A 1,113,270-nucleotide genomic window follows, 5' to 3' on the forward strand; every position below is an offset into this window, starting at 1 on the left:
TTATTTTAAAATTAAAGCTAAATGCAGCAAGTATGATTCTCACCATGCTTCCACCTGTATAAATCCACTGAGCTTGACAGAGTAAGTAAGTGAAAGCAGAATTGGGCCCAATGTGTTTAGAGATGGGGGTCTGCTGTGTGAGAAAAAAGCACGCTAATTACATGAATCCTAATTTTCAAGGTAAATCACTTGTTATAGATGCCCTGAGATCCTGCTTTTTTATATTCAAGGGATGGTTATTATTTCAGCTGGGTGCCTACTGAGGTCCATTAGCTTTTACACACCAGTTAAGGTTGTCAATTGCTGGGATTGAAAATACATAAAGAAATACTTAGGATTATTTAAAAGTACTGTGCTTCCCTAAGGTTACCAGCTTTCAAAACTCAAGCAGCCTTTTTCAAATGAATTTGCTTGTTGACAAGGCTGAAGACGGGAGTTCTTATCCCAGAAGAGAGGAAGGGGATAGTTCCTTTCAAAGTCAGGTGTTGGTGGGTTTCCTGGTCTGTTTGTCGGCCATTAACAATTTTTAGGGCCTGTGCCTTGTCTGGTCTAAGTCTTTCCAGAGTTTGGGCTCTTTTGTGTGGTCAGTTGTCGTTTACAAGTATTGTTTAACAATCCTTAAAATGGCATTTGGTTAAATTCTCAGAAATTGGGAAAGGGGAAGAAATTATATAGGACAGCTACTATGGAAGTCACCTTTAAAGTCTTACAAAAATATATTAAAAGCAAAAGCTATTTTCAACATGCACCAAGGAAAAACGTATATTAAGATGTATCTGTTTTAACTTTAACATTTCTGGTGTAAAATCGTAGCTTTTTAAAGGTTTCATTTTTTATACAAGAAACTTCTATGTGTCTGTTCAGTCCTACTGAAATTACAAATCTGTTCGTTAAATGACCATGTTTGTTAAATAACCATAAACTAGTTACACTAACTTTCACCCTTAAGGCAGATGGCTTGAAAGCAATCAGATGGTGTCTGTTACCCTTTTCCAAGGTGCTAGTGGTCTCTTACATGTCAAATGAGCTCAGTGGCTTTAATCCCTGTCCCAGATGTCCACAGCACAAAGAGCAGGATCTCAAGCAATAATCTTTATGTCAGTCTCAACAGACAGAGACAGAACTACATTCACCCAGGGGAGCAAGAGGCTTTCTTGTCAGCAAAGATTTTTCCTCCAGCAGAAAAGAAGGAAAATTTACATTCATGCTTACAGTGCTTGGTCCTTTCTCCAGTGCTATTTCCGAAAATTACTTTCATTTGTAGATGAGAGACTGGATGAAGTAGAAGCTGCAACAAAGAAATGTCTAAAACCACCTTTTTCTTTCAATTTCAGATCCTATGCAGCGTGCTGGTAGTAGGACAATATTATTGTTTTATAGGAGGAGACTGGATTACAAAAGTGGAATTCATCCCACTGATTTTAAACATCTAGAAGTTAGCTGTACGTACCCTTTATAGTTAATGAGAAAAAAATCATTTGTCCAGAGAGTGAATCAGTGGCAGATGAATTTTCTTTCAGAGCCTGTGGCAACTAACTTTTAGACACCTAGAGTTAGGCCATGTGAATGCCACCCTGCCTGATAGAAATCTTTATCGGGGGAAGAATCAGGAACTGAAGAATCCCAAGTCCACAGCTTGATTGCTGGACTGTCTTCCCTTATTTGTTTCCTGATCTATTAATGAAACAAAGATGTGCAAATAGCTTCATGCACATTATTAGTCTGGGGAGCCTGGGAATGCAGATGGTGTTAGAATGTGTAACCCATGGTGGCTTTAGCTGTTACATTCAGAAAAGCCACCAGGGCAGTGCTCAGCACCCTGTGTATGTTCTGCAAACTGAAAGAAGCCCAAAGCAGCAGAAACTTGCACCCTGCCAGTTCTTCTGTGCTGTAGGGATCAGGGACTGTTTTTCTTTACATGAGCTTGTGCTGGAGATGAGCCTAAGCTCATCATTCTGAAGGTGGAGGTCTTTTGAAAATTCAGATCTGTTCTGATCTTGTAATCTGAACTCAGTAGTTATGAAACTCAGGGCCAGAAATGACTGCTTCAAATACATATTGAAAGTGCTGTTAAATGGTGGTTGAATCAAACACAAACATTTGCTACTGAACCAAAATCAGGCAAGGTTTATATTAGGGACATAGAAATTTTCCTTTTCCCTTTAAATATTTTGAATTATTTCTATCAGCAAAAAGATTAAATTGGACAACATTGCAACAAAGTGTTTATTAATCTCATGCAAAGACATGGATTTTACATCACCTGTGTATATATGTATTTATAATCTCGTTAGAACTGATCAAAGTGAGTTTTGTTTAGCTTGGTAAGTGCCAAGATGTAGGAGGCCTGAATGATGGTAAAATTATATCATCACTTTAACATCAGTGAGCAGGGGTTGTTAAAATGGTCATTTCTTTTCAGTGCTTCACCCATGAGTTGAGAAATCCAATCTTATCCTTGTAGTAACCAGTATTAACACAGGGGAATAGAAAGGAACATCTGGAGGCAGAAAATCCATGGCATTGACCTGGGGAGGTCGAACTGTGATACTGGTCAGGATCGGGGGAGAGGGGGTGAGCAAGGTTAAAGGCCAGATTTGAATCCTGATAGATTAAATGAAGCTCAGAGAGGGACTCGGGGAGTAATAAGAGATTCCTAACCTTGCCAGCAAAGGGTTTCTGTAAGCCTGCAGCTTGATCATTCTTCTGGGCTGGGAGATGAAGACTTTGCTGATTAGCATGCAAATACAACAGCACTGTAAAAAGTTCCAGGTGATTTTATGACTAAGCCTTGCTGCAGGGAAAAACATGTTTGACAATATGCATTAGAAAAGGAGAGGCGAATGAAATTAGGTGTCAGTCTACAATCAGCGTGGTTGGGAAGGTGCATAGCAAGAGGTGCAGGTACATGGGACGTGAGAAAGAGAATCCTGGAAATAGAAGGACAGATTGAAAAGGGGAAGCCCCTGCTGTTTTTAAAAAAGAATACTAGTCAAATAAATGCAACTTTCTGCTTGGCACTAATGAAGCAGATTAATAAGGCTATTGGAGCCCATATGGCCACAGAGATTTCCTTAGACTAAACATTGCTAATTAATGTTTTCAGAAAGTACTGTTTACACTCAGACATATTTCACCCTTGGAGTGGCCTCATACGTGAGGTAACTGCAGTGTTTATCTTCATGCATTGGATGCATCATCTCTCTGAAATAACTGTTATTCCCATTTCACAGATAGGAAAAGTGAACCAGAAGAGCAAAGACCAACATTTGCAAAAGCCACCTCTTACATTAGGCCTTGATTTTTAATAATCTCGGAGATTCTTAAAAAACCCAGAATTTAAACTAGAAGAATGAGGCCATGAAGAGGGTCAACAGTAGAGCAAGGGTTATGAGTGCAAGCGTGTCCTGGTGTCGGTTCTGTGTGTGACCGTGGGTGTTGTAGAAGAGGTTATTTTGGCTACTGTTTATTAGAGCCAGCTCTGCTGCAGGCATCTGACTGCCCCAAAACTGGTGGCAGTCCCCATAGTGGGAGAAGCCTTCCCCATAAACACATATGCCAGTAAAAATAAATAACTCATAACCTTACCAAAAATGGGTCAGTGAAAAGACTCCCATACAGGTCGTCTAAGTTGCATATCTGTTTAACTCTATGAGCTTTATGGGTTTGGCCTCTCGACACACTGGCTATTTTTCTTGCTTAGTGCTTCTGGTGTCTTAAAGGGTGGCCAGTCATATTTAAGTTCAAAATTATGGCCTGGCTGCTTGGGTTCAGGCAGTCAGATGTGAAAACTTACTGATTTCACTCTTAAATGGAAGTTCAGTTGGCTGCTTGTCTGCTGAACAAACATACCTGCAAAGGTAACAGGAATACCAGCTGCAGGCAGCACGCAGAGCCCCTGTTCCACTGTCTCCTCTCACAGGTTTCTCAGCTTTCTATCTCCACAAGCTTCCCTGTCATTTTGATCTCTGCGTCCCTATGTACTCCTGACCAGTCAAGATAAATGGTTTTTCTTTTGCTGTCTCTAGAAACAGGGAACTGTAAGCCCTAAATCTCCCTGAAAATAACTCTTTTTGTAATCTTTTCTTAAAGATTTCTGAAAGTCCTTGTCCCTGGCTATGCAGTTTAGATTAAGTGTGTGATGCATATCCAGACTCTATTTTCTTTTAGCTGACTTCACCTGTAATGCTGCTTTGTTGGATTTTCCATATAGTGAACTATTGACTGAACCCAATTCCCTGCTACAGCGCTAGTGTCTAAGTCTGGTAAAGTGGCTATAAACATGAACACTATTATGTTGTGTTTAACTGTTTGTGAGCGCAAATATGTGTTTAAAGACAAGTTACCATTGAAAATCAGACTCAAAGTACACATTTATCCTGAAAAGTTGAGGAGAATTCAGCTCAAAAATATGTGTGTTAATACATGTATGCGCATGTGCGCACATGTGTGCGCCCTGTCCAGAGATAACTCAGAAATACACCTAAAATACACCATCGATGTGAAGGGCAAGGTAAGAGCAAAAACAGATGCATCAGCTGTCTCCAAGGCAGTTACCCTGTGGAAGGAGGCAGACCAGCACAGCAGGTAGCAAATGTCTTTTTCCAGAGCATGGAAGTGACTGGTGTGTAGGCAGGCATGAAGGAAAAACCCTGCATTACTTTTATTGTCAGTCTGCCTGTCAAACTACCTTGTTAGGCAGGGTCAGTAGGACAGAAAGTAGACCAATATTTAGCTGCTTTTTGCGTATATGCGTGAAGGTAACAATTCTTAGAAGAGGCTTATTACAAAAATATACATGGCAGTGTCGGAAATTAAATGTACAGGGTTAAGATAGAGAACCATATGTATGGCAATACAAAGAGGAAAAAGATAGTTAAGACCTCCTTCTTAACCCAGAGCTGCTAGTCCCAAGAGATTTGTTCTTTCCATTCTCAACTGTGCTTGAGCCCTTCCATGTGAGTGCCTTATTTATTCATGGAGGTGAATGTCCTCCGTGCTTGATTCCGTGCTGCACTCTGTGCTTTTGGTGCAGGACAGCTGAAAGTAAAAGAAAGATAAAGTAACAGGCAAGGGAGAAGAGAACTAGAGCAGGATGCTGTGTTATGTATTTTCCTTCTACTCTCACATTGCTAAAGGACAAGAGAGGGATAGGAAAGGGGAATCCTCCAACTGTACCAGCTTTTGGGCAGAGACCACTTGCTTTTCCCTGATGCTTGTGAATGCCACTTCTCTTTTGTGTCAAACTAATATTCCCCTTGAGCAGGGTGACAAGGACAACAGCACCCAAATCATTGTCCAATAAGCACAAGCTCTTGGACAGGAAACGATGCTGTGGTGGCATTACTGATGTGTGTGTGTGGCCCCTCAGCTGATTTAGGATTGTCAGAGTCTCACTGTGCCCTATGGACAGGGTGAGAAATAAAACATTTTATCATTAAATTACATATGACTGAGATTGGCTGAATTAACATATCCCAGTGCATGACAGCTGTATGATAGGAATGAAGATCACTCATCAGCTGTTTGTTATTGCAAAGGTTCCTTCCAGTGTCTCTTACACAACTGAGGTTGGACACTAGTAGTTCCAGTTGCTAGCAGTGTTTGCACAGCAGCCTTAATTCTTCCAATATTTCACAATTATGGCAGTTGTTGCACCTTTTGTGCTTTTGGTTTCATATGGTGAATTCATCGTTTTAAGGAGCTTTTCTTTTAAAGATGAACAGTAAAGCAAAAAAGCCTTTTAAATCACTTATACACAGTGGATAATTTCTGAAAATTTTGAAAAAGGTTTATATTTTCCACTTTTTGACATTTGAGAAGTAAGTCTTGATTTTGCTTTCTTGCTAAGTAAGTGGCTGAGGCCATCACTGTATGGCAGCACTTTGCAATGAAAGAAGAGAAAAGTTTAAAAAAGGTCATGTTTAGTGAGATGGCTCTGAATTCTGTTAGTATATAATATCCACTTGCCTACCTAAGCATTTCAATACTGTTTATCACCACGGCACCTGAGTGCTTCTCAGAGATTGATAAGTGCATCCTTGTCTATTATTCTGAGATAGTGTATAGCTGTTCTGTTAGGGTGAGGTTTTCATCACAGACAGATCAAAGAGCAGATTCTTCAAGAGTGTTGAGGTGGGAAAACTGATTATTTAAGACTTGTGAAGGAAAGTCCAAAGTTGTACATCCAGAGCTACATGAGATTGTCATGTCTCTCTGTATCCTGCAAGTACTCTTCAGGTCACAAACCATGTGGTCAACTTCTTTTCTTCTTGCTGAAGCTTTAGGGGAGTGCATTCTCTTTGGGAAACATTCAGCATCCTTTTCCCTGATATCAGTCTGGCAGAGTTTCTATTCTAGTTCTGCCAGTGAGCGGTCAGTAAATATGTGATTGAAGTGAAAATATGACTGGGGTAAACAGAAGAGATCTCTTTTATCAATTTCCCCTGTATCTCAGAAAAAAATAATATCGATCTGTCTCTTTCAGGCAGGATTGCATGAACAGGAGTTTTATTTGCATTTAGCATTTCACCGTTGGCAAGAAATGTTTTTGCATTAAGTGTTTGACCATTTGACCAGCAGATTTTGCTGCCACCATTTAAAAAGAGGTGAACATCATTAAAAAACCCTCCCAGGTTGAAATGGACAATAAATATAGGTAAGAGTTTGCACAGAAGAAACAGGCTGCCCAGTGCACATGTACTCAGCTGGTTGCCCTTGTCACAGGTACTAGTTTTGTATCTGGTTCCCTAGCGTGCTGTGGAATTTGAATTCTTCCCTTCACACAGCATGGACAAGCTCTCACACTCATTTTACTTCAGGCTCTTTTGCAAAGGCAAATGGCACTGCTGGAAACTAATCAACGTAATTTTTTACTCTTCACAGAGGTCTATTAGCAATCATTGCTGCAATCTTGGGCTGTAAATGGGGACAAGTGTATTCCTAAATTCAAACCTAGAAATGTTTTGTATTTTCTATAAAATATTGTTGCCTTGGCTTGTCTCTGGCCAGCCTCTTTTGGAGCTTTTTGTGTTTTCTCTTTTTCCCTAGATGCTGTAGCTGGCTGTCAGACAAGGAGATGCTGCTGACGATATTCAAAAAGCTCAAATGATAATGAATAGGGAAAAGCTAACTCTAATGTCACTGCTATTGTAGAAGCTTTGCACAACATCTTCCTATATATGTGTACAGGAACAGAGTACAAATATTAGTTTTATTAAATGAGACACAGACACTTAGTTTTTATGCTGCTTGCCAATGGAGAAGACAATAATCGTTTTCACCATACAAAGACAGACACAGTTTTATGGTGTAAAATCCCAACAGAGACAAAGTGCTGCAGATTTATCATGGCTAAGCTAAGCAAAGCTGTCCTTAGGGCAGACTTTATCTAGTTCTATTTCTATAGAAATTTTGTTGGCCCAGAGTTTACAGCCAAAGAACTAGTTTGTGTTAAAGACAAACAAGTAACCTGTTTATAGTGTAAGAATGCAACCTAAGTGATTTGCCAAATCCCATGAAGGAGTTCGGTGGAATAAGGATGCATAGTGTAAGAGTCCCAAGTGACTGCAGGAACCACTGATCAAATTTCCTTTTCCTGTTGAGTATTTATATTGAGAGCAGTTAACTTAATTGATAAACACAGGTTTGGCAAAAAGTTTCTTTGGGTTTCAAAGGGAAGCCATTTGATTTCCATCCCTTGCCCTGGCTTCTCTGAGAGCCTGGGGACGAAGGCTATGGTTTCTTTTACGCATGCAGCCAAACTGCTTCACTGTGCCCATCTGGGTAGGATTTAAGCCTAAAATGAGTGTGAAAATTTTAATTCTCATGTATTACAAGAGCTTGCCCATTTATCGGAATAAAAATTATAAGGATCATTAATTTGTGCATATGTAAATTAGGAACTGGAGAGGGTTTCCTGATAACCAGTGGTAGCATGTGATATACTCCATCACAGTCATGCCAAGGATGAAATGTGTTGATTGCCTCCAGGGTTAACCCTGCAGCTTTCATGCAGCGCAAAAGCAGCTTGTTCTGCTCACCATGTGGCACTGGAGCACAGGCAGGAAAGGTCACACGAGCAATCAAGATCAGCATATCCCTACTCAGGTAGGGACCCCCTGTGGCTGTAGGATTAGCTGCAGAGCCTGAGCTGACTGTGAATACATATTTACTTCTAAATGTCCTGACTCTGTTACAGATATTTTTTGATTCATTAATCTGTGTCCATATTTGCCATGAACTTGGACAATGCTTGCTGTTTCTTGCTGTTTGTCTGGTTTCTGTCCTTGCTGGCTTTTTGAAAAATGAAAACAGGAGGAATTAAAAGGTTAGATTATTTTGATAACGTGTCTCCCTGCAGGAGTGAGGCATAATCTGACAGGCTGCTTTGAGAGCTTTGCTGATGGTATGACTTTAAGAAGGATTCTACAAGAAAACTAATAGTAAGCATCTGCAATTATCAGATAATATTTTTTTAAAATATGACTGAAATTTTCTAAAATATTTGGGGGTTTAGAGGCATGAATTTGGTTGGGGTTAAGAGAAAATGTACATCTGACCCCCTCGCATCATATCTAGAATTTCGGTACACGAATTTCAAGTTGAGACTTTAACGCCAGACAAAATTTACTCTCCCCTTTTCTCTTTACCATTCCCACTACATTTGGGCTAGCAGTAAAAGCACATTTGCTTCAGGAGCCCCCTCATCCTCTCAGCACCTGCCCTGCCCAGCACTGGAACAAGGGGCAGCAGTGCATACATGTAGTGCTGTCTCCAAGGCAGGTATTTGTCAGGGAGAAGTCACTGACCTCCTTGTTTCCTTAGCCCTGGAGATCCTTGCACTTCCATTGCTGAGTCTCCCCAGGGAGGTGGGGGTGCTGATTCCTACCCTGGGAGGAGGATAGCATTTAATCTTATCATCTGGCTCAGCTGACATCCCTGCTGATGCTGGAGAGGAGCTCTGGGGGGCAACCCCCAGAGAGCAGTGCAAGAGATGTCCATTCCAGAGGATCCCCTAAATGAATTGTCAACATTTTCATTAAAAAGAGACGCTCCTGCTGGACAATTATGGATTGTGACTCTCCCATTTTTTCCACAGGCAGAGAGCCTGTGTAAAAACTGACTGACATTTAAAAATGCCAGCAATCTTATTAATTCTTCAGTTCAAGAAGTGTTTCTTGGGGCTTTGTATGTGGAATACCAGTTGGAGGACAGAAGGTGATACAGGCACACTGTCAGAACCAAGCTCTTTACACATATACTGGACTCCTTTAAGTCTTACTTCTTCAAAATTGTGTTTACCCTGTAACTTTTGACTAACTGGGAAATGCACCTGTGAAGGTTAAGGCACCTAGTGCCCCTGAGAGTTACAGCTGTGTGAATACAAGCTCTTTTGTGCTCTTTCCCATGATTGACCTCTTTCTGCCTTGAGAAAAGCCCCTTCTGCAGGAATTAAAGGCTGTTCTGTCTTCCTGCTAGCACAGAGATGTGCTGCTGCTCTTCCTCATAAGCAGAGTGCACTAATGCAGATTACTGTCCACCAGTAATTCAACCGGCATTGCTAATGTATTGCCCTTATTGCAGGATCACAAGTTAAATTCAAACCAGGGGATGGGGCTTTTCTCTACTGGAGGATTGAAAGGCCCAGCACATTAAAATGTCCGTTTCCTCTTCTCGCTTCCCAGTTTGTGGTAACTGGCACTCCAGAAAAGCTGTAGCGCTTGTCTGAGGAGATCTGGGTTCAGTTAAGCATCTGCCAGAAAAAAAATGCAACCTTTCCCCCACCCCACCTTTATCTTTAGCTGTGTGCTTAGTTGCAGTTATTTTCTCTGCAGTAGAATCAAAGGGATGTAGTTTCAGGTGGATGAACTATTCTGTGAGCTGCCTTTGTACATCTCCCACTGCCTCTACTGAGAGCTGCTGAGCAGAATTTGGTCCTAGGCTGCACTGACAATGCAGTTCAGAGAATACAGCGCATTCCCCTTCTAATGGCTGCTTGGATAGATAACTGGCACATGCTGCTGCCAGCTTATTGTTACTCCTTTATCTCGAGGAGGAGAGCTTGGTGCTGGGGTGGTGATTCAAAGACTGCTGTTTTTCCATGCCAGTTAAAGTGACTGGGATCGTGGATGTTTGCTCTGTGCCAGATGTATGTATATTTTGATGTCCAATTTGTTATTCTGTATTGAAAGTCATTCTCAGTGGCTGGTAAGTATATTGTTTTGTTGGATGTAAATCTAGCCATGTGCTGCAGATATAGAATCAGAGCCAAGGTTACTTCACTTCTAAATCTCCAGTGACCATCCAGTAAATAACAGCTCTTGAAGTCTTGAGTCTATTGGCAGAAAATACAACTGTAGATCACTCTTAAAGGAATGACTCATTGCAGTAAGGTTAGGAGAGAAGAGAGTGAAGAGGTTTCTCTAGTTGGTTGATTGGGTTTATTAATGCAACAGCTACTACTGCATTAGCAATTATATTTAGTGTGTAGCGAATGAAAAAATCAGATGCTTTCCAGTTCCTGCCATTGATATGAAGCTGCTATTTGTTGAAAATGGGAGGGATATATGAAATTATCTCAGGGTAAGAGGTTATGCGTGCATTAAGATGGCAGCCAGCCTCATACAGGCTGAGCCACCTGTAACCCATGGTTGCTGGCCACAAATTGTGAAGACACTGTCTGTGGGTTAGCGCAAGGTCTTAAATCCTGCTTTTGAGAGCTTTTATTCTTTGACCTGATTCACTGCCAGGGAATGAGTTTCAATTTGGAATAAATTTTGACCCAAATAATTGAAAGTTAATCTCACTTTATTTTACATAATACTTCATGATAATGCAATTGTAACATGTTCAGTGTGGGGCATAGAGGGCAACACTCTACAGAAGCTGACATTTTGCATAAAAGAAACAAAAAGAGGTCCTGAGTTTATCCATTCAAACTGATAGCAGCAGTTGAGAAGATTAACCTTTTCAATAATGACTTCCCCTCTTTTATGTATTTTTGGGGGTGGTCTCTTGTAAGTATTCATTTGTGACACTCAACAATTACAGTATGTGTAGTATGGTATATGTGAACTGAATAGTTTACTAGGTCAAGCAAATGCAGAAGAGTTGGAACCAAACAGGGTGAAAAAAACGAACTATAACAGAATAAGGGTATTGCAGGTCAAGTGCTGCTTGAATGAGGTAATGTATTGGTGTAAGTTGCTAGATACAAAATACATCCCTTTTTGGGGAGTTATCAGAAAATATGCACTCAGTGAACCAGAAAACTGCGAAATTATTTAATAAAATTAATCCTCGGCTGTGAATAGCAAAAATGTCAGACTTATTTTGCATCTAGATTTTCATCCCAGCAAATATAAATTTATCCCTGGATTCTTTTGTCCTGATTTTAACATTTGTTCTGTTGTACTGAATATAGTTTATACCAAGCCCATTTTTTCTTAATAAGTGTCAAGTTAGCATAAAGAAATAGGGAAACACGTTTTCAAGTAGGATTTAAAACCACAATATTTGTGTCTAGATATATATTCGTTACATATCCTTATAAATCTGATATTTGCTTTCTTTTACTTGTCGGCACAATCTTGTGTTTTCCACTGCGCTACTTGTGTTGTGTAGGGAGCGCCTACGTGGATAAGAAATAGAAGGAGGAATGCAGCTTGCTGGTCAGTGGGTGATACTTGTCCTCTGGGCCCAGGCTACACAATGTATGGGTCTTCTCAAGCCACGCAGACTAAAACCTTTCAGTCTTTCAGGAGAGCAGGGTCCCTAAGGCTTGGGTGAAGACAACAGTTATTAGAAAGCTTGCTACTGATCCTCTGGGATCTGTGGGTGTTGGTAGTGCTGAGAAGGGAAAGCAGTGTCCCTTCTCTGCGATGGGCTTAGTGTATTGCTTACCTTGTTATTATACACGCTTACCTGAATTATCGCTCATTCCTCTGGGACACGGACCTGTTCTAGCTCCCCATTCCCTGGTGCTTGTCAAAACTTCTGTCTGCAGGCTGTTTTGGTTGCTGTTGTGGCTTTGGAAATGGACCTGAATGTTATGAGATAGGCTTATAGGTGTTCACGGTTATAAGCTGTACTAAAGAAGGTAATGCAGATACCAACACAAGCCTGCAGAGAAAAAGATAAGGAGCTCTTGGAATCTTAGAAACTGATCATTCGAGTTATATTCATTTGCTCCTCCTTAGCCCATTCCTTGATCTAGAAGATCAAGATTAGTTTCTCAATCCCCTACCAAGGTATCCTAAAGGAGTATTTTCTCTAACTCCAGCCATATTGGAAGTTGGAACTTTTCAAACAAGTTGATGCCGCTTTGCCCAGCTATATTAGTCAGTCTCCATCTCCTGCTTCCTCTTCAGCCATGGCATCTTTTACTCCTGCCACACCCTTCACCAGAATGAACAATTCAATTCACTGGTCTGTTTTTGCTCTTATCTCCACATCCCAGTTGTCTTGGCCTCCCCAGGCCACCACCTTTAAGAAAGCAGCTTCTTGCTCCCTTTGGCAGCATAAGTATGTCCAAAGTATGAGGGAGTTTCTCCTTAACTGCAGCTTGTTCTTCTGCAGTATTTTCCTTGTAAGTAGCCAGAGCAATTGCAGTAACTAGCACACGGAGGGACCTTGCTTCCCCACTGATGGAAAGTGGCACTTCAGATGTCTTGCCCCTTCCTGGATCAGAGGGTGTTCTTCTTGTTAAACAGTGGTCACCCACTTAATGAACTGCGCACAACCTGCTTGACTTCTCTTTCAGTGTTTGTGTGCACTGGATCCAAAGGGGCACTCTTGCATTTGGTACTAGCAGGACTGAAGGACTGGCAGCTGCCAGCCCCATTAACTCCTCTCACAGCCCCATTCTGAATTGAGGTGACCTGTGTGCATGGCTGGATTCAGAACTCCAGCAGCAGGAGCTGAAATCATCAGCATTGCCTCTGCTCAGATGCTGGAGCAGTCAGTATTAATGTTCATATTCTCTGTCCCAGCTCGAACAACTCCCTTTAAAAATTCTCCTTTGAACTCCCCTCTGCTTCATTTTCCCTGGGTGAAACCATCACTGTGTTTCAGTCAATGTCAAAACACCCCTTGAATGAACAGAATTAGGACAGAATGGGGAGGGCATTATTTCCCTGCCTACATGGGAGTGATTTGGGACTGAAATCATCGGTGCTCTTTGAAAGCTGAGTTATTTCCATGAAGGTGCCTTAGGAGTGCAAAATGTTATTAGAATATGCATTATTATTTTGATTTTCACCTGTCAGTACTGACATCAGTGACAGGAAAGGGCACTATACTGGAAATATGATCTGCTCACTTTTCCCCAACATGATGCAGCACAAAGACAGGTGATTGTTACGCTCTGCTTTTACTTGGTAGCTCAGTCCCAAAGGGTATTGTATTGCTGAATGACATTGTGCTGGAGTCTCTGTGCTTAATTTTATTTTGAGTAAGTCATACCTCTTTATACATAGATAATGAACCCACTGTGCACCTGGTACAGGCTGCACAGTATTATTTAAAACATGAGTGTCTGAGCATGCCTGAAAGTGAAGTTCTCTCATAAGTATAAGCTGCAAACCCTTATTCAACATTAAATCAAATCAATGTTAATTTGTGAACTAATTAGCATTTCAGGCTTTTTTTTTTTTTTCAGCAGTGTGGTGATTTTGTATATAATGCTATGTGATTGTACCGAAGTACATAATTATGGAGCTGAATACATTGTCTCCTGCTGACATGTTGCAAAAGGAGTTTCTTTCAGCAAACGATGCTCGCTACATCTGAATTAAAATAAAGATACGCATCTCAGTCCCATGCATCTGACCCACAGCTGAATTAAATTGATGTAATGTCAGAATCTAGGGGCCTTGTTGAGCAAATGGCCTGAATGTATGTATATTAACTGAATTTACTCATTCACATTTCTACTTTATTTTAATGAGGAAATGGCAGAATATCCTCTGGTGTGAGACAGCTGATAAGACAGGTATTTTGAGTGGGCAATATGCATCAAAGAAACCAAGTGGTTTAAGGACAATTGTTTTTTTAAACTCTGAAGTCTGAGTGCTAGTGTACAGGAACTGTCAGTACTTGCTCAGCTCAGTGTTCATTTTCGCTCAGAATCCTCTACCTGGCAGCAGCCAACACCAGGCAGCTGGAGATAATGTAAGAAATTCCCTCGGTTCTGTTATAGCTGTCTCTCTTACGGCAAAAGTGATAGAAGTCTCCTTTATGTTTACCTGTATTTACCTAGCAACAAGCATTTTAATTTAGATACCACTACCCACACTCCAGTTTTCTTTAAAAAATAGTTCTAATAATATTTATGTCCTTTGTGATCTATACGTTGTCTTTGACGACACTGATTCTTTATAAGTAACGTGGTTAAGATAAAAGCCTCTTTCTTACCATAATGCAGAATGCACAATCTGCACCAACAAGGCTGAACATTGCACCTATCTAATATAAACATATGAGATAGTAATCCAGCCTCACTTATGTGTACAGTCAGTAACCTTGTTTGAAAAAAACAATGTATAAATCATAAAAGGTTTCTGCAAAATTGAAGGTGAGCATGTGCATATAGTTCCCTATAAGGTCCCTGAGTCAATCAGCAAAATTTCATGTCCCCAGATAACCTTTGCCCAGGTGCTTTACTGCTCAGCTGCTCACAGGAGACAAAATATGGTTAATTGTTGTGCTGGGGACTCACTGGTCTCCTGCTGATTTTGCCTTGATGGATCTGGGACTGTCAGAAACTGTTTTGGGTGTTTGTCCTTTTGGACCGACAAGCTATTCTTGCACCAGACTGACTCAGACTGAATTGCACAGAACCATGATTCACACCCTTCTTCTTTACTTGAAAAATTAAACACTCAAAAGTGTTGGAATTTAAATGATTAGCTCTGGCTGTCTTGGTTAAACTCTGAATGAGTTGACTGTGACAAGTCATACTCCCGAGATGGTGTTTTGGCTCTTTTTGTAGACTATTTTTCTGCGTTCTACTTCTTTCCTAGATCTGGGGCTGATTGCAATCAGAAAGGCTAGAGACTTTAATTTTCAGTCTAGTGTTCTAGGAAGATGAGGCATGTTGGATCTATCTGTATGCATTATCTATTTGGCTTTCTATGAAAACTTTTGAAGGCCTCAACTAATTTCAGCCAAGTCTGACAGGCCATTAAGTTCTCTCAGAGCTCATACAAGCAGACTGCTTCTGAGGAAAACAGAGCAGTATGGGCTCGTTGCTTTGGTAGATGATTGGCTACATTGATTCTCCAGCTCTGAGAAATGCAGTTGTAGACTGAGGTTTCAAAGGTCCCGGCTGACTCATCTGAGAGGTGCTGGAAGTCTTATGGGTGGGTATTAGCTTTCTCCAAGTCTTGCCTGTGAAATTCAGTTTGCTACAGAATCAAACAAAGTAGTCATGACAGTACAGCCACCTTGTTCTCTTTTGTTCTTCAGTCCAGCAAGTCATGTAACTTCACATGATTCAGCTGTACTCATCAAATCTAGTAACATTGGCCTTATAGTAGGATAAACACCAAAACATATTTATTTATTAAACCTGCCCTTCCCCTAAGTCAATGAATGATCTTTATTAAAATTTAATGAAATTAAATTGTTGATTTTTACTTTAAAAGTCCAGGATATCTAACAAAGGGCTAAAAATACAAGCTTAGGTTTAATGTGCATTGTGCCCTTTGTGAATCTCAGCCCACCTATCACCGAACTCTCATGCTAGTTCTGGACATCTGCATTATTGGATGCAAACTGGATGAGAGAATTGGCCTTGATTTTCAGTTTTTACCATAAATTTCTTACATTTAAACATTTTACATGTTCAAGGTATTTAAAAGGTTTAACATTTCTCCCAGTTACATTTTATGGTTGATTGTACACAGTGCTACCTTTGTGCAAATACCCCAAATATGCCGATATTTTCAATGCAAACAGTAGAAAGTTGAACTATTAAGAAAAATACAATTGAGCCCAAGAACCATGCTAATTATATCCTTAGTTATTTTCACACAGAGAAATATTTCAGTCTACACTCTGTGTTTATATGCTAAAGATGTTTCTTCTTGTCCAAACTAGCAAATATACCTCAGGGAGCTTTATTTTTGGTTACGCATTTAATGCAGAACATTATTTGCATCACAGAAAGATCACATCTTCCCCTTGCCTATTTCAGCTTTTCCATACCAAACCTCAGGCTTTCCTATTATTTGTAAAATTGCTTTTGTTTCCAGTTGGGATCAGATTTAGAAATGGAAAGATCAGGGCATATTAGAATTTGTAGCTAGGGGAGAATTCTGCTCCAAGTGCAGAATGCTAAACCATGGGGGGAGGAGGGGATGCACAAGACAAAGGAAAGGGTTTAGAACAGTTTTCTTGGATATCTGATTGCTATTACCCTCAAAAGAGCAAGAAATGAGGAAAGGAGGAGTAAGGTGTAAAAGCAGGGAAAGAGAAGGTATTCTTAAATTGTGTAGATAATGATTTTATACTTCCTAAATTTTGAGGTAAGTGATCTTGCCTATTTGGGAGGAAAGCTGGCACTGGCTTATCAATCAATTAGCAACCCTTAGGACACATTTCAGGGAGAAGGTGCAGAGAAAATGTTCATTTTTAGATATTCATGGAGAAATTGTAAGAATGTTCCAGTTTGTGCGGCCAACACTGATCTGCTTAACCATTTCCCTGTCATCTTCCTGTTTGCAATGAATTTATAAATGGATTTTTAATTGGATTCTACTGTTATTAGCAGTCTTTTTTTTTTTTTAATTCTAGGCAAATATCACAAAATGACTGGCAACTCTAGAGATAAGGTCTGCTCTACTTTCCAGCAGCAGCTGCAATATCAAAGGGGTTAATTTAGACCATCAAGGTTTCATCTTCTTGCCCTCTAAGGTCTGATTCATAAAGCTGAAGAGATGAATTCAGAAATTTCCAGAGACAAATGGGGGAGAAAATCAAGATATATGAAAAAGGAGGGTGGAAAATTAAGTTTTGTCTCAGTGTATGTGGTTACCAAGCAGGGCTTGAAATTCACTTATGTTCTTGTGCAGATAAGGTGTTGAGATGTTTCCCTCATATCCTGGGCCAATTTTCAATATTGAAACAGATCAATGATCCAGTTAGTCTCCATCAATGGCTAATGCTGGAGAGAAAGGCAGAAATCCTTGAAGATGCATTTAACAGTTTAAAACTACAGAGATGAGATTGCTTCCAGCTAGTGTTTGTCTTCTGCCCCTAAAATATAAATACTAATCAGTCACTATTGTAATGCTGTTCTAGCTCGTGTATTTGTACATGAAGTTGATACTAAACATCTCACTGAGCTTTTCTAAGTACCACGCTCTGCTCTCAACATCTCACGGTTTCCAATTCAGCAGGTTAATTAAACACTGTTTAACTACCACTGTCTTTAACTAAACACTATCTTTCTATTAACTTTAATTTAGTTTTGCTCTAAATAAGCATTGAATCTTTGTGGAAAAAAGAAACAAAAAAACCCAACCCAAAAAACCCAGCCAAAAATTGGTATAGTTCTAAACCATCCAGCTCAGAGTACAAGATGTAATGGACAGTTATGCTTGAATCTTCTTCTTAACTGAAAGGAAATAGAGGTAACCTTCTTAATGTCTCCACTGGGACAATTATGTTGGCAGCATCTGACTTGGATTCGATCAGGTTTTGCTTTCAAAATTCTGAACAGAAGAATTCTGAAATTTGCTAATCATCTTGCTAAAGCCTGAGATGTTAGAGATAGTCTCAAAAGCTTCAGAGGTAACACTGGTGCTTCCTAAAACTGTGCACATGTGCCCTGTTGTGGAGACCACTGGATATAACCATGCAACCTAAAGCTGTGAAGACCCAAGGAGCCTATGATGCTATTTTCAAAAAAGTAGTTTTAAAGAGGGCCATGATAAGTCACTCTTGCAGAGAGAAAGCAAATCATCTGTTCTCCATGTCTCTGGTGGAAATGATGTGGTGAATGGTGCTGGGCTTAAATATCCATTGTGTGGATATAAATTCAAAGAGAAGGTCAATAGAAACGGAGGGAGGTAACAGAAAAGTGCTGGGTTATTATTCCAACCAAATCAAGACAAATCTAGGGCAGTTCCACTGATTTTTTTTCTAAACCTAAGATAAAAATTCAATCCTAACAGAGCTGAGCTACTGGCAAGCCCAGAGGGGTGGATGTTGTGTGCTGGTTGATTCTGGCTGTGGTAGTTTATGCTTCGCTCGCTCAGCCTCCTACCCTTGTGAAACAGCAAAGGTAGCACCAGGACTGTATGAGTGAGAGAAGGGGAAGAATTCTGGCTTAGAGAGGCACTGAAAGGCACAGAAACACTGGAGAGAAACACAAATCTGGGTCTTGGTTATTTCTACCACAAATATTTTCTGCTATTCATTGTCCACTTGGTTATTTAGATTATAGTCAAAACTCATGCTTGTTCATTGCAAGCACGGTGGAGCTTTGATATTGACTGAAGCTGCACCTGTTACTCTACTACATCATGATGGTCATAAATGACAAACATGAAACCAAGAAGATAATCAAGAAACCAAGATTTAGCAGGGACTTCTGGACCTTGTATTTAGGGGCAGAAGAAGATGTGATCAGAGAAGGAGAGGGCTTGGAGTGCCATTCTTTGATGTGTTTTCACTTGAAACGTGAAGGTGGGAGGAGAAAAAGAAGATGGTTTTGTTCATTTGAATCAGTTATGGGAAAAGACCAAACCTTTGCATACCATCCTCATGTACTCTCTTTCATGCCTTAAAAATGTTACATGCTCTGAGAGGACAAATTTGTAAAGCAAACACTAAGTATTCTTTAAATGCAAAATAGGCTCTTAATTGAACAACCGAAGCCTGACTAAATTACATCTGGATTAATTTTACAGTGGTACAAGCAGTCAGATAACCCTCTCTCCTTCACAAACAGCAGAGAACTAGTAATCCAGTGACAGCCCTACATTTAACCTTTCTAATTTACTTTTTTAAATGGTGATTTCAGTCCTATCTGGTATATAGAGCAGTTGCAAGTTTAGACACAAAACCAGAAAATGCCAGTACTCTTGATTATGCACAGAAAAAGTCCAGGCTGTTTCTTCCTCCTTGCTTTTTCCAACACAAAGGACAGAAACAAGCTCAATTCCTGTCTAGAGATTTCTCAGCACAGGTGTGCAGGCTGAGGATAAATTCCCTGAGCAGTGGAGAGGGGAGCAGTTGTTAGCCAGTTTGAAATTTTGGGGTTTGTTAATTCCTACATTACTTACATGCCTTAAGTCGTCAGATCACTTTGGTTTATTAGCAGAAAGGAATTATCTCTGGTATTCTGCTCTTTAAACTATACATTCCAGCAAATTATAAGCATAACTTAAGAGATGGCTGGATCTCTCCCTAAAGAGTTGATGAATGGGAATAATAAACTGCAGCAATGTGTGAGGAAAGCCTCTTCACTTCAACTCTACCCTGACAACTACCTTCAACAGTTAGGGGTGTCTGGTCTGCTGTGGTAGCTGTTTCTGTATGATGGCACAATTGAGTTACAGATGGTAGTATGGACTCGAGTTGTTGCTTATGAAAATGATGTTCTATAATTATGTTACTTCTCCAGCTAACAAATAACTTTTTAGCGTAGAGATGCTCCTTATTCTATGAGACACCTCTGCAGGAACCTCCAAGTGCAGGGATCTAAATGACCTTCTTCCCATTCCATTGCTTAGGTCTAGAAGAAATAAAATCATAACAGTGGTCTGTAATGTATTGAGAGATGAATGCAGACACATAGAAACCAGGATTAAGTTCTGATAGCATCTAAGTCTGTTATCTTTTTGCATTTGCTTTTTATTGTGTGTCTGTGAATCCGCATGGTTTTGTAAATTTTCCATTCCTGATGCATATCTCTTTGTTCTTTGAGAAAAAAACAGCTGAGAATGTATGTAGTGTTGAACTGACCTCATCAAATTCAGTCCACAGCCCTTAGGAAGTTAAAACAGAAAGTTGTGGAGCACCTGCACAGATTCTTGTTTACTTCAGAAAATCTTAAAGATTTAATAACAAATGTTTTCCTGGCTTATTTCTGAGCTTTCTGAAACCATCCTTGCAGAGAGAAGACCGTTCGATGTGCTACATTTTGAATTAACAAGTTAATCTATAGCTTCTTGCTGAAAGTGAGGGGAAGCAATTACTGGTATGCATTAGATCACTTTAATTTCAGGTATACGTTCAGATGTATCTTCCATGGCCTAAAGAAGGACTGGGATTTGGACAGAGAGAGTGAACAGTGATTAGCCAAAGCAGCCCATGTTCCTTTTCATCATGAAGTTTAATCAGTTACTCGCTTACATGACATTTTTCAAAAGCTATTCATTACTCTTAAAAGATGCTTGATTCTGTGACAGTGCTGACTGTGTTGTCTATTGTTGCTGCTTTTGCAGACAGGACGGTACTCATTTATGTGTCATATCCAAGAAGATGCCATTAACAGAAGACCCAGATTCAGTACTTCGATGCCAATATGAAAATGACTGATGTTGACCTACCTAAATGATACAAATCAATTAACAGGAGTTTTCCAATTATTCTATAGCATGGGTCACCTGCCATGAACAACCACAATGCCCTTTATACAGAGCAGCATTTCTGTTCGCTTTTTTTTTTTTTTCTAATTTCTTCCTGGCACAAATGTTTCTTGCCCAGAATTGTTATAAATCAGGTATTCTCGATTGCTGGGATTTGCCTCACTTCTGGGACGAGGGTTTGTCAAGGTAGGGCATAGGCTCCCTCCTACCCCTGGAAAAGAACCAGAGCATACTTCTATAGCTGCGTATCCCTCCTGCCTTTTCTCCATAGTGTCTGCAGAATTTCTCAGTGCTGCAGGGCATTTTCAGCTCCATGTCTGAGTGCTGCTGGAGTTGCCACCTCATTTGCCAGGCTGGTGACCAGATCTGCATCCCATTATCCTTCCTGGTCCCTTCACTCACAGCATTCTCAGAGCTCTGCAGTTTCTAATGATCTTGTACTTCTATCCTCCTCTTGGGTCCCAGGGCAAGTGAGGACAAAGAGAAATTAATGGAGATGAAGCTCATTTTAAAAGAATTAGAAACTGCTAATATATGTGGTGGAATAGTGCAGTGTAAATTTCTAGGCATTACAAATGGGGAGGGCAATTTGTTTTATCGTGTTCTACTCTTTTTGCACAGCCATGGGCTACTTTGAGTGCAGGGTGTTTCCTGTGGTTACCTAGTGCTCTATTAGCACATGTCCCACTCCTTGGACCTCATCATCAGATGTAATTTATCTCACCGTGCCACGCCATTACTGAAACCCACTTACTTGGGGCTGAATTTAACCATTAGTCTATAAATTTCTGGGTTTTCTGGCTGGGTGACGAGTCTGTCATAAAAAATATGAATTATTTAGAAGTAGAATTTTGAAAGGGAGCAGGTAGAAAGCACCTGTGACTGGGAGAAAACAGCAGTCTTCTTCAGCTGCAGTGTTTCAATTAGCGTTTTATATTTCTCCAGCACATGTGAATTATTTGGTTGCACTTACAGCGCAAAGTAATTTTGAGGTAAGCACCAGAACAGAGGTGTTGTGTGGTGCCTGGGGAGGTGCCTTACGAGGGGAAGCAGGAGTGTTGCATGTTATGGTTATGGCATGCCTATCTGGAGTGAACCTTAGTGGGTTTCTTAAACATGGAGCCTCCTTTTTCCTCCACACCCAGTACTTACGAATGCAGTTGACTTGCAGAAATGAAGCTAAGGCCATGAATCTGGGTAACAGAGGAGCTGCTTGAGAGGCAGTCAGTGGAAATTCCTGGAGGAAACTAAAGCAGGTATAGAAGCAATAAGCTAATGGGAAACACTATGCCTGCTAATGAAAGGGAAAATAGTGATGAGGGAGTGTGAAGGGGGATTATTACTGAAGCATTCACACTTCTTTGCAGAGCTCCTGCTTTTATATTCAGATTACTTGATGATACGCTGACTCATGGAGTTTGCAGAGTTACTCTTTTCCATGGTATGAAACTAGCAAGTGATTTTTTTCTTTCTTTCTTTTTTTTTTTTTTAACCGTTTCCAAAGGTTGGCTTTTTTTGCTTATAGTAAATGTCCTAGTTTTAAATTCAGTAGTGTAAGGCATCTGTCTCCGTCTTTTAGCCCTGCACTGAACTGTGTGCTTTTTGATGTTGAAAAAGATATCTCACACAGATTGCAGCTCCCAGTTGGTAATGAGGAGGAGTTATCGTCACCGTGCTATTCTAACGTCTCAGTATGCTTTCTGTAATGTGAGAGGATTATTACTGATGCTCTACTGGCTCTATTCATTGTTGTGAATGAATTATGCTTTTAAGCTGGGCATTAGCCTAAAAATACCTCCAGTAACTTAAGCGGGGATTATTATTACTGATCGTGTTTATGGTTGTTCTTAAGAGCCCACCAAGAATGGAGCCCCGTTGTGCCAAGCACTGTATGCGAGATGCTCTCGGCCCCAGTGAGTGTCTGTCTAAAAAGATATATTTAGGGTGGGGCCACGGATAAAGCATACAAACGGTGATTTCACACAGCAGATACTTTTCTGCCAAAGAATATAAGTAAGACTGAGACCTTTTTCCACCTGATACTCTGGTTTGTCTGAGGAAAGGACAACACCTCTCCCCTGTACTGTTCTGGGTTTGGGTGGTATGGGGTAGGGTCCTCCCACCAGGTATCTTAATGCTTGCCTTTCTCTGCTCCTGCTGGCTGCAGTTTTGTTTGCTCTCTGTGGACTTCCCTGCGCTGTCACAGGATTGTGGGGTGAGGGATAGTGGGGAAGCAAAGGCGGTGAATGCTACCATGCAAGTCCAGCTCTGTGTTTTTCTCTTCAAGTTTGCCTCTGTCTTTTAATGCTGAATTATTGAGCATTTGAATGTGGGCATGCATTTCACCATAAACAGAGCATTTTGGAGAAGAAAGTGAGGAGTTAGGTTACTCAAGGCATTGCCGTTGGATGGCTTATGGGGAAAACTGTTGGGAGGAAACAACACAGACTAGTCCATGTGCTTTCTCATTTGCAAAGATTCAGTTGCTGTCTTACTTCTCCTATCATAAAATTGTCTCTCTGAGTTTTCCAGGTGGATGCATCACAGGGGCTGGAATGTAGCCTGACAGGTAGAAATCAAAAGCAGCATGTTTTAGTGATGCTTTGTCAGCTGTGAATAACAAGAAACGTTTGGGGGTTTGTTCTGAAAATCCAGATGCCATCCATTGTCAGCCCTCAGCTTCTGCTGCCCTGGGCAAACCTCATCATATGTCACAGGCAGAATGTTTGCTGTGCCATGTATTTGCTCCCACAGACATTTGCCTAATCTGTCTGTATGGCAACTCTAAATTGGGTGTCAGCTTCTTTCTGGAATGAATCTCTATTGCCCTTGTAACCTGAAATTCAGAGGACAATATTGAACATGTTCTGTGGCTACCGGGCTGATTTGTGCTTAATTCTTAACAATTTAGGTGACTAATTGCATGAAGTTAAAAAGCAAACACAAACTCAAAAAGCAAAACGTGAACTCTCTAGAGCATTATGTTTTTGCATAGTGATGCTGATAAATACACTGACAGTGGAGAGGAGGAGACCTGCAGCAGTTAGTCAGAGCTTGATAGTGACCTCCCCACCCCCAATGACTGTGAAGTCTTGGTGCGTATAATGGATAACTTGTCCCTTTTCCAGTCAAGCATCATTTCCAGTCTGTGAGCAATGGCCTAAATGTATGTTACTCTGGTGTGTGTGTGTTTGTGTATGTATATGTAAGTTTATATATGATCTGGAATTACTCAGCCTGAATATTTTAAGGTGTTTTTTGATGTATGTGACAATATATAGATCTATTAATTGGAATAACAATACTTAGAGGTTTATGTAAATGTGTTGCATGCTGGAATACACTTATGCTTGAATCACTGGATATTAAAAAGTATACCATGTTTTTGCTTGACAGTGCACTTCATAATATATTATAGGAATAATATTTGACTGACCAAATACTCTATGATACTAATATCTTCTGCTTCTATTCCTCTTTCTTTTAAACCTCTCAACTCAAATACCGGAAGGGGCAGATTCACCACAGGACTGTCTTCTCTTACTGTGCTTAAGATAGGTAGTATTCAATATTCAGTAAGTTCCTTGTATTTTAAATCCAAAAGATACCTCTTTAGAGATGTAACAAAACAAAAGTTTTGATCTTCATAAATTATGTATCAATGAGCTAGTGGTAAGATGTTAATTAGAGTACCCTTTCAAACTCCAATCTTCAGCTGGTAAGAATGGGGGAAAAAACAATGAAATGCAGGATAGCACCATGCAATTTCACCAAATAAAGATCATTAAAGTTTCTGACAAGGCTTTGATGCTGAAACACTGCCTCACTTGTAGTAAACACCCAAGTGAAGCAAATACTCGACCTATCTGACAGGCCATGAATGCTTCCATTAGCATGGCATAATTCTAATGCATTTAGCATGTATGTTTAATGCTAAATGCATTAGCACTTAATGTCAGGAGCTCCAGACCTGCTAGAGTCAAGGGGTTAACACAAATTAAGAATTGCAAGAGAGATTTGTCACTCTTTATAGCTTTGTGTTATTAGTCCTATTTTCATTACTCTGTAAGGAAAGAGTATTATTTTTGTGTTAGGCTCTTTTTCTTTCTTTTGAAAGTGAAGACTGATTAACCTGCTAGCATTTGCTATACAGTAACGCCTCCTGAAAAGCCCCACTCTAACATGTATATGTAAATATATAGTAAAACCTGCAGAATACATTAGCTAAGAAAATTTAGCTACCCAGTTTAATTAACAGATTAACATTACAAAATCAAGTCTGTAATGGACGCCTATGGTTAAAGGTGGGCTTCTGTTTTGTTTCATTTATCCTCTCTCAAACCAGAATATTTTGGACTTCAGTTGCATGAGAGAGTGAGACCAACATGTAAAATACAGCAACCCAGGCCACAGCTACAGGGAGCTTTCTCTCAGCATCCCATGAGGGTTAAGCAGCCCTTAACCTTTCTACTTGACCTTGCCCCTCGGTATTTCAGCACAGACAGTGGCACAGCTGTGCAGTGATCCTCAGTGGGGATCAGCCCAGGTGAAAAATAACATGGGAGGGAAAACTGGTACAACAGCGGAGTTGACTTAGAGGCTGGAATGAGCACAGAGGGATGGGCATCAGTTTTGCCATATTGCTGATGATTGCTTAACTGCACAGAGCTTACTTTATTATTCAGTGTGCAGTGAGGAAGATGCACCTGATCTCTTTTACAGCACTGCAAAGTGACAGTGCTTCATTGCCTTAATAGTAATTTCTTCTAGCGGTAGTGGTGTTAAAGTCAATGGGACTGCAAACAGAGCATACAGAATATGCCAGTATCGGTAGGGTCAGGATGAAGAGCTGTTATGCTGATTGACCTCAGGAAAAAATTATTTTGAAGGGTTTTTAAAATTATTTTAATTAAAACATGTATTTAGATGAGTGGGATTTATGCTAATTGGCACTTGTACATCACCCTCATTCTTTAAAAAGTTTTAGACCTCTTAAAAACTTTAGCTTCTCACAGTGCTTCAGCGGGATGATGATTAATTCTTCCTTGCAGGAAGGCAATTAAGGGAAATGTTTGCTCACCCATCACCAGTGTGTCAGGGCCCAAGTGCACCAGCAGGTCTTACTTGCCCTGACTGGGGCCTCCCTGCAGGCACCTGCTGCCCAGGGCTCCATTTCAGCTCTTCCCCGGTCCTTGCTGAGCTGTGCCAGAGGTGGGTCCGGCGGGGGAAGCTGAAGTACAGAGGTAACATGGCAGGAAAGAAGACTTCGTCTGTCACTTTGTTCCTGTTCAGAGACCTTTTGCTCTGTTTTCATAAGGGTAAGTTCTTCTGCTTGATACTTTGCCACACTTAGAATGTTTTGCTACTGATAGCAGCTAGATGTGCAGGTATACTTTACACGGCATATATTGACTCATAGCTTGTGGGCCAGGTCTAGCCTGAGGAATATTTCTATGTGATTTGCTACCTTTTCCCCAAAGGAGTACTTCTGCTATTCTAAGACTGCTAGAAGAGCAGACATCTCTTGCACCCTCCATCTGCCTTAAACATCTCCTGCTGAGATCCGGACGTAGATCTGAGAGGGTCTGATCCTACTCTTGTCACTCGGTGAAGTATTGCCTCAAGATCCCAATGATTTGTTTCCTTCTGTCACTACATCACTTCCCTGCCCCAGTGTCTCCCAGCTGCAGTCCTGGTTCTCCAGCACACGTGCACCAGTACGAGGCTGGAGGTGCGACTGTGGCTTCAGAGAGAACCAAGCATTCATCTTGCTATCTAAAGGAGAAACAGTGTTATTTCCTTTCCCTTTTTAGGCATGCTGGGATTCTTAACCTTTCAAAGTATTCTTAACATCTGCTCCTTTCAATAAGCATGCATTCTTGCTAACGTGCCAGCATATTCCTAGGGTTATGGCTACAAGAACAAGTTACTACAGGGAAAGATGGAGAAGAGTTATACCACAAGGTAAGAGCCAGCTGTGGAGCAGCTAATGCGCTGTAGAGCTGCACTCCTTTACCCTGCAGCAGTTTGTTCATGTAGCCGTACCCTAGCACTAGCCTCATTAACCCTGCCATGTCCTCAGAGTACATTGCTATCAAATGAGACAGTCCAACATTTTCTCTGTGTGGAAGAGCTTAAAGTGGTTTTTCCTATAGCTAGTCTGAAAACCAGGCATCTGATGAGTTATAAGCTACATGCTGGACAACACGGTGTTAAAATGCCTATAACGTAAGACGTATCAATACTAGAGCCTAAACTGACTATAGGCAATATGTGAGCATTGAGCATTCCTCTGCTTATCTTAAATTGATTGCAAGGTATGATTTTAAATTAAGGGGAAAATCCAGTTTAAAATGTATTCATGGGAGGAAATCAGCACAAAGTGTCTACTGTTAAAGTGTGCCTTGATTTTAATTTTTTTGGCTTTCATTTCATGAAGCGTTAGATAAGTGGATAAGCAACAGAAATTATATGATAAAGTTGTCTGTGTTCTGCATTTACATTTGGGTGGTAATTCCAGATGAGAAAGAGAGCCCTGTGATTTGACATGCACCTTGTGCTGACTATCATGGCGTATTCTGAGAGTCTGATTTAGTTGATTTTGGATGAGGTAGAAATTAATTAACAGACACCAACATGCATGCCTTCCCCATGAAAATCTGAGTGGTGAAGTAGGATGGATCTCTGGCCCTGCCACCAAAAAGATCGATGTTATGAATAGGAAACAAGGGTAACTGCTGATTGGAGACAGAAAGCAAGAGTTTTATCCTCCTTCTCTAATAGGCCCTGTGGTATCTGGCATCAGTAAGACATCTTATTATTGTGTTGCAGCAGGATGGAGGTGAATGTCTGGGATATACAGGTGTGGGCAGGAGCTATTTCCTAGCTGTGGCTCCTTAACAACCTCTGGAAACATAAAGGGTTTCATCAGGCCCGAGGCTTCCCACTGCACCTGGCCTTTGGGAAGTGTTATAACTACTCCTCAGCTGGCCAGTCACTGAGGTCACTGCTTTCACTCTCAGGTTCTTCTTGGACCTTGGGTTTTATTTTGGTCTAACCTTGGTTCTCTCTCCATTCCCCTGGTATCTAGCTTTGGCCGTTAGGCTGCCCTGCAAATGCCTTGACTGCAATGATCCCTAGCCTAGCTGTCTGTGCTCTATAAAATGAGACCTTTTCTTCCTCGTACATCCCTGTTTTAGCACACCTTGAAACTGAAGAGAGTGATAAATTGAGCTCAGGCTGTTCCTTGGGAAGAATTACAGCTGTCTGAATAACCATGCATGCAGGCGAGTATTTTCCTCTGTACTTTGCCATTTTAAAGTGACATTTCCTTGATCTAACCACTTCTATTAAAATCATGCATCTCAGTAACGCTTGTTTATTAGTCTATAGCGTACTTGCAAGCTCCAACTGTAATACACTTTATTGTGGTTTTGGTGGAGTATTCCTTGTATTTGTTGAAATAGTTGAACACAAGCTTGGGGGAAAAAAAAAAAAAGAAAAAAAAGCAACCCACCAAAACCTGGTAAAATTCCTGATTTCTTAGATGCTGTGCCAACTATATAAATAGTCCTCTGCATCTCAGGGTTTTCTCATGTGTCACCTCCCCAGTATAAATTTCAACAGGCAAATTTAGATCTCAAAAACAAATTGCTTGCTGTTTATAAAATGCATATATTTGTGTTGTAAATGAGCGTGATGGATGTAATCCAATAACACTACTATTGTCAGGATCGCTTTCTTTTTGCTTATTAAAATTACATATACATTTAAAGTAGATTTATAACTGCCTATTTCTATAGCTGAGCAAAATCTGACATTTCACTAGTTGTGCCTTTGATAGTTAAGACTTCTGTAGATGTTTTCATGCTTTTGTTGTGGTTAGTGGAAACAAGAACTGTTTATTTTGAAGGTTCTTATATTTAGCATCTGCAGCTAAAAATGTGCCTACTCGGTTATGTCAGTGCCGCAGTTGTCATTTATTAAAAATACGTATAGATTGAATGGAAACTTATACATACAGATTAATGGAAACTTCCATTTTTTTTTTGTACTTACAGCAAATATTCTAACTCCAGGTTGAATTTTGCTTCTAAAACTTGAGTTTATTGGATGGCCAAGAAAAGACTAAGTTATCTGTGACTTTACTGACATTTGCTTGTACTGTCACACCTATCAGTGATGCATGTGCTTGGCATCGCCAGCTCCTCCAAGGGTGCCTCCCCCATGGGCTGCTTGGTCCTGTTGGTGCTCTTGGGTGCTGCTGTTTGTCCAAGGACTAATAGTGGGGAGCAGGCTTGCTTAGACTTGTCCAGACACTCAGGTCAGCTTGAAACTGGCTTAACAAACTTTTATTAAAGTCCATGTGGTAGAGAGCAAACATAACCGTAGGGACTTGGGATCAAGCAGATGGGAAGGAGTTTAACCCCAAACAGTTCCAGCTAGAGTTCCTCTTTATACAGCATAATCCTCTTATGCATCCACCTATTTCTTATCTCACAAAGTGGTTGCATATTTTCTTTATTTGCAAAGTGTACATGCAGGCTTCATTTATATTGCATGCACTGTGTGTTCGAGCATTCACTGCATGCTATAGGTCTTTATATGCTGCGGTTGTACACTTCCCAGTCCGTACCTCTTTGTCCACATGACATCACGGTGTCTTTTACAGACCCTTGTTAGTCCTCGAACAGCTGATGTTCACCTTGTTAGCCTCTCCTGCAACTGTTGATCAGTCACTCTCAAGCCCCCTTTTTTTCCAGCTGCACAGCTACCATGATTAGACTGCATATTCTTAAGACTTCATAGAATTGTTCTAACCAGGAATGACCCAAAGAAATGGTTGGGACTGTTTTCTTCCCTGTTTTCAATAATCTGTTTGCAGCATGTGCATCTTTGTATGCACAAGTCTTTTTGGGGTCAAGGCCTTGCTGGTGTCTTCCAGGTTCATCTAGCATCAGCTTGAATGAATTACTGCTTTGTGCAATCACTAAACAGTGAAGGTAGTATGTTCTGGCAGAGCAGAACCTCATGGGCAGTAATTAGACTTAGCATCTGTAAATTACTTTGCAAACCACGTCTGAAAGGTGCTAAAGAAGCACCTCTACAGGGATTGTTAGTGCATACAAATAAAATGAAATTTTGAATGCTAAATAACTAAACAAAACCCAAAGACAGATATTAAAGTATTCTAGAAGGGCTATAAATCAGTTGCAGCCAATAGGTTGGAATAGAGTGTGGAAGTGCTAGAGACACATCTGTCATCAGTGTAGCTGTAGCAACCTTATTTCCTGACTGCAGAAAGAGAAGCTTTGATCATAGCTGTCACTGAAGCATTAATTTCTTAAAAAATGAGTTAAAAACCAGTATAAAGTTTAAAAAAGAATGGAGGTTTATGACTTTGAAAACTTGTTTCAAATGCTGATTTTCTTTCTTTCTTAGTAAAATGTATTTTCATGACAGTAACTTAAGGCCCCTAAGATTTTGAATTTGTAAGTTGATTTCATCCTTTTCTTCTTGCTTACCTGTCGACCTCATTTCATCAGCTACCTAAATGTAATATTTCTTTAATTAGTGAATAGTGACTAACATCGGGGAACTGGAACTGCTCGGGTTGTGTGACATAGTGCTGTAAATCAGGTCAAACCAGTACTTGGATACAGAAAAGAAATTCTGCTTGTCAGGTGGGTATTTACCCTGATGTTTTAATTCAGGTCAGTGGTAAGCTTTTAAGGTAATCTCTCATTCACTGAACTGTGGTTCTTGGAGTGCACAAAGTGGATTTCTTTAGTATGAAACTAAGTCGGAAGAGATGCTCCAGGAGTGCACCTAATCTTTCTGCTAATGGACACTTAGCCCGCTTAAATCAAGCTCAGACTAGTCAGAAATAACTCCCCCAAAATGCAGGGCCCTCAGCACAGCTGCTATGATCTGCAGATCTGCTCCTGTCACACTCGGGTAGCCTTGATTCCTGTGTTGCATGCTCTGCCTTTACTCTTCACCTGGTAAAGGAGATGTTAAGATTGTGGGATATTTTTCTTATTGAGGACATGCTCTGAACCTGTGAGGGTTTTATGGCATTTCAGCCCCATGTGAAAAGCGAGCATGAAGGCTTGTGGTCAGAGAAGAGGGAGACGAGTAGGCCTGTGTTTATTCCTCACCCCCTTGGCCCTAGAGAAGTCCAAAGCATCATGACTAGAGTCAGAAAAGTCCCACTGTGAGGAACATATGACTGTACTTATTTCTTTCCTTTGAAGTAGAGAGAAATGATTTAAGAGCTGGCTGTGAAAGTAGACATGGACATAAAAAAATCATTCTGACACCGCTGCTTCCTAAAGAGAACTGGGAGCTGGGAGTGAGTACTTTAAGGGATCCTATAAAGTGATGTTTGGTTTTGAAGCTGTCATTCAAACTCTGCATTTTTGCCAAGGCCCTGCATCCATAATAAATGATATCTTGGTGGAATATTAACAAATTGAGTGATCAGCTGTGGTTTTAACTGCTTCTTCTAGATACAAGCCACCTACAGCTGTACTTGGAATTGTAGCCATTGTTTGTGTGAAGTTTGTGCGGGAACATTGATCAACTAGAAGATGAACGTTATTCTTGCTGCATCTATTAGCTCATGTTACTCCAGTAAAGCATCTTGAGAGAAAGGGAGAATTCAGCTATGGGAAAGAACTTGGTTAGAAGCACGGAGAAATTGGACTGACTTCTGATCTGACTTGATACAACTATGCAGCCTCACTTCTTGTGAAGCTGCAGCTGTTATGTCTGTACGGGCAGGTGTCTGCTATCTGTGCTAATTCCATGAGCTAGGTGGCCATGAATCAGCTCTGTTTGTTCAGACACATGAGGCCACAAACAACCCGTACACCAGTAAGTCCTGTCTCTCCTCTGCAGGCTTGTCCCAACATGGATATGCATCTCTGGGGCTTGTCTGCCCCTCCGGGCTTGGAGTGCAGGAAACACTGTCCACACCTGAGAGTGTGCACATGTAGGAGCTGAACTGGAACCCCAACTTGAGATAGAGCTTAACTGATCTTGCATTAGTTTGATATGTTAACATGAAAAAATGTGAGAGACCAACATATTCCTCTTTTATGGTCTTCTTCTATTTTGTTCTGTGTTTTAGCAAAAGTGTCTTGGTCTTGAACCAGCTGGCCTCCCACACAAATCTGGGGCAGACAAGAGGGAGCTGAGCTTTATGATGGGAGGTAAATAGAAGAGGAGGGACCATGAATTTATATTAAAAAAACAAACAAACAAAATGAAACAACAAAAAAAAGGTGCTTACATTATCTGTCTATCCTCATCTCTGAAAGAAACATCAATTTTTAAGACTGCATGTCAGTATGTCAATTTCAAATTTTCTAAAAACATAATTCACTGCTGTGGTTATTCAGAGATTACAGCTACCTCACATAGATGCAGGCAGTGTGAACAAATTGCTATGTCATATCTTTGGTAACAATTTGGTACTGGATGAGAGAAATTACCTCCTTCAAGGTTTGGTTTATTTTGATACTTTGCTTATTCCTGTAGACTTGCAGGTTATCACCTTGCAGGTGATCATCTGGCAGGCTGAGAAAGAGTTAACTGTGTTTGTTAACTGAGCTAGAAATACATGAAAAAAAAAAATAGAAAATCACTTGCATTTATAAATGTTGGATTCACCCACATTTTGAATGTTGATTGGCTCTTGATAGTATGTTAGAATAAGGAAATGAATGTTTGGAAATAGTGAAATCATTATCAACAGAATGAATGGTATAAACCAAGATACTACATGGGAGAAGGGCAGAAATATATGATGGTGGTTAAACAAAGTTGTTTGCATTTGTACTTGAAGGTAACAAACTGTTCAATGGAAAGAAGACCTATATGGGTTGGGTTTGTATCCAGTACTTCAGATTTGGCTGTGGTTTTGTTTTGTTTTGTTTTACTGTTCTCAAATGATAATATTAAGAGGTATTAGGATATGTTGTTTTGAATGGAGATTTAAAAATCTGCAGAAGGAATTTTCTCCTGTATTGTCTTGAACTCAGGACAGTATGACATTCTGGCTAATGCGTTGAGTGTTAACATCTCTTATCAGGATGTCAGACCTACTAAAGCAAGCACATATTTTCTGGATTTGAATATGTGTGAATCCTAGATATGCTACAAGTGAATAAGTGTAGGAGAATCCATCTTAAGTGACATCTAATTTCTGCCTTTCATTTAGTTAAAGCCAATAATAGGCTGAATAAGGAGCAGATGTAAGCTCAGATATGCTGTGTTAGTACTTCTAGTGCTTATTCAGTGGTACCAGTTGCGTGAATATGTGAAAGCTCTGAAAGATATTCTGAATAATACCCATGCAGGTTAGCTGCTATCATATCTTCAGAACGGGACTGGGAGCAGAACAGCTTTTCTATCCTTGAAGATTTCAGAATTTCAGACTTTCGGTGCTGCACCATTGGTGCTGAAGGGCTTAGAATTTCTTTGGTGTGTGCGGGAAATAGAAAAAAACTCAACCAAATTCCCAGAGACTTGGAACCTCCTCCCATTCCTGCCCCAGAACAGGTAATAGCCTGACTGACTGTTGGGATAACAGAATTTCTTTTGGCTATTTAGATTTAATTTTTTCTGTTGCCAGGGGTGGGCTGGGATGGGGGAGAATTACTAATTTCAAAAGATTATAAAGCTTCTAGCTTCACAAGGATCTGCTATTGTATGAACCACTCTGGTGGTTGATTTGCAAAGGGTAAAAGCACTGATCTGGGGAATCTAGTAGCAGAGATGTGCAACGTTAATCTCATGTCTTCTCCAGTGTATCATTATTGCAACAGTCACTGTATGCAGTGTGGCTAATGCTTTGAACTATCTAGGCAATCATGTATTACACTGCCACAACCACAACTCAAAATACAGATCCATGCCTAGTAACAGTAACTACTTTCAATATCTTGCATGATATGTTTCTGTGCTGTAAATACAGGCTGGAAGATACAGGTTGCGGGGAGAAGGGAGTGAAATTTTCTTTGAGAAGTCTGGTTTTTATGTTTGCGTGAACAAAGGGGTTTAGCAAACACTGAGAAAGGGAAATTGCCTTTCCTCTGAAGATTAGAGAAGTCAGCATTTGTTTAAGCAATCTATCGTGCTATGCTGTAAAACCCCTGCGCCTTTCAGTCGAAAGGAACGGGAAATGAAAGGTTTGCATTCTAGGATGTGCTATTCCTGTGTCTACCTGCTGTTACAGAAGTACAGGCATGACTATATCTCCAGTGGTGAATCCTGCCCTTCTTTTTAAAAGACAATTAAGGACTGAATTTTCTGGGGCATATCTGGAGTATCTAAAATATTGAAACTGTTACCATACTGCCCTCTAAAACACCAACTGCTTATGGTCAGTGCTTGGTCCTTGATCCAGAGGTTACCGTGTAGGAGCAGGTGAATGACCTCTATCACAGGGGCATGTGTGGTGATCTCGAAGCCAGGTAGCTCCTTTGTCTCTGTTCAGAGGTGCCAGTGACTGCAAGCTTGACTGGAACTGTTGCAGCTGGGAAAAGGGATTTTCCTGAGGTGCCAGAACAGGGAGGAGACACTCCCTGGCTGACAGCAAAGCACCCTGATTAGAGGGTACCTCAGCAGTCTCTCTCCCTGCTGCGGGCTGGGAAAGGGGCTTCTGTCTGATGGATTTTTTTCTGTCTAGGAGAAGGAATAGGAGCTGGAAGAGCAGTATACATAACTTTCGTAACTGACCCTGCTTTGAGTGGGTTGCTGGACTACATGACCTTCTAAGGTCCCTTCCAACATGAACTACCCTATATCCCCATTAAAAAAAAAAAAAAAAAAATCACTTGGTGACCCTGCCTTGGGAGCCTCTTCCCTCCCCCTGACATTTTTCCTTCTGCAGGTGTGGACATTAGAAGCTACTGGATCTATAGGAGAGAAGTTTCTGTGTTGAGTTATCTTGCTTGAGATATTCAGCATTTCTTTATTTATCATTATTCTACATGAGATGTAGAGCACATCTGAACCTCTAGTCTGTCTTAACAGATCTCTTGGATTTCTGAAAAGATCCTGAAATTCAGAAAATGCTGAGTTCATGTTGCCCTGCTCCCCCTGTGAATATACATTAAGACTGTATTGTATGTGAAGAAGGACCTTGCTCAGAGCTTGTCTTTAGGGTTTTCATTTCAGTTGGCTTGCTGCTGAATAGTTCTTCCTTTTTTTTGGTTCAAGCCTGGGAGGGAGGGTTATCTGGTAAGTTTAGCAATAGCTGTGTAAGCTTTATTTTTACTTAGCTGTGTTATTTCTTTCTTATGACTGTTGCAATCGCCTGCCATCTGGGGGCTTCTGGACCTGCTTCAATAAATCGTATTCTCTTTTCCTGTTGCTCTGAGGATTTGCAAAAGGAGGGGAAACTGGATGGGTTATCTAGTGGGCTGCAAGCTGTGGAAGGAGCTTATTTTACTTGTTTGTGCTTATGCAAAATTGTTCTGGTAAGTCACCACGAATGACAGTCAAGGAAGAAATCGGTGGCTAAGAAGTTTTCATTTGACAAGTTGATGCAATATGAACATGGAGCTGCTAACACCCTTTCTGCTCTGCCTATAGCAGAGCATTGTTGCTGACCTTTACGAATGTGTGTGTGGTTCCCGAACGTTGTCAGGAACCGTTCCTGAAAGTACTGAAGTAGTGCCTAACAAAAATGCCACTTTCTGGAGGTGTAGTCATCAGAAGATGCACTGTAGAGAAGTTTCTGGGAGACCCACTTGTACGCTATAGTCATATGCTTTTGGAAAATTCTTGCATCGGAGCTCTTGTAAAAATCACCTCTTTCCACTTACACATTGCATCTGTGTTTTTTGTAAAGTCTTTATACCTTTCTTAGAAGTCCTTATTTATAAGTTTCTGCATGAAGCCTCAATGTTTTATACATCAATTTTCTTTCCCAAGAGACTGTGAAATGACTCAGACCAGCAGCCTTCTGTGATTCCAGCATCTGTATTTATGAGCTAGAGGATGTGTGTGATGCAACATTTCATTTTACTTTGCTTTTTGGTTTATATACTTATTTTCACTCAGTATATTACTCCTTCCTCCCTTTCTGTAAATATACCATTGGTGTAGATTGCCTCAGACCAATTTTTACTTTCTTTGCTCTTTTGCCCCACCTGATGGTCTTGCTCAAGTAGTTTGTTGGCCTTACGGTCACCTTTGGTCTAACTGGCACGTCGTCGTTCTATCAGCAGTTCGCAGTTTCCGAATTGCCGTGTTTAATAATAGTAGTTTTGAGATTCAGTGTTGTCAACTTTGACTGTTCCCTTGACCTCCTCATTTTCCCGGGAGGTTATGGGGATAGCTATATAATGGGAGAATATGTTAAAAGAAATGCAGTGGCATTCATTACTCTTCCTATGAACCTTCATTTGTAAATGCTGGTTAATGGTAATGTAGCTGCTGTCCAATGTGCACTCAGTTAGCATGTCATGCATGCAAAATAGATATGCTTTTCTTGCTTCACTGCAAAATAACTTGCCATTTGCTATCTACTAGCACAGTAGTGAGAAACAAGCTGTCCTGTCCTCCTTTAAAGTAATAATCCATTTAATATGCAGGTGGATTAGTTCAAGTGGTTGGGTTAAAGAAATCTTTTTGTAAGAAGAAATAACCATACTCTGTACATATTTAGCTTTTGCTTTTGTTTTTAATTATTTTAATTCCAGGGTTTAGTCTTTTGGGCCTTTTTTTTTTAAGAAATGTAGGTATTCCAGGCATTCTCTTAGTGCTCATACAACCTCCTGACTTGGTGCCCTTGCCTTCTTAGAGAGCTAGAATTAACATGGTTTCAGCTTTGGTAGGTCCACAAAACTGATAAACACTAGAGTCAGGTCACCTCAGGTGTACTTATTCCTAATGGGAAATACTATCTGGATGGTAGTGAGTGTTTTACATATGATGATCAGATCCCAGGTGTGAGAGTTTTCTGGTAGGCTTCATGCTTCTCTTTGGAGCAATTAGTCATCTAATCGAAGTCTTGTTTTTTATTTGGAAAAAGCTACACATTACATAATAACTCTAAGAAACTTTCAGAAATCTTATTAGGAGCATCAGAATTGTGTGACCTTACATTTGGACCTCTAATATTACTTGAACATGTCTTCTTTTGTTCAGTGACAGGGAAGTAAATGATGTGCAGTATTGAGCCCCTAGTGAAAAATTGTCTTACATCAGTCTGTTCAACTTTTTAGGTAGCATTCTCTCTTGCCTACCTAACACTTGCACATTACAAGCAATGGGACCCTAATGCTTTTGCCCTTTGTGTGTTCACAATTATACTGAGATCATCTACAAGCAGGTTCCACCGTACATGTAGGGCCAGACTATCAGCGATTGATCACAACTCCAAAGACACCTGCTGGTAGTCTATTTATAAATCCAGTCCATATTGAGTGAGGTCCTTGGGGATAAAAGAGCTTTATATATGCAAAATATTAGTTTTTCTTCTAAGTGGGGTAAAGCTGTTTCCATCTGAAGGGATGAAAAACCTGGGAGTGTTCATGGAATTAAGCCCATCTTTTAATGATCGTATCAGCAGAGTTGCCAGCCTGACATTTGATTATCTCCGAACAGTGTAGTGCTGCATTACCACCTCTCCCAAATGGATTGCTTATCCGTGCCTTTTGCAACACCCTGGCTGAATTAATTCAACTATCCCTGGAGTGCTTCCAACAGAGACAATTCACTGGTAACAACTGATCTAAAAGTTTCCCTGCCAGGATTTTAACTCAGTCTTTGCATATTTTGCTCATCCTGGGGTATGTCGTGCTTACAGGTGCAGGATAACAGAAAGCTCTGTCTTACTTTGCAGTGTGTGGCTTAATGCAGTCATTTTTCATCTCTAAAAACAAAGGTCTCAACGGTCATGAGTAAAGTGAGTTTGGTGGCCCTGACCTCATCTCTAGTGGACGTTTATTTGCAATATAAACCAACCACATGAATTGGCATGGTTCATGGTGATTGGCAGTTCTCTCTTATATGAGATCCAGGGAAGGGCTACCTGAGGGTGCTAAAGGCCACAGCTGAGGGGAATTAGAAGAGTTATGTCAAAAGCTTGATTCCAGGGCGCACCTTGTTTAGTTCCACTCAGACTTGTAGCGATCCATTATTATGAATGTTAAGTGGTTACCAGTCTATTAAAGGGAGCTGAAACAAGAGAAATGCTATTGGTGTATGTTGCTGAAGATTTGGGGGTTTAGTGCACCTATAGTACTGTGCACACCACAGTTGCTGTGCTGATTTTTATAAAGGTACAGCAGTACTTCTGCCTTCAAACTGTTCATATTATCCTCTCTGTAGCTTTGCAGGTCAGTGCTGGCTGTTTACTGATGTTGCAGAAAGACTTAATATGGCTGTGGCTAGGTTAAACTCTTGCCTGCATTCAGGTAACATATACAATCTCTCTGTTATTACTATTCTAAACTGTGTGGCTCTGCTTATAACTAATGACCTGAAGGCAGTGCACCTGTTGGGAAAACCTTCATTGCTTTCAGAAGGAGCAAGCCTGAAAACCAGATTTTCATCAGAACACATCTTACTTCAAGAGGGCTGGGATTAGATCCAGTTTCAAACTTTATGGATAATGCTCCTGTCTGATTTCTCATTTGTATCTCTGCCATTTCTATTGGCAGAGCATCAGATCTGAAAGAGCCTCTGACCCAATAAATGCATGAATTATTTAAGATGTGAGTTAATTTGTTTGGGGCATTGTAACAGATTTAAACATGATACCAGCAATGAGGACTGTTTTCTGGAATTCCTTTCAAGTATATTTTCAACATTTTTAACATATTTGCATTATGGTCAATTAAAAGGAGCTGAAACAATGCTAATAGTGGATTTCTTATACTAATGCTTTTAAAATTCCTAGATTTGTGCTTCATGCTTGAGGGTATAACCCCACCTCTAACTAATGAGAGCTAAGAATAAGCTTCCCTATGGGCAGATTATTCCGTAACTGCTGTATGGCTGCTGGCTTGTCTCCCCAACTAAGGAAGGGCTAACATCTTGCCAAAGTCTTTTCCAACCTCTTCCCTCAGGGCATTGTTTATTAATTCAGACAAAAACCTCTGAGTAATGCAAAACAAAGCTGTTCCTTGAACACTACAGCCTTTGTTCCATGCCCTCTTCTTTATCTCTCTTCTACGAGGCTAGTTGTAGAGGAAAGCTCCTTAGTGCATGTTCATCTCACTTTCTCTAGGTCTTATTTGAGTGTCAACAATTCCCTTTCCATCTGGATCTCAAAACTGCATGTGTTGGTCTTGGCTAAAGTGGGTAGGATCCTGGATAGACAGCCCCTCCGTCTGGGCCAGTACACCAATTTTAATGTTTCCTTTTTATCTGTCAGTTATAATAATGAAATTAATACCATAATGAGGGCACAAAAATGCTTCAGAGATGCTTCAGCAAACCCAGGGAGATGTGGCTGCCTATCCAAAGCCTCATTCAGACCCATTGTCACCCTTGGCTGTGATAACTGTACTTGTGTGGGCCAACATACTGTCTCATGAGAGTAGCGTGACTATGGAGGCTGTCTCTGAAAACGCAATTAGATGACTCTGAAACAGGGAACAGAGATGGCATGGGAAAGTCTCTGCTTATGTTGGATGGCAAGATCAGGATGAGCAAGCGGCAGATCTGGAGCCTCACTGCAACGTCCGGGTCCGGCAACCAGTATGCAACGTGCGCAGTGAGGCAAGCTGGGAAAAGTACCTCTTCAAACCCAGAAATACACATAATGCCTAGAAATCTATTTTCATACCGATTTTTTTTTTTTTTTTTTTTTTTTGCAAATGTTGTTTGCTATGCAGCTTGCCTCCAACTAGGGTTCACATTTATAGCAGGCACTCATGTCTGAAATTATTAAGAAAAAGAAGTATAGTGCATTCTAATTTAATTATATAAATTATTTAAATTATTTATAAGGGCTGCTTCAAATCTCTGTTCTGAAAAATCTTTACAGACTGCATGTGATTCGGTATTAACACAACTGAGATGCAGAGGGGACATTAAGTGCTGCTTCTTTTTTTTTTTTTTATTTTGGAAAACATAAAGAAGTCAGTAATTGGCGCTCTAATAGTGCTGCAACTGTTGATTTTTAACCTTATTTCAAAGCATGTTTGAATACAGAGAGCAATTCAAAAATTCTTGTGAGCAGCAGTTTTAGTAGCTACCATAGCAACAAGTATAGTATCCAAGCCCTTTCTCCCCACTGGGGGCTAGAAAACCCCTGAAAGGACACTATCTATAGACATTTAGATACAGTTTTGCTAACACCACTTACATTAGGACAAGTCTCTAGGAGACCACTCTATTTTAAAGCAACACATTTTTACTTGGAAAACAGCGAGGCATTATTCATCAAGTGATGGCGGTTCTAACTGAGAATAAGGGGAAAACTTTGAAAAATAAAAGTGTTATACACATTTTAATACAATTCATGTAGTTCATGAAATGTTCCGCATACGTTCTGACATCTTCTAGTTTAGTTTTAGTCTCTTATATCTGTACATTTTCCTGTTGTTTGGAAACCTTAATCTCTATTATATTACCTGTGCCAAGAAATAAGGAGTCTTATCTTATTAATGCTGTCACTGCTTGTCACTTTGTCCTTATGATAATGCAAGGGAAGACTGAGGGCAGAGGTCTGAACAAGCTGCATGTATTTTGGAAAGAGGAGAGTTTGGGATGGCCTTCTGCTTCTGGGACCCCTGAACTTCTTCGAGGTTTTGGAAGCCAAGCAGAAGTGAATTTCAGAGCTGTCCTTATCTTAACAATAAACCAGATCAGAACCCTAGATCTTAATTCACATTCCTGCATTTAGAATTACTTTTGTGAACACAATAGAGCTGATTATTACTTCCCCTGGTGAGGGGCAGAAGCGAATACTGGATTATTACTGAAAGACTCTTCAAAGAAGTTAAATTAATATGATAAATCAATATGGCCAATGCAGATAAGTCTTGTGGAGCATTTTCAAGCTGTACCAGGATCTGTCAAAAAGAGTAATGAATACCAAATTTCCCAATGTACACATTTTCGGGAGCGGGGAGGAGTAAGATAAATGACACACATAAACTTCACTAACTTGCATGCCGGGCAGCATGGGGATGCAAACATGAAATTGAACTGGGTCAGCAGAGGCAAACTGGAAGACAGTAATGGAGAATGCTGAAACTGTTGTGACTGACGACTCTAGGAGCAGATGGCAAAGAAGGGGAGTGATGTATGGGAGCAATGGTATGACATTTGTGCTCCTTCAGATGTATCCAGCTCAATAATAATAATAATAATCCTGCTGTGAATGATAATTTCATTCCCTGTCACATCCAAGTGAGGAGCAGCACACTGAAGATAGCTTGGTGGTAAACTCATCATAAAACTGAAGAAATGGGAAGGCCTCAGACTGTGGCTACCACAGAAGATTACAAAGCGAGCAACGGGCCAGCTCTGTGCAGCAAACAAGGAGGTTTCCAGGGAAGGTTCTTACCACTCTAGGGGAAAATTTTGCATCTTATTCTTGTGTAATATCATCTTTTCACAGTGCCAAGGCTCATATGATAGGTGTTTTTGGATGCCAGTGTTACATGAGTGGAAATATAAGATAGTCAGAGTAGCTGTTTTTATCAAAAAGTGCAAGTGATGAATTCCCATTGATAAAAAAGGCATTATTTCTCCTTCTTTCATATGAAGTCAGAGAAGCAAACAGAACAGGGTTACGTACAGAGAAGTGTAAAAGGAGAAAAAGCCTAGCCTGAAATCAAGAGGAAGAAGGAGGATATCCCTAGAGTCAAAGAGAAAAGGAAATTGCAAAGTGTTAGAGGAAAGTTAGTGTTACCCTCCAAACAGGCTCGGACTTGGAGGTTGTGTCCCTGACCTCCGCTGGTGTCAAATGTCAGGCCTGCCAGGCCTTTTTAATATTCTAATATGCCTTTCTGACATTAAAGGATGGGAAATAGGCTGGAAAGCACTTAACAAATTAATACAGGAGGTGTTGTATGCGCACATACAGTGCTAGCCCTTTGGATCACTTCTGGGTTACTATTATAGCAGTTACTTCTGTTGTGCCATGTCTTTCTTCTTCTGCCCACAACTGACTCATGATGTTCAGTAGGAGTGGTTATGTGATTTATGTTAGATGGGTATATGTATTTAGATTTAAAGGTTTGTTTAATTTTTATTCTTTTGTAAATATCATGACCCCCTAGACTTTCAGATTCTAGCTGAACTTTGAGCAGGGAGTATTAGAAATCTCACAGGAGTTTTTAGTCTCAAGACTTCTAGTCTAAAGCATTTGCGCATGCACAAGATTAACATCCAAAGTAAACCTTCGGTAGGTCAGCCCTCACTGTTCCCTAATGATGAAACCAGCTACGCCTGCTAGCTTTTTGAGAATGGCTATGCTCTTTTTTAACATTTCTGTGATCTAGGATGATCTTTATAGAGATAAAGAATCACAGGGGAGCTTCCGTAAGTTTCATGGAGCAATTCTCAGACTTGGGAGCTGGAGGAGAAGAAACTGCATCCTCTGGAAGATGTGCTGCTGTTTCTGTCTTCGGAATTAGGGGACAGGGTATGAGAATAGGTAACTTGTTTACAAGTTTTTCTTCTCTTTCAACTCTCTGAGCAATTTATGTCACCTTTTTTCATAGGCGATGCTGAGACAGACTTGCCAGCTTGAGTTGAAAGATAAAATAAAACAGGTGAAGGGAGTGGAGCGGGGAAAGCATTCCCTTTTTTTTCAGTTCTGTACGATGATAAAAAAAGTGGGTTACAAACTAAAACACTGAATCACAGTTCTTCAGGCAGTTTTATACTTGAATCATAGTCTTGTCAAGTCTGTGGTTGATATGGTTTAATTAATGCTTCCCTTACTTTGTGTTTGATTTTGATGTGTACATGATAGATTCATACAACCTCAAGTGATCAAAAAGAGGCATTTGTCAGTGTCAGAGTCTGTGTTAAGGTCTCAGTTGGCTTCGTGTACACCCTAGATGAGGAAGGTGGGGATGGGTTATTAGAGGAATGTGAATCAGCTATTAAGAAATCACTTAGAGTAAATGAAGCCAATACTGTTTTCATTAGGCTGCGTGCAGTACCAGGATCAAATGAATTTGGAAAGTTAAGTCAAACTGAGTATGACATTCCCTGTAATGCGACAGGGTGTTCACAGCCTGTAGGGTTGCATTTGTTAGTAAGGTTTTATTCTTCCAGTGCAAAATTCTCATTTTCAACAAACACCATCTGAAGGTCCTAGCAATTTGTGAGACAATATTTGCAAACACTTTTATTATTTGAGACAATCCAGTAGGAAAGAAAGGAGACGGAGCATGTAATTGTTCTCATAGGGACTGGTGGTGGGATCATGCTAACAGCAGAAGTAGTGAGAAAGGAAGCTCAGAAGTCTTGTAGTTGGGATTTGCTCGCAGATGGAAGTGGCGGTGACAGCAGACCCTGGATCAGCTTCAGCCAGCGATGACTCTTTCTCTCCTGTTTCCCTGGGTAACCTCCTTAATCAGTTAGGATGTACAGTGGTATGTCACCTTCCGTTCCTGGCTCACTCCGAGTGCCTTGTGATGTTTCAAGCATCCTCATTGCTCTTCATTTCCTTAAGTGTTAATAAAAGCATACCTGGTATCTGTAAGGTAGTGCTTGATGGGATAAAGTGCTTTGATAAGCTCTTAATTATATGGTTTCTTATAATTTGTTGACTTCTCTTCACAGCAATAGTGGGATGCTTCTAACGCAAGACGTCATTCTCAGTGGTGTCATTTGACATAATTCTGCTGATTTCATTAATTTACACTGATTTGCACCCCATTTTTTTGCAGGCTGATCACAATGATTGATTGACTAGGAAAATAGGTTTTATCATCCTTAGTCTCCAAATTGAATACTTGTAGCAGTTGGATTATGTTAATCCTGGCGGTATCCTCCTTTGGCTGATTTGCATTGCTGAACAGAACCGCCCCGTCTTGTCCCCCCTCTGCCGCCCCTGCAAATTAGGGGATTAAGCAAAGAGGTGCTTAAGCTTAGCACTCGACTGATACACATGGTTATGCAAATTGTGAAGGAAATAATGAAATTCTTGAAACTTAGCTTGAATATTGGACATCTTCAACGTGAGAGCATACGGAAAATAGCAATAGACAGTGAAACTAAGGCCCAGTTATAGCAAAAAATCGTGATCTTGAGTCTATTTTGCTTAACTCTGCGCTGGGACAAAAAGCTGACCCTTTCTAGGCTGTTGTGCAAGACACTCTTGAAACGCAAAACCTCATTTTCCTTCTCAACTTGCCAATAAGAAAATTCTGCACCAACCGAAACGAATGGCAAGTGGTGATAAGCAGGCTGATTTTTTTTCTTGCACTGAATTCTATAGTACTGCTGCTGCTGTTTGTGTTAATATCTCTTTCAATAAAAACGTCTGTCTGGTTTCCTGCACTCGCCGCGCTGTTGTGAACGGTTCAGTTTGCCATGGAAGGTGACATGTAGCAATTAACCGACTCTCAGTCCAACGTGCCACCGAGCACACTGGCTCTTGACGTGAATTTCTTTTGAGGGTTTTTTCCTGCTCCATAAGAGGAAGAGTTCTGGAGGGAGATAAGCCAGCCTGCTATCCAGGGATCAAAGAGACAAGGAGTCATCTGTCCTCGGTCATTTCATCTACCGATACCTTGCAACCTTGAGAGCTCTGTACCCCATATGAGCAGATGGAGGGAGAGGAGTATGTTTTAAACATAAATATATGCAGTAGCTTGCCTGTTGTATACAAATGTTAAATAAACTGTATCTTTTACATACATACACGGCAGGTGAAAGATGGAACAAAATGGCTATGTCGTCTACCACAGGCTACAAGGGAGACTCAGTGTGTGATTAAATAATGAATAAAATATCATTGCAAATGATAATGTTATATTGTAAATAATTCCATTTGTTTACCCTACTCTGGCATTGAAGTTCGTCTCCCTTGGAGACTTCTTTGACTTTTGATGCTGTTTTGCTTTGCATATGCTTGGGTTTTATTTTTTTTCCCTGCTTTCCACAAAACCTTTATAAAGGTTCAGGAACCGACAGAACTAAGTGAATAAATCACAGCAAATAATTTCTTGGCTGAATTTAGCATCTTTATTTCTGTAAAAGAGCCCTACATATGTTATGTATGTTTTGCGCTAATTTATTGTTAAATTATTTTTAAGTATGAATTCCCCTCAAGCCACCATCCTTTTATTTTTATGAATAGAATATAAACTCTAGTCTGGAAATAGTTGATTTTTAAAATTAGTTTACTTGTGACTGGAGAAATACGTATTGTTTTTGTTTCCTGCTTGGATGACTACAGTATTGCTACTGGTATAAATATGTCCAAACATAATATTAGGCGATGTGAATCTCAATTTTTAAGTTTATTTTTCTTAATTCATATTTAAGCTATTAAAGTTTGATCTCTCAAATGCTTTAGAAAGGGAACATGAGGCAGTCGAAAGAGATCTGTGTTTTCCTCTAGAGAAATCATATGGAGGAATACATTTTAAGGAAGAAATAGCTCAATTACTATTAATGTTTTTTACTTGACTTTTACTTTAGAAAGTAGGTTTTTGTGGAGGTGACTACTGCATAAAAATACTAAATTATTCTTTCGGTGGATGAAGGGGGTGGGCGTGTATATTGTGGATGTAAATCCAGACTAATGTTTACATCTGAATATTATTCTAAAGATTGGAGTTTAGTGTAAGAGTATGTGGTGGCTGCTACAGTAATGCAATGCATTCTATTGGGAAGTATCTCAGAAATCCCTTTTAGCTTACTGTATTTGGCTGGAAATCGTAAAGGAAGCATTGATCATTTGTCTCTGACAGAAGTGGAAGCTATGTTGTACCCGTAATCCCAGAACGTGCCACCCAACCCCTTCTTTCACCCCAGGAGTAAAGGAGAAATACCTAGAAAGGAGCTGCTTGGGGTGGAGGGAACCTGGGCATTGGGAACAGCAGGGATGTGAGGCACTACGATCTACTTAGCACCACTTCTGATGAAAGAGTCTCCTCCTTTTGAATGTTGGATACAGGGTATTTTTTATAACAGAGGTCAAAAGGAAACCTCCAGACAGAAGGACCTTCTTTGTAGTCCACCTAAGGATCCACATCATTCTGTGTGTACTTGAAAGATGTAAAGTCTAATTGTGCTACCTGATCTACTTCCAGACCGTGCCACTAGTCAAACAGCAGCTACCTCACTTCAATTGCCTGGTAAAATGGGGGTAATGACACCTGTATTAAGCTCCACAAGGTTCATGGATGGGACATGCTAAAGTGAAAGCATTGCAGCATAAAATTCAGAACATTTATTTGTGCATGTGAGAGTTGTGGTATTCCTGGGCATGTGTTTGATTAAGTACCTCTTCTGACTAAAACAGAGATTTGAGTTTTCTTTCTCTCTCTCTCTTTTTTTTTTTTTTTTTTTTAGGTGCCATCAGAAGATGCATGTCCTACCTGAGAAAGCCAGGAGTTTCCTGAAGTCATAAAAAAGAAGGAAAAAATTCCCAAGTTGTGCTGAAGGATGATGACAAGGCAAGTAAAATTTCTCTTTTTGGCAGAGGCAAAAGTTTGCTAGATGTTTGCACTGATCCTCGCCTGGAAGTTATGTATCTGGAAGTTTTGAAGGTGCAGTGAGAACTGAAGTACATCAGTGAAGGTGCATTTGGTTTCCTTACAGGAATTTTGGGTTGAATAGGCAGTATAACCTGAGGCATTCTCAGACATGCCTGACTGCAAAAGGAAGCAGTGTACTTACTTACTTTGCAGCTCAGACGTGAGGCCTTTTGAATTCCCGGCTCTGGAGGCCTTTGCATTGCATCGCAGGCGATATTTTGTTTCCAAGCCTGTAAGGATGGGACTTGTATAAAGAACTGATAATTTGCTCTGCTTTGAATACACAAGCCGAAGTCTCTGCATGCAGGGAGACCTCAATATCAATGCCAAGATGTGAAGGTAGAAGTAGTTTTTTTCTTAATGTTTCATTACCATATGGAACTTTTTGAGTAACAATTAAATGAACCTCTGAGATGAGCTGAGTAACGGTGAAACAAAACAAAGTCCACGCTGCGTGCTGCCTGCTTCCCTGTTGTCTTAGAGCAACGTTCATTGTAGCTGCTGGGTAGTGTGGCAGGGAAATCTTCTCCTCATTTCCATTTCAAACTCTGCCTGTTCTGAGATGAGTATAATCAGTCCCTCACTGCAGTTGTGCACTGCAGCATCTTTGCTCCTGCTCCCTCTCTCGGGGCTTGCTCCTTTGCTTGCCCAGCTGTTTGTGGCACTCTGCTTCCCAGCTGACTCAGAGGCACTGGAGCTCAGACAGCTCTGTGTGAGCACTCCAGCGCTCTCTTATTTAGAGGCACTTATGTGGCTTTTTTGCTCAGACATCTGCGTTTACGGAATGGAAATTAATGTCACTTGCATATAGATCTCTTTCAGTGATCTTTTGCAAGCATTTCCCGATTCTGTATCTCTTTGTTCGGATGAGATAAGCATTTGTACATTCAATGTTCTTGGTACAGGCATGCATCATTATGCTTTTTCTATGCGAGTTGAGAGCCTTCCCAAAGCTCAGAGAGTTAATCATACCAAGAGCAAGCTTTTGAACCCAACCAATCATCCTGTCTATCTTTGGCAAGTATTTTTGCTAAAAGCAGGGAGGAATCTGTACTGGACTTGGAAGCTAAATCCCGATCTCTCAGATCCCACTTTGTACCTGAATCACAAGCCCACAACTGTGGCTTAATCCAATCGCTATGTGAACCCGATTGATAGATTTTCTACCGAACTTCTTCCTCCAAAACAAGGCTAGAAGAGAACAGGAAGAAAACTGTTGGGGCCTCGAAGTCAGAGACACCATAATTTAACGCTAGAAAGATGCAGGGCTTGAGATTTGACAAATATTTTTGAGAGTTGTATTCTTGACAAATATTTTTGAGAGTTCTATTCCTCACACAGATGTAGTGGGGTTGGAGGGGATTGGGCCCACAGACTGCAAGTACAGTGCTGTTTTGTAGGTATGGTTCCTCTTTCCATCCTCACCCAGACCCCACAAAAGAAATAGAATGGAAGAAACTCAACCTAAGAAGGGCAATCAGGGTACCTCTCAATCACATAATCAATAGGATATTTGACAGCTTTATTCATCTTTTATCACCCACGAGTTAAGGATAACAAAATGTCTGAGGCAGCCATTGTCAAATGGCTCAAGGTTTGCGTCAAAGAAGCCTATTAAGCATGAAGAGCTATTACTCTTGTAATAAATATGTGGCTCGGGAGAGCTGGTAAGAGATTGGGGCCAGGAAAAATGGTTTAGTCAAATGCATTGGGTCACGCTGACAAAAGGTTAACACCCTGTCACATGGCACATGTCAGTAGCCATCGAATTCAGCAACTATTAACACCTCCAGCAAGGATCCCTCTCCTATGAGGTGTAGTAACTGCAGATGCTTTAATGATTTTACATAGGAAGGAATATGTAAAGCAGCTTAAGTCTCATTCTCTAGCTTTTACAACCTTGATCTCCTAGAATTAGACAAAAACTTTAATGGCTGTCTCACTGCTGTGGTTTGCAAGCTCACACATGAATTTCTTCCTCTCCAGGGGTTAATTTTGCTGTTTGGTGACATCCCATTGAAAGAGTGGATGAGAAGAGCAGGAGAGATATCTGTACCCAGGTGGTAATTCTCCTTCCTGAACACTGCCCAGCAGGCCAGTCACCTATTGACAGAGCTGGGTTAGGTCAGAGCTTCCAAGAGAAATACTTAACATCAAACTGTGAGCAAAAAGGGAAGTTTGATCTACCGTGGCTAGAAGCTGTCACTCAAAAGTATTTCTGCCTTCAAAGTCCGTTTTCAAGCGGCAAGAGCAGATACCTACTCTTCCTCCCTGCACAGGGGAGACAGCAGTGAAGAAGGAAACCTCCTGTGGGAGAGGCGGGCAGAACTGGCCAAGGAGAAGCAGCCAGCATGGGAAGGAAGCGCAGTGCCACATCCCGCGGGGCCCAGAACGCCTCTCGGGATCCACACTTGATCTGAGAGACACACTCTGCCGGCCAAAGGCACGTAAATCGTCACAGTCGTTGCCTGTTGTCTGGCCGCCGCTGGGGAGGGACGATGCTGCCCCGTCTGGGCGACGGTCCGAGCGTCCCGTTCCCCAAAGTCAGCCTTTGGCTGCAGCCCCCCCTGCCACGAAGCCGGGAGTGATGACTAGCCCGGCCCCTCTACCACCACCTGTGCGCTGGAATGACTTTCTTCACCTTTCCCTCCAATTACCTACCGGCCCTGGGGGCAGATGGAAGAGCCGGCAGACCTGCGGAGCGGAGGGACGGTGAGAGGAGGCAGAAGAAAAGTGGTGTCGGGGGGGCTAAGGGGGGTGCGGGCGGGCAGCGAGTCGGAAGCCTCGGCCCCGCGACTCGCCTTCCCCGGGCACCCAAAAGGAAGGCCGGGGCAAGCTGGCCCAGCGGCGACTGCTGCTGCTGCCGCCGCCCCGGGGGGGACCGAGGGGGGGGGCCGCCGCCGCCGCCCCACCGGGCGCCGCCTCCTGCCCCCGGGCGGGGCGGGGGGCTCCCAGGCGCGGGTGCGGCGCGCCCCGCTATTAGGGGGAATGCGGTAGCGCGGTGGCTGCAGGGGACCGGCGCTGCCGCCGCCGCCGCCGAGGGGCTGCCGCTGCGCGGAGAGCGCCGCGGATCTGCTCGCCGGGGAGCCGCGTCCGCCGGCGCAGGCTCCGCGTCCAGCAGCGGGAGCGAAGGGAAGGGAAAGGAAGGGAAGGGAAGGAAAGGGGCGCGCACCCCTCCGCCGCCGGAGGAGGAGGAGGAGGAGGATGAGCGGGGCGCTGCGGGGAGCGGCGCCGGCTGCAGGTAGGAAGAGGAGGAGGAGCAGGCGGCGGGGAGCCGCGGAGCCAGCGGCTGGGGGAGTCGCCCGTGGCCTCTTCCCCCTCACATACACGCACCTCCCCGCCTTGCGCAGGTCGCGGTGGTGGTGGGGTGTCCCGGCTCTCCGCGGGAGCGGGTGCCGCTGCCGCGCCCGCGTAAGTCGGTGCGGAGGGAAAGGCGCGTAGCGGCGGCGGCGGACTTGAGCGCAAAGTTTGGTCTGCCGGGAGGGAGGCGCCGGCGCGGCGGGCGGCGGCGGCGGAGGAGCCGCCGAGTGAGGCGGGGAGGGGATGCCCGGCCAGCCCGGTGCCTCCTCGTCTGCCAGCCGGGGCGAAGTCGGCGAGAACTGCGCGGCTGGGACGTGCGAGAGGGGAGATGCGAACCGCGGCTCTGCCCGGAGAACCCGCTGTTTCGGTGGCGGGTGGAATAATTTAACACTTCCAGAGCCGGGCAAAGGCAACTTAGAGCTGTAGCGAGCTGCTTCGCGGCCCTAGTGGGAACGAACGTGAGACACCGGTTTCTTTCGTATTTGTGTGTGCGTGTGACTCTTGAGCAGGGTTTTCTCGCTTTCCACCTCTGCGTGCGCAGCCGGGAAGGAGCAACTTGAACCGGCTGTCCCCTGATGGTTTAATATTTGCAACCCGAATAAATATTTTGTTGCCCTTCAGCCTTTTTCTCAACGTCTTCTTATAATGTAGGTGATTAATCAGTTAGGTTAGTGGCCAGTTAGGCATAACCTTGTAGGAAAACAATTCTGCGAGGATACGTGGGGTTTGACTAGTGATGTGATACAGTATACACCCCGATTTTAGTAGCTGTTTCCCAATGTGTGCAAATTGAGCGCGTTCTTGATTTCGAATGAAAATCCAAGTGTAAGGACAAATATGCTGTTACTTCCCGTGGAAGAATGTAATTTTCTTTGCCAGTGAAATGTATGGCAGCTTTAAAGTAAAATGGGGAGGGGGTGGAGGATGGGGTAGAGAGGGGCTGTTTTTTCTGGTCAGGCACAAAATGTTTTTCTCCCTTTTAAATATGGTCTTTCTAGTGCTGCTGGTTGCTTTGAACGTTTGGTTTGCAGAAATGAATTTCATTTCAGTGCCCTAGGAGTCTCAAGAGAAGAGGTGCACTCCTATGTCTTTTGAGGATAGTCATTTTAACTGATCTTGTTAAATAATGCTATTATTAAATGAGTGCAAATTGAAGCAAATGTATTTTTCATTGCCCACAAGTTGTGTTTCTGAGCTAAATTTCTTTTTATGACTAGAGAGGCTTTTGCACTGCAGTGTTACAATACAGCCATATTAAAAAGGTCCTTGGAGCAAATAACCCTCTAATGCTGCAGCTATGTTTTCAGTAGACTTCAGTAGTTCTATGGGAAATAATTATGTTGGATTTAAGGAATCTGGGCTGAATTGACTGTGCTTTTTTAATTGTGGTGTTAAACTGCTTGTAGGTATTCATGTGAGTGGTACCTCTAAACCCAAAACCTAAAAAAGGAAAAGCCCTAAACCCAAAGCTTTAATTTGAATTAAATCATTTTTCTCTCTTTTTTGCAACAGGTTCTTCTGGTCTTTTTTTTTTTTTTGTCTTTTTTTTTTTTTTTTTCCCCTTTCCTTTTTCCCCTTCCTTCTTCCTTTAATTGACAGTGAGGTCTCCTGCTTGAATATGTTTCCTTAACCAAGTAGAGTGCAGTGGTACATGATACCATCATTCTTTTCTGTGTATGGTTTATCTGTGATGCTGCAAGGAATGAAGGCAAGGGAAACTAGAGATAAAAGGGAAAAAGATTCCTGAGGTTGATGGTGTTGGCAAATTAAGTGATGAAGGTTTATTCTGAGGAACCCCAACATGTTTTAGATGGTGGTTTCTGTGGGACGTAATGCTGAAATCACAGCGTAGGTCAGCATGTATCCTTCAGTGATCTCGCACCAAATTATCTGGTGTGTACTTGGAAGGTGTGAAAAGCAGACATGGAACTAAGCTGCTTACCTTCTAATGTCAATATTTGGTGCTAAAAATTTAATTTTGAGTGGAAGATGAGCAGGTTGGTTATTTCTCTCTAACTGCAGCTCTTCATTACTGTTTTTTGTTTGCTCAAGTAAACAAACACGTATCTCTTAAAATTGAATTAAATGTATAAACTGCTTGAACCAGAGAGGAGGAGAGAGAATGACTCTGTTTGTTTTAAGTAATAAATAATAAATTAAAATATCATGCCACTGACTAGCTGAAGTAAAGCTTTGGCCTGATCACTCAAGCTGTGCTCCAAGCAAACCCTCTGCGTCCAGCACCCTTCTCCTGGATTGGAGAATGGAAGTGCTTGGGGTGACTCGTGGGGTGATGCCTGCTTGACTGACAGATGCTTATTGCAGAGCGGCACCCGGTGCTCTCTAATTTTGCCTCTGTAATGATTTCCTCCAGCAAGATGACAGAGAATTAAAATGTTTACAGTCAGGTTTTGGAAGGGTTCATCAGGATGCAGAGGGGAGGGGAGGGAAATCCTTCCATTTTTAGATCTCTCTAATCCCAAGCTTCTGTTCTTGTAGTCATGCTATTTTTTTATCAGTTGTTGTGCCAGTGACTACTGTATTTCACAGCACAGTAATGCTAGTGTTTCTACTCCAGATAGAGCAGTCTTAAAGAAAAAAAAAGAAAGTGGGAAGGAAGGAGTGGCTGAAGGAGACCTCTTACTCCAGTCTTTTTTTCAGATTGCTCATGAAACAGGCTACTGATGAACAGTTGTACACTTTTGTAATAAAATTTCAGTGAAAGGTTTGATCTTTCAATCCTGTGTTTGCTGTAGAAACACCAGGTAATCTTGAGTACATCTTACCATAGAGGTGCAAACTTCAGTGTTCTCCAGCTCAAGCCCGTTTCTCCACTGGAGCGAAACTATAGGAACAGACGAGTATGTGGTTGAGGATGGGTATTGTTTCCCATGTTGATGTCAACTCTTGTGTGCAAAAGGAGCTGAGCTGGAGTCAGGACTGGTACCCCGAATAGCAGTACATGAGCAGCAGAAAATTTGAGTCAGTCACTTCTGATGATCAGCTTTGTCCTTAGCAATTTCGTATGTGTGCTGCAGATCAGGAACATAGTCGTGTTTCTTTAACCATCTGATTCTGACATAAAATTCCTTTGCAGATCCATCTGTGCTCTTCAGATGAGCCTAAGTCATGCCTGTGCCTGATATTCGCCCTCTAGTGCCAATTTCACCACTCAATTCCATACCTTAGTACTGGGAGTGTTTGCCATGGAAGTAGGATACTATTGGAGGTCCTACATCACCCTCTTCCACGCTCTGTGTAGGGAAGTAAGCATGATGTTGCAGCTAACCCAGCCTGGAGATGGCAAATATGGATGCTTTCACAGTCGCACCTATTAAGTGAATTCACTGTCTACAAGAGGGAAAGGAGGAGGGTTATGATACTCATGAGGAAATACCAAAATGAGTATATTCTCTGCGTTCCCCATTCATCTGACTGCAGGCTGCCTACAATTGCGCTCTCGGATTTTTCATAGGATGATAGAATGATTTGGGTTGGAAGGGGCCTTAGACATCATCTAGTTCCAACCCCCCCCGCCATGGGCAGGGACACCTTCCACTAGACCAGGTTGCTCAAAGCCCCATCCAGCCTGGCCTTGAACACTGCCAGGGATGGGGCAGCCACAACCTCTCTGGGCAACCTGTTCCAGTGCCTCACCACCCTCACAGTGAAGAACTTTTTCCTTACATCTGATCTAAATCTACCCTCTTTCAGTTTAAAACTGTTACCCCTCGTCCTATTGCTGCATTCCATGATAAAGAGTCCCTCTCCATCTTTCCTGTAGGCCCCCTTTAAGTACTGGAAGGCTGCTATAAGGTCTCCCCAGAACCTTCTCTTCTCCAGGCTGAACAACCCCAACTCTCTCAGCCTGTCCTCACAGGGGAGGTGCTCCAGCCCCCTGATCATCTTTGTAGCCCAAAGGATGTCCTTCTGCTATCAGAGCTCTCAAGAACGAAGTGGGTGGCATGTTTGTGGTTTTATGCTTTACCAGGGATGCAGACGCAGGCTGGAAATGAAAACAAGCCATTGTCAACTGTTGCTAAGAGTTCTTGGAAGAGAGAATGACAAGTATTCTTTCAAGTAACCTGGATAGCAGATGGAAATGACTCTTTACACAGTGTCTATAAAACAGCATGCTGGATAAAATGGTCCTGTTACAGGAAGTGCAGAGGGCAAAAAACCTAAGCAGTCTTAACAACCGTTTTGGGATTGTTCTACAAGAAAATCAAAGGGTTGTCAGTTTTTGCTTTTATGCACATAAATCACCTTTGCTCCTCCTGTTCCGTAAAATGCACTGGGTCAGGACTTTTCAGTTTGCCTCCATAGTATTGTGAGTACTTACAATAGAGTACACATAACAAACAACAGGAGATTCATATTTCACAGCACTTTCATTTTTCATTGGTATGCCAGTTAAAGAACCTCCAACTTTCCTTTAAAATAGCATGAAGATTGTGCAAGCCAGTTAAAAGCGAGGAGAATACGTTCCAATACTCCTCTTTCATATCCACAGATTGATGCATTCAACAGCCAACTTCTTTGATTCTTGCAACATTTAAACATGAGTGACTTAATGGAAAAATACTGTATGAATATTTACTCCTGTTTTAATGTAGCAGAGTTCTATTGAAGTCAAAGCAACTGCATCTTCTTCCTTAAGCTGAGGATATGGCCCTAATTGGCAGGAGGATGGGTTTGGTATACTTACCCTTCCTTGCAGAGCAGTATTTTAGGGGGGGAAAAAAAATAAATCTTACTAACATCAGTGGGATTTCTCATTTGAAAAGTTAAATGTTCCTCAGTGAGAGGTGAGGGTATTACTCCAGCTCACAGAGCATTTTCTCTGACTAATGTATACAAAATGTATGCTGGGATTGCCCAACACTGATAATTCACGCACCTCTGGAGTGGAATACAGCAGCCATTCTGGGCTAGAAACATTATGCAGGAGGGGTTTAGGGAAGAGAAATGAAGAAAAACTAATCCAATTGAAACTGCAAGGGGAATTTAGGAAGCAGAATGCAATTATCCGAGTTGGATATTGGCCAGGACATGTTAGTTAACATTTTTACTCTTGCAAGAATTGTCATGGGATCTTTAATGACGATGAATGGTCAGGGCTCTATTTTACATCTCATTTGAAAGCCTGAGCTTTCATTTTGTCATGAGGATGAAGCGCATGCTTTGCCTTCTTTCAGGAAATGTTGCTTTGGTCAATATGCTTTCCTCCCCACAGGCTCAAGGCTCTCTGGGCACACCTGCCTTGCAACTCCACATGTCCAGGCGTTTTCTTCACCTTGAGCTGCTAAGCCAAAAGGAAATCCAGACACTCGGCATTACTTGATACTTCCTTTCTACTTAACTTCCTTTTTGTGGAGTGGTAGGTAAAGGTGCTCTTACGCCATCGCTCCTCCCGTCCCTGGAAGTTTGTTGTGTTAGCAGTAATGTCTTTGCATGCTTATTATTAGTTGCAGGTTCTTCTAAACGCTATCAACCCTAGTTATCATGGCTGGGTGTTACATGACGTGGTGCACCTTGGTAACTCCAGGTGGTCTTTATAGCAGATTGTGTCAATGAATAGACTAATAAGGCTTTTTTTTTTTTTTTTTTTTTTCCAAGAGCACATGTCAAAACGCAGTTTCAATTTGGATAACTATGGTCTTCATATGGAGAAGTCCCTCTACAGTTCGAGTTGGCCATAGCATATTTCCCTCTCCTTCCTGAAGCTCTAGTGTGCTGGTTCTCTCCCCTGTTTTCTGAGGACTAGTGGATGGAAGAATTACCTGTCAATAGTAAACAGATGATAAATCTTACTGAAACTGGTGTTTCAGGAGAAAGGAGTTGATGTGTAAAATATTTTCTTCTCTATAATCACAATTTTCCTTTTAGCTATCTGAACTTGAACTACCCCACCCCCCCCCCCCAAAAAAAAAAAAAAAAAGAAAAAAAAAAAGCCCTCTCCTCCGTAAAAAGTCATTGTCCGGTTATGAATGTTTTTTAATATCAGTGCTTTTTGGTATTCAGACTGGAAGAAGCAGTAGGATGGCAGTATGCTTCTCAGGGGGAGAAGAGGCTTCATGTTATTTTGGAGGTTTAGGGATGGTGCGTCTGTTGTGATTCAGTCAAAATACGGTTCTGGGAACTTGGAGGATTGCTCTCTATCTACTGAGCTACCTTTTAGTCTGTTTATCAAAGTGCTTGCAGTCTATGGTAGAAGTCATGAAGCAGTGGCAGATGCTGAGAGATAAAATTAGATATGTATCCAGACTTTAATATATAATTTTATTAACAAAATATAAGAGGAATGTAATATTAGATACTTTGTTTTCTATTCGAACACCTGTCCTGAGATTTTGTTCTCCTGCAAGCTGAAACATAAGGAGGCTGTGCTTCTAAGCTACCTATGTCACTAATACTCGTATTCAACACAGATAATTAAAAGATGACAGCGTTAATACTCTCCTTATAGCAAAGATTTTTGCTATTTATATAGACATTTCCCCCAAAACTCTCATGATAACATCAATGTCAATAATTTAAAATGCTGTTTCAAAATCACTCAAAATATACATAATGTATAAAGTGATACATTTTGCATCCAAGGATTTCCGTTCTACATTTTCATATATTTGTGGACAGTTTAGATTGTTTTGTAGGCTATGGAACACTGGGTAAAGGCAGTATCTTCATCCACGTGTCTTGAATTTCTGGTTAAAAGTAAAGAGCTGACCACTCCAACCTTTGTTATGCAGGCTTATGGTGCAGTTTCTACAGAATTCTGGGGGTTTCAGAGGGGCAGTTGTGAGTGCTGGGGAGAGTCTCACCGTTCTGTTACTGTCTGTCAGAGCTGCCTTAACGTACAGGTGGGTCTTAATTATGATGAGCTCCTCTTAGGATGTGAATTAAAATCCCAACTCTGAGGTTTTTAAGATGTTCAGAGTATGTGGAATGTAATGTTAAGGAACAAAATGAATCTTCATTGTCATCCAGAAGCCTCAGAGGAAACCACTCTTCCTTATCTTTGTAAAATAACAATGTCTTTGGTCCAAGGCTTCCTAGATGACTAAAGCCAGATTTTGTCCGTCATAAATAAAGTGAATGGGCTTAGGGACTTCACATGTAAATAAAGTGCCCATTCCATCTGCCTCTGTGTGGCTTGACCCACAAAATAACAACAAACGCTTCTACTGCTTGAAAGAATTTGATGAATATATTATGTTGGCCAGGTGTAAAGCTGTGATCTGTGACATTTCATGCCTCATGTGGGCATTATGCTGTCATGCGGCACAGTGGTCTGCATTAATAGAGTCTTTGGGGATAAAGAGAGAGAGAATATGGACAGAAGCTGTTGTTAGGCAAAATAAATTATAGAGTAGCTCATCCAGTGTGAAAAGGGTTGTGAGTGATGTAGTTTCAAACATCATTTTTTCAGTAATTGTGCTGTTTGAATTGTGACCTACTTTAATAACATTCTATCATTTTTAATATTTCTTTATTCATTACATTTTATACACACTCAGGTGGTTTACTGCAAGCTGTGTGGAAATTACAATGAAGGTCAAGTGCTCTTTGTGAAGATAACTTATTACTGAAAATATTAACTTGTTGTCATTATTGTTTTCCAACGTGAAATTTTATTTGTCTGGTGAATGAAGAGATGATGTCGGGCTTGTGTTGAAGTGTGTGATTACTGTCAATAGACCAAAGTCCCTCCAGTCATAGGTCTGAGATGTACATGATCGCTGAACAAGTCTCACTTTAAATTGATTTATTTTTCCCTACACTGTTAAGCTGGTACAGGCCGTTATCGGAAACATCTTTCAGATTAGGACTGGCTTACATAGATTTAATGTTTAAATGCCTTCAGTCAGCTAAAGCTAAACTGAAAATTGCAACTTTACTATTGAAATAACCATGCCTCCACATGGTTTTGCAGCCTTTCAAATGAGCTTAAATTCATGCTTTAAATTATATTAGTTCAGTATTTTTCATGTGGAACAGGCTTTGTGGCTTGGTCCACAGGAGGACTGTGTAGAGTTGGAGTCAAGCCTGGGTTAGGGTTGAGAGTATGCTCTTTATTGCTAATGCCGGTGTCACTTCAGTTAAATCACAAGTTCTCTATAGCAGTTATCAATACAAATGACCTTCCAACAGTTGCCCTGTGGTTAGTGGACATGTAATTGTAAATTGTATGCGAGAGTTTGGAAAAATTTGTCCTGGGATCAGGACATTAGGACATTCTCAAATCGTAATTCCACTCTGGTGCAGCATAGAGTTTGGAAAAATTTGTCCTGGGATCAGGACATTAGGACATTCTCAAATCATAATTCCACTCTGGTGCGGCATATGTATTACTTGGCTTAGAGCTATGAAAAGATATACCACTGGAAAAAAAGAAAGCTTTTCAGCATCCCCACTATCTCTACAAAGCGTAACAGACATGTTGGATACTAACGCATTATTTCTTACACATTATTGAAATAGAATAGTTTTATGTAAAGGTCAGCTGTGCTTAGTGTCTAAAATGTTCCTGTTTTTTATTATGCATATTTGAGGTTCCCCTTAGGAATCGAGTATAGAAAGTGTAGAAAGAAAGCAGAAGGGTTGCAGTGAATATTCACCTTTTTGGCTGTTGCAGCAGGTCAGGGGTTGTGGTGTTACTGTCTTTCTTGTTGCATGACCAAAATTCTAGCCTGCTGGTTTGATGTGGTGGACCTAAAGGTTTCCCTGATCCAAAGCCAGAGAGATCTCAATTTAGAAGTCATCAGTGTCTAACTTTCCTTCTGAGCTATGTAATTTGAATTCTGTATAGTCAAGTCTTCTAAGTATAATATGGAAGAAAAACTGAAGTAATTAGCTAAGTATCCTGCTCTTAAAGGTTCTGGACTGCGATGCTAGGTTTGGGTTGGATAACTTAAGTTAGGAAGACAAGAACTGTTTTACAGAAACAAAAGTGAGAGATTTTTAGCTGAATGTCTATTTTCTGAGTGTGATTGAGCTACCCTAGCCAAAGCTTTCATGTCCCCCCAGCATAAAAGAGAGGTAGTGGAGCAGGAGAAGGTTAGCCCAGACAACAGAGCACTTATGATAGAGACCTCTTAAAACCGTATGGAGAACTGAATAAGGAATTGTCTTTTCCAGTAAATTAAGTGAAAGGTGTCATATGAAACAAGCAAGCAACAGACACAGAACGAGTAAGGTGCTTCACACAAGGTGGTGTTAATGCAGGAAAGGTCACTGCCTTGGGATGTTGTGGGCGCTCCAAGCTTACGCAGACCAAGCAATCTTCTGGAAAAGTTTGTGGTAGAACTGAGGACTAGTGCATGGGGTGATACTGCTTCTGATGTAGAAATGCCAGGTTCACAAATGTCTGGAGGCTGGAAATGTGTTCTGGTGAATTATCGCAATATGTGTCTGCTCTTGGTGACTGCCAAAGAGTCAAGGTTACTGCATACAGGGCCAGCTGGCCCACTGCTCTGAGCCAGAAGGGCTTTCTTGCGCGTAGGTGAAGAACTTAGCCAAAAGCCAGTGTAGGATAGTACACCATCTCCTCTCCCCTGCTGTCATCTGGGTTTCTCTTGAGTTAAAGGTGTTTGAGCTGGACTAGAGTATGGGAGATGGTAGAAGTTGTTTCTAAGAGACAGGCATCAGCATTGGAGGAAAGATATTAAGTTCTAGCAAGGCACTCAGTGTTGCAAAGGTGTAGAAAACTGAAGTAATTACTTGTGCAGGTGATTTATTTTGCTGTAGTTTTAACCAGTGACTTTGGTTTAAGCCTGTTAATTTCACTTTTTTGGTGATACGTGCTCTACCCTTGCTGTTTGACAGTGTAATGATCTGTTGGAGTTGCTTGTTCTTAGCTTGTTCTTGTTTTATGTATATCTGTATCCATCTGTATCTGGCTGTACAGCTGTAAGAAGCTTGTAAAGTGACCTAACAGAATGTATATATTAAAAAAAAAAATAGTGTCCTCGTATAAAGTGTTGAAATGAGAACTTGGAAAGTGAGTGTGCTCCCTGAAAGGAGAGAAAGGACAGATAAGGCTTGCAGAGGGAGGCATGCTGTGTATCAGCATGAGGGCCAAGTGAATTGCCTCAAAGACAGGTCAGTCCTACTCTCCCAACCTGTTTTTCCACAGGCCATGAAGGTTCTGGTTGTGACACTGGATGCTGGTCTATCCTGAGCACCAGAAGTTGAAGTAAGATGATCCATGTGCAGCTTTGTCAAACAACCATTCCAGCTCCTGACTTAGTCTTCAAAACAAAACCTTTTCAGTTTAAAAATCTTGCAAATTTAAACAATCTGTTCTTTTTTTGAGTTTAGAAACCATTATATTGCATTTAGGTCATGTTTAAAGCTTTGTTCCAAGCTCATGGGATGGAAACTCCATTTTTATTGCAAGTGGAGAAGCTTGGGTAATTGCTTGACTTCAGGAATTAGGGCTTAAGAAGAATGCTAAATATCATGAGACTTGTGATAAAATCTTAAGAGTGGGCAACACTGTATAAGCCACTGAGCAGCTGTCAGATTGTAATTAGGTTTGATCATTATCAGCTTGAGCCAGATTTGCACGGGTTACCTAGACATGAAAAGGCACATGTACCATTACCAATTCCTTGAGCAACTCGGTCCTCTGATGGAACAGTTCCTTGATGGTGGTGATAGGGAGTGATCAGACATTTTTTCTTTCCTTTGCATTTTTTCTCTTTCCTTTACAGTTTACTTTGCACAAGCTCAGATTATCTAGTGCCTAGTCACAGGAGACCAGACATTCTTTTCATGTGGAGGAATGATGTAGGTTGAATATCACTGTAGGTCCTAGAGGTTGTGGTTTGCCCAGTTCATTCTGATTCTGGAGACCAAGGAAGTACTTTTAATTCTAAATGGCTGTCTTTGAAATAGGTTGTTTTTCTGTGGAAATGCTTGTCTGTTCCTCTAACTTTCTGTATACAAATTTTGAAGAAATAAAATATTAATCTGGTAGCAAGATTGTCACCTTGTGCAGGGTTCTAGGGTACAATGACATTTGTTAGTTACAGTGACATTTGTTAGCAGGAGGACCCGGGGTAGAGTTTATTAATAATTTCACTTGTTACAGACTCTGTTGCCTTCAGATTATCACTTCAAGTGCAAATACACGGTGGAGTTTACACCATTTAAAAAGCAAAGTTCAGATACTGTAATTGTGCAATGGAGTCGCTTGGAATTATTTACTAAAAAAAGCCATACAAAAACATTCCTCTTACTCTAATTTCATTAATAGCGTACTTTGCAATTGGCTGGAGATGTTTGGCTGGCAACTTTTCTTTCAGTATATTGTGGAAAAAAATCAGTAACCGACTAAGATTTCATCATTGGAATTATGCTGTACATTTCACAGTGACAAGGAGATCATATAACCCTTATTTCAAAAGTACAAATTAGGGAATGGAATAGCGTTTTTCACCTGTCAGTAGGTGTCAACAGATAGGAACAAAGATTGGAGCAACTGTGCTTTTTGAAGGAGAGTGATGTGTCCATCAAAGCTAGTTAATTCATTCTTTTGGTATGTATCCTGGTTTATTTTTCCCCCTTTATTGAAGAAGCAGTATGAACACATGCTCACTGATGTGCACTTCAGCCTTCAAAGAATTTCACAAGAGCAGTTGATGGAACAGCCAGCCTTTTTTGCCAGTGAGATTTCTTTTCCTATTTCTACATATTAGTTGCAAACATCATATTTTACTTTGCAAATGTCAGATGCTGGCTCTCTAGTTCTGTTCACCTTTGCTTCCCCTGCAGCTCCCACATCTGATTGGGCTCTCATCTCCGCAGTTGCCTGGCTAACTTGCTTTCTGCCTCATTTACTCCCCAATGACCGCTGAACGACGTTCCCTGAATTCAGGACCAGCTCAACTTTGTGACTGGCTGCTCGGGACGCTGCAGCAGCAGTGTGTTTAGTGACTTCTCTTTAAAGATGTATAGCCATATGTCTTTTGAATTGCAGAGCTAAATTTCATTAGCTTCACCGGAAGGAGGGAATGAACACTGGGGAAAAAATATACCACTGAGGCTACTGTAAGAAATTCTAGCTAAATGCTTCAGCATAGTGGAGCTAGTGCCAAGTATGGGTAAGTATTGGTACACCCACTGTGTGCTTTACTGAAGCTAAAGCAGAAGTTCACGGTTACCTGATACATGCTGAACACTTGTTACAAATACCAAACCAAGCCACACGTTGAGTCACTTGTGTTGGTTGGTACTTTGCACTTGAAGAAGTATATGCCAAAGTGTTGGAGAGGTTTAAATTTTTTTTTTTCACTGAGTTTGAGACCTTCTTTAGAGTAAACCTAAGGCAACTTGAGACCACAGTTGTCTTAGAGTTTTGAGTTTTCAGCATGATGCTCGCGATGACACTGAACACAAGTTAGGGGTGCGAACTGTGAATGCTGTTCCTCATCAGTTGTTTTTCTCTGTGCAATATTGTGTATCCAGTCCTTCGTGGCTCAGAATTGAGAGCCTTGGACTGATTCCCTTCTCCCTGGTACACCCGCATCTTTGTGGGCCCTCATTAATCTGGTGATCCCTGACTTTAAACCTGCAGGATGATGAACAAGTGTGTGAGTGTGGCGTTTTCCAGTTTCTTTTGTTAAGGTTCTGCTCGGTCAGAGTTGAGTCTTTTTCAGTGGAGACTTGAATGGGTAGATTGTTTTTTTTTGTTGTTTTGTTCTTTGTGTGCTTATTTGTAACATCTTTCTTCCATCGTATTTAAGGCCCTTTTTAAAACCCTGGATGGGCATATCCTGGCTCTCTTGAAGTTCAGGGAGAGCACTGTGATTGCCTACCTTGTGTACTGTGTTAACAAAAGAACCCCTTTCATGTGTATATCTCACCTATTGGTTTTTATAAATTTTCCCACCTAACTAAAAGTTCTGTGTCTGGTTTCAGAATCCCAGTTTCTTAAATGTTGGAAAGCAGCTGGTATTTTTGCCTTAGAGGTCCTATAAATACCATGCTAACAGCAAAGAAACAAAATGCTACATAAACTCAAGTAATTTTGACTTGGGTAATTGGACCAACAAATAAAGTAAAATTGGGGCTGAGATACAGCATTCATGTGCATGTTTTCTGTGGACATCTGATTTGTAATTCTAATGTTGGTTATCTTATAGGTGGCATATTATTTGAGAGCTCAGCATTGAAGCCAGATAGCTGCTTGTGCATATTTTGGAGGAAGGGAGAGACAACAGAACTGGACAGTGATCTTGGTGTTTTGGTGTTTTTCTTTTGGAGGAGGCTAAATTGGAGACTAACTTGGCACTGCTCCGTAGCAGAGGATCTTGCAGTGATGCTGCAGTTTTGTTGGTACCACTGCAGACACAAAGGCTAAAACAAATCAAAACGAACTGAGAGGAGCAGATGGGGCAAGTGAGAAGTTGGGAAATCATTCAAAGTGTTAGACACCGAACGATTTCAATTTTCCTGAGACAAGCGGGTGCTGTGGCACAACATGGCTCTTTTTGACACTCAACACACGGGAGGCAATTTTGGAATAAAAGCTGCATCAGGTGTTCTGTTTCCAAATTTTCCTGCCTGAGGGAGAGTGTTTGCATTTGGCAAGGATATCTGTAAGGGGGATGGGGTGGTGAAAACAAGCTTATCATAAATCCTTTCAGGTGTTTTGTTGACCACTCAGAGCATAGTGTGTCTGTACAAGACATGGGTGAAGTTCCTCCTTCTGAGGCAAAAATGGAATTTTTAGGGATGTCACAAGGCACTGAGAGTCAAAGAAGTCTTCTAAAAATGTTGTCTTGATTTTAATGTCCTTCTTAAAGGGTACAATTTTCTTGTAGAGTGGGAGTACCCAAAAGAGAAATGCCTCACTTTGATAAATATGTATGTTGGAAATTTGGGCGTCTTCATGTGTGCAAAACCCAAGCAGCGACCTTTGGAGATGAAATATATTTGCTCTGTCTCCCAGTCTTTTCAGTCCTTAGTGATGGTTTTGCCTTGTGCTAGCAGTGGATTTTTTTGGGTGCCACCTTACTAGAAGCTCGGGTAAGCCTGTCACTGTGGCCTAAGCGTAGTGTTTCCCTGGCTTACGCTGTTTAAAAAAGCTGCAGTACTGAAAGGTATGCACAGTGGGGGAACTTGTAATTTTGACGATGGGAATGCTAAGGTTGGAACTTCCATGCTCTGACAGTATCAGCTAAGCTATACTGCATCAGTAATGAATCCACAGAAATTCCTCAGAATGACCTCTATTCCTCTGTAACATTGTTCTTCTGTTTAAGGTTCTCCTTTAAGGGATTTGGCTTCTTTTAAAAGTGGGGAAATGAGATATAAAGAATTCTGTTCCCATCCGGTAAGTGCAGCCTAAACACGATTTTGCAGTATTTATTGTTTACAACTGCATAAATAGACTGTAGATAATTCATGCTTTAAATGCTGTGGGCCACAGAAAAGTTGGGTGTAAGAAAAATGTGTATGATAAGGCATAGTTCCAGCGGAAAGAAAAGGAACTTAAAATGCAGTTGGATTCTTTCCATCCACCCTACAAAGAAGAAAATTGGTTTGCCGGAAATATAGGTCATGGCACTGTTTTGGCATCTTGATGTTACTGTTTTGTGAGTACAGTATATCGCTAGCAGCACAATTTGGGACTCCCATTAGAGCTGTTCTTTGCTGTCAGACTTAAAGGCCATTTAATATCCCTTATCTGATCTAATGCACCACTCCTCACACAGACAAAGTTTAGAAGGTGGTGTGAGTTTAGTGGGGGTTTTTTGTTTTTTAAATTAAGTTATTGAAAGCCACTTTGGAGACTCTTCCTGCTGTTGTATCTGAAAGTCGGTTACTTCAGTAAGGACCCAAGGATCAGGGATGCACCATGAATGGGGCAGTAAAACCAAATTCTTCTCCCCTCTCCATGGTAAAACACAGAAGAAAATGAAACCTTGTGTTGCTGTGCCGCAGGGTTTTACAGATACAAGCTTATTATTGGAGAAAAGTCTTGACTTTTTGAACATGACATTCGCATTTGATATGAGATTAATCTAATTTCTTTGTGTTAGAAAAGATATTAAAGGCAGCTGTGAGTCAGGTCATCTGTATTCTCCTCTGTGTCCAGCACCGGGACAGGGTCAATGGTTATTTGCAGGAACAGGAGAGTAAGGCTGACAATATCTCTGTGGGGAAGGGAAGCAGCACTGCTCTCATCTTGGAAATTATGGCACTGAAATGCTGGGAAAGTAAATGATTTTCCTGTGTAGTTCTATAGAGCTGGCTACCGTGAACAGTATGGTGGCCAAGATGGAAACAGAAGGGTGAATAGGGAATCTGGGTGAGGAACTGTAGCTACACTGTGGTTTTGCTTGTTTGCTTTTGAGGTGCGATGCAGTGGCATAAGCACAATGATGTGATTCATCTCCTCAGCCCGCTGTGATGGTGCTCACTCTCTTCTGCTCTTTACCTGTCTTCTGGTGAAACAGAAATAATAATGTTTAGCTTTCTGGTACAACATGATGTGGTGCAGCTTTGGAGAAGGAGGGGGGGGACGGGACAGGGAGAGAGAGAGAGATTTCAAGTTGGTTTGGGTTGTTCTTTGTACTCTCCAGCTTTCATAGCCTTGGGTTTGCCTTACAGTGGTAGGGATGCAGGCAGCCTTCTCCTATCCATCCCACAGTACTTCTGTAGTTTTAGCAATTATGTGCTGTGTATAAATATACCTGACTTGCGAAAACTGCTTCATATTCACATGTTTTCTTTTTCAATGTTTTCTCTTAAACGAGACTGGATGTTAACATATCCATGAAATCAGATGAAATCAAGGACAATCTTGCCTCTCCCATCATCCCCTGTGGCTCACGGAGTTTGCTGCAGGTACAGAACTCTCTCAAGCTCTTTGTACCAAGTAGGGCTGCAGTGAATTGAAACCCTTTTGTTTCAGTTGAAGTTCTAGCAAGTTATTGCTGCTCAATCTGGATATTTTCAGGCGTGACAAAGATATAAGAATGCAACTACAGATTTTTATTGCTGCCCCAATGTATTTCCAGTGTGGTGTTATTACTTCAGAGTTCATTAGGAACAAACAAAACCAGCAGAAAGCATACTGCTTGTAATGCAATGCTGCACAGCACGGCTCACTCTCTGCTGGCTGATGAAATGGCTGAGCTTTGGAATAAGCAGGATCCCAACAGTTTCCTCTGCAGCTTGCCTGAAGATTTCCCAAACTCGTAACCACTTTCATTCATTATCTGCTGGTACAGTTGGATAAGAAACAGGCTTCTTTTTGAACAGGCAATGAGGAAAATTTCCTGTTGTGACAAGTAGGTTTTTGTTTTGGGTTGATCTAAGTATCAAACCAGTCTTATTATATCTTAGTTTCTTGGTTTCTTAGTTTCTTCTTGTTATTTAAAGCAAGATTTGGAGGACCGATTCTTTGCAACCTAAACAAGGTGGTTGTGTGTGTGTGTGTGTTTTGTTTTTGTTTTTTTTAAATAAAAAAAAAAACAAAACGCTTTGTGGATTACTCTAGACTATTTCCTGCTTTAGTGGGAATGTGGGATACATTGAAGCACTTTAACATGTCACTGGGAGACTCACACTTTTGACCAGTTGCTGTTTGAGTCCTCTGGCTTGGATAATATCCAGAAGACCAGGGTTAGAAGCCTGAATTCCTGAGAATCATAGGTGGGGAATAAAGAAAATAGAGTTCAGTGGGAAAGGCACTGCATAGGATGCATAATGAAGATGTGTTGAAGGCATGTCTCAGTGATTGCTTTCAAGCAACTATCATTAAAATTCCATGTTCTGGTAGATATCTCTTCTTTAAAGGTGTTTCAGCATTATGAGGATTGTAAACGTATTCTTCAGATTTTTAAAAAACCCAAATGCAATACCTTTAAAGAGGTGTTTGTTTTTATTATTTTCATATAAACATGCAAAAATGAGCAAACAGAAAGCCCTAGCAATTGTGTGTATATGATTGAAATGCATAGATTCTTATACATAAATTATTATTGCATGCAGTTGTACAAACAAATGGAAAAGCTGAGTTTAGGATCCCTTGAAAATAATCTATTTCTGTTAGACATGCATATCATTTAGATATATGCTTGTCTACGCAGTGTATAATTTCTCACTGGCTCTTTCAGAGGTAATTTTGGAAGGCGAAATGTGCCGTGTGAATATGGTACTTAAAATTGTAGAATGCTTCCATGAGAAAATATAGGATTAGTCTGCAAATAATCTCTTCAAAGGCCCTATTACAATTCTGAACTCTCAGATGGCTTGGCTAGTCTTTGCTATTGCTTTAGAGGGACAGAGAATGTTAAGACCATTTACATGTATTGTCACAAAATAATTTTATGTGGTTGATCCCGCCTGACATGATGCTTCACAACATGATGGAAAATTCATAAATGTTTTCTTCAATTTGATGCTCGAGAAGCACTTAAAAGCGCTCATTTCTTTAAGAATTATTTTCTCTCTATATATCCAATTCGTAGATTATGGTCAAGTGTTCATTTTTATGGTATTTACAAGAAATCAGTTGCGCCAGCTTGCTCATAACACCCCTCCCTTTCCCTCCACCCCCTGCCCAGATGCATCCTTGCAGCATCAGGGAACAAAGAGAGTTGAGATTCTGAGCCATGCTCAGATTTGATTTAATAGTACATTTTCCTGTAGTAAATTTTCGAGAGGCTGGATTGTTTGTGGTCAAAGATTCTAAGGTTATGGCCATTATATTAAAGACAAGACTGGTGGTTACTAAGTTTTTCAGCTGTCTAATGTTTTAATTGGGGTTGAAGTTCCTGGTCTTGTATTTGTAAGCTGTGTGTGTGTCCCTCCCCGCCCCTCTGCTCAACCCACAGACACCTAGTGATAGTCTTCACTCTTAACTTCTCATTCCCTTAGTGGTAAACCATCCCACCTTCCTCTTTGCCAGGACTGGGAGTTTGTCAAAGATAGTTTGCTCTGGGCATTGAACTCTTGGAAGAAGCTCAGATTAGTGGGGAAATCTCTCTAACCAATTCATCCAACGGTATTGTCTGTTGGGGCTAAATCACAGAAGATTGAGTTGTCCCTTACCGCATTAGCTACAAGAATCTTTAGTGTGCTTGTGGAAAAGTGTGCTGTTGGACCCTGAGGCTTTAGATTTAACTGCAGGCGTACTGGGTGGAATGAAGCCTGTTCAGGGGTTGTACTGAAATCTGACAGCTGCTGTTGGAGCAGTTGTGGTGTGGTAAATTTGTGCTCCATCTATTCACTCGAGATGGAGCACAGAGTGACAGTGTGCTGGTATGTGTACGGTGTCAAAACTGAAATGTGATCTCATGTTTCCAGACAGGAGATCGCTGCTAAATATCTCATGGTACTAGTGATGCTTCAGGATTCGTGTGGAATTGCTGGAATTGGATCAAGAGTTTACTGCAGTGAGTGGCTTGGCTTTCAATATTGTCCAAGTATGATTATTCTGGATAACAGTATTTAAGGTTGGACTGGTGGATAAGTATTTGGAAAATGGATCACTGTCTGAGACTGGCCATAACTCCCAATATGTGAGGTCAACCTTGCTTTTCCTGTTAGAGCATTCCTCTGCGGCTGTCTCGCTTCCCTCCAAAATGGAATTGGGGTTTTGCTGTTAGCCTTTGGGAAAGATATTCTCTGCTAGACTCTTCTATGCTTTGGTTGGTTTTATGGCTTGATCTACCATCACTAGCAAGGCTTTTTAGAGTTCTGCAGATCATTTTGGATTACATGACACATTAAGTGAGAATGAGAACATGTGGGGTGTGTTGGTGGCATAATCCTGAATCCAAGCCTGACAAATGAGGTGTTCTAAATTGAGCTAACCAGGAACACAAAGCATCTGCTTGTCCACTTGCAATTAGAAGAAATCATCCTTGTTTTGTTCCTAGTTTTGTTGCCTTGGTTAAGGTGACTTGCTCTCATGTGGTGTGTTCTCCTTTATAAGGGCTCTTTTAGTGACTTTGGAGGTGGGGAGGAAGCCAGCTGGCTATAAAAGAGGTGTGTAGAATTCAGACTTTTCCTACAGTTGCTTTAGCTAGTAGTTTTACTTGCTCAGGTAACACATTTGTTTTAGTCTGTCGTTTTGTGGCTTGGCCTTTGTGTTCTCCATAAACAAAGTGTGCAGCTTGGGAAGCACTGGGTACGCACCAATGCCGTTTATATAGCTAATGCTTCTTTTTGGGGGAGGTTGTAGAAAAGGTTGTGGTGAGAGAGCTCTGAGGAGCAAAGCATGTCACACATCATCAGACTGTAGAAGTGTGGAGATGGCACCTTGATACTGTTACATAGTTCCCACTGGGGGGCCTGTGACCAGGTGATGAGACAGATTTTTCACAGAACTTTGGTTGTCTCTCACAAGTTGACGATAATTTATCAGCCTATGCACCTAGAGCGAGCGGTTCTTTTTGAACCTCAGTTTGTGTTAAGTAGAATAGTTTACAAGGTGTCTCCACAATACATTAGATAGCTAAACTGGTTCAGGAATTCAAAGGCATCAAACCATTTGGTTACCGTAGCAAGCATAGCAGGAAATTTTTGCTAAATATTGGGATTGTTTTTGTTGAGATGCACCAGAAAAGGAGTTCATAATCTGGGTTATTCTGCAATAGAAAAAATGTAGCTAGCGGAACAACCTTAACGAAAACTTACCAGTGTCCCCTGTTTTGGGGTATTGGTCAGACGTGTCTTATTCTGTCAGATAATGAGGCTGCTTAGTTCTGTTTAGAGCAATAGATAATGTCTTTGGACAAACCCAATGGAAGCAAACAATGTGTTTGAGGGCGAGACAGGTGATGCAGTGAGAGTGAGTGATCTCAGCCAACGAGCCTGTTCAGTTCCTGACACAGCTTTCAGCTAGTGCATTGGCTACAGCAACCATTTTCTGGATCTTGTCCTGTTTTTTTGGTGGGAATCTGTATGTTGGATTAAAAACCTGGTAGGAAGTGGAAAAAGAGTAAATAGACAAGAAGTGGGAAGAATCCCATATGAAGTGGAAAAAAGTTCCATTTCTGTGCTGGGAGTCTGACTGTGGTAGCAGTGCTGTGACAAACTGATGCAGGGATCCTCGAGGTAAATAAAACCTCTGGACAAAGTCTGGCCAGTGACATCAAACCCTGGGTAGATGGTATCTATGAAACCTTCTTCTGTTTGTTTTCCTGTGATGTTTCTTCAGCCTTTTGCAGCCACCAATTTTCACTCACCATATTCACAGAAACCAGTTTTGGTCAACAGACCCGTCTTTACTCTTCCCTATTCACTAGATATAACCTCAATTCAATCTTTAGACTGTAAGATCAGGCATTTTAATCTGATCTTTTGTTTCTTTCTCTTTTCCATCTTTGCTAATGACACTTGCTGAGGCTGGTGGGAACATTTTGTAAACCTTTGTTAACTCTCCTTGCAGCTGAGGCCAACATGGCTGCAGCTTGTTCAGCTTGGGCTGCGTCACCTTCTTCCAGCAGTCCTCGCGCTGCTGTCATGGGGAGTTTGTCGTCAGGGATTTGCCACCTGGGGATGATGCTGGAATGCTGCGCTGCTGGCTACGCAGCGAGCAGCTCTTGTAAGGAAAGGCTTCTTTTGGCCAGGGTTTGTGACCCCACTTTTTTTGGCTACTGAGACTCCTGACTTGTGTTTTCTGTGCTTCAAGCTCAGTTTACTGCTATAAACACGCACCGAGCTACACACGGCATATCGGTCCCCACGCTGAGGCTGGTGCGGGATGTGGTGACCTTTTCAGGAAGCCCTGGTCTCCCTTGGAGATGCCTCCCTGCCACCAAAGATCAGCTGCTGATCAGCTGTAGATAATTCATGGCCAGTATTTTTGGCAAGGTTGTATTTTCTTACTTTTCAAATTTACCTCTGATCGGACTTTCTTTTCTGAGATGAGGAATAGCTGCTGTGGCTGCGTTGATTGTTGGTTTTGGTGTATTTCTAACAGAAAGATGCCTGCAGCTCAGGGTAGGCATACTTTAAAATGTGTATTTATGAATTTAAAATTACAAACACTTTTTTGTTTGGGTGTGTTTGGTTTTTTGGGGGTGTTTCTCTTTTCTTTTTCTTTTTTTTTTTTTTTTTCCCCCAAATAAGCCCTGTAAAGAGCTCATCCTCTGACTCACCCAGAAATAAGAGAGTTCCAGTGAGAGAGGCTGTTTTATGGGATTCATTTTGGAAGCTATTCAGGGAAATTACTGTAGGCTTTTTGAGCAAATTAGTGAGAGCGTGGAAGGACCACAAAAAGGCTTTTTCCCTTAAGATTTGTAGGATCTTATGAAGGGAAGAAAAAACCCAACCCCTGGTAATTAAAGAATTTTTTTTATAATGAAATAAAATTATGCCAGCTCTGGTTTTGAACTTGGGTAAGTTCTTAGCTGTTTCTGCTAGTGAAAGTTTTATTTTAAATCGGGGCTTTTAGAAAGCAAAGGAAGTTACTTAATCACTGCTTCAAATGTATTTGTATATATGGGGGCGTGTGTGCATCCCCTTTGCAAGATGTTAAAGAGTTTGGATTTAGGATGTTGTTAAAAAAAATAAATGTATAACTTGAAAGTGTGAAATGATCAAGGCAACTGATCTGTTGGGTTGTGGTAACCTCAGGAGCTCAGCTCGTGATGTATATAATTAGCTGAGTTCACCTGAAGTGTTTATCCTGGGGAAAAAACAGTGAATGAAATCGCTGGGTCTTTCACAGAGACTTTTCAAGTATTTGACTGGAGAAGGGCATTTCTTGTTGCTTGAATTAGGTTAATATTTTGTGGGTATACTGCTGAGACAGCTGTGATTCAGAGCGTGAGGAACTGGGGAAACTATTCATGGACCTCTTCTGTTAAACAAAATTATGTCTTCGACTCTCTTAATAACATAGGTTATGAAGGGAAAAAGTCAGATTGTTGGAATAACTTCGTCTGATTCTTGTAAATGTATGACACACGTGGACAGTGTGATGTTGAAATGCAGCGAGGGGAGTAGGAGAAGAGCAGGTGCAGCTGTGGAGGATCCCAGCAGTATCCTGTGAAACTTTACACTAAATGGCAAATAACTTGGAAATGTTCCTCAGCTATGAATGGGGCTAATTGATTAATATGCCACTTGGTCTGTATGCTTGTTTGTATTTAAGGTACTCTTTGGCTTCCCTCTATCTCTTGACTAATTCCAAACGTCCAGAGCAGGTGAGTCTTCAAAACGGAAAGAGATGGATGTGGTAGTTTGCTAGTGACGGGGACCATGTTTCCCTAGCAACAGTATCCCCAAGGAAGCTTGCAGAAAAGCTTTGACCCTCAGTCCTGTTTCTGAGTTCAGAAAGTCTTGGGTTCGGTTGCGCTATTTGTCTGTTTTGGTCTTAAAGGCAAGATGCTGAAATGCGAAAGCAACAATTTCATTTACACATGGTGGAAATCACAGCTGGCTAAAGCTGCTGCCCAAGTATTCCTTTGAGCGTACCAGACATCATGGACCTTGAGATCAGACAACAGTCACGCTGAAGCTATTCAAGTAATTTTTTGAGGCTTTGGCATGCTTTCACATCAAAAGACAGATACTGTGCATGTGTATCTTGCATAATCTGGGACATAATGAACCTGAGATGATCTTATTGTAAATACTTTTGAAATATCTAATTGCTGATTAACTTCATCAACCTGCATTGACAACTCAGCTGAGATAATGTGGGGAGGAAAAAAAGCATGTGTGAGTGCTGGGAACTGCCGGGGCTGAGAAACCTTTTCTGTTTCCAGTGACATTTTCAAAATTGTGTTTGCAGATGCTGGTCTATCTGCCTGGCGGCGCTCAGTAAATCCCGTGCAGCCTGCCACACGGGAAGCCAAACCCTTGTGCAGGGAGGGCAGCAGCCCCACTGTGTCTTTTATCCTGACATCTAAGATCTCTTCAGCCATTCCGGTGCATTGGGATGCAACAGTGTGCATCAGAAGGAGGAAATGAGATTCAACAAAGCTTTTCTATAATGTCTGCATTGGGTGTAAGCTGGTTCTCGGGTGGTCTGGACAGGCACTGTCTGGCTTCAAGATCTTCATCAGTGTAGGTGTATTGTACATGGTTTTAGTGCTGGTATTGCTTCAGTAGATGCTCAGGTTGGATAGTAAGGGAAGCCAAGGGAGTTGTGTGAGAAACTCTCTGCTACTTCGTGCATCCTTCTCCTTTAGCGTGCCAAGACCTGTGTTGTCTTAAGTTTCACAAACTCAGTGCTTGAACTCCTTCCCGTTTCTGGGTGATACAAACATCTGCATGTGAGTATGTGGTTTCTCCTCTTCTCTTGTCTCTGATCCCCAATGTTACTTTTTCTGGGTGGGGATAGCTCATTAGCCTATTTAAAAATAACCAAAAAACCCCAAACAAAAAAACCTCCCAGCTTGAATCACTGAATTTGTCACAATAATTAAGTATGGTAGCTACTGGTTTGGATTCATTTCACCTGCTAAGAGATACTGCAGTCAGCACCATATGGTAGCCTTTTTTTTCCTTTTTAACAGACTTACAGCAGCAATTTGTTTCACCCGTGAGCCAGCACCACAGCATGCATTGCTTAACAGAAACAACGTAAGACTGGCGAGCTTTTCATTTTAAGTTTTCAAGGAGCATTTAGCTGAGCTTCAGAGCCTGGTTTCTGGCATTGCCGTATTTGCGTTGTAACTCTTCGATGTATAAGAGTGAGGGGCTGAAGGACAGAAGGGTTTGATTCTTTTTCTGACCAGAGACTCCTCAGTACTTCAGTTAACGTTTGCAAATAATGTGCTAATATTTACCTGTCTTTTAGATTTATCGCCAAACTCTCTTCAATGTCCCTATGCTACCCTGAGATTGTGAAAAGAAAATGGTTGCAGATATGGAAAACATTTGATTTGATGGGTGGACTGAAACTGCATGTTGAGTTATGGATATGTCTGTGCTGTAAAACAGGGCCCAGTGCAGGATCTCTGATCTCCTTCTGAAACACAGAACAGTGTTACAGCACCATGCTGCTGTCCCCGAGGGCTTTATCCCTAACAGTACCGGGATGATGTGTCAGTACTACTTTGAACTAGCATCTTTGATGTGGGTGGGTGTTTGTTTGTTTGTTTGTTTTGTTTTTTTAAATTGCCAGGAGTACTCAGATTTTGTATAGCTTGCTGCACTGTGCCCCGTAAGCTCATATATTTAATGCAAAACCATGGTTAGTTCAGGATCCCCTTGTCTTAAAGCTTTTTTTTTGGGTGACTACCAGACTGACTATGATTTTTTGTGTATTCTTAGGCTTCCTTAAAATTTGGGCAAGTCTGCAACGGTCGTGCAGTACCTTAATAGCCTGGAAGGACATCTCCAGTGTGGAACGATGACCTAGTAGCATAGCCAGTTAAACTGCAGTGCACAAGACTCATGTTTAATTCCCTGTCCATTATTGACTCTATGTAACTCCAGGTAAATTGTTTAGGTTAGGGAGGCAGTAGGATTGCCTACCTCGAAGGGCTATAAGAATACACATGCACACCACAGTGGGTCTCAGATATTGTGCTACTGGGGGATGTACGAGAGAGACCATTTCAGACCCCGTCACCTCCCCAGGCAAAAGTCGATTAGGGTCACGCTGAGTCCTCATTCAGATGCAAGAGCTGTGGTCCTGGTGTCTTGCATCCTTCCTCCCTGTCGCCTAATTGGTCCTGGGATCTTGCAATTTGCGATGGCCATCTAATTCTGGATCAATATCTCGGGTGACTTTTGTTATATCAGATAGTGTTGATAAACCCATTCTGCCAGTCGCTCACTTGGCGATAACCACTTCCTCTGCTTAATTGGGAATATCTGCTTAAAAATAAGATATGTATCTGGGTGAAATTCAGGTTACAAATGGTTGCAATTAAACCTCCTGTAGTAGGTTACCTACATCTTGTCCTATTGTGTTTCTTTTTGCTTTCTTTAAAGGATAAGAACGCAACATTTCTGGAGGGTACAGGTGTTCTGTACAGAGCTCAGAATCATCTAAAATGAAAGAAGTTTGAACTGTCACACATCCAGCCTTGCTCCTGTCTTGCATCTTTGTGTTCTTTAACTGGTATAAAATGTACTTTTAATTTCACAAAGCTTTAGAAACAATGGGGAGCTCTGAGTGTTTTTTCTTTTTAATTAACCAACTTACTTAGAAATAAGATGTGACTTTTTGTGTGGGTGATTAAGAGGTTATTAAAGCAGTACCCAGTGGTGCTACAGCTAATGCTCTGTCAGTGTTTCCTATAGACTTGGTTTAGACAAGGCTGGACTCGAGACTGGAATACAAATTGTCAGCTTCGCAGCTAATCAAATTTTCTTGGAAAAAGTGAACTACTTGACTGGGACAAGGGACACGATTTGCCATTGTGCTGTGATTTTTCTCTACTTTGGAAGCAAAGAAATGCAACAATTGCTTTAATTTTTCCTTGCTTCTTGCGTTACATGCATGTTGGTGGCCTGAGAGAAAGCAACGCCCCGCCGCGTCCCTGCAGGCAGACCAGGCAGCAGCAGGAGGGAGCATCCTCCACAACATGGGACTTTCCAATCCCAAATGCAAACTTCTCTTTCGCTATGCACCAAGAGTACGTGCTCTGCACAAGAGAGAGTTTAAACTGACTTTTAATAGTAGTGGGATAGAAAGAAATACGCCTTTGTGTTCTCTAACATGATGTGGAGAAAGGTGAGCGTAGGGAAGGTAGTGCAGTGCCCAAGAGCTTTTTGTTCTTCACAATCTTTTCACTTCATGCATCCTTGCCACTTGCTAGTGCTCAAGCACTGTTCAAATTGGTTTACCTTGCAAATGTAAATGAACTTGTGAATGTTTGCATTTTAGCAATGCCCTATAGATACTCCTTAAAAATGTCACCTGGTGATTTTAATCTGTGTGGAATAAGCAGTTCTAGAAAAAGTAGATATACTTCTTTCTCAGCAGAAATGGTCCTGGTAATGTTCCTTGCCCGAAAGGTGTGTGTTTAGCTGGTTTTGGAAACAAATGGGAATTTGCATTCCTTTTCTGAAGCACCAATAAACTCCAATCTTTTCAACCAGCACCTGGTTTGAAGTTGAAATTTCTGGTTTGAGGGGAATCTGGAGAGGTGGCTCTGCACCTACGTGGGAGTAAATGCAAGTAAAATATTTGCTTTTTAAAATTACAGTTTGCAGTTCTATATTCTACCCTACTGGAAAACAGGGATCCTAAATTTGTTGCTGTGGGCCTAATGAGCTGCAAGGGTGGAAGCTGGGCCACCTCGCAGTTACTGGATGATTGCCTTGTGCCAACCTGCATTGCGGAGCTTCCCCAGGGGCCCAGCACCTGGAAGCCTTGGCTCCCTGTGAAGTGTTGTAGGCTCACCAAACTGGTGTTTGTCCAAAACCTCTTTTTATCAGAAATTTTCTGCTCAGCTGTTTTTACAGCTAAGATCTGCTGATATTTGCAACAGAAAGGATGTCATGTGTTTCTTCTGCTTGCAGGTCCCGAAGTCAATATTTTTTTAGCAAATGCTGATATTCTAATTTGTTTTGCAATGCAGAATCCTTCAGTAATCCAAAAATTGCTCCCCAGACTACAAGTAAAGGACACGATTTTATCTTGTGGGAGAACAATATTGTCAAGTGTCCCTTTTTTTTGTAGTAATTATAGTAGTAGGGAGGATATGTTTCCTGCAGTAGGAGATACTTCAGAAAGCAGTTGTGTGGTTGGGGACTGCCTTACTGGATTGATTTCCGAAAGTCGGAGATGCCAGTGACTAAACAGAACAAGGGACTTGCAGTGCAAGTGGATACTGTTCTGCTCACTGGAGCAAGCCGATGCACAGTATCAATTAGTATATACCTTAGGGCACCTTATGAACTTAAATAAAGGAGGGACAAGATCAAAACATCACCTTATGATTAACAAGAGAGATGAGTTGTGTAGTGACCTTAGAACAGAATCATAAAATATTTTGTTATTCCTGAAATTCTTTGAGGAAGAATAAACTGAAGGATAGAAACACCCAGAACATTGAGCTCTTAGGCAAGAAAGCAAAACAAAGCAAAAGGGGGGGGAGGGGGGGGAGAATAACAAACACTTCATTTCTCACTGAATTTAGTGTCTTCCGTTTTTAAAAAAGATGGGGAAGGGAGAATTGGTTAACATATGCCAACACTAATATCAGATATGTTCTTTCATATATGAAATTATCCCATAATTGAGACAAATTACTTGAAGCATTAAAAAAATCCCAGAAATGCTGATGTGGAAAAGACCTTGAGAGGTAACTTAGTATGTTGCCAGGTTCTTAGGCAAGATCAAGTATACCTGTCTCGCCTCCAGAAGCTGACAGTCTGTCTAACCTCTTTTTAAACCTTGCGATATTGATTTCTCATCTTCCTTAGACAGCCTGTTCAGGGTCTTCACCACTCTTACAGTTAACAAGACTTTCATTTTTCTAATACCTAATTCTTTCTACCGCTTGTCCTCCTGTCAGTTGTATGGTGAAGAACTGATGAATGTCCTCTTCTGTTACAGCCTTGTTGGACGTTTTTGGATGATGCTTAGCACCTCCTTAACTTAATCGCAGCTTGGCTTTGATTTGCAGGAAAAGAAGAGGAAGAAAAAATGAAATCTTGGTTCTTTTCTTGTTGACCGTGGTTCTGAAATCACTTAGTTGTTTATGGGTTTGGTTTTTTTGTTTGTTTGTTATTTTTTTCCCCCTCCCTATTGACTCTTCCCTATATTTTAAGGAGTGGCACTCAAAATGGGATATCTATTGAGATAGCCAATGTCTTTCTAGTGCAATAAGAAAAGAAGGATAAGCTCCTTGGTCTTAGCAGCTCATGCTTCTGTCATACTTCTCTGATATTTCTGGGTTTCCAGTAATACTGTATTTTTTACTTGTATTCATTGTAACTTGCTGAAGTACAGATACTTGGCTTTTTATCACCTCACACTTTCACCACATGCATTTTAGAAGGAGGAGTAAAATCAGTAAGTAGAAAGTGTGCACTGTATCAAGTTTCAGCTTTTGGATATTGTATCTTAGTGTCCAACTTGTTGATTATATATTCTTTCTCTGCTGATTCTGCTCACATTTCTTAGCTCGGTGTCACCTAAAGTTGTTCAAATGTATTTGTTGTTTAGTCCTGTAAGAACAATGGCGTCTCTGGTATTACTGCTGATAGTGGCTCTTTCAGAGATAATTTATCAGAAGAGAGCTGGTGACTTAAGGCCTTGAGCCGCTTTCTTAGCAGAGCTTTACGTAAGCCTCTGTGAATGTCCAACCCTCATGTACTAAAGATAAACGACTTCTAGGTTTAGGGCTAGTCATCATTACTTTTGCAAAATTTGTTGATGTAAATAAATTTTAGAATTATTTAGAGCTGATCTCCTGAATGCTGTTAGTGATTTAGGTTTTTAGAACCCTTTGAAATGAAAAAAGATTTTACAATATTATTTTTATAATATTCTATTAGAACTATATCTTCTTGTCTGTGTATTGATGCTAGCATCATATAGTAATTCTTTGGCACTAGTAATACTCCATAATCCTCCAGTGAAGAGGAACAAGCCCAATTGTTAAAAGGTCCATTCGTCCTCCTTGAAAAAAGCTACCAGTGTTGTCAGGTAGCTCAGGTGGTTTTCAGAAAGAACTTATTAGAACATATCAATTCACATAAAGATGAATATATTTGCAATATGTAGTTATAGTGTAGTTATAAAGCACTGTGAGATTCTTGAGTCTTATAGTAGTATTGTTCCTAAATGCTTTCAAACACAAAGTGACACTAATGCATTTCATTTAAGCTATTATTATTTCAGAGTTAATTTTACACCCAAACTGAAATAAGGAAAGCACTTTAAGAAATATTTGGAGGTGTTGCTATGTTATTTAAAATTACTTGGAGAAACAAACAAAAGCCCTCCCACGTTCTGAAACATGAGTATCTAAAAGGCCTCATTTTATTTGAGAGAAAACTGGTGAGGGAAAAAAATTTAAAGCATTTTTACAGGAAATGCATTTATCCCTTTTCATGAGTGATTACTCATGATGTTTTCCTTGATGCACTCTGTGATAATTATTCACATACCACTTTGAAAATATGTAGTGGGTACCATATAATGCATATTGCTCTTGGTTACCACTATATTTGAAAGAATTAAGGTTCTCTGGCATTTTATAGTTCTCCTCTGGGTTGCTCCTCTGTAAGTTGGGTCCCTGGGAACCCCCCCCCAATCTTTTTTAGGGCCTGTTCTCTCTGGTACCCACCCCACCCCCTGCTGTCCCCCTCCCCCCCCTTTTTTTCCCCCTCTTGCTTCTTTTGGATGCTGTTTGAAAATCCTGAACCCTTTTTGCTCTTTCTTTTCTGTGATGCTTCCAGTGATGCTTCCAGCGTTCCCGTTCTGCTTCTTGCTTTCCCTTTGTTCTGCTCACACACAGCAATGTTTCCTACCCCGAGAAGCAAAATTTCTTTCCTTTTGTGCTTCAGTTTTCTTCTTCTCCTTGTGCTGACCTGTGCTCCGACTATACCCCTTCATTGCTCGCTCCCTTACTATCTCCCTCCTCTGCACATCACTGTTGTCCCTGAGCCTCCCTCCATCCCGTGTCAGCCCCTTTCCACCTGGGTTTCCAGCTGCAGCACTTCCAGTTGATATTTTTCTTCCCCCCCCCTTCCCCCATGTTTTTCCTAATACTGCTCTGCTCGCCTGCTATGTCTGATTAGCTGGCTCCAGGGTGTGAGTTAAATGTCAGTATAATTTTTTCTTTCTTCCAATCTTAAAGGAGTGCCATGAAATGGAATTTGAACACCAAAAAATTCACTTTTGCTGGGAAAGGTTTAACCTGCGGTGTCCAAGTAGGCACTAAATCCCCACAGGGTTTGCTTCTGTTCCTAATGGCAATCGTTCTCTTGTTAGAATCCATTCTGATCAACAGTTGCCCAGTCTAAAAGACTGGAAGTAAAAATGGTTGCCATAGGTGAACTAGTGCCAATAAGTGTAGCCTCTTTTGTTCTTGCATCTTGAGTCTATTTGCTGCTTATAGTGTGCTAAGACACTTGCTTAGTGGTTGCACTTTCTCTCCTCTCACGGTATGACACTGGTCTCGATAACAACGATAATGAAGTAATAGTTGTGGGTGCACGTCACATCTTCCCTGTGCACATACTGCTTAATTTTTATTTATTTAATTTTAATACAGTGTTTTTCAGTAAGGAGACAACAGATCATAATCAGTTTTTTCCGAGAGCTTATGGAGGTTATTAAAAAAAATAAAATAAATTATGGCAGTGCACAACAGCCAGTAGGTGTGTCTGACCAACTGTGACCAAGAAAATAGGACGAGCGAGACGGTGAAACGGGCTCTGTACTACAAATCAATCCAGCGATGACAGGCAGGACCAGCCTTGCAGGGGGTCAGCGTGCAGTGGTTTTGTTCTGGACGCTGGGGAAAAGATTAGGAAAGATGAACAACTCGGCAGCAAGAGGCATCCTGGTTCTTGTTTGCCTCTAGCTGAACTCTTTGCGGTTAAAAGGTGGAGGCAGAGGCAGGGATGGTCTGGTTAAACGGCTGCCTTCTGGCCAGGGGATGTGTTGGACGTGGCTTGCGGAAGAGCCCCTCTGCCTCACTGCTAGGCCTCTTCTGAACAAGGGCTGGTATTTATGACCTGCTGTGCCAAATGGGGTGGTAGGGATGTGACAGATGAGTGTCAGGCACGGAGGGCTTGACCCTTGACTTGTGCTTTTGGCAGCCCCATTGCGCCCGGGAGTCGTGGGTGAAGAGCTAATTGTGCACTTAAGGGCTTTGTTGGGTGGGGGCCCGGAGAGCCTTCCATGGCCAGGCACAAATAGCTTGTGCTTTTGATCAAAACTGAATTTTGAGCTGCTTTATATTTAGAGACAAAGTGCTCTTATTGCATCATTGACCCCTCTCTCTCAATTTAAAGCTCTTTTGTATTGTTCTCAACCGTTCACAGATACTTTATATTAAGATAAGGATCACTGTTTGTTTTTTAGAGAGATTTCAAGTAGCCTAAGGGAAAGCAGTGCACTTGGCAAGGGCAGTTACTTGTACAATGAAAAAGACATTGCTACAATAAATACAGCAAACAAACCCAGTTCAGAAGGAAAGAGATGACATTTGGGAATTAAGTCCTGCCTTACCATGCTGTCGTTCAGGTTAGTGTTTTCTGTCAAGTGACATCCAAGAGCCACAGTCTGTGCAGTCCCATTCCCCTGAAGGGGAACGCTGTGTCCGAGATGCAAGTGGACCTCCAGCGACCACGGATAACCATCCTGTAAGGATTGGCTTTTTATGTACTTGACATGCAGTAGCAGATGAAAATGAAGTTGGCTGTTGATAAATAGATACATGATTATAACTGGTATTGGGCTGTGCAGGGTGTTCTTCCCTGTGGATTGTGCTAATAATATGATGGAGGGAAAGGCAGAGAATTTTGATAATTAATCTGTGTTTGATTCCCAAAGATTAAAAAATTGAATAAGTTAATATTTTACAACCAGCTCCTTTTGCTTTCTTCATCAGTTGAATAGGGAGTCTCTCAGAACTGCTAACCTTTGATGAGTGGCAGGATCAGGAGGAAAACTGTTTTTAAGAAGGAATGAGAGAATTTATTTTTCCATTGCACATTTTGCTTGCTTTTTGCCCCATGCTCATGGGAACACTTTCATGAAAATCTAATAAAAAATAAATTAGAAATTGATATAAAAAAGAAAATTCAGCTACTTCTTACTTGAAAAGTAAACATTACTTGTAAGCCAAAATGCATCTTTTAAAAAAATGAAAATTAAATTGGAGTGAAATTGTGTGAAAGGTTTAGCTACATCTGTTAATGGCTTTTTTACGCTGGTGCATTTGGTGAAGGTCTTCAGAAATCTCACTTCTAAACACTCTGCATGTTTCTTCACAGGGTGCTTCCTGTTATGTCATGTTCTTGGCTGGTGTCAAGACCTAAACACGCTTAGGAGACACTGAATTGGGATCTCAAGATTTGTTTACATATGAGACCTTGAGAAAGACACTTGAGCATAGGTTTCATGTGTTGACATTTTAATCCTATCGTATCTGAAGCTCCGTGGGGAAATAATTTAAAAAGGCAAATATGTTTATATCAGGCCAATTTTCATTTCCCCCCCTTTTCACAAAAACTCACCCTCCCTAAGATTTGTGATTATCCAACCTCAGCTTGATAATCCTCTCTCCTTCCTTTCCTCCAAACAAAGAGACTTGAATGGTTGGCAGAAAACAAGCACATTTGCCTTCAGTAAGCAGCTTACTCCTAACAACAAAAGAGAACTTTTGCTTGTTTTTAAATGTCAGTGGGCAAAGGAACCGCCCTGGAGGAAAACATGCTTTTTTTGTGTTTTCTTTATCAACTGAACACCTCTTGGATGAACTGTCTGGTTTTGTGGGACTTGGTGTCTAACCAGTCAGAAAGTAGCACTAAATGGTGTTAGGACTGGCGACAATAATGATCTGTTAATATTAAGACATTACAGGCATTAACAGCTTTTAAAAACATTATTGCATTAAGGCAGGCTTTTCAGTCAGACTGTTGAGATAAACGGAGAAGTTGATGGTGGAGAGAAACAGGTTGGTGCTTGGACAGGCAGAAGAGAACTGTGAGGATACGGCAATGCAGGAGATGAGATATACTCCTGTTTTTGTTAATGTTAGATGATAACCTTGACTTGTGAGTCCTGCCCTCCCCCTTTTTCTTCATTAAGCATTTTACAGCTGGACTATGCCTCTTGACTTCTGATTTTTCACAGCTACCGCCGCTGATCATGATGTGCAGGAAACACGCTTTCGTGCTGAGTAGCTCAATTTTGGCATCTTGCCATTTTAGGCTTTCTGCTAAGCTCCCTGCGTGAGTAAAGCGAGTCACTGTCAAATTGGAGTACTTGTTGGCACACTGGTTTTTTCTACCCTTAAATCCTATAGTTTATTATTTGTCTTGCTATCGTGCATAGGGACCTTCACTGGAACAGGACTTTGTTGTACTTGCATATAAATGTTGAAAGAAAAGAAAGTCCCCCCACTGAGAGTCTAGGAACATGAGAGATGTTTTATGCACTTGTATGGACGCATGTAAACAAACAGTCAAAATGAATCACTCTGAGAACGGCTAATCTCAGCATGCCCACCGTTCCTGCATGCCCCTTGTACAAAGTCTTTTGTAAGGCATTGCAGTGAAAGACTTAAAGATGAAGAGGTAATTTTGTAGAAGTTTGTGGAAACTCCTGCTAAGAGCCCAGATCGGGTGTGGATAAAATCTGAAGGTTGTAACATGTAAGGAGTATTTATTGACCAAAGATAGGATCAGTTCTCAGTGTAATGATTGAGAAATGAGAGGTAAGGTGGAAGAAAGATCTCGCGAAAGGTTTTTGCTTGAAGATATGTCACATTGACAAGTCGGAGACTGAGGACTCTTGTGGGGTTTTGGGGGTCCCTCTGTTTACCACTTACCAATATGCAATGCAATTTGCAGTACTAACATTTCTTTCATTTAGACTCGTCGTTTGTCTGTTCCTTTACCTTGGGCTTTATGGATTAGCATGCAAACCATAGCATATACGGGTATTTATCTTTCTGCTGTGTGTTTGCCTCATCTATGTATTTTCCAGAACACTTCTTTCTGTGTTGTTAAGGTCAGTGGTTCTTAGTTGCATCTATCCATCTCATCGTAACTCTGGGCAGGCCGACACGAAGCTATTTGTTTAACCATTTCAGTATCTCTGTCACCCTCTTGCTGTTGATTGAGTCTGCTGAAGAGACACACATCTATACAGCCACACTTGATTTGTTACAGGTCATTTTTCCCCCTCCCGCATTCAATTCTCTGTTGTCATCAGTCAACTGCTTCATCTTAGCACCGCTCGCTTCCTTCAGCTTGTGTGTTGACCTCCACCGTTGCCAGCCACACCAGATGGAAGCAAAGTTGTGTGCCCATTGTGCCACTGATCACATCCAGGCCCAGGATGGCGTGTGCCAGCTGGCTTCGACGGTATCATTTCGTGTGTCCTCCAGTTGCCATTGGTTTGGAGGATAATTTGGCATGTTGATTTTGGTCAGAAAAAATTATCTGTGCATCTGTGGCAAGCCATCTGCTTTGTGCACAGTCAATGGCATGGGGAGTGGAATGGTTGCACCTGACCCTCTTCCACCGTATCACAGTTGATGACTTCTGTCTGCTTTATGTTTACATTCACGTATCTGGCTGGCTGCGGGTGTCAGTAAAACGCTCTGTCCTAGTGTGCGTTCCAGGGAGAGCATCCCTTTTCAATTACACTTACTCGCCTTTGTTTTTCCTGTATCTTTTGAGATAATGGCTAGGAGCTTTGCCTTGCTCTCTCCTGGCTTCACAGCACTGTGCTGCTGTAGTAACTTGCAGTTTGGCATGGGTTTTTCTGCTACGGTTTACTATAACGTACAGTCAGTAGATGTGAATTTCATTAGGGTGTTCTGCATGTATGCAGCCGTGGATCCTGTGTGTACATTCTTGTACACCTAGTAAAAAGCGCTGGTAGTGGAACATGCTGTTATTGGTGCCTTTCCTATGTATGTTATCGGTAGTGGGTGAAGACAGACTGATGCTGTGTTTGAAAATACATTCCTACACATATCTCTCTTGCTTCTTGGCTCAGGCTGTGCTACTTCACTGGGAACAAAGCGAGAATGTAGCCCTAATTTTGCAATATGCAACCACCAGCTTGAAAATGCTAAAGCAATTAAATGTGGCCTCACCCAAAATGCTGGTAGTGTCCAGTCTGTGCAGGTGTTCGTGTATGCTGAGTGGGAGCCTGGAAAACATCGATGCGATAGGTTACTGCACTTTTTCGTCTCGGGAGCAAGAGGGTATCATTATGAGTGACTGGATTTCTAGTCATGATGTTTGCAACAGTATTTGCTGACACATGGTAAATGCTGATTTTAGTTTCTCCTTACCTCGTTTCACAAAATGGAGCTGGAAATAATTCAGTACTTTGTATTTGCTGCTGCACAGAAATGTGCTGGTACTTTCGAATGGGAGGTTCGGACTTCTCAAACGTGAAATTTGGTGCTTCTGTCTCAGCAATTTCTTGCTCATCAACATGTTTAAGTCATTCTGCATTTGAATGGGTGACGTAAGGTATAATTCATGTTAGTATTGTTTCCAGTTGTTAGGAAAAGCAGGCTGAGCCAAAATCACCTGACTCTATTCTTGAACAACAGGAGTTAGATGAAATATATTCCTAAACAATCAGACTAAATTACATGTGTACTTTGGCAGACTTCAAATGAATGACATTGATGAATCCTTAAAACTGTGACCATTAAGTCAAGCACAGGCTTTGATACCATTAATGAGGAAATAATGTTTTGACATTCATATCTTCATAAATTCTGACACTTGCAATTGTCCTCAAGTAACAAAACAGCGTTGTCATCTGCAGTAATGTGCTCTTTAAAAATTTTGCCTGAGCTACTTAAAAGCTGGGCACTTTATGTTAGGAACGGACAAGCGTTTCTTGTTTGTGCTTTTATTTCCCTTTCTCTGGTGGTCACGGGTCCTGCTGCTTAAGCCCTCAGCTGTGCTTCAAGGTCTTGTGCAGTGACTGTCGTGTGGGTCAATAAGGCTTGAGCTGAGCCTCCAGACCTAAGTGATGTGTTGTACACTGACTTAGCATATTGATGTATGACTACTTCCTTTTCTGTCCTCAAAAAGGGCTTTAATGCTGCTTTTTCTTTTGTTGGTATTGCCTTTTGTTCCCATTACACGGAGGACAATCCAGTCTGAGAAAGATAAATTTCACAATTTGTCTTGTCAAACTCTGAGATGGAGTTTTCCGTTATGCTGGCCGGGCAGAGGAGCAGTAGTGCGCTTTCCAAGTGCGCGTGGGTGGCTGTGCGCAGAGACCCCTCGCTTTCTTAATGGGATCTGTGGACTTACCTCCCACACGTCAACCTGCAAATGTACCGCAGAAGCTCGCGCCTCCTTGGCTTGCTCTCTTCCTACTTACCGATGGGGCTTAACAGTGCTGACTTTGGATGTAAAACCACTCAGTAACCCTTCTTGGTAAGTCATCAATTACTAATGTGAAATACCCAGTCTGTGCACTTGCGGTGCTTAAGGATTCATTATGTTGCCTTTTGGTTGACCTGACAGAGCTGTTCAGCGCCTCTCCTTCCAGTGCAAAGTCCTAGATTCAGCTTTGCTCCTGGGACCACATACTCCAGCACTGGCCGACTTTTCATAGGAAGGAGAGAACAGAACACAGCTGAGAAATTAATTTCTGGAGAGAGTTAGAAAAAGGTATATAAAAATATTTCACTTACTGAGAAGGGAAAAATAGCAGTGATCACGCTAAAGGTAATAGGAATCTGGTTCGTGTTCCTCGCTGCCCTTTACTGCAGCATTTAAATGTGTGGTGGAGAAATCCGCTAGCTATACAGCTATGTTATTGTTGACCCATTTTACCAACAGCTAATGGCTAAGACTGAATACATATTACTCCCACTGTAATTGTTAAATTTTGCCTCGCTGCATCGGGAATTCTGTGAATATTGTGAGTCTGGCCCAGAGCACTTTGCTAATCAAACACAAATTAAAACTAACCCAACTGACTGCTGTAAAAATATTGGTACGCTTTCCTAGTAGATTTACAGTCTCATGTACTAAGAGAGCTTCGTGACCCTCTCTTAAACTACGTGGCCGTATCTCCGTTTTACAGAGGATGAAAATGAGATGCAGTAAGGCCTTTAACTTGCCACCACACAGCAAATGAAAATTGGCTTCTCCTAGTTTGAGACTGGGAGCTCTACCTTTGGTAGAGAGGTAGGCGTTACCTAGATTTACTTCCAGTTTTCTGTGTGTAAGAAGTGATTTGTAGTCTTGGTATTGCATTTCCTGCTTCAATAAATAGCTGCTTTCTGAATGCTGTATATTTTAGGTTTGGTGCCGAAAAAGGCCATTAGAAGTTTTACTGTGATACGTTCCAGTGAAGAAATACATTAAGCCCATTTTTTTTTCTTTACCTTTAAGAACATCAGCCAAAATCATGCAGTTCTGAGGAAGGAATAAAGGAAAATACCCCGCATTTTACTGAAAATGCACATTACATGCTGTCGATTGCCATTTTCCTTGCGCTGTACTCAGCGTGGCATCCTATAGCACAATGTAAACAAAATTATAATCTTATCAAGCAGGCTGCTCCTACAGTGATGACAGCTACTTAGATTGCCAGAAGCAGGGCCAGAAAAACAGAGACTATTTTAAAGCAGCTGACAAATTTTTTTTAGCAGCGTGGGTTGAAAGAAAATTATAATAAAGATTTCATTACATGCTATTCAGAAGGGTCAATGCAGTAAGTTTCCAGCAGACCTCAAGGCCTGCGACTCGGATGGGGTCAGTGTCCTGAACACAGCAATACCTTGTGTGTTAAGATGCGGTTGGGAAGACTGGATGAGAGCACTGTGGGTCTAATTCTTGGGTGTTAAATGCGTTGGGGTTATCGCACCATCCAGTTGATGGGATGGAGTCACTCTCTGCTTGTTCCAAAGCCGACTAGACTGCTTTGGGCTGACTAAAGACTGAAGAAGAATGTACTTGACTGTTTTGCTAAGTAAGGTATGTCCTTAACTCACCTACATATTGAACTGGTTCTCAAAATATTGCTTTAGTATGCATTTGTAGCATTATGATTAGGGCTTCTGGTTTTGCTCACTGCAAAAACACTTGCCTTACCAGGTCCCTGCACAGTGTGTATTTAAAATTTTGCTTATTTTAGAGGTGTTTTTGGAATATTGAGCTATTGTCCTAGGACCTGAGATCTTGAGCATATCACAAAACTTATAATGTCCCCAAAAATCTTGCTGCCCCTTTCCATATTCATTCTGTTTTCGGTTGACTGGTACATCTTAAAAAAAAAAACACCAACAAACAACCTGGAGAAGTGGAGTGAAACACTGCTCTACAGGTGGCAACATCAGTTTTAGCATGAGCTCAGGAGAACTACTCTGTCACATACTCGCTTTTAAATATATTACATAAAAGGTCATGGTGCCAGTGCATTTTGTTTCCTTAACAGAAAGGAAGTGTATTTGAAGTTGGCTATATAACTGTCTCTCTAGCTTGTAAAATGTTGTAGCTCCTATATATTTTCAGTTAGTCATGAAGTGTATTGCATATATAATTAAAACATTAATAAAAATAACAGCAGGAAGAGTTCATCAGCAATTCAAATACAAATATTTGTGAAAATCTGTCTTCTCCAACATGTTCCTTTCCCCTCTGTTTGTTTTTTTTTTTGGGGGGGGGGGGGGGGGGGGGGGAGGAAGTAAAAATATCATAAGCAACATTGCTTATCCATTTTCACCACTCCAATATCTCTGTAGGATAGTAAATTCATTTAGCTGTTGAATTAATTTAGCATAGATTGTGCAAGCTCGTTATTGTCATGCTCTTTAGGAGACATCACATGCATATTCAGCACAGTAAAGGTTCCTCTCTGGTTTTGTATGTCCATTCACGCTTTAGCGTAGGGAGTTTACCCAGAGATTTGGAGGCAAACCTGACCCTCCCCACTGCAGCTTGGCACTCAACAAAGAGCTCGGGGCATCTTTGTGATGTTAATATCCTGCAAGCAAAGGAGTAGGGCTTGAAGTGCCTATTTTGTTTCCAGTTTTTTCTTTCTGAAAGGTGCCTTTGACTGCTCTTTGAAGTATGAAACTGAACCACAGCTGCCAGAATTAGGCAGTGCAGGAGAGTTGGACTGGGCTTGGGAAGGTAGCCAGGAGATCCCGCCTGCCATTTGCCATGATTTTGGTGGGACTTGGGTACTTGCCTTTCACAGTCAACTTCAAAATTCTCAGGACGTGGATTTGTCTTTATAAGAGCTTTAAAAACCTTGCAGCACGTGTCTACCTTCTGAGCTCATAATGTATCTTTCTTAAGAAGTACTGTCAAATTAGTTAGACTTTTCTAATTCTGGGTTACTAAATTTCCTCAGGATGGAATCTAAATTGTACTTTGCCTCTTAGTACCATTGTAGGTCTGTAGCACATGCTATATTCCTAAGCGAAACAGTCAGACAGTGTGTGGCATTGGTTTGTTGTTTTGAATAAGGATCATAGGATCCAGCCAACAAATATGTCCGATGTATTGGTTGGAAATAGGTTCCATTTCCAACAGATGGATTAAAAAAGAAGAAGAAAAAAAAAAAAAAGAAAAAGAGAAAAATGGCTGGTATGGGGAGCACTGTTCACTTCCTTAATTAAAAGGTCCCCTTTATTTGAGGGTTTTTTTTTCAGCTTTCTAGTTCACTTTTCAGTTTTCTGTCAGTGGGTGAGTCCATGGCCCTAGAGAGAAAGGAATCACTTTCTAGAGAGGGTTTCTCCCTGGCTTTACTGCAGTTTCTCTGCATTTCTTAACTGATTTAGCATTTCACTAAGTCGTATCTTTGGAATACTCAGCTGTGAGGAGGATCTTTGTTTTAAGAATAAAAAGAGAGGATTTAAAAAACCTGGCTCCTGCAGGATGTTGAGCTCTAGTGCTGGCAATCCCTCTTTTGGGTTATTTCTTCTCATGTTTGTCTTTTTGAAGGAGCACTGGATCTGGATGGACTCTCACCCACTTGCATTTCACTCCCAAACCACCCAGGTCCTATTAAAAGACTTTGCAATGAATCCCATGCTTTTATTGTTTAACAAGCCACTATTTACTTCCAGCACAGGAAGCTGAGCATCTCCTTGCAGGGTTGCCAGCCTGCCTGTGTGGAACCAGCAATGAAATGCTGATTTAGTACCTCCGTAAGGAAAGCAGTTCTACTTTCTGTTATTCTGTATGTCGATTGACGTTAATCCCATAATTGAAGCATCCAGTTTTAGGATTAAGCTGATATTTATCAGCAAAAGCCTGCTAAAAAAAGCACAGATTTGTGGTAAATAGTGATTTAGACCAACCCTGCCTGCTCCTCCAACATAATCAAACTTTTCCATATTCCTTCACATCTCTGTCAACTCACCAAACTAGGCTGCTTCGCGTGTTGGTTGAAAGCTGCTCCAGACAGCTCTGTGGCATGGAAATGTATTAGGCTGAGCAGGCATAGACTCAAAGCGTGAAACAAAATAGCCTCTGAAATTTATAATCAAATAAATGCCACCAACCAGAAACTCAATTTGTAATAGCAACAAAATCCATTTTGGGAACAGAAATGACAGAAGCTTTTATTATCAGAAAATGTGACTATTGTATAAAGCCGAAATCCCCTAAGCAGTAGCTTGGTCTGAAGATGATGATGGTCTGAGCACCAGAAGAGCAGTGCCTTTACTGTTGGGTTCATATGTGAATTCAATTTGTTAATAAGACCAACTGGCACCAGAAATTTCACAGGTGCAGGCAGTCCAATGTGGAGGCAGCCACTTCTCTTAATTGCAGCAAAAGAAAAATAAGCTTGACATCATTTTATCAGAAGCTACCTGGATTTATATCCTGGAGCTCTGTTTCATGTGGTGACAGGGAATGTCAAACTGCTTATCTCTGACAGAGCATCTTCTTCCATTCCTTACAAATATCTTTAATTTGGTATGTCATGCTTCAGTACTTTTCAAATGTGTTGTTCTTATATTTTCATATAAGTGATTTTTTGCCTTTGTTTTCATTTCATTTTCATTGTTTTCTGATTCTTCACAGTATTTCCTTTCTGGTTGCAAAAGGGAGCTAACTAGGTACAGTGAATTATATCACGAAATGGAAAAGAAATGTTAGCTGAGTGATGTATTACTTTTTTTTTTTTTTTTCCTTCTGGATATAGGCCATTATCTTGTAGTACTACAAGAATTTGAATGCTTCAAAAACATATTAAGTGAATGAAGCTATATAAAATGCCTTTTAAAAAAAATTACAAACATGCTTTGCATAAGAGTTTAATATTTTTATGTTTCTATTAGGGAAGGCTAATGTCTTCTGGAGATTTGTTGCTGTAACAAACAGCAGGATTTGTGCTGTGAAAGGAGTGCCATCCATTAAAAACTGCCTCAAGTTTTTTGGGGGGTTTGTTGGGATTTTTTTGTGTGTGTGGTTGGTTTTTTTGTTGTTGTTGTTGTCTGTATTGTTTTATCTACTTTTTGCAGGCAAGGTCTAGGACTGCTGTAGGTTAAAGAACTGGAAAAGAAGAGAAAGTAAATAAACCTTTTCTTTTTTATTTATGATGTTCATTTCACAGCTGTTTCAGTACAATCCGTTTTGCTGTTTCTTAGGTAGTCAGTTGGAAAAACAAATTTGGAAATTAGGCAAATATGATTATAAAATGACACACAACTGAGAAACCTAAAGTCAGAGAAGCAGGTGAACTGCCTGAAACGACTTACTCTGTGCTATTTTTGGCTAATTGCTTAGTCTGAGTCACTAAGAAAATGTAGTGTCCTGTAATTGAGTTTTAACTGAGGATGTCTGTCTGTTTTGTTTTTTGGTTTTGTGTTTTTTTTTTTTTTTTTTTTTTTTTTTTTTTAAATTTTTACAGTGTTTTTGATGTTTCTGTTCATGTATATGGTTTCATGATTTGCTCTGAACAGCATGGCTAGTTCTTCCTGATGATTTCCATGTTGTTTGAACTGCCTTGTTTGAGGCCCGTTGTGTAAGTACCCGAGGTCAGGTTACACGTGTGCTTTCTTGGCGTTATCTGCATGGTAAGAGTGGCTGATAATGAACTGCTGACACTAAGCTCTTGTTTGGGGTAGAGCGTGGTCATGTCACGCTCCTGATACCTTATTACATTGGGAAGTAGCTTCACTCTGAGTATGTTTCTGGAGCTGTTTGAATATTTACTGTTAATCAGAAAAAAATGGGAACAAAGACTTGTAAACATAGTAAGAAGTTTTGCAAAAGGTCCTTGAAATGATCTGTAATTGAGTGCAATAGGAATGTGTGTCAGAAGAAAGTAATGGGAGGGAAATGCTATCAGAGATACTATCTATCTTACCTATCAGAAATGGCTGTGTTTGCCAGGCTGTTGGGCATTAGCTTAGGGAAGCAGATGCTGTTAAAAAAGCTTCATTTCCCCTGTACTCTGCTCACCTCTTCTAAACGTGCTTCATGGCTTCCAAAACCTGAGCAAGGTGGAGTCTTGACCTCAGAGACAACTTTGTGGAGATAAAGGTTGTGTTAAAAGTCTCAATATGAAGCAAATACTGACTGATTTACAAGGGATCCTTACTTCTCTGAATCATCTCTTCAAAACATTTTATGTCAGCATGAGATTCCATGGTAGGAATAGTGAGTTTTAACCCCTTTTAGCTTTTCAAAACTCCAATAAATCACTTTTGAATTCTGTGTGTCTACTGAACTGCAAGTGTCAGGCAAGTTAGACTCAAATACTGCTAATGTTACGGGTTGTGGTGATTCTCATTGCTCATGCCCTGAAACAAGAAATGAATAAATGAAAGATAACAGCCCCCAGTTAAACCAGAGATCATCAACAGGTGAGGAACAGGTGACTCAAGTAATTCCCATCGTGGATTTCTGTTTTTAAATGAACAATATTTCATGGGCTTTTGTGAGGGGGGTGAGGAGAAAGAGAGGTGAAGTTGAAGAATCCTGATAGATGCTTCTACTCCCAGCACTGAATAAGAAAGAAAATATGAAAAGTGAAGTAAAATATCCATGTTCTCCTAGACAAAAACTTTTCTTGGAAGAAAACCAAAAAAATTTAGTCTGTTCTTGTTTATGTCATTGTCTCACCTTTTCTTCCATGTCAGAAACAAACACGGCTTAGAGGTGCAGCAGTATGCAGTTTCAAGGCGTTTGGGGATGAATAAAGGTTATGCAGGTGTGGGGCAAACGCAGGCTGATGGGAGATGGGTCGCTAAAAGGGGCGTGCGTTAGCTCAGCTATCCTTGGAGTGCACAGTCTGCTGTTTTTGTGCAAAAGCTCTCCCAGCCCTGACCCTGTCGTTAAGAAGGATGTTTCCTGTTGTATTGGAGTATTTTGAAGATGACCGTGCTCCATGTCCCAGCAGTGTGTGTCTGTAGTCCCTGTGTAGACAGCACAAAGTTTCACAGACTCCTTTTGCCTGTTACTTTGGAGCAGCATTATAGGTCTTAAGTCTCAAATTCCTTGGTAGGGACCACAGAAAGCATCAATGCCTGCGTCCTGCCCTGTGTGATATACCTCCTTTTGCATAGTTTTGGTGATAGCTGTGTCCGTAGCTATCCATTGAATACAGACGACCTGTAGAGATAGGCGTTATTAATTGGGCAGAGGATTGTTGACCTGAAGCTAGAACCCCGATTTAAATGGATCAGATACACACAGAGTCTGTTGTTTCTGCATAGAGGGATGTGGCACTACTAAGCAGGTATGAAGATGCTGTGAAAAACGTGGACCAAAGGCCGTGGTAGGAGCCTAAGGAACAGCAATGCTGCCAGAGCAGTGAAATCCCAGGTAACATTGTGATTAGGGAATTAGCAAAGCTGGGACAGCTTCAGTGGGCTATGGCCAGAAGAGCTTCCTTTCTGAGACGGGAGCTGACTAGAGATCAGCATGTCACGTTATGAAGCTCTATTTTTTTTCTTTTGCAATAGTTATTATATCACAGCCAGTATTGTATTTCATTAAGACTTGCTGTGTAATAAAATTCTTGAGAAGCTGTGAAATTTAAGTCACCTAGTCCTTCCGATACGTAAGTGATAGACTTACCATTTGGGATATGTTTCATACTTGAGAAATGAAATGCCAGTGTTTCAAAAGGCTAAATAAAAGCATAACAAAATGTATTCAATTCCAATATATAATTTTTTTAATTAATGGTGTGGGGTTTTGTTTTTTTTTAAGTTAGCTGTCCTCAAAACAGGAATGTGCATAAAGAGGTATTGCGTGTTTCTGAGTCTGAAAGATGATTCCCTGCTACCAACCTGTTGTCTCTGCACTGGGATACTGGATGTCCGAGGGGATGTGGAGTACAAGCTGCTTATTCTGTTTCACGGCATCTCTCAAAGATACAAAACCTGGTTTCATTCCAGAATTCAATAAAAACGAAATCATTTTAGCTAAAATTGAATTGTTACCACGTCCGTTGCTGAATCATGTGAAATGGGTGCGACTGGCGGAGACACTGCCGGATTTCCAGTGGAATTCTTCATCCCGCATCATGTTGACTGAATGCTCAGCCATCTCCCAGACCTAAGCCCTAGCCACCAGCCTACAGTTTGTGATAGAAAACATCTGCTTCATTCTCTTGCACAGAAACACGTCTACAAAAATGTTAAAACATTTTGGCTGTCATGCAACAGGAACTTGGACAGAAATCCATTTAATCAAACATACTCTCATCAGCTGCCATCGGCGATTTATAGGGTTCTGTGTGATCAGCTGTTGCCAGAGTCATTGGGGATCATCTAATGCAGGATGCAGACACCCAGCCCGGCTGCACGGAGAATAAGCCCAGATTTGGGATGACGCTTCTGTCCAAAGTGAATATGTTCCACCTCATCCCCTTTACCAAAATCGCTATCATCCAGTGAAAATGAAACTTTTCTGAAAAAACCACAAATGTTGATGGGAACCATTTTCATTCTAAAAATCTAGCGCTTGTAACTGCTTTCCAAACAAGTTTGGTTTTGTTGTTGTGGGTTGGTTGTTGGTTTTTGTTTGTTTTTTTTTTTTAATATTTTTTTCCTTTTTTCTTCATTCTGCCTATTTTCTCTATTTTTTCATTTCTTTATATTTTTCAATTCCTGCCTCTGAAAGCCTGGTATGAAAAGGAGAGATGGTAGAGACACTGTAGGAAAATAGCTCAGTAAAAATTGAAAGGGAGGAAAAAACGTAATAAGCTGATTGTTTTTTCCAATTTGCTTGGAAAAGTATAGAAGGAAAAAATCCGTGAACTTTTCCAAATTAAGAAAGCATCATATTTTGTCGAAAGTATTTTCATTTAAACAATTTTACTTGCTTTACTGTTGTGCATTACTGTGGCTCAGCATTGGTAAATATTACCTGATCAGTCCCTAAGGGACCAAGGACTGTTGAATTGAGCCTGAATTTGTTTCATGGGGGAGCAGAGCTTGAGAGTTAAGTCTCTGGGCCAGTCCTACATTTCTGTTCTTGCAGATTTCAGGAGTATGCTAATAGGATTAGGTACTACAAAGCTGTCTTGCATTCAAAATTAATATCAGAGGGGAGTGTATTGTGGAACAGAATTTCTTGCAAAGAGCGCTGATAGCAGAAGCACAAACTCACAGATTCAGCTATCATGTTACCACTTGCTGCTGTGGCTTCCTCTTCCATCGCTTTGGATTACTGCTGTTCCAAAACCTCCTCCTGTTCACACAGCTCCTTGGCTTCATCCAGAAGATCCCCTTGAGATGGACACTCTTGACCACACACAGATACCCTTACGTCAGGGTGTTTTTACCTGTGGCTGTGTCATGGGTTATAATGACTAGGGGAGGAAGAACTGGAGTGGTTGCATAAAGAGCATATGCTTAGTTTCTGAAAATAGCCTTACTGACATTTTTGCAAAAGTTGAGTAAGTAAGTAGCCAAAGTCTTGGTAAGCTTTGTCTCTTGAGTGGTGGGAAGTCAGGCCAGAACGTTTCTTAAAATGACCAGTGTTTTTACTCTGCTGCTGTCCCCCTCCCATTCTTTCTTTTTATTAATTTTGCAAAAGTCTATAGCACTGGAACCAGAAATGTAGAATTACCCATTCAACATGTGTTGGGTTAAAAATAGAACAAAAATCAAATTCCTGCTAACGGATACAAAGCTGAACTTCAGATAATTCTGTTACTTCCCATTTACAGGGTCCAGCCCAGCATCCCATCTCCAGCAGTGGCCATAGGCCAGGGGAGTATGAAGAGGGCAGGCCCATGTGATGCTTCTCCTCTAACACTTCCCAGGCTCCAGCTGTTTTCAGCTCAGGGACTTTGCGCTAGGAGTGATTTCTGTGTAGATAGTAAGCATGAATAGAGTTTTCTTCTGTGAACTTAATCTTCTCTACCCTTAAGCCAGTGTAGGTTTGTGACATCCACAGCCTCTCGTTAGGTAAAAAAAATCACTTTTGTTTGCTTGTCTTGGACATGGTTCAAGTTTGGTTTAAGGGGTCTTTGTGTCAGAATTGGACAAGTCCATGAACAAGCAATCCCCATCCATGCTGTCCATTCTAGATGTGTCCTTTTCCCCTAACGATTTTTAACATTTCATGTGCTGTCTTTTTTCCTTTGACTGTTGGTAGCGCTGGGCTGATACTTCCATGGGGCTGTCCATTGTAAATCCAGGATTTCACTCCTGTGTGGTCACAGTTGGCTCAGAGTCCATCATTTCATATGTGAAGTTAGGATTGGTTTTCCCACATGCATATTTGACATTTATCTCTATGGAATTTCCTCTGCCATCTCATATGTCATATCATTTCAGTTCCTCGCAGTCAGCCTTTGTCCTCATTACCCTGATATCAGCAAACTTCCTCCCCCTGCTTTCCAAGACTATGCTGGAGACTGTAGATCCCTAAATTGGTCAGTACAGGTGACAGGCTTTCAGTCCCACAGTTCTGTGCATCTCCCTTGGTTAATTGGTACTCAGTATTATGTTGATAAATTCAGTATGCTGTGAAATGAATATGTATGTGTCCTGTTTGCTCCAGTGTTCTTCTTTACAAGTGTCCTGGTTTGGGCTGGGATAGAGTTAATTTTCTTTCTAGCAGCTGGTAGAGTGTTGTGTTTTGGGTTCAGTATGAGAAGAATGTTGGTAACACACTGATGTTTTCAGTTGTTGCTAAGTCGTGTTCATAGTGAGTCAAGGATTTTTCAGCTTCTCATGCCCAGCCAGCAAGAAGGCTGGAGGGGCACAATAAGTTGGGAGGGGGCACAGCCAGAGCTATTCCATACCATGGGACGTCATGCCCAGTATATAAACTGGAGGGAAGGCTGGCTGGGGCTGCTGCTCAGGGACTGACTGGGCATCGGTCAGCGAGTGGTGAGCAATTACATTGTGCCTCACTTGTTTTGTATTTTCCAATCCTTTTATTATTATTGTTGTCATTTTATTAGTGTTATTATCATTATTATTTTCTTCCTTTCTATTCTGGTAAACTGTTCTTATCTCAACCCGGGAGTTTTACCTTTTTTTTCCCCAACTCTCTCCCCCATCCCACTGGGTGGGGGGAAATGAGCAAGCGGCTGCGTGGTGCTTAGTTGCTGGCTGGGGTTAGGCCACAACAATAAGAAACCAGAACAAACTATGGGAAAATGACTGCTAACAGTTTTCAGTTCACAGGGTGTTTGTGAGTATTCTATTTGCAAGTGTCAGATGTTGCAGAAATCCAGGCTAATCAGGACAGTTGTATTACTCTTCTTTCTCTTGAAAAGGAAGCTGGTAGCTGATGAGAATCCTCTGAAGTACAAAATCTCTTCTTGCAAGTGCTTTTGACAGCTTGCTCTAATGAGCTTGAATATTTTTGTTGATAGAGTAGCACATGTGAGAACAGAGGGAACAGGCTGTGAGGGTGTGTTTAGAAGTAGTAAAGTAACTTGACTGAGTTGAAGGAACCTCCTTGAGAAGCTTGCTGGTAAATAGGCAACTGGTGATGAAGGATGTGCAGCTGCCATTCACATCAGGTCAGTCCTCCATCACAGGGGTACTTGATGCAGGAATGAGGGGTGGCCTCTCCTCTCCATCCATTCAGGGACTTGCAGTCTTTCTCCAGGTAGCATCGTACCGTGGCAATCATAACCGTCACTTCTCTGAGCTGATCGGCAGCATCCCTGCGCTGTGCAGGGGCGCGTGGGCACAACCAGCGTGAGCGTTGCACGTGATCTGCTCTCCGCAACGAAGAGCAGAGATCTGACTTTGGAAATCTGTGGTATTTGGGACTTTTCTAGCTTAGAGATCTCTTCCCTGCCCCAATCCCACACCTGTTCCACTAGAGACAGAAAATTCCCTGTGACAGATTCCTGGTTTAGGCCAAACCTGAAATTGTTTATGTTGATGTTTGTCTTGTGTGTGTGCAAATGCGAGTCCCTGAGATGATGAGTAGGAGAGAAAAGCGAGAGAAGGGGCTGAGGACAGGGATCACTTAAGAATTTTCCTGAACCGTTCACAATTTGATTTCTCTGGGTAACAAGAAAGGTACCAAAAAAACCTAGAAAGGAAATGGAAGATTCAGAGGTACCTCCTCTGATGATTACGATGTAGATAACTTGGAAGAAATTTGCCACTGGTGTACTGTGCTGCTTTTCAAAATGGGCACAGTTGAACTTGTAGCAGAAAGGCAAAGACCGAGGAGGATTTGATCATGTACATGAATATACAGACAGGAGTGGGAACATGGTCCTGTGAAGCTCCTTTGCATTTCTCTCTTCTGCAGCAGTAGCTTTTATTTCGGCTAACATGAAGTGTTAGCGGTTTTTGGCAGTATTTCAGGCAAATCTTCAGATAGGGATGAACTGTTCTTGAACCAAATCTCCAAAGGATTTGGCACAAGTGTGCTTTCCCACAATATGAAATACAGATTTTTGTTCAGTATTTATATTTGAATAGACGTTAATGAATGCCTGAAGAAAATCACGACCTCTACTTTTTCTCTTGTTATTTGATTTCCTTTTGTCTGCTTAACGCTTATGCAGATTGTACATACTGTACTGGAAAATCTTACCTGGTGTCTGTCTCTGTTGGGGTTGGGGGGTGGTGAGGGGGAAGACTTGACTCTGATGTAACTGTGACAAAACGTTAACTGATCAAGTGTAGCAGTTTCAGTATGTAATGTCAGATGAGGATGCCAAACTGGAGGAAAGTCCATCTCTTTTTTAAAATTTTTACTCATAACCTTTTTTGTGAGTCTGCTACCAATACCAGAATGTGTGAAGCTGCTCTCTATAGGGATCATTAAGAGGAGACAGGTATCATTAAATAGTTACTCTATTTGGTGTTGGCTTTCCCACTTAATGTAAGAGACTGACCAGTTCCTGTGTGTGCTCATCAGGAACTGATCACGATTGCTTATAGGCAGGTTTCAAGTGCATGGCTAGCTAAGGCTTCTGAATGTTGATGTGTCATACTCTTGCTTGATAAAATGAAGCAAGAAAGAGACTAACTGTCATAGTTTGTGGGCTAAATCCAGTGTCCTGTGTAAACAGATCCAGTGCTTGACTGGAGATCAATGTGAAATTTAACCTGAAATCTCGAATCATATCAGCGAAGTAGCTGATATCACAGGAGAGCTAAATCCTTGTGACCTTTTTCAGCTTTGCTGAGTTAGTAGCTCTATTGCTCTAGTATATGCTTTAAGGGTGGTTTTTATACACCACTTGTCAAATTGTAAGTCCTTATAACAGATTAGCCCTTCAGGAGGTATGCCCCAAGTTTCCTCTAGACTTCCCACATCACACTGAGTAATGATTCTCTATTAATGAAAAACTGAGTTTGTTTCATTTGCTGTCATGTTTGAAGCACAGGTATATTTTTTCTTCCCTAGGACTGGTTACATTTTAATGCATATATTCAAAATTCAAGTCCAGTCTGAAATGACCTGTATCAGCTATGATATAGTCAGGGGAAAGCATCAAAACATGATGCATTGAACATATTTTACGGTCCTAGGATAACAGCATCCTCGAGCTGTTTTTATGCAATACACATATACAATGTTTGATTTTGGTCAGAGAGTCTGTAGATGCAGATGTACTTCTCTCTGAATATATTTTGGCAGTGGTAACATATACATTGCTTTAATTTTGGATACAGAAATCACGTTGATGTTTTTTTAAGCTGTGATTAGGAAAACACAGCTGAAAGGATCAGGGTAACTGTCAATAATCACTTTTTAGAGTTTAATGGAGAAGAAAAAATACATTATTATAAACCAGGGGTGGCATGGTAAGTTTCAAGGCATTTCACTAAGTGTAGCAAATGTCCAGGTTCTCAAGTTGTTTATCAATGGGCAAGTAAATCTTTTATTAATCTCTTTATGCAGTTAGAGTAGACTGTCAGATATGTGAAGATATTTCTTTTGCAATTAACTATATCTGAATGATGTCTCTCAGAAGGTGATGCAAGTATCGTCATAGGCTGGTATTTAGGCCTGAAGTGAGAAACAGAATAGCATGCAAAAAGCGGGTAATTAGAAGCTGTCTATTTGCTTCCAAATTCCTAATCAGATTCATAACTCCTGCTTCAAATGGATGGAAATGCTATTTTTGTGCAAAAGTGAAAAATAAATATTTATCATATCAAAGCCATTCCAATATTTCCCTGAGCACATCAGGATTAGAAGAGAGAGCTTTGTAGCTAAAATGAGTCCCTCAATGGCTTCCTGAACAGAAAGGAGATATGAAATGATCACAAAGTAAATGTTATAAAGAGAATTTCATACGTCACACCTTAACATGCAGACTTTGAAAGTGATGTTTGAGGATAACTTAAGACATCTGTAAACCGTAAGGCACATTGTGAACCCCTGGAAACCTTGGAACAAGATTATTTTACAGCAAACCTCGTTTTGTGGCACTAACAGACTTGATGGAGAATTTTAAAACTTTCCAAACCCAAGAAAAATGTCAGCTAGAGAATAATTCAGTTTGTTAATCTCTGAAGACAAGTTCTCAACAGATATCGGTCCTCTGACCCATTCACAAGAAATCGACTGCCCAGTAAACAGCAATTGACATGGGACTTTCTCCCCCATGTCCCCGGCTCATCCTTTATCTGGCTTCTGAACGGCAGAACCTCTTGCCATTGGAAATCCAATTACAGTTAAACAAAGATTCACCTCAGTGCCTCATGGAAAGCTTTGAAAAATGTTTTGCTTAAAGACAGTTCTGCCCACATCTGTCTAGATAGAGCACCAAGATTTTCTGAAGGTTTTAATGCTGTGTTGCACTCTGTTCTGAAACAGGATATTAGCTAATCTTGACATTAGTGTTAATCTAGACCAGTCCCCTTTATAGCTACAGAGGCCGTGTAGGTCACATTCTTGCTGCCTGTTTCCTCATGAGATTGGCTTAGAAAGTTGACTTCATTAAAATGAAATGGCTTTCCCACCCCCCACCCCTTTAGTTTTTTGGTCTAGCTTTCTCATTGTGTCATTTGAGCCCCTGAGAATTTATGTATTCAGGATTTTCTCTTCCTTCTGTGCACCCCTCTTTCAAAACCCAGCAGGTAGAAAATCACTTTGACTAAAGCTGAGATTCTCACATTAAAAGCTGAGATTCTCCAGCTTTTCAAAGTATGTGATTATATAAAGTATCAAATAATGTGAGAATTGGATTAAAAAACCACGAGGGCTGATACGGAGACAAATGATAATGAGCGGTGGGAGAAGACAGTGCGTACAAATACAGTAATGGATAGAAAATGTCAAGAGTTCAACATTCAATTTTATTTCTCTGTTTTTATGAGCTGAGTTTTTATTATATATGTCATGGGGAGTGTGTGTGCGTGGTTAAGGGAACAGCTGAAAAGGTGTATAGAGGAAAGAGATTAAGGGTCATGATAGTCAGAGAAATTTGGGATGAAGAGGACTGGGATGAAGCCAGGGGAGTGAGCACCAATAAAACATAGGGGAGCAGATTGTCAGGTTCCTTGGGGCGCTGCTGCATTTCCCCAAATTCATGTTTGCTATCTCCCTTGTTAATTACAGAAAGTTACGAGAGTCGCTTCAGCACCAGGAATGTTGTTTCAGCATATGACAGAAATGGATCCAAAACTATCTTCCTTGCATGGAGGTGGTTTCTCAGCACATTCCCTCAAAACCAGAAGGAAACGTAGCTTTCTACGCAGCTCCTCCTTCCCTCCTTGGGGAGCTGGCTGTGAATTTTAGGGGTGAGATCTGATTGTGAAGACTGGGGCTCAAGCACAGTAAAGATTTTCAGCATATTGCAGCAAAGATAAATGTTTTTCCAGTGAGAAGAGTGTCAGAAAAGCAAAGATGTTTCCCAGCATCCCTCTAAGCTGTAGACTCCACCAGTGAAATAAGTGATGTTTATTCCAAAATTTCAAGTGGGCCGTTTTCTAACGTTGGGCTCAGCTGTTGCCTTTGCAGCTTGGGCGTTTCAGGAGCGTAGGAACTGTTTCCAGCTGGATATGGAGACTGTTAAGCGCTTCAGTCATTGTCCTGGTTTCGGCTGGGATAGAGTTAATTTTCTTTCTAGCAGCTGGTATAGCGGTGTGTTTTGGGCTCAGTATGAGAAGAATGTTGATAACACACTGATGTTTTCAGTTGTTGCTAAGTAGTGTTTAGACTAAGTCAAGGATTTTTCAGCTTCTCATGCCCAGCCAGCAAGAAGGCTGGAGGAGCACAAGAAGTTGGGAGGGGGACACAGCCAGGGCAGCTGACCCAAACTGGCCAAAGGAGTATTCCATACCACGTGACGTCATGCCCAGTATATAAACTGGGGGGAATTGCCGTTCAGGAACTAACTGGGCATTGGTCGGTGAGTGGTGAGCAATTGCATTGTGCATCACTTGTGTATTCCAATCCTTTTATTATTATTGTTGTCATTTTACTAGTGTTGTTATTATTATCATTATTATTTTCTTCCTTTCTGTTCTGTTAAACTGTTCTTATCTCAACCCAGGAGTTTTACCTTTTTTTCCCCGATTCTCTCCCCCATCCCACTGGGTGGGGGGGAAGTGAGTGAGCAGCTGCGTGGTGCTTAGTTGCTGGCTGGGGTTAAATCATGACAGTAGTACTGTGGGTAACTGCGTTCAGGTATACCGTTTTCTCTGCTGACTTTGTGATTCAGTTTTGCCCTTTTTGTGTCGTTGAAGTCCATTCTGCCGTTTTTTTTTTCTTTCTCATCTTTGTTTTCGTTAATGACTGCCAACATGCCCATGTACTGCTGTAAAGCGTATCCTTTATCGCCTTGCCTGAAGAGGATGGAGCCGTTGCTACACAAATTGACCTGTAAACCCTGGGCTGGTGTTTAGGATTAAAACCAACTTCTGACAAGATTGAGCTTCTGCAGCTCCTCTTGGCCACCTCTCCTCAGACACCTGCCCTCTCTTTGGCTACTTCTGAAGTGCTGCTGCCTTGTGCTAGATTTAGGATTAAAAATGAGTCATTTCTGGCCTTCCCTTATCCTCTGTCCTGACTTACATGGAATGGAAGTGACCTGCGGCTTGTTTGAAAGTAGGCTTTAAGGAGGAGGATGGAAGTGATATGCCCTGCCAAAGTGAGTACATGAATTTAGCAGAGTATTTAGTCTGGCGTTTGTACACAGAGAGCCAAAGGAGGAGATTTCCTTCTTCAGGTTTGAGACTGGACTGGTTATGCATCGTGGATTCACCGACTGGCAGAGAGGCAGCTTCCTCGCGTTAATACCCCTGCACAACTGCGCAATTGCTTTGAGAGTATTCCCAAGCACATCTGTAACGGGGCTCTTTAAAGAGCAGTTATGCTATGAAATGCGAGACTCTTCAATATTACATCTTGGTGCCTCACGTTTATTCTTGCTCCCTCAATGATTTCCTCATCAAATGCGGTCCATTTAAAGATTCAGAATGAGATTTTTCTTAACTGCCAGCTTTGCAACAGCAACCTGCTATCCAAGAAATCAAGCTGTGTGCTGTCTGCTTCATCAATCATTACCAGCCAGCACCGACAGGGAGGATTCAGGATGGAAATTTAGCTGGCAATTAGGCAGCTAACACATAGGAGCGAGTGGAGTGTTATCTTGTGCTGGCAGCGGCCTCTGTGGTGCAAATGGCAGGGGAAGGAAGTTTTGCCTGTTTCTTCAGAAGGTCAACCTGTGGCTTTGTACAGGGATTAATATTCCCCATTTTGGGGCTTTACTCTCCTGAAAATTGGCTGTATCTCTCTGCATTTGATAACAGCAGCAACATTTGGTTGCTTTTTTTTATTTTGGGAGGGCAACATTTTGGAATTGACAGCTTTGGCATCCCTTCCCAGCCCTACTGTTGGGGCAGCATTGCATCTTCCTTTCACCAACAGCCTCATGGACAACTTAAACAGTGCGGCATGTGTCATCGTGTCTGCTTTCCTCTCTGCTGTAGTCATAATTGTAGATAGTCTCCAATTACCACATGCATTCCTAGTATATGTTGCAGTATCACACAGCAGTTATGAGACTTTCAAAAATTTGGAGCTGTCCTATATTGGCCAGCAGCTCAGTGAATTAAAGGCTTTTCCAAACAAACAGTGGTTGTTTTGAGAAGTCAGAGTGTGACATGGGGATACACTTTCTCACTGCTGAGACACGCCGTGTATGTCTCACACACAACATATACGTGACTTGCTGAAAGAGGAAAAGGTGAAAAATGCATCATCGTGATCTGATCTTTGTAGCTGGGTGAGAAACATTTCTTCACTCACAGGTTTTACAGACTTCATGAAAGTTCCCGATTTTGGAATCGGGATTGACTACAGCCTCTGAGAGTGGAGAAGTCAGAGCAGCCTTTCAGGGTGGAGAACAGGAACCATCACCCAGAATCAGTAGTTGATGCATTAGTATCTGTTATGGGGAAGCAGGGCTTGAGTCAGGTAGACCTGAGACTTGGACCTTTGCTTTGTAAATCCCAAGTGAGAACCCTAACCACGGGGAAGCTCCTGTCCCCTTGCCTGAGAAGATGTCTTCAATTAACTTAAAACTAAATGGCCTTTCCAGCAGCCTTCACTCTGTTTCTCACCAGCTGATAGACTGTGTCCCTAGCCCAGAGACACGATGAAACTCTTGGGGGATAACTGGAGGCAGAGAGGCCATTCCCACATTTGCCGGGAGACTTGATACTGCAAACCCTCAGCAGCAAGGCCTCTTGCAGTCTGTGCTGACCACAAACCCTTGGGCAAGTACTACATGTGCAGACTGAAGATGAAGAGGAGGGTGTGTGGAATGATGGCTTACAGCAGTTATAGATATACCAAAGCTTTGAGGGAAACCCCCCAAAATCATTGCAGGGAAAAGCCATCAAAGCAGACAGTTATTCCCATTTTTGCAGGCCCGTGTACAAAAGCAGAACCTGCGGTATTAAGATCTGCAGTAATTTTGCAAAATTGTTTCCTCTTCTTAAGTGGAAATGAATTAAATCATACTGTGAGCGGTATCGTGGTCAGTGCATCATAATGGAAAAGCAGCAAATAAAAATTACTCCTCCAGCAATATTGTGTTAATGTCTTTTTAGCACCAAATCAATTTTTGATAGTTATCACTGATGTATTTTTTTAATAATTGACTGGGATGCTTAATAATGCTATGTATAATTTAGGAGTCCAATTTATTGACAAAACCAGAAAGAAACCACCATATTAAATAGATGCAAAAATAAGTTTAATACAATTCGTGGGAAGGAGTTGTAACTTCACAGCAGGCAAAATACAATAAGCACTAATGTAACCTTTTACAATAAGGATTAAGCACAAAACCTCCCAGCCTGTCCAGAGTGGAGCATGAGATGGTGTAGAGGCTTTGATGCCTTGGTTCATAGCCTGTAATCTGTCTGTCCACCCAGAAAAGTTCTGTTTTGTTGAGCACTTTTTCACTCTTCATCTTTTACTCTAGCTGCCCTCATTTTCCTTTTTCAGATGTCTTTCCTTCTGTGTACTCTTCACAGGATTTTTGAAAACCCTTCTATCGTGGCAGGGTTTCCTTCTATTCTGTTCATCTTTTCTGAAGCAGCCAAGTCTGTTTAGTGACTTTATTAATTACCATGTTAGGTTCATTGAAGTGGGCACCTCATTTGGAGAAACCTCCTGGGGACTCCGGCAAATACATGCATACTCATTAGACAGAATGTTTTCCACTTGTATATCAGCGTTTTGATAAAAAGCACTTTATAATGTTAAGGAAAATGGTGCAAGTTAAAAGTTAGAATTTAGTTGAGGCTAGGTTTTTTGGTTGTGTTGTTGGTTTGGGTTTTTTCCCATGGGCATCAATATGGTTATTAGCTATAGAGCTATGGGTCATCAAACAACCAGGAAAATAATTTCTCACATGATTTCTGCACTGTGCTGACAGAAATCCACCTCTCCTGTCTTGCTGGTTCATGCTGCTCATTATATGACACTTGGCTGTTGACAAGTCAAAATATGAAGGGCCATGCAATTAAATATAGTTCTATATTTCCTCGCTTTACGGTAAGGGCACGATAATAGTGTCTGACTTGGTTTAGCACTGGTAGCTGTGCAGTTTAACACGACATATGCAGAAGATTCAAAAGTAAAATAAAACTATGAACTGGGTAGCCTATAGCTGGCTTTAAAGTTCAAATTAACTAGGTGATGATAATGTATGGTGTTGTGTTGGCCGTGGTGTATTCGAGGGGGGCTGAATGCAAGGTAGAAAGATTTTGCAAATCCTTCTGATGCAATGACGGGTCAGATAAAAACCTGGAAGCATTTTAACTTGGTCTGTTAAAATGCCTCTGACGTGTCTAGGGCTGTGCCCATTTTATAGACTGTAAAAGACACAGGCAGGTTAGCTCGTTTGGCAGCAAGTCTGCAGCTGAGCTGAGGCTGCAAGATCCAGCTTCCCTCCTGCCTCTGGATGAGCAGTCTGTCATAATCCTCGACTGTTGAAATGCTTATCCCTTGCAGGGGGATCTGTTGCAACCGTCTTGCTTACCGCCAGAGAAAACAGTGCCAGATGTTTTTGTCCGAGATGAGGATGTTTGGTCGGACCGTCGGAGCCATAATTTCTCTCCCCAAGGATGGGCAGAGCTATAGAACTGAACACTGGGTCACACCGCAAATCAGCCTCCAGCCACCCACTCTACATTTTAACAGACAGCTTAAAAACCAGCTGGGTAACTGGAGGCTGCTGGTACCCTCCTCTCCTCCTGTAAGAGGAGACCTGACACCTATATTGAGTTTCTCTGGGGGCACTTAAGGCTGGGTTTATTTACTGTGTAACATGGTAGTTTAGTCTGATTCCTGCTTGCTGCCTAATTAGTTCCACTAATTTATTTGGAACAAAACTTCCTGCCTTTCTGTTGAAAACTGGAGTGTGGTTTCTGTGAGCACCTCTAATCCCTCATTGAGCCGCTGCAAGGCTTGCTGGACGCTGTGCGCTCTTTCTCTTTCTAGGGCCTATGTTTTGTTTAACTATTAGCTTTATAAGCACTTTACCTTAGCGATGCCCCAAGGCCCTTTTGGAACAATTGCAATAGACTTTGTGTAGGCAGAAGATGTTACCCTGATCCTTTTAAAAGCTGCGTACTCCTAAGGAGGTCTGTGGTTGTGAGTAGTCACTGGAGCACAGGGGTTCCTGAGAGCCTGACCTTCAGGGAGAGGACAGGAGATGGTGGTGGTGGTGGGGATGACACGGACACAAAGGGGTAAAGTGAACAGCCTGACCCTTGGCTGGTTGACAGCGGAGTGGTGGAAATGCCCAACTTCTGGCAGGCTCTGTGACAAGATGATGCCTTGAACTCATCATATTCTTCTATGCTGTTAATGGCTGCCTCAACCACTGAGAATGGTATGGTTTAGCCGCTGTTTATCTGCTGTTTTTCTTTTGGCAGTGTGACCACTAACTATGCTTGACAAACATATACATCTGTGCTTCACTGTATACATGTACCCCAGCTGGCTCTAAATTTCTGCTGGGAGCCTTGCCCGGAGCATCCCGGGGTTCAGGCAGACCAATTCTCTTTGCGTCTGTGCCTTCAGCTAGCTTCAGTGTCTTTACCTGCACTGTATTAAGCAGTGTAGATGGGTCTGTAGATACTTCCGACAATTTTATTCATTCACTTTATTTTATTTCTCATACTTTGCTAATTAACTTGTGCCTGATATAATTTAATTTATTTATTGGCCTAATTCAATAAGACTATTCAGTAAGATAAATCAGAGAATTTTTGTATACTTTAACTTCCTTCTGCTTCATATCCTGCTGCCTGCTGACCTGTTCTCTCTTCCCTTCCCCTTTCCAACCTTGCTTACTGTCTGCTTATTTATTACCTTTAAAAATGATGTCATTATTTCTGTAATGTATGCACACTTGTAAGTAAAACTCTTTGGCTTGAGAGCAATTTGTACAGAAGTAGGCTTGGTACTGAATCTTCCTGTGCAAGTGCTGCTTCTCTGTTCTTTTCGTGGCTGGCTGGCTGTAACCTTTGGGATTTTGGTAAGTAGAGCAGAGCGCAAAGAGAGGAGTGTGCAGGTACAGGCATTTGCTGCACAGCGTGTGCACCAGCACCCCTGCCTCCTAGCAACATGCATACGTGCTCGTGCTTGAAGTCAGGACTCGGCACCAACAGGTCAGAAAGCGAAAGTGCCAGCCTTAACCATATATACAGTGTAGACTTAAACTTTGTCAAGTATTTCCTTTGTTAGAATTGCTTCCTTCATTTTGCCATCATCGTGGGTATGGCTCAGAGCAAAGAGAGGCCACGGACGCTTTAACAGCTTGCACTTTTACCATTCCATGTGAGCATTCAACACCAGCAGCCACCTGTACTTCACCCCCACGGAAGTATTTGGCTCAGCCAGCCACATGGGTGCTATTTCATCTGTTGCAACTGCTCCTCCTTGAAAGTTTCGCACCAGGGTATGGTACATTTTGAAACTGTTTTCTAGTGAAGACGGTCTTTTTGTTTGGTCTTTTTCCTTTTGGCAAAGGAGACTTTTCCCGCTTCCCTTGGCTGGAGGGAACTGCAGGCTGCTCTGCAGAAGCTTGATCCCTGTATGAAAACAGACGTGAGGTAATCAGACTGGCACAATAATGTGCCATTATTTATGAAGCCAGGCCTTTTCTAACTTTTCCTTTGTTTATGCAGTGTAATTTCAATGTCATAAATACTAAAAGGTTTACTGCTGAGAGATGAGAACTTCCCTCATTCATCTCTGCAATTAAACTTCTTGTGCCCACAGTGGCTTTTCCTTTTAACTGCCTTTTAGGATGGAGTCCAGGATTTTAAGAGTTTTCACTGCCTGATTTTTTTTTTAATGAAGTCAAAGAGTTTTTGAGGGAATTTTGAATACTATTTAATTTTCTGTTTTCTTTGCAGGTTTAGGCTTTATTTTTCAGCACAGTCCTTGAGTTCCTGAGTGACTTCAAACAAATCCTTTTTCCTTTTCTGTGTCTTACTTTCACCATATCTGTAACAGGATAAGCCTGGTTACTGTCTTTAAAGTGTCCAGTGCTATACGTGAGCCACCCTAGAGCTAGGTATTCTCACTGTAACAGCTCATCTGCTCCCTTTCTTTCTGGCACAATCTCTGCAGCCTCTGGGCTTGTCCTGGAAATGTGTCACACAATGACAAGTATTTTAAGGAAAGGAATCCCAACTGAGTTTTTCTGCAAAGAGTGGGGAAAGTTACTGCATGATAATCCTGAGGAGTACCGTGTGATACTTGTACCAGCTGCAGGACAGGTGGTGCCTTCGTTCCATTGATAGAGCTCTATATTGATAGTTGCTTCAAATCTGAACCAGTGTATGCTGGGGAGAAGCATATATACTGATGAATTTTAAACTTTCCTAGAAGAAGCAGGGTTTCCTACTGAAGTGCTGACACTTATATTCCTTCATACCTCCACAGACTTTGGTATTCTCTGTGTTTCACTAGAGCAGACGTGATGTTACATGACTAACAAGCTGTCAGAGCAAGCCACGCTGCCCTAAATAAGACTTGCGCATAGGACAATCCCTGGATGCTCCTGGCCGTAGAGCCCTGCAAGCTTCTGCTTCTCTTTTTTTTCTAGTTACAAGGGAGGGCACGGTGCAGCCTTGCCCCCAGTCACTAATGGCTGTTGCTGTGGGCAGCTCCTAGGTAGGGACCAGCTAACAGAAAATGAGAAAAGATGGGGTAGTCAGGTGACACTTCCAGAGGTCTCTCCAAACCTGGCTTCTTGGTTCGTTATCTACAGACCCCACAGACTTTAAGATTTGGGATGGGAAAAAGAAAAAAAAAAAAAGTGAGCTGTCTTTGGACCCTTAAGTTAACTGAATTGTTTCTTTCAGTACCAGTCACAGATTTTGTAGGTAAATTTTATCATGAAGAGGAATATAAAGAAATTCCATGGTCACTGTAGAGCTTTAATAGTTTTAAGCTGTAAGTATGATGTTGCAATAGTGGGAGTAGCTGGCATGCATCAACCTACTTTCATTTCAAACAGCTGTTTAATGAGAGCTTCTTGTAAGATCCCCTGTTAAGAATAGGCCATAATGAGTATGATGAAACCACCTCATCCTTGAAAACAAATTCCCTTTCACGGCTTAATTAAAAGTGCTCCTAATACTTCTGTGAGCATACATGATAACTTAGGAAAGCCTCTGTTTTAATTTATATAAAGCAGTTGCAATTAAGAAGCAAAACAGATAATATGTTTCGTTAATATTATGTAGTAAAAACTGTTCTTATTTCTGAACTACTGTTATCTTCCAGTCAAATACAATGTGTGTCTTAACAGTTTAACAGCTTTCCCCAAGAGACTAGCATGACAGCCACTTTCTTGTATGCTTTTAGTTGTGTCTTATTGTGATGGAAAAAATAGTTGAGACTGCAGCAACTGACTTGGGCATGATTTGTTGCTGAAATTTTGGGGGGAGAAATTTACAGATGACTCAGCCTTCTGAACTATTTAAGCCCAAATTTCCTGGGAATGGAGAAAGCTGACTGTGCAATGAGCAACAGTGCAATTTGCCCAAAATACACCACCAGTGAAATGTGCTGCAGGATGGGTTTGTGTTAGTGAACCTCAGCGAGAACAAGAAGCCACATTACCAGCAGCTGGTATGGACAGAGCAGGCATCTCGGACCTGTGGCCAGGTTGCTTCGGTGAGCCATCCCTGCTGCCCCAGTGCAAATAAAATCCAGGTATAGGAGAACGACATCACCTGCTACTCTAAACCACTGGCAATTCCTGCGCCTTTTCTTCCTTCTTCTTCTCATTTGCCCCAGTGAAATGTCACCTTCTGTTGGTAGCTTCTATGAAAGATGCTAGGAAAGGTGGTAATTAAAAAAAGAAATGTTGATTTGAGAGAAAATTGCCAAAATGAGCTTTGTAAAAGAACAACTGTTTCCTTATGGTTGTCTGAAATTGCTCTCCCCTTGGGAGAAGCAGAAAGCTATGAGTCCCTCTTGCAGGGACTTCCCAGCCTGTTACATGAGGAGGAGGGTACTGAAAAGCAGATTGTTTCCATGCCGTATCTTTTGTGATATCTCATGACATACTGAAAAATCAGTGAATAAATGGTACTGAAATGCATTAGAACCACCTTAAAAAGGGGTCTTTTTAAAAAAGAAGAGTGAAGTCTTGAGGGAGGGTTGCTATCTTGGGTGAAAAAGTTTATTGCTCTTTGGGAAATGCCCCGTGTCTCTGGCCTGGTGTTGGGCTTTGACCATTTTTGGAGGGTCACAGGCTGTGATGAGCAGCCAGCTGGGGAAGAATCAGGGGGATGTCACGCTCTCTCCAAGTAGCCAGCAGTGTTACGGAGCAAACAAATGAGGAAGAACCTGTAACTTCCTATGCAGATGTAGTCCTGCAACAAAGGTATTATCCTTGTCCTCTTTCCCTTTTATCTCTTCTAGGTGCAGCATTTTGATTTCCCAACAGAAGGCATGCTGTAGTTTGGACAATCTACTCTGATGTATTACTTCAGTTGTTTTCACATTGTCAAATTTTCTGTGCTTAGTCAAGACACACTATATCTGCATGCCAGTGAAGATTGTGTGGTTCATCACATGAAGGGATGAGGGATTCAAATCAAGTCCTTAAAGTATGGTTACTTGGTCCATATCACAAAACCCTGACCTCTTGCACTGCGACATCGCGATAGATATTATTAGTAAAAGGATAGCTAAAATAATTAACGACTAAGAAGTCTTTGTCTTTGTATTGATTTCTGGTATGTCTTCTAAATGGTCAGGCTGACACCTGCATTGCTGACCCTTTGCTCTCCACTCCGTTTAGGACCCTGATAAAACCTGATCATCTTCTTTCAGTTCCAGCAATACTGCCGACTCTCATTTTCACCAATTTTTGTTTTTCCTTGCAAAATCTGTCAATCATACGAAGCAATTTAGGTGTGATGTGTCTTTCTCAAGCTCTCCTTCACACATAGCTGCCTCCCTGTCTTTTCTTGGTGGGTTGTTGCAGACGGATTTGCTTTTATGCGAGATGGGAGATCAAATTCTTTAGCAGAGACACTGCCCCTAGTAGCATTGTTTGCAAGTTTTGTTAATTGCTCGTTGATAGTGCCTTGGTTTGCTGTTAGTCTGTTGTTTCCTCTAAAAAGAAGTATATTTGCAGTACCAAGTAATGTTCATAATTCCTCTCCTACTTCGCCAAAATGCTACTTGTGAGAGGCTAAGAGATTGCAAATGTCAAGCATGGTACCCAGGAGGACAATCTACCAGTCAATGCTGAAATGATTTGAACTAGTGAACTCTTGTTAAAACTGTTAATTGCTTTTTTAAAAACACTTAATGGAAATTGCCACATTTAAGTAGTCCATAAAACTGTGATGACACCAGCTTTAATCAGGTGTCATGAAAACACGTACATTATAAGCTACCTGGCCTGATAACTTTGACGATGGCAATCAGTCATGACAGCCTGGTGTTTACAGAACTGGATCGCCCTGGAAGAGAAGAATCATTTATTTATTTTACTTATGAGGAGACTCTTTTCTGAAATGCACCTTTATTGAAATAAAGCTTATTGAAGAGAATGACCCCAGTAAACTCAGAAGTCTGTAGGGTAAGGTTGTGCTGCCTGCTTTTGAATATTTCATACTGGAATATGCTGATTTTTATGCTGACCTTGCTGCAGACTTAAAACAACCACGGAGGGCTGAATGAAAGCCACTGAAAGTGCTGTGGTTTTTGCTAGTGTGTTTGGTTGATTCCAAAAGGCAGAATGCTACAGGGAGGAAACTCTGGTGCTGGGCAGTGAAGTCCTATGTATTTGAGAATTATCAGCTAATATGGTTACTCAGGACCAGATTTTAAAGAATTCCAGATGTTTGCGGGACATATTTTTTTCATCATCAAACGAGTTAGCTCTAAGTCCCACTGAAAGCTTAGATGAGCACTTATAGTATTCACGAAGATACTGTGAGATGTCTGTTTGCCTCTTCAAGCTGTCTACAGAAGCCGACAGAGAATGGTGTGGGTGGAAATAACCACAGTTCTTACCTGGATTGTGCATCAACATGTGACCCATCGGAAAAGCTCTTTAGAAAGACGAAGAGATAGGAGCAAGCATTAGGTGAAAGTGTTCACAAGGGGGAGGAAAATTTAGGTTCTGGGTATCCAGTTCAAATTCGGACGCCTCATGACAGCAGCCTGCAGCCTGTCTGACTGCAGAGGCTGACGGCAGTGGGTGTGCTGGCCCCACTCCAGTTCCCCATGCAAAGGTTCCTCTCCTCAAATCTTCTAAAAAAGGTGTTGTTAATTGCTGTGCTTATCAGCAGTCTCAGAGGAGGGCCTAAAAACAGAAGTGGCCTGATGAAGCGACATACTTTCTAACCCTTTGCAAGGGACCCTTTTAGGTCACAGCGTCTTGGTAGGGCACTGCATTCAATGTTAGAAACCTGTTCTTTTGTTCCTGGTGTTGTTTACTATCCATCCCCTTGCACCTTTCCTACACATATCGTACTCATATTTTATTATACACATTAAAAAAAAAAGAAAATCTGTAGTCACTATGAACTTGGTTTCTCTCTTGATGCTAAGAGAAGTTGAACAGAGCCAAGGTAGCAGCGGTATTGCCAGAATGGGCTATTCTAAGTGGGGTGTTGGTGACAAACTTTGGTTATAAAAATGCTAGAAATTAGTAAGCCCAGTGTTTCCACCTTTGTGTCATGCAGAGTTTCTATAGTACTATGATGATGGGGTTTTTTCATACTTCTTAAAGTTTTATATTGGCTTTTACCACAAGTTATTTGAGGAGACTTCAGGATATAACCTTGAATTCCAGTGATCTCCCTGAAAGACTTCACTGAAGCTCTTAGACTTCTTTTGGGGTAAAAGTTCACTTTATTAAACCTATTTAATTTACTGACAATGCTGATTCTGAGCACAGCTTTGGAGGCATACGGAGGTGCAGGTGGCCCATCTTTCTAATGATGGGATGTTTTCAAGAAAAAAAGCCTTACTGAATTTCCTGAAGTTAGTGTCTACGTTCAGTGGATCTCAGGAGGTTTATTTCAGAGGCAAGATTTCTTTGACAGCCAATGCTTTCTCAATTTGAAGTTGTCCTTGGTCAGAGTGCTTAGCTACTTTTAGATTAATGATGTTTCCAGCTTCACACTGAGAAGAGGGACTCTGTTCACTCTTTGAGTTGGCAAAATGTATGAATAAAACCATAGAAACTTAGAATTTTAAAAAATGAGATGTATTTTTGCTTTTTTTTTTTCTTTTCAGTTCAAAACTGTATTTTTGGAAAACAATATTGGAAAACCTATCCATTTTCAGAGGACTGAACACTGTCACTTTGTGAAAGTCTGTGCTTGTTCATCTCCATGATAAATTATTTTTTATTTCTTATGATTTGTTTTTGTTCTGCCTTTTATTGAGGGGATGAAAAAGGGCTTATGGTGCTGTTACAGCAAAATATTTCACAGGCTGTCAGAGAGATGCGTGCTAAAGTGCCTTGTGCCGAAGCAGGTTTGGAGATGATACGGGTTACTGGTTAATGTTGGTTTGTACCTTTGTTGCCAATATCCTGAACTTTCCCAGAGCTGCTGTGCAGCAACTCCTTGCCTCTTTGAAGTTATGAAAGCACATAAATAAAAGTAAATATGAAATATGAATTATTAGGTCTTTATTACACTTATGTGATATTTTTTAAAAACCTTATTTATCTGAGACGTTTTCTACCATTATCATTACTTTTAAAAATATAAACCCTAAATAGAGCAGACAGATTACCAGAAGACGTAAAGGCAATTTAAAGCAGAAAATTTACAGTGGAACTTGAAAATCACTTTTTTTAAGACAGCTGTTCTAAATGATAGGTTCTTAGTCTTCCTTTTTCCAAAGGGAAATTTTGTCTCTTCCAGTGAGGGCAATAAATAAAGGTGAAAGAACCACCATGAAAACATCACTGAATTATTAATTTGCCAGAAACACTGTCTCAGAAGAAAAAAACCTCTTCAGGATAGTATTGGAATGTAAAATACTCATTATTCACCAAACACATAAGGATCTGCACAGATAAGTAATGCAGCTGGGCCCACAAACCTGAGATCAATGAAAGACTTGAACTAGATTTTGAAAACTACTTTTTTTTTTTTTTAAACTAAACTAGTGATTTTTAAAAATAAAATATATTTAGCTCAAGGTATACCTTCATTATAAATCAAATGGAGAATACCTGTGTTATAAAGTCAAGCTACTGTAAGATGTAATGATGTATATGCTTTAGTTTTGATATGAACAGTAAAAAGTTCCTATTGCAATGCTTGGCCCAAAGATTTAAGGTCGCAGTCAGGAATCTAACACAAGCCTTATGAGTCCCAGTCCCTGTTCCAGCAACCACATATCCTTTAACTTTGGGTATCTTTAAAAATTAAAGGTGCAGAAGAAAGGTGAAATATTAACAGTGGATCGTTTACTATATCATAACAGTTCAATCATCAGTGCTGGAAAGTCAATATTATATTAACTTCAAAATAGTCTCTACTTAAGTTCTCCAAAATGATGGAAATTCAGCGGTCCTAGTTTTCTAGCTGTGCATTTGGCTGCTTATGAAACGTCATATAAAAATGATGTTTTGGTAAGAAATCATTACCTCTGTTCTCCCAGAGGCAGCAGTTGTATGTTACATCAGGTTTGGTTTCAGAATAGAGTTTACTACAAAGTATGTCATATAAATTAAAATAATATTGCCATAAGGTAGTCAGGTAAGAAACAGTGCTTGATAATTCCTGTTGGAAATTCTTTGAATATTTCTGAAATTGAGTATCAGCAATAACTTTGGAATGTCTGTCAACAGATGACTTCCCAGAAGGTGTTTGTTTTTAGTCTTAACTGCAGTGGAAGTTCATTACCTGAGATACAGATTATTTCATGTGTATTCTTCCTGTTGCATCAAGGCTGTCTAATTGGCAGCTATAGAGTGTTTTAACACCTGGATTAACACAGGCCTTTGTCTCCCATTTATAGAAGATAAAAGAGGATTTGAGCTTTTATAAACTGAATGTATTTTACAGGGCAGTAATAGATGAAACTGCAGTACGCTTCCTATTATATAAAATACAGTCCATTTTCGCTGAGAGCTGCAGGGGCTTCCCTCCCGCCCTTGTTCCCCTCCAGTTAAGCAGTCTGGGAGTTTGCCAAGGGAGCCGGAAAGGGTTTGATCCCCAAATTGCTGAACCCCAAACCAACGAAATAATTTTGTAGAAAAAATGTAGTACTTTAGCCTTTATGTGCCTACACGGCAGGTATGTACATGGTGGCTTCATTTAAATGCTGTGGGTTTTAGTCCGTGTAGATGTGTGTGATTCCCAATCTGCATTTCTGAAGGTTGGTACATTGCTCATATCTGATTTTGTACAGTATTTGTACAGTTCACAGGAATCCTTCAAGGGCTTATTTGCTCTATGTTCATCTGGGATGGAGTGAGTGTACCATGTAAAATCATATGTCAGCTCATAAACTGCATGTACAGCAGTGAGATGTGAGCTCGTTTCACTTTTATCACGGGACCTTGAATCAGACTTGTTGTGCTGCCAAGTCCCTGAACGCCTCCTTGCAATGTGCCTGGAATTCACTTTTCTGGAATTGTTGTTTTTTGGTGTATACTTGTGTGTTTTTTCAGACTCTCATGCAGGGGACTGATGGCTTCACAGCTGAGAGCCGGGAGGGATGCGGCCGGTGCGCTGGGAAGCTTTTGCATTTTGGGTCCTTCCCAGGGAGCTCAGGGCAGGACACAAGGTCCACCGACATGAGCAAAATATTGTAATCTGTGCTTTGTGGGACATGCTGAACTGTTCTGGCTCACTCTGCCTGGTCTCATGGTTGCTGCTGTGTGGCACATTGATTTTTGTGCATTTTCTTGGCAGCATGGAGGCCTCGGTCCTCCTCTGTGCCGCGTGAAGTGGCATGATGTGTCCTGCTGGCTGGACACCAAGCAGCAGCAGGCTGCGGTGGGATGCAGTAACTCTGAGCGGAGAGGAGAAAAGATGCCAACAGCATTCCTTCTTTTCCTGCTGAGCTGCTCAGCGCTCTAGGCAAAAGGATGGCTTCTTCCAGCCTCTGTTTCAGAGAACCAGTTTTAATGAGCGTGATACGTACTGTGCTCCTTTGTGCATGGAGCGGTGATGTCTCAGGAATGCACGTTGAAGAGGTTTAGGAAATTTATGAACTCGACTTACCCACGGTGGACTTAGTGGGATATGTAATTCCTTTTACTGTTACTGTTCACGAAATGACTGCTTTAAGTCACAGCATTTTCTTAAACCTCTAAAAACCGTCTTTTAATCACATTATCTCACTGGTAACGGCTGTTGGACAGCACTGTTGCTGCAAACTGTTTTTGTTGGGGTTTTTTCATCTTCTCTCACCGTCTCTCCAATAGCTGATCTGCTGTGACTAGGAAGATTTTTGGACTCTCCTGTGCCTCTTGTTTCCCTGGCAGAGTGATACTTATCTACTCATAGGTTGCTCCTTTGCGAGACAGTATGAGTCATGCTTTGAAAAGAGCTGCTGTGTTGTCTCGTGCTCTAGAGGAGCTAACTTGTTATTTCAATGCTCTTCATATCCTTATGACAGCTTGTCACAGAAGAGAAGTTTTGCTTTATTTTCTTTTCCTTTCATCGTTGTTGACTAATTAGTAGCCAAACAGACGGCATTTGTTTTTGTTATCAAATTGGTAATAATTGAAGAGTTGGGTGCAACCCAAAGCTCTGGAACTAAATAATGAACTTTGGGTACGGTCAGATGAAGACGCGACTTGGAGTGCTGGCTGGGTACATCCAAAGCAAGACCTGAGTGGGAAATTTCCCATCCACGGTGAAGGTTTTTATGTTCTGGACTGTCTCAAAACAATCATGATTAGTTTTGACGTGCCATTTTAACAGTTCATGATAAACGATTTAAGCTGTCATGCTCTAGAATGGGGGGATTGGACTGAGGAGAAATTTTGGACCTGACTCTAGTCTCCTTTATTTGTTTAAACAAGAAGCAACTGGGGAAGCAGATTGCTTTGTGTGGTGATCCAACATCCCCTGTAAAAGGGGATCAGAACTGAAGCCCCTCAGTAGAGGTGGTGTCTCCTAAAGATGAACGGTTGTCAGACTGTGCATTTAAGCTCCATTTGACTTTGTGGGTGACAGATCAGCTGTGTATTTTGCATGTTTATTTGCACCTGGCTACGAACGGGAAGGCCATTCTCGACCAAGGGACCTATTTGTCCAAGGGAGTTAAACAGTCATGCGTTTGTGTCGTTTGGAGAGTAACTAGCGCCCTATCTTTTTCCCCCAGTGATTAATTGCACAGAGCACTAGGTGACACGCAGCCATTTTTCATACCTAATGCAATTCTGGATGGTAAGACGTGTGGCACTCTGCATCCTGCAACTCCCTGACAAAGCAGCGCTGGAGAGCAGACCTTCTTGCTGGCAGGTTTCCCGAACCACCTCACCTCATGCGAGGAGACTCTATCACCTTCCCACAGTGGGACCAGATGTCCCAACACAGAATGTAATATTGCAAGGAAGGGAAAAAAATTAGGTAAAAAGCTCTGAGAACTAATCTCTCTTTTGTCGAACAGTTGGAGAGCTCCTGGCCATGGCGTCTCAAACCTGACAAAATTACCCCAAAGTCACTGATTTTACATTCCGTTTGGAAGTAGAAAATCTTCCAAAGCATTCAGATTCTATTTTCCTTCATCAGCTCCATTGGGAGGTAAAATAATTCAGAGTAAGGGATTTTTTGTGTTTCACTCAGGCCTGGGAACGATTAGCCATTTTTCTACAAAATTTCTTTTTTAAAGTTTTTCTTGTCTTGCTTCCTCCTGGCTGTGTTTGCACAGCACTGGCATGTGTCTGCTTCTAGTTTGATGAAGACTAGCCATCTTTGGGAGGCTTGTTTAGAGTCAGACCTTTGCTATATAATTCTCATTAATGTTAAGAGGAAAGTAGTTGGGAATTTCATCTCTCTACGTTGAGCTGATTATCCATCCCAGACTGCTGCCTCGGTGACAAGCTTAGACCCTGCAGCCTTAACGTGCGTGTGTATCAAACACGGCTCTCCCACAAGGTAGCAAGCAAAGTGTATGTTTCCTATGCATTATTTATGGAATTGAAAATGCATTCTCTTAAAAATTATTGTGGACTGTGCACTTCTTCGTGATGCAGCTAGAAACACGGGGATCTTGTGACATTTAGAAGGACCTGGGATGGGCACTTGCACAGCCTTATGCCTTACACAGCCTGTTATAATTCACAGTGAGGGTCCATGAAGCCCTTTCGGGAGCTTAAGAAAAACAATTAATAGTTTGTTTATTGGAGTTTGAGTTTCAGTGAGGGAAAATTAAAAATTAGATGGGCAAAAATATCTGTACAGCGTAGCAATTCTAGAAAAATGTTTTGTTTTCACAAAAAAAAAAAAAACCAAAACCTTAGTCTTTTTCATAATTAGATGTACAAATTGTTCTTGTAGATGTAACTGTTTGCCAGGCAGGGCGTGTTTATCGTGTTCACTAGCCTTTATTCAGAGGTGCAAATTTGCCGTTAAAACCATGTTGTCCCCACATGGTAATTGGAGCAAAGAGGTAGGATCCTGTGCACACAGAGACTTCCGTTGTTCCTAACGTCCCTTTTAATAATAGTGTTTATCCACCTTTTATCATTTGTACACATCAAAGCCAAAATCAGGCAGACCTTTTTTTTTTTTTTTTTTTTTTTTATGAAATTTTTGCTCATCCAAGCAGTCTGTTGTTTTCTGTGATTGTACACAACAGTATGCATGGGCAGTCATCAGTATCTCCCTTACTGCTCTCAACTGTGCGGAGTCAGGTGAATTATGATGCCTTATGGTATTCTCTGCAGTGAGGAACTATTAATGCTTTGACTCAACTGTCTTCTTGATTAGCCTGAAAATGTCGAGAGCCAAGCTTTAGACTGTGCAATGGCTAATGTATGATTAAGCTCAACCAAAGACAGATTTATATTTGTGCTAGCAAATTTAGGGCCTGTTCCCGTGCCTGTTGTAGCTATCAGGAAGAGTTTCAGGTATTGGTCTACAGGCAAATGTATGTGCTCGTTAATGATATGCATCATCTATAAGGCAGGAGAATGAATTATATAAATTGCTGGCAATCTCCAGCCAGCATTTCCACATGGGTTTAAAAGTCTTATTTTACCCTGGGTATTTCATCCCTACCTACTAAGATGCATGCCTGGAGTGTGCTGTGGATAGCCTACATGCAAATAATGTACACAGTAGGTTTATTATTTCCAGGTAACAAAGAGGAATGCATCAGCACATTGGAGACATTAAAATGTATGGTTTCTCTGTGGCCTTTAATGAGGGTTTGCAGGAGTTCCAGTGCTCTACAAAAAATACCTGGATTTTTCTCCTACACTCTTGCAGGGCCCAAAGAGAAGGGAAGAATTTGCTCTGTATGTGTTTTGGAGATACTGTGTTTAGGATAATCACAATTTTTCACTAGTTTCTCACGCACACCTAAACATGGAGCTAAGTAAGCTGTTTGGCTATGCATCGTTCCTGCACTGGTGCCTGAAAGAGGTCAAAATCCCTGTGTTCATGCTCAGCAGCTGAAATCAGTCATAGGTGTACTTTCCAAAGGCAGCTACTCTGCCTGGGTTTGGTTTGGTTCCCAGGACTGTGTAAGCTTGCACAAATGTTCTTTCAGATATGACAGTGAATCATCTTTAGTTGTTTATTTTCTTTTTACATTTATTATCCATAAATGTACTAGCCAGTAGGTTTTCTGCCTGCAGTTAGCACTCGGAGAGGAAGACTGAAAAATGTTTCCACAAGGAACATTTCGGATGGGTAATTGTGACTGTTCACCCTAGAAATCTGACTCTGAGATTGTCTTTTCCAGTCAAGGAACAGATACACTGTGTGACTTATGTCTTACCAAATCCACTTGGGTATCTTATACAATCAAATACTTGGAAACATGTCACAGACTAGGAAGTATTCACAGAAAGTATTTAATGGCTAATCTCAGGTAATATTCAGTGTCTACTGTGATAAAGTCAAGACACTCATGAATTGTTCACAGACAATTTGCAGAAAGAAAAGCGACTGATGTACATTAGATATTCCTCACCCATCACTCAGCTCCAGCTACATCTGGAGGCAAGTCTTGGATAGTATTTCCCTTTACTTTCACATCCACAAGGTCTAACGGACTGCGGCATTCACACCTTTACAGTTCCTTTCTCTCATCAGATAGGGTACCACTGTATCTTCCAAAAGTGGTGCATGGTTGGGCTTTAGTCCCCTGAGCAGTGGTAGCTCTGAGCTGCCCCTTGCGTCTCACCTGACTTTCATGTTCCCCCTCTAGTAGCACCGTTTGTTTTGGGACATCTGCTCCTCTATGGGAAGGTGGCAGCAGGTGACAACATGAGATCAGTTAATGATTCTAAGTATGCTCAGGCAATCTGCCAGTCTGAGTGCCCAGACCTTCTTTTTTTAACTTGTCAGAAATTCAAAGTAAATATGTTTTAGGGAAGAGGCGCATCTAGAAAAAACGGCACGTTAATTATGAAAGGCAGCTTCTTGGCTATCAGTTGCTGTCCTGCACTGAATAACTTTGAGATTTCTATTTTTGCTGTGGGTCGACATTTAAGTCTGGAGCTACTTGCTTTGGTTCTCGTTGTTTGTTACTGCTACAACCATTCAGTAAAATCTCTAACAAAGAATTTTTGGAGGCTATAGACTAGAACTGCAGTTTTCTCCTTATCCTTTGTCCATATTAGATAAAGTTTCACTCCATCAGGTCAAATTTTCAAATGTTATCAGAGAGTTTTGTGTCCAAGTGTCTAATAGGTTTTATAAGTAGCTACAAGTGCCAGTGGCTAAAAACAAGGCATCCGTGTCATGTGGTTGATGTTTTGTAATATATAGCAGGAGAGTTGATGGCATTTCAGAATTAAGGCCAACATTTACAGGTTATATGCCAAGATGCATTAGAAATACACGAATCCATGGAAAAGAGAGAATTTGGAAGGTTTAAAAATCAAGTCCTTTGTATAAATTATCATGGTATCATTGGATCTGCATTTGCTGAGTAAGATTCTTTGTGTAACCTAGGACTCAATGCATATAGCGTGTGCCTCAGCACTTTGGTATAATCTCTTTCTGCAGAAGTTTTTATGTACTGAAATTAAGCATGCAAAGAAAGATTATGATGGGGGAGTGGGGGAAAGGGACTTACCTGATGTTACTTCATCTTCAGTGTTTACTTTGATTATTCTGCCGTATCTTTTTAAGCCTTGAACTCAAGTCAGTCAGCAAAATAACAAACCCTTTTTCACTCCAAGCCAACCCCTTCCCAAATACTACAAGTGGAGGGTTTTACCCTGAAAGAGGGATGGATACCCTGCAATGACTCCAAAAATATAGTTGTCTGCTCGCAATTATACTTGGAAAGAGCTCGGGGATTCCAGTGATGGATGACAGTATACAAATCTCAAGTAGCTTTGTTTGTGTGTTTTGTGATGTGATATAGGAGAGATAATTCTTACCCAGTGTCTTTTAAAGGAAATCCTGAGGGTGAATCAATTACCTTTCTTTTCTGAATCAATAGAGATGGGATGTATTGCAGTTACTTTATGCTTTAGCGAGTGCTGAAGCACAAAGGATGGCTGTTGATGATAACCATTGCAAAGAATGCCGTGCCATTTTTTTCTCTTTCTTCTTTTAAGGACACTACAATCCCCTTAGTTCACACACTTTATCATTCCTAGTCACAATCTTTTCTCAACAAAGATTTAAGAGCAGGAGGAGGAAGTAAGCTCTCAAAACGTACAAAGTACGCACTGAAACATGGCTTGTAGTCCTAATGACAGCACTTCCCGTTCCTGAGACTCTCCAAACCCTCAACACCTGTTAATTTTGCCTCAAGAACATTCAGATTTAGGAGATGGAGTAGGGGGGAAATGGGTTATGAGCTGACACTGTGGTGCTAGCTAAGGTTAAATCAAGTAGTTGAGGCTCAGTCAAGGATAAAAAGACAGATTTCCTGTATCTCTGATTCTAAAGCAAATACCTTTATGCTTTTTGCAAGATGCTGCTGTGTATCCCACCAGGTACGCTTTTGTTCAAAAAAAGGTAGAATACTGCTGTATGTAAGACCTGATATTTTAAAATTATGTCTAATAACTTATTGCCTTTATAAACTTCATCATTATACTCTCAAAAGAGTATTAGTATGTATGTATAATATGATTTAGCAAGACTTTATTGTAAGAGCTTCCTAAGTGCAACCCATATGGTAACCTGAGAGTAGTATGAAATGGCAGTAACACAAAATGAAGCATGGTCTGTGGTTTACGTTTTCATAAAAGGTATCTTAAGACAATTGGGATAGCACTTTCTTTTTTCCCATTTGGATCTCTCCAGCGATCCAAATATATCTGAGAGGTCTGTATAGGTGACTCTACTTATCTGTATTGTCAGGCTGATATCTAAAGAATATGGAGAGACAGGCAAGTGGAAACTAGATGAAAAAGTAAGGCTTCTTAAGCTCCTGCCTTTCTTGCCTGATACCGAGGTCCCAGGAGGGCTAAGGCAGTCTGAGGCAATAGAGAACTGCATTTGGCTTTTCTCTCTAGTTCCCTTGATCAGGATCGGCTTTCCTTTTCAGAAGCTGAGAGGAAACTAAAGACACTAAAAAGATAGTGAGGGCTCTGACCACATACTGGATCTGTTGGCAGCTGCTTCTTGAAAGGAGGAAGGCTGTGTCTTATACAGAAATGAATTTACTTGTAAGAGAGGGTCTTGTTCTGTTGCAGGCATTTCTTTGCATTTTGTGGCTTGCATCGCAACGAATTGAAAAGGAAGAGACTTAAAGAAGAAAATTTAAAAATGCCTTTCTCAATGAGGAAGAAAGAAAATTATACTAGCAGATGGGGACAGGTTAGAAGTGTGGGCAAGAGACATTGACATGGCTTCACCTTTGTTTCTCTAGAATAGTTTGCATTGCACCACCTGAAAACTCAGCAGAAATGATTTGTGGAAAACGGGATGAAAACAGAGGAGTTACAGAGGACACCATACAAAAGTGATATTCAAGTCATTGAAGTGCAGGTTGGGAGGGAAGTCTGGAGGTTTCGAGCCTGACCTCCTACTTGAAGTGGGTCAGCCATGACTTGGTCAAGCCAAGTCTTGAAATCCTCTGAGAACAGAGATTTGACAGCCTCTCTTGTAATGTCTGCCCGTGCTGCTTTCTCAGTCTGAACCTTCCTGCCTGGGTTTGTGGCTGTTGCCCCTGTGTTGTATTGTCTGCCAATACCAGTGAGAATTTGGCGATTATCTTTGTGTTAGATTTTACAATAGTTGTAGCTGCCACTAGATCCACTCTTAGTTTCCAGACAAACAATTTCAGCTTCCTTGGGCTTTCCATGATGAATCTGTTTTGTAGCTCACTGACCCATCTTGATAGCAGTTTCAGGGACCTTTGTCAGCTTCCAAGCATCACCTCTGAATTGGGAGGTGCGAAAGCGAACACGATATTCCAAGCGTGGCCTCACTGCTGCCAAGCAGAGGGTAGTACTAACTCCCCAAACTCCTAACGTAGCCCGCATTGTGGTTCCGCTTACCTGTGATGGGTGTCCACTGTTGGCTTCTATTCAATTTGCCGCCCACCAAAACCTACAGGTCTTTTTCAGCAAAGCTGCTCTTCACCCGGGTGATTCCCTCCAGCCTGTGCTCATGCATGGGATTAGTCTGTGGCAACTGCGAAACTTTGCATTTCTCTTTGCCGAGGATCATGAGGTTTCTCTTGACTCCATCTTCAAGTTAATCAAAGCCCCTCTGGATTGAAGCCGTGCTCTTTTTGTTGACCCCTCCCCTTAATTTAGTACCATCCACACGTTTGCTGAGGATGCATGTCCGATAATCAGTTTTATGCAGAGATCTTTAATGAGCGGGGCATTATGAATGTCCAAGCTTGCAATTTAAAATAGATTCAAGAAATGCCAAAGAAGTTTAGTCTGGGAGCCAGAGAGGTAATACTCCCTCTGTGCAAAGACCCTTTTTCTGCCTTGGAATATAGCATTCATCTACAGGTAGTTCGATAATAGAAACAGGTTAACAAATTAGGTGGAATTCAAGAAAGAAAGATGATTGTGTCTGAAAGTGAATTTTCTGGGTGAATAACAAAATTGTTTTGATATATTTCATTTTGATTGAAGACCAATCAGCTTAAAAGGGGCAACTACCAACAAAACTGTTTCAAGGATATTTAAGGTATAGGAAGGGCTTTTTATAAAAGTTATGTACCTGTTAACTAACAACAGGGTTATAAATGAACCGTGTCTCTAAAAGCTGGATCCTAGAACTGCTGCGGTACGCTGAGGAGAGTAGCAACAGATACGGCTACACCACAGGGGTATTTTGTGAGTTTGAGACGAACCATGTCTGAGTGCCAGTGCAAGCTTCTAAAACCTTGACGATCACCTTAATCACTTAAGGTTACAATTAAATCTGTACTATGACTCTGCCTCCATGCACTTTCAGAGGAGATGGAAAGAGCACTGCATTTCTCCCAAGGTGTTTCTCGTTTCTCTTTTGCTGGGAGGGATCCCTTTAGAGAGGAGGTCCTGCCAGCTTTCTTTTATGTTGCTTTCCACTGACGTATTCCCCTTGGTTTCTCCTTGCATTCTTGGAGGAGAGAGAAGCAGCTTTCGTACCTTCAGGGTGTAAAATCTGACTCTGTTGGGGTGAATAGATATTTTTCTTTGACTTAAAGACGATCAGAATTTCACCCCTAGAGTCTGCTTAAGAAAACCAGAGGATTTAATCTGAAGCATTGCACGTTATGATGATCATACATAAAAGAACAACATTAATCTCAATGCCACATACAGAGTTATTTCTGAGTGGAAATGAACAAAATTTTATAGAGTAATATTATTTGCAAGGCCTTCTCAGTAAGAGAAAATATTACAGATGATGAAGGGAAATAAGAATTACAGCTTGAACTACTGAAAACCTCTTTTTGACACTGTCTCTTTAATTAGAAAAAATGAGCCTAACCAAGATGTATATCATCATTGATTTTTATAATAAGCTTTTAAAGCAAACATACGTGGTGTCACCATGCTATTTTATAACATACACTGCTAACCATTTATTCTGTCGTATAACAGTTCACCAGCAGACATATTTTATTATTTTTTCTGTGTAATAAAAAAAGATAAAATCAATACCTATTATATGGCATACCTTCAAGGTTAAAAAGTACTAAATCTTGATGATAACATCTTTCCTTGTATGCATTAATTTAGGAGCAATATAAATTCAATACAAATACATTTTCTAGCTATATGGTTAAAACAGATCCTAAGTATAACAAAGGATTTGGACATTTGGAAACTAACATCAAGATACTGATGCTGCACGGTGTATTCACGTAGATCGTTCAACTTTGCAGGTAATCTAACTATGAAAACCTGAGAAAGCTGGTATATGGGCCAAATATGATTGGAAGGAAAAATACTGTAGTTTCACATATTTGGATGTCATTTTTGATCCAACAGAAACTCATCTGACCTGACAATCGTATGCCAATTAAATGGATTTATAAGATCAATACAAAAATGGAGTCATTTTCCTTGGCTCTGTTGCTGGTAGTCATTTAACAACAATTACAGAGTACAGTTAATTTAATGATGAGAAGCATCAAAACTGAGAGAAAATGGAAGTGTCAAAGCCATCAGAAGACTTGTCTTTACTAGGTTATAGCTAAGTTACTTGAACGCCCAAGTGGGAAGCAATATGATAATGTTGCAGCCTATTACTGTGCACTTTGCCAGTGCTTCAAGGCAACATCAAAAAAAGAAACTCCAACGCTTATCTCTGCTTATTATGAGTTAGTTCAAGATCTAATGTGATTGCAGTAGTAGTAAACGAAGAAGGACACACTCTTTCTCTTTTTTATTAAGCAACTAAAGCTTTTGGATTTCTGAGGCAATGGTGAAGTTGTGGCAGGTGTGAAGCCAAGTTGTGTTACTTCTTGGTGATGGAACACGCACGGTGTGTACTTAATATGTACTTCGTTCAGTGTTAAAGTAGAAACCTTTTCTAATCATTACTGCTTTTTCACCACTCAGCAATTAATTGTGTGTTGAGATACTTATGAATATGCAATTACTGTTTCCTGCCTATGAGCAGTCTTCTCCTATATGCATGGGAAACAGTTGCATAGAGTTAACTAAGCAATAGCTGAAACTCCCTGTTTATAATAACATCCAAAATGCAGATGATGCTAGAAATGCTAATGAACAGATTCATATTTATAGGACAAAAATCTGCCCTTGGGTTACAACTATGGGTTGGCAGGAGGTTTACCTGGGTGCCATCCCGGTGAGGAACGTCACCCCTTGTGTTGTGATGCTTACGGTGAATGAAACAAACTTTCAGTGCTGAAGACAAAAAGAAACAGCTAACACTGAATACCTCTTACCCTAAGAGTCTTCTGTTCCTGTTTGCATCTGGATAATATGCAGTATAAAATTTTTAAATGGTGGGGGGTGGAGGGGAGGGGGTGTCCACTTGACTTTAGAGCTGCTCTCAGCAACTTCAAATAACAGCTTACACCTGGAAATGTCCTTTAATTTACTTTCAGTACCAGCATGAAAAGTTCTTTAATGGACTTACTTGCATGACTCCTTGTTAAAACTCTCCTCCCAGCTGACTTGCAGAACTCCCTAGAGCAGAATAGCCCATGTTTTCCAAAGTATTTGCCAGCTGAAACATGTCTTCCGAGAAGTGTGGCTGGACTTTTGTCAGTAGGATGAATTTACTGAAGTTGCAGACTTTTTCAGTTTCTTGGACATTGCAGAAAGATTCCCTATTGTGGCAGATAAGAAAATCTCTTTGGGAATCTCCATGCCATTTATCAAATCATCACCAATTTCTGGATTTCTTCAAATTATTCGCTTCACATGAACCGTATCTCTTTCTGTTGACGGTATTTGAAGAAGAAATTCTGTGGGCTACTTAATATTTGCACTGTTGGGTTTTTTTTGAGGGCAGCAGCTGTTTAGTGAACCAAATAATGCATCACAGGCACCTTCTACTTTGTACATTATACATTTGCTGGCCTTTAGTTTTAGACAAATGTTTTCCCGATAAAACTGAGCTTTGTTTGGCCTTGGTTTAAAATCTCTTGAGATAATTCAGCTTGCTTCTTGCAAAAATTGCAACGGATGCTAATAATAAAATATGATTTATAAAGAAATACATGGGTTTGGTTTTTTTTTTTTTATTAATTTGGTGAGGAAATAAAAGGCTAGCTGATAGATTAATGTCTTACACGCTAAGTGGAAGTTGGAGAGACATTTCGCTGGTAAGCTATAAGCTTCTGGATACAGAGGATTATAAGGGAAATGCTCATGCAACCTTAGCAGCATTACAAACAGCAATGCCACAATGAACAGAACAGCCTCGTTGCAGCGATCTAAAGCCACTGCTGTTTTCTTTAAGGCAAACATTGTTTTTATGCCCTACAGATAAATCCCATTTTAAGCTTTGATCAAAGCAAATACACTCACTTTGAGGCTCTGGGCAGATGTAAATTGCTTTGTTATACACATGCATTTGCATACATTTGCAAGGAGACAGGGTCTACACGTAACGGCATGTAATGGTGCCTTTTATTTTTGATGGAGCACTGAAATTCAAGTAACCAGTGGTTTTCTGCCATCGAGAAGGCAAAAGTTTCTCTGCAAAGGAAATAAATTAACCCAAGTGAAGCAATGCAGAGGTATGCACGAAGATCCATCGGTGCCAGAGCTGCGAGAAGAGGCCGTGCAGGGCCCCAAACATCAAGAGTTGTTTTATTTATTTTGCTGTTCCGTGAACAACTGTAGATGAAATAGATCCTAGAGAGGGACATTTCTCTTGTTTGGCCACTTCTGGAATGACTGTGCCAATAGTGTATGAAATATGCAGACTGCCAAAATATTGGGTATCTGTCTTTGTTACAGACTTCCATTCGTTTTCTTATATATTTCTCTACTTAGTTTCCTGAATTAAATTGGATTAACTTCCTCTCTCTCCCAATTAATGCTGTTAACAGTAATAACAACCATAATGCGTGAACATCTGGCATTTTAGTACACAGTAAGCTTTTAGAAATACCAGATATGAATCTATTGAAATCTGTCTCTATAGTGATTTTCCCAGTGCTTTGTGGCTTAGACGATGAATTCTTCTTTCCTCTCTGGTTTCCTTTCATTATCAAGGTTTGTTAATTCTTTAGATGCCAGGGTTAGATAATTAAATACCCCTTTGTAATTACCGTGGTGCCTGTGGGTTTGAGATCTCTAGCTCATTAGGCAGTATGCTGTCCTTCTAAGATATTTGAGGGAAATACTTTCATACTCATCAAAGATCTCTGTGGCAAATTAAGGTCACGGCTGTCTCTTTGACAGGCTGAAGGCTAAGGTTTTATTTCTTTTTCATTAGTTACTACTAGGGCAGTTCATATCAGAAACAGCTTTCTGAATCCAAATATTGAACAACCAGTTCTTCAAAACTTCAGTGCTTTATGTAGCAAACATGTTGCCCTTATAAATTACCAATGACTTCTTCGCTATAGTGAACGCAGAGATTTTGTGGGGCTGCCTGCACTTTCATGCACTCTAAGGTGAAGATTGGCCTTACAACGTCTTTTATTTCTACCCTGTCACAGCTCTTGACCGTTTTACAAAGTTTTTTATTATGGCTGAAGAAAGAATTGGAGCCAACTTCCAGTTACTCCCCCTTGTAATTTTGAGAAAGTGCTAGCTGTCAACTGCAGGTGAGAAGTATGAAACTCACACTGGGGTTACCCTTCACTCCATTATGTGTCCTAGAAATCTGTGTTGACTTTTTGTTATCTATTTAGATGTCTTTCCGTACCCATCTTTACCCATCTTTCCGTACTACTTTGTTCAAGCAGTTCTTGTGAATGCGATGAGGCTGGGCTTGCTAATGAGGATTTGGACTACAACGCGTGAACTCCTGGTTCAGCTCATCGTTGCACTTTTTTTTAGTAAAACTTTTTATGATTTGATGTCTCTTTGCTAAAATGGGAAGGAAAATACTTCACTATTATACAAGGATCATAAAGAGTCTGAATGCTAAAATGGCAAATGATGCTGCATTGCTTGCTTAATGGAAAACAAGCAAATGGAGCCAATGAACTCTAACACAAAAACCCTGGAGATACACTAAGAATGAGAAATAGGAGATGGATATGGCTGATTTAGGAGGCAACCCTATTTTTAATCTGGAGAATAGTTGGAAAGGAGAAAAAAGTCCTTTCCAAACAGAAGGATGGGGTGGCAGGGGTGCAGGTGTAGCAGATGAAATGGGTTAATTGCGTGTCCCCATCCCTACCATGGTAGGTTGTCTCCTCTGCAGTGCCTGGAAAGAATCGGGAAGGTAGATTGGAAGGTGAGCAGATCTGAGGCATCTAGAGAAAAACCTGGGTTGAAGCTTGTTTAAAAACCCTACGGAGGCACAGTTAATTTTTGTGTGAGGCAGAAGCCAGCTTATGAGCAGCAGAATGCACTCAGAAGGGAGCCCCAAGATGTTTTTCCCCACTGGAAAATTAATAGGGAGTAGCAGGCTGCTCTTCTGCTGGCTCGAGGCAAGCGATGGGAGGAAGGGCGTCCCAAAGCCTGCCATCACAAGCCTACCAGCACGTAGGGGGGGAAGGGTGTCACCACCGATCTGCCAGATGGAGCATGTTAAAGGGCAGCCTGCTGAGCAGAGAAGGCAACAAGCTTGAAAAGCCAAGCACATTGACGAGCGCACCATCTCCCCTAGGTAAAAATGAAGCTGCAGACAGTGTTTACAATTGCATCACACTGATTCATAGAGGCAGAGTTGGGGGTGCAGGTATAACTTTGATTTATTGGGTTGTATTAGTAAACAACTGCATTTCATTGTAGCTTGAACCAAAATGCCAGCTCCCTAACTTTAGGGCTGTGCATGAGTCTGTGCTTGGAGCCTGGCCGGTTGAGCTGACAGTAAAATTCCCACTGACTAATGTGGAGCTCAGATTGGAGTTGTTACATTGCAGGAGAGATGTCCTACAGGACAGAGCACTCCTGCACCCAGGAATGAGGGCTACAGAGGTTGAGAAGTACCTGAAGAGTAAAGCAAATGCCATCAGGCAAAGCTAGATCCAGCTATAAATCTCATGAAGAGCATTATGGTCTCCTTGTCTTTTTGTGCCTCCATGATTTTTATTTTTTACCACCCGAGACTCCAATACCAGGCATCAGATTAAAAGAAAAGCAGCGTGTCGACTCTGTTTCAAGTGTGCTGTGCCTTACGTGGTCATGGCATGCTGGACATGATCTGTGAACTTCTGTTTTCAAGAATTTTTAACTCTACAGGTACAATGGCTTTTGCTGACGTGGAAGTTGAAGGCCATAAATAACACTCTAATTTGCAAAGTTTTCAGTTTATAGTGCTCTAGTGCATGGAGCTATGAAGCAGATTTTCATAAATCTTCTCTTTTTATCTCGTCTGATGGTTTCTTTTTAGATCTTACCCTGCCAGCAATTTTCCACTTTGCCGGGCAAATGAATGCATATCGGCAGAACGTCCATGGCAGTTGAAAGGTTAATGGAAGGAAAATGTAGTGACATCAGAGTAAGTTTTATTAAGTGAAGCTTTGATTTTCTCCATTATTGGCTCTTCTATATGAACAAACTTAAAATCTATGTAAAGCACATAAGCACAGACTACCCATGAGCAGAAAGCACGAGAGTACAGCAAAGAATATCAATTTGTTGTTTTTCTATAGTTCCTTCCAGGTGAAGGTCACAATGAATGCATTCTATTTCAAGTGTCTCTACTCTTATACGTGTATTAAATATTTCCAGTTTCATATCATAATTAAATAAGAGACTGAAGCAGAGAGTTGCATATTTAAAGATGAGAATAAATGTCTAAAGCAGCCCTAGGAGGAGATGTTGGATATTTTGGTTCCCAGTTTTGGCCCTTCCCTAAATGAGAATTTTTTCTTTATAAGGCTGTTTCTGTGCAGATACTGGGCATGGCACTCTGTCAGCACTAGGCAGATAAATAATAATCATCCGACAGATTCACGGTTGCACCTGACATACCAAATTTATTTGAGAAAACTTCTACTGCTGGCAAATACCAATTCCATGTCTGCATGCCAATTATGGGATAACTACCTTTTGTGAAGAGGAAAAAAGCCTATTGTTCTAAGGGGTTTTTAGAAAATTATACACCTGAAAGAGGTCACTTTCCATTACGCTTGAACAATTTCAGTTATCATAAAAAACCACGCACATAAAAAAGAAAAAAGATCCTACAATTTTCTAAATTGCAAAAAGAATTCTTCTCTTTCTAATGTTCATTCCACCCGGGTTAGCTGCTGTGTTATTAGTTCTACAGGAGTTGAAGGCTGTAAACTGTAGAGGCAGGTTTCGATTTTAGGCGAAGCTGTGCAGTACTCGCATCGTTTCTTCTTCATGTAGCATGTGGTGTTCGTCTCGGACACCTGTGGTGGTAAAGGTTTCTTGGGAAAGTGAAGATGAAGAGCAGAGGAAGGATAAACAAAAATCAGGAAAGATTTCTAAATGTTGAGAGGGTGACCCCCTTTTTCAAGGCCTGAAGATTGGTGATAACTCTGAAGAAGTGTTTAAGGCGGGGAGAAGGCAGGAACTCTGGGTATGTTACAAATATAGATTTTTTTGTGTGTTTTTAAAGAAATGCACTTGACCTTTTTGCTAGTAGCTTTATTGAGGGATTTAATCTTGTCTTTTTGACATAGAGTAATATGAAAATAGAAAATCATTATTGGCACATACAGTAACCAAAAATATCGAGCAGTGTTTCCCATGAACTTTTTCATTTAACAGTAGATAATATATCCATTTCCAGCCCTGATGAAGTAGTATTGGTTATTATTTTTTACACTGTTTTGGGAGGAAAACCCCCCAAGTTTCTCCTATCAGTACTTCAGTGATGTGGTTCCCTGTAAATGCAGATTCTGTAAAGATATACTGGTCCTTTATGGGTCAGATTCCTTTTGCCCTCTGTTATGGCAACTTCCACTGCAGATCAGATGTATAACTTGGCATATATGGGATTTATACTCACAGCTTTTATCTTGTCCTATGTGGAAATCCACTGTGTCAATATAAGCATATGTATAGCTGATCCCATACTAGGGATGTTATTCCAGTTTAACTGCACCAGTACCATTAAAAAAGGATGTAGGGAGGAAAAAAAAAAAAGGGGAGGAAAAAAAAAGGGGGGGAGACAAACCCACAAGGATCTGAAATCCCATTGAAAGTCAATACAGCTTTAGCACAGGAGCTACTTATATCCTTTTGTAAATGTTACCCACTTTTTTCTGGGTGCAAAGTGCAGATTCTCAGTGGAAGGCTGGCTGAACACAGTGATTCTAGAGGAGGAGGATGGGAAGAAGATAACAAGGCCACTGGGGAAGGACACAAGGCAATGGAAATTGTCTCAGGCACAGCAGACTTGTGGGTAGAGGCATGAAAAAGGAGGTGTGGGAATGGTAGGCACAGAGAAGGAGGGGAAGAAATGAGAGGGCTTGGGGGGAAAGTAAGAGCCATCATGCACTTGGGAATGCTGGCTGGGAAGGAGAAGCCTGGCTGCCCTTTGCCGGCAGCGGGTTCTCAGGAATAACCTCGGTCGTTCTGCTCACACAGTTGTATTTCACATGATTTTGAACTGCAAGATTTTAAGGTGGTTGGTATCTGCAGTTTCTAAAGCTGTCTTGTCCACCAGTTAACCGTATGGCATAGTTTTCATTGCAAATGAAAGCCAACCTAGTGAGTCCTTCTGGGAAGGGGTTGTTCTGTTGCACAGTTCAGGTCATGGCACACGCTGGGTCGAGGCCTCCCTGAACCGAAGGGCGCTGGGGGTCGCAGCTTCATCAGCCAGAGCTGTGCGGGACCGGCACTCCTCGGGCTCTGCTGGGTTTGCTTCTACCTACGTTCAGGTAATATTTTCCCGTGGAGGAAGGTAGAACGGGGGAAAAGACAAAATAGAAGTTTGACAGGATATATATAAATTGGCAAAAGTTGCCTGCTAGTCTGTTATTTTATTAAAAAAAATACTTTTAATATTTTGGGGGTTTAATCCTTCATGGCAAAGAGTTTAGCCAGGGATTTTATTCTTGCATTTAACCCCCTACCATTGCTGAATTTCATTTTACTGTAACTGATGAATTGTTTTAAGGCTGCATGGAGTTTCGTGGTCAAAATGGAAATGAGTTGAAGAAAACACAGCATAATTAAGAATTCTGCAATTTTACGTATCAGTTCTCTTATGATAATTGGTCTGCAACATGAAATATTTAAAAACACAATCAAACTCGGTCTGTATACATGAGGATATGTTTGTGTATCTGTATGTTAGTGCTGTGCGATGTATTAGTTGCTTGCAACTAATTAGTTGCTAGCTACTCACAGCATCTGTATTTCAGATCCCGTGGGACTCTAAGGAATGTGACCTTATTTTAATGCTTTTCTGTGCTTTGAGAATCCGTCCTTTGTATCTGCTACTAGGACGTGTTTTGTTGCTTTAATAACAATAATGCTTAGCACTCTTTTTAGATTTAGATCCCAAGGACATCTACAAAACTAGACAAACATTATCTCTATTATAAAATCGTATCTCCTACTTTAGAGCTGGCCACTTAAAAACAGAGCGGGCTGATTAATTATTGGGTGTTGCTGTTGCGGGGATTAAAATAAACTGTGCTAAAGTGCCAAAGATGGGACTCCGCCCTGGGTCCCAATTGTACGGCTCCAGCGGCTTCCCTCGACTCCTTTTACTCCTCCAGTAGCTTCTCCACATGCCACCAATGCGGGTACCTGCTCCCAGGTGAACGGGGCTGCTTGACTAAGGGAGCGCTGCGCTCCATCAGAAAACATAACGGGAAAGGAGCTACTTGGCGTACATCCATTTACACACAGTGGTGACTTGGAGTAGAGATTGTGGTATCTGTCCAGACAGAGAGACGAGAAAATGGCTCTACTTCTGAACAAATGGCATGTATTTTGGGGGGGGGTCTGACCGCGTAACGATCACAGGAGATATTGGGGTTTTGCTCTGCTTTCCCTAATGCACTTCTGTCTACAAGGATGAAGAGAAGGTTGAGCTCACTAGAACAGGTTTATTTCAACAATGTAGAATCATGTTGATGTTCTTGAGGCCGAGGGAAGTTTGATTAAAGAGGTTCATTAGACTTTGCCTAGAATTTGTTATAATGCTCGGTGCGTAGTTCTTAAATACGCTGAAGTTTGCCAAATCAGTACTTAACTTGTATTTTGATGAGAATGTTGCCTGTGTTTAGTAGATGATGCAAGATTTTTCTTTTTTTATTCAGCACTAGAGCCACATTTAAATTGGAGCTTGTTCAGTGGCTATTTTCTCTTTAAAAGGCCATATTATATAGGATGCGGCACTCTGGGATCTTGCCACTTGTGTTCGTTGAAGATCTCATGGCACTTCTGGCAGGAACTAGGTGGCTGGACTTCATGTCCTGGCTTGTACTCCAGTTTGCACTGGCCAAAATCCAGTATGAGTAATTATATTCTGCATGCCTTAATTCCCCCAGTAATTTCAATTACAGTTAGTATTGTTCTTCCTGCCTGATCCTAAAATGTTGCGTGGTGTTGCTGTGTGATTAAACTGTTGCGACATTCCATCCCAGAGGTAGGTAAAATGATCTTGGCTTCACACTTTGTAAAGCATTTCCTTGGGATGAATGGGCAAAATAAGCGTAAAAGATTATTACTGTTTATCTGAGAAATATTAATGGCAAAGTTTTCTGCTTGTTTGTTAGTCTTTTTCCTTACACTCAAGCAAGGAGTGTTTGAAACTCAAGACATGATGAAGAAAGCATAATTAGGCTTGTTGCTCAAGGTGTTTTAAAGGTTTTAAACCAAATGAAGATAATGTACCTTAATTGCATTTGCATAATGGACATAGTTGAAATCAGGTCCCTTTTTTAAATGTCTGTGACTTCCTCAGCAATGTGTGCGAGAGCCAACTTTCTACCTGTGGCAAAAAGGAAAATTGGAGCTAAATCTGGATGGAGTTTAGTATGTGAGCAGAGTTCAAATGAAGATGTAGTTGTGCTTGGTGCACAGGGAGGCAGCCATCGTTATTCAAAGTGGTCACATGTTCGCATTTGGGATTTACCAAGTCCTTGATCTTTGAGATACTGAATGAGCTCATTCCATCTGACTGCACACTCAAATCAAGCCTGAATTGCAGAAGATAAGACCTGCTGCAGAGTGCATACATGTTTTTTTTCCACCCCACTATTCACCTGTCCCCAAGATGTCACACCTAAGCTGGATTAAAAAAAGCTTTGATGACTAAGAAGCATAAATAATATTACAACAGTCTCCTGGAGTCAGAGGAGTCACTGAACAAGGGCAAATCACATGTATGTTAGCTCCCGAGCGGGGGACTAACCCTGGGGAACTGAGAGTACGTACAAGTTACCTTCATGGGCTGTCCCATATCACCAGAATTGGCATGCTGCTTTTTAAGCCTACAAACCCAACTCGTTCCTGGAAGTAATGTAGATCCTCAGGGAAAAAAACCAATCTTCCTTGCTCCAGAAATTGTCCTTGGTATCAGATGTCAGTAGCTCCCCCTCAAGCAATCTCAGCAAGGCTGAGACAATCGACAGCCATGCATGAGCACGTTAAAATATCATGGAAAACACTGTTAACTAAAATGAAAATGTGTGGGTGCTGGGTGATATTTTAGAGAGAAAGGTTGCCTTCCTAGGCTAATAGGACAATGGTTCCCTTGAACTGGTGGCTTTTGGGGTTAGTAAGAATCTTTAAGAGCAATGTTTTGGGCAAAGTGATTCTTCTACCTCTTTTATAATTTCAAAAGCTTTGTAAAATGCTCCTGAGCTGCAGTTTCTCAGCTTTAAATAATTCAGGACTGAAAGCAGTGGTCCTTACTAAGGCAAAGCTCTTAATCAAAGTAAGTTTTTTGCTTGAGCAGGTCAGACTTGACTCTGAAATAAAACCTAGGACACTTGATAGGAAACAAGCTGCTTTTTTTTTTTTTTTTTTTTTTTTTAAGAAACAAGTATCTTTCCAACAAAGGCAAAATAACAATACCTCATGTAGCACTCGGATGTGTCTGTTCCTTCAAATATTTAGTGTGTTTATGTGCTGGTTTTCATAGACAGCCCTTGCTTGCATGAAGCGGGTTCCTCGTGCAAGAGTATTTAGGTTTCTTTATTCAGTGGGGCAGTAGCTTGGCAGAATTCAACCAGCAGAACTGGTGGTCTCCCATCATTTTTCACAATAAACAAATTATCTGATAAATGGAGCCTCTTTCCTATTTGGGGAATATCTGTCACCAGGCTGATTTTATTTTTTGTTGTCATGTATGCCATATGAAATGTGTTGGCCATAGCTGATGAAACTCCTTTAGCCGGCGTCACCTGCTGTGCCCTTGCTCCGTGCTGGGATGGAGTTAGGGTAACTCGCCACTCGGAGACCTTTATTCTTGTCTGTGGGCTGTGACCTACTGTTTGGTTTCATGTACGGGATTTTCTCTTGAGGCATTTCACTCTTCAGTCAGTGTTCGTAGAGGGTCAGTAGTTCTCCAGTCCCACGATACTCGTTTGTTCTCCAAGACTTAAGGGATGAAAGCAGGGAGCTGTAAGTTGGGAGCGAGGCTTTGGAAACCATATGAATTACTTGTTTTAACATGTCAAAATAAGGACCTATATGAAGAATTCCCTTTTGACAAGATCTCAGCCGCAGTCTCAACGTGCAGTAGCCGATAGGATGATAACATGGATAAACTAAATAGAAGTTCGTTATCACAGCAATGTTTCTCACAACTGATCTTAGTTAATAGAAGCCACACTTTAAAATATGTGTTGCCAAAATGTGGTATATACTAGGGGAGACTGTGCCTGCAGAAGAGAACTATGCTTGGGCCAATGACATTTTTTCTGAACATTCATGTATATATCCATGTCTATTTTACTTAAATTTGCAACTTCTAGATCCTGTCTTTATTTGTTTAAAAGAGGGGGAAAAGCATTTTAGGTAAAGGTGGGTTTGGTTTTGTTCCTCCTTTTGATTTTTGGTCTACTCCCTAGAGCCTTTTTTGAGTATGGTCTTCAGTAAATTGCATTGTTTGAGTTCTGCGGTTGCACTAGATGTGGTTAAAGCATGTTAAAGATTAACATAAAGCATTATCTGTTCTAATGGACAGTTGTGCCAACTTTATTTTTAGAAGTGACTTATGCAGAGGGCACGCTGTGTTTTGCTGCAGTATTGATTCTTAAAATGTCTGTATGTTTCTTAAAGAAAATAATCATTACTGTAGTTGAGACTACAGCTGAAAAATGCAAGATTTCTTCTTGGGTAATTCAGTAGATGGTGAACATGTTCAAGCTTGAGCTCCTAAGTGGAAAATAATATACAACAGTGAATCTATTTCAGAAAGCATCTTTTAAAAAAACACACATTGCTGCATTATTCTTTCAGCTGATAATAACTATTTCTGGTATATATCTCATTTGCCTGCTTTATGCCATCTGTTTTCTTTCCAAGTTTAGTATAATTATATTAGTTACCCATCAGACTTTGAAAGTTTTAAACACTGCTTTGGAAGTGTGTGAAGAAAGTTGAAGTCATTGTTGTCTTTTGGCTTTGAATTCTACAGCTTCTAAGTAGAGTATGTCAAAATAGCTGCTTTAAGAAAAATCACAACTACCACCTTGAAAAGTAAATTGAGTTAATAATGGTATAGATAATAATCTAACTTCTGTATGCTGCAGATGTGAATTGTCAGAGGAAAAAGAAGATAAAGCAGTATATCATCAATAGGACTAGATCTTAGATGATTTTTTGCATAATTTGCATAGTAATGAAAGAATTATTCTCTTAGACTTCATTGTAAGCTCATATGAATCACCTTCAAAGTAATTTATAGTAGTTGCATGGAAAGAAAACCTGTATAATTTTACTGATGTTTCAGCTTGGCCATGTCAGCCTGACCTTCAATCACTGTCAATTGTTCCATTCAAACCAATCAATGAGAACATTATTAGTAACAGTAAGTGATCGCTTATGACAAATCAGTGCGATGTGATTAAATTGTCAGTGCAAATACACATGATTGCAGCTGTAGGTGCTAGGCAGTAGCCCAGCAGCAGAAATACTTAGATCTGTTATGTAGACTTAGGCATGTAAGTATTGCCAGAAACAAATGTGTGGAAGGGGTGGTAAACTGAACACCAGAGATGAGTAGATGGTTTGTTGAAAAAACTGCACGTGAAACTTAAATGACAAAGAAAGCAGCAATAGCAACCTACTCTCAGTCAAAGTGGCGTGTTTAATTTCTACTCCAGATTAAATTCAGGTCTGATTCATGCCAATAACTGCTGTAATGCAATTACTTTCATGGAGTAGCTTGCTCTTCTTGAATCTGTACTCAAGCTCTGAGCGACCTACTGATAGAAACCTCTCAAAACTGTCATCCATCCTAGCAGAAGGACAGAGCAGTTGCCTGAGCTGCAAGGAGGTTGTGCTGCTGTGCAATGCAGGCTCTGGCTGAAAGGTTTGGGCAGGGTCTGTGTTTCCCAGACAGCTTCTCTGCATAGTCACTAGCCCGAATCCAGCTGGAAAATGGGACTGGAGACGATCCAGCTTGACAGGTGCATCTGCAATGCGCAGTGCTGAATGCAGCCTTCCTCTTTTTTCTGGCTTCTAGGAGGTGACGGCAACCATGACAATGATGTCCTCTCTTTCCCCAAAGTCTTCCACCTGAGGGCCAAGGGGCTGCTGCACTTCCAGGTTGCAGAGAGGGTGCTCTTTCTTCTGGGCTATGTCTGTCTTGTTGACAGTTTTCAGTGTCAAATCCAGTTTCCCTTTAGGACCCTCCATCTTTTTTGTCTACCTACTACCAAGAGACTTTCTTGTCTCCTCTCCCCACTGGTCATGTAGGTCTTCTGCTTCTTGTGAGGAGCCTGAGTCAATTGAAGGGTAACAGGCTTACTCAAAGCAACCATCAGAAAAAGGGATAAGTTCTTCATCAGCTGCCAAAGGAAGACCACTTTTGGCCAGTGCTGTGTGCTGCTTACATTCTCCTTAGCTGGAAAAGGGTTGCTGAGAAGAGGAGCCGGGGGATCCAGAGGAAGGAGCAAAGGAGAGGAAAGAGAATAGAGAGCTCTTGGTGTTGGGTTTTGTGCACATGTATGGTAGAGAGTAGTAAATGTGGAAAACAGTTGTGTGGGGAGGGGAAAATTATTAAAATAGCTGGAAATTTCATTTAAAACCTTCTTTGTTGTTTTTTTTTTTTTTTTTTTTTGATTGAGCTGTTGTAGGCAGCTCTGGATCCAGTTTAGGATCTATTTTGGCTCCTCCTTGTGAATAAATATTATTTCTGGTGTTTGTCCTGATCAGGATTCCTGCCAGCCCTGCTGTTCAGCTTCTCGCACTCTGCTGAGCTATGAAGTATTGCTCATCTCTGGGAAGGGTTATGGGTTATACGGAACGCTCTTACACTTGTAAGATGAAGTGCTAGCCACCGTGGTTGCCGTTTTGTTTATTTCTTTATTAAGAGCTGAAATAATGGAAGGCCCCTTCCTAAAACATAGTAGTGCACAGCACTGTGGTAGTAGAAGCATGCTGTGCAAAATAAGGATTTCCAAGGGATTGATGCACCAAATACAAGAATTACATCACTGGTGATCTGGGACTGAGTGGGACTGTGTTTTGGGGACAACCAGGTGAAACAGTAACACTAAAAACCAAGGGGCTGTGGTGAGAGAAGAGCCAAGAGTAAATATTTGGGTTACATGTTGGCTGGCAGAAGAGCAATAAGGTGGTGTCTTCTGTTTCTAAGCCCATAGAAATAGGGCTTGTAAATAAATAGGATGTGTTAAAGGGACTTTGGAGTTCCTCATGAGATCATCTTTCTTGCTGGCATTACATCTGAGATGATTTGATTCAAAAGGGATAGCATTACTCTTTGGCACTAGTAAATGACAAGTGCGAGCTCCTCGCGTGTTAACTAATTTGTCCCAGCAGCACCTCATTTCTCATTCCGCAAGGACTGAGATACTTCTATGAATGTGCTTTACCATAGCACCATGGATCCACCTCGAGTTCCTGGGCCCTGGTTCAAGTCTCCTGCCTGTGCTTTTCCAACCTTAGAAAACAGACCCCCCAGTTACACTGCCAGCTCTCTTCCTTCCAGTAGTGTAGGTATCTAACAGAAATGCTGGTGTCCATCTTGGGGCAGTATCAGCTTTATTTTCGTGTTAATATTAAACTCCATCTCGCTCTAACTAGCTGTAAGTTTGGTAAAACTGTTGTCACTCCCACACTTCCTTTGTATTTGCCCAGTGCTTTGCAAATCGTAAGGAGGCACAAGGTTTGTATCATTAAACGTTATTTCTCAGGGTTGTGGAAAAGGAACGTCAACACAAGCATTCAGCTGTGTTACAAACTACAGTTCATATCAAAGAGATGGCCATTATATGTACTACATATGGTCAAGCTGAACCTTTGCCGTAAATTTTGCCATAGTGAGGAAAACAACTAGATTAGAGATGGTGTTGCACACCAGGTCAGGTCAACCCGGGAATTAATATGCCAAGACTCAATATTAACTTGATAGTTAAAGCACTGGCTGCTTTACTGAATATATTCAAACAGGTTAAAATCAGCCCCAAGCTCCCAAATAACATGCACAGAAAGTAAAAAGTGGGTTACTCACCGGGCCTTCTTCATTGCAAGCAGCAATTAGCAGCTCACGTTGAACAAACTCAATATCCAGCGATGAACTTCTTGTGGCTGAAGCAAGGCGGGGGAGCAAAGTGTCTGGGCCAGAGAGATGATACAGTTTGGTGTGTGCAGGGCTGCTGGGGGCTCAGGAGATCCGAGCTCTGGCCCTGCAATTGATGCCGTTGCAGTGTTGTTGGATGCAACTTGGCTTCTTGCTGTCCTTGCTTTCCTGGCTATGAGAAATAACTTCTGTCAAGAGCTTTGAAGTCTTTACGGACTGTAAGGGCTAATTATTGCATAATAATTTAATGACTTATTCCAGTTGTTCTAGCTAATAGATAGCCATGTAAGAATATGAAACAGTATGTCAGTTCTTTTCACTGATAAAAGAAAAACCTTAGGTTTTCCAGTGTCGCTAGCAAACAGCAGCTTACAACAGGATTGCCAGCTGCCACATGGTTTCCTGGTAGCTATAATATTACCGAGATCTCAAAGCTGAAAAATCAGTTGAAGAGATAAATCTCTTTTTCTTATAAACTTCATCCCCATCATCCATGTGTAATTAAGAGGAGTTTGCCTGCAGGTGTTGTTTTAAGGGTCTTTCTCCGGAACAGGTATTTTGTCCAAAGCTAGGGTTAACCTTTGCTCCAATGTTTCATGCACTCTCACCGTTATCCGGGCTCTGCTCTGCTTTTTTCTAATGTTGCTTCCTGCCATTACCTTTCCTTTTACTACTTGAAACAAAACAAAACAACCTTCCCTCCCCAAAGCCCCAGGTTTCACCAGCAGGTATCCTTCTCTATTCCCTTTTCTTTGCCGTGTTTCACTCCAATTACACGGCGAATGTGGTTTCCCTTTGAAGTTCCCTTGCTGCTTGGCTCTGTATTGACTGTCCCCCATCGTTGTGTATCATCAGCAGATCTGACAAGTTCACAGCTGGTTCCTCCACTGTAGTTCCTGCTGCTGAGTAACAAAAAGGGGCATTATTGAGCCTTCCCCCTCTACTTACCTGCTTACCTGCTCGTACAGCCTGTATTCTCAGAAGTTTTTTTGGAGGGGGTTTCTTCCACAGTTTTGGTTACTTCACCCCCAAAACAACTGGGGGAAGAGACATCCTTTCAGTGGTCTCTACCATTACAGCCCCAGCAACCCCGTTTTGTGTGCACACACCCTAACGTGCACACCCGTGCACTCCAACAGTTGGATTGGGCAGGAAAATTTCCCCTTAGTTTGACTGTGTTTGTAGGACAGATACATGGTCTCCATCTTTCAGTGTGCTGTTAACTATAGACCTGGAGGTCCTGAAAGAAGTAGGTGCTGCTGCTGTGAGGTAGAGAGCTGGAGTGAGCAAGGCACCCTGGAGTTAGACAGGTGAGTACGCTCCTTAAGTTTGCTTGGGGAAAAACCAGACTAATTACAGCTCTGTAGGGTCTTTGAGGAAGGCGCTTTCTCCTAGTGGAGGTACCCGTTTGCCCCTTCCTCTGCTTGGCAGATAACATGTAACATAGGCAAGAGAAATGCCTTAATCTCTAAAAAGGCTCCCTCTCTCAGTGTGAGAGAATTTAATAATTTTCTGTATTGTTTAGGTTTTAGTTACTTTGCTGAAAGTGTCCACAAGGGGCCAGTCTACTGATTACTTGGGGATGCAAACGCTTACCCGTGGGGAGCTAGAACGAGACCCTCCAAACTCGGGGCATACGTGCGGTGTGGTCTTGCAGCCGTTAGCAGGAAAAGCATCTGCTCCTTGCCTGAGCTACATTGAATGAGACACACTGGTGTGAAAGGTTCTCTAAATTACTTTTTAAAGCCGTCGGTCTCCTATACCATCTAGTCCTTTCCTTATTGTGCAGCTACTTTGTGGTTTTAATTAATATTATGATTATACAGCAGACATGCTCCTATAGCGTCTGTTGCTGTGGCAGCTAGACACTGTAATTACGGAGATTAAAACACAAATCAAGGACAATACAGAGTCGTTATGATGATAATTACTGCATTTGAATATTTGTAGAAAACTGGCCACTTGAGCCACAGAGGTTAATGTACAAACACGTGCCACTTGGTCTCTCTGGAGACCTCTGTTCAGGCGGCTGGTTGGGATACGGAAGGGGGAGCGTTGGAGGGTGCCTTCTTGCTGTCACCTTCCTGAAGTGTTCGAGCTGTTGGAAGAAATGATACTTTTAGCTTAGGGGGTGACAAATTTGCTCATCCAGGGTCAAGACCCCAGTCTAGGGTTTCAGTTGTTTTGTTCTGTTATTTATCTTAAAATAATTTTCTTGCTTAATCCTAAAGGAAACATTTTCTTATTTCTTACCAAAATGAATGTGCTGGAGGAAGGATTTTTAGTATTTACTTAAAGGAAGCTTGAAAATTCATTTCATGTTTAAAAATACGGAATACTAATATAAGAATTTTTACTTTTTTAGAGCATGAGCTGTTTGGTGGGCGGAAACAGTTTCATATGTTTAGTACAAATTTGGGATTATTCCAGTCCATCTCTATAAGCATTTCTGATTTTGGACAGGGGGGGAGGAAGATTGTTTGACATAATTAATGTGGCTTTAAAATCACCATGTAATTTAGGCTTGCAGATCCAGCCCAGAAAGCTTTCATAAGGCATAAGAATACGTGCCAGCCTCAAAATAGGGTTAAAATCTTTGTCTTCAGTTATTTTTATTTTACAAAAAGAACTCTGTAATTTAAGAATCTTTGTATTTTGCTCCTGTCCGCTTGTAAATACCTTCTTTCTTGATACTTGAGCGTATCTGTTCTTTCCACTAGATTTTCTGCTTGCTTGCTTGTGTGTTCACTTACTCTTTAAATAGAAGGAATGGAATATGATCTCCCCTTAATTCTTGGCCCAGAGGTCTGTAACAAATCTGTTGTTATCTGGCAGTTTGTAGCTGTCAGTATGCTCGTGCAGTGGTCACTGGGAAATGTAAATGCTGCTCCTTTGAATGCAAAGGACCCTGATACTTTTGGTCGTACACTCCTTGATTTCGCCACCGTGCATCCTCCTACATCATTGCCAAATCCCGCTTGTCTCATGCTGTCACTCTGGCAGGGAACTGAGAGTCATAATCATATTAGAAACATGGCAGGTTAAACTCAGAAAGGAAAACTAAAAAGGGTCTCTCCAGAAGGATTTCTGCCTGTTGAAAAATCTCCAAGTCATCTACTGCCAGCATTGCTAGACACCAGGGGATTGTCACCTGCGGTGCAGTAAAGGAAAACATTTCTTTTTTGAAAGAATACACCACCATATTCTTCCTTAACTAGGCAGAAATAAGGGGCTACCAGCAGGAGCTAACTATAAACCTACAAAGAGTGACAAATAAACCAAACAGAAGCAATAGACTATATGTGGTTGTTCGCTGCTCGTCTCCCTGGAGAGCTGTAGGGATGCTCTGTGTGAAGGTGGAAAGAGCAGCGTGTGCACCGTCTTCCCTTTCCCGTCACCCTCTCTTGATCTAAAGTAACACTCCCTCCTAAACGCGGTCTTGATTCGAGAGAAGGCTCGAATGAAGCACAGAAAGTGTTTCCCAACCATATTCCCTTCCTCCACGTATTTCCCATATGTGGAGGAAGGAAGCCAGCTCTCTAATTGTTGCTTTAATGTTTGTCCCCATGGATCCTCTTAGGGAAACAAGCTGTGCCCTTTGGGGAATTGCCCTACGTATTTACAGCAGGAGTGAGTTTTTACTTGTAAGTGAAGGAAGACTTTAAGGGACACAACTGAGTTTTACTACTGGGGTCTATCCAGGGGAGTGGGGACCTGCCTACTTGGAGCAGGTGAAACAAGAGCTCTTCAGGCCATGTGATGCAACTTTATTTTGTCCAGGATATTTCATTTCGGGTTATACAACTGTATTGTAGAATTACACAGCAGGAAGTATGTGGTCTAAATTAGAGCAGAGTAGAGGCGTGGAGTGGTGCATAAATTAAGATCATAAATAACTGAAAGAAGAGCTTGCAAGGTAGGCCAAGACAAAGAGAAAACCCATGTTTTCATATTAGGTTTCATAAAAGATGGTACTGCTAAGCCAAAGAGATAAAAGGTCATTCGACTGTATGGCAGGTCCTAGAAGGAAAGGTTGTCCTATGAGTAGAAGAGTGGTGGGAAGCACCATCTCTTTCCCTTCTCTCCTTGTTGCTGAGGAGTTGACAAAGGTAGAGAAAGAGACAGCTGAGAGTTTTCCAGAATGTTAGAAGATGTTCAGTCCTATGGCTTGGGCTCACACTAATGATCAAGTTACCTGTTGTCAGTTGAGCAGAAGTGTCTTTGTGCAAGCTTTTAGTCTGCACCAAAACCAAAATAATTCAGCTTAGTTTTGATTTGCAGTGAAAAAAGTTCGGTGCGCTTCTTGGTATTTCAGTGCATGGCAGTTACTGGTTTCTATGTGCACAGGCGATGCAGTTCCTGCTCATTTTCAATGAGGAGTGAACTATCAGCTTTTAAAATGTTATAGGCCAGGACAATAGGATGAAATGGGTTGTATGGTTTTGTTCTGAAAGGGAGATAGTTTTGAGCCAGGCTGTGTTAAAGAAAGAGGGATGCTGTGTAACAGCCTGATGACTGCAGTGAGGCTAGACTTCTTGGTGAATTGATCATCTACAGGAATATCAGTGCAAGTAGACCATGGGAAGGCCGTGGAACAATAAATCTAAATACCAGGCTCAAAACACGGCTGATGTACAGAGTAAGGTATTGAAGTAATTACATACAGGGCTTTCCAAAATAATGTCCTAGAAGAAACTTTTTTTTATTCCTTACATGAGTTTTCTACAGCATACCGTCTTCTATATTGGCTGCCTTGAGCGGTTGGCATCCCAGCATCCTTGGCTCTGGGACTTTTGGAGTTCACCAACGTTTTCTATTTGCTGAGAGGACATACAGGAGCTGGTAATAAGCAGCTTCCAAGGCACCGTTCCTTAGATTGTCCATGCAGTGTCTTAGTTTCTAAGTATGATGGATCACTAATCATACTGGTGGCATTAAACCAATTAATAATAGAAAAACCAATAAAATGTTGCATTCCTCTGAAATTAATAGAGGCTTTGTCAAATACTTTAGTAGTGCTGGGATTTCATCCTTATTATTTAAACATTTTAAACACCTGAATTGCATTTTAATATTGTGTTAGTTAAATGCTTAACTAATCCAGATATTTAAGGTCAGCAGATGTATGTGTGTACATACACACACACAGTGTTCCAGTGGATGCACACTGTCTATGTAAATGCCTATGGATACACGACATGTGTATTATGTGTGTATTCACATCTGCCTACGATAGATCCTCTGTTACCACTCCAGACTTATTTGTCAGACACCATTGGACAATTAATTCAGAGCATTAACAGTAGTTTCTTTTCATTAACAGTTTTGTTAACTTGGGAGGCAGTAGTCTTCAGAGTGCAGCGTGAAAACAACAGTATTGTGTCCCAAGTGTTAGAGAAGTTCTTGATGTTTTCAGATCCCCAGCTCAGTCTTAACTTGTCAATACTCCTGTGCCACTGGGCACTGAATGTCCACAGCTGGATCTATCCCTTCATTCTTCCTTTAAAGACAGTGTTAAGAGGGAACTCCACCTGCCATCCCCGTGAGCTGCTAGAATGCCTCTTCATGCTACCTTTCTCTTGTATTGTGGCATACATAGCATCAGCTAATACTGAACCTTATCTGCCTTCAAGATTTTTTGCGTGAAGAATGCCCAGACTGACATTTGCTACTCAGGTTTGACTCCAGAAAATCAATTCTGCCACTACTGAAGCAGAGTGCCCATGTCCACTGCATGTATACAGGGAGAAGGAAAGTAAATCTTGTAGTCCAGATGTACATCCTGCTTTAGCTGACATCTGCGATCTAACAGACACGACATATGCCTCTGTTTCATTCAGATCCCCTCAGCCCTTTAACAGTGTGAGTCCTAATTTCACTAAAAGTATGTCATTTCTTCAGTGTTTTGGGGGTTTGAATCTAGGACAAGAGTATCAGCAGAGAGCAGCAGGTACAAATATTCAGCCTGTATATCTTATCAGATATTCAAGAATGCAGTAAGAAATGTCAGAGAGAGCTTTCTACGAAATATTTAATTAACAGCAACAGCTACAGAAATGAAAAACAACATCCAGGCAATTACAGTGTTCAATAAAGCAGCTCTCAGAGGATGGAGCAGCAACGGATTAGTGACTGACTGGCATTTAAATATGTTATCAACCAGTTAGGGAGACCAGAGTAAATTTGCTCCCCTGGGGATCAAGCTAGTAGAAGTATTATAACTATATTATTGTTTCTCAGGGCAATCAATTGAATTACATGGTGCAGTAGTCTAGGACATTTGGCTGTTATTCCAGCAGCTGGTTACATGATTTGTTTCACTGGACATTAATACAATGTACTAGGTGAGATACTTCTGTCAGTTTGCAAACAGCGTTTTCTTGTTTAAAATCAACAATGTATACATTCCGCTTTTGGATTTTAAATGCAGAGTGTGCTGGAAACTCCGTAATTTATAAAAGTGGTGGAATATGCTAATTTTTGGACATTAAAATAGAACACAATGAACAATTTATGTTATCTTTACCTCTAGGGCCAAATATATGCTGAGAAGGCATAATTAGTCTACCACTTGTAATGCCTTCTTTTCTTATGATGGTGCAAAAGTGTGGATAGTTTCACTGATTGGGGATTTTTGCTGTTATAGATTTTACATTAAAAACGTGGAAGCCCTAGAATAAATAACTCTGCTTTTAGTATGATGAATGAGATAAAATTAAATGAACTGCAACCATACTTCATTGCAAGCTAATGTATTCCCTTTACACGTACGTACAATCTTGATGATGCAAAAAACCCATTTCATGATGAAGCTGTACAGGAAAGGCATACTCCAGTGTACACAGATACATGTGTAGTTGAATTTCTAATTGCATCTGGTGGTTGAGTCCATTGCTTCTCTCAGTCTCTTGATAGAGTACAGGGATGCAAAGGAACTTGTAGGGAATTGGCAATTTGCAAAGTTGGACCTAATAAATAGGGTTTGTATTGATTTACGTTTGATGCTGACCATTTTGGCAAGTAAATTAAAATGAATCAGCATCCCTTCAATAAATAACTGGTCCAAACCCCACAGTGTATGAGCCAAAGGATAGCAAGCCAAAATGATTCAGTAAGAGATCTACGTTTCTTTGATATCATTCATTCTTTCTTTCTAGCAGCAACATTGCCTAGGATAGCCTGTTGAGCCAGTATTGTAACAGACTCTTTTTCATAAGGAGACGCAGAGCAGCAGAGAACAGTTTGTTATTTTTTTCTGCCATTGCATTTATGTAGATTCTTTTTCCCCCACAGCCCCTTTCTTCCCAGTTTCTCTTCCAAGGTGAGAGAAACCTTTGCTCTGAGGACACTAGGAGCCAATATAATGGTCCAAGACAGAGAAGCTACCAAAAGGGACGCTACTGTGAATGATTTCTTTCACTCTAAATGCATGTTATTTATGGTTGGGAATGAGGAGGAGCCCTGAATAAGTCAACCTGTTGAATACCCAGGTGTTTAGAAGTCCCCTGGAATAGCTAAACAATTTTCCATTAGTGGCATGCTTAACTTTATAAGAAGAGATTGCCATTAAAACAAAATAATACATCAATACAAACACATTTATGTTCATGAACAGTCACAAAGACAATTACAAACATGTCATGCTAGTAAAGCCCGCCTTCAACAATGACTTGTATAAATCAACAAGTGTCCCAGATGCAATGCTGATTACATCTGAAACTGGTAAAATGGGCAGGATGGTCTGATCCAACTGGCAGGAGAGGAACTAAAGCAGGGTCCTCTTGCTCACTGCTGACCAGCTCATCGTGCAGAAGAGAGAGGTGTTGTGTGTTGCCTTACCTTGCAGATGCCAAGGTATAAAATACATTACTGAGTAAGAAGTCCTCTAAAAATGGGCTGTGTGCTGTATTTTCTAGCTGAGAAATGGCTAATCAAGAAAAAAATGGGACCAGGTGCCCTGAGATGTTGCTGCTGGAATGAAATTCTGGATGAGGTAAAGTGCAGACTGAAGAGAACACGTTTCTCCTCTCTGTTCCCATTGCACTAACTGCGGAGATGTTTTGAGAGCTCCCGAGCATCCCTCAGCAGTCTCTGGCAATTCCCTGTTGCAGCAAGGAGAGAGGGGCAGTGGTCAGGCGGGTGAGAAACTCCTAGAAAAGCTGTTTGTATGCTGCTCAGTCTGCCCAGTCCCAATTAAAAGGGGCATTGTGGATGATCCACTCTGGGGTCTTACAAAGGCACCTTGGAGAAAATTTGTCAATGTGGAAACAATTCTCACTGTGAAAATTATGAAGTGCCCATCTAAAGTTAAATATGAAGGATAGAGTTGCTTGAAGCTCATGTGGTTTTCCCCCTTACCTCTGTAACACAGGGAATTGAGGGAAGCAGAACGAGAAAGAAAAAGATGTTCTGAATAACAGAAGCTTGAAGTTAATTAATGCTCAGAAAGTGGTTTGAAGATGAAACGCACTGCTGCTAAGTGTTATTAATAGTGGAGTAACCCTGCTGTTAATTATAAATAACAATAATGCTACAGAGCACACTACATGCAAAGATCTCAAAATCCTTTTGAAATATGAATCACTGATTTATTCTGATATTCTAAATGGCAAGAATGAGACGTGGAGGCAATGTAACAACTTGTTGGAGTAAGGCGTTAAATACAGAAGTGGAGGAGTCCAAGACTGCAATCCAGATCTCAGGCTTGCATTTTACAGGTTTAACTCCTGCAGACTGTTCCCCGGCTGTGCAAACACTGCAGCAGAGTCCAACCTCTGACTTTCCTTGAGTTACGCAGGAATGTCTAATTGTGCAGAGTATTACCACTGAACGAGAAGATGTGTACCTATACCTCTGATTTCTCTTCTATAATGTTAGGAAGCGCAAGGAATCCTTGCAAGGAGCCTGAAGCTATGTAAAATGGACAAAGCAATCCAGCTCCGATGCAGTAATTCCCCTGAAAGCATCCCTGGGATTCCAGTCTTGCTGTACATGTGAAAATAAAAACATTCAGTATTGCTCCTCCTTGCCCCTGCTTTGTTTTCAGCATGGAGTGATACTAGGCTGAACTCTCAAACAGAGGTTTCCTAACTCAAAGCCTGGTACTTATTCCTAGAATTCTCAAAAATGAAGTCTGCAGAGTAAAGTGACTCAATCGGGACTGAGCGAACAGTGACTGAATTTCAATCAGAGATGCTAATCACACCCAAGGACCCATTCCCTAGTTTTAGGGAACGGCAATGTAAAAGTAAAACAAAAAGAACCAGCTCCTGTGATAAAAAGAGCATCTCATCGAGGTCTTGCACTGTCTCTGGTTTCTTGTGGCTAATAGACATTCTCTGATGTGTTAGTTTGGCTCTCAGTTTCATCAGGCCCTTTTTAAATGAGGATTTTTAGTTCTCAAACTAATCTTTTCCTGTTCATTTGTATGCTGTTATTGTCATTAACAGTGTAATCTTCAGTCTTAATGTTAGTGTGTTTATTTTGTGCTTGCTTAGGGTAGCTGTGAAGTACTTCTCCACTAACCCACGAGTGCCTGTTTTCGCATCTTATGGAGGACTATTGTGTATTGTGATCATCTGCTAATAGAGGAGATTAGTTGAATCACAGCAGTCTCCCAAGCAGAGATATGACACTTTTTTTTCTTTTTCCTCTTCAGCTGATGTTATAAGCTTGTCTTTTTATACTGGGAATAATCACTTTGTGTTGTTCTTTTATTATTGCCATTTCTGCTCTAAGACTTCTAACTGCAGAGTCCTAAAGCGCTTCCTTGTTTCATCTTCATGGCCATTCAGTGTGTTTAATGGGCTTACAAGCAAATCAAGACTTCCATCTTCCTTGAATGGAGCTTTTCTTGGAGTCAATCTGCTTGCACAACTGGGATCCCAGGTGTATGCAACCTTTCAAGCAGTGTTTTTTGTACTCCAGACCACATTTGCCCAGATGTTATTGCGAGAGCAATCAGAATTATTAACGTATAGTTCAGCAAAATGTTGACAGAATACAAAGCATAAAACACCTTGCGCTGAAATTCCAAACCCAATTAAATGGGCTAATTCACCTACTGCTTAATTGGCTGGAAGCCATATGAGTAATTACTCCACTGACATCTTCCAAAATTATATTCTTAATTGTTACATTTATTTGCATCACAATGAAATAACCACATCTCAGTTCGGCACAGCTCAGCTCCTCTTACAGCAACAGCCTCACCGGCGTAAGGGAAGAAGCAGTTTTACATTTCACAGGGTTGCCTTCATGAAAACGTCAATTGGCAAGGTAGCAAAGCAAGGCCGCTGGGGAGACGGGGCAGGAAAATGCAAAGTTGGTCTGTTTATTCTTGAACATATGTAGCTTGTTATTGTCGTACGTGGTGGCTTTTATTGTAGCACGCTGCGGAAGACTCCTTTTCTTTTTTCCCCTCTCTGTTATTGTTCACTAAAATGTATGAATGTAGCAGGGCAATGCTATATTGGTTGTGCTTGCAAACTGCAATGTAATATCACACTCCAGAGATGCAGTGTTTCTATTTGCTATCATAAATTTATTTCGTATTTTCTTTCCTTCATAAAACATACCCCTAGTTCTTTATACAAATAATGTCATTCCAAGGAAAATGTATGCAGAACCACTTTACAGAAAACCTCTATAAGCACTGTTTGGTCTTGCTGTGTAGATCTACTCTCTAATTGCTTTGAATTTACTTTATTGCAAGGCTGGGGATTGCTTTGAAGTGATTATGAAAGAATAAGCAGGCTTCTGCAAAGGGAATTTAGGAAAGAAAAAGCTTTTAAGAAATCCTATTTTGAAGTTCCAGTTCCAGAGGGTCCCTGGTTACTGAAATGTAATGCCAATGCATTCCCTTCCCTTCGTTCTCTTTAACGGTGCACTCTTCTTCATTAATAAGTCTTACACTGGCATGAAAATTGTTTCTTGAGATCATTTTCCAGCCATGTCATTTTGTTGTAGGGGGCCGCAATATTACTGTATTTATTGGCTTTTTGAAAGTCCTTTATATGCGTTCAGGAATATTTTCATCCATCTCACAAGAGCTTTACCCAGTTCTAACCCTGTTCCAAAATACAATAGACACATGATGGGTTTGCTGGCTGCATGATGAAGTACATGAGTTAGGTACAAAGTTCATCCGAGTGTCTATTTGACCGAAATAACTTGAATACTGAAAATAAGGACTTAGATGGAGCAGGTTAATGTTATTTAAAAACAATAATTAAAAAAAGGAAGTGGAGATTTGGACTCAAGTTTTTTAAATTTATGAGCAGTCAGGAGACCCAGGTAAATGCTGCTAAGTCTGATGACTTTCTATGAAGGAAAAGGGCAGGATTGTATTTTTCAATGTGTAATTGGTTAGAGATTTCTGTAAAAGCCCAGAAGCAGATCTAGCCGTCTTTCTATCTATCCCAGCATGAACATGAGAGGATGATGAAGAAGGAACAGAAATCAGACCCATATTGTTTTCTTCAGGCATTCTGAGGAGACAGCGTTCTCTTTTAGAAACCCTCTGCGTTCAGTTATGAGCTGTTTATTTATCAACAAACTCAGAATTTCCATCCATGCATAGAAGACTTGTTGGTTTTCTGACACAAAGCTAGTAACGTCTGCTCTTAATTAAACATTAAAAGTAACAAATGGCTGCCCATCAGGTTTTTATCCACTGTCAATCTGTGCTGCATCTGAACATCTTCTGGAAGGCAGATTTCTCACCCTGCCTCGCTTAGGGTGCCCTGAACCCAGCACTCACAAAAGCATCACCCTTACAGGCCTGCCAAGGGCTGTCCGTTTCAGGCGTGGGTGCTGGAGACTCGGAAAACGAGTTGCCCACATTAATGACAAGAATAAGGCAAAACAGAGGTAAGCCCCCTGCCTCATGATGCCTTGGGTGGGACTCATGCCGAGGAGGGAGTGCTCATGCCCTGTGCTCAGGAATGTGCTTGGATATAACTGATTTGGTACTGATTTAGGTCTCCTGTGTTGCAGTGACCCCAAATTAATACTACTCAGCTTTAAATCCTTTTTTCAAAATTGTCTTTAAATTGGATGTTTGGGAAACATGTATCAGGGAAAAAATGGGTCCGCTAATAAAATGAAAATTAGCAGGCATCACTGACAGTACCACAGCAGATAAATAAAGAGAATAAAGCTTCTGGCATAGAAGGAAATGAAAATTTTTGTAGTACATTAGTTAAGCATTAAATTCCTGATAAGTCGTAGTTTCTCTGGTGAAAATGTGTTCCTATTCAGACAGCTTATGGAAAAGTTTGAATGTGTTGTAAGTGGTTTATAAGCTACACAGCAGTTCTTGCCACGGTGGGTGAAGTTTGCCTTCTCCAGCTCCAGTTGGGCTGCCGCCTCCTGGGTGAGCTCTCCTTGACTGGTTCTCTATCGATTTTTTTCCCCTGCACAAAGACCAGACACCTTTTCCCCTTCTCATTTACAGTCCATCTCCACAAAAGTCAATCAAATGCTCTTACCTATAACTCACTTCAAACGCTTGCTAACTTCAAAAACACCAGTTCAAAGAACTCTGGTTTATTTGCTGTTTTTGCAGTAGTTGCAGCCTAAATAATTAGCTAATACCTTTTAAATATGTGTCTTAGAGATTACGGTTTAAATCCCCAAACTGTGTCATTATTTGGAAACAAGACTTCTTAAAATTGCAGAGCAAGCATAAATTACAGAAAAGCTCCAGATAGTCCAGTAGTTTGCTGTTTATTTACAGTAAGCTGGATCCTTCCCCTCAGCCTTTTATCTCAGAAAATACAGTCGGTTAGCGAAAGGTGAGGGGCTTTCTGCGAGCTCTGTAAGGTATCTCAGTCCTTTTACCAACCTGCAAGTGAAAAAGCCACCTTGGCCGATTCCAGTGCCCTAAAACCAGATGGGAAAATCTAACAAACGCACCCCAGACGGCGTTACTGTCCCACACAGCCGACAACATCTGCGTCACCTCACCCCAAGCCAAGGGAAGAGCTGCCGCTGGGTTCTGTTGGTAAGACACCTTGGAATTTTTTATTATCTTTTTTTTTTTTTTGCCCTTGACTGTTTGTTTTGAGGATCTTGACAACAGCGTTGTATTATTTTACAATCTATGACTTTGAAGGTAGGACTACAAAAGAGATTTGACTGAAATATTCGGGATATTTGCAACTCTCGCATCTCTAGCGTGGCTCAGCTCTGCTTTCTAATCTTTCCCAAATAGTCACAGTTCTCACTGATCACAGATGTTGCCCTAAATCAGAAGAAAGCCCTGTTGTCCATCTATGCCGAGATCTAGAGAGAACATCTTTTTGGGTTTCCCAGTACATTTTTCGTCAACCGTGTTTTTCTTGTATGCTTGTTTGTGCTCCAGCTGGGCCTTCTGTTCCTTGTACAGAGAAGCAAACCCTGCCAGCACATTACATTATTTATAAGGCAGAGATGCTATCAGATCTCACTCAGGTTGGAAGAGACTCTGCTTTCAAATAATTATAGAATTTACATTTATGTAGTGCCTCTCAGGGAGACCTTGAAGCGCTGTGTCAAGTGTCATTATGAAGCTAGGATTGTTAGTTCTCTGCTGAACAGAAATAAAATCAGTCGGAAGGGGATAGGGGAGCAAATACCCCATCGGTGACCGGCTGCCAGAGGTGAGCTTAGGTGGAAGATACAACTATCTAAAATGGAACTTAAGTAAGAGAGCAGGCCTGAAGCAATCTGGAGAAAGAGCACTGGACTCGTACGTGACCAGCGTGGACAGAGTCCCAGTTTTATTTTTCCTCTAAAAGAGTTATTAATGGCTGCGTAGTTCCTTATGCAAAGCAAACTGGGACTTTAAGTCCAGCCTACAAGGCAGGGATGAGCGGTCACCCGATTTTGACAGAAAAGAGGGCTTCATGTGGGGTGGGGTGCATTAGGGGGTACGCCTGTGAGTTAATCGCAGCCACGCACTTCTGGGCTGTTTCATATCCCATCTATTAATGTTATTTTCCAGTTTTAGCCACGACTTGGCATATTTCTGGCTTCTCAACAGGGACAGGCACAAGCTGCAGTTTCCTCCAAAGTTCATTTTATCAGGATGTTTGTAACATATGCCTGTCTCTAGGAATGTGTTTGTTGGAAGGAGGGTGTTCTGGAAGGATGCAAAAGATCCATATTTTAAGTGTAAAGCCTAGTGAAGAACTTAATTTTATTGCATTTGCGAGTGGAAGAAGAGCACTCCTTGTTCTTGCTTTGGCACAATGAACACATTAGTTAAGCAGTTTGGAAAAGTAGATTAACTTAGTGGAGTGGTCCCAAGTGACACCCTTTTTTCTTTTTCTTTGGAAAATCAATTTTATACAAGAAGCTTTAAAAGAAAAAAAAAAGGAGGGGGAGAGGGGGAGGAGGCCCAGGAATGCCTGGAGTGGGATGTCAAGACAAGAGCTGATAGGGCCCAGGGTCTGATTTGAGATAAACTGGATTCCTGCTCCACTGGCTATTTCACTGTTCTGCTCCTGTGTTGCAATGGTTCTCATGGGAATATCTGAGCAGGGCTATCTTCATCTGATGTCATCAAAATACATTTGGTTACTACTTTCTGAAGACTCATACGCTGTGGCTGATATAAATGTCCTGATTTAAGGTCATGAGGGACCTTTGTGTTTGGTGCAGCACAAACAAATATGGGGGACAGTTCAAGGAGATAACAGATCCTGGGAGCTTCAGGCTGAGAAGATGCAATTTTGGAAGCTGGCTAAATGAGCTATGATATTTTTGTTGATAATTTCTGATCAGATTTATAACTAGTGGCTTTTTAAAGCATACAGAACTCCCAAACTCTGAAAGTTAATATTGTACTGATGGACCTGCTTGAACAAACATAATAAAAAATGTGCTCTCTGTCATGGCAAGCTGAAAAAGCAGATGGCAGTCGGAAGCTGAGCAGCATACAGAAGTTTGAAATTTTAAATTAAATCAATTTGAAGCTTTGTTTGTGCCTAAGGCAAGCTTTCCCCTCAGATGAAGGAGAGTGGCTAGCTGAACTCTTTTACATGGGCTCTGGTTTTGAAAAGGCTGCCGAAAGATTTGAAATCCTCTACGATCTACACCATTGTATTAGTCTGGGCTAACAGTGGAGCAGAAGTACAAAATTCAGGTTGGTCCAGAACAGAGAGCCTTTACAAAAATGTAAACTCCTGTAATGAGATGGGTACAGAAGAGGGGCTTCTGCTTTTACACAGCGTGCCATAAATATTCAGATTATGTCATATGTTTCCTGTGCTCTGAAGAGATGTAAAAAAAAACTGAAGAAAGAAAGAATCCTGAAGCAGACATACACACCGTGTTGTTCTGCTGCAGTAAATCAACTTGCGCCTTGATTTAAACATCATGAACTGTCTTGACTTTCCTGTAAGCTCACAGGAGATCACGGAGTAAAAGCAGGGAAGCTACTCCCTGGGCAAAATTTTGTTCTCTGTATCTAAGAGTTCATTAGTAAGATGGGATAGGCTGGACCCTGAGGTCCTTATTTTTACTTACTCAATACTCTCCCAGATTTTAATGAGAGCTTTACCTGAATAAAAACTACATTTTATCCCAGGCCAGTAAGATTGCTGTCTTCTGCAGAATCGTAAATCTTTTTCTGCTGTCTCCTAGCTTTTTGGTAATTGTTCCTTCTTTGTATTTAACCAGCTTTGTGTAGGGACCCTTGGAGCAGGTCTTGGGCTTCTGCTTCTTGGTCGCCGATTGCTACATTAGTTCAGTGGTGAAAAGTTATTTTATTTCTGCTGGTTTGTTTTTTGGCCTCTTCTTTTTGGAAAGCATCCCGTCAAATTGCAGCTGTACTCATCTGTTGCATTGAGCTCTACAAACCTGCTGCTGAGAGTTTGTGTGATTCCTACCCTGATCAGCAGTGCTAAAATCACAGTCCCAGAGATTTTATTAGCCCCTGAATCCTCAGACCTGCTCTGAGGTCGTGGGTGTGCAGCTGGTTTTGAGATGATACATACAAGCACAGAAGGGAAATACTCATTCTGGCAAAGCACACGAGTCAAGAGACATTAAAAGAAAATCAATTTAATGACTTCTAATTTTTCAGAAAATAAAAAATAGTATCAGGATTCTCAAAAGATGGCTGAATTCTCACCCAGCCTTTTAAATAAATGAGTCAGTCTGTTCCTTGCTCCTTGTTTAGGGATGCTGGTCTGCTGCTCATCCATTTGGTCAGGATGAGTGGTTTGTGCTGCAATAAGCATTCACCTGGAATCCACTGTCAGTATAAACTATAACTTTATCCGGGAGAGTAGATGTTGAAGTCACTAGAAATGTAGCAAACGCAAGTATATTGAAATACCAGCTGTAATTACTGCAGTTCTCCTGAACAGAAGTGTAAAGGAGAAGAACGTAATGCCCAAACCTACTGCTCCACCGTGTTCTGTGGGACAGGCCCGAGTGAAAAGTTAGCGTGGCTATGGGATGAGGAGAAGCATGGGCTGTGCAAAGGAAGGACCACACGTGGTTCCCCCATCAAGCACCCAGGTTAGACAAGTTGCTGCTTTGCTTATTGATTACGGGACCCTGTGGCGTTGTTTTAGCTGCAGGTTGAGCCAGTGCAGATCAGCAGCGTCGTGTCACTGAATGCATTTGCTGCACAGCACTTAGGGGAACATGTGGGTTACGGGCTTAATTTGCCTATTCCCCAAATTTTTCCTCTGTGTTTTCAAACGCGCCAGGTTTTGCAACAAGTTTTTACATAGCCCAAATTGCTGGAGCCTGCAGCTCTGTCTGTGCAGTTGTGTTGTTCCCCGCTGCACGGTGGTGGAGAGAAGTTGGGAGCTTCTGCTCCTGACACTGTGCTTGTGCTGGCATGTGGGTAATTTCTGAGTCCCAGCAGACTTGGTGGGCTTGAGCAGTTGCACGCTGCGTGCGCACTGTTGGTCTCCCAGAGGCTGCAGCAGGACCGCACCAGTGACCTTCGTGGCTGTGCACAGCGCGTGATTCCCAGCAGTCACACGCAGTTGCCTTCTTCAGTGTTGTCTTTGCTGGTATGCTGATTTACGCTGAAAGGCTTGCTATAGATGATAGGTCACCGCTGCTATTAACATTTTTCTAGTGCTTAACTACTCGTTCTTCCTTCTGATATGCAGTTTCTTTTTGCATCCTGCAGGTTGGAGTGCACGATACAAAGAGCGGTGGACCTATCGCTCAGTGTCGCTGGCATATTCAGTGCATGCTTCCCTGACCACTGATTATTATCCTTGCTAATGCCCAGGGCTCGCTCCACTGTAGCGAAGCACTTGGCATCGCTGCCAGCTGCACTAGCTACCAACCAGCTGGCAAAGGACAGGGGAAGGGAACTGAGAAAGGGAGAGAGACCACACTAGAAGAAAATTACACTTTAGACCCAAGTACATTCTTTTTGACAGTACAGCTCCAGAGAGATCAGTGTGGCTTTTTTGGTAATAATAAATACATATAGCTCATGGAGAAAACAGAAACTGGGTTTGACTTTCTGTTCATCAATAAATTCCAGTGGCTCCATTTGGCTTTAACAATCTTACTCTTTTTGAGGGCTTTCTGTAGAAATGACAATTAAAAATGGCAGAGGAAGAAAATTGCCCTCTTGCTACTTTTCTTCAACTCTCACTCTTTCTTGATCCACCTTGCAGTCGGAAGAGCTGCTGTGCGCTGATGAGTGTAACAGGCCCAGTACAGCTCTGTGGTACCCCGAGCTGTTGGAGACTGGGAACACCACAGCCCAGTGACCTGCTTCTCTTTCGGGAATTTCTTCTGCTGACCCAGCTTTTTGACCAATGTCAACATATTTTCTTTCTGTAGTCCCAGGTGATTTTTAAAAATCTTCCTGCCTGGAAAACTGTGGAAGGAAGAGGCTGGACAAAACCACTCCTGGTGTTTCCAGTGCTGGACATCCAGATGAGGGGTTGGACCTAGAGGCATGTCCTGAGCTATTGGGATTTGCTCTTCTTGCATGGAGCGTTGTAAGCGTAAAGCCTGTGCGTCGAGCAGTTACGTGGCATGTGGATTTCAAAGATTCACCAAAAAACACATGTAAAGAGTCACAGACTTCGGGAGCTGGTATTCTGGGTCTGCCTTCCAGTATGTGTTGGGAAGTTCACAAGGACATACCAGGGCTACCATTTTGCTTCTGAGATACCACTTTCCGGAAACACAGACTTTTCTTGGCTTTTCTGATAGGCAACCAGCACTGGGTCCCAATCCAGCTGGGGGGCCACCGATGTCGTCTAGCAGAGCGTACATGGGTATCAGTTGTGTGTATACTGTTTTTGTGAGTTTGAGTGAGAAGGAGACCAGCCGGTATAAACTTATCCCTTGACTCAAGTGGAGCTATATCTCTTGCCTCAGGTGAAGAACTATCCCATTTAATAGTGGCTCTGGCATCTCCAAAGGCTCTTACGCACGTCTTGGATTTAGGCCTATCTGCAGATCTTTGATTTAGGTGTACCTCGAATATGAAGAATCAGAAATTAGCTCTGTCACTAAGTTGGATGTTACGTTGCCACTGCTACTGGGCATTTGTGTGATGAATTAATCTGGCTAATGTAGCATCGGGAACAGGCCTCTCTGCAATGCTGTCTTACAGGCTTTATAGGTATAAATACACTTACAAATGCAGCAACCTAACTGCATAAATCTTCAGATGTGTTTGCATCTGGCTACCCTTGGATATCCAGATTTAATTATCTTCAGATAATTAAAAATAATATATCAGTACACTGCAGTATGAATAAAAAGGACAGGGGTTTTGAAAGCCTCAAACACCTCTGTTGTGTCTTGATAGATGCACGTGCTACGCGCTTTCGTGTGCGTGCCCAGCGAGCTCTGCGTACCCCGGTAATGCTGTATCAAGTTTCCCATGTAACAACTCCCCTTCCCCCAAAATGGTAGCTATTTCTTCATTCTTTTGTGTGTCAGGAATATGTGATTTTGTTGTCAGCACATTTTTTGTAATGAAAAGCAAATGGTATCCAATATGTCTTGGAGAAAACGTGCAAACAACAGCAAAATTACATGTTGTTAAAAAAAAAGATATGTAACTTGTTTGCTGTCAATACAGCTCTTAATGACAGAGTACAAGGAAAATGTACCCAGTGTTCACTGCATGTGTGCAGCGATATGTGTAGGATTGGAATAGATCTATGTATTTAGAAAACTATACCATGAGAAATTAAGTTGCAAATATTGGATACACATCTGCAACCTTTTATAGAGTTAAGAGTGTATGTGGACTTTGTGAATAAGGACTTGGTTCTGTAAAAGGTGTGCGCAATGAAAATCTCCACCTGGTCTCTTCAAAGAGAGGACATAGACAGCTCCCTGAAATTACTGCACTGCAATTTGCTGTAATTTTAAGTTCAGACATGGAGAGTAATGTCCTAAATCACAAGTCTGAACAAGGAAAAAGCCAAACCAAAAAAAAAAAAAGTATATTTGTGTGCGTGTGTGTGCACACACAGATTCATGTGGGGGTGTAGAATAGGTATGGGAAGAGACTTCCCTTTTTTTAATAGTATCTCATTAACTTTGTCCAAGCAAGTAGCCACTATATAGAATTTATCCTCAAACTGGAGTTGATTTTAAGTCCCTGTGTTATTCAGTGTAACTTGGGAAATGGATTTTTTTTTTTTTTTTCCCAAAAGCTGTCTCATTCTAAGAAAGATTATGAATGATTTGCTATTCCTATTGCCAGTAGAACTGATTGTTCTTGCTTTGAAATCAGCTAGAAGACATCTGGGGTAAAATCTCAGTGTTTTTGAAACACACAGCAAAATTCCCATTGACTTCACGAATGTCATATTCTCCCAAATATGAAAACTTACTGCTTGCATCCAGTATACATATTTTACGTGAAGATCTAGTCACACTAAACCTTGCTCAACCAGTGAATCTTTGCAAGAAGTGAATAAAAAGGAAAATGAATACTTGAAAGGAAGCTCATGGGCCTTGATTGAATGACTGTCCATAAATATTTGATGCCAATATTTGTCCTGCTCTTGCAGAGACTCTTAAAAGAGCTTTTCCTCTGTGTTCTTTACTTGACTATTCTTTTCTCTTTTCTTCTCCCCGTCTGTTGGATGGCTCTTTTCTGTTCCAGTTGTGAAAATGTACATCTCGAAAGTGGAACTTCCCTTAAAAATGACAATAGTTTTAAAAAACCCAAGAATCTGTAGGCTGTTCATAGGAACATGTTTTTAATAAAAAGCTATTAAACTTTGCATCTGTCCTCCACAATCTTATCTATATGCTACTAATACTTCTGAGTATAGCCAAGTTTCAGATAATTACCCCCCAAAATGTTCACGTTTCACACACAACTACAGGTTCCTTGGGGTTGTATTTGATTCCTCATTTATAAAAACATGGGCTGTATGAAGATTTCTCTTCTCATCCCTGCTGGAAGCCAACGTATCGCTCCCATGATAAATTCAGCTGGGAGGGTCCAGTCCAGCTCATCTACACTGTCACTTGGTATCTGCTGCTTTCTGAGGTTTTGTTTGTAGCCTGTATTTCTGATCGTGCCTGCATAAAGCAAGGCCCCGCAGCCCTTAAAGGATTCCCCAGGCACTCTGAACACGGGTATATGGTCCCTCAAAGTAGTACAATAGGGATATCTGTAGTAAGCAATTAAAAACTGCCTAAGACTTCATTTGAAAATAATTTTTATAAATCAAATTTTCAGGCATTACATTCAGCCTAGGAAAGCCACAGGGTCTGGCTGCTGTTACTGCTGTTTTACGCTGTTGTAACCCGTTAACTTCAATAACAGCAGTCTTCATTTACACACTTGTAGCGTGCACCGAACTGTCTGGAAGCTGTAGCTACTGGGAGGATGCTTGGCTGCTCTTTGCTGCTAGAGTAAACCATGTAAACAGACAGTGCTGAAAAAAAGGAGCACAAAGGTGGCTACCATCGGTAGGGAGCAACCTTGCTTGCTTTAGCTCCTATGCACTAATGTTTTGCTTAGTTGTCTCTGCTGAGATTCTACGTGCAGTATTATGTAGAATGGCAAACAATAAGAAATGAACAATTGCATAATTGTAGTTAATATTTTTTTTTTACAGTTGTAGAACAACAGTGAGCGGGGGACCACCGGGGGTGTAATTTCAGCTCTGCTATAGCAAGTATTGGCCTCACAGGTCCCATTAAGCTAACAAGAGATGTACACCTAACAGTCCATACCCCCTAATTAGTAAGATGCAAGAGAGAGTTTGGATCCAGAGTATTTTTTAAAAATATTTTTTATTTTTATTTTTTCAAATTGTTTTTTGGCATCTAAGGCTTGCTGTTGCATATGTTTCAGGGAAGTAAGGGCTTCTTGGTGAGAGCAGCTCACGTGAAACATTCAAGTGTTTAATGTTTTCACCAAGACGTTACAGTTGGTGGCCTTCCCAATCAAGAATGACATTAATGAGGGAACTGGTCTTAAGGATGCATGCTATTTCCTAGTGAATTGAATGATATCTATACACATACTCATTTGAAATGTACAAATGCAAAAAATGTGAAAATTAATTCAGAATATCTTTGTGATCATTTCTGAATAATTAAAAACTCTGTCATAGGCCCTTTCCTTTCTTGATTCAACCGCTATGACCACTTTTTTTTTTCCATGGTAAATTGTATAGTGACCTTAATCTGTGATACTGAAAGAATAGACTTTTAAATCAAAATAAGTGTAAGGGAAAAAAAAAGGAGCATATTAATTGCTCCTTCTTCCTACACAGTTTTTTTTCGTTCTCTTTCCTTCAGGCATTCCTTGCATAAAAATATCCATTCACCAACTGTTCACCAACTGTTCCTCCGCTCATTGCCCTACCTTAGATTTCATTTTAAGACACCAGCAAATATTTGCTCTTCAGCCTCAGAGTCTTTGAAGTTTTCTTCAGGTTTTTAAAGGTAGCAATTTGAGGATATACCAAACAGCAACAGTGAGTTAATGAGCACTTTCTGGAAGGGGCTTAGGTGTTATTAAACTTACGCCTTTATGAAACTGTTACTAGGAACATCGCACAGATTAACTGAACTGCCGGCAGCGTATTCCTCACTTTAGCATCCCTCGCTCCTATCCATCAACTTCTGGCACTTTCCAGCCGCGTCCTTCATCATCGTGAAATCAAGTGGTGCCTTTTCAGACTTGGCATTTGGTTTTGGGAGGGGAGGCACGGGCAAGACGGGAGGAGAGATCATACTTCGACGCCATCGCAGCGGCACATTCACCTCTTGGTTTTGAATGGTGTTTCTTTTGTCAACGGTGAAGAAACAGAAGAGGGGTTTTGTGGGCTTCGCGTGGGGCTGTGTCTGCAGCTGGGTCTCTGTGGGCAGACACGGCTGGAGCCGCAGCGGGGCTCGCCGCAGGCAGCACGTCCACTTTGTCTGCTTGAGGCAGGAGTGGGACAGGACACAGTGCAGTGACCAGGGGGAGAAGAACCCCCTAAAGAGTCCTGCGGAGCTTTCAGTGGGAGTGAACTCCAAATCCTGTTGCCCTGTTACTTATATCCTGGTTTTCCTATGGCTATTCACATTGTTTTCTCCTTTGGAAACAGAGAAGCAGATTGAAAACTCAGACTATATCTATAACCGTTACAGTAGATGTTCAGCCTATAACAATGAACTCCCACAACTTCCTACTAAATTATGCACAAACACACCAATTCCTTGAAGATTGTGGACAAGCGTAATAAATATCTTCTGTTACCAGCCGGGGGGGTTGACTCCGCCGTTTCTTTTCTCATTTCCACGTAGTGGGCCAGGTGGCCTTCTCCTGGAAGGGAGCTGAGATGAACAAGGTTTTTGGGAGGCAGCTTTAGGGTTTTTTTTCAGAGCTTTCTGTTGAACTTCTAGGGAAAAAAAAATCAAAACCGAAATACACTGTACACAAACCTGTTTCATTTTCTTGGGAATGGGGCTGGAGTCCTAGCCTTACGAACTATGAAGCCATGCAAAGTGTTAGAGTTGTGCTTGAAAAAGGAGGGGAAGAGGAGCAGATGCTGGGTGAACTGCCTGCTGCATCATTCCTTTTTTTCTGCCTTTTCATTTTTAGGGACTCCATCATCATTTAGATACCTGTGACAGCTTGTCTTCTAATAATAATATAGGCACAGGAGTTGAGTGAGACCTAAGGTCCATCTATTCCAGTATCTTGTCCCTGACAACATTCATTACGGTCTTTTGGGGGGAAAAGTGTAAGAGCCATGCAGGAGGGAGATACGGAATAATGTGATTCCCTGCATGGTCTCCTTTGGATCTATAATACTTAGAGATTGACCTAACCCCTGAGGCACAGAGTTTTATATCCCTTCAGGTTTTTTTGCTGTCATTAATTATGACAGCGCTGGACGTAAGAGTGGACCTGTTTGTTGTTTCCGTGGATTTTCTCCTCTTTCTGTCTCTTGAGACATGTGATCTTGCATCTTGTTTGTCTGAGCGAAGCAGGACGTGCTCCTTACAAACAAGTGAATTATAGGGGCATGAAGAGACATTGCAAAAGGACTAACGTGCCCCGTCCTCGTTATTCTTTATGTCTGATAATAAATAACCCAGGTTTTATGATGGAGCCCAGAAGAACTACTTGCAGAGCAAGTATTCGAACATTTTGTTGTGTCTTTTAGCTCTGTGGATTAGTTTGGCCAATTTCAATGTATTTCCTTATCTCTCTAACATAGGGGCTTTTATAGAGCCCCTCAAAGGAACATTAATATGCTCCACACAGAGATTATTTTATGTGCAAAATGAAATCCCTTGCACCTCTACTTTTTCATCCATTGTTTTTAAAGCACCAATATACACTGGTAATTTTGGAAAGCTCATAAAAGAATAGGTGGGATTTGCTCATAAATCAGCTGTGCTTTGATCTGGCTGTTTGCTTCCTTAAGGAGCTCTAAAAGGTGATAATATTTCAATATTTTTTATCTCCCCCAGCATTCCACTTTCACAAGTGACGTAGGTGTGTAAGAATCATCAGGTTTTATTAGGCTCAAATTTCTCTTCCAGTGTTTTCTTTCACCTTTTGGTTAGCAATGCTTTGATGTATCTGTGCTGAGGTTTTGGATGCACCCTATTACTGAATCATGTTCTCTCATAATGACTTACTACAGTCACTTAAGTTCTCCATGCTTAAATGTCTAAGTGGCAAATGTAGACTCTGTAATGAAATAGAGAAAATGTTGCTGTAATATTTGAGATGCTTCAACTTGGAGAACAAAGCAGAGGGGATATGGAATTTTGTTTTTATTTATTGTATTGCTCTTTGTGCTTGTTCCACGAGTCTGGTAGCAATACACTATATTGTACCACTTTGATTTAGAAGCAGCTTTACTTCAGGAGTGTAATTACCCTTTCTTTAGCATTAGTTCATTCTCGGCACATGGGCAACTGTTCCCATATTTCTTCTTTTGTCCTTGTTGGTACTTTCTTATGTGACATTCTCTCAATTCATATGATCTCTGACCCTAGTGATGCACAAGTCGCTTCTGAGTCAAACAACAGATGAACCCTGTTCAGAGCAGCTGCAAAATATATTCTTTGCTTCAGGAGCTGTTTGATGCCATACTCCCTAGGGAAAAATGTTTGTTTCCCCAAAAAAGAAAAAAATCTTGCTGCGAACAAAAGAGATAAAATATTAAGCATCATTTTACCACTGACAAAGAATAAAAATAATTTAAGTCTGGACGTGAATGACTTCAGCAGAGCATAGATTATTTTCAGGTTGAGTGTGCACTCTGCAATTCAAAACACAGTCGAATATTCAGACTTTTTTTAAATTCATCATTTCAAAATGCATCAAATGTATGTATTTTTTTTTTTAACCAAAAAACATGCTTAACAGTACATTTTTGAAGGCTGTTGTTGGCTTCTAATGGTGAGTCAGTTTGTCCTTTATCAGAATAGCAACACATGGCTAAACTAACATAAACTCTTTCGACTGTCTTATGCACGTGGTTAGTCTGCTAGCATTTGTGTTGAATTGCAGAGAGGTGATAAGGATGCAGCAACCGTTTCATCCAGGTTTCCATTACAGAGTTGGATTTCAGCTACATCCCTCCTCGCCTGCCCTATTCCCTTGTAACCTAAAAGTAAAAAAAAATCTTGTTTCAGCTCTGGCTGGCTGGCTCCTCGCTGGCAAGGAGTATCCTTTCAGATAACCTTGGCAAAACCGAACAGGTTCTTTGGAGATATAAAGCCTCTGCATTGGTTCTCTAATTGTTACTTTTCTCATGTTATTTAATGCTTCTGTATCCCCTTCTTGCAGCCCATCCAGTTACTGAGTTATATCACGTACAAATCGCAAACAGATGATGGGTCCTGCCATTCCAATGGCATCTTCCAGGTCTAGATGCAGACACAGTGCGAACATCCCCCCAGGGAACATAAGATGCTCCTGATTCTTCACTGAGCTCTGGGATGCCATCTGCAGTTCCCAACACTCCTTGCCCTTTCAGGGCAGCCACGCTTCCAGCATGGAAAGTTAATCATATCTGTCTCAAACTTTTCGTTCCAAAGTTAGTAATTCATTACCATGGCCCATAGAGTTCAGCATTTTGGCTGAGAGCTGTTTTGATAAATTAGTTACGGACTTTATTCAGTAGTTGTTTGAAAAGTAAGAAAGTTTTCTGCCAAATGGGGAGAAGATTTCAGCGCAGATATGTGACAAGACGCATGAGGACCTAATGCAAATACGGATTTTGCTTTCTTTGGCTGTCGACATTGCCTTGAAATTGTGATTCTTCCTGATTTTTTAATTGTTTTTAGAGGCTGCCGTTGATGTGAAAATTACTTGATTAAATTTGACTGCAGCTTGCATGTTTTGAAAGTTTTATTATGAGCCAACACTGCCTGGATGTGCAAAGCGCCTATCAAGTTATCTGCCGTCGTCTTCTTTCTGGCCGGTCCTGAGAGAGAAGTACTAGCTCACCACGTCAATTTATTTACAGTGGTAAGACATCTTTTTAGCCACTTTCTGGGTTTGCTTCTAATTTCTCTCCCAATTCTGTTAATATTCACTTTCATTACTACGATACAAAACCAGACAATCATCTCGGGGCCCTTTTTGTCATCTTAATGAAAATGGAACTGTAACAGTGATACACTTCCAGTGCAAGGTGATTTGACTGCAGTAGGGTAGGCAATTACTATTGCATTAACATATCCACGTTACATTAATGACGGAGTGCCACACTTGCTATCAGGAGGCTATGGTTTACTTTTGTCTTGCATGCAGAAAAAGATCATTAGAGTTCCATGAATAATAGAAATCAGAGAAGAAAAAAAGCCTATTAGGGTATTTTATCTATCTTCCTGCCAATGTAAAATTCCTTTTTTTCAGTACATATTCTACAGTTATGATCTTTTTCCTGACAAAATTTCTGCGTTACAATTTCTGAATAACTCTCTGTGGGAAATGTGATCCGAGTGCTGTTAGGAGCAGTGGCAGGACTCCCACTGATTTCAGCAGCAGTTGAATCAGGACTGTAAAAACTTGAACACGTCTTGGTAGGTAGCTTCCTCCAAACAGGGTTTTAATCTATAAATCAGTAGGAGATGTACAGGGTCTCTCTGTTCACATACTGCAGCTATAGAGCATTTGCGGGACTGTGGTAGTTGCTGGATTTGGGCACCTAGAAGGCAGATGGCATGCAAGTGATTCCACCCACGTTGCTTATTGATAATTCATTATTCTTTCACCTTCAGAAAATATTTTCAGATCTATTCTGGTAAAAAAGGCACCACATATTTATTTTAAAATGTCTTTCTGCATGGGTTACAGCTTTATTCAGCAGCTGCCGTTTTATTTTTTACTTACGAAGACAAGGCATCGTGGAGAGAAGAGGATCCGAGACGCAGACAACCTTCCCATGTGCCGCTCCTCTGTCAGCAACATCCAGAGGTTGTGAAAAAGTATCCTAATTTCTGCAATACGTAGGGGACAACTTTCTGAAAGCAGGACAATTCTTATTTTTCATCTATGTAACCTTTGGGGGAAACCGTGTTTGGTTTTCTCATTAGTTTTGCTCTTTGGACCCACTGATTTCACTTGCTGATGTGGGGCCTCTTTACACAGCTTTGCTGATACCCTCGTGAAGTGCCTCTGTCTTGCTGCCCTCTGTATTTTGCATCATCTGCTGAGCTGTGCCACTCCTCACATTTTCCTAACGTGCAAAGTCCAGTGCGTGCCCGTTTTCAGAGCGTTTCATGAGTCCTGAGAACAAGCAGCGCTTCCTGCACGCTTGAGGGTGAAATCCCACGTACAACTTAATTCTGCCCGTGTTACGTATTCCTGGATTACACGATACTATATACTTGATAGGTCAGGACACAGAGAATGGTACAGAAAGCAGCAACTTTCAGATAGCTCAATGATGGCTGGAATGAGTAAGAGTGTTTTACACCAGAAAAATCTGTTAACTGCAGGGGACAACATTGGGCTGTCCATCCTGCATGGAAAAAGCCACCTATGAATGCTAAAGTATGCAAGAGCTGCAGCAGATGTCTGTGATTTAGAGATTTGAATAACTCTTAGACTTGCCAATAGCTCTTATGTACAGGGATTATCCACCCTCTCAGATAAAAATATGGTTTATAAAACGTGGAATATAAGGAAGATCGGGTAACCTTGAGCAGTGCTAAAGCTCCTGAGACAGGGGACAATAGCTGGTTTCTTTGGTTGACTCTCCAACCCTCTCTTATTAGGGCTGTGCTCACTTTCAAGATTTTTCAAACTCTGGCTTAGCAGCCTGACTGCAAATCAGCCTAGGTAAAGAAAACGTCCTCTCACTTGGAAAGTATTCCATAGGCTGAGTGGTTTCTGGTTTTGCCATCCCAGGTGGCAATTTTCCCTCCGCAACGTGAACGGTTGGCATGGGGTGTGGTTGTGTGGGTAGTAATTTTTACTAAGGTGATAAATAATTGATCGATGCACAAACAGGATCTTTATGCTGTCAGATGTAAAACATTACGGGCTATAATATTGCTATTAGGCTTTTTGGCTGAGATCAAGTATAGTGTCAGCTTTGGTTTATGTATCTTGCAGAGCAGCCTCGCAACAGATTCAGAGGTTGTGAAAACATGTTCTTGTGTTGGCTTTTTACTTTGTTCTTTTAATGATTTTATCAGAAAATGTAGTTATTTAAGCAAGTACCAGAGTTTATCCTTCATATGCTAATAAATTGACATTTACAAACAAGAAACATGTATGTCAGTAACCAGATCAGTAACTGTAAAATAATTTCTCTTTATCTCATCAACTAATATCACTCAAAGAAGGCCTGGGGCTTCCAGACAGCAATAACATAAATACCAATTTAAGAGGTCTAGTCAATAAAGTGCACTGCACACACACTCCAAATGTAATTAGTTACTCCGTTCTGTTCACATTGCGTTACCTATGGATTATGTCTATGGATTAGGCCTTCCAGAAATGTTTCTCTCCTGCTGTTTTACCCTCACTATAAATCAGGGAGGTCACGAGGTAGCTCCCACCTTTGGGTGGGAATCATTTGCCTATAAATATACCTTCCCCATTGGTCACTGCCACTCCCAGTCTAGGGATTTTCCCCTGGGAAAATCTGAAAGGGATTTTAGTGCACGTTAGTACTTATCTGAGCACCCAGGAGAGGGATCTGGATATCCTATTAGGATAACATACAAAAATAGGAGTCGTATCGAGATTACTTTGGAATTCTTTCTCTGTTTAAAAAATGCAGGAACCAATTACTAATTATGTTTCTTGCATGTCAGAGCTACAGGTTTTTGGCTGTCAGACGGAGAGCGAGGCAGCGTGAGACTGCCCGCCTTTCTTTGTAGTTTGCTGATGGGGAATGTTAACCTCCTCCTTCTCCAGCGCTTTCAAACTTGAGGCTAATTATCAACAGGGATCCATGTTGCATTTCTTTCTAAAGCAGATTTCAAGGCCATGAAATCCAACATAGTAAGTACCTGAAACTTAAAAGAGGGGGGAAAAAAAAAAAGATGAAAAGAATCTGTAGCATAAGTTTGATTTAGCAGAAATAGGTCTTTCAAGTTTTGTTTGCTTACCTTAGCAGACACATATGAGCCAAAAATATACAGCAGACTGCAAAAATAATGAGCTGGAAAACAATACACCATTGAGGGGAGTGAATGGTTAGAACGGGAATGAAGAGGTCTCCCTTTTCTGAGGTTACGGCTGGTATACTGTGTAAGTTTATGGAAAAATGTGACATTTGTGTTGGTGTACTAGCCCAAATCTTGTAGGCCATATTAACTCATTTTCAGGTAAATTCAACTGCAGAAACTTTGACAAATCATAACCTGTTTAGACCTGCAGCTGCATTAAAATGGAAATATTTTGTGAAATTGGCTGAATTTGCCATTATTTAACTTAAAACAAACATAGGGAAAGTTGTTATGGTATCTAAATACCTCATTTCAAAGGGGACGACTCAAATATGAAGCATTTTGCTGATTATATGAAACACTCGTTTTTGCAGGATTTTCCTGCATTGAAAATTTCAAAACAGGGAAGTTTTGCTCTTAACGGGGATGAAGCTGAATGCTAAAATTTAAAAATTTGTTGGTATATCAGAACATGGATCTATTGCAGAACTCAACTTGTAATGTAAAAAAAAAAGTATATGGCAAATATACTTCTCTGTGTTGTTAGTCACAATCAGGTAGAATTTTAATGGAAGGAAAACATTCGGAAGGTAAGATGTATTTCACCGTAGATCAGAGGAGTGGGTAGGTGAGAGGCAGCACATCTGCTCTGCTAGGGTGTTCTGAATGGACCAAGGAACAGCTGAGGCTGTGTACCCTGCAAAGCTGTGCCTGTGCACTTGTATTGAGGGTGCCATAAACCCACGGAAATTAGATAGAGAAGTAACATACGAAATCATCTGCTGTGCCGCTTGCTCATTCTGTCTGCTACCATACCCTGAGCTTTGTCCACCCACTCTTGAAATGCCTGAAGCTTGAAGACTTCCACTTGATTTTTTTTTTTAGACTCTTTCTTAAACCAAATGGTATGTAACTGAGCAATTAGTTGTGCCATTATTGAACTGCCTCTGCTTGCTTGCTTTCGTTTTTCCTACATGTCGCCCTAAATATTAGGATAGTTTACAGGCTGGTTTGCAAAACAGTATGAGCGACTATGATGAAAATTTTTTAATTGGTGTGAAGCACCTCCAGATTCTGCCTAGAGAGAAGATGCTTACGAGGGGATCTGCGATGGATGGTATCATTCCAGACGGTGGAAATAGCTTCCAAAGAGTTGAAAAATAGTATGGAAATGTTGGACTTTTACAGGGAATGATTTCTGATCCAGACCAACCCTCCAGCAGTAGCTCCACAGTGCATTAGTAATATATTTCCATCCTCAGCTGTTCTTTATACATTTCTTCTGTGAAGCAGTGGAGCCCCAAATCCAGGAGGCCTTTGCGTGGCTGGCCCACTCCACCTACAGCTACACAAAGGCTCTTATATTTTATTTTCCTCAAAGTGCAGCTTTTCCCCTAGTACGACCTTCCTGGAGTTCCTTCCATTCCCCAGTAGGTTTTAAAAAGTTAATCAGTGCCTTGTACAGCTCTCAGTGGTAGAAAGTGCTACAACACAGGCTATTTGTTCCTAAATCTACACTTGATATAAGAAGCAGCAAGCAATATATATCCTCATATATACACACGCACGCACGCTTACACCTTCTTTGGCTGACCTGGTTATTCCTGTGTTCCCATTAGCTTGCTAGGCTGTTCCGTTTAACCAGCTGCATGCACTAAATAATAGAAACATTTAATGTTTTGCCACTTGAATGGTCCCCAACAACAGTTTGGAACAATCTCGTCCCAGCGGATTGTGATTGCGGGGCGGCTGGATGACAGCCCTGCTTCCTTCCAGCCATTTGCAGGGCTTTGGCGCTGCCGCGACTGCAGCGAGGTGGAAGCGAGGGAGAGAACATGTGCTATTTTCTGAACACTCTCGGTGCAAACAGGAGCGGGGTGTGTATGTGTGTGTGCCTGCGTGTTTACACTTCATGCAAATTCAGATGTTCCTATAGCAGCACAAACCTCTTGCTGCTGCTGGAGAAGCTCTCAGAAGTTGTTTTCCTCTGTTGTTAAATTTAATTTCAATGTTTTACTGTGTCACAGAATGTGTTCTCTGCCTTCCTGCCGGGGAAGACCTTCCTGTGCAGCGCTCGCTGGCTGCAGGCATCCCAGGGTGAAAGCAGAGCTGCAAATCAGCCACGTACCTTCTGACAGATTTTATGAAGAGAGTGCAAGTCTCGGTCCCTCCATCCCCCTCGCTCTCCTTCCCCTCTCCTTAGACAATGCACTTGCTTTGCGAACGGAGATGCTTTCCCTCGATTTATCTCTGAGCCTGAAAGCCCACATGGTCAAGTTCTTAAAAACCCTGAAATATCCGACCAAAGGACTTGGCAAACCACCCGTGAATACCCTGCTCCTGCCACCAGGATCGGTGCGGCGGGAGGCTGGCAGCGCGCTGGTGCCTGGGGTGGATCCCGCCTGTGGTCGCTACAGGGACCTGAATCCTGGAGAGTCCAGGCATTGCGGACAAGCTTCATTTAATGCACCTTGTCTGACAGAGCCAGCCTCTCGGAAACTAGTTCAGGGTAACTCAGGTGTGCTGAGGGGCCCTGCAGAGCACGGGGGGGCCTCCGTAATCTGCTGGCAACCTGCTGCTGGGACCGACTGGTGAAATACCCCAAGTCAGCTGGCGCTCCCTCCACATGAAGTGTTTTCTTTTCTTTGTCCAGACGCAAAATTGGAAAATGTCAGCTTTGTTTCCCGATGAAAATTCATTGTCCGCCAGCTTTCCTGAAAGCCATTGGTAATGCCTAGCCCCAGCCTGCATCGAAGGGAGTCCTAAAATACGGCTAGTGGCAAAGAGAAGTGGTAAAAATATAGGCTGCTCTCTTCTTGTAGGTGCTATTACTCTTCCTGCCCCCCCCGTGGGTGCCTTATGTGAGTGTGGCAGCTTCTATTGATGAAGAGTGCTGTTTCTCCTAAAAGAAGAGGGATTTATTTTTTTTGCTACATGGGCAACCTGTTGTCTGACAAGTATTTCCCTCTCCCAACCTCTGTTCTCCTTTTCTGTACATAAATACAGCGCTTGCTTGCACCTTTCCAAATGCCCCAGCTTTTCTGAAAAACCCAGTGTTGTATACATCAAATTGGGCCATGCATTTTTAATGCAGTCTTATTGACTGGATTCGGGAAACATACGGATAAAACAAATCGCTATACTACGAAGGAAAAAGCCATTTGGCCAAGTGCATCTGCTCACCTTTGATTTATTTCAGCAACTTTCTCCTATATTTTCAGTCTATTCCCTCCCCTTAAAAATAATCTATTAGTCTTCTAGTATTTTGGCATTTGCATCTGCAGTCTGCTTCTCAGCCTATTCCATATTCACATTCCTTTGATATATACATATGAAATAATGACCCAGAGCTGAAATACTAGCTAAACCTGCTTTCTGATATAATCCCCATAGTATTTAATTTTACTTTCTTAGGCATCTAAAACGATGGCTTGTGTGATTGGTATCTAAATGTATAGCAGTGTATCTTTGAGGAGTTAAACATCGTGTTCAAGCTGGGAGCGTGAAACCTGGCTGAACAAAGCCCCTCCAGATAAATGAGCTGTGTGCTGTTTGCTCAGCGCAGTGTGGATAACCTGAGCCTCGCAAATGCTGCTTTGGATAAATGCTGTGGAGGGAATGTAGAAATCCGCATTTCAAAACCTTGGCTGCCTCCCGAAGCCGTCCAGGCTGTTCCTTCAGCCACCAGTTTTGGGTGTGCACCCTTTCGTGTGGGCTGTAGGATGTGCTGGGGAAAAAGGAAATTTAGAAAAGGTGTTTTGTGTGTGTGTGTGTGATTTGGGAAGAGGACTTGCTTTTCCAACAAATAAGTACTAATCTCCTCTGCTGTCTTCAAGCAGGACGTTTGTTAGGATGTGATGGAGTATGGTCCTGAGAGCAGCAGCGTGAAGGTACCATCCAGAGGGGCTTCTGGATGAGCTTAAACTTCTGGGATGCTTTTTTGAGACGTGGACTGTTGTGTTAGGTTTCCACACATTGCTGTTATATACTGCGTAGCCAGTCCGCATCTTCCAGAAGCGAAAGTATCATAGAATCAGCAAACACCAGGTTGGAGAGGACCTCAAGGATCATCTGGTCCAACCTTTCTTGGCAAAAGCGTGGTCTAGACAAGATGGCCCAGCGCCCTGTCCAGCTGAATCTTAAGAGTGTCCAGTGTTGGGGAATCTGCCACTTCCCTGGGGAGATTATCCCAATGACTTGCTGTTCTCACTGTGAAAAATTTTCCTCGTGTCCAACTGGAATCTCCCCAGGAGTAACTTGTACCCATTACCCCTCATCTTTTCCGTGTGACTCCTTGTAAAATGGGAGTCTCCATCTTCTTTGTAGCCACCCTTTTAATACCGGAACATCGTGATAAGGTCTCCCCTAAGCCTTCTTTTCTCAAGGCTGAACAAATTCTGTTCTCTCAGCCTTTCTTCATATGACAGGTTTCCCAGTCCTTTGATCGTCTTTGTGGCCCTTCTCTGGACCCTCTCCAGCCTGCCCACAGCTTTTTTTGCACAGCGGGGACCAAAACTGAACACAGCGTTCCACGTATGGCCTGACGAGTGCTGAGTAGAGTGGGATGGTGACTTCTTTATCTCTGCTGGTGATACCCTTGTTGATGCAACCCAGCATCCTGTTGGCTTTCTTTGCTGCAGCAGCACACTCTTCGCTCATATTGAGTTTGTTGTAAACCAGGACCCCCAGGTCCCTTTCCACAGAGCTGCTCCCCAGCCGGGTAGATCTCAGCCTCTGCTGCACTCCTGGATTATGTTTTCCCAGTTGCAAGACCTTACACTTGTCCTTGTTCAACTTCATAAGGTTCTTGTTAGCCCACACTTCCAGCCTATCCAGGTCTTCCTGCAGGGTGACTCTCCCTTCCAAAGTGTCCACTTCCCCACTGGGTTTGGTATCATCAGCAAACTTTATTAAGACACACTTGATCCCATCATCCAGATCACTTATGAAGATATTGAACAGCGTTGGGCCCACTATCGATCCCTGGGGGACCCCACTTGTAATGGAGCAGCGATCACATAAACCCCATATCTGCTAACTGCCCGACAGCCAGCGCAGATTGCGCGTGGAAAAGGAGAGAAGCCGTGCTTGCAGCCAGCCCTCGGAGAGTGCAGGGAGCGGGTCCGGCAGGGCCTGATAAATCCACTGTAATTCAACAGCAATAAACTTTTTCTCCAACCAAATCAAGGTGTATCTTGATCTTGCTTCCCTTTTCCTTTCTTTTCTTTATGGCAGAGCCATAAACAGAGCACCTGTGGGACTCTGTTTAAAACCTGTAGTACTTGTCTTGATGAGCCCTCTGTGCAAGGGAAAATGTGTATTTTTGTTGTGAGAACGCACAAATTAATCCTCCACACACTGAGGTAGCCAGTTAGGGGTCCAAGTGGCTATGTGGCCACACCAGCAACCCGCGTACCTGCTGGCGGTTTGTGGGAGTTAATGATGTAATTGCAAATGTCGGTGCTTGTTATGGAAGTGCCTGTGAGGTCCATCCGAAAATGGGACCCTCGCTGTGCTGATTACTCTGCAACCACTGCAGCAGGTCATTAATATACCAGCCTGTCCCCAGAGCTGTCGGTCTGAGCAGGTAAGATGGACAAAGATGAGATGAGAAGGAAAGAGAAGAGAGAAGGGAATGGTCTTATACAAGTCAAAGCGCGCTGACAGCAGTCAGATCCTAGTCTTTTCAGTCCCATCCCAATGCACTGTCCCTGGACCAAACAAAACTAAGCTTCATGTCTATCTCCTCTCTAAAATACACACTCTTGTGCTTTTCTGTGTTCTGTTGCTGCTATAAGTCTGTGAGTCTTGTGCTCCACATACAGATATAAATTACTATCAGCAGCGTAATAAAGAGTGATATACACAGCCATGTCAGCCCTTCTCACGCTGCAAGCTTTTATGTTGGTTGTTTAAATCCACCAACAATATTGCTGCAACTTCACAAGATATTGGTGCTTTTTAGTCTAATGGGAATGATACGGCTTGTTTTCAGCTGCCTTCAGGAGCAAGTATCAGTGCTGTGGGATTTGAAAATAGACTCTCAGCGTTGCGAGGATGGTGCTGACCTGGGGACGTGGAGCTGGTCCTTCAGTGGGAGGTGTCTGGCAGGCACTCATGCAGGACTGTCAGTGAAAGTAACCTAAAACTCATTGTAGAGGCAAGGTATCATCATGCTTTTGCAGTTTACAGCCATTTACTAGTATGGGAAAGGATAGCTTGTGGGAAGAAAAAAAAAAATATTCAGTGGAATGTAAATCCTTCTGCATTAGGATGCATTTTCCCTAAAGCATCCCTTAACCAAATGGGCTGTGAGGTTCCCTTTGTCTCAGATGGTATTTTAGCCATTCTGAGTTTAAGTGATGGATGTATATAAGTCTGTGACATGTCCTTAAAGAAACATATTGTGTCTGTGTTCAGTGTTGACCCAAAGCCAAAAGAGGGAAAGGTTTTTGCAGATTTTTGTGTCCGGTAACTTCAGGGAATAATGCTCTTTAAAATATTTCTTTTAATAAGCTTAAGTGGAGAAAATTGAAAAACATCATTCATACTTTGATGTCCTAAAGTATGAAATCTGAATAGCTTACTAGCAACTAAATTCTATCCCTTGACCACGGAAAGAGGCAAGATTTAGGAACATCTTAAGATCAAATAAAATAGGGTCAGCTTTGTGATATAGTGGCTGTGCGATTCATTGGCATATGGGAGTCATGAGTTCAAGCTCTGAGCTCAGTATTTCTCTTACAAGCTGACATTCCCACAGGGGCTGCAGGGCTAATATTTTGAGCGCAATCCTTGAGAAAGGCTCTGGACCAGCTGCATGGGGAGGCCAGGGGCTATAAAATTTCCCTAGGACATGGGACATCTCAGTTTGAACCCGTTAAACTACAGCTTTCTCTGAGATTTTGACTAAGGTGCTTCTGTAAAACAGAAATAAGAGCACTTTTGTGTCTCAGTAAGGTGTTTTGAGCATTAAAGACACCCCAGAACGGAGTTTAAAAGGTGTTTAGATGCCTGAGATTCAGTTAAGCAATTTGGAAAATCACTGAGGGTTCCCAGGTGCCTAACTTGTTGGCTTCACTGAGTTTTTCATAAGCTGCTCAGCCAGTATTGACTGATACACCCAGATAAATGAACCTGGAGAGATTTTCACTTCATGGCATGATTTTTAGAGATGGCTTTAAAGACTCTTCATCTGCTGTGGGAAAAGTAACATTTGGGAAATATCTGTAAAACGTGGTTAGACCCCTCCTGCAGTTTATTAGTATTCTTTATGCAAATCCATGTGGAAAAATTGCTCTGAAGATACCTGCTTAGGAATCTAAATACTGACGAGCTTGCCAAGACTGCAGGAAATCGGACATACAAAATGTCTGGCCTGACCTTTGAATAACCCTCCTACTGAAATATTCAGTTTGTTGTACACAGTCTGCTTGAATTCATGTTAGAAGAAAAATGGTGTACCCCAGAGCAAAGAACCTGGCCAGGTGTGAAGGGCTGCAGCTGATGTGTGTCATCACCTCGGTAGCTGAACTCCAAAAGTCTGTAATTGCATGTGAACTTCAGCATCTTCTTTCCAAAATCAAGTGATCGAGAAGTTGGCTGTGAAACATTTGAGATTATGTATGTTTGTTTGTATGTATGTGTGTAACAGGAAGCTTTTTATGAATCAGACAGAACTGAGATGCTATCAAGGATTCTCTAAGCCTTATGGATGTGGATGATGTGGCCGCAGCTTTATGATGATACTACTACTAATATATGTGCTACCTTCTGCTGAGAAAATGTATTCATCTTTTACCACCATGAATATGTTAACATTCATGGTGCATTGTGTTTGCCTTCAGCTGCCTTGGGAGGATGTAAAGGGCCCTTATTTTGGTAAATGTGTTTTGCTAGACTCTTAATACCCTGCTGGTTATTGACTATGGGCAATAATCTAGCCTTTATTTATACCCGAGTTCCTCGAAGTCTTGCTTGCCCTCCTTCTCCAAAAATATTCGGAGGAAGACAGTACAGCTCTCTTCTTGGGGAGGAAGGAGGTGGATTCAACCCATAACCGAATGCCTCACCTGCCCGAGACACTTGGGGTAGGAGGTATCGTTGCCAAATTTCACCTACAGATTATGAAGAGGAATAGCCACCCCACCCCCCCATCCCCCCCCGGGATTTGGTGGATGGATCATTTCTCTTTCTGCTTTAAGTGAGGACGACCGAGCTCCCACCTTTCAGGCCTCGTTCAAGTGCATTGGGTCAGGAGGTGTGAACCCAGGCCACAGATGTGGAGGGAACGATCATTTTTTTGACTTTGTGTCGGAAGGCCCACCTGTGCTTTCTTAATTGACTTTGCTGCGGTGGCTGTAGCAGTAACGGCATGGTACATCAGGCTTTACCGCAGGCTGTAAAGGCATTCCCAGCATCCCTGGATGCATTTTTATGTACCTTAATAAGCCCATGTACCTGCATTTTTATTGCTGCAGGATTCTGCTGTTAGAGCAATGCTTTACTTGTGCTTTTATGCATCATCCTTTAGATCTGTTTTTGAGGTATCTCGCTGAAGAGGCAAACCTACAGAGATGTGTGCAGAACGCAGCATTGAACCTGTCCCCCAAGTGCTTGGGTGAGAACCTAGGCAGTGGACCATCCTTTTCCTCACTCACACACATATTATATTAATGTTCTTCTTTGATTCATGAAAATGGATGCAGGGAAGATAAGTAACTTACCTGAATCCCATCTGAAGCTGGAGAAGAACGTGCTGGCCTGTTCAGTAACCCATAGCCATCCCTCCTCAGAGCCTACAGAGTACAGAAATATTAATGCGTTCTCTTTTCTTTATGGCTTTAATTATTGTGTGACTGGGTACAATGATAAGTGGATATCTTTGTGTTAAGCAGCTAATTAATGTTTGGAACTTAGTCTTTTGTTTATTGTAGAGTTTTGCATGAAACTATTCTCAACTGTAATAGACTTCATGAAATACGTACTGTAGATTCAAAATGTTAGAGACAAAAAGATGAGGTGCTGCTAAGGGCCATCAATGCATGTTGACTTCTTTTGGTCCTACATACATCAAAAAAATGAAGTGAAACCCGTTGCTGGAGGACTGATTGCAGCTGAAGTACCTTGTTTAATCTCACATGTGCAGGATGCCTTGTGAGCCAGGAAGGCTATCAAGATACAGTTTTAATTAACATTTGCTTTTTAGATAATGTGCACAGTTTATTTTGGCAAGAGTTCATTGAATATGAAATTTCCATAATTAAGACACTTAAACCTGCAATATTTTGTTTTCTGCAGTATTTTTTCCAAAATAGCATAAATTCTGCAGCGTTTATTACCCAGTAGACAACTACTGCAAGAAAGAACAAGCAGTTTCTCCCCCTGCTTTTTTTAATCTGCTTTTAACCTCTTGGTTTTGGTGCCTTATTAGGCAGCATCTTCTTTTCACAAATGTGTTTGAGCAATGACAGAATAAAAATAAAGGACAGAAGGTATAAATGTAAGAATCTATTTCCAAGATAATTAAATACAAATCTTCCATTAATTTGTTTTAATATACACGTCTGAATGAACTCATCACTATATCATCTGAATACCCCACAAAACTATGTAAATCAGTGAGTCATCACAGATATCGTATTGGTCTTCTGTCCTTCAGAAGGAGCCAAACTCTTAAAGCGATATGTTTTACATATTTAGAGGTATTAAATGCTCCTTTCAGAGATATTATCAGCCTCCTGTTATAAGAGGAATAAGAGAATAGGTGTGAGAAACCTTCCTTGGCGTAGCTGGTGAGCCGAAAGAATTCACGATTCTTGGATGTTCCTCTTCTTTTTAATGGTGCCAAAAAAGAATTTGCTGAAAAAACTTAGTTGTGCTTTATATTTTTCTGTCAAGGATTCTTAAGATGAGGCTAGAAGGCTCTAAAACCAAACAGAAATGGTTGATGAACAATGAGACCTCATATCTTAACTCTGTATAACGTCAACAGATTTTCATAAGAAACAACGTTGTTAAAACAATGTCAAATTAAAATTGAGAAAACTGCTTCCATTCTGGTTGTGTTGGGAGGGGTTAGGAGAGAAGAGAAGAATAAAATCACTGTTCAGAGGGATTGCTGGAAAAAAATGAGATTCTTCAGAGCACTCGATGTTATTGGTAAGGGAGGAAACATGCAGCTCCGTTGTGGCACTGTGAGCTTATTATTTATTGAGGGACTTCCAGGTGAGCGCAGGAGGAGCGTAAAATTGAAGAACAAATTAAGGGTAAAAGGTTATTTGTGTTCTGGCTAAATCCTCTTTCTTTTGTATATTGTCAGTAATTCAGTTTTTAGCTACAAAGTAGCCCACCCTGAGAAACCAGCAGGAATCCCGTGCCCGAGGTTTGAGGGGTCCCACTGTCTCCCCGTGTGCTCGGTGTGTGTGTGTTGATGTAAGGGTTTACAGACTGGGAGGAGAACAACTCTCTCATAAGAATACGGATACTTCTGAACTGCTGGAGGTATTTTTCTGTGGTCCAAAGAGTGACTGTGAGAAGAGTTGAAATCATGCCAGTCTCCCTGCGTGCACATGCACGCTGGGAAAGTGGTAGCTTAAATGCAAACTGCCAGGTAGCCCCTGCTTGCCCATGGCTGAGAAATAGCTCTAGCTCCTGGTCCCTGGAAGGAATTCATCTGCACCCAGTGTCTGCACCCAAAATTTAGCATGGGCATGACTTTTTTTCACAGCTTAGGCCTTACATTTAGCTGTGAGATAGGTAAATGTGGTCAGTCCAGCAGTACCCATCAGAGCGTTAGCTTCTGCCGAAATACCCGGGGCTCCCGGACCAGGTTACAGTTTGGGGGAAGGTCCATGTGGGACCTCAGTTCTCACCTGCTGAGCTGGGCTGGGCTGTTCCCAGCTGCAGTCCAGAGTAACCCTTCCAATAAAACACAAGTTTGCTCAGCAGAGGTGCTGGCTGGAGGAACGCTGCATTGATTGCATCCTCAGTATCTCGGAGGCCGTAAATGCTAATTAGCATCAGCGATTGCTAGAGGGGAGGATGGTGCCCGTTGGACTCAGAGGGGTGTAGCTTGCCCTTTCTAAGCAATAAATCTATATTGGTTAAACTGCCTGTATCGGAGTGTTTGTGGAATCAAAAACTGTGTCTGCAAATTTGTGTGAAGTTAATAGTGTCCGTTAGCACGTCATGACAGAGATGAGTGATCCGGCTCAAGCAGATATTCTAGATGTTAAAACAATGTTGAGTAGCTGGAATTGCATCCTTTGAGCAAGGAGGGGAGGAGATGAAGAACAGGCCTTCCTCATGGATGCAAAGCACTGCAGGGAACTGGCAGAAGAGGGGCTGTGAGTTTACTCCAACTATTGCCAAAGTTTGCATGAGAGTCCACAAACGGAAATCTAAGCTGCCCACCAAAAGAACCTGGGAATTATTTCTCTACTGTCAGAATGACAACTAACAAGACTGTAACCAGCCGGAGAATATATGTGGCTTTAAATGACCGTCATGTATTATCCTCAGAAAATAATGTAATCTCTTCACAGCTTCCATATCCCTAAAGTACGTGCTAGTCATTAGCTGTTACGATGTATGTAACTGTCCTTTCATTTGGAGGTCTTTTCTTCATTCATTTTCTTCATTGTACAACAGAGGAGATCTGAAACCTCACACTATTTTAATCCAAACAAAAATTGCTACTAAGAATAAAAGAAAATATTTTTATATGCTGCATAGGAAAACCCTTAGTACAAATTCTTGATGCCTTGGCCAGGTACTCCTGTAATTCTGGCCTTTGTGCTCTTGCTTTACCCCTATCTTCACATTCTCACCCAGTTCTTTGTAATCCATATTAAATATGTTTACATTTAAGTCTGTTACAGGCTCTTAACTAGTTTGCTGGGGCTTTCCACACTGCATGAAAAAGAGCTAGGTGTGCCATATGCTGCGTCCCATTTATGCATCTAAAAGTGGGTGGACCAGGCAGGCAGGACTCAGGGGAAGGAGAAGGTGGATTGGTTTTAAGCTAATGGGTTAATAATGGCTGCAGACTGCTACGTCTCTATCAAGTTCAGCGCCTTTGTAGATACAGCTGGGAAATTGTACAAGATGGGTTTGCTCAACCACAAACACACTCGCACAATAGAGACGAAAATGAAAACCAGAGATAAAAGCAGCAATATATTAGCTTCACAGAAAGCTGCAATACAAAGGTTTCAGGAAACCATATTTTGAAGAATTAAGAAAGTTTTAGGGGGTAAAGTGGGATGGCTGGAAGGGATATGTGGAACAATCAGCGATTGCTGTGCCTTAAAGAGGGACTTCTCAGAGACTGACGCTAAAAGTCTATGTTGAAACAGCCAAAGTAGTGAAAGAGGAATACAGAGCTCAGTTAAATGCGAAAGGACAAAGATAAGCTGGAGTTAGAGTCAGCAAAAAGAAGAAAAAGAAGCTCCCTTAGAAATAATCTGTAAAGGAGAAGGAAGTCCAAGAAGGAGAGCAGGCCTATAATAAGCGATGAGAAGGGTCTATTTAAATAGTAACTCAAACGGCTAAGGTGCTAAAATAACTTTTAAACATTTCTGCAGTGAAGAGAAAGATTAGTTTCTGGGTCCAGGGAATTAGTATCAATAGCCATTTGCGTTTGATGGACAATTATTTTGCTCAGTAGTTGTTAGGGGTATTATATATGTTATCTCTGGCATCCAGGAATATCCTAGGGAGGCCGGAGGCAATGAATGTGGATCCAAGTGATGAGGGGTGGGGAGGAGCATGGTGAGAGCCCTCCAACCTTTGCAGCTCAGGAAGGCCAGATGCTGTGGAGTTACAGGGCCCAATGGGTTAAACCAGCGACTGCAGCAGAGCAGCAGTGGAAGAGCTGATGGGCTTGTCTAACATTTAGAGGTGCAATGTTACAAGCCTTGATCTAATTAGCACCTTCTGAAGCAGTAGCCAGGGCAAGCCAACGGGATGTCTGTGTGTCTAAACTAACGGAGAGAGTCTAGGAGGGTGCTAAAAGTGTGACAATATGTCTGAGCTGGCATTAAGTGGGATTTTCAACTGAAGGGTGTAAGACAGCGCCCTTGGGTTGGGTACTCGGCCCGGCAGGACCCATGCCTACAGCAGCCCTACACCCTCAACTGGCTGCGCTTGCTCTTTTTTTCCCCCTCTTGTTTCTTCTTTTCTTTAATGTGAAAAGAAAGCCTTTTTTTTCCATTTGAAACAAAACTTTAAAGATAAACACACGTTGATCTTCTGCAGAGGAATGAACTCACCTGCAGGGACTTAATTAGCAGTCACTGTGTAAACAAAACGGGCAAATTATAGAAAAGTGGAGCTGATAAAATTGGAGGAATCATGGGTTACCTGGTGAAAAGCTAATAGACTATCAGTCTGAAAACAGTATGTAAAGTGATTCTGGCAGTTCCATTTGAAAAATATCTTCTATCATCAGTAAAATAATTGGAGCTAAAATCACTGGTGTTAGAAGGCTAATGAAACTAAGTGCAATAAAGAATACAAGTTTATAAAGAGTAAATCCCACTAAGAAAGCTTGCTGTGGTTTAAAACAGAATCCCCGCCTCTTTTGGCAGCAGATAATGCAATTAATGTCATAAATTTGGATTTTTCCAAAGCATTCGCTATCGCATTTCAAGAAATCTATTTGACAAATTAGTTTAGTGAGGCTTGCGATGGGAAGCATGGCCAAGAGACTGCGCAACAGAAGCTGAATGATGGATGGCCAAGTGTTGCAGTCAGGAGAGGTACCTAATGGGGTTTTCTGGGAAAGGTGTTAGGTCCGGTTTTAGTTAACCTCTTCATTAATGAGTTGGGAGAGAGAGTAAGTGTGCAAATTAATGATCTCAGTTTGAGAAGATTTACAGATAAAAAAGAAGCGAGAAATAAGGAACATGGACAAAAAGCTAATGAAATGCCTTCACCTTAAAAATACGAATGTAGGTGTATGTATAGCTTAGGAGAGCTAGTTGGAAATGCACAGCTGGCACTGAAATAATAGTCCGAGAGGGCAATAGAAGGAAACAAATTAGACATAAGTTTGCAATGAAGTGTGCCAACATGAAAAATAAATATAAATTTGGTGTGTATTTGGCAGCGTTTCATCATAGTGCAGAGGATGTGACAGTATGAATCACATCTCTTAGGACATTGGATGGTCAGATGGGAGGAAGTATTAAAATATACATTGTGAAAAATAATCTTATATTGGCAGGTAGATGGTCGAAATGATATACCGGTCTTTTACCTATACTCTGTATTTCTCTAAAGTCAAGAAACAAGTAGTTTTAGCCTGGATTTGTTATGCCATAAAGCTACACAAAATGCAAACCGGGGGATAAATCACACAGATGACAAAAGGGATGTAAAGGAAGAGGAAGAAGTGCAAAGCCTGTTGCTTAGCACATGCAGTTTCCAGCTCTTGTATCTGAATTTTTTCTCCTTGTAGAGAGTTTATTCATATGTGATCTGCACTTTCTGTGGTGGTTCCCAGCTGATGAGCACTGTGATATGACATCTGAAGGACTTGGGAATATGGAAGTTAAAAAAAAAGAACAGGGGAAAAACCACTGAAATTTAAGAAAAAATAGAGATCAAATGCAGGCTAACAATAATATTTTGGGGTTATTTCAATCGGGTTGCAAAACTTCTTTGTATGATTGCAATGGGTGCGGGATTTTCTGTGAAACAGGTGCCTCATTAAATTAGGCTTATGTTCGGGAAGGCTTGAGAACGAAATTTTTTGGAAGGGGTAGAGATAAATGGAAGTAACAGTTCTGGGCAATTGTTAGTTCAGAGCAACCATCAAAGCCCCCAAAATGTTATTTTTAGTTGCAGATGGCTGGTGAGAGAGAACCAAGCGAGCTCCTCTTGTTCTCTGCTGAGAGGCCGGGTGCTAATGAACATGCGGGTTTCGCAGGACGGAGAAACAACAGCTCACGCTCACCGTGCTTTGTACTTCCACAGCTCTTTTCATCAGCAGGTTGTGAGAATTTATCCAGATACTCCGTTAAGTGGAATGATCTGCTGAGCAGTGAGAGAGCTTGCAATTCAGGTATAATCTTTGATAAGAACACAAACAAACCAACAAAAATGAATCCCACTGTAGGTTTTTTGACCATGGGGTGAAGACTAACAAACTTAACCTGTGTTTTCTCTGGGAAGATACATAATCGTTCTTAGAGAGTTGCTGTAATTTAGGGTTACCCATATTTTTCTCAAGGGTAAGTTAGTCACATTCATATATAAACTATCCTTACTGTTTTTAGTCTGACGTATGCAGCTTATTAAACCTGGTTTTGAGAACGCATTTACTATTTCCATGAATTTGGCAAACAACATAGGTCTGCTTTGGTCTGTAAGCGCTGGTGAATTGTTCTTCCTTCGTAATTTATGATGTGCAAATGGCTCCTTAAGCCTCCTGGCATTGCTCCTGTTCCCTCCTCAGAGGACTGGAGTTTTCCTGAGTTTGAGTGGCTTTTTAGAGGCAGGACGTGCAGCATGCAGTAATTTCCAAGCAATTTGAGGCATTTCTCGCTGACCCAGGCTCATCACAAGTATACTTTGCAGGTTTTATTTGCTGTTCAGCTGTGCTAGTTTCCACCACGTCGTAGGCGTTTTGCCATAAAAAGGAAAGCGTTAAACTCACATTGTAGTTGTAGGAAAAGTTTATGCTGATGGCAGGTAGGGCTGACCATGATTAGGCCTGGTCCCACGCTCCCCTCGTAGTAACTCCTGCCTCCATTCTGCTGCTGCCACTTTTTCCCAGGGGACAGCAGCCACGGGACTGCTGCATCCTCAGGCTTACACCTCCATCATGCTTCAGTGTGACCCGCACCACGAGCTCTCCCTAAGGAAACAGCATTAGTAATAGGGTGCATTCTGGTCGGATCTTCTTCATCAGCTATCTACCATCACGGTTCTCCTAATATCACAGTTTTCTTATAGGGCAGGAGAAGTCCTTTAAAAATGTGATGGAAGGAAACTGTGATGGCACTAGTGAAAGATAACGTTTTGGAATACCTCTTTGGAAGAGGACAATGTGAAGTCATGGGAGGACATATGATGCTCGCTTTCTCTGCATTATTTTTATGGCTGCTACGGGAAATTTGCAAAACATGCTGTTTCCTAGTGTGTGGCTGTGTAACTGATTGGTAAGGGAGAGTGCTGAGATGCATTTTCTCTATCTTGTGTTTGATCTTTTTTCTTTTCAAGTCCAACCTGCTACTGCATTCACTTACCATAATCTAGTGTCATGTACCCATTCATATACGGTGGGTTTGTCCTGCCATTTATATACCTGCAACCCTCCGTATAGGCATCATTAATGTATGAATGCAGAATCAGCCCTTCTATGATACATCATGATTAGGTTCAAGTGTACAGTTTGTGATAAACCTGCTGTATCCAGGAGATGCATTAGAGAACTCTTTGTTGTACATGAATCACCTACCTGATCAACTGATGCAAAGTATTTTTTCCGTTAAAGAACAGGAATGAAACAGTGCCCTTTTCCATAAATAATATTCTGTTTTGTACGTGCATGCTACTGAGCAGGAAACCAAAGGAAATATTTATGAGCGATAGTAATAGTTAAATTTTTTAAAAGCAGTATAAACCCATGTGCTCCAGGTCACATGGCAAGCCTCAGTTGACATAAAATCAGAAGAATCCGTCTTTTATGGGCTAGATATTCCATAAAAGTCAGAGGTTTTGTGCATCCTCCAGAGTGTCTGATCCTGTCTGCTTATGGATGGGCTGCTGCCCCGTTGCAGCAAGGCAAGTCCTCTCTCCTGAATGTGTAGTTGCCCTGCTATGCACTGGCATTCCTATTTAGTAAAGGTCATAAAGTGTTGGTATTTTGTTGTACATGGTCTATCGCATCTGCCGTTCAGCTGAGCGCATTGTACGTGGGGGACAAGAAGTGGCTCCTCTGTTGAAACCAGTATCACACGGGCAAGCCCAAGCTGTCCTGCCGCTGAGCTGCCCAGAGACCTACGTGTGATTTGCCTATTCGTGATGGGAAATCATAGATGCCCTGGCCCAGGAAGCTGTGATCCTTTTGCAGTTGGCTACGCTTTGTATTACTAAACTGAAGATTGTGGGAAATCAATTGGGAGGGGAAAAAAAATCAATGCCTGTTTTTTCAGGATGAAAAGGCAAGATAGCCACACAATTAAGCACTGGAACACATTTTCCACACTCTTCCTGTCATGTTCTCCTGATTCTGTGTCTTGGCTGTTCATCAGAAATAATTAAACTCTCTCCCATGGGCAACAATTACTTGCTTAAAATATTTGAGTAAAAAGAAGGCATTTATAATCACCTACCCTTTTTGAAGGTGAAAATGGAGATTATCTTTGATGAAATAAATGTATGTGGGGAGACTTCTCGACTACCAGAGCATCGCACCCTATGGCAGTATGAACGGTGTTCGTCGTCAGATGGGATGGCGCGTCTCCAGCCCTCTGGTACGTGTTAGCTCTGAAGAGCCAGTGGAAAGGTTTCAATTTCAGAGTTAGGCCCAAGTCTAAGCTCCTGCCCATTCAGTAAAGGCTGTTTATTCTGGCAAATCCACATATGGACTTGACATTTTTAAGCAGCAGGAATGAAGCAGGAAACATATCCAATTTGTACCTATCAAATATCACCCTTTTATTTAGTCATACTGTGTCTTCCCTTTTCATGCTAAGAGTTGTCTTTGTTCCTTTTGACTCTTACTCCCAAGGGAGTTTGAGCTTTGAAAGTGTTTCATGTTTCAGAGCAGCCTTTTTTCCTCCTCAGATTTGTTTACTGATCCATCCTTGGTAAGACCTTTTAGTGAATGTGATAGGAAGGTTATTAAAAATAAAATATTCATCAGGAGATCAGCCATAAACATGTGGGTTGGTTAAAATTCAATTCCTAATTCTTTCAACCTTGACATCATTTTGCCTTTTGCTTAATATGTCTGTATACAAATTTCTGAGCTAATTTATTTTATCAACTTACGCTTATTGCAGTTGTTCATACAACTCGCTCTTGTCTGCTTAATAGCATCAAATAACACAACAATGGTAAAAACGACAATAACAAATGGAGGATTGTGACAGATTGGCTGAATGTGAACGTCTCTTACTGAAAGAAGTGTTTCAGGAGTGCCATTAATTGCTTTCAAAGCAGTGAGTTATGTTTGTGCATCTTGTCTGTCACTCGGTGCCTGTTCCTGCTCCTCCCGTGCGGAGGGGTGCCGACTTCTTTCTTTTAAAGGCCTGGGACAGTCGTGCAGGGAAGCCAGGGCAAGGAGTGCAGGAGAGATACAGGAGGGAAAGCAAAGAAAGTTGGTCCTGGGCAGAGGTAGGAGCTGGATTTCTCTGGATTATTAAATGCAGGCAGGGATGGAAGATTGGTGCAAACCGGCCTGACAGCATGACAGCGATGGTGGTGAGTGGCTGCCACCTGGCAGCTCTGATGGGACATACCATTTCTGCTGCATGATTCCCACTGAGGCTGAGGCTGTCGATAATGCTCATTCTGGTGGTTGTGTTCTTCGTTTTCTAGAAAGATGGTTCAGTTCTCTCCTTCCTCCCACTGGCTCTTCCTCAACACCTTCTCTCTTTTCAGCATCCTTCTGTTTTCTCCCACCACTATTCCTGCTGTGGTGGTGAACATACACATCGATGTGGTCATTCACTCAGACCTTTGATCTTATCATGGGGGAGAATGAAAATTACCCCCTCCCACACTCTGTTCTCCATTTCCCTGCTGGATTCAGGTGTGTTGGCTGCCAGGCAGGGTAGATCCTTGCTCCATCTGCTCTCTAAGATGCAGTTGGACTGAGGAGCCGTACAAAAGCACACGGTTCTCACTTATCGCAGACCTGGGAAGCTTGTATGGGGCTGGAAGAACCATCCCTGGCCCCTGTACAGGCAGATGGACTGAATTTCAGTCCAGCCTTCCGTACTTTATTACGGTTACTTCTGCCTGTCACGTTGGGGTTCAGTAGTGTACTGCTTTCTTTGTCAGCTTCAATTTCAGGTGGTTTATGCATGGATTTTAGACTTTTTTTAATTAGAGAAAAATATGCTTCAATCCTTTGGACATCTTGCTTTGCAAATCAGTGACTGCAGCCAACAGTTGCTTGTCAGCTCGCAGTATGTGTGATAATTGTAAAGGTCAAGTAGGAACCTGCATCATCGGAGAGCTACCAGCATTCAGCATGTCCTCAAAGACTACGTGCTGCCGGCACGCCAAGGGGAAGGACACAGTGACAGCTCGGCAGGGTAAACCAGGGCTCAAGCAGTACCTGTTGCCCGACGCTTGCCTGGCAAGGCTCTGCCTCTGATGGTTGTTCTGGGGAGTCCCCGTGGTCTTCACTGCTAGAGGTGGGGAGGAAAAGAGCCACCACCGAAATCATCGGTCTGACGAGCACTGCTAGGAAGAGGAATGATCTAGGCATTTAATTTTCATTTTCATTTTCAAGGCGCTTCAGACCATTTCCTCGGGGTGACTGATGTGTTTTGGAGACTAAGGAACATTTTTAATCTTCGTAATGTTTATTTTATTAAAAAAGAAATAAGAGGTGACCCTGAAAGGGCTGGTGTTAGGCACAGGGAGTTCATTTCTGAGCCCTTCCTGAAGCACTCTTCTTCAGAAACAGCAATTTGCCGATTTGGTTTCTGACCCATGTGTGTCCCTTAGCCTTCTGCAAGGGTTTGGTGTGCCTAGGAATAAGAAAATAATTATTTCTTTTTATTGCATGCAGGTTTTCTCTGACTTCTTTCCTTCAAATCTCCAGGTTATATAATCAGGAGATATCAAAGGGCAGGTTTTGAAGTACATGCACTCAATTGCTCAGCCGTCTGTCTTAGTTGAAATCATGATTATGCTTTAGAGCAGAGATTGATTTTCCTCCCTGACCGCATTGTCTTCCGCAAGAGGAGAAGATGCTCACCAAGCCTGCGTAAACTCTTGCTCTCACCTTCAGTAGAGGTGAGCGTTTTTTAAGTGCCACAGGTACTTGAAAGCCTTGTTGGGTCATGAAAATCCATTCACAGGCCTAAAGAGCTAAGGCTTGGAATAAAATATCTTTTTTGATAAATCCACCTCTCCTTCTGTCCTTTCTTCCAAAAGGTCAAAGCTAATGATTTCCCATATGGTTGGCACAATGGAAAATACAGTGCAGAGAATCAGAGTTTGTTTACTGCTACTTTGTATATCAATATGAGGAAAAAACATAAACAGTTTTCCTTGCAGGCTGGTGCCTGGGGAATAGAAATCAGGGAGCAATTTGCTAGTCTTAGTGTGTTTGCGAATGTGCATTTCTGCCTGATGGCAAATGTTAAATCAGCCTTGGAGTCAGTCACCCACCATAAACTTTCCATATCCTAATATACACAGAAATGTATTTGTATCCCAGTAGAGAATGGATTTTGAATTAGCTTTAACCAGGCAGTGTCTCAGTTTTGCTCATGATCTGCAAAAGGAGAGAGAACAGCTAGGAAGTGCATATTAGGAAATTTGATAGACAATGAGTGATTGAAATGTGAGGCTAGTAATGTATTTGCTTTCCCACTTACCTGTAATAGAAGTACAGGGAAAGCAAAGATTTTCTTGTTCCTTTTTACTTAAATGGGGGCATTTCTCGTTTATCTTTTCTTGCTGTAGAAAACTGGTTTTCTCCCATTAAAATATAAATGTGTATTTCTCCTCTTCAGATGCTTCCTTCTGAAACAAGTTGTTTTAAAAACCTAACAATTTAGAGATGGCCATGTGGTAACAGCTAACATTATTTTTTCTGATTTCTGTGTATTTTTTTCCCATCAAGACTGGTTTTGGTGCCAGTTGGGGGCAGATTCTAAATCAGTCAACTGTCAACATTCTTAAAAACCGGGTGTTTAAACTGATTTGAACGAGGTTACCCATGGGAGTTGAATCTGCAGCATCTGGACCTTGAGAAGTGTGTGTTTGTCTGTTAAAAGTGTGAAGCCACTTTTTGGCTGAAAAAAAATCAGGGCTTGCCTTCTGATACAGAAGAAGGTTGTCTTTGTTTCTCAGATCAAAGTGTGATCCTGTAGTTGAGCCTGTAAAATGCCCGGTGCCTCCCCCTCCTCCCCTGGATCCTGTAATGCATTGATTCATCAAAATCAATCGCACTTTCATGAATTAGTCATTCGGTTCCTCGCTGCATCTGGACAAATTATGTACTTCTTCCTGCGCGCCGATATCTCGGCTCTGGTCTCTGAAGCAAATGACACTGACTGGCTTGTTAATGGGCCAGGCTGCTTCTGATACGGAGCTGGCTGACAGCAAATAAACAGTTATTTGGTAGGATTTTGTTTGATCACCTGCAAGAATCACCCCAAACATCTGTGAGGAAGGGACTCGTTGCCTTCCAGTAGCGATGGCAGAGAGAGGAGGTTTCAAAGGCATAAAGCGCCGTTGCTATTTAAGGATGGATTAAATGCTGTGTTATCACCAGCACCTTTATCCGATGTGTACAAAGATGATGTGCCTGTCAGTGTGGCAGGTCGGCCCGTGGGTCAGTCCGGGAGCCACGTCCCTGCAAGGTGCTGCATGAAACCCTCTTGCCTCTTGGATACTTCTTGCTCCAAAGAATTGGAAGCGTGGCTGATGACAAGCTGCCCGTAAAGACTGGCTTGTTACCTGCACCCACCGATACCATTTACGACCTGTACCCCGTGCTGGGAGAGGGTTCAGAACCAGCAGCGTATGGCAGGAGCGCAGGATGCGCCCGGTGGAGCAGCACACGGGGTGGGGGGGGACAGCCTGGTTGGCGTGGGGTGGGAGTTTGAAGCAGGACTTCTGCACCCCCCCACCTCCCCAAACCCCTCACAGCGCTGTGAGCCGCAAAACATCCGACTGTTTTTGCTGTGAGGATCCTCCACCGATTGTGGCACGTTCTTGAAGGTGTTGATTTCTGGACACAAACTAAGTTCTCCTCGGGAAGCCCAGCGCTCGTGTCTGAGCAGGACGTACCTGCAGGTACGGCTAACTCATCTCGCCAACGAGCGCAGCACGGGGCGTGGGCATCCTTCCTGACTCCTGTTGTTTTGTGCTTTGAAGCATGAAATGTAATCATCATTACCGTATTGCTCTCTTATCTCCCTTGGGTGCTGTGCCCTCTATCCCATCCGCTTGGCGCGGAAATCGCCGCTCGCAAAAATCCTCTTGGCTCTTTAAAATCTAGCTGGAGCATTTGACTCGATGGCCTTCCGTGATAGGAAATTCTTCAGACTGGCTGTGTGAACAAGTATTTCCTTTTATTTGTTCCAAATTTACTGGCAATTATTGACTGACCCCTTTGCTCTTGTGTTATGGGATGGTATGAAAAGAGAGGGATTGATCAATCTTCAGTATACTGCCCTGCAGAGTTAACGATATTTTATTTTCCTGTATTATGGAAGAGGGAGAGAGATCCTTTTTCATTACAAGTCTGATCAATTCCTAAGTTTTTCAGGGCATTCAAGTTCCTGAACTTTACAGATAGTAAAGAATAAGATGAAAAGGCGTAGAGTTGTTCTTGAAATAAATCGTTGAAGAAGATGAAGAAAAATCAACGGTTGTTCATTTATGTGTATTGCTTTGTGCCTAAATAAATTAGAATCAAAATTGTCCAGCGAAGGAAGTGCAGGCCTCTCCTGCCTCCGCTGCATAAGATCTTCGGGCAACATTTATGGAGTTTGAAAATAATGTTTCTGGTAATAAATGGCAGAAATATTCTGTTTTCTGCATCAGCAGATATGAGGATTAAAGGATTTGACCATATTAAACAATTTTGCACAGCTTTGGCTCCCAGGGCTTGCAGGCTGTGTTATCAGAGTTCATCTCACGGCATTTCCAGACCTGATTTAAGAAGAGAATATGTTCCCGCTTTGCAAGTGGTCACTCCCTAATTTAGGCCATCTTTGGCACATTAAAAACCCAAAGATAAAGAGATTATTTTTCTTCTCTTGGAAGTGGCATAGCTTCTTAAGGCTCCCCCCTACCCCAATCAGCCATTTGAAATGATGGAGATAATTGAATTGTATTGTTTCTCCATACTCCCCCGAGCTCTGCTTATGCTGCCCTATCACATCGCTATGGAAACTTGAAAACGATAGTAGCTCATCTTTGTTTGGGTGAACAAGAAGGTTTCCTCTGCCATTTGTCATCATAATCAAGCTGGACCTGGAGTATAACAACCTGCCTTGTGGTGTCTCTGAGGCAGGCATCTCCCACTCTATTTTTTTTATTTTTTTAATTTCTCAATTTAAAACCATGGAATAGTTTGTTGCTATTTTAGCTATCCAACATAAAGACACAGCACAGGTACCAAAATAAGAGTGAGATGCCTTTGAGGTAACTAGGTGTGAAATAAATCCCGAGCATCCTCCTACCTTCAGGGTTTGTATCGGACCGGGGAAGTTGGTCCGTGCTGTGCTCTAAAAGCAAATGTTCCTGCTTTTCTCTGCCAAGAACAGGATGGGGCAGGTATGTGTTTAACTCAGTTAACCAAATACATTGTCTTAAAATTGCTCTGAAGGCAACTGCTAACAGCAAATGTTGATGCAGGAGGCTGGCCTGATTTGTAACCTCAGTTGAAACCATCCCAGCTGCCTTAGTGCCATTCCAACACTTCTTTTTGCAGCGTCGAGTTGCCTGCTGTGAAAGCACCAGCCTTCCCGTGTTTTTGAAGAGTCATTGCTTCGACATCCTCTGTGTGGATGTTTGACTTCCTTTACATGTTTTCCAGCTGGCTGTACCGCTTTGGGTCCATGTATCAGGAACACCACAGTAATAAATCACCCATTTGTATCGCATGTGAATACTGAGGAGTTATTTTTATGATCCGAAGAGCAAGTTTTTGCATGTTATTATTTTCCATTAATGCGTCGTTTATCTGATAACCATCTACTAGACTCCTGAGAGCCCTGGAGACTGATTTTATTTTAGAATTATTTTTTTGCATTGAAGAATCATTAAATTTTAGGTGAAAAATTATGTAGATATGCATTAAGTTTACTTGAGTAGACACCCCCACCCCCCACCCCCCAACTCCTTTCTGGTTCATCCTTCCTCATCTTCAGGTTTCTTCTTCCAGACCAAAAAAGTGGTTTTCAGTCATACAAGCCCTTTTTTTTTTTTAATTTCTAGCAAACTGTAGCATCGACTGCAACATTAAAATTCTCTCCCAGTGCTGCATGTCACAAGCCGTATTTTACAAAGCTTCTTTACCTTTATCAAAGAAAACTCTTAGAACTTTGAAAGTCCTGAATGCAGATGTCTGCGCACGTTGACTTTTGCTGTCTGCACAGGATTAATCAAGGCTGTCACACATCTAGCCGTAAAACCTTTAATATTTTTAAAAGGTTTGAAGCTGCTATATTTATCACATGCATCAGGGAGAGTAAACTGTTAAACTGCTGTATCAGTAGGAAATAGCTGTAGTTGTTGCAAAGTAAGGCAGAGATGAGCCTCAAATGCTAGCCAGCTAGAAAAAAACCCCTCTAGATATTAGGCTGAGATGCTTTTCTTTGAACCTTCTGCAAATATTTCCTCTCACATACACACGTATGCAAATTGCACTGTATTCGGTGGAATTTGCACATGGAGGCTGGTGAAAACGTTAATCGGTTCCTCCAAATAGGCAATAAAAAGGGTAGCATGCCCTTTACTCTGCTGGTAAATACCTCATTTCTGAAGAAATCCCATTGTTGACTTTGTCGCTACAAGACATTAATTTTGACACACAGCTTCTGATATTGTGCACGTAACATCAGAAGTCATCTCATGTATTTGTAGCAGCCCGTGTCCAACGCAAGCATAATGCAGAAGTCTGTAATTTTATTTTAATACTTTTTGGGAGTAGCTACCTTTTGTTGGAAAGTTTCTATGAGTTTTCAATGTAGAGGTGGAAAAACTTTGTCAGAATTTTTGTGTTGCATTTCAGTAATCACAAACCAGCAAATGGTGGTGACGGTTTCTCAAACCTAAGTTGAAATTCTTGAGTCTACAAAGCTAAATTGGAAGTGCCACCAAGACAGATGTTGCTTTTCCCTTAATTCTGCACTTCAGCTTATAGCTTTGCTGGCTATTTGAACAAAAGAGAAATGGTGGAGAAGAAATAAAAGTTAATGGCTCCCTTTCATCTTTGAAACAGGTTTGAGTGTAGAGAAAGTTTGGATGAGTTTACTTTTCCTTGTATATAATCCTTGTGTACACACATTCGTGTATGGATATGCTTAGAAATGTGTAACACAGTAAGATACAGCACAAGTAAAATACTGGTTATACACAACCATTGATTATCTGTTCAGAGGATAACTATGCTGAAATCGCGTATGGATCTGAATGGCCGTTATCTCTGTACACTGATGTACACTGATCTCTGCCCAAACACGTTCGTGCCAGAAGGAGATGGGCTTTGTTCTCTTCAACTTCAGATGTTTGGGAAGGCACAAGCAGAATCTTAACTAGGGAAGAGCTGGTGCTGGGCCCATACCAGGTTTTTCCAAATCTCCAGGAGGAATTATAATCATGCTGGTGTAAACGTCAAGGTGTGCGCACTAATATGGAGCAATAGACTGTACTTCGATGTCCTTTTTTATGAAACTGTAGTGATTTTCAACGTTTGGTGAGTTTTAAGGGGGCAGATCCTGAAAGGGGTTCAGCATCCCCTGAACGCTGCTGAACGATTTAATTCCTTATGGCTACTGTCAGAGCTGAGGGTGTTACGCACCGTGTAAGCTGAGCACCTACCTGATTATGCACGGCTGCGACACTTGCTTCTCAATTCTCCCATATGCCTTTCGTACGATTGAAGCATTGCAAAGGCTAAATTGTCAAAAAGGTGTCCAAATAATGACGGCAATTAAGTGATTAATTAGGCATGGAAGTGCAGTTGCTTAAAAATTTTCAACAGTTGGTGCTTAATAGCAAAGAAACCATTGTGCAACTAAATAAACCCCCAGAAATTATCAGGTGGATCTGGGGGCAGGTAAGTCCATTTAAGAATGGAATTGCAAAGTCAGTGTAATTAGTTACCTAATTGTGTGCCCAAACTTGTCTGATGCACTTAGTGTGCATGTATAATTAATGATGATTTATTGAAAAGCACTCTTACTGTAAATGCTTTTCTTATCATTTCCTAAAAATCAAATTGCTGAGGCAAAGATTGGAATCTGGTTTAATATATATGGATAGAATTAGAACTTCCTCTTGTGTTTTTTGCTAGCTTAAAATAGATAAGCCTAGAAATGATCTGCGTATAAACTCATATGTAGCAGTGGACTTAATACACTCAAGTTCAATCGGTTGCACTACTACTAATGGTTCAAATATTCTCAATTCACAAAGGAAAGGGGAGAAAAAGCAGAATTTTGTGCAGGTAGCATAGAAGTGTGACCGGTGCGTCTCCTTTCATGCTTTATCTTCTCCCCCAAGGCTCCCGCCTTGAACGGTACTGTGCATTTGAGTAAAAGTTAAGCTGCTTTCTAGGTACATAGGTACATGTTGCATTAGGGCAACATGAACTCTGTGACTGAGTTTGAATTTCTTCGGGAGTAAGTCTGCGGTGCAGTAACAACTTTGCTTCTCATGGAGCTGCTGTTTTGCCAGTACAGGGAGGGAAGTATGACAGCACTGTGAAGAGGCAGCTGGCAGGGCTGGCACTGCTTTTTGGTTGTGTCTTCCTCAAGTCTTGAAGCTTCTGTGCATCTGCAGATGTTGTAGTCAAGTGAGGGGGGGTTCAGAAGCTCTCGGAAGCCAGGCTTGCAAAGCTTTCCCAGGCTCCCATGGCATTGGTGTTTAAGCTGCTTCTAGAAATTTGGGATTTAGAAAAAGGCAGGAGAGGAGAAGGAATCGTGATGTGTTTTTCCCTGGTCAGCTGGGGCCCTTGGCGTGCACGTCAGCTGCCCATTAGACTTGCTCCTAACGGGGAACTTGACAGGGAGCTCGAAAACAGGGGAGGACCCTGAACTGAACTTCAGGGTGGCATCCTATTTCACTGTCCAAAAGAAAAGCTTCGGGTGAGGTGGGCCATGGACAGTAGGTTACGTGGCAGCCTTGAGAACAACGGCTGCCCCTTCTCCCAAAGCGAGAGCACAGCTGAGCTCTTCCCTCTCCGTGATGCCTCCCTGGTCTGAAGACGGTGTCCGAGCACATCCCCGTTCCAGTAGTAACTGCATTATATACTTCTGCTACTCATGTTCCTTCTTTCCAGTGTTTCCTTTTTCTGTGATGGGCAAATCTCATTTCTTGGACATTTCAGACAGGTTTGAGAGCCAAAGGATGAAAAAAAATTCATCATCGATTTCTTCAGGTTTCCTAATAATCTTTGCACTATTACCTCTTTCCTTCCTATTTTTTACTTAACACAGCACAGATCTGTCATTGCTCCTTTTTCATCTTCTTATTTTCAGGCTTTGGTTTCCTGCCTTGCTTTTCTTGATGGGCTCAACACTGCTTCCCCTGATCTTCTGTTCATCTTTGTTTTCACTGACACGCACGGATCCTGTATTCGTTCTGGCATTCAGATCTTTCCTCATTTCCTTTCTATCTTTTAACAGTCTTCTCTCATCTCTTCAGATATGACTTGCAAGCTGTCTGGCAGCTTCTTCTCCTAGCTACCCTGTAGTACAAGGAAAAGTAATGTGTGCTGCACGGCAAGTCCAGTGGGGGAAAGCAGAGCAGATTGCTTGATTTCTTGGTTTTCAAGTACTGGTTTGAATGAAAATTGGTTTCATTGCTTGAAAATATACGTAATCAAAGAAATACCTTGATCATCTGAAAAATACAATTCTATTCCATGAATATAAATTAAAATATAGCACGTGTAGGCTGTTTACTGTGTAGTAGTCTAGTATTCTAATACAGTTTGCTATCTCTTATTCCTACCAAGTTTTTCTCAATGTTATTTTTAAAGTAGATTTCATAGATATATGCTGTGGAAGAAAAAATAAAGTGTAAATTATTACAACAAGGAATCTGGAAAATTACTTGGGTCCTAATTTTCCATCCTGTAATATTGGGGTAGACAGATCAAGAACCGCATTGATTTCAGAGCAGCTTCATGTGGAAACACACATGTAGCAAGATTTGTGCTTTAATCACCGCTAGGATCCAAACCAGTCTGAAAATATAAGAATCAATTAATGGTCTCCCTTTTTCTTGATCTTTGCCTAAGTTGGCTACACCAGAACAAGCTGCGATAACTCTTTCCTTTTAGCACAGCGAGGGTTGTTCTGCAGTGCGCAGCGATATGCATACAGTAGGTTGGCTGGGTACATACAAATTAGTGCAAAACATATCAGTAATAATGCTTCACATCTTCACAGCACTTCACAGACATTAACTAATGAATTGTCACAGAAACCGTATAACATAGACAAGTGTCTTTGTCCTCATTATAAAGATGGAGAAAGTAAGGTAACAAGGATAAATCACTTGTCCAGGGCCCCAGAGCAGCTGACAGCAGAGGAAGGATTTGTAGTGGAGGAATTTCTGGCTGAACATGCGGGAAGGCTGAGATTTTGCTTTTCTTGATGACTGTCTCTCATACAAAAAATTGCCAAAGGCGAGTAAATACCATCCCTTTCCCCCATCCTTTTCCTTCCTTGGCAAATTTTATTGCATCATGCTCTCATAGGTGTTTCTGAAAGGTCTGCGTACAATAAGTTGGGGGAGAGTGTAAAGGTCGAAAATAGTATCTTGGAAAATGGTATTTTTTTGAATTTCCCAGTCTGATGAGTCATTCATTGCCATGACATATCGTGTCTGCTTTTGTTAGTCATGTCATATTAGACTCAGTGAGCGAGAATGATCCTGCCTATTCCAGGCTGGCTGATTTCATGAAAAAACTTAAATTGAGAGTGACACTAAAGTGCAAAAGAGTAATCTGAGGGAATGCAGTTAGTTTGCTTCAGATCTTATTTCTTCTGTACGTTGGACTGACATGAATGTTTTTCTTCATAACCTGCAGTTCACAACCAGCTGAGTTCTCGAAGATTATGCACTTTACAAAAGTGACACTATTTTATTGAATTAAGTAAACGATTTGTCACTGCTGAAACTCGGTGTTAGTAATTTATTACAAATTACATCATTATTTTACAATACAGGACAAGTGAGTCAGATGAAATGCATCTAGCTAATTCTGAATTTCAGGATAATCGATGAAACCTTTGTTAGATTAAAATATGATATATTATCTAAAGCCATTTAGCTGGGCCTGGACTGAAATTTAAGTATTTCTATAACAACCTAACTCTTAATTTCAAAAACAAGCACACGTTTCTGTTGGTATTTTCAGTGAGTATGTCTCAGGATGTTCTGATGACCAAATCCATGGAGAATGTGCTTTATTCTGTGCTATTCGTCAGAGGGTCGTACTTTGTGCTGTGATATTGAGGGTTTCCAGCAGAACAAGCAGTCGTGCCAGTTGTGCACAGAGAGACGCCTTTCCCTCCCTGACCGACTCTCTGAAAGTCTGCGTGCTTTGGTGACATCCTTCTGACAGACAAGTTTCCCATCGAATTGTTGAGTTTGTATCTAGGAGGCGTAGAAATAAGCTTCGGCCGCTGAGAGCTCTGAAGCTGAGAGGGAGACCTCGGATGGGATTCGGTGTGTCGTGGGACGCGTGGCAGAGCGGATGGGCAGAGGGCTTCCCGCAGGTTGTGTGCCCAGCAGATCTGCTGCCGAGCTCTCCTCCGGCTCGCTTTGGGCCGATGGCTTCTTTCGTGGGTAGGTTGTATTGCCACAAGCCTGACAGGAGAGTTGAAAGTACATTTGACTGAAGTCAAGTCATCGCCTAAGAGGTTGGAAGTCCTTTACCTCTGTCTTAGGCTCTGCAACAACTCCCAAATTACTCTCTGAGCTGACTAAAGTCAGGTCTAGCATTACAAAAAAGTTGGTATCAATGTGGTCGTAAACTTACACCTGTGACCGTAACCTCTACCTTGCTGTTTCCCTGGTTTCCACCTGTAGCTCTTTTTTGCTAAAACAATGGGATGGTTTAGAGTTGTGCTGTGCTTATACATGGTGAGAGTACCTAGACCTGCCTTAAGTGAAGCACAGTATATTGTCTTTTGCTGTAGTTAAATCTGCCTTTTAAAGTTTTAAAATTAGAAAACTGTAAGATCTTAGTGAGCTAGGAAATAATTTTTTTCCCAACCAAAGGAAAAAGTAGGAGTTTTGAAAACGCTACCAGGTGATCAAAAAGCTGAAGCCTGGAATATTTTCATTAACTGAAAAGGAAGATAGAATTTTAGAAAGAAAGAAGTCAACTGAGTGAAAGATTTCCTTTCAAGCTATTTTAATAATACCTTGTATGTATGTCTAAGTGATAAGTAAATTGAAATCAGAGATAATGATTTTTTAAAAGTCAGTATTAAGTGATTATTATTATTTCCAAAACTGGTTGATAAATTATTTGAAAATTATTTTTCTTTCAAAAACAATGTCTTAACAATTCTCTTATTTTCTAATTTAAAAAAAAATTGCATTCTAAATTTCGCAAGATTCCTCCTTTCCCAGGGGTTTTTGCATTTTTGCCATGTCTTTTTCTGGGTCAGTATAGCCTTACCTTCTATTAGGAAGGAAAGACATTCCAGTAGTTGTAGGCAATTTGTGCAATCTAAACCAAGCTTCTAAGTATAGGGAGGAGAAGCACTCTTCTAAATCGGAGTGAAAACATTCAGTTAGAAGGTCTGTTTCTGAGGCTGTGCCTCCCACTGACTCCCTAAGGGGAAGGCCCCCTTTTTTATAAAGAGGTTTTTTCCTTCCTCCCTCCCTTTAACCCATTGGCAGTAGGAGTTGGATTTCTTTCTGTCAGAAAGTCCCCTCTTGGCAGTGGATGTGCTCGGGATACTTATGTGATTAATGACCCTAGTTAAGGGCCTGTTACCAAGGGAGAGTTCAATTCATCTCACTTCACTGGAGCATTATATACCATGTGTTGTCATCAGCGAAGATACAGTCTTCTGCAATTACAGTAGGTAAATTCTCTCTTTCAGCATACGGGTGAGGAGTCCTTCTTTAGCATTCTCCAAAGGACAGGATGGTGAAATCCCCTCAGCTGTGTTGTCTGAGAAAGAATCCCCCTAGGTTTTGTTCTGCTCATGCACATGACTTTTGGGGGGAAGCAAGGATTGCATTACTTTGTGTTAAAGATTTTGAGGTACAAAACGAAGGCTTAGGCAGTTACTGTGGAAGATTGAGGGAGAAAAATAAGAAAAGTTGTAACCCAGCTTTTTTATCTTGGTTTCCGCTCCATCTCTTGGCGTCTTTATTATGTTATGGTTTTCCATGTGTGCCATTTGCCTACAATGAATTGAAATACATAAAAAGAACAACAGCATTTCAGCTATGTTTTTTGTAGGAGGAAAAAGGACTTCCCCGACTACCAAAAACTATTCCCCCGGCAGTTTATTTAATATCCCCACAGTCCCAACTGCAGGAAATGCAAACTGGAATGGGGGAAGAAAACAAAGCTTAGTGTGAGGTCCCCTATGTCTGCTGAAGGAAGGGCAGCTCCGTTCTGCAGGTGAGATCCAGCTGCCACCACCTTTAGTGCCTGGCTTCTTGGGGCTTCGAGCGGGCCTTGTTCAGACAGAGAGTGTAAAAGAGAGGCAGGCAGAAGAGGAAATTTGTAGGCTGTTTATGTCTCATGGATGGGTGTAGGTCACTTCTGTCTTCCTGACCGGTCCAGGGACCCACGAGGTGGGAGTACAGGTGAGGAAAGAAACAACAAAAGCCGGTTTGCTTGTGGCAGACACGTGGCACGGTGAGTAGCCTGGGTGGCTGCTGTTCCTCAGCCCGTGCCCGTGCATTGCTGCCTTCTGCTCACGGGGGAACGGGGAGAAGCTCACGTGTGTGTCCTGGGTTAGGCAGAAGGTGGGTTGACAACTCTTCCAAGGTAACTTTTCCAGCAGCTGTACAGTTTTGCTGCAGTCCGGGTGCAGAATTAACGACTTTCTGAACCAGAGCATAGATGTAACAAGAATTCATTTGCAGCTCCTCTTGCTGCAGAGCTTACAGCGTCACTGGCCTGTTCAAGGGATTTACTGGCTTGGTGAGGGGTTTGGGCATCAGATTAGCAAATAATCTGAGATGCATTTGTCAAGATGGCTAATGGGTTGCATGGCTTCCTGATGGCATTGCTTGTTGTCACACGATAGACATGAGAGACATCCTCCTGTCACAGTGCGTCCGAGACCTGGTCGCTTTTAGGTTTCTTCCTCTTGTAGTTCAACTAGCAGCATGAGCTTCAGCTCAAGAAAAACAATTTATGAACTGTTTTATTTGAGATATTGCCTAAAGTTGCTTTTGAAAATGGCTGTTAGTCACCTCTGTCACTTTGATGCTTTTCAAAATTGTATTTCCTGTCCAATTTCTCACTTTGTCAGACAGCAGTAATTAAGGTTTAGCGTGCAGAATTTAAGCCGGAAAGGACGTGCTGTGCAAAAGATGTATGTGGGCACTGGGGAGTAAATTCAGCAGCCTTCTAGTTGTAAATATTTTATCACTTTATCTGTGAGATTATGACCATGATACACAATGGGAGTTGGAGATGTGACTGAAGATGAAAATGTGGCTGTCTGCTGAGGGTGTTCATGCACTGAAATGCAGTGGTAGATCTATTGAGCCTATCTGGCCACTGGGTTAATTTATATTCACCAAACGCCTAAACCTGGGAAATGAAGGGAAAAGTTGTAATAGTTCACTAGTTAAGGTAAGAAGATTTTCTCTGGAAAGACCCAGCACTGGTCATAGCATTGCTTTTTCCTGCCTTTCCCTTTTCTAAGTCTTTGGTCTTCAAGTAAGAAAAGATGCCTTGGTTTGCAAAATGCAGGAAGGAATTATCGCTGGGGTTGCCATGGCTTTGGCAAATTGCACCCAAGCCTGAGGATGAGTAGAGAGCAGCCAGCCCTACATCCTTCACCTGGTCTGTCGGCTCTTGATTCTGTGTGTGTTGTCAGGAGCAGATCCAAGTGAACAGTGATTAAGAAACAACTCTCGGAAAGTCATTTTCCTGAAAATTTTCCTGCTCTGAAAGTGAGACAAGGAGCAGATGCAGAAATTGTCCTCCAGACCTGGGCTCACACAAGGCATCAACGCTGTAGGTTGTTTCGATCAAGCGCCTGGTCTGTCTTATGGCACGGGAGAGGAATCATTGTTTACCAAAGCCTGTGCTGTACTTGGGGTGCAAATTGTCTGTTGGGTAATGCCAACATTACTTGGAGAGCAGGATAAAAGCAAAGGATTATGCATCTGGATATCAGTATGCTTATAGTTGGAGCTCTACTTCTGATAAATCTCTAATTAAAGCCAATGGATGAAAGCACTCCTTCAGTAAGGTATTACACTGTTAATTCTGTTACTTGTTCAGTTGCACAAGAGAAATGATAGATTGAGCTACCAGATAGTTTATACTAATGGCATATGGGTTGTTTGTTTTTTGCAGCTGAGCAGAGCGACAGCTCTGGGCTTGCCACTGTGCTGAGTGTTATAGATTGCATTTACAATTCCTCCATCATTCCCTATTTGCATGGACATTTTAGTGCCTCTGGACCTTTGCACAATTACCTCCCGGGATTATTAATCAAGTCCCAAAACATTAACACGTCCAATCAAGTTAATTGAAAGAGATAGGTTTTATTAAAAAAAAAATCTCCTGGTGAGGCCTGTGGCCTATATAAGATTGTTCTATAGAATCTCTACATCTGATGCAAAAGAAAAACCTCTTACGTGTGATACAAAGCAACTAGACCAAAAATAGCTGCTACAACTGAGAACTTGCTGTGGTTGGCTAACCTGTGGCTTTACAGCAAATAGCCAGGAATGACTTGAATAGTTTAATTTTCCCCTCATTTAAAGCATAAGTTCTGTGTACAATGCAAAATTATGTAATCCCATCCACAGGGCATGTTTCTAGCAGTTTTCAGGGTCTTCACTTTCAATTTAAACAGTTTGTGTAACTTCAACATGAATGGCTGGTTGCGGTAGCTGCATTAATGAAACATAACATCTATCTCAGTGAGTCAGTGAAAGCCAGTAAATTTATTCACCATAGATTTGCTAGTTGAAGTGTAGGTAATACAACTACATCTACATTTCCGTTTTGATTCAGAGCAGTAGTACGGCTGTGAAGCCAGTCCTCTCGTTGTCCCCACTGATTGTGTGCTGATTCAATTCACTGTTTTGCTGTGCGCAAACTGCCCCAGGCAATGCATCCCAACCTCTAATGGAGATAAAAGATCTGAAACAGTGATAAGTTTTGAACCACACGCATGGTGGGCATGTTTGGTTGAGGGGAGCAGATTAAATCTAGTCCCCAGTGAATGCCTGAAATACATATAGTGTAGACGTAAAAGCCTCAGTACCAAACTGAATCTAATGATTTACTTCTGCTGTGTGAAATTACTTGCTAATGTAGATATAGTGGAGAGACTACAACGAAGAAACTCCTTGCAATTGGTGGCTGTGGATATAGTACCTAAACTGTGAAGTTTCCCGGCACATCTACAGTTGTATATTGGACTGAACTGGTGAATCATGCGCTTATCACATGCTGTGCCTTTGTATCTCATTTCCTATCTTGAAGTCTTACCAAAGATACCACAAGACCAAAACTGGACAAAATGACGCTTTCAATGTATGTACGTTACTGTAGAAGTCAAGATCAGTGTGTTGGCAAGTGGAAAGGCTGAGACTTGCTTCACCACCACCTCGGCATCAACAGCTACTGCCTTCACGTCCTCAAGTGTTTTTCTTGCATGTAGAATGACAATGGCAATTGTCCTCTGTCAAGGTTTGGGTTTGCCAATATTTTAAAGAAAATGAGGTTGTAGACGTATTGAGGACCCAAATTAGCAGAGACTAAGAAAATGCAGCACCTGGGAATCTTAACCTGACCTAATTGGGTTAGGCATATATGTTTGATGAGGTTTCAGTGATTGGAAAATCTGAGTCTGAAGCTTCCCATGAACTCGAACTCTTTGCACCCCTCGCTGTTCTGATGCCATATCAGATGATAACACTCACTGCCTTACAAGAAAGAGGCCTGTCTTAACCTCTCAGATAAAACACATTTTCTCATATTTACTACATCTTTCCAAAATATGTCACAAACTAATTTTCAGTCCTCAGGGGTTGTACTAGCTTTTCTGTATGTGTTTAAGTGGTAATGCCTTCCAGTAATGGTTGGAAGACCAACTGGTTGTTGCAGTTCTTGTAGCAGTTCCTTTAGCTCAGCTGTGTGGCTTTCTGCTTTCGGACAGATGTTCGGGGCCAGGCCTGCTGTGTGTGTGCATGCTCATATACATTACTAACCATGCTTTTTGTTAATAATTCTCTGCAGTTACAATATCTTGTAGGTGACTGGTAAGGGTTTGATAGAACTAGCTTGTTAATGCAGTGCCAATGATCAACACTCCTTTGCTGAACATCTTGCTTGTCTACGTCCGAGGAACCTGTAGCTTTAATGTGTTGGCTGTAGTCAGTAGTTGGGCTTTTCTGCCACAGTGTAACTTGGAGACAATTGTGTGGAAGATAGGGAGTAAAGCAGAGAAAATGTGTATTATTGGTGTAGACTTGTCATTATATTCTACCAAGGAGACACTGAGCAGACCCTAACCAAAACCTGTCATGTTACAAAAACACTGTAAGATACATAAAAAGATGGGAAGGACCAACGTAGAAAACCTCCTTGCCTCTGTATGCACCATCTTGCATTACTAATGCCAGAAGGATATTACAAGGTGATTTTATTTTTTACCACTTGTGCTGTTTCCTGTTTGTCTTTAAGTCTGATTACTTAATTCACTGATTTCACATCTCGTTTCTCATCTGTTAATGCCCTGCTGCAGTGACTTGGCTACCCAACAATGCAGAGAAGTATTACATCTGGAGGGTTTTTTTCTCATTTTGACTACTTATTTCTGACCATTCCTTTACCTTTTAAAACTCATAATCACAAATCTAAATTTTGGACCCAAATGAGTTGGAACTACACCTTTAAAAAAAAAAAAAAGCAAGCCCAAAACCATTATTAAAGTTACCCTGATGTTGCAGTGTCAGCATCAGTGTGATTAACCTGCCATACAAATGTGGGTGCTATAAAATGAACTTGCTCCAAGGCAGCTTTGATTTGCATGCTCAACACTTTCCAAGTGTTGCATTCATAAATCAGTAGTTTTTTGTGTGTGTCTGTTCTGGGTAAGTGTTTTTCCTTCATTCTGCCCTCCGTCCTGCAGTCCAACGTGTATATCATGGCCATATGAGACCTGCCCAGCATGTAGATTTAGAGATACTGATTTTATTTCTTAGGTGCAAGGGAGGACCTATTGCCCAAGCTTTCTAAAATAAATACAGAAATTATTAATAGCTTATGGAAAAAATAATAAAGAAAAAAAAAAAGAAAAGGAGAAAGTGGCCTGCCGGTGCATTAGCAGGAAATGCAGCATTACAGAAGGTACATGTTTCTGCCCATTGCAGCACGCAGTATGCAGCATGCGGTATGAACATCTGAGTTCATATAAGCAGAACCACTAACAGAATACATCTAAATTCCCTTTTATTTGAAATTTTGCGTTTCTTCCAGAGAAGCTGAGTTGTTGCCATTTCAGACCAACAGAGCCCAAAGTCTTTCACTTCCAGATCATACTGTTTTCTAGGGAGTGCCTCGCTTGGGTGCTGCATTTCTTAGCAAACAATCCTAGTTGTTTGTCGTGGGGAGCATGGCTGGCTCTGCCCAAATATTATCGATGCCAAGTTCATTTAAATTGCCTGAAGTTAATTGACTTGTTGTGGAGTGGGATTTCATTCTTCCCTTATCGCAGAGCAATGTTCTCATTTGATGATACTGATTAATAGATTTTCAATTCCTGCAGATAAACTTTCTAGTCAGAGTGGTTGCATCTTAAGAAGTGGAACAAGTTATTTTGGGAAAGGTGGAAGGCTGATCTGAAGCAATAGTGCATTTTCCTTTATTTTACCTATAAGAACATAGCACCCATAAGAACAGGCAGTAGCTTCTGACTCAACATCTCTGCTGGAAACTTAACGTTAGTAAATCTGCATAAGACCTGAAGACTTATTCCTTCTTACTATCTTTCCCCTAGAAAACTCAGTTTTGTGACTGTTTTATCCCTGCCTTCTTACCACTCAGTCATTTAAAGACAACCCCCAGTAATACCTTCTGCAAATGTAGGAACAAGAGTGTGAGAATACTGTAAAATATTGTTGCCTTGAATACTTGTTGAGTACTATTCAATACTTGTTGACTTGTTTTCGCCTCCTGATGTTGTCCCATGAAAGATCTCTCTGGGTGACAGTAACCTGGGTTCAGATTTCTCATTAGAGATTGTTAGGCTGAGAAGATGGAGCATAACTATGTTTGATTTAAGTGGGTACGTAGGATGAAGGTGAGAGAACAACAACAAAGAAGCTAGGAAGGGTTTAAGTTGGTCTGAAATGAACAACATTAGACTGGGACACACCAAAGTTACAGCAGTCTTTTACATTGGATACTACAGTTTTGTATCTTGTCAAAAAAACCACCCCAAAACCAAGCTTAAAGATATGTTATGAACCCAAACTGGAATGTAGCTCAAGAAGTTCCAGATCAAAGGATCTGGAAAACAGTATTTTGTGGGCTCCGTGTCCTGCACAGAGAGACCCCAAACTTTAAAGGTGGCTTTAAATTTAAGATATTTGAATTGGGTTCTTCCCTCTAGCTCCTTAACTATCTAAGGATAGATGTTGAGCTTTGGGAATTGGTTGGCATTTGGTCCTGAGCCACAAGTCTGATTTTCTTCAGGCTCTTCTGAATGGGAGGAGGCAGGAAATGTATCACGTGATATACAACTGATGAAGCAGTTGATGATATTTTAATATGTGGAATTTATTTTCAGCTGTAAGTATGGATTATGTATAATGCATATTTAAACCATTTCTGTCTGAATTCCCTCTGCAGCTGACAAGGTGTGTAATTAAAAAGAGAAGCTGGCTACGGCCAGCTAGACGTGGCTCGTGCCATGTGGTCGGCTTGTGAAGAGAAAATTACATTAAGGAAAGATGGGTGTTAGATCTAATGTCAACTGATTAGAGCAAGGGTAGCTAAGTGCAGTGTTTACCAGAGTAAAAGGTTAAGGGAAGAGGTTAAGGAAGGAAAGCAAGGCAAGAGATAAGAGGTTTGAAAGCCATTGTGTTCCTCACTTAGATCCGAGGAGATAATCCCAACAAGTCCATTAAGATGAACGTGATGCATAGTACAGAGCTGCAGGTCCCACCAGGGACCAGGCATGGAAATTGGGAGAAAAATGCCTGCAAGTGTCACTTTCCATGCACCAGATAGGGGAAGGATGATGATGATGATAATAATATTTTCAAAGGACTTCTGATACTATTATTTGTTGAAATACTTATTCTCTCATTTACAGCATTGTTTCAGAGCAGGCAGGAGAAGAGAAACTAAATAAGGTGGCCTAACCTGGCTTGAAACAGAGTAAGGAGAAATTTTTTTATTTATTTATTTTAGTATTTCACAAAAGTTTTATTTGCCTTTGCAGCTTTTACTACCTCAATTTTTTGCAACAAATGTTGCACCACTGGATCTGCAACTCTGTATATCAGTACAGAAAGCACTACATGGGAAATAGTCAAGTTGTGCCAATATTTGTTACACCAAAGATAGGGATTTGCTTTGTTGATTTTTTTATTTTTTTTTTGGTTGTTCTTCTAATATTACTGTCTTGTCTCCAGGCAAGAAAGCAATTCTCCCTTTGCCTCAGAAACATGTGGTATAACCTCATGTCTCTCTGGCAGGGGATTTAAAACAGCCACTATAATTTACATGATAATTGTGTCATATTTTTTACTTCCTATACAAGTTCCTCCTCATTTGAGATTGTTCTGTCCTTTAGCAAATAGCGCACTTACCTTTGGCTCTGCAGGGAGCTCTTGGCATTCTTGAGTCAGGAATATAATGGAAAAATGGCTCACCTGATGATTTCAAGGGGATTACAGATTTAGGGAAAATAATCTGGCGGATGGGAAAGGGAGGAGAATTCCACCAGGCACTGCTGGAGCAGAACAAATATTGAACTCTGTCATCATCAACTTGCCCATCTTTCAGCACATCTTTTCTTGCAGTGCTGCAGAGGGGGAGAGGGAAAGCGGCTGGAGGGACGTTTGGGACGCACCCGGTGCAAGTGCGGCGAAGATGTGCGTGCAAAACGACGTATCTTCTCTATGCTCAACAGGCTGCAAGCAGTTCTTACATCGCAACTCCACCTTGCTCGGTGTTTTAAAGGGGATTGCCAGGCTAAGGGGAGCATTACAGACTTGGCCTGAATGACATTTTTTCCAAGTTCAGACCTGAGAACGTGCTGCAGGAATGACAACTGGTCCGTGTTTATACTACATAAGCGCAAACTTTGCTAAGAGCTGCAGAGCTTGTCCTGGTTGCGGAGGAGATCGATCATTCTGGCCTTTGCACAGCTCCGCTCTTCGCCATTCGGCTTGTCCTGTTTGAAATACAAATGATAGAAATTAGTATATTAGCAGGAGACTGCAGGATGTAATTGTATGTTGACTGAAATGTTTCTGATGGATGGACCTGGTGAGATGACATCTCTTATTTATGGAGAGGGGAGCACAGGTAGTTGATAGATTTGACAAGAGCGCAGTGGCAAAACAAAATAACACTAAGGGAGAATGAGAATGTATTTCCTAATGGCCTCCCTCGCAGCTGTATACACTGATTTAATCTCTCCAAAGCACTCTGTTGTTTATGAGGCCTGTGGGTACAATTTTATGCCTGACTGAAGAGGTTGCTAATAGCTGCCATATTTGTGTTTAAGGACCTGCGAAGGATTAAACTAAGTATTTTAAAGCAATGAGCCATAATAAAGTAATAATATATTGAAAATAATAAACAGCTTTTTATTCAATAATTGGCTGCAAAACTGGTGAACTTTAAATGACAAAACTACTAATTATAAATGCGATTGCTAATCATATATTCATTGGGGAATGCAAATTAAAACCATGGCATAAAGTGTCTATATGTGCCAGAGGCAACAAGTCATGGAGCAGGATGGTAGGCTCCTTTAAAAAAAACACAAAACCCACAAAAACCATAAGGGAAAACAAGATATTCCTGTAGGAACAAGTTGTGGTGATTACTCAGGATTGCTTTGTAAAGGGGATAAAGCTGTCGCATGAGGGGAGAAGTATCTGTTCTTCTCAGTGCCAAGGTGTGATGTCCCACGTTGGGACATTTTGTGTCTCGGTCAGAATGAAATAATCTCCAACCCACAGTAAGTGCTGGAACGCTGGAGGTTTCCTTTTCCCATTTTTGAAGAACAATCTTCTTCCACCCCAGTAACCTTATTCTCTTCCCTTCTCTAGGAACTCCAGCTCTTGTGGTTCCCATCCTTCAAAGCACAGCATCACGATCAAGGTTTCCTCTCTTGTTGTTCCAGCTCTCTTTTTAATTGAGCAGGTCTGGTGGAGATGATCTGAACAGATGATAAGAGGAGGCTCCCGAAAGCCTCAGTGATGAGTTATTTTGTGCTTTTCTTACCAAAATGTGTCTGATTAGAGCTTACCGGGGTCTAGACCGCATAGACTCACTGCTTCCCTTCCTGCCTCTGTATGGGGCAAGATGGCAGGTTAGAAGGCACTGTAGGAAATCCCTTTATAGACAGACAATTTCTGGGTATGAACGTGTATTAGGGTTACTGAATCAAGTGTAGCTCCGTGCTGACGGCAGTACACGCACAGAAATGCAGGTACAGAAGCTATGAGAGATGCTGTCCCAGCAGAGAGCCTGCTGAAGGGTACAGAACATTCCTGGAGCCGAGACAGCCAACTCATGGACTACCTGCAATACTGCTGATACAATAACTATTTCACACGGCTTATTGATAAAATAAACTTAGTCTGAATCTACCCCTCAGTATTGAAGTGCAATTTGGAGTTTCGCAGGTCAGGAAGTGACTTTAAGGTCTGCGAACCAAGAAGTCATGAAGATGCTGAGGATAAGCCATCATCAACATCTGCGTGTTCAAGGGCAGAAGCCTTTCTCAGGCCATTTCTAAGCCAAAAGCCGTCATCTCTATGTCAGTGCCATCTGCCCATCCACAGCGGGACAACAGATAGTAGGTGATACTATTGATTGCAGTTCAGTTCTGCATGAAATTAGTTTGCTGGCCCCAACTAAGCTGTTTGCCACTTGCTAAATGATCGTTTCCATGTAACCACAGCCAATTGCTGCTGGTTGCATGGCTTTGGTGCAGGGGGGGCTCACCATGATTCGAGATCCTGTTAAAAGGAGACGGAACAAACTCTTTTGCTGCTCTTGCTCATTGAAGGCTGTGCTGGCTCAGTTTCACCTGAAATCCCTGCTGGATTCTCTGTGGGACTTGCACAGTTGAAGGGGTTACAGGGCTGGGTTACATATGCCTTTGTAGCTAAAAAGGCAGTTACGAGTTGAACAGCTTCTGTACATGTTTGTTGACAATCCCATCTATTTTAAATGTCCCTACTGAGGTTGGACAACCTTCTAGAAAACGTGCAGTCAGGAGTCAGGCTTGATGCAGAAGTTACCACGTGAGCTTTTGGCACCATTTAACGCAGGAGATTATATGAGGTGATGGTGGAAATCTGTCTTGAAGATGTTTCCAGCGTGGCCCCGTGTATCTGTATTACATGAGCAACAACAGGACTCTGCGGAGGCTGCTGGGTCATCCCGGTCCTCGCTGGAGGGAGAAAGGGAGCCAGATGAAGTTGCTGAGGCTGGCAGCCAGCAACCCGAATTCAGGGTTGTGGAAAGTTAATTCTTCAGTGACCACAGGAGAAACCCGATTTCTTTTTATTTCTTAGTGTTACAATTTAGCCATCAGAGAACCCAAACAGGAACATGTGACTTGTTTGGCTACAAAGCTCTGTAGGGTAGGTCCATTACGCTGAATTGCTTGAGAAAAATTTTCAGACCGAAAAAAAGCAAGTGAATAAAAGGAAACAATAAATCTATGAACATTGTAACTTGTTAAAAGACAATTTATGGACAGTGGAGGGGCTGAAGTTGTTGAATAAATTATTATCACTGAAATTATTCAGCCCCGTTTAAATTATGGAAGATGTTACCAGGTTGTTGTCTCAAGTCATCTTGCATACTCTATATGCGGTGGTCTTCTGAGTCCTTCTGAGATCTCTTACCTCAAGCTAAACTGTTGATTGAATCTTTGTTAACATTTTCAGTCTTTCCACAAAAACATCCTTTTACTGCAGCTTGTGAAAAGGACCTGCCATAGAGTGACACATTATGAAGGTACCAGCGCAGGTTTTAGTGGCCTTGGTTCAGCCAGGCTCTCCAGACCAGCTAGAGGAGCAGGTGTCCGAGTAGGGGAACGCTCCTCTGGGCAGCGGCTGGGCTTTCCTGGGTGCTGGTTTGGGGCTGAGGAATAATTCCCTGCAGGGATACAGCAATTATCAGTCTTCCCTCTCATCAGTGTATAGTGTAGGTGTCACTCCTTCAGCTTACCGCCTGGCACAGAAGCACCCGGCACACGCGTAAAAACGCCTTGAATGCCGTCAGGGAGATGGGTTTCCGAGATACCCTCGGTTATAACGTTCAGTTGTGGCAGGGGATGGGTCGGGATGGGGCTGGTCCGTGGACATGCGTCTCCATCAGGCTCTGCGCAGGAGCAAGACTATGGACCAGTCTTGTTCTCCAAGAAACAAGCATTGCTCGGTCTGTGCAGCCAACTAAAAAGTGAGGTTTCTCTGGGATTCCAGCTACTCAAAGATGTTCAAGGGGACTCTGATGTCTCCTTAAAAAACAAATAAAAAAAAAATCACACTGAGTTACAAAGAGGGAACAAACCTATCTCCCTGACCACTAAGGGAATCGCAGCTCAGGGGATTATTTGTTGGTTGAACTGGTAACAGTGGATGGTTTGGATAAGGATACAGGTGATACCAATCATACATCATTTGCAAGCGAAGCCACCGAGCCATGTGCATGAAATAACCACCAGATGTGCTGACTCATTGTGGGGGCTGAAAATTAGCCTTGCTCGGTGGGGATTCCGGCTGCTGCAAGGCCTCAGCTACACCTGGGCAGCCCCCAGCCCTTCTGGGGGAGCTCAGCTGGGAGCAAGGGCCTCATTTGAAGAGGAAAAGCTTTCCCAGTTCCCCCTGTAAGTGCTGGCTGTGAGCCGCTTGCTTTGGGGTGCGCGAGGCAGAAGAAAAACTGAGGTGCTGCTATGAAATATTTGGAGTGGCAATAGAGGGTTTTTTTATCCTCTTGGACTAAGTTAGTTAACAGCTTGGATGCTGAGAGCGGGAGCAAGTCTGCAATGTAAAAAGGTACTTTTTTTCCTTAAATTTTGTACTTTCTTGGGGTATAATTATATAGAAATGCAAGCGTCCTGTAAAACAAAGTGAGTCGTGTAATTCTGGGGGAATTGTGGAAGTATTTGCCTACAGACTTGCATGAACCAGCTGTGTGACACAAGTATTTCCATAAGCAGTAGTTCAGCTACTTTCTGGCTTTTAAGAGTTAAATCATTGAAATGTTAAATAACTTCCTCAGCCCTGCAGTTAGGGCTGGGACTGGTGGTGAGTTGAAGGTAACTTCTTTGTGCTGTAATGCATAAAGGTGCAGAGATGCGCTTAGCTATGTTGGTGGGGAAGGTTGAGAGTTGAAGATCAAAGTCCTGAAAGTAAGGATTAAAGTCACTTTGTCTTTTTGTAGTCTGTACAGCTCTGCTTTTTTCCAAGTTCCAGATTGTTCTCTATGTTTTATATGTGTTAGGTCTTCTATCATGTGTTTTCTGAGGAGAAGATGTGTTTATCGTGTCATTGGCCTTGGGGATCGGTGTGGGGAGTTTCCCTCTGGACTACTGTTTTTCTGCTATGGCTTTTGCTTTCCATTACTTCCCCGTGGTGGTTTGGTGGTGTTAAGAAAGTGGACGTGAATGTCACCAAACTGTTCCTCAGCTGTGCCATTTAATTTTGCTGTGGCTGTTTTAGTGATGCCTTAACAAATTTATAGACAAAGGTGGTAGAGGTGCCGCAGAATAGACGGGTTTAATAACCACTTGTAGAGAAAACAAAAGCAAATCCAGTGACAGCCCTGGCAATTCCCACCTTTGTTATTGCTGACAGACGGCACAAGAATAAAAACAAGCCGGTTTACATGCACTGACGCTAATATACAACCAATGGTGATGTCCCGAAGGAAATGTCACCAATTAGCCTGAAAGCTGCTGCAGTTATTAACTTAGACAAGATTTGGCCATGGAAAGTACAAGGTTTTAAGATGAACCTATGACTCTTTCTCCCAAATGCTTTCCTATCCAAACACCTGTGGAGATTTGTAAGACAGCTCAAGTGAACTTCTTGGTAGGCTCTTGTGGTCTGGTGAAGCAGTTTCCTAAGCGTCTGTCTTACTCCCAACGCCTATAGTTTCTGGGAATGAAGGAGTGCAGCGTTGTGGTGAAAACAAATATGGTTTTATATATATAAGGTGAGAAATAATGGGATTGCATGACAAAAATGAAGGTGGAAATGCTGAGATGCATGCTAGAGATGGAAGATAGCAGGGGAAGGATTTGGGTTCCTTCACTTTGTATAAATTGCTCAATACCCCGTGTTTAATCTGAAACTGGACAGGAAAAAATAAAAGGGGGGAAACTACCACACCATCTGTAAAAACTGCCATGACAATTTATGCTGCGTTAAAAACCTTTCCCTGAAGCTGTGCTTTAATAAGATTCCTAGTCAGAAGTCAAGCTCTGCCTAGTAATTCATTCTAAACTCTCATAATGCATTTATTAGTGTGGAAATGGCAGAAGTGAAGTGACCACATTTGAGGTCCGTACTCAAAATTAGTAAAATTTAATGTCATTCTGAGTTAAAAAGGAAGGGAAACGAGCACTGTAACATGCGGCGAGTGATATCTTTTTGCATTAACAGGCGGCTAAATGAGCATTGTTTGAAATAACATTTTATTAGGTTTCCTTAAAGTGGATACTCAATGTGATAGATTATTTTTTTTATCTCTGATAAAGTTATTGAAATGAGAAATGTTCCATTATAAAGGAATTTCTTGAAAGACAGGGATACACTTTATCATATTACAGCTCTTGCATCATATTAAATGCTGCTTGTGGGTTTTATTGAAATCCAAACCTCTTCCTTAGCGTTACTTTTCCAACAATACAAAAGCTTATGATTCACAACCTCTTACACAATAGATGTATTAATGAGTTCCTGCATATTTTATTGCTTTGTATTATTCTAAAAGCTATTAATCTATTTTTCTTGATTATCAGTTATGGCAAAAACGTTATAATTTTTCTCTGAATATCATTGCTGCCAACCAAGTTCAAGACTTTCAGAACTAATTTTAGCTACCTGTTGGACTCATTAAACCTCATTCTTTTCTTCTTCCTTTTTCCTGTTGAAAATTGTATCTAGCCAAAGACCCAGCGTATTTTTATCTGAATACAGCAGGATAAATTCTGCTTTGGGGTACTTGCATGTTCTTTCATTCAAGTAGATTAGAGTTGTGCATATGAATCTCGGGCCCTAATTATGTTTCTAAGAATAGAAATTTCTTGCTATAAATACATGACTCATTGAAATGATTCCTGTATGTTTAGGCTGCAGATGTGACTTCTGCATATTCATTAACCTCCCAGCTCTCCACTTGAGATATGGAAATGCTTGACGATTAGCGGAGGGCCTGCTAGGAGGACGCAGGGAGAAAGGGTATTTGCCACCTCTATTGGGGGGTTTAAAGCTAAACTAACAAATTATGGGAGCGAGTGGCAGTGGCTTCAAGCTGTTCTCGTGTCCTCTCTGTCACGGACCAGCTTGGGGTGGAGTGGACCCCGCTGTAAGTTCAGTCTGGAGAGATTTTCAGAACTGGGGCCACCTCACGTGGTGCAGTTTTGACTCTACGTAGTGCTTCATGCTTTGTATTTTCTCATATTTTCCTCGGATTGAACTTGTTTATTTGCTGAAGGCGGGGGGAGAAAAAATAGGTATAAATTTCACCATATTTTTCTATTTGCTGTAAGTCAGGTGAAGTCATCTAAGGTAGATGTTTGTTACCTGGTTTCTGATTCATTTTTGGAAAAACGTCAAGTTTCACAGGGATCTGTGTGGTTCATAGGCAGTTTTGTGCATGTATTGCAGCCTACTCTTAGTCCTGAGAACATGGATCTCTCTCTGCACCAGTCTGAACAGTGGTTTGCATATGAGTGGAAAAATTATCTATTGTATATGTTGTGTACAGTACTTTCAACAAGGCTACTTCATAATATTATTTCTATATGTTTTCTGTTCTTCCTCAGTGGCTTTAGTTATTATCAAAACAGGACATTCATGAGTAAATAAAAAGACCATTCTTACACATCAAAACGGTTGGCAAAAACGTCATTTCCACTGGGCAGAAGCAAATGTGTGGACCGTAGACCACTTAGTATGACAGACCAGGTTAAAATGGGATTTAAGTGACACACAGATCTTGTGCTGTCCCAGCTCCAAGGGGTCCGTGCCACCCGTGGGGAACAACCGGGCTTTTACTGTGAGCGCAGGCCTTAATGCTGTGGGTTCGATTAACAAATCACGTGAATATGATATGGCAGAACAAGCTCTCATTTTACCCTGGCAATTATTGATTTATATTCCCAGAGTGACAGAAAGCATTTTTATTTTTATGTCCAGCAACAAGTTGTTGCCACGGCAACATCAGTGCTGGGCACCATTTGTGTCCCACCCTCATCGCGAAGTGAAACCCAGTAGATTCTGAAACTCTTTAAAAATGATTGCAGTAATAAATTTTTTAAGGTAAGTTTTACTTCTTGTCTCTTTTCCTGGGGTTGAATAATTTATGTTCCAGGAAGGTAATGCATGAATCTACAGCATCTTTTGCCAGCCACTATCTGTATTGGGCAAAGGCCAACATTCCCTACAAAAAGAGCTGGAAAAGCTTCATTTCTGCTTTCTTTGACCCTTTGCCTACTCCTTCCCTCCTGCTTTCTTTAAGGGAGGAAAAAAAAAACCCACCAAAACGAAACCTACCCTCAACACTTCTTTCAATTGCACACTTGCTAAATTTTTTTTTTTTTAAATCTGCAGTCTGTTTCTACTACAGGTAAAGCCAATAGAGTTTGCAAAGTCAAGCTCTTGTCTTTGCAGGGTGCTTGGACAGGGCGCGTGTAACATTTTTTCTGTTTGCTGAGTGCAACTTTGATACTTTCCTGCCTTGCTAGATGGTTGCCCTTGTTTCATGGCGAATCTCCCCAAAGCCAAAGATGAGGTGAATAGGCTTATTCCTAAGGCTCCTGTAACTTTCTTAACGTCTTGCGGTTGCTCCTGTCTTTACCGCTGAATTTCCAGGTCATACTCTTACAGCAGCCACGGCTTATACTGTGACTGAGAGCAGGTTGCTTTTTCTGAACATGTAGACTGCTCTTGCAGAGTACCCATACCCTACCTCTGTGAGACTTGCTCTGCCGAGTGCTGACCTGCTGCCGTCTCTGCTACAAAAATGTATGTTTGGACTTAAAAGATTATGCTTATGTTCTTCTGGCTATACTAAAATATTTGTTTCCTTGGGCAAAGGGAGGGATGGCTAAATGGCATACGTGAAGAAAAAGCTCCTGTGGTAGCAACTGTAAATTCTGACCAGCACTGGGCTGCACGTGGTTCCCTTCTAGATCCTCACAACGAGGGTTTGCTAATAGAGATGCTTTCTCCCTAAAAGAAGCGTCACATTCCCAGCAACTATTTTCTACTGCTGTTTCTGCCAGCCGCTGGTCGCCCAGGCAAGTTGTAGACTTTCTGTCCTTGGAGATACTCAAAACCCAACCGGACCCGGCCCTGAGCAGGGAAGATCTCCAGACATCTCTGCCAACCTTAGCAATGCGAGGAAATAGACCCAAACGATACCTTGGCGCGGGCGCCAGCACTTCAGCTCCGTTTGTGGCTTGGCTTAGTGTAAATACTCACAGCTTGCGCAGTTGGAGCAGCCTCCTGCCATGCTGGGGTGCCCTGTAAAGGCTGCTCTGCTCCCTGCCTGCCTTGCAGGGATGGGCCAAGCAAGCGTCGTGACTACTTCGTCATCAGTGCATCAAAAGCAACAAGAAAATACCCATGCTGCCGCACCTACTTTTAGCATTGACTGGCTGGAATTATTTACTGTTAGGGGATGAGCAGGTATTTGAACAATCTTTTCTTCTTTTTTATTTTTCCCCCATCTTGCAAGGTTTAAATATAATTAAAAGGAGATTGACTGAAAATCAAGTTTGGTTTATCTGTGGATGACCCAGCAAACCACATCTTTTTAATTTCATGCATCAATGAGATGATACGTCATGCTTTGTACAGTGCGACAGCTTGCTACATTGCATAACTCAACATGCTGATGCAACCAGGCATGCAAAATTAACCTGATCATCAAACCCAGGAAATTCAAGACAAGAAGCAGCTTCCTCTGCAGCTTGCATTGTTCAACAAACCTCATTATTCCCCATCTTCCCTCTTAGTCCCCCTTTGTACAAATGATGAGAATGGTGTATTTTGAAAGAGATGATGGGGTAAAAATTAAACGGATAACTTCAGACTGGACTGGGGTTGAACTGACACCGTTTCTCTGTCAAGGGCTGCTCAAACGGATGAGCATCTCTTTGGTTTTTGGGTTGGCTTGGGAAGGAGAGTGGTTTACCACACTTCTTGCGGGGGCTGTGCCTAGATTTATTTTTTTTTAACAGTGGTGTGAGCCTATAGTTGCCACATCTCCTTGCATGCCCCTTACCAGCTCTTAGGACTATTCCAGTGCGGCAGAGAGGCTGCAAGTCCAACAAACCTCGTATGAATTTGCCTTTTTCCATTTCTACGCTACACAGCCACGTAAGCACCAGCTGCCATCTGGCCTTTGTGGCTAACTTCTTTTCGGAGTGAGATGGAGAGGGACATCCAAGGGAAGGGAACGGGACTACTGCTCAGCAGATGCAGGGCTGCTCTGTGGGACCCTCTGCAGCCGCCCTGAAAGCCGCCAGCAACACGTGCTCGGTCATGCTGTGCCCCAAGTGGAGCATAATTATGAACTGCAGGGAGAATAAAAGACTGATGCTGGGCATGAATATTTTCAAAGCCAAAGGCTGTGACATGCCACATGTAAGCTTGAGCATCCAGTGCTTAGCTCGGGGCAAAATTTTTGCTTAATATCTGACATCTGTCAGTGGCTCCTTGCACGTTCCTGGGCGAAGTAAAATAGAAATTCGGCAGGAGTTTCTTGCACGGTTGTGGCAATGGGAAACCCTGAGAAACTGCTCTTGATGACCACACTTGAAAGCGTGGAAAACGGGGAGGGTTTTCTGTGCAATCTTACCTGTCTACCTGTGCTCATTACCACAGCGCCTGAGAGCAGCTCAGGGAAGTCCCAGGCCACGGTAACCAGTGGCGTGTGCTTACCTGAACTGTGAAAATCAAACCAAAACGGTGCTTAGTGGTCTAAATAAGGATCCAGCTCGGTGTTGGGATTATTGCAGTGGCTGGGTTAGATTTTGGTAACGCTGATAGTGACGTAGTTGTTTACCTGCAAACTGAAGTAACAAGAATGTGGGTTTGGATGTCTCTGGGTGACCAGAGTGATATCCAGATGTTGCTGTTCTGGCTGGAAGAAGTCCCGTTGGAGAAGGAGTTGCTGTCTGTTTGCGTAGCACTCGGTGCGATGGAGTTCAGCTCCTTCAGCTGTACCTCTGATTTTCATGTATATTAAAAGAGGGGAAAATGAACTGCCTGAAATCTATTTCTCGCCTTAATCCCTGTATCAGCAAATGGGCTCCTCTAAAATAATGAGAATTAGTGTGTCTTGGAGAGGTAGAAGAGGGCCATGACAGTTTGGAGTCCTTAGATATTGTTCTTGCTTGAGTTGCTTTGCATTTTCTCAAAGTGTACAGTGCCCTCTGGCACAATATACATCCACACTGCATTGCTAAGTGCTGAAACTTCACATCTTAATTCTATGTGAGTGGTTTTCTCTCGAGGCTGCGATGCCTCTGTGGAGAGGGAGCCTGATAGCAGCACTGAGAAGGTTACGCATTATGCAGAAAAATGTTGATGGTGTATTAAAAAATATCTTCACTAATGTCTTTTTATTTTTGTTTTTGTCTTGTACAATCATATTTGAAGTACATCCACTTTGAGGTTCAGTGAGGAGAAGCCTGTTTATTTGAAGCTGATGGAGATACTTGAATGGAGGATAACGGGGATATAGGGCTCTGGGATAAATTACTCCACTTGTATTTTCTTTTCCTTTTAATCTGGAATGCACACAAGCCACACAGCAATATTATCATCACTTTGCACTTTCCTTAGGAAGTATCTTAATATTCTATAATCCTCTTTGCTACAGAATGGGGACTGAACTAAGATGGAATTATATTTTAATATTTTAATGTAATTCCTCATGAAACAAAAGGGGACCGTGTTCGGAAGCTGGCTAGATATATGGCAAATGGGAACTAGACAAGCTGTGTAACATCATGGCCAGTTTCTATGGCAACAAAAATGTCAGCTATCCTTTTGGCTGATTCTATTAATCTGTGGTAGAGGCACTGATACTGACACATTTGGAATTTATTTAAACAAGAAGGTGAAAAGATAACCTCAGCGCAGCTTATAAACAAGGGGGAAGTTAAGCCACTAACATAATGCTATCTGACATGTATATAACAGTGTAACAGGCAAGTAAGACATTTCCAAGGCAGCCACTCTGAATTTTATCGGAAAAGTGATTAAGCCATTTACCGGGAGGAGTTACCCGCTATTGTTTGGTTTTTGACAAAATTCCAGGTTCGCCTCCAGGGTTGCCGTATCCGAAAACGCTGCCCTGCGTTCGCCCGTGTGCTGTTGAGCCAGTGGCCGGGTACCGCTAAACCTGCGAAGCGGGGTGAGATCTGGGCACCTGGGACATCCTAAACTAGTTGCCCAGTTTCTGGGGTCGTCCCCCTCTGCGCTGGCTGGCTTCGGTCCTGGTTTTATTCATGTAGCTGGAGCAAAGTGGCTGCCTGACAGAGAAAGCTGTAGTACTTGGTGATTAAAATGCATGGGCTGGCCACTGGAAAATGGAAAAAGCAGTTGCAAGGAAGCAAACCGCATTCTCTATTCCCCTCTATGTGGGTCAAATATTTTCCTAGGGATACTCAGAAATTATTGTGCTATGCTATTTCCCTTTGGTACTTTATCCTTTATTCTCTTGTTATTGAAATAGCTAAATGTTTTCCTACTTTTCAATGTACCATGACAATACAAACTATATGGTGATGTCGGAGCACAAAATAAATATGGATGCAGTTACTTGTCATTATGATAAAACAACATCTTTTCATCTTTATCTTGGAATTACAGGCTCCTCAGGAAGATGACAGTGTCTTGTTATGGAAAATGAATTTTCGGAGGTAGAAAGATATCTTTTAACTTATTCTTGAATTCTTCCTGTTTGCCAGAGGCATGTAGAAAAATTAGCTTCTTTCCCAATTCTTTTGCTGGTTTTATTAAAATTCATAGTACAAAAAGTGCCATATAAAAGTGCTTGTGTGTGACTGAAAAAAAGAAGAGCTGGAAAATGCAGAGCTGAAGTTATTATAAGATTAATAGCTGGCTGCTGTCTGGATTTTTTTTTTGTTAATTTTTTTAAAAAAAGAGTAAGCCCTCAATATCTTTGTCCGTCTCTTTTTAGGTTTGTAATGTACTGAAAAGAATTTAACATATTATATTTATATATTTGATTTTTACAAGAATTTAAAAAGCCAAATTCCCAAATAGAAAAATTGTCAGAATTGTAACCATAATATAGCTCCTGGAAACAGAGTCCCTGTGAACTTTTGAACTTTTTTGAATTTGGAAAAGCTTTCTGACAGGGACAGGAATTCTCTAATTTATTCCACGCTTCTGTTAAACAAAATCACGTTCCTATAACCTGTAGATCTGCCTCTTTCGTCCCTGAGACTGCTGGCTTTGTTAAGCAGATGGTGTTGCAAAATGGCACGATGCATTATGTTTTGAGCTTTTTACGAAGTTAAAAAGATAAGTAGCGATATTACATCTGGTGTACAGCAAAGTTAGTTTCTCCCAGTTTCTAGCCCAAGAACAACAGTTACGTTAAAGCCAAGTTTCTTATCAACCTATGTATTTAATATCATCAGTTTATGAAGTTCTACCTCTAACGGGAGTTTGCTGGTGTTTCAGACGGCTTTTCTTGCCATCTTTATTGTAGTAGCAGAGAAACATAGGTTATGTCACTTGGTATTACAGAAAATGAAGCAGATGTGACTAAGACCGAACCTGAGAGCTTGGAATGGCATTGCTCTGCCCCCGTCTAGGGGAAGTGAGGATAGAGCTGCTTGCTGAAAAACTCCGCTCCCTCCTAAATCCCAGTGGCATTTGAACTGTACAGGAGCTTTTTCCGAAGATGACCTCGATTAGTTTGCTTTCCCTTCTACAGGAAATTTTAGCAAGCTGTAGTCGGGCAGGTTTCTCTAGTCCTGGTAGCAGCGAAAGAGAGAGCCTGGGGTTTCTTCCTCTCCTGGCACGCTTTCAAACCTGCCCGTCTCTTCTGCTGGAGGTGCTGCCTTTTGTACCTCCTCGCTGAAGACCCACCTGAACTCGGGGCTCCCACACACTGGGCAGTGTCCAACCCCCAGGAACCTCACTAGTCTAGATCACAGAAAAGAGTGTCACTCTAATCCTGAAACACAGAGAAAACAAAACTTTAAACCTCTTAAATGACTCCAGGAAGCCTGTTCTTAATCCTGGATTAATTGTTACAGCAAAACCAGACCTTCTTCTCTAAGGAAGGTGAAATCTCCTGTGAGGGGAGAAAGTGGGGGAGTGGAAATTTTTCTGATTGTTTTTATTCTTAAGCAGGACTGGTATACTGTATGCAACAAACGTGAACAGCTCTGAATTCGGATGGAAAGTCATGCCAGAGAAATTGTGAGAAGAATGCAGTCTTTCCTTCTGAAGCCATTGACTTGGAAAACTTGTGCATACAAAAAGGCTGACCTTTTGAGGAGTCACAGACATTAACTTCTGATTAAGTACTGTATTTAATTTCACTGAGCATTTAACCTGAGGGCAGGCTCTAGCTTAGTGTACTTTGAAGTCAAATGCCTGGCTGGTCCTGTCATGATCTAAACATGTTTTGAGTCTTAGGTGTGTTAGCAAGGGAAATGTCTCTGGTGCAAAAGCAGGTATATCTTGATTTAAGTCCTCCTCCTATGATTTTGAAGGCATTATTTGGGATATGTCCTGTAGTGCTTTAAAAATGAGGACCTTCATTTATTCCTTTGTTGTCTTTTGTTCAATAACCCCACTTGTGATCTGGCAGAAAAGAGTGAATCTACTCCAGTTGCCTGAGTTGCCATCCCTGTACGCCGAGGTCGGACCAGCTCTGTGTTAGTGCACTTGGATTGCCTTGTCTGCCTTGCCTTCCGTCCTTCAAAAGACACAAGCACTGATTTTTTTATTATTATTTTATGCATGTTTATATACATATACGTGTGTGTATGTATATTAAAATGTTATATATTATGTATCTTATATGACATGATATATATTATGTTACGATGGTATATTTCGAGTATCAAGCGTTGCGTTTAAAACCCAGGCATTCCTCATCAATAACGTGGCAGTGGCCTGCCAGATGCCTGTCTTGTCAGCCAGATGTTGCTAGAGGGGCTCTTCAATAAAGCCTGCCAAAGGACTAGAAATCATGTTGCTGGCTCTTGGCAGATTCTGATGCGCGTTGGAAGTCGGGCCTGCAGTACGTGCATGCCTCTTTGTAGCAAAAGGACTGGTGTTTTCAGGGTCACATTGGAGCAGGATAGGCCAGAAGTGGAAGGTGGTCTGAGCTGATGCGGAGCAGCAGAGAGCTGGCCTGATGTTCATTAGTCAGCTTCATAGCTAATTCAGTGCCTTATTTGATACTTTTAAAAATGATGGATGGACACATGACTTGGTGTGTACTTTCACCTCTAAAGGATACAATCAGAAGCACTTAATTTTAAGCTGAAGGGCCTCCTTCTGCTAATAACTGATATTGGTTCTCCATCTGCTTATGAAACAGGTGGCCAGGTGCTAAAATAGTAAAATCTCATAGAAAAATGAGACAGGGCGAACTTGATGTTCTCCCTTCCTTCTTCCTCGCAGCCTTTTCTTCCTTTCCCCAAATCTACCCAGCTTAAAAGAAAAATCGATGTGAAGGCAGTCGTTGCTACGTGAGGCTGGAGGCCGGTACCCTGGGACTCTCCTCGGATTGCTGTTGTCCTGAGCTTGCAGTGACGTTGATTGCAAGAGTTTGGGTTACTGCAATTTAAAAAGCCAGTGCATGGTGGTAGGGTGCAGTTGCGCTAGTGTAGGCTCTCAGACCAGCCCTGTTCTACAGGGTGAAATGTATTCGCTCAAGGCATTCATAAAAGTGTTTAGCTTAACCAGGGAGGCACATCTGGGGGGTTATGTGCACAGTTGCTTCATGTAGCTCGGCCAACAAGGAGTTGAATTGCAATAATGTGATGGCTTGGAGCAGTCTGCTGCTTCCTTGGAGGAAGAAAATCTGTTTTGTCCTCATTGCCAGAAAGGTCTGATCAGCCTTGGGGTGTAACACGGGGAAACCCATTAAACTCAGAGCTGCTACACGTTCACTCCAAAATATACTCCCTGTTGAATTTCCTTCGGCCAAAGAAAAGCAAGTCAACCAGGACCCGTCAATACTATAGTTTCTCCAAAACTCCTGAGCTTTCACTGGTGCACGAGGGGAATCATTTAACGATCACATAAACCTACGTCAGCCGCTCAGTGTCGATGTCCCCCTCGGCAGTTGGCGGATTCCTGGGACGGGTGAACGACTGGAGAGTTTTCTTCCCTCCGGACTGTGTCACAGCACAGTAGGAGATTTGCCCCAGTCAATGTGTGAATTGAAGTCTTACTTTTGTGCCATAATAAGAAAGGAAACACTGAAACATACTGAAGTGAGAGGATATTGCCTTTAATTAGGCTGGACGTGTGCTGAATTCACATGAGAAATGTCTGTTCCGTATTAAATCAGGCAGGAGTAGAGCCTCCGCTAGTGCAGACTGTTGGGGACGCGGTGAAGTCAGCGCAGACGTGCTGATTCACTCCTCCCTATGTGTGGCATTAACGCTGATCCTTGTTACCAGACTAAAAACGTCGAAGACAACACAAGACTGTGATACTTAACATTTTTAGGCAATTGCTGTTTTTGTCAAAACTGTCTGTAGCTTTTCTTCTTCGGTACAAGATGGTAAGTAATGAGCTATTGGAATAATGTCTGTTTGAAACATCCGTAGCCATATGGCAATGTGGGAGGCGAGGATAAAACAGGGATCAGTCACAAGTGTTTACTTTGAAACATAGATAAAAAGGCAAGTTTTGTGCTGCAGCTTGGTTACGTGTTGGATCAGGTACTGGAAACAGAGTAGTTTTTAATTACTTTTTGTGTTTAGCGAACTTTAAAATCCCAAGCGCTTAAATCCATTGTGTATTAGTCCTCCTGATTGCTCTTTTCAAATCCGCACCATGAAACAACAGGACAAACCCATGTTTGAGCGAAACCACAACCGATTAATCCACATATGCATTGGATGTTATTTGTAACACTGATGTGAGCTGTATGGTGTTAAAGCGGGGAAAATGATGCTTAGGAAGGTTTGTAAAACTGCTTGGCTGCACTTGCAAGATGGCTTCAGAGGGTTTTTGCATTGTTTTAAGACCAGTGCAAGACCCCCTGGCAAGTGCTTGGCTGAATAGTTTAATTTTTTCCCAAAGATCTGAAAAACTTGGGCTCCTTCCTGGGGCGAGCCACAGCTGCAGAAATCAGAGTCCTCTGGGAAAGTAGGTGGGTTATTTTGGTAACTGAAGTGTGTTTGGAAGTGACAATTTGTAAAAATATGCCTCCAGAGATAAATCCTCATTTGGGATCGGGGGAGTTGTACTCATTTTTTGCCTTTGCTGAGCTTTGCACCTGCACTGTTGGTTGCACCCAAACCTCGGCTGTCTGCTCCATCCCAGGGTTCCCACGTAGGAAACCTTTTGGGGGGATGAGGGAAAAGAGGCCTTTGTGCACCCATCAGTGAGGTGTTTGGAATCAAGTGGTATCAAGAAAATGGCTTGGTTCAACAAAGAAAACCTCCCGTGGCCCATGTGCATTTCATGTTTAAAGTACTTCTGCAGACTAATTAGATTGATGATCCTATTGGGTAGGATGAAGGTGGATATGTAAGTGAAGAGAAGTTTACTGCATCAATATTGTCCCGCAGTTTCCTCCGGGAATACGTTATCGACTGCTGATCAACTAAAGGATACTTGTTGGTTTGTGAAAGGAAATGTTGTGAAAGTGGAACGTTTGCTTCACAAAGTAGAAGCACAGGGCGGGGAATCTCAAACTTTTCTAATACTATGTGGGCTTTTGATTAGAGAGTACTCTGTATGCTAATTGAATGTTGTTATATATTAGCATAATCTTGGGGTTATGTCTGGTCAGTGTTAATGATAAGTGACAGAGACGCATTTCAGAAACTCAGTTTCATCAGATGGGAATTATATCCTGTAAATGCAAGCCCAGATCATAATATTTAATCTTTGTGTTGATTTATCCCAGCCTTAGACTATTTATACCAATTTGCTACTGGAAAACATACACGCTTGTGTGTGATCTACTAATTGCACACATACAATACAGACATTATACACAGTATAATGTATAAATATATAAAAGATGAAGACTTCTTGAAACGTATATAAATGGGTTCTAAAATCAGTTTCAAGATAAAATTGCTTCATAAAGGAAACATATTGTATATATGCTTATATGTACAACATGTGCATATGTTTTTATAAACTTTATAACCATGTTTAATGCGTATGCTTTAAACTTGTAGGACCATATTGCCTAGAGAAGTATGCTTGTAATTGTTCACAGGATAAGTGTTTATGATTGCTATGATTTTTGAGCACAATTATTGTAAGTAGCTCTGCATCAGAATGAGAATTTAGAAGAGAAACAGGCTTTTTTCATGTAAGAATCATCTTTAGATAAAAAAAACCCCAACAACAAACTGGGGATATGGCTTTGTTCTACCAGCAACTAGGTAACTTCACTAAAATTAAACAAACCCAGCATCTACCCGTCAGTTTTAGTGCTACATACAAATGTCTTCACAGCTATTTGCACTTGAAATGCTTCATTTGCCAACTCCAACGTGGCATTTGCAAATGCAGATTAGTTATGGGAGCACTGTTGGCTGCTGCTTCTTCCTCCTTTCAGATGTGGCTCCTACTGGACATTTCCTGCCCAGACTTGTAGGCAGCAAACATATGGTCTGGTAGATAGTTTATGGAATAACTTGCTGGGAGTGCTTCAAGTGTTCCAGAAATTTCACAGGCAAAGATGCACAATTTTCAACATAACATTCATCTGAAATGCCAAAGCTAAGATATTCATTTGCTCGCTCGTACTGTTGCATTGCATAATGATAGCGGGGACAGAGATAGATTGCGGGTTAAATTAACAGATACAAATCTCTGCCTTTATTAGCTGTTTGCTTGAAATGCAAACACTTTCAGGGGTCTGCATTACAAGAAAAATTGCTGTCTTATTAACAAGTGAATTCCATAGCGTCAGTAGCTAGCAACAGCGGAATTGTCTGTCTGTCTGAGATTACAATTTCTCACTTTGCACTGTACAGCACTTCCGTTATATCGAATGTATTCAGTGCCTGCCATCACTAAGAGAACTGTCTAATTCTTCCTTGTACTTATGAACTGTGTCAAGTGTTTTGGGAATCAGTTTTCATACAATTTTAGTTTTTCATAGCCTATATCAAATGAGCGTAGCACAGCAATTTGTTATTTTTGTATTTCCTCCAAGATGTTTTTCATAAACACCCTAGTACATGGGGCCAGGATTCAGTTGATTTAAGTCACTGTAGCAAAAAGAGTTTGATTTTGGTGGCCTGGCGGTATGTGTTTATTTATATCATCTAATCTTAGATGAGGATCTGAATTCAGGCTGTGCCCAAGTACAATGTTTAATACCCCCAAATGTGACGCAGATCAACGCGTGCTAGAATAAGTCGCTGTTTTATCCTTCATGCGGCACTTGCACGCGTAGGTCCTTTACGTGGCTCATCTCGGTACTGCAGATTAAGTTCTTGTGGTGAGCCTGCGGTGGCTCAGGGTGGTTGGTGACGCAGGGTTTGTTGGTTAACCCGCGACGAGTTTGGGCCTGCCCCAAGAAGTGATCACGGGCTGCCTGGCTTTGGAGCCAGGTAACTGTTCCTGGAGGATGGAGAGGCTCAAAAAGTGCCTGTGGAAGGGAGCTGGGAAAGGCAGTACAGCTTCCGTGGGAGCTTAATAGGGATTTTTCCTTCCCTTTGGTTAACTTCTCTCCCACTGAGCTGAAACCATGTAATTTAACTTTTTGTTCAAGCACTCTTGTCTCTTCTGCAGTCTGTCTTTCTGGATGCACATACATCGAGGGAAATGCAACCTCAGGTTTCTCTTCCTACTTCTCCTTTCTGCTTTTCTTTGGAGCTAGATACCTCCTTTTGGTGGGAGGATCAGGTAGTGGACCTGGGTGAGGAACAGGAACCCAGCTCATTTTGGAGTTAATCACAGTAAATCGGTGTTGTGCCTTGCAAGTTGTAAACAAACCAGCTTCCCACTCCAACTGTCTGGCCCCGTGGGTGCAGAGGGGCGGCTGAGTGATGGGGCTCAGGCTTTGCTACTTGCAAATCACAAGGGAAGACGCAGTTAAAGTTTGGAAACTCCTTTTGGCACTGTGTCTGTTGCTCCAGAGGTTCCGGGCAGTCCTGCCTTCTTGGCAGCTGCAATGCCCAGATGCCAAACTGAACAATAACATACATATTTTCTGGTAGCTGCCTTATTCACATGATTTTTTGCATGATGTCTTTGACTGCTTTTCTCATAATGCACCTGGAGCTGGTCCAGGATCCCACCTCTGGTAGCCTTTTCTGCCTGTTTGCTTGTTTGATCAGTCTATGGTTGATTCTAATTAAATATTTTTCAGATAAATACATAGCATGAGGCAAAATTAACTTTAACTTCAGGTGGTTTAAAGGCCGTTTCTTACATGAAAGTCGAGAACCACCTTTGTCCTTTTTGCTGGGTAACTTCTGATTGTAGCTAGTGTGAAGTGACCAAGAGCACTGCCTTTACGCTTATAAAAGAATATGCTGCAAAAGGGTGAGTCTTCTCGTTTCAGGACAGAAATGCAGTCTGTCTTGTAGAAAGACTGTCGTCTTCCTTTTCCTAAGCCATCCCTTCTTACCAGCTTAAAAAGAAAGGGTTGAGCCACTTGCCTGGATCAAGAGACACTTTCAGTACCTGTGTTAGGTACCACAGTGAAACCTGGTTTCGTGTCACCTTTTTTCTTTTCTTTTTTTTTTTTTTAAACATAGGTTTTCAGGGCTCACAGAGGTGGAGTTTTGCACATTTTCCCTTGCCTAGCTTGACACCACGCTGTTGGGGGGAGTCTTGTTTCTAAGCCCCTCGCTCTTTTCTTGTTCCACCAGGGAAACGGTGGTGCCCAGCTCCAGGCTGGGGCACCTGCCCAGGCGCTGCCCATCAGGGATCTTGCCGTACCCTACGTCCCTCTGTGGACCTAGCCCCTCACCATCTAGATCACTGATATTTCTAAATTAGGCCCTTCGAGCCCCAAACAAAAAATTATCAAACTTTGCATTTCTTTTGCAATGTTCGTATGCCAAGATAAGTAGGGAGGAAAATCAGAACCTATTCAGTATTGTAAATACAGCGGATTATTATCCTAATATGTTATCCAGCAGTAACAAGCTAAATAATTCAGCACACTTTTAGGTCTCTATTCAAACTGATGAGCTAAAATAAAAAGTGTTGATTAAGCTAAGTGCATACCTCAGTGTGGATGGATGTTACCGTTTTGTTTGGTTCGGCTTTTTCTGAATAGGGGAAGTCTCTGATAAATATACAACTATTCTTGTAAGGCTTCTCATAAGCTGCCTTCCTTTGCTGTTTTACTGTCTTTTTAGTGTGATCACTTTAAACCCGCATTGCAAAAGTAGGTTTTTCTATCACAAGCTTGTGTGCTCATGATGGGTTTTATTTTTAATCCTACCTCACTGCTGGAGTTCAAGCGTCACATAAAGAAAACCTGGCTGTAGGACGACGATAAAGCATAAACGTCAGCTTTTTGTATTTTCTTAAAGTATTTCGCAATTGAAAACTACATGTTTTTATTTTACTTTCCCTCTGCTGCTCCCCCCATTAAAGATCCCAAGGTTTCTAGAAAATTCAGTATTATTATTGCACTTGAGTATCACATCTGTATTTAACAGGCCCGCTCTTCCCTCAAGGAGAGCTTGTGAAAGGGGACATGGCTTTGGCGGGGTGGTCTTCGGTCACTTCTTCTGTACTCGCATGAAAAACGCGAGCGCGGTCTCCTGACGTACAGTACCTTCAGGAGCTGTGAAGGTGGCTGTGCCGCCTTGGTGCTGTGCTGCCATACCGCGTTAGTGGGGGCTTGGCGGAGAAAGGGAACCCTTTCCAGTCATCTTGGGTAGCTTCAGCATAAATAGCCGAAGTCCTGGAATCATCCCATTAGCAAACCAATTTGCAGGGATATAATTAGATCTGTTGACCTAATATTTGGACTATTCAGACAAGTTATTCTGTGTAATAGAGGTGTTTGTTGCTTGTGCACTGAGATCCTTATTGCAAGAAGTCCCGAGTGGGGGAATACAGATTTAGTTGTTACTCTGTATATGGAAATCTCTGCTTGTAGCACGAGGTAACAGTTAAGACTTGATCTGTGTATGCACTAGCCACACCTTTCCATAACCTACCCCTTTAAATTTTGAAACTACAGCTTATGTATAAGAGGAAAACAAAACCCTATGCTTTTCAGTGGTGCTTTATCCAGGGCAGTAAATCCACGGAGGAGAACATGTAGGTGAATATAGCTGGTGGTCTCCTTAAAGCATTGTGACGAAGAACACAAGAAATGTTTCTTTGGGAAGCTTATTTTTCATAATATGTGGTACATGGATGAAACAACACTATTCCTACTGAAATGAGCTGTCATCACTTCTGTAATTAGCCTGATGTTAATGATAGGAGTTCACCCTAATTTCAAGGACAAAGTTGTGTTATAGAGGCTCAGTTCCCAGAAAACTGATAGAAGACTCTTTAGTCTTGGTATCAAGTATTTAGATAGATAAACTTTCCAAATAACTTTTATGGTGTTTGCCTAAATTAGAGGGCAAGTTGTTTATGTAGAAAAATTGAAATGTTAGGAAAACCCCACACATGTTCACTTAAATCTTTTATATATATAAATGCTTGAAAGTATAAAATGGTCAGATTTTGATCTGAGTTTTCATTGTGAAGGCTCTATCTGTGGAGATATTTCTGACTTGCACCATTTCAATCAATTTCAGAAGGCTATTTTTTCCTTCTCTGTCAGCACAGATACAGAAAAGCTGTTACAAAATGATCCCTTTAATCCGGTACCATTTTTATGTGCTGATTAGAATCAGGGTAATTTCAGCCTGTGTTGAAGGAGTTAATCTTCCTGATGGAGATGTGAAAAGTAGGAGCCATTTTAAATCTCAATACCACATGCTGCCTTAGGGATCACACTGTGCTAAAACCCAAGATAAAAAGGCCTGACAAAGATTATTGACGGTTTACCTTTTAATGAGCAGCTTCGATTGATTTTTATTTCCCTCTGGGGCTGCTTGCTTTGCCCTGTTTCCACCCATGATGTCATGATTAACAAAAACAACAACAACAAAAAAATTAAGGCTTCATATCTGAATAATTGCAGAGAAATAAAGAGTAGCCATGGCATTAAAGGGAAACCTGTGCCAAATCCCATTGAACCTCCTAGGAAAAGCCAGAGCACTTGAGTCGATGGTTTGGGGCTTCTCGCATCAGAGGAAATGCACCTTCTACCAAACACCACCTCGATTCTTTGTGTATATCATATATTTTAAATAACGAATCATTCTGCAAATCAGCAGAAAAACAAGAAAATGCCTTGAAATGTATTTAATATTATTGCTGAGAAAAGCAATGATCTATCTTCTCTTGCCAAGCCCCCACCCCTCTAAAGCCAACACTAAAAAAACCGCCTCTGGCTACATTCCCATAATTTCGTTCAAATCCTTAAGCTTCAAAAGAGAGCAGCTCTGTCACCACAAAACTATCATCCCGAAAGCTCTTAAGCTCTGACATCATCTATTCTGTTTGAGTCCTTGTGTATAGACCTTGCCAGAAAATGGAAATCCCTTTTTCACATGGGAGAAAGGGCGTATTTTTTAAAAAAATTCCCATTCTGCTTCAGGATGAAACACTATTACAAAAAAAAAAAAAAAAGAGAGAGAAAGACAAGGCTGTTTTTCCCAGGCATGGCTTTCCAGAACAAAACCCTGTTTTCGAAGAACAGGATGGAGAGAAGCCTTCCAGGCAGGCAGATGGGAAGCCGGCGGCACAGAACCGTTCTGCAAAGTGGCAAAGTGGAAACTTTCCCATGGAAATCTCCTGTTTTCCAAAGGCAGGAGAGGCGTGTGCCTTCTGTGCTGGGGTAGGAGATGGCTCCAGCCTCCTGGGCAGGGTTGGACAACCTGTCTGTGATCAGTAGGTGGTTTTTGAGCCAGCTGGAGTGAAGCGTAAAGACTTGACAACGCGTGTGTGCGGCCACTCGGAGGCTATAGGGGCTGGAAAAATGCAAATCCAAGCCAGGTTGAGAGAACTGAAAGATCCTGCTGATATGTAGGCGTTCCTTAGAGTTACGTTGGGTGGAGGCGTAACTGGAAATGTGGTGGTTAAGAGCACTTGAGTGCTACTTGTGCGAGGCCGTGCGGAGCTGGATGCTGTAGAATGTCATTCCTTAGCATACTCGGCCTGTCGCAGGAGAGGTGCTGTTGGGCAGAGGATGGAGGAGGGTGGAAAGCAAGCATGGAAGGGAAACTTGGTTAAATTGCTTGAACTATCACTAAAATCCTTTTCTCAAAGTGTGTTGGGTTTTTGTTTTGTTAATTTTTTTTTCTTCGTTTTTCTTTAGCAGATGAGTATGTTGAATGACTATGGGTTATCCTCAGCAGTGTAAAATTTCAATTCTTTAAAACCCGTTCTTACCTCCCAATTCTATCAAATTGGCAGGCTCGAGAAGCAGTTATTCTGCTGCAACTTCAAATCACCGCTTCAAAAATTGATCTGGGCTTAGGTATGTCTTTGCGCGTCCATGCTTATTAGCTTCATGTTGTGATTAACTTAATGGGCTATGGAATTTTACATGTACTCTATGCAAATGCAACTGAAAAACCAATTATTGAAAAGTGAAAAATGAACTCTAGGAGACAGTCATTAGACTATTAGAATCCCCAGTTCCTTTGGAAACTGTATTTGGGTAATACGTGGTTTTAATACTGAATTTCAACCCCAGAAAAAGCAATTGGCAATTACATTTTTTTCAGGCGGTATGAAAACGTTTTGACAGGCCTGCCTGCATGGGCTACTAAGACCCACTGGGCTTTACGAGTTGGAAAATTAGTCACGGCTCCAATAAAACGTTGTAGTCCACTTAGTACCCTATTTTCAAGATCCTTAGATGTACAAGCATCCGTGAATTTAGCTTGGGTGGCTGGTGAGTATAATCCATATTAGCTGGGCTGGATCCAGCAGCAGAGATGCTCCCCTGGCTGCAGCCGTGCAGGACTATCTTCCAGCGAATGTGTTTCATGTGGGTAGATGGTGATGAAAAATCTCCTCTAAAGCCTGATTAGGTAATTTATGTGCCCAAACCCACGTGGACAGACTGTGGCAGCATCTATTGAGACAGCAAGTACATCAACATTGTTGTGTTATGGGCTTGTGGCCCAGATGGCACTGTTACTGTTAATTGGAAAATGATGCTGATGATCCCCCCTCAATTGCTATATATTTTAAATATGTTCCTATTCATCTGCCAAAGGTGCAACAGGTGGCTGTTGATCAGCTTTGTGGTGTTCGCAGGCCAATGGCCCCCAGCTTTGGTTGAAAGCCTTTTTAAAATGAAGCTGGTGGTGGGGGCATGGTTTACATGTTGCCAGCTGCAGCAAATGCTGATGTGGTGATGCCCTGAGCTTGCAGCATCTTGCTGCTCTCGCAGACAGAATGCAAGCGCTAGCATTTGGTGAGCTGTGCTCTCAGAGCGGGGCTCGTGTGGGTGTTTGTAGGGGATGGAGCTCAGCGTAAAGTCAAAAAACGGACGCAAGCCCTTTGCGGAGGGAAAATACTGTCAGTCCTCGAATGCGCACGGACCAGTGCCGTTGTGCCATCTTTCTTTCTAGCTGGTGAGCTATAACTAGCACTCTGCTTGCTGAGATGTCCGCTTGCGCGCTTTACCCTCCCTTACCTTCCATTTCCATTGCAAGTTTGGCCTCCGCAACAGGTTTCGTGGACGCAGGCGTCTTCGCGCTGGCAGGCTCCCCGTCCTCTGTGTGATGGAGGTGTGTTACTGTACCACACCCTGCATCTCGTGCTTGGCATCAGTGGGTCCTGCGTGGGTCCGGGCCCCCCCCATAGAAACGGTTGCAGGACTGGGGACTGTCGGCGTATGCGATGGGCCATGAGCGGCCGTTTAATGCACACGCGTCTGTTGCCTTGCGCTCTGGGGAGCGTGGGCCCTGATTCGGTTCTTTGTTTGGCTCGCTTCGTCTGCTGTAAAACACTCTCGTAACAGGGTGACAGGCTGGAAGACCTTGTGTAGGAATGAGTCACCCTGGGCTCCACGGGGAGTTGTGCAAACAGATTAGGGGCAGCATCTGACCTTTCATTTTCCATAGTGCCTAGACACAATTGGATGAGGAGGTGAGAGGGTATCCAAAGAATACTGGCTGTAATTTAATCAATTGGCATTTAGATGTGCGGTGATGAGTGTCTGCGAGTGCTTTGGATGGATGAATATACGATATGACCAAAAGGAAGAGAAATAAGGATGTGTAAATTCCATAGACCAAAGTTTAGAAGAACGCAGTCAGAGAGTAGATGAACAAGAGTGAGATGTAATGGATATAACAGACAAACTAAAAGCTGCTGGACATGAAGCATCATACGTTGAACTGTTCCGAGCCTATTCGATCAGGTAGCTTAAAGCCATTTAAAATACCTTCTATACAAATGAAGACGGAAAATAAGAATAATCAAAGTATAGATAAAGCATGTATCAAGAATAAAACACAGTGATAAGGAAGACTATGAAGCAAAGAGAAGGAATAAATATGGTGTGGAAAGCAGATGTGGAGACTGAAGGGAAGGTGTGTAAAAGATAGATGTAAATAATAAGGCATTTGTCAAATCCTTGAATGTAAAATGTCAGGGCTTCAAGAACTTGTAAAGGTTATTTACTAACTAAGGCTGGAGTGAAATACTGTTTAACTACTACACAGAAATGTGCACGTATGCTTTGCTGAATAGAACTGGTTTGATTACTTAGTGCCTAAATAAAAAATAATAATTCTTTGTCTCTTTGTTGCCAGGGAAATGGGAGATAAATGCCATAAGAAATTGATGTAAATTTCTGAGCTTTTAAAAGAAAGCAGGAATGAAGGGGGGCAGGGAGGAATCACACCAGAAATTATGATCCCGAAGTATTGAAATCTGTATTGGAAAACTTAAGAGATAGAATTAACATAAAAGACTTGGGACTGAGAAAACTGTAGAATTGCATTGGTTTAGGTGTGGGAAGGCATTGATAAATTTTCAAAGACCCTTAGGAGATGCATTCATAAACAGGATCTAGAAAAACCTGCTTTTAAATTCGACTTCGGAATGGGAGAGTCAAAGAAACTCTGTAAGAGCTTAAATAAGATACAATATGGAAAACTTTTAAATCGGGATAATTAGTATTCATTCAGAATTACATAATCGCATGTGGTATCTAATTAATTCTTTTTGTCAGTAGCTACGAGAGAGTCAGAATATATTGGGAGTTTGGTAAAGCTGTCTATAGACCACGTAGCATTCAAAGGCTCCTCTTCCTCTGGTAGCTGAGAAGGGCAGGTGTCTTTAGTCTCTACTTCAGAGGCTAGGATTTCACTTGGAAGACGAAGCAATTCTGAGCTATCGGCACAGAAACAACAGAAGGAATTGCAAATGCTTCATATGTTAATAACCTGGAAAGGGGAATTTGCAGCAGGAGAAGAAAAAAAATATACAGTGATACAGAACTGGGAAACAAAGTGTTAGAGCAGAGGAGGTAAGCAACCTATAATACTTCTGAATACATCACGTAGATTAAAAGCACAGACAGATAAGCAGGCTGCACAATTTATGGTAAAGCTAGATAAGCCTATGGACAGACAAAGCACGAAATATAAAAAGATGCAGCAAAATAACCTCCATGGCTGTATACTGACAAGATGGAAAAAAAAAAAACCCCAGACGAGAAAGGTAGTTGGATGATGTTGCCTTCATCACAAATGTTATCATCAGTACATTACAGCAAACAATATATTAAAGCACGTGTAGCAGAATGACATTTAAATCAGATGAAATAATCTGGTGCCAAACAAAGGACCGGGGACTACCTCTGCAGTCACATGTGTGTAGCTTTGCTTGCATCTTTCTCAGTTATAGGCCCAGACAACGTACAGCAGAGGGTGGCTACGTTTTTCTTCTAAATTCTTGAACTCTTTATATGTCCTGTCCTCCCATTTACATATACTGTATTGTTAGACAGTGTATTGAGCATGTTCATTAAAATTAACCAGAAGCCATTACAACAAATTGGTTACACGCACAAAATTGCCGTTGTCTTGCAAAGGGGGGGGGAGTATCGAGGAGAAATGCTATAATTACACTCAAGACTTCTGGAATGAGATTTCTGTACTTGCTAAATGTAAATTCATCCCCCAGATAGTTTCTTTCAGCTATTTATCCTCTGAGAATCTATTAGCTGTTGCTATTTCTGTGCGGGTTGTATAAAGAGCCACGTAGATAAATCAATAACATTTGCAAATCTGATGAACTAGGATGTGCTGCAGGTTGCTGTGACCGGACTGCTCGGTGGCCTAAGTACAATTCACTTGACTCGCAGTCTGTTCCCAGGTGCAAAAGTGTGACTTTTTTTTTTGTCAGTCTTCTCACTGATATAGCCGTCTTTTCTTTCTGGTGACGCAGCTACAAATTATGGCCCAACTCGAAGCTAGAGCAGGGTGAATTCCCTTCTTTAGTCTTCTCGCCTCCGTCCTCTTCTGACGGATGACAAGGAGGCAGAGTCCTGGGCATGCTGTGAAGGTGGTAGGTGAATTGCCTTTTCCTAGACATCTGTGTGGCTTGTGGCTTACTTGCCATGTGCCTCTGATCCTGAAAACCCAATTCCTTTTGTAGATCAGCAGTGGGAAGCAGCTGAAGCCTTCTCTGCATCCTACCTGTCTTTCTTGCCAGCTCAAAGACATGGGTTGCTCTTGGGTGCATCCTTCAAAGAGATCATCCTTCTGCTTCCGTATGTGCAGTTGTGTTTTTCTAGGTATTGTGATATAGTTGCATGGTGCGCAGGGTTCACATCTTTGAACTAAAATCAGCCCTGTTCAATTTTAAGCATGTGGACTAAATTATTAGATCTGTAATCTTACTTCTGTAGGCAGCAATCTTCCACGTGTTTGGATGCCTGACACTGGATTAGTAGGAAAAGGCTGCTGCATCCACACAGAACAATTGAGCAGACAGCGTGTGGGTCTGATGTGACCCATCTTGGACGTGCTGCTTTCAAATCTAAACCTGTTAGTTGTGGGACCTTTGGATCGCCGGCTGTATTGCACTGAGGATGAAGAGCACAGCAGCTCTTTCCTAAATCCTTTCTACGTGTGATGTAGCACATGTGAAATAACCCCAGAAGAATTTGCTCTGTAGCTTCCCTTAAGTCATGTATTTTGAATTTGACGACAGCTCCTAATCTCCCCGCGCTGTAGGCGTTCAGTGGGTTAGAGCAGCAGTGGCTGTGCGTGCTGTAGTGGTTGCATTTGCCTCTGCTGTACCAGCAAGGGAGAAAGGTCTTTATTCACCAGAAGATCAATGATTAATTTTCAAGCTGCAGAGTTTGGAGCTGATCCAGCCTAGAACTTCTCCAATATTTATGGTGTTTAGCTCCAGGATTTTCCAATTTAAGCGTTTCTGTAGTCCAAGTAGGGTTATGAAGTGTTGAAGCAAACTCTCAAAATACTTACCTTGCCCTAAGAGGAATAATCTGTGCAATAACGTAAAAAGGTTTTAATCTATGCACTTTGAATAGTGGTTCGATAGTCTCTGAAGACGTCCCATTTAATTTGGAGTTAATTCCACCTTCATTGCTCCGTGGATGCACTTGAGGTGCTCTGTGGTGTTTAATTTGGGTTCTTTTGAATGCCAGATGCAGAGAATTAGAGTAATTATAGTGTGTAACTCAGCTTTTAAAGGCTGTTTCCTTTTTAGAGAGTATAAAGAGTATATAAATTGTTCTAAACGTTTTAGTTGGTATTGATGTCCTGGAAGATTATCCAGCTGGAAATAGAATGCAAGTTCTTTGTGTTTCTCTATCCAAAGACAACACCACCGTTCCTGGCTGCTTTCTTAAGGAGGAAAAAAAAAACAAAAACCAACAGCCCTGTGTGTGTGTGTGTGGGGGGGAATGTTATTGAGGGAAATGACACGTGTGTGGTGCTCTTTGGGAAAAATACCATCACCTTGATGGAAATCTTCTGGTAGTGCCACCCTTTACTTTAGGGTCTAGGAGACCTAGTCATGGATTCGCAAGCTACTGTGATAAATACTCTTTGGATACCAACGTAATGCCAGTACCCATTTCAAGTCCATATTTTATGTCACCTTATAAGAACTGTTACTCGTGGGGGGAGATTGCTATATGTATCTGCAAAAGGACCTTTTATTCCTCTTTTGAAAACTAACTTTTGTGCCTACAAAACCTCAATAAATATTGGTTTTCCTTTGTGCTAGTGCCTATTGTGGAGTCTCGCCCCACTGTTTCTATGTGCTTGCTCTTATGTCTCTCCTGAAGATGCAGTGTCAGGAGCAAGGAGTTTGGTGTTACTGCAGCACCTGGCACAAATGGGGATGAAAACAAAGCTTTTGCTCTTGAATTAGTCCATGAAAAGCTAAGAAAGGGAAAAAAAACCAAACCCAAACACACAAAAAAGCCAAAGTGTCCAGGTCTATCAGGGTTAACTCAACTCTTCACCTTTTCTGCAAGTCAGCTGAGATTAGGAGTCTGGAGCTATCGACTGCAGTTTTTGTAAGTTTTTAAGGTGCGCTGAAGTTTAAAAACCAAAATAGTGCAGTCATGACAGCAGATTTTTAGTACAGAATAAAGGCAGCGGGCAGAGGCTTTGTTTTCTTTTCTGGTAATTGTGTGCAATCCTGCAGTCGTTTCTGGTGCCTGCGTTTTCGGCAGTCGGGTTTGGGGCGTGTGGAACGTGTTTGCACCGGCTGGCCGTACGGCGAGGAGCAGCTGCCGTGGGGATTTTCACTGCACTGAAGAACTGACTCTTAAAAGCAGTCCTAAGTTTTCTGCACATTTAATCAGCTCTCCCAGTGGGGAGCTAAAACAAAAGGAATATATGTACCACTAAACCTAAATCAAATTTCCTGTGAAAATGTGAATATGACACTTGGGTATGACCTGTTTCAGTGCACCATAATTCACTTGGGCAAAATGTGGTCCTAGAGCTGCCTCACACGATGCACAAGCTGTGATGAGATGTACCGTCTCTGATGGGGGCTTCCGAGGCAGTGGCTGCAGTGGGAATTGTATCTGACAGCTTAATATTTCAGTTGTGACTGGCCATACTTACAGTAATGAGGATGTAATTATTTTTTTTTTTTTAGCCTGGTTAGAGCCACAAACATATGGTACAGTAGCAGAAGAAATTATTTTGGGTAGCAAGCCTTAAATATTTTTTTGGCAATCAAATGACTAGGCCTTTCCCAAGGGAAACAGAATTTCCCATAAAAGCACCGTATTGGCAAGTCTTCGTTCCTGCTCTTCCACCCAAAGACAAGCCATACTTCCTCCCATCTTTCATTTGGCTGTGAGTCTGGACAATATATTCGCTGTTGGCAATGCTTGCTTAGCTTGCTGTCACCTGGAGGAAAGGATAGCACAGCAGGGTCTCTTTCCTTGCTATGTGAAGGGCTAATGTGTTGAGAGAATTACTTTAGGTTTGACTTATTTTTTTAATTGTTTTTTTTTTTTCCCTTGGAAAGTGGCTATACCTATGTTCATCATTGGTGCAAGAGGAAGTGATTGATTTTTGAAGTGTCAGTAAAGTTTTAGAGAGTCCTACTGAATAAACAGTGAGCCATTTCTCAGATGTGGATGTTTATAGTAAAGCATGCAACTACTGAACATTGGAGATCGGTAGCATCCTCTCCATGAGGGTCTACACATTTTTGTGGTCCTCCTTGCATCCAGGGTTCTGTGCAGTGTAATGCACAGACCTAGTTTTTTCTTTCTGCAAAAATGGGAAGTTCCGGTTAGGGTATCCCGTAATGAGTCTGTAGTCTATGTTTGCATGTCCTTAAGGCAGGTAACACATATGTCGCTTCTTCATTAGCATGTGAAACTCTGCCAAAGAGAGTGAGCCTGTGCATGCCTGGGATCCCAAGTTCTGCATGGTGGCTGATTGCTCCTTCTCTTTCTTCTGCGTGGAATAATTTCTGTAGCAGCTTTGATGTGGGCAACGCAGTCTGATGCACGAACTATCACACAGGTTTGTGTCCTCATGGTAGCTGAAGGGGCTGTTTTGTGCAGAAGCAGAAGGGATCTGATCTCAGGTGAAAGAACAAAGTCCGGTGATCCCAAATAATATCTTTGTCAACATTTATGGATTTCTGGGGCTGTGAATATATTGCCTCAGCCCTGCAAGAGCCTTTGTAGGGGAAAACAAATCTAGCGTGAGTGGTCCTCCAACCAACCTTATTTTCCCTCCTTACTGGAACAGAGCACGCTTCCCAGTGTTTTCAATGTAAAAGGCACGCTTTGAAAGTGAGACCTCTGACCTTGCTCTGTAATGCAATGGTTTTCTGGAAGCTGTGTTTTGCTGAAAGCTTTTGCTTTTAAAGAAGAAAAAGAGCAAACAAGGATGCTCCATGGAGTCAAAGCTAAAAAGAATTTCTCCTCTTTAATGTTTGCTCTTAGAAGTTGGAGAGGAATTTAGGGCCCAAAATTAAGTGTAGAGGTGTTAGTATAGGGAGAGCTGGTGCCGTACAAATGTTGAGACGAGTGGTGTATCCAGGAACACCTCCCAGGGCAGTTCTCTGTTGTCCCATCCTGCAGCATTCACAGCCCTGATCCCTGTCCTAAGCTCCATATTTAAATTTATTTCTTGAACGGTGGAGCCAGTTTCCCTTTTTCCCTGCTAAAGCATGGCTGGAAGAGGTAGAGCTGGAGCAGGAGGAGCCGCAGCAGGAGCTGCCATGCTCGAGGAGGGAACGATGGCGTGAGTCCTTTTGGGAAGAGCAGGGAACTGAAGTCACATTTTTTTCATGTGGTGGGCACGTGGCGAAGGCTGCAGGCTTTCCTGCTGAAGGAGTGCTGGTTATGCCCTTAACCTGCAGTGCTAATGAGGGGAAACACTACAGAGCACAGGCAGGTTAGCTGATAGCTTTCCCAGGAGTTAGAAGGCCATGGAGACAAGTCAGGTATCAAAGTTGCTTTGATTTTTCTAACTCATGAAAATGACAGACGGATTTGTCTTTGATAATCTACCTCAAGTTTGGATTTCATTCAGGCAAGGAAGGCACCTTTTTTTTTTTTCTTTTTTCTCTTCTCTTTGTGGATCAGATGGCCATAGTCAAACCATTTGGTTTCTGGCAGGCAAAATGGAAGGGGGGGGGGGGGGGCATCAGGGTGAGAAAACCCCAGCATGAATTTTTCCATCTTTTAGCTGAGGCCCTTTCTCTTAAAAGCTTTCTCATAAATGCACGTTTTTGTTTTGAATCCATTCTGTGGAAAGACTAAATGATAAATTGCATGTAACAATAAAAAAGTAATCTCTTCCTCCAAACTGATTCGTTTATCATGTGATGCGCTATAGTTTCAGAAAATTACTCTAAGTGCCTATTGGTTTCACACAGTTGTATGTGAGGACTTTATTCTGGAAGAGCCTGGGTTCCTCTTGGCTTCTGGGAATGGCAGTGGAGACGGAGGGTGCATGGTACCCCACCGATGTGATGCAACGCTTTAGGGGAGCTGGATCCCAAATTCAGCCGGCTGCTTGATACTAGTTCATATCTTGGCTCACAAATAAGAGTTGGGAGATCAGTTCTCAGAGCCTGTTTTGGGGTGGTCTTCCCCCTATGTTAAGCAATTTGCTAATCATCTTGTTTGTTAGTTCTGGAGGGGAAGAAGGGGACCTTTATTGGGCAATGTAAACTGAAACAGGCTCAGAAGAGCTACACAGTATAGTGATGGGTGGGGAATAGCAGAACTGGAGAAAATCTCCTTTAGCCTTTTTCTGTGTTAAGTATTGGGGGTGTGCTGGTTTTCAATGGCATAAGGTTAATTTTCTTCATCATAGCTAGTATGGGGCTATGTTTTGGGGTTGTGCTGAAGACAGGGTTGATAAGAGGGATATTTTCATTACTGCAGAGCAGGGCTTACCCAGAGCCAAGGGCTTTTCTGCTTTTCCCCCCCACTCCACCAGCGAGTATGCTGCAGGGGGGCAAGAAGTTGGGAGGGGACACAGCCAGGACAGCCGCCCCCAGGGTTATCCCAGACCATAAGACATCATGCTCAGCGTATAAAGCTGGGGGAAGAAGCAGCAAGGGGGGGACGTTTGGAGCGATGGCGTTTGTCTTCCCAAGTCCCCGTTAGGCGTGCTGGAGCCCTGCTGTCCTGGAGATGGCTGAACTCCTGCCTGCCGGTGGGAAGCAGTGAATGAATTCCTTCTTTTGCTTTGCTTGTGTGTGCGGCTTTTGCTTTACCTATTAAACTGTCTTTATCTCAAGCCGTGAATTTTCTCACTTTTACCCTTCTGATTCTCTCCCCCATCCCACCGGGGGGGAGCGAGTGAGCGAGCGGCTGCGTGGGGCTGAGTCGCCGGCTGGAGTTAAGCCGCAACAGTCCTTTTTGGTGCCCAACATGGGGCTCAAAGGTTTTTAAGGTAGTGACATGTTTGATTGGAATGTGCTAGGCCAGATTTAGAGCTGTTAGTGCTGTTTAGCTGTTAATTGGCTGGCTCTTGTGCTTGCTATGGGGCTTGCTTCATCGTATATTAGAGTCTAGTGCTCGTTAATGACTGCTTTTTGCTTTTGCTGCTTGCTGTAATGCTGCAGTGCTTATCAACTTACTCTGTTGTGCCTAGGAATGTTTTCATAACAGCAACGGTGATGCTCCTGGGCTGGCAGATGGCCAGGGCATCGCTGGTGTTTCTGTGCTGCTGTACTGGACAGGCTGGAACTCCAGTGTGAACTCGAGTCGAAGGGACTGTGACCTGGGATTGAGTCCATGTGGGAGCAGGACACCCACAGCTGTGGATAGGTACGTGTCGAAGCGTCTGTGGCCGTGGTTACGTCTGTGCCACAGCAGGTGTACCTCTGAAGGGATTGTGGCCCAAGGAGAAGTCCACGCTAGAGAAGGTACACCTCAAAGTATCTGTGGGTCAGTCCATGCTGCAGCAGGTACGCCTGCAGGTCACGATGGAGCATCTCAAAAAGCATGTGGCCGTGGATACGCTCACGACGGAGCAGGTACACCCCTGGAGGGACTGCAGCCGTGGGTAAGGCTGTGTTGGAGCAGGTTTACTTCTGAAGGGACTGTGGCTGTGGGTAAGGCCACACGAGAGCAGGCGTATCTCTGAAGGTGTTGTGGCCCATGGAGGAGGCCACGCTGGAACAAGCGCATCTCAAAGCAACTGTGGCTGTGGACGAGTCTATGCCACAGCAGGTAAACCCCTAAAGAAACTGTGGCTCGTAGAAAAGGCTCCACTTGGAGCAGATACAAAAAAGGGACTTGAGATTGGGTAGGTGGGCAAAAAACTCTCCCCCAAGGCTGCCCAAAGCCTTGGGTGCAGAAGTGACTTTGAGAGATGGCTGGCAGTAAGTAGTCTGTCAAAGCAGGAGGATGCTTCAGGTTGTAGCAGGAAACTACAAGAGGCATTTTCTGAAGTAAAGATGTCAAAAGACTATACATGCTTTGTTAGGAAAGTGCTTGATAGCGAACTAATTTAATTCCACTAAAACTTGTCTTGCTCCTTTCCCTCTGCTACATAAATTGGTAATGTTTTATCCTGCTTTAGTCTATGGGAAGATGCACGCTGTCTGCAGGTGGGACAGGTGTAAAGTCAGAGCTGGCTGTAAGCATAAGCAAGGCTGGCAATTGCCTGGGGCAAAGGATTGCCAGGAGCAGCAAAGCAACCATGAGCACTGTCTTGCTGGTGTTTGGGGAGCCAAAATGAAGGGCAGCAAAGGCAGGAGGAGGAGCAGAAGCCCTTTGTCCTTTTGTCAGGGCTGGTCCATTCCTAAGGGTGTCCCCTCATCTCTGGGCAATAAAGCTTGATCCTGCTAATGGTCCCCAGAAAACACGAGTCTCTTGCAAACTAGAAACAAGACATGCATTTTACATAGGGAGCATCGTTGAAATCGTTGCCAGAACGCACCATAGGCTGTGGCATTCTCCATCAGTGACTATTTCCAAGTCCTACGTCCTATTTGGCGCAGATCAGGTAAGATGTTCCGGTAGTTCCTTCAGGTTTTATCGCCTACAAAACTGCAAATGTGTCCAGAGGAAATATTTGCTGTCTTCCTACCCCACAATTTCTTCTAGAGCTAGTGGGGTTTGTTATTAAAAAAAAAAAAAAAAAAAAAAAATTCTCCTCTTGTTACGCAGTCTCAGCTGGGTCATATAAGATGTCCATATACCACCATAGGTGTTAATGGGAATGCTACTGGTCCCCTTTAAATCGATACCTGTAATAGCGGAAAGCACAAAGGCTCACTGGCACTTTTCGCCCGAGCCAGAAGCTGCCTGCTACCTTTGGGATGCAGGCAATAAAGTGCACAAATCAACAGGGTCGCATCTTGCGTGTTTGTGAATGTTTCCTGGTTTTCTTCACGTTTGTGTTAAAGTGAAGCTGCAGCTCACCCCCGTGCAGGAGGCCACCGCGAGACACCTCCTGTCTGACCTTCAGGCCCTCGAGGCATTTTGGTGGGCATCAGGTTAGTGGTGTGGAAAGCGATTGCGAGAGCAGGCCTGATCTAGATTGTTAACATCTCTCGAACACGCACACAAAACCCCCTAGACTCTTCCATCATTCACAGCTCCCGAAATACCACTAATTAGTGTCTGAGGAATACAGACTGCGTGGGAAGTTAGACATTCACCAGGCTGTTCATCTGGGAGCCGTCTGAGGAACAGCTCTTCCACGCCGGACATCTGCAGGATTAAAAAAAAAAAAAAAAAAAAAAAGGAAAAAAAGGGGGAAAAAAAAGAGAAAGGAAAAGACACAGTTCATTAACCAACAACAACGTTACCCATAAAGCAACTGGGGAAGCTAATCACTGCCACTAAATCTTACTCTGTTTACCATCAATTAATATTTAGTCTCTCAAATTTGGAGCTCTTTTGTTCATATGCCTCATGTCGCGTAGAGATGCCACAAATCTGGGAATTGCGACTGGCGGTGGTTTGCATCAGCATGCCCCACGGGCCATGATGCTCACTGCAAAAGCCTTCAGGGTGCTAGTCTATTAAAGAGATAATAGTACAGATTTGAAAGCTTCAGCTGATTAATTAAATGCAAACACAAGATTGTACTCGTAGGCCCTTTCAAAGGACTCTGAGTCCTTTTCTTAAGTCGGTTCAACCTTGACCTGAGTAAGCGCTTGTGTAATAGATTAAAGGTGACCCATAAAGAGAGAAAATGGATTTGCATTGGTTTTAAACTTGGTTTTGTATGTTGTGGAGAGAAGATCTTTTCCACCGCACATGCATGCCTGCTTACTCCCTTATGAATACGTGGAAAACAGCATTTTGTTTTTCCTGATGATGTGGGGGGTTAGGGCGGCACATCAAAAGAAAGCAGGCAGGGGAGAAGCTTTCTGCCTGGTTTCTGCAGCACGCTGGCAAGAAGCAAGTATGGCACAAACGGTATTTCTGGTGAACTCCTCCAAAGGACCCAAACCGTTAGAGGCTTCTGACAAGATTTTCTGCTTTTGCCCTTGGCGTGTGCATCAAAGCCCGTCCATCCAGTGCTGGGTTGTCCGTGCCAGAGGTCCTACATGTCTCCCGTTGCCTCTACTGCACGCGTGCACCCGGTCATCGCGGTGCAAATCAGCTTTACGCTGAACAGGCCAAGGCTCTGACATAGCTCTCCGAATCGGTGGGACCGTGAAGTCTGTGCATCCTTCGCCCGTGGAGGTGGGCGGCTGCCTCTCTGAAAGCCGTCGGTTTTGCGGTGGCGTTGAGGGTGGTGCGCTCTACGAAAAGGTATCTGCTCTGCTGAGCCCCTGATGGGGCAAGGCACTGAAACCGTGGGCTGCGTCGGGGCCGTGGGAAACCAGCAGTGCCGGGACCCACCGTCTGTCTGGGAAACGCGTTTCCATCCTACTTGTTCCGGTGGAATTTAATTTTGGAAAATGGTTCATTAAAATTATTTGGATCTCTTTTGGGACCAGTCAGAGCAGGCTGTTGAAGGAAATGTTAATGTACTTGGGGATTCTTAAGATACGGTTTCATTTGTTTTGTTTTACTGTTTAATTCTGGCCGTGCTTCTCATTTTAAAGGGCTGAGCTGTATGTCTTGCATTCGCTGAACAGCGTGACAACTCGTGAAGTATGTGACAACGTGGCTTGAGAAAAATAGTGCAGTGGACATCATAAATTACCTCTTCAGTTATATTCCTGAAGCTTTTAGAACAACTGAGATTTGATCCTTTCTAGCTTGAATTGAACCTTATGAATTGCAGATTACTATTATTTTTTGATCAGAACAAAAAAGGTTTTCATTTTCAGGCCACATAACGTGTTTTTCTAGCAGCTATTTCTTAATCTGTAGCTGTTGTAACCCCTTAGACTGTTTAATTGGGTGTTGCCAGTGAATATACAGAATTATAGTGTTAACAGTCATTGTACTACATTACAAAGCTGAGTTCATCCAAGTGTCCAATTTTTTTCTCAGTAAGTTTGTCCCTGCAGACTTCTCTTTAAAGTTAACGTTTGTCCTTGACAGCGCGCGTATAACGGAAGCGGTAGAAAGGACCAGATGTAGTGTTATGGAGCTTCTTTGTTCTTCCCTTCATGATAAAGCATAAAAAAATCCTACATAGTTTAACAAAACTCTAGTATCTGGTCCTAATTGCTGTAAGTAAAGCACGTGTGATCTAAATGTTAATCAGATTTCTGCATTTAATGAGGGAAAAAGCAGCTATTATATGAGAAATGTTCAGGAGCAGGAGCTGTTCGTGTTCCAATCAGGTGATTGTGTATTTGAATAGTATTTCCATTTAAATAGCTTTATCGCCCCGCTGATTCCTAAGCACTGAGTCAAAACAAAAACTAACAGCTAAATTGATATTATTACTAAGGAGGAATGAATAATAGGCAGTAAATCCATACCTGCTGGGAATCGTCAATGTGTTCGTGGACTATGTAGGTGCAAGGGTTTGCACCAACTCTGTGAAACTGTTATATTTACAGAGGAGCATCGTGGGGATGTAATTCTGTCCTACTGAGTTCATGTTACGTTTCCATTAAATTCTTCCTCTGCTCATTTTACTATTGATTCTCATGAAAATGCTTGGTCATGCAGTGGGCTCCTTTCCCAATTCGCAGCGTTTGGAGAAGCCAAGCCTTTTAAGCAGATACAGTGAAATTTGTAGAGGTCCTGCAGGACGCGTACTCATTTCCCCAAATCACGTTCGCAGTTAGAGCATTTCCTGGGACATCAGTGCGAGTCTATTGCTCTGGCCACCCGTATCTCCTAATGCTCCTGAAAGGATTATTTTATAATCTTATCCTGTGAATGCAACAGCTGTAAGCCCAGATAAATTGCATTCCTCTAGGGAAAGTGAGTTGGGACTCGTTTTAACTGCATCCCAGTGGAATTACATCATCTATAATGTTAAATGGTATTTGGCTGGCTGTGATTGTGGCTGATTCAATGGAAGAGCCACCTTAGGATCTACTGGCCTCTCTCTGTTTACACAAACCAGGCATAAAACAGGCTGGTATATACTGATGCTGAAACCAAGCCACTAGCTCTGATGTATTTGCAGTGGGACTGCCCTTCAAATAATGGCCTTTGGGAGAGTGTCACAAGAAACACATTTTATTTTAGATTTGGCTATTCTTCTAGCACGTGCAGCTGTCATGCTAGGTTGGATACAGATACAATTAGACCTTACGAATGTTCAGAAACTCTGGTTCTTTCAGGCTACGCTTCGCAGCTTCACAGATGGTAAAAGCCAGATGAGGTTATATCATGATCATCGAGTCCTGCCTCCTGCGTAGCCTGGGCCAGAGGATGTCACTCGGCAACCCTTTCATCAGGCTCGATGCTTTGTGCTTGAACCGGAGTGCTGCTTTCAGAAATACACTCGGGCTTCTGGGAAACGATGGCGAATGCAGCCTGCCCTGCTTGTCAAAAATAAAAATAAGGGAGAAAACCTGCTGCTTCTCCCAAATGGGAACCCTAGTGTGACATCTGAGCAGAAAATGCTGGTTGGAAGGGACCTGTACCCATGTGCTTCAGAGCATGTGAACTGTGGTCCCGGTACAGAGACCAATCATTGCTTGCTTTTAAGTGTTGAGGTATTTTTGAGGACATTTCGTCACAGCTGCTTAAGAATTTGCTCACATTTTAATACATCTACTTGTTATTTCTTTTCCTCTTCCAGCTCCCTCAGGAACTGGTAAGCAGAGTACTCCTATTTCTGCAGTACTTCTCTCTTCTTGATGTTTCTGTTCCGATTGCTTCCCCCCTTTTTGCATAGCCGTGTTTGTAAAAGTTCAGGCCCCCTGTGCATACATGCAAAATAGATGAACGCTTGCACTGTGTTTTAGGTAGTTAATTAATAATGGCTAAAGAATAGGTATTTCTTCTTTAGGCTATTTCACGTATTTAGCAGAAGGGTGACTTCCTTTTTCAACTTTTTTTTGTTTGTTTTCTAGTCAAAAATCATAAAAACTCCCAAGAAAAAGCAATTGTTTTGATTCTTACCAATATAACAGTGGTAACATCAAGCTTTGGACGTGGGGACCACACTGATTTAGAAATTTAGTAGGAAAGGATGCAGCGGTTTCTGTAGGAGAAAGGCTAAGCCCCAGTGCTGCAATCTGCCCTACACAATACGAAGGTGGAGCACTGCTATTGGGAAGGCAGACTTCTGTGAAACACCTTCTTGTCCTGTATGTGTATATATAAATATATGTATGTGTAATGAGGGAAAGGTGGCATATGTAGGTCTAATAGAATCGAGTATGAGGGTGATGGCTCCAAGAAAAGTGCTTTGTGTTGGGAAAACGTCTCCATGTACATTAAGTCCTGATTTAGCGTTTTTAACCACAATTTCTTCCTTCCTTCCTACAGTATGTACAATTACAATAATTGTATGACAAATAACAGGCTGCATGTGAATGTTGGTTCCTAATGAAGAAGGCTGTGTTCTTGAAAATGTGGCTGAAGGTATCGAAGATGAACAGGGCACAGCCAGGAAGTAATCAGAAATGCATGTATCTGTTGAATGAGAAGCAAGTCCAGCGATAGTGGACATACATATGTAGCATTGGGCTATTTTTGCCACTGGGTATTAGAATTTCTTGTTGGGCTTGGGAGAGAGATAGATTTGGCTTCAACATTACAACTTAACACCTGGAAATCAATTCTTACACGCAGCCTCTTTTAAAATGTTAAATGGAAAATATTTTCCTGACATGTACGAAAGCCACACTTTCGGCAATTAAGATTGGAAATGTTTACTAGAAATTAAATCAATGGTGAAGTCCAGAAGAGATTTGATTGCAGGTTTGAAATCTGGGATAGATGCTTTGTTATTCTCCCATTATCACTGATTGCGTTACTAAAGAAAGAAATCGATAGTGTGACCATACCAGGGAAGTGGAATAAAATGATTGAATGATTGGCAAAAAGACTTCATAGTATGAGACCTGTAGAGATCCTTTGCACAAGATGAGCATCTTATAGTAATGAGCAAATAAGGTGTTTGCATGACAACTCTGCAAAATTCCCCAGCTAGGGGCTTTCTGCAGATCTAGCTCAACTTACCTATGGGAGCACTAGAAGGTTCCCCTCCAGTGTCAGGCTTAGGAAAAAAAAAATAATAAAAAACCTCAAACCCCACAGACTGAGTCAATAGTGCTGAATTGCATTTAGCTTTATGTTGAAGTGACAATTTTTGCGTGGTTTTAATGAGAGGCAGCCCTGGGCCAGAAACTTCAGCCTGGGATGCTTCTTGCTTTCTGCCCTAGTTTGTTTTCTGTTGGTCTGAGAGCGTTTTCATCCCGATCGCATGAGAGTGCTGTCCTGTAGCGCATTAAGCAGCGGGACTAGCATCCATCATGTGGTGTTTATTCTGTCATCTCTCCCCAGGAATAGAAGTATGAGCAATGGAGTGGTTTATTTTAATAGCATTTTTGTTTGGTTGGTTCTGTTATTGTGGAAGTCTTTTCTGAGGCAGGAGAAGGAATTTTGGGGGGGTTTAATGCATCAGTGCACTGCAGTTAAAGCAGGGAGAATCAAGGCTTGTATCCTGCATTTGGGGCGGATGGGTGTGAATTTTCTCCTAAGCTTTGCAGATGATTCCACAGCCTTATGCTTGCCTTCAAGAACATCTGCCTTCTGCCCGGGTAAGCTTTAACTCATCGTGCAGAATGAGTTCCCAAAGGATGGCCCGTGGGCAGACGCAGTCTGCAAAGTCATTCCGTGTAGCTCACAGAAAGACTTTTGAAGCAAGATATTGAGTCACGGATAGATTTTGGTAGGCAGACACCAGCCTCGCATCCTGCCTTCATCCCAGACTTTAGGGTAGTCTTTTAAATACCCTGGGCTAAGATCATGGACTACTGTGACAGACAGGGACAAAGCTGTCAAGATGACAAAACAATTAATAGCTTTGGTCTGGTCATCATTTCACATTAGTGTCCTAAAAAAACAGAGCTGGAGGAAAGCTGTTCCCATAGATGGCAACGTGAGAGCCCTTGGCCACAAAAGACCGAGAACTACAACTTGCCTCGGGAACAGCCGTTGGACACATTGACCACGGCAGGTGGGAATATTTGAATGAAATGGTGGTGCGCTCTCCAGAGCTTGGTCTAGATCCAGCTGTGCAGACTCCACACCTCTGTTTCTCCATCTATAAAATTGATTTTTTTTCTTTTTTTTGTGTGTGTGTGTTTGTTTTGGTTTTTGTTTGTTTTAATACCACTGTTGAAGTATAGATCTTTCTGTGCTACAAAGCCAGGTCAAAGGAGACAGCTTCACAAATAATTTCAAGTGTTGCAGGGCTAAAATGATACAACTGGAGAGGTATCTGGGTACAAAAAATGGGGAAAGGGCAGAGGACAGAAAGAAAAGGAAAGGGAAGGAGGAACTAAGCACATCCTCTTCAGTTCTTCAGAAGGCTGCCAGAGGTGGAAAGTCTTGGGAATACATAATTTCGAAGTTTATACTCCTCATCTGGAAAATGAATGTATCTGGGTTTTATAGTATTAAGCAGTAAAAGTTTATTGCAGCTGGATATGAAGTGGAGAGGAGGAATTCATGGGGAAAAAAAAGAACATTAAAGGTGAATTATTCAGCAAAAAAACAGTTAGTTAGCATGATATTTGATAAGGAAATGACTAGACACTTTCTTACTATTAATAAAATCAACCTGTAAAGGTAAAATAAGAAGAATGAACTTCAACATGTAAGAATAAGAGAAATAAGTAAAGAAATGGGTTTTTGCTGTTTGAATGTAGGTTGCATTGAAGATGATGAACACAGTAATAATGCTAAGATTACTGTTGGGCACAAAGTGAACTCTTAGTCTCACACAAAACCTCTAGCCAACCCAAACGACTGGGTCAGTAGAAATTAAATCAGCACTGAGCCCCAGATAATATCTGATTGTGGGTTTATGTCTGGATGGATGGTTTCTTTCTTGTTTCCTCATTATGACTGATTGCAGTCACTGCAGAAATCAATAGTCTGGGCATAGCTGGGAACTGAAACAGAAAGGCAGAATGGCAGCATCACACAAGAGCTTTTTTGGAGGCTTTACAAATCCTGGTGCCAATCCTCCCAGGTGCACAGTACCTTCTAGTAGGGACTGAATACAGAAAACGTAGAGCTCTCAGTCTTGCCTGGTCAATCAGCCAGGCAAAATATTTCTTGTATGTTCTCATGTCAGTATATGCTTTGTCGTGGCACTGGAATTCCTCCCTGGCCTTCATGTGAAGGGTGTGCAAGTCCAGCTGGGTGGAAGGGAGTGCTCCTTGGAGAATCCCTGTTAGGGACAGCAACCCAAAGCTTGCCAAAAAGTTCTTTTTGGTGCTGTAGTAAACAGAGAAAGAAGGAATTATGATTTCTACTGGGGGGGGAGGCAGCTAAAAGCTTTGAATCTGGTCTTCTGAGAGCAATAACTGAAATTAAATGATAAAATTTTGCTCTGGTTTTCCAGTAAATTTTTAAAATACAAATTTAGATAAAACTTTTTAAAAAGGTTATCTCATTCACTACACAATCAGTTTTATTTTACTCTTTCATTGGTCTTATCGCTCCTTGGATTTTTGTGATATTTGTGAACAGCAGCAAAAATGTTATGTTCCTGTAAAATTAGTAAGTAAAATCCACTCTAGATCAGGTGGCTTATCTATTAGTTGATCACTAGCATATGCTTTAATGGATTTTTAAATCAGGCTTTCAGTTTGTAATTGATGGATCTGCACACTTCTGAGTTTTATAGCAGGGTTCACCCAGAAGCTAGACTGGGTTATGGAGTTTGATTTCTACAGAACCCTGCATGATTTTGGGGTATACATTAAAACCCACTGCAGGTGGTGGGGTTGGGGTTGGGAGCGGAGTGAGCGGTGGGACCTGCCCGGGTTTGTCTCCCGAGACCCTGGGGAGGTTTGGGTCTGTGTTACCAACTTTGCTACATTTCAATATTCAACAACTTTTGGGGTATGCTGTGTGTGCCTTAGGCTGAGGATAAGCAGAAGCTTAATTTGTTCCAAATGATTTTCCACCCTTTTTCCTATTGTTTATTATTTATTCTGCTTTAATTTATTCACAAGATTAAGTGGGTAAACATCATCACAACTACTTATTGCTACACAGTCCAGTAAGCATAATGATGCCAGTTTTAAATGCCGAACAGCGCTGATTAGAGCTGTTATGCTAATATTCATTTGTTTGCTTTACCTTTACCACTTTGCTCACATACTTCACAAATTAGGGTATTATCCTTTTTTTCCTCTTACTGTTTTTATCATCAAATGAAGGTAATTTACCATTTTTCCATTTGAATTGTAAAGCTAATTGAACTTAATGGCTTTAGAAAAATCAATAATTTCCTACTGTTATTGATATAATGAAGCACATGTAAGAGATTATCCAATAAAGACACAAACCACTTAAATGAAGAATTCAACTCCACGTTGAACTATTTAAATTCTCTACGTGGACAATTAGGGGGAGATCCTTGTACGTGGGGAAACAACAATAACTTTAGTTCATTAAAGTTATTACACAAACTGTGCAAGTCACAGAGGAGTGCACCACTCTGTTCAAAAGCCATCCACTTATACCTAGAAAATGCATTTAGGGTTCACTCCTGCCTTCCTTCGGACATCATATCTCCCATGGTTTGCAAGCTGTTTCCCCTCACGTGCCACTAACTAAAGTTAATATTCTTCTCACAGGACAGTCGTGAACCTCTGATGGGTTTGTGCTTGTCCCATGCAGCTGAAATACGTGAGGGTTTACCCCGGGAGGTTGTAATTTTCTATGCGTTGTCTGTAAGAAATACCGCAGTGTTTTCTGCGTTGTGGTTTGAACTGGTAAAATAAGAAAGGCTGGTATCGCCAACCTGCCTTCCAGGTGTTCACCCATCACTGCCCAACGGGGCCGCAAGAGAAGCAGCCCGTGTTCTGCAAATAGAGTCCAAGAAATTAATAAGGATCTCGGTGGTCATAACGAGTCAGCTTTAACGTCTCATTTGCAGCAGCTGGGCTTTTGTGATTTAACATACTCTATTTTTCATGGCTGGTTTTCGAAAGTAATAAAACTTCCTGTATTGAAATGTGTTTGGGGTCAGAAATCATCACATGAGAAGCCTCCTCAGCTGCACTGCTCTACCATGAAAAGGGAGCAATGGGGGTTGGTTGGTTGGTTAGAAATGGAAAATGTTGAGGTTTCTTCCCCAGTTTAAAAATACAGATTTATTTGGAAACTACGGTTAGCTTGCACCCGCTTTCTGGCAGAGGTTTAATGGCTCCTAGGAGAGGATATGAGAAACTCCAAACAAAACACTTCTAAACCTTTAAATCTGGATCAAACCCGTTAAATCCCTAAATAACATAGGAGACATTAGGGTCCTTAATTTAGGGATCAGTGCAGTAAAAAGGGAATGGCAAATATGAAATTAATGACATTTAAATTACGGTTTCATTAGAAACCAATTTTGCTACAGTATTTTACTGAATTTAGGATACCCAGAGATCAATAGCAATTCCCTTTATTTAAGGCACTTGTGACGTTTACTATGTGATTTTTTTGGAAGGCAGTTGCTATTTGTAAAAATGTTCTTTGTGAAATATTAGTGGAATTAAATGCATTTTTAATTGTAGTCTAAAGCTGTATTAGTGTGGCAGTTGAAACTTCCGCATTAATTCGTATGATGAAGGGATGTTGAGGATACAGGATGGACAATTTCTGCTGGATTTGCAAAATGGGAAAGGTAGCGCGGAGTCGTTTCAACGCCGTATGTTAGGGGATGAAGAAGAGAGGGGACATAATGTGCTGCTTTAGCTCAAAAAATAAGGGGGGGGGAGTAGTGCTAAATGCTAAAACCTGGAACTTTTTCAATTCTCCTCCCCCGGAATTTTGGTAGGTGCCTTGGTGATGCTTCCTGAGCACCACCACGATGTCCACGTTGCCTCCATTTCATTCTGCGTGCCAGGACTGTCCTCCCACGGGGCGCTGGAGTCCCCCGTCAGCGTGATGAGAGAAGGTACATCCCAATATATTTAGGTCTAGACTGTACTGGAAAATAATCTCCGTGAAGTAATCCAATTAAACCCCTCCCAGAGGCACTAAGGGAGGATGGCTGAGTGGAAACACTTTCATTTAGGAGGCACTGGCTTTTGTTGCAAATACCTGGAAGATTCCAAGGAGAATGAATACCTTTACGGAAATTGCCAGTCCACAAAGCTGCGTTTACAGAAGAAAATGTTTAAATGAGCTGTTGACAGTCAGCAATAATTGCCTGAATGCTGTGCGTGTCCACCATTTGATGTCTGATATTTTTACCTCCACGGTAAAGAAAAGGACAGCGAGTCCTGCCACACACGGTGCCTGGACTTGCATATGCTTCAGGAGTGTTTTCTCAGTTTGCAGGTGAGGTACTTCTCTTCCAGTGCTCCCTGTAATATTTTCAGGATGACACTTATGGGCATGAAAAAAATGACAACAGTTGGAACAAACCACTCCTTTTTAACACTATAAAAAGCATGGCTATTACCTTCCCAGCATCCTCTCAGCTAATGGCCTGAAACAGGACCAATATTTGATTTCTACTTGCTGTATTTACTTTATAAATAGATACTTCATGGGTTTCATTCTTTACTGAGATTGAATTAGTGGGTTAAATAGACAGAAATATTTCTTACCATGGCATACTGATCTCTTAGCATCTTGCACTGACCTGATAACAGGCTAGCAGGAGAGTAAACTTAATTATTTTTTTTAAGCTAGGGACTGACAATAGAGGACACTGAATATTTCTGAAACTGAGATCTTCTTTTCTGTCATTAAAAAGCTGGGGAAATCTGAAAGGAGTGTGAATTCAAGGCATATATCACTGCGATTATTGAAGGGTTTTCAGAGAGTGGCTTATCACCTCCCCGGCTTATTTACCTGATAAACTGAAGCCTCATGCTTCAAAAGCCCAAGCTCCTCAACCCTAGCGCGGTAGCCACCTCTTAGCGAGGATGAATAAAGTACGATGGCGTCGGCAAGCAGGACGTCACTGAGGCTTTTTGTTGAGATTTGCACTTCAAAAATTACCCCCCAAACATTTCATTATAAGCAATAACTGTATAAAATGAGCTTGAGAAGGTGTCTGGGGGGGGGGCTTTGCCTCTCCCATTTTGCTCTTTGAACTTGACTTCTTCACGAAGAAGGTGAAGTGTGAGGGTCTGTGGTTTTAGGGGTGTTGGAGAGGATGCACGAGCTGCTAAGCCCAGGTGGGATCTCTGCCAGCCACCGGACATGAGATTAAGATCTAATTTCAGATGGCCTTTACCGACCTTGGTGTGAAGAGCAGTAATCTGTAAAAGCAACGAATAACCTCTGTATCGGTGTTCGCCAGCCAGCAGGGCATCCAAAAGCTGCTTCTGTCCCCGGGAGGTTTGTGAAGGGTTCCCGTTTCCCCGCGCATCCTTCGTTGCTGCTCCCCGGCTGCAGAGCCGGCTCGCCCTGCCCGTCGCGACGGCCCCCCTGCTTCAACGTGCATATTAATCTTGATTCTAAAATATTCTACAGACGCCGCATGCAAATGTATTGAGTGATTCAAATTGGTTTTCTCTGTTTGTAAATGTAGTGTTCTGTGACTGCTCAGGGGCACTTCTAACATATGCTCCTTGATATCTGACGTTTTTCAAAATTTCAAGCAAGGAGTTTATTGGCAGCATAGGCACGTAGGGGCCTGTTGTGCTGCCCTGCCTCTCCTCCCACCCCGCGGCGCACACCCGGAGCCTGCCTTGTGCGAGAGCAGGTTCAAATCCTTCAGTGAAAGGTTTTTCTTTTCGGATGGGTGTATACAGCGGGGACAGATACAAGCGGCAGAATGCAAATTCTCTGTGAATTAAGCAGAAAAGCCCTATCCCATTCCCAGCATTTCAGCTGCTGCAAAGTCTATTATTCAGGAGGTTTGCGTGAAAATAGCATTACTTATCTTCCTGCCTTAAATTGTCTCCGCAGAGACCTGCTCTCTGTGGACTGGTGATCCGGGAGGGGAGAGCCCCGCTGCTGCTTTTACTCCCAGGTTGGGACCACCAGCCCTGGTAAGAGGACCGGGGAACAGGGAAGGCACTCAAGAGCCTTTTGCTGCCCATTTCCACACCAAATCTGTTTTCATGACCTCCACGTGTTCCTTGGTGCTCATGGTGAGACTTCTCAGTCCCTCTTCTCTCCTTGGGCAGTGTGATCTAGTGGGTGGCACCTGAAGGTCATTTAAATGGCTCAAGTCACTGGTCTGTAAGCATGGAGGGGTGGAAGTGAAGTGCTTGAAACTCCTGCTGCTCTCGCCTGGTCATCCTGCTGGTCTGTAAGAGGTTGCTGCTCGTGGATGAGGCATCCCTGAAATACCTGCGAGGCTGATGCTAAGCACTGTCGTGTGTTTTCAAACCAGCCCTGATGGGCCCAGCTGCAGACTGGGAGTGATGAGGAGCGGGCTGCTGTGCCGTTTGGCCACCTCACTGCAGTGATGCTCCCCAGTGCAAAGACAACCTTCAGTCATCTGGGTCGAACCCACCTGCATTTGCAAGGCAGCGCTGATTGATTTCTCTGGATGAGAAGGCTGAGGTCACCAGAGAGATACTGCATTGCCCGTCGGGTTCCCAGGCACAGGCCGCACCTTGAGTGCGAGGTTTGCACGTGGCAGTCGAGGTTACATGACCAGAAACCGCTGCGGGGCGTCCGACGAGAGGCTGCGGTGGTCGCGGTGCTGCCGGGATGGAGCTGCGCTCCCCAGGCTCCAGAAATGCACAGCCTTGTTCCTCGAATGGCTGGCTGCACCGCAAGAGTTTAGGCACACATTTTCACACTAATTCCTTCCACTGAAGGGGAATAAGTACTCTAACAGTTAGTTTGCTACAAAATTAAAATTCATGTTATCTTTCTTTAAGCTCAGAAGACTCTCTGTTGTCAGCACCTCCAGAGGTCCTAGTTTAGCTTCTTCTGGTTCGTTTAATGATACAACAGTGAGAAGTAGAGATATTCCTCTTAATGTTGATGTGCAAGGTTTAGAATTAAATGTCTCTGCTGGTTGCTGGGTACTTTCTGCTACTGCCAACCCCATGAACTCTTTAAACATATGCTAATGAGCCCGCCTTGCTCCCATTCCTTCTGTATAATCCATGAAGGAAGAAAAGTCAATCTTAGTCTTACTGCCTAATGGTCTCTATACATTGTAGTTAGCACAAAACCACTGTGAAGTGATGGAGATCAAGAGTTAAATGCATGAATTAAGCAGAGTCCCTCTGACCACACTCCATTAGAAGAGAAACTGTCTCTAGGGAGACAAAACAAGATTTCTCTTTATATATACATTATGAGAGTCGCCCAGTGATCCTGCAGGCATTTTGAAACATTACTGGCACCCTAGTGATGTGGACAGAATATAATTTATCAATATCGCTACAACTTCCTACCTGAGATGTTGCTGGAATACAGATGTGCTACAGCATAATAAGGTTTGAAGGAGTATGTATGTTATACATAGCATCACTTTCTATCATGTACCTGACTTCTCTGCCTCGACAGAGGTCTAAAAGGTTTATTAATAGGAATTGCATTTATTTCAGCAACCTAAATGGCTTTTTATTTTTAACATTGTTTTTGAACACCTGCATGCAGTTTTCTGGCTTGGCCAGCAGCTGTTTGTGAATGCTTTGCTCAGAAGATAGAGGGGGAAAGTTATCCAGCAAAGCTCCTGTCACGGGTTAACGCAACAGAATTGCAGTGGTAAACCTTGTGCGACGGCGGCAGACCGGTGAGCTTCAGCCACGGGACAGGAAAGTCTTCCACGGTTCTTTCAAGCAAAATCTTTTCATCTGTAGCAGCTCGGGGAAAAAGCAGCTGCTGCAAAAGACTGCCTCCACTCCAGCACTGTGATGCTATTCTTAGTGTTGTTATGATTGATTACGGCATCTTATACGTTCATTGGGTAAAAAGACTAAAAGATCTCGTCGCCTGCCTTGTGTTCCTGCAGCTCCATTCAAAATGCTACTGCTGGAGTCAGCTTCTGGAGTGTTTGATGAGGATATGGGCCAGCCTTCTCTGCCGCATTGGACGCAATCATCTGATGTCAACTTTTGAAGCTATTGACAGTTTAATTTCTCTGCATTTATCTAACGGTGATCCTCCTGCTCCTCCTCTTGCTTCAGGCATTTCTCCCATAGCACCTTCCCCTTGCTGTCCCAGCCCCAGACACCGCTGTTGTCCTGCACATGCGTGGCTCTTGCCTCCCCGTGCCTGCCTTTCCAAGCCTTCCCCTGGTGCAGGCCGTGAGCTGCTGACTGTCCTTGGTGGGACATCTCGGATGCCTTTAGCCTGTGCCAGCACCATTCCCCACTTCTCTGCCTACCACATCCAGTAACTGTGCATCTATACCCATCTCCAACTCCTTTCCCTGTTTGGGAATGCAAGAAGTATCTGCTACTATGTTTTATATGTTTTTGCGTGTAAGCACATTATCTTAACTGGGGTCTCTGGATGCTGCTCTAGCACAAACAGGAATGTTTCCAGCAGCAGGGGTGACCACTGTGGTAACTTCTCCAGGGTGCTCGAGCAGTTGGCCTCGGCATTTTTGCTTTTCCAATTTTAGTGTGGGCGAAGAGATACCAGATAAGAATCTGGAGAAAAGGGACACCTGCTATTTGCATGTAGAAATTGCGTGTTATGGAATGGGGTTGTACAAATCCTATGAGTTATTTGGATAACGTCTTGTTAGCATCCTTCTGTAGATACTGCATGACCTTTCAAGAGAGGGTCTACTGTCAGCTGTGCCTTTCAGTAGGGTTCGGTACCAGTACCGAAAATTCTGCTGGCTACTTTGAGGGAGAACCTTTGAAGAATAAAAGTACAGTGAATGTAACACCAGGGAATATTTATTTTTCAAAGAAATCCATGAATATGAGTTAGTTTTGTCATAGTGATTTGGGCAGACACATTTCTTTCTGTCGCTCTTTCAAATTCCCCAGAAGCCTTCTCAGCGGGGTCTCCGATCTTCCACAAAACACGTTAGGACATTTTAGCCCTTCTAATAAATTATTTAGAAGAAATCTCTTAATCTATAATGAGAATCTCACTTGACATTGTTTGTCTTCCTTTATATGCCTAAACATGAGAAGACTTCTGCAGAAGTTGGGTGTGGATGTTTACGGTGGTGTGTGATAAATTATTTTCAAGAACTATATGCTGCACTGGCTTGTGATGGCTTTCAAAACAGGAAAAAAAAATATCTTCAAGTGCTGTTTTTATCAGTAATTCCTTAGCCACAGGATCTAAATGTAATTATTAGAAGGGAGCAAAAGAACAGGAAGAGCTAAATTGGGTGTTCATACTTTTTCTGCCAGATGTAGTGTGTAGGTCTGAGTCTATCTGATTTCAGCGCGAACTTTGTAAATTTGTAGTCTGCAGTAAGATGCCACATTGAGTCCTGAGTGCAGCATGATGCTGTACAGTGTTTACAGCTATTTTCTTTCCTCTCTGGGTGCCAATAGCTGCCTCTTAGAGAAACCAGCTGGAAGAGCGCTCCAGTAATCCTTTTTGAGCTTGCGGGATCCGAGTTTAAGTACTGCTTTTGCCGCTTCTCTCTTGAAGACAATTCCTTACGGTAGGATCAGTGTGATCAGATGTATTATTGCTGAGGTTCTGTATAGGGCATGCAGCCTTTCTTCCAGCCCTAGCATGCCATGTGTATCAAGCCGTCCCCCCAGGAGGTGAGGTTCCAGATCTCCATTGCCTTGAACTTGAAGATGGTCACACAGGAAGATATTTTTTTTTTTTGTGGTACTTCACTTCTGGTGCTCACTCATATAATGCTATGAATGTGTTCATTCTATAAAGACACGACCTTTGGTTTAGTTTTATAATATTACCACATTTCTGGGTTTCTTTCTGATGTTTATTCTTCGTGTTCTGGTCTCCCCCATCATGTTTTGGTTTGATGCAAGCTTCTTAATGGATGAGCAATTGCTTAGGGAAATATGATGCCTATCAACTGTCTGATCACGGCTATCAGTTCATGGACTTAAACCGAGACTGTATCAGTGTAAAGGCTCCATGAAGAAAATTTACTTCATAAAAATTGTCTTGCATATCATGACTCTCTCTGTCTGTAGCATTCAGAAGCTCACTGTTCTTTTCCCATAATCTACTGAATTATAACAGTTAGCACTTGAATCTGCAAATCAATACATAGGCTTTAGCTCCCGACTGTAGTGAAAGTTGTGTTATTGTATTAAACAGTAACCATTTCCTTTCATGCCTGTAACAGATTGTTGTGTTCTGTGTTTCTGTCAAATTTATAGAATCAAAGAATAGTTGGGGTTGGAAGGGACCTTTAAAGGTCACCTAGTCCAACCCCCCTGCAATTTGCTGAGGACGTTAAGAAATTTGACGACAATCACCTCCTGAAGCTTTAACAAAAGGCAGAAATTCCCCCGGTGCTTCTGGCAATTATACATTAGTCGTCGCGGAGACAGAAGATTATTTGCTGATTCCTGTTTGCTGATTCCATTATGTATGCTCCAGTACATAATGGTTTGTTAATCCTTTAAAACAGCATAGCTAGAAATATTTTTTCAGAATTACACTGTTTTGGTTCTATTAAAAAAAAAAAAAAAGAGCCATAAAAAATGATGAATTCCATAGAGTCTCTTACAACCACTGGGGTTTTTAATGTGATCACTATCAGGAAACTTATCATTATAGTAGCTGGACTGTGTGCTATGTGGTGAACTGTTTCCTTTTGAAGATACTCATTTTCCTTCTGTCGATTTGATGCGATATGCTTGCAGTCTAGCTGGGCAAGAGTAATAGTGGCGATGAAGACAGCTTGGTGTTTTATTGTGCTCTAAAATAATTCCATTAAGATCTAGTCTCTTTCTTGAGATGAATTCCCGTTTTCTCTTTGCTACATTTGCGACCACTCGGCTGCAAGCTTTACCCACAGCCCCGTCCCGGTGGAGAGCCGGCGCTGGTTTGGCCCTATTAAAGTCAGGCTTTACACTCTCATTAGGTTGCACCTCAGCCTTACTTGCAAAAAATGCAACGCTGTGTAATACTGTGCTCCGTGAAGCAGGATTAGGACCTGGAAAACAGAACGTGATAAAAAGTTTGGCCTTGTCTTGCTTTGTACTTCGCTGCAAACCTCACCCCGCTAAGCTCAGCCCTGCGTTCTGCAGCCTTGTTCTACCCTGCGCAGCTCACCTGCCCACGCTTTGGGCTTAGCTTAGTGAGGAAAAAGCATTCCTCGTGGAAAAATGGCCATAACGGTCACTGCAAAGCCCCGCGTCGCTTTCCCTCAAACCTGTTTTACGTTCCTTGCGCGCACGCTTGCCTCACGTGAGGATGGCAGCGGTGCCATCCCGCGAAAGGTCGCGGCTTGTTGCTGCCGCTGTGAGTTTGAAGGGGCAGAGCAGCAGGAGGTCCTGCTCTGATCCCGTCTCCGTTGTAGTCAGTATTGTCCGTACAAGCTGTAATAGATAGTCCTTTCCCTGCAGAGCTCGCAATCTAATAGACAGGTCGGAGACAGCGAGAGTAATATTATCCGTGTTCCGCAGATGGGGAAAAGAGGCGCAAAGAGATTAAGCCCAAGGTCGCAGAGGGAGTCTGTGGCAGGACCAGGAATTGAATTCAGCTCTCCCGGGTCGTCGTCCAGTGCCTTAATCATGAAACTCGCCCTCGCCTCTATGCTTTTCTATTATTTAATCAGTTGAAGAAAAAAATGCAAATTGATTTAATTAAAGGAGAGAGCAAATTTCTAATTTCAGCCTGGATTCATTCTATGGTTATGGAAATTTTGGAGAATAAACATCTGTAATTTCTTTTCTTGACAGATGTGTTTTCATTTACACAGCTGTGCAAAAATTATATATTTTGTGACGTATAATTTTAGCCTAGAAACGGACTGGATGTTGGACTACCAAGAGGTGTCATTTTCTGGCTTGCAGAATAATCTGCTTTCTGGCAAAAAGTCAGTCGTGTTTCTTCCCGCAGACGTGGTTTCTTCCTTTAAAGTGTCTCTCAAAATTATTTTATACTCAGTGAAGCAAATCCTCCGAAGGCTTCATTATTCTGATGGTAGCATCATCTGATTGAATATTTCAATCATAATGTCCTTTGGAGAATTTTAGCAGTTTCCACTTGGGATTTTGGAGGCTTGGATTCGTGTGTGTTCCCGAGGTTTTGAGGAACTGATGTAGGAAATTCGGATAATTTTAGATGCACGGAGTTCATTGGGGAGGTAGATGTTAATGTTTACTCTAGCCGTTGATTAGAATACATTAGATCATCTCTTTCCGACGTGAAAAACACAAATGCGGCTTCTATGGGCCCTGCTCAGCAAAGCATTTAAGCATGTGCTTATTTTTAAGCACGTGAGTGTTGGCTGAGCACGTTCCTGCCCTGTGGTATTAGTAAATCGCAAAGGTTAATGCAACAAAGTGTCACTTGTCAACCCGACTGCTAGGGACATCAGCAAGAAAGTGTGTGTTTCCCGATGCCAGGAAAATGTTTGGTATTTGCAGTGCCCGCTGCCCAAGATTCTCCCCGTGAGTGCTCTCCACCAAACTCCTCCTCTTACTTTGGTGTCGTTCCCCTTCGTATTGCCACGGTATTCAGAAGGCGGGGGCCGTGATACTGCAGGCGCTTGGGGACACGCTTCATTTCCACGCACGACAGCAGTGGACTGAGTGGGGCTGTGCGTGTGCTTTGCTGTCGGTGTCTTGCAAGTGTTGGTGAGATCAGGGCCTCTGTGAAGGGCAGAAGGGGAGGAAAGCAGCTCTTCTGCCTTCATCCTGGGGGTTTCTTCCTCGTTCACTGAAAAACTATCTTTAGATAATTCTGAAAAAAATTCTGTGTGTGTTTTGATAAGTGAATTCCTACAAGGAAGCTAATTTTAGAGCTTTCTAAAGAGCTACGCCAGCCCTTGGTGCCCCGTTGCCTTCTCTCCCCCCTTGCATCCCCTGGAGAACGTGCACGAGATTTTGGCATCCACCTTTGAAGGAGGAGCTCCTCAGGGCTACGTTGCCACCTCTGAGTTGCCGCGTAGCTAAGGACTACTTGTTAAGGTTGTTCTGCTTATTTCAGGCTCACATTTGGTTTTATGAACTTTAATGAACAGTAAGTAATAAATTCGCTGAAGAAATTGGGTTAGCCTGTGATTAACATTCAGAGTGATGCAGATGAGTGTACCAATGATGGGAACATGTGCTCACATCACGATGAAATGCAGATGAGAGGCCCTGGAGCAAGCCCAAGGATGTGGGCCAGCGCAGTTTCATCTCTGTCAGCTTTAATCTGATCTAAAGTGCGAGTGCTACCGGCCTGCAGAAGGAATCTCAAACCCTGGGAAGACCTAAACACAACTTTTGTTTTCTATTAGAGGCTATTAAAACATTTTCTTTACAATCAAAGCTCTACAACATAAAAGCTCAAGACACTGTATCTAAAAAACAATATTTCTAGCAGTAGGGAAGAGAGAGGAAAATGGCTGGAAGATGCCTCTTGATTTTTGTTCAGCTTTTATAACATGCTGCTTTACTGAACAGTCATTTTAGTCAATTGAAACCCAGCTGAGCCTCATCGTCTTATGACAGCACCGTTGTACAGAACAGAGAAAAAAAATCCCCCACCCCCACCCCCCCTTTTAAATGAAGTGCAAAGTAATGCTAGAAAGGGAAGGAATAAATCAATTTTAAGTGGTAATCTATGAAGTTGGACAGAAAATGATGAGAAATGAAGCAACTGGTCATAGGAAATTGACCTTGAAAATGGTGTTTATCTTGCGGACGCAGTGGCAGAGCCCCGCTGCTGCTGCAGGCCGGTGGCTAAAGGGGGAATTTAAATCAGAGTTTCTTTGCTTTGAATCTCAGTTGGGTTTTGGGGGAGTTTCTTTTAACTGTGTTCTCTGACAGTTAACGCCAGTAGTGTTGCTCGACAGCATCTGGCAGGTAGGATTTATTCCTTTGTGGCAGTCTCATATTTTACTCTGTTGCTTGAAAGGCTGCATCTGTTTGGGAGTGGTAATTGGCCAGGGTCAGGAGAATAGCCGTGATTGTGTAATAGATACATATGCTAGGAAAAGAGATGGTATTTTTACCTGACTTTAATTTCCATACAAATAAACACATTAAAGCTGGTAAAAGGACAAATGAGTAATACATGTCACCTCTGCTATTTTAAACTATAACACCTACTTACACCAGAAGGATGGCTATTGCAGTGTTATATACATCTTTATTTACAGTGAAGGTACAGAAGGGTGTGGGAGGTGGAATATATTGAGTTTTCACTGAAATTCCTCTAGCAGAAAACAATTGACAGTGTATTTCGATGATTTGTGTCTTCCTATGGCAGATGGTCAGGAGTCCTTCAGATTATCTAAATGCTTTTTGGTTCAATTGATGACGATCTTGTTCTGCCTTTTTTAGCATCGGCTGTGTCTAAGCGAGCCATATGCAACTCATTGTGGTGGGTCATCTGTTCTCGGGCACCTACTTACTGGGTGTCTTGGCTATTCCTAACTAAAACGTGAAGGTACACGTAGCTGTCTGCCTCACCACAGAGACTTTCTGGTTTTGATGGTCAGCAAAATAACCTGATATTAGCACGTTAACTTTACAGAAACATTAGAAATCTGTGTCAGTTCTAATCTGAACCATGTAAATGGGCTATTGGGTTTACTCAGTTGGTTAATATAATCACTGACCTCCTTTGCCAGCACAGATTCTCTTTCAGCGTAAGTCAGGTAGCAAACACAGGCAGGACGGTCGCTGGGGCTGCCCAGGTGTAAGGGAGACCAGGTCAAAGCCCTTAAGTGCCCTATATTGCGCCTGGTCACTTGCTGCAGACTTTGACTTACACACAAGCTTCTAAGAAGCCTGAGGAATTGCTCATATTGGTCTTTAAAAGATGTGGTCCAGGCAATATCTGCAAGTAGCAGTTGCTTCTGCTTGTATGGCCAGCGTCCATCCTAACTCTGTGTATGCAAGGGCTTATTTTTCCAGATGGGACCACACAGGGTTTGGAAATGCTCCAGCTCGGAGCTGAAGGTGTTTCCCTTGGCTGGGAGCATTTCCTGATCCATTCGGTCCTGCGTGTGTCTCCCAGGATAGGATTTGGGACGAGCATCCAGAGCAGGCGACGGAAACAAAGGGAGAGAGGTGGAAGCGGGGCCACAGCGGTGCTTGCCGGCTGGCAAAGCTCCGGGAGGAGAGGAAGGCAGCCCCGCTCGCTGCAGCTCTCCATGGAAAACTCGTATTGATCAAGCGGCGGTGACATTCGGGTTGGTTGTGTTATTACGGTGCTTGTGCTCTGATGGGAAACTAACAAATAATAAATCTAAGCAATGTTTTCAGATGGTGCGAAAATTCAGAATTTTGAAGCAGGCTTTCTCCAGATATTTAAAATTCAGCGAGCTTTTTTTGTCCTGGGTCTTGAGATGTTAATGACTTTGACTAATTGTCAACACCACCAATTACTATGACTGATACCTTATCATTTCCCACAATGAGCAATGCTAATTAAAATTGATTGTGCTGCTGTTCTGGCACAGCAGCAAGTTTCCTTTTCATTTTTTGTTTAAACATGAGCTTATTGTGCCGATTTGGTGAATTAAATAAGGAAAGCTCATTATTCTGATGTTTATTTTTGAGCAGGGGTTTTAAGCCACATTGGAAGCCTGTTAGAAGTGTCAAAGAAATAGAAGAGCTTGAATGCATTGTATTTTTGGAGTACCAAAACATACACCTAATAATAATATTTAGCACTTTTATACCACAGTGCTTTTAACATGATCGCATTTCTGTACAAACGTAACTACTCCTATTATCTCTGTGAGGTGGGTAAACACTATTACTTCTGTTTCACAGATATTGAAGCTGAGACGCAGGAGCTTTGATTCTCTAATAGCAGTGCACTTCAAGCTATTCACTTCAATTAGATTACAGATCTCTGTCTTACAGCAGTGTGAGCTGGCTAAGTTATGATTTGCAAGACTGGCTTGCTTGAATTTTATACAAACTTGGCCTTTTATTTCTCCCTTATTTTTTTAAAGTATGATTATTTCTTTCTCCCAAAGATAGGATCAAGACTTCCTTGCTGCTGGCCTGCCCTGTACCGGCTCCTGCCAGTAAATGTCGATTCTGCACATGCAAGGCACAGCCGTACAGGAGGGCTGGAGTTGTGCAGCCTCATGTCCCCCTTTTTTGCAGTCTTGCCTTCATCGGCTCAATCTCCTCGTGTCAGGAAGGGCTGTTCTTTGTCGGGGAAAAGCTGCTTGCAGGGAGGAGAGATGGATGGATTATAGTGTGGGACGGCACCCTGAAACTCAAGTGTTATCTATCTCCTGTGCAGCGCTGTAGTTGTATTCCGAATTCAGCTGTGGTTTTTTTACGTGAACTTTTCCGTGGGGAATGTTTATGGGACAGGTTATCAATGGAAAATGTACCTGGTTTTTGAACTGTTCTGCTGGTGTCCTCTTCTTAAGTGGCTGACTGCAGTTAATAGCACAAGTCTATGACCTTATCCTGTTGGAGATTGATTTAATCTGAACAATTGATTCCTTCCATGATCGATATGTAATGAGTTAATATGTAATGGATGTAAATGCATGGAATTGTCTGAGATATTCCTTACTTCCTCCTACTTAGTCCATAAAATGAGTCAACTACTTCTTGGTAGTTCTTTAAAAAAAAAGTCTTATGAAGAACTCTACATGTTGCACTTTTTCATAAACAAGATCTCTCTTAGGGCTTGACAGAAAGAGAACCCGTGTTTGCCTGCACAGTGTCTTGCATGAGCAGTTACAGAGGAGTATGTCAATCAAAAGATGTTTTACGTTTATTGGGGAAAAAAAACCTTTTAAATGCCTAGCACTTGAAAGCAAGATAAAAATATTTTTATTACAGAAATACCAATAGACCTGGGCTCTACTTCTTGATTATTTACAGCTACATGAATTTCCCATGAGCATTAATTTCTCTTCTGATCCTGATATGAGCTAGGAGCAACCTTATAAATCTGTAGCACTCCTTATGCCATACTGCCACAACTGACTCCAGGGCAAATCCTCCTTGCTGCAAAAACGGGAGGTCCTTCTCTCCCCAACCCTCTTGGTTTGGCTCTCCTGCTCCACCAGTAGTGTTCACGGGGACCTAGATCAAGTTAGAAATCTCACTGAAAAGTAAAAATAACCTACCAACCATATATATACACACATAAAAAAAGAAATGTTTTCAGCGGTGACTGGTTGTTTGACATGGGTTTTCTGCATGGTTTTGTGAAGGTCAAGGTGGCATCAGGCAGTGGGGGCTGAGAGTCAAGGCTTGGGTGTGGGATCTCGGAACCAGCCCACCTCCACCACAGCATCACGGTTTGATGCCTGATAGAGCTGACCCCGCAAGCAGGGCCTCATGCTGTCTCTCTAATGGCGCTCTCCTGAGCGTTTCACCTAGGTTAATTTGTTTATGTTGGGAAAGCGCTAGGAAATGGTGCCGGAGAAGTGCAAAGTGTTCTGACTGGACGTAAGCACGCCCTCTTTTTTAGCAGTAAAAGAGCTGAAAAGAGCGGTGGTGTGTGTTCAGCTGCCATGCACTGATGGCACCATTATCAGAAGGTAACGTGTTGCCATTAGCACGTGAAGCTGTGAAATAAAACGCCAAGTGTGTCTTCTTGAAGCCCATTGGACCTAATTCTCCTCTCATCTGTATTGATGTCTCTCCACGGACTGCGCAGAAGTTGCTCGCGATTTAGACTGTAGAAAATCAGAGGGGAATCACGGGTGACTGACTCCCTCAGTGTAACAAGCTGTACGTGGAGGCAGAAGTTTTTACTTTCATTTCCAAATGTCCCCTGGAGTTTTGTTGTGAAAAGTCGGTTATGAAAATTGAGAGTGTGAAGGGGGGGAATATGTCATTTGGGTTATGATTTGCCGTTAATTAAACTTTAGCGTGACACATCCTTTATGTCAAGGGATTCCTGATTCTCATCTTAGTGGCCTGGTACGACAGAGGAGCATCCCCATCGAGATCAATGCTCATTATTATTTTCTTCATTATCATCATGATCCTCATCAGTATTTGTTCTACAACACTGGCTGTGGAATGAAAGCGTAGGCAGAGATGACCCTGGCCCGTTCCCATTCAAAACCTTTCATTTTTAACAGATAAGAGATACAAAGGCTGCGGAGGGGAAAGTGACGGTGAACTCATGACAGAGGATTAGATCCAGCTACTTGGAAGTCAAAAATCAGCCTTTCTTTCCACTGCAAATGACATGATGAGATAATCAGTTTTCATTATTTTCATCAGAGTACAAGCACTCGCATGCAGGTTGAAACCCACAGCGCACAAGATGGTGATGGATGTTATCAGACAGGTTTTAGCTGCGTGAAGCTCACACATCTGTGCAAGAGAGGGACTCAACGGTGGGTGGGAATGGAGTCTGCCCAAATAACAGGCGAGGCAGAGGGGAAAGGTGGTCGAATTTAGTAAATGTTCCCGAGAGAGAGAAGATCTGGCGTGGAAGGTAAGGTCCACAGCCTTGACCTATTCATGTTTGATACCCTAAGTGGGATTTTGAGAACTGTTCTTCTTGCAACTGAGGAGAAAGAGTGTTACTGTGGGGGAAAGTATTCCTTTTACAGTCTCAGGCCTGAACTATGGCTTTAGGGTGGCATTGTAAGTGGCAGGGAGCCCAGTATGATTTACTTGCCTAGCAGTAGCTCCTCCTTGAGGTGCAGGTGGGTGACATCAGGACGGGGAAGCTCGGCCTCGGAGGGAGACCGACAGAAGCAAGGTTCAACTTCTGCTCAGCGCCCCTTGAAATAACCTCCTCAAACCCTGTTACACTCACCGCGGGGATGCTGCTGGCATGAAATGCCGAGAAAGGGCAGATGCTGCCAAAAGCATCTGGGAAACAAATTCAGAAAGATTGTCCAGATGTGGAATGACATCTGGGGGCAAATGCAGGGGCAGAAGACCTGACTGAGATCCCATTCCTGTCTGAATGATAATCAACGTAAGGCTGGAGAGAAGCTGGGCTCAGACCGCAATTGCAGACATACCCTGGCAAGTCGGCCTGTTTCTGGACCTCTTTTGTGCTGCATGTGGCACAGCAAGAGACACATCTGCACCGGCAGGTACCTGCGGGAGACCTCAAACACAGCAAGCATTTGATGATCTGACTACTTTGTTTTGTTGGTTGACCTCTTGTAAAATCTGCAAAAAGGAACACAGAAAAAGAGGTGTCCCTTCAACTTAGGGACATGGACCTTTCTGCTTAAAATGTTTAAAATCAGTTCTTTTGGACGCTCAGAAACAGAAAAGACTCTTGCCAACCTGGTTGAGATGTAGAAGGAGGGGTGCGATTTCTGTGACTCGTGTTGTGACAACCAACTGATAATCCCACAACCATCCCCTTAGTACCAGTAGTATCTCTTTCTGCTGATTTCACGTAGAAATGATGGGATGCAGACATGTTGAAGTTGTTGTAGGCTGTGCCACAGGAAAAGCTGTAGCTCTCTCGTTGGGGAAAACCTCAGCACAGACTATAACAACTATTGAAAGCTTTGGGGTTCCTGGAACAGATCAAAACTAGTCAGGATCAGCCTGATGAAAGAGGTGTTAATCCTGCTGCTCATAAAGAATTTAAGAATATAAATGTATGAGCTGCAGCCTGGAAGATTAGAAGAACACTTAAATAAATGATAGAGGCTGGATTGATGGAAAGGCTGTCATGCTGGGATCAACTTCTCTGTCTTCTGCGCTCACCAGTTCCCAGCTGCTATAGAGCTTCCAGTTAGGGAAAAGCACTGTTGTAATAGTGGTTATGAAGATCCATGCCTATGGCCAGTGTCCAGCGGTCCCTGTCATGCCATTCAAACACCATCTGCAGGTCCCGTACAGTGCACTTAACTCTCTATGGGATGCTGGTTTGACAGCAAGCTCTTCTAAATAAACGCTTAGAGAGAAAGACGTGCCTGCCAGGGAATGGACAAGTGTGGAGGTTGACCTTGAGTGGCTGCCAGATGCCCACCCAGCCGCTCTCACTCCCGCTCCTCAACAGGATGGGGGAGAAAATGCGATGGAGAAGCTCGTGGGTTGAGATAGAGATAGGGAGATCATTTACCAATTACTTTAATGGGTAAAACAGTCTGGACTTGGGGAAAATTAAAATAACTTATTGCTACTTAAAGATAGAGTAGGATAGTGAGAAACAAAGACAAAAGCTAAAACATCTCTTCCCTGCTTCTTCCCAGGCTCAACTCCGCTCCTCCATTCCCAGCTCCTCTAACTTTTTCCGCCCCCAGCAGCTCAGGGTGGGTGGGAACGGGGTGTCGTGGTCAGTCCGTAACAGCCTCTCACTGACACTCCTTCCTCTTCACGCTTTTCCCCTACCCCAGCGTGGACCCTTCCATGGGCTGCAGTCCTTCAGGATAAACCTTCTCCAGCGTAGGCTCTTCACGAGTCGTGGTTCCTTCAGGAAATACCCTGCCGCTCCAGAGCGGGGTCTTCAGTGTGGTTATCTGCTCTGGTGTGATCCTCTCCATGGGCTGCAGGGAAGTACCTGCTCCACCGTGTTGTAGGAAATTTTTCCCCGTGACCGGAGGCACCAGAGCTCCCCTGGCCAGGAGGAAGCAGCTTCTGCTTGGATGGGGGTTTGTAGCTGGCAGCGGTGGGGATCTGCACTGGGTTCCTGGATCCATGAGGCTTGTCTGTCACGTGGTAGCTGTGGTCTGCCCTTCTGGGAGTCGTGTTAAGTTGCAAGTGTTTTGTAAGGTAATCTTTTTTTGATAAATGCTTGGAAGGGATTAGCTATATTTCAGAATACCTAAGTATAGATAGCTTTCGTTTATAAAATAAATGATAATGTTAATTTATTGTAGAAAACAAACAGAATACTTTTTTTTCTGAAAAAGATTCCATCACAAGTTATAGAATTAATGCATCACTCAAAGCGCCAAATTTCTTTCTCCAAGTGCTGAGGATCTGCTCAGGTTCACCCTCTTGCTCGTTTTTGCTGCATTAGTGGGCTCTCCCCACTTTGAGCCCTGCACACCCCAGTGTGTTCTCAGGGTTACTCCAGGAACCTGGTTTGGGGAGATGTTTTGGTTGCATCGAAGTGTTTTGCGGATCAACCTCCGGAGGTGAACTGGTGTCATATTAAAATGTTTGCTGCATGTAAGAAGAAACTTGGGGCTGGTACAGACCCAGAGAGGGTGGCAAGCTGCTCCCTCTCGTGCGAGCGTTCTAACCCAGTGCATTTACGTAGCACGTGGGTTAATGGGCCGCGGCTCAGACTTGCTGGAAATTGCCCGTGACCGTAGCACCGCACTGACGTTTGACCTCTCCTGGCCCTGAACCAGAGCGGTGTCCCCTTTGGGTGAGATCTCTGCTGCTCTTTGCAGCAAGCTACAATTCTACAGCTTTTTATGCACTTAAAATGGCTGCCGGGAAGAGGACGCAGAACGTACTTTCCTCTTGTGAAACCCCCTTTTATGGTGATAGGTATGTTTTAGCATTATGGATTTTCCTAACGTATTTTGTTGAAAGGCAGCGAGATCGCCAGCGTGCATCTGTGTGTGCTGAGCAGCTGCTGGCGCGCAGAGCTGGGTGTTGGGCCGGCTGCGAGGTTCGTCTATGGTAATTTGCCCCTCTAGAGCACGGCACAGCTAATGAGCACAGTCCCTCCAGTCATAGGAAGCACACAGACACTCATCAGAACAGATCAGAAACAGCCTCTGCTGACCAGGCTCATGAAAAAGCTGTATTTTGTGCATAGCACATAGTAGGATGTTGCATATTTTTCATTATTAACTCTGAATCCATACAATGAGGGGTAAAAAAGAAAATCATATATTTTTATCCGTTAAGTCTAACGATAAAATAATATCCAAGGAAAATATTGATCCCTACCTTGACCTCTCTCTCTTATAAAATAGGAATTTTCATTGTTTCACCGGTTTGTCAGTGCAGTGCATGTCCTGGAGTTGGCAGTACATCTTGTATAAACATGAGCCCCGCTGTCCTGTTCCCTTCCCTTCCTTCCACCACGACTTACCTCTTTTTCTTTCCCTTCCTGTGGGTGATGAGGAGTGTGTCTGCTCAGTGGATAGAAAGGACAAAATGCCTTCTTGTGACACCAGAAAGAAAATGATCCAGGGAGTTACAGAGCACTAAGCCTTTCATTTGTACCTGGTAAACTGGTTCAAATGATAAGAAAAAAAGAAAACATTTGGGAGATGCTGATAAGATCAGGCTTATCCAGTAGAAAGGTACTGTAGGATGTGGCTGGAAGTGATAGGAGAAGCCTAGGCTTGATGACCCAGCAGGTCACTTACAGTCTTTCACTCTTAATCTCTTAGAAGTCTTTGAACTTGTCAATAAGAAACGAAGAGAGAGGAACTGGCTTATCTCATTTATTTACGATATTGAAAGGTCTTTAGCAAGGCCTCTCCTAGAAAGCAGTTAAAAAGACAAGGTAGGCGGGTGAAAGGGAAAAGTATAGTTGTGAATCAAAACCTGAAGCGAAGATTAGGTATAACCGGGCAATTTTCACCATTGCAGAGGGTTAAACCAGGGGTTCCTTGTATGTTTCTAAGTCCTATATCAGGTCTTTGATCTGGGATGGAGAAGAGGTGGAAGGGTAGCCAGGTTTGTGGGTAGCAAAAAGCCACTGAGGTCAAGTCCAGGAAAGGCAGTGAGGAAGGTCAGAACAACCTAAACAAGCCAATAAATACGTGACACAACATCCAAAAAATGTTCAGTGTTAACGTATGGCTTTTGCCCACCCTCTGGTTTCCATTTGAATTTGCTATGGTCAAACCAGAAATAAGTCTTCATTCTGCAGTCCATGTAGGAGAAGATCTTGTTGGGGCTGCTAATGGAAGAAGAGATGACTTCTCCCCCAGAACCTCCCCAGGAGGCTCTGCATTTCAGGAAAAAAATGTCTGTGCTGGTTTTGGCTGGGACAGAGTTAATTTTCTTCACAGTAGCTAGTATGGGGCTATGTTTTGGGGTTGTGCTGAAGACAGGGTTGATAAGAGGGATATTTTCATTACTGCAGAGCAGGGCTTACCCAGAGCCAAGGGCTTTTCTGCTTTTCCCCCCACCCCACCAGCGAGTATGCTGCAGGGGGGCAAGAAGTTGGGAGGGGACACAGCCGGGACAGCCGCCCCCAGGGTTATCCCAGACCATACGACATCATGCTCAGCGTATAAAGCTGGGGGAAGAAGCAGCAAGGGGGGGACGTTTGGAGCGATGGCGTTTGTCTTCCCAAGTCCCCGTTAGGCGTGCTGGAGCCCTGCTGTCCTGGAGATGGCTGAACTCCTGCCTGCCGGTGGGAAGCAGTGAATGAATTCCTTCTTTTGCTTTGCTTGTGTGTGCGGCTTTTGCTTTACCTATTAAACTGTCTTTATCTCAAGCCGTGAATTTTCTCACTTTTACCCTTCTGATTCTCTCCCCCATCCCACCGGGGGGGAGCGAGTGAGCGAGCGGCTGCGTGGGGCTGAGTTGCCGGCTGGGATTAAACCTTGACGCTGCGCCAGTGACTTCAGACTCCAATTAATGATCCTTTTTCAGAAATACAGAAGGGTTAGACAAACACATACATGGTATTATCTAAAAAACCAGCAATGGTACTCAGCATGAGAGTAGTCCCGTTAGTGAAGGAACCCAAATTAAGAGGCTTCACCTATCAGTATGAACAGTTTCCCCAATTACTACTGGGATTTAAGTTAGATTTTTCTCCCTCTCTTTTGAGACCGCATCTTGTTTCTTTTAAATAGCCATGTCTGTCTCTTTATCCTACACAGAAATTTTGAATAGGAGTTAAGAAAATATCATCTGTTTGTTTTGCCTGCTGGTCTGACTGTGACAGCTGAGCGTGTTCCCTGCACCACTGATAGAAAAGATCGCGGCACCTCGGAATTGACGGAGCCTCCTGCCTGCCTTGCTCATCTCTCTGCCTTTCCCCGCTACCTTTTAAGCCAGAGAAGAGCTACTAGATGTCCCTTTCAAAGCTGGGGACTGAAGTCCTGAATGTTGCTAATTAGCGGTGAGAGCCTTTTAAGGAATTGAAACGTTGCATTGTTCCGATTTGGGAAACAAAAGCTGAATAAGAACTGTAACACTTAACTATGGAATTCCACTTTATTTTTCTCTAATGCAGGCTAAGCTGCCTTACAGCAATCTTTTAAATGTAATGATTGAGACTATTATAGGAAATACTATACAAAGCAACATTTTTTTTTGCAGCCTAAATAATAAGTAGGGCAAGGTTTTAAATGAGGCTAGAGTAATGAATGCTGTACAATAATTTTGATGATAAATTTCCCCGGAGGATAAAGTGGAAGAACAGAAGCAGGCTGTATTTAATCATGCAAAGTTAAAGGAATGCAGACCAACAAATATTTATAGAGATGTACAGTTTTTCTAACCTTTTCTGAGATATTCTTGCCCCTTTTCACCTGAGAAACTTAGTAGAAATTCAGGTCTTTTGGTGCTTAATAATTAGGAGGAGGAATTGATCACATAGGGTCAAGTGTTTCTTTGATGTAGTGCGCAGAAATTCCTGCTTCCTTGCAGACTAGAGGACTCAAACAATAAGACATTTGTTTTTCACAGCTATTTAATTCATCAGAGAGTCTGAAAAGCTTGCTTTGAGCAGATGTACAGCGTGTGATGACACGTTCCGCAGCTGCTCTTCACCTACTGTTGACCCAAGCAAATATGTCCCCACCATAGAGTTAGAGCACTGCGCAGAGATGCTACCTTTGCTCCCAAAAGCAATATAGTTGCCTTCGTGCAATTCTACATGCCGAATAATAAGAAGGCCTGGACATTGCCTTGCAGGGACGAGATCTGGGCTTCCACTTACTGAGCAAGCTCAAAATCTTTGCTCTGTGCTCCATCACCAGGTGTAGACCTGCCCTTCCCATGCCTGTACCCAAGGCCATTCTCCTCAAAGGTGACGCTCCTCAGCTGTGGTTTCTTCTGGTCTTTGCTGTTTGTCTTCAGGAGGGAAGCACGACTTCAAAAACTAAGAGACAGTAAAAAAGTCACTGCTGACATCTGGCTTGGCGTGTTTCTGGTTGTTCTGCACAGATGCACATGCTTGTTGTAGAGTTAGGCAATCATTCCATAAAGCATAGGGTTGGTTTGCTTTGTGTTGGTTTTTTGTTGTTGTTTTTTCTTTTAAATAACTGCTAAAAGTAGGGTGTTTCAGAGGACTTTAGCTCAACCTATAACAGTATTCACTTTGCAGAGGCAAAAACCTGAAGATTTCTGTTCTGCTGATCAATACTTAGAGCATATATTGATTTCCAATTTAGATGTTAACTTTTTAGCTCTTAGAAATGCTCTTGATATCAATTTTCACCTTGCCTGATGTTCATTATATGCTGAACCTTACGACAGTGAGTAAGCTAGGATCTCATCTGGCAAGACAATTAGTTCTAGTGACTTTAAGACTGCAAAGTGCAAAGATTTACTTGTCTTGTGTAAGCGTCATGGTAGCACGAAATACCTGTGTTTAAGGCAATGACCTGAGAAACGCTTTTATTCTGGCCTGGCACAGGCTGCTTCTAGTGTTTCTTAGTCTGTGTAGTCCATTCCTGAAATGATATACTAAACTAATTAATAGCGCTGTTTATTACATTCATGTTGTTTTCTCATAATAATTCATAGAAAATGAGCCTGAGGTCCCCAGCTCAGGTTGCTGGATGGCTGGACTTTAAGCAATAAGACACACATGGTAAGCAGTGCATTCCTATGCGATTATGCTTCCAGTAGTGTTAGGAGGCACAAGGTCAAAAGGCTCAGTGACTTTAACTACCTGAGAAGTGCCATGTAATCCCCTGCAAATGGGCTGTCTACAATGTCTTATTGCTGTATCAGAGGGGGAATTATTTCTTTTTAAAGGCAGCTACATGAATTACCTCTGTAATTGGCACAGGTATGACATCACTGACTGCCAATCAGAAATCCTTCTTGTCTTGGATTTTAACATCTTAATTTCGAGTTCAGGTCACCTGATCAAACTGATTTTATTAGAACGGTGGTTTATCCTCTGCGCTCTGAGTCCCATCTGCTTGCTTTAGCGAGGAAAGCGCTATTTGTACTTCGCGTGTGCGTGTTGTGAATTGCTCTGCAGTAGCTTTTGCATCGCCGTCAGGCACTAACGGTGGCTGCAAAGTCTTTGCGGTGACATGCAAGCCATGGCCTGACTTGTAGAGCCTAGAACATTATTTAGACTTAGGAACTCAAGCAATCAAGGAAGCAAGAGGAGGGCAGACAGCAAGGTAAGCACTTCAGGATGCAGGCAGCACAGCCAGGATTTCAAAATCAATGCGTAGCCATCAAATTCTTTCAGCCTAGCTCTGTCTTTTCTTTTTTATTGGCAAACATAATCCCCAAATAATAAAATCGTCCCAATTTACAGTTATTGTTGATAAAATAAGTACACATAGGTTACAGCTTTACTAGCCTGAGCAGATGAGGAGCAGGCTATAGGAAGGATGCTATTTATCTCAGTGATACTGAAAGGACTGTAGGCAGTTGCTGCCATTTTGGAAGGGATGGATGAAGGCCCCCACAGGGGGAGATTCCCCCCTTTTTTTCCCCCACTTTAAGCCCTAGCAGAAGAGAAGGAAAGGCCCAGCCCCTAGGAAGCCCCTTGAGCTCATTTCACTGGCTTCCAGCCAGTCGCTCCTTTGGCAGGGGAGAGAAGAGCCCGCACTAAATCCTGCGGTGGGTCCTAGAGGATGGTTTTCCTTTGGGAAAATGAGAAGGGATGCCAGAGGTCATGGCTTGCCTGCGTCTCGCGTCTGCTGCCGTGTGGGATGAGAGCGTCTGCGCGGGGGAAGGCGCGAAAGCCGCTGGTCGGGGGGATGCTGTGAAAGCTGCTGTTCAGTTGCAGAGGGTTTGGGGACAAAGTGAGAGGAGTCATCATGCTGTTAGAGGGCAAAAATTTAACAAATAGTTTTAAAGGCTTAAAATAAATCTACCTTCGTAACCCGACTGCAGTGCTTTTTTCCTTATATATGTTATAGAGGTAATGATGCCTCTACAGTGAACTCAATTAACCTTCTGCAGCCTTCCGTGTGACAGGGAATCCTAAATCTTCTTTTTTATGAATGTATGTGCAAGATTTGAAGCTACTCTGAACTTAGCATTAATAAATGCCATTTCCTAATTGGTGCCCATTTGTTTGTTTTTTTTTACAGTGAGAAAGTCATGGTGGCTGTGAGTGGGATCTAGCGTTCATGGTGGAAAAGAGCTTTCCGCACTGGAGTGAGGTAACTTTTATATCATCATTATTATTATCATTATCATAAATCTGTTGCTTGTGCATGGGTGCCTTTTTGGGTTTCTGTTGTTCAGTGATGTTATAAGATGATCTTAAGGAATTTAGCTTTGTGTCTCTGCATTGTTTTGTATAAACGTACATCCATTGCCAATAAGAACTATGTGGCTCTCCTCTGTCTGAGACCCAGTGCATTTTAGGCGTCCTTTGGAAGTGCTACGGGAAAAAGGATGGGAAGAAAAACCTGTGTATTTAGGCTTCCACAGCTCAGTTTCCCTACAAATCTTCCTTTTGCTCTGTGGTACATCCTAGTAGGTGCCCATCGCGTCAGGAGACTCAGTAGAGTTCGCTCCTGCCTCGCTTCTGAGATCTTTGCATGAACACACGCTGTATGGAGCAAAATGTTTCATCTGGGAGGGAAGATGTCAGCGATAAATGAGAAAACAAGAGAAATGGATGATCCCCCATAATGCATACCCTATAATATAATCATTGTTGTTTGATAAAAGAGAGACTTCTAGCAACTCTCAGTGCCCTGCTAGGTATGTCTGGATTTATTATTCAAAAAGGCACAATCAAATCTCTTCATTCAGTTGACAAATGGGAGCTATTCAATTCAGTATCTGCCTCTTATTTATAGCATATAGTGGGGTGATTTATATGCTAGCTGCAGATCTTCCAAAACAGTTTTAATTAGCAGCATTGGCTATTAGAATGAGAGTCCTGTAGCTTCCCTGTCATACGCGTCCCCTTAAAACCAGATAGAAATCTTACCGTTTGCCAGGCAATGCCTCTCTATTTTATTTTTTTTTTGTAATGCCAGCAAGAAAATGTACCTGTGCTTTAGTAGCTCAGAGGATGCATTCAGGTTTGCAGCTCCGAGGGGGCAGGCAGGAGAGGACGAGGAAGGTAATGCCATTTATTGCTGTGCCTTGGGGAAACAGGGCAATCCTTGGGGCATCAGTGCTAATATCACACAGGAGTTTGCAAATGTCATGAGTGACTTTGGTTTTGAGAACAAAGTAAGCGCCAAAGAGGCCAAGGCCAGTTGCTCAGGCTGCTGGCACTGGCGTTTCTGGATTCTGCTCTGGATTTCTGTGCTTGGAGGAGGATGGATCTGAGAAGGCAGGAGCCCTCATCTCGGCGTGTCCTGTGGTTGGAGCGTTCACAACATTATTTTTCCTGTGTGCATTGTCTGATGATATAAGTAAGCATTTCCCCAGCTGTTCCCTTATCCGCAGAGCTGCTCTGGCTTGTGGTCTAATTGGTACCCCTGAGGTGCAGACCAGAGTAAGGCACAGCGCGGAGGTGAGTTCAGTAAAGGCACTAGTTTGAGTCTCTATTATTTTCACGCATCTAGTAGGAACGTAATCCCTTTGAGGCCTCTGCCTATCTGTCAAACCTGAGATCAGCCAACAGGTTCAAACGTTATTTGGGGAAGCGATGACTGACAGAACAATTGCTTGTCTCTTGTTTTTTTGGTTTTTTTTTTTTTTTTTTTTTTTTACCAGGAAACCAGGCTAAAAAAGCGCAGGAAACACAAAGAGTATTTTTTTTGTGGTTTATGCAGTGTGTGTAGCATGCAGAATGGTCTGTTGTTACGTTTCCACTGATCTTTTTTTGACACGAGCAATGCAGTCATTCTGTCTTCGCATCAAATAAGCCTTTGTACTACTTGTCACCAGCGCGCAGTGGCTCTGTATACGTGTAAGCTCGATGTTTGCTACATCCCCTCGTCAAAACTCTGCTGCTGCTGCTTGCAGGTGGGCGGTTCTGCTAAATCTCTGGGTGTTTTACAGCAGCGTGCTGTCAGTGACATTTACTCTGGAGAGCAAGAAAACCTTAGAAAATCTTAAGTTTAAGGGTGACAATAATATGTGAAGAGAGGACATGAGCACTGGACCTGGTCGCAGATGCTTAGTGTCTCTGCATGTCCGTTCCTTGGCGGTGGTTAAGGAAGGAGGTCACAACCGAGAGACAGGAGGCGGAATAAAGTTCATCGCTGCCGCGCCAACACTGTACATGTGTGATGCTTAAGCGACTGATGGGAAAATGAGGAAACAGGAGATGAGAACATAAAAGTCCTGCTACAAATAAGCCTGAAATACATGTGGTCAGGAGAAAGGGTAGATAGGGTGGGGAACAGCAGGGAGCAGAGGTGGTTCCTGCAGTTTCCAACTGGGAGATGATGGGCCCTGCAGCCAGGGCAGCAGCACAGCCACGGGGAATTCACAAATCAGTGCCTACACTGTGAACAAGTCCAAGTCCTCTGGCTGAAGGCAAGTTAGATTTTTGTGGGTTTTTTTCTCATCTACAAAACTTCTGTTTCGGTATTTTTATTTCCTTTTCTGAGCATATTGGTAAAGCTTATTGTTTAAGGAAGCTTTCACGTTATTAACATATTTGGTCTTGTCTTTGAGCCAAGTGAGTAGTATTTGGTAAGCTGTCTTTGGATATTACACTAAGTGCTTTTCTACTGCAATTCTAATAGAGTGTAGGGCTGAATTTGATAGTGTTGCCTATTAGTGATTAGAAAGCGAAGGGCTTTCAGTGTGTCTGTACTGCAGAATTGGCTTTGATTGATAGGTCGGGCATTATGCATTTCATCATTTTAAAATTTGGTCTTAAAGTAATGAGATTTCCTTTTAAAATTCCTCTTTTCCCCAATGTTTTGAAAACATTTTGAAGGCAGGAATCAGGGAGGAAAAGAAAGAGGAGAGAGAACAGTTTTGTTCATAAACACTTAAATTGTGCATTAGTCAGTGGTACAGGCTGAAGTCTGCCGGAGAAAGGTACTTTTAAATTACCAAAATATTAACATTGTAATTATTGAGCATGGATAATAGTTATGAATTATGGATCAGTCAGGTTAGCAAAGTCACAGCTGCCTAATAGAGAAAGGTATGATGGGAACGTGAGGCAAGATGATTGAGGATTCCCTCTTAATATTTTCATATGCTCCTCTCGGCAAAGGAGGTTGCTGCTTTTTCTGTCGGTCCCAGAGAGCTGTGAAAGCCCAGCGGGGGCTGGAGCATCACTGCCTGAGGAGCATCTGCTCTGCGGGGGGACAGTCGCTGTGCCACCACGGCTTTTTGGTGTGCCAGCCCAGCTGGAAGGCCCTAGGTGCCGAGCTTTACTTGACGCTGTCACCGCTTGTCACCACTGAAAAGTCCTGGCGTGCTCCGAGGCACAGCACCTGCAACGGGAATGGCAGCCGCTTTTAAACCTTGTCTTCCCTGAGGAGGCTGTGGAGGGTGGCAGCGATGCTGGAGTGGTTAAGGACCACGGCTCTAACTTTGCTGATGACCCGCTATCTCATCTTGAGAAAATAACTTCCCGTCACCGCCTCTCAGTTCCCCTGTCTGTAAAATGAAGATAATGTCATGTCATACCTCTGCAAAGTGTTTTGACATCTACGAAGGAAAAGTGCAACCTCAAACCACGCAGAGAATATCCTACTACCAACCAACTCCAACAGGAGCTCCGGGCAGCGCTCACTGTTAGGATATATATTTTTTTCTCTGTGACTGGGGGTTGCTGTGGCAAGAGGTCCTGCCCTGTCCCTCTCCATTTTAGAAGGGCAAGTGGCTGGTGGTGCTAACACAGAGCTGCTTTTCCATCAGTTATTCAATTTCTATCTGGCCAGCTTCTTGCTTTTCTTCAGCTGCATCTATTTTCTCCAGACAAAATCGGGTTTGCTTTTACTTCTTTTTTTTTTTTAGAGGAGACCTGTAACGTGTTTGAATTGTTTGCAATAAACTTTTGAGATTCAGTGACCTTTGTTAATCAGGAAGGAGGGTTTTTTTGAGGTCTACAGGAAGAATTAATCATATGTAAACTGTTTGCTTTAAAAAGTCTCTTACTGGATTTGGGATTTCCCAGGTAGCCATCGAAAGGTCAGAGGCTGGAGGCAGAAGCTGTGAGCAGCTGGAAAGAGGGGAGCTGCAGAGCGCTGCAGAAGGACAAACCATCTCAGAGTGGTTTCAGAAGTAGGGAGAAACCTGTGGTAACACATGGCGTTGGGGAGAGCCCAATGTGTTTGAAAGGCTGGCCTCAAGCCAGAAATTTGGAGCCTCTAAGGAAACAATATACAGACTAGCAGCATGCCATTGTACCGTGCTCATCTTTTCTTGCAATATTCTGTGGTTTCAGAAGCAAGTTTGTGCTTTCAACAAAATGTTCCTTGGCCCTACAAGAGTTTGAAGTCATGCGTGGCTCAAAGGAACCATGAGAATTTTGAAGAAGTTTGCAGTTGGCTGCTGGCGTCTCAGCTAGAGGTACAGTCCCTTCTCCCGGGCACACAGGGCACAGGAGTCTCTAAAGGAGAAGATTTGCCTCGTGGACCCTGCCACTGTCAGCTGTTGCTGAGAGCAACGTCTCCCTCCAAGTGTCCACCTAAACCTTCCCAGCATTGCAGGGCTGTAGCGAGGACCGTCCAGACTCCAGTCCCCTCCTGCTGAGAGCAAGTCGCAGGGCTGTGCCGAGGAGGGACATCCCGAGTCTCTGCGGGAACCAGAAGAGGCACTGCTGCCTGCATCTGTTGCTTGATGGACTGGGGGAGAGGAGGTCAGACGCAGTTCATCCTTGCAATTGCAAAAACGGGTGAAGTTACCATCAGCATCCTGAAGTAGCAACGGCTGTAGACGCAGAGGAATGGTGGGGACTTTCTAGGTTATCCAGTCATTTGTCCTATACCTTCATGTCACACTTTGGAAGTGGATTCCCCAAAAAGTCCCTTTCCCACAAGCTCCCTGGGATGAAGCAGAGCTGTCAGTCACGTTGGGTAGTTCATGGTCAGAGCAGTGGAAGGCGTCTCCAAAGCTGCCAGTGCAGAATTCACAAAGAGAGAGAAGGCTTTCCTCTGCAGGCCTGCTTTGTGTCGTTGCTAAAGAGGTTCGATGAAGTTTAGCTTGGGGGATTTCACCGTACAGCAAAACCCTGTGGGGTTGTCTCCTACCAGCCTCTATAGCAATCAATGATTATGGAGACCTTATAGCTCTGGGTTAAACCCAGGCAGGAAAAAGAATTCATGTAGAAAAGGGCAGTTGTCAAAAGAGAGGCACAGTCAGTGTCATCGATACCGTGCAATGGCGTGGTGTATGAGGTCGTTACTAAAGAAAGTCTTTGAATTTTACAGAACTCTGCGTGTTTAAGCCAAATCCCTTAGTGTTGTTTTCATGTGTTTTGCTGTATTCAGTAGTGGTGTTTATCTGTGAGCCCTTGGCACGCTGTTTCTCAGTGAAGATAATGTTGGGAGATGTCTCACAAATTAGCTGCAGTGCAGTGAAGTCTTTGATTTCCTACCGTGCAGCTCTGTTGTTCGCCCCACTTAGCTTCTTCAGATGACGCAGCAGAGCCTGTTCTCAAACTTGTTTTCAAATTTTTATCAAATCTTGGAAAATAATTGCATTACGTGTTACCCAGAAGCACATTTGGAGAGTTGCACTCACAGAAGCACATCGCATGACAGACACGAGAGTTTACCTAACTTCTTCCTTGCCCGTACAGAAGGAGGACATCTTGAGCACCGTTAACCCTTCCTTCCCTTGCAAGCAAGCGGAGGGAGGGAGATGGCACCTCACCAGCCATCCGTCTGCCGTGTGAGCTCTTCACTAGGGATGTATTTAGGGCCTAATTTCTGCCGGTGTTCAGAGGGACCTCACTCCAAGATGGCTCGGAGCCCAGGGGCTTCTCGGGGCTCATCCTGCGGCAGTGAAGCGTTGGCATTGCTCTTTCTCCCAATGATTAAAGAATAGGGCTTTCTCTTTAAAGACTTCGTTCCTCAAAAACATTAATGGAAAAGTTATGGGCTAGAAACATTTCTGTCCAATCCAGAACACACAGAAAGTCTGGATATGAATGATTTAAAGACTATGGGAAAGCATAAAGATGTTGAGGTGAATTTACTACTTTGCTCAGTGCCACAGATTGTGTGAGGGCTCTTCAGCATGAATTAAAGAAAGATCCCAGCCATGAGATATTACAGTCTAATTCAGACATTAGTATATTCAGGGAGAATGCAGTAACGTAATTGCACAACCAAATGGGATTTCCCATACTGGATTGCTCCTATGAAGTATTTGGTCCTGTTTCTATACGGACAGTGCTATGTGTGTCAGAAGAAATACTGTGATATGGGATAATAGACAGCTGTGGAAGGATTTACCTGGAGCAAGCTCTATCTACTGATAGTTGGCTCATATCCCAACCCTAATCGTGAGAGTTCACTGTTAAAAAGCCCTGTTGGACGTGAGCGAGGATGTTCTCCTGACCTTCATGAGCCTCGATGCATTAATGAATCACCTACATCTGCACTTTGTTCATCTCAACTAGCAGTGGTTCTGTGGGACAAGGTGTTTAAAAACGTGCGCAACGTTTTTTAAAGGCGGTTTAACATGGGACGTCTGTCAGTCATCTGTTGCCTCGTTTTTGTACTGAGAAGATGGTATACTAGTGAGCCTGCTTTATCTTCGTTAAACCACTTGCCTCTCAAGTATACCACCCCCCCTCACTTTTTATTCATCCCTTCTCCAAATTGAAGAAGGTACCAGTTTTCCTTGCCTCTGAAAATATTTGCAGATTGTATCTAAGCTTTTTAATTGTTTTTTTCTTTTCTTTTTGAGGTCAGGTGTGCCAGAGTTTCAGTTGAGGTTGGACACGCTTCCTGGCTTGGTATTTTAAGTGTCATTTCTTGTTCTAGTGTCTCTAGATCTTTGCTTTGACTTTCTGACCGCTTCTGTTTATAGACCTATGACTTTCCTGGAGCTTTTATTTCTTCTAGAAAACGTGGAGAAAATAGAGGTGGCCAGGGAAAAGCACTGTGCCTGTGCGCCTTCTGTGCTAGAAGATCCTTTTTAGCCTTCTGGCAGCATTCTTCCCCCCTGATTTTTTTTTTCCAGTTTAAGAATTTCCAGCAATGGCTCTGAAATAATCCCAGTGCTCTGTCTCTTTCCATTTTTCGGCTGAGAAAGCTTTGCACTGTGTGTTACAGAGGCCATCAAACCGGGGTCTATTGCACATCAGCGGTCCGCCGGGTGTTTGCTGTTCTCTTCAGAAACAGCATTCCCGGAGCCATGCCGTGAGGAGCTCAGCGAACAGATGGGCCAGGAAAGTACCTTGCTCTCGGTGGGTCTGGAGAATGAACTCATTATCCAGCCAGTGGTCTGTCACACGAGCCTCATTTACCAGCGGCTGGTGTAAAAAAAAACAAACTCTGGAAAGCGGTGCCTTGCAGGGCGTGAGCGCTGCGGTGCCAGCCACGTCGGTGTCATTCAGCAAGCGAGCTTGTTGGGTATGAGGAATGGGGAGGAAGCCTGGAGAGGCAGAGAGCTTACAAACAGGCATCCAAAACCTTCATAAAAAAATGACAGGAACTCCAGCTTTTGGGAATGAAAAGAAGTCATGTGGAGAGGGAGTCACATTTCAAGGCTGGCTATGAGATTTGGACACACCTGGGATGAAGGTCCCATTTCCTTAGTTGGGATGTCCTGCCACGTATTTCCTAAAAAAGTCATAAAATATTAACAAAACATGTAAAAAAGCACTATGTTCCACCAAACAAAAGGGACCTAAAGTCCCAGGGTTATGTTAGACTGGATAGGTAACTGGACAGCTTTCCATCTTTGTCCTCTTCAAATGCCAACTGGGAAACATCTCTGTCCTCCTCGTAGCTCAGCCTCCTGCGTTGATGGCTGGGGAGCATCTACCGGGCTGCTGAGCTCAAACCACCTGAGAAATGTAACATCTTCCTTGGGTCTTGCCCGCTCATCAGCGGGGAGCACACTTTGCTAGAAGTGTGGTGCAGTTCTGAAAAGCCACAAGAGATGAAACTCTGGGGTTTAGCCAAAGGAATTGTTTGAAAATTTGGGGCTTTGGCTCAGTTGTTGTGGTGATGGGTTGAGGATTGTAGGAGTTCTTAGTAGCTGCTGCTTCGGTTGCTGTTAAAGATAGGAAAGTTTTTGGCACTGGTTTACTCGGAGGAATCTAAAAAATGTCAGAGTTGGCAGCAGTCTTGGAAAGGCAGAGTACAGGGTGGGAATGCTTTTGTTTATTTATAGTAAAATCCATTAGGAAGCTAGGGGAAATTATTGTCTCTGGGTTACTCTGTGGGTTTGTAAGTGTGTGATTGATAGCATGTTAATAGTTTTAAGCTCCCTGCTTCAATAATATCATTGGGAAATCTGGCTGAAAATTATTTGGCTGCCTGCATAATCCAAAGTTTTATGCAGGCAAAGCATATAGTATTCACTGCTATCGTGGAGCGGGGTCCTGCACCCTCATGGGAGAGTGTCATCAAGTAAGCGCATATCTGATCCGTGCCAGTAAGATCTCCTGTGTCGGGAGAAGTGGGAGGATACTTTAGCTTTGAATTAAGCAGAATTTTGTATTTTTAAAACATATAAAGACACTGAAAATATGTCCCCACAGGCTACTGCTGGGGGGGGGGGGGGGGGGGTTGTGCTTGGTTTTTTTAAAAAAAACAAAAACCAACTAGTACCTGACACAGCTGGCACCGCGATGGTATGTAACCTTTACCATAGGTGAAGAGGCTGGAGGCAGACAGATGTTCCAGCGTTGTTGGCTGCGGATTCTGCACTCTGTGCCCGCACATCGTGCCCAGATGGTCCTTTGTAGTAACGTGGCAGGCTCTACCTCCTAACGCCCCGTCCCACCTGTTGACACTTACAGTATGTCTCAAAAGAATAGCCGAGTTGCTGGGGAGAGGAAGACAAAAAGATACAGCAGCACTTCTGGCTGTGAAACAAGGCAAGCTGTGTTGTAGTGCATAGCAAGGCAGCCAACAATTACGGATCTCTCTCCAAAGCAGGAGCCTTTATATAAATAATACATTCTGGTAATTCACCAGATTGCAGCGTGTATGGAAATACAGAGGGGGTTTTTTTATTGTTTTTTTTTTTTAATGAAAGGGAGCTTCTGTCCTGAGAAAAATTAGTCGATGCTGAATTGGACTTGGTTCTCCTCCTGCATGCTCAGCTTTATACAGAGAATAAAAAAGGGCAAAAAAGAGCAAATTGCCTCTGGAAACCACCTCTTACAAGCCTGGCTTCAATCCTGCCAACGCTTCCTGTAGAAATGAGCCCCTGCTCACACAGAGGAGCTGAAGTGGACAAACACCTTTGCAGAGGCAGCTATGGAGTTTTCTTAGAGCAGTTTCACAGCGGTTTTCAGCAGACTGCACCCACGTTACCTCCCAAGGAGCCTTTACCCTCCTGGCTGGTTGGGACAGGACGTTTTGCTCCTGCTCGCCATCCCTCGCCCTTGTCCTCGCAGCAGGACCAGAACTGCTGCCCGGTCCCTTTCAGCATCAGCACAGGTTGGGTTGGCTTTGGCCCTTCATCTAAGAGCTGGAAATAAACCCCAAATAAGCTCAGACCTCGGTCTCGTTCACGTCGCCCTACTCTGCAGGTGACAAAGGAGCTTTTTCCGAAGTAGAATGTAATACTGGAGGACCATCACTCAGCACGTAGGGCTTCACCGCTTTCCTTAGCGGTCTGTGGGGAGTGTGCCAGGCTGACGGCGAGCTGGTACAAGTTGACCTGGTGTCACTCACCTCAAGGACTACACTGACTCCCAGCAGTCAGAAAATAAAGTAGTAGTTAATGTTTTCTAATAAATTATAACTTGCCATTATAAAACGGAGCACTGACTCAAGCTGACATTTGGGTTGGGTTGGTTTGTACCGGTTTAGAGCAGGAGAGCTGTATAGCAGGGTGTTTGTTAGCTGATGGACCACGCAGACCTTCGCAGCTGTTTAAGGAGTAGTACTGTATCACGCAAAATATTTTGCAGGCAGGCACTTTGCAAACCCCAGAAAGTGTTTTATGGATTCTTCTGCAGAGGAAGTTGCCATTCAGTAGCATGGTTTATTTATTTTGTTTGGTTTATTTGGGTTATTAAACATGTTTTATTTATAGAGTATGCTTTCTAGAGAACCATCTGCATATATGTTCTTAAATAAAACACGCGGGACTCCGCATTTGCAGATGCTGGGTTGCCATTTGTGCGTATTGGGCTGTGTTTGGGCACCAACAGCCAGCTCCGTGGGATTTGTAGGAACGGGTGGAGCTGTGCATGGAAGTGCTCAGCAGTCACCTGAAGAGAAGAGCCAACGTTGCTGAGCTTGCAAAGAGAACACGAGTGCGGCTCGCTCCGTGCTCCATCCGTGGCGGCAGATCTCTGCCGATCCCTCGTCGCACCGCACAGCTCCTCACCTGCTGGAGTCCTTTCACAGCTCAATTTTAGTGGCTAATCCAGAATGACTAAGTCTAGCCGTAATCCTTCTAAGCATAAGCACGGGAGGATCTTGTTAGTAACCTTGTGTCATAAAAAAAGTGTGAATTTGTGTGTGTATGAATTTTTGCACCATCTGTTCCCTTTCCTGCAGTACAGAGTGAGATTTTTGTCTCCTTTGCTCAGTTCCAAACAGGTACGTGTGATGCTGATGTCTGCTACAACATAGTACAGATTGCACAGATTTTTTTTCCAGTAGAACGTGTGCATAGGTTTATCGGTGCAATGCAGGTAGAAATCTATTATGATAAAAAAAACCCTCCCTCCTTTATCTCCCCTTGTCATCCTCTTAATTAAATTGAAATTCCTGAGATGTATTCAATTTGGGATTTGTTTTTTCCATACTGAGAAACCCAAGTACAAGGAATTATGTGCATAATGGTGTGGCCAGCTGTCAGAGCTGTACAGAAATACAAATTCTGTATTTCTGGGTAGGCTTTGTCCTAGCAATCTGCAGAGCGGCCAGTGGGCAAGGAAACCCTGCTTGTAAGAGTAATTTCACATGGTTATTAATGCCCTGGAAGCTGAAATGAAATACTGCCAATCTCTCCCACTCACAGTGCTTTGACGCTGAGCCGTTGCAAGGAAAGAGAAGTTTAAGTTATACTTTGATTGTAATGGGTTTTGAAATAACTAAGATTATAATCTAGAACAAAAGTCTCCAAATTAGTGTTGTAGAATGAATTTAAAACTCTTTGGCTCTCCATCTAAACCCTCGGCCGTTTTAGGTGTGGTTCAGGGCATCAGAAGTCATCTGCAGCGTGACGCTCATTCTGCTGCTTCTGCAAACTGCTTCTGGGGCCAAGGGTTTCAGCTGTTTGGCAGTCTGTGATATTCTGGGGAAGAAAGGCTTACATCTGGATTGCGGTCCCTGCAAAAATGTGGCAAAATACTGGCTTGATCACCCACAGGGTGAGGCGGTGGTGTGTTTCAAAGATGCTTGGCTCTTCGGAAGAGCCACCCTTTCGGGTAATTCTGGCGTGCTGCGCTGCAGCATTGCAGGTTGCTGTTCCTCTTGGCTAAACTGAGAAAGCCTTAAGAACTCACGAATTGAACGGGCTAATGCACTGACACCTCGCAAGCTGTGTTTGAAATTTCCTATCTTCCAATTGCGTTACTTTCCCAGTCATTGCGGCTTCGAACAGAAGCCCAAGTGGTGTTTTATGCAATCATTGATCAAATCGGGATGCAAATGAGATCCTGAAAGTATAGGTATAATGTGGGAAAAAAATTACTTGTATAGATGGAAACCTTTGAAATGACAAAATTTTGTAGCTGAGGCTATCGTAATTTATGAAGATGAGCTATAGATTTTGCGTGGCAGCATAATTCAGAGTTTTCACATCTTGGCATTTCGAATAATTTTAATTAAGCAATAGATTTACAATTTGTTCCACAAGTAATACAGTCTGCTCAGATTATGCACATTTTCTGTAGTTTTGATTTTACTACTGTATTCATTTAGCTCAGCAAATTTATAAAACTAATTAAAACAGAAGTACTTTTTTGATTCAAATTGTAAATGAAAACCAACGATCTAATGTAAAATGATGCTTGCAGAGAAAATAAGATCAATTGCAACTCTATAGGTATTTTATAACTTAGTTTTTAAACTAAAAGCAAGTATTTTTTATAGCAGATTCTTGGCACGGTCCTACTTGTTTTCATGTTTTGAGATGCCAAGAGAGTGAGAGATTAGGATCTGATTCAGCAACATACTCAAACGTGTCTAACGTTAACCGTGTAATTAGTCCTCATTGAATTCATTGGATTTCTTGTTTGCTGAAGGACTTTGCTGAACCGACGTGGTGTTTTAGCGCCGGCACTGACCCCCAGATTACCGCTTCGGGTACCAAGGCGTGTCATGCTGCTCCCCAGTTTTTGTTAAGTCTCGTGTCACCGAGCGAGTGAAAAGAAGCTGCAGTTCCTGGGCTCTCAGCATCCCGAGGCAGCTTCTTCACACCAGCATTTTTCCTCATCTTTGGAGTTCTCCTGTCCCTAAGTTAGTGCTGACAGCCGAGCTTCATTATGGTACGGAGAACAAGGCACATGTAACGTTGTTTGAACTCATTTGATGACACGCCATTGCAGGTTTAAACACCAATTACCACGTTTCAAGTGACAAATCTGGAGGGAAAAAAGGATGATCATTTAATAAATTTATTATGAAGGCAAATGACTCGTACATAAATCAAACTGCTTCATTAAGGGAGAGACTCAGTCGGCTAAATACAGAGGTGACAAAGGTTAACTCCACAGTCATGACACGAACTCTTGTGTCATTTCTGCTGAGCTCTCGCGATGAGTCAGTCTTGCAGCAGTGCCTGGTGTTGCCGTCCCCAAGTCCTCTGGCAGCGATGGCATTTCTCGCGTGACCTTTCGCAACATCTAAAGCAGTCTAAATGTTAGGAGAAATTCATAATCCTGCTTTTGACAGAGGTAGAATTAAAGACTTTTGTTCTTTTTTTCCTGATCGCGTCTCATGCAATCCGCAGCGTTCCCGGTGCCTCCATGATATGTAGAGCAGCACGCTTCGCAATAACCCTCCCGGAGCAGGGTCCTGGTCCCGCTGTCTTCCAGATCTCTTGCATGAGTAACGTATCTGTCTCAGCTGCTGTCCTTGCAGTGCTGTGAGCCCGTGCCTTTATCTGAACTGCTATCCCGTGCCATTCCCGTGTTTGCTTCTACTGCTCCAAGACTACCTTTGCCCACCGTACTCCTGCGGCAGCCGTGGCTGCCGCAGGGCAGCCCACGTGAAAGGCATTTTGCAGGACCCATCTCCCACGTCTGGGCACCCGTGGGCCACCCTGCACAGGCCAGGGTGCTTGGCCGACGCTGTAGGGCTGTTCCTAAGGAGAGCAATTCGTGTTTTGGCCTATTTCACAAGCCGATGCGTACCTCTCTGTGTCGTAGTTAATACACAGAAAAAGGTTGCGGGGCGCTCTTGGGGATGGGTGAGCCATCTTAATTATTGTCACCTTGTTTGCAAATGCTATGTTATTCTTTCATGCTCTGTGCTTTGGGAGTTTGTGAACAACGGTGGCAATGACGGGGCCTATCGGCTGCAGTGAGAACAGAAAAGAGCACAGGAAGGCATTGGCCACACAAAGACAAAATGAGCTAAATTTGCAGTGCCTTTGGAGCTTTTAGAATTGATGAAGATGTGGCGAAGATTTTAAATAACCCTGATAAAGAATTTATGCATCCTTCTGACCCCATATGGTTTTGCTCTCTGCGATGCTGTGCTCACAAGCGCAGCCTGAGTCTCTCTTAATTTACTTATACCTTGAGCAGAAACAGGGCAGGCAGAGAAAGGCAGCACGAACACCAACCCGCCATATGTTGTTTCTAATGATTGAGAATACTGGGTGTGCGCGTCGGTCTCCCAACACATTCCTTAGGCCAGGGGCCTGTGGCACTACAGCTGTTGTGCTTTTATTTCCCCCCGTATTCTCCCCTCTGCCGCCGAAATCTGCAGCCGGGAAGTTGAGGATGCTGTTGCTGTGATACACCTTTGGAAGACGGCTCTTCTGCGAGGATGCAATTGCCACCACCTCTTCCCCCTGAGTTACACAGCCCAGTGCTGGTGTCAGTTGGCAGGGAACGTGGTTACGGTTTGGGAATTTTGGGGTTTTCCAAGCCTCCAGCATTAAATACTTTTGTTCTCATTCGCGTGGCAGAATCCATTGCGTTTTTCAGATTTGGGGTTGGTCCCAGTGCACTGCTGCTTTTGCACATCGACATACTGCAAGGTAGTGCCTGAAATCAGCCATCGGAAGAGACAGGGGAAGCGTGTCATTGCACTATTAGTTCATATTTTTATAAAACGGCAGGAATTCGGAATATAGCTCTTTTAATGTCTCATTCAAGCAGACAGTAACATTGAAATGTATTTTATTTGATGCCCAAGAGACACACGCTAGCATTTACAGTGACAATAGAAATCTACTTGTATTCCAAACTCTTCAGGAGAAACATTGATAGCTTTATTCAAAATAATGGCATTCAGAATTGCTGAATTGCATTCCCAGAGTGTCTATCCTGGAGGAAAGTCAGTGCCGTCATTCTAGTAGTATTTCCAATAATTAAATAATGTCTAAGTGAGGCATATGTGTCTTCTGGTCTGTACTGTAGGGAGGGGATAACCCATGAGTACAGAGAGGGGAAATGCATCAGGATGGTCCTGGGTCTGCTGTAGTCCCTCTTTCTCCCCCATTTTGGGGGAAAGAAGTTGTCACCCACTATGGGCCACTGATTTTTGTGAGTTAGGCTGGTAGAGATGCTTAACGACAAGCAATAAGGAGAGTCACACATTAAATGCACTTTATTAATCTAACAGACAGTGTTTATTTGTTATATTTTTTGATAGTGGTGAATTATCCAGCAGTAGTGAAGCCTCAGGCATAGTTGACCTTGTGGTGAATCTTGGCCATTTCATTTTGCTAAGGGTTAAAGGGAGGCTTGTTTCAATTTTATAGAAAAACTCTGAGGTCTCTGTACAAGCTTCACAAGAAGCAGCAAGATTCTGCTGTTACATTAAATGTAGTATTTGCTATGCATTCAGATCAAGTGGAAGTCTGTGTTAAACTGTCATAAGGCAGAAATTACCCTCCTATTCTTAAGAGGCACTGCTACCACACAGAAGATAGTCTATTTGGAGATCATTCTGCTGGTGCTTTTCTGCGCTGTATCCTTTTGGGGAGGAAAACAAGCTCTCAGTGGCTGAAGAGTCCATTTTCTCCTGCTGCTGCTTTTTTCATTGAAGTCATCATCATCCTCCATTTGTGACATCAGAGTTAGTGGCTAGCAGGATAATTATGATTTCACAAACTGAAGATTATGACCTTCAAATGAGGAAGGCACAGTGGGGAGGACAGATTCCTAAGCAACAGCCATCAGATATTTGTGAAATATTTGCAAAAATGTCCTTGCAGTTTAAAAAAAAAAATGAGGGGGAGAGGGCAGGAGGGAAACATCCAAAAAATATTATCAGCAGAATGAGTTGCCAGCCAGTGTTTTTTTTCCCTAAGTTTTCCATTTGGTGCCCAGGATTCTCTAACCTGTCTCATTTAGTCTTAATGAACACGAGACGTTTTTTTAGCATGCCATATGTGCTGTGGTCCTTAGGAAAAAAAATGCATCCAAATAACTTATTTTTTATGTTCTGATTCTACCCAATCATAATTTACATTTTGCACAGTTTGATGCCCATCTGCAACGTCTTTACTATCAGAAAAGGTAATAAGAAAGGGAGGGAAAAAACATAGAAACATGTTGAACGACTGACACAAGAAAACCTGGTTGGAAGAAAATCAGTTTTGTCCCTGTGTGAATAAACAACTCGGAAAATGGGTTGAAATTCTGTTTCCAGGGGTGGGGCCAGCTTCTGTATCAGCAATGCCTTGAGAAGAGCCCCAGCAGTCGTCCGTGTGTCTCTGGGAAGTCTCTTGCTTCTATAAGGGGGTGGGTGAGTGGTTCCCTCATGGCTGGGGAGGCTGAGGAGCTGCCACACGTCTTGGAAATGAGCCCTGCCTCTTGGCATGAAGTTGAGAAACAAGATCTCTGGACGTAGTTAATTGTGCCTCAGCTAATGACCACAAACTCTCCCCTGTCCAAAGCTCCTTGCAAACATTTCATTCCGGAAAGGTGAAAGACCTTGAAAGGGTATCTTTTCCTCTTCAGTCTTCCCTGTCCTTAAAACCACTGGAATCGTCTATTTTGACTTCGGAGTTTGGCAGGAGGAGGAAGAAAGGAAGGAAACACCAAAGGGTGGTCCCAGACCGACAGCTCCAGAAGCACATTTCCACCACGTGGCTTTCTGCCTGCTCAGGTCTAAGTCCATCAGGACGGCGCTGATGGACTCTGAGCTTCTCTGCAACCTCACGTTCTGCCAAGCGCTACGGGGGACCTTCTTCTCAGCGACTGCAACAAATGAGGACAATTAATTACATTTAGAAAACAATTAATGTTTTCCAAAGCTCCAACTGTAATAATCCATATTAGTCGCATCAAACCGTTGGAGAGCCTCGATAGGGCCAGGCCAGAGGTCTGGCACCTCTGCAGTTCCACCTTGGCTTCCTTGTGACCCCGCGCAGGGCAGAATGTCCGACACAGGAGCTGGGGCTCTGGTAGCGTCACAGTTCCTGGTTTTCTTCCTAATCACCTCTAAGGTCTATTTTTACCTTTAGTAGCCTGAGTCAGAAAATGTCACGTATCCCTTGCCTGGAATGGTACAGGTTCAGAAATGTTTCATTTTGATAATATGAGCTGACGGGAACTATTACAGCCCGACCAGCCTTTCAGTTACTTCATTCCAGATTTTATAAACTCAGAATTTAAACACTGGTTGCAGTAGTCAGAGTGATGCTTTTAGCATTTTCCTTTGTAGAAAGTTACCCATGGTTTTACGACTTACAGACTCCTTAAATTTAGCAGGTGATTTAAATGACCCAAAAAGCAGCATTTCTTACTTATGTGACACATAGAAGAGAAATTCCTGGCATTAATATTAACTCCCAGTGCTCCGCTGGGATGCCAGGAGCGGCGGGGAGGCAGAGGACTGTGCTGAAGGGGCACCTGAGGGACCACGCGCCCAGTGATGCACAGTCCGGCTCTTTTGTCAAGGTGAAAGAGAAAAGGTTTCTTGACATTGGGTGTAAAAGTCAGGATTTCTCCATAGGTCAAAATCTCCTCCACGCAGCCAAATTCATGTTTGACTCTGTTTTCGCTTCCCCCACTCTAGAGCAGGGATGTGGTATTTGTACGTAGCTCTGAGGCTTAGGAGGTACTCACCGTATATGTGATGTACTGGGGATATTCAAGAGCGATCACAGCTAATGTAACTTTAAGCTTGGCCATCTGAATGCCGGATACCGCAGCCGTTGTCGTGAGGGCTGCTTTGAGAAGCAGGGAAAGCAAGCTGTCTCTAGGAGCTAGATGTGGCCAATTTACAGTCAGAAGTACAAATCCAATCCAAATCCTCCCATCCCTCTTGAATCCGCAGCAAACTGCTTGTGATCAAGATACCGACTAAAATCTATTTGTATAAAATATTTAGTGACTAATTTCTCATTACAGATGCTTTGGGGAACACTGTAAGCTGCTTGCAGACAATTGGAAAACTAGGAAGAAAAAAAAAAAAAGGGAAATTATTGAATACATTATTCACTGCATGTGATTTGACCAGCTTTAGGAACCACAGTGTTAAACCACAAGACCAGACCCTGCAGAGCATCTGGAGTGTCTTTACCCATTAGTAGAGAGTAAAGGAGCAGCCGTATCGTGCCAGATACCACAGGAATGAGTGTACACATAGCAAAACAGAATTAATTTAAAGTTATAGCTTGAAAATGTTGTGGTTTGAGTGAAAGCCAAGCGTAGAACTGAACCATTGACCTCCCTGAGCCTTCCTCCTATGGTTGGCACTACTCAGAGCAACAGAGTATAAATTTTTTTCTAGTTAATAAACAAAAAACTCAGTTTATTTCTTCAATTTCACTTTTGCTAAACAGGCATCCGTGGCAATGAACTGAAAAAACCAGCAGAATAAATAAGTACAGACAAATACGTGGAGGAGTTCAATTACCATTTTCCCCTATTGAAACTGCCTTTTAACAACTACATCTTCTGAGTGACAGCTTATTAATACTAATTACATTAGATATATGCAACATAACTAATGCACTGGTACTTTCAATTATCTTCCCTTGTCTTCATTCCTTTCCCTGCTCTCCCATCCTCCCTTTTCATGCCCTGTAACTGCTACCTTGGGCTGCAGCTCGGAGGAAATGGATCTCTCTGTCCATGAGCAAAAGCCCTTTTATTTCTTACACGGGTAAGAAATGCTGGAAACTCGGACGCGTGTTCATGAGGCTGCGTGGGTGCTCACCAAGGCCCGGCGAGAGGGGAGCTTCCAGCGGCAGTGGGAAATGCTTTGGATGTTGGGGGGAGTTTCTTATGGGGGTCCTCTGGATTTGCTGTGGAGGTTCTGTGAAGTTCCTGTGCAGGTCCCACACTGTTTCAGGCTGTTGTGGTCTCCAGCCCCAGTTTGTACCGCAATTTTCACAGCTTTTCCAGAGTGCCGTGCAAACCCAGCGCTAATCCTGGTGAATCTGCGGGAGATGTTTTGGTGATCTGAGATTGAAGCAGTACTGTTTGACCCTCTCCTAGTTAGGAGCTCTGCCGAAGGACTCTGCACCGGCCTTTTTCTTTTACGAAGTCACAGTCACTCCCCCCAGGTCCTTGTTTAGACCAAAGTCCCCGGTATTGTCTCGGCTTTGTTTTTGTCTGGATTTTTCCCCCATATCCCATGAACTGTCAATCACTTATACAAATCAGGGTAGAAGAGACATTTAAAGGTTATTTATAATGCCTGGAAACATTACGAAATCAATCATTCCAGCTTTTGCAGCTCCCCCTGTTCAAGTGTCATTTAGATCTCTAACTTTTGACATTATATTGCTGTAATAGTTTATGTAAGAGGACAAAGATTATTTTCTTTTTTTTATATAAGCTTGCTGATTGCTAAAATATCTATGCCAGTTGACATGGAAATCAGGGAGGTTTTGATAAGGCTTTTCCGATATGTAAATGTTTGTAAATGAAACTTTTTTTTAAACTTTTTTTTTAAGTTCTATTTAAGCAGGCAGTAGTATCCCATAGAAATTACACTTTAAAGAAAGGGCCTGAGATGATTGTTCACGTGAGTAACATGTATTTAAAGGAACTCTAAGAGTAAACATTGACTACTCTGTGCAGAAAGTTAGTGGAGAGACCCTTTAGTATTCACCAAGTATTGATACCAGGCTCTTATACAGTCAGTGTGCCTCAGCTGTAATATTTCATAGTTGCTAAAAGTTAGACTGGAACCATGGTCAGACACAAAATGAAATGGTTGTACAGTAAAAAACTCGATAAAATCGGACTACTACTATGAACTTGCAAGTGATTTCCTATACCAGGTCCTTGCACAGCAACATTAGGGCTTGCTCCTTGCCCCGTTGATGACAAGTGGGGAGTATGTCTCTGTACAGCAAGTTTTGTGCCTGCTGTCTTTGAGCTGTCCTGAATGGTGCTGGAAGGCAACGTAAGGATAAATAAGGTCACCACATCCCTTGAGATTGATTTTAATAGTATTTTTCTATGGAGTACATAAGTAATTTTTCACCTGGTGCCTGTAAGACCGCTGGGGTCATGGGGAGCTTGAGATGATGTAGGTGGTGGAAATCACCCCTGCGTGGGGTCGTGCTGCAGCACCCCAGGGCTTTGAGCAGCCCCACGTGGGCAGGTACGGTGGGTGTTGCTCAAGCACTTGATGTTTGCAGGATTTTTCAGTAAGAAAGATGTCCAGCCATTGACAAATCTAACATCGGTCCTCGGCAGAAAAGAGAAATAATTTGCGCTCGCTGGTTTAAATCAAGCATTTGGATCCTTAGGCACAGGGAGAACTGACAGCATTTTCCTGGGGGGGTGGTGGGGGGAACATCTCTCTTGAGCTTTTAAACTGAACTTAATTTATAGGCAGAGCCATGCTTTTTCCTGGAGGTAAGATACTGGTTATACTCAGCAGGAGTTGTGCCCCAAAGAAGAAGGGTTAAAATCGATATTTTGAACTGGATGCTAATTAAAGCTGAATCTTTCCTAGTCTCAGTGTTTTGAGCCCATTAAGCTTTTTGAGTGGTTTCCAGAGTGTGAACGCCAGACTGAAAAGAGGAACATCGTTCAGTGTTGGGGTCCTTGTTAGCTCTCCTTTCAGTTGCGGCCTCAAAGAGCCAACCTGATGTTTTCAAATAGCAAGTCTGCTCTCGTGGAGCATCTGCCACCTTCTGCAAATCGCACAGCTTTGGATCAAAGGACAAACGAAAAGTCAGGATGGAGGAGGTTGAATCCATACCTCCTCCGAAATGGGGAGGTGTGGCAGGAGGTTCTCGTTGCTGGTCCTTCTGCAGCCTTGGATCTCGCATTGGTGTTGTGCCCTGCTGGCATTTCTGTTCAGTTTGATGGAGTTCAAGGCTCTGTTAATTCACCTGTTTTCTTTCATCTTTCAAAGTAAATTAACAGCAGTATCGTGGTAAATCTGTAACATTTATTTTGAAAAGGAAAAAGAGCTCAAAAGATTACATAGGTGTCCAGCTGTGATAATATTACCTGCCTTGTAAAATGCCGTAGGTGACTTTGAAGATGTAAAGCAAATTGAAGATTACATTAACTTCCTCCTGATTTGCTACAATTATTAATTCAATATCACCAACTATCAAATAGTGTAGGGTTATTAGGTTTTTAAGTATAAATGCATAACTATTTTTATATGGATGGCCAAGTACTGCCTTCAAGTCAATAAAACCTTGTTTTGATTATATCTGTAGCAGAGTTTGGTACGTCTTTTTTGGTTTTTACTGGTGTTTTCTTTATAATACAAGATTATAGTAGCCTGCATTCACATTCAGCCTAAATAGTCAGAAGAACGAGTATTGCGTAGCAATGTGATTTTGTAATACAGTAGTTTTACCTTGGAGATTCCCAAATTATTTTCAATCTCTTTGTCTCACTGCGTGGCAGATTTGTGTTACATATTACTCAGTGAGCAAAGACTGTGTTCACATCCAAAGCGAGTCAGTGGCAGAACTGGAAACATGCTCCCGCTTTCCCAAACTTTCTCATCTAAAACATCACTAGCAATTTTGGAAATCTAATTCTCCCTTTTTCCAAATAGGTAATTTTAGGGGTGTATCTATTCTATAGAGCATCTAACGTCAGTGTCAGAAGGTGCTCTGATTGGCTTCTCTGCATGCAGACACTCTTTGGAAGGGACATGCTGATTGAATCTGCACTATTTTAAGGGATGCCATTGCCGGGCAAGCGCTCGAGCAGTTTCACTAGTTTTGTTTCTGCCACTTCCGTGCTGGCTTCCGACTCTTCCCAGGGGCTGTGGGAAGAATTGCAGGGCTTGTTATCAGAGGACGTTGGAATGGCAATGATTTAGAAGAGGATGGCTGACTCTCAGCTCAGCTTCCCAAAGCTGGAGTGGATGACGCCAAACTGTATTTAAATCATTTTTAGCTCTCGTGTCCAGGCTGGAACGTTTCTTTTCTTTGGTGGAGACGTGGGTTTATTGTTTACTCGTTGTTCCTTAATCTTGATGCGCTAGAGCAGGGAGTAGAAAGAAAAGGTGGGAATGGCCAGGAGCAACTGTGATCCACACAATGTAATGATGGTTTTGGGGATGGTGAGCCTCGCCAGTTAGGGAGGCTCACACCAGGTACCTCAGCTCCTGTACTAACAGTGAGGGAGAGAAGGGAATGAAACACTCACCCAGCAGATTAAAGAAATACAATTATCTGTTGGGGCAGAATCCTAAAGTATCTTCACCCCAGGATTAATACAGAAATGTATTTTCCAGTTCAGGTTCCCTATTTAGTCAGGCTTGGCTACTCCATGTTTCCAGGGCACGACGTAAGACACAGCAGTCGGTGCTGTAGTCCCCTACCTGCCCACGCTCTTCTGCCTGTGCTCTGCCCGTGATGCTTCCAACACAATGAGATCATTGTTTAAATTTCATTGCCTCTTCCATTAATCAGGAACAATTTGAAATCGTAAGAGCACTGTAGCATTTCTGTTAATCAATAACTAACTGAGCTATTAATTTTCTACTAATATATCGTTCTTTAGTGTGCAGAGGGTGAAAACTTGTCGATTACCTGTACTGATCCTACCCAGCACCCACGAGGTTCAGCAGAGAGATTTCCCTGGACTTCAACGAGTGTCTAGGGATGCCCTGAGATGCCCCACTGGAGTTGCGAGAAAATCAGGAACTCTAAAGCCCCTCACATCGCTGCTGTTTTCTCATTTTGAGGTTTTAAAAGCAGCCCCAACCCCAATTAATATTGGCAGGTTTGGGTTGCTTTAAGTCTTAGGCTTTTTTGAAGGCATCTTCTGACTTTATTTTCCTTGAAAGGTATGTATTGGTAAATTTGATTCGAAACTGCCTTTTCAACTAGGAAAGAAGATAACTGTGATGCTGAAGTACTTTAGATTGGGGTATGGTGTGTATAGTAAGTTTGGACAGACACTGCTGACCCTTCTTGGGACCAGCAATGTGTGTTCTTCCTCTGCCAGCGATTATAATTTCTATAGCAGGAGGAAGGAGGAGGAAGCATCCACATTTTCATGCTCCTTGCAGTTCAGTGTGACACGTTAATATGTACCCACCTCTAACATCTGCAACTGCCCCAGCGAGGTCTGGTAGAAGACCTCTGCTAGAGTCCGTACTAAATGTCCTGCAACAGGACGTCAGCTGGAAAATTCAATAGCTGTAAAATTTTACAGTAGCAGAACTCTGATAATGAGTTTAACAATTAATTAGCTGCAGTACCTCTTTGTTTTATAAAAGTACAGTAGTTGATGAACTTGCTATGCAACAATTAGGAGCTCATTAGCAAACAAAATTCAAGGGTACCAAATACCTTAAGGCGATGTTTTTAGCAGTATATAATGAAATCCTAAAATCAGAGGAAGAAGAGTGAGGAAATGTAAATTTTCTTCCCAGACATGGTACACACCTTCTGCAGGACTGGGAACAAGGCGGGATCTGGAAGACGGGACTGAGGCTCACCTTAGTTTGCCAGGGTTTGCATTCACATACAAATTTTAGGCCTTTCCATGTCACTAGAAATGGCACTGTATCCCCATTTTATTTTGCCTAGCTAGTAAAATCCATATTGTTTTTCTATTTTGTTGTTTAGTTTGATGGTTTTAGAAAAAAAGAATGCATTCCTTTTGCTATTGCAAGAGGACTGTATCTCAGGAAAGAGTTATTTCTTTGGGTTTGATCTTTTTTTATTTTTCTGTCTCATTGAGGAAATAGTAATCCTTATAAAGCTGGCAAAAAGTATTTCCCGGGCTGCTCACAAACCAACAGGAGATACCTTCCACAAAGCCATGTACTCCATCAAAGAGTGTTTCTAGGAAATTGTTGCTGTTGTTTATATGCTTATTTGAAGATGTCGTTTTCTGTGGTCAACTCCACCACGTCTCCAGAAATTCATCCCTCGTTCTCTCTGCAATGGATAAAGCAATAGGACAGAGCGAACTGTTTTCACCTTTGTCCTGAGAAAAGCCTTTTAGAAAATGGTAATGGGCTTCTAACAAATGAGAAAGCTGGTTATCTTTGGGGAGAATTAATCTTTGACTTGATTGAGAATATCTATGCTAAATTACAAGCTACAATACCCATCTGCTTGCTGTTATCCAGCAATATAGATTTATTGTGACATTTCAGAGAAAGAGTAAGAAAACATATGAACAACTGTTTTGGTTCATTAGCCCTTTATTGGTAAAGCGTGGTGCTCAGTGATGTTAGAGGTGTACGGAAAGACAATCCTTTGGCTGAAATCGGTACAATCGTTGCATTTACGAGGCTGTGTAGAGCATCCCCAAGGACAAGCTTACAAATTAGCTGCTGCTTTATGTACTTGACCGTGAGATCGTTCTTTCAGTTGATACTGGAGTGATTCAGCCAGTAGCTTCAGGAGATGGGGGAAAATGTTGGGGTACATCCAGAGCCCTCTGGATAGCAGCTGCTTAGGAAGGCAGACTCCCTGATCCCAGCGTCAGGCGGATTAAACAATCTCATCTTTCCTACGACTCCTTTGCCACCACAGCTCGAGAGAGCTGCTGGTGAGGTCAGCATGGGCGCGGGGCAGCCAGTGTCTCCTGCTCTTTCCCAGCCAACCCATCAGACCCGGGACAGGGAATGGAAGCACCGCTGGGAGAGCGCCTCCCCCAAAATTTCTAGTTTAGTCTCTTAGCTCTGGCTGTCATCCTCATAAGCCCTTCATTTGTGGCAGGTTTCTATGAAGGGAAATCCATCTCTGTTGTCAGTTTCTTTTCTCAGAAGTATTTATTTTTAATCCGCTCCAGAGGGGTATTCCATGGGTACAACCACATCGGCTGTTGATTTATTTGCAATTAAGGATCTCAGAGTCGGGATGTTAAAGCCTTCTAAGCCAACTCCCTTTTCATATGGAAGAACCTTTGGAAATGCACTTTAGGTTTATGACCCTAGCTTGGCTTAATTTAATTTACGGTTCACTTAACTGATTATTCAAAATACCAGATGTGACAGACAATAGATTCAGCTGAATTATTACCTCACAGGCATGTTCAACATATAGAATATGCTCTCCATAAGTGAAGGTATTGAATGTCCCCCATCTACATCCAAGAGCTATCAGTGTGGTTTTGAAAAGATGGTGCGGCTGCGTGGGAGACAAGGTTCCTTGTTTCTTCTGTAGCCTTTATAGTAGCTGATGCGAGAGTCTAACCAAAGCTCTGTTGTATGAGATAAAATGTGAACGTCTAAAAAGCCCAGCGGCAAAGGATTTGTCATGCGTAAAACATTTGTCATTAGGTATTTACTGATGTTAGGCTAAGTAATTCTGCTAGCAACTTTAATAAGTACAGTAAAGGCAGACAAGAAAATGGTGGCAGAAATATGGAACATTCCAAGTTTTTATGAGCACGTGTCTTCTGATGGCTGGGATGGTCTTTCTGAAGTGAGGGGTCGGACAGAACGGTGTTGGTAAAAGCGTGTGTAGGTCTCAAATACTCGCTGACTTTATGGTCATTGGTTCACTAAAACCTTGAGCGGGAGTAAGGTACAGGTGCTTCGAGAGCTGGTCGTTAGAGGTGGCATCGGCCATCAGGTAGGAACAGAAGAGTTGCAGCAGTCTGCTGTGGCCTCCCTCCTTTTCTCTCACCGCTGCATTTATCCTGTGGAGCAGGATGATAAGTTTGGTCAAAACAAGAGCAATGGAGACGTGATTAATTCCAGGAGTACATGTAGTTCAGCAGGCAAGAGACCTTGCTTCTTTTGGAGGGGCAAACATCAGATGCCCGTCATCAATGTTTTTGAAGTTTATGGTCTGATGTTTCTTCATGTCAGGACAGGACCTATCTAGAGTACTCACCTAGACCTTTACTATTAAAGAAAGATTAAAAATTAAACTTTGAGTAGTGCAAGAACGTGAACTTCGAACTCCTGTGTGCCAGTGGAATGTTAATCTGATCTCAGCGGTACCCGATAAAGTCAATCTGCCTTCCTTGCCTAGTTAATTTTTAATTATTTCTATGGATAGAAGAGCTGTGGTAGGTGAGACTAAGAGAAGGCTGCCTTATCACAGCCCCTAGATCCCAATATGGAATAGGAAACAATATGAACTAAACTTCTACCATTATTTATAGTCTGTATCATACCCCCGTGTTTATTTTTCCAAGACTCGGTATGTAGGCGTGTTCTCTGGACTGACGTTCAAGGGTAAGAGTACACAAAAAAATCTGCTTGTGTGTACATGTTCACAGTCAAGCTGTTAATGGGAACAGTATTTCCTAGGTCTACAGCAAATGTTTTTAGCAGTGCTAACTGGGAAAGAGGATTAACGTGATCAAAACCAAACCCACTTTTAGCTTCAATTTCGGGGTGATTCGATAGTCTATCCTGGGGTACTTCTCTCAAACTTTATAGAAATACTTAATATTAACTTTTGAAGCATTCTTTTCAAGATAATATTTTGATTTTGTGATTGGTGATTTTCGCAATATTTCTGTCGTTCTGCATCAACACTTAGAAAGCACGCAAGGATGTAAAGATTAATGCCCTGTGTCAGCACAGCACTTAACGTGCTGAATTTTATCATCATTGTAAAGGGAGGGAACTCAGAGATTTTAAAGCCTGTCTCCATTACACGGCCAGCCCCAAATTACAGTGCTGAGGTAGTGGCAAGCCCGGGCTCAGACTCGTGTTGAACCAGGGCCACCTTAGCCAAAACCACTATAGACCTTCCTGTGCTTGCTCCACCACCATCTCACTGCTAGTAGGGAACGGGGCAACTCTATTAGTGCCCCTCACATCTTTTTTTTACGTAGCTCCCCAGGAAGAGACCAGCCAAGGTTGGCAAGACGGAAAGGTTCAGGTGGCTGCCAGGGGAAGCGTGTTGATGATGGCCATAGGACCTCGGTGGAGACGAGTGGGAGTTAGAGGGTCCCCAGGTCGCTGCAGAAGGGGAAATGTCTTCCCTGTTGCCTTACACGTGGATGTTTCAGAAGCATTTGTGTGCCTAACTTGCGCTGAAGTCCGAGCTGTCGGGCAACTAAAAGGCTTTCAAAACCTAACCCCAATTAATTATCTGCTTGTAGAAAACAGCTGGATCAGCAAGAAAATGTAGAAAAGATGAAGCAAAATGCTGCAGATGCAATGTAGAAAACGGACGTGTGCACTTCTATCACTAGACTACCCCAACACGTGCATAACTCATTTGGGCAACTGTAACCTGGAATAACGTTGAATTCTCATTTTTTTCCCAAAGTAGGATGCATAGAACGATTTTGTTTGCCTGGTCTTGGATCTGACACCCCACCCCACCCCACCCCATCTGTCCAGTGCCCTTTAGGGGAGCTAATTCTGTCTGGCAATGTTGGAGGTGGCAGCTCTGTGCAAATAATTAGCAGAAATACAAATCAACATAAATAATTTTTTTAATACTTCACGCCTGCAGCTGTGCTAAACTTAGCAGCTATGAATAAACAGCATCAGCATTCCCCTCCTTGAAAGGACAAAGAGCCTCCTGGTATTTGGGATGTCTCTGGTACATTTCCTATCTCAGTATAGCCAACCCCAAACATTTAATAATGTGAGCAGGCCATCAAAAATTACTGAGATTAATAAATGTTGAATGTTTTCATTTCTGAGCCTTGAAGGTGTACTTGGCTAACATCTTTAAGCTTTTCTTTGCAACTAAAAGGCTGGGAAATTACTCCGGGTTAATGACAGTGAGATTCTCATGTAATCACCTTATTTCAGGAGCAAGACTTTTAAATAAACTCCAAGAGACTCATGATAAAATAGCAGGAACTGGCAATGTTGAAATATGATCCTCTATCATTAAACTATTTGCTCTTAATTAGTTTTTATTTGCAATATTGACAGCTCATCTCCTCTATTATACATGTGCGACTTCCAATGATTGGCATAGCAGAGTATATATGTAGCTGAAGGCATAATTTGGTCCTCCCCACATAAGATTTCCAAACCACACAGGATTTTTTAGTAAAATTAAGGTGTATAAGACGGGTGGGCAAAAGTCAGTAATTCCAGACCTGACCTTGATTTTCCCCTGTTTTAGAGATAATGAGAGACTTATGGGACCAGTGACTACATGCAGCCCAGTGGCCTGGCTAAAAAAGTGGTGGATGGTGCAATAATTGTATCCATCTTTCAACATCATCCAATTTTTGAAAAATAAATAAATAAATAAATATCTTTCCGTTTCAACAAGGTGACATTTGATGATGTTCACTAATTTAAGAGAGACTGATTTATGCATGTTTAATCTTCACTAATGATGACTCCAGGGCAAGAAATGAAAATAAGTTCAGTTAATAATATGTGTATATATTATTAACACCTTTACTGATGGAGATGGTTCTCCTCCTGGTAGACAAATGTACAAGTGATTTGTGGAAGATCCAAATGACTCAGGGCTGTCAGAACCTCTCTTTAACTTACTAAAATGTAGAGAGCAGGAATATTTGGACAGTAAAAATTCTCAGCTGATCAACTGTCATTTTAAACGTGTATGAAAACCGTAAGTAAATACAATAAGCAGCCTGATCCCTTATGTTTTGGGGCGCTGTATAAAAATGAAATGATGTGTATTGCTGTTATTATTATACCCTGTTTGTGGCTGGCTTCTCCTCCTACCATACAAATATTAAGGAGGACACAATCCTTGAATTCAGTCTCTGTGCTGACAGACAAAACTTATTGTGAATATTAATGTGCTTGGTCTAATCATCCTGCTATTTTTTGTGTAATTTACTCAGTCAGGGACTTGGAATTCCCTCCTAGCTGTTACAGATTCAAGCATTTATGCAAAATCCTCCAGTCTTGAGATTTACAGTGGATTATCTACAAATATTTGAATACATTAGTGCAGTCCTTTAAATGCGTTCCCTTTATTTACATACAGAACAAAAAACAAGCAACTTGAATGACAGAACTGTAATTCCATCAAGGAGCTCATGTCCTGAGAAACCACAGAAATAAAGTGCTAAGAGGCCTGTGCGTTTGGTGGAGCTCTGCCGTGGAATTACAGTTCCATAACATGAATTTCATTCATTTTTTGTATTTAAAAAGACCCCATAGTTTCATAAATTGTGGACCTGATGTCATGTTTGGAGGAGGGAAGAGCCAGAGAAGTGTGGGGGTGACACGCTCTTCTCTCATCCACTTCTACCACAATCTGGGAAAAAAAAATCAGTTATTTCCTTCATATCACCATGTCCCCCAGCATAACAGCAGATCAGAGAGTAAATACGGGATTCACGTTACCGATGGGGCGAGGGAAGCTTTACTGCGATTGATGGGGGGGGTTTGAAGAGCTCCTTTCAATCTGACCCACCTGGGCTAAGGATGGGTTATTCTGCGTCCGTGGCTGGTTTAGAAGCTTATGCTATTTGCATTGATTTATGAGGCTGCTGCACTCGCGCTCAATTGCAGATTATCGCAGTACATCGGCGGGTGGATTGATGTGAGAAGACCAGCCTGGGCTTGGTTTCTGTTCCAAATCTTCCTCCTGGAAGGAAGAGAGAATAAAGTGAAACCCAAAGACTTGCAGGCTTACCCCTGTAGTAAGAGAGATGGGTTCCTGCTGATCCCAGAGGTAAAGCCCTAGCAGTTTCCATGGAATAGTCAATTATCTGTTTCATTGCACAAGCCAATATCTTTTCTCAAAAAGATGTATTAGAGTGTTTAGCCATTCAAGTGATCCATCTGGCTGAGCATTCTGAGATGCTCTTTAACTTGATTTATCAGGCCCAGAGCGGTGTCCTTGATAGCTTCTGGGACTGGATGGGGACTGTCCGTGCATCTGCTTCGCAGTCACAGGGGCTCACGACCTTCAGTTCCTAGCGGAAACAGGGCCTGTGCCATCACACTTCTCAGGCAGGACAGCCTTACTGCACGTTAGCGTGAGGCTGCAGTGTAATGGCGGGATTTAAAAATTGCCGTTGCGGATGAGGGCCGAGGGGCCTCCAGATGCTTCCAAGGAAAATGCAAGAAAGCCCCCAGGCAGCAGATCCCTGATAAGACACCGTCTTTTTCTCCAGCAGAATCTGCACCTAAATCCTAATGGAGTCTGGCTAAACCCCTGCAGCAGGAGATTGTATATTCCCTTTAAATCTCCTCTAATTAGAAAATACACGTTACAGCTCCAGCATTCCCGTTATCCCCGTTTCCATCAGGTATCACCTCCGACGCAGTTAAAATGTGGCACAGTTCAGTTACCGGGTAAGTCGCTTTTCTCTCGTATCCTCATCTTGTTGCGACAGGGGCTGCGCCGGTCCGCAGCCGCGGAGGGTTGGGCACGGCTACAAGATGCCCTTGGGAGAAGGCGGCTAAGCTCCCCGTAAAACGGGGAATTGGGATTGCGGCGTACCTGGGTCAGGCATCGCCGGCGATTGCTGCCGAGCACGTGGTGAGATGCAGTCCCAGAGCCTTGGAGTGCAAAGCGGGGAGGCCAAGGAGGTGCTGGGTTTGTATTTAGGACCAAAGAGATGCTCAGCGTTGAAGGTAGGACCCAACGAATTACAGGGCACTGGGAACTGCTGTAACACAGGAGCAGCTAGAAGGAGGCTATATGTAATGTTTACATCCTCAAAGTTCATTTCAAGGCAAAAACATTTACTATAACACAAGTGAATTAGATCAATGGTGTAATATTTTAATTACTAAAAACTTCAGGCGAAATCCTACGTATTTTCTTCTGGGCTATCATCTAGCTTTACAGCATAAATTCTTTAAAGGTAAATTATTGAATTAAATTAAGCTTTGGTTCACACTTGCTGCTTTTTAAAACTGAAAATTGCTGCTTGGCATTGATTTATTCTTCTCCCCCCCCCCCTTTTTAAGTGAGGATTACAACAAAGTTTAAGTATGAATGCATTTTGGAGCAAGTGGAATTATATATTTAATATAATCCAAACCAGATTGTCTACTCAAACACTGGTCATTAAATGAACTGTCTGCAAGTGTGATTTACACTGCAACGTGGTCATGTGGATGTCTGTGTGTATTTAATAACTGCACAGTAATAGCTTATTGGCAGGAATGGTAATTCGATTTTGGAGTTTTATCTTATTTTTGAATTTCTGGACCATGAAATCCTGCTGTCTGACACACTTTTCCATTGCTTAACCTCCTGAGATTTGTGTAAAGAACAACTTTCCTCTTTACTGAAGATCTAGTGCCCTGCTGTGTATTTTTTTATTGCTAACCCCCCAGTGCAGTTATTCACATACACCCATCTCAAATTTATGGGCTCGGTATCACAATACAAACTGGAGTAATAGACCAAAATATTGACATTTAATGAGCTAAGACCTCCGGTCTTGGAGAAGATAAAATCTTCCAGTATTGCATAAGCGCAAAAATTTTCAAGGATCATTTTCTGCATAATCTGTTGTGTTCTGTATTTAACTTTCTGAGCTTTTCTATTGATTTAAAGTCAAAACTCTCTTATTTAATGTACTTAAGGAACTAAATCAGTAATTCTTATTCCACACAGAGACACGCAAGTGTGCTCTCCTCCTTACGGCTTGCAAGTTTGGCAGGTTAGCACCTGAATCAACCGAAATTATACTGTACTCGTATTTTCTGAAGGCCTGGAGAAACAGTTTTAGAACCAAGTGTTGACATTTCTCCTTTGGAGCAATGTCCGGTTGTCTGTCCATTGCAGCTCCTCTTCCCGGAGAGGTTAGTGCTCTGAGGGGCTCTCCCGTGCCTCTGACGAGCTGCCTCGAGGCCGCTCCGCCGAGTCCGATGAGGGGACAACCCTTGGGATGGCAAGGAGGATGCAACGCTTGCGGTGGCAGGATGTATTAAGGAGAAGGGGATCTTTCCCGTGGCCCCAAGGATGCTGTGGCTCACGCTTGGGTGTGTGGGGCTGACACGGTTACGGGGTAGGGAGGCTACATGCAGTCAGCCAGTATTGTCTGATGGGGAATTATTATTCATTTGCTTTTTTTTTTAATCATCTGCCTTTGCCGTAGCTGTGGAGAATGATGTCTCGCAGCAAGTTCGGCTCCCGCCTTCCCACCCTTTCTTTTCTTTCTCGTGAGAAATGCGCTGCACGATTGAACAAAATATTTTGAGTACCCATAATCAAATATAATTTCACCTTCTGAATCAGTCAGCAGTGTAAAGGCTGTATAAAGGGCTCCAGGGGCCCAAATAATAGCAAACCCACCCTCTTACATGACAACACAGGCATCAGCTGTCACCTCCTCACGTCGCTAACGCGGATTCTTTAATTCACTTGTTATTATTTTAGTGCCTTTCTGCCTAGTGCAACACTATTGTCCCCATAAATGCACGTCTGAATCAGCTAATTATTCATCCAGGATTAGAACTGAAATCCTTGCTTTAAGGCTAGCTCTACCCCTGAAATCATATTATTTAAGATTTTAATTATTTTAAACCATATATAAGTTGTTTCCTTTAAGTGTTGGAGCCAATTAGTTGTCAAATATGGTTGGACAATGCAGATCTGATGCAAAAAAATTTTTTCTATTTTTTTAATTTTTTTTAAAAAATTGATATCAGGTAATTCCAGAACCTGTAACCAGTTTGATAGTCCAGAGGGAGGCTCACAAAGCAACTACTAATGGGAAAGTAAGATGATGCAGAAAGTTGCCAAAACCAAGGTTCATTTATGGGGAATTGCAGGTGGGAAAGAAAGTTTTGCAGTATAGAGGTTTCCTCTACCCCTACAGCAGTGACAACCAAACCTAAGGACCCAATACGAAGCCTTTGGAAATCAACAGATAACTTTTAGGTAATAGTGGGTAATTCTGAAGTTTTATTTCTATTTAATGTTTGTTGCAAGGAAACAAAGAGAAAAGTAAAGAAAACAAAATGGGAGAGGTTTGCATCAGCTTTTTAAGCAACATCCCATGCTGAGGGCCAGAACTGAGAGGGTCATTGGGAATGTTTCAGTTAAAGAATTGTGAAGGAATTGTTGAGCCTGAAAAGTTTGAAAACTTTCTGAAGAGGATATCATGGCAAATAATTGCGATTTTCTTGTTGTGTTTTGATACTGTAAAATACTTTCATGATGTTCTTTCGTTCAGATGTATTTTAATGCTTCAGATCATACTTAAACATTAATCCTCACTATATGTATTCATAGCACATACATACGTGCTCTTGTTTTATGATCCAAAATTATCTTTCATTGTCTCAAGCTGAAGCATTTTAGCATTATTACAGCAAATCTTTTGATTGTTTAAAGTAAATTATTTCTCCATTTTTATGTTGCCAGAAAGGTTGAAATAGAAGGAGGCTTTGTTATTCAACACGGCAGCATCTCCTGTGAGAGGCTCCGACTTGGAACAACTCTGATTTTGTGTGAAAACAACAGCAAAGCAGTGATAGAAGATATTTCATGAACGTGTTTTAAAGTGGTTTTTGCTGGCCAGCCCTTCTTTCCTTGAAATCAGTGGTGGGACCCCCTGTGACTAGAGGGAGGCCAGCACCAAACAAATACCCCACTCGAAAACCCCATTTTAAAACCCAAAATGTTTATTGGAAGAGACGAGGTGTTTTTCAGAGCTAATATAACTCATAAGCATCACTTAAATGCACAATTTTCTTTCTTTCTTTCTTCCCCTCAAAAGGAGCTTCATTAACACTTGTGTGTAGTTTAAGAGATATTAATATTCACCTTCCATTCTCTTGACGAAGTGTCTGGCTACGATGTGAAGGACCATATGCCATTAATGTAAACCCGCACACAATGCAGATTGCCTCCTATATCCAGTGTTCTTTTGATAACCAGAAAATTAGGCAAGAAAGCAAAGAAAATATAACTAGTGAGATCAGAGCAAAAGCAAGCTTGTGTATATGACTGCAAGAAGTGCATGAGGCACTGGTGGCTTGGGTGCAATTTGGTGACCTTGCTGTAACTGTTCAAGGATTTTAAAGATTTCCTCTGAATTTTGTGGGGGGTTTTAGTTAAAAGAGCTGGTAACAAGAGCCAAAGAGGTTGGCGAGTCTTAAGCTGCTCTCTGTGCTCATGGAGTTTTATCAGTCTTAGCTTCTTTCCTTTATGTGTGTGTATGTTTGTATCTTATCTGTATGCAATAATAGTGTCTAGTAGGGTAAATAACTATTTGGTGCATCTAAGTGTGTTATCTGTATGCTCAGAAGTTTTCTATCAGGTAAGTGAATGTGAGCTGCAGAAGCTTTGCAAAATTGATGTGAGCATTAGCAGAACGAGGAACCTGACTGCATTTCTACTGCCTACGCTCTTACCACACACTGACTCCTTCTTTGAAGAGTTCTTGTCCCGTTAACTCTGGCTTTTACTGTTCTAATTGATACACTGTAGGGTTCAAAAGCATTAAGGTTATATGACAGCACCCAAGACAGTGGTCAAAATCCCCCAGGGCCACCACAGTAGCAGTGAACCCCGATTTGCAGAGTGTGCAATCTACAAAGCATGCAGTGTTATCTGCCATCAAATCAAAATGCTTCAATTTACCAGCTCCTGACAGTACAAAGCACAGAAGTGTTTCAGAGTTGAAAATGGGAAATAAAAGTGAAAATTCAGAAATACAGTTTCCAGAGTGCCAGGAGAAGTGCTGACTTGCTTTGCCTTTTTAGGCTGTGGGCTAGCGCGGACATGACATAGCAGAGGATTTCAATACTGCAGGAGCTTTGAATGCATGCAGCAAACGCTGTCACAAAAAATACCGTCCTGGTACCCTTTTTCCTTTCCTTTTCCCTTCCTTTTCCCCTCTTTTCAAAGCCATGTGCATCAGAAAACATCTGGTAAAAACAGCAACAGCTGCTCTTTGGGCTTGGAGGAGACCAGGTGGCACTGAGGACTCCACTCTGCCTTTCCAAATGAATTTTGGCGTCCAAGGAGGAGGGGAAGGCCATCTGCATGAGGCTTAATCATACTAGTGTATGGTCAGCTTTGTCGGCTGTTTTATCTTGCCATTGCATTCTGTGTTTGCTTCTTCCCAACGTCTCATCCAGTCCTTCAGAAATTGCTGAACTCCTTCATTTGGTTCTCATCTTCGGGCTTTGTCCTGACTTTGTTGACACTGCTGTGAAGCCTGGACCTGCTTCTGCATATGTTGAGCATACTAGATACCCCGTTCCAGCTAATATTTGATATTTGCTAGAGCGTGCCTCTGAATCCCTCCCGCAGCCATCCATCCTGCTGTTGTTCCCTATTGATCATCGTGAATAGCACTTCCCTCTTCTTCCGGGATCCAGGCACAGACCTGGTTTGCTTTTTAACTGGTCACAAAATGAAACAAAGGAAAAAAAAAAAGCAGAGCAAAATAAACACAACCTTGACATTTTTTGCTCTTGTGCTGTTGATAAATGTGTTCTCTGCTCATCCCTAAAAGGCTGTTGTACATACTTAACGCCGTTGGTGCCATGCTGTAACAAAACCCAAGTCATTCCTCCCCACTTCTCCATATCTCATCTGTTTAGGCCTCTCAAATGTTCTTATCTTAATGGAATTTTGCCTTACAATCCAGGAATTGTACCAGGGGGCTCTTGCATATCCCGGGCAATGCTTTAGTATGCATATCATAGCACTGCATTGTCATATGTTACTATAAATAGCTCTCACAAAGAGTCCATATTTCTGCAGAGATTTGCCTGTCAGCTCTTAACAATGGTAGTCGTTCACAATGGGAAAATAGAATACCAGCTCCATCAACCTTTGACAGACTAATAGGGGTTATTTGACTTTCAATTTTTCATTATCGGGTTTGGCAGCCACAATCGTCATGTTGAAAAATACAAACTGATCCGCACTCCAACAGGAGAAAACGCTCCCGGTCCTCCTTCAGCGGGTACACGAATGCCTGCAATGCTCTGGTATGTGGCCACTGATAGATAATACAGGACATAAAACCCGCCTGTAATGTACTAGAAGTTCAGAGATCCCAGTATTGGCCTTTTCTCCCCCACATGCTTTTGATAGATGGGGTAGAGTGGAATGATGGTGGGGTTGGAACCAGATGATCTTTAAGGTCCCTTCCAACCCAAACCATTCTATGATCTTGCATTGCAGCAAAAACGTCACACCTGAGTCTGACAAAAGGTTGCTACAGCTGTCGTGAGGGCTATAAAGCATTTGTTCAGGACTAGCACTGAACCGAGGCTCATCACTGTCCTTTTGGCCATTGCAGCTCCTCAGTATGTCCCCTGTACTCGCATTGTCACCATCTGCTGCAAGATCTTGTAGAAATTACTTTTTGGGGGAAGTGACATTGTCACAAGCAGCTGTTCTGGGCTGTGCAAAAGGTGAATCACTCGGTAAACATTTCAAATTTAGCTCAGGTTTGCCGCTGGCAAAGAATTTCACATGAGAGTTGAAAACGCAAAGGCTTTTTACTTTGTCTGTGATGTGAAAAGGCATCTTTTTACACCAGGATAATTGTCTTGGTGTAAAATCTGGCAGCAATAAAGGACAATGATCTACTTCAGGTCACTGCTTTTACCACAAAGTAATTAGTCAAGATCAGCTTTATAGGCCCTTTACAGGACCCATACTGGCTATTTAGAAGGAGAAATAAAACATTAACCTTTTTCCTGGAGAAGATGTAAGCTGCATGTCACACATTTCGGTAAGGTCCCCTGTGTGCACAGGTCAGCGCCGTAGGTGCCCAGGCCCTGTCAAGCAGTTGGTTGTCAAAGTTGAGTCGGAGTTTGGACAAGGAAATACATCATAAATAAGAGGTATCCTGCAGGTTTCAATCATACAGATGAAAGGGGTTAAACTGGAATCAAACAACATACATAGTTGTCCCTGCGGAAGGCATTGAAGTCTGACATGGTTTGGTGATACCCAGAGCAGGGGCGCTCAGCGGCTTTTGAATATTGGACCAGGGCCCCCATGGAAAGCTACCTGCAAGGGCTCTCCAACCTCCTGCTGCATATCCACTATCACAAAAGACAGCGCCTTGGGGAAAAAAATCTAAAAATGGATTTTCAAGTAGTCAATGCTCCTCTAATTAGTTGAGAATAAGTACCAGTAGTAGGTAAGTCTTCTAGCACGAACCTCCATGTAACTCAGCAGGGCGAAGAGAGGGCTGCCCCGAGGACCTTGATCTATTATCCAAACCTAAATCCTAGTGGCTTTATATTTAAGGGCTATCCAACACATTTAAATATAAATGACTGCATGAATCTGTTAATTCAGAACATAGTCTAGCACTGGCTTACCTTTATAAATTGCAAGGGCTTACCCTTAAAAATCACAAATTACAGGAAAACCCGCTTTAATGGGAACCACAGTCTAAGATACTCAAGGGCCATCCTCCTCTACAGGCAGCAGTGGGGTAGCTTAGTCCCAAAGCTTAGAAATGGAAAATTTCTTTGTTTCCCTCTGACTCTGGCACAGCAGCTGTGGGGATTAATTGAACTCATGAAATCTATTGATTTTCTGTAGCTGTTATTAAAAAAAAAAAAAAGGCACTTTTGCACCCCGTGAAAGGTACGACTATCACTAAATTGTGTGTAATAAACCAACAAGGCTCTGGTCTGTTGAGAAACCCAGTGTCTCATAGTCTCCTAATTTTATTTTAGAGCACAGAGGCTTTTATTATGTTGCTGAAACTTCTGAGATAGTCCTGCTGTGCCATCAGCATCATCTCAAGGAAGAAACCTTGACAGTCCCCACGTCTCTTTTGCAGATCAGCAAGAGAGATGCTGACTTGCTGGAGAAGCCACTCAGCCTTGCCAGAAGGAGGTTCTCACTGCTGCAACTAAAAGCTGTTCAGCATAAAGGCTTGTGCATTCTGCACGATCAGATGTTTGAGGAATAAATGCAACATGCACGTTCTTTATCTGCATGTGAACTCCTGTGAGTACATCAGGAAAATGAATTTCATTTTAGAAGATTTGAAGTATTCCACTTGTGATAAGACATTAAGTTTTTTATTGCCGACTTCCCTGCTGATAGTTTAGTAACAGGAAAGCTCTTTCCACCCAAGCAACTCGGCAAAGTCCTTGTCACTCAGGCCTCGGATAGTTTCCAAGAGCTGCGTGTGTTTACAACATTGAATAAGTTACCGCCACTAATAACAGGAATGAAACCAAATAACGTGCTGTGTTTGGGGCTCATTCTTCTTTATCACTTCAGTTGGTAGATCTATAGTGCTGCAAATAGATTGGTACACAAGCATTAGTTTTTATTTTTAAGTACACTTACATTTCTATAAAACCCGAGTTGTATTTTAAGACCAGACCAAAATCCAAAGACAGCAATGTTATGTTTTTCATCTGAGGTTATCTATCTTAAAATATTTTGCTTATGTATATTGTCATCTTAAGTAGCATGTGGTGCTGGTGGCGACAACTTAGATGTTGCTTTAAGGCTGTCTTACTTATTTCAGTGATGAGGTTATGGATTGTGTCACCTCTGCTAAACAATGTAGTTAAATAAACCCCATACCCTCTTCTCTATAAACTAACGATTTATTGAGTCCTTTATTAGTCATGTGCATGACGATATATAATAAGCAAATTCCATTCTGCCTTCTGCATTAACTAGAAGGGATTTTAGAGCATACCCTTTAAATTTGATTTCCCAGATCACCATATCCATACCATTTTTTGTTTTCAGTGTTTCGGAGGAATTTTTTGATAAATAGCTGTTAGATAACTCAGCTAATGATTGGAAAGTGCTTTGCAAATGAAAAGTACAAAATACCTGGTGTGTGGTCATAACACGATTAACCTTTTAAAAGCTACTTCCGCAACATGTGTCTCGGGCAGCAAGAAGAAAGGAGTCCACAGCCAGTCCGCGTGTTGTATGAAAAAAACAGTTCAGTCTTTGTTTTGAAGTTTTCCAGTTTGTATCTCCATTGGTCTAGGTCAAAGGGGGCTATTTTATTTCATTGAATTAAATGTAAGGCTTAGGAAAGGCATATATACTTATTAAGATTAAAGCCATTTCTCTTTGTAGTTCTCTGAAGACCAGAGTACAGTCTTACAGCTGTCATTACACAGAGTGAGAAGCGTGTGAGTGTACAGAGAGGAACAAATAGACTTCGCTTACGTTTTAGCACTCCTGATGGAGTTTTGTGTGCGTGCATCTTCTTCAGAGGAAACATCAGCCTTTCAGGAATGCAGTAATTGGGGTCTGTTTTTAAACATTCCCTCTTTGAACTGTTTAAGCATATGGAGCCTTTCCCATTTTTCACTCTGCTGTTGGCAGCGGTGCCTTTGCAGTTTCAGAAGTTGCCCGTTTTCAAGCATGGCAGGTCGTGTCATAGTCGAGAAACATGACAATGGTGTGCAATTGTCTTGATTAGATGGATACCAGAGAGTCAAAGGCTTAATAAGGTGCTCTGGTGCGTAATCATCATCACTAATGGGTACTTGCTTAGAGTGCATTATTCAGCTAGGATATATTGCGTCCTGCACTCTCTGGCTGTAAATAATATTTGCAACAGTGCACAATTTGTTGACCAGCTGAATGAGCTTTCAGTGAAAACCTTTAAAAATCATCTTTATTTCAAATAAGAGCTTGTGTCTTTCCATACGGTACCAATGAGAGCCGCTTTCAGAAACTGTGTGGGCTGAATCATAGAATCATTTAGGTTGGAAAAGACCTTTAAGATCATCAAGTCCAACCATCAACCATGCGCACTAAACCATGTCCTGAAGTGCCTTGTCTGTGTGCGTTTTTTAATACCTCCAGGGAACTGGTTTATTTTGCCGCAACAAAATGACCCTCTGGTGCTTAACTGAGCCTGCACGAGGCTTGAATAGGCTCAGACTTGGGGCCAAGGGACAGGAGGAGGAGGACTGGGAAAAACTTTTTCAGGAAGGGGAACGTTGATCATATCATGCCACTGATGAGGGAAAAAGGACGTAGACAAGGGCAAGTCCTGCATTACCACAGACGGGGGCTGAGGGAAGCTTATCTCAGTGACAGAATTGTCTGTTGATGTCAGGACATCAACGTCTGTTGATGGACCTTTAATTAAATTTCAGGCTGTGACTGTCCTTTGGCAGGGAGTCAGCTGTGCTGTTGTCCCTGTCCCATCCCAGCAGCCTGGTCAGGTGGCAGCTCCAGAAGACTGTGTCCAACTCTTCCTTTGCAATAGTGAGTTGGTTACAGAAAACACTGAGGCTGGCTGAGGTTTAATTACCATTAAATTAAGGCAGCAGTTATAGCTTTAAATTGCATATTCTAAATGAAAGGAGAGTGGATGTTAAACTTAATGACCTGAAGGAAACACTCAAGGCCAGAGGTGTAGAAATGGGGATTGATCTAGAGACCCATGGTTTGTAAAGCCAGAAGGGACCAGTGTAATAATCTCTTTTGACCTCTTGAAGGCTACCCTGAATTAATCCAGCTGAGCTGGGGTGTATCTGTCAGAAAACATCCACTTGTGAAATACAGGTTTACAGTGTTAAAGAATGCAGCTTAACTCTAGATAAATCATTTCCAGTTGTTAATTACTTGCACTATTAAAAGCCAGCATCTCATTTCAAGTCAGAACTTGCCTAGCTTAATTCCCAGCTCCCAGCCACTGGATCGTGTTATAGCTCTGTTTATTTCATAAAGAGGCTCCAATTATTGAACGTCAGTGTCCCATGTAGGTATTAATAAGCTGTGATCAACTTATGCCCTCTCCTTTCTTCTGATAAACTGAATAGATCGAGTTCCTTTCTTTTTGCACTTCACACATATTTACCATTGCTTTAATCATTCTTGGGGCTGTTTCATGCAAGACCTATCGTGGCGACAACGCTGCTACGTTACTGCTGTGGTTGTACCGATTCACGTTAACAGTGTGATAGAATCTGTCTATTCCTGTGCGGCTTTATTCTGCTAACACGGTCACGGAATGCATTAGTCCCTTTGCTATGACGGCAATGCCTGGTCATGATTTCTAAGTTTTTCTGGTTTTTAGCCCCTGGCTTCCCAAAATAGACTTCTCCAACCTGTAAAAGTGCCATATGTTCTTTGTTCCTAGGATTCAGTTTATCCTAATTCCTAATTAGGATTTAGGACTCATTCAATAGCTGTACTGCAGAGCACATAATATTTGCTCGTGTTGATCTTATCAGGTTGCTTTGAATCAATACCTTCTCCACTTCATTATTTACCATTCTCCTAATCTTTGTCAGTCATTTGACATTTTTATCAAATAATGTTTTTGTATTTTCTTCTAGCTTGTTGATAAAAATGTTGTCTAGCTGAGGGTCAATTACTCAGGGTCCTTGCAGGATCTCATTAGAGACACCCAGCACTCCGTGATTCCTGTGTGGAGTGACTGAAATGCAGTAAAATCAAATGAATTGATTAGCGAAGTGATATAGGAAACAGTGACAATTGGGAAACCGCCACATTAGCCAGTGCTGTGATGGTAGAATTCAATGACAAACCATTTGGTGGCATTGTCTTTAAAAGAATTTTGACTATCTCAATAGAGAAAATAATCTCTTGTTATAATCCAGTTGTTCTGGACTGGGAGTTTTTAAGGCAAAATTTTTATATTAGAAGAAGCTTCAGTATTGACATGGCTGTGATTTTTAAAAGGTTGTGGTTCATTCCAGTTTCTTTTCTTTTTGGCCTTGTTTTTTCCTTGGGGAGTCAATATGTATTCACCTGCATTGGCAGAGCCATGCTGACAATAGGAAGGTTACATAAATAGCTGGTGCATTCTGATATACCTTCTTTTTCTGTAGTACTTTGCGTCGTTATTTAAGTGTAGTGGCTGAGGATGGTGAGTTACCTTGCTAGAAATAGAGGTTTCTGAGTGTTAGGTTAAACAGCAGCAGGACAGACGTTGTAGGGAAGAAGCTCAGCACTGTGTTCCCACCCCGGTTCAGGTCCCTTTTGCGTTTGGGCTCAGAGGACCCCCCTGCTCAGCCACTCTCATCTGCCGTGCCCGCTCCTCTCCTGCATGCCAGGACGGGCTGTTCTCCTGCAAGCTGGTTCCCTGCTGTAGTACGGGCAACCACGTCCCTTGGGAAGTCCCTTCATTGCTTTGTGGATTGGGGCTCAGCTCCGTTACAAAATCCCCCCCCCCCCCCGATCAGCCTGGTGGGCTGAATCTCCAGTAGAGAAACAGTGAAGGATGTATTCTGCCAGAGTAGCTACTCAAATAAATATAACCACAGCTGATGGGCAGGGTGTTGTCAACCTCATTGCATTTACATCAGAAACTTTGCCTATTTTAGTCATGTAGATTATGGGATGTGATTTTTCACGCTCTGTAATATCAAGCCAAACCCTACCAACAAAGCTTTGTTGCCTCAAGACTAATGAGGTTGTAAAAGTCTATCCATAAAATCAGAATAATAGTATTCCCTTGCATCACAAGATTGCTGTGAGTACATATGTATATTCTGCACTCACATGGCCTAATGTTGTGTGCTGCACAGAGAACAAAACCTCATTTATTAATGCAAAGGACAAGTATCTATAGTGTACAAGGTTACAGTTAAAATCCCAAGGTTTTCCACCTACATCTTGCTATGTAAATAGAGAGGAACACCGATACAGTTCATTTTTTACAGTGCATAAAATAACACCAGTTATTGCTGAAATCTTTATTTGTCTTTTCATGTAGTTATCTGCTGTGGTTTCTTTCGTATGTTCTCATTTGTTTAATTAAATTACGTTTGGTCTTCTCGGAGTCCTTTCTGTCCCTACTTGTTGTGGACATTTATTAATGGTGTCACTTGGTTGATAGTCTGTTAATTTTAATCTCATCTGAATTTGATTATCTTTATCTATTTACACTTCAGAGACTTTTCCCTGAATTCAGAAGGACCTGCTCTTTCTTCCCACTGTTATGCAAGGCAAGTAAGTTGTCATGTGTACTCTGCGTAGGTGCTTTAATGGCACTAATTAATCAAGCAGCAGCGCAACAGAGGAAGAAAAACATTACAAATGAGTGCAGCCAATTTATATGCAGAGTACCATGACTGACCCATACTGGTAGTCTGAAGGGACCGTCCTTACTCTGGCATTACCCATCAAGCAATATCAGAGTACTGCAGGAGTAAGGCAAATAAGATCACTGACAAACGATTAGCGACTATTCCTCGGCACCCATCCCTTTTGCTTTAGGTCAGGTTAGGTGTTAAAGCACTAATCTCTAGTGCTTTAGGTTTCTGAAATCCTGTGATAGCGCAGTGTAAGTACTTAAAGAAATCCAGTCACTTCTGGACACATTCGGTGCAGTTCAGTGTAACAGCATCATGTCAATGTTTAAATGAGTTTTGTCAGCTCTCAGGTGTCTCGTCTTTTTCTCAGGGCATCAGGTCTCGATCTCTCACCTTGCTCTGCTTTTAAGTTTCTAGTGTTTAGAAACTTTGATGGAGGAAAACTTTAAAAATGTGAACTTGAAATAGTCAAAAACCTCTCTGGAAAACAGGAGGTAAGTGTAAATATACACACTCGAATGCATTAATTGTTAATTCCATTATCTTAGATCATTCTCAGAAGGACTGAGAAAGGGTTGAAGGGAGCCAGGGAGAGCCCTCCCAGGAGGGCAGCAGTGGGTGGGTGAGCGAGCTGCCCACCTGCGAGCTTACAGCCTCACCTGCAAGGAGGGCTGGACCGTGAGCAGGAGAGGAGACTTCTCAGGGACCTGCCTTTTTTGGAAACTGGTGAGTGCTCCCAGGAGTAACTAGAAATTTGTCAGGGTGGGGGAGTGGAGCAGAGGATGGTTGCATTTAGTTTATCTGGAATTTGCTTGAGGGTAGGGTTTGGTAGGCAGGACTTCTTGCACAACATGGGGAAGATCCTCTTGGGTTTCTGACGCCCTAAGTGCTTTGGCCACCAAGGAACACAAGAGAGAGCAAGGGACACCCTCTTTAGCTGGTTTTGAACAAATACAGTCACCTCTCCTTGTTTATCCATTTTTAATAGAAATGGCGCGGGCGGTGGACGCAAGGCAGGACGTCAAATGGGGGCAGAGCCTCATGTGCGGGAGGGAGATGGGACACAAGGCACAGGTATCTCTCTGCTGGTTGTGTTGAGCGGCTTTTTGACCTAGTAATTTCAGTTACGTTAAAATTCACTATTGGTTCCCCTTGATCTGTATCAGAAAGTGAAATACTCATTCTTAGCTCTGGATTCAACTGTAGGGTTTAGAAGTTTAAGTACCTCATAGCCCAAAGTATTGTTGTCCAACTAATAAAAGTGTTACTTTATGTTGCACCAGCGAAGAGTCAGAAGAAAACAGATCTCTATACCCCTGTGTATTCAAAGAGATAATGTGTAATTAATAAGAAACGCCATTGCCAATTGTCTCCTTTCTCTCGCACAATGGAAGCATGGGGCAAGGATCACACACAATCACCTTTCCTCATTTTATCTAATGAGGGTGAAATTCTACTGTCAGGCATATTTTCCAGTTTAAGTCGTGATGTACAGCAGATTGTTATGCATGATTATAAAGCCTAATAAATTTCTCACCATCTCATTTTTCCTGGCTGGTGCAAGTCAAGGATTAAATGCAGTCCTGATGGGTGCTAAGGTGAGGTGGAAGACTACAGGCAGAGCTCACAGCACGGGGCTGCATTTTCCCCTTAAACTCTGTGTCAGCGGTATGTCACTTGGGTCAGCTAACGTGGTGGAGGCAGTATCTATTTCCCATTTTCCGTACCGGTTTGGGAGCTTACAAGCCAGGAGCCTGGGTCAATCCACGTGAGACTGGCTTGTCGGCCTGAGCCAGAGAGACTGGGACTTGCTAGTGCCACAGGAGTGGGAAATGAAGAGCTCGTGTAATGGTCGTTCAAGTGAATGTGGCTTGCTAAATGGAAGAGGAGGTTCTCTGGTCACTTCGTTCCATCGTTAGTTCTGATTTCACATAGGCAGTTGATAATCTGTTGAACGATACAATGTCTGTTTGGGTTATCTTGAGTACGCGGTATTGCCTTAGGCAGGGCCATGGTACTCTTCTAAAATTAATATGAAATGAATTCTGATCGCAAAATGGATGAATTAAGATTTGTGAGTGCTCTGTTAGCTGGCTTCTCCTTGAGTAGTGTAATCCATACTGATGTTGGCTTTCATCATACAGAACAAAAGCTTTTGTAGTGTTCATACTTGTTTTCTTACAGCAACAGTCTATCTGCGTTCGGTGCTCCACACTCCCTGTGACTACTTTTTTGCTCATGAGAAGGCAGTGCGTGGTAGGAAATGTTTAACATAGCGATGATCAGAGGGTGGGCCTGGAAATATTAGAGAGACTGTTCCATGATGAGGTTAGGAAGGGAAAACAGTAAGAAAAAAAAATACTGTGGTCTTTAGATGGCGTTAACTATTTCAAAGGTACTTGAGAGGTTTTGGCTCCTTTTAACTTCTTGGAGTTGTGAAAATGCTAATTGAGTATTTCAGAGGGTGACTAATAAGTTTCTGGACTATAACATGTTGTTAAACTGCTTATCTTTGCTAAACATAGAAATCCATAATGCTAACAAGGGACAGACTACAGCTGCTATTTATTTCTACAAAGTTCTCAACATGGACAAGTGGCTTTTGCAGTACCTGTGAGAAGACTGGCTTGGCTCGGCTCAGCGCCGTCAGATTGTTTCTCTCAGGGGAACTGTCGGTGAGACAGGCATTTTCCATTATTGCTTTCCTAGTGTTAAATTTGATTTGTTCTCTTACCTAGTTCTTGCTACAGAGACTAATCACGCCCTGATTTACTTCCCCCTTTTTTTTTGGTTACACAACCATTTGGAAAGAACACTCCAAATGATCTATTCAGCTTCAGACCAGCACAACTCCGCTAAAAGGTTGGAGTAATTTAAACTGCTTTTTTATCTCCTCCCTCTCTCTCTCTTTCTCTTCAGGTTACTTAAAACATCAGCAAGAAAAATACTGCTGCACCAGTAATTACTGGAAATAGAAGTTCTATTTAAATAAATATATGCATCATACTAAGCATTGATTTTCAAGAACTGTGTAAAACAAATCCATTGTAGATGGAAAAATGAGGGTGCGAAGTGGTACAGTGGCCGAACTGGCGTACAGCTGGGTGCAAAGACTGGGTTCTTTGGGTAAACAACTGAACTGGAAATGCAGTCGGAGGGAAAATTGTGGGAATGAAATGGAATCTGTGGATAAAATGTACTGTAATGTACTGAATCTGTAATAAAATGTACTATTCAGTACATCGGGGAAAAAACCATGCCACTAACAAGTCAAACCACCCATATTTATGGCTAATACTGACAAGCAGGAACTTGCTATTAGAATAATTTGAATGACTGCGGTGGAATAAGGTCACTCTTCCCATGACTTCCTTGATTCTTTGTAATTGTATGGTACATGTGATTTTCTGAAATATAATTCCTTATCCTTACATACAAATTTTTTAAAATTTTCCTCCCTTACCATTTTCCGTCTTTATTAGTTCATATCAGTTTCTGGTCACTTCCATTTTTTTCTGTACCGACACAGTGTTTTCTTGCAGGGACGTGTTTTCACCCAAACCACATATTTTTGCAAGATCCTGCATGTCTGAGATTCCACCTAGTTAAAACCATGAGTGCTGCTGAAATTGTTAAAATATAAATTCGCAAACATGGATGTCCTAAATCCATTTTGCACAGCCTTTAGCATGGGTCTTTTTTGTTCTGAAGGGCACAGGATGGAACAGAGTAAGGTTTAAAGCAAATCATGAAATGGTAACATCATTAACAAAGGAAGCCTGTTAATTGATAGGTTTGAGAGGGAGTAGCTATTTTGGTTCACTGATCCCTATAGATTTATTGGCAAATGCAATCTAATCATTGCTTGCAATGCAGTTCCAAAAGGGGAAAAAAAAAAGCAAAGCAGCTTTTCAGAGCTCAACTTTATTTTAATAGGTTAGACTGGTGCAAACCTGTGTGATAGTGTTTCAGATGAAAGGACTTAGATCTAACAAGTCTCCTTTCTGTCAAACTAGAAAGGACATGAACTATTATTTTTGACACAGAGGGGAAGTAATCAAATATTTAGGTCTTTTGTTTTCATTAACAAGAACAGGAGGATAAAAAATAGATACCAGAATATTCCTTTTGATTTGCTTCAAGAGTAAGTGAGGCATAGCTATTCATTCTTCTTCATTTTCTTTAAAAGATGAAAATCAAGAGTAGTGCTGTCCTCCCAGAGTGTGCTCCAGTTTGTTACGGTAGGAGCATTTTCTCTGTCAGCTTAAAGTGTCCATACAGAGCACTTTGTCTCTCTCTGTCTCTCTTTTATTTATATGAATGGTTTTTCAGCAGAAATAAGTGCTTAAGTGCTAACTTTTTTTCCCTTGAAGATAAGATGAACTGCGTGTCAGTGTATACAGACAATGGATGAAAAACAAACAGAATTTGTTTCAGAGGTATTTTCATTTACACATTCTCAGAGCTTGATGTGAAAGTGCCTTTAAAAATGCCGTAGACACACCAGCTTTTGTACTCTAAATGAAGACTGAAATTCTTTGCTTTCCACGAGAGTCATTCAGTAGGGTGAAACTTAGCAGTTATACACTGATCCCTCTACAGGAGAGTGTTTTATAAAGATAGCCATATCCCCATCTTACAGGTGGAGAAACAGAGAGAGACAGGCAAAGAGATTTTTGCAGGGCGACATACAAGAGGGCAATGGCAATTCCAGAAGCGTACCCCAGGTCTCCTGAGTCACAAATGAGAGATGGTTAAACTCTTTACACAGCAGAGTCTGGACTATAATGTAAGAATTTATTCAGGTACTGCTGGGACAGGTATTGCAATGTGATAATCATTTGAATGGACAATTGTCCCACAGGATGTCACTGAACGATCCTAAAGTGTGGTTTGTCTGCTCAGCAAAGAAACTGTAAATGAACTCTTTTTTATTATTATTATTCCTTTTGTTTTGAAGACCTTTTTAACTGGAGAAATCATCCTCATGATGTCAGCAGGGAAAGATTATCCCAGTGCATTGTTTCTGAAGGTGAAAAACATTGAAAATTGCCTTAAGAAAATTACATACTATGTCCTGTTAAAAAGCCATTAATGTCTAAGGCGTTGGGGAAAAAAAGGCATTGAAATTTCAAATATATTGGGCAATTTTTTGCCTGGCATTTAAAGGAAGGAGTGTATGCTAATTATTTTCTTACTCAGATTGGCTTTTGTTGGTTTGGGCCAATATTTCTTCATTGTGTGAAAATTAAGCATTGCAGAAACATAATACTTTTTTCTTTCTGCAAGATATCCTGGACAATTTCTCGTGAACAGAGAATTCAGTAGCTTACAAGTCATGTAATTAGAGGATTAAAATCTAAGTGTAAAAGGAATTCTGAGACTCAGGTAACAGCTGGAATGAGCAGGTTTTCTTTGCAATGTCTGTAGGAGGTTGTCAGAATTAGGATCCATCTTACTAAAGAAAAGTGTAAATCCTGGAGCCAAGGATTTTTCCTTCTGCATGCTAGTGGAGAGGACCGCTTTGATTTAAATCTTGGTTATGTGAATGTCGCAGGGGAAGAAAGTTTCTAATAGATCCAAAGTGTATTTCATATATGGATTTGTGATTCATATCAACACTCTGACTTGCACTTGGAAGCAAATCGGATTCACTGCATTAAAAGACTGACCAAAACAGCCCATTATTGGTTAGGAAAAGCTGGACTATCTAGTAGCAGTTTTAAATCTACTATCCATGGAAACGGGTGGGAGAAACCTTGGAATAAATGTATTTAAAATGTCTGCCACTGATGTTATTTTCTGATAAGCTGACCTTCATGCTAAGAAATGATGGAAGATTGGCAGTCCTTTGCCTTCTCTTGGACTGAAACAAATAGCACCAAGATAGAGGTTGCTGCATTTGAAATGTATTTGACAACAAAGTTGATGAATAAATATTTTTTTTTAGTTCTGTACCCTGGCACCGTGAAAAACATGCTTCCCTGTGTGAGGAGAAACAGCCTTTTGATAACTAGTAGCATGTAAGAATGAAGGATCAAATCTGCTGTTCCTTGGACTGGATTTACCAGGTTGCATCTTCACTGACCCTATTGACACTGGAGCAAGAAAACCTAACCAGCTGCCAGCAGTTCACTTCCATTGCTTTAAAAGCTATTGCTCGCAGCTGACATGCATTGACTGATAGTGTGTGTCCCTGTAGTCTTCTGCAAAGCTAAGTGAAACAGCTCAGCTTAACTGGCCACTGGGCTGAAGTCTGTTATACTGCACATTGTGGTAGACGAGGAGCTTGAGTACCACTGCCTCTTCGATTGCTTCCCCTGGAGGAGGTAGTAACTTAAACTGCTCTAACTGTAGCTCATGCCTTTAGGCAGGTCTCTGTCTAGACCCATAATTGTTATGGACGTGATTCTAGTCTTCAAACCCTTCTCTGCATGAGCCGCAGTAAAAGAAGACGCGTGAGAGTAATGATCTACTTGTGTACATAGCCAAATTCTTCCTTTAATTGTGTTAGTACAACCCATCTACAGAGTTCAGTAAATGCAGGGTGAGCTCTGCCCCAGCACATTTTGATATGGGCTGCTGATTAGGCCACAATACATATTTCGCTTTACCACCAATAGGACCTTAACCTCACTTAAAAAGAATAATGACAAAACAGCCCAATTATCTGTTCCCAGAGAAAAAGTCCATTACCGAGGGGGAACCAAAATTACCCTTTCTGTTCAAACACCCAGTTCTCTATTACATTTGCATTAAAAAAGGGTCTGAGATTAGGTTGCCTTTGTGTTAGGCACTGTACGATCACGTAACAAGAAATAGGTCCTGGCCCAAAGAGGTTACAGTGTAAATTAGACAGAAATGGAGAGAAAGGCAGTGGCTTTTTTTCCTTTCCTAAGGGCAAATGAGGCACGGAATGTGTTACATAGCAGAAGTGCACAGTTAACTGTGAATGAGCTAGAAAAGTCCAGATACACGTATTATACTGCCAAAAGGCGAGGCGAGTAGTGATCTGGTTATTTCACTTCTGGAATTGGGACTCTGGGACACTCGAGTGATGTGCAGACATAAGCACTCATATGAAGCTTGCTTGGGTTTCTACGTGGAGGTAGTGTTTTAAAAAACATCAAAACAGATTGTGGCACCTGCAGTGTTTCTTCTGTCTCTGTCTCCCTTATTGGGAAGCACAGAGCCCCAAAACCTCGGGGCCCCTGGTCATGAGTTAGGTACCCGTGCATCGCTGTCCCTGCCACAGAGGGAAGTATGTGCCGGGTAGGACTGCCCAAGGCGATGCACAGTGGGAATCCTGATTCCTGAGCAAACCAGCAAATGAGCTATTGGGAAACAAGAGCATTGAAGGTTAAAACATCTTAGTGTCAATAAATCAATATTTTCCCCTGAAAATCTGTTTTGTCAGAAATTTGCTGATGAGCACTGCTAGAAGCCAAGCTCTGTCTCCGTTCATCAAGGGAAGTTCCTAAGGGGTAGGCAGTAAAGTGAAGGTGGGAAGAAGCCAAGGATGGCTTTGGCCTCCCAGCTGCCAGGGAGCTCTCTGGGTCCCCTCGTGTCGGGCAGTGGGCCCCAATGCGAAGCAGAGCTGCCTTCAGCTCCTGGTCTTGCCCTCTGCACCCCTGGTTTGCCTTTCGCTGAGTGGATGAAGCTGAGAAATAGTAGTTTGTGCTAAAACAGCAGCACCGATTCTTTCTTTTTTCTTTCCCCACCCCCACCCCTTTTCTCCCCTTTCTGCGTTCTGGCTGGATTTCCATGCCTTACATCAGCTTTGTATTGCTGGGAGGATAATACAGCCCTGCAGTAATCCTTCATTTCAGCACCTCCATATCTTTGTCTATAATTTGAGGTCATTTTTCTGACCTGCAAGAATGAATTCTGAATCTTCAGTGAATCTCACTTTTTACTTAAAATACGGTTGTTGGTCACATCTTTTCTTTTTGACTGTCTTCTCTCCCTGAGAAAATCCATGGGTAGAATCCTGACGTCTATGAATTTATTGGCAAACAGGCCAACAGCTCACCTCACATGTTTGGTAAGAGACCTTTCACAACTCCGACAGGAAGAACTGCCCTTAAACAAGAGCTCTGAAGAGTCTGGAGCACAGCCAAATGGGGAAACAAGGTTGTTGTTACTGGCATGATTTTAATCATGATAGACAATTAGCAAAGCTTAATTATATTGAGAAAGAAAATCAGAGCAAGTGGCAGTAATGAATTTTCCTAGTAAATCTCTTGTGCTTCAAAATAAAACTAGCTGGCCTATAAATACAATGAAATTAGAAGAGGTGTTTGCCCATACGGCTTAGCTCTGTGCTGCTTGGTCTGTGAGTGTGACTGTCCTACATGTCCCTTCTGAAATATCTTTCTCTCATGCAGTAATAATCCTAGGAACAGTATTGCATTTTAGCCATTTAGATGACATCCAGTGTCAATAAGGGGCAAGAGGAGGCTTTTTTTTTTTTTTTTCTGTAGCTGAATTTGGTAGTATTAGACGTTAATAGGCTTATAGAACCAAGGATTTTTAATATACTGCCGTTAGCTAAAATAAATATTATTTAGAAATTAGGAAGCGGGTTATTTTTTAATATTGTGAGAGTCTTGAATATTTCCAGAGGAATTTCTGGCTAAAATAAAAATACTAAATTGAGTACTCGCAGCCTTAGAAGATTTCAGAGAGGATTTCTCATGTTTGTGTTTGTAGCCTATAGGTCTGATACTTGGTGGAGAGTGAGAGCATCTGCCTTAAATCAAGAGCGCTATTTAAATCATTAAACCTTTTAATAGTGCCATAGTAATGGAGCTTATAAAACAAAGAAGCTTCTGGTGAAAGCAAAGAAACCCCTGTGAGTAGTTTTATGTTAGAAGTCTTTAAATGAAAGCTGTGCTCTATGGAGGTGTGAGCAGTTCTTTCTCTTACTTGTTTTAAAGCCGAGGAGAGCAAAATGTATCTCGGTGGCCAAAGACAGGCAGGTAGGTCCCAGTTCCCATGAGTGGTGCTGTGAGCCCAGAGTGACCTTCAGGAATTCAAATCTCCTCATCTAGATTTGCATGATGGCAGATGACTGAGGACAGAGCTTGTCTCCGCTTGTTGCACTGCAGTATGAAAACTGGAGGCTTCTGGTCCAGCGATTTATTTGAGTCTGGGTAGCCTGAATGCATCTCATGTAAGGACCCATCTGTTCCATGGGTGGCAGTGCTGTGTTAAAGTTGTGAGCCGTATCAGTTTGCTCCACTTGCACAAATGAGGGTTGCTGTTTTGCAAGTATTTACATATGTGCAGAACTGCGATTTCAGAGGGATTAATCGAAGGAGTGAAGTTCAGTGGGGTGCGTTCGCAGCATCTACGCCCCAAGCTCTCTCTTCTGCTCTCTCATTTGTGAATCGCAGTTCTCCTGACTGAAAGATGAGATGAGATGTCTGTCACTGCCACGCTCATTTGCAGTGCTCTGCATGCTCCTTGGCAGTTTGCAACACAGCTGGATGCGTAGAAGAGGGGTGTGCTGGTCCCAACTGGCATCCGACATGAACACGCCTGAACCGGGATCACACTTTCCTGTGTTTTGGGAATTCTTGTCGTGTTGGTGTCCCCAGGGAGGGTACCGAGTGCTCAGCTTGGTTGAAACCAGAGAAGAAGCAGGAAAGTGTGTATTTTTCTGGCAGTCGTGAGGATGTGCTGGGTTGCTTTACCACTTCAAATTGGCTTTTCTGTTAAACTCAGATACGGATCTCCATGGCAAGTCACCTGCGATAAGGTCAGCAGAAATTTAGATTGAGCTCAGATATTCAAATCTGAGAAATTTCACATCTGGGGCTTTACTGTGGAACTCTTCTCAATTTGGTTTTTTCAGTCTCATCTCCAGACTCTCTAAGCAGATGGGCGTGAGGGGCCGCTCATGCTGCCCTTCGTAACAGAGATCCTAATTTTGACTGGCAAGTCATATTTCCCCAAACAGAGGAGAAAACCTGAGAGAGCGTCTCTTTCCAAACCATTTCCAAAACCCAATTAACTCATTGGAATAATCTCTAACTATTCTTGTTAGACGCTCCAGTGCCTAAGCAAGGATACAGAGCAGGATTCTTGTTTTTGTGGAAAGGCTGCTGTGTGAGTAGTGACAAACAAGTTCTTGCCTGTGGAAAAATCTTTTACTACTGAAAGAAAAATGTTTTAGCATTTCAAATAGCTAATGCTCTGAGATCAAGTGAAGTTCTTTGCTTTAGGAAGTGAAATGAATCTGTTTGACGGGATATTTTATTAATCGGTTTTAAGTTTTAGCAGTTTAGTTTTACATTTCCATTAATATTGTAGTATCATAGGAATTTGAGATAATGTTATTGGGATTATTACATGCAAGTCACTAATAGCAGAGAAGATGTAAAAATTCATTACCATCATTGAATTTTAGAGCGAAGTTAAGTCAACCTAGTTATGTGTGATTTGTGCGTAGAACTATCTAAGCTGAAATAGCTCAAAGCCTTTCATCTGCATTTTGTTGTGTTACTGAGCCAGCGGGATTTCAGTTGCGACAGTGTTTGGACAGCTTCTGCTCTGTCTTACACCATGGTAAATCCTGTGGAGCTACCTCAGATCGAAAATGGACTGGAAGCTCATTTGTCATATGCCGTGTGTTACAAATATTTTTCATCTGTAGTTAAGAACACAGAGAAAATTAACAAAGTCGCATTTTTACTATTTGCTTAAGGCAAAATCATGCAATTAGTAGAGGGATAGGCTAATGTAGAAATAGGGGCAGCTTGGGTTGCTATCTTTTTTGCAGTCCCCATTCAAGGGTCAAAGTTCTGGAACCAGAATTAAAGCTGAAATGATGAAAGAAAGAAAGGGGAAAGTATGTATACAGCTCTGTACATCATCCTTAGCTGGACTGTTACAGCTTCATTGACTTCTGTGAAGCTATGCCACTATTTCACCAGCTGAACAATTACACATCAGGGTGTACTAAAAGCACACAAATATCTGGGATAGCACCTAATAAAGTCATCATTTGCTCTGCTTGCTGAATTTAGTCCCTCTGAATTAAGTTATTGCATGGGCACCAATTCTCCTCCTTTCTATTAAGTTTCCTTACTGATATAAAGCTGGATTATAAAATTGCAAAGAAAACATTTACTCACTGGGAAGTGTGCACCCCGGTCCAGCCATTGTGCAAGTGGTGAAGTGGATTTTTCCTCTATAGCTCCAACGATATGAGCAATTGAAAGCAAGATCTTTATATATGCTCTCTTTTGACTGCTAGACTAATGTATCTGTGGTGAGTGTCTGCCTCCAGCAGACTTTGGGGAGTGGGAAAAATTTTAATGCAAGAGTATGGCTTTTGAAAATGAGCTGAAGGGCGGGGGGGGGGAAGTTTTGTTTGTTTGTTTTTGTAATAAGTACCCTAAAGTATTTGTGACCTTTTCTTTGTAGATTCTAGTCCTTTGTGCTTTGGACTACACACTTAAGAGCTAGTCACTGATTTTGAATGCCTAAATCAAGCTTTTTATTAGCTTCTTTTCTACAAAATGGGATAACACGTTCTCTTCTATGGAGGTTAATAAACACTTATGGAAAGCTTGTATTCCATAATGCTGAGTGCCTGGAACAGTCTATAAAGAAATGAGCAATCTCTCTCTTCACAGACGATCTTGAATGGCATACAGTAAATACAGTGTGGGATTACACAGTGGCCGGGCAGATGAAGTACTCTTGCATAGCTGCTTGCTGCATGAGCAACCCTCACGGCCTCTCATTGTGTAACCAGCCTGCAACCAAGAAATGAAAAGCTGTGTCAAGCAGCCACACAGAACAGGGCTGAATTGAAAATGTGTTGGAAAGATGTTCCCGAAGGTCTCGGTTATAATGCAGTGTGAGAGCTGCAGCTCTGGGTCTGGCCTGAATCTGTATTTCCCTTCTCTCTTTTGGCTCCTCTGTGGACAAGAGACTATTTCAGGTTTTCGCATGAGGTTTTGTTTCCTTTTCCTAGTTGCTGTGTGGAAGACCAAAGAGCAAGGGAACGCATGCAGGTGTTTACCAACTTGGATTTACAGAAGTGTACATAGGAGGAAAAAACCCTGTACTGCTTACATATGTTTAAATTAACCCAGATTCCTGTAGTAGAACCAAATGGAAGAAGTGAGTGATCAAATGGGGAGCTGTGCCAGCAGATCGGCATGGATAGCACCTCTGGTGAGAGCGGAAGGAGTGACATGGGTGCAGCAACATAACTCTGCTTCTCTCAGAATCGTGTAGTCAAGGCAAAGGTGACAGAAGTGTTTCTGCAAGTTTATAATAGTAGATTGTGTGCAAAGCGTTACTCCAGTCTGCGTTGAGAGGTCTTATTTTCAACAAACCTTTCGTTTTGGGGCAGAAGGCAGACTTCTGCTTTTATCTGTAGTAGTTAAGGAAATGAATGCAAAAGTGTCCTTGCATTTAAAGGAAGATCAGTGGTGGGTGAAAGCAATGGAACATTTATTCTTTTATGCTGTTTTTGTCAATGGCTAGTAACTCTAATTCAGATAGAAGAAACTTACTGTGAAATACTATACCTGTGTCAGACTCCTGTCAGCTTATGGTTAGCACCTTAGGTTTTCCATTTTTAGGAAATAAAAGAACCATAGCAAACCTAAGAACAGTAGCAAATCTGTATTATCCTACTATGCTTTAATGTTTAGCAAGGGCTGGGGAAAAGGGTTCCATGGGTTAATTATGCATTGCACAAAAAGGGAATTTCCTTTTAACAGGTTTTTTTTCTGAATTCCACAGAACTTATTAAATAAATGGCTATATGCCTGCATTGTACCATTCATTTCCTGCCCTCTCGTTTCCTCTCTAAACTAAACAGGCTCAATAATATAAGCTCAACCTTTTGAGAGCACTCTTTGTGCCACTAACCACATAAAACAAGCATGTGCTCTCCAGGAGTCACAGGGCAGAGATGCCACTAAGTATTATCACCTCCTCAGAACCATTTTGGGTCAGAGCGCACCTCCGGATGGCTTGTGCCGGCTTGTGTCAGTGCCTGCCCGGGTGCCTGGTCACTGTGTCCCTCTGCATGATGTAGATGTGCCTTTCACCCGCCTCTGTGGATGCGTTTCCCCATTGTGCTGCTTCTGGTCTGTCAAAATAAACCTGAGTTCATATGAACTGTAACTGGGTTCACCCACGGCGGGTGGTGTGGGCTTTACTCACGTGGGTCACAGCTCCTGGCGCGACATGCCTGCCAGATCAGTCCTGCAAGCTGTAACACTGGACAACTTATTTTTAGCATATTCCCAGCCTAACTTATCAGTAAAGCACTTTGAGGTAATGACTTCAGCACATTTGATGATGGTTCATTTTGAAAGATGTCATTTTAAGAATTTCTGGAAGTTTCAGAACTGCCCTATGGGAGATCTGTTCCATGCCAAAATGTCATTTCAGATTCTAAACTACATACTCCCTCATACTTTCACTTTATAAATGTTTCACAGCACCTGCATTTTTTATCATTGCACTTTTATGTGACCTATGAGTTCCTTGTAGCTAACCTACAAGGCCTGTCTGAGGGAAGTATGTAATATATTTTTTTAAATTGGCTTTTTCCTCTGTCAGATGGTAAAGCCACCACCCAATTACTCCTTCCTTGTGCATAGATATTTGTATTAATATTTTAACAAATGCAATGTTTGTAGTGTCACTCATAGGTCTGTGTTAAAATTAAAACAAATGTGTGCTGGAAAGTGAATGCTTAGTTTCGTTTCTAATAGTTGTTAGAATCAGGCCTTATTTCTTCAGTAGTAGATCAATCTCCTGATATTTTCTGCAAGTCATCAAACTTCATTCTCAGGCTGTAATTACGTGTGAAATCCTGCCTGATCGCTTTGTTGGCAACACTACCACTCAGTGCGCAAAGCTAACATAAAAATAACCTGAGATAATATTTGCGTTGGTATCCTGCGTACAATGAGCACCACTGAAACATTAATGGTGTTTCCCTTCAATGAGCTGTCATTAAGGGGAAGGATAGTGAATACTTGAAACGTTCCTACAAAGGCTGGTAGCATGGGGAGGTAAGCATTAAGTGCAGACATGCAGCTCTAAAAATGGAAATGTTTATTAATAACAACACAAAAAGAGGTGAATAGCATGTGTAATGCCCAAGAATCAGAAGCTCTTTTCTATTCACAGCCCTTTGAAGGCCTGTGAGATGGCAGTGCAGATGGGGAGAAGCACCCCTGGGGAAGCCGGGTGGGCATGTAATGGGGAGCAGCGGTTTTAACCTGTCCTCCTACAGCCCTTGTGGAGGGGGACTCAGCCACAGGGCTGCAGATTTGTTCTGTTGCTTTTGATCTCTTCTGTTTAAAGCCCTTCCACTTTGTAAGAATAAATATTCATCGAGCTAAAGGGGAGGGGAATGAGAGACTGAATACTTGGACCTGAATTAGAGAGGGCATGAACTTAAACCTGGATTTCTCTTATCTCAGTCTCTTTCATGGATTTTGATCAGAAAATTCATCCTGGATCTGTGAAATCTTTGCAAAAAATGTTTTAGGCAAACTGCTTTCTCCACAGCCTCCCACAAATGCAGTGTTTTTAATGAAGCAGGTTGTGCTGATGAGCGTGCACAGTTAAAACTAGTAGGGAGGGCAAGTCTGAGGGAAATTTGCTCATTAGCACGTCAGTCACACAAAGATCATAAGGATGTAAACTCTTCAGTTTTCAGTGGGGGTATCTGTACTATGCAGCTGTAAAGTTAAACCTGCTCCTTCTACCTATTTGGCTTTTGCGTTTTGGATTTTTTTTTTTTTCCTCCACTAGTAACTTCGCTAGGATTTCTTGGTCCTCAGAGTCCTGTATTGGATTTTCCTTTTCTATTGAGTTGTGCATAAGATGGTATAATAAGATCTGATGGTTCTATCTTTTCTTGCAGCTACAAAGTCATGAACTCCACGGTAGTATTTCCACCTCACAGCAAGCTTCAATAGAGCAATGGTAATGCCGCTGGCAGCCTTGGGCTGCTGTGTTAGGAGGAACACTGGGTGCCCCCGACAGTGCTGATTTAAGCTCTATAGTTAACATTACTTTTAAGGACTCAAGACATAGAAAACCTCTGAGAATAACTGGTCGCTTCTGTGTTCTCCCCACAGAGCTGATACCGAGTATCAGATGTCACAGCAAACCTTCTCAGGAAGTATTGGCTAAAATTGTTCGGAGGCATCCTGAACAGCAAAAAACTAATTGCTTAAAATCAAAGATAAATCCTGGGAGATATTTCTCCATAGGTTAACTGTCAGGAGGAAGAGACTCTGGTCTCAGAGGTAAATAGGTCCCCTGCAAAATACATTATTTTTATGCTGAATATGTTATTTTTTGTGATGCTAATGGAAACTAAAATCCTGTAATGTCACCCCTCCTTCCATTTCCTTTAGTTCCTTGCTGATGAAGATGTCTGACCCTTCCCACCACACCCTGCACCTCCATTTCCCTGGCTCTGCTCTCATAAAGATGTTTTCATATCCAGGCACGGCAATAGATTTGCAACAGTGGAGAAGGTTAACGAGCAATTGGCACTGATTGCCCTATTCCAGGCCTGTGGAGCAGAGTCCTGTGGGCATCAGGGACGCCTACCCAGTCGTCCTCCCTGGGGACATGAGGGCCCACTGGCCAAATAGCAAGAGATTGGTATCACTTTGTTTGCAAGTAGTGCTCCCTACTCCACTGTTTTCTGGACCAAGCTGGCAAGTGCTGTAGTGTGAGAAGGAATTAACTGAAAAATCTAGTCACCCTATAGCCCTGCATTAGGAAAACAAATTTTGTGGTTAAAACAAGCTTTTTAACTAAGTCAAGAAAATCAAGAAATATGGTTGTCAATACCTTGAAGTAGGCTCTCAGACAGTAGTGAAGCGGGCAATGGTACACCAGAAGGGTAGGATATATTTCCAACAGCTTGCAAGACTTTATGTAAGCTTGTAGCAAGAACACTCACTGGAAAATGATAGAACCGTCTTGATGACATCCCTCCACCAAGTACAGATCTGGAATAACAGAAGACAGAAGGGCTTGTTCTGAAGTCAATAACCAATTTTGTTTGCTTTGTTTAAAAAATGGCTTTTTAAACAGTGAACAATTTTGCATGAGACAAGCACTGAGGAAAATGACAAGTTACTGTTTCTGTTGAAAGATTAATTTAATTTACATTCAGTTTGAAATTAAAATATTGAGTTAATAAACATTTAAAATGTACTGTTACCAGGAACCAGCTCAGAGGCAGTGCTTTACTGTTTTTGTAGGAAGTGTTTATAATCTAATTAAGAAATAATAAAAAAAAACCACAACAAAAGAAAGCTAGAGGTAAATGGTCAACGAGAGTAGACAAAATTTCAAACTGTGTTTGCAGTGAACCTGTGACAAGAAGGGAAAGTTTGGGCAACGATGAGGGAATTACTCTTTCCTACAAACCCATTTATGGCCAGATTTGTTCCAATCTGCTATGGTGATTTTTTTTTTATTTTTTTTTTTCCGCTCTTCAAAATACAGTCTGCGTAATGCTAACAAACCATAGGACTTAGAAGTCCATTAACGGTGTAAATGAGGAATGTGGCCAGAAGAATCAAAAGCTGTTTTTGACATGCTTGGTTTTATAAACAATAATTAATTTGTTGTGCATAGACCTGCCTGTGCAAAAGCTGCTATTAGAAGAGTTTCTGTTCTTTGCTCACCCGCAAGCTGTGGAAGGACCTGTGTGGCAGCCTTGCTCTGACTCCATCTGTCCCTTCATCACTGTGTCCCCGTTGCAGCTTTCAGGCACGTGTGCCTTTCTCACCGTGCTTTTCTCTGCCAGACTTCCCTACCCCATCTCCTTTTGTTCTCATCTCATTAGGTTACCTAATAATGCTCTTTTTCTTCATTCAGAAATCATGAATTAGAATAATAAACTTGTTGCTATCAAAATATGTGTTTCCGGGCTCCCTTCCAGCCAAAGACCGTATCAACTGTTTAGATGATAGGTTCCTCAGGGTACAGGTCCTCCTGACCTACTTTTATTCAATATCTAATAGGACAGACTCATAGCAGGCCTTTGGGTTTTGAAGCCACAACTTCTGTACTTTTTTGTAGCGTATGGGTTATATGTTCAAAATTCCTCAATGCAAGCATTTATAAAGTGCATGCTTAGGTGAAGAAAGCTATGCCAGAACCTCTGCCTTTGATTTTATAGCAATTATTTGAGAATGCAAGCTATGCGAAGACCTCCTGTCCACACCTATACCTTTAAAGGGATACAGAACATCTAAAGTGGTGATTAATAGGTACAAAATTACATACCTTCAACACTATGGATAAGACTTGACAAAGAGTCTGCATTCATTAAAAGCAAATAAATAACTATTGTAAAAAGACCTATGAAGAAATCCTTTTTCTCTTGATCTTTTAATGGAGACGTAAGTTAATAAACCCTGTTAAAATGTAAACATATTTTATGAGCTATTATTCAGAAGTCTTGATGGCTTTTAACTTCAGGATTTTTGAAAGTCTTTCAAATACAGTCCATTTTTTATGAACCATAGCTTCTCACGTCCTGAGATGAAGCCTAAAAAGACAACAGTGGTTGCATGCTCTATAAAGATTCAGAGGGAAAAGGCTGAGAAAAGAATGGTATGATTGTACTTCTTTGCTACTGCAGTGAGTAATGCAGATTGTGTTTTCAAAAAGGGGGGGGGGGAGTTTTGGCAGACTTCACTAGAATAAGCAATTTAAAAGCTATCACAAAACTATCTTACCAAAAAGACTGTTTTTAATTACGCTTATGGGATGAAGTAATATAAACAAGAAAACAGTTTGATCAGATTGGGTGGATTCTTACACAGTTGAATCTGTTGTGAGGTGATCTAACGGGAACTCATTTTCCTGCAGTGTAAGTTATGTTTATTGTACATTATCCCCATGCTGTATCATGTACCTCATATATTTTGCTTTATGGGACAAATCAGATAACAGTTTAAGGCTGAGTGGTAGCTGACTATATATATTCCTAGCTAGTTAAACTGCTGGTTGTCAATGGGCATCTTTCATGTGAAAGGCAATTTCAAGGGGATGAGATTCTATCTAACAGAAGTACCTCAAGTACATTTTTATACATGCTCACACACAGTATTTATTTCATAGCTATCTATGCAGAAGATAGATGTGAAAGATACAATTACTGAAAATCCCTCAACCTGCTTGTGTCGTGATTTTTTTTGGCTCAAAGAAAGGTTTCAAATGATTGTCCCTTACACAAAAATGATAAAAATTATCTTGTTTTCTTTATAAATGCAGTTTTGTCTATTCTTCAATTTCATGTTCTGAAGAGGATTTCATAGTACATGTGCAAATGTTTGTTTATATTTCATACCCAACAAGCACTGTGACAATTTCCAATTTTTGCTAAATCAATTCCAGCAAAGAGATAATAGTAGATTTTGGTTACGTTATGGCTTTAAGTTTAAAAGAATTCATCAAAATTAAAAAAAATACTAATTGGATATCTTTACGGCTTTGCTGTACATGTTGCATTGATTGTTGAGAAACCAACAAATGTATTTACAGAATAAAAAGGTTGTCTTATAAAGAGAAAATTGGCTGAAAGAAATCATCTTTAATACATATCTATGGTGACATTGAAATTGTGAGGCTGTGATGTTATGAGAGTTATGTTGTTTACTCTTATATTGATATAAAATTATATTGATCATATTAACTTTTATATTTAAAATGTTATCCCTCCTGGCTATTGATAGATGCAATATCTTTCTTTTTTTAAAATTTTCTGTTCTTCATATAAAAGGGATTAAAATGGAGCAATGCCTATTCCAGTTCAACTGCCTTGAGACACTTCTGTATGGATTTTGTGTGCCTTCCAGAATAATAATAGTAACAAATTTTCAACCAAATCTGTAAGGGCAAGATACTTGATAATTATTAACTGCACATTCCTTTCAAGTTTCTCAGCGTGCTTTACCAACACTGACTCATCAAAGCTCATAGTGTGTCTTGAGGTAGCTGTAAATACTCCCATACCCAGCAGAATAATGGAGACAGAAGACAATATGAGAGGTTTTTAGATGCTTAATGCATACTGATTTAGATAACTTTAAACACTTCTAAAAGTTAGACATTAAACACTTTTAAAAGTTAGGCCTTACTGTGTTTTCCCAGTGTCCTTTGTAAAGTGAGGAATACAGCTTACATCTTCTATGGGGACTTTGTTTATAATTTCTTATGGTCCCTTTGTGCAACAGAAGAAAAGTTCACTGCAGCAAGAGCACAACTAGGATGCTCTGGCCTGCAAACTAGTTGTCAAAAACAAGGCTGTTTCAAAGCTGCCCAAATAAAAAAAAAAGAGGCGATGAATTGAAAGCGTGACATTCTACTCTGTTTCTTTGGAAAAAGATCTTAAAGTACAGTAACATAAACAATATCTTTTTTCCTACTATTTTAAAGTGATAGATATGCTGGTTCATGAGCGATATTTTACCACATGTATATCCAATACCGCAGATATGTTTTCCTCCTAAGCTTATTCTATAACCCCATCCTACTCTGCATTCTGTAATTGTACTGATCCATAGCATACTGGGTTTTTTTCCCAGCTGACCTTTGCTTTTCACTGACATTTGCAAAATGTGACTAAATGAAACCAGACTAAATAGATGTTAACAGCAAAATCTTTTTCCTGCTCTTCCTTCTATTAAAAAAAAAAAAAAAAAAAAATCTATTTTCTGCAACTGCAGAATGTGAGGACAAATGCAACAGTTCAGACGTTTGTTCTTACTACACACTACATCCAAATGCAATTAAAGGCATTGACCACTTGTTTATTTTTATGTGCTGATTTACACAAATCTATTCAAAGTAATGAGAAGCCCAGCTGGTACAAATCATTACCAAATGCCTTTCATAGCCACCTCTAGCTGGAGAACATTTGTTCTATGTTAACTGAGAACAAACTGTTTGAAATCATTCTGGAGTCTCTCAGAAGTATTAGACACAAGTTTATCAACTGTTTTGAAAGGAAAAAATAATTTACCTGCTTCCCTATTGCCAGATGTGCATTCTGACAGGTTGTGGTACAACAGATCACAGTGTCTCAATGCAGTGCCCCAGCTTTTGGGTAGAGGGGACATTTCCTTGCTGGGTAAAGCAACCTTGGCAGCAGAAGCTGCTCAACAACCTATTTATTAGTATCTGTACTCCTCCCCTGCTGTTATATTAATATAATGAATTGTTCACAGGTGCTTCAAATGAGGTTTAGATGATCGCTGGGAGCTTTGTTACTCAAACAAGCCAAATTGAAAAGAGCAGATGCAACCGTCCCCTAGCAAAAGTACAAAGTATGACTTAATGAAGGTCATTTTGCACATTTTGGCCTTGGTGACCCTAAGAACAATCAGACTGTCGTTATTTTACTATTTCTAGACAGAAAGGTGATTGCTTCTTGCCCACTTGCCTTGATATTTTTTTTTTAGTTGTCTTTATTACATCATTGGGAGCTCTTAATTGCATCTAATCCTACTCCCTTTTAACTAAAATGAGATAGTTCCCATATGATTGTTGTTAAACTGTGCTCTAAGTCATAGTTGAGCTTTAATGCTCTTTTGTGTGGCAATGTTTAAATCACAATGAGTATTCAAACACTAGGCCAGGTGAATAGGTAGTAAAATGGACACTCTCAGCTGGATATGCAGACCAGGTAAAAGAAAAGAGTTAGCGGTCGTGCCAGATGCATGACCTGAATGCTTCCTACAGCTAGTATTTGTACTGTCTAAAGCTTGCAGTTTTCTTCTCTTTCCTTCTTTTGTGGCAAATACAGAGAAACTAACAAACTGCCATTATCCCAGAAAGGCCTGTGTATGCAATTAGCTTTGTAAATGTTGATTTACTGGTCTAACAAGGTCTCTTCAAAGGCCATGCATGATGTGATAGAGCTGCAGTCCCTGGAAGATGAGGTCTGTGTCGTAGATGTTCTGAAGTAAAGGTGTCAGCCTTGCAGTTGGCAGAGACCTGGGTCCTTCCCCCTGGCTTTGACAAAGATTTCACTGGAATTTTGGAGAAAAACTCACTTACGTTCTATGCCTTCTTTGCTTATTGTGGTAAGAGGGATGAGGATGTTTTCTTACTAGCCTTTTCAGCTGTGTTTAGTTTATGCATTTTTGAGATAAGGCTTTTCTCTTGCTTTATGTCTTACACTGCTCACCATAAAGGGATTCTGGTCTCAGCTGAAGCCTCTAGGGGCTATAATAATTGCAATAAAAGTGAAGGCTACTGTACCCAAAGAGCCACTTAATGCCTCCCTCCCCCCAAATTGAAAAGAGAAGAGGCTCTTTTCCTTCCCTTTTTTAGATGTTTAAAGGGAATGCACTAAGGTCACAATGTGCATCAAAGGCCTATCTTTGCATCGCTTGACTATCCACTTGGCAAGCTCTCTAATGTGTATACTTTGATAGTTCAGTGACAGATATCACCAAGGAGAAAGGACAGCATTTTAACCTTGAGTACACATTGCAGGAGAAAATTACACAGGGACAGAAAAACCCTGTACAACTCCTGTGCAATGAGCCGAAGAAAAAGATCTTCGTTGGGCTTTTTATCTAGAGAGGGTTTTGGAAGGAGCTGCCAAATGCTGTTGTTTTGTAAGAGGGGGTTTATAGTGTGTTCATTCTGGCTGCAAGTGGTCAGCGATGGAGTTACCAACAGGATGCCATTCCTGCCAGCAAATATTGCCGATGAGAGTGAAACTGCAGTGTAAACATGGGCACAATATTCTTTGTTCTGCCCAGAAGAGACATCAGTTTTGTTCTTTCTTCAACAGTGTACATCCGTCTTTGCTCCAACAGGACATAGTGTATTCAGGATTAGATACAACCTAACTCTTGGGTGGGTTTTAGTGTAACAGATGTGTATTTGGATGGTTTTCTGGCTTGTGCCTTGCTAGACTTTGTTTATAAAAGTTTACACTGGACTCCTTGGGGTAGGTGTTTCTTTCATGCTTATTGGGCTTTATGGCAGAGTCCACAGAGTGGAGCACAGAGGTAATTGTTGAATTCAACCATGAAAACTGCTATTACTTGGTTTCTCTGTGACATCTGTTACATCCTGTTGTGCATGTGATGAGAGGTAGATTTTGTTTCATTTTGAAATCTGTTGGTGAGCTTGAATAGTATCTGAAATAGTTGATGGCTCATCAAAACACACAGAAAATGCTTTCTGAGCTCAATGCAAATCATCTTCTGAAGGTGTAGCAAATTAGTGTTCTATAGAGAGAGGAGTTCATTTTCCAGACTATGTTAGAGGCAAAGCAGTGAGTAGGTGTGTCAGACAAACTGCAAAAACCCTCATGGATTAGAAAAGGAAGATGTTAATAGAATAGGAAAAGCGGGAAGGTGGATTTATGGCTACCTGGACACAAATGTTAGGAACTTCTAGCTTCATTTACTGGTGCTGTTTAATTTCAGCAGATTTTCCCGTGAACTCTACTTTCTCCAATCCAAGCCATGCTCGTGTCTTCATGGGAGATTATATACCAAGCACAAATATGGACAGCGATATGCAGGACTGGAGCATATGTTACTACAGATCTGAAGTTAACATAAGGGCATGAGGCTGAGGAAGCTGCATGCTTCCGTTTTCTCATCCAGTATGCACCCTTGCATATGTGTTCCTGGTCACACTCCTGTAGCTGTGAGTTTTACAGCACTCTTTCTTCCTCATCAACAGGCCAGATGGATCTAGTCTTGCTTACCACCCACTCCTGAGCTGTATTATTTATTGACATTTGTCAGACCCAAGCACTTACATTTCAACGGAAGGTAACCATTGAGTTGAATGCTATAGATCTTTTGTAATGCTATAGATCTTTTGTAATCCGTTACCTATTTAATCAAATTTGGATTCTGTTCCTTGCTAAAGACCATGTCTATGATGTATTTGAAGTCCAGAGTGAACATGCTTGCATGTTCAAAAGCCTTGGTTTTTTTAAGTATATTGATTTTTCCCTGCTCTGAAAGCTGACAAACATCTTGGTGTTCTTGTTCAAATTTATTTTTATGTTGTGGAAACAAACTTCATTGTAAAGGGAGATACTCTTAGGCAGATGTTGATGAGAAATGAAGGAATCAGAAAGGAATGGGTTATTCAGCTTAACAATAACTTGGATTTCTTTTTATTCTGTACATAACCTTGATTTCATATAACTTCTTCTGTGGATACCAATGCTGCTGTTTTTGTCAGTTTTGCTAGAGGTTGGCATACAGATTCAGTCTTTGATGCACAATATATGTGAAAGTAAGCCTTCTGAAAGTTGCAATAGTGCGTGCTTAGCATGTAAAACTGGAACTTGGCCCTCATATTGGGTTGAAGGGGTGCCATTGTATTCTCTGGTTTGTTGAGTGTTATCCTGATTTGGAGAAATGCCACCTTAGCCGGAGAAACCACATATCTGAGAAACTGTCATGTCTTCTATGTATAAGCTGCATAGTTTCAAACTGAGCCTTAAGCATATGACAACCATCAGTCTTTTAAAAAATCCCATTTAACCATGTTTGAAATTACCCTGGGTTTGTGGCAGCGGCTGAGGACTCCAAAACTGGGTTGTATAGGTTCTGTCTTGGTTCTGTCATAATTTCCTTTTGAATGTGAGTAAGAAAGCCAGGAAAGCCAGTGACATAGACATTTAGGAACCTAAGGTACCATTTAGGAACATTTAGGTACCATTAAACAGTTTTCTTCTATAGAAAAATAGTATGCATTTGAGATGTTTTGTTAAACCTCTGTGTTTTGTCTCAGGCTAATGTTATAATCTCTTTCAAGTGAAGGATTGTCTTTTTAGATAGACAGTAAAACCCCTTTAGAAATGAAGCACTGATCTAGTTGACACCTATAAATATATTACAAAATAAAAATACTTCAAACATCCTTCATTTAAATTGTTATTTGAAGATTTGTAGTTTTGCATTGAGTTGCTATGGTGGCACTTGCAATTTACATTTCTGCCTGGAAAGCTTAAAGAGAAAAAAAAAAAAAGAATATCGAACGTCAGAAAGTAATGATTTGTCAAGTTTTGAAATGTACTACAGAAATATCAACTTAGGCAAATATGTTTGGATGAACTCTGGCATGCTGCCCAGAGTTGAGGTTTCCAGACTTGTGCAAACCTTCACTGTGCAGAGTGCCTGGGGACTGGCAGCTCCAGGGTCCAGCCTCCTTTCTGGACAAAGAGAAAACGGACATCCCAGGAGCTACTTTTACCTGTATGTTAACTTCATGGTGTGTCATAGGGGTCCCAGAAGCACAGAGATCTTGTACTTGAACTGCAGGTGTTAGCCCTGGCAGTTGTTTACTGTTGAGCCACATACATGGAAGTCTTGAGTTCATAAGCAAGTGAACCACCCTCACATAATTCCTCAGTCCTTGGCTTCAATGTGCTCCACAGCCTGAAGGGTGGATGAGCTTTGGGGGTGGTCCCATCAGTGTCAGTTCCACTTCTGTCATGAAGGAGCAGTGGCAAATCAGTCAATAATCAGCAGCTGTTGAAGAGGGATTGGATCTGGGTTCGGAAATGCTGATGTTGGTTCTGAAATGGCAAAAGAAAACATTTATGCTTTGGTACCCATGAGCTAGACTGAGAGGCTGAACACTCAGAAACATAACGAGAGGGTAAAAGGAAGGGTCAGGATCGTAGATAGTAAAGGCAAAGAAATGTACAAGTTCCTATTTATACAATAGATTTTTAAGATGTATTATTATTAAAAGGAAAATGTTTAAAACCCAATTTAATACTTTCAAAGATAGTTTTACATAGCAGTGGGCTCAAGTAACTTGAAAGTGGGCTTAGCAAGTTTCAAAGGAAACTGTTAGGAATCTTTTCGCATGCCTAACAGAAATAACACATTAAATCTTACTTGAAAACGCCTTGTTCAGCTAGTGCTCATAATACCATGCTGAGGGCATTTTTCACGATGAGTCTGAGGTTAAGAAAAACACCTACTGAATAACTAGTGCCACTTACTTCAGCACTTGAGTTTTCCTCAGAGGTCTTCTCTCCAATTACTGACCAGATCCAGTGATATTTAACTGATCAGATCTGACAAGAGCTGAACCCAAGGTAGAATGACTGCTTAAACATTTATTTGTGTCAATGACATGTTTAAAACTCTCTGCTTTGTCTAAATATTTAAAGGAAAATATAAAGAGGAAAATGTAATGTGACATAAGAGGAAATGACAAACAACCTTACTTGTTGAGGACATTCACTACACGCAATTGCAGTCTTCTGAATACCTGTTATTTTGGCAGAAATTGAGGGGAATACAGTCCTAAATATCATGCTTGTCTGTCTCTTTTTAACAAAAATTATTTTTGCAATGGCAAGTGGATCTTTTGCTGTCAAAATCATGGAATATGACAACAGCCAAGATCTTTAGGGATCTCCGAGTCTGAAGTTTTTGATTGTAAAGCTAACGTCTGAAAATGAAGACATAATGAAGATAAATACATACTTAGTAAAAAGAATTTGCAGCACTGTCCAAATCAGAGAGCTTATATGTGTTGACTACTTGTTAACGTAGACTGCATCTTAAGAGCAAGCTGCAATAAGCTTTCTTCTTGGAGAAGAGGACAGTTTAAAACAAAATCTCCAAAACCCCTTTTACTGTCTAATTCAGAATAAAGGCAAATTTCAAAATTCTCTGTAAAGCAGATCTGTATTTTCCATGGGTAAATAGATTTTTCTATAGTAAATATACATTTTTCCATAGTAGATACCCTTAGCTGTCAGTTTATGTGTGTTTAAACTAATATACTTTCCAAAGTAATACGGAACACGTGGGCTTTCAGTATATAAGAGATGCTGAAAATTTTCTTCATCTGTGAACTTTTCCTAGAAAAGAGCTTATTTAATTCAGAGATTTCTCTATGTGGATCATCAGTGATGTCTGGGGGGGGGATGAGAGAACAATGGAATTCAGAATGTGTGCATATATCATGCTCTTAGCAACACATTCTCTGTTGGAACCTGACACTTATGTTTGCAAAAGCAAACCCACTCTAAATTAGTTTGCAGTTAATTGGCTGTGAAGGGAAATGCACCTTGCCAAAAAGGATTTGAAATATGAAGCTGTTTGGATTTGTGAAGAAGTTGATCGCTGTACTTGAAGAATCACAGACTCTTTTATGGGCATCTGGGAAATAATGTGGTTCATAATCTACAGCGCTTTTGCAAATTCCATTATTTGGCAAGACAGGCACCTACTTGCTGCCATCTACTTGAAGACAGATTTTAGAGGGGCAGTCTTAGAATGTATGTTGGAGCTGTTCATTTGAAGTTGAGGAAAGAGATTTCATTAGGGTTAGTTCAGTAATGTTTTGAATATGTGATGGAGAGTAACAGGACCTAGCAGACACAACAATAAGATCTTTTTTCTATTTTTCCTCCTGGGACTGAAAAAGGAATGAATGGTCACGTGTAACAATGGTTACTGTCTGTGTAGTGTTATATATCCTTGCATGTCTCTGTGGTCTTTCGAAATATTAGTGGAGAAAGTCTCATAGTAGGCCTGCGTGTAGAGATGGACATTAAGAAAAATATAGTTGACTTATCCAAGGTCACACAACCAGTCAGTGACAGAGCTGGGATTTGAACCAAGCTCCTGAACCCTTTTTGCATGTCTAACTACAAGATCATGCCACCTTTTTTGAGATACATGAAAGGAAGAGTCCCTTCTGTGACCAGGCTGTAATGCAGTAGGAGCATACACAGGTATATCTTCAGAAACCAGTGATAGGTCTCTGGAAACTTTGAAGTCTTAATTTCATTTTCCCTATTTTTATTTGCTGGGTTTTAAGAGATATCTGGGACTTTTCAGGATAATAACATGTTTCACCAGATTGCACTGTGTGGTGAAGAATTATCATAACCTCTTCCTGATGTGTCACTGCCAGAAGATAGAGGGGCTTCTCATTTTCCATGAAGGATCACCACAATTCTTCTGCATAGATCTTTTTGATGGGCAAGAGTAGAGTTCAGCAACATGTTCTGTTCAGTCACCTATCAGCTGAGTAGGTATAAGTAGGTGAGAAAATATCCATAATAGATCTCTAGTGAACTGAAAGTGCTGAGTTTCTTCCCATCTGAGAAAATAGAGGATGAATACCAAATTGTGATTAATTCTGCTGAATGGCTAAGGAGCTAACTGTGTAGCTACAATGGTAAGAGATGGGCTACCATAGCTACTGATAATGCAGTAGGTATTATTTTCAGTCAGTGCCTAATTGCCTTAGAGGAACTTATTAGACTGAAACCACTATTGTGTGAGGAACTATTCACATAGAGTATCTCAAGAGTGATCAGGATGATCCTGCTGTGGGCTACAATATAGATCAGTAAATGTGAAGAGTGGTTTTGTGAGGAAGCTAACATTTTGAGAGTTCGATTGGCAAGGGATGGTCTGCACATCGTGCTGTATTTTAGTAAGACTTTAATAGCAGAAATAATGGCTGATTCTCTTTTCAAATATTTGAATACCCGCTCAAAAAATCACACTTGAATCAAGTAAAGTGTAGCAAATATCTTTCGCTGCTAGATTCTTTTAAAGCACCACCTGAAGTTCCTTCTTGAACAACGCTCAAAATTTCTCTGTAACATTGTTTGGTAGCCCTTTATAATTACCACAGCTTGAGATATATGAATTAGTTTAATGAAAATAACGCCTATATTCCACCTCAGAGAATGTCCAATTCTCATTAATACTCATGGTTGTTACACATGTGCACTGACAATAACATTACAGGTTTTACGGCCTAGTGATTTACCATTTCTGCAAGATGATTCTAGTTTTACAGCATGGATACTATCTTAGCAATTCACGTGAGAAACACATAGGCTTGCAGCTGGACAAAACCCAGTGGATTAAATAAAAGAACTTTCTTCTCCTTGGCCAAATAGAATGCTAAAAATGTCCATCATCAGAGCAGATTTTAGGAATGGAAGCTCTGGAGATCCATCTTGCAGCAAATGGTCCTCATTTGGGTCTGCTCTGAAAGGAAACCAGCTCCATTCTTAGCTTGTATGCCTAACCAGGGTTAGCTGATGCTGATTAACTTGCCTATGAGGTAAAAGCGGGAAGTTTTTTGAGTAACCTTTTCTTAGGGGGTCAGAAAACTTGACTCTGAATGATCAGTGAATTCACTTTCAATAATTACGCTGCAAATTATCCCTTATTTCCAGGTAAACGTTTTTGCTCTGTGCGGCACTTTTTATAGCGGTTTACTAGCAACTGCAGTTCTTATTGTAAATTGGGTAGTATAACAAATTACTTAAAATCCAGGTGTGCAGGTATCAGTAGTGGATCTTTTAATGTTATTTTGAGGCAATTCTTTAAACATTTTATGCAGTGCTCTTGGTCGTAACATTGAATTCATCCCAATCTCAACCAACGTGTACCAGAACACATAAATAGCTTATGATCATTGTCCTGTTAGCTCAAATCTAATCAAGAATTAAGAAGATAGTACTACTTTCCCTTCAGCTATTTTAGCAAGTACTAAGGGACTGAGTGCTGCAGAGGTAACTATTCAACACATTGGAAAAATAGTTTAGAGAACTACTTTTTTAGGTTCCTATCTTCAGCTCCTCTAGCTGGTTAGTGATTAGTGGAAATGACATCTTTGGCCTACAGTTCTTAACAAACAACTCTTAATGGTTTATCACTTAATCTGTGATGGTATAGTACATCATCAGAAAGGAGAATATAGGAATGTTGACTTTAAATAAGCTTTACAGATAAAGACAAAAGAAGGCTATGCCAATCATCACACCAAATTTCTTGCTCTTTTGCATCTTGGTCATGTTTTTCACTAGGGACGAGGAACTGTGACCATATAAATGTTCTCATGTGAGAATTTGTGTTGCAAAGTTATGGCCTAAAAAATATTTTACATTAAAACAGAGCAGATTGCTTATGGCAACTCCTGCATAATGAAGGAACACAATGAAGAACTGCAGTTCATATTGCTCTTCAGGTCTGTTCTATTTTCATAGTTTTTTTTTAAAAGTAGAAAATTGCATTGTATAATTACAAGTTCATTTGCATTCATATTACAAGCTCTGAGCTAGTACAGTCTTCTATATTTAAAAAATATTGTTAGCAAGTGTGACTTGCATCCATAAATTTCAGAAATGGGAATAAAGTTTACACTTATTCAAAGTTCCTTCTCTTCTTAGTCAAGAGCTAGGACCCTTCCTGTAAACTGCAGGACCTCAGGGAGGCTGGCAACATGGTAAATGCAACTTCATTTTATAGTGTACTGGGCAGGGGTGTAGACCACTTCATTTACTGTTTCCCCAACAGAAAAATATGCCTTTTGGGATCTGAAGATCACCACATTATATTGGACTTAATACTTATAGGCAAGCATAGCCACAGGTCATCTAGAGGATGCTGTCTATCATTTCCTAATGGAAGGCTGACTTCTGTTACTTTATTTTTTTCTTAAGTTCTTTGTCTTCCTGAGACGGTGAAATTCTCAGCAATAGGAAATATTGCTGCAATTAAGTTTACTACTAGGACTTGATTTTTTTAATCCACATTAGAATAAGTGGGTTCAATTGATAATCCCGCCTTTCATTTCTGTAATAAATGGAATTGAAGAAAACAGGTCTATAGTAAAAGCCACCTTTCCATCAACTACTTCCATAAAAGTGGTATGACTTTTGAAGTACGTTTTTGTTAGGTCATAAAGGTTATTAGATTACTTTATCTTTTACGCTTAGTACCTGATGTGCTATGGAAAGAATAATTGAGGAGGATGAAACTGAAAATGTTTGAGAATGTTACCAGATCTCTGCACGCACTTTCAATCAATCTGTTTGCTCAGCCTTTCCCTCCGCTCTTGGATGGGTGCTCCCTGCCCCGTTAAGCGTGTTGCCACATTGGTTCAGATCTCCTGCCTGTCAGTTGGAGGTAAAATAACCTGTGGACATCTTTCTACCTTGTGAGCGTCTTGGTGATCACTCCTTGACTGTCATCTCGAAGAGTGCACATCAGCAGTTAGGTATTTGTGTGCCCGGCATTAACATCTCGCTCGTAATTTCTGATCAGATCGGATGCTCTGTAATGGTTTGAGCCCTCTTCCCTGTCAGCCAAAGGAGAGGCGACATTCGCCTCAGACCCGGGAGGCGAATGAGATCTATCTGGAGGCTGCAAAAAGCTTTTCTTTTAGTCATTTACCTCAGTTAGCTAGAGCAGAGCTGCTTTTATGCCTTGATTGGAGATAATACTAGTGAAATAGCAATAACCTCGCGAATGTACTTCTCTTCTGTATGTAAATCCTTTCAGGAAGTGCATGACAGACTCCGTTCTCTGTGGGTCTCCGTTTGTAAAGAAGCTGTTATCACAGAATAAGTTTAATGGGTCGTGAATTTTGTGTTGAAAGGAGAGTCTCTCTATGACTTCTGATCTGCCTGCAATAGACCTATTGGCTCGGCAGCAAGTGCATTAGGCTAAATATGCTTCCTCCATTGACTCTGAAGGTAACAGCCCTAAATGCCTCATTAAATTTTCATGGGTGACTGGGAGAAGCCATGAGAAAAACACCACACTAGCAGCGGTCTGACGGCGGAGCCCCCCCGACCGCCCCCCCTCAGCGTGCACCACACGGGCCGTGGGCCACCAGCTCCCGGGTCGGGGGGCCAGCCCGGCCACGGCCGCTCCCCTGCGGGCCCGGAGCCCCGCGGCTGTGAGGACGGGCCGGGCCGGGGCGGGGTAGGGGGGGGGGGGGGGGGGAGACCGTGTTCGCGGCGCCGTGGCCGGGTTTCACGCGTGGGCAGGGGCCGGCGGGCCGCTCTCCCGCCCTGACTGACTGACTGACTAACCGCCCTCCTCCACCCCCCGCCCGACGGGGAAGCCCCTTTCACCGACACCCCTAGGTGACCGCTGCCCTGGCCGCGGCTTGAGCACGGTGAGGCGGGAGCCGGGCGGCTGTGAAGGGGCAGGGCGGCGCTGAGGGGACTTGGGCGGCGGGGCCGCCAGCCGCTCCCTCACACGACGGTTGCCCCCCAGGCGAGTGACAGGTTGAGGGCGAGCGGGCGCGCCGTCCTCCCCCCCGCCCTGAGCGGGAAGAGCCCAGCCAGCCCCCCCTTCGGCTCCCATCCCGCCCCGGCCGTCCGCCTTCTCCCTGCCCAGCTGCACCAACGGCGCCGAGATCCCCAGCCCTGGGAGAGGAGGAGGAGGAGGAGGAGGAGGAGGAGACCGACCCCTCAGCAGCAGCAGCAGCTTTCCTCCGCCACACACCTCCCCTTTTCCCCTCCCTCTGGCCTCAGCGCCGCACTGGCGGGGGCCGGAGAGGGCAGGCAACGCGGGAAGGCGGCTCTCCCAGCATGGGCGAGCCATGTGTATCCTAAGGAATAACAGCAGCTGCTGCGCCCACGATGGGGAGCAGAGGAACGCGAGGAGGAGAGGGCTCGCTGGGGCAGGTGAGGGTGCCGGCTCCCTTCTCTCTTCGGCGGCCGGGGAGGGGGGGGGGGTGTGGGGGGGTGTGAGTGCCCGATCTCCGGGCGGGCGAGGCGGCAGGTGCGGCTGGGGGGGGCAGCGAAGAGGGGCGGGCGGCTGCGCCCCGGGGTGCCCGGCGGCGGGGTGCGTTGGTCCCTCGTGTGAGGGGAGAAGCCCCTCTCCCCGCAGCGGGAAGGGGAGGGCAGCTGCTCTCCGGAGGAAGTTGGGGATTTTTTTGCCCGTGTTCCCCCCCCCAGCTCTCTCCCGTCACGGGGAAAGGGCTGAAATCTCCTGCGAGTCGCGGGAACTTGTCGGTTTGGAGGGGAGCGGGGTGCGCGGCTTTCCCTCTCACAGCCGAGTCGCGGGGCAGAGGCGGTCTCTCTCTCTCTCTCTCGCCCCCCACCAGCCCGGACGCACTGTCCCCTGGCGGGGGCAAGAAAAACAAAAAATAATCAAAGAGGGACCCACAGACGCGATGCGGCTGCGGGATTTCCACCGCCGCGACCCCCCTCCCTTCCCCGGCCGTGAGAGCCGTGCCGTGCCGGGTGGTCCGCGGGGCTGCCCGGGCTGGGCGTGCAGCCGCTCCGCTCCGCTTCGAGTAGCTTCAGCCGCTGCCGCCCGCCAGCTGGAAGCGCCGATTGCACCTTCGGTCGCGGCTGTGCCCCGCTTCCCGCGGCGCGAAGCCGGGGGGGGCGGGCGGGAGGAAGGCGTCCCCCCGCTGCCTGTCAGGGCCGCCGGGCAGCGGGCCCGTCGCTCCCACCCGGCAGGGAGCCCGGCGGCGGGCTGGGCTGCGCCGTCGCTGCCTTCCCCGGGAAGGTGCAGCAGGGGCGGGAGACGCCGCGCTGAGGAGCGGCGGGGAAATGGCGCCTGGAGCTGAGGGGCCGCTGGCCGGCGGCGGGACGCCAGCTCGCCCTCCCGAGCCGGGGGAGCTCCTCGGCAGCGCGGTGCTTGGGCCCCAGGCCCTCGGCGAGGAGCAACCCCCCGGGCCCCCGCCTTCCAGCGGTGTGCGGCCAAGGAAGTGGGTGTGAAGCGGAGAGTTGCTGCGTGGGGTGCTGTGGGTTCACGTGCCTCGCCTTTACGGCCCTTACTTTGGGAAGAACAACAACAAAAACCCCCTATCTGAATGTTTCGGGTGCTTTTTTGTGTCTGTGCGCGGCCACCGAGTCACCAGGAACGTCTTAACAGGCACCCTTGATTGAATTAGATAAAGTTCAAAACGCGCTGCTCCTCGGCTGCCGTCCGCGGGAAGGTGAGCGCAGGGGCTCGCTGCCAGCCTGCATCGGGACAGTCGTGACAGATCCTACGAGGACTGGCAGGACAAGCACGGGACTGTAAACTCTCCAGGAGCCAGAGCCACCTCTTTCTTTTGTGTTTTGCAGGGTGTTTCGCACCACGGGAGCTCATATTCATGACTGGCACATGTCAAACGCCTCTATGAATGGTAAAATAGTGGGGTGGGGAACTGGGACCGGCATTCATCTGAACAGTAAATAACAAAACTTGTTTCTGATTTGGACAGTCGTGGAGCTTGCAGATGAGCGGAAAGTTTTTAATTTCCCTATGAACTTCTGTTTTATTGTACATTTCAAACCGGTTAATTTAATTTTTAGGTCTTTCCGCAAAGTAGTTTTAAAAGCAAAGTCCTTGGAACTCTTTGCCATTTGTCTAAATTCTGAATGCATGTCTGAAGCATTTAATCATGTTTATTGTTTTCAACCACTCAAACGGAATAAAAATTACTTATCGTTGATGAAGCTTATCTTGCAAGCTGTTTCACAGTATGTTTCTGTTGCAAGACACAGTGCTGTGTTAAACTACTGATGATTGTATTGTTTATTGTTCTTTCATTCTCCTCCCTACCCCCCCCCCCCCATAACGCCGGTATCAATCTGTTCCTTACTGCTATACTCAAAAATAATGAAAGAGTGAGTTTTCACCAGTTAGTTTGATATTCTACTCCTATTTGAGATTTGTATCTTTCATATTTGCTCTTAAGCTATGTTTCATTGAGTGTGCTAAAGGCAGCTGATATATTAAAAAAAGGAATTAAAGCACAAAGCTAAACAGCGCTTTCAAACTCTTGAAATGAAACTGTAGGTGGAATTAGTGCTGGATTCACAGTCATTGTTTATTTCTTTAGCTACATACATAACGCCTTCCTGAAACATAAGATTCCTTGCCCCTTTGTCATTGCCACTTTGTTTCATCACACATTTAAAAAGCAGTATTCACATTGGTCTAGAAGTTCAGATTTATTGTTTGGAGTGTTTTGATACAGATGCTGATCTTGGACTATATCTCATAGGTGGTTTTGCTGCACTTTAACAGTATCTCAGCACAGTGATGGAGGACACCATCATGTTTTCTTGTAGGATTACCTTCGGGACTTTAGTGACTGCACACATCAGTGGTTTCATCTTAGGAGGATTGAAATTGATTTTCTTCTTTTTCTTTTTTTTTTTTAGCTCAGCTAGTGAAGGACCCTGTATATGTCCTTTGACCTGTGGCCTCACATGATGAAGTGACACCAGTAGTGGAGGATGTAGACTTGAAGTAGCTGCTACTAGGGCTTCAAAAGTAGAGGTACCAGAATGAACACACTGTCCTAGTGGTCAGCCTGCTTGCTTCTTTGGGCAAGGCACAGGTTTTTTTTAAATATACATTGGAAGACCCCTGCATATATGTATCAAAATAATTTTAAACCATAAACCTTGTGATTCTTTTTTGATACTTTTGAGAGGTTCTTGCTTGAGCAAAACACAGGAAGACTGACCTTTCCCTCTCAGCCATAACAGACCCATTTTCTTTTAAATATTTTGGATTTCAAATTTTGCAAGATAGTTTTGTTGAATTTAGGAACAGTTAAGCTACTCAGTTAAATATTGGTTAGGTGGGAGAATCTCTATTTTTACAATTGTGTTTACATTTTAAAGTGGTAGCAAATACTAGTAAAGAGGACCAAGATTTTCTAGACTTTATAGATCAAATTAACTTTCCTAGTCAATATTTGGTCAAGGTCTTGATGGTTAAAGTTAACTGTCCAAGTCAATGTTTAGTCAAGGTAATGACTTGATTTTTGTAAACACTACCCAAGCATTCTTGCAAAATTAATCAGAGTTGCTGGATCACAATGCGTTTGCTCAGCCAATTACTTAGGAATAAAAGTATGTTATTACGTGGTCTCTCATATGTCCTATACTAGTTGGTGTTATTTCAGTGGTGCTTGCCTTCAGCTCTTCTGTGGCTTCATTCTTGCAGTACTAGTTCTACCTTTAAAGCAGTTATCTGCACGATGAATTTGTGAGATGAAGTCAGTCATGTACTATCCTGTTTTTATAGGTAGGAAGATGAGGCGCAGAGATGCCAGGTGCTGGCTCCCAAAAGGAAGTGTAAAGCCTTGCAACGTGTAGCGCAGCAGCAGCAGTGTTTACGTATGTAGTTCCAACAGAGTGTTTCAGGAGCCTGTGCTGGGCATCCAGCTCCTTGTACAGTGTGCAGGAAGAGGTGGGCACTTCTGATAAAGCAGTCATTGGATAAAATATGAAAGCAGTTGTGATGTCTGGGACAAAAACGATGAAATTGAGTATTTGGTACATCGGTACTTGCAGCACTAGATTGAAGCATATTGTGGTGTGGGAAAGAATTGGAAATCTTTATTACAGTTCTTCCTTTCTTTGGTTGAACAGGGATCTTCATTCTTCCAGAACTTAAGTCTCTTAAACTGACACTAAAATCACAGTCTGGACTTCAATTGTGTCAGTGTTTTGGGTTTCTTTCTTTCTTTCTTTCTTTCTTTCTTTCTTTCTTTCTTTTTTTTTTTTTTTAAATTGTACCACTTGCAAATTCATTCCATGCAATTACATGGGTATTAGAGTAGATACTCATTAGGATTTTACTAATCTGAACCTCAAGTGCTGTTCTGCAAATTTGCCAGCCTTTGTAAGGGAGTGCTTGACTTCATCAGCTGCACTGTTTTATTATGAGTATTTTGACACAGCAGAATGAAAAGCATATATTCTAAACCAAGTAATTAATCAGATTTAAACATGTTCATACTCTGACTTGTCGCATAGAGAATCTGCAACTATGTATGTTGCCCTTAATGCTAGTTTTTGCCCAGTGTAGCTACAGCAAAACTACATTTCATGGTGGCAGTTTAAGAATTTCATCCATGAATCAATCTTCTGTTTAAAGGCAGCAGACTTGTCGCAACTTAGAAAAAGTGAGTAAACCCAATATCGTGAGTTACAGAAAAGCTAACCATGTTTACTGTGTGCAACCTCATCTTACACAGCCATCAAACACATTTTCAAGTGTTACAGGTATAAGAAGTGTTCATTGGTTTTAACTGTTCAGTATGAAACTTCCCATTCTTCTGTTTGCAAAGAGCTTTCAATTGTTTAAGCAACAAACATTGTAAGAATTTGTGTGAAAATGGTTGTAGTGAAAAGTCCCTAACTGTCTGTATTTTCAGTGGTTCAGTCACACACACAAATCGTGTCAGAATCTGCTAGCATGAGCCTTGCTGGTTACGGTGGGGTCTGTGCAACCAATTTTCAGTGGTGGATCTGTTTCAAGATGTATGCCATTTTGAAGAATCAGATCGGAGAGAGACCTGTCAGCTTTGTCTCTTAATCAGTAAATTGCTTTTTGAGGAGTTAGAGAGAAGCTCATGCCCTGGGATGACCAGTTGTGTGTCTGTGCAGGTGCAGAGGCTGTAGGCTGTCGTGTCCCCAGCTGTGGGGGAAGCAGCTATCCAGGAGTAGCTCTTTAGACTCAGCTGCATGTCCTAACCAGATCTGTCCACAGTGGAGCAACAGGACTGCTGAAGGGCTACTTGTCACATCTTGTGCTGACTCAGTCCTCTTCTTAGATATGTGAAGTAGTTGGCATGGTCTTATGGCCCTTGGAGGCGTGAAGATTTACTTCAGTTGCTTATAGAATCAGAAAGGATGATAACTGTGGGTAAGCTTTTAAAAATGCAGTGTTCCTGAGCAGGAGAAGCCTGCTGGGGACCAGGCTCAGAGCAGAGTTGTCAGCCTGTAATCCTTTGCACTTTCTACAGATAGTGCTTCTCCTGTCATTCCATTACTGTTGGTTTAATGAGGATGCATAAATTGTTACTTTTCTTAAGGATATATACAATGTAAAAAAATAGGGCAGTGTAATACCTAAGTGCACAAAAGCACTTGCGTTTTTTTTCTGTATTGAATTTTGTGTATTTGTGTCTATGGATACATGTATGTATGTGTTATATATATGCAAAGACTTATTAGCTGCTCTTTTTATTACGTAAAGATTTCTCAGGTCTTCAGATATTGTCAAGTGGTTACACTGAGAGATTTCCAACACCCCCCCCAATAGTGATTACTCTTGTGGGTAGAAGAATATCAGTTTCTTGAGAGTCTTTGCAATTCCCCAAGCCTGAAGGCAAATGAATAGAAATTTAGTGGACCACCTAGTTCTTGACACAGAATCCTCCAAAGAGGAGTCTGACCTAATTTACATTGTATTGAATCAAATAATCCTATCATGCATGTGTGCTTGCCGTTTTGTTTTCTTTTAGCAGGCATATTGCTGTCTTGCAAAACTTCAGATTTAGATGTTAGGCAATGTCCCTGTGGTTTTAGTAGGTGCTTTTTCTGTGAGTAGTTACCGGAAAATTACATTTAGAGGACGTTTGTGAAAAGGCAGACAATCAAGACATAATACTAAGGCTGGTAGAATTATTCATATCTGAATGTGAGTATATCATTGTTTAGTACTGAGGGTAATCAGGAGTCCTCTAATACAAAGTCCTCCCAGTATTACTAAAGATGGAGCTGGAATCTCCCCAGAATGCTCTTTGGAGCAAAAAGCAGTATAAATATCTTTGTCATCAGTGTGATAGGGATACTGGTAGGTGTGCTTTGCTGTGGGTGACTGCTGCACTTCATCTTTGCAGGGTTGCTGATGATAAATGGTAGTGAATGTATTTGTTGGGGCCAGCATGCTTTGAAGCTAATTGGGAGCTGATTAGCATCCAGGTACTGCAGTTGTGGCCTCTTAAAGCAATTCCTGGTGTGCAATTCCCTTTTCTGGTGTTATTCTTTAGGTAGTAGGACCCATGAGTCTATCTGTGTAAGGTCCAAAGATACACTCTGAAGCTTATCAATCTGTCTACGTGTGTTCATGTTGTGGAAAATAACTTTTTAAACCTGCACAGTTTTATTCTTGGAAAGCTTAGGAAAGCTGTGGGTCTGCAGGAATTCAAGATCATAGCAACAGTTACCTGAAAACAGTTCTTTGCTCTTAGAGTGAGTAGGTATCCCAGCTGCAGGTCTCTTAGGCTTACTCAGTGTCATTTAGGGAGGTTTTGCTTAAACCTCTTTTGACAGCAGTTGCTTTTTTGCTTAAAAGTGTATCTCTTCCCTTTTAAAATGTAGTTTTCAAAGCCTTTTGGCTTTCCAGCTAGAGATGTGTTTTCCCCTCCACTTTCATTTTAGGCCAGCTGAACATAAACACACCTTTAGAATGGGTGAGTGATTAGTGAGTTAGTAGGTTAGACAGTCACCGAGTGACTCTTCTTGTTTTAGGTCTCTGCAAAATAAGAAAGGTCTTCTTTTCCAGCTGTGGAACAAATTGTATGAAGCTGCACTTTCCTTGGACTGTGTGTGGTCAACATGAGAGAGAGAACAGAATAATGTACTGTATAGTGTTCTTAGCCCATGTTAATGATACTTGAAACCAAAAGAGTTTTTATCTTCTGGCTGTCTTTAAGATTCTGAACATACTTAACTAGGAAGAAAATCCACAGTCTGAAGGTGATCGGTTACAAAACTTTAAAATAATTTTTTTTGTAAATGGAAAAAAATTGCATACTGAACAATAATGGGTATTAAGAATGTCAGTTGATAGAACTTTTAAATAGTACTATATGATTTGAAATGGATGCTTTCCAGTAAGCGCAAGAAGTTTCAAAGTTGCAGCGGATTTTGCAGTGTTACTATATTCAAGTCATGGAAAAACTTCTTTTTTTACTGTATCTGGTCATCTGATTTCATACCTGCACTCATAATAACTGCTTTTGGTTAAAAGTTGACATACTAATGCACAGCATAAAGTAGCTTCTTAAACATATGGTGGTCTTAGTTGTACCTACCAAAATTAATTTTATCAATCAGTTGAAAAGTTTAAATGAGATTATTGACATTTGTAGCTTCACATTTAGAATTTGGAAAAGCAAAGGCTTTAAATATGCCCATTTGAAAATGAAGAACTTGAATTACTGGGAATCTTATTGATGCAATACACATTTCTTAGTTTTCTTTTACATAACTGTCTTCTATCCTGTTGACAGATTGGTTACTTAAAGAATAGCAGGCATCATATTGGTCATTTCTCAACCTAAATAATTTTAAATTTTTTTCAGTAAAGTAACTGAGGGGGAAAACTGTAAGAGATGTCTGTACATCATACAAAAAAAAAGTTTAATTTCTGTTCCTAGTTACTTGAGATGCAGCTCTTAATAAAGTATGCTAAAATGGCAGAGAAAAAGAACAATTCAACTTGCTTCACCTTCATTGGATTTATTCACGTGCCTCAGGTGGTTCCTGAGATGAAGCCAGAATGAAGAGATCCAAGCCGGCAGGATTCAGTGCTCATGCAGAAGCAGACAGTGTGTTAGTAATTTGAAAGCATTTCCAAGACCTGTCAGTCTCTGCCTGGAGACTGGCCGTAACAGTTCAATTGGCATGTGCTTTTTGCCAGATTAACATGTAGTAGGTCACTTGAATTCTCCCCTTATTGAGTTCATACATTTCCTTTAATTCTCTCACAGTAATCTGTCAGTATGGATGGGAGGAAAGAAAAACTTTCTCTGTATTTAGGATGGTGGGTATTTTTAACAGGTAGTTAGCGTGAAGAATTTCAGTTTTATCTTCTTTTTGGTTTCTTTTTGTAACCTTTACCAACCAGATAATTTTTAACATATCATATTTTGCTTGTGGCTATGGTGGTGTAGGAGACTCTGCTTCCTTGAACTTTGCTAGCTCTTGAAGTTAATGGTGATGGGCTGCTAGTGCACTGATAGTGTGGACTTCAGTGCATTGCTGCAAATAGAGGATTCTGGGCTGGAATTTCCAACTAGCTACTTAATTAAGCCAAGCATAAAGGTAATTAGGAAAAAAACAAAGTACTTTTAAACTTTAATGCAGTCCAGCTGATATTCACAAAACTGTACTGCTATTTAGTTCATCAACAGTCAATGCAGTGAATTTTATTAATATTTAATTTATAAATATTTAAATTTTCCCTTTAATTCCTTTATGTAACAAAATAGTTACGTTAGTTTTATTGTTACTGACTTTTATGTCAGTTTTCTTCAAACTCTGAGGTATATTAGCAAATTCAAACCTTTTAATGGCAAGATTAAATGACCTATTAGGTGTTCATGTCTTATCTGTAGCAGCTGTACCGCTAATGCCAAGGGTTGTCCCAGTAGGGGTGTGTGTGGGGGGTCCTTCTTTTTTAATATAATTAAGGTTTTCCCATGCTAGGATTTTCTTCCCTAAATGTGCATGCAGTTTAAAATCTGGTCAGTGTGCCACAGTAACACTGGCAGTATCATCTGGAAATGTTAATGCCCCTGTTTATTGTTTCAAAACACCTGGTAGTTGATTGCAGTAAAGACTCCCCCTTTTAATTACGCTATAATTAATACAAAACAAATCAACAGGAAGTGCTACTTCACACAGCATGTTGGCAGTTTGCTCAAGTCTAAAAACAGTAAAAAAAAAATATGTCAGTGAGTTTAATAAAGATTATTTTATGAATGGTTTTTTGTGGCTGCTGAAGTAATCAAATCTCAGATTGTGGCTTCAGGACAGTTTTCCACCCACCATCCCTGTGTGATAGTTTTTATATATTCAGACCCATTTTTCTTCCTTCTGAAAACAAGAGAAATAAAATGTTTGAGAAGTCCTAAAGAGGATAACAAATTGAATTGACCACTTACTGTTCCTGGCACTCAAATTTTATGATCCTTAACTCCCTAGTGATAGAGTGAGCTATTCAAAAGCACTGCGTGAGAATTACAGCTGATGAAATTTGGTAAAGTTCTTTAAAATCAGAACTATACTGGTTTACATCAAATGAGGGCTTGTCTGCTGTTGCTATGTTACGTTTGTAGCAAATGCTAATTGATTTTGGTGCATACAGATCCTCAGAGAAAAGTGAGAATTATTATTGAGTGAATCCCACTGTGCCAAGCTTCAGTTTCTGGATTTCAGTGCAGGATGATCCTAGAGAGGACATGAAATCCTCTTTATGATGTGAAACAACACTAGAAAAATAACTCTGCCACAGCCGCAAAGCAGGTCTGAGACTTTAGCACTCCCTATTTTGGGCTTGACAAAGAACAGCGATTGTTTTTCATAAAGGAGCTCTCTGTTTGCAGCTTTGTTTTTTGTGGCAGGACTGTTGATTCAACAAGCTACTTACACGTGGTTGTCCCTTTTGAATTCTTGCATAATTTGTTCTGTTGGGCTCTTGGATCAGGTGAAGAGATGGCAGAGAGAAGACTCTCCATCGGTTGATTCTGTCACTTACCGTTCTTTGTAGAAGAAGCCTAGTTCATTAGCTTATACAAGATGGCCAGTCCTGACAGCTAAAATTTAGTTGAGAAGAATTCTATTCTCAGTCACTGAACTCTAGCTGCCTTGCTTTTTCCAGACAGCAGAAATCCAGAGGAGCAGATCATGTGCATCAAACTTCAAAATATTGCTCAAGCCTATGTAGAGAACTAACTGTTCTTTATGGCAAAGATCATCTTTAGTTCAAAGAACCGATTGCAGATGACCCGTAAACATCGTGGGTGGCTGATTCTGCTAATCAGTATTTTTAGATGGAACTTTTTGGTGGAGATGGGAAGAAGTACAGTACAGAGAAGGAAAATAGTACAGGTAGATGTCATTTGTTTTGTGTGTCCAATAACACAGGAATACATTTCTTGATGAATACAGTGTTGATTTTCTTCTTTGTGGCTGGAAGTATGTACGTAATTTGCATGTGGACAATGAGTAATGCAGCTATAATATCAATTTTAATGTCTGTAGCGGTCTACATCTGAGGGGTTTTTCCCTTATTTTGGTGGACTATGCTGTATTATCTTTAGCCACTTCACAGTGACTTATTTATTTATTAAAGAGAAGTACTTTTATGTTCAGTGCTGGTGAATGTATTTCATTTTCATATGTGGACATATATTTTCATGAGAGAGACTAACATAGGATTTTTCCAAGACTGTCTATGGTTTGATTTGTTAGGAGAAACAGGCATCAAGGAACCACCAGGAATTGTGCTGGTTTCTAAGAAATTAGAGTATGTATGGTTTCTTCTCCAAAAAACATTCTGGAGGTCAGTGTAGGGTTACTGTTGTGTATTCAAACAATACTGGTGTCATGGTTTAACCCCAGCCAGCAACTAAGCACCACGCAGCCGCTCACTCCCTCCCCCCCCCCCCCCCCCCCATCCAGTGGGATGGGGGAGAAAATCAGGAAAAGAAGTAAAACTCGTGGGTTGAGATAAGAATGGTTTAACAGAACAGAAAAGAAGAAACTAATAATGATAATGATAACACTAATAAAATGGCAACAGTAGTAATAAAAGGATTGGAATGTACAAATGATGTGCAGTGCAATTGCTCACCACCTGCCGGTTGACACCCAGCGAGTCCCAGAGCGGCGATTCCTGCCCCCACTTCCCATTTCCTATATTAGATGGGACGTCCCATGGTATGGAATACACCGTTAGCCGGTTTGGGTCAGCTGCCCTGGCTGTGTCCTATGCCAACTTCTTGTGCCCCTCCAGCCTTCTCGCTGGCTGGGCATAAGAAGCTGAAAAATCCTTGACTTTAGTCTAAACACTACTTAGCAACAACTGAAAACACCAGTGTATCAACATTCTTTGCATACTGAACTCAAAACATAGCACCCTACCAGCTACTAGGAAGACAGTTAACTCTATCCCAGCTGAAACTAGGACAACTGGAAAAACCAAACAGACTGGAACCAGGATCTCTGAGGATTGCTTCCCATTTCAGACATGAATGTTGCAGGTGTTACGTAAAAAGAGCAACATAATCTTAAGTTATAATCAACAAGAATAGAAGTAGTTCATAACAGCTCTCTAGTTTTCACATTAATAAAATGTGAAAAAATTCAGCCTAGAGTTACAGAAGATTGTTATACAGGTTTTTGTTACTGCTGACGTACTTCTGTTGGACTGCATCTTAACATTTTAGTATTGCTGCATGAGATGAGATGCAGACATGACAACATAGTGTATATTAATCTTGTTAAGTCCTTATGAGAGTCCTAATTGTTCCAGCAATTGCTTCCTGTAAGAAGTTGGCTACGGTGGATGCATTAGGGAGAGCGCAGTGCTAAATAGAATGAATTGTGTATTCAGAAGTACTTTAGCTTGTACTTCAGTTGCAAAAAGTGGAGAAAATCTTGTCCGCCTGTCTTGAAAGTATGGGGGATGATGTCTGGAGGAACAGTTCAAATGCTTGACAATTAATAATAGTACTTTCAAGAGAAGCTTTTAGCAGAAGACAAGCACATAGGTTATAGAGCAGTACAGAGAACAATGTATTTTTTTGTGCTGGTTCTAATATGTTGACATCAAATAACTAATTAATAGAACAATTTATGAGCATGATGCAAGAGTAAAGTTCTAAATATTAATCTACTACTTATATTCTTCATCGTTGTAATAAAAGCTTGAGAAGTAGACATGGGAGACACATAGAGATGCCTTGCAACTTGTAGTAGTGCTTTTTTAAAATAAATTTTCTTTAAATGAAAAATGCTAGTGTAGTGTTTTGGTGAGATGCTAGTAATAACTTGTGATGATTCTTAATGCACCTCCATGCAGTGATGTGAGAGTGAAACTCTTTAATCATGGTGCGGCAGCTCAGTATATCTGCAGTGCTCTGAAAAGTGCTTGGAGCTAGAGGACTTACGGTCACTCGTTCTGAGGAGCAAATACTGTGTAAATGACTACTACAGCTGGGAGAAGATCTAACTTACCTGTGGAGTATTGAACTAGGCACAGGAGAACTGAATGCTTGTGAGTGTAGGAGTCTGGTTGTGGTATGCAGCTGTTTTGCATGAATGAATCAAGGATGTTTGTTCACTTCTTTAAAGATTGTTTTAAAGCTTATGAAAAAGATATTAATATATATTATATATGTAGTATATAAGGCACATAAACCCTTTTCTATAAAAGTAGGAATCACTAATGGGGTCTGTCTTACAGTTTTGTAACAATACACCACACTTAGGAGTGAGAAACTCTTTGAGTTTTGGCATGCAGAGAGCAGTCTTATTGACCCTCACACCTCCAATCTCACATGCTACCTTTTTACATTTTTATCTCACATGTTACCTTTTTGAAGTTAAAGAAGCCTATTACATTTTGTTGTTATAGCCTTAGAGGCTATGCTACAGTGTACCCTATATTATTTCAAAAATACAGTGTGAAAAACAGATTAGGAAAGAGTCACAGTACAGAAGAGAAACAGTTGCTGTTATAGGTATATTGTGTTACTACCCAGGGCCTCCCTCTCTCTTCACTGAATAATTCTATATTTAACTAGTAACTTGTGAAACAGTGTAATGGTCTGTTAATAAACTGGTCAAAGGTGTTATCTGCTGGCCTAATTCTCCCTATCAAGAGCATGTGTATGTGCAGATGAATATATTATGTATTCTTTTTTGAACAGCCCATTCGTTTTGTAGTACAAAGGCTTACATATTTCTAAGCATTCAAAAACCTGACATAATTCTGAATCCCCTCCTGTGATAATTCTGATTGATCACTGATGCTTTTAAGACACTAATACAAGCTGTAGAAGAATTCTTAGCATATGCAGAGCTGTATCTTGCTTATTTTGAAGAAGTGGAGTTCACATATGTTCACAAAGATTTGTAAAACAGTTCCTTGTAAATCTTTGCAACGACTGTAAGTCAGACAATGCATTGTAATGGAGACTTCAGCCTTCTTCATATTTTGTGAAAGCTTTTCCATGCATTTCTTCTTTTTGTTTTGCTCTTGCATGATTTTCTGGCACATGCTGATGTTTGAAAAATTGTCACATTCCAGTATGCAGGTTTAGGTAGAAAACAGCTTTTCTGATGTTAACTAATGTTAGCAGTTAACTTTTCTGGTGTTAGTCAGAGATGTTCTTTCTGCCATTAGATAATTTTCATATATTATTGTTGTTGATTCAGTTGTCTGTAGGAATGTGTTGTGCTTAACATAAAAAATGTTACTTGCCCTTGGGTTTATGCTGTGGTAAAACAGACATTCTCATGCTCTCCTTTAATGCTTTATGCCGTTGTGTAGCTGTAAATCTTACAGACAGGATTCTGTACCCTGGGGATTCAGTTTTTCCTTGTACCCAAGCGAGCAGTAAAAAAGCTTTTGCTCTGCATAGAAACCTGTAGGCCTGCAAGCTCCACGTTTGCTTCTAACTTCAATGCTTTCATATGTATTGGATGTAGGTAGAAAATGTAACACTACTTTCTGAAATGGCCATCATAGCTTTCTAATTAGACATTTGGATTTTTTTTTCTCTTGTGACAGAGTTTAAATGTTATGTATTAGCAATAATGCTTAAATTGATGAAGTGTAAAACTGGTGAAATGGGTTACAGGGAAAGGAAGTGAAAATATTACGAACCATATGCCCTAATTTATGTCTTCTTAGAGAATTTGTCTAATGAAATAAAGTATTTGAAATAATCTGTCTTACAATGTTCAATGAGAGGTACAGCAGTAATGGTAGAATGATCTTACTTTTAACATAGTAAATAAAATAGAACTCCTATTTTGTTTTGGGGAGGAAGAGTAACATCAAATCCCATTGTGTTGAGATCCATGTGCATTGTCAAGAATACATTTTTTTGTCCTTCCTATGGACGGGCTTACACCATTGGGTTTAACTGAATAGCTGTGACAGCAGTTTCTGCTGTGTTCTTTGTGACCCTTAATAGAGAGACAAATGAGATGCATGTTCTTCACGTTCTTAATCCCAGTTTCCTGGGTACCACGAGTTAGCTCTCCTTTCCTCCTGGCTCCTTATCTGGATGTAGCACCTCTCTTACAGATGACTGTCTCCATCCACTCTAATCCTACTCCTTCCCTGAAGCCATGTTTGCTTTTTGACTCCCAGACTAACTCTCCCAAGTCTTCCATCGTTAAACAGCAGTAACAAATTCTTCTTTTCTAGTTCTTGTGATACAAGATTTCATGTCAAAGTCTATTCCTCTTTTCTCTAGTCTGATTTTTGTACCTTCTGCATTCAAACTCAGCAGCTTGCTGGGTGCCTTAACAGAAAGACAAACCTCTCGCTGTTGGTTCCAGTGTTTTGTGTCATTACAGTTCAGAGCAGTAATTACAGGGATAGCCCATTTTGTGGTACAATGTTTATAGGAACGTACATGCACATTTTAGTTCCTTCTGGAGGTTGCAAGAGGGGTGACAGTGTAGACAGATTGTAGTACAAAGGACGAGTCACTGGACAAGTGTAAGTCTGTCATTTTATAATTCGGGTAGTTTTGTGGGGTTTTTTAGGGTTAGCAAGAAAAACAGATCCATGATATGAGGACCAAATCTTACTCCCAGTTTCAAAACCCAGAAAACTTTTCAAATGTAAGTTCATAATAATTATTTAACATGGTAAAAACATATTATTTTCATACAGTCTAAATATTGGAAGTGATTCGACTCATTGCTCTTATCTCATGTCCTCAAAATTGCCCCGAAGCAGATACACTTGACATGTAAAATCGTAGCCTGAACAGTTAAAAATCGGGCAAAGTTGCAAGCAATTGGAAGGAGGCTCTTACAGTGGGAAGTGCCAGGCAACCTTAGTCATAGGTGGTGCTTCCTGCCCTAGCTTTGAGTAGAGGAAAATTAAATAGGTAACTTATTTAAAGGGAATTATTTAGCAATATTACTGTTTGTAGCAGCATCATAAATAAATTGCTCAATCTTCTCAGTGAAATATCTGACCTTGAGATCAAAGATTTAAGAAGTAATTGGAAGAGCATATTGTATACAGATTGTGTACTCATTAAAGTACTCTGTGTCTGGTTGTTTCAGTCAGACAACCGTAGGAAAACCTGCCTTCTATCAGCACATGTGATAGTGAATCTTTTGAGACCATGTGTTACAGCTAATGACTCCTGGGAGGTAGAGTGCAAAGGTCATTCATACCAAGAGTCCTGTTGACTGGGGAGAGCAGAATTTAAACTATGCTGGTGTTTGGGCCTTGGTGAGAAGAGGAGCCTGGAAAATGAATCTAGCTTGATGAACTGTTACACTTAGGAAGTGATTAAGAGCTTCTGAAGAAGGAATGCAGTACATGCAGTCACAGCACTTGGGCAGATTCAGATGGCTTGCCATCTGTATTTGCTTCGCAGTTCTAATGCTACCAAACTACCCCGTGGTGATTCAGTTGTGACTTACTGGAGTTTTCATAGCAATTGGTATGTCATTAGCAAGAGTATAGTAAATGTGTCTTCTGCCACGTAATACTGGTATTGACTGTTGACTTAAGTTTTCAGGATCATATAAAAGTACCTCCACCTCTATCTTCTGTATTCAGGAAAATCATAGTGTTTTTAATGGCTATATGTGTCTGAAGCATTTTGCTTAGATAGATGAGTTTGGGAGGTGGTGCTGGAATTTAGAGGGAGGAAGATATGTGAATAAAAATAATATTACTCTTCCTTGGCCATCACTAGAGAATTCAAGACATGCAAATACTAAGTCAGTGAGTGGAAATGTCATCCTTCAAAAACATATGAAATGCAAGGACTGTGATAGAAGTGTTGTGCACTTTAAGGTATCTGAGTTACAAAGAAAGCTTGTAGTTCATGGAATTATATCTATGAGTCTTTTAATATACTCAGGTTGTTCTTGATCTCCTACAGAGCATTGCAGAATTTGTTTCCCTGGAGGTGTCTGAAGTAAGGTTAGAAAAATCCTACCTGATCTTTAATAATCCCTCACACGCATGGTAATACTCCAGAATTGTACTATCATTGTATAATTTACACTTAAATCCTCTCACCTCTGTGCTCCCACCCTCAAAAGAGTCCTTTAGTGTTATAGGGAGCCAGTGATTGCATACTCAAAAACCTTGGTCTTATTGCCGGTTTAGGCTCACCTGCTTAGACTGATTTATTGTGGGTTTTGGTTTTTTTTTCAAGAGAGTAAGACTGAAAAATACATTTCTCCTGTTATAGTTAATAGATTCAGGAAGTAATTTGCAGATTGGAAAACAATGGTTCTCGTATAATAAAAGCACTGCTTAGGTAATTCATAAGGAAGATAAACTTGTATTGTTAAGCTTGCACATTTTACTCTTATTTGTAGGCCATGTATTGCTCTCTTGTGCTTTCTACCATTAAGCAGTAATGTTATTGCATGAGTAAAAAGCACCGCTACTTTGACTGGCTTACAAAAACACACACAAAATCAAATAATGTATTTTACTGAATTATGAAAAAGTGTGTTATTTGTTTAACACTCAGTTATTGCTCTCTGCTCCATGTTACAATTTAATCACTGCTCTGCATCTCTTGAGTTCATGCAGGCTGGTGTGAGGCAGTGAAGGGACAAAGCAAAATGACTGGCAGTTAAGTGTTTCAATCAGTCAAGATACTGATTTATTTCTTTGAGGAGGAGCATAAAGGAAATGAGAATGGCTATTTTTTTGTAACTGATGCACTGAATAGTCGTCAGTTAAACTGTAGAGGTCATACATACAAGTTGAAATAGTTCTTGAGAAAGAAAAAACAAAAACAAACAAAAAAACCCAACCAAAAACACTAGAGTCTGTTTTGACATCTACACTGCACACAGTCTTTGTGAAGCTTGTGATGTTCAGCATGTCCTGAAAAGGCAGCACGAAGGATGAGTGTGGAATCCTTTCACTTACAGGGTTTTCATCACAAAAGAAGCTATATGAAGAATTAAAATGCAGGGTGTTAGAAATTCTTTGTTGTCTGTCTAGTTAATATATACAGCTGTGAAGTTTTTAACTATATTCAAGATGTTGATACTGCAGAATGTTTAAACTGGAATGCTACTTGGCTAGTGAATCCTATCTCTCTGGAATAGGGCAGGTGGTATGAATATCTGTAAAAATGGATCCTTTTTGAGGTACAAATTATAACTCAACTAGAGCAAAAATAGTAAAAACACTGGACGATATTATATCTCTGCTTTAAAATACTCATAGGTATGCCTGAGATAGGAACAGATAGATTAAAGTTTTCATTGCCCACTTCGATGCAATAGAAATGTAATTTTACATTTCTCTCCCCCTCCAGCTGAACTTTGTCCATTTAGTAACAATTTTTTTTCTTACCTTGAAGTGCTGGTTTTAATCTGGGGAAAAAAGTCCTTTTTAGATCGTCAAAACAACACATACTCTATAGCAAACCTGACAGCATTACATGGTTTTTATAAGATACAGAAAATTCAACCAAAGTTTTTTCCTAATGATGTATCATCACTTTTTTTGCCCAATTCTATATTCCATCTGAACTCATACAGATATAAAATCCAGAGGAAGCAAGCAGATAGTTTGGAATGAAATTAGGTCTTTCTAAGACTTTAAACCTCCAGAGCCCACTGAAAATCTGTGCTCAACAATCATTGCTTTTACAGCAAGAAAGATAACTTACCTATCATGAGATTGCTTTAGTGGGGTATTCCCTAGAAAGCCCGCCGTAGCCTAGCCTACATTTCATGTTCTTTTTCTAACCTAAATCCTGAGTTTTTCAAACAGTTTCATAAAATGTATGAACTAAAATTTGACGAAAATGTGGCTACATGCAAAAAAATATAGAACTAATTTAGGAGAAGCTTTCAGTGCTGACAATAGAGAAACTTTTCACTGTCTCATGGAAAAGCACATGGCTGAAAGTACGACTACAGAGAGAGGAAAGGTGGCTTGCCTCTTGGTCAGAGGAGAAATTTCCAGGCTTGCTGCTAAGTGCACTCTGGGGAAGTGAAGGTATCTGCAGTATGAAATGATAAAAACAGCCCTTACTACTGCAGTGGCTGGATGGCAAAGGAGAAGCCCCACTTTTTAATGACATTGAGTTCTGGATGTTTTATGCATGTTACACATGCTGCATCCAGATGACTTGGTATTTCTTTTGATGACACCCATTAAGACACAGATTTTGCAGGAAACGAGCAAGATATTGTGATAGATGTGATAGATGTATGATTATTATACTTTTGGAAGATGAAGAAGAGAAAGTGTACTGTGGGCAGGAAACAGAGCTACTTCAGCATTTCTTTTCCCTCCTGTCTTTTTTCTGAGCTAACAGTCCACTCAGTCTGAATACAGATCTATTCTTAATGTGTTGAACCGCATTATTTAGCCCACCACTGCAAGCCAAATTGTTATCCCTGGAGATTAAATTGCTAAATTGATTAAACGGAGCTTTTTTAATCTAGAATTTCGTTTATATCTTCTCTTGGATCTGTCCATTGTAGGTTCTCTGTGTTTATTAGGTATGATTTTGACAAAAAGACACGAATATACACTAATAGCTATTTAGCTAGCTCCTCAATGCCTGGGAGAAAGCTGTCGAGGAGACTCTTGTCTTGTAAGAAGCAGTTAGAACTTGCTATTAAGTCCTGTAGTGCTTGTGTTTGCACCACATCGATCCTTTAGAAGTGAGACACTGAAGAAGCATGCTCACTCTATTATGCTTCTTGGCTGTGAGTAATTACCGAGAAATACAGAAAAGAATACCTGAGTGTTTTACTCATAATCTACTTAGTGGCTGCATTCCTTACTTGTGCATGTTTTGAATACCATTTGCTAGAATGACCAGTTGAATACACAACCAACCGCTGGCTAAAAAGATCTGCAGCAGTTAAAAGTACTCTGAGTTGTGCTTGCTGACAAAGAGATCAAATAGTCCCCTGGAAGACTGTGGATAAGGATTACAGAAAAGAGAGAATTTGCAAGTCTGGAATGTCTTTTTCCTACAGTATCTATTTCCATTTTCTATGAAATTACTTTCAATATTTAGGTTATTTCACATTTTGTCATAATCTCTTGGATGGAGATCAGATTTGAGATTTACAGCCTGAAAACGGGTTGAAATGGTTCTTGATGATGTCTGGAATATTTGCAAGGTTTTAGCAGCTGATATGGTGCAGGTGAGTGCATAATACAAATAATAGCATTTATTATCTATATTACCATCCCATTCCCCAGAACTGTGCAGGTGGATTGGGGCCCTCCTTCCCTTCGGTTTCCCACAGTGGTGCTAGGCACTGTATAAAACAGACACCTCCCACCCCCCTGAATTATGTTTTAGCAATGCTTGATAGTAGAAACAGTAGCACTTTTCTGATGAGGAAATACCGGAATGACGGGACTCTGGTTATCAGCTAGTCTGTGGTGTCACTACTCAGATACTGACATCTTCTATCCCTTTTTTCTCTTTCATTAAATTGCACCATAAAAGATGTATTCTACGTGAAATTTTAACAACAAAGAATTGGCTTTGGAGAACTGTGTGGCAGTGCTTTAGGAGGGCGGTCTGGAACCTACCCCCCCCATGAAGATGCTTGTTTGGCCGGAAAGTGTGGTGATGTAGATAAAGAGGGTCAGAAATGGGATGAGTATAAGTTATTAGTGGTTTCAGAATATTACGTGTGATAAAAATGGTAATCCCGGTATTCATTCTCCTACATCAAGGAGAGACGTGATGAAAGAGGCCACTAAAATGGTTTTTGCTGTAGCTTTTTGGATGGATTATGAATGGAGCAAGACTGAGATTTACAGACAAGAAGCTGTAGTAATTGACTTGTGAGACAACAGCTCACAGACAGGCTGTGTAGCTTTTAAATTAACTTCTGGCTCAAGATATTCATAATATTGTACTGAACCTGGTCACTCAGTACTGCCTCTAAAGAGGGAGGGGGGGGGGGAAATTTTCATAACTACTATAACCTCTTAGCTTTCCTATCTTCTTCAAGCACTGCATTCAGTAGACCTTTCCACCTTGAATTTTGCATGATGCCTGATCTGCTGCAGCTGCATGTAAGCTCTGGCTACTGAGCAAATTAACTGACTCACCTGACTTAAGTTAAGACTTATGAGGGACAATAAGTCTTTCTGTAACAGGTTTTTGTAGGATCAGGCTTCCGTTTGCATGATTTGTTTGTGTATATCTTAATGGAAAAAGAAAAAGTTCTGTATTACATGTAAAATGTTGCGCATTTAAAGCTTTCTGCTTGCAATCTTCAGCTAAATGTGAGGACGGATTTGCACCATTAGCAGTATATTGTCTCGAAGCTGAGATTTGCGTTAAGGAAAATATGATTGTTGTGATATAAGGACAAAAGGTGGTCTTGCCCATATTGCCATGTTTGTCCATAATTTATGTATTTCTTTCCTGTTAGTTTCAAAGGATTTCTTTCTAGTTGGGAGTTAAATGGACCCATTCAGTGTTTACATTTATGCAAATGATCGTTGTGTCACTAGGGTTGAAACATTAAAAAAAAAGTGCCAGATATTTTACACGCCTTTGAGTATTAAAGTGATTACAATTACCTACATAAAAGGAGTTGCTTTATTAATTAATTAACTTGGAGAAAAAAGGCTAGTGACCCTCTGAAGGAATATCAATAACTGAAACATTAATTATGCAAATAAGAACTGTCTTTACTGTTCATTATTCATAGTTTAACATGAAAATTGCCTTTTAAAAGAACGCTTCATTCATATATTTCAATAAATGTCTAATCTGCCTGGGCTGTCACTTGAATCTAGATTTTGAGACAAAGACTCTGTAGTGATTGTTGATACAGACAGAACACTTGTTCCCTGTGGCATTTCATTCAAGTCACCAATACCCAGTTCCTAATTGCTGGGCTGGTATTTTTTTGAAGACTTGCTTTCTGAGGTGGCAGTCCCCTTTGTGAATAAGTTCTTGCAAAATTTGTGTTCAGAAGGACAGAGTTACTATATTTCATCGGTGAGTAAGGGGAGGAAAGAAGCAGCAAAATATTTGAAAAGCTTTTGTGACTTTCTCATGGTTTCACAAGGGAGGCTGTAGCAGAGCTACAGAACCAGCTGTTGAGTTGTGGGATTGACTTTTCTTTGGCAAGTCAGTGGAGGTAGTACCAAGGAAAACAAATACTGTAAGGAAAACAAAGTTAGGCTGTGTGTTTGATTACTCTGAACTTACGCACTCAGTCAACTTGGTAGTCCTTTTTACATTTTGAAAATGTGACTAGATGCTGTCAAGTGCTGCAGGTGATTTCATACAGGTTGTGAGAAGACTTTCCTTGTGAAGAGCTCTGCCTTTTTATTTTCTGAAGTTTCACAGTGTGTTTGCAAATTCTGGTGAAGGATTCCTGGTGGGTTTTATTCCTTTTCATATCCCTAAAGACAGCAGTCAAAGGTTGCCAGGACTACTTCTTGCTTGGGTGTCTATAAGTATATCTACAAGAGGAGAGAGAGGAAGAGCTGTGTTTTCTTTTTCATCAGCTGAAAGGCTGTGCTGCAAATAATCTTGTTTCAGTTTTGAGTATGCAGACAAAAAGAAGTAGCTATGCAGTCCCGGAAAATGTTTTACTCTCCTCTCCCAGAAGAGTACCTGGTTGTAAGTGTAAGATGTTAAGATTTCCTTTTTTTTAATGCCCTAGGACTTGCTATGCCAATAGCAGAAAGGGCTGATGAAGAAATATGTCCCCCCCTTTCCTTGTAGCGTGATGAATTGTGGAAGTCCTGATTGAAAATTCTAATCACAGCCTTGCAGTCCTTCAGATCACAACCCTTGACAGTTGATTCACTCCTTTTCATGCCTGCTGCCTCTGACTGCTTCTGGTGCCTCTTATGCATGAGTCTATCATTAGCACACAAAGCATGATGGATTGGTTGGGGTACCTCCATCCTTAGAACCTGGGAAATGCTTCTTTTTCAGAATCAAAGAACCTGTGTGTGACATCGTCATGAATGAGAGAAGAAAGTAATACAGTATTGGATATGCCTGTTTGCTGCCACTGTGTAGTGAGAAAATGATGCATTATGGGGAATGTAAGTATATGGCCTGTTTGTTTGGGTTTTTTACTCCTCACTAGTGAACGATGTAGAAAATCATGGATCTTAAACAATGCATAAGCTGAGTCTGGCGAATGCATAGAAGTTGTAATACTTTTTGGAAATCAGAACTGTAAACACTTCCAGAATTATTCTTAAAGATCAGGCTGTTTCTGAAATCTTTTAACTTTCAGTGTGATCTGATGACCAAAATGATTAGGAATAATTGCTTTTGGTACTGACTGTGGACTCGATTCACTTCTGTGGATTCTGTTCTGTAGACCCTTTCTACAGGAAACTTTTGCAAATGTTTGCATCTTGCAAATGCTTTTATTCATCTGTGTGACTTGGCATTTAATGTTTCAGTGAACAAGACAGTTAAGTTTTGGCTCCAGTGAAAGATTGATAGGAACAATTTTCAAATGTGGTATCAAAACAAAGTGAAAATATGTCATGTTCAAATACAGAGCTCTGATGCGTCATGTGGTCTTGTAATAAATGAAATAGCACTAAAAACCTGACAGATTTGCAAGAAAATCTTTTTAAATTTATGATGATTAATTATCAAGATGAACTGCAATAAAAAAAGTGTTAGTAGATGCTTAAAGAAGGTAAGGGGAAGCAGCTTTCTAAAATGAAAACAAGCAGGTAATGATAAGGCTGCCTTCACTTTTATATCATGCTTTCTAAAATTTGTGCAGTGAGTAAATTGATAATTCTGGCTGCTGCAGCTGGCAGTAACAGCTACTCATGCAAGTGTAACATCTCGTGGAAATTCCACTTCTTGGATTTGTACTGTTGCTTTGTACTGGTTGTCTTGGAAATAGGAGTAACACAAAGCAGAGCTGAAGATTTTCTACCAGGACTGGTGATTCTCTCTGGGCCATCAAAATAAAACAGCACTGAACCTAGTGAGAAAACAGAAGTAGCCGTGTAGTTCCTTGAAAGAAACACAAACTTTTCTTAAACTCAACATGTTCATTCATCTTGAGCATTTGCCACTTGAAGATTGACTTTGTTTTGCATTAGGACAGTTAAATGCAAAGAATATTGTTTGGTGAGATATAAACTGATTTATTTAAACATTGTTAGGTAGTATTGGGCTAAAAACATGCCTTGATACCATTTATAGTTAGCAGGAAGTCAGCCATATATGCCAAGTGCTTAAGTTTTATTTGTATTGATTTAGATTTATTTCTAACGGTAGGGTTCCCTGCTTCACTTCTTTCCATTTCATTGTGTTTGCACAGATGCCCTTGGCAATCAACAGGTGCAGAATAGCTTTATGCACCCATTAGTAGTACTATGTCGTTTCTGGCAAACATGAGTTAATGGAGCGAATGAAGGAACTATACACTGGGACAGATCCTGGATCTAGTGTAAATTGGCACAGCTCTGCCCCAGCATAGCTGTTTTGAAGTTGTTTGTTCCATGCTGTTACAGATCAGAAACGGCATTAAACTGATGATTTGCATGTTAACTCTTTCTTTGGTAGCATTTCGTTTAACCAACACTTGCTTTTTTTGAGTTATGAATTGCCAATTGAAGACTGTATTAAGTAGATACAGGCTTTTTTATATATATACACACTTATATAGACCATCTAGTCAATATATAAAGTAATATATTGAAGCAGTAACATTATTTTGCTACTTTTTTGAGCATTTGTTTAGCAGTTTTTACCGCTGCAAGGCCTCTTTGCTGTATCTAATGTCTCTCTTGTATTATCAATTCCTGCCAAATGCAAAAAGGTAAAATAGTGTCAATCGCTAGCAGTTAGCCTTACTTCTCCTTTACCTCAAGGAACTGTGTTGCTGTGGAAACAGGTATAATTTTGCTGGTGTCAGTTTGTCTGCTTTTTTAGTCAAATCTATAAAATGTGCATGTATATGCACTGAACTGATGTTCTAGATGTTTATTTTAAAACTAGTCACTGAAATGCATATTTATGCATCTAAGTACACAAAGCTACTACTAGTGGTTCACGCTTTGGTGAGACCTGATTATGCTCAATATTTCTTTATACTGGGTATCTTTTTTAACAGCTGAGGCTGCATTTCCATGAGCAGCTCATTGCTGTCAAAAGCGCAAGCCTTACTCGTCTCCTACGCATGCCATACGGTTGTTTGTTGGGTCTCTCTTGTTTAGCAGCTGAAAAGACATTTCTGTTAAAAAATATAAAAAACTTTTTGAAAGGGGATGTTAGGAAGGAAATGGGACACATTGTGACTGAAGCGTGAGAAAGGAAGGAATGAGCTTTTATGGTGTGTTTGGACAGAGACCTAGCTTTGTCGTTGTGAGGCCAAAAGTGAGCTTTCAAGTTGGACATGGGGGGAAAAAAGCTTCAGAAAGAGTATGAGCTGCACTTTTTTCAAAACAGGAGTTCAACAGGAAAAAAATAAATGAGAAGTATCAATGTCACGTTATTTTGAAACAGTCAAAATGCGTTTAAAAGGAGATGTTACGGTTATGATTAGCACTGTGAACTTTTACATGGGAATGTTTTATGTTGGTAGGAAGTTATGTGGGAAACCCAAACAATTGTTTGCCAGCAGTTAATTTCAGGCACTCTGAGGACTCAGGGCCTGCAGCATCTTCTCCTGTCTTACCTTCCTCATCTTCAGCAGTTCTCCCTCTTCTCTGTTAAAGAAATGCACTTGGTGGTCCTAGAATATTCCCTGGCCCACTTGGGACAGTGGGTGTGTAGCTCAAAGGCAGTTTTTTGTCTAAAGATTATAATTTAAGTTCACTTGATACTTAGTAGAAAAGAAAAATTCTAGAAGTCATTTTGGTCAGAAATAATTTTGAGCTGGGGTTACTGTCTGAAGATAGATCTGAATGCACTTGTGTTTTTTCTGTAGAGAATGCCTGTCACAAACAAGGTCCCTGCTGGTCCCTATAAGGTCCCTATCTTAGTGTGCACAGAGAAGAGCAAAAAACAAGACCCATCTGAAGAGTTGAAGGATCCAAATATAAAATCGGTGTAATAAGAAAAAAACCCACCAAAACAGATGTCACGTATATGTGAGTGTACACTATATTGTGCTTGCTGCCTTTAGTGAGCCTCATAATGGCTTTCAGATGCAAGCAAGTTGCTTTGGTCCTCAGTCCTTAATATCAGGAATCATTTTTATCCACTAAGATCCCCAAAGAATAGCCGAGATTGTGCTGAAACTGCATGTGCTTTACCTCCAACTAACGCCAATATCTGTGCTGGAGGAAAAAAAAAAATCTTTCTTTGCAGATGCTTGCAGCTGTTTTATCAGTAACCATAGAAGGGGAATGCTTGTGTTTTGTGCTGGTCTAGAGTGCATGTTGCTTTTCAGATGGAATCAGTATTTTTAAGGGGGAGTATCTTTCATCAGCCCGTAGATATTTTCATGTGCTCAGTAGAGATCAGCATTAATTAGTTATTCAGAATTAAAATACATGTGGATTTCCATAAGTTGAAATGTACTAGCTGAGACTTTCAAATGACCACAAGAATTTTAGACATGCTGCTTCTGTCATTTGTATGCTCTACTTTGAATGTCAGAATCCTGGTATCTAAAATGTGTTAATTATGTTCTGTACCTCACTTAACAACTGGATAGCCTATACATTTACTGCTTACTATTTGCAAAGTGTTATATAGTCATCCTATGTGGGCTTGTTTATACTGAGGCTGTTTTCCATTCCCATTGAATGCTTTGTCCCTGCTCTGGCATTGCCAATAATCCATTGACAATTCACTTTCACCAAAACCTGAATTTTTCACTGTCTTAGTTTGTTTTGGAAATGAGAATATTCTGGAAGACTTTCATGATCATGACTGATCAGTTATACTCTGGCATTTACATTTGGATAGAATTCAAAGTTTCTTAAGCATAAATATTCACAAACATGTGATGTCTCATGTGAATGTGTTGTGTAGTGACTCTGGTATCTGTTAGCACCTGACATGAGGTGACCAGAAAAGTGTATTCATTACTTTCAGTAGCAATTGGATTGTGTCTCTCTTGCAGTTTCTGAGAAGTTTAGCTCTCAAATAACCTGTAGTTGTTTACCATCTGAGCTGATAAAGCCTTATAAGTTTAGGAAGTTAATTCGGAGAACATTTGAGTTGTACTTACCACAAAAGAAGTTGCACGCATAGTGGGCTGGATTATATTTAAGGCTGTAAAGTTTCATGATTGTTTATCTTGAGAATTCATATTGTGTGCAGTTACATGTAAGATCTAATGGTCTAAAGTCTTTAGCAAAGTAGGTTTTTTTAAAAAATAATCTCTTTTCTCACTTCTGTATTTTTGTATGTGTTAACTTAGATTTTCTGATATATTTAAATCAATGAAATTTCATCTAAGTATTCTGTTACCTAAGCATCATCAGAACAGATTTTATGAAATGAGTATAAAGACATATCCAAATTGTTCTTCATTACCGTGTAGAGTTGCAGTAGCTGGACCGAAGTTAACTTCAGTCTAGACAGCAGCAGTACTGCTCATGTGCCACCTCACCTGTGCCAGCTCAGGATTGAAGGAGGCTGTGCGAGCCTGCCCACCGCTAGCAGTGCTCGCTCTTCACAGCCTTATCTTGGCTAGTTCAGGGTCTGACCTAGTTATATTCACACGAGCTGCATTCCTATTACCTAGGCTTATGTGTAGATGATTCTTACTGTAAGTGGAGATTTTAAATGCAAACTCATCAAATTTTAATATCACTGAAACTAAGCTAGTTCGTGGATCTTGTGTGTGGTCTTGTAGTGATCCTGTGTGTGAAGGTTTTCCTCTTGCCTCTTACTGCCTGCTGACAGACGGTGATGCGTTTGTGTTGGGTCTTATGGACTTGTCTGGAGTTTGCATAATACTGGAATTGGCTTGAAGAAAGAGTTGCAAGATTATTTATTTTTTTTTTAAAATAACCTGTAAATATTTTTCACTAAACAGACAGTGTCGATTCTATTTTAAAATCTTAACAAATACGGATTTCCTCATGTCCTTTGCTTGCAAATCTACCATGAAAGAGGCTTCCTATTTACAAAATAAGGTGATGTTTATGATCACCGTAGTGCAAATATGTAACTTCTTGACACAAAATAGAAAATATTTGTAAAACTAGGTTGATATTTGAGATGAGTATTCTGCATCCTATCAAGAAGTACCTAAATTGTATCCACCTCAGTGACTAACATTTTGACATTTACAGATGGGTCTTTGACTTTATAGTTTGTCAGATGACCTGCAAATCCTAGGTTATATCAAATCTGGAATCTGAAGTATGAAGCTGGAGTCCATCTGTGCATGCAAATTCTTTTTTTTTAAATTTCACTATAAATACTTTTTATACCTTAAGATAGTTCCCATCTGTGATGTGAGTTACCACTATTGATACGGTTATTAGATTAGATTAGAATTATTAGTTGTTAGAGTATTAGAAATAATTTGAATTAAAGAGTGGTTATGAGGTTTGGACCTTATGTAAAAGCTTCTGAAGATAATAGAAAGACTCCCATTGAAGTTAGCAGACTTTGATCTCACTGTATGTTATTTCTTCTGATACTTAAGGCTGCAGTAGTGCAGTCTAGTATGCATGTACCACATTGTAAGAATGGGGATTTATCTAGTATTCTGATATGTACCTTGACAAGATGAGCTAAATTCTTAGTGGAGATTTTAGTTTGCCTCTTAAATTGGATAAATAATTTTCTTCTGAAGACTGAGTTAGAGTATTTCATCAGGTTTTGTATGTCTTGAACTTTTCTATTTATCAGTGCTGCAGCTGATACACACCCTCTGTACTTACTCAAAGGGGAATTTGTGTACTTGAAAGTTTTGTTGAAGAGACTTTGCATGTTCAGAAAGTTGACCATATAAACTCGGTGTATGCGCCTAGTGGTAATTGCTGGGAAAATGAAAAGTGCCACGAAAGCTAAATTTCCATCCCACTCTGCCATTTTTTGGTGGGACTTACCTAATCATTTTTGCAATAGGTTATTCAATATTCTAGCTTCCTTTTTGACTTGTATCTTGGCAAATGAAAGCACACTCATCAGAAGAGATATTGTCAGGTTACATGTGAAGGAAAGATTTGTACTTCCCAAGGAAAATGTGGATTTCTATATAGCCCATTTTACAGTCCAATGCCAGACTTTATTAAATATTAAAAAATGTGATCTGTAATAAAAATGAGAAAAATGTATTGATATGTTAATCTTTTAAGCAATAATCAGTGTGGCTTGTCTTAAATGGTCTAGACTTCCACTTTAACATCTAGTGACAAAGTGGAAAGGCTGTACAAATGTATGGTACTTTAATTAATGGGGGCAATATTAAGCTTTGGAAGTCCTCTGGAGCTTTTGTCTCTGTTGGAGCATTCTCTGAGCTGTGAATCTTCCCTAATAGTTAAAGCAAATGAACTAAAATAGCCTTTGGGCGATTTTGTTGCACTGTGTTGTTGGGGAAAAAATTAATCCTGTGCCATTTTGCATTTGCTGTCTGTGAATCAAACTGTGAAAGCTAATTTAAAAACTTTCACACTTGGCTTGAATGAGGACTGCCAGTGCTTGGAGAATGTTAAATTGAACGCAATTAGCTCGAGGTGGGCTAGCTTAGATATACCCATCAGCCTCAAAGTGCCCAGGCTTAATGACTGCTCTGATAAACTAACATGGAGGTTACAGAAAAGAATTTGAAGGCATTAAGTTGCTGCTAAAAACTTACCCTGTGTAGAATAGATCTTTGAAACCAAAATAGTTTGTACATCAAGGGGTTGGGAGCCCTGTTGACAGGGAGGTGGTGAGGCCCTGTGGAAAGGTGCTGTATCTGTGAAAGGGAAATGAAACAACTGAAAAACCTGCTCTGAAATTTAAAGACATAAATAATGTGATTATTTGTAAGCATAATACATTGTAATAGCAATAAATTACTATTTATGGCCTCTGAAGTAGTTGGGTGTCATAGATATTTAAAGAAGAGGCAGCTGGTACAGCTGTGGTAGAGTGCAGTCCTGGAATGTCTTGGGGAATAATGGCTATACCAGTGCTAGTGTTTTAGTCTGAAGAAGTAATGTGGTTTTTAAGTAAATATCCTAACTGTATCTGTTTACCAAGTGCTGCATCAACCTATAATGGGGACATGAGGTCCAAACTTAATTGATAAAGTGAAATTCCATGCTTGGTGTGGGAGTTCAGAGTAGCTCCCAGACTGGATGTGAGCGGATTTCTCAGATTGCAGATGCTCTAGAGCTAGGGATTTTAGGAAAAGGACTGAAGAAGAAAAAGGTGATGAGCAGCTGAAATTGTGAGAAGAGTTATCTACAATAACATTAGCTGCTACTCTGTGTATAATGACTCTTCTCTTGGAAGATGGGACATTTGTCAATCACAGTGGACTGTGGCTTTTGGGATACCATTTTTCCATGGCAACATGTCAGAAAATGTGTTTGGAGCTCATTCAAAACCTTTCTTTTTCTTTTCTTTTTTTTTTTTTTTTTTTTTTTGTGTGTGTGTGTGTGTGGTTCCCCCCCCTTCTTTTTCTTGGAGAAGACTGCCTACAGAGTTTTATCTTTAGGTGCTGATGAGGTCTCGGCTCAAGTTATTCTATGAGGATTGTAGTAAGTGACCACTGATTTTCCTAGTGGAGGGAGACCCTGATATTAAATTGAAAAGAACTGAGTCTGTAAATTAGCATTTTACATGTCATCCATTCTTCTGAGAGCAATACGAATTGTGCAGACAACAGCAACATTTTTAGTTAATGAACCCAGCTATAAGCGCTGTTCACATTTAACATATTTACAGGGGGTAGCATCCAGTCAAAAACTTCCAATAATTCTTTTTGCATTAATATTGTGTGCATGAGTACATATATTTATGTGTGGATTTGTATATATGTGTACACTATTAGTGTATGCAGTGTTAAAGCATACATAGTAATTCAGAAAGAACCACTGAAGAAGTTTCATTATGAATGTAAATATATTCAGCAGAAGACTTAAAATAACTCTTTAATGGCAAAAAAAGGAAAAATTATGCCATTTGACATGAGGAATCTATTTTGAACTATAGTATATGCACAGTCTGTTTTCTGCCTTTCCTTTCTTGAAATCGTTGCCTAAAATATTACGGTGGCATGCAAAGGCTTTGCTTTAAGTTTAATTTTAAATTTAATTTGCCTGAATGCTGTCAGGATATTTTCAAATAGACAGTAAAATTGGAACTTTGTAATATTTGGCACTCAACTTCTATAGAAATGGCATTCAGGATAGAACTTTGGACTCATAAGTAAAATAAGATGAAATCACACATGTTAAGGATGATTTTTAAATATTTTCAAGACTTATGTAAATGTAATTTCTGCCTTGATTTGGTTAATTATATGGGCAGCAGGGGGGAGTGTTTGTAACAGTCATAGAGATATAAAGCCATGAATGAACTTTTTCAATCTGTTAATCCAAATGTTCTTTAATGGATAAAAATAGAATCAAATTACTTCACATAAAAAAACGTAGGCGTTGCTTACTGAGCTTCAAACAGAATTATTCTTCCAGTAATATTCTGAATATTCTTGTGGTTTGGTCTTGAGTAGACTGACAGAGGGTTACTTTGCTGCTAAAAGGCTAGGCGTCCTCACTTGTGTTTGCTTATGATCTGGTGACATCAATTGTTCTTCAGTTACACTTCAGTCCTGATAGGAATGCTAAGACTTGCTGGAAAAAAAAAAAAGAATTTAAACGCTTTTATTAATATGAAGTATTTGCTTTAAATGTATTAACAGGTTGAACACCTTCTTGTTACCCATATAACTTTCTCTTAAATCACAGCCAACTTTGTGAAGATATTTGTGAAGGTCACTGTGGATCTGTCTCAGTTATTCTCCTTGCAATGTTTCCGAGCTGTTCAGCTCCGATGAGGAGTCATCTCTGGCCTCCTGGTGCTGACTCCAGTGCAGGCTCAGTCCCTGCGGCTGGACCCAGCCAGCAGAATCCATACATTTATTTATGGTTTTATCAGAGCAGTGGCTTATAGCAGAGTAAAGCATAAATCACAATGGGACATGTCTACTGTAGGTCTCAAGGCACGTGTTCCTTTCAAAGTCATCAATCTGGAGAAAATAAAAGGAAAATAAAACCCTATCCAGAACACAGATATGCTTTCTTGTCTATTTGGACCAGAGGCTGTATTGCAGGTGTTCTGAACTTGCCCTCATGACCCCCTCTGTCATCATCTTGGGCAGTTCCAAGATTATGAGCTAGCCTCCTTATGGGAAACTAAACTGGCAAACAGTCTTGCCTTCTTCAGCCAGGCTGCTTCTCAATGTATCCTGGTGCTGAATGTGCACAGCAGCAGAATTTTATTCCCAGTTGATTAGTTTGGTCAGGTCAGCCCTGTTGATTGCCTTGCCAGAGCTTGTAGAACCAGTATCCTGCTGTCCCGCCTTCTCGTCGGTGCTGTACCTGAAACCAGCTGGTTCAGGAGTGACTGTGGTACTTTGTTGTGGTTTTGAGGTGGTGGTAGATAAAGCACCACCAGTCTTCAGTGGTGTATAATATGTGGAGAGGAATGGAGAAGATGAGAGAGAAGCTTTTTTTCTTGGCTGAATGTCACATTTCCCAAGGAAAGTCTTTGGCTCAAAAATGGACTACTGTGTGTGGTTGGTTGGTTGGTTTTATTTAATGAAGTAGTGCATTCCTTATAATAGAAGCCCTCTGCGAGCATTCAGGGCCTCAAGACTGTGTTTTGTTTTTCCAAGCACTTTTTGATACTACTTTGACAGAAACAGACCTGAAAGTCACAGTTACAAATGGACCTCTTGTTTTTCTTTCCTGTCCTTCTCTGCCAAAGTCGTCTTTGAGGGATAGCCACTTCTGCCAGACTCTTACCATGTATTGCTAAAGTAACTTTTGCAGGTGTAGGTGCCAAAAGAACGCAGCTTACAAGCTGAACTCGAGAAGACACTGCAATATGGTTGTGGTACACCTGTGTTGTCTCTTTTTCCTGTATGTTATTACACACATACATAAAAATGTAAATTACTATTACAGAGCCAAGCACATCAGTAAAGAAATGCTAAATTTAACATTGTCCAGATGGAAGATAACTGAATGTAAAGTTGTGTATGCAGTCACATAGTAACTTTTATTTCCATGTAAAGTCTCAGCGCAAAAGAACAAATCTGAGCTGGAGGATCAAAATCAGGATTGCATGATAAAGGCAGTCACGGTCTGTAGGAAACTGTTGTTTACTGAGCAAGGTAGGAGGAGGAAGGGAAGATCTCATGCCTCAGGGCAGCAGGATGAGGTCTTGGGAGACTGAACTGTATGTATCACTACTTTTGCTAAGTGGCATGCAAGATGTCAGCTCTCAGTAGATATACTTTGGTTTGTTGAAGTTATAAGGAGCTAAAAAGAGAATTCATAATGGGAAATGTCAGGCAACTTTAACAACACATGCTATTACCAAAGACCAGTATAATTAAACCAAAATACGTCATCAATAATCAAAATAGCAAAATCTCTATAAAAATGACCAAAAAGACTAATAAAATTCTTGTAGGAAACATTAGTTTTGACTCAGATTTTATTGTGGTTTTGGCATCTGTAACTTGCGTTTTTTTGAATGGATTACCTGAGTTAATGCATTAAATATCATGAATTGTAACTACTCTGTAGCCTCATGTAGCTTCTGTGTACCTGTGAACTAGAAGTATAAAGTGTTTTCTGTGACTGTGGTTGGAAATAAATCCAGAAAACTCTTCTAAGCATAGTTTGCAAAAGAAGCAATGTTTTTAGACAATGAACTGAACTTTTCTTTGCTGATCTGATACCACATCAATAGTCTTTTTTTTTTTTTTTTAATTTACTTTATTGCTAGGCACTGTTCTGTACTGTAACTATTACCAATGTAATCATCAGTAACCTGCTCTTCTTGCTGTGTTTTTGGAAAAAATATATCTGAAGATGGAACCCAGTATGTGTGTTTTTATAAAAACCCCACCTCTATGCTTTTATTAAAATTAAAGAATATGATGTATCTTGGGCTTTTTAAAATCTAAGTAGGATGAAGAATTCACTGCAGATGATACTGTGGAAAGGCTTTGCAAGAGGAGGGCAATCAAGTAAGGATAATTAGAGTTACTATTTAAGTATGCAGAAAGCAAAAAGCTTATCTGGAAAAGCAGAGTGAAGTTATAACAGCGTAAGACTAATGTAAGAATGATTTGCAAGCAATAAAATCACATCTCCCTGACTTTGTAAGTACAAAATAATAAGCAATATTTAATAATGGAGGCTGTAATAGTCTGAGTTATAAACCCAGTGGTATGTGATTTTACCATTAGATCTTATCTGAAGGGGATAGATTGGTTTAACACTGATAGAGTTGAGCTATGTGAGGATTACAGGTATTTGGTATATGTGTGCAGTAAGGGACGAGAGTAATTGCTCAAGATAATCTCCTAGCAGTTAACTCAGAATAATGATATGAAGTTGGCAGGACCTCTATTCTCAGGTTTTACTTATTCCTCTGAAGCAGTCTGAATGTATGAATGCCTCTGAAGGAAGGAGATGTGACTCTTACTGCTGGCATGATTTAAAAAAGTCTGATGAAGAACAGAAGAATGTGCTGTTCAAAACAAATCCTCCTTGGCAGAGAAATGGGTAGGATGGTCTTCAAGTTCTTAATCATCTCTGATTTTTGTAACTCTGACATTATTTTCATTAATTAACTTGAGTGGGTAACAAAAACATCACACTTCTTCCAAAACTAATATTATTGCTGCCTACTATTTAGTCTGTGGAACTGAAAAAACCCAAACAAACCAAAATGTTAAGCGACACATAGGCAATAACTTCATTGAACGCATATTTATCCCAGCGGCTTTAATTGGACATCATCTGCAGTCTCTCCGTGTTGTACCGAGAGCCTGTCTAATTTCATAAGCTGGGCAAGGCCAGGCCTGCCTAATGCTGGGCATCGTGAGGAAGGTCCCAAGGAGGTGCTGGAAAGGCTGCATTTCAGGAGCTGGAATTCTTCCCTGGGGCTTAGCTAGAGGGCACGTGGCTGCCAAGGGTGCCCTGCTCAAAGGAGAAATAGAGCTGAGGGCTGACCGCTGGTAGTCATTTGAGTTCTCGTGGCCCTTTCACAAGGGCATGGGTGCTTAACCCAATGGTCCTGGCCACATTCCAAGTGGAGTAAGTAAATTCTGCGTTCCTAAATTCCTTCTCATTTTAATTAGATTAGATGTTCTTCACCTTTTGGCTTTAAACTTGGCTGGCTAAACAATTGTTTTTCATTATAGCAGAGTATTTCAGATTAGGTTATATTATCCCCAAATATAATGTACATTGTTTTAAGTGTACCAGGTGTTTCAGGAGAGCAGTGCGCAAGGTAGATCAATATTTTACTTATATCTTTAATTGATTATTTTTTTTGCTGTACTGAAGTACACTCATTTGATGGTTATTCCTGATTGCTCTCTCAACTTACAGGCCTTGTTGAGACTGTATAATCAAAGGCAGTTTATAAAAAATATTTTAGATCTTCACTGCATCCAGGAAACCCTCTGTTTGCCTGTGTGTGCAACTTTCATCTCGTTTGTATAGTCAGTGAAAACTAGGGCATCACTGGAAGTTTAGTCTTCAGCGTGTATTCAGATGTTCACCTGATCATTGAGATTGCTTAGTACTTGCAGCAACAAGCTTGTAAACAAGGGAATCTGTGCTACATCTCCTCTAAAATATGGTTTCATTTCTAGTGTGCCAGTAACTTCTATTCAGGTACTGGAGCCTAAATAATTGATTTTTCAGTGTGTGCCATGGCACGGCATTTTAAAACCCAGGCTGCATTGTCAATGCATACTGTGATTCTGCAGAAATTTTAATTAATGGGGATATCCAAAAGACATGTGAAGTAATGAGAGTGAATACATGGTTTAAATCTGAGAAGTTAATTTGTGGACAGTACAAATCTTTGATATGGATAAAATTGAGATTAGTTCACTTAATGGTTCACCTGGCCCTAATAATACCTAAATTTAGCACTTGCGAGCACCACTGGCCTGTAATCAGAATATGTTTTGCCCTGCGTAAAACGGAATTATATTAGTCAATTCTCATTAGGTAAGTCTGAATTCTGTGTCTGGTTGGATTTAGTTGCACTCTGCTGATGACAGAGCTCCGTTTGGCTTTTTGCTTGACCTGGATATGTGCATCTTTCTTAGTGCTGTCAATCTTCTCTTATGTTGCTCAGTGTACTCCTGTTACTGAAAATCCAAGATCCATAGCCCTTTATTAAATTATAGAGTACATTTCTTGTACCAGTAATATTTACCTTTGGGCATTAGGACTTTTTTCCTAGAAAATAAGCTGGTACAGGATTTTGTGGGAGTTTCCTACTCTAATGTCTCTGAAAAGTCTTGAAAGGAAAAAAAAAAGGGGTGGGGGGGACGGGACAAGAAAAGAGCCAGGCATATCTTTGTGAGAAAGTCTTTAAAAAAAAAAAAGTAGACCTAATGGACACATCTGCATATTTTATATATATTTTTTAATTAAGGAGTATATTTCTTGTAAGTAATTGCACAGAAGTCTTTTAAAAAAAAGGAGGATCCCGCCTGTGTTAGGGACTAGAAATGCATTTTCTATAGCATTCTGTCCCCTTTCTCTGTATTAATCCCAGAGGACTGCTCTAAACTGACATAAAGCCTTTTCGTTGTGGACTTGATTTTGTTGGTATGCAAAGAGGGAGGGTAAAACCAGCATCCTGTCTTTCATCCTTCTGGATGAGGATTAATCATGATCACAGCTGCAGAATAATGCAGATCTTAGCTGCTGGGGTTGGAGAGGGGGAAGGGACAGGCAGTGGGGAGAGCAAAGGACATAGGCTGTCTTTACTTCCACATGCCCCTGCTACGCTCGGAGGCACTGCGTTTAATGGAGGAGTTGCAAGAAGCAGATTCCTAGAAATTGTTTTCCTTCCGTTGACTTAGCGGATCCCCTTGTATTTCAATTTATGCTTGCCGTCTGCCAGAAGCATTCCTTGACTTCATGTGCACTGCCCCTTACTACAGGATGCAGCACAGTACTGTCTTCGCTGTATGAGAGCAGTTCATATTAAATAAAGGCACAGATTTGCTGTTGCCCCAGCTTACCTTTTTCTTTTTTTTTTTTAACTGTATTTTTTTCCTTTAATGATAAGGAATGCATTCAGTTTACCAGTGAGACACACACACGCAGTTTTTGCATGGCTTACTTGCTTTCTTGATGATGCATTAGGCAATGGCTGCCGAAATGCTGCTGGCTTGAAGGTACACAGATTTAGACCAGTGACTTTTACTATGTCTCTGTAGATAGCCCTTAAATGCCTTGCAGGTCAACTGTTTTTGAAATGGATAAAAGTGTGCTAATTCCTTCAAGGTAAATCAGGAGGATTATGACATCTAGGAAGAAGAAACTGCCAGACAGCTCATGAGCAATATAACTAGGACTGACCCAATAGCATCTCTAAAGCTTCCAATAAAATTGCCTGAGGAGTCTGCCAAGAAGCCAGATGCTGCTGCTGGAAAAATACCTTCTGTAGCTTGGCATTTGTCCTGTAACTGCTTCCCAGAGAGAATAAACTGTAGCATGACAGTAGAAGGTGAATGGTTCCTCACTGCATGCTACTTGGGTGATTTTTAAAAATGTTCAGAAAATAAGCATGGTTTTGTGATGCATTACGACTCGTGCAGGTCCTTATACTCGTTTAGCTGCTTAAGAGTTCCCCATCTGAATAAGCAAGGGCATCTTTTTTTTTCCTGACATTTTAGCCTGGCAGTGGCTTGATTTTTCTTTTAAGTAACTCCTTTTACAGTGTAGAATCACTTCTAAACCTGATCACTTAGGCTTTGATTCTGTAAGTGTGTGATGTGGTTGTGTAGACCCCTTCAGTTGCATGGTTATAGCATAGTGAAGACCGGTGTGTTTCCCTGTATTAATGTTTCTCTGTATGGAATTGTGATACAGAAAACAACACCTGGCCCACGCAGGTTCAAGGGTTAAACCGTCGGGTGATATTCCCCCCCCCCCCCCCCCCCTTTAGTATATTTTCCAGCTGTGGGAAGAGTGCTGTCTTTTATTAGTTAGAAACACTGCTGAATCTTACCCACAAACAGAGAATGCATAGAGCTTGACTTCTTATGGGAGGTGCTTCCGCCCTTTTAAAGTGGTTAATGTTCTTACTGATACAAAGCAGAGGCATTTGTGGAGTAGTGTGTAACGTCATCAGACTGGTTTGAAATTTCTCAGTAAAATCTAGCAGCCATTCTCAAATACTTCTGTTTGGTATCGTTCAGAAGTCTGCCTGCTGTTCATCTTAGCAGTTGTGTAGAATTATCTTCATGAGTGACATTGCTGGTTTGAAGACTGGAGTATTGAAATGGAATTGTCAAAAGTATTCCTGTAGCTAAAACTCATTTACAAGACCATTTAAAATACTGATATTTGTTAGTTGTGGCACAACAATGTAAACATAATTTTTGCTTGTACGTGTAAACTCATACTTAAGGTCCCAGAAAGCTTTTTCCCCTTTGCTCTGCTAGTCAGTGAACTTTGGTAGAAGTCTGGTGGTTGGGTTTGGTGTAATAAATCAAAAGTCCGTTTACAGCAAGGTGAAGTCCTCTGATTAATTTTCCTAATACTTAATTGTTAGGGAACAAGGGCTGAGTGTTGAAAAATAGCAGTGAATAAAAATTCTGGCATAGGGGTTTTTTGTTGTTGTTGACATTGGGAAAGTTTGCTTTGCTTTGCTGTAATGTCAGAAAGCATTCAGAAAATTGAAGGGCATGATGTATAGGTTAACTCGTGACTGAGCAAATCTCAAAGGGCCTTGAAAAAGTTGGTGCAAAATTCACATCCATTAAGAAGGCCAGTATAAGGCATCACTTCAAGCTCTACTTCAGATTTCAAAGTATAGCTTAAGTTTGGATCTTGTGTAGGTATTGTGCTGTATTTTATTTAAAATGAATGAGAGGGTGAGTCCCAGTTCAGTCTCACTTGCAGTATTAAGGAAGTCATCTTGAAATTAAAAAAAAAAAAAAAAAAAGGAGCTGAATTAAGATACTTCTGTAAAGGACAGGAGATTAATAAGTTGCCTTCAACTTACTGTGCCACTTAAAAAACATGCTGAGCTGTCCAGGATGTCAGACATTTAATTCCATAACCTTTTCTTCCAATTAGAAGGCACAGATTCTGATTGTGAGGAATTTGCATTTAAATATAAAACGTGGTGTCTCTGACATTGCTTTTATCTTCTCCCTGGTGATGCTCCTGACTGCATACTTCTCCCTTTCCTTCAGTATGATGATTGCACCACCGTGCTTTAGTAATCATTTAACAGGTCTAATTACAGAATACTGTGATCCCAACTGTGTACTTTGTCCTTTTTCCCTTCTTAGTCTTCACTCCATTTCTGTAGTGTCGAGAGGATCGCAAAAGAGCCATTCTTCTGCTTTGCAAAAATAAATTCGAAAGACCCTGCTTTGGTAATGTACAGATTTGCATTTTCTTGTTGCTTTAATGACATTGAATTTTAGACATATAGGGGTTGGTTGGTCTGGTGTTGTTTACATCAGTCACGCCGGCATAACTTCACTGACACTAATGCAGATACACCAGCATAAAATTGGTGTAACTCCAACTCCATTAAAATCAATGGAGTTACGCCAATATAAGTCAAATGTAACGCTATTGATTTTGTGCTGGTGTGACTTTATTGACTTTAATGTAGGTAAGGCAGTTTTCTGCTAGTGGAACTCAGATAGCAGTCAGGCTGTGCCTGGGCAGCATTTGAAGCAGTTGTGAGTTTTGTTTCTTGTTTGCTCTTACACAGCGTTATTAGGAATTCTTTTTCTTTTCTGCTTCAGGGTCAACAATGTAGTAATCTGGGTATGGTGAAGTCTTCGTGTAATGCTATTCATGTAGGAAAAGCATTTAGGTAATTCAGTTTCACTGTAAGCACAGGGAATCTCTAGTCCCATCTGACTTCCTATGTTATCTGGTAACATAGCAGCCTCTTGGTATCGGAGGAATGAGGTGAAGTTTTTAAGCCTGTGCTGTTCAGTGGCAGTACTCTTTTTTATGTAATACCCCACAAAAGCTTACAAATAGCACTTTGAGTGGAGTTTTGCATCTCGGAGCAGGAAAATATGCCTAAAGGAACAATGCGTGTTGTATTTATACCCCCAGCACACAGGGGGGGTGTTACTTGTTTTCAGCTCCCTGCCCTGGAGTTGCATTCTTTGCCACACAGGCAGAGGAGAAGCAAACACGAGCCTGTGCATTGCTGCCTTCCCAAGGATCTGGGGGGAGAGTGCTGGGAAGTCAGCGCGTGTCTAGCCTTTTTCAGGACTGGCTTGTTTCGTTCAAGGCTGCAAATGCACTTGTCCAGCAGACTTGCACGCTTCCTTGTAGATTTGAAGGCATACAGTGCTGCCGCGACTGTTTTTAATAACTGTCATTTCCATTTTGATTTCCAGCCTTTAATTTTCAGTGGCAATAGGTTTGGAGTTTGATTCTGTCCCTTCTAGCCTTGCAAGACTCCTGAAAGCAATGCTACTTGCGTTGTTTGATGATGCTCCCAGGTATATACCTAGGTCAAAGAAGAGGTATGTGTTAACAAAACCTCTGGAAGGGATGTTAAATGTTACTTCACAGAGTTGAAGCTGATAGCTTATTATTGGAAATCAGACTAAGACCAACTGGAGGGAACACAGCAGCACTGGAATTACACAGCACTAGTTCTGGTCAGCAATAGAGCAGAACAGGGGAGAGCAGCAATTCCTGGGTTCTCAGTGCTCGGTGGGTGTGGGGTTTTTTTGTTTGTTTTTTTTTTAAAAAAGGCTTTACACTGTGATTATACAAATTCTTTTAAGACTATGAATTTCATGTGGAAAGCATGGAAGGAAAAAATAGAAATACTTTTATACTAGTCTTTAGCAACTGGCTCAAATCTAGCAGTTTTTCTTAAAAGTATCTGAATATCCTTCCGCAGAGAAATTACGAACTGACATCATATATGTAGTTTTTCCTGAATGCAAAATGGCATTCTTTGAAAGTATATTTCAAAAATACTGTTACAGCAAGGTCAATGTGTTCTGTTTTGCCTTTGTTTCCAGAATGCTGTCCTCTATAATATAAAATAGAAACTGTAATATTAAAATGAAATGTTAGTAATTTCCCATTAAAAATGTTGATGAAATCAATTCATTACTGTGAAAAGCGTGTTTTTAATCCAGTCAGCACTTTCTAGTGAGTAGAAAATTCACAGCACTTCTGGTGAATAATTGGTGAGGTAGAGTGTAGTATTCACCACTACATGGAGTGATTTCCAGGAGGGATTTTAGTAATTATTCCTGCTGTCATTGGAATACTAATAAACATCTATCTTTGGAAATATTTTATAGGTCATTTTTTTGGCAAGATGCTCTTCTAGTGGTAAATCAGCTTCAGTGGTGCTATTTACACAATCTGAGGAACTGGGTAGCATGCCTGAAAGATGCCCTAGAGATAGAATAATGAAGCATATTGCAAACCACAGTAAATTTAATAAAATGTGTTATTGGCCATAGTTACATGTAGGTTTTTTAAAAACAAGCTGCTTGTTTTCAGGAGATAAGAGAAGTATTTTATAAATACAACTGAACAAATAGCAACTATATACAATGGGAAATGAAATGTTATGGTTTGAGTACTAAGTAGTTTTCTGATGTTGGAAGAATTAAAAAGGGTTAATCAGGAAGTGCTGGTCTGGTGTCCCACTACAAACAGTACAGACAGCATAATAAAGCACATAAATCTCCTCCCTTCATCTTTATATATAGAAAATTAGAGGTGGACAGGAGTACTTGCTCATTTTAGAGCAAACAAAACTAAGTATGAAATATGGAGCGGTTGTGAGTCTTTGCAAGCTGTGTAACTTAGGGAGGTAGTAGGAGGAAGAAGTAGGGTGCTGGGTTTCAGAGGAGCGTTTGCAGTTTGTAAGGGGAGATTCAAGGAGCTAAACTGGGCACTTGGCTTTCAGCATGTCTGCTGAGGGAATGAATTTTTGTGGGGGATCTCTTTGTGTGCATGAGCAGTAAGCTTGCTTTCACCTTTACAGGCTACAGACGTACCAGTAGAGAAATTGCAGGAAAAAGCAGTGATTGGCATGCCATGCTGTGACAGAGTCATTTGACTTTGACACTAAAATCAGTTTATTATGCTGTTCTGTGGGCAAATGACAAAACTAGGGAAGAGAGGCTGGGCACATGCAACAGTCTAACGGAGATTGTTTTGTTTTGCAGGCTAGCCAGAATTTTAGTGCATGAGCTGGCTTAGATTTCGCTGCTAAACACTTTGTTATAGAATTTGCTTTAATGAAATGTCTACACAGACATCTTCTGTTTACTTTTCCTTCTCATTGTGTCCTCTGTGTCAGTATCTTAAGCTCCCTCTTTTACCTCATCTTCCTCATTTTCTAATTCTCACTTATAGGCCTTATTAACTGAAATATATCAGTGGAGTTTGGACCAGTCCCTTGGGTTTCAGTTTGGAATTAGTGTAGTGCGTCCTGTAAAAGATTAATACCCTGATACCGAGTAGCTTTCTGCAGGGTGTTCACAAGACCTGACTGTTAGGGAAATGAGCTGATGAGTACAAAACATTGTGAGCAGCTCCAAAGGGTTTCATGGCCTTCTCTCTCTGGAAGGGTATAAAGGGCACTGGTGGCCAGGATGGGTTTTTCCACTATCTGTTCGTGTGCAGCCCCACTGAAGTTCTCTGTTCGGCTTTGTGGTCAGGTGAGAAGTTGATGAGTAACATTTTTCTCCCTGGATAGCAGCCCTTCGCTCTTGAACTGTTTACAGTTTTTCAGGATCACAGCACTTTAAAAGTAATTTTGCCACTTATATTTTGCCCTTTTAATGTATTTGGACTTTGTTTAACACTTGCAATATCATGGGCCTCAACGTTCCCTTACAGGTGATTATATTGGGTGCTTTGGAGGAAAGGAAATGAATCGCAAAACTTGAGAGGTATAATAGCAAGAGCTAAGGATGGTGGCATGGTTTTTGTTTTGTCAAATCAGGGTTTGGGAGGTACTACCCTCTTGTCAAATCCCACTTTGGGGCTGCAGAGAACTTAAATACCTACGGAATGCCAGGGCTTAGTTTCAAATCCTTTCTAAGACTGCTTTTCCTTTACATAAGCAGATGGAAACTGGTTTCAGGGGAGGGAACTTCTTAAGTTTTGAAGCCCTGAAGAAAATTAATAAATTCATGTATTTTAAAGCCAGAGGGGAAGTATTATGATCATCTTGTCTGACCTCCTTCATAACTTGGGCCAGGGGAGGTCTCCTAATAACGCCTTCATGAGCTCGCTCAACCGTGGTTGAAAAGACAAATGATTTGACAGAAATTGTTGTTTTACAAATGCATGGGGGAGGTGGGTGGAGCATGTGACTAATTTCCCTGTGCATAAAAGGTCCAACCTGTGTTAATCCTAACTACAAAGTGAATTTACAAAAATATTTCTTCACTAAGGCTTTAGGTTTTATGCTGGCGTAGGAGTAATGCAGACTGCAGGCTTAAGACTTCTCTTGGAATTAAAAGCCAGTTAATTCCAGAATGCGCTGATTGTGTTCCTGCTGTAGCCACTTAATAAGGGAACAGAAAATGTCAGTATTTTGTTAAAACGAAGAGCTCTGAATCCTCTTTAGGAAAAGCTGAGGCATGCACATAACATTGTAATAGCTGGAACAGTAACAACGCACAGAAGATTGTTAGAGTGGATACGTGTAAGATGATGGATTTTTTTTATTATTATTTTTTTTAATGCAGCTAACAAAATTTTGTCTTTAGAGCAGGGAGAAAAATGTGGCAGAACTGATCAAAGAAAATAGCATCTCATTGATAAAACACATGCTGCAGTACTTCCCATAGTTGGAAGACCGTAGTATTTAATAGCGGTGACCTAGATTGGAGGAGACAATAAAAGCTGTTGCGGTGAAGAGCAGATTGACTGCCATTCTCATCTGGGTAATAAACGGCTGAAATATGGACAGTGTATGAAAGTTTACTAATGTAGCTTACATAAAGACCTATACTTTCGGAGGAATTGTCTCTGTAGCAAATTCAGTTTGAACTATAGCTTGCATCTGACAGATGTTTATGTGCTCCTGTGCAAAGATACCTATTACTTTATTCAAAGATCTATGAGCCTGCGAGAGTATGACCTGATTAGGTTTTAAAGTAAATCAATATGTGAACCTGTCCAAAAATAGACATGCATTTATTTTAAAAAATATTACTCAGTGGGATAGCCTCGAGGGGATATAGGTTTTCTGGAGAGTTTCAAATGAGATAGCAGTCATATGTTGTTATTTTAAAATATTCAGTGCCATTCAGATGCTACTATTTCAACTATCCTGTTGAACGTAGTTGGCAACGGGAGGTTACGTTCCTGATGCTTTGTACCTACAACAGTCTTCTGAGACATTAAAAGTTGCTTAAGTCTTGACCGTGGGGGTATTTTGCATTTAATTTTTTCTTTGTTTTGTTTTGGTTTTTTTTAATAAATGAACCTATTGTAAGTATTTTCCTTTTGTTAAGTGGTTCATGTTAGTGCTTCTTGTAAAGTTATGCAGTTAACCTTTAGGTAAATGAAAATCCAAATTCTAGAAAAATAAACTGTCAATCCAGCTGTGACTTGAGTGATGCTTTAAGTGCCAATGAACTGTAAAGACTGATGCATCCCTACTGTGCTGTAAAACGAAATATTATTAAATTGGGTTGTGTGCAGGGGGAGGGGCAGGAGATGGGGGTTGCGAGGGACATCTGTTCTCTGCAGCGCTTTTCTCCCTGTTTGGTGGGGGGATTTCAAGCGTAAGTTAAGAGCGACTGTATCGACGGTGGGGTGAGGTAGTTCCCTGGCCGCACAGTGAACGCATCGATCTGTGCCGGGGCCCAGCAGTCACCGCACGTGGCGTCCCACCGTGACCATGTTTGGGGGAGAGACATCTCCCTGGACCTGGCCAGAGTGTGCTTCATGTCTGGAAAGGCTGTCAGTTTGGGGGCTGTTATCTTATTCCTTTTCTCTCTGTGATCAACCTTCATTTGCTTTGTCCTTTTCTATGGTTTTCTTAACTAAGATTGTTAATCAAAAAGCTTTTAGTTTATTCAGGTGTTCCAAGAAGGTGTATTTAGCAAGCACTGCAACTTTGATTTGTAAGTTGTTTTATTTTGCCTCCTTTTTGCTATGCGGCATGTATTCAGACTCCATAGAGGAGGAACAGGGAATTTTGTATTTCAAAATCAGTTCAGCAGATTTTGAAAAGCTATCTTTGAATATTCCATAATACACATACAGATTTGAAGAGCTTATTAAAGAAAGCCCCTGACACACTTCAGCAATATTAAATCACTTCAGATGGTGCATGGCAGTGTAATGTTACTGAAGCATTTTAAAATGTTAAAAGAGCCTGGATTTGAAAGTACTAGTGGCTTCACGGCCCTTACTGTGAAAAGTGATTTGAACTGTCAAAATTATTTCAATGTTTGCAGTGTATTACTTTCTTAAATGACAGAGAAGGGACATTAGTAAATAACTATAACTGTAGTTAATCCCTGGCCAGCTAACCAGCTGATATGGTGGGTTAATTTCTTTATTAAATGCTTATTTAATAACTGGGCAGCTGTTCAGACAGGCCAGATGGAGTTCACTGTAATTGTGCTAATAATGAGAACTTTTTCACAAAAAGAAAGGGCAATAAGAAGATGCATTTAGTGAGGGAACATCATGACAAATGGCTTTGGGACAGTATGGTCCTCTGTCCTCGACAGACTGGCTGAAGTAGGTGGCTCATCCTTCAAAGCAAGAAGGAGCAGCAATAAGAATTGGAGTAATGGTTTGTTCTTTGCCTGTTTGTTTATTCTTTGTGTATTCCTTGCTTCCAGAGCCCATACATCCCCAGTCCTACTTGCAGCCTTATAGCCAGCCTTCCTCATACTGCTCCAGCACATTTCTGCAGTTATTGCTGTGGGTTCACAGCTGGTACATTTGTGTATCTCCCCAACAAACACGTTATGTAAAGCTGTAGTCTGCTCTCTGTATGTTATCTTTTTTGCCCCCTATCCCATTTGTATTTTGTAGGTTTAATGAACTGTATTTTCAGAGTTCTTTACAAGAAAAATTACTAGATGGGTGTTAAGAATTACAGCTTTGTTTACATGGAGGCAGATTCTTTTATGCTGGAAACATTATCATAAGCAAGAGGAATGGTAAAGTGTGGTATTCTTAGTATGAATAATGAATACATTTTTCATTTGTGTTTGTTCAAGTAGGAGAATGAAAGCGTTCAAAGAGCATTTGAGGAGTAAAAATCTGAACTTACTATCTGGCAATATGTTTTTACCTTGGAATTGTTGCATTTAAGAATTGAGTCCTTGCAGAATGTTCTGCTTTTGGTGCCATTTCCAGCTACTTCCCAGATCATAGTCTTTGTCCTCCAGCTGCTGGTCCAGAAGTACAGGTCTTCTGTACACCTTGTGTGGTGTCTCTAGCCTGTGAAGACATCTCAGATATGCCAAAACATCTCAAACAGGACTAGGTGATTGTGTTTAAGCATCTAAAATTGTGGGCAGTTGACTCTGCAGATGGAGAACTTCATAGGTTTCTTTCTCAGTAGGCTTGGGATGGTTTGCCTTTTTTTTTTTTTTTTTTTTCTTTTATGTTTTAAACTCAGAAAATGACAGTTACTTTTTGTTTCCTTCTTTAACAGCACTCAAAAGGAGTGAATGAGATGAACTGTTTGGGTTATAGTATCTGAAAGGCTAAATTATTCTCTTGGAGAGACGTTCTAAATGAGCCTGACCGAGATCCTGGATCTGTGTGAAGAGGACTAAGGATATAGGATGTCAACTGAGACAGAACTTCAAGTGGCTGTTAAAACCAGCACAAAGAAAGACTCCAAAAAGAAAGGTAGTGACTCATTTCTCTTCATTTGTGTGTATTTTGTTCTTTAATCAGCTCCCCCATGGAAGTCTGGTGTGGGAACATGGGATTTAATTCTCTGACATTAAAAATATATCTTATTGAAATATATTTTAAAAGTAAGAAAGAACTCATGTGTTACAGTTCATTAATTTTTACTCTATTTGTATATTGCAGCTGTTTCACAAATGGAACTACAATTTTTAAAATTACTCTTAGCAAAAGATAACTTTTTTTTCTCTGTTGATGAATACATTTTCTTCTAAAGGCTTTGTTTCTACTTTGTTTTGAACTAACCAGAGCTTGAATGCACTATCTGTTACTGGAGGTTGAATCTTGCTGACACTTTGTGAAGTCAGAGAACTCAGTAGCAATCTATAGAGACATTAATTGTCATCTGATAAAGGAAATAGGAACAAAGAGGAGGAAAACTCAAAATTAAGGAGAAGCTATGAATAAATGCATGGTTGGATAAGTTCATATTTGTATTTACAATTTTGCATCAGATTGTAGGGCAGTTCTTTGGACTGCTAAGCATGAGAAATGGGACAATATGAATTTGGTGCTTATGAATAGGAGTACTGAAAGATTTTTAGCAGGGATTTTTATCCATCGATTTTTATCAGTATTTTTATTGCTTATGGTTTTAAGTACTGATGAACTTGGATGCCAAGACCTTGAATTCTAGGGGTAATTCATGTTGTTCTGTGTACCTGTCTTTTGATTTTTATTTTTTTTAAACCTATACTGATAATGAAATTGAGATTGAAAACAGATTTAATATGAATTGCTTGAATAAAATAAAAGAATGAAACAAAAAGAATAAATAATTTAATGGTTCTAGTACTTGAGGCAGCAAGATTTGAACTTTCCTGTGAGCTTTTCATTTTGTCATCCTGTTTCTTTTTTGTGGGTATATAACTTAGCCATTTTCTTCTGAGGATTTTTTATATTTTTTTTAAAGACAAAAAAAATTTCTCATCTTTGCTCATATATGTTTGTGTTGCAAATTTTACTTGTCTTAGATATCTGATTAATAACTTGTTCAACTTCTGGATAGCTATACCTCTTACTGCAGCGAATCTACCAAACCAGTAATTAAGGCTTTGTGTTTGCTATAGCTTTTGTATCAGAAATCTTTATATTAGTGTTTTTAAAAACAGACACAGCAGTTAAACATTTTTAAGCATTTGTTTGGGAAGATGGTTTAGAATCCTTACAACTACTCTAGGCCTAAACTCACAAGGAAAAAATGATTGATTTAAGACAAAAAAGCTGTAGTTTGGAAAGGCAAAAATAGGGAAACTGATGTAAATGAGAATGTGATCTGAGGGAGATGTTCAAGGCAAGTAAAGAAAGTAAAGGTGGTTTGTATGTTATGATCATTCAGTATTTTGGGGCAGGCAGGAAATTTAAAAATGTCAGTTCTTTGCAATGCGGGTAACATATTTTTGATGTGTGTCTCCTATGTTATTTCTTCTGCTGGAGGGTGAAACTTTTGAAAATGGCAAACAACTGTTTTAGGAACTTGATATTTATGTTAATAAAATATTCAGCATCCAACTTCTAAAAACATTTTCATAAATCATAATAAGTGAATGCTTCTCTGCACAAAATCTGATTCTATCCCCCAAATGGAAATTCTGAGAATTGCCTTTACTGCTGAGAAGAAGTATAAAATATGTTCTATGGCAGCGATCAGAGCTCCTTGCAGTGTGTGCAAGTATCTGAAGAACTGGAAGGGACAGTGTATGGCAGTAGCACATCTCCAGAATTAATCTTGTTCCATTGTATGTGCAAGTCTGAGTGCATCTGATCACATCCAGCCATCTGAAGGCCTTGTGGTACAGTGAATGCTTTATACAGACAAGGTATACAATTCAGGCAGTGTTTGCTATTCAAATCCCACATAATGAAAGTCAAAAGAAACTTGGTGAGCTCATTTACTTGTCATTGAATTGTATTTGCGTATATTTCAACAAATGAGCCCTCCCCTGTATAGTGTGAATGATGGGTGTGTGAAAAACAGGCAGGGTTTTTTTTCTGCTTTTTTTCCCCAAGTTCATTAACTGCAAGCAGTGACAGGTACCAAGTACTAACATGAAGTTTCTAATGTTACTAATCAATGAGTTTGATTATGCAATGGAACTGAGTATTCCCAAGAAATTAGTCTTTGCTTTATAAACAGAAATTTCAGCTCTAGTGTATTTCCAGTGAATCAGGTTTTGTTGTACTTCTGCAAGAGCCATGCAACCATTGCCATCCAGAGCAAGGAGGGGCCTCTTTTGCTGTATTATCTATCATTCTGGTAGTTCTCCTGCCATCTGCAGTTCACAGCACTGCGCTGAGAAAGAGCAGTAAGTTTGATAATAACTTCCTAATGGAATGCCTGTCCCACAGATGTATCCCATGCTGAAGATCTAGGGTGACTGAAAGGGGGTGAGGATTAGTATGGAATTAGAGCATGGGACAGGGTTCTTTTCATGATCTCAGCATAAGTCTTCTGTGTAGTGTCATCTAAATCTTTAGTGGTCTCTATATCTGTATAAGGATATAGTAAGGTAGTGTTTCTTATCTGAAGTGTTGAAGTAATACAAAGCTTAATTCCTAAGATTTGTAAGGTATCTGAATATAAAACATGATAAAATGTTAGTTAAACGCAAGCTGCTCTTCTTATCAAAGTACTATGGCCAAAAAGAAAATGATGGTTATTCAGATGATGTGACTTGTATGTTTGTGGTATAGTGCCTAACTTGAGTTAAAGGCAATGGAATATCATTAGTTAAGCAAACAATTTGATAACTTGGACAGCTTAGAGGAAAGGCCTGGGAGGAGTCTCATGATACTCAGTGCAAATGCAAAGACCTGCTAATGGGATAGACTAACTCCCTGCAGCGGGGTGTGATGTGTGTTTGAAGTTCTTTTATGGTTCCTTGAAACTTTTTAGGCTCTGTTGCTTAGATTACTGATTTTTGGGTGATAGGGAAATAGTTTGATTTCTGCTGCAGATGAGGCAAATGACATTAACGCTCCTGCAAAGTTATGGATTTTACCAAATATTTCTTTTATGTGTTGGGAAGACTTACCTCTTTTTGTAGTCATATGCAGAGCAATTCTCTTACAAGAGATTATTAAAACATTTCTCATTAGGCACAGTGTTTTTACAGCCATAAGCTTTCTAGTCATGGTCAACTCTTCAGTTTCTCTGTGTTGTCATCAGAGCTGGTTTGTAAAGCAGTATTCTTTTCCAGCACTGAAAGATTATTACTATAGTTAGGACAAGGACTTGCATACAAAATCCTCTCAGAAGCTTCTATTTAAGTAGAATCGCAGCTGTGAAACTCTAATGTACTATAGGTAAGTTCAATATTAACATAATATCAAATTTTAATTTTGTATGTTAACATTATCACCCTGGATAATCTTAAAAATAGGCTGTTAAAAAATTAAGTGCTAATTTTGCCTTTTATTCAGTCAACATTGATTTGATGGATCCAGAATTTGCTGGGCTCTAGAAATCCTACCTGGTCACACTCCCAGCAGAGGGTAGGAGTTTTAGCTGACTTGAAGACACAGTTACAAAAATGGAGGTGAGCGAAGCACCTCCTTTCCTCTCCAGATTGTCACTTCTTGCTCCCAGGTACTGTGAAGAAGCTTATCATTTGAGGACCTGTGTTTCACCCTGACCTCTACAGCCCTCCTTTCTAAACTTTATTCCTTTTTATGGGTTTACAATGCACTAGATACTATCAGTGGAGATTATATTTCTGCCATCCCCCACCTCCAGCCCTAATCTTCATGCCACTCTTGGCTGATATCTGCTAGTAACTGTGGTGTAATTACCTATTTTGAGAACTTGCTCAAATTTTAAAAGACATCTTGAAGGGGTTTCATGTTGCTCTCTAAAAGGAAAGAATGCAAAATTCTCAGGAGATTTGGAAAGCTCTGTTCTAGGATTTTTTTAGTGATTTTTTTTTTTCTTATGAGTTTGCGAAAAATCATGTTCTTCAAGAAGCATTTAGAGAATTAATGATTCAAATAATGCTCTTAAAGGCTGATTTTATTTCATTTGTTTATGTCATCTGGTTCATTGAGAGGTGAATAAAAATTATGTGTTTGTACCATTCAGGATAGGAAATTAGAATTTTTTATTAGCCAAAGTTGTTAGAAACATAAACCATGTTTGTCTTGTAGTACATGGGGAAAAGTCATTTTATAAGTGTGTATGGATTATTGAATCAAATTGAAAACATTTACTTGAGCCTATTGGAATTAAAATTGATTTTAGAAACCTCTTTGGGGGAAATGTGTTGCATTGATGTTGAATCCACACTGACAACTGCCTTGGAAAATCCCTTCTTGCAAAATTAACTTAAACAGGAAAACTGAAATGGGAGGTCAGTAAAGAAGTGAGCTAGGCTACCAGATTTGAATGCAGATCTGCCCCTGCTTGGGGAGAGCCCAGGAGACTTTTCTAGCAATTTGGTTTCTTCCTCTTGCACTTAAATTCAGTAATTATTCTGTTCGAAGCTTAGGATTTTTTGCAAAATCATCTCTCATTATATCCCCTTGAGTCAATTTTCAAAATGACAGGGACTTTTAAAAATGGAGGCAAGACACAAAGAGGAGCTCAGGCATGTTGACAATCAGCATAACGATCATTGATGCTAAGGATCCCCATGGGTGAAATTCCCTTATTTAATAGGTTTCCACTGTAAATCCGTGGGAAGCACGTGGCATCTGGAAACAGATTTCACAGTAGGCAGGCCGCCAGGCCGGGGATTGCTGTAACTAGCCAGTAGGAACATGAAATTTAGAGAGGGTGTGATGTGCTATGTCTGTACCAGAGCTAGATGCCTTCTCACAGCCATGAGTTGGGCACTTTGTTTTGACTGAATGAATACACAGGTTCTGAAGCTGTGGTTGAGGAGGGAAAGCGAGAGCGGACTCCGCTCAGGGGGCTGTTTAATGCCAGGTAAGGAATTACCCTGCTTGCACCAGCAGAGCCGAGGGAGTTGCATGGCAGTGCTTTCTTGGCGGTAGAAAATCCAAGTTTGATCCTCTTGGGATCAGAATGGCAAAAAAGCTTAAATGTCCCATTTTAACTGTCTTGACTACTCATTAAAAGGCGTGCAGTGGCTCCAGAACCATTCATGTATACATTGGATTGGGCCTCTGGCAGAGTCACATCTCTTTCCTGGGTCTTTTAAACTCTAATGAGAGACTGGAGTCTGTCTAACTGTCTAAAAGAAAACCTTTGCATCCCCAGAAGCAAAACTCTAGTTGTACTAAGATCAAACAGGAGGTACCTAGTTAGTTTAAAAGCCTTTGGGGATAAGCAGCCTTTAAACAAGGCTGTGTTTTGTCATTTTCAGTTTTCATCATAGGTGCCTAATGCTACCCAAGTCCTGTTTTGGGTTTCTCAGACCTCACGTGAATCTAATCTTTGGACTAATCATTGCTAAATTTGAGAGCGGGATGGAGGTTTCTGGTTGATATGAAAGTTACAATTTTGCTGATACACAGAAATCTCAATGCAGTTTTTACAGGTTCATTTCCAGATTGGAAATCTGGAAATTCTTAGTTTAAATTAAATTAAAATCTTTAAATTAAAATCTTCAGTTTAAATTAGAGTGCTATGAACAATGACAGTGGATTTTATTAACTTTTTTTAGTTATTTAACCTTTTTTTAACATTATGATCAGCTAACTACAATTAAAGCATTGTCACTGTAATGAGGCATTTCAAGTAGTCAGAGTGGCATAGGTTCATTTATTTTCCGATGACACAGCTAAGATTCATGGAATCCAGCAAAATTCAAATTTGATCTAAAGAGTGATGAAAGAGGGGCACAGTCAGGAGGTTACTTCATTGATGGGGAGTGGATTTGCTTTGTTTCCTTGCAGTAGTTATGAGTTTTTCAATAATTTATAGATCAAGTAACAGCAACATTAATTGATACACTAATTGTGTCCACATGCCTGCCTTTAACAAATCTCTTTTGTGAAATGGTTACTGACAATATTAATTGCACATCTTTTGAGTCTTGATATAAGTTATGAATTCATTCTCAAGTTGAAAGAGGGTGGGAAAATCATTAATTTTGACATTGTGTAGCTATAATTAACAAGAGTTATCCAATAACCTATCATAAATTAGAGAGCTCATGAATTCTATCTTAAATACCGTGTTCAACCAAAGGGGGTCCATGGTTGTGTTAATTGAAGCGTTCTTGGAGGGTGATGGATGCTGTCTCTTGTTGCGGTTAAAATGTTTACTGTTAGTTCTAACTGAGAGACGGAGCTGCCTAAGTTAAGGTTGGATCTCTTGTTAGTTTGCTGCTCCTAAGTAGAGGAATCAATAATCTGTTGAGTGTTAAGAATAACATTTCCTGAGAGCTTCTGTTATGTTATCATTTCTCAATGTTTTAACAGTCGTCAAAGCATTTCAGTTGAAACTAGTAATTAGGAGCTTAATGCAATGTATGTTCCACAGAGGATTTGACTCCTGTAACAGTCATTGAATACAGGTGGGTGTTACTGTGCTCCAAGGTTGGCTCTACATTAGGAAATCAGTTGATTGCTGGCAGTGAGGATCACCTATGAATCCAGTTCAGCCTGTGTTATACATTGTTTCTGGCTTTCATCCACTTACACTATTAAACTACGTCTCAGATTTGATTGAAATATGGAGAAAGTGAGGGGCTGGGGCTGGTAAAGAGGTAGAACTTCCAAACAGGCAAAAAAATTAATTTTCAGGAAACTTTTTCTCCACTTGCAGTCATTGAAAACTCCCAGCAAAATTTGTATTAGGACCATTGTAAATGAAAAGTTTTGTTTAGAGAGTTCAGGGAAGAAAATTCTGTCATGTAATGAATGTAACTGAGCAGGAGTGACCTAATTCATCCAGATTAGTAGCTAAAATGCCTCTAGAGGTTTGGATTAGTAGAAGTTTCCTAATATGGCTCACATAGAAATGTTCTACAGGGACAAGTATGTTGATGATGATAATGTTTTTATATCATTTTTCATCCAAAGATACTTGCTTGAGTAATAAATATTAATGAATAATATTTCTGTCAGGGTGTTGCATTTTGTGCATTTGAACTTTTCTACTTTTCTGAAACATTTTGCCTTTTCCATTGACATTATGGGAAATTCTGCAAGTAATAATAAAATACATCAAAGTGTTACCTCTAACCTGTACTTTACAGTGAGTATTGGCTGTATTGGTAAATGATCCCATTTTGCTGAAGGGAAAGCAAAGACAAGTAAATCTGGAAAATTATCGAAGTAAATGAGTCACAAAGACTTCAGTTGAAAAATAACTGTGTCCTTAATCTTTAATGTCACAGACCTTTTGAACACTGATCACTTACTGTTAAGAGAAACTTGCCCACAAGATTGGTAGCCTTTTGAAGTGTACTGTGGCTGAATTTGTAAGCCCTTCATTCATGCCTTATGGCATATTCCTTTTTAAGAGCTCAAAGAATTATATAGTGAATTTGGCCAAGTGATAAGCTTGAGACTCCCTGTGATAAATATGTCAGGCCCAGACATTCACTGTGCTCCTCAGGAGTAAAGAAAAGATATGGCTGTGATCCTTGTAGATGATGTGCTTTATCTATGGAATCAATATTGACATTACTGGCCATCCAGAATACAGATAATATAATATGTAATGTATTTGGGTTGTCCAACAGCACAGTGGATGACTGTGTATAACCCTCTTGAAAATTAATTCCTCTTAGAGATAAACATGTCCTCAAAAATAATTACATATTATTTGTATTATTTTTAACTAAACATTGTTATATATAATAGCTAGTGTTAATGTAAAGACAGGAAAAAATGCATTTCTCTGATTTTACAGTTGATTGGTTTTGCAGGTGAGACAATATATTTAGTTTGTTTAACTAAATAATGGATTTGTGTGGGCCTTTTGTATGAAAGCAAAGGGCTGAATAAAAAGCAAAGTAGTTTTTTCACTTTTTTAAACTAGGCCAATTCATAGTGAAATCATGGGTAGGTGTATTATTGCACTTAACTGAATTTTGTTTTCAGTTCTTTCAATGCGTATTTTATTGCAAGTGCCAGATGATCACATCTTAACGTATAGGTATAGAATTTGAGCCGACATAGTGAGTATGAAAAAGAATCAAGGTCCCCTGCGATGTAAGCAGCAAGAAAGAGAAATTTTTTTTAGAAACTAGCAACCAATGCCAAAGACGACTGAATGCATTTGTTTTTGCAGGAAAGGAGAAATCAGATTACTTTTTGGTACCTTTGCTCTCCCAGGAATATGCCCCAAAAGATGTGTGTAGAGTCCTGGAGTCCTGCATGAAGTAGGTTTTGGATACAAAGGAAGATGTGTCTCTCTGGAGGGTGACAGTGGAGGAAGCCCTGACAGAGCTGGGTAGCGAATGTGGAGAAATTGCCAAGGGTCAGACCAGCCTCTGTGAGTGGGTTCTGGCCCCTGTGAAATTGTGGGAAACCTGTATCCTGAGAGCAAAGTGGTGTTGTATAATAATTGTACCAAAACTGCCAAGGGTGGTTCTCATGCTGTGTACCTCGAGAGTTTTTCTTCTGTTCACATGCCATAGTGGTTTCTATTTCTGGTTTCCTGGTGCGTATAATGTTAAAATCATGAACAGCTGGATGGTAGACTGATGGTTAATGCACCTATGATCCTGTTAAGTCACTTTTTTTTAAATGACAGAGGTAATCTTTTCCCTGATAGTATTAAGAGCACTTGATGCTTAGAAAAATACTGGGTCATTTATGAAGTTCAGAAAGATTGTAAATTCAGTGCACAAAGTTACTGGTACTCATCAGTTGTTCACTGAAGACCTCTAGCATTAGGGACCACCTTCTGAAACCTTTTCTTGTCTTGAATACCTTCTCATTCTGCATTCGGATATCATTCACACCAGAACTGCTTTGCATCCTGCTAGCCCAGAGCTCAGGCTGCAGAACTTCTACCCGTGTAGGTAGCTTCATGGACACTTTAATAGCTCATCAGGAGTGGGAGCTGCACCATGTGTCGCAGTTAGCACTCCGCAGTGAGGCATTTTCCAAAGATGATCCATTTTCTAAGCCATGAAAGAAGGCAAATCTTCGTGCTTGAATCTGTGTAGCCTCTGTGAATAGAAACTGTACACGAATCCAAGCTGTAAGGAGCAAATACTTCAATGCTCCTTGACGTCTTTCCTTCTACTAGTAACAATAGTGAGGCCAAAGCTAATCAAGTAACCTGAGATTTGGAGAAGGCCATCTTTCAATCTGTTGCTGTCTGTACAACCATGTATAGAGGCACTCTTGACATCTTACAAGCCAAACTTTTCTGCTTCGACCCTCCCTGAATAGCCAGTGCCTCTCCCCCACAACCTCTCTCCATAGATGAGGATCAGTGGAGTTGACTCACTTCTGATTTAAACACGGTGTTTAACCTGTTTTTTTTTGCCCAGGCTGAAATACCAAACAATAGAAGTTATCACTTATTTGCAAGCAGGTGAGTTTACACACTTTATTTACTACAGTACTGTTGGCTTTTCCCAATTCCTTTTATTTATGCTGTTGTGCAGCGCAGGAGGGCAGTTGCCAACACAATATCCATTATTATTCTGACAAGAACAGAGTAGCTTTCACTTCCATTTCTTGGAGACAGCATTACTCATTGCTGCAAAACAGCAATAAAAATAGGAGAAGTAGGGCAAATTATCATTTGGCTGCTGAGTTGTGAAACCGCCCTTCCTTGCTCCAAGTAGATCAAGTTTGAAGTGGAGGTGTGAATAGTGTATGGTCTCTCTGGGCTTTGTGTCTGCTTTGTGATGCTTGCATTAGGGAAGAAAACAAACTGTTGCTCCGTCAACACAGAAGCTGTTATGTGTGGAACCAAAGACATTAACATGATCATGTTTCCAAGATCTTCCGTTAGAGGTAATTGAATCTGGTGGGCTAAAGGGCCCAGGGGATTCATCCTTTCCCAGCCTGATACAAGTCTGCTGAGGTTTGGTGTATCCAGATCCAGGCAGCAGCAAGGCTGAGCATGTATTCCCGATAGGCATGTGTACACACAGTGCAAACAGACATACGTATCACCACTCCTAGAGCAGAGCTGTTACCAGCACCCACAGAAACAGCACCTGTATATACATGAACAGCACAGATGGCTCGGTGCTGTTCCTCCCCTCTGGCTGATCAGGTATGAAGTTTACTAGTGGACACACATACATACGTACACACTCTACGGTTTTCTCCATAGGTGATGTTAGACATCCAGTTTGTCCAGGAGCTGTCCCTCCAGGCATCAGTTTTCTCCAGTTTTTGGCGCCTGAACCTATGGCCCCTCAGGATTTCAGCTTCGTGCTTCAGTGGCTGGTGCTCAGACCTCTCCTACTTGTCAGCCAGTCTGACTTGAAGATCACTAGTGCTCTTACACAGTCTCAGAGTGGAGAGCGTGCCTGCAGTGAAGTCCTCGCCCAGGAATACAGGGTGAACTCAAGGGGAAAGGAGACTTAAGTCATGCGCTTACTCCCAAGTTGCGGGTCAGTGTTTTGGGAGGCTGCTATGTGGCTGTGTAGGTAAGCCTCTGCCCTTCCCTGATTTGTCCTAGCTGTGAAGGGGATGATTTCTTGTGAGGGATTCCTGGGACAGCATTGTATCTTCCTACCTTACCCATAACTGACCCCAGTGAATGCAGCTGGAGAAGGTGAGAGATCCTCCTGGCAGTAGTTTCAGAGGTGGTAGGATGTCCTGCATTGGGAGAGCCCGGCAAAGTTGTCCAAAAGCACAGAAAGCTCTAGCCTTGACTTCATAAATGTTAATGTTTCACAGCAGTCTCTTCTACAAACGATGGAAGGAGCAGCTTTCTCTGGAGTCAGCTTGCTTTTAATGTCTACCTCATTTTAACTACTAGCAAATGTTGAACAGCTAATCTGTGATCTATAATTACACCTCTGATTCTTTTAGTTTAGTTAGAGGAGAGATTGTATAGTGACAAGGATGATTCGGGGACTGAAATGAAATTAAGCGTAGTAAGTCTTTTGAGGTTAGCTATTAATTTCATTTTTAAATATAAAATTGCCGTCAAAGTATTAAGAGGGTAATACTCGCATGTCACAGTAACGTGGACTAGCATGCTGATATGAGAACCAGGTGGAAAGCAAAAATATCAGTAGTAGTTGACTGAATTAATTTTATTTTTTTTTTAATACCTTGTGTTGCCTGTATGAGTTATACATTGAACTCACATGTACAAAGTCACATAAAGTGAATTAAATGCATCAGGGAAATTGGGTGTACTCTGTACTTGGGCATGGCTTAAGTTTAATATTGATATGGTTACCTATGTGTGTTTAGCATTTGCTATATTTGCTAGTGTAGGGTTGTTTATGGATTGCAGTATTTTTAAAAAAATGCACAGACTCTGAAATGTCTCTTTAAAAATAATGTGTCATCAGCTCTTCGCAGTAAAACTGGATGTGGAAGAACACAGCCTCCACTGTCGTGAGCATGTCAAAAAGATGGCAATGCTAGAGAGACACTGGAGATCAAAATGAAAGCTACCTACAGAGTTCTTTATCTGTCTCACCTATTTTCTTTCCCTTTGCTAGACTATAACTAAAGCAATATGTTATATCTATACCTCTATATTTAATTGCATTAAAGAAATGCTGGGGCTATAAGGTTAAGCGCTAAAATTCTAAGGAAGCACAGGCTCAAAGTTGCCTGTGTAAGCCTAATTTAACATCCCTTCAGGATATACATTTTCATACAGTTTTTAATGAGCTGAGTTCATACTGCTGTTTCCTGGAGACCTTTGCCCTGTTCAGTGAATGGAAGGACAGTGGTCAGGGAATGTGCTCCATTTGGTGCTGCTTTCTATGCTTGACAGTCAAGATGGAGCTGCCTGCTTTGTTTGCATGGTACCCCAACCCAAACATGAATACACAGATATTGATGGAAGCACGAGAAGATCTAAATTCTTTACATCTTAGAAAAATTCTTTTCATATATACTTCTTAAAAAAAAAAAAAAAAAAAAAAAAAAGAAAAGTCTAGCAACAGGTAGAGGGGGGTTGTTTTGTTTTGTTTTTTTTCAGAAAGGATTTGAATGATTTTAAGGCAGCAGTCTGATAAACAGCTTTTGCAAAAGGTCACATCATGGAGACATGAAAGGAACTGGAAGAAGAAAATAGTCGCAATATCCAAGCTGACAGTGGTGCTTCAGTAAAGTACTCAGATGTAAAAAAAGAAGACAGATTGGCTCATGTGGGAATTAAATAGGGCCATAAAAACTGTAGGTGTTCCAGAATTACTCTTAGATATTTTTTCAACAAAATGAGCAGGTATGTTAACAGAGGAACTTTTTGTAGCGAAGTATTGTTTTCGGCTAAGACTTCACTAAGGAAACTTCCTCAGATGCAAGATAATGTTTCAGAAAGAGAAGCTTTGTGTGAGAGAGGTTGGGGATCTCTCCCATTCATTGGAACAGGAGAAGAGCTTGCCCTGCATGCTGATTGCGGGACATGATTTTAGGGGGAAATCCCATAGCTCTGGTGATCACCCTGGGCCACTTTGGCATATATATATCTCGCCATTTTCTTCATGCTTTCTTCCTTTGTTTGATTTTGCAGCTCCCTTTTCCTTTTGGAGAATATCAGAACAGGAAAAATCTGAGTATTTTGAATGTGGATCCTATTTTTGAGCAAGCTTTAGCTGGAAGAAGGGAACAATAAGTTTAAAATGAATAGTCTGAATGACTGGAAATCAGTGCAGAGCTTCAGAGGGGTGCAGTCAGAGCAGTATTCAGGAGAGATTATTTTGGCAGCACTTTCTGAACTAGTAAGAGGGACAAATGGTAGGAAGAGTCTGAGTTGTGAAGCAGTCAGTTAAGATAAGAATGCTTAACATGGCCACAGGGTTAGAACAGAAGGGGATGAACAGTCGTTAATGATACTAAGAAAAGGTTTATTTGAAGTTATCTAACTCTATTTAAAATGATGGAAAGGCCCATACTTGGCAGCTCACCTGTATGTACATATGTTAATGAGGTCCAGGATAATGCAGGTTTATCTTCTTTCTCTTTAGGCCAAGTCCTTCCCTACCAGATAAGTGTAGGTAGTCCCACTAGCTGCTAGACTACTTACTTCAATGAAAAACACACAACTTGGGTCCTCAAAAATAGCTTGAAAGGAGTTCCAATAACCTGAAAGCCTGCTTCAATGCTAGTTTGGATGTTCATGGGTGGGCTTTTTTTAATGTAGAGATATTTAAGAGACCAACAAGGATCCTGGGGGCAGATGTTGTGAAAGCAGTGAACCTTCGTTGTGTTTAAAAACATTTAGGGTATCACGTTAATTTAATTATTCATTCATTCATTTTAAATTATCTCATAACCATTTTCAGGGACATGGTCATTTCAGCAAATAAAGACAAAGTAAATATATATCCCTTATATTTGAAAACCTAGTAAACTCTCTGCAGTAATTCCTTAATTCAGTAATTCCTCATAGTCTATTCAATGCATAAACTGCCAATATACTGAAAAGATTATGAAGATCACAGAGGAAGTTTGTTGTTTTTGGTTTTTTTAAATCTTGTGGTGGAACTAATCATTTAGCCCTGAATGTCCATACAGCAGTTGGATACAGGAATTTTTAGTAAGTGAAATTATTGTGCGTTTATATGAAATACTTTGTGGCTTTGTATTAATCTCAGTTCTTAAAACAAAAGACAATCTAAAAAAAAAAAAACATTTTGTGGGAAGATTTCTGTCCTTTTCATAATGAAGCAATCAATGGAAATTTAAAGATGCAATAAGAACTTTTATAAACATATTATGAAAACATATTTCCTGCCGCTTGGTGGTTATCTGTTAAGATAGACAACTATAAAGATGTCACTGTTAACAAGTAACCTGACTTGATGACTTTTTGTACTGGAGTCCAATTTTATAGTAAGACTTTTGCAACAGAGGAAATTTGAAGCCTTGTAATTTTGAAAAGCAGCTGTAGGAGTTGTTTTTCATCTTTTACTCAAAGTTCAGCTTCCAGGAAAGTCATATCGATATTTAATCTATTTTTGAATATTTCATAATGAGAAAGCTCATTTATGTAACAACAAACACAACTCCATCTTTTGTAGCAAATTATCAGACTCCTGGCAACACTTCTGTGTTAGCTGGAAGTCAATGGTGGCAGCCTTTCTTTTCTTCTGTAATGGCACCCGCAGTCTCTTTCAGATTGTGGCGTCTGAGACCACAGGGCCTGTTGATAACACAAGGCAAAGCACAGCGTTTGATCTTCAGCAGTTGAGCCATTTAAGGTCTGACAAAGTGCGGAATAAACTTCTGAAGGAGTTTTTGTGTGGCTGGAGTTCGAAAGACAGAAAGAACACATGGGACAAGGGTGGTGGAGTTTCTTCTCGTTCCCAAGAAACTCTCTCATTTAGAGTTCTGGGCAAACACAAAAGAATAAGAAAGTCAAAGCCACACCTTTGTGTGGAATTATCAAAGAGGACTTTTGTGTTTTATTAAATTTATATGCTGCATATTAGACATTGTTTTCCACTGCTGAATTGCAGGGGAATGCACTAGTTGGAGATAGAAGGGGGAAAAGATACCAAAGGCACATCTTCTAGTGTGTTTTTTTCAGAAATGTGAAGCTATCTTGAGAAATGTAACTTGAAACTCATGTGAGTTTATTGACCATCAGATGAACTCAGTGAGGTCAGTATTACATATTCTGTCCTTTCTTCATGCTCCGTTCTATACAGTGTATCACCAGCAGATAAGTCTCAACCATTGCAACATCATCTTTTGTTAATGCCCTATAACCTCTGCAGGCCAGATTTTGTCATTTCTGTTACCACACTAATTCTATCCAAACACAAGTTGATTTTTTTTTTTTTTTCCAAAGCAGATGATGTTTGGAGGAGACTGAATTCTCTAAGGTTAGTAATGAAATTTCCATTTGAAGTAACCCAGTTCAAAGGGAAAAACTTCCCCTTTAGGTTTAGACCAAAGGTTCTAAAAGCCTGGGATGTGAAAATAAAAGCCCTAGCTATAAATACCTTTGAAATTATGTCTCTCTAGACTTGCTGAAATGTGTGGTTAAGCTTCTTTCTTGCTGCTTTAAAATATTCAAGGTTATTGGCCTGCATTAAACTCAAAACCCTTTAAATACCATTTTTTTAAACCAAGTTACTCAGAACTGACAAGCTGAAAGATTTAGAAATGGGTGTCTGGGGGGCAGGGGGGGAACCAGGTTTGAAAAAAGGAACTGGTGTTTTCTCCTAAAAAAAATACTTTTTAATATTTTTACACACAAAAGTGAATTATTATTGGTTCATAAAAGTGAACCAGTTCCATATTGCCAGTGCTGCTTATGTAAGCTAAGCATCCCTGGAATATGGGTATTTAGTCAGCCAGATTTTCATATCTAGAAAACATTAATATGCTTATGCTGGTATGACCAAGGTGAACTATTTAGAGTACGTCACCTTTCAAAATTCCTTTGTCAGCATTTAGAGTAGGATTTTCATTTGATCTGTTGTGTATGATGGGCTTTGAGGTCTGAGATTTCATAGTCAATATGTTTCTATTCATCAGAATTTAATTTGCTTAGATATGTTAACTTAATAGTTTACTCACCTCAAGCCTAACAGTAGTATTAATTCTAAGTCACAGTTGTTGAGGGAAACACTTTTGTTTCATGAAAATTTCAACTTTGAATCTGGAATTCAATCATTAGATGATAGAGTTTGGAATCCAGCTAGAACAGTCTGGTCCCAGCATGCACAGCAGGGTCAGTTCTTGCCAATGGCAATGACGGTATTCCTCCAAATGATGATGTTTCATGTACCAATTTAGAAAGGGAACCAGATCACAGCTTGGCGTGATGACTGGCAGTGAATCCCAACAGTCATTAGATTAAGTAGAAGCACTAGATTCATTGTATGATTGGAGGTAGCTCTTCATGCTCCCTTTTTTAAAAACCTTGTAACATGTAAGTGGTATTAAAGATGGCAAGATTGTGCCAAAAGCATTGAATAACTCTGAGTATATCAAGTCATTGTATCCTGCAGACTTTTGTTTCATATGGCAGATGAAGGTGTGGCTAAAGCTGCATATGACTCTTCTTTAACGTACTTAACCTTTGTACCAAAAGCATTTTTATTCATGTAGTTGCTAAGTATGAAAGGAGATTGGAACAGCATGCCATTGCAAAACTCTGTAAATGCTGTAATTGTGGTATTAACCTACTTGAAAGTCTTAGGAGCACGCTCACATTGTGAGGGTAGTAAGCATTTTTTCATCACTCTGAGTTCACTGACAGATTTTGAAACCAGATCATGTTCCTTTCATTTGTGTCTTGAAGTGGAAAGCTACAGTGAAAATGATTGTTCCATCTTACATTCCACTTAAAAGAATAGGAACTTCTTACGCATTTTCTGTGCCTGCATGAGAAGGTTTGTATTTATTGCTGCTGTGCATAGATGTGGAGATTTTCCTATTATCTTGAATATTGTTTTAGGAAAAGGAGTGAATGACTTGATATATCCCAAAATAATTTACCAGTCAGCTTTGGATTCCAGCTTACAAGAGTTTACAGTTATTGCAAGCAGAGTCCTTTCAGCTCTTGAGGCACAAGAAGCAAGTATAAAAGGCAATGCTTATATGCACCATGTACCACTTTCATGCTTACAATACCAAAAGATGCCATGCATCTAAAACTAACCTGATGCTTTAGTTAGAAGCCCATGTACAGAAATTTAAGTATGGTCAGGTTTGTAGCCAGCTGTACGTAACCTTATGCCTCTTTCCAGTTCTTATCTCCTGCAACGGAAATGCAGCTTTCCATGTTCACTGGCATGATTTTGGCAGTACTGCTGTATGTGAACAGCCAATGTTAACATGCGAGTATGTTCAGAGGAAGTCAGATGGAGCAACGGATTCATTAAAGGCTGAGTTGACCCCAAAATGGAGCCTTTGAGGAAAGAAGACTAAGAAGGGGGAAGGAATAGAGAAACAGGATTGCTCTAAATAGAGGAAATGACCTAGAAATGCAGCTTTTTCGGAAGGTATTGAACAAAACAGCAACCTTAAGAAATGGGTTTATGTCTTATCATTTGAGCATCAACTTCTGTGTTTTACTTTACTTGTCTTTGCTAATTTGGACAATAACAACTAGTGCAGGTTTATACAGAGGTGATTACTGGAACTCCAGGGGATTGGGATGTGGCAAGGAAAGGATCTGCAGTGAAAGGGCAGGGGTGGCATTGTGGGCAGGAGTATAGGGAATGTCTTTGTTGAAAAAGCACTTCCATGATGGCAAAGCCATCAGCTACCGTCTGGAAGAGTAGACAACCAGCAATTCTGAGGAACTGAAAAAATGCAGACACTGAATACCATTACTGAGGGCCATCCAAACCCCATGATTAAGACATTTCCTGATATTAATCTGAAGTCACAGTTTATTGCAGGCATCTAATTATTCCGTCTGCACTCTTGCTCTCCCGTGAGTTTTCTTCTGTATTGCCCCTCAGAAGTGTCAAGGGTAAACCACCTGTGGCTGGTACCAATCTCCTACTGCCTTTCCGACCTTGCATGTTCGCAGTGCGGACCTACAGCTGCTTTCCTGCTCGCTTTCTTCATGTGGTAGATGCTACTAGTTGGGTTGACCTGTTATCTGCGGACTGGCTTATTCTAGGGCTCGCGCCGCAGAGTGGGGCACAGACCAGGCAGTTGTCTCACCTGGCAAAGCTCTTGGCTGAAAGCAGCCCTGCTAGAAGGCATGGGCCACTTGCAGCCCAGCTGCAGGGCTCGGTAGTTGACACAGGAAAGGTGTGTAGTCTATACTACTCTTCGCTGTTGCTATTAATCCGGTTTATTAATTTTCGTTAGCCATCATCCCTGAACCAGCCCCACAGAACTCGATATGTGGTCACAGCACTGCATCTCTGGCGTGCCTTGCCTCCTTAAAAAGAGAAGAAGGTGGGTGGGAGCCATTTCTAGACAAACTATCTCTGTTTTCTTTTCAGTTAATTTTGAGTGAAAAGAAGCAACCACCAGTTTTGTAGTTTTAATCCTAGTCGTAATAATAGCAAGTTGGCAGGAACAGTGAAGGAGGAAAAATTCACGCCTTTGCAACTAAACATTTTGTTCTGAACTGTATTTTAATTAGAAAATGTCACTTCATGATAAATGAAACTTTCTTCTTATAGCTGGTTTCAATTACGTTTTGTTTTAAAAAGGAAGAATAGGTTTTAATAAGGCTCAAAATACATAAAAATATTTCATTTTGACTTTAGTAGAACAAAGAGGATTTTAATGTTGGATCAATACTGAATAACTTGAAGTTATCTTGGCTGTGTGCCTTGGTTTCTTGCTGTCCAGGTTACTCCTTTTACTGGCCAGGGTCACCACTGGCTCCAGTGGGTGTTACCTTTCCAGATGCTGAAGTGCTGCATCCCAGATGTTAGCAGAAAAAGTCAAACCAGCCTTGTGCTTATGGCTTCTCCATGCTTAAAGGTTTTATGGAATTAGGCATACAAACATGGACTCACTTTATGATTAAGGATTTTGCCTTAAAAGAAGAACCTGTTTCCAGGAAATCCTGAAATTCCAACAGTACCAGCAAAAAGATCACTATTTTGTCTTAAAAATGAAGTTGAGCCTTTATCCTCTCATACATGCAGGTCAGTGTTTGTCACAGCTCCTATTCCAGAGTGTCTGGCCCTGACTCAGTAATTAGATTGGAAATATCGCATGGCAGCAGAGATTCATCAGGAGCTAAGAAAGTTAACGAAAGCCATGTAGGTGATAAGTACAGATGCATAGGAAAAAGAAGCAATCAGGCCTTTCTTGCTTAGATTTCTCTGTGAGCAGCAGCAGCACCCAGTTTTAATCACCAGGAGGTGACTGTTGTAACACCAGCAGAAGAGTGGCTTAAACTTAGTTCTCAGTGGCTTGAGCATGTGTGCTGAAAAGCAATTGAGAGTTACTTACTGATATAGCAGCGCAGGTCAGCTTGGGCAGGGATATGCTGACATACTGTTCAGGCAGTACTCTTGACACATTCCATTTGTTTTTCCAGTTAAATGGAAAATCTAACCTGCAAATTGGAAACATTTAGTGAGATAGTGAAAAAGCTGCATTTTAAATAAGTAAAAACTTGCCTGAAAACAGCAGCAGGCTTTACTCTTCACCTCTCTCGGGTAACTTGGTGCTTGAAAGATAAAGGTCTCTGCTGTTAGTTAGATCTTACTGTGGTGAATAAACATGCTGCTGGAAAATAAGTTTTAAATTTACTTTTGAGGTAGTGGATTCATCAGAAGACAGTTTGCTAAATATATTCTGTCTGGATCCTATTTGAAGAGCTGTATCATTCATTAACCTCCAGGCTGAATTATCTTTGGTGAGATTTCATGTAAGCAAGAAAACTACCACAAAATGTTTGCACTCTTGTGGGAAACTAAGAAGAGAGAATTAATTTTTCAGTTTGCTAGAGCTATCCCACTTAAGACAAATTTGCTGGGGTCTCTGGAACTAATGCAAAAGTTTTGAACATTTAATGTGGTGGGCTGTGGTGTCAGTTGTTCCAAAATAGATATGCTGAAATCAGCGTAGACAAATTTCCTAGAAGTTACTAAACCAAGACAATATTTTAAAGTATATCTCCTGCTAGTTGAAACCAGGCTTGTTCAGTATGGAAATGTGTTTTCCTGGAATATACATTTTGAAACGGACTGTTGTATTTTTGTATATTTTTAAGACTGTAAGATAAAATTGTCTTTGTTTTTCAAGATTGGCCATTCCATCCTAATTAGGACTAGCTGAAATATGTAAGGATTGTTAGCATCATGGAAAATCAGAGGTCAGAACCATTTCGTGTTAGTGCTGATATACCTGTTCTGTTTCTTATTGTCGTTTTTATCTATTACAGTTTTCTTTCCAAATATAAGTGACCACTAAATTGAGATTCATAATGTTTTGCTGGAGTAGAAAAGGGGATAATTACAGAAAATAAACAATAATGTTTGTTTTTTAACTGTTTTATTGAAATATAAACATCATGGGAAACTAAGGTGTGCCTGTTATAAATTAGGCTGTGGTACAGCAAGAAATACTGGGATGCTTGTGGGTTTATTGGTTCCTTCATGAAGCTTTATTTTTGTGTTTTGGGAAGTAAAATATGTTTCTTGAAACTATTACACATGCATCATTGTTTTGTTTGTTTTGTGAGCAAATTATTTAATCTCCCGTGTTCATTTTGGAAAGTGTCTGTAGAAAGTAAAAAATTCAGTCAATATTACTGATGGCATAAGACAGGCATTCTCCTGTAACACTTTTTAAATTCAAGCTACAGACACTCACATGGAAGATTTTGGAGGTGACCAGTTCCAGTGCGGCTGTTGGCTGAGACGGTCACAGTACCCTTAGGCAAGATGATAAGATGTGCTTGTAGATGTTGCTGCCTATCACGATGTTTATGGATTTACAGTTCAAAACAAGCATTTAAACATTACTAGGAAATTCAGAGGCATCCAATTTTCATGCCAATAGGGAATAAAGTAACTTAAAAGTAGTTATAAGCAGCCTCCATTCATTAGTGTGTGAGTGGTCTTGTGGAGTTGCTGAGGGCAGGGGACATGGCAGTGATTTCAGGGAATCAATGACCCAGGTGTCTGTCCATGGCATAACGTTTAGATAAAAGAAAATTTGAAAAAATAGCACTATCCTGAAGATGAAGGCTTTTTTTTTTTTTTCTTTCCCTACTCAGCTAAACAGGAAACCCACAAAATGTTGCAGTGTAGACAAAGCCTCAGATTGGCTAAAAGCCTTAAATTCCACTTAATGCTGGCTGCTGGGCAGTGCATCAGCCACATCCAGGCTCTTAATGGAGCACTCTGGTAAAGGAATGTGATTTTTCTCTCTAAGATACCTGAAATAAAGCTGGTTCTCTCGGGAGGAGAGATTTTAAGTATCTTGTTGTTGTGAAGGTATTTTGGTCCCCAGCTGTAAGAATAAACAAATAGGACTCCAGGTTTGCTGCTTGCCGGATTGTGCAAAATACTTTGAGGAAACTAATTAAATATCAGTGATTTTCCTAATTATCCTTTAGATGTGAATAAATACTCCTTTCGATGAAAGGTTTGTCAGGTTTTCGTAATGGTCAACATAATATGGGTTGTATATGTGACAATTAAATGCTGTGAAGAATCTTCTGGCAGTAAGAGAGATGTGGCCAACCCCACAGCAGAGTGCATTGGAAGAGGAGCAGGTAAGTAACACTGAGTAGCTGCTAAGCATGCAGAGGCTTTATTTTCTTTGTTAGGGAAAAAGGCAGAGAGCTTACGGAGTGCAATTAAATTGGAATTTCTCTAAAATTTTCATTTTCAGAGAAATAGAATGAAATTGCTACTGAGAATGGAAAAGCTGGTTCAGAAATCAAACTGCTATTAGATTCAGTGCTTTGTAAGTGCTGCTTGCTCTGTGTTGGCACAAGTTCATCACTGTCATGTAACATAACCTTTATTTCTCTTTTTTAGACCCATTTTTTTCCCTCAGTGTCTGATAAAGACATACATCTTACTGTAACTTGTAAAAGGCTGTAAATATTTTCATCTCCTGCAGGTAAAATATGCAATGTGACATAATTAAAATATGAAAATATTCACCATATTCCTTAACCAATTTTTTTCCCTTCATTAGGCAGCGCATTGTCAGGACATTCCTAATGAATCCAGTCTGCCGCACAGCAACAGAAGCTGATCTCTTTCCAGTTTCCCTTTATGAGTTAACAAAGAGAGAAAAGTAGGAAAAGTGTGTCGATGTTATCAGAGAAAATGACAGGCAGCTTCAGGGGCAGGTGTTGCATCTGCACAGCTCTGAACGTGTCAGTGTGCCTTAAAACACATTTTGGACTCTGCTTGTAGGAAATTGAGAATTCTGCCCAAGGCAGATAAAAAGAAAATTTGGGTTTGAACAACTTCTGTAAAAATAACTTTGGCAGAAACTCCTCCCCCCGCCCCCCCCCCCCCCCCCCCCAAAAAAAAAAAAAAAAGACACAGAGAAATCACTTCAGCCTTGTTTTCTGAGGCTTCTTTTTTATTTTTCTTCCACTTTCATTCAGCTGTGTGGCAGATTTAGGCTATATCGTGCTTGAGTTTTAAGGAAGTTCTGACAGTTTCATATTTATGACTTGTCTTCCCTTGAGGAAAACTGTCATGGTGAATTGCAATTAGACATACTAGCTGGTCTGTAATTTCAGGTATTTCCTTAAACTATTTACAAATATTATTGGAGCATATCAAGCACTTGTAGTCGTGTATTTTTCCTGAACTGAGCGATTGCTTTGAAAACACCTGCTTAAATTTGTCACTTTATACTTAACATCCCCAATGTGCCGAGATACCATTGTAGTCCAAATACACCCAAATGGGGATCTTTTCACCAGTACCGGACGTCTAATCACAGTGAGGGCTGCAGGGTGGCACTCCTGCTTCTAAGATGTCCTACAGCCCACTGGAGTAAAGGAGCTGGGGGCTGCACCTGCGGAAAGCTGCTCCCCTCCCTTGCTGCCCTGGCTTAAAGCCAGAATGGTTGGTAACCTTCCCTTTTTCACGGTTATTTTTTGCTTTGTAATTCGGCTGTTTATAGGCAGGAGTTTGTGTTTACAAAATGAGAGTGTGAGGCTAGTTATATATTTATTTTTGATGGAATGAGAAGCCTGCTGAAAAGGAAGAGCTGTACAAGCTTTTTTAATCTTTGTCAGGACAACCACTTTGCATCATGGCTACTCGTAGGCTGGGGCAGCATCTTTATTAGAAGTGCAAAGGATAAGTAAATACATAGTCACTGCTCAGGATTTGTAATACTTCGGGTTTCTTGAACTCTTTTTATAGTCTGAATCTAGATCATTTTTTTTCTTTCAAATTGGATTTAGTGGGATATTCCTGAAAAAGCTCCATTCTTCCTCACCTGCCCATCAAAACTGACAGCCCAGAATTGACTTTGGGAACATGGGAATGGCAGTATTTGCAAATACACAGGCAGAAAATTTCTCTAGTACAGCTGTTAGTCTTTATGGGTTTACCTTCATAATTAATTCACCATAACTCTAAATGAAAAACTTTCATTTTTTTTTCTTAGGTGGCCTGAAATACAGTATTTCAAGTAAATTGTCTTTCAGTGTCTTCTCAATTTAATTTGTTTCACTTTAAGTACTGCTCTTTGGCATCATTACAGTCTTGTTTCCATTTCTGTCTAAACATAATGTTTCTGCAATGCTTTTTCAGAGGTTGCAGGTAAGGAACAATGCCAGTGATGCAGAATAGAAAATGATAATGCATGTTCAATCTCACAATGCTTGGCATAGTTCATGGAAAAGAGCCAAAGCTTAACTTCTGTGAGTTACTAAAATAAGCATTTTGTAATCATGAGACAAAACATCATATCGTTATTGAATTCAGAACTTAAACACTGGTCAGTCACCAATCACATCAGTATATTTGTTTCAAGTACGGAAATAGATTATTTTCCTGAAGTGTCAGGAACTTCGGTGAACTGCAACATCTATTTTGATTTGCCCTATCCTTATTTTTCGTGGACTTCCTATTGCTGGGGTTTTCTCACTAAACCTGGTTTACAACAGTGTCCTGGGAGGTGTTGCTAGCCAAGTGCAAGGATTGTTTCTCTAAGTACATCCTAGAGGCCTTCTGCAAACCTGGCTTGCCCTCAATCTCTTCTGTTATTTCTTCCCTTATTATACTCATATATCCTGACACTGAGAGCTCCCTCGCAATCCTACTCATGCTTTCATCCTTGCTAAAGTAGTCTGAGATTGCTTGAAAAAAGTTGCACTATGCATATTCTTCCATAATACACTTCCCATGAAGGTTTCCAGAATTAACCTGTTATTTAAAAAGCATCCTTTTGCTACTGTGGAATTGAAAATAACCTGATAACAAGATCCTGACAATGGCTTCTTTTTTTTGAACTCACACTGAGGATAATTTTTGGGCATTGCTTAACAACAGATGTGATTTATAGCAACATAAAGGGTGGCTTCAACATAGTCTTCCCTTACCTTTGCACATTGTCTAGGAAACCAAAGGAAGGTTTGGAGGCATATAATAATGCTGTGCCTTGTCAGTTGTTATGTGTTTGTGTTGTTATGTAGTTTTAATGCATCCACGATTGTAGTATTTGGGTTCAATATAGGAAGGAGAACTAGTAACTGAAAAGGTCTGATTAGCATTGGGGACTGTATGCACTGAGTGACCACAAAGCTGTATTACTTATGCCATCACGTGTGTTGACGCTGGACTAGAAAACAACTTCTCTTGCTTCTCTTTGCAGTTAGAGAAACAAAATACAGAACAATGAGATCACAGTTGCAGAAAAATGAAGATTTGGAGCAAATAGCAAGAATATCAAATCCAGTGATTGTGTATATGGGATATCTCACCTGCTTTTTAAAATGAGTTCAGAGGAGTTTGATTTCTCTTAAAGTCACAATTTAAAATCCGTGACTTGTGATGTTGGTGTTTGTTTTTCCATTTCAGTGTAAGATAGTATTTACAGAATTGCTTTCTGGTGTAGTTCTCACTCTTGCAGTAAGTCATGATACAGTGGAGATGGGGGGGGGGGGGGGGGGGAGCGCAAAAATGGCACATTTTTACAGAAAGCTCTGATCTAACCAAAGAGGTTAAGGAAGTTTCAAGCTAACCTTTAGTGTACAAGAAGGATAACATAGTGACCAGTAAACACAAAGAAACACAGGAGGGATTAACATTCAGGTGCTACTGTGAAAAACAACACGCTCTGATAATGTATTGGTAAGCCAAGAACATTCCAGTTGATGGTAGCAAAGCATGCTTCAACAGCTTTCCATCACTGAATGCTTCACATGTAGGATATAGACAAGTATTCTTCCATTAATTTATTTTACTGAAAAATTAAAATACTGGGTTTTTCCTTCCCTTTCTGTAGAGTGGAAAGGGCAGATGAGTAGGCTGCTAAATGTTGAGTCTAACCTCATACATTTAAAAAGTATTTTTGAGAACCCACTTTACAAGAAGCTAGTAATGCTAATGTACATTTTAAGCTTTCCATTGCTGGAGATGTTTAGGGCATGTTTAAACACAAAATTTGTAGAGATGCTGTACACATCTCTACAGCTCTGTCTTTTTTTATCCTACATCTCGAAGTATTTTCCAAACTTTAAAACTAAATAAAGACCAGATTCACAGAATACTGCCTAGAAATCATGGGTGCACCCTGCCTGTTGTGAACAGTGCTTTTTAAAATTTTGTTTTAGAGCTACTTTTTAAAAATGGAAATGAACCTGCACACATCAGTGATGGGCAATGAATGCAAAAATAATAAAGCAATCAGCCACCACTGAAATGCTGCCACCTCTCAAGAAATGACAGCAATTTACCATATGCAGCAGCACATTACAGTATCATCCCTCATTTTAATACTTGATTTCAAAGATTCATGTTTCTGATATTTATGACAGATGTAAATCTTAGAAATCCAGAGATGTAAAATTATGGATTCAGGGCCCAGAAGCTTTTGTGCTTCTTTGCTACTAAATAACATCAGTGTTAAAGGAAAAAAAATTCTTCTGCCTGAACGGGAGTCTTCCCAGATGTGAATGTCTTTAGGTGATCTCTCTGATGATATGTTACCAAGTTCTGTGATTTATCCTATATATCAGTGGAGGGGTAGGTGCACTACATTGATTTTACAAAAGAAAATGCTGGTTTTCTGTACTAAATGATACCAACAAAACTACCTGCTTGTAAAGCATTTTATCCTCTGCGGAGGCATCACTCAGGTTTTTTGTGTTACTGGCTTGAAGCATCTTGGGACTAGAGAAGTTTTATCTCTTTCTGTGGAAGGACTCGCTGCCAATGGGTCTGAATGAAATAAGGTTTTCATTTCCAATCTCCAACGTGAGTTAAAAGCTGAATTTTTACCTCTCTGTCACTCAGGTTCACTTTTGTGAAAAATTCAAAGCCCCTTAGGTGACAGCTTCAGCACAAGGCTGCTGCTCTGAGCAGTGTCATGTTGGGCTCTGTCACTAAACGCGCAAGAGCGAAAGGCGTTGGGGTGTCGAGTTCCACCTCCCATTAGTACTTCTTTATTAACACTGCAGCAGAGTACTAGTTGTAATTGATACGATTTTATTGCAAAACCATTTTTAGGTGAGCCATCAGGCAGTGATGATGGAAATGCTCAGCCTAGTTAAGTGATGTTCTAGCAGCGCTACCTGCAAAGTTGTGAATGCTCTACCTGGAGCTGAAATGACTTGTAGCTGAATAAAAAAGACAAACAGCTGCTTCTTAAAAATTATATTAAACTATTCAAAATCAAGAAAGATCTCCCCTTGTATTTACTGGGGAACATTCACCTGGATTTCACTATGCCTCTATTGGTAAGAGCTGAATGCTTAATCTGTATTGTTGAATTATTTCTGCATGCTATATTTTGCTTTGTCTGTTGGGCTTTTTTTCTTTTCAATAAAGAATAGGCTTTTCTGTAGCAAGTGAGCAATTTGTATTGTAGATTAGACATTAAAACGTTTCAATCGGGCCAAGTTGGTTGCTGCTGAAACTCAAAGTGCAGGAATGGATTAAGATCAGACAAAGCTGTGTGAAGTTGGCCGTCAGCTACACTCAGACTTTTGACGGGGGATGTAAATTATGCTCTGCTGCGACTCTCTTAGTTAGTTGATCTATGGAGTGAAATTGAACCTGACTACCCGGGCGGCTGTTCATCTTTCTTCTTGATTGAGAAAGAGGTGCTAGTGGCACTGAACGGCAAGTACCAGTGTAGAGGGAAAAGGCTCAGACTGGGGGAGATCGGGGGAGAGGGGCATTATCGAAGCACCAGCCCTTCTCCTCTGCTGCTCTGCAAGGGGAATGGTGGACATTTAAAAAAGAATAAGAAGAAAAATAACAGAATGGCAAATAAAATTAAAATACCTTTGATTAAGAAAAACAAAACAACACCCAAAAAACAAGGCTGAGTTGTAACTTTCTCTTAAGTGTGACTGCAATTAATAAATAAAAATATACATGTGAAGTACTTGGAAAGGAAGGTGAATATGAAGTAATTATTGAATATTATTTATAACTCAAATTCAACTTCACCTTTATTTTCCAGTGCTTTCGCTTTCGTGTATGTTGTTAGAATGAGGATATGATTCTGTAGAAGATTTTCAAGTTTTAGTTTTGCTTGTGCTGTAAAAATTATCCTTGAAACATTTGTTCCCAAAGCAGATCTTTAAAATCAGTTGTTTTGGTTGTTTGTTGTCCACGTTATGAACTGAGCAGGACTGTCAGCGAAAGAGGATAGGAGTAATTCTGTGTTAGCCAAGTCTTACTTTCTCTTAAGTGCATTATTTAACACCTAATGATGAGATTGAATTGGTGTTTGCAAGTCTTCTCTCAGTGGGGACGTTCATTTGAATCTTTTCCCTCTTTCTGGCTTCCAATCTTCAGAGAAGCTATGAGAACTCGACCTTTTCCATATTCCATTAAATTTGATTGCAATTAGTTGGTAGTTTGAAGCATTTTAACAAGAGACAAAAGTTCAGTCATCATGTCTCTTTAGGAAACAAGCTTAAAAAAAACATAAGAATGGGTAAGAGATGACTAAGGAAAAAAAAAACCACAACAAAAACCTTTGCCTTGTAAACTGCCAACTTAATAGAGGAAATATTGTATTGATGGTGCTCAATGATGAACAGGCATAGCCATATATTTCTCCTCCACAGGAGCATAATGAAGGTCTCGGGTTGGAAGACAAACCACAATGACATTACTGAAAGCTACTCTAGGAAACTTTCCTATATGTAAGGCAAAATATATAACTATAGATTTACTTTTACATATAACTACATATTTACATTTGAGTCAGCACTGTGCCTGGAAAAATGCTGGTGAATAATTGCTATTAAGAAAATAAAGTGAAAAATACTGTACTACTTTCAGCTCAGCTGAATCCTATGCAGTTCAGTGAGATAATACTCAGCTTGGATGTTTTTCACCTGAAAGAAACACAGCGAACTGATGGGAAGGAATAGAAAGAAATCTCTAGAATTGATGACTCCGAAGAACGGTTGCAGGAGAAAGGCTGAAGATGGAAGCTGTAAACTTCTTGACTCAGTCATGGATGATACTAAGTTTGCAGTCTTCAAATAAAAACATCTTGGCTTTATAGGTTCTTGTGGGAATTTATGCATTAGACTTGCTGGCAGCTAGGGGGGGAAATTACAAATGCTTCCATTTATCCTTTAAAAACATTAGCTAAAAAAAAATAAAAATCTAAATTATAGTAGAAAATTAATTTGATATAATTTTATAGAGTTATGGAGCTTGAAAATCCTTTGGAAATCACAGAGGTAAGATCTGGACCATGCCAGGCAGATGTTTGTCTAAGCTGCTTTTCTAAAAACTTTAATGAAGCAGCACATTATCAATGGGTAGGTGTGTTCTGTGGTCCAAGTGTAGGACAGAAAGTTTTCCTTAATCTCTGCACTGTAAATTTAGCTGATTTCTTCTTATCTTTTCCCACCATACAGAGAAAAATTAATTGCCTGTCCCTTAATGCTGACAGTATCATAGTATGTCTGGACAATGGAATAAATAAAAAAAAAAAAAATTTGCAGAAGTTCTATAATGCCCTTATGCTACAGGGAAGTGTAGTCAAAAAGATAGATAGGGAAAGACACAAGAGAAGTTGGATAGAATTAGTATGGTTACTGCAGAGAGTTGGCAAAGATAAATCAGATGCTTCATGCTAATAGATCAAACAAGAAGAAAAACCTGAAGAGCAGTAACTTAACCTTAAAAAAAAAATAAAAATATCTGCCCCATGGAACTCAGTGCTGCAAGATACAAGTGCTGAAAAAATTCTTTTTAAATAATGGGCACTTATTCTGAATACCTGGATAGCCTGATTTTTTATTTTTATTTTTTTTCCAAGGAGAAAAATCCTGTCCAGCCACATCCAGAGGAGACTTTCAGAGATTGGATTTTGCAAATCTATTGACTGAATTGAAAGACAAAAGACTTATGTGTAAGCCAGTGAGGCACAGAGTCAGAGATAGGGCAGCTGTAAATGTTTACTTAGTGTGCCTCATTTAAATGTTAAATATTACTCTCGGAATCAGTAGGCGTGTGGGAAAAGGTCACCTCTGCCTTTTCACGTTGTGGGTAGGCTGACTGTGCAGGAACAGGGATGAGTGCAGGCAGCAAAGATTGTGGTCAAAGGATAAAAGTTCACAATGAGGAACAGGAGTCTGTGCTTGAGTGGGATCCTTTGCCCACGGGTGAGAAGCTCAGTCTAGGGCTCCGCACCACTGGCGGGTAGGTCCTCGTCCTTTCCACTCCGGTGCTGTGATCCTCCCCTTGAGCCTTTGTGCAAGGAGAGGAGGCAGCCAGCGGCAGCAAAGGTTTCGTATTCTTCCAAGTGCTACTTCCACGTTACGAGTTGTCTATTTGAAAAAAAACCAAGGTAGCGCACCTCAGTGCTTCCGCACCTTAAAGTAAGCACGCGTGACTTTTTTTGAAATGTCTCATTACCGTTCTCTTCTCCTCCGTCATCATTTTCATTAGCCAGCATTGTTGGAGTGAAGCTCTCGACTGCTGAGGTCTGATTTCGGCACACTGAGCTGCTGCTCACTTTGCACGTAATGACGGGCGGCTGCAGGAGAGCGTGGAAGGGAGCCGAAGAAATCAGGGGGAGTCTAACGCCGAGACCAGAGGCGTGTTATGACTTTCAGTAGTTATCCTCATTATTCAATAGCTCCACACAGAATCATTATTAATAACCTGGCCTGAAAATCCTATTTGTCAACAGAGATGTGCCAAACAGGTAAACTAGTACTTTAAAGCGCCTGCTGGTGCGTGCAGGATTTCCTCGTGCGCTTGTGTGGCTGCTGGACAAGTATATGCTTTAGTGTGCACAAGAAAGCATTTGAACGTAAGAAATAGTACAAGTCAGTTGTCCGTCTTTAGCGTTTGTTGTCCGATTTTGCTGTATTATTCAAAAGATGAGCTTGTAGAGGATAATAATGACATGTCTAGCCTTTCTGTGAGCAGATGTCCTTGTATAAATGAGTGCATATTTCTACTGCTTTTTTAAGTCTGAGGAATTTTGAAATGACAGCACTAACACAAACAGTGTTAAAGTCTGCTTTGCTCTTCTACTGTGGTCGTGCATTTATTTAAGATCCAGTGTTCGTCATTTTAATTATAGGTAAGCCAAGGAGGTGGCGATGAGGAAAAGATTATGTAAAGGTTTAGGCTGTGGCTTCAGACTTGGTTTCAAGGTAAAAGAGCTTAATTCCTGCAAGATATTTTAACAAAAGCCCCAAATTGAGTTGTTCTCATGTGACGGGCCAGCCTGGAGAGGTTGCCGCCACCCTGGTATTTCTCTGGGCCACAGTTAGAAAAAACTGACATAATACTGTCATGTCGACTGAGCTAGAACAACACACGTAGTGCTGAGGTTGGGGCTGTCGTAGTTACTGAGACCTCTGTAAGCTTGAAAAGCGTAGCTTTAGTGATTGACGCTTGACTGTACAAAGGCGTCAGGAGCTACTGCTCTTTCTAAATGAAGCTCATGTGTCTTCCTACATCAAGAACTTAAAACTTTCTGTTTCATGAGATCATTGGATTGGGAGGAACTTTGAGTCGAGCCCCTCGCACAGATAATGATGCAAAATATATGTAGGAGTTTATTGTGGTCTGTTTCTTCACTGTCATGTTGCTGTTTCCAGTTACCTTCTGCATATGCTAGACTATGCTGTGAGCAACCAGCGTGGTTGAATGTCAGGCAGAATACTTTCCAGCTGCAGTGTAGTTGCTGGTTTTTTTTCTTGAGCTTCTTTCTTTGCTCTCCTGGTCCTCACTGCATGTCGCTACTGTAGATGTTCTTCTGCTCAAGCCTATGGCCGATTTCTCAGGTTTGTATCACCATACCATCTTCCAGAGCTCTCTTACCTTATTTCCCTTGTAAATCTAATAAGCCTCAGAGGAAGATACCTGAGTGAATAATTTGTATTGCCTCGTTTCCACGTGCCCACTACTCCTGGGAAAGACAGCTTTAGAAGCGCCTTGTTCCAGCTATTACCACCACCCTTGCAATTGCTAGCATAAATGTTAGCTATCCAAAGTACATTGACATAGTCTTTACTTAAGGCCATTCCTGGTGTTTGTCTCCTTCGTGTGTGTACTTACACACCAGCTTTATCCTCTTTCACCTTGGTGTTGACAAAAGGGAAAAAACCAAAGTTATCTTAGTCTTCTCTCCTGTTTTAGGCTCTGGGGTCAATATTCAATATTTAGCCATCATGAAGCAAATAACTTTCTTCCCCCCCCCCCCCTTTTTTTTTTAAGTATTGGTTTAGCCATCATGAAGCAAATAACTGTCTACTTTTTGTTGTTGTTGTTTTAAATATTGGGTACATCTCGGTTCTCCACAAATGTTTCCTTTTTTATCTGGAGAAAATGAGAGCTAACCTGACCAGGTTATACAGAGCTCTTAGCGCTGCAAGTGTCTGACTTCAGTGGAAGGTGAGGGAATTGGCCCATGACAAGTTAACAACTTAAAAGATCTCTGTTTTCCTTCCACACCTGCCTCTAATTTACATGCCAGTTGTGGAAAAGCAAGTCTAAATGTAAATAAATATTTTGTTTCTAATTTTTGTTTCTTCCTGGAACAGGCAGACAGGAGATAGCAGGCATCTTTGGCATACAGATTGAGGGAAAAACAACTGGTTTTGTAGCGTATTACTTGAAATTTCCAAGGACACTGGTCTGGTTGTCTTTTAAATGAGCAAATAGAAGGTGACCATATTTAGGGGGGTGGTTGTAGTAGTGTTTTTGTTAATGGGGGTTTTGGATTGATTTGATGGGACACACGGCTCAAACGTTCCGATCTCAAAGTCCCTGTTTGTCCTGTGGAAAAAAAATTGGAAGGCTGATGTGAAATACTCATATCTGAGATCCAGGAGAAGATGTTCCCACATCTACAGTTGTTTTACTCGAGCAGATTTGTAATGGAAAGCAGGTAACTTTTGGGTAGGTGTGGGTGAGAAGGTGACTCGTTCTTCGGAGTGGGAACCCGGAGAGCTGCAACCGTTTGCGGCAGCTGAAAATCCTGCGCTGATGTGAGCTGCAGCGGGTGCTCTCCTCCTTGCCTGCCCTGAAGGCAGGACATGCTGTGCAGGGAAAGCTGCTGGCTGCTGGCAGATAGGCAACAGGGGAGGCAATTTGAAGAAGGCTTAAATTAAACTCAATCAGGCACGGCAGCCCTGAGCTGAAGGGCCAGATTCTGCGCTGGGATACATGCACTTCTGTTTCCATCTATAGGGTTTGAGAAAGCAATGCTGGCCTCAAAAATGTGAGCAGAAAGCCTTCTTGTCATCCCTCCCGCGTTTAATTTTTGACAGTCTTTTTTCCCCTGTTTTTTTATATCTTTTCTCTTTGAAGAATTTTTCACTGAATTAAAAATCTCAAGACTTTAACTGTTTGTAGGCATCGTTATGTCTCTTCATATTTACTTAGGAGGACATAATCTTACTACTTGTTATCCATACAATATTAGTGATAACACATTTCCCTGGCCAGGGTTGCAAGTGATGTATTTTCATGAAGGAAGGAAAAAAAGGATGAATACTTTGCATAGAATTACTTGTCTTATTTCAATAAAAGTAGGCAGGTGCTGTGTTTAATATGTTAACCCCGTTATTTGAATTTGTTTTAGAGTCCTTCTGTCTTGAGATGGTAAAAGACTGGAAGGGAATTAGGGAGACCGAAGAAAGTCCCTTGACATTTTAATGTGCTGAAGTAACGGGCAGGCAATCTTGCTTTATAAAATGCTGTCTTCCTGTGTAGAACAATTAGTGTTAATATGGTAATGATAATTGTTTCTGTAAATTGTTCTTAATTAACTATTTATGTAATAAGACATTTAAGGATCTGTAACAATTTTGAGGACGTTTTTCCCCTGCTAATTGTTTTCCCTATATATTTCTTTCCTGTGCTAAGGACTGTCTTCTGTTCAGTATTAACTGTGTGACATCCAGGCTTAAAATTTGGTATAGATGATCCTTAATTAACAGAAAATGGTGCATAAATGATCTAGTAACAGGTGGGTTCCTTCCTTTAGCTATGCTGTAATTGCCGATTGCCGGTTTTTCAGTGAAGTAATCAAGCTCTAATACAGATCCCAGCTTGTGGGGCCACCAATCCTACCCGCTATTGTCACCCTGCAGTTTTCAGTAGGTGACAATATGCCCCTCTGCCTTTCAGATGTTGAACTTCATTCTGTGCCAGATGTGGAAGTGCCTCTTTGGGAGTCTTCTGTATCCAACTGGCACTGCCGAGTCAAAAGCAGAAAGGGGAAGAGTGTTTAAAACAAAAGCTTCTGGGCAGTCAGTTTAGTCTAGCATTCATAAGCAGGGAAGAGAGTAATGACCATATGATCTCCTGCCTCATTTGATGTTGCTTAATATATTTTGAAGGGGTATTGAAACAAGATAAGGGAATGGGAAGAGCCTGCTATGTCATGTGCTCTTTAATTAGCTCCCGTGGTTCTGGTTTGGACTTTTTTTCATCTTGAAAATGTCACCTGCTGCCCTGCTTTTTCCTTATTGTTTTTTTCACTTGCGTATGTGTGAAGCGTATACCAATATTTTATGTATATAATTGGTCTAGGTTTCTGTATACTGCCTAATGTAAAGTGCACATTCTCCTTTTTACTGTGGTTTATGTTTATTGCACTCACTACATTGTTTTATGTGCACAGTGTGCTTATTGAATGTGTGGTGTAGTCAGAGAGATGTTATATTCCATTCTTAGCATCATTAGTGCTGTTTTCCACACCGATTTTCATCAAGCTATAGTTTAATTTAATTCACTTCATTATTTTGCAAAGCAGTTCGTATCTGTTGGATTTCCCTTCTGTTGCTTTTAAAACCACCAGTGTCTCAAAACAGTGAGAACCTAAGTATTTTTAGCTTTGTTTTTCTTTTTTTGACATATTCTGAGCATCCTAGGATTTCTGTAATACATCCAATCAGTTAAAGCCAAATACTGATAGCTTTACAAGTTAATTAGCACCTCAGTTCATCAGCAAACTCAAATTAATACTGGAGTAAGCATATCAGAATCTCATCTTCCATTTGCATTTAGTGATGGTGATTTTGCAATATGTTAATTTGTATTGTGTGCAGAGTGTATTAAATTTTCAGTGCTCTTATTTTTTGGCCTATTTAAACTCAGGGTCCAAAATCTTACAGGAACTGGCTTGTTTCAGCTTGCGTAAAGAATATGGAAAACTCAGTCAATTGCTAGGATTTATTCTGATTAAGCAACGACGACTAATATGTTTCTCTACTCATTCACTTGGAAGGTAGGTATTATTTGACTATTTTGGTTTCTTTTTAAGTATGTGCAGCTTAGGGCTCTTGATGTAAATAAAAGTAACTACATGACTAAAGTAGGAAAAATAACTTTAGCCTAATCAAGCCTTAATTGTCTGGACTAGTACGACCTACAATAATTAAGATACTTTGCAGAAGTAATAAGCTATTCATATTCAATCCATTGCATCCTTAGATTTTCGCTACATAGGCTTTTCTTTCAAAGACCGAAGGAAATGGTGGAAAGAAATATTTATACTGGTGGTGAGCTCTGGTATATATGAGAACAAATAATTGGAGTTTCTTCTTTTGGGAAGAGTACAGATAATCACTATTTATTGTTGTCCCCTCAGCTGCAGCCTATCAAGAAAAAGTAGCTAATAGAAATTACTCTTCCTTTAGAGACAATTACTGTGGGAACACTTCATCAAGAGTACTCTGCACTGCTGCAGAAGACTCTGTCCAAATGCTGTTGGTGAGCATGAAGCCAGAAGCTCGTGGTGGTCCTTCCTCTGCAGACTCGGAGAAGGAAAGTCCTTTGAGTCGCAAGTCTAATTTTACACCACTGGAGTGATGCTTAGGGCTGAATGCGGTGGAAATGCATCAGTACTGCTCTGCTAGCTATGTATCCCTACTCTAAGCAAGCAGTTATTCCCAGTACTGATACATGGATTTGGAGTATATTAAAAGCTGAAATCAGGACCACGTCTCTCAAGAACACTGCTCGTGACTGTGTTTTGGTTTGTAGGAGTATTCTTCAGGGTTTTTAGCATACATACTGCATATATACTGTACCATCATGTCTTCCTTTGGTTTTCTTGGGGTAGAGCAGAAGTAGAGGAAATCTGAGTTTAGCCTGTTTACGGTAAGTATGCTAGGTCAAATAGATTGGCTGCCTGCTGGAATACAGACTTTTATCAAAATTTATTGAACAGGGTACAGGTAAATGTTTCTTTCTTTTAATCAAGGTTGATTAAATTACAATCAGAAAGATGCCCCTGCTCCCTTAGGCACATCACAACCTTGTTATCATCTCAAATTCATCCAGCCTTTCAAGAGAGGGTTTTATTAGCTCTTCCTAATCCCCAAATAATTACTCTAGACAAAGAGCTATTTGTAGAGAACATCTTGTCTAAGAAAAAGGTATTCACAAGAAATCACGGGCCCTAATAAATTCTCTGGTGCTCTGTGACACGAGTTTCCCTGGTTGTCCTTGATCTTAAATCACAACTGGGTCACGCTACTAAACAGCTGCGAGGCGAATGGTACCTCAGTCGGCAGAGATGCCTCCTCCTTGGGGTGATGGGCTTGAAATTTTATTCTCAGTACTTAAGCCTTGTGTGTGAAAAGGAGGAAGAACTTTTTGCACAGACTGGTAAAAGGGAGAGGAGCCGCCTTCTTGTAAGAGTTTACTTTTGCCCTTAAGCAAACTGCAAAGCATGGTTGCACAGCATCCAGAAGTCATCTTGCAACCTGTCTATAACAAGACGTGTACATTTTTCTCATACTGTGTACGTAGGGACTGAACGTTGCAATGCAACCTTTAAAACGCGTGGTCCTCCGTCTCCTCTCTCTGTTGACGGAGTCCGGACTACTCCAGCTCCCACGGCCCTTCTGTATCACACGGGGCGAGCCAAATCTCTGAGCCTGAAGTTCAGAAGAGCCTGTAGATAGACCAAGACAGGAGTCTGACATCCTGCCCTGCTCTGCGTCTTAGGCACCTGGCGCCAGGCTGCATAGCTACGTTTGCCTCTAATTAAGACAAGACACCTGAATTCTCCTGGGATTTGCACCCTTTCTTTGGGCATAAAGCAAAGGTTCCTCCTTTCTCTTAAATACTGTCACTGCAGGAAAAAGCGGATGATTTTGATGATTGGTGCTGCTGCCCTTTTATAAAATAGCTTCATGATTACAGGAGTAGGAAGTACAAAACCCAGCAGGATCATTAATTCTTTAAAGTTTCCACTTTTTTTTCATTACCGCTACCTCTAAAAAAGGTTCCTACTTTCTGAGCTTACTGTATTTCAGAAATCAGCAAATTTTGTGGGGAGTTTTATCACAGTGAGAGTAAAAAAAAAAAAAAAAGAAAGAAAGAAACAATCCTAGACTATTTTATGTACTTTGAAGTCGTTTATTTACTAACTACTAACCACTAACACCCAGACTATCTGCTCACACCTATTCCTGTTTTAAGGCAAAACGCCTTTACTACTGCAAACAGAGAAATTAATGATAACTGGCTTGTTCTACAAAACACACTCCCAGTGATGGTGAAGGTCTGATTTTTTTTTTTTTTTCTCCCCTCAAATAAGGAAACTTAAATTACTTAAGGGACTACTTAGCTTCCACTGGTGCAATTAGATTAATGTAGGAGGAATTTTGATTTATTTCCAGAGATGAATGTATGTTTCTAGGTCAGTAACTCTATTTAGAACAAAAGATCTTAAGATTTTTCCAAAATAAATCCAAATGTAGCATTAAGTGTGCGGCACTCCATTTGAATTTCAGTTTAGTCTTCATCTGATTTTTTTTTTTTTGCCCTTTTCCTGAGAAGTGGCATGAGTCCAAAAGTGTTAAAGTTCAGAAGTAATAAATGAATTGGGAAAGAGGGGAAGTGGTAATAAAATGGTGATCTTAATTTGCATTGCCAGAGGACTGATGTCAATCACCCTGAACCAGTAACATAAGCCAGGAAGAGGGCAGATAGAGAGGCAGTGATGTTTGCTAGCAGTAAAATACTATCCAAAGCAGTAGAAATGAAATATAGCAGCGAAGCATTGCAAGATATGATGATATTGAATAACTGGGCAATGAAGCAGATACAATTCAATGCTGATAATGTAAAACAATGCACACAGAAGGAAAAATAGTAATAAATTTATATGTGCGGTGGTGGGGTCTCATTTCTCAGTCGCCACTTTGGAAAGCTGTCTGAAAGTTTAGTTCTACAAAACCAAGTGAGCAAACGTTCACTGTTCCTTTGAGCAGAGGCCACGCAGGGCCGGTGAGAGCTGATGGGAGCTGGGTTCAGAGGGAGCAGAACAACGCTGTTCTGCGTACGCTGCATTGCTTGGGACTCCTTGCAGCAATATGGTTTAGGGAGTAGGTTTGCGTCAGGTGCTTAAAGTTAAAAAGCAGTTGGGCAAGGTCAATGACTTAAAAAACTATACTGGAGGCCACTAATTTGCAAAGTTGTCCCTTCTGGCACAGGAGTCCCTGGGGTCTGGGAGGGTGTTTCAGGGTGGTATCACTGTTTGATTTTCCATCCCACCAAACTTAAGGAACTTTATTGACATGTTGAACACAGGCTGCCGACTGCCTTAGCATCCATCTCTAGTCAGTGGATCTTCAGAGGGTGATTTATCTTTTGGTTGGTACTTAGGCGTGGGTGCTGTGGTATGGAGGTTCTGCCTGAGATAATACCATGTCCAGGATGGGGGGGGTCCTTCAATGAACTGTGATTGTTAATAGAGCGGTGTGAAATGTGTTCTCACAGAAATAATTTACTTTATGTCACTAGAAAGGTGGATTTTATGAAGCTAGAGCTTGCTGCCTGTCATGACTCCCTTTCTATGAATCAAAAACAGATCTCTGGATTTGGCCCCTTGTATGCAACCTGGGGAATACATCATAAGGGACAGGAAATTTATCAACTGAAACAAAACTAAATGTGCAATATGTTCCAGTGTGTACTACTGGTTTGGTAATGTGTCTGTTGACAAACTTTATAATAGAATTATTAAAAGTTGACCTTTGGAGAAATGAAAAATCAAAGAATTTGTTGAGCCTCCTTTGCATATTCAGGATGCCATGCGAGACTGAAAATTAACTGACGTTTCTTGTGGAAAAATATCCTCTGGCAAACTGTTAAACGTGAATTTTGAGGAAGTTATATGTATCCATGCTAGTTTAAAAAAATATTTCTTACCCATTAGATGTTCAGTATAATAAACCTTCCTCTTGATAGCTAAGCTACCCAGGGGCATTTGTGGTAAGGGTTGGCTCAAAAAACAACCCCACGCCCTAAAACCCCAACTCTTCCTCCTCCCCTAAGAATCCCTTGCTCAGTCCTTGAGCACCAAACCGGGACCCAGTCTGTGGCCCCCTTTCTGGTACCTGCAGTCATTTAGAACCACTTGAGTGCAGTTGTGAAGATTGTGACTGAGCTAATTACCCTACCGTGTCTGAATTTACAGCCTGATAGTTATTCTGTATATGCGGTATACTGTAGTTTACATGTAAACAGTCATTGGAAAACAAAATAATCCTCCACAGTAAAATTGAGTATGTTCTGAGGAGTATTCTCTGTTTCCATCTCAGGAGCAGGATGCTCTTCTCTCATGTTGCATCTTCTTAGGGGTTTTTATAAGGTGACCTGTTACGTATAAACATAGTTTATCCCCATCACCAATAATGCTTATGCAATTGTTGTCTGAATACTAATCCTGAAATATAGTTTAGGCTCCTTTTGTGTTCATGATAGATTTCATGAACCTTTTTCATTGCTGATGATGTCAGCAGAATCTCTCTATTGAATTATGGATTAGACATTTAATCAAGGTCTGTGCATTATTATACAAGTCGCTTCTTTCAGTTTTCTCCTGAAAAATGAAATAAAAAAAATTTGATTTGCAATGGCATTGAGTGAACACCTGATAAATAAAATTCAGTTGTGCATCTCTTACCTCTGTCTAACAACATGCAAATGTAAAACATGAGTTGTAGGTCCAGCAGGCCTCTCCACTGGAAACCAAAGAGGTTTTCTACATCAGTAAGAAAGGAATACAAAGTTCAGAATAATTTCCACCAAGACTGATGCACTTTTTTATAGCTTTTCCTGCAGATGTTAGTTTTAAAACATCTGTTAGTCCTGGTGTTTCTTTTCTCAGCATCTTGAATCACAGTTGAGATGTGGCTGCAAGACCAGTTCAGGACCACCAGACTTGATGGTTTAGCAATTACCTCTGGTTTTATTCCAAATCATGTTTTTGTCCAGCTGTCTTTTAAAACCATTTCTGTGAGTTGCTAGGATACATTTCTAAAAGTGGAAACTGTTTACACAGCCTCAATATGAAAAATCTTTGTATTTCACTTATTTCTTGCCAAGGCTTCATTATAAGGCACTGCTGAAGTTTACCAATCTCTCAAAATTGTCATATAATCCTGTTTCTTTGTTTGTTGTAATCAGAGAAATACATAGCTGATTAAATGAATCTTGTTTTGTCTACTATTATTAACTCCTTTGCTGAGCTTTCCAGTGGCATTATTCAGATGGATGGTTAGTCAGCTCAATCCTGACCAAGGCCAATCCTGCAAGCGCTGCTGGACGAGGCGGTTCTTACTGATTTCAAGCTGAAACGTCTCCCTTTCATACACGCTCAAGTGCATCTGCGCTCTCTGCTTTACAAACGCCTAATATTTCAGATGGTGAAAAGGTGAAATCAGATTACTTGAAATAAAGTCAAACCCACACATTTTCCTAAGGAAAGTATTGAAATTTTAGGTAAAGAACTTGAAATTTGTGTGAAGGATGGGCTGAAAAGGCAGTGCAGACCAGCCAAAAGGCAGCGTGAGAGTTTGCCTAATGAGTTCTGTGGAATTGTTAAATTGCTACTTGCCAAAATATGATCCCAAGAATCAAGTCTTCCTCATCTTACAACATTTGCTGTGACTTGCCTTGTCTCATACTGTTAGGTTTTCTGAAATACGACGGGTTTTTTATATAACAGTACTCTTCTAATTAAATATCTATACAGTAGAAATATTTTTTCAACATCTAAATTTATATTTTGATCTGCCGCTTCAGGCTTACTGGTGATGATTTTACTATTGAATAGATTTTATTTGGGGGGTTTCACGTAGGAGGGTGGCTGAAGAAAGAATTGGCATTTAAACCTTAAAAGAATTTTTCTTAAATGGTAGTCTTGATATTAGTCTTGTTAGCCACCGTTGTGATTCTTTCAAACCAGCCCAATAGGCAGCTAAATAACTGCCACGGACATAATCAACAATCAGATTATATTGAATGCCCGCAGACTCCACCAGAAAGGTCTAAGGGAAAACTATTACAGATGAAACAAAACATAGCATTTAAATCCTAGCATGAGAAGCAGCCAGACAAAGGGAACACAGATCGCGGTTTGATTACCCCTGTAGAACAACATTTAGAAAATTAATATTAGGGCATTGGTAATTGAAAGCATTTAAAAGTGCTAATGCCCTCCTTTTCTTTTCTTTGATTAAAAAGGTTGTTGACGGACCATAGCTGTGTGCATACGTGGTACCTCGAGCAAATACAGGAGTAATGGCTAGTATGTGCTCAGGTCTTTGTAGAGCTCCTGCAAGTGTCAGAGGACCAAACTCTCAAGGGTGGTACACAGCTTCTTAAGATGGTGGCCAGCAACACACATTTGTATTTAAAAGCTTATAAAAGTAGCCACATGGTTGATGACTCTAGAGTCTCAGCCTCTGATGATTTTTTCAGGTGCAGCCTTTCTATCTTGGTTGTATCAAGGCAACTTGGAAATGTGTTAATATACAAAAGTGAAAGACCATCAAAAGTTTTTAAGTCCTGCGTGTCTTGTTGTTCAGGGACAACTTCTTAACTGATGAAAGGTAAACCCATTCCTTCCCCTCTGTCCTGGAAGCAATGAATCCTATAGGTTATAGACATGTTTAAGCTATTCCATATGACCTAGGAGGAGAACCTGCACATGGCCTTTGTGCCTTTTGCATCTTGCTGTGGGCATTGCTCTGAGGAGTGTCAGTTCATTTTGACTTCGCAGTACGGTGCTAGAATGGCATAAAAGAAAACATAGTAAAGTGAAGAATTAGGCTCATAATTTTTTCCCTTAGGAATGATAGTACTATACATTTTTCAGTTGCACCTCTTGGCAATGTATTAGAAGATGAAATACAGGCCTAGGCAGCACTTACTTGGGAGGAAAGTTAAAAGATTTTACTTCTGCCAAGCATAAGGTTTTTAGGATGTTTAATAGGGATATGGCTGGTAAAAAGTGGAATCCATCATGTGGGTGCTGATAAAAGCAAGTACTGGTAAAAGCAAGGGGAAATCCACAGGTAATCTGAATGCTGCAGCAGGGTACAGTGGAATGAAGAAAATGGTGATCTTGAAGACCTTTTCTTTGCCTGCAGTAGGACTGAAAACCTCAGAGTTGCTATTTGTTCTTGTCTTTGTATGATCAGCTAGTCACAGATGGCCTTGATTGGGTAATGAACCTTTCCATCTCCCTGTTACTGCATGAGTGTTACCTGCAGCTCGGAGTCATTCCTAATCTCTCACTGGAAGGGGTTAGATCTTGTTGAGCATGTGGATGATCTAAGTCATTTTATACCCCCCTTTCCTCCTGGAAATCTTTTCATTTTGATGGAAAGACTTCTGTGAGTTGAGGAACTGGGAAAACCTGGTTTCTTGGGTCTTGGTGTTGATCTAAGCTCTAAGGAAAGACAAGCTCACAGCATGGCCTTTCCTCAGCAAATTCATTAGTAGGGTCTCTCCTCTATTCAGCCACCTATTTTCCCCCAACCAGTTAAGTGAAAAATTCATAATATTGATGAGACTTGACTGAAATTGGCCCGAAGGTTCAAGTGTTAGCGCAGGGAAGAACGGGCATGAGAGGGAAGGATGGGGGTTTCTGTTGCTTTGCACATTCCCACATACACCCATGGAGCGTGTGGCTGTGTTACTCTTGTTTCCTTGGGAAAACAGACTATAAATAATGGCAAATAGGAAATAAAACCAATTCTGTTACTACATAGTACATTGTAAGGGAAAAACATTATCCACGTCTCTGGACTACTAGAGTGTCTGAAGCTGCGATAACCCAGTTGTTAGCAACCATAATTTAGATGTATTTTTTTTTACATAAATATGACTTATTTGAAGTATGTTGAATTAGGAAACTCATGAATAAATATTTTGACATAATCAGAATTATATGGCTAGAAATTGACCTACTTTGCATGACAGATGCTTGAGAATCCCCCAGCTAATAGCATACTAACCTGGCATAGCAATGCCCTATCTTATAATACACTAAGCTGCATACAGACATTAAATTATTAGATTGTTGGGTTTTTTTCACGGAGATTAGACACAGTCAATTTTGTTTGTAAATGAATAAGTTATAGGCAAGTTATTGAGAAAGCATTGGGGTGCAGACCAAAGGAGGATTCATGCATCATTTGATCAATGTTTCCAGCGTGGTCACACAAAATACTGTTAGAGGTAGAAATAGACAGAAAAGCTTGATGGTTCCAGCCACCAAATATTGGTGGAGTGTTACACCAAGTAAACAGGGCTTACACTCTTCAGAAGATAAGTACAACTGCAAGAGGAATAATAATGTTTTAAAAGTCTCTTAATATTTTAATGATACAAATAGAATCTATTTTTTCCCCTGAGGCTGCTCTTTATGCTTGTGTTGATTTCAGCAGACTGATTTTATCTGCATGTCCTTAAAGTTAATATAAGAAGGATTTTATACAGATTAAGTCAATAAAGAACTCTGACCTAAGAATAAAACTTCTCCTTCTTTTGAGTTCATACAAAATGTTTTTGGAAATAGTCTTTCTTTATTATTTTAACAAACACAGGTGATGAAACAGTTTAGGTGCACATTGCACAGAGTATAGTTTTCAGGCTTCTTAAATTTTTGTTGTTCAGTTCTAGCACAAGAAATTGTAGTGCTTTTATTTGTGAAGTACCATTGCTTTTTATTTTTAATGGGAGAAAGGTAACTTTATCTTGGCTCAGTTTCAGTGAAGAAAGCCCTCCTCTCTCTTATTTAATTCATGCAATGAAAAATAATACCATCTTCAATGTCATTAGCTCCTTTATTCGCTTCCCAGTTGTTTTCTCTGTTTTTAAAGAACTTCTGTAGATGAAGTCAACGTTGTTCACACTTTTTTCCCCAAGGTCTTCAGAGGAATGTGATTTTCCTCTCTTGTAATGAACTCTTGTTATCACAGAGGTAGTAAAAAAAGCATGTATAATCTTGGCAAATATGTTCTCTTTCAAGCCTTAAGCGGGAACAGATCGAGACACAGCTCCTACCCTCTATCTTGATTTACTCCAGCAGCTTAAAACTTCCTAGAACTAGGTTAAACTGTCCCTTAAACACTCATACTTCTCCCAAAAAGGATACAATTCGGTCAGCCTTGCACTGTCGAGCTACCAGAGATGGCCTTGGGGGCTGTAAGCAGAGACACTTTCAGGTACTGCTCGCTTTGGGACTGAGCTTCTCCTTTCAGGTAACGAAGGCATCGTTTCTAAATAAGTCAGGTGTGGAGGACACTGATTTGCAGTTGGGCAACTTGGTTTTTTTCGAAACTTCACCAAAGGGCAAGAGACAGAGGTCGTTATTTGGCTGGGTTAGTTATAGTCACCCTTTTCAAGAGCTTCTGTCTGGCTTGCAGGGTTTGGAAGGAGGGTTGTTAGCGATTTCTTTCTGGTTGCACTATACCTTGCTGCCGTTCTTGAGGTGAATAGCTCTGAAATACTGGACTGGTCTGTAGGTGGCTCAGCAAATTTGTTCAAATTTGTAAAAATTTTGGTAGCACTAAGCTTTGGGTTTTTTTGTTCTCTTTCCCCTCACATACCAACAGGCTCTGCAGATTCAAACATTCTAGGTTAGCTTGGCGAGCAGTTGGGTGCTTGTGCCCTTACAACTCAACCCATTTACCCAATGTCTTGAAAAAGTGCCCCAACTTTTCCCAGTTGAGTAATTTCCTTTCCTCTTACCTGAAGTAGAGTTATCTGGTGGGTTTTGTCAGTTTGGTTTTGTTGTATTTTATTACTTTTCTAACAATATTCTATTTCATTCTTCGTTTCTTGAGTACCTGCCCAAACACTTCGGCTCTTTGATGCCTGATCAATGTAGTTCCAGAAACAGAAGAGTTACCCTGATGTGCTGATCCTCTGTCGCACTACACACACGAGAGATGCACAGACCCCAATTTCTTACCTCTGGAATTTGTTAAGGCACAGGGGTGTTTCACTTCTTATTAACGCTTTGCCCAAGGGTGATTGCCGGCAGTAGTCTTTTCATTTCTGCCTCCTGCTGCCACTTTGACAATAGGAATGGCAGCAGGAGGCAAAAATGAAAGGACCAGATTGAAAGAAGCACTTTGCCACTGTTGTAATTTTGAAATTGATGGCGTTTTTTAGCCCAAAGTCTTGGGAAAAAAGCTGCTTTCCTCTTTGCCTCCTATTGTTTTTCCAACAGGGAGAGACATTCTCTGATGTTGCAGAGGCAGTGGGAGGCCAAAATGAAAATAATTTTCTTCCTGAAACATTGGATAGCAAAATGTGAACAATTTCAGCAGGGAAATAGTGGTTTGGGGTTTTTTTTGACTGCCATGTGGTGAATACTGGTATTTCCATTCGCCCATGGAAAATAAATAGCAGCCGCTTTTCTTATTGAATTAACGTGATCATAGGATAATTTCTACAAATCTATTTACTGTGCTTTTTTACCAAATCATTTTCATTCTTCTCCTTTTTCTGCGTGAGAATAGGCTTTGTAAGGTGGGGACATAATTCCCTTCTGAGGCCATGTGCTGCTTCTAATGCCATGGCCTTGGAGCCAGCATTTTAAGCCAGAAACTTAAGGGTCTGCACATTCCAGAACTGCATTTTATACCAATATCATCAGAACGACTAATAAATTGAGACATAATCATTAGTGCCACTAATTCCGTAGGAAGAAAGGTGCAGAGTGGTTCTGCAGCTGCACTATCGCATTGGTGACGTAGCTGCCGTCACAGCATGGTGCGTGATGCAGCTTTTCTGCTGGAGTTTTTGCTCAATGGTATCGGGGGTTAAGTGAAGTGGGAGGTGGGGTGGAGTGAGCTTCAGAGGAGGCCAAGTGGGAGAGCTTTTGTGCTTCATTTGAGACTGATGTTCACCTTCTCTACCCCAGAAGACCAAATCCTATGATTTAGGTGAGACTTCATTTGCAATGGAGAACCAAACCAGTCAAGGAACAGAACCACAACCAGCAGACTCTGCAGTCTGCGGATGTTTACAGCCTGTTGTGATCTACTGCATCATTTTGTAACTGTTTTAATGAGTACTGGCATGAGTCTTCAACAAAATAAAGTTCTGCATTGACAAAGAGGATGGCTGGAGGAGAAAGGTTGCTCTGGCACATGGCCATGATTTTATCCAGTGTGGTGCACAGTCCCATTTCTGTGCATGCACGCAGCACTGATGCAGCAGGAGCACAGTGTTGACAAGAGAGGGTAAAGTGTAAATCAATGAATGGCTTTGTCCTCCTGCTTTAGCTGTTATGGGCTATTGCTCTTTTCTTTGGGGACTTTAGTGTGTAATTAGTTATCTTGGTTGGAAAGATTTTTCTCTTATTGAACATGTGAGAAATTTGGGAATGTTAATCAGCAGAGCATAACCTTTTCTTAACTTGCTCTTTTTATGGTCGCGGAGAATTAACATTTATCTTAGGGCAGCACAAGAATTGGCATTTGTATGAAGTGAACTGATTCTCCACCCTTTCTCTTTTTCTATACATAACAAAACCTAAACTCTTTGATACACTCATGAACAGAATATATTTGTAGGCTTTGAAGTGTAAATTGTGAATTTGTGTGTCTCAACATGATATTGGGGTGCCATGTGTAAGCACATGCTTGTCTGTGTCCTGGATTAGTTAAAAGTCTAATTAAAATTGTTCTCGAAAACTACATACTTAAAGGCAGATACAGGCAGACACACAAAAGCAGCTTGATTTTTTTTTTTTTTTCATATGTTCTGAGCACTTTTAGTTCTTGCAGGATTAAAGAGTCAGGGGAATTCAGCAACTCTGCAAATCTTGTTGCATGTTCACATACCAGAATGATTATTTAGATGCTCATCTTTAAATGATCAATTTTCCTAGTGTTGGCTAGTTTTTCAGCTGCTTTAAGGTGCTTCTCAGTGCTACGGTGGAGCTTGGAAGGAAAGGCAATTCGAATTTACTTTCCTCTTCCCCAGCAAGTTCAGATTTGGTTGGGAAATGACACATCCTGGGGTAATTTAGCAGCGCCATTTGGACTGGCCTCTCCTTGCTACTTTGAAAGTCCTTTATGGAGATTCTTGGTAGTCAGTGGTATCTATTGGATGTCCCACTAGGGCTCTTTTGCTTGGGCATATTAGTACAGCTGTAACAGGTCCCTTGGTTTTCAAAGTGGCTGGGCTTTTACCATGCCCTGTCCAAATGCAGTGCATATATTAATGCCAGTTAAGGATCACTGTAAAATCAATTACCTTTTCTCAGTTGATTTTGTCTCAGAAGCAACCAATTTCATATTGACATCCCGGCAAGCGGGTAAGGAATGAACTGGTTGATGGCCCTGTTTTCCCAAGGGCTTTATTTACTTGACATTTTGATGTCTGCATGATGTAAACATTTATCCCAGCTTTGAAACATTAAGTGAACAAAGTTTGCTACACTATCTTCTATCTTTTAAAGAGCAGAATCCACAGATACCTGTCCTCTCCCTTCCCTTCTAGTTGTCCAGAAAACATCATTTTTATTCTTAATCTCTAACAGCAGAAAATGGAGTACCAAGTTTTCCTTGCTTCACTTTTGGTTGTTCCTTGGGGCTTGCCGAACAAGGCTAGCACCCCAAAATGAAGTTTTATTGTGGTGTCGCATTTCAATTTAAGTCAGTGTAGAATTTGGGATTTTAGCTGCTTCTGCATCCAGCCTGTAACAGGCACCTTACAGAATGCCTCTCAAAGATTTATGGAGACTTCCATGGTACAGAGGCTGAAAGGAAGTTTAATTACATTCAGCTTTTGGTCATTTCTCTGTCTGAGGATGTGTCCATATAGTGTCATCTCAAAGACCATCGAAGAAAATAAAATTGATCAGTGAGCCTTCTGGCTAAAACTAAAATGAGTGCTTTGTCATCTGCCTGTGGAGCGTATGTGCTCAATCACTGCCATCTCCTATGTACTTGCCCTAGACTCTCCATCATTGAGATTTGTCCAAAATTTTAATCAAACATTATTTTATACTGAGGCCTTCTCTGTAAATGATTGAATTCTTCTCTTGACATACTCACACATACTTATTTGTACTATAAAGAAATAATTTAATCTAGCCCACGAAACCGTTTTGCTTTGGACACAGTAAAATGTACATCTTGTTTTGTATTAGCTTGTGTAGAATACAAAGCGTTAAGATAAAAACTTGGCAAGTGCAATTGCTGTCACCTTGTGAATGACATCTCTGCTCATAAAGCTCTGTCAAAGATAGCAAATAGTATGGGAACGTCTTATTTACTTACATAGGAAACTTGGTTCTAAGAGTGGGGATGTGTAGGTGTCTTCGAGTACAGTAATTCACAGGCTAATAATGCCAGAAGCCATAAAATCTCTCAGTTGGAGGTTACTGTGAATAGCAGTGCTGAACAATCGGGAAGTACTGCTGAGATGATAGTCTGAATGATGATTGAGTTTTCCTGGAGAGCCCTTATCTGTGTTTAAATTGTAGGTAATGTTTTTAAATTTAACCGTAATAGAAGTTCATTGAGCCTTTAGAGTGCTTCCTGTGTCCTTTCTTTAAATGGTTTATCATTTTCCGCAGAAATATTCTCAGTCTTTGCATTCAAGACAAATGTTTGCCTTGCTGTCAAAATGGGACATTTTACCTTTTTCTGAGCAGAAGGACCAAGAGGACCAAAGCACCAGCGGGACAGGATGGAGGTTCTCCCTCTGGTTCCTTGTACTAGGAGGCTCACGTGCTTCCTGATGGCACTCTTGGGCAAGGAGGAGGTTTAAAAAAATAGTTTGCTGAGGTTTTATGTACTTGTACCTTGGCGATATCACTTTTGTCAATACAGTAGACCCCAACAGGGTTCACTTGTTGACCCTACAGCAAGCTATCTGTAGCTGGGTAAGCTAGAAGCACTCCAGAACATGCCTTGCAGAGTTTTTAGGAGTTTCCCTATCAGTTGATGAGAGGAGAAGTTTGCATTCAAGTTGTACTCATATACTGTAAACAAGGTTTTGTACAGGGTCCTATACAGAAAAGAGGTACTTATTCCCTATAAAATTTTAACATGTTTTTTAAGGTTGTAATCCACCCCTCATAAACAGTTTACATTTCACTACATCAGTAGGTTTTTTCAGTTGCTAGGAGCTAGCCTTTCTCAATGAAATAAAGTGTGAAATCCAAGGTACATCTTCGTGTAAAAGACAGCGGTGATTGATGTGAGCAGATCTTGCTGCGAATGTATGCTGGTCACTTGAGATGAATTATAGATCCTGAAATTAAATGCTTAAGTAACTCTCATGTTAAAAAAAGTTAAAAATGGCTAATTGCAAGAAACTCATTTGAAAAATATTTTGAGAGGAAGAGAACGCTAGTGATAAGACTAGAAGTTAAATTGTGTGCATGTATAATGCTAGATAAGATGTGTTCTCTTTTCTAAAATGTTAAGTTAAAAAAGGAAAACAATTTTATTTTTCTGTGTCAGATCTCTAGGTGCAGCACAATGGGGTTGGGCAGTCGTGCTCCCAAAGACAGTGACAAATACATGACCTGGCAGCTTGAAGTTTTCTACCAGAAAAGCAGAAAAGTTCAAAAATTAGATTAATGGATAGCAGGAGGATCTGAGAATTTGTGGGGGTTTTTTAGTTTTAAAATCCCAAATAAGCATGCTGCACTGAACTTTTTTATGCTTATGAAGAAAGAACTGTGTTTCCAAGGTGCTGCAGTCTTGGTATCAAGATCCATCCCTTTGTGCGATGGATAGATTTGAGCTCTCTGTATTGGACTTGCGGTTCTGTGAAGCCATTGAGAAAAATATGCCATCAAGGAGACTAATCTGTTTGAGCTTTTCATGATTCCTTCATGAATTGCTCTTTAGTTGCTGCTGTACTGAAAGGTACATATAATTATGTATGTATTTTCTCTTTTACACCTGCTTACGTACTTTTTTTTTTTTGAGGGAAATCTGTAGTTGATTAAAATTACTGTGAATTTTCTTCAGATAATTGATACGAAATGAAGCTGTGCACCATATGTGTATGCATATGTGCAAATGCATAAACTTATGGATGCATACATATGTGGACATAGGGGCGTATATGTGCACAGCTAATGGGAAATATCCTTCACTTAGCAATTAATTTAGTAGACTTCAATGTGTGCAGCATCTTAGAGGTCATTCTGCACCGCAGTGTTTTGTATTTTCCACTGCGTTGGTGCTATAAAAATGCTAATTGTCCCCATGAAGATGTAGGCTGTTTATAAGTGCGTACGTGATTGTTTTTCAGCCCTGCGAGATATAAGGAGGTGTTATTTCAGGTTTATAATTTGAATGTGTGATGGATACAACTTTGACAGTTTATTAGTTAGAAAAGAAGGAAAAAAAGACAGTGGTGTGTCGTTCTTCAGCGAATTGATTGCCAGGAGCATGTTATTGACTTTGGTGATAATATCATTATATATTTTACAGTCGTAAAATCAAGAAATTCAGATTATGCCCTGAGGGCTTCACACATTTAAATAAAGGATATAGCCATTTCCAGGGCTATTGGTTTAGATTAGCGGGTGCTGTGAAGAATGAGGACTATGTTATAAGAACATACAGAAAAAGCAACAGTGTGCTTATTGCGGTGATGCTTTGGTTTATTTTCTTTTTCTATTTATGAAATACGCACACTCACAGATCCCCTGGGAGAATGAACAGCGTTTGCTCTAAATGTTAGCATATTAATACAATGTTAGCTTGGTGCTCCGTTGGGCTAAGTGCCTAAATCAAGTGTAATCCTTGACTTGTACTAAGAGTGAGGATAAGTCTTCTTGAAACACTCACCAAAATACACAGCGCCTGGGAAGAAAACCTTGAGTGAGCTGCAGTCTGTCAAATGAAGAGCATTACGTGGAGCCAAATAACCTAACGCGAACACAGCTGACCCTCTTGATGTCCGAGTCTGGGTTGAACGGCAGCTGGTGTGCTGCTCTGATGGGAATGCCCGGGGAGCAGCTCCAGTGACTGCTGGTGCTGGGTACGACCTGACCCGGGGAGCGCTCGTCCCCGCACTCAACTTGGGCTGCTCTGACCTGCGTCTTCCATAATAGCTTATGTTCCTCTCGGACCGTTTACCAGTCACGTCTCGGGACTGAATGTACTTGAGGTACTTGCGTTGAGTACTTGGGGTTTGGGGTTCAGGTCTGTCTTTAGCTTGCTTGAGGGAATCTTAGTTTAATTAAGGTATATTGCCTCGAATAAAAATGATTGACTGTGCTAAAAACCTTGTTTATTACTTCTAGGGTAGCTTTAGTGAGATGGATAAAGTACCTTAACACTGCTCATGATGCTAAGCCTCTCTCTACTTTAGATGCAAGCTCAGAAGCATATTGCATCACCCAGCTCTGGGGATTTATTGTTCCCTTAAAAGACCGTGCAAGTCCAAGTGCAATGTCACAACTCGGCAGCAAAGGTCGTGTTTGCCTACTCAGGCAGGAGCAGTGGGTCCAGCTGGAACACATATGGCTTAAAGGTGAATGCTGACATCTATAGGAGTAGATGAAATAATTACTCTTACATTTACATTTTAAGGGCCTCTGAGGATTATAAATCTATATGCTGCAAACAAAACATTTCTTTGCCTGTGTCAACAGCAGCACATTTTCTAATTAAATGTGATCACCTTTCTAAACTGAATTTGTTGTTATTGGGTTTTTAGCTTTTGCATTTTTTCTCAGTTTGGGGCATGAGAATCAAATCGGTTTCAGTTTTGTTGATAATCTTGTGTCAATTTGGATTGTAAAGCGCTGTGTTGAGTTGCAAACAAATGTTTGGGATATTCCTTTGCTTATGAAAAGCAATTTGTGAAAGCATTTTAGAGCAAACCATTGGAAATTATCCATTTGGTCTTGAAGTTAAAGAAGTTTTGAAACAAAAATTTAATGTAGGATCATTTTAGAATGACGTAGTGGTGCTGGCCCTCTGAAGAAGAATGCTGGGCAGATCCCTGCCTGTGCAGGGTACGGTGGACAACGGGGTTGGGCATCAGCAGCTCACCCAATGTGGCTTTGGCAGCTGTGGTGTTCTTGAGTCAAGAAATCCTAAAATGAGATCTCGGGAAATGTGTTGTGGAAGGAAGTGGTTGTCATTAAACACGTGCTTCTAATCTTGCTGTAGATTATGGTCTAGTAATGATTTGAGACCTCAAGCTTCAGTTTTCCATAAAATCTTCTTAGTTAGTTTGTGAATGTCCCCCTTCCTACCCTTGAGATATTATTTGTAGTTTGAGGAAGGCAAGCTGAGAGTGAAAGCCCCAAGATGCGGCTTCTCGTTATTCCAATAAAACTGAGCTCTGGCAGTAAGTGCAGCCCCGCATCCAGGATAATCCTCCTTCCCGCAGACTGGGACCGAGCAAGCGCGGTGGCAGGGGGTGGCTGGAGAGCCGAGCGTGACAGCAGGTCTCTGCTGACAAAGGCAGGACCTGGGAAGAAGAAAAGATCGACTCCGCTTATTACGTGGAAAGAAAGAGGCAGCGCTTTCCTGGGCAGGTTTCTGGCACAGGTACAGCTCTCTGGTTTAGTGGTTTAATGTTATCACTCACCCTCCTCCGAACCTTAAGAAGAATTACAGCCTTCTAATTCAGGCATCTCTTATTTATGCAGTTTCAAACACAGAAAGGACCTTGTTCAAGAACTGTCGTTAAAAAATTTTTTTTTGTTTTAGTGATGGGATGTTTACGAGAGTCTGGACTATCTGCCTTATAAGAGTCCAGTGTGCAAATGAAGTATCACCCTGCATAAATCTCACATCTCATGAGTGGTATAAAATCAACCATACTGACAGTGTTTGTCATATGGTCATTTTCCAAGCAGGTAGGAAGTTTTTCAGTGCTGATTGCAGCACCAAAATTTGGAAATGCAGTATGAGCATAGGTCGGGGGAAATCTGGATATTTGCTGAGAAATGGTGACTGTTGCAGATGGCTGATTTATAATATAGGGCAGTGTGTGTGTGCATTCTCTCTGCTTTTTCATGGGACGCATGCTCTAGGGTTTTACGGATGAATTTGTAGTCTCTAGTAATTTGCAGTTTCCACCGCAGTTTAAAATATCTACATCATTTTCACGTTGATGATTTTTCCCAGTCATTTATCCCAAAAGCACTTTATCCTACTTAATCTGGGTCATAATTGACATGGGACTTGTGTGTAAGTAAACATAGCCATAAGTTGTGTTTGAATGGGCTATTAATGTCAGGGATTTAGTTACGTGCAGCAAAATAGATCAGAGGTTGGAATAAGTATAAATGTTCAAATAACTGAGGAATGCAAGGTTACTATCACGACTTGGACCCAGGAAACACTCTTGAACACTTACATGCTCATGCTGTTAGCACAGCTGCCTTCAGATGTAACGAAGACGTAAGGTTGAAAATTGTTGGCAAGAAAGCTGTTGGAATTGGATTTTATTTACTGCAAATCAACAGGATATCTTTGAAAGTATAAAAGGCGTATGGAAAAGTCCACTGTTATCACTGTACTTTGTTGTGTCTCCAGATGTTCTCCCTCCTGCCCCAGTCTGGAGGCTGAAAGTGGAAAATGGGTTTTCATTGTATTTAGCTGATGGTGCCAACATCTGCCTGGGCATTTTCCTGGGGAATGAGATTAGCACTACTTCGAGTTTCTGATTTATCATTTGTGTCTCTATTAGATTATTTTTTTTTAATAAAATATAATGTGAGAGCATGAAGTTTCAACCCTGTTTATTTCTTCTCAGGGAGCAGAAGTGAAAACGAATCAAGGGAAACAGTTGGGTGGCTGCTGGCCACAGGAACAGTTGTCAGCTGCCTTATTTTTAAGGGGCTATAAATGAAGTATTAAAACATTGCTCTGAGCTGATATTTTCATTGAAAGAAGTAGTATTTGTGTGCTCAAACACACTCAAAGATCTCCATATGCTTAAAATAGCTCTATTTTTTAACATACATTTAGTCCATCATTACTTCACAGTGTAGACTGTGCTGTGCTCTGGGGGTAGGAGAAGCAAATGAGTATGTTCGTTTGGAAGTACTTGTCGTTGGTCATGTATGCTTCTAGATATTCTCATAGTTGGAATTGAAATTTTTACAATACCTAGTTTTGAACCTAGTTTGTTCATCCACATGGTGGGTTGTGTAACACTAGCAAAGTTGATCCAAGTGTTGACAGCTGAGAAACGCAAAACAAAATAGCTTTTCCCCCCAAAGTTTCTGTGCTTCGGCGTATCAAAAACCAGCTCCACAGAAGCAGATTTTATTAATTTTTTGGTGCTTAAATCTGACCTTTCAAAGGGGAATGAGCTTTGGAGAAAATGTGGGCCAAATATAGGTGTCTAAGACTAGATTCTTACCTATGGTTCATTTATAGCAGACTCTAGCTCTTTGTTCGTTTTTTTACAAAAGCTAGAAGGATGGAGCAAAATCTGCATCTAGGGCTCCTACGTGGTAATAGTATAAATTTTAGCAGTGTCAGTCCATGTTTAGGGAAGCTTTCTGGTGGAATCTGTTGGGTCTGAGAAACTTCAAATTCTTTAAGATCTCACATTTTTGCTTTCTTCTTTGTGCCTTGGGTGTTGTTTGTTTGGTTACTTGTTTGGTTGCAATTATTTACAGTTCGCTGCTGTGTTTTTTGAGGTCCTAGCAAGAAATTCCACAGACAGCTGCAAAATATATCTTTAATCAATTTTAGGAAGACGGATTCCCTAACTAACATATTTCTTCCAGCTATGACACAGTATAAACTCTTCTGCAGATACTTGGGGGAGAAAGTCGTCCTGACAAAGATGTCCTTTTCATGGATTGCTGTAGTGTCATCATTGCGTGGTTCAGGCTAGTCTGAGCTTTGTAATTTATGTACATTGGCCTTATCAGTACTGTGCTATCTTACCCCCTGATTGCTTTTTTATTAAGAAACATCTTGTGCCTTTTTTTTAATCTTCTCAGGGTGAGCCTGTGAGAGGCCGACTTTGCTAGTTATGTCATTTCTGTATATGTCTATGAGCAGAAAGAATAGAATGAGGAGACAGTATTTCTTGTGGGGTTTTTAGAGCAGCAATATTCTATAGGCAAATAATATTTGTTTTTCCATCATTCAAATGTTGATAGTGTAAATATTGCTGATACGGTTAGATAAGTCAGTATACGAGGAAATAGTAGCATGTTTCTATTAGAGTTTTGTCTGCAAAATGAAGAATTCTCAAGTGTATTGGGATTAAAACAACCCATACAGATCAGAAGTTTTCAGATCCATGAGGTCTGATTCAGGCTTATCTCTCATTTCTGTAAACCTAATTTGTGTGCAAATTTCATGCAGAAGATTTTGTATGGCAACAATTCCACTGTGAATTCATTTGAGGTAGTAAGGCCAAAAGGTTTTATTGAACTAGTACTGTTTCCTGTAATTTTACTGAAATGTTTGCATGTTTAGGTGTTGAGGTAGGAGTTAGATCTAATTTGCCACTTAATTTTGAGTATTTATTAATTTATTTTCCTTTGCATTTGTGTAAATTTCCTTGTTTTCCTTATGTCTTTTCAGGTCAGGATCGCAGTGAAGCCACTTTAATAAAGAGGTTTAAAGGTGACGGTGTCCGATACAAAGCAAAACTGATTGGGATAGATGAGGTTTCTGCGGCACGAGGAGACAAGTTATGCCAAGACTCCATGATGAAGCTCAAGGTGCAGTGAAACTTTTAATGTTTAATATTATGGAGTCAAGAGAAACAAATTTCAGCTTGAACTTCTACTCATTCTCCTTTCATGACACTGAGTCTCACTCTGGTTAATTATGTATTGAAATCAGTCAATTTTACATGAACTCCTGGCTGGTATTGCTTATCCCAGTTTAATTTTAATACATTATCTCTGAGTTCAGTAGTTATTCGTGATTGACACCACTGCAATTTGTCCACAAATTATAAACAACACATCTGCAAATTGAATAATTTTATTATGCAAAAGGGGAGGTAAACCACTATGAAGAAAAATGGTATATCAGAACATTTTATGACAGTGCTAATCAACTACAGTCCTGCCTTTGACCGTTATCTCCTGTCGGGACAAGCAGGAAGGGGTGAGTGACGGTGTGGGGTGTAGGTAGCCAGATATAGGGGGGAACTGGTGTCCCCACGGGGAGGAGAATGTCTTGCACCTTTAATGGTAGGATTGATCGGTTACAAAATCGGGAGGCAGTGCACCGAGAGGACGGAGCATGAGAAGATAAAGAGGAATCCCCAGAGCTTAGGGGAAGAAATGGAGCAGTGACAAAGGTAGATTTTGAGTGCACTGCAAACTTAGTGAGTAGACAGAGTCTGAAAGAACTAGTGGTGTAGGAGGTGGACTTTCTGGAGCCTGATCGACATCTCTGTCTGGCTGAGTCTTTTCTTAGAACCCTCAAAGAGCATAAGAGCTCTCTATAGGAAGCATCCTTTATCTTGCCCTGGGACATATGGAAGAGCTAGAGTCATTGAAAAGGAAGGATAGGTTATGTTTTCCTTGAGTGCAGTGCTGGCTGTTGGCTTCCCATCTGCATTGTAGGGTTACAAGCTGGGTCTAGGAGTAAACGCTTTGCAGTTTTTTCCCGTTTTTTTTTTCTTCCAGTCCTCTGCCCAACACTCTGCCAAGAGAGCTGATGGTTTTTCCATTAGTGATTTTTTCAGGAGGAGAAATCACTAAATAGTATCTTTTACACTACCAACCAGCAGGGTTCCAGTCCTGAGGACCTGGGAGGAGTAGGTGGTTATTCATGAATAAGCAGCAAAGGGTGACAAGCATCTTATGGTTGAACAATCCAAAAGCAAGACCTGGTAAATAATTTACAAATCAGTTACAAACATTTTATGACGAGCAAAATCTAATCTGTTCTAAAAGGTGCACTGTTGATTTATTACATCTGCCACAATATTCCTATCTGGTTTAATTGTATGCTGGATATTTCTCACCATTTCACAGTTCCTAGAAGCAATTTGGGAGAGTTGTCATTGTTCTGCTGCACAAGCCTTTTTGTCTCTCTCCTCCATGCATTACCATTTCTGCATCTCCCAGATGCCTGATACCTGTTTGCAAAGTGGCAAGATAGATCTAAACAGTGTTGTGAGATGACTAGAACTATTAAGGGAAGGGAAGAGTAGAAATTCATGTTTGTGTGCAAGGCAGCATAGTGTGAAGTTGTGGGCTCTGGAAACCTAGTGTCTAACAACATGAGTTTTAAGGCCAGGCATAAGGTTTTGGGGTGACTTTTGACAAATGACTCAATTTTTTCTCTTTAATTTTCATGTCTGTGTAATGAGACAATGACATCATGAAGGTCTTAAAACATAAGTTAGTGGTTGTTAAAACATGTTGAAATTGCAGAGCATCAGATAAAGGCCAAATGTTTTCATTTATTTACTAGTGCAATTGATTATATTTGATCTTAGTACAGTGTTATTGGTCAGGGCAGGCTCCTGAGAAGGTGGATAATAGAAGTTAACTTTTATACTTACACTTTGGGAGAATTATACATGAGATGCATATCAGCAAGTTCACTTACAAAGTAAAAAGCCTGAGATCAGGAAAAAAACTAACCCTCAATACCAGTTTTTTACAGCAGAGGTATAGTTTGATTTTTGAGAATAATATTCTTCAGCTATAAAAAGCTCAATTTGCTTATTCCACATAAGTATGCCCATGAAGTAAGCTAAAGTTGTTGGCATTTTTTACCTCCACTGCTTGTTGGTTTTTTTCCTTGGGGAAAAAAAAAAAGAAAACAAAACAGCTTATAGCTGGGAAAAGTGTGCTAGAAATGACCTTCAGCTTCCATGAAAACAAATTTCATGGAGGATTACTAGTGCAGGGGTTGGAAGTGGGAGCACGCTTGAAATGCTGTCTGGGTAGCATAAAGAGATGTGGTACCTTGAAAAAAGGGAGGAAGCCAGAAGTAAGAGGGAAACTGTTCCTGGAAAGCCCTTAAGTTTTCCTAGAAAAGTGGTGAATCATCCACAAGCAAATCCTTGTGCTCTGCTGTGGCACCTAGAAGAGTAATGAAACCAGCCAAACTGTTCTTTGTTTCAATAGGGAATTGTTGCTGCGGCTCGTTCGAAAGGAGAACATAAACAAAAAATCTTCTTAACAGTCTCCTTTGGGGGAATCAAAATCTTCGACGAAAAGACAGGGGTAAGTAAAATAATCATGTGATGGAACAGAATCGAATCTTGTCATGGATGTTTCTTGAAAAGCATTTCCTAGCTGAGCAGTAATGTCTCACCAGTGTAAGCACACATGAAGCATCTGAGACGCTTGATAAAGGGTTATCATATATCAGAGCAAGCCATTAGATGACTGAGGTGTACAGTGTAGCATGGGGACGTGGTTTATTGTAAAGCCTTGTCCTTGGATACTTCTGCAGAACCACTTACTTGAGTACACAGATGCTCCTTACGTGCATAAACACTCACAGCTCCGAGTCCAGAAAGTGGCAAGAAGGGATTTGTTTTCCTTCTGCCAGATAAAGAATTGCTTCTTGGAAATACCAGCCCACCGTTTGCAGAAGGCAGCTGCTGGCAGCAGCACACACTTAGCTGGGATTGCCCTGAAATTGTCCCAGGGGAATCTAAGAATTTCTGTCGGGTCCGTAATTCCACATGAACGCAGTTGTAGTCACCATGATGCAATATGCTCCTATTAACAGCAATGACGGTCTTCTGTGAGGTACGCAGTAACCATAAGAACCAGAGCTTTTGTATTGTTAGTGGTAGAAAAAGTATATATTGTATGGAATTGGAGGTAAAAGATACTGGAAAGTTTGAGGTCGCTGTTTGAGGCTGCCAAGCAGCAACTCGTCCAGTAACATCTGGTCGAGGAAGCTGCAGGACGCTTCCATGCCTTACACAGTTTTTGCCACAGCAGTACCATGTTTGACTTATTTTAAATTGCTCTGAAAGAAGAAACCTAAGCAAAACATTATACTACTTAGATAAAAAGCGACAACACACAAAGTGTTTTAATCCTAATTAAGAAGATTTTTACAGCAGTTTAAGCTCTGCCTTGAATTTTAAAAAGCTCTTGATTTAATCTTTTGAAAGATTAACTATTTAACATGATGCCAGAAATAAAACCCTACTGATGATAGATGAAATTATCTTTGCCAGTTAATTTACATTATTAGAAAATCAATGTCATTGAGCTCACTGATACATAATACAAGTAGTTAGTAATGAAAAGCTCATTTGCAATGTGTTGTGTACAGCGTGTGTAAAGTATTCATACAAAAGCAGTGTTTAAGAGAACATTGCTAAGGTTACAGCCTGTGCTTAGAAGATAGGAAATGTCAGAATTAGGGCTGCCAGTGCAGTTGTGGTTGGATCCTTTAATAAACAGACACTAGGGTAGTACTTAACTATGCAGTGACACACTTTTTTGTGGCCAGAGAATACCAGCTTTGTTCAGTGTACAGAACAGAGTTTAGTACACCAAACAATATGGTAATATTTTGTTTTCTTTTTCTTCAGCGTGCAGCCTACTGCCTTGCCACACACTCTGCAAATTGCACTGAGGCCACAGTTACTTTCCTAAGCCTTTTCTTGGAAAAATAAGAAAGAAGAAAGAAAGACTAGTCCTTTTGCGCTTGGCCTCTGAATGTTTCACAAACATTGGATTTCTTTTCATAAAATGAAGGGGGAAAAGGGGATGCATTTTAGAAACAAAAGTGTATTTTAGCCAAATTGCATTTCCTGCAGCATCCTGCATGCTCTCCTATCTGCAACTAGTGAGATGGGGACATGAGAACAAGTCTCCTTCATTTTGTAACTTTGACACCCCATACTCTAAATCTGACAGAACTATATCATCCTTATGGTAACCCTGTCACTCACTCAGGCTTAGACTGAAACCTTTTAAATCCACCTTCCAGATGTCTGCCCCTGAGCTGCTGGAGTGATGGACAGGAGTATTGAGTTGTCCTTTTTGAAACAGGACTGTGACAGAGGGATGTGGGGAGCTTTCGACATCAGTTTTTACGTGTTGTTTTGAAAGCAGGAGGATCGTGCTTTCCATGCCAAGTTTTTGAAGCAGGGATGCATGAACTCCTCTGCCAGTTCTTCACAGCCACCATCCCTTCAGCTTTTTCCCCAGCTTGGGTATTCACAACCTACAGTTGTCATCTTATTCCCATTCCTGCTGGTAGTCACGTACAATCTCATCATCTGAAATACACTGGGTGGCATCAGCAACAGGTCATGGACAGACCCCGACGGTGGCTCTGGGCTCTGAGCCTGCAGCACCACTACTGAGCCAAGGTGCTTTCCATAGCACAAGAGACAAATGTATAGGGGTGATGCACTGTGTCTCATCCACACGGCTTTGGCTCATCGTGGTGTAATGCTAAGAGATGTCAGCTGTCGTAATAATAAATAATACCGTCTGTGTAGTCTCACATCGATGTCTGTGTGCTAAAGTCACCCCCAAAGAAGGCTGCATTACTGCTATGATGTGGAGCCTCCTATAAGGCAAAAGAAGGACGATGCAATTAGGTGATGCAGGACACCGATAATCCCATTCTTGACCTAGAAGCAACAAGCTGGCAAAACTGGGGGATGTACGATAGCTCAGCCTGACTCTTGATGGGAAGGAAGCAAAAGGGGTTGCAAAAAGTTTGTTTTGCTCACACAGATCTTCTGATACCCGTGTTTAAACTTAAGAATTTATTAAGTATGGAGACTGATGTTCACATTTGTGCAACAGGGAAGAAAATACGCCCTTAATTGGAAAGAGCCTGGATAATACTGCATTTGCTTTCTCCTCCTTTAACAGCCCTCCTTGTCCCCCACAATGCTTTCTCCCTTAGTTGTGTTTCCATAACTTTGGAATTCCCCAAAGGATATTTTGGGCCACGGTGCTCAGTTATTGTTTATTTGGAAAGGTTATTTACCTCTCTACAGAGGTAATTTTTATCATTGGCTATTGCTATTATAGCTGCCACAATGGCAGTCTGATGTGATAGAAAGAAAAAATATTCTGAAAAAATGTAGGCTTCTGTATGTTTAGTATCTTGTAGGCTACTATTGGATTTTAATTTATCACAATAAAAAATCAATTTGTAGCTCAAAACTAGCAAATTTTTTAAAATTGACAGTGTCATAGCTGACTTCATACAGATGATTTAGGGGAATTGCTCCATAATTCATTACAGATGAAGGGCTGTAGTTGGGTTACTGCTGAAAATGATAAGCAAGGTTTTTTCCCCCTGTACTTTATAGCTCTCTCTGATATGTTCCAGACCTAATATTCATCAAAAAATATTGATTTAAATAATGCTATTATTCCAGCCATCAGGAATTCTGCCCTTTGAGTAAATTTATCCATGAAGGAGGTTAGGGTGAAGGTGGAATATCATTTGGGAAGAATTTATCTCACCAAGAAAAATAACAGCAGGATTTGCTGTGAGTCTGCACTGTAGATGCGATACGATTTAGTTCATCTATAGCACTGCAATAGAAATAACTCCTCTCCTCTCTTATATTTCATCATTCTATTCCACGGATTAATCTAAATAGGTCCCTTCACACCACTTTTCAAATACTTGTCAACGTATTTAGAACGTGAGAGAAGGGCCCTGCTTAGCAGAGTTCACCCTGCAAGCCTGCAGTTTGCGTGTGCTGTTGCACAGACTCAGTCATTGCTGGAGGAGCCTGCTCACACAGGCAGAACGCCACAACTTGTTCTGCTGTTAAAGTCCCAGCATTAGCCGTATATTCTGAAGTTGTATTTAGTTTTAGTTCTCTTGTCGTATGCCAATTGTCATTACATGGGGGGGGTGCACCCTATTTTTTCTTATCAATGTACCTTTTTTGTCTACTGTCATATGTTGGCCATCCATCCCACTTGCCTTTTCCAGAACATGGTTGGCAAATACATACGCCACCTGAAGGAAATACATTTATTTTTTTTAACATAAAAAAATCAACCACAATTATTACTAACCCCAGACTTTTTCTACCTAATGCCACTTCAGAGATTTCATGGCTGCATATTATATGAAAATAATTTCTGATCATTTGTTCTGCCATATTCCCCTGGCACCCTGGCGACATCTGAAGACGTCATCTTTCAAACACAGTACGGCACAAGCTGAAATGTATTCTTCTTTGGTAGACTTTCATGAGAGTTCTATATTTTCAAAAGCGTGGTCTGTAGAAGGCAAAAATGCAAATAGTTGCATTATGCTTTTTAATATTGTCCTTTTCAGGGCGGAACTTAGTGGTTAATGTGTTCCTTAGCGACAAAAACTGTAACTCTCAATATAGCAGGATATGCAAAATTTTTAAAGGACCATCATTGTTCATTAGCTATTTATGAGTATTATTTTGTTAATCACACACATCAGGCTATCTCCCTGTGATAGCTTAGTAATGCTTCATTAGATGTGCATGACTAATATGGTTTCCATAAAGAGGCTGTAATTGTCTCATTGTTTATTTATGTAACAATAAATCTTTGTTTACCGTAGGTTACTTTCCAAAAATTTATTTAAAAATAATAATTAAATTCCATAAAATACTTGGGAAACCATTTTCTTCCACATTTGTGTAATGAGGTATACTTTTAAACTCATGCACTTTCTAATTGCAAAATCCTGTTTACTTTAATGGAAGACCCAGACACTGTGAAAGAGAAATATGATGAAAGCAAAAAATTACTATTTGGCTTTAGGTAAAGAATTAGTGCTGTTAAAGTAAAACTTTGTATCAGCTGGTGGATATGCAAATTACCAGAATATACTGCAATATATATATTTATATGAGCTATTGTTATACATGAAATATTAGTCTAGACTCTACAGTTGTCCAAAAACCATGATAGACCTATCTCAGCATCTTGTTTCTTTGTGAGGAGTACCCTAAACAGATGGATTGTAACCTAGTTTATGCAGATGATAGCCATTTCACCAATTTTTCTTTTTTCGGACTATGCAGCATCGTAAAAGTGAGTTTCATTTGTATTACCTATTACACACTTTGAAGAGATTGGCTAGTATTTCAGAGATGTTGACCTATATCTTTATTAAAATACAGGGCTTGGGCACAGCCTGTGGGATTGTAAAATTTCTAGGAATACAGTAAGTGTCTGATTGGGTTACAGTATTGCAGATAAGGATTGCAGTGTATTACTCATGTTTTATGAATTTAATCTGTAGCCATTTTCTTCAGGCTGTCGGCATGAAATCCAGGAAGGAAAACTATGTATAAATATGTATTTCATAACTGTATGTATAAATATATATTTCGTGTTGATTATCTATTCTAGTTCTTGTTATCTATCCCTTACTCTAACCTTTATTATCTTTGAGGAAGATTATGTGACTCTCATACAGAACGGGATTTACCTACCTGAGAAGGTGTTGCTGGGTGAATAATATCTCCCCATTCCATGGAAAGGGGACCAGACCTTACCTGTACCATTTTGTATAAAAAAAATTTAATTTGTGTTTTCAGTCTGGCCACAGAACTAGTGATTGTGCTTCTGCTTTAACTCTTAACGATGTCCAAATAAATAATATGTGTAGTGGGTGGTTATAATCCTGCTGGCCTCAGATTGTTCTCTTCTAGTGAGATAATGCTATGGCTCTGATATGATCCAGCCACTGTTTTAGATGCCTACGTTTTGCCCATCTTCCTGACCTTTTAAGCTCTCTTGACGTTATAATGCATAGATTTTTCAAAGTTGTTGCTAAGGCTTCTGTAAAGCATTTTCCAGCTTGTTCTGCGACTTTATCAGGTTTGTGCTGATAACCCCTGGATTTGCTGCTCTTCTCCATTTGATGTGAATGATAGCGTTAATTATGCTGATATATCGCTAACAGGACAGCTAAACTTGGCTGAAAGAAAATTTTAGCAAGATTAAAATTCTCACTCTTGGCAGAAGTCACCTCATTTCAAATGTACCGAAGGTACTTCTTGACTTTACTGGAAATCTGTTGGTTCTGGCATCTTTGACCAGAAATTGAGGTACGATTATGGATCTGTAGTTGTTCCCTGAAGCACATGTGCTGGAGCAGATGAAATGTCAAACTGTCAAGTCTCTATCACTGAGCATCTCTGAATATTTAAAAATAGAAATAAAAGAAGGAATTAACTTTATCTGCTCTCTACTTGCTCTGCAGAGAGCGGGAGAGGTGGTGTGATTAGTTTACTGAATTTTTGTGTTTGCCAGAGCATGGTATTGGCCAGGAGATTGTTAACGGTCCCTGCCTGGGGCTCCTTCCAGCTCCAGGCCAGAAGCTCCCAGAGGTGGGTTTTGTCCCCTTCATTTCTTTGAAAACTGATCTTCCCAAAGTTCCCGCTGGCCTCTTCATGGTTGATCTCAGGTGCAGCATTTCCTTCACATCCTTAACTTACCAGCTGATTTTGAATAAGTCCTTCCACATGGCCTCCATGACTTGTCTCTGGATTTTACCCCCATGTTTCTATTTTCTTTCTCTCTCCTGCAGTTTTCATCTGGGATTTCCTGGGTGCTCTCTGTCCTTGATCTCCTTTTCTTCCTGCTGTGTTTTTTATCAGAGATACTTCATATGCAAATACAAATTTGGTTATTGTGTCAAACCAAATGATGCCAGCCTTGTCTCCTTCTGTTCAAATCTTGACCTGTCTCTCGAGCCCTCTCCTTACATGTTTAGCCAACAGTTCAAGCTTAACGTGGCTAATCTGGGCCTTTTAATCCTGACTCCCAAAGGTCTTTCTCTGACCTCCTTTTCGGAGTGCTGAGGAAACTATCAGCGTCATCTATTATTCAGCCCTGTAAATTCAGCTCACTTTTTGACTCAATGTTGTTTCTGATTGTCACATCCAGGGTAACTCCAGATCTTACAGATTCCTCTTAACTGCTCTGAAATACAGCATTTATTGTCATGCTTACAGTTAAAACCCAGTCCTGCCTTTCTTCATTTTGTGTCTCAATTGTTATCCTTTTCTTTGTCCTTGACAAATGTGACTTTTCTTTTTGAAATCCATCGTGACTGCCAAGATTGCTGTCTCAGCTTATTCTTTTGATCATGTCACATTTCTCTTTGCATTCCTACGCTGAATCTGCCTTCTCTATTTTACAGTCCCTTGCCATGTTTTTTTCCAGGCTCTTCACGGCTGCCTTTACTCTTCATCCACTTTCAAGGAGTCATTCCACAGTACCAACTTTGATCATTCCTTTATTCAGTTTTCAAATAAATGACTCCAAGCCTCTTCCCATCCTGCCCATCATGCTTTGGAGGAATTCTTTGCATGCATTCATGCAGTACCCCCTTATTTTCTCTTCAAATCCCTCCTTAAAACACTCCCATGCTAGAAACTTGTTGGTACCCTGTGATCGCAGCCTGTCACGCAGAGCTGTGCAGCCTCTTGCAGTCACCCTGTTGTCATTTGCCTGGGATGAGGACAGCCCATCTAGTGGCTTGTAGATCCAGCTCACAAAATCGTTCTTCTGGCCGTCTGTCGTTTCTGTTGTGGCCTTGGAGAAGTATGGCTTGGGGATTGGTTGCACAGGTCAAATCAACCATGCCTTCTACCGTGTCAGCCTGGTATTTCAGGGGTGAGCTGCCCACAGCGTACTCAGCCGGGAGGAAAGGGCAGAGGAATGATGGAGGACATCTGCCAGGGCAGCGAGCGAAGAGTTTCTTCATGCCTAAGGGTTTACGAGGAGGAGCTACGGCAGTCATGCATCTCGGAGATATTCCAGGGGGCATCTGGCCCTTAGCTTTCAATGGTTGGAAGTAAAAGCATGAACTCTCTGGGATTACCTTGTAATTTGTCAGAATTTTTATCAGAATTTTCAGTTTATAGGAACTTTTTGTAAGAAATGTTGGATCTTGGACCATGCTGAGGACTTCTAAGGACTGCAGTGATAAAAATATTACATAATAACAGTAAAAAGCATACTGAAGAACAGCAAAGTCAAATTTTACATGTACATTGAAAATGGTGACACCTTTCTTAAGCATTATGGGAATTGTATGCATTGTCCGCAGCTTCTGCCTGTGAAAGATCCCTCTGGCCAACTGGGAATCTTGCCCTGTTGCTTGGCAGTTTCCTATCTTTCTACTTGTAAATATGAGTAGTAAGACATGGCATTTACTGTTCTACATGCAATAAATATACCTAATTAGAATATGGCAGAGCAGGGGACTTAAAACCCCTGCATATTACTTGTATAAGGTATTTATAGTCTTCTGATGCTTCAAAAGGTAAACAATAACACATTTCATAAATAACACTTGACAGCAAAATGTAAATGTCAGAAGAACCTACTTCCATAATTACATTCCTTATTGACTATTGTAATTAATTTCTTACTGGCCTTCCAAAGTGTGCCCTAGACAGTTTGGATGGTTCCCAGTGCTCCACTGGGATTTTTAATAGCCACAAGCTCACAGAGATACATTTTATAGATGCCCAGTTTGCTCTATGAAGATTGTAAAAGCCTTATGTATTATGATGGATTTGTCACTGTGAAAAAAAGAACCCAAAAGGTAAAACTCAGGTGTGCTTTTGCACGCTGTGAAGTCTGAGCGTTTTGGGATCTTGAGCTTTTATTTGAACCTTAGATCTTTCCTCCTAATAACTTGGCATATGGAGGAAGGCTGAAATTTCTCTCCTTCCTCTCATCTGGAAATGCTCCGATCTAGAGCTGAGTTCAGCCTTGGAGTGAGTATCCGCAGGACCCGCCGTGTGATATTTCTGACGTTAATTGGCATGAAGATAAAATAAACCTATTCCAGACGTTTTATCCAAACTGAAATAATTTGTGGGAATTTGTTGTAGTTGTATTTTTCAGTGTGAAAAGGGTAGAAATTGGATTGCTTTCAAAAAGGCAGAAAATAAGATTTTATGACTTTACTGATGGTCTCATTTGGCTGTATATGGCTGCCTGTTGTTTAAGCCAAGCACCCCAGGATGCATTTAAGAAAGGGAGGTATTGCCACGTGCGTTATGTGTTATGGTATGGGGAGCCTCACTATGCATATTCCCAATCGCCGTTAGGCCTCCATTGCATATGGGTGGAGGGGAAATCTGTCTATAAAGCTGTTGTAGTAAAAATTACTATGTAAACGCTCTGATACCATTTAGCTTTTATGTTTGGCATGCTTAAGCAGAATTTGGAGTGAATTTTACTAAAAACTTGAAAGTCAACTTTTGATTATAAAAATGTTTTTTGTTATAGATCCCATTATATAGTGGGGCTGCACTGCATGCCTCTGGTGAGGTATCGTCCCACAGCAGAAAACTCAAAGTATAAAGTTATATTGGGTTTTTTTTGCCTATAATCACTACCTTTTTATGATTCAGCTAAATAAATTAGGATATGAAAGCCACATTGTAGTCCCCCTGACCCCAGCTGTGACTTTGCCTTATTAGAAGAGCACCCAAAGTACAGAGTTGCTCGGGGCGAGGGAGTTGTTTGCATGTACTGATATTTTTAAGGCAGGTTAATGCACTAACTAGAAAAATGAAAGAAAAAAAACACTAGAAAAAAGATTTCAGGCCCATTTTCAGCACATGCAGAATTGTAACGGCTGGATTTCAAACTGCTCGGGAAAGGATTTAGTAAGAGAAATGCTGACAAAATAATAGCGCAGGCGGCTGAGATGCACTGAAATCTCCCTGGAGAGCGGTGGGGGACTTTCAGCGGGTGCCATAACAGAAAGTTACGTCCCCCTTTGAAATGTGCTGTTCCTTCCTCTTGGAGATGGCTGGGAAGCATTATGCCCCAGGTGTGCTGGTGATTTTCCTTCCTATTCAGCGCATTTTATCTGGTAGGCTGCTCTGCAATTTTCTGTATGCCCTCGTAATAGCAATACTACCGACGATGCTTCTGAATTTCTGTGCTAACTTGTAGGCTGTTTAACCTCTCCCATTGCTGGGGTCAGATGCAAGGGAGACGGATGACCTTCGCTGTCAATGTAATGGGAGAGGGAAACTACAGGAAGGTTTACTTTTAAAGTTACCTGGAGTTTGCGAGATGATAGTGATAGATCTCTATTGGCATTAAAATCAGTGGATGATGTTCTGCCCTCAGGAACACGTTTGCGTTTACAGGGAAATTGGCAAGAGCTTTGTTCAATCTGATAGTCCAGGGGGACGAGTAAACGCCTTTTCTACCATTTGGTGTATGTAATAAGTAGCCCTGTGGAAGGAGAAGAAGAGGAAGGACAGTGGTTACCACTGGATGCTCTTATTTGTCAACAGTTACCAAACACAAATATCTGCTTTTATCCCAGTCTTTCAGTTGAACAAGTAATAAATTTGAGATACCCCTAGATCTTTGCTTAATACATAAGTAACTGTTCATAAAAGTTGTCTTCCTAAATGAGGTGACTGTATTCGTAACCTTTCTGGTTTATGCACTGTATGCTCAGCATGCAGGCAACCATGTGTCGCAGAGCCTAAGGGCTGGAACAGCATCTCCCGTTGTGCTACCCAGCACCTGGTAGTAATTGTGGAATTACAGCAGTGCCTAACGTGTCCCTAAATTGTAGCACTTCTCTAGAAAAAGCAGCTTTTAATGGAGTCTACCTAGCTCTACTGTTAATACTTCTTAAACCTTTGAGGTTCCCATCCTAATTCTGCGTCACTGTACTCCCAGCAAAGCAAGCAGCAACATTCCTGCTGACTTTAAAGGGAGCGTTGTGAAATAGGTGAGGCAGAGCACTAATTAATTTGAGTGCCTTGACATTTAAAGCAAATAAGAAGTCTGGGTGTCTGAAAATATTGCATATGGCTCCTAGCCCCTGTTCTGCATAGCTCTGAGTATTTTTTTTTTTTTCTTTTTAGGTAGTCAAAATATGGATCTGAATCCAATTTTTTTGATTGTGTCCTTGCTTTTAAAAAGGCTGAGTTGGTTTGTAGAAGGTTTTATAGCCTTCTGGGATCTTCAATTAGCCAAATGCTCTCCTGTGAATGATACAGGAATTTGGAAGTATTTTAAAGTCTAAAGCATGTGAGACTGTAACCTGTATGTGCATAAGGCGCAGTGCTGAGACTGAAGTAATAAGGAAGTTCAGTTTTGATTAGGAGAAGTAGAAGACATGCTGTGCACAGAAGTTGTAAAGGGTGGGGGAGAATTAAAGGAATAAGTAGTAGAAAACAAGCCAGCATCCATGCATCAAAGCTGTGAAAGGCTCTACTGCATGCATTTAAGTGAAAGGCGAGGGCTGCACTGCCTGAGAGCTTTTCTGAAAGGCAGACCCTGTGTGACACCCACTGCCAGGACAGAAGAGCAAGGCAGGGAGAGAGAAAAGCAAAGGTAAATGAGCCATGCTCTCTGCTGGGCCACATCTGCGTGCGGACTGTTTAATCAAAGTTTGCTTTTGGAGATTTCAATTAGCAGAAGACTAAAACTAAACATTCAGCCTGCTTTACATGAAAATGAGCAGGGAAGAAACAACTCTGGGCATTAAAATGTGCAAATGGGAGCTTTAGGGCTCCCTTTTGAAAGGTGGGAGGGCAGAACTTACAAATACTTCCCATTGCCTGAGTTGAAATGTAGAACTGTTGTAACACAATGTGCCAAACACCTACTAAGTGCAACTCCAAAAGAAATTTCTGCTTTGGGATAACGCGGGGTGGGTGGGGAACCCAAAATCGAGCCAAAAATTACATGAAAGTTCTTTGTTCTTTTTTAGAGTCTCTTGGAGGTTTGCCTTTTACATTTTATTTTATTCTTATGTTAGGGGGCTCAAGTACTGCACACACTCGTAGTGTTGCTACGGATGCTTTATAACCTAGGTTAAGTGTCTGGTTTGGGACCTGAACAAATGAAGGAGTGGCACATTTATGGGATTATCTGAAGTTTGTTTATACACGCAACTGTAACTCAAAGGAAGAGGTTTCCTCTCTTTTTCTGTAGGAAGACTGAAAATGAAATGGCATGGCCTTTATGACCAGTATAGGTAGTTAATGATGCTGTTTCCAAATTGTAAAGCTTATCACTCCAGAGTCATCTTTTTCGAACCTGCACATACACTGAGTCCATCAACAGCCCTCAGACACCTTCAGCACAGGCGTCATTACAATGCTCTGTGGTTGTGCACTTCCAGTTACGGAATAATCTGAGATCTTACAATATTGACCGAGGTTGTTCCTTAGTCTTTTCAAAAATCTGCCATAGCCTCACAGGCCAGTTCTGCATTGGGAAGAATATCCAGCAGCTCAGACATCTCTGCTGGGAACCAGGAGAATTTCTCATGATAATGAATTTGGGCAAAAGTAGTAGTAGCAGTGAAGGGTGACCTCAGGATGAAAAGCTTAACTGTTTGTGGTATGGAAAGGTAAACTCAAGTGTTTCTTATAAGCAAACCGATGTCTGTGGTAGGAGACATTTCAGGATGTCTCCTTTAGCTGGTACTCTATATGTTGGCCACTAGAAAATTAAGCCATTAGAGATGAAGAGGTGGGCTGAGTTGATTTTGTCCAATTGAGCACTGTACCACTTGAAACCAATTTGTCATTGTAGAACACAGGATTTCTTGCTTGCATGCTTTGGTTTATATCTGATCGTGAAATCACTTTTGTATTTGAAAGATGTAAAACCTTGTGTCATGTGAACTTCTCAAGTTTTTTGCTTTCATTTTCAGTTGGCTCATGAGCATGGCGTACTGGTTATACACAGTTTGTGAATTCATAGAGTCCTTTTCTATTCTTCATCTTCTCTGTACATGTGCTTTCTCTCAGCCCCCTTTAAAGTCTTATTAAATTGGTATGAGTATCTGGGAGACAGATAGATAAATATAAAATAAATCCCTCTTGTCCTTTTTCCCCTTTTCCAGAGGAGTTTGGAACATTATAGAAGTAGATTTATGGCTAAAGAAAGTTGTTCTTTGATGACTATCCAGTGCAACTTAAATTTTAGTATTGCCAGTATGAGTGGGATTTTTGTGATGTTTGCAAGCTCTGCTTTATATGGTTTGCATGACAAATCAACAGAATCAGAGGCTGGTTTTCACTGATGAGCTTTTCAAATCACAGGCTACAAGAAGAGGGTGGGTCATAATGCTTGCTGAATCTGAAGCAGTTAAGATCTGAGACAGTTAAAGGCAAAAAATTGCCTCCAAAGCTCCTAGGAGCTGTATGAAGGAATTTCTTGTGCTGTTCATGTAAATCAAAAGCATTTCAGGAGGTGAGGAATACTGGTGTAAATGAACGAAAGAACCTTGTAAAAGTAAAGGCTTCTCAAAGACATTCACAAGCTATAAAGATGACTGCAATAAAAGTATGGAGAGGTTCAGTGATACTGTAACGAAATGACTGTCTCATTACAGAGTATTGTGCTCCCTCCAATTCAAGATTTAATCAAATTTCAGGGTGTATCAGGAAAAAATACAAGGCATGGTCAGAGGTGCTACACTTAGGCTGTATGCAAGCTTTGGCTTGAGAGTGGAGAGCAATATTGGTATATTTATGGCTATTTTGATCTACTGACCATTTTGCAGAAGGTGATGAGGTGGACACTAAGGAGGAATACACTCGGACAGATGTGTTACAGCCCTGGAAACCCAGCGGTGGCCACTGGGCAGCTGCCATCCCAAAGAATAAAATAATATCCTTGTAGGCAGGTATTGTTACTTGCACACCACATTGAAATAGTGAAATGGCAAGGTAAAACAATGTATTGTAGTCTATAGGTGGTCCCATACAGTAGCAGTGTAGGGCCGTATTGCATTACTGAGCTGATTATAGAATCATAGAATTATTTAGGTTGGAAAAGACCTTCAAGATCATCGAGTCCAACCATCAACCATGCCCACTAATTATGGCCTAGCGGAGCCATTGACTTTGGTATCAAGGATCAGGTTTGCTGCTTCTTGGTATTGTTGTGCAAATCCTTCTTTGTTTTAACCATCCTGATAAAACAATGACTGTGTCTGATGCAGAAACAATAAGAAAATAGTACGAGACTCATGGGAGGTCCAACATCACGGCTTTAGTGTAGCACATTTGTTTTTCCAGAGCTCTGTGAAAATGTTTTCTTGCCCTTTAGGATTTTCTTTGTCCTGGAACAACATTTGCAAGTACCTATTTAAAATATAACTTGGGATTAATGGTAATTGGACAAGGGTTTTAGATTTAGCTAGCTACTTTCACTCCTGGTACAATAAAAAATTGAAAAGCCTTTGAAGTGGAGGTACAAAATTAGCCATGTGTGCGTTCCAGTTTTGTTTTGTTCCTTTCCAAATTCATATATCTAATAAATGGATCTTCTGCATGAGCAACTTAGCATTTGCTTCCTAAGACAATGAACAATAACTAAACTCCTATCTGGTCTTTGTCAGACATTATTACAAATTATGAGAGTCAGACAGAAGTTTATTACCTTAGTGGTGTTCTCTTTCACAAATTAGGTTCTTGGAACATCCAGCTAGCTCGATATCATAGATCCATTCATCACAATTAGACTGCTGTGCTGGCAAAGTAAAGTCCCGCTAACTTAATTGACTCCCAGTGTATGCCAGGGGTCTCGGGTGAGGACAACTCCAGGCCAGCCGAGAGCACCACCGCATGTGCCTATCGCAGGAGGCTCGAACAACGACACTCGTGTTTGCTCTCTTAAGAATTTGCTGCTCTTGCTCCCCAGCGAAGATACAGGCAGTAGCAGGATACTTTTTTCATCGAGCAAAGGAAATGGTAAGGATTAATTCCGATTCTAGCTGAGGCTGAAGTACCCTTTTAAGCTATCTTCCCGAGTCCAACCAAAGAGGCTCCTACCGAGGGTACTTGCGCCAAGTGGTTGCCTTTATATAGTGTGAATTGGAGTGTACAGATTGAGCTTAGTCTAGCACTTCACTTGAAGACGTGCTTATCCTTAGACATACGATTATGCTCACTGACTTTCATCTTTCCTGACTCAGCTGTACGTTGCTGTGTAAGCTTGGGAAGTCACATAATCTGTTTTTTGCTTCAGTCTTCTCAGTTGCAGGAAGAGAATGGCTCTTCAGAGTTTATTGTTATTATTGTTAATTGTTATTAAGAGGAAATTAAATTTACACATCTTTTGGGTGCTTTGCTGTGACACAGCCAGACTGCTGACCCCCTGGAGGGACTAAGTCTGTGATAACTGGGACTAAATCTGTCTTGATTCTTTTCTTTATCAGCACCATATTTTATGTTCCCCTTTGTGATACATAGACCCAGCTTTGATCTGCATATTATCTGAAAGTGTGCTTTTTGTGCCAAGTGTTTTTATTGCAAAGCTCGTGCACTGAGACGCCTTTTAGAAGTTGGCACTTGGAAATGTCTTTCTTTAGGTTATTGTCTGCAAAATCAGTGTGTATGGAAGAAGCACAGGGATTAGACAGATTTATTTTCTCCTCATTGTGAAGACATGCTTAAAGGCTGCCATCTGAGAAGTCCCTTCAGGCTTGGAGGACACTCCAGAGGTTACATTTGCCTTTTCTGCTCCTATTCTTGGTTTTTTTGCAGACGGAAAGTCCATAACATATCGCTCAGCCCAAACTCCATGAGTGGCTTTGGGTCAAAAAGATTCAGGGCTGGACCATTCATTTCAGCTCTGTAGTAAGTAGCACATGTTTTTCCTTCAGCACAAGGGTTCAGTTCTCACTCCATGGTAGTATGTTTAGTTTATACTCTTTTATGATCAAAACTGATCATCTTGGCCAGTGCCTGGAAATGCCTCCCAATACCAAAATCTTCATAACCACAAGAGGTTTCTAGTGGGTTTTGCTTTTCAGGTATTCATATGCGAGATGTATTTTTGAAAACTGAATTGAAATGATACTTTGTTCCAAGACTGCTTGCTCTTCTAGTAGGAATTCAGTATCTTGGTGAATTACTAAGCTTAAACTGTACTGCTCTTTTCATTTTCTAGATTAAACTAGGTTAAATTTTCCATGTATTGTACTAAATGTTTATATAACACATTTTTTTGTCTATCAAGTGTTTACCCACACCAGCCACTACCACATTTAAGCCAAATTACTGTGATCTGTCATATATTGTTTATTCTGCTGTCCTCTCCCCGTGGACATGCAACTGGAGTACTCATCACAGTAGGAAAGGACTGCCAGATTCAAAATATGATTTCTGCTATTTGCCTTTTGTTTAGACGCATAGTTTCTAAAGCTGTTTCTCTTGTGACCGCTATTTTTCCTCCTTTGCTCAAACGTCCCCTTTTGTATTATATGGCCTGGGTGAACTGTTCCCCTCTTGCCTTTCTGACCAATTGGAGCAAAATCCAAACAGTCTTTTTGTATTCATCTTTGGAAAATGGGCAAAAATAATAGGAAAGGAAAAAGGATAATGAAAAGCATCTGCCCAGTGGAGGCAGAGAAGACTGCAGCAGTAACACCACAATTTGCAGCAGCCTGTCACTAATAGAGAAATCAGCAGCAGTGATAAATTTACAAGGTGTGTTGTAAAGCCTTATCAGGTTGGATTTAGCTGCCTCTGACAGCAACCTGCAAGTTCTGTCTCTTCATTTACACTTTAGCAACACCCATAATGCCAGTGAAATGTTTTTATACTGCGCCGAGTGCTCAGGAACCACCAGGGAGGCAGGGAAAGGCTGTGGGTGAATGCACTGACGGCGCTGGGGGAGCAATTGACTTTTCGCGTGGATGAGCTCTGTCACCACCCCTGCTCTCGGTCGCCCTGTGCTGTGTCCAGTAGTAATTTGCAGGGAGTTTGGAGTTGTTGGTAGCTGTAGCTCTGAAACACACCAAGCTGTCTTCTTTCTGCTATTTCACATTAAACTGAATTTTTTTGCAGTGGTTAGGGGAAGGCTTGTTGCGTTTCCCCCATCTGCTCGTCCCCTGCATATCTCAGTAGGTTGATGCCTTGCCACCCCATCTGCCACCCAAATACTAAGTTCCAGAAAACAACACGGGAAAGTTTGTGGTGCAAATATGATTTACTGATTCATTTTCCATTTCACTGACATTTGAGATGGTTGACTTTTCCCCCAAATTGTCTGTACACAGTCCCATCGAAACATACTTGTCTCTAGGGGGAAAGGAAGTTGAAAGGTTCACAACCGCTTAATAGGTATCCATGCACCATTAATGGGTACCAGGGAAAACTGCATGCCAGCAAGGGGTTTTGGGTGGTTTGGGTGGGGTTTTTTTGGTTGTCTACATACAGGGGACTGCTCTCCATCCTTGCCTGAAAGTTACAAAACTAGACAGGTCTGGGATTTGAATCTGGAGCTGTAGAGAATTCAGGTGTTTCATGTCTGCTCCTTAAGTGTGTATTTGGACTATGGGGTGTTTATGATGGAGACGAGCAGCTCCAGCCCACCTCTACTAAGTGCATTTTAATGAAACAGCAGAGAAGCATTGCCGCACAAACATAGGCAATTAGAGAAACGCTTGTGACCAGTTGTTGTCCCCATGATCCCTGCAAATCTCAGCTAAACCAAACAGGAATCGTAAGGAAACGGCCATGGAGTATATTTGACGAAGTGCCATAGTATGCCTGTCTTGAGCTCCGTTAAGGAACACAGCAGCCTCCTAGGTGTAGTGGAGGAGCTGGCTACACATTTGTACCACTCCAGCATTTCTTGCAGCAATGAGATAAAATTCATCTCAGTAACACTCATGTGCTTTACAATTCATTGTTTTCACTTAATGTGTTGCAGTAAATAACGGTCAATGTACTATTGCACTTCTGGCTTGCTAAACTTGTTGTTAAGGCATTACCATAATTTTCCACGTTAGGTTCAGGTTCTATGATTTGTTCAGTGGTCTTCCTAAACACACAGGGCCTGATTTCCTAATGTGCTGCTGAGCAGTCACATCAGTTGGAGTGCAGGGGACTTTTAGGTAGACAGCAGCATGACCGAAACTATAGTCCCTAAAGTTATTTTATTATGAATCTATCAAGCATTTTGCAGTTTGGTGAGTAACTTTGATGTTTGAGGAGTTTTATGCGACACGCAAAATGTATTATTGCTTATTCAAATGTGATAGAAGTGAATAGATGGGAATAGAAATGCAGAGGATGCTTGGGCCACCTCTGTCACCCACATCCCAGTATTGATAGCATGGAAATCGTAACGGCGGAGCTGCCAGTTGATAGCACCTATCTGAAAACAGGCTCACCGTTCAGTTATTCAAGGTGAAAGGCTGTGGAACTTAAATCCCTGTGAAACTTGTCCTTATGGATATAATATTGTATGGTACATGCTTCCTGCTTTCGTTGGGGCAGCTTTTATAGGAGGCTTTGCAGCTTGCAGGATATTTTTTGTTGTGGCTCTTAACACTGTGCCCCAGGCTCCACTAAATAGACAACCTCATTAAAAGAGAAATAGCGATAGTAAAGCAGTGACTTTCTCATGCCATCTAACTCACATATTTGACATGATTGCTGGACCCTCCAAGTACTTAATTGATTGTCTTAATTGATTTAGTGGCACTGGAGGCTACAGCATGGAAATAAAGGGGCAAGATGAGGATAAGGGGTGAAAAAATTTATGATAGGTGCCAAGCAGCCTGAGGGAAATTAGAAATGCTACACATCTCAGAGGCAGCTAAATCAATTCAGTGTGATGTACAGGGAGTAACCTGGGGGAAGAGGAGAAGCGGGGGATAGAATGGAGAAAAGGAGAGAAAATAATGGCTGGTGGGAGAGAGCAGAGTAAACTTAAGGGGAAGAGGGAAGACAGCAGCCTTGGCGGAGGTGGGTATTTTGGACTTCTTTAACACCAGGAAAAAACTTTCTAGTGTATGAATAAAATATAATAATGACATCAAGTTTAGCCTAAAAAGAAGGACTCGTGCATCATGAGATTGTCTTAGTTACCTGGTTCGAGACTGTGCTTCCATTTAAAATCCTCAATGTTTGCGCTTCCATTTAAAATCCTCAATGTTTGCAACAGCGACTAAAGTCACAGGAGACCTAAAATAATTTGGAGGCTATGTACAGTGGATTTTTTTTTTTAACAACTGAGGCCTAAATGTTGAATTACTTTCTAATCTGTGCAATATTTAATTGACTGTATTGTACCATAATACAAATTAAGTCTTCTCTATAATTTGTTCTGTTGTACTGCAGCCCTCCAAAACAATTTGATACCTCACTTATGAATTGGTAAATGACTCGTAGCAGCGCTCTGCAAAGATACAGTAAAAACATCAAATAGTGTGTGATGGAATCCATCAGCATGGGCATACAGGGGTGTCATAAACATCCCGGAGTTATGAAATAATTCTTTTACGTGCTTCTGACCCACTAGAGACAGGATTGAGTCATGGTAAAACCTTGAAGATACTAAAAAAAAAACCCCAAAAAACAACAGGCTGGGGAGAAAGTGGGGCAGATCATCTTGTGAACATTAACTGTTGAGCTCTGACTGCTACAAGCAATTTTGCATGGCTTTTGTTTTATTTCCTTTCAGAACTGTTCATATCAAGTATCGAGGGGGTGGCTACATGTGAGCAGTTATAAACTGAAGGATAAAGATGACATTTCTATTGGTTGATCTCATTTTATGGGACAGATTCATCTATGCGAATGCATCAGACACAAATCTAATCAAAACACGCAAAGAGCCTGTATTTATATAGACAGCCTCAATTGTAGGTCTCTGTTGGGTGGCTGGATGAGATGGTATTTCTCCTCGTGCTGTCCCTTCTGTTGTCCTCTACTCTAGTGCACGTCTCGCTGCTGTGAAGGACTCTGCGGGGTACTGGGCAGGCTGCGTCCTTAAAACAAAGATTTACAGAAAGGACGCAGTTCTGATCTTGCATTTTGTGGTGGTAAATCTCTACTGACTGCAAGAGGAGTCTCATTTCTGCTTTACGATGGGCAAAGAATCAGGCCCTCATGAAATAACATTTGGAATGAAGTATTGGAATATGTAGAAAGGACACATTAGGTGAATCGAGGGCTGTGAAAATGCAGGTTCGAAGGAGTGATTCTATCTACATTTGAGTACAGATGTGTGTATGCAACATTGCATTTCATGTGTATGTTCCAACTCAGTATCCCTCAAACAAATTAAAAACTCTTGCTAAACACTCCATACAGTAAAATACGTGGAAGGATAATGTTGCAGTCACCTTTACTTAATTTGTACATCTATTGATACAGTATGTAAAATATCATAACCATTAAAAATGGAATGATTTTCGAACGGTTAATGAGGGTTTCCCAAATAAATTGGAGTGTCTCCATCTGCTGTCTTACATTGTGGGTGATACTTTTCCATGGTAGAATGATCTTCAAATTTAATTCCATGAGGAAGGAATCTGATCACAGTTTAATTTCAGTGCAAAACGCTGTCTCGCAATCAATAAAGCAATGTCAAAGAACTTTGATTTAATAGGAGACAGAAATAACGTTCGCTGTCATATGCAGAATAGAGAGATGGGAACATTTCATTTCATTGTAACAGATAGCATGCAACTTGGTTTTCAGAAAAACCTAATAAATCAATATCCCTGTATTATCTAAGTAAGATCCCGTCATTAATTTTAAACACTTAACACGTTGGAAGAGTCTGAAGTGCACCTTCAGCTTAGCCATGTTCAGCCTGAAGTCAATGGCAACACTTCCATTTTCCTACGAGCAAGCAATCTTGATCTTGGGAAGTTAGGAGTCATTTACTGTGAAATGAAAATGAAACATGTCCAGTCTTTTGTTTTATATGCAGTCATCTGTCTCTTGCATGCTGCCTCTCCTTTTAAATTTCAATCCGTGTTCTACAAAAGTCTCACCGCTTGTCGCTTGCCCTGCACGCGCTCAGCCTTTTTGTTTCTACACACACACATCCTCTCCGGTTTTGAATTTTAAAATGTTTTTTTAAAACTCTAAAAATAACTGGTTGTTTAGAGATTGCCTGGATACCATGCTGATTTTCAAAATGTGCTTTTCTCAAAACCAGCAGGAATCTGGACCTCAGAAGAATTCTTTGTGAGGCTTTGCCTGCTCTCAGAAATAGCATTATCCCTAGATGATAGAAGAGCAGGTCAATGTATCAGGAGGTAGAAATTCAAACTAATAGATTGTTTTAGGTAAACTTTTCAAGGGCATTATTCTGAGTAGAAATACTTAAGTATTACTTTGGTAATAAACTGCTATTTAGGCTGAAACGAGAAAGATTCTGGCACTCAAGACATGCTTATAGGAATCTCAGATTCATGTTCTGGCTCTGGGGAGAGTTTTACTCATACATTTAAACCAAAATTGAGTCGTCTTATTATTACAATTAACCAAAGTGGGATTTTTAAATAAAACGTGAACTTTTGCATTTAGCATCGATTTCAAATTGAATAATTGCATTTCCATTAATTTTATGGGAAAAATACATTTTTGGGGCTCTGTTACTGCTTTAAATGAAATATCGCTTGCTGGCTGATGCCGAGTGTTGCAGAGATAAAGCAAGCCTGGTGCCGATTCTTAGAGAGATTGGATATCTCAGCTCTAGCACTGCAGCCCCTGCAGATCAGTCTGTCCTCAGAGTCTCCCTGTATGAAGCTACAGGTAGCTTTTGCAGCTTCTTTTGTATCCCTACAAATATTGATTCTGTATCTAGGATGCTGTGTAGGTAGTAATTAGGTAACATGATACTTTCTATTGAATTATATCTCACCGAAAGATACCAAGAAAGATCTTCAGCTGAAGCTTTTAGTCAAATTATTAAAGCAAGTCAAGTTTGGCTAGATTTTGAAAAGAGAATAGGCTTAAAGAGTTCAGATATTCATTGATTCTGATACCAGGATATGTTTGCTTGTTTTAAATCCATAGGTGTATTGAGATCCAGGTAAAGTACTGATGAAAGAGGAATTCTAACGCTTGTTAATGGAACATTTTCATGGATATTTCTTACTGTGTTTTTTTTAATAGCTACTACAGCACCACCATGCAGTTCATGAAATTTCATACATCGCAAAGGATATCACAGACCATCGAGCATTTGGATATGTATGTGGAAAGGAGGGAAATCACAGATTTGTGGCAATAAAAACAGCCCAGGCAGTAAGTATCAAATCACTGTCATTTTCTACAGTGTAGCTCAATAGAAAAGCTGCGTTCGTAAGAAGCTGTTCAAGAGGCCAATCTTGTATTGTTTATGATTGTGCTAGACTTGTCACAGGTGTCTGCTTAGATGTTCTTAAATAGCAAATTAAAGAAACCAGCTCTGGAAAAAGCAAATGTATTTCACTATTTCTGATTTTTCATGATGTATTTTTTTATAATTAGTTATTGTTTTCTTTCTAACTACACTAGACCGTATAGAGATAAATTTCGTTATATTCCTATACTCGTTTAAACAGAAAGTGATAGATACCAAATAGCTACTTTGCATATAGTCTACCATAATTCCATTGTATGAGAAACCACTAATAAATATGCCTTTATGTTCATATATGTGCCTTTTATATTCATAATTATAATTACTATTAATTTGCAAATAAAGTTAGTTTGATAGAAATTAACGTGAGCCTGGATGCTAAGGTAGAAATTAATTCTGTATGAAGGTCTCTCCAGTTGTGGAGATGCTGTAAGTGCTCTATCAGCAGGATGGGATAAGAGGTGTATATTTTCCCATATAGAAACTTTCCTTCCTGTTTTTGCTTCCATAGGCTGAACCTGTAATTCTGGACTTGCGAGACCTGTTTCAGCTCATCTATGAACTGAAACAAAGGGAAGAAATGGAAAAAAAGGCACAAAAGGACAAACAGTGTGAACAAGCGGTATACCAGGTACACGCATAAGCTTAGACTACTGCCAAGAAAAGTATGGTTTGAAGTATCCCCCAAAGTTGCTCCAAAGAGGCACTGAGCATCGTCAGTATTTCTTAACGGCAATGGGTTTGAACGGTGCTAGCTTCAAGTGGACAAATATGAACCTAACGGCCATCGTGAGCTCAGAAGTAGGATTAAAGTGATGAAAGCTATCACTTGGGGTATGATGAACATGTTTAGCAACTGGAAATGATCTCTTCATTTCCCACATAGTGTTTCTTCTGATTCAGAAGGAAAACTTTAATGAAGGTCAGTGTGTTTTAAGTCAGGGTTTTTAACAGTGTCTGATACTTTAGGGAGGATTCAATATACTTCTGAATGTGTGTATTTGAATCAAATCATATAAGGTGCAGATTGTTAAACTCGCATGAAACTTGAATAAAGTTACTTTGTGCAATAATGTGACTTTATCTGTATACTAAAGAAAGAAAACTATATACTTACCTGCCCGTTTTGCTTATTTCTTTGCTGTCCTTTAATTTCTGAATACAGTTCTTTTATCTCTACTGTTTATGTCTTTGCTTTTACTGCCTGTCCTCTTACTTTGCTGTAGACAATTTTGGAAGAAGATGTAGAAGATCCTGTATACCAGGTAATTTCTGAAGCTGTATGGCCTTGGAGTTTCAGAAATGACTAGATATATGCTATCTTCAAACACAGCCAAAACCTTTAACAAGATGTCTTGAAATTTACTAAGATAGGTCTTCTGAGGAACTTGTAAGATTTTTACAGAAAGTAGCATATTTGGAGATTAAGCTGTAAGCACAATATATCTGTATAGAATAGAATAGAATATTCCAGTTAAATATGTCACAAATATTTCCTAAAATGTGGCTTGTCAGTCCAGATTTTGAGTTTCCAAATGAGATTTGTCATCATTTTTGAATACACTAACTAACTGAAAAAGGAGCTACTTTGAGAATAAGGAAGGTGACATCTTAGAATCATAGAATCATTTAGGTTGGAAAAGACCTTTTAAGATCATCGAGTCCAACTGTTAGCCTAGCACTGCCAAGTCCACCACTAGCCCACGTCCCTAAGCGCCACATCTACACGTCTTCTAAACACCTCCAGGGATGGTGGCTCCACCACTTCCCTGGGCAGCCTGTTCCAATGCTTGACAACATGTCAATTTATTACTCCCTTGTGCTGATAGTAATAAATTGACATTTTGTTTTTATTTTCTGCGGGGCTAGGATTTAATTCAGAGGGTGAATATTTGGAAAAAACAAGAGTGGAATTGACGTTATAACACACTCCCTTGTTGGCATTTGGGCTATGATTTAATAATAGATCTGAAATTTAAGTCTTGTTTCATCCAAGCAGAATGTCTGGAAGCAAAGATGATTATCAGGAATATGTCAATATATTCATGTCCGATACCCTACTGAGTATGAAGAAGAAAAAGATGTAATTTCTTTCTCATGTTTTTGTGCTGAAACAAAATGTATGATAGGTTACTTTTTTTTTCCTGGAGATTTTGTGTTCTTCCACACAGGCATGTCAGTGGGAGGCACGCTGAAAGAAACTGATTCAACCATTAGTGAATATTGAACAGTGCCTAAGGTGCAGCAAGAAAGATGATAAGATTTAGGATGCCCCAGATTACTATTCAGCTTTCATAATGTCAGGAGTTTTACTTTGTGCTCCTCGCAATAAAGCAAGAACCTGGAAATGAAAAGTGTTGTGACAGCCTTTTGCCATGTGGCCTGTTACTTGAGTACCAGCCTATTCTCCCAGTTTGGATTTAGCTCTTTTATTCATAGATAATAAATATATGTGGAAATAATTGCCATTATGTAAAAGAGGCAAAATTCACGTTGACTTCAGAAAATTAATATTGGGCCACAGGCAGTCTCCCTGGTGAGAAAGAATTAGGAAGTTGCTCTAATGATCATTAGAGGAGATTTAGGTCTATTCATTGCCGGTTTATGAAATATGAAACAACCTTACTCTGCGCTTTCCAACAAACCAGTTGTCCTGCTGCCAGCCTGTACTTTGAACTTGTTTCTTTAATGCCTGCCTATGTTTTTACGTGGAATTCCAAATCGCCTTTTTCCCTTCTGTTTCATCTTTGACTTTTCCTCTCTGGCGGCTGGTGTAATAGTACATTGTGTTTGAGGCTGGACACGAGCCAATCCGTGAGCCTGAAACGGAAGAAAACATTTATCAGGTATAAAATCGCTAACTTCGGTGTTTTCATTGCAACAATTGCAAGCATTTATTAAAGTACATTTCATATATATTTCACTTTTATTAGTTTTCATTCATCACAAAAATGTCTGGCTTTTCATTCTGGTGACATGACATGAATAATCTGCCCAGTCTCAGTGTGATTTTTCTGTTGTTTGTCATTTCAGCTTCTGCAAATTTTATTTACTCTGTCAACTTATGAAAGGTCTTAAACTTTTGAGTACACCATATAAGGTGATAAATAGTGGATTCTCTTTTTTTCTGTTAATTTTTTGAAATTTTTTATACCTATTCTAAGAAACGGATACTGAAATCTCATGGAGGGCAGACCATCCAAGTAATTCTTAGAAAGACATTTTGATGGTAGTGCTCTTCTTTCTGGCTAACCAAGGAAAGAACCGAGTAAAACCGAAGAGCTCCCAATGGACATCCCCCAGGCTGGGGAAAATATTTTCAGACTGCATATGTTATGTTACAGCCCAAGCTCGCATTCTTCACACTGAGAAAAAATTACATTGAAAGCAATATAAAATAATTTTTTGTCGTTCAATTTATCCTCAAGGGAACACTACAGGGTTTATTAAAATATAATGTAATTCATTTTGTATCACATAGTAGAGGCAAATCTGAAGATAGACAGAAATCTCTGTATGCTGTAAGAAAATTGTGATTTGAGGAAATCATTTAGTATGGAGGGGAAGGAGATTCAAGCAGTGATTAGGCATTTCATCTAGCTGTACCAGAGGTTGATCTGCTAATAGCAAAAGCTCTTTAAAGGTAGACAGGAGCAAGGATAGAACAAACAAACAAAAAAAAAAAGGGAAAGGAAAGGTATTTTTTTAAGTAATAAGAAAATGTAGAAAGATAATAGAAAAAAAAAGAAAGGATAGAGTAGCTGTAAGCCAAAATAGAAAGAAGCAAAGTGGGAGAGGGAAATGCAAGTTAAACATTAGAAAATAACCATCTTATAGACCCCATCGCAGGGTCATTAAAATGAGATATGTTTAACCTGTCTCTGTTGATTTCCTGGCACCCCTGCCACGCACACTAGAATAGGCATCTTGCTGCATCTCTAGACCAAGACATGCAGAGCTCTCAAGGTGAGAAAGTCTTCTATCACATAGTTTGAAAGTTTGACTAGTTTCAGGAAAGCAATCTGTTAAAAAATTACTACTCTAGTTGTCAGTTTTATGCTAGAAATGAAAATCTTATGACACCTACATTCAGACAAAAAAAATTCTGATTGTTGTTCATGGAAGTGCAGAGCTTTTAGTGCCATTTTAGAGAAGTACCAGTGGAAGCAAGAAAAATGGGGTTGTCGGTCCCAGTGTTTGGAGATCTTGGAGCAAACTTTGGTGGGTAGGGAAGAAATAGGAACTGTGTTCTGAGGAATGGCCTAAAGAACAGGAGGACTCTTTGGACAGTTTCTTTTTCTTAAAATGGAAATAGAAGATGATAAGCAGATCGTGAGGTCTTGCCTCATCTCAGGGTACTGCTGTTACTGTCCTGTAGGTCACCAGAGAATTGCTCAAGGCTTCATTTGACAGTATCTGGCTGTGATGAAGTGTTTCCTCCCACAGTGGTGCACAGAAAATGCCTGTGATTAATATACCATATTCCCAGTATATGCAGTCTAGCATTGTCCTTCTCTGTATTACTACAGACAATATGTTGAATACAGCAAATACTGAGATTAGGGAGCTAGGAGTCTTTTTCCGTTATCTATTGTAATTGACAGATGCTGAAGTATCGCTACCAGAGGCTTGCCCAGAGCCATGAGCCTCCTAGTTCCCATGGACTTCGTGAGCTCTTGGCTTGCTATAAATCTGGGTTCCCACAGGTCAGATCTTGCACTCGGGTCACTGGCAAAATTTTTTCTTTGACAAGAGCTTGATGATCTCAGAACGATCCAAGCTACTATTAGAAATGAAATGAGAAAAGGTCCTCTTTTTTTTGTTTGGTGGGGTTTTTTGAGTTTGATGCAAATTGGTGCCAGCTTCTATTATTTACTACAAAGCCTTCCCCATACTACGCTTTGGTAAACATGCATCTGCTCAGTAACCTCATGCATCCTCACTTCAGCCTCGCCAAATCTTTCTTCTGGTGCTGCTCAGTTTTTTCAACCAAGAGCTGGTATGTAAAGAATTCACTTCTCCCTTGGTGGAAAAGATTCCCACCCAGTGAGTAATTGGAGATGGAAGATATGTGCCAAAAGTGACAATTTCTATTTCTTTTTAACATAGTAGAGGTCACAACTTTCTTTTTTAAGCATTCTTTCTCTAACTGTCACCTTTCTTTGATACATTACCCCAAAGACTGTCTGTGTCTGCTCTTTTAATATCATCTGTCTAATATAAGTTGCTCTAATGTGTTAGGCAAAGACTTGATCACTGAGCACGTACCAGTCCTCTCAGCTAGTGTCAGATTTCTTAATCGCATCTGTTTTCCTCTGTTGTTTTAGTGAGGTGGGGATGGGATTTTTGTCAGGTGATTTTGTATCGTGTATGTAGCAGCACTGGTCTCTGTGGAGAGGCAAGTTCTGCTCCATGAGGAGCTGACAGTCTGAGATGGGGCTTTCTCAGTTGCGGTGCTTGTATTGCTGGGAAGATGCAAGTGCGTCAGAACGGTTCACAGGCTGTCACAGAGACAGAGCTGTCACCAGCAATAGTGCTGGTCCCTCTTTGCTGATATTACTAATCAAAGAAAAATCAGGAGAAATCCTTTGCAGACCCCCAGTCTAAGTAGCAATGCAAAAAAGCGTGATGATACATGGCAAGTAAAGACAACAAGAAGACAGGTGGTATTGAGTTGGGAGAGAAAAATGTCTTTCAGAAAAGTTTCTCTGTCTTGATATTAGAAGTCAGGAGCTTTTTTCTAAGTATAAGCTGGAGTGAAAAAGGGGGGATCGATAGTGCAGGGAAATGCTCATTCCACAATAAGCTGTGGATAGGAGTGTGCAAATTGGGATGACATCATGGAAAAGTTGGAAGGAGGAAGAGGAGAATGACTGAAGGGGAAACTTTCCAGAGAGAAAAGAACAATGCACCCTAATGATAGTTTATAAGTAGTTTATCTTACCACATGTCCTCTTTTTATGAAGACTAAGCTTTCCAGTGACTTACTAAATAGGCCATTCTTGGTTTCTGCTCTTACACTGTCACTTAAAGCTCTCTCTCTTTACAGACTGTTATTTCCATGAAATTGAATTGTTCCACTGTTACCAGTTTCACATATCTAATGTGTTAGGTGGTTTTAGTGGAAGTGACCAGTACTTCCAGAAAACCAAGGCAAGGAAGTCATTCCCGGGATAGGAATAGAAGAGAACTTCTAAAAGGCCCGTTCAGTTTCTGTGAGAGTTCTGCGCTCGTGCTCTTGGCAAACTTCTGCAGTATGTGCCAAGTTAAAGCTACACAATTTCCCGTGAAGACTTTGATGTTTAAACATGAACAAGAGAATGTTTGAACAGTAGAGAGAGTTTTTGATATATTATACAGAATAAGAAATGATAGCACATCTCACTGAATAAGTACCATTCCTTCAGCTTCCCCTAGACCAGTGCTACTCTAATATCAGAACTCTAAGATATTTATTGTCTTAGGAAACAAAAAGGTCATCATTTTGTCATACCTGCAATGTTATTTCTCCTATTGAACTGTGAGGCTTCACTAATGTCTGAAATGTAACCTTATGCTGAATGCCTTTGTTCAGTGGAAAAGTAGCACTGATTTATTTAGAGCATTCATGCCAGTTTAAACCATGTTTTTACTGTTCTTTTTGCTTGTGTCATTTACAATAGATGTTCAGCGCTTCTAGGAAGGAAAAGTAATATAATCACAAATTATAAATATGTAAACCAGCAGTCCTTAGGCAAGCAAAGCCCAGTATTACAAAGCAACTGAATTTACGTGAGCAGGTTATAAATGCCCAAGGTGTAAATCATGACTGTTAACTCAACTAAAGACTCGGCTAAATTTTTTTAAGTGAGTTGTCCCCTGTCCATGCAAGGCCGTTGACTTCAGGTGCCTGGCTGTGTCAGACTCTGACAGGCCAACAATTCCTTAGTAAAATTGCAGCATTGTAACCAAACATCGCTTAGAGCAGCCGCAGGGCCCCATAAGTGCAGGGGTACATGTTACGACTTTGCCTGACTTAGATTATTAAATTAATTGGAAGGAAGAAATCTAACGCCATAGGCCGAACATCTTTTTCCCTCAGATCAGTAGCTCTACTCCGAATCTCTGCCATGGAGGAAGATGACATACTGACCTGATCATGACTTCCATGTGCATCTTCTAACCCTCAAGTAAAATGAAAAAACCAACCATCTAAGTAGGAAGGAGATCCAAGTGCACCTGTACTTAATGCGACCAAAATTAATTGAGAATAAAATCTCGTTTCTGAACACTACTGGGCTTTAGGATTTAAAAATTTCAGATACGCGTTTTATTTCTTCAGTATCTTCTCCATTAATGGTACCGCTTGGATGAAAAGGGTACCGTCCATAATTTCATTAGTATTAAATGACTACCCTGTACATAAATATCAGTTGCTGATTTCAATTTTTCGTCAAACCTGCTTGGGTAATGACCTTTGTTTTCATTTGCTGTTGCAGGTTCCTACCAGCCAAAAGAAGGAAGGTGTTTATGATGTGCCAAAAAGTCAACCTGTAAGTGTAAGTACCTTCCCTATTTATATGAAGTAAAGAAGGTGTGTTTCTTAGCTTCTGTGACTTTCATTATTGTATGTAACATTTGGTACGTTCCTCGTGATGTGAATTTTATCAGTGATGTGTTATGGGTTGACTGGGTTGGTTCAGAGTAACCAGAATTGTAATGTCACTTATACCCATCTCATTCATTACTTAAATCTCCTTTCTGTCTTCTCCAACTCATTCTTATGAAAGTCACCATTTATAAATGTATTATCTGTGGTTAAGAGTCGACAGTGAGCCTTAATGCATGAATTGTTGCTGCCTGGATTAGAAGGGTTCTTCTATTACCCAACGCTGTACGAGGCTTATCGCTCTGAGTGAGCATGGGCTGCATTTTCTCCCCTGGGTGCTCTGTCAGAGCCGGACTTTGTATATACTGCTCCTTACAGCTTGGTTTAGTAGGACAGCAGGGGAGACAAGGTCTGAATAGAGTGGAGGTCGAGAGAAGCAGCATTAGGAACAGGTATGTCAGAATATTGTCTGTGACCTCTACAGTAATTTTCTGCGGTGATAATGTCTATACCTCTCAGAAGACTTCCTGGTGAATACGGTGTGCTGATAGGGAAAGATTTCATAAGGAGTTCAAATCAAATTTTACCAAAACAAATGGGAAATTGCATTAGAATTACTTTTCTGACGTTTGGAAAAAAAACCCAAATGAACAAGTTACATCAAAATCCAACCTAACATGCACCATAGAAAAGCAATTATTCTTCCAATAGAACTGAGTTCTGTGGTTTTACTTCTGGTCTTACTTCTTAGTAAGAGCTGTAGAGTTGTAGGGCAGAGATATGTGCAATTGCCATTAGTTTAAACAGGTGAGGGAAACTCTGAAAGGAACTACGTCAAGATGAAGTGTGCAAAAAGACCTCACTCAACAAATTCCTGAGTGGCAGAATTTTTTCTCTACGTATTGCCTTGCTTTCCTGGTTATTGTGGGCTGTAATCAGCACATGGAGATTTCCTCCCGGTATTGCTACATATTATATCTGTAGTGCTCTAGCTATACAAGAGGCTAAGGGTCAATATAGACTGTCAATTCTTTCTCTCCTGTGCCTTGGGTGGACAGTGGACTATTAAAAAATTGGGGTAATATGCTGTTGTATCCAAATGGCATCATTCCCTTTCTGTGTATTAAGATTTTGAAGAGGTGAAGCGTTTATCCCCAGAATGTATAAGGAATGGTAAAAAGTGGTTGAGAGAAGAAGTGGAGTGACAGATGCCTTAGTAACAAGGCGTGCATTTGCTGAAGGGCGGGTTATACTGTTTAATACAAATTTGTGCTATGAATACCTTGAGAAATTGTTTGATTGCATAGGTTACACAGAAAATTAGTATTTCTGAGGATTTGTGTAAGAACAGAGGAAAACAAAGGAAAAGGTCAGGAATTTCAGTCTGCTGTAAGCATGGGAAAAATGCCTGTATTCAAGAGAGAGTACGAGAGACTCTTTTCACATGAGGATGAAGTAACTTGCACAGCTTGGGCTGAGCACGGAGACCGAGATGCCAAATAAAAAAAGATAAATGCTGGGGAGGGGCTGGATGGGGGCCTGAATTGTGACACTTCTGTGGTTTGCACAAACAAACAAACAAAACTTGCCATAAATATTTCATGATAAGTCACTAGGAGGAGGGGGGCATCATCATCGTGTTGCCTGGGAAAACCTAGTAAAATAACCCATGTTGCATAACTAATTAAGGTAGTTGTGGGCATGGAATAGCTGTAGATTTGTCACTCATTTCTCATATAGTTCAAGTGTTACAATTTTTCCGCTGTACATTTCCTGCGACTTTTTTATTATTCCTTCAGCGATGTTTCAAATTTACTCTGGGTATAGTCTGTAATTTAGGTCGTTGCAGTATGACTGGGTATACAGTACACTTGCAATCATGTGTGCAGACACTTTGGTATTAGACTGTCCTGGTAAAGAGCATGACTGTGAGATATAGTGCATATGGAACCTACTCTGTAATCATCAAATATATTTAATCTGTCATCTCCATGAAGCTGGTTGCAGACTTAATTTTTTTTGGCTATTTCATGGTTAAATTTAAAGTGATTAGAGCTTTTTCTTCAAACAAGTTATGTACTTTAATTTATGAAAAAAAAAAGAAAGAAAGAAAGAAGTAGCTGAGATTTTGTTTCACCTTTTTCTATTAGTATGTATTAAAAGAAAAAAAAAAAAAAGAAAAGCAGCAATAGCTCTTAAAATTAGCAATTTAATATTCCACTGCCCATCTGATTTATTGCTCATCCTTCCACATGTGAGACTCTCTATCATTGAGACACTTGCCATAATTTTTTTTTCAATTTATAGCTGTCATTATTATATAAACCTCTAAAATTCAATCTGAGGGCAAATAATCTAGCTCATCTACCTGGTTTAAACATATAAGGACACTTTCTTTATTAGGATATCTTGCTTTCAGTAATTTCATAATGGATGAATAAAGTGAGAAACTTTCTGTAGCTCCTAATAGGTTACAGGCACCAAGCATTCTCTCTCCTGACAATAAATGCAACACAATAAAAATGCAGCAAGTTTTGCTTGAGTTCAAATTGAATTGCCCACGTTCCCTGGACAGAGATCGGGTTTCCATGTTGGGATTTTTTTCCTCTGGTGTGTTCCCAGGCAAGTTGTCTCTAGTGTCTGCACATGAAAGTGAGGGATACTGAAGTAGCCATCTAGATGCCCTCCATCCACCCTTGACTCTGTAGCCAACGGAGAGAAATAGCTGCTTCATGGGGAAAATCCCCGTCTGCCTGAGATGTCCCTCTCGGGTGGAAATAAATGCACATCTGGACATCGTTCTTTCATGGCTGCAGAGGAACTTTAAATGACTTGCAGGTCTGATAACTTCTAAATAGTTAGGCTTAAGTGGGGGTGAGATCTACCACAATGTAAAAACTAAAAGCCAGAATCCCTTTCTCAACGGCTGCTTTGAAACTGGGAAGTGTAATTCATACTGATTTTCAATAAGATACAGCTTCCGAAGAAACCAGAACCGTTGGGGCAAAGATTTCTCTGTGTGTATGAGATCCCATAGTGGCTGAAGGTATGAAGCATCTTCCTGGTAGTGCCATGAAGCACAAGTATTCAACATTGTAGATGCATCGAGATAGCTGATGTACTTGCACAGTACTGTGCCATTGTGTGAGGCTATTTGTCAGAAGGTGTCAAAGTACTTCATGGCGTGACTCCTCATGATCTCTGATACCAAGTAATGTAAATATGGTGCAAATGAGGCGGAAAGGAATGAGTCTCGGATCTCAAAATTTGACCGTATCCACTGAACTCATTATGAGTGGTGGCTGGTTGCCAAGTCACTTCTCTGACATTGAGTTTAAAAGATTGCTTACTCAATGTAATTCTTTTATTTCCCCGTCTCTTTGCTGCATCCCTTCCCAGCAAATCCTGCTCTCCTGTAGATTTCCTCTGCCAGGTCAGCTCCAAGCACACACTTTTCACTGTATCCAGTTTCCTCCCAGTATCTCTCTCTTCTTCTGTATCAACTCACACTTCTTGTATTCATTCCTATTTTCTCTCTGCTCCTTAGACCAATTCTCCTATTTTCTATTCACTGAGAGTAGACATCAAGCCAGACAAAGAAAACAAGCTTATTTCAAAAAGCTTGTGTTAAGTGGTACACGGTCCACTTAGAAATTGTAGTTCTGTATGTGAAATTAACTGTTCTAAGAAAGTGAAAAGTTTAATGAGCTCTTTTTGTCATAATTTCCCGTCGTCTCCCCATTATACATCCACATCAAGTTCTACCTGTCATGGTGTTTTTAGTAATAAGAGTCAGACTGTAAATACCCTTCCCGGAGACTGTCAGTCACGTCACAACAAAACCTTCTCTTCTCATCAAAATGTCTAAACTCTCTGCTTACAATTTTATGAAGGCTTTCAAACAACTCGTCTTACTGCTGTATAAAGATTCAAGGCATTATAGCTGGTGCCTTACAATGCAGGCAGCCATTTGGCTAGTACCAACGACACGGAAAATATTAAACCAGGGTGGAATGGCCAAGGAGTAATTTGGCTGCCTTATGGGCAAGGCATGGGAGGAGCAGATGAAGCTGGGCTGGACCTGAGCACGCTCAGGTCTAGAAGCCGTAAGGGCTGCCTGATCCTTCTCCTCGAACTAGGAAGCTGCGTTTGAGAAAGCTCAGTTTTAATTCTGGCTGGGATTACAGTGCCATTTACAGGTCTGATTTGTTCAGGTCTCGTGTCAGACGAAGCGTGCCTGGCGTCATCCGCAAGGCATGGACAGCCCTGGGCTCCACCAGCTCGCACGGAAAGTCAATCCCTGGAGAAACAGCATACCAAAATGTCTGGGAATAAAGTAGTTCAAAGCAGATTTTCAGATAGCTCTCGCCATTCTCTACAAAGTAAATTCTTTCTGTGACACTTGGTCTGGAGAAGAGCTTTGTAACGCTGGCTTTTCCCTAAGTTTGTGTCAGTGGCTTTACAGAACCAACTTGCAGACTGGTGACATTGAGTTCAGCCTCCACAATCAGGCTTTCGGGATCAGGTTTTCAAAAATGAGAAGAGAGTGCACAGACCCGGCCTCTGACCATCTGTGCTGGCAAGGCTGTCCGTTTTTATTTACATTTGCTACGAGAGACACCTGTGTTCAGATGCCCTGACTTAGTTACACTCAATTAAACCCCATGTATGAGGTTTAACATTGCGGTGTGGGACGTGCGTTTTTAACAGGCACAGCTACTTGTTGCAAAGTTTGAAAATACCTAAGTTTGTTATGATAATGTCTGTGGCATGAGTTTCCTTGATGTTCTGGTGGGCCTGTGCTATTTTTTTAGGCAGAAGTGGATATACGTATCGGTATCTGTAGCGTAGACCTTGCACTAACTGTTCTGGGAAGATTTTGTGCAGCGCTGGAAACACCTCTGCTCTGTGTTCTCCTCCGCACAGCTTGCCTTTTGATTTAATACCAATATTAACTCTGATACCACTGCTGGCTTATAATGGAAACATTTAGCACCATGCCAAAGGTAACAGCTGAGCCTGGGAGGTGAGATGATGTTGTCACATACATGTCTTCAATAGCGAGACCGTGCTGTAGCAGGAGGCTCTTGTTCTAACAGCTTCTCCACACATCAGCCATTTGTCTCCGTCTGCGGCATGGGTACCGTCCCCTTTGCGACCTGCATCCCCTGCCCTGTATTATCCTCTGGGCAATCGCAGCGGACGTTGCTAGGTGGTCTCCAGCAATGTGGCTCACGTTGCACTGTCGTGTCTTAAGATACTTGTATCTGTGGGTTTGGGGTTTGTTTTTTTTTCCTTTTTCCTTCCGTTGGGGTTAGAGGGGAGCTGCTGGCATTGCAGGAGGGTCCCGCGTTCAGTCGGGTCTGGCTGGGGCAGGAGAGGCAGATCCCTTGATGCCGTGGGGCAGGTTTGGGACGTTGGGCAGGTAGCTGACACAGCGATTTTGTTTGGACTTCGGGTTAGGTATGCCTGTTACCAATCAAGGTCTGTCATTATCTGTGATTTAATTACTTCTACGTTGTAAAAGGTCACTGAGATTTGTCAAGGTGTTTTTTTCTTCCTTTTAGCAAGACCCATGGGCCTCATCTTCTGCCGGTTTATACTTTTTGCTTCTGTTTATACCTGTGCAAAATGCAAGTAAAGAGTCTGAATAAAATCCTTTTACACTCAGCGCCAGCATAAACAGCTATGCAACTCATAGTTTGGAGTGGATCCACAGCAAAAAACCACTTAAACACCTGAATTTTCACTAGCAGGCTCTGTTCAGCTTCAGCTGGGGTGAGAGGATGGGTCTGAGACTTTGCTCAAACTCCCATGCCTCTTTTCCAAGGAGAGGAACTAGCCACCATCAGGGACGTTTCCCAGAGATCACAGCTAATTTGTGGCTACTGTACTTGGTGGGATATTAGTTCCCTGATCAAGCGCTGTAGTAACTAAATCTGTAATTTTTTTTGTTTGACTCTGTGTCACCTTTTAGTTTTCTTTTTTTTAAGCTATTTTTTCTGGGGGTATGTTGTGGTTTACTCCTTGATAAAAATTTTAGTGGCACAGGAAGCAGAAACCAGGTCGTCCTTCCTAGTCTTCCCAGATTATAACACCTGTAACATAACACGTTTCTTTACGTGTGTTATATATATGGCTTATGTAGGTTTTAGCACCTGAGCTCAAAGTTAGGGATATTTCAACTGAATCTTGAAAAATTGTTCTTGCAATGCTGGTGAGAGCAAGAACATTCAAAAAGTTGTTAAACTGAATTCAGCGTCCGATTTCCAACAATCTGGAGGGCTAGATGTTAGAATTAATCTATTGTTAATATATAGATCCTTTAAGATTATGAATCTTAATCTGGATAGTTTCTGATCATTGAAAATATGCCCATGCAAACTTCTGGTTTCAATCCATCCATAATTTTATATCTAGCATGTCAAATAGTGGGTTTTAATAGTGTAGGAATGCTGTTTCACAGATGAGAATAAAAAGTCTTGATTTAATTGTTCTTTTATGTCACATTGATATTGTGGGTCATATCTTGAGCTCTTTTTAATCCATAGGAGTTGTCCTGCTAGCAGGCTTTCCATTACTGTATTTGTAATATCATTCCCTGAATGTGATCCTAAACCCTGTACCCCCAGAAGAATGATTACATGCTATCAAAGCACTGAACTTACTTAACTTCCTAGTGCAATCCTTTAGGATTTTGGGACATAATCCCATAGCGTGGGAAATCCAGCAGCACTGCCCTTCATCAGTTTTTCATCGTTCTCTCTCTGTACTGTACAAACAGCAAGAAACAAGGGAGCAAACAAAAGCTGCAGGTTTTGCCCTGGTGATATGGTTATCTTGTTGGATATAGGTGACATGGGTGTTAGTATGGCAGTTCAAATTTTTACTTTCAATACAGAACTCGGGCCATATAAATAAATGATAAACATTTCAGTGGCCCCTTGTAGTTACGCAGCCTGTTCGGTCACTTGTCTAGTGGCTTCATGTGTGTTTGCATTCCTAAATGCACCTGGATTCCTATACATTTTCTGGGGTAATATTTTGTCCCTTTTGATTTTCTCCAAAGTGGAAAAAAGAGAGTGTTGCTGAACCGTAGGTCTAGCCCATTGGTTGTGGGGTAAAGTTCTGTTACATATAGTGAGTTTTTGTCTTTTATGCAATATGACTCATGCAGATTTTATCTGATAGCTGCTGATATATTAAGTTGACAGCTGCAAATTGTATTGATTCACTACATTTTGATTTGCTCAGAGCCTTGCAGCTCAGAGTAATTTGCTAAAACATTTATTTACACACAATCTGCTTTCTAAGTAGTGGAGTTTGTAGCTTCACCTAGTCTGTATCACTGTATGCATTAAATGATAGCAGTTGCACAATTTGGTGTTTATTTACAAATTAAAGGGAATACAGTTCTGGGGAAAGTGCTGCATGCATTTTGCATCAGTTTGGGGAGAAGCTGTTGTAAAGTTTTGCAGATTTAATCAGTGCGTTATGTACAGAAGTACACAGGTCTTGGGTTTTTTGTTGCCGAAACTGAGGAGATTTCAAGGTTCAGAAAATACTATGATGACGCGGTATTCGAAAATGAAGATTGAAATAACTTGTTTCTCAAGCTTGGTTATAGCTCCAGTCACTTGTCATTTTGAAAAGCATTCGATAGACCTGTATAACTGTGCCTTGCAAGTATTTTAAAACAGTAAATTTGGGGTTCTTTCTAATTCCCTTCCATTGTTAAGTTTATTCCCTGGAAGCATCCAAAGCTGTCTCCGCTGTCAAAGTCTAGAAGTGGAGTTTTGCTCCCACGTGGAAGTTTGGATTCTCGCCATCACTTGTCTTTCCAATCTGCAGTTAAAGAAAGATATCCCGTGTCACCATGGCTGGCTGCACTGTGCCATCTGGGCGGTGCCGTAGCCCCTGACATTAAAGAGTTCATCTTTCCCCATCGGAGCTCTTGCTGTGTCCTGTCCCACTGTCCTCATTCCCATTTTCCCCAGGGAGAACCGGTGGAGCTACACACTGGGCACAAAAGGTGCGTTACTCTCAGAAGTAGATCTTTAGCCAGAAATGCCACTGATGACAGTGAACGTGCCTGGCAATAACTCGGGATGCGCAAACCTGGCCGAGGCTGACCCTGACGCTGAACCAGCCAGCAGCTTGTCGTTGGTCCCTGATTTTCCTGCTCAGACACGCTTCCTCGTGCTAAAATGAAATTTGGTGTAGGCTGGCTTTTGCCGCTGTATCGGCTGAAATGTTTTGCTCTTCCCCTTCGTTTCCAGTTTTCTGTTGAATGGAAAAACATGTTTCATTTTAGTATCTTTGCATTGCATCAGCCGCATGCAATAAATTGCACATATTCGTAAAGGTACCTAAATCTAAAGCCAGGCTTGTGTTTCTAGAAGACAGATGTCAGGGCCTGTTGCTCCATAGTAAATGTAAATTACAACAGCTTTTGTAGCTTGTGTCAACATTTTGAAAGCCTCAGTGTTTAGTTCAACAACACAGTGATATTTCTGGACTTGACGCGTTTCTTTTAAATATGCGTGATGTGACCGGTGTATACCGTGGTGCATACCATGTTCTCTGAACCCACCACATGAGGTCCAGAGAAGACATGAAGGAGGTGAGCATGTGGCTGGGACCTTTGCACCTGCATCCTCTGTGCTCTGGGAAGTTTAATTATCTTGGGTGTTGTTGCCTGGAAGCAGCATGGGTCTGGCTTTAAGCTAGAGTCACTATTTTGGACTCTTGATTTATTAGAGTCTGTCAGAGAAAAGTGGTAATTGAAGCATTTTAAATACATTTCCTATAAGAGTAAATACATAAAGTACACAGGGAATTCAGAATTAAGTTCCCTTCAAATGAAGAGAAAATAAACAAATGAGTAAGTGTATGTTTTGATCATATGAAGAGATCCTTAATTTAAAGGAAGCTATCGAGCAACAGTGAAGCAATTCACTCAAACACTCCTCAGTAATCTATTATGTCAATTATCCTTAACCATCCCACCTCTTTAGCTGCACCCAGTTGACTAACAGCATTTTTAACTAGCACATCCAGCGCTTTCCAGTGAACACGCAAAGGAGACTGGACAGTTGGTGAATGAGGTAAAGCTTGAGGCTACCCTGTAGTTGAGTACATCATACCAAAGTCCGTACTTGGGTTTATTACTTCAAATAAAAATACAGAGGAGAATTACCTGAAGAAGAGTGCTCCTGACAAGTAAGAGTTACCCTATGAAACTGAAAAGAGAAACTTGAAACAGGAGGGTTCCCGTGTCCCATGGGATTCTGAGCACTGGATTTGAACCCTGTGTAAGTGAAGGATGCCCAAATGCATACATTTTGGATAAAAATCAGTCAGTGTGGTTTTATGGCAGCCCACGTTGCTGATGTGACTTGTACCCATTGGGAATCACCCTGCATTTTCACAGCAGCCTTACAACTAAAAAAGGTTGTGCTCAGCTATACCTGTGTAAATCTGGGTTAATGGTAACATGGTGTCTGCCATTACCTCTGTAACTGGGAAAGAATATGGCATTCGAGGATCTTTAGGATCTGGAAGAGGCTGAAGATTGCAAAAGCATTGCCAATTTTTTCTTCGCACACATATTCTTCAGTGTATTCTCTTTAATTAGGAAGTAATTGAGCAATTCTTTGTTGAGTATCATGCTTCTTCATTAATCCAACAGTAGTTTTACAGGAAAACAATATGTCTGTTGGATGTTTTCAGTGTGTCTCAACCTACTGGATGTGGGTTGACTGATGATTGGTTTAGTCATGATTCTGACACGCTCCTTTGTTATAGTTCTAATTGTTTTTTAGAATGAATTGTAGTTAATTAGCAAGCTGCTTGCAGCTCCTGGAGCTCATAGTAGTATCAACACTTGTTGTATATGTTGTGCAAATAACTGGAGCTTTGCTTAACTAAAATAATGATTTGAACCATCAGAAAAAATATTTGACATAGCCAAAATATTTACATTTTCAACTAAAATAAAAGCAAAAATCTTTAGTTTGACTAACCGTTTGACTTGTCATTAGACTTCCAGTGTAAAATACGTGTTAGAAAAAGGGAATTGGAAATGCAGAGAGGCAGCACAGTTGGGTGATCCCTCTTTTGTCTACTGGGCCAAGTGGTAGGGCACTTACCCTGAATGCAGGAAACCAAGTTTAAATCCCTCTGCTGTCTTAAAAGATTTGAATAGCTAATACCCAGCTCAAAGGTTAATTACTAATTGCTGGCTATTTGCTATATTTAGTATGCTTCATACTCTTTTTTACTTGCTGAGCTCTGAATCAGAGTACCAGTTAATTACTGCGTATTTTTTTCATGCTTTTTAAGCACCATCTTTGCTTCATTCTCTGAGATTTCAGAACCATGTTTTGTAAGATGCTACTGTTATCATCTTGTTTGCAAAAGCAATATTAAGCAGGTTTTCTCATCCTATAAGTCAGTGTAGATCCTTTGCTGTTGGTAAAACCAGACTGAGTAACAGAAGTTGAATATTCTGGCTTGATATGTCTATAGGAGTGAAAAAGGTAAGGTGCTTCACACTCCGATGAGTGCAAGAGGCCTGTCTTAGATTTCCCTTTTCAAATCTGAACTTTTGCGTTGCTTAGAAAAGATGTTTTTCAGAGTACTTGGCTATCAGAGGGAATACTGTAGTGGAGGTGCATCGGTTTTGCTTCAGGTTTATGAAAGCTGCAGTTTATTTATCTCTTATCATTGCTTCTGTGCTCTTGGTTTTTCTCCAGCTCTTGGATAATGTGTTTTTCTTTAGTGAATAGTGAAAAGTATCACAAGGAATTTCATTACTGGCTGGAGTGGTTTAAAAAGCTTGCTGCTGCTTTAAGAAACCAGATTTACATATTTCATGTTTAAAAGATTTACAATATGTCTCACATGCCTGTATAGAAAGATGGAGCTTTCATTATAGGTTTAATGTCACCGCGATACAAGGATTAATACTCTTTCCTCCGCCTCGGTCTGCACGGCTGGTCGCAAGTGACTGGTGTGTTCCTGGTTGACTAAGCTGTAGGGGTGTTTTCATATTCAAGGAGATGCATTTTTTAATAATTAAAGCGAGCTTTTACATCACTCTGTGGAGAAATCCACACACAGCAATCCTAGAGAAAGATCAAGGACTGGAGGATCTTGCCAGGCTTCTGGTTATTCTCTATCATGCACCGGGGAAGGAAGGAGAGGATTGTTGACTTTGATTGCGAAGGTTAAGTGCTTTGTATCAAAAAGCTGAACCAGAGGAAGGCTCGAAGGGCCAAATTCTGCCCTCAGTAGCCGTGCTGCAGCCTCGGCACAGTCGCCATTGCAGGCTGTTCCATGGTCTAACAGACAGGGATATTTCACCCTTAGGAAGTGTCTCCTCACCAGCGTGTGATGCAGAACACGAGCTAATGGAAGATGCAGCTCAAGTGCTACATGATAATTGGGCACTTGGGGATGTGCCGTGACATGTTGGGTAAATGTTTTCTGCAAGGTCCCGCTGTAGCACAGGTGGGAATTTCTAATGGTCTGTTGAACGCCGCGCACATGTTTCCTCTGCGCTGAGACACGGTTATTTCTCAGCTGGTTTCACAGAGCGATCAGTGTGGCTGGGGGCAGGATCAGAGCGACGCGAGCTGCATCCCTGGATGCTGGAGGATGGGGGGGCGTTAAATGCGGGGGCTGTCAGAACAAAAAGTGATTAACTGCTGGCCAAAACTGGGCCCTCCTGAAGGTGTAAGCCCTGCTGGTTTCATTTTAAGAATATTTTCAAGGTCTTTGAATAAATGGACACAGCTTTTTTCACACTTTCCTTACCTGGGGCTGGGGAGACCTGCTGTCAGCGCCAAGAAGGTGCAGGACTGAGTCCTTTTCTGATTGTGCACGATGGCATTTTCTTCCTTTAGCTTTGCCTTTTGCCAGTCTTTTTTTTTTTCTTCAGGTCTGTGATGAGATGAGGGGAGAAATAAGCATTCTAGGCTGTTTCTGAGATATTTAAACTTTTTTGTTTTAAGATGGCATGGGATTACTGGCTGGTAACTTGTATGAAGCTTCTCAGTCATCTAAGATTTGATTTTTTGATAACTTGCTGGTATGTTTGTTTCTTAAGAAATAAAGTCTCCAACGTGGCAATAAATGGTATCTGAAATTTAGCATTCTGAGGACACTGGAGTGATAATTTGTGTTAAATCTGTAGATGGATATAGATATGTATGCATGTGTGTGCAGTATGGTCCGACATATATTTACACACACACCAACTATGGATTTAAGTATAACTTGAATTGACTTATGTGAGCAATTTTGAAAATTACTATGGAAAGATAATACTCAAATATGTTTACATTGATGTTATAGTTCTCCTAGTTAAGAGGAAGCTGTGTTTTTCTGCAAATGCTTGCTTTTAGAGCTTTTGTTGTCCAAAACTCAATTTTTCTTTTCCTCTGAGGATGTTAAGACCGACCTTTCACCAAGCCAATGAAAAGTTCCATTAATGTAAGCAGGATCAGAACTCACTGGGTATGCTTATTGCTGAATTAATAAATATCTGGGAAAATAAGTAGTTATGATGCAAGCGGTAAAATTGCCTTATACACCAGAAGATGAGATTTAGCACAAATAAAGTGTATGTTTGCCCCACATCCCAGCAGCATTTAGACTCACTGTTTTGACTGCATGATTTCATATCTGTGCTCACTGCAAGATGGAAAAGGTTTTCATTTCAATACTGAAGTCAATAATTATGGAGGTTATCATTTTCATGCTCAGAAATTCATGTCATTTTCATAAATCATTCATTTCATTTCATAAATCATGCTTTACAGCTGGAGAATGGAAACTTATTGCTGGACATTGATGAAAATCTTGTTTCAGTCACTCAGGTAAGGTTGTGACACTAAAAATGTTTTAAGGAAATATAGATGAAATCATCTATAGGAATAGTGCAATTTGAAAATGTTCGGCTTGGGATTAACTTCACTGGAACGTAGCTAATATCAGATGTGAATAATTTAAAAAAGTGTAATGGGTGAAATCAGTTCTGTAGTGACAGTGAAATCACAAAAATAAAAGATAACTGTTTGGTGTCCAGAATCTCACATGCTGCAAGTGGATAAAACTACGTCTATGTCAGAGAAGATGCATTCATTTATTCAGGCTGAGAATTGGCTTGTAGGAAAAAGCTAGATCCAGAATCCGGATCTGAACCATTTGGGACTTTAAAATCCCACCTCCAAGTGTTGCTGTTTAACGCTGTCTCTAGTAAGTAAACGAGGAAGTTGTGTTCCCACTAAATTTCTGTTTAAATTCTCTGACGTAGTTCTGTAGTTCTTGTTGCATATAAGGTTGCTATTCTGTAAGAAGTAATTCCCCTGTAAATATATTGCTTTTTCTTGGGGAATACTGTGAATGAGGGTTTGCTACAACAAATAGTGGAGTCGGCTTCCCTATCACTCTCTCCAGCTGCCTGTTTAGAAATCCATCTGCAGACTTCCTCTGAAGAGCTTTTACAGAATTATATCTGTGAAGAGTTTCCAAAGATCCATCACCTTGAAGCACTCTGAAAAGTATTATTATTCCCATTTTACAAGGGTATTGAGGCATAGAGATCCGAGTTGCCACCTTTCAAATACATACCATATAATCCTGAGTTCAAAAGTATACTCACTATCAATTTTCAGTATTGATATGAAACGTATAATATTTTTTCCACAAGAAATGTGTAACTTTACAGACGCTTCCTCTTAGTCTGTGTAACCATGTGTGCCCTGCCCTTTCGCATCCCCTCTGGCTTGCTCTCCTGCCTCCTCACCTGGGATGGAAGCAGTGGAGGAGCCTTTGCTCATGGCCTCCTCGGAAGGACACAAGCTATTTCTTAGCAAGCCAGAGAGGAACCAACAGTGAAAAACTCACCAGTGATGCAGGCAAAGGGCAGATTTAGGGGTGGTGCTGAAGAAGCAATTTGGAGAGATGAGAAGAAAGTGGCTCTTTCCGTGATTCAGTGTCACCTGGCATCTCTTGAGTCAGTAGTGCCTGCAGGAGGCTTGAAGTGATTTCCAAGTGAGTGCTGCTGTTGTCATTATTCCAACTTTTCTGGGCATTTTAACAATGCTTGCCTAGTGTGTTTGCACATACTGCAGAAGTGACATACGGGCTTTTTTTTGCAGAAGCTACTTCTAGCAGTATTTTAGTAATATACACTAGAATTGGTGTACCCTGAAGAAAACATGGATTTCCTTTCTTCCTTCTTCCATTTGCATGTAGATACTTAGAGGCATATATAAGCCTATAAGAAGAAAATATATTGTCATAGCACTAAAGCAATGTGATCTATTTAATATATGACGTGATGTGAGGAAATGTGAAATAATTCATCCCTAGGTACATCGTTAGACATAAAGCTGAGAATCATCCAAGCTGCTAGACAAATTCCAGGTTGTAGCGTTGCTTTTGTGTATGGGAAAAGAGATTGGATTGCAAAAATGTATAAACCTTTGAAATTATTACATTCTGAATGATAGTCTTATTTCTTGAAGGATCATTTATAATAGAAGGTTGAGGGCGGGAAAAAAATCTTAGGGTGATCTTGCTCCTTTGGTAGGTTGTAAAGATTGACCCCAGCCAGTGTGGTTAGTGTCCAAAGCGCTAAGTGGCTGCCTTTGCAGGTCAAGACTCAACTGAATTCCAAACCTACGTATGTTGTACGAGGCTGCAAAGTTTATGTGCCTAAGCTGGACAGAAGATTCAATGAACTGAATTAAGATTTGCATTAAATCTCATTCATAATGAGAATTGTGGCTTCCCACATGTGAGGGTATGATTGAGTATGATACAGGGAACAAGGAAGCCAGTAAGCGGAAGAAAGGTAGTAGAGAAGGAGTAGTTCTTGAGTTCCCATCAAAGCTTTCTAGAATAGCCACCCTGCTAAGGATGGTAGATGGGGTTTAGGTTTCCTGCAGAGCTATAAGGGATCCGTGCTTTACCATCCCTGGACTCAGTTGAACTGATTTGCAGATGCAGATGGGTGGAAGAAAGTAATTTTGCTCCAGAACATGTGAAGGAGCTTTTATTATGCAGCCACTCAAGGTGCTCCTTATTATGAAAGTGCTTTTTCTCTTCTGGTCCAGTTGAGTGAGACCTGTATGGGTGACCTATTTTGAGATCAAACTGAAGGATGCCCTTAGAAGACATTTCTAGCATGAGTTAAATGTAGAGCTACAACCTTAAAATAACCCAGGTGTGCATCCTCCTTCAAGTCCACTTATCCAGGTCACACCTGTCCCATGGGCAAGGGGAAATCAGGCAGCACTTTAAAAGCCCTTCCCTTCTGTATCCTTCTGTCACTTCCACAGTCTGCTGCCGTGTTTTAAGACCTTGAAATGTGGGGTTAGAAAAGGAGCCAGGGAAAAGGACTGGCCATAAATCGTGCTTGGTGCTCACCGATGTTAAGAGCAGAGCAGTAATGCATCCAGTCCCATTCTGGATAGTTTTCTCACACTTTATTCATTTTTTTATGGTGGAGAATTACCTACAGAATCATTTTATAGGGTCAGCTGCTGGCTAGTTGGGTCCATCAGCAATATCAAAATCCCACAGCTTGAACCCATGTAATTCTGCCATATAGGACTTGACATTTGAAGCCTACGTGGCTTTGGGGGGATTTATATTGCTAGCTGTTACTAGTTAACTTTACAAGTTGTAACTAGTTAACTCACAGTTTCTTCTCCTCAAAAGATAAATGGAATTTTTAATTTTTTTTCTCTTTACAGGCTGTTACCCAACTAGAGCTTTTTGGGGACATGTCCACTCCTCCTGATGTAACCTCTCCCCCAGTGAGTACCCAGGGAAACTGAACCATGCATTTTTCTACATGCTATTTTCAGCACATTTATTGAGCACATTTACAATTCGGGTCATCAGCCATTCCAGTAGGGAGGATTTCAAAGTAGTTTTTATGTTGCAAGAAAATAAAAGTGAAGCAAATTGAATGTGGAGTCACTGCTTCATGATGATGTGCAAAAATATCTTCAATTTTTATTTTTCTGATATAGGGCTAAGTGTCACATAAGATATAACCTGAACTGCAGATCTCCTTCCCTGGTGTTTATCAGAGGCGCATGCTTCACTGCACTCTGTCTCTCCACTGCACTGCAGGAAGATCCAGTTACAGCCTTATATATCATGTCTCTTTGGTTCCACCAAGCACATATCCCAGAACTGCTGTTAAAGGAAGGAATACAAAGCAGTAAAGAGAGAGGGGGCTGAATGTCTTTTGAGGGCAAAGAAAATTGTCTCAGCATGCTTTTCTGCATCATAAAATGAAAACACAAATCATTTTCTTATAAAGGTTCTGAACCTTACCTTAAGCTGTAGGGGAGTATGAACTTACTGAGAAAATTGAGGCGCTCTGAAGTCAGGAGCCTCAGATCTCCAAGGTATTCTGGAACATGTGTGGGACTAGATGTTCCAAGTCCTGTCTCCTCATCCTTAGCTTGCTCAATTGGATTGGGTTTCTCCTTTAATGTAGACCTATGGTTCTGGTCCTGTTGGTTACCTGGAAGCAATATTTATTCACTTTTCTATAAACCCTACAGATAACTTCATTTGCCTTTACTATTTCTTACGTTAATGCCTCGGTCACTTGCCTCTACTGGTTGTCACCTAACACCTAGAACAACAAGTCTGCATGTTCTGAAGAAATCATGTCAATATTTTGCATGTTATGCATCCCAGGCAAATTTCATTTTAATTTTTCCCTCTGGTACAAAGTCTCTCATTTTCTTTCTTTTTCTCCTGTCTCCAGCAAATTCTGATACTCCTATTGCTATTGCTTCTTTCCTTCTACATCTTTCTATTCCTTTTTTTCTTCCTTTTTCTTCCATCCAAACTTGTATTTTTAGAGTTATGGATGATGTGACAGCAAAGTATGTCCTGCAGAAGCTGCAGCTGTTATGTCATCATTGTATTTCATTCCTGTCTTCTTGCAGACTCCTGCTACTCCAGGTGATGCCTTTATCCCATCTTCATCCCAGTCACTCCCTGCTAGTACAGACATGTTTGGTTCTGTACCTTTCAGCACTGCTGCCGTACCCTCAGGTAAGAAAACTACTGGGAATACAGGCTCAACTCAAATTTGGCGATCGGTTCTCAGCTCTGGTTTGCATTTCAGTACTCAGGGCGTTAATTTAGTAGAGTGGAAGTGAGGAAGGATTTTGAGGACAGTGCCGCAGGGCAAGGCAAAACAAGTCTTTAGCAAGCAAGGGAGTACATTATTTTGAATTTACCCACACTTTTTAAAACAAAAGCCAGAAGAGTCACTGGGAGTTCAACTATAGTTGAGCCATCTGGATAACATACCTTCTAGGTACAGTAGCAAGAGAGAAAAAAGCATTTAGTTTAGCTTTGCTTTTTCTGCGGTAGCAGTGAATATCCTGTGCTTTCTCTAATAAAGACAGAATGAGACGGAGAATTTGATTGCATTTCAAAGGTATTCCACTTAGTCAAATCCTGGTATTTCCTTTAGACTTTTCTGTGTTTCTCAAAGTGCTCAAAATTCAAAAGCTGTGTAGCATTCTTCACAGACACGCAACGCATGTGGTTTTGACTGCTGATCCCTCCCTGGGATGCTCGGAGCACTGCAAGAGCAGCACTCTCAGCTCCACTTAGGAAAAAAAAGGAGGAGTGCCTTGAATCATTCAACAGTGACTTTCTAACTGGTTAACTCCTCTGATGGGCTGCGTTGCAGCATCAAATTAACCACTGCATCTCAGAAAGGTTACACTGATGGTGAAGTGTTTGGGGATAATGTCAGATGAAAACCTGTGCTGCTTGGATGAGGTTACAGTGGGGGCAAGATAAAAGGACATCTGGAGAATCCATCACAGCCATCTATTGAAATAGATATGTATCTGAGTTACTGTTCCTTTCACCACTCATTAATTTGGTCTTTCAAAGTGTCTATTTTTTATTTTATTTTATTGGGTCTTTTCCTTTCAGGATTTTGCAACCTAGAAATAAAGCAAAGAGGAAAAGGTACAGGAGGACTCAGAAAAATACTCAGTTTAGAAACAACAGTTTTAAAGCTACGACAGTATTAAGAAAGGTTGTGTATTGTAATGTATTAGCAGTAAACCATTAATTTAAATGTGAAACAGTATATCTGTAAGCCATAATACTTATATCAGTGGAACATAATTGTACTACATGGTTTAATTTGTAACATTTTTTACAGTAGCTTTAGTTTCAGATTATTTTTTTTTTCATTGTAAATAACAAAGCATCATATAATTCCAAAGTCTTGGTAGCTGGAAAGGAAGCTTCAGAGGTCTAAGGTCTAAGAGGAAGCAATTATAATTTTAGTTCTAATCTTTAATTTCCTCCCCAACAATTATGCTAGCATAATACCTGAAGCAGTTTGTTGTTATTCGGTATGTAACCAAATGTGTGTGGGGGTAATCTGAATTCATCTGGGCTCTGTCTTTTTATGAACCAATTTGAGACACTTGCTTTGCTCTTTGGAGTCCCAATGGTTTGAACTGTAACTGTCAGAAGAGATGGCATAGAGTCTTTCTCCTGCAAGGTCACACTGTCATTAGAGGGCCCTTGAGCTGTCATCTAACACATATAAAGGTGCTTCTCTATAACTTCGAACCAGTTTTGTAGCTGTGCCATTGGCAGGAGTTGGCTGGTGTTGGTGGGTCACTCTCCCCAACAAAGAATAAAAGTGAAAAGGGTGAGGAACTGCGGCAAAGCTACGCAGAGGAGCAGGAGTCCTGGGCGTCCTCTTCTTCCCCTCTGCTTGTTCTGGCTGCTCATCTTTTAGCAACGTATGGGCTGCTCTGAAAAGATGAACTCCATCCCAGCCTGACCCGGTGCATCATGTTCAGTCCCAGAGATCCTTGCTCCTAGAGGAGCAGGACAGGCAGAGGTGAAAGGCAGAGGATGGGGCAGTCAGGGTGGTAAGAAGAGCCTGCAGAACTCAGCGGTGAGGAGCAGGGTTGTGCTGCAAGGGGGAGAGTTTGGGAAGTGTTTGGGGAGCTGCGGTGGTTCTGGTAAGTGGTTCAACCAAACTGATCCTGGCTGTGCTTTGCCAGAGCACCAGGGAAGGGGGCTGCCAGGTGGCCAGCTGCCGACCAGGTCCATGCAGGCAGGTCTTCACAGACCCATGGAGGTACTCACTGAGGAAGAAGAGAAGAGCTTTTTTGTTCAGATGAGGAGAAGGATTATCACCAGTCTACCAACCCGTGTTCTTGTGTACAAGTATTTGTTCAGTGATGTGAATTCAACCATGTCTTTCAGTTTTCTTTTTAAGTGTGCTGAAGCGCTGGGCTCCCTAATGTAGCCTGCGTGTTTCTGATTTATTTTGTAGGTTTTTCTGCATGCTCTTGACAGTAGTGTTAAAATCTTTCATCTTTTTTTTTTTTTTTTCCTCTGCTCTCTTTATTCTTTGAAGGTTATGTTGCCATGGGAGCTGTTCTGCCCTCATTCTGGGGACAGCAACCACTTGTTCAACAGCAGTTGGCCATGGGTGCTCAGCCTCCAGTTGCTCAGGTGATGCAGGGAGGACAGCCGATAGCGTGGGGCCAACCCGGTATTTTTCCTCCTACTCAGCAACCGTGGCCATCTGTAGCTGGTCAGTTCCAACCAACTGCCTTCATGCCAACACAAACTGTTTTGCCTTTACAAGCAGCCATGTTTCAAGGTACCATCGCTCCTATAGCTACTGTTCCACCCACAAGTGATTCCAACAGATCGAGTCCACAGACAGACAGGCCCAGACAGAAAATGGGAAAAGAAATGTTTAAAGATTTCCAGATGGCTCAGCCTCCACCAGTGCCATCAAGAAAACCAGATCAGCCTTCCCTCAGTTGTACCTCAGAGGCCTTCTCAAGTTACTTTAACAAAGTTGGGATGGCACAGGAAGCAGATGATTGTGATGACTTTGACATCTCTCAGTTAAATTTGACTCCTGTGACTTCCACGACACCATCTACAAATTCACGTGAGTATTCATATGCTTTCATCCATACCTTTCCTCAGACGTGACTGCTCCTCAAAGCGTTTCTTTCTTTTTTTTCATACAGTAAATTGCAACACAGATACGGACTGAGAACCTTCATGCATGGTCTAGCTTATTAAATGTGTTCCAGCCATAAAGAAAACTATCAGAGAGGAATTTCAGAAACCATTGAAATCAACAGCCCTGATAGCTGCAGTCTGAAATTTAATTTCTAAGAAGACAATAATATATGTTCTGTGCTAGGGACAGGCAAGCTGGTTGGAAAATGCCCACAACATTCACCCTTACAAGTGGTTTCACTTATGTCCTATTCAAGCCATACTTTGCAGAAATTAAGGGAGGGGTATTTATTTTAATAGCTTGATGTATTGGACATGTGGGGAAATTCACTGAAGAGCTTTAAAATAAGCTTATCGTGTTCGTAGCATAGAGATGGGGGAATTTGCAGATTGCTGAAAAGAGGAATTCGTGAGACAGATTTACCAGGGGCCAGCCGGAGACCTTCTGCTTCGCTTACCCGCCATAGGGCAGGCGACTCATGCATTCTTAATCTAATGTAGTGGCGTCTCCCTGGTTCCTAAAGACATATGCCAGATGCAGCCAAACTTAATTTGGAAACTGCTGAGTGAAATCAAATATATGGAATTGATGATGACTACTGTGTTCAAATTTACCTCTTACAGCTCCACATCAGGAAATAATTTTCAGGGGTAGTAGAAGTTGAGGGCTCTAAAGCATGAGCAAATTTTGTGCTGCTGTGTCTTTGTGAACAAATTAACAGACAAATATTCTGTTACTGTTACCTTCATCTTTGTTTAGCTCCAACCCCTGCACCCAGACAGAGTTCTCCATCAAAATCATCAGCATCTCATACCAGTGATCCTGCTGCAGATGACCTCTTTGAAGAGGGGTTTGAAAGCCCAAGCAAAAGTGAGGAGCAAGAGGCTGTGAGTAGCAACAAGGTTTCTAAATTTTTCTTAGCTAGAAAAGGCAGAAGTTACTTAAATGTTGTTTAGTAGTGTCAGAAATAACTATTCTAATAGGGCTGGGTGGTATTTAAGGGGGAGCTGTAGGTAGAATTCACTTCCCTCTTTGGTTTTGATAGCTAGTAGCATGACATTTCTGTTGATATGCACTAATATTGCATACAAGGAACCAAACTCAGAGTTCATATGTAAGGTTATATATGTTAGTTGTATCCAGTGTCCTTTTTAGCGTACCAGCGTTCACTTATTGATGGTAACGAAGTCCGAGGTAAAACAACATACATGCTGAGGCTGCAGAAAGAGATGTGAGAGTTTGTGTGTTAAAAGATGATGGTTGATGTTGTCTTGCACATTCTTGCATCCCAGTGGCTTGCCTAGTTACATTCCTCAATGTTCTGGCCCTCAGTATGTGATTTCTTTGCCTTAGACTCAGTGGACCAAAGCAAGAAATGTTACCCAAGCAATGACTTTAAATCACAAGGTACCTTAGGCAGATAAGAGCCCAAATGAGCCAAAGGCAAGAGGGAGTCTGTACAAAAAAAGGACCCAACGGTACAAAATAACGCAAGCTTGGACTCTCTCTGATTCACATAGTTTCATTGGCTTTCAGGCCCTTTTGCCGTTCTGGTTTGTCTGAGCCAGAACATTCTGAAGTCTGTGGCAGCTCCTGCGTGGGCTCCGGCAGGCACTGGTGAGGTCCTTTCCTGCCTGCATCAGCTGTAGGAAACCATTATGGCTTTTGAGAACTATCAGTGGTGAGGTCTCACTTTCTGGTTTTCATGAGATAGGATGTACTTGTTATGCCCACAGCATGAAAATAACCTCATGTTGACTTTTCACTTTCTATTGTTGAGAAAAAAAGGTGTTATGTTCTTGTATTCTAGCCTGATGGGTCTCAGGCCTCATCCAACAGTGATCCATTTGGTGAGCCAACTGGTGATACTATAAGTCCACAGGTCGGTAGCTAGATAGCGCAGGTTGGGGTAGGTATCTGTCCTTTTTTTCTCTACACCTTGAGGTGCTCACTTATTCTTCCACCAGTGCCTACCATTGCTTTCATGGATGCATGGTTTATTTTTCCTTTCCATCTCTTCCGTTTTTTTCCTCTCCATTATCCACAGTGTATTCCTCATGCTCGGTGGTTTGCATGGCTTTTGCCATTCACTAAGTGTTGCAGCTTATGCAAATATGTGTGTTTCGGCTGCCTGCATGCTTTAAAGAAATGTAGACTTTTTTTACTTTGTGTTCAAATTCTAAGGGGAAGTAGGGAAACTGAGCCATTACTAACAATGTATTAGGCAGAACATTTTTTTTTTTTTACCAAATCCACTCTGACCTTTAGTCAGATGTAACATATTAAATGGAATAAGACATCTTACCCATAGACGTAACAAACATTAAATAAAATTATGTAATGATACACGAACACCTCTACCCTAAATCAATGCAATAATCAGTAGAAGCAGCACATTTATTATCTGCATGTAAAAAATATTGAAATGAGTTTGTGTATTTTTATCTCCAACTGCAAATTAAAAACATCTGAAAATTATGATCATTCATATTACCGTTGGTATACTGATGTTTTAAAAATTATTCATCAAATGTAAGTCATTTAAATCCAGACAGACGGGAAAGATGATCTTTTCTTCTTTTGTGTTACAGAACACGTTAGAAAATGTGGCTGCCAGTGAATGTTCTGTGATTTGTTTCAATACAGTATATATGTTTTACCAGAAAGACAGTAAAGCTACAAAGCTTTATGAGTGCTGAGCATTGTTATTCCATCCAAACACTCTCTAGTGTTACTATTTGAAGGATATGTTTCTTTCTCTTCTCCCTGTCTGCCATTCATGTTTCGTATTACCCAAACACGTGATCTGATACTGCTTCTGTGCTTCAGCACAGAGCTCCTGGAGCAAATCCATAACAATGGTAGAACCCTTTTTATTTTTGTACAGAAATCGCACTGTGTTTACCAGTGACTTATCCGCCCTGAGCCGAAGTAATTTGGTTTTAACTCAAAATTAATAGTGTTTCATTAGGAGTCAGTTTACTTTGTACATTAAATATAGTTAAAAAAATCTTAGAGTAACTTAGCTTTGATCCACTTGGGAGTAATAAGATTATCTCTTAATAATATGTGGTGCTGTGAGAAGGCATCTCCCCCTTCTTTAGCTTCACCAACGTAATGCTCAGCTCTTGGGGGCTAAAGCAAAAGTATCACTAAGTTTTGTGTCTCAGTGAGTCTAAAAATGGCAGTGTAAGGATAGAGTCAAGCTGGGATGAGCTGCTCTAGCTTGAGCATCCATTAGTTATTGTACTCCAGCAAGAACTGCTTCTGCAGATTGATGGTGCCACATAGTAATTTGGCTTTGCCTTTGCCTGACCTCGGCCAGCACTGACATAGCTGGCTGTTCCAGCTTCAGACCATTTCAAGAGTTCTTTCCTAGATCAAGAAAGAGAATTTGACCTTTATCTGAGTCCCACACTCTGCAAACCCGTATACATTTGTTTATTGTCGTTTATCCTAGTCAGGGTAATTCTGAAATTTGTCACGGGGAAAATAATGATAAAATCTCTTTCTAATTTTCTGACTGTCACAAAGATACTTAGCATCATTTGTAAACTAGCATCACACACATTTACCTACCAGGATTTCTGGAGATAACTTGAAACAGTAGTTTAAGTCTGTTAATGCATATTACCGTGTAAGGCAGTCAAGTGAGGGACTCCTTTTGTCCTGCTTTTATATAACGCTTAGTAAAATACATTCTTTTACCTGTCAAGGGTCTCTGGGAGCTACAAGAACAGTATATTACTAGTGATTCCATATGTTTTTTATATATTTTTTGTTAATCCTTGTAGAGTCTTGCATAAAATATGTATAGTTCTCAGAAATACGTTCTGGGAAATGTTAAATAATGTTACTGATTATCGTATTATAGTAATTCCTAAAAGCTGTAGGCAGGAACAGGAAGCTGAACAAAAAGAAAGCCTCTATCCAGTCAAGTTACACTGATATCATTGTGCCTCTGTGCAGTGCCATTCAGCAGCAGTCCATAGGAAATCCACTTGCTAAAACCAGCCCATCTAATTCTGAAGCCTGGTATCATCAGAGCAATGGAAAGTCTAATCTCCATGGAAAATTATCAATTCAGGACTTACTACTGTGTTGTGTATTGAGCTCCGCATTTGGAGAGAAACTTAATGTGGAGAAACATGTAGTACAAAAGAATCATAGTCTGCATAAAAGCCACTTTTGTGTGTTAGATGGGAGATTACTTCGCTCTTTAGAACATGGTTCTTCACACCAAGAACAGCACAGTATACGACTCAGATGAATGGACCTCTCAGGAGCATGACACAGTATTGTGTTCCGAAATTTCAAATATATCTGTTCCCGGTATCTCTATGAAATCAGCTATGTCCATACAATATCTTTACTTATCTTGATGTATTCAGAATACTCACCTGCCTAGTATTTTGTACCCTGATCTTTCAAGATACCTTAGCAATTTGGTTTCTTGATTCCTTCTGATACTGCGTATTTTCCTTTAGAAATAATTCAGCATATTTCAGTTACTATCTTAATTTCTCTGTTTTTCCTCTCTTCCTCTTGCGATCTTCAACTTAAGCTCTCAAAATCCTCATCCTACCGGTAGCTGTTCTTACAAGTTACTCTTCTACAAATAGCTATGGGTTCTTAGTACGTAAATGTGACATTTTATGGATACGTTACATTTTTGTCCCATTATGGTTGGAGATAAGAAGCAGACGGGCCTAACTTTCACAGATGAACTAAAATCAACTCTTTGCAGAGCTGTTCATAGCAAGATTTGTATTCAGGTATTTTCCTTTTGTTCATGAGTGGCGTTGAGGATGAATAGTGATTTTCCCAAAGGGGTGAGGGGAACACTGAATAAGACGACTGCCATCTTCAGCTGACTTACATATAATCCCTACTGCTGTCTTTAGATTGTGTGTGGAATAACTATGGTGAGAGAGAGGGCAAGAACTGTATTTAGCTACAATTCTACTGAATGTGTTAAACATTTCTTATTATTGACATTACGGATTAAAGCAAGAAGTTTGAACAGAGGACTTTTCACCTGGTCATCCTCTTTGTATCAGTGCACCCAATCAGCCTGAATTACAGGGTGCTGGGTACAGCCCCTGCTGGTGTGGATATTTCTGGTTTTGGGGGTATTTCAGCCTCAGCCGCTAACTCAGCTTCAGCAATGGGTCTAGCATGCCGTGACACTAGGAAGCCCTGACGCTATACAACTGAAAACTTAGCAAAGGCTATAGAAAGGGGAGCCTTCAAGCATGCTGAGAAAAGGGAGGGAGAGGAGCAAACTTTGTCCCTCAGATGCCAGGCTTCTTGGGATACCGGTGGTTACGTTGGCCAGCATCTCCTAACAAAGCATCCTGATTGTAAAAAGAATAAATTTGGCCTGAATACTGGGACTGGATATCACAAATGCGGTCTAACTCCATATGGACCACACAAATTTGTTCTTGAAGGCAAATTAGCAAAAAAATTCTGAAAGAGAATAAGGGAATATTTGATACCACAATTATTGCAATAAAAGTCATTTTAAGTGCTGGAACAAATGCAGCTCTATTGATATGCTGCCTAGTTCAAGACTTGCACTGGCAGTCGTTCATGAGAGATTCTCAGGAAACCTTCAAAACATTTGTGGCTAGAGCATATCTTCCTGAAAAAGTTGTTTAGTTGTTCTGTGAAATGTGTGCAGACAATCATAAGCCCTCAAAATATGTCACACCCTTCATGATGCTATCAGCACTGTCAGGAGAGCAACAGTTCATTAGAATATTTGTCTATCAGCTTTTGGTGGTACTTCGGTGGCCTGCTGCCATCATCCATCTTTGAGCAAGTGCCATTCTTAGTGATAAAAGTTCCTAATAATCTTAGTCAGCTCCAGGATGGACTACTATAACTATTTGGGCTGTTATTAGGAAGTTGAAAGAAAATAGCAACTTATGGACAAAGCATTGGCTTATCTGGGAGCTCAGTGAGCCTCAGGAGGGCATATTAAGCTGATTCTGCATCCCTCTCTTCCTTCTGCTCCCTTTCTATTGCACTAGGATGCCAAATGGGCTCAAAATGCCAAATGTGGTATTCACAGGATCTGTTACTATCTTTTATCCAGCTCAACAGGAGCTGAATAGAGTCCAAAGAGAAATTCGTAATGATAATAGGTGACCTGTTCTTACTGTAGGCTCTAAAGCTATCCTTCTCCAACTAAAGACACAGCACCAAGCAGGGCTGTGAACCTGAGAGAGAAGAAGTAATGTTGTGTGTTTGGAAAGGGATCACAGTTTGGGAAGTACTGCTTCATTCCAGAGAAATCCTAAAAGTGTCATTTCAGGTGTCATGCTTGTTTGTTCATCATCCTATTTCTGAGGTAATCTGAAGGGAAAAGACCAGAGAAATTCAGGCTGCTCTGTGAACAGAGGCATCCTAGAGATTTGCCTTCATCTCTGCTGCTACACTCCCCTTCAAGCTATCCATTTCTCGCCTCTTCCAATGTCTCCAAGCCCACTTGAAGTAGCCAGGTACCCTTCCATTTCTCCGACTTCTTTCTCTAAACAAGAGACAACACACTGTGTAGCTTGTCTAGAGCCATGTACTTGCTGATTGGCAATCCAGCATTTCAATTAGGGGACGAGCTCTCCTAGCTTTCTCTGTAATGAGGTCATTTAAAAGCTCCCTGTCTTCTGCACAACAACTGATTTTAAAAAGGCACTTGTGATAATTTAGTATCTTTGAGACTTCTGAACAGTTTGCTTCAAATTGGCCATCGGGTTCAAAAGTTATGAAGAAGAATTGACAGATACGTAGATGGAAAGTAGAATTGCATGGCTACTGTTTTGTTAGGAAAGGGGCCCAGAAGTAGCAGGTGTGTTTCTTGGCTGCAGTTCATTATTATACCGGGACCAAGATGGAGCAGGGTTCATCTTTCTGTGTAGTTCTCATTGCTTTTTCATTTTATGGACATATAGCATCCATCTGGATACTGAAATGATAGAGACTTTTAAAATGTTAATAATTAAACTGGATATTTGAGACTAGGAAATATTCCTAGGTAGGTTTATACTAAAAATAGAGGCGGTCTCCAGTCATACTCCCGAACTGGAAGCATATTTATGCTGCTAATGGAGGTTAACTATAATAAAAATAACCAAAGATAAGCCACTGGCTGTTAATGGGCCAATAGGAATTACCTGTCTTATCACCAAAGATATTTAATTTGAATCCCACTTGCAAAGTTTACTTTTATTGAGTCAGCATGCAATAAATAGAGAAGACGCATTGCACTCCCATTCCCTTCACTTGCATCCCCAGCACAAGATTCTCATTTTGGCTGGTGCTCCAGCACACTTATTTCATGAAACTCGATCATTTGAGCCTGCCCTTTCTGATCAGTCAGCCAGGAGTAAAACTGGTGCTGAGAATCTATTGTAAAGGGCAAAGAAATCTATGCGGGCCTCACCTCTGCAATTCAGTACATCTTGCCTGAAGCTTTGCACACAGCAGGGTGCCTTGCTATGATAAAAGGACTGCTAGTGTAAAAATAGTTTCTTCCTAACCAAGCCCCATGTTATGTTCTGTGAGTGAGTGCACCTACGCAAGCTCAAGCAGATGCTGAGTCTTTCAAGAGATGTTCTCCGATGATTAGTTCTGCTGGGGAGCAGATGTTAATATCTTTAAATTGGATGCAAATTTACTTCTAGTATTTACATAATGTTATTCAAAACTATTAGCAACCTTGTTACCTCATGCAGTAGTGTACTATACCAGAAATACTCACTGTTTGCTACAGTCTTGTTTATTGTGCAAAATGTTCCTTAAAATGAGGAGAGGAAACTGATTTTAAGCATGAAGTATCTCTGGAATGTGTAAATGTAGCATACATAGGGAGCATTTTCTCTTTGGCAGTTTTTGCAATTAATTCCGAGAGACTTCATAACTCAACATTTACACACCATACTTGCAGCTTCCTGAATATTTAGATGTCTAACTTAAAGTATGTATATTTTGACATTTCTGGTCCCTTACTGCAATCTGTCACTTTGGTCAGATACCTGACCTGTCAATTCATATCCTTTTCCTGCAATATCTCGTTATTTGGCGGCTACTCTTCAACATAAAGCACCCCATTAGTATGTGAGAATATAGCCAAACCCTACTTTGATAGCAGCTTCCAAACATAAAGGAAAACATTTACTTTTCAAACATCTGCCAGAAATTGCATATCCCCAAAGCTGATAGAAGCCTTCGAGTAGGATTTAGCAGTACAAAAAGGTGCTGCCAGTTGTCTTCTTGGTTTCTCCCTGTGGGTTGATGAAAGCACATCACAAGTGCTTCTGGGCGAATCCTATAGAAAGGAAAACACTTTAAGATTCAAGGCATTTATATGAATTGGAAGCTTTGTATGCTATTTTATTTGTTCCTCTCTTTTTTTTCTGACAAAGACCCATTCTTTCATTTCCTTCCCTCCGGATCTGTTACTAATGCGGTGGTAGAAGTAAAAAGCAGAACGCATCGGTGAGATGATTCCGATACTGTGAGAAGAGTTAGGCTCGTCTGCCTTTTAATGACATTCCCTGTGACTTTTGCTTGGAGTATGTAAAAAAGGGGGTTATTTCTGCTTCCAAGACCCTCCAAATAATGCTTGTGAAAGCCCCCCTGCCTGGCACTGTGAGAGAAGCTACCCATGAAGTCAACAGCACTTGACTCTCCTCTTGCCTTTTTCTGTCCCTTCCTGCTCTCTTTTGCTCTCTTGAGTATCATTATCAATACTTTGCAGATACCATTTGCAATGTTGGGCTATAGGCAAGATGCACTGCTTGAATTATCTCAGAATAATATTAGAAAAAAGATCTCAAGTCATTGACAAAAACTTTGGCTGAGAAGATTACACACAATTACTGCAATTAATTTCTTGTTTAGGCATCTGAAGGAGGAAATCAACTAAAAGGAAGACATAAGAGCACAATTTTCATTCAAAATGCTCTGGTCTACTGGAAGAAAAATTACTCAAATCAGTGAGAAATGTAGACCTTTGCCACATGAAGTGTATGTTCGGGGAAACGTTGGGTACAAATACAAGAAATTTCTAATTCTAAAGGCTGCCTCATGCGTGGTTGAAAGTCCTGATGACCGTTGATGAACTCCTCCTCCTCTTCCAAGGGTGTCAAGTTCAGTGACACCTTAGGACACCTGTTACTTAAGTGCATCTGCATATCTTAAAGATACTTGAGGACAGCTCTAACAAGCACGCATGACACTGTGAAAAGCTCTTTTCTTCCCCAAAGGCATTTGAAAAACTGACATCTTTTGTTCAAAAGGGCTGTTCTCCCTCCCTCCCCTTTTCTTCTCCTCCTTCCTTTTCGCTTCCCTTTGCAATCACCTCAGGTTCAGCAAATGCCTGAAGAGTGGCCTGGTGTGTGTCAGGTTCCCACATTAATTAGTACAGATTTTCTCTGAACTAGCTGTGATAGATCATTCTGCCAGCTTCATGTCTGTGGTACATGAAAATTGGCATAGGTAGACTTAACACACAGAATGTGAAATGCAATTATTTACTCTCAGTCATCTCTTTCGATTACCTTTGGTTTTTCAAGGTCACAAAATATATTTGCCTTTTGCTGGGGATAATTTCAGCAGCCTTTATTTAATCATTCCAAAGGATTTCTCTCATCCTCTCGTAATGCTCGTAATGTACTCAGGGCTTCATGTAGGCAGGAGATGGGGAAGCAGAGTCTCTGCAAGCTCCAGAAATGTAGTCATTTCAAGGAATAAGAGACAACTTTTCTTGGCATGGAGGAAACAGGTCTCATTTTGGATTTGTTGTGTTGCTCCTCATTCAACGCGGGATGCAGAGTCAGCTGGGACGAGGCATAGCCTGGACCACTGGCCAGGCACCCTGGGCACGGAGTAAATATAGCCCTACGGATCCACCTTTTGGGCTGTTTTTCTCATCAGCAGCATCATTTTTCTAAGCAGTGATTAAAATCCTATGCCACCCCCTGCCAGACATTTCTGTGCTCCTCAGCGCCCCGCGATTTGCCAGCCTTCGGAGGTTTTTTTGCTCGAAGTCAGCTTCTGCTGATGCTGCTGTAACACGAGTCGATTCTAACTTGGTTAAATTCAATGTCGTGGCATGGTATTTGAATATTTATCAAGCTGTGGAGAGTTAATGCAGTATGGCATTAATTAGCCTTTCTGCCTGTCTTGTTCTTTTTTTAGATGTCATTCTTAGTTTAATAAATTAGTTTCTGGAAATGAAGTAGAATGGATTCCAGGGTCCATGGATGGTTTGCTTCCCACTGCAGCCAAGATGAACATAGTATTAAGAAAGTGCAGGGTTTCAGCTATGAAGTAACACTGAAGACCACGGCAGCTTTTTTTCCTCCCACATCCAGGAAATTCCCAAGAAAATATCTGTTAGCAAATTGACAAGCTTTCCTCCCAGCTTTAATGGTTGTACTAATGGTTATACAGACTCCTAATCAAACTGCGCAGAGCTAGCTTTCCTCATTCTTCATAGGCGACTCATATTGTTATTTTAAATCCCATCACAGCTTCATTAGCTCGGCTTTCAGCGGCGCTTTCTGCTTGCAAGTGTTTTTCTCCGTGAGTTGTGTAAAACCCACAGCTATCTTCTGCTGTTGCGCTGAGGAGGGTGGCGGGGGGGTCTCAGCCTGGTACGAGTAACAGTGTTTTACGCCAGCTACATTTCTGGCCTGCAAACTTCAAAACATCCAGTCATATAAATATCATTTCATTTCTTCATATGTCTATGCCCAGCAATACCTCCTGAGGATCGGTGCACGGCTAATAGTGGAAGAGGAAATTGATAGTAAGCATTCATTTTCTGAATAATGTTGCATTTTCTTCACAATTCAACCGGGGTGCCGTGATCACTCAAGGCAGCAGAGAAAACAAACGCTTCCTTTGGGTTTTGACTCACGAGGTATTGCTGTTCTCAACCAGATGTTCTAAAAATGTTCTAAAAACTGTCTGGAGACACCTCCGCTTATTTTATTTTTGTTATCCCCAGGAAGCAGAACCTCTCTACGCCCAGATCAACAGACCTAAGAAATAGCATTGTTACAGGCTTGTGGTGCTCCAAGACTCAAATGAAACCCTACAACGTGGCAGGCCTTTGGCTCTCATGCTTTTTTCCGATTGATTTTGACAAGGAGAGATGATTGCCCTCCTGGACTGGCTCTACAAGTGTTCCTGACATTTTTTTTGGCAACTAATGGCAGATTCCTATGGCAGCACAAAATAAAAACTCTCCCTGCTTATCATACCACGAGTCCAGCCCTGTCCTCACAAGTCATGGGTATCCAGACTAGGAAATCTTACTTCTCAGTCTTCTTTTAAACATTTGTTATCTTCTGTCTGCCACATATAAATAATGAGCATCTGAAATTTATTGAGTATTAGACATTCTTTTTCTTTTGAGCAAAAAGCAGAGTCTGTATGTAGCAGTGGCATTATCATTCAACAGCCTTTTGGGCACAAGTCGGCACTTTTTATGTCACGGTGACATGTTTTTCATCATCATTTACATCAGGCTGATCCTGACTTTTTTTGTCGTGTTTTTTTCCTGCGTAGACATATTTAAACAACAACAAAAAATCCTGGCAGTGTCTTTTTTTTTTTTTTTTTTTTTTTAATTTCTTATTCTGTAGTTTTGTATGAGTGACAGATCTAACAGCAAAACGCCTCCTGCAGAAACGATTCCTAACTTGAAACCACAGAGTAAAACTCGGTTGTTTATCCACCCTGACTGAAAATGTTGCCAAATGGACCTTTAAGTTCTAGCGCATCATGAGGAAGAAATGCTGCTTTCTGATTGAATACTCATGTTGTGGGTAGAGAAAGGACATCGAGTCCCACTGAGGAAAGATGAAAGAGTCAGTATTTCCTAGGAAACTCTAAACAAAGTGCAGAAAAGGAATATTTTTATTTCTTCAATATCTTGCTGCTGTAATGCTATGCAGACAAGTGTTTTCTTCTCTGTGTGCCATTTTTGATGAAAAAAAAAATCATTTGCCAAATAATACTGGTATGATTCTGGTTTAGGAATTTGGATGAAGCGGACTTTACAAATGGGACAAGGATGGCATGGATTTTGGAACAACAAACTGATTCCGTGATCAAATTGTTCATCTTTATCACTTTTTGTACATCAGAAAAATCAAATGGGATTTTTATTTTATAACTTGAAAAAATCTTACTGTTAAACTCTTTAAATGTTTAAGGGGAAATGGCTTTAAGGAGTTCGAATGAAAATTGCCAGTTTTTTTGTAAATATAAATGTTATGAAAATTCTTTTACTAATGCCATTACACAGTAGAGAAGGTAGCAAGTTGCAGTGCTTGGGAGGTGTGGCAAACCCTATTTGTGGTTCTCACATCACATATGTTTTTTCACATGCTTACGATAATGGGCTGAAGCTCAAGTGCATTTGCCAAAAGCAAGTCAGCTTGTCAGCGACTAGTGAAATTAATGGGAACACATGATTTTACGATCTAGCGTTATCACACGGACATACTCCACTTACAAGAAATCACATTTCATTGACATTCCTTTGAACCTCTGCATAGAAGTCATCAAACTGTTTACACACAGAACAAAAAAAAATTAAAACTTCCTTTTTTTACATTTATGAAGCAAAAGTGCAGTGTTTGGGTTCATATGTTTAGCACATGATTTTCATAAAGAATCTATATATTTTTGCCCTACAGAGAATTGTTATACAGGTCAAATGTGTTTTCCTGATGTTCCTATGCAGTTACAGTATATTGAATTTAGTGGTTTAACACTAAAAAGAAAAAAAAACAAAAAAGAAGAAAAAAACAAAAAAAAAGGAAAAAAGAAAAAAATAGAAAAAGGAAAAAAGGTTAAAGAAATCAAATGATTAATCAGTTTTTAGGGTTATTGTGCGGATTTTGTTTTTAAATTGACACATTAGGATTTACATTTTTGTCATGATTAAAATAGGCCTGGAGTTCTAAATATTTTACTTTCTTTCATCTCTGTTATAAGCTAAAAATGGTTTAGAAGAGAGAATAACCGGGGTGGCAATTGTTGATATGTACAACCAAATCTCGCAACATGATTCCAGTCTTTTATTTTGAATTAGAGAAATTAGAGAAATGTGCGTTACAGAATGTATGTCAATGAAAAATTAGCTGTGAATAGACCTAATGAACCTGCAGAGAAGAGAACTTTTATCCCCATTCACGGTCATTTGACGCTTTTTCCTTAGTCATGTGCAAACAGCTTTGTAGCAAGTCTTATTTTCCCATCAGAAGAAAGATCAAATTTTCTAACCGGAGAAGATAAATTCAAACTTGGCGGATTGAGTGTTTCAGGATTAAAAGCAGAGGTAAAAGCATTTCTGGAGGACATTTCTTTAAGAGTATTTTCCTAATTTGCACAGTGGTGCTACTTTCTTCCTCAGTGGCTCTTTTGGGTTTTGTCCTACATATGGAACCGCGAAGACAATTTTGGTTCATCATAGACATTTGAGGTTTAGTATCGTCAGTGCATTTCCCGTTACGGGGTAAAATGTTGAAAGAAAAAGAAGAGATTTATGTCTCAGAGGATCCGTTGACATCGTATTTGTAGGAAGCAGATCATTTACGAATAGGTGCCGAGGGAATGAGGCTGGGATTTTAGTGTCTCATAAGAGACAGCTGGACCATCACCGTGGACCTTTGTCTTACCTTTACCAACGCTCATAAATAAAAACAAATTCTGAATTGTCTTGTCATACGATTAGATTGTCCTTGTCATGGTTGAGATGCTGAGTTGAGAGGACTGGAAGGCCTCTGCACTGTACCGGTATTGTAGATAACTAAAATATCCAGCTTGTGCAATTGTTTAATCCCTCATCCTTCACTAGCACTAAATTCGTCACTTTAAATTTAAAAACCAGGGAATCCCACCAGCCATCCTGTTATCATCCCCCATAGGTTCTTGATCTTTACCTGTCATGAAAAGATATTTTGATAGATCGTAGTCATCCAAGTGTCTGATGAAACCTTTCATCTAATAACGTACTGGGCACCTTCTTTGCAAAAATGTTTACTTCGTGGTTTTCATTCATTTTTATTTCTGCATTCTGACACATATTTTTTTAATAAAGATGAGAAAGATAAAATGACTGTTGCAGTACATTTCTAAACCTACTTTAACTTTACCTCAGATAATGACCATTTGTTAACATATACGGACACATTATTTTTAACTCTATGTATAATGCATTCAGCAACAAAAAAAAACCCAACAAATTTTTAGAAATTTTCCATTAATTTCTGTAACACACCATGTAATACTGTTATGAATAAAAACATTAAAAAAGGCATCATTTCAGTAAGTTTGTTTTGTAGCTTTTGCTCTTCTCTGATAATTCTGCCATTCTTACAGTGCAGTGTTGGTGTCTGTCATGGCCAGTATTTTTGACAGTGTAAATATATGGGAAAGGAGAAAAAAAAGTGCCTCGATTTGGGGAATACCTAATCTTAAGCTGTCTAAGTGTTGCTTATCTTGCTAATACTTAATTCACTGTTTTTAATTGCTGCCTCCCCGTTTTTGGCCTCTTTTGGGGTGTTTTAGGATGAGCATCCCAAACCAGTAGATACTTTAGTCGCCTCCTTTAAAATCCCATGTTCTGGGACAGACCACGCAATGCAATGCTACCAAAACTGGAGTACCTTTGTGGCATGAGAAGCTGTAATTAATTTTGCTCACATTTTCCTCTTCAAGTAAGATTTTAAATTAAAAATGTGCATTTAAACGTGACAATTTTGAAAGTAAAAAAACCCCAAACTTTCCCGTAATACACACAGAATTGAGAGCAACGCCTCGATCCAGTAAAACATATTAATGATGCCACCTTCTACTTCAGTGGGACCTTTCTACCGGTCGGAGCAATGCGTAGGGTAGGCTGACATGGTGTGCAACTCTTGATACCACATGAAAAATAACGTTGTTTGATATTCAGAGGTAGCAAGTACTGGATCTCTCAGTCAAGACAGATAAAGAGTAGTACCATTCTTTGCCAAGCAAGTAATGCAAATATGCAAGATACAACATCAAAATTGAAGAGTAAGAAGTACCTGTCTATACACAGGAGGAGAGAAGTGTGGATGTGAGCACATATATTTTATTGTATTTCTTCTTCTTGATGTCTCATCCCTTTCTCATCCACCAGAAATGTCCAGTAGGTCATGAGGAAACATTCATTGCCTTTGTCAGTGAAAGTTGTTGAAATACTTAGATCCCACCTGAGAATAAAGGTCATTCTGTTGTGATGAAAACATGCTAGCGTTAACGTCATTTTGACTTTGTATGTAGCTAACTGTATTCAGATGTCCTTGGAAGGATGAACGTGATCTCTCTGGTTTCCAACGAGCTACAAAACGTCAACTTAAAGTGAAATAAGGCACAGCTAAGGATGGTTTTAAATTAAAATGCATTTTTACAATGTAGGCCAAATCTAGTCTTGTAGATATTCATGCGGTACCCCCACAATGATGTTGGTTTTTGTTGAATAATCAGAAAAATTGGCTCGTGTTGCACAGTTGCTATGCAGAATCAGTTTGAAAATTCAGAATGAGCAGGTTTGAGATCTAGTCCAGTGACAGTGAGGAAGGACCTGGCTGCGTGTTGGCATTGTTCAGAAGGGGGAAAAAATCCGATTGTTACTGTGTTGTGTCAATGTACTATATTACATTCATGTTACTGTAACTTAAGCGTACTAGGAGTCTCTAGATTGTATATGAGAGTATCCAACTCAAACATGACTAGTTGAAGAAATGGTCCCGATTTAACTAATGCTAATTAAGGCCATGATCTCCTGCAGTAATGAGAATTTATTTAGCAAAAGGTTTGCAGAATCAACCTGCGGTTTTTCAGAAGTGAGGACTCTGACAGATCTTTCTTTTCCATGTCAGTGACTTCTGGGAAAGCAATTGATTGTATAGACTGGGAACATGCAATTTTAACTCGCTTATGTTGGATTAAAGGCAATGTTTTACGTGCTTTAATCACTACACAGTGACAGTTGCTGCAGCAGATAAGCTAACTTCTTTCTTCCTTTTTCTAGGTTGTGATATATATTTCCATGTACCGTTTCCTTCTTTCTTTCTTTCTTTGCCTTCTAAGCAGCTCCTGCCCTGTCAGGTTCAGATTTATTACTTTTCTGGTAAATACTGTTCTCAATCAGAAGAATATAATTTCAAAGAAATGAAAGGGGATATCTGCTGGCAATTTTCTACAGAGCTTTGAATCCGTTGTCTACAATTGTCTCTTTAAGACAACATGGAAGGCACACAGTGGTGACTGAACAAAGTAAAAGTCCATATGGCAACCAGAAGATGGAGGGTTTGGGTGAACATGTGAGCCTGGATCATCTACGGAAGCATCTATACTAACACGATTGCTATCACTGTCCTTACTGCTGTATGTACTACTCCTGGCTTCTGGTTCTCCTCCTGTGTGTGAAATCAGTGGGATTCACCCCCTGTTCCTGGCTGTGGTCTGATGTTGCTACTGCAAAAGTCATGACTTGTAAGGGTACTTCTGTCGACTCTCTTGTGACGAGGTCTTACACAAGTTGGTCTTCTCATACAGATTTGTTTTTTAGGGTCAGCCTTATTAAACCTTTTTTTTTTTTTTTTTTTTTTTTTTTTAAATAATACCTAAGGTAAAGCAGAGGGCTGGCATGGGGAAGGAAAAAGGGTATTTTTTTCTTGCTTTACTTGCTGTCTGAAAGTGTGGGGAAACTAAATTATACATTTCAACATGACAGTGAGGAATATGGGGAGATATCCTGATACGATTTCCTGATTACCTGTAACATTGCCTGTCTCTTTCTAAAATTATACTACTGGAGGCAGGAAATATCAGGTCTATTAGTGAAACGACTCTCAGGCTATTAGTTTTTAGAGCTTTAAATAGTCTTATCTCAATGGACGTGTTTGCCCTGTGGCTCATCTATCACCCCTAAAATGTTTTATCAGCACCTGAAAAATCTCAATAAGAAGAATAGCCTCAAATGTTACTCATTCAAGGGGCTTTCAGATACAGAATGTGTTTTTAAAAAAAAACGTCTTTCAAGATCTGATATTATTTGCTGGCTTTTCAACCCCATTTCATAGCTCCCGCAGCACCACTTCTATAAATACTCCTTACCAGCGAAGAAAGGAGATCACAATAGATTAAAAGAAAACCAGGTTAACGGGCAGCAAATCGATGTCCATTCAGCCTCAGACATTTGTGAAAATAAAGGATTATGAAGAATTATTGCCAGGTACTAGCTGTGTGAAAACCTTTTGTGGCATCTGTGTCTTCTTTAACAGATAGTTATTAGAGATCTAAGAAAAGCTCTCGGCGTCAGAAGCCAGTTGTATTAGAAACAAGCTGAAGTTACAATGCTGTAAGATGTTGCGGGTTTTTTGTAAATTTTGTACTACTTGACATGTTCAGATTATGAGTGTCTTGTTTTTTCTTTTAAAAACGCTGTTTCTAGTTTGAGAAGGAGTTTGTGTGTGTGTTATCTTGAGGTCTAATGGAGAGGAGATGGAGGCAAGGGATGGGGCATGGTGGGTTTTTCTTTCTTTGTCTACTCATTACTGCAACCCCTGTCTTACCATCTTCACAGGACCTTGGAATCAGAGCTTTCAGAGTAGGTGAACCTGTGCCCAATTTGGACTGAGTCACTACAAGGCATTATTTTTAGTAATTCAAAAGCCAGAAAAGAGAATTAAGCTCAACAAGGTGAGTTTTTTATGTCCAGGGCCTTTCAGAGACCAGCCTCACCACCAGAAAATAACTGTATTAGTAACAAAAATGGTGATGCAACAGAGTCAGTTGTAGTAAACATCTGAAAACATTCCTTAGGGTTTCTTACTTGTAAATTTTACCATATATTTGCCACCTTACATTCATCACCATTAAAATTGGTGGGCAAGCCTCCTCTTACCTTTGAATGAGCCAGTTGTGTTCTTCTGCAGAAGGAATAGCATTACAAGTTATGAAGCAGGGAATGAAAAGATTGTCTCAGAGAAGAAGAAAAAGAAACTTTTTTTGAAAAATGTGCTAACACCACCATAAACAGCTGCTTGCTGTCTCCAATCTAACCTTTCCCGGGGAAGGCCTTTCATCTCTGATGTGTTCCACTGTTTTTCTTTGGATAGGAAACTGCCATTAAAAAAAAAAAATCTTGTTTGGTGAAGCTGTATAGGTTTTATTGACAGGGAGCAAGGGGTTACGAACTTGTTGGTCTTCTGAACTCTGCAAAGGATGCGTTGCACTTGAAAGCTCGGTGTTCATGGTGGACACTTAGTGAGGCTTCATTTTCAACTGTAATGAAACCCATGTTCAGTGACTTACAGCATTGTTAGTGCTAAGTGCTTTGGGACTTAAAAACAGCTCAGCAGACAGCCACGGCTATTACAGTCAGCAACGAAGAAGGAACAAGACTGGGGAAAGGACACAGGCCCTGTTACCAGGTGACGTTCCTGCTGATCCATGGACACGCTAAGCCCCAAACTGCAAGGAAGCAGAAAATGAGCTATGCTTGTCATAAATTTTATGTGTTAGACCTACCTCTGATTAAACAAGATTATAAATTATGTGGAAAACCTGATATTGCTTTTCAATTCTCTCTGAAAAGTACGTTAACGTGTAAGAAATTTTGTCTCTTGGGTCCTCGCTCCTGTTTTAACCTAACTTCTTTTCTGCTGATTTAGGACCAGGCACGTTCGCCTCTAAGATGCGCATAGTAAGAGACAACCAGCAAACAGGAGCAGGTTGCCTTGAGATCTTCACATGCCAGGATCATGTCATGGTTTGCAGTTAAATCTAGAGGGTGCTCTGTCCTTATAATCTTAGCTTGCCTTTTGCTGCTGTTGAAATATTGGATGTGTACTGCATTTCGCAGCCAGTATATGTCCCGCATATGGAGAGGTCTATTCTGTAAGTGGAGTATTTTTGTCATGGACAAATGATTAACAGGTAAATCAATTGTGTCAAAGGTTGAGCAAGCTGTATCACGTAGGTTCAGTCTGGGGCAGTCATCTGAAACAAAAAAAGAAGGCAAAAAAGGCAAACCAAAAGCTTTGCACAGCCTAAGCCATCTTTCCTAACAGTTTGTCCTCCACGTCTAGAGGGCAGTTAATCACTGACTGTGTGTTCAGTAACTTTGGGTTAAAAAACTGGCCACCTGAAATACAGTCTTTTTATTCAGAGCAGATTCCTACAAGGATTCAGTTAATGTGCTTCTCTGTGTGAAGCTGTTATCATCAAGCTGCCGAACTAGAAAGATGCAGCAGCCAGTTGCTTATTTTGCAGAGACATGGTTCCACAGTCAGAATAATGTCATTTGTAAGGTAACTATGACACATTAAGAGGTGTAGCGCTTGGCCAGGTAATGATGCTGAGGTTGTCAGGTTTGTTTTGTATTACTGAATATGATTCATTTTATATATAGCATCCATCATTCCCATAATGAGCAAATCAAAATGTACTTATTCTTTGTATCATCAGAGGACTCAGAGACTTATCCCAGGGTGAGAGATGGTGCTGCTAAAAGCCGTAGTTGTACACAGAGGGAGACTGTGCCTCTTCAAAGAACCTCGGCTTGTCCAGCAAGAGGAAGGGTGGGAAAACGCAACAATATTCATAATTTTGCACAGGGAAACACAAATTCAGTGAGCTTTTCTCCCTCTAAGGCACTCATTGTAGGTGAAGACTAATTAGGGTAATGAAGGGAAAGACTGTTGTGTCTCAGGAATCCAAAAGCCACACCTGAAGTGAGAAGCGGCAGGACATGAAGACTCCCTCAACAGGCAACCAAAGAAAAATTCTGCAGTTTTGAAGATCCTGATCTGCCTTTGAAAGCCCAGCTGAACTGATGGGAATCAGCCCTTGGTAAGTTCTCTGCCCCAGTTAGGACCGTTCAAGAGAGAGAATGACCCAACGTAGCAGCTAGAAAACACCGAGACATTTAATTTGATACCCTGACAGGTCTTACTTCCATGGGCTCAAGACTTTGCATGTGTGAAGCAGAGAATCTCAATGGAAGAGCCCAGCCAGGGCTGGGGCTCTCGTCTTCCCCTGCAGCATGAGCCCGAGCCTGAGCCCCGGTGAGAGACGGCAAAGGGCACGCGCAGGGATGAAGGCTTTCCCTGAGCCGTGAGAATGACTGCTGATGCCTTGTGCCTGGCCTTCCTCTGGAAGACATGAAAAGCAGAAATAAATAAATGATTTTGCACTCTATTCCTAGAAAGCCGACTTCAGTTTATTACTTATTGCTTCCCTCTTGCCAAGACTCGAGTACGTTTCATTTGTTGAAATATTCATTTTTTCCCGTCCCTTGAAAGGAGCATTACAAATGAAAGCGTAAATTGCTTCTAGACAGATCTTTGCTTCCTTCCCGCTTGCCTCCAGAAAGCTGTGTGCTAACATTTGCAAAGTTTACCTTGTGAATCTGCCAGGTAGTGGGTCATCTGGTGTTTACAGTGTGGAAAAACAACCCGGTAATTTATCTTGAGCGGTGCTGGTTTCAAATTGCCGACGGTACCTTGGAGCGATGAGCACAGCACGCACCACGTTTGCTCTGTACCCCGTCAAACTGTTGCTGCTTTATGCTGTACTCGGCATCCTATCCGTTCATTGCTTTGGGTAAGTGAATGTTTCTGAAGCCATGTCCGTGGGGTGGTATGATAAAGAGTGAGAATCAGTCCAGACTCTGCTTTCACATTGTATGGCACATAATTGCTGTCTTGAGTGATTTCTGTATTTCTAATGAATACTGAAAAGCATCATTTTGAAGTTAACATAGTGCAATATGTCTGCCTTTAGAAAAGTAATCCTGTTTGATAATCTGAGATGACAAATTGCCACGGTCACGTTGTAATGTGGAATTCTGTTTGCAACATGCAACCTCCTCCCATGCTAGCTGCCCAACAGTGTGCTGGAAAGACAGAGTTTTGTTTTCTTTGAGTACATAAATGGCAAGAATCTGGCTGGTGGTTGTTTCTTTCTCTGCTAGCTTAATAGATTTTGCTCTTTCAGAGGACTGTGGTCAATCAGTGACTGTAATCTTTCCAATCTAACTATATTTTTCCACTGTTCTCTGAACTTTGAGCTCTGATTTCATGCCTCAGTGAGCTGATGAGTTTTTGTAATTCCTTTATTCCATGTGATTTTTAATATGCAGTAGTAGGAGCCCCTTGCCAGGCACTAAATCATACTTAAAGCTTTAGCTGATTGTATTCCTTGTCTTGGTGGAAGAATTGGGAGCACTGCTGTGCTAGTTTACTTGTCAAAGTGGTTATGAAAAGAAACTAATTGTCAATGTTTTAATAAAGCTTCCCACGTAGATTAGGTGCTACAAGGAAGCATTTGTCTGGGACGAGGATACTAAATACGCCAAAAGAGTAGGCAGCATTTTAGTCGTGGCGTCCTGGAAACCCTGGAGACAGTTGTCACGTGAGGGGGTGAGAGAGGGACTGGGGGGAAGAGTAAAGGCTCACACTTGGGGTTCAGGTTCATTACTGGGATGAATGGGATTAATGGGTTAATGACTCTCTATTGTGAACCGAGAATAGAGTCTAAGACTCATGGGTTTGGCCGGCTTGAGGAAAAATAGGCTGCTTGGCAAAGGGAGGCACTTAAGCTCGGTTTTCAAAAATGCTGAGTGCGCGCCAGCCCTTAGCATCGTGACCGGTGTTTGTCATGGAGGTGTCCGACCTTGGAGCTCTTGGTCGTCTACAACAGTGAGGTAGTGAAGTGCTGCCCATACAGCGAGCACCAGGGAGTGGTGGGACAAGGGCAGCGACTGACGGTGCAAACTGTACTGCTGGCCACTTGGCCAGGTTATTTGGTAGGGCTTGCGCAGCTTGAGATGAAGCCCAGGTTGGTGGGACGTGGGTTGAGTTTCCCATGCTGGCTAGACCGAACGTGTGTCCTGCAGTCCCCCTTCCTGCGTTCTCCGCAGACTTACTCTCATGGTAGTGGTGTAGGGCACTGCTTCTACTCTGGGGCACTGAAGAGTGGGTCAGGTTTCATACCAAATCAACGCCAGTATGGAACGAGTGCTGAAATCTGGAGGTTGCACGGAAGATTTGATGAGGTCTAACAAGTGTTAGTTCTCTTTGGCGGGTAGTTTTGCACAGGTATAGGCCAAGTTGCTCTGTCCTCACTGCTCAATGGTTTCACGCCCTGAAGCTCTCCTGTTGTTGAACGCAGTGGTGAAAAGGAGTCCCTTAACCTCAGCGGCACCAACGAGAGCGTGGCCAACGGCAGGCGTGCCCGGTCTGTGAGCAGCCTGCCGCAGCCCCGCGACTGCACGCTCTCCGCCTGGTCCTCGTGGAGCAAGTGCGATCCCTGCCAAAAGAAAAGGGTGAGTGTTTGTGGTCTGGGCACAAAATGTGAGAAACCGGGAGGCAGGACCTCTTCCAAGCCTTGTCGTTTGTGTCCATGGGGTTGGGCAAACAGCGGGGAGGTGCCGAGGAAAGCCCTGTAGAGGTGAGACTGCGGGCTTTTGCTTCCAGGTGGCCTTTAGCTCTTCAGCTCGCCACCCACAGTAACTCCAGTGCTTTCCAGGCTGCTGCCTCGCTGTCCTGAGAAGGTGTAAGCCCAGGCTTGGTGAAAACAGAGGCAGAAAGCCCAGGCTTTGCAGGGACTTTCTCTCCAACACAGCCCTCTTCTTCCAGTGTCAGGGCGAGGCACCATCCCCGCTAATGGTGGAGACGCTCGGTGCCTCTCAGGATTAAGGTGCTTTTTCTTGTCTGTCAATAAGCATTTTCTACCCGAGAAGCCCCATCAAATGAAAGTAATGATCCCAATAGCGTGGAAAGCAAAAGCCCCGCTGCTTGCTAGAGGGACCTCTGCTAACGAGTTGGTGAAGCCATTCCCAGGCTTAAGCGGGAGTAACCAGTGATGGGAGTTGGGAAGAGTGAAGCTTCGTATCAAAGAGTTAATCTTAAAAGCTGGGAAAAAAAGGAGGGCTAACATATTGGATGGAGTAATTGACTGCTTCACAGCAGTGTTGTGGGCGGAAAAAAATCCCTAATGATACAGAGGGCCAAGTAAATACACTGACAGAAAATAACAAGGGATGTCGTTACCAGCGCTAATTGAAAGAGAGGAGATGTAACTGAATCCTTCCTTACTCTTGCAAATGCCCGCACTACCCTGTCAGGCTCATTTAAACAAACTGTCAAAGAAAAGCAAACTTTCCTTCATTCCGGAATCCTTCCTTAATGAAATTAAAACTGTCGCAGATCAGAAGCCTTTGAAATGAGGCACGTTACCAGCATCACACTTTTTTGCCGACACTTTTTTTTATATGACAGTACTCTTAGATCACATCTCCCTGACGCAAAGTTTGTTTTTTAACTAGGGAAGCATAAAATTCGCAATTTCTATACACTTGAGTCAATATTTTTTATTTCATCACAGTACAGATTTGCCCGCCTGGAACAACCTTCTCAGTTCAATGGAGATCCCTGTGATTACTCTGACAAAGAAACCGAAGACTGTGTTACGAATAATCCTTGCAGGAATAAAGTTAGATGTGAAGGGTTTGTGTGTGCAGTTACAGGTAAGGACTTTTGGAGTGAGAAGAGGTGGTGCTCAGACGGCATCTCCGACACCAGTACGCTGAACTCTGCTTCTACAAGGGCTTACTGGGCCACAGGGATGTCAGGAGCTGACCCGGGTCCATCCACGCTTGTGTTGTATTTGCATCAGTGATTTTGAGTGAGTCTGTTAGCCAACATCTGTCAGTCTAAAGCGTGCCTTTAAAATCTCCAAATAGAAAATTAAAACCTGGTTACATCAGTAAAAGCTGTAGCACAAGTGGATCTGACAGCAACAGCAGAACGTGCACTGGGCATCCTTGACACCATCCCCTATCAACGACTAATTAGTCAGGGACACTGTAAGCAGTATGGGGAAGGAAGGCAGCAGTTAGCTGTAGCCAAAATTTGAGCAGCCTCTGCTTTGCATCTGCAGCCAGGCAGCGGAAAGGAAAGTGTGCAGGGAGCAGGGTGTCGGGGCAGAGGGGACCTCGGCACAGGAGATGGGTCAAGGAAAGCGACTCTGATCTCTGTCCCCCAGGCTAGTGTTTTGGTGAGACTGAAAAACAACTCGGTGATTGTGGACATGGGAAGGGGGGAAAAATAATACCATACACAAGGTCTGCTGAAGAGTCTCCGGCATGTTTGTTTTCTCAAAACTAAAAAAAATTTAGCAACAAAAAAAAATTCTATTCTTTTTTATACTTTTAGTTAAGGTGGGGGTGCTTTCTAGGTTGAACAAGGAATTTTAAGATTATGAAAGTTTTGAGCAAAACCGAGCAGACTGAGTTTGGTGACCTACGCAGATAGAGAAGAAATATTTTCCAGCTATATTTGAACGATACGTTACAGGAGTCTTACTCTGTTTCTAGACTCTTGAGTCAGGGAGTGTGATAACAGATTGGTTTACGAGTAATTTACACCTTGCATCCTAGGGAGATGCATTGCACGGAGGCTGCTTTGTAATGGGGATGACGACTGTGGGGACCGGTCAGATGAAAAAAACTGCAAAAAAGTGTTCAAAAAATGTGACCAGAAGATGGAGCAATACTGGGGAATAGAAAATCTGGCAAAAGGGTAAGTCAGTGACGTTCATGAGGTGTTTTCTTACTTAAGGATAAGAATGATCTTACGTGGCTTCAGACATAAACTGAATGGAGAAAAGCTGTAGCAATTGCTGTATCCAGGAGTTAGTTAGGATCTGGCAGCGTTTGGGGTCCTGATCCAAAGCCCAGTGGGAAAATCCTTATTGACTCCATGAGTCTTTCGGAGAGAGGTGAGGGGAGTAAAAGCCCCAGATGTATATACCCTGTGGAGACCATCGGCTCAGCTTGCAAATATGTCCTGCAAGAGCCTGTGCGTGCTCTTTGTGTTGCCAAAACTCGGTGAGTGAAGAGGAAAGCGTCAATACCAAACGTTTCTCTAATGGCTACAGGTACTTGCACTTGAATTAATCAGTGGGAGAGTTTTGGTAATCCAATTATTTTGCACAGCTGTAAATAAAGTTAGACTTTGGCCTAATTCAGTCTGTGGGGAGCAGGAATGTCCTAGCCTTTAGGAACTGAGAGACTGCTTCAAACTGTGCTTTTTGAGAGAAAAGCAAAGGAAGGTTTGTTAAAATCTGAGGAAAATGTGATATCATTCTTTATAGAGTGACTTAAATCAGCATCCTGGACTGCCTAAAATCTGAACCTGCCTATGGATTTGTATTTTTGCACAGTGTATTGGTTTGGGGGGGGTCAAAATTTTTTTGATTTCTTCCATGACAGTGAGAGATGTTTGAATTTGTGTCCTTTGCGTGAGCAGGGTAGGATAAACCTGCATGCTAGGAAACTCCAACTTTGTGGGGATTAAAATACAGTCTGAACTGATCCAGCTTTTACAGGCTAAGACTGTGGCAACTTTCAGTAAGATCAGACTGGGTGAAAAGAGTTTTTCTCATTCTGCAGGAAAAAAATGCTTTTTATATAAAAAAAAGGGAAAGAAAAAATCATATTGCAAGGAAAAAATTATAATTTCCTCCTTATTCTCTGGAGATATGGCTGCTGCGCATGTCATTGCTAATGCTTTGTACTTCTGAGTTTAATCAAAATTAAAAATAATGTTGGACAATTATAGGAACATGCTTCTCATCTCTTTGAAGCTACAATTGCTCAGTAATTTGCTTTTAGTGGACTTCCCTTCTTTTCAGATTGTTCTAAAATTAGAGTTAATATTTTACAGCTTCAGAGTCATTATCATGCAAGTCCCTCTCCCCAAAATAAGGAGAGGCAGATCTAACAGAAACCTGGAACGCTAATAGGGACACAACATGGACTATTAGCAATTTGTCTTTTCTTTGGTGAAGTTTCATCTAATGACTCTTGTTACTATTTGATTATGAGTTTGTGGAGGTGAGTGCCGTGTCCTCAGCTGTGTGCCACAAAGGTGATGTGAGGGTGTCAGAACAGTGAGCAACAGAAAGATTTTTACTGCGACAGATCCCACCAGCAGCAATAGGAAAAGCAAATGATGGCGTTTAATCACCTCATCTAAAAAGGTTGCAGTGCTGCATCCTTTCTTAGAGCAGACAGGTTAAGATTACTGTCCATCATCCACTAAAACCAAAGGAAAGTTTCCCAGTGATTTCAAGGATCAGTTGAACAATTGCTTGGGTACCTTTATTCTTGTTCCCTGACAGAGTAAAAACTGTCATCTACTCATCTCTAGGTGATCCTTGACCAACCTGGCAAAGATTATAACTGATAAACTGGAACAAAGAAATGTGAATGAAAAATTAGCCTGGACTGATGTCATGGGTTGGCAAACCTGTTTTTGAAGATGCTGCTGGATGCTGCTGCACTACTGCGGGCATTTGGGGATGCTCGGGGTGGGCAGCCCTGGGGTGGGGGTTTGGCTGGTCCAGTTTGTTCTGCTCTTCCCAGAGACTTCCAGTAAAGGCTACAAAAGTTGCCAGTGCTAGTGGCAGTAATGCTCTGGTGTCATTCGTAGCTGGGTGGTGAAAATTGCCCTTCATATTCATCAAAGTGTCAAAATTTGACTTTGTCTTTTGCTTTCTTGTTAGTCAGGTTTTTCTGGAGCAACTGGGTTGGTTGGACAGTGAAAGAGGCAAAACTTTCTGTTGGGGTTTCAAAATAAAGAAGTATGAAACAAAGCCTTCAGCCAAACAAAACAGTCTTGCCTTTCTCAGCCACAGCATTCGATGTTTACCTCTAAATTGATGATAAACTGAATATTTTGCTGTTATGCTTCATGTACAGGTTAAATATCTTCACAAACAACTTGGAAGGATTAGTTCTTGATCACAGGTACTATGCTGGAGGATGTTCTCCCCATTATATCGTGGACACAAGATTCAGAAAGCCATACAATGTAGAAAGCTATATACCAGAGGTACGTGTCAGATTTGTCTGCAAATAAACTTACATATGTATATTCCAATAAATTTAGTGCACAGTACTGATACTAAATCAGTACTTCATTACTAAATCATTTTATAAAGAATTACAAAATTTATGTGACCAAACGGGATGAGACTGAATTTAACCCTGCTTCTAGAACACCATCGTACCCCACGCATTCTATGAAGTTGGATATGTCCCCTTGGAATCCCCACGTGCACTGGAATAGATGGCAGTGTTCCCTTGGACCTTGTCATTGCAAAAACTGAGCCTAACCTTCCTGGTGCCATCTGTCCAAGAGGGCCCAAAAGCCACCGAGTGGGCACAGGGAGGTTAATTTTAGACAGGATTGTAGAGTGTCTTGAGAGCCAGGCTGGGAAAGCTGTCCTTGTGCAGCAGCCTGGGATTTAGCAGCACACCATGTGCTTTGTGTGAAACCTTATTTCTGTGGTGCATCAAAGCTTTTTTTCAAATATTATGTATCTGACCTTAATGCTCTTGAAGACATAGCATATTTTTGAGTGTTGCCCACTAGGAAACCTTTTCCTTTTAGAATTCATACTTTAATTGATGCCTGTTTTTAAGATTTCACCTTCTTTGCATAAGATTGACATATTAAGTAGAAGCCTGAGGTCCTTGCAGTATGGAGGAGATAGTAGCTTTCCTGCTGCTGTAAATCAAGTATTCTTCAAGTACCAGTGTTAATAATAATAGTGCTTTGCAATTATACAAGGCTTTTCATCTTCAAAGTGCAAGCATTAATTCACAAGTATATTTGTATCTGTATTCCTTCCCCACGCTTCAGGTATACAATCGCTATGCAGGAAATTAGACGTGTTGTTTTTGCTTTCTGTTTAGACCAAAGGCAAATATGAATTTACAATGACTGAATATGACTCCTACTCAAATTATGAAAGCAGTGTCCTGAAGGCAAAAGCTTCGCAGTCTAGCTTCAGCTTTGGTATAAAAATACCAGGAGTGTTTGAACTTGGTTACAATTCAAAAGACAACAGGTTCAAGAAGTTCATTCAAAGGATGAAAAGATTTTCTTCAACGGTAAGCACTGCTCCACTTAATTCTCTGCTAACGTCTTATCTGTATGTGTGTGTATATCGGTTTGATCCTCATCATCAGGTCAGCAGCCATGACTAGGATCAATGAAATCTTTCCTCCTGCTTGGATTTTGCAGTTTGCATTGGTCAAGTGTTTACTAAGGCCACAATGCCTTCATTTGTGTTTACAGCACCCAGGAACTTTTCCATTCACCATCAGCCAGGAACCGCACTGCCTAACCTCCAAAATCAGCCACAATTGCTTGCAGTCTGTCCAGTGTCCTGCTGGGCATCCACATTTGGATGTTCTTAGTGAGGACGTTTAAAAAAAATGAAACTACGAAGCTGGTTCAAATGGCCTCCCCTCCATACAGTGAACTCGGTAGTAGGAGATGTACAAGTGACGCTCCTAACAGGCTCTCCATGCTTCACCCCAGCCACGGGATGCTGTGCACCTTGCCCTGCCGTTAAAAAGTTCTCACCCCTGATACCAAAGCAGTCTGGCAGGTGGGACGTGAGTGGGTGCTACCAACAGTGACTCCTGCAAGGGAATCTGCGCGGGTAGAATTGGGGTTTAGCTAACGAACCCAGGAGGGCAAAGTTCCCTCTGCCCTACACGTGAGTTACGGTGACTAATAGAGAAACCTGGGGTGAAAGAAGGGCAAATAGGATTTTCTGCAGTTCCAGGAATTTCTGCACCTGTACACACAGTCCAGAAACTGGTCTGTGGTGTGGACGGTCTGTGCAATCACTACGGAATATCATCTCACACGTGAAGTGCCATCCCTCTTTTAGGTGGGTTCAGCAAGGCAGGAGCTATCACTTCGGTAAATGATAATGCAAAGAGCGAAGCCCAGCTGTTCAACTGTAGGGCAATAACGTAGAACGAATACTGCTAGCAGGCCTTCCATGGGTTTAATTATAGACTAGCACATGCCATTTTACTTCGGCTGCTGTGATCTATCTGCCGAGTACATCATTCACCAGATCAGGACACACACGACACAAAATACGGATGACACAATCGCTTCCAGTCTTGTCTGCGGAGATTTGGTCACAGCTGTGATCTGATGCACACTTTAAGCTGGTTGGAGATGCTTTAATCTATAACTCCTAGGACTGCTTTATGAGATTCAGTCTGAGGTAGAGTGCACCATCATTTGATTTCTTTTTTTCAGCTGTTATTGCTGTAAACAAACCTAGCTCTTGTCAATGGTTTAATAGTATCACTGATCTATGTCTCTCCCCTCAGTATAAAGTGCACTCAAGAATGGCAGAGTATTCCTTGTTGCTATTAAACTTGCATTTGCTTCCTGCAAAGAGGCATTTCCCATGACAAGATCAGGCGTATATGAGAAGCATTTGCAATAGATATCCATAAAGAAACCCAATACTAAGTCTTGCTTTTATTATTTAAGCTACAGAGTTCTATATTGACACCCCCCCCCCCCCCCCCCCGATATGCCCGTCCTGCTGGCCGAATCAGCTGGACACTAAATACTTTGAACATGACGAAAGACAACTTCTGTTCCTGACTTTTATGCCAGAAAGGGGAGATGTGATATTTATCCATGTACACGTATCTGTACAGAGACTTACAAATACATGTGCGTGTGTGTGAGTGTTTGCGTTTTCTTATTTCCTTTGAGTTTTGTTAATGGCATATTCTGTGGAATATAAATATTAATTTGCATCAGCCAGACAATTACCATTTCACATATAAATCATCATGACTTCAGATGTCAGAATTTTTTGGGAGAGAGCACGTGAGAGGCAAAGGCTGGTCGACATTATTAAGGGTATAGCAGTCTCGTGGGATGCTGCGTGGGTCTTGGGTCTGGCAGAGCAGAGCCTGGAGCCTGCCTTTCCCCGTGTCCCAGTCGTGGCCTGAGCCATCACCTAACCTATAACGGGAGTCTGTCCCTCTTCCTTCTTCCCCCTCTAGTACCAGTCAGAATCCTGATCTTCAGAAACGTTATTACTAAAACTTTCCGGTTTGCTAAATTAAAAGATTTCCAGTTGCAAACTGTGAAATGGATAAATCCTGACCAGCGTTAATTGTTTAATAGCAAATAACTACACGTTGTCATGAGAACGACATCCCTCACTTCTTCAGGATTCTCACGTGATTCTGCATTTCATGTAGTCCAGCAAATTCATTCACGCCCATTCTGAGCTGGCTGTTGCCGTTTATAAGCTGAAGCCCCGAGCCCTGATGCTGCATTACGAGTTCCTGCAGAGACTCCATCAGCTCCCGTCAGAGTACAGCTACGGGGAGTACAGAGAGCTCTACAGAGACTACGGGACCCATTACATCACGGAGGCTACCGTCGGCGGCATCTACGAATACACTTTAGTCATGAACGGCGACGAGCTCCAAAAGGCAGGTACGTGCATCTGATGGGTTTGAAAAGGCTTTGAGGCCAGCTTTTTTGGTGGGAAAACCCCTCTGCAGGCACCCAGTGGTGGTTCAGGTCCGAGGTCAGAAAAGGGAGATGGTGGAAGAAGGAGTCAACAACATCTCAAGGAAAACCTGCAGGAAAAATGGGAGTAGAAGTGCTTTGTGGCGGTGAATAAAGAACCTGGGTTTCGAAGCATGCTCAGCATCCTGGGCTTCGTCTAGCTCTCAAGCTGTGGGTGCTGCCAGTTCACAAAAAAGGGCCCTGTAAGCAAGTATTTTAGACGACAAGGTTTGGAGGCTGACAAGATGTTGATATGAATGAGAATCGTGTAGCTTAATGCTTTTGTTAGCTTTTAAAAACCTCACCTAGGTTCTTTTTCCATTGCCTTTCAAATGACAGTCTTGAGACACCTTTAGCCTCGAGAGCTTTTCCAGCATGTAGGAAACAGTAAATAATTTGCTGGGTGACTTCTGTGCCTGGCATTGCTCTTGCTCTTTGACTCTGGCTTCCTTTTTTGCGAGAAATGGTGATTGTTGTGTAGGATAGAGCGAGCCGTGTGACATTAATCAATAGCTGCACTCTCTTATTTATTCATTGGCATAGGAGTGAGTAACTGCCTTCGCTGTCTATTTGCGAAAGCATTTAGTGGACTCCACTGTGTGTGATGCTCAGCCTGTTTGCTCTTCTGCTGTCTAAGAAGGTGCTTATCCTGTAGTCAGATGCAGCCCAGAGGGACAGAATTTAGATTCAGGTTTCAGATATTCAAGACATTAGCACTGCCCAATTTCTCAGCCGTCGGTGCGGGCCTATCACAAGCCACGTTTGTTTGAATTAATGTGTATTATTGTTTCCATAAAAATGCTACCTGTTGGCATCTGCTGACCTAGATCAGGATCCTGCAGTAGTACCAACATTTTCACGCTGTCCCCAGTGCTGAGCTGGGCTGTAAGTTCTCACCAGGGTTTGGTAGGTCTGGGCGGAGAATTCAGGTTTCTCCCTTCGAATCCATCATTATGTTTGGACTGCCTGTGCTGGGAATCAGGTCTTCTCTTGCAGATCTCGTATCACACGCCATGTCACCTGGTTGGTACTTGCACTGCTCGCTCGTATAATGCAACACGCCAGATGTGTCTGTGGTTCATGATTTTATACTTTCTGTGGGAAGGATGGCAGGAGAGAGGTGTGGATTGTGCCGTATGAGGATGTCATAAAATAGTGGTTCCTGCCTTCAGATGCATATGGACTATAATATTAATAGGGGCCATGCTGCATCAACCCAAAACTCAGTGCATCGTCTTTCCTGATCTAGAAGCTGGCCAATATCATGTGTATGAGAAGAGCATAAGAACAGGACAGCCATACAGTAATACTGGTGTTGTGAGCTCATGTAAACATTTGTATCATCAAGACATGAGTTTAACTCAAGAAGTAAAGAATTCAGGGAAACGTTGGGGGATTACAACAAAAAAGCAGAGAAAGAAAAGAGAGGCTTCAGTGTAATAGCTGGTGTTTCACCACGTTAACTGCTTAAATATTCTTGAGTGTCAGGGCAGCAAGGAGTTTGGAGAAGGACTTTGGGGAAAAACGTATGAAGGATTTGCAGATTTGTAGGGCAAATTCTTATATGCCAAGAAAAAAACGGAGAAACTTCCATGAAACAATTAAGGCTCTTCTGGCAGCAAAGAATTGGAGATGTGAGCTAGCAAATGAAGGAGAAGCTACTTCACCTGTTACTCTTAAAAAGCCTGGCTCCTGATGATGGGGATGGGAGGTCAGCAGTCCTTTGTCAAAGACGTTTGGTGTTTAAGTCACAGGCCAGGTTCCCACCCATTGCAGCTCTGCATAACCCAGTACAGCTGAGTGGGTAATTAAAAGCCTCCTCTTCCAGCATTTTCTTTGCATTTGCACTTGGTTTCAGAGTTCTGTAAAATGTAGAGATCTCATTTCATTTCATATGGATCTGTTCAATACCCCCAAAAAGGCTTCTGCATCTCATCTCCTTTTTTCCCAAAGGAAAAACATTTATCAACTCCCATTTTCTGTGTATATGGACATAAAACATCGAACAGTTGCATTAAAATGCTACAGTTTTTTGGTGTGTATTTAAGGTTATTCTCTGAGCGATGTCCAGAAATGTGCACAGCATGGCTTTAACATTGGTGGAAATATCTGTGGTGTCTACGTGACGCTTGGAATGACTGCAGCTGGCTGTAAATCCCTTTTAAAAGAGATTGGAGGTAAGCATGAAACACTTCTACCATTTAATTTCTAGCCTTTGTCATAGTGAAAGGAAGATTTTGTGATCTTGCCTGCCTGAAATATTTCCCCACTCCCTCACAGCCACTTTTGAGTCTGCTGGCTAACCCTAGCCAAGCTTAACAGAGGTGTAACTGTCTCAAAGCTTAGTTTTTTGCAAGACGTTCTTTGCTGGGTAGAGAAGAAATATCTGCTCAGTGTCCCAGGGAAAAACAGGGACAGATCAACCATTACCTCCCTGGATGGCGCTGTGTTCCCAATCTCAGCAGAGCAGCCTAGCACACCGCGTTTTGCACCCAAAAAAGCACAAATGGAGAAAGGAGGGAGGTAATGGTGTTGTGGGAGCTGGGGGTGTTGCAGTGGGAGGAGGGTGCACCTGAAGATAGGCGGAGGAGAACAGGCGATATTCATGGTGGTGAGGAACATCGGGCTGTGGAAGGACCTGCAAGCCTATAACCGTAGGGACGAAATTTCGGGGGAGAGGTACAGGGTGAGGGAGAGGAGGATGGGGCTGTTGCTGCAAGGAAGCAGGAGGGGCACAGCAGCGTAGGAACCCGGGCTTCAGGTGGGAAACACGTGTGGCCTTTTTCCTTTGCCCTCTCCATGGGATGGGTCCTATACAGGGGCGTTTTGCTGTTAGCTTGTATCTCAACTCCAACCCGCAAAGATATATCCAAGCAGAGTTGGCCACTTTCTGAATGCATTTTTGCAGACAGCACCTCCAAAAAACAATATGTGGAAGATTTCATTGCCCTCGTTCGTGGCGGGGCAAGCGAACGCATTACCACGTTGGCTTACAAAGACCTGCCGACGGCTGCGCTCATGCAGGAGTGGGGAGATGCTGTACAGTACAACCCTGAAATCATAAAGCTAAAGGTACTGTATCTGTCACTTCTTTCAGCCTCACTTAGCTCCTTGGAGAGCTCTGTGTTTAAATAAACAGGACTTAAAAAAAAACCTCCGGGAAATTTCTAGGGCAAATAATAGACCTGTATTGTGCAGCATAGATTCTCTAAGACTGGCTATTCAGAAAATCAAAGCGATGTGTTAAAAAGGGTGGTGTGGTTGGAAGTATGTGAAGTAAACAGCTTTAACCCTTCTAACTTGGCTGCGCAGATGTGATTGCTTGCTGCCTACCAAGTAGATCAGATGATCCGCCTTCTGTTTTACCAACGTATCACTTCTCAAAAATATATCTGGCAGCATATATTTTATAAGGACTTTTTTTTTTCTTGAAATCTCTCCTGTCTTCTGTGAGCACTAGTGGCTATTTAGCAACAATTCTCTCTGGTTCAGAAGGTCAAGTAGTTCACCATGCTTGCCTGGATGTTTGTGCAGCTTAGCTAAACCTTAAAAATATGAGTTAGGTTTTGAAGAGCCGAGGGGTTTTGATGCTGAAGAGTTTTAGAAATGCAAGGCACTGTAGAAGTAAAAAACGAGCAGGAGTACGTACCAATTCCTGCCTCATCATTTTTAATGTCAAGGTAAGTTCACTCTGAGTGAATAGTACAAAGGTGCAAGAGAACATCCTTTTAAACAGGAGTTTGGACTGGTAGTGGTGGAAGTTGATTTTATTATTATATAATTGATTTTCATTGTAAAATTTAATTTTAGGCAAAAATATTCATATTTGTAAAAGGTATTTGTTTCTCATTGAAAATTCTGACTTTTGATTTTAAAAAAAGAGGGGAATTCTAAAAAATATGAAAGCAAAGCAAAAATCAGTAATTTGGAAATACAGCCAGTGCCTGTCCGGCGCTCACTGCAGCGAAGGTGCCTTTCCCAAGCCCCTGGTTCGCTGTGGATTGACCTTCCAGAAACGCGCTGGGAGGTCTCCTGGCAGGAGACAACAGAAATGCAACCCTCTGCCCTAGATCCCACCTACAGAAAATTCTCCCACAAGAAATTGCGATGTTCTTTGTCTTGCCTGGCATCAGTGACCAGGCTGCCCGGTAAAAAAAACCCAGACGGATGTAATTTGGATTTGGTATCTATAATCCTTCATTTCCATACCGATATCCCTGTGGGGCTTGAAGATCAAAAGTACCAGCAGAGTGTGACTAAATGTCAGCACAAGAATGCTTAGTTAGGGAAAACTAAAGCAAATCAGTTCATAAATCATCTGCTGAAGGGACTTGGCAGGTCACTCTTAGTGTGTTTCCTCATTTGTACGATCTGAATTCAAAAAGCGAAGTATGGATCACAGATAATTGATGAAGAGTGGATGTGCAGCAGCAGGAAATGAGCATTTTTTTATTGAAACATTCTTCTATTTCTTGTAGCCTGAGCCTGTGATAGCAGTAGGGTGATCTTTCGTGCTTACTGTATTGCCGTGGCCTGTAAGGCAGGCATCTCTATAGCAAAGATGGGAATTTGGGATGGATCCTCTGATGACATGTGCCAATGTCATCCCACTGGCACTAGTGGGTGACTGGCCGTATTGAGACCACACTTTAACTTTCCCTTGTTTTCAGGAAAAACTTAATGAGCGGGTCCGAGTCTCCTTGGTCCCTATTGCACGTTCACCATGTTGTGCACCCCTTTATCTTCCCCCACTGACCCCATCTGCAGATGAAGATCACAACCCTCTCCCTTCCGAAGGCAGTGGAAATCCTTATCTTGGCTTCATAAAGAGAGAAATCATCCTTGAAATGCAGAAGTGGCTAAGGTGAAAGTGCAAATTTGAAAGCGTGTGACCGCACGCCTCTGGCCGTGCTGTGGGGCTGTAGGAGGAACGAGGGAGATTTTTGTAGGTGGGTTTTGGGGAGACCTTTTTTAAATGGGAGTAAGAAAGCAGTCAGGAAACATAAGTTCAAGAAAATCTGATCTAAAAATGTCAGTATCAGGAAAATGGATGAGAAGGGACTTAATGAAACGTCTGTGAAACTTTGCCCGTTTGTCAACTACCGGTATGGCTGTTGTATTTTGTTAATGCATTTGCAGCTGCTTGGGTGTTTTAAACCAAGGGGAGGATCCCTGTAAGCATTCCTCATCACTGCCTTGTTCACGAGGTTTAAGGAAATGCTAAGGGGAAACCTGGAGCCCATACCACAAGGCCTTCGTTTCCCTCTCCAGCTGTGCCACCGCTGAGCCCTGTGATGCTCACACCATCCTGAACTTGGGAACGAATGCAGTTTCTTCCCTCCCTTTAGGCAGAGCCACTGTATCAGCTGGTGACTCCAACTGATTTCGCTAATGCAATTGCAATAAAAGAAAATCTGCGACGGGCTCTTGATGAGTTTCAGCTGGAGACCAGTTCTTGTCACTGTGCTCCCTGCCACGGCAATGGCATCCCCTTTCTGCAAGGTAAGAGGATTTTGCACCTCTTCTCTACCCTCTTAAGAGAAATGAGCTGGGAATTTGTGGGGGGCGAGGAAGCATGGCAAGTATTCTGCTCTTTAGTTTCTCCTGTCATTTCTTCTTCAGGTAGTTTATTTTTTTTAAAGTTGGTCTATTTGTAGAGTGCCACCGGTAAGTAAAGATGGTAAAGTGAAGGGATGTGTCTTCTTAATGGGAGTGACCATCTGTATCAGTTTTGTGGAAAAATTTGTTCCTTCTCAATTATGCATTAAAAAAACCTTGACATCTTTAGGTCTCCTCCTTTGCTTTTAAGATTGCTGCCATCCTCCTAGAGAAGTGACTACTGTCTCAGCATTAATTAGTGTTTGTAAAAGTGTTTTGAAGATGAAAAGCACCATATAAGTGCCAAGCACAGTTATCACCGTCACCTCCCCCCATTTCTAATAGAAGCTGTCCTCCTTTGTAAGCAGGCTGTGATTTAAAAAATGAAGGGGAAAAATAATCAAATTGAATGAAAACCGCACTGCCTAAACAGAGATCTATGATGTGATGAGAGCTTCTAACAAAGGGACCATTTTGTCAAGTGCCTAATTCCAATCTGCATCTGCAAAAGTCCTGATGAGAATCGTTATCATCCAAATGTATCTAATGCAGAAACCATGGCTTCAGGTACCAGCTAGTTGATTGTAGCACTTAAAGGATTCGTCTCATGATTACCCTTGTTTAAATAACTTTTTAGGAGCTGAGGCAGGTTAGCGTTTCATATAGGATCTTCTCAACAAGGGGTTTTAAATGACCGTTTATTTTCCGAAGCGGGAGCTCTCCTCCGGAGTCCTGCCGTGGGATGCACACCGCAGTTCTGGGCAGCCAGAGCAGGGTTTACGTGGACATTTCCTCTGCCCCAAAGCCAAGCTGGGATGCTCCTGGCCTGGGTGCTCATTCCTGATGCTGCAGTTTGCTCTCTCTCAGCTATACCAAGAAATCTGCTTTGGAGAGGAGCAGGGGGACTGCGCGGTACCCCGGCTTGCTGAATTACTGCAGCGGCGCAGCTGGGATTGAGCCACAGTGCCGCAGCAGGAACAAATGGCCGGGGAGGCGAGAGGGGCGGCAGGGTAGTCACAGCTCCTCTGCTTTATTGCTATTTTATACTTTCACCATTGGAGAAAAAATGCTGATACCATTTCACCTGCTGTCCCTTCCTCACAGAAGATGAAGCGCTGAGAAGAAATGGGTGTCTGCAGGGAAATGTGACTTGAAGTCTCTAATCCCACCACCTCTGCTTACTTGCAGGAACCAAGTGTGAATGCTTATGTCCCCTCGGCTACAGTGGCACTGCCTGTGAGATCAGCAAGAGGAAAGGTAAGAGGGACCCCAAATCCGAGGAGACAGTCCCAGCTGTATTTAGGAGCACCCAGGGATGGCGGCTGATGGAGTAATGCCCAGCGCTGGCTGTCCCCACTCTGCCCAGCCCAATGCACGAGGGTTTGGGGTCCTGCAGAGGTGACAGATATGCTTCGCCTGCCCTCTTCTACATTTCTTTGCGCTCACGAGGAGGTGGCTTTACTTCTGCAGTTCAAAGCTGCATAAACGCTCCTTGCAATGTATCAAAATACGAACTCCTACCTAATTTGCAATCCATAACAAGCCTCAGGTCTCCTCCAACAGCTCTGTTTCCTAAGTTTTTCCCTTTGATACAGCCAGCGTGTTGCCAACTGTTTTCCCCCAGATATGCTACCATGCATTTTAATCTTAAAATCTTATTATGTTGTTTCGAAGCATTTACTAATGCTTCTTGGTCACTTTATATCGCTGCTGTCTCTTGACTGATGTTCTTAACTCCTTCTAGTTTAGGATGATCTGTGAATTTAATCATTTTGTTTACTTCTTCCAGCTCATTAATTTAGATGCTAAATAATACCAGATCTCAAGCACCCAGAGCTCTGGCACCATCCCACAATTTAATGCACTGCATTTATCACAGCGCTTTGTTTACAGTCTTTTATCCAGTTCTCATTCTGCGTGACTGTGTCCTAACTAAGCCAGGCTGAAATACATTTTAAGCCAAGATTTCACCGAGCAGAGGGTCAATTTTGTAGGTGTTTCTAAGCAAGTCCACGGAGCCTTAAACTGTGGAGTCACTTACACCTTGTTCCAGTCTGCTTACCGCACGCGTAATCGCATCCGACCCTCCCAAAGACTCACATCCATCCACTTGTCAACATGCAGCTTCCTTTCTCACTCTTCTTTCCTCCTTTTATGTATTGCTTCCATGTTCGGCTCCATGATTCTCAGGATTTTGAATTTATGTCACTCACATGCTCAGGGTCCAGAAGAAACAGTGTAATAGGAAAAGCAATGGATAGAAAGCTGAATATTCAAGCTGTTGTTCATTGAAGAAGAACATGAACATTTCCCCTAGCACCTCCAAATGTGGCTGACACGAGTTTAGTTGCTGTTTTTCTTACCTAGGCTTGGACTAAGACAGTAAGAGAAATGTCCTACAAACAAATATAAAGCTAATTGATTTTTTTGCCTTGTCCTTGCTGCATAAAATGTAGTTCGAACAAACACCAGAAATGCTGAACAGAGAATTAATATCTTTAAAACAATCACTCATTGTTAATGACTCAAGTATATTGTTAGTGGTATGTTTGTGTTTAAATATGATTCATGGAAGCTGACAGCTCTTCCCATGGAAAGAGCTGCTTTATTCTGACAGTCCTTTCTGGCTTTGGGTTTTTTTTCCAGATGCTGCTATTAATGGAAACTGGGATTGCTGGGCCAGCTGGTCCCCATGTTCAGGAGGTCAACGAACAAGGAGACGACAGTGCAACAACCCCGCCCCACAAAATGGTGGTTCGTCATGCTCAGGGCCAGATGCTGAGACAGTTACTTGCTAGAGGGAATCGTTAGGAACTTCCACAAAACCGATGAGCAGTTTGCAAGCTGAGTGGAAAGATGTTACCCGACTACTTGCTAAGTTGCCTTTGCTCTGCTTATGTGTCTCATCCAAGTGTGTTGAAGTTGGAAACATTTCAGAAGGCGTTGGGAGCTGGGTGTGTATTATGAAGCACACCTTCGGACATGCTTTGCAATTGTCCTGTGGAATTGAATGTGCTTACTGTTCTTAATATTTTGACTTTTCACTGTCTTTATTGCAATGGGCTAATTGAGACAAGCTTTATCTCCTGCCTTATTTGGTAGCTGCATGATTTTGAGTTCTACTGTCTTGTTTTTGAAGGTTCCTTTGAGATAAAAAAAGACCGTTTGATCTTACGTGCACCAGAATTTGCGCTAATATGCAGCTTCTGTGAAGACAGCTGTGTCACGTGGAGCAAAATACAGCATATTAAAGTCTAAATCTCAATGAGCACAATAGTATCTAATGTGACATTTAAAGCCGCTGTGCCTCGCTACTCCAGTTTCCCAATTTATCCTATTTAACTTAAATTGTCTGTTGTATTAGAAATTGTCTTGAAGGAGTGAAAACCGAATTGTGAAGAACAGTGTGGTGACACCAAAGCGTTGTTGGACTATATAGCACTTGTACTTCTGCCACAGCGATGGGCTTCCTCCTGTGCGTTTCTGAAGTAGAACAGATCCAGCGAGAGTTTCGGGTACGCCCCGGTACGCTCAGATACACGGGTGCTCTGGTTCCTTGGGAAGGGGGACGAAGGACAGGGGGATGCTACTGGGATGGGGAATTGGAAAGCAGATTCTGCTCCTTCTGCTGCTTGGGGGTATTGGAAGGCAGGAGAGATGGCTACACTTGCAGGAGAGCCTGCGCCCTGACTAGAGTTGTCACTCCAGGATGCCAGGACCCTGCACTGGAGTAGGATGAGCAGCCAGCATTTCTGTCATGGGCAGAAGAAATGGAATATTTGGAACACACGTCTTTGCGCATCCCCCGAGGTCTTCTGCCCTTAGTGGTCACCTCTGCCCCAAACAGGTTCTGGTTCATCAGTTTGATCCCGTGAAAGCCTGTGTTTCAGTGGCTGCATTGCTAGTCCGCTCGGGTTAGGACATCTGAGATGGAGAGAATTTGCTATGAAAAGAGCCAAAGCAAAGTGAATGGTTTGCCCTTTGTTACTGTCCCTGGGGCCACACATCACAATCCAGGTCAAACAAAAGAGGAACTTGTAATATCGTGCACCATTTCATGACTGACCTGAGCCTGGATTGTTCCAGGGACTTGCCTCCTGCAGCTTCGTTGGTGGTTAATGATTATTGCAAAGACATGTGGTGGGGCATGCTGTAAAATAACCAGCAATAGCTTTGCTCCAGAAAAACGCTTCCACCAGTGCAAAGTTGTTCATAAGTGTTGTGAGTCTTCTAACATCTGCAAGGTCAAACACTCTTCCGAGGGTTTTTAGCAATGCTGGTGATGATGGGTTGGTATCGCCAGTTTCTCTCCATTCAGACTGACGTTGTCTAAATGTAATTCTCGTAAGAACGACTCAGGCTCTCTGACATCTGAACAATGGAACGTGCATTTAGTTGTAGCCCTCATGCCGCCTCCACACTTATTGACGAGGTTTCTGTGACAGCTTTAAGAAAGGAAGAGCACATTGCATATGTAAAAGAAGAGTGCTCTGTACTCATTACGGGCTTCATAATTGAGCTGCCAACCCAAACCATTGTCATTATCCACTGTGTAACTGTGATATCTTTTGTGTGATAGAAATTTGCCAAGAGATTCAGTTCGGGTCATGGTCAAAGAGGTCACTGCTTATGTGAGGTATGATAGTCTTCAGAGCTTTTTCAAGGACACTGTAGAAGCTCTGCAGCAGAGGACCCTCATCATGGTCCGTGGGTGCCTGTGAGGACATGTACTGCAGTGCGGTTGCCTGCCCTTCTTAAGCAGCCTCGATGTAATCTGATTAAGGAACTTTCTCAGGTGGGTCGAGTGGCTTTTGTAAATTTGACCACCTTTCCTGACGATCGAGCTGGAGTAAGCGTTCTGACACGTAGCCATGGTGCGTCTATCCGCTGCTGCGGCAAGCAGAGCCAAACGTAGCAACCTGAATTTGGACTGTTGTTCCCAAATCAGAAAAGTCCAGGTTTTTTTAAGTGACAGTGCCTGGGTTTGGATATTTGGGGTTTTTTTTGAGGAATTGGGGAGAGATTTGACAATCTTCAAGATCAGCAGGATAGTCTAACTCAAGTATGATTTCAGTAGTGGTTGAATACTGAGCCTATAGGCTTAGAAGCCTCCCATAAAGGACATAACTTTATCTTGTCCTTGTGATTTTGTGCTTTGATTCAACTAACTAATGATTTATTATGACCTGGAGGGTAATAAAAAATACTATGCTGAAGCTTTTATTGTTTCATTTTGGTATGCATTAAATTTTGGTACTATCTTTTAGTGGTGTTTCTAACTTCCACTTTCTGTGTAAGTTTAGATTAATAACCCACGTATGAAAACTCGGGAAGGCTGCAGGCAGGTTGCGTGCGTGTTCAGCACTGGTTGCACTGCTCTAGCCCATTTCTCTGGTTAAGTCACTTGTCTCAATGGGCTTTAGTACATCCCGTATTATATTTTCACCAGCAGTTTGCTTGTGAAAAAAAGAAACTCAGTAAACATGGAGAAGCTGTATTTTCTCTGCCTCCCTGCTTGAAGACATTGCTGCTGTGATGTGTGCTGGATCCAGTCAGCATGGCTTAGGAATCTCCCAAAAGGTGTTTTAGGTAAGTCGTAATTGTCACATCCAGCTTTCCCAGGACAAAACCAGCTTGACTCTTATAGCCCCTAACATCTCCATCAGGAATGGGTAAATCCAACCGGTTTTCACTTGCTCCCTGTCTTTTCATATCACGTAGACACTTTATGTTTACGTGTGAGGCTGGAACGCGGTCTAGGCTGTGGCTGGGCACTTGCAAACCCTGTGGTTGCTGTAGTATTGCTAAATTACTTTACCATGCTCCTCTTTCTCCCGCTATCAGATGGATATAGTTTTTCCTCCCCAGGTTCTCTCCCAGATGGAGAGATGTTGTTGAAAGCGACCTGGTGAGTCCATGCAGAGGTGCTAATGGTCCCTGGGTTTCCAGCTCCTAGTTCTTCTACCTCGATGGCTAAAGAGCCCAGTGAGCACCCAAGACAACTGCCAGATTTCAGGTCAAATTATGCCTGCAGATTTGTCTTCCTTTTATATCCTATTTTAACACCGCCCTGCTTCTGTAAATCAACAAAACTAGAGATGAAGACAGTGATTATTACCATTATGAACATTTTTTTTTTTTTTTCTTATTTGTAGTGCAGCACTAAAAGTCCCGCTGTGCTGGGCATGGTAGAGCAGCACAACACATGCCAGTCCCTCCCCAAACTCTCCAGGATCTGGTATTTCTTTTGTTTCAGGTTTTGGGGGCTAGGATTAAATGTTTTGTATCTTCCTGTGCCTCTGCATTACACTGTATAAAAAGGCAGGCAGTAATTTTTGAGCTGCTCCTGCTAGGGAATTTTTGCCTGCTCTAAAATGGCAGGCTCACAGGGACGCCAACGTGCGGATAGTCGGCGTGACATTGACCCCGAGGTAGAAAACAGCTCTGTCTCAAGCGCTGCCCTTATCTACTCTTCTGTTAGCTGGTTATCTGGAGTCTGCACCTTGCAACCTCAGGTGTATTGTCATCAATCATTTGCTATTTTCTTTTGCGTACTGGTTCCTCTCTGCCCTTCCTTTGTTAATAACCCAGTTTGCCTATATCCATAAAAATATCTGATTGTGATACCATTTATCCAAAGCACCATACATCCATCATGTACTTATGAGCGAGATAAACAAGGTCTCCTGGGAAATATGCCGCAAGAAATATATAGGATAAATAACTATATCAAATGTATGTCAGTGTGCAAGAGGGGAAAATCCATTCATTAAAGCCAGGGTGGAACTGCAGTGTTTTATTGTACTCTCTAAGCTTTTAGTTTAAGTAAGAAACGTACATTTTTGCTGCTTATCTCATCTAGCACAACTCTCATGCTGGCCACTTCAGCATGAGATATATTAGCTTCTTTGACTGGCATTGTAAATGTGTAATTGCTCATAATCTTTTTTTTTTCCAGACCTTACAGGCAGCTTCTTCCTTTCTTTTGACTTCAGCTTCGCTGCTCCAAGTTTCAGCCGTGCGGGTGTCTGAGCCCTGGCTGCGGCACAGGATTGGAATGGGAGGAGAGGGGCCGCTACCGAGCTGCCTTCGGCATTTGAAGGAAACCCTTGGGTTTGTATTTCATTGCGGCGGGTTGCAGGGTGAGCGATGGAACTCTGCCCCGCACGTATCCTTGCTTTCATTTCCGTACTCCGACACTGCGATGTTCAACGCGGAGAATGAACAACTGCAGGCAAATGCTAGCTTTTTTGCTCTTATTTATATGTGCTTCATGGTGGTATTTCACAGGCGGTTTCTTCAGTCACTTGGATTTATTCTTTTTTTTGCAGTTCTCCAGTCTGTGATCTTCTAGAAATGGCTCTAAAAGCTGAGGATGCAGGTTGCCTTCCTGCCGGCCCCATCCCTCCTCTGCCCCCAAGGCACCAGATCTTTCTCTTCATTATTTCTTCCCTCTGGTCACAAAAGAAGCGTACTTGCCTTTCTAACTAAGGTGACTTTATACTCGTGTACTTTCAGGCATTTTCCTGAGTCCTAAGCAGCCGGTGTAAAAGTAAGAATCGCCTATGAGCCAAACTAGTCCTTAGTGTAAGAGCACTGTCTCCTGCTTCTGCATAACCTGCCGGCCCAACACCAAACAGTAGTGATAAAACCATTGACGGGAAAACTTGTTGTCATCCTACATTTCACATTCCTTTGGGATGTCTAAATCATACCAATATATGGGTGCTTCATGCAGCTGCATTTTCCCAACATAGAAGGCATCAGATTCAAGCCCTTGGGAGCAAATTCATCTCTGGGTGAATGTCACCTTTACCTGGAAAGCAAAGTTGGCGAAAAGGCTACAGCTTTACCGCTCATCATAGGAACTTTTCACAAAACAATTACATCTCAGTGTTTGAGACAACACGGTTTGTTGTTTTCATAGACAAAACCAGCCTGTAGTTTCATTTTCAAGCAAAAGAGAAGTGGGGGAAAAATTGTCCTTCTGCAAACACGCACACAAAAGAAAATATGGGGCCATATCTTCAGGTGGTATAAATCAGCTGCAGCAAGGAGCGACACTGATTTACATCAGCTAAGTGTCAGACTCTAAATCACCACTGACACGCTGTTGAAAAACAAGCATTTCCAAGAATCAGAGCTACAGCTGAGCAATTTCTTTCACTAAACCATGATTCCTTTCTACTCCCTCTTTCCATTCAAATGTATATAGAAGTGCTCCTTTGTGCTTTGAGGTTTTGTTGCTGTTGTTGCTTTTCATAATGACCGATTCCTTCTCAGGGCTTTTTTTTTCTTCTTCTTCTCCCCTTGTAATGAAAAGCACAGTAAAATGAAGTGCCATTCGCCTTCCGTCCACCCCAGGTTTTTGCGGCAGTTCATTAAGAAGAGGGAGCTGCGGGCTCTCGCCGTGGTCTCTGGACACAGTTCAATACTGTGTGTATTCTTGTGCCGAGATTTACGTCTCACATTCAAAAAAGCCCCTTAAATCAAGCAGCCTGTTAGCATCTTCTCCAGCTCTGGGTGCCTGGGAGATAAAACGCCTGCGTGCTAATAGTCAATTCATCACTGATCTCAAAGAGGAGTAACCTTCGCATGTGTGTGAACATCCTCTGCAGGATGGTTGTGTTCGAGCATATCTGTTTGTGGTTTTATTTATTTATTTAGGAGTCTTCATCAGTTTGCGTTCACGTTTCGCAATGATGCTTCAGTGTCTTTAGGCTTAAACTTCCTCCCATGCAGAGCAGCATATGGCTTTGCTGCAAATGCAGCTCTGGCCAATATGCTGGACTTAAGAATCTGACAGTGCCAACTTATAAAAGTTTCATGCTACATATGCCGATACCAACTGCATAAAAATGCAAGGATCATGAGCTTTTAACGTGTTTTCCAAAGGCAAATATAAAAATTTCTGCGAGTCAAGCCTACTTATGTAAACACTTTTAGTAAATTTATTTCATGACGCGTTATAGCCCCATGGTCACCCAGCAGCAAAGCCACCCGTGTGGATTCTCCACCGTCTCCCGTATCGCAGCCGTGCCGCTGTGAAGTGGTGGGGCTCCCATCACGTCTCGCGGTGCGAGGGCGAGGGGACAGCCAGGCGTGCGTTCAATCAGCCAGAGCAATTGCTCTGGACAGGGATCGGGTTTTATATGGCGAATCCAGCACGTCTCCATAGGTATGGAAATGCAATGCTTCACGATTATTTCTCCCCAGCGTAATTCCGTTGCAGGATCACGCCCGGAGTATTTTTAGCCCAGCGCAGACTCTGAACGGCTCTCCACCACGTACCTGTGGGGAGCGGTGCCGTCCGGTGGGTTTTTAGCAGGTTTTGCTCTGCAGGTCCTTCCCCACGCAGGGCTCCCCGCCGCGCTGCGGGGCCGGGTTGGTGCACTGCCGGCTGCGCCGCGTTCTGCCCGACTGGCAGGGAGCCCAGGGGGACCAGCAGCTCCAGCGCCCGTTCGTCTCGCCGCCTGTAAACGTATTTAAAAAAAGAGGGGGGGGGGAAGAAAAAAATTATTCAGGTCTTAAGTGCTACATAGGGTTTGGGTGGGAGCAGGAGAGGAAGGTTTTGCTGAATGCCGCCAGCGGTTTGTGACTTTGGCTCTGGCTTTAACCTCTGCTGCGAGCGGGACGAGCTGGTCCGTCCCAGCCGTGACCAGCACGCAGACGGCTGTTGAGATCAAGGTGCTTTGAAGCCAGGGGAGATGAAGCAGCATCACATTCTTCAGACACCAATAGCTGTTTCTTTTTCCTTCTCTGCTCGTTCGAAAGGCTGCGGCTCGGCTTTCCTTTCCCAAAGGGCAGCTGACAGCTCTCCCTGTGCTAACTTTTTCCCCTCCGAGCAAGGCAAAGGGACAAAAGTCTCCTACCATCGTGGAGGTGTTTTGAAAAGTCTGCCCGTTCCTTTGGAGATGGGTCATTTCAAGGCTTTTTCATTACAGTACAGACTGAGTTGTCAGGAGCGTTCGATACTATGGATTATGGCAGCGCTCCTGAATGATGGGAATGCTTGATGGCTGTCATTTACTGTCGTTTTTTATTTACTCAACTGGCCTTCATGCCTGGCTTGGGCACTTTATTAATCCAGACAGCACAAATGGATGTGTGTGCTCTTACTTAGTGCTGGGTGGAAAGCTGGGTTTCCCGTCTGCTGAGACATGGTGCTTTGAAAAAACGGGGTTTAGTCTTAAATGAGTTTTGGAACTCAAAATTTGAAACTAAAAATTGCCCATGAGTTGAAAGTGTGTCTGTCCCCAGTGTTGCTGAAGACAGGGAGCACAGGGGCTGGCCAGTTCGGTGGGTTGCTTTAGGGCCAGGTCCTGACCTTTCCAAGCTCCTCATTTAAAGCAGATTCCTTGGATTTGGAGACAACTCGAAGAACCTGAGATTTTTAAAGAAACCCACTTTTCAGTCACTGAAGCAATGCTTTTGAGTTCAGCTTCATAAACCACCTACCCAGCTCCGCTCTAACTCCTTATCTCATCACAGCTTTGATTTTCCAGCGGTGAGACCCTAGTTATGAGCACACAGTTGAAGGCCTGGAGCGTTGCCTGGTGGAACTGCTATGAAGACAGATTTTTCTGCCAGCTTCATGTGTTGAGATTTGGATTTTTTTTGTCATCACAAATCAGGACAGAAATATCCAGAAAGAACTGTGACATTTTTTGAAATAAAGGATTATGTTCCAAAGTTGGCTTTTTTTGCCACCCATTTAATTTTTTAGGATAGTATATGAAGTGATAAAGAAAACATAAATAAAAGCCTGTCACTTTGGAAAAAACACATTTTTTCTCTCCCAAAATAGATACTTCCCTCTACTTAAAATATTTCCCTATGGCGGGGGTGGCAGGGCAGGGAATCTGGCAACGTGGCAATTTTTTACTAAACCAGTATTTTTAGTGGCACGCTGCTTGAGCACCACTTTCCCATCACTTAACCGGACCGTTTCAGCCTGCCTTCCCTCCCTGCCTGTCGAGGTCTCTGCTCTCGCTCTTGTAGCAGGCATCCTTAGCGGGATGCCGCAAGCGCTCCGGAGAATCACCATCCCAAGGATGGGATGTGCCGGGCAGTGAGGACCAGATGACAGTCTCGTTTACAGTAACGAGCTGTGTCTGTAGAACACCAGAGGCAGGCAGAGCCCACCCCTTGGTGGGCAATGTGGGCAGCCGGGCTTTGCCAAGGGGGCTGCCACCACACCCCAGCTCTTTACAACGTCAGTAAATCTCCAGCTATTAAGCACATCCTCATTTCCACGACTTTCTTTACCGTAATCACCCGAGCTGCTAATTTAAGTCTCTTGTAGGGCTGCTTAGGATAGCGTCGCAACAAAACCGACACAGAAGCGAAGGCTTGATTGACACGTGGATGCAAAAAGCTGTTGGTTAACCATGTGGAGAGGAAAACCCTGTCCCTTTGCTGCCTTTTTCACCCTCCCCTGCTGCAGGTACACGCCGGGGTCTTACCTCGGCGCTTCATTTGCTCACAGGCGGCACCTCCGTAACCTGGTCGACACTGGCAGAAACACGTGTCTCCCACCAAAACAGGTTCACCGTTGTTCTGGCACGGTCCGCAGCGGCAGGCGTGGAACTCCAACAAATAATCGTCCAAAGCCCGTTTCAGATTTTGCCGTTTGGTTTCCATGTCGCCAAGGTTGCTTCTGCGGAGAATTTCGTGGATGGGCTGCAGCTGCGTAGGATGGAGATGAATAGCATGGAGGCAATTTCAGCTGGGCATCAACTGAGATGCTACCACGCCGCAGTCAGAGAGCTGTGACATTGCTGGATAAACTCAGGGCTCAGAAAAACCTCATTTGTCTTTCTTGACAGCTCCATGTACATCATGCAAATGTGTTACCACGACTGATGGGCCCCAGTGAGAAGCCACCGTTCCAAAACCTTCCTCATCTTAGAGGTTTGTGTGGGATTGGCTTTTCTGGCCATGCTTTGGAGTTTCAGTGTGGATTCAAATGATAAATTAAAAAACCCCAGTAAGCCTATTTTTTTGACTGATTTCTTAGCGCTGTCATGATCTCAGAGATTCTTGCGTGCTTTATGCCTTTTTGAACAAAAATGTTTTGGTAAGAGCTTTGGACGGGGGTATCATCAAAAACTTAATCTGGTCACTTAATGGTGACCAGATTGTGAACCATCCAGTAAATGCTGACCGTGGAGAACTTTACGTACCTACTTTTTGCCCTTTGATGCAGTGAAATAATATTGTGCCATCTACAGTTTTGAGAATATAACATGCTCATAATATTTCCAGTAGCAAAATACAGTTCCTATATACCATTCAGCAAAAATAGTCCAGTTTGGGCAACTGTAGTTATAACTTGCCCAACTGAATATTAACATTCAACTGAATATTAAAGCTAAAAGCTCAGGGCTGGTTTGAGGACACATATTTACAATTATCCCTCCATGCATCTGTGTGAATGCTGCAAGTCTTGGCTGGGAATCAGTGGAAACCAGTCCCAGAGAAGAACTGGGCATCATCTCATTGCACAAGGTGCACTGAGAGTGATTCGTGGGGAGGATCAGCCAAGTTTTGGAAAGAGCTCTTACACAAATTTGCCCAAGCCTGTTTAACAAACTAGAGGGAGCTGCAGATAAGAACTGCTGAAGTGGACATGAGCACTTATCAGCAGCTCCGGTTGCACAGTGACTGCTGAGCTCCGGAACAGCCAACAGAGAGGTCAGCGCATGGTTTACTGGAATATTGCAATCAATTTTGCCCTGGATTGATGGGAACTTGTGCAGAAAGGTGAATAACCTGCAGCTGGAACGCTTCTATCTTATCAGGGCTTTCTGCTGCCAGGGTGCTGCCCAGGAAGGTTTGCAGATTCTTTCTTGCCCTACCAATAACGTAGCTAATTCCTGATTCCGTTTTCCCTTCTCCAACCCTGTGTCAGAGCCAGGAGCAGGTGTGCTTTCAAGTGGAGAAGAGAGGGATGGAGTGGCAGTGTGTCCCTGCCGTGGCTGCGGTCCTTCCCCAGCACCCCACAGCTGCGCTCCCAGAGCAAACCAGCGACCGTAGCACCTCGGGGTAGATGTGGTACTCCTGACCGCAGCCGAGGAGGTGTGCTCACCTCCTCACGCCCCTGCGGTCCCTGGCTCTGGATTATTTGTTCGTAGGGTTGCTCTTCTCCCTCCCTTTCCATCCCCTCTGCTTGCAGCCATCTCCTCCCCATCTCTGAAGCCCTGTAGGATGCTTCAGTGATCTTTCTATTTTACGGGACATCCGATAAAACAGAAAGGAGTAGAGCTTGGCTGATTTGTATGACCACGGACCCTCTTTTCAGAGCATGGCAAAAGACAGGACCCACCTGACAAAGCAGCCAGGATCGCCCTGCTCTAAAAACTCCGGGAAGCGCTCACAGCTCTACCCATCGTGGTCTGCAGAGGTTGGGCATAGCCACTGCGGCTCTGAGGCAGGTGAAAAGTGGGGGGGGGGGGGGTCTATGCAGAGCCTTTGCTGGGGAGGCAAGACTCCTTCCCCAGCCCCTTGCGAGTCCCCTGCTTATACGGGCGGGTGGGCAGCATCGGGGAGAATAATAGGGATGAATGCCACCGCGGAGAGCCATTCATCGGGAAGCTGTTTGGGGACACATCAAAAACTTAACTCGGCACTAATCCAGCATTAAGCTCCTTGTCCATCTCCCTGCGGATGCAGTCGGTGGGAGATGTACTCCCCATTGTGAAATGAATAAGAGGTTACCAGATCAGTGGCCCATTACATTTAATCTTGTTCTGTGATGGGATCACAATAAAAATACGAAATGATCTGCTCGACTACACTTTCATTCCTTATAGCAGCAGAGTTTCTTCAACTGCAGAAAAGCCTTACCTCAAAATCAATAACAGCAGGATTATATTTTAATGACCTTCCCCAGTGACGATACATATTGCCATCCCAACTGTTTAAGAGCCCTCCGCTGTAACTGGTATCTCCACCTCTAATCCGGGGAATAATATCTTCCACAACTGCACTGTTGCTCTCAGCATCTGAAAAGTTGAATTACACCCATATTATTTAGTTACCGCTTCCACACATACACTAGAAACTGCTTAATGGAGGTGAGATCAATCGTGCAAGGGGTTATCAGTGCACGGCACTGATGCTGCCTCTGAAATCGATGGCAGCTCAGCGTCCCCCACTCGCGGGGCGAGCCCTGCCACGTTAGCACAAGGCAGTCGGTGACAAGTTGGGCATCCCAAATGCTCTAAGCTGGTAAGACCTGAAGAGCCTGCACGCCTCCAGCCTTGGTTTGTACTTAGCACGTGGGCAGTAGATCACGCTGTCTATAGCCAGTTAAGTGATTTACAAATCCGGGGCTTCCTAGCCTCTTTGAGTACTTTTATAGTCAGTTTTGACTTTAATAGTTGCCACGTTGCCCTTGCCATCCATGCTCAGTCTGTCGTGGCTATGGGTGCTGCGGCCTTCCAGCCCCACCGCTGCCTCTATTTACGTGTGTTTCTAATCCAGGTATTGCTGGATCTTTCAAGAGCAGTCAGCGCTCCTGGAGACTTGGACCCAAAGTCACATTGGTCCCACGACTGGGCCTGAGCCATGGCTGAGGATGGCACCAGGCTCCCTTCGCTGGTGACCCTACTTGAATCTTCGTGCCCAAGCGATCGAAAGAAGGGACGCAAGATGCCTTAACAGACATCTGCCCTACTAACTTACCAGTTTTCAGAAATCCTTTCTTCGCACAGTAAGAGGGTGACACAGATGCTTCCAAATGTAACATATTCTCACTGGCTGCGAGGCCAATCGAGTAGCCAATACAGGCACTTATCTCTCCAGCGCTGACGTCTGCGAAACAGAAGGGAAACCGGTAAAATCAGTGACTCATCTGAGTAGAAGGATGTTCATTTTCCTACTTGGTTGGTGGTTTTTTTTAATCAACAACGAAAACATTCCGTTATTTGTATGGCCTGTTTTTCAAAGTTGAGAGCTATTCCGGAGAGAGGACAGCCTTTAGTCTTGCAGTGGAAAACCCAATATTTTATTAGGCTATATTGGGCCTATTGCATAATAGGTGAATAGGGAAATGTCCTTACTGTAAAAGTTGTTTCCTTAGAAAGTATTAGAAGGAAGTAAAAATCTTAACACAAGGCTTCAGTCATTTATTTCCTTGTTTGGTCTATTTATTTAAAAAGATGACTTTTTTTTTTACAGACTAACTCATAACTAGTGTAAAGCTGGGAACAGCAGCAGGAATCAATAGATCCTCGCTAATTTTCCTAAATTCAGGATCTCACCCATGTATTAATAGCTTAAGTAGCATCTTAAGTAGCAGCTTGCAAAAGGCCTGTCTGCTGAGAGCTGCCAAAGCCTTACTACCTGCTGCTGAGCTGCTGCTGCCAGCACCGCCACATACATCACGAAAATATGTAACTGGAGACCCATGAAGCGACTGCAGAGGGGAGAAGGGAACTAATGAGGTGGTTTCACCAAGGTAAGCAATGCGCATATTTCATACAGCCTGGTTTTATGTACACACTTCAGTGTACCGCAAATATAAGGCTGTCTTCTTTAATAGTTAAAAAATCCATCGATTTCAATAAATACGGGTGTTGTAAGTAATAGGTAACTTTTATATTGCTCTTTTTTGTCAGAGGACCTTAAAGTGTTTTACAAAGCAGCCCAGCAGTCAATACCTCGGTATTGAAAGGGGGGCACAGGGGTCAGCGGGATTTGTGCATCGGGGCTTAACGGTCTGAGGATTAAACCTCCGGCCGAACCCCAGCCCAGAGAGTTGTCTGCTGAACTGCCTCACCCCGGCCCCGGGGGAGCAGTGGCTTGTCTTGCTTGTGTTTAAAATACTGGTAAAACACCCATCGGTCTGGTTTTGCTCCCTTCTGCGCACCCTGCAGGAGAGGCTCGCTGGAGCTTGGTGGGTGCCGAGTGGCGGAGGCGCTCGGCGTCCTGCGAAAGGGGCTGCAGGTCCTGGATTCAAACGGGTGAGAGCTGAAGCATGCTCAAGACTTCAGGGGGAATTACATCCCATTGCAAAACTGGGCCCTTGAGAAAGATTAAATGTGTAGCACTCAATTACTTCTACTAAACTGTTCAACAGTTGTAAACACAGTGGGTAAAGTTCATTCACCCAAAGCAACATGAGTGATTGCTTATCTTGGTGTTGGAGTGCCATAAAATTAAACTTGAGGAACACCCTGATTAATTGATTCGCTATGGTTCCTGTTGAGTAATTATGTTCAGCGAGGGTCTGTCAATACAATTCGCTATTGGTTGCAGCGAGATCGGTTCTTGATAAATGAAAAGTGGTTATCATTGCGAGAGGGTGGTCATAGAAAATATTGGCACTTGAGGGGGGAGCCCTGATAGGTTTTTTATATGATATAATTTGCGATAGTTAAATGTGCTGGAGTGATAAGATTTACTGCTGCATTTGGAATTAATCAGAATATATGAAGACTCTTTTTAATTTACTCTGTGCATAATGTTTCTCCCATAAATGTTCTTGTAATGTGTGAACACATTATACTGTTTTCTGCTAAATAATAGAACCATAACAATCTATTTTAAAAACAAGTAATGAAAAATATTGATGGTGGAGCAACAAGGGACCTTGTTCTGACACACGTATTTATTTCACTCGTGACCACATCCATACAAGCCTTTGCAGGCTGAAAGCTAGAAGTGGGTCTGGCAGCAAAACTGCAGTCCTAAGCTCTGCACCAGCGAGTTGTGGTCTCGTCCTGGGTAGCTAAGCCCAGAAGGTGACTTCATTATCAAAATTCAGGATTCCTAGATGCTTAAAGTCCAGCTCATGCCTATGCCTAGGTAGAAGCTCAGTGACCACCCAAGCTGTCTCATTTAGGGAGGACTTAGCCTGGGGATCTTTTTCCTGGGCATGTGCTTTAGTCACTGGCCTAGAAAAAAGGAGTATTTTTCTTTTCCAGAGCATTTAACCCGCAGCCTCAGGGGCTAGGTGGCCTCTCGGGATGCAGGGGTTGATCCAATGCAGATGCCCTGCCTCTCAGCCCTGTGGGGACTCAGCGGTACATCACCAGGCATCTGCAGAGCTTCAAATTCATCTTCTGAAGCTCTAATTTTAAGACTTGAGTGCTTATATCCTGATCCTGATCATTCCTCAGGGAAGGCAGATAATCCTCTTGCAAACACAGCCTTCAAGCATGGCTGTGATCGCCATTAGAAAAAGCAGGGGGTTTTTAGTAAATGCTTTTAGACAGTGAAATATCAGCCACTGCAGGTGGGTCCTTCTGGGTCTACGTTGTGTGACGTAGAGCACTGCTGACCTGGTAAATGTGGACTTTCTAGCAGAGTCTGGGTTAGGTGAAAATTACAGAAGTGTGCTGCTACATTAGAATGAAAATTACATCTCTGCTGGGGTACATTTTTGTCTTTTGCTGAACTTCAACATCCTTCTTTCCTAAGATAAGGCATCTCATAGCAGTAAATCTCTTCCTTATATACACAGCAAGCACAAGATAAAGCAAAATAATAGCCTTCCTCCACATGCTCTTGATGCCTTCTTCCTCTAAAATTGGCAGTCTGCTTCCTGAAGACTTGTTTGCCAAAATCTTGTTCACTTCTATATCACTCACTCTTCAAAGTGAAGAAATGATTTGAAGAGGCATCATGTTTCCAAACATTAGTAGTTCAGGAACTTGATGAAAATTCTCTCAATCGGTAATTTCTCGTGGAAAAATTGACATAGTTAACAGTCAGTATGGAGTGCATAGTTATCCTAGTGCTGATGGTACCAAACCATTTCAGAACAGAGGCAGAATTTGGGGCAGAACCATGGAAATTAATGGAATTAAAGGAATTACAGCAATTTGCACCAACTGCAGCAATATGGACCTGTTGTCCAAGATCACAATTTTCTTTTGCATAAATGTCCAGCCTGGAGTTACCAAGGCAGTGTTACCCTCAGCAGAGCGGAGTGATGGTCCTTCGGTGAAGTGGGATCTATCGCATTGTCAACATCTTTGCAAAAGTTGACAATCCACTTAGTGTGCTAAAGTACCATATTATTGTTCTGCATCTTATGTTTTTGATCAGGAAAAATGTTATGCTTTGGCTCGCCGGTAATGGCTATTCTTGTGCTCTAGACATTTGCAGTGGATATTTTATGTAACTTAGATTTAGAGGTATGGCTCTCCAGCCTCATACACTCTAATTTGTTGAGAACTGGAGCTAACAGAGGTCTGTTAGTCTTCAGATATGACACTAACCAGAGTAAAGTGGCAGAGGCATTGCCAAATGCGATGCATTATTTCCTTTTACAGAAAATTGAAACCCTCACTATTAGGAGGCTAAACCATGAGCACGCTATCTTTCTTTACTCTGGATGAGTTTGCAGTCCTTGAGCATTCATGAGAACGGCCAGAACAAAGACTATAAGAAATAGGAGAAGTTTAGAGAAGTCTAACAAGTGGCACTGAAAGAAAGGGAGAAAAAGATGGTCAGGTTCCTTCCCAAACTACCAATATCTCACTCAGATTCTTCTGAAATTAGATCAGGAAGCACATTTTGTGACACTCGGGCTTATCCCCTGCTCTGTGGCCAGCAGTGCGTGTGGATAACCCCTACCCCATTCCCACTGTGTATTTTTGGACTTGTGACGAGTATGCGTCTATCGTGTGATGGGACATACCAGCCAGCTCAGCAAAGAGGTGCTGATGAGCGCCCACCCTCCCAGGGCGCAGGGAGATGGTGCCAGACAGAGCCAGATGAATTATTCTGGTGGACTGGACCCACCCCACGGTCACCAGGTTGGAAATGCCTGGTTTAGAGCAGCAAGTTGTGAACAGAGAGTATTTTCTAACCTTTTCTTCTCATTTCCTCCTTGTTAATGACAAGGATGTACTCAAAGATGCCTCCCATAGTGCCAGATGTCATGAAATGGGTGCCGTAGTCGTTGATGAATTTGGCATACATGCCATAGTTGTAGGTGTCCGGAAGCTCCTGCAGGGACAGCAGCACATCTTCATCCAAAACAATGTTGTCCCTTCTCATCTTGAAACGGGCTGTCTGCACCTTCGTCACACCTCTAATGAATGCAACCTCCTGCAGGTAAAGAAAAGAGGAGCTGCCACTCAACATTCATTTAAAAAAAAAAAACAAAACAAAAAGTAATTTCTAGTCTTTAGGTTTGCAGAGGAAAGCCTGAATCTCTGATTGTCAGTGTATGTTGAAAGCATGAAAACAAGCCCATGTTTAAATTAAATCGCTGGTGATTCTTTTCTTAAGTGTCCCTTTCTTGCGTGCCATGGGTTTGGATGCTATGGGGTTTTTACTGATGTGTGAATACAATCAGAATCAGGCTCCGCGTGATTCCCCTCCGCCCTCCATTTCTGCTATTTCTTTTTTCTGGTTTCCTTTCCATACTGTTTATTCCCTTTTGCTTTTTTCACAACCTTGACCAGCGATGCAGGACAAGGGCTCAGGGCAAGCGCAGCCCAGCCCGGCAGTGGGAGAATACCCCGGCCAGGAAGGTGCTGCCGGGGGGAGAATTTCCTGGATACACCACCAGATCCACAACTCCTCTTCTGGATTAGCCATTGCCTCGGACAAGGCGCCAGTGCAACCAGAACGGCCCTTTAAATGATTCCTCCGATAATTGATCATCGTTTAGCTGCAAACATCGTGTGAGTCTAGACAAGGGCACAGTAAATACTATAATGGTGCCCATTTGAAACAGCTTTTAGGGGCATTTTAAGTCAGAACACCATCAAAGTAATTCTTCTTTATTGTTTTCTGTCAGCAGCCACGAGAGAAGTGGAGACGGGGCACGGTAAATGTGGGAAATACCAGCACTTGTGTTATTAGATTGGAAAGAGGTCGTCACAGCTAGTCCGTGATGAAAACCCACTGTGAGAAATACACCCTATTACCGGGTACTCTTTTTTCAGTGCGGTATTTTAACCTCCCATAAAAAGTAGCATATTTCCCCATCATAAGGCAGCTTGTATTAATTTGAACAAGATATATTTGCTACCAGAGATCATTCCCTGAGGACAACTGTTCTGATCAACATCTTGATATTTCCTCCTCCCTCATCGTCACTTTAAGCATTTTTTTATTTATGTGCTTAATGTAGCCATGAAACAGGATGGGGTGAGATGACATGTGTTGTGGTACTTCGTAATTCAATTTTATTCCCACTCCCTGTTTGCTAAAACGTAATAAGAACAACAAACAGGATTACTAACGATCATACATTTGCAATTACATGAACAAATTAAGGTACAATTACTATGTGTTAAAAAATGCAATTGAGAGAATAAACTGACATAAGTTAGAGCCAGACCATGCGATGCACAGATGACACGACTGGAGCATGTGCATCACTGATTTTTTTTATTTTTTTTTTTACCTTTGCAGTGTATTGCGTGAAATTCTTCAGGGATCCTTTGCCACCTGATAAAGTCAAGCCCAGGTTTAGCTGGACAATTGATTTTTCAGGAGCAATTCCAATGGTAAAGCCTGTTGTTCTGGTTTTATCACTTTTAAGGGCATCAAGCAGATCCTTTGAATCATCGTAAAACTCAAAACTGAATCCAGAATCAGCATGAGCCTAAAGTGAAAGGAGCAGACATTAATTTTTCAGGTACTTCCCTTCCTTTTTAATCTCTATTTCTTTAAGGAGCTGATGGTGCCTCTGTTGAAGCCCATGATGCTCCTGACAACACTGACATTGACTTCAATGAATGTGGAATAAAGACTTGTCATGTGCCGTTTCATTTGGAAATATGTGAAAAATGTCGACAGAGCCATGCGTTTTGCTTTATCCATCTCCAGGCAGGGGAAAGGTTTGTGTTTAGCCACTCAAAGCAATACCATTACAGCCAGAGCTGGTAATGGTACCTATTAAGCTAGCTTGACACTTCCCATTATAAAACCCTCCTTCCAGTTCCTTACAGCTCTGCCAAATCCTAATGATTTGGGCTGAATTTCTTCTCTCCAGTCTGCTTCTGGATGAATTTATTTAGGAAAAAATTCAGCAGCAGTGATCCAGCCACTTGCGATGGCAACGCTAGAAAACAAACATTGTTTTGCCTGTGGTTTAGAGAAGTGACCTTTTCCTTGACAGCTCTACTTTGCTGGCACGTGGAATTGAGCAGCCTTGCTGAATCCAGGCTGTGCCATTTGCCATCTCTATAAAAATTCAGGTAAATTACCAACACTGAAAAAAACCATCTCACATCATTGTGAGTGACTTCCTAGACCCCGGCAGGTAGATGCTCCTAAGTGAAGATGCATATGGAGCACGCTCAAGTGTCCCTCAGCACCTGAGCGTGGTGCAGATGTCCTTCCGCTGCTGCAGCAGATAAGGGGGAGAAGAAAACGTGGTAGGTCTGTCTGGGTTCAAACGGGGACTCAGGGGCACAGGAGACTCTGCCTGCTGGGAGAATGTGAAAGCCATTTGCATTGAGCCTGTGGCTGTAATATTCCCCTGGAATAACGTGGTTTCATTAATTCACGTCAAAAAGCGTGATAAATGTTTAACAGTGTGGCCAAGGCACCCGCTTACGATGTGGGAGACCCAGGCTGAATCCTTGCTCTACTTAGTTCAGTCTCCAACATCAGATGTGATTCCCCAGAGTACAGGCATTGTGATACGTGGTGATGGCTTTCGGGATCTCTGTCTCACTCAGAATTTGGATTTATGTCCCTTGTAGCCATACCAGAGACTTAAAATGCTTTCAAAGAATGAACCGGTAGCATTGTTCCCATTTTACACATGGCCAACTTCATCCCTAGAGAGGCAAGTGGCTTGTGCGAGCTCTACAGCTCATTAATAGCAGAATTTAGAGAAAACCCATTTCTCTTGGCTCTGACTAGGCCAGAGTAAGCAGTGGCGATGCCTGGGTGATAAAGCGCATTAGTTCCTTGATGTGCCATAAAACAGCATTTGTATCAACAACAATTGCCTGTTGTCTTGGGGACAGCTGGAGAAAGGTACCTTGAAAGACAGCCTATAGTGAATGATAAAATGCACCTAATATCTTTACAAGAAGTTTGGCTTTTAGCTGGGAAAACATTGCTAAATTTGACCACCCGAAGTACTTACTAGGAATTGGTATATGTGAAAGTTGTAAGGTTTGCGGAAATACTTCTCATCGTCTCCGTAGTACAGATGTTCACATGCAGCGTCATACTTTAGCTCCCGCCACTCTCCGTTGTAGACGTACTCACAGTGGCCTCCAAAAAAATTAGGGTCATATATGTACTGGCTCTCTTCCTGTGTTAGGATATTGTATCTTGGAAAGAAGTAGCGTTCAGAAAGTTATCCGTAGCTCCCATTTTATTTCCCCAACAGTCTCTGTCACTGTTTCTGTTCTCCTGACACTACAAGTTATCCCTCCTCAGGTATCTGACTTTGAATTTGGATAGCACCTAAAACCTAAGGGTTGGGTTTGTTATCTCCTTGCTATCTCCTTCCCAAAGCTAACAGTAGACAAACAGCCATTTTATTTCCAAGACATTGGTTTGGACTTATATGCCAGAAGTGGAAGAGATCAGTTAAATTGTCCAGTCCATTCCAGCAAGTACGGGTATGAAAGTCCCAAAGACCTGGAATTCCTCCAGGTCCCCCATGAGCCTAATGCATCTCACTGTCACAGAGTGTTTCCTGGCATTCCCTGTAATTGTTTTCTATCTTAATTTCATCTCCTTCCTTTTAATAATGGTCCCATTTCTCAGGGGAGTGAGCAAGCTCCCTAGACTTGCAGTCTGCTTGTGCTTTGCCAAGTCTCTCACTTCTTATTTCCTTACGCTTCTTTCTTCCTGCTCTCCAGCCATCACAGCTGCTCCCCTCCAAAATCCCACCTATTACTTAATATTCCCTGTAATTCCATGGCCCAAAGTGAAAGCATTACTCAAACTACACAGCAGCATTGCTCCTCACAACGGGGAATCGTCTTTAAGACTAAGATAGTAAATGCTATTGCTTTTGTGTGTTCTGCCAGAGAAATGCTTCAGAGAGCAGTATTAAATGGGGTGCTTGGTGAAAATCTATATATGTCTTGAAAAACTTTTGATGGACTCTCCCAGGCCCTGGGCCAGAGAACCATTTATCTTGCAGACTCCAGAGAGTGTTGGATTGAGATGATGGGAAAGTTTTCTAATGGCTGACTACTTTCTCATACTGTAGTCCATGTTCTCCAAGTGAAACTAAGCAGAATCTTGGTTAAAACACAAGATTTAAAACAAGAATGTCACAACAGGCAGTTTGCCTTTAAACTCATTCTGGATTCCTCTTTTCCATGTATTACCTAACCAAAATTTGAAACTGAATACAGTAAAATTTTTCATGAGTAGGTGTATTTGCCCCGCATATATTCATGTGGAGCTCAGGCTCTCTGCCTTGAATCTGCGCTCTGAAGTCCTGAATCCTGGAATTAAATCTTCTCCTTAAGGATGAATGCCACCAAGATTGATCTATCTCCAAAGTCTACTGTTTGCTTTAATATATTGCTTTTATCAATTGGAGAAAGTTGTAACATAACTGGACTCAGAGAACCGGGATATAGTTTTACTTGAGTAAAAAGGACACTCTAAAGTGTCTCTGTACGAAAGCACTGAGTGACTGAGAGAGACCGAGGTCAGATAGTAAATTAAAGGCAGAATTGAAATAAAAGCTGGGATGAACCCTCCTGCCTCCCTTATTGCTACTCACAGTCGGATGGGACAGTAGCTCTCCTTTGAGGTTTGTACAGCACCCTATCAATTCCTGGAGCACTGCTATTACTAAGGAAGAGCAATATGAGAACGTGAATCCAGTTTTGGTTGTCAGAGTAGTGGCTATTGATTAATTACTCACCCTTGGGCTGCTTTTTCAGACCCTGGGATTGGGAACAGTTGTTCACAAGGGCTTTCAATAGCTTCATCGTCACAGTTACCCTCATCAGATCCATCTCTGCAGTCTTGCTCTCCGTTGCACACAAGATGCCGTTTAATACAGCGACCTAAAGCGCACAGGTACAGGCCATCGCTTATCCACCCTTCAGAAAAACTTTTTGTCAGCTTGCACTGATTGTGCTCTTTTCCATCCATATCTCGGGGCCACAAGAAGTCACGCTGGGTGTTAAACACAGCGCTCTTCTATTGGGAGTTTGCTTTTCCCAGCTTCTTGGGGTGGGGGGAGTTTTCCTTTGCAACCTGGAGCGAGCACAGCTCAGAATCCAAGCTGGCCATTCCCTTGGGCTCCCATGGGATGGGAATCAAGTAGAGGTCACCTCACCGGCCTGATTTTATTATCTACCGTCATGCTTTTGGAAAGGAGCTACAGGAAGCAATAACTTCTCTACTTGGCTTGGGGAAGTCAGCTCTGTCTGGTTAAAGTGCGATTTTGTCTCTTCCCGTTGCAGGAGGGAACTGGTACTGCTGCACTTGCCTCAATGGAATGATGATGACCTGCTCCAGCTGATGAGCTGCTCACAGAGCTGGCAGGTATTTCTAAATTTCAATAGGATTTTCATTAAATGCTCAAGACAAGAGTTTGAGCCATTTGTGTAAAAACAAAAATCTGTCAAGGCTCGTCAAACTTTCAGAGAACAGCCGTATTATATCCCAATCCTCAGAGCTGGGGATGGCTAAAAATAAATAAATCACCCCAACAGATTGCTAGTAGGATTCATGATTGAACTATGTCTCTTGCAGGGGGAGAAAGTGGTGTGTTGTGGGAGCGGTGGTACCCATGGAGGGGAGCGCGAGCGTGTAGCACAGCAGTTGGAGCAGATTATTTCTACTCTCTTTGTTCCAGTGAAAAATTAACCTTTTCCATGGCAAACAGCCTTCTTTTCTAGCCGAATCTAAGCGTAGCATGGACAAATTGCTGTAAAAGTGGGGAAAAAAACAAAGATGGGGAAATTTCCTGCTTTCTCTTGCACCGTGTCACCATCCTGCTGGCTGGTTGGCAAAGCCCTGCCCACGGCAGGGACCGATATCACCCCGGGTCTGTCCACCCAGCACCCAAACCTCTTTGGCCGGAATTCGTGCCTGCTTCACCCACCTGTTTCCTCGCACCGAAAGTCCTTCCCACAGTCGGGGGGGCCAGCGCACGTCGTCTCGGCACGGCAAGCTTGCTCGTCCCAGAGGTTCCCTGCACATCGCTGCCCTGCGAACCACGCCGGCTGCACCAGCCTCCGGTACCGGTGCTGAACGGCACAAGAGAGAAAAAACGTCGCCAACACCTAACCTGTGTCCCCCAGAGACATCACCTCCACAGGCTATAAAGCGATTAAAACTATCGCTTTTATCTATATTGTTATTTTTTGTGTGTGGCCCGAAGACTTTGTACATGATAGATGGTGAAGGAGAGTCAGCAGAGGGGTGGGGGCTCAGGAGATTTGCTTGAAGTTCATACAAGCGAATTTAGGTGGGGGCTGGAATGACTGTTTTTAAAAATCTCTTCCCTATTTTATACCTTGGAAATAATATGGACTTTTTCCAGTTACACATGCTTTGTCCTGGAATGTAGCAGGCTCAGATGGACACAGACACTAATTACAACACTGATCCTGCAACATTTCTGATGGATTATTAATGAGAATTGCTGCTCTTCAAATTAGGAAGGAAAAAAAACCAAGAAAGAGGGAAGAGCCATATCATTTACTGATTATAAGCAGAAGAACAAAGAATGCAAGGATATAAACTAAGTAGAAAGCAAAATTATGTCAGGTATTTGAAAATAAATTATTGAATTATGAAGACATATGTAAAATGGTATAACAAATGTAAAATGAAAAAAAAAACCCAACCCAGGAGCTGATGAATGAAGGCTGCTTCTAATTTCTTTTCATTGGAATATTTGCGTTAAGAATCAGGGGATAGTTAATTATATGCGAGATAGAAAAGGAAGAAAGTCTTGGGCAAATATTCTGGCCTGATTCTTCCACCATTTGCCTTGATTTTGCATTTTGCTGTTCTGCTGCCTGAAACGAATTTATTCCCCAGTTTACACCAGGGCAAGTAAGAGCCTCTCTAGTAGAGGAGCATCTCCATCATATTTGGATGAGTTTACTGGATGCTTCAGAATGATGAATATGTATAATATATATAATTAATGTGTGTACGTCCTCATCACAGACACATCTGAAGATAAATGAATACATTACAGTAGAGTCTTACTTTTTTCTCTTGGCAAGGAAAGCAATCAGTCCATTCTGACCACTGGCTCATCTGACAGTCGACAGGAGCCGGAAAATTAACATCTCTGCTGCTTCTTCTAAGAAGGGGAAGAGATAGCGGTCTAAGGTCTTTGAAGTTGCGTTTTAAGGAAGGCTGGAGGCTAGCAGGGAGAAAATTATCTGTGTGCGTGTGGTTTTCCACCAGGAACCTATTTTGGAGGAAATGGGAAGCATCCCTTAGCAGAGGTGGCTGTCCTACCCGAGATGCCCCATCTAAGTATTTCACCGTCAGAATTGGTCAGGGGCAGCAGGTACAGGACCTGAGGATTTTGTCTTGGGATTCCTGCTCTCCCAAGAGATCCTAGCCCTTTCCAATAGGTAGATTGCAATAAAATATGTGTACGCCGTATATATAAGACCAAACACACTGAGTAAACAGAAGGAATGTCGAGAAGAGACAGGTTTTAAGGAAAGGCTTTTTTTTTGGCTTTCTTCTTAGAAGCACATCACAAACTCCAGGAGTAGTGATGTTTATCACCTTGGGCCTGTTCTGAAATCTATTGATTTGACTTTCTTTACAGTGTTGTGAACTCACGGTCGGTATTTTTCCAGACAAGTATGAAATCATGATTCCCACAGGCTTTGTGGAGCGGCGGGAATGGCTGCACCAAGAGTGCTGAGAAAGCCCTTGGATCAGACTCTCTGCACATACCCTGAATATCACTATACAACGGTAAGAAAATACTTCTCTTGCTACCCAGCCCAGTCGTTACGATCTCTGTTTCTGTCCCTACTCCAACAATCTTTATTTGTATGCTGCTTTTCTTTCTCTTGAGGAGCAATCTGTGGTGTGCTAATGCAACTGTGTTTGCCACAGCCTTCGAAGCATTTTGAGGGGTTATTCTGAGCCAAGACATTATTTTTATTATTTTGGTGATTAACTAATGAGCAGTCTGTTTTACTTACTAAACTGCAGTCCAAAGAGAAATATTGATAATTAGCAGAGGTACGGAGCACATTGGGGATTCATCAGAGGCTATAGAAGAGAGACTTACTAAATGAAAGCCACAACGGCTCAGCAAGGGAGCCCGTGGATGCAGATCAGTGTGTGAGATAAAAACCCACCGTGTCTCCCGGAAAACTACAGGAGTCTGTAGACAAACACAGAGCGGGAGGACGCGCATGTATTGATGCTTTTTTGCTCTGACAGGAGGATTTGTGGGCTGTATCCTTCAGCACTTCACAAAGTACTTAATTGGCTCACCTTCGATTGGATTTTACATTTACCTCTTCATTATTCTGCCTTGTTTGATAAGTTCATCAAACATCAAAAATCTCGTCTTTGTTCATTTTCAAAAGGGATTATCGGAATAAGCCTTCATAATTAAGTGTATCGCTACCACTTTTTTTTTTTCCTTTCCACCTTCTCCTTGTCTCCGTGTTCCAATTATCACCGATACCTTTTTTTTGATCCTTCTAAATCATATTTGCCTTTAGAACAAGCCTGAAATTAATAGCTGTAGAAAAAAAAAAAAAATCCGACCATTTTCCTATCATGACACTATAGCTTTAGAAAGAAAGTAACTTGTTTATTCCCTTCCTTCAAAGCCTAAGTGACACTCATATAGGTTAATAATATTGTTCAGGGAAAAAAATTGAGGTATGAGGATCTGGCTTAGATTGAAAATTGGGTTATTCACATGCACTTGTTAACTTTACATTGTCAAATGCAAAAATTATTATAATGAAATAGAATATGAAAAATATTCACTCGTAAATCATCCTGTATAGGGAATTCATTTTAAGTACCCAAACCCAGTATGGTAATTTTAGTAAGGAAGTTTAAGAAGGCTTAATAGTCATCTGTAAAAGAAAAACCATTGTGCAAACAGTTCATATAAGAAGGAATTACGATGCCTAGCTTGGGCTTTGGACAACTGCCAACATTTTTTTTTCCTGGTAGCTGTTTACAGAGGGTGCAGTGTGCACATGCCTCAAGTCAGGACAAAATTGATGGGCTGACTGACTTGCCCGTAATTTCTATATGTAAAACTTGGCGGGGGGGACGACTTACCTCTGGGAAGGCAATGCCTCGAGCTCCCTGTGTGCTGTAGCCGTGGCCTGACGTGCAGTTAAAGCCAGCGAGCATATAGACAGAATCAAAGGAGAAAGCTGACACAGGCTCCACCGCATTGTTTCTCCATATGTAAATGTTTGCTATAGATCTGCTGCAAACAAAAGCTTTAGGCTTCAGGATGCCGTGGGGCAAGCACTGCTAGGAGGAGCACGGAGCCCACCGGACTCCAAAACGCTGTCGTAAATCATTGACAACAGCACAGAGCAAATCACAGAGAATCAGGACACGTCCAGGAGGCCTTTGTCCTTTTGGAAACAAATTCCCACTTTTCTGGCAAGGGAATATATTAAACTGTTTCCACATTAAAGTCAATCGCGTCCTATTGCAGCAGTGTGTTTCTTGTCCAGCCTGCACTCTCCTTTTAATTTGAAGGAGGAGGAAAATAATTTTATTTCCCACCGTGACTTAACTGTAATTTTGGTGCGTCTGGTTGCCGACCAGGGAAAAGCTTCCCAGTACAGCAAATTGAAGATTATCATAAAGTTGTGTTATGAGGAACACGTACCTTCCAGATACGTCAAGGAAATGTCAGTTCAGCTTCTTCCCATTGCCATCCCCATAAGATAGTGTCCCGTCTCCAAAGCTGATGTGAGTTGTCACCTGGCTTTTGGATGGCCCTACACAGTCACTGCAACACAAGAATCTAAATCTTTGTTTTCTAAAGTGATTTGGGGTGAGGAAGGTGCGCCCTAAATCTGAAATTGTGTCTTACCCATATGCTGTTCAAACCCATCTGTTAGTGGTGGCTCTAATGCTTTTAGCTGGTTGGGATCTTAACACAGAAGTAGTGGATGTGCGCAAGTATAAGAAAGCAATGCTAGAGAAAGCAAGAACACCATGGGTTATTTATTATTAAGGTAATAGTCACAAGACTAGAGTATTTAGTTTTCATGTATTGGAAGAAAGAAAAAAACAGCCGTTGGAAAGACATTTGGTCATGCTATAGCCCGAGTTGCCCCATACCTGTTTCCTCGAGCTTCCACATAGCCTGCAAAATTCCCTCCAAGGGCTCCTCTGTAACTTCATTAGATATTAGTTTAAAAAAAGAGTAAGAGATCTATGGAGACTTTTGAGTTCAAACAGGGGTCTGTATGTCCCTGGTTTGTCTTCTGCGTAAGAGGGCTGAGATGCTTCATGCATAAATGAAGTGTTCCCAGCAGACAACTGGAAGCTTGAACCTCAATAAATTCAAGAGAAAGTGTAATTATTGTAGGAAAATCTGGGCTTGGGCTATTACGGCTATTAAGCAGACAGTCAATTGTCCTCTGTCCACAAAAGACTGGGATAGAAGTGTCACTTTGTGTATTTCCCAAATTAATTGCAAAGCTCATTTCAATAGCTGGTATTGTAAATTATCAAAATAAAAGGACTTCTTACCATGTTATTTTAATGTAATTAAAGTTCAGGATGACCCCGGGGCTCGTCTTTGCTAAACATGAAGAAATGTAGCACATGGGTAAACCCTGTAGTGAAATGAAATGAAAACTGCCTCTTTGTGACCTTCAAGAGTATGATAATGTAATCCCTTACCTACTAACACACTTCAGATGAGTTCAGAAAGTCCTTCTCCTTTTTTTGCCTACACCAGAAGAACTCAAAGAAGGGGTTTAATTTTTTTTTTTATATACTATTAAACCTAAATTGCTTTTGCCTGGGAGAAAGCAGGGGATTGAAACTGGCCTAAGGCGATCCCCACCGTCACCTCCCCGTTAGATATTACAGCCTCTCCGCACGTTGCTGCTAAGACAGAATGACATAAAAAGGTTTTAGCAGTGCTTACAGAGGTCTGGTGGGGATGGACCCCACTGTCCCCATGGTGGGAGCCTCCCTGGCCATCTGCCAGATCTGTCGTCTTCCAAATCTTCCAGACTTCTGCCATCCTTTGATATAAATGGCTGCTTTGCACAGTCAAGTGCCTCCTCAGCATCTAAGCAAGACTGTCAAAGCATTATATCTTTTCTTTTCTGATAGCGGCGTCAGAAACCCCCCATATATATAATGAAAGTTATTTGTGGCACGTCTCCCAGGTAAAAGGCTGGGCTGGTTTGTGCAATCAGGCACAACAACAATTTCGCACTGATAGGTGAGGTCGTCTGGGGGGGAGGCGTGCGAGAGAGATTTAAGCGCCAAGCAAGGCACACCACATTAGAGGTGAAATTAAAGAACCTTTCTCAAAGGTGTTACGTTCCAAAAGTGATATATATAAAAGTTACGGTTCCATTTATAACATTATGAATTGAACTTGTCTAAAATGTGCGTTGGATCCTTGCGTCTAAACCTGAATTAACTCCCTGAACCTCTGGCTTGCAGTGCTAGCCATGCTGTCGATAGGGATGCAGTCACCTTCAGGATGACGAGCCGTGAAGTGAAGTCTTGGGGCTCTTCAAGAGCGTGGAAATACGGGCTGGGAGCGGGCTGGGAGTTTGCATCCTCACTTTGGGACTATTCCCATCACAAAGCTCTTTTTCCCAACACCGAAGAACCTGGCACTGCCAGCGTCTAATTAGGAGACACGTAACTCCTCATTTACAACTCTTACGTATCTAAAATCAGGGGCAGATTAACTTAGTGTGAGCAAACTTGGGCACCCACTTTTCCTCTCTGATAGCAATACAGGAATTTGTTCCACTTCAGAAAGTCTCCACTTCAAATGTTTTTGGCCCAACGAGGGGAATTAATTTCTGCCTGCAGAATGCATTGATCTTTTAAATAGCACCTGAACAGCACATTCAGTAATGTGGCTGTCTACACGAGCCTAGCTCCAGGGTGAACTTATATTACAAGAGCTAACATACCGTTGTTGTTGTCCAGCAATTTGCATTTGTACTTTCGTTATATGTAGATTTTTATATTTAGTATATTCATATGGGTTTTGCTGCAGGGAATACAGTTACTTAAAAGAATTATCCTTTTCTCATGCCAATATTCTATATATAATTTTTTGTAGTACATTATTCGTGCAATAATGTAAACCTGAATTTTGTTCCTGACTTGAAGGCCACGAACAACTAATGACAGTCCTGTTCTTTTTTATTCTGCTCGATACACCATACCCCCAAAGTTGTATCCGAGCTTCTTGCTGTCGATGTGACTGACACCTGCCATGTGCTGTTTGTTCTCTTGTGGTTCCCCGGGGAAAAGTGCAGAGCAGACAGCCTTTCATTCAGGGGTAGGGTGGGTTTTTTTAAAGAAATATAGAGATTGTTGCTATGTACAGAGGTTATAGAGATGTTAGATATGGCAAGATGAAGAAATTGTGCCTAGCAATTGGAGCTCTGCCCTTGGAAAGTTCGCCGTTTCACACATGCTTTCACAGCACACATGGGCTTTCTCAGCTCATCCTCTCTGCAAGCGCTGGAGAGCTTTCTCTGCGCGGGAGCTTGGTAAAATAACTTCTGTTTTGCCAGGGAAACAAAGCGGGTTATCGAGGTCTTCATCTCTAAAATCAAAATCCCAGCACAGATACCTTCAAGAGAAGGGTTTAGGTTGAGAAGATGGCTGTACATTGTATAGCAAAGAGAAGACACGGGTAGAAGCATTAAAAGGGGTAAGACAGACGTAATGAGTTTGCTATAGTTTATGCTGCTGAGCAGATGCTCTGCGCTAGATGATATTTCGGCACTCTCGAAGGCCTCATGCCCTTATGTGCTTCATTATTACAGGGTGGAGAAAAGATGCCACAAGCTGTACCTGACCCTGGCCATCATCCTCCGTGTCAGTGGGTCACTGTCACGGTGACGGTCCCACACCGCAGGGAGCGGTTGCAACCTGAAAACGGGGCTGACCGGTCGCTGCAAACACCAACGCATTTTTTTTCCTCTGTGCACCGGCTGTGCATCTCATTTCCTGAGGTTCGGCTGTTCTTCATCCCCGACTTAAATTCTCCGGCCACTGAGCGCTCACGGTGAGGTGGTGCGTTGTAAGGACCAGTAAAGGTACGTGTCACTTCTGTGCGTGGGGCACACGTCCCAGTGACTGAACCCAGTGGCTGCAGAGAGCTGTGGAAAAGGTCCACCTAAGGACCAGAAGACGACCACAGATCTAGTGTTGGACATGCCAGGCTTCATTTGGTGTCAATGAATACCCAACTGGTCTGATAACGTACCTTCTACCAGAGCAAAACAGCCTGAAGCAACATGAGGGATTATCTGGGTTATATTGCTAAAAAAAGAAGTATGCACTTTGTGGGATCAGGCCCTGCTGCAGAGGTGACCTCGTAGCTTGGCCAGATAAAAAACCTGAAACACTGCAAGGTTTTTAAATTAATTTTCTCGACAGCTACAGTGCTTCCATGGGGCTGATCTTAAAACTTCTGAAGGAGCCAGACAAGAACCTACACTGGCTCCTCCTAAACAACGCTTTGTCCTGGCCAGTAAAAGCAAGTGTTAGCTTTTTGAATGCAGGGATTAATAATACTTCATTTTCTGAAATTTCTCGTTAATGCCAGTAATGCAAGACAGAGCGAGCGGCTGGCTGGTGGAACAAGTGATCCTATCTCCCCCTCTGCTGGAAAACCAGGATATGACCTCCTGGCAAAAAAAGGGTGAGATGTGCAGGGAACAGGGCTGGGCTGGCTGCCCTAGCCCTCCTGGGGACAGAATAAGGCATAAAAACTGAGCCGAAATCCTCCCCCTAGCACGAGGTTGTGGCCCGCTATCCGCTTTTGCCCATTTTTCTGGTTTCTGAGGTGTTTTTTCTGTAGACCCTACTGTGTTGCGCCTAGGAGCAGCCGTTGCCCTCGCTCTGTGCCCCATCTCCTTCCCCCAGTTCTGTCCCACATGCGAGGCCAGTAGCTGTGACAAGGGAAAATAACTTGTCAGACCATCCCCAACCTATAATATTATGACACTGGGCTAACGTTATCACCAGTTATGCCATGGGCAATACCTGAACCTAGTTGTCTTCCAAAGAAGAGCTGACTGCCCCAAAATTTCCCTGGTCTTCACCAGTCACACTTCTAAAAGTGTGACAGATTAGGAATAGATCACATTCCTAAGATCTGCTGTTGTTTCTGGACTCTAATAACAGCTCAGTGAAATAAAAAAAAAAACACACCAAAAAATCCCCCATCTGTATAATATACCTATAAGATACAACAAATCCCACCGGTCATTAAGTAGCTGAACAGAATAATGCAGGGAAAATAAGCCTGTTGAATGCTGTGCTTGCAGCCCTTGGACTGATGCGTCTAGATAAGATACTAACTGCATCACTGCAAAAACCCCATCCAAATCATAAAATGTTAACTTTTTAAACAGGCTGAAATTGTTTGTTCTGAGGAGATTACGCATGCTTAGGAAGCGTTTGGTGCCGGTGCTCTCAGTAGTGGTTTTATTCGAGTCGGGGCTGTACCTGGGAACTCCCGTTCTGGGTCGGTGCCTCGGATACACAAACCCAGACCAAACCTCACGCTCCTGCTCCAAACTGCTGCCTGTTTAATCGCGGCGGTGGACAAGGTGGTCATTGTGTTTTGCTGGGACGTTGCCGTTCGCGGCAATTTGCAGCTTGGTGGGGACCGACGGGAGGCACCAGCACTGCGGGGAGAGGTGGGACAGGAGGGAAAGGACTATCGAAGGCATTACCCGCCTTCCCTCCAGCGTTTTGGAGAGGGTGTAAAGTCCTGTTTTGTCATGTCCTGACGTATCCGTCTAGTTTCTCTAAGGAAACTGTGCCGTGCGGCCCATTAAAAGGTGACTTACATAGAGCAGCGCCAGTTCTTTATCATCAGGTGTTCCCCAGAAAGGTCCGGAGCCAGAGGAAAACGTCGGCTTCCACTTCTGCAGTGTTTGATCTATACGACACCGCGGCTGCGCCGTGCTCCCCGTGCAGTTATTATAGCCCGGTGCAATTTATGGCAGCCCGGGGGCTGCTGTCAAAGGGAGGTGAGGCAAGTGGGATCCCACCAGGGCTGGCAGTCACAAAATGCATGTTTTAAGGAAACTTTTGGCATTTTCTTTTTATTTTTAGAGCCCGTATAGAGGAATCTGCCCTGTCCTTTTCCGCAGGACCACGGCTCTGAAGTCACAACCTCCCGATTCTCCAACAGTGCTTTAATTCACGGCCCGTGTTCATACCACTGGGCGGGTCATAAATCCTCCCCAGCTACCTGTACACAAAGCCGGCATTCATTTTCATCACGCCGTGACTCCAGCCCTGGCTTGGGGGACTTCCCTGCCAACTCCCGGCTCGGCAGGACCCCCCCTTTCTTCTCTGGGACCACCACGCAGCAGCAGGGCTTTTCATGTGGCGAGGAACGAAACTCGCGCTTCGAGACGTGTCTCTGATGAATGAGATTTTTTTTTTTTTTCTAATTTCTTTTCCTTTTTTTGTTGTTTTTTTTTTTTCAGCTCTCCTCAAGCTTGGCTCTGGAAAGCAGGGTCAGGTTAGGCTGTGAGAGCATCGGTCCCACTCCAAAGGGCATTAGGGATGCTCGGGGCAAGGCTTTTCTCAATACCCACATGCAGAGGGGGAACGTCCATCCGTAAGTCATGTATCGCACCCGTTACCTTCAAATCAGTGGAGAGAAATTTGGGACACCTTCAAACAATTATATGTGTATAGGTTGCTGGCAGATCCTCCCCATCACAGACAGGCTTTACCAGTCCCTTTCCCCCTAACCTCCCGGCCTGCTATTGCTGCAGGGTTTCTTTTCCAAGCAGCTCTTTGGGAATGAGATGTGCCATGTCCTGGTACGTGGGATTAGGGGCAGCTGGTGATGGGTGAGTATTGTCGAGGCTGCCGATGGCTCCCTGCCCACCCAAACCCTATCGAGAGCCGCCTCTGAACACCACCGAGCACCTGGGCTCCGTGCAGCAGCTCAAAGGAAAACATCGAGCGCTCCCGCAGAGAAAGATGAAATAATATTTGATCAGTTATGGATGGAAAAAGAAAGTCCTGGGGCTCTCAGTTCTCTTCTTGCCAAGCTTACCAGCCTTGCTTTTCCTGGGAGACATGCTCTGTAAAAAAACATGGGCTCAATGTTTGGACAGATCCTTTCCGGCTGTTCTCCAGGGCAGAAGTATCCAGTGATGGGAAAAGTCTTGTTTGCCCTAATTTAACCAGTTTGTCCTTAGGACTCTGAGAAACAGCTCACCATGAAAAGGAGCTGCTTCACCAGGGAATATGTGTGGGCTTCAGCGAGGACGACCGTTTTTGCTGGGCTCTGCTGTCCAGAGATGAAGAAAACATTTGGTTCCTCCGGGGAAATGTCTGTTTTAATCACTCTGAGGTCTCTGGCTTCGGTTTGGAGAAGAGCCTTGTGCAGGCTGGGCTGCAGCGAGTGTCCCCCCATGGGGAGACCTGTGAAGAGGTGGGGTGAGGATTATCGCTGGGCATGGTGGGACTCGGCTGGTCTGCTCAGCTTTGCTTGCCCCAGGTAGGAGCAGGGATCCGAGACTTGCCATCTCTATGGCCACCCTATGGACACGGGTGCTGTAGGGGCACCCACGCCGAGGGCGAGCGCCGTTCTTGCCCTCAAAAAAGCAAACCGAGCCCGCTTCTTCCCTTTCTCAGCCCACCCAAAGCCTGCCGTGGCGTTGACGTTTGTGGTTCAGGGAACCCGTGGGTCAGGTCGGGGAAGCGGAGACGCGCAGGGCTGAGCCCGTGGGAGCACAGCCCTGCCCAGGTGAGGTTCTCTCCGCCCCGGGGGCAGACCCGTGCCTTGGCCCAGGTGTGTTTTTGGGCTCGCTCCGCCTCACCCAGTACTCTGGAGGTGGCAGGGACGGGCAACGGAGCGGGGAGAAGCCGGACCGGAGGCAGGGACAGGGAAATAAGCTGCCAGGCTGAACTGCTGGAGCCGGCACGGAGCAGCGAAGGGATGGACGTGGTAACTGCCGGGGCACTGCCCCATCCCACCCTCACCGCAGCAATGGGCGGCTTTCTCCTCTGTCCTTGGCCCGGGTGAAATATTTGCTGCTTGATTTTTCTGCTGCTTATTCGTAGCTCGGGGCTGTTATCTCCATGAAGTGCTGGGAGCAGTTTAACCTCGGGGTTAGGTGCACGCTTTCATTGCTGCTTCTGCTCGGCGTGGAAACCACAAAGGGACAGCTTTTCTGCCCCAAAGCTGGGGCTGAGGGGCTCCCGGTGCCGGGTTTCTTGCCCCCTTGCTCTGAAATGAGCTGCGATTGCTGCCTCTTAACTTAACAAAAAGTAGAGTGGATTTCTAATTTTTCTTTTCTTTTTCTGGGAGAAGCTGGCGGGTTAATGAGTAGATAGGGTCTGCGGCGTGTTCTCGTCAGCCTGCCTGGGGTGCCTGGGCTCGGGTCCAGCCGCCCCGCTGCCGGGTAGAGGGCAACGCTGATTAAACATTTACCCACGGGAGCTCCCTTGGAAATTAAGATAAAGAACGCATGAAACCAGAAAAATTTCAGGAGGGGAACGTGCAGTGTTTCCTCTCGGTTGTCCTGCGTGTCACGTCTTGAACGGGGTTTCTCTTCCGGCATCAGTTCGTTTTAGAAAAGCAACTGCAGAAGACTAATGAGAATTCAGATCCCTTTCGGTTAGTCCTTGGTATCAGCACAAACCTCCGGTTGCTGCTCTTTCTAAAAGGGATCCTTATCATAGGCTTAAGCTGAGCTTTAGTCTGCTTCCTAGAATGATATTAATGTTAGAAGAGCATTTTATTTATAGGGAGAAAATATGGAAAGTTTAGCTGTCCCCTGACTCCGTAATGCTCATAGCTTTCCGGCCAGTGGAAGTTTGTTTCCTTTTTATTCTCTCCCTCTCTCATCTTGCGTGGGCTTTTGCCAAATCTGTTATTATTCGCAGTGAATTATTTGGCCAGATGTAGCTGTAATACACATTGTGAGCTTTTGGCAGTCCTTTAAATTTATCAGTGTCTTCTCCCCACTTGTCAGCTGGTCTGATTTACAGGGGAGCACCTCTCCCCACCGCACTGCACCCTCCCTGGGCTGGCGGGGCACCGGGGCTGGGATTTCCCGCGTGTCCTGCCTGCGACCCGCTCGGCACCGCGTTTAGGCTGAGCATCTCCCTGAGCTGGCTTAAGGTGCGCGGGTTAAACCCGAGAGTTGCGCGGGTGGGTCTGCGGTTGGAAACAGTCCCGGCTCTGATGGGAAAAACGTCTCCGCAGAGACCGGGAGAACTCATTGCACCTCAGAGGGTCACGCTAAGCTCAGCTCTGTGCAAGGAAGCGGCAGTTGCAGGAGGTTTTTGGGGAAGGAGAGGGTTTCTGGCGGGGTGTGGGTGTTCAGGAGGTGGCCGGGGGCTGCAATTTAACCCCATCCTGCCGGGAGGTTCGGTGTGCTTGGCCGGGGGCTGTTCGTGTCCCTCCCGTGCCGCCTCTGCTCGTGGCATCGGTGTGAATATCCCAGCGGGCTGCAAACCGGGGGAAACGATATTCTGGCGAAGGGCACCGAGAGTGCATTAAGCGCAGATAATCTTCCGCTTAATTAGGCAAATTATTTGAAGCTGCCGTTTCAAGGCAAGAGGAATAACAACTTGAGAGGGAAGAAGGGAGGCTTGTATCCATCCCTCCCTAATTGAAGGTAATGCCAAGCTAGTGACTGTCACAGCCGTTTCTGTCACAGCCAGTGCCAGGGAGAGGCCTGACCGAAAACCCGGTTTCGCATGAGTCCACCTCGCCCGTGGCACGTTGAGACATGCAGGTACTTTTCCATTTTCTTTGTCTCCGAGGGCACTGACGAGGAACTATGCGCTACGGTAAAGAAAATCAGTACGGAGAGGTAAACAGCATTGAACTCTTCAACTGTTGCTGCGGCACGTGCAAAAACTCGGTGCAATTGCATTAGGGCACCTCGCTGCTTTATTTCCTGTCTGGCATCGCTGCAGGGATCTGGTACGTGTGGGATTATATTTTTTTCCAAAATCTGATTCATCCTCCGTATGCTTCTGAAAACTCTCATTCCCATCGGCTCGCCGCTAGATCAGGCTGTCTGGGCAGCTTACACGGCATCATGCCGCTGACCACTAATATGAAATATAATTGGAGCAATTCAAACCTCTCCCCCAAGGGTTGGTTCTTTACATCATGCACTACCCTGTGAAAGTAATAAAGTCAGTGAAAGGGGTTATTCAAGAGAAATTGTCAGTGTTTAATAAATCGTGCAATTAAATGCAATAAAACCTCAGTATGCTATTCATCTGTTCTGCCTTAACACTTAAGGCTGGAGCTTTTTTCAGAATAACGAAGTTCTGTCCTAGATAATTTTTTCCAATTTCCTCATTAGACAGGTTCTCGTGAAGCCTTACAGTTCTCTGCACTGAACTAAGTAGTGCCAGAGTTGTGCACCTAATGTAATCATGGCATATAAAAAGTTATAGAGCAGTTCAAGGACTTAAGTAGCTCGTAAATTTTTTCTTCGTATTTTCTCCCTAGTTCAGTTCAGGGCTGAATTTAAGCCACGACGTTGCAGGCAAAAATTGTGGTCCCCTTTTCTCCAGCATGGGACGGTGAGACACTTGGGGACAAAGGCCTGAAACAAAATGTTCTTTAGGTGCCCTTTTAAACTACGCTGTCACTGATTAGCTCTCTTTTTGTTCAAAATCATATGTAACCCGGGCTCTGGTAACTGCGCGGGGGAGGAATTGAGTATCTTAGCCAGTATTCATCACCCGGACTGGGAGATGCTCTTGCTGTCATTGTGTGCTGTGTGTTTGGTTTGTAAGCTTTTGTCCCAGGGGTCACTTGAAGCCACCAAGGAGGGTGTTTGGTGCTTCTCTTCCCATGGTTGAGAGGACGGACTGGGGATCTCCAGAGCAGCACCAGCCTCTCCCCCGGCTGGTGTTTGTGTACTGAAAATAGATGCAGCCTTCCTACCCAGCAGGTGCATAAGCGGTATCACAAGACCTCTGCCAGGAAGCTCTGACGTTCATTTTAGTGTTTGCCAGGTCGTCCCGAGGGAGATTCTCCAACACTGGGTGATGTTGGGGAGCAGGAGCCATCGCCGCTGGTCCCGCTGGCTCTGCTTGGTTGTGTTTCCATGCTCTGCTTCTGCGTTTTCCCCCCTCTCAGCTCTGTTGCCTTTATCAGCAGTGATCTGTGAGCCTTCAGAGGATCCTCTGAATGTGCCAATTCTCCTCTCCTGCTTTAAAATTTTCACCAAGTTCTGCATATCCTTGGTGACCAGGGTGGCGTCTGTGGCCTCTTTCTCTCTGAAACAATCACGATCAGGCAAATTGCCTGTTGCCACCCCTGAAAGCAGATATTTTGTGCTCTCCTCTTTTTCCCCCACCCAGGAAGGCGTGACTGATTTCAGAGCCCTCCGAGCAAAATTTCAAAATGACTCCAACTTGGCCAACAAGCTGGTGCAGCCGCGCAAGAAGCCTCCCCCTGAAATCCTTCCCAAGCTGGGCTCTGGAGGGAATGCCGTGTCCAAGCCTCTGCCCCTGAGTAAGAAAGAAGTGATAATACTAAAATCCAAGGATGAACCTGCCCATCCTGCCACCCAACGCTCCACGCACCCCCAACGCAACCCCTTCGCGTGGCCTCGAGCCCAGCTGCGTTACGTGGAGCCGACGGAACACAACGAAGAGCACAAAGGCAACGTCTTGGAGAAAGGGCTGAGTTCTCCCAAGAACGGTCCAGAGAAGCCTCTGCCACCCTATTGCGCTGACCGGCAAGGATCAGCCCAAACATCTCCAGAAGGCCCTCAGCTCCCAAATTCTTTCCACCACGCCCTACGGATGTGGGAAAACGCTTTATCCCGTGGCGAGAAATCAAATGCAATGCTCCCAACCCAACGGGCAGCGAACTTATACGTGCACCCCTGCCCGGAGCAGAGGGTGATGCATGCTCCTGCTGCGTTGGGCGGCAGCAGGATGCGACCGCCTGGAAACGAGCCCACGCTGGACTTGCCTGCCCAGAAGAAGGACGGTCCGCACGGCAGCGGGTCGGTTCTTCCCCAGGCTCCCGGAGGACACAGGAGCTCTGATGAAGCCGCTGCTGAGAGCGCGGCGGCAACTGTTTTCTGCCAGCTGGGTTATCGTGCACCGGGAGAGCGCCAGAAAGGTATACTAAGCTATACTCTTAACGATAAGCATATATATATATGTATGCATATGAGCATAAATGTATATAAGTGCTCTGAAAGTGCAGGGTGCAGCAGTTGGAGAGAAAAGCTGTTTCGAGTTGGGACCCTTAAACAAGAGACCAAAGTGGCCTACTGGAGTGCTCCCTTCCTTCCCTGGAGGTCCTGGAGATTAAAAAAAGGGGTCTCAAACTGCTGCCGAGCTTGGGTAAAGGGAGGGGTCCCCATCTCCACCAAATTTTTAAAAATTCACTTCAAGAAATTGCCCAAATTTTGAAAGTAGGATGGAGGGTGAAGTCAGGGGAATATCTTTAGTTTTGGTCTGCTTTGGCCTTTCTCAATTACAATGTAAATGTGACTACGCCCTGCTATTTGGTTTTCGCACTGACATAAAGGCTTGGCTTTTCTGCAAAGACAGTTTAGTTCAAATTAAAATGGCTTAAACTTGAAACCCCGCTCTGCACCCTTCCAGCTTTGCAAAAGGTCATATTTGACCTCAGAGAGCATACACTCCTTGCAATATTTCTTACAGAAACCGGTGCTAGGAAACTCGAATGCCATGAAGTTCCCCTTGCTAACGTCACACCGAGTGACAGGGCACTGAAAAGATTAAGTCTTTGTTTACCCTGGAAAGCTACCTTGCTCAGACTGTGTATTGAAAACAGCTATGCCACTAAATCCTGCAGATTAAAATGTTATCGGTACAGAAAATTAGGCTAGTATTTTATAATCTAGAGGAAGGGAGCTGTCGAGACCTGAGGCCCCAACATGGTTAACTTTGTAAAAATCTGTAAAAATGGACATTTCCATTTATTTTTCCATTCTGGTAACATGGTAAGAGCCCTGCTGTGTAATGGGGATGCTGAAATTGGGAGGAAGCAGAGATGGTTAGAAATGTCCGTGTAACAACTAATGATCCTACATGGATTTTTACATAAATGAGGGCTAATTGCTGCCTGTCCTTGTGCTTCTTCTCTGGAGCAGAATCGGAGCCTCCCTTCTGCCAGCCTGGAGCAGGAAAATGCTCTCACAGCCCCAGGAGCAAGTGGCCAAGAATTAAAGCTCTCCCTTCAGTGGAATCCCTGGGTCCTGCCCCTGGGAAGCCTGCAAGACCCCCGAAGTTTGATCTCAGTGCTTTCCGAAGTGCCATGCCTTTGGTCCACAGAGGAAATGAAACAAGTAAGAGGTTTCTAGTCTCTCTCCCCAAAGCTGTTTTGCAGAAAATGAGTAATAATTTGCAGTTTATTGACATCTATAACGCCACGATTCCAAACGCACGGAAGTTAAGACGTTGTTACTTGTTTCTAACATCTTCCTCAAACATTGAAAAGAGCCCAACAGTTTCAGTGAGCCTGATTTTTGCTCCTAATCTGGAAAAGGGATCTGGTTTTCCAGGTTGGACGTCATACCCCATGCAGAAAGCCGCTTTCCTCCCAACTGCAGCATATTGTGAGCGGTTTACAGCTGGCTGTAAAGCAGCAGCAGCTGCGTATGAGGCGAGCTGATCTTTATCACTCCTCTTCAATGGGAAGTTCCTTCACTCTGGAGCACACAACTGTGGGAAGGCACAATAAAATCAGTAGAAACTGGTCTGCTAATCACCCCCCCCCCCCTTCTGCTTTAAATACAACAGAGGGCAATGTCGTTAAATGTTCCGACATCAAGAAATGCAAAAGTTCAGTTTCCCATAATAAAACCCTATTGATGTTGCATAACAGAATATTCTGGACCACTTATTAAGCTGCTAAATAGTGTGTCTTTATAGTTACAGGCTTAATTATAGCCAGATCTTCAGGCACAACTTTTGCTCAATTCAAATGGAGCTGCTTTTCTAGGAAGGGCTCAGCTAAACTCTCTTTGGCTTTACGGTGCCAATGCTTATTGATCTGCCCTGGCCTTGACAAGAATAAGACGGAAAGAGAGAGGTTTTCACTGAAAGTCTTTTCTAACCTACTTGCCTTTTCTAAATATATTAATTTGAAGGAGGAAATTAGTTACATTTATATGTCGTCGTCTCCATGCCCTCTCAATATTGCTCAATTATTGATCTCTAGAAAGCCTGAGGTTGTTGCCTGGAAACATAAAATAATGACATATTAACATAGCCACATCCCCAGTTTCTGCTGGCAATCTTATTTCACACCTGCCTTTGTGTTTGGCGTGCTGCCTCGAGGAAAGGCTGTCCCCATCGCACCTCCCGGTCGCTGCTGTCGGTGTTCTGTAGGAGAGCAGTCTTGCCTTCAAACGCTAATCCTCTGTGTGTTTGTGTGCAGCTGCTGACGAAGAGGATTACTTGACCCCCGAAAGGTGAGCGTGTGGCGAGGCAACGTGTGGCTCGTAGGTGACGGGAGCATCCCCATCCCGCGATGCTGAAGCATCCCCGTGCAGTCTGGAGGGAACGTCCCGCTCCCAAAGGCAGCAATTTGCTCCAGGGATTGCGCATGGGAAGCTACATGGGAAGCTCAAAGCTGGCTGGGTTGACCTTCTGCTAAAGTAGAAAGCTTCATCCCGATTTTCTCCTCTGGGCTTTTCGAGCAGCATGGAGAACGCTACCCGTGTGTCATGAGGTCTGGTTTAGCCGGTCGGAGGGAAAACACTGCCGGGGCTTTGGTGGCAAAGATCACTCCGCCCCCGTGTGTTTTTGGATTCCTGTTTTCCATGTACTCAACTCAGTGTTTTTTAGAAAAGAGATGCTTTTGCAAACTGTTGCTGAAACAAAGCCCTGGCGTAACCAGCAGGTGTTGGGGGTTTTTTTTGCCAGCAGCGGAGGAGCTTGCCCTCCTGTGGGTTTGTGCAGCCGGTACAGCTGGGGTAGGGGAGCCACTGCCTTCCCTCCCCATCCCCAGGACTTCAGCTGTCTCCAGATGCTGAAGTGAGTTTTTTATTGAGTGGTGGTCCAAAGTCACTGGAGAACCTGAGCTGATGGGTTCAGCTTCAAATGTCTGAAACAGCTCAAAAAATCTTACAGGCACGATTGGTTTTCTATACAAGGGGAGTCTGACTTTTTCTGGTATGTCTCTGACTTGTCATGAGTGGTTGCATAGTGGTCCTGCTTCTGCACCACAAGAACAGCAAAAGTGGAGAAAAATATTCACATACATGTTTTGCCTTAGCTGCATGAATATACAGCTGGGAAAATGAAAAACAGAATGGCTGAACCAAAGCAAAAAGAGATGAATTCTTAAAATGCTTTCTGCCCCCAAACAATGAACTCTTGCAGCTATCGACACAGCAAGTTGTGCTTTTCACATCATGAGATGTTCCTGCCAGTGTTGGCTGGTATTTTGTTTAACTTTTAACCTGTACTTGTAAGAAGAGAACTAGTCAAAAAATAACCAGCTCCAAATCCGTCATGCACCACAAGGAAGCTGTCCTAGTAATATATTGCAGCAAGATGAGCTGTCTTGCTCTAATACTTGTGATACGGTCTTTACAATAGGTCACTTGTTAAATATTAACCATGCGATAACTGGGGAAATGAATTAAATGAACTCCAGCATAAAAGCAAAATCATGGGGTTTTGGGGGCAGAAATTCCCCTCCTCGAAGCCTCACCTGTAATGAAGTCTGGTCGCTTAGAGACCCTGACGTAGTTGCTTGCGCTGACTAAACTTGAGCTCTGATTCCTTGTTTGGGGATAAACGCTCTGCCTTCAGGGATGCTAGTTAGGGATCCATCAGCCCAGCTGTGTTTCAGGTCCGCTGTAGCACTGTGGTATATACAAAGAGCTGTCTGGTGTCCAGCCAAGCTCCCAGGATGCTATTTTAGCCAGGGCTTGGGCTGGGGAGGTGCAAGCTCAGGGGTTCTCCTGGTCCTCTCTTCCTCAAGCGATGGCACTGGGGACAAAATATCTGCCTGCAGTATTAACGTAATGTGTATATGTGTGTCCCCTTCAGTGGGACCTACGTGTCCAAGACATGCTGTGGGACCAGCGAGCCGGCAGGCACTGCGCCCAGCGCTGGGGGGCTGCAGGGGAGAGCAGGGGGCTAGGGCAGCCTTTGGCATTAGCACAAACTTCTGCTCGACTTTAGGTGTCGTTTCTTACTCTGATTTCACTACTGTTAAAACGCACCTTGAGTTCCTTGTTCCTCTTGTTCTGGTTTGCAACAACTACTTAGTCTTTACTCTGTTGAAGCTGAGTTGTGACAGCAGGGTGATTCAAGGGAGACCAAACCCTCCCTGAGGTTTATAATAGACTTACTGTTAAAAGATGGAAGTTCTCACTATAACTCTTCCTGGTGCTCTTTCACCACCCTACCCTGTCCCCCGCATGTGTTACAAGCTGCACCTTGTGCATTTGCCACTTCCCAGTACGCTCCTGAGCTGCCAAAACCTCTGGCTGCCGTGGGCGGAGGGGAAGCCTTGGGGCTTTGCCTGGCTAATCCGGGAAGGCTTGGATTTCTCTCTGCACCTATTTCCAAATGACACTAGTTTGAATTTCCGGAGGAGGAAAGGAAAAAAAAAAGAGAATGAGGAGATGGGGACTGGGCTGGGAAGCCCAATATTTGAGGCCATGTGGTGCGGTGTGGGGGCTGTGATGCTTTGCCTCCTCCCACGGCCGGCATATGCCACTTGCCACGTCGGCATGGAGCGTGTGGCTTGATAAACTCGGGAGCAGGACCTTTAAATATACACTCTGATAACTCTGCTTTCCCTTTCCTCTTTCCTTAAGTGACAAACAGCATGCCAGACAGTGCAACTGGGTTGTTATTAATTTTAAAGTAGCCGTAGTAGGTTTGAAAATTGCTGCACTCCGATATCCTTGGATTTTGTGTTCTGTTTCTACTTGGGGGATCGCTGTAGGCAGAAGACCGTAATCCCAGTATGAAGTCCCCTGATGTGCTTTGAGCCCTAAAAACGCAGCCTGTGCTCCCAAAGGAAAAGCAGCGAGAGTGTGGAGACGGGGGGAGGCTCAGCCGAGCCCTGTATCTGGCACAGGTCTCCTCTCCTCCGAGGAATTCCTGATTTCACTTTCCTTTCTTGTAGGCTCAGTATCAAAGCGCTTGAGTTATTTGTCCTTAAGAAAAATATTTTTTTTCAGACTTCTAAAAGGACCAGAAAAAAACCCTCTTCTCTCTTTTCTTTCACCTTCTCAGTGCTGAACTTGAAGAGCAGCATAATTATGAAGAAACCCCGATGTACCTGAATCAGTCTGGGGACACTGCAACCTTGTCTGTCATTGAAGGTACTTTGCAAGGCAAGACTGCTAGGTGAATTACTTGCTATCTGAGATAGAGTCTTTAAAAAAGGAAATAATAGTTTCTTCAAGTTGAGAAAAGTAGCTGCGCATTAGTCCAGGTAACCAAAGATGACTGTATGTTCCCTCTGTGCAGTGACAGTGTGTGAGGACTTTGGGGCACAGACAAAAAAGAAGTTAGCATTATGGTGGTGAAATGGTGCTTACAGTAAAGCTGCAGTGGGGAAAAAGTCATGAGACGCTATCTATGTAGAAGAGAAAGAAAAGAAGATAGTGAGGCAAACCTCAGCATCTTCATGGGAACAGAAGCATGCAGGGTACAGAGCTTTTCCATCTCCATCACTACTTCTTCCCAGTTAATTTTCTCTATCAATCAGAGCTGTCACTGCTCTGCTTTTACATTTTTCAAAGTTGTCTCCTTTTGGGGAGGTTAGTTTCTGCCTTGTGCATTGGTTTTCTCTCCCGTTGGAACAGGAGGCAAGCAACTTCCTTGGGGGGACCTGCCACAGCCTTCTTGGGTTTGCCCCTACGGCTACGAAAACTGCGGCCAGACAAGCTTGATGCTGCAGTTCTCTGAATGTAAGCCCATGCTAAATAGCAAATTGAAAGACTCTGGCCAGCATGACATGGTGAATGTACCATGGTGAATGTGTGCCTGGATGCTGAGCATTTGGGCTGAATTTGTGTTTTGCAACTTAAAGTGCAGTGACTTTAACGTGGACTAAAAAGTAATACGTATTCACAAATATCTTTTCTAGTACCTAAGGCAAAGCCTCAAGAACACAAGGTAAGTCTCGTCACAGCCAGTTTTGATCTTTCAGGCTTGACTGTATCATACATACCGTGCTTTCCTATCTTAGAAACTTTTAATATCTGTATTTCTTATCTGCCAAGTATTTCTTTATGTATGTTGTCTGTGAAGACTCTCAAAAAATAAATAAGAAATTGCAGAGGGGACATGAAGACTAATGAGGTTTCCAAACACACTAGGGGAGAGAGTCAGTTCCCTTGACCTCTGCTGCAAACACGTAAGGAAGCGGTAACACCATCTGGATGTTGGTGGTAGACCAAGTAAGTGTCAAGCACCAGTATCAAGATCATGAATTCTTGGAGATAAAATCCACTGAATTGTTCTGGAAGCTCCTGCCAAAGGCGAGCGGGTGCTGGTAATCCCTCTGTAAAGGCATAAAAGCAAAACTGAGCCAGGTTGCTTGTCGTGGCAGCACGCTTCAAGTTTTGGCTCATAAGCAAGGGCAACTGTTGTGGGCACCACTGTACGGATTTTCATCCCCTGCTGCAGGGATATCTCTGCTGCAGACTACAACTTGACTCTTTCCATTTTACCCTGCCTGCAAAGGGGGTGGCAGTTCACCTCGGCAGTGGAGGTATCCTGCAGCGAAGGCAGGATAGTGCGTTGACCAGGGCAGGAATTGCTACAGCTCTCCCTAGAGAAGACCTGCTTGGCTGCATGGCCGAGCTCACAGTGGGTGGCTGGGCTGAGAGAACACGTCACCTCATGCCAGGAGGTGGTCATGTACTGGATATCAGTTCTGGCTCTCCTAAAAGAGGGGAAACTGCTCCTTGGAAAATGCCAAACTCTACTTTCAAGTCCTGACTTGCAAAGCAATCAAATTGTCCAGGAAATAGCACAGGTTTCCAAATGCACTTATCTGTGCATGATTTGCAGAGAGGTTCTCTGGCTTGGCTGTAGTCCTATTTTATGGTAGGTTAGAAAGTCTTTTTTTTAATTAAAACAACCTTCCTCCTCTTCTGTAAGGTCTCCAACCTGTAATTGCTTTCATTCTGACCAGTAGCTTCACTGGCCTGGTCCTTTGCACTGTTCTATTATCCCTACATAGTTTGTCAATATGCGTATCCCCTGTCCTGCAAAGTAGAAGAAATATCCTTGTCTGATGACTATTCCAAACGTAAAATGCTTCTGGGCTTTCTAAAGAAATATTTCTTTAAATACTAGATGACAGTTGAGGCCTTGTATAAAAGCTTGACTGTTGAAAAAAGCACAGTGGCTGAAGGCTTTCCTCTTCTTTATTCTAGAAACAGAAGACTTTTCTCATTGCCAAATCCAGGTAATTTCCTTTCCTTTCTCTCAAGCTTCTTCTAACCCCACAACTAACTCAGGTTAGGGTTAGAATATCGTAACACTCAGTAAATAGAAAGAAATTTCCTATATTTGAGGACAGGAGCAGGACAATGTAGATGATGATGCTCCTCTGTGTCAGCTCTCATGGTTTCTAAGATTGTTTTCATTCTAAAGCATATCTGGAGGGGAGATTTTCTTCTCTGCTGTGGCACACAAGAAAATACATTGTCTTTTCCTAGTGAAACCTGAACTCTTTCAGTAGAAGAAGGGGGAGGTAAGAGGCTCTCAAAGAGGGACACCCAGTTCCAGGTCCAAAGCTGTGTGGTCAGGCAAGGTCCACACTGAATTTCACCCTATGAATGTCACGTTTCAATCTCCTTGCAGTGTTTAATTACTGTCACTGGCTGAAGACTTTTTTTCAATGGGGATTGAAGATTCATGTGATAAAAGGGGGTCACTTCAGTGGGAAATGCTGTGATGCTGGGAAAAATGTAGCATGCTCTGCCTCCTGTTGCTGTATCTTCTTCCCTAAATTGCAATATAGTATGGTGAGAGGCAAGTCTCATGAGACAGGTACCACCACTGGCAAACGGATCTAGCTTGTCCATTCCTGCTACTAGAAAACAATCATCTTAGTCTGTCTCTTCTCCAAGAGCGATTGCTATTACCCCAAGTAACCAGTGGCCTTTAGATTTGGATTTGCCCTTACTTTTAGTACTGGCGGTCTTTTTGGCGTCTACCTCATTCAAAAGGAAAATGAGCTGCTTATGTGGGCACAGTCATAAAGCAGTCTGTCTCCCTGTGACTTTGCTAAAGTGTCTCTGTTCTCAGATCTCTCTCATTTCTGAAATTTTTAGTCCTGGAAGAGCTAAAATAGAGGATGAAAAAGAGGAAAACCCAAGTCTTGAAGGAGGGAAACAGGAAGAAAAGAAAATTTTCAAGGTATCGTATCCTTGAGACTACTTTTAATAGTTATTGTAGGGTGTCTCTTCTCCTTCTGTCCTCCCTCTCAGCAAGAAACAGTTGAGATTTGAGTCCTTAATCACCTGCGGTTTGCTGCCTTCTCTTTTGCCTGCCCATTGCCCAACTGCTACTGTCTAGAAGACAGCACCTACGTCTACCAGAAATCCCTGATGGAAAACACCGTGAAACTGTTTTAAGTCCACAGAAAAGTAACATATTCTTATAGATGTATATATGTAAGTTAAATTAACTTATATTAGAAAGCTGTTTCTAAAGACTGTATTGGCCAAACAAAATGTCTGATCTCAGACAGGTGGAAATGAATCCCTGTCTCCCACTAGTCAAACCGAGGAAGACGGTAGAGGTGGGATGAAGGTGCCGCAAGCGAAGCACGATGTGACCAGTACCCAGACTGCAAAGCATCCTACCCCACAAGGGCTGGCAAAAGACGGCGCGGAGCTCTGTGAGTATCTCATTGTGCTCTTGAGTGTTTCCTCAATCCTCAGCCCCATCTGTTGCCCAAATGTCTCTTCCATATGGGAAATAACGTTCAATTTGGATGGAACTCTTGAACCAATTTAGTTAAACCAGGGCAAAAGGTTGCATGCGCATTTGTATTCTGGTCTGAATAATTTATTTTGGCTTTGCAAATAGCTTCCTAAGTTGGTTAACCATCTGCGTAACTCAAACCGAGGTGTTTGTTTTTCTAGCAGATTGCACTTATCCGAGAGAGCTGAAATCCATCTCCTCTGTTTCTCATAATTTATTGAGTCTCAGAAAAGGGTTTGGCTAAGGCTTGTGGTGGAAACGCACGTGAGCAGGATGAGAGCCTGAAGTCTCCCCATGTCCCTTATTAAGATGGATGATGGCTCCTTGCTCCATCTTCTCAGTAGTTCCACTGAGCCTTTTTTTGACTTTGGGCTCCTTCTGTCACGATGCTCTGAGATAGCATCCAGAGCTGATGATAAGCACCTTAGCTGCACGATTAAACCCAGTCATGTCTCCTCTCTAAACACTGTTTTGCAACTTCAGGTATAAGTGTGCCTGGGCTCTGTTCTGCAAAGGCTTACTCCTGCCTCTGCAAGCTGTTAGTACGATGTGGCAGCGTTTCAAAGGCAAAAGAGAGAAAAGTAGCTCTGTTGGGCTCTGCGGACAGACCAGGAGTGTGAAGGAGAAAGTGTAAATTGACTGCGGCTGTGGTTGTTGTTATTGGTGTGGTCCTCAGGTTTTTTTATAATTTTCAATCACTTCATAATAGTTTTCTGGTTTGGTCGCCATCTGTTTTTGTAAGAAATCTTGCTGATTTGCTTGACCTTTGAACAGCTGGAGGTAATTTCTGTGGGGATTTTTTTTTTTAAAGTACTCATGGTGAGCCTCCTGCTATTGCTTCATCAGAGAGGCTGATTTGGAGAATTGTTTGGTTCCCACCCCACCTCCTTTTCTTCTTCATGGGAGTTTGAATGTTTTGCAGAAATTTGGGCAATTAACTAGACCATATTGTGGTGGTGCATGTTTCTGGTGAGACCTACTGCATGTACCCATGTTCATTTAAAAACGCTATCTGCTTTTATTTGTGTGGCTGCATTTCTACATTACTCCAACTCTCTTAAATCAGTTTTAAGGATTTAATATTGCCACTTCACAGAGTCCTCCAGTAAGAATCTTTTTCTAACCTCATGAGGTGCGACTCTCATGCTTGATTCCAGCCCTTGGTGAAATGCATCTCTGGGATACTCGCCCTCCTCATCTCCTTTCCTAGATGTTGATTTACAGGTGTATCACAATGGACTGGCCCGTTGTTTGGATCTCAGCATCTCCACCAACCTTGCTAAGCCGTCCCTTCAATCAATCCTCTGAACATCCATGAACAGTCTCTTGGGATATCTTCTGGTGAGCAGCATTTGGATCAGAGCTGCCACAACTGAGAATCTTGATGGATGTTTCAATTTTTTTAAACCTAAAATATTTTAAACCGTTAAAATATTTTAAAGTTAAGTGGTTTAAAACTTAAAATCTTTTAAAATTCTTTGCTTTTCTTTCTCAAAGTGGCTCAGAGCAGAGACTTTCCCAGGCTCCTGGAATGGGAAGTATGTCTGTAGGCTCTTATTTGTTGTGGCATCAACTGTTACCCTCAGTAGTTGCCCTTGCTCTGAGAAAAGTTCCTCAGAAAAGCTTCTAAAGCAAAGGTCCTTTCTCGTTCCAGTGCAGCATGTGTATGTTGGCACTCCAAATCCAGGGGCAGAAAGACCAGCCTTGAATCAAAACACTTGGCAGTCTCTGCAGGCACCAGAGGAGATATATGATGACGTTGAGGAAATGCAAGACAGACTGTGAGTATGGACTGGGGCTCTTCGCAATGGCTGTGTCTGTGAAATGTCTTTTAAAAACTACACTGCAGCACATCCCCATGTAACGCTTCTGTCTCCTAGCAGCCACGCGTCAGACGCCTCAAGTCCGTCTGCTTCAGCCAGCAGTAAGTGCAGCACGTGGAGAAGCTCGAATGGGAGCTGCTTTTAATTTGGGCTGGTCCCTGGGAGATGATGTGAATAGCTTCATTTGACTTTCAACATCTATAGTGTCTCCTTCTGGCCTGGTTGCTCTAAATTCCCATTAAAACCGGTGGGGAGCAATACACGTGTCTAACATGGAATTCATTTGAGCGACCTCAAAACCTGTAAGAGTAAAATGTAACGGCCTGGGTGCAATTTGTCCAGCAAACCTCACCTCATCGCTACTGAATGTGGTTTGTGATAATGGTATGCCTTGGTTTTAAGTTTCAGGAAACAGCTATGAAGAAACATATGAAGATGTTGAGATTGGGGGTGATAATCCAGCAAAAACGGAGTAAGTTGCCATTTCTTAGCCTGTATTTTGAAATACTGCCTTGATCTCCCATGCCAGGTACTGGCTGGAAGCCTTTTTTTTCCTAATGCAACTGCAGAAAAATTGTTGTATGGGTAGGTTTCTTCCTCCTCGTCCTCCCTCTTTCCACTTTGGCTGATACTTAGGGAGGAAAAATAGTTACTAAAATTAAATCCCTGAGCAGTGAGGCCTTTCTATTAGAGCTTGTAGCACTCTCCATCCATTGGAAGTACTCCCTTTACAGACCTCTTCTTGCATAAAACACACTGGACAGTATTGCTAGCCTTCTCTTGATCAAAAGTGGTGTTCAGCTGTAGCTGAGAAACAGCACCTTTTTTTTTTGTGTGCCAAAAGAGGTAATGCTCAAAGGACAAAGGGGAGCATTGTCCCCCGTAAAAAGGGACAAAATGCTCACATTTCAGATCGCAGAGGGTTGGAAAGCTGAAAGGAGCCCGGGCTGACACGCTGTAACTAACTTGCAACCTGGTTGTTGTTTTTTTTATATATAGTTTCTCAAGATATTTGCTTCCACAGGGTGTGTTATAAAAGCAATGAGTTTTGCAGCCTCAGGTTTATAGGTTGCCTGAGCTTCCCAAATGGATTAAGAGGTGAAATGTGAAGTTAGTCGTGTTCTTACTTATTAGCTTTGTGTGGTTCCCTACCCTCGTGCAGTAAAAGATTTCCTGCATCCCTTTGTGAGAAACAGAGACAGCCTTTGGGAATGGCATATGGGCTGGGGATGCTGCACACGATTGCTTCGAGTGCATCTGGTGGTTCTCTTCTAAGGAGCGGTGTGGGAGGAATAATAAGGTGTTGCTGTACATCTGATTTTCCCTTACGGATGTGAGACTCACGCTGGCTTGCATCTGGATTCAAGTCTAGCTTATGCGTGCATGTAGAGCCTGGGTGGGTCAAGGAGGGGAAAAAGGCATGGGAAACCTGAAACCCTGGAGGTGACTGGGCAGTTATTAAAAGGCAAAGTGCCATTTCTCTGCAAATTGTCCATGGGAGTCGTGTGGTGGAGGTGCAGGAGCTTGTCGGGCCAGCGGGTAGCGTCCCCATGCCTCTTCGGCCCCTCTCTGCACATGGGTGTTGAACAGCAGCAGAAATTAAACTCTATTGCTAATTCACAGAAGAGCAGTGCATCTTGCTGGGTTTGCAGGGCAGTTTCATGACAAAGCTAGAGGTGGGACCAAATTCACAGGGTTCAGAGGTCAGTGTCTTAATCCCCAAACCAGTCTTTATGTAATCTTTCTATTGATCCCACATGCAGAATTAGGTGTGCTGATACACATAAAGTGTTTTTAATAGTACTTGTGCATGGGTAATGTCCCCCATGTGAGGATCTCGGTTGTTTGCAGATACTTTATGGAAAACCGCTGTGTAGCTTTGCAACCCCCTGTAAGCTTCAGAGAGGAGTGTGTGTAGTGGAAAGTCCTTCTCAAAAGCATACACGACAGGAATGTGTGATGAAGGGTGGCACAGAGAGATGCTCCTGATGTCCTCCTTTAATGTCCGCTGCATGCTTCTGGGCAATTTTTGTCCCTTCTATCAGCAACCTTTTCTCCAGATAAACCTGGCTCATTCTGTAGTTATTGGGTCAGAGAATGACAACTTCAATTAACACAGAAAAGTTTATAGCTAAGCAAAGGTTTGAGCTTGGACTTCATAATTAAGCACCTTTTGCTGTGCTGGTGCCTGTCCCGTTGAATCCATCATCCATCTGCATGACGCTGTTAAGGCTTAAAGCTTGCTGCTAGGCTGAGGTCTAAGGTCTGCTGACCTCCCTTTACCTGCTTCAGGATCTCTGGGGCTACGAGTATTGCAACTCTCACGTAGTTCAGCACGTAGTGCCTCTTTAATTTAAAATCCGTTTCTCTTTTGGGCAGAACAGAAAAACAAAAGAGATTTGGAAACTTGTTTAAGATAGAAAAGTTGAAGCTGAAGAATACCAGGTTCAAGGAAAACTTAAGGTAAGAAGATGTTGGTTATCCAACCCCTTCCCTCTCTAAACCCGATCATTCATATTTGCAATAATTTGAGAGCAGGACGTCTAGGAGTAAGGAATACAGCTTTATTGGGAAAGATATGCCAAAAGTGCTTCTATCAACCCTTTAGGACCTGCTGTGGCAGATGTGGCCGATGGTCCATCTATGCAGCTTCTCTGAAGTCTCTGGCATGAGGAATCTACAGAAGCTTGTCCTACAGTCCAAGTTTTCATAGGCTTTCTGCTGCCTTTGGTACCTTTCTGATACCTCAGCATGACGCAGATACACAAGGGAACATAGAAATGTGAAACCTGCTGCCTAGACCTGTGGGCCAGGATTAGCCAAAGGCTTGCCGATGTGGCTCTTACGGCTTGAGGTTTTTTATTCCAAGTACCATTTATAGTCAAGCTGGCAACAGCATCTGCTGAAAAAGTTTACTACTGAGTTTGTAGTCTAACAAGTTAGGATAGAGGATGTTGTATAAGTTGCTATAGTGCCCTGTTGGGTAGCCTTTCAATACGCTGGTTAAGGTTCCATGGAAACTGCCTTTTCCTCAAGTGCACACGAGCTGCCTGCAGAACCCGTCCTCCACCACTGCCAGCGTGTGCCTCACCCTGGGCACAGTGCCTGAAGTCCAGGAAAATGTTACTTATTTCTTTGGAAACTCCAGATTAACCCTTTCCTCTTTTATATGAGGAAGGTTTGGTTTACTTAAAAACCTTTTCACGCTACGTGCTCTGCCACGTCAGTGGCTCCTTCCTGCATTACTGCTAAATATCTTTATAGGGAAGGAGCCACTAGGTTTCATGCCATTCTTTTGTTGCAAAGAACCCCTAAAGTTCCCGCAAACGTCTTAGATACCTACCATTATTGTCACATTTAAATTCCTGGGCAACCCAGGATATTGGCAGACCACAAGGAGGGAATTACTACCGACTACGGTTACCAACTGTCCATCGCCCCTCTAGCAATTGGGAAAGGGTGTAGGGGTGGGCAGGAGGAGGGTGCTTTTGCCGATTTGGACTGTTCTTTGGATGCAGTGTAGGCCTTTCATAACGCACTTGATGAACACATGGTTCTTGTTGCTGCCAGAGGATGGAGATGCTTATTTAGCAAGGGACGTAACTCTGCAAACACGGTTGGTGTCACAGAGCCCGTGCACCCAGACCTGCCTCTATCGCTTCAGCAGCCAGGGCTGCTAGTTTGTTGGTGCTCGTGGCTTTTTGGGCGATGCTGATGTGCAAACTTGTTTCTAAAAGCCTCTTTCTATCCGCAGATTGTTTTCCATTTCGGTACCAAATTTAGGTAAGCAACATACACGTATCTGACTCTTGGGGATTTGTGTGTATGTATGAAGAGGCAAATGTATTGCACAATAGAAAATCAACTTTACACATCATCCCATTCTGAAAATCATGTAATGTGGCAGCATTAACTTTGAAGTCTTGATAGAGATTTGTGCTTCGCTTGGGGGTGGGGTTTTTGCTCATTTTGGGACGTTTTTTCTTTGAAGAGGAGCACTCCTCCTGCAGATCTGCATACATTTAGGAAGGCAACGTGTGAAGCGGTCCGCACTGAGCCACTGCTTCCAGGCTGGCAGTGGTGTTTAACAGTGAACTGTGCTCCAACAGCTCTCTGTAAAACTATTTCTCGCTGCCTGCTGGAGGGATAAGTTCATGCCTTGCATAAATGGGGATGGACTCAAAACCTGTCCCCACTAATCAAGCCTTGAGAAGGTGCTGGAGTGAACGTACCCATGTCCTTGGGGTGGAAACCCTGCCTGGGCTGGCTACAGCATGAAGTTGGGGCTTTGCTGCTGCTCCTGCTCCATCTCTGGAGCTGGATGGCCAAACCCGTCCAGAGAACTGCCCATAAACACAACTAACAAACCCAGGCACCCTGCCTTGTGCCGGAGTTTTGCCTGGTTTTTGGAGCCCTGAGGATCTTCCTTTTGCGTTGCCTTGGCACCTTTGGGTTGAGCGACTAGCAGCAGCCTCAATTTGCCTCTGCGATACGTTGTTTTGAGTACCAGGCTCAGAACGACATCTCCTAATAATTTTCTCTGTTGCGTTTTGGTTGACAGCATCTGTTTCCCAGGAGGACATGGTGTACGATGATGTCGAGGTGGGGCAGAGAGAGATGAGGTGAGGAAGGTGCCCTCTCCTGGGGCTGGCCCCGGGCCAAGGAGATGTTCCTCTTGGTGTAAACCTGTGCCCTGGGGAGCCTGCTGTACTGCAAGGCACTGAGGGTCATGAGCTGGTCGGGACTCAGTCCTCTGGAGACAGTCCAGGTGCCCTCTCCATGTGTGTTTAATTTGGCAAGTAGCATCCCACAAAATGTTTCTTCCATGTTACCTAGTTAGTGCCAGAGATGTGAAAAGGAGAGAACCGCTCCCTGAAATGTGAAAATTCAGATAGTTTTCCTAAGGAAGGAAAACTCAGGCTTCCAGACCCGATAATCAGCCCCGTCCTGGCAAGCTCCTTGTCAGAAAAATTACTTTTAATAGGAACAGCATGTCTTGATGTCTTGCTGCCAGATGATTGTGGCAGCAGCGCGTGCTGGTATAAATCGCAGCAAGTGTTTGCATTTCAGTGGTGGTCGTGGGGGGAGACAGAGAGAAAAATTACGACTTTGTAGGTACACGGGTTTGGGGAGGGGACACGGTCTGCTGGAGAAAACTTGAATTTCTGTGTGGCTCTTTCCCCTCCTCTCAGAGAGAAGGACGACAAGTACAAAACCTGGATGCCAAAATTTCTGATGGCAAAAGAGGATAAGGACAAAAGAAAAAGCAGCAATGATGTGGAAAGGTCTTGATTTTCATTCTGTGTTTTCCCATGTTGTCTAACTTCATATGTGTGCCTCTTGAGTCATTTGCAGGAGCAGGACGCCCCTGATTGTGCAAACATTTTGTGTTTGGCTGCTGCTCGAGGGTCCTTTCCCTTTGAACCCAGGTTTCAAGAATCTTTGCAGGAAATATCTTGAGGGCAAAACAAACTCTTGGATCTGAGCTGTATGCAGTTGGGGGATACCCTGAGGGTCTCATCCTGAAGTTGCATCATGTGGTCCCACTTAGTGAACACAAAAACGTGCTACTTGCTATATTTTTGGCTGCTTTTCTGCCCTGGTCAGTCCCATTCCTTCTTTAATTGTGCTTTGATTAAATATTTGATTTCTGTGGATCAGCTATTGCTATTGTGGCAAGAGCACTGTGTTTAGAAGTCCTGTACACAGCATAATAATTGCCTGTGCGTTCCCCTTGCTCTTTTTTTAGAGTATTGATTTCCTGGGTCTTCTTTTTCCAGTTAGGTTTATTGCATTGCCTCTGGCTGCACCATTTGTGCATAAAAGCAAAAATAAAACTTTTTGTTACTGGTGCTGCAAAAATTCACATGGAAGTAGGAGTTTCCATTTCCCTTTTAGGTCAGCAAAGTGTGCGTTGCAATGAGCTTTTTCATGACCCAATACCTGGGCCTTCAAACAAATGCAAATCAGAGATCTATTTTCTAGGTTCTCACCACAGAGCTCCTGCATGGGGTTGCTCAAACACCGTTTGTTGTTTTGTGCAAAGTCATGCGTATAATTTTACAGACTATCAGGAAGTCGATGCGATTTCAGCTGTTCCTTAGAGATCGCAGGTCCTGCAGGCTGAGACTGCCGAGGAGGAATCTCTTCCCAGCATAGAAGTCCCAAATTTCAGCTCTTTTTTCCCCTGCTCTTAATTTTAAGTGCGTGGAAGTTAGCCAAGGGTGAATAACTTATTGCCAGGGGGTGGTTTTTGTTTCTTTGGTTGGTTTTTTTTTTTTTTTTTTTCCTGTCTTAGTTTTAAAATGAATGCCATAGCTGGAATTTCATGTGCAAACCAGAAAGAGCGGCATCTCTGTACTCAGGGAGTGCCCCAGCACAAATGGCCATTGCTCTTCGTAAGCTGGTTATGAGCTTGTTTTTCACTTTACAGTGCAGTATAAATGTCTGCTTGGGTGACTTTCTCCTCCATGTGCTAAAAAAGCAACAAAAATCTGCAGAGCTGTGTCAAGCCCCGCTTCCATAAATGACTCAGGATGAGAGTTATCTGGGGACCCTTTATGTGTGAATATAAATAAAACCAGAAGGAGACAAACCGCTGAGGGAAAAGTGAATTGTTGACTTCTATAAAAACATGGCTGATTTGAAACATTTGATGCTCGAGAGTTTGTTTGTTCCCACACTGCTTACAGAGAAAACAGTTGGTCCAAATGGAGATACAAAATGGCTCACCAACAGATTCGAGTTGTATATTCATCCTTTTATGAAAAATAGCGATGTGAGCAGCGTGCTTTGCTCTTCCATGAGTTCATTGCAGGCAAGGCTGGAGTTAGGCTCTGGGTTGAATTTCCCAGCGTGCCAGGGGTTATTTAAATGGAGCTTGGAAGTGTATGTGCCTCCCTTTCTCAATGCAGAAATATCTTCAAAGTCAAGAAAAGTAATCCGGAAAAAAGCAAGAAGATGGAAAAAGAGGAGAAGTTTTTCAGAGAAACGTTTATGGTACGTGTCTTTTTAGAGAACTAGTTTTGTTGGAGGAGGAAAGCAGCTATGTGTGACGCTTAAAAGATGCGTGGTGGAAAGTTGTTGGTCCTTATAGCTATGCTGGGAGAGATGCCCCACTGACCTGGTGCCTTTTCCCCTAATCTGGGATTTTCATCAGGGATGTTGCTGGGTTTTTTCCCCCCTCCTCAGCCCCAAACAAAGCCTCACAACCCATCCTGAAAATTCTTCTCTCTATCCCTCCCCACTGCCCTTAAAGACATCGCACACGAATGTGGAATAACTTGTGGGTTTCTTTCTTTTCTGCAGTACGATAAGGAGATCAATGTCATCAACACAGCCACTGCCGAGTGCTCGGTCCCCAGTAAGCGGAGAGTTGATCTCCCGGTCACAGCTGGAGAACAGCTGGACGTTATCGATGTCACGGAGGGCAACGCAGTGATTTGCCGCAATTTGGAGGGCAGATGTAAGTTTGCAGAAAGTCTCTGGCACGGGTGGTCACTTCGCAATCCAGTTTTTGGGAGCAAGCAACAGTATGTTCTTTGTGCTTAGCTGCTGTGCCTTTATTTGCTCAGGAGTTTATTAATTTGCTTCTTTCCCCCCCCCTTCTTTCAGTTGGGTATGTTCTAGTGGAGCATTTGAACTTCAGGTAAATTGAGATTTTATTTATTATGATGCATATTTTCTCCTCCTTCCTGTGTATAGATATTTGTGATCTGGAGAAAGGTACTTAAAACTTCTGAAGGCAGGGGAAGGTTAATATAAACAGCCAGTATTAAATATTAAATAAGTATTTCCAGTTTTAGTCTGCTATTCTGCTGTTATACAGGTTTTCAGTCCAACTGCAGTTAAAAAAAGCCCCGACCAGTCATGACTTGTATAAATTGGAGATTCTTGACTTGCCTTCAGATATGCCATATTAATTCACATCTGCTGCAAACATGGGCCACTCGGTGTGCATCGCCTTGCCAAAACACACCCTTGAATTCCCTGCTGCAATATCATTTCCTTGCATTCTCATGCATAATTGATACAAATGAACCTCCTATTGCCCAGGTGCCCATTGCCATGAAACTTTCTTTTTTTGAGACAGACAGTACTAACTGCCCTGAGAGCTGCTCTCCCCCTGGAGCATCCCTGAAGGTCTCTTGTGTGCTTCCCACATCCGTGAGAGCCCACGTTGGTCAACCGTGGAGTGATGATGCGAATGTAAATAAAGTTTTATTTTTTACACTTACACTGTTTAATGGGCAAGAGACGTTTCCTTTTTTTGTCTGCTATTTAGAGCATGTCTTCACTGGTTATCTCGACATTAGTTATTTTCAGTATTTCTCACTTTTTGGAGTATCCTGTTGGTCAGCTCTGAAATCGCCATGACATTTCTGTGTTTGCATGAAAAGAATTGTGCAGTTTAGTTGCTCCATCTCGTTACTGTCTGGTTTAGGTGCAAGACTCCCCAAAAGACTTGCTCTTTAAAAAGCAAACCATATAAACTTGAACTGGTTTGGGGCTTGACAAAAGTATTGAGACAACAAGCATGTACCGCCACTCTTGCTGGGTTAAGTATATAAAATAGTGGAAAACTTGACTCATTTCTTTCAAAAAAAACATTTTAAAAAGAGTAAATAAAGCATTCAGTCAAAATTTACTTTATTTTTGTAAGCTAACTTAGGCATCCCAGATATGTAAAGGCTGACTTCTGGCTCCCACCGACTCGCAGCAGCAGGCAGTTACCCAACAGTTGCCCCTGTGTTCGGGCTATTCTCCACTGTGGGCCTGGAGGATGATTGCTTATTTTAAGAAAAATGCTCCTAAATGTAGGAAGAGAAATATAAATTGCTAATGGCTTCTCCTCAGTGTATCCAGTGGATACCTTTTCAAAAGCAGAAAAATGTGGATAGGGTTTTTACATCGCTTTGGAAGAAAAAACCTTAAATATGACTATAGTGTACACCTTCTGCCCCTCCCTGCCACATTTTAAGAGCCCGTATCAGTTTGCTCATAAATATCGTAAAAATGTAGATGGTTTAATTAGAAATTATTAAATGTTCCAAGCTTATGAAAACAGAGCAAAATAAAAGCGCTGTTTGCCACACGGCCATTTCAAAGCTGGCATAGAAGACATCAGAAAAACAGAGCAAATATTTAACATTTACTTTTAAGTCCATACAGGCATTCTTATTTATTTTACCATGTGGTTACTATTAAGTGCGTTGGCCTGCATCCATCCTTGCAATAAAAAATAAATAAAACAAACCCCTGTAAGCATGCGCAGCTTTGCAGGCTTGCCAGCCCAAATATTTAGACTTCTCTAGTGGAGATGGAGAGTTCGGGGAGCTGAAGCGCGTGTTTGGCTTCAGAGCAGGCTGGGACCTGCGTTATGTCCTTCACCTACAGCCTTTGCAGGGAATTATCCCGATGGAAGTTGTGGAGACGGTTTACCTGGGGCAGGGTGTGTGTGCTTTTTTCCATGGCAATGCTTAGGATTGATCCTGTGAAGAAAACACCCCCTTCCTCCACTCCTTCCTCATCCTCCTCTCCATCCAGCGCTAGCTCACTACTCCTGAAGTCTATTAATCACACACTTTGTAAGCACTATAGGCAAATCTTGTATTAGCCACATGTGCTAGTTCTTTTTTGTCTCCTAAGGAAGTGATTTAATTTTTTTTTTAAATTAAGTTTGAAAAAAAGTCATCTCCCCATAGATGCTGTGATATATGTGATCGGGCCCCAATCCCAGTGCAATTATGCACAAGCCTTGTAGGGTTGCGACCCAACTCGATGCGAAACACAAACTTCTGCACCGGTGTTGGCAGCTGACTTAATGCGAGGACGCCTTGCAATGCACTTAAAACTGTTTTTCTTCATGGACAGATTCCAATGCATGTACAGAAGGGAAGTGCTTGATTGATATGGGATGACTCAAGACAATACAAAAATGCTTTACGTATAGCAACTTAGATTTCCTCAGTTACACCACAGGTTGGCTATATTGAGGTCAAGATACTGGTCAGGAAATTAAATTCTTCCTTTTTTCTTGTATTGCCTTGCTGGTACATCCTAAACATATCAAAACTTGAAGTAATTCTCATGTGAATTTGAAATCCTGTTCCTCCACGTTCCTTCTCAAAATGGAGAGCATCAGGATAACTGTTCTGATTTGCTGAATCCAAGCAAGAACCGAAATTTCTTAGAAGCCAATTCTGTATCACATAAATTGTGTAAAGAGGAGAGTGTGGATAGGGACAAAGCTGGAGCACTCACTGCAGCTTTGTGCTTTAATTGGATTCACTTCCCTCTGCATCACAGGCAGATAGGAACTAAAAGTCCCCAGTCCCATGTCACCCTCAAGGACCTTTCCTGCAATGGAAGGTTATTTTTGCACAATATCTTTAAAATTCTTCTCTCCGTGCTTTTGCGTAAGAGTCGAGATCTGAATCAGCACAGGTTCACCAGCTCTGCTGGATGCATGTTAATACAGAAGAAAAACTTTGCGCCTGGCTCCTGGCATGTGTTTTGGGTTGGGGAAGCTGTTTATGTTATTCATGTATATATTTTAATTCCCCTCCCTGCCCCTTCGCCCCCTCCCCAAGCCCTGGGGGAATCCGTGGCCCCACAGCCAGGGTGTGCTGGGAGCATCTGCAGACAGAAACTCTACCAGCCAACCCCAGCCGGCAAAAAAGGACTGTGCAATAAGTAAGTTTTAAGGATTTGTTGCTTTTGTCTCTTTTCATCTCTGAGTTTATTAAAGTGCAAATGTCAACCATGGAGACAGCTATCACATGCAGTGCAATACACCGAGAAACACTTTCCACACCATAAATGGAAGGTAAAAGGCTTCGTTGTGGTTATCTAATGCACAGTTGCTTGCACAAAGGACAAAACTGAACCTAGGCTCAGTACCCTTCCACAACAGCTAGCCCCAGAAAGTACTAAAGTAATTAATTTGAAAACAAAACTTTCTCCAGTCCATCAGCTGACAAAATAGAAAATACCAAGAAGGATGGAGTATTTATAGAGCTCAGGGTGTTTTCCTGAGCTTCATGTTAATTATATGTTTGAAGGGATGCTTATACTCAGAGCTTTTTAAAGTTTGGTATTTCAACCAAAACCCCTCATAAATACATAATATCATAAATCATAAATACTCCTTATAGTATGAACAAAAAATTGCAGTGGACTAGTGTGGTTCATCTCTCTGATAGAGCTGAGGTTTGTCTGCCCAAAGATGCTGGGCCATGGACACTACAGTCATCCTGGGATTCAGTTTTGCTTTGTGCTCTAAAAGAAAAAAAAACACAAATGCATTGAGGTACAAAACACGTGAATATAACATGATACAGAACACATGAACATGCTTTCAGCAACAAGAATAAATATTACCATGTCTACAGTATATACTTCACAGCTTCGTGAGATGAGGATAAATAAACTATTTCAAAACTTGAAAAAGAACAGCGAGATGAGTCTTACAAATTAACTTTGATTTTTAAATTAAGGCAGCTTCAGCAGGAATTTCAAGGCTTTTGTTGAAAACGGACTTTTTGTAACACCAAAAGTGTACGCATGCTTTGCAGGTAGAGCTCTGATTTACCGTCCAGCTCGCCTAATTTTGATGATCAAAACGAGCAGATACGTGCACCGAATGCATGTAACAGCAGGTTTGCTCTCTGCAAAAGTCAGTGTTTGGTCAATAGGTATAGTGTGGGAATTCTGAAAACCGGTTCATCTCTCAGGCATGGGAATGAGGTACCTCTGAATGAATTGTTAACTCCATGTCCAAGAGGTAGACTGGAAATTCAGAATTACAGGAAGCTGTTGCGTTTCTATAAGTGAATGATGAAAAGGAATATATAAGGGAAGGGCTAAGGAAGCCAAAGGAAAGCACTAAATGGAAAGCTCATACCAAAGTAAGACCTTAAGAAAGGTGTCTCTAGTAGGTACATCACACACCTGAAACAAAATGGATCCTAAAACTTTCCAGTAAAATACTGCAGGAGCTGGAGCAGGGATTTTTTTGGCTCATCCGAAGGGATGGATGTGCGATTCTTCTTCCCCCTCTTCTCTTGGCTAATAAAAGGGTGAAGCCAAATAATTGCACAACAGATGGTACTTCAAGTATTTAGAAACACGGCCTGCCATGTCTCACCGGTGGGATTCTGCATAAGCTGGGGGATTTGTGCACCTCCTGAAATAAAGCTGCGACTTCCAGCAGTCCTAATGTTATGTCGAAGGCACAAATTCATGTCCTGCGTATAGGTCTCTCTTCCTTCTATATGAGTGCACAGAAGATGACTGATGGTAGAGAGCAGTAAAATGAAAAGGAGTAGACAGAATGGTTATTTAGTTTGAACTTCATCTATTCCAATACGAATGGTATAATAATCACACCGAAAAAATGTATATACAACAGATACTAACCAGTTGCTTCATTTTTTACAACACTGCCCATATATACCCCTGTGCTTGTCCACACCTTATGAAATGCTAAATTGGACGCACACGCTGAAGATGCATTTCTGACCCGTTAAGAGAAAAAAAAAAAAAAATCCCGCTGCCTTCACCTGCTCAGCTCTGACTCCTGAAGATAAAACTGCCCCAAACCCTGTTGGCATCAGGGCTTTGGCCAGGGAGGGTAGAAGGGCAGGATGCTCGCAGCTCCCGATGCCACCTTTGCTCCCTTCCCCAGCCGAGGCTGCACTAGGTCTGACAGGGTCAGCTAAGCTACTCATGGGCTTTACCTAGAAGAGGGTGTAAAAATATCATCCCCTTTCTCCAGGTCCTCTTGCATGCTGAGATTAGTGTGTGCGATGGCAGGTGTCCAGGGCACACACCTATCCTGCTGGGCAAATAAAACTGAGAGGCCAATGACAGGGATGCTACCTACTTTTTTTTTTAATATATATATATGTATACATATATCATATATACATAGATATATATTTGCCAACTAGTACAGTACAAGCTATTTCTGAATTAACTCATCCAGGAGCTGGAGGTTAATGCTGGAGCCTATCTGAACTCTATATTCTTTGCATTTTGTCTCTCTCTCCCCATTGGGCTGAAGCAAAGTTTGGGTGAGTTTGTAGCTTGTAAAGCACAGCTGTCCAGTGGCTTCTGAAGAATTGCACTTGGAGTAATTCAAGTTTCTGTAGTTCAAATACATCTACCCTGCTTTTCCTGATGCTTGTGCATGTACCAGCATAACTGAAAAAACCTGGCCACAGTGTAACAGTGTAAAAGTTAAAACTTTTCCTCTGGAAAACGTAACCGGAGGTCAGCAGCTTCTTTGCAGCTGGGAACCAGAAAACAGCCTATCTGAAGGTAAAAATAAATTAAAAAAAAAAAAAAAAGTGAAACTTCTCAGAATATTTCAAAATGCAGCGTGGATTTGGGTAAGGCTGTAATGGACGGTTTAACCCGATGCATTCATCAGGGAGGTACTTCCATCAGTCCTGCTCGCTCCACTGCCTCTGCTGACATCGAGCAAGGAAGTTGCTTCATCTCTTTGTGTCTCTCCATATGGAAAACTGAGCCACTCTTACAGCCTTCGAGGCAGGCCTGGTTTTGCAGATCCATATATGAGTAAACATCTGCATGTGTCCGATAAGATGCCAAGTGCCACAAGGGCTTATTCTACCACCTAGAAATCCCACCCGCCTCCAGGAAGCAAATATTTCCTCCCAAGGGCTTTTGCTGCTGCTTAGTACTATTAGTTCTGCTGGGTAGGAAATCCCAGAGGACAAGTGTCATTTTAAGGCAAGACATCTGTACATCTACCTGCTTGTGAACCACAGATTATATCTAACGCACCAGCCCCTTATCGACTGGGCTACAGGTGTTTCCAGGACAAGCGACTTGGCAAGATGCTCAGTTGTAAGTGACGATTTAAACAGCCTTTTACATTTCAAATACATTTCCCGGCGGGGTATAGACACTTGCAGCTGTTTCCTGGATGGAAATTAATGTCTGTCCCTACGGCCGCCCAGCCGCCCTCTCCTGTTCCTTTCCAAAGGGGCTTATCTCCAGCACCCAAAACCATTTGGGGCTGTTTGCTCAGCATTTGCTCGTGTCTCAGCAGTGATCCAAAAGCTGCTGAAGAGCTGGGTGCTGCTCAGCTTTGGCTCTGGGGTGGGTTTTTTTGCATGCAGGAGTCTGGATTCTCCATCCTCACCAGGTAGGACCCGCTTACACCACAGCACTGGAGACGTGCATCATCTGATAGCCACCAGGCACAGTACCAAAGCCATCCTCCACCCCAGAGTATTTATTTAATAATGATAATATAATAAAAAGCTCATTACAAAACCTAGGAGTACTACAAATCTTTCCAGTATTTCTTTTAAAAACAAAATTGTTCTGCTGCCAGGCTTATAATCCAGCCACTGCTGTGTTGGATTTAGCATACGAGAACTTAACAGCAAAACTTTTTCTTTATTTTTTTGGAAGCTTTCTACTTTGTGCGGCTTCTGGAAAAATTGGAACTGTAAAGTCACGTTAGTGAGCATCCAAGCGTAATCTGTAACAAAAGTAAGGCAATTTTGTGTTTCTAAAAAAAAGGGACTTCAAGCTGAAAATGTCCATTTAACTGCCAGTAGATGGCAAAAATATCCCGTATTTGTCTTCATTACCTAAAATGATTAGTACAAAAGGCTTAATGTGTCGGTCTCTTCCTTGTTTCTCATAGAAACTTGCAGAAAGTATAAATTAAAGTGCAACTGTACAAAAAAACTTTGCAAAAAACCTTGTTGGGTCATAAGAAGCTATCAAAAAGATGGATTAAATTTTTTTAAAGTTGAATGACTGCATACCTGGGACCGGCAAAAGCTCTCCTTTACTTTGTTTCTTAAAACAAAACAACAACAACAAAAACCAAGCCAAAAAACCCACCCAGGATTTTTTTGGTGAGGTTTTCATAAAGATAAAGCATTTGTTCCTCGACTAATTAGACTATTACGTTCCTTCACAATCAAGTAAATGGAATTAAATACCATAGCAAAGCCAAGCAGATGCCAATGCTGCCCATTAGATTAAGCCTACGTAATCAAAAATAATAATTCTTTTAAACAAAGAAGTCACACATGCATTAGAGTTCACCCTTGAATAACGAGAATTTAACCTTAAAAATCCCCGTAGTTTGTCTTAAAAAATAAAATCCTGTCCTTCAGATAGCCAGTAGTAAAGAAACAGTAAAACTCTGAATTCAGATATCCCTGCCTTATCAGTGGAGTGGTGAAGGTCACAGTCCGGTGAGCAGCAGCGGGACAGGAGACCCCTTCGGCATAAAAAGCAAGTCTCCGGCAGCGCAAAGCTGCGAGTGGGGAAGGCAGATTTTGGCAGCGATTTTAGAGTGGTGACAACGGGTGAAGAAGGATTCCTACGGGAAAGGTGAGAGGTAAATGCTTCGGAGCTGTGCGATGCTGCTGGCTGTTGCCCGGCAGTGATGATCCCCACCCTTGGGCGAAGTGTGGGCAAAGCGCCGGGTTTTGGGGGGCCTCATCGGCATCCTGCCCTCTGTCGGTGCAGCAGGGGAGAGTGAGCGGGTTGGAGGAGGGGACGACGATTAAGGGCTGGAAAAAAAGGCAAGCAGCCTTCACCTTTGAACATGGTGAGCAGGTCAGTGCCGTCCGGGGCTCTCAGGAGGAGGAAATAAAGCACCTTATGGGACGCTCCTCTTCAAAGACTTGACACGTGGAGGCTCTCCCACAGCACGTTTGCAACAGGACCTTTTGCACATCCCACCTTCCCTCCCCATCTTTAGCAAGGGGGAAAAAAAACAGAGGGGAGGGATAGCGTATTGCACTAGTGCAGAAGCATCTAAGCAGCTGCTAGTTTTAGGAGGGAAGTGTTCCGAGAGGCCGGCAGCCCTGCCGGCACCTGGGTGCAGATGCTGCAGAGCTACTTCATTACACCTCCGCTCTGTTTCACGTAGCTCCTGGTCAACCCCTCTGACCTGGCTCAGCCCATCCCGCCCCTGCTCTGCACAGCAAAGGGGATACAACATCAACCTCACTGCACGCTACCTACATCGCAGAAAGCTTGGCCATGGCTCCGTTAACTCAGGATGAACCAGGGGGAAGGCATTTTCCAAAAACTCAATGATACATTTGCTACTTTACAGCCATACCAACATTTCCCATTCGGTTCACTAGGGAAAAAGGGGTATTGGATGCATTTCACCATGGTATAATGAGTGAAATGAAGTTATTCTTAATTTCCTTAGTGCCTTGTTAGAGGGGAGTATGTTTTGGGTCTGGAATTGGCTCTGTGTTGCAGGCTATGGAGCGGTGAGGGCCGGAGGAGGAGGAACAAAGGAGCAGAAACAAGGAACGGACAAGTCGGACCAGATCCTCACAGTGCAATACCGTGTGTGGAGGGACTGGTGCCTTGGTGAAGCCCGTCAGCGAGCCAGGGCCATGATCAGGCTGGCGCACATCTCGAAGAAGTCCATGGTGTGGCTCCCCAGGCGTGGTGCCACCGAGGGGATGCTGCCGACGAAGGAGCCGCTGAGAGAGCCCATCAGTGACTGGCACTCGGTGGCTGCAGCGGCATCGATGCTCAGCCTCGGCCGGTGCAAGCCTGCAGCAGAGCAGGAGCGCTGTGGCGTGGATGAACCGGACCTCTGCTCCATCACGTCGTCTTGAATATTAAATTAAAAAAAAAAAAAAAAAAAAAGGATCAAAAGGTCTTCCGCTGACTTGAAACAGCTGCATAAGCATTTTGAAATGCAAAGAATGATTTTAAAATTTTTTTAAACCTCCAAACTTGCCATTTTATGTGTTTTACATCTCATGTTGCACCATTTCCTGCTTACCATCGATGCTTTTGAAGTCCAAGAGATAGCTGCGGTTGTCAACCTGGTAGAGCTGCAGGCTCATCTTCACGTAATTGCCCGTCACTGGGTTCTTACGGCGCACTCTGAGATGGTAGGAGTTCACCACCTGCAATAGGAAACTTGTTTTCAGGAGTAAAATTCAAGGTAGCAAGAAGAACAGTTCTTTCCTTATTTTTTTCTAAAAACTAACAAGACATCTTCTGAGAAAAACACAGTTTCTAGAAAGAACAATGCCTATAAAATTAAGCAAACGGCTTCATATCCTATTTCTTCCTATCTTTCAAAAATGCTACTTAGGGCTCTGATTCACCAGCTGCTGGCAGACAAAGCTGCTGCGGCCTGTCTGCCAGGCACCAAACTGATGTTTGCTCCTCCCTCACCAGCAGCAATGGCCATATGAGCCAAAAAGGCCACTCGTGGACCTATGTACGAGGTCCATGCCTGTGAAACCTGGGCAGCTGGGGAGAGTAACCTCTCCCATCAGCACAGCTAAATTCAGTGTTCGTGAATCAGCCTTGAGCTGTGTATTTTCTCTTGCCGCTTCCCACCCCACAATCTGCTGCATCTCGTTTGCAATGAGATCTTTTCCCTGTGCTATATTTACGAAATGGTTACATGGATGGGAAAGTTATTTTGATGAAGAGTCACATCTGAAGTTATTCTTAGGGTGGGAAAGACTATTGTGAAACCTCCTTGTACAAAATAAGCTCTACCGCCTACATGAAGACGTTGGGCTGACTTGGTTTGTGAAGCTGTACCAGAAATACATCAGGTTTGTTCGCTCTCTGTAAAACCATGCAGCTAACAAATGTCTGGCTGCATATGCATCTGGTGTAGGCATATGCATCTGGAGACGGTCCATCTCCTGGCTGGTGCAGTGAAATCAGGTTTTGGGGCGCTACTTGGCTTTAAATACGCAATATTATCAAAAATAAGGAGGAGATAGGAGGCTTTGAAGAAGCGGCACAGTGACCTTCACACTGTACAACCCTTGGGACCTGGAGCAAGGAGGGTATCTCCTCTGGTGATGAAGATCTGGGCTGAAATTCTCCTTACCTTGCTCCCAATGACCTGCACAAGGCTGCTGCGAAAGGCCGTGAGTCAGGAGAGCTCAAGTCAGTGACTGCACCAATATTTAGGGAATAAGGCTCAGCAGAAAATATTAAGGGCTAACTTAGGATTTATTAATTGGTCTTTGAAAAAGATTGTGACTAAATGCTGTACAGCTCTGAAGAAATATCAGAAGTGAGTACTGCCAACTAAAATCGTTATCTGGGTTTAAATCAAGCTTCAGCAAGCTGAGCCCTAAACCGGGGAAGCAGCAAGTGTCAGAAAGCACATCTGGTCTGTGAGTACCACTCTGTCTCTCCATCGAGGAAAATTCCACCACATCAATGTCCAAACTCTCGTCCCCAACGCCCCCCCGCCCCTCATCTGTGCATCTTTTAAGCAGCACATCGTGCCATTTCAGCACACATGGCTGCTAGGACCCAAGCAGAAATAACGAGAGTTACTTTGCTCAGGAGCACTCGAGATGACTTTGCAAGGAATTAGCCACTAAGATTAGGAATGTGACCAGCTCCTCTTATCCCCGCAGCTAAATGAGGCAGAATCATCTTTCCAGTACAGAGGCTTAGAGAATTCAGAAAGAAAACTCTTATTTCACGCCACAAATAAACACCACAGATATTGAACCACAGCTAGCATCTTAATTCAGCATGTTTGTATTAACAAGAAATAACAGGGATAATGGCAAGGTGCAGGCATTTATTTGGACACAGGTGAGGCTGTAACCATACTTATTAACCACCCTGAGCAATTCAGCTCATGAGAAGAAGACCTCTGAAAACCACTGTGAAGCACCAGCACTCCCTACCTTCCACTCGAAGTCCAGCTGCTTCATAGCACGGTACACCTCGGCCATAATGTCATAGGGTTTGCTCTGGCTGCGGATTCCCAGGTGCCACTTGGCCTTTTTGACAGTCAGGGGTTTTGGCTTCGTGGTGTTGAGGGCATCCAAAGGACATCGCGCTTTGGGGCTGTCCGCTATCAGCGGCGGCATCCGCTCGGGGTGCGGCTTCACCCCGGGAGGGATGTGCATGGCGCTGTCATCCATGAAGGAGCCAGTGGGGGGGCTGGAGGCGAGGTAGAACTCGCTGGCTTGGTTCATGATCCTCCGGTTGTCGATGACGAGGTGGTAAGCCACTGCCAGCTGGTCCTGAGGGTCACCGCTGTACAGGCTGTTCATCACCTCCGACTCCGTGCATTCAAACTTTTCACAAACTTCCCGAACCGCATCGTCGTCGATGACGGTGGCATCGTATGAAGGGTCCTCTGGGAACAGGTAACTGGGCAGCTCCTCCTTAAACCACTCGTGTTCCCTGGGGAAAGGTGGAGAGGAGCCACCGTGAGCTCTGTCCAAGGCAAGCTGGGGCAACCACTGCCACCAGTCCCCCGCTTGCTCTAGCTAAGACTCAGCCTTGGCTGCAGATTGGGGAGCTCAACCCAGCATTGCACAATCCCCCCAGTACTGCAACAGCGATGACACTTTCCAAGCACAGCTGCTTGCTCACTTGGCTTTGAAGTAAGACCTCAGCACTTACGAGATGCTCGTGCTTTTTGATTATTATGGGTCTCATAGAGATATGGAGCATCAAAGCTATCCAGGTGCCTGATTCCCACCCATTTACAATGAAGTCAATGATAATTAAGTGGCTAAATGCCATAGAGAGCCTTGTCTATAGGTTCTACATATCAACTCCTCTAATATGTAATTAAATCCTCTAGTCTTAAGGAATTATAAAATAAAAAAGGCATTTTACTTGGTTTTACTTGAAGGGTAAAATTAAGGCCATCCATTGCAAATGCATTAAAATCCTGAGAACTGAAAGTCCTAGTTACATTTATGTATATGCTTAGCACACCAGCTAGATGTAATGATTATTATAAATTTCATAAAACATGTATCAGGCTCCAGTTTTACAAAATGTTTCTAAAATGGCTCAGATGATAGATTGTGAGAATTCTGAAGTCCTACTACCAGCCATGAACTTTTGATGATCTCCGCAGGCACAAATAACTGCTGAAGAGCCCGACTGTTCCCTTTACCTTGAATTTCCAGAGTGATGAATGCAGATAAAAGGTTCATGGGCACTGCACTCATTGACTAGACAAGAGAACTACGCTGCATTTAAAGATGAACCATTTGCTCACATTTTAAACTATATCCAATATTTACGGATTAAGTTAGTAATTCCTGTGTTTCTCCTCCTTTTTTATTGGATAGACAGTAAGTACAATGATTACCCTCTTATTCTGAACTGGTACCCAGAGGGAGGTGGTCTTGAAATAAAGTAATGAAAAATGGCTGGTGGATATTAAGTTCTTAGGATTATTGCATGATATAGCTGGTTTTGCTAAGCGCTATTAAGAGATTTTTGAGGCTATTTTATAACGCAATAAACCAGCATTTTTTATATATATACATAAAATATATATAAAATCATCACCCTTGTTCATCATCACCCACTACCAGCCAGCAGCACCCACCTCTCCATCAGCACAGAAGGGTGCAGGAATGCTCCGTGAATCACTTGGGGCAAAACCCAGCTGGATTAGCTGACTACTCCTGTAAACCACCCTGCCCACCTACCAGCAGGTGACCCCCAAGACAGCCACCACCCTCTGCCAAAGACATGCCAGAGCCCCCCGAACCCAGCCAGCCCACCCCATCCCACCTGGGCTGACCTGATGTCCTTGATGGTTGCTCGCTTGAGGGGGTCAACCTGCAGCATGTGCATAAGGAGAGTGGCAACGGAACGGTTGAGGTATTCGGGGATGTAAAACACACCTCCACGGATCTTCTTGAAGAGGGTGGGGACGTGCTCGTCGTCGAAAGGCAGAGTGCCGCAGAGAAGGGCGTAGAGGATAACGCCGCAGCTCCAGATGTCCACCTCCGGGCCAGCGTACAGCCTGCGTGAAGGCAAGAGCAGGACAAAGGTGTCACCCCCCAGTCCTCCTCTCCTTAGCTGGGGTGCAGGACCCACTGGGCAAGCTGGGGACGCGCTGCCAGCTCCGCCAGGGCCGGAGCTGCAGCCCACCCCAGGGCTGCTCACGCGGGTGCCCCCAAGCAAACCTGCCGAAGCCAAAATCACTCAGGCACGAGGGGAGATGAAATGGCAGAGCTGGTGCTGGCTGCCCACTCCCCTCCAATGCCCATGTACATCCCTGCCTCTGCCAAACCCTCCAAAAAGCCAAACCCCACATTTCCAAGAGGTCTGCCAGGCTGTTTTCTCCTTCGCCCCAAGGGCTCGGCCAGCAATTTCTGTTCATTCAGCGAGGCAGCAGATACTCTATCTCCGAGTGTTTATTTTCGGTTGAAGTTTGTGTGCTGGTATGCAAGCGCTCCCACTTCCGACAAGCTGCTAATGTGCTCCCTGGCATCACCAAGTCGGGACACCCCAAATATAAGAGTTTTGCTGCTGCTGCTTGCTTGCTTGATTTGTTTATCTCTTTTTGCTACAACTGATGCTTTCTCAGAGATTTTGGGAGGCAGTGCTTACCCTTGGACTGTAAAACCCTACCAAAATTCAGAGATTGAAATGGAAATACAGGAGTTTCTGCATGAAACCTCAGCATCCTGCACTTGCTCCTCCCAAAAAGCAGCACTGCAGACACACCGGTGTCCAAAAAGCACCAGTCATGCATGCAGCCATTCTCTGACCACCACCAAAACACAAGCTCTGCTTGTCCAAGGGTGAGACTTTCCCTGCTGAGGCCTGGGACAGCAGCAAAGTCAGTTTGGAAATGCAGACAATTAGCTAGATGTCCCCTTGGTCTTGCCTCCATGGCCAATTCCAACAGATAGGAAGCCTGATTCTTTTGCTGATAACTGCATTGCTTGAACTGTTGATTGGACTTTGAAGCCCAAATGAGATGCACTTTTATGACTCTGAAATTTGAGCTGGCACGCTCTGCTGCTTTTGTGTTCTACCCACAACCAGGAACCGGCTCACCCCAGCTCTGCACACCCACTGGGAAGGTATTCATCCCGCTGCAGGAGCAGCACATCATGCCTCTCCCCCACAAATGCAGCTCTCGTATGCTGCTATAGCTTTGAGAAGAGGCCAGCTTGGCATATTAATCAGGGGTAAAAAAACTCAAGACTTGCTGATACTGCAAGCGGTACTGAGGCGGGAGGGCTGCATCTGTAGCCAGTGAAAAAGTGCAACATGTAGGCTTGATTTTGTTTTTCTTTCTTACTTCTGTTGTTAATAAGCTGTATTGCCTGTACCCTTGGAACGATCAGGCTCTGCATACAGGGACTAAAGCCTTCTTGTTAACCTGCCATGTGCTTTGTCTCCTATAGAAACTGAAAACAATGTGCGTCCAGCCTTTACTGAAAAGGACACAGAAATAATATTAATACTTGTTTGGAACGGCAGTAGAGTTTCTGGCTTTGTCCCCCTCTTGACAATGAGGATTTACTTGCTTTCGCATGTAAAGCTGTAGTCACAACAGGGTTTTTGGATGCTGGTCTAATTCCTATGATACTCTGCCAACACTTGCACTGGTGTAAACAGGGATAAAATAATCATAATCACAGCAAACACACTTTGAACAAAATGTATTTAAAAGCTACTGTTAAAGGCAAAAATATGCTGGATTAGGAAGACTAATGCTCATGCAAAGGGTGATTCGAAAACATGGGGCAGATAATGAGATGGGCAGTTTGAAGGACCATACAGAGGACTGAAAACTTGAAAATCTGTAATTGCAAGCCTTGCTATGCTATTATAGAAAGAGTTAGGGAAATAAGTACATTCTATGTAACTTAGGTTCCTGACAGTAAAATATGGGCGGTAACACCTCTCTGTATCAACGTGGTAAAGTCCAATTCAACCTTGCAGAGTGTGTTCAACATGCCATGTGTTGTACAGATGTTGCATGCTGAGAGATGCAACTACACTGGAGGTTTGTCAATTCAATTCATCAATTCAAAACAAAGTTGTGATGGTTCAACCTACTGTGACGAACAAAACCCCTAGCTTAAGGAACCAGAAGACAAGTATTTTCAATACAAGAGTTCAACAGTGTAGGGAAGCTATTAAAGATCTTCCTGATTCTTCTGTTAGTGAATAGTTTTACTCATTAACACTGTGTTTTACATTATAGGCGGGCAGGAGAGAAGGGAATGGCCTGGAAAAGCCTTTCCAGCTGAAACCTCAGTATTTGCATCCAAAGAGTAATTTTCACCCTCTTTAATTAGCAATATAAACAGTCAACATCTGCTGTTAATAATTCCTCCAAAGTAAACATCTTTAGCAAAACATGGTTTGCTATTACAGCTATCGAGAAATGTTATAACCAAGAAAACTTTCAGAATTTTGCCAGTAGATTCACCCAAACATAAAATACAGGCTGGAGGGATTCAGCTGCTTTTACTAGATGTGCAAAGTTGTTTCCAATCCCAAGAACAAATTTAAAGACGATGTGCTTACATAGGCTTTGATTAAAAGTGGAATGTCCTACCTTCCTGAGATGACTTCAGGGGCTGCATAATTTGGGGAACCACAGCTGGTGCGTAGAAATTCGCCATCTGACATCATGTTGGACAATCCTAAAAACAAGATGTTTACTACATATTGATGTTTGATGTGAAGGTCCAGCCACAGAGGACTCCACGTCGCACAGAGGAGGAGAGGTATAGCAAGTGGAGGGGGAAATTTGGAGGGGAACTGTTGACATAATTTAGATAGACTCCTTTGAGATGATTTGCAAATAATCATCATCATCATCGTTATCATTGTTATCGTTGTTGTTGTTACAGTTATTTTCACATCCGGGGAATATTCACTCCAGGCTAATTTTGCTTCTCTATGTTGCAAATCCCAGAGCACAGAGGAAAAGAGACACAATTCATGTCAGAGCACTTATTTTATATGGGAACTGTGTGGGGATGTGAAATTAGTAGATCTTCAAAAGGATTTATCATTGCTAGAAAGGCCTTACCAGGACTGAGCTGGTAGCCCAGCTATTTCAATCGGTAATGCCACTTAAAGACTCCTGTTACTGCTCATTTGTAAAATGAAGTGAGGCCAACAGCACATGGTCAAACATACGGAGAACACACATGAAAATAAATACACACAGTCAGCTCACCCTGGAGTTAACTGCACCGAGTCTGTCTTAAACATATATTAGCTAAATCTTTATATTAGGTGATTATATTAAAACATAGCAAAGATTTGCAAATTACTTTGCTGCTCCATTCTTAATGCCAGTACAGAAGCAGCGTACAATAAGTAATCCCTGCTTTTGCAAAAAGGCCGGTGTTTATAACTGTGGGCTTTTCAGGTACAGCAACTGCTAGTGGTTAGGAAAACAGGCTCTGGGTTTTGTAAGGCATGCTACACGGACACGCTCCAGCAAGCACCTCGGAGCTGGCTGCCTTTCTGGAATGCTGCTGGGGTCACATACCAAAATCAGCTATCTTTGCATTCATGTGTGCGTCCAGCAGCACGTTCTCTGGTTTCAGGTCTCGGTGGACAACCATGTGTCTGTGGCAGTAATCCACCGCGGAGAGAATCTGCTGGAAAAGGCGTCGAGCTTCTGCCTCTTCAACCTACGGATGGACACAAGGGGAAATAGTCCTGAAGGTTGGTCTACGTGCAGAGCTGGCAAGGGAAGGTTTGATTTAGCAAGAAGCCAAAATGTTCCAGGGTGCAAAGAGAAAATCACAGCGTGCTTGTGACCAGAAGCAGTAAATAAAGCAGTTTGCCCCCCTTGCATTTTATAATGTGCTAGTGTTTGCAAATGATATAGTCCAGAGATGAAATCAGAAACCTAAATTTAGCTGAGCTATCAAGAAGAACTTACTGGTGGCACCTATGAGGCAATGGCCTGCTGTTCCAAGGGGACCAGTTCTGCTATACAGCACATGCAGATCGAGGCTGGATGAAACACGGCAGAGGATGCTGCAGGGAGCAATTCCTCCTGGACAGATGGCTTTGGAAAAAAATGCTAAAGGTGGAATATTGTGATGATTTTAATTACCTATATAGCTCTATTAGCTATAAAGTTGTATGAGCTATATTAGAGAAATTATATTTAAACTGATGAGGAGACTGATTATTTTTACTGATGACTTCCTAAAGACTCTCTTCATGAAAATTTTAGTTTCTGAATACAAGAGTTCAGAAAGGATCCAAATTAGTCACTGAAAAGATCCAGATGGGTAAAATGTTCTGGAAATCAGAACGGTATGTAGAAAAGTAAATGGAGTCAGCTCCATCGACCAGTGCACTAAGCTAAGCCAATTTATTGTAAATGTATTGATTCTTGCAGTACGGAGAGAAAACCTATGATGGGCTGATCCTTCACCTGAAGTCTTATTCTGGATGTCCACTTCAACCCATTTTTATTTCCTGCCCTGCGATTGCTCCCTGCCTACGAGATGTCCACAGAGCAGACACTAGTGATTTTCTTGGTAACCATAATATCACATTTCATAGGCTCAACCTACGCCTCAGGTGATTTATACCCAGCAGGATTACTGGCATTTGAAAATGTTGTTCAGATAAGCCACATCCTTAAAAAGTCTTCAAAAAAGCTGACATGGAGCCAAGGGGGAGTCTGGGGGAGGGGAATGACTGGGATGGAGACCACACCAAGTGGTCTTCCCCTCCAATGCTGTAAATCTGCTGCTGAACCGTGGGGGTTTTGACAGGCAACCCATAGCTAAAAATTATAAAAATATGCCAGTTTTCCAAATATTTGCACTAAGCAACATGTTACCTTGGATATTTTGGTTTGCGTATCGAAATACATCAGAGAACACTGTAAAAAACTGCACGCAACTTTTGTGTGAGCCGGGTACGAGACAGTCCAGATGGGATTGCTGTGAAGCAACTTCTATTTTGGGCCTTAACCTTAACCACGTTCCCTTTAGCAGTCGTTTTGCTTCTAAACACCATCCTCTTCCCACACAAGTGTTTGGGCTGACATGGTACTGGCACTTACACGTCCATGCTTGCAGATATAATCAAATAATTCACCGCCAGATACGTATTCCATGACCATGAAGAAGTCTGTTGGCGTGCTGATGACCTGGTACCTTCAAAAACACAAGCGAATTTAGAAAAAAAAATAATTAAGTAGAACAGGGAAAGGCTTTTAAACAGATTATTAGTTTCACGTCAACCCTTAAAATAAGCATTTGTTTGGATCTCGCATTTATAATTGCTTTCCACTTCTGAAAAGCCATCTCTTATTTCAAGTATAATCTTTCACTTGTCTGTGAAAGGATCTCTTTCACAGACCTACAGTTTTCCTTCAAGCTTTTAAATAATCCTCTGAAATCTCTGCCAGACAATCCTATCACATTTAGGACTGTCCTGACTTTCAAATTTCCATTTTGGCTGAGCTCTGCAACAACAGCTTTAGAAATGAAGGCTTCGTTAGCCAGGGGCAGGGAGGGGGTATATTTGGTTTCCCTCATGTCAAGGATAAAGAAGATAAAGAACACTAGACACTAGAGGGAGCTTCTTTTGGAAAGGTATAGAAATGAAGACGAGCACCCCAAAAAGTTATTTTTCAAATATTAAATCCCTTTATATTCTAGAAGGGGGTGGGGGGGAGAGGGAGGGGGAGACTATCACCCTTGACTCACAAATTTATTCTCCATTTTCATTCAAAATGATCCCTGAGCACTGCAAAGGCATTTCAGTGTCCCAGCTGGTATGAATCGCCAGTGATAAGCTGAGGTCAATGCAACTACAAGAATTTATAGCAGCACCAGCTGAGACCCCCCTCTGTTTTATTTCAGATACATTGTTTGTTTGCTTTTTTTTTTTACAGCTGAATTTCTGTGGGTTGTAATTTGAAACAAACAGACTTCAAACCATTTTCAGAGATCGGCAAGTGAACAGATGATAGTCCCATATAGATCAATAGTATCAATCTAATTTTTCTGAAGTGCTTTGGACACAGACATCTAAGTTATTGTCCCACTATTTCTTTTATATATGTGTAAAAAGCTATTGAAAGGGGAAGTTTATGTACCATGGTCTCCTCCTCACCTCTTTTCTTTATCATTGTATTTCACAACTGCAGTATGTACCATAGGACACTAATACTGTTAAAACTGGGTTTAATTTTTAGGCTTTAATACTTTGACAAATGTGTGAACAGGCCTTAACTTGCAGGATGCTGGAAACACAGCTGAGGGCTCTTGCTGGCTTTTTCATGAAATAATACCAATCTGTTCTCCAATAAATCCATGGAACTGTGAAGTTACTCTAAAGTCAACAGTTGCTGCATGGTTAGTTATTTAACTGTAGAGAGAATTTGTTTTCCCTTGCCTCTAAGTCCCAGGTATTTGCTATATCTCATGCCAGTTTTAAGGCTGACCTAAATGTCAACTTATCCTTGCAGTTACCATTCAACAGCTTTCTTTTATAGAAATGCCAAAGATATTATTGAGTGCCTCATTAATGTGGACTGGCTGCACAAACTGGGGATTGAGAAGGAATCCCAGAGGCTGGAGCGCAGGTGCTGATTTACAACTTAAATTCAGGTTCATCAGAGTGGCAACTTTGAAAACTTATGTCTGAAAAATAAATTAAAAAAAATGTTCCTTTAAGCTCTGGATAATCAGGCCATTAAAACATAAATCCTATTGACTTCAGGCCAAGGCTTTGCTCTATGAGCCTGACCGTGCTGCAATTCCTCAGGCACAATTCTCAGCAGCTTCAAGTCTGGAGCTATGAAGCCTAAAAATGGTCATCACAAAAACTCCTAATAGCACCCCAATGCAGGAAAGCCCAGACCTTCTCTCTGCCCCCTTATAATGGCCTCTGCATGGAAGAAAGGACAGCATGGACAGGTTTGGCTGAGCAAAACTTGATGCAGGGACATCAGTCTGTTGGCTGTTACAGTAACTCAGACTCCCAATGGAAGAAACATCTTCCACCATTTCTCAAAGCATCAGCTGTGTCCCCCCGTAAGTTAGTGGGAGACTCTCGAAAAGCAACGTTTGGCTCTAACATGCCAAAACTTGACCACATAGTTGATGTTTTCCACTGCTCTAAGCCATCTCCTGAAACCAAGTCAACTGTGTACGTGAAGTCTTTGCAGATGGAGGAGTAAGCTGAACACATGGCAGAAAGGGTACTTACAGTTTGATAATATGAGGGTGCCGGAAGAGTTTAAGATTTTGAATTTCTCGTTTGATCTTCCCAACCACATCCAGGCTGCGTATTTTCTGTCTGTTGAGTATTTTTACTGCTACTTTGTGCCCTGTCAGCTGGTGTTCGCCAACTATTAGAAAGAGAGCGTTGCAAAGTCACTAAGCAGTGTACCAAGATTCATACAAGCAATTTAGAACACTGATTTATAAGCAAAAAGCAACTCTTGAAGGGAAAAAAACAAAAGATGAGGGGGTGAATGATTTCAAACTTAGTTTTTGTCTCTTCACTTTATTGTTTTCCCAGTGAAGGCATGGAAGAGGAATGAGAGGGGACTTACTTACCTGCAAAAAACACTCAAGTAAATAAAACTGAGTTACTGGAGGAGGTCATACCCAAAGCTAATTTGCAAGGATTTATAGCATGTAAAAGCTAGATCAATCAGGAACAGATATATTTAAATGGCAGAGGAGAATGTCCACCGTAACACACTGGTTGATTAAATCCCTAATAAACCCAGTCTTAAAACTAGACCATCACACTTCTTTTAAAGAATGACATAGGGATTTTCCCTGCCCAAAATAGGACTGCAGGATTTGCATTACTAAAATGAATTTCTATTTATACTTTCTCAAGCGTGCTTCTTGGTTTAATGACAAGCTGCAGGAACACTGCTGTACTGCAAGAGCAAATTCTGGTTTTAGAAAAGACACAAACTTCAATATGGGCTTGTGTAATATGCACTTGGTGCATTGAGATTCTGATGCTTATCTCCTGTGTACAGGGACAAACAGTAACCACAAACTGGGAGTAGCACCACTGTCACTGGGGGAATTGCACTAACTTAACAATAACGTGAAACTAATTCAGCATTTTATCCATTTGTTATTGAAAAACAGACTATACAAAAAAATAAAAAGCTCCGAGGAAGCAAGACTTATATTGAAGTTAACAGCAGAAACTGCTTGAAAACTGTCAATTGGATATTTATACCTAAAAGGGTTCCCTGGCCTCGAGCTACCCCTTCTCAGTATTTTCTAATGTGATATTAAAAATGGTGATGTATGGATGGCTTTCTAAATACTGCACAGAAAACCTGTTTACAGTAAATATTTGTGCTCTCTAATTATGAACGTTACCCTTCCAGTAATAACACAGAGCGCAAGGAGTTAATAATTACGAGCAAACCTTGTTATTACATTATTAGACTCTGTAATTTTGGAGGCTCTAATGAGCTGATGAGAAGCAAACGGCATAAGCAGACGGCGAGAGAAGGGCAGGGCGGCAGTGCCGGCACTGCTCGGGGCACGCCAGGTCACTATTATTAGCCACCAGATAAGACCTGCCGGAGATTCTTGCCTCAATAAGAGCATCCTAAAAATAAAACACTTTACTGCCCTTGAAAATTAAAGCACCACTTTGCATGTCCATTTTATTCCTCGCAATACTTAAAACTACTAGATTAGAAGAAAATAAACTAAGCTTTGCAGTATAGATGCAATTTAGGGATTAGCCGAGGGCTGAAGGAAGCAGATAATTCCTCTTGTGCGGTGCAAGGAGAGCACTGTAAGTAGTCCGAGAAGGCATTTTCCCTAGTGCATCCCTGGGGAGAGGAGAGCAGGGCAGTGCTGGGGCCTGCCCCATGGCAGGGAGCAAGAGTCTGCAAAGCAGCACGTGCACAAGGGGTACAAAAGCAAGCTCAAGCTTTACGGGGGCTTGCAAGGGGGCCAGGGTACAGCCTCTTTGTTCGCTGCAAGAGATTCTCCCCAGGTCGTGCCAATAGCAGTCTTACAAAGGGCACCGATCTGTCTTTGCCAAGGTTGTCATGGTATATGCATGGTCTGTGTTACACCGAGGCTGGGGAAGGCACGACAGAGGGCTGTAAGACAACTTCAGCAGACGTCTTTAAGATCAAATCTTTCACCAGCAGCATTCGATTTGGTCAGCTACAGTACTGTGAGCTCTCTGCTCTCTCTTTCCCAGGAGCACAAGAAGCTGTACTTTGAAAGCTGCCCTTGATTCACTCAGCTCCGCTAAAGCATTATAACACGCTAAGCCATTAGCTGGGAAACTGAGGAACAGCAAAGTAAAGAGGTTTATGGCTGAACTAGGAAGAAAACCCTGATTTCTGCCATCCTTTGTTTCAAGACAACCCTTTCTGGCCTTATCCCAGTATATGCTTTGCAAAATTTTTATTATACACTTGGGGAAAAAAAAAAATGGCCATGCCCGGAATGAATAATTATTGTTTTTAATACCACTGCCGAATAGTTCATCTCCTTTCCATCCATGACAAACAATGTGTAACGCTGTGAAGGTTTGCTAGCTCAAACACATTAATAATTAAAAATAAACAGTCTATTTTGTAATCCATCTTTTGTTTACAGTAAGCATTAGATACAGAGATATTATTGTTTCAGTCCCCAGCGGCTTGTTAAGACTACTTGAACGCCTTGAGAGATAGAGACAAAGAGAGAACATAATTTGCTGTGTGCTGGGAGACTTTTAAGCCTTTCAGGTCTCTCCGGCTGCAGCCTGTGGATGCAGGAATTTTGCCACGGGGCAGGAAGGACAGCCTTCCCCCTGCTCACGGAGTCACTGTCTCTGACCCCACGTGCTGGAGCACATTGGTGGGATGATCCGGCTGCCAGGATGAGGAGCAGTGCCAGGTCCCATGCCTCCCACAGGCATGGAAGGGGATGCTCATGTGGCTCATCTCAAACTGGTTTGTCCTCTCTTGCCTGAGGATGGGCAATGGTGATCTTGGGTGGTGGTAAGGAAGCCTTCGCCTTTCCTCTCACTACCACCCCAGATTAAAAGCCCGAGGGGAGAAGGCAGGGCTGAGCAGCAGTATTAGAAAGGGGATTTGAGCATATGTCTTGTCTTTCAGTGACAAGTACTCAGGTAAGCTCCACCGCAGCTTAAAACCAGCAACCAGGGCTCTGCTGGGGTAAGCAGGGGAGATGATGGATTTGACACTGAGATGAGGAACAGCATTGCAGACTCTGCCACAAAAAAATAACAGCCATAAGGGTAACACTGACCCTAAACTCCAAAAAACGGCACCAAACGGGACACAGTGTGAGTGTCCTTAGCTGCTACCCCATCTGCTTGCCCATCTGGGCACGAGAACCCTTCAGCATCAGATGCTATTAAGGGAAGAAGGGAAGAGATATAACAGAATTAGTTTCTGAAAGAAAAGCCTTCTAATTTAGTTATTTTTAGAAGAGAAAAAATGAGGAGGAATACTGTTTATCCTACAGTAAGCTGCGACAATATTAAAACCCCTCGACAGCATGTTTTTTTACAGCAGGTACCAATGAAGCCTACCTCTGGGTGCGTGTCTGATGCAGCTCAGGTAACGCAAGCAGTTAACATTTTTGCAAAGGCTTCAGGGGAATGTAAAAGTTTATGGAGGGGCGAGAAAACTCCTTTCCTGTCAGCTGTGCCGGCCCTTATCTTAGCCCAAAGTTAAAAATGAAATCCATCCACAGCATATATTTAGCAACACTGTATTAATTCTGCCCCAGTGCCACTTGCTGGTATGGTATATCATCCTTTCTTTTCCTTTCCTTCATCTGTTCAGTCTCCTTTAGTTTATCTTCCCTCCAACGCAAGGTTTGTCCTTCAGCAGCGCCTGGGAAATGGGATCTGACCCCGACTCGAGCTCACGGAGGTACCATCATAACCAATATAAACATAACCCAAGCACTGCCGGTCCTTGACGGACCACAAATTGATCACCTTGGTGGCTAACAAGTGTGGGTAAGAAACCACCAAGTGGCCACCGGGGACGTCGTGCATGGCACCACGTGGAAAAACATTTGTGTTACTCCACTGGATTTTGATTTAAGCTCTCGTTGCACTAGGGCTGTGGTCACAGGAGGGCCCTTCAGGGACCCACAGGGTGGGATATGCCCAGGACAAACACAGTGGCAATTTGCCTAATCTGTTCTTACCAACCACCAGCAGAGGAGATGCCACCTCCTTCCTTCATTGCTTCACTAAACTCAAAATCCAAGATAATTTCCACAGCTGTATTTTCTGCAAATTATTCTTATCTTTGGCCTGGAGGACAGCGCAAATAACGATTACCGGCTCTCCCTGTATTAGGCATAATTCTATGTAGTAATGTTGACCCTTGGCATGAGACCTCCTATCCATCCACCACATTCTCTTCTAACAGATGCTGTATTTTCATCACCATTTCCAGCTGGAATTTCAGTATTATCACCAAAATCCTGCTCTCATCTGCCAACCCATCTCCTCCCCTCCATGCCTTGTAAGGCCTTTCTATACACAAGATCAAGGAACTGAATGAGCTTAAAACTAACCACCTCTTGCAGCATTTGGCTAATTTTTAGGAGGATTGGTTCACCAATGACCCAGGCAGTGCTGAGCCAGAATGAACATCCCAACAGGGCAGCAGGGACTTTTCCTGTCGTATCTCTGGTTTCTGATGGCTCAAAGTGACTATTCAGCTCCAGCCACAAATTCAAGCTCTGGTTAGTACCCCATCATCACAAAATCCTTCCCCTCGTTGCCATTTATTTACTTCCTCAATAATTGTAAACCGTAACAATTGTAATTTATGATTTCTTAACCTTGAGGAGGGAGGCAGGAAAAAGTGCCTCTTCTAAAGAAGTCTTGTGCAAGGCAGAGCTTGAAGAAAACACATGAGCAACAAGAAATGTCATCGATGGCACCAGCCTTCTTAGTGAAAAAGCAATTATTATAGACAACATATACAAAGCTTGAATCAATCAGCCAAAAATCTTTTTGCTTTTCTCATGTTCCTTGCTAACCAGGGTGAATACAGGTTTTTGTAAAGCTCATTTGATTAAAATGCAATAATTCTGTATAAATAGGAGATCTAGTTTCTTCATCTCAGTTTCTAGTCTCAAGTCCAAATTTCACCTGTCAGTTGTAGTCAAAAATATTAAGGGGGGGGGGGGGGGGGAAGTATAAAGGGTGCTACTTACCCAGAAAGGATTTTGAGCTAGGAAATCTCTTTTATGTTATTTGAAATGTTTCTTTGGAAACTGGCAGTTTTTACCAAAGTTGGGTCATATGGGGGGTGAGGAGTATTTGTGCTAGTTACTCCTGAAAGGTACTTAAGGAAAAAAGGCTATTGTTGGCAGGCTTAATTTGGTCTACGAGAAAAAAAGTGCCTTTGGAGCACTTTTTGAGGTCTGCTGGTATACACGAGTGATTTAAATGGTCCTTACTGTTAGAAGTATTTATTCCGATAATTCTTTAGTCAGTAAATTTGTGGTTTGGGATTAAACACAGCAATATATTTTTAGGGGCCTGATTAATGGTCACAGGTGGATTTAGCTCCAGTGGTTGCGGTGGTTTCTTTCCCCTGCTGTCAATTTTGGTTTATTTTAAAACTCCAGGCGCTGAGAGCGGGCACATCACCCCTTCGACCAGCGGCAGCACTGTGGGTAACGTCCCGGCGGGGCAGGGGGACAGAGCTGCTCCCCTGGCAGGAGCTAAACCCATTTCCAACGAAGAATCACAGCTAGCCTTTTTGCTTAGACAATAAATTTCGGTTGGGTTCTTTTTTTTTTTTTTTTTTGTGTATACCTTGATTCAAAGGTAAAATTTGCCCATAATGGCAGAATTCACAGGAAAAGGAAACACAAATCTTTGCACATCTCACAAGCCGGTGCCTTGAAAACGTGAGTCGACCGTTCTGGCAGGAATGACAGCGGAATGAATCCCAAGGGAGCAGCTAGCCCAAGGCTGACCCGACCCCTCCATCCCTGCCTTGCTCCAGGTCTCCCTTCCCAGGGAGGCTGCTCGGCTCCCCAGGGTGATGGACAGAGGGGCAGCAGGAAAAAAAAAAAAACCAAACAACAAAAACCACCTTTTTGCTCCCGGTTCCTCACGCTGCCAAGCACTTCTCGCCCCTGAGGAAAAGAAGGGGCAGAAGGGACCGCAGCCTCGGCGCAGAAGGGGGAGGCTGCCTGTCAGTGCCCGCTTTGCCGCCCCAACCTTCCCATCACCTTCCTCCGAGCCGGGGAGGAAAGTTTTGGGGGGTCCTGCCGGCGCTGGGGGGGCTACAGCGGGCAACGGCACCCCCACACACACCCCGCCCCGCTCCCGAAGGCCGAGCTCCGCGTCTCCCACCGGCTGCCCGCGACCCTCCCCGGCCCTTTTCCCCCCCCGAAAAGGGGACACCCCCCCCCCCCCCCCCCCAGCCCCTGCCCACCGGGGAGGCGCCGGGCTCCGTCCGTCCGCCCCCCCCCCCTCCCCACACACCTCCCCGGGGATGCTGCGCGGGGGAGCCGCTGAGGGGAAGCGAGGCCCGCGTTAACGGGAGGGAGCCGAGGCGGGGAGGTGTTTGGGGGGGGGACGGGGGGACGCAGCCCGGTGAGCCCGGCCCCCTCTCTCCGCGATCGCGGTACTCAGCTCTTGACTTTGCCGAAGGTGCCGACCCCCAGCGTGTCTCCCAGCACGTAGTGACCGATCTTCACCCGCCCGTCGTGCTTCTGCTTCTCGGCCATATTCGCCCCCCGCCGACGGACCACAATGCACAGGGCCGGCCCGGCTCGGCTCAGCTCGGCTCGGCTCGGCTCGGCGGGCGGGAGAGAGAGAGAGGAGAGAGAGAGAGAGAGAGAGAGAGAGAAAGGCTGAGGCGGCAGCGGCGGGGCGGGAAACGCCGGCCGGGCGGGCTGCGCGGCCGCGGGGGCGGGGAGGAGAGAGCCCGCCGCCGGTGCTGAGGGATGGGGGGGGATTGTGTGTGGGGAGGGGGTGTGTGTGGGGGGTTCCACCTCTTTGGGGTGCACCTGCGTGGGGGTGACAGACTTCTTGGGGTGACGCTCTCCTCAGGGTTACAGGCTGCTTGGGCTGTGCTTGTGTGGGGGTGACAAGAGTCCTTGGGGTGACGCTCTCCTCAGGGTTACAGGCTCCTCGGGGTGCACCCTCTTGATGGTGTACCTGGTTTGGGATGGCAGCTGTCGGGGGGGGGATATCTGATGGCTGGTGGCACCTTCCTTGGAGTGACACCTGCCTTGAGGGGGGGGGGTACAGCTGCCTAAGAGTGAGGCTCCTTGGGGTGCAGCCTGCTTGGGTTGAACCCTCCTTGTGGTGCACCTTCTTTGGGGTGAATCCCCTCGGAGGTCGTACCCTCCGCGGAGAGCGTGTGCCTGAGAGTGGCAACCTCCTTGGGGTGACAGCCACCTGAGGGTGACAACCTCCATCGAGTGACACCCACCTGAGGGTGACACTCTCCTCGGGGTGCCCCCTGTTTGGGATGCGCCTGTCTGTGAGGGAGGTCACGCCTGGCTGGGGATGCAGCCGTCAGAGGGGGACACCGTCCTTGGGGTACGCCCTCCTTTTGGTACACCTTCCTAGGGTTGGTCCCTCTTTTTGGCGACACTGTGTGTGGAGTGGTACCAGCCAGGGGAGTTGTGTTAGGCCCGTAGAGCACATCCCCACCGGGAGGGACGCTGTGGGGTGGGAGGGATGGCCCCCCACACGCCTCCCCTACGAGGCCCAGCTGTACCTCGGGCTGGGGGACAAGGTGGGTGGGTAGAGGGGATCGATGGTAATGAAATAACATGGGCAGGTGAGGGAGGAGGGAGGAAGGGCTGGGGGCTTGCGTTGGGGTGGTTGGGTAGCGGGCTGGAGGGGGAGAAGGGAAGCGTCACGGAGAAAAGAAAGGTGGTTGTGGGGTGGAGGGGGGGTGTCAGGACCTACCTAGTTGGCTGGTGCCATGCAGCTTACTTACTTATGGATGTCTCCTTGCTGCCCTTCACCCTGCGCTGCAGGCTGGGAGAAGTGGAAGACCCGGTGTGTGTGTGTAAGTAAAGTCATGAGTGGTTGGGAAGGGCTGAATTTGGGGTGATGGTGGTGCTACCCGCTGCTAGCAGCTGCCGGGCGGTGCGTTGGGGTGTGATGGTGGATGAGCAGTTCTCACTTGGCAAAGCAGCTCCAGGAGCCTTCTTGCGGGTCAGTAGCTGTGTTAATACAAAGGAGCAAAACAGATGCACGGGGAAGGAAACAATAACATCAGCGGTCAGTGCAGCCAGCTGAAACCATCTCTGTATCTTGGCAGTGCTGTCAGCTGCTGTTTCTCATGAGCTAGCAACTCATCCTAATGATAGCATTATCCATTCCTTAGCATTTCAGCCCTGGGACAGCCTGCAGTCTGCTAGGGTAATGTATATTAAACAAGAGCACAGCTGCTCTAAGTGGGCTACTTCTTGCTAGAACTTCTCATTAGAAATGTACTTTGGGGGGAAGAAAACCCTATCCTGAAGAAACACCCATGAAGCAATCCCAACTCTTTTCTGAGATGAAGCTTTCCCCTTTTACTCATGAAGAAGACAATTGCAACCCAAAAAAACAGCAAGCCCTTGCCATGCTGCATAGTAACTGAAGCTGGCAAGCAGCTGACGCGGGTATGTTTGCTGTAAGGCGAAGGTATCCCCGCTTTGCAGTCCCTGCTTTGCCTCTTGCCTGGGTGATGGGACCCCTGCGAATGCTGCCCTGAGACCTCTGCATCTCCATACCGGAGCCCAGGCAAAGCAGGAGCGGCTCCTCAGCTCAGAGAGCTGTGCTAGGGGATGGCGTCTGTTGATTGTGTAGAAGCTCAGATCCATTTCTCCTTCAAGCAATCACCCGATGGACAGTTTCAGCTGAAAGTCCAAAAAGTTTCCTAAGCAAAGCAGGATGTTCTCCCTCATCTCCTAAGTAGGATGTAAACTTTGTCTGGACCACATCAATAGTTCACATTAAAAAAACAACATGCATGCTTGTCCAGAGTAGGTAGCATGGCTGAACACTGAAATTGGTCTAGCGTATTTGAGAAGTAGTTCTGCTATGTTTTAATAGTGTTAATATCTGACCTCTCTGTTTCTTATTCAGCCACAAGAAGTAGCAGAAGGCAGTCGCATGTGCAATCCACGCTCTGAGGTAGTAAAGAGCTGTTTGGGAAGGTAAGCAAAGGATACCTGATAAAATAATGACGAGACTATGCAACTGTACTATCATAAATAATAAAATGACAACTTAATTCAACAAATCTAAAAATATATATGTAGTATAATGAAACCATATCTGTTCAATCAGAACAACAGATGTACATGAAGGCATAAGAGAAATGGTATTTGCAAATGGCAAACTTTAGATAAGATGGTAATAATACTATCTCCTGGAAAGCCTGAGAAAACTCTGTCCTCTTCAGGCAGCTGCAAAATTGTCAGTCTGTGCAAGTCTTTACCTTGCAAGCTCTCAGCAGCTCTCTTCTGCCTTTGCTCGCAAGAGCACGTGGGGTTTGTTTGATCTCTGCTTCCAGTCTTGGCAAGCCCTGACTCTGCCTGAATGAACCACCACAACAAATAAGTGAGATCTTGAATGGTATTTTTTTTAATGGTTAAACTAATATGTTTAACAGGAGCTGCTGTATGTAGATATACTACTTTGCTGTCTTGTTTCCTAAAAGTTGCTAACTAAATCTCAGAGCAAACTGATGTGTCATGAGTGTTTCCACAGCCTGTTATACACACAGAGGCTGTTTACTAGAAATATTGAATTAATATTAATCAGGTTTTTAATTTACAGAATATATTTGGGGGGCTTAAGATTTACAGGAAACTTACAGAAAGCCCTTTGCTTGGCAGCAGGTATGTCCCCAGGTGGGTGAGCACCTTGCACCCCCAGCAGTGTTGGTGAGAGCTGAGAGCAGTCATTCTTGCAGAGCCTGGTGTGCTCCTGGAAAGAAGTGCTGGGGCTCAGGCTTGAGGATATTTGCTTAATTTTCCTCTGGCTTTTAAACACATAAATGTATGTGTGCATACATATATGTATGTGTAGCTGTGTCATGCATATCTCATTCGCGCGTGCTGGGAACAAGCTGTGCTTATAGGCAGGAGCTGAAGGGTCTTGAGTAAAATGCTGGGTGGGGAAGTGTTGCTAGGAGATGGAGCCTCCAGTGTCTGGCAAAGTGTCATTTTTATTTTTGGTGTAGATCACACAAACTGGTATTTGACTGTGAAGCTGGATAGAAGTCTCTTCCCTCTGCTTCCGCTCATCTCTGAATGATCTATCTGTGCCTAGTAGTGTTGCAGCTTATTTAAAACGGAAATCAAATGTAGACTGGGTGCTGTTCAGTCCAGCTGGAGGCTGGGTGGTTTGCAATCTCCAAGCATTTTTTTTTTTTCCTTTTTCTTTTTTTTCCCCACTCATTGAGAAATCCCTTGTTTGAGCAGCAGGATGTTTGTCCCTGTTTAGGGGAGGGCATCCTCGCATGCCTTTGGTTTCTTTGTGGCCAGTTGTCTGTTTTTTCAGATGCTGTGTGTTAGCAGTCAGTTTTTCTGGGTTTGGGCTTATTAAATACATCCCGCCAGGGCTTGTTCTCTTCTGTTTTGCTGCTTGTGCCCCTTGTTGCACCCCAGTGCTAACCAGAAGCCAGCCCCCCCATCCAAGCTGGCTGCACCTCCACCCTCCCTGCAGCTGGGGACTACGTGATGGCACAGGGAAAGCTGCCGTGTTATGCGCAGCCCTTCACTTGGGGCACTTGGCTCTCCCTGATGTGCTACCATGGTTGGATTTACTGTAGAAATTAGGTTTGAATGCTAAAACATGGGGGGGGGTTGCACCCCTTTTTGGGGTGCTGGCGTCCTGGGCAGAAACATGGGCCCCTTGCAGCTCTCACAGAGGCTCATGCCATGTGCTAGCATTTTGCTGATGCTCCTCTCAGGTACCAAACTCCCTTCACTCAATATGCAAGGGGTGCTTTTGGTAATGTGGGGCTAAACAGCAGGATGCTGAAGGGTTGGGAGGGCACCCGGCCAAACCTGGGTGCTGCCTGTTGCAGCGCTGGCTTTGGTTGCCGTCATGAAACTGCAGAAGGGCTCATAGCTGAATGTCTTGAGCCACATCTGACCTGTCAAAGGACTTCAGTTCAGCATCCTGAACCTCTTGGCCCATTTGGGAAGAGGTTAGGATGCTGTATTTTTCCAGCTCAGTGTGACCAAAAAAGACCAGCAACGCTGTGCATCTGTTTATACAAAAGCTCAGGTTCTGGGGCATGTCATCCAACCCTTATAAGTGCCCTAAATCTGTGGATTTTCAGTAGGATTTGCTTTCCCAGTCTGTTTTTAGAGGAGATAGTTAATGAGATAATGCAGCAATGGGTAAACTGTGACATGTGAAATGTGTTGGGGTTTTTTTTAATGTTAGAGAAACTACATGCATCAGAGGCTTATGCACATTAGATTTGTAACCAAGCAATTCCCATTTATATTATGTAACTGATGTTATTTATCAAACCCCATGTACTGGCCAAGAGCAGATGTTGAGCTGTTGTGCTACAGTGTTGGAAATTAACTTTTCTGGGGGTTAGTTATTCAAAAACAATCGCGTGATTAGCTCATTGTAATATGATGTAACAACATGCTATATGGAAGTATTATTCCAAAAATATAGTGCATATGGATCCAAAGTCTATTATGGTCTCTTTTTGGTATTGAGTGAAAATCTGAACTGTATGGCAACACATGATGCTCTGGTGGGAATGTGTGCTGAAAACCCTCCCTGAGTCAGAGTGGGGAAGGAATGTGGTGTTTCTTACATTGAAAATAAAACACTTTAAGCATGCAATATGATAAACATTCATTTAATGAGGAGGCTGCTGAAAAGAGACTGCTTGCATATGCAAGCATTGGTGCATACACATTCTAACCAGCAGTTAGAGAAGGACACGTTTTCTGAGTGGTTTACTCCTTCCACATGAGAGTGAGACTTCTGGGTAAGGTTTTTTTAAGGGCACAAATGAGTAACTAGATTCCTTGTCCCATTAGAAGTTAATAGTAATGAATTCTTGTCAATTTTTTAATATGCTCTGTGATTAGGGTGATGGTTTACTTGGGGGTTTGGGGTGTCATTTTTAAAGCAGATAGGTACACTAGTCCTTTTTCTGCAATCATGGAATCAATCTTTTAGGCTTTATCCAGATATGTGAAGCACAATGTGGTTATGAGGTGAGCTATATGGGAAAGTGGGGGGTATTTTTTATTTCCATGTAGTCTTACCCTCCTTTACAAGTTGTGGGCAATACAATTCCTACAGAAACTTTGTAGCCTGGAGCTCAGCAGCAAATCCTGAAAGATAACTTCTAGCGGTGTGGAGTAAAAAGCAGTGACTATGTGAGATGCTTATAGCATTTGTTTCAGTGGCTTGCCAAGTATGTTTTCTTTTAGGGCACAATCTGCGAGAGCTGGCAGACCTTCTCTTGGCTTTGCCTAATTAGCTTAGCTGGGAAGGCACTTTCTGGTGAGGAGTTTGAAGTTTCTCCTCACCCTTCGGTTTGGACCCATGAGCATCTATTCCAGGGACAGACTGAGGAATAGTTTAGGATTTGGTCTGCTGCCTGTACAGTAGGTCCAGCCTTTTTTGACCTTGATATGAAATGCTATTTAAAGATCCATGACCTTGCAGAATCAGTCCACTATTTCCTTGCCCCGTCTGTCTTGCTGCTCTGTATCAGAACATTACTGCAAACAGGGTGGAACAGCATGTTCTCCACGTCCACAATGTCCAGGACAAGAATAGGGCTAAAATTAAACCACACACAGATGGTATGAAATGGAGAAATACTTAAAGTGAGGCTTGTTGAAGCATCAGAATCTGTTATTTGGACGGGACTGTGGAGTGCACATGTTCCTGCCTGGGATGAAGGGATGCTGCGAGGTCAGTCCCTGCACATCAAGCATCTGGTTCATGTCTCGACCAGGACCTCAGGATTTGGGTTCACTCGCTGTGGGATGCTGGGCAAGCTGTCAAGGGTTATGTGCAGTTAAGGGTTGAAGTGCCCAAAGTAGGAGAGATGGTGCTGAGCTGAAGTCGAAAAATCCCCATCCAAACCTTCCACTTGGCTGCTGCCAAGCCCTAATGTTTAAGTGGCTTTTATTTTATTTTTACTTTTAAGCTCCCCAACTGGGAATCTGCCAAAAGTTAGAACTCTCTTATTAACCCAAACTACTCCATTTTTAACAGTGCTGAGCTGCGAAGCCACTAAACCCAGAACAACCCAAGGTACAGGTATTCCCCTGCACATTAGCGGCTGCATCTGAGGAGCACCTTTAGTGCTTTGTGGTACCCACAATTCAGGACAAAGCTTTGCTTGGGGTAAATCAGGAGTTCTAGTTCCTATTTCCAGTTGTGTCGGTGTATCATCTTCAATCACCAATTCTGAAGTAACTCTAGATTTATTTTTTTTTAATTGAGCCCTCAATCTTTCTATGTTTCAGTTCGCCATCCTCATAACTCATTCCTTCTCCCTGCCTGTGTCTGAGTGGGCATTTTAGACTGGAAACTCTCAGACCTGTCCTGAAAAATGTATGTATTTATGGCAGGACGTTACACTTCATGGCGGGCTGCTAGTATGATGGGTTGGCTGCACCTTTGAGAGATTTGTCCCCACTGTTGTCTTTGCCGGGTCTGAGCGTCCCGTGGCTGGGCTGCAACACATAGTCGTATTTGTGTGAATGTTTTTAATAAGCGTGTTGTTTCAACTTAAATGCCTCTTTCTGGGGCTGGCGCTCCCGGAGAATTGCTCTTGCCCTCTCTCATCTCAGTGGCAAACTGAGAAAGGTTTCCTTTAGTCAGCTGGGGGAGAGGGGGAGGATTTATGAATCAGAGAAACGCATTCCTGATGTGGAATAGGCACATTCCCCATTCCCCCCCCGCCCCGCTCCTCAATAAAAGCACCATTTGTGTGGCAAATAGCCAAGGGTTTTATGAATACAGCTCTTACTTTATCCAGCTGCTAGAAACCTTTCTCAAATATGAATTAAAATAAAAAGCCTTGCTAGACAATTTTAGCGCTCATAATTTTTCTATTTTTGGTCTGCGGCGTGGAGTTCTTGCATCAGAAATCTTGCTTTGAGAGGCTTGAGTGGCTTCTTTCAAATATTATGAAATTGAAAAAAAATCTGAAAGATGTATGACTTTAAATAATCTCTCACACTATCAGGATCATCAGGAACTCAATGTGATTATGTCCCTAGATTTGATGCTTCCCTAGCTGTTATGGGTTTGAAATCTTGTCTTTAATATTTTATATAGGCTTGCCCTTCATTCAGAAGCCATTGGGGTGTGTTCTTGAGAAACTGGCACAGTTGGGATTAAGTATTTTTAATAAATCAGCTACTGGGGGAAAGAAAAGATTGGGACTGCAATCCATGCATAGGAATCTCTTACAGGTTTTAAGAAAAGCATTTTAAGTTACATTGCGGAGATGAGCTTTGGTAAGAGACCTGGGAAACCATGGTAACGTTAGGAAGATGGTTGAACTGTGAATTTGCAGTTTGCAGTTTACGTAGTGGAGTGTGAGCAGGGAGAGAGACATCTCGGGGTTTTGTCAGGAAGACAGGGAGATGTGCTCGCTTGGCTGCACGCTCGGGGGAACACGAAGGAAAGGGAGTGCTTTTCCCACGGGGGATGGATTTGGATGGTTTGCAGGTGTTAGTGATTTTCTGCAAATATCAGCCCTGTACTAGCTGTGCATTTGTGCAGGGATTTTTTGGATACTTCCCTGCTAAACGGGACTCATGCCTTGTTCGGAGTCACTCGGGAGGGTTATCCTGAGCAGGGAGCACAGCGTGGTACCACCTGAGCAGTAACTGCAGTGGGGCATGGGGCATCTTTTCCCTGCCATGTTTATAATCCTGTAAGAAACCTCGACCTATCTCTCTGAACCAAAGTTGGGTCAATTAGGAGATTGTAAGTAAAGCAAGCAGGCTAGATGTAGCGTGTGCGTTTAAAAAAAAAAAAAAAAATTAAAAAAACATTTCTGACAGAGCATAAATCGTGCTTGCTCCCCCTCACTCCCATTGCAAACATCCTTTTGAGAGAGCAGCCAGAGTCATTTTGGATATCCAGAGTCAGCAGTGATGGAGGGATTGCTTTCCTGGAGGAAGGGACTCACACAGTGCCTGTGTGGCCACAGGCACATCAGGACCCTCCCAGCCATTTTGTGCATCTGTATTCAAGCAATGTGGCAGCCAGCAGGGAGAGGAAAAAATCTGGGCAAATGTAAAATCTCACCCACTCAGATTTTGAAGGTGAATCAAGAAAATGTGTCGGGGTGTGGTGGTGGGGGAAATCTAGTTATATGTAGGTTGTGGTGCCATTAAGATGGAGTGGATGTAAATTGCAGACATTCATTGAATGATCTCTCATGTCTTCCCAGACCTATGCACAGCAAGGAGAGGTGAAACTGAGAGCAAATCTCGCCTTATGAATTTGTATGACATAGCAACAGGATGGCTCAATTTATTTGCAAGAGCAGGAGAGATTTTTCACTTCTGTTGGATTAGCCTGAATCCCAACCAGATCAGAGATAAATAACAGAGCCTCCTAGAGATGGAAAATTAGCCAAAGGGCAGTCAATGCCTTTGCATCTGGATCTACACTCAGAAATTCAGATTTTTGCTGGCTGGGAGGAAAAAGCAAGTATTCCCCGCATTGTGCACCTCAATCCTGGTGGGATCATCTTCCGGGATGAAAAGTTCAGTGTCTGTAATGGTTGTGCCAAGGCTGCCACAAAATGGATGCTCAGGGGTAATTACACGACTGGCATTTTTGAGTGTCTGTGAGATGGAGGCTTGTCCAAGGCTGCAGCAGCATTGTTCGTGTAGGTCACCAAGCTTAACAAGGCAGCAGTGGGAAACGTGCACGAACTGTTGCACTCGTTTGGAGAGAGGACTTAATTATCTAGAGGCTTTGATGAGAAATAATTGCTAAAGGCTTTAATACGAGTTGCCATTGTCAAAGAAGTTGTTGTCCCTTGGCTGCTCCGCAGGAACTTCATGTGCCCAGGCTTACCCTGGCATCGATGGAGCAAGCTGTCTGGAGTTATCTTGCTTCCATACAAGGGTAAGACATCTTACATGGGCAGTAACTATCCATCAACCAAAGTGGAGTAACACTACAGTGCAGCAACCTGCTTGTGTGTCAAAGCCCTTAAAACATGCATGTAAACTCTGACTTGCAGCACTCATAAGTCGTATTCCTCTCCAGTCTGCGAGTCTTACTGCTATGTAAAATATCTTAATGAATTAGGGCCTCACCAAAGGGATGTTATTCATATTTTACTGATCAGAAGATAAACCACAAATCGCACATAATAAAGGGTGTTTTCCCTGATTCCCAGGCTTCTGAATTAACCTCTATACAATGCTTTCGTTAATAACTCAGCAGTGTATTGCAAAAATAAACCTAAATTTGACCATCCATGTTAAAAACAAACAACCCAAAACCTCTTTAATGAGAAATAACAAACTTTTGTGTACGTAAGTAACTGCCTCATAACACGCTGATCACGCCCACTGGATGCATGCAGCAGTATTACTAGATAGCTAGGGAAATAATTTTTTGCTTAGGCTGTATTGCATGTTAGTGCATCAATTTAATTTTACAGTCTGCTTGATATGACTGCTTTTATAAACAGGGGTATCATTTTACTTGTGTCCTACTGCAAGTTTGAGCATTAGAGTAATTTTCCAGTTTGTTCCAATGCATGCTGAAAGCAGTAAGCCTTTTCCCATGGACTTCAGTGTATGTTGTATCGGGAATTTCCTGATAAATTTGAGAAACGATATATTGTAATAATCCTGCAGATGTTTTCTGACCGGCTCGTGTGATACAGAACTTCATCCTGCAGTAGCATTTTTGGCCCATTCCTGTGTGTTGTGTAAATGAAAGCGATTTTCACAGCTGGCCTTCCCATGGGTTCTTCCTCCTGCCTAGAGATTAGATCTCCTAATCTGGTTTTATCATTTCTTTGAATCAGCCATACTGGTTTCAACCACTCTGCTCTGCTAAGGCCGTGGAGTGCTTCCAGTCTGAGGATGCCCTCTCAGACGTGAGCCTTGGGGCTAGCCTGACCGTGGGAGCCGCGCTCGCATCCTCTGCAGAAATCTTTGGAGACCTGCTCTCAGATGTGAACATTAGTTTTTCACAACCCACTTAAGTAGAAATCAAAATGTTTTTGCCAAGTTTGCTGGGCTGGGAGGAAAAATCTGGAATACGCGGATGTAGGTGGAATCTTATGAGCTTCCCTGGAGAGCTCTACACCAGCATGTATCGCTGTGCAACCCAGTGATTGCGGTGGCAAAGCTTAATCAGCAACAAAATGAGTTCTCGTTATGTCCATTATTGTCATAGCTGGACTGGGCTGGGGGGTCTAACAAGTAGGAAACAACAAATGACTTTGGGTCTTGTAAGTCGGCGTGTGGAAATGGAGCCCCGCTATGTTTCACGACCATCTGAGTCGCACATGTTCAGTGAAGGCGCTTGCGATTTCGCTGTTATCTCTGTAGGGGGAAAAGTGGAAGATAAATCTGAAGGTTTTTCCAGACAAAAGGAACTTATCGAGTAATACTGAAAACAGACGGCGCAGAGCCAAGCTTGGATTTGGCCCTTATTTTGAGCTGAGTAGAAAGAAACTGTGGCCAAGGATCAGCTGGAAAACCATTTAACCCTCTTTGAGATTGAACAGCAGCTTTGCTGAGAAAGTCTAATTTGGAATACAAGCATGAGAAAAATCAAGAGCGCAATGATTTATACAGTGATTGACAATATGTCATGTAGGACAAGCTGCAAACTCACCTCCTGAAGGTTATACTGTGCATGATCGTGTACTCTGATGAGGTGGAGATATAAAATACAAGAGGTTATAGAGGAAAAAATGCTGCTTCTGATCCTTTTCACCTCTTCCGATGTGCCTTTCCCTTACCCTGTCTGTGTCTCAAATTATGTTTCAGGCACCAACTCTGTTAGGGCAAATGAAAGTAGAGGGATTAGCTCAACAAATTCATGTATCCTAATATTGAGGGCTTTTTAATTTGTGGAATTCCTCAATGTTTGTCGCATCTTGGTTCTCTGACCTCCACCTCATGCTCTTTGTTCCTTCACTTGACCATACTTTCTGTGAGTCTTTATTCTCAGTTTTCTTTATAGAGTGCCCAGTCTTACTCTTTCTTTTTTTTTTTTAACCTCTCTCTTATCTTCTGTGATCCCATTGCCCCTCTCACCTCCCCTTCCCTTCTTAGGACTTTTTTCCCCCCATTTCTCCTTTCTTTTCCCTTTGTCTTCCCCTTCCCTTCTTCTGGAGAGCAGCCCTGCAGAAAGGTATCTGGGGTTGCTGGTCGACAGCAGGCTCAGTGTGAGTCAGCAGTGTGCCCTGGCAGCCAAGAGGGCAAACTGCATCTTGGGGTGCATTAAATACAGCATAACCAGCCTGTCAAAAGAGGCGATTATCCCACTGTATTCAGCGTTGGCGTGGCCTCACCTTGAGTATTGGGTGCAGTTCTGGGCTCCAAAATTTACGAAGGATGTGAAGGTCTTTGGATGCATCCAGAGAAGGGCAACAAAGCTGGTGACAGGGCTGGAAGGAATGTCCTGTGAGGAGTGGGTAAGGACTTTGGGCTTGTCTAGTTTGGAGAAAAGGAGGCTGAGGGGCAACCTCATTGCTCTCTACACCTTCCTGAGGAGGGGACGTGGGGAGGGAAGTGCTGAGCTCTTCTGCCTGATACCCAGTGACAGGACACATGGGAATGGTTCAAAGCTGCACCAGGGGAAGTTTAGACATTAGGAAGCATTTCTTTACCAAGAGGGTGCTCAAACACTGTAACAGGCTTCCTAGAGAGGTGGTCGATGCCCCCAGCCTGTCAGTGTTTAAGAGACATTTGGACAATGCCCTTAACAACATGCTTTAACTTTTGGTCAGCCCTGAAGTGACCAGGCAGTTGGACTAGATGATCATTGTAGGTTCCTTCCAACTGAAATAGACTAGTCTAGTCTAGTCTGTTTCTCTGAAGGACAGCCCCAGACTGTTCTCGTGCCTTGCCTTTATCCCTCTAACTTTGTTTCCTTTTCCTCCCAATGTATTCCCTTCCTTTGATCTCTCAAATCCAAGAAAAAATCAATTACAACTGTTTATTCTTACAAGTAGTTTTGGCCTTCAGCTCCTATTCCTGCTTTTTTGAGATCACGAAGTCTCAGGTGGATTCCTTCCACTTGCAAGGATATTTTCTGCTGACTGGCCTCCTATTCTGGCCCACATCCTCAGCTTATATGAGGAAGACCTGGGACAGTGGGACAGTCCTCTCTGGTGCTGGGCATCTCTTGGGGACGATGAATGTGAGAAGTGTGGCCATAATTGCCTCTCAAAGATGTATTGGGGATGGGATGGAAAGGAACAAGGAGAAAGTAATTTGAATTTCTTGGTAGTTAGGCTATCACACTTTTCCTCTCTCTCTCTCTCTCAATGTAAAGGCAGAGTCTTGTTGGCTTTGAATTCCACCTCTCTCTTCAGTCTGTAGTAACCAGCCCCTTTACACAGGGTCACGATGCAGGGATGCTCTTGGATCTCCATGTGAAGTAGAGGCAATTTTTATTCTTAAGGAAGCCCTGGTGCTTCTTGAGCCCTGGTGACGGAAGCATGTGGGGTTTTTGTGGTACTCATAACTGAAAGTCCTGAGTCCTTGCTGCTTCTTCTTCATTTGGAGTCCAATGCTAGCTTTCCCATTTTTATGAAGAACGAGACTGGTGACTGTAGGTTTACTACAGGATTGTTGTGGGACTTCTAAGAAAAAACCCCACAAGAACTAACCTCAAATCTAATTCTACTCCAGCTGCAAAGCAGAGGTTTTTGTCTGCCTTCTTTAACATGAACACTGAGCAGTGTCTGTTAGGACGGCTTTCCAAAATAAAAACCCTATCAAAACAGAAGGCATTGCATATGCTATTTCCAGTGGCAAAAGTAAAACTCATCACTTAATGCATGATGGGAAGGCATTTCAGTATTCAAGATAGGCAAACCTGTGGGACATGTACTTATGATTGTTTGATATTTCCCAGTTATTTTTAACTGATGTATCATCTGATGCACATCTCTGTCTGTAAAATATAGAGCAGCTCAAGGAATAGAGCTCTTAAAATCTTGGTTCACGCAGCATTTTATCAACCTTAGGAATTCAGTGACAAATAAGAAAAACTTAAGGATCTGTTTCAGAGAAATTGGAGATGTAAACATCTGCTAGGCTGCCTTTTGCATCCTGTAGGGAGTTTGTAAGCTTTTTATAGCAGCTCTTGTCTTTGCATAGCACCTAACGCAGAGGGGGGTTGAGCGATTGCTTAGGATCCCTTGGCACTGTTGCACAGCAGTTAGTTAATAAGAAGACATTGTTCCCTGTAATGTAATGCTATTATTATTTCAAATATTCTGTTAAAGTTCTTTAATCTCTCCTTGTGATCATTCCCTTCCTCATTTTTAATTATCAGTGTTTTCAATGAAGAAATGCTGAAGTATGAAAGATTAGATAAGGAAACATTCAACATCAAGAAGCTCTTTGCTCAGAGGGGCTTTGAACAGGACTGTTGTATTGATTTGTTAAACCAGAGCCTGTGTTTTATCAGCAACGCATAAATCAAATGGCATCGTGCACAACAAATGTACTTACAGTTAATGGGAAAAGAGACCCCATTTGCTTCTGCTAGATGTGAGAGAACGAAAAGAGGTTGGTTTTGTTTTTTTTTTAAAATGGGGAATGATGGAGTAGGTCTGTAAGAAAAAGATTCAGCTCATTTCAAATGTGAGGGAAGCCGGTTTGCTCCTGATTCACAGTGATTCATGAGCTGTCATGCATCAGAGACAGATCCAGCCCGTCTCTGACAATATGCATGACCTGAGCGGTCTTCTAAAACAGCAATGCCACTGGGCAGGGTGACACAGAAAGGACCAGGAGGGGAAGCTGGACTGCAGCTCCGGGAGGGGACAGCCCGTTGCATTGCTGTGTAGCAGCGGCAGCAAAGTGTTTGTCTTGGGGGAAAAAAGTCAAAAGAGCAAATAACTGAGGCTGTTGGCATGCGGGTTATTCAATGCTTGATCCAGCGTGGTCTCCTCAGCCACACCGAGAGAGGAGAGGGCATCACCAAGGGCTCTGCGGGCTGCCTTGGGATCACGTTTAAAGGGGGAGCTGCGTCTGGAGAGTAGGTCCAGCTAGAACAACCTTAAGATCTCCTCCTGTGCCCTCAGGCTGAGGATTTCATCCATGCCCTATAGAGACTATATTTACATTCAGATATAACTGGTGAGACTGGCTCTGTTCTTGCCCTGTTATTTTCCTGCCCAGCATGGCTGTACAGACACGCTGCTCAGAGTACAAAGGACAGCAAGCTGTGGTGTTTCTTTCTCACAGGTTTTGCCTCATTTTATCATAAAACAACACCTAATCAATTTAAGCCAAGCTTTACTATGACAGGTCTAAACCAAAATAAAGCTCCGCTACCCTTCTGTATGTGTTCACCTTCTGTTAAACTTTGGCAGTTGTCCCAAGTGCAGGCTCTCCTGTTCCTGATGTGTTGAATGACGTTGGGCAGCATCTACCAGCATCTCCAGCTGGGCAGGAGCCCTGTTCTCCCTCAGACCTACATCTAGCCATGCATTTTGGGCCTCTTTTAACTTCTTTCTGTCCTGCAGAATAACAGTGTTGAAACAAGGGAGGAAAGGGTGTGCATAGGACTATTTGGAGTGTGTTGAAGAAACCAGGTGAAGTATAAATAGAATCTTTGATCAACCTTTGAGCTGCTCAGGAAGCCCAACACAAACAGCCTTCCTCCGGGTGGAAGGATGCGGCAGCCCCCTGCCTTGCGTCCTGCTGGCTGTTTGTCCATGCAGCACACTCTCCAGCTACTCTTTCTCGCCTCAGGCCAGGTGTAATTGCAGTTATTTCACAGGCAGCACCCTCCAATAGATGTTCTTAAATACACAGGAGGGATGGGCCTGATCTGACTAAGATCAGTTGAGTAGGTACGTTCTTCCCACATTAAAGCCAATTAACTTTGGATGAGTATGAGTGAGAGCAAAATTTAGCCCAGTTTGTCTTCTGTGTGAATTGGTTCTTGTTGGCTGAGTTTGAGTCTCACTTCTTTCCTTGAGGCAGAGGCTCCTGTATGCATGAAGGCCAGGACTTACATGGAGCCATTAGAGCAGGGGAAGGGCTTTGATCTTAAAATTGCACCATTTGAAATTGCAGATGAAATAAAGGAATTAATAAAGCAGTGAGCAACCCTGCAAGTGAATAATTTTAGCTTCTCCCAAAGCAGGCTCAGTCCCAGTGGGAGCACAACTCCGGCAGGACCCATGTGTTACCCCAAGGGTACTGGGATGCAACGCTCCTGATGGCCTCGTTGCAGCAAGAGCGAGGATGTGCCACCATTGGGAGGAGGAGATGCTGGCGGAGGCAGAGGAAAGCAGGATTAGCCGTGGATGGCAGTGCAGCACAGCTCTCGGAGACCAGTGGCGATGGGGAGCTGGGAGCCAGAGCAGGAGGCTTCGGAGGAGCAGGTCTGCGCAGCCTTCACCACTTTTGCCCCAAGCTGGTTGAGTGCTGTAGAGCCATTTCAGCATGGCGCGGTGCCCAGGCAAATTCGGCTCACTTTGCGCTGTAACGCCGCTCTTCAGCTTCCAAACCAGACCTGACTTGCACCCTGCCAGCTCCGAGCAGGAGCGGAGCAGCCTGAGCTCGGTGAATAGACATGCCCTGAGGCTATGTCTACATTGCAGTGCAGAGGTGAGACCTGGGCTTGGTGAGACAGACCTGAGCTAGTTCTTGGGAGCCGTGGGGCTGTGATGCACTGGGGGCACATGGGGTGGGTATCCCTGGGCTCTGGGAGGAGGAGGAGGAGGAGGGAAGTTTCCAGTCTCAGTGAGTCTCATGACACGTTTGAGGACTGAGGCTGGGTGATAGAAGGACCTTATGGGCTGGCATGTGCTGTGCTCACTGGTGGGATGGCCGTTCCCGAGAGAAAAATCCCTAGGAAAATCACGGCCAGCAGCACTGGGAAGTGGACAAAGTGGTAGTGCTGGAGTTTGGGTAAAATACATTGCCATCCTTCTTAGGCTATATGAATCTCGGGGTTGTACTGAGGATCCTCAGCCCTGTACCCTGGCACTGGGACAAGCTCCAACCGTTCAGTTGGGTAGTTCATCTCCTGGAAACCAAAAATATCTCTGCAGGGTGCAAGAGGAGACAAGGGGTGCAGCATTCACTGGGTGCTCAGCTGTGGGGTAGTAGTGTGTGGGCATGTGTGAGAGGCCAACTGAAGTACCTATGGCTGCAGATTGAGCTTATGCTCTAAGTTCTGTATGCATGAGGACATATAGCAAGAAAAGAATAAAAATAGTAGAAACAAGTAAAACTAGCTTCTGGCAAGAAGAATACAAAGAGTTTGATTGAAAGAAGTTGCAAGGCATGTGAAATTTTAGGGTTATTTTTCCTTCTGCATTCCTTATATTCTGGTTGCAAGTCGTATTTCTTAAGTGTCAGGCTATTTTCTACCTGTTTTCCCTCTAGCCCCGCTGTACCTCGTGTAATCCATGAAGAAAGTTCTTATGTTTGAATTCACCATGTTGGCTCACAAAAACCTACCCAAGGTTTCCCTCAAAAGCAGGACAGCCTTGCCTGGAATCTATGCTGCCCACTGAAGAGGTGGCTGTAAACATATGAGCCGTTTTGGTTCCCTTTACAGGCAAATGAAGAGAAGTAGGCACTTCCCACCCTATGGCAGCCTTCTCTTATAAATCTGATAGACTGGCACTTCAAGGAAACATTTTCTTTCCACTGATTGGAAACAGATTTTAGATGGCTCCAGCAGACATTATGCTTTGTAGGAGCCCCACCTCCTCAGTCTGCACTGCATTATCTTTGCTTATTCCCGAAATGATACAATATTACACAGACGAAAAAAAAAAAAAAAAAAAAAAAAAAGAGGTAGACGGAAATGGTTGGAAGAGGCTTCATCACAGGTGATTTTTCAGCCCGATCTTGGGAAATAAAGTCTGGTGTGAGCAAGCACCTTAAAGCCAGAAGGGTGGCTGCAGCCCCTGGAAGAGGAGTGATGATTTTCCTCCCAGCACCTGCGAGGCTCCTCCACTCTCAGCACTGAGCACTAGATGGCATCCAAGGGGGGAGTTTGGGCTCTTGAATACAGTCCTGGGCTCCGAAATTATAATTGCAGCTGGATCCAAAAATGAGGATGCCATCTGGATGGGGAAAAAACCAAAAGGGCCAAGGAGGTGGACTTTTTCCAGCTCCTGCTGCCATCCCGTTGGGGTACAACTCGCTCCAAGGTCTGCTCCACAGTCTCAGCCAAGTGCTGGACCACGGGGGCTGGAAAATAATGTGACGGGATGAAGAGCAGAGGCATCGTGCACAAGTCAAGATGCATTAAAGGCTGCATGGGTGCATTCACCCACGTCCTCTTTTTTCCCCCGAATGCTGCCAGCCTCATATGTTGCTGTCTGTTCATGTGCTGTCCCTTGGTGTCCCCTAAGGTGTGCAGTCTGGGGACAGCTGCAGGTGACTGGAAATGCAGCTGCTGTGAGCTGGAAAACATTTCGTAATGAGGGAATTACCTTTGCTTCATCCACTTTGTTTTCTAAATAAGCCAAGTTGTCCCTAGGCCATTAATGGGCTTTGGAAGAAAGCAGAAGCATCACAAGAAATGGCTTTTGCCCGGGTGATTTTTTTCCTCCTTTTTACCCAAAGGTGTCTTTCTGCTGGTGTGGGATGAGGAGGGGGAGTGTTCAGCATCTCTCCCTGTCTGTGTCCTCCTGGGAGGGAGCATTCAACTTCAGCTCCAGGCAGGATTAGACCCCCAGTTGGGGTATTAAAATCTTTGCTTTTATCATCTCTCAAATAAGCAGTGACCATGAACAAGCTCCTCGGGAGAGGCAGCTGTGCTTGGCCCCATGGCTCAGCCCTGATTTGGTACGTGGGGGCGGAAGCCAGCACCCAAGCTGGGGCTCGAAGGCACCGATAAGTATGGCACGGAAGCGCACACAAAGGTGCGAGAGCCAGACGGGATGCCAAAATGAGTAAGTGGCTGTGGGTGGCTGCCTGGGGGTGCAGGAGCCATGGGAGGGCCACAACGCTCCCTCCCCGCCTTGTTTGCATGCTGCAGGTGACCTTGAATTTAACAACTTAATGAGCGCTGTGCAATTACAGGCATCATTTGCATGCGCCCTGTTCCTGGTTAGGAGGATGCTGAGTTACAGGTCCCAAGCGCATGCTGGAGGTGACTTGATGCTTGTCTCTCCTGAGGCTTTTCAGCCCCTCTCCAGACGAGCAAAGGAGTCTCAGGGCTGCAGCATCCCACCTGGCTGCCCGCAGACCCCTCCTGCCCTGCCGGTGCAGGCAGCAGCCAGGCAGCCCACAGGAGCTGCCCCGACCTTATCGGCGAGCCAGTATCTGCTGCGCGCAGCACCCCGCCTTGTCGCCCCCGCAGCCCTGCGAGGGAGAAAGGATGGGGGCAGGCACTTGATTTCCCCACTTGCTTAATCCCAGGCATTCACTCCTGGGCGTAGTTTTGTCTTGCGATTCGCGTGACAGGCAGGGAAGGAGCTGTCGGGGTTCAACGGTTGCTTCACTGCCTGGACGTCTGGCACCAAAAGGGGCTGTGTCTCATCACCGCCCAGAAACCATTTTCCCTCTGAAACACCTTTGTGCTCGTGCTTTTTTTTTTTTTTCCTTGTGTTTTTCTGGTGTGAGTACAGCTCCAGGCAGGGATGCAGGAGAGCTTTATCGAGGTTCGGTTGCAGTTTGAAATAGTTTTCTTCCCAAAAGTATATGTACCTACGAGAAATAGCTTCAACCCAAGCCCTGGGCAGCCCAGAGTTACTACAGAGTGCTGTTTGTGTGCCCGTTTCTTTTACCTGCAATTATGGGGAAATTGCCATCGTGTAAGCAGCGAGCTGTATGAATAGCTTTATTATTTGTTATTATTAGACCTAGATGTGTGTTTTTCTTGAGATCATATCTGCACAAGAAAGCACAGTAATAATAGCCTTTTGGACTGGCCAGGTTTAATTTCTATGGACTGCGAAACTTTTGAAGCAAGGTGCTGTTTACTGCTTTCTTTTAAAATCAATGGTATTAAGCAAACAGTTGCAGCAGAGAGACCTTTGCGTTGTCCGGGCTGAGTTCTTGCAAGGGCAGGCAGTCATGTTGTGCTTGCTCTCCTCAGCTGGCATCAGCAAAACGGTCTCTTGTTACAGCCTGGTGCCAAGCTATTTTAGGAAGCAAGATTCCCCTTTTATGGAGTTATTTTTCATGGGAGTTGAAGTAGCGAGCTCATTTGCACTTCTCTTTTTCTGTTTTGGTCTGTTCTATCTCTTGCTTTCAGGTAGGGTGTGTAAATATAGAGAGCAACAGCTTCTCAACCTGTGACAGCAGCAGGGTGCCATCTGAGTATGGAAAACATGGCCAAGAATGGGTCAAGAAATAGGAAAAGATCACGTTTTCTCTTTGAGGACCATTATCAGGAGCTTTTCATCAAAGTCCAGTAGGAAAGAGTAAAACTCAGGGCTGGGTTCCTTAATGCACATCGCGACCTACCAGTATTTTTTGGGCTGCTTATCGGGTGGTCGTGCCCATGTGGACACAAGCAGGTGTGGGCGTGGAGCCACCCAGGCTGGCTGTCTCCGAAAAGAAGATGAAAACAAAACCAAATTGAAAGGATGCCTTGTCAGACGTGTGCAATTTATGCTTTTGGCGTTGGGTTTGTTACCCCAAAAGTCACCTCGCAGTTGGTATTTTGCTCCACTTTCCGAGCAGCTGGTGGTACAAGGCTTCGCTAAAAGCAAGAGGGCTGTAAATGTGGGTGCATGGCTGGAGAAAGGCAGGTAGTGGAGGACAGATAAACGAGAACTCAAAATGCATCACTTTGGGGGATTTTTTTTTCTTTCATTTTTGAACCTCAGTATTTCAAAACAGTCTCAGGGTTTGGAAACAGAAGGATTTTGACACTTAGTGTTTGATGTTGGCAGTACTGGATAAAGGAGATAAAGGGGCCTGTGACGAAGCAGACAAGCTATTTGTGATCTATTGTGCAACAACTGTCAGTGAACTTGTGTCTTTGTGTGTTTAAAGTGTATTTCCTGACATTTACTGGCAATTTTAAAGGGATTTACTCTTTGCTATTTCATAATCCCTTGTTCTGAGCAAATTTGCAGATTTTGAAGATCAGAAAAGACCATTAAAGCCATAGTCTGAGTCTCTGGATAGCTCAAGCCACCTACCTTCATCCTCTCCTGTACTGAGCCCAATACTTTGTGTTCAGCTACAGCATGTCTTCTATAAAGGCACGATATGAAGGTGGAAAGATCAACCACTAACCCAATAGTTTGTTCCAAGATCTGATCGTTATCACTATTTAAAATAAAATGGGTAATGTACTTCTCATTTTTCTCTGTCTGCCTTTCGCTAGAAGAGGAATTTATGCCCAAACACTCATATAAAAGCAAGTATTTCTTTAGCCCTTTCAAAACAAAGCAAAAGATAGGCTAGATATATATTGCTGTGAATCTGTGTACAGAGAAAATAGAATAGCATCCTTCCAGTGGTTTGATGCTGTGGTCTGCAAGGCAGCTCGCATGCATTTGTAAAGTCATTTGCACTGTATTAAGGTCAATATCGTAACTTGAACATAATTTCTTTTAGTGGCTTTTCTTCTTTATAGACATTTCTTCAGCTTTCTGAAATCCCATGTCCCAAGCAAAATTCAACTGGCACAGAAAAGTGAAGTGGAAAGGGAGGGTTGTGCACTTAAGGGGAAAAAAAAAAAAAAAAAGGCATTTAACTGGAAATGTGTGTGACAAATGGGAGTGGGCCTGGCTTGACCCCTTCTGGCTATTAAAAGGCTGTATTGCAAGATAATTCGGGAAAATATTGTAGCTAGAGAGAGGCTGTGAACCAAATGGTTCATACTAAGTCAGTAATTTGAGTGCTGTAGTTTTGTAATGTGCTACTAACCCAAACTGTGGATCCTACTGCTCCCGAGTTTTTGGGCCTGGCTCTTATCGCAGTATCAAACAGCCTATGTGAAAGTATTCAGAATACAAACAGGGGAGAAAATCCTTTTCAGAGCTATAAAACCATCTTCTCTTGTAAAGAGCTTGATCGGTTTTGGCAAGACTTTCAAAGAAAACAGTGTTGAGATCCTCTCGATGAATAGGAACATTAATATATTAGGTATGTATTATGTAAATCCATACTTCATTGGAGTGCTAGATAAGATAAATGGGAGCAAAGAGCAGGCTTTGAAGGCTGTTGGTGCGATTTTTGTGTGTGTACTCTGCCCCTTGAAGGCTCGGTGCAGCACTCACAGCCCACGGCAACGTTGAGGTCCTTCAGCCCCCTCCTGCTCCTGGGCCGCTCAAGGGGCCGCTGCAGCCTCACAGTCCAAATTTTGTCAACCTGCAGCACAACCTTGCTCAGGCCACAGCCCTACAGCGTCATCCCCGAAAAACCTCTTTTCTCCCCGTTTTGTTGCGAGGGGTTCCTTCACAGTTTCAGTGCCAATGGAGGAAAGCTCCTCCATGGCAGAACCGGGCTGCACAGCCCCTTTTCGCCCCCCCGGACATTGCATGGCAGGGATGGCCAGGGTTACAGCAAAACCAATTTGTGTGCTGAAGCAAATATTTGGGGAGGGTCCAGCTTGGCCCTTGCAAACACATTTAAATACTTCAGGATCGCTGACAATGAATTATCGAGATAGAGACTTGAGAGCAGATAAGGCCAGGGACTTGTGCATTGTATACAAATACATGGCCCGACCCTCGCATCTCACGTGAGGCGGCAGCAAGAGGGATGTTGGAACTCTTCCCTGGCGCATCTCCATTTTCATGTCATATAGTTGTGCAAGACAGGGTTGATAGCGGGACCCCAACACGTGGGGGCCACGTGCTTCAATTTTTTTCTTGCACTGCTTCATCTCATGATGAGCCCCACCGTTGCTCCATATATATTTTGCTTAAGACATCTTTCAAAAGCCTCTCCCTGCTTCCCTGGTTACGTGCCCAAGCCCCTCCAGTACCAACCCATCAGAGCAGCATCTTGGGTCGTGTTCAGAAGATACAAGCCCACGCTGCTCCTGTGCTCAACATCGACTTTCCTGCTGCCCCACAGTGCCAGTGACCAGCCACTCACCTGCCCCGTCAGCGCCCATGTTCATCGTCAGGGGCTTGGTGCTTTGAAGGCAATGCCAAAAGCTATTCGGTGGCCTATAAAATGGTTTGGTCTAGACGTGGAAAAAGATACTTTTTTTTTCTTTCACTTTTCATTGGGATGCTGAGCATTTTCAACCAGGTTATTGAGATAGTTTGCAACCAGAAATCAATCCAGCCTGAAAAAATGTAGGTGTACTTGTTTACATTATAAACCACAAATCTTTGCATCCCGCAACAAACATCTGGGAAGTGTCCAGACCAGACATTACAAATGTGTTAACTACCTGAGTTAACCGGTAATCAATTCGGGGCTAAAAACTCGAGTGTGGACCTTTCCTCTGAGACTGCTGTTTATAACGGGGCTTTCATTTAGATCCTGACCTAGAAGCGTAATTAAACCATGGCACATTCTTGACTTTCAAACAAACTTCTGGGAGCTTGCCAGCGCAGAGCACAGACCCAGATTTTACCAGGTTTGAAATGAGCGGTGATGTACCAGCTCTTTCATTAACTGTTGTTGATGGTGAAAATGCCTGCCCGGTAGAAATTGTGAATTATACAGACAGCCCTTTAAGGCTCTGCTAATAAACACATGAAAGGATTTGAGGGAACTATATGAAAATACAGGTCTATTGAAATCCTTTTTAATGCCACCAGTTGGGGAGAAGGTGTATCATTCAGGGCTGGAATTTCTAATAATTAACGTGCCTCTTTTGTAATTAAGACTCTGCTTTTGATTTTTGCAGTCCAGGTTTGCTCCAATTTCTCCATCAATACTGGGCTGTATCACCTGGCAGCGGGAAACCAGAGCCATGACCTGCTGCAGCTGCTTTGATGGAGCGGAAGGGTTTGTTTTTTCCAAGCAAATGCTAAGGAAGGGCAGTAGATGGTGCTGTTATTCTCTTTTTTGAGGACAGGGATGGCAGGCTGAAGACAGAGGCACAATTGGGACTGTACACAAGGTGTTACCAGTCCCCAGTGCCTCCAAATCATAAATAAGGCTCCTTCGAATCATGGGATTTGGCCTTCAAAAAACGTTCAGATTAAATCAAAAGGTGTCCTTTTCTACAGCTTGTTCGTTTGGATCTTTCAGGTGAGATTTGGAGGTCACGTTTTCAAGCTTTTTGTTGTAATCCTGTCACTTGAAAATTTATCTTCCCCCCAACACACACTTTGTAATAATGCAAAGTGGAATCCTCTAATCATGTCAGGAGCCAGCAAGATTTAGGGGAACTAAATTAAATTAAGGAGAAATACCAGGATTGTGAAACTTGGCAATAGTACAGATGCTGGTTTCAAAACAGACTGGTCTTGAAGGCCGTTGGCAAATCAAATGCATCTGACCCCAAGTGATCTGGGGTGCCAGGAACGGGTCCCTGACCACAGAGCTTCCTACCCCCTGGGTCACCGAGGCACGTGCTTGAGAGATGACCTTCCTGGCCTGCATCAATCTGGAGATGCAATTTCCTGAACAGCAGCAAACGCTGTATGAGGATGACATTTATCAGCTAATTTTTTCAAATGACCTGAAGATTCATGAGGCTTGATCCTTCCCAACGGCATTGGAGAGGGCAGAATTAGGCCCCCTTTGGATTTCACTTTTACTTGCCTCTGTCTGCAATAACAGGTCTAAGTCCAGCCTAAGCAAACCTTTCTTAACGGGGCAGCAATGATCGCCCAGGTTGGACAACCCGGTGCCGGTGAAGGTGGCCTGCGTGTGAAAGCAGGCAGGGGACGTGGCAGTTCTCCTGCCCTTAACCTCCTCCTGCCTTGGGGTTGGCTTGGCAATGCCCCCAGCTCCCTCCCCGCGACTTGCAGCTCTTCTCGTGGTGTTTTCTCCTGCAGCAGCTGATGGTGCTAAAAATAGTCTTGAACAGGGTAGTGGTGGTTCAGCTTTGGATTTCCCAGAAGTTTACTGGTATTTTGGCCTCATGACTCCAGTGTAGGCCACCTGATGCACAGCACGTAACTTTGCTCCGATTTCCCTGTTCGGTGGGGAACAATCTCAGAAAACATACGGATAACAATCAGCGGACTGAACACAGCTCACTTTCTTATTTTAGGATTGCTAGAGACATGGTCATTAAGAGCTTCAAGAAATACAATAGCAGGGCCTGGTCCTTCCCTCGCTGTGTGTCCCTTCTCCAGAAGACCTGTTGCCAAATACTCCCCATGATGGAAAAGCAAAGTGGGTTCCTGTGTAAAACCCCGCTGAGGGGACAGCGGTGGTTTGGCGCTGGGCTGCGCATCAAAATGAGCGTGCAACCATGCACACTTTAGACATCAAACTGCTCTGCAACATCATTCGTGCTTGCAGCACGTCAGGAAGAGTAGGAGAGATTCTCTACACTTGCAAGCAGGGCAGCCCAGAGCACCGGGGCCGCATCCTGCCCGGCTGAGGAGCAGCGATGGGAAGACGGGGTCCGTGCTGGCGAAGGGCAGTGCTGCTTGCCGGGCTGTCGCTGCGCCCCAGCGGTAATGCTGGACTAATGAAACACATCGTAGGGACTAATTAAAGTTGTGCTGGGCCAAGGGGAGTGAGATGGAGTAAGTGGGAGTGTAAAGGCAGGCTCCAGATCCATTCCCCACTCCAACAAATAGTTATTTTATGTTAAATAATGTGTGGGATAAACAACTTCTATGAGCCTCAGAGCAGAAACCGGAGCTGCCTCCCTTCCCTTCTCTCTCCCCAAATCCACCCTGTGTAGCGAGTGGAAACACGAGCTCTCAACAGGCTCCTTTTTCCCCAAACCAGACCCCACTGTCCCCTTTGGACACACTCTTCTATGGATGATAGAGAAAAAGTAAAAACAGGAACTCTTTTACTTTGTTTCTTTTTTTTTTTTTTTTTTGGACAAGAAGCCATACCCTTTGGCCTGGATCGTGATGACTGATCATGCTGAACGAGGAAGAGCTTCTCTCAATTTTAACTTACTGCCATGTAATACGCAGGTTTCCATGTAGTTGTGTCCTGCAGATACAAAGGTGCAAGGGGCAGCATCCAGTTTCTGCCCCTTTTTCCCATTCCGGGAGTAGTCTTAAAGAGCTTACTCTCTTAAAATGACAAGATTGAATGAATAAAACACAGTTCCTATTTTAATATTGTTGGGTTCTGAAACATCCCAGTTAATGTTTAAATCTGGGCAAGAACAAGTGTTACTGCGAATGTTCTATCTTTCTACAGATTATATCAGTGCTGCATGCCTTGTTCATCACAGGGCTGGTCCAGCTCAGACGGGAAGGTGGTGAAAATGTCGCGAGATCAGTCGGTCTCCAAAAATGCTGGGCAAAATTCACTAGTAACATAAACTCAATTGGTTCAGTTAATCTATATAAAGAAAGACCTCAGCCCATAATGGGAATTTAGAGTCTGACCGAAAGGAAAAGCTGAGCCCTAAAAGGATAGCTGTTGCACGGTGTATTCAATAATTGCATTTATGAATAAACAATTAATTATTACCAATGAATCTCTTGCAAATTAGTGACAAAGGCACAGAAGCTGCTTTTTGGTGCTGCTGACTTGCCCATTGTCAAGTGTGAACTGAGCAATTGTAGTGGCTGCTCCCTTAAGAAATTCTCCAAGATTCAGACTTGTGTGCCCTGGCTTGCATCAATTAACAGTACAATCTTTTTGTTATGAAAATGCAAACATTAGTAGCCTGAGGGGTCTTGTAAATGCAAATATAAAACTATAATTTCAATTTCCCTTTAAGTACAAGAAAGGCTCTTTTTTTGTTTGTTTGCTGTTACAATGACAAGTCTCTTTTTAATTTATTTATTTCTTTCCTTTTCTCGCTTTAAATGCAAAATTGAATTTAGCCCAGGGAATTTCAGCGGGGATTATTTGCGATCAGCAGATTTGGGGATGCGGGGAGGCTGAAGCCGAAGCCGTGGGCATCTCTCGCAAGGGCCAGGCTCCAAAAGTTGTGGGGAAGGGTGGATGCTTGGCCCCGCAGCGGAGGTGGCGAGCAGGGCTGGGCAGCGTGCCCGCAGCTGGGGGAGAATTCCCACGTGAGGATTCTTTCCACTCACTTCAGGCATCCGAGGAGCCTAAATTAGGCACCCGCACCTCTGCCACGGTCAGGAGAAAGAGGGAGAGACCTTGAGATGTGTTCTCCAGAGGCAGCTTGGCCCCTGGGTGGGTGATCGTCACCGCGGGGCATCGTTTTGGGCCAAACCTGATGGGTTTGTGCTCAGTGCCATGGGGCGATCGTGGGCAAAAGAGAGGCGTCTCCTCAAAAGTGAGGTGGGAGATGGCACCTGAGTGCATGTCGCTGAGGCCTCATGAAAGGATCGGAGGCAAGTCCAAGGTTTGTTTTCCCCTTTCTTTTTACACCGCACATATAAAAGTAAAATATGAAAACAGCCACTTTGCTTTCTTCCTCCCAGGCTGGCCCCAATATGCCCAGGTATGTGTCTAAACAGATTCCTGGAAAACCTGCCCTTGCCGAGGCCCAATCTCTAGCGCTCGGGTTATAGTCTGCAGCTCTGCGAAAAGCAGCAGGGAAACATCTCCTTGCTGGGGCGGGGGGGGGGGGTCCTACCTGCCCTCCCTCCCTCCCTCCTTCCCCTGCCTGCCCGCCTGCCTCTGCAGGCAGAGAAACACCAGGGACCCGGCAGGATACGCAGCTCAGCACAGGATTTGGCCCAGCAGTGGTTTGCCAGCACACAGATGGAAGGCTGAGGTCAGATACAAGACCAAAAAAAAAAAAAAAAGAAGAAAAGCGGTTAGGTGCTGTCCTGAGCAGTTTCCTTTGGTACCACACAATCTTCCCACCGCCCGTGCCCCCGGCCGCCCTGCTCGGAGCTGCTAGCATCGCCATCCCGCCAGCCCAGGCTCCTGGGAAACCTTTCGTTTAATTCCTTGGTGACTTTTAATTAGACCAAAGGGGTGATTAACCAACATAATAATCCCTCGCTCGACTCCAAATGCTCTCGTTAGGCTCATTTTACGAAGGTGGCGGTGCTGGTGCAGGAGGGCAAAGCCGCCGGAGTTTGGTGGTGGCACCCAGCGGGTGGGTGGCACGGCCAAATCCATCTTCCAGCCCTGGGCAGGATCTGGCCCTGCTGGGGTAGCCCCATTGGGGTCTGCCAGGCGTCGGGGGCTGTGGGTACCACACACACCACATCCCCTCGAAAAGAGTTTGTCTCGGCGCATGGAGCAGAGCTGGAGGGCCGGAAGAAAAACCAGGGGGGGGAAAAAAAGAAGTTTCAAGTTATTTGTTACTGGTTTTTCTCCCCTTCACACCGTTACCACCTTTCGGGAGTCCTGCAGCTTTGGATCGGCTGCTTGTTTTCCTTCCCCCCCTCCCTCTCCCATTGCACTCCTCTCTGGTTTGTGAACGCTAGAGGCTCCCTCCTTCTGGCCTACGAAAAAACTTTAGTTCCTGACTCTTTTTTTTTTTTTTTTTAACTTCCCTCAGGAAAAAAATGTGGACTTAATTATCTATGTAAAATGTCAGATGCAGGAAAGGGGCTGTGCTTACTTGGATATCCCATCCGAGGCGAAGTGACTGATTCCCCCCCTCCTCCTCCTCCTTTTTTTTTTTCGTTTTTTTTTTTTTTTTTTTTTTTTTTTTTTCCTAAGGGGTGGAAAGGACCTCGCGAAATAAAAGTGCAGAAACAAGCCGGTGGCTCCCAGAGCGGCCGGGCCGGGCGCGGCGGGAGCCCCCAGCGCAGCGCGGAGCCACCGCCGAGCCCACCTGCCCTCGGGACCCAGCACCGCCCGGCTCCGCACTTTCCCCCCCCCCTAAACCGAGCTCTTGATACATACACAGCTATATATTTTTATCCCTCCCTCCCGGTTTTTCCTCCAGGACTTTTCCACCGCCTTGGGACACCCGCAAACTTCACCCTCGCTCCCCCCCCCCCTTTTTTTTTTTTTTTTTTCCCCCCTCCCGCCCCTCCTTTGCTGGTGGTTTTGGGTTTTGTTGTTGTTGTTTTGTTTTGTTTGGAAGACCCGCCTGCCTTTCGCCTCCCGTGCCCCACCGGAGAGGCCGGGAGCGGCTCCGGCAGGGCGGGCAGCACCTCCCCGGCTTCACCGCGTGCGAGCCCGGCCCGGCTCGGCTCGGCGCGGCCCGGTTCGGCTCGGCACGGCACGGCCCGGCCCGGTTCGGCACGGCCCGGCACGGCACGGCTCGGGCGTTCCGCCCCCGATAATGCAGAGCTACAAGTACGATAAGGCGATCCCGCCGGAGAGCAAGAATGGGGGCAGCCCGGCGCTGAACAACAACCCGGCCAAGAGCAGCAGCAAGAAAGCCCTGCTCATCTGCCTCGACTTTCTCTGCCTCGTCATGGGTGAGCGGCCGCGGGGGGGGGGGGTCCTCTCCCCTCACTCCCCCCCCCCCCCCCCCTTCCCCGGGGTTCCCACTTGGGGGGGAAAAGTTGTGGCGGGAGGGAAGAGCGAGCCGAGCTCGGCCGGCCCCCGCCTCGCTTTTCCCCAAACAAAAGCGACCGAGCGGAGCGGGGCCGCCGGCCGAGGCGAGCCCGGCCAGGGGGGGCCCCCGGCGGGCGAGAACGGGGGGCCGGCCGGGGGAACGCGGCCCAGTGCGGGGGGGGGGGAGCGGCTGTGCCGTGCGGAGACCGGCTCCCCCTCCTCTCCTCCGCGATTTACTGATTATTAACTTTAGTTATTTACCCTCTCCCCCCCACACTACCACGGCCTGACCCGGGAGGAGGGGGGGGCAGACCGGGTAAGGGCGGTACGCAGGGGGCACTGTGGGCTCGGGGATGCGCCCCCGGAGGGGTGTGTGTGTCCCCGTTCCCCCCCCCCAATTCCCCGCCGTACCCCCGCACCCCGCCCGGCCGGCGGCACCTCGGTAGGAGCCGGGGCCAGCTCCAGGTGGAGGTAGTGCTCTACGGGTGTAGGCAACGGCGCGGCTTGGGTCCTCTGGTTTTGTTAATAATGGGGGGGGGGGAGAAGGAAAAAAAAAAAAGAAGGGAGAAAAAAAAGAAAAAAAGAAAAAAACGAGGAAAAAAGGGGGAAAAAGGGGAAAAAGAAGAAGAAAAAAAAAAAAAGAGCAGCTCTTGCCACTTTATAGTTGCTTTGCGTTGCTCGGCTGTCTGTCAGCTTTACCAGCGGTTCTGGCTTTTCTTCCCTCTCCTCTTCTTGCGGCCGGTGCAGGCGTCTCGCTCGATTCTATGAAAAATCGAAGCGCTCGCAGGTATCTCGGAGTCCCTGGCAGAGGTCTTGGCTCGCTAGCCTGCTTGGCTTTTTTGGAAATGGGGTATTGGCATGTAAGGAAACTGTCAACAGTCTGTCTCAAAAAGGTTTCGCATGCCAAAACATCAACCGTTCAATTGTGGCTGCGATGCTGAATATTTAATTGACAGACACAGGCAGGGGAAATCAACTGGCTTCCAACAAAGAGATTAATAACACAACAGCACGTGAGTTTAATACTCCAGACACCACACTCTTTAAAACAATTGTTTCTGCTTAGAGCCCATTTTTTAAAGACTGTCAGTTTGATTTAATTTTTATGTAGTTTATTGATCATCTGGTGTATATTACGAGGCACTAATACATTAAGAAGAGAGGCATGGTTTTCTCTTTATATTCCCACAAGAATAGAGGCCAGTGCAGAAAGCTTCATCTTCTTGTATCTGGAAAAAATAAAAATACTGGATAGCCCATATATGAAACTAATATAAGTAGCTTGACTTACCTCACTTATTTAAACAGAAGGTCGGATTCCTAGTAAAACCGCTCCTAGGAGTCAGAACTTTTAAACTTTTATTTACGCAAGTTTTCTTAACTTCAGGCGTTCCTGGCATGACTAAGTGCTATTTGAATGGGTAAAGGGTTTGGCGTTTTTTTCCCCCTTCTCTAGACTAAGGGTCCTAAATGAAAAAGCAGTTAGTTGACATGTGTTATTCTACTTGTGATAGATTGGGTAAACAGAACTTATCAAGCATCACTGGAAGGTATTGTTAGCGGGGGATAACGTGATAGAGCAGAAACTGTGATTGTTGCTTTGTTTCACGTTACTACAGGTGGAAATCAGAAAGTAAACAGCAGAGTTGGTTTGTTTCTTGGTTTGGGTTTTGTTTTTTTGTTGTTGTTGTTAGTGTGAGGAGCATTTAAAAGTAAGAGCATGAATTCAACAGCTGAAGGAAAGTTTAGATCTGGCTGATGAGCAGCAGGTGAAGAGCACGGGTGGGACGAATTAAGGGAGGTGATTATGTGATGGATAGCCCGTGATGTGTGTTTGGGGATGGGCTTTTCAAATACACCCAGACCAGTAGTATTGGACCTGCTGGTGGATGACTGGGCATGAGTTGCTGTGAAAGCCAGCTGCCCCACTCGCAGGAGGCTTGGCTTGCTCCTCTCTCTGCCTTTTGCTAGGGAAAACTAAGAGCTTGTAGTTTCCAAGCTCTTGATTCCCATTTTCTTCCTTCCTGAGCTTGTTAAAAAAAAATAAAATATGCCAAACACAAAAAAAAAAAAACAACCACTTTGAAGGTGAAAAAAAAGGTGTTCTAGCTGAAGCCTGTAAGAGAAAATTGGACAGGTACAAGTTGATGGGTATATATGTGTTCAGTAAAAAAAATGGAGTTCTAGGTAAGATAACGAGAAGCAGAATTGGGTGAAATGACTCGGTTTAAGGTGGAGGGACTCAGTAGAGGTCTTCTGCTGGTGCATGTAGGCGTGTGGCCAATGGCCTCCAGTGCAGTGAAACCGGGTTACGCCTCTTGAGCGGCTGCCCAAAGACTTTCAGAGTAGCAGGGAAACAGAAGGCTTTTCCTCATTTGAGGACTACTCTAGGAAATACTAAAAGTGGTCCTCTGATTCGCAGAGGCCTGTGACGCTGCATTGGCTCCTACTGCAGGTACTGCTGTAATTCTGACCCGAATCGATTTTCTCTGGGGGGAAAATGAATAAACTATGGCTGAAACATCTTTCAGAAATGACGCACGTCAGCGCCCTGTGAGGTGGTAGATGTGTACAAACCCTTCTTTGTTTACATACAAATTTAAACAAATTACCCAGAAGACAATTATCATAACCATCTAAGAAAGAATAAGTAAAGCAGAGCTATCAGGAACTTCATTCAGCTTTAATTTGGCGTGAGTCGCTAGAAAGATCCACTTTTGTCTTTCATCGTTAAGTACACTGGTTATCTTGATAGTAAATGCATAAGGGGAAGATTTCTATCTTCGTTCCTTGGGGATCATGGGGAGCAAAATCGTCGAGCCATTGGCAGAAGCGTGTTTGTTGCTGGTGGAGTAGGTTGGATGAAGATCTGCTGAACTGGGCCCCCCATTTCTCCTGCATTTCCGACTTGGTTGGCAGGGAGCTGAATATTTTGGAATACCCCGCTCCCCTAATGAGTGCACTTGGCACTGGCAAATCCCCGGGTTCTTTTATGAACAAGAGGTTTCATCACCAACGCCGTGAACTTCCCAGAAGTTTCATGTCGGCGCTGAACTCGGTAAAAGAGGCAGAAAAGAACTGAGTGTGCATTTATTAAAGCAGGTCATCCGAGGGGGGAAAATAACTTTCTCCATCTGCTTCCTCCTCTCGGGAGGGCTCTGTTTAGAGAATTAGAAGATGCTTCCTGAAATTGTTAGGGCCTCAGGCGAGCTCGGTGGTGTGGAAGAGTCCCCGCTGCCCCGTCCCTGTCTGGCTGGTCACCGCGACCCATCTGAAAATGTGATTGAGGAGCTCAGCCGGGGTGGTGGGGGGGCTGAAGTTGCCCCCGCTAAACCGGTCGGTGTCTTCATGTTGTAGAGCTGTGGGGAAATCTCTGGGCAGCAAAAAAAGAGGCGTGATGGGAGGACCTCACTCCACCTTCATCCGATCACCCTCAGCCCAATCACAGCCCCATCCCTTTGCCACGAGTTTCTTGCACCTCCTGCCCAGAGCGTAGAGTTTTTTACTGGGAGGGACTGGTGTGACCCACAGTCTGTCGGGGCAGCTTTCCCCGGTGCCATGGGGTTTTGGTGCCCAGCCGTGGCACGGCGTGGAGCTGCTGCCACCAGCCACCACCTTTCTGCAGGAGACGTGGGTCGGGTGGGGGAAAAACCTCCTGCCCTCCCCCTTGAGGTGGGATGGTTTGGAGCCTGGCCCCACAGATAGAGCATCTGGGGTTAAATTTACTCCTCTCAGACCCACTTCTTTTTTTTTTTTTTTTTTTTTTTTTTTTTTTTTCCCCCCTTTTGGCAGGGACTCCCAGCATTCAGCAAACTCTGAGCAGCCACCTGCGCTCTGCTGACGGGCGCTAAGTCGAGCGTTTAATCTCGGAAGAGGAGAAGGCTGTGTCAGCAAGGCCGATAGGGCAGATGAGGGTCTTCGGTAGCTTGTATTTGTGCAGCTTGCGCAGGTAGAACAGCTTCCAAAAAGTCCTGCTTGTGCTATAAAATAGAGGGATTTCATCTGGCATACCTGCTTCCTAGGCTTGTGGAATTTGGGTTTATGGGAGCATATGTTTCAGGCTGGTGAGATGTAAACTGCACATAATTTACTGCCCTTCGTATTTTCTGTCTCTAATTTAATTTTCTCTCTTCTGTCAATCCCAGTTAATCTGTACAACACAAGTTTTACTGCCTTTGGGAGGTTTTGAAGCAACAGATGGATAGGCCTCTCACGACCTTAATATCTCTTCAGCTTTCTCACAAATTTGGCATCTCCTCTTCTGTAGCGAGCTTGATGCTAAAATGAACTTTGAAAGTAAATATTTACGCTAGCGGGACCTTGACATGTTTATGTAAGTGGGGATATAATCTTATAATTTGGGCTAACAGTTTAGATTACTCTTAACTTTCCTCTTCTGTGTAGAAAATTGTGTCATCGTCCAGCTTTCAGAAGCAAAAAAAAGGGTTTGAGGTCTGCCAGGGGCCCTGTCGCTCCGTCATGAAAATTGGTGCAAACAGGCCTGGGATTGTCATTTAAGTGTAAGGAGTGGGAGGAATTAAAGATGAGGGATGAGGTTAGAGTTATTTGGATGCTGTAAAGTTGAATTTGATGAGCTAAGCAACTCTGCTTTGTTTGGGTTGGGGTTGGTCTTTTTATTTTTAAGACTACCCTGCCGTGCAGGGCTCACTTGTTGTGTAGGTAACGTCTTTCTATACGCTCCTGAGGAAACTGCTGACCCAACCGTTTCTTACTTTCAGCGAGGGACAACGAGATCCGACTGTACTAAACCAGCTCGGCAGTCCCGACGCCTCGGCGTTGTCTTCTCCGTGCCGTGTCTTCTCCGCGTTGGGGAGGACTGAGTCCGTACCACACGCGAGAAGCTGCGTGGGTGGAGAGTCGTCATCGTGTTTTGAGCATCCTTAGATGGGGTTTGGTCGTTCATGTTTATGTATCACTTATTTTAATACCTGTAGGATCTCCCGGCGGGGCAGCAGGGTCTGTCTCGGGGCTGGCTGGTCTGGGTGTGCTTTGGCAAAGGCAGGTTGGCAGAGGTGGCATCTTGGCGTAGGCTTGCGCAGTTGTACCCCACCATAACTTGGGAGTAAAGGAGCTTTTCGGAGTTTCGAAAGGCTTCTTACTAAACAAACAGTCGGCATCTAAGCGTGATACCCATCCTTAGTTTTGCCCCTCTTGAAAGACCAAAGGAGCCAAAGATGACTGGCAGAAAAGACAAGAGAGAAGTATTTTGGAGGTGTTTAAAATACACTCTTTTTTTGTGTGTTTTGGCTTTATAAAAGCCCAGAAAAACCCTATCAAGACCAGGTTATTAGTGACAATTATACTTGAGGTGTTAATTGCAGAACAAGGAAGTGCTGTACCTATGGCAGACAGAGTCCTCGGGGATATAAATCTGCTGGCTTTCCCGCGTCGGTGGAATTTGGCCAGCCTGAAGACGTGTCTCCAGGAAAGCAGAATTACGTGCAACTGCTTCATGGCCAGAAGTGCTTTGAATCCTGCGTACCTGCTGCTGAGACAGGCAGGAGATGGGATCACAATTACAGTAGATGACACTTTTTTTTTTTTAATTGTCTGTTTGTAGCGAGCACAGAAAATAATGTAAACATCGCTCCCAGATCAAACAGATTATTTTTATACCCTTTAAATCTCAATTTAATATGCATGCCTTTCTTGGGCTGTTTTGGTCTGACTTTGTTTGCCTAGATACAGGCTGACGGTATATCCTCCAGATGCATGTGCCTCCGTAGACCGCCCGAAGACGGTTTGCATACCGCAGTCGGGGAACCCGCGCTGCACGGGCACAGTCTTGCAAGCCAGGGCTCCTCTTTAGTGCCTGCATCTGAGCTAGAGATGGAGACATGCAAACACCCTTCCTGCCTGAAATGACTTAAACGAGGTGGGGGGAGGAAAAAAAAAAAAAAGCCCCAGCTCTGCTCCGTAGCTTGCTCTGGCGGAGCAGACTCCATCCTCTCTGTTTCATTCATACAATGCTCCCGCTTCATCCGCGGTAATCCAGAAGGGACCGTTGTGGTCACCCAGTCTGCCTGCTCCTCAAACAAGGGCATGCCTGTTGAAGGCAGCGTGGGGAAAGGCAGGAGCCTTCAAACCCTCCTATCCCAGCATCCACGCAGCCGGCGCCGAGAACAACGCCTTCTCCCAGCCCTCTGCATCCCCGGGGGGCTGTGGCCTGGGAGCCAGGGGGGAGCAGCAGGGAAACCCCCTCCCCGGATGCGGTTTTCGCTCCTGTGCAGCAGGATGCCAGCTGGGGTTTTGGTACAAGTGCTGTAATTTATTTTTTTTCTTTTTGTTCTGTCTTAGGGCTCTGGCTTCTGCAGTTGTGTTGGGGTTTTTTTGACAGGTCAGGTTTCATATTTCAGGAAAAAAAAAACACCAAGGCTTGAAAACGAGAATCAAGTGAATGATAAAGCTTCGAAAAAAGAGGTGAATTCAAGTAATCCAGCACTTATTCTGTAATTATAAAGCCTGAAGTCAGTTTTCTGAATATACTTCATGATTGATTTTTTTTATTTATTTGTTTTCACTGGCTGGTGTGACAGAGCCGTGGGACCCCTGGTACAGCAGAGGCTAAAGCAGCCCTCAGTGTTTTCCCCCTCGCTAACACGGTGCTGCAGGCTGCACAGCTGCGTGCACGGGGGTCCTGCCTGTGCCCAGCTCTCGGTCTGGCTTTGCAAATACCTCGGCTAGCGGAGGGTCTCACTAAAAGTTGGGAAGAGGCTGCCCTGTCTGTCGCATCTCCCTGTGGATCAGCGTGGGCCTCTTTTTTCAGAAGGGTGTTCGTATCCCTTTCAAAGCCACCCCATCCATCCCCGTTTTGCGCTCTCCTGTGACATCTCCCTTGGAGAAGCGCTACCTGCTCCACAACTGGAGCTGGTGGAAAGCTCCTCCGCGCAGATTTGGGTGTCTGTGTATGGGGTTGTGTTGGAGCGGCTGTCGGGAAGTCACGCTTGAGAATCCCTTCTTGCCTTCTGGCTGCACGCGATGGCTTAGTTGTAACGGTGGGATCGTGACCAGCAGAAGCTGCTCCTCTGGTTAGACCTGAGGAGGCAGAATGTCACGAAAAAGAGGAATTTGAAGTGTCTCCATACAGCTTTGGATGGAAAGCACTGGAAAACTTGGCTTAAGCGTAAGTTTGTTACCAAGACAATGTATTCACGAGTTGGAAAGTTAGGTTTGTGCTGGCGGGTATCTAAGTATCACAAATTCCTATAAACTCTGTCCTTTCAAGTTGGTCACGTAAGTGGGCTTGTTTTTCACATGTGTTGGATGTTTTGAAGACGGGTTGAAAACCGACTCTCCGCATCAAGTCAACGTTACAAACAGAACATGTAACTTAATTCCAGAGCTTCTGATGCTCTGAAAATGCCTGTGCTCTTTCTGCCGTGTGTTCTTGTTCCAGCGTTGCCTATAGCTCGCACCCATATATGAGCTTGTCTTATCTGAGCATATGGTGCTCTCAGTCAGGAGCTATAGGACTAGGCTGGGCTGCCAAGCAAAGCCCAAATGAAGCTGCTGTTGGTGTGACAAGGCTGGTGTGACAGTGAATCAGTGGAGAATGCTCACAATCCTCGTACTTGCCCATAATTTTTCATCCCTTGCCCAAAAAGACATGAAAGCTCTGTTGACCATAGCACAGAGAAGCCTGGGAGGTACCTCCAGCCTTTTTGATAAAACATATCTGTGAGCTTAGCCTACGGTGCCTGAGAGACACGGCAAATTAATGCTGGACTGGCATTGCTGGGCTAACCCAGACCTCGTCCTGAATTCGAGAGGTAGCTGTGGCATGGAGGTGTCCTTCACTGCTTCGGGAGTTTGGAGCCGCTTCACTTTTGCTGGTTGGAGGAGCTGAGAACAGCGTGGTTCTTCCTTCCCTGGGTTTAAACAGAAAAAGTGAAAGTTGCTGGTTAGTGGTTTTGGGCAGCCATCCCTCTTGAAATGAGTGATGCTCCCTCTGAGAGCTCGCTTCTCCCAGCACTGTCAGGGTTGTAGCTCGCTGCTGCGCAAAGGAAGCGACGAGCTGCCTGGCACCCTGTAGCTGGTTTTCACCTGGTTTTACTGAAAATCAGTGAGAATAACAGCCATCTTTGAAAGCTTTTGCAGCAGTGCCCCTCAGTCTGATCACGCGTGTGCTGGAGACCGGCACTGCACGCGGATATTAATTGCATTGCTGTTAATTCAGCGTGTGCTTACGCAAAAGCTGATGCATCACCTCGTGCCTCAAAATGCCCGGCTGCTGAATTTGAAAGCCAACGTGCCAAATGCAGTCTGGGCTTCTTGACGCTCGGCAAGTTATTTATGCCCTCTCTTTTTGGGGTGGTGTGATGGGCCTTTCTTTAAGCCTGACTGCAAGGCTCAGCTTGAGGCTGGCCGGAGCGAGCAGCCCTGGTTATCGTTCCCACCGATGCCGACAGCGAAGTCTTCGCTCCGCTCTTCGTGGCAGCACGGCGGCCGCGGCGAGCGGGACGTTTTGAGGGCTTCCGAGGTTTTTCTGCAAGCCTGCCGCTCTTTCAGGTGTTGGTTTGCAAAGGGAGAGTCGAAAACGGCGTGGCAAAATGCTGGTAAGCAGGTCTGGTCGGTGGACGCCGGGTGCGTTCGTGTTCTGAGGGATGCTCGCAGAGGAATTTTGGATGGATGGGAAGCTGACGGCAAGCAGCAAAACTCCTTTGAAGTCGATAGCCGTGAATCAGTTTGGTGTTAGCAGGGTTCTGAAGCTGCTCTTTGATCACCGATCAGGTGGCCCTTGCTTTTTGGGGAGCCGCTTCTCCCTTCGGCTCTTGGGTTGCAGCCCGGCCGAAGCCCCGGAGGAGTCCCGTGCCAGGATTTGGGTCCTGCTGCCTTTGGTCCTGCGCGAGCATGTCACAGGGCAGGTTTGTGCCTCCGGGAACTTCTAATCTAAGGAGACGGGGAGCATGAAGGAGCATTGCCTCCCTGCGTGGGCAGAGAGCTGGAGCCTGGTGAGGACACGCTGGGAAGGCAGAATTTCCAGTAAGGATGCACCCAGGTACCCAGCAGGGCTTTTGGAGCTACCGAGGTACCCCTAATCCCCAACCATTTCAGTGAAGCTGCTAACTTCTGCCAGGCCATCGCCTGCATCCCAAGGTATCTTTTGAAATCACATCCTCAGCGATGTGCAACCATGGAGGAGAAGTCTGCGGCTCCCGGGGCTCGGGCCAAAGAGCGTTCCTGGGACGTGTGTGCACCTGTCCCGGAGCTTCCCACCTCGATTCCTGTGAAATTTTCCCTGGGTGGCTCTGTTCCCATCTTTCCATGTTCTGCAGAAAAGGGAAATGACCTTGCATCACCCATTGCAGCAGGAACTGGCTCATCCATTCCCAAAATAAGAGCTGATGTTTTTCTGCTTAAGGATATGGGGGAAAAGGTGCACGGAGACATCTGTCAATTGGTAATACGTAAGACAAATGGCTAATTCTCAAAGGAAGGGCTTGGAGGGTGCTTTAGCCTACTCATACTTGCCAAACTAAGAAAAAAATCCCTTTACTGCCTGAGCACAAGAGGCTATGTTCTCAGTAGAAGCCTTGGGGGTTTTTGTTTGGGGTTTTTTTTTGTTTGTTTGTTGTTACCAAAGTTTGCAGTGTCAGTGACTATCTCAAATAATTCCATATTTTTTCCCATAATCTGGAATGGATATTTTTTCAGCTAGCACTCCTCATTTCTTGACCATCCCTGCAGCTTTAGCATGCAGCTGTCATTCTGCTGCAGCTCCCACAAAGCGGCTGAAAACCAAGGTAACAGCAACATTTTGAGTGAAGGGGATGAAATGTGGAATAGGTTCAGCGTATTTCTTTGTCATTGTTGGAGTCCTATTCAGTCTGGAACTGAATAGGAGGCTGATTAGCATGTGGAAGCATTTCTAAAGCATTGGACTGTGAGGGTTGGGTGTTTGGTTTGTTGGGGTTTTTTTTTCCTTAAAGGAGAAGTTTTGTGGCATTTATTTTTCTGAGTGAGCTCGTATGAATCTTTGTCAAATGCAAAACCCACGGAAAAGTCAAATAGCATTCTAAAGAAAGCCTGTTTTGATAAATCACCATGGGTGTGGGCACAAAGAAGTTTTCTAGTGCCTAAAGCTCTACAAGCTAGGCGGGGTCTAGGGATGTAGTGTGTTTAAAACAGCCAGACAAGTGGGATAGATTTTGGGATGCATCTGGATTGTGGATATAACAATAGGGACTTTGCTTTTGCTCTCGCTGAAGTTGTCTGCAAAAGTGGGTATTGCTTTATGAACACAGGATTGGGTCCACAGTCTGAAAATCCACCTGCTTAAATGCTCAGCGTTTTGCTTTCACAGAGAAAGATATAACGCTGAGGCCCATTAAAAAGCTAACTGCAAGTGGAAAAATAACTTCTCCCCAATGAAATTCTTTCAAGTCCTGGGCCTGAAGCTGGTTTTGGAGAAGAGGCTTGATTTTTCCCTTTGGTGTCGGGATGAGGCGCGGGGCTGATGTTCCCGTTACAGTCCCCTGTTGCAAGATCTGTTGTGTTTTGCTCCGAGGGGTAACCGAAATTGCCTTGGTGCTGTTTGTGGGTCTCAGGTGGGTCTGTGCTAGACCAGAGACCCTGGTGTGGGCGTACCATATTTCCTGCCCTTTGTGGGATTGTGGGATTTTGGGGTGCTTGCAAACCCCAAGGGAGACGGGGGACGCCGTTTTATGTCGGGGGCTGTATGGATGTAGCACACTTGTCCCCCTGAGCTTGCAGACAGAGCGGGCAGTGCAGGAAAATGCTTTTAATTTCTGGGTGCAAGGAGCGATGAAGTTGTTCGGGAAGTTCATGGTAGCAGTTGGAGTCAAACCCTCTTGGTGACACATGTATGGACCAGACCCCATGCCTGGGTTTCTCTGAGGAGCGGTGATGCCTTGTCTAGTTTCCTTTCAATTATTCCAGTTTAAAAGAGGAAAAAAAAAAAAAGTGCCTCTCCAGCTCACTAGTGTGCCTTAATGTTAGGCTATCGAAGGCTGATTAAAACTATTGTTTAATTAAGGAGAACTTAGCTCCTCTGGTTGCAATTCACAACTAAAGGATCGTTTGAAGTAATTCTGCAATACTTACTTTTTTAAAAAAAAATTCCCCCCCCTCTGTCCTTTAACGTGAAGAAAGTTCCTAGCGCTGTACGTGCCCCAGCACCGAGGTTTCGAACGCTATTACAGGACCGCGAACCTGCTGGCGAATCTGGCTGCTGCCAAAGGCATCTGAACATTAAAAAACCCTGCAGAGGGGTGGGAGGGAGTTCAATCTCAGGATACGCTGATTTGGAAAGGGAATCCAAACAAAGAGGCTTTTCAGCAGAGGCTGAGGCTTGGCTTCTCTCAAGGGCAGTTTGGGCTTGGGGAAGCATCCGGGAGGCGGCGAGCAGAGCAGGAGTACATGAGCTGGATGCCGCGCGGTGTAAGGTTTCCCAGCACAGCGCGGTTTTGTGTTACAGGCTGGGGAACTGGCTGTAAGCGTTCCTCTTTTCTTTTTTTTTGGTGTTTTTTTGTTGTTTTTTTTCTCCTTTTATTTCTGTTGGAAACAAAGGGGAGGTTTAGGGTTTGGTGTTTTTTTTTTTTTTTTTTGTTAATAAAGGGAAAATAAAGGTTCCCATCCCCTGCAGGTTTGGCGATGCCTCTTGCTGTTGATGCTGGAGGGGGACCCGTCGGTGTCTCCGACCTGGAGAAACCCTTTGCTGGGTCCCTCGCAGGGCCATTTCGGTTTACTCCGAAAGCGCAGCCCTCTCGCAGGCTCACCAAGGGCACTCTGGCAGGAGCCTTGGGTGACCGAGGTGACAGGCACCTCCTAAAGAAAGGTCTGGCTCAGATAAGGAGAATTGAGACGAGATGGATGCTGGGGCACCTCCTTCGCAGCGGGAGGGATGCGAAGCGGGGCGAGCATCCGCTGGCCCCCCTGTTCCCACGGTGGTACCTCCGAGTGCCACCAAACTCTCGAAAAGTGCCAGGAAGAGCCAAGCGGGGAGGAGGTGCTACCAACCATCCCAACCAACCAGTTGGGTTTTTTTTTATAGGCGCCAGATGGTTTTAATAGAGGAAAGCTGAACTTCTTATGACCCTTCCCCACAGACGTTGTTTGTTGTTTTGTAATTGTGGCCAGGACAAAACCATGTCCCAGAACCTGCAATGAGTGTGAGAGCTCGTTGCCTGGTGCCTTCTTCTCCCACCCCACCGGGAGCCCCCCCCTGCTGCCCCGTGTTCCTCTGCCTCCAAATTATCCGGGGGAAACTGCTGGGCATGAAAGACTTGAGGCTTTCCACTGATCCCCAGTTAAAGAGATTAGCAAGAGTACAAATTGGAGAAAACCGAAACATCTCAAAGCGAAGCGCAAGGAAGCAATAAAATGTCAGGCCATATTTTCCCTTCTGGTTGATTAAAAATTCTCCTGATAAGCAAGAAAGCTTTCATGGCTGGACAAGACCTGTGTCGTGTCAAATGCAGTGAAAGGTTTATTAGGAGGATAAAGCGGTGCGAGCGTTGGGTTGTGCTTGCAGCCCTTCTGGCGCTGAGTTATCCCCCAGGGCCGAAGGCATTTTGTTTGCAATGGTATGGGAGCAAGAAGTGCGATGGAGAAACCGCTCCTCTTGTGGAAAGAGGAAAATGTATGGAAATGGAAGTGTCTGGAGGGGAGAGTGGGAGACATGAGCGTCTGCATGCTGAACGACTGTCAGAAAAATTAACATAGAAACTGGCTGTTGGGGAAAGCTGTATGACAAAGGTAAAGGAAGAAGAGCAAAAGCTGTCAAATTACTGCTAATGAGGGTCTCAGTGTTATACCTATATCCGTAATGCATCCAAACCCCCGATTTTTGAGCGCGTGGTTGTCCTGTGGCTGGTACCTTTGGGAGCAGTGTTACATCAAGGCTGACCCTTTCTGTGAATTCCCTCTTGCTGCCCCTGTTTATGGTCTTGTTACTGCCCAGGAGCATCAAACCTCCAGTAAATCTGAAATCATGCCCATCTCGTGCGCTACTTGTTTCACAGTGGCTCTGGGGACTGGAGGCCACCGGGGGGCTGCAGACTGAGGGGAGGAGAAGTTCAGTGGACTCGCCTTGGCTTTTGGAAAGTAGAAAGTTAGGCAGAAGAAAGAAAGGAGGGCTAGCTCGCCTGCTCTCCATGGGAAAACCAACAGTGGTGGCAAACCAGTGCACGTGGAGATCTGCTCCAAGTCAGTTCCAAGATGCTCCACTGGGCCCATGGTTTCCTCGTAGTTTGAGAAATCTGTTTGGGGATCAAACACAAGCCAAGAATGAAGAAGCAGGAAAACAAAAGGCTTGCTTCCGTGCTGTTGTGTTTGACTTCCCAAGGTTTTAATTGCCAAGGGCCGCGTTGGGAGCCAGCTGGCTGCAAAGGGATGCAGATCTCAAATAAGAGAAGGGGGTTTTTTGGTTGTTTGTTTTTGGGTTTTGGGGGGTGTTTTTTTTGTGTGGTTTTTTTGTTTTTTTTTTTTTTTTTTTTTTTTTGTCTGAGGATCTCATAACTGTTGTATTTTCCTGCAGGAGATGCAGCTCTGTATACATTTTTTGCCCCCAAATGTGAATTATCACTTTTAGGTACCTGCTTCCTCAGCTCCTACAGCTGCTGTTAAAGCTCCTGCTCTTATTGTTTTACTGCCTGTAGGAATATGAGGGTAGAAGCAGCAGGAATGGCAAGTATGGAGTCCAAATTGTACCTCAATTTTAGAGGTTTTTCTCCTTGGAGCAGAAAAGCGTGCTTTATACGAAGGGGAGATACAGTAGGTGGTTCACCTTGCAAGCCCTTGGTCCGTGCACCAAGGGATTCCCATGTCCTTGCAGATGCTGGTGCACAGTGACAGCAGGATCAGGCCCACCAGTGTGTGGCCTGGGGACAAGGTGGACAATCTCAGTTTTGCTGCCAAAACCTTGCTTGTACAATAACTTGAAAAGAGGGAAAAAAAGGCCAGCTTAAAAAAAAAAAAAATATATATAATAATAAAGCATGGGATATTTGGCACGCCAGTTGTATAAATCTCGACATTAGCTACCTGTGAATCATCCAGCAGCATGTTAATTGGTACCCCTCGGTAGATGAGGATTTGGCATCAGGTCTGCATGTAATTACAAGCCACACACAGAAGGACACAGGCAGCTAATGAACTCCTGCCAAACTCCAGCTCCGCTTCTGCGGCTTTTGAAGTACGCTGGTCTTTCAGCATTTTGTATAGTAAGCACTGAAAGGCATCAAATCACTCCTTTGACAGCGTTTAGAAAGGGTTGGTTTGTTGAATAACCGAGTCCCTCCAAACTCCCATCTGAGAACTAGAGCATCTATAGGCGCCTTTCTCAACAGAGCAGTAAACAGGCTGGAAATAGAGGACACCCCCGACGAGCTGCTGAGCTCCCGCCTCGCTGACAAGAGCCAGCGGGCTCTGGTTGCCACGATGGGCTGCAAGAAAAGAAACTATTTCCATTTAAAAAGTCCTTCAAAACAACCCCACCGACGGTACGGGCTTTTTCCCAAGCCTCAAAAAGTGTTTAGGACTGAGGTCGCGCGCGTCTGTGGTTGCATCGGTGTTACGAGGGGGGTGGTAAAAGGGGGTTTGGGGGGTTTTTGCCCCGTTGGGAGGGCAGGTTTTCGGGATAGTGGATTTGGAAGGTCGTGGTGCTTTTTCATGGATGCTTTGTCGCTGGGATCGGATTTGAGCCCGAGCCCTTCTCCTTCTCTTTTCATGCCTGAGGTGACAAAGGGAGTGGTTGTTGAGATAAAAACAATTTCCATGAAAACCTGCGATTTTCAGGCAAACATACCAGGCGGGTTTCATGGCAGTACCATGGTGAAGAGGAATAATGCAACTTGGCACGAAGCCCTTCCAAAAAAAAAAAAAACCCCCAAAAAAGAGGGAAACAGAAGAGCCTTTGTTGAAATTAACCGCAATAAAGAAAAAGGGACTGCAATTCCCTTGGACTTCTTTAACCTTTTTTCACCAATTTATTCACACGTTCCTTGACAGCAGGGCACAGCATTGTTACAGGGGGGCTGGAAAGGGAAAATGGGGAATTATCCATTTCTGGGTTTAAAACGTACAGTACACGGTGTGTCCCTTGAGTCAGCGTGAATAGAGACTTGGCCATTGCCCGCGCTGTTGGGATGCAGCCCGATTTTTATCATCCCCTGAGGAAACGGGGCCGCGAAATGTCACCTGGCTGCAAAACGCAGCCGTCGCGGGGAGGTTTGGGCTGCGCGTGGGAAAGGGGCTGTCGTGACACCCGGTGTGACAAGGTGGACGTGCCCGCCGTGGCTGGCCCTTGTGCCAGCGCTGGCCCGGCGCTTGCAGAAGAGGGTGGTGAAATTTTAGGTGTTGCTGCGACGCTGCTGCGTCACCTGGATTTGCAGAATATGCAGTTTCTTAGGGGGATAAAAAGCATCCAGAAGTCCGAGATGGTGTGCAGTGTGGAACCGTGCTGTCCCCAAAAATCTCTGTTTAGCTGTTGGGGACCCAAATAATTCATAGGGTCTCGTCTGAGGGCAGATGGGTCAGGGTAGGTAAGTCATGCCGTCCTTGTGAGCAGCACGGGGTGGGCACCTCGTGTCCCCGCAGGTGATGGCTTGCCACCGAAATATCCCAATCCCAGCTGCTTTCAACCGAAGTAACTCAAACTCCTACGGGCAGCGAGGTGGCAGCAGCCATCAAGCCTCCACTTTCCTTTGCAAAGTCTCCCCTCCCTGTAATACAAAGCTATTTTAATTAGAAGCATGATTTATTATTTTTTTTTTTTAAAGATTACCTGGGTACCAGTGCAATCTCAGTTATATCATGTATTGTTATACATTAGGGTTATACGTTGCTCTATGCAGCAACTGCCGACAAAATACAGAGGAGGGAGAGAAGAGATAATATTGCGCCTTTTTAACCCATCGGTGAATAGGCAAAGCCTTACTGAGCTCTGCTGTAGGGACCACTGAGATGAAACCCCCATCGCTTGAAGGGCCTTTGGATCATTTCCACCTACGCTCACGTTTTTTTGCCTTTCAGCACTGTGTATCATGCATTATATCCTGGAAACTCTACCGAATCTCGACTACCGAGGGGGAAAAGTTTCATTTCCAGTTAATCAAGGGAGTTGTGTAATACCATTTTCTCCTGGGGAACTTCCAGAAAAAAGAAAGGAGGAGAGGGAGGGGGGGGGAAAAAGGGGGGTATTCTATAAAGCAAGTATATTAAGAGGAAATAAATTATGAATTAAAAGTGATTAGTGAACTTTTAAGAAAGAGGTCAGAAGTGCCTTTTGGACTACAAACTTTTTAAGCTTTCAGTGCTTGTATTCGGTTACAGAGTTATAACCCGGCCTTATTTGTGCAGGTGGCTGCTGCTTCAAATCCGAAGAAGGATTTTGCATTTACAATAGGTACATTGACAGAACTGGGTCAGAAAGCTACTCGCAGCAGGCTTCAGCGCTGCGGACGCGGGCTCTGCCGTCTCCTGCACAGAGGCAGTTGCTCCCAAAAACGTGCTTAATTACAGCTGCAGTGCCTGGCCGGGATGCTCCGGGAAGGGGGAGAGGAAACTTGGGAAGTTCAGCAGATGAATTCATTTTATTATTTATTTTTTTTAAGAGACCTGATGTTGACCAGGTGAACTGGCTTTTATTTTTCCTTTAAACTATTTGCGCCTTTATCTAATTAAAAATAATCGAGAGAATTTTGTTGGCTGTAGTTTTATATTTCCATTTGTTCTTGTTAGGGTTTGGTGTGGCTGTGCAAAGAGAAGGAGCCAGGGCTTATACGTGGTGGTGTTTGGGGGCAGTAAGCTGAGATAAGGAGTCTCTGCTTGATATTTTTATATACTTAAACAATACCTACAGCCCACAAAACTTTCCTCTTGAATAGAGGTTGATGGAGCAGAGCAGATTTGTTATTATATGGGGAAATATCAGCGTTCGCCCAGCCAACGCGGGACGATGTGGATGAAGAGGAGCAGTAGCTCTGCTCACCCTTACATCGGTTCAGAAGAAAGCTCTGAGATTTCCCCCAAAGAAACGGGGTGTCGTGGCCCTTTCCCGCAGCGCGAGCATTGCCGGGCAGTGGTCCGAGCCCTTCCTCGAAGGCAGAGCCCGGAGGAGTCGTGGTGAAGCAGGGCTCGTTCCAAACCCCGCTGACCGGCAGAGTAAACTGTGTTCGCTTCGTTTGTAATTGAAAACATAATAGTTGCCGCAGTGTATTTTTCACACAATCCGTTTGCCCTGAGCATTGCAGAGTTCACAGACACATTTTTAATTTTTTTTTTTTTTTCTCCCTTTATTCAAGCTGGGTCATCCTAGGTCAGGCTTATCATATCTGCAAGACCTTCCAAAGCACTTGGATGTACAGAGGTGCCTCAAAAGATGCTGAGACATTGGGGTTTTCACGGCGTATCGCATTTTATTCCTTGCTGTGGACAATGTTAAATGATGGCTTTGTTTCCATCATGTTTGGCTGGAGCTGGCTCTGGGTTCCTGTTGATAATATCTTTTATATTCACCCTCTCCAACTTTTGCTGGTTGGCCAGTCTGGCTGAAATCTGTTTTACCCCACAAATGCAGGATTTTGTATGCGTTTAGGTGTTGTGGCTTGGATAAGACCTTTTGTTCTTATTAATGCATTTTTTAGGTATTAAAAATACACGTGCACTTTAATATAAAGCTCTTTTAACACATCAGCTCATGCCAGACTCCCAGGAGGAACAACTTAACCCGCTTCTCCTCTTTCTTCCTTTGTATGTGGTGTTTACCTCTGGAAAGAGGTAACAGGTACTCTCTAAAACCAGTATTTCTCCCAGCAAAACCAATGGCAGCACTCCTGTTCATCTGGAGCTCTTGGAGCATCAGGCTGGCACGTTGTGCTCCGGCCACGCGAGGAAGCGTTTCTACCAAGGTTTCGAATCCAGAGGAATTTGCAGTGTGTGAGAACACTTTAAACCAAGTGTTAAGTTATCTGTGACCAAGAACCTTTCTATAATAATATTCTCCCAGGATGGTTGGGTCAGTAAGCATGCTCCAGGTTGCACAGGGCTGTATGTACTGCAAAGGACGGCTGTGCCTCTGGATGATGGGTTTGGGCAGCCGGTAGAGATACGTGTCATTCGTGCCACCTTTTAGAGGCACTTTCCAATTGTCTCTGCAGCTTGGGGTCTTCAGCGTTATAGGGTTGTTCTTATAGAAAATGAATATTCTTGGCTTTCTTCTTGTTTGCTATTGCACTAGCAGGCATGAGAAGGCATTTTGCCCAGCGTTCCTGCATAACCAGTTCTTCTTAAAAAAACAAACAAACAAAAGAAACCCCAAAAAGTAAGAACCCAGAAAATATCATCATCTAGGTCAAAATGAACCTGCGTCTGCCCACTAGGAAATCTCCTGGACTCTGTAGCAGCTGATGGACTTAAAAATGGTGAGGTTTACGTTGAAGTTCCTATGATTTGGCTGAAATATAACTAATAATAATGAAGTGGACTGTAATGTCACCCCCTTGATAGGAAGGATACCAGACAGATTGACATGGGTAAGTGCAAAGGTTAGTGTGAGTGACATGGGAGAACGTATATAGAGTAGAAAATGAGCTAGTATCTTGTTTTTTGTGGAAGTCAGCCCATTGTGTCCTAGGACTTTTCCAACCAGGTCAAATCGGAGGAATGTGATATATGGTGATCCTTGCTTACAGCTTCTTTAGTCCTCTAAAGCAGGTACCTGTTCTACCATAAAGTCTAGGGTTTGTTTGTGTGTTTGGAGAATTTTCTGTCCTCATGTGTCTGTGTAGCTGAGAGTAGTGGAACTGTAATAGAGTTGAATGGGAATCTGTTTTGCAAACAAAGGTATTAGATGTGTTTCCAAAATACAGGCAGATGTACAGAGCAGTCTTCTGGACTGCTGGAACCAAGGTGAAGAACAATTAAGACCGAGCAGGTAATAAAGTAACAGAGTTGATGGTACTCTGTATTTCTGACGTTAGCCTAGTTGTCTCCTGTGAATATATGGGCCTCAAGTATCCCAATTCAGGCAAAAAACCATTGGGAAGGAGGCACATCACTGATACTTTCAAGACCTTTAAAAACCCCAACATAATGGCCCAATCCAGTCTGCAGCGGGATCCTTCTTTTGGCTATCGCTGTGCTGCGGATCAGGTCTGCTGGGATTATTTTTTGGTTGACCAAGCTCCTACTGCTCCTTCAGCCACCCATTTTGTTGGTGCTGGTGCAGAATCAGGCTCTAATGTGATTGGCAGCATATGCCTGATATGATGGAAATGTGGAAATACTTTTATTCTTTGTGTTACTAAATTTTATCTCTGTATGTATATATATATATTATATATATATAATGTCAACTGGCTTCAAGAGTTGTTCACTCTTGCAGCAGCTGCCAAGTCTGGTCTGCAGTGCTGCAATTCTTCTCTAAAAGCTGGGGAAGCCAACTTCTAAAGCCCCAATAAAAGCCTACCATAGGCTAATCTAGTTTTTATGCATTTTAAAATATGTACAAATATTGTAAACCAAATAAGGTTTATATGTACCCAAGGTCAGCCACTAAGTAGTTCAAATAGAAAGCCCGACTCTTGTAGGTACCCAAATATTTACAGAGCGTGTCTTGAATGAGGAATTAGATACGCTGCTCAGCCCTGCCAAATTATTTAATGATCTTTTTCACTTATTAAGCTAGATGTTTAATCTACTGAAACCTTAAAAACACGCCCAAGGCCTGGACACTGGCAGCCAAACACATCACAGAGTGCTTGTTAGAAATTACCATTGCTTTGTTGAGATAGCCAGCAACATCCCACTGACCTGCAGGGTTGAAAGAAGAAAGATTTAGTGGAAAAAAACCCAACCTCCATCAAAACCAAGCATTAAAAAAAGACCGTGATGGTGTTTAATTTAGTGCAAAGGTGAAGGCTGGCCTGGGAAGATGAGAGCTGCGTGGGTGGGTCACTGCAGAAACTCCTTTTCCCCTCCCGATCCCTCTGTGGCTTTTCCGATGGGTGGCCAACAAAAGCTTATCCCCTCTTTTTAATATTTTTCCCCCATTAAATCTGCACAAGCGTTAACTTTTCAAAGACTCTGAGATTCAAAGTGCTGTACCCAACACAGATCCCTTTCTTCTGCCTTTGATTTTATGCACATTTCAAGCTGGTCAGAGAGTACGTGGGGCTTTTGCAAGGGTTTTTGTTTAGGCTTGGTGGTGGGGTTTTAGCTTTCATGCTGCCAGCCTTCCTAGGATTATTGCCTATTAATTGCCTTTTAATAAAGGTGCTGACCAAAGAAAGGAATATTTTTTCCTTGGTGCTAGATTTCCAAACTTGATTGGCTTTATTAAATGGAAAGACAAATAAATTTAAACCCTGCACTGAAATATCTTGGTGTAGGACACCAGCGGTTAGAGGTCACCAAGTCACTTGGACTTCCTCCCAACAAAAGCAACATCATTTTTCAATGTCCAGCCCCACGGCATCCCGCGGTGCCTCGCACAATTTGTTAGTGTCCACACCTGCTCCGTGCCGCTTGGAGCGGGGCTGAGCCCATTCGGATGGGGCAGGATCAGTCCCCAAGAGATTTCTGTTATGCTCATGGTTTGGAGCCCTGTTTGATCTCCTACAGCATAATTAGATAAGAGCATGTGGTTGGGATTTCCTTGTTCTGCTATTAAAGCAGAAAAATCCCCATTATTTAAGGAAAAAACCCCCTTTCCTTCACCTTGTGAAGTATGTTACAATTCAGAAGGTAATCTCAGCTCCAGTTATTTTTACATTGGAATAAGCAAAGCCCTTTGTGGTTTTATGCTTTAGTTTCCTCTCTCTGTGAGATAGGGATAACAGTGCTCCTCTGGTTGCACAGCCCCGTATGGATGCGCCAGGGTTGCCTCCATGCCTTAGGGTATGGTCCATAGGCTGCTGGGTAATTTCTCAGCATGGAGATACCCGTATTAAGGAGGACGTGAGGACCTTCCACAGCGTTACTAAAGATTTTGCAGTAGGTCTGTACACACGGGTGAGGCGTAGCCACAGACAGAACGGCCAAACAGGACCGTTTTTGGAGAAGAGTGACCATCCCCAAGATCAGTGTAATTTTTTTGCCTGCCGTGTACGTCTATCGCTTACTTCAATGCAAGTCCCCTTTTGTTACCGTTTTCTGAAGCGTACCTCTTGTGTTCTCAGTAGTTTTGTACCGTGGGTAGGGATGGGAAGCGGTGGAGGCTGAAAACTTTGAACCTTTATGGGGTTCAACGGTTGAATTTGTAGGTGTAAGTCGCTGCAGCCAGGAATGTGTAATCCGCATTTCCTATTAAAACGCTGAATTGGAGAGGTAGGCTGGGGCAGAAGAGGTGATGAGGCCAGATGTACCATCTTCATGGTACAACCCTACACTGATTGCCTTCCATCTCCAAGGGCGTGTGGGTTGTAGCCCCATTTCTGGATACCTTTGCCTTCAGCAGGTCTCCTAGCGTGAATAACGTCTCTGTGGTGTTTCGCTGAGGGATCCTGAAGGCATTTCTCTCCCCATTTAATTTTCTGTCTTCTTCCAGACTTCCCTCTGTAGTGTTTTTCTGCAAAACCCATTCTCTGGCTGCCTTTTGGCACCGCTACAGGCTTCTCCGTGCTGGAACCCTCTTGCCAAAAAAAATGTGGGTGGTGACCTAGTCACTTAGACAACCTGTCCTCCAAGCAATAACCTCGTGGAAGAAGAGCCATCTTGAACGTGATTTACCGTTCGCCTTGGGCTGGGGTCTTCTCTTCCTTGGGTAATTACGGCTGAAAGAGCAGCCTCTCGCCGAGCCCTCGAAATCAAAGGCATGTTATGTCTTCTAAGTAATATCCGTTCAGCTATGGAGAGTATGTTTATGTTTCTCATGTTTAAAAAAAAAAAAAAGGGGGGGGGAAGGGAGAAAAAAAAAGGGAATCTGAGGTTACTGTTTTGCTGGAAAAATGTCAAGACTTGATTGGCAATATCCCACTAAACCACAAGTTTGTAGGAGAGAAAACAAAACCATTGGATTTTCTAAACTATGCCTATGTGCACTTTAAGAAAATGTATACTATATAGGTCAGTTATGCTCTTATTATAGCTGTGGCAAGCGTACATATAATTGAAACGCGGAAATACTACCCCATGCTGTTCAATGAATGAAGGGAAAACAAGTCTTTATTATTCCTGGGTTCACATAATGTATAGGAACACTATTGTCTTTTTTCTTTTTTTCTTTTTTTTTCTTTTTTTTTTTAAAAAGCCAGTTTTAGCTTTCAGATGTATTTTATTGTCTGTGGGAACATGTGTTTTACAGACCTGTCATGTGAAAGCTATTAACAAGAGGAACTGGAGAAATAACAATAAGCCACGTAACCGTGGCATGTCTACTCCCTGAGTTCAACTGTTACGCTGCTGCTTCAAGTGCATGTGAAATTGGATCGTGCCGAGCGACATTAGCTCTTCTCCTGCAATTTTTCATTGGGAAACTGAAGGATTTTTTAAGTGGCCTATTAATATCAGATTGCTGGCATCAGAGGCACGTTTTGGGGCCAAGCTGGCAAGGCATCAAAACGGTTAAATAGTGGAATGAAGATCAACTGGATTCACACGAGATGTCCGATTTTTATTTACTAAATCTGAGCTGGGCAGGCAGTTCTGAAACCTTTCCTCGCTGGTTCACACGTGTGGTGGAAACCGTCCTGCCCTGCCAAGCACCGCAGGGCCTGACGCTTGCAATTAACCCGTTTCCAGAGTTTTTAGAGAGGATCGGAAGGGGGTCCTGAGCGGTGGCCGTGGCCGCGGCCGCTCTTGGGTACCTGAGAGGCTTCAGGTCTGTGTGTGGTTGTCCCTGCTCATGGATGATGGAGATTTTCCTTTTTCTTAAGCCTAACAAAACCTCCTAATAATCCGGGATTAGGCAACCTATTAACATATAGGAAAAGGAGCCAAAATGGATTGCGCAAAGCGAAATACCGAAGGTGGTTCACGTGGAGATGGGGAACGTTATTTTGAGGACACTTTTTAACAACCTGGATGGTACACTTGCTGATCTCATCTAGCAGATCGTGATCACTACAAATGTACCGTGGACAAATTCAGGTCAAACCCAGCAGCGCTTCATTTTTTATTTTTTTATTTTTTCTTTTTTTTATTTTAGAAGGAAAAACCCTCTGATGTCTTAGACTTCTAGCTGTGTAAACAAACCCGCAGACACTTAAACAAGTTAGTGGTCGACAAATATTCCCTAGTGCTTTCTGTAGGATCTGGGTGTGAGACCTGTTGTCTTGGCCCAAGGACAGCCTGAACCGCTGTGCATTTGTTTTTCCCTTACCTGGGTTTCGCTCTGCAAGTGGGAGGAGGGTTTCCTGTACCTTGTGGTTTGTGATTTACTCTGAATGCGGGTTTCAGGGAATTTGGGGCTTGTTTTGGTGGGGATGTACCGCTCCTCTCGGCGACAGGCTTAATAGCAAAGGTGGATGGGGAAACTGAGGCAAAGGGAAGGAGGGTGCCTTGCCCAAGGTAACATCGCGGCTGGGAAATACCCCAGGGCTCTCCTTCTAGGTTGGAGGCAACGTTGTATTTCGCTGAAAGACTTAAAAGAATACAGATTTACAGATGTGTGGCAATTTTGAGGTGTGCCCTCCGTAGTGTGTCCCCTAACCCATCACCGGGTGATTTTGAGCAGATCTGCTCCCTGCCTGGTGCAAAGGTCCAGCCGAGCTGTGCAGACGCGGGTCTCCTGCACAGAGGGTCCACAAACAGCATTTAAAACCAGATTTCACGTGGCTTTAGCGTGATCAAAGGCGAACGGGCTCTGATGGGAGTTCAGCAGCTCTTGCGGATGGGCTGGTCGGGTGCGTGCTCAACCGTCCCCTCGCGTGGATGGGTCAAGGATCGGTGTCCCACAGCTGCCCAAAGCACGTCGTCTTATGGCGGTCGTAGGTACAAACTCGTGCGTACCCTGTAAATACAGAGAGAAGGGAGCCAAGGAAGGCTTCAAATGCAGAAAAGTAATGGGGATGGAGTGTAGCTGGGCTGCCCAGGTAGGAGAAGCTGTGCTGATACTTGATCCTCCGGCGTTTGTTTGCACAGCTCGGGGTTGCTCTGCCATGGGGCGCTCGGCAGAGCATCGGGCCCTCCCCGGAGAAAAGTGCCAGATTCGTTTTCATGGCTTTTTGCAGAGGAATTGCTTTAGGGGTCCGTTCCTGTAAGTTAATATTTGCAATGCACAAGGCTTAACTGAAACCAGGCAGTGCAGACATCTGATAACCATAACAGAGGAGATGCTTTTTCCCTGCAAGAGCAACTTGGGAAAGCAAATCCCAATGCTATTCCCTTTGGAAAGATAGCAATATGAAAAGAAAAGCATCAGGAACGGTGCTGCGTGGTTTGTGAGGGGTTTTCTAGCTGGGTCTTTTTTTTTTTTTTTTTTTTTTTTTTTTTGGCAAGTTGCTTTTATTTGCCTGTATTGCTGATGGGTTTGGTTGCTGTCTCCCCCTCTTTCTAGCTGGGTTGCCTTTCCTCATCATTGAAACGAGCACAATCCAGCCCTACCAGCGGGGCTTCTACTGCGACGATGACAGCATCAGGTACCCGCTGAAGACGATGGAGACGATCAACGACGCAGTGCTGTGTGCTGCGGGCATCCTCATCGCCATCCTCGCCGTAAGTACCACCTCCGAAACCTCCTCTCCTGTCCCTTGGGAGTCCCCGATGGCTTTTTTTTTTTTTTTTTTTTGGTCACCTCTTTAGCGATGGCACCAACGTCCTGTCGGCGTTGGGGGTTTAACTGAGTCTTGCCGGTGTGTCCACGCTATCTGCCGAGGCGCGCATCTCCTCTGCGATTATTCGGCTTCCGCATAAGCGAGGAGCAGTAAACATTTCCAAATGAAAGCTTGCAATGGGAGGAATGAGATTACTCTTGAAGCCTGTAAACAGGCCCAAAGCTGTTCGGGCAAGTCTGTGAGCTCCGCAAAAGCTTTTTCACCCTCCAGTAGGAGTTCAGAGCAGAAGCAAAAAGACTTGAGTGTCAGTAAGGACTTGGCATGGTTTGTCCCTATTCAAATAACTCTTGGTATTTGCCTATTTTATAAGGCTTTAAAAAAAAAAAGAAAGGATACATCTTTTCAGCTAGCCAGTGCCTGGAAAAGTTTCACAGGTTAGTATTAGATTTTTAAGAGATTGTGTATTACAGCCCTTTTAAAAAGACAACTAAAACCTTCCACAGGGAGCATATTCCCAGAGTCCTCACTGTAAAAAGTAGTTAATGCACCACCTTCCCAATGCCTCCCCATTTCTCTTTTCCTGCCAGCTTTTCTAGAGCCATGCTAGGAAACGGTTGCACGGCGAGAGCTTTATGTCAGCTAAAAAGCTGAATTCAACCCACGGAGCTGAGCCTCCTTATGCCAGCGTGTATCCGGTGTTGCGGCAGAGGGCAAGAGCCGTCTCCTGCTTGCTGGTTAAATGCTTCCAGCTGAAGGTGAAATTCCCCTATGAAAAGTACCTACGTTTTCCTTCTCACCTGCTGCCAGCACAGCTCAGGTGCTTTCCCAGAGACGCTGCCTTCCTCTTGGCCCTTCAGCTGAGAGGGACGGAGATGGAGAGGTCGGGAGCGCTTGTTCCCCTCCTAGCTTTCATCTTTCCTCGTAGGAGCAATGTCACGGGCAATAGGTATTTTAGCGTGGCGTGGTGCTTGCTTTGGTACTACCCCGTCCTCAGCCTTGCTGCTTCGTGCCGTGAATATCTCCCATCGTTTCCTGACCACGGAGACTCACTTAGCAAAGTAGGTCCCCAAAACTGCCTTGTCCCTATGCCCCCTCCCTCCTCAAAACAAGCCAAAAAACTGCCAGAACCCCCAATCTATAAACACAGCAGAATTTTACCCTGCAGGTGAATTACCCCCAAGTGTGGAAAAGCCATAAAAACAAAATGAAAAAGCCTCTCATTTTCGCGTTACTGCTTGGGCTGTTGGCACACCGGCTCCATGCGGAGTGTGCCTCTGATCAGTAATGAGGCGGTGGCAAATACAGGAGTTGGAACAGAAACTGGAAACATAATCAGCTGCCTATGTGATCCATCAACTTTCTAACACGGAATAGCAGGTCAATTAAAAGAGAAAGAAAATCCCCAGAGAATTAGATGTTTCTGCCCTGGTTTCACTGTGCCCACAACAAATGTAACTTAATAAGGTAAATGCAAAAGCTCGGTTATTTGCTGTTGAGTGATACAAATGGCTAACAAGGAATTGAAGCAACAGATTTCTTTGCTATGGCAGCGTGCATGGAAAATTCAAGTCAGCCTGACCTCTTTTTTCAGATGTAACCCAGATACCAGAATTACTGTAGCATAATAGGAATTCCTTCCAAATCCACAAAGCACTGACTCCGCTTCTTTCGCTCACAACGTTTGCCTTTGGAAGGCAGGACAGCGGTTAAGAGGACTTCCAGGGAGCTGGCGTTTTGGATAGCGCAGCCAAAATTTCACGCCCTTGCTTTACGTGGCGTCTTGGGCAGTCTAGCCTGGGGTAAAAGGTCCAGGTCATGTTTTAGATGGCTTGAGGACACCCAGAGTGCTCGCTAAGTAAACGGCAGAGGCGAAGACCTTTTCTTCTATCGGGATGTGAGAGGATACGCGTTTGGTTTTAATACCTATATATTTACTGACTTCAGGCAAATTTCTCTGCAGATGTCCCGTGGGCTGTGCACTCTCACATCTCTCCTAGCTGCTCTTCTTGCTGGAAGATGGTTAATTTGATCAGCACAGAAGCATGTTGATGGTCCCTGGGATGGCCAGGGGAAGGTGACATTTTCCTCTTCCTGAGCCTCGTACGGGTATCACTGCTGTGGTGCCCCGTGTCCCCACACCTGAGAGGTCTTGAAAGCCTATGAAAAATACCTAAGAAAAGTAATTTCCTAGATGATTGAAGTTACACAGCTGGATTAGCTGGTTGTTTTACAGTTGAAGGTGATACACTTCAATGTGATTAGACACAGAGAATGTTACGCTAGAGACACAAGTGATTAGAAAAGCTCCAAAAGTAATTACAGGCTAATCGGATTGCTGGTGATACCTTATAATAATGATAAAACGGGCACGACAACCAAAAGTCTTCGGCAAAAGGCATTTACAGACAGAAAAGTTTGATGTTGGCTTCTCTCTAGTGACTGTCTTTCTTAAATGCGTGTGACAGTCCCCCGGGAGCTGTGCCCATCACGTAGGTACGGCATATGGCCCACGCGGATGGGTCACCAGAAGCGCAAGGCTTAAGAAGAGCTTAATATCTTTAAGACTTGTTTTCTTTTCAGGATGTCCTTTCAGTTCGTGCACATCTGTGCTGCGTTAGTTTTTCACTGTCCTGCTTTATCTGGGACGGCGTTGCCAAAAAACCAAGGTTACCCAAGTTTTAGCTTCTCATTAAGGTTGAGCCATGGCTTTAACTAAGCGGAGAGGGTTCATGGCTGCCCAGCAGTGTGTTAGCAAGGCAATGAAGTCTCCAATTTACAATCTGCTACATGTGTGCAATTACCCAGACCACCAACGGTGAGAGAAAAATATTAATCCCCAGACTTTTGTTGGTCCCTGTTTAAAATGGTCACATGCCTTTCCCCAGCCAAGAGCCTCAGGTTTACGTGAATCTGTTTGTGAGTTTGGAGTAATGGCACATCTGCTGGTATCGGATGTCATCCTTAATTTGACTCGTCTCCCCTCTGCAAAAGCCATGAGTTGTGAGCCTTGTAGCTCCCCTTCTTGTGAATTTAGGCTTTTGGGTGAATTTAGGCTGCTCCGTGTCCATCTGGGACACCCTGGAGCTGCCTCTTGCCAGAGGAGCAGGAGATGCTCCAACCTCCCTCTGCACTTCTCAAGCCGGTAGCTTTCCTGGCTGCCAGCTTGTCCTGGAAAGTGGTCCAAAATGGAGATAAACCATGGGTTTTGGAGCCTGTGAGGATTAAAATCACGCTGGAGCCGGTTAGCTGCAGCTCCCCAGACAACTCTCGGTCACGACCAGATTTCCAAGAGTAAGTCTTAGCGGTGACATGTAAACCCAGAATGATGGTGCAGCCACCCAAAGTATTTCTGTGCACGGTAGCAGAGCATTCTAGCTTGGCCTTTATTTTATTATTATTATAGTTGTGTCTCTCTCTTTTGATAAAGGCTGCTTAGCTGCAATTTCAGCTGCTTTAGGTCAACCTTAGTTTTTTTCAAGCCACAGTACGAGTGAGTTCAAACAATGATACAGCTTCATCTCCTCTTAGTCTAATTGCCATACTTTTCCAGTTTATTAGTTTCCAAAGGTTGTGCCAAGCTTTTAAAAAAGGTAGGCAGGGGAGCCTTGTCTCCTGCACGCCGCTGGCAGGCTGCCACGCCGGGAGGAATATTGCTGGCTGCTCCAGAAAGGGATTAACATGAAGGCATTTTTCCTGACAGTTAATTTTACATATCACGGTCCTCGTGACTAGAGAGGGGCAGGGACGAGGGGGCGGCCGAAAAAAAAAAAACCACCCTGCCTCGATTTATTGCTCAGGTATAAAAACATTTAAAGTAATGAATAAAATCCTAAAGCTGTAAATCTGGAGCTCAAAACCTAGGTGTGTAACGTGACAGAGAACAATTTAAGCCTTTGCCTCTTTGGGAGAGGTGAGACATTTGGACTTCATTTCACAGCCTGATTTTCATTAACCTGCCTTTTAAGAGTCAGGATTATGAGAAGCCAGGTCCTCTGCTCCCTGACAGTGATTTATGGAGATATTGTCAAACCCCAGCACCCCTGACACAAGAAAAACATAATTTGCTGCCACGCAGTGGCAAGACCCCTTGAAATGCCCAGAAATAGCTGGCGTTAACAGAGGCTTTGAGTGGCTTGAATTGGTTCTGGTAGCAGCAGCAAATTTGGGGCCAGAATCTGAAATGTCTGGGGCCTTCCGAGTGTTTCTCTCTTGTGCTCATGGTTTTCAGAGAGGAAGATAAGCAGGTTCTGAGGTTATTCGTTTCTTTTCCTCCAAAATGAGTTTGATACGAGGGTAGTGGATCTGGCCTCTCCTTCCCAAACACACACCGATTCTTTATCTGTTTTATGTTAAATTTTGTTTTCCATAGTGCTGGTATAGAACTGGGGCGCTATTTCACTTCTGTAAAGATATGCCAATGTGCTACACCAAAATCTAGCTTTTTTTCCTTCTTGTTTATGAACTTTTTTTCCATAAACAGCATTTCAAGCACTGCAGTCTCTTCTTGAGAAGGAAGAGGAGGAGGATGGAGAGACGCTGGGCTATGGGAACACGATTCCCAGTTCGAGATGCTCAGAGCATGGAGAGCTGTCTTGGCTCTGCATTTGCCACCCACCACTGGTTTTGTACAGCATCTTTCCTGCTCTCTAACCTCTCTGTTGCGTTTTCCCCACAGATTATAACGGGAGAGCTCTACCGCATCCACTACCTGAAGGAGAAGTCGCGCTCCTTTATCCAGAACCCCTACGTGGCTGCTCTCTACAAGCAGGTGGGCTGCTTCGTTTTCGGCTGCGCCATCAGCCAGTCCTTCACAGACATTGCCAAAGTGTCCGTCGGGCGCTTGCGGCCGCATTTCCTCGAAGTTTGTGATTTGGATTTCTCCACCATCAACTGCGCTAAGGGAGTTTACATCCAAAACTACACCTGCAGGGGAAGCGACAGCAAGGTCCAGGAAGCCAGGTGAGACCCCGGGGCATCGAAGCGATGGGTTGCCACCACCAAAATAGTGTCTCACGCTAAATACGTCTCGGGGCTTCTCTGCCAGCGATAGCTGATTCAAATGCTGCTTTCTCTGCGAAGGCCATAACTCTGTCTGCCAACAACAGGCGCTTTCCCTCGGGAGTTGCGGGACTCGGCTGAGTAATATTTCTTTTCCTTTTTCTTTACTCCTACGCTATTGTTTCCCCGAGCGGTTGCTCAAAGTGGGAATTCACCGTAAGAGCTGGGCTCATGGTGAGCAGCTGGAGCTGTCCCACGTGGCGGAGCAGAGGGCTTCTCCTTCCAAGGAGGTTCCACGCAGGCAGGACTGCCAGTGCTTTCCCTTCGAGCTGTCTATCAAATCCATCAGATGCTCAGTTTTGACATTTCCAGGAGTGCATTTCACACGCGGCAATTAAGTGACCGGAGAAGTTGCTGGCTTCTTATTTCTTTACGGTTTCCTGGTTATTTGAGGCGAGACGATGAGTTATCGGGCTATCCTGGAAATAACTTGCTGTCCCATGAGTAGACCAGGAAGGGACGAACAATGCGAGCATCCTGCCCATCCGTTCGCTTTCTGCCTCGCGAGCGAGTGGGGCGGATAACCGGGGTTTTTATAACCCAAAAGGCTGCGGGTTGTGGGTCCCTCTGCTTTGGCACCCTCTCAGTAGCCGCAGGCGAGTCACCATATTACATGTAAAATTATAATGCCGAAGATTATAGCGGCTGGTTCTTAGCACCTGCTTTGTTTTGCAGGAAATCCTTCTTCTCCGGGCACGCGTCCTTCTCCCTCTACACCATGCTGTATTTGGTGGTAAGTAATCTCAGCCTCGCTTGAGATTGAGCCAATTTACCCCCCGTCCCCCTTGCCCGAGGCACTCGCCCGCGTTCGGTGGCAATAACGGCACGATGAGCGTTGGAGGTAGAGGGTCGGCTTTAAAAACAGAGCCTGAACAAGCCGGTGGGGGAAAAGATCCACTCGCAGCCCCTGTGGTGGTATTTGGGCTGGACTCCTGGGGTGATAGCTGAGCAGTGCAGCCTTGGGATGTAGCCAAGCCCGCAATTAAATCTGAATCCTACTAAACCTGCGGACGACCTGTGCAATTTTGTTTGCCCCCACGTTGTGGTTTCCACCGGGGAGCGTTTGGGGCGAGCCAAAATGTTGCATGGATGGAGGGGAAAGACGTGCCTTCGCGGCTCTGTCGGGGTAAAGGCTGGTTCCCAAATGTGCCAGCAGAGCAGGTGGAGCAGCCTCTGCCCGCCTGGATCCGGAGCGGAGGGCTGGGACTTGTTTTTCTTTGTCAGTGAGAAATGGCTCTACCCTTCCTGCGCCGGGGCTGGGGCTGGGGCGGCTGCCAAGGTGCTTCCTGACGGGGCTGGACCCGCACGCGGCGTTTTGGGGGCGGGGGGGGTCTGGGTAGTGATTTGGGTTTTGGGTTTTTTGGTTTTTTGTTGTTTGGGTTTTTTTAAATTATTTATTTTTCAAAAAAAAATCAGGAAAAAGGTTTCAGGATTCCTTTCAAGATTTGTGCCTTCCCCATCTTCTGTAAGCTCAGACTAGCAAGTAAAGAAACAGCACGGCACTGATAAAAACATTAAAGACGAGCATTGATCTATGAGCAGTGTTTCCTCCCCATCCCTTTACTTTACCCTCTGAAAAGATAAGTGACCGCTGCTCCCTCCTGCCTCTTCCACCCTGGAGCCCCCCTCCCTGTGAGCAATTTCTGTAATTTAATTACTAAGCTTTCCAGGCTGTTGGGGGTGGCATATTAAAATCTTTCCTCATTTTCCCCCCTCCCCTTGTTTTTTTTTTTTTTTTTTTCTTTTTGTTCTTGGAAAACTTCTGAATTTTTTCAGTAACCTCTTTGGCCATTTCCTCCCAGCTGTGTTACAATGCAGAGCCGCCCCAGCAGTGCTTTGCAGGAGGCTCAGCCCTCTGCCGCTGCCGCTGCAAAACTTTCCGAGCTGAGTTTGGAAACCATCGTTCACGCTGGCATTTATTTATTTCCGAGGAGATCTGCGGGCAGTCAGATAAATCAGCCCTGAGATGCTTTTGAGCCTGGCATCTGGAAACAGCGAGGACTGCCAGTCCCTATTAAGTCAGCGATTTTTTTTTCTCTCCAAATACTCAGCAAGATTCAGGTTGTCCTTTCAGGTATTTATTTATTTTTTTTTAGGAGGTGCTGCTCCGAGGCCTTTTTGGAAGCCAAGCCCGATGCTTTACCTTTTGCACAGGATCATGCCCTGCAGCATCCTTTGGGATTTTTTTTTTCTATGTTTTTCTGAAAATCCAGCAGTTACAGAGCAGGCAAAAACCAAACGGGAATGCTGGTGGCAGGGGGTGCACTGGAGACCCCAAAACTGTGGTGTGCATGCAACATTCCCACAGGGATGCATGGAAAACCTGCGTGGCTTATTTTCCAGCACTGCTTTGAACCGATGCCTGCTGCCTCATTTTCTTTGTAACTTAGCAGCAGGCTTCAAAAGTGGCATTGAGCTCCTGCGTAACGCTTCGGAGCCAAAAACTGCCTCCGATCTCTCTTTGCTGCCCTTCCCTGTCCCCATATGGGAGCAGTCGAGCTATCAGTGCTCAGCAGCCTCTGCCCCTGTCCCCCCTGATCCGGGACAACAGGCTGCTCCACTTACCTGTCTCCGCGGAGCAGTTTTGATGCCCAGTCCCTTAAGAATGATTTTATTTTTTCCCTTGTCCCAAAATTGGGATAACGTCTGTAGCAGGGTCTGTCTGACCAGCTGTTCGGTTGCCTTGTGCCTTAAAAAGTCAGGGGAAAAATTACGCCAAGTGTTCGGCCATAAATTGAGGGGTCAAAAAAGAAATTGAGACAAGACAGTGTGATGTGGTGCCTACAGAGGTGAGGAAACGATGATCTTAAGGGTCTTTTCCAACCAAAATGATTCTGTGATTCGAACTTGTCTAGCAGCACTCTGCTCTCTGTCACTCCAGCTTCCTGGCCACTGCCAGAGCCTGAGCGAGAAACCTCATAGGAAAAGGGAGGCAGAAAATCTGTCATGTTGGAGAGGTTGATAATATCCAAAAATAATTAAAAAAAAAAAAAAAAAAGGTTATAATAAACTAGAGGTATTTTTATTTAATATAAAATAAACCCAGCTCAGTGAATGAGTGGGGTTTCGAAAACCTGGTTAGAAACATGGCATCCACCATACCAGCGCCTGCAGGAGATGGGTTTGATGGATTTGACCAGGGGATCATCTCAACCAAAACAAAACAGTTATTGTCCGGCTCCTGGGAAGCAAGTTGCTGCCGGTAGCTTTGGGTACCAGGAGTTTGCTGGGAGCCTTTGCAGAGTGGCGGTATTTGGGGGGGCTGAGCACGTGCTGCGGAGCCTTGGCTGGTCAGCCGCGTCCCGAGAGCGTTCCCTACTGAACAATACTTCATATTTCAAGGATAAGTCACTTCCCGTCTTTCCTGGCGTTCCCTGGCTTCGCTCTTAGAGCCCATTCTGAATTACAATGTTTTCAAGTTTGCCTCACCTGATGGAGACGGGTGCCAGAAAGCTTTAGTTGGTCTATTAAAAGATACCTGGATTCCCACGCATCCCACGGGGCTTTGCCTGCGCCATGGGACTGGATCTGCCCGGGTATTTGGTGGCCGGTGGATGGGTGACCACAGCTTGCTGATCGCCTGGCACAACAGCAGTGCCCTGCGGTATCCATCAGGGATACCAATAGGAAAAGGCGGATAGATGCCAAGCCCCAGAGGGCTTTGGGGGAAAAGTCCCAGGGAAAGGCGCTTGTGATACAGTAAAATCTCCTGGGATTTAGTTCCAAACATGGAGATTTCAGGGCGAAGTTTATCGCAGCCTTCTTGTCACCAAGAAAACCCAATCGACATCAGGCCTTTGTATAAAAAATTTAAGAGGGGAAATTGCGCTTGGGTAATCGTCTTTGTCTTAATTTTCCTTGCTTTGTTACTCCTTGGCTGAGTGAGCCCATAATATGTATTTATAGCAGGCTGAGGAAAGATGAGGTATGTAACAGCTCATTCCACGCAGCCCTCTGGACCTGACCCACACCTCTCCAGTTTTGTTTCACTGGACATGGGGAGTCTTTGTAGAGAGCGATGGGAGCTTCCCGCTCCCCCCAAGCACGTGAGACCGTAATGCTGATGGTTTTGGTTGTTTTACGGTACGAAGTCGCCTGAAACCACACAGAGAAGACTTCAGATCGTAGTGGGTTTTAGTGTGTTCTGCTGATTTATATAAAAAATTAGAGATGATGCTGGTTTTGTGTATCAGGGGGAGTGTGAAGCTTCTCACTGGGGTTTCTTGCTGAAGGGTGAAGGTCCCAGTGTCCTCGTGCTGCTGAGTGATGACGTGCCCCTGCGAAGGAAACTCCGTGGTGGTTGTGGACTTGGAGTCAAGTTTAGCGGTCACCTAAGTAAATGACTAAACTGGAATCGCGTCAGAGGCCAGGGCCGAGGTGTGAACTGTGTTGCTGAGCTGATGGGGATGTTCCCGATGGCGTGGGAGGATGCCGTACGCTCAGCAAAGGCAGGGAAGAGGCAAACAACTATCCCTTTGGCGCTGGGAGGTCTTTGCCCTTCTCCTGTCCTTGTCCCCTGGCCATCTTGGTGCTAAAAGCTGAATTCTGCAGTTCCCCTTCCTCCAGCTGGCTTTGCCCAGCCGGGGAAGCACGTTATGCCGGAGTAAGTTTGGATTTGAGGGCTTTTGGCCCCGCACTGCTTTGGGTACCGCTTGCAAATGGGCTGGAGATGGAGGTGACTTCAGGTCAGACAGTCAGAAACAAGACTAGCCGTTTCCCAGAAGGAAACCTTAGCTGTGACTAAGGGACGTGGTCGATGGAGTTCAGCCTTGCGGTGGGGAGAGTGTGAAGGGGACGGGATTTCTGGGCGGCAGAAAGCCCCGGGAGGCTGGAGGTGACGCTTTCAGCCCGTGTCCCCTGCCAGCTCCTCCTTGATGGGTTTGCTCAGGGATTGTGTGTGGCCACGGGCTGTCCCCACCAACACTGTGGAAGTCCCCTGGCAGAAGAAGAGCGATGGGATGTCCTTCAAGCCATCTGCTTTGTGGTAACTCGGTCTTTGCCAGGAGACAGTGGATGGGAACTCCAAATAACTCCTGCTCTGCGTGATCCCATTTCATTCCATCCACCCTTGCTTCTGTTGATGCTTCTCCTGACTTTCGCTGCCCTGTGATGCTCTGTGGTGGAAATAACTCCGGCTGTGGTCTTGCTCCTCCATCCCTTCCCAGGAAGGGCTCCATCCAGCCCCACATTCCCATCCAAATCTGGTAGTCCTTAGCAGGCAGTACTTCAGATTTGCTCCCAGGTTTCCAAAAAAACCTTCAAAAGCAGATTTTCAGATAAATTGCCAGGAACTTCCCATTTCTTGGTAATAGCACTAATTCCTGGTTTAGGGAAATTCTGATCCTTTCAGCCCCCGAGCTCCCCTCCCACTTTTTGACCTCCTCTTATTAACTAGGTTTTTCTTTCATACTGAGGGCAGGGACAAAGTTTGGAGAACCCTGAAGCTTGCCTCTAAAGTACTTAGGGGATCCTCAGCACCATGGTGTTTGACCCCAGTTTTCGATGTACTGCGTGCTCATAATATGTCTGTGGAACATGAAATGTGCTGTTACCTTTTTTTTTTTTTTTTTTTTTTTTTTTTACTTTATGAATGGGGAACTAAAGAGCAATTTTCCCAAGGCTTTTATTGCGGCAGTAAAAGGAGCTCAGTCAAGATCCTCACACTGATAGTGCAGTGTTTGAGATACATCTATTTGGGTGGGTTTTGTTCCTCCAAGATGTGCAGGTGTGGGTGTGAGTTGGGTGCTGGGGACTCAGGTGGCACCTAGCACACCTCATACGGTGCCCCACTGCCTTTGCACACCTTTTCCAGGGCTAAAGTGTGTGTGTTAGGCACACAGTTCAGAGCTGTGCTTTCGAAGGAGTGGGTCAGTATACAAACAAGTGTATTTTTTAATCGCTTTAGCCCCAGAAGCGTCTGCTTTATTGTGTGTTCAAACTCAGTGTTACCTTTTTATTGCTAATTATTGCTAATTTTTAATTGATACTTTGCATCCTCACCTGTAGATGACCTATTTAGTCCAAGCCTGTGGGGTGGAATGATTTGAAGGGATGTCAAAGCTGTGCAAAAGGGACAAATGTCAGATTGTCCAGCAGCAAAATTCTTTCTTGAGGGGTTTGATGTGAACGAGCCTCAAGACTAAAGTAAGATGTTAGGTTTCAAGTTTTCCTGGTAGAACTAAGAGTAATAGTTTCTAAGGTATAATACTTGGAGCTAATTTCGCTCTGCAACAACATACCAGAACCTAAGCTTTGCACCGGCACCTGGGCTGAGACTCTTGAATGTGAAAACAATGCTGAGCCTAAACCATGGCAACAGAAGCATATTGTTAGATCTTTTGCATGCTTTAAAAATGCTACTCTCCACAAATGCTCTTTTTTCAAGAGATATTGTCTCTACACTGAGAAGTTGTATTTAAAGATCTCAGGGCCCCCAGGTCTCTCTGTCACCACCTTCCCTGAATACTTCCTAGGAGTATCCTGCCTGCACGGTTTATTCTCAGTGGCAGATGACTGGGTGCGCAAATACCGTGGCACTGAAAATTCGGCCAGCCTAATAAGCATTGCGAACTAAAAATGCAGTTCCCTGCTAATGAACCGCGTAGATGTTTGCTTGCGGGATGAAGCGCCTGCTGTTAAATCACTGCAAGTGACTGTGCAGGATGGGGTTGTGCTATTTTACAGCTCCAGCTTTCCAGCTCAGCGGTGGCTGCGTTTTACCTGGAGGAAAAGCACCTCCTCGTTGGTGATGGGTTTTGGTTGTTTGGGGTTTTTTTTTTTTTTTAATCTTTCTGGGCAGAACGTGCCTCCTAATTTTGATACATTGATTGTTGACTCCTCTTTCTGGTGAGCATAGAAATCATCATCACAGACTAGAGAACTGGCCAAGTGGTCCATTCGCTGGGCTACATCAGCATGGGTTTGCTGTGGGGATCTAGAGAGCTGTAACTCGTCCCGTAGCATCGCATGTGCAAATTTACACGGTGCGGGGGGTGTGCCCTGGTGACGTGGCTCCGTTCCCAGACTTGGGCTGGTTTGCAGATACATTCCCCAGAATTGTAACGTGCATTAGCCAGCACCGAGCTGTTTTGGTACTGCTCTCTTCCATGTTAATTGGCTAACAATTTGGATAATTTGGAGCATCTGCTCCATTCAAATGACATGTTGTTTCATTTCCTCTAAAGAGCCCAGTGTGTTCTTTCCAAAAAAGGGTAAATATAATGTTTATGCAACAGCCAAACATTATAAATTGGCCAAAATGATGCTTCCCTCTTATCAGCTTTCCAAAGAATTCTGTTTTTATAGGTAAATGGTGTCATTAAGTTATTTGCAGTTTCAGGGAACCCAGTGAGAGCTTCATTCCCTTTTGTATCAAGGCAGTGTAAACTGCTCTGGCTGTGTAAAAGGGATCGTAAATGGGAATTAAACCCCTTTCCAGCCCTCTGATGTTGCGGAGTCCCACGAAGCACACAGGGTCCGACTTCCAGTGTTTCCTTTAGGACGAGGCAGAACGTACCTGCCCACGGGCAGTGGGCCTGAACTGCAGGAGCTGAGCAGCGTTTGCCGGGCGCTTTTTACACTCTTTGAGCTGTCAAACGCCTCTCCGCTCCCCGAGCCCGAAGGTTGCTGCGGCGTCCCTCCCTTCCCGCAGCCTTCCTCCCCGCTGCGCCCAGCCCCGCTCATCCGTGGGCAGCGCGTTGCCGTTTTTCCTGACCTCTCTTCCCGCCCGGCTTCCCGGTTCCCACAGGAACCGGCCGTGCCCGCCGGCCGAAACGGAAAAGGGCCCGAGATAGTCACGGAGGGGCAGGGGACAATGTCCATTTGACGTCACGTCAGCTTTGGGGTTTTTTGGGTCAAGCCAGGACCTTGCTTTTCCCTGGCTGGGTAGGAGTGACTTCCCGTGCCATGCGGTGGGATGGTTGCTCCCTACGTCCCTGCAAACCCTGGGGCTCGGGCTGGGAAGGATGATGGCAACGTTAGAGGATTGCATTTTGCATCCGCATCGTCAGTGGCTGCGGCTGGAAATTCTTGGGGCTGGCTCTGGAGGTGCGGCATGCTGGGTTGATTCCGTTTTTTCCCTCTTGAGAGATACCGTGGGTCCTGCATGCCCCAAATTTGGGACCTTGCCCTTGTCACACACTAAATAGTGGTGGGGAGGAATTTCCTCGCTCGGCCCGACGCAATGTTGTGTGGAGGCTGAAGTGGGGCCACGGCGTGAGCCAGGATGCGGGGGGTCCCAAACCCCTGACCCTGGCTTACCGAGGAAGGGCTGTAGCCATCCGCCTCTGCCCTCATCCCCTCCATGGGTTAAAATTCTCCCCCCCTGCATGACGGAGGCCACACATTTGCAAAAAAAAATCCTTCTTTGACAACTCGCCCCTTCCTTGAGCCACGGGGGTGTGGGTGCCCCACAGCCGGCCCCACAGAGCGGTCGCTGCCCTGCGTGCGCATTTTGGGCGCAGCCTCTCCTTTGCTACCCTCAAATTAATGGAACCTTTTTTTTTGTTTTCCTCTCTTCCCCGGCAGTTTTATCTGCAGGCCAGATTCACGTGGAAGGGAGCCCGCCTGCTCCGTCCCCTCCTCCAGTTCACCCTCATCATGATGGCATTTTACACCGGCCTGTCCCGTGTGTCGGACCACAAGCATCACCCCACCGACGTGCTGGCGGGCTTTGCACAGGGAGCCCTGGTGGCTTACTGCGTGGTGAGTATGGCAAACCGGGCAAAAAACCCAAAAAACCAGCAGTGGGGATGCTGTGTGGGGGCCCTGGGGGAATAGCGGCCACGTCCCTCAAACGAACTGCATATTCCGCAAAAAAATGATATACTTCAGGTTTTTTCGCCCATCAGCCTTTTGCTCCTGGAGGCTCCCGGGCAAAGGGTCCCTTCTCCCAGGCAGCTCGGGGTGCTGCAGAGGCGTTCGGACAAGGGAGGGTATTTCCCTCTCGACCAGCAGCGTTTGCTTCTCCAGCTGCTCTCGGTAACAAGCACCAGCTTGTTTTGCAAGGCTTTCCACCAGGACCCAAGCGGGGAGTCTGGGATGGTTGGGATTACGGCTCTTCCCTGCACAATCCAGCCAAAAGCCATCTCCCGGGAGCGGGAGCTGGTGTCTGCCCAGCGAGGGGAGGCAGGCTGCCTCGTTTGGTGGTGGGTTTTTAATGTGGCGAAAGGCCTCGTGAGAAAACGGCGAACAAAAGCTGTGCCCGCTCGTCTTCGGCTGCTGGGCTTGTTCTCATGCAATTTGCTTTCCAAAGAGTGACCTGATTGCGCAGCTCTGTAACTCGAAGTGACACATGTAGATTTTTAAAGTAGGCAGGGTGGGGGGCACCGGGTCGGTCGGCTGCCTCGCATATAAACAAAGGGGTTGGGGGTTATGGTTGTTTGCACGTCTGTCCGAAATCCTGAAAGCAAGATTTCAACAGCTTACCACTTTCTTGGGTTCTTTTTTTGTTGGTTTTGTTTTTCTTAATTGATCTAAAAGTGAAGCAGGCCCTAGAGAAAGGAATTAAGTTTGCTAATGTTATATTTTGCAAGGAGAGAAAATAGGTTATTTATATACTTTCCACTCTCTGATAATATTCTAAAGCCAAGACAAATGTCACTGCTGGGAAGTTTTTATGAAGTATTATTAACTCTCTGAGCAGTAGCTGTTGGGTTTTGGCGTTGCCTGATGCCAACGTCCTATGCGGGGCTGGCAAATTCGGGGGTGGGGGGAAACTAGAGAAGCGCGTGGGGGCACAGACGTGTGCCTGTTCGCAGCAACAGCGTTACAGGTCCTGCGTCCTTCGTTCCAGTATTGTCAGGGTGTTTCTTCAAATCCTGGTCATCTTTTCTTATCCCAGCGGTCAGCTGGAGCAGCTCGATGGCAGCCCTGGGGAGAAAAGGTCCTGGGCTCCACGGGGAGCAACGAAGCAGCTTGTCTCGGTCCAGGTGCCTCGATTCATATCACTTGGGTTTATTGAGACACCGCGTGCGCATCGCCAGGTGGTTTCACGAGGGGGTATTTATCTCTCCGTGTGCCTTTCTGCTTGAGAGGTGGGATAACGTCAATATATAGGGGCAGTAGGGACCAGGCGATCCATCCCTGGATCCCAGCAGCGGTTTCCGAAAGACAATAGTTCTCCGGATGCTCGTCCCGAGCATCCGGATGCTTCTTGGCCGGGATGAATGGCAGGGCTGGCCGTCCCCTCCGGCAGCTGGAAGCTGTGCTGGGAAGGGGAGGCTGCGGCAGCGTTGGGCTGGTTTTCCTGTGTCGAGGTAAACCGACATAGGAAGCAGCTGCCTGGAGTTTCACAGGCAGGCTCGGCTTTGCCCGTGAGCCTGGGGCAACCCGTGCTCCTCATCCCAACCGGCTCGCGGAGGGGGCAGTTGTCTTCGCACCCTTTGCAGTCATGGCTCGGCAGCTGGGGACGTCTCAGGCGGCGGCTTAGGACTCGGGCCAGGGTTTAAACCCAAGCCTTGTCCCGTTTCATCAGCTTGCAAAGAACTGTCAGTATGTTCTTGTTCTCCCGAACCTGGCTTTGCTGGCGTGAGCCATTGCCTAGGAGGAGCCGGCAGACTTTCCTCCCTTTTGGGAGACGGACAAGAGGAAGGGTCACTCCGAGCCTCGTGGAGTTTGTGTTGAATGTACAGTTTAGCAGCTTTTTCCTAAATTACCGCTATATCAGAGCAATTACTGGTATGTCCTGGGGGTCCTTGCCCAGCTCTGGGATCCAGCTCTCTTGCACGGGATGCTCTAAAGCAGAGGGAGAGACCTGGAGACTCCAGGTCACCTCCAACCCATCCTGGGTGCTCCCAGACACCCTTTCCCCCAGCAAAGCCTTCAAGGGTCCACTCTGATGATAGTCAAGGGCCATTAAAATACCATCGTTATCAGGCTGTAATTTTCAGTAGAAACCAATTGTGGGTTTCGTCTCCGAGGGCTGCCAGAGCTTGAATCCAGGTTGTGCTGCAGCACACACGTTTGTCCTTCAGTGCCTGAAATAACAAGCAGAAGACATTAGTGTCAAGCGCTTCCAGCTGATGAAACATTCGGACTCGGATCCAGGGTGAAATACGATGAGGATTTCTTAAATGGAAATAGTTTTTATGCACGTTGTGGGCAGCCTGCTATGCGTCGTGTAGTTTATGTCTCATCTGATGGAGAGAGAAAAGGGGAGACGTCAGAAGGATGTGCTCCTGGTATCGCTCTGGTTAGCTTAGATGAGTTATTTTAACCTCTCTATGTGATTGAAGATTTCTTCAATATACTGAATAGGAATAGGAATTGCTAAGCGGCAATGTAAGATATTGGTTTACTTTGTATAATACACGCTCGGTCTTCTGCCATCAAGTTTTCTTTATGGGTGGAGAGCACCTTCTACAGGAAATGGAGCTAATCCAAGTGAAAAACTTTGCATGTTTATTAGTCCTTTTTTGTGTTAAACAGTTCAAGCATTAGGAGGATTTAACACACTGTTTTAGCCCCCAAAGATCATGTTTCATGATTCCTATAAGTGTTTATATAACCTCCAGCCACGTTAGTGAAACACAGTTTAAAGAGAAATGAAACCTCTTACCCAGTCTCTGAATTAAACCCTCGAAAGCAGCGAGCAGCACATCAAAAGCTAAAATACCCAAGACAACACTCCACCATAACTCATTCCTGTCCAAAATAAGGACCAGACTCGGTGTAATCCCCATATGCTTCTTGCACTCGGCAATCTCCTCGCATAAATTGATTTGTCATGGCTATCTTGGTGCAGAAATTGGACATCTTTTTGATTGAATCCAGCTCTCTGAGGTGGGCAAGCAAGCGAGATGGCATCTGAAATGCACCGAGCCAGCCGAACGGGGGTTTTACAGTTATTAATGACCCAAAAGAAGGCCTTGGCCAGAGCAGTTCGACGTGCTTTTACACTGTGATGCTGCAGCGAGAGGCCAGACTCCAGCTTGTGATCCTTGGCAGGATCAGCTGGATCCTGTCATTTAACTAAAGGTACAAATGCTGCCACTTGGATGCCCTGTAAACAAATTTATCAGCTCTGTTATACAACCGGGCAGCCAGACACCAGCACACACACCGAAAAAAGAGCTGGCTTATACGTCAGCTCCCTCCCTGCTTTTCCACCGAGCGGTAAAAGCCAAGCAACGACAGCTCAGCTTCCCGCGTCCCCACTTATTGTAGGAGTAAATTGCCACTTACGGCAAGTTTGTTGTCTGTTCAGCTTGGCTCCTTATCTGCCCGTGCTGATAGGGACCTGCAAAAGTTGTTTCCGAGGACGACGAGACCTGCTGCACAGGGCTCTGGGTAGCTAGAAGATGTGGAGATGCAGATGGGGAAAACCTTTGCTCCCTCCTTGCGCGACCCAGCCTGGATGTACTAATCTAGTAGTATTCCTTTGAGCACCTTGGACTTATTTTTTTCCCCCTGATTTATCTCGTTGCTTAAACGTTGCATTCGAGTACTATGGGAGCAAACTCAATTGTGCTGCTCCTCCCGGGGCTCTGGCTCAGCAAACCCACAGCTCGGTCCGAATTATTGACCCTTAAGGATGCCCGAGATGAGCCGGCAAATTTGGGCTGGCGGAGGCAGTTGGTGGCGGGACCGAAGTTTGGGGCTTTGGTGCCAGCTAACAAAACGATGCGTCCTTGCCACTTTTTGCTCCGTCCAGAGGAGATCCATGCTGTCTGACTCTTTTCCCTCCTGGCGTGGGGCTGAGGTTTGGCAAGGGAGAAAGTGCCCCGGTCCTGGAGGACCGATAAGCTTTGTGCAGCGGCTGCCAAGGGAGGATGTGGAAGTTTCCTCCCAGCACTTTGTTTCTTATTGTGTTGCTACCTCCCAAAATTGCTAAGTGCTGGCTTTTTCACATCCGGAAGAGGGGTTACCTCACGGGATATTTAGGAAGAAGTAGTCGGGAATAGCTCCTCCTCTCCTTAGGCTTTGGCTTCAGGACCAGATCCCGGCTCTGTACCGGTGCCTTGGTGGGGCATGAGGAGAGCATCACTCGCCATTGACTCATTCCTGATAACTTTTAACACAGCTTTGATTTGAAAGCTTTTAATTGCCTACCTGATGTCCGGCTGAATGAATCGTTTCGTGCTGACTCCATCCCTAAAACCACTCACCGTGAGTCAGGCCAGCCCTTTGGAGACCTTTTGTTATTTTATTGGACTGTGGGCCGCGTGTCTGTTTCCTGGCTTTTCAACCTGTTCGGCAGAGGTTTGGATATTGGACTCGGTGATTACGCAGTGAGAAATGAAATAGTTCTGTAATGGTTTTACGCTGTTTTGTGAGGTCCGAGCCTTTTTCCGTATTGTACAGAAAGGTGGTAGCAGGCGCTTGGGATTACACAGCTATCAGTGTTACGGGCAGGCATTCAGTAGCACAAAAAGTGCTGGTTTTCCAGCTTAAAGATATGTGTATATTCTGTAAATCACATTTTTGAACAGAGCATTGCCCGGTGTGGCTAAGTTTGCCTTTTCCGCTTATTCCTACAGGTGTTCTACGTCTCAGATCTCTTCAAGCCCAAGATAAAGACTTGCCTGCCTCCACCGCCCATCCGGAAGGAGATCCTTTCACCTGTGGACATCATTGAGCGGAATAACCATCACAACATGGTGTAGACCTTCGAGAAATTGGATGGGTGTTGTATTTTATTTTTAATTTTTTATTATTTTTTTTTTTGCAAAAAAAGACTGCTGACAGCAACTACCTGCTGCTCTCAAATCTCATCAGACAGTAGAATGTAGGGAGAGACTTTCTTGCCCGACCAGTAAAGTCTTACTCTGTGGTCTTTTCAACTTGCGACATTTGGATGAAAGGGGTGGTGGTCAACTAAGTCAAAAGCGACAATGAGAAAGAAAGAAAAAAAAACAAAACACAAAAGCCGAACAAACAAAGAGAGGTGCCGGAGTTCTGGATGTGCAATTGGTTTGAGTGTTCATGTTGTAGTGAACGCCAAATTGTTCATAGCCTAATGAACACTGAGGGATTTTTGGAAAGCTGGCCATCTTAGGGTTTTTTACTATGAAGATTTCCAATGCCTGCGAGAAAAAAAACCAACTCACGCCTAAATTGTGTAGCACTATATACGAGAAACAGCACTGAGTCAAGATCTGGGATTGGTTTGTAAGAGTTGCTTTTTTTCTCCTTTTGATACTAGTTTATTTTTTTCCTCCTCTATTCCATACTGTGACTTAGTTTAGAAGAAGCTTGCCCAGTCAAAGGTCTCCGAAGGGTCTCTGTTCACACTACACGCCTTTAACGAGCAGTCCCGAGACGCGCAGCGAGGTTGAATAACTCCATCCGCCGCGCAGAGAAGCCACATTTCTTCTTCTCCGCTCGCTCCCTGGCCGAGGGTTTGTCCTGCCTGAGCCCCCCCCCGGGCACGTTCAGCACCCACAAATGGCCCTTCACGAAAAGAGCATCCTCTGCTTCCCGGCCACCCCCACCCCTCACCTCCCCCCCCTTCCCCCCCCCCTCCCCAAAAAAAAAGATCGCAGCAGATTTTCTGTGCGCCCACGGGAGCGGCGACTCTGCTGAAGACGCGTTCGCACTACAACCTCGGGGCTGAGTCCTGGGGAAACTTTTATTCTGCAGTTTTGGGACGGGCTGCTGGGCGGCACGTCCCAGCCTGGGTGTCAGTCGGTTTGTGCATCCCCCCTCCCTCCTCCTCCTCCTTCTCCCTTGGGCACCCCAGTGTGCGCCACAGCAGGTACCAGGTCCTGTGCTCTGCTCGGTGACACCAGTGGTAAATCAGTCGTGCCTAGATCGAGTGTGATTATTATTATTTTATTTTTTTTGCCCGGAAACCACAGGTTCTTTGGTTTGCAGCCCTTTCAGAGAGCGCGTTTGCAAAGGGATCCCGCAAAGCATGCAGAACGGCCATTTGCACATCCTTCTTACAGAATCCGTCCTATCATTTCAACTATAGCAAGCTATGATTTTTTTTTATATATAAATATTATATAAATAATGTATAAAACCTTAAAAATTAACTATGTAAAATATTATTTCTGAAACAATTTTAGATATATCCACTATGACTATAAACTGTGTCCTGACCTGTGTTATTTACATTTTGCTGCTTAAAAAAGCATTGGATTAATTTTTTTATAGTCGACTAAAATATTGTAGTTCTGTGGTAGTAATATTTTAATGAAAATAACTACAATTAGAGACATTTGTATAAAAAAAAACATATTAAATTGTCTGTATTTTTGTAATGTTCCATTTTGTAAAGAGAAGAATATTCAAAGACTTTTGTAGAATACAAAATTGAAGTTTGTATCTGCGAAATTATTGCTGTATAAATGTGCTTTTTAAATAAAAGCTCATAACACAACTAAACATCCCGGTGCGAGTTGCGTTCTGCCTTTGGGTTGACCTTCCCCTGCCAGAGAAATAGGGCCCTTGCCCAGCAGGACGGTTGGGGGAGACCCTTTGGGATTTGAGGATACCTGAGGGTATCTGGATGAAAAAGGACCCGATGCCACTTTTGATGGGTGTGCGAGAAGGTCCCACCAGTTCCTGACTGGGGAGGGTATGACGGGGATACTCGTGGGTTCGCATTGAACTGCTCTTAGCTATGCCCAGTCTTTGAGCAAATCCCTTTTTATTGAGGGCATCCCTTTTTCTTTTAGAAATATTATTGAAATAAAATATGAAAAGCCACAGCCCCTGCCCAGGAGGACTCACAACTACGCTCTGCATCAACACCTTTTCCATGGAAAACAGACACTTTGCAGCTGAACAAAAACCTTGCAGCTTGCTGGGTTGCAAAGATGTGGGTGGAAGGGGAAAAGAAGGAAAAAAAAAAAAAAAAAAAGCCCACAACAACATGTGCTCAGATATGCGTATGTGCACAGCATACAGTTACAAGGCAGCCGTGATTTTTATTTTTTTATTACTATTATTATTGGTTTTTTCCTCCTCCCACAGAAGAAAATGAACTTCTCGGCAGTGACACACGGTCAGGGTTGCGTTTCGGCCACTCCTTGGGTGAACCGCATCTGCAAGATAACGCGGCACAGAAATAATTTGCAAGAATGCATGAGAGGAAGCGAATACCACATCAAACTGCAAATAAATAGCAGGTGGAAATTAAGCAAGCAGAACTCAGCTAGCACTTGCTATTATTATCCTAATTAGTAGTAATATTTTATTATGCGTGGAAAAACTCTGTAAACCCGCACCTGTCCTAAACGCAAAGGGAGTTTCCGTGGTGCCGCGTGTGATTTGAAAGCGTTGGGGGGCTGAGCGTGTTGTAGAGGCGAGATTTTAGCTTCAACGGTCGTGGGGACAGGCTCGGGTGCGGCAAGCGCTGGGCTGGGAAAAGTGTTTTCCTTTGCATCTTAACCCGCAGCTACTCGGAAGAAAACAGGAATACAGATGTCTGGGTGAAAGAGGAGGGCTTGGAGAAGTGTCAGAGGGGAAACGGCGCAGGAGGCGATAAGAGCCGGGGCAGAGCCGGTGGCCGCGGGGCCGGCGAGTCGTGGGACCTCGCTCAGGATGTGCGGGTCGGGTTGGGGAGAGGGAGAAAAGGCCACGGATAAATTTGGGGAAAGCAACAGGCTTGACCGTTACAGCGCGGGGCTGAGCATCAGCAGCGCCAAGTCCTATTTCTGGCTGAGCGATGGTCGTTTCCTCCTCCGCTTCCCGTCCCCTTCCCCGGTCCTGTCCGATCCCATCCGCAACCTCGGGCTGGAGGGGGTGCGGGCAGCTCGGCCGGGGCTCGCTCCGGCCGACTCCTTGGGAAATGAGTAAAGGGGAGTGGCAATTGCTGGAGGCATGGATGGGAGAAGGCGATAGGCGGAGGCATGGTCCACAGAGAATTTTTGGGTTGGCGGAGAGTAAGCGTTTAGGTGCTACGGGAGGAATGAGCTCTGATTAATGAGCATTTCAATGAAACCCCATAGAGAATTGGAAGCCGAAGGAGCGGAGGTGGAGGTACCGCAAGCCGTGAGCACGGTGACGGAGCGTATCTATCGCCGTCGCTTCCTGCGGGGCAGGAAGGAAATGAAAGAGAAATGGGTGAAATGGAAAAAAAAAACCAAACCCAAACCCATACGGGCGCTAGGATCCCAAGGCAACTGCTTCTGCGGGCGGTCCCCGAGCAGCGTCCGCGTGTGCAGCTGGCGCTCGCGCCTCGCACCGCTGTGATGTTCGGTCCCTCACGCGAACGCGCATCGGCGGGGATGCTGAGCAGCCCGGAGAATTCGGGGCTGGCAGTTTGCATGCTGCTCCGCACGCTGCAGCTTTCTGCAGCTATCCCCGGCGAGGGAGACAGATGAACAAACTCAGATGCGTTCATGCAAACGCGGCGCGCTGCTGGAGCCCGAGGCTGGATGCTGGTGGTGGCCTTTAGTGCTACAAAATCTGGGCTCCGCTCATGCCGATGCTAATCGGAGGCTGTGGAGCACCCAGCGCCTTTGATGCTCAGGCCTGGCTGGCAGCTCCTTTCTGCGCCAGGGGCCCTTCTGGTCAAACCTGTCTTTTTTTGCACTGAGACTGGTTCAGCGTGTTTTCGCAGGCAGGGAGGGATTCGTGCGTGCACCTGACTGCCATGGGAGCCGGTCTTTTGTTCCAGGGTAAGGAAGGTTTACGCAAGCCCCAGGTTCGGCAGTGTTTCGGTGTACCTAAACAGCTTCACTCAGCAAGAATGCTTGGCAGCCTTCGGAGGCTGAAGCTGTTGTACTTCTGCTCAATGATTTTCGGATATGAAGTTCTCAATCAAGGGAGGGGGAGGGAGGAGATTCGTCCGGCAAGCAGAGACCTGTTTTTCTCATGCTCCGAGCCTGCCTTGTTTTGGGTGTCCGAAGTTTTCATTCAGCTGTTTGTGAAGATAAAGCTAGCGTTCAGCCGGGGAACAGGAGGACATCTCGGGCTGAGGTCCTGCAGCACCGGGAGGGCTGATGTCAAGTCCACATCCAAGGTTGGGGTCCAGCACGGCCAGCCCTGGAGCCAGCACCCCACGTCGGCTGCATTTCTCCCCCCATCTCCCCTTTCTCTTGACACACCCTCTGCCTTCATCCGCCGTCCTCCTCCCAAAAGGCAAGCGATCCCTACCTTGTGTTTATTTTTACCTCTGGAGACCAGATCAGAGGCTCAGGTTTTTATGAATGAAGTGAATCACTTGCCTCCTGGCTTCTGTAAACACGGTCCATATCCCTGCCCACAGACACGAGCTCCTGCCCGTCTCCTCCAGACTTCCCTACCCCTCTTCCCCGAGCGCCGGGCGATGGACCTGGCACAACCCCCATGGCCAACTGCTTGTCTTGCCACGCTCCATCAAGGTTGGACAGAAGCTGTCGCCTTCATCGAAGGAAGCGAAGGAGGAAGAAAACAACCTCTCGTTGACTCAGTTGGGGGGGGGAAACACACAAACAAACCCCAAACCCCAACAACTTTCAATTATCACCTTTGCGCGCCACCCCCACTGGCACCAGCCGTCGCGGGAGTGCCTGCGTTAGCTTGTCTTGAGTTATAATTTCCTCGGGGCACGGACTACACCTATGTATGTGTTTGGGTAGTAGTGATCAGACTGGTTGTGATGAATCCCCGCCCCGTCCTATCTGTAGCTAGAAGGGAGCGAAGTCACCGGGAAAATCTCTCCGGTTTCCTTAGAAAGTCTCGTTCTGCGAGTTCCTGCTCTGCTCAAGAGCCGCCGCCTGCCACCGCGGCGGTAGCTCGCAGGCAACGCTGCTTTTAATATATAGTGGCGCAGCCTCGCGTAGCATTTAATTTTTGTCTTTAACCCAGAAAATAACCGTCTTGCCTTTTTTTTTTTTTTTTTTTTTTTTTTTAATCTCTCATCAGGTGACTCTCAGCGCTGTGTTTTGGGCCATGTCAAGCGCGAGGCTGCCAGCTAATTCGCTCCTGGTGGCAAAGGCACCAGCATCTGCGGTGTTTAAAGGCATGAACTCTACAGGGTTTGAACTCGCTTTATGCTAAGGGTTCATAACCAGCAGGAACAATGGGCTATTATTTAAGAAAAACACCTTTTAGTGTTTCCACGTGTCAGCAGAAAGTTGAGAAAAAGAACCACCAAAACACTAAAATATGCGTACACACACATCTATGGATGGGAGAAATGGGAATTGAGGGGAATTCAGCCTGCTCCTGAAGCCTTTGAAGCGATTAAAATTATACCAAAACTTGAAATACTGTGTCTTCTCTTTCCCACCTGAAAAATGAATAAAATGAAACAGAGCCATCACTTAGTTTGTACAGGAACTGGTGTGAAAAGCTTGGCTTTCCAGCCGCACTTTGACATCTCCATTTCCAGGTGTGTGGTGTGAGTGCATGCTAGCTGAGGTCAGCCTGAGATATAAATTAAATAAAGGAGTGTTTAATTCATGCTAGGCTGATCTTTCCCCTGGAGAAACATCCTGAATGGAACAGGAAGAACTGTGCTGTTTTAATAAGGAACTCAGAAATAAAATAAAAATCTAAAAAAGAAAAGAAAGAAAGAAAATAAAACCTAAAAAAGAAGAGAAACCCTCTTTTTATCCAAAGGAGGAAGGGAGCCAGATCTCCTGTGAGCATCATCATTTCACAGGGACCTGCCTTCTGCACAAGTGCATAATTTGCTTATTTTCAAAGAAATTTTAGTGATGTTGAAGGCAAATGAATAACGTTGCTCCAGCCTCCCAGGGCTTGTCTGAACAAGAAAAGTTGTTAATGTTTAATATGAGGTAAAATTTTAATCCATTTCATTAAACTGTGTAGATATTGTTAGTTCAGTTTTAAGCAAGATTAGTCCTGTTTACCTCAAGTCAAGTAAGCACAAGTATAACTTCAGCTGATATAAGCCTTGCTTAAATTAAAGGAAGAATAGCTACCAAGGCTTGGAGGGCAGGGAAAGCCCATTGAAGCTTTTCTTTAAAACAAAAAAAAGGGGGTTGCTTTGATTTTTTTTTCTTTACAAAGTATTTTTTTCCATGGGAAAACAATAAAAACTAGAAAACGTCTGTGAAAATTTTGCTTGTAAACGATGAGACAATTGCAGCTGAAAAAACACTACTTAACTCAAGAGAGGTAATTCTTTTTCAGCCTAAGCATCCCTTTCAATGGGTGCGCTGTGAGCCTGGGCCGGTTAGACATGGCACTTCCAACTCGCCTATTTCTAAGAGTCACCAACACTGACCATAAACAAATTAATCGATGTCGAGGCCAGCAGGATGCTCTATCCCTCGTTCAGAAACCATCCTGCAGCTCTTAACGTTGAGCCTTGTAGCCTATGGCTAAGGTACCGCAAGTCCTTTAGAAAGACATCCAGGCTTGATGTCAAGGTGCCAAATTACATTGGATTTACCACATCCCTTGGCCCGCTGTCCCACCGGCTCATTGGCCTTACCGTTAAAAGTATGTTGTTAATACTTCCCTTGTTTTTCACTACTAAGTGCTTCTGTGTTCCCATGCCCCATATCCCTTTGCTTTTCTTTATCAAAAAAAAGCTTTCTCTTATTAAATCGTGCCATTTTGCCATAGCTGAATCCCCACGTTAGCTTTTCATGGGGTTTCCTCATAAATAATGCTTCTAAGTTTAAAGCTTGCTCAGTTTTTGCTCAGGTTTTTGCTTCCCCTACAAGAACGTAAGAAAGGCTGCAAGTTAACACAAAATCAGCGGGGAAGGGACTAACTGGGGACCAATTTTTCTTTGTACAGGCAATTAGACAGGAACACCTTCTGCTTGTAGGTCAGATTTAATCTGATGCTCTCCGAGAGGAGAGATTCCTTATCAGGTCTTAACCCCTCCACCTTCCAGGCCCTGGGAGAATAGTGGCTTGATAGCATACACCCTCCTTCATGCCTTCTTCAGCCAGACTTCTTATCTGCTAGACCTCAGGGTACTTCAGAAAAACAGATAACCCTCTCTCATAGGGTTGTCTGTAGCTGCAGAAGCGGCCTTTTTTTAAAAAAATGAACATTAATGACTTCCATGCCAATGTGTAAGATGCGTTTCTTCAAGGAACTTTGATGGGTGGGCAGCGTTTGCAAGCTTGGAGTGGGGGCTAAGTCGCTTTTTACTTGGTATAAATCAGGTATGATGCTCTTAGGCAAGTGAACCGGGCCAGCACCAGCTAGGGAAAAGCCGTAGAGGTTTGGAGATGACTCCTTGGGGTGATGTGAAGCTGGAGGGTTAAGAAGTTTTGGAAAGACGATTTTGTCATGGACTGACAGGTACCTTAAAATTCACAGAGCACAACTCTCTATAATCATTACAGCTTTCCAAAGAAGCTACAAAGGAACTAGAAGTTACCTCGATGCTAAATTCTTGCACTGCAGCTGACGTACCAGCAGAGCGAGAGCGAAGCCGAATGCAGATTTGACCTTGCTGAAAGCAAACAGCAGCACACTGGGTTGATAGCAGATAACTGCACAGACGCCAGCGAACGTGAGCTGAACAAAAGGCTGCAGAAGACTTTCCACCCACCGCATGCTAATGGGCTGGAGAGGTAAGAGGAGGGGTGCTAGGCAGAGGGTTACCTCTCCAGTCTCATTCCTTAAGGACAAAATATTCAAATAACTGTGTGCCTGCCCCTTGTCTGAACTGGCACTGAAAATAGGAAGGCAATTGCCTTTCTAGGCTCTTGCAGCAAGATTTGAATAAAAAGAAGGCAAGCTTACTGGAGGCATTAAGCCATGCGTGTCTTATCTTGCAACGAAGGGAGCAGTTCCCTGCAGAAGTGGGCCAGGCTGGGCACCGAGCAGGTGGATTAACCGTTCGGAGGAAAGAGCATGGAAAATAGCTTTCTTGCAGAGCAGGTCTCCATACAAATAAGTACGAGGCGGCATGGATTAGTGCTTAAGCTAATGAACCACTCGTCAGACCTCTCTGGGAGAAGATATTAGCACATAGCGGTACAGCCTTCGACAGGCTGGCACCTCCGCGAGGAGCCAGAGGGTTCGGCAGAGAACAGGCTGCCTGTAGCCAACCTCCCAAAATACACATTGTGCTTTAATGGAAACCTAACACAAACATTTCCAGCACAGGACCCGTAACGAGCTTCCAGTTTGCCTCAGGACGTTTTTTCCCAATTTGGTTATATTTATGAGCAGCTATTTTTGCTTAAGTACAGAAGGGGGAAAAAAAAAATAAAATGGCATGGACTGAGCTCCGCTTGCCCCTGCACCCACTGCTGCAATGGGGAAGGGGAGACCTTTTGGGGTGGTTCACGTCCATAACGTCAGCTGCTGCGCTTTATTTTTTATTATGGGGGAATTTATACATTTTTGCAGAAAATGAGCTTAAGAGCACAGAGAGGCAAAACTAGTTGTAAGGTGCCGAGGTGGACAGGAGTGGGGTGAGGTTGGGGCATGGAGATGTGTTTGGCTCTAGAGCAGTCACCCTTGTCTGCCCATGGAAAACCTTTCACGGTTGGGTTTAGGCACTCAAGGACACCCAGGGCGGGTGTCAGGAGTCAGAAGGGAAGTGTATCCTCAAGGGACGCCCATGAAGTATTTTCCCCCTATCTACACTATCAACCAAGGTAGGTAAACTCATGCAGAGGAAGCTGATCTGCTGGTATTTCTAGTTACCAAAAATGTCTGGGGTTTCTCCTAGCCATTACTCACTTTATTAAGGCAGCTTCGAGTTAGGGGTTTCCCTTGAGAAATTCCAATATTTTACTGTGTATTTTCCTTCTGAATTGAGACAGAAAATCAAAATATTACCTTTTTTTTTTTTTTTTTTTTCCCCCCATGAAATGGGAAATTCTAACCAAATCCCAATAGGAAATGTTAAACATTTTTGTGCAAACCTATTTGCCCATCTACAGCGCAGCCCCACATATTCGCAGGCCCTCCTAAGCACAAAAGCAGCGTCCTTGACTCCAGCATCACTCACAATCTCAAAACATTCAGGGACCATATTTTTCTTTTATTTAGTACTTCAAGAGATGGTACAAGCAGCAAAAGAATATTCATTATTTTTAAGTAAGCGTAGTGGTAAGTCTTGCTCTTGGCCAGCCCACCGGCTGGGGTAGAAGAAATGTGGTGAGCTAAACTCGTGTTCATGGAGGCAGCGTGTGTGCAAGTGCATTTGCTTACCAACTTGTGAGATATTGCCTGGAGCCTCGCTCCTGAGCTCAGTAAAACTCCTGGCGTAGCTGCAGGGTTGCTTAGCAGAGGTTACCTGTCTCCTTCTCCCCTGAGCCGTGCAGGCCCTCAAGCTAATTGCTCCTAAGGGCTTAGCGGATGGGAGAAGTGATACAGCCATCCATCCCTATGCTAAAACCTCCCGGGAAGGTGATATTTGTTGTAACGACCCATTTCCTCCCCCTAGAGCAATGCAGGGAGGTAAAGTGGGAGTTACTATGCCAACGATAATCAAGTGATGGGGATTAAAATGACTCCAGCAACACAACTCGTCCAGCTCCGGTTTCCCGAGCAGTTTGCTGTGTGGCACCTGCCAAGCACCTAAAGGTCTCTGCAAATCTCGGTGTTGCTCCGTGAGGTTATTTAGGTAGATTTTAACAGGAGCTGGTGCTAACTGGGAGCAAGGGGTCTAAATAACCTTTTATGTAAAGGCCCCAAGTCCTGAGCATGAGCCTTGCACGCTGCTCTGCTACCAACATATCGTGGCAGCCATAAATAGTGTAAATCATATAATGCTTAATCTGCAGAAGCCCATCATAATTAGATAAAAAAGTCCAGCGAAATATCCTTCGCCTTCTGTGAATAACTCCGGCCATAGTCAAAACAAGTGCCAGCAGAGAGAGCGTGTTCTTACGGCAACAGGATTTCCAGGAATGCTGCTTTCCTTACCGAAAAATCTCTGTTGTCCGAATGCGCTCAGCGTTTGAGCAAACAGGGGCTAAGCCAAAGTGAGAACTAACTGCCGGGGCTCGGCAGCACATGTTTCACATTAAGGAGCTGTTTGAGGGGCCTATGTGGCTTAGTGGATAAATCATCAGGTTTGTCCCCTTGCAGCTCACAAGTCCAGAATAGCCTGTGGTCCTAAAGGAGAAAAAAACTCAGCCTAAGCTCAACAGTTTCCATCGCCGAGGTTGCGCTCTGGTGTGAAACAGCTGGTGCGCGGGCCAGGTCTGTGGGCTGGGCCAGTGGGAAACCCCAGCCCCACTTTACGTGGGACCTTGGGAGCAGTCGCGGGATGCGACAGTCCCGGTCCTGCCACGCACAGCCCGTCCACGGGTGTACTCCTCCATCCACAACCTTGGGAGCAAGCACCGTCTATTGCTGAAACATGGGAAAAGCGATGAAAACAATGATGACACGCAAGCCCGAGGATCTAGCACACAAATAGCAAAGGAAGGAGAGATAAATACTACGATAGTCTTTAAATATCCGTGGAGGAAACCAGCCAGGAGCCAGTTTGGCTACAGGGGGACGGGCTGGAAGCTAATGACAGATGATCCCGATATTACCGAGCGGCTAAGTGGATTTCTAACCACCGTTTTGACGAAAAGAAGCCGAATGTCACATCCTAGAGCTGGGGTTCATTTTCTTGGGAGGAAAAGGACTGCTAAAAGCCTTTAATAGCTCCTGTTCAGGCAATCGTGATTATGAGGAGCTGGGAGGAAGCCGGGCCTGATGTATGAGATGCCAAAGACTTGAATGCAGTAAACAAGGGTAGGGGAATATTTGTTTTGACAGCGCGCTCAGTACACAGGAAACATCAAGCAGTAAGAGAGGCGACTCTGCACAGGAGTTTCCAGTCCTATATTTAAGAGCAAATCAAACTAAGGGAGGACCCTGCAAATTACAGGCATCTACAAACAAGCCCAGACCTTTTGTCTCGGCTGTGGGAAGATCTTGAGGACACCGATAACAGAGACCGTATTGCACAAGGCTGGGAACCAGGGGGTCTGGTGGTGTGTCCACTCTGCCCGGGATCTTGGCTCTAACTCTGGCTACAGGCTGCAGGGGAAGGTGGAGAGAGCCTGGGAGAGGATAATTATGGAATAACCTGTTGATGGAGGAAGTGGCTTCCCAACCTCTCTTTACTTAGGGCTTGAGTTCTGCTCAAAAGCAGGAAGATTTATAGCCCTCCCCATGGTTGTGTTGTTTTCTGCTTCTGGCCAGATTAGTTTCATAAATAAGAGGTAGGAAAAAACCTGCCGAAAAGCAAAGCCCCTACAGCCATGCTGTGTCATGTCATTAAATAAGGGGACTTTTTACTTAAGAGGAGTTGCTTGACCCATAATTACAGCTAACCTCCCATTTGGAAAATGGCTTTCAGTCTATAGGGGCTTCTCCTGTAATTTTAACAGGATGCAGCGTTCGAATCCTCACCCTCTATTTTTGAGGGCAGCATAAAGGGATTATATAATATTAAATAGCAGCTGTTTTGCAGGCTGGAAGGGGCTCTTCATTGCTGCGTGATTCTGCTATACACAAAGGCTCTTTCTGAAATTAAATACTCTCTGTAAATGTCAAATAGTATTCGGTTCTCATTCCTGAGGTCTGCACACAATTCATTGTAGCAAAACGTAGGCTGAAAACTAACCTGACTTGTATGACAGAATGAGTACTGACTGGGAATTTCCAAATCCCAGCATCACTGGGGCAGCTGGGGCTCAGGAGATTATCAAAGGTGAAGTTATCACAGTGTCCTGAAACACAGGTTAACCACGCTTGCAATATTTACCGTCCTCCAAGACTGGATGGGTTATACGGAGAACGCAATGGCATGTTTAAACATGTTGCCTCATCGCCGCTTCGATCTAAACCAATTACGAATCTATAAACCAGCTCCGAGGTCACCAGTCAGCTTCTTTGGTGATAATAATAATTACATTCCTTGCATTTACACTGCATTTTTCATTTGTAGATCACAGGAGACTTCATCAAAGCAGGCAGCAATCATCACTTCCCATTATTAACAGCAGAGAAAATGAGGTGCAGGGAAGGTAAACACCTTGTTTGTCCCAAACTAGGGGTCAAGGGGAGGGAGGGGGCAGGATTAGGAGCCACATGGGACTTATTCAAAGGAGAAGCCAGAGCTACTGACCTACTCTCCCAAGCGGATTAGCATGAGATTGCCCAAAACCTAATGGTGAGGAGAGGGCTGGGAAGCTTTGAATGAACTGCCGCTTCGTTCTTTCTTTTCCCTTTGTTTTCTTCAAAAAGAAACATTTCACAAGGAACCAGCTTTTTCTAACAAAACTCTCTCAAGAAGGGTTTCTTGACATCATAAGGTACTTTGTGGTCTGCAAATGTCTGTATTCAGCCACAAAGGCCCTCGACGGACATGTGGGAACCCCAGACCTGTGTCAGACTTCATGACCAAATCCCTCCATCCCTGATGAGCTTCTGGTCATGGTCTCTCCAGCATGGTACGGCTGATCTGGGCTGCTCACAAATGCATGGTTCATCCAGCCAAAATACATAGCAGCTAGCCAGCTTGCATGCTGGCAGCCTTCTGCTTTAACTACTTCTCAAAGAAAAAAATTTAAAATGCTTATATCCCCCAATGTCTGGATTATGACCAATTGTGGGACAAGACACGAGCTGTCTTCCTATCTGAAAGCTTTGAAAGGTGTTGCTCACACATCCACTTCCCAGAAAGCAGCGCTAAGTTTTGATGCCTCAGCAAATTTTTCTGCCCATCCTCATGTGGGAAATTTCCTGCTCATATTTAAGCCTTGCACAGCGTCTTTCTGCTGTCACTCCCTCTAACTAGAGAGTTGCAAAAAAAAAAGAGAGTAAAACCAAAAAAGACAAACCTGTTAAAATGCCCTCTGCCTTATACTCTTAAGAAAGACATTGATACTGCATTATCCAACTGTACATTTTCATTTCGTATCATTTTTAATCAGACTCCAGTTTCATTCCAAAATTGAGTTCTGGGAAAAATAGCAATTTTTTTTTAATAAGAAATGTTGTCTTCTTGGGAAAAAAAAAAACCCAAACAAACCAATAAAAAACCTCCTCCTGATTCTTTCTGAGCAGTTCTTCAATACTTGAGCTGGAGCGGTTTATAATGCATAAAGTCATTTGTGTTTTGCATTCAGCAATGCTTTGGGCTTTTGCCTGTGGTCGTGCAAAGTTTCAGCAAAAATAACCCAGTGAGAGTTATTTCAGTTTTTGATTCACATTTTGGTGTCAGCAAAGAACTGAGATCTCAAAGATGGAAAGAAGTTATTTCTCATAATTTTGCAAGTCTACACTTCATTTCATAGTTGTCTGAATCAACTCCATGAAAGCTTTTATTGCTATTATTGTCCTGGCCTCCTTCACTAGAACAGGCGTATTCCCTAAAAAATGAAGAGTTTGCAAATTAGGGACAAAAGAAAGACTGGCATCCCAGGTTCTTTTAAATACGAAGGTGCACTTTGCAACTTTAATTTTTTTAGGTTGGTTTCTATTCATTCAATTTTGCATTTGAGGAGAGGCAGGTTCACAACAAAAGCCAAATTATCAGCTCTGTTGAGCTGTGTGCTTTGTACTGGTTTGATTTTCTCCCCCCCCCCCCCCCCCGCCAAAACAGCTGGCCTACTCCAAGGCAAATGGTTGCAGACTCACAAACTCAAAACGAAAACCTGAACTGGAGGCTAAAACCCCTTGTGTCCTGCAGAAGCAACAGAGCATTTTATTGAGAGGAATAACAGCGATTATTTGGGGGCCAGAGCTGTGCTTGCTGGCAGCTCCCAGGACAGATTTGTGTCTCCGCCGAGTTTTGTGCAAGACTCGCCAAGTTTCGCGTCCCCAGCGAACCTGAAATGTGTGTTGTTTTCTGTTTTACATAGCTCCCAAGGGCAGAGAGAGGAATTAAATCCCATTCCGAGCGGGGCCGCTCGCCCTCGGTGAAGGAGGATCTGGCACGGAGGTGCTAATGTGCCTAATAAAACCATCACGGTGGGAAAGTGTCAGAAGTCTCTTTTCCAATGGAGCCCATCTAAATACCATGACAGCACATTTCTAGGCTTTAAGAACTAGCAAAGAAAAGGATCTTTGCCTTGACTTCACTTCCCGAATGAATATCCTCCATGGCTGATCTCCGGGATGGGAGCATCGGCAGCTGCCCAGGGAGCCAGTGCCCAAGCCGGAGGAGACCACACTGCCATGCAAAGCAACCACCAAGTACTTTAGAATCTGATATGGAGACAGAAAATGGAAGAGGAGCCAGATTTCCTTGGCAGAGAGGGCCGGCAGATCTGGGAGGCGAAGGGTTTCTGACCTGGCAGGTGACGGCCATCCCCAGAGGATGCTGCAAAGTGAAGCCCCCGATAGCCGCCTGCTGTCGAGTGGCACCGCAAACCTTCCTCTGCTTCCAAGGAGATGAAACCGGTCTGCGGACGTCGCACGTTTCAGCTGATTTAGATACAGCTGGCGTGCTGGGAGCTAAAGGTAATTTATTTCTCTTGGCTGATGACCCGCTCCCTTCGAGGGCTGCGTTTTCCAAGCGCTCTCTGCTTGGCCGCAACATTTGTACCTCTGACAATTATTGTTATTTTAATATCAGGCTAAGAACTAGCGTATTAGGCTAATATATTAAGCTGGTAGCCTGTAGACTCTTTAGCCAGTCTGTTTTGGTAACACATGAAGGAGATTTTATAGATAGGCTGTTCAAACCCAGCTCAACCCTAGTCTGGCATTTAACTGCGGCTTGCAGAATATAATGGCTGAATGCATCTAGCCCATGCCCACAATAACTCTCTTTGACTGCAAAAGAAGTTCCAATAAACATGTCATTCAAATGCGAATGTATTCCAGTAAAAATTAGTGAGCTGATGCTATGAATAACCTGCAGAGCTATAGTGTAGTTTCAATTGCCCTCCCATCAGACGGGACCGAGATGATTAACACCAGATCAGCCATGATATTTATATTGCTCGGATCATGGTGTGTCATAAGCAAATGCAAAATTGCATACTGTATTGTAACAGCAGGGATGGGAAGAGCCACGTAATGAGCTGGTTTTATAGTGAGAAACAAATGGGATTGTAACACAACCCTGGAAACAAGGGACTGCTTCCAAGCGGGACGAGGGAACAGGACAGCAGCGTGTGAGAGCAGCACTGAGAATGGCTATTGGGTTAAATCAAGTAATTTATATAAACAGAGGTGTTGGGTGGGGGTTTCTTCTTTTTTTTCTTGTGGCAGCTTCGTATGATATAGCATGCATTTGAATAAATACCACGAACAACGTATCCCCAGACCTGGCCAGCTTGGAAGAGCATTTAATAAAGTTAATTATTTTTGTTTGCTTCTGCTAAAATTAACCACTGCAAGTTTTTCTATTATCCTCTCTCCATCCCTCCTATTTTATTAATACCAGGGTTCCCTCCTGTGAATCTGCCCCTCTAACGAGCGGGTCCCTCCCCCACCTGCGGCCCCTTTCCACCAAGTGCTATTTTCTAAGATCTCTTGTCACCAGGGCTCTGCGAAGACTTAAGCGTGTAATGGGAAACATGTGTCTTTCCCTGGCGCTTGCAATCTTACCCTGAGGAGCTCCAGCGAGGGCTGAAATGGGAGTGCTCTCTGTGGAGTCAGGGAGCTGACGGGGAAAAGCTCGGAGCCAGAGACGGCAACTTGGGTGTTTTTTGTTTGCTTCAGAAGCGCAGGATCTCACACAGTAACGATAGCAGCAAACGGCAGTTTCTGCTGGGGAGGTGAGGGGACGTTGGGCAACAGCGCTCGTGACAAGCAGCCTAGACAAAAGGGAGCAAGGGGGAAATAAATGGCTTTTCAGAAGATGGCAAAAGCAAAATGACGGGAAAACAACCCCCAGATTGGAGCCTCGGCCTGTCGCAGTATTGCACATTTTCCTGAGCAAGAGAAAATAGAGGAAGAAGCTGGAGGAGATGCAGAGGAGCTGGGGAATCACTGGGGTTTTTAAATTACTTTTCATGGATCATCACCATCAAAAGGAAAAGTGGTCATCATACTACTGCACGCACGATATACGGTATATAATATACATCATATTGGGCAATACACATATGGGATAACGGGCCTCATTCCTCATTGTTATTCCTTCTGGATGTTTTAATCTGTAGTCTTCTGGACAAAGGAGATCCTGTAAAGAAATCAGTGCGCTGCACAAGCACACCAGGCCCAGAGTATGGGTGAGGTTTGCTCCAGCAATAAAACCTGCTCATCGCCTTACATTTTCTGGGGTACGAGGTGGTCAGTTTCTCGAGCTGCTGACCAGCCAGAAATACAGTCCAGGGCAATGAGGACCCAGACCCAATTGCCATGTCTAAAATCTGAGCGTGACTTGGCCTCATCTGCGACTAAACATTGGAATAACAAAGCACGCAGGATCTGGCCGGTGTCTGACAGCCAGCGCTTCTGGGTTTCTAACAGCCAACTCCATTCTGAGAAAAAAAGATGTAAAAAATCAGGCTAAGGCTGAGGCACGTTGTTGTTTCCTTGCGAGTTCACTTGCAAAGGTCACTGCTCCTCTCCCCCCACCCCAGTGTCTCTCTCTCTGCAACTCTTTTGTTTGTGCAAGGCTTCAGGAATTAAAACCTCATTTCAAGGGTTATGACTAGACCACAGCAGCGATACATTGCACTGATTATCAGCAGCAGGCGAGCTTTTCCCCGTCAGCTCCTTAGCCGCAGCAGTGTGCAAGATCTATATGGCATACGCTGATTTTTTCCTGCCTGTAAATTTTTTTTCTAGCTAACAGGGACTCCATTGCATTAGCAGAACAGACTTATCATGATAAATTACCTAGGATTATATTGTTACAGGGAATTGCCATCACCTCAGCAGTAATAGAAAGAAAAGAAAAAAAAGATAAATAGATAAATAATTGCAAGATAGCTGGGAGTGCAGTGAGAAGAGAAACGGCCCTGGTAGGGAAGCAGATAGATGTTTTCTTCAGGTGAAAAGATTCATTTATGGAGACAGCACTCTGGGAAACCTTTGTGTGAAAGAGCCAAGCTATAGGAAAGTGGTTGTATTTATGGAAAAGGTGGGGGTTTAGGGGTTCCTAGGGTTTTAAGTTTTCTAGATCTGGCATTCCGTTGTTGGTGCAATGATGGCAACACCATTTTCAGAAGTGAGCAGCAATTTTCAGTGGCCTAATTTCTGGGTAGATAGGGGAAGAAACCTTGGAAGATGCCAGATTTCCCAGAAGCAGCTGGTACCTCTCCTGGGAAAGTCAGGCTTCTTGCAGCGGGACCCCTGAAAACTGAGGGAGCCCCAAATCACTCGGTGCTTTTGCAAACAGGCACATCATTGATTAAAGGCCTGGCAGGAATGTTATCTTTCCTGGTCTCTTGCATAACAGAGGCTAGATAATTAAATTTCATAATCTTTGCATCAAGCCTCTAATTCCCTGATTGCTTTAGAGTATGTCTTTGAGAAAAAACTCCAACATCAATGCCCCAAGAAGCATCTTGCTTCCCTGAGCAGTCTTGACAGTCGCCCATTAGAAAGGGTCACGACTAGAAATGGTTTAACATTTCCATCTCCCATTCACCCTGATCTTATCTGGGTTGAGCTTCCAGCCCTAGCATCCTTTCTGCTGGCTCAGAGAAAGACTGATTTGCCATCAGCAACCCTTTCCCTGCTGTGGGGACCATCCAGCTCTCGCCCTCCTCCTTGGGGAGCTCAACGGGTCGAACTTCTGAGATGCTCCCTGTGCAGCCAGGTTTTCAAACATCATTTTTTTCAGGCGTGCTTTCCTAAACCCTCAATAATTCACTAACATCCTCTCCAAAGTCCGGCCTCCACACCAAGCCTGAGCCAGGCACGTTCCCAGTAGTACTACACATAGTAGCTGCGACACTCACCCGCTTGTCACGCCAGCCTCTGCCTCTCTTTTATTTCTCTATATCATTATGTTGATGTAATAAATATGCAGAGGAGCTCCAGTCACCAGCCGTTGCCTTTGTTTGAAACGCTCTACCACGTTCTCCCAACTGGATATTATTGTATGATTATATACATGCCAGAGGAATAGCTCCCGATGTCGGTGCTGGTTTTATACTGCATCTCTGCCTCCCCGTCCTTCCCTTTGCATTTCCCATCCCACATTCACACGCTCCCATTACATGGCTAGCCTATATTTTAGTCCCTCTGTTCTTGCTGCAGCTCCACTCGGTAAGGGAAGTCTTGATTATATGTTACGGCCAAATGACTTAAATCATAGAAGAAAAAAAAAAAAAAAAAAAAAAAGAACACGGAGGAGCGTTGCCTTGAGGTCAAAATGAAGTCAGAGCCCTCTGGTTGGGAGGCAGGTCCTTGCCGAGAGCCGGTGGGCATCTCCTCTCGCTCTGCCCAGCCTCTGCACACCCGTAAGGGCTTAACCTCCATCCAGGAAAACTCCAACCCCTCTAAGCCAGCCCAAGGTGAACTGCGTGGAGGGCAAAGTCTTATACTCGGGCTGCAAACTTCAGGCACTGGGAAGATTCCGGCCTATTTCCAGCAGTGGGAAAATGTATGAGCGGGGAAGTCATATTTACATAAGTCAAGGAAAACACTGTTTCCTTCTTCGGCAGGAAACAGAAGTTATTCTCAGAGCTTCAGCAAAAGAACAAGAAATTAAATAAAGCGCTGGCAGCCTAAACTTGTTTTATTCCTGTGGTTTTACAATCTCTGAGTCAAAATAAACACATTTTCAATCTCAGGAGAATTATTAGGGTAATAATGGGGAGGGGGGGGGAGGACGGGGCGGGGGCGGGGGGGGGGGGGGAGTTATTTACAGGCTCCAATGGAATCATTCAATGAATCGTGTGAGCTGAAACAACAGATTCAGGGCAAGAAAATTCACATTTATGCAACTGTCTGGTTTGATTCTTCTGTTACTGGGCACTCCGGTGGAGCAATACAAGATTGGGCAAACCTTTGGGTGCTCCCCGCAGGAGTTTTGCCTGAGAGAAGGGCAATGATCACTATTACAACACTCAATTTCTTTCAGTTAAGAGTTTTAATGGATATTAATGGTGTTGTCCCTCCTTAAGCCTGAGGTGGGCTCTCGTGGGTGGGTACCAAAGCAGAGCTCCTGGGTGAGGGGTCCCATCCCAGGCATAATACAGTGTTAATTCACATTGCCCTGTGATATCCAAAGATTAAATGCAAATGAGAAATTTGAATCCTGATTCCTTGATGTGCTTACCATCTCAGCTATTAAAAAATTACCCAACTTGGCATTGTTTTTCCTCAGGACAAGAGTCCAACAGCCCACATGTAATTACAGTCCTTCACCTTCTCTTCTGACCAGAGCACTTGTGTTTGCCCCTGATATCACAAGGACATCCCCATGGGCAGCACCTTACGTTAGCCCCCTGCCCTTCTCTTCGGATTTATGCCTTTCCTGTGAAATTCGACGGTATTGCAAAGGCAGTTCTTTTGGGGTTGAATTCCTGTCTACCACTATGTATGTCTACGTGCCTAAACCACGCAGTGGAAATGAGTGGAATGGTTGGGAGTTTGTCTAGTATTATATATATGTATATATTAAAGCCTATCCCAGGCTTAAGGCGGGACAGCACCATTAAAATCCATACACATAGGTATCTAACGTACGTATTAGATAAATACCTAACCCACTGATTTACACTGCATGGTTTAGGCATTTAGACATATATATATTTATTGTGGGCATCACATAGTTCTTGGGACCTGTGTCTACAGCCAGCAAGAGCTGCAGGTACAAGGGCAAGCAAATGTAATTACAAAAAATGACTACAGGTGGTTGTTACAAGGGTAAGTACAAGAGGTAGTTACAAGGGAAACTACAAGAAGTAGCTACGAGGGTAAGTACCAGAGGTAGGCACAAGGCTTTTGGCACTGGGAGCGTGAAGAGCACAGGAAGAGGAGCCGGAGTGTGGATGCCAGGATAGGAATGAGCAATCACAGCGAGTCCTGAAGGTCTTTGCAAAGCTCTTGCCTTTCACTGGGATCCTGGGAGACAAAAGCAAATAGCAGATAAGTGAGAAAATCTGGAATTGCTCACTCCTTTCAAACCCAAATTGGGCCAGAGGAACAGTTTGCCCTGCACAAAGCAATTCCTAGGCTTAGGCTGCTGTTTAAAGGGTAGAGGTTAAACTCGGAAGCAAGCCTGTAATTTTTATAAACAAGGCTCATATTTCCCTTCTGGAAATATATATATGGAAACCCACGTACGCATGAAGCCTAAGACATGCACGAGAAGACCACTGAAGCCTCGTTATCTTCTCTTTTGTTCTGCTTTCCTGGTGCTTTTTTAATCCCCATACCGGTACTGCCTTGGGATTGACTCCCTTTTCCAGGACGCACTTTTCACAGGGCTCAAGGGCTCTTTGTTCTCTCCCTGCCGCCCCTCGGCGTTGTTTGTTGTGCCGTCCCTGGGGTGTGCTTCTGCTCTTCCAGGGGGCCAGCAGCGGAGAGGAAGAGCCAGAGGATGTGAACTCCCATGTTGGAACACAAAGAGAGAGGAGGACCTGTTTACTCTTCTGCTAAATGCTCTCCAGCAGACGGAGAGATTTCCACGTGTTTGGGAGCAAAACACTAAAAAAAAGGGGGTAGGGGAGAGGGGGATGTAAGCTGTTGGGGTGCTGTGGCACGGTGTTTCTCCCCACCGCTGCGTTTGCAGCCCTCGCCGCCGCTATCACCATCTCGGGGCTTTAGGTTGAATTCCTCAGATTTGTGTGGGAGTCGCTTATGGGACTTCCAGGTATAAAAACCTGTTGGCTCCAGCAAAGCTGCTTCGCATACCATGGCAAGGAACGTAAACACATTAGTGCCGATGGCGCTTGGGAGAGAGCCACGGCCATTCCCAGGCACGTAGGGCTGGAAGGGACCACCTACATCACGGGGCTCAGTCACCAGCTCCTCACAAACACCTTCCACAAGCTGGTCAAGCACCGGCTACTCAGTTATTTCCTGGTTAGTCTTGCAGCTGCTACCCCTCACTTATTAAAAGCTTGGCATAAATATTGGAGTAATTCAGTTTGCCTCAACGGTTTTTTCAGCTAAAGGTTCATGGAGCCTTTCTGAGGAGGATTCAGTGTCTACTTTATGCACATGCCATCACGTTTCCCTTTTTTTTTTTTATAAGACTAGGTAAAAAATGCAGCTAAGATGCACTCCTTGCACTGTTTTCCCAAAATGCTATTTGGTGTTCCTTTTTGCTTGCACTCTTGAGAACGTGTATGTGGAGAGGATTTCATGTTTGGTTTTCCAGCATGGGCAGGAAAGTTGGCAATCATTTCGCAGCCCTTCTCTCCCTGTCTTACGGCCCTGGTGGTCCCCAGCTGACGCCTGAGGACCACTGGGTTGGTGGTTAGTGAGACCAGCCAAGGGCTCTTGTGTTCTGCACTCTCCCCAGCAGGTTGCCGTGAATGAGTGAATCATTAATGTGAATAATTCGTTGTAATACAAGATCGGCTTAAATACCTTCTCCATCTTCACAACTGTGTTGCCTCCACCATCCTCCTTGCCCAAATTATACAGCCAAGCTGTGAGCCAGATCTTGGAGATGACCTGGGCTATAAACAATATTTTTAAGGGGAGAAAGAGAGAATTAATTTCAATAAGGATAATTTCTCCACAGCCCAACATGCAGTTGTGAAGAACAGGCAAGCCCTAGGCACTGGGAAAGGAGAGGAAGCAGTTACTGATTTTGTTTCTTTTTGCAAGCAGAGCCACCATGAAGCCGTACTCGAAAACAGGTATTTCAGAGGCATGTTGTGAGGCTAACGTAGCTGCAGGATTGAGCTCAAGGAGCTCTACGGTGTGGTAGCCCTGTCCCAGTGACGGTCCTGGGGGAACAGCAATGGGACCTGGGGGTCCTCATGACTCAATGAAACTGGAGCAAGTTAGCTTGCATTTATTGTGGTTTAAGGTGAGGACATGGACAATTACTACAGAGCACCCATCGCTCCAGCAGTTAGCACCGTCCCTGCCTGGTGGGAAGTTGCTTGAGAGGCCGTACCCATCGAGAGAGCGGACGGTGGTTATCTCAAGGTCACACGTGCAGGAAGCAACCAGGACGATGTGAATATTGTGTGAGTGGGAGCTGCTGGTGGGGCTATCGGTGCTTCCCAGGTCAGGAGGGACATGCAGGGAGGCACCCAGCCCCAGAACGAAGCAGGAGGAAGTGAAGATGGTGCCAAAAATCCTGATGAGAAGGTTCAAAGTCTGGCCAGAGCAACCAACCCTTGTCAACAGAGGGAGATGTGGGCTGCAGCAATGCCACTATATGGCACTCACCCTTGCACAGCTCTTAAAACCCCATTGCTTCCTCCTAACAGTACACACAGGCTCACCCCACCTGCCCCCTGCATCCCTCCTATACCTTCAGCTGCTAAGGTTAGAATTAACTTTTTCATGTGAAGGAGCCCAAGGACAGGCGTGTAACGGTCTACAGATGGGGTTTTTGCCAACATTTTGCAGGGGTGTCCCTGCCTTGTAGGACCTGCCCTGCTGAGGCTGAAATTCTAAAAGCCTTTGGTGTCTATTTTCTTGACGTTCACATATTTCTTCATCTGAGAGCATTCTGATCCATAGAGGAGCTCACAAGCAAATAACGACAGCAACTGTAATAAAAACACCACCAGCATCTGGTTCTTCTTGAGGGTGAAAACAAATGATGATGTGGCTGCACAGCCATAAAATCAACAGCAGCTCTCCAACAAAAGCCAGAGGACAATGACTTTGCTGGAGCACCAGCCATCAGTAATATCTTTAAGGGTTAAAGTAGCAAGCTGACAAAAGCCTTAATGTTTTTACAGCGCACAGACATGTAACATACAATACAGGACAATTTGTTCTATTGATGTCTAAAAATGCTTAATGGAGAAACAGGCTGTTAAAATACAGGATACTTTATAGGTTAGCTCTTCTCCATACTTCATCCTCAGGTATTTGCCAAGTTAGCAGAGCGTCAGACTTCAAGACACATTTAGGCTTCTTTAGAGCAGTTTTTTTCCAGTAAAAACTTAGCTAAAAGACATACATATTCATGAAAAGGAGTCATTCATTCTTGTCACACATTTTGTCCTCTGAACAGTTGCAAATCCTGCATATCATTTTTTTCTAATCGAGGGGAAATAAAACAGCTTCTATATAGTTACACAATTGTCCACAGTCTTTCTCAAGAATGGAAAAATGCCCTAAAAATGGAAAGCAGGTGGGTTTTCTCCACATCAAATTTCTTCTTCTGCACAAGAACAAATAGACTACACCCCTGTTTTCTGTTTAAAAAAAAAGCCATAATCAGCATGTCTTCTGAAAGAGTCCTGTGAGCTGGAGATCTGTCGGGAGTGGGTTTTGGTGCCTGTACTAGCTGTATGTGTCTACAGTTTCTTCGAACTAGATTGACAAAACTTTTCTGCTTTTGTACCGCACCATGGCAACCTTGGCATCCCACCTTTTCTTTCCACTGCTGCTAACCTGGGAAGTTCTGCAGATTTCTTTGATGTTGCTGTTGGCTTGGGAGTGTCAAAGCTGGAGAAGGAAACAGAAGACATCTTCAGAGATGTTGAAGGGAATGGGGGAGAAGAAGTGGAGTTTGTTGTTTGCTTAAAAGAGACATCTGAGAAGTGCAGAACGTAAGGGGAGAAGAGAAATGCTTGGCAAAATAATCGCTGCTGCAGGACTCTGGGTCTGAAGCTCCCTGGGATTTCACTGATTTGCTCCTTTATTTCTGAATGTCTTCATTAGCTCAGAAACCTCATCGGTGGGAATACAGTTGGCAAAAATGGACCACTCTGGCATGTACTTTTTTTTACATCCAGGTGGACCCCAGCCAAGCACACAGTCACACCATTATTTCAGACATGGGTTATCAGCAACGCACACAAAAATGCAGGGTTAGAGGAGCAACTTTCAGAAGAAATGCTGCTGATAAACCTGGAAATACTTTTAGACCTCCCATGGCAGAGGAACAGCCAGGAATAGTTAAGCAAGTGCCAAAGCAAAACCCTTGACCTGAACAACTGCAAATTTCAGAGACATTTAAAACAAAATCTCAGACTGAACTCAGAGGCATGAGAACAGGATAGAAAATTAGGCTGATATTAATGAGGCACCAAATGGGTCTGAGTTTAGTTCAGGGTCAAATTTTGGGGCCTTCCTGGATTTTTTTTTTTTTTTTTTTTTTTTTTTTTTTGGAAGTGCTCTAACTCTGTGAAAAGTACGTGGTAGGCACCTTCAGCTTGCTCTCTACTTGGCAGCATAGCATCCCTCCTAGATAAACCAGTCTGCACCACCCTTATTTACCGTGTCAGCTAATGGAGGGATAAAAGCAGATGAGACAGTCCCATTTAGCTGTTTTTCCTCCCACCTTTCTTCTTCACGGCCTGCCACTGATTCCCTTTCCTCCCCCTCCCCTTCTCCCCTATTAAAGTAAAACATCTGCCGCAGTTTTAAGATGCTTTGGGCTTTTGCAGGCTGTTACCAGAAAAGATAGCACTTGGCAGGGAGGGAAGCTGAGTGAGAGCCACAGCAGGTGAAGGGTTTTAATTCCCCCGTTACTGTAATCAGCTGCCACGACCACGGAGCCATCCGCGGGAGGCAGCAGTAATGATTTCCAAACCAAAAAGAGAGCTCTGGCAGGCTGGACTGGGGCTTGGCCCCCATCCGTCAGAGCTCTGCAGAGCTCAGCTGGTGACTAGTCGCTGCGTCACTCCTTTCTGATTAAATTCCCATTAAGTTTAAAATAATAATACGTCCTTAGTGGAATAAGAAACTTTGGAAGAAGAAAGAAAAAAGTCTTTGTGGGGTTTTTTTGGCCAGCGGTGAACTAAGGGCCAGCCCTGAAGAAGCATATGGGAAAAATGGTTCTAGGACCATGCTTTTCTTCTGTTAAAGCATGGGGCTTATCCTTGCATTTGCTGTGACCACAAAATCCAGATTCACCGGTGAACTAAGACCCTTTATACGATTATGACAATGAAAAATGCTGGACAACGTACATAAATTATTATGTGTGAACTATATGGTACAGAAGCGCCCAAGTCTTTCAGCAGACAATTTCTCAAAGGGGGTTGATCAGAACAACCTGCACATTTGTGTCCAAGATCTTTGGTCTGACATTTTGTTCTCCCAGCTATTGGACCCTTTTTTTCATTATCTGTCTGCTCGCCGCCCTGTGCGGGAGCCAACCAGACTGAGCAGAAGGGGCCACCAGGCATTTTGGCATCCCCACTCAGACCAGCCCTGAAAAAAAGTTAGAAATAGGTCCATGCCACTGGACCCCAGGCCAGGGAGGTACCACCACCTTCACCACCAAGATTTGCCCATACACCCGAGGACCAGTAGTTACTACAGCAGCAGTATTAATTATTATACTAATAACATGTCTTCTTGGCTTATTTCTTCTCCTTTAGTTCTTACAGTCCACTGATCACTAGGGAGGGAATACTAGTTTGTGTCTAGACCAGTGATCATACCTTACTTGTTTTAGCACTGAAATGGAAGAAGCAATGCTAGACTCTTTCATTAGTGGATCAATCTGAAACTTTTGGCTTCATGTGAGATAAATTCTTTTACTTCATTTGAGGGCTATAGGGTCTTTTTGGATAACTTTTTGCCTTAGTTAAAGTTAATTTTTGAAACCGAAGCACTATGAAAAGCAGACCTGAAGCATGTGAACATTCAGAAAACAACAAAAGGAAACACTGCAGCATTTCCATGGCCAATTTTTACATTTAAGAAACACGGAGAGAAAAATATGGATATTTTCAAGGGCCAGCATTCCCTCTTTTCATAGAAACTATTCACCAGATTTGAATCCATTCACAGTCTTTCTCTTCCCAATATCCCATTTTGAGGGATGAACTTATGGTAGGAAGTCTCCCACCTCCTCTGTAGTTTCAACCGCCCCAGACACGGAGCAGTCGTGGCTGAGCCACTTGGGTCTTCCATAATTCCCCTCCATGAACCAACATCCCACCCAGACCCCTCCAGATTTCACATGGTGGGCAGCCACGTGCAGTCCATGATGGCCCTGGGGGAATGTGGAGGAACATCTGAAAGTATGGATGTCTTTTGAATAGTAACAAGATGCCTGGCTAATAAAACCAGGCTACTGGATGCTTGGGTCCCAGGTGTGTAAGTAGGTAGTGGAAGTGTGAAGACTCTGGCAAATACCCTTTTTTGCTTGTGGTTGCTCATATGGCTTCCCTACTCAAAGATAATTCACATCAAAGTCAGGTTACCTGGCAAAAGATTGGGAAAAAGCAAAAGCAGAGGCTGTAAATCATCTGGAGATCAGGTTGAATTCCTCAGGACCACAAGGTTGTGGCCAAAAAACGTGAATGCAGTATGTAATGGCCTTGCTTATCAAGCTGGTGCTGTATCCCAAAGTTATTAATGGCCTCTGGTGCGCAGTGACATTAACACCAGCTTGAGGATCCACCTAATAAAAAGAGGCTCGCTGCTCCACACAGCGTCGCCAGCTCACTTGTAGGCATCACAGTCTCATTCCTGCCTCCCAAAGATACGGCGCTCGCTGTCTGCTGTTGCCACCGCATGTTTCCTCCATCGACATGCCTAGAAGGACACTAATGGCTCCCGTGATGATTTGGCTCAGATTATTAAGGTATTAGAAAGTAAAAGAAAGCTACTCAAAGTCCAGGGAAACTCTACCTGGCACACACCAAGGGGCTGATAACACCACCCTCTGCAACTCTGTGGCAGGGGGTAGAAGGAGACGAACTATTAATCTTTTGCAATCCGGCTGGAATTAAGTGACAGTGATGGAGTACTTTGTAATGGACTTCCTGAATCCTCATACAAATGGAGGAAGTGACCACCCTTGACCAGATTTCTGCTCATGTTGCCTGTTTCCCTGCCTGCATTACGCATTTTTCCCTTTTGCAATCAGCTCCGACCCGGCTTTAGCAGGGCTAATGAATTAATACTCAGTCAGCCTGTGAGAACGGCGCTCTGGTGGGGCCCGGGGGCTCCCTGGGGAGTGGTTTACAGGGTATCATTGAGCAGAAATCCTCAGTGCAGAAAGCTCTCCGAAGGGAAGGCTGCTGGCCCCAAGTCCCTGTTGCCTGAGGAAATCTGGGCAGTGGTGCCCCAAAGCGCCAGGCTTTCCTGGGCACACCAAGAAATGCTGTCCTTGGGCTGTCCCTATGACATGGAGGGTGTCTGGCCTTCCCGGTGGCTTTGGTCCCTCCTCAGCAGCAGAGACATGTTGTTCAAGGGAGCCAGCAGCTGCGCAGGAGGCACTGGAGCCTTTCAAGTCTTGCGTGCTTCGGGCCATGCTAGGGAGAGGATGGCTTTATTTTTGGAAGGCGTCAGTTCAGCTCTATTGTCCCAGCACATCCATGTTACAAAACCATGTTGGGGACCCATCCCTGCCTCGTGAGGGGCTTGCGTAACCCTCCAGCAGCATTCGTGTTGAAAAGGGACCATGACCTTCCCTTTGTGGAGCAGCGTTGCGTTGCCAGCTCTGGCAGACAAGCCCCGGCAAGCTTATGAACTCCCTGTCTCCCACCCAACAAGCTGGCCATGAACGTACCCCGAAGGCTCATGTTGAAGAGTCAGTGTGAAACAAAAAAGAGACCACAGATTACGGCCCGTGGGAGCTTCAAACCACGCCAAAGGCAAGAGCCAATGGACACTATAGCCATAGAAGGGCATATTCAGAGTCAGTTCCCAGCATCCCGACCTTGGTTTCAAGCGCTGGCTTTGGGAACGCAGTCAGTCTGGCAGTCTGTGTGGGCTCTGCCTCTGGCATCGGGGCTGGCAGGAGGAGGGAACTGCAGCAGAAACGGAGCTCAGAGAAATCCCTTGGCTAAGGTGGCCCCGGGGAGTCTCGCAAGCAGAGGGACAAAGCCCTTGGTGCAATGAGGTGGCTGCAGAGAGGGAGCAGAGGTGACCCTGCGAGGACGTCGAGCAGCGTAGTGAGAGCCGTCTCACGGGGCAGCCCAGTCCTCGTTAACATCAGCAGCGAGAACAAGAGCTGGCCCATCGCATCTCGGCTCTGGTGGGGGCTTTGATTTTTTTCATCTTTTCCCACACCAAACTCCCAGGCACTCTGAGCAGGAGGGAATTTGAGAGAGGTGCACCCCTTGACACCAGCTCTGGGTTTGGCCACTTGGCCCTGACATCTTTTAAAACAAAAATCGCATTTATCAGTGGTCTTTTGTCCCCGTCCTGCATCCTGGAGCCTGTCAGTCAGCAAAGAGCCACCTCTGATCTTCACAAATGTGGATTCACTCACGCCGCAGGGGAGGGTCAAAATCAGGCACTCGGGTTTGTGCTACCCGATAGGCCTTTGCTATCTCTTTTCTTTTTCATCTTCTTTTGGTCTTCCCTCAGCTGGTTAAACCCCCACTTGCTTGCTGCCTGAAGCAGGAAGGTCTAAAGATTTAGTAAAGGGTTCAGGCTATGGTCTAGTGGGTTTTTGTCACTTACTTGTCTAAATAACGCAGGAAAAGCTCCTGCATTGCAAGCCGGGCTCTCCGTGAAACGTGTAGAACAGGAGAGGTGCGAATGGAAACCTTGGTGGCATTAGGTGTTGTTTTTCTAAACATTCCCCGTCAGTAAGCATGCGGCCTCTCAGCGCTGCACGGTCCCACCGAGGTCTTTAAATCGTATTTCTAGGATTTCTCTATAACAGGGGCCTCAAGCTTTTAAACACAAAGGGAACTGGGGAACGGTTTCTTTAGCAAGAGATTTGAGCAAATCAGTGCTTTTTGTCTCTTTTTTTTTTTCTTCTTTTTTTTTTTTTTTTTATGGACATCTGCTGGGGTTTGTATTTTTTGAGTCATGGGGGTGAAAGGGGTTGAGGGGGAAAGAGAGGTTTGCAGACAGGGTGAGCACAACATATACTGGAAAAAATCCCGGATGCTATAAATGGGAGCCCCCTAACAGTGCAGCTCATCTGAAGCAAAATGAAAATATCAGGCATCCAAGAAACATATGTGCAGATGGCTTAGAGCCCAGTCTCCTTGCTAGGGCTCTGCATTAAATAAAATGCACCGGGTCATGTTGCTATAGATATAAGAGATTACTAGGTGCAATGTGCACTTCTCTGTGAAACTGCAGGTTTTTAAACAATTGGAAATACGGACCTTGTTTATGGATCAAGCAAATGGCTTCAGTCAAGCAGAACAGCCCTTTTTTTTTTTTTTTTTTTTTTTTTTTGCTAGGGCTGGGGTCAGGAGGCTCCTACTCTGTGAGATTTCACTGCAGACACTGCTCAGAAGGAGAGCAGTCTCAACACCGACGTGAGAAGCAGCGTCCAAGAGGGCTATTGACTATGACCTGTATTTTTGAAGGATGATATGAATCAATCCAGAGCCTTGGCAAGACCTCACGGTTGGGGCTTGTGCTTTCAGCCAATGTCAATTATGTCATTACTGAGCCTGCAGAAGCTATTACTAATGTTACTTTTACAGTTCACTGCCGACCAGAGAAAAGAGTTTTTCACACTGTTGTCGTTTTGTTGGAGCAAGACTATACGAATCGCAGATGGCTTCCTTGCCAGATGTAGCCTCGCAGGACGGCAGTTTGGGGTTTACAAGAGGTTTAATGAAAACTTGGCGTTTTCCCAACTTTTGGCAAATACTCTTGGGCTGTCAACTCATGCAAGCAAGTCAAGATCCTAAAAATGTCTAATGACTTGTTCTCACCGAATGAGGAGGTGAAAAGTTTTACCTGAGAAACAAAACCCAAATGAGCAAACCAATACTCTATCACACCGGGCCTGAGCTCATGATCACCACGGTTATTGAAAGCTCTCACTGCACGCTGGATCTGTTCCTAAGTCTTTGCTATTGCTCTTGAGGGGTCCAACGTATTTCTGCTGACATGGAACATCGATGGTGGGTAGGGGGCAGAAGTGACCTCCAGGTGTGTCAAAAATCACATCATCCTTACTTTTATGTCTACTGCTCTTTTTTTTCAGTTATGATTTTGCTGCTTTGTCCTGGGCTGTGAGTTCATTTGCTAGCCTTTCTGCTTGGTTTATTTCTTCCTTGATGACACGAGCAGTTCGTTAAACTGTGCTAAAAGAAATTCTCAGGTGTGTGCCTTCAGATGTAGGACATCTCCTGTTCTCGACATGCTCAAATGGTGCAGAAATAACCAGCATCTCCAGCTGCAAGCTGGAAACTCTTCTCATTATTTGAGTTTGCAGGTATATTATTTCCTTTTCCCTATTCCCTATTATTTCCTTTTCCCTATTATTCCCTAATATTTGTGCTCAGTGAGACTTTGCATAGCACAGTGTCATTTTAAGCATAACCCTTCTTACTTTATCAGTCTCCCCATTTTCCATTCCCACCACCCTGGGCAGATGCTCATCCTGATCTAAACTGTCAAATGGAGTCAGCTGCAGTGATTTGGCAGTGAAGTTTCTTCAGTTATGGTTTGGACGAGAAACGAGTTCCTAAGTCCCAGGAGCCTCAAAACATTGCCTCATGGGTGCAGTGTGTGCACCAGTGGGATGGAGTGCCTGTCTTTAAATATCTTCATCCTGAGCCTAACTTGAATGGTATATTTTTTATCACTGTTGGTGCACAAACCAGATGATTGAATTCTCTGGAGGAAGGAGGAAGTAGCACTTTACATCCATGTGGCAAAGGGATTAATAAAACGGCTGGGGAAGCGTAATCATGGAGATGTCATTCGTTTTCCACCGACTGAGGTTTGGATGCAAACCTGATATCTAACCCTCCTTAGCGCTCCTGTGGTTCCGTCTTCTTCAGAATTGCTCTTAAACAGGGTTATTCTGACTTTTTTTTGTGTGAGGTGCTCAGACACTTTACAGAAATGAAGTTCATTTACCAAGATGCAGATTGAATCAATACCACTGAGGCAAAGCACAGTAAGCACCATGGGTCTCCCTCTTTTTACTTTGGTGATTGCATGATGGAGTTGCAGATCATGGTAGGGAAGCTATAATGGACTGTAAGTCTTCCTCCCCCCAAAATAGAAAAACTACAAGTGTCAGGCTTTCTTAAATGAGGTTTTTGAAATCTTCAGTTTTATAGAAGGACTTTGGATAGGATCAGAAGAAATCAAGTGGATTGTGATGACTAGTCTTTAAAAAGTGCCACGTGTCTTTTCATAAAACACTGGCTTGCTGGCCTGGGGCGGCTATTGCTAATGAAAGACTGCAAAGCTGCATAATGTTCCCTACTTTATGCAACAGAAGAGACTTATCTTAGTATAGCAGTAGCCCTAATAATAATCATCCCTAAAATATGTTCAGCTTGAAATTATCTTTTCTTGGATAGCTGTTTTTTTCTCCAGTGAAATCTTGAGCACCATTATTCCCACAATGCATAACACCTCAATCTCTGTTCTGCAAATGCTTCTCTATAGATGGCCAAGAGATCTGGTCTTTACTGAGTTTTGGGTAGGGCCGAGCTCACAGGCATGTGCTGGGACTCTGAAGAAGTGACCGTGAAGCTCAGAGGTGTGGGAGAGGAAGATTTAATTCCTTTTCATCCCATAAACATTTGATGTGGGCCCTCAGCTAAAGCAGCTAGGGCAGATTTCATCTCACTACACCCCAACTACGTCTGTACTCAGTGAAGAGAGGAAGAATTCTCCAGACCGCGTTGTGGACATCTATGATCTGCACCATGGAGGTGCCAGGGTCTCTTCATGGACTAAAACAGAGGCTAGTTAATATGGGTAGCTATGGATAGGTGAGGTGATTCCTATCCCTGTGACAAATTCTGCTTTTTTCCCTCCTTCCATAAAATAGAAATGAATCTATCTCCACCTGACAGAGCTGCTGTAAGGACCCAGACTTTACAGAGAGGGAAGTGCTTAAATGAGCCAGCAAGGCGGTCATGGTAAATACCTACATTCAAGAGTGCATGGTTGGTAATGTATAACATTCCCTAGTAAAATCACAGCATTATTAATTTTGCTGCCTTATATACCTCTGGAATGGTAAAAGCAAGAGGAGAAATCTGGCCCAGTGATCCATCATCGGAGGCTTTGAAATAGAGCCAACTTCAGTGAAATTTGAGTGAGCCCTTAGAAACACAAGGAGGGCTAAAGCAACAAGTGCATTTCACTGAGCTATGATATCATCCTGTATTCGTTTCTAGAGGGGAAGCTGTTTATCGGATGTGTAGGAGAGAAGAAGGACGCAGAAAAGCACACACATATATTGAAATATTCAAAGCTGCCCCAGGAAAGAACTTAAAATCTGAGGTAATTTCCTCGATGAGCTTAAAACATTATTTGTCATCCGCACTGAACCAGAAGAAAAAGGGAAATAAAAGAAGGATAGGAAAAGTCTGTCGTACCCTTGCCATTTGTGGTTTGAAGGGGAAGGAGCTTAGTTACGGTGGCCGGCAGCCAGCCAAGCCAGCCTGCCAGGGTGCCCCTTTGATCTGCTCCGGCTGGCTCTGAGCACCAAAGTGGCAAAATTCGTGGAGGGGAACAGAGGAGGCTTGGCAAAGCCATGGTACCACCTGGGACCGTTTTACGTTTCCTTACCATCACAGGCATTTGTCAGGAATGAACTTTTCTCTTCTCTGCCCCATCTAGGCTGTGTATGTTTGGAGGGGAGCGTTAAATTCACTCCGGAGAAGGCAGAAAGAGCACATCCAACCGACACCTCCAGGAGACAGCCTATGCAGCTTTGGCAGTATATTAAGCGGTATCTTATTGGGGTTTTGGCTTGATTTAATAGATTCCCCTGCATATCAGTGCAAAGTGGGTGTAATAAGGTGTCATTATATAGTGTAAATAAGTGGAAAGTGCAAAAGTGCCCCTTGCGATTGTGATCTTCACCCCAATGTCGATCAGGAAGGGCACAGGCTGGAGACCCCAGGAGGCAGAGCTGGGACAATTCAGGGTGAAACAGCACTTTGCGCTCAAATTGAGTGGCAATGGCTGAGTAACTGCAAGACAATATAGTAATTCACTAGGAACTGTGTAAATAATTTGGGGACTGTGATGTGCCTGAGGACAGCATCCCTTCATATCTGGAGCACTCTTACTGCTGGCAGGGGAAATGTGTTCACTGACCTGGCTGAGACCCCCCCCCCCCCCACCGGGGCATCCACGCATGAGAAAAAAGGCAAGAAAGGAGACCTGCATGTGCATCATACAGAAATCCCCCCTGTTCCAAAATGTAACTATTCTTTTATAAGCCATATAAGGTACAAGAGTTCCCACAGGGGCTTTGCCAGGGCCAGAGGAACGATGTGACATGCTGTGACTGCATCCCTCATCTCCTGGAAGGCGTTTGGGTGTGAGCACCATATGGACTGCAGGACAGAGAGGAACACCAGCTCTCACCGGCAGCCTTGGCCCCAGCTCTGCCGCTGGCAGTCTTCGGTCTCAGAAGACCCACAGCTGCCATGACTCGAATCAGGGACCAGTCTGCAGACAGACAGGAACCTCCCCTGTCCATAGAATCATAGAATCGTTTAGGTTGGAAAAGACCTTTAAGACCATCAAGTCCAACCGTTAACCTAGCACTGCAAAGTCCACCACTAACCCATGCCCCTAAGTACCACATCTACACGTCCTTTAAATACCTCCAAGGATGGTGACTCCACCACTTCCCTGGGCAGCCTGTTCCAATGCTTGATAACCCTTTCGGTGAAGAAATTTTTCCTAATATCCAATCTAAACCTCCCCTGCTGCAACTTGAGGCCATCTCCTCTTGTCCTATTGCTTGTTATTTGAGAGAAGAGACCAAAATCCACCTCGCTACAACCTCCTTTCAGGTAGGACAAGGTCTTCCCTCAACCTCCTTTTCTCCAGACTATGCAACCCCAGTTCCCTCAGCCGCTCCTCACAAGACTTGTGCTCTAGACCCTTCACCAGCTTCATTGTCCTTCCTGGGACACGCTCCAGCACCAAAATGTCTTTCTTGTAGTGAGATGCCCAAAACTGACCACAGTATTTGAGGTGCAGCCTCACCAGTGCACTCGGTCCCTCATCCAGATCATTGATAAAGACATTAAACAGAACTGGCCCCAGTACCGAGCCCTGGGGAACACCACTTATGACCAGCCACCAACTGGATTTAACTCCGTTCACCATAACTCTTTGGGCCCGGCCGTCCAGCCAGTTTTTTACCCAGCAAAGCGTATGCTCATCCAAGCCATGAGCAGCCAGTTTCTCCAGGAGAATGCTGTGGGAAGCGGTGTCAAAGGCTTTACTAAAGTCTAGGTAACAATCTCCACAGCCTGCATAATTTGTGTTTTCTTCTGCTCGTGCTGAACTCCCTGGAGGAGCACTGGGCAGCCCATGCCAAGGTAGAACAGCAGCATGTGAGCAACTGAAAAGTACAGACTAGCGCAGGCATCTGGGGGATGCTCGTCTCTGGTCCTGTTTCATTTATTATCATGGATGCAGCTGAGATGTCCTGGAGATGATGGAGCCATGGAAAAGGCATCTTCCTCTGAGCATCCCTCCATCCTCTCTAGAGTGGGTCCCTGGAAGCTTTTTGCTTAATTTGAGTTGGCCCCTGAACAACACGATGAGACTTTTTCCGCAACGAGCTTGTGGTCTGCCTAGAAGCACTGAACTGGCCTTCGGTCTGCAGCTGCTGTTTAGCCTCTGGGTCGTGCAGCTCCAAACATATTATCGGTTCCCTGTTATCAAGGGCTCTGATTCAGAGCTCAGGAAAAATTTGGCATTCCAGGCTGTGGGAGCTGTACATTTTTTTCCCACAGCAAATTTGACTTGAGCCACACCAGTTTTGTAAAAAATTAGAATATCTAAGAAAAGGCAAGACTGCATATTTGCCAATTAAAAAAGCTGCATTTCCAGCATCTTGTGACTCAGCTGAGGGAAGCTTTGGTGTTTCTTTTTGCTCTGTAAAAGAAAATTATAATGATGATAGTAACCAGTATGTGAGGCATTTCTCTTTGCTGAAACTTGGGCCAAGGACCAACAGATGCTGCACACAAGCCAATGAAGCAGTGTTAGTGTTTGCAAGCAGCAGCAAATGCCATCCTTCCCCTTCTTCTTCTGCTGGAGAGCCCCAACGCTTGCTGCCGCTCAGCAGCACAGCTGAGTCAATACATTGACATTGTGCTTCCCTAGAAGTTGGAACGGTCTTTTGTCAGCACAGCTCTAAATGAGTACATCACAGCCTGATGTTAGGTGACACAGCATTTTTTTTTTTTGACAGCCTGACAGCCTAAGCAAGAGCTGCTCTGCCAGGGCAGCACTCAGGCCCTTGCTGCACTGCTGGTGCTGCGCAAATGGAGGGTCCCTTTGCTAAAATACAGCAGAGGTGGGTTTGAGTGGGTCCGCAGCCCCTCCACACCACGGCAATAGCGTACAGCCATCGGTCCTTGCTGGCAAGTGAGTTGAGAGTGAGCAATTTCTGTTTGTCTGACCGCTGCGTGCAGCAGATGGGAAAACAGCAGGGAAGCACTGGCCAGCAAGGCAGCAAGTGGTCTATAGCACGTCAGCACCGGGAGGTCTACAGACATTGCCATAAACCAATAAATGTTGCCAGTTTAATACTGGCGGTGAGATGAACTGGCCGCACAAAGCCGTAGGGGTGTGAATACTCCCTGGCTACTCCCTGAGCTCATTTCAGCTCTTTGCAGCTTTCTCTAATATGCAGAAACAAAATGAAATTATTTTTTAAAAGGGTTATTAATCCATTTTAGGGCCAGAAGGACCCTCCAGCGCAGCCACCTGCCTTACACAGACCATCCAGCTTCACTCAGCAGTGTCGGCATCACGCCCGTAACTGCTGGTAGAGCAAGCGTCTCATTTTCATCAAATGTGGAAAAGATTGGCTTCTCCCCTGCTCTAAAAAGTCATGCCTAATGCTTTTTTTTTGCATTATAATTTTAAAATAACAAAGTGGAATTGCTCAGCAAGGCAAACTTCAGCACTAACCACAAACACAGGCCTGGCTGCAGGAAGCAGCGAGCTGGGAGGCATTACCAGGTTGTTAGTGTTAAAAGCAAGAAATGGCGAGGGAAATCTGTTCCCTGCTCCCTCCGAGTGTGCTGGTCTCTGGTCAGCCTTCCCAGCCTGATCCTTCCACCAGCAGCGTGAAAATCAGCAATGCCCAGCCAGCCATTTAAGTATCAAGAGATAAGGGTGGAGGGGGAATTTTCCACAGCTCATCACCAGTGCTGATTGCGTTGCCATAATCAAAACCTGCTGAGCCATCTATTGATGTTCAAAGCCAAATGAAGATTGATTGAGGCAGATGTGATGGGGTCATGAAGTAGGCTCGTCACGACAGACGAGTGCGTGTTTGTGTGCCTGAACGGTACGCTCCCCTTTGCACGCCACCTTGCTGTCTCCCCAGTACCCCGAGGAAGGTGTTAGAGTCACTCAGGGTGCGACGGACCACAAGAATCCCTGCGTTGCATCCCATGCAACTTCTAAAGGACACAAGGACTCAGCTTGCCCAAGTCTTGCCTGGCACCATGGCAAGATGCTTTGCCACATGAGCGTCCATGGGGCAAGCAATACTCCAAAGATGACAAAGCCCCCTCAGTAGCTTCCACTTAACATTTCCACCTGCCTCCCCATGCCTCCCCTTATTACAGATACCATGTTGTTATTAAGATGTTTTCTTTCTTGGCTACCTCTTTATTTCTGCAAAAGGGAGACAGGCTAAACCAGTTCTCTCTTACTCCAATAGCCTTTCATTCAAAGTAAGGGATATCCACTGCAAAATGTCTCAGTCTCCTGCCCTGGAGCCGAGTGGGTTTGTCACAGTCCAGAGGAAGCAATTTTAGCTGCTGTCTTAAATTAAGACTTGCAGCCCCGGTAGGTGGAAGGCGAGAGCTGCGTGGCTTTCTCCATCACTCAGAGCACAGAGCCTGGGGGAACAAATAAGACCTCTGAGGGGCCGATGTCTCCCTCCAGATTCCCCTGTGCCTCCTCCTTCTCTCTTTTTGCCCTTATCTCCCTTTCTCACCAGATGTTACACCCTAACACCATGCAGACATGTGCTTTCCTTGACCCCAGCAGACCTTTAGCAAGGCAAGGCTTTTGCAGGCAGGTTTTTTCCCCATTTATTTTTTCTGAGACCTGGATGCAAACTCCGTTTTTTAAATTTGTTTTCAGTTTTTACTCTTCTTGCTCCTTCTGTGAGAAGGGCAGGTTCCTGATTATGCTTCACCAGGCCAGTCTACAGCCAACCCATGGCCACCGAGGTCCTTTGGGACACCCCAAGGCCATGCCTCTCACTGAGCCCCATGGTATTTTACTGTTGCTGAGACCCCTGCATGCCACACTGTCCATGCTTTGGTTTGACTTTTCTGTCAATAACCTTGCCAGACTGGTTCTGGGATTTGTCATGAGAAGGATGTTTTCTTCATACGCAACTTGATGCTCTGCTTGGATCATTCGTGATTCATCTCGCCCTGATATTTTATACACCTTAAGAAACCCACGTGGCCTTGAGTGGAATTAGATAGCCCTTTAATGATGGTATGGGCAGAAAAGAAGTGTCAGAAGTCAAATTAAACAATAAAAACAGCTGCTTTGAACCAAAACAGGATTTGTCTATACCATAACACAAGGTTCATCCAGGTTAGGTTTGGTGGAGGACGGAGTACCGCACTCTTCCTCAGCTTATCAGCAGAGAAGACTTTATGCATTCCTCAGACAACCCCTTGGACCCAGTCAGTGCTCCCAAGAGGAGAGACTCTCCGGACTATGTCAGATTTCAGAAAAACACAGTGACAACAACCCTGTTTCCCAGATACTAATATTTCAGAAATGATAGTACATTTTTCAAGGCAGCAGGCAGCAGCCTGGAGTTCAGTTACATTGTCTGGGTGATTAATGTGTTATTTAGGGAGCAGACAGAAGCAAGGAGCCTGAGAGAGGTCTCCTCTCTGTGCCTGCCTCCTAGTACTGAAGAAAAAAAAAAAAGCAAATTTAGCTTGTGTGGACACTGTGTGTTTTCTGACTATCTATGGAGCATTTGAGGTACATCGTGTGCGTGATGGGAATGACCCAAACAGTGACTTGTACGTGCTGAAGACAAGCACTCATGTTTAACTGCTTCACGGACACAGCTTATCAGAGTAACCAGTCCAACAACAAGCAACATGACAATGCAAACAAAAATCCCAAAGAAACCGAAGAAAATGTGGTATGTTTGGTTTATCCTAATAGATGTGTGAGAAGCAGGATCCAAACTGGTGCAGGTTTTGTACCATATGTCCTTCCCTATGTCGTCCCCTTTGTACAACACAGGTGGCTGGAAGGAGAAGGAAATTTATCCCAAATATGAAGGAGCTTTGATGGCAGAGACTCAGCAGAGCTGCTCAGTTTTGGGGTCACAGGGGAGAGCCTTGTCCAGTCCATCCGTGGGTGCCCTCAGTGACAGTGGCGAGTGCAGGAGGGACCTTGGTGGTTCACATTTGCATCCAGCACCAGGGATGGGAAGACCATGTAAGGAGTGCCTACAGCCCATTTTCCCCCTGGATACCAGAAATAAGAAATACTATACGTACCAACCCTCAGTACTGTCAGCCTCTGATACCTAAGCAGGAATTAGGGACCTCTCTGTGTCCCTTGGGAGATTTTTTCCTTGGAAATCAGTGTCCACATCTGAGATGTGCAGCCCTAGCATATGTGTTTTACAGAGCATATTTTTCATCACCCCCCTCTCCCCTCAGGGAATATAGTAGAGTGCACGCATTCGGCATACGCTGAAATGTATAAATAAACCAACATTTTGCTGGGTCAGCTCTCTGTTGGCAACCTCCTTGTACTTTGCCACTGGAGGCCACAACTCCACTTAAAGTGACCATTTTGTCTTGGCAGGACTCATTTGCTTATTCACTCGCTCCTCAGCTCTGCTCTTTGGTGCCAAAGCACAACAAGAGCTCCTCAATTGCCCTTGGCTTCCCCTCTGCAAATGAGCGCTGAGCTGTGGGGACAGTCCATGCCATAGAAAAGGAAAAGGGAAAAAAATACTGCTTGCCAGCATCCAAGAAAAGAGAGGAGATAGATAGACACTCTCAGGTCCTATTCAACCATGGCCCATAGGAAGAGCTGCAGGGGGTGTTTATAGCTCCCACCATTGGCTTCCACATGGGCTTTAAGATACACTTACGTGCTAATAGAGATAAATATCTGTTGGCCCTGATGAAGAGAGGCATTTCATGGCACAGCCATGGCTGCTCACAACATTTCCCAGTCTAGTGACACTCCTCTCTTTGTGTCCAGAAACTGAATGGGCTGATCCCTTCTCCTGCATTCAGAAGTAGAATTGGGTTTTCCCATCCTAACTCTATATCAGGTATATGGGTTTGATCTTTTTCAGTGCTGCACTGCTTTTAAAGTCCAAAGTGTCTGCAAATGGAAAAGAAAGAAGTCACGGGTATATGGCTGCCGCCCAGACAAGGGCAATGGGCTCCCCATCACTGGAAGGGTGCTGCTATGGGCACAGGCTCAGCATCCCTAAACATGAGGTCTCCATGTTTAAAGAGGGAGGTTGAAATTTGCGAAACAGACCGGCGATTTCAGATGTACAGCCTCAAAGAAGTCCCATTCTCCAAGGACGGTGCTCTCAAAGAAATCCTTCTCATCCCAAGCCGGACACTGCTCTGGAAAACATAAAAAATCTTGCGTGACATTTCAGAGAGATGCCCAAAATATTTGTATTTTGTAAACAGGAAGTCACATTGTCTGGAGAGGATATTTTCCCCCTTCAATAGCTGCATGCAGTCTTTTTACATAACCTCTTTTTACAGTATTTCGGGACTGAAAAGTTCATTTCCCTCTCATAAGCACATAGGAGAATGCAGCTGCCACCCAGACATCCTTTAAATGGGACCACATGTAAGCCACTTAGTCTCCAAAAATGAAAGCAAAACACAGTGCTGTCATCACTGCACGGCACCGTCAATCAGAGCTGTTCATAATATGCTGCACCATGTATATCTCATACCATGTTCGTTATATGCTTAGGCTAATGCATAATAATAAAGCAGAATATTACAAGTGTTAGAAACTCTGGATTAGTAAATGAGGGACAAGTGGAAACAAAGTCCAGATCCAGTCTCTTTTCTGTCCACGAGGACTGGTGAACACAAATTCCTCTAATGCTTAACTGAGGTGTTTTTCCCAGCTTCACCCTGACCCTGACCGTGTTGTGTGCAACCTCCTGAAAAGGAAATTATGGGCATTTTTGTCCGTGTTACTCCACTGAATAATCACAATCAAATTATTTGACTTGCAATTTCAGCAAAATGAGTTTGCCAGGGACACTCCCCCACGGTGTGGATGGGAGACACCAAGATGGGCCATGCCTGGCTGCTTTCATCTCCCCCCTCGCCCTGTTGGTCCCATCGTATGATCCAGACAGGCCACACTGGGATGTGCTGGGAGGGCAGATGACATCTGTCACACCGAGGACCAAGCAGACCAGGAGTGCCTACAGACAGACCTGGGGCTTCAGGCTGTTTCCAGGATTGCCAGGAAAAATCATCAGAAAAACTTACCCATGCAGCAAAATAGTCGGTCCAGCTCAAATTCTCAGATCTCACAGCTGCTGTGGGTTGTAAAGGCAACCTAGTCCCTACAGCAGACTGAAAAAAGAGTGCGGCATCAAGACTCTTCCCTTGTTTAGACGCATGAAAGACTGAGAAGGAAAAAGGATGTGGCCTCCCACAGGTTGAAAGAACTCAAAGCAGCAAAGTGTAGATGTATAAACGGGCTGACAAAAGTAACAGCTACTGATAACTGCATGTTTCCCTTGCTCACTTAAAACCTGTAACTCTCATAAGACTTCTTAAAGGCCAGATATTAAAAGCCATTGTTGTTCCAGACAGCATCACTGCTAGGATCCAGGGCTTGGCATTGGAAAAGAAAGATCTAGGGAGGACAGATGATGGGATGGTGCTGTACTGGGAGAGATGCAGAGCACAAGAAGAAGAAAAGGAGGAGATGGGTCTACTTGAATGCTTGATGCAGTGGAAAGAAGTGTTCAAGGAAGGAGAAAAACCCTGGGAAAAACCCAGTTCGGTTCATATCGTGGTAGATCTATTGGAAGTATCATTTAAAAACCACAAGGAAATTATGAAAATATATCTGGTCAATTGTGTAAAGCCCTTTCAGTGCCTCAACATCATCTGTAGAGTGCTTAAAAGAGACGAGAGAGTTCATAAAGAGATGAGGTTGGGGTAAGAGGGGCCAAGGCTCCCTGATGGGGACTGGTGGGTGGGTTGGTTTCATCGTGGGAAGGCGTTTCCACTCCTTTCAACATGCCCTGGATGTACAAGTAGACGGACTCTTAAACAAACCAGCTGGCACAGGCTTAAAATTTTGTTGTTATTCATATGCATCCAAGTATAAAACAAGGACTGTATAAGCTGAGTAAATAAACAGACTCACTAGTCTCTGGTGAGGGGGTCTGTGTCATTTTATTCACACTTTTTACCATATACTCTGGGGTCATTTGCCAGACTGGGAATAAATGGCATCTGGTTCTTCAACCCAGGCTTGATCTCCTCTCTCTTCTAAAGATGTTTGTCTCCTGGCTTCTGGGGTGCAAAAACCGGAAGAAGTGAGAGGAAAATCTAGCCATAGAATGTCTTAAATGTATCAGAAACCTTTGGGCCTGATTCTGACTGTGTTTATTCCCCTTTTCTGCAACAGGGCAGAGAATCTGACATTCTTGGTTTCATTTACATTCAACAACAAAGTACTGAGATTTTTGTTATAAATTTGCTAAAGCTCAGTAGAACTAATTTAAGTAAACCAGCTGCTTTTAAACATGCAATACATCTATTATTAAACACCAAGCATGTTTCAGTGGGAGAATTTAACAAAGTGATTTTAGAGAAGAAAAAATGCCACTTGTGGGAAGAAGAAAACCACCCATTTTAAAAGTCAGTTTGTTCGACAGTTGCACAGAATTCACATCAATTTTTCCATGATTTGAGTTTGTTCAAGTTCCTCTGTGTCAATAATACTGAGAAAGGCAAGTCGGCCCTAACGAGTTGCCTTCGTGCAGATTGCTGGACTCCATTCTTTCAACAAACACATTTCATTTCATAACGGTGTTTCAAACGAAAGAACAATTCAGATCTTGCTACAGCCATGCAACCTCTCCCCCCACGCTGCCTTCAGTGGAAGACCAGAATTATGAAAATGAATGGGTTTGCCTATTAAGCTCAGTCCTGCAAAGATTTATAAACAATGAAAAAAAAAAGCTAAGAGAAGACTGTAAACTGATATACCAGGGCATCAGGTCACAGCAAAGTGGTTTGGATTTGGGACTGAGACGCGGGTGCCCTAAGACGAATAGCGGGGGCTTCGACCATCTTCCCTTGCTGCCACAAGCACACTTGCTGCCACCTGAAGCCAGCGAGATTCCTCAAAATGCGTAATTAGGAGAAGTAAAGGGGAGATCGGTGAGTGCTACCACTCGGTAATGCTGGATTGCCCTGATAAATGTACAGCAGTGCTTGGGCAGGAGCGAGAAATTGTGGGCACACCGATCACCCACATCAAAGCAGAAGTGGCAAAGTTTGGACTCGGGCTGGTTTTCCATAGAGTATGGGAGGCACATCACTGGAAAATGTGGCACGCTTCTGGGTCCATGTTATTAATTTTGGAAACTCCTTATTATACTTTCGTTATATGATACCTCTCTTAAAATGCCCTTTATGCATTTTTCATGCTGAGGGCTATGCACAGCATATGCAGCAGCTCTTGGTGGCATTTCAGGAGCAACTTTTTTGGCCTCCTACAAGTTCTGGCAGGGGAAGGAGAAGAGCAAAACCAGTGACAGAGAAGCTTTAACTCCTTTGCATGTTGAAGGTCAGGTGAAGGTGGATATTTGTGGTCCACTCCTGCTGTTATTGAAATAAATGGCAGGTTTGCCATTGATGTCTGTGGAAGTGGGCTTAGGCTCGGACTGTGATGCAGGCATAGAATTAGAGCAGTGCCTAACTGCATTAATTAGGGGGTGGTTAGCAGAAAAGTGAATCCCCAGCGGTCCAGGAGATTATTTAGTGGTGGAGCAATGTGGGTTTGTGCCTTCTGTTATTGGACTGCTCTCATGCCATGCTCAGTCCTAGGCCGTGCTCCTGGGTTCCCAAAAATGCTTTTCTCCCATGTAAGAAGACAGCATGCAAACACGTTCCTGATGAATGCATTGTGGCTGGCTTAATACAGCAGCATGAGTGGGGATTTTTCAAGTGTGGTGATGAGGCAAAAAAGACTTGTGCGCTCCACAGATGTATCTTTGAAGACAGAGCATGGGTCATGTCTTGGAATTTAGGGACTGCCATATGGGAGCAGTTTACTGGGCTTTTAGGGTTTCTTTGCTACAGCGTTTCATAGCAAGATAGACTCTTACCTGTTACCTATCACACATAGTTAATTGCACAATAATATACCACAGAGAGGTATTTTTTTTCTTGATCTTGGCTCTTTGCCTTGCATTCTTCTCCTACCTGATATAACTGCAGGTATAATCTCTATTCTTATGCATGCTTCCATGCGTAGATCAGTTTTTCACATCACCCTAAAAGCACCTCATCTTGATGAATCCCAAAACACAGCTTCACTCCCAGCATTTGCATTTACCTTGGCTGTCTGCTCTGCCACGCAGAGAAGTGCAGGCAGGGCTGAAGCAGCTGAGGACCCGGCGCTTGTGCACTCGAGTGGCTCAGCAGGGACTTCTCTCCCACGTACATGTTTCCAGGACTCAGAGACTCCTTTCTTTTAGCTGTGACATGCCCCAGCAGCATTGATGGGCTCTAAGGAGCAGGGATCATCCAGCCAGAAGGCTGTGCCAGCTGTGATGGCAGTAGGTTTCACTGAGCTGCTCATCAATTAGCTGCTGAGATGAATGTCCTTTCAGATATGCACATGGAACTAATTAATTCAATGAAGACTTTTTGTTGTTGTTTCCTGGAAACAAACATTGCTTTTAGGTCTGTGATATACTATTACGGCACAAAGGGAGAAAAAACAAAATCACAAGGCTGAATATTTTCGGGTGGTAAAGACCGAAGCTTTCGAAGTGGCTTAGTATTATTGCTGGGTGGTGGTAAACATGAGACTCATCCCAGTCCAGCTAGGAGTTTACTCAGATTTGCAAATCAGGCAAACCTGGTTATGGCCATACATCAAAACCGCGGTAAGCGCTTGTTAAGCTTTGGCTTGTTCACATACGTAGCCAGGAAAGCAGATCAGTTTGGCTGGGATCCGCTCCAGTTTGGGCTAATAACACCCACAACAGATGCTGAGACATGTATGCTGCGACTCAGTGCTGAAGATACAGAGGACACGGCTCTGCAAAGCTCAGCTGTAACCCACTAGCTCCAATGGTGGCTTTTGTTTTTATCCTGATTTCGTATGGGATAGAGTTAATTTTCTTTCTAGTAGCTGGTATAGTGTTATGTTTTGGATTTAGTATGAGAATAATGTTGATAACACACTGATGTTTTCAGCTATTTCGAACTAATGTTTATACTAAGCCAAGAACTTTTCAGCTTCTCGTGCCCAGCCAGCAAGAAGGCTGGAGGGGCACAAGAAGTTTGGAGGGGACACAGCCAGGGCAGCTGACCCAAACTGGCCAAAGGGATATTCCATACCATGGGATGTCATACCCAGTATATAAACTGGGGGGAGCTGACTGGGGCGCGTCGGATCGCCACTCAGGAACGAACTGGGCATCGGTCGGTAAGTGGTGAGCAATTGCTTTGTGCACCACTTGTTTTGTATAGTTCAGTTCTTTTATTATTATTATTATTTTCTTCCTTTCTGTCCTATCAAACTGTTCTTATCTCAACCCACGAGTTTTACTTTTTTTTTACTGATTGTCTCCCCCATCCCACTGGGTGGGGGGAAGTGAGCAAGCAGCTGTGTGGTGCTTAGTTGCTGGCTGGGGTTAAACCACGACAGTTTTGGAAGAGTTTCTTTCTTTTGAATGCAATATTGTGTAATATGTGTATTTACTCCTCTGTGTATTCAGCCCCACAGTGTAGCAGTGATTCACATAAGTAGTATTTTATTATTTACTTTTTTCCTTACTTTTCTCCTTTCTCTTACCAGATGCTGCTTTAGTGTTGCTTCTGCCTGGCGGGTGGATCACAAGGCCCATTGCATGCTGGCACTTCACGTGGCCCCTTCCAGAAACAGATCTAATTTTATTTTAAAAGCAAGTTCAGAAATTATTGCCCTTGCTGTGAGGCTCTTCTCGACCTTAGTGCCCTCCTGGTTGCAGAAGAGCTAAAGAAAATTGATTCAGAGCCCCAGATGGTTTGAGATCTTCTTTGGCGGTGCACAGGAGGTGTTTGACCAGGGTTTGGAAACTCTCAGGGTTTTGGGTGGTTTTCGCTGTGTTAGCCAAGGACTATTGTCTTTCTGTGTACGCATGGGGCCACTTTGTCGCAGAGGTGGGGAAGTCCGCCTTCATCCTGATGCTCATCAAGGGAGAAAGGGGCCCTATTGCAACAGCCCTAAGTCCTCAGGGGTAGCCCAGGCTCGAAATAAGGCACATTTTCCTATTGTCAGGACTAAGCATCAGAGAGCACAGCACTGCAATTATTTTTAAACATCTCATTCTCCAAACACTTACTCCCTGGTTGTGTTTCTAATGTCATAGCTGGCTCTATTTTCTTTCACTTGCAAACTCTCCTGGTCTCACTTTGTGCTCCAAATTAATCCCAACCCCTGCAAGAGAGCTTTAAAGGACAGCGTTGTGTAGAGGTCCTCATGCAGTGTTCAGCCCAGGTCATGAAACTTAGCAATTCATCTGACCTAAAATACCATTTCTTGTACCTAAACTGCCCTTGTACTTGAGGTAACTGCAAAAGCAGCAGAGAAAACCTTTAGGTCTGGCCAGCCCCGTTCTGCTGAGTTGTTTAAATCAAAATTAAAAATGTCTATGCAGGCATTGCAGTTCATTTTAGGGTTTACCCTGGTTTTATACTACACCAGTATTAAGCTTAGCTCAGCACAGCACTTAAATAACAGCAAACAAACAGATTTGGGTAAAATGAAAAACTAGGCTGGAGTTGTCTCCCAAATAATGTGTCCAAACCTTTTCAGAGTGTGTAAAAGTTGGGAAAGAAAGTGGAAATAATGAACTACTATAAATAAAACCGTTTCTTCCAGTGTTTCCATCAGAAGAAGCCAAAGCCTGGAGGTGCTGGATAAGTTCTGAGAAAAACTACCCTTGTCACTGGTATGTCGACATTCAGCACTCGGGGTGGTTTGGAAAGCCAGAAGGTGTTTGTTTGTGTTTTGTCTTTGATGGTTTATTAAAAAACAACAATAACAACAGAACAAAATAAAATACCCTTGTACCTAGAATAATTTCAAACAACAGTGCTTAGGTGATGAGAAGGCAAAAGGTGTTATAAGCCCTTTCGTGCACAAAATTACAGGCCCTATGATCTGGACAAAGTGAGGTTCCATTTGAAGTAAAAAGGATGCAATTTAGCGTGGGAAAAGGCAAATCCTGGCACTTCCCTAGGACAGGTGGAGAGAGCAGGCAAGGAACTGGGAGCCTGCTGCAGAAAAGGGCTGAAGTGGGCCACAGACTGGGTTGACTGTCCCAGAAATACCACACAGACAGTCCAATATGCCGAACAACATGTATAAAATGCAGAAAGCTCTCTCAAGTGTGTAAATATACGTGTCTATCCGTCACCTGTAGATGCGTATCCCTTCTGCTCTGCTCGGGGCTGGCAAAGCCTCGGGTGCAGTGAACAGTCCAGCTTTTGTGATCCAGACGTCAAGGAGGATCTGGAGAGAGTTCAGCAAAGAATGATGAGAGGTCTAGTAAATGTGATTTCTGCAGGAAGGTGGCAAGAACCGAGCTCATGCTGTCCTGAGCAGGGAGGACGGAGGGGGAAGACATGATATTATAACTCAAATATTTAAATAGAGAAGAAATGAATAAACTGGTTTTGTGTCCACTAAGGAATGAGGAAAGAAATCACAGGCTTAATCTGTAGCAAAATACATTTAGGTTAAAGGTAGGGATGCTCTGGCATGGATTTTTGGGTCAGGCTGTGGATTTCCCACTGCTGCGTGGTCCGAAGGCAGCCGCACAGGGCACCTCCGCCTTGTGGGGAGGGTTCGGAGAGCTTTTGGCACCCGGTCACGCCGCGTGACCTTGCGAGCTCCCTTCCAGCTCCGTTTTCTGTGATTTCGAAATAATGGCAAAATTACACGCTGACAACATAAGAGCTGGGATTATTTGTTTTAGGATTAATATAATTAGGCTAAGTATGAATCAGATGTTTTAACTATTTGCAATTAAAGCACACAGGAGGGATGCGATGCTGTCTCTGTGTCAGCGAAAAACGTATGTGAGTGCAGAACGCAAGCGCTGACAGACACCTTCCTTTCACCCCGATTCAGAAATGGCAGGTAGAACTACAGGAGGATTAGGCATCATGCCTTTTAAGCCTGTTGGATAGTGCCAGGCTGAGTTTTGCTTGCATAACCATAGCATTTCTGCAGTCATACATTCGGTGTCTTAATTAACATCAATAAATGTTAACACTTGCTGGATTTACTGGGAAGATTTGAATGCCAGCTTAATTCAATGCTGACATATCAACACATGAACTCTTAGGTCTGATCCCTTCTAGAGCTGTCTATTTTAAGCTCACAAGGGATTGCTCTTCACTCTCTACATCTCCTGCAGCGCTGTGTTGAGCCCACGTGCAGGAGCGTAACGATGCTCTGGGACTGACACCCAATCTTGATCAGAAATCTTCAAGTGGTGAAGAGTCAACCACATCTCTTGGGAGAGCCCCAGCGAGTAATTACACTCACGGCTCAAACCACGTCTGTTTTCTGGCTGGAAATGTTTTAACTCTGGCTTTAACTTCTGGATATACCTGGGTTTCTCTTTATCTGTTAGATGACTATATCAGCTAGCAGGTCAGGAGGAAGATGCTTTACTGCCCATGGGTGCACACAGCATGCAGCGATTAAGCCAGGAAATTTCAGATGGGCAGATCTGTCGCAAAGGTTATTCCAGCCTGTTTATTACAGACAAACCACGGAGGCTTTTCTGGTTTTCCCCAGTTTTCCTCCTGGTAACAAGCTGTTTGCTCATACACCTTGACACTGGCAAAGAGTTTAGTACAGGGGAACTCCATCCTTGCCGTGCAGTGGTCCTGGCACAAGCAAGGACTGCTGCTGAGGGTTTTATTTTATTTTTGTGATTTTGTGAATGCAATGTGAACTGGCAGCTCACTGCCAAGTGTGGGGAGAGCTGCTGGTGCTCTTCAAGGGTGAGGTGTGGTGGCTCTGGTGGGACTTGAATGGAAAATTAGTTAAGCCCCAGAAATGCGCCTGTTGTTTTGCCCGTTTCGAAATCAGCATCGCCCTTCATGTCTGTGGTAGCAGATACTGGAGATCATGCAACAATGTAGACTCAGGAGAGGGGAAGACCAACACCATGTCATGGATGTATTTTAAAGGCAGCTTCCACTATCCATCCCCCCATCCTATGTGCACACAGGTCCTGGAAGAGTGGCAGATGACACTACTCTCAGCGATCAATTTTTCTTCCCCTGAATCTCAGAATTAAAAGTTCAGAGGGCTCAATTTTATCCCTTCCCTCCCACTTCTGGCACAATTCACTCACAGGAGGGGATACCATGCTTCAGACCTCACCCCGTAACAAGTGCCAGAGCAGGTTTTTGGAGGACTATATTTGAAAGCACCAGTCCCCAGCTCAACAACATCACTGGTTTGCTGGGAAACTATCTCAGCATAGCTCAAACTTTGATCAGCATCTGCTATAAACAGAGATGTAGAGACACAGGCATTTCTCTGACAAATGCTTCATTTTTTTAAAGAAGAAGTGCCTACAGAAGTTTTGAAATCAGGCTGGATTCTGGAAGTCCCTGAAGTGGGGGAAAAAAAAAAAGAAAAAAGAAAAAAGAAATAGCCAGGCTTTGCTCCTGACATCAAACTCCTCTGAAAATCCTGGCTGGAGACAAGGACATGCGATCCCAGTGTCCAGGTTGCTGTTTGCAGACCAATTTAGCAGCACACCCGCTCAACCCCTGGCTGTAGTGGTATCATCTGTGGTCTGTTATTCGGGATTTCATACCGGCTGGGAAACAGGAGCTCATCTGAAACCCACTCCAGCTCAGGAGCTGATGAGCTATTTAGCTACTGCTTGTATTTGTCTTATAAAAGTAATAATACCGTGTTCTGTTGCCATTAAGGTCTGACATTAAATGCATTAATTTCGTAATAGATCTAAAGCAAGAGCTAGGAAGGCCTTTTATTTTTAATGAACTGAAGACTGCTGTGATCTCATTCATCCACCCATGAAATCCACTGACTGACAAGGTCCCATTTCTGGGCAGTGGGGTTAAATGTGCTTCAGACAAAAGCCAGATTTTCCTTTCTTCTGCATGCCATGGACAGGATCAAAGGAGTGGGGAAATGGACATTAAAGCACTTGTAATCAGGGACACAGACTCCGACCCAGCATGGGCCAGCCCCCTTGCAGGCTTATGGAAATGCCACTGTGCATTATTGCATGGGAAGCCTGGGAGCTTCGAGGAGCAAACTGGGCAAGTAAATAAGGCTGGGGGGCAAGTGCTGCATGGACCAGGCTCATCTGTCATCACCAGGAGCTTCTCCTTGGAGACCATGTGGGAGCGAATATCCCTCGCACCTTTGGTGCTTTCTCTCTTCGTTTAAGACTTGCTTAACGAGCCTGTAATATCTTTGGGACTCACCAGATGGTGCTAGTATAGATAACCCTAGAAACAGAGTATGGCTGAACAGATGGGGGAGCAGATCTTGGGGGAAAAAAGAAAGCAAGAATATCAATTTGATTAAATTTCTTTTTAGAAACAGTGGTAACGCGCTAGGAAAGCTTTTCTCATTAATCAAGTTTCTTTGCAACTGGAACAATGCTATAGCTGCAGCAGGAATCCACCTAACGTGTGCGGTAGAGACCCAGATGGGTGGCAAGGCCATTCCCCTTGGCTTGCTGTGCAAATCACAGGACCTGATTTGGAGGCAAGGATGAAGGTGACCTTCAGAGAAGGTGGTGAGTCATTTCCCCTCTTGCATTTTCCTTTGGTGTTGTGTTTTAAAATACCTTATTCCAGCAGCCCTCTCAAATGGTCTTGAAAAGAATGGGGAAGAAAGACTGCTGATGTCTCCCAAAAGGCAGTAAACTGGGAATAGTTTGTTTTCCAAGCACATATGAGTTCATTTTCTTTTCAAAATTTGCATTTATTTTTAACTGGATTAACATCCAGCTAATGTGGATGTCAACCAGTTGGAATGCAATTTTGGGAATTATGGAGGAATTTAGCACTGCTGATATAAACCAAATGTGATGAAGTTGGAAAGCATATGATATTTATCTACATGGGCTTGGTGTCATCGGTATGCTCTGTCTTTCTCCTAGGTTAACTCTTAGGCAATCCAAATGGAAAGAAATACTTCTACTACAGCTCCCATATGACTAATATGTTATAGTGAATTACTTGGCTTGGGGTTTAAAAGAAATAATAGGGAGTTTATTACTCAGACCTTCCTTCTAATAGGGATGGCCAATGACACTATATATAAAAAGCGTTTTTTCACTTGTTTTTTACTTTTATTTTGTTTCATTTGTCAGTGTTTGAATTACAAAGATTATTGTAGTGCACAATGTTTTGTAAGCACATACATGCAAGCATAAGCATGCTAGCTATCCTTATTCTCCATCTATTTGAAGCACGTTCAATGTAGTTATTATGGCATGTGCCGAGATTTTACGGTGATAAGTCAGGAAAGGACTTACTTAAACATCCTTAAGTCTGTACCAAGAAAGGAAAGCATTTAAATACCTGCTTCATACCTTGCTTTCAGGGTGTTTTTCTGAACTCAGGCCACAAAGAGGAACCATCATCCCTTTAAATGGATGAGGTCCAATGGCCTTCTCCGTGCTGAAAGCCTGCCTCCAGGAAACACAGACAGGGAAGCATCAAAGCAGAGAGGATGAGTTGTTCCTTGATCCAAATATTGTGAAACTGTGGTTCTGCCAATGGTTTGCTGTTCAGGTTTTGTAGATACGTAGGATGATTGGGAAGCTTCAAAGAAAGATGTCAACCAAATGTTTTTCAGAATCACATGCAAGGCAGAAGGAAATGTGCTTCCTAAAGGTCCTACTGGCAGATGAGTATTTTTCTGCAATCATTAAAGTTGTAAAGTCATCCCTCCCCGCCCCACACACACATGAAAGATGATGGGATTTGCATGCCAGCCAAAACCAGATTTGGGAATCAGACATTTCCCTTCGAAGGAGCAGCACGCTGCTCTCGCAGCAGATACGCTGGGGAAAAGCGCAGCATGGACCTGCTCATGTTGGGCAGCTCCTTGTCCTGTGCCATTGTGCTGCTGAGCCCCGACACCAGCTGGCACCACAGAGATGCCACACCACAGAGACGGGGCTCATTGACCACGGCCACTGCCACTGCGTTGCTGCCTCTTCCCACACAAGTAGTAGAAAATAGAAGAGAGGTTTGGTTGCGACTGTCTCCAAAGATCTGCATTTGCTGTGTAGAAATAAATTTCCTGACTTGCCGCTCCTGCACAGAAGGCTTATTACAGTATAGAAGTGGGGGTATCAGTCACGTTGCAATAGCCTTTCTTCTAGATCCTCCAGAGCACCTGAGCAGAGGAGGGTCCTCTCCTGCTAAATGTGGGAGGATTACCCCCTGCTAGCGTTGCTCCCTGCTGCTCCCGGAGCACAACTTCTCCCACAGGACATGAACCTGAATCCCACTGCAGCAAAGGACAGCTGCCTACTTTACTGCTCCATCATCCCTCTATATCCCACCTGGGGGAAAATTCGTTTGGGAAAGGTGAGGCTGACAGATGCTTTTCACATCTCTATTCCCACGGAGTTGTGTTCACCCAATTGTATTTTCTTACCCACAAAAAAGCCGAACTTTACTTGTGGGGAAACCTTTTCACCAGAGGACAGCAACATGAGTGATGATTTTGGGCACCTCCAGCAATAAATTAAAGGGATGATAAAATAACAGTGGTGGTCTTCGGACTCATAGCTCTCACAAGTATGGTTTGTAGTAACTATAGCAGGTTGCTTTGTCTGACTAAGTAAGAGCTTTGATGAATATGGATTTGAGTATGACTCCCAGTTTCTCAATTCAGACCAAATTTAAGTTCTACTTGATGGTCTTCAGGAATGCAGAAGGTTGATCTATGAATGGTGGCGTTGGGAAAATGGCTTAAATTCATCATCCTCCATCCCATAACTCCTTCCCTCCTTGAATTTTCGGGAAGCTTGAGTCATTATGTTATCACAACATCTTTAGCATAAGGTTAACCTCAAGATTACTGTTATTTCATTATTTATGTCTAACAGTCTCCTTGGAATTGCAGACCCTTGGAGAGATATTGCTTCTGCACCACAGACCGGCTGAGCTATGGTGGTGGCACTCTCCATGCCTAAGACCTGACATGGACTGTTTATTCTTGTCTTGTAATTAACTGAGCTGTTCCCTATTAAGTCCCATGAATGGCTAGAGAGCATTAAAAAGTCTCTTATCACTGACTAATTCCATAATTTTGGGAAACAGAAACCCCATGTGTTTTTTCAATAAGCACTTCTCCTTCTGACAGTGCTACATCTTTCACAAACACAGCAAGAATAACCTCTGGACTTTGCCTGCAGCAGTGAAGTATGAAATTTTGAATTCCATGGGTCACTGTTTTTGCTGCAGCCAGATGTGGATAAAAGGCAAAGGGTGTTTTATTGTTGTTTTTTCAAGAAACAGAGAAAGGTTTGTACTAAGGTACACCCTCTATCCTAAAAACAAGTGGCTAACATGTGGCTTGAATATCGCCAATTGCCATTTCAAAAGATGAAACTTAAAAAAAATATTTTGAATTTAAATATTCTGTCTGCAGCTAATAAAGTACTTTATGACTTTAAATTGGATTTGGGAAAACATACAGGAGAGCTACAACCTTGATGGTGAGCTGTGCATTAGCAATGTGGCTGTTGGTGGTTTCGTTGGCATCGTAGGTACCAATGAGTTGTGGTGGATGTAAATTGGAAATACTCAATGGCTGAGAAAAACAGGGTAGTGAGACCTTCTTCTTGTTCTGAACAGATCGGGTTATTCATTGGAAATAAATTAACAGATGAATTCAATCCCTGTTTACAATGATGGATGAGTCTATGAAAGCATTCATTATTGGTATGCATTTTATGCAAACTCTTTTGGCGACCGAGGCGTGTTAAAAAACTGCTTAGCTTAATTTCTCTGAAGTCCCAGTGTGCCACTGATGATTTAAACCCTCTGTTTCTTGCTTGCGGAACTGGATATTGAGTAACCAGGAATAATATCTCAGTTCTGGAATTTTATGAGGAAAGTCATCTTCATGGTAAACTTTGGTGGACCTCAACACTGGAAACACTGCCAGAGAATAGCTGAAGCTATGAAACCCATAAATAACAAATTGAGAACTTCACTGTTCATTTGTGGGGAATTTTTTTTTTTTTTTTGCATTACTTAATCCAGCCCTCCCTGTTGCACACACACACTGGACAATATTTGGGTTCCCAGCCACTGTCTGTGCAGCCCAGTACTGTGACATGATTTTGGCTTCCAGCAGTTTCCCCACTGTTTCCTTAAATGTTCTGTTACAAAACCAAAGATAAAAACAGCGATCACAATGAAACACACAACAGAAATTATTTGATCATCCTGTAACCTTGATCGCTGCTGCTTTTAGCATGGTGCTTGACAGCACACTTGCCAGATGCGCTAGTAGCCAGGTTGTGACGACCCACAGAGTTTACTGCTTCAGCAGTAACTACACTTCAAGGACGATGGACTCTAAATGTCAACAGCTGTGAGTCACGTATAGTCAGGTTTTTCACTGCGGCAAGGGAAAATTCTGTAGAAAGTTTGATTTTTCTTTGTCTTGCTGTTGCTGCCTAAGTTCCTGTTGTCGTTAAGATCAGAGGGGTGGAACACCTCCCCTGTGAGGACAGGCTGAGAGAGTTGGGGTTGTTCAGCCTGGAGAAGAGAAGGCTCCGGGGAGACCTTATTGCGGCCTTCCGACATGTAAAGGGGGCTTATGAGAAAGATGGGGACAAACTTTGCAGCAGGGCCTGTTGTGGTAGGACAAGGGGTAATGATTTTAAACTGAAAAAGGGTAGATTCACACTAGATATAAGGAAGAAATATTTTACAATGAGAGTGGTGAAGCACTGGAACAAGTTGCCCAGAGAGGCTGTGGATGCCCCATCCCTGGAAACATTCAAGGTCAAGTTGGAAGGGGCTCTGAGCAACCTGATCTAGTTGAAGATGTCCCTGCTTCTTGCAGGGGGGTTGGACTAGATGACCTCTAACGGTCTCTTCCAACCCAAACTATCATTCTATGATTCTCTGATCACCAGCACTACAAAAGCATGCATCGGAAAAACACATGCTGGTTCTTGGACACCAACAGCCAGAATTCTGGAGGTGCAGAGTGGTCCCTCACGACTTTATCTAAAATTCTTTAAGGTGTCTTTGCAACCACTTAGAGATCAGTACTACACTAATTTTATAATGCAGCCAACTGCTGCATGGGAAAAGATGTCTTGGAAAAGGGAAAGAAAAATGTTCAGCTGTCCATTTGTACGTGTTGAGAGCTCCCACCTCTTCTCCAAATTACGGGATTCTTTCACTTGTACCTTCACAAGACTTTCCACCTCTTTGTATTGCACACAGATCTTCAGGAGCCAGTCTGGCTCACTGATTTAGCAGGAAATATCTAGCTGGGAAAGGATGGATCATTTTTTGCCCCCACCTTGGATGAAAATAGCTGATGAAGGGGCAGATGAGAATGAAAGCAAAGTATGGCCAAGCGTGTTCTATTGCATATGAGGGCGTGGGAGAGCGGAGGAGGAAAAAGCATTTGGACAGAAGAGCAACGGGGGAAGGAGACCTTCCCCTTTCAATGGCAGTAGGAGAGGGGACCACCACAGCCATCTGTGGGGACACAGCTGGGATAGCACGTGTCTCTGCTCCCCCCGCGCAAGAGGCAGGTAAAGGAGTGTCATCTTTCCCCTCCCTCCCCTGAACCGCAGGGCCAGAATCGCCCTTTCAGACTTACCACCATGTGTGCTGCACAGGCTGGTCCTGCTCCAAGCAAAGCCTTTGGAACAGGAACTGTACCGTGAGGGATCACGGAAACCCAGCCCCAGCCCCAGTAGTTTAATGATCTCAATAACTGAAGCACTTTGAGGAGCAGATATTTTCATCCCTTTCTAATTTGCAGTTGAGACCTAGGGCAATTTTTGTTCCTAAAACTTTGGAGTTACTTCAACATTTTAAGCCACAGAACAACTACTCATGTTCTTGATCCAGTCATTTGAAGTATTCCTGTGAAACAGCTGGCCTCTGATGTGCAGGATACCTGCTTCCCACTATTTGGCTTCCAACAGCAAGAAGATGACTTACGGCCATGAACTATCCCTTAACTTAACACATCAAAACCGAGTGAAAATAAACAAAGCAGAGTGAAGAACACATGTAGATCATGAACTCACATTCTGCACCTTGCACTTTTGCCCAGAGCACATGTTTTTGCAGCTTATCTCCCTAGGTATCTGTGATGGTGCCTTCTTGTGTGTTTGTTTTCTTTGTGTGGGGATACTTGGCAAGAAACTGCTTCTCTGGGAGAAAAAGCAGTTTTTGCTTCTCTCTGGCCATGGACCAAACAAAGACCATAACTGGACACTTAACCACAAGCTTGCTGCAAAACCTGTCCCGGTAAGTGAAATGTCTTACACTGATTTCAGCGGGTCTTGAGGAAGGTTATGTCCAGACTGTTTTGTCCTTATAGGCTCTATTTCCCACCTTCTTTTAAATCAGAGTTTGCTTTCATTTGTCTCTGTAATCTTAGAAAGCCCTTCTGCAGCCCCAAAATGCAATTTAATGTCACAGCAGCAACACAGTCTTACCTCCGTGTCTGAGATGGGGCGAAGACCCACCGATGTGTGAAGCCTTTGGCGGTTGGGATTTATCCTTCAATGTGACAGGCTGTGATCTTCATCTCTCCCTGCTGAGTGAGAGCAAAAGGCTGATAAGATGCTTCCTACCAAAAATGATCTATTAATTCTTATTTGTATTTCCATAAAGTGCTTTTTTTCTGCTGCTTTTAAGTGAAGGGCTACTGAGGTATGTCATTCATGGGCACCTCACAAGGTATGGTAATATCAGTACTACCCTCTTGGAAAAAAGACTGTATTATTTGCAAAGGCATAGCTCAGAAATACTTTAGACCAGACATTCCCGCTATGGACTCCAAGACCTGCTGCATCCAGTGGTTCCCTGATCTTGCGGTTGGAAAACAGACTTGGTGAAGCTCAGTTTCAAGTTAACTGAAAAAGCCTATAACATCTCCTGAAAACACTTTTAACTCATCTCTAAATTTATACTCTTCTCTGTACTGGAATAAATGGCATTTTGAAAAGATAGTAAGGAAATCAGTTCCAATTTCTGATGGCCAGAGAATAGACATAGTCCTTCCCGTTGATGCTGGCCTTGCGTTACAGCTGGCAGATGCCTGAGTGACCACATCCCTCACCAAGCACAAGCATCCGAGTGTTCAGCTGGTCTTGCAGAGCCCCAAAACCCGCTCAGAAACTCATTCATTGTCAACAGAGATCTGCCTACATGGATCTTTTGGGTACAAAACCACAGCCAAGAAGAAGGTGTTACAGCCAGTACATTCCCACTGCTGATAATGAATGAAAATACAACCTTTTCTGTGTTACTCATGATGAATGCAGAATGAAAGGGTCAAATCCAAAAGCTAATGACTGGTCAGAGATTCAGTTTGGCGAGGGTTAAGATCAAGTCTTGTGGAGTCAGGAAAGAGAAAGGCCCCAAGTGTCCTCAAAATTTCCATATGACATTTAGGTATCAATAACGACATTGTTTGGGAGCAAGAGCTCATTTTCTAAGAAAGGCTGCTTGCTCCTTGCGGACTGCACTCCCTGCAGTGGAGGATGCCAGGCTGCTCCTTGGCAAGAAGCTTGTTAGTTCATTTTAAAAATGCCCAAGTTAAATGAGGTATAAATCAACACCGTTCTACTCGCATTAGGACACACCAATTTAATCCTGCCGAGGACACTGACCTGAAAATATTTAATGATGTCAACATTTCTAGGGAAAATTTTTCTTATTTGGAATTTCCAAAGGCTTTTGGTGGTTTTGTAGTTTATTTTTCTTTTAAAAGCCAGTCACCATCTTTTTTTTTTTAAAAAAAAAGGATTATCTGTTAATCTTACCCTGTTACAAAATGTATTCATAATCCTCATGGCAGTTACTTAGCAAGTCTTAAACCTGTCATTAAAATACCTCCTCTTGTTACTACAATCAGCAGTCTTAATCCACCGCAAGTCTCTTTTTTTTTTTCTTCTTTTCTCACTTTGTTCCCAAATGGCTTAAACCAAGGTATGACAGGTAGCAAACAACCCCCCATCTAATTACTTGGAAGAAACAAATAAAGGGAAGGAACATGTTTGTGTGGCAAATTCCTGAGAGTTTGGAAACTAGAGGCCATAGGAATGTGCCCTGGGAAATTTTAAACCCACTCCAAAGCTGTGGGTTTGAACAGCGGCGGATTTAGTCCCTGGAAGGCATCGATGGGGAGAGGTTCTGCCAAAAGAGGGGGCGGCTGCGAGCAGCTCCAGACGCGCAGCCCGGGCCCCGGGGCGAGGACGAGGGAGCGTGGTCCTGTGCGGGAGGATGCTCGTGGGCCGGATCCAGCAAAATATGCATCGAGCTTTACCTGGAAGTGCTCTGCAGCTCGGTGTGGCTCAACAGCTCCTGAATCCCTCCCAGCACTGAATCCTCTGGCAAAGCCCAGCCTTGGGAGCTACGGGTGCTGTTGGATACTGGTGAGTAGGAGGGCAAGCGGTGGGAAGCAGAAAGGACCACATTGTGGAGAAGTGGGTGTGAGTATCAGGGAAAAAACAGGCCGGTAGCGGGATGTCTAATTCCTGGGGAAAAAGAGCCTGGATTAGAGACGAGCAGAGGAAATGCGGCAGTTCTGCACTACACATTACTGGAAGGGGAAGGAATAAGGTGCCATTCGGTCAGTGCTTTAGCAGGATGTGGCGCTAAGCACAGGTTAAATGCGTCAGACAGGTCCCACCTGTCTGAAGCTCAGAGCTTGTTCCGTACCGACCCCATCCCAGAAGTACATCTCTGGAGGGCGAGGGGTATCCATAACTGCTCCCAGCATGTGCTTTCTGTGAAGGTTTTTAGGGGAAAACAAGAGCTCACTTTCATACTCCCCAGAGACCCCACGCTGTCCTGTGAGCTGCCGGGTAAACACGGCGCTGGTTTGAAATCAGATATCGCCTGTACAAAACTCTTCAGAAGATAATTAGGCTGAACTTTTTAAAGGCATTAAGTCTGTGAACTTTTCAATCTGAAACAATGCCACAATGACCACGTTGGGAATAAGACATTGTGGCCCTTCTTGGAGATCATGTGTTGAAGTTGTCGTGTTAGTAGGAAGACGTTAATGCAATAAAGGGAAGCATTGTGGCCTGGAACAGCTGGGCTTTTCTAACTGCTTGCCTAAATGTGGGTGATTAATGACCAAAATGCATCCTAGCTGAATGGCATTGAGAGTCTGGAGGTATTTCATGGTATTTTCCTTTTCCCATTTTATGTAAGAGATTTGTTGCAAACAAAGATCCATTGATGTAGGTCCATTGCAGATATGCAAAGTGAATACTGTACTATTGCCTGTCTGATGGGTGACAATAACGTTACTTTGTTGTTGCATGTTTTATGCTGCAGGATCCGAAGGTGCTTGAAAAACTGCTTAGTGCTTTTGGAGACCGGAGCCGCTCAAACATTTTAATGAGATTTGTTGTCATTGTTGTTGGAAAATGCTGCTTCATCGAAACCAAAACGTCTTGCAGTGAAATAGTCCCATTAATAACATTTCCATGGGAAAGTTTTCAGAGTTTCTGGGGTCAATTTATAAGCAGAGAAAGATCTAAACAAGAACCCTGATCTTCTCAATCTGAAAACAGATGTTTCAATGGCAACAACAACAAAAAACCAAAACCATTTCGGGGAAGCGTTTGAAAAGTTTGGTTCTTGTTCCACACCGGAATAAAAACACATTTCCAGACCTCAGAAACCTTTGTGGAAGTGCACTGCTGATCTCTGGCTGCCTCAGCCAGAAACTTCACGGCCCGTCAGAGAAGGGGCTGGCACGTAGGTCTTTTGCTGGTCCAGCCACGCTGTGGCCACACTTGGACTTTGGTGGGGATATCACCCCTCTTCTGCTGCTCTCTGTTGTTCTCCTCAACTTGCCCAGAAGCTTCTGGCAATACAGAAGAACTGCCAGATCTTTTGCCTTTTTTTCTTCGCCTGTTGAAATGTGCAAAGTGATTCACGAAAAAATAAGAAAAGCTTCTTTGGACCTAGAAGCGGCCATCTGGGGGAGATGCAACCTTGTGCTAGCATGGGAAATTAAATACCATCGCCAAATAAAACCACAGAGTAAGTTTATAGTATAGTTATGAGGAGCGCACAGGAAAGCCGAAGTCAAAGGCTAGAAGACTCTGCAAGAGAGGTCCTAATTTCCCATCAGCCCCTCTCAGTACTATGGTTCAACACCATCCCACAGCTGCCAGCACGCAGATTTGTGTCTCATCCATCATCGCTGCATCAGCAATGACTTGGGGACTCTCAGCTGATAAGAGGTACCTGGGCAGGACGGGAGGATAGATCCATAACAGGGGTTCCTGGTCTCTTTGGTGTGGGACAGTCGGGTTTTAGTTTCTTGCTGACACTGTGCATGATTGCAGATTTGGAATCCATTTGGTGGGAAAGAAAGAACAACATTTTGACACCAGTCCTGCTCCCCGACCCTTCCCTGCCCACTAGCAACACATGTGCATGACAATTTCCTTCACCTAAAGGTATTGCTGTGACTGGGGAAGGTATACCTTGGCTTTATCCAAGAACCTCACTTACAGGCAAATTTTTTTTCTCCAAAGCCAATGTGTTGGCTTTTATCATTCAACAGGCCGTGGAATTGTTTTCCTTAACATCCCCTTAAGAAGGATGTATTTTTCAAAATACTGCCATTCCCTTCTCTAAAACAGGTTTTGATGTGGCTACTTCAAATCAAAACCATGAGCTTTCCTCTCCTCACGCCCACCGACTTAAAATCTGCCCCCAATGCCAGTGGTTCAGAACTATCCAAATAAAGCAGTTGCTTTAAGGACTGTTTGCTTTTCCTCTCAGGCTCCTTCTCCCGACGCTATATTGTTTGTGGAAAAAGAGTTCTCTGGGTGGGTCATTTAGCTGTCGTGGTTAAGAAGCTGTATTTGAAGTCTGGTTCTGTGTAGAAGAAAAACATGTCAAAACAGCCTTGAAAATACAGCTCACTTTTTTTCCCTCCATGTCAGGATGTTACCTTTTTCCCCTCCGTGAAACAGCCCTTTCCCATGAAAAACAGCTTCATGAGGACATTTGCTGGGTGGCTCCAAAATGCAGCGAACATAACCCTCTTTTCATACCGGGAAAACAAATTGCTTTTTGCATAAAGCCGTGCCTATACAGCTCTGCATTTTAACTTTGCTTGAATGCTTACTCCTAAATATCTTTATATCAGGGAAACATGCTTAATTATTCCTGAGTAATTTTGCCTGCTGGACTGCAATCCCTCAAATTAATGCTATGTGGGATTTTGTTGATGATGTTGTTTTTTTAATTTGAAATTATGCCAAGGAGCAGGTTTCCCTCTTCCATCTTCCCCCTCTACCTTTTGACTTTAAAGCAGATTCTCTGTGTTCCTTAAATAAACACTCCTCCGAGATACTTCTTACAGAGTGGCATGTACGCTGTGAGCCAAAAATGGTATTAATGCATTTTTCTTCTGCGGCTTTGGAATGACACGCGTCTAATGTGAATGTGTGTTGCCTCGGAGAACACTCTGTTTTCTATTCTTGCATTTGATTTTCTGCAGCTGGGAAGCCACGTTTCACAGGTGGTTGGTAAGCTTATTAGATTATTCATAACTGGTTTTATTTCTTTTCTTTCCCTTTTTTTTTTTTTTTTTTTTTTTTAAAGCAATTAAAAACATGTGTCAAAGGAGGCCTGTGATGATTAGAAGCACTGCTGACATCTATTTCCCAGTTACCTTTTGCTGTTTTCACTCGGGTTATACAGAGCCCGGTGCTGGTACTCGTATGAGCATGCTGCTTACACATAGACACGGCTCCAAGTCCCCACCGGCCAAAGGAGCAAGAAGTGCCTGCCTTTCCTGTTGGAAATAATTTATTAAAAGAAAAAAAAAAAAAAAGATTTGCTGATGGTTTATCAGGGATTGCTGTGTGAGAAACTTCTGTTGTTTTCCTGGGATTAAGCATCAGTCACGGTAATAATTATGATAACGACGATGAATGGTTTGAGGCATTTTTCTGCTGATGATCCCAAAGCAGTGACAAACTTAGGGCAAGCAGCGATTCATCTGAAGATGAATTCCTGACCTATGGCAGTCTCAAAAGAGGCACATACACCAGGAAGGGGAAAAGTACTGAGGGAGTCATCGATGGGGAGAAGTTGATCCAGCAGAAGAGGCCGGCTCCAGACCCCCATTAACACGAATCCCCGTCTGAAATTCCGTCCGGACTGCCAGGCTTTGCAAGCCTCCATTGGGATGGTCCCAGCCATGTGTGAGCCAGATACCAGCTCTGCATCTCCTCCAGAGGAGGACTCTGGTAGCTCTCATGTGGCCTGTTCAGCTTCTGGTTCCCAGAGGAGCCAAGGCTGACTTTTCAGAGGTGTTGAGCTTTGACTGGCTCGGGTTCAGGCTCTGCATTAGCCCTTGTGAATAGTCAGACCCCAAAAAGCCGAGCTGATTTTCAGAGAGGAACTTCTAGCAAAGGAAATTAATTCAGTGTTGTACATTGTATACAGGCTTTTCAAAGTACTTTTGTGTAAAAAAAAGTAGAATTCGTATTTGGTTGAAACTGTTGGATTTTTCAAAGCTTCACGCGTGCAATGGAAGGAGAAGGGGTGAAAATATCACAAATAGCAGCGTTGACAGGTGGCACCCACAGCAGGAAAGTCTTGTGGATATACGGCTTTGCTGATAGCGAAGACATCAGTACTCCGCAGTCTTCAAGACTCTTGAACTCCTGTCTTCAGGGCCCACTCCAGGACCAAAGTCATAAACCTTCGTACGGGGGATGCCCGGTCCAGCCCCGCGCACACCTACGGACAGAGCAGAGAAGCATTGCAAGAGGAGCTGGGAGAGGTGCCCAGCATACAGGCGGGCTGCGGTGATGGGACCTCTTTTGCCTTCAGCGGGCTCAGAAGCAGCTACTTGCATGCATCATTCTGTGGGCCCAAGTAGAGCTACCCACCAGCTACTCACCCTGCTCCGGAGCATCGCCCATCCCCACAGCAGTGCACACCAACACACTTCAGGCAGAAAGCCTTTGTCTTCCTCTTCCTCGCCGCGTTTAAGTGACAGCTACATCTCCCCGTCGGCTCCCACGCTGCAGCCGCCTGTTTCCACAGTCAGTTAGTAATCCCCTCCTTTTCGCCAACTCTTCTGCTGTTAAATAATTCAGATGCTGAAAAGCTTCTTTTTAAAACGCTCCTGGCTTATTAGTACCCTTCACGCATCGCAATTTTCTGCATTGTCTCCTTCTCTGCCTTCGGGTCATTTCTTATACACAGGAAACAAGAACAGGATGGCAAAGTTTGCATGAAATATCTATTCTTGCCTGGGAGAAAATGCAAACTGCTGACTCAGGCTATGCTCACAAACAGTCCAAACACTGCAAAATATATAGCCCCACCGCTCCTCCAGCTGTGCGTTTTCCCACTCTAACCATCCGCCACGACTTGCTTGCACAATCAGCCTCTTTAGAAATCACCCACCTTGAGGAGCTGCTCTTTGAAAATATCAGGGGGAAAAACTTTAAAAACGTTTTGGAAGGCAGCGGGTGTCTGAGGTTGAGTACGCACTTACACCTAACTTCACCCTAACGCAAGTCGGAGTTGCAAAATGTGCTGTCTGCATGGAAAATGTCCCCGATTAGCAGCCTTTTGTCCTGTCTGGTGGGTCCACACGCACTGGTGGAGGCTGCCATGAGCTGTGCTCCTCGGTGACCTTTCCTTCACAGACGGAAATGAACTTCTCTTCATGCTGACATCTGCGAGCAATCTGAGGCTGCTCCATACCACACAGCTTGGTTTCCTAACATTTTGGTGAGGGAAGATCACGTGGGATGAGCCGAACAATATTTTCCAGTTTGCCCACAGGTCTCACCTCTGGTTCTAATCACTTCATGGAAACTAACAGCATGGCTATGGTGTATGATCAGAGAAGAAGCCAGATCCACTCAGCTATCTTTTTTTTCCCCACAGGCTCTTCAGACTTGTCTGAATTCCTACTTTTCAAGTGAGGAGTTAGTGGGAAAGCTTCATTAAGCAGTCATGGAAACACCTAAGGAAAAGAAGCAACCTAAGAGCCGACTTACATGGAAGTGAAAGAACAAATCTGGCCTCAATCAGGGGACTCTGGCGTCATTCTGGAATTTTATTGTGTAAATACCAGTCTTCTTACCCCAGAAGTCACCCGCTTTCCTGTCCGAAGGTCTGTTCCTACTATCTCAGGCACTTTTCAGCTTTTCCACTTGTGAGTTTTATGTTCTGAGACATTTCCTGGAGGTTGAGGAGAGGTGGACCGTGCTCGCAGGTCTGCCTCTTGATGCCCCGCGTAGTTCGTGGATGTCACCGGCAATGTCACTCCCGAGAACGCACTTTGCTGGCTTAATCAAGGCCAGATTCCCTGTGAGGGCTGGGATCCAGGAGACAGTGCTTCCAGCCTGGCCGGCCGCATCCGTTCAGCATACACTCCCTGCTGCTGCACAGCCCCCATATCTGTCCCAGCTGGGACTACCCCCGGTAATTATGCTCCTACAGATACGGGGAATAAAGCTCCAATTAACCTCAGTGGGATCAGACCTTGTTCAGCTCAGAGTGATTCTGCAAATCCCATTCTCATCTTCTTCATCCACGGGTTCCCCCGGAATGATATCACTTCCCTTGCCTGCACTGGAGGTGGAAATGTCTTCCTGCTTCCTTGTGGTCCTGTAGGATCGCTCACCAGCACCGGGAGGCACAAAGAAATAACAGCGTACGGCACCACCTGAAGTTTATTGGAATTAAGATTGGGGTTTTAATTGGCTAACATAAGGAGAAATATGTTGGGGGTTTGTGGGTGGCTGGATTCCTGTTGGTGAAGTGAGAAAAACACCCTTCTGGAAACAGCCGTGCCGGGGCTTATCTCCTTTCCTCCACTTCTGGTTTATTAATGTTAGATCCTGCTTGATTAGCTGAGCTGCCAGCATTGCTTGTCCTTCCCTGCTCATCCACACAGATTGCTTTCACAAATGGTGCAACCTCTTCTTTCTCTGGTTATTGTGCAAATATCGTTTCCTAAGAACATGTTTTCCAGTCCTCCCAGCTGCACCAAAGTGACTTTTCCTGTAGCAAGGAGTTAGTCCAAGGTTTTGCTGCACCCTTGATGGTTAAGTGGGAGCTACAGGGAGCTGTCAGGCAGACTACATACTTCTCTCATGTTTCACTCCTAGATCGCTCTTTTTTTGCAACTTGAGCTCCTTATTTTTCTCGCACAGGACCTACAGTCACCAACATTATCTGTGCATGTCCCAGCTCACTCCTAGGGCTCGGCAAAGCTCCCCTCACTTCAGCGAGCTGGGAAAAGATGTGACTCCCCTAGTAAACCTAAAGAGAGCAGTTTGTGGTAGAAACTGCAGGAAAAAAGCTTTCTCTCCCCCCTCCTCCTCCCATCCTCCCCGTGGGTGCTGCTGCTCACCCACATTTTCCCAAGCGCTTTTTCCGCTTGATTTTCATGGAGTCAAGGAAGCACCTCGTTCTTTGGGATTTACATGCCTTTGAGGTAAAGGCAGAGCAGCTTTGAGAGAGGAATCTTTCTCTCTGCTGCCTGCTTTGTGGCTAGCCTTACAATCCATGGGAGAGGGATTTTGCAGCTCGAACTTTGCAGGCTTTTAGCATCGCTGTCTGAGCTGACACCTTTCCTTTGAAATGGAGAACGAGGCAAGCGTTTTTTTGCCCAGTGTCTTGAGTCTCAATCCAACTTTTGCAAGGGATTCAAGATTTTTGCGGGCAGTTTCTTTTTTATTCCTCCCCTGACCCACTTTGCTGCTGTGCTTGGATAAATAATTTCTGCAGGGTAGGAAGTGCAGCCAAAGAAAGTAGCTTAATGTCTTTTCTCGGTTAAAAAATCATAAAAATTATCAGTCTCAGATTCAGTTTGACACTAAATTAAAACTATGCTCAGACACGGTGGAAAAATATCACAAACAAGAACTGCATAAAAAGCCTGGCTCCAAAGTGGTTGGCCTTCCTGAGTTACTTATGCTCAAGCAATAAGTTGAGCTTTCAGTTGGAGTATAAATGCAATGCTGGTGTTAAATCTGGAAGCGTTTTTCACCCAAACTTCACCTGGTGGCCTCATCAGTCTTGCATGATCGATTCATCCCATGTTGTCCTTGTAGAGCTGAAAGCAAAATGGAGCAAGAGAGGATTGCTGTTTTGATACCATATCACATTATTTCTGAGGGAGTCCTGCAAGGCCAGAGAAAGGGACGTTATTCCCTGCTAATCTGGGCTGCTTGCAGGGCGCAGGCTGGACTATCTCAGGGTTCGCCTTTGAAGTCCCTGCAGTGATGTGGCTCTTGCACACCCAGAGACACCCATCAGTCAGGTCCTGAGACCTCAAGGATTCCCTTTTGCATTTAAACTCAAGAATGAGAAATGCAGCCCAGCACCCCTCTAGGAGACCTCAGTGAGTTTTGACTACCCTGTAGGAGGAGTGATGGGATTCCTCTTCTGATACACGGTATCGCCTCCTGTGGCTAAACAACCAAGCGTGTTCTACCTAAGGACTTCGCAAAGAAAAAATTAACAAGACATGGCCATATCTGAACTGGCATGAAATATGGAGGCACCCAGTGGTTTTTTTCCCTTTCCAGCCCTCTGTCTTTTTTCCACTTGGTCCTTAGGTGATGCCATTACAAGAAAAGATAGGGTTTTTTTTCCTGTCAATGTTAGAACTGGTGACCATATACCTTAATCTGCCACGGCAGTTACCTGATTGTGTCTGCACACACTGCTGGTGCTCTGAAGTAGCCCATCTGTAGATCTTAAGAAGCCTGAAGTTATGTCTTTGCTGACTCCAGATAATCAGGTAAAGATTTGTCCATACCTGAAGGACAGATAATAAAATAAACAGAGAAATTCAGATAAACTGGAGGCAAAACATAACATCAAATTCAAGTTTCGTTAATGTAAATAAAGATGACATTTTCACGTGTCATTAAATTTCACCTGATTCACCATGTTGTCCCACCTTGCCTGTACAGCATTAATAACCATTACAGGGTTTTTTAGTACCTTAAACCAATCTGGTAAGGCAATTTAACTTCTTCTCAGCAACACCTGTGATTAAGAAAACTCTCTTCCATAGTGGAAAAGACTGTAAAACATTTACTCATCTTCTCCAATAAAAGCCTTTCTGGGGATGAAGGGGAAAAGGGAAAAGTAATGTTTTCCAATACTTACCAAAGCTAGAATTTCATATGAAGCTTTAATTCATCATATATTTTTAATCCGAGAGACCTGATCTGGGTAGGATGGTGTTTGCGTATCATGTATCACACACACACAAAACGCTGCTCGGAAGAACACACACATATAACTTGCCAGGGATTATGTTGCACTTGGCTATTTATTGCATCTACATATTGACATATTGATGTATTAATATCCTTATATATTGAATTAACAGGATGGACTCCTGCCAAGCGTGGAGCGCACAGCATGGTGGATCAGCATGCTCTGCTGCCGTTCAGGGACCCCTGCGTTGTCCCTCCACCTGGGATTGCCACATGAACGAGTGTCCCAGTCCTCCCCCATAAAGCACCAGCACTGGGCTGGGTGGTTGCAGCGAGGTGTCACGTGCTCCTTTGGGTTTTTCATCTCCCCTATTGAGTCCAGCATATTTTGGCTCCTTGAGGATTAGGGCTTTGTGGTTCCCCGTGTGAAGATGATGCCTGGCAAGCTCAGCCCAGGCAGGTGCACACCTCGGTGGACTCGAGCCCAGGGCCAGCTCTTCTCCTTCCCACGGCTGCGTGCTCACCGCTCCACCAGCACAGATTTATTTCCATGCTCGATTTGTAAGAATAAAAGAGCCAGATAAGAAATATGCTTTTAATAGTAATGTCACCAATGAATGCCGAGGATCTTGATATCAGCCATTAAGTAAAAGCAGGGGTGGAATGAGCATCATTTGTCTGTTGCCAGCTTCTCTCAACTGGCTTTCATTTAGAGGAGGAAAAAAACCCAATCATTGCTATCCAGGTAATAGTGAAATATATTTGTTGTCAGCAACAGGTCAAAATGCAGAGATATGTTATTCACAGCAAGCTGACTTCACATTTTCTGAGCTAAATGCTGGATCTCTTTCCTCAATTATTCACATATGTTTTCTGGTTTAATAATAACCCACATGCTGTCCCTTAAAGAAAGCTTGCAGTTTACAGGCTTCATGATGTTCAACTAGAATACATATGCCTGCTCAGCCATTTCTTCTTCCAGAAGATGAACCAGTGAATCTCAGAGATGAGATTAAGAAAGATGCCAATATAAAGTGCATCCTGGTAAAATATAAAAATAAACAATTTACCTGCTAAAGAGATTGCAAGTGAGGAAAGTTTTAATGATGCAGCTTCAGCAGAGAAACCTAAATAAGAAACAAAGCGAGCCTGATGGTCACGTTGTAATAGCTAACGGGTGTTTTCCCCCAGCACAAAAATGCTCAATCGTTCGGCATGTTTGGAGGCGGCTGCTACTGTGTTCCAGCATAACATACTGCATTTTATGGTGAAATAGCATATATGTAACGTTACATGATAAATGGCCACGCTTGCTGCTTAGCAAGTGCGAGGTAACTTTGATGTATGGCTTTGTCTGGTGTGCGGCATGTGACAGCAGAATTGCCCGGGTAAACAAGTATGTGCTCTGGTCTGAACAAACACATCGTTTCTGTTACAAGTGCTAGAGCTGCATGGCAGATGTCTGTCTTTCCTTCTTGCTCTTTTTCTTTCTTCCACCCTCTCTGCTTCAGGCCTTCTGCAAAGCAAATTACTTTTCTGCCCACATAGATTTGGACTGCTTTTCTATCAGCTTGGTTGATGAGTTTTTCTTACCCCTTGAATCCTGCGTAGGTGCAAGGCTTCATTCACCTTCAGAACAGCAAAGGCAAAATTAAAATAGGAAGCATGAGCTGGCCTTGTGTAATGCCTCTTTGTATGCTGCTTCAGAGTTACCCTATAAACAACGATCAGAGCCATGGGCAGGTTCTACAGCTGATCTGTAATAGAGAAACTATGATCTGTTACCCCATATAAAAAGCATAAGCATACTAAAGGTGGAATCCATCTAGGAGAAAGGGAGTTCAGTGGCAGTCGGCATGACTGAAGCTAGATAAGGAGTAATTTGTGCAGTCAGGGATGTGCCAGGCAAGGAATGAGTGGTGGGAAGAGCCATGGTCAGAAAGTCCCATTCCTGAAATCTCCTGCTCATGTCATCATTCATGGCTCATTTTCAGCTCTGTGGCAGCAGAGAGGTGCCGGCTCAGGAGACATCACCACGATGGGTGACGCTGTGCTCATCTTTGTTACAAATCTCCTGTCAGGTGTTGGATCTAGAGAACTGGGCTCCTCACCAGTGAGGGTTTCAGTTTCTGATAGAAAAAAACCAAACATTTTGAGAACACAGATAGTGTTGATGTAACCAAACCCCGTGTTCTCCCTAGAAAAAAGTTCGGTGGGAGATTTTTGACCAGCACCAAATACACTTTCAACCAAGATAGCTTAGTGATTCCCCCAAAGATGAAAGATGGAGGAGTTTCTTATTCCCCTCCTCCCACACATCACCTCTGGTTGATACCTTAGCAGTCAGGCATTAAACAGTATCCTGCGACTCGTGAGCCCCCGCGTTCTTAAAGAGCTCACTTTCAAGTGTAATGCAGTAAAACCTCATATGATTTCCATATGTCCTGCTGCCTGAATATTTTGCAACTGATTCATGATGAAAAAAACTTATAAACACATTATCTTGACAGGAGCAATTCTTGAAGTAACAGGAGATACGATAGCAGAGACTTTGAAAGGAGGTCGTTATTATCCAGTAGCATTTTTCACTATATGTCTATGAAATTTACGTCAGTGAGTCACATCCTTTCAAAAGAAAGAATGAAAAGTGCCCTGTAGGACAGGTGAGCTCCTCCCCAAGTCTCCTCATGACTATTTAGCTCCAGAGCTGCTTGCAGCTCTGCCAGCAAAGCTATTAGCTGAACAAGCCACAGATCCAGATGCCTCGGCTGGGAAAGAAAATGATCCAAGCTTCGACATATGGGTTTTGCTACAGCTGTAGCCACAAGTGCTGACTCCTTTGCTGGAGGACACAGAGTGGCCAGATGGAAAGAAAAGCAACGCTGCCACTGCTGCCCACAAAACCGGACGATTCGAGGCAGCCAGCGAAGAAATGGCACGCATACTTCTGACAGAACGTAACTGGCCGTGAGAGCACAGCTCCCCGGGTGACACAGCTCTTGTGAGTTCCAAGTGTTGTGCACAGGATGGAAAAGCCTCGAGGTCTGCCAGTCTGGGCATCCCCAGCATTCCCTGTGAGGCTGGAAGTTGTTTGTTTAAGCTGGGGACATCTCCCTCCTCTGTGCTAAAGGACTGATTTTGATGCTCGAGATTTTTTATTTTATTTTTCAAAATAACAACCTGTTTTTTTAGTGTCCATTCTGATACTTCTTAGGGGGACCTCCTCTCTGGAGAAGGCTGAGTACACGCTTCTCTGCAAACCCCTGCCTGGAGCCCTGGAGCCTCTATCACAGCATCACAGACAGTAACTGGGACTGTATCTCCGGAGCCGCTCCTAGACTGGTCTATCAGCAGAGTAACACGTTGTGTGTACCTGCCACACTTCAGAGATGTAGGAGAACCTGTGTGGCAGCAGTCCAGGCAGAGGACAACCTGGAGCAGCAGAGCCAGCGTCAGCAGCTCTGCCCTGCTCATGAAGACTCTGGTTCCTCTTGCTTCAGTACAGAGCTGAAAACCCAGCAACAACCTCAGCTGTAAACAAAACTGATGGTTTATGGCCTCAGCTCAAAGATAGCATGGATTTCAGCTGCGTGATCCAGTCCTGGTTGGACCTGTCTGCCTACTAATGCTTTGCAGGTTCATTTAACCCCTCCCAACTTTGTACCCCAATTTCTTCCTGTGAAAAGCAGCAAATGTTCCTCCCTGCACCTGACTTCCAATGTAAGGGGTGCTCAACCTCTCCAAAGCAAGATATTTCAAATGCAACTTCTGCAGTACCCAACCTGGAATTATTCCCAAATGGCTGTCCTAGTATTAAAAATAATTGCAAAGCTGATCAACAGCTGAATGACAGAGCTAGCCTGGAAACCCCATACGCCCACCCTAGCAGGTGGCATCAGACCTGGATGATCTAGATACCGATGTAGATGGAGGACTTCAAAAACAGACCCTTGGCCCTAGTCACTGGTCCAGAGCATTTCTCCCGGGACACCAAAGGACACAGCTCTCATGCACGGCACACAGCTGACCTGCCTCCAGTCTAGGTGGGATTTAGTGTTTCCCTGAGACAGGTCGCAGGAGCTCAGCTGGCCCCTGCAGATCTCTTGGATTCCTATCAAGAAATTTTGGGTTAAGTTAGTGAATCCATGAGAAGAGCCCTCTTTTTATCTGTCCTTCCTCTGTATTTGCTTCCTATCTTATGGAAGCGCATCCCTGCCTTTAACTGGGAATCGGAAAGATAACTAATGCTAGTGGGAGAATAACGTTGCATTAACTGCTCAAAACACCTGGGAGAAGCTGGTTAGATCGCGTGTTTTCAGTGTGAAGGCTGGTTCAGCTCTTTGTGAATTTGTAGTAAATCAGCACTTCATAATAAGAACAAATGTTTCATTCTCGCTTAAAAATTACTATGGTTAGAGGCTTGTAATGTGTAGTTTTCATGCAGGGGTTACATGACGGGAACTTAAATCTGTTCCATTTTCATCTATAATTTAAAACGTGTCATTTTGATCGATGAATTAGTAAAGGAACCCAGGATAATTTTGAAACTACCAGCTTAGTAAAGTTGTCTGACCTTGCAAATAACCTTTCCAGTTTAGAAGCCTTTAATAGCTTAACTATTAGCTAATCTCCAGGGAAACTTTTTCCCTGGGCAAAACTAATATGGAAATATAACACCAGTAATAAGGTTTCCATCTTTCTTCTATCTTGATCTTTTTAATTAATTGCCACTCAGTAAAAATATAAGACTGGGAGGCAGGGGATAAAAATCCTTGCAAGGGCAGGGCAGGAGTTAACTGTAGGCTGTTTCTATCCTTTACCTGCCTTTTTTGCATAGATTCATTAGGTGCTGAAATATATTAGCAATTGTTAAGGCATAACTGCTGCCTGATTGCTTGACACTTTTGGCTGAAAGCTGTGAAATAGATCACTTTGTAATGGAAAAAAGCTGCTCCTGCTTGTAATGAGCAAACATTTTAAAACCTTGAATGCTTTGCAGGGCACCTCAAAAAGCCCCTGAGAGCTTTTGTGTTACAGTTGTGTTGTAGCTGGTTCTTGGGTTTTGTGGCTTATTTCTTTCTGGGGAAGGGCAGTGGTTTTTCCAAGGGCAACCAAGGTCTGCAAATAAGTGATTTGTTGGAGGAAAACCAAAGTGGTGTATAAGTGAAGAGGATAGGGTGGAAATTCACGGCCCAGGTGAAACATGGACTAACTTCTAGTCTAAAACAGGTCTCGGGTTCCTCAGCATCCTACTTAGTTTATTTTTCCAAAATTTCTAGTGCCATTTTATCTAACCGCCCTATAATACAAGCATTATATTGAATTGATGGGAAGTTCTCCCTATAGCTTTTCCCGGCTGATAAAGGGGTTCTCATTTTACTTTATGTTCATTTTGCACTATGTTTTTCCATGCTGTCTAGGGGAAAAAAAAAAAAGAAAATCTGTTTTCTACGCTAGCAGTGTGTGACCTTTTCATTGCTCTAGCTCTCTGGCAGCCCACCTCCAGGTTCAGCTGATGGCAGTCCTCCTTCCAGTAAGGACAGGGGCATCACTGTGCCAAGCACCCAGAGGGGCCTTGGGTGTCTGCTGTGCTTCAGGTGCTGCTATCCCCACTGTGTTTCACCCTTTTAACCCTGTTAACTATTGCTGTTCCAGTAATAAGACACCAAAGGCATGCAGCTGAAATGAAAGGTCCTTTCAAACCACAAATATGAATGTTTCCATTTAAAAAAAAAGGCCTTGTGTGTGTGTGTGTGTGTGTGTGAGCTTAGTGAGACCTACGTTTACTTGCAAGCATTCTGCATCTTTTGCTGGACAAAGATCATCCACTATGCAGGTGAAGGCACAGTTTATGTAGCAACAACATGGCTCCTGGATGAAGATACACAGAGTTTTGGTGCAAGGGAAGGGAGCCACAGGGGCTTCCCTCAGGCTTATCTTTAGCGGCTGAGGTTTATTTTGCAGGTCTGCACTTCAAGCTTTTTGGCTACGTGAGTGAAGGTAAGTCCCTATCTCAGCGCAGTGACACAACCAGCATCTGCTCTGGCACCACCCGTCTAGGCTATTGATCTCCAAACATCTCCTTCCCTGCTGAGACTGTGCAGATACCAACCGCACGTGATGGACTGAGCACAGGGTCCTGCTCTGCGGGCTCTGTTTTTAGTGAAAATGAGCTTCATCCTTGCTCAGTGACTGGTGTTGCCTGGTGACCTTTGAACCAGCACTTAAGCCCCTGGAGCACAGAAATTAGACTTCAGTCTGGAAGGACCTCTGCTCCAACAGATGACCTGTTATTTTATCTTGAACAGCGGCAGCCGCGGAGGAGCGCTGGCACATGGCTTTTAGAGCTAATCACTCACTCTCTTTGAGGAGAGCAGGAATTTCGCTCCCTCCCCCTCCAGCAACCTGGGACTTTATTGCGTGCCTGGATCATTTCAGGCTGATCCTTCCTTTTTCTATTTATTTCCCCTGGGCTCAAACTTCTGATACAATCCCTGCACCTCTCTAGCACACGTGATGAAGGCTTTTCACTTGAGCCCATTGAACCCAACCCCTTCCCTACTGCAGGTCCCCATTATCCCCCTCCATGAGCCACCTGCCATGTGTTTCATCCTTCTGGGATCTTCCCACTGAACCCTGAGTCGCTCATACCAAAATCCTGTCTTCTTGCCTCTTTCACTACTGTCATTCATCCCTGACGATGCACAAGCAGCAATCCAAGGAAGAGGTGAGAAGAAGCAGCTCCCCCACTTCCTTTGTCTCCTATCAAGCCTATAGGGAAAGCCTGAGGGTACAATCAAATTAGGGAAGGGAATATCCGTTTTTTTCATGCCCTGAGGCTCCTAAATATTTGTTTATTCAGTGCAGCTCTGCTCTACCTAACAAGGACTCCTTGCAGGGACTGAAGTGTAGGGTAGCAACACACAAGCTTGTGTCATGAGAAAATGACAAATGTCTTAGCTACCTGAGAGAGACTGAGATTCAAGCCAAGAGACCTTGTAACTGAATTGTGGAAAGGCACTGGTAACGTGCCCAAACTGCCCCCAAAACTTACATGAGAGCAGTGGCGAACAGTGCGAGCCTCATGGCTGCTCCAGGCTCCCTCCTCTCCCATTAGGTCTAAATCAACTGTAGGGTCTCACCAGGGCTGCTGGTCACCACCTCCATGCATCAGGAGGTCTGTGCTGGTGGGTCAGACACTAAATTGGTTCCTCCAAGCACGTGTTGGTGACGCCGCCACAGGGGCAGAGCTCATAGGCTCCCAGTGGGCAGGATGAGACCCTGTGAGAGGAGAAGCAGGTATTGGTGTGACCTCCTGGTCTTGCTGGCTGTGATATCGGATGCAGTTACTCTTAGAAATATATTCGGAGATGCTCAGCATCACAGGAGACAGGAGAAAAGAACCTGTTGTGTCTGCCTGGAAAGTCTCACAGTGCTGTATCTCCAGCACGGTGGCTGTCACCTCCTTCTTTAATCTACCACCTTCAGGGTGATCCTGCACCTCTGGTCTCCACAGGGTTACCCCTGGACCATTTGCATCCCACAGTGTGAGCCCAGTCCAAACACTGGATGCACACACAGAGCTTTCTTGGAGGTCCCTGAGCTAATGGGACTGTACCTGTCCTCATAGCCAACTGCCCTGCAACCTACAGAAAAGCCATTTAATGAAAATGCTGAACTGTAAACCTCCTGTCTGGTTTGGGACATTGCAACTGCAGAAGATAATTCATGGCCTCTCATAGAGGACTGCACTCAAAGTAAATAATATTATTTCAGAAAACAAAATTCATTTTGCAGCCTGAGACCAACTGCAACAGGATACGAAGCAGGGGGAAAAAAGTAAAAATGCCTTGCCCCCAGGGCTATTTATTATTTATATACCACTGTGCCTAGATAAACTCCTCCTTGAAAGAGCAGGACGAAAATAATTCTGCAATGTGGAAACAAACTACCTATTTAAAGTGATTTTATGCCTGAATGGCCTCATTATAAAAACAGTCTGCGTGCAATAACTTTTTACCTTTTTCTACATTATCCAATGAACTGCTTTTTGTCACTCTCACCAGCTTCAGCGCTTTCATGCAACCACCTTGGTGGAAAGCCTCCGCGGTTTCCTTAGAAACGTCTTCCTTCCTGGAGGTTGACCCATGGTGGTTGAGGCAGCTAAAACCCTGGAGAGGTCCTGTTCAAACAGGAAAGAGCAGACAGTTTAATGGCCAGCTTTGCAGCTCTGTTCCTCCACAGTTTACAGTAGTTGGGAGCTATAAAAAAAAAAAAAAAAAAAATCATAACGAATGTTTCTTTATTTTACAGTCAGCTTTGTGTTGGTGTTTTTGACAAAAGCTGAATCTGTAGCTCACGGGCTATTGCTGGGCAGTGATGGGGTAGAGATGGTTCACTTGCAAAGTGCAGGCACTTTGGAGATGGCTCCCCTTGAGCAAATAGACTTTGGCCTTTGGAAAAAATACATGCTGTTGAGCTTATAGGTGCAGTCATAAGTCAGTAGCACAAGGGAGGCAGTCTGAGAAGCCATAAATAACGTCACCTTTCAAGTGTTTGGCAGCGCTTGTACATGAATGCTCTGCAATGTCTGAGCAGGAACAAGAGGGCAGAGTCCAGCAGTCGGTGAGAGAGCTGGGAAAACCACTTGTCAGGCCGGGACATTATTAAACTAGGCTTATCTCCAGACCTGCTTGTGGCCAAACACTCATTCCCAGGGACAGGTATCCACCTCACGTGTTGATCACTGCCATTGGCATCACTGGAGATGTCGCTGGCAAAGTTGGATGAGGCTTCAGGGTGACCCTCACGTGAAGGGACTTGGTGAGACTTTTCTACCACGCACCTCCCACAGAATCATCCCCACCCATCTAAGACATCAGCGAGAGCAACCCCGTGGGAAGGTCATGCAGGTGTTTCAGGTTTGCTGCTTCCTTGCATTTTTTTTCACTTCCAGAGGGGCTCATAAAGTCTTTCAGCTATGCTAAGACCTGGGCACTTGGCGCTGCCTAAATACTGATGGCATCTTCCAAATGCTGCCTCTTCTCCAGGTTTTGTGGCCTTTACACCAAGACTGAAATAACCCATGACAGTTGAATTATCAACTCTAAGCTGCTTAACACACCAGTGTGCACTCCCCAATCTGCTATTCTTGCTGCATATAGCAGCCACAGGCTTGGGAAACCCACGGTATGAAGAAGAGTGAAATATCTCTAGGACATTCGCAGCCTGGTCCAAGCTGCCCACGAGTCCTGTGGTGAGCATGGCACCCATCCTGTCCCCATCCAAAGGAGGAGAAATGTGTGTTAACTTCAGCACAGCGCTGTGCTAATGCTGGTGTGCCAGGTCAGAGGATGGCCAGCTTGGAGTGACCTGGGACCACCTGCAAGAGCCATGCAGAGCTGGCCCAAGGCAGGTGGCAGTGGGTGCTACCCACGTGTCTGCCTCTTCTCTGCACCCTCATGGATGCACATTCCTGTACAGAAAGTCTTTGTTACTTACGTCCCTACTGCACTCGCTTAGCTGCTCAATCTATAGGGAAATCTTGGTTGCAAGGGCTGGGCATAAGCAGAGAGTATCAACTTAAAGAGGCAAAAAAGGGAGAATTGTAATTAACAACAACAAAAATAAATTACGCAAGAGCATTTCTCTTAAAGTTTTTAATAGCAAACATTACAGAGAGCAGGTTTTTCAAGCCAAACAGGAAGGAAAACAAACAACTACAGCTAATTCACAGGCTTTTAGAAGTCAGGTTATCAACCAGGGACCCACAGACAGGAACTGATGAAGCACAAATCTCCCGGGAAACAGATGAGGTTTTCAAAGAACACAAACACATAAAACCCTAAGACGTATGTACATTTATAAATAAGCCTAGGGAAGAGCTGGACACCTGATTCCCAGGCTGAGGGTTATGAGCTGGAAGAAGAGTCTGAAGATTTGATCCACGCTTTTAAAACTGGAAACGGGCGGGGGAGGTAATTTGGGTATCTGCAAATCTTGGATAAGACAGATAATATTAGTGAGAATGACTGCTGCTGGCCTGGATATGACAGTAGAAGAGGAGGGCAAAGAAAAGCTGAAGAATACCTAGAAATGTGGAGACCAAGTGTTAGGCAGCTCCATCCTCTCCAAAGGACAGTGCTAGTTATGGAAGAGTGCTCCACAGCCCTACACACAATCTTTAGGGCAGAAACACTGCTAGTAAGTCATATCAGAAACTATAATGCTCTTGAGGGATCCTGAGCTCTGCTTCAGGATGACCTGCCGTGGGCTGAGCTGCTCTTATTCCTTTCCAAACATCTCTCAACCCCGAGACAGTTTATATTTTCAATGACACAGTAATGGATAGGGTTTAATACCTATAGGCAAGAGTTAAATGGCCTCTTGGTAATGTATAAATTAGCAAGTGGACAGTTGCCCCAGAGAGAAATGGCCAACAAATATTTATTAGTTGTTTCAAAGAACCACAGCCATAAAACTTTGTCATTTGACTGCAGAAGTGTTTGTGTTTTTACTGCAACCAATGCTAAAGGTGATGGCTTTATTCCTAACTGCAGTAACATCTGTAACTCTGTGATTTACTGCCCTCAGGTAACAGGAAAAAAAACCCAGAATGTGTTTTAATGTACATTGCTCTTGCAGTATACTAGGAAGATGCCAAGAAGGAATTGAAATACCAGTTTGCATGAGCAAAATTACTTTGGCTTCACTAAAATATCTGATTTTGTGACTGCTGTGTTTTTTATCAGAGCAATCACCCACCTTCTGGGCAAAGGTTGCTGGCTAAATGATGATGTAGTGGGACAAAATGGTGTAACGAGGAAGGTGACAGGGAGAGCATGAGCATTGGAACATGTAATAGGGCTTGATACTGGATCCAATACTGTTCAACAACCCCATTAGCAACCTGGAGGACTGGACAGAGAGCACCCTCAGTAAATGTGCAGATGACACAGAACAGTTGATGGGTATGCTGCTTTTCAGGGGGACCTCAAAAGCTGGAGAAATGGACCAAGGGGAATCTCATGATGGTCAACATAGGGAAGTGTTGAGTGGGGAGGAGTAACCCGATGCACCAGCACAGGCTGGGGGCTGACCGGCTGGGAAGCAGTTTGGCAGAATAGGATCTGGGGGTTCTGGTGGACACCACGCTGAACATGAGCCAGAGATGTACCCTCACAGCAAAGGCGGCCAGCGGCACCCTGGGCTGTATTAGGAAAAGCGTTGTCTTCAGGTTGAGGGAGGTGATCCTTCTCCTCTACTTGGCACTGGTGAGACACATCCAGAGTGCTGGGTCCAGTGCTGGGCTCCCCCGGACAGGAGAGAATGGACACACTGGAGACAGTCCAATGGAGGGCCCCAAAGACAGCTGAGGCACTGGAGCATGTCACCCGGGGAGAGGCTGAGACTGTTTAACCTGGAGAAGAGAAGGCTCAGGGGGACCTTATCGATGTGTATAAATACCTGATGGGGCAGACTAAAGAAAACCGAGCCAGGCTCTTCTCAGTGGCACCCCGTGCCAGGGCAAGAGGCAACGAACACAAATTGAAATACAGGAAATTCTGTTTATATGTTAAAAAAAGCTTTCTTTAAAGTGAGAGTGGTTGAACACTAGACCCGGTTGCCCAGAGAGGTTGTGGGGTGTCTCTCCTCCATCTATCTTCTAAACTATCTAAGCCATCATCTAACCTCAAAAAAACATATTTAGACACCTAATTACCTAGCAGGATATTCAGAAATACTGAGGGGACATAAGAAATCTTTAGCTTCAGTAGAGACCACAGGTAAAGTAAAGCATTGTCTAACAGAAGTGAGGTTGTCAGAATCTAAGAATACAGATAAATTCTTGTAGCCTTGGAGAGATATCTTAAACATATATATGTGTATATATATATATATAACACAGATGTATTTCCTAAATTACAGTAACCTCTAATAAGGTCCACACTGAACAATGACCAGTTTTGCATTAGGTGAATAATTCAATGTTAATTTTTTCCTTGCATTTTTAAGTTGTCACTAAAATGTGCTATCATTTGGTCAAGGTTAACTTATAGAAAAAAAAAGAAATTTCTAAACCTATATATAGGTTAGACAGACAGGCACCAGGCACTTAGGAAGGATAAGGAAATGATGAAGGCACCTGGGTGTGTGCCATAGCTGAAACTCCTGAGTTTACTTCAGTGCATCTTCAATAAGTGCTTGAATGGATGAATGGCCTGAGCATATGCAATGGGGGTTAGAGTAGACACAAATTTGAGCTTAATAGACGGTGCTGCAAGAGTTATGGAAAGACCCCAAAATCCATTAGTCTCGCTGTGTGCCGTTTTCTTATTCCCTCTCAGACACAACAGTGACTGTTCCTGATCTGAGGGCTGTGGTTTAGTATGAATTTATAGAAGATCGTGGCATGTACACTTCAGTCCAGCCTTTGAAATAACTTGCGTTTCAGTGACCCCAGCATCCTGAGTCAACTTGCTTAAGGAAATATGCACTGAGAGGTCATAAAAGAGGCCAGGCCCTCTATAACTCTGTGGAGACTCATCAGTGCCTGGAGACAGCCATCCTTCAGGCTCTGGTTTCCTACAATTTCTCTCTTATCTCCATGGCTAGCACAGTCACCCTGCAAAATGGGCACTCGTGAAAATAGATGGTCTCCAAATGTTTGGCTTGAGGATTAGAACAAAACTCGGGGAGAATATTCTGATGATTTCAAAACATAAAAGAAAGTTTGATGATGATTACTCTCTGCAAGAATTTCCCAGGTCTGCAGGGAAGCTGTTTTTTCGCTTTCTGGGGGGAAAATATGTAGCTACTAGTCTGTTTACAGTCAGGAAAATACATTCTTTTCAGTATACATGAGTGAATAGTGGCTAAAGTATTTTACTGCTCTGTTCTTGCTAATTCACCTTCAGCTGAGACTATGACCAAAAAAAAGCTATCCCCAAAGGAAGACTTCATTTTTCTGGGAAGCCATGAATTAGCACAAATTAAAATTCTATTTGCATAATTCACTTGGAATTTAATTAAAATGCTTTTGCAATCTCAATTACACTGTTTGTTCCTCATTTAATTGCGTAATGCTACTGAATCAAGTTAAAAAGGAAAAGCTGCTCTATGACTTTCTTGTGAGACACCTAAGCCTGGGTAGCGGTTCCTGGGAAGCTTTGAGCGTGTGTCATCAGGCAGCTGGTCCCAGCCTCCTGAGGCTATATATTCTCTGTTCTTCCTTATGACACATGAGTATTAACTTGAAGAAGCCCTCTATGCTCCACTAAAAGCCAAGTCACCCAGGTGCCTTCAAGGAAGATTTTACAAAATGAGAAGCAAAAGAAGGGGAGGAAGAAAAATAACCCCAAGATGAATTTAGATGAGCTGTTATTAATGATGAAAATTCCTTTATTAACCCCTCCAAATCAGCTTTTGCTGTTGCTGGGGCAGGGAAGAGAAAGTTGTAAAGATAACTGAAATACATTAAAGGGACAAAGTCCATCATCTGTGCAGAGAGCCATGACACATCAGATAAATCCCTGTGATCTATCTGCGCATTGACATTGCTTTTATATAAAATAAAGGCACTGTCACCCACAGAGCGACTCCATTTTCCAGGAGTGCCGAACACAGAGCTGAGTGACTCGGTCAGCAAGTCAGACCAGTTTTATGTGGCCTCTAATCCCCCCAGACTACTTTCCTCCATGAAGACTACTGCTTCGTTAGTGCAGAAGGTGAATTTTATAGCAACGCCAAAGTCCGTTCTCATATGTTATCTTTGCCTAGAGAATAGGACTTTTGACATAAACCTGGAAGGTAGTTCAAAGCCTTGCTGCATAAACACACATCCATTTTTTGTACTTTAGGAATAGGTAATGTAAGAGTTGAAAGGTGAAGGTTATGGCAGTTCGTGTTTATTTCACCAAGAGCCAAGAGATGGGAAACATCTGGCACTTACACACCATGCAAGTCTTAAAAACAAAGAGACCTAGACTTTAGTCCGGCTGAGCAAGCACTGGGATAAAAGCTAATGACAAGCTGCTTATTTAAAGGGATCATAATACAGAACAGCCATGTAGGGAACCAGGGAGGATTCGGGAGGGGGAAAATGAGGGGAAAATTTAGCTTTGTATTTCCAAGTTAAGGGTCAAAGCCTGACTTCAGTTACACTCCAGTGTCAGCCCTGACCTGCAGGCCTTATACAGCATGTAGGACCCTCCAGATTTCACCCTTTCCTGGTTTCCAACACGACCGAATATCCAAAGCAGTGCTCAGAAGTGCTGCTGATGTGTTTCATGTGTGATGATGTAGAAGTCCTCAGGACGGATTGTTTTCACGAAGGTGAGAGGAGAGCCTAAGCACAGAAATGACTCACAGGGATGTGAGTTGTTGTGTAAGTGTGAAAAGCTCATCAGCATTTCTTGGGAACAATGGAGGTGCCCAAGCACATTGCTGTGGCTTCTCTGGAGCAGATCTTCACCTGCTTTACATCTTCTTGCAAAGGTTTGTCCTGAAAATGTGTTTTGTAGAGCGGGGTTCCCTCCTTTACAAAAATCCCAGGCTGAACATGTTCATTTCTTGTGGCAGCTCCTCTTCAAAACACATCACTTCTGATCTCCCATCTTCTTTACTCAACCCCCAGAATAAAATGGTCTTTTCAGCAGGATCCTTTTTGACAAGCAGAGACTTACCCAGAAACTGAAGAGTGATGACTCTTTTGCCCCTTTCCCCGCTGCCTGTTGATATTGTCCGGGCCACGCTCCCACATCAGCTCAGCCAATGTGGATGGGCTGTATGGTCACCCCCTGCCCCCCCCCCCCCCCCCAGGCTCCTGACTTTGCCTGATGTCCTATCCACAGCCTAGCAGTTACATGAGACCTTCATGCCCCACCGCAAAAATATAATGTAAAAGGAAAAAATAGGATGGTTTGTTCATGATGTGTTATCCACATGTCATTTCTCAGCCAAGACCACATATGCTACAGCCATGCTGTTTCGTTCGTAGTGCCCTACCTGCTTCTCTGATGACAGTGCAAGAACCTTAGAACTAAGGAGAGCTCCACTTTTCGTTTTTGTCAAGGTAAATTTCCAACTCCAACCCCTCAGCAACGCCAAAAAAATCGTATTTAACATATCTCTAGAGTAACAAGGAAACATGGACTCCTCCTTCTAAGATTTTAAAACTAACTATTGAAAGCTGAGCATTCTCTACTTTGAAGCAAACATGCATGAGAGTCCTCTATAACATGTTGGGTTTCTAAGAGAAAAGACCTGCCATAGGCATACAACTAAGCAGCATAAAATCTATTGATCCCGTAACATATGATAAGGAACCAATAGTTACTGCCCTAGAAAGAGATTTCGGAGGGTAGCTACGTGAAAGGAGCTCAAGTGCTAATTCTTATTAAGGCTGTGGTTTGCACCCAACTGTAAGATTTGTGGTATCGTACCACCAGTGCCGTGTGCCAGATGAGCAACATGCTGCTAGAGCATAGACAAACTCCAATTAATGGTTCACATTTGTCAAAAAACCAACCAAAAAAACACCCCTTTTATAACAGCAGGTTTTTTAGCATATCAGTATTGTCTTAACTTCATGTTGGACCAGCTATCTTCTGCCTTTCCACAGCAGGGGTGCAGCTAGCACAGAAGTATAAAGCTGGTATAAATTCCATATCATGTCCCTTGGCTAATTTGACAAAACACAATCATGTGTCCATGCCTGATCCACATTAGATTTATAGTCCTGGGTGAGCTGGTAGTGCACAGATCTGGTATTAATAATCCTGGAACCACAGCCTAAATCTATTAGCTGGAAGCAGTTATATGATTCTTAATCCTATTTTGTGTCAGAGCAGATGACTGCAACCAAGAGGGAGCAGAAATTACGTGTTTTTGCCTGGCTAAACTTGCCCTGAGTCTGAGCTTTTGGAGAGTTCAAGCCACTCCAGGTACTAATCTTAAAACTGATGTTTTGGGGGCACTTTATGGGAATTGAACCTAGAAATCCAAAAGCCCAAAGGATGAAGCTTTGTCTTGTAAGAAATAGACTCCTTTTACTTGAAAGAAGCTTATATGCCGTGCAAAGAAATGTCATCTCTGTTTGAGAATCCACCATTGGAGCAGGATGAAAGCTTACGTGCTTAACATCATTTGCAAGCGTGGTAAAGATTTGGAGCAGTATTGGCTGAAAACTTAATGAGACCCATACTGCAAGAGTCCACCATAAAAATGCAGCTCCCTTCCTTAGAATGATTTGCCCATAGTAAATATCTGAAAATCATAATCATGCTGTTTCCTCAGCAATTAGATATTTTTATATACTACATTTCTTTAATAATACTAAAACTTTTTGTATTTAAAAAAGCCGTCCCCTTACAAACACATTATTAAATTACAGTTTATAGCTCTTGCAGTGGGGTAAATCATGGTTGTTTTATTGAAGTATTTTAAAGACTGGAGTTTTACCGACATGTTGCTCATTGCCAATAGTTGGCCAGGCCCATGAATGCTGCGAAGGTGCAAGTTGCATCTCACAGAATCCTTCTGCACACCAGGAGGGAATTTATGTTTGGTTTTCCAAATAATAGGATATCACAGAAAGCACGTCCAGCTGAATCCGAACCTTTGATGTTTAACACCCATTATCTGTGTTGAGGGTGTCACATTTTCTCTCTCACAAGCATTGAGAGGTAGTTAGACCCTAGGAGGAGGAGGCTGTAGCTTGTTACTGTTCTTCTGTTTATCCTTATTGCATTAGTTTGCTTCTTTGCAAATGACCCTGCTTCTCCACAGCTGCTGGCCCACCAGGAGCTCCTCAACATGAAGCGCTGCACATGCTTACCAAATTGAAAATCGTAAATAAAGTATTGGCAACATCCAGGCTGCATAAAGATGCAATGAAAATGCAAATTCATGCCACTAGTCCAGCTGTGCCAAAGGGCACGTGTGCCGTCAGGACCCACTTCTCCTCTGTGTTACCCTCCCTGGAGTTACGCTGATGTCAAACTGGCATCAGGAAAAGGAAAATCATATCCCAGATATTAAACAGAACACTTGGGCCTTGTTTGGAGTCAATACCGCGTTTTCCCACTTCCGCAGGCTTGTATCTGTAATTGATAACTCTGTGCTTCTGTCATTGTGTTTTCTGATGTTAAATTGCATTGCGAGAACAGACTTGCACACGCGTGCGGTCGTGGAGCCGAAGATCCAACAGCCTCGCCGGGGGCTGATCCTGCGGGAGAGCTCTCTTGTCTTCTGCTCCGAGCAATTTCTGTGCACGGCATTTGGCACTGAAACAGGAAATTAAGGGCTGTAGGAAAGCAACCTTTGGCCTTTAATTCACTTTTTAATAAAATCATTAAAAGAAACCTACTCCCTGCCAGACATTATGGGAAATTGCTTTAATGATACTTTCAAGCAAAACACATTCACTCAGCTGCGTGCATGGCTTGCTCAATAGCTTCAGCTCACTTATTTGTGTGTTTGCAGTATGAAAATGGTTTGAATTATAAAGTCAAGCTAGAAAATTTTATATGAACCAGGCCATGATAACAACTAGAGGCCAGGTTCTGTCCATTATACGCTTCTCTAACACATAAACAACAGTTATAAAGTTTTGCTAGAAAAGATCAATAAGTTTGAGCCAAAGAGGAGCATCAACAACACAAAAGGACAAAAAGAGCAGACACGTTTTTGTGTCCTCCCAGTCTCTACTGGGAATGAAATGGGTGCCATTCACTGCACAAGTGATGGGCACACCGCAAAGCAAACATGCAGTTTGTGGGAGCACAAACCCATCTGTCCGCAGCTAAAAGCCTCAGGCTGCAGGCTGTTCTCCCATTGACTTTACAGTTTGCCATTGCATGTTTGTGGAGGCTCTTGTGAAAAAAATTATGGCATATTTGTACTAGAGAAGAGGCAAGTCTTGCTTTATAATTGTTAAATTCATAAGTTACCACTTGGACATGTATAAATGTTTTTAAGAAATTTTATGAATTGAACCAAGCCTATGGACAGATGGATGGTTACTGAGGACACCTTAAAGATTATTGGAGAGATCTGTGCTAAACTAAATTCATTGTTTAGTTACAGCAGTGAAATTTTAAAAGACTGAAAAACTTCTATCTAGTGCAAAATTTATCCTCACATACTTTGAGACTTTCTTTTTTTCTTTCCTATTGTATGGAAAAATGTTAATCAACAAACCTGGTACTCGGTTTTCTACAATCAATAAATTCTAAGTCCAAGCCACAGTAGCTTTTATGTCTGTACGTTGTAAAAGTAAATTTACATCATATGTCAAACATTACACATGAAGACAAAAACAACGCTGATTTCTAGTCCTAAAAGATATATGTGTATCCATAAAATCAGCAAGCTGTGTCCTGGATACAGCTGGATGATCATACTCTGACCAAATGGCTTTTTGTCTAAGACTGGAGATCTGTCAGACTCAACTGTTTTCCAGAACTGCATCTGCTTCAGGGAGCTTTGGGGAAACACAGAGCGAGCCCCTGGTTTTCTATCAGTCCTGGGGGGAACCCAAATTTTCCTGCTTCCTGGGCTGTGGAGCAGCCAAGGTATCGTGCCAGGTTCCCAGAGGCTCCGGGATGGCAAGAATTGAGCCCAAATCGGAGCTGTGCTGCACACCCTTCCACGGCAGAGAGCCAGGCAGCCTGGTAAAGTTCGGTCACCAGAGGGAAATGACAAAGGAGGAAAGAGCCAGCTGTGCTAATTAATCACAGGATGACTCGATAGCACCAGTGTGATTTTGAGAAAAGCAGATCGGATCCTGGCAAGAGGGACTGAGCAGACACAAGGGAGCAGGGAAGCCTTTGCAAGAGGAGTTGATAAGTTGATCCCCGTCGGGATCGGGGGTGCATTGCTGGGCACCTTCCAGGCAAGGCGAATCCCAACCAGCAGAAATGCAGGAAAAAGGCAACGAGAAAGACCAGGGAATATGCAGCCTTTCTTACAGGACGAAACTTAAAACCTCTGGTACCTTTAGCCCACTAAAATGAAATCTAAGAAGGGCAAAACATCTATCTAAAAGTATATTGGAGAAAAGCAGCGGAAAGGAAGAAAACAATGCTTTAATTTAAAGAGCAAATGCAGCACAAGAAGGATGGAGTATAATCTCTGCCCGTAATTACGTAAACCTACAAGGAGCTCCACTGACTAGAGGAAAGAATGGTCAGCAGAGTTTTAAGGCTCGTGGTTTTGCCCCAACATGCTGGAGGTAGCAAAATCTTCTTGCAATGACTATAATTATTTAATTTTTTTCCTCCCAAAGAAGATATATTGCTACTCATCTTTCTAATGCCAGGAGCCCACACCTGGGTGACGGAGGAACACAGCAGAAAGGGAAAAGCTGAAACCAGAAGAGAAGACCCGTTCACGGGCTCTTTGTTGGTGGGAACGTCTTCTGTGAAAAAACATTGCTTCTGGAGAGTACATGATGAGAGTATTTCCAGAACTTTTTCCACTATTTTCCAATGACATGACATTAGTTTATTTGGGTGGACTCCTTTCTTTGGCTAGTTGTGTCCCCGTTCTTGGCTGGAAACCTCCATGGATGAGTAAGGAAAGGAACGCCACCTATTCCCACAAGTAAAGATGCTTTTTGAGCTGCAGTCTTTAACAAAGAAAACCCCTGTGTACCTTTCTCATGGAAGGAATTTATTAGAATGTCCCTAATGAAAATTAATATAACTCTGAAATGAGCTCTTTATCTAATACCTCACCAACTTTCTGGGAAGTGACTAGGTGGAGGCAGTTGGATTTCAAGCTGGATCTGGTTAATATAAACTGCCACCTGGTGAATGCTAAAAAGTATTTTTGCCTTCTCTAGGCATGGTCTGGTTTACACTTAGGAGAAGAACTGATCCTCAGATATTCATGTTGTACAATTAGGGGTTACAACACAAATACGGATATCATGAAATCACTGCATTACTTTCTTCCAGCCACACTGCACAGAGATTATTTTAACACAACGGTTCCTTCTAGAGCCCCCAGGCCAGAGCAATGTGAAATCAGGCATTCACAGTTCTTGCTAATCCAACTACTTTTTCATCCGAGATGTTGTAAGAAGCTGTCCTGCTAAACCCGTGCTACCTGTTGGTACTACAGAAATGATAATACTTCCTTACAGGGATGGTGAAGGATGCTAAGGGCAATGCATGAAGTGTCCAAACCCTGTGGTGATGAGGCCACAGTGGTGTCTAGGGGAGATTTGGGATGCCAGGCTGCAGCAGCTCCTTTCAGATAGCTTGCAGCATCACAGATCTGCTCTGAAGCCTATTGACACTGAAGGACTCCCACTGGCTTTTATCAGCTTTGGCTCACATCCTTGGCATCTGGTTCATGCCTCTTTATTTATAATGTCATGCATATCAGAAGCAGCCTCCCAGGGAAAATACGCCAACTCATCTTGCTCAAAGAAGCCATTTAGTTGTGATCGTAATCTGCAATTTCATTGCTAGCCCCTATTTGCCTTCGCAGTTAGACTCTCCAGGGATAGAATTTTATTTCTTTGGCACAGCTTAAGCATTGTGCTCTGCAAATCTATCTGTCTATTTATCTCATGCATACCTATATAATAAGCATGTATGGGATGAATAATAAGTACATAGGTGCTACGGGCCTCCTTTGTATTTCTTTGGCACTATTAATAGCCCTTAAAAGTGGGAATAACTCTCATTTGTGCCAGCTCTAAGCTGTCTTGGTACTGTCCAAGCATTGTAAGGGAGTTTTATTATAAACAGAACATTTCTGAATAATTAGTCATTCCAATACAAGACACACATACCAATTCCAAACAACCTCTGCATGCATTATTGGTTGAAAGGGGCAAATGAAAGATGGGGGGGAAATGGAGTCAAAATAAGGAGCTAAGATACAGAATCCAGCCAGGAAAGCATAGACTTTTTTTTTTTTTTTTCTCCTTACTCATACAGTTCAGAACATATTTTCCCTATAAAGTAAATGGGTAGGAAATCCAAGTATACCTCCGACAGCATCTCAACGACATGTGCAACAGTGGGGCATAAGGATGGGGTGCTGGACAACATAGTCTGCTATTAACCACCAAGCACACTCCCAAAAAGTAGGTGTCAAGCTCTTGGCACTGCAGCAGTAGATGTGCAAGCTGTCAAGCTGCCCAGAGGTATGTGTGTGTATAAGCTGGTGCAGCCAGTCACTTGTTTCACTTTTAAGAAGCCCAAACAATTATAAACACGTGCACTTTTTAGCTTTAGCTGCTGTAGCAGAATTCACCAGGATGAGATGGTCAAGAAACTCATGTGAGGCAGGAAGTTTGGCCGTTGCTCGTAATTTCAATGGATGCTTCACCGCACTCCATTATTTTTTCGGAAACATAATGAATCGGCGTGCGGCACACCCAGCCGGAGGAGGCTATCGTCCATAAGGACACAGCCTACAGTATTACTCACTGCTTTCTATTCACTGTCCAGCTCATGTTGCTGATCCTGAAAGTCAGTCTTGCCCTGCCTCAAACGAGTGGTTCATTATCATATGGAAATGGAGTTACGGGATGGCTTCTGTATGGCAGGGTAAACCACAAAATGACCCTGAGCTTTTAAACATGCAGCACAGCTCTGGGGAACCCTTAAGGATGTGTTATTTTTGCTGGGTTAATAGTACAGCAGGATCATCTTAAGAATGAGAACTAATTTCTGCTTTTTCCAGTCATCTCATCTGTTTTCTCTTGTACCATCTGAAGTCTCTCAAATCCAGCCAAGCACATCTTTAGTAAATAAAAGTTGAAAGAGCTTTGTTTTACAGTCATGTAATGTGAAATTATATGTAATATGTAAAGTTAAAAACAAACAAACAAACAAAACTCAGAGTGGTTCATAGGAATAATGCATTTCTTCTCTGACTAACACAAAAGGCATTGTCAGAGCACTCCCAGAAGCAGCATCTACAAATGGCCTCAACCTTTGAAATCCTGCTGCGGCGTATTTCTAAAACACTGATGAGCTGGCAGACCTCAGGCATCATCCGCCATGCCATGAGACGTGGGCTGAAGGTTTGGAGGAAATTTAACTTCTCCTTCATTCAAGACTCCACCAGCTAATGGTCTCATGCTATCTCATCTGTGCTATGGCAGTGTCAACGTGGAGGGAAAGATCACAGAGATTTATTGTAGTACACCTGTCCGTGGCCAGAACAACCCTCTTCTAGTGACGGATGGCCCAGCTTTGCAATTGAAATTCAGATCCAGGATGGGCTCACAACCAGCCATTTTGTAGTGTGATTTGGATTATCCGTGCTAATTTCTGCTCTCTGAATTGCAGGAGATCATGTTGCTGGCACTGCAGGCTTACAGTTTATCACCAAGCTGCAAGGAGACATAAATAGTCTAACTACAGCTGAATCTGTCAGAGGAACCACGTGAAAATCCCAAGAAACTGGATTTTGGACAGTGCTTCCTTAGACTTTAGTAGCAGTTGTGGTGTATAGCGAGGGTTGTTAAGCGTTTTGGGTTTGGGGGTTTTGGTTTTTTTTTTAATAAATAAAAAATTCTTTATGATGACTTTAATGGGAGATGAAAATTGAGTGCCTGACTTTGCAGCTTTCTTTTGGGATTTGGAAGGATTTTTTTACATACTAGGGATCAGGACTTTTACTACAAATCACTCCCAAACCCCACTGAACTCCCTCTGTCACAGGGGTACCATGCCTGAAACATGCTTTGTGCACCCTGAGGGCCCTTTAGACCTTAACACCTTGGTCCCTGGTGCTAAACCTCATGTGTTTAATGCCATTACAGCAGGGCAGCTTATTACCACAGAGAAAATCACAAAAAGCTCTAAGTCTGTATTGCAAAGTTATAAATCAGCCTCATTTACCTAAGCGGACAAGTTCAAGTTGGAGTTATCAAGTACAACGGCTCGAGTGGCATCCTGTACGTCAGACCCAGAACCGAATGACCCCTCTTTTCCTTTTGCCAAAGAGACAAATGGTGAGACTTTACCTCTGAATCACATTTTTAGCTGGGGACATGGGAAATTTTAAACTGAAAATAATGTCTTTCTAAGGGCGTGTTACAACCTTTTCCTGACAAGGTCTTTATTTTTAAAAACAGGGCAGTAAACAGAACAACACCCAAATAATGACAAGATTGAACTACGCAGAAGGTTTTAAGCATTTGTCATCAAAGAGATACTGAGCTGCTTGTCTCCAAAGGCCAATTCATGAATTACTTTCCTTGCAGCAGGACAGCATAGCATGCCTTGGCCTATGCCACTACCCTGGCTGAGATAAGCCCCTGTCAGATCTTTCATCTTTTTACCCACTGACAGACAGTCCCTGGTGGTCCCTTGTTGAAATACCAAAGCACTAATGACATACCACACTCATTCTCCCACCATGAGGTTCCCCAGGACCACGATCTGGCCATGACATCTTATAGAAACCAGCAGTTGCTCTGGCATCAATATGGATGATCTGTGGCTAGGTTAGAGCACTTCTGTATGCCAAAGTGCCATAAATAGCATGCAGGCTGGTGGAAGATGGGATCTTCGGTCTTTATGCTCCCCTTAGCCAAGCAAAGCTCCCCCACATTAAAAAAAAAAGTATCAGGAAAACATCCAAGTCCTTCACTGCAGAGCAGTCAGTTCATATAATGTTAGTACACACATCTCAAGCAGAGATGTATTGCCTTTTCCCTTTGCGTTAAACAAACAGCAACTTTCCTTTTTTTCCTTCTTTCTTAGGAAATCGTAACTGTGTAGCTTGCCATATTACTCAGAGGCTGCATTACTAACAGCCTTCACAGTCCTTTCCGTAAGGAAGTGACCAGACTTGACAGGAGCATCATGTATTCGATCACTTTTACCAAATTCTGTTTATGTTATTTTTAAAGTGGATTTAGCATTCACAAGACCATATCGCTTTTTGAAATGAAGGCAACAAAAGCTCTTCCTGTTCACAGGAAAGGGACGGAAGAGGTCCTTCACGCATCCTTGAAAGCTCTCTGCTGCTCTTCTGGCTCTTGAGCCAAAAGTCCAGTGAGGTCTCACATGTGGCCATGTGAGTTCTGCAGAAATCGCCAAAAACATGCCCAGAATATTGATCGTTTTCTGTTCCTGAGAAAGTGAGTGGGAAAGTCAATCCCATTGACTCATTCAACAAGTGAAGGTTGACAGCCTTGTGGTGGTGACTGCCATCACTGCCAAACTGGCCTCGATTCAAACTAGTACTTGTTCTTCCTGCAGTGGGAATTTAACTAGCGGCTTTAGTGATATGGCCCTTATGAGAGAAAAAAGACAGCCAGAAGCCTCAAAGCCATCCAGCTTAAAGCCTGTATCAACAACAAACAAAGAGGGGGGGGGGGGGGGGGGGATTGTGTTTGGCTTCCTATCTGCACCTGGACCCACCACAGCGGCTCATGACAGCCATGCACATCACCTCATCTCTGGGTTATCCTCCACAAAGCGAGTGGGATTTTATCCAGAAAAATTCTGTCAAGTGTGGTGGTAGCAGTAGCATTTCCTAAAGTGTTTCATTTCACACAGTTAGCTTCTTAGTCCGCAAAATTATGTTTCTGAGAGAATTCCCATTTGTCTACTGTGCAGTAAAGCTAATTAACTTCACCTTAATTTCACTTTGTGCCACGTGCAGACAAAACCGTGATTATTAACCCTAATCCCTCTAGTGAACATTGCACCAGTCCTGCAAATGGCTCTCTCGTTCTGATAAGGAAGGAAAACATCAGTGTAAAATTTATTGGTCATCAGGCAGCATATTGTGGCTGGAATTTTCCAACGAGCTCAGCATCTCTAGCAGTGGCCAAACATTTGAAAGAAGCTCTTCACAGTCCAAAATAAATGTCTACATTTTCAGAAGACAGGCAGAGATTAGGCACTGTCTGGGAAAAGATTCCACTTTTTATCACTTCCAAGTTTTATTTTTGCACGTGAATTTTGTCCTTGGGTCTGGCTGAGCTGGAAGACGCACATGATGCTCGGCTTCTCAGAAGGGCCAGCCAAGCATGGGCACCGCCAATGCATGGGCTGGCCGTGCAGCTGGATGCACTGCTTCAGTGGCACTGGAAATTGCTGCCCCTGGAAGATCACTGCAATTTAGGGATGGTCTGGCCAGATCCTCCATGTCTGGGCTAGGCAAAGAGTGATGCAGAGTTGGTATAACCTTAAATCAGAAAGACTCATCAGCTTTGCCCTCTGGAGCGTAAGAGAAAAGCCTTGCAAATACTCACACCCCAGAAAAGCGTGCACACAGATCGTATCGTATTGCCTACTGTAACACAAGAGAAATGAGAAATCAAAGACACTGGAGACTTTTATTGTTCTTTTTAAGTTCTCTCCCAGCAAATACGGTGCCCATATTTTACAAGGCTACAACACAATAATCTACCACCACCACTTTAACGACCAAGCAGTTGCAGAGTTGATCTATAAACTGATGTTGCCATTTAATGTGGTTTCCAGTGAACTGTAAAATTTATAGCTGTAACTAACACCCCCCCTGCCCCTCTCTCTTTTATGTTCTCCTCAAAAAACAAGCTGCTCCACAGCTCCAAAAGGCAATGCGCAGAAAATCAATGTGTAACCTGAAGTGAGCTAATTAGGATCATATTCACATACTGTGGATCTGTGGTCTTCTGGTCAATTAAGCAGAGATTAATGTCTAACCCTGGATGGATGAATACCACCGAAGGGAAGGCACGGAAATATTCAGATCCACCCTTCTCACACAACTCCTTTCATGAGCAGTGGCAAAATTGCCACACAGAGCAGAGACCCTCTGGGAGCTTTCTTCCAGGGGCTTTCCCCACTCTCCCCCTTGCAAACTTTTCAGCTCTTTTTGGGCAGCCTCGCCAGCACTGTCACCTCAGCATGGTGCCACAGGTACCCCTTCTTTGGCAGCTGCCTGGCATGTGTGTCCCTGCCCTCGGCTGTGCTGATAAGAGCGGGTGTAAGACGAAATCCACTTCTGCTCAGCTGGCCTGGCCCTTCTCACATCCCCTTTCAAGTGATTGATGGGATTTAAATGGGCTTCACTTCAAGTCCGCCGCATGGGGGGAACTTTGTCCCAAATGAACGTAATGTTGGAAAATCTTGGGCGCGCACAAGCGCACGAACCAATTTAAGCTCACTGTTGTGAACGTTTGGAATAAAAACCAGGGGCCTGATCCCAAAGTCCATTAGCCTTTGGAAAGGCTCCCTATGATGTCAGTGGATTTTGGAACAAGCTTTTGATGCTTTCTGGTAAGGGCTGATGGAAAAAATCTCCAAGCTTAATTGGGATGAGGGGGGAAGTGGTAAGGAAAATGTTTTTAGATGAACACCACCTTTGCGGGGGATGCATATGCTCGCTTGAGGTCCATTGATACTTTCTGCAGAAAACTCCCACACTTACTGCTTTTATCTATTTGTTTATAGGGTGTAATTTTTTTTTTTTTTGGGGGGGGGGGGGGGTGCAGGATTAACTTTCTGACCTCACGCGAGATCACATTTAATGTTTTAATCTTCTCAACAGCTTCCTAATGGGAAGGGGGATCCATTTTAAGACTTTTATCTGGATATTCAATCAAAACTTTGGCCTCCGCTCCGCCGCCACTTCCTCTCCGCCACAAGCACGGTTGTCTGCAAGCTCCAGGAGTGGTGATGATGCCGTGATGTATTGAGCAATAGATGCACACTGCATCACATGGGAGGTTTCTCAGGGGGATGGGGAGAGCAGTCTGAAGGGTCACCAAGTCTTCCCTGGGCCATGCTGGGAGCTCTGGGGGCTGCAGCGTGTGTGTACTGGCTGACGAGAGAAGCCACGGTCTTCAGCATCATGACTGCAGTACTTCTTTAACCACAGCCTAGCTTTAAGGTGGCTTTGTCTGGAGCCAGAGTGTGATTAGCAATTTGGGGTAAGGCTACCTTATGACGGTTTTTGGAGAATTGTCATGCTAAGCTCATGTCAATGCTGCCACGCTTTTTATTAAACAATAGAGCAAAACGAAAGCAGAGGGCCAGATTCTGATGTCATTTTTGCTAGTAAAACCAGGCGTAAGTCAATGGCTAATAAACTCACCACTGCAGAACCACAGTGCTGTGCCATGTAATTATGGTCGGCCCCATAAAAATCAGTGGAGGTGGGAATGGAAGATTGCTGCATCTTATGAGAAAGAAATTAGGAACTCTAATAGCAGGGGAAAATGGGATGGATAACGAACAACTGGATCCAAGTCCCTGGTTTGAGATGTTCAAAAGTGTTATATTCCCTCCCCCGCCGCCCTTAACTCAGTACATCACTCGCTGTCAGGGGGGACTGTCCACTGGAAGTCTCCCTGCTCAACGCAGTGCAATTATACCAAGATATTGTTGTGCAAGGGTGCAGACACAAGGACCTGTTGTTTCCTGATAGGGCTGAATGTGAAAACACTGAGTTAACTGGCAAGCATCTTAGCAGAGCTATAGGATATTGATGGAGTACCACATTGCATAGCTGGCTAGTGTGTAACCAAAGAGCCCATAAAGCAGAAACAACTGGAGAGTGATTACAAATAGCGACAAATATTATCTCTGTGAATCTGCTCTGCACACTTTGCAGCAGGGAGAGCTCAACTCTAGTTTTACAAAATAGCCTGGCAGCTGTGCTATTTATATGTTCACCACCAAGCTTTCATTAATTTTAACGTGTTAATGGACACCCTGTATTATTTGGGGAGACTAAATGTGAGATTTATTTAATTTCCTTAAATATCAAACATGGGTCAACCAAAATAAACTACGGATCATATTTTTTCTTAAGAAAAAAAAAAGCGTCAGTTTAACAGAATTCAGACAGAGCAGTGTCTGATCATATTTACAGCATTTATACTTTTGGAAATCTCCAAAGAAATCTGAGGAAACCTAAAGCCTGCCTGAGTATGCCGAGTGAAATTCCTTTTGGTAACACATAAATATTCCACAGGTCTTTACAAGAAAACCCTTTTAACTATATGTAAATATTTCACAATCTTTTAGAAAATCTCCAATTTAAAGGTGATGCTTAAAACAGGCTCTTTTTTTAAATTTTGATTTTTTAAATGCCATTTGCAGATCCTATCATTTCCCTTGGATTTCTTCCCTTTTTCTAAAAACACCAGTGTTTCCAAACAGCCATACAAAGGCTTTTGAAACAGAGTCCTTGTGTTGTTTAAAAAAAGTTCTGAAATATGAACTACACGCACCTAAATCAAATTGCAGCTACAAACAAACTTAGTTCTCACCTCATCTTGTTCCTTAGGATTTAAATGGAAAACTGGCGTAAAATGTGGCAACAGAAAAAAATCCCTGCCACAAAAAATAAATCCGTCATACTTGGGAAAATCCATTCATCAAAGGAGGAAAAAATACAATGAAATCGTGAGAAGTTTATGGAATAAATCTGTAAGTGATTTGGCTCTAATATTTAATCTCCTTCTGCTACCTTGTAGTGTGATATTGTGTTCACCCTGCATAACTTGAACATGACAATGGGTTTCTAGTAGCAAATTTATAACTTAATCAGGATATTACTGGTATGGTAGGACAAAGCCAGTGTCTGCCGGGTGTTTCTGATTCTGGCCAGAGGGACAGATGCTCAGGAAGGTAACTCAGACATAGTTTGACTGGTAACACATGACTTTGTAGAAGCGCCATTGATTTACACCACTGCTCTAATCTGCACTGGAAAAGGTACCTTCAAAGCAAAACCCACCCCCCCATACGCACTGGTTCCAGTTAAACACAATCCCGTTTCGTCCTGAGAGCCAGGATCTGGGATCACAGGTTTGTAGCGAACGAGAAAATGTGTCAGGAGAAACGCTCTCAGCTTCATTCCTTTAACACAATAAAAACCTTTACCCTTGCACACCATGACGGCGGTGCTGAGCTTGCTGACACGCCAGGCTTCAAAGGAGGGCGAGGGGCGGCTGTGAAGGAGCTGACCTTGCAAAGAGGTTTGTTTATCGGCACGAACCGGTGCCCTCCTCCAGCCCAGCGGCCAACTGAGTCAAGCAGCTTCTGTTCGAGCCCATGAACTGCGGGAAACTGGAGAGCCCATGGGAGGGCTGCAGCACCCGTCCAGAGATTTGACTTTCTCGAGTGACAGCTTGATGAACTCAGGCGTGAGGAGTTGGGCCTTTGAAGAAGTAATTATGCTGCTAGTCAAGAAAAAAACAGCTCTGGATTGTGCCGTGCATGTTTACACAATGCCAAATGAGCCGGCGCCCCTTGGGACGGGTGCTGCAACAGGGAAGACGCATTTCAAAGAGTTAGTTATTCACCGGAGATCCTGAAAGGATGTTTTTTGGATCATGCAGAAGAGTGCAAGCTCCTGAAATCCAGGATGCCATAACTTCAGCTAGGAGCAGGCAGCAGAAGATTTATCTCTCTGGGCTACTGGGAGCTTGTCACTGCTTCAAGTGCCATAATTGCCATTTGGTCTCCTTCCACCCGTGACTCCCCAGTGGCAGTCTCCTTTGTGACAACCCTGATGGTGATTATTTATGTCATATAAACAACATGTGTTGGCATAATAATCTTTCCCCACTTCTTAATTTACCAGTTTCTCAATGAGCTTTGCAAAGGCAAAGGGAGCGGGGAGGAAAATGATCAGCGCCGAGCAAGCTCGGGGTTTTGTGTGAGATGTCGTCTTCCTCCTCACAGAGGAAGAGTCAGAGTCTCTGCATGCCACCGTGCTGCTGGGTACCTGGGGAAGTGCTGGCCTGGCCTCGTCCCTTGGGACGCTGTTGGCTCCCGCTGCTCCTCAGGACATCGTTTAGCACAAAAGCAGTAAAAAAGTGCCTATGTGGCTATTTTCATAATAAAGCATCTGCCTTCCTGTGCTGCGTGCTTGCTCTGAGACCCATGCCTCCCCTGTGTCAGCCCCTTGCCTGCATCTTGTTCCTCTATCCCTCTTGTTTTGTCTGCTCTCTGTGATAATCGCCTGCATTTGTACACTGCATTGTTTTAATTCCAGCCACCAGCAAGATAAGACTATCAGCGTGTCACAACTTTCGCTGAGGATTATCTGCTCTGTGCTCTTGTGAAAAGCATGCTCTGCAACACCAGGGGGGCAGAGCTGGACCTACCAAAGGGATGCTCATCAGCCGTGGCCTTGTTGTACAACCTGAAGCAAATCGCCTCAGCTCTTTTCCCATCTGACACCATCTGTCAGCTTAATTTTGAGAGCAAGGCTGACTTTTAATACAAATAGATGGAGCGCCTAAGCATGGGGGTGGACCTTCACTGAATCTCTGCTGGCTACTGTAATATAAATTGCATTGAAATGTACAATATGTTGGTTTACATCCAAGTTGTAGGCAAATATTTGTATATAGATAAGCTGACATTTTGTTTAGTACATGCACTCTAATTTCCAATAAAACTTCTAATAAAAAATTATAAAGTGAATTTATTGCTTCACTTCAAAGCAAGGACATGATGCCACTTTGAAGGGGCATTTGAAGTGTTAAGTCCATTTCTATGATGCTTTAATACATCTTCTGTACTTTTTTTTTTTTAGTTATTTTAATATTATTTTGCCACTCTGTTAAAAGGCCATAAAATATTTTAAAGAGCAATAAAAGTAAACACAAACGCTAAAAAGCCCATTCTTCTCTCTCCAACCCACTGAGAGAGGAAGAGACAGAGGATTTAGGCATAACAAAATTCATGGCAGCTGTGTAAATAAAATAAAAGAGCACACTGTTTTTCTGTTGATGATGATTCTTAACATCTTGCTATCTAGCAGGAGCCCAAGGCAAGCTATGGGAAGGAAGCAGAAACACCGAAGGAGAGCATGCAATGGAGGGCAGGCTTTGCATCCTTCCTGAAAATGGGAATCAAAATAAAAGAACAGAGGAAGCTTTCCAAGGCAAAGAGCCTTCTTCCAGCAGCCTTCACCTGCTACAGGCATGAACCAGCTGAAGGGTGTTATTACAACCAGCATTAATAAGGATGTACTCCTTGCCAAGCCAGAGTAGGCTTTGGTAGCACCAACCCCCCCTGAGATAACCTCTCTTCTCCTCCCTGGCTTTCACTTGTTTTCTGCAAACCACAGAGTTTAGCTCTGAGCTGGGTACCTGCTTATGGTTCACTGAAGTTTTAGAAAAGAAGGCTTAAAGAAGACATAGCTCAATAAACTACATGGTTCTTCTCAGCCCACCCATGAGTTTTACTTGGTGTAGGAAGAGGAAAGTCTAGAATAGCTGCAAAACTGAAGCTCAAGCAGGGATGAAAATGGTCAGAGAGAGTCTTTCAAAAATCTGAATAATGACTGTTGACGCTACTAAAAATAGAGAGACAAAAAACCCTGCCAAAATGGGTTTATCTCAGGGAAACTGAATTCTCAGTGTCGATGCTCTCTGCAGAAATTTACAACAGTTCTTATAAAAGAAAATAATGGATTTTGATCCAACATCCCTTCTTTCTGTAAAATATTCCTGACAAAAGTAGGGTTTTTTCCCCAGCCTGGGCCAGTGCAGGGAGCACAGTACTTTCCCACGCTGCATCTGATTGCGAGCGATGGCAGCTCTCACCAGCTCCCTCGGCCTAGGGCACCAAGGAGCTGGTAGAGCTGCGGTCAGCTCTCAGCCTGCCTGCCTTATTGAAAAATAAGAAAGCAGCATGGGTTATTCTATTTATAGCATCTTAAAATCTGAATTCGCAGCTAGGTCTACAGGTACAAGCTCAGGCCCTGGTTTACCGCTTGGGATGAGCACAAAACTGCCCTGTCTTTTGGAGTTTTCAGGCACGTCACAGAGAGACTGATTATTTTGCAAGATGCTGATACAAACTTGCCTTGCCTTGAAGACTGTTTCACCAATGAGCTCTTACAAATTCAGTGCTTCACAGACGACAACCACTGAGGTGATGGCAGAAGAGAAAAGAAATTTGCCTTCAAAAACCAAGGTGTGAAAGGAGGGTAGAATAAATTTGGGAGAACTGGGGTTAGGGAAAGCTTATATGGGAACAAAATATGACTGATGATCAAGTTGGTCCAACAGGTAATGGGCACCATGGAGGCTCCTGCAAGAGCCGGAGGCCTCTTGGCTTATGTTAGAAAGGTTTCCCAGGTTGGGAAAGGTAGCAGGATCCTGCCCTCAACATATGCAGTGAGCACCTCAAGCCCTGATCAGCCTGGGGGCATCTGAAAGGACTGCCTTGCAGGGCCTCCGCCACCCCATTGCACCCCAACCTGCCCCACAGTGGGCAGGACACATGGCTCTCCTAACTCCTGATGAGTCCGCTGCAGTCTGTAATCGCAGCACACACACACACACAGCCCCATGTGTTACATGAGCAAAGCGCTCGACAATGTTTTTCTGGAAGTGACTTCATTTGGTCTGAGACCTTAATGCAGGATTTGGTGGTATTTATTTATTTTTCCCTGTGTTTTCTTGTCCTAGACAACATATTTGCAGCTGCGAAAGGCTGATGACTCCCTTTGCTAAGCAGACTTTCTCCTGAGAGCCTTCTTTCAATGGTCTCCATTGTAACGATCTGGATTTTGCATTTCCGCCGCCGCGCTGACGAATGGAGTCCCAGGTCCTGGAGTCACTACAATGAGCACGGCGCAGAAAACACAGCCAAATTCACCAGCACAGCTCACTAGCCACTGATTTATTTCCCTCTGTGACCTCCGCATGGCTGCGGTCCAGACGTGAGCCCACGTACCGCTGGAATCCTACACATCATTTCGGGGTCTTTACTCATCATTTACCAGACCATGTTCTCCGAATTGTCAGTACGGTTTCCAGGAGTGAGAGGCTCTCGTTGCGCTCAGTGGGGATTTGGCCACGGCTTTCCGGAAGGACAGGAATACTGAAAATACTAACGTCCTCCAACTTACTCACTTCAGTGTGTCTGTAAGGTCTGCATATGGAAAATTATTTGTCATTTCCTTGCAGACACTATTTTCAAAGGAGAGATATATCATCCTGGCAACAGCGCAGCACCGTGATTTAATAGTTTGTTTATCTCTCAGCCCAGCTCTGCTGCTTAAGTTCAGGAATCTAGCCCTGTCCCTTCTTCCTATCCTTTTTTGTTAACAAGCACACAGTTCTGGTCTAATAAGGCTTGTTGGCTGAACAAGATCCACTGACTTGGATGAACCCTGGCTACCAAGGGAAATGGGGGTTTGCAGTGCTCAGACCTTCATCCAGCAGGATGCGGTTGTTTGAAAGCCTAGAGTGACTCCAACAGCTAAAGAGATCTAGAGATGGGAATTCATTATACCATTTCACTATCGAGACACAGTCGTAACATTGGGGGGCAGAAGTGACAGAGGAGAACGTTGCTGTGGGAGAGGATTTCTGGGATGAAGAACCCATGAAAATGGTTCTCTTCACTCCTGTTAGCAGAATAAGTGGAGGAAGGGATATGAATAGGGTTTCTTCATGAGCCACCAATTTTCTCCATTTCTCCTACCTCCAGCAGCCTTGGGTACCATTTATATCGATATTATAGTAGCTCTCAGGCCTGGGACACAATTAACCCAGCTAAGAAGGGGAGGTTGCAAACCAACCCTGGACCTTACCACCCATCCTGATGACAGTCATCCCCTGACACTCCTTATCCCCAGCCAGCCTCGTGGTTTCAACCTCTAAAACTGAGAGCACAAGCACACTAGATTTATTTGTAGTTTTAGGATGTTCTGAAGCAGTAAGAGCTTTCTCTCATTTTGCTCTTGTTTTTTAAGAGGCAGAATACTTTCTTTTCTATGTTTTATAAGAAGAAAAGTTACAAGGAGCCTGGTCCTGTCAGGGCTTGAGGGCACTTTGCTTCAAAGGAGTTCGGCCCCAAAATGTATATTGAGCTCCATATTTGCTTTGAATAGAAGCTGAAGCGCCTGTGAGTTCTGGCTGAGGAAAAACCATGGATGTAGTCAGACCTTTTACAGAAGAAGTCAAATTACATCTTTGGAATGGGAACCAGACATTTCAGAGCTGAGACAGAAATTCATTAGAAATAAAGACAGAAGACCACAAAGTCCAGGACTATGAACGGAAGAAGTTAAATAACCTCCTGAAGCCCTGACAGGCCAGCAACCTCCTCCACCGAAACATTAAAGATGTCTCTTCACAAAACAAAAAAAAAAAAAAAAAAAAAAAAAAAAAGTGCATTTTAGGGCTTGAGAGAGGTCTGCCTTCTGGAATTCCTTTGTCCATTTGCCCAAAAGTCTCAGTATCAGTTACAGCCTGTGAAACACTCAAAGCTTTCTGGGGTCTCTTAGCCAACAGATTCCCTCTCTCTGCTTCCAAGGATTATTTTTTCCCCATTAGAATACAAATTTTGGACAACTTCCCTCTCATCGTGCACAAGTGTAACAGATGATCTCTCACTGAATTATTTTAGAAATGCATTTATGGAGTCTGTTGTCTGGGATATAGAAGCTCCATCTTTCCTATGCTATATATTATCAAATATCATTAACAGGGTCCAAAGCATGAAAGACTGACTTTGGAACTGAGGAAAAACCTTCCACCAGTCAACGCAGATGCTCTGTTATGCATCTGCACTGTGCTCATAATCCACTTTGTATCTCTCTCGAGTGCCTCTTGCACGTGGAGGATAGAAAGCTATTACTGATACCAGCTGAAGGAGCTGCTACCGTAGCTCAGGTGACCTGAGCTTACACCTTTTGGTCACACAGATCCCACGCCTGCTTCTCACCAAGGACACAACCTCGGCCATTTGCAGCACCAGACCCAACGGTGTTGATGCTATATACTGTTCTGATGCTGCTTGCTGACCTGGTGACACCTTTGGAAAAGTGATAGCTTTCTGTGCAATGATGGTGATGGAAGAGAAGGGCCCTGGCCACGTGCGTGCTCACCCTCCGGTCTCTGGATGCGCAGGTTGGTTGTGTCCTGGCTCCTTGCTGGGAACTGACCTGAGTGAGGTCTCTCTCCCATGTGTGCCCCATTTCCTTGGGAAAGGAGGGAGCCATGGGGCATTTCATGAGATCCCTTGGTGTAGATAAACTTCAGTCATGTGTTACCAACCTCACCATGCTGAATCATTAGTGTCGTCTATGCTTCATCCGTTGTGTTGGAGTCAGACAAGGCAAAGTCATTATAAGGATTTATTTACAAAGAAAACAAAAAGAAATGACAAACCCAATGCTGTACGATGGGTAGCATAGAAAATACACTGTCCTGAGCCAACCCAATACTTAAGCTGATACTTAGTGCTCTCTTCGCCTTTAAAATTGTGCATGTCAGGGGTCTGGCCCTGGATGCTGAACATCTTAGGCAATTCAGCCCCGCACTGCTGCTCAGGACATTCTTTTTGGTTTACAAGGAATCTTTATTGAAGCAGTACATTATGATAAGCGTTAATAGAAAGGACATTCCTCTCCCATAACTTTAAAGAGAAACCTTTGCAGAAATGTGTGCAATGTGAATTCCTGGAAGGGTGGGGCAGGAGGGAGAAAGGACCGAGAGATGAAAAGCTGGGGGCATGGTGTCAAAAATAGAATGTAAGCTGTATACCGCATTATGTAGCTTCAGAGAAGCAATGGCTCTTGGTGAAAAAAAAGCACTGGTCAGCCACTATTAGCAGCGTGTCCAACTTGATCATCCTGTCCTCAGCTAATACCCCATCTGCTGCCCACTACAGCTGCTACTGGGCATGGTCAGCCCGTTCTCTTCCCCACTTGTCCTCTGCCTTGCCCCAGCTCTGTGCTCGTTGGTCTCAGACCTGTCTGTCAGGCTGCTGCCCTCTCCTGTTGGATAGGTTGAGCATAACCATCCTTCAGTGGGCAGAGAGCGCGAGGAGGGCAAGGACCAGAAACGCTTGAAAACATAGGACAGTGGGAACGGGAACATTGGCCCTGCATCAATTTGCTGCTGTTGCAAGGAAAAGCACTTCTGCGGGTCATGGTCTGAGTGCCGGCCCTGAAGCGTAGATGTGTTGCCATCCCCAGGGCTAACCCCAGGCTGTGGACACAGGGAGGAGTGCTGCAAGACTTCTTGCCATGTGCCATCACCCTGCGACAGCACTGAGCCCAGGGCCAAGAGCAGGAAAGGAAGAGAGGAGACAGAGATGTGAGGAATCAGAAAGGCAATTAACCACAGCCTCAGATAAGAGTAAAATATTTCGTCTGTCTTTGTTTTAATGTCATTGATCTAAACCAGAGATGCAATGACTTCCAGTGCAAAAGTTTATGGGCATAATCTTTGTTTGCTGGTGGAAATGGCTCTCGTACCTCAGAGTGGGAGCATGCCATGTTGGTGCAGTTTATCTTTGGGTGAGCTAAAGACTTCAAGGAGATCACTTTAACAAGGGGTTAGTAAACTTCACAGTTGTCTGCGATATTTTATTGGAGGTTGGAGAGACTGTTCAAACATCTGTTCCGAAGAATAAACAAACAGCCTTGCCACGTTGGTTATAGCTGACTCACAATTTTTGTAAAGGAGGTGATCAATGGACTTAAATTACAGTTTGAAAGTTGAGGGTATGACTTAAAAGGCCAATAAGACCAAGAGGAGGGTGCAGAACCTCCATGCGATTGAGTTCTGGCCCTCTCCATTGCATTCATGCTTTAATATCGCATCCCAGAAGGGAGATGCGGTGGTGGTTGTTTTTCAGAATAAACATTCTGGGTCAGGAGCAATGATTAATACAGCAGAGATCTGCGAAAATATACCTCTGTAAACAACAATGTTTTATAGCTGTGAAAGGAACTGTGTGTACCAAGAATCCTCTGCTTGTATCAGAGTATGCTCCGCTCACAGAAACAAATCAATGGAATTTCCTCACTTGGAGGAAAATATTCAGAAGATTTCATTTGTACAATAAATTTCACCTAATCCATACGTCCTTGGAATGGAGAGAGAGAATACAGACTTTTGGAGGAAATTAAATACAAGAGGAACCAAAGGAGGAGTCAATGAGATTTCTTATGTGGATAACATAATTAAATACTTTAGAAAACCTTAACTTTGCTATCAGTCACTGAAGAGAAAGTTTAAAATATCACCCTGCCTGCCACAGATTTCCAATGTAATGTTATTGTAAGAATGTTGCACAAATATATATATATATATATAGCGCCACGGAAATACAGACATTTAACACTGGAAAAATGTGTGTCACCCAAATGGAACAGCGAAATATGCAGGGTGCAAAGGCATTGGTGATACTATCTCTTGCCGGAGTGCCAGCCCTGCCAGCAGCTGGGAACACGAGCTCCATGGGGGTTTGAGGTCAACAGAAGCAGCCCATATGGGTAACCTAATAGCGCAGTATAGGCAGGAATGAGTTTCTCTGTACAAAGGGCAATTTCATGGTCATCTCCCTTGGAAAGCTGGTGGGAGTTGGAAGCTGAACTGTTATTTGTGTCTTTGAAAACCTCTCCTGTAATATTTAGACAGAATGGCGACAGGGTTTTAAAAAAACACCCCAAAACAGGCAAAGGTGGAACTGGGTTTAATCTAATGCTGTCCAAGGATAGGAAAGTCTGTCATCTGAACAAGAGAAAATTCTTAAATGTCGACCCATGGACCGACATGCCTTTGATTAAACTACCCTTACCAGTGCTCGTGCCTGCAGGGAAGTCTCCGTAATGTTTGGTGAGCCCTCAAGTGACATGCAACATGCTCTGTGTTTCAGGACACTCCAGAAGCCACTGACATGGTGACTGGGCATATACATAGCTGTGTCATTCATACAGACTCTACAGCAACCAACAAACTCAGCCCTGAACCTCAGGGGCTTAGTATCCTTCTTGTGTTAAAGAACAAACGGTGTTACCAGAAGAAAACCTGCAAAAACCTTTCTTTGCAAGGGTGACTTTGCTCACCCTCCTGGCAAAAGCCAGGCATGCAATGTCCTTTCTTTCCTGTAGATATTCTCTCTTTCAATAGATTTCATAGCACGCAGTAATCTTATTATGCTAGGCAGGTTGTTTTTGCAGAGAAAACAGGGCTTTTCCTTCTGAAAGACTGCTACTTTCAGAGAAAGGCCGCTTTTTTTTCTAAGGAAAAAACAAGGCCTGGACTGTGGCGGCAAGTCTTCTAGGAAACTCGGGGGTTGATTCATTCTTTTGGTCGCCTTTGGTGCCAGGGGCCTCATGTCTCCTGGGCTCCCCACCACGCATGGCCATCACCTTCCTGCCCTTTGCAGGCGGCTTTCCCCAGTGCTCAGGGACATGAAGGTGTCCCTTGTATCGTGGCTTTTCGCCCTGCTCCAGCAGAGGAGGAGGAGGAGGAAGAGGAGGAGAAGGAGAAGGTGGAGGTGACCATCCGTGCTGGGTGAATGTCAGCCCCTAGGTTTTAGATTACTATCCCAAATCTTTCTGAAAATTGAACAATTGGCTTAATAACAGGAAGTTGGGAGCTGGCAAATTACCATTCTTATAATCAGAACAGGAGGCTGAGAGAAGGAGTTGTGTTTTGGCAGTGATAGCTAATTTCCACATCTCATTAAAACAACGTGGCTTATTCATGTATTTTCAAGGCTGTTTTTCGTTTAAAGGATAATAGACCAGGTGCCCCCTTTTCTAAGGCATTCATCCATTTTGGCTGAGCGGTTTGTATTGGTGGAGGAAGCGGATTTATTCAAAGTGCCTGGGTAAACACGGTACCAGTCCTGTATCCCTCTGATACCAGGCTCTTACGGGAAAAGACATGAAACACGTCACTTCCATGGCGTGTCTCTGGGCTCAGCTCCGAGTCAGCACAGCGACTGTCCAGGGAGCCCTTTCATCATTCATGTCCCCCTCACTGTTTTTTTCCCAGAAGAGGCTCAACATTTTGATGTGGCTGTGACTGAAAAGTCACCAGAAGGATAAATATGGATTTATGTTATCAGGGTCCAGGCATGTACCCAGCCACCGCGCCATGCAACGGGTGGCTGGACCTGGCCCGGTCACCAGCCCACATCCCATCTATGTGAGAGTGGCATTTTGTGATTAATACCAGAAATAACATTGTCAGTCAAATCCTTTCCTAAGTCTAGGGCAGATTAACGGTAATACAGGTCTACAGAGACCTTTCTCCTTTCCTCGTTGGTAAAGTCCCTACCCATAAGGACAGAAGAACTGGTCTCGTAGAACGAAAATGTAAAATAAAGCAGATTTCTTGAGTACATTGTGACTTTTCTGAACAGCAATCCTTCTCAGTGGAAGCCCATTCTCCTTCCTGGAGGAGGAGGAAGGCTGCAGGCCTTCCAAGCAGGGGACTGAGAGATGTGGCGGGCAGCAAAAGCACTGCACAACTCACAAGTTGTTTTGCAAAGCCAGCTCAAAGGTCTGTGCAGAGACACAACAGTGATAAGACAGAAGTAAGAAAAAGTGACTGAAAGCCTGTGTTACCAAAGGTGTGGGTCACAGTGATCCCACAAGAACATTTACACAGAGTTTCTGGAACACAATCTTTGAAGGGATAAGACTCTATTTTGACTGAATTTGGGCCAAAGGCTGTTGTGGCAAGTTTCTTCTTTGCTACAGCTCCAGAATCAATGGTTTGGCCAGAAGCCTCTCGCTGCTAAACAGCAGGACTCAAGGCAGCGCTAGCTGCGCAATAGGAAACACCACAGAAAATTGGTATAACATTCATCCAAATGGGGACTTTATCCTTTAAGGTAAGTAGAGGCCAAGCATGTGTCTTCATCAGGCACTTCTATAACATGATCTGAAACACAGAATTTGGGCTGAGCAATTTAGGAGCAAGGAGAAAATTCTGAGAAGTCAAACTTCTCCAGTTTTATCTATGAACTAAACAGCCTAGCATAGAAGGGAGCCTGGTCTCTGAGGTCCAGCACCTTTTGCTAAACGATATATTGACTGTAAAATATCCTGTCTGCTTTAACTTGGGTGGAGCAATAAAGGAAGGAAAGTCACAATAGCTCTCCTCCCTTTATCAAAATAGCCTGTGCCTATCTAAGAATCAAGGATAAATTAATAATAGGGATCCTTTGGGATTTGGGCTGCTGCTAGAAGTCAACGGGCAACAGGGTGAACATGCATACTTGAATATCATCCAAGCATTTAACACCCTCCAATTTGGACAACATGTCTGTGCAGCATTCCCCCAACCAGTTCCTCTGCAGTGTCATAAAATAAGTAAACACAGCACTCTTTATTTGAAAGCCTCTCCATCCTTTCACATTCATTTTCTATATCCCTCACATCCTGCACCGCTCTCCTCCCATAGAAGATCCAGCACCTTCCAGCCCTGCAGCCTCCCAGAGTCCCCATTGCAGATGGGGAAGGGCACCTTCTGCGTGTCCTCAATGTGTTTCTTTTTTTCAGCAGCTAAAGGGTATCCCTGCTGCATGCTTCATTTGCACTTGGCCACATATTTACTCACATTTATTTTGCTGGCGCTGAATATTTATGCATTTCCTGAATTTAAAAATAACAGCGCAGAATTTTTCTTCTCCAAGGAAAGAGGAAGAAGAAAAATTTGACTTGCTATCAGATTCCTAAGCAAAATGGAGAGAAAAATCTGGAGATGATCAGAGAAAGGACAGTAGGACTGACTGACCATGGCCAAAACAGAGAGGCGTGCGCACCGCAGGCACACTTCGCACCTGCACCAGGCCTGGTCGTGTTTTGCCAGGGGCAGACACCCTAAATATGGTTTGTCCTCAGCTGAGCAATACAGCACCTGAGAGCCAGGGCTTCTTGCTGTCTCATAAGCTGCTTCACAGAGAAATCAAACCAAGCATGAGCCATCCACGGTGCCCAGCCACCTCGCAGAGCAGTCAGCCACGAGCCCTGGCCTGGGGTCCCTGCAATGGTGGGATGGGGAAGGCACACCAGGAGATGGGTGAAACAGAGAGGGAAAGCTGCTGCAGAACAAGACCATGTAGTGGCTAAGTAACAACTCGTTTTATTGTATGGTGCTTTTTTTTTTTGTAGGCCAGTCTGGTTTGTTTTATATAGCCAGTTTGTGTTAGCAAAGAGGGAAAAGCTTTTTCTACAAGTGGGAGATGAAAACAGGCTCTTCGGGTAGGTCGTAGGATGTAGGGGCACCGATGGGAACATCTACTCTGTGCAAATGGGATATCAAGAGCTCAGTGGTGGAATATATCCTTTCATTTAAAGGACACTGGTTCTCTCTAAATTACAGAAACTCAAGTCCCAGGAATCCCTGGACAAACCTCAGCTGATCTTTGGGTAGATCGGATGCTCCACCGAGAGTTAATACCGGGCTAACCCAAATTATTTGCCACTGTTTATGGTTTGATGGGAGAAGATCAAATAATAGGACCCTCCTCATCGCATGTAGACTGAAACACAACCCAGAAGAGAGGAAAGGTTTGCTCTGCTGAGGACAGTGGGTCTGGTTAAATGGAGATTGCTCCACACATTCCCTGAGCACAGGGGGGAGCACAGGGAAGAACCGTGCCCCAGAGGAGCCACCCTTCCTGCCACCTCCCCTGGCACAATGCTCTTTTTTACCCCTCCTTCTACAGGGCTTTTTGCAGCTGATACCATCTGTCTCTAATTCACTATGAAGCTGTAACTTGCCCATCGCTTTCTCCAGGATGCCAGGCAAAAGAGTGGAGGTGACCGAGCCCTGCATTTAGACAGCAATAGGCACACATGGCTGTTAGTGTTTTAAGGGGTATGGTATCCCAAGAAGGAGAGAGAAAAAAAAAAAAGGCACAATTTCTCATGATTTATGCAACTGATATGAAATATTTGTTATACATTTCCTTTGGGATGTATTTTGGTTCAAAACCTGTGATACCAGCTGATAATGAGTTACACATTTATTTTGAAACAGTGCAGACCAACGCTAATTGGAAGCACGTTGTGTTTGACTAAGCAGGTACAATAACTCTAAAATATTCACTGTCATTTAACAGGCTTCTGCAACGATATTAATCAAAGCACTTTTTCTAAGCTAGGAAAAAGTAAATGCAGCAGTGATCAGGTATGATAGACAGTAAAGCAACAATCAACCAGGACCGGCCAGGATTTTTCTTTCCTAGGACTGTTATGTTTTCATCAAAAAAATCAAAAAGCTTTCAACTGGGGCTAGTAACTTTTTCATTGTCAGATGAAAACTTCTAGTGATTTCAGGAAATGTCAAGTTTTTCCCCCACAGAAAGCAGGCCTTTTTTGTAAAAAAGGTGATTTAAGTTATAAGCCTGGCTGGAAATTTGTGACTAGTTTTTATACATGTTCTTTCTATGCTCTTTGGCAATCGTGTTGCATCTACATTTACTCGTTGTGCTGTGGCCCAACTGCAAGCGTGTGAGATCGAAGGAGAGTATTGTATCCCTTACACAGATGAAGAAATGGAGACACGATGAGGTTACAGCAGCTGCTGCTACAAAGCCAGTGTAGCTGAAAGCCTGACAACACTGTTCGTCATCGTCATTTGCATTATATTATCCTGCACGATCACGCAAGCAAGGCTGAGACTACAGACTGCAATGTGGTGTACAAAGGCACGTGAGGAGCCTATTATATCTCTTGGGACAGGATTTAGTATTATCTATAGCAGGTCTGTGGTGATAGTCATTATGCAGAAAAATAATTAACGTTCATGGCCAGGACATTGAGGCACAGGGACAACCCTTGAGATTAAGTGTAGAAAACTGTGACAGCACTGTGCTAAAGGGACACTCAGCCCTTGAAATTTAAAAGTATCGACAATCTAGATTTTTTTAAGATAGCAGAGGGATCTGCCTTTTATCCCTCTGCTATTTATACAGATAAATGGATAGAAATTATATACATGACTGCAGATGATGTGGGAAACTTTTCCGTGGGTGGAAATGGGTTCAGAGAACTAATCGATAAGCATTACCGCATGCAGTAACAGCTGCACTGAAAATCATGTTGGTATGATGAAGGTAAGGAAATGACCAGAATTCTGGTGGTAGATCTTACAATCCCATACCTGACGCCCCAAGCTGTTCATGTCTGTTGAAATTACCCATCCCGGTCACCGAAGTGCGCTTTCCATGGCGGCGTTCTATGTGGGAAATCATCTGCTATTTTCAAAGCTACAGCTGGGTTTTTCCTATTGCCACATCTTGCCAAATACTTGGGGAAAAAAGTAAAAGGGTGCTCTCAGATGGATTTATCTTAATTTTTCAGGTGTTAGGCACTGTTTCCTTCTCCAAATACAAGAAAAAAATGTGGTGGTTTCTTTTCTTTTCTTTTTTTTTTTTTTTTTACTTCTAATTCCAGCCATGGGCTGATTTTGTGTACCTGGCAATGGTTGCTTTGCTATCTAATAAGTTGCTGTTGAGTGTTCACAATTGGCTGGAAGCATTTCAATCACGCTCTTGCAGGAGAAGAGTTCAGCAAAGTTTCACTCGGGTACTCCAGCACGAAACTTTCCTACCTGGCTAAGTTACAAAAAGGGCCTTTCCCCCATACCATGAGGAGATTTAATAAACCAGTGAAACCTCTAACCACACAGGTTGGAGGAAGAAGCCAACGCAGCGGGACTCAAGGGGGAGCCAGGCAGAATGAGCCGGTGCAAATACGCATACAGAGGTATTAAGTAAATAGGGAAAAAAACTATGCAGAGGCATAATTAGATCTTGCATGGATCTATGACAAGGAATCCACTGACTGAAAAAAAAACCCAGGTTGCTTGGTACTGCTGGGCTGGCCTGATGCCCTGGAGAAACACAGAGTGATCTCCAGCGAGGGAAATTTCCACGAAGCAGTGTCGTGAGGACATCCTGCACTCGCTCCACCATGACTTTTTCCAAGAAAAACAGCCAGGAGCCCAAACCAAACCCTAAACAACGTAGACCTCAGAAACATAAATAAAAATGAGCGGGAGAAAGAAGCCTTCGGAAATTTGGGAAAGCAGGGAGAGGAGCGGCCCAGCTGAAGGCACCACAGGACTTGAAGAAGTCCAGCCTGCTATTTGTTCATTGCACCAGAGTAAATGCAATGAAACTGTCCCTGGGAGCAAGAGATTGGGCTGGCTAGAGCACAACAACGTGCCTCTTCCCCAAAATGGGAGGTTTCATGTGGACTTCATCACCAGAGAGTAGTAACTTTCCATTCGAAAGCCAACGAGGAGATTGACCGTGATGGTGTCAGTCTTTCCCAACGAAGAAAGGCATTGTGCACTCCCTGTCCCTTGGACAATGGATGCAAGTCCATGGGTTAGAGTGTCTATTTCCAGACACTACAAAAAGCTACTCCAAACAAAGGGCCCTCTCAGTGTGACACGAGTGGTGGTGAGCGTACCACTGTAAGTGCAGCTGACATCAGAAAAAAACAGTCTCCAAGAAAAACAGCATAGGCTCAAGTACTGCGCCTTTAAATAATAAGCTCTTCTCTTCCAGATGATTTTAATAAGCCCAGGCACATGTGTTGTAACCCCTTGATGCAGTACAATATGAATAACCAAATAAAAGATCTCTCCAGATTTTAAGATTTACTGTTTGCGATGGGAAAAGGCCAACCAGATGACATCATTATACTTCAAATGTGAATTACTGCCAAGTTTGGTAATACTAAACTAGAGAAATTGATCCTCTATGTTTTTGCAGAAAAATAATTTTTGGCTTTGGGGGTGATTTTTTCTCTTGTTATTTATGTAACGATAACGTTCATGTTTAGCAAACTTGGATTTTACTTAAAACTAGAGCCAGAGTACCTTATCTTACAGGTTATTTGTTTTCAGCCATCTGCTTAGCTGGAAATAATTGAGTTTGACAATTTATGGGTTAAAGAGTCAATGGATTGTGTTGGATAATTCACAAAGAGCCAAATTCTAGCTCAGGCAAAACCGTACTTGGCTTGGGTGGGAGTCTGCCTGATGAGGATGTCAGGAACTTGGTCCCTGTCTGGAAGATGTTGCTCTGTTTGCCTCTAAGGAAGAAAAATCCATACGTATGTTACAATAACACCCTTTTCATGTAAGACATCTGGATTTCTGGATGTATAAAGCCATGATACTCCAGCAAGCATGATAATACTATATTACACTTAAATGCCATCCTTCTTCAGGGACTCTGCATCTTCTCATCTCTCATGGATATTTCAACCCCCCCCCCCCCCTTAAACGAGGTCCACTAAATACTGTTCAGCCCACTGCAGAGCTAAATAGATCAAGTCTCCAAGAGGTTAAGCCACTTGCCCAAGACTGCAAAGTGATTCACAGGCAGAGCTGAAACCGAAAACCACAAAGCTCTTTTTCCCACACCCCTGCACACCACTTCTTTTAGACTGTTTGTTGATGATGTGAATAACAACAGTTGCAACGTTTTGTACTGCAGACAACTCCAGTGATTTTCATTTTTTTTTTAAATCAAGTGCTTACTAAAAATCTTTTGTTTTCCACTGCAGAAAAGGATTCTGAAATTTCACGTTACAGCAATGTTTGCAGACAAATCCATACCCTTAGGGCCAGGAAAATGTTCTATTTTTACAGCATACATAAGTATATTTATTAAAGCAGCCATATATACGTGGAATTTTGTTGGGTCTATTTTCTTCAGAGAGGAAGCCCCAATCTGTACAACTGTTATTATTCTTAAAAATATGCAACATGGCACCCGTGAAATGGACTTGGTTCATCGATTACAACAGAACAGGTCTTATTTAAGGCTCGGTGCTGTGACTGCTTCAGAGTATTATATGCCATAGTCAACCCTTAAATACCAATCCCCCATCCTTTCCACTGACACACGGTGCCACGAGCTGCTCTACCCTGGCACCAGGAGGTGAGATACACCAGGTCCTGCTGGTCTTGAAAGCCTGTAGACCGCAAGCAGTGCTGCACGGTTGGTTTTTCTTGTTGACATCTGCTGTCAATGTGTAAATCTCCTCACGGTGGACAAGGGTTTTCTCAACACGGACGAAGGGTTGGTCTGAGGTGACCTCCTTTGGCAGGACCGTGAACTCCATCCTATCGTGGAGAAGATGGTAAGCGTCTGGTGGACGTGGCGGTAGGAAGAGCGCCTGGAGCATACCCGCAGCCTGGGAGCAGCGGCGAGAACCAGGGGACGAGGCCAGAATAAGCACAGGAACTGAGAAACTCCGAAGGGAAGTTTTTGGGGCCAAGGGCTGGTTGGGAAACGGCACTTGGCTCTCTGAGCTAGAGGAGCCTTTCCGGCTCTTTGATTCCTGGTGTGCGGGGGGAAGTGGGACTTCATAGCTTCCCATGGAAGAAACAGCCCACATCACCACCAGCTCTGACTCCAGCCAGGCATTCCTCTTCCCACCAGCCAAACAGGGAAAGAAAAGAGGGGGGAGAAAAAAAAAAAGTGCTAAGCCCTGAATTTTGGCGAGCCACTTCAGCCAAAAAAAAGGTTGAAAGCCTCTCTGGTTACAGTGAAAACCACCGTTTGAACTGCCGGCGAGTTCAAACCTAGAGGGATTTTTGTAGGACCAGTTGTGAGGGGGTTTGGGGTGGAGCAGTTCGCACACCTCATCAGGGACCAGCGCCTGGGCAGGAGCTGTGGCCAGTTTTAGTCACACCAGCTGGCACGGAGACATCCGAGCCGCGTGTGATGCAGCATCGCTCTCAGATCCTCTCGGCCTTAGAAGCTGGTTTGCCTGAAGTTCACAACTCAGGCAGTTTTGGGTGGCCCAAAGAGCTTTCTCTTGTCAAAACCACATCTGGGGGGAAAGGTTCAGGGATGACTAGCTCTTGGGTATGGAAAGAAGTACAAATATTTGCTGCTGCTTTTTTTAAAATGGATTTTTTTCCACCCAGCTACACAGACATTCTCCACAGATCTCGTAGAGGATGGAGATCTGGGGTGGGAAAGCAGAAAATCTGTCCTCCTGCACTCCTTGATACGCTCTTAGGTGCTCTGCTAGTTAAATTGTTGGTCGATATGGGAATCTGGCAAGCTAACTAACAGCCGCATGCTTTAACCAGAGAGTGTGAACACAATTATATATTTCACAGCTCACCGAATCTACCGTAGGCTTGGCAGAAATGTCCCCATGAGTCAAAAGAGTAAGGAATACATAAAATCCTGAATTCATACATCCAAATGACCTGGAACACAACCCCAGAAAGTAGAAACTAAAGAATTAGGACACAATATTTAGTAAAAAGTCCCTGCATTAAGAGACATCAGGGACACGATTTTCCCCAAAGCTTTATTTTTAACTCAGTGTGTGGAGGAAGGAGGCCAGGTTTGCTGGCATGGCATGCCATACTGGGAAAGGCCATCAGAGGTGAGAAGGACCAAGACCCTTCCAACGAGGGGGAGATGAAGGAGCTACAACGAAGCCCTCAGAGAAAAGCACTGTCCTCTTCCAACAGCACGACCTTTATTTGTCATCCTTCTACCCGTGCATGGACCACATATATCCCAGTGCTCTCCATGAAAATCATGATGTTGCCTTCAAGTACTGCCCAAACCAAAAGAGAGCAGGGAAGATGAAGGAAGGAAAGGCAGGACAACCCAGCATCCAAAGCCAAAATCCTCATGCACCTAAATTCTGTCTGTGACACAAAGGGAGGGTAAATCTTAGGATAAATGGGGCAGGGACCATGATGGGAGGGTGTTTACAATTTGGAAGATGCTCCAAGTTACCGTTGCATTTGCACTTTTGACAGCTTTCAGATTCATTTTATTTTACAAATAATCATGGCTGGTTGCCTGTCTTTGAACTTTGGTCGGGTGGCGTTCTGCGTTTCAGCAAAAGCCTTGTATTTAGTGGTGTCCAACTAAAACATGTAATGTGGTCAGAAATGTGTTTTCCCTGTTTTAAGAGGAGCAGCAGAAGGAAACTTGGAGGAGCTTCTGGTCCCTTTTCCCCCCCTCTCCATTGGATGACTTGAAAAATGAAAAAGAATCTGTTTCTGTGTGAATGTATCCCTTTGGACTATTTCTGAAACACATTATTTAGAGCTGTGCAAAGAACGGATTTTTTTTTTTTTTTTAATTTGGCTGCCAAACCAGAAAAATCAGGAAAAAAGTTCATTTCAGATTGACTAATCTGTTTTGTGTGACTCTAAATGAATGATTCTGTTTCATTTTCACATTTGGATTGTTATTTTCTTAGCCTTTAGAAAAGAATTGGAGTTGTTTTTTCAGGGGGAAAAAAAAAAAGCCATCTCCAAATTGAACAGGGAAAAAAAAATCATCTGTTTAAAAAAGGCAAATAAAATATATGAAAGTTATTCCATTTTCTCCCTGGTTTGCAGGTGAAACTATCTGGAAGTTGCCTGACTAATTTATCATCTCAAAAGAATATTTTAGTAAATTTTCAGACAAGACTCCAGTAAATTTCCAATGATTTTTCAATATGAGGAGATTCACATTGTTTCCTAGATAACTGCACAATTTTAGAATTCATAAAATAATGCAAAACAATTTATCAGTGTTGCCATAACAAGTGATGTCAAAATATTGAAACCACACAACATTCAAGGCTGGGTAGTGGCCCTCCAGCAAAATCTCACCAGCTTGAAATAAAAACATGGCCTGAGCGCAAAACCCTTCTGCAGTACAATTTCCTTTTCGGGGCACACACAAATCAGATACAGATGCAGCAATGTCTCCTCGCCTTTCAGGTGTGGAGCCGTGACTGACTGCAATGTATAGTTGTAGCCCACCTTGATTACAAAGAAGTCCAACACTTGAGCCTCAGCATGATCATCTAACGCCATCTGCCTCTCTTGTATATATTCCTGCTGTTGTCCAAGCAGCGCATTTCAGAGAAATACAGGGGAAAAGGTATAGATTCTCCTAGCATCTTGAAATCAAATAACGATGTGCACTGAACTGTTACCAGCTTGCCAAAGAAGGATTTCTTGGAGGTCCCTGATACAAGCTGTGACCCAGATGCCTCTTACTTTTCTCTGAAGACATCGTAGCCCACAGTGGACTATTCTGTATCCTTCTTATCAAGGTACTTAGGAGAAAGAATGAGTCCTCTCGACATTTTAAGGTGCTAGAATAGGATTTGGGGAAGTGAGGCAGGTTTTTGATGAAGCCTAGACACTGCAACCCCAGTCACCAGAGGATTGCATTTGAGGAATGAAAATACCAGAAACTTTTCTCCAAATTGTCTCCATTCACGCATGAGCATCCAGACCCCTGTCAAAGTATCAATGTTCTGAAACATCATTTGCTTGTGTGAAGTTAGAGTTAAATCTTTCTAACACATTTTTCCTGCTGGCAGTTGCACAGAGCCAGAAATGAATATCTAGAAAGAGTGCATATGAAGAAACTAACCACAATTGCTGTTAATTTGGAAGTGTTAGATTGAGGGTTCATGAGATTAAACTTCCCTGAATGGATCTCAGTTGCAGCACGAAGTCCATGCAGCATTTTTTGCGAGGTGTTTGAACTTGAGGAACTTGAACTAAGAATCATGATGACACTAAGACACCGAAAAACACATAAATGGCTACAAAAAAAAAAAAAAAAAAAAAAAAGCCTCCCCTTTTTCCACATTATTTCAGTATGTATTTTAATGGAATTTTGGATGAAATTCAGCTAATGCTTGGAAAGATTTTGGGTGTTTTACTATCTTAACCATATGTCAGTACTTCAGTCCTTCCCTGTTAGATTTAGGGTGTCTACAAACCAGTAAAGAAGTTGTTGTGGTTTAACCCCAGCAGGCAGCTAAGCACCACACAGCCACTCGCTCATTCCCCCCACCCAGTGGGATGGGGGAGAGAATCAAAAAAAAAGTAAAACTTGTGGATTGAGATAGACAGTTTAATAGGACAGAAAGGAAGAAAATAATAATAATGATAATGATGATGATGATGATGATGATATTACAATAATAATAATAATAAAAGGATTGGAATATGCAAAACAATTATGCACAATGCAATTGTTCACAACTTGTCAACCAATGGCCAGTCAATCCCTGAGCAGTGGCCCCCAGCCAGCCTTCCTCCCAGTTTATATACTGGGCATAACGACACATGGTATGGAATACCCGTTGGCCAGTTTGGGTCAGCTGCCCTGGCTGTGTCCCTTCCCAATTTCTTGTGCCCCTCCAGCCTTCTTGCTGGCTGGGCACGAGAATCTGAAAAATCCTTGACTTAGTCTAAACACTACTTAGCAACAACTGAAAACATCAGTGTGTTATCAACATTAGTCTCATACTAAATCTGAAACACAGCACTATACCAGCTACCAGAAAGAAAATTAACTCTATCCCAGCCAAAGCCAGGACAGAAATCTAATCAAGTGTGTCCGGAAAGGGACAAACCCAGCAGCGTGTGACCAACACAGTCCCTTTTTAGCTCCTTTTTTTGTTTTAACTTCCTGGTGTGCTAATACAATTATTGTCCACGGACATGGAGTCTTTACTTTCGGGAAATCCTGGAGTGGATTGAAAACACATTCCTCATCTTCTCCCTGAGAGAACATTTATGCTTATTTTATGGTTGGGTAGTTGCTCAAATGCCCATGCAATGCATCCAAGGGGGGGCTGGTGTGTGAGAAGAGCAAGCCCAGCTGCTCGAGGAAACTCACCCTGAGGGCAAGCTTGGCACTTGTCCCAGCAGCATTTTGAGGGGGTTCAGTGGAGCACCTGACAAACAGCTCCTATGTAAGCTGGCTGGACCAGCCAGCCAGCGGTGGTTGCAGCAGAGACTTGCGGGTGATGCTGGTGGTGCAAGGGGCTCCGGGCACTCACGGATGACCACCCGTGGCCCACACGGGTTGCTGGTACAACCCCTGCTTTGGCCACGGGCTGTGCAAATGGGTACAGAATGGACAGGGTGGGCGGCAGAAGTGTATAGCCCTCACCTCCCCCAGGGTGGTTTTCCAATTTTGAGAAAAATTAAAGGCTCCTCTGAATTTCTTGGGTCTTCCTGGAGGATCCTGGCACAGCCGTCCTTTGCTTTGACTCTCCTTTTCATTTTACAATAAATTAATATTGCTACTATCATTATTAAAACAACATTTGAGCAGCCTAGAGAGGCTACTTAAGAGGAGCTGGCGACATCTTGAATCTCACACAACCTTTAACCCTTACATCTGTGCGTTTTCATCAGCCCAATTAAGAGGGAGTGGAAATACTCACACAATTACAAGTTTATATGTATGAAACGACTGGTTGGATACCCACGTTACTGGGTCCTGTGCCAATTAGCTGAGGCATAGCAGAGTGGTTCCAGCTCGTCCACACAGCACACGGCACTTCATCGTCTCTGCCTTTCCCCTCTAATAAGGGGTTGTGATTTGGTCACATAGTTTGGTCTCCGTTTGTAAACAGAACACATTGCAACGTGAAAATCTGGTTGTAATCCTACCACATGATTTGGGGGGCACGACATTTTGCTCCCAAGCGAGGGGACTAGGAGAAATTTTTCTGGCAGGTCATGCACGTCTTTTAAACACCTTTGTGAGAAGCAGCTGAGTGATGACCTAGTTCTCCCAGCAGCACCGCGCTTGGGAGGACCTGAGCCCATCTGTCTTGGGATCAATGGCAAAGAGTCACTGCGTCAACGCGCTGCATCCAGGTTTCAACTAAAGCACATACAGCCTGCTTTGCTACTCCACACGCAGCAGTTGGCATCTGCATTGCAAAGTATCGTGCCCAGCTCAGCCTCCGTTCCCTCTCCCCCAGAACTGTTGCAATTAAAACAAAAAAATCCCTCACTAAAAAAAAAATAAGATGTATGGATCTTCTAGACCTCCATATGATCTATGTCCCCTAATTGCTCCCTCATTGCTACTGTTCATCTAACACTTTCTTGTGCGCTTGGAGGCACGTGGCTATCAAGCACCTTAACACTTTCTCTACGGAGGACACCAGCAGGATGCTCAGACTTGGCTGCTGGAAGTGCTAGAAAGGGCTCAGCTGCTTCCTGCACAGTGACCACTACATCACCGTAAAGTGTGCTCTGAGACATGTTTCAGAGCAACTGCTTCACTCCAGGAGACAACAGAGCGTCTTCCAGTCTGCAAAGCACAATGCAATCCATCTGCTCTCTTTGACATCGCTTTGCTGCCTTTTGCAAGGCATATTCCCCAACATGTCTGTACTTGCCAAATACACTGTGACTCATGTTCTTCCCAGGTACAGCATTCCCAGGTCTGTGAATTCCCCCAGACATTACAGTGATTCTCATATTTTGATGGTCTCCTGCTTCAGTAGCCTTAGCAGGGTTTGATGAATGTAGTTACTGATGTGAAGAGTAAAACAGATGTTTTGTTTTGTTGTGAGGTTTTTTTCCCAGCAAACAACGATGTCATTTCTACAGAATAACACAGTAAGAAAGCAAGATCCTTCCAAAATCTCATAGCACTAACCTGCAGCTTTAGCAGTGTGTGGTTTTCCATTTAACCCACTAGTAGCCAGAAAAATAAATATGTAAAGGAAACACAGGTAAAACTGGCAGATGTGGTGAGCCAGATCTTTGTCAGTGGATTAATCTCCCTGCATTTTAACCGTACACGAGGAAGACTTGCACAAGGTGGAGAGATTCGTGGGGTCCGTCGTGAATCAATGGAGAGGAACAGGCGTATTTAAGTGTGATGGCTACTGCAAGGTAAGTGGTTGAGGTCCTTTAGGACCCTGTTTCTCTTTACTCAATCTAAGGATGCCCAGCTCAGATTTTGACATTGGCATATGCTGGGTCAGGTGAAACATGCTATTTTCAGGTCAAGGGGCAGGTTGTGTGCTAGGGAAAGCTTTCCACCTGATCAGTCCAAACTTTGCTGGAAGAAAGCATATCACCCTTCCCAAACCACAGAAAATGAAACGAGGACATAGTGGCATCACTCCATGATGACTGAGGTGATAACATAAAATATGGCAAAAAGAACAAAGTCTGAGCTTTGGTAGGAATAAAATATAATAAAACAGTAAGTCTTGCACTTCTTTGTGTGCAGCTATAACTTTTGTGTGTGATTATACAGGTGACAGAAGATGTATTGGTCTCTGACTGCTAAACTGATTTAATGCACAAATCTGTAACAATATTGTTTGTCCAAATTTACGACACTAAAGTAGAATGAAGCCTCTCAGATGTTTCAGATGTCATTTTACTTGCTGTAAGCAGGTTCCTCTGTTGTGCTCCTGCAGTCCTTCAATATTTATCACTCCAAATGGGTCCTAAATTTGTGGTGGAATCAGGGCTTCCTAATCCAGTTTTAAGGTTCTATTTAATCGCTCCTTGGAGGCCCAACTAGTGGCGACGTCTCAATTTTAATGTCTTTGGTTTAGCATGAAACAAAGCTAAAATTGTATTTCCTATCAGAACAGCGTCTGAAGCTGCCACATGGACATCAGGTGATGGTGAGAGAAGGAGAAGGGACTTTGCCGTCTCAGGAACGTGAAGGGATACCACGGTCTTGCAGCTAAGATATGGTCCCTCCAACAAAATGTCTGAGCTGTCTTTGCCCTATTGGCTTTCCTCTGCAAACAGGGGGGAAAGAGTCCTTCTTTGCAATTTGTCTCAAGTTCCTTTTTCATCAGAGGAAGGGATATGAAAATACAGGGCTTACCACCAAGAACAGATGTACATTTAAGCTCTCTCAAATAAGCAGTCATCTCAGATTTCCAAAAGCATACAGATAGCTGAGCTTTGCTGTTTGAAAAGGGCCACATCTTCAAACAAAATTGCTTCCAATCCTCCTCTTAACCAGCTGCTTATTTCCATGCTTAAAAACTCAGACAAGGTTTCTCAGATAAACCAAGCAACTGAGTTATGTTCCCAGGCAGGGAAGATGCTTTTATTGAATTATGTCTTGCCAAACAGTGTCCAGTCTTGCAGTCTCTGGGCTAAATGAACAAGGATTTCCATGGAAAATGACCTAGGTTCCTTCTCTCCCTGAGCTTTCTGTAGAGCTGTCCATTGGAAGATGTACTGCTGGGAAAATACTACAAGAAGGGTTCCCAGGAATACTCATTTTAATGCCTTATTGAATGCACTGTAACTGGTCTTATGTTCTTTTTAAGTTTCTCTTTCCAGTAACGAACACATTTACTGACAAGAACAGTTATAGAAGCAACAAATTAATGACAAGAAATTTTATAACACAAGTATTCATATTGGAAACTTGGCACTAAATGGTGTGTTCCTTTGATCATGGAATGAAGCCATATTATGCTCTCCTGTAAGTCTAATGGAGAATTAAAAAAAAAGATAGCATTTGAATATTGATAAGAAAAACTGACAGATGATTGATAATTTGTGAAGACATTTTTGTAACAATTAAGAAGGATAATGATGTTCTTAGATTATTCCAGATAAGAAAAAAAAAAGGTAAAATTCAATAGCTGAATGATTTGACTGGTGTTATTTGTATCTGATGAAGAGACTACTGGGGGCCAGGAGCAGTGTGTATCGTGCATGCTCTTTGACACCACCACAACTGAAAGCAAGCAGACACAGGCAACAGCATATAACTATGCTGAATAAAAAGGGATGGGAGCTTTAACCCACGGTGAACGCTGGTTATTCAACATTGTGCTCTCAGACACATAAGGAGAGCTCAGCTTCTGCTATATAAGAACTCCTGTATTAGTCAGTGTGTCTCTTCTGATTCAGATGGAAATATGGCTATTTATGGTCATTATGACTAATCATGTGAATAGGGGAAAAAAGATCCCACTAAACTAACTAAAAAAGCCAGCCGTGCAATTCAATTACCATCATCATCATAAAGAATAAAAACTAAGACTTAACACCTTAGAAACACTCTTAAGGGCAACCCATATAATTTTGTTAATGTGGACAGAGCGATGACTTCTCAAAAACCACCAACCCTCTATAATTAAATTTGAACAGGGCTAAAGTATTTTAAAATCTGCCTCATCTATGCAGTGCAATTAAAAATCTGGCAAAATAACCTCTTAAACCAGCTTGTTGTTGGAGAATATAAGTAATTACTGAACTCAACTGGTCAACCTCTATTCCTGCAAGAGTTAGGAGAGAGACGCCTATTTGGATTGACAGGAAACACCTCAATTAAAGGTTTTCTAATCTGAGTTTTCTTTTGCAGGGCCAGTCAGATCTCTGTATTAAATCAAAGACAGATAATGGGAAAAGAAAAAAAAAAGCAGTTAAAAATGCCATAGCAACTCAGCCAGGCAGATGGAAATGATCCATAGCAAAAATTGTTTGGTCACCAATGCTAAGAAAGAAGAATTGCCAAGAAATCTGGCAATAAGTAACAGGGGGATGGATGTTCCTGACCTGTCTTCAGATATCACTGAACTCCTCTGTGGGAAGCGTATCAGGTTGTTCGGCAACAGAAACAGTCCAGATCTCAGTTACAAATCCCACCTAAAACATAGCACACTTCTTGACTGTATGAGAAGAGATGGTGATGGAGTGCAATGGTTGAGAGGGAGGATAAGTAGAGCGGTTTAAGCTTTCCTCCTTTTCCTGTTTGAAAACCGATTCTCTTCAGACACAACAAAAGGGAAGAGAGGTTAAGTCTATTAATTTCAAAGGGCATGTGTGCAAAGAGATACTGAAGAACGCATAACGCTAACTTGTGAGCTCCACTTCATACTTATAGTCAATGATTTTACATGAAGGATTCATGAAACATGTTGAGATTTTTTAAGTGCTTCGTTTTTTGCTACAGAGTGGAAAATAATCTTTTAGTTTAATAGACTGGTTTTTCAAACACTTATGCCTCATCTGAAAATCTGCCAGTATTTTCTCCCTTAGCAGATAAGTAGATACTTTTCCTCAGTACTTATCTTCTGTATCTTTCCCCTGACCTGGTGGCATACGAAGTGGTGTGCAGAAAAATGTGAAGCTAAAGGGAAAGAAAAATACTTTTGTGTCAAACCAAAGGTATTATATGCCTACCTTTTATTTTCTGAGACTGACGACCGAGGGTACAATTGTTTTTCTGCTATTCCCTGTCCAGAATCTCCCTCCTGCACTCCTGAGCTGACCAGCAATGCAAATCTCACAAATCTGGTTTTTCAGCCACGTTTTTTAATGTAAGCTGGGACTGCCAGGTAATTCCTAGGGACTGTACACAAAGCCTTTAACCTTTTTACCTCCATCAGATGCTTTTAAATTGCTTTAGAGTGCTCTTAAAATGTATTCTGCAGCACACGTAAGAGGAAAAGGGCACAATCCTGAAGAAGAAGTCACGCATGTTCCCACTGTTTTCTCCAAAGGGAATTGCATACATGACGCAGAAAGCCTATGCATCATTTATGCACTACTTAATTTCCTCAGATTTCCCAAAGATTACCTGACACTTGAGTCATTAGTCTTTTACTTCCCCCATCTCCTCCACCACAGTATATTTTTCTCCACAGTTTGGGGCTCCGTGGCAGTGAGATCTTCAGAAGTGGAATTAATTTCCCACGAAGAAACCAACAGCTAACGGGCTGATGTGGATGGCTAGGTTTCTTTTCAATATTTGGATAAACTCTGATTCAACTTACTTTTTTAGCATTTTTACAATGTAATTATTTGGAAAACAGAACAATGTACATTACCAGGAACATTTGAAAATAGAGATTGAGCAATAAGAACATTATAGGACTTGATTTCAAAAGAATGCATGCAGCAATTATTCCAGGCTGCATTAAATTACAAAAATTGAGAAAAGCTGTGACCTAGATATTTCTTCTCTTGAAATATTTTTCATTTCAAGCATCTACTTTTTTTTCAGGGTCCGTTTTTGTAATGAAAAGAGTATTATTTTGTTGGTACGGTTTTTATCTTTGCAAACCCATTATGCTATATTAACAGGTTGCAGGGGATAGTTAAACACAACAGAGACATATGTAGTCCCAGCAGAGCAGACCAACAGATTTTGAAACAAAGATACCCTGCAAACCATTGGAAGTTATACAAAACAGACAGGAGAGCTATTTAAGAGAGGAAACCTGATATGGATCCAGCGCTGGAATTGAAAGGCTGAAAAGCTCAAAGAGCAAAATTTGAGTATAAAACGTTATCTGTGCAGGAGGGGATTAGCTATGAGCTGAATTATATTAAAACACACTCTACGTTAAGGAAAAGTTCTGATACACATTTTTTTAATAGGAAAAATACAGTCACTCTTCATAGATTCAGTACTTGAAAAGCAGTATCATACACAACAAATAGAACAGCTCCATATACTGAGAAATGAACGGATATTTTGGTGTAATTAAGTGCTTTAGAAAGGGAGAAAAGACTCGGACAAAATTTAGTATCCTGTCAAGAGCTTTCAAAATAGTGAGTAAAACTGAATGAAAAATACCAAACACAAGGACGTTGTAATTGGAATAATTACTCTGATTCAGGATCCATTTTGGCTGGGAAAATTATGTGGTGAGTCATTTTTTATTATTTTTTTTTAATCTGCTCCTAAATAGTGTTTAGCAACATAGGCCTAAATTAATCTGTGGAAGTCTTACAGGATTAATGACTGCTGACTTAAATTGTAATTTTCTGAAACGTTACTCATGTCTACAATAAAGTCAAGTACTTTCTCTTTATACACAAATTGCTTTACCTGAACTGGTTTATCCGATATCATTAATAGTTCTCTTATAAGTTCTCCTGCATCCTGTTAAAACAGTTTTGCAAATCCTTAATTGCATCGTCACAGGTCAAAAGCAATTTTCCCTGGGACTTTATTGCCTCTTTGAAGTATTAACTGGTAGAAACACTACTCTCTGCATCACACCTAGCAAGATCAAGGTCCAGCAGAAATATTGCCATATATTTCAGATGAAGACATTCAGATGGGGGCTCTGATAGAGCCTTCAAGTCAGGCAACCTGCACTCCTTTCCCCGAGCTAGATGTGTTCTTGGCTACTGCCTCCGTAACTCAGGGCAGCCCACGCTGCAGTTTCTGCACGCCACGGGCACAGCAGTGGTGTAGGGAGCTTCTCTGCCTACCTCTGTGGGCAAGAGGAGAAGAATGCAGGAGAGCTAATGCCTGAAGAATTAATCCCTAAACTGGATGCACTGATTTCCTTGCAGCCTACCCCAGCCTAAGGAAGCCTTCATCAGTGATGGCAAGAGAAATTGGCTGCAAAAAGCAGATTACTGCAAGACACATTTATGATTCACACACAAATCCAGCCATTAAAAACACTTGTCTTTACTAGAAAGCATGGGTAAGAGGAGAAAGATGCCAAAGGACCAACAATGTTTCCAAGAGGAAGGATTGTCCTTGTGCCACCAAGATTACCCTAAAGGTAGAAGGACATCTGCAAGCTGTTGAGCTACATGTGATTGTGACCTACCTGTGGTAAGTGGGAACCTGTCATGATTTTCACTGGAAGAAAAAAAAAAAAATCATCCTACAGAGTCGATTTCTCGAGATCAGAAGATCCAAGCCCTGGGCCCATAGCTCCCCCAGAGCTCGACAGCTGTAGGTAGGAAATATTTTCCTACATCCTGAATAATGGCTTTACCCACTCAAAATAGTTTTTCAATATAAATATGTCCTACATGAACTGAAAGCACTTACATTTGAAAGAGCTATTCATGTCTATTAAGTCAGACAAATGATTGAAATTTAACATTAAAAGTGCAACTCCACACCTTGTACCATTTATCGACAGGAAATTAGGAACAATTAGATCTCTGTAAAACAAGGCAAACCCATGATTGCTGAAGGTCAGACTTCAGGAAAACCCTGCAGAAAGCTCAACAGCAGAAATTCCTTACAGGTATGCTTCTTTACACTTACATCGTACATATGGTTTCAGCGGCAATCAGGTAAAATGGACAAAACCAGATTTCCCCCACCAGCTGCAATAAATTCAACCCTTTTTCCCCCCCCCTTCTGTCATAAAGAAGCAGAAATGTTGCACAGAGCAGACACTCTCTGGTCTTTTATGGGCATTATTGTGCTCTGGAATGGAAAGAGGACTGGCAAAGATTGCTTGCAAGTACAGAAATGAAAGGAAGAGAATTAATTTTCTGCAACTCGCTATGTGTATTTCTTGAGTTTTAATACTTTCACATTCACAATGAAAGTTCACAATGAAACACCTTGTGTAAATATTGCAAGCCCCTGCCTGGAATTCTTGCAATGAGCTGTCAGCAGATAAACTTTCGCCTGTTACTTTCTGTAAATGGATAACCTTGAAAACACACACACACACACACATGCAAAAAAACCCCAGTCAGATCTCATGATTTCTTTTCTTCAAAACAGACTGAAATGCTGATTCCTAATAAGTATGTGTATATTAGGTTAGAAATTAAGAACCATTTTCCAAAACATTATGTCCAACTCAAAGCGATTTTGAATAAAGCTTCATTAGGGTTCTGAGGGTTTAAAGTTTTTATATATATACACATACATAAAATACATTAGGTAGATAGATAGATAGACAGATAGAGAGAGAAACAGGCAGACAGGTAGGTAGGTAGGTAGATAGATAGATAGATAGATAGAGGGGTTTTTTTCTTCTAACTTCCAGTTCTGGCTAGCACTATAGCCAAACATGCCAAAATACAGCAAAGAGGACTATTCTCCTGATACTCCCAGCTGTGGCCAGAAGAAATTGTGCCTGAAATCGCGTGAGAAAATTTTGAGACAAATGAGCTTTGGCTAGCTCAGCTGTGAACGTTTGGATGCTTATTTAAAGTGAAGTGACCCCAAACTGCAAAGCACTGGATGTTCACTCGTCACTAATTTCTAATAGTCACTCTGAGACAGGGTGAAACAGCCAAGAAAGGGGTATGGGGTCCTTGCTTGCACAGAGGATTTAAGAGGTGAAGGAGGAAAGGAAAAGTCTCTGGGCTTTGTAGGCCATGTTGGTTGGAGAAATTGTTTTTCTTCAGTGTTATGCAGGAGTTTTGATGTTCGAACAACACCCGATGCCCAAAGGGAGAGAGCGATGGCAGCCATCAGGGTGGCATGGTGTCCTTGTAGGCAAGTCAACAGTCATTGCCACGGTCTGGCACTGCTTCTCGTCTGTGCACAGAGGAGGAGGCATTTGTGGAGGAGGAGGAGAAGGAGGAGGTAGAAGAGGCATCCCTCCATTTCCTATGGGACAAACATGACAATCCCACTCCCCCTCCTCTGCCACCCCCTTGCCCCGAGGAGCTCCCTCCACTGTGTGTTGGGCCACCTCCATGCAGCCTTGAGCGAGGCTGAAGGGGTAGGGACAGATATTGAGTGATTCCCTTGGAAAAGCTTATTTTGGGGGGGGGGGGGGGGGGGGGGAAGGGGGGCTGAAGGTGATGGAGGGTGAGTGTGATGGAGGAGGATAAGGAGAATTTGTGGTCTGGGGAGTCAGGGAGCCTATTCTGTCGCTGGTCCCTCAGATGAGTGCAGCTGAGATGAGTATGTGCTTTTACAAGCAATTATTTTAAAGTGTGCCCAGAGGACGCAATAGTCAGGCTTTATTGGATACGTAATACACACTGTGACAGTATACGGTGCTATTGCAGGCCAAAATTACAATTCTGGGACTTTGCAGCCTGCAGCTGCTCAGTAAAACGAAGGAAATCCCACCGAAAGAAAAAAAGGGAGGGGGGTTAATACGCTTTTAAGCAAAATCCAAAACATAGATTATATGACTTCCCTCATTTCAGGGCTTTTCTGTGCCCTTAGGGGCAGCTGCAGGAAATATGAAAGAGCATCTTCCCTAGAGCTTTCCCTAGTGAGGGGCTGGGGAAAGCGGGGAGGGGGGACACAGCCACCGCAGGCACACCTCCCCTTCGCACGTCTTGTGCCCAGGAAAGGCACTGGCATCGTTGGGGCCAGAGCTGGTGGTGGCCCTTGCACTGGTAACATCAAGACTGGGACATCCCTGTTGGTTCCTCAGAGTAGATCTCCAGAAGCGGCAATGCCATGGTTCAGTCCCACACGTTCATTAGCATGTTGTTGGCCAAGGAGCACCCAGCAGGTTAAACATCCGTCTAACTGGAAGCAATGAATATCATCTTTTGGGAGAGGCTTGAAGCTAGTGCTGGAAGTTGACCGGAGCAGGACAGTGTTTTGGGAACTGAAGCAGCCGAGGACACAGGCTGTGGGAGATCTGTCCCACCACAGAAACCACACAGCAGATTTTCTCTTTCATGGTGCTTATTATGCCACTGACCCTAACCTGGTTAGTAAGTGACATATTGTTCTGCGCTCTAAATCATTTCCTGTAAATAACTTTTTCGTTAACTTGTTTTCTTCTCTAAAAGTTATTTTGGTTTGGGGAAACTTTGTTACTGTATTCCAGAAATCAGGCTGAGTTTCCCTTCTAGAACAGTGTGCGTGCAGATGTTGGCAGGACACCCCCAAGACAAATTCGGATCTGACCAAGTACTCTTGCAGCGAGACCGACAGACACAATGGGCGAGTAGAATATGTGATACAGATCTCAGATAAGGCATGCAAAATATAAGAGCAGTGAAGCACAGAAAGGGGATGGTTAAACATTCTTGAATGCTCTGGGCAGTGGCAGCTGCTTCTTTGTGACTTGCATGATACGCAGTGTTAATACAGCCTCAAGAAGCCATACCATTGCTTTAATGGCAAAACTAAGTATGGCACAGATCAGGTGGAGTTTGTGCTTTATTTCATCATTGCAGTTCTGCTGGGACCATATTTCCAGATGGTAAGCGTTGCTCAGCTGCTGGGCTTCAACTATTCCTTACCTCGAAGCCCTTCTTGGAAATGCAAATAACCGTGTAGAAGTTTCCGAGCCATTTTCTGTGCAGCAGCAGCCAGCAGACCTCAGCTGCATTGCCCTCAGCCAGCTCCACGTTACACACTGGAGAGTATTTGTAGAGCAGGTGACGGCACCCGTTGGTGCAGAGCTGCTGCAGTGCATGGATCCGCTACGTTCATGGGAGGCAACAGACGTGGAAAAAGGATTTGGGGACCAGGTGAGTCGGTCTGTCGCTGGGACCGTACACCTGTCCACACCAGGCAGCATTGTGGAGGCCCCATGGAGGACATGTTAGGGTACAGCACCCTGAGGTTTCACCCAGAGCTGGAAGATGGGCTTCGTACCCTGCAGTCCAGAGGCACCTAAGGACTAAAGAAAGCAAAGGCTTTTCAGACCTGTTAATTCAGACGTTGGATGCAGAGTTAGGAAGTCTGAAGTAATATATTAGGTCAAAAACTCCATTAACTCAAGCTGAGTAAAAACACCACCGTTAACCACTATCCAAGTTTAACACAAAACCCCTTTGGCTCCCTGGTTCTAGCACTTTTATCAACATTTGATCTCCTTTGACATCAGAGCTGGCTTCTGTCTCTAGATCATTTTGTCTAGACTCGGTGTTTACATTAGACTTACCCGGATTGGCACCGTTTGCTTGGCAACCCTTTTTGAGTGCGCGTGTGTATGCTTATAGCAGCTTTGTTTACGCAGTTTCCCACCGAGTTTGTGACCAAAAATAAACACAGAATTAAATGTGAGCAATACTCTGTGGGACACTAAATGCATTTTATAGGGCTTGCCTCTGAAGCAAAGGATATGAACTGATTTTCAGACATCTACAAAGGGCCATAATCAAACCCAGATCATCAGACAAGAGTGATTGCTCGGGTGAGCTAGATTTCTTCTGCTTTTTACCATTGGAACAATTACTGAAACCTCAGTCATGTTCAATATGTAAAGTGGCAGCAAAACCCAAGCCTCAAAAAATTTTCAAGACAGCTTTTTCTGTGTATAAAGACACTAGCCCAGGGTCAGCAAGAGTCAGACAAGAGCTGCAGTGGACTTTGAGTAAGAGCTGTAACAATGTTGGTAAAAGAGGTGTTTCATAGCTCATGATGGCTGGAGGTAGTTACTCCACCTAGGAAACAGCAGCCGACATTCAGCTTCTTAAAATACCAAGGAAAAAGCTTTTTTGAATGAGAGGATGCATAGAGTCGTGGATCTAAAAGCCAGAAAACACTGTTATAACTACCCAGCTTCCCTCCTGCAAAAGCCCTGACTGTAATATTTGCAAAGGTAAGTCAGATGTGCATGTCTGAGTCCCAGTGTCCTCTAGACAAACGCCTGTCTGTGATTCAAAAGGCCTACATGACTTCAGCCAGACTTCCTCCACCGTTGCTCTCTGTTTGTCCTGGGCAAGAAGAACAAAAAAATAACCATAACTATTAACCCAATATTTGGTCAACGTGACTATCCAGGTCTTGAAAAGAGGAAGCAATGTGAACATCTGGGGTATGAGCAAAACTCAGCCAGGGAGCAAAAGAGTTCATGGGAAACCACAATGTTTGCTTTCACCCAAAAGCTCCCAAAACTTTGCATTTCGTTCTGGGTTGTTAGTGTTAATCGCTCTAATCAAGTTAACTATCAAGATATTGTGTAGTCCTGGGTTCTTCTTTCGCCTAAGTGTCTCTTCCTGGTCATATTCCCATGACACATGCTGGCTGCAGCTTGGCCGTTCATTTTTTGAAAAGGAGACTTCACAAGAGTACTGGAACGAAAGTTTGTCCAGTCAGAAGGAAACAGCCCAGTGAACAGAGGCACTACGTTCTGCTGCATCTGATGCTGTCTTGAATGGATTTTGCTTCCAGGACACAGGAAAAAATAGAAAAGACTTTTATTTACTCAGTAAAGCAGTTGTTTCTCCTGGGGCTGAGCTTTCTGAAATAGCACCAAATGCTTGAAAAGGTAGGGTTTGCAGCAAATCCCCATCATTTGGAAGGATTCCTGGGCTGCTCTGTAGAGCTTTTATTGATTTTCTCAGAAGCATTTGCCCTTCTAGCCATCAGATGCATATGACCTCCCCAGCTGATGGCAGATCTCCAGCAAGACAGCTCGAATGGCACACACAAGTTACGTATGTATTCATGGCCACAAAAAAAAGCAGCTCCTGAGCCAATATCATGAGTACAAGGCACAGCTGAGCTGATATGAAGTGGTGTGTGGATGTCAATTTTCAGCCAATAGTGAAGTGTCAGGACACAATTGTTTGGCAAGCCCTTTGCCCTTTATGTGTCCAAAACGGCGTGTTGATGCCTTTGTGCAGTGAAGGGCCCTGGATGTTACAGGAGGCATTCCTCGTTGCTTTTCGTTAGCTCCAAAAAAACTGCAAAACCCTCAGAAATTAGAAGTGAATCACAGGTCACTTCTATTGCAAAATCTCAGTGATAACCCTTCATCGTTCAAATCTTCTCTTTCATATGTAATCACATCTTACGAGCTGTGGTGTGATGTTCCACTTACGTATATAGAGTAAGAAATGATGACTCACACCTTTTCCCAGTTGTTGTGCAGACAGCCCTTCCTATGTAACACTATGATATATATCTGATTATGATGATAAGAGGTTCATGTATGTTTTAGCTCCTTGTGTAATTTCCAGCCTGTATTCTGGAAATAAAACAACTAGAAAATCCCAGCTTGTCCAATTGGTCATAAAACGAAGCATATTATGGGCATCAGTGGAAAAAGTGCAGGCCAAGTTTGTTAGAAGTATAAATGTACAAACCTATAAAGAAAATTTAATGTCAAAATTAATGTGTAGACTCTGGAGAAAACCTTGCAGAATAACTGAATACATTTGCTTGGATCCTCACACAATCTTACCTCTAATTAGAGCTGCCTGAGGCAGAACCTGTCAGCGCAGGGATGGAAATCTCAGGCTGGGGACGGGCTGCTGACCCTCACATTGCTTGTGAGCTCATGGACTGTTTTTCCATGGCACTACAGCATTTACTTCACAGACGTTAATTAAGATCCAAAATAAGGCTGGAAAATAATTTTTCTGCGGAATCCGATTGGAGGCAGGTAGAGTTAGCAAGCAATTTTGTGATGGAGACCTGACACCTGTTGCACGCAGAAGCCCTTTTCCCACTAATTTGAGGGAATAGAGGGGGCTTAGGGGAAATGAGCATTTTCCCCTGAGATTAAGCATTATGATTCCAGGAACAGCTCTTCCCAGATTATCTCTTTTTTAGGCTAGCTGGGCTTCCCAGGAAGCCTTGGCAGAGTTTCCTAGCCGTGATGAGCAGTCACTTGCCTGCACAGCAAAGCATGGACTCATTCTTGTCCCACCTTACCGCTACAACAACCTTTTCCAGAAACCTCCCTCGGAATTTCTTACACAGATAAGCAGCCGTTTTTTTCTTGAGTAAGGACCATGGTGTTTGTGCAATAGCAGTCATCACAACGATCTCCTGTGGCAATGAAAGTCCACGAGCTAACTATAGGATGCCTGATGAGCTATTTCCTGGTATTCTTTCACTTTCCCCCAGCTGTTGTTATTATTTAACTCATCATTAGTTTCAGGTATGATGCAGCATCAAGCAGTTGTTCTTATTAAGGAAAAATAATAGGCTGTCTGAACTCCACTTGAATGAAAGCTCATTTCTCTCTGGGGAGTTTTCCGCACTAGTCCATCTCCGGCAACAGGAGCTGTGATTTTAGCACCCTCCATAATACTGGATTACAGTAAAAGTGGAAATCAGGTAGGGAAGCAAAATTCACAGTATTTCCCACAAGGATCTTCATACGGATAGTCAGCAGGATGGTCACTTATGTGTACAAGAAATTCTAGTAAAATAAACCCACCCTCCAAACTTCCTGGGCTCTAAATAACCCTGCTAAATTTGATTATCACTTAAGTGATTCAGAAAGCAAGATGTCCTCTGCGTTATAAGAGTTTATTCACAATGTCAGCTAAAAGTGATAGACACTGCAGTAATTCAAACCAGAGGGTGGGAGAAAAAGGAGTTATGAAAACTTGGCTTAGACTGGAGACCAGAGAAGAAGTTGAAGGAAGAGCAGCATTTTTGAGGGAAAGGCGAATTGAAGGAATGAAGTTTTGAAATTCCTGTCTTTCCTGCCTCCCCAGTAAGCAGGAGAAACTAACGTTCACTGACTTCATGGGGAACAAAGCAGAGCTTGAAGCTTTAAGCTTCACTGCTCCCACTGGCTGTGTCTACACGGCTGCTTAGCCCGAGCTCCGGCTCTTGTGTACACACAAAAAAATCTCAGCCTTGCTCCAAACTTGAGTCTGGTTTGTAAAAAAACAGGCTCTCCAGAAGCACTGGACCATGCTGGCACTCAGCATTGGACCCCCGGGACGTCAGAAGGACCAAGGCGTGCGTGCTGAGCGGAGAGGAGGGTCTCCTCGCTACACTCTGTTCATGGGAAAGGCAAATAGCTGCTGCACGCCGGTTCTCACAGGCAGTGAGTTAAACCACCTGCAGATCCGCTCAGCGCTGCCCCTTCTGCTGACCTTTCTCCCTGATGCAATCTCTCTTCCAAAATATGCACATCCTGTGCCTACTGCACATGGCTGAATTATGAATGGGAATGAATTTTCCAAGTAGACGCCGATGAGATGACACAGCCTGTGAGCAACCATCACAGCAAAGAAGTGGCAGGAGAAGATGCCATCCTTCCTGCATGGGATCTGCTGAGCCGCACGGCTCTGCACCAAAGCCCACATAAGACTTCTAGAAAGCCTCAAATAATTAACAGCATTAAGTGAACCATATGTCAAGCACTTCACGGCATATATCCAAACTGTAAATGAGTATCTGTTAGAATTTTACTTGGAGAAGAAACACAATAGAGGAAGATTTCTTTTTTATTAATGCTGTAACATATTTCCTTACCTATCTCGCTATCCAAGAAATCTCGTAGTTCAGTACCCCAGTCTGGGCTCAGCACCATCCCAGTTATATCCTATTTGCCCATCCTTAGCTTCAAATACACTTTGAAACAAATCAGAAAAAGTGGGGGAGGCTCTCAGCATTTTATATAGCTGGGATAGAAGTGGGAACAGAGTCATCTGTATGATTTCCTTCCATCCTGGTTAAAAAAGAAAGAGAATGAGAGCAAACCTAGAGACATGCGAGCTGTGCAGGAGGGAAAGAAATGTTTGTGAAAGCCTGTGCAGCACTGAGCCTGTGCCTTGTTGCCCTAAGATTTCCAACAGCAGCTCCAACAGCTCCAGCGCAAGAGTAACAAGAAACTCATGCCACAGAACGGAAGAAAAAAAGTCTGTTGGACATAAGTATCCACCAACATTAACTAATAATCTTGAGAGAGTTGGGTCGAGAATTTCAATCACAATCCCAAGAAGTGGGTGAATTGGGGATCACGTGCTTGGGTTGCATGAGGGTCTTAGACCTTCAGGAAGGGAGATTCACATTGATCCAGGAGGACATGTGGGTACACTGTGCCTAACCTCAGAGATTTAAGGACCTTAGATAAAGAGTCTCTGGGAATTTGTGTCTTGATCTAGAAAAGGGTTCACTCTTTTGGAGGATTTCTTCCAAATTGTCTACCTGGGGCAAGAAAATGGGCAACCTGATTAATCTACCATCAGAAATGTCTTTATTAAGATGCTCTGAAAGAGTCTGGCAGTGAACATGGATTGGTACGCAGCTACCAAACCAGCACGTGTCCACGTGGGCACGGTGTCTCAGAGGTTACCTGTCAGCCCCAGCATCAGCCCAGCCCCCACATCGCATTTCAACTGCTCTTCAGCATGTGAACTGCAGGAACTAAAGGCTGGCACTCGCAAACGCAGCTTCATGTCTTTTATTGTAAAGGTCTGACTCCTTTTCCTGAAGCTTTTAAGTATGGCCCTTTGAGCATAATTGAATGAGACAGAAGCAAAAATCAAGAGGCCTCTGCTTTGGAAAGAGACATGACACTCGTTGATTGTTAACCACAAAACACAGGCCTCTTTTCTTTCCTCTTTTTTTTTTTCCTAGTGTTAACTTCACAGTTTTTCTTCCTTTGAAGTAGCTTGATGTTACCAGAGCCTAAGAACCCAAAATGTCCTCATCAGCATGTTGAGACAGGCCTCCTTCAGGGAGTGGAGCCACCAAGCAGCCCCTGGGATAACTCTTGCATCCTGACAGTTTGATCACAGCACCATCAGACAAGCAGGAGGCTTGCTTTTACCTGCACCGAATACCTCGTTTACATTTTCACTTCCTATAATTCCTGTCCACCTGCCACACCATGCTGCTGCCCAGAGGCTGCAGCAGAGTTTCCCTGGACCACATGTACATAATATTTCTTGCGGCTTACAGCGGTGCCGATGAGCCTGGTCAGCTCCATCTACAATGGCAACAGCCTTTTCAGACCCAAACTGCGAAAGTCTTTGGGGGGTTAAATTTCTCTGCAGATGAACTCATCTATCGCCTACACAAGAACTGAGATTTGCAGTGCATATTGTCGATAATTACCTACTTAACGCAAATCTATGATTGCAAGGATGAGGTGGGCGGTAATGACTGTCTTTTGTCATCTCCTGCCTAACCCAAGCATGAACCTTGTCCTGTTGTCACCTCCTGCCCAACTCAGGCATGACCCTTGTCCTGAATTAGTTTCTCTACCCAGTCCCCAGGATGCCTCTGAGTCATGCTCAGCACCTAGAAGAACACAACCCAACCTTGGCTTCTAGTGATGGACCATCCTACATGTCCCACCTATAAATCAAACCTTTATAAGATATCTCATGGTTAACTACTTTCACCATTAAATTTTTTTGTTGTGTTTCTAGCACAGATTTGTCTGGATGTTGCTTACAGCCATTGTATCTTGTTACATCTCCTTTTGATACGCAAAGGAGATCCCATTCCCAAATTAGTTTTCTCCAAATTCCAAGTTGATTGGAGAAATCTTCTTTTTAAATAAAATTTAAGATGGTTGGGCAGTCTATAATGACAACAGGGGGAAAAAAGCACACTTCCATACTACTGCTTTGTCCTCAGCAACGCCCAATCCAAAGTCAAAGAGCGATTCTGTAGCAGCATATGAATTGTACAAAAGTGTGAGCCAGTATCCATCTACTCTTCTGATTCAAATAATCACCATTTCCTTAACTCTGAAACCATCATAAAATAAAACATTTCTTGGATGTTCTCTGACACGTGAGCAACAGTTTCTCAAAGTCAGTGGGAGCCTTTCCACCTCCATTAGTGGGCATTTCATCAAGTTTTGACTACTTTTGTAAGTGAAGCTGGGCTAAGTTCTCCAAATCCTGCAATGATTTGAACTTTACTGCCTATGCAAGAGAAAAGCAGCCAAAAAACCCCCAGATAAATGTATGGAAAAGAAACAGTAAAGCAAGGTTTCCCCAAACAGCATTCAGTGATAACAATACAGTTTGGCGATCGCTTTCACTTTTTTATGTATTTGCAAGACAAAACAAAGGGAAATATATGATTTCTCCAAATTTCTGCCAAAAAGGCAGTTCCCAGAGTAAACATTTAATGACAGCATCACAGGAAGACAATTTTTCCCATCCTTTTTAAGTTCCCTGCCCGCTGCAAAAAGGACATCAACAGGAAGAAATCCCACACAGAAAGGGCGGGTGTAAGGACACGTCTGATTGAAATGAAACAATTCATTTTAGCAGAGCTGGTTTGAAAGGGCTCTGGTGAGCAGCCTGTCATCTACTGGAGGTTGCCCAAATCCGAGGTCTCGCTGGGGCTCATCAAAATAGGCTGTTCACTCATTAGGCTGACAGGAGAGTGCCAAATATCTGTCCCCAGAGGAATTTCTCATACCTGATGAGATCATGGGTTTCTGGGGTGTTGGGTTTTTTTCCCCCAGGTTGGAAATGGAGAGTGTTGTTTCTTTGGAAGGAGAATTTGCAGAAGGGCAGGTTATCTGGGCCCTTGGCCATCAAGCAAAGCCAAGCTCAAGCTGCCTACGTAGCACTCAGTGGAAAGTGGCAGTGATCCCTGGTCGATGGGAGATTAAAAGGTGATTTGAAGTGAAGGAAGGACCACCCCTGGTGCAGCACTTCCAGTTAAACTCAAGGAGAAATGTCTGCTATAAACAACATAATATATGTAAACTTCACTTGCACTTAAAACCAGCCTTGAAAAAATACTACTGGGAGAAGAAACACCAACAAATCAAAAGTGGCAGAGGATAAAAGATGGATTTCAGAGAGGTCTCAACAAGAAGGCAGGCTCCTATGGAAGGCCAGACAGAGCGCAGCCATCCATGAGCTCACAGTAACATCCTCCCAGCAAGGGAGGATTTAAAGAGCCAAATAAGTCCATGAAATTCACACAGGGCCTTCAGGGATGGAAGACATATTACACTTGAAGAGACACATTCCCCAATCCAGACCACAAAAGCCCTTAAAATTATCAGGCGAGTTGGTCCAGACTCTCTGGCAGGATTTCTGCACAGCAGCAAGAGCTACGGTGTGGTGGTCGCTGATAAATCACAAGCCACTGCTGCGTTGCTGATGCAAAGAAAGGAGATCCATCAGGGACCAGTCAGCATCTGTCCAGGACAGAATCATGTTGAGACGTGATGCTGTGATACCAAGTGTCTGACTGAGACTTGACCTTGGCAATGACCTCTGCACGGGGTTAGAGAGAGGGAAGCTACCGGGAATTGTGCTCTTGACAGAGATTTCCTGGGGGGAAATTGGGGAAATCACTCTACTATCTTGGTGGAGCCCAGTTATTCCTGGATGGGCTTCCTCACTAGTCACTATTTCTGGCCTGCTTTCCCTTAAGCACCGAAAAAGTGCTTTCTAAGTCAGAGAAAATAGCCTTAAACTGAGTGATCACAACTTGACTCACTTTGAGTAAAACTATGGCCTTCAATATCAAAAAGGAAGTAGAGCTGGAGGAGTCAGGGGGACCGAAGGACTCAGTGACTGCTATGATGAAGGGGGTTGGAATTTCTAACAGGAATCACAAAAAAATGCCTTCAAATATGTCTCCCTACTAAAAGAGGAAGGTCTCCTCACTGACCTACATGGATATCTTAAGGTGGCAAAACAGTAGGACTCTTATCAAGTGTGCAAAAAGGGACGCAAAAGCAACAAAGGAAGCACGTTAGAAGCTGGGGAGAGGCGAGGTAAAATGAGAACTGTCAAAATTAACCTAGCTAGACATTTTAATGAGGAAAAAAAGCCTCAGATGTTTTCCAGCCACAAACACGGAGAGGGAAAAAGTGTTGTGGTGCAGTAAAAATGGAACAGAAATAGGAGAACCGAGGGTTACTCCAACCAGCCTGCCGCCCTGACTCGGGTGCTCAGCGAAGAGCTGCTGCAGAGCCTGGGGCGAAGTGAGAAGAAGATGTGGAAAGGATGGAGCAGAGAGGGAGTCACAGCCATAGCATCACACAGGGAAGCCCAGAGGGATGGGGAAATCTCCATTCCGGGGTTTGAAAAGAACTTGAGAAACTGCAAGTCGGGAGCATGGATTTGTGATGCCTAGATGTGCAATAACTGCATTTAGGGAAAGGAGCGAGGAGAACAGAGCAGTTTAGGCACTGGCAGGCCACTGAATCTGAATCGACAGCATGGGGAACTTTCAAAAGCAGTTTTTCAAGAAAAAGTAGACATTGCGAATCAGGCTCTGCCTCCACTCCTGTTTCTTCCAAGAAATGGGTCCCAGCTCCCTTCTGGCAGGACATGAGTCATTCTGACCACCCTCAGTGAAAGTCAATCGTGCCCGTGTGGGAAGAAGAAAGCCCCTGGCACACGCCACAGATATAGCCTTCCTGGGCATCGTCTGGGTAACATACTTTGAGCCTGAGCTGCCATTCCTTTTCGGCAAATGACTAATAATGACTTGCAAAACTTGCTACTTACTGTGTTTTTCATCACAGCTGCTCTAGGGATATGTTTCTGGCACAAAAAGCACTGCTACCATCATGACAAAAGCAATTATACTAGTAAAAAAAGCAGGCCAAAAAGATAGAAGGTTATTGTCAGGGTGAGGGCAGGGGAATTACTGAGATGAGCTGTCTACAAAATAGTTTAAGAGAGTGGATTTCTTATCATGACATCATGAGTTATGCTGACTCAATTATGATGAGTGATAATCATGACAAAAACTGCTCTAGCTATGGCCTTGGGAGATGAAAATTGAGGGGAGGAATTAGCAGGGGGTGGAGAAAATAAAAGAAATAATTAAGTCACAGGCAACAGAATGAAAAGCTTCAGTACGTATTAAGCAAATAGTGATTGGTTAAATTAGAGTGTTTGAGTGGAGTAGAAGAAAAATAACTCCACAAAAGCAGGTCAAGGATTATTTTATAGCGTGTGCCTATATAAAGCTGAGAACCCTGGGGGGCATTAGGGCTCAAAGGAGTCCTGGCAGTGCAAACAACCCAGAAAAGGTGCACGTACCTGGTCTCCAGGCAGAGTGGGCATTTAGGATTGGAGCTCTGCATCCTCAAGTCTTATTCTCATCACATAGCACTTTTCATAAATCCACCTAGCATCCCTATAAAACCAGAGGATTTTTATGCCTCCTTAAGGGCTCAGAATGGCACAGTTCTGGTTGTTGCAAATCTGTCCTTTTTCTCCTGAATTTCCTTATTGTAAAGCTATACCTGGACATTAGGTGTCCTCCTGGCACGGTCTCCTCTTAGGATGCTGCAGAGCTGTAATACCCTCTTGATCTCCCTTTTGCATGGATAACCAAGCCAGCATCTCTCAGTTCCTTCACATCAAATGGTCCTTCCTTTCCCTGGGGCTCTGGCGGCTGCTGAGCTTATTCCAGGTGGGAAACCTGATCCCCCAAAGCCACCTCTGCCCTGGAATTAACGGGCAGTTGTGTGCTGAGAAACCAACATCTGAGAAAAGGACTAAAAACCAAATAAAATCATGTGAGAGCTAAGGAAAGCTGGAAGTAACAAGATGATTTGTGTAAACTTTAAATTGAGCAAGTTTCATGCAGAAGGCTCAAGTTACATTTTGCGGGCAGGGAGAGGCAAACTCAGGCACAACAGCAGCGCCTTCAAAGAAACACAGAGATGATTTCTTCCTCACTGCCTCTGTGCCACCCTCCACCACAAGGAAAAGTCAGGCAAATGGATCCTTTCAGGTTTGCTGTACACTAAAGTGAAGGAAAAAAGTCAAAATACCTGAGCTTTCCTTGTCAATTCTGGGCTGTTGGAAACAGCCAAGTATTTGTGCTGGGCACACCAGTGCAGGCAGGCAAGGAGCAGCCTGCCTGTCCTTGGCAAAGCTTGTGATCCGGGAGCTCAAATTTTACCTGCAGCCTGAGATTGCATCTGAAAAGAAAATACATTTATGGATTTTGCAGGACGTTTGCTGCCTGAGCATACGTGGAGGGCTAAGGTACGTCACGGCCAGCTCCGGCCACGCTCCCCCGCAGACCACCCACCACCTCCAGGTCCCCGCTCACAGCGAGCGCTTGTTCTCCCTCCCGTGTCTTCGGGACACCCCAGCGCAGCGAGGGACCAAGAGCTATTTGAAAGCTAGACAAACGTAAACAGTTGCAGGTTTAGAAAACGGGAGACAGAGATTTTTGCGATAGAGCTGTTGCTCTAGAGAGCAAGACATAACTATAAAGTCAAAATGCAAAACCTGTCTGGCTCGGGAGCGTGGAAAATGCACTGAGGGCAGGAGTTATGCAACACAGCAAGATGTTTATCAGCTCTGTTTTTTTAATTTTTTTTTTTTTTTTTCTAAAATTGCAACTGAGAGCTGAAGAAGGGGATGCTGGAGGTGAGAGAGAAAACAGGGACTCTTCATTTCCTGGGTTGCCATTTCAAAAGCGTGACACGGAGACAGCGATACTGGGAACAATTTAAAAGGAGCCTGTGGTTTGCTCCCCTCTGACTGTTTTCAAGGAGGATTCAGATGTGACAATGGCAAGGGGAAAAGGGATAGACCCTCTTCTACCCAACAGCTCCTTGATATTAACACTAACGTAGCCAGGGCTCAGCCTGGAACGGGGTGCTCAAGCGCGTCTCTGCCACACTTGGCGACATGGGATATTGCTCCTGTCTCCGCACTCAGCAACAGCTTAAACAAATGCCTTTCATAGGAGATTAAAACCAAACCCAAATGCTGCTGCCTGTCCAAATCCAGAGGAGACGACAGCTGAGAGGTTGGGGTGAAGTCGGGAAAAGTTTGCAAGAAATGCTCGCGGGTGGTAGAGTGCTGTAACCCTTTAGGTAGCTCCCAGCGTTTTGAGGTTAGCCATCCATTAACTTTCCATTAAAAACCTGGCAGTCTTCACGCAAGCATTGCAACATCCAATTTCCGTACGGCCGAGAGGGTGCCGACCCAGGGGCTGCCCCCCCGCACCCTGCTCCCCTGGGTGCACAGGCGCTGCTCCGAATGTCGAGAGCCAGAAGCCACTCGCTCCTGGGAGAAATGACTCAACACCCGGACCAGAGACACATTCCAGCGTGCAGGAAAACAACCGAAACCTTGAGGGGTCTTGCAACATCCAGCTGCTCAACAGAGTGAAGCAATCACCCACATGAGCTGGTTTTCAGCTCAGTTAAGCCAAAGTCTGTCTGCAGAGCTCAAGGGTAACCAGGACCGCAGTTTGCTCCTCCATGGTTTATGGAGTACCCAAACCCGGAGTAACATGGCCTCGGGTGGACACTAGTGCCCCTCCCCAGCCCAAAAGCTCAGTGTGGACAGTGGGCTGTGTCCTGGGCATCCCTAAAATGCAGAAAGAGCCCGCTCAGGCCGTGGTATGGGCAGAGAGAAACAGTCCAAGCTTCCCTTTGCAGGGCTGAAAAACTGCTGCCCTGGAAGGAGGGACTACCTCCTTATCCTACGTCCTCTGAACTCGGAAACAATGGCTACGGGAGATCTGCATTTTTGGCACCTTAACAACTACATTAAAATCAGTTGGAGGTTTTTTTCCTTTTCTTTTGCAAGCCTGGAAAATGTTTACGCTCTAGGGAAAAGATAAAAAAAAAACCACCCAAAACCCCAAACAACAAAACCCCGCAAAAGTGTGTGTATGTTTTTAGTGGTAAGGAGGATAGTTTTTAAAATTTTTAAAGCAAAAATTTTGTACTTACAGGGCACATTTGTATTACAGAAAGAGTTGTGAGAAACAAACATTTCAGAACTAAAAGAAGCTCAGCCCTAGCAGGTGTTTTACAATGTTAACGGAGCCAAGTGAGGAAAGCATCTATCCATTACATATGCAATTATCTGTTTGAACTGAAAACATAAACTTTGGAGAAAACAGCAAAATGCTTGACTTCCAAAATATTTAAGTTATTTCGAGGATTTAACCAGTAGGAGGGAGCAAAGCAGGGACAAAACTACTCGTGTAGTGCTTCCAAATGTAAATATACTATTCACGCTTTTCATAGCTGAACAGTTAACAACAAAGACAATTACATTCTTGCTACAGCTGATTAAACAGTTGATGCCATGGACCCCAGGCTTCTCAGACACAGTTGTTTGTTATAAACATAACCAGCAAAACAAAAACAAGGCTAAAGCGGAGATGTTCATCTGTCATGGCTCAGGTTCAGGACAACAAATCTAGCCAGACTCATGCATAAATACGAAACACATCCTGTTTATACTAAAATTAATACGATTTAACCAGAACTTAATAGAGTTGGGAATGTGGAGGTGTGGTTAACTTTGTAACCGTACTAGGATCTGAATTGTCTCTCTTCTGCTATCATCAAAGAGCTGAAGCTGCCAAGCCCCCTGCACAGGAGTCCTGGATCCCTCTTTTGTTCATGGGTTAACATCCCAGTATTCAACCCGTGTTTTCTTGGCGGTACCTAGAGCGTCCCACCAGCCAGGCTGGGCAACTCTAAATGATGCCTTAAGCATGCAAACAGCTTTCCATTTGGAAAAACTCTGATTCCCGTTGAGCCTGTGCCATAAACACATCAACCAAGAGCCCATTCCCCACCTACAGCTGCTCCCCCAGGGCATTGTGGGTTACATCACACTGAATATCTGACTTCTAGAGAAATGTGTCTCACTGCATTTTAATCATCTATCATCTCAGCAGGCATAGACTTATTCCTTGCTACATTCCACAAGTTCCCCTCAAAATTGTTTTACATTCAGCTTTGTTTTTCCTTTTTGGAAGCATTGAATATTGTCTTCTTAATGTGCCTTTTACAAGAAGCAATTGCATTTGTATTGGCAATCCTTTTTTCAAGATATTACTAAATCTCCAGTCCTTTCCCTGTGGGATCACAAAAGCTGGATAAATAAGAAGAAAGCTGGCTTCTGACCACTTTTTGCAAAAGAGGAAAAAAATGTGCTTTACTATGTGGCATAATAGATAGTATTTCCACATAGTTAGACAGCAACTCTTTCTGTGGAAAAAAAATACTGCAAGCCTTTCACATTTCAGCCCAAGTGGAGTATTCTCTCCAAAACAAAAATGCTCAAAATGTTCTAGAAGTGAGTCCATATTTGATACTCAGTATTCATCAATCACTTTTGTCTCTGTATTATTTTTGTAACAGTGAATGTTAGACCTGAACACAGCTGACCTTTTTGTACCACTCAGTTGTGTATGGACAAAAAGAAAATGCTCGCCCACACTCCCATATTGATAAAGGAGCTCCGGTCCTGAAGAGTTGACAAACTAAAAAACCAGGAGAAGCGGTGAGGGAGAGGTGTCACCACCACAGAGCTGGAGACCTGGAGCACAAGAACCAAGGCAACGTCCCCTTGCAGAAAGCATGTGGCAGAATGGAAATGACCATCACAAGCACGAGCCTACAGCTGGTATTCCTACTGAGATATCTTATGTCTTACTGTGAGAGCAATGTTGGAAGAAATGCCATGTTTCTTGGGGGTTTTGGTGAGGGAACTCTAGCAAGGGCAAAGGGATTTGATCTTGACCCTGTGCTCTCTAAACAGAGTAACTGTTAGAGATAGAGATGGCCCCTCCAAGGCTTGGTCTTAACCCTGAGAGAGGAGACTGCCTGTTCTAGAAGTTGCAAAAAAGAATATATCACAAATATGTCTGCACTAAGGATGCAAGGCAAGCTTTTTGCCAAGCTATCGTCACACCCCTGGTTTAGTGGACCTTTGTCGGTACATAAAACTCTGAGTAAGGCACCACGAGAAGACACACGAGCAGCCTCTAACGTCAGTGTGGACCATGGAGCTTGCGGTCCCCCCCGGCCTGCTGCGTGACATGAAGCTGAGATTTACAGCCAAAGCAGCTAATAGTGACCCGCCAACCAGGGATGTGATCTGCAGGGTCTTGCGCACTGGTGTTTCCCCATAGCTCAGTGCCTCTGAAGCTGCAACTCCGTTTTATATTTAGTTAATGTCAAGTTAATGGAAACCAACTGGAAAGATTCCCATGGAGTCCAAAGGGCCATGCCCCAACACATAATGTATTAATGGAATAAACCGCCCTGTTAAATCATCAGAAGTCATGGAGAGACTCGTTCCTCACCCCTAAGCCCTCGTCCAGATGATACAGCTTCTCTTTAAGGGAGGAACAAGAGGAGTTAATCCCAGGACTAAAGACTGGGCTGCTGAAATGCAAATTTCACACTCCCTCCGAACAAACACCTCTGAACATGCAAAAAGGGAAAATCAGAGCACGGTCCCCAGGGCCCGACCAGAATGAGCCACCCTGATCCTGCGATGGTCCTTTAGCAGCCAAATCCTCCCCTACCTACCCCAGAGGGACCTGGCTACATAGGTAGTAAGGAATGTGCAGGCAAGAAAAGGCCGCTGTTGCTCATTAGAGGGAGAGGATGAGAGTGAAAAAATAAGCATACTCTGGAAGGCTGGATTTTGCTGCCTGGGATACATCTCCATACACTCAGCCCGGCTTGGAGCTAGCAAGCCCTGCAGCTCTTGGAACCTTCTCTGCAACTTTCCATGAAAAACTCCACGTGGACTCACTTGTAAATGGCAAGAGATTAGAGAACTTCCCGTCGTCATCACTTACTCACGAAAAGTTTGGAAAAATCTTGCTTTCCGCAGAAAAAAAAAGATCGGTTCTTGGGGGGTGGGGAATAAAATGTTTATAGTGTGCATTACCTAAAAAAATAATTCATATGATGAATCTTTATCTTAAAAGCCCTGGACTAAAAACAAATAAATGAATCATTCAAATTATTGTGGAAACAGCCATGTTTCATGTTATTTATGTGTTTAATGTTCCTTTTAGGGTTAGTTTTTTTACTTCTTATAAAGAAAGGCAGTTTTCTTAGCATTGCCGTGAATACCAATGTCAAATTCTATTTTAACAGTACTCAGTGATGCATGAACATCCCAAAGGCAGAATTTTAAAAACACTAAACCCATTTGTTAAAGAGTAACTAGACAAGTTGAACAGTTTTTCTTTTCTTTTCCTGCAAACTTTACAAGGACAGGACGAAATATGGTTTCACGTGGATAGTGCCTGAGCCAATCCCTATTAAAATTAACAGGAATCTTTTCATTGACTTTGAACTTTGGATCGGAACCATAAAAGTCTTTTTCTACTGGCAATCGGTCTTTGTGACCAAAATTACTGATAAGACCGCAGGAAGCCAACATATTTATTTAACGGCTCGTGGTTTTCCAACCAGATGGTATGGTACATTCTAGTTACCCTCTAGAGACCTTTAAGCTGCCTCTTAAGGTGTGGGATGCCATCTGCAGCAACAGAGCAGCAGTGATGGGACTCCAGTAGGTGCTTCTAAGCAAAGGCAGAAGATCTCGTATCTTTTTTTGAGAAAGGGGAGAAATGAAGGGAACCCTGCTACCAAAAGGAAAAGCAGTGTCTCAAGCCCAGTCATGTCTTTTGGGAATAGCAGGTTTCCTTTCACCAAGAGAGCAACCTCATCTTTGCCGGGTCCTTCCTCAAACAGGTTACCCGATGCAATTCTGTTCCAAATGTATTCCTGTTCAATCCTCTGCTGTGATATTTCTAGGCTCATCCTTGTACATTTAGTTGTCAAGGCAGGAATTTGCTTCCTTATTACACATCTTGTCACCTCTTTTTTTCTTTTCGTTCTTTTTTTTTTTTTTTTTTTTTTTTTACACCTTACATGATATACCATGGGTGCAATACTAGCTCTGCTAATTTTAGCTGGTTTTAGCCCCGGCTTTTTTTGCGTTCATTTCTCAGCCTACAATTAAACATGGAAAAATTATAATGTTCAGTTAAAAAAAAAAAAACCAAAACTCACACCGCTTGCCTTCTGTTCACTGCCCCTTGCACCGGCCACTTGCAGACAGGGCTGGGGACAACAGTTGGGTCACGTTCCCACCCCGTGACTCATTACAAGGGCTGGTCTCGGGCACAAAGTGAGTACCAAGGTGGGGAGGAGGGTTTTTTTAAGCCAGCAGTGCCCTTGGGAGCTGCTGGGGACCGGGTCCCAATCCAGCATGTAGGGAGCATTGCTTTCAGAGCCAACTGACTGTGAAGGATGGATGGAGCGTTACCTGCCTGAGAAGGACAGAGGCAGAGAATGCTGTAAGAGCACTCAGTTTTGCCCTTAATGCCTCTGAAGAAGAACATCTTTTCTTTAAATTATTTCCCCCAAATCCTCAATTTATGGAATATCAGTGCACAAGTGTATGGTGCTGACTGGTTAATCCTGGAAGGACAGAGGCTCTCTACGGGATGCTTGGCCAGCATCAATGGACTAACATCAGCTACACACCCAACTCCTCCATTTCTTTGCATAGATTCAGTCAATTCATTTAAATAAACCCTTTGAGTGAACAGGTGCTGGCACAATTAGCATCGTTAAACAGCTGTAAAACAAATGAGTAGCGTGCTAAATTTCTCTCTTCAGATGCATACCAGAGAGATTACATATATGTGAATAAGCATGTGCTGAGGATCTCTGGGAAACCGTGTGTTACTGAGCCGTGGTCTTTGGGGAGGCGTGAATGTTAGCATGAGCCTTGGGATTTGGCCATTCCTTTGTATCCAGGGTATATTTTAATATTGAATGTGGGCAGTGACAACATGAGAGATCTGCCGCTCTCTACCAGTGCTCTTTTACCTTTCTTAAAGCCTGAAGATGTCAGTGGGAATTACAGTATTATGAAGAATAATAATAACAGAGAAGGGAAACACCAATAGCAATGACAAGAATAACCCAAACTATGTCAGACTTGTTAAAGGCAAGTTAAAAACTATTTGGGACCTAATTTGTTGAGAATAAAATGTCAACGGAATTTAGAACTGTGCCTCACCTGGCCTCAAGCTCAGCAAGGGACTCGCGCATAGGGCTAATTTTAAGCACACAATTCATGTGTGTGATTTAATGGGTGCATTTAGTGAGTTTAAAATTACATATATTTAAGAGGACTGCTGACTCAGGAGGTATATTCCTGTATTTATGTTGTAGCTTCAAATTTTTCATAATTACATTACCCTTCCGGCTCTCTTCAGATATTTCCATCTTTCCTCTGTGTCAGGAAAAGTCTCTTTTTCACAGTTTTTTAATCAGTTTATGATAACACAATCTTCGTGGTGTTTTCCTTGGCAGGATGCCTTAGACTGAAATTATTTAATGATCTGAGCATTAATTGAAGATTAAGGTTTGTGGCTGTGTGCACTTGAGTCTCCCATTGAATATGAGCCCAACAGAGCTGAAGACATCCATCCTTTTCTAGGATCAGGAGTCAAATTACTAACAATTAGTGGGATCCAGTAGGCTGGTGTCATCACGGTGCTGCTTTGTACAGATGTCACACGGCATCTAGGATTGTATAAACATTTTTCCGAGGAAATCAGAGAAGTTTAGTCCCACTGCCCTCTCCTCACATGCAGGTACACAAGGCTGGTGCAGAGCGCCGATAAAATGGCCTAAACTCACTTATTGCCTGAGGTTGCCCCTGAGGCAGAAGATGTTGGTTTGCCCTGCAACCCCCAAAGCGGGCTGTGGGGCTGGGTACAAAAAAAGGTCCTGAAGAAGGACGTACTTATTTCTCCCTGCTGCTGTGATTCACCTGTGATGGTCCTCCAAGGAAGACCTGGCGAGACCTAGCAGGATTTTCCCCAAGCCCCAGTCAGTCACCACAGGCTACGTCTTTCTCACAGAGTTATTAGAAGAATTCTTAATTCTTTTACTACAGGTTTCTTCCGTAATTTTTTAAGGCAACAGCAGGTTTTCAAAAATCCATTTAATAATAAAAAAAAATCAGCAGTAGAAGTGTTTTAGGAAGTGGAGGTGATGGCTTACTGATTCTTTTCCATATAGCAGGAAGACATGTGGTTCCAAAGAAAATCAAAATACAGACCAAAAAAAGCTTCAAGAAAACTGTAAAAAGAAAATAAATTAAATAAAATAAAAATCCCAGTCTCCCCAATTAGTTAAATGAGGGAAATGAATGCCACCTGGACTGCAGCAGATATTGGACTGTGGATTTTCCAGAAGAGGAAAAGAAATTCACTTTTCTCTCCCCCTGTGTCCCCACTTTTCATCTGTCTTAATTTGTTCACATTATTTTGTCAGACGTCTGCCCAGCTCCAAGTCAAATAACCTTCCTCCTCCTGCTTTCTGGAGGATAAAACAGATCCGAGCAAGGGAATACAGAGCACGTATCTGAGCAATCTTGGCACTTGGGATGTATAAACCCAAGCTTAAGCCTCCTCTCAGTTCTAGTTTGTAGGTCGTCCCTCTAAAAACCTGTTGAAATACTCTGAATGACTGAAATTAGCCTTGTAAATACGCTGCTCCTATGGCCAAAAAAACCCCAACTACAGAACCTAGATTTCCACTCAAATATTGAATCATTTTGTTATTGCCTTATACTGCTTCTGCCCTTCAAAGAGCAGGTGGCCTTAGTGCCGATTAGTTAAACAAACATACAGAAAGGAAGAGTTAGTCTGGCAGAGGGGGGGGGAATAAGAGCTAATATATCTTCTTGCTGAGGTCCGAAGTGTGTGCATGTGTACATACAGCAAAAGCAAAGCACGCACAGGAATTTTTCATCGTTTTGTATTTTACACGGTGACAGGGATTTACCAGCTCGAGTGGAAAGTAAAAACAAAATCCCATTCAGGGGCAAAGCCTGTCTAAAAGACCAGAACAAATTCTGTCTTTCCCTCAGGAAGATTCTTGAGAATACAAGAAGAATTAAAAAAAATGGTAATAAGAATCGCAAGCATCTGGCAAGATCAAGCGATGATGGCTAAAGACACAAAGCCATTGTCACATGGGAGAGGGGATGCCTAATAGCCACTTTTGCATAATAAATGGAAGAAATAGCCATTTTTGGGGGGGTGAGGGTGGGAGAATTACTGCCTAAAGCAGTAGGAGCCACTGCCTAAAGCACATAGCATGAGTTAGCCAGGTGCTAAGGGCTAAGGATTTGAAGTTCTTTTAAAGGAGTTAAGGAATTCATGCAGGGGTTTTGTTTTTTTTTTGGGGGGGGGGGAGGGTGATAGGGAGGAAGGGGAAGGAGGTAGGGGAAAAGGGGAGGAAAAAAGTAGGGAAAACTTCATGAGAAATATCACAGTAGCAAGGAGAGAAGGCAGCTGAAAAAGTCAAGGATAACTAAAGAAGCACATGAAGCATGACCTTGAAACAAGACTGATGAAGTGAGCTTTTTGGGTTGAGTGCTGGCTGGAAAAGGGGGCTTGGACTGCTGCCCAAGGAAACTGCCTCCCGCTATTTAATTCCTAATGAGTTCGGGGAACAAGGATTTTGCACAGTCTTTGAAATAAACAGGATTGTGTTGAAGAAATACTCAGGACCATCATTAATTTCTACTTCTAGTGGAAACAGGCCATGAGACCTCACATCCTGGCTAATCACTTGGGTCAAAAAAGTAACATAATGCAAATTTCAGCACTATATATTATTTTGTAGGGCCAAGTAATGCTACGTGTTCATTTCATGCCTGTATTGTGGGTCTTCAGAAGAGAAGGGTCATTCCTAATAAATTATTACGTTAATTATATACTGTAGGAATTCAGCATTTTAGTTTCTTACTTTTCCTTGCTTACTGTGCCAATTTTTCCATCCCTACAATTGTCCTTCCTGTTTATGCAATTCATATGCACAGTGGCTACTAAAAGTCAGCTGTTAAAACTGTTTATTGTAAATATTTACACTGTGGCCATTAGTGGAATCTGTATCTCTGAATGGATGATGGATAGCAGAGGGTCTAATCCGAGAGACCCCATGGAATAAACAGGAGAAAGTCATGTGCAGAGGCTGGGAACGCTGCTTCCCGCTCCCTTCAAGGCAGAAGAGAAAGTCCTATGCTTGGGACATTTGCTCTGAAAAATGCTAAGAAGCACAAGGTTATTTGCTGACGTCTGTGGCATTGAGGTGCCAGAACACGTACCAATTATTAATGAAAGCGTCTAAAAATCCAGTGACAGGAATAAGAGGGTTAATGGGTTACTGCAGCACATAATCTAAAAAAGGTGGGATTGTCTACGGACCAGGCTAACGGTGCATATTGTACATCTTGAGGCCACGCCGTGAGCACAGAAGGCAGGAAAACCAGAGACGCTAAAATACAAAAAAAAGCCAGTATTCATCGTTTAATAGGAGTTGCAGGAATTAAGTCAGCCCCTGCCCGATGCTGAGAAATGCCAACACGCGCTGCGCTCCCAGAGGCACAGGGGCGCAGGGCGCTCAGCCGCGGAGGTTCCAGCAGCGTACGTCGAGGAAGGCTGCGCTCACGCCTCCGTCCCACGGCGCTGTGCAACGAGCCGAGGCTGCTCCCGAGCCCCAGAGGAGGCACATCCAAGGACCACAGTGTACGGGTGTAGGACACAGAGATGTCTTTGCACCGCGGCACCCAGGACCAGCCCCGCTACAGCTCACACACCCCATGCCCTAGCTCCATCCTGCCCATCGTTGACGTTTCTCTACTTTGCTACTAGGTGCCATTTCCATTTCTTCACTTTTGCTCTTTTCTCTACGTTCTGGTTCTGCTTTTAGGGACGTGACCCATTTTGGATGCTCTTTTCTCCATGGCATCCTGGGGTCTGGGCTGCCAGCGGGCAGCCAGCAGCTCCTGGATGAACGATGGGCTGTCCATTGCCTTTCAGAAAGGATGGCTCTCAAGTGCCCCTGTTCTGCACAATTTTTGTCCTCGATGTTCTTTCAGAAGCAACTGGTGTGGCAAAGCACATATTCTCATGAAAAAGAGGCGCTGAAAATTAACAAAAATGAAATCCCCTCCAAACAGTGAATTATTTGGGAACAGCAGAAATGAGCAGCTATTTGATATTAATGAAATATTTGCTGGAGTAACAGTTTGGGCTTTGTTCAGTGTTAACAGGAGTTTTTCTACCTTGTGCTGTCGGATCAACTTCCAAAGAAGAGTCACTTAATGCAAACGTGCATACACATCCTTCGGCCAAGTCTGAAATCCTAATGGCACAAATGAGAGAATCAGGAAGGTGACATTCCCTGGAATCCTCCACATAGACAGGTCAGTATTTCTTAGGATAGAGACCAGCCTCAGTCCACAGTCCTAATCAGAGTTATGGGTATTATTTACAAATCAGGATAGCACATAATCTTAAAGCACATGCTTAAGTTCCTTGTTTAAACCACAGCATGTGTTTAGATGCTGTTTTGCAGGGATGGACTATCCTGATGATCCAGCTGATAGACGTCACGGAGCATGTCCTGTGGGGAAATAACTTGGCAGTTTATTCTGGGTTTAAGATAGGACTTGTGCGCATATGAAAAACACTGTGTGACTTACGCCTGCACGATGTGATGGTTTGGGAAATGCTTCACGTGTTATTAAACCCATCTGAGATTCTGAACTCTGCCTTCTCTGTTGTCATTTTAATTCCTAGACAAATGGAAAATCCACAGGGAAACAACCAGGCTAATAACATTGATGAGTACCTGTTGAGTACCTCTTCACAGGGATTCATCTTCAAGAACAGCATTTTCCCCGACCAACTGGCCTGGAGGCTGAGCCAAAGCAGGCTGGAGGATAGAGACAGGCATGGGGCTCATCTGAGAGTTGAGAAACAAAGGAGTCTGGAGTTAAGAAAAGGACAGGACCTTCCTTGAGCACTGCAGGGAGAAGGAGAGGAAGAGAGAGAAACCTTGTGGTCCACACAATTTTTCACCTGAGAACTGAAAGATAATGGATGTAGACAACACTCTCCCAAATCCCACTGAGGAATTAGGATTCTGGAAGAGCCCGAGGCAAGGAAGAGCAAATAGCTATTTTAGGCAATTATTTTGTGGACATCTGTGGCTGTAGGAGGAGGCAACCCACAGGCTGTCCCCAGGGGTGGCAGAGGGGTGACCCAGGGCCATTCGGCAGCACCTTGCTGCAGCGCCGGGGCCCAGCTCATGAAGCTCAACATCTCCCCAACCAGAGGAGCCACATTTTGGTGTTGTTCAAACCCAGCTGACCTGTACCAGACGTACAGCAACGTTCATCTTCCACATACACACCGGCACACCTGCAAATGGAACTACAAAAAGCTCAGTTTTGGTGAAAATGCTGTTCTCTGCCGGCTGTAAATCCATAAACCTCCATTTTCCTCCTTGCTGCACAGGTGCCCCTCTGATCAAAGGGAAACCCAGTCCCTTCGTGAATACAGCTTTTCGTTTTGCAGAAGCGCCTTCCTTCCCGCACCAAAATTAATCTCAGCGCAGGTAGTTTTTCCATTCATAGCTCAACCTCCTTTGTGGAAAAGTTGATTTTTGGACAACGGTATAAATGCTCAGCCCAATTAGCCACTGCTGCAAATGGTCTCCTAACGGCAGCCAGGGTGGGATTAGTCATTGCCGGGTGGGAAGGTTTGCTCCATGAGGCACCTGCCAAGCTCCATACAGCCCTTTGCTGCATTTAACGGGAGATGGATGGGATCTGCTGGTATCATCTTTGATTTCTCTCTGTAAAGTATTTTATTTCTGCTGGCACTCCTGGAGCTCAGGCTTGGACGTGTTTATGACACGGCTTGATGTTAATGTGAGTTTTCCGTGCCCCACCGCTGCATTCTTACTTCTCGTTCCCTCACATGCTATGATCTACTCTGCTCTGATCTACTACTTGTATTTATCTTTTCCCCACCTTTTGGTTTTATGGCAAAAAGTCATCACATGGAGCAACAGATGGAAGGATCAGAGCAGAAAACTGTCTTCTGTTTGGCAGAGCGCACAAAAGTAGGCTCAGAATACCACAGGCACACAAACCCGTATCATCTACGTCTTATCGGTCCTCCCCCAGCTGCTGGTGGAGCACATATGCCACAGCGAGCCCTGTGAGGGAGGGGGAACTCCCTCTTCCCCCTGCCCTGGCGCAACTAATTAAACTGAAATTCATTAACTTCAACTCAGCTGACCCAAAGCTTGTGTTGGAAAATGTTTTCGGATCTGGCAGATTAACCTGACCCCAGGTTACACCTGATGCTCCGACACAGGTTTGAAGGCAAGAGAGCTGCGTAAGCTCACGGCGTTTTGCTAAAGCCACTCTGCTCATCGCGGAGGCTGGAGGGGAAACCGGGGGCAGCTTTCCGCAGGCTCGACTATCTGCTTTGGCACGTGCCTCAGTTTCCCCCTCCCTCAAACAAAGGCAGCCATGGCTTACAATGAGTGCCATTGAAGAGATAACCACGCTCCACTCCCTGTTATTGACTTTAGAGTGGCATTTCCTCTACCAAGAATGAGCCCCACAACAAGGTATTTAGACCTGGCTGCAACACAAGCTTGCTTTTTACCAGCGCCTGCTGCACATACCGCATAGAGGTGTTGGGAGGATTAATTACTTAGCGTGCGCAGAGGGCTTTGAAGATAAATTGTGCCAAGTAATTACTATGTGTTTTACTGATTTGGGCATGCACGGACATTTTTTTCTTAATGGTTTGTTGATTTTGTTGACTGGCAGTCCGAGACAAAGCTGCGTTTCTTGTGAGGTTTCTTTTTTTAATATTATTTTTAATAGGCTTTTTAATTGCAGTATTTACTTTAGTCACCTATTAAATAGCTAATTACTTGTGATCCTGTTTAGATTTGTGTTTAGCACAGACAACAATTACATCTTTTCTCCCACAGCCACTGCATTACATGCTGGGCTTGATCTATTTTTTGACCCTGTAAATAGGACTTTGACTGTAATAACTTATTTTCCTGGTCATGCTCCATAAGGTGGAATGAATCTCAGTAAAGGCTCTCTGGTTTGCCCATGACAAAGCTGTATTTGATGTTTTATAAACATGATAGATTCATTCGCTGTGTCACTAAAAGGTGTATATGGGACATCGGTGTAAATAGGAGAGAGGCCAGGACAACAGGGTAGGGAAAGAAAATGTATGCAAAATTCAGTGTTCTGCTGCTGATGAAAAGGTGCCAGTAATACCATCTTGGGAGGTCATTAGGCTTTAATTTTAGGAGAAGCAGCAAGTAGTTGAATGGGGCGACTGGTGACCCTCACTGTCATCTGAGTTTTATGACAGAAACATCAGCAGGGAGGCACAGCGGTGGGTGTTTCATCGAGGGTAACCCGACCAGCTTTGTGAGAACCTGCCCCGAAAAGAGGAGCCCAGCCAGCCACCCATGCTCCTTCTCATTGGTTTGATGTCTTCCGTGGTATTTAAACTACCATTTCCACTTTCACAAACACCCAATTAAAGAGAAAGACCTCATTAGACAGAGTTTGGCAGATCGCTTCTATTTTACTTCCTCACCGCTTAACGCCAGCGTTAAGCTCCTCTGCAGCACACAGGGATTTGTGGAAGGGTCAAACCTAGCTCAGAAATTGCTACCACCACCAACCAGACAGGAACGGTCTCCTTTCTTGTACGCCCTTAACCTCCTTTTATTGCTGCTCAATAACCTGCTGCACCAGGATTTCTAAACTGAGAAGCTTAGACCAGATTACTTTGTTGCCTATCCTTACTCCCAGCCTTTGAAAGGACACCTAGTCCTGCAGGCTGAACTGAAGACCTTCCCAAGAACAGAAAGTGAAAATAAGTTCTCTTCTTGCCAAGACGACCTTTGATTTACACTTATCTCCTCAGTGCTTCTCCACGTGTTTTGTTTCCCTGAAGACAGGCTTCTGAGGAAGCAGTTTCAGTTAGAGGTGAAAAGGAGGAGGTCAAGGTGAAGAGGTGAAAAGAAATTGCTGCTATCTACTAAATTATCTACAGTCATCCGTACTTGTGAGCCTGTCACCTCAGCTCTCGCTTTCTGCTGTAAAACTCAGCAAAGACCCCGTAGCACTTTGCCCCGGGAGCTCCAAAACAGGAGAAACAAACCCAACCAAACCCTCTTAGCCAGCTCAGCTTGACGAGAAAAAAGTTGAAATGCCTTCGCCCGTCTCCGTGGTCCAGCGGCCTCAAGGCACAGCCTCGCTCGCTTATATTTGCTGAGCACAGAGGCTAAGGGAGCTCCAGCACTGCTGCAGGGCTGCTGCTCAGCTCTTTGTCTACCCCAGGAGATGTTTTTCCCAGTGCATCTCCTTCAAGATAGAAGCCAAAATAGAGTTAGCAGATGGAAACGCTGGATTTGCCTCACCGCGATGCCATCCAGAGGCCAGATGGCTCCAAGGGGAGATCCTGCCACGTGCAAAAAGAGAGCTGATACCGCTACTCCACGGGGATCTCGGGGGCTCGTTCAGCCCTGCCTCTGTATTTACTTTTCACAGGTTTTATGGCAGCGGCCGTGCATTGCAACAAGTCGGCTTTTGCCCCGGGAATTCACAGCAGGTGCAGGAGCGTGGAGGATGCTCGCAGGGAAAAGCCAGGCTCCGGGGAAAAAACCGCTCCACCTCTGCCTGTCCTGCCATCTCCAACTGAGGTCAAGGCAATCCTACTAATTATTGCATACATTAAAATCTTTACAAGCGCAGAAGCCCCTCCAGGAGTCCTGCAGTTGGGTTTAGTGGTGCCCTGCGTCCCAAACCTTTCGGGGCAGGCCAGTTTCAGGAATATCATGTTTTTCCAGGCACAGTACTGAAAGTCAGAGGAAAACAACTGTCTCATTGTTTAGAGCATCCCTAAATATTGCCAGTAAAGATCTGGTCAACTTTCCACAGTCTGCGGCTTTTGAGATTTTTCCATCAGGGTGATTTATTTCATCAAAACAGCTCTCAGGCCACCAGCTGTTAAAGCTCTTGTGGAAAGGGCCAACTCAATTCTTGTTATTCACTGCAGGTTTCCCTTAATAGAATCAAACTGGTTAATAAGTGCTAATACCGGTAATACAGTCCTCTGTACTTTGACCTAAATTCTCCTCCAGCTCCCGAGGGGGTGGACACGAAAGGAGTGCTGCGGTATTTCCTCCGGTGCATGGACAGGCACGATTAACCCATACAGGCAATCCCCATCCGCTGTGTTTTGGGAGCCTTTTGAGGTCTAGGCTCTGTCGTATCAGATACTGTGCAAAATCCAATCCAAAACCTCTGATCCCAAACTGCTTGTGGTCCGTTAGCGTCCAAACAGTGCTCGGTCTCAGTCCCTGTTCTCCAGAATGACCTTTCTCCGCTGCATGCAGCCAGTTCAGAAAGTCAAAGTTGTTTTTTTTTAATAAAAAGATAAGACGTGGCACAAACAGTTTTCTAAGCTAGGTAATCGCACTGCCAGTTTGAATACACAATAAGAAAGCAAATATTACTGTGAAATTAAGAGAGGGAGGGTGCCTTTTTTTTTTTTTTTTTTTTTTCCCCAGGAGAATATCCAGAAAAATCAGATTGGTATAAACACTGCAAATGCCATTGTATTTTTGTCAGGTTCATTTGGCAGGTCAGGTTCAAATGAAGTGGTTCATTTAACTACCTTCATTGCTATGTATTCCAAGTTGTAGTTTTAGGTATAAGAACCATGGGTGCTTCTCTAGGGCGTATGCAGAACTGCGACAAAAGCAGCTCACACAAATAGGTATAGGGCAGAGCAAAGTGGTTCAGGAAGGGGATGTGGGGTGAAATGAGGTGACTTTACTCCTACTAGTCCCAAACCCAGCAAAAGTACATGTTGTTGCCCAAGGAATTGGCCCTGAAGTACTTCTTAAGTAGAAATGGGTATCATTAGGCTTCAGGGTTAACACTCCAGGGTGCTGAGCAGGGGGGAGAGTTTACAATTATGAGATGGTGCAGCGGTGTATGGCATTACCACACTTCCTCCCCCCAGCTCAGAGAGAGGAGTCGCAGCGTTCCCAGTGCTGACCTCCCGCACGGCTCAGCCTGCACTCTCCAGGCGAGTTTTGGCAGCGAAGGGGAGGAAGGAAGGAATGTAGACTCCTCCAGTCACCAAGTTAATGGGTTTCAATGTGTAATTAGTGTCATTCTTGAAAACCCATGTCTTGTCACCACTCTAAATGTGTTTAGCTTCTGTTTCCTCATTATTTTGGGATCTCGTTTTTCTGCTAGATTAAGGAGATACTTCCCCCACCCCCCCAACACAACCTCTCCCATGTGAGTGTGCATAGATGATTAAGAGATGATTGGAAATCTCTTGGCCTGCTCTTTGCATGTTAAACATTTGCCTGAGGAAGGACAAATATCCACTATACAGTTTGGAAGTTTGACAAAATCTGATGTATTGAGCAGAAAGTAACAAATCCCTGATTTGTACCTAGTCCTGGGTACCACAGTTCTTCAAGACTGCTTACATATAGTGGCCGTGAAATGCATTAAAGACTAATTTTCCTGTATTGGCAACAGTAATTTGATGGGATTTCAGACTGCCCTGAAAAGCCCAGAGTCATACACTCCAGGGGAGCTAATATAGGAGATTAGTCAGCACATGCTCTCGTTACCATTACTGGGGAAAAACAGGTACCTTGAGAGGTAAAGTCAACTTTGAGTTAGTTGGTGGGGAAGAACTCTCTCCTGTCTCCACTTTCTCTGCCCCCATCAGAGAAAACCCATTTCAGTCAACGCAATGAGAAAACATGACTTCTCTGCCACTAACAGAAACATATGATTTTTTTTTTTAAACACTTTTTTTTTTTAGCACCACTGCACAGGCATGGCAGGGTACGTGGCCTCCTGCAGCCAAGGCAGTTTTCGAGGTCCCCATGCCTGTACCCACCTCCACCCCAGGCAGAATATGCAGCAGCGATGGGCTTCAGGCACACCGTGGCTGCCCCAGCTGGGTAAGCCAAAGAAATGCATTCAGCTCTGCAAATACAGAGATCTAGAGTTACACATTACAAGTTTCTGCTCTCTTACCCTATTTTATTTTGATTTCCTTTTTATTTGCAAGCCAGCACAATTGCAAAATTCTGAGGAGGGATGCACTTTCTTTCTCCTGCCTTGAGACAGACAGAAAGACTTAGGAAATGCCACAGAAATAAACTCTGCTAAGAAAATGCAAGAATTGAACAGTTCAGCTTTCAAGAGTCAGATAATGGCAAACAGAAGGTTGAACTTTTCCCCTCGTGTGCATATGCATCATGATTCATTGCATACTCCTCTTATGCTATTCCTCAACTATTGCAGCATGCCATAATTTGTCTCAAGAGGCAAACAGTAGTTTGCAGAGCTGCATACTTGTCTCCGTGCGGCAGGGCAAGGCTGAGTTCACAGCACACCCCCTTCGCTATGCCCAATGCACTGCAAATAACGGCAAGCTTGCTGGCGTCAGGGAGAAGCAAGAGCGGGGCTGCTCCCTAAAGGAAAATCCGGGAAAACCAAGCAACAACTCAGGAATGGAGCAAGGGGTAGGCTGGGCTGAGCTCAAGGGGGGACCATCAAAGCTCCTAGGTGAAATCAAGGGAAAGCCAGGGAAATCAAGGTCTGTTAGTGCCCTCAGGGTCCCAAGCTGGTGCATGGATGTCCCCGAGATGCGCCCACTTGACTTGTAGCTTGAGGCGTTGCGAGCCCTGAAGCCAGTCCCCAGGTTGCAGGCAAGGCTGGCTGCCTTACGTCAGATCAAGCGGCCTGCCCCGTGGCTAAGCTGAAAGCTGCACCGGGCACCATGCTGTGCAGGATTTGGCCTCGTGAGATGAATAGTAGTGGTAGGTTTGAGTCACTTCTGGCAGCGACCTGTGAGCTCATCATCCCCAAAGCACGGCTCAGAAAGAGCTCCGCTAGAAAAGGGGAGCCTGAAGTCATGGCTTTGTGTCCACGTATCCACATCACTGCTCCTTCCCCGGCCAGTTTGGACCAGTGAAGCCTGGCAGACTGGTATTGCAAATACCTCGAAAAAAGGTCCCTGAGCAGACTTCTGAAAGAAGTCCAACCACGATGTCGATACCGCTGAAGTCAGCGTAACCCTGATCTCAGTCGAGCCCGCTGCCCAGGGAGCCTTGCCTGCGCGCAGGACACGCGCTTCCCCGATGCTGCACGCTGAGTAATCAGCTATTCCCATGCAGATGAGCCCCGTGAGAGGAGCAGCAATCAGCACTGGGACTCGCAGTTCTGGGAAGCGCAGACCTCCGCTTTCAGAAATATCTCACCGCAGGAGTAATACCGCTCAAATCTTGCAAGTAATAAAAAGTAATGGGAAACAGATGCTGCTGTACCTTAGATTAGAATCTATGTTTAGATTTCCAAGATAATTTTTATCTCCGATACTTTGGCTAATGTAAGGTTGATATGATAAATGGATTTTCTACAGAGCCTGAAAACAGCGCGCCTGCTTCAAAACGCAACCTGATACGTAGTTGTCTCTGGCAGGGAGACGGAGAAAAGAAACAGAACTGGCTTGAACGAGGGTCGGGATGGAGGATGTGTTACCATGCATGAGGTCAAATGACCCTGGACTGGTGCTGGAAGAGAAGTTCGTCACATCTCCCCCCCCACCTGCCCTAAGCTCGGTGGGAAGAACTGTCCCGCGGGGCTCCTCGGAGGGCAGGGGAGCATCCCCTTGGTCCCTTCCCCGCAGCGGTGCAGCCTCCCCAGTCCAGGACATGATCTCAGAAAGACCCTGGGAGAGATGTCACTTCTGCAGGAAAGCGAAACCAGGGTCTTTAAATCCTAAATAGGGTGAGCTCAAATACCCAGTACACTGACTTAAAATCAGCCACTAATGGAGAGAACAGGGTACCACACTCCAGCAACTGTATTTCCACCATCCCGCAGTGCTAGGATGGAGCATAGCCCTCCCTGCATATCCACATCCTCCCTAGCTCACTTGAATCCTATTTTCCAAACCCTACTTTTTCTCCATAAGTGGTCCAACACCCTTCAATGTCCCCTCTCCCCATTACCATGCCTCTACTGAGGCCAGGCACAGTTTGCTGCCATGCTGTGACTGCCTTTTCCCACCTCTTTTTCACCCTCCCATTGAAGCAATGGCCACAAACAGCAAATACAGCTTTTGCTTGGTCTGCAGCCAAGAGGGCCAATGGCAAATGCACACAGCAAAAATGGGGGGAAATAAAGAAGAAAGATTTTTTTTTTCTAAATTATTTTTATTATTTTCCAGCCTGAAAACTCCTGGCAAAGTAAAACTCATCAGTTCCTTCTAGCATTGTAAGTGGAGATTATGTAATATTTACAGTGATATTAATGCAATCAATCAGCGTCAGCAAGTGGAGATGTGGGAGCCAGCTATACACATGAGAGAAAAGTGGGGAAAAGGAAAGCACAAAGGGGTCCCTGTGATGGCCAGGGAGGGATGCCAAATATTTTCACTGCTTTCCAAACTAATATGTTACAAAATAACACAATCAGCTTTGGCCCAGTTCATTAAAAATAATTAACTTGACTGCTCAGTGACTTCCCTGCAGACTTGAGATGCCCACTAGTGCCCAGGCGTTCACATAAACACCTTTCCTCCTCCCATGCGATGGGGAAGACTTTGCCCAGCCCTGCTCCAGCTCAGTCCCAAATGATGTCAAAGGAGCCCTTGTTGGATCTTGGGTTACTGGGAATGGTGAAAGCGTCATGGATCGCGAGCCTGCACTGAACAGAAGGGCTTTGCCATCACCCCATCCACTTGCAACAAAATGCCAGCGGCTGAAAAGAGGCCATTCTTCCCAAAGTTTGCGCCTTGAGCCGCCAGGCAAGTGACTTCACAACCCTGAAAGGTGCACAAATAGCTACTTCTGCTTCTTTATTTTCTTTTTCTTTTTCAGGTGGAAATATTAGGGCCCAGAGGGGATTGTTGCCAGAGCTTGATTTCTGCCTGGCCATTAGAGAAATTTTTGACAGCAAGGAAAAATGTGTCATTTTGCTGTACAAGGGTGGGAAGCGGGATCTGCAGATGAGTCAACCAAGGCTTCAAACCACACAGCTGCCACCAGGCAGGCTGAGAAGGGGTCAGCAGTTGGCTTGCAAGGAGCTGGGACCGTGCCGAGGAGCAACAGCTGGGAGGATGCTCTGGTCCCTGTCTACCAGGGTGGAAACACTGCAGGCATTGCTAAACCATATCTCAGAATAAGCCTTTCCTAAATAACTGTTATTGATGTTTGGACCCCAGCATACAGTTCAGCAGAGGCCAGTCTTGGGATTCAGATTTTGACGTGGACTCTCTCAAGCTCTGACGATGGCAGAACCAGAGATCATCGCTGCTCTGGCTGATGGGCCATTCTCACTAGGAGAAATAGGCAAATCGGTTCAGAAGAAAGAGTCAGGGCACATGTTCATAAAAACCATGAATCCTACCTTCAGAAGAAGCCAGAAGGGATGAATTACCTTGTTTTCTTAATTCTAAAATGTTTATGTAACTGTTGAGATACAGGGTCAGATGGTCCTCACATACCAGTAGAAGACCTGCTCACTGATTTCTGCTGGACCACTGAAGAGTTTCATAGCCAAATCTGACTAATCCAAGAAATTCAGATCTACTCTGGACGGGTCACTGCTTGTTGATGTGCTTGTCTGAACTGAATAATTACAGCTTCCAGAATTTATACTTGCTTGCTACCTAAAGGACAAAACTTGCATATCTTCAGAAATGTGAATATCACTTGAGAAACCTAGGCAAGGACCCTAATATAATTAAGAAAAATTGAAATGATGGCAAGTGTGTAGATGCCTAAAACCCTACAGCATTACCTTCAGAGGACTTGCTTGACCAGGAATTCAGTTTAACTTCTACTAGAGTAAGAAATTCTAGGTATGCTTCATTCAGAGAGAGGAAATCCAATATATTTTAAAATCCATCAGTGCAGTAAAAGAACAGGAGGGACATAAGACTTTTCCCATGTTCATGTCTGTTACGCTACCCCAAAACACAAAACCAGAAAAACCAGAAGCGTGCTCAAGTCACAGTCAAAGCAGATGTACGCGAGGCAGATTTTTTTTTCTCCATGGACCTCCTGCCATAAGCCACCACAAGGAAACTTCCATGCCTTCAGAAATGTTTAATGACACCAACCTTGGTTAAAAAAGGGAAGGGACAGCTGCGTGGCAGAGCATCAGCTGCTGTGCTCCTGACCCTGGTGCAGACGGAGATAAGGCTAGAGTAGATGACCCCTTTAACCCTCAGTTTGGAAAGAGCTATTGGCCCAGCCGCGATTGAGAAATGCCTGTTCTCAGGAGGAACATCAGCATGCGGGCAGCAGTGCGTTTTCCAAGAGCAGACCTCCCCAGTCAGTTTGGCAGTGAGCGCCAGTTGTCTTTGAACAGGCAGTCAACATGTGATCATTTGGGCTCCTTCCCATTTAGGAGTATAACTCTTGGGGAAAGCTTGACATCAGATTCTGCCCTGGTCAGAGAGTGCAAAACTCTGTCCAAGGCCAAGATTTGTGCATTTCTGACTCCTGAGCCATGCTCTCTCCTTCTCTGACCCAGGGAGTCTATTCTGGGCTGAATTCCTAGTGACACAAGCAGGAATTCCTAGAATAAGACCCTTGTGCACAGATGGAAGAGCAACTGTTTTGACCACTGAGCAACCACAACCACAAACCACTTCCATTAACTCCAACCTTTAGCTCCAGCTTTAGGTTTCCTTGTAGATGCTTGGAAGCTTTCTCCTGGGTGAAGTTCAGTGCTCTGCGGGAAAAAGGGCCCCCTTTTTACTGTTGCAGGGACCTGTCCCTTGCACCATGGAGGTGCCCACCAGATGCCCTAGAAGCCTTTGTCGCTGGGGGCAAAGGAAAAAGAACATTTGCCCCAGACAAGTTTAATCATGTTGTAGAAGCAACTAAATTAGGTGGCTGATCTTCCTTGGATCTTTTTATAATCTCTGTAGGGAGATCTTTCTTCTGGTGAGCAAATCAGAGCAGGAATTAACCTCACGTGTAGGGAAGAGCCTTACAGAGTAACCTTTCTCTCTCACCTGTATAGAGGAGCTGTTGAGCAGTCTAAGGCAGGCAGCTAAGTTAGACACCTCAAGTAGACACGTGGAGGCGGATGAGATGAATACTTCTCTGGTACTCTACCCTTTGTGTCTCCATCCCAGTGGGCAATGCCTCATCTGTGCTTCAAAACCTGGACAACACCTTTCTCAACACCAAACTGACCAAGAATTGGTATTGGACAGAAAAGTGACCTGAAACTCTTCTTCCAGGGGGTCAGAGAGGAGAAAAACAGTTGCTTTCTTTGGTCTGTGGTGATATTCACAGCTTTCTCTGCAAGTCATACTGAGGCAAAAATTACACAATGCCCTGACCATACATTTATCCACACTTCTGGTGTTTTAGCAATCTGGTTTCTCAGCTAGAGGCTGGAGCCAAAGTATATTAAGAAACGAGCCTGTGAGTTGAACATATGCTATCAGCAAAGTCTCATTTTATTGTTGCCGCTTACTATTTCCTAACAGGAGGAGAATGCACATGGGGATGTCTTGAGAGAGGAATGATGCAGGGCAAAGCCCTGAATTGCTTATGCCTTCAGGCCACTTGCTGCCACTAGTCTGCAACGCAAAAGTGTCCAATTTTGACCCGCTCAGTTAGGGCTAATGGAACAAATCATTAACAAAAACACTACAACAAGGACCCGCGATGATGGCAATCACCCCACCACCACATTGCAGGCTAATACCGAATAAGAATGACTAAGCTGCAGCTGAGCTCAAGATGAAAGATGGCTTAGGGAGAGCTATTCACCGCAGTCCAGGAGAGCCATGGGCTTGGCCAGCAGTCCCCAGCTAATGCCGAGTCCATCCTGTTTGGTTATAAACACAGAGCAGCACTTGGCTGCTGCTCTTTTCTGTATTTCCATTTGTGCTGATAATACACATTTTTAAAGGCAATGTTAATTGCTGCACTAGATTTATTAGCATGAATATTATCCATCCTTTCCTTTCACCCCTGCCTCTCTTCAGCTCAATTCATCATTTTTACGAGAGGGCGAGTTGAGGACTACACCTCCTCTGTTTCCTGGGGATGCCACTATGAACATCAGCTTCACGATCACCCGTAGATCGAAGCGGATGAGTTCATAGAAAGTTGTGGGCAAATGACTGAACTGAGCTCCGCAGGGCCAATTGTATTATTTTCCCCTGATAAACCTTGAACAACTCGAGGTGCCAGCAGCATTGCATCTAGTTTGCAGCAGAGTAATGAGAACAAAGAGCTTTTGGGGTGGAATCCAAACCACATCCTCCTATCAAACCCTGCCGAGCAAGTACACTAAAATGGCTGAACGTGCAGCACGAAGCTGTATAAAGCTGCAAGGATAATAACCGCTGTTTGGTGCCAGGCTCGAAGCTAAAGCAAGTTTTACAGGAGGAAGGTTACGGGCCTCTAACGGGACGTAAATTGTGTTTCTGCGTGCAGCAGAAAGTGTGCGCCTGGTGTCTGTGCGGATCCTTGCAAATTGCATCTTTAAATGTAAGCATCGGTGGTGCCAAACAATTACGATGTTTATAGAAACTGATGGCCTACATCTGTTTAAAATACTTCTCAGTGTTTAGACTGACAGAACAGAAAACATTCTGCAAAGAGTAAGCATAAATTGGGTGGTTTGATATATTATTTTTTTTTAGAGTGAGAAGAACTCACACTAAATTGATTAACTTACTCAAATTCATTGGCACTGTAAGCACTATAGAGTGAATGCACGCCATAAACCTGCCTTCCTGCGTGATAGAGAATTAACAAAACGTAAGAAAATTCTTCTAGACAGTAAACCCTGTTTGGGAGTGGAATGTAGTCTCATATCCCAGCACCGTTAGAGCCTTCCTGCTTGATCTTAAGCAAGGCAAAGCTTTTTCTCCATTGAGAAATCAGCCTTGTATGTCTTTGCCTCGGCTCCCAGTCTCTGCCATGGAGAGAATTCTTACTCCAGTTTAGCTATTCACAGCCAGACAGAGCAGAAGAGCAAGCCGAGGTCCCAACCTGACCTTGCAAAAGATAACTGGATCGGTTGCACCACACAGAGAAGCCTGACCAAAGCCCTTGGCTTCATCTCACCTGCCTGAGGTGACTTGTTATCTCCACCTCAACTCTTTCCTTCTTCTAAGGGGTTCTGCAGAGTCAGTGGTCCCTCTTCATGCCAGCATCCTGCTGGCACCATGGGATGCACCTCGTTTGATCCAGGCAGCTTTGGACATGAGCAAAATATCCAGATGATTTGGGGGTGAAAGAAGCAGAGATTTTGTAGATCATGACCATGAAAGCAAAGAGAGCAGAGCTATACGGTGCTGCAGTCCAACAGCCCTCAATGACACAAGGGCTCTGGAGGGACCTCAAGAAGCCAGCGCAAACCATAGCCAGCTCCGGAAAACCAGGTACTGCTTCAGCAATGGCCAGACCCCTGGACATTCTGGGCTTTGGCAAACGGTCTTCACTCAGCTGCAGCAGCGCTCTAAGCAGTGCGTACAACACGGCAATACCCAAATTCTCATGCACGTAGCCATAGGCTTGTACGGCCAGCCTTAGCTTGCTCTTCCTTGAACGTGGACCGCTGTGTTGTAGCGCTTTGCCACCTGACTAATCACAGAAACCTTCCTTCATTAGCAGCTTGAAATCTTGCTATAAATCTTCTCATAGGGCTCACTCTTGGGTGACAGTGTTTCAGAACAAAGAGCCCCATTCATCAGACAAGCCTTTGGAGTTCACTTTCTGATTTTTAGAGGGGGGTGCAAGTTTTATGGGCAAAGCACACCAATACCCCAGAAGGGACACTGCTCTGGAACTAGTTATAACCAAGTCCCCTCAGGCATGGCTGCTGTGCAGCAAGCGGGAAGGTCTCTCCTCTCTCAGTTATACTGAAAACAAATGTATGGTAGAAAAAAAATCCAGCTCCAGAACTTTCCCATAGTTAATTGCCAGGATTATTATGGTATCTAGCTTAGTAAAAGACTTGCAGTTTCAATTCTTTTCCTCCCACCCAGTCCCTTGGATTTTTAAGGCCACTTATGTCACACACACACACACGCAAAACTCCAGCACGAAACGGCAGCCACATCAAACACACCATCACAAATAAGCAGCCTCCGTCTCTTCCAAGCCCTCTTTCCTTCTCTGCCGATGTGCTGTAAATTAGTATGCAGATTATGTAAATTAGAAGCACGTGCAGAGTGGAAGTCATTCTCCCTGGCACTGGCAGCATAACTGCAGACTTCAGAGTGGTGTCGTGACCGGGGATGTCCACAGGCGAAGCACCGCATCTGTCGGAGCAGCTCCCTGAACCAACACCGGCGAGCGCAGAGGGGATGCCGCAGCACAGCTCTCTCTGCCGATGAGCAAGGAGCAAGAGCCATTGCTTTACCTGCCCAGCCCTACAATACCAAGCAGATATTCTAAAGCATTGCACAAGTCTAGCTTGGGGCGGCCAGACTCACGCAGGGAGCTGGGAGGGGACCACATCTCCCATCAGCAAGCTCTCTGGGGCAGTGGGATGGTGTTAGCGCTGCACTTTGCGGCAAAGCTCCTGCAAAAGCCCTGCCGGTTCCCAGCTCCATGACACTGATACTTCATCCTGCTCGCCTCAGGTACCCGGCTTGTGCTTGCCCCCACGGGAGACCATCCTGTCCCCTCAGCAATAACACCGTCCGCATAGGGATCTGCGTCTTGTTCCAGCACTGCTGCCTCTCCCCCCCCCCCCCCCCGCCCCAGTCCTGGAGCAGAGCTGTGTAAAACATGCAGACATTTTCATCACTTAACTTATGGCTGCCCTGAGGGAATCTGCATAAGATTACCCAGTGCTCTTTAAATCAGTCCCAGAACAACCTTTTTTTCAGCCACTGCCAAACAAAAGTTTTTCCAGCAGAGTTGCATTCTTCTTTTTTCTGTAAGAAGCCCCCCTTTTTCAGACCAGTTCCACTGTTACACTTGGGTACTAACTGGTGGAAACACACACAAATACCTGTGACCCCACTGAAATTAATGGAAAAATCTGCTGTTAAATTCAAGGAGAGTGGAACAGAATTTTACACCCATTTTTCCCAGGAAGGAAAAAAAGAAAGGAAGGAAGGAAGGAAAAGATCTGTTGAATCCCTACTTTAGTCCACACTGTAGCTAAGCTTGACCGCTCTCACGTCCCCTGTGGAAAACACGTCAATCCTACAGAAGTGCACTGCTGCTCCACCACAACATAAGAGCTGCAAGGATGCAGTCTGCACTAGGCTAAGCCTTCAACCTGATCCTCCCGTGTCCAAGCTTGCCTGTTATTGTATGTATTGCTGCCACAGTAATGTAAACGCAGCGAGGTGCTGGTCATAGGCAGAGCCTGGTTTTGTATAGCACCTGCAATGCTAAAGAAAGTGCCGGACAGGTAGGTGCAACATCTACCAAGATTCATCCAGCAAGCAAATTCTCAGGGAGTGGGTTTTTTTTTAGACCTTTGTTCTTCACCAAAATAATTCAGCCACTGACATCTCAGGGTGGGCTTTATACATTACATTTCCTTTAAGTTTGATGAGGACTGGAGGATTCTGCACCCAGTTTGCATCCATTATCACCAGTCCAGAGGACCGCCCAGGCTCTCAGGGAATGGAGGCTTTTGTACTTCCCAATAAGCTATGCCCTGTTAAAGACCCATTTGCTCTGTCCTCCCTCTCTCCGATTCTCTCACCCATAACTGCAGCTCCACATCAGGGAAGTGAATCAGAAATGACAATACCACATGAGAAGGGGTGTCCCTGCCAGGTAAATGAGTGCGATGAATGGGCAGCACTTTACAGCTCCCCTCAGAGCAATAGGTGTTTACGCCAGCCAGAGAGGTTGTTCTTTCCACCAGGTTGGATAGGTGGATTTTAGGTGAAGCCAACCTAACAGCTCTGCTGCCAGCTCTCAGTCCAGCTGTGCAACCACTTTCAGACATCTCACATGATCCCACATACCAGAGCTTTTTAAGTTTCCCTTGGTACCAGCTGGGACTGATTAATATCTGAGGCTCATGAGGATGTCCAGCATGACTGTGCCGCAGAGAAAGGCCAAGCCACCACTGTCCATTACACGGGGACAATCCTGGAGACATCTCTAGCCAGTGCTGAAGGACCTCAGCAGCTTAGGAGACCAGCTCCATCTGAAGGGATATGGCGTATGCCATCTGTGTGAGGAGACACATCGAAGTTGGGGCTCCGAGATAACAAGTTGTCCCTACACAGCCAGTTGCTGGATCTGCTACACATTGATATTTCTATACAAACAGTCTTGGAGACTGCTCACATCAGCATTTAGCTGGAGGAAGTCCCAGCCACGAGCCCACCGGGATCAGGGGAATCAAAGTGTTACTAATAAAGAGCCATTTCTCACCCTTCCAAATCCACACTCCAAACAGTAGGATGCAAGAGGAGGATTTCTCATAAGCCGAACTGCTCCGGCAGGAAATGGCACATTTAGCACTTCTTTCATGACTTTCTTTTCACCACATTTCCTCCGTGCCCTCTCCTGAGCTCTGCCGATGGCAACGGCAGCACGCTATCCCCGTAAGCGGCTCCCTTCATCTTTAAGAGCGGCACCACGCACTTCTGCCAAAGCAACCTGGCCCCAGGGTGCCTGCACACACCTTCTGCCTGGCTGGTCCCCGGTAGCGTGGCCACAACCACATCTCCCCAACAAAATCTAGCTCTACAAATCCCAGTGGCACCAGATTAAGCCTTTAGCTGTGTTATTTCTTGAGGTTTACTCATCACAAATGTTGACAGTAAGGATCAGCTTTAAGTAACAAACCAGAAAACCAATTCCCTTTCATATAGTCAATAAAATCCTGTTGCTTCCTTCAGAAGAAAACATGCTGCACCACATTATTATACAGGCACAAGAGGAAATCACTCTTTGGATTTGGAAAGTTGATATTAATGGCCTCGGACTGCAATAGAGGGCACGTTCATTTTGCAATTGAGTTACTTTCTCTGGTACGCTCTTGATTCTATTTTCCTGGCAAATTGTAATTGCTAATAAATTGCAATAACTTTGAGTTTACATTGTGACTCGTAGAAGATGATTTTGGGCAGTAATGAGACTTCCAAAGTGGAGGGTCTCTCCAGTGAAATATCTGGCATATGGAAGCAATTCAGTATTTCCAGATTCAGATGAAACCTACATATTACTGATGAAGAAACCATATTTTGATAAGATAATAGGCAGCAGTGCAAGCCGGCAGACGTACTTCTTAAAGGGAAGAAAATATGAAGCTCCTAACATCTACTGGGAAGTCAGGCTTCACCCAGAGCTTATTGAGGCCAATAGATTGAGTCTTCCAGGCTTCGCTGGGGTTGAAGATCAAGTCTTCACCCTTCATCGCAACAAGAACATGTTCTGGGTCAGCTCTCTCCATCCCAGAACACTTTATCCTACAATAATATCCCAGCCTCCTGCTTATTATATGCTGAAATCTGTTTATTTCCTCTAATAGCTAACTCTCCCTCAGTGTCTCATTTTGAAACCCCCAGGGCAGCTAAAGTGGGAATTTTAATTTTATTGCTCTGTTTGTCAAACTTTTTTTTTTTAAACACTGTTTACACAGAGCAGCCTTCCTCCCTGATCCCCTCTGGTTTGTCTTTTGCTTCTCAGGCATTTCCTAGCTGCTGTGCTTGGGCTCCACCTTGTCATGTAAATCCAATTTAATTTGCACAGTTCTGCTTGACTGGGGCTGTTTTCTAATAAATTCAAGCTCCATGAAAAATTCCAACCAGGTGATACACTCAGAGGCAGCAGCTCCTAATGCAGTATGTGGTAAGGATCTTCAAAACACACTCTAAGAGGAGGCAGGTGGCTTTCAAGGCCATTTGGCCTTTTACTTCTAATATTGACTTCTAATTACCAACAGCTAAACCTTGTTTTTCTGTATGATCCATCATTGCCTCAAAATCCATTTTGTCCTGGGGTTATTGACACAGTTGGAAAACTTACTGTTTACATTTTTTTTGAGAAAACAATTTATTTTTTATGTATTAATTTCAAACCAAGACTGTGTCCGTGCTCATACCACAAGCTCTAATTCTGCTCTTCATTAGGTTTTTAGTCTTCTTCATCCCTACCCTTAGTAGGGAGTTGTCTTCAGAAGCCTCTAGTGCAGAGATGACAGCGCACAGGAAACAAGGATGAAGGATAAGGTTTATTTTATGGTTTTACTACTTCTGCTTCTCAGTGGGTGAAATTTTGTGAATACTCAATAGACTAAAAAGCAAAAAATCCTCTTTGCAAAAGAGGGATGGTTGAGTCTATAAGCCCCAGTACAACACCCTGAGTTAGCACCAAGCAGGATCTGAACTGGGTGTTAATAGAAATAAGCGAGCAGCATGCTCTGCCCAGCCTAACACGGGCCAGGAAATTAGAGTCCAAAAATCCCCTTCTGCTATAAGCAGAGACTGGGAGGCTTCAGAGCAGTGCCTACGAACAGAAAAAGGCCCTTCGCTTCACACCTCACATTTCAGCGCAGGCTGGTACCTCCCCACAAACCCCATTTTTGGCTGCAGGCTCAGCCCTGAGCGCAGGTCAGGCAATGCACGTGGCTTGCGACCACCAAGCAACCGCTGCTCCGCCTCGCCTCTGAACTGGGTTTGATCCCCTGTGAAATGCCTCCAAAAATAGCAGCATTACATACCTCGGGTACAAGAGGCCAGCTTGAGGTTTAGGTAGCATTTAATCTACTCCCCTGTGCAAAAAAACCCAAACCAAAACAAAAAAAAAACCCACAAAACAAAAAAGCACCAGCTTTTGTTCCATTTAGTCGATAAAGCTCAAAAATACTCCTCTAACAGCTTTGCAAATAAATACAGGACACCATGACAGTTCAGGTGATTTATTGGCACTTAACATTATGAGGATGATAGAAAGCACTGCAATAGTTAAATACCACGGTCAGGGCCATTATAAACATTTTTTTTTTTTTTAAGGGGTTTATTACAGAGCTGTAAAAGTAAGCTCTAGGGTAGAAGTTGGCATGTGAGTTCTCCCTACCTTTGAAGTATTTATTGACATGAGAAATTTGGAAGGGAAAAAAAAAAAAATCAATTTGGAAACTATGGTTTCATCAGACTTTGAGTAGCAAGTGTAAAAAAGCAAGAAGATAAGAAAGAGGGGAAAGAAGAGAGGGAGCAGTACCGTTAAGATGAATAATGTTCAGCAAATCATTTGCCAGGGAGATCCTTTCAGTTCACCTTTTTCAATCCAGAAGTGACTCAAAGCAGTGGTTTCGACAAAGTTTCTCCGTCTTTCAAAATATTTGCCCAGCCATTTCCATCCAGTTATTGGTGTGTAATTTACAGCTTTTCACAGCAGGGAATGCAAGTCGCCCTGGGGTATGGCACGCCATTGAGTGCTGCTGGGAAAGCTGCAGCTCTCCTCCTGGCTCCCTGCTTTCACCAGAAGAGGAGGAATTTGTATCCAAGTGGCTCAGCCCTGCCAGGTTACACATTGGCAAGAGCAAGGGGTAAATACCACCTGGCCCGATTCTCCAGCCAGGGAGCTTCAGAAGTCTGGTCCAGGCAGGAGGAGGCTGCTTTTCCATTCCTGCAAGTGCTCGCCAAATGCAGGTACCTCTCAGATTTCAAATCCAGAAGGGAGCATTGGGAGCTTCCTATACAAGAGAGGCCATTCCATTTTCTGGTTAAATATATTTGGTTAAATGTCAGCACAGCATTGCTCCTACTCATCGGTTACCCGCACAGCATCGCTGTGCCATGAATAGGGCACACTGGAGCGTCCCTAGGAAGACCCGTGCTCGGTGATACCGTTAAAGCCGATTACAGAAAAGGGTTCTGTAAGAAACACTTGGGAATGGGTTTACCACCCAGGAGGACAGCGAGGGAAACTTAACTCCTCCGTTAGCACCACCCAGGGCTGCACTCCAAGCATGTTGCAGCTCAGCACCCCATTTTGATGGCTCGTGTGTGCCCACCTGCGCTTGGTGCATCACTGAGCCCTGGGTCAGAGAAGCCCAGTTCCGAGAGACAAGAAGATTTCTTCATTGCCTCACTCCTCCAGGATAAACCCCACAGTGAAATCTACTTGGACAGGAAACAATCTGGAAAATCAGCTTGGAACATCTCAAACCAAAGCAGTAACGTTTGGTGAAGATGAGCCACGCCCTGAGCAAGCAGCACAGGAGAGGAGACATCCTGATTTACACCAGCTGGCAGCCTGGCCTTACACCCTGGGAAGCTGATGCTATTTTTGTCTGCCCTTTTCGCAGCCACGTTCACCACTGAAATCCTCCCACATGCTGAATTACGGGCTGGATGTATGAGTCCAGCTTGGAGCAGATGTTTATCTAATTTGCTTCCACATGTTTTTAAACATTTCACATGTAGGAGAATGATAAAAGCAAGAAGATTAAACATGGATGTCCAAAGTCTAATTAACATCCACACTTGTAAGCTGGGTGTGTTTTATCTTTAAAACAGAGTGACACCAGCTTCCTTTGTAACACGCACGAGTCCCAGGGGGAAGTGATCAGAAATAACATATTGATGTTGTTAAGAATCATTTTTTTATTCTTATTACTGTTACAAAGCTTGGGTGAATCAACTCAGTAAGACCAACACAACCTCTGTGAATTAGTTAAACTCTATTTTAAGGTCTTGAATAAGACTTTGATGGGACTGAGTGTAAAAACCTACATATGGGTGAGATGCAATTAAGGAATTTTGACAAGGGCATTTGATCGACCCAAAAAATCCATGCATCAAACTGTCATCATCACCAAATGTGCATGCCTCAGATTTTCCAGTTCAGCAAGGTTATAGAACATTAGGGCTTTTTATGTTTTTAAAAGTGCGAGTTAAAATATAATTATAATATAAAAATGTTATAAAATAAAAAGCTTACGTTTTATAAGCTCACCACACTGGAAAATTTGAGGCACAATAATCTCCTCTGTAGCAGCCTCCATATTATGGTTCCAAGTCCCTCACACCTTGTAATATAATTAAGCGTCCTCCTGAATGCTTTGTCACACTTCAATTTTTGCAGACTACCACCAGAAATGGCTGATCAGGCTCCGCTCTCTCCAACCATCCCAACACTTGGTGGCTTGGAAATAGATTGCTCTGAGAGCAAATATGAGAAGTGAGCCCTAGGGGTAGCTTTGGCTCTATAAACTAACTGCACACAGAGAAAGAGAGAGAAGGGACAAAAATATTTTCTTCCCACATGCAAATGTGCAGGCAGGTGCCAAAGGCTTCTAACTACATGACTTTATTTGGCCTGGTGACAAAATAAACCCCTGTGTAGGAAGATACAGTAGTTCTAAGCAACAGGTTAGGGGTTTAAGTTTAAGCAAGGCCTAAATAAGTTCTTTATCAGAGGGAACAGCGTTAATATATATATTCTTTAATAAAACGTTGGCCCTGAGGTCATGTGTCTGAACTGTTTTCTTTTGCTTATGTTCTAACAGTGCTTTCAGGTGTTCATATCCTGCAGCTGCAGTTCCCATGTAAGCATGGTCCATGCTGCCAATCCTGTGGCAAAGGGATATTAGCACCTCATGGCCACTTGTTGTAAATTGGCTATTCTTTGGCTCAAAGGCTTGTGCATCTTTGAACATCTGGGCTGAAGAGGTTAGTGAAATAAATCAGAGTGAACCTCCTGATAATTACAGGAAATTCTGGACATGGTAGAGATTCTTTGGTTGAATGATTGCAAGAAGCATGCATGTCAAAATCTCTCCAGTTATGAGCCTACGGCTTGACTAAAGGAGCACAGAGGTTGGTGGGAGCATGGAATGGATCGTTCTGCACTCTGAGGACACCCCATCACCCCTATTTGTTGTTGTTCTCCTCCTTCTTGGCTCTGTGGGCTGGATTATTCAAGCAGAGCACAGTTGCCTCTCAGGACTCATGGTCTACAGTCATGATGAAATCAAGTCTTGAATTCTCAGGGACTGTATGGGCTATGATGTTGACCTGGGAACCAAGGGATGAAGTGGAGGAAACGACAGAAAGGTTGTGCTGTCCTGCCCAGTTAAGGAAGGGACTAAATGGAGCTGACTGGGGGGGCAGGGAACATGTCCCAGTGACGGTTCCCAGCTAGAACCCTGTATGTGTGCTGACTCCATGCCATTCCTCCATCGGGTTTGGTTTTCTTTGCAAGGAGACCCAGGAAGGAGGTCAAAGCAGAGCTGCAAGAGGCTCTATTATGCCCCAACTTCTGGATGATGTCCTGTGCTGTGCATTGGCTGTATACTGTCTTGATTCAGCCCCAAGCGATCCTGAGACAGGAGGGACTACAAGGGTAAGGACCATCCCTATTGCATCTCTTGGGACAAATCACAGAGGGCGGACACAACGCTGCTAACCCAGCTGCAGGTGGTTGGGCGAAACTGGGTGGATCATAGCAGTTTAGGATGGATAAAAATAATCTGCAGCATGTCCAGCGCTGACTCTTAGGTGTTAGGGAGGGCCATAAGGAGGGATATTCAGATTTTGGAAGACTGACTGGAACGTTCCAGTTCTTCCCAAAATATACAGTGGAAATAGTTGGGCTCAGAGAGAATTACTATAGCCAGGGCAGCAAGAGAAACAGCAGTGAGTCCTAGTGCTGGCAGCGCTAGAGAAGTTGAGAGCTGACTCAGAAAGCGAATAATCTTTCATGCTGCTTATTGTAATGTCCTTGCCTGGCCTTTGTTAATGCATTTCACTAGTGTACTGAAAGCCAAACCCCCAGCTATGGGTCAAGCCAAAGAGAATAGACTTCAGTGCGGGGCGACTGGCAACAGAAAAATTTCTCCAGACGCTTACTGTGGGCCAGAGGTGAGCTGATCTGTAATTATTATTGCAGGCTGGGAGGTGTGGTGTGCTTGGCAGCTGCTCTTTCCATCTGCTTGCATGGGCTGGACGGGGGAAACCGGAGAGGCAAATTCATCCAGGCCACCGTCTCCAGCCACCCATGGGCCTGTCAAGGATGGTTGCCTTCTGACTAGATAAACCTCCCAGTGGGACGGTCTTTCCTGGTTCTTTGTCCCTTTGCACAAGAAGTCAACATTCACTGATGAAGGATTTCTCACAAGGAGATTACAGCATCAAGAATCACAAGACAACTGTTTCTTTTTCCTTGTCTGCTTATTCTGTTCCACCCAAACAATCATATGGAGTTTCTTAGTGTTTTGTTCAAAACACTGGGACAAAAGACAGTGAACTGCTTCCAGGCTGGACTGTAGTTGACTATGCACCTCTACAGAGTCTATGTACATTTCAGGTGTCACCATAAACCAATTAGCTGCAAACAATCAAAATTTTACTCCAGTTAAACTAACAAACAGATTACAATTGGCATCCCATCAAGGTGCCACCAACTTCCTGGGCCCATCACCGAGGAAGACAAAGCCCCTCCTCAGATCAACATCAACACACACAAGACCAGTGGCATGAGACTACACAAGTTAGTGCTTCAACTTGTGGGAATTTAATCCAGGCATCAGCCAGAAGACCAGCTGCTCTTTTCCTTTTGGCCTTTGCCATATCTAAATATGGGTTAGCAAGAGGAATTTCAAACAACTTGTTACAAAGGGGCACTGTTCTGCGACACGTCCCACAGTACCACCCTTCCCATCAAATCAAGCGATCAGCTGAAGCAGGACCAGACCTGATTTTAGGGCCATGAGTCCAAATTCCCTTCCCACAGCAACCAGTCATAAAAGGAAAAACAGAGTCAGCATGTGTCCAGGGAGCACACCCGAGTCCCACTGTGTGGGCATCATCATGGGCTTACTCCAAAGACATGTGGTGGTGATGGTATTTATGAAATGAGCACTCACTTTTCCCCACCCTCACTGTTCAATTTTACTATTTTGATCATCAGGCAGGAAAGCATAAATAAAATCTGCTTAATGTCATGGTCATTTTTCAAGCAGGAAGTGACATTGGTTGACACCCAGCCATTAATTTGACATGGGGTAGTAAAATCATTTGATTATGCTAGCAGAATTTTATAGGAATTAACCCGCTTTAAGATTTATGGACAACATATTGCTTTCACTGTAAAGGCTGGTATAAAAAAAAAAATGGAGCATCGTCATTACGTATTGTAAAGGGATTTTTTGACTGTGGAAACAGAGTCACTTAGGAAACCTTTGCTTTTCTGTAACCCCCACCCAATTTTACTCTAATTTAAGAAAAATGGCACAGAAAGGTATTTTAGGAGAAGCAGATGTTGCAAGAGGCATAGAGAAATGGACGTTTTTTCAGTGGTGTGTGAACTTTTCTCCCAAGGAAGGAACGAGCACATGCTACAGCCAAAGAGATGGTGGCCATAGTTCAAGTCTCAAGGGGTTTGTGATTGTCTAGTTGTCCAACGAAACCTGAGGTGGTCATGGAGGTCTTTGGGCCTGGTGAACACCTTCATCCAGGCCAGGGAGAAGGAAGGACTGAAAAGGCCGTAGCCTGCTTGTCATAGCCATATGCCCTAATCCAGCCTCACTCTTAGCACAACAACCAAAGGCCAGCGAAGGACTCTCATGGACTCAGGCTCTAGATTGCAACCTCCTGGTCCCGTTCTGCAAAGCTTAACGCACACATGCAATATCACTTCGGTTAAGCAAACTGTTCACATGCGTTGGGACTCTCTCCCCAAGTACAAGTTTGCAGCTCACGCTCTAAGTCGTAGGCGTATTAGAATAACAAACGCAGTCGTGTGTGCAAAGGAGGAGCGTGCGCGGAGGGGAACCCTGCCAAGTAGTAATCGTGTACATTTTTCCTTGCGGCAGGCTCCAGCCCCAGATGGCAGCGGAGCAGGGCTGCGCTATCCCCCACCCTCCCGCTGGCCACCGCGGCAACATTTCCCTCCAGCTGGGGGGAAAATGGAGGGTGGGCGGAAGCATGTGGAGATCCTTATCATGCTGCAGTCAATAACACCACATCAAGCAGCATGCCTGACTTATTATACCACTCTCTTGAGATGAGCCAACTGACCCCAGCCTGTGCTCGCAGCCTCCGCCAGCTCCCCCAGTAGTGTCACCCCACGCAGGGCCCAGCTCCTTACACCACCACCTTGCTCCTTCACGCTCGGCCACTGTCTTGCTCAAACACTCAGCATTCACACTTGTTTTCCCGGTGCTATTTAAAATGCTGCAAGGAGGGCAGGGAGATCTCCCCAGCACCTCCAGACAGGAGTGAAATCTGGATGCTTGCGTGACCAGTCTCACCAAGAGGTGACCAAAGTACTAATGATCAGCAGATGAAGGATGATGCTAGACTAAGAGTCCCTGGGAAGGGATGAGCTGCTAGAAAAGGACGGCAGATCCCCAAAATGCCATCCTTGTTCCTTCAGGTTGGGCCCCGCTGCCAGAGTCACCCAGCTGTAAGTCATCTTCAGCACAAGGAGCACCACCACCAGCACATCCAAATCTGATCACTACAGCACCTGAACTAATAAGGTGAGAGCCGACATTTATTATTATGGGTATAGCTGTGCATTAACAGGCTCAGGTGGCTTCTGGCTTACATCTCGTCACCTTGGAGCAAGGTGGAGCCAGTCCTCATCTGCAGACAGAGCCGAAAGCCTACTGCTGTTCTCGAGTCTGCATTGCCTCTGCAACACCTCACAGCCTCAGCTGAGATTCCTGCACAAACCAGCCCACAGCGAGAGGGCCTCTGCACCAAGGAGATTTATAAGCTCGCCAGCAGGAGATTTGGGGGGAGCAGATGTAGAGAGATAGGGTCATGCAAGGTCACGTTGGAAATAGATGGCAGAAGCAAGAACTTAGCCCAGTTGAATTAAATTCTCGCTCAATGGCAAAACCATGAGACCACCCTTCCTCTTAAAAGATATTTTCCATGCCCCAACAAGCCTGGTGAGGAACTTAATGACATCTGCATGCTCTTGCCCGAGCAAGGACCTCATGATTTGGCTGGACGCCATGAAAAAAGATGTCCAAAAGTTATGAAAATAAAGGTATTTATCTTCATTGTTAAGAGACTGAGCCTTTTATTTCTCTCTCTTGGAGGATTAAGCTCACAGATTTACAAAGAACTGGTTGATTACCAAAATAAATACATCGCCATGCCAATTTATAGGACACAAATGTAGGAAACCCATCCAACCAAATCAGGCAAAGTGTAATTCATGTGAGAGCCCTCAGCATGTGCAAAGGGCACAGTGCATGTGGAACAAAGTACATAGGGAAAACATGCTAGAAACCTCTATCTGCGGGAACAATTCCCAGCGCAGCATACAATGGAACTATAAAATAAATGGCTTGGCTCTCCACTGGAAGCAAAGCCCAACTGTTCTCAATGAGAAGGAGGATCATGTATCTTTATAATGAGAATTCAGTCATTTTTAAATGTTGGCTTTGCTCATATCACCACCAAATCTGTCTGCAGAGCTGACAGGCTGCAGACTTCATTTGGATTTCTAACTGTGATTATACATGGCAGTGATGGATACCACAGGGTTTTCAGGGGCTTAGGGTTTAGGGCTGGCTTTTGTTTTTCAGTTGTTTGGGGCTTGGGATTGAGGGGGCTGTTGGGGTATTTTTAGTGTCATTGTCCAATGAGGCTTAAAGAGCTCTTTCCTCATTTTAATAGTTCTGATAATGCACGGAGATGAAAGCAGACCCTGAACAAGTTCTTCTTTATATTGGCAAAGCTGCCCCTTCTGTGAGGAAACCCAAGAGCAGTTTCTGCTTTCAGTGCTCAGTGAGATGGAGCAGAACATGTTTACTGAGGCTGAACATACCATTGCCCTCAGAGGTGTAAGCACCACCCTTTGCAGCAAAGGTGATTCTTGGAGCACTAAAACATCTGCTTGCTCAGTAAAATAAAACAACCCCACAACCACAGTAATGTTCAGGAGCATGGCACTTTTAGGAGTTAAGGGAACTTCCCTCTCTTGTTTCTTACAAGGCAGAATCATTTTCTATAGCCAATAGCACATACAGGAATGATGCATTTCACAATTCAGATCAGCTGCTTTCACAGCCCAACCTGAAGAAAACAGTTGTCCATTTGAAAATGAGGTGGCCTTCATGCAAGGCTTAAACCCACATTTGGAAGCTGTTCTTTCCCAGTCCTGCCATCCACCTCAGATTACAAGGCTACAGACAGGCATAGCACTGGTATCGCGGTGGGATGCAAAGCAACAGGCTCCATGGCAGCACAGTGCAGTGACGTCCAAAGCATTAAAGGAGATGGGCACAGGTAGAATATTTGTAAATTTAAAACTCAATTTCTCCAGATCTTTGCTCCTACTATTAAGACTAAAGAGCAGAAGGTTGTCTGATTACTGCTGGGGAATCCAAGTAAATGCTATGAGCCCTAGAAACCACAGCCTGGTCTCCAATGCAAAAACCTAATGGCATAATTTCAACTTCTACAAGGCTGTTTTCCACATATCCTGGGGAGAACACCTCTGCATTCGTGACACGAGACATTTGGAAAGCAGCAACCCCCATATTAGCCTGATGTGGGACACTATTAGGCAGACTGGAGTTCGGGCATGTGTGAAAAAGAGGTGGCTGACCTGACTATTGCTGCATCAGAAACAAGTTAAATGCATCCAAATCAGTGAACTGATGACGTGCACCAAGTTCACAACATGTTCTTCGCAAATGGACACAAAGCAGCTCAGAGAACTGGTTCAGATCGGTTGCCAAGAACAAATGTGCTCAAATGAGCCAATCTGGCACATCGCGGGGCTGGGTCTCAGCGGAGAGGATCTCTCCCGCTCTTCGCAGCACCACACGGTCCAAGGCGTGCCAGCTCTGCAGAGGAGCTGGATAACACCTTGGGCTCCAGCCTACCATGGCTTCAGAGCAGCAGTACCTGGCCAGGTGGTGTAAAAGCAGCTCAGGAATATCCAGACCTCACCACAGTCCTTGCAGTGATGGGAACACGCTAAGATGCTGTTTGTTCTTTGTGCAGGGGTGGAAGGCTGGGGGCAATGCTTCTGGGACTCCCATCCTCACAGTGAATATCATCCTGCCACTACACTGATAGAAAATTTAAAGGCAATAAGGACAAGTCCATGCTCCAAAACAGATGAAAACACAGATGCCCCAAAGTGCATCAATAGCACTGTTGCAGCACGGCTATGTCACTCCCGGTACCCCAGCTCAGTGCTGCTGGGGCATAGACCAGCTGCAAGTGTTTTATAAAGGTAAGTGCTCAAAGCCAAGCAGGGCTCCAGCTCGCCTCAGCAGCATGCCAAGCCCTTCAGCCCAGTGCTCCTTCCCCAGCTTCAGCCATCTGTGCACAGCCCTCGAGGCCAAAATGAGAGGAGCCTTCCCAGTTGCAGCTTTTGGAGCAGACCAAAGTCTCTACATTGCGAGCTGTGAAATATATGAACTCCCAGGCTTTACATAAGCCTCACTCTTCTGTGCAATATCATATGGCTTTCGGATTTGTCTGCCCTGTCCACCTCTCCCATGTGTTTCCGATAATTGCTCACATATGGAGGGGTTTCTCTTGTTTGCCCTTAGAAGGGACCTGCTGTTGTTCCCCCTTCATAGATGAGGCTACAGACGTACACATCATTTTTATTGGTGTATTTTATTGCCCCTACTTCTTTACAGCACACACCACCGGTCTCCCCAGCCTTCCCTTCCAATCCGCTGTTTGCCATCGCCTCTCTGTTAGGTCTTCTCATTCCCCATCTTTTTCAGTCAAAACAGGGGCCCCTAATTAAGAGAATGCCTTATAAATCTCTCCACATCCAAATAAGATCCAGAGCCTGGCTGGGGAGACAGATCTGGAGACAGTGGGTAGGTCTGGCATTCCTCATGCTGCACACAGACTTTCTTCTTTGCATTGCTCTGCTTGGCACGTGAGCTTGGGTCAGAACACGCTGCTGGTGCTGAGACCCAAGCTCACGTGCCTACTGCTTATAGCAAGCAACTAGGAGAGGGATGAGCTGGAGACCACCTGCTTGGACCCCAAACCTTGGTTATGCAGAGCAAAGACCCAAAATGGGATGCTGACCGTGCAGGAGAGGCAGCCACCTCATCTAGGGCTTCGTTGCAGGATCCCATGGTCCACATTAGTAGGAGAGGTGGGTAGCAATCTCTCCCTGAAAAAGCTGGGGGATTCAGTGCTTTGAGACGTGGAGAGCAGACCCTTGGGTCAGGAGGTGAGCTGCATTCAGAGGTTCTTCCTCCTCTGCCAAGGTATGTCCTACCCCCAAGCCCCCCCACAACCAACCCAAAAGCCAGGATGGAGGTTCCTGCCATGAAGCCCTGCCTGGGTATGGCTTTGTACCCAGTTTCACACTGTCTGGTGCAAGTTAGCTCCCGGCTCAGCACACCAATCCCATACCTAGCCCATCACCCAAGCCCCCATGGAAGCACCTAAGAGGCTTGCCCTGGTTCAGGGCTCCTGGGTTGCTTTCTGCTCTTCCCATTGACGCTGCGTGTGCACTGGGACCACAGGTCTTAACACAGGCAGGATCACCCTGCTGAGACGGAAGCCTGTGACTTGCACGTTGCATCACCCAAATTACGTGTCTAAAGCAGAAGGCCCGAGTACAGCCCTCAAAACTCACAGTAACACCAGGCACCTCACTGAAAACCTGCTCCTTGTGGAAGAATGATGCCGGAGGCACTGTAATTCAAAAAGCACAAAGGATAATAGTGGCCTGAGACAGAAAAAACCCACGCCACTAAATCACCACGTTACTTTTGTCCATGCTTGCCCGCAGTCCTGACTTTTGATCAATACTGTGCCTGCCCAGGGACTTAAGCTCAGCCTCCAGTGGTGTCTCTGCATTACACTCGCACACAATAATTTCCTCGGTGTACACATCGCTGGAAACACAGCCGGTGCCAGAATTCCCCGATACCAAATCCCTCCTTGGGCCAGTGCCCAGTACTCTGAAAAGGCCGTCAACATCTGGAAGCAGTGATACTGCACATCTGCGAGACCCTCAGAATTACAGGATGGAGAGAGAACTACCTACAGGATTACTTATGTTGATAATTAAATCCCAAATAGCAGGACTCTAGATGTACTCACCTTCCCTAAGACCGTAATGCTTGAACTATCACATGACCCATATGCAATGCTGCTGCTGTAAACAACCCTTGGGGTAGAAATAGATGGGAATTTTGCTTGCACTTGTAACGGAAGGGCAGCTGGGGAGGCTAAGCAGGTAGGATAAATCTAAAGAAAACATCTCTAATTATCAAGGGACTGATTTTGAATCTCTTATTCATGTGGAGTAGTAATAAAACAGATCATTGCACTGGCTATCAGCATGACTCAGGGTACTGGATCCAGGCTTTAACCACAACCAGGACCTCCAGGACCAAACCAGGGTCATATAAAGCTTCTCCAGGCTTCCCACAAACTTGGGAAACCTACTTACTCCCTCAGGCTTCGCAATGCATTTCGACTACTACTTCGCAAGATGCCTTCATGCTTCTAACATACTGGTTTGCTGGATGCCTGGTATGGGGGAGCACAGAAGAACAGCTCATGGTTTTAGTCTGGTTGGAAACATTCCTTAGTCATCATTTTGGCATAATTTATACCACAACATACAAGATACCTAGCTCCAAACCATGTGACACTATGTTTTTAATGCATTTTCTTTCTTTAAGTCATTTAGGTTTTTACTACTAATGAAGTCCTGATTTCCTGGCAGTGGGGTCAGATTTAGCAGAATGAAAGAAAGGGCGAGAGGGACTGTAAGCCCTCTCTGCTATTCCCCCATCAGCACTGCATCAGCATCACCCAGCCCGTGCCATGGCAGAGGGACTCTGCTCGACACCCCACGTTGCAGGCTCCAGCCTGGCCAGGTTTTTGCACCCAAATACACACATCGCTTCACGTGCGTAAGCAACCCTGCTGAAACCAGTGAGGTTGATTGGGTGTCTGATGCTAACTGGTTGCTTCACCGAAGTTTCAGGGATTGGTGACAGGAGCTTTATCAAGTCAGCCAGAAGTCAGAGGTGTCAGAGTCAAGCAGAATTTAAAAAAGGATCTACTTCAGCTGCTGTATTTGTGTACTAACACCTCCTGCTTGGCTCAAGGACTATGAAAATTCAAAGAGGCATTACTTAATTTATGTATATTTTTCCATTCTATTTATATTCCTTATGTAAAATTCACCCCTTGATAGCCAAGATCAGGAATCTCCATCACCCCAGCTACCCCAGGAACTTGGGGAAACATTTCCCCATGGTGATTCTGAACAGAAAAGACATCTAGACCAACAAAACACTGTTGATACAGGCTATAAAGTAGCAGAAGCCACCCGCACACATTGCAAGAGCCATCCTGCTGGACACGATATACACATTACAGACAGATAACAATTTGCACAAAGAACAACATTTGCAACCATAACATGAAATGCAAGGTAACGAGGCTTTCTGACACTTCTCTCTTTGATCTGAGACCTAGGCTCATTACAGTTATTTTCTAAGTCATCACAGATAAATACTGTTGTGCATTTTCAGTGACCCCAATCAAAAGCTTTTCCAAAATCAGAAGCTCACAGGACCATGATGCAGTAGCCTTCAGGAATACATTTTGGAGAGGGTGGGGCAGATTTTTGCTAGTGAATAAACCCATTATGTGGACACCCAGCACTGAAACGATGAGAGATCTGGGTTCAAAACAAGGTTCCTGTTTTGCTGTAAATCCTATTTATGGCTTAGGGTGCAGCTGATATGCCGTTAGCTTTTATTTCATTGATAATTCTGTGATTGTAGTTGAAACCTTGCAACTTAATGAGCTGATGTTATTACTCATACTGTGTGGCCATCTGGAACCAGTTTGGTCAGAGAGCCCAAAGCACCAAAAGCCACCTGTAACGCATTAAGCCTCAGCCCAGTACCAGCTCCGTGGATTTGAAAAGCCAGGCCTGCATAAATACTAACCTGTGAGAATGTAATTGGAGAAGTGATATTTAAGAACTTATAGTTTGCCAGAAATGCTCATTCTCAGGGGAATGTATGCAGAGGCTTAAAGTTTAAAGCCAAGCGGTTTTTAGTTTCAACATTGTGAATCAAGAAAAATCATTGCATATGGATGTCATTGGACTGTCCAAACCGCTAGGTCTATCCAAACAGGCCAAGCTATGCCAGGGCTTTTCAAAACCAAGGCTCCCTCCTAGCACCTGAGCCTCACGTTACACATGTTGCTTATTACTGAGGTACCATCTCGAGACATCGCTCCAAAGGCACTGAAGAAATTAGGGCTAAATGCTTCATAATGCTTTACAGTCACAAAGAACGTGCAACTGCCACAATCACCAAAAAAAAATCACCACAAAGCTCTCATGCTTACAACAGATAACACCCAACAATTTGGAAAGGCGCAAACCGGGATCTAAATATCCCAACAAAACATTCTGCTGAATATTGTGATCAGATATGAGCTGCCTCTGGGCCAAAGAAACCAACCAAACAAACAAAAGAGGTGGAGCAACCGCATTACCTGGAAGTCCCTGCTGTGTCCTGAGCAGACAAATCCTTGCTGGCCCTTCTCCTGGGAGAGTGCATGAGCTGGAGTTGCTGGTGGCTCTAGCACTGGTACACCAAAAGGGGAGGCTGTGTTGGCAGAGACATAAATTAGCATGGTTCCTCTCTGCTCATTAGCACCTTGCTGATTATCACCACCTGGGGGTGTGAGTCACTACTCAGATTTCAGAGATTTGGGTAAAATACAATTCAAGTACAATACATTTTTTTTCTTTTGATTTTTTCAAAATCTTTTTGGCATTTCAATGATAAAAAATATATTGGGAATGGCTTACATGTTACCTAAAGCCCCTGGTTCAGCTAAAGAAACACAAAGCTCTGATGCTTCAAGGTAGGAGTGCAAATAGAGATGGCTCAGCCCTTGCGAGGGTTTTCATTTCTTTTCTTCCCCTCTTTGTCCTGTGGAAGGGGACTTTACAAAGCAAATATAAGCGGTTGCCTTTCCTCTCACACACATTTTTCTTCTACCAAACTAACACTGGGCAGAGAACCCAACCAAATCTCCGTATTGTTCCTCCTCATTCAACTACGGATATTTCCTAGTGTACCCATCCCAATTACAAGCCTTCAGAAATGCTTCCCTGAAAGCAGGACATGATAACTGTGTCTCTTAATACCAAGAGCATGAGCACTCTTCTACCCGAACTGCCTCGTTCCCAAGATTGGGCTCCTTCTTTGCACCGTGTCAGAGCGGTGAGATGAAATTCAGGGAAAGAGGTTTTGCAAAGGGTAATTCAGAGCATGGCTGCTCTGCGTCAGCCCTGGTTTGGTTTAGCAATCAGGAGTGCACTTTGTCAAGGAGGGCAGCAGTTTCGCATACTTGCAGCAAGCGGCCAGTTCTTACCAGGGAGCAATTAGGACAACAGAAACACAACGGGATAAGGAAAGCAGCCTGACTGCCTAGTCCATTTTCCAGCAATGTGACGGCATCTGCAAAGGGTAAAATGAGGTTTTGTTCCCAGCGAGAAGCAAGCGTCAGCGAAGACCTTGCAGTGGACTCATGCAAAATACTTCTCTGAGGACTGCAGACTGCAGCAGAATGAATGCTGGAGCACGTGGAAGCAGGAAACCAAAGCCATAAAGAAGTATATTCTGTGCTCAACTATAGTTATGACATGGTCCAGAGGGCCAGCCAGAATGGAGAATTTTCCTTTAAGTGAATATTTATATTTTTTTTTAAAGCTGTAAGAATTGTTGAATTGGGGAAATAAAAAGTACCACTTGCTTTTCCCAGGCTGTACTTGTATAATGCATGGACACTTCTTCAGAAACACTCTGTAGATGAGTGGGCAATGGCTTCACTGGAAGAAGAGAGAAGACTAAATGCTCTTACTTTTGATGGCCTCCCTCATACCCACACGATGGAGTCATTTCCCATTGAGCTCCAAGACCTCCCCAGACCACAGTCAGACTTGGAGGCTGGTAAAATGTACTGAGTCCCAACTTTCTCCTCAGGGAAGCCTGCTTCGACAAGAGGCCACTTTTTCAAAAGTGCTTAGTCCCACTGACCTCCACCTGAAGCTTTTTGAAAACAGGAGTGGAGCTCCAAAGTTATCCAGAACATCTCATTTATGAAGTCTCCTCTATCTGAGGTATTTGGAAATAATTTCTAACATGGAACTGAAATGGTTGACTTTTTCTGCACAAGCAGTTACCATTTCTTCGTGATCTCCCAGTAACACGGTGACTAATGCAGCCCAATTCTGAACGGGGTGGGAGTAGGGCACGACGTGGCAGAAGACACGTGTGTTGCAACAGACAGTGCCCCACGGAGAAGCCTCTTCTCTCTCTGGTAAATATAGGCCTGTTTGAAGACACAACTGGATGCATGAGCATTTTGCCTTAGAGGAGAGCCTTAAATGATTCACAAGGTCCATGTAAGCATATAAACATGGTATTTGTGTGAAAATCACGTTTTGTTCAGCATCCCGTGCATTTTACCCACCCAAGATATACTGCAAGAGCTCAGCATGGCCAGCATCATCCCAGGCTGAACTATCACACCCATCTGTCTTGCCTGGAATTAGTGTGTGTTTTATTTATTTTTTTTTTTAATGCATTTTGGTGACAGGAATGAATCCATTTTAGATGGAGGCTGGAAGTAGCTTTTTTTCCCCATGTAATCCTGAAGTGCTTTGAAATTCACAAACAGTCATAAAAAAAAAGGGCCAAGAAGAATTTTTTCTGATCTGGTTTTGATATAAGTGATGCAATGCAATATAAAAGAGCGCCTACAGAAAGCCCGTGATAACAGCGAAAACGTGAAGAGGTTTGATTTTAAACCCCAAAGCGTGGTGGATATATTAACCAGGAGTTGGGGAGAGGTCACGCATTCCTCACACATAGACAATTTCCAATCCCATCCCTGCCTGGAAAACACCCTGATCTTTTCCTCCCCCCATCCCCATGGCCAGGTAGGAGCTGCAGCAGAGGCGGCACATGCCGGGGCCATGCCCATGGAGAAGAAGGTTGTCCCATGACCATGTTGACCGGAGACCCACTGCAGAACACAGGGGACAAAACCAAATCCCAAAAGAAGGGCTGAATTTCCATGAGGACATGCGAAAGACGGATCTAGCGGCTGCTTGCTTTTCATTTATTTTCTTTGTTCTGTGTCAGAATATATTACTGTACAAATCTTCCTGGCTCACAGACATAAAGCCTTTTTTGTGGGACAGTAGATACTTATTTCTGCACGACCCTTCGGACTACTTTTTTTTTCAAAATTTCATCTGATTTTTCAATATTGGGGGGGGTGGTGGTGTTGAATAATTCAGAGCATAAAACTGTCTAAGGAATTTTTCTTTGTAATAGTTCTTCATGGGTTGACTTCCTGCGAGCATACTTGAGTGAGAGTTCCATCAAAAATGCTAATGTCTCTTAAGTTGTGTGAAGATTAGGATGGAAGGATAATAAACCCACATAAATTTTGAAGGTTTCACAAAAGCATTTAGAAAAGTTATTGAAAATTCCCCAGTATTTTCTGGGAATTACTTTTTTTATAAAAAGACAACATTGTACATTTTCCCTGAAATGTATTTGTGGCTTGGACTGTGATAGAAAACTCTCTTGCCAAAATTTTATTAGTCTGAGCATTTACAACTCCATTTACATGAAGGCAACAGGAAGAAATACCATATCATCCCCTACGATTGCTGAATGCTGTTGGAAACCTTGGGTTTCCACTCTACCTTTCAACCTCCAGATAAATCCTACTTCTTCCCTACTTCTTAATTCAAGTCACTTTCTTCCTCTAAAGCTTTTCATTTTTTCTCAACACTTTATCTGACATGGGCATCCCACCCATGCCTATATGCCGTTTCCCCGACCATGGCAGCATCCTCCCAACCTCCTCTATTGCTATTCCACCCGTGCTTCTTTGATATATAAGATGTCTGAGGCTGGGATGGAAAGACTTTTATTCCAAACTTCTTTCACACTTAATCAGCCTCAGGAAAAAAAAAAAAAAAAACAACAAAAAACAAAAAACCAACAATTAAAAAAAAGGATTCTGGGGAAGGTCAGTTTGGAAAACATCAGTCACAACTCCTTGAAAGCCTCCCTCTCGTTGATAAATCTGACAGTGAACAGTACCACCAGGTTGCTGCTGGTGACAGCTCCTGTTCCACGTGGAGCCCTGCAGTGACAGCAGGGAGAGAGCTTGTTTTAGTGGTCTCTGAGCAAGTACCTGGCTTCCTTCAGGACAGGGATGCCCAAGCACAACCTACAGCAGATGGGTTCCCATTGCAGCCAGGAGCCACCCTTAGAATAGGATCCAAGCAAAGGTGCTGTTTGCTTTGCCATGCTATCGCATATAAAACGCTTGGATTTGCTCTAGGAATAACAAAAATGCCTTGCCACTTTGTTTGCATTTTATTCATTCACAGCTAGGATTTCCAAGAGCTCAGAAGTGTGGGCACACAGACGCTGCTCTGCAGTCAGCCCAGCATTTGGCTGTCAGAATAAAATTCAACCTACACTCAATGCCTACAAGGAAAGAAAAATAAGGAAACCCGTCTAGATTAACTGGCTCATTCAGTGTCCCACAAGTTTTCATTCACAGCTTTTGCTGCCAGCGTTGCACCGTTACAAATTGAATGGTTCAAAGCTTTGTTTCTCCAGAGGCTTTTTCCATCGTATGAAATACACATTGCAATGCATCCCCATGGCACCGTGCCAAACAAGATGAGCCATCTGCACACACCAGAGCAAGAAACTCACTTGTGCTTAACCAAAAAAAAAGGGGGGAAAAAGGTCATTTATGGACCACACAGTGTTAAGTAGAGGTACAAGGGCTATATCTGTCCTGGACGCCTGCTCAGGGTCACCTCCAAACCTCAGCAGCATCTGGGCCATCTGCCTTAGCTCGAATCTGTCCTACCCGCTGCTGTGAGTTCCCCCAGCTGTTCCAAAAGCCAAAATAACCCCCGACTCCACACAGGAGTGCCTCTTCCAGTGGCAAAACCAAATTTCTGGGCTTGGGTCTCTACAGAGAGACCAAACCTGGCTCAGCTTTTCCCAGCAGCCGCCTGCTCCTGTTACACGATTCGCACCTTGCTCCCTTCCTTTGTGTAGTGCATTAAAACCTAGAAAACAAAACCACCACGATTTTATAAACAATGTGGAGAAAAAAACAAACAATCCAAAGCAGAGAGCTTACATGGCACATCCCATCCATGGCGTGCAATCATTTTTGCAACACATTACATCTTTAGACCCTAAATCATCCTCCATGCATCTCCCCGCATATATTGAAATCCACCTGTGCAGACCAGCACTGGGGAGAAACCCCTTATTCAGGACAGATTGGGGGTGAGCGGGGCAGGGGTTTCCACCCTCCTTCACTGACCACGTAAATTACTTGATTACTGATACAAAGCAATAGGAAATCGCATCCCTGCTGTAACAAAACCCAAGCACCGTGTTGCGGACCTGAGAGTATTTATCCCGTTTCTGCTCTGGGCTTACTACTGCTACGCACTGTTGTTCATCTACCAGCAACCTCCACTCCCACTTGAAAAAAACCAGCATAACATTTAAAAAAAATAGCATAACATTTAAAAAAAATAGCATTCCACATACACAAACACATGTTTCTCTGTAAATATTTAGAGAACATGTGAATCCTCAAGAGAACGGGACAAAGTGGTGAGAGCATCAGCAATCGCTCTCATCGCTTTCGAAACCCCAAACACTGACAGTTACGGTCTTTCTCCATCTCTCTCTTGTAAGGAGTGTTTCTTCTTGCCGTAGCCCCCGTGCATCCCGCCGCTGTGGCACAGGGATGCTTGACGCTCTGCGTTTGACACGTTGCACTCCGCTTGTCACTTTATGGGACTTTTAAACCAGCAGGTGTGCAAGATGCAACCGCGGGGCAGTCGGTGGGGATGAGAGGCTCCATCCAGTCAAACGAAACAAAACCAAACAAAAACGCTCCCTTTCATCGCTTGCAGCTGGTCGTGAAAAGGCCGGAGCGCTGGAGCCCTCCCTAACCTCGGGGCTGCCAGGGTCTTCTGCGGGCGGCGGATGGGAGGGGAGCGGGCGTCTGGCGCAGCCCGCCTCTGTCTCCATGGAAGTGCTTATCAAGTGGAAGGAAGTTATAATAAAATTTACTGCAGTTCCACAAAGTACCACTGTTTGTGTGTTATTAATCACTTACACGGGTCCCCGTCAGAGGAAATGGCAGCCCCGACAGTGATTTATACGCTATTTAGATAACCTGAGGAGAGCGCGTTACGAGCTCCGCAACCAGGCTGTCGTCCGCCGAGGGGTGCCCCCTCTTCCAAACGCCCGGGGGTCCCCTCGGACGCTCCCTTTCACCTTCAAAGCCACCGCGCGCCTTATCAGGGCCACCGCCAAAGCAGGCACTTTTTTCCAAACGCGTCTGAATGCAGCAGCTTTTCCCATCGCTGTGAGATCAAACAGTCCCTCCTGCCTGCAAACAAAATCCTGGCTGGAAAACAAAGTGGCGGTCCCCCCCGCCTCGCGTCCTGAGGGACATCAAGCGCAGGCGGACGGCGATGCTGCTGCTCCCACCTGGTGCTGAGCCCTTGCAGGGCATTGCCCAGCACAGCTCCCATCCCCTGGCCACTCCAGCATGGGAAAATCCCATCAGGATCTTCATTTTGCAGTGGTAAAATGGTTAATGAAAGGATGTCAAGTGTCCCTTCAGAAAAAGAGAGACATTTGCATAACTTAACATTTCGAAAAACACCTTTTTATTTTAAAATACGGCTTCAGCGAGCCTGGGGTGCGATATGCCCAGGCAGCAGAAGCTGTTTGCACTGCAAGTGTTTCTGCAGCACTGCCCTGGGCTCCAAAAGCTCAAAAAAAGCTGCAAAATTTCTGGTTGGGTTTTTTTTCCCCTCGCTTTCTCATTTTGGTAACTTCAGACCAGCAGGAAGGCCCAATTTCACTCACTCACTCTGAACCGAAACATTCTTCTGCACAGAAAAGCCCTCAAATCTCTCCTTCCATCCCGATTTTTTTTCCCCCTGTGATGTGGAAGTTTATGTATCCTTCAAAAATCCACATCCCTGTTTCTGAGAGAGCCTAGAGGAAGCGGTTCGGGGGGATAGGGCAGCAGCACGGCTCGTCTCAGTTTCGGTAGAAGGGTTGTTTTCCTTGCCCCTAATCTCTTCTGCATATCACGTTTCCTCTGTTTCATAAATGAACAAATTTACTGTAATCATTAGAGTTTTACTCCAAAATTAAAGGCAGGCTAATACAAAACTATGCACATATTAACTTCGACTTTGCTTTTGTTAAGTCAGATATTTCTTAATCAAAACCATATTTTTTACAAAGCCTGGTGATTTTAGGCACCTTTAAAAAAAAGAGAGAGAAAAAAAGGAGTTAACCTTCCATTAAATATTAACCTTTCTTCATCATAAACAACTCAGCTCTAGATCAATGGTGTTGACATTTGCTTTCGCAAATGCAAGTGTTTGTTTCTGTCTTTTTGTAAACAGAGGTAATGTCTTCATGGCCATTTCATTTTATTTGACATTGAGAAACATACAGTCTAAAGACACAACCCAGAAAGCTTTGGCCGCAGAGCTGGCTCTTTTGGAGAGGCTCAGAGTCCCACGCTAAGAGTAGCTCTGAGGTTCAAGCATTGCTCCATGGATTAGAGTGCTTAAAATCCAGAAAGTTTCTCAGAATTTCATTTGGAAACCCAAATCTGACATTTTGGCCTCTGCATCATTCCAGCCGGTGATGCAGAAACGCTGTCGTGTGCTGCAGGTTTCAGGCAAGCCCTGTGCAAGCTGAGGTCTCAGGAGCATACATTCAGTGGGGCAGATGCCCTCGCTTCTGCCTGGATGATATAAACCATGATTGCCAAGAAGCAACAGAGGCTGGAGACAAGTATTGGAGAGGAAAAGGCCATCCTGACGTGCAAGTATGCTGCACCCGGCAAGGGACTGCTCGATGTGTGCAGTGTAGGTCTCCCTCCTTCCCCTGTTCCACCTATCAGTCCTATGTGGATGGCTTGGATACCATCGGAGACTTTAAACAATATTAGATGACTGTGTTCATCTGAAATGATCCCCTATTTTCCCTGAATTTGCAACTTAAATTAGCCTTCCCATTTATTAGGTCCTGTTGAAAACCTCAGTTGCCTCTGCATCTGTTGGAGCCTCAATGCCATTCTAAAACATGACTCCATGCACAGGCAAGTGCAGATCCCCTCCGACCCAGCTGGCAGGACTTGTATTTCAGCTTGGCAGCACATCAGAAAGCCCTTCCCCAAAGTGGTGGCCTCTGTGGCATCGATGCTATTTCACTCTCCTACTCTGGAAGCATTGAGATCCCCAAACAGGACAACTCCCCGCCTCGTGTTCCATATCGCACACCCACGGGTCTGAACGGACACATTTCTTCTTAGCCCTGCACGGTACAAGTGCTGTATTTGCTGGAGCTTCTTTTGCTCTAGTCAGGTCACAGGAAAGGGAAGACAAACACTGCAAGGTGAAATGTGTCCTCACACGGGTCAGGTCCAGGAGCAACAGGGTCAACATGGAAATACGGGAAGATGCCGGCACTAAATGAAAGGTGCCCTTCCCATTCCCCCAAAATCTATTCCAAAAGCTTCGGCTGCATGCGTTTCATCACTCTCGAATTTAGGGTTTGCACCTGAGGCTGTCGATACCAATCCCACTTTTTCCCCTCCATCCCATGCTGGAGCTCTGAACTGCTGTCTGAAGCAAGCTTTAAAACTGCCAGAGAAAGGATTTAACAGCCCAGGAAACCTTAGCCAGCCATGGCGTCCCTGTCTCTGCTTCAACCACAAGCTCCCACACTGGCCACAGGGCTAAAAATAAATCAGTGCTATTTAAATCAGAAAGCAAGATGTACTTTTTCTCTCGTCCTGCAGGTTTGAGTAGTCACAGCTAAAATAACCAATTTGTTTTGTTGTTTTTCTCAGCCTATTTTAATCCTCATATGGATAAGTTATGAAATTGTGGTAGCACATTTATTGACTCAAAGTATTCATTCAGAAGCTGCAGACCACTGAAACCCACAATTTTACTCGTGAAGCAATCCCTCTCCGAACAGAAGCACCAGTTTCATGCTCATAAATAACAACAGTAGAGAAAGACAGAAAGTCTAAATAAGATGGAGAGAGAGGGTTCAATAACAAACAGAGCTCACTTTTCAAAACAGCCTTACAAAAATGCTGCTTGTACCACAGGTCTCAGCTGGACAATACAAGGAATGTCAGGAATCTCATTTCTAAAGTCCAGTCTTTGGGGAAAACGCAGATTTTAAGAAATACCTGATGATACGATCCTGAAAACAGTTATATAAATCACAGCCGACGCAACCCAGAAAACAGCTAGTTTGGAGCTCCGGCAACTATGGCAAGAGATGTGCTCTTATCTGTTACTTCTGATCTGTGTCTCTTACAGGACAGTTTATTCCAAGACCTGAGTGCTTTATAAGTATCTTAAACAACTCTTCAAACCAACATGCTGGAGGAAGGCGCTTGTGCCTGAGCTTTTATGTCAGTGGGCTCATTTGGCTGGCGCACCATAAATGACAGAAAACCAACATTTTTGTGGTAGTAACTCTAACTTATTTACATCAATGCGAAAAATGTTTACTTCTTCCTGAGAGTGTGGCAAGCAGATCTGACCCGCTCATGGTGACGTAGGACATCAGTGGTGGTATGAGCAATTTGTGACTTGCCAACGTCCTCGGTGGCGGCAGTTTGATCCCACTCTGAATCAGTGTTTCTAAAAAGCTTTATGGACTTGAAAGGCCTTTCTGAAGGGGGGGGAAGCCGGGAGGTTTGACCCCAACCTGCACCCCCCTAAAGGAATTAGAAGGTCTCATCTGCGAAGCTGACATGACCCAGTAATGATTTCTCGCCAGGCTTTCCTTTATATTTTTATCTCCTCACTTCATTTTCCTCCTCAGCACACAAAACAGCTGCTTTTCCTCACTGACCCATCACCATGCTCCCACGGGGCGGCAGCGAGCACTGTCCCACCTTCACCAGCATCGCTGACAACCGGCGGAGGACAGAAACTGCAGGAACTCAGCCCAATTTCCCCCATGGCATTTCCTAATTGGCAGCACTAAGCGGCAGAGATGTGCCTTCACGTGGACCACCCCCCGGCCGTGGGATCAGCTGCGTCCCTAGATTCACCGCATCAGCAAGGTATCAAAGGAGACATCCAAAGTGAATCTCCAGACCTGCTGGACGTAAACCTCTGTTTGTTATGTGCCTGTGACGCAGAGCAGAGACATGACACGGGAGCTTCCTGAGGATGGATGGGCTTATTAACACACTGGCTGTCTCTGGGGAGCTGGTTGGAAGGAGCTGGCTTAAAGGATGGAGGCTTGATGGACAGGTGGGGAGTCTGTGTGCTTCTTTGACATCCTGCAGTAGCGATTTTTTGGTGAAAAATGATGACGGCTTTGGAAGCGGAACGATCAGCCCAGGGAAGGGAGAGAGAAGATCTAAAGTAAATTGGCACGGTGTCTGCACTGGCACGCCAGCGCTGCCGGGCACCCCGAGGGGAGGCGACCCTTGGAGCCCCATCTCCTTCCTGGAGGAGGGGATGTGCTGGCCACGAAGCCGAGGCTTCCGCAGGCTACTGGTCTTCCCACTTTCTCCAAACAGGGAAGATGAAATGGCACCAAGAGAGACAACAACTGAACGAGGCTGGGTGTTGGGGGGCATCCCCTTCACGGGTGGGCTGTGCAGGAGCAGCATCAATCACACCACAGCTCAGCCACCTTCCCTTCTTCAGATCCTGTCCCACACCACCTGTAACCCTGTAACAGGACAGCGAGCAGAGGCTGCTGATGCCAGCAGACAGATTCCCATTCCCAACGGATCGGGGCTTCACAGGAAAACCCAGCATCTTCTCCAAACACGTTTTGTGTCTACCGAATGCCACAGACCTGTTCCCTTGCTCCGTCATTAGCTCTGCGTGGACAGCCCTCACATCCACCTGGGTGGTACCCAAATTCATCCCCGCTCCTTGAAGCCCCCCAGCTGCAGGACATCGGGGTGTCTCAGCCGGTGCTGCCCCATATCCGCAGTCAGAGTTTGGCCCTGCTACCCCCAGTGTCAGTGGCTAAATTCCCCTTATTCGAGTGTTGCCCTAAGTGATTAACCAGACAAACACCACCCTACAGCGGACCAGCTGGACGGGTGACTTGAAAGCAGTTTTGCTCATGACACGCTTGGACTGTGCCTGGTGAGAGCGAAGGGTGAAGCTAAAAACATCATTCACCAGAGAGCACATTTTTGCATTTCAAAGAAAAAACAATTTTACTTGCTAATAAATGATTTGTTTATTTACCCTTTCCTCCCAGAGAATGGTTTCATGGCTGCAAGTCCAGATAACTTATGCTTTTATTTAACCCGCGTGTGACTTCGAGGTCATCCATTCAGGGAAGCGTAGTATTTCTTACGATGGTATGGAACAAAAATAGGCTGGACTCTTGCCAGATGGGAGGTTTGCATCTCCCCGCACAGAAGACACCCAAGTGGCAGTCTGGCTGGTGGCCATGTGGAGTGGAGAGGTCAGGGGCTATCCATCAGGTTGGGTCCTTTCTGGGTGAGCAGAGCCGAGTAAATAAGTAGTTAAGTTGCCTGCTCCATCCCTGGAATTGGAAAAGCTATTGGGAGTGGTGTTTTTTTGCCGTGCAGTACAGCACAAACTGTCAGCCAGTTTGTTTTGCTTGCTAACGTAGCCCAACAAGTGACTGGTGGGTAAATTTAATCGGTTTGAGAACATGCAGTTCCTGGATAGGTTTTGAGATATGCCCAATAGTGAACCCATTTCCCTGGACTGCTACAAGGGTTGGGGTTTTGGTTTGTTTGCTTCCCCTTTGCTTTGTTTTTAACAAAGAGCAGACCTCATTTATTGTAACAGGAAAACCAAGGGCTCTATTAAAGTCATGATTATGCTGTTGCCAAGTATTCGGGATGCTAGAGCTGGGAGGTTTTTTCAGTAAGAAAAACCTCCTTCCTCTCCTTCACAGGTAAAACTGTTAAATGCTTTTCAAAGGTAAGTTTTCCTTCCTGTTCCCCTCGTGTCAGAAACATTTGTTTCATATGTTGGTAATTTTCAGATGAAAACAATCATATCTCAGTGATTCAGAACGGAAGCACCCATATTCAGGTTTTCAATAGAAAACAAAATTTTCCGACGAGACGTTTCAGTTTTTTCAGGAGCTCCAACCATTGCCCAAAGAGAAGACTGCAGTGCTACACGCCGTCCAATTAATCCTCCTTGCACCTTCGGTGTACAGAGGGTATTAACCTCAATTTACAGATCAGAAAAATGAGACAGGAGGGAGATGAGTGACAGCTGTAATGAACACATTGCTTCACTCAGCCAAGGATTACAACTCGTGAACCCCTGGTTCCCAATTCCCTAATTAGTAAACTACGTAGCTCCTCCAATGGACCAGCAATGAATATTTTTTTGAATAAAGCAAAATATTTTCCTTCAGATGTTTGGGTTTCTGCAAAATATCTTGCTACTGAAGGTGATTACAAGCCCTGCTTCTGACACTGTCACCTCTCCTGGTTTTCTTAATGACAAATTCATCTTCAGGGAGGAAATATCTGCTGTCACACCACGTCATAGGAGGAAGCATTACAGAAATGTAACTATTCAGCAATCTTCAGGGGATCTGGCTGTGGCGGGGGCTGTTCTTCACATGCTGATTACGGCTCCCATGCTGTTTTATTTGCTGAGTGTTTAGGTCTTGGTGCCAATGGAAACCCAGTTTCATCAACAGTTTTTTCTGGCATGAGAACATAAATTTGATTAAAAATTAATTCAAATCACCTCAGTAAAGTTCTAGAGCTTTGTACAGCTCCAGCAAGTGAAAACCAACACTTCTCTGTAGATGGCATAGTTTTCTGCATACATTGCATGCAAACAGCATGCCTTGGTGTGGGCAACAAACCCTGCTAGGAGAAATCCCGGTGACTCCAAGGCATGGCCCCATGACGGTTGATTTCACTACTGCATCTCTTCTAATCGTCTAGAAGAACAGATCACAGTGCCACAGAGAAGCCTGTGTATTTATGGCCACATCCTACCTACCCGTACCCCTTGAATATTTCCTATGTATGCACTTTTAAATCTCAAACTTTCATAAGCATTTTGGGTTTAACAGAGCGGTTTGCACATTTTCTAGAAGAAAGTTGTTTGGGTTTTTTTTTTCCCCCCCACTGGAAAAAAACACAATATTCCATAAAAATCTAGAAGCTTCACAGATTTTGTATTAAAAGCAATCTTCTCTACAAGAAGTATTCTGATTTTCCTGAAGTGGAAGGGTTGACATTAGTCTGACTGGCACATTTCAACTTCCTCTTTCGTTTGGAATACAATTATATAATTTTAGAGAAGTGAAAAACACTTTCATTAGTGAAAAAAATCAGTTTATTTTTGTTTTTGAGATTTTCTTCCCCTTTGGAAAATGTTTTCTTTCCTGTAATTTCAGAATGTGTTTTCTCTAATTTCAGATTTTTCCATAAATAACAAATCCGATTCCTGCCCTGCTCTATTGCATCCTTTATGCAGGGTCCTCCCAGGAACGGCATGCCTCAAGGATTAAAGAGATGTAATGTTTGTAGAGAGATAAAGATTAAGTTCACTTAGTTCTTAGACCTCATGCCGGCTCTGAGCACAAGACTGAATTTCACTTTGTATGAGTTATCACAACTGAAACTGCTCTTTGGTGGAAACCACTATGCAACCATCCATTTGCAGTTGTAAAAGTCAATATATTTAAGCCTGCAGTGCATAACAATGACCCCTATGGATCCTCCAACGTTTTTCTTGGATCTGTATAAGCCTGTTTTTAATATATTACTCATCTAAATTGTTCCTGGGACTTGATTATTTGCTGGAGTTAAAATATCCAATCTTAAAAGATTTTTAAACATGTGCATGCTGAATTCCCCACTGCAATAAGCTTCATTTAGCTCAACTAAAACTGCCATGCCATAAAAAAATGCTTTAAAAAAATCTCAAACTAACTGCTCTCCTGGTTGGTGGAAGCTCCCCAGGCAGGATTCCTTAGTGATGATAATCTCTGGTTTTGGCTGGCTCTGTTTGGTCCCTGGAAGAATAAAATCCAGTTTTCACTGAGCTGCATATTGAGGTGAAAACCGAGGGCACAGCCGTCCCCTCTCCCCTGCAGCGTCCTTCCCCATAGTACATGGATACTGGATGTTCCCCAAGGAAAAAAATGTGGCAAGCCAAGAGATCTACAAAACAATATTGATTTATGCTCTGTCTCTGAAAAGCGTATGAAATCACCCTCGTTTGCATGCGCAAGTGCTCGCTGCATTCCTTCCAGTCACCGGGGCCATGGAGAGCCCTCCTCGGTATTCAAAGGGAAATCGCTGTACATCCAGCTCAGCGCAGGCTCCGTCCCTTTGTAACCATCAACTTCTGGGGCAAAGCCTGCTGAATTCAAAAGCCGATCAAAGACTGTTCAGCCTTTGCCTGGTTTGCTTTCTAAGCCCCAGCTCCTTTTCATGATGCTGGTGTAAATTAGGAGCCGGTCTATTGAAGGAGATGAAGTTATTGGAGAAAAGAACTGGGGGAAAAAAAACCCAAAAACCAACAACAAAAAACACTGCACAGAGTTCAGCAGGCAACTTTTCCTTCTCCGTTTCTTCTGCAGAGAAGAAGAACTGGGTCATCTCCAAAATAACTGCTCAGAGCCCAGCATTTTCCCTCTCCTCTCCTTTTCTATATGGAAGGGCAATTGGGCAATCATGCGAACAACTGCATAAAGTTCAGCAAAGGCGGGGGGGGGGGGGGGGGGGGGGGGTCCTCCTCCTCTGAATAATCTTCCCTTTTGCTCTATAGCAATGAATACTAACAGGGTGATTCTGGTGTGCTTTCAGAGGGTTAGGACGGTGTTCAGAGGAAGTGCCAAACAGTTCTCTCTAAAACTTGAAGTTTTGCAAATTGTTCGCCTTTGTGACTCTGAAGTCTGGGCGTAAACACCCTAATTTATGTATCTTTGATTGATTTTTGTGGAAATCCAGAATGTCTTTATCTCAGCCATACAGTCAGATTTCTGTGGTTTTGGCCACAGAGCCTCCCTACAGTTTCAACAACTTGATATCCAGAATGAATAAATCTGATATGTGCATGCTTTTACAACCCCCTTGTCTTATTCCCCCAGGGAAAAATATCATCTGCCTTATTGTTGACTGCCTGGATTTACCCCCACAATATCCCTCCCATCAACATGTGATTAATCACCCTACTCCAGCAGGCACCTCTCAGGAACTCAAGACCTTTTACAAGCCTTAATTAAGCTTTGCAACATCCCTGTAAAATAGGTTGAAGCTGGGGTTAAATGATTTGCTTGAGGTGACAGAGTAAATCAGAAGCAGGGATAGAAATAAGAAGGAAAGCTGCTGCTTCTGAAGCTCAAGCATGGCTCCCAGGATCGATGCGAGATACCAAAGTCTTTATATGTCTTTTCGGAGACAGGGTGCTACAGCCACAAAAGCCGTGGCAGCCATGCAGTGAGGCTTCCCCAGCTCTCACCCACTGCTCAGATTTGCCTCGATCACTTCAGCCTGGGCATCCCCTGCAAGCCCAGCCTCTCCCCTCGCCCATGGTCCATGTTTGCAGTTCCCTAACCTACGTGTACAAGCTTTAACTGGCAGCTGAGCCCTGCCCCAGAGCTGCCCGTCTTTCATGAGCCACCTCTCCCCATTTTGACACCCAAACTGAAGTCAGACCCTTGACACTTGGCACATCATCCATTCTAGAGAACGAGCGGGGAATCAGAGCCAGGTGTGAGGATGCTGGGGTCCGAGCATCTCTCTCGCCGCCTCTGCAATCAGAGGGGAAAATCACATCAAGGAGGGTGAATCCAGTGAAACCTTCTGGGAGGCAAAAGTAGCAAAGGGAGGAAGAAAATGCACAACATTTTTCACGGCCTGGGAGCTCCTGTCACCTTGCCAGGGGTCTTTTTGTGGGATCACTTATTTTCTAGACTCAGGATTTAGACAGTCTCATGCAGGTGGTGGCGAGGGCTGTCCATGTTCTCACTTCTTCCTCTCCACCGAGTTATGAAACACAGTGTGGGTTTCTGAGGTTGGTTTTCTTTTTTTCTTCCCAAGAAAAATCTTTGCTTTGTTTTTTCTTAATTTGCCCCAGATTTTCACGGCAGACTCCAACACTAAACAAACAAACCAGCAACCCAAAATCAATGTTCTCTCAGCTGGTTTCGTGGTTTCCTCAATGACCCAGCAGCAAAAGCAGACTGGCAGGGGTAGGGAGATCGCCCCATGGTACCCACCAAAGCGGGCTCTGTTGGGAAGGATAAAGACACACAGCTCGGGGAAAACGTCCCTTTTCCTTGGGGAACAAGGTTCTCCCATCCTTTCTCCACTGCTTGCACAGCACCTTCAATGTATTCCTAAACATCATCCAAGGAGACGTTATTCCTAGAAAGTTCCTCCTCCCCAGGGCTTTACAGCTCTTCTCACAACTTTTACCCAGCTTGGCATAATATTGAATAGATAAAACATAACCAATTCTATGAAGAAATGATGGTCTGAGACCTCGTGCACGCTCTGCCACTCGGGGGGTGGCTGTGCTGGATGGCAGCTCAGCCGTGGGCAGTGACCTGTGGGAAGGAGCGAGAGCATCTGCTCCATACAGCATCACTGAAAGCTTCAATGAAACATGAGAATAAGCAAAGCCAGCAGATCCCCGCTTCTGTTTGGCATCTGTCTTATCTATTTTCTTGCGGGTCAGCTCAGATCTTTGGCATGTATCTAGGCTGAGGGACAAAGAAATTAATTATTCATACAGAAAATCTTACCCACTGCTGTGACCCCCTGAGCACACAGGACCTCTCCAGCCTGGTGGCCTGGTCCACCATGTGTACCTGGAGACAGTCCCTGCAGCATGCCAGCTGATGGGGACAGAAGGCTGGGAGAGCCGGTGTCCCATGCAGCATCCCCAGGGATGCTCCTGCGTGTCTGTCTATGTGGGCTGCTCCCAGGAACAGCTTGTCTCCAGGTTTGCTCTGCTCACACCACAGTATAAACATCTGGGCAAGTGGCATACCGCAGCGCTCAGGCATCTTTGCCTTGAGAGGTCCCCTGGGAGCTGCATCAAAAATACTCCTCTTCCTTCTTGACTTCTGCTCCGCAGTTGTATCAGCCACCCTGTCACACACATGCTGCGCACAATCAGCACGCAAATTCCGGCGACTCAGACCATCGCTGTCCGTCCGATGCTTTCAGTCTGGAAGTAGTTAATACACAAGGTGCCAGGAAATGGTACTAAAAATATGCTGCATGGTTCCTCCGTAGAACATGCCATGCCTTACACATAGCTTTTAGTGTGTTTCTTCAGATCAGGCCTTAACAGAACATGTTTTCTTTTTTTCCTGCACCTATTTCAACATCCCAAACAGAGCCACAGGCAATGGGTGGGTTGCTCCCCCATCCTCTTGCAAGGCCAGAGTTCCCAGCTTCCTCAGTCCTTCTGGCAGGTTTTGCAACATTTGGCTATTTTGAAACCCCAAGATAAATTTCCAGGCCCATGTTTACAGCAAAAGGCTTGAAAACACGGATCCTAAACCCTGGAAGACAAATAGACACAACTCTAATTGCAATGTTATTCTAATCCCAACAATTTTAATTAAGTACTTGGGTTCTCAATGGGACTGTGCTTTTTTCCTGCCTTCCAGAAACACTTCTAGAAATACAAATATTCTCAACAGCTGGACATGAAAATGGGAAATTGAAAAGCACACACAAAATGCTACTTAAAATGGAACCAAATTGCCGAAAGCTCAGCATTTTCCCTGCCACGCTCCCCTGCCTGGTTTGGCCGCTCCAAACTCGCCTCTCCGTGCTGCAATAGGAGCTGGGCAGGCAGCATTCTATGGCTGAGACTTTGGGAACAGAGACTATTCCTCTTTCAAACACCCAAAGGTGCAGGTCAGAAAGTCCCTCCTGCATGGATCCGATTGCTGCCGTACGGCCCGAGGCTGCCAGGACACTCGCACCATCCACTTCCCTAAGTCAGTCAGCCGTGGTACTGTTGCTGCTATCAACTGAGTAAAATAGCACTTGTTCCACAAAAAGCAGCCAGGAAACAGTTAATCCCAATTAGTTCAAAACAGCAGATATCATTCTTTATATTTTGGCAGTTCTCATTTTGAAGGAAAAAATATGTTTGTGTTCTTGGAGTCAGTCTGAACAATAAAATCGGATGCCAATTTTCTGGTCTAAATTAGGTGAAAGACCAGACTTTTTATCATATGTGTGTGTCTGTGTGTGCTGTTCTGTTCCATGTTTATTTTACTCCTCTGTATATTTACCGCCGAAATCACAGGCTGCCCAGAGCATGCCGCAGCGTGGCAGAGAAACACGACGGCCCGTTTCATTTACTAAGGTTGGAAATTGAACCTGGCACCAGGAAAACGCGAGACGCTATCGATTGCAAAAGGAGATATTGCCAAAAGATAAACATAATAAAGTCAGTCATTGTCAGCGTATCAAGTGAAAGCCTTTCCAGGGTGTATGAATACGGGTTTTAAACTTTTGCACTTGTTGAAGTGTTTTCATGTCCGATTTCAGTGTGCGCTGAAAAACATCCAAACCCTGGGCTTCAAAGGGGCTAAAATCAAAAGGATTAATGAGTGGTAAAATGCCATGGGGAAAAAAAAGAGGCTGGCACATCTACCATGGGATATTGTCCATTGTGAGCCCGTAGCCGAGGTGCAGGCACCATTGCCCCCCATCAAAGGCGAGGGAAAAGGAAAAGCAAGTAAAATGAGCACGCTTTCAGCTCCGCTCCACACGCTGTTCCCATCTGCTGAGATCAGCTATAGGAGCCCAACCAGGGGAAAGCGATGCCGTGCTACCACCTCTCTGCCGGGCAGGTCTTGGACCCCGTGGACACCGGCCAGCGTGCAACGTGCCTGGTGACACGGAGCGCAACCCAACCTGCGTAATCCACCTGGGAAGGCTGCAATACCCATACTTTTCTTTCCATGCAAGTAAGGTTTCCATAATCTTGTTTTCATCATTCATTTTCTTCAGATGTCACTAATTTTCAGGACAGGCAAGAGGATGCCAGACTCGCAGTCAGCACAGACGCCGGCACGCAACGGAGAAACTATTCCTGCGGTGGAGCAGAAGATACAATGCAACCCAGCCAAAATATGCCTGATTAATCAACCAAATCAGCCGGCGGCAGCTCTGCTCGCAGCACAACGCTCCCCATCCAAAATCCCTCCAAGCCCTGTCCTCTGGTCATCAGTGGAGGTGCACAGTTATGGGGAGAGCTCGCTGACATCTGTTTTCTGCTCACTTAACCAGCAGAGCGCCTTGGACATTATATTTCCGACACCCCGTTTACCTCCTTCAAATTGTTTTCACAACACTAGAGGGAGACAGGATTCAAATAAGGTTTTGCAATCAGAAGCCAGTATTTATCAAAGACAGAAAACATTCGGAAATGCTCGCAGAGCCCAACGCACCCAGGAGAAAGTAGGTGCCACCTCCGAGCACGGCCAGCTGCAGCCTGAGCAGACCCTTTGCAAAGGGGGATTCGAGAGTATTTGGGGTATTTCACTCAAGAAATGCACATAAAACAGATAAAATTTGAGCACAGGCTTAAATTTAAGCACATACTTAAGAGCTTTCTGGCACAAGGGCTCAACCGAGGATTAAGAGCCACACACCATATTACTTTTAATTGAGCTACTGTCTTCCCATATGTTTTTCCCTGGGGAGATCAGTGGCTGGCTTATGAGTTCAAGTAACAACATCAGTTAAAAGAGTATTCGAACAATTGCGGTTGGCAGTTCTCTGAATAATATGAATGTTATAGAGTGTCGGAAAATGTCGTATCATCAATTTTCTGGTTTCCTGCACTCCTTGCTTTTGATCTCCACTAAAAGATTTATTGAATGGGTTTCATTTTTTACATTAACCTACTCCAAATTACACTGATTGAGAGCTAGGATTTTTTTAAATTTTTTTTATTTTAAACACACAAAGAGAGGTTTTTAAAGCTGAGGCTTTTGATTCCTTCCAGTTTTTATTGTTTGAAGCAAAGGGCTGTTTTGGCAGGTTTATGAGATGGCGTCTGCTTTGCTGACAGACATGCCTGATAGATTGCTTGTTCGTGTTTTATTTTTGGAGCCATTGCCGAGTTATCTGCATTTGAAAAACAATTTACTTTGATTAAAATTTAAATCAAATATATGGAAATATCAGCCTTACTTACAATCAGATCTTACATCTATCCTTTTGAGCTTCTTTTCCTCATTGTGGGTGAAATGCAATGCAGAAGAAAGTGATTCCTTCTTCTCTGGCAATGCCCACACTGTCATTATTTTTCACAAATGAGGAACAATTCCTCCCTACGAGCCGTGCAATGCCTTGAAAGGTGAATGAGGACACTTGTACTGCCTGCTAATCTAAACATGCTATTGATGATTGTGAAATGAAAACATTCCTTAAAAAACAAAGTTATAGCAGCCAGGACATTTGACTTCGATGATTTCCTGCAGCAGTGAATTTTAGAGTGACCACAGCATACATGAAGCCTTATTTCCTTTCATTTGTCCTGGGTATTTAATCATTTGTAGCCTTTGAGCTTTGCCTAGAGATCATATTCCAGGAATTTGCTGTTGTTTAACAAGACTATTTTCACTAACCTGTGCCGCAGCAGAAGTTTTGGGTGAGTTAGAGAAATAAAACTGAGAACTTTTAGTGCCAACACCTTTATGCAAGAGAGCTTGCAAGCCGGTGCTCTTCCTTCAGTTTTAAATGATACCGTTTGCCATCCTCTGAGGTCTTACAAGCCCATTTTATTCTCTGCTAAAAGAAGATGAAAATGGATCTTTCATTTAATCTACATAAAACAGAGATGCTTCATGCAATGCATTGAGACCTTCAGTGGCAGTTGTGGGGGGAAAAAAAAAGAGCCTGTTTTCCTCCACTTCTCTCTGCTGTTACATGTCGATTCAATGAGCCAAGTTCACCCCCGCAAAGTCCATCTGTGACAGTACTGATGAGCTTGGCCTTGCTGAAGCTTCTTGAAATAGCCTCCAGCTTGAAAATAGCCCTACACACACAACAGCACCATTTCCTGAGCGTGAATCGCAGGGACGAGGCGGGCAGGGAAATCTGTGGCAGCCCATGACCGAACATCAGATTTGAGGATGGTCCAATTTTCTATAAATACGGCTAAAAAGGCAGACCGTCTGTCCTCTCCCTCTCTACGTTCTTGTTTTCCCTTCTCCTATCTCAGCTGAATTTTCCTACCAGCTTCCTGAAAACACTTCCCGATTTCACACCATAAACATCCTCGGCTTTTATTTGACCAACACTTCCTACACTGCGAGGCCTTCCGCCTGGCTCCTCCAGAGCTACTTCTATGTTTCCCCTATCTTTGATATCTCAACAATAAATGAAAAACAACCTTTCCTGTGCTTGGTGCTGGCATGCTTTCGGCTTTTTTTTCCTCCCCCCCGCCCCACACTAAGCAGTGAGTGCAGGCCATTTCATGCCTGGGTTAGTTTCTGCTAACTGCTCTGCAAGAGGTGGCAATGGATTTGGAAGGACTCATTGCTCCCATATCAAAGGCAGGAGGAGCACCATGCTCCGAGGGAGCTGACACGCCGCTGGATGAAGCGTAAGGATCCCTCCAGACCCACATCAGTGGAGGCACATGGGGAACGGGACTGTCCCCTGCTAGAAGACGGAAGGTCACAGCCATTCCGGTCTCCACGAGGAGCGCTCCCTCCCAGCTGCACGCTGCTGCCCTCGGATCACCTCCTCTTCCTCCGCTGGGGAATTCCCAGAGCTCAAGCCAAGGCCAGCTGAAGGCCAGAGATGTTGTTTGTGTTGACTTCGGTAGCCTTGGAGAAGGCTTCCTAGAAGAAGAGTTTCCTGGAGAGCCAGCGCTGATGGACAGAGAGATGCTTCTTGAGGAGACGTGCCGCTGCCAGGCAGGTAAGGTGCAACCTTCGTGCTGTCTCTTCCTCCTATGGAGAGCTTTAGCCACTGGTGGAGATCGACTGTGCCTTATCGTATTATTGCCTTTTTTCAACTTTTTATTTTGCTACTCAGTAACACATGAACTCCCCCGAACTCCAACCATATACAACACTTATTGGAGCCGTGAGAGTGCCCAGCCCTAGCGAACAAGAGAAAGGGCACGTCCTCCACTGCAGGCAGTTCCTGAACACCCAGGACCCATTTTGTCGGGCTGATGAGCACTGACTGAAGCTGGAGGAGCGGTGTTCAACCATGCTGGAAGTCAGCCTAACACCAGGGCTGAGGTGGTACATAAAGGTTCAGTAGGTGACTCGGCATTTGGGTGCTTGACCTTTGGTGGCTGCAGCATCCAGAAAGGGCCTGATTTTTGGAAACAGCATCACATCAGAAGGCTGAAGCACTCCAAAGAATTCAGCTCTGATTTAAGGAGAGGTCGTGTAACTTCAGCTTCTGCAAAAGTCTTTACAGAGGCATTTGGCTAGTGTGCTTCAGCAGCAGCTTTGGGAACATCTTCTGACACATGAGAAAGCAGAAGAAACTGCCAGGAAAAGTAGGTTGAGGAGCAGCAATTCATATTTATGGACACCCTGCAAATGGGCCATCTTAATTCACCGTGATTGTATCGGAGCCACCGATGGACAAATGCCCTGCTTCTGATGTAAAAATAAGAAATCAAGGATTAGTTTGAGAACTATTATATTTTGTTTCAGCCACATTTTGTTAGTATCAGCCAGGGATATACTACCCTACCTCGGAGTGGCCAAAGTTAACACGCAAAACTTTGCTAAAAAGGATGACTCCAAAAGATGAGGGAGTGATGGGGAGGATGTGCAGCATTGTGGTTTAGCCAGCAGCAGACATGCACAAAATACCTGTCCCATTACCTGTCACGCACAGTCTCTCTCCTCAAGCAGCTCTATTTTTTCCACCCTGCAATTCGTAAGTGACTCTCATCATTAGACATCATTTGACTGCATGTTGCATTGCTTCTTTTAACGAACTTTGGATAGAAGCTGAGAGCATCCTTTGCTTCTTAGCCATTACTGATTTGAAATCAGGGAGGCAGCAGCTCCTCTGATCGTTCACACAACATGATGTAGGAAAACTGGCAAGGGAAGCCTTACTACTTTAGTTGCGGCAGCTCTGCATTTATTATTACAGATAAAGCACACTGTTGAGAAGAGTTTAAAGCCGTGAGAGCCCCCAGATGCAGAAAAAAGGCTGGCCATTTAATTGTGTTTTACCCTGTTGCTTTTTTTCTTAAAGGGAAAGGACAGAAAAAAATCACCTTTTCACAGTGTTCTGTTCAGGCAGCATTTTAATCCACCTTGCATCACTATGAAAAACTGTTTGGTGAACAGAAAAAGAACTAGCAAAGTGGCTGGTTTCATAATGCTAATATTTCTGCAGCATTACAGCATGATAAAGCAAACCTAAGTTGTCCTTGTTTAATAGTTATGAGATAACAGTTACGGAGACATTTTTGTGATGCTTTAGGAGTCAGGACACCTGCCTGCCGAGTGTCCCATCACGTAATTTAAGCGTACGCTGCCAAGCATGCCGAGACCTTCGCTTGGAAGAGACACAGCTGGGTGCAGATGACTCTTCCTGTTCAGTGCCTCACATGTGGAGCTGAGGAAGGCTGAGCTGAAGCAACACTGACTCCATCCTAACCAGGGGCACCATGCCCCTAGCAGCAGGGAAAAACAAGACAACACGTAGCATTTGTTTGGCCTGCCATGGTGATCCGATTTAATTGCCAACTATCCAGGCACTGTGAGACACAGTAAGGATTTAATAGGATTTATATAGCATAATACTTTGTGTACTGATAATACTGTGTTATGAATAGGTTTGTGTGCAAGTATAGATATTGCTTATATACTCACCGACATATTTTTATATACGCATATATATATATAGGCACACACAGAGATATGCAGAAGCAATGCATTAAAGAAAAAGAATTGCAAGCAAACATTATGCAGCTGCAAGCCTCAAACTCGGAGCACGACAAGAGCGTACAACAAAGGGGGGTCCTGTCCCGATGGTGCCTGCAAGCAGACCCAGCCAGAAACACAGACCAACCCAGCTGGACAGGGAGTTCAAGGCCAACGGGAGCACACACTGGATGAACTTTGCTCAGCTCACATCAGCTCCGTCAACTTTGTGCCTGTATCACACGAGCAAAGAGCTTTAAGGAGGGACTTGTAGAGGGACAGCACGGGACCTGTGCACGCTGAGCAAGTTCTCGGGGCAGGCGGCTGCCGAAAGCGGCTTGGCAGGTAACCTGGCCACGCACGACAGCAGTGATCCGCACCCTCGCAGAGGAGAGGCTGCTCTCGCCTTCCCAGCACCACGCCAGAGATGACAACAATGTGAAGCTCAGCCTCTAAGAGCTTCACAAGCAACAACAACTCTAAGCTCTTTTTTTCCTCCAATAAATTTTCGCTCGTGGCGAGAATCACTGGAGCGTTTAGTTATTTTTTCCAATACACAAAAAGCAACCGTCCAGCCCAATGCCTGTGTAATATCTAGCAGGAACAAAACAAACAAAAGGACAAAATTAAAGCTGAACTCCCCCAGGAATGGGCTGCAGGAATCCTTGGAAATAACATGCTGCCAGGCATGGCACACCAGGAGAGTCCTGCTAATGGGAAGACAATGAACCCCTCCATGTCAAAATCCTGAAGACAGGACTGCACCTCTCCAGCATCGGGGCTACATTCAGGACACACTGTATCTCAAGTGGTGGTTAAAAATAAGTTATTAACACTCCAAAATAGGCAAGCAAGACTTTTCTCAAGAAAACAGGTTTGCAGAGACTCAACAGATCATGGGTTAAAAAAAACAACCCAAAACCAACCCAACATTCTGCCTTTTCCAGCTTGTCCTTTTGGGCCAAAGCTTTCCAGGTGGCAGCACGCACCAGGTAAATTTGTACCTTGAAAAGCCTCAGAGGCAGCATTTTATTGCCCCCAGAGACAGTCAGATGTATCTTCAGCCAGTGCTGTCCTTTAGAGCTGTACCGGGGTGACAGATATCCCTGCCCTATGGCTCCTGGGCCCCCACCTCGGCTCTGCAGAATAAAGGAGGGACCACGCTATAATCAGAAACCTGGGGAGCAAGAGGATAAGCAACACCGAGAGGCACCATAGACACCTTTCTCCTCCACGTGCCATCTCCATTGACCTTCTCCAGATCATTCACTGCCCCCTTCACCTTTCAGTGAGTTAACAGCTCACACAACAACTCCCCAAAACATGGAGACTGGGGGGGACCATTAACATCCATAGGAGTGAGTATCCTCTGGCATCATTCGGCACAGCAGGTTTTGGTCCTCAGTGCGGGCAGCTCATCCCTGCCTGATGCACCATTGCCCTCATATCCTCTCAACGCAACGAAGCGTGCATACTTGTCCCAGCCAAGTTCTTGGCTCCCAGCAGCTTACTGTCTTATTAAAATAACACCCTTTTGTCATCCAGGCCCTAAACACCTCTCTGAAGCACTTGTTGTTAAAGGCCTGAATACCCGAGAGCTTCTTAGAGGGAAGAAGAACTTGCGCTTCTCACAGGAGCTCGGACGGGAAGGCTGATAATCATCTTGTGATCACAAATTACTTTTCATAAGGACCATTTATGAGGTAACAGTTGGCATGCGGAAAGCATTTCATTTCGCCAGCAACTTACTGAAAACGAAACATCGTGAACCCTAAAAAGAAACTGTGAATCAAAGGCTGCATTCTTCTCTCCCACAGTGACCCCTTTGTTTGGTTCTACCCAAAAGTTTCATTACGAAAGTCTGATACAGGAGCCTTATTAAATTGTGATTAAATGACGTGTCCGCGTAGAAGTCTGCTCGTTCTGCTGTTGATGTGGGCTGGCTTTCTTAGACACTTAAAACATACAGGCTTATGAAATAGCTGTAATATCTTTTCCCATGATTGCTAGGGAACGGAGGGTCTTTGCTCCTGCTTTAGTTGTACCTGGCCTCGCTCCAGAGGATAACATTTTCATTAAAAGTGTATTAGGTGTACAATTGACCGTGCAGCCGTCCTGACGAAGCGCCTGATCCAAAGCCCGTTGACCTGGCTCAGAAGCCTTAACGGGCTTTGGTGAACTTTGCTGGCCTCTGTAAAAACAGAATCACCCATCACTAGAGTTACTTTGAGCTGCTTTTACCATCAGTTGAATCCAGTTTGTTCCCACTGCTTCCCTCTAACTCTTTCTATGTTTGGGGATTTTAAAAAAGTAGCACAAGCTGAATCATGGCTCAGGCTAGGTAATTGCTAATTACTTCATTAGAGCAGTAGGGCTGACATTTGGACAGTTGGGACACCTAGGAAAGGGTTAAACCGTAGAAAGTCAAACCCAATGACCACCATTTCTGACCAAGTGTTAGTTCTGAGCCTCCAGTAAGCTCACAGCAGTGATGCGTCTTTCCCTTCAGATGACTCACTTTAAATAGTGCCCAGTGATTTACGCACAAAAAAATGTATTAATAAATATGGAAATGCACAAATTCGTACGTTTTAAGGCCAGGGGAACCGTCACAAATGTTCAGTCTGACCCTCTGGAGACTGCAGCCTCACCCAGCAACTTCTGCCTGAAATGCACGGCTTCTGTTTGAGTGAAAGCATCCAAATATCACAGTGGAATGCTTTAAAATACTTTCTTCGAATATTTGTCAGAAGGGATGTTGTAAAAACAGAATCCCCCTCTTTCTGCTGTTTCAGAAAGTCTAAGTGAGGGCAGGGATGCCAAGATTTTTTTATTATTATTACTACTTTTTTTTCTAAAAAATCCGTATCCCTTAGTGATATGCTGTTTCCATACTCACAGCTATGCGGCACAGGGCTTTGGGGCAAAGCTGGTTGGAAGCTCCCAGTCCATCCCACACCTTCAGCATTGTCACAGGCAGCCCCACCAGCCTGTCTCACCCAGTGGTACCCATCTATCCCATAGGCCCTCGCAATAAACATGATACTGGAATAACGTATTTCGTTAACAAAGCCACTGCTTCGTATCATCTACAGCTTCCTTTAGGCAAGAGCAACACTGTATTCATTCAGCAGAGAGTAGGTCAAGCTACTCACAAAAGGTGGCAGAGGATGGCCAGAAGCTTTTGTGGCAATATGGGTTATTTCTGGGGGACGCTGGCAGCCTTCTGGCTGAGTCAGCAAGAATTCTCCATGGGGCATGTATCACGGGCTGGCCCCCTCACAACCCCGGGACCAGAGGGCTGGATCACAGAGGCACCGTCTCACTCGTCCGGCAGAGGCAATTTAAATCATGCTTTACAAAGTACAAATGCGTGTAAATATTTGTGTAAGATAAGATCGGTGAGCAGCCTAGCAATATTTCAAAGAGCTGAGCAAGGGCAAAAAACAAATTATATATACTGCTTGAGAAAAAGAAAATTAGGAAATTTAGCAATGTGTTTATGTTAGGGTAACATTTGCTCCAGAGTGGGTTTCTGTCGATGGATGTCCTACACATGGAACAGACAGTGGAAATACAAGGGCAGGGCATGCAAAGAGATTTATCTGAAGATCAGACCTGAACCTCATGAGGGACTCCTAATAAGCCATTCACAAGCCACAGGACATCAAAAGGCTTTTGGGAAAGGTTGGTGGATCTGTCAGGTTGACATATGTAGGCACAGGCAGCTAATTGCTAAGCTGTATTTTATTCAGAGCAAACACACAGTGAGCACCTCTGAGATAATCAATCTTTTCACATTCAGGAGACAAAGTTTGTTATCTAAAGAGCTGCAATGCTTTCTGACAAGGATACATTCCAGATTTTCTCCTTTTTAATTAGTATTTTTCATCAATACCTACAGCCCAGGGTCACAACATTGTGGACACCATCAAAAACTATCCTGAATTGGAGGTTCAGAGAAGTGCCGTACCACCCTGCCACCCTCAGCAGGCGAACGCTGCTAATGCTGACCCGTGATGCTTCGAGACAAAAGCAGAATCTACTTACAGAGAAAGCAGAAAGACCGATACAGAAAGTCTGCATATTTGATTGGTAGGAAGCAGACGGTGCCAGTCTCTCAAATGGTTTAGCCCAGAGAATGGACAGCAACTCTCAGCTTTCCATAAAGACCCCCACATTTCCCAGGGATGACCACACTGCAGTATCGGATGACTATAAAAAACACTACATCATTGGGTAAAGATTTTGTACACCTCAGCTGCATTTTGCATCTCAAACCAGATTCTCAGCATCTCTTAATCACTTTGTCTAACGTTATAATCTACAGGAGTCAACACAGCTTCTGCCACAGCCGCCTACATCTTCACACTGGGAGCAAAACCACTCAACCCTTCCCTAGCACCCGGCATTCAAATCATGCACGGACGGCCCAAGGTGGTAAGTAATCACAGTGCAACGACTTGAGCTTTCTAATTGTAGCCACCAGATTTGAAAACATCAGGCTACACGGCTTGGGCCAGGAATGAGAGAGTCGAGCAAGCAACCGTACTCCAACTACCAGACAAACAACTGCCTCCCTCACTCCACAGCCTCACTTTTTTTTCTCCAGATGCTTCACATTTCCCCTTTCCTCTGCCAGGTGTTTTTAGCACATCAATGCTAAAAATTTCAGCATGTTCTAGGATCCCGGCTTGCTTTTAAATAAACTGCCATAGATCTGTCTCTATGGAAGACATTTCTTGCCAGAAATATTATCTAATTTGTAAGCATTTTATGATTTTTTAAGAGTTATAAAATACAGTATTAGGAAACAAACAGCCAGCGGAAAAGATCCCTTCTGGTAGCCAAAGTGACCATATAATTGATTTTTATGAACAGCATCTGAAGAAATGAGTCACAAGCCATATGGCTATTTTGGAATCTAGATATACATCGCGTTTTAAGTCTCTCAGAAGACTTATCCAAGTTTTCCGCATATAATCAATGGCGATTAGATGAGGATATGAATCATTACGGTTCCTAAGGCTGAGCACATGTTTGAAGGGTGAAGGATTCACACATTCTTGCTCTATAAATACCCATCCAAGGTTGTCCAGAGCATGAGAAACTCAGATGGCAGAAAGTAAAAAGGTATCGCAGAATAAACTGCAGACTCATTACAGAACCAAAGGCCTCCTCCCTTAGATGGGTGTAAATATTATTAACTTAGGGCATGGTTCAAACTTCAGTTGAAGTCAGACGGAAAAACTTTACCTCTAAGGCGCACTGTGTATCCTTTTTCTCCATGGCTTTAACCATTTTCTCATAGCTTGGCCCCAGCCAGTGAAGAGGTTAGGTTACAAATTTGCTCACTCGACTGTGATGCTATACAAATAACACCCACACAGTTCACATGTGCACACTCTTCCCATAGACATCTGGGCTTTTCAGTGGTGCAGAAACATCCCTCCCACGGCCCCACATTTGCACAACTGCACACATGCACACATCACGCATAACACACCTTCGTACACCCGGACTTTCTCCTGGGTGCCGCATGCAGCTCCGCCGTTTAATTCTGCGCTACCTTTCCCTGCGCCAGAGGATTCACATTCGTTCCGTGTCAGCACAGGGCTGTATCCTGCATCTTCCGAAAGATGCCGAGAGCCCTGTTTGCTCAGGACTTTTATTACTGTCTTCCAACTGATCCAACAGCAATCTTGGGAATTTTATTTACAATGACAGCAGATGCAACAGGTACAAAATCCTGAGCAACTCGATCCCTGCGAACATGATTGCTAAATTACGTTGCTTTGCATTCCAGCCGCAGGTGCTGGTCCACAATACCCTTGCTCTCCTCATGACACGTAGCACCAGAGCACCTACGTATCACAGAGCACGCCAGTTTTCAAGGACTCCCTGAGAGAGAAATGTCTCCCACTCCCAAACAGCCTTCATGTTACCATGGAAATCATGGCCAAATAAATATTTTGCAAGTTCATTTCCGCGGAAGAAAAAAAAGCAGGAGCCAGAATTCATGCACGATGCTTCATGCATAGTATCTCCATAGTATCTCCATAGTATTTCCATCCGTCAGACTTCCATGCAGCCACAACTTCCAGCACCCAGAATAGCACCCACAAATACTAGAGATGTTTGGACTAGATTGCACATTTATAACGTTGATAGACTTTTAGAACCAGAAGGCACTGTTAGTATAGTCTCATCCAGCTTCCTGTGAAACACAGACCAAAGTCTCAGCTGATAATTTCTGTATCAAGCCCCATGACTTCTACTTGAACCGGCACGAGACGCACACCCAATGTGCTACAGCTACTATATTATATACCTTACAGTTCCTGTACTCCTCCAGGCAATGCAAAGGAGAGAAGGCAGCTACAGTCCCTTCTGCTGCCTATTTGCACTGATAAATGAGCAAGTGAACCGAGCGCCAGCAGTATTTTTAAAAGCTGTCTAGTCTTGGAGGCAAGTAAAGCCTCTGCATTCCTTGGAAAGAGACGATCGGGTGATAGAGAATAGACTAGGATCCATAATCTGTTACGCAGGTTTAACTTCGTAACACTAGCACGCATTCAGATCCCGTTTTAAAGGGAAGCTGAAAGATTAACATCGGCTCCTAGACCAAGCCTGTCGTAACGAAACCCTTGCCTATAAGTTTGACAGAGGCACTAACGGGGTCTTTTATGATGACTGCCAAGGGAAGTCTCCAAGACAGCCGAAAACTTTGAGGTTAAAACTTGAGAGGAAGACAAACCTATCCTCATATTCATGTTACAGCACATGATAAACTATTCCAGAGGGGTTTCTTACCAGGATCCTAAAAGGAATTTTATGGAGACCTAGAGTCATTCATCTAAAATGAGGATGAAAGAGCAACATTTTACCTAGGAGGAAACAAAGAAAGGTAATATTTTGCCCTCAATTTTATTGTGTTTCTAAGGCAATTCAGTCAGACAAAATTTGCAAAGCCATTTGAAGATGAAAAGGCCTGTACAATAACCAGATCCAGAGGATCGTGATTTAAGGAAATATTATGCCACTTGTAGAAAAGTAGAAGTTTTCCTATTTAAGTTATTTCATATTATTATGAAACATATCAAGAGTAGCATTCTTCTACTGGGAGATTTCCCAGATTTCCCACCCACATAGAGTCTGAAATCTCTATATAAGGAGGTTTTCCCCACTTCACAGATCAAAGCAACCTTCCCCATGCTGGCAGCTCAGCCAGAAATAGGGCTGACATCCCTCAACATGCAGTTTAGCATCTTTAGTCTTGACTTCACCCCTCAGTTAACCATTACAGCAACAAGTAGATGCTTTGCAGCCCACTCTTACTGCTCTCTGACCAATTGCCTCCGAAGGTAGTAGACTTGTGAGTCTTTCTGAGCACACGGACGAAGATTTTATTCCTTGAATATTGGGGGCGTCTATCTGGTTGGTTCCCCAGTTAGCAGAGATGATTAAATCACCTTTCTGACACAGGTCGGTGCCCTCGGCCGATGTGGGGCTGGGGGGCTCTGTCCCCTCTGGCATAGCAGAAGCCTCCGTGGTGCTGAGGAGCCAAACCCAGGCTCGCAGCCTTGGAACTGCTCCCGCGCCAAGAACAACAGTAAATAACCTGCTCTCAACCAAGAAGCATGAGGGTTTCCAAGCTCAGCTGGGGCCTTTTGCCCCCCCCCCCCCCCCTTTTTTTTTTTTTTTTTCCTGAGAAAAGTCAAAACGCTCTGAGATGCCTTGGAAATACAGTACTGCAAGTGCTGCTGAAGGTGATATTTGCAAGGAGCCCTGCCATGACCTCAGCTTTAAAAACACTTCAATCAGAACGACTCAGAAGTCATGCCAATGCCAAATTATCCCCATGCAATACAAGAAAGGAAGCTAATCCCTGCTTCTTGATGATAATTAGCACAATGAGAAACACCTTTCTGACATGATTTAGCTCAGAGCCAAAGCCCAAGCTGTCTCAGAAGAAAACTTCTTCGAAGGAGCAGATGATGACAAAGTCTTGAGTGGTGCATTGCACCACACTGATGGTGTTCAAAGAAACAAAACACCTGGCCTTCCTGGCTCATCTGCTGCATCTGGCCATCATCCATGATTCACCCCCCATGGTTTTGGATACAGGCAGGAATTTCTTCTTCTTTCCAGTGGCCAGACATACTTGATTTTCTAGCTATTCCACCAAGGAAATAATCCTCCAGGTGATTGTGTGCTACAAGATTCTGCACAGTGACTCAGCCCTTGTGGCTTTTAGTGGAAACAACTTCACAGGAAGATTTTAGCAGGGGGAAAAATTATTCTTAGTGAATGTGACAGTGAATAGGTGCGGTAGCGAAACTCCAGGCAGATGCAGGTTTAACTCCCATGTGACTTTCCCCACACCTACGCTCATCCCCAGGCCTGAACTGGCTCTTTTTAAGGGAAAAGCCGTCACAAAAATAGATTTTTCCATATGGATAATTCAGAAGGGTTGATTGGAGCTTTGCCACTGGCACCTACAAGATGACAGGTGAGGGTTTCAACCACAGTGCTGCCAAGCAATACGGGGAAGAGGCTTACACCAAAACAGAACCACCTCAGACTCAAAACCTCACTGCTGCTTTTTCTCAAAGGGTTTGAGTCTGGGAATCCAGACCTCCCTCAGCACCAATCCTTTCCAGCCATGCCCCAATGTACGGGGCAGGGGAAAAATGCATTTCCACTAGGATGCCTTGATTGCCTCTGACCTGTTAAACTGGCGAACAACAGCAGGACCAGAAGCTTTAAAAGGTCCTGGCAAGATCTGGGAATGCTTCTTTACGTGCAAAAATCCCCAGGTGCTGATGCCACCCTGCATCTCGTCAGGGCACAGATGCCACCTGCTCCCATAGCCAGAGCAAGGGATGCGTCTTTAGCCTTGCTTTCCCCAGCATAAGCAGTGAGCAGGGTGTACTTGCAAGGATATTTAGAAATCCTACAAAAATAAAAAAGAACTGAATTCTGTTCAGAAACAGTTCTCCTCTGGGGGAGATAAGATGAGAAAGAGCAAATCACTTGTGACAGATGGCAGGGGTGGTAGGGAGTGCACTAATGGGAAGCACACACATCCCAGGAGGATGAAAGCTGTATAAAACCTTATAAAAAACCAACTGCATGTCTCATTGGGCTGCTTCTCTGTGGTTCGTTTTATAAAAGATACATTCATTCAAAGGCAAATCTTGATTTCTGTCATGAGCCCATTATTACACAAGTGCTGTGAATTGGTGTTAAAGATACAGTAAGTCTATATACACCCACATGTATATTGAACCCAGATTTATATAGTCAGTGCTACAGGAAACTAGGCACTCTTTCTATTTACTGAAAGTTGAATTCAGTGCATCAGCAGCGTAAACTGCAGTGAGCTTAAAGGCAAGGCGCTGACCGCACTGCAGCATGACACCGCAGCTGCATACATTATTTCTGTTTAGAGCCATTGCAGCTGGGTCAAAAGGCAGCATTTTTTTTCTTTCTTTCTTTCTCTTTCCTGGTGGTGCCTAAAATTAGCATTATTACAGGAGTGCTGCCTTTCAGCAGTGGTGGTGTACAGCTCAGATTTCACTTTCTAATCCTTTGTCGTTGTGGGGATGCACAGTTTTGATGGAACCTCCTTTCCGAGCCCTCCTGCCGGCTGCTGCACCCACAGCCCGGTGTTTCCCACCGCTCTACCAGGTGATGCTTTTCATTTTGGCTTCCTTTACTTTGTATTCTCCAGTTCTACACCCTGGTCAAATTAGCATACCTGCTCAGTAAAAAAACCCAATCACCACACAAATACCAGTGCCTGGTCAACCGGGCCTTGCAATGGAGGGGAACATTTACCCAGGTAACTGAACGTAAGACAGGACAAAAGGTAAGTAATGAGAGCACCACGGAGCGAGTCCTCCTCGGTTCTCTGCAGTCTGTGGGTTCTCATCTAATTCAGGGCAGCGCTTAGGCAAAGGCTTAGCTTTAAGCAACACTTAATCTCATTTACTTTATAAAGCCAAACTACAGGATAAAATTCTCTGAATGGAATAATCCCAGCAAACACCGGTGAAAGAGTAGAAGGGGTTGGTAGGACCTCCAAAATCCGCGTAGCCCAACAGCACGCTGCACAGGTCCCCCAGCCAGCTCCAAGTGAGTTAACAGCACACACAAAGCCCCAACAGACTGGTATTGTATTTGAGTTAAAGACATATAGATATCTATCTCGCATCTCAAAGCTAGCTATCTAGCTAGCGAGGACTCCTAGCCCAGCACGACATACTGCTTCTGGTATAAGCAAGGTGGCAGAGACACTCAGCATCCTTCCAGGCACTGCCCACCTCCTTAGCAGAGGTAATCCTGGAAAGGACTTCTGAGTTTCATTAGAGCACAGGCAGCATAATGTGAATTTATCGTTCGTATCTTCTGACACAAATACATCTAGTTCCTGCTCTCAGGATGTGCAGGCATCCCACCAGGCTGTTAGATACAAAAATCTACCCAAAAATACTCTATGGAGAATATTGCATTCCAGCCCTCAGTGGTATAACGGACCGATTTAATTTCTGAGATGCAGCCCACTGCTTTATAATAGCACATGCTGGTTTTATGAGATGGTCCAGAGGAAAACATCCAGAACACTTATCAGCTGAAACCACAGGTAGCACGCAGGGAAGCAGATTAAGGGAATAACAAGTTTTGTGCAGGTAACCATGCCCCATGCACACATGAAAAGCCCAGGGGACAGTTAACCCTGAGTACAGCTGCTACGGTTTAGTACTACAGAGCCACTGAAGGATTTATTTCTCATTCTCAAATAGGCAGGAGTTTGGTAGGGATTCAAGGAAAACAGGAGTGGGTCCCCTTTCATTTAGCATCCTGAGGAAGTCTGGACAGAAGAGAAATTTCAGCATGAAACAGCCACAGGTAGGAGCTGCTAATTTCTTGAATGAAGCTCAGACCATGGGACGTCAGTAGTAAATCATGCCTGTCATCTCCCCATGACACGTGCAGCCCAGCCCAGCCAGGGTGCTCTGGAACCCTGAGCTGGCAGCAGGCACCAAAACCAAAAATGATTTCAAATCATTAGAGTCAGGAGGTGATGGAACCACCTTCCACTACGGGAATTGGGGTTAAGAGAATATAAACTACTTTTAAGATGGGTCTTGACCAATTTATGAAATAAGATCCAAGATGCGGACTTCTCCAGCAGCTGAGGACAGTGACCCAGGACATTTCTCAGTCCAAATGTCCAAACATTTGTGCTATTCACAGCAAAACGTTTTGGGGTTAGATGTTTGCTGGACCAGCTCCAAACTGTTGTCCTAAACAATTTCTGTGATTCCCACTACAACACATTGCTCTTTTTCGTTATGTCCAAGTTTTCCATCTCTGGGTGTGCCTTACCATCGTGAAATCTGAGTCTGCCACTTAATTAATACCATAACTGCATGCTAACCGCTTGCCCTGTGCTGAGCACCATCTGCACACTCTGAGGTATTTGTTGCTGCGACAAGGGAATACAAAGCTTTACATGCAGGAGATGGAAAAGGTTAAAGTCAATATTTTGGCTGGTGGAAATATTTATGGAAAGAACCCGTGAATTAGTGAGCTGTATTCATTCCACTGACATTTCCTAACTGCGTTAACCTTTTATATTTCTTGTGGTTGGCTCCTGTTTAATATGTTCTAATTATATGAGAACCAGGAAGCAAATGAATGGCTGAGATTAAAGTTAAACAACGGCCATAAATACTGCAGGACAGATTCTCAGCACTGAGCCTACAGATTTACACCTCTAAGTCCAATGCCTCGCAGATGAGACACATAAGGCTATCAGACACATCTGCAGAGCTCATAGTTTCTTGCCCACTCACTCATTTGAGGGCAGAATCTGTCCCTTTGATGGCACCGTGTTGATGTTTCATTGCGCATGTAGTAAAGCACATTAGTTCATTCAAAGAGGGTTCACAAAGGACAAATAGCTTCTGCAAAAATCACCATTTCCCCTGGTCTTCATACAATGAGAAAAGCAGGAAAGGAAAAAGAGATTTGAAAGCCTTCAGTTAATGATGGGCAGATGTTCTCAGAGGCTTCGGCCAACCTTAAGCACTGATCAGGTACTACTGCATGCACTGTGTGCAGTAATAGCAATTCCATCTAACATCCAAACAGGCAGTCACTCAGCAGTGATTTACGAGTGCAGCAATATCTGTTACAAAACACACAAGATTGGAATAACTTTCTCCCAGCAAAATGTTACATCACAAGCGAATGCAGACAGTTGCAAAATTGAGATCCACAAGTGGAAGATGTTAGCAATCTGTTCTAGTTCAGCTTGATGCACAGAAATGCCAGATGGCTACTCTGCTGTTCACCACATCCAAAAGTGCATGGAAGAAGTTCATGTATGCAAGTTGTCCCTTTTAACAGAATACACTCAAAGCTGGTGAACAAGGGAGTACCAGCAATTTGCTGACACTGTCGCAAACTCACCAAATTAAAGCTAGCTAGAGATGCTGACCTGCGGAGCAATTCCACCTCTGCTGGAGAATTCGGTGTAGCTTCAGTGTGAGATACTCTGGGGATCAAGAATGACAATACCAGCTACACCAGTGCTTACACATGGCCAAGGTGCTTTCAGTCCGCAATCCTGATCGCACTGCCATCCATATCTCCATGTCTGCTTCCTTTGACTACCATGGGATAGTACTTAAGATGCTTACGGGTTGAGCAAGGGGTCTAACGAGATTACATGGACTACTTTTGATCTAGCGACCTCCTGCCTCCTCGCAGACAAAGCAGAGATCCATGGGTAGCGACAAGGAAAAAGGGCATCCTCTTTTATTTATTTGGCCTGTGTAAATGCGTGTCCTCTCAGCTCTTTGCTCCCCTTTCTCTCCGTGGTCCATATAATTGCTCAATACGCCTAATTGTTGTCTTGTATCACAGCTTCCGATATGATGCAGCATCAAAGGGACTCATGCATGTGGTTACAATTAAATCTGTGCTTAAGCACTTTGCTGAACTGCAATTGTTTCTGAGGTAGGGGCCATCTTTTCCTATAAGATGCCTCACACAGTCGGATTGACCCCGGTTGGCCTTCTCTATCCCACTAAAATAAAAATAAATAACTAGGAGTAATAATAATAAATGGTGTCACCCTGGTAAAAGTCTATTTCCTGTGTGTTTCCAACAACGGTACACAATCTTCAAGGAGGGATGTTGCTGTCTCCTCCCATCAACAATGCAAAAAATAAATAGAAATTAAGTGAAAGAGTCAAGTTTCAAGTGGCATAAACTCAACCACAGCAAATATTTTGTGTGAATGCGGGATAGTTTAGACTCCAACATGTTTCCTTATGGTCTATCTACTTCCTCAAAAAGTATCAACCATAATCACTCTACAACAGCCAAGCCTAACACAGCATATCAATTCAATACACATCTCTATTCCACTATTGCTTACAGGGCAAAAGGAATCCTAGTAGGTCTGTAAAGGATTTTTTGACAGCAAACCTCTTGGCTGATCTGTTAAAAATCACAGCGTTTGCCTTGCACAGTGCTAACAGAATCTGTTAATAGCCCAGACAGTCTCTGCTTTATTTTCAATAATTCTGCTTCCCTCCCCATGCACCTTTTTTTTGAGGGGAAAAAAAAAAAAGTTATTTAATATAGTGATCTTGGGTATTTTTTGTAAATACATACATACATATATATACATATATATATATGGTGCCTATGCCACCACAGCCTGCATGCGTTAGGCAACCCTTATTGCTTTGCGCAGGAGAGAATTTCCCCTTTGACTGGCAGTTTTGCACGTTTGGGAAAGCCTCCGAATCTTGCCACAATTTTCCCATTTGTAAAGCCAGTGTCATTAGAGACTTGAAGCACTTAATGATATAACACACTTCAGGATAAGTAGTGTTACATTAGCACAGGTGCAAATCGCTTTCTAATTATTATTAATTTAATAATACGGTGCTGCTGGTACACACTAATTAGATCCATGTTGTCCTATACTAGGGGAACAACACTAGAAATTTCCACAGCTGTCAGCTGCTGTCTTCTCACAATTGCTATGGAAAGCAAACAAACTGTAAAGGCAATTCATAATTATTACAAACACTCCCTAACCTAAACCACGTTGACATTTCTAAATCAGAGTTGCATGCTTGCTCTTGTCTGTGGTGTCAGAAAGGGAACAGAGCCAGTTGAAGAAAGGACGACCAGCTATTAGATAATTTGAGGGCCAAGCAATTAGTTTGGTTTTAATGAGCTGTTTTAACATGCAGAAAGTGCTTCCCCCATAGCTCTGACCAAGCCATCCTACCTCTCACTCCATCATGTTGATCTTAGCTTGAGACAACGTTTGGCTTTCCAGTATTTTCTGGCGTTTTCCTGAAAGGTAGGTGCTGCCCTCTTTGGAAAAGGCTTTGGCATTTCTATCCATGGAGATTCATTCCTCCCAGCTAGAAGAAAGAAAGGAGAGATCCAGTTCCCCATGCCCGCTGCTGAGTCCCTCCGGGTTTTTCTCATAAACTCATTCCAAGAACATGGCTTAAGCTCTTAAGTGATATTCAAAGCCCTCAGCATGAGGTTTATGGCTTTCAACGTCTGCTGAGAATATAGTTATAACTGACAAGTTCAGAGGCAGGTATTTGGATGCTCTTCCACAAATACATCCCTATAAAACAGATCTCAACTCTGACATCGACCAAGACTTCATTTAAAGTGGTTTAGTGGAAGCAGCTGACTGACAAAAAAAGGTCTACACAGAGAGAGAAGTCTAAGGGGCTGAATCTGCAGCCAAATGCCTTTCTAGCACAACCAGGACACGCTGACTCCCCATTGAAATGTATATCACTCACTGATTTCCACTTTTTTTAATTTAAATTGCCAGTTCTACCATAGAAGAGAGGAAATCCGTGTTTGCTATTTCTCTTATATTACGATTTCATTTAGATTTCATTATAATAATACTAGTTTCAATTTGTGGCACTTCCCGAATGACTTTGTCTTCTGTGAAAACCCCCAGAGGCCGCTCAGAGCTGACGAGCTCATGGTGTGGGGATGAAGAGGCTCTCCCAGGGGGACCTGCAGCCCCCTGCATGTTGCATCCTCGACGGACAGACATGGCTTGTGCAGACGGATGCACAGAGAGGAGGCTGCCAGGGTCAGCCCATGCCAACCTCAAAGTTGGGGTGACCCCATTTGTCATCCAGGTCTGGCCAACACCAAAAGCCACTCCAGAGGGCTCCTCAAATTCAGCAGCAGGAGAAAGCAGGAAGGGAACCAGAGCAACATGCCTCAAGAGAAATCAAGTCCAGCAACGAGCAACCCCCCAGCCATGCAGCACAGGAGCATCCAAGCCAGGACTAATGCTCACTCACATATTCCCAACCCTCCTGCAGACACAAAACCCAACTTGCAAAAGAAACCCAATCTCAAGTTTAACCTTTTTTGGTTAAAGTGTAATTCTGAACCCTGGGAAGTTCGCTCTGACATATAACAAGATATTCAGAATCTTCAAACCATCACTGAATTTGAGTGACAGCAAGGGCTTTACAAGAGTCCTTTTAGATGCAGTGAGCTCTTCAGAAGTCAGACACTTATTTTACCGAGGTGCTCTGAGAAATGCCGAGGAGCAGAGCCCTGTTGCGTTAGGAGCAGCAGAGCCTCCCAGCCTCAAACGCCTGATGGTTCTGATCAGCAGGGCATGCCAGCTCGGAAACCATTGATGGAAACGTTCACTGGAGTAAGGACAAAAGATGTCGCTACTCCTTTAGAGTAGCACCCAAAGGCTTAGTCACATCGAGGACCTGCACTGAACAGCGTAACAAGAGATACCAGTTTTCAAATCTGCAAACTGCTCACTGTTTGAGCAGGACAAAAAGGATATCCACGTTGTGCAATACAAACACACCTGGATCAGCCTCAGACAAAGAGAGGACATGTCCCCATGGAGTGTAGCTGGGAGAAACCCATTTGTGCCTTTCTCCAAAGCTCCCTCTATGTGCTGAGACAACACTTTTCCCCCACCCGCCGAGTGTTGATATGAAACCAGGCCAAACGAAAAGTGGAACTAATCTGAAGGATTATGTTTCACCATTGTAAAACACTTGGCAAAAAGGCTGCCCTCAACCTCCAGCTCCCCCAGGCCCCACCGACGCTGAGCAGCAAAGCTGCGCTGCTGCACCTCGGCACGGCCACGCTGCCGCCGTGGTCCGGGTGGACACCCTCACCTTCCTGCACTCTCGTTCAAGCTGGGCTCAGACAAACCGGCAGGCATGGGACGTGCTGGAAAGCTCTCTTGCTCTAAGTAGTCAAGCAAACAGGAGTCAACCAAGATGACTGCTTAATTGGCCTCTTCCAATCACCACGTAACCCTTCCATCTACTGCGCAGCCACTGCACATGCATGCTGAAAAGCAAAATAAACTGCCTCATTTGGAAACCTTCATTTCTTTTATATCGCACCGTGAAGTCTGAAACATCATGTTCAAGACCTCCCATGCATGCAAACTATGCTGAAAAAGCCCATTTTTTCCCCACAGGCTGATTCCCACTTTGAACCAAAAAGCTATATAACACACTTTACCTAGGAAATCGGATACGGTACACTCTTCTGACACTTTTACTAGGTCTCCACACAAGCATACAAGTTTGACTTTCTAGCCAAGACCAGGTGGGAAAGTCCTGCTATTAAAACACTAACAGGAAGCTGTGGGGTCATTCAACATCCCTACCCTCAAATAAAAGCTCCTCTTCCACTGCCATGTAGCTGAGGGCTCATGCTTGTCTTTCCCCAACCACAAAACTGGACTGGATGTTAATTTGAAGTGGAAAATGTATCCAAATGTGATGACAGTCTACTAAAAAATAAAATAACCTTAATGTAGTAAACTCTTTCTAAGTACAAGAACCGCATGGTATAAACACTGCTGGCACTCATAAAGCTTCTCTTGGCTTTAACAACTTTTCTTTCAGCCTAGTATATCCTCATCAAAGGACATTTTTTATTTCATTGTGATCACAGTGAAACACCTTTCTTTAACAGTGTCACCAAAAAAAATCATAAAAATCAAAAAATAAAAAGCATACCTTGCTGTATAGCTTACAACTTTCCTTCAGAAGGTCTCCTTCCCCTACCCAAGCTGGCACGGTGCCTTTGGGAAGCCAACATCTTCCCTCCCCAGCCCTTGTATAAGCCAGGGCTCACCTCCAACGATGTGCCAAGTGCTGTCCTGCATCCTGGGAAATGCAGCGTGGGAAACAGCTGAAGCCATCGCCGCTGCAGCTCCCACAAGCCTGGCAGGCATCAGGCAGCACCTCTATGTCTCAGAGTTGGCCTAGGGAAAATAAGGTGATTTCTTTTAACCTAAGTTTTTTCAGGACCTTATGTTCTGTGTTAAGAGGTCTCAAGGCTGACTTTTCTTTACCTGCCATAGGGTGGAGTCAAAGTTAAAAACTTGTACCACCAAGAAATGTTGCTAAGCTTTTTAATCCTGGCCCTAGTTTAGAAATTGGGATCAAACAAATAAAAGTTCAGCCACAGTTTATTGGACTGGAGAATTTAGATCTTCTCTTTTATCTGGGGATATTTCCAGCTTAACTAAGCTTATAAGAGTCCCTTCATTTCAATGTTGCATGTCACCTGTTCTTGTGAACAGGTGGGCCAAACAAGCCTTCTTTAAAAAAAATCAGAAACATGGCAGGAGTAAAATGGAGAGAAATGATGCTGAGCAACACTCTCCTGTCAGGGACAGATCATTTTGGGGTAGGATAATTAATCATCCACAGTCTAAATGGCTTCTGTCTTAAAGGACTTCCTTCTTCTCCTACCATATCCTCTGTGGGTCCGAAATGCCAGTGTAGTATTATCATTCTGTCTTTGCATTTGAAATACTAGCTACCATGTTGATGAAACAGACCTTTATTGAACTTCAAAGGCCCATAATTATATATCCTTTCCTTGAGCTTTGATATTTTAATATTCAGCTGGTGAAATTATTATCTATTCTAGCCACAAAGCATTTATTTATTTTGCTTGCTTTATCTCTGTTATTTCTGCGGTGGCAAGAGGCTGAGGAAGAAGCCCCCCTGCTTATTGGCAGCAGCAGAAAGTGGGAATTGAATGTACCAGGACTTTTATCTCCAGCAGCTGAAGAACGAAGTGTTTGAACTCCTTCTCGAACCCTAACAGGACTCAGAAACCTCTCCCCACAGCCGGTTCCTCTCATTTATGCTTTTCAAGAGCCAGCCAATTTTCTTTCTATAGCTTTCCCTGTGCCATGAGGGAGCACAGGAGAGTCAAGAAGACACCATTCAGAACTAACGACGGTATGAATTTTTCATCTGAAAAGGGCACTCTGGTTTTGGAAGCTGCAAAAAAACATCATTGCTTGGTTTTGCTCAGCTCCAGCCTCACCAAGGTGGATGTACGTACAACAGGGGCAAAAATATTTTATGTATACATCCAGCCCAGAGAGCAGCAAACATAAATACACACAGGTAGAGCACAGGTCCCCTTGTCGACTTGCAAAACAAGATGATGTCTCATGGCTGTGCATTCCTCACGAGAGAAAGCACCCATCAATGTTTTGTGCCGTTCTTCCAGACAGTTTCAACAATAGGACTGAGCTGCAAAATTCAGAGCAAAACCTGGATTTTCCAAGCTCAACCCACGGGCCTGGCCCAAACCTTCAACAAAACTAAGTGAAAAGTGCATTTACATCACCAAGAAATTTCAAAATAGGGTGAAACCCCCACCATTTTCAGAGTATCTCTGCATCTCATTGAAACAAAGCTGTAGCGAGAACGTGCTGGAAATCACATTGGAATGATGTTATTGAGAGACTACAGTGCGATTTCTAAAATAAATCCCCTTGGATGCGCCTGGATCTCTCTCCTGGAGAAACAGGCTGATGGTTGATCCTCTGCAGGCATTTGTCAAGAGTCGTCACAAGCCCTCTCTCTCTCTGCTGGGTCATTTCCAAATAATCCTGAAATCAAACCTGTGTTAGATGAGCCCAATATCAGCATATGGCTTTCATCAGATGATTTCCAAGCCCTTTAGGAACGTGACTTAATTGCACTTCACAGCAGCCCCTGATGGGCTTCAGCAGTCTTTGCTCTGCCTTGCTGAGCTGGAAGCTGAGGAAAAGGGTCTATGCCACCTTTCCAAACTTGTAAAGCAAAGCAGCAGAAGTGGCAGAACTACCATGGAGAGGTCGGAGCTCCTTGTCTCATGCTTCCTGGGACAGGCTTCCTAAAATCCAGCTCCCTTAAGAAAGTATTTCCCCACAAAGGGGGGGGAAAAAGCTAGCCAGTCGGAGCAGGACATTAATGCTAGAACGTTCCATAAAATTGCCACCCTCCACTTACAAAAACATTTGAAACGACGGCTTCTCATCATGGGCTTTCCAGCGTTAAAACTGAAGAAGCTCTTGCTGCAACATATAGGGTGGGTGTCAAAGCCAGAAACCCGTCTCATTCAGTCCTGGGAGTCGAACCCGAGGATATGCGGGAGGTATTAAAGAAGTGGGTGAGAGTCTCTAGGATCGGTGCACGGTTCCCACACGTGGCCTTGCACAGGCTCTGCGTGGGCTGGGTTTGTCACCTCCAGACACCTCCTGAGGCCATTCAAATCTGTTCCAGGGCTTTGCCAGGAAATTCTGGTAAAAGGCATTTAAAAGGCAACGTGGACATGTTCCCTTCCTACCGAGTCGTGCTGTTATTATGCCCACCCAGGGACCCTTCAAGAAGCAAAGGCAAACGGCTGGAAGGTCTGCAGCCAGTCTGCAGCCACGAGCACCAGCTCCCCAAGCAGCAGGCAGGGCTTGCGGCCCACAGCCCGATGATGAGAGTCATGCGAACCCACGTTACTTCTGCATGGTGTCATGTGAGCCTCAGACCTCGTCCTTGCTCCTTCAAACCCTCACAAGTATCTCGCTTTTCATCTCTGTTGTTGTTTACCCAGCATTTCCCAGTAATGCAGCCACCGGCAAGTGTACTGCTGATAGGCTGCAGGAGCCTGGTTGTCTGTTTGCAGGATTAAGTTGTTTATCTTCTTATGTGGGCCATCGGGAAAGTTATGATCCTGTTTACATCGCAGTCAGTGTTGCCGTATTCCAGAAACATTAATGTCTGAAAAAACCAGTGATGCACCGTCTCGGAGAGCGGGGACATCGCACAAAGCAGAGAGGTGACTGGGAGCCAAAGCACCTCTCCCTTGAGCAATGGCTTGGCTTGGTTCTTCAGCTCACAGTCAGCTGAGGGATGCTCAGCATAGGAACGATACGAAAACATCTTAAAGCCAAATTGAGTACGTATTTATTTATCAGGAAATTTGGTAAGAAGGAATGGGGGAACCTCATACACCACATTCTTTCTGCAAAAGAGTTGGGGGTTCAGGTTTTAGTAGTACTAGAAGATCTTGGGGGTTTATTTGCAAATTTTCATACAAAAATGACTTTGTATTCAGAAATGTTAACACCTGACTTTCATCCCCTGAAAAGATGCAAAGGAAATGGAAATCTAAACGAGTAGCATATGCCATCCCCTCAGCTCCACCAACGAAAATATTTGGTTTCCACTTGCAGCTACCCCAATCAAAAAGAAGTTTGGGTTGCAGGAATGTAAGTCGAAGTGAATGTTAAATTTACTTTAGACATTTGTTAATTAGCCAGCAAATGAGTCACCCCACGGACTGGCACGGTCCACACAATTTAAAGCAAACACTGTTGTGTCAAGTTAAACTGTTGCCCTGGAGTTGACTAAGCAGGAACATTCCAAAATGCAATTATTAATAAGATTTTCTTGTATTATTAAAAACATCAAGATTAAAATACCTCGGTGGATATTTACAGGCAGGGAAGTAGGAGAGGGACTCAGCAGGTGTTTATTAATTCCATCTCCACATATATGTCCACCCTTCGCGTGCTCTCTATTTCCCTGCAGGCAAAAGCCCTCTTTTACCTGGTGTCTATCCCTGTGGGTACCTCTTTGGTTATTGCACCCTGACCAGCATGATTTGTTGGCTTAATCAATATTCAGGTTAAACAATAATTTCTTTTAGCAGGAGGGAACTTGTGACCCTTCTTGGTGTGTTGTGCCAACACATTAAGGGACCAAAATATTTTCCTGGGGTGTTAAAGGAACATTCCTGAGACAGTGCCTCAACAGGATGGGAATAGCTCTTAGAGCTGGAGGGGTCGTAACGTGCACAAAGTCTTGGCTATTGAGTCTTCCTCTTCCTCCTGAAGTTGCTGACACCTTAGAAAAGGCTTTGGTAGATGTAGGATTAAGGAATCACTGTGGCCTCAGTTCCTGATCCCACATGGTTTCTCCACTGGGTTTTCTCCCCAGTGAACAGCCAAGCAACCCAAATAAAGCTATTGGGAAGCCAGCTTTACTATTGACACTGAGACCCTGGTAAACTTTCTTGCACGCTAACATCTGAAACTCAAGTGCCCCAAGACCTTCAGAAAAGGATATCATTATTTTTTTCGCTTCCTTTGAGCTTAGGCCAAAAGCCAAAGTCATAAATAGAAACAGTTATTCTGGGCTCAATATCACCTTTTGTGCAATGACAAAAATAACGTGTTGTTGAACTGTTTGGCATGACTGCCCAAGCATGTGACAAGAAGCTAATTACTTTTGAAGCCAAATCCACTCGAGAAAACAAGAATCCAACTTACAGCAACTCACATTTTGCCAATTTTGCTGCTCCAAATGCATATTTTCTTTCTTTTTTCCTCTCTCTCATGACATCCTTTCCTTCTTTTTTAAGTACTAATGCACAGTTTGCAGCTGAACTTGCAGACAGTCTCTACTGTCCTTCTCTAAGCCTTGCTCAACCCGTGTGATACCAAATCCTTCCTGCAGAGCTGAACTCTTTTTCCACTGTCACACAGTACATTAATTCACTCAACACATTTGTTTGCAGCTGTCTTCCATCACCAACCCCACACTCAGCTGGCTTCTCATAGGCGAGGGAAAACTTAATTTTCCACTAATGAAGGTATAAAGCAGGTAAATTTTTGTCCTTTGCTCCCCAGAAAATTTTGCTTTTTTTTACTGGGAAACCCAAAAAAATGCAATAAAATGCTAGGGCTGCTAGTTTTGGTCTCAGGGTAGGTGATCAAATATGAGCCTCTGCAGAGAAGGAACAGCTTTCGGATTTTTCAGCAAGTTTAGCCAAATCCAACAGCGTCTTCTTAAGACAAACTGGTCATTCCTATATATGTGTATTTCTTCTAGGGTAGGTACACCTACTGATTTGTTATGAATGATCATATTAGTGGCTTCTTCCATTGCTCCCCCAAAACCATACCCTTGTTTACCTCCATCTATAAGTGCTAAAGAAAACAACGACAAAAAAAACAAAACCCAAACCGAAACTCCAGCAAATGAACAACCAACGAAATCTCATACTCAGAGGTTTGCAAGATTTGCTTTAAGTGATGTCCCCAAGACTGACACTGCAAACAGCATGGGGTTTTCTGTCCCTTGAAATTTGCTCTGCACCTGATATTGGGAGGCATTTTCCTCTTTTCTCCCTCAGTCTCCAGCTCTCACTTCTAATGTCAAACCCAGGCAGTAGCTTTGAAGTTTTTCCAAATGAAAATGCCAGAAGAGTCCTGGTTTTCCAGTCAGCCTGCCAACTCCAGCAATCATTAATTTTATGTGCTAATTTTAAAGTTGATTGGTTTTGTGTCTTTGACTTCAAAGGCAACTCCAGTGAAAAACCTAAAATGTATTTTAAAAGGTAGAAAATAATTTTGTTAAAATGTCTTTTCTTGCAAAAAAATCCATTCTTTTTATTCTAAGGAACACAGATTTCTTCCCTACAGCCTGCATAAATGTTGCTGGAGGTTTTCATGCCAAATATTTGGTTTATTCCAAAGAAGTCTTTAAAAAAATTAAGAGAGTTAAATAAATCGGACTAAAAGTGTTTTCATTTGTTCCACTGGTGGCACTGTGGATTTTATTAGTGAAGTGTGCATGTAACATATGTGCAGAGCAATTATGTTTTTCAGTTACAAAACACTATTCATTAGATTAAATAAAATGACAGAGATTTTGGTCTGCTTCTGCCCTCAGATATTACACAGTCACTTGACTGGAGCTCAGTTTTGACTGGTTTCCCAGCTCATCAGCACATTAAAACCAGCTGTGGGTCTCCATAAATTGTTTCAGCAGAACCCACTGAAAATATCCGTATTTTCCTCTCTCCCAGCCCAACAAATGAAACTTGGAGGTCATTATGGTAGTTTTAATTATGATTTGGTAGGGATGTCCTTCACTGAAATCCGTAGTTCCATAAACAACATGCTTCTTCTGTCATATTAGATTTCTTTATTTCAATTGTAAAGTCACAAAACCATGTGCTTTCCATTTTAGCTCCTGGACCCCCTGCTAAACTTAGACACATGAAGGAGTGGTAGCAAAGGGAGAGCACCAGCCAGGAGTGTCCAGGGCCTTATTCCTGCTTGTGGAAACATGTTTACTCGTTCTGCAAAGAACAAACAGAAAAAATACCAAAAGGAAAAAAAAAGGGGGGGGGGGGGGAGAAAAAAGAAAACCAACCCAAAACTCAGCTGACTAGGAGAAAAATCAGGCTGGTGTCAAGGCGGGTGCAAAGACAGAGCTCCAGAGCGATAGGGGTTTGTAAACGTGTAACAACTGCATTAGCTGCGAGCTTCATACATGGCTCTAAAGTGAAACCAGCTGGCAGCGCCTGGCTCCCGCCGCCTCGCAGCAGAAGCTCTGGGACACGTCAGAGAAAAGTTCCCCAGTGCTGCAAACAATTACCGTGGTTTTTTATTTGTTCCATTTTATCAAAGCCCTTAGACTAGAGGAGAGAATAGGGAGGAAAAGAGAAATTTGAAGGGAAATAGGAACAAAATATTTAAGAAGGGCTTCACTTGGGTTTAGTTTGGTCTTGACTGGGTTAAATCCAAGAAGAGGTTCCCATATCCCACTCCCAGATCTCGCTACTAGGGAAATTTTAAGCCCCTCCTCAATCTGCAGTAGCATTTAGGCTGTATTTTAACAGAGCCCTTAAGCACGTCCTTCATTTTAAGCACCTGATTTATTCTATTGACTGCAAGCCTAGTCTACCAGTGGGTGATAAAAAATGTAGATAAACACTGATTTGACTTTATTCAATAACTCTCAAACAATTCAGGACCCATAATACAAAGATGTCATTATACTAGTTTCTTGTTTCTACCACATGTAATACGTTTCACTGTCCTGGATACAACCAACCAGTCAAAGTGCTGCTGAGATGGGCCCTTCCAAGTAGGAGAACGCTGGAAAAACATATTGACAAACAATTGTCTTGAAAAAAGACAAGCATTCCCTTTGACAACGTGCATTGCGTGTATAAGAGAAATTTTGGCTGGAGAAGGGTCGTTTGGGGCAGGCATTAAGCATATTTGTGAAAGAAAAGTTCCTGTGGAAACCCGAGAAGGTGGTTTTGCACTGAAGAGTTCACACAGTTGGCTTGACCTCATACTGATTCCCTTATAGCTTCACATAAACACTTTAATTATCTCATCATGGACTGGAAACAATATAATGAGGGAGACATTTGTTTCTGCCCCACCGTGAAACGTTGCTTGTGATAACGGATTTCGTGTTTGTCAGATGAAGAGTTTATGAGACCAAATTTAAGTTTGGGAAATATCACAAAATGTCAAACTTCTCGGAGGGCAAACAAGTTTGCAAAAATCAAAGCCAGGAACAAACCAAAGTAGTGGAAATTCCAGTTGAAAATGTAAGACTGGTTCCCTGCCTTTTGTTGACAGTCGGATTTTGGAAAAGAACAATTAGTGTAATAGGTTCTGGGAGCTACTGAGCCAGAAACTGAGAAAAATGGAAACCAAGAGAAACAGCTGAAATATCTTCTCATTCTCATTTAGATTGCGGTTAGAGCAGCTGAATGGCTGTTTTTTCTGGTCCACTTGTGTAATACTGAAAACTGGGGAGGGGAGGAATTGTCCCAAGTCGACCTCATGGAACAAAGGGGGAAAACCGTGGGACAAAAAGAAAAGGAAGAAAGAAAAAAAAAAAAAAAGATTTTCTTTGGAGAACTGAGAAGTATGCAGCAGTTTCTGTTGGGACGGATCGATGGCTTTGCTCAAACCCAAAATAGATTCTTTATTTTCTTTACAGACTATTTTTAGAGGGGAGGCAGGAGAGATATGCTCCGTTTTATAAGGAAAATTGAAGACTATTCCAGGAAAAAAAACGCCAACAACTTTGGATTGAAAAGCAGAATTTTTCAGAGAACTTTTAAAAGATATTTTTCAAATAATTTTTTTTTTAAAAAAAGAGAAAGCTTTCTGATTCATGTTTGCTGAAATACTGCTGGGGGATGGGGGGGGGGCAATTCGGTTTTCACGGAGAAAAAATGAGGGCATTTGACAAAGGTTTGCAAAACAACCAAATCAACTTTTTTGAAGGGAAGAAAGGAGAAAGCACTGTACCACGCCGGGGGTGGGTGGTGGGGCCCGAGCCCTGGCACACCATGGCAGAGACCCTCTGTCCCGCTCAGCCCAGCATGGGTCCTGCCCCAGGGTACATCTTTCCTGGAGCTGGGACCAGCACCAAGGCACAGAGAGCCTCTTCCACCTGCAAATGTTGGATCTAAGGTCTGTGAAGACCCCATGCCAACAGGAGCACAATGCCACCAGCCCACAGCAGAAGAAAGCAAACATCCACAGGGCCCTGCAGGTGAAGAGAAATGTAGGATTTGCAGAGTGGGGATGACACCTGAGTGAGATCAGTCATCGGATCCCTCCAAAGAGCCAGGAGAGGAAAGGCAGACATAAACTGATTCCAGCAAGCCAGGTGCTGGTGCCATGAAGCCAAGCAATGACGACATCCGCCTTTTGAAGCACGCAGATTTGTTACCTGCCAAGTTGCTGGATGCCTGTACTCCCGTTCCAGGGGCCCAGGCATGATATTTAGACTATAAAACCCTTCCAGACTATCAGGGCTCCAAGGATATTACTCAAAAGTGGTTTGGGATGTGCTATATCTTTCTAGTATTGGCTATCTATAGGACAGGATTTTCCCATTGAAGGGACAGGTGTCTGAAAGACATCATTTGCTCTAAAACATTGGTAGATGGGGAGCGTGGAGGTGACGGATCTGTGTCAACAGGAGGTTTCCCAGGATGAAGACCTGCAAGGGGTAGCATTTAGCTTTCAGTGTTTAATCTAGACTAGTTGTAGTTAATGTCCATGAGCATAGGGTCCGGTCAAGAAGGACTCATAGTCAGTCCTCGATGCTCTCATCCCTTGCGAGCTCAGCTTAGCACAGGGCTGCACTGCTCCCATGGAAAGGCTGGGAGCACAGCAGAGGGTTCACCATCCCATTGCAACATTTCACCCCGGAGGCCTTTTACAACATCCTCCAAGATGATGCCCATATGCCTTGGTGGGCATTACCGCATGCTAAGCCCTTCTTTTTTTTGTATTTCAACTGCTGGATTTTTTTAAGGATGCAAGATACAGCTTTCTCAGGCCCAGATGATAGAGCCAAGCTCTCACCACCCTCCAGCTTTACAAAAAAACCCTCATAGATCCCAAATCTGGTGTCCACAAGCAAGGCCCATGTCCGCAGCCCACCGTGCTGGTCCTGCACATAGCTGAAAGCTGCTTCACGTGGGTTCGCTTTTCCAGCTGCCCCAGGGCGACCCACTCAGCCGTATCTTATTGTAGGGCTAAGACTCCCCCTATGTCCCAAGGGTCCTTCATACACAGTCCCCATGGGAGCTGGTAACTTGGTCTCAGACAGCTAAAGGAGTTTAAGAGCTTACTTGCAAAGAAAACCGGTGGTACCTAAATGCCGTTAAAAAACTGAACTTGCTTGAACAAGTTCAAAAAGTCCTATTGGTGCATTATTGAACAAGCAGAAGTTGTTACTTACACCAGTGATATGGGCAATGCTGGAAAAACCCCTGCAGGGAGAGCAGAGTCCTCCCCTCCGCAGAAACTCCAGGTGACTTTGAGGGGACTAAAAACATCTTTTGTGGCACGAGGAGAGGAATCCAGATATGATCTTCCCCTAATCCTTCGCTCCTGACTAAAAGGCATTACATTAAGTTTCCAAATGACGGTTCTCCCTTGAGCTGCTAAAATTGTCTCGGATAACAGTGTTAGTGAGGGTCGGTAGATAACACCAGAGACATGAAGTACATACCAGTGGGGCCACCCCTCCCTGCAGCTGCTGCTGTCCCCTGATCCGGGCTGCCTGCTCTCTGCTCTCGGGACACCTGTAACTTCAGCCCCCGATGCTGAAATGGGGGTTGCTTCAAAGAGGGACTTTTCACAGTGGAGAAGTGCCAAACCAAGACCTTCGCAGCGCTAACAGACAGAGAATTCAGACACTTTCTGGTTCTCACGGTGGGGTTAGACACAGCTGTGCTCAGACCAGATCTTGGGCCAAGGACTTTAAAGCTATTCAGATACTTTGGCCTTCCCGCATCCTTGAAAAGGTTGTTAAGGCATTCTGTAAAACAGCTGAAAAGATTTATTAAATTCTGTGGAAATCTCCAGAATTTCAAACAGGCTATTTTGTGTGTATTAAATGGTATTGTCACTGATTTCCCCTGCACTCGATCCCAGCTGACAGCACTAAGCCCAGGAGGAGATGCGCTTACTGGGTGCACTGAAGTCGTCCATTGGGGCATCCGTTGCTGATTCAGTCGTACATCTATTTCCCCTTGAGTGTAGTCCAAAGACACATACCCCAGCCAAGCATCCTGATCGCCCCGGTGACTTACGAGGTCATCATTTAACAACTGCGACATCATGGTTTGGTGAAGCCCAAATGGAGGCAAAGTCACGCACTCAGGACCAAGTTTTTTCCTTCATTTAGAGAAGGGAGAGGCACAGGAGCAGAGAAATCACAGGTGTCTTCCAAAAAACAAGTAGTGATGGTGGAGGAGGCAGGGAAGGGGTACATGGATTGAGGAGTAAGGTTTGAAGGTTGTTCCCTCTCCCCGCTTCAATGCAGTGCCAGGAACAGCTGGTGCCATGCTTGGGAATTTCACCCTGAGAGCAGCTTCACACCCACTCTCCCCGGCTATGCGGAGGTCCACATAAGGACCCCCAGCTGGTGCAGAGCTAGATATACCAAACCAGGAAATATCCCGAACGCTTGGCCGCGTGCTTTCCATTATATTTGCCCCACCTCATCGCTGCGGCATCTGTGCCCTTTGGCATCAGAGAATTAAGTCGTGCTGAGGGGCTGTGAACCACCAGCCTTCTGCAGTCACATTTCCACAGACAGGAGACATGTCTTCACTCTGGCTCTTAGAAGACCAAAGGCCAATGAGGGCAAAGACTGAAGGTGTAAAATATATACGCAGAGTTGCGCCTTCTGCGACAGGAATCGAAGGCAGATTTATGCAACTGCAAAAGATGGGATTCAAGTTGCATGGATAGCTTGAGAGCCAGGGCTATAAAACAAAATTAAGCATTAAATGTTCTTAACAAAGGCAATCTGGGCTCACTGTGTTCTGTTTTTGTTATGTTTTCCCCCTGTTTTATGCTGCTTTAACCTTCAGTTGTTGCTGTTGGAATCCTTTTTGCACTGTTCCACTTGTCATTCTTCTTATTTTTATTAGAGACACTTTGGCAGAAGACTTATCAAAATGCGCTGAGCGTGTCAACAAACGTCATTAACAACGAGTTGAGATAGACAGTGTAAGCGGGGAAAGGGCATGGGAAAATATGCAATATAAAATAATTTTATATGCCAAAGAAATGCAGCAGAATAATAATGGCAAAGGCCTTGCCGTAAATTATTTGTGCTGTTATAGAAGTAAGTTCCCACTGTTAAGTGATTCCTAGCCAGGCTTCAAAAGGTCCGTGCAGGGGACCAGATGCTCCTCTGGAAGAAAATGGCATAGCTTCATCAAAATCAAGGGCCTGGCCACTCTGCGTGCAATGTAATCAGGTTGAGACACATTACTCTCCGCATCGGATAACTTTAAAATCTCAAATGACAAATTAAGGACTAGATCTCCAGCTCTGGAAATCAAAATCAGTCCACTGGCAAAAGTGCAGCTGTATCAGTCTATGCCCAAATCGTGCTTTCTTCTGGGCTAATATTACACACTGGTATATCCAAGTGGCCCACATATTCAGCATCGTGCTGGGGTTCAACCTCAACATGCTAAGCTGTCAGTCACAGGGCTAAAAAGCTGCCCCTCTCTCAATCCCCTGCTTTGAAGTTCCCTCAAAGACATTTGCTTACTTAAGCTCATGCAAGAGAAGGTGAAGTCTGACCCCACCATCCACTCGTGGTGTCCACTTTCATAAGGGTATGAGAAGAAAAATAAATCACTGCAAAATGAACGTAAGTGAAGCCTCACGGTGTGCTTACCTAATTAGGTGTAAGGTTATATCGCAGGTTGCACTGGGCTATACAAGAAGGGTTGGAATTCAGTAGGCTTAGGTTAAACAAAATAAATCGTAAGGTCAATGGTAAGGTGAAAATAGAAAGACATCCCACCCACCCACCACAATACATCATCAGCAAGCAAGAAAGTGCGCTTTTGGTATCCCAAAGGCCAGGGAAGACATATGAGCCTATAAGATTTAGTCCCTTCAGCTGCAATTGCTGATTAGAGCTCTTTGGAGATCAGCTTCTGATAAGTAAATAGGTCAGACTGCTCCTGGCCAAGGCTAATGGTCGAGTGATGTTATTTAACCTCATGCGCTTACACGGGGCGCTGGAGCCGGATGGAGAGCTACCACCGAGGGTCACCGAACACGGGCGAGCACATCAGTTGGAACAGAGGTGAAGCCCCAAGGAGCCAAAATGGCAATAACACCAACCCTCACAGCTGCACCGGCCAGTCTCAGCGGCAGGAGGAGGGGAGCATGTGGTGGCTCATAACACATCATAAACACCGCCGGCTGCAGCTTACAGGGAGGGACAGGGCAGGGGAAGGTACGAAGGAGGGGGAACCTGGAAAAAAAAGGCTGCTTAGATTTTAAAACGCTTTCACGGATCACACTGTTAATCTCTTCAATATCCCACTAAGTGTGATGGGCTCTAGCAAGCTTGCTAGACCGGACGCGGGAACGCAAACATCTCAGATACGGAGCTGAAGACAGTGTCCTCCAAGGGGCAGGGAATTGCCCTTCCGTCACCGCACAGCCTTCTGCAAGGAGCTCTCGAGTACACATAAGGAACAGGCGCGCAAAACAGTTTTGCAAACCTGACTCAGCCTTGATGGAAGCTAATGTGATTTCATTGGGCTGAACTGAGGCTGTACGTCTTTCATAGCCTGTTTTGCCTCAGGGAGCATTTTTATGGCCAAAATAATATGTGCCATATGGGAAAGCCCCACAGAAATTAATAGGAGTGCAACCAGTAGGATTGGAGAGAAATGAAATAATCTATGGAAATGGCTGTGTAATCTTTAAAATTTGATAGAGAATGATCCCCTCTCGCAAGGACTTTTTAAGACTTTCTATAGAATTGCTATGATGTAATTCGCTTTTAAATCCTATTCAAAAAGCTCCAAAGCCTAAGAATGGTTATTGTTTTCTTATTAAATTCTGTCAGACTTTTCCATAAAGAAAGAGTTGGTATTCTCATAATATCTCCACTCTCCAAATCTGAAGGAATACAAGACCACTGGATTTAATTATATCAGGCACATAAATGTCTTCCAAACCATTACATGTATCTGTACACATGAAAACACTCATTCATACAAATTAGGTGCCATTGAAATCAATAGAGTTGAACCCACTCCGACGGGACCGGCTACTGAAATAACTACAATGACTGACGTGCTTTTAAAGGCCACAGAAGGGAAGGGGCTGGAAAGCTCTTATGAAATGTTTTTGGAGGTGGAAAAATACCAATGCATTGAGATGGAAACTGTTTGGAGGAACACGGTGGGTTTGCTCCCACTTCCTTTGCAAAAAGGAATTTTTGGTCGTGCACAGAAAGGGAGTATGTGCTCGCCCCGGTCACAAGCATCCTGCGGCCTGGGCTGGGGAGGCCAGCTGGGATGTGAAAGGCACAGCCTTTAGAACTGGGAATTGAGCCTGGAGCGCTGGCAGCCTGAGTATTTCCCTCACCAGGGGACTATAAGGTATTTGTTCCCCTCCTTTCTCTCTCCCACTCATTCACTTCAAATGGGACCTATTGGTTCACAGTGAGATTGAGAGGGAAGAACAACCCTGCAATCACAAAGTGCCGTTGTGAGGCAGAAAAACTGGGGTTTACCCAGCTCTGCTCCAAAAAAATGAAGGGAAGAGGTGAGAGTGGCTGCCCAAAGCCTGCCCACGGGTCACGAGGGGGCTGCGCGCTGGTGAAGCATGCCTGGGATTCCTCCGCCGTGATGCCGAATGGGTCCTGGTGATCGCAGCCAGGGGGAAGTTGCTCAATGTTGTGAAACACAGGAGGAAAAAAGTTATATTAAAGTAATAAATGAAAGCAAAAGTGCTCTCTGTAAGGGGGCTGGGAGCAGGGGAAATCTCAGTGTGTGGTAGACCGGTGCGAAACGCAACTTGGCATCATTTTCTGCACTGGAGGAAAAAGGGACATAAATAGATGCAAAAAAATCTCATGGCTGGCTGATAGAGTATGCATGTACGTGTCATTAAGGAGCTCTGATCCCTGATTTAGTGAAGCACTTTAATGTATGCTTAATCTTCAGCATGTTAGTACTGAACTGGGTCATAGATCACTAATGAAATAACTGGTATTGATCTTAAAACCTAAAAATTATGAAAAATAAACAATGAAGAAAGATACATATTTCTTTTTAATATTGCTTGGTAAGACTATTATTTAAAAATAAAAAGCACTTTAGTGTTTTTTAAAGAAACTTTCAAATCTAAATTTCCTGTTAAATTCAACTCCTCTTCCCAAAGGAACCTAGAAAAAGTTCCAGCGAAGTGGAGGATTTTCCTGGAAAACGGCTGGTTTTGCCATTTTTTCAAACACAAACATAAGATTGTGGATCTCCCAGTAAAGGTCAGGGTCATACCAATATAGCCCTTCCGAATGGTAGAAACAACTGCACCATACGTATGGAAAAACTCAACGTGAACCTTTCAGATCTACTCCTGACACGTGGTGAATTTGCCTCAACTTGGCTTTTATTATTCAGTTCAAACAACAGTCCCTGAGGTGGACCAAATTTCAAACAAGTCTTGGCTGTGCTTCAAGGGAGCAAGGGCCACTTTATAGCTTCAAGTGCAAAGACTCCGCGACTTTCTTTTTCACATAAATTTGACGAAGTTAAAATGTGACAATTTTAGCCACACTGTGGGAATCTTCTCAAATCTCTGCCTTCTCCAAGGCCACCTGTTGGAGAATCACACCCTGAGCCTTTAGGCTGCTGTGATTTATATTCTATGATTTTATTGGACATCAGGAAAGACCACAGTTAAAAAAATGAACGGTATATCATCAAGGCAAAAGTTTTCCTTTAGGAATTGTATTCAGCTGTCTTTTCAACAAAGGCAGTACAGGGAGAGGCAGCAATTTTGCTATATCAGCCTAAATCTTAATTAAAAATGTAGAAGAAATGCTTCTTGTTTGGGAACAGAGAGAGCAGAAGAAAGCCAGAAGTTCTTTTTCTTTATCCAATAGCCATCAGAAGTGAAAAAACCCAGTTTATATTCTGGATTTCATCACTTCTGCAGACTCTGCATGTTGTATAAGACCAACCTGCCATCACCGACGCTGGCACACTAAGCGCTGCCAGAGAAACGTCCTGCAGAAAACAAATGTCCATCTGGGGAGGGGTCAGCCTCTCTGACGACCCTTTCACGGGACAGCACATACTGTTATATGTAAGGCAAGCTGCTGTGCAGGCACTGTGAAACCTTGGAAATCAGACCGCCCCTCTCCTTTGGGGATGCTAAATGCTTTTTGCTCCCAAACTGGAAAGACGGGGCCATGTTCAGGGCTGAACAGGCCTCCTCAGTGGTCTGCGAGTCCATCAGCCCTGCAGTAGGGTGTTGGAGCAGCCATCTGACATGCAAAGTTATTTGTCAGCCTGGGGAGTCTTGTGCGAGTGCAAATGCATTTTGGCTTTCCCCTTCCATGAATGACCTCCTAAGAGGCGTTGGCAGCTGCCCGGGATCCGGTTTTGCTGGCAGAGCATGCCACAGGTGGCACCATCTGCGCCCTCCACTCCAACCCAAACAGCTCGTTTCCAGCTGCCGGGAAGGGCCGGCAACGTGATAGTGACTCCCAGGCGGGGTGGAGGGTGCCTCACACACTGGCTCCCTTGTGGAGGAAGAACGGTCAATAATTAGCACCTGTGGGCAACTCCCAGCCCCTGCAATAAACACAAATATGTCTCCTGGCATGGCCAGCTAGGAAAATATAAGCTGAAAAAGGCCCCTGTGCCAGCCACATTCCGCTGTATGTGTGCCACTGCTGCATGCCAGCTGCTTGCTGCGGGTACGTGTGCTGGAGAGCCAGCAAACGTGAGCCTGCTACATCGTTAGGAAGGTGAATCTTTTCCCCTCGGCTGTCTTCACGTGCTAAACAGCACGTATGGACTTCAGAGATACTCTCAGCTTCAGATTTGCATTTATGACTGAAGGAAAGATGTGACCCCGAATGGATTTACGCTATTATTACAGGCAATGTTTGTTTAATTTGCCCAGTTACTTCAGTAAGAGGCCGACTGGAGACCCACAAGTGTCACACGCACCTTTGTACCTCCCTCTCACCCCTCCTGCCGTCAAAAAAGAACTAACACTGCTACAACGCAGATGTCACAGCATGAAGAGCAGCAGATGCGCAACAGGCAAAAAAAAAAAAAAAAGACGGTACCAGTCCTAGACATTAAAAGAAACCTCTCACAATTGGTATGGGATCTTCTCTGACACGCAGAACCCACCAGCCTGTGGGATTTGGGAAAGACCTTGACCATGAGAAATGTCATCGCAGTTGACAGTCCACCACGAAGGGCAAGTGGCCCCTCTGGTGACTGCAGTGTGGGAAAAACCCGGCCAGCCCTACAGCCGGGGGGACGTTCAACGGGGGTGGCCATCACCAGGCTCCAAGAGGACGCATCAGGCAAAGGGAAGAGACGCCCATGACCTTCTGCCACCGTCACTCTGAGAAATGAAGGCTGGACGTGGGAAGATCCCAGTCACCACTCGCCCCACCAAGGGGGTCTGCTGGAGGGGTTGATGCTGCCACCAGCACAGCTGCAGGCACACCAGGCCCAAAGACAATAAACAAAAGGACTTCGCTCTCAGAGCCGGGACTGGGCATGGGGTTATGTGATTTTTGGAAGCCTTGCAAAAAGTTGCGTGTTGCAGATGGAATTAAAAATCCCTTCGCGTTGCATGTACACCCTGGCGCTACGAGGCAGCTCTTGCTAAGCACTTTGCTAGGTGGCTACCTGCTGTGCAGCTAGATCTAATCAGCGTCGAACATCTCCAAAGGAAACAGCTCTGAACAGCTCCATTGTTTTAATTTTTTTGCTCCGGGCTCACAAAATCCTGGTGCTCGCTCTCTCAAGTGTGAAAACTGAATATAAAGCAGATCGGACTCTGCTGTGCCTTAGCAGGCAGCGTGAGCTGCACATCAGTGATGGTGTGCATGTAAACCACTTGGCAGAGCTTCCAGAACAAGTCAATTCCTGGAAGGAAAAGTGGCTAGTAGGTACGAAATACACTTTGCTTGTACCAATAAGAACTAAGGCCAAATGTCTGACTGTCAGATTGATACAAGTCATAAAGCACCGACTATTGAAAAGCCTTCTGCTCCTGAGCAGTCACACCTGAGCCCTTGCTTCTCCAAAATTCATCTTGATCAAAATATACTCGAAGGCTCAGCAGCTGAGATGTCTTGTGGCACACAGCGTCCATTAGTCACAGTTTAGCTGAAATTCCTGCTTGCTTCCCTGCTGTGCCAATTTGGACCCTGGTTTTACCTGCGACTGGCCAAGTGACTGACTCCTGCTATGGATTTTCCCATATAAAAAGAGCATTTGTATTCTTTCAACCAGTGTGACTTTTGGTTTAGATTCAGGGGGAAAAGCAAACTTTTCCTAACAGGGGCAAAGAGCATGTCACCTCCATAACATGCTACATAAACAGTTTCCCTTCTGGCAAGCAAGACCCACCTGAAATACAGAGGAGCAGCGCTGAGCAAACACACTTTGAGGTGTGATGGAGCTACTGAGGGCTGCCCGGTCGGCAATCCCTGCACCCCAGCAACTCCCTCATCTGTTTTAACAACCAGAAAAGTCAGTATGGACAGGCACGCGTTGGCTCAAACGGTGATTGCATCTGCTCTAATTCCTGGACGTTCAGATGATGTCCCTCAGCACCGCTTCTTTGGTATAATACAGGTACAAGGAGCAAGTATTAACAACTTCATTCTTCCCACTATGACTTTTTTTCTCTTATTATCCTTATTACCTAGGATGGACTTAGTTTGATTTAAGTTCTTGTGTTCAACAGCTTTATCAAGCTCAGAGCTGGCGAGGAAAATACCCTGCAGAATAAATATGTTGCAAAAGAAACTATAGGAAATTTCATGTTGTCCTGCATCCAGGAAAACAAGAGGAGCAGTGCAGTTTTACCACGTTGAGTTTGATTTAAACTCTTTGGTACTTTGGAATCAGATAAATTTGGATGAGTATGGAACTGGCCTGAGGAGCTGAGATGGCAAATTTCCTAAATAAAGAATGGCGTTCTTAATCATTTATAAAAACCTCCAACGTACTTTTATATTTCCTCTTTTTCACTTATTGCTGTGATTAATGTTGTGCCACTGCTATGGTCCAGATAATAACCACATCAGAAGGAGCTCCTTTATTCATTTACAGATAGACATGACCCATGAGGCTTCTGAGAAAACATCTCTAGGTCACGGTCACTTTTCCCCCATACTTCCAGCGCGGACATCTTCACCCTGCCAAGGAAGACTGCTTTCCCAGGAAGGGGGTGACTGCCTCGGTGATCGTCATGACTCTTTGTAGATGTTTTATGCCATAGTCCATGGTCTATCCAGAATGATGCAAAGGCAAAAAAAAGGCAGCCAGCCCTGCTGCTCACAGAGAACTCAATGCTAATTCATGATTCCACCTGGGCTGAAGACTTAAATTTCATTATGTGCTTTATAAACTTAAGAGTTTTAGAAATAACATATAATATTACTGGCTCAGAATGAATTTCCATCTAAAGGCAAAGCTCCGAAAGGGATATATTAAATCCAGGGCAATTCTGCTTCAAAAGCTCCATGCACTTCTGAACATAATATCCCAAAGTCATACTCCAAAGTTAAAATTTGTTAAAAACTGGAAATTACTTGGCATCTCAGCATATTTGGAGATACTGAGTAATAAAACGGATAAGATCTGTGCCAAGAATAATATGAATTTTCCCCATTTGTTTAAATATTTAAACTGTAGAGAATGAGAAGGTGCCACTCAATATTTTTAAATGTGGCAGCTTGTTAGTGGCATTAGTTTATATGTCTCTATCTATTTCTCCATATTTTTTCTCTCTAAGTTCAGTGTAGGTAGCTGAGATCTCATCTCCTGTTAAAATCAAGGTTTGGGTGTACAGCCAGAAACATCTATGTAGAAGACAGTTTTAACTGATTTTATAAATCTGTCAACCATCAGAAGTCTTTTCCACGATCAAGTTCAGAAAAGATTTGTTATTTTTAAGACATTAGGTATTGTACTCTTCTGTCCTCCACGACTCGACATGCAACTGTTTCTTCCACTAGAACAACTAAGACAATCCCTTATGCTGTTTCACTCCTCAGAATATAATTTCTCTCAAGATTTGTATTCTGGCTTCTTTTTTGCTGTTGTGTTAGTTTTTTCATGTCCTATCCTCTCTAGGGTGATAAATACCCAAGATGCCAGGCACAGGTTATTGAAAACAGAACAAGATAAATACAAGCAGGGAGACAAAAACATGCTTTCTGGGGTTTGTTTCTGAGGGGCAGTTTTGCAGCTGGAAGAATGAACATTGGTTGACTTTGTTCTAAAGACTGCAAAGAAAGAAACACGATGCTGTTTTTTTATGAAGCCTGCAAACCACATTATCTGAAATAAAGAGTTCTGCTTGAAACAAAATGGGGTTTCTTCGGAAATGCCTGCTGAAAATTAAATACTAAGAAGATGTCATTAGATGTGTTGGGCAAGGTCTTTTCCTAAGGCCAGTTCAGTGAATAAAGGCAACTGTGGATTTTAATAGCCACCCTGGGGAAGGGAAAAAACAAATATATTTGGCTCATCAGCATGTAACAAGAGTAATTAGTGATTTAGAAATAGGTGTGGCACGGGAACAAAAGAGTGGACTGACAGAAGAATTCATACATCAAGAATATGGAATAACTTGGAGGACATCTGGAGATCTACCAACAATGTTGAAACAGAGTATGCAAAAATAGCTGCGTTCCTACTCTGTCAGTTAACCCAGAGGTGGTTTATGTGTACACGCAGCGGGGCAGCCCTCTAATCCAATTTGCAGAAGCAGGTGGGATTGGTTTGAAGCAAACAATGTGACTCCCTGGTTAGAGGAGCAGTCTGGGGTTGTGGTCAGTGTTGGCAGAGCCCAGGCACCTCTTCCTCCTTGGATCTTGGACATGGTTGAGTTATTGAGTTCCTTTATAGCTCAGTTTGCTTTTACCTGTAAACAAAGTGAATTGTATTTAGGCACCACCTCTGTAGCACCTCATTCATTGGTTTATAAAGTACCTCTGAAGGAAAGACGTGAAGAATGGTTATTAACGAAGAGTCTAACATCCTAGAAGCCAAAAAGAAGACAGTGACCAGAGCCTTAATAAGGCTACCAGCAGACTCAGATGATGTTGCCCGTCACAGAGCAGATTTTGGTCTTTGATTTTTGACATCACTGTTTACAATCGACTCATCTAATGCAGTCTGTTTTCTCTCTTTAAGAAAAACCACAAAACCAGTTTTATGAAAATCTCATGTTGCTGTGGGACAGCATCTCCTATTTTAACTCTTCTTCTTTGCTATTTGCAGTGACACTGAAGAGCCATTGACATAAAAATCAACCTCCGATTTAATGCAGAAATGGAGACAGATGCATTTTATTAGGAGTTTGTACCGCTCTGCAGAGATGAGAAAATATTTACAGATAGTTCAGCTGATCTTTTAAAGTGGCATGATTTGATTGCCATCGAATAATTATTATGAAAACATTTGCAAGGTTTTTGTTACCTACCTTCCCTTCTCTTCAGAAGATGTCTTTCTGGAAAAGATTTTTCAAAAAAATGGGACGTAATGTAATACATGGCTATAACATAGATTGTTAATTTTTAGTGTAGCTGAATCACAGCATGCTTTTATTGAGAGGAGCCAACACAAACATGCAAAATATGTGCCTCTTTGAACAGGATACACCACATCCTGCATTTGGTAGCCAAAGGTTCCAGTTTGCATCACAAATGTAGTCCAAGATCTCTCTCTCCTTGAGGTATGTACCTCAGAAAGTGCCAAATCTGCAAGACACGCCGCCTTTTTTTAAATTTCTTTCTTTCATTCTCTCCTATTTTAAAAAAAAAGTTTAATCATTTGCTTGTTTGGGTTTAGTAGAGACTCAGCAGGTGATTGAAAGAAAGGAGTGCGTCGTCAGGAGGGACTTTGATTAATCAGAGACTTGATCGTTTGATTAATCGTCCCAGAAAGAGCTGACTCTGGCAAAAGTGCCCCAGCCAACATGTAAACACGTCGAAAGAACATTTTCGAAATACATAAAGACAAATTGCAGTTCAAAGCTACGCTTACTGGCCTGTTGATTTGACTGCTAGAAACAAAAGCCTTTCTGCCTGGTTGATAGAAACCAGACCTTACACGGGAGGAAACAATTGACTTCAGGTCCTTTCAAATTTTGAATAAAAAGAGCTTGACATTTTCTTTTTTAATTATTTTTTTTTATCTTCTCATTCTTGTTTACAGTAATAAATTACAGTCCTTACTCTTTTTATAAGGAAAGTTAAGTTTCCTCTCATTTTCAAGCAATTTATAACACATGTTTAAGACCTTTAGTTACATAAGGGCTCTGCAGACCTTCCCAGCAAAGCATGAATTATCACAGTGAGGTAGCAAACAAAACACTGCGCTATGCATCGCCCACTCATCATCGCATTTTACCTGCCATTTAATGCTACCCAGTAGGAAACCTTGAGTTGGAAAAATACTCAAAAAGCCTGCCTGCTTGCCTAGCAATCTCATCATGTAGAGGAAAAAAAAAGGGGGGGATTTGTGAATTCAGCTGGCTCCCAAGCTAGTGGAGGTCGTAAAAACTCTTTCTTGTCATGGAAACACACGGTGAGCTGACTGTAGTGAGCTGCATGGTGCGCATAAGTACTCGACAATGTTTCTTCTCAAGTTCAGGAAAGCCCATATACATGCTGAAGACCAGACCTGTTCAGAACGGCAGGCGAGGAAAGCCAGTAAAAAGCAGAATTGGTATTTTGCAGGAAATTTGGGGAGGGCAGGAAACAATTTCCTTTCTGGAGCAAAAATAAAACTTTCCTACAGATTGTGAAAAACAGAGAATACAGGGAGAAAATTGAATGTTTCCAACATTCAAGCCAGAAGCAATGGGTTTGGTCTTCACACTACCTGGGGAAATCCCTGATTTGCGGGTACCGTACCCTCGCCGGGCCACCTGCGTGCAGGCTCAGGCAATGGAGACACAGTAGCCTGGCAGCCACCAGCCCAATTTCTTCATACTCCAATTACTGTAAATGGATTAACCGCTGCTTTATACCACGGGCCTCAGCCCAGGGTGGATCAGCTGTTTTTCTTGTCATCAGCAACACAAGAAAGACTCTAACGAAAAAAGTTGGTTCAAGTCAAACCAAAATGGAGACTACTTTGCTTTTGCCAATGCATACCTGCAGCCTCCCACATTCACTACCAGCAGCCCAGCGATAATTCTGAGTCAACTGAAAGCTTTTGTCTGGCCCAAAAAGGAGTAGATTTAGATTGAATGGGGTATGTTTTTCAGCCCCAAAGAAAAGATACACTTATTTAGCAACTGTTTAAAAATATATGTGAAATATGAGACTAAACAAATCATGGAAGTTAGAATAATTTCTAAGCAAAATTCTGAAAAAATATTTTGACACTTCCAAAGTAAGCGTTTCATTTTTCAAAATTCTGAAACGTTGCATCTTGCCTTTTACATTCCTTCCAATGGCTACCACCCATGGCTTTGAGGTCTAAAACTTGATTTTGAAATAGAGCTTGTCCTTCTCAAGCTTTAATTTTTAATGCATTTACTATTCCAGCTGCAAGGGTCACAGCTACTTGTTTCTCGTTTCAGCATAGCAAGTGGAATATGAGCTCGGCAAATTGTCTTGACAAGGCAACAGCACAGTGTAGCACTATTGGTGAAAGCATTAAGAAAAATCAGTGCAACAAATCTGAAAAGAGTCCACAAGTTGACAGTCCAATTGCTTATTGATATTTGCTGAAATAGACAAGAAAACCTATTCCCAAATGTTTTGCTAACAAAAAAAAGGAGACATACTAAACCACATTGGATGCTTTTGTAATAATTGATTCGCAATACATATTTTTGCTTTAGTTTGCTTTATTTTGCTGTATCTTATCTTCACCATGTTTTATTTTTCATTAATTAACCCAGCTTTGTCAAAGACCTTGAATCTCAACCCTGAATTCTAGCAAAGCACCACGGAGAGCTAAAATTACCAGCCTCTCCTCCCTTCAGCTGCAGAGCCAAGAGATGAAGATCTATTTTGCCTCTTACAACTTCCTTAGTGGCAATAGGAATCTAAAGGGTATTCCTCCCCTCCTGTATATATCAATCGTAAGTCCTTTGTATTCATTCTCATTCCCTATCCAGCCATATTTTAATTAATGAAATCAAAACACCATCTACTAAAATAAACCAGACTTAACGAGGGAAGAAAGTCAAAACAAACAGGCACTGTTTACTTCCTTTGCACTGATTTGCCAAGAAATGAGCTCCACATCCAACATTATCGATTCATGTCAGAAATATTAACCTCTCACAGCAGCACGAAGAGTAGCATCTGGATCAAAAGATTGAGGGGGGACAGGCGTGCAGTGAAATGAAAGCAACACGACATTTCTGCACAGCTTGGCAGATATCTTTACCCCCACAGGTAGTGTTTATGTCCTCTCGATCAATACTGCAGATGGAAATGTGATATTCAAGGTCTCGCATTTGGTTGTGGCTCCAGCTCTCAGTGGAGAGGGGATGGGGAGTGCCATGTGTATGGTGTGTCCTCCAGAAAATGCTCCTCGGAACCACATCTGGAGTTCCTGGCTCATAACACTGAAAGATGTGGTACCATAAGCATAAGTAATATAATTCAGCTGTCATCTACCACTGGCCATCTCCTTAGTGTGAAAGAGCTCAGATTTGGTGCCCATCACAACAAAATGTGACAGCTGTTCATCTGATTGAGTTTGTAAGGAAAGATGGCATCAGACTGTCCCCAGAGCAGGTGAAAGCATGCAGAGATGTCTAATCTGAGAATCACCTTCATTAGCTACAGCTCCACACACAAACGACTCCTTTGAGCCTTTTGAAATATTTTATGTGAAAGATTTTGTTACTGAAAAAGCAGTTCTCCCAAAACCAAAAGATTCAGTCCAAATGTATCATTTTCAATCATTAGATCTTTTCTTTCATAGAAAAGGATTTTAAAAGAAAAACAAACTAGGGTCTAGGCAAGCTTTTGTTTTTAGAAAATGGAAGTGTTACAAGCTTTTTCCCACCCTATCTTTAATGGATGGCTGTTCCTCTTTCATCCCTGCCCCACCTTCCTTTCACCACTGAATGTACTGACAGGCTGTTTGGCTGGTGGGGTTGGTTTCTTCCTTTTCCTTTGACATCTTCACAGTATTTCTCTGACTTCTGCAATACGCAGGGCAGCCGCGTGAATCCCTGCAGGATCCACCTTTAGCTGTGATACCACCCTGGGAAACAGAAGCAACTTGAAGGTCTGCAATTTTTCTTCATAATACCCTGTTTTCCTCCTTTTCAACTAGCTCTGCAACTATTACGTCCAGATCTTGCAAAACTGCTGGATTTCAGCAGCGCCCTTTGTTATCCCCCCCATTTGCCGACGAACAAAGAGGGAACTGGATGGCTTCTGCAACTTGGAGTGGGATGTTGGCTCCCCGTTCACTGCTTCAGATCTGAAGCTGCTAACAATGAACAATGGTAACACACTGACTCCCCGTTGCTTTTGTGCTCCATGTGGTGTGCGAATGGGGCCAAGGGCATGGACATGGCTCTGGGACAGGGTATTTTGGTTTCCTGCCTTTTTTGTCCAGCGCAGAGCAGAAGCCAGAGCATCCACAGGGGTATTCCCTTGCTACACTTGGTGGCATCTGCCCCGCAGGGGCTGTTTTGTCGCTGAGAATAGTAAGAGCATTAAACAGAGGCCAAGGAAGAGCGCGATGTGCAAATGTCCCATTAACTCCATCCCGTATGACCAACTCCCTTCTGCTGGCAAACAGCAGCACGGTGCCGCTCCGGCAGCACCTCGCTCTCTGCACCTCATGCTCCAGGAGCCACAACCAACCAGAGAACGGTCCTGGCCCCTGGGCATGGACTTAGTGACCTCGATATTGCTTCTGGGAGTAAACATCCCATCAGCCAAGCCACCAGTAGCTCCTCAGTGTCCAAACGGGTAGACAGACACTACGGCGGCAGACTTAGAGGCGGCCTTTCCACTTGGGGTTAAAACCTATTGTCAGTCTGAACACTTGCGGCCCTGTGGATAAACACAGGACTGCCCGGAGCCAAGCATTAAATCCGCGCTCACATGCAGAATAAATAAAGAATTAAATGCGGTGCATAAATAAATACAAATGTTAAGCGGCATCGAAACTAACACAGCCTTCTCTGTGTTCTCCCGCTGGAGGGGCCTTGGTGAAGGAGCCTGCCCCATCTCAGCTCCACGCCAAGCTGCTGCAATCAAGGCCGAAACGCAAACGTGCTCTTTTTTTTCCGCTTTTCTCAGATCTGGTCCCTAAATTCTCACTTTACATGGCTGACAGAGGTCAGCACAAATAGTGCAGGGCCAGGTGTGATGCGTTTGTGCAGAAACGAAGCCAACTAGGATGGTTCTCTCATTCCGTTAGTCCAAGGCATTGGTAAAGTCATAACAAAAAATGCTGACTCTCTCGCCCTGATTTTTTTTCCAGATTATAAGACATACAGTGATTTCTCTGCGTTTCTTATCCCATATTCAGAGACGTTTATTTCTTCACTGTTCTTTTTCATTTTCTTTTCCATTTTTCCTTTCATTCCCTTGACTCCACGCCAGCTACGAATTTTATACACACACACACACACACATATCTGAAAAGATCAATGTATATATCTTTCTAGAAATACTTTTCAAGTACCAGCCTTCCAAGCAGAACTGTACTCCTAAAAAATAATGCAAGCAAGAAACTAGACCACACAGGACCCCTCTCTGACCCCACACCCATCGTATACAGATCTAACACAACCCATTTCAATGGTATTGACATCAGCAGTTATTTCTGATTTGCTTTTCTGTGTGTTGAATCAAAGTCAAGTCCCCCTTGCTTACGAGGGTGGCTAGACTTTCACATACGATATTTTGACTAAGAAACTCGAGCAATAAACAGATAAGAACCAGCTGCTCTACTGGTCTTCAAACGAGAGTGTCGGCATGGCACAGGCCACCACACAGGAGCAGGTTTGTGCCCACTGTACATGCTGGATCTACCACCCGAACCTTAAAGCCCAAGGGTGCTCTCTAAAGACCTCTTTAGTTCAGGCCTCCTTGTTCACTGGAGCCAAGCAGAGCCTCAAGATGTTTTTCAACAGTGGGTTGGACCGAGCTTTTCCACCTCGGCTGTCCAGACTCCGTAGTCAGTTGTCTCAGCGGAGGGTTTGGCACACAGGTCTGGTAGCCATTGCCCCAGCCACCCTCTCATTGCCCTGTAGTGTCACACGTCAGCAGCGTGCTGTAAGCAGGGAAGTGACTGCTCCTAGGAGGGCTTCCAAGTCACCCAAGTGATACCGAGATATGGCTTACACCTGAGTCTAGGCTAGAAAATTGATATACAGAATGGAGTTTTCAAATAGCAAAGGGACCTGAAGCTGGAGCTGTTCTCTAGTCCCTTGCAAAGGTGGCCTTTACACTCTGTTCGTGGCACAGTTGTTCCCCAAAGGCAACAGGGCTGAGGGTAGCCCTCCAACAAACTCTGCAAATGCCCCATGGCAAGGAGAGCCAGTGGTGAGACGTAGCTGAGGGTCTCTGGAGTGATGCGAAAGCCATGCTACCCCTGCTCGTCCCAGCACGGGTCTTTCCAAACGCCCCCGTACCGCTCTAGCATCTCGAAATCTTTACCGCACAGGCGCCACTGGGGAACCTCTTTAGTTTGCATGAAGACACTTGTGGATTTCAGCTGAGGAATTCTGGTTTTCACCCATTTGGAGGATGATTTTTGCAGCAATTAGCTATCAGATCTGTCTCCATTTCCCTAATTGCCTATGAATTTCACAGTGAGCAACACGAAAGCCATTAGTGGTCAGATAGTCACAGTAGATTCAGAACACATTTCCAGTTGAAAGAATTATTAACTAAAATTTGTTCATGGTGACATCCAAGCTCCACTAACAGCTTCCCAAGTACCCAAGAAGGGATTATGTCCATTTGGAGGCACTCAAATTTCAGGGGTGCAATATCTCACAGTTGGTGGGGGGGAGGGCGGGGTTGGGCCATGGGCTTTTAACTACATTTTATGCATAGACTTTAATAAATTGTGGTAATAATTGAATAAGATGAACTTCCTATTACTTGCGAAGTGGCACACAAGGACCACAAGTGCTGTCAGATCCCACGTCTCTATAGGAATAAAGGAACCTTTCCGAGGATGCTGTGTGATTTCCAGCGTGCAAGGTTATGACGTGCACTGCATGCGACAGATCAAGGGCACTGAAAAGGCCAAGCTTCCTCACTGTAGCAGGGTCTCTAGCGATTTCATAACTCCAGCTGGACCTCTTTTGGCAAGGGAGAGGATTTTTATGAGGGAAAATGCTATAAATCTGCTGTCGCTAAAGGCCATCAGACACCATGTGGCATGTTCATGATATCACCAGTGTGCACCAGTTTTAAAACAGCGGGTTTAGCCATAAAGCTGCCAACCAGGAAAATCACATACGAGAGCAATGCTGAACTTTTAACAGTGAAACATCACTTTGAAAACCCTTCCTCTTCCTGCTCCTTCTCAACCCCAAAGCTTTGGAGAGATAGAGGAGGGGAAAATGAAGGGTGTACGCTTCAAAGTCCTGTGATAAACATCCCAGGATTAAAACAAAGCCAAACTTTGTGTCCCGTTTCTGAGCAGAAACAGCTGTCACTCAGCAAAAGCGTTTGCTTAATGATGAGGGAGCCAAAAAAAACCCCCCTTCCTTAGAGAAAAGGAGTCTATCTGTTTCATAATCTTCATTTTGCCCTGCCCTGAGTTAAAAATCAGGAGGAATCGGTGCAACATGCCAGGTAGGAGTCAGGGATGGAAATCTAGCAGGCTAAGTGTGAGCTACACAGCCATAAATTGCTTGCCTTAACCGATCGTGACAATTGGTAGCAGAAAAAAGTTATATATCTTCAGCAAGCATTTCTGCAGTACACAGCTTTCCGTTCTGCTGCAGTTACTGTGGCCTTTCTGACCACCTTCTCGCAAGAGTTTTTCCCTGCGTATCAAGGAAATGCTCCAGGCTGGGAGGAGAGGGGAGCAGCCAGAGCCAGGCCAGGCCACTGAAACCCTCTAACATGGACTATAACAAACGAAGGCAAAACATAAGAAGCCTCAGGGGACTCAGAGCTCCACGAGGCAGAGATTTTGTGCATTGATACCTGCAGACAAAATCCTGATTGTAGACACCAGTTCAGTGCCAGAACGCTTTTCCACTAGGAGGCTTTAAATTTATGCTTCTAGTAGGGTTGAGAAGTTCACAGAAAGGTCATATTCATCTGCTGCTTTGCACTGTAATGCGATACCTCTCCCAGAGATTTTAATTAGGACCCTCATAATTAATTTATTTACCGATCACATTTGTATTTTCACTTCTTATCACAAGAAATGCTGCTGCAGTCACTGCTTTCCCTACAAAAGGAAAAATGAAGACTCATTACTTTTGTCAACAAATAAAGGGTTATTATTCACCCTACCCCCACTACACCTGGGGCTTTTGCACACAGATTGAAGATAATTGCTCATTTCAGCTGGCTGCATGATACCTAAGCATCTTTGATTTTGAAGGGTTTCCCTTGTTATCCCACTGCCTGCTATTGGAGCTCAAACCAGCTGGCTACGTGTGTGCAGAGAAAACTTTGCACGTGCCAAGGTGTGGGTAGGTGGGTGAGAGCAGGAGGGAGAGGGGAGACCAATTTTACAATATTGATATCATTTACACGGTGTCACAACTGAAAAGGACAAGCAGTGATGTTCACACTTCCCATTGAAGAGGTTGCACAGTTGAGTTTTACACAACTCTCGTTGAACAAAAACTGGAATATATGCAACTTGGAAGATAAAGTGACTGTGATTGGGAAACTCTCTTCTAATAATGAAACACACAGAGGGAGGATGTTTCCTGCCTATTTTTCTAGGTGCAGGATAAGAAAATTCAGCTCCTAAAATGCATTCAGGTTTCTTTCTGCTCCTACACGAAGACTAAGTCTTCTAAATTGTTCACTTTTCTCAGTGCATGGGTTTGTACAACGCAAATGCTTGAGAAGATTACAGAATTTGGCCTTAAATCAGCAGAAAACTTTCAAAACATTTTTTTGATAGTCACAAACTGCACTTTGCGCTATGGCCCTGATGCATTGGCCACATGTCAATGGATTTCAAGGAGCTTTTAGATAAACCCCATGCGCAGGACAAATAGACAGGCTTTCCGCTCTTGCCACTTTGCATGGACACCTCGCCACTTTGGGGTTCAGAGACATGCCCATAAATTTGGCTAGCAACATCCAGAGGCCTCCTGGGTGCACAGCTAGTATTTAGAAACTGCCATGGTGGTGGCCTGCCCAAGCTCTCTGTCAGTTCCTAAGGAGAGAAGGAGCTTCGAATCGTTTCAAATTGAGCTGATACAACGTTGTCAAATTATAGTTTTTCATCACTCTGTCCTGCCCTGTAAAAGTCTTGCTCAGGTTTCTTTGCTTCTCCCAGATGAGTAATGTTGAGCTATACAGAATGCTTGGAAAGCAGCTCTGGATGGAGAACAAGACATCGTCAAAATTATGCAGTGCACGATCCAAATCTCTGAAATGTGGGGGTAGAACAAATAATCCCTTCTCTTACATAAGTACCAGATTCATTCATCTGTTGAGGACTCATAAAAGGCACAAGCCGGCTGGCTACAAGGCAGCTTTTCGGCCCTCTGTGTCTACAACGGGGATGAGCCCATGTGAAGTCATACAGAAACTCTGGAGAGTTTTCCATGAGGTCACTTCAGAGCTGTCCTCACTAAATTTTAACACTGCCAGTGTGTACCTAATCATGCTAAATGCTGAACATTCTTAACCCTTTCTGGTAAATGGATGTTTCTACACTGGGCAACGAAGCAAAGAACAGACATGACTGACTGCTGTCATTGCAATAAGGCCAGGTAGTTTGGTGCTTGCCATAGCAATCGGGATCCTTCCGTTCCCAGTTCAGGAGCAGATTTGGTCATCACCAGAAAAAGAAGAGGCTAAAGTACTTTGTTGGAGCTCTGTACAGTTGGCACTAGTGGGATTAAGCTCAAAAGTTGGGGAGAGAATGCAAATGAACTGGGCACATCCTTAACAGTGGCTAAAATAGCACAGACCTCTCAAACCTCTCTCAATCAATCACATCCTCAGGCCTGCGGAACAAACTATTGCTCTGTCAGTTTGGCCCTAAGGGGGAGAAGGGACCAGCTGAGCACATTAAGACATGGCGAATGAGGTTCTTAGACCGTGTATTTCCATATTTCAGGTATCTGAGGAAGGGAAAGGGATTGAACCCAAGCAACTTCCTAAGCAACCTACACAGCTTGTTGACTATTAAGAGGAATACCTGCCACCACGTCAACATTCAGAAGTTTGGTGGTGGAGGGGAGCAGACTGCAGTCATCACCCAGCACAACTCCTGCAGGCCAACTGACATCAGCCTTCCCAACCTGAAACTGGATTTACTCAGCAGCAGAGGCAGTGACTGCAGACAGCTGGTTGGCCTTCAGGACAAAAGCTGGCTCCTATTCCTTTGGCCCAGCCCTTGCCCATTGCTCCACCTGTGTGCTCTACAGCGTATGTCTTCCAAGTCTTTCTCCAGCTTTGGCTTTTTTACTGCGGCCTGCTCTAGAGGCTTTTAAAAGGTATTGGACCAGAGAGGTATCCAGGGCAAGAAATATAACAAACTAGCAGACAAAAATAGAGGTGTCCATGAAGGGAAGAAAAGAAAGAACCAAGGAAAACCAAAGAGCATCGTGACCAAAGCCAAGCCCGCCCTATCCCAAAGCAGTGGATGCAAAACCAGTGCATATGTTTTGATGTTGTTATGCATATTGATAAACATCAAAGGCCAAATACAAGTACCAACTGTTGCAGAGGCTAATTTGCAGCATAGTCCTTCAGACACTTTCAGGATACATTCAGCCCTTCATTATCTGAGACAATGAGGAAGGATTATCCAGACAAATTAAAAATGCAAATGATACCCACTACTTCTGGAGCACCCCACTGGCATCCCACAGAGCCAGCTGACTTTCTGCAATTCTTCTCAGCTCTTGTGGTTCCGGGAAGGTTTATTAACTTTGCCACAAGACTGCACACTACACACACGTGGAGGTGCTCCTGAGTGCTCCTGGACCCGGGCTACCTCTGAAGGCAGTGAAGTTGCAAGTGGGCAACGCCGCTCCTGGGCTAATAAGTTCCATAGAAATAAGATCACTGTCTCAGTAAGACACTTTGTTGCCTATGGCTATATATTTTTTTAAACAGTTAGCTCAGTAAGTATGCTTTAGAGAGGTCTGTGTTCAATGCCTGCCTGCCATGGCAATTAATATAATTTCTGCTGATATATTTGCTCAGGTTTGGCACCTCCTGGTGGGCTGCCCACCAGGTTTGTGCCTTTCACAGCATTTCCCACACAAGACTACCTAAGGCATCCCTGTGTGTCTGTGGTGCAGGCTACCAACAACCTAACCCAAGTACTTGGTCATTCTGAAAACAGGAAACTAAGAATTACAGTGCATGTGAGCCTCACAGGGCATCATCTCGGCCATCTTCAAGACAGAGGGTCTCACAGCTGCAAGCATGTACTAAGAAAGAAGTCAATGTGAGGGGCTAATTTGGCCTACAGCAGGAGTCTGAAGGAGTACATGACCACTGCAGAAGAAAATAGGGTGCTCTGACAGAGAGTAAAGACAAGGAGATGGAAAGAATATGATCATCTAAAGAAGGAGTTGTGGAAAATCAACATTCCCAATGGAAAAAAACATTTGGAGGACCTAATGGGTCCACTGTCAATCAGTAATAAAGCCCATTTTCCTGCCCAGGGAAAACTCTGAACTTGTCACCTCCAGGCTCAGCTAGTAAGCAAATGTTTGCACAAAAAGCACAATAACAATTGTTTAAGGGAAAGATGTAGCAATCTACATGAAACTTTGAGTCGCAGATAAAATTTGTTCCTAACTATTTGCGGTTCACAACACTTCAGATCTATTGTAACCACTTTATGACCATGAAAAATGTCATGTTGTCACTACACTAAGCCCTGCAGTCATATTCTAAAAGCACGATCCATCACTCAAGTTGAAGAAAATTATCTTGTAAGGTTTGGCACTATGAGGTTCATGACACATATCCTGTCTCAGAGAAGACGGTGACACACATATTCACCAGCCAGACTACTACAATATACCAAACAGTCTGACAAAGTATTTTAAGTCTTGCTCTTTTTCAAGCATCCAAGTCTGGAAGTGCACCGATTGAATGGTGCTTCTAAACTGTTTCCTCCCAAAGTAGCAACAAAAGCAATGTGGCACTCTGTCAAATTACGTCCTGATACTTATTTACAACAGAATCGCTCTGTGTGGCTAACTGAGAGGTGACACTGGACAAAAAAATAGGGCATTTTGCTGTGGGTAGGAAAGTGTCCAAGCAGAGTTTTACTGGTGCAGCAGGAATTAACTGGTCTGCTTTAGTTGCTTGAAAAAGAAGTGCAATCTGAGTACAAGGAAAACATGCAAAATTTGAAGGCAAATTAGTCTCAATCCAAATGCAAATCTAAATTTTTTGGTGTTGGCCAAACTCTCTCTCTCAAGCCTATTAATGCTGATGGTGCACATTTCTTCTTTCAGAGTGTTACAAATCACTTAGCATGGTTTCAGTGAGAGACAGCATTACAATTGTGTAATATTACTGCTTTATCTTGCATTGCCAAACTTCTCTCTTCCCTCAACCTCCATTAAAAGAGCTTCCAAAGACTTGTTTCTCTGAGCTCTCGTAATAGTTCTTCCCCAGCAGTATGGAAATGCCAGGTTTGGGGAGCTGGTTTAAAGGCCTTCAGGTTGAGATGACGTTTGAGGTTCAGCATTTGGCAAAGAAGCAAACACAGCATCTCAGGTATTTATTGGTTGGACAGAGAGTTTGTTCCTTAGTGAACCCTCATTTGAACATACACTACTGAGCAGAAACTTTAGATATATGCCTAAAAAGATAGCTATTTCTGTCCTTGAGTGATTACCAGCACCAATGGTCAACCGGTGACCTGGAAACTCTGCAAGTCCTTGAAAGACAACATAAAGGGAAAAAAAACCCCTAGTCCTCTGCCTTAAAACAGATCAAATCAAGTAGTAGCAACCTTACTAGAAGAGCAACTAAGTGCCAGATGTGCACAAGTCCCCTCGTGGCCCAGCACTATCTACATTGAGCACACACTGTTCAGCACACCATTTTTGGGAAAGGTGTGAGTTGATTTCTGGATTTAGCTTTCAGGTCAAACCCCACTGTAACCAGAGGACAGATCGCATTGTGTAGATCTGCTGTGGTCACCTAACTGGTAATTTCATCTCTGCTGGAATGTATCGTGTTAGAGGAGGGTGTAAGCGATTGCAAGCATGCTCCCTTTCTGCATGTGCTCAACGTGATAGAGTCAAGTTTCCTAGGCAGTAGATGAAAAACAATAACAAATGCTAAGATTTTTCACAAATGTCTGCTCTAGTCTGTATCCTGTATTCAACTAAGAAGAAAAGCAAAGTTTAGCAGTAAAACAAGGACCGAACACAAGTGAGCAATGTCAAAGCTCTCTAGTGAAATGCTTTTCTTTAAGTTGCATTACATGCATGATAAACTGAATCAGCTCTGAATTCCTGCTCCAAACGGATACGAGGCAGGGGAGTAATTAAAACAGCATAAAACAGTAGACCATGTCAAGAGTAATCAAAATTTACAAGCTCAATAGATAAAGAGTGGGTTTTTTCCCAGAAGCTAAGAGTAAAGCTATCAGAGCATTAGAGGACACCAACAAAAATCTAAGCATTCTCCCTTATTTTACAGAAGACAGCAGCAGAACTATTCAGAACTACCAAATATACAGCACTCTGCCCCGGCTTTGTTGGCAGATGGCCCATTCGCCATGAAAAAAAATCACACAAAGATTTCAGTGTACAGAGCCCCAGACTGCAATGGTGTGAACTGGAGAAGCACCAGCGACGGAGCGGGAGTAGGAACTCGTAAGACCTGTGGGTCCTTAGGCTGTATTGCAACAAGCAAACTGCTCAGACAGACAAATAAGAGCCCGTGAGAATGAAGAGTCTCTGTCTCCATTTAATATATTTGTTCAAAGGCAAAGTTGTACAAACTGTCTCTCTGCTGCCTCCTTAGAGGTGCTGAAGCCAGCCCAGATAAACTAAAGCTAGTAACAGGGCAAAGGGAACATTTGCTGCCTTTATTGCTGGCTTCTATTACACAAATTAAGTCTTATGAAAGACAGCATCATGCTGAGGGTATAAGATATCAAATGAAGCCAGCCTAAGAAACAGGATTTTCCTAAAACCAGATTTTTCAATTTGGAGGTTTTCAATAAGAACAAGTTTTGTTTTGTTGCTTTAATTAAAAATTCCATTTTACTAAGTATTCCTTTTCTACCGGGAAAAAAAAAGCCCAAAATATAAACCAGAAGGAAACTGCAGTGGAAAAGTACAGAGCAGATCTATCACATTTATTTTTGCTCCCTGTTTTATTCCTGGTTGTATGCACCTCTTCCATATTCCAAGGCAGGCAAATTCAAACAAGTGGGAAGGCACAAACTGGGTTAGATTTGGAGCATGAATAGCCATGGAAAATTGGTGGTGTTCCTCTCCTGATGTCTTCAGGTTGAGAAGGTGCTTTTCTGGAGGTGATTCTTTCGCTAACGCACAATCGGCTGGTTTCACCAGGTTAACCAGTGAAATCTAGTATCTACTAGATTGAGGATGTCAGCCTAGAAGATCCAAGCATTCCTTTTAGTCCTAAACTCTACCAACCAGATCTAGAAACGAACTATCTGAGAGGAATGCAGCAGTACTTCACATCTTCCCTTCAGTAAGAGGTCTTCCACCAACAGCTGGCGACCAAAAGCATCATTCCGCTGTGCAGTCCGCTCCCATATTTCATCCTGAGGTGCGTGCACAGCATGGAGTCCATCCTTCATACCCTTCTCTTAGGAGTTGGGCCTCAGTTCCCAGAAGCGGTTGTTTTAGCCTCACCACGGCATCTTACACTTCTGTAACAGCCCTGGGCCTGTCCCTTAACCCGAGGCTCACCATGCCAGCTCCACAGCAGCTCAGGTGTGGGCATCACACTGGCAAGAGGAACCAGGAGTGCAGAAAGACCCTTCCATGGTGAGCTCCCAGGGCCAGGAGCTGGCCGACTCCATTTAACCATCACTGTATTTGTGTTGCAGTAGCACCTAGTGGCCAGGGCTATGAAAACACACAGCAAAGGAAGCATTCCTGCCAAAAAACTAAGCGCAGTGAAGCTTAACCAAGAAACAACAGGTGGTCGTATGTGACTGATGCAGCCAGCACAAGGTAACTCAAGTTGAGTCTAAAGGCCTAATTCTCATGTGAAAGTGAGAGTAAAAATAATTTACATCCTGTGCTTCCTGGCTCAAGAGACCTCAGTATAAATGAGAATCCAGTCCTAAATTCTCAATGGGATCTGGGCTTCAAGAAGGATTTCAGCTTGAGAAGGGGTCTGGGTTCTACTTTGCAGTGTGTGAACAGCTGAATGGGCAATTCATATTATTTTAAGAAATGTCATGATGGGTTGGGTTTGGTTTTGTTTTTTCCTTTAATAACTTCGCCCCGCTTACTAGGCTGTAACCAGGGGACCCGTAAAGCCTGCTGGGCTAAGATCAGCACAAATCATCCCACCAGAAACACACAGTGGAAAACTGAGAATGCAGGAGGAAGAGGTGTTGCTGAAGAGCATGAATCATGCAAGGAGAGCTACCTCTGGGAAAAACACCCGTTGTTGTATCCTTCCTTAAAAAAAAAAAAAAGAGAAGGTGGTGGTTCTTTCTTACTGTCAGTACAACTGTCTAATTCAGGCACACAGAATCTAAAAGCAAACTGAGATCAAAGAGAGCATCAAGACAGGAATGTATCTGATGGCTAAATTTCCCTTTGCCTTTTCATTGTTTGGGCAGACCTAGGGGAAATAAATGTCATGCAGAAACGCATGGAAGCAGGTCCTGAAGTCCCTTCATCTGAGCTCCAAAGATATCTTGCTGAACAGGACTGGATTGAAAAATCAGGAAGTTTTCCGAGACAGTGCATAGTTCACTTGACGCTATGAGCTCAGTCTATGCATTTATGTTAGCTGAGGGCTGGAAACCGCATTTGGGTCCATCAGAGCCTAGCTGCCCATACTGTCATATTTTGGCTTGCTTTCTGGATGTTGTCTGGATCAACCAGCTGACTCTGGGGTGGTGAAACCAAACAACTTGCATTCAAACTCTGTCCCCATGGAAGAAAGGGACAGGAGCCACTGGCAAACCCAGGCTCAGAGACAGCTACCGAGAGGAGAACAGCTGCAGCCAGTGATGAGAATAGTCATCGCTCCTTGTCCTGCCATGCATCAGCCTGTAACAAAAGGAACTATAGGTCTTTCAAACCCAACAAACAGATTTCCATGTAGAAAATCCCTGCCACAAACAAGATAAATAAAAACAATTGATGACAGAGACTTGGAGAATGAAAAATAGTCAATGTCAAGGGCAGTTCTATCGGAGGGGGATGAGCTGGGCTAAGATGCACACAGATTATCTTAGTTCTGGGCCTAAAAGGGAGTTGTGTAAAACAGACCATACTGAGATATCTGGAAAATGTACTCCAGGAATTATTGCAAGAATCTACTCTCTTTTGCTCTGGTTACCTTCTTCCGGCAGAAAAAAAAACAGAGAGGGAGAAAACACATTTCTTATAGGAGCTCTTTGTTTTAAGATTTTTTTATTTGGGATGAAAGAAATGTTCAGAGGGAAAATGAGCTCATTTCTGTCATCTGCTGCCACCATCTGCAAATGCAGCAGCAACATCTTTGAAAATTTGAATTAAATCTACCCACTTCTCATTTCTGCTTTCCCTCCCAGTGTGGTGGGCAGTATAAGCCAGTAACAGGGAAGCTGGCCTGGGAATAAGGACCCAAAAAGGGCCAGTACAGACCCAAGCTCCCCTGTCATTGCTGTCATCAGCCTGCCCCTCCAAATAAATTCATTTTTCCTCCATTTCTCCTTCTGTAGTTTGGCTAAATTAGCTCTTCGTCTGTGCAAGGTTGGTGTGTTACTTTAGAAAGATGGTGCTGGAGAGAGCTTGGTGACCCAGGGACTCTGGGGAGACAGAGCACAGAACTATATAGGAGCAGAGCCCATTTTTGCCCAATGATCAGTGCTTTCTGACATGTGAGCTGGTCTGTTGCTGAGTGTGGAGCTTGAGAAAGAAAGGAGAGAACACGTAACACTATGAATGTCCAGCCTGGGTTGAATCCTCCAGTAAAGGTTTCAAAACAAATATTAGTAATACAGCATATTTTTTCATGTCCCACTGGTTCCAACTAGGACTGGGACCAGATGTGCCAATTTTCAACAAGAAAGGCTACTCATGCTATTCTTGGCACAGCTTGAAGCAGCAAGTACCACAAATCCTATTTAATATAGTGCCTAAATGCCACAGACCTATTTGTTCCGAGTTCTCTCGCTTGGTTTTTCAAGCTCAGCTGGTTCTGATAACCACCTGACCTCCAAGGCCCCATTCAGTCACAACCTCATCTCCCACCCTTCACAACTGCACCCATCGCTAATGTTTTCCTTCTGGAAATGGGTTTCTTCCTATGTCTAAAGACTGCCTTGCAAATAAAGTTTACATGGACGAAGTGCAGACACTTCACAATTTTTGAGTTAAATTGCATTGCATTTTTAGTGCTGAGATACAGATGGTTAAGCATTTTTTAGGGTTTGGAGGCATGTTGGCATTCCAGATTAGCAAGATGGGCACGGGTGCTACTGACAGATGTTTAGTAAACTGTTCACATAGCTGGAGATAAGGGATTTACTACCCAGAATATCCATGAAAATAAGAGGAGATACAAGCATATCAAAGTTGCGTAGAGAATTCATCCTCCCTTGGACTTTAGTCTTAGAGGAAACACTTTTACAACATTCTTGGTGAATGTAACATACATACCCCGTTGGGGAGTTGTGTCTTTGAAAGGACCTTACACAGGCTCTTATGTTGTGCAAAGATTCACATTATATGAGACTGAACTGCCGGAACTCCGATACTGAGCAAAGTAAATCCCTGTCTCATACTCATCCCTGAATGATTACAACATGTTACCCTGCAGTCCCATTACTTGCAGTTCAAATGGGATAAGGTCACTGAAAAAACTGTCATTTGTGGGGAAGACAGACAATCACTTTCAGTCTGAAAAAGGCTAAAGTACTAAACACCTTTTTTCTCTCTGTCTTCGCCAGTAAATCTTCCTCTTAGACCTCTGCACATATCAGAATTGCTCGGGAAAGACAGGGACGGCCAACAGTGGAGGAGCAACAAGTTAGAGACAACACAGGGTAGGTGCAAATATTCAAATCCATGGAGATGGACGGTTTTCATCTCAGGGTGAAAGCACCTCGGGGAGGAGCTTGATGATGTGACTGTGTGACCACTGTTTATTACCTGCAAAAGGTCACAGTGATTGGGGAAAGTCCTTAATGACCAGGAAAGGACTGATGTTACACCCACCTGTAAGAAAGGTGAGAGAAGGATCTCTGACAGCCGGTTTCTCTTCATCTCTGGGAGGACCATGGAGCACATCCTCTGGAGTCCATTTCCACACATGGGAAGAACTAGAAGATAAATAGGGAATAGTCAACACAGATCTACCTTGGGCAGACCACACTTGACCAATCTGATTGCCCTACGTGATGAAATGACTGGCTGTGTAGACAAGGTGAGAGCAGTGCTGTAATACACTTTGCTTTTAGCAAGGCTTTTGACATTATTTCCCATGGTAGTCTCTTTTGTAAGCTGAGGAAGTATGGACTGGACAAACAGATCATTGTCTGGGTTGGAAATGGGCTGGACAGCTGGACTCAGAGCGTGGCAATCAATGATTCAGCAGTTCATTGCCAGCTGGGAGAAAAAGACAGGGTAAAGGAGCTGGGCTTGTACAGCCTGGTGAAGAGGAGGCTAAGGGGGAATCTAACAGCCACCTACAGCCACATGAAGGAGGGTGACAAAGGTAATGGAGCCAAATGCTTCCAGGTAAGGAGAGAAAGTTAATAAAAGGTGCAACACAAATTGCAATATGGGAAGCGAAGTTTGAATGTTACAAAAACTTTTCACTTAACGAGGTAGCAGCTCTGGAAAAGGTTATCTAGAGATGATGTTGCATCTGCATCCATGGTTGTTTTCAAGCTGATCTGACCTAGTTTTGATGATAGTCCTGATCCAACTGACACGTCCCTTCCAACCAATTTTTCTGTAATTGTGTGATTCAGACAGGTACCTCCACTGAGGACTAAGCAAGAAGGCAAAAGCATGTCAGGACAGATCCTGGCTCAAACTGCTCATCTATCGCTCAGTCCCCCATACAGAAACAGGACAGAACATAGCTACTCCCATTGCAAGGGGTGGATGGGACATTATCAAAGGGGAAGATGATCACCTGGCTGGTTAATGTTAATGAAGACAGTGAGTTATTAAGTCCCTTCTGCTTTACTACTCCCCCCTTTATCATACACACACACAAAAAAAAAAAACCCACCAAAAAACCTGGACTTGATAGTTTGCTGGAAAGAAACTTATTAACATGTGAGAGGAGCTCCACTACTACTGACACGAGATGAATAATTTACAAAACTGAGAACCAAGGCCAGACCAGTTTTCATGGTAAATAAAAACAGTTCTTTGTTGTCAAAAGGAGGACTGGATCTTTGGCAGGGTCTGGTGACAAAGCAAAGCTCCATATGTGGGAAGACAGCCATAAGAGGCTAAAAGCATCTGTTCAGATATGCCTGAGAAATAATCCAGTGTTCGCCCGTCCGAAGACACCAGTGACTGTTCAGGACAGAGCACCTCACTTTCCAAAGAGGCACCTTGATTTGTTCTGGATTGCGGGGCAGTGAGATGCAAAGCCTTGTACCCACGTGATTTTGATCATGCTTCTGGCACATGTATTTTGTGCTCTGCTGGCAGAACAGTCACCCAGCAAGCCTGTCTCTGGTTAAGGCCTCCCTTCCCACTCCCCCACCCCCTGTTGTTACTAAGCAGGGCTTTTCTGTTTCGTCTCACTTCACTTTTATTATGGCAAAGCCCTATAAAACTATCAAGTAGAGCTGGCTGAAAAGCAGTGTTTCCAGTGCCTTGAAAATGTAGGGGTTTAAATATATATATATATATATATACAAAATTTGGTTTTGATCCAAATTGAACAGAAACTTTTTTCAGTTTTTTGAAAAGAGAGCAATTTCCAGGAAGCCAGAAGCTCCCCAGACCCTGCTGCAGCCTCCCAGTGAAATGCACGTCAAAGCTTGTCAGCTTCAGCGGGCAGCTGCAGAGCTCCCAGCACCCCTGGCCTTCGGGCAAATCCACCAGGTGCATCCGCTCGGGAGCCAGAGACTTGTGCACACTGTGTTTCTCCTGTCCTGGAAGAGATCTGCCAGGAGTACAGGTGGGTTTCCTCAAGCTCTCTTCCTCAGGCATGGGGAAAGTCAACCGTGCTTAGCTCGGTTCCAGCAAAATAAGCCAGGCTCAAGGAACAATGTTTCATGGGAACATTTCTGACCAGCTCAATTCCCTGGGATAAACCATCAAAGAAGAAACTCGTTGGCTGAAGGAGCGTTTCCATTCCAAGGATATCTGATCCATCGGCAACGTGACTCGCCTCGCATGAGTGTCCGGCCTCAGTGATCCTTTCTCGTTTCAGCTGGCTGCCGGCAAATACTGCTCCGTATGGAAATGTCAAGGCAACGACCACCCCACCAGTGCTAATGGTTACTGGGGTGATGTCAGTGGATGACAATTTTGAACATCCGAACTGCTGTCTTTAAAAGCAGAAGATCCTGGTACTATTTTATGACCTCGTTGGGTGTATCTTCCCTTCGTGCACTTAGGCCCGGTGATGAGAACGTCCATAAATTGTTTGGATGACTTTTAAACAGATTCTTCTGAATCAGCCCATATGGATATGACAAGCTGGTGAACCATACAGCATGCTACAGCTTGGCACCGTGCCTGCAGCTCCTTCCCATAAAATGGGCAGCTTTTAGACCCATTTAATTACACTTAAACAAGCTTTTTATCTCATTTGTTCTGCGTCATAACTCTCCCTCCAAACACTATAAACCACTGTGGTAATACCACAAAGTGCAGGCCAGCCACACATTTTAGAGTCATCTGCCTGGCTCTCACACTTTGTTTAAATCAATAATTCATGACAAATATCTGTTTTCTGTGGATTTTTTTTAAATACCGCTCTTCTTCCACAAACACCCCAGAGCCCTTGAAGAGGCATATCCACGCCTTAAGTTCACTTTCTCATGGTGAAATCGCTACCCTTTTCAGCCACTACATCCTCGGCGAGGGCTCAGACTGCAGGTGTATTTCCAATGCTTCCAGCCATCTGGAAATGGTACTTAAGGCAACGTGTTAGGATTCCCCCTGCCCGGGAGGTCCCCAAACATGGCACAGATGGCTTTGTGTCACCTACTCCTCTGCACAGAGGTTATGAGTAAGATAAAGATTGGTTTGATTTTTATCTTTCCATGTTCAGCCTCCCTGTGCTAGCCCAAGTGTTTCAACACTCACATGGAGAGACTCCTGCTACTTGCTTAGCTGCAGTGGGTGAAATACAAAAACCACAGAGTGATGATCACAGAGGGGGAAATATACTTCACATTGATAAGCAAATTCAGCAAGCAACTCCACGAGAACATCTGCCATGAGGGCTTCAGAAGGCACAATGATACAGCCAGATAGGTATTTATAGGCCACCTTTCCCCTTCATTTACATGAAAGAAAACCCAACAATAGCAAAACTTCCCTTCCATATTTGTCACACTTAGTTTCGCCCCGTGATAAATCCTGAGAGCAAACCAGGATCAACTGAATGCCCCATCTTGCACCTGCGAGTTCCAGTTCCCTCTGTTCAATAGATGCTGCCTATCACAGGACCTCAAGAGTTAAAATACCCTGATAAGCTTTAACCTCCTGAGAGAGAGGGAGAAAGACATCTGCTTTTTATTTTCGCGGCCCTGTGTCTCTGCACTCCAGTTTTGAAAAGTCTGCATTCCTTATAAACAGAGAGAAGTCCTCATAATTTATGCAATGATACACCAACGCATTAAAAGGGTTATATTTTACTCTAATGAGAGAAATAAGGTATCATTTCCTTCACACAAGGAAGGAAGAGTTGTTGTAATAACTGCCAAATGGGCACCCCTTAATTTCTTTAAGGGCAAGGATATTATGACAGCAAAGACTTTGAGCTCTAGCTACCTATTAAACAAATCTTTACCAAAACAGATGTTGACGCTGCAAGGACATCTTGGGAACTAAAGGATGCAAATTTATTTGACTAAGGTTAACAAGAAGAAAAGCATGTCTGAAAATCTGCCGTGTTTCTGAAGAACCCTTTGCAAAAGGAAACCAAATGGGGTAGATGAAAAGAGCTCATCCTAACAGACAATCCACCATTAATGGCAGGGAGAGCTGGGGTTTTTACTCTTTTTGGACTTTTCCAGCAAAATCAAGTGACAGCTCTGATATGTAGATTTACCCACACAACTCCTTGTCTCACTGATTGGTATTAAACATGTGTTTCTTGCATGGACACATGAGAGCAGCAACTTCTACACTGCAAGAAAATCCAGTAATGGCCATGTAAAATCCACAGCTAGCAGCTGTTCTGTCTTTTGGGGGGTTCATGTTGTTGTGAGAGATGAGAACCATGAGTCCAACTTTGTCCTTTGTCCTTATTCCTCCACCAACAGGAGGGAAAAACCAATCAAGTCACCAGTTCTGCCCATCTGTTATGCTTATGGCCTGTTTGGAGCATCTCTTTCTCCCTAAGCCGTCGGGGAGAGCAAGGTTGTGCCCAGTGAAGTGGCTGCACTACGCTGTTTGCTTGTGTTGCCTTTTCTGTAGTTGTCATCTTTCCCACACTCTCAAAGCAACACTTTTTCTGGGCAGTAGAAGGACCAAAATCTCCAAGAAGAAAGGCAGAAGGAGTTTTCATCTGCAGACATGAAATTGCAAAAGGTCTGTGTAAATACAAGTGGTAGGAGAGCCTACAGGTGAAGGAGAGAGATCAAACGGCAGCAGCAATGTAGGAGAGGATGTTCTGTTCTTTGGCCGATTTCCCATTGGGAGAACATACCTTTTAGACGGCAAGAATAAACAGAGATCTTCATTTCTGCTGCAGTGCTGAACTGCTTTTAGCTACTGACTGGGCATGCAGAGAACCAAACTAAAAAGGTGTGTTTGAAGAGAGAGAAAAAAGCAAATGAAGTGGAAATCACCTCAAAACATACCCTGATCATGCTGCAGATTCTGTCTAGCTATAGATAACGTGACAGCCTTTCTGTGTAAGACAGTGTTTGTTCATATATTTGAGTATTTAAATAATTTACCTTGAGAAGGACTCTAATTTATGAATTTCAGTGTGATTTATACTGACCCACAAAAGCAAACAAGTTAAACTACTAGAGGCCAGCACATTAAAAAAAATCATTTTAGAAACACTTTAAAATGCTAAAACAAGGAAATAAAGGCAAGATGAAATTCAGTTCCACTCTGCGACGCTGTCTTTGAGATCACTACAAAGGTCTATTCAGCCAAAGATCACACTTGCACTGGAGGAAGTCCTCTTTATGCACTGTTAATTACTTCAACAATCTATAAAATTAATGGCTAAATGAACCACATTTATAGAGATTATATTTCAGATATTATTTACATTTAACAGAACATCCTTTGTTAGTAATTACTAGATTTATGAACTGTTTGGAACAAAATGGACACACCCCAGGGAACCTGCTTCAGTCCCACAAATGCACCACAGACACGGACACACATCATTCATTCAGTCTGATGCTGCAGAACTGCACCGAGGGACAGGCTTTTCACCGCCCTTTTCAGGTTTCCTAAATCCTGCATTTTGTGCTCCTGCGAAGGAGGCGAGGGGGGACATGGCAGCCAAGCTCCCTCCCCATGGCTGGGAGACTGGGGCCGCTCGGAGGACACGACGCTCCTTGCTGTGATGCATCTTCAGGCTCTCCCAGCCTGACACCACTCGCTACTTCTTGAAGACACAAGGCACATCCAAAACAAAGATCTGGGCAGCTTAGATGTGCTGAAGGACATTTCTCTGCCTGCCAAATACCAGAGGCCAAGGCAAGCCACATCTCCAGCTCCGCCTAAGAGATCTGCCTCCCGCAGACAACACTGTCAGTTTAAGATAGTCATTTTTAAAGGGGGGGGGAAAAAAAAGTCAATCTGTCTTATTTTGACTAGAAATTCCCATTTCGGTGACTGTTTATGCTGCCATGGCTAACTCTACCAGTTTGACAAGCTAGAAGGGAAATGGAAATCTTTCTGCATTAAAATAATGGGAAGAAAAGGTAGTACCATCCGTTTGTTAAGATACTTGTGACCACATCCAGCCCCCATTGGTCAAAAGCGCCGGGAGACAAGACTGTTGTCTCATTTCACCTGGAGGAAACTGAGGCATGGAACAGGACGAAGCACCCTGCCCAAGGTCAAGGGGGACGTCTGTCCCCAGGGAGAAGAGTGAATTCGAGTCTCGCAGTTTCCCACGTGCTAAGGTCTGGCTCAACAGCCCTCTCTGGGTCTTTATAACACAAGCTTGGAGGAGCCTGAGTGGAAAAGCCAGTTTCCACTGTCACCCCTGTGTGAATGCAGCATTACCCTCCCACCTAACCCCAGCCGATGCTGTCGGGTTAGAAGCGCAGCCACTCTTACCCCGGTGCTTCCTCACATCAGGTCCCCAGGGAGGTTACACACAGATTAAGGGGGAACCAAAGGAGCCGGCCATAGGGGAAGACAGGTACAAGTAACGTCATGGGTCAACCCAGCCCTTCGCCGTGGGCTTTTCCGAGACCTGCCAAGCTCAGCCCTCAGCTAAAGACTCTACCAGGCTTTTCCCTAGGTGCAGCTTTGCAAACCCAGTCCCAGCAGCCCTCCCACAGGCAGGGGAGATGAAAGGCATGGTTGCCTTGCTTTGATCTGCAGGCTAAGCCCCAAAACGAGCATTCCCTTTCCTCTGCTGAGTGAGTACTGCACAACATGTGATTTATGGGCCTCCTTTCACCTTTCTTCCCACTCACGCTATGTTCATGAAGATCAGTCTGAATGCAACACGTGCGATTTTGCCCTTTGCATCAGAGAGTTTTGTCACGTAGTTGTGACCAGTCAAAGCATCCGTGTTGTGTTTGGGTTTGGCCTTGTTTGGGGAAGCTGCCAAGTTACTTCCAAACTACTTACTTGCCCCGTCAGCTTTTAAATTTGGTTTCCAAGTGTAGCTACATGACATTGAAATTAACATTCGTCAGTCTCCCAGAGCAGTAAAATTAGCACTTGGATATTAGCAGAAAGTTAACCCCAAATGGGCACAGCTGAACTAAAATGTAAAAAATCAGGATACCATGTATGCATAGTACGTTCAGCACTGGTCACTGCATCAGCCCTGCTTCAATAAACCCCATGACAGCAAAACGAAGAGCAGAGAGAAAAACGAGTAATGCTTCAAGGGCCTGGCCCCTGTGGCTGCATTTTGGGTCTACCACAGAAACCTCACACAGAGGCTATACGGTAAATAGCGCTGTGCATCTTTTACCCTCATATGAACTGTGTTATGATATACAGATCTGGGTGGAATTTAACTACATGCTGTATGTGGTAGAAAACCGGGGTAAATTGTGTGCACAGTGCCGTGCAGGAAGACTGATTAATACCTGTAATGGAGGATAAAGCTGGCAAGGGCTGGGGAGGGGACCCAAGAGCTGTTTTCCAGGAGCTAAGGAACCCTCTGCTTCACCAACCCAACCTGGGGTGGATTTGGGTTTCTTTGAGTAGATCCAGACCTGAATGTGGGTGTTCTAAGTAAAGCTTTACTGCTTCCAACCACCAGCTCACGTCATCCTTAAGAAACGCCACTTTCCTTTCCATGTTAAGTATTTCTAGAGCATGTCTACACTAAAATCATTACACTTCCACCCGTATAAAAACCCTGGCTGATGGTGCCCAGGAGATGGTCCCACGCATGCCTTGAGAGCCAAGTCAGTCTAGGTGTTAGGTCCTTGAATCTGCCTCCCCTGAAATTAGTAGCAGGTCAGCATCAGCGTCTTTGTAAGGCTAACGGGGCAGACAGATCCTGGGCTGGGGGGAGAAGGAGACATCCACCCAGGTGTACTGGTGTCCAGGACCCACGTTACCAGTAGGACCAGTCACCCACTCCTTTTTACAGAAACTTCTAGCAAAAAGGAGTAAAGAAAGATCTCTCTATGGGCAAGGTAAAAAACCACTTTATATTTAGATCCCTTTTTTAAATCAAGGAAATTTCTTCCTGTTAGCCTGAAATCTCCCAAGATATTAGGAACTTCTTTTGCTATCTCTTCTCCCATGTGTGATATAGAAGTAAATCTTCCTCTTCCTTAAATCTCTCTCTCCCTCTTGACTCATCTCATACATTCCTTTACTTGGAGATCCAGATTCTCTTCCGTTCCAGGCCTCTTTCCATGCCAGACTCTTTGGGAAGCATTTTCCTCTCTTAGTAAAGAGCTGAATTTCTCTGTTCTCTTCTCCTTGCTTACTTTCCCAGATCAAGCCCACACCTTCTTGTTGGATCTATTAATTATCCTCCTGTTGCCACACTCCGTGTACATTCCCATTTCCCTTCTGTTGCATTCAGGTTTGCATCTGCCAGATTCCCTTTTCTGACAAGTTTATTTAGACTCTTTTTATTCTTTACCCATGTTATCGCCCCCCCCCCCCCCCCCCCCCCTTTTGGCTGGTATTTTTCAGATTGGACAAACTACCCATTTCTTTCCTTTCAAAAACAGGCAGGTGTTTCACATGTTTTATATAAAACAGTGTGTATGTGCCTGAGTTTGCATGAATATAGATGTAGACACAAGCCAAAACTTGCGTTTCCAAGCAGGAGCAAAAGCACAACAATAAATTTCCCCCTTTCACATCCACTCAACATCCATTTTAAAAACAGTAATTTAGGGAGCGAATGCATAAACCTACTCCAATTTCTTCTCATATGATGGGCAAGTGGGAAAAGGGAGAAATAAAATTCCTCCCTTCCCCATCTGGGCACAAAGTGCCACAGAGAAACGTGACCCGCACGTGCTTTGACTGAGAACCACTGGGGTGAATGACACCTTTTGACTGAGAACCACTGGGGTGAATGACAGCTTTTCTAACTCCTTCTGTCACCCAAGATCCCACTCTGAATGCTAGGACCTGACTTTGCAATGTCCAGATGCCTTTGGAGACCCGCTGGTTCTCCTCGCTGTGGACAGGATCTAACGAGGCAGGTAACCTGCTCTCCGACCAGCTTGCAAACCCCACTCCATAAAAGCGTCGGCTGCATCCTAGACACCAAGATTCACTTTTGGACAAAGATTTTAAATAGCTTGCTTTAAAGCAGCAGGTAAAATCAGTTGCCATTAACCATTTTCAATAGCACACAAGGCTTTAAGACAGCAGTCGAAGAAAAGAGTAATGAAAGACATAAGTATATATGGGAACTGGGATAGAGTACAACGTTGGGATTTGCCAAAGACAGATATTAATTTCATCTGGCTTCTTTGCTAGAGATTTCCTAGAGGACATACAGTGCATCCAATTGATCTGGACTTCAGTAAGGTATGTCATACAGGGCCACATGGAAAATGGCTCTTTACAGGAAAAAATAGGAATTTGTACAAGATCTGAAAAGCACATAAAGTGTTGATTTGTATGAAAGGAAACACATTATGTGAAAAGGAAATTCTTCAACTGAAGGGAATTACTCATGGAGTTCTTCAATGTCAGGTCTTGGGAATCTTGCCGGGTATTCTCATTAATGATTATGGCACGTAGTGTAAGGAATGTGCTAATGAAACTTGCTGATGACCCCAATTTCAGAGATACCCTAAACAGAGAGGAGAACAAGAAGGTTAACACTAACTGGATGATCTCGAGATAAGGAGTCACAGAAAACATACAGAAATTTGTGGTGTAAGGTGTGAAGAAACATATCACTGTAACCCGACTGAAGTGGAAAGACCTGGGAGCACCGAATAACACTTCCAGTAGACAGAGGGAAGTGAGAACACTATTGTACTGGAGTGTTGTGTCCAGTTTCACATAAGGAAGGTAAATTCACAGGGCAATTTATGAAAGGAAGGACTCTGGGCTTAGCAGAGGAGGGAAGCACTTTCAGGAGCAGAAACCAGAAGAGGATGGCCTACTTACAATGAGAGCAAAGACACCCCTTGACTGCGATCTTCACACTTCTCCAGTGACAGGAAAGGAGAAGAGTGAATAAGCTAAAAACCAGCACTGGAGCCTGGGGATATGAATGGCCTGAGAGGAAATTTGGGCTGTAAATTAGAAGGTTCAGTGACAGCCTTGCACAATGAACACACAGGCGAACAGCCCTTAACTGATTTCAGGATGGAGCTTGCACAGTTAGTGAACGTTTATGGGATTTCATTCTCTAAGATAGCATGGGCCTGGCCTGCTAACTACTTTGCAACAGTTCAGTACCCAATCTAATTTAAATACTAAAATGTCCCAAAATGAAGTGTTCTGCCCTTGCTTTCTTGTCTCTTCTCCAAAACAGACCTCCATAAGAGAGGAAAGGCTTCCCTCTCAGCGTGAGACCAACCGAATATTGTACTTCTTAAGTCCAACACCCATAATGACCAATACATTAAAATGAGCAGGCAAGTTACTGAGACAGAGGAAACAGTAGTCAGCCACGATTGCTCTTCCTGCGTAATGCGAGATGACTGATGTATTTTCACACCCCAATTCAAATGTGGTTTAAACGAAACGATGGGCTTAAAGTACATAGCCCAGAACACCTTGAAGAGCTTCATGCTCTGCCTGGGAATAATGAGGCAAAACCTCCAGCAGACTGCTAAACGTAAAGATACTTGTTTTGATCATCAGCCCACCAGTGAAGGCCCCCACCGATGAGAGCTTTCACTAATGGCATTTACATGGTCACCAGAACCCAGGCATTAGCTGTATATCGCCTGTCTGTTAGAAACGCCCATGCTTCAAAGGTGAGAAGCAGCTCTGGGGTAGGACATGCAGCACGTGGGAAGGATGAGCAGGCTGGGAAGCGGGAGGCGTTGCAGACCTGGCTTCTAAAAGGCCCTGCAAACGGTTCACGAGAGGTCCCAACAACGGGGAAGATGCTGAGGCTCTGTGTCTGCAGGCAGGCAGGTTCATGAAGCCGTCCAAACAGCCAGGTGAGCATCAGTAAGGGAGGGTGACAGCGAACATAAGGTCCTCCCCAAAAGCCACGGAGTACATTAACACTAGCAAGACGTTAAAATCAAAAGTGATCAGCGTCGTGAAAGGAGGTGGTAAGAAGCCCAATTTGGGTGAGGTTTCTACAGACAGAACAAGTCCAAATCCCCATCTTTCCATGATTTGACATCTTAGAGGGCAACAGTCTTTTTTTTCTGCTTTTAAAGAACAAACATTCCCTGCAGTGAATGCAGCCTAAATATCCCAGCATCCTGTTATTGTATCCAGTCCAGGAAGTAAAACCGAGATCCTGGGTCTGTAATTGGGGCCACATGGACGTCCCTGTGCTCGCTCGCGCTGAAATGTTCCGACTTCATCAGCACAGCCACTTGGCTCCAGGTAAAAGCTGAGCTGAGGTACCTGAGCTGCTGCGCAACCCCACCACCATGACCTCGGGCGAGTAACGCTGACTCTTTATTTCAGTTCCCCATCTTCAAATCTGGGGAATCATTCAGCCCTCATCTGCTTAGAAGCAGCTCAGCAGGGCAGGGAATGTGTTTTCTAGATGAAAGTGCAAGAGGACCCTGACTTTGGTTAAGGCAACTGAGTGCTACAGTAATTATAATAGAAAAAGAGTCATATTATATAAATTATTATAATCAAGAATCAGTGGCTATTCTCCTGAAAAGTCCCAGCACTTAGAGTTTTCATGTTTTTGTTTTTGGAACAGACTAATCACTTTCACATCATAAACAAATAATAGTTTTAATAGATTCCACATTTGTGGAACTTTTACAGCTAACATGCAGCAAAGCTCTTGTCCTCCACAGGCTTTTTTTTTTTTTCCTTCTTTTTTTTTGCTGAAATAGCAAAATATATTCTGTAGTAAATTAAGTGCGATTCACGTGGCATTTTGTATGAACACACTGTGGATGTGGCCTATGAAACAAGCTTTGTTAGAATTCTGTAGCCCTTATGTTCCATTTTTCTGCTTATAATTCTAAATATGTTTTTGCTGCAATTTCATGTAAGGAACAACAGGGGAGCCTTTCTCTGTCTAATATAACACCTATGAATTCCCATCAATGCAAGTAACAGATGGGGAGGAGTCAGATGCTGCCCTGCCTTCTACACAGGCTGTGTGTTTCCACCCTGCTCGAGGGCAGAGTAAATGAGAGCAGAAGCCAGCCCTCTTAAAGGCATGTGTAATCCTTCACAGGCGAGTTCAACTCCTGATGAACCTTTAGGACTCATAAATTAATGTCTGCTTTCCTGGGCTACCCTGCCTTTCCTTGTTGTGCTCATACCCATCCTGGTCTCAGGCAGCGGCTGAGAGCAGCTGCCGAGCGTGAAGGACGCAGCGATAATCTTCCAGTGGGATGATGCTTGGGGAATTCCCGCAGCTGAGGTGGCATCACCCAGTGCAAGCTCAGCACTACCGCTGAACTCCCCTATTACTTTTTTTTTGCTGTATTTGGTATCTCTGCATCTGTTTGAAAAACCCAGCTCTCTGCAGGAAGGCTCAGCTTGTAGCCACTCAGTCCAAAGAAAGCCTCTGTTGCATGATTTTGCTTATCAAGCCCAGGAATCCCAGCTACAGAACCTTTGCTGCTGTGAAAAAACCCAGCACTTTGAGTCGTATGTGCCTAACATAAAACATACTGGACTGAGAGGCCCAGAGAAAGGTGGTGGAGACAAGATTAATGGTTTTAACTGGGAGTGAAATCCAGTAATTAAGTAGTGACCCATGACACTTGAGAAGCAGTAACAGTTTGTTGACCACAAGAATGATTGCTCAGAGCGCCTTCTTAATGTTGTAAATGTGAAAATGATTTACAGCACGACCAACAGGGAAAAAAAAGCAAGCTAGCAAGCAGACACGATTGACATTTGTAATTGTTCCTGACTGCATACATATGTGGAGGTAAGAAAGTAGAAATACTTTTGGTGTGTACATGGTAGCAATATATCAAAATTACTAACAGCAAAGGACTCAAACTCCTTGAGCTGAGATGATTAAAAAGAGTGCAAACACCATTCATAACACTGAAACAAACAAGAAGGCTGAAAGGGATGAAGGCTCCACTTTGGTTTTCAGTAGGGCTTGTTTGCCTTAGATCCAGAGCTGTGAGCGTATCAGAGCCTTGCGAACAGAGTTAAAAACAAATGATTAATATCCAGTACGAGTCTCAGCGCACAAGCTGCTCTGCTTCTGAAGAAGAAGTAGGAAGATTCTCAGGGGATTTCGGCAGCAGCTGAAAGCCTGCGTCAGTTCAGCTTTACCAACAATGAAATCTTAACTGGTAGTCAATAGAGAACTAGCAAAGTGTTTGAGAAGGACACGATGCTTGTCCTCCAGTGAACTTTGCTCACTGGCACGCTGAGGATGGTGAAGTCCAGCCTTGCAGTGGCACCTTTTGTGGTCCTGAGAGAAGACATGAACATCAGGATATCCCGGCTTCCTCTTCGCTTGTAAAGTAGGAAGGCAATCGAGCCTTCTTCCCCTTGGCCTCAGCTGGCCCCGCTGGTAGTTCACCAGGGCAGGGATGGTCTTCTACAGCACGGCCCAGGGTCTGACAGTCTCACAGAGCAGGATGAAAGCTTCTCTTTTGCCCCACTACTTTATGCTGCTACCAGGGGAAAGAAAGAGGGTTTGTGCTGCCCAGGTGTAAAGTGCCAGAGACCTGCTCTGTGCTGGTTTGGGAATGTTCCCCTTTTTTGTCAGAGAAATGGCTCTGCAGCTTACAAGAGAGTTTGGTAAAATGGTCATGTTTTCTCTGTTGTAAACACCTGGAGGATTGGAGAATAGTCTCCTTTCTAGCCACCTTTTTTGCTACCTGAACCCCAGGTTTGCTTTCCTTTTGTGAAGGATCACAACTTGCTGGGTCAAGGCAAAGATGTTTTCTGAATAGAGCAGGGCTATTCAGGGCACCCTGGCGAGACACCAAGCACCCACCCACACCCAGCACCTCCAGCCACCGGCCCTTGGGATGGCTCACCCAGATCCTGTGCAAAAAGAGACCTCAACACATTTGGGTTGAAAACCAGGTACAAAGACCCCCAAAACTGGCACTGTTCAGACTTGAGATTTTCTGCAGCCTTTAGCCAGGTCTTTAAGACCAACATCAGCTGATGACAAATGCACAATGACAAAAAAGATCTAGCCAGCTGCCATGCCTTGCAGTGCTGAGACCTGTGCCTCCCTCCCCTGCCTGTCAATCCCACCAGCATCCACTCAGCAGCCCCAGCCCAAAGCTGCTCTTCTCCCCTCTCCAAAATGAAGGGCGGTGGAGGTGTAGAGGGGACAGAAGCAGGGGTCATAACGAGGCTGAGCAGAAGAAAAAGCAGGGCCTTATTTCAAATGTAATTTTTTTCATGCTTGGTTTTTTCGGCATCACTTAAGCCCTCTGTTCCACCATCTCCTGTTAAAAGTTGGTAGGTTTTGTTGTGTTTTTTAATATGGTCATAACCCCATTTTATATAGAAGGGAAAATGCTGGCTCCCTGTGGCTTTCATGTATTTTCATATTGGTGTAATTCAAACAATATGATGACTCCACTTGACGTCGTTTCCTGGCTGCAGTGGGGCTTGTGGTAATGGAGAGTTTAAACTTTACTGGGATGCCTGATGGAGCAGCAGCAAACCCCAAGGAGAGCCCTAACGAAGGCCAACAGCAGACAGGCTGGCCAACTCAGCCCAGCAAGGACACTTCTTACCCCAGGTAGGTGCCGTCCGGTCAGGTGAGCATCCCAAAAGCTGCCATCTCCACTCGATGAGATGGAGTCGTGCAAAGGGCCACAAGCACATGGACAGAGACAGAAAACGAGCCAACCCCACTCCCACTGCAATGCGCAAGAAGAAAGTAGAGGTACGAAGCATCTATGCTACTTTCCCAGCACCCTGGAAGTTGGCTTTGTGCCACCCCAAAGCCATTGTGAATTCTCCTCTTAATAATAATTCTCAGAGCATGAGAAGAGTCAGTGTTTTGTTCCAGTGAGGACAAGAAGCATTTGCAGTCTGGTTTTAATTACAACTGGAGGAGGAAGGACAACCAAAATTTGAAGAATTAAGGTTGAGAAGAAAGAGGTGAATAAAAAGTGGTGTCTTGGAAGCACGGGATGTCAGTGTGCCATTGCATTGGTGCATGTTCCCAGCCAGAAGCATCTTAACACAAATGCATGTCTTCGTGTCGCGTGTATGCACATCCCTGTACATGCACACATCTAAGAGGCAGGGCTGGTAGCACAACCTATTATTAAGCTTGCCAAACATTTCCAATTATAAAGCCCTGTTTTCAATTGCTAATAACTTTATTAAACTTAAACCACTTGGGCTGCGATTTTCCATGCCAAGTGTCTGCCTTGGGCTGAATTTTTTGTTGTGCCTTCTTTTTTTTTAGCCATCAGCCAAAAAAAGGTCCAGCTGTTTCAGGGAAGATGGCTCGGGAAAATACAACAGCTTGCAATAGAAAAAAATCCTAGCAATCTTGTCTTGCAAAGTTCTAGATACCTCCTGCTTTAGAGAAAGGACTGGAAATCTGCAAGTAGTGAAAAATCTTGTCAAATTTGATTGAGCAAAATTGCTCTCAAAACCCTTTTTTCACCCAAGCAATAGCTCTCACTTGTCTGCGACTCAATCTTTCCTGGGCGCACTTTAGCCTTTCACCCTCCTGGCCATGACAGGACTGTTTGGGACTGTTCCATCATAGCCCAGCTGCACTCAGACAGAGGGGCAGAGAACCTGGTATTCTTTCAGCCCGACTCTACTGCCAGCCGTCATCCTTCCCTTCCCAAAGGCAGCTGTCCTCGCTCTAATCCGACACCCCTCTCTCCGTATTCCACATGCTGCGTTTTTCAGTCCCAACAAGGAAAGCAAAGCAAGGTACAGTGTAAAAATGCAGTCCTTCCTTATTAAAACCCATCTGATAGCAAAGATGTGTCTTTGCCCCTTCTCCCCCCGTGCAGCAGTACCTTCAGGATCCCTGGAGTTTGCCCACTTATTAATATCACTAACATTCACATCTGTTTCAGATTGGTTTACGTGGATGGGATTTAATAATAAATATGTTCTCCATTAATGCTAGCCCTTGCCGTGCCTACATTCACTAACAGGCTTACGTATTTTCTGATCAGATCAGATGTTCTCTGTGGTTTGTTTGTCAGATTTTCTGTTTGGTGACTTTCTTCTAGCAAATCACGTCTGAAATGTAAAACATGCAGAGAGTAGCATGGAGCCACGAGCACCAGCGGGTTCAGAGAAAACAAAGCCAGCCAAGCATCCTGCAGCCCCACTTCTCCTGGATTTCCAGACTCCTGGCCTGATACACAGATATGCCAAAACACCCTTTGCTGCCCCGTGGGAGGTCCGCGTTCCCCCTTGCATCGCACTCCTGCGCAATGTTGGACACGTGGCAAATGACACTTGTGTACCTCCGGGCCTCAGAGAGGGCCTTCAACGGCATGGAAATACAGCTGAAAAATTCATTCATACAGGAAGGTATGGGAGGATTTCAGCTTGACAGGACTATAAACAAGAGGGTGCAGAGTTCTCAGCAGTCATATTTCTTAAAAGGTAAAGGAACCACTGAAATAATCCACGTCTAAATCCCCTAACATCAACATAAAAGATCTAGGAGAAATGCTATAGTTCACAGAGGATCATAAAACTGGAGATGCTGCGAAAAGCACAGGAAAGGAGGAAAACAAAACGGTGAGCTTGTTACAGCTTTTCAGGTGGTGCTTCCCATGCACAAGTCTGGAAAGAAAGCTGGACTGAAATGACACAACGTGATGGTTCCTGACATAAGATGAGGGGTTGGGACATGAGGTTGAGCCTCAAGTAAATATAGCTCAGGAATATTCAAGAGATGAAAGAAGCTGGAGATGGGAAAATCAGGAGCCCTGCAGTGGGGCCAGAAGCTGGTAGATAGGAAGTGGTAATGCAAACACAGTGGCTTCTAGCAAAGCAAACATGCTCTTATCAATGAGGAATAACACATCAGTGGACCAAAAGACAGATACAGAAATACAGGTGTTACCACGCTACAATAAAGATAAAATACCAAAGCTTATTCTGCTTTCTGGGGAAAATGCATCACCCTGTGATGCACTAAAATTACAAGTCCTCCTGTAGTGGTTATTTTGAGAAACACCACCACCTCTCCCAACAATCCCTTTCCCACAGACAATTCCATTTAATCGTTGAGAAGATAAATTTTCTGCTAGGGAGAAAAAGCCCAGAAACAAGTTTTCTGGAAAAAAAACCCAAACACCAGCTTATCTTTGGGACCAAAAGCGCCTGCCCAAACCCTACGATCCCAGCAAGGGACACACAACCCCCAGCACAGTAGCAGCAGAATTCAGACCGAGGCAAAGCCATCAGCTCCCACCTCATACATTCAAGAGGCCCAGAGGGAAACCCACAGCAGGTTAAGACACTGAAATATTGTCTGAAAAAGATGTTTTCTTTTTTTTCTTCAGGGTGAAGGCTGTTCTGCCCACAGACAAGGTGTGCTCAAAGTCAGCCGGCAGGATTCATGAAAGATAACAGCTCCAGTGATCCTGCAAAACATGGCCTGTGAACACGCATTTCGGTTTTGCTTTCAAGCAGCTATTGCAGTGCTGAGCAGGCTGAGGGTCAGAGCTTACGCACCAGTTAGATCTGCTCAGCTTGTGGGTAACCCGACAGAAGGAGTTGGAGTTTCTGGGAGAAGTTGCTTTTCTAAACTCATGTCTACAAATAGACCTAAATTTTCCCCTTCTCACCTTTTGAGTTGACCAAACAGAAGGCAAGACTAATCCAGAACTCTTAGAGCCATCATAACTTGGACACTGCCTCAGCTGACCGTCTCTGGCCAGACCTGGCGACGGACAGGTTCACTTTCCCTGGCTGAAGTCGTGCTGATCTCCTATTTCACAGTCCCAGGGGGTGTAACTGGAAATCAGGGAGATCTGCTACTCCCCTGCAGACGTTTCAGCTGGAGACCTTGCATGGTGCAAGGTGGAGACCAGCAGACTGAAAGAAGCACCCAGAGCCCTATTAGCTCTGCAACGCGGAGCCAGCGCTGAGCGCTCCGGTGCCGGCAGTGCGATGTGCATGGATGCTCCCACCAAAGCTATGTCCCGGGGGAGGCATGGCCCCCAGAGCTCGCCATGAAGAGTGGCCCGTTGGGGCTGCTGCAGACAGAAGGATGTGCATCACCGTGCGGGAGAATTTAACCCGGTTCCCTCATCCTTCAAATGCCAGGTGGGAGGTTTGACCTCGGGCAGCAGATCCAGGGACCGTCCCACGGCACGGACACACATGTGCACATGCAGAGGAAGATGAAGTGTTTTTGCCCGTGACCCCAAGTGAAATGGCAAGCCCCAGTTGGCCGGGATATTCCAATACCCACTTAGCATTTGTAAGCTGTTCTCTGGGTAGGATTTCCAGGCACATAGCGTCATATCTTTCACACTTTTTGAGCAGGGCTATAAATCATGGCGAGAGTCCCTGTAACTTCAGCCCGATCGCTCCGTAGTCCTGGCGCCTGCTGGGTTGTTGTTGTTGTTGTTACAGCTACAGCTCCAAATGGGGAACTCGTGATGTACGGCTGGGAAGGGACTTTTCTAACTGCTCGGCGAAGTGGTCACAAATAGGAAGAAACTGCAGTTTCCTACAATATTTAGCATTATATAGGCCCTCAGCAGTGCCACACTTTACTTCTTCATTTCTAGCATCCCCCTTTTGAGAGCTCTACCCCACTTCATCATCATAAACATGTCAACAATCAGTCCCCGTGGAGGGCTCTGCTGTTTGTTCTTTGGCTCACATGGAGAAAGCATGTCCCTGCTCCAGCCCCCAGCACACATTTCTCTATGCTCAAAGGGGCCGGAGTTGGAACGTGGCCATCTTGTGGCTCCCGGACCTTGATATTTAAGGAAAAAGAAAAAAAAGAAAAAAAAAAAGCAAGGAACATGAACTTGATAAATATGATCAGCTGCCGGGAACGTGCCTGAAGCCTCCTGCTGCTGTTGTTGACATCAGAAAGCTGCAGAGCCTGGGAGACGGGAGGAAGTTTTATTGTCTCACTCCTACCAGGAGCACGCGATTGCCGTTCCAGCTGCCTGGTGCTACCCAGCGCTTCTCTTAAGCGTCCCGCCTGTCACCGAGAAAACAGGACATCAGTTCTCACCTCCCGGACCCGACGGCCGGGGGAAGGCTTCCCGCTGCCTCTCCCAAAGCCTCAGAAGAACTTTTTCACGGAAACCAGTGCCGGCGTGATGTTTTCCCAGACTAATTTTTTTATTACACCTGAAGCTTTCCCATCAGCCACCTGACAGCTCTCTGGTCTGCAAGGGCTGCTAATTGGGCTAAACTGTATGGCCAGACAAGGTGCACCTGAGCACAGGGAGAGGTGCCGCTGGAGGGTGCAGCTGTGCATTGATGCTTCTTCTAGAGTGGTTCCAGTCAGTGAAGCAGGACAGCCCCAGCTGAAAGCTATTTCATGTTTTAGGAAGAAAGAGGATCCAAAATGTAGCCAGCTGGCTCCTTTGAATCTGCGTTCCCCTATCTGAGCTTAGCAAAGAAGTTCAGGCTTCCTTAAACTTCACTAACACAGCAAGTTGGTCTATCAAAGGACCAGCAGTGAACTTTGTTAGAAGTGATGGAGAAGAAAGCAAGGCCATTCTAGTTAATAGATATATTATCTGAATACTAATTCAAGTAATTGAGCTGAAAAGAGATGAAAACGCCTTTGGGGAAAAGGGAATCTGAAGCAGAGCAGTATTTTAGCAGGGGCATGATGAATACTTTTGCAGTGACGAGTCATGAATAAATGTGATGAAGACAGAAATACCTGAGAAGATCCTACACAAACGCCTTTTCAGAGCTTTTTCATCCTTTTCTTTTCTTCCAGCGTGCAATGCTCCCTCAATCTTTCAGGTCCATGGCATTAGGTATAGTACAGGAGGGAATTATTTTCTTCCATATAGAGAGTTTAGCCCCCCCGAAAGGGCCTGGCTAGACAGTTATGAAGATGTAAGCACTCTGTATATACCCCGAACAAACTTCCCCGGTGCTTTGCTAAAAAATATGGCGCAATGCTTGGCTGGATGAAGCGTGGCAAAAGAGCTCAGTTTTCATGGCTCGTTTAATCTGGGACTTTTCTTTAGGGACAGCCAGCAAGAGCACTGATTTTGATCACTTTCTTCTGATGTGGACAAAGTTATTCTGGGATTTGGGCTGAGATGGGCTCATTTTACAGAACTTTTAAGAGGCTTCAAAGTGGTCACCTGGAGAAGACAGTTTCCAAATCTGCCCCACTCCAAGCCAGCCAAATCCTTTCTCACATGAACTTACAGCAGTAATGCATTTGGAAAAGAAAAACATCTATTCAGAAATGTTTTTTAAAAATTGTCATTCAGCTATGGCTGCAAGGGAATGTCTCCTCGCCTCAAGTTTCTAACCCTTTTGTAAAAAATGTTCAGATCTCTCTTCAAAGTAAAAGAATTGTTTTAAGAAAATAGCTTTTTCTTTTAAAAAAAAATCCTTACATTTGGCAGAAACAGACACTTCCTCATGAACACTAGGGCTTTTTAATGACGGGAGCATCTTGTAGCAGTGTTCACTTGCCCAAGCAGCCCTAGTGTAGGAAGGTGTGAAGGTGCCGAGACACCTGTAGTATCTGGATCAAGAGACAGAAAGAAAATGCAAAATGAAACTTTCCCGAGTAACTCAAGGTTTTTTCCCTTCCAAAGTCACTAGAAAACCCTTAGTACGAACTACTCCTCCTCCCTCATTATCCTAGAGACAGATTTAAATAGCACTCTGCTTTGCAAGAGTTGTGAAGAGCCCCAGAGCCAGCCAACTGAGATAAAAGGCCACAGCTGAGTGTTTCTGTAAAGACAACAGTTGCACCATGAGTGACAGTTATTTCGTTATATCGGTACACCGTGCCACAAAGTTCTTCTGTCAATGGAAGAAAAGACGTCTTTGTGCACCCTATCGTGGCTCTTCCCCCGCATCTCTGGCACACAGGGCTCCCCATGTAGGACACGCCGCTATCTGGGATGGGCAGGAAAACGAAAGGCACAAACGTCTTAGCTTTGAGCATACAGCCTCTCACTGCTATCACCAGGCTCCGTTAGTATCAAAGACTGAACTACAGCCCTATGCTGGTTCATATCACAGGTGCACAAATCTAGTCCTTCACAACTTTATTACTTGTGACCCCCCAGTGCACCAGCAGCCCCATTCGGGGAGCGTTACCGCCTCTCTGCATACTTTAATCCCTGTCTCTCAACTCAGCAGCTGCCCTAACTCCCCGTGAGTGATCTCCTGCAGGACAAACCCTCGCACCTGAGCACACACCTGGTGCAGCACATGCACTAGGTTGCAGACAGGCACCTGCAATTTTGCATATGCCCCTGCAGAAACCTGCACCTAGTTATGTTAGCTCACATACACCTAGTCTCTAAATTCTCTCCTGCAGTTCCTGAGAGAGCCTTTCCTATCATTATGAGGCTGAAAGAAATTAAACTTTCATGACCGTTTTTATTATCCCATTTAAAAATTGTTTACCACCTGTTTCATTTCCATGATAACATGTGCCATTAATTTGGACGCAGGCTAACCCCTCCTTTGTCATCAAATTGTTGCACTTAGATTAACCAAGACAAAGGCTTCTTTTTTTTTTTTCCTAAGTAAACCTACTTTCTTCCCCATGCTAGCCATGACTCTTGGCAAAGATGCTCAAGAGAGGAGCTTGGAGGAAATGAATAATATTTTTGATTCTAGAGAAACTATTGCCAAAAGTCAATTTTGGAAAGATAATACAGTTTCAATTGACTCATATGTTTGTCAAGATGCTATGACTCTGTAGAGCCCCAGTGAAAGGAAGAAGCTGTGATTTTAAACTGCATAATCTGTTGATCTTTTGCATTGTTCAGACTTTTGCAATCAGATCTGTATTTCAGTTAATAAAAATAAGGCAGTTACTCAACATTTTTTATATTCAGGGCAGCAAGCAGACCAACTCTCTGAGACACCAGCCAACTGCCTCTAGTAAAGCCCAGCTAAATGCAATCACATGCAGCCGCACTCCTCCGTCTGACAAGGCAGCATTCCTGCAAAAGTGGTTCTCCCTCACTAATCCCATCATTAAACCTGAAAACCAGATCCTATTATCTTAATTCATCTGGCAGTAGCTCGCCCCGGCTTAAGTGCGCACCCGTACAAATTGATATGTCGCTTCGGCCCAGACGAAGGGAACCCAAACTCCACCGCGAAGCTGTCCGCAGAAACGCACTGAGCAAGCGTTCGACAGCCCCATATGACACATGGCTCTGTGTTATACCTATGAGTTTCCAGGCCTTAACTGAGCACGTTTGCATGATACTATAAGGGTTTAAGGTCTCACTGGTAAAAGCTCTATTTACTCCCTGGGAAGTCACACACAGGGTATTATTTTAGTGGTCTGTCAACACAAAGCTTCAGTCTGACTGGGGTTGTGCCATCCCAGGCATATATTAATGAATCACTCAAACAGAAGCCGTCGCATCTTAATGCAACCATCCTTTTTAAAAATCAATCAGAATTAAATGTAAACCGCAAAACCAGTAAGTGAATGTATTGTTAAGAGGTTTTGATTAAAGCTTTTGAAATTAAAAGGATCAGACTGAGGATCAGAGAAACATACCGCAAAATCATCAAAAGAAGATGAGGAGCAGATTTTGTAGCCCTTGCTCTTGAGGGAGATAAATCAGTACTCTGTATTTTATGTAGGGAAAGGGTTGCAAAACTTGGCCTTTTGTACACAGAAAATGTTCTTAACTGATCTTGAGTCCTTGAAGACAATTAGTCCTCTGGTGTCTCCCCTGTGAGGAGTCTCTGCGGCCCCGAAAGGAGGTTTCTCTCCCGTCACTTGGCTGGATGTGCCAGGGTGACTTTCAGCACACCACCAGCATGGTGACAAGCGGCCAGATGCTGCAGCTCATCCACCTCTAATTGCTGGAAGCAGAGAAAGCTTTTTATAAGGCAGTGCTACCACCGAGTGAGAGAATTGCTTATGTTGCCTGACGGGTACAATTTAATGCTTTTATGTCATAAAACTCCTTGCACTGAATTTCTTACAGAATAACAGCAGTGTGCCATATCCTGTTTTTTACGGGAAACCTTAAACATCGACATGAATTTTTGTTTCCAATCACACTAAAAATGAGTGAAGATCATTAGCCCTGTAGGTACTTTAACATGGTCAAACCCTCATCCACGCAAAATCCCCACTGAAACTCCATTCTTCTATTTATCTACCAAGCCTTCCGTTTCAATCCTAATGTCATCTAAAATTTACTCCTTCCTTGAATGTGTAGGTATGAAAAATGAGCATTGGATATAGCCTTTGGATTTGAGTCTGTATATGCACTATCAGAGCTGAACTCAGAGCAATGTAACTGCCCTCCAGCAGTTATAAAGAGTCAGCGATTCCAGCACGGCTTGTGCGGTGAATAGAGCTCTAAATCCAGATGCTAGTTTACAGATAGTCTTTCAGTTCAATTACAGTAAACTTCTCATTTTTAGGCTACCCAAAAGCCACAGAAATTAATCCCCTTTGCAATATGCCTCTGCTAAACTGAAACCTGGTTAAACACATGCTTGAAGAAACCACCTGAATTTTTCTATATTTACCACACATTTAAAAGTCGTATTTGTAAGTGACAGAGCAAAACAAAACAAAATCAAAACAAAAATAGGTTCTCTGCTGAGAATTTATGCGGCAAGCTTTGCCCCAAAGTGTGTTTTTATAGCCTGGTTATAAACCCCTGGAAACAGAAGGGTATATAATGGAAACACTGACAGATCCTTACCTAGAATATTGCAAATGAGCACATCATAAAAATGACTAATTACAGATATTGTAAAACTCAGCTTAGCGCTCAGGCTCAGCTGCTGGGCTGGAGGGGGGAGATGCAGACACTGATAATGGAGGGCTCGGCCTCTGCTCCTGTTGATATTGTCTACACACAGACAGGGAGCTTCTAGTTTTGACCCTTCATTAATGGCCATGACCACAACGGGAAACACTTTTCATAATGTTGTGAGCTCAATGGCAAGAAGAGTGTTTGCGGGTTACCTGGCCTGCAAAATCCCCTGCCCTTGTTCACTGCCTGCAACAAGTCTCTGGTATATGTCCACTCATAAAGTCCTAAGCAAGTTCCAGCTTAGTTGACCTCACCTCTCTACTTCAGATGGGGCTTGAGGATGTGTCAGACCATATACCAAAACCCCAGATTCCTCTATGTGGCTTTCTCTGGCTTGTGAAGGAGGAAGGGAGTCGCTCAGAGGCTCTGAAGAGCAGCACAGAGGGACAAGGTGAGGAGCTGAGAGCTGCCTGGATGGAGTCTGTCCATATGAGGACACACAGGAATTAGACGGTTATTGCACTGGCGCTGACCCCACCAAAAAAAAAAAAGACCCCAAAAAAATGAAGACTTGATGACACCAAGCACCCATGCATCAGCAGGGGAAAGGTAGTTTGGTTTACACATTTGGAGAAGTGTAGTTACTGTGAACAATAGTTTCGGCATGACTGCAGGGATGGTGCACATGCTCTGCATGTCATGGAAGGGGTCTGCACAGCTATTGCCTGCTAAACTGGGAAACTGCTCAGGGCCAGCCTCTGCCACTCCAGCGTGGTCCTGAGAGCTGATGTCCCCTGGGAGCTGCAACACCCTTCCGAGCCACAGATTCCTGCACGCTGTCCCTCCAGTGCTTGCAGAAACCCCATCTCCAAGGTCACAGCAAGCTGATCCGTCTGAGGAACTGGCAGCTGCATCCGTTAGGAAACCTAAGTGGAGCCGGTCAACTTTACAAGAGATGGTTGAATTGTTCTTACGCTGGAGGGGCCTGCTATTACAATAAAGGCCTCGGCAACAACGAGGGGACAGACCCTGGCCACGGACACCCCGAAGGCCTAAAGATAAAGGGTTGGATTACACAAAGCAGCCTCTCATTATCCACTCCTTGATACTGGTTGGTAACTTTGTTTTTTAAGGAATCCCTTAATTAGGTTTTACAGTGCATAGGTTAGGCATTTTCCAGCAAGAGCTTTATTGTAATGGGTTGCACATGTTCTCATACTGTATACCAAAATGAAACTTAGCTACAGGGCATTTCCTTCCGTTGCTCTTGCTGGGGAGCAGCTTTAACCTCTTTGCAGACACAAAGCCATATTTCACTCCTGAGAGGCCGCGGCAGTTCCCCGCTCCCAATCACTTGGGTCGTTTCAAGCCTTAACTGTGCAGGGAACTCGCAAATGTGCTGCAGGGAGCAATCCTGAGGGGGTAGGCGAGAGGTGAGACAGAGATGGAAAAGACCCGGGAGGTTAAAACCCAGCAGTGTCTCACTGCTAGCAAAGCCCAGGAGTCTCCCACGGAGGAGCCCACGGTCCTCGGCTGTGCAGCACGTAGCCGGTGGCCGCGTTGCTGGCCATTGCTAGACTGCTAGGGGAAGCCTCTGGGCAACCTCCTCCAACACCAGCAGTGCTATATTCCTGTGTCACATTTCAATGCACCCAAGTCAGGACCGGTTTGGAAAAAGAGAAGAAAAAGGCAGGTGCAAGGGAATGAAGACACCGTTCATAGGTAAAAGAGAAAAAACAGATTGGGATGGCCAGATGTTTGGATAGGACTTGTCTGCAGTCACCAGCTATGGTAAGATGTTCTCCTGACCCTGGACTCCGGAGATGGGTTACTCAGAGCAACCAGAGCTACTTCTTGGACTGAAGGTTTTTTTCAGCTGGAGATTGCTGTGAGACTGAAGAAATGAAAACTGTGTTGGGGAGTATGAACGCTGCTAGGTCACAGAAGTTACTAATGGATTCCTCTATGCAGCTCACCAAGCTGATGATGCAGCATGACCGTCAGAAAAAAATCTCCAGCTATGACTCAAGTGTGCAGAATTTACCCCAGATTTTGTTATCTAGCCCAAAACTTGGAAACTTATGACCATCTTCCAGTATGAAAACAGTGATATCATAGGGGACTTCCATGTGGCAGATTCAGATCAAACAGAGACAGCTCAGCACACAGCATGTAGGGAAGCGGTGGGATGCCTTGCTACAGGATGTTGTAGGAAAAAATAAGTTTACATGGGTTCAAAAGGCAAGTGGACAAATTCTTGGAAGAAAAAAATCCTTCAAGTTATCTTAAGTACCTAACTAACCACAGTGCGCTTGGTTTTCCCGCAAACCCGTTCCATTGTTTGGATACCAGAGCTACGGAAATAGTTTCTCTGGCAGGTCCTCCGAGAAGAGGCTGACAACCTGCACAGCCCAGTGCATGTCTGCCCTGCCTGACAAGAGTGGGCAGGAAAGCCTAATTAGGCGGGTCTCAGAAACTTCAACCTGCAGCAGAGGACTCTGCTTATCTGCCCAGCAGCTCGAGCAGTTAACACAGCTAAAATATGCGTTACCCTTAAAGCTGCTGTTGAGGGATTAAACCTCAGTCCCACAAACAGTCAGGGATGTGACAGCTCTGTGCACTCCGGGAGCCTGGCTGAAATGACATCTGCGTAAGTGTTTCTAGGAGTAGGAATTTGCAGCTGGGTTTTCCGTGGTACCCGCTCCTGTTTGCACTTGGACCTTTGAAAAGCAGGCTATTAGTATGCTCACATCGAAGAAGGGAATTTATGTTGTCTTAATGCTTTAAGCCTCAATTTGTCCTGAGGGAACAGTAGCAGAAAAAACAGCCATTTATTTTTAATAGACACCAGTGTCGTTACTTAGGTCTGGTGAGCTTAAAGGATTGAGAGGTGAATGATATCATTGAGGAAGTAATTTCTTTCTTTACTTTTTTTCATTCATCTAAGAAGAAAAATCCCACACAGGAATACAATACAAGAACCTTGCTATGGTTTGTAAATGCTTCCCCTCAGGATTGCAGACCTCATTTATCTTGTCTGCTGTCCCTTCCCCAAGGCACAAACTTCCCTTCTTGTGCTGTCCCGGGGACAGGCACTTTTTGGCCACCCTCTGCCTTCAGCACACGCATCAAGAAATGAATCAGGTGATGGCAGAGGTGCCTGCAAACCCCCACATTCCTCCCTCCCAAGAAGACAGAGAAGCCCCTCTCGGCGAAGGAGAAGTCAGGATTTATCTGCAGCGACAGCCCCCCAGCCCAGGCCGGCAGCAGGGAGCAGGGCCCCCCACCCTAGGACACCCTGGGGTCACCGCAGGCCAGCCAGAGCACCTCGACTTGGCTGTGACCTTGCAGGAGCCCTTGCAAATCACATCTGGAATGTGTTTCAGCTTCAAGAGCAATAAATGAAAACACTGAACACAACAGGGTCAAGGCAATGTTGTTTGAAAGAAAAGGTAATGCTTTGACCCTTATTTGGCCCATGACATGTCTGGTTATTCTGCCAAGAACTGGGGAAGTGTGGAGCGTGGCTTGGGATGGGTAAAGGATAATACGCTATTTTGTCATAAAATAATACAATTCATTTCAAGCTTCAGTGGCACCCAAGAATGGGAAATGTGACTTCCCCACACTTCAAGCCACTCCTTTCCTTTTGTCTCCAGACATCCAACAAGCAAACAAGAGCTGCAGTGGATTCACACAGAAACAATCAAGATCAGACAAGTTCGTGCCATTTTTCAAGCCGTTTGGCAAACCCTGATTTGAGAAAAATTAGAAAAAGACTAGTTTAATTTATAAACTATCAACAAATAGAAATCCAACTCACACTGACAGCATCAACGTGAAAATGACACGTGACCTCTCTGTCATTTTTCCTTTACTTTTCACCACCAAAGCCGTTGGTGTGATTTCAGCACCCTGCTCCCTAAAACAAGAGGGGTCCCTTTGGCAGGATGCGGTAGGGCTGACTGCAGGTCCCCCGGTACCTCCCTCTCCTTCACTGCCCGTAGCAGTGTGCCACTCGAGCAATGCCCCGCTCCCCTTGCTCGGTGTGCCTGGTCCGGTGGCCACCTGCAAGAACTATTGCCTGGGACACAAGGAAAAGTGCAGCAAGTGCTCCCAGCATTCCTCTGGGGATATCCATAATCAGAAGGTATCTTCCCTTTCCTGAGGTGGCAAAATCCACTTTTTCCTTAAGAAAGCATTTGCTTGCAGATGAAGTGAACAGCATCCTTCTAGATGAGCCAATGCTCGTTTTATTTTTCAAATACAAGTGGAGTAAAGCCTCTTTCTTGAACCTGAGAAGTTCAGGTCTACATTTAGAAGGCTGCCCTTGCCCAGCTGATGCCACTTATATTCCCATTTATATTTCATTGCCAGCAGTGACAGACAATCTCTTCTGCCAGGTCCATTAATTTATTGCTTGAATGAATAGTTTTCCACTCAGAAAGGCAATAGCTCCAAATTGTGAGTTTCCCAACAGCAGGACCCATTTCAGAGCTACCTGCCTTCTCATGCCCTAGCTGGCCCCAATCTGTGGATTTCTGCTGTGTCTCTCTGAACCCTTCTCGGAGGCCTCACCCCACCGCACATCAGTGAAAATATGGGGAATTTGAGCCAGGGAACTTCCATCAGAACGATGGAGGGGGGTTAACTCAGAATATATTACTGCTGCGGCTGAGAGCGCTGTCTCAGAATGCTGAAGGGAGCAGAAGACAGTGATGGGCACAACAGGCTGGAGCGTGTGGTGCTGGAGCCATCATAGCATTCGGCCGCAGGAGACAATCCCTGTCACCACTTTTCATGGGCTATAGCTGCAGGAGGCTGCCAAGAAAGCGATGCCCCAGCATTGAAGTTTTTGGTTCTCCGTCCTGTGGTCCCCGGGTAGGCACAGATTTCCATGGTACCATTCCCACCATGGGGTTGGGTAGGTTCACAGCCATGTAGCCCTCCTGTCTCCATGTCTGCTGGAATTTCACCATATCCGTGTCACAGTGCTGTGTCTGTTTCATTATTTTATAAAAGGATTTTACGTCTTCCCCTTTGAGCCTGGTTTGTTACTACAAATAGGGATGGGAGGGAGAAGAAAAATGACTTGACAGAGGCTGCAGAGTAAATACAGCACACCACAAGCAACCAGCTCCCCGTTTCCATTGCAGCAGTTTCAGGCAGTATCTCACCGGCTTTTGCTGCCTGATTTTTAAATTAAAAAAGCAAAAAAAAGCCCGACCACCCTCTTGCTGAATAACTGGCTTACAGAAAGCTGTCGCTTTTTCTCCGAAAGGATTGAGAAACAGGGGCCTTCAATAGCTTCTTTGTGCAATTTTATTTTGCAGCTTCCAGCCCAAGACAGCATTTCCTGACCCGTGAGGATATGCTGCCCTCTTCCAGTCTGGGACACTGCAGCTCAGCAGTGCCATGGAGACACATCTCCATGGATCTGCAGGATTAACCCAAAGAATCAGTAATCCTCCACTTCCACAGGTCTAGTTTCTCATAGCGGTTAGCTAATGGGTTAGGCAGAATTCATTAAAAGCGTAAGGGAGTAGGATCATGTTCAAGCAGGCTCTTCCAGACCTCGCATCCCCCGTCTACCCTCCCTCCTGCCCAGTTTGCAATGCTGAGCCCCTCCACCACCACATACTAGCCCCCGACACCTCTCCTCACCTTCCCCGTCATTCAGCCAAGTACCTTGGGAGTCTCCTTCCACACCTGAAGAATCCTACAAAGAACAAGAAAATCCTCAAATATCTTTTACCAAAATGTCATGATCTGGGAGCCTCCACCAGGAATTTGAACGTTTGGGGGAGGACAATAGAGATGAGCGAGCAGGAGAGAGCGCCAGGAGCCTGCCTGAGCCAGTTAAGGGCTTCAAGCCTTTTTCTCACCTTTGTGCAAGGGGGACAGATGAGGACTTTACAGCCCTGAGTGGGACTCTGGGTTGTCACACCTGCAGCTCTCACAGGTGCCTGTGTGCCGGGAGATCCCCTCCAGCAATTCCCCTGTGACTGCTCTTATCAGCTGCTGAAGATTAGAGGTAACTTGGAATAGCAACTTCAAGGAAAAATGGAAGGGGAGAATTGCATTTCAAAGAAAGTTCTTGAAAGAAACCTTTGAAGGGCCCTATTCAAAGGTTCATGACTTGATATAACCATTTTAAAAAGATATAAATTCCTGTTTGGATTTGGGATTGGCTCTCACCCCAGCAGGACAGAAAAGCTGCCTTCTTTATACGAACACAGTCCCAGCACAACACAGGAGATGAGATCCATCTGATAACATCTTACATTACTTTCAAGCTAAAGAATCCAAAGGTAATACATTAAGGTAAGACCTACTCTCACATATGCATGAATAACTTCTGTAAAAAGAGATGAACTTGTGCCCGTAGCTTTTCGGTGGTATAAAGAGAGCTAAATGTTTGCAAGGCCTGCTGCGTATCCGATATCCTAGTGAAAAACCACAGTCAACATTTACATCACTTACTGCTGAAATGTTTCCAACCCAGGATTAAAACATGGTAGTCACTTCCCAGCTGGCACAGCAGCTAAATCAGATGGCCACGCTGAATTGAAGCCCAAACACAGGCAAACCTTGGGCACAGCTTACCTTTTGCTGGTCCCTAATGGGGTCCAGTCCTCCCCACTCATCCCAACTCTGCATCTTTCTGGCAGTAGCATCACCACACGAGAATCACCAGGCCTGACAGCACCACGATGCATTTGGGCTGGCAAACTGCTATTAACGGGTCAAATCAGCTCACAAGCACAAAAATACCCTGTCTGTCTAATTTCCTGATACACTGTTTCCTGGTGGATTTTCTTATGTTTGGAATTTTATTTCTCTTGGAAAAAAATATTTTATTTCTAGATATACGGAGGAAATAGCTGATCTTATCTATTCTATTATAGGTGGCCTTTTAAAAATAATATCTTTAATGATGCACAGCCCTCCATTTACGCAAGCCTTGGTTCAGCTAAGCCCTTAGCCCCTGTGTAGCATGAAGAGCGTGTTGAATGGGATTCAGCAGGATGTATTTTTAAGGATATACTCGACCCAATTGCTCACACACGGTCAGGGCTCTTACCACTGCAGCTCTCAGCCCCTTATTACTTTTTTTGCATCATGACGCCAGTTTGGCCATCTCTGAACCTGCATGGGGAGACCTTCCTTCACCCTTTCACTTTCCCCAGCAGCAGCCCCTCATCCTGGCTGTGACCTTTGCCTGTTTCCGCAATTCCTGTAGGCAAACATAGGAGTGTCCCAAGGATGCTGGGCAGTGACCCCGTGGGGAGGACAAGGTCTGCCTATGCTGCCCAGCACGAAGAAGAATCTGAGGTCCATGCTCCAGCCTTCAGAGCCAAGGCGGCTGCACAAGCACACCCAGTGCCCGAATGCCGGTGGAAAATTCGCATTCAGGTGCTGGGCTACGGTGGCAGCACCAAGCAAGGGGCACAGGCTGCCTGAGCAGGGGCCCGGCAGCCGGCTGCAGTGGGGAGGAGCGGACAGCGAGTGGTTCAGCCTCACCCCTGTAGCATCAGCATCTTGCAGGGCTGCACAACTAGAGAACCGGGCAGAAAGCCAGGAAATCTTGAGTTATATTCCTGATGCTGCCATTAATTTCTTATATGGCCTTGGGCAACTTGTATCACCTGCCAGTTTGGGTTTTTCCTTAGATAAAGTAGGGAAAATAGTTAACATCATGGATTTATAGAGCTTAAAGCTCTACAAAGAAGAGTCTGGTCTGGCTTCTCTATATCAAAAACCCCTTTAATTTCACTCAGTTGTGCCTGAATCGAGGCCAATTGCTTATGTTTGACCAATATATATCTCTCCATCTCTTACAGAAGAACAACTTATCTTCATCTGAAACATCAAGAGATGGAGAAAAGCCAGCACTTCCCTTGGTATTTTCCCCCCTGTGATTAATTCCCATCCCTATTGAACATTCAAGTTTCATTTCCCATTTGAATTTTTTGGGATTCTTCTTTCAGCCCCTACTTCTAACAATGCTTTTTTCTGCTAAATGAAAGTGTTTGCGTGATTCGGTATTTCTCCCCATGGCTTATCCACACTCGTTGGTGGGCTAAGGGCAATAATGGCAAAGATAATTAAAATCTGCCCAGTGCTTTGAAATATTAAGCTCATCTCTAAGGCCCATTATCCTGCTCAGTGTCAGAGGTACCACTGACAAGTACTTGACTTCAGCCTTTCAGGCAGCGCGCAGCTGCCAGAGAAAACCAAGAGTGGAAAAGTACTATCCCTTCAGAAAAACAGATGTTGCAGCTCCAATTTGTCTTCTGCCAAGACAAAGGAGATGCACTAAATTGATCTTTTGTAAAGGATTTTGTTTTGCTTCCAAGATTAATATCACAACAAACTGGGAGGCACCATTCCTCAGGGTGCAATGCTATATTGCAGAACTGAGCCCAAATACCCATGCTGAGCATAATTTAGTTAGTCTGAAACTATGTCTGCGGAGGGGGAGATAAACTTTTTCCATCCAGTAGCACTTTATCTAAATAATCTCTCTATACAAAGGCTGACCACTCAGCTTCAAAGCCAGGCAATAGCTTCTAGGCTTGACGCTGCTCACCATGGAGTGCCAGTGGTGGTCAGAGCCCTCACTGGTGGTTTCACGGGGCTGCTTGGTCACACAAAAGGAAAAGAGGGATGACGGGATGGGAATGATGGCCTGGGCCATCTTGTGAGACAGTTGGAGGGCTCTGACTGGAGCCAACCATTTTCACTGGCCAGAAAACCTCATCTCAAATCATGCAAGGGGGTAAAGGACACCCAACCAGAGCTCCAGCTCACAGGGAAAGTGACTTCTTGACACCTTTCACGGAAAGGACAGTCTCTTTATCCACAGACTAGAAACACTGCGGTTCATATGCTGGCTTTTCACCCTAGGATCATGTCTGCTTGTCACCATTAATGGCATTCTCCTGCAGTATTTTTTGCCCCTTACACAAAGTGACAACCCCTTTCCCAAACACACCGGTCCCAGACGTGGCTATTTTTCCCTTGCTGATGTGAACCACTACATGTCTTCACCAGCCACTACTTCGCTTCTCCTCAGCAGTATTTGCACTTCAGCAAAAGGACTAAAAATCCCTACTTCTACAACCTGCTCAAGATGAACAGCAGCATATAATTTAAACACATTGATTCAATGCTTCTTAGAACAACAAATTAGTCCTGATTTTTTTACACAGCATCTCCAGCAGAGTGAAACAAGCACAATCATCGGGAATCAATAAATTCCACGTACTTGTTTCACCAACGCCCAAATCTCTATGCTACGACAATTTGTGAACAAGGTCCATACACACACACCCCCACAAGGTATAATGGATCAACAGAAATGACTAGACAAAATAGAGCTTTTAGGATTGCTTTTTTCTCTGCACTGTGGGAAATCTTTTACAATGGTGGAAAACACATGTAATGTACTACCTCAAGACAACAGCAATTCTCACTGATGCATGGAAGTGCTCCTGAAGCAAGCTGACCCCTTTTCTGTTAGGGCTAGTCTACACAAGGAAGTTTTGCAAGCCTAATTATGTCAGCTAGGAGTGTGAAAAAACAAATACATCATCCCTATGAGAGAGAGAGCTACACCAACAAAAAGCCCTGGTATGGATGCAGTGCTACAAAAGGAAGGATTTTTTTTTTTTCTTTCTAGTATAGCTAATTTTGTTTGGGTAGCTCCAACAAACCACACCAGCAAAAGAAACATCTTGGCTCAAATAACTGTGTTTCCAGTGTAGGTTGCCAGTCCGGCAATATCTGTTTGTCAGCACATTCCTCCTGCTGGGGAGCAGAGACCTAATGCTGAATTCTCTGAAGTCTTTACCTGGGATAGAGGAAGGCTAAAAGAAGGATCAGGCTATTAAATATCTAAAAGGACGCCGAGACACAGTGTGGCGAGGGGGAAAGCTCTGGCTGTTCTGAGCCAGAGGCTGGCCCATCAGACAGCGCATTCCTGCCTGACACGCGCCCTCTCGGCTGCGAAGTGAGTTTCTTGTCGGAGACGATCCCCAGCCAGAGGGTCGCTCTGATAACACGCAGTCATTCCTGGGCTTCTGGCGTGGCCCATTGCCCACATCAGTGGCAAGCTTCTGCTTCATGGGGGGGGGGGGGGTTATAGCTGGACCTCAAGGGTTTTGGTCCTGCCTGTTGTGGGCACAGCAGGTTGTGAGATGGTACCCAAGGTCATAGCTACACCGCGCTCTGGGGATGTGAGGTTAGAAAGTGCTTCTTTTAACCTAGGGTCAAAACAGGGTCTCTGTGGTTTTACTTGGAAGCTGCAGACAAGGAACACTGGACAGACTCAGGCTATGTGATTCACCTTTCCCACCCACTGCTACTGAGCCGAATTTTTGCCTAACGTGAGCCTAACGTACTCTCACAGGCTGGCTTCCACCTGCTGGAATCATGTGGCTGACTGCAACACAGCCAGAGCCAGAGCCAGAGCTGTCTTAAAGGGAAGGTTAATCTGAACAACCCCACGCCAGGTATATACTACCACTCGCTGCAAATGGGCACCTCTTGGGGCAAGATGCGTTCCTCTCCCCTGCCCTCTTCTGCAGCCTGGTGTAAGTAACCTGTAAGTATCCTCAGGTGGGATGGTTGAGACCCTCTCCATCCCTCCTGCTCTGACCACTACACTCCTTTCCAACACAACGGGCGATTTCAGAGCTGTGTTTAGCAGGGCTTCAAGGCTGTGGCCAGGGCCCCTTCCTTCGCATCCTCTGGAGCAGCAAGTCCCACCTTTTCCTTCTCGCGGAGCTGCATTGGCTCGCTGCCCTCACTAATCCCAGGGAGGGTTGGGAGGGTGTTGGGCTTTTCTTCCTTAATCAATCCACAGAAACTAGCTTGCATGAGGCTTTGTGTTTCTGTGGAGCAAATTCCACAAGCAAGGTGTAAAAGTAATTAAGGCGCCAGGCTTCAGCTTTCTGACATTGCAATCAATGAGCTGTCCCCAGGCAGCCACCTGCACAATGAAAGTGCAGCGAGCATGGGGAGGTGAGGGAGGAACCTAAAATCCGCGGCTTTTAGAAAGCCACATCATTTCTCGGTCTGGCTCTCTGGAGGCCAACAGATAAACAGCACTGCCCCAAGGAATTTCCTTCCTCCGAAGGTGGGAACTGGCCGGGAGCAGCCACAGCCTCCCATCCTCCGATGACATCAGCTTCCTCGGGCGTGGGGCGAGGGGACTTCAAAGGAGGAGTTAGGGGAAAAAGCCCTCCTGTGAGAACCAAGAAGGACGGCTTTCTGGCCTGAAGGCCATGTGGCAGAGCCCCGTTGTCAGCGGTTCACCCCAGCACGCCCCAGAGAGACAATAAAAACGGGAAGGAAAGCATTAGCGCAGCAGAGGCAGCCACGCAAAAGCGGCTGCGGGGCTGTGACCAGCGAGAAGCCGCCGTTCCAGTTACGCCGACCTAATGGTCCCAACATAGCCCCATCTCTGCCGATATCTGAGCCAGCCCGTGGACCTGCCTTGCTGGAAGACCACCGGTTTCCCGGGGCTTGTGTCCCTGGGCTGAGCTCACTATGAACTTTCAGATGCCAAATCCAGGTTAACCTTCCATGCAGTCTCTGTCTAATGATGCTCCATGCACTTCCTTCTCCCTACAGCTTCCTCTACCCTTCAATCTTGAAGAACTGTAATATCTTTTTAGTCCCCAGCCCCATCCTAAGTTTTGTTGAAATTTGGCCAAGAACTTCCTGGGGGAAGAGGAAAGAGAAGGGACTGGCAGGCAGACATGGTGACACTATGTTCACATAAGCTTCATTTCCTTAGGAAACCAGGCTAAAAATAATAGTCAAAAATGTTGGGCAATTGCCTTCAACTCAACATGTCTCTCTAGACAGGAAGAAAGGAAGGAATTAGCAGACTGTAGGTTATATTTCAAGGTTTGTCCACATGATTTGAAGCATAGAAATTAGAAATGAAATTAAGAAGATATATTAGGTCGTCTTGCCCCTCCCTGGGGGAACAAACCTACAGCTGTTTCCCTTAGCATATATTTTAGTGAAGTGTGCAGCCTGGTTTCAAATGATCCAAATGATGGAGCTTCCATCAGTTTTCAACAGGGACCCATTCCTTTGCTTACATATTTTTCCTTTTCTTTTTTTTTTTTAAACAATTTCAACTTTTTTATCTATTGACCACGTTTCATCTCATTATTTCTAGCACACCTCTTAATTGTTTTATAAACTCACTAGAGTGGAAAGGTAAATAGAAGTGTCTACACATGCCACCTACATACTTCAAATAGCATCACAAGGTTCATTTCATGCTTTTGGCTGACTGAGAGGCTCTTATTCAATACAGCTTAATGTTTTTAACTCTGTTTTTCCTGGAAAAAAAAAAAAAGGCTTTGATTAATAAATTCCAGGGGGGGAGTTCAGTCTTGAGTTTTTTGGACTTCCCACCCTGGTTTGAATTTCAGCTTGAATTTTAAAGGCCCAACCCACTCAAAATATCTTCTAGAGGTTGTTCTCACTCCCCTTGACTGTTCTACTTTAGTTTTCTGTTACAGAATTTAAAATTACTGAAAGGGAAGAGTTACTTCAATATGACTTCATTCCAAGAAAACAGCTCTCCTTTCTTAACTACACAGCTTCTTCTATCATACAATAGACTGTTGCTTTTCAGCAGAGCGGGCCCTATGGATCTGGTGACATTTATCTCACGCTGTACACAAGTCCTTGAGGGGAGAGGGTCGCGGTCTGTGTGCCAGCTATCACATCATTGCCCATCACTCGCACGGTCAGAAGAAACACAGTGATGGTCCGACAGCACCGTTTGCTGTCTCCCACCCCTGCCAGACCGAGCAGGCAGTAGGCAAAACCCCACACGTGGCAGGCTGGGCAATTCAAAAGGCCTGAGGGGAGTTAGGACCTACCTAGGGGAATTAGGATGTGGACAAATCACTTGTCTAGCTGCAGGACAGCAAGTTAAATTAATTTCTTCTATCCAAGCTATGTGTTTGGAGCTGGTCTGAATTTGACGGCAAAAATCCAGCCACTGACCCGGCACAAGACTGAGGAGGTACCCAAGGATGAATTAGTGCTGTCATATATACTTGACAGAGATATACATTTCTTTTTGCTACTTTGCAGCTATATAACATGAAAAAATGCTGTGAGGTATAATCAGCTTCAGCTTCTCCACCCTAAGCACAAACACACAGAGGCTTTGGCCAAAACCCCCACCTTTAACATGCCTGTTCCACATTCAAAAGCAGAAGACGTGAAGATGTGCGAGTAGACGCAGTTTTCTTGGCCATACTGCACTTGTCCGGGGCCAGTTTCAGAGAATTTTATGAAAACAAGATTCCCCAACTCAAAATCATCTGACTGCGAAGATGGGCTGGTTTCTGGTGTTCTCACACCTCCCTGATGGATAGCAGCACATCCCTGGCTGCCAGTGAGGAAATGTGCACATATTTGGGATTCATCCCTCAGCAACTCCTGGACTCCTGCACCTCACAACCTCGCAAGAAACACTATGGCTCCGGTATTTCTATGCTTGATCTCCTGCTTGAAATGCCCCCTGTAACTGGGAACTGCTGGGAAAACAGAAAAAGGCTGGCTCTGTAGATGGGATGGAGACCCACACTGGGAGTATTTCCCAGAGCATTTATGGGTCTCGATGCCGTGCAGAATCCCACGGGTCCAAATCCATTCTTTGTACGCACATCCGACCTACAACTAATTCCCCTGTTGTCCTGAACCTCCTGCTTCACCGAGCCTAATGCCACACACAGTTTCCATAAAACCAAGAAGTAGGTTCAAGGCCATATTAGGCATAGTTAGAGAATACTACATGGAGGTTCCAAGAAGTCTGAGCCCTTTCCCGAGCACTGACGGCTGCGACTGAGTCAGCCACGCTCTCTGCTGTTCTCTGCTAAGTCACTTTATTCTGAAGAATTGGCAGCAAGCGGAGAGCGAGGAGGAGGAAGCAGCGAGGGAGCACAGCCAGGAGAGGGTGTGCAGCAGGAGCAGAGGGCACCAGGCTGGACCTCGTCCCAGCTCTTCTGACGTTTGTATTACTGGTGGGAAGAGTACTCTGAAAATACAGCTTTCGTGAGGGTCGGGCAGTGACAGGAGAGAGAAGGACCATGGTACACAAACCAAAGCAGGATACTTGGGGAGCAAAAGTGTTGTACCAAACTGAGAGGAAGAAGTGTATTTTGGAGTGGGCTAATGCCGGAATATGCGTGTGTGTGTGTGTGAGCGTGTGCACACATGTGTGTAAGCACTGTGTGTGCATGCACACACTCGCACATGGTTTTGTTTGGACAAGGCATTTTGGCAAAGTCAACAAAAACTAATTGCAAACAAACTGCCTTTACATTCAGCCCCCAAAACAGCTGCTCTCAAAGTTGTACCAGCGGGAGTTAAAAGCATCACTAGCTGTTGCTACATGACCCAGTAATTTCGGATGCTATACCTTCCGCTCCATCACAGTGCTTTCCATTTGCTGGCCAAAATGAACAGTGAGGTGCTGAGAGTCTGTTCATCTACTCATTCAGGGCTCAGCACCACTTTTCAGGAGCACTATATAAATTCAAAAGTTGCCTGAAATAATAAATAACTGTGACAGGTACAGAAACAAAGCCTGTAGCTCTTGGGCTAGTGTTTCCTCCTCTGGAGAGGTTTCTGTTCCCTTGTGTCTGCAGGACAGAACATTCCAGCAATGTTTCAGCACTGATGGGCCCTCAAGCCTCAGCCAGGAGAAAAGTCAGCTTTCTGGCAGAAAATCCTGACTAGCTCCTGGAACCAAACAAAGAAAAGGAGAAAAGATGAAATACTTTGTTTACCATATCATGACATCACCATCATCACTGGAGAAAAATGCAAGTTCATCTTTCTTCCCCGGGCTGGCCTGTATGACCTGAATAGTTAGCACTGCTGGATAACGCAGTGGTGTCCTTCCCCTCCGCAGAGAGCTCTGGGACCGTAGCACGGGCATCAGCACACACAGATGTGTTTGACCTCGTGGCCGCCGACTTTGACAGGGTGCAGATGCAACCCAGAAATCTCCCAACACTGAGTTCCCTTTGCAAAATATGAGTCCAACAGTGATGTTTTTCCTCTCGGGTTGAGCCTGAATGCGGGCGCAGAGTTGCTGACTGCTTTGTGGCAAGCTGTACCATCACCCGGGATAGTGTATGTGCTCTGTGGAGACAGGGAATGATTTCTGCCCGCAAAGTCTTTGCATCATCCACTGCTTTAATCCTTGGCATGTGCTGGCATATGGAGCAGGGATGAACATACCCAGGCCTTTACAGAAAGTAAACGATTTCCTCAAGAGGAAACAGTCACGTCAACTGACATCTGTCACTCAGGTTACACAGAGGAGTTGTGGCTCTCTGGAAAAAAACTGCCTCCAAGGAAATGTCTGGCTTAATTCAAACATGTCTAGGTTAGCAGTCTTTTTCATGGATGGTTTAATTTCCCTCCGTTCACTTCCCTTCTACCTGTCCCCTTAAATTCCACAGTTATTTGTGAGTGCTCTGTTATTTTTTGTATAACTGTTTTTGTTCTCTGGTAACTGAGCAGTTGTTGAAGATTTCATGGGACAGGTAAAGGCAGGATACCCCAGTACATCACATTTTAGCTTTTTTTTTTTTTCCTGGTTTTGCTCCCATGGCCTCCCACCAGATTAGGTCCATCAAAACCAGTTTTAGGTTTTATGAGAAAGAGTCTGGTTAAAAGGAAAAGGGTGGGTTTTCTACTGGAAAGAGGGACCACCACTCTATTCCAGGGGTAAAAAATGTCTGAAAGGGTGCAGAACTGCTGTGACTTTGGCAACCAGAAATGCAGGAAAAATACAGTGGTAAATGGCAACGTAGCCAGCTGAGACAACCCTACAGTAAGGGCTTCCTCCACCTAACTGGAACGCAGATTGAGTTGTCAGAAAGCTCCAGTAAATCTTTGTACTTACATAAGACCAGAGTCAGGGGAGTGCTTTATTGCCCTGAGATGGAATGGAAAATCAGAGCTTCAAAATCCTTGCAACGGGATCATCTCAGGAGGGGAAATGGCATGGATCAACTGAAATGTTAGTTCTGGTTTTAATGCTACAGACAACAGCAAAGCAAGATAAAACTGTAAAAGAACATCCATATCTCATGCTTTCCATTTTTGAAACCACTTGGAAACATTTTCAGGACAGGGAGATTTACTGAACTGACCTTCGTACATGCAAACACAGACAGGTTATCCTAGATTGCCGTTTTCTGATTACAAAAACCCAGTCAGAAAATTCCTGACCAGACATTTTACATAACTGTAACTGCAAGAAAATGCCAAATCAGAGCATAAAGAAAAAATCCTGGCGGATTCCCACCTGAATAAAAATTAATGTTTTAAAACATTAATTCGTTAAGACACTGCTCCTGTGGAAGCTAGAGATCACTCATTTCGAGGCACTGGTGGGAGCCCAGGCAAAAACGTGTTCAGTGGGAACAGCACCCAATGCAAAGATACCCCATCCCTAAGCCACATGTGTCAGATGGACTAAAGATCATTTGCTCTCAGCACCCTTTTTTTCTTTGCGATTATCTGGAGCAGAAAACCTCTATTCCCACCCTGCTGTGCTGAGCTTTGTCCTGGAATTGAGCAGAGCACCCAGTGCTGAAAGGACTCGAGGGATCTCAGCAGGCACTGCTGCACACCCTCCCCATCCACAGCCTCACACTGGCCCCAAACAGCCCAAAATAACCTGAGACTGTCCATGTAGACAGGCAGAATAATTCAGAAACACCAGCTGAAAAGGCCGTTCCTTTGTATGAACTCAGGGGGAATTTGTTCCCTCCAAGGGCTAGTAATTCATTTGAATGTTGACTCAGAGATGACATTATGGGCCTGTCCTTCACTATTGCTTCAAGCGTAATTTTGGCCTCAACAGTTTCTTTAATTGAATCTGATTTAGATGGGAGTCCACCAGCACTTCATTTTTATTTTATTTTTATGATTCAATTTAGCATTTAGTTTCAGTTGCAATCTGATTTTATTATAGTTGTTGCTAGTGGAAAATGTATCCACCTATTACTAACACTACATAAATTCAGATGCTGTCTTAAGAAACATTCTCACACATATGAGCGCTAACATTTCATATATAATATGCCTACTTGTTGATAAGGCTTGCTGCACGACTCAGTGCCATGACCTTTCCAGAGGAAGTATTGTTTCAATGCATAATATGTTACAAAGGCAAAGAAATGCAACCTTTCCTATTGCTGTAACGCATGGTATCTTTGGGGCGTATCCTCAGAGAGCTGAAGATGATTCAGCCATGCACTGTGCACTTGCTCCAGCAGGAGTGTCCTTTTGAGAATATATTCCTTCACCAAGGAACTGGTATTCACATACCTTCAGGACTTTTTTTTTTAATTAATAAGGGGCTCGGTTTCACAGATCTCATTTCCCTTCCCGTGTATATGATGGATACCGAAAAAGTGTTGCACCCTAGAAGTGGTTGCGCTGCACTATTTGCTAGCTAAAGGCAGTCAGAAGAGGCGTAGTATTTCCAGAAGGGCGTAGTATTTCCAGAAGACCTGAGTATTCATGCTGCAGTATCATCACATCCACTGTAGTTGCAATAAGAAGTCAAGTGAAGCCAGAAAGGCTGTGATTGTACCTTGGAGGAAACTTCCTAGGCAGTGAGGATAGTACAGGACTGCATCAGACAGCCTGGACAGGCTGCGGTGTCTCCATCACCAGCTCTGAGCCAGGACTCGTGTGGGTAGAGCTGGTCTAGCATAGCTCCGCAGCTGAGAGAAGGAGGGGGTGACTTTTTAGGAGGGCTTTTCTAGGCCTGTGATTTTACACTTACACCCAGGATTTGAGTTTTGGGATCTACCTGCAGAAAGCACGAGTTATCAGACACACCTATGTTGCTGTATACCAACAGCAACTACTGCATAAGCTGCCTTACCCGATGTACTGTTTGGTTTTCCACGCCACATCAAGCTCCACACTGCTGTGATCAGACTGTGATCTAGTGCAAAATTGCCTAGTTTCAAATCAGATTCACTGCAACGGAAACCAGGTAGATCAGTCCAGATTCAAAGGCCTGCAAGGCAGATCACTTTTAAACACAAATTTAGAAGAAATTTAGATTGAATTAATTCTTTTTTTCTAATCTAAGCCGAGAGCTTTTGTAACATCTGAAACTTTTATCAGGATTGACAATGGTATAAATACCATCCTGCCAGTTCCTAGAGCGCTAGCAAACAATCTTTCATCAACCAAATGAACTCTTACAGACAGAGGAAGATATAAACACCCATATGTAATGCACATTCTCTGGACCAGGTCCACCACTAGCAAAACCCTCCTGCTTCCCTGGAACCAGCAACACAAACTCCCTTTATGTGTCTTAAGTGTCCACAGTACAAACAATAACACACTAGCATGCTCTTGACACTGCTGTCAAAATAAGCAGCTGTTTATTAACATCCTACAAGGCAATATTTTTAAAAGAAATCAATTGAGCAATGATGTCAGAAAAAAATATATGTGCCTCTGCCCCAGAAAACAGCATCTCCCTTTTACTTAAGACAACATCTGGTCCAGATAACAGCTGCCAAGGGCTAGAGCTAAGAGGCATAGTGATTACTGTTGCTTGGTGGTTGCTTGAGTATTTTTGAGAACAACATTTTTTCGCTCTGTGGTATCACTGCCAACTATTCCCTGGGATCCCAGAAGGACAATGCATTCCCTTTCTGCTGTTACCGGCTAAACGGAATAAAGGCTGAACATGATGCTTGCTTGCTCTCACCAGTTAAACCTGCACTAAATATAAAAAGATATTAAAAACTGCCTCCCCCTCTCTCTTTCTGAGGTGAAAACCTCCCCATCTTCACACAGGGAGACTTTTGCTGCCTTTTGTTCCTGTGGTTAAAGCAAATTTAAAGATACCAAGGAACCTCTTGAGAAAACCAAGAGAGGAAGCTTGAATGCAAAGTGAACTTACAAACAAAAAGCTATTTTTAGCGTTGGGGGGAAACTCTTAGCATTGGACAAACAATACAAGGAAGTTTCAGACACTGACTGCTAGGGAGAGCTAATATCCCCTTGTCGCTGCCCCACCTAGTCTGGATACAGGAATGCTGCTATATTCTCAGGCTTCTCACAACCCCCAAATTATCCACCTTCCCTTCAGCATGGTGCAAAAGTTCAGGGCTTAGGCCGAGAGACACCTGGTTGGCTCATATGCACCTCACCCTCCTGCTGCCATAGGTGATTTGAGGTCACAGCGTGGCCCTGATGGGACCGTGGGCTCCATGGTGTTGGTGGGGATGGATGGTGGGACTTCCATTTGCAGTACCACCAGATGTGGTAGTAGAGCACAGCTGGAAGCGTACACAGGGCTGAGGCCAAAGAGCAAAGGAAGAGTCTTGTGTAGCCCAGGCACAGAATTAGGACAGAGCAGCTGGGCAGAAGCAGAATGAGTGACATGAATGGCCTTGGGGCAACCCAGAAAGGACAGTCCTGAACACAGAGCAAAATATCTAGCTGTGCTTCTGCCCTTCATACATTGCTGGACCCCAGGACATTGTCTCCGGTTAGTCAATGGAGTTGCACTGGTGCTCAGCAGCTGGGGATCTGGCTGTAGATTCAGGACGCAACAATAATGCTTTGGCAGTCCCCATTGACTCTTCTTTTTCTCCTAGCAATTCAGCTTTCCAACCCCCCGCCCCAGGCAAAACAAAGAATATATTTTTCAAGCAGTTCTCAATATCCAGGTTCTTTGGGGTGGAATGCTTTTTTACACAAGAGTTTTTCTAGCCTGTTCCCTTCTTGCTCTAGCTGCATTCCTGCTTATTCATTTGCAACTAGAGTGAGTAATAGGAATCAAAGTGGTCAAGAACAGTCTGTCTTCCGAGATCAGTGAAATAAGAACACATGTGAAGGACACTGTTTCCCTTGAAATCTCTCCCAAACTTTGTATTGCCCAGAAACCTAAACCAGTGGTCAGGGAACAGAAGATCCTGGGAAAGTAATTTCATGGAGCAGACACATTTCTGCTTTTGCTGCTGCTTTCGCTGTGAGCTTGCCAACACTTAAAGCAAGGCTTTGGTGGACAGAGTCGATCAGAAAGTGGATGCAAGGTGGCACTGTACAAAAAATAGAAGCTAGACAGGCTTGCTCAAGTCCTTATCTGGACCTGTTGCCTATATAGACTTGTGAGGGGTCAATCAGGGACATTTTGTGGATCTGCCTGCCAGTGGAAGAGAAGGATATTTATTACATTGCAACAAGCTGAGCTTCAGTCAGCAATGTGCCCTTCCAGGGATGAAATACAACTCTGTACTGGGCTGCAACATCGAGAGCGTAACCAGCAGATTGAAGGAAATGGTTCTTCCCCTGTATTCAGCACTTGTGAGCCCAAGTCTGGATACTGCATCCAGCTTTGGGATCCCCAGGACGCAACACTGACTAAGGGGAGTGAGCCAGTGAGCCTGGCTTTGCCCATCAAGGCGGTCTGGGGCCCAAAGCACAGGGCGTGAGAGGAGAGAACTGGACTTGTTCAGGCTGGGGCAGAGACAGTGATGGGGAAATCACAGCTTCCAGTACATAATGAATGGTAACAGAGAAGATGAAGCCTGGAGTCTCAAAGATGCACAGCGAAAAGACAAGTTGCAGCGAGGGAGATTCGGATCAGTTACAAGGAAAAAGAATTTTGCCCTTAGAGTAGTCAAACACTTGGGCAAGAACTCAGAAACCTTATATCCATGTAGTTTTTCAGTGAGTCTTTATGTTAGATAGGGAAAGGCCTCTACACCCATCAAGCGCTCAACTCTCTTCGACCTGCTTAGGGACACTAATATATACAGGCACCTGAACACCTCTGTCTAGTATGCTCCAGGAAGCCTGCTCATTTTTTCAAATGGCACTTATGCCACTGAATCACTTAGTCAATTTTCAAAGAAAGCCACCTTTAATTTTTGGATTCTGAGCCTCTCCTACAGGTTTTTTCAAATTGCTTTGTTCCACAGGTACTTTGTCCTTGTCTTTGTAAATATCCCCTAGGTGAGAAGATAGGGCTCTTGGTCGTTGCTTCTTTCTAAATAATTTCCACATGTTTTTCAGTGGTGTGGGGGGCACTCCTTGCAAGAAGCCTCCAAAGAAAGAATAGGAAGAATTTAGTTCTGATGTGGCTCTTGGTTCCAACACAGGGTTGGTCTGTATCTGCAAAGGGTTAAGGATTAGCTGACAGAAAACATTTGAGAGGCTCTGATAACGGGGCATACGCAAACAGTGGGATCAGGCTTACAACACTGCTGGTTACACATTGCAAATCACCAGCTTTAGCACAGGCAGTACCAGCCTCGTACCCTGCACGTTTCTTCGGGGCTGCACTGACTCCTGCAATAACTCACCTGTCACTCCTGAGAATACTTTGGGATGTCTTTCTTCCACCCACCCGCTGACAGGTCTGTAGACATGCACCCCAAAGTCCCCCCAAACCTCTGCCCACTGATAACTTACAAACCAGGGGAACATGCTGTTTCAGAACAGGCGCTCGAAAGTCCAGCACAGCCAGGATGTTTAATGGAAACTGTGCACTGACTCTGAAACACTTGGCTGCAGATTTGTTCAGCTTTTTGAGAAGAGAGATTGCCTGATAGGGCAGCATGAGTGAGCTCTCTAAGTATGCTAGGGAGTGGTGCACAATTACAGCCGAGCACAGAGATGCTGCAGCCTAAAAACTAAAATACACTGTGAAAAACAAGACACTAGCTGTTTTCTGCCCAAGTCCATGGCTCTGTAATGTAGCACTGGCTTGAGACACAGACACAGCAATGTTCTTCACATGGCACCTGGAACTGCTACATGCACAAGCATCTTTGCATAGCCAAGACCAGCCTCGCACCTGGGGGAGTCCAGATGTGGGCACAGCTGGCACCCACATTAGGAAAGGCTCTTGAAGTGGCTGGGAATTTGACCAATGTTGAAGTCAAGAGTGGAGTGGAAAAATCCCTTCCACTCTGTCTTAAATACTGAGACTGCACCTCACTCCTCTCAGTTCCTAAAAGAAATGACAGTGCCACAACCATAATTAAATGCAGCCGTTGTTAAACAATGCTGGGGATATGGCAAAAACTGGTGGTGTTATGTACACACACTTCATGTGTGGGATTAAACTGCCTGGTTTCCTTCCATTAACATTCAAAACTTACTCTTTCCCATCTTCCTCCAAAGATGAGCATAGCTAATGGTTCCGGTACAAAGCAACTTAGTGGCATTGCCATCAGTGGGAAAATCCTGACCCCTACAGCACTGTGCTGATTCACAGCGGTTCACTAAACCGAGGATCAAACCCAAGAGTATACAGAGCCCCTCTAACACAGAACTGACACCTCATCTCCCGTGACACTATTTGCTTCTTAACCCAAATGGTACCTCCAGAGCCCATGGGCCGGTGCCTACAGAAGGCAATGAGATGATGGCAGAAGCCGTAGCCTCCTGGGGTAAGGAAGCAGGAATTGTTAGTGTGGATCAGGTCCATGTCTCGTCTAGCCCAATATCCTGTCTCAGATGGTGGCCAGCACCAGATGCGTCAGAGGAAGGTGTGAGGGACCCCATGTGAGACAGATGTCATGCCTCGCTGCAGCCTGCCCGACTTAGGAAAAGATGAAAACAAATGAGTTTATAACCTTTTGTCAGCCTGTCCCAAGGATGTAACTTCACAAATATTTAGGTCAAATGGGGCACACCCTGTGCTGCACAGAAAAAGAAAAGAAGAAAACCCAGTGCTTCAACTCTTGGATGCCATCCTCTGTGTCATAGATAAGATAAACTAGTGACAGTCACTTGCTATCACTGTGGATGCTGGTCTGCTGGCTCAGCCCAGGAGCTAAAGGTGGCTTAGGACACAAGTGAAGCGAGTACTGCAGTCTCAGTGCAAGCCAGCATCTTCCACTTGACAGTCACAAAAAAACTGTAGTTAATCAAAGAAAAACAAGTATGAAGCTAAGCTAATCTAGGCTTCTCTCTGCAGATTTTTAAAACTCAATACAGTTTATAAAAGGGATTCACCAAACTGAAAATTTTTCCTTGGCGCATGGAAGTACATCCAATTCAGCCATCGGTTCCCAAAAGGTCATGAAGAAGTCCCCACAAGAGTCTTGTAAATGTGAAAATCAGGTATAGATGCACGTGGCTCCTCTCTTCTCCCAGTCTGCTCCTCCTTGGCGGGGACAGGAGCTGGTGACTTATGCCAAGTCCCCAGCCAGGGCCAAGAAAAACTGAAAGCCACAGACTGGTTCTTATTAAGTTCCAACAGGTTTTCTCAAGTATCACAAAAAGTATCAGTAAGGTTCCTAATCAGCCTGGGACTCCATTTCCTCACGGCAAAGCCCACTTGAGGTGAACCTTCTCATTTCTGTCTTGGCAGTGCCTGGGGCTCTCATCCAGCTTGTGGAAATGGATCTCCACTGCCCATTCCAGTGCAACACGATGGAGGGCGGATATCACCTGGCCCACAGGGATTTTGTGCAGGGTTGTCCCAAGAGCAGAGATTCAGTCTGGCTGCAGCTTCTGCAGTGCTGGTCCCTGCTGGTGCAAACCCCAAACACCGCAAGTGCTCATCTAAGTACCGGCCAGGGCAGAAACTTGCCCTCGCTCCAAGGCTGAATGTCCCGTTGGCAAGGCAAGACGGAGGCACAAGCAGAGGAAAGCTACTGCTCTGCCCCAACCTGAGTGAGGAGAGAGGGAAATCTATTCTGTGGCTTGGCACAGAAGGGTCTTCCATGTCCTTGGTATCCCCGGGGTGGCATCACTTATGGCATGAGAGCAAGGCAGAGACATTGCACAGTTCTGTGAAGGGGGCAAAGGCCAGCTCAGAAGCACCCCTGAGGGCAGGCAGCCTTGCCCACAGCTCTTTTCCTCCATCAGCTGTTAATCATTTGCCTCAGCTGTGTTAATTCACAAATTTCTTTCTCCCAGCCCTGCTCCCATTGTTTCCGAGCAGGGCATTGTCATGAGGCCAGTTCTATATTTACGACAGGATGTCAGCCTACGCTTACAGTCGCCTTCTTTGAACTGAATACTTTTACCTTCTATGTTGGCAACGATGCAATTCAACAGAAAGGTAGAAAAATAAACAAGTGTTTATTTAAGACATGCTTGGTTGTATCAAAAAGCACAAGTGGCACTTCTTCCTATTGGCTCTTCCACGCTCCCGGCCAGGAGAGCACAGGTTTTTTCACGACATAAACAAAGGATTATTTCCTAAGAAGATTGAGAGTTTCCTTTAAAGGAAAACAAAAAAAAAAAAGAAAGGAGGAAGGAATCTGCAGAATAGCCCTTAGGAAGTTACAACTGTGGAGGCCCTTTAGTCCCTCACTAGCAAAATGTATTTAAATATAGCATGGCCTGCCCAGACCGCAGCCTGAGAAATGCCATATACGCAGCAAAGAAACAACTCTGCAGCCAAAGCCAGAGGGTGCCAGGCTTCAGGCACATGCCCCTTATCAGGATCTGCAACCAGGCCTAAGAGCTGCATCTTTGACTTGAGTTGGCCGCTTCAAAAAGTTTGATTCTGCTTTACTATGTTTTAATTTCCACACACGGCCTAACTTTTTGTTTGTGCAGCAAAGCAGACTGCAATCTTTGTCAGAGCAGGCAGGCAAAAGCCCCTATCCACTGAAGGATGCCACCAGCCAACTTCAAACCAGACTTAAGACTTGACGCACCCACCTCCTCTGTTCCTCAGCCAAGGACCACGAGGCTCTTTCCATGCTCCTCACGAACAGGAGACAATCCCAGGAGATTTGCAAAGCTCTGACTTTATTCTCCATAAAATGCTTTCTCAAGGCTGTTCTCAACTAGGTTCCTTAGAAATAATTTTTATCTGTTATTTCTTGGACAACCAGAGACCTGAGATGTTATGCCTCTGAGACCCCCTCCATTCCTTGCTGAGTTGATGAACCTTAGCGTTCAACTACAGCAGGTTAGAAAGTGGGTCAGAAACTCCTTCTTCTTCTCCTCCTCAAAGTAACAATATTTTGAGGCAAAATGAAAATGTTTCAAAGCCCAAGTGTCATTCATGCCTCGTGGAAGATGCAACTCTCCATCACACCCCTATTTTCTCAATGGATGAGGAGTGTGGTGGACTACATTTCCCATGACGTTCTGTGCTCTCCTCTACCAGTGAACAGGGTGATGCACCAGTGACATGAATGGCTGGGAGTTCACCTGGGGAGCCTGGCCACTGGTGGGAATAGGGACATGAGCAATCAGGACTAGAAGACCCCAGAATGGGAATTTCAGGACACAAATGTTTCATCTCGGTCAAGATTACAGTCATAGATTTGGTTGGGGTCATTCCACTTCCTGGATAAAATTTACCTCTTTCCTCTTCATCTCCCTGGAAAGTAGATCACTCTGTGACAGAGGAATAAGCCAAAACTCGGTCTTCTAGGCAGAATGCAGATACCAGTGTTTTGTCCAATGTTAGTTTGGAGCCATCCCTTGTCACCGTGGCCTCCATTCAATGCTGTACCTGCTCTGGAGCTACACAGTGACTTTGTGCTCCAGGACACTCTGACCTGTCTCCCACAGACTTTTTCCAGAGCACAACCAAGTAGCTATTAATTGCATTCAGCTGTAATGAGAAGTCTGAAATAGCTCAGGCTCTTTGGCAAGAGATTTCTGTTGTAACAACAGGCTTTGGCTGTGGATTTCTCTGCCATGGATCCTGCTTCCCATACAGCACAGGGTAACTGCAGCAGGATGAACCCTAGAATGTAATAATATAAGCAGGAAGGGCTGTAATTTGAGGACCTTCCCACATCAAGTAAGTAAAACAATCTCCTCTTTCAGAATGCAACATAATTCTTGCATAAGGATCCTTTAAAATAATATACAGAGCTGCTGAATGGGAGCCGTGGGGGGACCCTCTCTGATCCTCGGTTCATTCTCAGATTTAGCTGATAGTTTCGCTCTGACTGCTCTAATTCATACAGAGGAGCTCTAACTTTTTCTTTCAAACGCAGAAAAGGCTGCACATACCACTGGCTGTTTCCTGAGCCTTTTGCAAGAATAACATTGCTGACATACAACATGGGAGTTTACCCCTTGCTTCCAAATAATCAGTGTCCTGGTACCTCAATTCCCCCTCCCCACATGGTAGCAGGTTCTGCTCATGCTGCATTTCCCACCCAGAAGGACTCTTTGGGGGACTCTCTTCGGATACCAAAGACCAAAGTTAGAATAAGCTGTAGCTTTATCAGGTGAGCTTCAATAAACGATATAGCACATTCGGACAGAACTGATGATTTCCTCTTTTCACCGTGCAGGATTCATATCTGGGATCCAAAGTTAACTCTGGAAAAGGCAGAAAGCCAGCTTATACTATTGTTATGTCAGACTAGCTGTTATTCCTGGATTCAGGGCAGGTAGGCATACTTTATGGAAGAAAACAGTACTCTCGGCCCTCACTTCTGTTTGCTCCCCATTTCCTTCTGTCTCAAGACCTGGTCATTTTTTAGGCATCCTACAATATCTGGGAGGTAGCAGGAGACTATTGACTGTGAAAAAAATGGTGAATAATGAAATAATCCAGATATAAAGACACAGCAGGGAACAGCTATATGTATTTTGCAATTACATTCCTAGGGCGAGATCTAATACCAGTGCCCTGCTTCTAATTTTAGAAGAAGGCTTTCACAGAGCAAGAAGCCTTTGTTATCTCTCACCCTGAGGAAATCACTGCTGGTCTTCAGAGAGATACATTACACAGAAAACCCTCTTTGGATGATATGTCACAAGAGCTATCGAAATCTCCATTACAACTACTGGGAGACCCAGCCCAGCAACAGTGAGAAAATCCTGCCTTTGTTTGCTGCCAAAGTCCTAAATATCGTTAGTCCACTTCGATAGCCAGAGATGTTGGAGGTCATGACAGAGCAAGGAAGACCCAGGGCTTTGCGAACAGGAACACAGTGTCCGAGCAAAATCGCATGGCCCCATCCAGATGGAGCTTGACCAGGTTAACCCTGTGCAGCATGGCTCAGGGAAGGGATTGCTTGTTCAGGCACAGCACCAGGCTAGAGACGGTTTGTCCACAGGCAAGCCAGTTCACACGCCGTTGGGGTGTCTTTACAATATGCTGTCCAGCACCTCCAGCTCCACATTGGCACAAGTTTGCACCTGCTAGCACCTACCATTCTCAGCTGCAATACCTGTCACTGATGGGGCTGTTGGACAATGACCTGTATTGTACAGATCATCAGATCAGAAGATTGTAGAAAAACGTATCCGACCCACTTAGCCTTAATAGGGACCAAAAAATCGTAATTCTTGGCGGAGTCCAAGCAACACCAACATAGTGAAACTGTGTAACAGAAACAGTGTAGAAGAAAAAGGACCCGCAATTCTACAGGGCTATATTTCATTGCTGCACACCAAGTTTGGAGCAGTGGTAACAATACAAGCTGTGCAGCAAAAATCAGTCACCATGGGCGCTCCTATTTCAGCAAGCGCTTCGGAGAAATTTATGGCTAATCAGGAACATGACATTATTAACGCGCTTTGTAGCCAGCCAAGTGCAGATGTGTGCTTGCATAAACCTTTCCTTATCATTATTAAAAGCGATGTGTTGCAGTCTGTCGCTGTTCAATAAACAATTCCACATCCAAGATCTCAAACGTTGCCGCATCGCGTTCTGATGATCTGTGCTTTCCTTACTGGGTGTCAGAGTCAGATGCAATAACAAATACATGACCACAGCCCCTTTGCGCTGATGCGTTTCCAAGAAGGGGCAAATGTTGATTACTCTTGTGTGTTATTTTGTCCATGTAGTTAACAGTCATCCAAAATCTAAAGAAGCCAGTGGAAAACCTTCCACTGGCTTCACTGGGCTTTGCATACTTATTGTGTACTTATTCAAGTACGTTAGCCAAATTTATGCCTTAGCGTAAGACAGGCCCTAAACCACTATCAAGGGTAGCCTGCGTTTTGGGGAAAGACAGACAGCTAGAAAACATTCCAATTCATGAGTCTTGTGATTTTGCTTTATATTGCTGTTGCTGTTAACAATTTTTCTCAATTATTAAAAAAAAGATTGACCAACAAAATTTCTTGCAAAAACCACCACCCCAGTTTCCTCTCCATTTTGAAAAAAAAAAAAAAAAAAAAAGAGTTGCAGGGCTGCAGGTGCATTGCCTTTCCAGCCATCTTTCCTGTTTAAAGTTACATTTGTTCTAGCTTTGTTCACATTTCTTCAAGCCCTTGTTTTCCCCATCCCTCACTCTTGGCTGGTCAGCAGACTGGCTTTTCTAGGATGCCGCAGTGAACATTTGCCATTTAGATGCAGGGAGGGGCTGGAGACGACATCTGGCCTGGATTCTAGTGCTTTTCTTCCTGCAGATGTAAACACGAAAAGGGAATTGGGAAAAGAAAAGGTAGCCTTTCTCAGGCCATATTCTGCAGCAGCCAGGGACCCACCTGGTCCCTAGAGAGCATTAGAAAATCCTCAACATTTTGCTAACTCGTGATCTGCCTCACATGGCCCCTGAACAACAAAGAAGAGCCAGAACACAGTTAACTTTAGCTACACCCTAACCCTCACAATACCAAAGGTCTCCTCCAGGAGCAGGCAGAGTAGGCAGCTGCCTGGGGCAGCCATCAGCTTGGGGCAGGCAGTAGAAGCAGATTGCCCTTCTTCCCACTGCTAGAGCTTGAACTGACTGGAGGGGAGGCAGATGGAGCCGCATTGCACCTCCACTCGCTGTCCATGTGCTCAGAGCTCAAGGAGATGTGGGCAGGGGGAGCAGGGTCAGGCCAGGAGTGCAGGTGGGGTAGTCCTGGGAGGACGGGTGCAGAAGTGCTCCTGGCGTGCTAACCCCATCTAACTAAACCTACCTGGAAACTACTGCGTCACTATCAATAAACTGCATTTTCTTGCCAGAAACAACCCAAACAAAATAATTTCTTCTTGCCATCTCCAGAATGAGGGGAAAACTCAATTGTAACGGGGCTTGGATACCCTTCTACCCTTTCCTCAACAGTCAAAGGACCTACACTGCATACATGCTCTGGAAGCCTTTTGTGGATGATTTCAGAGAATCAATCTGGAGAAAGTTAGAGCTCTATTAGAAAAATTTCTCTTCCCTGGAAGTTTATTCAGCTGTAATTCTGAAAGTTATGTAAGAAAACTAGATAAAATTAGAGTATTGGATAAAAATAGCACTAAAAGAAATCTTCATCTTACTGTAGCATTTTGAGACCACTCTGGGGTCTTCTCTGCTTCTTCACCTGCTGGCACAGGAAAGCAGCCTTTGCCCTAAGCTGGCCTCTGGCTGAATGCCATGGCATTTGCCCTGCCGAGGAAAAAAGTCGCCTAGGATGGTAAGCAGTCCTCACTGCTTTACTACAGAGCAACACCAAGGCATAAACCCAGGTCCTGACAGTGAGTCAGCACTGAGCTGTCAAACCAAGCTGAAATCTCCAGGAAGCAAAATGTTCTCTCTGCATACTTTTTAGTACCACTCAGTATGTTACATAAACTCCCAATGGGTAGAACCATAGCAAGGGTTTGGAAGGATAGATTTATTACAGCAGTAATTCTAGCATTTAAGCTTTCTGACAGCTGCTGCGGACAAATATGCAATAAAAATCAAAGCCAATGCAAAGCTAATATTCAGAGGTGGGAGGCTGTGTAAGCATTTGGGTTCTGGGCCATGTCGTGCTTTGTTTAGCATTCAGACGGTATGGAGAATTGCAGCATCCCTTCCCCACATTCAAGTCAAGCTCAAGTCACTTTGGCTTCATTTTCCAAGCTTGGCTGTGTAAAGTTAGAGTTCTGTCTCCCATTATCTGAGCAATTGGCTGCCATGGTCTAAAACATGACTGGCCCGTGACACACAGCTTGTAGGAACAAACAATTTGAGCATCCTCAGCTGCTTCAGTTCACATCTTTCCTCCTACTGCTACAAACACGATATCCTCTCTCAGAGACACTGCCCGATAGCTGAGGACAGTAAAAGCTCAGATCACTGCCAGGGCTTGTCTGTCAGGACCTTTGGGTATCCACACAATGTGCCTATTCACATTAGGTAGAAATAAAAGTAGCCTGTGCTGCAGAAGTCCTGAGCTTGCTACCGTTCACTCCTGGAATCACAGAAAAATGTAGGTCGGGAGAGACCCCTGGAGGTCATCTAATCCAATCTTCCGTGGAAGCAAGGACAACCTGAAATTATTTCAGATGAGCTCATGATGATGCACTATTCCAAACATGAGTTAGGCCTTACACAAGGCCAGGAGAGAGACCCTACAACTGCTGTATGGATTCCTGTTGGGAAGCCACAGGCTCCCTCTACAAATGGCCCCACCAATGCCCAATGGAGACACAGCAGCAGAACTGCGTCTGTTCAAAGCTTTCGGGAGGTCAGCGATATTTGCCAGTAAGCAACCTGCCCACAGTGCGAGGCGGTAAAAGGGACCCCACACTACAAGGAGCCTTATTGATTTTAGAATGCAGCATCCGCTGTAGTTACACGTGACTGACTCACTTAGCGAGGTTACATCGAACCACGGTTGTTTACTGGGTACTCAGAAGGGAATTCAAATTATTACTCCCTCAAAAGAGCTAAAAGTGTGGTACTTCAGCCAGCAGAGCTGTTCTCAAAGCAATCATCTGTCCATGACTCTGCACTATAGCCTTCCTCATCTATGAAAGCAAAATGACCATTGTTTCTACTCTCAGAGGCACATAACACTATAAAGACATTTACTGAGGAGAATGGATGATCTCTGAAGTGGCAAGCTTATCACAGCATCAGCTAACACATTAATTATTGACTGTGTAGAGAAGGCTGTGTTCACACAACAGGACTGTAGAGCAGTCTTTTGCATGAGGCATGCGCTTTTTTCTCTTCACTGCTCCAGTTCAGGCTCAAATCAACCATCTTAGGCTAAGGAACTGCTAGTTTCAGGACACGTGTTGACATTCTTGTCTGCCTATGCTAGATCTGTCCCGTTCAAAAGAACTCAATTCTCTTCTAAAGACATCTTGAGTCTCACCCTGCCACCCCTTCCAAGAGTACCATACCGGAGCCTGGTTTTCATGCCCATCTTAGCAGTTTCTCTACAAAACTAAGCAATGCGCACAGTAGGCAAATCTGAATTGGGGAATAAGCCACAGCCCAAATTCACCTAAACATACCCTAAAATCCAAACCTAAATTCAAGGTCTGCACTTGCAACACGGCCGAGGAGCAAATGCCCAGGCCCACAGGGGAGTGTGGAATAACAATGGCTCCATTGCCCACAAGATCCCAAGACTAGTTATGGTTGATAAAGTAGATATGCCTGCTGGGCATGCATTCAGGGGAGAGTTACCCTAAGGAATGATTTCAGGAACTCAACCTGTTACAGCCAATTCCCACTGAAATTTATCAGAGTCTTTTGAGGGTCTGTGTTGTCTCCAGGGGTAAATAAGGACTCATACACAGAAGGTTTGGGTATTTTGTTAAGTAACAGGAGGTTTGTACCATATAGCCATTGAGATGAATGATCCAACACATTGCTTTCATTCAAGCCCTTCTTTCATTAACAGCAAGAAAGTCAAGGTTATCACACTAGCTATGCCAGTATTTAAGATAATTGGTTCTCTGGAGAGAACTATTAAAATGTTGGTTTCAGGACCTGCCAGGGCAAATGCACTACCATTGGTCAGCTGTGGAAATATTTTATTGTCTTTGACAGAAAATGCCATTTTTATCTGTGATCTTCTGTTACAGTATGTCTCAACAACTTGTGAAGGAAGAAAGAATTTGTATAAGATTTCTTACTGTTCTGAGCTGCCTTGCCAATTTTCAGTACTTTTGCTGAGTTGGTTGAAAGAAAATTATACACAGCAGAAAAGGATCCATCAGTAGAATGGGGAGGAAATTGCATCGTGGAGGAGAGAAGGCTTTGAGTGATCTTCACAGTCTCCTGTGAAGCCAGGAAATTCACGATCCCTTCCAAGAGCACACTTTACCCACCTAAGCTATCAGACCATATTATAGTTGCCATCAGTTTTGTTCACTTTTTCCCTTGATCTGGTTCTTCCCACAATGCTTGTCAGCTCTCCCTGCCATCTTTGCCTCCACTTGATTTCCCAGGTTTTGAGACGTGGCCTGTTTTATCTTCACAACGCATATTAGCAGAATCAAATAATGATAGCAAAAAATCTGAAAACCCACTAAGGCAGCTGACTTATCTCCTGTGTTAGGTATCAAAATTCTCTGCAATTTAAAGAACAAAGGTCCTTGCTGAAATGTTCACAGTGGTAGGTCTTCTGGGACCTACTCTATTTCAGAAGCTTCTGGAGGAACTGGATTCATCTGTGGTTAAGGACAAGATAAGCACAGCAGGTGTATTCCCTGTCTCCAGCATCCTGGATCCTCTCCAAGCTGATTTCCATTCTCCCCATTCCAACAAAACAGTGTTCACAAGGGTCACTGATGACGTTTTCCTGGCCAGCTCTCTATTCTCTTCCACTTTGGCCTCTGTGTTTATGACACCCTTACATCTTGTCTCAGCTTTCATGATCCTGTCCTCCAACATTTCTACCCTGAGAATGCTTTCCATACCGAGCAAACTAAAGCACCCTCCCATTGGTAATCCGATTCACATCCAATCAAAGGGGGCTGGCAGGGGAGTGGGGGTTGTTCGTTTGTAATTTTCTATTTTGAACCAAACTGTCCTAGGAACTTCTAGCAGCGTATTCTGGATTATCAGACTGAAGACAACAGAGTGATCCACAGACCCACATTCCACACATGGTTAAGCTGAGGTACAGAATACAGCAGCACTGGAGGTACAGTTCAGATCTCCGTATTTGCTGTCCTTTGCCCCACTCCAGGGAGCCACCAGGCTGAGCCAGACTACTGTTCAGAGGGAAAGTCCTTCAGAAGGTGAACTTACACAGTCCGTTCTCAGGCAGGAATGCAGGTTTTCCACTCAGTGCGGGTTCCACTGCCCCATCTTTGATCAAATGAGATAGCTCAGAGAAAAGCCTAGCAGATAGCAGCCGGGTAGATAAACTTAAGGGGACTCCCAGCTACCCCTGAAACTGGAAGGTAAGATTGTAAAGAAAATAGGTAATAGAGGAATGACATGCAAACAGCACAGATTCACTTGTGGCAAGAACTGAAGGACAGTGGTTGACCACCTCTGATTAGAAAACATTACACACCCAGCCAACCAACATGTTGATGATCATACAATCACAGAACAGCCCAGGTTGGAAGGGACCTCTAAGATCATCTGGTCCAACCTTTCATGGGAAAGGGAGACTAGAAGAGATTATCTAGCACCCTGTCCAATCGAACCTTGAAAGCTCCAGTGATGGGTACTCTACAACATCCCTGGGGAGGTTTGATTGATTATCCTAGTGATTGATTTTTCTTACTGTAAAAAATTTTTCTTATATCAAGATGATGGGATCACCCTGCCAACAAGGAAGGCCTTTTCCACTCTGATTTATTACTGACAATCCAAACAACGTGAGGGTTTTTCTCATTTTTTCTGCTGCTTTTTCCTACCATCCATTTCAAGGTTGTGGAGCAAGATACACCCGGGTACAGATTTCAAAAGCAGTATTTATTAAGAAGGTCAGCTCTGGTCACAGTCTGGTCTAATTGCCAGCTGTAGCGGGATGCAGTCTTTTCCTTAGTCACAAAGCACAGCACTTGAAATATCCTGTAGGATGAAAACAATGCCTGCTACAGCATTTCTCTCCTGATTTTTGGGAAGAGGGCCAGACAAGCACCACAATTAGTCATACGTTCCAAATGTAGTCCCCATTCTTAATTCCAACCTCTTGCCTGTCCTTATGCTAAGAATGAGGCTACAATCTCCACTCCGGAGAGGGTCTTTGCCTCAGAGTCACACGCTATCAATCAGTCTGCTCCCACTAACGAGGAAAGATGCTTTCCTTCCTTCCTTCCACCTTCTATCTAGACCTTCAGCTTCCCAGTGGGATCATTTTACTGGGTAAAGGAGGACAGAAATAGATGGAAAGAAACATGTCAATATGTACATTGAAGAGGAATTGAAAACAAAACATAATGAAATATCTGAAAGCACATGGGAATTTGCTGGCAACTAGAGGAAAGAGAAGCAGCTATCACGACTTTTACTGCTGCACATGGGATTAGTTTTGAAAAGTTCCTTCTCCCTGTCCTACCTCCCTCCCCCTGCTTGCCCACTCTCCTGGGGAGGGGAAGGTAGCAAAGGCATCATTACAAAATTAATCACCTTGAAAAGGGTAGAAAACCAAGATTTTAAAATCACTGCAAGAGGCAGAAGCGTCTTTGGGGGAAAGTTCAAACAGCTTCTTTTGCCTGACGACTGCTGGAAACAATATGGCAATCATTAGTTTCTCTCTCTCCAGTTCAGGGTAGTCCATTTAATTTACACATGATGAACAACAGACATGCACATAGGTCCAATACCAATATTAAGGTTACCTCTCTTGCCAAGAATTATGCCACTAAAAAGCACATGTGCAAACCCATGTGAGTCTGGAAAGGGTTAATGGGCTTCTGGGGGCTCACGCTTCTTGAAGAGAGGTAAAAGGAGGGCCAGTAGCTCAGATGGAGAACATACTTCACTCTCACTGTGTGACTACCCACGGGTACAGGAGGATGCGTTCTCTGAAAGGGTGGACAACTCTCTCACCTTCAGCTGAGCCAACTGCACTCACTATGGGTTTGGGAAAAGCCTCCTGGAATGCATCTGAAAGGACAGCATCAGACCTGGCGTGGAGGGGCACGGATCCATGAGTCCTGCCTGATTTTTTGTGTAAACCCTGAAGCCTCACAAGAATGCTTAGCTTAGGCCTCAGTCCATTGCCCATTCCTGAATAACTCCAGGAAAACTGGGTCATTTTTCACCCTTATGTGGGAATACCTCTGGTGACAACCAACACCACATTTGCTCACCTTGGACAGGGTAGATTCCAAAATGACAGCTCCCTTTCTACATGGACCACCAAGTACTTGGGACAGTCAGCAGGGTTTTCAAGAAAACCCTGACTGCCAGATGCCAGCTCTGTACTCTGCATTATCATTAAAAAGAAACATGTCATGCAGCCAGAGAGTCTCCTGTTCTCTGGCATCAGACAGATCGGTACAAAAACAGGAGCTGCTGTCTGACCTGAATTCTTTTTTACGTCTTCGCAGTGCCATGTGCTTGTTCTCCACATAAACAGTCCAGGCCACTGAATCCTTGGTGTCATGCTGACCTGGAGCAATGAGCTCTGCAGCATAAAAGTAATTTGATTTTAACCAGAAGCCACTGCATAGTGTAGGAGGATATTTTCCACTCTGACTCTGGCATTGTCTGCTCGTGACCTTGAACAGGTAGTGTTATCTTTCTTCATCTCTGTTAAACAGAGATACTGGTACTGACCACTCTTGTAAAGTACTTTGACGTCTACTGACGATAAAAAGCCAGGTGTTGACATTATTGTGTGGCAAGTATTTACTCTCATCTGCTTTAAATCTCTCCCTCCTTCATTTTCATTGAATAACCCCTTTGTTCCTGTGTTATGAAACACTGTAAGTAGACTCACAACTGCTCACAGAAGTGAAAACGGATGGACAGACTGACGGAGAGCCCCTCCTGCAGAGTAGGACTTCCAGGGGTGAAATCCTGGCTCCATTGACCTCAGTGGGAATTCTGCCAATGGGGTGGCTACTTTATTGCTGATTCATAGTAAATGATAGTAAGAAAAGCATTTCATAACATTTTTTAATCTGCTTCTTGAGCGTTTAGTCATCCCAAAAGTCAGTATGAATAAGGATTACTCTTCCCTTTCAGCAAATGGAGCCCTCATGTAAAAGTCTGCCCAGTTAACAATTCCTTCACTGTATGGGGTGGGTTTTTTGTTTTTCTGGTGAAGTTACCACCATCTGCGGCCAAACAACACACTCAAGCCCAGTAACCTTTCAGAAAAATGACAGATGATGTCTGCTGCTCATTTCATGTGTTTTTTGCCCAGTACAGTCTCTGAGGAAAGGAAGAAGGTGCCAAAACTGAAATAAGAAAGATAACATTGGTAAATGTCAGAGCTCCCTGGTGAGTGCAGAGGTCTCAAAGACTTGAGAATTCTGAACAGATGACTCACTGGGAAGGGTTGCCGCACGTCCTGTTTTTGACAGATGGGACACTAACTTATTTTATCTAGGACCCTACATTTTTATGGTATTATAGTAGCATCTAGAGGCCTTAATAGTGAAGTCGATGGCTTTGGGGACTCTGTGGGGTTGAAACTATCAGCCTGGATGAGGGAATTGGATTTAATGTAAAACTTAGAGGCCAAATCTTTGTATGAATATTTTGGAGCTGCTTAAAGCCAGGGCCCGGTTTACAGGTGCAGAAAGGTATCTTCCTTGCTGAAAAGACAGATTCTGTCACAGTTATACATATATACCAGTTCTCCATAGAAATACTAGATATATGCATCGAGTTTCTTACGGAGCCTGCTACACGCCCTAATTGTTTGGATCCACACTTCACACCTGTTCTCAGAGCTTAACTGGACAATGCAGAGATTTTGTCTTAGTCCCATCAACAGATTTCAGAATTATTCTTGTTCAGGTCAGTCCAAAAGCAAAATTTTTTTGTGTTTCTGGCATTGAAAAAAAGGTCACATTAAAAACTAAATGTCATTTCCAAGTGAATAGGCAATGAATTCTGTATTTGAAATGCTGAAATCAGACTGACTTTCCCGTATTTCCTTCCGCGTTTTCAGCCAAAGCCACTGGCTGAACGCAAAAGTACATGAACAGCCTTAAATCCCACAGTATTTTTACTTGAGTTCACTATTCAACAAATAAATAAAGCCACACAGCTCTAATGTAATGATGCTTGTGATGACATTTTCCACATCCCGCTCCAGATCTCCATGTCATTTGTCCTACCACAAGCTCGTGTAACATACCCTACAGCAGGATGAAGAGTTTGGAGTCTGCTACTGTCTGTGAACTAAAACAGACCTGGAGTGAAATCCTGACCTCAGACAATAGCAGCTTTGCCACCAACATAAGTGGGACCAGTTTATTAACCCAGGATTTCTAACTCAGGCATTAGAGGCTTGTATTTTTGACAGATTTAATCCAGAAGACCTGAGCTCACTACCATCATCTGGGGATGTGATTACATGGGTAGACAGGATAAAGCTGGAGTACTCAGAGTATTTCTGCACCACTTCTGCTTGCAAATTTGAAGCTGTCACTCAACTGGTCTGGTCCAGCCAACTAATTGTTCTTCTGGGGACAAAGTCCTGTCACTAACTCACCCCCATGGTCTCCCATTTAACATGCTGCTGAAGGAATACCAATTTGTCCACTCCCCCCTGCCCTTCTTATCCAGTTGAAATAATAAATATTTTACTCATGATTTATTGGATTTCAGTTTGTTGAAAAGATCCTCCAAACAAATGAAGTTTTAATGGCAACAAACGCCAGCCGCAGCACATTAGAAAATATAAACAGCAGCAGAGACTGTTAAACAAAAACCACTTCGGATACAGCTGACATAGTGTTCAGCAATCTTCACCTCCTGAGGCCAGGGCCCGAGAGAGAGGGTCACAGCAAGTCCCCCACTGGAAAAAGAAATCTGGACGTATCACAGATTTGAGTCCTTTGAATGCTGAGGGTTGCAAGAAAGACTTTTGAAGGGACCAGTCCAGGCTTTGGGCTATTCAGGACCACAACAAGGCTTCGATGAAGGGATTCATTTCTAGAGGAAGAGCCGAGGCAGCCCCCGCTCTCTGGTCCCTTCCTGCTGCCTTTCCCATTGCACACCACTTTTTGCCAGCCCAGTCCAGCCCTCCAGCTCCCCACGTCGGTCCTGTGCTCGCCTCCTAACAAATGGGCTCAGAGTCAAGCTCTGTCTCCCCACGGAGCACCTGCACAGCACCTGTGTTGGAGCTGCCTGGCACTGCCTCACAGATGAGCAAGTTGCCCTGAATGACCCTTTCTGCAAGAAGGGCTGATGTGCACATCTTTGCAGCCCAGGGGAAGTAATTTAGGTCATTTTGCTGTGCCACGGAAGATGGATGTGCTCCTACCTGTGCACAGGCCACAGGAATCAGGGCATGGCTGGGTACCACAGAGCAGTTGTCACCCACTCTGGGAAGCATCCAGTGTGCTCACAGCCATGTCTGCCTCCTTCACACATCTGTCTTTGCATGGGTAGAATCAAGTGGCTTCTGTTTGCCTGGGTTTATTCTCAGTACATGCCTGGTTACTTCTTTGCCCTCCCATCAGACCTGCCAGCACAACTGATTGTGCAATCACTCTTAAAGCCAATACTGTCAAAACAACCAGATCCTTAACTACTTCTAGTAGAATGATTTTTTCTGACTCATTTTGACATATCACAGTAGAGAGCGAGTACCTATGCAGCTACATGTGCATGCTTGAGGCTGGGGCAGGTAGACATGGGGTGGAGATCAGGTGGATGTGGCTGGGAGCCAGCAACCTCGTCAATGAGCTCATCTCCAGCCAGAACAAGATGCCTCAGCATCACCTCAGGACCAAATGACCCTAAACAAATGCTCTAGTTACAGATACCCCACCCCATTTTGTGGGGAATGGATTTACATCTATTAACAGACCATCTAGAAAAGTTTAGTTCCATGTACTGCAGGGGAAAAAAGAGAGTATTTGACGTATGAGGCAATTACAGTTGCTGCCATTGCTCATTTAGCCCCAGATTTAACCTGAGTTCCCTTATCCTTTCTCCATATACCAATGATGAGGCAGGTAGATTATCCTCCCAAGAAGTCCTTGTCCTGGGAGGACTTGCAATAAGTTGCACTTATTGCAACTCTGAGATCTGCTACTGGACCCACCATAAAATAGGAACAGGGGAAGAATCTTGTCCATCTATTTTTGGTAGCTATTGCCCTGAGATCTCCTGCAGCTTGCCTGAGAAAGACGCAGATGAGACGTGCCTTTGAGAAGGTGGCACACAGCTACAGTCCTAGACGGGGCTAACTCTTGTAGCTGTACTGAGGAGTCAGTGGATATCTGATGCTCTGTCTTGCAGAATTACAACCAGTCCCCTCTACCCAGAATATTAGCTGGACTTGAGGCTTTTATTTTAAACTTTTGGGGGTCGTGGAAGGTAACAGACAGACCGAACACTTATCAGGACTCATTTGAGCCAACAGTGGCCTTCTTGAACCTCAGCAGCAGTTTCTAGACCAGAGCAAAGACTCAATCTCAGAAGATTTTGGTGGTTCAACACCAACCAGTAGCATACTGTCACCCACCAGGCGACCCTTCTGTACTTACCAAGCTGACACAGAGGTGAATACCCGCAGCACACCCAGACAGGCCAGCTGTGAAGGGCCTCAGGCTGGCTCCCCTTTGCAGTGATGTGACACAATGGAAACCTTCAGGGAAGCTCTTCAAGCCATGGAAGCTTAACTAGGCCATATTAGAGACTGGAGGCTCTTGCTTGAGAGATAAAACACTCTATTCCTTCACAGCAACCACATCAAAGTCTAAGTAGAAGGGGACTAAGAAGAGCTATCCAACGGCACCACTCCCTTTTGTCAAGCCCAGTCCAAAAATGTCTTCTGCTGCACAAATCCTAGGGTCCTATCTATCCGCAGCATTTTCTTAACTCATAGATGTTACCTAAAACAGCCTTGATGAGTACACAGCCGGGATTGCCACCTTTTATGCAAACAGGGGAAGCATGGACAAGTAATGTGTTCCAGAGACTGGAAATCAGGATGTTTTGATTTGAGATAAAGTACAAAACATGTGTGATGACCAAAGACACCCCGCCTGAGCCTTTCAGGAAATAAGTGATTTAAGACATTTTACCATAAGAGCAAGAGTTTACTGTCAATAAACCATTGTTTACTGTCTACACAAGAGCTGTGGCTACCTCTTTATTCAAACATTCATATTTTGTCTACTTAATCCATTCCAAGTCACTGCAAACAATTTCCCTTTCATTAGTTGTGGATGCCTGGGAAAGGGCCCTGTTTGTCTACACAGAATCCAAACAGCACCTTGACATCCCAGCATGTCCAGGGCTCCTACTTGCACCTCCAGCCCTGCATCTGCACTGACCTGAGCAGACACCTCTTCCCTGCTCCCTTCCCAGCCCCAAGGGCAATCAACAGGCTTCATACAGTACTTTGCTGAGGCCACGACATGAAGCCTACCTTCCAGGAACATGGCCCCTGCCAGTACAGCTCATACGGACTTCACACTTAAGGGAGGCCCCAGGCTAAGCCCATGGAGTACCAGCATGGCTCAGACAGATGCTGAGTATCTGGAAAACACAGTTTCATCAAAAAAAACCCAAAAAAACAAAAAACCAAACCCCAAGCATAAAGCCCACAACAATCTACAGCAAAAAGCTAGTTCTACTCCAACCTGTGGGCTCACCATAAAAAGACTGACTGCACTGGGAAAAGTCATAATCCAGTGATTGTAAACCACATACCAAATACTCACGATCAGATTTATTTCATGATTTAGAAAATCACTAAGTCATCACTATAAGCACCATGCTGTGTTGTGTACTGAAAGACACCATAATTAAACTGCAGCAGACCATAATTGTTCCAGGAATGAACAATGTCAGGAACACAAAGTGGCCAGTGTGGATTTGCAAGAGATCATGCAACAATTGTTGCAGGGTAAAAATCATTTGTTTGTTTGAATCCTGAGCATTTCTGCTTCATTTTTAACTGAAGATTCAGGTTAAGAGGAAGGCAGCAAGCAAGGAGTATGAGGTAGGTAAATAAGCTTAATAAAAATAATCACTGATAATAGCAGGAGAGAAAAATAGACAAATCCAAATACATTCACTGAGGAGGATGTAGACATAACCAGAAACAACTCAAGGTTCTGCAGTGAACAACCCCACACTGGGAAAGAGCCTAATCCAAAGTCCATTAAAATCAGGGTCTTTCCACCAACTTTGTCATTTGTGACTGCATGACAAGCAAAACTTTTCCCATTGCAGACTGTTTGCTACAAAATCTTTTCTGTTTTTCTCCACATTTTTCCACTGTTCTTAATAAAGCCATTTTCTTACATTATGTTAATATTTTAAAAAAAAAAAAAAGAAAAGAGAAACCCTTCATAAATACACAATCAACCCTGAGGTAATTTTCCTAAAATAATTTTTTAAATAAACTGCTCTGTACAAACTTCAGTCACTTCAAAATGTGCTTTGAAACTGAAGACTGTGGAAAAGTTAAAGAAGTGATTGCTGATAAATAGTTCCATATGATTTATTGAATATAATATCCTTCCCCCTACAACAGAATGCTTTTTCAGATCTTGGGGCATGGACTTTTTGCCTGCTAAGAGATGTGTGCTAAGGTTTAATAAGATATTTATATGCTAAAGAACTTCCTCCAATTCGAGAACACCCTGTACCTTTCAGCATGGGCAGTACTCCTTTAAGAGAAATATGCTTTAGGATGAAACTGAACTAAATTGGTGGAGTTGTATAGAAATTACTTCTAGAAAATACTTGAAATGTTCCTCCTTGCTGTCAGAGCAGGGAGGATGCCCATTTTTAGTTAGGTTGTGGCAACACCCAAAGGTTTATCAGATGTTCTGCTAAATTCCACAAACATTTTCCTGAGGTCTGAAGGAAAATGGAAGTTGTCACTGCCTCACAACAGCATCAAATATATATGATGGCAATATAACAGAAGATGGAGAGCTTTTGATGGTAAGATTATACAGGACAGTCTCTCAATAGCAGCTCTGAGAAACCAGACCACCTCCCCTTTTTCAGAAGAGGTCACGTAAGGCATTTCAGGATATTGCACTGGGCCTTAGAAATACGTTATCTGGAAAGACTCAGTGTGTAAAACAAACCCATAACTAGGCATCTTTTCAGCTTTCCTGCATAGCTTTATTGCAGCAGTTACCTTACAAAGCACTTGGAAAACCTCCCTGGGTAAGCCAATGCAAACTCTGGTTTAACACACGCATAGATACTTCACACTGGCTATATAGGATTAGTGCTTTCTGCCAGATATTCTCCAGGTTTAAACAGACACAGGCGCATCCATATGCAAAAATCTCAGATGTAATCATCCTCTCTCTTCTGCTAGAGCAGTGCGGCTTTGTGCGCAGAAAATTGTCTTCAAGACAACTGGAGCAGGAACCCAAACTTTGTGCCTGGCTTATTGCTAATTATGTGAGGAATACGTCGACCATCCCCATATACTGGAGTATAAGGACTCCAAATTGGCTTTACTTAGGACACATGTAAACTAACGTAGGCCTGATGATGTCTATTCTACAGATGCAGAGCAGCTTCTGGCCAGAAGCCGCATACCTTGGTAGGGTGAAATCATGCGTGCGCTCATCCACCCTTTTACACAGCATTGGATCTGGCCAGGATCCTTGGCCCTACGCAGGCAGAATGCAGGCAGGAACAGGCAGATCTATCTGTACCAATTTGTCAGATGTGAACTCAGATGCCTTCAGAGTGCTTGGAAGGATGTAAATGGTGCTCCATTCCAAAACCTGTAGCAAGGAAATGGCTGGGCTGGGCTCTCTGAGCTCTAAACAGAAAACAGGTTTTTCACTCTCAAGTGAGTCGAAGAAAAATATCATCCAGAATTGGCAGTACACCTCTGTTTGCATGCAGCTAGAGCATGCCAGAAGTTCAGGTGAGAATACATGAAAGCCCCAGATGCAAAAGACTGACACTGAGCAGAATGGGGCAACTGAGCTTCAGGTTCCCCTTGATCAGCAGGGATCCAACTGCTAGGATCTTGCCAAAGGTATAAAATACTGGGCCTTTAGGACAGTCTAGAGGGAAAAGCGAGAGGCCAGGGAAAAATATTGTAAATGTCCACCCTAAAACCTCCAGAACTACAACCAGCATGAAAACCCTTTCTATAAGAAGAAATGATAAGATAAAGTTACATTTGGATGGGGAACTGAACCGCTTTGTCTCATTATGCCACACAACTCTGCAAGGACACATAAAAGTCCCCAGATGTCCCAGTGGACTCAGTACTTTGCTACCAAATGCTCCTTCAGCTGATAATGGAGCTCAGAAGGAGATGGACAGTACCGATCACAGAGGTGAGGAAGAAGCCAGCTGTGTACAAACATGTGGGACTTACTCATATGTTTTGTGTTCTTCTGTTTGCTATAGGCAAGAAAGGTTGCGTGTGGGTGGGCTGAGAGCCCTCCACTCACACAATGTGGAAACAATAAATCATGGGCAGCTCCAAAGAGCTACCTGTGATTTTTAAATGTGAAAAGCCCTCTTTCTCCTCTGGAAAAAACTCCAGTTTTACCCTCCATCTTAATCTCAACCCAGCACAATTTTCTTGGGGAGGGTCTCACAACCCATAAAGCTCTCCCTGGGTAGGGCAGCCAGTGAGTCTCTGAGACAACTGGCTAAACCACTCAAGTCTAGTCTTGCTTGGATGATGGGGTCAGGTCTCGACTCCACATACACTTTGTCCCTTGACTATTACACCAGTAGATCTTGCTTTGGCTAGCCCAAATTCCCATCACGAGTCAGTACATGCAAGGAATGTCACATCTTTCAGCACACTAGTTCTGCTCCGCTGACTACAGCAGGCTTCCTTAGAGGAAACTGTTGTCTCACCCCTCCTTGGCACTTTTTACCTGTCTCTGCTTTTCACATTTCTCTTTCCTCCCAAGATTTCCCTGTGGGGACTTCTGAAAGTCCTTATTGCCCAGCACTCAGCACGGAGCAGGGATGAGAGGAAGACGGTGGAGTTCATTGATCCCATCATGGCCAAACACACAAACACTTCAGACAGTGGTTTCTGTAATTCCTCAGCCATTCCCCCATCCTCTGGAAAGGGGTCACCATGTTGATTTATAAACTTAGGAACCAAATGCCTCTCGCAGACCTGGTGGGTAAACAGGCCAGCCTCCCCGGTAGCCTTGTACAGCTACATATGGCAAGCAGAGCTTCACAAAGGCTTTTGTCCGCATTTCCCATCAGTCAGACTCTATGAAGACAAATGACTAAATCCAAACTATGGCCAAGGTTACCTTATCAGTGACCCCCAGCCTCTGGCCTTGCTTCAGTAGGCCCTAGAGATCTCAGAGTGTCCATTCCCAGCCACACACAGATACTCTCCCCTGCCAGGCCTTCTGCCCTGGTAAACATTTCAGTCCTTTTCCCTGGGAAACGGCAGCTGCAGAGCATGGAATTAGCTGTGTTAGTCTCAGGAGCATCCCCAGAGGGAGGATATTAACCTGAAATTAGACATTTTCCACCTCTTCTCTATGCTGTAGACTTTTCTAAGCCTACCTGCCATTTTGGTCCCAGTGCCCCAGGAGATGAATGGCATCCTACTGCCTCCATCACCAAGACACATGGGATATGACCTACATGCACAGATGAGACATTTCAGGCAGGGACAGGCGACATCCATCCTGTGCACTTTTACCATGAATAACAACCTTTACTTGCCTTTTCTCTCTGCCTGCCTCAGTAGAAGTCTGCCATCGGTTACTGATACGATTGTGCTCTCTGCTATCTCTATAAATGTTAAATATGTGCTGCTTATGTTTGCAATTATGAATGTTTAAATGAAATCTTAATTGAAAGAAAAAAGTATTTTTAGTCATAGTTACACTACCTAGAATGAGTAACGAGAATCCATATTGTGTCAGATGTAAGAGGTTTTGTTGTTGCTGTTGTTACTCTTTTGATCAGTTCTTCAGCATAATAATTGAAGCCACTTCTAGAAAAAAATTACACTGTAGTCTCTCTTTCGTTCCATTTTTGCAATAAAAATCAACAAGCTAAGCTCTACCTTAGCTACAAAAGAGTTAATGTAAAGAGTAACAGTGGGAACCACGCTCTTCTCAAAGGGATATTTATTTGGTTTTAAAGAACTCGTTCTTCATGCAAAGAAAATGAAGGTTGGAACCAGAAGAGAAACATCTGCCTCCTCCAAAGTTATGAGAAACTGTGTTGCACATTCCTAACCTTTCTCCTGTCTTTTTGGCCAAAACCCAATTACTTCTCTTTTAAAGTAACGTACACATCTGGGCAACTGGGCACCTAGCATATAAAAATCACTCTTCAGAGCTAAACACAAATAGGTTAACTAAAAAGAAAGGGTATAATATATTTTCACTTCTGGGAAGAAATATATTCAATTACCAGAGAGATGTCTTTCCAGGGGAAAGATCTGATCCTTTCCAGTATTTAAGATCTGAGGAAGGTACAGGATGACTGCTGCAGACACTTAATTGCTTTAGGTTTTGGAGCAAAAGTAAAAAAATTTCTTTAAAACACTTCTGACATAATTTGCCTCTCCACCATTCCTCTACATGAAAATACTTAGCAAAATGTTGGTTCCTTTGAGACTGACGTTTATCTTAGCAGAAGAAGTAAAAACAAAGATTTCAAATTTTTACCCATTTCTGCTAGGACTGGGGGTGGACATGTCACCCACAGCCCCGACAACAAAGGTTTTAGCCTTGATCCGGGTCGTTTGGGCTGAAGTGTCCAGTTAGATATGACAAGAAATATGGAGGAAACTGGGCATGAGCTCATATATGGTTTACTAAATTCTATGGCCCTGGCAATTTTGGCAGGGGAAAAGTGGAAAAAAAGATAGTGCAAAACTACACAACTGTCAAGAAATTCTAGCATATCCAAAATGTATTACCAAAATATTTTTATGCTTTGAATAATTCAAACTGAACGGATTGTTTCATTTAATCAAACTGCTTTTCCATTTTTTTCAGCTGCTTTTCCTATCTATTTAGAGGCGGTTTTTTTGACTGGCTGAATACAACTGTAAAAACATCAGACTAAAGCACTTAAAGAAACCAAATAATGCTTTTGAGAACAGGTAGCTTCACAGAGTTCAGAAGGAAATAGCTGAAAGCTAAAATGTTTCGTTTATTCTGCAGGAGTGGGGCATAATGAAAACAGATGGAAACAATTTGGATGGCAAACTTCTTTTATACATCTCAACATCTCCCTAACCTCAGCATTCACCTTGAGTACAAATTGCCCCAGCAACTTGCAGTCCAGGATTAAGAAACTATTGCTTATTTAAATACAGATTTGCTGGGGATATCCACAGGAAATTTGAGGAGCCACTTACTGAATGCAGACCATTGTTTGCATTACAGTAGCACTTCGAAGACTCCAGCAAATCAAGCACAGTGTGCACGGTACTGTACAAATTTTGAAGGTACCCTCCCTAGCTCCAATTGCCATAATTTTCCACTATTACTACATTGCCTAAGAGCTTACATGTTCCTGTTGAGTTGAAAAGCTCCTTTTTACCCTGAAGCTGTCCCAGCCCCATACAGCTAATACAAAAAAAGGGGGTCTCATCAGCAATAGCAGATGGGCAGCTGTGAGCACAGAGGTGAACGTGACTGGTTCAAGGTTACACAGGCAATCCCTGGCAGAGCCACGAGCAAGTCCACGTCTCTGGCACCAAAGCCTGTGTCCCAGCAAAACCCAGTTTTTCTCTCTGATCTTGCTTTTCTCTTGCTCACATAAATATTTGCGTGGCTAGAATGAAACCACATTGCATTTTTTTCCCCTTAGGAAAAACAACAAGTACTTAAAATATTTCTGTAGTTTCTCCCCCTTTTTAAGGATTTGGTAGAGGAAATATATTTTTATTTTTCTTGGCAAAGAAGAAGAGAAAGAGCAGGCCCAGGTGGAGTCAGACTCCCTGAAAGCCCTTCATTCTTCAGCTCTGCCCGCCCTGGCATCACTGCAGGACAGCCACAACAGCTTGAGACCCCAGCTCAGGTGAGGGGAGTAGGTCAGCACCAGTATGAAGGGGTTTGTAAGTGAGTCACCTGAAGATTTTCATGGGAAAGTTGTGTAATCCATGCTGGATTACCCGTGCCAACTGTAGTTCACTTAAAAATTGACCCATGTCTGATTATAGTACAAGCAAACACTGCATGTCCTAAGCAGGATCATCACGGAGGATGAACGTGATTAACCCAGGCCTCTCTGTCCTTCCCAGGAGCAATGAGAACAATTCACTCCCTATAAAACCACCCAGGGTCATCTCCGGCTCTGCCAGAGGAATTTCACCTGCTTGTGCCAACAGTGTGTTCTGCTCCAATAAAAGTACCAGAACATGCTCACATCCACACAAAACAGCCCAAGGTGGAAAAACTTCCCACTTTGCTCCAAGCCCCCCCTGACCCCTCTCTTGGGACGACGGCCGGTTGATTTTGCAGGCGTAACCAAGCCCCCTCCCAGCGAGGCAAGACACGAGAGCAGCTTCACGCCTGCTTGCCTGCGAGGGTGCAAAAGGGGGAGAGGGAAGGCATGTATGTCTTCAATATGTTTGCCCATTTTGAGTCTTTATTCCTAACACATGTTCCTTCTTTTATGCAAAACATGTCTCTTCTGTTTTCTGCCTCCTTGATTTCATTTTAAAATGCAGTATTTTTATGGCATGAAGAGATAAAGATACGAGGAGGGGAGGGAAAGTGGTACAAAAAGCAATTAAGTCTGGTGGCTGGTTATTGTATGCACTAAGAAACAACCAAAACCATTCCCTTTGAAAAAGGGGCCACTTCTGCTGCTGATATGCACAGGGTTTTCACAGCTCCCATTAACATGACTGGAAACTATCCAGGTAAAACTCTTGTCTTGGTCAAAGATTAGACTATCATGTCTGAGATGAATGGAAACCTTTCAAACGAAGAACCAGCATCACTGCTGGATCACTCTAGCCTTGTCAGCCATTTATTTAATCCATATTTGTGCTCCAAAATTCTTGTATTAATACACGAAGGTTCATAACTGAGGCAATAAACTGCTTTAATGAGCTTTATTGAGTACATCTATGCTGAACGGCTGAGCAGAAGGAAGTACAGGGAGAGCCTAGAAGTTCTGCTCTGGAGTAAATGAGTTTGGCTTTTACAAAAAATGCTTTTGAGGTTTCTGGGATTGCTGGAAGTTCACGTCTGACCATTGAGCCAAACCCTGGGGCAAATACCATGGCACGATACTTCCAGGATGTTACTGTCCTCTGCCGTCCGACACGTCTGATACTGCAGAAGTCCCCACAATTTGAATTAAACAGGTTTTTCTGGAAATAGAAAAGTCCCAGTCCACAAAATTTTCTGTGAACCATGGATTATATAGAACTCAAACTGGAAACTGAGATCAACCTTTCTCAGGGAAAGCACTGCAGGTTGGGAGTATGTGATACCGCATGCCTTCACAGGACGAATTCCTCTTGCCAAGCTGGAGGCAGCTCCCACGGAGAACATGCACCTGTATCCACGAGCATTTTTAACTCTGCTCAGGTACTGCCCAAGGCCTGCCGCACTGGCCTCGACCTTGACAAACCTTAAAAACGTGCTGAGCCACCCTGACTCCCTCTGTGCTTGAGTTTTTCAGCTGCTCCTACAGACCAACTCTTGCTGTCAGTGTTTCCAAAAGCAGCTGAACCAAGAGCCTCCTCGGCCCTCAGAAATCACCCTGAGCCAGAGGGTCTGCCAGACCCCTCACCGCGGCTGCTAGTGCATCGGGGTCATCTCCCATGAACCTCGCACGACCTCGGCACCGGGTCCTGTTGGCGCCGGAGAGGATCTGGGGAGGTACAGCTCCCCGCACGCCTTGGGCTACGAGCGCATTCCTGAGCACGGACAAGCCACTCGGTACTGGTGACGGAAGTTAACCTGAGCTGCTACAAGCTGGGACTACTTTCCGTACTAATCTAGTCATAATGTTAAAACAAACTATTTCCGGACTGCAATTATTGCACCTCATAGAGAAATTGTACGATGCTGAAATTAACAAAATGCTCGAGTGCATTTAATTACTAACAGATACCTTTAAACTTGTGGTTAGGAAACTGTTAGCCATTCCTGAAGCATGTGCCCCGCAATTCAGTTCCACTCTGAAGCATTTTCAGAATCTGCTGATCCATAAAACGTACCATTGGAGAAGGTTTGTTTTGGCAGAGGTCTCAGTTTTGTCCAGCAAACTAATGGTGTCCGTTAACACACCATTACATACGTCGTTAACATACTTGGCAACTGGGATTTCCCCTCAAGAATAAAGAAATCATGTGTAAATCATAATTATTGTCCGCCTGGCAGTATCAATCATCACACACAAGGCACTTGTTCTAATTCTCTACCCGCAAAAAAGTTCCTTGCGAATGCAACTGGGGTCGTCCTTGCACATGGCGCCTTACTAGGAAATCACCTGTCAAGCCACATACGCAGCGAGTTTGTACAGTCAGTTCCTATCGGGAATGCAGAGCCATAGAGAAACAGCTTGCATTAGGTTGGCAACAACGTACTGACGTGATGAGTAAGAGACAGGGATTGCCTATGGAGCGATCCTTGCCCTTAACATGCAGTTCTTCCAAACAGCCACCAAAATCTATTTCTTTTCCTCTGTAGGTCTTAGGAAAACAACGAATTAAAAAAAAAAAAAGTTCATCTATAACCTTATGAGAATTATGGTGCTGAGTGTGCACTCCCCTTCACGGTTTTTGCACACTCTTTCCTGTTTTATTCCAGGTCCTGTTCAGCTGTACAGGTATAGATCAGGACTGACGTATTTTCTTTGCTCAGACTGTAAGCTCTTTTGGGTGCATTTGGGGAAACCTTGCAGAGTAGGTTCTTTTTATAGCAGAGTTCAGCACTAGATTTTTGAAGGAGTTCTGCTCCACGCTGTGACACCCAAGGTGCTAGCTGGACTTTCAGCACACCTCAGAGCTGGTCCTCTAAAGCTCTGCTAGGAGTCTGGCACTAAGAAAGGTGGCCGAGAGATGACAGCACAAACTTGTCCTTCTTTAAGTGTGTACACAGGAGGGTTTGGTCCCTGCTCCTAGAACTGAGATCTGGGACTGGTGGGTGAGATTTCATTCCTTGAGTTGGTGCATCTAATCACGCAACAAATATTTTCTCACATCCAAAATCACTCTCAAACCTGTAGGTTGAACATTTAAAAAACATAGCAGTGATAAAATAACAACACCAACAATACCACCAGTAGATGTGACTGCCAAGCAACATTATCTACTTCACGGTTTATGACATGCATTTGATAGAAAACACTTGCAGCAAGAGAGATTGGCATTACAGCCAAGGAAAAAGTTCAGCTGTGCAGTTAGCGCAAACTGGGGGTGGGAATCTCAAGCACTGCAATTTTTCAGGAACAGGACAGAGTAACAACCATCACCCACCTCTAAGAGCTGACATTGCTGTGAGGCAGAGACGGTCTGGCTAACCTTGAGATCCTGCTTTCTAGGATTCTGTGATTTCCACTCTCTAATACAAAATGGCATTATCCTGAAGTGCACAAGTCACTGCCTCGCTCATCCTTTACTCAACAGAAAGGGATGGATCAGCATTGACATTAGGTGATAAAACAGCGTTCACAGGATGCTCCTGACAGCCCCTGGCCTTCACGGAGGAAAGTGGAGCAGTCTGAACTCATCAACTCCATTGCCTGTGCAGTCGCTAAAGAGAGAGAAGCTTCCAACAGAATTCATGCTTCCCCCACCACACCTCGCCTTGCAGTGTAATGGTAGGAAGTCGGAGGTAGTATTTAGTTATAAAAAGAAAAAAAAGGAACAAGGAATTTGCACTAGAAAGAGAAAACCTCTTTCACAATTGCAGCTTGGGAGTCTCATGACAGTAAAGAATATATTTATTTTCTGCATTTGCATTTACACTTCATCTCTGATTCCTTCCCAATACTCCCACCCTGTATTGCTTATATAAAAAGAGATGTACTAGAGACTCCAACTGCAGTCTGCAGTATTTTCAGGCCTTGATGGAAGTCTGCAGTCTATTTTCCAGGCTCGTAAATCTCAAGAGAAGTGTTTCATTATTCTGTCCAGGCAGTGTGGAATATCTGAGCCATAGATCCTCACGGATGTTTCCTTTCTGGGCCGTTCCATAGGCAGGCAACATTTTGCATTTCAGAAGTGCCCTTAAATTCTTTCACCAGCCCATTCCTCTTCAAACAAGTTGGAACTGAAAATTCCTCTTTCAAGTCCCATACGATAAATTGCAACCTCAACATTCCAGCCTGAAAGGAGCATTTTCCCTCTTCTTTTCAGGCATTTTGCCTTGTAGGTAGAGGAGGACAAAAGCCATGACCTTCTTCAGCAAATTCAGGACACCAGAAGCCAAAGTAAACAGCTTTTACAGTGTTCTGTAGTGCTTAGGAATAAAGTACACAGTCTTCTTCAACAAAAAGCAGCGCTGTTTCTGGTACCTTCACTATAAGCTGATGGATACATTAATTAGCAACAGGTCAAATTTGTGAAGGTCGCATATAGATCCAAATGAGCCTTGTATTTGGTAGTCCTGGGTTCAGGACCACCTCACCTAGGCACATGAATCTGTGAGACCCTTTAATACTTTTATATATGTGCAAAGAATATTAAATCAGCTTTGTTATTAAGCCATCTGGAAAATGTAAGCTGCATTTTAGGAGTACGAATTCAAGCATCTGTCCAAATGCAATATATTTCCAAGCTATTCTCGCTTAGCAAACAAAGGAGACAAGCGAAATACCTCCTAGAAAAAAGCTCTTGTTTCTGACCTAAAAATCACAAGGGTAGAGGCTTTGGTCAAAGAAGACCAAGAAGTTGGTGCAGAAACCAAACTCCTCACTGCAATGCAATACATACTCTCAGGACCAGCTCTGCAAGAGCCTGTGTTGTTCAGATAACCGTCCCCTTTCTTGCACCGTTGTCACAGAAAGGCATTTCGACCTGGGAGGAAAGGGTTTCCAGTCAGATCTCCTCTCTCATTCCAAACCACTGAGGAGTCCCCAGAAAAGGGCCCAAAACATCAGCCTGAAGGAAGTGGACATATAGCAATTTGCACAGTGGTCAAATGCACTTTTGGACCTGGAAAGTCCGGACTGCTCATGTCCCTAGGTAGCTTGCAGGCTGACTGGGAAGCACAAGCAGTGCCAGTTTGCTCAAAGAGGAAGAAAAGTGAGACAAGAGTACCCTCTTTTATGCCCTTGCTGTAGAGCTTCTGTCAGGAAAGGGGAAGCAGGGGAAAGCAGGGTAAGCCAATTAGGACTAATCATCAAGAAATAGATGAAGATCTGCCTTACATCTTCCATCTGCCTTTTTAGAGAAGGGTAGACCTATACTAAAAGATGAAGACTTTGACCTTAAGTGATGAATGAAAACATAACTGATAATTCAAAACTGCCATGGGGCAAGTTTAAAGGAGGGCTGCCCCAAATGGTTTCATTATGTTCAAAAGCTACTGCCAGAAACATGGATTTTTTTTTTTTCCTGTGTTTGTTGGTTGCTCTGCATTTAAAACATCTCTGTATGTTTGTTTTTATTCCGGTCTTTTGTGGTTGCTTTGTAAACATCTGGGCTGGTTTTTTAGTCCTTTGTACAAGAAGCGTGTGTGTGTGTGTGTGTTAGTTTTGCCAGTGGCTCTTATGTAATGTTTGTGGGGATGAAGAAATTGGTTAAAACAGCTCCTATGAAAGGCCACCCCAACCCAAAACTATTATGGGAATATCTCATGAAATGTCCTCTTCCCCATTCCATACCACACCGTCAATTTCCATGACTAGGTTAAAAACAGAGCCGTCTCTTTCAGTGGTAATTACTCAATATGACATCTACTTCTTGCAATCCCTTGTTTCTGCTGAGTTTCATGGTGGTTGTATGTCACCAAAGGACACCCATGCACTTTCAATCTAAATGAAGTGACTCATTTGTAGGGCACAGAGGAGTACATTTCCCAAGAATGAGTCCCATACATTTCTTCTCTAATATGCAACACCTTAATCCAGCATAAAAATGTTAACCCCTCCCAGCAGTGTAAGAGTGAAACTTAGCAGCTAGAAAATAAATTGTTCAACAGCATTTTCCTGCAATAGATATGATGGGTTATTTGACAGTTAAGATCCTAATTCTTTTAAGCTCCCCCGAAAACCCCTGTAGTTAACATTTTTATATTACTTCAGGCTAACTCTCCCCCAGTAAGTGAAGAGCTTCAGTGCTTTTAAGACCAAAGGAAACACTTTGCCTGTCAAACTGTACTTTCCTGTACAAACTAGACCATAAATTTTTACCTAGCATTTCCTGCTGTAAACTCAAGGATTTTGGTTGGTCTGTCACAGGTTTTCAACAAACTTTTGGTTTGACTTGGACCTCTCTTGTTGGTACGGAGGTCCAGCCCACCGTGCCCTGCACCTACCTGCTGATGCCATCCCACTGCTTGAGGTGAGAGCTGCCTCTTTTGCAACCTGAGTTGAGAGCCTGCCTCAGTCATGGGAGGTCACAGGGAGCTGCAGTTTTAAGGAGGACCTCTTGCCTCATTTCCCTTATACCCCAAATGGAGGAAAAGTGAAGGAGAGAAGAGAGGTAAAGGGAGGAGGCTCCGTGGGTGGAGAGCTATGGACACTCAGGTAGAAAGCTCTGCAGGAAAAGGGGAGCTGAACAGGCTGAGAGCAGAGAGGTCAATATTGTGGTACTGTGTGGCTTGTACATTGAAATTTCTTAATGGGCTCTTTTTCTTATGAAAAAAGAATCCCATTTCACAGGCTTTCATGATTATAGGGTTCTCCCCTCCTCCATTCAAAAATATGTCCACAAGGCTCAATCTTTTTAATTTGCTTCGTCACAAATGGGAACAAGCTGCACTTTCTAAATAAATATTTTATGTTTTTCTCCTTCTTCTCAACAACAGAGTTCATGTAACAGATTATCTGAACCGAATGGGTTTACAGTTCCCTAGTTCCCCAATTGCTCACCAGTAAGACGAGTTCCTTACCTCCAGTAAGACTACCACAGCACAGACAGACCACACTTCAATACTAGCAGTATAGTCAAAGGAAAATGTGGGGTTTGCTCCACTTTGAATTTGGGTCAGTTTACCACTAGACCACTTGTCAGTACCAGATACAGTCCTCCTTCTCAGAAGCCATACATGCCTTCATTTTAGCACCCATGTCCCAAGCATTAGCCAGACAGGTACAGTTTTAGGCAAATGGATGGATTTCTACATGGCCTGATCTTAGAGTACAAGTGTGGACACAGGGCTCTGAGACAAATCAATGGATATCCATGCACAACCACCATTCAATCAGCTCAGTGTTTTACATCTTTGCTTGGTCCCTATGATTGTGGTTGCAAGTTGTGTTTGTCTAGATACATGGGGGAAAGAAGAAGTGAAAGCAAAAAAGGAGAAAAATATGCTGTCACCAAGCAAATGTTATTCTGACTGTTACTGTAATTAAAGGTAGCAGATAAATCTGTAATGATGAGGAAGGACAAAGATGGAGCACTACCATCCTGACCTGAAATTTCCTGAGTTCGTACAACATCTTGAGCTTTGTTCTAGGTCACCACATGATGCAGGAGGTAACTATTCTGGTTCTAGCTTTCTCCCATGATTTCCCCTTCTACACCCAAAAAAAACAGAGAAAAAGAAATAAGGTCATGATTTGGACTGACTATTCATACTACAGTTGTAATGAGAGAGGGATGCTCTTTCTACTTGAAACATGATTACCCACCCTTTAAAAATTCCAAAGGAAGCATCCCATGGTCTTGTATGGACTGCCTCAGAAGATCGTGGAGGACTGATTCTCCCCTCTGACGCTGAGTCCTCAGCTTATATACCCAGTATAAACTGGATCAACCCTTCTCTCTCTGCATAGGAAAGTGCCTTTCATTTCCCTCCACAGCACACGTGTCTATGAGCAATAGGGTCTCTAGGAACATAAGGCTGCAATCAATATCCTAGCCAACAAACAGGAGAGGCCCGTAAAAGACTATATGACTTAACTATCATACCTGTGCTTGTCTGTGTGTGCATAAATTTAAGCTTCATCTCTTCTTTCTCACTATGTTGGAAGAATTCATTAAAGAATTTCAGAATCACTGAACAAAGCAAAGGTAGTGGAGTCAAAACTTCTGGTTCCATCTCAACTTAACTTTCTCTCTGTTCTTCTCTCTGACTTAATACAGGTGAAAAGGTAACACTTTTAGACAGCCAGACATTTTCCTGATTGGAGAATAAAACCTCATCGGGTATCAAAAGGGAAATAAACACACATTGGCAAAGACCACACAAGACTAAGACAGCAAATATTGCAAGAGAACACTCCCTCCCCCCCACGATGTCCTGTCTTGCTCATACCATAGATGCCAGCAGATGAGAGTGACAAACATACTATTGTAACTCGCTGATGACGGAGGTTCTCACACTGTTTTGAAAAACCTTGGATGATAAACATGATGGCTGACAAACACCCCGTCAGTGACCCCTGCAGAACTCCAACCCCAGGTAGCAGAAGGTTATAAAAACATCCCTTCACAACCACTGGCTGAGACTGATCTGATAAACAACCATTAATCCCTTCAGCAGCTTGCTCAGCAGTTCATTATTTTCCATAGAGAAGGTACATTACCAATCTAGAACCATAGGCTGGTCTGATGATGGCTTTATCTGCTCATCTGCTGATCACAAACTGATGTATCACTCATAACAGGAAAAATGAGGAAAGGAAGAACTTTGAAGGGATTAAACCTAGAGCAACCAAGAAAGATATTAAAATGAACATGGAAATAAACTACAGGAGATTAAAGGGATGTTAAAAGCAAAGAACTGAATTTTGGGGAGTGATGGTCACAAATGGAAAGCAATGGTCTTCCATACCACTCCAGGGGGTCAAAACTCAGCAGTATGATGCAAAAGAATCATGAAGAGGTAGAACTTAGTGGAGTAACAATAGGAACAGCAGCAAACACCCTGAGGTCTCTGAGCTGAAATGAAAATTCTCTTCCCATATATCCAAATATCAAATTTCTTAAAAAATAATATATATCTGGAAGTAACTAAGCCAGGCTCTTCCTTGAGGAGTGAAGACTTTTTAAGCAGGAAACACGTTGGACTTCTTTCAAGTGAACAAGTGACCCTCTCTATCCCAAACAACATCTTCAGGGAAGTCCAACCTGTAGAGTCTCTTGTTTCTGCTTGCCTCAATTTTAGATCTGCTTCCAAAACATACATAGGTCAAATGCAGACCAGGACCCAATTGCAAGAGTAAAATTCCAGCTCTTCTGCCTGTACATAAATCCAAACTTTGACAAAATCTGGAGGAACCATAGATTTCACTTTTGTTCATCTCTGAAGATTTCCAGGGTAGAACAAACACTGCATGTTCAGAGTCTGGAGTGTGTCTCTGGCTCCAGAAATGAGTAGAAAACATGTCTGGGTCCAGAGCTGAGGGAATGGGATCTGTATGTTTGCAGTGGGAGAAGAAATATGAATTCCAAAAGGTAATGTTCTTAAGCTTGCTTTTAGGCTGAAACCTGAATTTCAATAATTTACTGTAACAACCAATTACAGGTTTGGGGTATTTTTTTTTTTTAAAAAAAGGCTTTAATTGGATCTTTTGCACATAAACTCTGTTCCCACAGAAAAGACTCGTTTATTGAGAGCCAAGTGACTATGGAACTAAAAGTCTGGATTATGACAAGAGGGCTGACTTAATAACTTGCCAAAACTGATCAGATTTGCACTGTCCTTTCACACAGACAGTGCAGACCCCAGATAAGGCCTCAAATGTTCGCAAGGGGACCCAGCACCTGGGGATAACTAACACAGAGCCATTCATACTGACACAACTTCTTTTCTCCTGGTGGAGACACCGGGTCTCTGCTAATCCTCCCACTTCCACTGTGGCTTTCTGAGTCATTCCTGATGTACATGGGCACATCTTTGGCCAACTGTTACAAATAACATGACCGTGCAAGGGTAACAGAATGAATCTGGCCAGAGGTAACTGAATAAAACATGACTTCAGACAGAGTCCCTCTTGGTTTTGCACTGTCAAGCAGCCAAGGCTACAACTTGTAGCTGCATGAGGTGCGTAGCTGATATAAACAACCACTGGTGACATTTTAGGCCAGCTGAGGTAATAAATTAACATTGACCTCCATTACTATCTCGGATGAGTGGAAAATATTGGCTCAATTGGCAACAAGCTTCCACGAGCTGATTTAGGATAACAGACCATGCCCTGCGTTTTCTGTGTTTTCATTCAGAGTTTTGAATAGCTTTTTGTTGCAGAAAACCTTTAAACCATCTAGCACACACAGAGCTCCAAGCCACCCAAGCCAGCGCTTGGGTCAGGAATGCTCTGACCTTGATACAGGACAGATACGGCAGCTGTAGATTACCATTATTTTTTTCCATGCCAAAACTAATTCTTCATGCCGTGCTCGCACAGGAAGTCACTGATAAGCAATGTTTACATGTAGTGCAAAGCTCTTTAACGCGAGGGCACGGCCAGTGATTGGCACCATTGTCTGATCCAGCACAGACAAGCTCCAGATATCGGGGGGTGGGGGGGGACGGGGACGACCATTACAAGACAATTTGTCAGGAGGGGTGTAATGCGCTCTTTGACAGAGCTGTGGACAGCCCAGCATGCAGACTCCCCGTGGATACCTGCTCTAGCACCCGGCCAGTGCAAAGCCATCAACCACAGAAGTGCCCTCAGCCCACAAAACAGAGGGTTAAACAGGCCACAGGCTGAAGCTGCAGGTGGAGAGCTCAGCTAGGAAACCCACACACAAAAACGAAAAAATCATGCCGGAGAGTGAGTAGGGGAGGTCTGTTTGCCTCCCACCAGAAGGAGCATGAGTGTCTCTGGAAACCAAATGAAGCCAGGAATTGCTTTTGCATGCCACGGTCCGATCTGCATTGACAGCCTCTTTTCCTCAAACTGGGTACCAACTGGTGAAACAAAAGTTTTCCCTAGATCAACCTCACCAGAAGTCAGGATGTCCCCTTGCCCTAAATACGCAGCAGGGTGGACCAGAAGCAACGTGTGAATTCTGTCGATGTTCACGTGCTGCATGTATTGAGGTCTGCAAGGCAGGCCTGGCAGTGAAAGAGTAAACCTAAGGTCATTCGGATGAAGCCAGAGGGGTAAAAAGGCAGCATTTATCAACCGGGATGCAAAACGGTATAACAGACACTGGAGTATCAACGTGAGTAGTATGGTACAAAGAGACCCTTGAGGTGAAAGAATCAGTATAAAGAATTACTCAAACCTGGACCAAAGGGTCTTTCAAATCCCCAGGTGGCCCTTCAGATATTAAACAGGGTTGGGGTTTACCTACGGGTTTATGGATTAGATAAATTTCACAACATGCATATGCTCAGGGATTACCTAGCCATTTGCTCATACCTGGTCTGCATAAAGCATTTCTGCTACAGTGGTAGCCCAAAGCAGATTCTGTGCCTGCCTGTTCTAAACTCTTTCAAGGATGGGAATATTTCCTGCAGATCTGGGCTGTCTTTTCATCTTGAAATCACAGAAACAGAAACGTGAGTTTCTTTGGCAAAGTTTCTCGGTTTGCCTTGCTGGAGATGGAGTAACCAAAGCAAATGAATCAGGAGCAAGATGAGTAAGTACATATCTATCCAGTTGATAGCCATCTTACAAAGCTGTTTGAGGGCAAAAAAGTACATTCTCTTGTATCGAATCAGGACATCTCAGCTACAAAGTGTTCCAAGTTAAACACATCCAAAAACTGTTTGACTCATGTTTCACGTTTAATTCTATATCTCTAAAAAAGTTTACAAAAGCAAAGCTTGCCTGGACTAAACAACTGAACTGCACGAGGCACGTGGCATTAGCTCAGGCTTCTCCGGCCAGCTTTCTAAATGAAGTGTTTGGAAATAAGAGAAACACACAGATTTGGGAGTGGAATGGATAAGAGATTTAGTTTCTCCTTTTATAACAGAGTCCTGTGTAAATCTGAAGGAGCCTGCAAAGCTTCAACAAGACATGCATTAAAAGCAGCAGCAGCTCTGTCCACATATAATAGAATTATTAAAAGCAAGGCAAAAGAGAAAGCTTCAACACACCGCTGGAGAGCTGCCCAAAAGCCCACAGTTCTGATGTAGTGTTTGGACTCGAATCGTGTTAACAGGGCAATATAAATCTGCAGAGAGTACGACAAAGTCTGAAGAGAGCAGACCTAGCCAAGAAGGCCCAAAAACTGGTCACAGATACAAGTGGTAGGTAGTTCAAAGGGAAAGTATTTGAAAATCTAATTCTATATAGTAAAAAGCTGGCTGTGCTCTTAGTTTATTTTGAAGGTCACACATTCATTATAGTACCAAGGGAGCAAAATCTGAGTGATCAGAGAATGGCATAGCAAAGTGCACTATAAAGACTTCATTTCCCTCACAGGCTCTACAATGGGCAGTTCAGTTATTGGCAGTGATGATGTTATTTCTAATGTAAATATTTCACTTTCAGCACAGCTGAACTGGGAGGGATTATAACAAGTAATGAATGAACCTCCACATACCCCTCCAAGCCAAAAAAACCCAGTGATGGCATGCAGAGCTGAATCCTTCCAATCATCCAGAAAGAGATTGAGAGGATTTTGCATGACTCTTAGTAATTACCACTTCCAAAACTGCCAGCGATGCCTTTTCCCACCCCTCTGTGGTCAAGGCAATTATTCTTCCAGGTTCTCACTCTTGGCCCGCACCTCCATTGTCAAGTCAATGGAAGAATGACAACATCCACCAGCTGCCTGGACAACATCCAGCCTGGATTATTACAATGAGCATGCATGAGAAACAGGATTAGAAAAGCAGAGAAAGTCTACTGATAAAGCTGCCCCATTTGTTTTGATTCAAGATATTAAGGTTGTTCAGTAAACATCTGTGGTACATGGGAGACTTCCCTGCACCCTGAACAGCTCCATGGCATTTGATTACCTTCTGCTTTATTGCAAAATCGGATAGCTGGGGGGTGATAGCTAGGTCAGTTTCAGTGAGGGTTTTCAAGGTTTAGCATTTGTATTATTTTCTACTTGGTGTACTAAGAAGTATTCCTAGAGATCGCCTACAACATGATGGGGAAGGAAAGTTCTTTGTGCAGGATCTCACTGTTTAATTTACGGCCCATCATAACGTTCCCATTCCTTGTAATAACATAAGCTAGCATCCATACTCTCTTAAAATATGGTCCAGACAGATGGGTTTACATGTTTACAAGTCTAGCAATGAAATATTCAATGTAGTAATGCTTATATCACATCCATTTTGTTAAAAAGCTCTCTGGAGTATTCTTCCAAAAACTAAAAAGACCACCCTGCTCTGAAAACACAGGATATCATTTGACTGTGCACACTGACTTCAGCTTGATGAATTTATGAATGAAATTGTAGAGCATGGCTATTTATCCTGCAGTATGCAGAGAATGGACCCAACGACCAAGGAGGTCCCCTCGAGTGCTGCATGCCTACCTGCCCGCTGAGTTCATGAAGGATCACATCTAAAAGATTAACCAACATTGATGTGTCTGGTTGCATCTGTGGAAAAGGACACTCTAAGAACTTTGAGACAGAAAGGCCACTTCAGACCTCTCAGGAAGGTGACAAATGACATAGTAGCAGGCAACATAGTCTGTCTTATATCGCTGTCATAATATGACCACCTCCCTGACCTACTTTTAAAACCTTTGTAGTCTCACTGATATCACATTCAGGCAGATCCTGAACTCAGGAACTACTCCTTTCTGTTCTGTTCCACTTCCCTGTCCTTATTTGTTTTCAAGCCCTTAGCAAAACAAATTCTGGGGACCAAAATTTGGACAGTCAGATGTGAAGAAAAAAAGTAACAAAAGAAGTCAGTTTTGAAGAAAACCAAAGATAGTGCTTGGCTGACCAAAATCCTTGGTGTTGAAATCTGCATGGGCTCACAATACAGGCCATTTTTGTGAGAGAACAGAGATATATTCTACTATCTTCCGAAGCAAGGTGGGTTATGATCTGGAGGATCCTGTGACTGATGTGGCTTTTGTTCCCATGCAAAAAAGCATCTAATCCTTGGCTTTAGCCTTGTTTTTGGACATTAGGCTGGTAAAAAACTGAAGCAGTGATTACAAACTGTTCCCTGTTCTGGGAGGAATAATGAGTGTAAAAAACACAATCCCAAGTGCCAAGCAAAATGGCTAAGGTTAATATTATTTGTCATTACAAGTGCAGAAAGAATACTAGCTGCCAGAAGCTCTGTGCAAGGATGTGAAATCCATATTTCTTGTACTTTTTTCTGTTTTGACAACTAGAAATAATATTTTTTAATTGCTAGATCAACCTAAAACTTACGGCAATGCAGTCTTAAAAGGATTCACAGCCTGCATGACCAGCATAGAGGCAGGGATTTGTGTGCAGCTCCACACACCAACTTTGACCATTCCTGTGGATCCCGGGCCAGGTCCTGACCTCATTCAGATCCATATAAATCCACAGCCGTTTCGGTGGGGATGTGGGGATGTGAGATCAGAATTTGGCTGGTTACATTGGCTGAGCTGTGGCAGGTGGGCATTTGCCAAAAAACTTCGTAATGGATCATGTAAACACCAGGGTTGCTCACAACAATTATGTAACGTGTAGTTTGCTTTATAGAAAGATTTACAAAAGGCAATGGTCTCTGCGGCTCTCCCGCTCCACCCGTGTGCCATCATAGAGATCCTGTGTCAGGTCCACCCCTTCTGAATGCAGGTGGTGGTGTTTCTGAAATTACAAATGAAAACTCTGTCTCCTTGCTCAAAGGGCAGCGCAATAGTTCAGATAACTGACAAGCGCAGAGAGAAGCAGCTCTCCTGATCACACACTCACAGTTCTCACTCTTTCCGACTCTTCACCTCATGTCTGTTTGTCCCTCCTGGACAGCATGGAGCTGCATGGTTTGGGAAGAGTGCTCCGCTCTGGACTCTCTAGAGTCAGCTCAGCTCAGCCCAAGACAGCAAGGGAGAAAACTTTTCACGTAGAGAGAGAAAACTTTCTCCTTAGGCCACCTGGCACATAGGTCAGCATGAAGTGAAAGCAATGAGACTGGGGAGGGTACTTCTTGAATATGGTCTCAATTCTCAACAACCACCCTTGTTCATCCACTACATCAGCAAATTTCTAGATATCTAATCATTACATACCTGCCACTCATGTTTTCTCCCTCCCATACACATCCTTATCACTATACCAGGCCCTACTCCAGTCTTCTTCTTCCCTCCCAGTTTATGGCCCGTTAAGTCATGGCTGGTAACAAATAACTATAAGAATGGCCCAAATTCAGAAAAACAGTATTTTACTCTGAAAGAAAACTGCCCACAATGCTTAAAGTTTAGTCTGATTCCTCACCCTTTTGCATACTTCAAGAAACAAGACCATGTTGTAATATACTAAAAGATTTATTTCTAATATGAAACCCATATTTAGTATTGGTTTGGCAGTGGTAGGAAGGAAACCACAGGCAGCTGGCGTGGAGTAAGTGTTAGCTGCTTGATAAACCTGGAGTTGTCAGAACTTTCAACTTCCCTACTGAATCTGCTGCCATCCAGAGCTGAGTATTTGAGAAGGGTGCCTTTCGATGAGCAGGGTTTTGTTCTTCACATCTCAGCTGCATGGATACCAGCAAGAGATATATGTTTGCACACATAAATTTTCTATGAAAAACAAGAACTGCCTGTAGCTTCTCTAACATTCTCACTGTCAGCTCCTTGGTAACAGCTTTAGATGCATCAGCAGTACATTTCTTAATCCTTTTAAATTATAAATGTTACAAACACAGTAGCTCACTGTTTCCTGGAATGGCTTCACTATCTGAAACTTCCACTACTTCAAATTAGAGAATTCTGAGGCTTTTTCCTCTGAATGCCAGAGCCTGTTTACTGACTAACATTCAACTATTCTCTGAGGGAAATGCAAAGAACTCGGGTTCATGATGCTGCCACCTGAATGAATGTGGTGCTTAACACAGTGCAAAATTTGACTTAGATAGTCCAAATTACCAAATTTACTTCCAATGACTCACTGAAGTCTTTGAGCTTTAAAGTCCTTATTTGCTAGTAAAACGCTGGCACCCAAGTGTTTCCACAAAGCTAACATGCGAGGCTTTTGAACTTAGGCCAACCAAATTCATTTTGGAATTTGAAATAATATCCATAAGGATTTTTTCCTATTTGCTCAGTCCTAGTCACCATTTCTTACTGACATAGCATCTGACTTGAAGTAGAAATGAAGACTCTTTAAAATGTCTTGCAATTATTCATTTATGAAGTGTGGGACAGAACAGTGAAAATTGAGATGATTGCCTTAAAAATGTCAGTGCAGGTGTCTTGACAATCTTCATTCTCTACCATGCCTCTCCAAGGCACAGGCTTTTGCTATTCCCCCACAGCATGAGGCCTTGCTTCCTCAGCCTTGGAAACTCCAAGCACTCAAGAGTCAGGACACTTTGTCCTACAGCTCCCAAGGAAATAATTCAGTTTACAGACCAACCAGAAATAATAACTGCCATATTCTTAATTCTTGCCTTTTGTTTTATATGACTCACAGGACTTGTATTTTAAAGTATTTTCCTGTAACTTTGAGAACAACAAACTTTTACTTCCAAAAGCCAAAAGCACCGCAGAATCACTTGATTCCAGGAGATGGTGCTTTAAAGAAAAAAACTCCAGAAGTGGTAAGGAGACCCAAACCCTTACCAATAGGACTGAGGTGTGTCCATTACATTTCACAGCATAATCAGGACTTTACGTGCTTTTCTCCATTTAAATGAGAAAGCCGATTTACTATGGACAAAGTCACCTTTGACAGCCGATTGCCACAAAGCAAACATGACTAAACAGAATCCATCTTAAGAGATGCAGGAGGTTCCTAACAGGGCACACTGCTTGCTTCTCATAGCAGAAACATTTCAGAAAACAGGCTTATATTTAGCAATTAATCTTGGATTTCACAGCTCTAAATGCAATTTTGTGCCAGATTATTGTCATCCAACCTTCCATTAAACCTCAGATACTAATGGTGTCATATGCCAAATGGCCTTTCACGAAAAGTGACTGCCACTAAACACTTTGCTTTTCCTGGCAACATTACAAGTGATTCCCATGAGAATGGAGCTGCTTTGGGTTCATCCACAGCAGCTCAAGCTCACTGAAGGCCAGCAAGAAATTGTCCATACAGCATTAGTTTTGCACAGGAATCTATAGAAGGACCACGAACTGAACATACTACTAGTTATAAAGCTTTTAAACCAGCCGTCGGTAGGCTCAGGAGGAGAGCAGACGTGAGGAAAACCCATCGGTCAGGGATTCAGTGCCTTCGACAATGTTAGACACAAACGGTCCTTGCGTGCTCGGCCTGCTTGTAGCCTGATTTCTGTGAGCGAAGACTTCACCCACCAGCTGCCAAGACACATGTAGGTAGCTGAAAGGAGGCTGGTCTGTGGGCATCTGTTGTTCAGGTGTGTTTCCAACAATAAAGTCACTGCAGCAATTCTCTTGCAAATATTTCAGCCTTTGGCTCACTTTTCCCACACACACCCTTCAGATGCCACTAAATTAGAAGTGAAATATGTAACTTGGAGAGCACATTTAGCATAAGTAAAGAGATTAAGGAGTTTATCTGTCAACACTGGAGTCCAGATGTTTTTAAATTAAAAGAAAAAACAGGAGATTGAGAGAGATGTTAATTATAAGCTCTTTTCTTCCCTTTAAAATGTTTTAAAATATTTGTTAAAATACCTAACTTTTCCTGTAGGTTTTGGAGAGGGTTTTAAAAAAATACCAGCATAGATTTCAGACTAAACTTCAGTGTCTACACAGGCCTGAGGAGGCTCGAATCTGCTTCTCATGGTATGTACCGTCAGAGTTTCTTCGCATATCCAATACTCACAGAGGAGTTATTTCATAGAAATTTCTGTGTATGCCTTCACCAGTACCAGAGCTCAGGCTCCAAAAGATACTGAATTCCACTGTTTTTCATCCTTGACTCTCAATTTCCATCCCTAATCCAATTCTAGGAGCACTGAAATCATGGACCTACAGCTAGACCTACAGCAGGCTCCCGTGCCACCAATCTAGCATCCACAAGGATGAAAATAAAATTTAGTGAATACGTTTAAAAAAACCCAAGCATACCCTAATAGTGGTTAAATTCAAAGAGAGGCTCAGTTCAGAATTACACCCATTATAAAAAAGGGAGGCAGCCCCTTCTGTTTTACCCATCTTTCATGTGGAGGACATCCATTTTAATGTTCCTAGGGGCTACACCAGCGGCTTCTGGGATTTATTTGATCAGTTTGTGCAGAGTTCTTCCTGCCAGTTTCTCCAAGAGAAAATCTTGATTAATGTCCCCTATCTAATACAGACTGTGCTCCTGTAGCCTTCATATGCCCTGAAAAGGAAAATAGAAGACAAGACAGGACAGAATTCCTACTTCACTGCAATTTCCTTTTGGATATCCCTATGTCAGGTACATCAGATGGCAGTTACTACCTCCCTCTTGGATATGTGTCATGAATCAACCTGATAAAAATGGTGGGAAAAATTCAGCAGTTTGTGTCCAGCTGAACATTTCATAGTTCAAAGGATCTGATGCTGCAGGGCTGGGAGAGATGAGTTTGGATAATAATAAAAGAACTCAAAACCATGGGTTCTTCTAGCACAGTAATTCAATTCAGACTGGACATTCTGAAAGAGCAATCATTAATTCTGTGACAATACCATGCTACTTTGATCAGTTAATGACCAGATACAAAAGAGTAGAGAAGCTAATGAATTTTATTGTAATAATTAATTTTAACAGGGAAGAGTCCATTTTATTTCCTAACTCTAGCTCTGGGTGTTAAGCCCCAAATCTGGGATGTGTAAAGAGAGAGAAAAGTTGTCTTGCAATACCATTCTATAGAGATTAAATGGATTCTATGGTAGACAAAGACATGATCCCCAGCCCTCGTTCGTTATGAACCCATGTCTAGAAAAAAATTTGGTTTTTCTTACAGGATTTTCGAAAGTGTTCTAGATTTCTCCTTACACAAGTCAGGCCTGTCACCCAATCAAGAACACTGAGATAGCTGAACATTTTCAAATGTTGGGACATTGAAGCCTGATGATGATGGAGTAGCTGAACACTGCAGCTGTTCATTGGGTCAACATTGCAATGAGGTTTCATGAACAGACTGGTTCTACTGACTGTAGCACCCCTAATGGTTTATTTTTATCCAACTTAGTGATCTTTATTAGACAAGATCTTACCATGTCTCCCTCTACCAAAGGATAAAAACACTCTGCTGGCTCTAGTAGCTGTTAGAGAAACACACTCCATTTTAATATGTTTTTTGGCTCAAATGACCCTTTTCTTTCCAGCTTTAGTGCCTTCCTGTCTTCATTTTATCAAACTCCTAAAAACATTTCCTAAAAATATCCTACTATTATATCTTTTAAAAATAATAATTTTTTAAAGCTATTAAAATTCTTGGAAAACTTAACTGTATTATGAGTCCTTTCCTCTTACATTTGGCTCTCCTTCCTGGTCCTATAATATTTTCCACAAAACAAGCAACTTTACCCCTCTTCTTGCCCATGGACAGTTATTGAGACTCCATATTATCATCAACACAGACAAATGCTTGAGGGTCTCAAAAGCTCATCAGCAGGAGTGACAAGAGATGCCTACAGAGAGCCCCCAAATCAGGCAATACAATAGCACCTACATCGGAAGAAGGGCCTATAAAAATCTACCTACAGCTGAAGACCTTTGCAGAAAGATGTGTTCTGCAAGGATGCTCACACAGTGACAAGTACTCCCATTCTAGAGTATTCATTTGTTGACAGACATATGGACCACACTACTAACCTGTTACACATGAAGCCAGTGATTCCCACTAGCTGATGGTAACACTGAGGGTACTTCCCAGTGAGTCCTAAGCAATTCATAGGTCTTTAGGAATTCAGGATTCATTCTCTCGTAGAAAAGTTCCATTTATAGAAGACATCAATTTCTCTTCTTACTGTCAATAGTATCCCCGAGTAATTCTGCAACATCCCTCATATGTCTCTTAACAGAGTACCTTTAACTGGGCCAAATACAACTACCTTTTTCCATAAAGACAGCTGACATCTTGCATTCATATGAGGCACACTGTGCTTTCTCTGGCATATTCCTAGGCTTTACTTCGTTATTTTATATTTATGCGACAGCAAAAAAAGCTTATGCTGTAAGGATGTGCTGGCGTGGGGAAAAACAACCAAGCTCTGTTGAAATCAATCGAGTTAAATGGGCGTACACTATTGTGTATGAAGTTGCAGAGCACCCTAGGCATATGAACTCATAGTGAAGACTCAGAACTGGGCAACTAAACTGCTTTATAAGAAGTTTTGGATGGACTACAAACACCCCTTTGTGGGCTCTCATGCCTGATAAATGTTTAAGTGGAGCAGCATTTCACACATGTACAACCAGAAGAAAACTCAGTTTTAAAATCTACAATTATTACAAAACACAGTGATACTTTTTGCAATCCCTAAATATGTCCATACACTGCAACAATCTCAAAATGAAGTGAAAGATCTTTGCAAAACTGTCACATCTCAGCCTCACTTGTTCTGTTTGCAAACTGTGACAACTTAAAGCCATCTCAACATGGGAAATTGCTATCATATTGTCAGAATGGAGCACGACTTCAGCTTTTATATATTTGGTCTGTTGTAACTCATTTGCTCTCTAAGGATCAGCTATAGCCTGAGAAGACACCAATGACTACTTAGGTTATGGAATACATCCTGACTTCTATGCACACTCCAGGCATGAAGGACAACAGTGCAGGACCATGTCTTTAATGACCGTATGAAGGGGGAAAACCCTATTCTTCTCAACAGCTGAAGACAGAATGGGAAACGGGAGGATCTTTGTCTTTGAGAATGATTCCTCAAGTTCAAGTCAAATCGGTACATTGGCTCCTGCCTTTTCTGCCCAGATGCATTAAAAAAAAAACAAAACAAAACAAAAAAACACAAAAACTGAAACAATGTCCCCGGACAAAGAACATCCTGTGAACTGGAGCCACAGCACATCTGGGGGCCTCATGTTGCTGCTGAGTAATGCATGACCTGGGGACACTGTCATTTTGTGCTTAACAAGTCTCCAGAGGGAAAGCTGACATTTGAAAGAGACAAAAAAGCTTCTTCATGTGATGCCAACCCACCCTCTCCTGTTTCACTGGAAAGTGGGAGCATGTGAACAACACAGACATGAGCTCATGTAGCTACACTGATGTGAGCCACAGCCTCCCAGTCTAAGTGCCAATATCAAAAGCCACGTGCCAAGACACATGGCATTCACAGCACCTTTTCTTTTCTATTTCTGTTCTGCCCAAATCTCCATGAAGTTCTGGATTGAAATATCAGTCAAGGTAGAGGAACAATCAGAGAAGCTTCACAATCACTGCTTGGGAAGGCACCTGGGGTTTTTTGTTAATTTCTTAATCAATAATTTCCCTATAAGCCATTCTTTACAATCCACTCACCAAACAGGTACTGTGCATGCAGATCTGGAATTCAAAAACTATGATGTCAGTAAGATTTGCTTGAGATTTCACAGACCAGGTATTTGCCATTGTGTTACACAGTGATCTAGACTTACAATTGAGGTGTGGAGCTTCCCAGTCTCATGAGCGGTTCATGTCCCTTGATGCTGGGCATGGAAAAGGGCATGAAAGAATATGACAGGCTGGGTAACTAGTTTCGTGATGGGAGGGTAGCACGTGCAGTGAGATGATGGCAACAGGCCTGACTGAGAAGATCCTGGGGTTTGACCCCTCGATGCTGCAAAGTAACAGACTAGAATAAGTTGTCTGAGGCTTAAAGCAGAACAAAACTGCCCCCACAATACATACGGGCAGGCACCCTGAGACCATGTGGGGATGATGCATTAACACTGGAGTTCCTCAACATCTTCCTTAAAATCATCTTGAGTATCTTTGAGCATGCTCTAGATCACTGAAATGCTCCTTTCCATCTCTGCATGGTGGAAAATTTACAACCAAATGTTTAGACCTGGACTTTGTCTGAGTTGCTTACAGTTTGTGGCATCCATGTACAGTAACCTAATTACTTTACAGACCCCTTCATGAAGACTGCCTTGGCTGGCTACATGAAGAACTGATAAGCTTGCTGGAGCAAAGAAAAGTCCTTAAGACCAGCTAAAGTTGTTTTCTGCCCCTGCCAGCTCCAGATGAAGTACTGGTAAGAAGAGGTTTCACTTTTTAAAAGGAAACATGTTCTCAACATGGTTCTTATAAATTAAACCACATCACTCTTTCAAAAGACAACAAAGGAACTGCATGCGTGATTGATGAAATATCCTAAACACTCTTACAGAGGAAAATGTAACAAATGCATGGGCAGATCATAAGCAACATGCACCAGAACAAGGCCTGACAAACAGCACAGCGCAATAATATGCATTTAGAACTCAACAGTGAATATTTGCTTACTACCTGTTTATTTATTTTAATTGGAAATACAGAAACTCAGTGATGAGTCTTTAGGTACTGGTACAGACATTTTCATGTGTCACACAGGCCATGGCAGGCTAATTATTACTTGGTGTAAAGCATTAGAGCCCCCCGGATCTGACTGAAGACACCAGTTGAGGAAGTGAGCCATTGCTTTGGTTACAAAACTCATTTTGAGGCGATGATCAGGTTTCAGCAGTGCTATGCAGACTCCCTCTGGCTCACTGGGAAACCAGTCGCCAGCCTGTGTGTCACAGTAAAAGCTGTGAGGTGGTTTGTTCCATGCAAGGGTGGGAAGCTGCCAATCTTAAAATGATCATTTTCATTATTTGCAAACACAAAAATTGCTTTAGGCTCGCTGGACATGCCAAAGCCTTGATCAAAATCACGTCCCCTTCATGGGGACAAAACATATGTTCACATTATCCCAAAAAGAAACAAGGGGGCATGGGGAAGAAAGGGGAGGGAATCTTTTTATCTTGGTTTAGCTTGAAAATACCATGCATGGCTGCCAGTTGTTTATCAGCTTTTCCAGATCAACAATATGTTCTTTCTTAAGGCCTTTCATTAAAGAACTTTCTGTCAATCTAACTTCTATTAAATAATGAAAACCAAATGGGGAACAGTCTCAGGCTCTGGGCTCGTCACATGACACTGCTGTTTAAAAAGCTTTTTTGGTCACCACCTCACAGCAAGAGTATTCTGGAGAATCTAATTCATAAATACTCACTGCTTTTGCTTTGGGATACTTCCCACGTGATTCCCTTTTCTTTCTTTTTTTTTGCCTGTGACAGAGGAAGGAGCGTGCTTGCTGCTTGGGTCAGTCATGTCCACTTCTCCATTGGGTGGTTCTGCTGTTGGTCCCCTCTTTGCATGGTTGGTCGCTTCTTTGCATTGTGTGCCCAAAACAGAATAAAAACTCAAAGCAGCGTAGCATGAGGGAGTTTCAAGTCATGCAAAGAAAATCTGATACTGGCAGAAAAAGTATCAGGGAGAAAGATCAGGGATCCCTCTTCCAGGATTGGAATTGGGGGAAACAGCTAAGCAAAGAAAAACAAGGTGGCCCTATCTTCTAAAAAAAAACATCTATCCTTCAGCTTCAAAAGATCTTCTGTGAACAAATACCATGAAGGAGAAGATAGTGGTTTGCACAGGAAGAAGAGAGAATCAAACCGGGTTTTTAACAACTCTCTCCTCTGTTCCAGTGGGAGGGAAAAACTGCAAATACAAACACATAGGATGTATCCCCATTGGGGATAGGAGAGAGAAGCACACAGGGTATCAGCTTGTGTAACTATAATTACAGGGACTCTATCAATCATTAAGGCAAAGTAACTGGTATTGCTTCCTGCCGAGATAAATTCTCACATGCATTGTGGCAGGTGTTTCCAGGTGGATGAGCCCTAAATTGCCACAGGCAAAGGAAACCATCCATGCTGCTCAACTAATGCTAAGATGGAGCAGGATAAGGCTGTGAAGGGTTGGCATTTGGAGTGACAACAGCAACCAGAACAAAAAAAAGGAGAAAGTCATCAGTCATCTCTTTTTCTCTCCTATCATCTTCCAGGTGGTCCCAAGCTTTAGGCATTTTTATAATTTAAGGGTCACTGGTATGTATTCTTTTACAGTATCCATCCTTGTGGAAGCGGCTTCACCTGATAACAGCCACAGATAACAAGGGCAAAGAACCTTTAGTTCCTGACACCACCTGCTTTGCACAGGATGATTTTAGAGCTCCAAGCAGGGTTGTTTTCGGGCATCGTCAGCGCTTGCAGGGCCAAGCCCTGACACTCTGCTCAGGGTTTAAAAGGGAAGATTTACCATATGCCTTAGAAATAGCTGGAAGTCAGAAGACGTGCAGTTCTTACTGTGCATTACTCACTTCTTTTTTTCCCTCCAGTGTTTCTAAGCCCAAGGATTTGCTAGCAGAGAGAACAGTTTTCTTCTGGCCTTCCTCAACTCTGAACTTGGCTCTCAGTCTGCTGGTGAGCATGTGAGCATCATAGCTTCTTCTCAGGACAGAGATTGTAGCAAGTGAAACTACAGGGCAGTTCAGTATACTTAAAGCCATCACATTCAACTACTTCTCTATCAAGCTGTCAGACACAAATTAGCAGACAAAAGCATGGAGGGGAAATGTGAACAATTTCCATAAGCTTCAGGATGAATGGTCACTTCATAACTCTTTAGTTTCTAATCTGAAATAATATACAATAGATATACTTGAGTTCCTGACATGAGGTGTTCAACCATAGCAATAATCCAACTCCTTTAACATCAAGTGCAGACACGATTTTTAGTTTTCATCAAGGAAACTAAGGGAAGGATAGAATAAACTGATGCTTTCCCTCTGTCCCTGTACAAGGCTTTAAAAGTATCTGAAAAGGATTAGCAATAAAGCTGTTGAGCAACGCCAGCAAAAGATGCCCAGTTTAGCAATGTTTCTTACCCTAGAAGTAGCCTGAAATGCCCAACAGACATTATCTCACCAATTCACAAATGAGCGAAACTGTGAGGACAGTCATTCAGAGGCGCTTTTAAATCTTGTGACTGCGGTTCCTGCATCTTTGTCCACAGTGCACACGCTATACTCAACTGCATTCAGATCTCAGCCTGCAGAGAGTGATGGTGCTAAGCACAATGGAAGATTACATGTCCCCTTCCTCCCAGAACAGTCGATAGATGCTATTTTCTTACTTACTCCAGACAATCACTGCTCTGATAGACAACTGATTAAACCCCACAAAAATGCTATATGATGGCTGACATTCTGGCCTTCATTCCTACAACAGTGCCTCTCCATGTCGAAGTTCTGGGCAGATCATCAGCCTTATCTTTGAGCTTCCTGCCTCATGTCACAACCCCACTGTTATTTAAACATAGTTTTGTATTTAATTTAATTTCCTTGTTTTTGTTTAGCTTTGATAAAGAAAAGGAAATCTTTTCTAATCGGTTCAAAACAAGACCATTGACTCAAGACCAAGTTCAATGAGCTATCAGGGGCAACAGGATACTAATGGCTAATGCAAAAGTCTGAGAAAGAGTCATGGGAACAAAAGCCACTGGAGGAAGAACAGCTTGTCCTTTAAATCTCTAAAGAGGAAGTGGGATGTGGAGAAAAATTCTGAGTTGAAAAGCCATTGCAAGAGGGACTGTGACAGAGAATAAGCAAAGGGCCAGGGTGAGCTGAAAGGAAGATCACAACGTAATGAACTAAGACTTGTGTGCATATATATATATATGTGCATATACATGTACGTGCATACACATACATATGAAAATGTTTGTATATGTACATATATACATAAATACATACATATACATGATGATTATTTTTTTTGTCAAGCAAGGATACTAGGAAGGAAGACTGACCTACAATCACGGAACATCAAGGAATTTAAACCAAAATATTTCTGGAGTTGGGAAATGTCCACATATCAGCTCCCAAAAGATGTAATCACACATATTCTCAGAACACCAAGTGATGACTTAATGTTGACTTGACTACATGTCTGTGTAGAATAAAAAGTTTTAAGAACTGAAAAATATAAAGGGGTCAGCTCTACTGAACTAGGTCAACATCTAGAGTTTGAACCTGGCAGAGAATCATGAAAATCTTTGGTCCTGAGAACCAGCTGTATGACAGAGCCTCATCCACAAGTCTTTCCATGAGCTTCAGAGAACTTTGGCTCATATCCCAGAACAGCTATTTTCAGGCGAGCTAAGGACAGAACTGCTCCTACAAGTGAACACCATAAAGAGTAAGTCCAAGTCATAAAAATATTGTGCTAGCAGTTGAGAAGGTTAGAATGCAAAAGTAAGTGAAGAAACAGATTAAGGCCAGTCATATCAGAATTATCCAAGTCTCATGCATGTACAGCTCCTTATCTACAGCAGGGACACTTTTTATCTAAGAATTGACATGAAAACCAAAACTGCAGCCATCAGAACGCTTCCAATAATCACTGCTCAGACTTCCAGCCAAACTGCTTTCTCTCACAGTTGTTAGTTAGCTCTAATTTTTTAAAATCCTCCCAAGTATATTGGCCTTGATTTTCATATCTCCATTGATACATAATAATTGGGTCAGATCTACCCTCCAACCCACCCCATGCAAAATCCTCAGTGTGCTTTTACTGCATCATATCTGAAACACTGTTATGATATCCAGCTTTTAATGCAGTGCTAGTGACTTATTTACTAGCTCTACAGAACCCCAAAATCCCTGGCTCTTTTCATAATTTGCTAAGACTGTCGAGGACATTTTTTCTCCATTGCTACTAATTCACATTAAGGGCCCTTGGTCATGCTCAGTAATAGCTGTCTCTTTGATCAGCACCCAGGTCAAATACCATGAGAACAGCCTTCCAAGAAATGTTCAGCTGTTCTGTCTTCCATCATCCTGAATGTAGGCTCTGCCAACAAAATGGCTAGGGATTTCATTACCTTTACTATATTAGGTTCTTTATAGACTTCATGCTCATCTTTATTAAATCTTCTCCACACATTTTCCCTTACATTCTCCAAAAATCTATCTCAGGGCTTTGTTCAAGTTATTTAGTGGTCATTCTTCCATCTAAGAAGAGATCCAACAACTTGGATCTCTGCAGCTTGGTCTCTCTCACTATTTCGGACCTAAGAGTTACCTACAGAAAAAAGTAACATCATTCTCGCTTTTAACAAGCCTTAGTTTCCTCTAAGGTGTTCAAACCATTTAACATCAACATAATCTAGTGTATTTATTGACTCCCAGAGAAGCTTTCCCAAGATGATCTTAAGCTAACAACTGGGGTTTATTTTCTTCAAATTTAAGCACTGTTTTGAGTTTGGTTTTTTTAATTTGCAGTACCTTCTAGTCTCCAACTCTCTTTTGAGCTATATTTCTTCTCTCTCATGATAGTTAACTCACTGGTGTGGTCAAAAAGAGAATGTGAACCATTTAAATTCACACCATTCTGACAATTTCACAATGAGCTTATTAATCCCTACACAGCCCCATTAAAAGTATCAGGAATTATACTTAAGCATCTCTCTAGCTTAATCCTTCATTGAGGTCAAATAGAGCAGAATGTGTAACCTTTGCCATTTCAACCAGTTCACATTTGCACCTTTCTAATACTTTTTCAAGCTATCCAGATCCTTTTTCTGCTGAAAGTCAATTTGTGACAAATACACGAGCTTTCTTAAACCTCCATAAAAGCTACAGAGCAAACATATGTACACACACACAAGAGATATGTATATATCCTGATCACATTCCTGCCCTCTCTTGAGCACCTAATGGATCAAGTCTCTCCACTCTGTGAAAAACATTTTTTTTATAAAGCACATGGGGTGTAATAGGCTATATGGAGAAGGGAAAATGCTGCAACATTTCTTCCATTCTGGTTTCTCCCTTTTTCAGAATTGGGCATATTCACTTGGAATTTATTCAAGCTTCCAAACCAAATCAGTTTCTAAAGTCTTTTGAGTTCGTGTAGGCCCTCCTGTTTTCAATAATGCAGCAGGAACACTATCTGCCCCTGGTGCTTTATTGGTCCTGAGAATTGTAATTGTCTCTCAAAGCTCCTCAAAATGTGGTATTTCTACAAAACAGCTGAGCTGTCTGGATTATAGCCAGTATCTCTTTTTTCCACCTCACTATTAAAGAGATCACAGTATTTTCTCTATCTTTTTATAGTTACACCATAATTTCCACTTTCATCCTTAATCATGCTCACTCACTCCTCCACACATGGATATTCTTGTAAAATGCATTCACATTATTAATACTTTTCTTCTCTTCTGTCATCTCTACTGTGTTTTATCATCTGCTGTGTCATTTAACTTGTCTTTCAGCTTTATTGTAATTCTCAGCATAAGGTGGCTTCTTATTCTGAAGACAAATAATTGTCTCTGCAATAGCCCTCTCAGCTTCTATACATAAAGTTTCAGCTGCAAGTTTCCTCTCTATGTTTCTAAAAAGTCTCTCATTCACTATCAACAAGTTTCTAAAACCTCAAACCTCCTCTCAGCTACTATCAGCAATACCTGCGTTTTCTAGATATGTCAACTGTTTTGTCTTGTCTCATGGGCTCATGCATTTTATTGTGTTAGGTCTTTCTCAGCATTGCTTCTTTGAGGTAATACACTGAGCAACAGTCTGAAGACTCTCTGGATAGAATTTGTTCTTTGAATAAATAAATATAGTGTCAGACTGACTGATATCAGCTCTATTGAAGCTTACAAATGTTCTAGTGCTCTTCATAACTATGTTCGATATTGCAAAACTTACCTCTATAGGATTTAAAGACATTAGAAGATCATTCAGAATTCTTTTGAATGCCACATAGAATGCAGTTTTAACTTCATCATGTGCTTCTAATGTAAGTTCATATATATCATTATGATCAAAACAAAATGTATGTTATCCTTCTGTTCTGAAAAAAGACATTCACTGATAGCTTGAAAAACAGGAACTTCTGAATGCTGTCACTCATTACAAAGACTTTACCCATTTCATGCCTTTTAGTCTTCACAACTGAGTATGTTTCTGGAGAGAATTATGCACTGTGGTTTTCTGCAATGACAGGATACTATGGAGGTCCAGTCTTTTGACTTGATGTTCCTTTCCTATTTTATAAAAATAAATTGGAGATACTCATTTTTCAAACAATCAAGCCTATGAATGAGCCTTACTCATTTCACATAATTTGGAGGCCTTCTGGCCACATCAGCTCAGAAGTTCCATGCTTCCAAATTCCAGTCCTCTCTCTGTAGGTCCTCTATCCATAGCACCAACTCTTTGGGGGTTTGTTTGTTTGAGGGTTTTTTCCAGCATTTAACTGAGCTTTATCCTTCAAAATAGCTGATTTAAGAAACACTTCTGGCCCCATCTCTACTAGCAATATTATTCTTGCAGTCATTCTTTCAGAACATCAGGGAAGGTACCTTACAGATGCCTGGGTATGAGATCTGTAATGCATCTTTAAGGATTTTGATGCTGAATGTTTATGAAGGCCAACTCGGAGTCTGAAATGCAATGTTTGATCCAAGATTCACAAAACTTTTGAATATGAAAGTCTGAAGCAAGTAAGTGACAAGCTTGATCCAAAGATATTTTCGCATCATTCTCCTTAGATGTCAGAAATACACCAAGATTCCTTTATTCTCCCTAAGTGAAAAAGGCACAGCTCTTCATCAGTACCCCAGAAGGAAGAGAGGGGGATGTTTCAGACCACTTTATACATGAATTCGGGTTTAGAAACAACATTACAATGAACAACTAGTGCATGCCTATACCATTGTGCTCAGCTGAATGGAAGCAGACCAGTTCATTTCAGTATCATAATAGATCCTTTAATGCTCATTGCTGAAGTAGTTGTTTCTGTTTCAAAGGACAAATTCCTACAGTTTCAGAGAAAGACGTTCTATCCTGGCATTGAGAAGTTCAAAACATTAGTTTTCAGCCTGTCCATTTTCTTAGTATGATCAAGTTTTGACCAATGAAAAACATATAAAATTCTAGTTTATTTCCTTTTCTTTACAGGATTATTATTTTTTTGCTGTCCTGGTGCTTCAAATGAGACAGCTTCTGTGAACCTTGTTTGGAAAGAGACACCACGTGCTTACACATTTAGGGAGTCCAAACTGTTCCTGAAACTATGCTTAAGATTCTTCATTAAAACCAGCTGACGGGATTAATATCTCTGTTCCCTAATTATTAGATCAATATCTATGCACCGCTGAGATTATTTAAGGGGGGGAAGGGAATATCTTTTTAAGATGTTAAATGTGCTTTTGGCACTAAATGCATCCAAGCAGAGAGACTCACAAACTAGTTTGAATCACTTCTGTTTATAGTCAGCGGCACCTCCTAGTTAATGAGGTTTGAGAAGGCAATACTTACTGCAAGGGGAAAGTGCATTCAAAATCTCCAAAACACTTTAAATATGAAGTTCTCTGAGTTTGTTAGCTTGTGGAAAAGCTCAAGAAGAAGGATTTTCAATTATGTATTTCACCTAGAAAAGACTCAGCAAGGCCCCTTGAATACTTCCTTTCTTTTCATCAAGATATCGATGCAGAATTATTATCTAGCCTATTTGTATAAAAACAATAGAAATGGCAGTGGGCGCATTTCTCCTCTCTCTTGGAAAAAGGCAGCATGGGATACCACCAAAGCCAATGGTTAATTCACAGTGATCTCATCGGCATGAACAATGCTGACACTTTCCCTGCCAAGAGCAATTCTCTGCAAAGGGACTTCCTGGATAGATAAGGGTAAAGAAGCCTACCGCGTGTGTTGTTATTCCAAAGCCTAAGTGATGAAACATATGGATCTTGAGCAACTCCTGGAGACCAGCTCAGTGCATGAGGCAGCTGGAGAGAGATCGCTTTAGAATTAGCATCTCGAGCTTTTGTACCAAGCGCATGCAACAAACTCAGATTTTCTCCCTTCTCGGGAAATTTTTCCCCTTACAAATCAATTTCTTTGGAATCTGAAGAGAGTTCCTACGAACAGGCTTGAGCAAGATAGGCCATGATGAAATAATTATGAAGTTTACGGTGTTGGTACAATCTTTCCTATATATTTTTAAGAGCGCCTGAGCAAGATTGTATAATGAAAAAATGACTTATAAAAGTGTCATTCAACTGCTCTGTATTCATAGTTGTGATCAGTGTTAAGTCCCTGACAAGGACAGAACTCAAATGCTGTGGACACTTTGTGCCCACAACCAGTTGTTTTCTTTAATAGTTCTTTTTGTTTAGAAAAGTCAAGTCAGGAACAAAAGGGAGGCTCTGAGAAAAGTTGCAGTAATTCCTTGAAAATAGGAGTATTTTTCTTCTAGAAAGCTCCTAAACATCTTTTTCATAAAGAATTGTAGGGTCTATTAAAGGTTTAACAGGACTTTAGATAGCAGTTACAAATGCCTGTAAAGTTTCACTATCTGCCTAGATCTGAGGGATTCTGGGACACTTCTTCTTCTCTTCAAGGTTTCATCCACAAGCTTGCTAAGGATGGCTTTGTCCTTCCCAAAGCCCCCTCTCTGTTAAGCCAGCCAGTCACCATTTGCTTCTGCAAGCATCATTTTCCTATTAGAAATGATGTTTTTATTACTCTCCTATCATGCTGAGCAGTGGGGGATATTACTTCTCCAACAGCTGGAGTGCAAGGCCTCTTACCCTGTGGGGATTTGGCAGTTACCAGTTGCAAACTAAGTCGAGCAGTGAGCAAGCTCTGCAAAGAGGTTGTCTTTACTGTCAGCTAATAGCACACAGATCACTCCATTCCTGCAGAACTAAAACCAGGCCACTATTTTGCTTTTTAAGAGACAATAGGTCTCTTTTTCCCCTCCTCCAAAACAGGCCAGGCACAATAGCTCCAAAATGAAAACCTTTTGTGTGCACGTATTATTTGATTTCAAGCTGCCTAGAGTATAATGATGATTTTTTCAGCTCCTCACAGCAGCTGCCAGCATTTCTGACAGCCTGTACAAGGAGATGGGAGTACTGAATATCTTTGTGTGTGTTATTTGCTATGATTTTTATTTTTTTTTAACTTTCAAAAGACTGTTTAAGAAATTGCTGCCAGCCCTCCTGGTAACCCCTCTGCATTTTCCTTATGGAAGGAAGCTCAGCAAGGAGAGCCACCAGTTCACTTTAGAGAACACTAGCCTACTCTGTGCTAAAACAGAAACTTGCAAAGCCTAGGGGAAACTCTGGAGATAGAACAAGAAAAAAAAAAACAAAACACAAAGCATCTCAGAAACAATAGAAAGACTCTTCTCAGACTCATGTAAGAAACATTATTATTCAGGAACGAATAAGACTTATACAGCCTATCCATCTTCTTCTCATCCTCTTCCCCCAACTCAGTCCTTTTATAAGAAAGAAGCTCCTGGAACTCACCTTTTATACATCCCCCGGGTGTGGTTACAGCCAAGCATAAGTAATCACCAATGTAGCCTCAGGAATCTGGCTATGTAAGTGGCTCCGCAGGGCTTAAATTTATTTTTTTTTTTTTTTTTTTTTTTTTTGAGGGGGCAGACGGGAGGACTTTTTAATGTCTTGGATAAGTACTAGCTAAGAAGGAAATTAAATATAGGAATTCTATTTTGCTATTGTTTATTTTTGCTTAAGTTCTTTTAGTTGTACCCCAACTTTATAGAGACTTTTCAGTAACTAAAGCTTTGCTGTAGATTGTCCTGGTAAGACTGTCCTGAACAATACCTGATGAACTACTAGATGACTACATTCAGATAGGCCACCATGTGAATGAATCCCTATACTTGCAAGAATGAAGACTAGGCCTGAGGTTTAATATGCTTTCCCACTCTTCTCACAGGATATGTGTTGTATTTGGGACACCGGAGGGCTGTGAGCTTGTGAAAAAGCAATCTTCTCAAATCTTGCTAGACCTATACATTTCATTGTAAAATTTTATATTTCCTTAGTGATTTTAGACTTCATTCATGGATAGTTTCTGTCTCATAAGAAAGGTTCGAAATCCAGCCCGGGGGAGGTACTGTAACTGCAGGTACCTTTTCTTCCTAGGGAACTGCTAGTTCTCTATTTCTTGCACCTTTGCAGAGATCTGTGGGTGCCTCACTTGTCCTGCTTTAGTAAACTCCTTGGATGCATGAAGGCACGCCACTTCTTTCCTCATTAGTTAAAACACCTGTAGCAAATCTTAATGTGTTTCTCCAGGCACAGCTAACATGGTGATAGTTGTCATACCCTAAACAGGCTTCACCAACTTTCTGAAACTCTAAGGTAGCTCTTTGGCCACCTATCCGGCTTGGCCAAAGCAGTCTCTAGTTTCTCTACAGATGATGGAACTAAAGCCCCAAAAGCTGGAGACATGATCTCAAGAGATGGTAGTATATTTTAAGGTACAAGGCCCTAACTCCAGGTACCTGTGTGTCTGCACAAATGGCTTTCAAAATCCATGCTTTGGTTGGGAGAAGTATTGAATGTCTTGGAGCAGAGATCTCAGAGATGTGACATCTTTTAGTCAAGAGTAATTGTCATGTTCTCAATGGTAGAAGATTTGAGAGGCCTGGAATGTGAGATTTCACCTTCAACCTTTTATATGCCGTCACTTGCTCCTAGGAAAGCCATTCATCGTGACACTTCACTCCCAGACAGAACAGAGCAGGGACTCCACTGATTTAACTTTTCTGCCATGTCATTAAGCATGGGACAGAAATGATTTTGATTTCTGGTACATCAATCCTTTATCAAAGATTAAACATCTGCCTTTCAAACAGGTTGCTGACCACTGAATCCAAGGGCTGCCATTCAACCATATTTGCAAAGGCTGAATTAGCGTTTTTCAGTGTTCAATACTTGTGAATAAACTGCCTCAGCTGGCTACAAAAAAAACCTTTCCAGGGAAACTAACGCCATACTTACACCATGAAATAGGGTTCTGTATTCTGCTTTGAGGTAAGGCTGACCCAGGCTGATGGACTGCACCTCTAGAAAGCATACAGCTATATTTTTTTGGCACTAAACTTAAGCTTTGCTCTTCCTAAGGCTTATAAACCTATTACCTCAAGTTTGTCATATGAAAGTGAAGTGGAACTGATTCATTCTGAGGAAAGAAAGAAGATGCTTGCAAAGGGCTTTTGGTTCTAGATTTGTCCTGCTTGGAGAGGAGGAAGGAGAGAATCCAGCCCCGGGGTGTTGCTATGGCCCATCTTTCACAGCGAGAACAGGATCCGAGTATGTTCTGGCTCACAGCACTGGAGTCGCTCTCTCTCAACCTTGTCGAGCCCCAGGCTCTGGTGGCTTTTAGCTCAGGCCTATCTCTAGCAGTCATTCCCAGCGCTTGCAAGCTAGGGAACAGAGCTGTCGCTGTTCACGGCATGCTGTCACAGTCTAAGCCAGGGGCCTCCTGCCTTGTGATTGCTGATTTCAGTTCATTTCTCTGATTTACAGTTTCCTGATTTGCAGGTTGTTAAAATACTTGTAAAAAACACTGGTCTGGAAAATGTTCCTAAATAATTATGTTGATGACTAAAAATCAGCCTGAAAGGGCTTTAATTCATAGCAGCTTATACAATAAGGGAGATTTAGGGAGAGCTTTTATTCTCAACTCATATTTTTAATGTTTCGTTCATGTTCATATCCTATACTACAGACCCCAAAGTGAGTTTATATGGCTAAACTCTAATTCTACGGTCAGGAACTAGTTCATTCTCTGGAAAAGCTTTCTTAGGCAAATAAATTCTTGTATCTGAAGGTTAGTGTTGTGTTTATGTTCTGGAGGGCTTGTGGGGAATTAGAGTCCCCTTTGGAAGGGGATTGTGGGAATTGAAAGTTAGCATTAAAACAGGGAGTCTAAGCGTCAGTGAGAAACCGATGTCAAGAGTGCGCCCCGTTTGCTTGCTGCAGGTAAAGATCACAATTGAGTCTGTGCTAGGGGATTTGTGCAGTACAGCCTGAAACATCCTGGATCTGCAAACAAGCAAGACACATCCAAGACTATTTTGATTGTTACCTTTGGTGCTGAGAGGAGAGAGATCTGTTGTTATTAGCTCAGGCTAATGTTTAGGCCTGCAACAGTGTCATTGCAAGTCTCAAGTTTCTTATTTAACCAGTCCCAGCTGTGTCAAATCCTGCCTGCAACAGAACTAGAAGCTAGAATTAACCATTGAAGCTCCCAAAACATATGACTGATTGGCTGTATCGTAAGGTCTGGTTAGGACCATTTTGACATGCCTTCTGCTGGAAAATGTCTCAGTTAAAACTCTTCAGAAATGCATCTGTTACTTAATGCCAAGACAACTCAGAATAACCTGAGTGAGACCTGGCCAGGATAGAAGATGGGCTGTACCACATCCCAGGGGAATAAGTTTAGTCTATTGTGAGCTGTTTCTGGTTTTTTAATGACTCTCAACAGGGAAAAAGCTTGAGATTCCCAGTTTTTAGAGAATGCAAGAAACATTCTCTGCTCAGCTCTGTTTGCGACTCTTCTGTTCTTTAAAGGCCTCAGCTTGCAGTAGAAGAAGTTAACGCAAATATCTGACTACCTTCAAAAAAGCCTTCTTAAGCAGGGTGAAGCAGTTTCTGCATTAATGTAACGTAGAAGGTACAGGAGCTTGCCTGTCAGATGCAGGCAACCCTGAAGTAACTGACACATCTTCACGCAGCGCTGCAGGCCAAAGCATGGGGGTTCACAAGCTCCCATCAAATATGACAAGCACTGCCCTGAGGTGCCAGAGGCTCAGGTAAGAGTTTACTCATTTACAGAGAAACAGAACTTCTGGAGGTCTTGCTAATACAGAATTCCTAAAAGTTTGGATCTTGCTTAGCAGCCTAATGTATTAACAGAAGCATTTAAAAAAAAAAAAAGCACTGGTTAGTTAGTGCAGGTGTCTACTTGGTCTGCCAAGAGGCAGGCATGAGGGAGTATAGCTGTTTTCAGCTGAAACCAATTACCTTGATGAGTGAAGTAACCAGGGCTATAAAAACACTGTCTCCTAGTGCATTAGGAAGGCAGATATGCCCAATGTCTGCATTTGTCAGGACAGACCTAAATAAGATGACCTACCACCTGCCATGACTTGCTAGATCCCTCTTTGTACAGTAGTGCATCCTCCTTGTCCTGCTGTCAGACAACATTTGCCAGCCAACATTCGCTTTGTTTCATCCTTCTACTTCTTATCACAGCCCCTTGTGCACAGCAAGGACACGCTAAGATACAATGCAAGCTTCTTGAAAACTACTGTGATAAGATGATCTTGCAACGTGATCTTCAGCAGGAAGGTAATCTGCAGGTGAGGTACTCATGAGCTGTAGCTGCCCCGGCCCTTCTGAAAGCTATTTTAAAATTGCAAATCCATTGTACGGTACTGGGACAGTTTATGGGGTCTACTACTGCACAGTTACCTGAAAATGAAAGTAGGGTCTGGGTTAACTGTAAAAGACTCCACAACCTTTAAGTGTGCCATATATGCAGAACCACATGCCAGCCTTCCTTGAGGGGAGAACAGTCAGATGATCCAATCCATCAATCCATTACACTAGATCTAAACAGAGTCAGAATTCAGGAGTTACAGACTTCTTATGCTGTAAGTGCTCTGGGGCAAGTGTAGCGGTAACTGAGCAGAGTTGCAAGCAATCAGCTTGGAAAATGGTATCTTGAAGGAATGTTCTTTGGTACTGTATTAAGTTACTGAGAAAAAAAATGACTTTACTAGAGGAATTGATGAAGCAAAGAAGCAGCAATGTCTTGATCAAAAGCTTTGATCAAATTTTGGCACATAAAACAGTAGAATGATGGAAGATGACCTAGTTCCAGAAAGGAAGAAAGTAGGATGTTTTAAGAATTGTCATATCATGGCTACAAAAGTTATGATGGGCAAAATGGAAGAGAACAGCAACAGCTTACTAGTAACCCAAGGTGAATTTGGAAACTCAATGCACATATTTCTGAGGGACAGACATGTAACGTGATACTTGCAGTGCCAAATAAACTGATCTGCTTGAATGCACTGAAATCATCAAGTTCTACCCTCTCCTTTAGCAATTTCCACAGCTGCAAGCAGTTTAATTTGTAGTTATCTCCTTGTGTGCAAGGGAGGGTGAGAATATGGAACTAGTCAGTTTTAGGATGGAGGTGTGGGTCTTACCACTGAAGTAGACAAGTCTACTCTGCTCCCTGCTCTACTAGAACTTTTGCCACTTATATCCCTTAAGGGATCCCTTAAGGAACTACCAAGAATGCAGCACAGACTGAGGTTGAGAGTTTTTAAAAGCCATTTCCACTTTGTTATTAACATGTGTGAATACTGAATTTTATTATTTCCTATTTGATTTTATGACTATTGCAGATTATTCAAAAGCAAACTGAAAAAGTAATTTATTGCCTGGCTTTGTTTTGTTTTTTAAACCTGTAACGCTTTAAAGCATCATGAAGAGTTCTGGATCACACTCACAACAGGGAGAATGCTTAATGAATTAAAAGAATTTGTCTGTAAGTCTGAACACCACCATAAATGGAGGGGTAGGAGTCCATGTGGAGCTGTAAGGTCAGTTATGGTTCTGAGAACCCAGTGAAATTGTGCTGTAACTACTGACAGAAGCACCTCAAAAGTCTGCCAGCTTTGCTAAGGCTTTCTGCCCTCGCCAGCTGACCTTCTATAACTAGACTGATGATCTGATAACAGGTTTTCTTGGTACACTTCCACATCTTCCTGATACTTCGGGTCTTGCTAGAAAACAGATGTTCTTGGAGTACTTGACAATCTCACTTTGAACACTAGCAGGAACCAGAAATTGGAGAACATAGAAATAAGAAACCATCTTTTTTTTTTTTTTTTTTGATTGCACCTGATCATTCCTGAGCCTTGATACTGGGGACTAAGATTTGGGCAAGGATCCAAACTGGCTCTTCCCCACAAAATCCATTCTCATGTCCCTACATGCACATTAAGGTGAGCATTAAGCCTAGTGTTTCAGTTTTAAATCTCGATTCCCTTGCTTAGGTTCCGAGCCAAACATTTGTTAGGGAAGAGACATGCACAGCAGATGAGTAGCCTTCTTCCAGGATACCTGTTTCCACTAAATGTGTGATGAAATTACAGATTATACTGAGTGGTTCTAGATGTTTTGTCCAAGAGACCAGCTAATTAAGCAGCAATGTGGTCCCACCCTGACCAAGTATATGTTTTTTGTTTAGCACACTTCACAAAGTGCGGGCAGCACCATGACCTGAAATTATTGCCCATGCTATCTGCATTTCAGACAGCTGTTTCTTCAGGTCACAGGCAAAGTCTAGTTAACTCTTCTGGAGGAGTTGCTTCAAAGATGTCCAAAATGGGAGAGGGATATGGAAGGCGGCTCAGTAAAAGTCTGTACCGAAATGATGCACTGTGAACTAAAAAGTCTAGGCTGTATCTATAGCTAAACACACATTTTTTTTGCCATGCCTCCTTTCCCCAAACAAACCTCTTTAGCTTTTCCACCCAGAGACAACTGCATTTGACTGTTTACATGATGCTTGACAACTTAAAATGCATCTTTTGTGTTATAAAGGTTTTCCAGTATAGTGGGCAGCTAAGCCAGCTTTTAATAGCTTCAAGGATCATCTTATCAATGAAAAAAAAAACCCCTCTGTTTAGTACACAGATCATCGTAACTTCTGATAATTGTGATTTGAGTAACTGGGAAACTCTCATTCCGTCAGGCAGATGGCACCTGATAAGGTTAGTACATATTCTTAAAATAGGCTATTGTCAGCTGTATGCATATTGGATATAACCATAACACTTTTGGACCTCTGGGCTCCCTGAAAGTAATGTGCATCTATAGATGCTCTTATATTGGCTACTGACCAGTTTAATGTGAACTGAACACACTATTCAAACAAGGGGCTCCTAGGCTGGCCATCAACAATAGAGGTTGAACTTGGGGGCTCTGGAAGGGAAAGGTGAGCTCTGGTGCTCTGAGGTTAGAGGTGAACAGCCAAGACTATAAGAAAGTTATCCTCCTTTCACTGCCCTGCTGAAAACAGTGCCCCCCAGATTAGATGCACATTACACTTATTGCTGCTTCTGGGGTGGTTGATTATTTTTTTTCCTCACCTGCCAGACTTAGGCCAGTACCACTGCTGCAGGTGGCAGGGTGACAAACCATCCCAGGAAACTGATCCACATGAAAAAAAGAGCTTTTGTTTTGCCAGCTAACAACACAACTGCTTGTATTGGCATACCTGAGGGGCAGCATGGAATGGGCTTGCTGAAGCCTGTGCTGCTGTCACAGGCAGTGCTTATCGCCTGTGGGTCTTCTTAGATTTGTCAGTCAGGTGGTGGCAGTAAAATCCTGAAGTAAAAAGTGCTTCCATTGTGTCAGGCTGCTCTTGCAATGGGAATTCTGCACAAATCACGGCAGTGCTCAGTGCCAAATGTTCTATAGGAATAAAAGGCAAAATAAGTAGTGACTTAAGTGATGCTACTGGCTTGCTTCAAATTATTCCAAATTAAGTCATTTTTGAACTTAAAACCTTTGGTTTAAAATAAACCAGAGAGTCATCAGGGAAGAAAAACCTGAGTGCCATGAAAACTGAGCTGTGAGTTCATGGATACGATTCATTTTCCCCTTTCCTTTCCATCCATTCAGGGGCCGGCCAAATCCATCTCTTAGCTGGCCTTTCTTTATCCTGAAACTCAGAGTGATGGGAGGAACAGAGGAGTTGATGTGACAGGATGTTTGTAGAAGGCTCTGCCATGGGTGTCCTGTGAATTGTTCTTGATATTTCTCAGCTGGTATGCTGTTTCTTTGGGTACAGACAGGTATATTGTAGTGATACAGAACCTGGGCCTAAACAATGCATCTGGACGGTACTAACATGGGGTTTGGACAAAATCATGTCTCTCCATTTCTTCTAAGCTAGGGATGGAGAGATCTCTCTCATACATACACCTCACATATACAGAACCCCTCCGGAGTATGGCACGAACATCTGAAGGCCCCGTGATTACAATTTTTATTGTTGACGCTCACTTTCATCACGTCTAACATTTGCTCTGAACTGACTACTTCTAAGAACGTCACTCTTCACAACGTGTATGGATATTCATCTTCCAAAGAGGAATTTAAATGGCAGGCTGGACCCTTCAAGCTAACATAAGGGAGGTGATGCCCTGTCTGTTTTTAATTAGAGCTAGCTTTCTTAATGAGGTAATGTTCTGTTGTGCTGCATTATCTCCTAGAATACAGGGCAGCAGGCGAGCTGTTGGGGAGGGACACTTGAAAAACATCACAGGCAGGCTGTTTAATGTTAGCACTATCATTCATCACCCAGGCTCTTTGGAGAGCCTGACAGACGGAGCACGTCCTGTGGGGACTCCATCAGCCTCTGGCGTGCTGCTTAATGCAATTTAGCCAGATGTATCAAAGCGGCAGGCGAGACCCTGCTATTTGGACAGCATTTATAGCATCCTGGGCAAATAGTCAGGAAATGTTCAATAATGTGCCTTGCACAAGTGTGGCAAGAAGCAGATTCTTAGAATGACGGGTTGCCAAGAGAAATCCTGGCAGTGCCTTGTTCCAGCTTTTAGTCACATGCTGGTTTTGTTGTTATTGTTTGAGGGCTTATTTTTTTAAAGGCTGTCTCAGTTTGAGGTTTCCAAAGACCAGATTTAAGGTGACTTGAATACGCCCATCTGGTTCCCGATCAAGTGGGCAAATGTGTACACCAGAATCCCTGGCCCGCTCGCGCACAGCGTGGATCCGGGCACCGGGCCGGCTGGCGTGCTGCATTGTCTTCCCAGCAGACAGAGCAGTGCAGAGCTGACTATTGCAGCAGCCCCAAACGCTCTGCTCATGATGCAAAAGGGATCCGTGTTGTTTGGGCAATCGGAGACCAAATGCCGCTACAGACCGGGAACTTAGTGGGCACGCTGGCTACATCTCTAGGCTACAGAATGGGATCCAGCCTGGTATGCTGACAGCCTCTGTTACGGAATTCAAGAGGGGCTCTGCAGAGTATAATTCAAGTATACCTAGCTGTTTGATACTTAAATAGTATTAATTCCCAAATTTTGCAATCTAGACCTTTTCCTGAAAACTTGAGTATACCCACAGACCTGGTTCTGGTTCTCCCCCTGGGGTATTGAGTGTGTGAAATCTCTCCGTCAGTTACACGGTAGAAGGATTGCACTCTCAGGAGAGCAGAGCTTGCAACAGGGAAGGCAGATACCCTGGGGGAAATGGGGTTCTACTCTTTCTACATGATGTCCTGCTGCCTAGACTGGTTGCCACTTCCACTAGCTGCCACAGAAATCCTAGCCATAAGACACGTGGGTGCTGAAAGCAGACATGTTTTGTGGCACTGGTGTTTTGCTATTTAAGTCTCAAACTTCTTTGTCAGCAATGGGAGAAAAGAACAAGGTTAAAGCACAGCCCTGTGGGCTGCTGGCAAAAAGACATGTAGCCTCTAGAGGGGGAAAAGCTCCAATGGGCCCAGAAAGGGAATAGCTGTGATGTGTATTTTCAGCCTAAAGGCCAGAGCCTCATTAAATTCCCAATGCAGAAGCAAAGCTGTCCTTTGCACCTTTTATTTTTTAAAATTATTATTATTTTAGCAAAGTTCTCCCCAAAACCACTTTTCTGAGGAGACCTCCACTTCTCCTGGGAGCCAGAACTGCAGCCTGGGTGAGGGACAGACATGCAACCCGGGCACCTCCCCCTGTGCTGTGGTGTCAACTTCACCTGTGAATTCAGCTTTGGCTCAGGGTTGGTGCATAAAGATGTAAAATCCATCTGGGCCTTGCAGCCTTGGAAAGCTCTTTGATGATGTTTCCAGCAACAGAAACCTAGCATGTGCAGAGCCTTGCATCCTGTAGCTAATAAGTTTGCTTTTACACCACTCTGCTACACTTATTAACTTTCATTTACATATTTTTCCAATAATCTTTTTAACATGTGACTAGATGACCATAAATCCTGGAGAGTGAGGAGTGCAGGGTATGCTGGAAGAACAAGTGCTTGGGGCTCAGTTTAACCCTTCAGTCCCCACTAGGAAGGCCAGGTCCTGAGCAGCTGTGTCCTGCTGTTAGCCCAACAGAGACAGGTTGGCAGGGAAGGGTAAGTGCTTCGAAGGGAACAGCTTTTCTCCTTGTGGTATCCCAAAACAAATACAAAATTTAGTGCTGCTGCCAAATCCCAGGATGCAAATTTATGCAGAATGGGGCATTTGAAATGTTTTGCTAACATGTTCAAGCCATGGTTCTGCATTGATATTTAGCTGTTGATGAAACTCCATCTGTGGATTTAGCATCCGGGTTGAATAAACCAAATGGCTTTCCATGTTTCACAGTATATGATGAAGCAAAGGAAATCTGGTATGGCTTGTTAAGGCAGGACAGAATGGGGACAGCTGGTTAGTGTACGTGAAACACCATCTCCCACTGCACAGAACAAGTGCTTAGCAATTTCCAGAGCCACATACTCCTATGACAAAATAGGGGATTATTTGGGGAGGCGAGGTAGGAGGGTACCGACACTGAATTTCTAGGTTTGAGTTCTCCCCCTACTACCCTTGGATTTCAGACTTCGCACTGAGAGAAATGGTGACAACCAGAAAGATTGTCCAATATATATTTTTATAATTTTTTTATACTCATATACACATAGTTGCTTCCAATTACCTAGGAATAACTGTTTCCTCTGTTGAGCCAGCTGCATATATGGCTGAACAATCTATCTGTTCAAACATATTTCAGTCAACTTTCTCTAGCTGATTTGGCAAGAATTTTTCTTTCTACAACTGGATCTCCTCCAGTAACAACTTAGACAGCCTTTTGACTTTAGGTCATGGCTGTATGACACCAAAGGATTCCTTTCATTTGTCTCTCTACAAGCAGTGATGGGAAAACCAAAGAACTGTCATGACTCTAGTTGAGAATGGACAGTTTAATTGTTTATGCCACACATCCATGTGTCAGCTGGTTTCACACCACAAAGCAGGATGCAGGATGGATTATCTCAAAACCAGAGTTTTGGACTGGCAGTCGAGGTTCAAATCCTGACACATGTCCTGGATAATCACCTATTTTTGCATCTGATGATTGTATGGAAGTAAATTCTCACCTCAAAATGTTGCTGTAGGGACAATATCCTGTTAAAACTGGAGGGCTCAGAGTAGTGATGAACATTAGGGGAAAGAAATCTCTCTCCCAGGCAAGCAAGCAAGCAAGATCTGGAATAAGATCTGCCAGCAGCAGCAAGGGTGAGCAGAAGGGGATAGTGTTGCCATCGGGAAGCTGAGGTCCACTTCACCTCTCACAGTGCCACCCTTTGGTGACAGCTCTACTCTTGACTGTGGCCATAAAGACTGTGAAAACCTCTAGGCAAGTTACGGCGTATACATTTTACATGTGTAAATTTATCCTGCTCTCACTAAAACTTCAGCTTGGAATGACAACCATTTGCAAATGTTTCACATGCCCCAACTGAGAGGCTAAAAGAAAATGTGGCCTTGATTAGCAACTGTTAATCAATTTCCCTCTCAGTTAAATCTTGTTGTTCCAAATACAGCGTGAGACCACTCAGTTTGTATGTACCAAACCTTATGTTCCTGCTCTGTGCGATGAAGCTAGACCCCAGTCTCGAAGGCTGTCATCCTAGGGACTTTCACAAGCAGTAAAATGCTATTTTCACAAGATCAGCACTTTACTTTTCTGCAGCCATTTCCTTGATGACTTAGGGCAGTCTGCTGGGACTAAGTCTGATAAGGGCCCCTGATCTTAGTAATGCAGCTTAATCTCCAAAAGCTGGATTTCAGCACTACCTAATCGCATTGGACTCCTTTGCCAGTCCATTACGCTGCTGTGGGCTTCAAAGATTTTGGTGGCATAATGACATCTTCAGACCTATCTTTACTGTATTTCCAAACTCCCCATGCAGTCTCATGTCTCAGAGCCTATAATATTATTTTAATTGCCAGTTCACTGCTTTAGGGGCACCTTCCTTCATAACTTCTGCTTTACTTGTAATGATGAGATCTCTTGCAGATGCAGTTAATCAGAAAGATTACAATCACTCTAGAAACACCTGCATTGGAAATAAGTCTGGCTTTTATTACTATGAATTCCTACTGCTGACAAGCTCTGAGAGGAGAGGATGGGGGAAAACCCAAGATCCCTTTGCACAGCTGGAATATAAATGTGAAATTTTCTTCCCATTTATTTTTCTTCTGTAAATGATTTAGCTGCTATTGATCAAGATTACCACCAAATAAAAATCAGAATCTACTAGCTTGTGGTGTTTTGTGTAACATAGTCATAAAACAAATCTATGCCTCCATCACTGGAGCAGGCCATACTTTTTACTATGATATGTACAGAACTGAAAGTAGTGTTCATTGTCAGGGCCCAGCTAAGAAGCATTCAGGAGCAGCAAGGATCCCATGTTGAGACTCCATATTGCCTATGGAAGACAAAATAATTTAGTTGTTCCAACAGCCTGCATCCTCTTTACCCTTATGATATTAACGACAAATTTAAAAGACTGAGCTCATTGGTTGTAATAAATAAGTATAATAGAAAGCAGAGAAGTGAGAAGTATTAAGGGAGCAGAACAAAGATGTGTAATTGACTGCAGGGTAAAAAGACATTCTTAAGCCTGATGCAAGTACTTTTGAGTCATATTCCTATTATATTCCTATTACTATGAATCTCTACTCTCTAACTGTTGGGTAAGTGCTGGCACATTGTGTCCAAGAAATAATAAGTTTTCAACAAAGCCCTGCAGTAGTAAAGGTGACACAGTGTTTCAAAAACCCAAGGTTCAGATAATAAAAGATCCTGGGATCTTGAAAACTGGCAAAACAAGAAATAAAATGCCATCCCTTAGAGGCAGCTGAAGGATGTTCACATCCTTCAAGGACAGGCTGGTAAGGGTCTAAAAAATAGCTCAAGGTGTTCACATTTATTAAAGAATGTTAATCTACTAAAGACTGCAGTTGTCCCAGGCTCTGGACACAGAGATAGAACAGTTTTAAAACTGAGTATTACATTTAAAAGCTGTGAAAGATGTTCACATTTTTTCTTATTTTTTAAGAAGCTGGAAAGTGCTTCTTCTAGAGTGATCTACTAGCATAGGAAAAACAAAAATGAAAATGTCTCACTGTCTCCAGGATTGAATTCTCAGTCCACACGGAGTCAGTATGAAATGCTTCCAATCCACAATATCCTGCTTTTTCTCACTGGATAACAACTCAAACCCAATATATGCTCAAAGAAATGATATAGTGGGGGATAGTCTGTCCCACTGCTTCTGCAAGAGTTACAGGAAAGAATCTCTAATGCAAAAGCAGAAAATGTAGCCCCTTCACTGACTCCTGATAATAGTGTTTTCTTTTACCTTCTCTAGGTTCTTAGCTTATCTACCTTTTCAGACCCAGAAACCATCAGAGACTGGGCTGGCACAGTTACTGCCTGGTTTTAAATGAAGGTATTTGTCATGCATATCAATGTAACTTCCATTCATGTAAATAGCCTGGAATTGGTATTAGACAAGTAAGAAAACAAATGGCCTTATCAAAGAAGATGCTCCATCAGTAGGAAGGTGACACTTCATATTTTGAGCAGAAGAAATATTTAGGGCCAGAAACCTTAAACCACTTGAGCACCTACAGTGCAAGCTGAATGATTTCAGGTATCAGAATCCAAGAAGGTAAGACAAAAACTCCGTGTAACTATACAGTTTCTGAATTTTGCATTAAGGAGCCACCCAGTGAAATACATACAAATACATACAGGAACCACTGGAAAGCAAGAGAATATCTTCTGTGACTAAAGTAATGCTCACTTTGGCCCCAGCAACTTCAACAGGAAAGCTGGAGAATCCCCTTCCCTCATCCCAAGTTATCTTCCAGTGTGAAATGGAAAGAGGTGGATTGGAAACCCTCCGGGCTAAAGAAGGTCTAAAGCGTACCTCTTCCACTTTGCCAAGTGTTGTAATTGGAGCTTGTTATAGAGAAGGCTGTCCCTACTGTGAACCCACCTGGCTGCATTTTAACAGAAAGCCTGTCCAATGGAGCAACGCAGCACCATCATGCACCAGACTGAAGCACAATCTCATAAAGTGGGTTGAATCCAGCCTGCAGGTACTTTCAGTAACCTGAAGTAACGTGAGGGGAAATATTTCAGACACCCTTTTCTCTTTGATATTTCTCTTGGCAGCCTTTCACAGCCCTCTTAGCAAGATGGCTGATGTCAGCGTTGGTTATGGGTGCCTAACTCTTCACTCAGTGCACAACTGAGTACTTTACACGTTAGAAACGGCAACACAGTGTTCCTCACCATGTTGATAAGTGTTCAACTGCCACTAGTAACCACTCATTCACTCACAATCAAGCTCCATTTCTTCTGCCCAAAGCACTGTCAAGGTTGTACTACTGAGAAGTGTCTAAACACAGGCTGTAGAAACAGAAGGACTTTGCCTAGTAGGAGATAGGAGGTCACTGAGGTAACAGTCATTGCTGACTTCAGTGTACTTAAGTCAAACTTAGCCTGTGGTTAAATATACAAGTCCTTTGGCCTTTAAGGCTTAAAATAAATTTGTCTTAAACTACTGCATTGGCTTACATTACAAGATAAATTATGAAAAATAAGTTGGCCTCAAAGCATAGTTTTGCTTAGCTGCTCTGGGCATGAACCATTTCACTTGGACTCTGTTTTCCAGACCACCTATCTCCCTCACCAGGAGGATGAAGAGAAAATAATCAAGAGGGGCTGGAGCCTATTTAGACAACTGGCAAGCTCCTTGCAAAGGGCTCCTTCTCGGTTAGAAGAGAGAAGATCCACCACAGAGGAAAAACAAAACCTGCTAAAGGCTGAACACGATAATGATGCAATGGTATGATGTTATTGGACAGAAACGACCACGTTCACTGGTTTAGCCAGGAACACAGCATATGGTCAGGTTCTTTTTACTTTTCTTTTTACTATCTCACCCTACTCTCTCTCTCACTCTCACCTTGTCTTCTTCCTCATCTTTACTACTACATTTATGTAAGTGCTGAACATGCACACGGTATTGCATACTATGACTCTCATCATACCAATCACTTGACAGTGATGAGCCCAGTGCCCATTATGAGATCTGTAAACAATTATAGTTGAAATCAATATGAATCCATCAGTATAGGCTCTTGAACTTTACAACCAAGCAATAGTGACAAGTACATCCTGAATCTTACCTAATAGCTGACTCAAAAGGGGAACTGTATTAAAATATAGTACTAGTACAGTATGTCGTATATCACCTCTAACAAGAGGGAACTAGTAAACTACAAAGACACCTCTGTAAAGGCATTATTGCACTGTTATTGAATAGTGCCTTTCAACAGCAAGTCAATCATCAGCTCCCTTAAACTTACTTAACTACAGAAAAACAGTGTTTCTAATTCCTATTCCAAAACATGGCCCAGGGCTGTTCTGTCTTCCCAAGTTTTATGACAGCTCTGCAAAGGTGACCCACTCCTCTTGACCTCATCAGCAAAATTTCATTAACTGCCTTGCTGCTACCTCTGTTGGTCAACACAGGCAACCCTCTGAAACAGTGAACAGGACCAACTGTCCCTCACTTACATTTAATATGTACCCTACTTTGAGTTTGTGCCTAGACTTGAACTACGAAAAAAGAAAAATTAAAAAAGAATTTATGATCTCATGAACCTTGAGAGCAGAGGCCCTTGAGCATCTTGTGAATGACAGCAGCACTCTTAAGTCTGGATCCTAGCCTGCGTTTTCAATCCAAAAGGACTGAGCGATGTTTGGAATTACATAGCGAGGAATCTAAACTAAACCAGGTGTCTTCCCAGTTTTGCCAAAAAAATAGTTTGACACATACTAGCTTATAAATAGATGGTTCTGCCAGATCAAACAATGATATATTACACTGACCACTCAAACAGCCCAACAGTGAAGCAATTTTCATGAGGATGCAATACCTTTTTACTTTTTTAAATTGAAAATAATAAACAGATTGGCTTGTATTATCTTGAAAAATGTGCTAAAGGGTAAGGTCTGTGAAGAAAAATCTGACAAGTCATAGGTCATAAAAGTTTCAGTTCAAGCTTGTTCATGTTATAGTGAAGTAAATTATTGCTGAAAACTTCTTTCAAAGAGTTCCTTTTTGATTGGGTCTTGGTTTTAAGATGAGCAAACGCTTTAAATGTGAGCTATTTCCATTGTTTGTGAGCAATAAACAGCAGACTGAATAGAAAAGCAGAGACCACAGGTCATTCCTACTGGTGTAAAAGAAAAGCTACACAGTGTTTTCTTCCAACCGCAGAATACCCTTTGTCTAACTACAACTGTATATATCATCTGTCCATGCACAGCCACCTAAACAGGGAGTTCTCAGCATCATACAAGGTTTTTCTTTCCTGTACAGGTACAACCCATAAACCCAGATGGCACTTGGGAAAATCAGACTAGCCAATGCAATGCTGACATGACTGACTACAGCACAACCGATAGCAGTGAGATACTCTGGGAGCGTGTTTTCTAAGATTTAACTCCCTTTACTGGAACTGTTTGCCATTTAATTCTTACTTTGTTCTTTCTAAAACAAGACTGTTTTGATCATGATGAGCAGCGTCTCTCTCAGGACAAAAATGATATTGAGTGGAAATGTGATGTAGATCAGTATTGCTGCATCAAACCACAGGACCAAAGAATGCTTTGCACCTATGGTGTCTGCAGCAGAACTACTTAGTGCGAATGATTCATTGAGAAACCTCTTTCTCCTGATAGGCTCTGGAAAGATGCCTGAATATGGTGATAAGGAGCTGACAGGGAACCAGCCGTGCTCAAATGCCTTCCAGTTCATTTAAAGATGCAGAGAAAATCTCCTCCCCACATGTAATGTCTTTGGGACCCTTCCAGTCATGTCTTTCCCTTCTGACAGTCTTCCAGCTCCCCAGGACTTTCTGGCCCTCCTCAATATCCTCCTCTGTCTCCTACTCCCCCAAGGACGGCTCGTGTCTTCTCGGCCCGTTCTGCTTCCGTCCGGCAGGTTCCTGGGGAAGAGGCCGCAGGTGGTGCGGTGTGTGCGCAGCTCAGCCTGTCGCTGGGACATGCTGCCGTCAGCTGCACCTCTTCCTCGCTCAGAGACCCGCTGGATCCTTTCAGACAAAGATTTTATCCGACACAGCAGCCGCAACTCTCCCCCAGTGGCTGTTTCTAGCAGAGAGGCCTGCGCTCCAGCATATGAAAGTGCTCTAACACACAGCACATACTTTTCCAGGCTCCACCGCAGAATCAGGCTTAATGAAACACTTAATTATCAGACCTCAAAACTCGGGATTTCCAAGCGAGACAAATGGATGTCCTGCATCGGGGCACGGCTGTGCAGTCCTTCCTCTGCTGAACACTTGCTCCTGGGGACAGGTAAAACTAACAAGCTGAGAAACAAAGAGGTTACATAAAGCGTGCCTACTGATAGGAATGAGGCCATGCTGGTAACTTGTTCTGCCAGCATAAGGAAAGCCTGGTTATGGGATCCAAATAGCTGCTTGACATCTGAGAAACAAGGAACTAAATCAGAGGCTGGAGACCTAAGCCTTAGTCCAAGAGCTAGAATACAAAATACTGAAATCATTGCATTCATTGATTGAAGTAGTCTCACCCAGAACACGGAGATTTGGCTGGAAGAGTCTGGGATGACTGGACATAAGCAACAGATGCAGACAAGGAGACACCACTGAAAAGATGCCACTGAAACTGTGGTCTTGCCCCCATTTCCACTTTTGGAACAGATCAGTGAAGTCTACCAGCAGCTCTCTGCCGGCACTGAGGCATGGGACCAGACACATAGGGAGCACTCTAAATTCTTAGTTTCCAGAAAAAGTTGCATACCCTAGTCCAAAGAACAAGCACGTCAAACCACGATGGCAGTATGCAGGTTTCACAGTATCCATGTCAAAGAGAAGCACAGGGGGTTTGCAGTACTGACCATTTGTTTTGTACTGAGCACAATGATTCACTCAGAAGTCAGATGTATGTTGTTTCTTTCTCGCTGCCTGCCAGCCACAAAACACTCACCAGCTTTCTTTTCCATTACAAATTTAAGATCTACCTGCAAAAAATAAACTCTCCAGCATGACAAATGTGCAGAACAAGAGCAAGAGAGCTTAGGGCTGTCACCACTGTCTGTAAATCTCTTTGGTGGCTGGGAATTTGTGAGGTGGAAGGTTTTCAGTACTGATCTGCTGTTATCTCAAATGGATTGTATGGCACTCTGAATTTTTTTATCAAATCTGTAAAACCAGTAAAACACAACAGTTCTCGTTAGAAGGACTCTTTCAGGGTGGAAAAACAAGAAACCATTGCTGGGGAGTATCTGGTGTTGATCACAAGGAGAGTTAGTACTATTTGCCCAGAGAAAACAAGATTTTTCCACTAACCACTTCTTCTGCTTTCTCAGCAAATTTTTCTGTTTTCTCTAGTCTGCAGCCCTTCGCTAGCCAGTAAATTCAATATCTTGTGAGATCTAGAGAGAACAAAGTGAGCATTAGACAGACAAACAAGGAAGGGGTCAATTATTGTATTAAAATCCCCAAGTGCATTGTTTTAGCACAAATTTCACATTTGCTTGCGCATGCTTTTAAGTGATTCCTTATTTTGTACCTTATAAATGGGCACCAGATGCCAGAGAGAATGATTGAAATTGCAGTGAAACTCGAGATCAAATAAGTTTTGCCCTGACCTAAACCTACTTAAGAAATATTGTACATGCTTTTCCCCCCGAAGATGTAACAACAAAAAAAGCCTTTCTCCTAATTTGTCACCTTAAGAAATTGACAAGGAGAAGCGTGCTCACCAGTTGCAAAATCTCAAAGACTTTGTCGCTCCTGGTCACTCCCCTTTTGAGGCACTAAAGGACTGAAATTATCCTTGTCTTAAAATCATGAGTTGGCTTTCCTTTCCCAAATTCAAACATCCAACAGCTGTAAAAATGGCATCCAATCAACTGCTGACTCTGCCAATTTCGCAGTGTTCCTGCTCATGTCCATCTGTCTCCTCCTGCCACGCTGCAGCACATCAGCAGTGCAGTGAGGAGGTAGGGCAGAAATTGCCTTGCTACCCATGTGTGTGGGCCAGTAGCCAAGCGATTCCGCTTAACAAGCTGGCCACAGATCCACCTTTCATGTCAAAACATGGGGAGAATTAGGAAACTAATTTTTAAATTAAATAATTCTACAATTGATGTTCTTCTGCTGTGTTTTTTCTTGAAAACTTTTTTCAAATTTTTAATTAGAAACACTTTTATTTCTCTCCTTTTAAAGCCCTCCTGGATTGAGTTAGATGGATCAAAGAACAGCAAGTTCTATACAAGTAAGATCATGTTAAGTTACTGAATCTTTTTACGAACTATCTGGCTGCCTGCAGTGTGGCTAAAATATTTTTTTGCCACCATATGAACTGAACAGAGACTGCAAGTCTTTCATCAGACACTACTTTCTAAGAAAAACTCCTTTTAGATATAACCTGTTGCCTCACATTAAATTCAGGCTCTCTCAAAGAGTATTCCTAACCATATTTTTAACAATTTGGGGTATTGGAACCAATCTTCTGCTCTGCCAGAGCACTGCCATGAAGCCAGGGAGCTAAGCGGGACATAACCAGGACAGCTGACCTAAACTAACCAAACAGATATTCCATACCATATGACGTCAGCTCAGATATAAAAGCTAAGTGAAGGGAGACGGAGGGGGGGGCATTTTTGTCTTCCGGAGCAAGCACTACGCGTACTGGAGCCCTGCTTCCCAGGAAGTGGCCAGACATCGCCTGCTGATGGGAAGTAGAGAGTAACATCATTTTTTTTTTCTTTGCTTTCGCGCGCGACCTTTGCTATCATTTTATTAAACTGCCCTTATCTTGACCCACGAGCCTTTCGTTATATTTTTCTCTCCCCCGTTCCAGCTGAGGAGGGGGAGTGATAGAGCGGCTTTGGTGGGCACCTGGCATCCAGCCAGGGTCAACCCACCACACACAAGTAAGGCCTACACAGCTTTCTAGAAGGTATACATCACCTCTGTCTTCCTGTAAAGCAAAGAGCCACTGGTCTTTCCTCTCTAGAATGTCATAGGAGCTTCACTTTCCCACACTTTGGACTGAAAAAATGTTCTTTTCTGAGTTTTCCCCTTGTGTGATGGGAACTGTACTCCTCTTCACAGTCCACTAATTATAAACTTTGAACCAAATGTGCCAGCTCCTGCTGTCTTTTCATCCAGTATCTAGTTACTGCCAGCATAGAGAGCTGATGCTCACAATGGATGGTGTCTTCAGCCACCCTGAATACAACTCCATTCAGGACACCCTGCCATGTGAGCTTGCTGTGGATCTCACCAGGCTGGTGGGTCTCCACAGAGAACCTCTGACACCTAACTAGGCTTTGTGAGAGATAAAAGACATGTACAGCACCAACAGCAGATCCCACTCCACCTACTGGAAGATTTAGTAGGTACTCCAACGTCCAGCACCAGAGGCAGGGAGATGCAGTCCTTTCTCTCCATAGGCATTCCCGCCACCTCTGCTCTTCCCAGGCTTCTAGAAATACTTTATCCATCCTGAGCTTGCTCAGGAGCCACCACAGCTTCCGCAACATCAGAAATGTGATTTTGTTTGCACAGGTGCCACTTCAAACTTGACACCTTCCTTACATGAATAAATGATATAAACAAAAGAGATATGAAAGAACTGGACATTCCCATAATTTGTGCATGTTTTCCACAGTCTGAACCAGAGGGTGCCTGCCAGGTTTTCAGAAGTCGGATCAGTTTCACTGATCATAAAGACATCTTCCAGCTATAACCCACCTTAAAGGCCAGGAGCCTCCAGTGGTTCAGTGAGCATCCATCTAAGCCTTACAAATGTAAAGAAAAGTTGCAGTTTGCATTGTGTTATTCTAAGCTGAGAGAACCAGCAGCAAACCACCACCTTAGGTCTTGTTCCCTTAGGGCAATGGGATACAGCTTATCCCTATCAGTCAGGAAAACAGAAAGAAGAAATGGTATATGGGCATCAAATTTACAATTTCAGTATTGGCCTATGAATGCCATGACAGAAATCTCTCCTCCTGTCTGTTAGGGAAAATGGGAATTGAAAGGAAGCAGCAGCAAAGACAAGAGAAGTTAGAAAAAATGGAAATTGCTGTATCACAGAGCTCTTGCGCAGAAATGAGTGACTGCAATGCAACAAACTACCACACACCAGCTTCTCTCAGTCTACATTCATGCTCATATCCCTGGGGGACCTTTTTTTCAAATATGGGGTAGCTTTCCCACGAGTTAAAGAGAAAAACACTAAATCTAATTATTTTCCATTTATTGTGGATTGTCACAGGGTCAGAATATACCAACAGCAAGTTATTACTGGGCAGCTGACAGATGCTTGTGTGTCAAACCCTTTAGATCAGAAGCTGAGTTGAGCCTGTTCCTTTTTAAATCAACAGAACTTCCTTGACATCTTTCACTATGTCCTAACTAACACTGCTCTTTATGGCAACCTTCAACTATGAAACACTAGGGATTGTCTAAATTAGACACCTGGCTTTATATTGATTTCAAGTTAACACAGTCCTTAAAATGTGGGCCGGGTGCTTTAATGCCTTTGGAAAGCCTGCTCCACGTTTTGCCATATATTTGGAGAGTGCAGAAGCATAGGGCGTAAGTTTGGAAAGTCATTTGAGTGATCTCTCACTAAAACTCCAAGGTATTATTCAATAACCTAGCCTTTTGGAAATTTTTGCGTGCTGCTTACAGGATGCACTTCATCCTTTTGACATAAATAGGAAAAGTTGTTTGTATCAAAGCTTGATAGGTTGGAAACTTCCTTTTTTTCTACATATAATACGTAACAGAATAACTTCCGGAGCTGACGTTGCTGAGGGCCAAACCCTGTCAGTGGGAGTTTAGCCATTTGCTTCATTAAAACCCCACTGTAGCCCTACAAGAACAGTATATACTTTATAACTGCAAGTTAAATTCAGTGTTGTTGGATAAAATATTCTCTCTCCAACTGACAGCACAGGAAAATTATGCCCTCTGCTGCACCTCTATATTTGTACTCTATATGAAAGTCTTTCAGGCCATGCTGTCTTTCTCATTGGGTGGTGGGCTCAGTTTGTCAGCCCACAATTTTGCAAGTGAGAGTGATGAATTTACCACTTGATCTTAATAGGCATTTGAATTCTACCCCGTTAAAAGACCTCTTTATTCTCCTGCTTAGGTTTTGGAAAGGGCCTCACAGGATCAAACCCTTCCACCACTTTGATGGCTATTAATGATTTGCACCATCAGAAGCTAAGTTTAGCTCAGAAAATGTCCTTGGATGACCCACCAGCAAGAGGTCATCATTATATATACAGATCTTAATCCAACACTATACCTCTGATATGCCTGCAGAATTTGGCATTTCACTCCACTGTGTAAAACCTTTGGACTCTCTGGAATTTAGACCATTTAACTTCAAAGTTCAGGCTCATTTGCTGGTGAGGGGTAGTCTCACTGAGTCACCGGGTGTGTTTACTTCTAAAAAGTCTGTCCCATATCCTGTTTTCTGGGATGTTTACAAGCACTCCTGGGATGCTCGTTGCATCTCCCCCATTCAGACAGAACATCTTAAGTTCAGGTCTTACCTGGGATGACGCACTGGGATTTGGAAGCTGGAGGACATGTCATTACAGACCTGTGGATGCACTTTAACTCCCTGATGGCCAAAATATTGCAGATTAATTGCTCTTTACCAGGTTTCTGGTGAGGATTTTGCTACCTTCTTAACCTCCACAATACCACAGCTGGACTGCTACCAACCCCCAAATTGGTCCACCTGAAGTTATTTCCAATGTATCTGCAGCCACAGCAAAAACCATCACTACTGCTACGTCTTGCTATAATTGGATCACCCAGGACTACAACCCTGATGCAAATCAGCTACTGTGAATAAACTTATTCTCTGGTTAGCCGCAGCACACCACTGGTGTTTGTAACTAAGGCCAGTGTAGATATTGGCAAGTAGACAGGCTCCTATGGCAGCAGGCTGCTAAAGGGCAGCAGAATGCTCTTTGCTCCCTGTAGCTTAATTTGCCTGTGTGGAGCCCTGGAAAGCCCGGGTGGCTGGGAAAAGGCTGGGATAAAGGCATACTGCAACAGCATTTTGAGTAGACTGCAAGAGGAGGGGAGAATGGGGGTCTGAACAGCCAGAAGCATGGAAGCTGCAGCACTCAAATGAGTGAGTGAATACTGGACAAAGGTAACCACCAAGAACAGTTCATAATAATCCAACACACAAGGGCACATCAGAGACAAGCACTCCAACATGAAATGCTGTTCACAGAAATCTCCAAATGAGCTAACACTAATGAAAACAAGAGGCTTGGAAACTGGATGGTGGCAGGGGGAAATGGAGAGGTTGTTGTACAACTCGCTCCTCCCCCCAGACCTGCCAATGCTGCTACTTTCAGCATCATCACTTTTCCAGTCTCAGCCTCCTGAACCTGCAAGGACCTCCTTGCAGTGACCTGCCAAACCTTTGCTATCCAAACTTTCCTTCCTTTGAACTGCTTGATAAGGGGCCAACCTGTGCAGTAGCTTCTTACTGTGCCCCGAAGGGAGAATACAATGAGGCCTATAAAGCCAATTGCACTTGTTACCCAAGGCAGCTTTTGAACTCTGCACGGAGAGGCTGGAATGCCCCCTTCCACTTAGCAGAACAAAGGCCAGCCAACCTGCAGGGTTTTAAATCTGAAAGTTAAACATGAATGTGATTAATGTGTGGCTTTGAATTTCATGTATTATTGAATTGCATACATTACTCCAGGCTCAGAGGTTTTTTCCTTTTATACTACAACACAAATGTATGTTCTGTTTGGGAGGGGTGCAGAGTAGAGAACACCAGGCAAAAGTATTTCCATATGTATTCCCCAAATTCTCTGCCTGAAGCACTTGAGTGAGACGGGATTTATACTGTGTTCCACTGACCCCGAAAAAACAACTTGAAACAGATTTAAAGAAGATGCACTGGAGCTCATTGCAATTGAAATGCTGGATACTTATTTGACAGCCTCCAGGAATCCTTCCAGGTCCACCCCTTCCTGTGAATCTGCTAAAGCTCCAGAAGATTATCAGAGTTAAGCTAATGTGCAGGATGCTGGGTTTGAGGAGACGGGTTGCCCCTGGTAAGAGTCATAAAAATGATCATCTCTTGTAACCAGTGCTCGGACTCAAAGACTGAGTCCTTGATCCCATTTAAGTCATAATTCTCTGATAGGAGCCAGAAAGCTGGACCACACCACTCCTGTATGATCCTGCTGGCTTCAGTGGAATGCTGCAGGACCAGAAGAGTATCCTGGCTTTTACTACTGGGAAAAGGTTTAACTTATTTTTAGAAACAGTTAATTAACCCCATTCATTACATAAAAGCGGCAACTGCGAAGTGCACCTGGACACTTCCCGTCAGGACTTTTTCATTCTCTGTATGGCTTTGGGCAAGTCTTCTGACTTTACTACAACACAACAGAAGATTAACAATGGTTCTGAGAAACACTTGAAAATTTTATTTTAGGGAATACAGTTCTTTTTTAATTAGAGGGTTTCCCTGGAGAAATCTTAAATATAGAGTGTCAAATGGCCAGGATCTGCTATGCGCTACCTGCCTTTCTGTGACAATGGATCTCCTTCTGCAAGCCCTGTGTGTTGTCCTTCATTCACCCAGCCTTCTGCTGTGCTAGGTGTTCTCATTACATTAGTGATTCTGTATAGAATTGAACAACACTTCTGCATAAATGATGAAGCTACATTATTCAGTGCCCTGACACTTTTACTCTATGTTACGATTTTGATCTCCTGAGAAGCACCTTCAGCCTTGCCTCAAAGACAGGACACTGGCTTCTCTCCCACCATCTAACTCAGTCAATTAGTACTGAATGTATGCAGTGCAATCACAGGCCCCAAGGTGATGAGTTTATTGAGATCATTCTTCAGTATCCAGCCAGATCTTCAGAGAACGGTTTGCAGTTTGATAAGACCACTGGGAGGAGGGATTTGCAATTCTATCATACACCACACTCAGCTTGCTATGGTTAATTCTACAATGACCATCATTAAAACGTCCAGTGAGCTGGCCTTTCATGCGATGCTTCTCACTGGGCTGGGCAGGGAGGATCTGGAAGAAATGAGACATGATATAAAGAGTTCCCCTTTTCCAAAGCTCAGATCTAGATGGCTTCTCATAATTTTCCATGCCAATTTGCATCTGGAACTTCATTTGCTTGTGGAATGGAAGGAGAGCTCTGTCTCCAGAAATAGTTTCTGGCTCAGGAGGATGACTGACCTTTGTTCTGAGCAGGAATATGAACTCTGTTGCCTTGGGACACCTTTGAATCCTTGTCTCCTATGCTTTAGCCATTACTAGCCCTATGATTCCAGGACATGAATATAGGTTTATCATAACAGCACTAATAACTTTCCTGGCTTGCCGAGCTTATTACAGAGTAATGCTTCTTTAATTCTTTACTTCCCAATCAAAAGGTCCAGACAGTGGATATGGGAATTGTAGCAGTGATTCTTAGACCTGATATATGGCCAATACTAATTTTGCTAGAGTCTTCCTGAAATATGTACAGAAAAATATTGACCACTTAGGACCTTTTAGGAGCAGGGAAGCCCAGAATATCCTATCATTGATCCATGGCCTGAAATCAGCCCTGCAACTTCATCCTCAGTCTGAAATCTGGCAAACGCTGTGGACTTGCGTGTGGACTACAGAATCTCTTAACTGCAAAGACTAAACCTGCCACATCTCCAGCTCACCTTGGTGCAGTACAGATGCAAACCAGACAAAGCATAACAACCAGATTTCTGTCAAATGAGTGAAAATACACAATATGGTGCTTATCCTACCTATACAATTTATGCTTGGGCCAGAAGGACAAATTAGCTTTGAGCAGGGGACTGGGCAAGAATGCTCTTAGAGTTCTATGATCCTCAGTCTGGCCATAAAATGCTGTGGACACATGATGACTTATTAGACCTGAAATCTGCCAGGATGAAGTTACTCCTCCAGAGAAAGAAAAAAAAGAAAAATGCTGAAATGCTGACCCAGTTGAAAAAAGAGTGTAATTTGGGATTTGTTGAGCACTTCACTTTGTTTGGCTGTGACAGCACTGACCTGGTACCAGGTGCTCCAAACTGTTGCCTTACAAAGAAGCTTTTTTTGTAGAATTTTTTAAAAAATTTTAATTCTAGCACATATCTATGTAGCAGTCAAGTGTAGCAAAAATGTAAAATACATTTCAGTCCAGCCTGCAGAAACAAAAAATTCTTTACAGCTCCTCTGCAAAATGATGCTTGCAACCCTCACATACTGTTCCCAAGCTCAGAGAACTGCCTGTTTGCTGGGGACTTCTGCATCACTTTCACTAATGTCTGCCAGCAAGAAGGCCTGACCCGCACCTGAACTCATTCCAGGGATATTTCAATAAATCTGCAGTTTCCCAGTAAGCCCAAAAGTCCTTGGTTAGGACATCCCTGTTCTGTGCGAGCTAAACCATCTCTCCCATTTTTAATTTGGCATGGCTGGTCCTCCCCCAGTCTCTTAATTAAACGTAAGAGGAAAAAATAGAATGTCTGACAAGACCCACCGAGAGGCCTCTCTTTCTGTGTGCTCATGTGGCTCCATTCTTGGAGGCTGACCCAGGGCAGAGCTCTGCTCTTCTACACATATTTTCCAGTGGAAGCATTTTTTTCCTTCCGTAGATTTATTCAGACTCCAAACTTCAAATTCATCAAAACTGTCACAGACCATTTGCAGGATGGGAAGATATTGTGGGTCCAATCAGCGTGGGTGTCACAAACAATTATCTGCTGCAGAATGATCCCAATTAGTAAACACCCTGCTAACAGGCCACCTCCCCAAGGATGCTGATTGCCTGTGACAGTGTTTTTTTCAGGATGTCTGCTGGAAAACTACAACCCAAGCCTTTGTGGGCTGGCTTCTGGCAAATTCCTTGTTAACCCTACAAAAGAATCTACACATGAATAATTAAAAATAGATTGGAGTAGAAATTTAAAGTACGTTTACCTTTGTCACCCAAAGTCTTTATAACAAGACCTACTTCTCATCTGGAATAAAATGGAAATTCTATTCCCTGTCTTGGCTTGTATGAGGCACTCTGTGTTTTCACGCTTTGCTCTAGGCTTTCGGAATTAAATAAAGATTTCAGTATAAACACTCCCTTCCACCCTCTCCTTTCTTCTCTGCTTTTCTCTTGGTGCAAAACTCTTAAAGAGTTGCCTGAAGGACCAAGTTCAGTGAGTGTTTGAAACCTAGCTGCTTACTCCTTGCTTAAGGCATGCTGCCTTTTCTACTGTACGCTACTATCTAAAAGAACACCCTTTAACAATCCCAGAGCTATTTTTATGGAATGAAATCACAAAGGCAGGAGCAAATGAAGATAAGGATTTTTTTAAAATACTAAGTATTTTTTTAAAAAGTAACCTTTTGACTACCCAGTTCTCTCCTGAAATGGACTGGGGAGTGATCAGTCACTCCTCTTCACCCTGATCTACTATCAAAGTAAAAGATAGCAAGCCCAAATCTGGTGTAACCCAGGAATAATGTCACTACAAGGAGTGGAGCTGAAGAGAGGAAGAACAGAACTCTGCTTTCCACCATGTGAACTCAGCCCCTGCAGTTCACGTAAGATGGGCCCACAGGACAACTAGCTGTAGCTAAAATTCAATATATGGTAGGTAATACCATGAGTACAGAAGTTCGAAGCTGCAGTATAAGACCATCCTAAAAACTACCAATTGCTTGGATCAGAAGATTTCAGCTGAATGGCTTGCGCACTGAAAGCATCTCATATTAGCATTACTGCCTATAATGCAAAGGTTATAGATTGACCAGCATTGTACATTCTTTGACTAGCCATCATTTTAAATGCTCTAATGCCTAAGTCACTGTTTCACACTGCTATCCGCAGATGCTCCAAAAGACTAAACTGCCAAACGCCACATAAAGCAATATAAAAAGCCATACCTCGAGCAAAATGTACTGAAGAGTAGCAGTAAGTTGCAATTTCCTCATTGGTGGCTATTTAGAAGGGCCCAGGCAGCATTTGATGCAAACCGTGGAAAGCAGATGAGGAAACACTTCATCCTTCTCCAGTCCCAGAACTAGCAAGCCAAGCGCAGTGGTGCAGGGCCGTTTCAGGTTTAGCCCTTCCATTCTTACAATGCTGACTGTTTTACAGTGTTGCAGATGATGCAGGTGGAAGCTCACCCGGAGCACTGAGAATGTTAAACAAAGTATTCATATTCTCCAGCCAGGTGGCCAGAGCTTTATTGGATGCAGGGTGGATGGAGAAACACACTATTGAGGCACATGGGTTCCTTCCTCAACTGGCCACAGCATGCAAATGACCTGCATGCATGCATTTTTCCAAGGATAGGAGCTGAGTATGGACTATGCATTAATGGTAAAGTCATCGTAATTGGACTCTTTGAATCGTGAGTGGGCAGCTTTCTGAAAGAAAATCTCCTACTGAGCCACAATTGGTTGGGCTAGACAATATTCACGTCGACTACAGGGCAGAGTAACTCCTTCTGTGGGACTGTTGGGTAAAATCTCATGATTTGCCTATAGTGAAATCTTAGCCATAATCCACAGAGTCCAATTACACAGAGGTAGGAAGACTGATTTGGTCATCAAGGCTGCCTCCCAGCCAGCAGTCTTGCTCCCAAGGGATGGGCTTTAGTGCCATACTCCATTTCCTTGCAAGTGTGCCAAGTCCTCCCATACTGCTCAGTAATATTCCCACACCTCTGCGATTTTGGCAGGCTCCTGTACAGACTCTCCATCCTCCTCTGGCCTGGGGTAAGCAGACTTTCTTCTTTAATATGTGGGGGGAAGATGCATTTAACTCATCCCTCTTAACTTTCAGCTCTGATTTCAATCCAGTTGATTGGTAGTTTCTTGGCAGTAAGTTCTACCCCAACTATATCTTCAGCAGGGATAAACTGCCAAATCGCTATAGATTTCCTCGGAGCTATGCTGCTTACCCCGATTTACAGTCTGGCCCAATAACCTGACTTCAGTTACCTTGTTAAGTCTATCACACGCACCCAAGTATGCAAGCCCAAACTACGCACTGCTCACTTTGCTGTCTCTCACATTGGAGCTTTCAGGGTTCCTCCTTCCTAAAGAATTTGGTTTCAGATGTTTTTCTCAGATAGAAAAACTTCTTTTTCTCCTCTAACATTCCATTGCTTTCATTATTTTTATCCCACCAAAATTACCAAACTTCCTGGTTTCTGCCACGCTTCATGTACAAAGTACTCAGTAATATTTGCAAATATCGCACCTAAAACTGTCATTAAAATGCTCTTTACTGCTTTCCTAATGCACAGGAGGAGCCCTCGGTAAAATGGATGAATCAAAAACTTTCATCAGTCACATTGGTCGAAAATCTTCATGATCAGAACCGTGTATCATTTGTCATTTTTACTAATCCACATGACTGATTCCTATCCAAGACAAGCCAAACAATTTTGGAGGGAGGGCAAGATCTTGTAAGATCCTGTATCAAATGCTCTACTAGGCTCCAACTGCAATATATCTAATACAATCCCTTTGTCCAATAATTTGCCTTTGCATGATTGAGGATGAAATTGCATAACTATTCCCTCCCTGCCTCTCCCCCAAGCACAATACCCTGTGGTTTGGAGCAATTTAAGACTTAGTTCAAGAATTTGTCTTACTTCTCTCCCATGCTGGTGGTCCATACTAAATCCCAGCTCTTTCTCCTTTGCTTTCTTCTTCCTTCCTTCCTGATCCAGTATGGCCCCAGCACCCAGGGCTTCACCATTCTTTTTCTGCACCTTCAGACTGCAAAGTCATCGGGACAAAATATGAGAGAAGGTCTCCAATATGACCAGCGCACTTTACACAAATCTTAATGGTGGCATTATTGCTTTCCTGTCCACTTCCCGCTTTCCAAAAGATGTTAAGAAAGACTCTGAATTCCTATCTTGGTTAAAGAGACTGTTCAGCCCTCTGTAAAACTGCAAGGGGTATGGGCACTTGTGAATTTGGGAGAAAAAGCAGGCTGGCTCTCTCCCAGGGGAAGAGTTTGCACATCAAGCTGAACACAGAGATTCTGGCCCTGCTTTAAAGAGGAGGGACATAGTTCTGTTTCTAGCAGGGACATTGTGTGAGTAACTCCCTCTGAAGTCAAAAGATTTTGCCCTCAGATATTCAAGGGCAGAAGCTGGGAGCCATAGAGTCGGCCTTTGTGCCAGCTGATGGAACAAGTACCCTCCTGCTGTAAAAATGTGGCTGGGAACACTGGGATAAAGCTGGAGCCACTGGAAGTGTCCTTGCAGCCGCAAATAGATTTACGACCCAAAATTCAAACAGGAATTATCATTGCAACCACTGCTGATGTCAGGAGACATTCATTCCTGCCTATCCATCCTGTTTGGCTCACAGATCCCAGTGGTCCTCCTCAGGACAGCCACGCAATCTGTGTGAAAGCACTTGGCTTCTGTGGATGCCATGAATTTTCTGTGTTCCCTACTACACACACTCACCAAGTAAGTCTTGATTTAGCTACAGTAATCTCTGCTGCCTATTCCCACAGAGAGAAATGTTTATTTTATAGGCTCTGATCTCAACTGGACGGTAATAAACGGCCTGCCTCTGCATCAGAACAAGGTCGCTGACCCAATCTGCTGCCTAGCAAACATGTATAAATTCAGCCAACCCCAGAGCTGCAGTAAGAGCCAAGCCTGCCCCAATCACCCTGGGCTGCCAAGCTGGCTGCCTTGTGTTGGTGTATTGCAGGCAGAGAAAGCCTGGCCTGTAAACGTGACTTGAGAGATGATGGGACATCAGGGAATTGAACCCGTGGAAGGACAGCAGACCCTAATTGATTTTGCCACCGCAGATCTGATATAAGCTACACAACCAAAAGTGAAAGACTTCACAGCTTGGCCAGCAGGAGTTTCCTGAGCTATGAAGGAGCAACAGCACTTTGGCGTAAGAGGGAAGTAGCCCATACACAGCTGGAGCTGCAAGAGACACCTCTCCTTCACCGGGAAAATGCACTGACTAGCTGCCGCACTGTAGATCAGCTTGAGAAATGGAAAAGGTCTGGTGGACCCTGCTTTCTGGCCACAACACTTCCAGGCCAGAGGACTCTGATGAATGTCTGAGCTGGGCTCAGTGTTTTACTGCAAATGGCCACTTTGACACCACCATACATATATTCTGTCAGATTTTACAGTAGGGCTCATAGCACTTCAAGAGCCAACAGTTTCGTAAAGCCTCACATCGAATTAGCCAGCAATTCAGCATGTGGTCACTGTGCCTTCTTCAGCCTCACATCCCTTGGAGCCCTGGTGTGGGCCCAGAGTCTCATTTCTGTCTATTTAGCCAGGACACAGGCAATGGGGTTTTCACCAGTTTTATGAGTTTAGACCAGGAGGGGAGACAACACCTGGCCCAGCATAAAGCCTGCCACTACTAAGGGAATCTGCCAGGATGATCTGAACCAGCAGAGAGAGCTTGTACTGGACCAGCATGCTCTCCTGTGTGGCTGCAGTGTTTTGGATCCAGTACTAACAGCCATAAAGACAGTTTTATGGTATCATTGGGGTGAGGCCTTTGCTTGAACTCCTTTGGTTTAAGCCTTGATTTAAGCTAATGCATAATTCATAATGGGGATGATAACAGATGGCAACTTGTTAAGCCACAGGAACTCAATCAGTTCTGATCACATGACAACACCCTAAATAATTTAAATCATATCTTACTGCAAGAGCTGTTCTGCTGGGGCCCTGTGTTACAGAGAGACGCCAATGCCACACTGTGGGAGTCATTTTGCAAGGCAGTTGTTACCAAGCCCCTCTGTTTGCAATGGGAGAAACTGAGGCACAAGAGCAAGCGCCTTCTACATGCTTGCTCCATGAAAGCAGATCACTGGTGTCCTCCTGCTCCTCTGCACCAGATCCCAGCCATGAGGCCCTGGCCTCTCCTCCTGTATATGTTGTGCATGTTTACAAAGATATTTACACGGGATAAATTCAGACAAAAAGCATTACTTAAAAAAGGGGTGTGGGGTGCCTGTCCCCCACAGCATGGTTGCTAACTCCAAGAAGACCCTTCAGAGTTTATCAACAGACCAGACCTATTAGCTGGTATATGATCCAACAAGGATAAAGGGGTGATTCAGGTCATAAGGAAATCCACTGAAATCAATGGATCTAAAAACTAGATTCAGATCCCAGGTTTCCATTGGCAAAACCCTACCCTTGCTCCTGGTTTACCCTGCTATACCAGAGGGGTTGCAGGGGCAGGGTTGGGAGAGTATATTCAGACCACTTCTGACTCCCGATTTTCATACTCTACTCAGCAATGTAGCCAATCAAAGAGCCAGTGGGAAAAAAGAGACTTCATAGAAAAGGATTCAAAATAGGAGCAGTCCAAGCCTTTGTACCCTGAAATACTAAACCCAACTCTAGGACTCCTAATACTGGGTCAAAGAACCCAGAGCTACACAATGCAAAAGTGATGATCTGAAAGAAATTCACAGGTTTAACTTTTGCTGTTGCAGGCTCTATGTTAGATCAGGACTTTGCTGTCTCCCTGCAGCCAAAGTAAGAGGATAAAGCCATCTCATCTGCTCCGGGTAAACCAACAAAAATGAAAGCACATCCACTCTTGCCACAGATCCCATTTGTTCTCTGGGTGTGACATGGCAGTGAAATGTCAATCCCCATTCTCATGTCAGACTCTCTCTTTCTTCTTCAACTACAGGAGGAAACTACCTTTCCAACACATGGCCTAAACCTCGGTGACTTGAAGACCCTTTAGTGTCTCTGTGAGAACCAGGAGGTCCTGCCAAACTCCTCAACCACTTCAGGAAGCAACATGGGATGGAGGCGAGCAGGGAGTTTTCTCCTATGAGTTTCAGCACCTTCCTTTTCTTTCCATCAGTTCCCAGGCTGCCACATGCACATGAAATCTGGGGCTCTGCAGAACAGTTTCATTCCAAGTGAATTGAAGCAGTCTTCTGAATGAGAATACTCCTTAGGAAAGAAATGTTCCAGGAATATTCCAACACGCTCTGGATTACAGAAATACTTCTACCATCGCAGGGGACAAAGCACCATAAAGAATATAAAACTTTAATGAATTATTATTATCATCTCAGCATACTTATCTACCCCTTTGAGAATACACACTGAGTTTGAGTCTTCTCTGGAATTCCAATCAATCATAATCAGCACAGTTAGTCCCGGCTGAAGCACAGGCATTGGCTGCTAACCGTAAGCATAATTAATACAGACTGCTGCCTCCCGCCTCCTGACATATTACAAGGGAATGCTGCCTGCACTACATTCATCCTTAAACATCACTTAACTGCCAGACCATTTTTACTCTTCATTTCTAAACCACCATCCCCTTTCTTAAACACTTCAAATATAAAAAAGCTCATGAGTGGACCAGCTAAATTCTCCTACACTAACTGTTGCAGGCACTTCTTCTCCCGAACAGAAAGGAAACTGCCAGCTAAAAATCTTTCCCCATCACAGACGTGTTTGAAGCCCTGTTTCTTGGACTAAGCACAATGCATGGAGTTCTTCGGCACGCTAGTTCTCACCAAAGCACAAGTGTGAACTTTCTCTCTGGTGCAGTATTAGCATTTGGCAAAGATGTTTGCAGAAACACCATTACATAAAAAAAAACCCTGTGTGTACAAGATGGACCAGATTCTCAGCTGCACTAAACTCTTTGAATTCAAGGCAGTTATGCTAAACGACATGAACAGAGATACAGATCCATATTCCCTCTAAATCTGTGTGTTAGCAGTGAAAGACATAACAGTAGATGGTGACAACCCCGTTCTGATCTCCAGGCAATGTTGCAAATCAGAACATACCTCATGCCATGGAGGATCCTAAAACAGAGGAGCTTCCCCCCCCCCCCCCCCCCCGCCAAATGGTAATCATCCCAAAACTTTTCACAGACAAAGCAGTTTTACATTCAGAACAAGGCCCTGCAAAATGTCTGTGTGTTGCCTGGCGCAGGGTCCAATTCTCCATCACTTTGCTAAGTGACTCCAAAAGTCTCGAGAAGTTGCAGCTGAGGGCAGCCAGTACTGAAGCAGGCCCCAGGGAAAGCACGAACCATGGCTTTAACCACAGAGAATCAGTCAAGAGTGATTTTGTCCGTTTGAGTTTGGACCGAAGGAAGCCCTCTCTTTGTGAGGAGCAAAATCAATTTTTGCCATCATGAGCGACAGTCCCCAGACAAGGCTCACAGTTGCTTCTCCACTCCCCCATCCCCAAGGCTGCCTATGTGAGAGCCAGCACAGCCAAGCTTCAACCCCTGGGGTGAGGTGCCAAGAGGAACTTCTCACAGGCAGCGATGGACACTGCCTCTCTGCCTCGTCTCAAGCCCAGGCTCAGCAATCAGGCCTGAGAGGAGGCCCTTTTCACACAGAAGTAATTCAGCTTGCCTTTCTCAGAAGGAAACCTGCAGGAGCCCACATCACTGACATGCCCACCTGTTCAGGCTCCTTAAGGAATGCCTCCTTCCCTCTGAAAAAGTAACCTGACAACTTTTTTTTTTATTTGAAGCAAGTAATGACATGTCTGTCTTATTTCACAAACCATCAAGGCACTAACTTCAAAATCAATGAATCTTACACTTCAGTCTTATTACAGGGAATAGAATTATTAGACTTTTTTTTAACAGGGGGACCTGTAGTGGACTGAACCCAGACTGAACTTAGTCTCTCAAACAGGCCCAAACCCAAATCTCTACCCCTAGTGCTTCCAAATTTCAGGGCAGGTTGCATCTGGCTTATGTCTCTTGGTCCCGAGCATGCCAAGTCCTACAGCTCCATGCAGGTCCTTGACACGCTCCCAGCAAACTGGCGTACTGGCTACCTGCCTCTGGGGAGGAGAGACAGACGGAAACCTAAGATACTGCAGCACAGTGATCTTGGGCGATAAAATTGCCGGAGGAAAACAAATAGCCGGGGTTGCAGGGAACAGCTCTAAAGAAACCAGTGCCAGAGCAAGGAGTGCCAAGGCCAGCGACCTTAGCAGAGGGTGGTGGAAGGAGGGAGGCTGAGGCTGGGAGTGGGGGATGATCAAGCTGAGACAAACCAGAAAGGGAAACGCCGGCTGCCAGGCCGGGAGGGGTCTATAGACTATCCAACAGTGTCCTCTGGTGGCAGCAGCTAAAGCCTGCCGCGGTGCAGGGCCCCCGCCCGGTCACCCACGGCCAGCGTAAAATGCATGTCTCGCTATCTCCTAATTACATGAGTGACTAATGTAAGTGGATAAATAACAGTTGCTAAGTCATTTTGATCTTGCCTGTAGCTATAAGGTCAGGGTATGGTTTTGGTCAAGCTGAAGCGTGAGAACTGCAAAACAAATAATCTACATGAAGGCACACGCTCCCGCTCTGGACTTCCCCATGGCTACCTGCAGACTCGCCCAAGCTGGTCACCGACAGCCAGACCTGCACAAGCTAATCACTCAGCAAGGAGGCTGCCACATGTACAATGTCTTTCATGCAGCTGGCCAGCAGGAATCCGAGGCTGTCTTCAAAACCTCACTTGTTGCAATTGGAAAAAAAAAAAAAAAAAGAAAGAAAAAAAAATCCCTTGGCTGTTTTTCCAGCTCTCCCTTTTCATTTTGGTTTTAAAGAAAATTCTGGTTCAAAGGCCCAACCTCAGAAAGGTGTAAATCACCATAAAAATACCAAGTGAAGATTTGGAGTGAACTCAGTTAGGCTCGGAGCATGCCTTTCCCTCGAGCTAGCCTAGCCAGACAGTACCAGCACAGAACAGCTTACTGCTAACAGTGAGCTTGCAAGGCCATGGAAAGAAGTGAGGCTGGGCATTAAGGTAGGAACTTTCCGCTTTCAGATGGCTGGTTTCTTACTGGCACCGGAGTAAGGAAATCACAACATAGCCAGCAGACCACTAACACACATGAGCAGTCCACTGCATGGCAGACTCCCAAAAAAGATGTCACAAAGCTCAGAAACCACAGAGGTGACGCACCCACCTTAAAGGAGGGATGGAGAAGCAGAGGCAGTGCAGATCCAGTGAGACAGAAGCCATTTCTTCCCATGATGGCAAATCTGTGCTGAATTTTTTTCATTGAAAGATACCCCTTCCTGGCACCCCAACTCCTTCCACCATAATCTGACTTCTGGTGGTCCACAGGCCACAGCTGCCAGGTGTAGCCCATGGCTTGAGGAAACCCATGGGCTGCCAGAGGAAAAGGCAAGGTCAAGTGGGCACGGGGCTTCTCTCCTGCTCACCAAACCCACATGCCACACATGTCGTCAGTCTGAGCAGTGCAAAGAAACCTCAGTGCTTTGGGACTGTGGCTGACCCATGCTCTCCAGCATTATGGGGGCAGATGTCAGCCAAGCTCTGTTAGCCAGCATATGCTAAAGCTGTGTTTTAGCTGTCACAGGACAGCAAGAGCTGGTCAGGTAACCAGTTCCATGTTAACCCAATGTATCTCTGCACCTACAGTCCCCCCCTCCTTTCAGGATTCAGAAACCCAAATGAGGCGCCTCAGTCCCCCTAGTAAGCATTAGGCATAAAAAATATATTTCTCAGAGTGGGAACTGGCAAAGGCAAGCAAGCAGAGACATCACTCTGGGTGCCTCTTCCTCTGAACACTATGTGCTGCCAGGCTTCTTTACATCCAGAGCTGGGAATGCTCTTTAAGGGCAGGCACTCCCTGCTGTGGGATACTGTGGATCAGAAGCAATTTTTTCCTTTTAAAAGCATAAGAAAGAGTACCAGCCTGGCAGAGTGCTCAGCAAGCGTCCCGTGTCCCAGGACAGTGGGTTCCTAAAACAGAGACATCTCCTCAGGACCTCAGCAAAAGCGTGCTGAGAGCAGAGCCTAGAGCCTGCTGCTCCTGTCCGAGCACACGAGGCTTTCTCACGTGGGTAACTTTGCTCCACGCTGCCCCACGCTACCCCTCTGTTTCCCAGCAAGAGTGCCCCAAGCCCTTCCTCAGCCTGCCCAAGCCTTCCCCAGCAGCTTGTGGTTTCAGGCAGTCTCTGAGACTTGTGTATGAACTCCCCTAAGACGCAGAAAACCCAGCTCTCCCACTCCCTGTGTAGGTGTTTAGACTTTGACTTTGCCTAGGGTTTGACTCACGATGTGGGCATAGTCCCCAGGGACTTCCCAGGTGTGGGGAGCTAGACAGTGATAGTGCAGAGCAGGCAGTACTGGGATGGTGGAGAAACAGAGCTACAGGCACACGGGGAGATTTGCAATCCACACGGGAGGTGCACAGTGAGGGGGGGTGACTCCTCGAGTAAGACAGGTAAGAGAGGTGAGACATTTGGGATCACAGTATCTTTTTCTTTTTTAGAACTAGGTCTGCGGCTCCATGTGCATTTAGATGAAAGTGGAGATATCCATCAACTTGTGCAGCCCCAGGACACTGTTCTGGGGCGCTCTGACCCAAGCACTGCCTGTTTCTATCATCTGCTGCTCCTTCAAGAGTACACGCAGTGAGTACATACACTTCCAAGTCACATTGGGTTTTCTTGCTGACAACAATTATTTTGACAAAAGACAAAACAAAAGAACACAATCGCTCTGAAAAACAGCTAACTTTTCCTAGCCTCACCCCCATCTTGCTGTAAAATGAAATTTCAGTAATCCAAAAGGAGATAGTGCAGATTAATGAGGTTCTCCAGGACATAAAAAAAGGTTAAACACAATGTCAGACACTGCCAGTACAAAACAACACACACAAGGGCAGGAACAAGCACAACATGTAGCAGAAATGTGCTGATGTGAAACCATTACATCCCACTTGTTAAAATACCTGTATTGAGCAGTCCAGTGCTCAGCTTCACACTAAATCACTCCAGCAGCAGCCAGGGACAGGCTCTGAGCTAGCATAACCCCAAAGGGTACCACTCAGATCAAGTCAGAGATGTCTCTTACAAACAAGTCTCTGTTCCCAGATTGCTCCCACAACTCCATGACATCTGGAAGTGTAAATTCTCTGAAATGTTTATGTCATAATTATGATTTTCCAACATTTACCTAAAACTCTCATTTACAAGAAAAAAACAGTGAGGTCGTGGAGGCGATGTTGGAATCACCTACAAAGGCTGTAACTCTGACTGACTTCATAAATCACAGCACACATCATATTCCCCCACAAGGCTCCAGCAATCGTCCCTTGGCCACCCGGACACTCAGGAAGGGCAGGTTCCTCAGCCCAGATCCAGAGCCCGCCTAGGACCAAGAGAGGGCAGTGTGTCCTGCGGCTGCAGCCAGCATGCCAGGAGCTCGCAGGGAAAGAAAGCAGGAGTCCGATTTTCTCACTGCAACCACATGCCATTAGCCTTGTTTCTTGTGGCAATTGGGTTCATGCTATCCATTTGGGGTGCATCTGTGTCTGTCTAATCCTACTTGAGTCCTTTGGTCAGCCCTAACCAAGCTGGCCACTGAGGTGCAGGCCTCAAATGTAGATAATTTCCCTCAGTTTTGTGAAAACTGGGAGTCAGGTGGAAGAATCATGTTCCCACTGAGGACAAGGCTGAGAAGCTTGCCTGTTATTAGTCAGCAGCAAATCCACATGTGGAAAGGTAAAAGACAATCAGATACACTAGAAATCCAGCTATATTAATCCTGCTGTTCAAGAAACTGCATGCTTTAAAGAGTGAGGTAATCTGGACCTTACAGGAGAGGAATAATGAAAGCAAATTGCTCTACCTACTTCCAGAAGAATACTTGAGAAGTAGAGAGACTAACTCCTGTGTGCCTGGGACTGGACTGCTCCAGAAAAAGAGCCATTCCCCCTGCACACCAGGCTGAATCCACTCCAGACGGGAAGAGTAAAAGCAAGCTAAGACTGAAGCTGAATGCAGCCCAGGACAGAGCGGCATGCATCTGCTGTGTAGAGGGAGGGGAAGACAGGAGAGGGGGCTGTGCAGCAGGAAAAGTGCCTCTCTTCACCCTGAAGATGGGAAATCGTGCTGTAAAACACAGAGCTAATGGGGAAACAGTATGCTGCTTTTCCACTCCTGCTCCTGCCTCCATAAATCCACCCCATCGTAAAGACAACACTGAGGCTCAGAAGAAGTGGATTATTTTCAGCTCTGCCACTAACTTCCTTTGCAGTCCTGGACAGATTCTCTCCTCCTGGTGGGGATTACTTTAGCACAAGCTGGAGATGTAGGATCTCTCTGCACATTTATAAATAGCTCACCCACACATTTCACGGGAGGGCAAATGCCAGTAAGCAGCTTTAATGGCAGCTCTAGCAACAACAACGGCAGCAGCGAAAACACTACCACCCTTCTCCAGTGTGTCCTTATTTCCAGCATCCACCATACGAATAGGGACAATTAAAACCTGGAAGAAGCCCCAGGACACTGACAATTAGTGACTGTAGGCCAGACCTGAAACATAGTCAAGGATCAGTAGTTACGAATCTGTGAAGCAGGCTGGGCAAGTCATATGAACTGAGCACAGGACTGGCACCTCTGGTCCCCGCCTCATTCTCCCCACAAGCCTGGACCACATCTTACATGTTCTCCGCACCAGGCTGTGGCCATTCTCCTGCCCACACACCAGGCAGAGCTTTTAACTTGCCAAGCAGTTTTGCACAGATCGCAGTGTGGGAGATGGGAGGGGGTTTAAGGCATAAATAAAACAAGCCCAACCTGGCCAGTGGAAGGAGAGTGATTCGTCACCATTAAATCACATCAGGATCAGCATACTGTGGTCAGGGCGCCCAGTGTTAGGGATGTGTTGCAGATACTTGGCGAGACCCCATCAGGAAACAAACACCTAGGTAGCCACAGCCTTCCCTGTATTGCATGACCTCGTGCAGCAAACATGTCCTTCACCCCACAGCCCCAGTCAAGGCCCACCCTTGAGTGTACAGATGAAACAAGTTTCATCACTGATCTGCAGCACAACAGCAGGAACTGACTGCTCTGTACGCTGTGAGAAGGCATGTGTTTCCTACACCAGAGTGCCTGCCCCAAATCCTACAAGTCAGGAAGGCTTTGCTAGGTCATCTGATAAGCACCAACTCCATCTCCAGCAGAACCAGCTCAGATGCTGCTACTAGTCTTGCTTCCAACACTACTAGGAATTTAGGTGACTTTAAGCAAGTAAGTTTAAAATTATTGTGTTATCTCTGCTTTTGCCCATTTGTCACTGTAAAAAAACTGTAAAGCACAAAAAATGTTTTCAGTCCTGCTGCACACAGAGCACCTTTCTTTCCAGTGAGGTGGAATTCTAGCTTTGGCAGAATCAACTTCAAATTAAACAAGATCCAGCCTGGCCAGCAAAAGGGCACTTCCTGCTGCAGGACAGGATTCATCACTGCTCAGTAACATTAGGGTTTACAGACCAGTCAGAGCCCAAAGAACCAGCCCCTGCCTCATAGTTTTTTAAAAGCAGCAGCCAGACAAATGCAACAGGGAGAAGGGAGGGAATAATTCACCATATCATTATACCTCCATGTTGTGTATGACGGAAATTGCCATCTTGTAGTAAAGTGATCTCCACTATGATTATTTGGGGATTGAGGAGAACAAGAGTTTATTTCATGCTTTAGAGAAAGAGTAAGGATGTACTTGTGAGAGCAGCACACAGACAGCAGAGACTGCAGCATTTGTGGAGTGGTGATGGCCTTGCATAATGTAATGCAGCATTAAAAGGGATGTTGATGCTGCAGTATGGTAACAGATCAAAGGCTGGGAGCACCCTAGGAGTGAAAGGAGTAGCTGATATCAAGGTACAGTAACAGAGCTGATACATGGGTGTGACTCAGCCCTGAAGCACTTCGCTGGTGAAGATAGCCTTCAAATGAGTCACTCACAGATCAAATGCATTGTAAAAGGGACAACATGGCTGTGCGTGCCAGCAGGCAGATGAGGCAGAAGAAATCCAAGGCTTTAGGCTCTCACAGCCTTGAAGAACCTCTCGGTATTTCTGCAAACTTAAGCCTTGTGTCTGAACGAAAAATAATCTCATGCTTCCACCTCCCCTGTAGTCCCACCTGCAGATCCCTACGCACAGCACCAAGGCCTTCCTCTGGCACAGAATGGCTGCTGCCTCCTACCCAGAGCTGAGTTTCAGTTTCAGCTGCCCTTCAGTCTGCACTTAATAATCTGCATGAAATGACAGAATCTGCCCAAATGAGAAATGGAGAAATCCTATGCAAATACAACTAAAGCAATGGTAACGTTAAAGAAATTCAGAGATGAAAGAGGTTCTTCCGTCACAGTCCCTCTGCCTAAATACCTCCAGATTTTTAGTCAGGATAGTGGTTTTCACCTCTCCTACCCCTGAACTCCTGCATGGGGCTGCTGGTGCCAAGCAGCTGCAGTGCTCCAGTACAAAACCCTGGCAGCAGGAACACAACTTCGGGTTTCCACGTCACTGAGGACAAAAAAGGTGGTGTTTTGATCAGGAGGTAGAGGTGCCTCTTAAAAGCAGGAGAGGAGTTGTAGACCAGTCTTTAATATAAATCAGGTTTTTATGCTGATTTAAGCCCAGCACCACACAGGCCTGTGTTGCTGTGGAACAGAGTAAAACAAAAAATAAAAGGCACCAGATCTGTAAAACAGTTTCCATTTGGTGACTGTCTCCCTCAGCAGACTCCTTCCTACCTAGTCTGTGTTTCAATAATTAGAGCTTAAAAAATTCTCCAGCTTCACAGACTTGTTTCTCAAGCTTCAATGCAGAATTTAGACAATGAGAAACTGAAGAAGCAGGTCTTGCTTTAAAGGTCAAAACCTAATTCAAAAGGAATCTGCACAGGGCAAAAAGCCAGCAAGGAGTTCCCTGTTGTTCTGTCACATTGCACCACATTTCACCCTACACCAGGGAAACGCCAACTGCTTTTGTTCCTGGATATCAGATACACATGCACTACAGAAAACAGCCTTCACCCTCAGAGTACTGCGTGTTACTACAAGCACTGTCGCCACGCTGCACTGCCCTTAGCTAGACTGATGTAGTCTCTAAGTCGAGCATATCCCATCAGTGTTGGATTCACTGTACTGTTTCCTAACTGCCTAAATAGAGTCTCCCATACTGTTCCCCTCCACAGTCTCTTGCTTGTTTGCATTGAATTCATACTCCTATTCACAGCTCTACTGATTATACGACTGCAAAGTCTGTAAACGTTGGATTGGTATCACAACAGCCATGACACTCAAACGCAGAGTGTCATACCACATCCCTCCTCCTTACAGCAGTGTGTTAACATCAGTGGCTCTATATCACAAGAACGGAGGGATTCCTGAGAAGGGATCAGCAAGCAAGGCTAGGACTATTTGAGAACAAAATAAAAGCACCCAAAGGCTACCCTGTAAAACTGCATGGTGCCTCACAGACTTGTTCAGTGTAACAAGAACACGAGAAGTTTCCATTTCAGATTATTTCGCTTCTAAAATGTCACTGCATGAGTTCGGTCCTGCACAAACTGAGCTCTACAGTCTGCTATTACGTCAAGTTTCCTCAGCTAACTTGGCTGAAGGATAGAGTGAGCATTCAAGTGCTTGCCTCTGGGTGGGTCTCTCAGGGTGCCCCTGCAGCTTGACACTGAATATCCTGTTTGTATTGTTTCTCCCCTTCATCAGCAGCTCAGCCAGGGCCACTCCAGCATCAGAAATAATTCTGTCATTGCAGTTCATCTGATTCTGAACTCACATGTCAACACATCATTTATCTAAAATGACAGTAAAGAACTGTAACCAACACAGGGAGAGAAATGATCTTTAAAAGAAGTGATTTTACCTACAACCACACACACGAAAAATGGATTAGTCATAACTGCAGGTTTTTTCAGGGCTCTGTTCCAAATCTGACTCTATTGAATGGCTTCACTCTGCATTTCTGCATCTTAGTGCTTTCAGCTTGTTTTAAAGTTCACCCTTAGCTTTCATTTTCCACAGCTTGTGAAGCTTGTTTCAGGAAGAATGAACAACCTCCTTGCAATTGTTTCATTTTCCAGCCCACAGCTGTGGAGATGTGTTGTGAGACCCACGAGACGGTCTGAGTTGAAGAGCTGAAAACAAACCCATACAGTGAAGCAGAGGGGGCAGATCTGCTTGGCCCCTGGAGTCAGCTGTTCTCTCCTTTCAGTCGTGTTTCCCTTAACATACTGTTCCACTCTTTTCACGCTCACGTCATGCTGCTTCCATTCAAGGGAAACAGTATGAAACTTCATTTTTGTATTCCGGAGACCAGCGGGTACTCAGCTTCTGCTGCAGAAAAAACAGTCATGGTTCAGCTCCTGTTCCCTTTAGACACTAGAATAACAACAGGGACAGACTTGCTGGAGGAGGCACATCAACACCACAAGATCTGTTCACCTTTCTTCTTTCCCTTTCAGCCCCACTATGGTTTGTAGCTGTTGTAAAAATTAATACATGTTGAGGAGCTAATGATACCCCTCCATCCCCCTACAAGGCTTGTTAGATACCCATCTTAAAAGCACTGTATTAAAGCTAAATATTGTAATTATGATTACTAGTGTACATGAGTCCCAGCTTGAAACCAAGGTAAACTGCCTCTTTGCAAATCACTGCTGACAGCAGGCTTTGCCTTGGCGGTTACCCCAGCACAAATCTCCTTTCTAGCTGGCCAAAAGCTGTGAAGGCAGCAAAATTTCCTAGCGTGGACAAAGTCTAAAAGTATACTGCATGAATCTGTCAGCTGGTGCTTGTGAATAGACTCACACACTTCTTGTGTCTGCTAAAATCTTTGGGTTTTGTGAAGCTGTACAGCTCTCTGAGGAGTCAAATGCATCTGTGCATCTACTTTGTTATCTGTCCGTTGCAACTGCACTTTTCAGGGAGTTTACATAGTTCTTCACTAAACAAATGCTTTTAACCCCTCTGCTAAAAGCAACCAAACACCATTCATCAATATCTATGTACAAGAAATGTGATTTTCAATAATTCAGGAGGATTTGCACTATCTGGTCCCCGAGGCACTTCCTTAAAACCCACCTATTACATTTAGCTATAAATAAAGCAGAAGCAGGAAACTGGAAGAGACTGGGTGGGACAAGGAATAAAAGGAAGGAAGGAAGGAAGGAAGGAAGGAAAGATAAAGTCATTCCAGAAAACCTAAATTAATTCTTTGCAATACTATAAAAAGCTGGGTTCTGCGATATCTCAGATACTCTTTCTTCAGGTAGTAAGGAGTTCCTTTGCCCCAACAGGCAGCTATACTGAAAAGCAAGAAGTGTCTTGCCCATCCAAACCATAAGATTAGGGAAACCTTTGTAAACATGTTCCTCCTGTCATTGAGTGGTATGTTTAGGGGTACAGGGACAAGACACCTCTTACCAGCAAGTTGCCTTTTTGTCTCCATTGGTTGATGAGATTTCCTCCAAGAGAATACCATTTGCTTTCCTGCCTCTTCTGTTAATCTAATTCAAGTCTACAGAAAAGCATTTACCCTGCAGCCTGTGGAGAGTGTTTCTGTTCATCTGGCAGATAGGATAGAAACCTCTTCTTATAATCCTGAGATCCATCTATATCAGGTGCCTAATCCCAAACCATTAACACCAGCGAGAAAGAGTGTTCTTCCCTTCCAAATGAAGGAGCTGGGTTTCATACAGGCTCACACACCCTCCTCATTCCTGCAACAACGGCAGAGGGATTTTTTCTAGCTACTGTAACTCCAGTTTTCATACAACTCCTTCTGTGCTTAGGTACCATACAGTGGTGGAGCCCTGTAATTAAATTTTGTCCTGATTTCCCATATTTAGTCATTATTTATAAAAGATTTATGAACAGTAAGTTTTAGCTCATATTAAGCTTCCCTTGGTAATATATTCCTATGGTACTTCTAACAAAATATGAGAAAGACACTCTTTCATCCTGAGTAAAACATGTACATGAAATTAAAGATTTGGTTGCAACATAATAAACTTTACATTGCCTTCTGTCAAAGTCTCTAAGTATATATGTGACAATCGTGGCTGGAAAGGTACAACAAAGAGGGAAACAAAATCAGGGTGGCAAAGCATGTCTTCCAATTACATCTGGGATTTTGGTTGGAATTCCCCAAGAGCTGTAAACAAAAAGGGAAACCTCCAAGTTCAACAAGACAGAGAGTCACTTTTTAGTTTGGCTGCATGTATATGTTCCACCAGAACAATACAGCTGTTTCTCTTTGAGGGAAAACGCTGCATTCGCTGTTCAAATAGTGAGAAAGTTGTAAACACAGGACTGGCTTTAAAATAGGCTCATGAAGAAAAGCATAAAAGCATTTTCAGTTAAAAAGACAAATTCACCAACGCTCCTACTGTAACATCTCTGCAGAAGTGATGGCAATTCTCCATCAAACTCTATTTTTAGGCTACCTGGCAACACCATAGTCAACCCAAAAAGTCAGGTTCAATGTTGCAGCATGACCACTTACCAAAACAGTTGTTTCTGTTCCAAAATGTCTCTTTTCTGTAACATAGGGGTTCCTTGTGTCCAGACATGCTTCAGGGTACACATATGATGCATTCTTTAGAAAGTAACTACCTTCCATAAAGTAACGCAATCAAATAACTAGGAAACATGTCATATCAAACTGGCAACTACACAGGCACAAACTCCAAGTTATCCAAAGGCAGATCTTGAGGAAATTAGTTCCCCACTTCAATTTCTTTCCTTCCCTTGTCGCCTTGCACCTCCTGGTGCCCCAGAAGGAAAGACTCACTCGCTGCTTTTCTTGCTCTCAGTTAGACAAGTCTGCTGAGCTTCTCCCTGCAACTTTTCTTGAAGTGACAATGTATGAAAAACATTTGCAAACTGGGACTTCCAGGCTGAATCATTTCTAGAAAAAGAAGCACCCATTCCTTCACTAAGCTGGAACGTACAATCCTGTCCTTTAAGCAGTCTCAAGGGAGATGCTGTCAGTGAAGTCTGTAAAAACTAATTTGGGGACTAGTACACCTCACTGTCAGTTATGTTGAGCTGCTGTGTCCACGTGTTACCCTTACATATTGGTAAATTCAAATTCCCTTCAAACTTCCTTCAGGACAGCTGAACTATAGAGCACAGGTAACTTAACGGTAAAGCATTCTCTTCTTTCTTAGTCACCTGGAATTACAATCAGTTCCTCCATTACTTTTGGTATGTTTTCATTAGTTAGCTCAGCGCAAATTTATAGGACCACTTCCTTGAAATAAACCTGAAAGCAGTAATGACATCTAATAAAATATCTTAGTTTTTCCTACAAACTTTTCTTCCATTAGTGGGGGAAAATTATGCCAACTGACTTCATCAGGTTGTGAGGATTAAACATTATTTATAATATGCTTAAAAAATGAGAAAGTGTAATTTAAATGTTGGTCACGTGAGCAAGCGGTGAGTCAATATTCAGCATACTAATTGATGTATTCGAAGTGCTGGAATTTTTCTGAAGCCTGCCAAGCTTGAGCCATAACAGTTTCTTTACAACTGGAGAGCAGCGTGAATGAAAGACCTTCCTTAGATCCAGAAGCTGAAGTTCAGAGTCGTATGTATGTTACCTCCATTCCACTGAATGTCAGCCTACAGAAAAAAAAAAATAAAATAAAAAAAATCAGAGGTGAATGAGCAAGATGAAGCAGTCATGATTACCTTTTGGGTCAGCATATAAGGAATATGAGACCACTGGTGGCATACTGCAATCTAAAAATTAACCCGAAACCTTGCCAGTCTAACAGACGGATTGATCAGTTTGTCATCTTTCTACAGACAAACTCAAGAGCAGAGATAGACCAAAAGTTCCTGTAAGTTAGACACATAAATCCTCT

General features: G+C 43.3%; 6 protein-coding genes and 2 long non-coding RNA genes across 29 annotated transcripts; 6 read left to right on the forward strand and 2 right to left on the reverse strand.

The window, feature by feature from the left end:
- Window positions 1-49,505: 49,505 nt before the first annotated feature.
- DAB1 (DAB adaptor protein 1) lies at window positions 49,506-520,712 on the forward strand. 12 transcript variants are annotated; one of them, XM_049809439.1, is made up of 18 exons: window positions 352,909-353,019; window positions 354,415-354,476; window positions 375,054-375,166; window positions 398,934-399,133; window positions 454,170-454,309; window positions 456,686-456,784; window positions 478,450-478,581; window positions 479,190-479,309; window positions 479,905-479,943; window positions 481,459-481,524; window positions 486,157-486,216; window positions 499,094-499,150; window positions 502,037-502,099; window positions 503,255-503,363; window positions 505,720-506,268; window positions 507,106-507,233; window positions 508,157-508,255; window positions 517,367-520,712. In XM_049809439.1, the coding sequence occupies exons 4-17, from the start codon at window positions 399,067-399,069 to the stop codon at window positions 508,238-508,240; spliced, it is 1,713 nt and encodes a 570-aa protein (XP_049665396.1). In that variant the 5' UTR covers window positions 352,909-353,019; window positions 354,415-354,476; window positions 375,054-375,166; window positions 398,934-399,066; the 3' UTR covers window positions 508,241-508,255; window positions 517,367-520,712. The 12 variants fall into 12 exon arrangements, with proteins under 12 accessions (XP_049665400.1, XP_049665397.1, XP_049665408.1 ...); XM_049809443.1 differs by lacking the exons at window positions 352,909-353,019; window positions 354,415-354,476; window positions 375,054-375,166 and adding exons at window positions 49,506-49,541; window positions 279,147-279,218; XM_049809440.1 differs by lacking the exons at window positions 352,909-353,019; window positions 354,415-354,476 and adding an exon at window positions 279,144-279,218.
- On the reverse strand, window positions 258,220-627,947 carry PRKAA2 (protein kinase AMP-activated catalytic subunit alpha 2). Of its 9 annotated transcripts, none has more exons than XR_007507123.1 (10): window positions 627,774-627,947; window positions 621,347-621,488; window positions 619,191-619,284; window positions 617,649-617,793; window positions 616,701-616,788; window positions 613,917-614,141; window positions 612,046-612,550; window positions 610,149-610,275; window positions 609,279-609,973; window positions 258,220-258,229 (listed from the first exon to the last, which is right to left on the reverse strand). XR_007507123.1 is itself a non-coding variant. In XM_049809454.1 (10 exons), the coding sequence occupies exons 1-9, from the start codon at window positions 627,865-627,867 to the stop codon at window positions 609,735-609,737; spliced, it is 1,659 nt and encodes a 552-aa protein (XP_049665411.1). In that variant the 5' UTR covers window positions 627,868-627,947; the 3' UTR covers window positions 603,003-605,629; window positions 609,700-609,734. The 9 variants fall into 9 exon arrangements, 6 of the variants coding, with proteins under 6 accessions (XP_049665411.1, XP_049665410.1, XP_049665415.1 ...); XR_007507124.1 differs by lacking the exon at window positions 258,220-258,229 and adding an exon at window positions 511,384-511,393; XR_007507122.1 differs by lacking the exon at window positions 258,220-258,229 and adding an exon at window positions 603,003-604,615 and having other exon boundaries at window positions 605,288-609,973.
- On the forward strand, window positions 525,592-526,796 carry LOC126042394 (uncharacterized). Its single transcript, XR_007507127.1, has 3 exons — window positions 525,592-525,719; window positions 526,062-526,260; window positions 526,357-526,796. It is a non-coding gene; the product is annotated as an uncharacterized LOC126042394 (long non-coding RNA).
- On the forward strand, window positions 526,877-547,650 carry C8B (complement C8 beta chain). 2 transcript variants are annotated; one of them, XR_007507121.1, is made up of 13 exons: window positions 526,877-527,013; window positions 528,583-528,736; window positions 529,798-529,939; window positions 530,852-530,993; window positions 533,177-533,309; window positions 534,176-534,373; window positions 536,516-536,756; window positions 538,880-539,008; window positions 539,740-539,903; window positions 542,180-542,333; window positions 543,618-543,686; window positions 545,076-545,944; window positions 547,082-547,650. XR_007507121.1 is itself a non-coding variant. In XM_049809438.1 (12 exons), exons 1-12 carry the CDS (start codon window positions 526,922-526,924, stop codon window positions 545,225-545,227), a joined length of 1,770 nt encoding a protein of 589 aa, XP_049665395.1. In that variant the 5' UTR covers window positions 526,877-526,921; the 3' UTR covers window positions 545,228-547,650. The 2 variants fall into 2 exon arrangements, 1 of the variants encoding a protein (XP_049665395.1); XM_049809438.1 differs by having other exon boundaries at window positions 545,076-547,650.
- Window positions 551,348-570,882, reverse strand: C8A (complement C8 alpha chain). The gene is made up of 11 exons (XM_049809437.1): window positions 570,636-570,882; window positions 568,563-568,659; window positions 567,445-567,589; window positions 566,254-566,398; window positions 564,502-564,691; window positions 562,804-563,004; window positions 561,254-561,494; window positions 557,118-557,246; window positions 556,278-556,435; window positions 553,895-554,117; window positions 551,348-551,902 (listed from the first exon to the last, which is right to left on the reverse strand). Exons 1-11 carry the CDS (start codon window positions 570,752-570,754, stop codon window positions 551,751-551,753), a joined length of 1,800 nt encoding a protein of 599 aa, XP_049665394.1. The 5' UTR covers window positions 570,755-570,882; the 3' UTR covers window positions 551,348-551,750.
- FYB2 (FYN binding protein 2) lies at window positions 578,420-601,571 on the forward strand. Its single transcript, XM_049809460.1, has 20 exons — window positions 578,420-578,523; window positions 581,913-582,684; window positions 583,688-583,882; window positions 584,977-585,010; window positions 587,799-587,887; window positions 588,658-588,686; window positions 589,955-589,986; window positions 590,858-590,942; window positions 591,273-591,426; window positions 593,167-593,293; window positions 593,393-593,436; window positions 593,738-593,807; window positions 595,715-595,798; window positions 597,090-597,118; window positions 597,897-597,957; window positions 598,528-598,620; window positions 600,250-600,334; window positions 600,644-600,800; window positions 600,950-600,983; window positions 601,428-601,571. Exons 1-20 carry the CDS (start codon window positions 578,515-578,517, stop codon window positions 601,435-601,437), a joined length of 2,193 nt encoding a protein of 730 aa, XP_049665417.1. The 5' UTR covers window positions 578,420-578,514; the 3' UTR covers window positions 601,438-601,571.
- Window positions 627,948-629,016: 1,069 nt separating the features above from the next.
- On the forward strand, window positions 629,017-653,998 carry LOC126042393 (uncharacterized). 2 transcript variants are annotated; one of them, XR_007507125.1, is made up of 3 exons: window positions 629,017-629,163; window positions 630,233-630,303; window positions 651,131-653,998. It is a non-coding gene; the product is annotated as an uncharacterized LOC126042393 (long non-coding RNA). The 2 variants fall into 2 exon arrangements; XR_007507126.1 differs by lacking the exon at window positions 651,131-653,998 and adding an exon at window positions 630,988-631,141.
- Window positions 653,999-656,267: 2,269 nt separating this feature from the next.
- On the forward strand, window positions 656,268-701,843 carry PLPP3 (phospholipid phosphatase 3). The gene is made up of 6 exons (XM_049809459.1): window positions 656,268-656,681; window positions 681,239-681,396; window positions 686,131-686,414; window positions 687,189-687,246; window positions 695,040-695,216; window positions 699,992-701,843. The coding sequence occupies exons 1-6, from the start codon at window positions 656,543-656,545 to the stop codon at window positions 700,115-700,117; spliced, it is 942 nt and encodes a 313-aa protein (XP_049665416.1). The 5' UTR covers window positions 656,268-656,542; the 3' UTR covers window positions 700,118-701,843.
- The last annotated feature ends 411,427 nt before the right edge of the window (window positions 701,844-1,113,270 follow it).

Source organism: Accipiter gentilis, chromosome 8 (genome assembly GCF_929443795.1).
Source record: "Accipiter gentilis chromosome 8, bAccGen1.1, whole genome shotgun sequence".
NCBI classification, from domain to species: domain Eukaryota; kingdom Metazoa; phylum Chordata; class Aves; order Accipitriformes; family Accipitridae; genus Astur; species Astur gentilis.

Excerpts from the sequence above, each read along its gene's own strand:
- DAB1 (XM_049809443.1), top strand. The coding sequence starts at position 399,067 with ATGTCAACTGAGACAGAACTTCAAGTGGCTGTTAAAACCAGCACAAAG. Across the intron at positions 499,151-502,036 it reads ATCTTGTTTCAGTCACTCAG|GCTGTTACCCAACTAGAGCT; the intron begins GTAAGGTTGTGA and ends TTCTCTTTACAG. Across the intron at positions 502,100-503,254 it reads CTGATGTAACCTCTCCCCCA|ACTCCTGCTACTCCAGGTGA; the intron begins GTGAGTACCCAG and ends GTCTTCTTGCAG.
- C8B (XM_049809438.1), top strand. The coding sequence starts at position 526,922 with ATGAGCACAGCACGCACCACGTTTGCTCTGTACCCCGTCAAACTGTTG. Across the intron at positions 536,757-538,879 it reads CGACGAGCTCCAAAAGGCAG|GTTATTCTCTGAGCGATGTC; the intron begins GTACGTGCATCT and ends TGTGTATTTAAG. Across the intron at positions 539,009-539,739 it reads CCTTTTAAAAGAGATTGGAG|ACAGCACCTCCAAAAAACAA; the intron begins GTAAGCATGAAA and ends GCATTTTTGCAG.
- C8A (XM_049809437.1), bottom strand. The coding sequence starts at position 570,754 with ATGCGGTGGAGCCTGTGTCAGCTTTCTCCTTTGATTCTGTCTATATGC. Across the intron at positions 561,495-562,803 it reads TCACGCAATACACTGCAAAG|GAGGTTGCATTCATTAGAGG; the intron begins GTAAAAAAAAAA and ends CTTTACCTGCAG. Across the intron at positions 554,118-556,277 it reads CTGCTGTTATTGATTTTGAG|CTGCAGCCCATCCACGAAAT; the intron begins GTAAGGCTTTTC and ends CATCCTACGCAG.
- FYB2 (XM_049809460.1), top strand. Across the intron at positions 582,685-583,687 it reads ACCGGGAGAGCGCCAGAAAG|AATCGGAGCCTCCCTTCTGC; the intron begins GTATACTAAGCT and ends TCTCTGGAGCAG. Across the intron at positions 590,943-591,272 it reads AAGAAAAGAAAATTTTCAAG|ACAGGTGGAAATGAATCCCT; the intron begins GTATCGTATCCT and ends GTCTGATCTCAG.
- PRKAA2 (XM_049809454.1), bottom strand. The coding sequence starts at position 627,867 with ATGGCCGAGAAGCAGAAGCACGACGGGCGGGTGAAGATCGGTCACTAC. Across the intron at positions 619,285-621,346 it reads CACCCTCATATTATCAAACT|GTACCAGGTCATCAGCACGC; the intron begins GTAAGTACCCTT and ends GTGTTTTTGAAG. Across the intron at positions 617,794-619,190 it reads ATATCTGCAAGCATGGACGT|GTTGAAGAGGCAGAAGCTCG; the intron begins GTAAGTGCCAGT and ends GTCCATCCGTAG.
- PLPP3 (XM_049809459.1), top strand. The coding sequence starts at position 656,543 with ATGCAGAGCTACAAGTACGATAAGGCGATCCCGCCGGAGAGCAAGAAT. Across the intron at positions 681,397-686,130 it reads TCCTCATCGCCATCCTCGCC|ATTATAACGGGAGAGCTCTA; the intron begins GTAAGTACCACC and ends TTTTCCCCACAG. Across the intron at positions 695,217-699,991 it reads CCCTGGTGGCTTACTGCGTG|GTGTTCTACGTCTCAGATCT; the intron begins GTGAGTATGGCA and ends TTATTCCTACAG.